The sequence below is a fragment of the Eulemur rufifrons genome, chromosome 29, assembly GCF_041146395.1.
Source record: "Eulemur rufifrons isolate Redbay chromosome 29, OSU_ERuf_1, whole genome shotgun sequence".
NCBI classification, from domain to species: domain Eukaryota; kingdom Metazoa; phylum Chordata; class Mammalia; order Primates; family Lemuridae; genus Eulemur; species Eulemur rufifrons.
In genome coordinates, this window is record NC_091011.1 from 58816418 (window position 1) to 59950045 (window position 1133628).

At 37.3% G+C, this 1133628-nt stretch overlaps 16 protein-coding genes, 1 non-coding gene and 2 pseudogenes across 51 annotated transcripts; 9 read left to right on the forward strand and 10 right to left on the reverse strand.

Moving 5' to 3' along the window:
• Window positions 1–513: 513 nt before the first annotated feature.
• Window positions 514–116829, reverse strand: PHTF2 (putative homeodomain transcription factor 2). Of its 9 annotated transcripts, XM_069462645.1 has the most exons (19): window positions 116653–116829; window positions 83143–83222; window positions 51251–51307; window positions 50916–50927; window positions 44776–44845; window positions 43983–44141; window positions 41304–41469; window positions 40217–40381; window positions 30466–30652; window positions 27806–27961; window positions 22689–22907; window positions 15215–15343; window positions 13446–13718; window positions 13080–13211; window positions 10859–10945; window positions 8409–8564; window positions 6267–6362; window positions 3882–4007; window positions 799–3218 (listed from the first exon to the last, which is right to left on the reverse strand). In XM_069462645.1, the coding sequence occupies exons 2-19, from the start codon at window positions 83185–83187 to the stop codon at window positions 3198–3200; spliced, it is 2256 nt and encodes a 751-aa protein (XP_069318746.1). In that variant the 5' UTR covers window positions 83188–83222; window positions 116653–116829; the 3' UTR covers window positions 799–3197. The 9 variants fall into 9 exon arrangements, with proteins under 9 accessions (XP_069318748.1, XP_069318749.1, XP_069318747.1 ...); XM_069462647.1 differs by lacking the exon at window positions 50916–50927 and having other exon boundaries at window positions 514–3218; XM_069462648.1 differs by lacking the exon at window positions 50916–50927 and having other exon boundaries at window positions 514–3218; window positions 116541–116653.
• Window positions 116830–117166: 337 nt separating this feature from the next.
• On the forward strand, window positions 117167–121084 carry TMEM60 (transmembrane protein 60). Of its 2 annotated transcripts, XM_069462090.1 has the most exons (3): window positions 117167–117353; window positions 118293–118308; window positions 120388–121072. In XM_069462090.1, exon 3 carries the CDS (start codon window positions 120438–120440, stop codon window positions 120837–120839), a length of 402 nt encoding a protein of 133 aa, XP_069318191.1. In that variant the 5' UTR covers window positions 117167–117353; window positions 118293–118308; window positions 120388–120437; the 3' UTR covers window positions 120840–121072. The 2 variants fall into 2 exon arrangements, with proteins under 2 accessions (XP_069318191.1, XP_069318190.1); XM_069462089.1 differs by lacking the exon at window positions 118293–118308 and having other exon boundaries at window positions 120388–121084.
• Window positions 121085–131824: 10740 nt separating this feature from the next.
• RSBN1L (round spermatid basic protein 1 like) lies at window positions 131825–191370 on the reverse strand. The gene is made up of 8 exons (XM_069461830.1): window positions 190800–191370; window positions 165221–165337; window positions 157998–158638; window positions 146277–146414; window positions 144209–144351; window positions 140615–140782; window positions 132549–132657; window positions 131825–132463 (listed from the first exon to the last, which is right to left on the reverse strand). The coding sequence occupies exons 1-8, from the start codon at window positions 191368–191370 to the stop codon at window positions 131825–131827; spliced, it is 2526 nt and encodes an 841-aa protein (XP_069317931.1).
• Window positions 191371–233305: 41935 nt separating this feature from the next.
• PTPN12 (protein tyrosine phosphatase non-receptor type 12) lies at window positions 233306–326816 on the reverse strand. The gene is made up of 18 exons (XM_069461399.1): window positions 326405–326816; window positions 284134–284242; window positions 276506–276582; window positions 274934–275029; window positions 273222–273260; window positions 268086–268157; window positions 263369–263428; window positions 261464–261606; window positions 256086–256152; window positions 253808–253885; window positions 253613–253711; window positions 247811–247896; window positions 243537–244513; window positions 239564–239641; window positions 238210–238277; window positions 237285–237315; window positions 234706–234813; window positions 233306–234170 (listed from the first exon to the last, which is right to left on the reverse strand). The coding sequence occupies exons 1-18, from the start codon at window positions 326501–326503 to the stop codon at window positions 234109–234111; spliced, it is 2349 nt and encodes a 782-aa protein (XP_069317500.1). The 5' UTR covers window positions 326504–326816; the 3' UTR covers window positions 233306–234108.
• Window positions 326817–357954: 31138 nt separating this feature from the next.
• Window positions 357955–358473, reverse strand: LOC138377379 (large ribosomal subunit protein eL21 pseudogene; annotated as a pseudogene).
• A 78433-nt stretch (window positions 358474–436906) lies between these two features.
• GSAP (gamma-secretase activating protein) lies at window positions 436907–522028 on the forward strand. Of its 8 annotated transcripts, XR_011231747.1 has the most exons (32): window positions 436907–437089; window positions 447030–447106; window positions 448413–448469; window positions 454820–454889; window positions 455197–455250; window positions 462757–462845; window positions 467010–467079; window positions 468271–468320; window positions 472123–472227; window positions 472458–472517; window positions 473479–473522; window positions 474351–474436; window positions 479811–479888; window positions 481153–481230; window positions 484356–484448; window positions 484581–484798; window positions 486398–486467; window positions 487027–487109; window positions 490600–490653; window positions 499124–499252; window positions 500078–500136; window positions 500864–500895; window positions 503204–503265; window positions 507170–507265; window positions 511468–511538; window positions 511996–512090; window positions 515526–515717; window positions 518330–518449; window positions 519274–519335; window positions 520541–520642; window positions 520803–520902; window positions 521313–522028. XR_011231747.1 is itself a non-coding variant. In XM_069461336.1 (31 exons), the coding sequence occupies exons 1-31, from the start codon at window positions 436981–436983 to the stop codon at window positions 521402–521404; spliced, it is 2565 nt and encodes an 854-aa protein (XP_069317437.1). In that variant the 5' UTR covers window positions 436907–436980; the 3' UTR covers window positions 521405–522028. The 8 variants fall into 8 exon arrangements, 7 of the variants coding, with proteins under 7 accessions (XP_069317437.1, XP_069317438.1, XP_069317441.1 ...); XM_069461336.1 differs by lacking the exon at window positions 515526–515717; XM_069461337.1 differs by lacking the exons at window positions 490600–490653; window positions 515526–515717 and adding an exon at window positions 485780–485799 and having other exon boundaries at window positions 484581–484793; window positions 486347–486467; window positions 521313–521926.
• A 1764-nt stretch (window positions 522029–523792) lies between these two features.
• CCDC146 (coiled-coil domain containing 146) lies at window positions 523793–672911 on the reverse strand. Its single transcript, XM_069461335.1, has 19 exons — window positions 672794–672911; window positions 650386–650552; window positions 589682–589764; window positions 586227–586436; window positions 565279–565336; window positions 562425–562601; window positions 560300–560373; window positions 559199–559426; window positions 558053–558239; window positions 547141–547236; window positions 546391–546561; window positions 543065–543153; window positions 542806–542970; window positions 540933–541157; window positions 539023–539251; window positions 534770–534898; window positions 534217–534354; window positions 525608–525856; window positions 523793–524309 (listed from the first exon to the last, which is right to left on the reverse strand). The coding sequence occupies exons 2-19, from the start codon at window positions 650539–650541 to the stop codon at window positions 524106–524108; spliced, it is 2868 nt and encodes a 955-aa protein (XP_069317436.1). The 5' UTR covers window positions 650542–650552; window positions 672794–672911; the 3' UTR covers window positions 523793–524105.
• On the forward strand, window positions 623277–626982 carry FGL2 (fibrinogen like 2). The gene is made up of 2 exons (XM_069462093.1): window positions 623277–623911; window positions 626132–626982. Exons 1-2 carry the CDS (start codon window positions 623299–623301, stop codon window positions 626836–626838), a joined length of 1320 nt encoding a protein of 439 aa, XP_069318194.1. The 5' UTR covers window positions 623277–623298; the 3' UTR covers window positions 626839–626982.
• A 334-nt stretch (window positions 672912–673245) lies between the features above and the next one.
• On the forward strand, window positions 673246–718272 carry FAM185A (family with sequence similarity 185 member A). 3 transcript variants are annotated; one of them, XM_069461473.1, is made up of 8 exons: window positions 673246–673860; window positions 676069–676178; window positions 680806–680898; window positions 685428–685566; window positions 693301–693342; window positions 699049–699144; window positions 703404–703538; window positions 717323–718272. In XM_069461473.1, the coding sequence occupies exons 1-8, from the start codon at window positions 673416–673418 to the stop codon at window positions 717433–717435; spliced, it is 1173 nt and encodes a 390-aa protein (XP_069317574.1). In that variant the 5' UTR covers window positions 673246–673415; the 3' UTR covers window positions 717436–718272. The 3 variants fall into 3 exon arrangements, with proteins under 3 accessions (XP_069317574.1, XP_069317575.1, XP_069317577.1); XM_069461474.1 differs by lacking the exon at window positions 693301–693342; XM_069461476.1 differs by lacking the exon at window positions 676069–676178 and having other exon boundaries at window positions 673246–673619.
• A 2789-nt stretch (window positions 718273–721061) lies between these two features.
• Window positions 721062–903469, reverse strand: FBXL13 (F-box and leucine rich repeat protein 13). Its single transcript, XM_069461649.1, has 21 exons — window positions 903395–903469; window positions 885054–885157; window positions 884502–884592; window positions 878960–879027; window positions 877822–877976; window positions 874217–874326; window positions 871162–871329; window positions 840578–840673; window positions 837266–837398; window positions 813444–813496; window positions 808142–808242; window positions 797586–797715; window positions 780054–780152; window positions 779402–779519; window positions 779136–779298; window positions 774327–774446; window positions 773468–773594; window positions 750817–750900; window positions 737678–737812; window positions 728594–728757; window positions 721062–721254 (listed from the first exon to the last, which is right to left on the reverse strand). Exons 1-21 carry the CDS (start codon window positions 903467–903469, stop codon window positions 721062–721064), a joined length of 2487 nt encoding a protein of 828 aa, XP_069317750.1.
• LOC138377656 (U6 spliceosomal RNA) lies at window positions 738484–738590 on the forward strand. The gene has a single exon (XR_011231822.1). It is a non-coding gene; the product is annotated as a U6 spliceosomal RNA (small nuclear RNA).
• Window positions 816359–828174, forward strand: LRRC17 (leucine rich repeat containing 17). The gene is made up of 3 exons (XM_069461813.1): window positions 816359–817195; window positions 821814–821969; window positions 827764–828174. The coding sequence occupies exons 1-3, from the start codon at window positions 816424–816426 to the stop codon at window positions 828159–828161; spliced, it is 1326 nt and encodes a 441-aa protein (XP_069317914.1). The 5' UTR covers window positions 816359–816423; the 3' UTR covers window positions 828162–828174.
• A 166-nt stretch (window positions 903470–903635) lies between the features above and the next one.
• ARMC10 (armadillo repeat containing 10) lies at window positions 903636–920304 on the forward strand. Of its 5 annotated transcripts, none has more exons than XM_069461874.1 (6): window positions 903636–904118; window positions 904506–904610; window positions 909112–909263; window positions 911950–912084; window positions 918523–918594; window positions 919539–920304. In XM_069461874.1, exons 1-6 carry the CDS (start codon window positions 903980–903982, stop codon window positions 919791–919793), a joined length of 858 nt encoding a protein of 285 aa, XP_069317975.1. In that variant the 5' UTR covers window positions 903636–903979; the 3' UTR covers window positions 919794–920304. The 5 variants fall into 5 exon arrangements, with proteins under 5 accessions (XP_069317975.1, XP_069317973.1, XP_069317974.1 ...); XM_069461872.1 differs by lacking the exon at window positions 904506–904610 and adding an exon at window positions 913917–914093 and having other exon boundaries at window positions 909115–909263; XM_069461873.1 differs by lacking the exons at window positions 904506–904610; window positions 918523–918594 and adding an exon at window positions 913917–914093 and having other exon boundaries at window positions 909115–909263.
• A 4130-nt stretch (window positions 920305–924434) lies between these two features.
• NAPEPLD (N-acyl phosphatidylethanolamine phospholipase D) lies at window positions 924435–944708 on the reverse strand. Of its 2 annotated transcripts, XM_069462129.1 has the most exons (4): window positions 944400–944708; window positions 933913–934559; window positions 929667–929781; window positions 924435–924563 (listed from the first exon to the last, which is right to left on the reverse strand). In XM_069462129.1, exons 1-4 carry the CDS (start codon window positions 944691–944693, stop codon window positions 924435–924437), a joined length of 1185 nt encoding a protein of 394 aa, XP_069318230.1. In that variant the 5' UTR covers window positions 944694–944708. The 2 variants fall into 2 exon arrangements, with proteins under 2 accessions (XP_069318230.1, XP_069318231.1); XM_069462130.1 differs by lacking the exons at window positions 924435–924563; window positions 929667–929781 and adding an exon at window positions 931229–931316 and having other exon boundaries at window positions 933901–934559; window positions 944400–944693.
• Window positions 944709–998941: 54233 nt separating this feature from the next.
• Window positions 998942–1010701, forward strand: PMPCB (peptidase, mitochondrial processing subunit beta). The gene is made up of 13 exons (XM_069461472.1): window positions 998942–999040; window positions 1000066–1000206; window positions 1000918–1001004; window positions 1001418–1001547; window positions 1002607–1002805; window positions 1003197–1003276; window positions 1006001–1006113; window positions 1007180–1007323; window positions 1008880–1009040; window positions 1009956–1010041; window positions 1010121–1010209; window positions 1010358–1010433; window positions 1010524–1010701. Exons 1-13 carry the CDS (start codon window positions 998942–998944, stop codon window positions 1010586–1010588), a joined length of 1470 nt encoding a protein of 489 aa, XP_069317573.1. The 3' UTR covers window positions 1010589–1010701.
• A 165-nt stretch (window positions 1010702–1010866) lies between these two features.
• Window positions 1010867–1040892, reverse strand: DNAJC2 (DnaJ heat shock protein family (Hsp40) member C2). 4 transcript variants are annotated; one of them, XM_069461468.1, is made up of 17 exons: window positions 1040644–1040892; window positions 1038690–1038880; window positions 1033803–1033878; window positions 1025606–1025704; window positions 1024497–1024638; window positions 1021680–1021760; window positions 1020840–1020905; window positions 1020250–1020341; window positions 1020054–1020175; window positions 1019481–1019630; window positions 1015908–1015996; window positions 1015766–1015835; window positions 1014104–1014288; window positions 1013210–1013310; window positions 1012984–1013091; window positions 1011285–1011439; window positions 1010867–1010977 (listed from the first exon to the last, which is right to left on the reverse strand). In XM_069461468.1, exons 1-17 carry the CDS (start codon window positions 1040705–1040707, stop codon window positions 1010903–1010905), a joined length of 1866 nt encoding a protein of 621 aa, XP_069317569.1. In that variant the 5' UTR covers window positions 1040708–1040892; the 3' UTR covers window positions 1010867–1010902. The 4 variants fall into 4 exon arrangements, with proteins under 4 accessions (XP_069317569.1, XP_069317571.1, XP_069317572.1 ...); XM_069461470.1 differs by having other exon boundaries at window positions 1038690–1038791; window positions 1040644–1040692; XM_069461471.1 differs by lacking the exon at window positions 1040644–1040892 and adding an exon at window positions 1040100–1040134.
• Window positions 1040893–1044285: 3393 nt separating this feature from the next.
• On the forward strand, window positions 1044286–1060200 carry PSMC2 (proteasome 26S subunit, ATPase 2). The gene is made up of 12 exons (XM_069462216.1): window positions 1044286–1044414; window positions 1049610–1049647; window positions 1050216–1050297; window positions 1051976–1052075; window positions 1053341–1053472; window positions 1054094–1054166; window positions 1054534–1054629; window positions 1055609–1055773; window positions 1057017–1057104; window positions 1058614–1058816; window positions 1058906–1059002; window positions 1059090–1060200. Exons 1-12 carry the CDS (start codon window positions 1044345–1044347, stop codon window positions 1059245–1059247), a joined length of 1302 nt encoding a protein of 433 aa, XP_069318317.1. The 5' UTR covers window positions 1044286–1044344; the 3' UTR covers window positions 1059248–1060200.
• Window positions 1048904–1119826, reverse strand: SLC26A5 (solute carrier family 26 member 5). 9 transcript variants are annotated; one of them, XM_069462212.1, is made up of 20 exons: window positions 1119721–1119826; window positions 1116580–1116703; window positions 1095767–1095971; window positions 1095144–1095283; window positions 1089618–1089728; window positions 1088317–1088483; window positions 1087238–1087402; window positions 1084521–1084673; window positions 1081487–1081569; window positions 1076462–1076609; window positions 1075292–1075405; window positions 1074385–1074462; window positions 1073143–1073238; window positions 1072828–1072934; window positions 1069735–1069804; window positions 1068603–1068695; window positions 1067778–1067885; window positions 1066815–1067015; window positions 1066153–1066207; window positions 1048904–1049097 (listed from the first exon to the last, which is right to left on the reverse strand). In XM_069462212.1, exons 3-20 carry the CDS (start codon window positions 1095916–1095918, stop codon window positions 1049081–1049083), a joined length of 2058 nt encoding a protein of 685 aa, XP_069318313.1. In that variant the 5' UTR covers window positions 1095919–1095971; window positions 1116580–1116703; window positions 1119721–1119826; the 3' UTR covers window positions 1048904–1049080. The 9 variants fall into 9 exon arrangements, 6 of the variants coding, with proteins under 6 accessions (XP_069318313.1, XP_069318314.1, XP_069318315.1 ...); XM_069462210.1 differs by lacking the exon at window positions 1048904–1049097 and adding an exon at window positions 1064799–1065180; XM_069462213.1 differs by lacking the exon at window positions 1073143–1073238.
• Window positions 1111659–1111714, reverse strand: LOC138377702 (U6 spliceosomal RNA; annotated as a pseudogene).
• Window positions 1119827–1133628: the final 13802 nt, after the last annotated feature.

Sequence of the window (1133628 nt, forward strand, 5' to 3'; positions counted from 1 at the left end):
ACACTATCCCAGGTAGACAGTGTCAGAATTTAGTGAAGTTATAAAACACCCAGTTGGTGTCCGCTGGAGAATCTCGTGACAAAAGTGTTACGTTGAATGGTCTATGAGAGTAGGAAAAAAAAAACTCTGGTTTTTCCTATCCCTAATAGCCTCTTAGACTCTTCAGGAAGTACTTTGGGGAGCCAGTGCTATTGTTAAGCACTTGTGGTATCTTTTATTTAGGTTTGACAGGAAAAAGGTTGAGAATAGTGTTCTAAGTGATACAGCAAATGAAAGAGGTGCCAGTCATATTGCTTTATTTTAAAGTCTGAAGGGAGATTCATTAAAAGAGCCAATTCTAAGCTTAAAGTAAGCTTGAAAGTGCACTTCAATTAATAATCCCTGATTAATTTAAGCCCTATGAACACTTGTCCCAATCATATAATAGAAATATTAGAATGCTTAACGATCGTACTGTTGGTCTCTCATGCTGTATTCACGTGGCAAAATTGTTTGTTTAAAAACACCACTATCCTTCTGACAACGAGTTTTAACATCTCAGGCCACAGCCAGTTTAATATATTCAAAAACAAACAAGTAAAAAAACATTAGTGATTAATAGCATTTTAGTGATGAAAAGCTGTGTATGTATGTATTATTCTTTCATGTTCTGAGAAACATAACAAAATCTGACATGTTGGAAGTTATAAAAAATTTATTTTCACTCCTCCCAAATCTAACAGTTATAACTAAAGTTTATGCTATTGTAAACAAAATTACCATAGAAATGTATATGACTTGAAAATTAAAAACAAATTGTCAATCATAGAATGTTTTATTTTAAACTTGCTGTTCAAACTTTCAAATACAACACGTGGCAAAGAAACAACAGTTAACACACATCTGCCACAGTTCTATTTTTTGAACTGCCTTCCCTATATTATGTGATATGTTACAATTTCTTTCAATTTTGTACATTCAAGGTATTCTTACAGGCAGCAAGTCAATTTTTCTGCTTTGAAAATAGTTTGGTTAATGTGCTGAAATTGCTTAAAATGACAACTTTTTCCTTTTAGTCTTCTACTGCTGCCCACATTAATGACATAATTCAACATATTGTTAATATTAATAAGTCGTTGAGAGGTATACTATACTTAATAAGTCAACTCCCAACTCTAAGTTAAATAGAACTTCAATCTAAAACAAGCATTTTCCTAAACTATTATACTCAGCTACTTTTCTCAAAAATATTTCCATATTTCCATTCTGATATAAGGTTTTTTGTGTGAGATACAATAGTTTCATCTTTTATTCCTAACAGAACTCATGCTGTACTTTTTTTTCAAAATATATTTGATATATTCTGTGCAAAATGTTAAGGTCTTTATAGGTATGTACCTTATTTTGAAAAAGTTTATAAAATATAATTCCTAAAAACCTCAACATTAGACAATAGAAGAGGAAGAAACATATCAGACAAAGCCTAATTTTTCACATGAGAAAGTAAGTATGTTCTTAAAGCTCCAGTATTACATTCCTTGAAAAAACTCAGAATGCACTTTGGTCATTATTAAACATATTAGAACATAGGCAAATAAAACAAAATGCTTTCTGTTGTTTTCTATAAGAAGAAACTACACTACACAATGAGGCTGAATTGAGGCTGATGGAAAGGAATGGTAAGAGCAAAGTGATATGACATGGCTCTGTTCTCCACACATTCCTGATTTTAAGATTATGATTTGGGGATTAGAACTGCACCAATCAAATAAATTATTTACAATTAATTATTTTAAATTTCTTAAAACATGGTAAAAATGTGAGGATATTCAACATGATACACTTTGCACCAAGAAAATTCTAGATTGTTTCAAATAAATTCTTTGTTTTAGAAAACCAGATGCTCAGCTAAAAAAAAAAAAAAAAAAAAAATCACAAAAACATTTTATGTTTCATGTAATTCCTAAAACACTCTTGATTGTACAAATATAACAACTTAAATCAAGGCCCAATGTAAGATACTATCATATTCGCCCTATTTACCTAACATGCCAACATGATAAGTTCTCACTGGACACTTGGCAAATTATTGGCAGGGAGGGGAGGTTAACTTTCTAGGTTAAAAGCATCTAAAATAGCCCTTATATAATGGGGGTGGGGTGGGGAGAATGCACCAGATAGGTTTATAGGATAGATTTGCAAGCTGAAGCTGTCTTTTCTGAAAATTTGGATATAGTTTCATAACTAATAATCAGAGGAATATTTTATTGGTTGTTAACCTTATTTTTAAGTTGCTCATTTGAGTGTGGTATGAATAGCATACACTATAGTGTACCATAGGGAGAAAATTATTTTACTTGAGTAAACATAATGTACTTTAGTAATATCAATAGGCACTTCACTTGTGAGATGAGTACATACCTCACTCAAAAGGATACCATATCATGCCCTAGTACACTATAACATATCCCATATAAAGATACGCATTAAAAGTAACAATTTTTAAAAGTGCACATTTTGAGCATGCACAGTTGGAGCTGTGCAAACAGCCCAGTGTTTCAAATAAATACAATTATAATGAGTTAATTTTTATCAAAATATCTTACAGTATGGTAACCATTTACAATTATTGCTCTATTACGAGTTTTATCATCAAAGAGCACTTGTTGACCTGTTATGTAATACCGTATATATTAATACTGAAGGGTGCTTAAACTGCAGCTTAATTAGTTTAGATCCTGGCATTGTTCCAAAATAATTAAAGAGAAACCCTGACTGAATCTTGATTTACCAAAGAAAATGCTGTATTTGTTTAGCTGAGTTGAATGCAATATTCCAAAGTTAAAGAATTTTTCATCAAGTAAGGCAAGTTCACGGCATTGATAGAGAAACAGTGCTTAGTAATGGCTTCTATTTTCAGAATTTGTTATTTTGCCAATTATTTATGAGCAATTACCAGGATCTCAAGTATCTGGATATCAGTTTCATCACCCTTTCAACAACTAAGTACATCAATGCTTAAAAATAAAATATAAAGACTAAATGTAAAAAAACAGTGAAAAAGTAAAATAAATATAAGAATTGCACAAGAAAGTCTGATGTAAACACTTCAATTTCCCAGCTGAGACTCCTGAAGCAAACAATCAGTGACTGCTTTCAGGCAGCTTAGTCAGTACTCTTATTCTGGAAAAGAGGCTACATCTTTTTTTCCTGAATCGTCATGATTTAATCTTCCACAGCTAGAGAGAGAGAAAAAAATAGAAGTAGTGACCATTAGAGCCAGTTTTAATACCAAAACTTAAATTATATCATACAATACTACCTTTTGTTTAAATTCCATTCACAAACAGTGCAGGTTCTAATATTTAACCCCTTTACCCTTTTATTTTTAAGAACTCACCATAAACACAAAGAGTAAAAATCAGATTTGCTTTCTTTTATTGGGAAGTGGCAATATGTATATACTATTTGTTTAATATGATTATCCTACACCTTACTTACAGTTGTGCACATATTGGAAGATGTATATATTGCTATATAGATAAATAATACAACTTTTGGCCAAAAATAGAAATAGGGCTCTTTTTTATCACCTAAATTAGATTCAAATTATTATGAGTAAAAATAAATACCTCTACTTATCCTACACAAGAAGTCCTATTTGTAATATATTAACAGTAAATACTGTTCCAAATTATTAATAGCAGTTCCATCATTACAAGCCATGAATATGTATCATTCTTTGAAATTAACTGTGAAATTATTTTCACTAATTGCATATAATCTTATCAAAATGACCCCATTATTGTGCATGTGAGATCTCAAAAGAGTGAGAGGGTAAAATAAGTGTTACAAAAATGCAACAGGGTACTAAGAAATAAAAAATATGTTTAAGCTCTTACCTTTAAGTTAAATCCAAGCAAGTCACTGATAACACCAGAAACAGCTGACAGGATGACAACCTGGGTGATGTTGTAAAGCAGAGGATTCATTGTAAGCCCATATAATCTAAAGGGACTGTCCAATTCCTAGCAGAAGAGAAAAAAGTTAGCCCCAGATTCCACAAGAATTATTAGTTACACTAATTCAGGGCAATATATGAGAATTTTAAAAAATACTTTTCAAAAAATTGTAAGTTATGGATAGTTTTAGAAAGGATAAACTTGGTCAAATTTGAAATAAGTAAATTTTACTAGTAGTTTTAATGTTTTTAAGGCAAAAGTGACTTCTTTAAAAGAACTCTATAAATAAATTTATAACTCTAATTTCTGTCCCAAATGAATGACAGAGTATGAATGAAGGAGTAAAGTATTGGTCTAGTTAGTAGCTATAAGGTTAGAGAATATTTTGTAGTACAAAAGCTAGAATACAAATTCACAGAGCTCAATATCTTTTTGAAGAAGAATTAGAAATTTAATTAGCCAATTTTCTGACAATATTAGTAATATGTAAAAACTCCTCTTTGAGCCAATTCATTTTCAAATATGTGAATTAATCAATTAATTGACTGATTCAAACATTTAAAGTTCTATTATATGCCATGCCCTGTGCTAGCCTGAGAAGATTCAGTCCCTGAGCTGAAGGATCTTATAGTTTAGTAGACATGCAAACAAAATAATTAAACTATGAGAGTCCTATTACAGAGATAATGTATAAAAAGTATTAGGGCCATAGAGGAAGGTGCTCCTGAAACTTTGTAGGTATTCTGTAAAACACATAAGAACATGGCATACTTGAATTGCTACAGGTTGCTCAGCATTGTTAGAGCCCAAGTACAAGAGAGGAAGTACTCTAAACTTATAAAGTTGGGTACCGAAGTAAGGGTATTCTTCAGGCAAATTGTACAGATAGACTAACACTAAAGGAATTTAAACAAGGAAATAGTGTATCACACATTCATGTGAGAAGATCACTGGGCGAGCAACGTAGAAGATAGATTAGAGAGCAGTGAGACCAGAAGCAGGAATGTCTATAAGGAGTTCAGTGTATCAGAAGCTCACATGAGAGACCAGGGGCTCACAAAGGAAAGTACTGATAGGGAAGAGGGGATGAATTAGAAGATATTTAAGAGATTGAATCAATGGACTTGAGAATTTCTTGGCTGTGAAGAGTGAAAGAGAAGGTACAATCAACATTTAGTTCCAGGTTTCAGACTAGGAGACTATGTATGATCAAAAAGGATAACACTGTTGTGCTTTCTATTAGTTATTTTTATACTTCTTGCTCCTCTGAGATCATAGCTGCTCATTAACTCTCATCTTTGCAGCCCCCTCCTGTCTAGCACAGTGCCTACACTCTAAAGATATCCAATATACATGTATCAAGCAAACATAAAACTATCAATTCAAGGTATTTTTCCCATAGAGCATTTTGTTAAAAAAGGGAGTTTTACTGTATTATCTTGCTTGTTATTTAAATGTCATCATCTTCCTCAGGATACTTAAAGGGATTAAAAAGGCCATTTGTAACTTCTTATTTTATTATATCCCCACCCACCTCCTCTGAACCCTTTCAATGCCTAATATACTGTGAGGTGTACAGTCTATACCCCATTCACATTTTTTAGTTGACTGAAGAATTAACTGTAACACTGAGATACAATAAATTTTATACCATTCTCTGAAACTTTATAAACTCTAAGAATTCAATTGGTTATAGAAATTGAGATTTTAAAAAATATTTTTTTAAGAAAGAAAAGCATTACCAATACTGTACATACTAATACTCTAAAACAGTGGTAAAAATATTTTATTATCTCCAAAGAGTTATTATTATCAGACCAAATACACCAAAGTTTTTTTCTTTTGCTGCTTTTAGAAAAAAAATACATCAAAATTGTGTTCCTTTTGATTGTTACCAAAATTGATATAAAAATTAAGTATTTATTGATACATACTTATCATGATTATGTATTCCAACTTTTTAAGATAACTCAGGCCAAGCAGAAGACTACTCTGAGAAACAAAAAATAAAAAAATTCCCAACTTAACATCATCCTCTTTTTTGATATCTATTTTAAGTTCCAGAAGGTATAAATTTCCAAAGATGCCAACCTCTACAATATCCTAGATATTAAAAGTCTTAATACATAATTTCCAAAGAATTATTTGGATTACTTTTACAATGAGAAGTAAAATATAAATTGTGTGAATGTGCCCAAATATAATTTGGAAAAAATTTGAGTAATCGTGAAAACCAAACACAAGGTAGGATCTATAAACAGAAGAGTAAATACAACAATAGAACAGCATATTGTACATTATACCCATTTTCAATTCTATTCTTACCTTTAGCAGTTTAGTAGCCAGTTTTAAAACATTATTCACTAGTGTCAGTTCCTCTTTTTTGTTAGGTTTTTTCTCCATTTTCAAGTACAGGTTTATCTTTTATAAAAAAGTAAATAAAAATATTTAAAATCATAACACATATACATTTTTTAAAGGACCTGAAAGATATTCACTAAAATATTAATAGTGATTCTCTAGGTACTGAGTTTATAGGTGATTTTAATATTCTTTACTGTATTTTCCAAATTTCCTAAAATAAACCTACATTATTTTATAATAGGAAAATAACTGCTATTTAAATACTTTTCAAATGTAATCAAAAGCCAAACAAAAATGAAAAACTGGATGGCATTATTTAAAATGAGAGACATTTTAATCCCAGAGCCAAATCAACTTAAAGAATAGTAATTAGGCCAGGTGGGGTGGCTCAAGTCTGTCATCCCAACACTCTGAGAAGCTTGCTTGAGGTCAGGAGTCTGAGATTAGCCTGAGCAAGAACAAGACTCCATCTCTCCAAAAAAACAGAAAAATTAGTCAGGCGTGGTGGCGCACACCTATAGTCCCAGCTACTTGGGAGGCTGAGGCAGGAGGCTCACTTGAGCCCAGGAGTTTGAGGTTGCAGTGAGCTATGATGACTCCACTGCACTCTAGCCAGGGTGACAGAGCGAGATTCTGTCTCAAAAACAAAGACAAAAAAGAATAATTAGAATAAATCAATTGGTTTGTGATTTCTTAATTTAAAGGACACTCAAAATGTATTTGTATAGTTTTGTTATCTACTCTGTAATAGACAATTCCAGGATGCCTGCCCTGTCTACACTATGGTTCCCGTTTTTGAAAAATGCTCTAACCTCAAGCCTGTAGAAGAAGCGGGTCTAGGCAACTGTGCTTATCCCACTTGATCCCACCTTTGCACCTCCAATCTGGCAGCCATGGCTCATTAGGCTGGGGTGTACTTCCAAACCAAAGCTAGTCAATGTACTGACTGGTGGGACTAACATAGTATCTGCCAGATATTATAGGAACATGAACGGAAAAGTTAGTGAAGTTCAAGCTAGAGCTCATGTTGAGGCAAGTCCAAACCACATGTAAGCCAAAATTACAGGGTAGTAAGTCTACAGAGAGGCCACTGGAAGAAAGGTACAGAGAAGAGCAGAAATGAGAAACCATTAGCCTCAGAGCAAGTTGGAGGAAGTGGCTGACTTTGTCCAATTCCACAAGGCCCAAGTATTCTTTCTTAGAGATCTTTATCTTTGCTGGCTACTCTCTCCTTTCCTTTTTTTTTTTTTTTTTTTTTTGAGACAGGGTCTCACTCGATTGCCCAGGCTAGAGTGAGTGCCGTGGCGTCAGCCTAGCTCACAGCAACCTCAATCTCCTGAGCTCAAGGGATTCTCCTGTCTCACCCTCCCGAGTAGCTGGGACTACAGGCATGCACCACCATGCCAGACTAATTTTTTCTATATATATTTTTAGCTGTCCATATAATTTCTTTCTATTTTTAGTAGAGATGGGGTCTCGCTCTTGCTCAGGCTGGTCTCGAACTCCTGAACTCAAACGATCCGCCCACCTCGGCCTCCCAGAGTGCTAGGATTACAGGCGTGAGCCACCGCGCCCGGCCTCTCCTTTCCTTTTAATTGAGCATATTGAATAAGGCTATGATTCTTTAAAATCAAATTATCCTAACTAAAATATTCAACAAGTTCATTGGCAGTAAGTTTCTTTATATAATTCCTATGAAATGGTGAGAGGAAAATATTTAACAAATTCATTCAAAATAAAATTAATCAAAATCAGTACACTTTATGCTTTCTATTGAGTACAAATTCATGCTTATTCAAATGTGGCTCTGCTACACTGCAAAGCAAACATATCCCACCAATGGTTTAAAATCCACCATTTCTATAAATGGTACTTTCTTCTTGTCAAATGAAAATGGACATAAAGTAGATTTGAAATCTGAATCAAGGCAGAAATACTGAAGAAAGGCTTGTGTCCCATCAAATTTTAAGTTTTGCTTTGTAGCACAAATGACCTGCATCAAATAAAACATGTTCCTAAAAATCAAAGTAAATGAAAACATTTTAACTTAGTATGTACATTATATAGACATTCATTTATAGCATAATAGGCATGTATACTCACCTGTTCAGTAAGTAATATTGAGGTATTGCTATATTTTTTACTTGTTTCTGATCCAAGAGTAACAAATCTTAGGAGAAAAAGTGTTAAGGAGATGCACCAGATTACCAGTTCCCAGTTGTAGTGACAATCAAGGAAGATCTCATGAACATGAAGCAGCTGAAAGTGAATAAAAAAAGGTAACATGAAGCACCAATGTGAATGAAACAATTTCTTTTTAAAAGAAATATTTTACTTTATACAGATTGTTCATAAATATACATTTTAAAAACATTCCATCTTTATTATGAGCTATTTTAAGCACATCAGAAGTATAGAGTATAACGTAATTAACATCAATGGGAACCTCTACCCAGTTTTGTCAAATCTTAATATTTTGCAATATTTCTTTCAGATTTTTGAAAAATAAAATATTATAGATTTAGTTAAAACCCCTTTAAACTTTTCCTTGCTCATTTCTCTGCCCCACCCAAGAGGTAATGAATTTTGTGTTTTTCTCTTCCATAAACATTTTTATAGTTTAGCTACATATACATCCTTCAACTATGTCAATTTTTGTATTTTTAAAATTTATATAAATGTTACATTATTCACATCATTCCTCAGTTTGCTTTTTATTCCACTGAACCTTGTTTTCAAGATTTATCCATGGTAATACATTTAGCTCTAAATTTGTTCATTCTGATACCTATATTATAGTTAAAAAAACTCCCAAAATTTCTTGGCCTACCCTACCAATTAACATTTTGTTGCCAATTTTCCTTATTACGAACAATGTTGCAATAAACATTCTTATGTGTCTCCTTGTGCAAACATGTAAGACTTTCTCTAGGAGTTAATATCTAGGAGTTAAAATGCTGGGTCCTTGGATATTACATCTTCAACTTTATTAAATATAATAAATTTGCCTCTAAAACAGTTGTACCAATTTATACTCTCAGCAGTGTATCAATTGTGTACCTTTGCCTTCATTTTTGTTGACACTTGTTATTAGCCCAAAGCAGTGTACATTGCCCTCATTTTTATTGACACTTGTTATCATCCAACTTCTTAACATCTGTCAATCTGATGAGTATAAAATTGTTTTAATCTTACTTTTCCTAATACTTAGGGAGAATAAATATATTTTATATGCTTATTGGTCACTGAGTTTCCTCTTCTGTGAATGACCTTTTTATATTCTTTTGTTGTTGTTGTTGTTGTTTTGAGACAGTGTCTTACTCTGTTGCCCAGGTTGGAGTACAGTGGTGTGATCATAGCTCACTGCAGCCTCAAACTCCTGGGCTCAAGCAATCCTCCTGCCTCAGTGTCCTGAATAGCTAGGACTACAGGCATGCGCCATCACACTAAGCCTGCCTATCTATCTATCTATAGAAACAGGGTCTCGCTATGTTGCTCAGGCTGGTCCCAAATTCATGGCCTCCAGTAATACTCCTGCCTCAGCCTTCAAATGTGCTGGGATTACAGGTGTAAGCCACCATGCCTGGGCCCCTTTTTATATTCTATATCTACTTTTTTTCTATTAGGTTGTCTGTTTTATTTATTGTTTTGCAGAAGTTATTTATATATTCTGAAAAACAATCCTATTTAAGTCATGTTTTCCCAATATCTTTTCCTAGACTCTGATTTGTTGTTTATGATGTCTTTTTTAGCACATAAAATTTTAATTTTTATTTGTGATCAAATTAAAAATTTTGTTTTTCACATTTAGGTCGTTAATCTTTATGGATCCTTAATCTTTATGGGAACAAAATTGATTTTTTTATGTTGATGTTATATCTACTTCTGTTCATCTTGATCTTTAAAAAATATATCATACTTTTAATAATGTGTCTGTAAAGCCACTTGGATGTTCTATATAGTCTATGATTTTTTTTTTCTTTCTAAACATTATACCATTTATTTATTTTTTTCCTGTCTTTGCTGACTAGTGCCTTTCATCAAAATGCTGACTAGAAGAGGTAGAGAGGGTAACTTTGTCTTACTGCTTTATGTTTTGTAGCGCAGAGTGTATCCTAAGGCACCTGGGTATTTCCTGACTAATCTTGGCCACTGTGCATTCTTTTTCAGAGCATGGCAGCAGTCAAGTCACAGTGACAATTCAGAGATTAAGAAATTAAAAAAAAAATTAAATGTGAAGAAATCAGCCATTTGTGGAACAATTTCATAACTCATAAGTTGTTCTGAGAAATAATCAGAAGGATTCTAAGCAAAAATTACTATATATTTATTCAACAGATATTTGAGCATATATGTTCATTGCTCATGACAGAAAGATAATATGTACTTATTAATTCTACTGAAAGAAATAAACTGCAAAAAAAAAAAATTTCAAAACTTGTCCAACTAGGCTTACTTATATTGTTACTTTGATTATTTATTATTAGAAACCTTTCTGAAATTTAATATATATATCTGGTTGTTTAATTTCCACAAGGAACAAGTTAACTCACCTGGGCACAACAGATAAATACAACTGAGATAGTCAACAAGAAAGCAGACGAAACTATTACATCAACTGATCGCTGAGGACCTCGACGCTGGGGGTGGGGGAGAGGGGGAAAGAAAACACTTTTAAATATATTTACTAATTAGCACCTAATTTCCATACTTTCAATTAAGGTGTTGATCCATTACTGTGAGTTGATCATAATTTACAATGCTGAAAATGTGCCTAATTTGTCAGACGGATTTTAATTATACAGTGTTATTATTTCTTGAGGATTTGCAACAGAGTGAAAATGGTGTCTAAGCATTGAATTTTTAGCATAACTTTCAAATATTTCATTTTGTAAAACACTATTTATTCAACAAATATTTCTTAAGCAAGCTCAGAACTAGGCACTTTGTTAGGTGCTACAAATACAGTAGAGCAGGGGTCCCCAACCTATGGTGAGTTGTATAATTATTTCATTATATATTACAACGAATATAGAAATAAATAAAGTGCACAATAAATGTAATGCGCTTGAATCATCCTAAAACCATCCCTCCTCCCTGGTCTGTAAAAAATTGCCTTTAATGAAAACAGTCCCTGGTGCCAAAAAGGCTGGGGACCCCTGATTAGAAGAGAACAAAAAAGACATGGCCTCTCTACCTTTATAGGAACTAGTAGGGGAGTGAGACAGCAAGCTCATAATCACAGATTTTTGTGATAAACTGTGATGAATGCTATGAAGGAAAGGTATAGGGTGCTTTGAGAAAATTGTCAGGGAGACTTCATTGATCTGAGGGTTAGGAGTGTGGGTCTGGGAAGACCTCCCTAAGGAAGTAATATTTACACCAAACTAAGGGGAAAAGGCAGGATGGCACATGAGAGTGTTCTAGGCAGAAGGAAAAGCATATGCAAGAGGATAAAGCGGGAAGAAACATAATGCACTGAAAGGAATGAAGCAGTCTAATGTAGCTGGAATGCAGTAGGTTAGGGAGGAAAGTGTTTCAAAATGAGACGAGAGACAGGTGGGTAAGGCAGGACCTAGACCATGAAGAGCATTATAAACTCATGTTAAGATTTTGTGCTTTATCATGAGAGCACTGGAGAAACTCCAAAAAGTTTTAAGAATTATATGGTCAGACCTGCATTTTTAAAAGATCTCTGATGGCAGACTGAACAAAGTATTAAAAGCAAGAAATATGAATACTGGAAGGCCAGTTAAGAGGCAAGTGTAGTAGCCCAATGTAGAAGATTGACTGATAGTTTCAATGAGGGCGGTGGAAATGGAAACAAAAAGAAGAAAATGGATTTAAGATATATTTTGGAAGCAGAAAGAAGATGAATTGGTGATAAATTAGATGCCAGAGATTAATCAAAGATAATTCCTAGGTCTGGGTTTACACACTTCCCTCATTGAAGCTTAAGCTTGTAAGGGTAGGGACCTTCACCTCATCAGTAATGAATGGCATGGATGGATTCTCACTAAGCCAAGTATAAAAGATTATATTCATCCCTCCATGCAACACAAATGTCAGTGAGAAAAAAATAATTCATGCCAATTTGTGCTATTTCCCACTGGAGTTGAATTTAACAAATTAAATTAATAAACAAACATGAATTTTTATTATAAAATATAGGGACAGATAAATAGTACAAACTTTTTTTTTATTTCTTTCATTGTTATTTCAAGATAAACGACATTAAAGATCTAGGTATGTCAGAGGACAGTTTGTCTCTGGGTCAACTTTACTAAAGACACTGACAGTGTTTTGAATAAACATCATTCAAAGTTGCATTATTATTCCAAATATAATGGAATTCACTGCTACTTAATGCAACAAAAAACAATCCTGAGAAAAAGTGTTTTCCTAAAACTAATTCAGATGTTTTCCTTTTTCCTCCATAGTTTTTTTTAGGAAAATTAGTAAAAAGATTAAAGGAAAATAATGACATTAAAATAATGAAGAATTGCAAGCTAAAATTTTAAAATAGTAATACGTTACTTCAATGAGGAAACTCATTGGTTACAGATTATTTTTTTTAAATTCTTTTTTAAGTAGTGGGCTCCCTCTGCTGGCTTGTGATAACCAGTCCAGGTAGAAACAAAAATCCTTAATCCAGCTTTTGAGTAAGCAGAAGCTGGTGACTACAAATCTAGAGACACATATATACTGACAAAGAAGTTGGAACTATCAGAGGCAGCTGGCATATTAAGAGTACTTTCATCACTACCATTCTACCTTAAGATAGGAACGGAGAGATAGCCACATTTTTATATTCTGTACTTTCTTCAACCGGAAATGAGGAACCTCAGATTTTCGAGCCCTCCTTGCAGATGTTAAATGTCCAAAGAGTTTTGCAAAAAGTAATCGCTAAAAAAAGATTAAAATGAGGATTAATTTTCAAGTAGATTACCAAAGAAAAACAAAAATCAACAAAATATGGATTGTTAAGATTTTATTTGGTTAAGTACTGTAAAAGCAAAACAGAAAAATAATTAGCTAAAAATGATTTAATGAAATACTAAAATATTTCAGGAATACTTGAATATTATGAAAATGATAAATTATTTTCTATTCAGAAGTCTGTATTAGTATTATACTCACCTGTTTATAAGTTCTTTCTGCTACACAGAGCAAAAAAAAGAAAATCCACACAAGAGACACACGAACCACAAAACTTATTATAACCATAGAAAGAACTATGACATCTTCATTGGACCCAAATGCAATCATATAAAGTTCTGAAGCAGAATGTGCTGTGAGTTGTTCCAAGTCTGTAGCTTGAGAGAGTCGGAAAACAAATGGAGTTAAACCCAGGATTAGAGAGATTGCATTTCCAAAAATCTGGTATCCTATTCCTGGTATATGGTTGTTTACCTTGAGGGAGCCAGGAGGAGAGAGGAAAAAAGAAAAATTTATACATAAATTTTATCAATAGTAAAATTAATTCCTATTAAGTATTATTTTATTTATACAATAGAAATATGAAATCATTAAATGTTAGTTTTAATACATGAATAATGAAATCTGAATTCAAGTTTGAGAGCCTATTACACATAAAATGTCATTAATTCTTCAGTTTTCAAAAACAATTCATTATCAGATCTCTTAATTCAGTAAAACGATGACAAAAGGACCAACTATCTCAGTCTTATCCAGATCTAGGAAAAAAAAATTACGTATCTCTATTTCAAAAGTTAGAAATTTTCACAAATACTGTAAAATTAAAGAGAATGAGATCTCATATCCACTTAAGTTCAATTTGTTAAAAAAAATCCTAGAATTATACTTATCTGGTAAATTTATAGCTTGTGTTTTTCTTTAAAGAGTCTAATATACAAATAAATGTCTCCCTAAACTCTAAAACCATTTTAGAAGAGAGATGAAAGAAGGGGAAAGAAATTAAATAGAGGGGAAAAAAGGTAAAAGAATTATAAAAATAGAATTAGAAATGAAATAATGGGAAAATATAAGAGTTTCCAACATGCTAGCTTGGTAGAACTAAAAGGGATGTTGAATATCATGTGGCTAACTTTTTATACTATACATTAGCTAAATGGGACTATTCTAAGTTAAGTGACCTGCTAATTCACAAATAGTTAAGGTATAGAGTACCCACTAGATGCAAGTCTCTGGAAACTCCCTGGTTAGCTGCTTTTAATTTCACATGCTGAGATATGTAATGGAAATATTATTAATTCTAGATCAGGTTATTTTAATTCCTGTCTTACAAAAAGTGTGGACAAGAGTTTTAGCATAATAATGTACCAAAGAAATTCAGAATTGCATGTTAGATCATGCCTAATTGTCTAGAGAAATCAGTAAATTTTAAAAAGTAATTATCTGATGAAAGAAATAATTTAATAGAAAATTAAATCCATAGTATTTGTACTATACTTCTTCAAACTACTCAAGATTTTTACCACTATTTGCATTACTTCTATATATTTAAGCAGGCAAGCAAGTATTAATATGAATGCAAATTTACTAGGTTTTTTTTTCCAGGTTTTAAATACTAATATATAAATGAACCAGTAAGGATGATATGGAAAAGTAAATCTTCATCAACACCTGTAATACATCTAACAGCTCTTCAGTTTTATCCACTGAAAACAAAAGAAAGAATAATATAAAAGAGGAAAATTTTAGATTGTATCATCTATTATTGGCCAGAGGAATGAAAACACTAGTAGATGAGAGTGGTTTAGGGACAAATCACTGTTTAAATCAGATGAAACCAAATATAAATAACCTTTTTTCAGGGTGAAAAAATGAGGTGAGTAGGTTATTAATATAACATTGCAGTAATTATTTTATATTGGTAATCATTAAGTCTTACTATTTAACTAAAAGAATAAAATTTAAAAACTCACTCTGTTCATTATCATTCCACTGATTTCAAGTACAGACATGTCTGCTTTCTTACAGTCATTGCCTTCCCATACTATAGCACTTATTTTTTCTAATCCTGGGTGGGAACTATGGAGCCAGGGCAAATGACTCTATAAAAAATAAATAAAGATTGGTAAATATACTTACCATATTTCATAAATAAAACATGTATATATGAAACCATACATATCTCCTTATATACACATACAATTTTACACTAAAAATAAAAATTGCTGAATACATTTATCATATCTTATAAATGGAACATGCAAATCAGTACATAGCTATAACTATATCCACAATTTTAATGATACTAAAATTCTATCTTAAAATTAGTATATACACTGAACAGATGTCACAAGAAATTACACATTGTAAAAATGTTTAAGAATTTTCTGTAACGGGTATTAGGCAACCTATTCACATACGTGACACATTTTAGTACATTTAATATATTAACATATTAAAAAATACAGTAAAATGTGTCAGCAAAAGTACTTAGTTGTCAATTGGTCTACATGGCTACCAGTATACAAATGTTAAAATGAGTATCAGATTGTCCATACTGATCATTGTCCAACTTATGATCATTCAATTAAAAAAGACTGACAGTTGGTATTTGAACCTCTTTGAAAGACTACCTAGTGATGCAATCTCATCCTGAAAAAGATTCTTCCTTATACCTTTAATATCTGATTTACTTTTCTGATATTTTAATCAAGTATTTCCCCAAAGGATCAATTAAACTTTTCTTCCAGACAGAGCAAATATTGCAAAGCAGAAGCACATAGAACTAGAAGTATTCTCCAAGGTAGAATAAAGTATCTCTCAATGTTTCAAGGAATTAAAAAAAAAAAAAATGAAAATTTTAGTATGAAGGATCAGACGCTTAAGTTTGCTGGGGTTTTTTGGTTTGTTTTATGTTTATAATTAAAAGAATAAAACTTCAAAATAGAATAGCTGGGTTAAAGATATCAACGAAATTAATGAAACACTAACTTTTATATAATCAGACTTTGAGAGGAGAAGTAACAGTAAAAGATTAGAACCAGATTGGGGACAATTTGTTTACATTACAGTATTTCTAAATTATAATTTTTGGGGTTTTCTTTCTTTTTTTTTTTTTTTTTTTTTTTTTTGAGACAGAGTCTCACTCTGTTGCCCAGGCTAGAGTGAGTGCCGTGGCATCAGCCTAGCTCACAGCAACCTCAAACTCCTGGGCTCAAGCGATCCTCCTGTCTCAGCCTCCCGAGTAGCTGGGACTACAGGCATGCACCACCATGCCCGGCTAATTTTTTCTATATGTATTTTTAGCTGTCCATATAATTTCTTTCTATTTTTAGTAGAGATGGGGTCTCGCTCTTGCTCAGGCTGGTCTCGAACTCCTGAGCTCAAACGATCCGCCCACCTCGGCCTCCCAGAGTGCTAGGATTACAGGCGTGAGCCACCACGCCCGGCCGGGGTTTTCTTTCTTCTTCTTTTTTTTTTTTTTTTTTTTTGAGACAGAGTCTCCCTCTGTCACCCAGGCTAGAGTGGGGTGAAGTCATCATAGCTCACTGCAATCTCAAACTCCTGGGCTCAGCAATCCTCTTGCCTCAGCCTCCCAAGTAGCTGGGACTACAGGTATGAGCCACCACATCTGGCTAATTTTTTTATTTTTTGTAGAGACAGGGTCTCTTGCTCAGGCTGGCCTTGAATTCTTGGCCTCAGGCAATCCTGCCTTGGCCTCCCAAAGTGTTAGGATTACAGGAGTGAGCCACTGCGACTGGCCTCTCAATCAATAGATCTCTGACATTCTAATACTCAAATTTTATAACATGTTTCATTAAAATAACTTCTAATAATAAACAGAAGAATCTACTCTAGTTACATTTATTCTCCGGATGATAAAAATGTGACTAAAATATGGTAAAGAAATGTTTCTGCAAATTTAAGGAACATAACACTTTAGGGGGAGTAAAGTTGCACTGATTCATTTCATCTGAAGTTTAATAATAATAAGTCAATATGTAAGAAAACAGAGTTGGGAAATTTTTATCTTTTCCAAAGATACAAGATTTTAATGCACATTAACTTTTATAACATGTATTTCACTATTTGAGGTACTTAAGGGCTCTGAGATACTAATTATTAACTACCAACTTAATTCTTCAAATGATGTTTCCTAATTTATTCCCAAACAAAATATTCTAGTTTAAGATAGAAATAATTTGCACCAAAATATATACCAAACTTTCTCTGGAAATTTAATAATTGTGAAATACAATAGAACCAAAAAGCCAGAAACAAAAAGTACAAGAAGATGAATGGAAAGAATGCTAAGCCTTGAGAGGCAACAGATTTCAACCACTGATTTATAGATTTCTTTTTTTTAACTCTCAGTCTGTAACAGTGAAGTAAAGGTCTTCCAATTACATGAAGAAAGAAATGTCAATACCAAGAAGGTCCATCTAGAGACAAAAACAGGAAATTAAGTTGTTCTTCACTGTCCTTCCAAAGTACTCATTTTGCCCCCAGCTACCTTCCCAGTTACTCTAACTGGCATTTGATATCATATTCTTATTTTTAGAAAGCCAACAGGCAAGAGGGAAGATAGCAATTAGAAACTGGTGAATTTAAAAAGGTTAATTAAAAGAACGCTATATCTTTGTGTGTCAAATGTATACTGAAAAACAGTCTTGTGGAAATGTGTACTGCTTGTAGTGTGCAGAGAGCAGCATGACATCAAACACTTTTTTAAAGGCTCAGGAAAAATGGAACAAAGAAAGCCATTTTATGATTTTATCACAGGTTCTTCTAAATACATTTCTAACTAAAATTTAGAATTCTGTTAATGACTGTTCTTTATTCTCATCTAAAATCTCAACTGCTTTGCTCCTTGTTCATTCAAAACTGCCTGAAAACCTTAACACTTAAATAGTGGGATGTTTTATTTCAAATAAATTCACCATGACAACAACTTGACTGGTATTTCCAACTGTAGGAATGTAGCCATTTAAAGCTTTACCTACTAAAAAATGCATTTCACTTGAAAATGGCTTTATATCTTATCACATATTCAGCCATGACTAGAGGAGAAAATTTTTCTCCTGTAGAAATGTTTCAGTTACTATTTACAAAGAGAATAAAACAAAACAGAAGCACGAATTTGGGAATATTCTGATTAGAACACACTAATTCAAATACTCAGTGTTTCTTCATGAGGAGGGATTTTGTCATCTTTATGGTGGGCAGAAAAGGGTCCTCCAAACCTAACAGACTTTGGTCAAACAAGAAAAAACCTGGCAGCTTTTCAGTAAAGGGAGCTAATTCCCATCACTCATCTATTAGTAAAACTAAAAACATCAGCTTATGTTTTAGAAAGTCTGAGAATAAAAAATGTGTATTAAATCATGTCTTTAATTCAAAAGCAAAACCAACAAAAGCCTAGGATACCATAATTAGATATACAGAGTAGAACATATAAAATGTTTATCTTACCAAAAAAGGAGCAGAGTGGTGTGACAGAATTAGGGGCAATTTGTTCTATATAGACATCATAAAACAATTTTTAAAATCATTTAGGAATGGCCTAATTGGCATGTTTGGAAAAAACTTAAATTTTGTTTCAGGCACTCAACTAATATCTATTGATACCTACTATGTACCAGGCTCCGGGTGATACAACAATGAGCAAAAAACACATGGTCCCTGCTTCTATGCTGTTTATTGCTATCTCTGGGAAAATAGCTCATAGGCATTTCAACCTCAACTTCAATTGCAGTTGTTAGTCTCAGTGACTTAGATAAATATGCAGATGACTCATTTAATACCTTATGCTCTCATGGATTGTTCATTGTTTTTTCATTTCTTCAATTCCAGGGGACCTTCAGCTACTCCCATGGCCACACCCCAGACTTTGCTACTATACATAATTGCTCCACTTGGGAAATGAATCTTACACCACAGCTTCCCATCTTATGAGGTTTCTCATTTTAAAACGCTCCCTTGAACACACCACTTATCGTTCAATTTATTGTCTCTTCCTTCTCAATCTAACATGTCTAGACTCCCACCACATCCATCATTTCAATCATTTTCTCTCATGTTTCTTGAATAGCAACTATTAATTGAGAACCTACTCTGTGACTTTGGGCACATTGCTCAACTTTGAGCCTCCATTGTCTCATCTATAAAAAGAAAACAAATTACATTGCCATAGGTTATAGAGATTACATGAGATAATGCATCTAGATGACTTTGCACAGTGCCTGGCATATAGCAAATGCTTATGATATTTTAGCTATTGTCATGATTATTACAACTACATTCCAGAAAATGTCTCTTAACTGTGTGGAATAGCCAAGTACAAATTCATGGTTTCAGATTCTAGCTGGACTCTCAACAATGTGGCAATGTGATTCTTTCAGTGTGTTCACTGGCTTTAATGCATACACACACATACTCTCAGTCCTCTATCTCCACTCCCTAACAAATGATAACTTCAAGTCTTTACTACCATGAACAAGACCCCTATTGTATCATCTCCCTTCTTATTGTCAACAGACCCCCCAGACTCTTATACTTTACAGAATAGAGATCATACAGTAATAACTCTCTTATTGTCTTGCTGCTTCATGTACTCACCCTCCCCTTCCTCCTATCTCAGCAGAGGATGTATTGCTCTTCTTGCTGTATGCTAAGCTCCTTAATTATGCTTCCTCTCCAAAATCATAAGAAACCTTATTCTACCAATCAACAACTTTTTCTCCTGTACCTCTTCAATTCTTCCCTACTGATTTTCTCCTATGTAAATGTGCCCAAATATCTCACATATTGGGGAGTGGGGACCAAAACACTCCTTCAACTCTTTTTCTCTAACTACTACTTCATTTCCTCCAAACTTTCACTGCCATGGTTTTTGAACCTCATTCCCCATTCTCACTCCTCAATTCCCTGTAGCAAAGCTTCTTTTCCCCTGATGCTTTTCCTGTGGCTGAAGCTAAAACCAATGGATATATATTTTTAATTGAAACATATTGGTCAGATACAGAATGATACTAACAGTTGGCTTTATCATATTTTAACTTTTTCCCTTATTTGTGCCAGATATTTAATAAGTGAAATATTACAGGTAAACTTGAAACCTACTTTGTACACTTCTCCGTTCCATTCCCTTCCTTTATTCCCCAGATATATTATCCTAGATTTGGTGTTTATAATTCCTTCGCATGTCTTTACATTCCTACTGAATATGCTTTTAGCCATAAACAATATACAATACAGTTTTGCATGTTTCAAAACTTTATATAAATAGCATGCCGTATGTACTGTTCTGCAACTTGCTTTTTTCACTTAAAATTATATTCACAAGATGTATGTTGATTTATGCAGCTCAGTTCATTCAATTTCACTGCTCTATATTGTTTTATCACATGGCATGATTTATTAATTCCACTATTGTTGGCTATTACCTTTTAAATTTTCACTATCATGTACAATGTAATGAACATTTTTTTATGTCTCCTTCTGACCATCTTCTAAAGTTTCCTTGAAATGGGATAAAGGGTTTTAGAATATGCAGAACTTCAATTTTAATACATAATGATAAACTGCTCTCTCCAAAGTAATTGTGCATATTTATACTAATATCAGCATTTAGTAAGAGTTCTTTCTTTATATTCTTGCCAACATTGAAATTTACCAGGTTTTATATATTTTGACAATCTTATCAGTATGAAATGTTATTTCCTTATTCTAATTTATATTTCCCTGAGTATATAGTAAGGCTGACCATCATTACTTATATTTTTTATTAGCCATTCAGGTGGCTTGCTGTTCACATCCTGTTCATTTTTGTATTGAGTCACTTTACTTATTCATCTGTAGGAGTTCTTTATGTGCTCTGAGCAGTATAATTTTGATAGTTAATGTGTTGGAAATATCTTTTCCCAGCCTGTGGCTTGTCTTTTAACAATGTTTATGGTTTAATTTGTAGCCCAGAGTTTTAAATTTTAAGATATTCAAATTTATTTCAAATTTATCAATCTCTCCATGTTGGTTGCTTGTGCTTTTCATATCTTGCTTTAAAAAAGTCTTTAACAAGAAGTAACAAAAATTTTTCTCTTATATTTTCTTCCAGATATTTTTAAGTTTTACTTTTTCACATTTATTTATCTGGAATAAATTTTCATGTATGAATAATCATGTGATACACAACCAGAGAGCCCATCCTTTTCCCACTGATTTGTAATGCATTATAAATTATAATCATGTGCCTATTTTTGGGTTTTCTATCCTGTTCCATTGGTTTATTTGGTATACACCGATACCACATCTTAAAGTATCAAATTTAAAGTTTTTATGTTCAAAAGGGACAGTCCCCTGCTGTTATTCAAAATTATTTTTGCTATTCTTGATATTTTGCTTTTAAATATGGACTTTCAACCAGTTTAAATCCAACCAAAAACAGTCAGACAAACAAACATGCCGACAGGATTTTGATAGAAAAAGCAGTGATAATGGGCACTGTGTCTTGTACATGCCTTTAATAGAAACCCTTCCAAAATTTTTTCTAAGCATTTACTTGGTTTTAATGACAGGATTTGATGAGGAGTTGGATAAGAGAGAGAAGGTGTGGAAGAATGAGGATTTTAAATGACCACCAAGTTTCTGGACTGGTGAGTAAATGAATGGAGATGCCACTATCCAAGATTTTGAGTGTAATAAGAAAAACCGATTTATAAGGGAAGATTGATTAAATTTTAGGTACTGGGGGGACAGTCAAAGATATTCTATAAAAGTGTGGTGGCCAATCTGAGTAGCACCCTACTCAGATGTGGCTATTCTGCATTTGAAATGTGGCTAGTCCAAAAGGAGATGTGCTATAAGGGTTCACGCTGGATTTTGAAGACTTAGTATAAAAAATGTAAAATATTTCATTAATATTTTTCATATTAGTTATATGTTGAAGTGATAATATTATGGGTTAAATAAAACATTAAAATTAATTTCCCCTTTTTGAAAGTTTTTAATGAGGCTACCAGAAAATTTAAAATTATATATATGTGACTTTCATTATATTTCTATTGGATAGCATTACTATAGGTGCTTGGAGATATAAACTTGATATTTATGAGATGTAGATCTGTGAATATAATATCATAGGTGGAATTTAGACCAAGGTGTATATAAATCTGACCATGAAGTATGTTAAGTAAAAAAAGGACTGATGCACACAGTTTGACTTACAAAACTCCATTTACTAGCAACTTTTCAGGAACATACACAACTACAATATAAATACTGAGATCTATGTTCTGACGAAGCCAGACCACAGCTCACATAAAAAGAAAAAAAAATTTTAGGAATATTATTTAGTCAAGTGTAAGCTTTTTCTTCACCTCTGTAAAATTTGAACATATATTCAAAGGAGCTTGACTGAGAGGTCCACATAACCCAAAACTGTAAACCAACCTGATGAAAAGGGTCGTCTCTATATTCTTTTTTCACACATGGATTAATCTGAGGATTTTCCACATCTGTCTCACTGGTACAAGATGAACGGCATTCTGCACAATGTAACAAGTCTTCCCATAATACATCTTCTGTTTCAGATTCTGGCCTTGTACTCTCAGAATCCTGTCTGGAACTTGAACAGCGAGAGCTGCAACTAGTACCCGATTTAGGGGCATCCTGAAATCAAGATATTCTTTGACATTAATACAATTTATGTACCCTTTCCAACTCAAAGGATTCTATCAGAACCATATATTGCTACTTTTTGCAAAAACAACAAATACACTGTCAAAAGACAGTGAAAGAGATAGCAAAACATTAAAAATATATTCATTTTTAAGCAGTAACAAAAGGCCCTCATATCAAAATGTATTTGATTTCATATTTCAGCTCAGATGATACTTTGCATGCAATGGTTGTGCCTATTTTCTCTTAAATTTTGATTTAAATTAATTTTAAAAGAATTTTTACTGAGTAAAGAACGGTTAATAGCCATCTTTAGAGCCAAGTATTTTCAAATCTTTGGATTTCTTTTTAGCCATCCTCTGTAACTAAGATCTGTCAGTTGCACCTTTAAAATATTTTATATTACCCCTTTGTCTTTCCCATGCTATCGCCAGAGTTCAGACTTTATCATTCATACCTTTATTGCCATAAGCACCTCCTAACTGACCCCTGCCTAAAAGGCCTTCTCCTTCTTTCCAGAGTAACTTTCCTAAAGTGTAGCTGTTCTTTCACTTCTTTAACCAAAGTCTTTTCCTGGTTTCCCTCAGCTCTCCTTCAAAAAGTTCAAATTCCTTCATGGCACATGCTTGTCTTCGTATGTGCTACTTTTTGACTTTGTCTTCTACTTCATACCACAACCTATTCTTCCAGGGATATTCGGCTAATCCCTAGCCCCTAGGCTTGTTCTTGCCACCCTAGCCTTTGATCATGTTCCTATCTCTTATCATTAATCCTGCTCTCCTTTAAAGAGATATTGAAAATTAAATGAGCATGGTAGCTTTTAATCCAAACCTGGCACAAAGCAGGGACTCAACAAATGTTAGTTTAAGGCCACCTACCTAAAAGGATCACTTTGTCCCTGAAGTGAGTTATCATCATTTATCTTCACTTGACAATAAATTTTGCATTGCTTTCCAGAATCTAATATACTGTCTCAATTAAATGTCCATGTATTTCGTATTTGCAAATAGATTGTAACTTTCAAATATAAGTCCATGAAAGACAGATTTTTTTTTGTGCCATCCATACCACAGGTAACAAAATATCCTGAATAAGGTACATTATACATTATTGATAATTAATCTGTTGATATTAGACTGGGGCACCATGAATCCGTAGTGTATTGACAGAGTGATTCTGAGAGAAAGGCTGTTTGTTTAGGGAGAAGTAAAAATTTTTTTAAAAGAGATGAACAGGAAAATGAATAAAGAAATAAAAAGAGAAAATAAAGGAAAAACAGGGCAAAAATCACTCTGCTTTGTCTTAGAAACAGCACTCCAAAAATATTTCAGACTCAGTGATGTCAACCAGAATACTTAAAGTATAAGAAGTTTTCATTATAACAATTGTCATTAGATAGCAAGGCACAGAAAACATTGTTTTCAGTAATTGCAAATTTGATATTTTTAATAAAGCTAGCTTATTATGTATCACAAACTTATGATGCAGACTTGTTAATCAGATTCAGAAATAAGTTAACAGGATTAAAGGCCTGTTACTGTTTAACTAAAACTAATGACTTATTTCAGGGATAAGGAAATGTCTATAATTCTTCATAAGTGTTTTATGCCAAATACTGATTAATAAGTGGGCCATTTTACAAATGTAAAATCTAAAAATTATTGCCCATAATTGCTTATATTTCAAACAGAATTTTACCTGCAATATCTGTGATGAACAGCTACTTTGCATTTTACTACAAACTGTTGAATAAAGCCTAAAAATAGGAAATTTTACAGTTGAAGAAAATTGTTCAAGTTAACCACATTTTGGTTTGCTCGGCTCATTTCAAATTTTTAGACAGACAGCCAAAACTGAACATATGAAATTTAGAGGACACACAGTATTTATTTGAAGGGAATATGCATTTATAAAATAAATGCTTTGTGCTAAACTATTTATGTATAAGCGTATTTAACCCTAACAATCTGAAGAGGATGGTCTTATCTCCCTATTGTATGGATGCACAAAAGACTCTTGAGAAGTTAAATATTTTTCCCAAGGTCATTTAAATGATCTTCCTCCAAGCCCACGGCTTCTTCATTATGCTTTCCACCTACCAAATGTTAGATGAAAAGCTAATCTACAATTAGCTAATCTACAATTAGATGAAAAGCTAATCTACAATTGGGAGTAAAAATTGGAAAACACTTACAGAGTTGAACAACGACAGGACAGAGCAGGAAATAGGATAAACGCTTAAAAGAAGCTATCAGTTCCCTAGGATACCTCCCGCATCCCAGATAACCAAGTAATCCCACCATTGTCCTTCCAACAGGAGACTGGAAGAAGCCAACCAGATACAGTATTAATAGACAGAAAAAAGGGCAAAAACAAGGGGATTAAACAAAAGTCTACACATTAAATGAAAAGATTTCCCACCTCCTACCCAGAAGGTGCCAAACACCATGGCAGCCTGTTTTATTATGCCCCACCCTCATTCCACCAGAAGACTGGATGATTCTTCCTGAAAAACTAGAAGCCCCTAAAAAGTTTATTGATAGATATTGCCTGCCATCTGGGAGGCTTACAACAAATGGCTCTGTTCCTCACCTGTCATATCTTATAATGAAGCCCACCAGTCCCACTCATGCACAAAATTCTTCCCCAAAGGATATTTTTTTCATTTCTTTTTGTTTATCAGTTGGAATACTTTTTTAAAGAGAAATTAAAGTTCAAACTGTTCTATCTTTGGCTCCTGAGTCCTTCTAAAAAGACCTTGGTAGTCTTTAATAGCTTTCTTGCTCTCTATCGTATCAAGAAGTTCCCAGGTCATTTTGTGTATTTCTTGCAACAGTCAGGACTCAGGCTTCAGCTATTTCTTCAAGAAGGCCTGTTTTTTTGTTTTGTGGGTTTTTGTTTTTTTTATGTGATAAATGGCATAAGGTAGGTGCTAAAGATACTTGTTCATTGTGTTTGGGTGGGCCCAAACAATTTTTTTGTGCCTCATTCTTAAAGAAAAAAATATGACCAGTAATTTGAAGGGAGTATAGCAATTTATACTATAAACAAAAATGTAAAAACAGCATTACAAATCTTCTGTCTCAATTTTATTTATTCAAAAGAGACTTTATTTTGCTTTTTAAAAAATGCCCCCTTTTAAAGCTAGTTTGACTTCAGAGAGTCAAAATTTTTTACAACTGAATGCAGCTTTTTAAATATCTTTCAGTCTAAGTTCTTCACTTTACAGAGGAAGAGTTTGATGACCAGATTTTATTTTTATGTGATCTTTTATATATTAAAAAAGATTTAACACAATCAATGCCTACCAATTATCAGTCTTATTTAGCTTGAAATCTACAAGATTTTAAGCAACATATTTATTTAAAAGTTAAGATTAGTAGAATAATGTTCTATCCTTCAAGACCTTCAAAATAATTCAAAATACAGTTGCAAACCAAGAAGAACAAAATCATGGGGGGTGAGAAAAGTACGTCTACAACCAAATAATTCATTCTATAGGAGAGGGCTCAAACAGCCCTCTAGCTCCCTTCCAGCATCAACTGACTTCTAATGGTATGAAGAGTAAGACTTTAATTTCATAAGCTTAGTTATCGGGTTTAGGAGAAGGACACAGTACATCAAATGATGTGGTTTAAGAGGCAATGAGCAGACAGACATACAGGCATCAGTGTCTAATGGCAGCCACTGAGAAAAGAAATGCAACCATAGTCATCAGAAAAATTAACTAGAGAAACAACCACAAAGAAGAGTGTGCAAAGAAGTAACTCTGCTAATTTTAATACTCTGAAGGCATTCATATTCTAGCACAGTGTAATACTGGATTTTTCATAAGTTTAGCCCAAAATCATGAAGGAAAAAAATACTGATATACTTCAAAAAGAGCAGAAGGTAATGCTAAGTGACATAAGGTATAATTGATTTGCCTTGAAGCCAGATAATTGAGTATTCTATCCTTAGACTAGAAACTGAAAATTCAAATGAATAAAATTCTTTTTCTATTTAAATAATTTTAAGCTCAAGAGATATGACAAAGTTTGAAAAGGGTTTAGAGAAAACAAAAATTAATAAGAAAAAATGGAAACAAAGAAGAAAAAAAAGAACTAAATTTTATAGTATGAGGACTTAACCAGAGAGAGTAATATGAAGGAAGTTACTTAGAATAACTTTGCTATAATCAAGAATTATAAAGCCTTCCTTTTTTTTTTTTTTTTGAGACAGAGTCTTGCTTTGTTGCCCGGGCTAGAGTGCCGTGGCGTCAGTCTAGCTCACAGCAACCTCAAACTCCTGGACTTAAGCGATCCTCCTGCCTCAGCCTCCCTAGTAGCTGGGACTACAGGCATGAGCCACCATGCCCGGCTAAGTTTTTGTATATATATATATATATATATATATATATATATATATTTTAGTTGTCCATATAATTTCTTTCTATTTTTAGTAGAGACGGGGTCTCACTCTTGCTCAGGCTGGTCTCGAACTCCTGACCTCGAGCGATCCTCCCGCCTCGGCCTCCCAGAGTGCTAGGATTACAGGCGTGAGCCACCGCGCCCGGCCTATAAAGCCTTTCAAATTGTGAAAAACATGAACACAGAATCTGCAGATTGTCTCACCAGAATGGTCTTCTTTAAAAGCAAACAACAAACAATGTATGAGTCTTCAAAAATAATGCACAAAATGAGTTCAAATATGTGATTCATTGTCACTATGTGCACAATACATAAATCTAAAACTGCTACTCTATAAATCCAGATCATATAATAGTAACAGATACTGATAGTAATGGGAAATATTTATTTCAACAATAATTTTCAATTGCTGAGAAAAGTTATAAATTAGTAACATAGAAAATAGCTATGTATGGATATATTTAAGGCCGAAGTGTATACCTCATTAGGATAATGCTTCTTATAATGGTGTGACTTTCTATTCCGAAGAACGCTTTCAGAAGTCCTGTCCACGTGACGGCGTAGTGGGTATCCTGTTTCAGGACCTTCCTCACTGGAGACTTCATCAGAGATATTTGTTACCGTCCTTTGGGTATCCTAAGTTGGGAGTACACAAAGAGGATTAAAATAGGTAATTTCTAACTGAACTTTTAGCTTTTAAACTGCAAGATTTTAAATTATATACGCATGCATACATGTATCTTCAAAATACCTTCAAATACCTCAAAGTGATTAGTACTACCTGATTTTCTGAAAACAATGTCTTAAATCAGTGATTATACTTTTAAAGTACATTTACTTTTAAAAGTACTTCAACAGCCATTTGTCAAACATTGCTCTGTAACATTTTTGTTCATAGACATTTGAAACAGCTAACAAAAATAAAAAATACATAAAACAGAAGAAAAGCAGAACAGAGACCATTTAAAAGAAACTGAGAGACATGAAAGGAACTAATTATACTATTTCTTTCTAAACTGAAAAAGCCATCAATCATAAGACCCCCCCGCTGATTCAATAATGGCTTACAGGCAAGAGGGAGTGAATGATAGTTGTAGGTGTGCACATACCAGATAGACAACATTATAGACACATCAATTTGTAAGAGACATCTAGATTTTAGAAAGTTTGAAACTAAAGGACTCCAGAGCACATGTTTTATTGATATCTTCATATTCCTCACATAACTTTACTATGTAATACAAACCTAAAAATGTGTTTGAAAGCTGTATGATTGAAAACTTACCTATTGAGTGATTATAGTGATGTGAGGTTCATATTATGAGAGCTAAATGCTTGAAAAATCAGAGTAATGGACCATATTTCACTGCAGGCCCATGCTGTGCTGTAGCTACTAGTACTGAAATTATGTGTCTGTTCAAGTAGTAACACATACTTTACCGAAAGTAGGTAGTAACACAAAGTTTACTCAAAATTAGACAATCCTCTTTTCTTTATTTTCCTTAACACAAAATGTTCATGCTTACATTCCTAAATGTAATAGAGGTAACATCTTTTAATTTGACCATATTTTTTTTTACCGTAACAGATTTTAAAGAATAAATTATTTAACAAAAAAAAAAAAAAATCAGTGAAACAAAGAAATAGAAGACATTACACTAGGTCTTGTTACAATGAACTCAGAGTCGCTCTATTATTTTGGAAAAGTAAACAATTGTTACTTTTAACAAACATTTCCAGCCGGGCGCGGTGGCTCACGCCTGTAATCCTAGCACTCTGGGAGGCCGAGGTGGGCGGATCGTTTGAGCTCAGGAGTTCGAGACCAGCCTGAGCAAGAGCGAGACCCCATCTCTACTAAAAATAGAAAGAAATTATATGGACAGCTAAAACTATATATAGAAAAAATTAGCTGGGCATGGTGGTGCATGCCTGTAGTCCCAGCTACTCGGGAGGCTGAGACAGGAGGATTGCTTGAGCTCAGGAGTTTGAGGTTGCTGTGAGCTAGGCCGATGCCACGGCACTCACTCTAGCCTGGGCAACAGAGTGAGAGTCTGTCTCAAAAAAAAAAAAAAAAACAAAAAACAAACATTTCCTTAATAAGAGTTTTTTCAGATTAAAAACAAAACAGATGTGCTGAGAGCGTAGGTCATGAATGTAGAAAAAACAAGACATTTTCATATGAAGAATATGAATAGAAAATTGGTTTTCTACTTTAGCTTTCTGAATAATTTATATGTTTCACTTAATGCAAATTCTTACACATATGGAAGCAGGGAAAGAAAAAGTAAGGCTTAACAAACAACAACTATAAAGTGCTTTAAACATTTTGGAAGATTAGAGCCATCAATCAATTCATAAGTACCAAATTATACTGGCAATCAAGTTTAATTACACAATACTTTTATCTGATTTTCAGCTTCATTCATGTTATTTATAAAGGCTGGCAGAATAAATTCTGGAGACAATACTTAGTTTAAGGGCAACTATTAGTATTATATCTAAGTCACTTTGTTAGGTAGATAGTGAGGGACCTCTGACTCTCCTGGAGACAAAGGCAGGTGCCCCAAACAACTGCCACATCTGGGAGAAGAAGGAATGCCCTGCCAATCTGCCAATCACAACTTAATGCACCAACTGCAAAAGAATGCAGAGAATTCCCAGCCTGTAGGCCAAGCACACAGGCACAACAGGGTCTGGAACGTAACTCAGAACAACCTAAGGCTAATTATCATGTCATTACCTTAAATCTGCACTGCAGTTCCCCCCACCACGGACTTTCAGAGAGGATCACGGGATAACCACATGCGCAATAAGACTCAGGTTATATAACTCTCAACTGCCTATCAAAGTGGTTCCATGGTGACATTTGAACCACAAGGAGGGCCCAGCCTAGGCAATATAAGACAGGACCCCAGACCATAATCGGAGCCCTCCTGTTACAACAGGGGGCCCATTCACCATCTATGGTGAATGTATCTTACTTCGCTCAGTAAACTTCTGGTGCTTGCCTTGCTTTTGGTGTGTCTGGTCATTCTTCCGCCAAGAGCACACCAAGAACCAAGAACAGACCGCTGACCTGACAACTTCACATTAGCTAATATAAAATCACACAGGCAAATTATTTTAAATGTCATGCTTACTTTGCTAGGAGCATTCCTCAATGTTCCTGTATTCCAGGTTGTCTCTTCTGGTCTAATAGTTTCACATTGAGTTTCATGATTTTGTAGTCCATCTTCACTGTTTTTAACAGTCTTTTTCCCATCAAGGGATACATAGCCATTGTCAGTTTCAGTAGACTTGTCAATTGAATTCTTTGTTTTCTTTGATCTAAAAAGAAAAATATGCAGAAGCATGTTTGGACTTAGCTTATTTTGAATGGGTTATTGATCGAAATTATAGTCTGTTAATAATTACATCTGATAGTTATTTCCCAGAATTTTAATGGCCACACTATTTTCAAAATAAATAATTTAGAAACATAATATCTAACAGATAAAATAAACACGTAAATTAATGTCCTACTTCAATTTATTTTACAGGTTTTAAGGTCTTACAAATAGCAATTCTAGGAGACATGCCCTAACTTATCAAAAAATTCTTAGTTAAAGTCACCTGGTCTTTGAGCAAAATCTAGGATCAAAATTTTGCCCACTTCTTTACGGTTAATAATATACTTTAAAGTTTTAGTTTGAAAACTATCTTAGTAATTTTCAGGTTAAGTTGCAATTAGTAGTTTAACTTAGTTTTAACACTCTACCCAAATACTTTACCATTAGTATGTATACATAAATATCTGATAAATTCATTTTAATATACAATTCATTTTAATATAAAATAGAGAATAACATCTTTTGTAACATAAAAATATATGAAAAAAAACAGAAAACTTTAAATAAGGTTCTAAATAATAGAAAAAGTGAAGACTACAATGAAAATAAAGAAATAACCTCTTTCACCCACTGAAATAATCTCTGGGAAAAAACATTAGTAATCATGCAGCTTATAAATACCTAAAGGGCTGGAATTGAGGATATTCATTTACAGGAATAATTTTTTCCAATATACAAATACTACATGGGAAATAATAAACAAGATATTTTTTATAAATAGGCAAATGCTTGGGGAGTCCTCTTCAGAGACAACAGTGGGTGAAATAATGGCTATTTCACCATAAGAAACGGTTAGTAGAAATATAATGTAAGTCTCACACATAATTAAACTGTGCTCAAGGCAGATTAAGTCTATCATAAAACATTTTAAAGCAATTATATTTAAATAAATTCCCTTGAATTTTCCCCAGAGGTATTAGTTTTGTAAGAAAGGAAAAATAAAATTAGTATATTACCTTCAATTAGGTCAAAAAACAAGTTTTTTTAAATGCACACACACACACACAAAACCCTACATTATCTTTAACACTACACTTAACACAGTTCTATTGGCATCTCTATTTTAGAACTGCGCAGGACTTACAACTCACCTATTCTGAACGCTCATTTTGGAAACAAGGAATCAGAAGCACAAAGAGGTATAAGCGACTTATTTAAGGTCACATGGCCAGCTGGAAGCAAAGCTGGCACTACGGTACAGACCTTCTGACTATGAAGTTGATTGTATCTCCATACTACCTCCAACTGTCCACTCTTTGGGGAATTGCCTATTTAGGATTTCTTAACACACTCTTCAAAGCCCAGAAGGTTTGTGTCCTATGATAATAGGCCCTTCTTCTGCAAGTTTCCGAAGGGAGACAGACAGACCATATTTCCCATACGCTCTACAGAGCACTGATGCTTTTTAGTCATTCAGAACCGATCTCCACAGAGTAGCAAGACTGGGAAGCCCAATCTGCTGACCATTTTCTTTCTATATGATCCTCAGAAGCATGGACAGATCAAGGGAACATGGGGCCATAGAATAGAGATCATTTAAGAGCAGCAGGGAGAAGGGAGAACATGAATTACAGTAGAGAAGAGAATGGGCAAAAATAGAAAACAAAAGGCATACAGGAAACTTGCAAACTTCTCTGCCTGGGGAAGAAAGTGATAGAAGCATCAGTTATTAATTGTTCCCTTTACCACATCTGCATTTTGAACATTATGCAAAATGAAGTTATTTAATATTCTGAAAATGTCAGAAACTCAAAGATAAAGAAGAAGGAGTGTGCTGGAAAGGTATTTATGAAGGCTTATGGAAATTAGACAAGGCTGAGAAGGGAATAAATGAACTGAAAGAAGAGTGGAAAAGTTTATAGAACCATTAATCAGACAGAATGTGCATGAAAAGATAAATTTATTTGGGAAGAAAGATGGAACATGCTGAGAAACATGAGTGGGCAACTGAAAACATGGGCCTGGAGGCCAGTAGTTCAAAGCATAAACAGCAGATGAAAATTTGGGAAAACATGACAAGTAAACGAGAACTCTACAGGGCAAAAAGACAAAGGCCTAGTGAAAGATCTTTGAGTCAGTAAAAGCTGTTGCTTTAAGCATTTTTCTAAGGGACATGTGTTCTTTCCTTAACAGGACAGGGTAAAAACTATGTCAAACTAGGTAGAAGAGTACTACTAGTAGCATTCATTATGATACCTTTCAGCTACCTCTCACTTCCTTCCGTATCTCTGCTTCTTTCCAATCTTCTATGGGTTGTTTCTCTCCCCGCTATCTCCTCAAAGTATATGTAATACTATCAGGAGATATGAACAGTAAGTTATTAAGCTATAGTAGCTACTTCATGCTTTTCATGAACCAAATGCAGATCAAGCTGCAATGGCAAAAGAAAATACTAAATGTAAGCACCACCCTCAGAGTTTACACAGTAGCTCAAAATACAAACAAAGGTAGCCTCAGTGGCTGGTAATGACAACACTTGAAAGAGTATTATTGGAGTGGGACAGCAGGAGCACCCCAGTGAGTTAATAATGGCAGCCCATTTGAGTACAATATTAGGGCAGGGTGCCAGGTGCAGCCCGGTAGGGTCAGGAGATGGGCTACATACAGGAGACTAATTGAATAAATAGACACATTGACAATAATGGAATCAGGTTTTTTACTGATAGAAAAAGTAGATATAAATATAAAAAGGAGAAAAGATAGAATGAACCCCTGGTATTGTATTTGAATTGGAGCTATCATTACAAATTCATGGTTTATAATATATAAAGATAGCTATAGAAATAAATATAAATGTTAAGGGATAAACACACATTTTCTTGCTCTGCCACTGAAAAGGCCTGGGGTTAGCAACACCCCAAAAGCAGTAAGCACATCTTGCTTGCACCCAGATTTTGGTTTCTATGCACCAAAAAAAAAAAAAAAAAAAAAGGCAGCTGATTCCAGGGCTGAAGCAGAAGGAAGTAAAAGTAGACCCTGAAACTTTTTTTTTGCACCAGAAAGTAAGGAAATGCTCCAAGAACGATAGAGGCATGTCAACATTAACAAGGAAACTGCTCAAAGGGGCACCACTGGCTAAAGTTCGGTCAATCTGATCATCAAACTAAATAATGTAGTAACAAACTGAATAAAATAGAAATCTATGAGTAAACAGATTGCTCATAATCTATTTGTGAGTAAAGAGAAAGCTTCTTCTTAAAGTAGAATGCCAAATAATAAATGTAGAAGGAAGGATGAAGTTAGACAAATCACCATTTGGGAACCATCATAATAATAATTTTGGCAAGAATCATCAATGGATGCTAAAACTAGGAGGAGAAAGTGGATGAGAAATGAGTTGCAGTCGGCCCTCCATATCTGCAATTCCACATTCACGGATTCAATCAACCTCTAATTTAAAATGTAATTAGGCTTAATATGATTGTAGTACTTAACATGTACAGACTTTTTTCCTTGTCATTATTCCCTAAATAATACAGTATAACAACTATTTACATAATGCTTACATTGTATTAGGTAGTATAAGTAATTGAGATGATTTAAAGTACATGGGAGAATGTGCATAGGTTATATGCAAATACTATGCCATTTTCTATAAGGGACTTGAGCATACTCAGATTTCAGTATCCTCAGGGATCCTGGAACCAATCACCCAAAGATACCAAGAAATGACTGTATTTTTAGCCTTAACACATCTCAGGATATTTGTTGATTATTAAAGGAAAAATAAATTTACATTGGAAAAATCTGGCAGACATCATCTTAACCAAGTGATTAATGTAAATATCACTAGTAATGGAACAAATCCACACTATTTGCCATCTGATAAGATGCACTGATTTGAACAAAGTGTCACTTTTGTGATATTCCTGTCAAAAATGCATAATTTAGGTTTAATCATAAAGAAACATTAGGCGAATCCAATGGTGTGCTGGTAAATGTTTAACAACAAACTCTCTAGGGGAAAAAAGCCCTTGTTTATGTATTTCCTGACTTCTATGGTGCCAATAATTCCACCATGGCCAGTTTCAAGTACCAACTGATATCACTGAACATAAAATTGAGAAGAAATATGAATATTCTGTTCTCACAAGTTACTTGGAGCCAGATCCAGCATACCACTGGCACAAACCCAAACTTAGGAACATTCTACAAAGTGGCTGCCCTGAAGTCTTCAAAAAATGTGAAGAGCATGAAACTCAAGGAAAGACTGAAGATCCATCCCAGATTGAAGGAGACTAAAGAGACATGATCACTTGGTGTGGCAAATGATCCCAGATGACAAGCTTTCTGCTATAATAAAGGACATCAATAAGGGCAATTAGCAGAATTTTAATCAGGTCTCAGGATGAAAGATACACGAGTGTTCTTTGTGTTGTTCTTGCAACTTTTCTGGAAGTCTAAAATTGTTTCAAAATAAAATTGCATATTGAAAAAAGTACAAACTGATTTGTTACCTGATTAGGGAATTCTTTGAATTTGAGCATAAACAAAATTCTGAAAGAAGGGAGAAATGGTAGAAGAGCTAAATTCTAATTATTGCAAGTAAAGAGGGTCAAAACCTGTGGCTGCTCCAGGCCAGGTTTAGTTTTATCACTAATTGCTATGTGACTCACATTGCTATTAATAAGCGAAAGCAAGAACCTCAAAGAATAATATGAATTTCTCAAAAGGAACACAGGTTTCTAAAACTCAGATGTTTAAATAATTCATCCTATTCTCTTGTTTTAGGGGGTAAAAATACTAAGGAAAGGTAGTGGAAGTGAGAGATTTACTTAAAAAGTAAATATTGTAAAATTTTACTTACAACATATATTTTAATGGGAAGCTACTTCAGGCTGCCTGCTCCAGGCCAAGAGTGGCACTGAGTCGCTGTACCGTGAATGTGTGTGTGCAAGTAAGCCACGCTCCTGAACAAGAAGATCAGTTGCTTTCACTTCAGAGGTAGGCAGTGTGACCCAACGGCCAGGGCATGACAGGCACCCCCGTCATTTTGACATGTAGACTAGGGACACACAAAAAGAACCTAGAAAGCTCAGAGCAGTTGAAAAGAGCACTGGCCTGAGAGTCAAGGCCTCCCGGCTCTGCTGTTATTAAGTGATTCCAGTGTTATGAGGAACAAATCAGGATGAAATCAGTGAAAAGTTTTTTGTAAATTACAAACATTGTATCGGACGTTACCAGTTTTATTGGCTTGACCATGATCTCACTGGTGGATTTTGAAAAGCTGTTTACCAAACTGAGTATAATAATGAGAAAATAGTTTGTGTTTAATTGGAAGACAGCTCGGTCAGAACCTCGTTTTGACATGGATAGGATATGATTTTAGCATAAACCAAGGAAACCTGTTTTTAATACTACCAGAAAATGTGGAACTTCTGATAGGCTTTTTAGAATATTGAAAATTGATTATAGATTTTCATTTGCCACTCTGAGAATCCCTAAGATCCTAGGAGATGTTAGTTAGAAACAACTGAACTTGGTGATTGTCAGTATTCTTTTGAACTCTATATTCTATAATTCTTAGAGGAAAAAAATCTCAGATTCAGTTCTGTCTTGGGTGTTGATGAAGCTTGTAGGAGTAACTAGGGGCTTTTCCTAGGAATATCCATTGATGCTGAGGGAGAAGGGCCTAGATGAAGGACCAGCAACCCAGACCTTGCCAATCACCTAGGCAGTGAACCATCATAAGGCCACAACTCTCCTCAACTCTGCCTTAGCTGGTCACCCTCGTATTTCCAGCTTCTTGAGTTTACCATACATTTCTATTCAGAAAAATGATATAGGAATGATGTTATCAGAATTCCCAGAACCACCCTTCTTGTAAAAACATTGCATTATTCAACCTCTTGTTTAAATTCACTTTCAAGACCCAACTAAAATGTGAAGCCTTCCTAACTTTCCTAGGCAGAGATAGTTGTATTCTCCTTCATGCTCCTAGGGCATTTTATTTCCACTTATAACACTATATTTTAATGGTTTATATGTGATTCTCCTCCAATAGCCTATCGTCTTCAGCATTGTATTCCCGGTATGTAACACAACGCCTGGCCTATGATAGGTGCTTATTAAATATTTCTTGATTAATAAGAAAAAAAAAGTATTTCCTGCATTGGATTTTGAACCAAAAACATGTAAAGAAACCAAGTGCAATTTCATGGTTATGATCAAGGCTTACAGTTTTATGATTAGCCTGTCACTTTGATCTTTGGCTAGCATGACCTGTGTAGAATTTTCTTTAAAGTACTATGCTTCACATTCAAGGAGTACTGCTAAGTCAAAGCTACTCTTGGAAGGGAATGACCTTTAGACATATATGGAGTATAAGCAGGGCACAGTGGCTCACACCTGTAATCCTAGTACTTTGGGAGGCCAAGGCAGGATGATTACTTGAAGCCAGGAGTGTGGGACCAGCCTTAGCAAGAACAAGACCCCCATCTCTACAAAAAATAAAAAAATCAGCCGAGTGTGGTGGTGCGTGCCTGTAGTCCCAGTTACTCAGGAGGCTGAGGTAGAAGAATCATATGAGCCCAGAAATTTGAGGTTGCAGTGAGCTATGATGACACCACTGTACTCTAGCCAGGGTGACAGAGTGAGACTCTGTCTCAAAAAAAAAAAAAAAGAAAGAAAGAAATATGTGCAATATAATCACCTTAGTTTCTTTGTGAGATAAATTATGACTTCAGTCCTTTCTAAAAAATGCAAATAAATATATGATCTATATACATAAATCATAAAACTGGATGTGTTTTTCACATTGAAAACTTTAAACAAAAGTTAACACAACTTTTAAAGGACTTGCTAGTTCATAACATTTCAAATCTATTGTATTAAACATAAAAACCACTGTGCATATTAAACATGAAAACTAGTGTGTATATTAAAATACAGAGGAAGGTCCACTTGCTCACCTGCAGCTCACCTCCTGATGTGCAGCCCAGTTCCTAACAGGATCAGTGTGTGGCCCAGGGGTTGGGGACCACAGGCTTAAACAACCAAACTATTTAAGCCACAGTCAATAAAAACCAAATTTTAATCCTTATACCAAAAATTTCTAAAGGGACAGCATACCACTTTAACTTATATTTTGCAGGGCATGCCATTCTGTCAAGAAAATCAATTTATTAAATCTTAAACTTTCCCGTTAGTGTTAAAAATGGTAAATACTAAATCTAAATGTGACAGGAATTTTAAAGGTAAGTGAATCAGGCACATAAGTTAACATGTGATCTGGTTTTATTCTGATACTACCAAGTCAATTTATATGTTACTTTCCTCTACTTAAAAAAAGAGCATAATTCCTGTTTGCTGTTTTTCAGTGACATTGTGATGGCAAAACAAACTTTAAAGGACACGAAAGAAAATTTAGGATCTATTTGAATTTTGAAGTAAGTATTATACTGAAGAGATACACAATGAAGATATAATTCTTCCTATTCAATATTTTCAACAGAAACTAAAATTATGCTAATTAAGATAAAAATTCACTGAAATTGAAGTACTAAATCTTTGTGAAATATAATTAATTTTTATATCTTTTTAAATTTATATATTCTTAGGCTTTGTTTCCTTAGGTTCATAAAGGTTTTTAAAAGTAATTCCTAATTTTTCAAATGAGAAATACTGTGCCCTGTTTTAAAAAGAATAGTTTTATCTTGAGAATAAAATGTACTTAGAGATGACAAATACCACCTTTCCAATTTATAAATCCAAGATTTTAAAATAGTGGTTCTCATCCTAACATTTAAAAATCATCAAAACACTATACACAAAGCCTAGACATTTTTGTGGTTATTCATTTATTTTTCCATCGGTTATGTTAATTGAGATACCTTAATAGAAGTGTCCAGCTTTTTGATCTATGAAATAATTTTGTTTAGGCTCAGTTGATATTTCAGTTTAAGCCCTTCCTGACTTAACAAAGCCTGAGGGAAGATGACATCATCAAGATTTCTAAAATCAGCTTAGGATTTCTAAACTTAACATTTCTCTTAGGACCTTTCTGTACCTAATATTTAAAAACAGTCTCATCCATATGCTGGCAAACCAGCCCCAAAATGAGACAGCTGAAAATAGTACACTGTTAAAAATATTCAGATGTACAGTTCTCATGATTATAGAGAATAAATCCAGTGGGTTAGCCACTGTAATGGATACCCACATAATGGTAGTCTTGGTCATGGTCATCCTGCAGCCCAACAGGAGGAAAACTGAAGTCTGGATCTCCTTTGACTATGGAAAGATGATAAACTTCCAAAGGCACCAACCTATTAGTTTTAGGGGGATTCTGAACACTACACATACTACAGCATCAGTTTTAGACAACCAAAACAACTAAATGATTCCCAAAAAGCAAATTATATCCACTATGCTATTTATAACTGCTTATCTGAAAGTCTTGAGAAATGTTTCAGAAACTACCTTTGCAGTGATTAAACTGTTTGTATCCTAATATTAGAAAGGAGAGCTATTTTTTTTTAAAAGAAATGACTAATGAGAGAGATATAGATAGAATCCAACACAAGTTAAAAAAGAAAAACATTGTCTCTGAAGAAAGAAGTAATTGGAATAGCCAGGGTTTCAACTTAATGCCATGTTACCGCAAACTATTAAGATTTGGAAAACTTTCCCAAAAATTACAATCAAAGAAAATATGCCCAGGATATAATTGCTTAGTTGCATAATGCATGATAAACTTTATCATAAGAGCACAATCACAAATTGACAAAATATATTAGTAAAGGAGTTAACAAAATGACAGAATAGTTATTTGCAGTATCCCTTTTCTTCATTTATTAATTCAGCACCTGTCATCAGTTACACTCAATATTTTGATCATAGCTTTTTAACGGTTCAGATTTATTATAAGTATATGTAAACTAGTAACATAACTCTTAAATGTTTTGAATTAAATATCCAAAATAATAATATAAGATTGAGTTAGGTTTAATTTATTTTTGAAGTTTGTTGTAATTATATTTTCCTATTTGGTTTGATGGTACAAACTATACAAAAAGCCCAGTGTAAAAAAGTAGAATTTCATACTAAAGTATACATTTTATTCGTTTAAATAACAGTGCCTATATGTTTTATTTCAGATAAATTTGTTTAACTGAGGCAGGGACTTAGAAGAAAAAAATTTCACACAATTCACATGACATATTAGCCAATTTTGATCTATAATGCAGATAAAAATAAATTAACCAATTAACAGAAGTAAAACAGTACTTAAATATAAAAGAAATCAGAATCAAGAAATCCTAACTAACTATATTTTGGTAGTATATATATATTTATTCTTATACAGATGTATATATACATAACCCAAAGTAAAGTTTATGTTCTCTATATTTTCATTATCTATAGTATTACAATTTATCAAAATAAAATACATAATGAGGCTGTCATATTTAAAGTAATTAATATTCATTACCTTAGACTGAAGTGCCAGAAAAGGGATAGTGCATCTCTATGCCATATATAGCCTTAAATAAATACAAACCCTGATAAAAAGAAAGCAGCATGCCAGAGATCTCTGAAGACAGCGCCAACGCTGTAAGAAGTGCTTGTACCATGGCTCTGAACTGCTCCTTCCTGTGTGTTATCTGTGGTACTAGAACCATCTCCTTCCCTATGTACTTCCAAATGGGCTGCTTTTCTTAATTTCCTTTATCAGAAGAGATTAAGAGTGGAAGGCAGCTTTAAAATTTTAACAACCATTTTCTCAGTAGTATGATCAAAATTTTGAAAAACATAAACACAACTTTATTTAATACATAATAAAATTTAGATTTACTTTATAGTATTTAATCCAAATATCATGGTGCATATTCAAGACCAATTTCTATAAATGTTAAGGTATTGTTCCCTGCTCATACTGACAGGTCAGTGGACAGAAGATTGTAAGGATCACATTTCTTCCCTATTTGAATGCCACTTATCTGCAGATGAAGAAAGAAGAAAATTTAGACTGGAAAGAATTATAATCTAACTGATTAGCAACGCTGTTTATCTAATGTAGGTAGTATCTTTTAAAAATGAGATGGGCTTAAATCTCAACACCCAAACACTGCAAATGTCACAATCTCTTAGCAACAATATTCAAAAGAGGAATTGTTCCAAAAGACCCTTAAAACAGAACTCCATTGTACTGAGTGGCCAGTGAGACTTGCTATGTTTACTTAATCAAAGGGTAATATTAAACAGCTTCAAATAGTATTTAATAAATGCTTTAGCTGAAATTTCTTCTTGGCTCTTGCTTTTGCCAAAGCATCTTAAAAACACAAGGTTTGTAAGTAGTGGGAATTATTCACAACTCTAGCTAACATATATTCCCTACATTGATATTAGGTGACTAGAAATAAGCTTCAAGGAAAAAACAAAAAAACAGACATGTGGTCTCAAAATGGCCGTGAGGCAAATATAGAAGCTAAATCACTTGGTTATTGATTCTGAAGCTCAGTGCTTTATTTGAAAGAGCAACTGTATGAGATAACATTTTACTCCATGAAGGTTAAGAGCAGTCAAAAACAATCCTGGATTCAAAATTATGGAAGTCTATAAAAAGATCACTTTTAAAGAGACAGTACCTTCTTCGTTTACCCCCTGTACTTAGAGGAGGTTTGGGGGTTCTTGTTGAAACAATCTGGCAGTGCACAGTTCCCAGGAGCAGCATCAGCCATATTGGCCCAATCACTTCTGTCAGAGGTATGCTATGTGGGCTAGAAGCGGAACAGAATAACACTATTGCAGCAACTACAAAAAGGGAAAAAAAATATGCTTAATTATAGATCTGATAGTCACTTCTTCAAAACTTTTAAAATTGTTTTTATATTACTTCTTGCCAGATTATTTCTCTAAATTTAAATGAGTTTAAAATGTACTCCAGACAAGCTCTTTCAGACTATTTTACTGTTTGCCACAGCCTAACCATGGTATATTTAGTAATAAACTCTTGGAGCAAGATGATAATCAACATAGGCCAGGCATAATGGCTCATGCCTATAATTCCAGCACTTTGGGAGTCGGAGGCAGGAGGATCACTTGAGGCCACGACTTCAAGACCAGCCTGAACAACATAGTGAGAAGAAAAATCAGCTGGGTGTAGTGGCATGTGCCTGTAAACCCAGCTGCTTGGGAGGCTGAGGCAGGAGGACTGCTTGAACCTAGAAGTTTGAGGTTGCAGTGAGCTATGATCATGCCACTGCATGCTAGCTTGGGCAACAGAGCAAGACTGCATCTCCAAAACGATAAAAAAAAAGATGATAACCACCATAATCTCTAAAGTACACACCTCAACAATGCAATGAAAGTTAGATGCATATGAATCTAAGTGTAAGATCACAATTGAAAGAACCACACTAACTTCAAGTACATTTATTTCTTTTTTTTATAAAGAAGGAAGTCTCATGGTAAGTATAATGAGGCTATAAAGAGCTTCTTATTAACAGAGGTCTATCTCCTTAGAATTAATAATGTAAACTTACTTAGGCATATTTTCCAGGGAAACCACCCATCAATGCTTACCATTACTGCATGAAGGGGCAATCTTGTTTTTGGCTGCTCAGCATTCCTTAGACTTTCTGTACATAAACTCTCTTTACCTTTTAGGAGTCTCCCTTCTTTATCTGTCTACCAAATGTTCTTATTTCTTCTATTCAGGGATACACATGTAATCTAGGCTTGCCACAGTCTCAATAACTCTGAGCATAGTAGCTAATAAAAAGATGGGTAAGTGACCTAAGGAGGGACAATCAGAATCTTTTCCAAGGACTAACACAGGTGCTTGAAGAAGGCCTTTCTCCTAGATCACAAACACTAAAGACAATGAAAATATGAAATTGCCAGGGATCATCTCAGCCACTATTCAGAAAGAGCCAACCTAAGAGTGTGACTGGCAAGGAAGGAAAGTCAATAGCATAGAAAGTGAAGATATCACCTGAGCCTCTAGATCCAGCCATGCCTGAATCCAGGGCCTAGGAGTACCTAATTCTGTTTTGAAACAAGTGGAAAACTTTAATATTAGAAGATTTTTGATCATTTTGTTAAGTACAATCATTGTAATGTAGTCATACAATATGCATATTTTGAAGAGATATATTCATATTGATATATTCAGGGGTACAATGTCTTGATATATATAATTTACTTTAACAAAACAGATTTAAGTAAACATCCCAAAATGTTAATAATTATTAAATCAAAAAGATGGGTATATATGGGTGTTAAGGTGACCATGTAATTTATCATTTAAACCAGGACACTTCTGAGAGTGAAATAGGGGATGTTAAAAGCACCAGGACAACGTGAGTAAACTTGGATAGTTGGACAGTCCAAGGCAAATTAGGACATATGGTCACCTACGTTAGACTTGAAACTGGGCTTTACCATACTTGGTGACTGCGTGGCTTTGGTCCCTCAGGTCTTTCAGGTCCTATGTTTATAAGGTAGGCATAATAATAGTACCTAGGCTGAGCATGGTGGCTCACGCCTGTAATCCTAGCACTCTGGGAGGCCAAGGCAGGAGGATCAATTGAGCTCAGGATTTCGAGACTAGCCTGAACGAGACCCTGTCTCTACTAAAAATAGAAAAATTAGCTGGGTGCAGTGGCATATGCCTGTAATCCCAGCTACTGGGGAGGTTGAGGCAGGAGGATTGTTTGAGTCCAAGAGTTTGAGGTTACAGTGAGCTGTGATGATGCCATTGCACTCCAGCTGGGGTCTCACTCTGTCTCAAAAAACAAAAACAAAACAAACAAACAAACAAAAATAGTACCTATATTTCACTGGGTGGTTATGAGAATTAAATGAGATTCAGAAAGCACTTAGCGTATGGTGTATAGAAAGAATTTCAATAGAATGAGGACAGCTCAGATCACAGTGGCAAAAGGTACAGAAAAAAGAAACCATACCTAAGGCATGAAAAATAAACTTGTATAGTTTGTATTTTTTAAAAAAAGACTGGTGTGTATGTTATGGGGGATACATTTTGAAGAGGTTTTCTTTCCAATTTTTAAAAATCCTCTCAATTTCTATTTTTCTTTAGCCATCTGGAGATTCAAATTTTCATAAAATTATATTGGAAAATAACTGCTTTGTTTTCTTAAACATTTTAAATACCAAATCAGTTTTTGTGTCTTATTAACATACTCATACTCACTTTATACTCAGTAGTTGTTAGTATATGTTTAAAAAAAAGTCTTAGTAACCCTAAAAATATAACATGCTGAAAGTTAAAAGCAAAATGCATTTCCATCACTCAATTATACCTTGAAGAAGATAAAGTACAAGAAGCCAGAAAAAGATGACCTTTGATGTTACTTGTAACCACCACCGGAAGAAAAAGGGAAAAAACACAACTCGAACAATTCCCTTTCTAGTCAGAGAAGTCCAAGGACTTTCAGGCTTAGCCTTAGCAAATGCAGACCCTGGAAAAAAGTAAAATAAATGATATATGTATATAGAGATATGTTTTTTAAATCCAGAGTAGCAGAAAAGAATCAACTTCTATTCAATTCAGAGTACACTTAGGTATTATTTTTTAATCTCCTCAGATAAAAAATTTCAATGTTTGGAAAAACAACACATATAACTTTATTCTGTACTATGCTATGAGTGAGAAATATCCAATTTTGAGTAACAGATGCTTTTAAAAATATCCTTCATGCTGTATTAACTAACTCAGGTACTTTGAAAAACATTATTAATTGAAATTAACAGCAGAATTTCCCCCACATATTTTACAAATATAGGACAATATTCAAATGTCAGTTCTAGTTTGGAATTACAAATTACCACTTTAATTTTTATAACCAAGTTCTATAGTTTAATAAGTAAACATGAGCTGTTACTCTTTTACACTTATTTCTTGGAATGATCTTTAGTGTGAGGAAAGACTAATCAGTAATATTTAAATGCTTCCACTCTCTTTTTTATATTACTACTGCCTTCATTTAGACTCATAATGCATTTATTGCTGCAAATATATATATAGCCTATTTTGAATTGTTCCATCAAGGTGAATGTCTACATGTATTAAGCATTTATTTGTCCGACACTCACCTCTTACAAGATCAACATCTATGAGGTCTGGTTTCACATGAGCTGTTTTCTTTGGTTTATTCCTTAACCCCTATGATATATTAAAAGAAGTACTGAAATTATATATACATATATTATTTAAAAATTCAGAATAGCAAAAAATAATCAACTCCTAAACATTTCAATTTAAATAAAGTAATAATATACACAACAATGTAACACATTATACATTTGTTACAAATGGAACGTAATTATAGTATTGTAATAAATTTGATTACTTTCCTAGAGGATATATTTAGGGATATGTGTAACATGCGAGGCCTGTTTATTATTAACAGTACAATTATAATACAAAGACTATCATTATCAAGCAAACTCAGGTGTACAGCCTGAGATGGTCCAGAGGATTGCACTGGCCCCAGATTGGCATTAGGAGAGTATTGAGGCTAGCTCAGGGAACAGTGGTCCCCAAGGGCCCTCAAGGTGTGATGCTGGGGGTGTTATTGCAGAAAGCAGTAGATCACAGAGCTGAGGAATAGATGGAGATGCAGACTTCTCGGCAGGTACCAATCAGCCGAGAGCCATGATGATGCACATCTCAGGGTTGCCACCATGTTCACATGCCAACCAATGATCAGAATGCAATGCCACCTCATCGCCTCAGAACTTAGATACCATAACAAGGAAGAGGGGGAGGAAGAGGAAGTTATTGTGAATTAAATTTAAATTTGAAATTATTGAACATTGACTAAAATTAAGTTTCTACCATCAGTGTACAAGAGTGGAAGTGAGAGGCGGAAATCAAAATTAGTGGCTAAAAAAATTATGGAAAAATAAGTTATTTTATTACTTAAGACTAGGATGTTAAGAATTAGAAGAACTTAAGCTAAACTCCTCTGGAGCCAAGTGCTAAGAGATGACACAAGTGTTGAGATGATTTGCTTATTATTCATTAAATTAAGCAAGTAGGCCAGGTACAGTGGCTCACATCTGTAATCCTAGCACTCTGAGAGGCTAAGATGGTAGGACGGCTTGAGGCCAGGAGTTTGGGACCAACCTGGTCAACATAGCAAGACCTCGTCTCTACAAAAATTAGCAAAATTAGCCGGGCATGGTGGTACATGCCTGTTGTCCCAGCTATTCGGGTGGCTGAGGCAGGAGGATCACCAGGGCCCAGGAGTTTGAGGTTGCAGTGAGCTATGATGATGCCACTGAACTCTAGCCCAGGCAACAGAACAAGACTGTCTTAAAAAAACAAAAACAAAAACAAAAAATATATATATATATATATATATATATATATATGGCAAATAACTGTGCAGTAAATCCTTTCTTTGGTTCTAATCCAGGTAACAACCTCCTAAAGTAAAAATCTGATTAAGTACTGCTTGCATCTAAAACAAAGAAGAGGATAGCATTTGAGGTCAGAATTAACTAAGATGTCTAAACCAAAAGTATACCCTGAAACAGAGATGCAGTTAACCTTTGAACTCCTTCAGATAGTCTGTCTTCTCAAGTACCCAGAGACACACACACACACACACACACACACACACAAAAAAAAAAAATGAAGGAGAAGGAAAGGGTCAGGGTTGAAGATATAGCAATGATAATTTTTACATATAGTCGATCCCCATATTTGCAAATTTGCCTACTTGCTAAAATTTAGCTGTACCCCCAAATCAATACTCAGAGTGCTTTTGCCCTCATTTACAGACATGCGCAAAGTGGCAAAAAAAAGTTTAGCTACCTAACTTGCACCTTCCCACAGCTGAGGTCGAACAAGGCAATGCTTTACCTTATTGTTTCAGCTCTCATTACTGTAAACAGGTATACTTTTCACTGTCCATTTAGTGTCATGTTTTTCACATTAGTTGGCAACTTTGTTGTTTAAGATGGCCCTCCAGTGTAAGTGATGCCTAGTGTTCCTACATACAAGATGACTGTGGTGTGCTTTATGGAGAAAGTATGTATTAGATAATCTCTGTTCAGACATGATCTATAGTGCTGCTGGCCACGAGTTCATTGTTAATGAATCAACAATACATATTGAATAGGTGTTTTTAAACAGAAACACATATAAAACAAAGTTATGTACTGATTGGCTGACAAAAGTACTATAACCAAGGGCTCACAGGTATCTAACTCTGTATTTCCCCTAGCAGCAACGGTTCAGTATTTGCTAATTCAGTGTTCATGGTGACTTCATAGAACATAGCTACCACAAACAATGAGAATCAATTGTATCTGTACTGTATTTCCCATTTTAATGTCACTATAGAGTGGCTGATAGATTATAAATCATTTCTAAGATTTTGCAAATTAGAAAGCCATTTTTTTTTTTTTTTTTTGAGACAAGGTCTCACTCTGTTGCCTGGGCTAGTATGCAGTGGCATCATCATAGCTCACTGCAACCTCAAACTCCTGGGCTCAAGGGATCCTCCTGCCTCAGCCTTCTGAGTACCTGGGACTACAGGCTTGCCCCACCACGCCCAGCTAATTTTTCTATTTTTTGTAGAGACGGGGGTCTCACTTTTGCTCAGGGTAGTCTCAAATTCCTGGCCTCAAGTGATCCCACCTCGGCCTCCCAAAGTGCTAGAATTACAGGTGTGAGCCACCATGCCACACCTGGAAAGGCAATTCTAATAAAAACATACACTTAAACAAAATTTTGTTAATAAAGTACTATTTTGCTTTGGTATAAAATTTATTATAATGGGATTTTACCTTTATTAGAGTCAAAAATTTGAGAATAGTAACATTTTAATTTATTTCTTTTATAATTGTTTCTCTAACAACTTGAAAATAACTTTATTGCCAATGTTTTCTGACTAATCTGAAGCTTAATTTACTGCTGTATACCTAAAATTTTTATTAAGATTCTTTTAAGAACTGAAGTCTTTATAATAAGAGAAACAGCAAATTGTCTTGATTTATGCAACTGTTGTTTTTCAAAATGCTCCTTCTAACTTGACCTTATTTATATGTGGTTCTTTTCTTATTTTATGTGCTATTAAAACTTTTCTTTTCAGCCATATTGTACAGCCACATTATAATTGCCAGTTTTGGTAACATTTTTCCTTCCCTTCAAGGTAGCCTATCGGAATAAAGAGTTTAAAAAAACAAAAGCATAAAAATTTCACTGATAAGTCTAATATTAATGATTTTATTTGCAAAAATAAAAGATATTAGCACCAAGATATGAGCATTCATAAAATCTGATTTTAATTAAGTAGATTTTTAAGTTGGAAAATTTTAAGTTGGTTAGAGGTAAACTACATTCACACAAGTAGCACAGCTTTCAGTACTACCGTAGACCTTCAAAAAATTTAAATGAACAAATACAAAATGAAAACAAATTTTTAAAAAAACAGAATGAGAAACTACTGATTTATGCACAAACTAGAAAGTAGAAACAAGTAGTAAAAATGCAATAAATCCCCAAGAATCAAAATGATATTTTCTTTATTGAATATACATTTAAACTTTTATAGTACACTCCTACAGTGAAATGACTCAAATGCAATAGTATGAAATTTTGCATTTTTAAAAAATCTCTAAGTACACAGATAATGTTGAGCCAAAAAATGAAAAGGGCTGTTTAAGTTTAGAAAGTACTTCTCTTCAGTGACACAGACTTTCTGCGCATGAAACTATTGTATACTTAGACTCTATCAAAGCACATAAATGTTAGTTTCACTTTCCAGAATTCCTGTTTAGTTCCCCAATCCCTTTTTCCTCTATAATCACTTTATAAGCTTTTTGGTGAAGCTTTGAAAGTGTAGTAGGTAATAAAACAGGGAAAACGGCCACATTTATTTTTAAATTTTGGTAAAGGTGATCAGCAAATGAAACAAAGTTTTTAGTTATAATTTCTAAAATGTTTAAGAAAAAATAATTTCGAACTTACAAAGATTTTATACTTTAGCAATATCGACTATGGGTCTTTAATTTGAAAAATAAAAATTTTCAAGAAATATATTTTCATATCTTTCTTTGGTTAATTTGTCACCACTTTGACAACTGAGAGAATCGATTATTACATGGGATGAATTCAATACATTTGGTATAATGTTCTCTAAACAAAAGGTGAGTATTTAGGATTTTTATCAAATATTAACATTAAGACATAACAGTTATACACCTCTCTACCTTCCTTAAAATAAACATAAAATTATTTGATGCTATAAATTTGCCTCCACTAGACTGTTTAGCAAAAATGGAACGTACTTTTAGGCTTGTCAACAAATTGACCCTCTTCATTCATAATAACAAAGAGTACGTTTTAATATGTTTTTAATTCTTCAATTACTATTACAAAGTATTATCTTTAAAGGGAAACATATTTCAGAATGAAGTTATAGGAACCAACTTCACTAAGATCATCCTGTCAGTGGCATCAAGTAGCAACTAACATAATCCTTCCTTATCCTAACTTCTATTTAGGCATTAAAATAGCTCTTTTAAAAAAGGAAGAAATTACCTATGTAATGTAGTAGTTTGTGATGAATGGCTCCCAAAAACTAAAAAATTATTTCGGTATATATTTTTTGAGGTTTTTAAATTTAAAAACTTCCAAATGTGTCAACTGATAACATAACCTCTCAAGGTACTTAATGTCTTCTGTCCAATGAATTACAGGCTTTGTAACTATCAAAGAGTATAAAAAGCTTTGTGGCCTCTTACTAGACCTCTCTGCTGCTCTTTATCTGCTTCACTATCCCCAACTCTCTTAATACACTCTTCATACTATTTTCTCATAAATCTCCTACTTCTTTCCTTCTTTACTTGCATCTCTTTCTTTGCCTATCTATTAAGTGTTGGTATTTCCCAATGTTCTGTTCTCAGCCCTTTTCTTTAATCCTTCAATGGAAATCTATTCATCCCTATGGCTACATCCATGTAGTATGTATAATATATAATATATATAACACACACATATACACACTTTATATAATAAACTGAGGACTCCCAAATCTCCCTCCCAAGTACCAACTGGATATTTCTAAAACAGAATTTCAAATCTGTTCCACTTCCAGTATTATACCTAGTGCTGCTTTAGTGAATTTGTGAAAATATAAATTTAATGTTCTGCTTAAAATCTTCTAATGTCTCTTCCATTGTTTTCTAGATTATGTCTAAACTCTTGGTAAGGCAGCCAAACCCCTTCATAATCTGACTTCCATCTTCCTTTCTAGTTTTACTCCTAACCACCCTCATCTCCTTCCTCCATCTAACCTATTACCAAATCAAACTTCTTGAGGATTCCTGACTCAGTCATGCACCTTCCTTCCTTTATGCATATTTTTATATGCTTTCCTTCTGTCCAGAATGTCTTCCTCATTCTTCTCCCCAATGTCTGTCAAACTCAGTTCATGAACTACTTCCTCTATGAAGTCTTTCCTAACCTTCCCAGGGTTGTCTCTCCCTGCACTTTCCTATAGACTTAGACATGCCTCTCTTACTTGAATTTATCTCATCTGTAATTATGCATCTCACCTATAAAACTATAATCTACTTCATCTTTCTGTCCTCATGACTTAATCCTATATTTAAGGCATACCACAACTTTGTTAAATGTATTAAGGTATAAAAATAGTTCAAGATTAAAATTGATGAATGGCAAAGAATTTGCTCTTTATTATAGATGACTAAGTTATCTAAAAACTAACAGATTTTTTTGAACAGATTTTTAAATAACTATAGACATTGGTTTTCAATCTAATGTAAATCTTTCTATTCAAAATAGGAAATGTCAAGTAACTAAAGTAACATTCTCTAGGCCCAAATTAAATTTAGCTCGTGCAGGAACACACTGATTAGTATCTATGTAAATGAAAAATATAAATCTTATTACCAAAAAAGAGTGCTGAGAAACAACAAATTTAGTTTAAAAGTAGTTTTCATGCTAGCAAGTTAGCCTATGAGAATATCTTTTTGGCATAAGAGAGGTGACTGCATGTTCAGGAAGAAAATATCTACTACAAAAATATTTCAATTAATGCTTTACTTTCCTAAATTCTTTTTAAAAATGACCAACTTTTCAGCGACTCTTTTTGAGTCCAAGACATTCTGTTAGTAGCACCAAAACGCAGATCTCAATTAAGCAGAGCAGCATTTGCACAGGATCACTCAGGCGGGAAAAATCCTGAAACACTTACCAGTTTAATAAACTGTACAGAGCAATGACAGCATCAAAAGGGAGGAAAAGCAAACTAGAAGTATAAGGTGACAAGTGAAAGGGGAAAAAAGCTGACAAAAAATAATAATTAGAAATTAAATTTAAAAAGAACAGAAAGATGCTAAAAAGCCAAAAAAAAAAAAAAGTCAGAAGACATGTGACTATCCCATCCTAAAAGAGCTTATCTCTTTATTTAAAAGTTTAGATGAATATTAATTTATACCTTAAATGTATATGAAAAAATATTACATAAAATGTGATTAATAATCAGTTCAAAGAAGTATATTTCAGGATAAAATGAAATAAACTTGTTACCTTGATTTCTCTTTGTTCAACAGATTTTTCCCATATTTGTTGATCGTATGCTCCAATCTATGAAAAGAAAAAAAAAGACAACACTACATTAAATGATCCTTGCTGGTACCCATTAAATAGGTACAACTCTGTCTGAACTACATGCAACTCAGTGTTCATTCAGCACAGATTAGATTTAGCTATCTCAGACTTCTAGAATCAATATTGTTATTGCAGTGGTTCTCACAGTATGATTTCAGGACTAGCAGTATTATAATAGCATCACCTTGGAATTTCTTAGAAATGTAAACTCTCGGCAGCACAGTGCCTCACACCTGTAGCACTTTGGGAGACTGAGGCAGGAGGATCACTTGAGGCCAGGAGTTCAAAACCAGCCTGGGCAATAGCAAGACTCTGTCTCTACAAAAATAAAAAAATTATCCGGGCATGGTGGTGCGTGTCTATAGTCCCAGTTATTCGGGAGGGTGAGGCAGGAGCATCGCTTGAGCCCAGGAGTTGGAAGGCTGCAGTCAGCTATGATGATGCCACTGCACTCCAGCCTGGGAAATGGAGTGAGACCCTTTCTGGAAAAAAAAAAAAAAAAGGAAGAAAAAGAAATGCAAACTCTCAGGTTCCACCTCAGACTTACTGAATCAGAAATATGGGAGTAGAGGCCCCCCAAAAGCTGTGTTTTAAAAATCTCTCTTGATGATTCTGATGCTTGAAAACTACTGCCCTAGGGAATCTTTTATTTTAAATAAACCCAATTGCTACAGCTCTGCTACATTTGAGGAGAAAACTCCCAAGTGGTAAATCCTTTATGGAGTTTTTTTAAAGAAGAAAAATACTAATATTCTATACAATTAAAAATTCATAAATATGCAGACCACAATTACCACTTAAAGTTTAAATTGGAAAATAAAGTTGTGAAATGATTGAAGACAGGGAAAAAATTAAGCAGAATTTCTTAAAGCTTCTATGTCTACTATTCTTAGATGGTTGAAAGTTCTCTGAACTATACCTTCAATAGGGCAGGATAAACAAATCATTATTTATTCATTGTTCTTTGCTGTTAGTTCCTATTGTCTCCAGTTTCCACTCAATTCCCTATATTCAAAGATACTGAAATGGGTCAACAGCATATAATTATTACTTGGGACTTGCATTATTTGCATTAATTGAAAATTAGAATCCTAAGAAATTAAAACTATTTCAGATAATCACACTTAGAGTAGGACAAACAATGACCAGAGATAGGCAAAGATATTATAAGGAAATTCAGGAAAGAGTACTTTCTGACTCATGACATAATCTACTCAAAAGTCCTTTTACCTTCATATTATTTTTAAACTCATTTTCAAAAAATGGCAAATCAAGAACACCAGGAGGTAGATATGAACAGGCAGAATAAGAGAGTTTATTAAATGACTCCATAAGAGCTATCTTATTCATACTAATTTCTTTGGTCCTGTAAATCCTGTTTTCTTTTTCAACATTTTCTGTGATTCCTTTCTTATTTTTAAAATCATGTTATGATATACTACCCTGAAGATTAAAATCTTGTAACACCTAGACCATGCTACTTAGACTGAACAACTCAATATTATGTAACTAACACTTCCATCAGTCTCCATCTAGGTAAGCAACAACCAACCAGTTACTTCTAATGCTAGAGGTGACCTGCAGTGACTAGTTGCCCCTTACCCTCCTGAATTCTGAATCCAATCAATCATTTTCCTTAAAATCAAAAACGTATGTATGGAAAAATAGATTCCATATGAATAATTCTGCTCTAACTTGATAATTCAGAATGACTGGGCTTAGTGTAATCAAAATTTATTTTTTTAAATGTGTAACTATTTCAAAGCACTTTATACTTTTCATTGAAACTATAATGAAAACTAATAAAGAATAGGTACCAATATGTTTTAATAATTACTAATATTTTGGCAGTATTTTGTTTTGACAAACAAAAGTGTGCCTAAATGCTCTTTAAAAGAGCTGCTAAAAAAAAAAAAAAAGAGTTGTGTTTTTATTTCAAGGTGACACAAGAATATGGACATGGAGATATACAACCCACAGACTAAAATCAGGGGGAATAAAATGATGTCTATGAAATACACAAAATCAGAAATCCACGTCAGTCCCTGGCATAACTGGGTTCAGTACAACCCCAGCAGGGTACTCAATAGCCCCAGGTTTAAAAAGGTACAGAGAGTCTAAGAAATCCTGTAGTGAAGCAGTGGGTAACAGTGGAAAAGCTTTTTGAAGGCTGTGATACTTCTCTTATAAATAGCAGAATACAAATCTTAAAAGGGGGTGGGGGTGATGGTGGATGGATGTTCCTATAAAAGCCATAGAATAAAATGAATTGCTCTACTAGAGAGACAATTTTACTCAAAGATTTGACAGGTGAGAGGAAGGACAACTTCTATGGTAACAGAATGACTCGTGGAGTCCTAATTCTTTTTTAACTAATAAGTGTCATTTTCAGTTATAATACAAGCAACTAAATGTCTTTGAAAGTGGAGGAATCAATTCTCCTTTGCAGCAGACTTCTGTTGTTTTGAAAATACTACCAGTATGGTCATTTTAGTTACATAAGCAAACAGACTACTTTCTTGGAGAAAACTGTGAGGATGCTGTTAACCTAAATGCAGGTACTTCAGATGTTCAGGGTTCTGCTTAGTGATGTATATACCCTTAACTAATTACCCTGACATACGAATTCAGACTGAATTGTCTCTAAAAATTGTTTGTTTCTTGGGATGTGTGTGTAGTACATCAGAGGCCTCATGAAATAAGGTTGGTAGTAGGAGCCTAGAAAGCACAATGAAGGAATTCTAAAGACACTATCTGGCCTTAAGCCTCACTTTATTCCCAGCTGAAATCTGGCAAGACAGTGGATCAGAACACTTGTGGCTAGAGTCAAGCTCTTCCCTGAAAGAAACACAGTTCTACTGTCAATCATCATAGAGCAAGAAAAGAAGTGATACTTAGACTGGGGAAGAGAAGAACCGTCTTCTCAAGACTTAGGGTCATGGATTGAGAATTATTTCCAAAGCTGTGCTACCAAAATTAAAAAACAAATAACAATATCTTTTTCAAAGTTTCTATTTTACGTCTGACACACATATACTTGGCAGACTTGACCAAGTCACATAAACTTGATAGCTATTTCTTTTTTGTATTTCTTCTATACAAAATTAAATCATATGTCCAAGTTCAACTATAGTTCTCTGTGAAAAGTAGGGAATAAAATAACATTATTTTTTAATGCCATACAAAATAGTAAAAGAAACTCAGTAGTAACATTTGTCTAACAGAACAAGGATTTTAATCAGATAATGTCTTCAACTGAGAAAAAAATACTATGTAACATTATATTTTGGCTACTTCTATTAATAAATTTTAGCTACCTCCTAACTGTCCTTTCCCTTCCTCTCTTCTCCCAATGTCTCCAGTGTTTGGATGTTTAGAAAAATGCCTAACATTCTAAAGAAACAAAAGGATACATACTCAAAAAATGCTTTGTTGGTAGATACTTAAAAACAGAAATAGCAGGGTAATTAATGTGCGAGTAGTTATACAGCTATTCAACCATGCTCTTCATAAGTGATGATCTGTTTCAAGGAGGGGAAAAACATGTTTCCATCTTATTATAAGAGGAGATTCTGAAATCCTGATTTACATTTTGTAACCAATAGTTTTGTCCATGTTAAGAATGTGAAGTTCATTCTCTGATGCCTGGCTATGGTAAGCAATTTTATCAACGCTTTTGTCATTATTCCCAGAGATACCCTGAATACTGTAAGACTCTAGTGCACGCTTGCCCAACCAGAACTGACCTATACAGTCAGCTTTTTCTATTCCTAGTCCCAGAAGATCAAGCACTTTGTCCTCTACAAAGCCACCCTGTATCTTCAACAACAGGTCTGGCAATCCTATACCAACCTCTTACAATACTCCTTCCTCACAATGACAGCAAGGACAATTCTAAATAATCTACCTACAAGCTTTAATTCCTAATTACTGTGACCATCCCCATTCCAGCAGAATTTCTAGCCAATTACCTCCTTGAGAAGATTGAAGCCATAAAATACAAATTTCATTTTCTGTCTTCTCCACCTCTAGTATCTATTTTCTTATCTACCTTAGTTTTCCTTTCTTCTTATCTTTATAAACAAACTTTGAGCCATTATAGAGGTCAAAATTGATTTAAAAAAACCACACAACTAGGGAGCAGTATCCTGAATGTGGTAATAAGATTAAAAAGAAAAAAAGCAGAAATAAGGAACTGAGATACTAGAATTTAGTAATATCAAGCAGATTAAAATGGAATTAAATGCATATTCTTTAGATGTTTTCTGAAAATGTTTCTACTGAAGGCTGTTATAAAAGAAAAATGAACATGTTATAAATTTGAAATTAACATAGCTAACGCGCTATATTACATGTGTAAATGTATACAGCAGATATTTAGAAGGATACATGAAAACAATAGTGATTATCGCTTAGAAGTATGAAAGAGAACAGTACTTTTCCTTTCTGCATTATATTCATTGATACTCTATCACTTTTTCCCCCTACAATAAGGAGGGGGAAAGCAGGTACTACTTTTATAAATCAGGATTCTAACCCAGGTCTGTTGGACTCCCAAGTAATTTGAACTAGTTATCTTAGAAACTAAACATGTTTCACAGTCCTATCACCAAATAGTAATTTTACAGAAAATCATATACTTCCTCCTACCATCATTCTAATTTTATATCTTTCTACATGCTGAGACAAAATGGGAAAGGATGAAAAGAGAGGAAGACAGGGTGGGGATATGGAGGCGGTAAAGACACAGAAAGAAAGGTGAGGAAGAGGGAGGATTAGTAGGTAGAGAAAAATATTGCCTTTGTCTAGATATCTGCCAAGGTCAGCTCTGGCTCCTACAAAAAAAATTTGTAAAGAATATGATGATATCAAAAGTACAAATGTTAACACCTAGATAATTAGATGGTGAAATGAGAAACAAGTATCACTTAGGAATTCTAGAAAAGAAATATCTTTGAAAAACAATTTGAAAAGCTACTCTTAGGCTACCTAATTACCCCTACGCCACCACATTCAGAACAGCAGCCCGGTTCAGGTATCAAGAGGCTAAAGAGAAGGTGTCTTGCTTCATGAAGGCACTTATCAATAGTTTAATTCAATTAAGTGCTTGGATAAAACTATAAGAGTTCACAAATAAACATAAGGCAAACATATTTTAAGCACCTAGTTTCCTCAACTAATGAACAGACATACCATAACACAGTATGTCAAATTTGTAATTTTTCCTGCCATCACCATGCTTAGTTTCATTTTTCTGAATCTCATTTAAGAAACTCAGAAAAGCAAACTATTAATTCTCACAAACACTAAATGCCATACAAAAAGAAAACACAGAGCCCCAATCCCTTCCTAGCTGGGTTCTTAATATTTGTTGACAGGAGTGGAAAAGACCATGGACTGTGCAAGAGACCTGGATTTTTATCCTCCCTCCACCATAACTAGCCTTACAGACTCAGGCCATGAGACTCTGTATAATGGGGACAACGAAACATTTCAAAGAACTGAAATGTGAAAAGATAGCGTCTGGTTTATAGCTGGGGCACTATAAAAAAATATTAGTTCTTTCCTTTTTTGGCAAATCTTAATCTCTCTAGGCCTCAATTACCTCATTTTAAACTGATAAAGCTGAACTATATTTAAATTAGTTAAGACAATATTTGTACTAACTAATAATGATTTGGATGGCTACAGAGAATTTTTTTATGTATCAGTATGGGAAAGAAAAAATTCAATGCTACTATGAAAGCAGGCAGAAGCAAGGAAAGTATTATAGCTGGAAATGTCTGGACAAAAGGTACAAAGAAGAAAGCAAAATCAGGGGTGTGTAGATAAATGTCTTTTTCCTAATAAACAACCAATGAAATATTTTTGATAATTGTTTAAGTGAAAACTGAGCTGTCAACACCCAAAATCTCATTTGCCCAGACTCCTAAAATATATGGATTACACCGTCATAATGATCTATCTACAAGTTTAATAAAAGAGAGAAAATTGAGAGGTATGCAATATAATAAAGTTAATGTGACTAAACAAAATAGTAGATGTGAGAATAAAATGCCAATCACCAATGAAAGAAAACCATAACTATAATCCCTAAAATTAGGTTGTCATAAAGAACATTCCAAAAGTATTTCCAGTACTTCTGTTCATATTTGCTAAAACATATGGAAGAGACATTTAGAGTCACTTAAAACCACTAGGATGATTGATAATACGAAAAATATTTACTCAGAATTAGTAGAAACTAATTATTTTATTAACTTCCAATTTCAAAGTAAAGTTCTCGATGCTTTAAATATCAAATAGGTTTTCACTGTTTTTTGTTCATAAAAACTGCCTCTCAAACAAATTTGCCCATTGAACACCTAGGAATATTTCTGAATCCTGTAATTGCTCCTAAAAAGCCTCATTTCTAACCTGCTATCTTGAATAGCAATTCTCATTACTACTTAATTTATATGCTACCCTATTCTATTCTTTTGTTTTTTTTTTTTTTTTACAATGTCCTATTTTGATCAATATATTGTTCAGTGTTTCCAATTGTCCATTACATACATGTACACACACACACACGCACACACACTCCCTTAAGTCAGAGTTTAGAGAGGTCAGATACTCAGGTGACTTTAAGGATGAGAATCAAATGAGGAAGTTGAATCACTTAATTATACAATCTAAACTATGAATCATGATGATGTCAGACAAAAAGTGTGGCCTGAGAAAATATCAAGAGCTAGTAACTCTTTTGAATCCGTAACAATTACCAAATCTCTAACTTTTCTGAGTCAATCTTTTCTTAAAACTCTAAAAAACCTATGAGAGGCCAAACCATAGAAGCCTTTTAACCCAATCATCAAAAATATTCCCCTATAATTCTAGTTTTATTTGGGGGGATACCTTTAATGGTTAGTATTCAAATTTAAGGTACCCTAATTGGGGAAAGAAGTCTAAATCATGGAATATTATTTAACATTAATTATAAGCAAAGAGTTTTCTTTGCAACCTCTTGCAAACCTCTTTGCTTCAACTGTCACTTATTTCTTCTGCTTTCAATCATTATCAGAATCGTATCATAATCAAAAGTGTTACTACGGAAAAGTCAAGCTGCTTGAGTAGAAGGCAAATTTAAAAAAAAACTTTAAAAAAAGATTTGAAAGCTTTTGGTGGAGGGAGACTGTGACTTTTCAAGGAAGAAAACAGATTTCTAGAAGTCAATCAATTTATATATCTAGCTAGCCTCTGATATGCAGATCAAAACATTGAAATTTTAAAACATTCTCATCTGTAGATACTAAAATCTAAATATCAAAGATCTCATTTATTATAATTAAAGCTAAAGTCACTTACAAAATCTTTCCACTATCATCTAAAACCACACTCTTCCCAAATTAACCCTAAATGTGTATTACAGGCCATACACATATAATCCAATCACAAATCATGACCAAGTTCCTATTGCCTATGAAAAGCCAGTTAATGATATCGTAAAACAGGGACTCAAGTTTAGAAAAAAGTCTTGAAGGGTATTCTTTAATTCAATGAAGAGAAATGATTATGATAGAATCTGTTTCTAAGAAATCACAAATCCAAAGAAAAAATATTCAAAAAGTTAGTCATAATTCAGACAGGATCAGGCATGTTCAGGATGGTATGGCAGTAGATAAAGTTAGTCATAATTCAAAGTAGAATGAAGTAAGCATATTGTACATCAGTGAGAGATGGTCTGCAAAGAGCAATATTTGTGAGATAAAAAGTGCAAGAATGGGAAACTTAACTGGATATGGTGGCATGGGCAATAAGGAAAGATGACAATTTCTGGCGTAAGTACCTGGTACTGCACTGGTACCATTAACTATGACATGGAATAAAAGCAGATTTGAAAAAGGCCATTGGAGCCATAAGACAGCCACGAATTATGGCTAGAGTTCAAGAGAGTTGGGAAGGTACAAAATCTGGAACTCAGCAGCATAAACTAGGTGTTTGGATGTTATGTGGCCAATTTGATCACTTAGGGAAACTGAATAGCTTAAGGAAACCAAGAACAAAATATTAAGAAGGATAAATATTCAAATGGAGGAGAAAAGAATCAAACTCAGGTAAGGAGACTTAGAAAAATTAGATACATAGGAAAAGAACTGGGATGATATACTATAATAGATGCCAAACAAGGAAAGAGTTTCAAGAAAGAAGGTAAAACAAGGAGAGGTAAAAACACTAAAACATTGTAAAGTGGTTAAAGCACTGATATATATTTCAAACAATCTTAATCTCATTTAAAAAGCAGGCAAAGTCAACCAGGTGTAGGCGCTCACGCCTGTAATCCCAGCACTTTCAGAAGGTGAGGTGAGAGGATCGCTTGAGCCCAGGAGTTTGAGACCAGCCTGGGCAACATAGTGAGAAACGATTTCTACAAAAAATAGAAAAATTAGCCAGGTGAGGCAGCACACATCTGTAGCCCCAGCTACTTGGGAGGCTGAGGCAGGAGGATTGCTTGAGACCAGGAGTTGAGGCTGCAGTGAGCTATGATGATACCACTGCACTTTAGCCTGGGCAACAAAGTGAGATTCTGTCTCTTATTTAAAAAAATAGTAGGCAAAGTCATTAGATGAGATTTGGAAGGTAGGGAGTTTGGGGAATGGGAGACAATACAGAAGGTAAGAAATAACCACTTGGAGAGACAGAATATACTGTCAACTAAATAGAAGTGATGAGGGATACCAGGAAGAGCAGATGCAGCTGAGTTGGTATTAGAAGCAGTCAGCTAAGTTGTTTATATTTTTCCTTTTACCACCAAGTAACAGCCCAGTATCAGCAGTGGAATTTAAATATCCACATACACCCTATCACCAAATATCTACGCTATGCCAGGCATGACGCTATACACTTGACAAGGTCCCTCATTTTAATCTTCATGGCTTTCCTTCTCTTTCTCCCCTGCTTCCCCTGAACAATTCAGTGCTAATGCCATTAGATGGGGCAGAAAGCTGGGAGCCAGAGCCACAGTGAAGAGAGCCTGAGACATGGGGGTGGCTACGCATGGAGTATTGATTGGACCAAGCGGGACGTGGAAGGGGACTCTGTCGCGTGAAAGGAGTCAGAGCCTAAGCAGGGTGAGAAGGACAATCATGTGTGGGGGTTACCCAACAAACAGGGTGTCAAAGCTCAATCAGGGTAAGGAGGACATCCACTTGTAAGACATTCTGGTGTGAGGTGTTGCAGCATGAGAAAGATGAAGAGGGTATCTGCATACAAGATGGGATTGAAGCTGAGATGGGAGACTGGTTATATATGTGGGGATTAATGTCTCAAAATTCTAAAAATGTTCCTCTCTGTTTACTCAGTATTTATAAATCTGTTAATAAGAGATTAGTTCAATAACTTAAAAGTGCTATTTATAAATACGGGAATGGTTTAATAAATATATTATGGAATATTTATAGAATAGAATATTATAGTCATTAAAATTATATCTTTTAAAGGATAGTGATATGAGAAAGCACTTTTGATAATGTTACATGAAAATAGGAGAGTAAAAAAAAAAAATGACCCTAATTTTCTTGAGGAAAAATCACAATGTTAACAGGCTGTGTGATTTTAATTTTTATTATACTTACCTACATTTTCCACTTGTCCTATGATACACGTGTATTACTTTTACAATTATGATAGAAACAATATTTATTTATTTATTTATTTCCCCACCCCTTTAAAAACAATATTTAAAAAATCAAGAGGAATTGGAAGCTAATATCCTTGAGTAACAAGTGTTAGGCACTAGGCTAGGTGCTTATGAATACATTTTCCCATGGAAAAGTACAGTGAGTAGAGGGTGGCAAGTCATTCAGAAAGCAATTGCCACTGCTCCAAATCAATTTAATAAAGTCTCATTATGAAAATAAACCATGCTTTTCCTAGAAGATATATAATAGAAACTTTCAGCTAAGAAGCTATATTTTTTTTTTTTTTAGCAAAACTGTGAGAATTCTAGTACTATAAAAGGGTGGGTAGATAGGTTAGATCCATCCACCCATCCATCCATCCTGGGACATCAGAAAAAAAGTGAGTTAACCAAAATGCTGAAACATACCAATCACCCAAGAAAACAACCATATTCCATCCTTGTGGCAAAAAGGTAACTTAAATTGCATTAGGTGGTGATGAAAAGAATTCAACTGGTTCACACAGGAAAGGGAGGGAATGGAAAGAGGGAGGGAGCCAGGCAAACAGCTTCATGGTGGAACTGGGAGAACTCCAAGTTCTAGAAGAAGCCAAGGAAAGAAGACTATCGTCAACTCTTCTGGCCTCTGTAGCAATGAGCAGGGGTTGGCCATATGAGAAGCAGCAGCAGCCATGGACTATTTCATCAGATTCCTCCTTGTTGTTTCCCTTCAGTTCTCAAAGGAGATTAAAAAGATTAACCCTCAGAGCTAGTAACACTTACTAGATACAGTGTGATTTCAGGGGTCACTCAACAGTCCTCGAATGCCATGCCACCATCTTTAATATTTAAAGATTTAAGGAACTAAATCTTTAATTTAGAGATTAAAAGCACATATCTAGTTGATTCAATATCTGATTCTCATTTACACTTAAGTAAAATCAGTAAATCAACCACTAAGCATAAAGGACTGAAGTTCTGCTATATTCTGAGAAGGGCTCCCAAGCACCGTGTGTGTTATTTGATCCTGCACATCCTCCTCCCCAACAATGATCCAAAGTAAGACATCTGACTCAAGCTGAGCCAATCAGATTTTCTCTCCATTCCAAATGTCAGATGAACAGGAGAAACACAGAGATGGAGGGCCAGCAGGGAGGAATAAAATTAACATTAATAACAGAGTCCAACAGAGAAGTTTTTAGAAATTCTGCTGCTGAAATTCTGTGCTGAAATTCAGCACAGCCCTGGTTTGCCTTTCCTTCCCAAGTCTTAGCTGTCTGCTGTTGGCACAGTTTACAAGTGTAGTGAAAAGTAGAAGCAGACAGTGGCGTTTTTTCCTGGCCCAACTTTAATGAGAACATTGCTGTTAATGCAAACCAATACCACTCTGCATAATTTACGAAGACTGTTTATTTTCCAACTTGCTGGTACATGGCAGGATGTTCTGAGTGGATTTATTAATCAAACTACTATGTGATTAATAACCTTTCCTAAAAAGTAATATTAGCAAAGATAATTTAACTTTTGCTTTTCTACTTAACCTAACCTGGGATCATGAATTGTGAAGACCCTGAAAGGTCGTTAATTATCTTAATCATAAGAAAATAATCCAAATATACTCTACTTTGTCAATCAGAAAGTCAAAATACTTTATCGAAGGTAATATTAAAATTCTATTTAACAAACCTGTAACATTAATTCCCAAGTGTTAAAAGCTTTTAGAGCCAAATCCATAAAATTTAAAATAATCAATTGATAATTATTTGGATTTTTTGATAAATGCTATTTGAGTTATTATGGAGTGGAAATTATTGAAAATTATTTTAAATAGCTTTTGAAAGTCCAATTATTACTTAAAAATCAACAACTTGGTTTAAAAAATCAGGATTGACTTCTTTAGCTTCTAAATCAGAGAAACACAGTGAAAGATGGAATATAAACTTTACTTTGTCTTCATTTTACCACTAATAGTGTTGTTCTTATTTTATATTCCAAACTTAAGGAGAAAAAGAACTCCAGAAAACATGAACTTCATCTTCTCATATTCATCAACATTGGTCATAATTCTCTTAGTCACACATGCATTTATAACATTACATTTACTCAGTTAAATAACATTGACCAAAATCAACCTAGTCAGTAAATGTGTAAGACTTATCATAGACTAGATACATACACTTAAGTTAAAATACTAGTTCTATGAAAAAACAATAACTGCTGCCACCATTTATTGAGCATTTGCTGCTCCTTGGTAGCAGTCCAGGCAGGGAATGAGACACAGAGGACAAGTTTAATGCCACTCATCTACCTGAGAGCCCATAGCCAGGTGAGGGAGAAGTAGAAGAAACAGGCCAGATTTGGTTGTAAAGTTGGGAGTGAAATCACCAAAAGTAAGAAGTGCAGATACTGAAGCCCAGACCAACCGGGTTTAAATTCTGGCTCAACTATACAGTCACTATGTGACCTTCAGGAAATGACTAGACTTCTCTGAACTTTACTTTCCTCAGTTTTAAAATCGGAATAATGGCAGTAATCCCTATTTTATACGGTTGTTGTGATTATTAAATGTATGATAAATACTTAGGACATTGTGTAGTACATAGTAATTATTCAATAAATGTTACCAGGGGTTTTTGTTTTTGAGACAGTTTCCCTCTGTTGCCCTGGCTAGAGTGCAGTGGTGTGTTCATAGCTCACCTGCAATCTCAAACTCCTAGGCTCAAGCAATCCTCCTGCCTTAGCCTCCCCAGTAGCTGGGACTATAAGGTGTGCGCCACCATGCCTGCCTAATTTTTTCTGTTTTTGGTAGAGACAGGGTCTCACTCTTGCTCAAGCTGGTCTTGAGCTCCTGAGCTCAAGTGATCCTCCCACCTTAGTGTCCCAGAGTGCTCTGTTACCTGTTATTATTTGTCAACAAGTACAACCATGACACAGGAAGCTCTGGGCCAAATACTTAAACAATGTAATTTAATCCTCATGACAACTCTTTAAGTAGATAGAGATATTCCAATTTTAAAGAAAAGGACCATTTACAATTGCTACAAAAAATAATAAAATACCTAGGAATAAATTTAACCAAGAAAGTAAAAGATTTCTACAAGAATACTATAAAACACTGAAGAAAGAACTGAAGAGGTTACAAAAAAATGGAAAGACATCCCATGTTAATGGATTGGAAGAATTAATACTGTGAAAATGATGATACTACCAAAGGTGATCTGCTGATTCAATGCAAACCCTACCAAAATACGAATGACAGTCTTCACAGAAATAGAAAAAACAATCCTAAAATTCCTGTGGAACCACAAAAGATCCTGAATAGCCAGAGGAATCTTGAGCAAAATCAACAAAGCTGAAGGTATCATACTACCTGACTTCAAAATATATTACAAAGCTATAGTGACCAAAAGAGCATGGTACTGGCATACAAATGGACATGTAGGCCAATGGGACAAAATAGAGAACCCAGAAATAAATCCACATATTTACAACCAACTGATTTTCAACAAAGATGCCAAGAACATTCAGTGGGGAAAGGACAGTCTCTCAATAAATAGTGCTGGGAAAACTGGACCTCCATGTGCAGAAGAATGAAAATGGACCCCTATCTCTCACTATATACAAAAATCAAATTAAAATGGATTAATATAAGTCTTATGTAGGTCTTATATAAATATAAGACCTAAAAGTACGAAAGCACTATAAGAAAACATTGGTGAAACACTTCAGGACATTGGTCTGGGCAAAGACTTTTTGGGTAAGATCTCAAAAGCACAGGTAACATAACTAAACATAGACCAATGGGATAATACACACTAAAATGATTCTGTGCAGCAAAGGAAACAACAGAGTGAAGAGACAACCTACAGAATGGGAGAAATTATTTATAAACTGTCCATTTGACAAAGGATTAATAACCAGAATATATAAAATACTAAAAAAACTCAATAGCAAGAAACAAATAATCCAATTAAAATATGGGCAAAAGATATGAGTAGACATTTCTCAAAGAAGACATACAAATGACCAACAGGTATATGAAAAAATGTTTACCATCACTAATCATCAGAAAACTGCAAATTAAAACCTCGATATCATCTCACCCCAATTAAAATGGATATTATCAAAAAGACAAAAAATAATAGATGTTGGTGAGATGTGGAGAAAAGGGAATGCTAATACACTGTTGGTGGGAATGTAAATTGGTACAACCACTATGGAAAACAGTATGGAGGTTTCTCAAAAAACTAAAAATAAAACAACCATATGATCCAGCAATCTCACTGCTCCATATGTATCCAAAAGAAAGGAAATCAAGATGTCAAAGAGGTATCTGCACTCCGATGTTTTTTTGCAGCACTATCACAATAGCAAAGAGATAGAATCAATTTAAGTGTTCATCAATGGATGAATGGATAAAGAAAATGTATATATAAACAATGGAATATTATTCAGGCATAAAAAAGAATGAAGTCCTGTAATTTGCAGCAACATGGATGGAACTGGAGAACATTATGTTGAGTGAAATAAGCAGGCACAGAAAGACAAATATCACATGTTCTTACTTATATGTGGGAGCTAAAAAAGTGGATCTCATGGAGGTAGAGAATAGAATGATGGTTACCAGAGACTGGGAAGAGGGGTAGATAAAGGTTGGTTAATGGCTACAAAAATACAGTTAGATAGAAGGAGTAAGTTCTACTGTTTGGTGGCACAGTAGAGTCACTACTGTTAACAATATTGTATATTTCAAAATAGACAGAAGATTGAAAATATTCCCAATACAAAGAAATGATAAATATTTGAGGTGATGGATATCCTAAAGGATTTGATCATTACACATTGTATGCATGCATCAAACTGTCACATGTACCCCATGATATGTACAATTATTATGTATCAATTAGAAATTTAAAAAAGTTTTAAAAATCGAACAGACATAAAGAACTTTAATCGAAAGTCAAAAGATAGCAAACAACAGAACCAGACTCAAACACAGGATGTTTGACTCCATGGACTTTGCTTTCTGTTTCTTTTTTTTTTTCCTGCTTGATTTTTAAGTTATCAGGATTCATAGAGTACAAATACAACTCATACCTGTGTGTGGTACAAATTCAAATTGCTTATGTCAAAATGAACAGGAACATGTATTTAAAAAGCTCTCAGATACTATGCTAGAACTTTCTAAAAAGTCAGCATTATCACTCACATTTTAAACATGAGGAAACTGAGTCTCAGAAAGGTTGAAATAACTTGCCCAAGGTCAGACAGATTTTAAGATACAGAAGTTGGATTCCACCTACAGGCACAGATGCCCATAGGTGTTCCATTACATAGTGCTACCTTCCTAAAATAAATATGAATTGTCTTTTCTCAAAACAATAACAATTTGTGGATACTGCTAGTCTTAGTAACATAAACCATTTCAAACTACTTGTTTAAATAAGAATTAAGTAAACACACCTATTTCAGATATATCCATTCTTTAACTTGCTGAAATTTGTTTTTAATTTATTCAATTCCTAAGAATAGCTATCACTTTTCTTTATATTCATGACTGTAATTAAAAGTCCAACTTTATTACTTCTTTTGCATATAAGAGGCTAAATGCCATCCTGGGAGAGTGGGAAAGTTTCTACCAAGGCACTTCATGTGGCGGGTGGGGAGGAGGAAGTGTTTAACATGAATGTGTATATTTCTGAAATCTTCCTCATCTGTATTAACTACTTTAATAAGAGGTATTGGACATGATTTATCCCCCAAAATATAACTTGTTTTAAAGTTCAGCCAACCTTGTAAATTCCTTGAATTTATTAAAACCAAAAGATCACATGCATAGGAGAACTGCATAGATGTTCTACTGCATCAAGCTATAGATTAAACATTTACTTTATTATACCTATCACCCAATCTAAGATGACGTTCAGAGCAAAAAGTAAAAGCTCTCATGTATTTCTTGTCAACTGTTATCTACTATTAGATAATTTTTTTCCTGTTATACAACAAAATTTCTTAGCTGCCTCACCTTGGATGGAAGGCAGTTAATGTTAATAATGTAAATGATAATAAGAACAATAATAGCAGTAGCAATAAATAGTTAGCATTTATCAAGTGCCTAACATACTTTCCATGTATTAACTAATTTAATCTTCCTAACACTATGAAGTAGATATTCCTGTGATCCCTATTTTATAGTTACTTAGGTTGTACAAGGTTAAACAGTAAGTAGCAGAACACAGGAATTCAAACCCAGACAGCCTGGCTCTACAGCTGAGCTCTTACCCATCAATCATTTAGTTCACATTCCCACACAAAAACTACCCTATGTTTTCTTCCCTTGGTTCTGATCACTAAGAGGTGTCTGGGAAGGACAGCATTTAATCCCTAATCATTGTCAGATACTTCTGTCTCTATTGACCCTCCATGGACTGTCTTGCCAGCAGGGAAGCTGTCAGAGCCTGTTAAAAAAGCAAATAAAAATATACAAAACTCTTCATGAGGTCCAACTTAGCTCCCAAAATATGTACAATTATTACTATCATTAGTAATCACAGGGTAATTATAAGGATTAAATGTGCTAATACTTACTGAGCTAACAATAGTCACCGACATGCAAAAGCTCAATAAATGTTAGCTATTGCATCATCTGGATGAATTACCTAATGCTTCTTTTTCTGTCATATTGCAGCATGAGACAAGGAAAGAATGCATATGACTATTTGCATTCTTTTAGTATTCATCACAGGATATACTCTGGTTTATCATTCCAAAACATAACCCTGACTAAAGCATATGTACATAATATAAATCAAGACTACAGCACCTTCCTTGTTTGCATATTTCTAACAGTTTACTATAAACAGCATGAAAAGCTGTAACATATTTTAAAGCAATTTAAATGCCAAGAATATTAACATGTACTGGTTATTTAAATATTTTTGTATTTTAGGAAATACCTAACATATTATTGCTACTCATTCATTTGAAATAAACAATGGGGCCAAGAAACAGATCTGAATTATTCAAAACTTGTTTGGCTTCCTTTTAATTACTTATCCAAGGTAAAATTAAAATGGAGAGAAAAGATAAACTGCTTCTGAGTGCTTAGTCCAGGTCGCCCAGAATTCGAATCCAGGGAACCTAGACCACTGTCATCACTGGTCAAGAAAAGGTTTGCTACAATTGCGAGAGTCCGGTGGCCCTAGAATTGCTACTAAGGGTGACTACCAGTAGGCCTATAGAAGCTATACCTTTAACCTTCACTATGCAGGATTAGGGGAAACTGTGCAGAGGAAGAAATCAAACACTCACTTACAGTATTTGTTAAATTTATAATGAAATATGTAGATAAGACTGTGCTAAAGTACCAATCTTTGTCAAGTACATTGTGAAGGATTTGCAATTTCATGCTGTACAGACCAGTATTAACTTCCATTACTGATAAAACAACTGAGGCTTTAAGAGATGTCAGGTTTTACACCTAGTATTTGGGGGCAGAAACCTAAGTTCTGCCTTCCAACTTGATGCTCTGACCACTGCACCACACTCTCTTATGTAAAGTATTATCTACAGGATAGTATTTTCCTAAGTATGTCCCACAGATACTTGGGGGAAAATACTAAGTCAAATAAATTGAGAAAATGTTTTCTCTACCCACCTCTTAGATAGTCACACTGCACATTATTTGCACAGTGAAATTCTGTAATCATAAAACCCGTTTACCTTTGTCTCTCTCACTTATTTCCCAAAGTGATTTAACACAAAATCCCTTTATTCTACTAACACTTATTAACATCATGCAGGACACACTTTGGGAAATGGTACTATAAGCTAAACTATTTGGATTAATACTTAATATAAGTATAGTTAAACAGATTTGATTATTCAATAAATTAAACCAAGTCACTTGAATAAGTGCCTAGCTTGGTGCATGGCACATCAAAGGTGCTCAATTTAAGAATGAAGAACCATATGAACTAAAAGCTTAATTTACATATTATCTCCTGACAGCACTGTTATCAAATTAACAAACATTTCCAAGTATCAAGTATAACGTAAGGCCCTGAAATAATGGAGATAGAAAAATAACAATTCTTACTCTCATGGGTTAACAGGGGAGATTGATTATACTGTAAGTCAGGCTGTGATAAGTGCTAGAATAAAAAAATGCCATTGTAATATAAATGTATAAGAATAACTAATATTATAAAAGAGATTCCTAAATAATTGTTGTTAGATGAAGCAGAATGAATTTAGCTTCTATCTATACCATGAACATCTCAGGATATTTATATCCAGGATGGTAAAAGAGAATCAGGATCTATCTCTTATTTTCCCTGTCTCCGTCCCTATGGAGAAAGGATTGCTTCCAATTCAAATTTGTTTCCTCAAGGAATATAGTCAAATACTACCAGGGTAATGTCAAATAGACTCAAGCCAATCTGAATAAGCTCCTATTGTCAAGATAGAACTATCTGAGCATAATTAAGGACAGTAACTCCAACAGGTAGAAACATATCAAGTATCTTTAAAGCCAAGAGTTCATAATGATAGTTAAACGAACTAGCAACACAGTGTTGAATTTTGGAGGATGCTAGGTAACTACTGCCACATTACTTTGTAAAGTTGGAAAAAGAGAAAGAATCAAGAGAAAAAAAAAAAAGCATGATACTACTGCCATGAAAAGAACACACACAACTTTTCTATAAGAGCACTGGCAAAGAGATACCTAACCCAGTTTCCAGGGTATTATGAAAGATGTGCTTGAGGGAAGATACCAGCTTTGAGTTTTAAGAACCAGCTTGAGTTATTCAAAAAAATTAAGAGTAGAAGTGGGCATACTAAACACTAAAGTGAGAAACAGCATGTAGAGACTTCAAATAGTTATATTTGTTGGAGGGATGGTGTTAGAGGTAAGAAAAGTTGAAAGCTGGAAGGGGAAAGAAGTGAGGTGGTAAAGCTAACTGGAATTAGATCAGAAAAATCCTTAAAGGCCTGGTGAAAAAACTTAGGAGTTTATACCATATACGAAAGAAAACCTTTGAAGAGTGTTAAACAGGTAAGTAAGAAGGTCAAATTTTTGTTTAAGATAAATCAATCTGGTCTGTATAAGAAGAAACTATTCATATTTAACTAGAACAAGAATGAAGGAACAATGAAGGAAGGGGATCACAGCAGACTTCAGAAATATTTTAAGATAAAAGCAGCTCATATTAGTGGGTCCAAGTTCACATCTTTTCTGCCATCACTAATAAGTGAAGCACAGAAAATTGTGAACAGAAATCATCTCTTACTGTTACTACCTAAATACTATAAATGTAACATGCATTTTTACTGATGAGAAAATATCTAGAAAATACAGAAGAGGATTAAAATAGTTTTTAAATCATCTCTAATTCCACTATATATGGCTACACTAACATTGTGGTATGTATTATTTGGGCCTTTATAAACTCTACATATGTGTACATGTGTTTACAAACTTGGCTTATCATTATATATGTGGGTTTACAACCTATTTTCTTTCCACTTTGCTTCAGAAGCATTTTTGAAACATTCTTCTAAAACTGTTTAGTCTAGTATCCTCTTATATGAAATTTCTGTCAATGTCATGGCCAAAGAAGTGGTGGTTTATTATTTTAATTTGCAATTCTTTGATTACTGGTGATGTTAAACATTCTTTATGTGTGCTAGCATTCTCTTTTCTTTTGTAAATTACATGTTTATTCTGACATTTTCTATTGGAATGTTTGTCTTTTTCTTTTTATAAATAAAAAACACATAACTGGCCTAGCACAGTGGCTCACGCCTATAATGCTAGCATCCTGGGAGGCCAAGGCGGAAGGATCACTTGAGCTCAGGAGTTTGAGACCAGTCTAAGCAAGAGCGAGACCTTGTCTCTACAAAAAATAGAAAAATTAGCCAGGCGCAGTGGCACGCCCCTGTAGTCTCAGCTACTCAGGACACTGAGGCAGGAGAATTGTTTGAGCCCAGAAGTTTGAAGTTGCGGTGAGCTATGATGATGCCACTGCATTCCAGCCAGGGAGACAAGAGTGAGAATCTGTCTCAAAAATAAAATAAAATAAAGAATACGTACCTTTTTCTGGTCAAAAGAAAAAAAAAAGCAGTAACAGCATGGTGATTAGAGGAACAAATTTAGAGGGTACTTTATATGAGTTCCTACAGCACTTTAAAGATAATTTTATTGCAGCATTTACCATAAATTATAATTGTTATTTGTTTACATTTTGGTCCCTCCATGATGAAGTTTCCTAAAGAACTCATTGCCTGATACATAGTAGGCCCATCATAAATGTTATTTAAATGTTGATGGGTACACATCCTACCAGGACATTATTTTTTGTAGAGAGAGAGTCTTGGTAATAAAAGTCATTAACCCATGTGTAATAACACTTTAGCTCTAGAATTATGCTGAGACCTTGAAAAAAGAAAAGAAAAAAGTAGAGAAAAAAAGAAGAAAAATAGTCTTTAATCTTAAAAATCAAACTGTGCTGGTAAAACTAAATGTAATGAATTTTCCCTATATAACATCAATGTAATGAGGCTCTACCTAGTAATTTTTTCTCCTAGTTTACAACCAGCAAATAAAAATAAACCACATAACAAACTGTCACAATGGACCAAAAAAGCAGTAACTGCAAATACATCCTGCAGCCTACCACTTTGAGATCAGAAAAATAAAACCTCGTTCCTCTGATTCCTCAAAGCTCTAAAAGAATTAAATTTTAATAAGGCCACCTTACTAACTAGCTCTTTCTATGTTTTTTACTTGTTTAGAGATTATACTAAGCTCCACAAACCAGATAAACCAAAGTTCTATCTGTAATTCTGATCCCATCATAGAGGATAGGGGAAAGACCAAAAACAGAAAGCAAACTAAAGCAAGATTCCACTTAAAATGACCAGGTAAAATATATCCTAACAAAGATATTAATTCTGGGCAAAAGTTCAAATGGCAAACTTTTAGGCTGTACAGCTTTCTCTAGCTGTGAATCCTTGGTACTGAATCAACAACTTTTATTTGAATAAACTCTATGGGCCACTGGGCAAAGAGCAATTTAGCTTCTATGTTACTCTGCTAAACAGCATTTATAAATGTCATTCTTTGTAGAACTATAAACATACAGCAGTTAACAACAGTGTTTTAGTTACAGGCCTTTCAAAATGGGTTCATTTGCCTAATTTTAGGCTGCCCATGGTAATCTACCAATTTATTTCACCACTATGTCTGTTACCATGGTTAAAGATAAACTGACTGCAAGATATCTGGCATAGAACTGGCAAACATTATATCCTTGACTAACATCTTTATTTTAAATCTATTCATCAGAGAATGAAAAAGGTTAGAGACTAGTTTTCCAGTAAGTCATAAAATATTTTTCTTTCCAACACCCCATAGGTATAAGAAGCTTCATTTATTAAAGAACTTCAACTCTATTCAACTAACACAGTTTCTTGGATCTCCTCATACCTGTGTAAACAACTATTTTAATTTTTAGGCACTGTATCTGGCAACTGCTGTAGGCAAGTACTTCCTTTAAATGGAATAAAAAAAGTCATAAGCAAATGACTACAGCATTTCAAAGAAGTGTATATTATATAGAAATTCCAAGTTCTGATGTACCAAGGTATTTGCAAAACAAAAGCAAAACCCTTCTATTACCAAATACTTACCTTCTAAAGAGAACAAATATGAAATAAATACTAAGCATTTGGATGTTTATATAATGCCTGAACATGGTGAATATGTCTCAAAAACCTTAAAAATAAAGAATTTTCTACTGATACTGTATTTATGAATTGAGTACTGTGTATAGATCCCCTTGGATCCCATAAACATTACTGTAAAACAGTCTAGAAGGTTACTGCTAGGGAGTAGTGCAAGGTATTTTTTTCTGTGCTTCCATTTTCTTTACCAATGGAAATTGAATCTACTCTCTCTTTTAAGTATAGGTACTGCTAGTTAAAAAAATGAAATTCTATAAATTCATGGTACAGTTGACAAGATCTCTACACTGGGTTTTAAAAAAAAGCAAAACAAGACCTGGAGTTCATCTTTCAACGTCTCAGTTTTCTCATCTGTAAAATAAAGATACTAGAAAAGTTAACTTCTAAGTACCTTTCCCTTTATACATCTCTGATTCTTTAGTAAGGTTAGGTTCTAGCACAAGGTAATCTCAAAGAGTGATAGCCACAATCAAAACAAAACCAAGCAAACAACAAAACCAAAAGAAATGAGGGTTTCTGAATCACCAAAAAAGCTATAAGCAAAATCAATTCATTGGAGTAGTCATTGAATTTTTACCCAAGGAGAAGATTTCTCTCATGTTTTACTTTAGAACAATGTAATTTGTTTACCTACAGTTCTACTAACTGATAAACAACAAATCAAGATAATGCTACAGAAGTGAAAATTCACACAAAGGACAGATAAATCACAATGTATCATAGACCAAAGCCATAAATAACAGATAACCACCACAAATCAGGAAAATATTAGAAAATGGTCATTATTCCATTTGCAGTGTTAAAGAACTTTTGAAAAGAGTCAAAATTAAAACAAAGTTTCCTCATTTAAAGAAAGATTCCCAGAGAATTTACCAAACAGCATAGTGCATTCCTCAAAATTACCAAGTACGATTGTGGTGGTAAACTTAAACTATGTCTGCCCTTCTATTATCTATTCTATCTACTTTTTAACGCATCATTTGTTTTGCTCCTTCCCAAAACACCTCTCTTTACCATGATAACAAAGTACTTCAAAGGATCTCAAATAAAGAATGATACATGCTTAGGAAAAAACTATTTTGCGTTAGAAGTTAAAGCAAAGGATAAGGGACAGAGACATTAAATGCACGTAAGGAATTCTCAAAAATACAAAACAAACTAGACCACTTCTTCTAATGGTGTTTTTCCACTTAAACAGATATAGAAATGTCCAATTTCAAAAAATAATTAACTAAACCTTTTATTAACCAAATATATTATGAATAACACTCCATATTCGGCAAAAGTGAACAGAAGTCAGAAGAACCGCTATAGCAATATTTGTTGAATGTCTACTGTACACCAAGCACTGTGCTTGGTGTTTACATATGTTATTTCATTTAATCATCACAACAATCTTAAATGGATTCTCATCTCAATATTATAGGTAAAGAAACTAAGGCTCAGAAAAGTTAAGAAACTCACTCAAGGTTAGTAAATAAAAATAAAATCAGCTAACTTGGGATCACTCAGGAAAGCCAAACATATCCTCCAGTACAGAATCAATCTAAACTATTACACAATTAGCCCCGAATACAAAATCCTATAGCATTGAATACAGGGATGGTTTTTCAATAGCCTGTAGCAATTACAGAAAAAATACATTCTTCATACATTTGATTTCAATAAGAGTTTGAATTTTTAAAACTTCACACTTCAACTCAACTGTTACAATTTTATGACTGAAACAATACATTGATATTTTATATACATTTAAATGTAAACTTTTATATATAATATTGTTTGGTCCTAATAGAAACAATCAGCATTTTAAGAGACAGCCAATAATTTATCATCAAGTAGGTTTGACAATCCTCCAAGACTAAGACACTGAGAAATGTAAACTCTGGTTTAACTTTCATGTACTTTTTTTTTTAAAGTTAAAGAATATTTATTATATATAATAAATAAGATAGCAAACCTCATAATAGTTAGATTAGATAAAGAACCCAAATACCTAGGTATGTCATAAGAACTGAAAGCAGGAAATTATCCTTGATTCTACACAAATTCATTTCTTAATACTTCACATAGGAGGAACTAAGTGATTAACAATCTTAAAGATATGAAGAACATACTTAGGATCCTGGTCTTCCCTTACTCAGTTCTTTACTGGTAGTCTAGGATACACCTACACAGAAGGAAATAAAGCTACAAATCTCCACATGGAATCCACTGAAACCAATAATATGCTTCAGTTATACTTCTGCAGTGGGTTGAACAGTGTCCTACAAAAATTCACATTCGCCGGAATCTCAGAATGGTTACCTTATTTGGAAATAGGGTCTTTGCAGATGCAATTAGTTAAGGATCTTGAGATCTTAACTTAGGTGGGCCCTAAATCCAATAGAAAGAGGAGAGGACACAGAAACAGAGTGAAGACAGGCACGTGAAGATGGAGGCAGAGTGGAATAATGCATCCACAAGCCAAGGAACAAGAAGGATTGTTTACCAGAAGCTAGGAGAACACCTGAGACAGTTTTCCCTCAGAGCCTCTCTCCAGAAGGAACCCACCCTGTTGACAGTTTAATTTTGGACTTCTGGAATCCTGAATTTCTGCTGTTTTAAGTTATCCAGTTTGTATTAATAGTCATTTATCATAAAAGATCTAGAAAACCAACATAACTTCTTATAATATCTTGATAATAACCACTGAGTTAATCTATTTCATTATCACAATAAATCAAACCATGAGAATATATATGAAAGCAGTCTGGAAAAAAATGCTATTTAAATGTATGGTCGGTACTCTAACATCATCATTCCTGCTGCTGTTAAATTAACAAATATGTATATGGAATACTAAGTCTACCTTTTTTAAAAAAGGTATATACCTCTCCAAAAACTCTCTCATCAGAAGTCACCTAAAACATTTCTTAAATTAAACAAATGAATTACATAAACATCTTCTCGGTCTGTTTTTCACAGGAACTTTAGTATAAGAGGAACAGTGGCCTGAAAGTCAGCAGGCCTAAGTTTGGTTCTATCACTAATTTGTGACCATGATCAAGTTATTAGCATCTATGGGTATCAGGTTTCTTGTCTCTAAAGGAAAAGATTTAATAGAAACTAGATAATCTATAAAGTCAAACTCTTGACTACCACATAGTATAGTTTCTTTTTTCCTTATAAACAAATAAAACTAAAACCCAAATTATTTAGGATACAGATACTCAAACTGGAGAGAGTTTGTGTGGGTTAAAAATTAAGAACTTTAACAAAAATGGGGAAGAAAAATCTTAAGTAAAAAGGGAAACATTACAGCAATTTAACCAACCAATCTATTTCTACTAGGGTAAGTCTTATTTTTGGTAAATGATATTAAAAAGGAAGAGGTGGAAAACATGATCAGTGACTGAAAGCAAGCAAAACTGAGGTTTATAAATGCCACATAATCATGACTTCGCTGTATAAGTGTTAGACAACAAACATCAACTAAATACCCACTGTTCTAATACTGGATAATAGAAGTCTGACATTTTAGATTTTTCATTTACAAGTAAGAATCTTTTTAGCCTCAGGAGAATCTTCAGAATCCATGAAATAAAGTACCCTGATAAGTTTGGGGAATATGAAGCAACAATAATAGTAACTCTCATTTACTGAATGCTTACCCAGTGTGAAGCATTAACATTTTTCATATATCAATAATTAATCCTCAAATAAATACAAAAGATGGTATTATCATCCCTTTATATACATGAAGAAAGGTGGAATGTGGAAAAGTTAGGCAACTTATAAAAAAATTGATTAATTGATTAATTCCATGGTTCAAGACTTTCAAGAACAAGGATTCAAACCTCTGCTTTTTAAAACCCAAAACCTGTGTTCTTGTTACCTATTATGGTACAGTTCCATATGGCAGTCACCCTCAGAGTGTTGTGACTGAAAGAGAGCATGAAGTTTTTTGATGTGAGTCCTGTTTTACACATGGGCTCAGTCTGTAAAAATTCATCAAGCTGACTTATATTCTGCATGATTTTCTAAATATTTACTATGCTTCTAAAAAAAATACACACAGACACGCACCCCCTCTATGCATTTAGTCAGGACTCTTTCTTTTGCAAGTAAAAATTCAAATCAAACTAGCTTCAACAAAAGAGGGGGAATTTATTGCCCGGCTAAACTATTCAAAAGTCGGGGTAAAGCTAATCTCAGGGTGGAGAGAATCCGGGCACCAAAGTACCATGATGCCATGTAGTTGTCTTTATTCCCATTCCTGACCTTCTCTGGTGCTCTCTCTCGTTCTCTCTTTCTGTCCACAACTTTCTACATGCTGTAGTAACAAATGTGGAGGCTGCTCGAGACTTTCATCCTGCACAGTGCTCTTTCACCCATACCATATTATAATATAAAGCATGGTAATTTAAAATTACATTAAAGATTTAATAGTACATATGAAAATATAGTTCAAGAAAGAAAACATAGAAGAGAAAATGTAATAAGCCCATTTGTCTACGGCTAACTACTTTTTAGTAGATCTTAATTTTCTATCTACAACTATAACCATCCAGAGGCAAAAGAGGACTGAATGGGAAACTATATCCCATCAGAAAACATTTCTGTGTGTCACTTAGAATGCTTTCAGCACCAAGAAACTAAAAACTTCAAATGACTGAAAAATAAGGGGATCTATTATCTCACACAATAAGTACCACCAAAGTAGGACACTTTCAGGGTTGATTAATCCTGTGGTTTGGTGAAGTAAGTCTTGAAAAAATCAGGTTCTTTGCATCTTTTAATTCTGCCATTCTCAGACTATTGGTAAGCTCCTCTCATGGGAGCAAGGTCACTATAAAAGCCCAGGCAGCAGAGCTTCATCCACCAATATCCAGAGATAGGAAACAGACCCTCTATTTCATGTCATACTGTATTAAATTAGTTAATATATGTAAAGCACTGAAAAAAATGCCTGACACATAATAAACATCATAGAAATTTGTTATTGTTATTATTGGTTCTGTTTTTAGGACATGAGAGACTTTTCTCAGAAGGCTTCACGTCTCATTAGCCAGAACTGTAATACATACCTCAGCCAATCACTAGCAAGGGAAATAGAATACCATGATTGGCTTAGACTAATCAGGATTCACTCCCTCCAAGACTTTAGATACATATTCTCTGGCTATAAGGCCTTATGAAGGAGAATGAATTCCTTAACAAAGTAGAGGCTCTTTCAACAGGGAAAAAAGTAACGTCAGGAATGGTTCTGGTAAGGAAACCCACTGAATCCCAGTCCTCCATACAACCTTTCTTCTCAAGGAGCTTTTAATGTATTAACTGCCATATGAATTGTATTTAACTCACACTAGTTTTGAGCCTGGGGCCTCGTGAAGCATATGTAACTTATACATCTCTTCACTTTGGGAGCCATGAGAACTATTTGTCAAGTTGCATATAACTCACGCACAGAAAACAATAAAAAGTAACAATTTTTTCATTAAATTAGAAAGGATCATTTTGTTTTTGAAGTTTTTATTCTATTTTTGTAATAAAACATCATGGCCCCAAGGAAAAAATTTTTTTTTCTAGCATGGCAGTCAATGTGTTAAAAGAAGACAAGTCTGAGGCATCTTGGGGCTTGTTCTGACACCATGGAGAAAGTCCTCTGTGGCAGGAAGGAATCCAACCCAAGAAAAGCGAGCAAAAAAGGCAGACAGATACATCTAATGATGCTCTGGTCTGGAGAGTCAGTCAACCTTGAGATAAGTTTCACCACTCTGTGTGGTTTAGCTTGAAAGCCAGTAAACTTCCCCTAATAAGACAGCTTACGCTGGATTTGTCTTACTTGCAAAACAATACTGACTGATGAAGGAAAGATAACCAAAAAGGTAAATAACTGCACAGGTTTCTGGAGTTGAAAGTTGAGACTTGATACTTCTTAACCGTTTGTGCAACCCTGGGCAGGCTACCGCTCTGAAATACCCCACGTGTACTTCAGGACGTACACACACATGTACACACACACACACACACGCATGTGAATGCACAGACACATGCACGTTAACATAGCTGAACTTTACTAAAAAGGTAGAGAATTTAAAGTTCCCAACTATTTATAACTGACAACAGTTGTCAATTAAGGTCATTACTCAGGCTTGTTTCTCATTTAAATTACTAAATGAATCCCACTGTTGGCTCATATTTAGAAGTCATTGAACATATTTATTAGTTTTCTTGCTGGCCACTGACTCCTTAAAGGCAATGACCAAGATCTAAAATCTATATCATATAGTTCTTCCTCAGTTCTGTAGGCTAAGTTCACTATTTTACTATTTCCATATGATGTTGCTAGTGCTTTTCTTCTCTTTCAAATTGGGGAGTATTTCTAAGCCACCCTTCTCTTACATATTCATCTCCTGAAAATAAGACCTCATTCTCTCGTAATTTGATCTGCAGTCACAATACAATCCTATGGCTCATTATATTGTTTAAAGGAATACATAAGTGTCAATTATCTTTGAATCCTTATAACTTAAGGTTCCTATTAAGATGCCTTCCAAAAGATAAATAATTCCTTTTCCTTGGAAACAAGAAACTAGAAATATGAAAGCAAAGTATTTTGTTCAACTGCTCACTATTAACTAAAGACTATTCTGGTTTCTCCCCTGTTGTCATTCTTGTTGCATTAACTATTCCTCCAAGTTAATAACTGAAAACTACCTTGTACCAATAGGAACTTTGAAGTTATTCATGACTATCATAGCTATAATAATACAAAATGAAGTTTAAAATTAGATATTAAAGGACTTTAAAAATCTCAAGTAAACCATACATAGAATAATTTATTAAAAAGTACCTGATATTTAATTTGAATTTCTATATACTTCTATAATAACTTAAAATAATAGCTGTGCACAGTGGCTTGCAACTATAATCCCAGCTACCCAGGGGGAGGTGGGAGGTGGATCACTTGAGGAGTTTGAGATCAGCTTGGGCAAAACAGCAAGAACCCCTTTTTACAAATAAAGTGAAAAAAAATTAGCTGGGCACGGTGGTGCACACCCATAGTCCCATCTACTTGGGAGGCTGAGGAGAGAGGATCACTTAAGCCCAGGAGTTCAAAGCTACAATGAGCTATAATCATGCCACTGGCACTCCAGTTGGGGGGACAGAGTGAGACTCCATTTAAAAAAAATTTTTTTATTTTCTCCTGTAAATTTCACATCTGTTATTAAAGCTCATGTTAAAACAGTCCACAAACAAAGTAATAGCCTTTGGGGCCAGTGTTCAGTACTCAAAATAAGTATGTAAAAATGTTACCATTTTCCAGTGGGGAAAAGTGATTCTAAATTGAGTTACTACCAAACAAATATTCAATAAAAGGAAGGCGAATGTTTCTTGGTTTTTATTTACAGTGAGACTGCCCATCAAAAGCTGGATACTATTGATTGACAGTCACAAAATCAAAGATTGTTAAAATATCAAAACTTTTAAAAATCATCTAATCCAAAACTTCTTAACTCAGGTTTCAAGACAGATGTGACATTTTGTGTTTATGTACATTATATACATTTTTCTCAAAATAAGATCCTTAGCTTTTATCACAATTTTAAAGGGATCCATAATTGAAAAGAGAACCATTATCTAGTCAATATAGAGAAGTAGAAATTGAGGCTCAAAGAAATAGTTATTTGTCCATGGTCATATAATCAAGTACAGTTACAGTACACAAGAGTTCTTTCCACTGCAGCATAAACACTTATAAAAGGATTTTTTCTAAGCATATATTTAAGAGAAAAACAAATCTGAATGACCTCAGAGTAGTGAGGGAACTCTCAGGCTAATGATAAAAGGAAATATTAACGGCAGCCATGAAGCATGACTTGAGAAAAATCCATTCAATATGGAACAGAAAGACAGAGGTTCTAGGAGAGTCATTTCCAAGAAACTGATAGAATACCTAAATGTGACTATTGCAACAAAAGAAGTTTTACTGTTCTACCAAAGACTTTGAAGAATTCAAAAAAAAAAAAAAAACCTAGCAAAAGGGAAAAAAAAGTCTGCAAATATGGTAGTACGTAACATGGCCCAGCTCTACACAAACATAATAATGTAAGCATAAAATGAACACTGATTTGACCAAAATTTTTAGTCACCGAGAGGATGGAGGGAGGAGGCTTAGGAGGAACTTATAAAAAGCTAAATCCTAATTATACAGTCAAAAGTCAACAAGTAACATCTACAATGAAATGACCAAGAAAAGACAAGGTAGGTACATTTAAAAAAAGTAAATACCGTAAAAAACAGTGTTATTTAACAGGGCACATTTGCATTTTGAGCAGGGCAATTACTTGTTATATGGGGCTGTTTTCGAGCACAGGTTAGCAAACCAAGATCTGTGGGTCAAATCTAGATCATTGCCTGCTTTTGTAAATTCAGCTTTTTTGGAACACAGCCAGGGCCATTCATTTCACATATTGTCTATGGCAGCTTTTGAGCTACAATGGTAGCACTGAATAGTCGCAGCAGAGACCCATGGCTCTCGAAGCCTAAAATATTTACTATCTGGCCCTTTATTGAAAAAGAGTGCCCACCCTAGTTTAGAGCATTTTTATGACATTTAATACCTCTGACTCCTATCCATAAAATGCTACTATCCCCCCAAAAGTAATTATGAAAATTAAAACCTCACATCCCACATTTGCAGTCCCCCTCCCCAACTTCCTAGCAGGGATAAGAAGTGGTAGAACTTCAGGTTCAGAACTACTGAGCTATAGAGTTTAAAATGATTGCCTCTGGGGAGCAGAACTCAGAGACTGGCTGAGGACAAGGAAGGGTAGTACTAGCGGCTGCTTTTTTTTTTCAGTAAGCTTTGAAACACTAATCTTTCAAAATATTCACATGTATTTCTTTAAGAATATTAAATTTAAAAGCAAAAGCAAAAAAAGGTGCAAATTAAATTTAGTTAATGGTTCTGGCAACTGTCTAATAAAATATGTGATTACATTTGCTGGTATATTTTACAACATGTGTTATGGTTGCTCTGGAAAATTTTTTGTTTACATACATCCAAAGCTGCTAGGTAAATGACCCTCAGATAAGAGAGGTGTTACTGTGCTAACTTAATGTAAGTATAATATTTCAAACCCTCCGATCCCAAGAAAGGTCAACCAGATATGTTCTATAAATGATCTTCAGTGAAGTCTGAAATGTTTAACATAAGAAGCCAAAAAGAGAAAATATTTGATGAACATTACTTTCACAAGTAGAAATTAGGAAAGAGAAAAACTTTCAAAGATAAATGTAGGAAATTTAATTTGTTTTTAGTTTTCTTTAATTCAGAATTTTCTCTTATTTAGCTCTTTAGATAAGCAGTCTTTTTAAGTTGATGAGAAATTTAAACATAAAGGCGACACTATACAATCTTTTGTATAGAACTACAAAAGATTGTATTAATAGTATGTCAGCATCAATATTTTCAATTAAGTACCCTATGTGAAAAATTTATTACGTATCCATGGCATGGTCTACCCAGAAAATAAATAACACATACAAAGACAGACCATATTTGTAGGTTTGTCTAATCTCTAAAGTGTTTTAATTATCACTTATTTTCAATTCAACTAAATTAAAAATTGTCTGATTTTCTCCCATATAGGAAAAGCTTTATATATTAATAGACACCTGAAGAATAAAGCATCAAAATGTTTTAAAAGGTGAAAACAAACATAATTCACTACATACTCAAAAAAATCTAAGATATTACGTAAAACACCATACATTTTAAAGAATGTAAACACTCTTCAGGAGTATAGTTTATTGTTTTTTTTTAAAAGGCATATATTCTTTCAAACTTTATAAAGAAAAACATTACATTGGTAAAGTTTATTTTGAAATATATAGGATGACACAGGTAGTTTAGTTGTAAAAATTCTAAAACATCAAAATAAGCATTTACTATTTCAGTTTATAAAATACAGTCCCCAAAGGTTTATTTTACTGAAAAGATTCACCTATTGAATTGTAAGTTACAAAAAACAGGTTAAAAACTGTTGATATAAAATTATAAAGCTATGCTAACCTTTCTTTTAAAAAAATTAAAGAAAATTTTTAATACTATAAAATGCTAATATATCTATAATCTTGGAATCTGGTTTATATTATAACTGATCATAATTAATCTAGATATTTTGATATTATAGAATAAAAAGTAAAAAAATATTTTTAAGCATCACCTTTCTAATTTATTTAGAGGTAAAATACCACAAGGAAAACTAAAATAATCTTCCTCTTCCACTAAAAGTCCTAAAATCTATTTTGTCATTATTTTAGGCAATATTTGACATAAATCCATAGCATAAATAAACATGCATTTTTGGAATTAAAACATTTTAAAAGTTAAAAGTTTTGACTATCAACTTACCTTCTTTTGATACCAGACTATAGCATCTGTGACTTTGGACGCCATTTATTCCACTGAAATCACACATTAGTCATTTTAGGCTGTGCAAGAGAGAAAAACACACAAACAACTTTACTTCCACCTTCCAAACGGAGACTGAACAGCATGCATAGGTAACACTCTGGTTACTTACAGAGCAAAGGGTGTATGACTATACTTATATTACACCCTTCCTCATTACTATTTTAGCAACAGGTCCTCTTAAGTAAACAAAAATCAGTTGCCATAATAAAAGAAGGTTCTTTTAGCATGACTGTAGCACTTGAATTTTCTTACAAAATAGGTTGAATTTTTTTAAAAATAAATCTTTTAAATATATTTGAGAATTTCCCAGGTTATACTAAAAATTTTTCATTTATAAATTCACATATAATAAAAACCAGTTCATTCACTCAGTCACAGATCAGTTTTTTTATAGTTTTAGGAACTAGTGTCAATTACTATTGCTAGAGGATAGCTTAATAGAGATGCCAAAATTTATAACTGTATTTAATTTTCCCTGACACTCAGTAAACACAAAACTGAACTAAAATCAATCCAAGAAGCCTAAAATTTATTTTTAATACTAAGCCAATATTAGTTAATAACAATAATAATTAATATTAAGGACTTCCCAGATATCACAGTTTCTAATATTTAGAAATATACCCCAAGTCATTTTACAAGCATCTTTCTTGTGTTTGTCTAAGAGTATTGGGTTCTAAAAGATTCCTTAGCTCTAGAGAGAATTCCAGACTGATTCCAATTAACTACAAAATACTTTTCTAGTCATAAGATGACACTGGAATGGAGGGCACTGCTGGTCTGGTGTTAAGAATGAACCTAAAACAGCTTTAAAGGCAGATACTGTCCCTAGAACTTGTTACAAACAAGGATCATCTAAGGCCAGACAGGATCTCAGGGAAATTCTGGGGTAAAGCACCCTGCTGAGCCAATCCTAGCACAGGCAGATCTGCAACTGTAGAAAAGCTACCACTACAATTTGCCACAGTAAACAAAATACCAGACATTTTATATACCATTTTTGGGAGCATGTATGCTTCTGGAGCATATTAGTATTCAAACATACTGAAAATCATTGGCAAGTTCAAATGTTCAGATGACCAACTTCTACAATTTAAAGTAGAATCTACTTAATGCCTGTATTTTTGAGAGTGTTATAACCAAATTATTTTATTACCTTTCCTAACATATTAATGATTCTGTCTTTAACTGATTAAATTCTAGCAAATTATATTTGAAATTCCCAAAAAATACCCTGACATAATGGAAAGAGGAGGGGAACCGAGTCAAAAGACCTGGCTTCAAATATTGGCTCTGTTATCTAGTATATAATATTAAAGAAGTTACTTAATCTCTTTGAACTCCAGTTTCTTTCACTTGTAAAATAGGAATAACCGTATCGACCCATCCCTTACAGGATTTTTGTGATCAATAAAAAATATACATATAATGCCTACCACAGTCCAGGACATACAGTATTTAATTCAATTCTAATTATTTGTATTATTTTTATGTTAAAAAATTCCCCAATCCAGGAACTGAGAAGTATTTATATTTCCTTTTTTAAACATGGCAAACAATTTGGAGAGGAATACATGCAATCACGTTCTGTTGACACTGAAAATAAAAATAGCTACCTGATTATCTTAAAATCACAACATCAACTCTCAACTATATACACATGGATTATTTAGATATTTCAAAGTTCATCTCCACTTAAATTTCTCAACAGGTGTGGCCACCTTCATTTCTTTCAACAGGGTTTTTTTGGAATGCTTTCCCTAACTGACTTAAAATCTCTCATTTTGGTTTTTCTGTCCTGGAAAACTCTGGGTATGATTAACCACATTTCATCTTAGAGGTTTTCTTCCCCATTGATTTTGACAGGGGACTATTCATTACAACACTACATCTTTATATTTGTTTGTCAAGACAATTTTGTATGTTTCCCAAATTGATTATAACCTATGTGTCCCATGCAAACTATGAAAAATGGTACAAAAGTATGAGAATATCAACTTTTTACTTTACCTCCTTTTTACTTTACCCAATCTTTGACAAAAACTCCAGATTATCTACCAAGATAAAGATCCTCTCTCCTAATCCCCCAGAGTGTAAATAATATACATTTCATATAAAAAATGTGAAAGGATTTTTTTTATCACCCATTCTATGAAATGTATGAGACATTTAACATGTTTAGGGAATATTTAAATGGTCATATACAAATAATAGTGTTTTCTGTTTAAAGAAAAAGTTTCAATGAAAATGAGAAAAACACTGCCTCAGAATAAAATGATCCAAAAGACTTTAAAAAAATATATTTTGGTTTACCAAGCTACACTTAAAAATAAATTTCAAAAATCTAAAAGTACGCTAGATATATAAAGTGTTCTAAATATTTTTAATTATATTTATCTGGGTGTGCAGAAATAAAAATTCCATCAATTTTCTGTTTTTAACAAAATCTTTCTCCAGTAATGGTACGGTTTGCTCTATAAACTCATTTAATGGTTTTTCCATTATGTCAACAACCTTTCAGTGACACTGAATGGCTCATACCTATTTTTAACACAGGTTTTACAACATGCTGAGATAGATTTCTGAACCAGACATCTGACAAAGCACACTCAAAGATACACAAATTACACATGAGTACAAACAAGAATTAATAAATCAACAAATGATTTCATGGATAATAAAGATTATTTCTAAAGATTTTCTTGAATTTTTTGATTCTATGACAGTCCAGGAATCTAGGTATATACCTCCCTATTGTCATGATAATTCTGGTTAAATAACTTTTAACGTTAAATTATATCACAGTTAATTTACAGAATAAAAAGCTTACTGTGTACCTTGAATAGAGAATCTTAATCTTTTATGATCGACTGATCTGATACAAGGATGGTTATTATGACACAGAAATATTACAATCCTAAAACAACATGGAAATAATCTAATTCTAACTGCAGGTATAGTATTCAAATCTTGCTAGAGTTACTCTAAGCTAATCCAATCCTTGACACAGATTTAATCATCATACTTTATGAAAACATACGAAATTATTCTTCACTATATCAATTTCCACACAAAATACATTTATGATACCAAAGACCAGGGTGGAGGGAAAAGATGACTACAGAAGAGATAGTACTTTAAGTCTGCCTTTATAGAATCTCACTGTCAAATACAGTTGACCCTTGAACAACACGGGTTAGAACTGCATGGGTCCACTAACACGTGGAGTTTTTCAATAAAAGTTACAAGAGTGTACCTGCCTCTCCTGCTAACTCTTCCACCTCCTCCACCTCTTCTGCCTCTGCCACTCCTGAGACAGCAAAACCAACCCCTCCTCTTCCTCAGCCTACTCAGTGTGAAGACAATGAGAATGAAGAAAACCTTTACGATGATCCACTTCCACTTAATGAATAATAAATATATATTTTCTTAATAACATTTCTTTTCTCTAGCTTACTTTATTGTAAGAATACAGTATATAATGCATAACATAAAAAATACGTGTTAATTGACTGTTCATATAATTGGTAAGCCTTCAGGTCAACAGGTTATTAGTAGTTAAGTTTTTGGGGAATCAAAAGTTACACATGGATTTTCAATGCACAAAGGGTTGGCACCCCAACTCCCACATTGTTTAAGGGCCAACTGTATAATAATGCCCAGGTGTATTTTTTGTACAGATCTAGTCAAAGAAATTGTCAGATTTTTAACCATTTCCTATGTTACAGAAAAAAATTGTCCATCAAATATTATAAGGTTACAATGTACTTCTTTCATTATTCTCAAACAAATTTCTCTGTTCCAGCATGACACTCACTAGGCTCAGAAAACAATTTATACCCACCCCTGATACTTTGCTTGTACTGTTATTACCAGAAAAGAACCCCAAACTCTGTAAAATAATTTAAAGAGGTTTATTCTGAGCTGAGTGAATGTGACTTACAGCCCGGAGCACATGTTTTCAAGAGGTTCTGAGAAAACGTGCCCATGGTAGCCAGGTTACAGTTTGGTTTTATACATTTGTGGAAACAGGAATTACAGGTAAGATCATAAGTCAATAAACGGAAGGTGTACATTGGTTTAGCCCAAAAAGGTAGGGCATCTTGAAGTGAGGGAGGCCTATAGGTGGGTTTAAAGATTCTTTGATTTGTAATTGGTTAAAGGAATGAAGCTTTGTCTAAAGGCTTGGAATGTTTTTCATTTCATTTCTTTCTTTCTTTCTTTTTTTTTTGAGGAGAAGGAGAGAGGAGTTTACTAATTTGCTGGTAAATGAGGAAGCTGGCAGACTCCCACCTTAAAGTACCAGCGTCCAGGACGGTTTTAACTTAAAATATGGATGTTTGTTAATCAGAGACATTTATGGAAACTCCAGTCAGACTCTGTTAAGTAAATCGATGGCCTGTAGGTGTGGTTTAAGTTTTGGCTTGCATGGCCTTCAGCCTGTTAATGATTTAAGTTCCTTAATGTAACAAAGAGTAACTCCAATAGAGAGGGGACATTACAAGGTGTGTTTGACCACCCTTTTCCTCATGGCCAGCAACTCAGTTTTAAAGTTCTTTCTGGGATCTCTTTGGCCAGAGGAAGTCCATTCAGTTGGCTGGGATGCTTAAGATTTCATTTTAGTTCACACTCTTATTCCCATTCTATCCTTTGCTCCACTCATCCATCCTTCCAAATCAATTCAAATCCTACTTCTTCCAAGATGAGGCTTCCTTACAGGTGCCCATCTGGACTAAAAAATGTTGAAGCTTGATGTCTCTTTTCCAGCATTGATCTGTACTGTATAAATCTGTCATTTAAATAAAAATGCAAAGCAATACAACCATACAGGTCACTCCAGGAAAAAAAAGGGCATCATTCTTCATGTCTCACTAAGTACTCAGGGCACTGTAATACATGGCAGAGGAAGCAGAGCAGAGAAAAAGCAATGACTAAGCATCAGGAGGATTGGGTTATATACTCAAGTTCTAATACTAAGAGCTGTGTGCCATTGAATAAGTTACTGAGTTCTCTGGACCTCAGCTTGTCACCACTGCCATCTAGCCAAATACTCCACAACTCAATAAAGGTTATTCCAGTGATGTACAGGAGTTCTTTTGCATTCCTTTACTAGCACACCCAAAAACATTAATATTAGTTAAATCGGTATTAATATATTGAATTTAACATAGTAGAAACTATTAAACAAAATGGAAAAGACTTATTTTTAAAAGCTTATATAAATCTCCTTAGGCCCTGATATTATCATCCTATTCCAACAACCTTGTCACCTCCCACTGCTTACAGAATAAAATCCATAACTCCTTAAAAATTGTATTTAGACCCTCTATAATCTGCCCTAACCTAATCACCCAAGATCTTCTCATATATTCTGTATTTCAACCATGCCATACTTCCTGCATTTTTCTACCACTGTGCCAAAATTAACACTTCTCTTTCCAAAACAAGGAAGATTTTGACAAGGGCTCCTAAATTCCATTTTCTCCCCAAATTTTTCCCAAATTCCTCCATTCAAGATTTTTCATCCTGTTTTCTGTTCTCATAAGAGTAGTACCCCCTTATCTGAGGTTTCATTTTCTGTGTTTCAGTTACCCTCAGTAATAAGATAACAATAAGATAATAATAAAATAACAATAAGATATTTTGAGAGAGAAAGATTGCATTCACATAACTTTTTATTATAGTATACTGTTATGATTATTCTATTTTATTATTGTTACTCTCCTACTGTACCTTATTTATAAATTAAACTTTATCATAGGTATGTATGTATAGGAAAAAACACAGCATATGTAGGATTTGGTACTATCCATGGTTTCAGGCATCCACTAGGGGTCTTACAACATATCCCCTGTGGATAAGGGGGACTACTCTACATTCAACATATCGTTTTGCATAGATTTTGGTGTACTTATCTGTATGTGTCCACACCCCCACTCACAAGTTCTTTGAGAGCAGTCCAATGCCTCTATTATCTCTGAATTTTCCTATAGTTTTTCGTCTATATTTAACACAAATGTTTACAAACCAAATTAAAAAGTAGCCAAAGTACCATCATAGATGAATGAATTTAAGGGCTAGAATTGAAAACTCTACCTAACTCCTGCACTACCCCAATATACACATTAACACACAAACATACTCTTTCTTAACATTCAAAGGTACAAAGTTATTGTAAAGTATAATAAATATGGCTGGATTATTTACTGACATGCCACTCAATCAACCAATATATAACTATTTGCAAATCTAAAGGTCCAATGAATATGAGTTAAAGTCAAGCCTGTCAAAACTAGTCTAACTCCATTCCTAAATGCTAAAGTTAAATATAACTCAGTTGCCTCCTCCACAGCTAAAGCAAGGAATTTTTAGACCTCGGAAACTGGGAACAAAGCTGCTCTGCCCTTAAAAGAATAATAAATGCCAAGGTTCAAATCAAATTTTTCATACTGATACTGAAGCTAAACAAAAATAATGCAACCTTCTTCTAGTTTCAGGTAAGCTACTTTGTAATCATGTGACCTATAAATTGTCACAATTTCTTGAGAAGATTTTCATTATTCATCTGTAATGAGGATAATAGTTCATAGAAATGTTGTGAAAAATAAACACATACTATATGCTCAAAGTTGTTTCAATCTTAGGATAGAAAAACAAGAGAATTTTGTATTCAGGTAGTGTCAAGATGGAAATAAACAGGGGGATATGAATAGGATATGATGGGATACTTTTGGAAAGGATAGTCAAAGAATTCTTCCCTGCGATGATATGAGAATTGAGATGTGAAGGATGAGAAGAGCCAGCTACGCTAAGTATTGAGGGAAGAACATTCCAGGCAGCAAGAATGGCAAACACAAAGACCTTGGGACACAGATGACAGTGGTTCAAGATGAAGTCTGAGAAGGAAATAGAAGCCATGCATCATGGATGCCATAGCAAGTAATTTTATTATAAATAAAACAGAAAGTAATTTCACAGATCACTTTAATGAAATGATGGGAATGAATTTTATCACCTAAGAAAAGTATAATTAGAGAACAAAAAGGCCCAGCCCCAAGTCTCCTACTACTTACAGAAAAGGTGGATTAAGAGAGGCCAAGAACTGAAAGAAAGCAAGTGAATATGATGTTACAGAATCTGAGAGACAAGAGGGCATTTCACAAAGAATTAAAAAGGCAGCTAGAAGATCCCTGGGTTTAACAAAACAGAGGTTAGAAATTCAATGGAGTTGAGGAGATGTAAGACAGATTGGAATGAGAAGATGAAATGGCAGTTAATGAAGACGACAAATGTAAAAAAAAAAAAAAAACTGACAACATAAAAATGTATCACTTCTATCAAAAATATTATAAACAATGTTAAAAGACAAGCAACTGACAGGACAAAAATATCTGCAATTGATAGCAAAGGATTACTATCTGAAATATTTAAAGAATTCCTACAAATCAGTAAGAAAATGACAAACTCAATAGAAAACTGGTAAAGGGATAAGAAATAGAGAAATTACAGAATAGGACATTATAAAAAGGCCAAATATGAAAAAAGAAAGTTTCACTAGTAATCAAAGACATTCACATTAAAATAATTAGGTCTTTTTGTACTATAAGATTGGTAAAATTTTAAATAAAATTCAGTTTCAGTGGGTGTGGGAGAAATGTGTACTTTTATTTACTAATATTGGGCAACATAGTGAGACCCTTTCTCTACATAAATAAATAAATAAAATAAAATAAAATAGTACTACATGTATCTCTGTACTACTGCCTTAAAAAAAAAAAAATAGTACTAGACGTGTGGTGGTGCTCACCTGTAGTCCTGGCTACTTGGGAGGCTAAGGCAAGAGGATAGCTTGAGCCCATGCATTGGAGGTTGAAGTGAGCTGTGCTCATGCCATTGCACTACAGCCTGGGCAACAGAGAAAGACCCAATCTCAAAAATAAAAATTAAAAACATTAAAAAAAAAAAAAAAAAAAGAAATCCTGACCAATTGGTAACATTTAGATTTTTTATTCCATGATCACCAAATTTTTTCAGTTTTCTTCTATATTTAAACAGATTCAAGGCTTACTGCTGATTCTTTCACAATGGGCCATACCTGAAGTTATTATATTACTGTTTCATTTTGATTCATTTAAGGCTGACTTGATATTTTTTTTTTTTTTTTTTGAGACAGAGTCTCACTGTTGCCCGGGCTAGAGTGGGTGCCGTGGCATCAGCCTAGCTCACAGCAACCTCAAACTCCTGGACTTAAGCGATCCTCCTGCCTCAGCCTCCCGGGTAGCTGGGACTACAGGCATGCGCCACCATGCCCGGCTGATTTTTTCTATATATATTTTAGTTGGCCAGATAATTTCTTTCTACTTTTAGTAGAGACGGGGTCTCGCTCTTGCTCAGGCTGGTCTCGAACTCCTGACCTTGAGCTATCCACCCGCCTCAGCCTCCCAGAGTGCTAGGATTACAGGCGTGAGCCACCGCGCCTGGCCTAAGGCTGACTTGATTTAATCATCAAGCAGTACTTGTCAAGAAAGTATCTGGAGTGCTATATTCCTTGATCTCTTATATGTTAGAGAACATTTGCTTGCTTCCTGTGTATTTGATTAACAATTTGGTTGGCATGGCAGAGACTGCTAATCAACTTACGTTATTCGATTACCCCACTGTCTTCTTAAAAAATTTTGCTGGCACATTGTTGCCCAAAATAAAGACCTTTCTTAATCTTTCTTGCAGCCAGGTGTAGCCAGGACTATGTTCTAGTCCAGATACAAGCAAAAGTGTTGGGTAGAACTTCTAGTTGGAGAAAGCCCTTTTGTTCTTTTCCCCTTCCCATTACCTGCTCCCTTCAATGCTATTTTAATGGCTGTCGCTCTGGCAGCCACCATGGACAGTGACAATGAGACTAGAAGCCAGGTGTATTCAAAGATAGGTAAGAACCTGAGTTGACTTCAGTGAAGCCACTGTACTGTTCTGGATTGACTACTTCCATACTTCTTGTACTCAAGATAACAAATCCTTATAGTTTAACCCACTGTTATTAGTAGTCAAACCAAATCTAACTGATATTTGGGCATAATACTTTGGGCACAGGCTCTTTCCATCAAAACTTGGTAAATATTGCTCCATTGTCTTCTGGAATTGACTGCAACTAAGAATTTTGCAGCCAGCTTGAATTTTTTTCCCCTTTGTGTAGGTTATATTCTTTTTTTGGCCAGAATGCTAAAATAATTCTCTATTTTTAAAGTTAATAACAACTAGGGTATGGTTAATTTTAATCATGTCATAAAATTTTTTTCCTGGTATTCAGCATGCCTGTCTATCTACACATACACATTTCATTTCAGAAATTCTTATCTGGATTATATTTCTGAATACTTTTTCTCTTCAATTTGTTGTACTCCCTATTTCAGGTATACCAGTTATTCTTATGTAGAATAGTCTTTTCATAGCTGCTTTTTTCTTTTGTTTCCTGTAGCATATTTATAGAGTTGCCATGCTAATTTTTAAAATTATGTTTAATAAGGGGAGTCCTATTCTGAGCTCCTATTTAGTCTAATATCCAACAGGTTCTCCTCAACAACCCTTAACACCTTTCTCACCTTAGTTGGGACCATTTTTATTTCTGTGCACACATATATACACACACACACACACACACACACACTTCACTTTGAGAAATGGGTACTACTTTTAATCTACTTTTCTATAATCCAAAGACACAGGAAAGCAAGAGCCAAAATTGGACTGAGTATAGGCATGGCGGAGGTGCCATTTAATGCCATGTACCAGGGCCATCCCCCAGTCAGGGGGCTAGCCTACCTTCATGGGCTGTGGATCTTGCCCTTAACTTAGAGTGTCATTCACAATGGCAGTGCTCTCTGCCTCAGCTGAGGCTCAGCACTGGTGTACAGAGTCCTCTCAAGGATTTTTTTCCTTGACTTTTTGCTCCCTTCTCACTTCTTAGGTCTGCTTCTCTCAAGAGTATCATTGAGAAACCTTAATATTTTGTAGGCTGCTTCTTTCTTTAGTTTTGCTTCTGAGATATGGGTTAGAATTAGAAGCCTTGTCACACATAGCTAGTATCTTCTCATTCTTTCCTTGTCTTCTACTTTTTGAAGTATTTGGTATAGGCTGCTTCTTTCCTCTCCCTCCCCCACCATCCAGTTTTTCCTTCTTTCATTTGGTTTTAGTGAAGGAAAATTCTGTGATCCTACTTCATTTGTACTCAGAAATCTCTATATTTACTTTTACTAACATCTATTTTTTAAGAACTAGCCTCAACTTTTTAAGTTACTGACTCAACTAAAAAGTAAAATTTAAATATTCTAAGATAGAGTTCTAAACTAACAACAGTTGCACTTTTACTTCTGCTATTTCTAACAGAAGGAAGTAAAGAAAAGACACCCAGTTTCAAGTCTTTTTATAAAATCAGGATACTAAGCAGAAAACACAGGGCCATAAATTAAGCTCTCTGTGAATTGAACTGTCACAACTACCTCCAAGAAAAAACTAGAATGCATTTTCCCTCCTCAAATCTATTCCTCTTTTACTAGGTATTTAATTTTCCAAGCAGGGGACCCTACAATCCTTCTTGTCTCCTCCCCTTTCTCTGTAGCATATTTGTAGAGCTGCTATGCTAATTTTTTTATTATGTTTAATATGGGGAGTGCTATCTTGAGCTCCTATTTGACATCCAATAGGTTCTCCTCCCACCACCACCAATTCTATCCCTGGCACATAGAAACCACTCAATAAATATAATGGAATAAATTAATATAGCCTATTCAACATACCTCCAAACATCTCTCATACAATCCCGCCCTGGCCCCACTACCATAGATCTGTAACAAACTGATATCGTCTACTACCAGGACTATTCTAACAGTCTTTTATGGTTTCTTCATTTTTACCATTTATCTTTTTAAAATACTGACCTCATCACTTAAAAATCTCTACTGATTTCCCATTGCCTAAGAAGAAAGTTTAATCAGCACTATATACAAGACCCATTTTTTTACAACCTGACCATAGATTTACTGCACTTCCAGTTAGTAGCATCCATCATCTCTACCTTCTTCCACCCAGGACCACTTACCTACCCTCCCCAACCTCTTATGTGTATACATATCCTACATTCTAGCCACGGGAGTTCACAAATATATAATTTCAGGCTTGTCTTCTAGTCCTGGTAATATTTCCTCTGTCTAAAATAACTTTCTCCTTGTTCTGACCTATTTGACAAGTTACTTTGACTCTTAAGGAAATTAAATTGTGAGAACATATAAGCGATAGTGTTCAAATAACTTCACTACCTAATTATTAATTTGAGATTTAAATATTTCAAATTTTGAAGGGTTACATCGGCAAGATGGCTGACTAGAGACACCTGGTGCTCATCCCCCCCTACAAGAAAGGTCCAAGTCAATGAATAAACACCTACGCTTAGACTGGAGTGTTGAAGGGAGAGCATCTGGGAGTGGAGATGCACCTGTGGTGACCGGAAATCCAGGAAAGCAGCGTGGAGGCAAACAGCTTCTGCAGCCCCATCTCCTCCACCTAGACTGGATCTGCCCAGAGTGAGGAGGGACTTCCTGTTTCGTGGAAAAAGGTAAGCAAAAGATCCCCACCAGCATCACTGCCACTGCAAACACCTCCAGTCCTTACTACAAAAGAATCCACAGTCCTCACAAGCCCTGAACTTTGTTTGAAAAGATGATGGGAATTCACACAGCTGCACTGCCCTGGATTAGGAGTACAAAGTGTGCACTTCCCAGTTCGACTAACTCCCTATAAGAAAACTGCTGCAGCAGGGTACTACTATCTTCAGACCAGAGCCACCACTGGAGTGCACCCTGCTCTGGTGGACAGTAGCTACTGCACCTCTCCAGCACTGCGGCTCCATCTTCATCCCACCAAGCCCACACAGCCCACCTGGCTGAACACCACAACCCTAGCTGCATGAGGCATGGGCCCAGATCAGCTATAACTCTGGTCCTGCACAGCAGGGAAACCAACCCCCCATCCCACTACTGCATTTCCAGCCAAAGGAACAGTCTAGTAGTTCTGCCCAGGGTGAACTTAAGCTGTTTAAGCCACTGTATGTCCTCCAAGCGGGAGACAACCCTGAACCTCCAAGCGGCTGATACACTCCTCAGGCCAGTAGAACAGTATGCGTCCATGCTCAGGATCTGAAAAACAGCCCCACAGTGCCCACCCCCACCCGCCCCCTGCACACATGCCCTGGCCTGCCCAATGGCCCTGCACCCAAAATCAGGGCCTCATCTGAGCAGCTGTGAGCCCCAGATCCAGATCTGAGAAACAGCCTCACAGGCCACTTCTAGCAAACATGCCCCAAAGCTGGCCAAGTAACCCTGCACCTGCAACCTGTGCCTACGAAACAGCCCTGTGGGCCATCTTCCACAGAAACAACCACAGGCCAGCTGAGCCAAAAAGCCCTGTGGGCCATCCTCCACAGAAATAACCCCCAGACCAGCAACCCTAGCCCTGTGCAGCCATGTCAAAGGCCTAAGAAACAGCTCCATGGGCTGCCCCTGGCAGACACATCCCCAGGCCAGCCAAGCAGCCTTGTGCCTGTGTTCAGGGACAGAGAAACAAAACTGCCAGCTGCCCCTAACAAACATGTCCCTGGGCTGACTGAGCAGCTATGTGCCCAGTACGGGCCCTGAGAAACAGTCCAATAAACTGCTCCTGGCAAGCATGCTCCTCAGGCCAGCTTAGCAACCGTCTGCCTGTGCTCCCTGCCAGAGTAACAGTCCTGTGGTCCCAATCCCAGCAAGCCCCTCCAAGTCGGCCAACTCACCATGTGCATATGCATGCGCCCCTGGCCTGAAAAACAGACCCACAAGCCCATCCCTAGCAAAGCTATACCACCACTGCCCAAAACATTCTCAGCCTAGGACACTGAAACACACACAAAAATCACCAGTGTGGATTACAGCTCCAATGGAGACTACACTACTGAGTCCACCTACAGCCAAAGCCAATGCATCCCACCAAACCAACATCCTAAAACCCATTTACGTGAATAAGTTTCTCCGTTTGAAACCTACTCCATAAAACCAGAAAAGTAGACTTTTCCACCAGATGCACAGAAATCAACATAGAGACACATCAAGCATGAACAAACAAGGAAATGTGACACCTCCAAAGGAAAACCAAAATTCTCCAGTAACATACCCCAATCATAAGTAAACATATGAAATGTCAGAAAAATAATTCAAAATAATAATCTTAAGGACGCTCAGTGAGATACAAGAGAATACAGACAACCGATCAAACTCAGGAAAGCAATTTATGATTTGAATGAGAGATTCAAGAATGAGATTGATATATACAAAAAGAACCAAACAGAAATCCAAGAGCTAAAGAATGCAATGAATGAAATAAACAATACAATCTAGAGCTTCAGCAACAGACTAGATGAGGCAAAAGAAAGAATTTCTGAACTTGAAGATAGGTATTTTGAAAGAAAGAGGCCGGGCACAGTGGCTCGTGCCTATAATCCTAGCACTCTGGGAGGCCGAGGCGGGAGGATCGCTCGAGGTCAGGAGTTCGAGACCAGCCTGAGCAACAGTGAGACTCCGTCTCTACTAAAAAAATAGAAAGAAAGTAGCTGGACAACTTAAAATATATATTTAAAAAAAAATTAGCCGGGCATGGTGGCACATGCCTGTAGTTCCAGCTACTCGGGAGGCTGAGGCAGGAGGATCGCTTAAGCCCAGGAGTTTGAGGTTGCTAGCTGAGCTAGGCTGATGCCATGGCACTCTAGCCTGGACAACAGAGCAAGACTCTGTCTAAAATAAAAAAAAAGAAAGAAAGAAAGAAAGAAAAGAACAAAAAAGAATGAAAGTAAGTCTACAAGACTTATGAGATACCATTAAGTGAACAAATATTCCTATTATGGGTGTTCCAGAAGAAGAAGATAAGGGAAAAGGAAAAGAAAACATATTTAATGAAATAATAGCTGAAAACTTCCCAAGTCTTGGGAAAGAGATGGACATGCAGTTCCCAGGTCCAGGAAGCTCAAAAAGTCCAAATGAGTCCTACCTGAGGGCACACTATAGTCAAACTGTCCAAAGTCAAAGACAAAGAATGAATTTTAAAAGCAGCAAGAAAAAAAAAAATTGTCCAGTCACACATAAGGGAATCCCCATTAGACTAACAGCAGATTTTTCTCCAGAAACCTTACATGCCAGGAGAGAATGGGACACTATATTAAAAGTACTAAAAGAAAAGGAAAAAACAAAACAAAACATAACAAACAAACAAAAACACCTGACAGCCAAGAATATTATGTTCAGCAAAGCTAACCTTCAGAAATGAAGGAGAAATAAAATCTTTCACACACAAGCAAAAACTAAGGGAATCATCACCACTAGACTAGCCTTACAAGAAATGCTCAAGGGAGTCTTACATTTGTAAGTGAAAAGATAACCACCATCATGAAAACATGCAAAAGTATAAAACTCACAGGTAGAGCCAACATACAAAGGAGAAAGAGAAAAAAATCAAACCATATCACTACAGAAAACCACCCAACTGCAAAAATAAATAAGGGATGAAGTAAGAAATAAAGGATATAGAAAACAACCAATAAAATAACAAGAGTCCTCACCTGTCAATAATAACCTTGAATGCAAATAGATTAAATTCCCCATTTAAAAGATACAGATAGTATTGGCCTAGGCAAAGAATCTATGAAGACGACCCCAAAGGCAACCACAGCAACAATAAAAGTTAACAAAGGGGACTTCATTAAACTAGAAAGCTTCTGCACAGCCCAGGAAACAATCAACAGAGGGAATTGGTTCACATTCTGTGACAACCTACAGAATGGGAGAAAATATCTGCAGCCTATACATCTAATAAAGGGCTGATAACCAGAATCAATAACGAACTCAAACAAATCAGCAAGGAAAAAAATCAACCTCCCCCCATAAAAAAGTGGGCAAAAGACATGAAATGAACCTTTTCAAAACAAGATAGACTAATGGCTGATAAATATATGAAAAAATGCTCAAAGCCTCTAATCATCAGGGAAATGCAAATCCAAACCACAATGAAGTATCACCTAATCCCAGTGAGAATGGATTTTATCAAAAAGTCCCAAAACAGCAGATACTGGTGTGGAAATGGAGAAAAGGAACACTTTACACACTGTTGGTAGGACTGCAAACTGCTACAACCTCTATGGAAAATAGTATGTAGATACCTCAAAGAACTAAGAGTAGACCTACCATTTGACCCAGCAATCCCACTACTGGGTATTTACCCAAAGGAAAAAAAGTCATTTTATCAAAAAGACATGTGCACTTAAATGTTTACTGCAGCATAATTCACAATCACAAAGATGTGGAATCAACCCAAGTGCCATCCATACATGAGTGGATTAACAAAATGTGGTGTGTGTATATGGAGTATTACGCAGACATAAAAAAATGGTGAATATCTTTTGTAACAACCTGGATTGACCTAGAGACCATTTTTCTAAGTGAAGTATCACAAAAAGGGAAAAACAAACACTGCATGTACTCACTATTAAATTGAAACTAATCAATCAACACCCATGTGCATATATGGTAGTAAAACTCAACGGAAACTAAGTAGGTGGGAGAGGGGAGAAGGTGACAGGTAAAGTTATACCTAATGGGTACAATGCATACCACCTTGTTGATGTGTACACTTATAACTTTGACTCAAACTGCACAAAAGCAAAAGATGTAATCAAAATGTTTGTACCCCCATAATATTTTGAAATTTAAAAAACAATAAAAAGTACAAATGGGCTGAATGGATTCAAAATAACAAGACTCAACTATATGTTGCCTGTAAGAAACTTACCTCACTTGTAATGACACACAGACAGAAAAGCGTATGTGATGCAAACAGAAACCAAAAGTGAACAGGAGTAGTTGTACTTATATCAAACCAAACAGATTTCAAGTCAAAAGCTGTAAAAAGAAATAAGAACATTATATAATAATAAAGGGATCAATTCAGCAAGGGAATATAACAAGTGTAAACATGTATGCAGCCAACACCTGAATACCCAGATATATAAAGGGAGAGATAGATCCCAATGAAGTAATAGCTGGGGACTTTAACATCGCACTGTTATCATTGGACAGATCATCTAGACAGAAAATAAACAATTGCATTTAAACTGCACCAGAGATCAATTGGAACTAACAGACATTTACAAAATATTTCACCCAACAGCTACAGAATAGACATTCTTTCATCAGCACATGGAACATTAGTCTCCAGGACTAACCACACGTTAGGACATAGAACAAGTCTCAAAAAAATTTTAAAAATTGAAATCATATCAAGTATCTTATCTGACTACAAGTGAATAAAATTAGATATCAGTAACAAGAGGAACATTCAAAACTATACAAATACATAGAAATTAAACAGCATGATCTTGAACAACCAATAGATAAGAAATTTAAAATGAAATTTTAAAATTCCCTGAAACAAATGAAAATAGAAGCACAACATATCAAAACCTTTGGGACACAGCAAAAGCAGTATTGAAAGACAAGTTTATAGCAATAAATGCCTGCATTGGAAAACTAAAAAAATTTCAAACAACCAACCTAGCAATGCATTTCAAGGAAATAGAAAAGCAAGAACAAAGCAAACCCAAAATTAGCAGGAGAAAAGAAAGAATAGGGTCAGAGCAGAAATAAATGAAATTGAGACGGAAAAAATATACAAAAGATTAACAAAACAAAAAGTTGGTTTTTTGAAAAGATAAATAAAGTTGACAAATCATTAGGTAAATTGACCAAGAAAAAAGAGAGAAGATCCAAATAAATAAAATCAGAAATGAAAAAAGACACATCACAATGAATACCACAGAAATAGAAAGGATCATTAGGGACTACTATGAACCATATGCCAATAAATTTGAAAACCTAGAGGAAACAGACAAATTCCTGGACACATACAACCCACCAAGATTGAACCAGAAAGAAACAGAAAAATCTGAGAAGACCAGTAACAAGATTGAATCAGTAATAAAAAGTCTCCCACAAAAAAAAGCACAGGCCTAGATGGCTTCACCACTAAATTCTATCAAATCTTTAAAGAAGATTTAATACCAATTCTTCTCAAACTATTCCAAAAAAGTAAAGCAGATGGAATTCTTCCTAACTCATTCTACAAGGCAAACATACCCCTGATACCAAAACCAGACAAGGACACAACAACAAGAAAGAAAACTACAAGCCAATATCCCTCATGAACATACACATAAAAATTCTTAATGAAATACTAGCAAACCAAATATAACAATACATCAAAAAGATAATATGTCATGATCAAGTGGGATTTATCCCAGCAATGTAAGGATGGTTCAACATACACAAATTAATAAAAGTCATACATCACATCAATAGAATGAAGAACAAAAACTATATGATCATCTCCACAGATGCAAAGCATTTGATAAAATTTAACATCCCTTCATAATAAAAACTCTTAATAAATTGGGTACAGGAGGAAAGTATTTGTTTTAAAATGGCCCCCATGTATAGCACTGAAGTGCTGTCTAGTGTTCCTAGGTGCAAGAAGGTTTTAATGTGTCTTACAGAGAAAATATGTATGTTAGATAAGTTTCATTCAGACATGAGTTATAGTGCAGTTAGCTGTGAGTTTAATATTAACAAATCAACAATAAATAAGGTATCTTTAAAAGGAAACATATAAAACAAGGGTAGGTATTGATCAGCTGACAAAAATGTTGTGACTAGTGGTTCACAGGGACTTAACTGTATTTCCTCTAGGAGTAATGCTTCAGTATTAGCTAATTCAGTGTTTGCAACAACTTTATAGAACACAGCTACTGTGAACAATGAGAATCTGCTATAACTGGACTTACAGACTGAGCTTGTAATTAGTTCTGAGAAGGTATCTGAAAAGTTAATGATGAAGTAGAAATGAGGGCCAAATTGTCTTTCCTACATTTTCTTCCCCTATGGTTAACAGTAGCCAATTTAAAATTAGAATATATGGCTTTAAATATACCAGAATACTTCCTAGGGACAAGAGAATATTCTTGAACCTAGATCATTTTTAAAATGGTGAATGTATGACTTGACACCAAATCTTACAATTTTATGTAACATCATTAATATACCCAGATCACCAATTCAGGGTTAATAAATACTGTTTGGAGGCTTTGTTCCATATTACTACTAACTACCAAGCCAACTGGCCTTAACTACCCAGAAATTGGGAAATGCAACACCATTTAACAGCAACTACCCCCAAAACATTCTTCTAATCTGAAGGAATTTTCAATAAATCAGGAAACCAATACTTCGATTTCTAGTCTATTCAAATCCACATCACAGAGAAAAATATTTCATAAACATACTGTAACTGCTATTTAAGCCAGAATCATGAGCTAAGCCATGTTCTTTTCATTGTTGCCTAATCTTTTCAGCAATATAAGACACACAGAAGGTGCTCAATAAATAAAACTGTTCTAATTCTTTTTTCCCCTTCATAGATCAAAACTTTGCTATTTCCTCCTACTTTCCCACCTCCTCCTTTCAATCCAGTCAGTTATGCTTTTACCCCTAACACTATCCCTGAAAGCTCTCTTTAAGGACATGGATGACTTCCAGTTGCTAAATCCAGTGGTCGGGCCTCAGTTGTTCATCTTATTCAAACTACTGGCAGTATAGGACACAGCTGATTATGTTCTTTCCTCCTGGAATACATCATTCATTTAGCTTCTAGGAAACCGCTCTCTTTCAATTGTTCCTCCCTTGCCACTCCTTGGTTTCCTTGCTTGTTCTCTTCTTCCTGAGTTCAGTCTTTGGACATCTTCACTCAGTCCTTGGGTGATGACATCAAATATCTTGGTGCAGATTACATCTGCAGCCCAACCTATCTCCTATATCCAGTAGATTAGAAAAAATCAAGCAAGTTTCCCTACTTGAGGATTTCTCGGAGCCTTTAACATGTTATCATACATTATAAATATCCAAGAGGAGATTATGTACACATTATTTCTCACACTTGTTTAGAACAGAATCCTTTCCTCATGATGCATCTTGTGAGACATACTACTGACTGAGCCACTAAATATAGCAAACTTATCTTTCAAGTAGTTTCAGCTTCTCAAAGCACAAATTAATTATATAAAAAGCAATTTTTTCCTGAGTGGAGATAATAATTGATTTTGAGGTCTGCAAGTCAGCTCACTTCACTAGAAGAGTGCTTGCCTCAAAATTTTCCTTATGCAGAGATAAATTTACATCTCTCTTAAATTTCATTCACCTATATTAGTTATATACTCTAAATGAACACAGAATAAAAGTGTCCCATGTCTTCTGCCTTCAAACAATTTCATATAATAAGCATATGCTACCGTAAATCTTTTTCCAGACTATATGTTGCCAGCTCCTTCACCTATTCTTCACATAACATGATTTCCAGACTTCTCACCATGCAGGTTCTCTTCCTCACCAGATAAGATCTAAGTAATTCCTGGAATCCAGCTGGTCAACAAAATAATCTGTTTGTCTGAAGAATACAAAACACAGTAGAGCTATAATTCTTTTAATAAAGATATGATCACTTGGTCATATAGCTTAAGACTATATTCACTTTTTTATTTTCAGAAGTCATGACACCAGTTAACTCAATATTCCTTTCTGAAAATAAAGGTGTATTACACATACCCACACACATATATACTCATACAAATATGTATACACTTAGCTTTGTCCATGGAGAGGGCCTAGAAGCAATGACTCCTCAGTAGCAATAAGCATACCTAGCACCCAGATCTCTAAATATCATTTCATAGTAAAAAGAAGCAAAACTTCTTAGAGAAACATCTGATTCCAGGTCCAGTACAGGACGGTATCAGGTGAACCTGGAATATTTTGTTGGGTCAGAAAGTAAGAAAATGCTCAAAGAATCATAGGGACATTGGGAAAAGGATAAAACAAGAATACACGAGTCCATATCTATATGAATAAATGGATGTATGAAGAGGGGAAGCTTTATCACAGGAAGGCCATGGATAAACACAGAAGATATTAGAGAATTGGAAAAATTACCATTTGGCACCCATCTTGGTAATAACTGATTCACACAAGAATCATCAATAGATGTTAAACCAATAAGTTTGAGAGTAGCAGAATACTAACATAATCTCAAAGTACCTCTCCACTGGTAATTATAAAGACTAAAATAGTGATTTCACCATAGAGAAACCTAGCAGATATCTTCTTAACTAAATGATCAAAGTGATCATAACCAGTAATAGGAGAAATTACAGCATTTTCTTCCTCATATACTGCACTGGAAAGTATACAACATTATGTCTGTGGTATTCCTATCAAGAGTACATAACCTGAACCTAATCATGAGCAAAAGTCAATCAAAATCAAAATAAAGTTCGTTCTATTAATACAAAATAACTGGCCTCAACACTTTAAAAAAATGTCAGTATCACAAACTACAAACATAGGCTCAAGAACTGTTCCAGCATAAAAGAAACTAGGGAGACATGACAACAAAATGCAGTACGTGATGCTGGATTTTCTTTAGCAATAAAAGTACCGTGATAATGGGTAAAATGTGAACAATGTCTGTAGATTAGAATGTAGTATTGTACAAATGTTAATTTCCTGATTTTGATCATTGTATTGTGTTTATGTAGGAGAATGATCTTGTTTTGGGGAAATAAAAACTCAGTTATATATGAGTAAAGGACTATTATGAGTCAGAAAAAAAGTAATATATATGAATCCATCTATCTATCTATCTATCTATACATATCCAGCGAGAAAGAACGATAAAGCAAATGTAGTAAAATGTTAATATTTGGGTAATCTGGGTGAAGGATATACAGGAATTCTTTATATTATTCTTGCAAATTTTTTAAAGTCTAAAATTATATCAAAATAAAAAAGAAGAAAATATCATAAGCTTTAACTGAGTTTTAAAATACCTTTCTCGTGTTAATTTGTTATATACCAAAATACCTATAAAACTTAATACACATAAAATACTTTAACTTAATACACATAAAACTTTCCTCTTGTAATTCAGTTTATTTTTTCATTTAATGTGGTGGTAGTGGAAGAGAGATACAGGGTAGAAATAAGAAAACTAGCTTGTGCTTAAATTTAACCAATTCACATAATCCACCTCTATCAGAAGAAAAGCTAAAGGTCATTCCCTTAGAATTTATCTAGACATATTTTAAACACACACACGCGCGCGCACACACACACACACACACACACACAAAGTTTTGTTGTCAAGAACTAGGTTTATAGAATAAGAAAATGCAATTAGTTACTTACTTTTTAACTAATCACACATGCCTACCTTTGTTTCAAGTGAAACAGAAATGTTGAGGAAGATAAACATAAACACATTCAGCCAATCAACATATGCTGTACTCTAGTTCTGGCCATGCAATACTAACACACTATAAAACTGTGGGACTTAACGGCAATATATACTTTTGTATTTTTCCATTTAAAAATGGTACTTTTGTATTTTCCATTTAAATTATTACTTTAAAACTCAATATACAGGAATCCAACTTGTAGCCATGATGAAGTAATGAGGACCAGATCAATCTTTCCCCCATTAAAAGTTAAAAAATTAGATAAAATATGTGAAACATTTTCAGATCTTGGGCAACAGGCAGCACATCCCTAAAAGTGTGGAAACAAAAAAGTAAGCCCTATGATTGCCCAAGTGTGCTGCCTGCTGAGTTTGCAGGAAGCTGTGCTAGGAGGAGAAAACCAGAGCCCCAAAATACAAGCTGAGAAGACAGAGTTGAGTATTCAGAGACATCCCGGCAGCTAGAGTTCCCAGGGCAAACCACCAGAGAGGAGACAGCTGCATAAAGAGACCTCTGGAGCTCTGCAGAGGATTCCCCTTAAGTTTTCAGCGGAGTATCGATCAGCATATATGTGTAAGAAAATTACCCGAAGCCAGGGAAAGAACCCCCAGAAGGGAACAGGAAGAACAATTACCAAAGTTGATACAGGGATGAAAAGAATTCACAGCCAGAGTGGAGAAACCTTGTAATAATGAGTAATGGCTAGAATATTCAGAAGGGTATCGCCTCAATAGTAAGGCCAAATTAGCCATGTACTAAAAGAAGCTCAAGTCTCACCAAAGCTTTAAAAGCAAAGCCTTGGAGAATTAAACTATTTCCAAGTTACTTAACTGTGTTCTAGAATAAAACTCAAAAATACTTAAAAGAATACAAAGAAAATACAGCTTCACACAACATAAAACAAAAATTAGTAGGCATGTAAAGAAAGAGGAAAATACAACCTATAATGGCAAGAAAAAAACAGAAACAGAACCAGGAATGACAAAGATGATAGGATTTGTAAACAAGGACATTAAAACATCTCTTATATACAAAACATTGCTAAAAGAAATCAAAGACTCAAATAAATGGAAAGAAATCCCATGTACATGAATTGGAAGACTTAATATTAAGATGTATCCAAAGCAATCTATAGACTCAATACTATTCCTATCAAAATCTCTATGGCATTTTTTTTGCAGAAATAGAAAAATTCATGTTAAAATTCATATTGTATCTTAAAGGAACCACAAATAGCCAAAACAATTTTGAAAAAGAACAAATTTTGAGAATTCACAGTTCCTGATTTTGAAACATATTACTAAGCAATAATCAAAACAGTGTGATACTCCATAAGGACAAATAGAGAAACAGAATACAGATCCTAGAAATAAACCCTTGTGTATGGGTCAAATAACCTTACAACAAGGGTACCAAGACCACTCAATATGGAAAGAACAGTCTCTTCAACAAATGGTGCTGAAAAACTGGATGTTCGCATGCAAAAAGATTGAAGGTGGACTCTTATCTTACACAGTATACAAAAATTAACTCAAAATGGATTAAAGACCTAAATGTAAAACCTAAAACCATAAAACTCCTAGAAGAAAACACAGGGGAAAGCTTCATGACATTAGACCTGGCTATGATTTCCTGGAGTTGACACTGAAAGTACAGGCAACAAAAGCAAAAACAAACAAATGGGACTACATCAAACTTTAAAACTTACGTGCATCAAAGGACACTACAGAGTACAAATGCAATCAACAGAATGGGAGAAAATATTTTCAAATCGTATCTGGTAAGGGGTTAATATTCAGAATATATAAAGGACTTGTACAACTCAACAACAAATAAACTGATTAAAAAGGAGCCAACAAGCATACAAAAAGATGCTAAACATCACTAATTACCAGAGAAGTACAAATCAAAACCATAATACAAAAAACAAAAAATAGAAAATAACAAATATTGGTGAGGATGTGGAGAAACATTGTGCAGTACTGGTGGAATTGTAAAATGGTCCAACCACTATGGAAAACAGTATGCACATTCCTCAAAAAATTAAAAATAGAACTACCACATGATCCAGCAATCACATTTCTGTGTATATATCCAAAAGAATTGAAAGCAGGGTCTCAAAGAGATATTAAGCACACCCATGTTCATAGCAGCATTATTCATAATAGCCAAGAGGTGGAAGCAACCCAAATGTACACCAACAAATGAATGGACAAACAAAAACGTAGTATACACACATCATACAAGAGAATATTATTCAGCCTTAAAAGCAGAAGGCAATCCTATCACATGCTACAACATAGATGGACCTTGAGGACATTATGCTAAGTGAAATAAGCCAGTCACAAGATGACAAATACTGTATGATTCCACTTATCCGAGGTACCTAGAATAGACAAAGTCATAAAGACAGAAAGTTGAAAGATGGTTGTTTAGGACTAGGAGGAGGGGGAAAAGGAGTTATTGTTTAACGAGTACAGAGTTTCACATTTGCAACATGAAAAAGTTCTGGAGCTCTGTCTCACAACAATGTGAATATACTTACCATTACTGACCTGTACACTTAAAAATGGTTAAGATAATAAATTTTATGTTATGGATTTTTTAACTACAATTTTTTTAAAATAGCTATTATAAATTCCATATATTCAAGAAAGCAGAGGAAAGCATGAGCATGTTTAAGAGAGACATGGAAAAGAAAAAGATCGAAACTGAACTTCTATAGATGAAAAACTCAATGTCTGATAAAAAAATATATACTGGTAAGATTAACAGCAGATTAGAAACTGGCAGAAGAAAAGGTTAGTAAACTAGACAACATTGCAATAGACATTATCCAAAATGAAACATAGGGAGGGAAAAAAGACTACAAAAAACAAGCAATGAACACAGCACTGTTAGCTTGTGACAATATCAAGTGGCCTCACGTATGTATAACTGGAATATCGTAATGAGAGGAGAGAGAGAATGACAGAAAAACTATCTGAAGAAATAATCGCCACAATTTTCCTAAATTTGATGAAGATGATAAATCCGCAGATCCAAGAAGCTCAACAAATATCAAACATAAGAAACATAAAGAAAACTGCACCACAACACATCACAATAAAGGTGCTTAAAACCAGTGGTAGAGAGATAATCTTAAAAATAGCCAGAGAAAAAAGATACTTTGTGTATAGAGGAACAGTAAATTTTGTGTGAGGAGGAAAAAAAAAAGCAAATGAGAAGGTAGGGGAGCAATATCTCTAAAATCCTGAGAGAAAAAAACTGTCAACCTAGAATTCCATCCTGGTGAAAATATATTCCAAATATAAACTTAAAATATTTTTCAGACATAGGAAAGCTAAAAGAATTCATAAACAATATACCTACATGATGGGTGCAACGCGCACTACCTGGGGAACAGACACGCCTGGAGCTCTGACTTGGGGGGAAAGGCGGTACATGGGCAACGTATGTAACCTGCAATTCTGTATCCCCCGTAACAATAAGATGATATAAAATAATAAAAAAATAAAATAAAAAATAAAAAAAACAAAAAAAAAACCAAAACAACAAAAAAAAAGAATTCATAAACAGCAGTCCGGCATTACAGTAAGTGTTCAAGGAAGTCCTTCAGGCAGAGGAAAAATGATACCGGATGGAAATCTGTACCTACCTGAAAAAATGAAGAGCCCTGAAAATAATAAATATGTGGGTAAATTTAAGAGCCTTTTAAAAAATTATCTTTAAATTTCTTTAAAAGAGAATTGACCATTTAAAACTAAAAAGTCAATAATATAGTATGGGATTTATAACCTATACAGAACCAAAATGAATGACAACAGCACAAAGTTTAAGAAAGGAGGCCGGGCGCAGTGGCTCATGCCTGTAATCCTAGCACTCTGGGAGGCCGAGGCGGGTGGATCGCTCAAGGTCAGGAGTTCGAGACCAGCCTGAGCAAGAGCGAGACCCCGTCTCTACTAAAAATAGAAAGAAATTATATGGACAACTAAAAATATATATAGAAAAATTAGCCGGGCATAGTGGCACATGCCTGTAGTCCCAACTACTCGGGAGGCTGAGGCAGTAGGATCGCTTAAGCCGAGGAGTCTGAGGTTGCTGTGAGCTAAGCTGACGCCTCTAGCCTGGGCAACAAAGTGAGACTCTGTCTCAAAAAAAAAAAAAAAAAAAAAAGAAAGAAAGAAAGGGGAAACAGAAGTACAGTGTTATAAGGTTCTTATATACTATACGAAGTAGTTTTTTACTCAAAAGTAGACTGTGGTAAGTTAAGACATATACTGGATGCTACAAAAAAAGAAAAAGAAAAGAAAAAGAGCTATAGATAATAAGCCAAAAAAGGATATAAAACGGGGTTGTAAAAAATACTCAAATAATCCAAAAGAAAGCAAAAAGCACAGATGGGATAAACAAAAAATAGCAAGATGGTAGATTTAAACTTAACAATAATTTCAATAATCACATTAAATTTATTAATAAATGATAAATTAAAAGGCAGATTAGGAAACTGGATTTTAAAAAGCAACACCCAACTATATGGTGTCTATCACAAAGCCACTTTAAGCAAAAACATAAAAATAGGTAAAGAGTAAAAGGACAGAAAAAGATATACCATGCTAACGTTAATCAAAAGAAAGCTGGAATGGGTGTACAAAATAGATTTCAAAGCAAAGCATATTACCAAGGATAAAGAGGACTATTTCACAATGATTAACAGATCCAATTCATGAAGAGATCATAACACTTCTAAATATGCATGCACCTAGTAACAGAACTTCAAAATATATGAAGCAAAAACTCAACAGAATTGCATGAAGAAATCAGCATGTCCACAATTAGAGAGACTCAACACTGTTATCTCAAAAATTGATCAAAGAAGTGGACAGAAAATCACCAAGGATATAGAAGACTTGAACAACCCTAACAACCAACTTGACTGACAATTATAGAACACTCCACCCAATATTTTTCTCAAGTGCATGAGTCATTTACCAAGACAGATCATATTCTAGGCCATAAAACAAGTCTCAATAAATTTAAAATGATTCAAATCATACAATTTATGTTCTTTGACCACAGTGAAATTAAACTGGAAATCAGTAACTAAAAAAAAAATCTTTAAAAATACCCAAATATTTGGAAACTCATCCACATACTTCTAAATAACCAGTGAGGTCAAAGAAATCACAAAGGAAATTAGCAAGGATTTTGAACATGAATAAAAATGAAAACACAATATATCAAAATTTGTGGTATGCAGTCAAAACACTATTCAGAGGAGAATTTTATTAAACACTCATTTTAGAGGAGAATAAAGGTTTCAAATTATGAGCTAAGCATCAACATTTTTTTTTTTTTTTTTTTTAACAGTCTCGCTCTGTTGCCTTGGCTAGAGTGCAGTGGCATCATCATAGCTCACTGCAACCTCAACTCCTGGGCTCAAGCAATCCTCCTACCTCAGCATCCTGAATAGCCAGGACTACAGGTGCATTCCACCACACCTAGCTAATTTTTCTACTTTTTGTAGAGACAGGGTCTAGCTCTTGCTCAGGCTGGTCTCCAACTCCTAGACTCAAGAAATACTTACTCCTGCTTTGGCCTCCCAAAGTGCCAGGAATACAGGTGTGCGTGAGCCACTGCACCTGGCCATCATCAATCTTAAGAGTCTAGCAAATTAAGAGCAAATAAAATGCAAAGCAAGTAGGAGAAAGGGAAATAATAAAGAATGGAAATCAATGAAATTGAAAACAAAAAATCAATAGAGAAAACCAAAAGATGATTCTTTGAAAAGATCAATGAAACAGATATAAAACAGATCAATAAACCTCTAGTCAAAACAAGAGAAAAAAAGAGAAAAGACACCAATAACCAGAGTCAGGAATAAGACATAGGATATCACTATAGATATTATATTATAGACATTAAAAAGATAATAAGAGATTATGAACAATTTCATGCCAATGAATTCAACAACTTAAACAAACAAATTCCTCGAAAAATACAAACTCAATGCTCACTTGAGAAATAAATGGAATAGTCTTTTGTCTATTAAAGAAACTGAATTTGTAATTAAAGTCCTTCTCACAAAGAAAACTACAGGCCTAGATATGCAAGTCACTTAGTATTGCTTGAAGTTTAAGATACATTGAGGGATCAAATATTTATCAACTATCACATGCAGACACTAAGGATATAATTTTGATATGACTATGTCAGTATTTCAGCAAAATCATTCTGAAGGAAGCTGCGTGAAGAATTGATTAGAGGCCGGGTGTGGTGGCTCATGCCTGTAATCCCAGCATTTTGGGAGGCCAATGAAGGAGGATCACTTGAGGCCAAGAGTCTGAGACCAGCCCAGGCAACATAGTAAAATCTCATCTTTACAAAAAGGAAGAAAAATTAGGCTGGTATCGTGGCATGTGCCTGTAGTACTAGCTATTTGGGGAGCCTAGGTGCAAGGATTACTTGAGCCCAGGAGTATGAGGTTGCAGTGAGTTACGACTGTGCCATGGTACCCCAGCCTGGGCGACACGCTGTCTCAAAAAAGAAAAAATTGATTAGTATAAGGATAAATTAAAAGTAACAAAATCAACAACAAAAATTTGGAGAGACTGATGAGGGCTTGAGCTAACTCAGTGGCAATGGTTTGGATTTTTTGTTTTTTTTGTTTAATTGTGGGTGTTGGGACAGGACATGAATGAAAAGAAAGATAATTAGTAGAGAGAATAATCAGATGTGGTGACTTTCTGGACAAGAAAGATAGTCAGGAAGAATGAGGACACTCCATGATTCTTGGCTTGAACACCAGAAGAACTGCTCACTAGAAAAGTGAATATAAGGCCAGGCGCGGTGGCTCACGCCTGTAATCCTAGCACTCTGGGAGGCTGAGGGGGGTGGATCGTTTGAGCTCAGGAGTTTGAGACCAACCTGAGCAAGAGCGAGACCCCGTCTCTACTAAAAATAGAAAGAAATTAGCCAGACAACTAAAAATATATATAGAAAAAATTAGCGGGGCATGGTGGCACATGCCTGTAGTCCCAGATATTCGGGACGCTGAGGCAGAAGGATTGCTTGAGCCCAGGAGTTTGAGGTTGCTGTGAGCTGGGCTGATACCATGGCACTCTAGCCTGGGCAACAGAGTGAGACTCTGTCTGAAAAAAAAAAAAAAAAAAACAGAAAAGGGAATACAAGAGTAAAACAGGTGTGGGAACAGGAGAAGATATGTTTATTTTTCAACAAATGATACATTCAGCACCCAAAAGATACATAGTAGACAATGGGATATATGGAATAACTACTTAGAAAATCTGTGTAGTTAAAGTAGCCTGCTTTATCTTCCAGGATTACTTGCAATTAAAATGTTCTCTATAACTGTACAATAGCTTTTCTCTGTTAAAGAATTTTAGGAATAGGCCGGGCGCGGTGGCTCATGCCTATAATCCTAGCACTCTGGGAGGCCGAGGCGGGTGGATGGTTTGAGCTCAGTAGTTCGAGACCGGCCTGAGTAAGAGCGAGACCCAGTCTCTACTAAAAATAGAAAGATATTAGCTGGACAACCAAAAATATACAGAAAAAATTAGCCAGGCATGGTGGCACATGCTTGTAGTCCCAGCTACTCAAGAGGAGGCTGAGGCAGGAGGATTGCTTGAGCCCAGGAGTTTGAGGTTGCTGTGAGCTAGGCTGATGTCACGGCACTCTAGCCCAGGCAACAGAGTGAGATTCTGTCTCAAAAAAAAAAAAAAAAGAAAAAGAAAAAGAAAAAAGAATTTTAGGAATAAATAAGAAAACAGTTAAGAGATTTGGGAAAGCAAGTCCCTTTCCTTATATACTTAATTCACGGCATTGTGACCCTATTTCAGTGATATTTTTTCATTATCATTTAGAATAGCAAAATCTTATTTACTCACTATACCCGGTTTATGATTCTAACCTACTTTCTTCAGAAAAAAATTTGAGAATGTGAAGCTCTCTCCCTATATTTTTCCTTCTTTTATATGTGGGTGCAGTGATTCTTTATTCAACTCTGCCTGTTGAGTCTTACTAGCTCTTTTTAGAGTTTTATTTGCTTGTTTGCTTTTTCTGACTTTCCTTATTCTATTTGGGAACTGCATTTAAAATTAAAAAATCTGTTCAAATTAGTCAAATAATTGCAACAACCATTTTTTGAGCAAATATTGTGCAAGCCAAGCACTTTATCAAGTGCTTTACATATCTCATTTAATTCTTAAAATCTTGCAAAGTAGGTATCTCATTTTATGAATAAATGAAACTGAACCTCAAAAAGATTACATAATGAGTCCAAAGTCACACAATTGGTAGATAGCAGAATTGGGACTTGAACCTAGGTCTACAGAGTACCAAAACTCATGTCACATAATTTTCACAAATTTTTGGCTCTTACAGACACTATACTGAATGTTTTACTAAGTACTTTCATTCATGCAACAAATAGGAGTGCCAACTACATGTCTTCAAAATTTCTGTACAGGTACTTTTAACAGCCCCTTTACCTTACTGTTTCTCAACTGGAAAGCTGCATACTATGTGCTTTTTTTCCCTTTACTTCCTCTCATTAAATGTCAAATTTAATCATGTTATGATTTTTATCAGGTAGTGGTTCAGCCACAGCTATTTCCTGCCCCAGTTCCTGTTCACTACCTAGAATGAAGTCCAGTATGAAGTTCTTTCCTAGTGCTCTAAAACTATCTGTTCTAGGAAGCAATCAGTTGTTCTCATATGAAAATTCCTCTATATTATGTGTCATTTTAACAATTTCTATGAGGCTAACAAGCTAGACTAAAAATGCAGTTTTCCTAAATGTCATAAATATATTCAACTTAGTCATATGATTCAGGCCACCAAGTGATGTTCCATATTTATAAATTCAATGTAAGTATGTATGGCTCTGTGCCAACCTTAGAGGAAGATATAAACTGGAGACTTTCTCGAATTTGCAGGGGCAGTCCTAATTTAATAAATTCTGTCCCACTATCATGTCTCAAGTAGGGGTTAAGAAAAGACAGTCAACATAAATGCAAAAGGGAGTTTGCAATATTGACTCCATGTGGCTACAGACAAGGTAAAAAGGGGTTCAGGGATGGCAACAGTCACTTTGGGATTCTTCTTTTATAAACAATCCCAAAATGTATTTATATATTTATTTATGAGACAGAGTCTCACTCTGTTGCTGCAGGTAGAGTGCAGTGGTGTCATCATAGCTCACTGCAACCTCAAACTCCTGAGCTCAAGCAATCCTCCCACCTCAGCTTCCCAGAGTGTTAGGATTACAGGCGTGAGCCACCGCACCTGGCCTGTCTATACTTTAATTGACTCCTCTTCCTATGAAAGCAGAGACTGTACAGTACTCTCTTACAGTAATATATAAGAAATAATTATTATATACAGCATATATAATAATTATTCCTTATCCAAAATGTCTCGGACCAGAAGTGCTTTGGATTTGGGACTTTTTCAGATTTTGGAATATTTTCATACACCTAATGAGATATCTTGAGGATGGAACCCAAGTCTAAACATGAAACTCATTTATGTTTCATTTATACCTTATACATATAGCGTGAAGGTAATTTTATACAATATTTTTAATAATTTTGTGCATGAAACAAAGTTTTGACTGAATTTTAATGCAACCTGTCACATGTGGCCAGGTGTCGTGTGGGGTCACGTTGGCAATCAAAAAGTTTTGGATTTTGGAAAATTTCAGATTTCAAATTTTGGATTTTTGGATTAGGGATTGTCAACCTATATATTTTATATTGTATTGTCATCATGTGTTCAAATATCTATCTCTCCCACTAAATGGATGCTTCTCAAAGACGGAAGGTTATTCCATCCCTATATACTCAGCAATATTCAACAGTGTCTATTATACAATGATCTCAAAGTACTACTAAATATGTACAATGCTAGATTCAGTTTATGGTTTTGCAGCATTATTTTCCACTGATTAGTCTCCTTCTACCAAGTCTCTAAGAAGCCAATTTTACTGTGGTAGTAAAGATAATGGCTTGAAACATAGGCTTTGGGATCAGATTGCTTGGATTGAATCCTACCTCCACCAATTCACCAGTGAAGAAATCTTGAACAAATGAGTAACCCTTGGTTAACTCATCTATAAAATAGGCAGGACAATAATCACAGTACCTACCTCATAGGATTATAAAGATTAAATGAGATAATGTATCAGTATTCCAACTATTTTTTGATCCTCATTTTCTCCACATGCCACCCTAAATTTTCTTTGGGTCAGTCTAGTGAAGGCTTTTTCATTATAAATTCCTTGTAATTTGGCATTAAATGGATAAGTCAAAAATGTTTGTGGTTTAAAAATTATGATGCAGGTCACCTTGTTCATTTTTAGGGCCAATTGTCCAGTGCTCAGTTTAGGCTCAAAAAAAGTTTACTCTTGGAGGCTTGACTGTACAAGAATGCCTCCATTGTACACCATACTTGATTTGCTTAGAACATTTTCATGCTCTACCAGAAAGTGCTGAAAATTAGAACATAGACATTCCCCACCTCACTAACGCCTAACTTAATAATGTCTGATGCATGTAGACAACTAACCTGTGTGGGAGGCAGGCTATTTCTGGAGCAAAAACTTTCCTGGAACCACTTTGTTTCTGGTCCCAGACATGGCTCATTCTCCTCAGACCTCCAGATTTCTCTCCTCTAGAATCTGGAGGCTGAGCCACTACAACTGACAAGGCATACCTATTTCCACCTCTTAAAATTAGCAGCCTGTACACAAAATCCAAGTTAGGATTTCAAATGGTTATGCTATTTTACAGCTCTTTAGGCTAAAGTGCATAAGTTTCCAAATTCTCAGAATTGTCCTTCCAACATTAAAAATATTATTTTAAAAAATCCAGTTTGGGAAGAAAACAAATTTTACAAAAACACTGAAAAACAAGATCAAATACTAAGTCTATAGCTAAAGTGTCACAGGAAATAGAAAGGAAAGAAACGTTTAAAAATGTTTGGTGAAAGCTTACCAAAAACTGTAAGATCAAAATATCACGCAAAGTAATCTCAGAGTAAGCAACTGTAAGAAAGCAACTGTAAATTACAAAATATTTAATATATTCACCATGAATTTCAAAACTACTTGGCATGTAAAGTACATACTGAGATTAATAAATTGTTCCAGAGTCCATGCTTCCCTGGCTAGTATATGCTAATATAAAGCAGTTCCTTGTTTTTGCTAGGCTAAAAATAAAACCGGTGACAGGTCAGTGACAGAATGAACCCTAAAGTTATACAAGGATGTGTTAAGTTAGAAAGCCCTGACTCAAAGGAACAATACCAGAATGCCGGCTGTCTACACTAGACAGATAAAAATAAGAAAAAGTGAGGCATGCTGGTGGACCACGGTATTGTTCTAGCTGGAAAAAATAGCCCTTAAGGCCGGTGCATAGTATTTCAGCACCCAACCCGCAGTCAGCGTAGGGGTCAGAAAACTAAACTGCCGCCTGCTGAGCGGGGGCAGGGCAGCGACCCTCCTTCCCAGCCTGCGTCCGGCGCTCGCAGAGCCGCCGCCCCCTCCTCCAAAGCCCGCTCCTCCAGCCGCTGGCTGACCTCTCCCCGCCCGCCCGCCCGCGCTCGGCCACCCGAAACCCCTGCACGCCCTTCCAGGACCCGACGACCCCCAGAGCACAGTGCCAAGGAAGGAAGCAAAGGAGAGGGGTCTGGGGAGGGAGCACAGGGGCGGGCGCGGCGGCACCGGTGAGGGCGGCGAAGCTGGGCTTCGGCCCGTCACCATCAAAGCTTAGGCTCGGGAGGAGGGAAATTGAGCCTCTGCCACAGCCGGATGATGGGAGGGGGCCGCGGCTGACCGGGGCCCACAGGTACCGGAGACTGCTGGGGAAGTCACCGGCGGCGGAGGGCGACGCGTTGGCTCCGCAGCCCCCACCTCCATCCCGCCGGCCGCTCTCCTCCCTCGTCCAGATCCATCCTCGAGATTCCGTCAGAACCCGACGACCTCCACACGGCCCACCCAAGCGCCGAGATGATGCCGCTCTTACCGTAGGAGCGGGCGCCGCGCCGCTAGGAGGCGGCTGGGGTGGACGCCGCTGCTGCCGCCGGAGCCCGAGGAGCCACAACGAGGTTGCCGGCGGGCACCCTGCCTGCGGAGCGTCGCCCCGCCCCCTCTCCCGCAGGATTTTGCGCCGCAGCCTGCAGTCTCCGCGCGCTGGCGGGGAAAACCTGTGAGGGGGCGGAGCGCCCGGAGGGGGCGGGGCCGAGCGCTGGCTGGTCTGATTGGCATCCCTGGGCCCAATAGGACCGCGGAAACTCCAGGCTGAGCTTGGACTGACTTTCCTCTTAACCCGTGGCAGTAGAGAGGCGGGCCTAGTGGGTTTTTTTATTGCCGCCTTTTTGTCGAACCCGAATTAAGGAAAGGTCGGTTGGTTTGCACTGGCGGACAAACGGTCCAATTACTGCGGGGAAAGGGGCCTCTGAACCCAGATTGGCGTCCTCTGTACCTTATAGGGTAGGCTCAGTGGCGGCGAGAACCAGCCCCGGATGTGGGCGCGGCACTGAGGTAGAACTGAGGGATCATCTGCCGCGGCCGTTTTGGGAGGCGGAACTGAATGTTTTTCTTAATTATCATGTGACGGGTTCTGGATTTAATGGGGGGGAAAGTGTGGACAAGAACAAGGATCCAAGCTGGCGAATTTCCCGATCTTCGCGTCCCTCTCCACTCTCCTGCCTGCGGAGCTGCCAGGTGAGTCCGGGGCTCGGCCTTGGCCCCTACCGTGCCCCAGCGCTGGCCTCCCGCTGCCTCCGTGGGTTGTGCGGCCGACCCCCAACCCATCGCACTCCCTGCCCAAAACGCGCACTCACCTGCTTGGCACCAGGGCTTCTGGGAGCATCGTGAAAGAACCGCGTTAAACTCCAAAATGTGTTGGGCCCACAGCCCAGAATGGTGGGAGTCCGGTTAGGGCGCCACGAGCCGACCGTCAGTGTTTGAAGACGAAGGGCAAGGATAGTTTAGGAGGGTCCTGAAGTTCCAGGGACAAGTAGGTCCCCAAGTCAGCCAAGTTGTAAGCAGAAGACTGTCCCTTTGAAGGGCCAAGGTTGTTGCAGCACAGGCCTTTCGAAAGCGACTCATTATGAAGAATTATTTGTGGGCTCGTTAAGCAAAACTGTTTTTGGGATGAGGCGAGTTCACTTGGAAGAGTACTGGCAGTAGCGAGAGAAGGGAAGTAAAGGGCAGATAGTGAGACGCAGGTGATGTGGGCAGGGCTCTCTATTTCCATATGGGGGCAACTCCTAAGGTGTTAACAATGGATAAAGAATCATGTGAACAAATACATAACTGTCTTCCTGGCACCAGAAATAACCACCTTAAATTGGAAAAATTTTAGTTGAGCAAATTTTTGTTTTGGAGTACTCGCCTCCTTCTGCCATGAGGAGAAAGGAGAGTAGTAGTAGGAAACAGATACGACTGCTTAAATTGATGAGGATGTAAATGTAAAATTGGGGTCGTATGTCATCGTTGTAGCATACGAGCATACATCCTTCAGTCGTCATTTACATATCATCAGAGCACTTCCCCATTGAGGGTATTTTCGTGCAGATGCATACAGAACTTTGTTGCGCCCCACATTATAAAGCTTATAGCTGCAATAGGATTATGTTCTTTGCATCCTTTGACTTCCAGCCCTAAAGAACCTGTGGTGAGTGCAGACATCCTTCCTAAGACCAGTTGCTACTTAGTTCTTCATGAGAAAATATGAAGCTTGTCTCATCTGATGACAGATGGAAAGGTTGTGTTTAAGCAACTGTATTATTGTAAACCTGTTTTTCAAAGGTTCACAAGAGCAGCCAGATAGATTGGAGATCAGGATTGGGTAAACAATTTGTAGGATGAACTTCAACCATCCTTACTCATCAGCAGGCATACCTCTTCCCTTCCTTCCAAATTCAGTTCCACATCCCACTATATGGTAGCCTCTAGCAGGGAAAGAAGACCAGCACAGAAAATGCCTTCCTGGGAGCAAAAGTACTGCAGTGTGAAGCATCTGCCAGTTAGGTAAACAAGTGCCAAGTAAATGGGTATAAGGGCAAAGAGGTGAGTTAGGAGACTCATACCTAACTATTAAAATAAAACAAATGTGTACTCATGCACCATGATGGCCAGCCACTCTTTACAGTAGTAGAGATGTTGCAGAGTACATCAAAGTACTAAAATATAACTGAGCACTCTAGTCTAAGGTATTTGATTCAGCTAGCCAGTTTCTTTACCTTTTCCTTGTTTCTTATCTTCCTGCATCTTTACTCCTAACTTTTCCCAGCCATGCTTTTGTTCCTATTCCTACCATCTTCAGATCTTTTTCTATCAAGTAGATCTCATCTTCAGTCTTTCATTCCCCAGTGGCTTATTTCCCTGAGCTTATAATCATAGATTCCTCCTTTCCTGAAATTTTCTCAATTTTCATATGTTCTCTCCCTTTCTCAATTTCACATCTTATCTTTTATTTTCTTTTTTCCAAATATCTGAGGGAATAAAGTGTTCTCAACTGTCTCCATTTCTTTACCTTCTGTTAACTCCTCACCCAACTGCATGCAGTCTGGCACATGACTTCCCATTCTACTTACCCTTTTTCCAAATGGTCACAAAGGTTGTATAAAAAACTTGATTAAGTGGAGAAACATACTATAAACCTATATGTGAAGATTAAATATAGTAAATGTTTATACCTAAGCTAAGTTGTAGTTAATGCATTCCCAATTAAAATTCCAAGTTTTTAAGAATTAGTTTAGCAATTTTAGCATTGAAAAAATGAAAGGGCAAAATAGAAAATACTCTGGAAAAGATAACAGTGAATAAGTATTAAGCGTTCCAGATATTAGGAGACATCCTAGAGCAATGGTAAGTCATATAGTATTAGTGCAAAGCAGACATATATATATCAGTGAGATGGAATAGTGATATAAGAAATAGTCCCAATTATAAAATGTAGCATCTCATAATCACAAAAATTCAAAAGTTATTAGGTGGTCATGAATACTAATTGGATAACAAGTAGAAAAAAAAAAATCTACATACCACAACCAAAAACATACAGTGAGAATTATCAAAAGGAAAAAAAAAGAAAAATCTTAGACAAAGAAAATAGATATTTATAAGAATTTTAATGAGAAAGTAAGAATTTAAGAATATAAGACCCATAGCTTAAACTATGTGAAAACCCAGTGTTACCAATGCCTTCTGGTAATATATCAGTTAACCCAACAACCTCTTTACAATCTTAATTCTACTTGATGTCCTTGCAATTTTTTTTAACCATTCTCTCCTTATAAAACTCTCCTTTCTTGGCTTGATACCTTTTCACTACTTTGATTTTGAATGCTTTTTCTTTGTACCCCTTAAAATTGAATGAAAAATTACAGATTTGCAAATGTATGGGGAAATTAAGAATATCCCTCAGGTACAGGAATAAATAAAGTCATGAGTGCCTAGACTTGAGTGATAGCATTGAAGAGGAACAGACTGCTCTTGAGATATTTTGAATAGAGCTTATACCCAGTAGATACACTAAAAATTTTATTGTACTTTGTCATGGGCTAGAATGAATGATGGATATGTCAGTGATTGCTGTAAGTTATAGAGGTTTTGAAAGGAAGAATGGTAGAATGTTTTTAAAATCAGGAAGTGAATGAGTGGGAAAGAGCCAGCTTTGTTTGCTAGGAATGGAAGTGATATTTTTTTTTCCTGGTATAAAAACAATCTTGACTTTTTTTCCTTCTCTTAGGGTGTATTTCCCTTTTTTCGACCCTGCAACAACTTCTTTAAACTGTTTAAATGAGAATGTCCTTGGCTCAGAGAGTACTACTCACCTGGCTTTTCACATTACTCTTCTTGATCATGTTGGTGTTGAAACTGGATGAGAAAGCACCTTGGAACTGGTTCCTCATATTTATTCCAGTCTGGATATTTGACACTATCCTTCTTGTCATGCTGATTGTGAAAATGGCTGGGCGGTGTAAGTCTGGCTTTGACCCTCGACATGGATCACACCATATTAAAAAAAAAGCCTGGTACCTTATTGCAATGTTACTTAAATTAGCCTTCTGTCTTGCACTCTGTGCTAAGCTGGAACAGTTTACTACCATGAATCTGTCCTATGTCTTCATTCCTTTATGGGCCTTACTGGCTGGGGCTTTAACAGAACTTGGATATAATGTCTTCTTTGTGAGAGACTGACTTCTAAGTACATCATCTCATTTCTATTGCTGTTCAACAAGCTATCATTAAAGTGTTCTGAATCTTTGCAAGCTTCAAGAATACCAGAGAACTGAGGGAAAATACCAAATGTAGTTTTATACTGCTTCCATAAAACAGGATTGGTGAATCATGGACTTCTAGTCAACCCAAAGCTTAATTATTCAGTATTTGAGTTACTGAGATTCTTATTATCTCTATGTAAATAAAGTTTGTTTTTGACCTCATTTGTCTACATGACTCTTGAATAAAATGTTTTAAGTATGTGGTCAATATTTAAAGTAAATACAAAATCTTTCATCTACATATTTGAATAAAGTTTAATATACCATCACTTTATGACTAAAGTAAATGTCATTTGTGCTTCTAAATTATGAAGGAAAAAACCTAATTACTGACATAATTAGGGGTACTACTTTATGTTTACATTCAGAAAGAATCTGAGGGTTTGACAGATTTTTATCTAGGCTAAGTTCACTGTTACCTCTACCTTCGGGTTGGGACAAATAATTTAGAGATAGTATGTTTAAAAAGCAGAAACTTGCCTCTTCCTAAAGTTAGGGGGCCCTTACATCCTGTTTCTATCAGGACAGGCCTAGTTTATGCCTGGTGTCCTGGGGTTCCAGGGTATCAGTGCCCCTTTCACTCTTAGAATGTAGGGGGAAATTAAGAATGTCCCTCAGGTGCAGGAATAAAGTCATGAGTGCCTAGACTTGAGTGATAGCATTGAAGAGGAACAGACTGTTCTTGAGATATTTTGAATAGAGCTTATACCCAGTGGCTATACTAAAAATTTAATTGTACTTTAAGGCTATAAGGAATGATAGATATAATGGTTTGAGAAATGGTCCTAATTTGAGAAATCATATGATCACCCTACCAAGGTACTTAGCCAATTCCAATGAAGCAAAGGTTGCAGTACTTATAAAAATTCCAAAGAGGGGCTGGGCCCAGCAGCTCATGCCTGTAATCCTACACTTCAGGAGGCCAAGGTGGGTGGATTGCTTGAGGCCAGGTGTTTGAGACCAGCCTAAGCAACATAGCCAGACCCTGTCTCTACAAAAAATTTAAAAATACCCGGTGTGGTGGTGCATGTCTGTAGTCCCAGTTACTAGGGAAGCTGGGGCAGGAGGGTCGTCTGAGCCCAGGAGTTTGAGATTGCAGTGAACTATGATCATGCCACTGCACTCTAGCCTGGGTGACAGAAGACCTTGTCTCAAACAAAACAAAATCTAGAGAGGTTGAAGGGTCTTTTATAAGCCAGGATCTTATAAAGTAAGATGGTTGTTCTTGCCATATACAAGCCTCACTTTTAGCTCTGGGAGAAATCTAAAGTGGTATTTTGTTCTGTTTTATAAAGATCTTAACAAAGTGATTTCTGGCTGCAAATACAGAAGGTTGCTTTAATATAGCATTTTGGTCTGGCTCCCCCTTGTAAAGACAAATAACATAAGTTACACAACACAACAAAGTAATAGAGCTTAACTCCTTGTTAAGCATTTGAAACTAAAGAGCTAGCCTGAGTAAATCTATCAATTGCAAATGTTTTCCTGTCTTATAATTGGTGATATATTAGTATTTGCGATATGTAAAAAATAGGATTAAGAAGGATAGTTAACATTGGGAACTGAATGTTCTAGCTTGATCAGATACTCCTAATTCAAATGAGAGATCCAAACTATTTGGTCTCTGGAATCTATCATTAAATTCAAAGCAGAAGAAAGCTTTCATCTCTATAAGAAACTATCCAGGAGGATTTTGTAGTTCGGGAAAAACTATTCATGCATATATTATCAAAGTATAATCTCTCACAGGAAGAAGGAAAAGAAGGGACAGTACCATGTGCAAACAATCAGCTAGGTCAGGAGTCAGCAAAATTTTTCTGTAAAGAGCCATATAGTAAATATTTGAAGCTCTGCAGGCCTTATGGTTTCTGTTGCAACTACTCAACTCAGCCCTTGTGGCAGAGAAAGCAGCTATAGACCGTGGCTATGTTCCAGTAAAACATCACTTATGGAAATAAAATGTAAATTTCATATAATTTTCACACCACAAAATATTCTTTTGATTTTTGTTTCAACCATTTATAAAGCCATAAAAACCATTCTTGCCTCACGGGCCATATAAAAACAAATGGTGGGCTAGATATAGCTTATGAGCAGTAGTTTTCTGACCCCTGAGCTAGCCATAAAACAAGCAAAACCAGAAATTTTGTATGAGATTACTAAGAGGAAAGGTGGAACAGGTCTCTTCCTTCCCCAAACAGTTCTAACAACAAGGAAGGAAGAGAGAAATTGGGTAAGAATTATATGTAAAAGGCAACACAATAACCAACCTGTTTATACATGAAGATCAATCCATTTTAATAGCATTTGAAGGGTCCCCAGAAAGTAGAACTCTTCTCTTACTTAATTTGGTATACTGCTACACTAAATAAACACTTGAAACAGCACAATAAGTTATCACTGATGTGTGTCTCATAGTTAGAATACATTAAAACATTAATAAAAGACATTAAAGATAGAAATTATGCTTATAGGTAGAAAAAACAAAACATGGAATACACAATTAGTATTGCAGAAAAATACCTTCCTAGGTTTGTTTTTAGTTATAGGAGTCTTTCTTCATAATACAGAGGTGTTTACTAATGGTGTTTAAGAATAAACACACTGTGCCTCAAGAAAGAAACTTAAACATCAAAGGCTCTTATTAAAACCATTATGTTCCAGGTCATCATAGACATGTAACTTACTCTGTTTTGGGTAAAAGATTTGTTATCAAAAATTCTGAGTAAAAGCAACCTGTAAACAAAATAACTTTCTATAAGACTTGAAAATATAAAAAGTAGGAAAGAGACATTCAAAGGACCACAACTTATTCAGTAACATTTCATGAACACAGAGGCTGGCTATGGCAGCCTCAGCCAGCCATATGAAACATAAACACAAATCCACCAATGGAGAGTTTTCAAACATCAAGAAAAATAGATATACAAAGCTTCAAGAAGTAGAGTTCTATCCTTGGGTTAGATCTTACTGTAATTTTACCTCACAAATTTGAGCATCTGGTTTCCACTATACTTTTACACAGTGCAGCAAATAAGAGGAACTAATATTGACTAATGAATAGAAGTGATAGCCAAAGAAGGAGAGGATACTATAGAATCATTTTCCCATAGGGGCAGGCATACCACTGTGCACCTGAGTCATCAAGAAAAGCAATTATTTCTCTTTATTTAGAGGAAAATTATCAGAGTACTTTTAGCATTATGTTAAGAAACAAGTCACAAACTGTCAAGAGTTTCCTTTAATGTTGACTGGTCATGTTTTCACAGTAAACATCACTCTGAGCTCAAAGCATTATTGGTGTCCTTACACTTAGTGACATAAATATTGAAGATACATAGGAGTTACACAATGTTAGAATGTGGGGGGTGGTGCACGGGACACCTCTTTATTCTAATGATTAAGAAACTAAAACCCATATAAATGAAATGAAATTAGTCCATGGTCACTGATAAATGGAGTTTCACTTCAAATGCTATTTCCACAAATAGGTATCCTATTGAAGAAATTTAAAAAAGCATCAATGGAAGATACTAGTTTTCAAACATTAAAGATAACTGCTGAGTTAAAAGTTTGTATAAAAGGGACCTAGCTTATACTTTTGATGTTTCACTCATTTTGCTTTGCCCTGTATTCAAATCAGCCAATCATACCATATTACACTACAAGGCAATTGTCATTTTTTCTTTGCCTTTCTATCACTATCATCTATAAACTACAATTATAAATCTGTAATTCACTTATATCAGAAATAAGCAGAATGTGACACGACATGATTTTGAATTGCCAGCCCTGGGCAACATAATGCACTAGGAAGTTTTTGATGTCTACCTACCTCGCCTTGACCCTATCATTGAAATTTTTTCCTCTTTCCAGATGCCTATCCTTTGTCCAAAATAAGATGAACATGTAGAGGAGACAATTAGTGAGGAAGGTATGAAATGATTAGGTGACAAAGCACACAACTCTTCTAACTATTCTTTTGACTATTTTCATTCTAGGAGAAGCTAACACTTATAGAGTGTCTATAATAATCCAAAGAATCTAAGCATTTGGCATGTTGTCATTTAATTTTCACCACCAATTAACAGAATAGATATTATCCTCCCATTTACAGATGAGAAATACAGACTAAGTGATTTTCTCAGGGTTATGCAATAATGAACCACAGCAATATTGCTACAAATGCCCTCAGTCTAATATCCCAGTGAAGTGGCTTTACAGGATTGTCTGTGAAAATGTGCCACCTTTATGTCGTCCCACTCCTGCAACAGAATGGATATAGACTAAATATTGCAGGTTATCATCTTGCTTCAATATTTTCAATTTTTACATGTATCAGTATGGGGAAAAACCACAAAAGTTTAAAACACAATGTCTCTTTGATAACCAGATTTTATCTTAACAATTAAGACTTACAAATAGTGAAATTCTGCCTCAGACTGAGATATTAAGTAGCTGCTCATATATTTGCCATTTTAATCATTTTAGGCATAGTTACCTTTAGTAACTATAATTTTTCAGTATATCTCCAGAAAAAAATTAGTTGAAAGAAAAGATGTTGGGTAGGTTTTACAGGTTTAATTGTTTATACAATACTCTCTCCAAATTGTCCAATGGGCCTGAAAATCTAGTAGCTATCTTCTTAAACTTTATTCATAAGACTGTACTACAAAATAAAAAGTTGGTTTCTTTATAGTGCTAAATCTAATTTTCTACACTTTACTTTCTGTTGCAATCTTAAAATTACATTATAAATTAAAGTCAGAGACTGACTTTCTAAATTATAGAAACGTAATTTGTTTTACCCACCCCTATGGTACTTTTGTTCCTTCAAATATTTATTGAACACCAACTCTACTCTATATTAGGTGTTGAGGACACAAAGTGATAAAGGAAATTCCTAACTTCTAGCTCATGGTTTAGCTAGAGTCCAACATGTACTTAACTAATATGTATATTAAATGGAATGAGCAAAGGGGTACAAGAAGCAGAGAGATTTGGTTCTACACCAGCTACTGGGGGAGGGAGATGAGATCAGTAAAGGCAATACAGAGGAGACGATGTTTAAGAATAGCTTTTTTTTTTTTCTCCTTAAGAGACAGGGTCTCTCTGTGTCACCCAGGCTGAAATGCAGTGGTGAGAGATCATAGCTTACCACAGCTTCAAATTCCTGGACTCAAGCGATCCTCCAACCTCAGCCTCCCCATTAGCTGGGACTACAGGCATGCACCACCATGCCTGGCTAATTTTTCTTATTTTTTGTAGAGACAGGGTCTATGTTGCCTGGGCTGGTCTTTAACTCCCAGCCTCAAGCAATCTTCCTGCCTTGGCCTCCCAAAATGCTGAGATTACAGGAGTGAGCCTAAGAGAAGTTTTGAAAAGAGAAATAAGATTTTGTTGTATTCTAGTTATTTATTTCCCCGGCAAAGTAAAGCATTTTATAAGTACACAGAGGAAACTGTAAGTACTGCCATCTGGTAAAGCAGAAAATTGGACACATCAAATAGAAGAGATTGTGGTACATGACGGCTGGAAATGAAGTGCTATATAATAAAGGCTTTTCGGTGCTACGCTCAACATTTGGCCTTTATTCTGATGAAAGGAGGAGCTATAGAATACTTCTTAGTAGAAAAGTAATAATGATTTCTGTCTTAGAAAGGTTAATCTGTTGGTAACATAAAGCATGGATTGGAATAATGAGGGAAGGGCAAAGGAGAGCAGACAGCCTGGAACATTTTAGGCTATTTTAACAGTTCAGGTGAGATGAACATCTACTATGACTGTGATGTGCCAGTAGTAGTAGATAAATCACAAACATTTCTGGAGTCAGCTCAAAATGTAATGTTGGACACAGAGAAAAATAAAAATCACATTACTATAAGATGACTATGTAGAAAGACAGTGATGCCAATAACCAAATTAGGGAGGAAAGGAACAGCTAATGCTTGAGGGCAAAGCAGAAGAGAAGAATTTAGATTTGACCATATGGATCATTAGAACTTAAGTGAAAAACCAGGCTGACTGAACTCATGCAGTCATGAAGATGGCTCAGGGACAGAGTGTAGAGGCCTAAAGGAAAGACCATGGAGACTGCCTTACATAGTAGTAGACAAGCGAAGAATCCTTCCATAGAAATTAAAAAACAACAATAAAAAGAGCAGGTCATAAAGAGTTTTAAAGAGCAAATGACTGGTAAGTCCTGCAAGGGTTACACAGAAATACTAAGAAGTGCAGCCACTAGATTTGGCAGTGAAAGGTTGATAGTTGAGAAAACCATTTCACAGGTGAGTAAATGTGAGGATTTAAATGGAGTTGTAGTGAGATGAGGAATGAATGGTAGATGAGGAAGCGAAGGCAGACAGGATTTCCAAGAACTCAGGAAAAGAGATGGAACAAGAGCATTAACAGAAGCCAGACTCATTAAAAAAAGTTTTTTAAAGACAACAGAGTTGGTAAGTTTCACATAAAAATCTGGCTCAGTTAAAAAACAAATAAATACAATTTCAAGAAAAGAAGAAACTTTGTATTGGGGGAGGGGGGAATCAAATTATCTGTCCAAATAAATTTTTCAATACGGTATTAAAGTATTTGTGACTATAATATTGACTTGCCTCTCTGTCTGCACACTTAATAGTCTTAAATAGCATAAAAGCTGTGAACTTTATAGGAAAGCACAGATATTCTTAAAACAGATGCATAAATTCTAAATTTCAAAAATGTATACAAGAATCCAGAGTTCTCATATATTAACAGTGTAGTTTTGGTAGGCAGATCATAGTAATGAAACATACAAGTAATAAATTTTACTTTTAATTTCTAGTTCAATTTTACTCATCCGTATTTTGTTCTGAGCTCATTCATATTCCCTGATTGGGTCTGAAGTTCAGAAAGAGCTGTAAGTGAAGATAACCTGAAATGAAAGATAAGGTTTTTTTCCCCTCCTTTCCCTGCTCTTCAAGTAGAGATATGATATACAACATCTATAAACTTACAAGGAAAAGATACCTCTGCTTTTAGATTTTTGTGTGCTTGACATTCTAAAAAGCAATAATTTCCATCTGCAATATGCACTGGGTTACAGAAAGAACTCAACAGAAAAGTCAGAAGGGAAAAGGACTTAACAGCTCTCCTGAGTTGTCCTCTTAATTATCTTATCTGAAGTGTACTGTCAGTGCCAAGCATATCAAACTATTTCATGAAATACAATGCATTCTAAAACCAGTAAAATCTTATTTACATATTAAAGTAGCTACATCAGGTAGGAAAAACAGTAAAAGCTATTCTACCACTCTGAAGACCTACAACCCTTCATGTAACTTTTTAGCAGCCTAAAGGTATTTTAAAAAGAATGGCACTTTTTTTTGTCCTCCCTTCCTGAGACAGAAATAGTAATGCCTAGGGGGAAGAAGGGAAATATTTATCATGCCATTCACAGCACCCATACCTAACTATAGTTTAGATAATCCTCAATATTCTCTGTTGACATAAGTCAACTTTTGAATTCATTTTTAAGAGAAGAAAAAGATTTTCAGATTGGAATCATTTCAAGATTTTATGGTTTCTGTTGAAGACAGAAAAACATAAAGTTTTAAAGATGGCAAAATTAAAGTAAAATGTCAAATTGAAGAAAATAATTACAAAACAAAGGTAAAAAAGATTATGGTTATCATTTTAGTATTTATTGAAAGATGGAAGACAAGGAAAATACCTCTCAAACTGCAAAAACAAATCTTGCACCTTTGCTAAATGTAAAATGAATTTTGAGATATTTGCTATACAATGACAATGAACTTGTCCAAAAAATAAATGAATGCAAATTTACCAAAACAGTGCTAATTTATTATTTACAAAAATGTTCTTGCCTGCCATAAGTATTTGAGAAAAAACTGTTTTACACTCAGGAACACTAATGAAATACCTTAAAGACTTAACCTAAAAAATAAAATCTTCCCCACCCTCCACAATGCAACAACCCCAAAAAGTTACAAAATGGATTAAAAATGAATACACGTGGAAACAAACATAATATTGCCAACAACCTAACACACACAGAAACACGCACATCCGTGCGCGCGTGCACACACACACACACACACACAGTGTTGTGCTAGATCAACCTAATCTTTATTTAAGGTCAACAGCCTTGGTGACAAGGAAGATAATGTATATGGCTTCAGTAAAGTTTGCAACTAAATATCACAAATGCTTAATTCTTTTGCTAGCTAACCAGCTAACCTGAGTGTGGGATATATATTTCTTAGATAGCTAAAAGGGTATAAACAAAATTGAGCGGGGCAGGGAGAAGCACTGTAGCAGACACCACTGAGGTACCTTAGGTTTTGTGTAAAGGTATGTATATCCATTTAATAATTTACATAACAATTATTTATTCTATATAGTATATGACTATACAGAAAATATTTTAAGTGCTTTATTGTTCTGGTCCAAGAGACTGGAAATAAAAGCGAAAAACTTGTATTCAGATAAAGAACTGGAATGTACTAACTAGAAAACCATTAATATAATGCAATATTAAAATAGAAAATTTTTGTGTGTAACAAAGGTAGTCAACAACTCAGAGTGCATCTGAAGAGGATTTTAAAATTATAACCCGTAAGACAAAGAACATACACATTAATGAAGGCGATAACAAGGTTGTATCTTGAAATCTTGAGCCCACTGATTTACACTACACCTCCACAGAGATGTATGCGTTTTATAAAACAATTAAATTTTCAAATTATGGGTAAGTTTGACTAAGGGTTATATAAGAAACTATACCTAAAAACAACCACTATGGTTGTTTTAGATATGCCTTTCTTTAAGATAAAAAGTTTAAGGCTCATATATTTTGGAGGGATACCCTAAAGACATTTTCTTACAGTATACATCTATGTATATGCTACTGGAAATCTGGAAATAAAACACATCTTGTTAAATATAACACCCTTCAATTAAAAAAGAGAAAGCAGAAACACATTTTAACCACATCCCTTCCTCTTTCTCAATACAGTTTGTTAAGGACTTTTGTCTCCCAAAAAGGTAGGTGCAAATCCATAAATTTAGCTTAAAACATAAGATTAAATAGGTGGGGAGCAGGATAAGACAGTTACATATAAAACAAAAACCGCTACTTACACTGCCATGATTTATACCTTCCCTATCCCATAAAACTTCCTATGTTGCAAACATTGATTTCCTACAAACCATCAAGATCTCCTATGATATCTGCCTTCCCTTTTATTAAACTAGGGGTCAGAACTGCCATCATTACTGTAAAGTAATTTTTATTTGTTCTGGTGAAATGGCTTCTCCCTAAGCAGAAACACAAGCAGTTTTGATAGGTACCACAAATGAGGCCAGAACAGAAACTACTAAAATGGAAATAGTAATAGCAGCCCAAAGGCAGAATAAAGAACCCCAGTTGAAAGTCATCAGCCAAAGTATGGGCCCAGAATATGCCAAAAACAAATAAAATAAAATAGATTTGCAATAAGCAGAATTCCTTCTATCAACATATACAAAGACTTTTGACTTTTAATTACAATAATGGAAGCAGCTGAAGTCCACATTAAAGAGATCTGTTTTACTCATCTTTAATTAGGCAGTGGCAATCCTGTCTCCTACCTCAGTTTACTTTCTACAGCTTCTTTTGAAAAGGAAGTACTCCGAGTTATTTGCCTTGCTGGAGTAGGGAGGGGGATCCTGAGAAAGATGAGGTACCACATAGTTTTCTGTTAGTTGTATCTGAATATGGCAGTGGAGTCACTGTCATTGCCCTTATTTTATGATTTTGTATTTGCCATATTTTCTCCCATTCTGTAAGAAAAATGTAAAAGAGGATTTTAATTGCTCACAATAAAACTTTCCATAACTAAAGACTTTTTACTCAGCTACTAATAAGTATAGTACAAATCCTTATTAGTAAGAAAATTTTCTAAATTTCTTATTCCATACACAAGAAAGAAAATTTGTTAGGCCTATGTAATCTGGCCACATAACTTCATTACTTAAAAGGGTTAGATATTATTAACATACTGTGTTTAACCCAACTTTCTAAAACTGTTTCTATTACCTAAACTGCTTTCTTAATGTTGAACATAAATATTTTTAAATGTATTCCAGGGAGCAGGGCTAAGAAGTTTCACATATTCATCTTATTCAGCAATTTAAGAAAATTATGCAAAATATGATATACATATATACATTCCCATACATACACACACACATATATATGCTTTCTTAACTGAATCTTGGTATTTAAAAATGCCTGCACAGTGTGGGAAATTTAAATATTTATGAGATTTGGATACATACATTTGCCCTCCATTACCACTCTAAATGGATATACCAGCAGAGAGAATATATTAAACAAATGATTTAAATGAATTGTCAGTTTGTCTTTGCAGATCCAACAGAAAACATATTTATTATTATGAACCTTTATTAAGTGGTTCACATTTCAGTATAAATCACACTAAAAAGATTTTTTTAAAAGCTATTTACACTACAGTGCTGACACGTTTAAAATGAAAAAAAAAATTGGTATAAATAAGCTCTATGGAAAAGCCTTAAATTGTCAAAAAAGAATTCTGGCTCATATTACAAAAAATATATATATATGTTAATGTCAGCTCTATTCTAAAACCTGTAATTCCAACTCAAATGATTTTTTAAAGACTCCTTTAAGTTCAAACCTGCAATGTTTACAGTGCATCTGGCCCTAAGTGCTTGATACTTCACAGTTATGGACAGGCACTGAGGAATGTTACAAAGCTACATAAACTATATTTTGTAACAGACTTGGAAGCAAGTCCTTGGCTTGCTTTCAGAATTCATGAATTTTTATTACATTATTAAATTTTTTTTTAAAAAGAATTTTAAATGTTATGTACAAATTTAGCACAAAATGTCATCATCTTTTCTATCTTGATTTGGATGTGATGAACTATGTTGCCTTGAATCAACTAGACTTATAAGACTCCCAGGGCACAATTCTTCCCTTAAATCTTTGTTGCTATTTTCAAATTTAGAATCCATGTGGATCTTAAATTCTGTAAATTGAACATGATCCAATTTTGTTTTCACATTCTTGTTATCCGTATTATTCGGTGCTCTAGTCTTTTCAGGAATATTAACATTCACAGGTTCTTCCTTGATTCTTACAGATGCAGTAGGTTCATGTTTAATCTGCTGTAATTCATATTTAGAATGAAGTTTGTCTGAAAAAACAGAATCCAAGGAGGATTTTCTTACAGCACAAATCATGTCAGTGTGAGGTCCAAGAACTGATGATGTGGAATCTGGTGATGTGCCTGTTTCATGAGTAGTTATATTCTGGGAAGAGTCCTCCTCTGAGTGATATAATTTGAGCCGAACATGCCATGCTAAACTGCATACAGCTGAAACTGTCTTGAACTGGTGAACAACATTCCTTGGAATAAAATAAATGTCATTATCGTACAGCTGAATCCTGGCATAGCGAATGCCTTCTCTCCTCAGTTGATTAAGTTTTGCATCATCAACCCACTGGACACACTAAAAAAACAGAAAGAAAAGAAATACAAATAAGCCTTTTCTGTCATGAAAATGAAACCAAAGACAATAATGGTATAAATTATACCTGGGACAGTGGAGGTTCATGTAAATCTAACTGCATTCGTTGAACCACTTCTAAAAAATCCTCAGCATGAAAACAAATTACATCTTTGGTTATTCGGGGTTGATCAGGCCTAAAAAAGAAAACGAGATAATAAAGAATCTGCCATAATGTTTCACTCTGTTAAGTCCTTATTAAATTCAAAGCAAAAATAGTTTATATTTAATACCAAAGTACTGTCTTACAAATGACATTAAAATGTAATTGGAAAAACATTTTACATATTTAAACTAAAGGTTGACACCATGAGTTTCAACTAAAACACAGATTAAAAACAACTCATTTCATTTTATTAAAGCTATCTGTCACAAGATTTTGAAAAATTAAAATGATTTAAATGGGCAAACCAAGAAAACTGTTTCTTTTTAAAGATAAGGTCTAAATTTCATAAATGTAAGTGCTAAAGTTGAAATACATAAAAATTAGAAGTAAATATAGGAAAAGGGAATACTTTCTTTCCACAGAAGATAATATATAACAGCACTGATGTATAAAACCCATAAATAACTGCTAATAAATTAAGAGACATTCATTATATAAGCACTAATAAACTGTTGGTGTTCTCTGGGGTTATGTCTTTAAACATAATTCTAAAATTCTTAATTAGGAATATATGAATACATTTTTACAGAGGTGCTCAAAAATGGATTTTGGAATGAAATTTCAAGCAACATAAATACAAAGAAAATCATACCAAGGCAAATCATAACCAAATTTCTAAAAACCAGTGATAAAAATCTGAAAATCATGTACTACATTATCTACAGGGAAAGAAGGATTAAGAATGACTGCAGACTTCTCATCAAAGACAACGTAAGCCAGAAAATAATAGACTATATTTTTAAAGTACTGAAAGAAACAATCTACTGAAAGAAAGAATCTAGAATTCTATACCCACCAAAAATATCCTTCAAAAATGTGAAATAAAACATTTTCAGAGAAACAAAACCTGAGAGAATCTGTCACCACAAGGCCAGCATAACAAAGAATGTCATATGTTAAAGGAATTCCTTTAGGCTGAAGAAAAATGATACTTAGACGAAAATACAGATCTATGCAAAGGAAGGCAGAGTATACATAATAGTAAATATGAAAGATATTTTATTCTCATTTTTTAAATTTTTTTAGAAATAATTCCTTAAAGCAAAAGTAATAAAATACTGTGGGGTTATAGTATATGTAAAGTAAAATACATGACAACAGCACCGAGGCTAGAAATGGGGAGGGGAGGGAGCAATAACAGGAAATATACTGTTGAAAGGTCCTTACACATTACATAAAAGGTATAATACTATTTGAAAGTAGACTGTGTTAAGTTTAGAGCAAAGAAATGAATGAAACACAGAGCAATAGCTAGTAAGCAAATAGTGCAGATAAAAATGGAATGCTAAAAATGACAAAAGGGAAAAAGGAATAAAGAATAGAAGAGGTAAATGAGAAAAAGACAGTAAATTTAAATCCAAATTTACTGTTATATGAATATTAAATATAAATGGTCTAAATATGCCAATTAAAAGGCAGAGATTGTCCCTGGGTTAAAAAAAAAAAAAAAGGCAAGACTCAACTATATGCTATCTACATAGACCAACAGACAGATAGGTTAAAAAAAAAAAAAAAAAAAAAAAGCATGGGAAAAGATACAGCATGCACATACCAATCATAAGAAAGTTGGAATAGCTATATTAACATCAGGCAAAGTCAACTTCAGGACAAGTAACATTACCTAAGATAAAAAGGGTATTTTATAATGATAAAGGGGTCAATTCATCAAGAAGAAATAATTCTAAATGTGTAGTTGCCTAACAGCAGACCTTCAAAATACATGGAACAACCTTCAAACAGTATGCTAAGTGAAAGGAGCTAATCACAAAAGACTACATATTTTATGATTCCATTTATATGAAATGTTCAGAACAGACAAATATATATAGACAGAAAGTAGATTAGTGGTTGCCTGGGGTTGTGGAGGATGGAGAATTGGGGGAGGGTAATAGCTAAAGGGTGCAGAGTTTCTTTTCGAGGTGATGAAAATGTTCTATAATTGACCACAATTATAGATGGTTGCACAACTCTGAATATACTAAAAACCATTAAATTGTACACTTTAAATAGGTTATTATATCTCAATAAAGATATTACAAAAGACAAAATACATGGAGCGAAACTGGAGAAGCTGAAAGGAAAAATAGACAAAGCCAATGTTAAAGTTGGAGATTAACAAGTAGACAAAAATCAGCAAGGATACAGAAGACTTGAACCACACTATCAACAAAGTTGATTCACTTAGCATTTATAGAGCACTATCCCGCAAACAACAGCAAAATATACATTCTTATTTAAGTGGACATAGAACATTCATCAAGACAGTCCATAAAACAAACCCCAAGAAATTAAGGGCTAAAACCATAAAGAACATGTTCTCTGACCAGAGGGAATTAAATTAGAAATCAAAAACACACACTCACAAAAAAAAAAAAAAAAAAAAAAACCCTGAAATATTGGAAAATAAATAACACTTCTTAAAAACAAAAAACCACAGATTAAAAAAAACAAATCAAACAGGAAATTAGAAATGTTCTGAACTGAATAATGAAAATGTAGTATCAAAATTTGTGAAATGTAGCTAAAGGAGTGCTTAGAAATTTCATTTTAAATACTCATATTAGAGAAGAAAGGTCTCAAAGCAATCATCTAAGTTTCCAACTTAAGCTAGGAAAAAGAGCAAATTCTTTTCTTAAAAATAAGAAAGAAAGCTTGCCACAGTGGCAGCACCTTTCATCCCATCTACTCAGGAGGCTGAGTCAGGAGGATTAATTGAGACTAGCCTGGGCAACAGAGAGAGAAATGAAACACCATCTTAAAAAAAAACAAAAACAAAAACAAAAAACTGCAAGCAAAAACAATGAAAAGGAAAACAAAATACAACAGAAAAAAAAGTCAACGAAATAAACATCTGAAAAGATAAATAAAATTAATCAATAAACTCCGGCAAGACTTATTAATATAAATACAAAAATCATTAACCATATTAGCAAATTGAATCCAGGATTATATATAATGTATTATGTATAATCATTGTATTGTTAAATATTTTATAATGTACATACCATATATATATCACACACACACACACACACAAAACTCTCCCTTGGTTATTCTGTATTATCACACATATCATATATATGAAAAACATATATGCATATCTCTCTTGGTTATTCTGCATTATATATGTCTATAATCATAGACATATATATGATATGTGTAATACAGAATAACTGGGGGATATGTGTGTACATACACGTTCCTTGACTCACAATGGGTTATGTCTCAATAAACCCACTGTTAAGTTGAAAACATTGTAAGTCAAACCACTATAAGTCAGGACCCTCTTATTATGATATGTACATGATTATTGATGGCATGTATATATGTAACATGTACCTCATATATACATCATATATGTACCACATATAATATATAGAGATGCTGCTCAACTTATGAGGTTACATCCTGACAAACCTACTGTTAAGTCCAAAATACACAGTAAATTAAAACTATCCTAAGCCCTTCAACTTACAATGGGGTTATGGTTTCCAGCGAATGTGTATTGCTTTCATACCATTGTAAAATTGAAAAATCCTAAGTGGAAACATCCTAAGTCTGGGAACATCTGTATAATATATAACATAATCATAATAAGTATCTTAAGTATAATAATACAGAATAAGCAAGACATTTTTAATCCCAGGAAAAGTAATGGAATTATAGAATTACAGGTTCTTAGGTTAAATGTATGTTTAATATTTTAAGAAACTGCAAAACTTTCCTATAATTCCCATAACAGTGTATGAAAGTTCTCGTAAATCTATGTCCTTGTTAGCTTTTGCTATTGTCTATTCTAGTGGGTGTGTAGTGTTATCTCACTGTGGTTTTAGTTTGCATTTCCCTTATGGTACAATCATACTGAGTTTCTTTTAATGTACTTATGGACCATGTGTATGTATATCTTCTTTTGTAAAATGAATGTTCAAATCTTTTGCCCAGTTTTAATTGGGCTGTTTATTTTCTTATTTTTAAAGTGTAAGAGTTCTTTATATGTATGGATATAAATCATATATATATATGACTGGTCTATAACTTGCCTTTTCAACCTGTAGCTTACCCTTTTTATTATCTTAACAGTATCATTTGAAGAGCAGTTTTAATTTTGATGATGTCTAAGTTTATCAATGTTTTCTTTTACAGGTCATGAAATCTTTGCCTAATGCAAAATTTTCTTCTGCATTTTCTTCTAGAAGTTTTATAGTTTTAATGGTTACAATTAGTTCTATGACCATTTAAATTTTTTTGTATGGTGTGAGACAAGTCAAGGTTTTCTTTTTTTGTTTTTCATATGATGCTGCTGTCCCAATGCCATTTCTTGAAAAGAATCCTTTCTCCATTAACTCATCTTAGCACCTTCAGCAAAAATGAATGATAGGTTTATTTCTGGTTAAATGACAGTATAATGTTCCAATGATCTATACGTCTATCTTTATTCCAGTATCAACCTCTTAATTACTGTAGCTTCATAGCAAGTTTTAAAATGATAATGTGAATCCTCCAACATTGTTCTTTTCTGCTCCCCCAAATTGTTTTGCCTATACTAGGTTTTTTGTGTTTCTACAAGAAAACCTAGTGGGATTTTGATTAGGATTGAGTTAATTTATAGATCATTTGGGAAAGAAATGACATTTATATACGTCATCTTTAATTTTTCTCAACAGTGCTTTATAGTTTTAAGTATACAGGTCTTGTGTATTTTTTTAACTTATCTCTAAGCATTTCACGGATTTTTTTTTAATGCTATTGTGGCTTTAAATTTTATTTTCCAAATATTTATAGCTTGTATGTAGAAATACAATTCACTTTTCTATATTAACCTTTTATCCTGTAACTTTGATAAATTTGCTTATTAATTCTAATGTTTGTTTTGTAGATTTGGAATTTTCTCTGTATACAATTATTTTGGCTTACCCTAACACTCTATAATTCCATTCCTAGGTATTTACTGAAAAGAAATGAAATTGTATGTCCACACAAAGACTTGTAAGTAGATGTTCATAACAACTTTATTCATAAAAACCCCAAATTAAAAACATCTCAAATGGATAAACCAACTGTAATATATCCATACAATGATATACTACTCAAAAATCAAGAGGAATAACTACTAATACATGTAACAGCATAGATGAATTTCAAAAATTCAAGCCGAGAGAAAAAAGTTATGCACATATATCATTCTATCTACATAAGATACTAGGTTAGGCAAAACGAAACTATTAAAAACAGAAAATTAATAGATGTCCGGAGCTGGGGAAAGAATAGGGGTGGTTAATAGTCAAGGGGTATGAGGAAAATGAAATGTTCTACAGCTTAACTTGTGTTAGTAGTAGGTAACATGGCTGTAAATATTTGTTAAAATGTATCAAACTATACACTTAAAATTAGTGTTTTATTGAATGCAAATTATACTTCAATAAAGTTGATTTTTTTAAAAACTGTATTTCAAAGAAGCAACCTCAGGTATATAAATCTGTGTAAATCTTGTCACAATAATGCATAAAGAGTTATATAATTTGATCAATAATTCACAAGCTTTTTCCTATTTAGCTGGAGATTTCTTTGCAGTCTAAAACAATCCCAATCTTTCAAGTTGGTGTTAAACCTGACACTAAAATAAAGTCAAGAATCTATTAAAAATACCCCAAAACCACTTGTATTCTTGAGAAAAAGAACAGACTCAAACACTAAGATAAAGAAAAAGAGAAAGGAGACAACTTCCTTTTGTAACATCAAAGCATAATAAAAGGATCATAGATCACATTCGCATCAGAGCCACAAAGCCCTCCAATAGGAAAAATTACTTTCTTGTCATCTTTAGTATTAAGAAATTAAAGCAGCACTGATATAGGAATCAAACTGTATTTTGCAATAATGAGAAAAATCATAGCTAGCAGTATCTCATTCTAAAATCTGCCTTAAGCATATTCTTTTTTTTGTTTTAGATACAGAGTCTCACTCTGTCGCCTGGGCTAGAGGTCAGTGGAGTCATCCTAGCTCACTGCAACCTCAAACTCCTAGGCTCAAGCAATCCTCCTGCCTCAGCCTACTGCGTGGCTGGGACTACTACAGGCAGGTGCCACTACACTGGGCTAATTTTTCTATTTTTCCGTAGAGGTGGGGTCTCGCTCTTGCTCACACTGGTCTCAAATTCCTGGGCTCAAGCCATGCTTCCACCTCAGCCTCCCCGAGTACTAGGATTACAGGCATGAGCCACCATGCCCAGCCTGTCTTAAGCATATTCTTAAATCTAGTCATCTGATATATTAGTTTGAAATATATCACTGTGAAATTGGTAGCCACAAAAGTAGTTTGTTATTCAGTGAATATTTATTGAGATCTATGGTAGGTCTGTGCAGGACAGAACATAATCTATAACCTTGAGTTGCATATAAAGTGGAAGAGAGAGCATATACCGATAATAATCTAAAGGAGTGTTAAGATTTAAACACAAAGTGCTGAGGCCTTTTGAAGCAGGAATATTTATCTCTGAAAGGAAGTATAAGTATGTGGGCTGACTTTATTGAACACCATCTATAAATCAGATTTTACCCTAAGTAAATCTTTTTAATGCCACTCTTAAATCCTTTAGATCAAGCATTTGGAAAAAAACCTCACTAATTTGATACAGGAATTTGCAATGATTTCCACAGAGATAAATTTGCCTTTAATCTTTGACAAAATTAATATTTTAAACTAGATTATAGGAAGAGCATAAAAATTGTATGAGAACAACCATGGATATTTGAAAATTATCATTTAACTTAAACACAACTCAATTATAAATTACTATTGAATTATAGATTATTGTTTTCATAAGGAACTCTTAGGGTTGGTTACTTCAGTACTAGCTACACTGCATATCTGACAGTGATAAAACTTCATTTATTTTAAAAAGAGAAAACCAAGTTATACTGGCCTTTTCCCCCACTTAATTAATATTAATTTATAAAATTTTACTGTAAGTTTTCCCTTTTTAACAAAGAGTCAATCCTGTATTAGTAGCCCTTGAAAATAACATTTCCTTATGTAGAAAATACAGGTTTTGTTCATGAAACCTTAGAAAGCTATATAACAATATTATTTTGTATATTCAGAATTAAAAATGGTTTCTTTTTACTTACGAAGAGTCTCTTGCTTATTTTGTATCTAATACAACTGCTAAGCAAAATAGCATATTCCAACTCAGGTTGCATACTCAAATGATAATCGATTTAGAAAAAATCTAATTGAGCAAACTTATCTTAAATAAAGCTTTGCTATATAAGTTTTATCAATTTAATAAATGGAAAGTTACTTAATACATGGAAGTACATCTCATGTATTTTAAAGAGAATAATCCACTTTTTAAATTTACCAAAATATTCAAAGTGAAGCCTGTTAAGCAAAGCTGGAAAAAATGAATATGGAAAGGCAAACAAATACTTAATAAAGAGATACCAAACCTCAGAAAGGGCACAACAGAGTAGAACAGGAGAAAGAGAAAGCATAAGAAAGAGTCTGAAGTCAAATCTGAAATCAGTCTCAGCTCTACCACTTGTTAACTATGTGACTGTAAACAAATTATTTGATTGCTCTGAGCCTTAGTTTCCTTATGGGATAAATATAGACCAAAAAGTAGTTGAGAAAAATTAAATGAGATGACACTGGTAAACAGGCACCAAGTGAGCCTTAGTTTTCCTTTTAATTTTTTTCACCTCTAGTCACTTAGAAAATGAAATTAATTCTTTCAGTCAACCCAAATGACTAAAACTACATTCTAGCAATTTAAAGTCTTATTTAGTATAATTACATAATTAGGATATCCAAATACTGGGGGGAAAACGAAAATTTTTTTGAAAGGATAAATTACTAAAAACTTTCCAAAGAAAAGAATTTTTGAAGCCAAGAAAGCCTTTCATTAAAATAGCAATAGTTATATATACCACTCTCCACAGTGTACAGCCTTCAGCACTCCAACAGCAGCTGTAGTCTGTCGTTCAAAACCTTGTCCTATATGATCTGCATGAGCTCTTGTCCTATCTTCAAAGAGCATCTCACGGGGCTCACTGGTTCGAGGTAGGTACTGAAGGTTTTTTATTTCATTGGTAGTTCTGGGTTTTAAAAAAAATTACATTTATATACTGAGGCTTATTTGCAAACATTCAAATAACACAATTCAAACAAAAGCTTTTAAATCTCCTGCCCTCAATGTCTAGTTTTAAAATGAACAGGAACAAACAAACACACATACAATTCCCTCATTTTTCTAATATGCCCTTCACAAAAGTGGCAGTTGTAAGGAAATACATATTCGGATACGAAACTATATTACCAACAGTATTATTAACTCAGGTTTCCCTAAAACCCAGCATCTCCACCTGTGGTTTGGGTCTATAATCTGTGTGGAACTATGCCCCTACTCATATCACTTAGCTAACAGAAGATACATATATATATTTCTGAAAGAAACAGGTAACTTTTAAAAATGCACTAATTGAATATTCAATTCAAGATATGCCAGGTACTAATCTAGGCACTGGGGCTAATGTATGAGACACTTAGACAGATGATACCCCTACTCTCATGGGAGTTATATTCTAGTGAGAGGACTAAACAAATAAATAAATTATCAAGAAAACAATAGGCAATACGTGCTTCCACAAAACATTCATGGTTTATTGGAGGTAGAAGGAAAACCTTAGCTCTTCCTTAAACCAGAGTCATCTGCCACCAGCTGTGTCCTCCACTGCTCACACACTAGAATCCATGTGCATTCAGAAGCTGCTCCCTACTTAGCGTCACTCATTGCAGAAACCTCTCCAATTTTGTTATAGAAGGGGAAAAGGGTGAGAAGAACTTCTTCGGCTGGGAGTCATAATCTTACCTATTTTCCTCTATGGTTTTTCTGTTGCTTCCAAAGACAACTCTGGATTGCCTCCATACTTGTATCATCTTATTCTAGTCAGTCTTCCTAAGGGTCACTGTACTTTATTAGTTCTATAATTTCCCATCCTTAATCCCTACTACTTATTTACTGTTCTTTGTGTACTCCCTGCATTATAGTCTTAAAACACACACACACACACACAAATAACACTAAAATATGTGTTTTTGTTCTTGGTGATTAATATTTTACATGTGTCAGAAAGCTAGATGTCATTGTTTCCTGTGGAAAGCTATCAGGCTCTCAAGCTCACAAATTTGGTCTCATTAATACCACATTCTGATAATTTAAGACATATATAGCACTAAACACAGCTCCTGACATAGCGTTATTACCAGTTGGTCAGACTAACGTGATATGAAAACATCACACATACCATGGATGGTATATACTGAGGTGCATGGGAAGTCCTCAACGGGCTTAAAATTATATCTAAAAGTTTGCATATACCTGCATTGTTCTGGGAAAAGACTTTCAGATTATGAAACTGATTCATAAATTCCAAAAGAAGAATCACTGAGAAACACATCAATTTTACCATTTACTACCAATTTATAAATTAACTTCAAAAATTTCATTCATCCAATAAATAATTAAGCACTAGGCTCTATATTTAGGTGCTAAAGACACATTAGTAACAAACCCAACATAGTCCCTGCCTTCATACAACCTACAGTTTACTCAATGACTTTTGTCCCTGCTTTTTCTTTTTAAATTAATAATTACTGTAATCATCTTTAAGTATCCAAAGAAAAACCTGTTATCTCCCACAGCATCACATGCTCCATTCCCATCAATGTTGACCTAGTATACATCTTTCCACATCTTTCTCTGTGCTTACACAAATATACATTTACACAGGGATGTTATTTCTTTTCATAAAAATAAAATCATATTAGACACATTACTCTACATTTGGCTCTTTTCAATTGTCATGGATATCCATCCAGATCAAAAGACTTTAAAAAAACTCTATTGTGGCTACTTCACCATGTTCTTTAATAGGAACGTATAAAAACCATTCAACCATTCCCCTCCTGATAAGCATTCAGACCATTCAACGCTACAATTAACATTCTTATTTACCTTTAGGGCTTTTATTTCTTGGGATAGATTACCATAAATAGGGGTGCTAGATCAACGAGTTGTATGTTAAATTTTATGAGCTATTGTCAGATTACTTTCACAAAATGATTATAGTAGCTCATCATTCTGGCAACAATATATAAAAGACTATTTCTTCACATACCTACAATCTATAGTATTACTGCTCTATTAGCAATTTTTGCCAATATAATGGATAAAAATATTAATATCTTAGTTCTTTTAAAATATGCTTAACCGCTTAAGGACTATTTTCCCACTGGGTTGTTTACATTTTTCTTGTCAATTTGGGAATGCTCTTGTACATTAACTTTAGTCTGTCACCTGTTACAAATGTTTTAGTCCAGTCTGTCATAGTTTTGAACTTTGTTGTTGATATCTCTTCTCTCCTAAATAGTATTGCCGCTACTTTCTTGCTTAGGAAGGTCTCTTCTAGGCTTCAAAATTTTATTCTAATATTTTGTTTTATCTGTTAGTTTAATTCTCTAATTTACTTCTTGTATGAGGTAGGGGCTCTACTTATGCTTTGTTTCAGATGGACTGCCAATTATGCCAGAATTATTCATTAAATAAATCTTCCTTTTCCCATCTACCTCATATATTAAGTTTCCGATATATTCAGGTCTATTTCTGGACGCTATTCTATTCTAAATCATGATCTACTATTTGAGCTTCACAGTAATTTTTAATATCTAGTAACATAAGCTCTCTCCCTCACTTATCTTCTCTTTCACTGAAAAGTTTTCCTTCCTAAAAAATATTAAAATCATTGTATCCAGTGCTGGAAGTGTGAGTCCAATTGAAATGCAAAAAAATTTAAAGAAAATCATTTTTATCTAATCCAGAACACAGTAGAGCTTTCCATTTGTTTGCATCTTATTTTATATCCTCTATGTTTTAGTTTTCTTAATATAAGTTCTGAATATTTCTTATTGATAATATTTCTGTGGGAATGACATTTTTCTATTCCTAATTACAATTTATTGTCATTTCTCTTCGTTTCTCATGTCTTATTTACATTTGATAATTTGTAACAAATTCTATCAGCATGTGTAGCTTTTTCTTTTTGGAAACAGAGTCTTACTCTACTACCCAGGCTGGAGTGCAGTAGCCTGATTATAGTTCACTGCAGCCTTCAACTCCTGGGCTCAAGTGATCCTTCTGCCTCAGCCTCCCAAGTAGCTAGAACTACACGTGTGTGCCCCCACACCCAGCTAATTACTTTTAATTTTTGTAGAGACAGGGTCTCACTACATTGCCCAGGCTGGTCTTGAGCTCCTTCAAGCAGTCCTCCCACCTCTGCCTCCTAAAGTGCTGGGAGTACAGGCATGAGCCACTGTACCTAGCCATGGGTAACTATTTTTAAATTTACACTCCAATTATGCTCTAAACTGTCCCTTCCTCCCTTCTCCAATTTTCAACACACGAGCACACACAACCTAACAGACAAACACCCATCCCTGGCAATAAAAATGTGTATCCAACATACCTTTTCCTTTTGAAAGGTGACTTTGGCATATCAGCCACAGGGATCATTTGTTCTCCTGGACGTACCCACATGATGGGGCCATCATCACTATCTTTTCGACTCTCTAATTTTAGACTAGATAGGGTCCCCCATGGCAGTGTACACTAGAGACAAACAATTACATAGGAACCAATTATTTTCAAAATGTTATCTTCAAGTACATAGTCTTTAATAAGTACTTGACAAAACATGCTTTCATACATACCTTTATCCTTAAGCATTTGAAATATACACTTATATTAAATATATCCCAATATATTCATACATTTTGCTTCAAAAAGTTCTACTTAAAACACACCAAGAGAATAATTATGCTTGGATAGCTCTGTCCCCTGACCCTGCCAGCAATATGATTCACTGTATTCATCACTTGTTACTCTATCTTCTTCTATCAAACATATGGGTCACATGATGTTAGTAAATTCACAAATTAAGCAGGTGCTCTCCATAAGAATCTATAAAAACAAACAAAATGAGCTTAAAAAATGGATACCTCTCTAATTACTAATAATCAAAAATACAAAAAACAAGGAAAACCAAACCAAAATCCAAATTTATTTGTTTAGGAATTTCTTGAAGAGGTTGTTGGCCTAAACCAGAGATTTAAATTATTATAAAAGAAAACAACAGAAAAGAAAAGAGAAAGAAAAATGAAGGGGAAGAGGAAGAGAAAAGAAAATAAGATGAGACTGAGGGCCACTGCCCACGGAATGGTGAGAATGGTATTTAAAAAAAAAAATTCAATTCCTCAAAAAGGGGAGGATTGTCAAATCAAATTTCCTTAGAAAGAATGTGTTTAGCTCAATTGCTTTGAAAATAAAACTGAAGCAACTATTTAAACACTATTCAGTAATTTTGTAAAATATCATGCAAATGCAACCAAATTCCATGATGTGACTAGTTGGGAAAATCAGAAAAGGAAAAAAAGTTTAAAAGGAATAAAAAGGAAAAGACAGGGCAATGGAACAGGGTGAAAGAGAAGGGGAAGAAAAAGATATATACACATATGGAGTAGAAAACTGAGTAAGCAGAAGTGAAAAAAGGAGGCTGGGTACACTGGCTCGCACCTATAATCCTAGCACTCTGGGAGGGCAATGCGGGAGGATTGCTTGTGTTTAGGAGCTTGAGACCAGCCTGAGCAAGAGTGGCATTCCATCTCTATAAAAAAATAAAAATTAGCCAGGCATGATGGCATGCGCCTATAGTCCCAGCTACTCGGGAGGCAGAGGCAAGAGGATCACTTAAGCCCAAGAGTTGGAGGCTACAGTGAACTATGATGACACCACTGCACTCTGCTCAGGGCAACAGAGTGAGACTCTGTTAATCAATCAAATTTTAAAAATTAAAAAAAATTTAAAAAAAAGAAGAAGGGATGTTCAACAGATTATGTGGTATTAGAGATTAAACTGATCTTGTCACATTCTGCTGCTCACTTAGACCCTAAATTTCAATGTAGTTTAACACTGATCTTACAATTACTGATTAAATAATTAACTACACAGCTCAGAAAGATTTCCCTCTCAGTGGGATAGCCCCAGCAGCTCACAATAGGAAACATTTTCTGGCACGCAGAGAGTGTTAAAAAAATAAATAAATAGAAGGAATCTGGCTAGAAATTATTTAGATGTTAAATTTCCCAGGCCAGTTTCCCACAATGCCAAATTGCCATTCCTTGGTCTGAAACATTTTAGTTTAGTAAACATTCTTCCTGTACTTCTTAAATCCTCTGGTACTCAGTTTATAAAAAGCTGAAAAACAGATAGAACCTAATTTCCTAAAGTGGCAGTAACAGATGTTATGCTTCTTTTCCGTCCAGCACTTAGCTTTACCACTATATAATGACTAGGACCTGAGAAGTCACATGTACACACCACACAAGAATCACTTCAGTTTCCCATCTCTTCCTTTCCTTACCTCCAATTCAAATAAAACCAAAATTTTTCTAATTTTGAAATGGCCATTTATTTGTATCGCCTGTAGCATGAAAGCAACACCCACAATTTAGATTGCTGATATCGTTTTCTCTTACTTTTAAAAATGGTGAATTTTCCAACATGTCAAGGAACTCAGGAAAGTAATCTCCCACTTCTTCATCAACTGCTCCCACCAAGCTTATTTGCCGCATTGGGCCAGCTCTGTAAGTACCATGAGAATACGTTCTTTTTACCTGAAGAATACAGATTTTATTAAAAGTTACACGTAAGATAATGCTTATCACTATGTAACAATAAATTATTATGTTGTCTCGGAATATTACATCATAATATGAGGCAAGCAAAACAAAACAAAAAAGCCTTTACTAACAACAAGGACTTATTTATTTATTTATAGCTGCTTCTTAAACAGATTTCAAACATTATACTTTCTTTTTAAATTAAATCCTCTTCCTCAGATCCTCATGCGCGCTAATAAAAAATAAATGAATTAATTAAATCCTCACTGTGATAAGGAATTTTTTAAAAAACCTGCATTAAATCTAGTTATTTTACCTTCTCTAACTACTCCCACACACTACTTACAAAAACACAGTTCAGATAAACAGCATAATTCTATCTAGACAACTGACTATAACATGACTATAACCTCTCCTTACAATACAGGAGTTCATTATCTGATTTATAATGCCACTGCAATTATATTCAAAAGTTGGTATACTAGCCTTTTTCTAAAGCAATGGTTCATATCTTTTTATGGGAATTTTTAAAACTAGACCCTCTTAAAAAGTTAAATTTAACCATCACCAGTGGTTTGTATGTCTAAAAGGCCACCAGGGATGATCTTCCTTTCTAGATCTTACCAGATGAACTAGGACCCCGTTTATATCTCCATTATTAACTCCGATGAAAATCTACTAGAAACTGAGAATCAGGAATCATAAGACCCAAATCTACCTTTGCTACCTACCAGCTATGTGACCTTCAGAAATTATTTACATTCCTTGAGCTTTGGTTTCCTTAACTGGAATGTTTAACCTTAGACTGCTGAAGAAAACTTAATTCTATAAAGTTACCTGCCATAGTGCTAGCAAATGGGTAGCACTCAAATAGTCAAAATAAAATAGCCTACACCTCAAAATTCATTGATATCTGAATTTTCACAAATATATTTAAATTCTGACAAAGAAACGTATGCATTTTCATATACTAACACTAGTAAATAAGCTGAATCTTATTTTAAGCAAAACAACTTCTTTTCATAAACAAAATTCTAATTATCTCTTTCTCTGGATTAGCCTTTGTGGTCACTAAATTTAGAAGACCAATTTGTCCCAGTTTGCCCAAGACTATTCCAGTTTTAAAACGGAAGGTCTTGTATCTCAGGCAAATCTGAATGGTCAACCTTTCAAAGACACAGATTCACATCAAAAGATATTCACATCAAAAGTTGAATCCTCACAATCATAGCTGGTATAGTATCACCATGTAACAAAGTATCTAAGCGCCAACCCATATATTTCCATAATGGAACAATTTAAGAATTGGATTAGTTATCATAATAAGCAAAGTGGTATAATAATGACACAATTCCCTAATAAGTTTACGTACCAGAATTCCAAGCTTAAGTTTTCATAAACTGTCACAAATAAATTTCTCAGAACCACAAACCATTCCTTCAAGTCTGTGCCCCTATCTTGTACTCATTGTCTCTTTTTTCTTCTCTCCTAAAAGTTCCTATCACCTCCTATACTGAGAGAGCTAAAAGTTAAAACCTGACTCTACAACAGACTTAGAGCTCTAGATGTCTAGCTGCCTTAATAGCACCACAATAAGAAAATCAATCAACAGTATGCATTTCTGTAATGCAGTCTAACAAACCTAAGGGTATCAATCTGAACTCCAGAAAATTTACCAGAAAATATCACATCAATTCTGTTAAGTGACCCTAACATATGTTTTAAGAGACCTCATGGCCATTAAGAAAGGGAAATCAAACAACTTACACTATAAAACACAAACTTTCCAAGTGCTTTGAAATATATTATTTGGCTTTTAAAAGTCAAATTAGGGAGGCACTATTACTATTTCCAGTTATACAAGTAAGTTTTCTGTGCATAAATTTGCTTATCTAAATCACATACCTAAATCATTAACTAGTTCTAACAAAGCCAGAATCAAATAAGTCCTTGCCACCAAGTTTGTTCATTCTACTGCATACAGTATCAATAATGATCAACTGAATAATGTGGGCAGTTTATCATGGGAGGAGGAGGCAGGTGTTAGGAGAGGAATTTTCAGTAAGTTAATTCTTCTAAAATACTAAGCACAACTCAATTTATGAGCTCTCCCAAAGAAATGGATATTTTAAGTGTACTTTTAAAGCAAAAATCAAATGGACTGATATCCGCTGGACTTTTTTCCAAGGGAGTATGTGCAAGAGTTGAACATATGGATACAAAAGAAACACCAACAAATAAAGAATGCTCTTTAATGTGAATGTTAGGAGAGATTTAGGAGTCAGAGACAATCCTCTCTGAGGAAATATAAGTCTGAAATTATAACAGTCAATTTATTTAGTAGGTAAAATGAACTCATAATATACATAAAATAATTCATATTTCAAATAATTGAAATAATTGTTCTAAATTCCAAAAGCTTACTTCCATTCTACAAAAAAGAAAAAAACAAAAAGTATAACTATAGAGACTAGGGGATAAGTAACAATTAACATTCAGAAAACCAGAACTATTTATTAATAAATTTAATATTCAGTCTTTGTAGAGTAAAATTCTGTATTTAAATGTGAATAAAAACATGTATCACTGAGCAACAGAATAAATGGGCAAAGTTTCTTGGGTGGTAATATTAGATATAAATAATGTGTCATAACTCAAGTACTTTACTAACTTCGGCTTGACCAGATATTGCCATTTTAGGTTAAAATGAAAATTTCTTTGATTGAAAGAGTACTACTGACTAGTTTTCGTATTTCATTCAAGTTACACATTTATATTAATTTCCCCAAGTTTACAAATGTTGCTCTTTATTTAAAAATAAAATAAAGCACATGTCTAAGTTAGTACAGAACTAAACATTGAAAATTTTAACAAGATAGACTGAATAAATCAGAACTTGATTTTTCCTGCCATCTTATATCTAGTTTGGGGACTATCTAAGAAGAGATTTCATCTTTTGAAGATTGTTTTTAAGTATGGTCCTAATAAAATTAAAAAATATTGCAAACAATTTTTGGGAGAACCTGAATTTTTAAAGTAATACAGATTCCACTCAGATTGTACTCTTCAAAATCCTAATTAAATTTTTATAGTTAATTCTTCCCACCTCATAGCAAAATACATACAAATGCATACAGATTATATGTAAAATTCACTTATACACATAATTTACTATGTAACAAAAGTACAGGTCTCTCTCCTTTTTAACCAAAATGTATTAAAACTATAAAGTAGATCCTATTTGCTCACTATTAAAACCAAAGGTAAATTCCATTAGAAAATGTTGTCTTTATAAAAACTCTGCATTCTTAGCTATCACATGTTTAAAACAAAACAGTAATTTTCTTCCAAAACACTTATTCTACAAATATTAAAGATAAAACTATGATAACCAAATTGAATAGATAAAAATATATTTAAAATTAAATCTCTAAAATTAAATTGAAGTCATCAAAATTTTAATTTATAAAAGTACTTTTAATTTTAAAACATTATCACGTAACTTTTTATTATGTATCACTTCATATAACTTTCTAGTTATATAACTCAGAATTTTAAGCCCATACTAACTAAATCAGTTGTAACCATTAACTTAATATTTTAAACGTGACAAATTAAATGTATTCAAATTCAAAAAGTATATAACTCCTGATGAAATATATATATGGCACTTAAGCTGTTAAAACAAAATACAAGAATAAAATTCACACACTCTTTGCAAAAATGTAAATACTTCTTGATTTTTGGTGACACCTATTTTATTGCAATACTATACAGCAAATATCCACAATTCACCTTTTACATAGAATAAAATTAAATCTATAATATCATAAAAAAAAAAAGCCTCAATTCTGTAAAAATCACCTATGGAGACTATGAAGGAGTCAAGCGCAGTGGGGTAGGAGGACGGAACAGGTAAGGATTGGAGGAATTTTTAAATAGTCAAAATAAATGCCACGAAGACTAAATCATAAAAAGTCACCTTCTTACATATGTTCACCTCTAAAATCATAAAGGATAAGAAACCATAAATTTAGAAGGGGAAGGAAAGGCAAGGGGCAAACACAGCTGTAGCCACCTTAGGATATCTGTATTATAACATCATAATGACAAACTGGAACTAAAAAAGAGTTACATTATGTTGCATATGTTCAGTAAAGAGGATTTAAAAAAAAATGTTGGTACTTAAAACTATATGTTTCTATTATATAGAAAAATCACTTATTTGGAAAACCTCACATCCTGATGATGCTGGATGTGAGCTTACTGTATTTGCTTTTATTCACTTCAATAAACATTAACCAAACCAGTTTTCTGATACAGTTAAAAAATTAACCTGAAAATAAATCAAAACATGTCACTGCTTTAAAATATACCCACTTCTTAAAAAAGAAAGGTACTGCATTACAAAAACTATGCATATGGCTGGTTTGTCTTGATTTAGGTATAGATCTCTCAAAAATAACACAAAAAAAGACAGGCATACTTAATTCTATATCTTTGTGAAAGTTTATATTTAAATATTGTCCGTTAGAAAAGATCTAACAGGCCTGCTCATCACATTCTTACTGAGGTAATCCAAACATCTGACATAAATGAGTGTGCCACAAGGGGGAGCCATTCCCCATCACATCTGGCATGTACTTTCAAATGAAAATAGGTAAGGAAATTTAATCATTTTATTTCAAAACCATCCATATAACCTTAACCAAAATTAGAACAAATGTGTTATTACCAATTTTTAAAGTAATATAATAAAGTAAAAAATCTTTTCTCCATTAAAGCATCTGGTGCCTTTCATGATAGTATTTTGTATAAATCGGTTCGTAAGTATTTGAGGAACATGTGGCAGGCACAATTGGTCAAAATGAAAATTTAGTACAAAGACAGGCAATGTTTCAAAGATGAAATATCAGGCCGGGCGCGGTGGCTCACACCTGTAATCCTAGCACTCTGGGAGGCCGAGGCGGGTGGATCGCTGGAGGTCAGGAGTTCGAGACCAGCCTGAGCAAGAGCAAGACCCCGTCTCTACTAAAAATAGAAAGAAATTATATGGACAACTAAAAATATATATAGAAAAAATAAGCCGGGCATGGTGGCGCATGACTGTAGTCCCAGCTACTCAGGAGGCTGAGGCAGTAGGATCGCTTAAGCCCAGGAGTTTGAGGTTGCTGTGAGCTAGGCTGACGCCACGGCACTCACTCTAGCCTGGGCAACAGAGCGAGACTCTGTCTCAAAAAAAAAAAAAAAAAAAAAAGAAAGAAATATCAAATTGTCTTTATTGGCCTAACAATGAATGACCCCAGCATGAATTCAACAAATGTGAGTTTTCTCCCCTCATTCTGCAGAGAAGCAGGTGTAACAGATCAGATTTAATAAGTTTCATTATTAAAATACTAGACCTTTAATCATCAGTTATTAATAATACTATAATATAAGTTACCTGAGAAATAATTTAGAACCAGAATAAAATAAAAGTAAGATTTACAGTTTGGAGGTGGAGGGAAAACGGTTAGAAAACAATTGCTCAGTATTCATATTCTCGGGGTTTTTAGTACAGGGCTCAGAAGGCACACTGATTCAACATAGAGTGACAAGACAGAAATCTCATTTTGACATAGAAAACTCCTGTTTTACTTGCCTTGTTGTATGCCTAACATCAAGGACATAGTAGCACAATAGATGTCTGAATGAATACACTGAAATAGAGATGACAGAAAAACTAGAACAGATGTGGTAGACTGCAAATGGCCACAAATTCTTTCCAAGCCTGTATGCTCACTTCTGTGTAATGTGACTGACTGTGCTACTCCTATCATCAAGAAGTCAAGTCTATTTGCCCACCCATGAATCTGGGTTTGGCCATGTGACTTCCTCTGGTCAATGGGACATTAGCAAACACAACACAAGCAGAGGCTCGTACACTGGGGCTTGCCTTCTTTCTATTCTATGGAACCCTGCAACTACCACCATGTGAATGAGCCCAGGCTAACCTGCTGGATGAGAGAAATGTGGCCCTCACCCCAGCTGACATTTACCAACCACACCCACCGTATAAGCGAGGTCTCCCAAGACCAATTGGTTTGTCAACGATTAGACATAAGAATGAAGCCATGTAGCCGCAGCTGAGGTGGCAGAGACCAAAAGAATTGTCCAGGCAACCCAAAGAATTATGAGAAATAACTTTTTAAGCCACTATGTTTTGAGGGTTTTGGATTGTATGTTAAATGAAGTAACTAAGGCAGGTTACAAACCTTGGAAAAAGTCTATATGTTTAATTCTCAAATAGACTTTTATGATACAGTAAAATTCCACATGGTCCTCAAAACTTCAGGCAATTTGCAAGGATATAGATGAAGACAGAAAACAGAGTTATACAAGTAAAAAGAATTCCAAAACCAAAGACCAAAGAACAGGTCCTTTGTCAGTGTCCTTTGTGTATGTGTGTATAACATAAAAATACCTATGTAAAATATATACAAACATAATATCTCAAATTAAAATGTATTCAAGGATAAAGCTGAACAGATACAAAATGAGTATTTGTGAAAACTACAAGGTAATATTACAGAGATAAACACTATCACTTATAAAGATTACAGAAGTGACTACATAATTTGTCATCTTTTAGTATCTATAGAATTTAAGGCATATTATTTTGGTTGCACTGATGTTAATTTAAAAACCAAAACAAGGCCGGGCACAGTGGCTCATGCCTGTAATCCTAGCACTCTGGGAGGATGAGGCAGGAGGATCGCCTGAGCTCATGGGTTCAAGACCAGCCTGGGTAATATAGTGAAACCCTGTCTCTACCATTTAAAAAAAAAAAAAAAAAAAAAAGCCTGCCGTAGTAGCATGTGCCTGTAGTCCCAGCTACTTGGGAGGCTGAGGCAGGAGGATCGCTTGAGTCCAGGAGTTTGAGGTTGCAATGGGCTATGATGGTGCCACTGCACTCCTGCCTGGGCAACAGAGCAAGACCCTGTCAAAAGAAAGAAAAGGAAAAAAAGAAAAGAAAGCAAAGAAAGAAAGAAAGAAGGAGAAAGAAACAAAGAAAAAAAAAAGAAAAAGGAAAGTAAAAAGACAAATGAGTACCATGATCACAGACTAGAAGATTCAATATTGATTGTAAAGATATCAATTCAACCCAAAGTTATCTATACACTCAATGTATAATACCAATCAATAACCTAGCAGATTTTTCCGTGGAATTTGAAAAGTTGATTTTAAAGTTTATATGAAAATGTAAAAAGATCCAAGGAAATCTTGAAGAACGATAAAACCAGATATCAAGATTTATTATAAAGCTATAGCAATTAGGGCAAATAGAGCAATGGAATCTAAGAGAGCCCAGAAACAGATCCACAGATATATGATCAACTGATTAGCTATGACTAAGGTGACATTGTAATGTAATGAGGAATGGGTGTCCTTTTGATAAATGATGTGAGTACTCTGAATACTTATATAGAAAAATACAAACCTTGATCTTTACCTCCTATCATATGCAAAAATCAATTCCAGATGAACTGTAGATTTAAACATGAAAGGTAAAACAATGAAGTCTCCAGGAAAAAATTTCAGAGAATATATTAATGACTGTGGTAGTCAAAGATTTCTAAAATAGATCATAAGAAGCACTAATCATATATAAGAAAAAAATTATAAGTTAGATTACATTAAACACTAAGAACCTCTAGTCATCAAAAGACAGCCGCCTGAAGTAAAAAAGCAAGACACCAAGTGAGAAGAAGTATTTTAAATACATTTAGCTAACAGAAATATTCTTATCTGGAATATATAAAGAAGTCCAAAAAATCAACTAGGGAAAGAAAGCAATTAAGAAAATGGACAAAAGAATAGACCAGGTATTTTACAAAAGAGGATATTCAACAGGATAATAATCATATATAATGGTGCTTGACACCCTTAGCCATCAGGAAAATATAAATTAAACCTCAGGGAGATACTACTTGCACCGTCATCAGAATGGCTAAAATGAAAAAGACAGACACTACTACATATGGCCAAGGATGTGGAACACTGCTAGTGGGAATGTAAACTGGTATAACAACTTTGGAAAACTGGCAGTATCTAGCAAAGCTGAACATCTGTATAGCTTTTGATCCTGAAATTCCAACCTTAGGTAACAGAAAGACATACATATGTGCTCACCAAGACATATATGCAAAAATATTCATAGCAACCCGGTTGTAACAGTCCCAAACTGGAAACAACTCCAATGTGGTATATTCATACAATGGAATACCATACAGCAACAAGAAAATGAACATTGCTACTTACAAGATCGATGAAACCCACAAACATTATACTGAGGGAAAGAAACCAGACACAGCAATGTACTATTTTATTCCATTAAATAAAAATTTAGAAACAAGCAAAGTTTATCAGTGGTGTTTGAAGTCAGGACAGTGATTACCTGAGTGTTTATGCAGTGATGTTGGGGGATGGACAGAGAATTGATAAAAAAAGGGTTTGGGAAAGGCTTCTGGCTACTAGTAATATTCTACTTTTTAAAATCATGGGTGTGTTCACTTTGTGAAGATTCATCAAGGCATACATTTATAAATAAGTGTACTTTTCTATGTATATATTATACTTCAATAAAAAGTTCACTAAAAAAGTCGGGCACAGCATGGTAGCACATCTATAATCCCAGCACTCTGGGATGTCAATGCAGGAGGATCACTTGAAGCTAGGAGTTTAAGACCAGCCTGGGCAACACAGCAAGACCCGTCTCTACAAAAAAATAAAAACTAAAAAAAATCAGTCAGGAGTGATGGAGCACGCCTGTAGTCCTAGATACGTGGGAGGCTGAGGTGGAGGATCACTTGAGCCCGGGAATTCAAGGTTATAGTGAGCTAAGATCATGCCACTGTACTCCAGCCTGGGTGACAGAGCAATACTCTGTCTTTAGAAAACAAAAATTCAATTCCTGGGGGGGATATCACAAATTAGGTTAAGAGATGGAATTTTTTTTACTGAGAGTACTCAAGGGATTAGAAATAGAACTGAGCTGGAATAAGTATGCTCATTTTTCTTCTCCTGCTCTCTCTTATGGGTCCCATTCAGTTTCATAAAGCCAAAGCCTAAGGACAAACCCGAGATTACCTCCTAGTCTGCAGACAACAATTTGCTCAGTCTCCTAAGCTCTTAAAAAATCAAGTAAAGTAAGAATTCAGCATGGGGAAAACATGAAATGAGCAGTTCCGGGATGCTTTTCATATTCTTCCCCACTCATAGGAATGATAAAAACTGAAGGATCTTGTGATAAAACGAATATGGTCCTTGCACACACAGTTTCCTTCCTTTAAGTCTAAAGCTAAAGAAGCAAAAGCAGCTGACATGTTTAGGTCACCACGCTAGCAGATCACACAGATATGGGGCCAGAGTTAGAGCTGTTAACAAAGAGGATGCATCTGCCTAGACTGTTTCCTGTTTGCAATATATTTTACCCAAGAAGCCTGAAAAGGTGGTGGCAATCAGCAAAGGTGGCTCATCAAGGACTTGAGATCCACAACCTAGCACACACTAGCATGATCAATGAGTCCAGCATCTCATTTTATTTAATAACAAAAGTCATTTTCATGTTGTACATATTACATAGTTAAGATGAATATTCTTATCACTTAATACAAAATTAATAATTCCTACCCTTATTTGAAAAACACATAATGTGATGGCACGTCAACATAAGTACTGTAACATTTAAATGATTACAATAATAAATTTGCATATTATGACTGCAAGAAAGTTTGTGGTATTGTGGAAACAACTGGAATTGGGAGTCAGGAAGCCTAGCATAAAACCTGACATTGAGCACACATATAATAAATGACAAATAAATGATCTAATGCTGAGGGACACTGAGCATGGTGTTTTTTCTGTGTCTGTTTCTTCATTACCAAAATAAGAGAATTAAAGTTATTACATATAAAATGCCTAGAACAGTCCTTTACACAGTCAGTACTCAATAAATAGTAGACCCTATTACTAGATGCCAGTCCTGGTTCTGCCACTAAATTCAGGTATAATTGCAGACAAGTAAGTAACCATTCTGGAATTCTATAAAATGATAGGACTAATAATGGTTGCCCTATAGCTTCCTTTCCACTCTAAAAAATATTTAAATTTCAATTCTCAAGCATGTTACATTAGGGAATAGTTCCCCCCCAAACACTAAATACTGCCTTATTTTCTAGACTATAGCATGCTATAGACTATACACTAATCATACTGTTGGGGGAAGGAGGATTGGTATGTGTGGATATGATTGAATATCCAAACTATCTTTTAAAGTAGAGACTGTAACTTGAATACCTATCAAAAAAAATAAATAAATAAAAAATAAAGAATATACATAGAGTAAGGAAAAGAGCCCTAGATGAGAATTAAGATTTTGTTCTACTAATGGCACTGCTGATAACCTTAAAACAGTAAGTTACTCTTCTCTATGTCTATTTACTTATTTGTAAGTTAAGTTGAGAAAGGTTGGGCTAAATGATCCCTAAGATCCATTTGGGACTTCTTTTACTTTTTTTCTCCTTCTAAACTAGAATGTTGTCAATTATTACTGTTTCTAGAAAACCAAAACCTATACCTCCAATAAATGAGAGAATTGGCCAATCTCCTACCCTAAACAGTTCCTAATCTGAGGGTAGGTGTGATGATGGCAGGGGCTTTTTACATGGGGCCATATTCACTTTCAAGAACCAGTGGACTGGCTGGGCGTGGTGGCTCACGCCTGCAAACCTAGCACTCTGGGAGGACAAGGCAGGAGGACAGTTTGAGCTCAGGAGTTCGAGACCAGTCTGAGCAAGAGCAAGACCCTGTCTCTACTAAAAAAATATAGAAAGAAATTAACTGGACAACTAAAAATATAAATAGAAAAAATTGCCCAGGCATGGTAGCACATGCCTGTAGTCCCAGCTACTCGGGAGGCTGAGGCAGGAGGATTGCTTCAGCCCAGGAGTTTGAGATTGCTGTGAGCTAGGCTAACACCACGGCACTCTAGCCCGGGAAGAACCAGTGGACTTAATTCTGTCTCTGCTTTCTAGAATAAACTATATTCTATTCTACACCATAGAGAAGGGTAGGAAATGGAAATTAGTTCAATATATGCACTTTCCTCACATAATGAGACAATAACTGATGATTCTTTGTCAGTACCTACTATGTGAAAAACCCAGTGCTAAGTTCTCTTAAGGTATTATAAAACTGGAAGGCAATTTTAGGTGACTTTCAGGAAAGAAAACTGTTTTAAGGACTGGAAAATACATGATTAAATTCATTTCATTAGGTCCAAAAGATAAATCCTTGCAAAAAAGGACAACAGAATCTTAATTATTTCATTAATTATCTTTAAGAAAACAACAGGTAAGTAGAAACAGAAATTTAAACTCTGACATTCACATCAAGAAAGTAATTTAATACTTCCAAATGGTTTCTTACCTTTTTTATTTCAAACATATAGCAGAATAAGGAAAAAAGTACAGAAACTTGTCTAAAATATATAATTAAAAGTTATTTAAAAAAAAAAAATAACTAAAAACCTCTTACCTGAGCATGAAAATTGGACATAGTTGTTGTCTCTATATCTTTCTTTCCCAATATCTCCATTTTCACTGGTGAATTGGGAAAATTAAATGAAAAGTAGTCTAAAAAGTCAGGTAAATAAGTAGCTGCCCCATGAACAATACCCATTACATAGAAAGCTGCAGAGTTTTCATTTTCACTGAACACTAGACCCACAAACTCTTCTGCAAACCTCTCCATCTCCATAGGAGACAGGTGGGAGAGTTCGTTACTGTAGGCATGGATAACCGATGCACCTCCATTAGGCTGGTGCTCAATATGAATCAGCTGTTTGAATTCCAAAGTGTCCAACCTTTTGAGGTTATTCTGAACTCGTGGCTCCTTTAACGAGACAAATGGAAACTCACTGTTCTCAGGAATTTTGGAATCATAGTGCTTGGTATCCAAATTCTTTCCAATGTAATCCTTTATGTTATCATTTAGGATGCCTTTGGCTTCTTGATCTTCAACATCAGATAACAATCCTGAGCAGATGGTCTGAATAGATTTGCTATACATTTTTGGACGCTTCCGTTTTTCATTCTCTTTGTGTTTCTTTTTCTTTTTCTTCTTTACCTTTTTAATTTGTAAGTCTTCTACATTTGTTTTTGGTTTCTCCTTCCCACCTGTTGGGAAAAATTTTTTTTGAAACTCTATATTTCAATTACTTAAAAAACCATGCTTTTAGGAACTATTTTGTAATAAATAAGAAGTTTATTTCTAAAACTTCCAAAAATTTACCCAGAATTAATTTTATATTTGTGACTGACTCATTTTGCACAGTACTGATAATGAAAATTTAGTCAGTCTCTCTTATTCACTATACACACGCACACGCACACACACACACACACACACACACACAGATGAAGACTTATGACAAAATTACACCTATGGTGTGTGTGCTACCATTCTGACATGGAGTAGAGGCTCAATCAGTGTTTGCTGAAGTAAAGAGATGAATGTTTTAGAAAGCATAATCTTCAAATTTTAAAAGCAGAAATTCAGAAATGGAAAGTTGAACAAAGGTCAATATGAACAACGCCTTCTAGATATTTCCCATTGATACATATTATCAATTTTACTTTACCTCAGGTTTTAAAAATTGCATCTAAGTGCAAGGAGATTTAAAAATCATAAAGGAAGAAAAATACTTGTATAGTACAACAGCAACAAACACAGTAATTCCTTAGCTTTTTACTGAATTTCCTCCTTAGTAAATTACTCTTACATCTAAAATGGTCTATTTTAGGTCCATCACAATTTACAAAATTCCCAATGAAGACTCAGCAAGGTACTGTAAAGGAGATGACAAAATCAGAATCATCTCTCATGTCCGAGGCTCAAATGATACCCATGTACTGGTAAAGAGATGAATTAAAAGGTAAAAGACGTGGGCCATTATATGCTTGTATATTAAAGAGCTTCTGTGAACAAAGGCAAGTAGACTCTGGGCTCAGAAATTTAGAAATCCAAAAAGTAAAAGATTAATCGACAGAAGCTATACAACCATAAAATCTAAGGGTACATATAAGTATTTAACATAATCACAGTTATATTCATTTCTATATAAGAAAAATTTAAAAAGTAGCCATCCTCACAAGAAAGATAATGGTAAAAAGCCACTGAGCTAAGGGTTGAGACAAGAAGGCATTGATTGTTTCCACCTGTTATTTCAGTTTCACAGATAACCTGCCATGATTGAAATTCTCCAAGCCAGTTTCTTTTCTTTTCTTTTGGAGAAAGAGTCTTGCTATGTTGCTGGGGCGAGAGCATAGTGGTGTTACTACAGTTCACTGCAACCTCGAACTCCTGGGCTCAAGCAATCCTCCTGCCTCAGCCTCCCAAGTAACGGGGAGTACAGATGAACGCCACCATGCCTGGCTAATTTTTTTTATTTTTTGTAGAGATGGGTCTCGCTTATTGCCCAGGCTGGTCTCGAACTCCTGAGCTAAAGCGATCCTCCTGCCTCAGCCTCCCAAAGTGCTAGGATTATACGCATGAGCCACTGCACCCAGCCCCAGCCACCTTCTTTCCCTAAATTTTTCCAACTTCACATATCTTTTATTCCTGTTTCCAGTGAGGGAGATGTTCCATTTTCAAAAATAAGCCCCTCCCACCAACTCTAAAAACCGTTGCTGAATAGTCTTCTCTTGATCACTAAACTTCTTGTAAAGAATCATCTATACCCAATGCTTTTCCTTTATTACCTTACCATTCTTATTGCTTAAATTCTGGTTCTATTTTCAGTATACTCAAATATGCTTTCCCAGAATGCTGAAATATCAAACCCAATCTTTTCTCAAATCTCTACCTGACCTCTCCAAGATTTGACAGAATTATCCAGCTCATCCTTGATTACTTTTGACTTCCTTGGTAAAACTTAGTTTTTGGTCTAACAGCCATATAACTGTCTCTCATCCTGAATGCTGAAGCCATATTAACCTTTCTATAAATTTTTATGTATTGTTCTGATCATAGTCATCCCTTGGCTAAACTGCTTTCAGGGGCTCTCAATGCCTACCTATAAAGTATAATCTCTTCAGTCTGGAATCCAAAGACAGTGCCCTCAAGTATCTCAAGCTCTGGTCAAACTACACTACTTACTTATAATTTCTTACAAAATATATCTAGCCCTACCTTATCTTTCTACTAGTGGCAAACACATTTCCTCTCTCTAGAACACCCTTTCCCCTTGATCAGTACTCATTCTTTAACAATGACTATTATGTCATTTCTTTCAAAAATCACTTCACTCCTAATTCATAAAAATTGTCTGTTTCATTCATAGGATACCTCCATATAACATATGTCCTTCAGAACACTACATGAGTGAAACAAATAATTTTTATATTGATTCAGAATGAAATGATAATTCTTCTATCATTGTATCCCTCACAGTATTAATATATTGCTACATATAACACTTAATGAAACTATGAATGAAAAAATCTGTCTTACCAACATACTACCCTGAAGTTTACAGTTTTTTCCCTTGCCTCCCTTTCGGTCAAGTTTTTCCACATACAAATACCACTAAATAGTATCCCTGAAAAACAACAAAAATTATCTCAAAGTGACAGCAATTCTATAAAAGTGAAATTTAATGTTAATAAATTTGTAATTCTAAAAATTCATAGAAGCGACAATTCCTAAGTGTGCAATGAAGACAAAATTAGTATCATCATGAAAAGCAAAAATAGAAAACTGTCGACATTATTCATTGCATAGGTTTGTAAAGTCATAAAAGGCAAAGTGTTAATTCTCTAAAGAGTCTATCTGTAAGTAGTTAAGAAATATATTTGAATAATGTTAACAAAGTCATACTTGCTGCCTAGGTAGGAACTATCAAAACATCAGATTCAGGTTAGTATCTTAAGACCAAAATTAGTAACAAAAAAGTAAAACTGTGGACTAACCAAATGGAAGATGAAAGAGTAAAGTATGTAAGCAAAATAAAAAAAAAATCAAGAAAAAAGATAATTGTGAAATAAAAAACAGAATTTTAAGAAGTTTAAAGGGCACAGGTGTGAATAATAGCATTCCTAAACCCAATAACTGAATATACATGTAAAACTGCAGAAATTAAATTGTGTGATTGTTTGCCAAAATAAAATTTCTAAATAGATAACATACTTGAGACTGCTATCCTTAGAAAGGCCTGCTTGTGAAGTTGGCCCTTAGCTGGAATCTGGGAACTTGTATTTTGGGAGGTTTCCCACCGTTCGCTGATAAGAATGGTTCACTGTACCTAAACGGTTTGTACAAACAATATGGTTTATGCTGAACAGTTGTTTTCCTTCTGGAAGTCTGGAATTTTGGTTTGTGCTAGGTAGACAGTCCCTGTGTGAACAATGCTCAGTAAAAACTCTGGGCACTGAGTCTTTAATGAGCTTTCCAAATAGACAACATTTCACTTGTGTTGTCACAATTCACAGCTGCAAGAATTTAGTGAATCCCATGTGACACCACTGGAAGAGGACTCTTGGAAACACATGCCTGGTGTCTTCCAGACATTGTCCCAAGTGCTTTTTTTCTTTGCTGATCTTACTTTGTATCCTTTCACTACAATAAATGATAGCCATGAGTACAACTACATGCTGAGTCCTGTGAGTCTTCCTAGAAAATCATGAAACCTGAGGGTAGTCTTGAGAACCCCTAATAGCCACAGGTAAAATGCATTCTTCACATTAAACCAAACTGATTTTAAGAGCTTTATATAATCTCTAACTCATTTCCTGTCTCTACATATGAAATGCAGTAGATGCATTTGTAGAAAATTTTTAGATATTTTAAGGAAATAAGACCATTTTGAGTATCAATTTTCTTCTCTTATGCAAAATAGTATTTAAAGTACATATTAAATATATAATTCTTCAACGGAACCAATAAAGGATCCTGATAAGTACCTGTAACGGAAAGAATAGAACTGCTATGTAAGTAATCTGTACCATCAAGAAATATAAGATTATGTATAAAATAAAGGTATATGGTTGACAGGGGACTCTCCCTCCCCCAAGCCACAGACACATTCACACAGTGGATCACAGACATATGTAGTGGACCACACACACACAGAGCACTATAGATATATACACATGCACAAAGAGTCAGAGCCAGAGAGAGAAAACACAAGACTGGGAGTGAAAGAATCAGAAACAGAGAGATGCAGACACATACATAGCCAGAGAGAAAAAGACACAGAGACAGAACGAATCACACACAGAAATAGATACAAAGACAGCCTGTGTTGTCAATGGCTAATTTTTTACACACACACACACATATATAAAACCTTTTAAAATCACAAATTCACTGGCATTTATTTCTACCACTGTCCTTGGTATGCTTTTTGTGTTAATAAAGTGAAAAATAAAGGTAACTGAGAAAAACTGAATCTTATTTCACATCTGATATGGAATTAATATATATGTATATAAATACATTATTGTACATAGAAAAAAGGTAGCAATAGGCTTACTATTTTTATCCTTTGGTCTTTGAGGAATGACTTTGTTTTTTTCACACTGCGATGCTGTCGCTCTACCTGCTATGATTTACCTATCTGTGACCTTTATTACACTACCAATAACCTTGGAAACTGGATTCTTTTAATCCCCACTCCACCTGCTCACCAGCAAACTTCTTTAATATGTTATAATGTTAACATACTCAAAAATACTATAATCATAACATGTTTGTTCTTGTAACTTATTAGCAAAATAGAAATGGCTGGAACATACACGTATGCTCAAGAAATGCAGTTGGTGAACTTTAGTATAAAAGGATGAGACCCACTAAATAAGCTTATGTTTCAAAGTTACTTATTCCTTTAAACTATTTCTAAAAGGGCAAATAATCCAATTTTATCATTGAAAAAATATTTGCAAGATTACTACACTAATAAAAAACTTTTTAGCATGCATAGAATTGTGTATATTAACTCTAGTCATATAAAAACTTGACACAATTTTTAAGAAAAACCTGGAGAAAATGAAACTGGTGAGGAATAGAGTTAGCATCTATTTTAGATTTTCAAATGTCATCATCAAACGATCAATGCCTGTGTGTTCAACAGTTTGCAACAGTAGAATTATCAGGAAAAAAAATTATAAGGCAAGACTAAAAGCTAGAGGCCATAAAGTAAAAGGGGGCACACAGTAGTAAATAAAAGTGTAACACTCCATCAAATTGAATCTGTTGTTGCTCCAGGACACCAACAACAAAGGAGGCCTTACCCTGACCAGAGGCTCACTTGAGAAATGGCCACACATGCTGAGCAAATTGTTTTAGCTGGATAATAATAGCTAACACTCATTGCTTTCTACGGGACAGGCACTGTTTTCCAAATGAATCATGTTTTTATTCATTTAATTACTTATATAATACATGCTGAGGAGAGGACACAGTTTGGTTTTGTTGCTATTTGATTACAAAAGTTAATCTTTCATACATGTTTAAAGAAAGATTCATACCCACTTGTTGGTTATCTGTGAGCCAGATACTACACTCAGCATTTATCCTATACTTTCTTGCATATAATCTTCACAACACTGTATGGCAGCCATTATTACTTACCTTCATTGTAAATACAACTCCCCCTAAATTTTTCCATGGTCATCCCAGAAGTCACAAATTCATTTCCAAATCTACTTCATTCTTTTTCTTATCATCACTAGTTTCAGTTTAACTCAGTTCAAAATAACTCCTAAATTTCTGTCTACTTCAAAGTCAAGGTTAACATTGTATATTCTTAAAAACCTCCATTTTTAGGCTATTTTAAATTTTATTTGCATGTATAATCTCTACATTCACATAATTCACACTGTTAGGAATCTAGTATTCAACAGACAACATATGAGAGCTTTTTGTAAGTATTTGTAAGACAGGTTCTTTCTCAAGTGACAGAAATTTACATCACTGTACATTCAAATAGATAAGAAAAGAACTATTTGACTAAATCAGTAAAAAAATGACTGTTTGACTCAACTAAGTAAACAAAATCATTAATCATTAGCTGCTGTATAGAACTCGCGTGGTTAGATTCAATTCTTGCCTCAAAGGCTTACAATCTAATTAGACAACAAAGATAAAACACATTGGAAAAAGGAACAGTACAAAAGGATCATGACCATTAACTAAGCAGCCATCAACTTAAGCTCTAAAATGTTTCTTCAAGGTTGAAAGAATATCATAGAAAACAGAGTTCTGAGATGTACAAAATAGAGTTTATATAAAGTGCCACCAAAGAACATCTGGAAATATGACAAAGAATGAAATGAAAACATAGAGTTTAATACTTAGACTATGGCATGGTGACTACACAGTCAAATATTTATAAAAAGATCAATTCTTTCACCATCCCTATCATGCTACAAATTGCTTCAGTAATTGTTCTTAATTTCTTCCTTTTGTTTTAGAATAAATATGGATAAAGACTGGTAATACAAACACAGAATTAGATAACTTATTTTAAAATAATTTAAGAAATCTAGTAGCTTAATGAAGCTTAACCTTCATAACTCTAAATAAAGATGTTACTATACAGATTAGAACTCCCCACTATTACATTTACTTTCTATTTCCCCATCATTAATATATACTCTGCAAAATTCAACAGCAAATAACATTTCTTATTTTATTCATTTAGCCAATAAGTATATTTAACAATATATAAAGGAGAACTAAAATTACTGAATAAAACTTACTTTTTAGCAAAATTTTTACTTCTCCATTCTCTTTCTTGATCTCATTCATTACTTTATGTTTCTTTTTTTCTCTTTCTTTTTCTTTGTCTCTCTCTTTAATTTTGTCTTTGATTTTATCTGAAAGACAAAATAAATATTTAAAACCATTACAATTTTATTTTTCTCCATAAACTAAGTTTAATTTCTAGAATTACAATACACAAAGGAAATGAGAATGAGAAACAAATATACCTTTTTTCCTTCCTCTCAGGTTTTAGGAAATATTTCTAAATCTCCTTTTTTATTAAACATGAAATAAATGCTAAAATTTATCATTATGCATTTCATTCTAATGATTATTCTTCACTTACTTCATGTTAACCTAAATATTAGACTTATTTCAAATCCCTTAAAATAATTGGCTAACTTTAACTGAAGAGAAACGTCCAGTTTGGAAAAGCGCTAAGCTTTGAAATTGGGCATATCTAAATTAGTAACATAACATCAAAAAAATTACTCAATCTCAGTTTCCTAATCTGTAAAATGACAGTCGATATCTACCTCATAAGGTTACTATAAGGCTTAAATGAAAAAGGATATAAAATGACTATGCAGAGCCCGGCATATATAAGAGTAGATGTTAATTCCCTTACTCTTGCACCTTTTAAAAAGAATCAGACTGATCTGATTAGCTGGTGATATTGCAATACTAAAATAAAGGGCGTAAGAACTCTAAAAATCACTTACATTTAAAAATTCAAGCTTTGAGCTTATATATCTCATATCTTATTTCTTGTTTGTTCAATCAACTTCTTATGCACCCAGAAAAAGACAAGATATAGAGGAGAATGGAAGTTCTTGCCCTCAAAAAGCTTATGATTTATTACAAAGCCATGATGGAAGCACACAAAAACTGTAAAATATCTTAGAATATAATAGAGATTATACAGTGTATATGCATACTGCATAATCTCTTAAAAGAGTTCTTCCTACTTTCTTTTCTATAAATACTAATCCAAACCTACTCACCTAAATATTAGATTACTATCTAGATCAGCACTGCCCAATATAATGCTACCACATATGTAAATTTACATTTTCTGGTAGCCACATTAAAACCATAAAAAGAAACAGGTGGAAATAATCTTAATAACATATTTTATTTAACTCAATATATTCAAAACATTATTTCAACATGGAACTGATATTAAAAAATTATTGAGATATTTTACATTTATGATATCTCAATCCAAACTAGCTCCACTTTAAGTGTTCAACAGCCACATAAAACTAGTGACTACCACATTTAAATAGCAGATTTTCAAAAAATTCAATCCATATGACCAATAAACCTATTTTTAAACTTCAATAATAATTTAAAAATACAAATTAAAAGACGCTATTTTCACCTATAAAACTGACAAGTGCTTTTTTTAAAGTGATAACACTTCAACCTGATGAGAGGACAGTTGATGATACAGCAAACAGAAACAGGAATTCACTAAGTCAACAAATATGCAGTCTTGAGTTTAAGAAAAAGGTTAAAGATAGCAGAAGTGATGAATAAGCTAGATCTTTGTTCGCATATAACTTAAATTCTACAGGATGTCCCAAAAGTCACCATACATAGGGAAAATGGGAAATTGTAGCTAAATGTACCTTTATTTACAAAATATTCATTATAAAATTTTACAAAGCTTTTCCTTTGCATGGAGACTACTATGTATGCTGACTTTTGGGACACTCTGTAGAATAGATCCAATTGTCCTCACATTTCTGATTAGTTTGCTAGTCTTGCTTTCTGATGTCTGAAGTCCTTGAAATCCTCTCAAAGGCTGCCATCTAGCTATATACTCCAAATTGCTGGAGATTAGAAACATAGGTAGGTCAGTATTTCCTAAGAAACCAAACATTTTCTTAAAAATGAACTATTTATCATTTAAAATTACAACTGAAGAAAAAAGTTATCTGAAATGTCTCCATATTTCTTTTTCTAATCATCCATGTTAATCTTATATATATAAAAGCCTAGACTTCTAGATCTTTCAGCAAGGACGGGATTATGATGGAAAACAGTACCCTGGCATCATTGCTTACTATAATATATTATTCCTAGGCAACATATATATCCCTTATTCAACTATGACAATCTTGATACTTGTCAAAGTAAAAAGTAGCTCCTCACCAAAATATTGTGAGCATTCTATTCTAAATGATTGCCATATATTTTGATTCCTAATGAAACTATATCTAGATCTCCTGTTAAAATAGTATTGATGGGTTGGGCACAGTGGCTCACGCCTGTAATCCTAGCACTCTGTGAGGCCAAGGTGGGTGGATCGTTTGAGCTCAGGACTTCGAGACCAGCCTGAGCAAGAGCGAGACCCCATCTCTACTAAAAATAGAAAAAATTATATGGACAACTAAAAATATATATAGAAAAGATTAGCCAGGCATGGTGGCGCATGCCTGTAGTCCCAGCTACTCCAGAGGCTGAGACAGGAGGATCGCTTGAGCCCAGGAGTTTGAGGATGCTGTGAGCTAGGCTGACGTCACGGCACTCTAGCCTGGGCAACAGAGTGAGACTGTCTCAAACAAACAAACAAACAAACAAATCATTCATCCCAGGGATGCAAGGATGGCTCAACATACACAAATCAATAAACATGATACATCACATTAACAGAATCAAGGACAAAAACCATATGATCATTTCAATAGATGCTGAGAAAGCATCAGACAAAATCTAATATCCCTTTATAATAAAAACTCTCAACAAACTAGGTATAGAAGGAACATACTGTGTTAGTCTGCTTGTGTTGCTATAAAAGAATACCTGAACGTTGGGGGTAATTTATAAAGAAAAGAGGTTTATTTGGCTCATATTTTTGCAGTATGTACAAAAAGCATGGTTCCAGCATCTGCTTCTGGTGAGGGCTTCAGTAAACTTCTAATCATGGTGGAAGGGGAGGAGGAGAAGTCATGTCACATGATGAGACAGGGAGCAAGAAAGAGAGAAGGGAGGTGCCAGCTCTTGCATGAACTAAGGAGTGAGAACTCACTCATTACCATGGGGAGGGCACCAAGCCAATCATAAGGGATCTGGCCCCATGACTCAAGCACCTCCCAATAGGCCCCACCTCCATCAAGGTGATCAAATTTCAACATGAGATTTAGAGGGGAAAAATACCCAAACTATGTTACATACCTCGAAACAATAAAGGCCATACATGACAAACCCACAGCTAGTATCATACTTAACGGAGGAAAATTGAAAGCCTTTTCTCTAAGAACTAGAATAAGAGAAGAATGTCCACTTTCACCACTTTTATTCAACATAGTACTGGAAGTCCTGGCTACAGAAATTAGGCAAGAGAAAGAAATAAAGGACATCCAAATTGTAAAGGAAGAATTCAAATTATCCTTGCTCATAGACAACATATGATATTTAGAAAAACCTAAAGACTCCACCAAAAACTGTTAGAACAGATAAGCAAATTCATCAAATTTTTAGGACACAAAATCAACATACAAGTATCAGTAATGTTTCTATACACCAACAATAAACTAACCGAAAAATCAAGAAAGCAATCGCATTTACAATAGCTACAAAAAACATAAAATACCTAGGAATAAATTTAATCAAAGAAGTCATAAGATCTCTATAAAGGAAACTATAAGACACTAATGAAAGAAAGTGAATTCGACACAGGAAAATGAAAAAATATTCCATGCTCACAAATTTAAAGAATTAATACTGTTAAAATGTCAATATTACCCAAACAATCTACAGATTCAATGCAATCTCTATCAAAATACCAATGACACTCTTCACGGAAATAGAAAAAAGAATCCTAAAATTCCCGTGGAACCACAAAAGGCAAATAGCCAAAGAAATCCTGAGCAAAAACAACAAAGCTGGAGGCATCACAATATGACTTCAAAATATACTGTTAATACAAGGCCACAGTAACCAATGGTACTGGCATAAAAACAAGACACAAAGACCAATGAAACAATAGAGAACACAGAAATAAATTCACGCATTTACAGCCAACTCATTTTCAACAAAGGCGTCAAGAACATACAATGGGGAAAGGATAGTCTCTTCAATAAATGGTGTTGAGAAAACTGGATATCCATATGCAGAAGAATGAAGCTAGACCCTTATCTTTCACCATACACAAAAGTCAAATCAAAATGGATTAAAAACAAATATAATACCTGAAACTACTAGAAGACAACATTGGCAAAATACTTCAAGAATTATTTTATAGATAACAGAAGACCGACACTATATTTTTTAAGCATTCTAATGACTTTTCTTGACAATCCCTGCAGCAGAATCTAACCACTTTTTAAAAATATACTACAGGCCAACCGCAGTGGCTAACGCCTGTAATCCTAGCACTCTGGGAGGCAGAGGCGGGAGGATTGCTCTAGTTCAGCAGTTCAAGACCAGCCTGAGCAAAAGCGAGACCCCATCTCTACAAAAAACAGAAAAATTAGCCAGGTGTGGTGGCACACGCCTGTAGTCCTAGCTACACAGGAGGCTGTCGTAGGAGTATTACTTGAGTTGTAGAAGTTTGAGGCTGCAGTGAGCTATGATGATGCCACTGCACTCTACCTAGGGGTCACAGAGTGGGACTGTTTAAAAAAAGAAAAAAAGGAAATTGAACCCCTCTCCTCATAATCCCCCCTTTCATATATAAAAAAAGAAAAATATATACTACATACTTTCCTGCTTTCTAAAATATAAAAAATATAATTGTCTTCTCATTATGACAAAAATTTTAATCCATTATCACTCTCATATTAATGACCTCAAAAATAGAAAAAATTATTCAAAACTAAAAGACAGTGGTTAAGCCTCATTTCATTTTATTATCTTCACTTCATCCTCATCTATAATTTATCAATCCAGGAAAGAGAAATTATAGCTCTAACTTTTGGCAGTCACCTACAAGCCCGTTCTTATTTGTTCTATGCTAAGAAACTAAACACGGTCCATTAGTAATACACTGTATAGTAAAGTAAGCAGGTTCTCTATTACAGCAAATTTCACATGGTATTCTAGTTAATTACAAACATATTTGTCTCCTTATCATCTTCATCTCCACCGGCGTAAACTCCTTGAGGGTAGAGAAGGCTCTCTTTCCCATAAATGCTCATTCAATCCATGAAACAGACTTTGTGATAAAGTGAGAAATTGTTGCGTTATTTTCTATAGTACAGCAATGATTTTTCTCTTCTCTAAGGTGTTCTGGGTTCAAATTTGTTAATCATTCCTTCTTTCCTCTGCCATGCCACAGCAGAAAAGGAAATTCTTACTCCTTAAAGTCTTCTAGGAATAGTTCCTCAAATTTATTTCCTTTATTAACTGGTCTGCTCATTTCTAACAAAAAGTTTGACAATTTAATGAAACTACTCCTCTATAACATTAGAGATCCAAGATTTTTCTGGGTAAGCCTAAAGAAAAACAAATAATTTTCCCCAAAAGACAATGGGCTAATTTCCATTTTATGTAGAGTTCTTTTTTGTTTAATTGACAAGTAAAAATTGTATATATTTATGGTGTCTAATACATGTATACATTGTGGAATGGCTAAATCAAGCTATTTAACATAGGCATTATCTCACATATTTATTTTTTATGGGTCAGAATACTTAAAATCTACTCTTAGCAATTTTTAAATAGACAATATATTGTTAAATGTAGTCATCATGATAAAACAGATCTCTTGAATTTCTTCTTGCTGTCTGACTGAAATTGTGTCCTTTGACCAGCATCTCCCCAATCCCCAGACTCTAGTAATCACCTTTTACTCTCTGTTTCTATGAGTTCAACTTTTTTACACTTCACATACAAATAAGATCATATAGCATTTGTCCTTTTGTGTCTGGCTTATGTCACTTAAGACTATGTTCTCCACATTCATCCATGTTTTTGTAAATGACAGGACTTCCTTCTTTTTTAAGGCTGAATAGTATTCCATTGTGTATATATACACCACATTTTCTTTATTCACTTATCCACTGATGGACACTTAGGTTGATTCTATTATCTTGGCTATTATGAATATTGTTGCAATGAACATAGTAGTGCAGATAACTCTTCGACATAATGATTTCATATCCTTTGGATATACAGCCAGTAGTGAGATTGCTGGATTATACGGTTGTTATATTTTTAGTTTTTTGAGAAACCTCCAAACTGTTTCCCATAGTGGTTGTACTAACAGTGTACAAGGGTTCCCTTTTCTCCACATCCTCACTATATGTAGAGAGCTCTTTTTATAAAGAGAACTCTTATAAATACAAAAAAAAGAAAACTAGAAAAATTAAATGTTAAAAATAGAAAACAGTAAAATACCAAAAGTGCAAAGGACATAAAAGAGTAAATTTCAAAGAATGTTAATGCTAAATAAACATGAAAATAAATTATCAGTATTCAAAGAAATACAAATTAAAAGAATATAAAACCATTTTACACCTACCAAATTAACCATTTTTTAAAAAACAAGATTAATAGCGCTGGCAAAGGTGAAGTGAAATAGGCATTTCTACACAATGATAACGAGTGTAAATTGAAAGTCCTACTGTAGGGCAACTTAATATGTAGAACAAGCATTAATATTGATCAATCCCTGGACCCCACAATTCCATTGCTAGAATTAAAAAAAAAAAAAAAAAATCAAGCTTGCACAAATACAGTTTTTTTTTTTTTTTGAGACAGAGTCTCACTCTGTTGCCCAGGCTAGAGTGAGTGCCGTGGCGTTAGCCTAGCTCACAGCAACCTCAAACTCCTGAGCTCAAGCGATCCTCCTGTCTCAGCCTCCCGAGTAGCTGGGACTACAGGCATGCACCACCATGCCCGGCTAATTTTTTTTTTTCTATATATATATTTTTAGCTGTCCATATAATTTCTTTCTATTTTTAGTAGAGATGGGGTCTCGCTCTTGCTCAGGCTGGTCTCGAACTCCTGAGCTCAAACGATCCGCCCACCTCGGCCTCCCAGAGTGCTAGGATTACAGGCGTGAGCCACCGCGCCCGGCCCACAAATACAGTTGTCCCTCAGTATCCATGGGAGACTGGTTCCCCCATGAATACTAAAATGTGTTGCTACCGTGATCTGCAGATGCTCAATTCCTTATATAAAATGGCACAGTATTTGCTATAACCTATACACATTCTCCCATACACTTTAAAACATCTCTAGATTACTTATAATATTAATACCTAATACAATATAAATGCTATGTAAATAGTTGTTACACTGTATTATTTTTATGTGCATTATTTTGTATTGTTTATTGTTTTTGAATATTTTTGATCTGTGGTTGATCAAATAGGCAGATGCAAAACCCAGATACAGCAGGCCAACTGTACACATATATACACAACGATCCTCATCCCATATTATTAATACTAGTGATAACTGTAAATAACTTAAATTTAATAATGGAGGATTAAATAAATTTGGGTATACTCATATAGTGAAAAATTATGAAGCCATTAAAACTCATGTTTAGGCCAGTGGCTTATGCCTATAATCCCAGTATTTTGAGAGGCCAAGGTGGGAGAATGGCTGGAGGCCAAGAGTTTGAGGTTGTACTGAGCTATGATAATGCTATTGCACTCCAGCCTTGGTGACAGATTGAGACTCTGTCTCAGAGAGAGAAAAAAAAAAAAAATCATGTTGAGTGTTAGTAAGAGTCAACATTATGGGGAAAATCTTAATAATATGTTAGGAGAAAATTGCAAGTTAACATACATAAATATAAATCTATACCAAGGATCCCAAGACCACCATATATATGTATGTATGTGAGTACATATGTGTACATATACACATATACATACAGGGATCTTAAAACAAGGAAAATCATTTAAAAGTATATATAAACTCAATCCTCCCACATCAAATAGTCAAGAGATCATTTCACTCTCACACCTTGGGCAAACACTGAATTTCATTTTTTAGAGAAACTAAATAGGCTTCAAGACTCAGGCACCCCACGTAAGGCAAAGAATGGAACTAAAAACAAGCTAACTGTACTTCCCTAAAATGCTTAAGCTGACTTATATTTAAAGAAAGAGCTTTGAGCTTTGGGAAATTAAAAATACCAAAACTGAAAAACTTACAAGGTTAGAATGCCCAAAAAGCAGAGCAACAAGACAAAGAAGTGGAAAATGGCAGAAAATAAGCTGACCTAAAAGGATCTATTCAGGAGGCCCAATATCAAATTAAACGAAATTTCAGAAAAAGAAACCAGAATTTTATAGGGAATAAAAATATCAAATGAATAATAAAATAAATTTTTCCCAAAAGGACCAGTCTGATAGGGAATGAAAGATTCCATTAGGGACAGGTATAAAGAATGGAATCTGTCACCACGGCCCCATCCATCCACACACACAGGATTTCAGTATATAAGGAATAGAAAAGATCCTAAAAACCTCCAGAGAAAAGAAAAAGGTGAAAAACAGATCACATAACAAACAGATCAAGTAACTGAGGAACTGGACTTTTCAATACCAATAGTACTTAGATGCTAGAAAGCAATAGAGCGGCAATGCCTTCAAAAATCCTGAGTGAAAAATAATTTTTAAGCTAGAATTCTATAATCTCCCAAACTATCAATCATGAGGGAAGACATATTCAGACAAGCAAAAATTCAAAAAAATTTACCACACATGCATCCCTTCATTGAAAGTTACTTGAGGGTATGCTCAAGTAAATTAAGTAAACAAAGGAAGAAGACATGAGATCCTGGGGAACCTGGCACAGGAGAGCAGAGAATATACCAGAATGAAAGGTGTGGAGCTGGCTCAGAGGGTAATCAGTTCAAGGTGAAGTATACGAATGGAGCACTGTAAAAACAAGACCTCCAGGGAAAAAAATTAGGGTAGAAAATGAAGCAGTAAGTATATATGTAAATGTAAAAGAGATACAATTTTTAAATACACAAAAACCAAGAAAGCCATACAAAAAAGGATCTCTTTCTGATCTGCATTGAAGAGCATTTGCAAAGTAATTATAGCCACTGATTATTGCTTTAACTAAGGTATGTGAAATTATTAAAAACAACAGGAAAGGAGCTAGGTTATAACAGAGGTAATTGTTATCTATCTTAAGAATATAATATATGTCTAAAACTAAATAATCAAAAAAAGTAATATGAGCATTTTATTCAGAAATTTGGAATTAAAAGTTGATGAGAGGCCACAGGGGCTCATACCTGTAATCCTAGTACTTTGGGAGGCTGAGACAGGAGGATCACTTGAGGCCAGGAGTTTAGAACAGCCTGGGCAACATAGTGAGACCCCATTGCTATAAAAAATTTTTAAAAATTAGTCAGGCGTGGTGGTGTGCACTTGTAGTCCCAGCTACTTGGGAGGCTGAGGCAGGAGGATCGTTTGAGCCCAGGAGTTTGAGGTTGCAGTAAGCTATGAAGACACCACTGCACTCTAGCCAGAGCAACGGAGGAAGACTCTATCTCAAAAAAAAAAAAAAAAAAAAAAAAAAAAAAAAAAAAGTAGATGAGATAACTAAAAGAGTTATAGCTGGGGCACGGGGAGGTTGGATAGGGAAAGCTAGGGCTATTTCTTATTATAAACCTTTCAATGCTGTTTGATTTTTTAAATTAAATTTTATTTTTTAAATTTACAAAGTCACTGTCTTTCAACCCAAAACACATTAACGCCAATCTAATAATGAGAACAGACAAGTCCCAATTAGCCAGCATTTCACAAAATACATAACTAATACTCCTTAAACTGTCAAGGTCATCAAAAAGCAAGGTATGTCTGAGATACTGTCACAGCCAAGAGAAGCCTAAGGAGACATGACGACTGAATGTAATATGGTATCCTGGATGGGATCCTTGAACAGAAAAAGGATATTAGGTAAAAAATTAAGGCAATATGAATAATGTGTGGATATTAGTCAATAATAATATATCATTATTGGTTCATTAATTATGGCAAATGTACTACATAATCCAGATTTTAATAATTGGGGAAACTAAGTATGAGGTATATGGGAACTCTGTACTATCTTTGCAACTTTTCTGTAAATCTAAAACTATTCTAAAATAAAAAGCCTACTAAAAAAGTATAAAGGCAAAACAATGAAAAGAAAGGAATACAGACACAGACACACATGTGTATGTACTTGTGTTATAAATTTAACAATACATAACAGAAGAGCTCCAAAACATAGTTAAGTAAAAAGAGTAGGTTAAAGAAAAAAGCATATAGTACATTGAGGCTTTTAAAAATAAACTACATAATCTTTTCTGCTTCAGTGTATGTGTACATATGCATATACGTAAATGTACAGAAAAATCTGAAAGGAAGAACACAAACAACAGGGCCTTCTAGGGAAGGAAGAAAAGGAACTACTGCTTTTTATTTCATATACTTCTAAATTATCTGAAATTTCTACAATAGAAAGGAATTCATATATTATATATTACTTGTGTAATTAAGTTAGTAGCCTAAATCTCCTTCCTCAAAGAATCAATAATTATGTTCATTTTTCAAAAAAGGTTTAGAATCACTCACAGTATATGAGAAGGAAAGACATACAAGAGAAACACACTTCAAACTAAAACACTGAATTAATATATAACACAATGTACATACTCACATATACACAGGAAAATAATCTTTTTCCAAAGGTTTCCTTTCATTAAAACTCTTCAAATGCTGTTCTGCCTCACTTTATACACATTATTTCAAAGTTATAGTTAATCAAGAGGAGAACAAAAGCAAAGGAGAAAAATAAACAATTACATATGCATTCTGAATATGCATACACATGTACCTTATTTATTAGGTTGAATAGCTTTTAAGAAAAAAACCTCCACACCATACTTTGACTCATCAAACCACAGATTTTGGTCTAAAGGAAGTTCTTTACATAGGTTAAATTTTTTTTAAATAAAAGTATCATAAAAATCTACTTAAGAAATGTTGATAGAATTAAATCCATTTCTTAAGAAATGTTGGTAGAATTTCACACTAAAATTTTTAACCACAATACATTCTTGTAGCACAAACCTCAAATAGGCTTCATGCTATCAGTTTTGCCTGCCCTGGATATAAGCCATAAGTCTCACCATAATAATGCAGGCTATGAAATTAATTGGTCTGAACAACACTGATGTTCCTCTTCTTCCCCCTCCCAAATCCAGCCAGGAATAATGTATGGCTGGAAATGGATCAAAGAACAAGCAGGGGCCGGCTGGGTGGCTCACACCTGTAATCCAAGCACTCTGGGAGGCCAAGGCGGGAGGATCGCTTGAGCTCTGGAGTCGGAGAGGAGCCTGAACAAGAGTGAGACCCCGTCTCTACTAAAAATAGAAAAAATTAGCCAGGCATGGTGGCATATGCCAGTAGTCCCAGCTACTCCGTAGGCTGAGACAGGAGGATTGCTTGAGCCGAGCCCAGGAGTTTGAGGTTGCTGTGAGCCAGGGTGACACCAGGGCACCCTAACCTGCATAACACAGTGGACTCTGTCTCAAAAAAAAACAAAAACAAAAACAAAAACAAAACACCTAGCAGGAAGAGGAAGAAAAAGAAATGTACAGAATTTTAATGAGGAAGCAGAAGGGAAAGTAGTTACAAAATGGTAAGAACATGAACAGAGAAAGATGAAGGAGATGAAGGATATAGTAAAAAGAGAAAGGACTTCACAAACAGTAAATGTGGAAAGAAGTGATTTATCATACCCTCTGCCCAACACAGCTAATCAAGGCTACCAAATCCAATGGCTTCTCAGCCCTTTCTCCCTGGACCTTACTGCAATATAACATTATTCACCTCCTCCTCAAAATTTCTCCCTAAATTTCAGTGAAACTGCACAATCCTATTTCACTACTCACTCATTATCATAATCCTATCATTCTAACCTGCACATTTCCCTGGGACCTGTCCTAGGCATGCCTCTCTTTTCTCTATACTGCTTCTAAAAATGCACTCCTATGACTTACACTAAAATTTCCTGGCAAATCAATCTCCAAACTAATCTCCCAATCTACCCTCTCTGCCAAACTCCATGCCCTCATCTCCATAAGATATATTTAACACCAAAATTACTATCCTTCTAATATAAAAGAGGCTCAAGTTCTCCTTCCAATTTCCTATTTATATTAATGGCACATCTTCCAACACCGATATACAAAAAAATTCTCAATTTTTGTTTTCTTCAGTTTTCCTCTAACTTTAAATCACTTGACCAGTTCAGTCTATTTTTCCATTGAAGTATCTCTGTCCTCTTTTCTCTTTACACAGTCACCACCATAGTGGATTCTCATTAGCTTTTGAAAGAAGGGGTCTCCCTACCTATACCCTCTCTCCTCTCCACCAATTCACTAAACAGATGGACCAAAAAATACTCCTTAAAAATATGGTTTACCAGGTTGTCACTCTCTTTTGCATAAAGCGAATTAGCAAATAGACCCAGCTTACCTGTACCCAAAAAAAGAAAATTCCCAAAATATGCCATTCAAAAATCTTCACTGGGAAGACTCATCTTCTTTTTAGCCTTTTTTTCCAGTACTCACCCACATGTGTAACAAGATTCCAGACTGTTTGATTTATCATTATTTAAATGCCTTACTCTGATATTTTTGCCAAAACCATTTAGTTGGAGTGTCTTTGCCTATTCCAATTCTGCCTATCAAAATTCTACACATCCTGCAAGATCTAGCTGAAATTCAGTTACTTTCATTAAATACTCCTTGATCCGTACAACTACAAATGATCATATCTTCCCCCTCCTCTTTTTATGATTTTAATTCTTACTTTTTCTATAGCTTTCTCTACCTGCCCTACTGGTTTTATAAGCTCCTTTGCAGTTATCATACTTATTCATCTTTGTTACCTCTATAGAACCTAGAAGAGTGCTTTGCATACAACTGAATGAAGTTTCCAGGGAGCAAGGGAAGAAAAGGGTTAAAGTTAAAAAGAAACAAATTACTAGAGAATAAGCATCCAAAGGGTCATCAATCACACTACACAAACAAAAAAGCAATATGCAGAAAAAGAAACAAGATGAGCAACAATAAGGAATGTCTTTACATTGCAGCTAATTATCTCTCCAATCAAATTACAAATTCTGTAAGGGCAAGAAACATAAACAGTTTTCCTCTTTGCACCTCCCCCTTACCTCCAGTGCCAACCACATAATAGTCAATAAAAAAAGTTGTTAAATCTACAAAAGAACAAACGAAACAGAGAGGACAAACTAGAGAAATCTTGATGTAATAATAAGAAAGTAAATGCTTTTATAAGACTCTAGAAATAAACAGAATATAGTGGAGGTAGGACAAGAAAAAAATGGAACATAGTGTTGGAAAGAAGCACTGCCAGAAAAAATTTCCACAAAATTGATTTTTTCATAGAAAACAACTTAGAGATCTCACCTACTCCCCTCATTTTACAGAAGAGAAGACTGAAGCCCAGAGAATTAAAATGATTTTTACAGGACAGAGACTGAATAATTGGCAAAACTAAGTTTCTCACCAGCTCTCCTAGTTTCTAGTGAAAACTTCTTACACCAAGCTTTAGACAGAAAAATCAATAACACAGTAAGAACTCTTTAGGTCACAAATGTTTCATGGTATTTAGCAAATAAGAGAAAACTCCTAATTTATAACCTGTACATATAAACACTACTTTAGGCTCTTGTGCACCAAGTCTTCCCCAGTAGATATAGTTATATAGCAGGGGAAGAAATTATGTAGAAACCAGTTCCAGAAACTTAAAGGGAAAAGAAGAAAACACTTCCTTTCCAATTAAGGAATAGTTGAGATTTGACAGGCTTGAAGTAGACGGTATTTAAAACACCTGACTCTAGCACTGTTTCCCAATCATACTTACGGACATTGCTTAAAGGGTGAATGGTCCTTATGAACCTAACTGTAAAAACTGATACATGTTAAGAACCCTGAGATTTGAAATACCTGTGCAGATCCAGTCAATTAAGAACATAAGGACTTGTGAATCGCTGAACCAAGGGAGAACTGGGGAGCTTTTCTGTTGCCTATACTTCTAAAATCAGGAGCTTGTACTAACTGATCTCTGAAGACCTCTTCTTCTCTAATATTCCTTGATTCAGTTTCTATTATATTTCTTTATAAAGGGGAAAATTTAATACAATGACTCACACAGTAACACCATCCTATGTTTTATACAGTAATGCAAAAAATGTTTTCACTTGAAGATGTTATGAGGAAATTCAAATTGTACAATACTTATCTCTTACTATTCAAGAATAAACAGATTGCTTTGGTTAACATACTCTAGACTCAAAAAAAATAAAACACCAAACAAAAAAATTAATTTGGACTCCTACCTAATTTTGTGTCTAAATAAATTCCAAATAGAGCAAAGATTTCAATATATAATGTTATATAAAAGGCTATTTAAGAAAATATTTTTATGAACTAGAGGTGGAAATAACTTTTCTAAGAAAAAAAGCCAGAAAAGTAAAATATTGATAAATTTGAATTCATAAAAATATAAACTTCTATTTGAAAAAACAAACCGAGCACACCCCCTTAAACATTGTTCCTGAACTAATGACAATTTAGAAAAAAATGCAACAATAAAGGGCTATTACGTCCAATATGCAAAGTTTCACAAATCAATTTTTTTTTTTAAGGAATGGAGTCTCACTATGGTAAGCAAACTGATCACGAACTCAAGTCAATTTAAAAAAAAAAAAATGAGTCCCTCAGACTGGGCAAAGTACATGAACAAATGAATGAAATACAAAAATATGTTCAATAATCATTAATAAATGTAATTAAAAATGTAATTTTCAACAGTCAAAATGTCAAAGATTTTGAAATCTGAAAAAATTCAGATTGGAAAGAATGTAAAACAATGGGCAGTCTCACATATAATACAGCTCATACAACAAATTGTTTACCTTTCAGGAAAGCATTATGTATCGAAATTTAAAGGATACATACCTTTGACCACCACCTCCATAACTCAACTTCTAGGACTCTATCCTAAGAAAGTTATTAGACAAGTGAATAAATCTGTACCTATGACGTTTTATTTTAGTATCATGTATAATAAAAAAATCTAATGTCCCACAATATGGTATCAGTTAAATTTATTATGGTTTATCCATATAATACAAACAGGAATACCAGGTAATCGATTAGAATTGATGATACAGTTTTACATATATTGACATACAATAATATTCTAATGTACCCCAAATGAAAAAAGCAGGTTGCAGAACATACAAAGAATCGAGTGTGTGAGCATTAAAAAAATCATGTATGTGTATATGATTTGTATACATGCAAAAAAGCATATGTATAAAAAATTATATATGTAAATACTCTTGTGAAAATATAATCATTAAAACATAATCGTATAATTTCAGATGCTTTTCTTCACAACTTTCCTATAGTGTATTTTTTAAATGAGCATATAGTTTTAGAAGTAGAAAAATAAATTAGGCAATTTTCATTATAATCACAAAATAGTATCACGCAATTATAAAATGTCAAATGAGCTTACAAAGAACCTTCAATATTTGGTCCAAACCTCTCATTTTACAGATAAAGACCCTTAGACTCACACAGGTTTTACTCCTTTCCTTCACAACACAAGTTGGTGGTAGAGCAAGAATTTGCTCCTAAGGCCTCCTGATTCTCAGTCCTGTGCTTTTTCTACTGTGTATTACACAACATGTATGTTTAAATTCATAATTCTACCTATACGAAAGTATGAAAAACACGTAAGATTTTACTAAAAATGATAATTTACATTGTACTTAAATATGGCTAGCTTTGAACACAAAATAATTATACCCAAGATGCCACTATTCTGGAATTAAAAAAATATATATTCCAACTGGGCACAGTGGCTCACACCAGTAGTCCCAGCTATTTGGGAGGCTGAGGCAGAAAGATAGCTTGAGGCCAGGAGTTCACAGCTGCAGTGAGCTATGATCACATCACTGAACTCCAGCCTGGGAGACAGAACAAGACCCTTCCTCTAAAAAAGAAAAAATATTCCCTCCTTTATTATATCTACTCATTCCCAAACTGTTGTTGGTTAACAGCTTTTGTTAACAAACTCAAATTAAAAACATAAAATTTCCTCTTTGTACAATGTAGTGTTAAGCTTCATTATTTTCAGGTTAGAGTATACAAAATGGCAATTTGGATAACAAGCTTAAACAAACATAATTCAATTAGTATTACCCACACAGCTCATTTGCTTTCTAGTTCTCATGTCATTAATACTTGCCTCTTATGCTCACTTGACAATCTGCTTATTGTCTGTGAGCCGCTTGGTCAACTTCTTATGCCATTATCACCTTTCTGCTGCTCTCAGTTTGAAATATCCACCAAAATTTACCTAACAATCAGCCATCTCTTCTGAACAGGCAAAAAGGGCTGAAACGTACTGCAAAACATTCATTTCCAAAATATTTATCCAGAGGTTGAGGGCCCGACCCAAAACAAGATAATCATGGACCCAGATTTCAGAGTTTACAGTCTAGTGATGATGACAAAAAAAGTGATCTAAATGAAGTAAAGAAAGTTAGGACAGAAGAAGAACAAAGTGTTACAGGAATTGAAGAAAACTAACTGAGTCCAGAGAGTACTTAAAAGCCTCCCTTTCAAGCTGAGAGCTAAAAGATGAGTAGACATTAGCTAGGTGTATTACAAATGTAGAGCTGGGGATGGAAACGAATGGGTAAAGAAGCCTGTTCGCAGCAAGAAGCACTGAGGAGAAGCTGAAGAATTAAACAAGGATATGATCATCCAGAGCTTTATTAGACATTTTAAAGAAGCTTGAATATGATCCTATAAATAGAAGCACGAATCATTTTATCACTAAAATCACTTCATTTAACTGATACAGTAGGCTTTAATATCCATGTCTCCAATTCTTCTCTCAGCCAATCCATCCTACACAATACTACCAAGTTATTATTCCTAGAATACCAATTTGAGTATATTATCGCCCTGTAAAAAAAACTGTGTCTTGCTGTTGTCCACAAAACAAAGTCTGAACTCCCATCCTGGCAAAAAGGTGGCAGATTATGGTAGACTTTCAACTGCCATACCATCTTATCTCCCAACTTCGCACAAAAGCATCAATCCCACCCAAATGGTTCTAGTTACAGACCACCGAACATATCATGCACACTCCTGATGCTACAAATTTAACTCACACTATATCCCCCCCACCCCCAGTGCCAACTCCACCGACAAGCCTGTCTCTTTCATCTCCATTTACCTAAATCCCACTCTTCCTCCACATCCCAGTTCACTCCTTTGGCAAACAATCTCACAGTGCAAGGTATGATTCTGGACAAGGGAGATTTAAAAACAAAATACCAAAGTTTGCATAGTAGTTTAGAACTAGGGCTCTGAAGTCATACTATCTAAAAATCTGAAACCTAGATGTACTACTTATTTTATATTTAAATTTTGAGCTTCCAGATAGCATTTATGAAAGGCTAATACCTAACTAAACTTCAAAGAAGTTCTGAAAACTATGCCAGGCATGGTGGCTCACACCTGCAATCCCAGCACTTGGGAGGCCAAGGCAGGATGCCTGCTTGTAGCCAGGAGTTCAAGATCAGCCTGGGCAATACAGCAAGACCTCACTCCTAAAAAAAAAAAAAAAAAATTAGCTGGGCATGGTGGCACATATCTGTAGTCCCGGCTACTTGGGAGGTTGAGGTGTGTGGAGTGCTTGAGCCTAGCAGTTTGAGGCTTTAGTGAGCAATGATCATGCTACTACACTGCAGCCTGGGCAGCAGAGCATGACCCTGTCTCAAAAAAAAAAAAAAAAAGAAAAAAAGAAAGAAAGAAAGAAACAAACAAACAAACAGAGAGGAAAGAAAAGAAATTGGTATAGGCTTTTTATTTTTGGCCCATATTACCAATATTGTAATAGATTACCTACCAACTGTAACTGAAACTACTATAATCAACATTTATCTACAAGCACTCTTCCAAAACTCAAACTATGGTGAATTAAGAATTCAAGAAAAGTATTTTACTATAAGATTCTGGTCACACAGATAACAATAAACTTACATTATCTACTCCGGTACTCTAAATCAAAACAGACTGTCAAACTTTAATCTAGATATAGGAGTAGCAATTTATTCTGAATTCCCTACCCTGAAAACTAATTCATTTTATGTTTAGAAATAATTCAGCATCATTCTTTAATACCCAATGAAATGGGTGACTGAGGTTGGAATCACTAATTGATAATAAAACCATTAAGTAAAAGATAGTTTGGGAATTGTATATTCACAAAACATCACCCCACAGATTACTAACTAAATGCAAGTAGAAAAATAAACCACTACAATGGAGAGACCTAGTGATCAGCTAAATAATCAAATTTAGCACCGTTAATGGTACAACCTAAATATGTAGGCCTCCTGATGAGATGCACTATGAAGTACAACTATGAACTACTCTTACCAAAACTGTTTAATCTAAACTTAATCAAGTCTATATAGCTAGCTAATATCCAGTTTACAATAAATACAAAGAATCAAGGTAAACATCACCACAGTAAAATAATTATTTAAAAATTATGACTATAGGAAAATCTGTAAGATAGCAGGTATGTTAGACTGGTATCTTCAAGAAGTCAATGTCATACTAAAAAGTCAATGTTATGTGAATTTTATCACAATTTTTAAAAATAGTTTTTTAAAAAGAATTAACCTAAAAAATATACAAGTAAATCTATTTCAGCTTGGCAATATACCAAATTCATGATAGTACAGGGGTTGAGTTTTACTGGAGATACATCAATTAAGGATAATTTGGGGTACACGAAGAATATCATTTTTTTAACATATACACTGTTAAAACCTTATAGGCATTATTAGTTATGTAATGAAAAAAAATTCAGTCCTAGTTTTACTTGGTTCGGTTTTTGTTTGTTTATTTCAGTTTTTGTTTAAGAGACAGAGTCTCACTGTCACCCAGGATGGAGTACAGTAGCCCAATCATACTTACTATTACCTCTAATTCCCGGGCTTAAGTGATTCTCCCACCTCAGCTTCCAAAAGTGCTGGGATTAAAGGCGTGAGCCACTATGCTTTGCCCAGATTTAGTTATTTTTAAGTAAAATTATTTATGTTTGGAATATGCTTTAAAATACAGAACAAAAAAATAAATAAGTAGAGATGGGAAGATAAAATATGAATTGTAAAGTGTAAACTGTTGAAGCACTATGATGGGTACACCCAAAATTCATTGTATGCTGTTCTGATTCTTTTGTGTTAAAAATTTTCATAATAAACTGTTTGATTATTTTCAATCCAAATTCAAGAAAAAGTAAAATATACAACATGAAGTTTAATATAGATCCACAAATGAGACTGGGCACGCTGACTCAAGCCTATAATCCTAAGACTTTGGGAGGCCAAGGTGGGAGGATCACTTGAGGCCAGAAATTTGAGACCAGCCTGAGTAATACAGCCAGACATCATCTCTACAAAAAACAGAAAAATTAGACAGGTGGCACACACCTCTAGTCCCAGCTACTCAAGAGGCTGAGACAGGAGGATTGCGTGAGCCCAGAAGTGTGAAGTTGCAGTGAGCTATGATGAGGCCACCACACTCTAGGCCAAGCAACAGAAGACCTTGTCAAAAACAAAAACAACAAAAAACTATGAAATGTAAATTTCTTTAAAAAAAAAGTTACCGTTCATTCTAGTACACACCACATATTCCCCAAAACCAGGATACCATGGGAAAATTAGATAGGTTATACCTATCCATGAATACAGTGAAACTACATGCCTCCAATGTGTTAGGCAGGAAAGAAAGGTTGGGAACATCCCTTATAAAAGCTACAATATGCCCAGTTCCCATGAGTCTAACCATCACCCTACAGAATTATGAAAAAGGTATCCCTATAGAACAGTTATGTATAAGCTTAAAAAGGGTGAGTGATTTGATTAACGTCACACAAATAAGAACAAATCAAAATAAGGCTAAAATTCAAGATCTCCTTTTGAAAAATACACCCAAATACCCAAACAACAGGGAGAAAAAGAAACAAAAACACCTACTCCATCTCTGATAACTAAAAGATACTGTAACTATAACTAAAATTAAATGTATACAGACAAAAAGCTGATGGCAGAATGGTAAATACCTCATTATAATGCGGGAGAGAGAGAATGACAAACGATCCTCTTTAACCTGCACTACCCCGGAAAAGCAAGGAAATTGGAGGTACTGGAAAAACAAAGGGCAGAACACACAGTCCCCACCCCACATACACTCCTAGGAGCAGGAGAAAGATACAGTCTTCAGCAAAACTGAATCAGAGTGGCTCCAGGCTCAGGGGCATCTGACAAAGAAAAGAGGAGAAGCAAAACGTTGGTATGAAAACAGGGAGACTGAGTGAAAATTTATGAACTGAATGGCAAAACTTGTAGCTTTCTTCCCCCAGGAAGCACTAGAACCCTGCCATGTAAACTCATTACCTCGGCCAACCCCCTTGTTATGGACTGAATTGTGTCTCCCCAAAATTTGTATGTTGAAGCCTTAATATCCAGTGTGACTGTATCTGGAGACAGGGCTGTTATGAGGTAAGATTAAATGAGGTCATAAAGGCACAGTCCTGATCGGAGAGACTTATAAAAGGAAGAGAAAGACCTTTCTTTCCATGAAAGGAAAGGTCACGTGAGCACACAGGAGAAGGCAGCTGCCTGTAGACCGGGAAAAGAGAACCACTTACCAGAACATGGCCATGCTGGCACACTGATCTCAGGCTTCCAGACTCCAGAACTATGAGAAAATAAATTTCTCAAAATACCAGTCTATGGTATTTTGTTATGACAGCCCAAGAGACTAAGACACCCCTCCTCTCTCCATCATTCCACCCACACAGAAGCAGAAAAATGAAGGACCTTTCCTTATCCGAAGAAACTGAAAGCCTTCTTGCCCAACAACCAGAAAACAGAAATAAAAACATGGGAGTGCATTAAACACTAAGCCCTTCTCACGCATGTCCGATGAGCTTTCAATCAGCTTTGGTAACTCCCTCTTAAATATAAAGGAACTGCTAAGGATCACACAGATCTGAAGAAAGCCTCCAACTAAAAAGAGGAGGCCAAAACAAACAGAAAAAAAGTTAGAAGAACCAAAACAATGGAGGGAACAGAAGAATATTTCAAGGAAACTATAATTAATATCCTTGAATAGATAACAGAAGATGCTGCACCCATGAAAAAGGAACAAAATGTTCTAACACAGAAAGACGAAGACCTCTTAAAATTTCTTTTTTTATAGGCCGAAATTTTAAAATTCAGTGAAAGTAGACTGAAATCTCCCAGAAATTAGAACAATAGATAATTTTTTGGAGATCAGATTTCTTAACATCAACATTGGACACCAAGCAATACAGAACACTATCTTCAAATTTTTGAGGGAAAATAATTTTCAATACATCTCTCAACACCCAGTCAAGTGTAAGGGTGAAAATAAAATCCAAAAAGTATATACTTCCTACTCACTCTTTCATGGTATTGGTAGAGAAAACCAAAATGAGGGAATAACCAAAAGGAAGGCATGGTATCCAGAAAAAAAAATTCAACAGAAGTGAAAGAAATTCCCAGAATGTCAGCTAAGGGAAGTCCTAAGACGACAGCCATGCAGCAGGCCTAAAGAGGAAACAATCCAGGCTGAAGCAGAAAGGACAGTACAGAAGGGATGTCTACAGGAACAAATGGAACTGGTAAGTTTATCTGACAGATCTGCCCATGCGGAAAACTGTACTGAGAAGCATTTTATGGAGCTGCTGGAGGGTACAGAAAGACTTTGCCAGAGAAAACTAAGCAAATGAAAAAAATGAGGCATGAAAAATAAAAGGTTATACAAGAAAATGAAATCATAGTAAACTATTCTCTCAGCAGTGACAAATATTTGGTCATATGATAAAAATCCTGAATATAAATTTAACCTAAAATTGTGGAGTAACAATATTAGAAAGACACAGGAGAGTGTACTTTGAAAAATCTTCAAATACTCATCCCTTTAAAATCACTGACAATGGCCGGGTGCAGTAACTCACCCCTATGATCCTAGCACTCTTTGGGAGGCCAAAGCAGGAGGATCACTTGAGGCCTGGAATTCAAGACCAGCATGGGCAACACAGTGAGACCCCTCTACAAAAAATACAAAAATTAGCGGGGCATGGAGGTGCATGCCACGTGTAGTCCCAATCACTCAAGAGGCTGAAGCAGGAGGATCACTTGAGCCCAGGATTTCAAGGTTATAGTGAGCTATGATGACACCACTGCACTCTAGCCCAGGCAACAGAGCAAGAATCTGTCTCAAACAAAAAAATAAACAAAAATGTAAAAATAAAATAAAATAAATTAGCCAGGCATGGTGGCACACACCTGTAGTCTCAGCTACTTAGGAGGCTGAGGTGGGAGGATTGCTTGAGCCTAGGAGTTTGAGGCTGCAGTGAGCTATGATCATGCCACTATACACTAACCTGGGCAAGAGAGCAAGAGCCTGTCTCTAAAAAAATAAAATAAATCAATAAAATCACTGACATTTACATACCTCAAATTATTCGATTCTAAGGAAAGCTTCTATTTTCCATTAGAGTTAAATTCTGTAACTACACTTTCAAGGCAAAAATTCAGTGAAATGTTCCAGTTTTGTCTTGGAATACCTCACAGGGTCATTCTAAGGGAGAAAAAGTTAAATGCAAAGTAAGAATACTAACTAAAATTAGAAGATCTATACAAATTTTATTGGTTACTGGAAATGGTTAAGGCACACTCATATCTAATGGTACGTTTGTTCTGTTGTTTGCCATAATATAATCATAAATGTTAGATACCTGCAGTACATGTTCACTTTTATCAACTTAATAATTTATTCAGTCTTACAGGAAAATGGGTTGTTTATTCCTCAGCAGTTACCTCTATAAGCACCACAACCTGGTTATTTTCTAGTTTTAAAAATCTAAAATGTTTTGCACTTTTTCTTTTTATAAGAAATAAACTTAATTTTTACTTAATGACTCAAGCTATGATGCAAGTGAACTACAGCACTATGACCAGATGACCTTAGAGATTTTAGGTGTATAAGGCATCAAGCCCTATTATTAGTATGCTCAGTTTATAAAAATAATTCTCTTGCTCACCACTCAAAGCTATTGACAATGATCCTTCCTCTATCAGGACTGACCTATCTTTAAATTTGTTATGGGGTTTAAAGAATTAATAACTATGCTTCAGATGCAAATAGATTTACTAAATACCCTCCCAGGTCCTTTCGCGTACATGCTTTCATTTAGTTCAAATACTTTCTGTTAGAATGGTCACCAATGTAAAAATAAAGCAGTTCTAAGAACTACTTTAAAAAAAAAAAAACCTACTACAAATAAATACAAGAGCTTAATTGTGTAATGGAGTTGGGGGGTGCAGACCTTTTGAGTGTGTGAGAGTTTTGTTTTGTTGAGGGAGAATCTATTTTCCTTGTTTAGAAGTCTTTATGGCAAACTTCCGGTTCTGACTCAGATTGTTCAATCAGCTATGTACAACTGAGGGGTGGTTACTGAACTATGTACAGTAGTATTGACTAAGGTTTTCACAAAAAGCACAGCAAAATGAACATTGTATTACAAATCAGGACTTCTATATTTTCAATTATATCTATAATAACGGTATTCTCACAATTTTAATACCACTATTTAAGAATCTTAATTGGTTAAAACAGAACTTCACCTCGGTTAAATCCAAACTTCAGAAGGATTTGAGTACTTCCCAAGAGGGAAAGATTTTCACCATTAAATTTACCATCAAGACACTGCAAAGCAAATCTTTTTCCTTGTTAGTTTTTTCCCAAATAGCAGTTCTGTCCCCCCAAATGAAAATCTTACTTATAACAGTGTTAATATCTTCTCACTACTTGAAGAACCCACACAGGTCACAAGAAAACATCTTCCTCACATCTTAATGTAAAAGCTATCATTGCTTATATTCAGGCTTAGTAATGTAAGTGATAGCCCTCATAAGGAGAATTCTAAATGTAATTTAAAAGACCATAAAAATTTCTCTTTAACAGCCATTTCACTTAAGGGCCATTTGTGTAGTTCATATTTGTAAGTTAGACTTAAAGAATGATTACTTATTTCTTTTCAGCCATTCCAATACTCCAATAATGTAATACTCATATTCACTTCCTCATTCAGAAAACTAAGAGCAAATGTGCACATTTACACACCACAAATAGGACTGATACCAAGCTGCATATGGATGGACTTCCAATATAACCATTAAAACGAATTGCTTTAAAATACTAACCACCTAAACTTCCTGAGTAAAAGTAGTGTAAATTCCATCCTTAACACCACTTTGTAAAAGCAACACCCTCCAAATCTTTACATTGCATCAGAGTACCTGATGGCTGCGCTTAAATGTCATAGCTTTGCTCCACAGGCAAAAAAACATCAAGGAAGAAGTAGTACTGTTGCTACATGTTCCCGCAGCATTTTTTTAAGTTGTGAAAATAAACCATTCCAATTCAAACAGAATTTTTCGTGATCTAAGCTATTACTAGGTCAGCAATGCTAAAACTGACATTTCATTTTTTCCTAAATAACAAAAAAGACTTTGACAACACTGTGTAGCAATGTAGATTTACAATAAAGATAATAGGTTTTAAGCTTGTGATCGCATGAAGATCCACAGCTAAATGATAGGAACACCTATTTTAAAAAAAATACTATCTGAAAAATTCTATGACTAGCCTACATTTAAAGAGAAAACTGACCGTGCCTGAAAAGGACGCTCAAGAATTAGCCTTTTTCTGATGCTAAAACATTTTACAGCCACTTGATTTGGAAAAAAAAAAAAAAAAAAAAGGTCAAAGCTCCTGGTTTTATCATTTGCGGCAGAAAAAAAATATGGTTGAAAATTCTTTCTTAAAGGGTGGTATTTCAAATAGGACCATTCAAAATACTTAAGAATATGTAGCGAAGCAGACGGTGAAGGGACGGTACCTTATGAAACAGCACACTTCGGGCCCTGCACACTACCTCATTTTCCTAATAGGGATGAAATGCTCAGGCCTCTGGTAGCTTCCAGCTGACGCCAAAGCTCTCCACACCCCTTTTTTGACAGGATTTTCTCGTGTTGGAGACTATGTCACAAACATGAATTCCCGAGATCACGTCTAAACGGTCTAATAATCAAACAAGTATCGTTTACAAGACCAAACCCTTCTATCTCCCTCTCTAGCCTAACACACATAGAAGGGTCCTCTACATTGATTTCTACAAATCCTGCAGCGCATTAACTGGAAGGAAGAAACGGCATGGAAAAGAAGAGTTTCGGCCATTCCCCTCTCCGCGACCGCAATTACAGGCTCCATTTCCTGTCCCCTTGGGGACTGCAAAATCGCCTGCTGAGAACCGGACGCCTCCCGCTCCCTCCAGGCTGACGCACGCGGCCGCCGCGCTCCCCCTTCCCGGGCCCCCCGGGCGCGAGACGCGGCGGGGACCCCGGGCGCCCTCCCCTCCCCCTCTCGGCGCCGACACCCACCTCGCGGCGGCTTCACCTCGCCGTTCTCCTCCCGGGCGGCCCCGCTGGCCTCACCGAGGCCGTGCCTCCTCTTCTCCTTCTCCCGCTTCTCCTTAGGTCTGCGCGACTTGGGGTTGGCCGAGGAAGCGGCGGCCGGCAGCAGGAGATGGTGAGGCTGAGCGTGCAGCAGCGTAGGAGGGACCAGCAGTTTGCGCGGCACTGGCTGAGACAAGGAAGCGGAGGCTGACGAGGGAACGGCCGTGCCAACGGAGAAAGAGAAACTGCTCCGAGAAGAGGACGGGGAGGGGGCAGCCGACAGAGCGGAGAAGCTCCAAGAGGCAGGGCTGCCATAGCTCTGAGGCAAAGGTGCCGCCGGCGGCGGCGGCGGCGGCTGCAGCTGCCTGCTGTTCCCGCCGCTGCCTCCTTCTCCGTTCACTCTCCGCGGCGCCTTCTTCTCCTCAGTCCGGACCTTCTTGGCGGACAGAGAACCCGGTGTGTCCCGGGAGGAGGGCTGCAACTTGCCGAACGGGTCTTTCTCCGAGGAGGCGGCGGCACCAGCGGCGCCGCTCACTGGGCTCGAGGGCTCCGCCATTTTGCGCTCCTGTTGTATTTACTCTCCTCCGCTCCCCAGTGCGGAGCAGGGGGCGGGCCCTCGGCGAGGGGTAGGGAAGGGGCGGAGCGGCTGGGCTACCGGCCGGGACCTCCATTGGGTAAGCCACGCTGAGGGATCCATTCTTGGAACCAATGAAAGGCGCGAACATGAGGCGACGGGGCGGGATCGCCTTTTTGGAGGTCAGAGCTCCGCGGGGCGCGGCTAGTATTTCAGCGAACTGCGAGGGGGGGCGTCTTCCAAGTGGTGCCAGCTTGAACTCGGGTGCACTGTGCATGTCCGGGAAGAACCCCCACCGCAGACCTCAAAATCTGCGCTGGCCGAGGTAGCGACCGTCTCTGCCTTGAAGACTTTGTCTTGTTCCACTTTCTCTTCCTTTTTCTCTGGGGTGCCTTTGGTCTCTCCCCGCCTCTGCCCGTTCAGAAAGCCGGATTTCTGGAATGCTCAGCTCAGAGGAGAAAATTTTGCTGGGAATTAAATCCTTCCTTTTGTTAGTCGATAGTCGATTGATGGGAGGTGCTCAAAATCATTTGGTATGGCGACAAGGTATGTTCCTATTGCTAAGACCTGGAACTCTAAGCTTTGAGGGAGATAACTTCCTGCAAACCTAGAACTTTCGGATTTTGAGCTTGAAGGTAAGACTCTCCCTGGGTTTGGAGACTTTTTTGAACTATTATGATTGGACCCTTAAAAGATTTTAATTTTATTATAATTATTATAACTTGGACTCGCCAGGAGAAAAACGTTGGCAATGTTTATAGATGTTTGAAAAGCAAGATTTTTTTTTTTTCCAGTTTCTGTATTTTAGCGTTTAGTTAACACCCTGCATGTTTGATGTTTGGAAGCTTGTTTTTTTATTTTTAGCTTTAAAGACAAGGAATTCGGGGAGCTGGGTTTTAAGCATAGAAGGAATGTGAGGAGATGGGTTGCAATACAGTTGTAACCGTAGCGAATATGAATTTAATTGAATTCGATCTCACATGAAATCAGAAGGTCAAAAGACTGGATGGAAAAAGAAATCAAGTCAGGAAATGCACTCTTCGTCTTTCTTTTTCACACTGTGATCGCCAGATAAAATACAGGATGTCCAGTCAAATTTGAATTTCAGATAAACAGTGAATAAGTTTTTAGTATAAGTATCCCTTATATAATTTGGAAAATAGTTATACTAAAAACAAAATAAGCCTATTCTTTGTTGATCTGAAATTCAAGTTTAACTGGGTGTCCCTTCCCCCCCCCAATAAATCTGACAACCCTACACTAATTCATCCTTTCTATGCTTTTTTCCCTATCCAACCTAGAACCTGTGATATATTATTAATATTTGTACCACAGATTTGCCAGCACCTCAATTTCTCACACTCTAATTCTCTTCATCTCTGTCTATGCTGCTCACCCTTCAGATCATTACAACTACCTGCTTTTCTACATTCAGGCTGCCAAGCATTGTCCCCTTTCTTCTATTTAAATGTTGAAATTCCTCGAGGTGTGCTTTGATCTTTATCTCACTCTTCATCCTTCCATGTGATACTGTTCATCACAATATCTTCAGTTATCTTGTAAATATGGAGAATTCCCAAGTCTTTCTATCCTGCACTGACCTTCCTCCTAATTCCTGGTTCATATCCACATGCCCAGTGGACATCACAGATACCTCAAACTTTATACCACCCATTCTCACCCTCTCAGGTATCATTCTCCTGCATTCCTTATCCACTTTGTACTTCAAACTACAAACATGAGAATCTTCCTTGACTGCTTTTTTCCCCTCACTCTCCACATTCAATCAATCACCATCTCTAGTCAATTTCTCTTCTCCATTCCTACTGCTGCTTCATGCCTTCAGACCTCAGAGCAGCTTGCATTTTGTCAATGATTTCCTTCCTAACTGGTCTTTCTGTCTCCAGTCCTCTATCTTCTAAATTATCCTCCATGTTGCTACCAAATTTATATTTCTAAAATACAAACTTGATTATGCTTCTGTCCTTTTAGTAGTCCCCTATTGCATATATAATAAAAGTCACACTTTTTAATGTGGCATACAGACCATTCTTGGCATAACCCCGGCGCTCCTCTCTCACTCTCCTATGGCTTCCCTGTTTCATCTGTTATGAACTATGGATACATTCTGTTTCCTCTGCCTGATAAACCCTAGCAAAGTTCTACTTATCCTTCAAGATTTGGGTCAAGCATCTCCCTAGTAGTGTGTTTCCTGATCTGCCAAGCTAGAGTTGATCATTCCTTTGCACCATCATCATGCTTCCTAGGATTATTTAACATATTGTTCTCTGCTTCTAGCCTGTGAGCTCCTCAAAGACAGGGATAATTTGTTATTTATGTTCATATGCATAGTATCTGGGGCATGGTCAGAGCTCAATAAATGCATGTTGTAAAAAAGTATATAAAGTTAGGTTTATGATCCTTAAGATGAAAACCAGAGTTTACAAACTTAAATGCCAAATATCTCAGTAGGTGTCTTAGTCCCTTTTGTGCTGCTGTAACAAAATGCCTGAGACTGGGTAGTTTATAAACAACAGAAATTTATTTTCTCACAATTCTGGAGACTGGAAAGTCCAAGACCAAGGCAAGTTTGGTTGTCTGGTAAGGGCTGCATCTTCCTGAGGGGAGGAACACCATGTCCTCACATGGTAGAAGGCAGAAGGACAAGCAGGCTGAAGGATGCACAAAGCCTCGAAAGAGCATTAATTCCATTCACCAGGGAGGAGTCCTCCGTGGCCTAATCACCTCTGAAAGGCCTCACTTAATACCATTACATTGCCCATTAAATTTCAATACCTGAATTTTGGAGGGGATGCATTCAAACCATAACAGTAGGTAAAAAAATTTAATAAGTCAGGGTCAGGTTGAATGTAAGATAAGAGGAAGTATTGAGGACTGTGGAAAACCTGGAATACATGCCTTATCTATAAGACACATTTGTGCTTCTCAGCTCTAGCTGATTATTTCCATATGGAAATGAAATGAAGTGGTCCTACTTGCTAAATATATGGTTGTTTTGTTGGGGGAGGAGGGAAGATTGTTTGTTTTTTGTTTTTGAGACAGGGGTCCCTCTGTTGCCTGGGCTAGAGTGCAGTGGTGTCATCATAGCTCATTGCAACCCCAAACTCATGGGCTTAACCGATCTTCCTGCCTCAGCCTCCTGAGTAGCTGGGAGACATTACAGGTGTGCGCTACCATGCCCAGCTAATTTTTATCTTTTGTGGAAATGGAGTCTCACTATTACCCAGGCTGGTCTTGAACTCCTGGCCTCAAGCAATCCTCACACCTTGGCCCACTGCCAGCCATAGGATGTAAATTTTTTTAAAGTGAAGTTTCCTAAGAAACTGTGTAAGCCAAACAAAACACCTATGAGTCAGGTATGACCCACAGTCAACCAGGCTGACTTCTGGTCTAGAAAAGAGTGATTTAGTTTTGTTAAAGTACCTTTACAGAGTTTATTTATTTTAATTCATAGCCCTACCTTTGTTGATTGCTGGAATAGACGCTAACCAAATATACCCAAACTTTTACCCATAATAAATATGTGTTAGCAGTGCTTAGAGCTGTCCTCTGTGCTACTTAGAATCTGGTTTCTCTGTACGTAAATCCTCCTATATTTCTGAGCTGAACTGCATTTGCATTCTGTAGGTATACTAACCTTGGGGCTTGTCCAGGTTGCTGACCCCCTTGGATCAAGAAGGCAATTCTCTTCTCTGTTTGGCCCTTGTACTTTATACAACCATGTACTAACCTTAAAGACATTTCTTCTACCCTGTGGCATGGACATCTCAAAGCCCTACCTCTACCACATTGACCTCCTCATCTTTATGTGTCTTTCTCACTTGAATCAATCACTGGCCAGTTTTAAAAGCTGGTTCTATGCTTTAAAAAAGCCTAACCTTTTCAATTTCATACTGTCAGTTCTAATTTAGTCCATAGTCTAGTACAGGGGCCAGCAAACTTGTTCTGTAAATAGCCAGATAGTAAATACTTTAGGCTTTGCAGGTCATGTGGCCTCTGTGGTAACTACTGCACAAGAGCAGTCATAGACAAGATGTAAATGAATAGGCACAGCTGTGTTCCAATAAAACTTTATGAAACGAGGAGACAGGATGGATTTGGCTTGCAGGTCATAGTTTGGCAACTCCTACTCTAGGATTTTGATTTCTACCTTTATACCATGTGAAAAGATTGTTGAACATCACTTGCCACAGTCCCAATTGTTCACACTGTTTCTGCAGTGGCTTTCTCTTTGTTCCTTAAACATATCTCTTCATGCCTCAGACCGTTTTCCCATACTCTTTCCCCTGCTTGGAATGTTTCCTTCCTCCTACTGACTGTCAACTCTCCTCTTTCAGATGTCATAAATACATTCCTTGACCATTTAATTTAAGGTGACTCTCTTTTTTATTACTCTCTCACAGCATTCTCTTTTTTCCTTTCAGAGCGCCTATCACAGTTTGCAATTATTTTACAATTATTTGTTTGCTTTCTATTGTCTCTCTCCCTCAGTAAACAGTAAACTCCATGAGGACAGGAACCATATCTTTCTTATTCACCCTCACTCACTAGTGTATCTCTAGAGTCTAGCATAATGCCTTGTACACATTAAACACTCACCAAATATTTTTGGAATGGGTAAATCAGTGACTCAGCCTGAATTCTGAGTAATCAGTTTGTTTTCGCCAGGAACTGAGAGAATAGTTCTATAGTAGTCCAAAGGTATATTCACAAAGAAAGTCAAAATTTTAGCTTTCTACAGGGCACGGTGGCTCACATCTGTAATCCCAGCACTTTGGGAGGCTGAGGAGGGAGAATCACTTGAGGCCAGGAGTTCAAGATCAGCCTGGGCAACATAGTGAGACCCCCATCTCTATAAAAAATTTAAAAATTAGCCAGGTGTGGTGACACATGTTTGTAGTCCTAAATACTTGGGAGACTGAGGAAGGAGGATCACTTGAGGCCAGGAGTTCAAGTTTTCAGTGAGCTATGATCATCTCACTACAATCTAGCAGCTTGCGTGACAGAGCAAGACCCTGTCTCAAAAAAAAAAAAAAAAAATTAGCTTTCTGATTAATCAAGTTATACCAAATATGCATTTCTGTCAGTATTGCTGTTTCTTAATGTATTAGCACACTGATACATTAAAAATTCATATAACTCAGAATGCCTTTCTATGACTCTTTTCCAAAGGTACAGAATAGCTCTAAGTGCAAAAAGCCTATAGATCAACAGTGAGAATACCCCCTCCCTCCACACCTAACCTTTTGAAAGAACTGTTGGAATTAACAATAGAAAAGGAAACTTACACTTTAAACAGCATAACATTATGCTAGTACCCTTTCTATTGACAGATAGAACTCCTCCTATTAAGTTTGATGTCTGTGTATACATACAGTATATGATAAGAGAATACGCTGAACCATAGATTTATCATACATTTATCCAGCATCCACCAACACTGAGCTCTGTAATAATTATGTAAATCCTTTCCCTCGCCTTGATGATAATATAATCATTAAATATAGGAAGTAGAAAAGAGCCTATGTTAGGTCCCAGGGTTGAGACAAACTGCTATGTTGTAACTAGAGGTATTGCATACAGGAATGACTGAAGTAACTCTGGTTAAAAAAATAAAAGGCATTTATTAAGAGACTGGGTTACAGAAAAAAATCAAAGCAGCTAAATAGCCTTTGTTTAGCCATATAGTATCCAAAAATAAATAAAAGGTAGATATGGGGACACTGAGGGAGAATCGTCTGTCAACTTCAACTGCCACTGTCTGTATACTTAGATAGCTCAAAAACATTTCAAACTCCATGTTAGCTCCTTTTCAAAATATTTCATAGGTTCCTCCTCTTTTCAGACAATATTAAATATCGGAGGCCCTCAAGTGGCAATTCAAGGGCCTTTTTTCCCCCTCACATTATTCTTTTCCCTGGGCAATCTCAAAAACTCCCATAATTTCAATAAATTATTTTTATATTAATTACTCCCCAATTTATATCTCTAAACCTGACTGCTCCTCTGTCTGCAACCTAACTACTTATTATCTTCCATGGATGTATCAGCACTTCAAACTCAACGTATCTATGGCAGAGATTGCTAGTTTCCTGCTGAGTAACTGTTTCTTTCCTTCTCCCTACCTGAACCCCTTATTTCACTGAGGTTGCATTGTGTCTACTAAGGTAAAAAAAAAAAAAAAGTAGATTCCTTAACCTCCCTTCTCTTAGGGAAGGCCATGAGATAGCAGAGGAAAGCTTTGGTGACGGTTTCAGGAAAGCTCCTAGGCCAAGGGAAACTTGGAGGGGGGAAGGGGCAGTAATCATCAAGATTATAATCTTTTAGCCCGTGTTTCTCTTATCCAGCATTTCAAGTAATTCAGAGAAACTGAATTCTCACCCATAACCAGTAAAATCATTTTACAACAAATGTGACCTAACCACTTACTCAACCACAGTCATCTTTACAGTTTGAATGTGTACTTAAGCTCAGGGGAAGGACAGCAAACTAGAGAAAAATAAAGTTGAAAATTGTAGGTGAGGCATCAGCCACTGCGTAAAGGCTTCATTGGAGAGTCAGTAGCAACCGCAAAGCAAGAAGTAGAAGGTAAAAAGAGTAAAAGGGACCAAATAGAGTAAATAGGAACTATCCACAAATATCTCTTCTGTGGTTAATTTTGCTGCCAGGATTTTTATATGGAAGGACATCAGCTCATTTTGATGCCTATTTTAAGAAAGGGATAGGAAGCCTATAAAAGGTATGACAGGAGTCTTATTCAGTGATTTAAATCTTGAAAAAGAAAATAAGTTTTGTAGTTCTAGTCAGTTCTCAGGAAGAGGGAACTATTTTAGGTAAGAACTGGTGGGTAGAAGGTAGAGTGTATTTACTTACACGTTGAAACCTAGATATGGCAAAGAGGTGTAAAGAAAAATGATAGACTCATAAAATGTCTAGATTGAAAACCCAACCCTATACCCAACTTGTGGACTTTCTTTACCACCGTATTTATATTCTTCACTTTCTTTTTGAGCAGGAAAACCACACATTCAAAATAACCATTCTCAGCTTCATAGTTTGAGCCATGCTATCAGACCATCACTTGTGGGTAGGAAAATAATGTTTTCTGAGTGCCTTATAAAACTCGTGTTTGTGGATATTTTGCATCATCTCAATTTTTAAAAGTTTTCCAAGGCGTTTTTAAAACCTGAGCTGAAATCCATGTTCATTCTGACTCTAAACCAGTTTTCTTTTTAATGTGTCCTATCTTACTGAAGGAAGCAGAAGTCTAAGGCATCAAAATTTTAAATTCAAACATTGATCAGGCCTTTTTAGAAGTTTCAGTTAATTAAAGTGTTATGTTCAGAAAGTCTATATGCAAAAAAGAAAATGGAGTGTTTCCCAGGGTGCTGATAGACACCAGTGCTTTTAACTCTTAGAAAAGAGCATGTGCTGTGGTTTGTGTCTCCCAAAGTTCATGTGTTGGAAACTTAATCCCCAATGCAACAGTGTTGAGAAGTGGGACCTTTGAGAGGTGATTAGGTCATGAAGACTCTGCCCTCATGAATGGATTAATGCCATTATCACAGGAGTAGGTTAGTTATCTCGGGAGTGAGTTCCTGATAACTGATAACCCATAGTTAGGAGAGTACTATTCTGTGCAAGTGCTGCACATGCCAGTATAGCCAAGAAATTACAAAACTATGACTGTCATAAAGTTATCATTTCATTATTTTAATTTTGCAGCTTCTACTTTGAAAAGCTTGTCTATGTAATTTATATACAATGTCATGAGGTAACAATAGGGTGATATCCTTACTTGTGTATTTTACCTCAGATTCAAGTGCTGGCTTTTCTTGATTCCCCTCAGAATAATAACTGCTTCTGTACCATTAGTTTAAAAATAGATGTATAATTAAAACAGCTAAACTAAAGAACCATCAAAAAAACAAAACCCTTTTTTAGTTAACTTTTTAAGTCTAACCCAAGATATGATTAAGTTTCTTTACATTGTAATTCTTATTCTTAGGATTTTAATGCTAATCTTTTCCCTGTTTAATCCCTATATTTGGTTTTACTGAGTGGAAGATACAAAGTTCTACACTAATGTCACTGGGAGTTTTTAATCTGTTAGTGAAAGGACAGAAAAGGAGGTGCAAATCAGGCACCAGGAATACTACCAAGGCAGGAACCCTGGGGTCAAGGTTTGCCAAATCCAACCTTAACAGCATAGATGGACAAGTCCAGGTGCAAAGCAAAAAGATATGCTGTTTGTCAAATGTGTGATAGTATGGGCACCCAGTCTCTTCAGCTTCTTTATAGTGAACTGCCGGTACATAGGCATAGATATTAGAGGCACACAGTTCCTTTTAAATGTTGCTTGATGATGATGCCAAGTGAAATGCTTCAATGATTATCATAGGAAGAAAAGCCTAAAATAATGCAACACCAATATAAACTACAAGTATACAATCAATCATAACATGGGGTACTTACAAATGAATAAATAACTCAGTTTGGGGATTAAATAACTCAGTTTGGGGATTAAAAACCATTTCTGATTCTCCAGGTAGAGTCATTAAGCAGAAAAACACAAGTACATTAGTGGCAAATGAATTTTTTTTTTTTTTTTGGCAAATATGAAGGACACTGTTATTTTTATTTCTATCTGCAAACTAATGTCTGTGACCACTTATGACAATTGAAAGCATAAATAATATTTATATAAATTTTTATTGCTTCTCCTCCCTCAGATAATGTCATGTTTATATTAATAGTAACATATATGGCATAATTTTTTTTTTGCTAGTCAATGATGTTATTATTTTCTACGGTTTCTTTATTCCTTGGTGTACTGCCACTTATGCTAGAGGTGCTTCTCTTACTATATATTTATGGATTCCCTTCTTTAGTTTATCTTCAACTAATTATTAAATAGTTTTTTTCTCTTATTTGCCACATATATTAAGTTTTTTAGTCAGTAAATATTTATTAAGCACCTACATGTTGCCAAGCACTAGGCTAAGTACAAGAGACAAGGCAGATATGGCCTGTATCCTCATGGAGCTAACTTTAATCACAAGATCTGTTTACAAATGATGTTTTCCTTGGTGCTTTGTTGTTCAAGACTGTGATCTCATTTCTTACTGATTTATTCATACAACAAACAATATTGAATATCTACAGTGTTCCCAGCACTCTGTGACAATGTAATTGACAATATAATTGAGATTAGTGGGCAAAGATGGGGAGGGACTTTCTAGGCTGAGGAAAGAACATTTGGAAAAAGATATGGAATAATGACTTATTCAATGTTGTATTCTCTATGAGAAGTTCATTGTGGTTCAAGTATAGGGGACATGAAGTGCTGTAAAAGGAGAGGGGTCTCTAAAATGGGTGAGAGCCAGATTTTATAAGGTGTTGCTCTTGACTGCCTTGGCATGCTGAGGAGTCAGTGAACACCTTTTGTTAACTTAAGGGCTTTAATGAGGAAGAGTGAAAAATGTTCACATACCCATGTTTTACTTCCTGCTGATTGTTCACAGGCTTCTCCAGGTACTGCTTTCTAACTTTAGCTGACCAGTTCTATATGTCATGCAGAACCAATTTGCCTTATAAACTACCCATATAAAACTTGAACGCTATTTCAATTATCACAGCTTTTCTTCAAACCAAGTAATATTAGGGAAACGTGAAATTCTGAAATTAGATTTACCTTTGCTCTTACTAAACAATTACCAGAATGCAAAATGTCTATTCATTTTACACAACTAATCTATTTAGCTCTCCTATTATATTCCTATTTATGATTACTCACATTTTTTATTTGAAAGCATAGAAATATTTTGAAAGTAAAACAGCAAAATTGTGAAATATTTTTATATTGGTTACAAAATGGTAATTAGGTACCTTCTTCCTGATTTTTCTCTATTTTTAAAAATGAGTATATCTTTTGAAGATTTTTTTACCACATATACAGAAGCAAAAAAACAAGAGAAAATAGTTTAAAATAGTGTTAAGCTAAATAAAGCCAAAGAACGTTTAACTAATGATTATTGTTATAGAGGAGATCAAGTTAATACCCCATTCTTGAAAAGAAAAACCTGAAAGTGAGGCCAGGCACAATGGCTCAGGCCTATAATCCTAGCACTCGAGAGGCCAAGGTGGGAGGATCGCTTGAGCTCATGAGTTCAAGACCAGCCTGAACTAAGAGCAAGACCCTGTCTCTACAAAAAACAGAAAAATCGGCTGGGCATGGTGGCACGTGCCTATAGTCTTAGCTACTTGGGAGGCTGAGGCAGAAGGATCACTTGAGCCCAGGAGTTTGAGGTTGCAGTGAGCTAGCTATGATCCCTGCTACTTTAGCTGGGGCGACAGAGTAAGACTCTGTCTCAAAAAAAAAAAAAAAAAAAACCTGAAAGTGGAATCTGTTTGTAGTGTTAGAGTGAACCTTTCCTTAATTTCAAAAAGCATATATTAAGCACTTACTTTATGCCAGATTCCATTTTAGTCAGTAGAAATACAAAATGAATAAAACACAGTCCCTGTTCTCGGTGGACTTGTTATCTAAGGAAATGTTAAATTAAACTACATGAAATTGCATTATTTTTATAGGTCAAAAATGGTCAAATACCAGTTCAGCCTAACATACATATGTAAACAGAAATTGGCAATAATAGAAATATGAACGAAGTGCTATGTGCACTGACAAAGTGCTTCATGCTGGCCAGAGCAATCAGTGAAGGCTCCCCAAGGGAGATGACATTTGAGCTGAGTTTCAGAAAATGATTGGGAGTTCACCATGTGTTCACAGGAAATGAAGAGAATGAGGGCATTCCAGAAATAGGAAACAGCTTGTGCAGAGTAGTTGAAACGAGAAAGAGCCTAGCACATGTGGGAAACTGCAAACAGTTCAGACTCGTTGGAATGCTGAACATGTTGGGAGTGACGGGAGATGAGGCAGGCGAAAAAAGCAGAGGGCAGATTGTGGAAGGTTGTTAAGCCAAAGAGCTTGACTTTATTCTTAGATCGATAAGATGTGTGTAATCCAGGGAGTGTGCAAAGCAATCTGTCAGGGTTCAGAAAGAGAATATTATTACTTCCTTTGTCTTTTTTAAATTTCAAATTGTATAGGAGTTATAATGTAAATAATTCTTATTACAGTACTGGACATAAATAGTTTATAAATAAATACATATACACATATTATGGTGTGTTAAATTGTGTACCCCCAAAATTCATATGCTTAAGTGCGAACCTCCGGTATCTCAGAATGTGACCTTATTTGGAAATAGGATCATTGAAGATGTAATTAGTTAAGTTAAGGTGAGGTCAAGTTAAGATGCGGTAGAGTGGGCCCCTAATCCAGTATGACTGCTGTCCTTATTAAAACAGGGAGTTTGAACACAGGCACACAAACAGGAGGAATATCACTTGAAGCTGAAGGCAGAGATTGGGCTGATGCCTTTACAAGCCAAGGAACTCCAGAGATTGCCAGCAAACCCTTAGAAGCTAGGCGAGAGGCATGAAACAGATTTTTCCTCACAGCCCTAGAAGGAACCAGCCATGTGGATACCTTGGTTAGGAATTCTGTCCACCAGAACTGTAAGACAAGAAATTTCTGTTGGCTGTGCACAGTGGCTCACACCTGTAATTCTAGTACTCTGGGAGGCCAAGGCGGGAGGATCACTTGACTTCAGGAGTTCAAGACCAGCCTGAGCAAGAGTGAGACCCTGTCTCTACTAAAAACAGAAAGAAATTAGCCAGACAACTAAAAATTGAAAAAATTAGCTGGAGGTGGTGGCACACACCTGTAGTCCCAACTACTCAGAAGGCTGAGGCAGGAGGATTGCTCGAGCCCAGGAGTTTGAGGTTGCTGTGAGCTAGGCCATGGCACCCTCTAGCTTGGGCGACAGAATGAGATGCTGTCTAAATAAATAAATAAATAAATTATTTATTTATTTATTTCTGTTGTTTAAGCTGTCTAGTTTGTGGTACTTTGTTACAGCAGCCCTAGCAAACCGATACATATTCTGAAAGTTCAGAGACCCTGATTAGATGATGGGGAGCCTTTGAAGAGTTGATTTATGTTTAAGAGTCCAAATTATCTATGTCCTATCTCTATTCAGTCTCTATTCGATAATTTAACTTGAAATGATTTCTTGACTTCTCAGTACTTATTCTACAGCCTTAGTTTCATGAAAGACAATTTTTCTCCACAGACCAGAGATGGGGCGGGGCAGGGGTGGAGGCAGAGCTCTGCATCCCCTGGACCCCGCGGGTTGGGGACTACAGCCGTAATAGATATTTAGTAAATATCTGGGAAATTGAATGGATGAATAAATGTGTAAATAAATGGATGAATGGGTTTGTTAGTGTGGTACAATTAATAGATTTTTACTTCATTTCTCCACTTTCCAAATTTCCGATTAATATGCTTGTATAATTGACTACATGTTTGTGTTACTGGTGTTTCTTGTTCAAGTCAGCGGACTCACCATGTATATTTATATCTTCTCCCCCTTGAGATTCCATTAAAAAGATAATAAAGAAAAAGAAAAGATGTAAAATCACAACATGAAGAGAATAGCAGGGAGGCCATCCATGGCTAAGAGGTTACATTTCTGGAAGAAAAAAACTGGTGGAGGAATAGCTACTAAAGAAAGAGGACAGGGAACAGTGCAGTCCAGAATACGTAGAGAGGGAGAGGGTGGCCAAGGAGACAGCCAGTCCTTTCTGCAGAACCAGGGAATATGTCAGAACAGGGAAGCACCAGGTCATACCCAGAATAAGGTATTGAGAGGTGGGTACCAAAGAACTCAGAGAGAGGATCTTGTTACTATTCTGTCAGTTATGCAGATGGCTTAGGAATGGGGAGGGAAAGGACAAATAAAGCAATAATTTGGCTTTGAATTATTTTGGTTATTATTATTTCATCAGAGGCCTGCCTACCTGGAAGCTGGAGTTCCTTTAAGATGTGAGAAAATTATCAGGGCAGTTGTACAGGCACATACTGAGTTGCCTCATTAAAAAGGCAGCAGTGACTGGCAAATCTTAAGACAAACCTTGCCTTCACATGGAGCACTTGTGTACTATTAATGTACCTGCTAAATTTAACTCTTGCCACTGCTTCATTTTCCCTTGCCAGAGATTAAAAGATTAAATGTAGTCCAGGTAGCCATTCCAAACTAAATTAAATCTTAAAAATCCAACAAAAGGGAATTTATTAGTCTTATTTGCTGAGGTTCTAGAGAGTAAAACTACAATGGGTGAGAATAAGAGAGGAAAAAATTTTGGCTCAGTAAAAGAAATAACTTTCTAACAATTGGGGCAATACAGAGTAAAACAGGTTACTCTGTGAAGTAGTAAATCCCCATTTGTTGAGAAACTGTAGGCTAACCAATGTTATAAAACAACTGTCAGCCTCACAGCTCCAGGTAAGGTTATTTTTAGTATACATTAGGAGGAAAAGAGTTTTGTCTTAATGTCCCTCTGAGTTATCTACCAAGCAATTGCTCCTTAGCTTCATAAACACTTCTCTGCCAGCCCCTAGGTTTCTTCTGGCTACTGCCTAGAACTACAGATAGAGTGATCACAAAAAGATATGCATTTTTGCCAGTATCTTCTCCCAGTTTCTAGCTTCTTTTTTTATTCTCTTGACAGCATCTTTTGCAGAGCTAAAATTTTCTATTTTAATGAAATCCACCTTATCAATTCTTTCTTTCATAGATACTGCCTTTGGTGTTGTATTTAAACAGTTGTTGCTAAACCCTAGGTCATCCAGATTTTGTTCTATGTTATCTTGTAGGAGTTGTAATAGTTTTTCATTTTACATTTAGGTATGTGGCACATTTTGAGTTTATTTTTGTGACGGGTATAAGGTCTGTGTCTAGATTCATCTTTTTTTTTTTTTTTTTTGCATGTTCATGTACATGTCCAATTGTTCCAGCACCGTTGTTGAAAAGACTTATCTTTTCTCCATTATATTACTTTTGTTCTTTTGTCAAAGATCAGTTGACTATATTTATGTGGGTCTATTTCTGGGCTGTCTACTCTGTTCCATTAATCTATTTTTCTATTCTTTCACCAATACCACACTGTCATGATTACTGTAGCTTTATAGTAAGTCTTAGTAGTGTCAGTCCTTTAACTTTGTTCTTCTCCTTTAATATTGTGTTGGCTATTTTGGATCTTTTCCATCTCCATATAAACATTAGAACCAGTTTCTTGATATCCACAAAATAACTTGCTGAGATTTCGACTGGGATTGCATGGAATCTATAGATCAAGTTGGGAAGAACTAACATCATGACAGTATTGAGTCTTCCTATCCATGAACAGGGAATATCTCTCCATTTATTTAATTCTTTAATTTCTTTAATCGGATTTTTTAGTTCTCCTCGTATAGATCCTGTACATATTTGTCAGATTTATAAGTTAAGTATTTATATTTTGGGGGTGCTAATATAAATTATATTGTGCTTTTAATTTCAAATTCCACTTATATTTTAAAAACCATTTTCGCTTGCTTTTGCTGCTGTATAGTAAAATCTTTTCAAGAGAGACACAGGTTGAGCATCCCTAATTTGAAAATACAAAATCTGAAATTCTCCAAAATCCAAAACTTTTGAGCACTGACATGATAGTGACCTTTGCTTTCTGATGGTTCAACGTATATAAACTTTGTTTCGTGCACAAAATTATTAAAAATATTGTGCAAAGTTACCTTCAGCCCATGTGTAAGATGTATATGAAACGTAAATAAATTTTGTGTTTAGACTTCAGCCCCATCCCCAACATATCTCATTATGTGTATGCAAATATTCCAAAATCCCAAAAAATCTGAAATCCAAAACACCTCTGGTCTAAAGCCTTTGAGATGAGGGATACTCAACCTGTACTCACTAGCAATAGTTTGCTACACAGCAATAGTAACTAGATTGTTTCTCTGCCTTTTTTCACCCATGCCATTGACTTTTTTTAAAACAATATCAAGTCAGTTATCTTATAGAATAATCCACATTGTCAGCTTTCCTTGTGACCTCATTTACACAGAGCCCCAGGAGAAACTTTGAAATTAATTTCCTCAAGGGCTTGATTAAATTCCTGGCCAAATGCTACTGTTTTTCCAGGCTTGGTCTAGGGTTTTAAGGGGGTTGTAGGAGTCCTATGGGTACAAAAATAGAGTGGATGCTGTCACTTCACTCAGCTGCTAAACTAGTGAAATGGGCAGGAAGTTAAACCAATTGGCTTTGGCTCTAATATTCAGTTATTTAGTGATTCTTTTTGATCCACTTGTCTCCATCTCTAATGTATCATCTATCTGGGTTTCCTTCTTCCATTTTTGCTCCCTACCAAACAATTTTTCAACAGCTAAGAGTAATCTTTACAAAATGTAAATTATATTCTATTACCTGTCCCCTCATTAAACTCTTTGCTGGTGTCCCAAGACACTTAGATTTGACTTTTTTTATTAATTATTTTTAATTTATTAATTATTATTTTTATTTATTTAGCATTATTGTTATTTTGCCCATCTGCTTATATATTATCTATCTCCAGTTTTTAACAGGGCTTGGCATGGTCTGGTCCTTGCCTACTTCTTCTCCAAATCAACTTGTACTCAATAAATTCTGGGTATGCAGACATTCACCCAGTCACACACAAATATTTCTTTACTACCTGTACAAATTTTTCCTCATGAAACTTAACATCTTGTTTTTTAAATAACCCCAGCTCTTTCCTGTCTCGGGCCTTTGTACAAAATAATCTCTCTGCTTAGAATGCTTTTCTTTTCACTTCTCATTACTTTTCTGTTGCATTTAAAGTATCTTTTCCCACTCCCACTGTAGAACCCTGTTCATTTCCTTCATAACTGGTATAGAGATTATACATGTATATAAAAATTGGGGGGTAATATCCCATGAGGCCCAGATCATGTTCATTTGGCTCATCATTGTATACTTACAGCTTAGCATAATGACTGCTAGTACATGGTAGGAGCTCAATGAATATTTGCGAAAGGAATGAAGACTCTGGATATATTTTCATTGAAATGATTGACTGATGACCGCATTGTCTGAATAGCTTTATTATTTATATCTTTTTACATGTACCCTTTAGAAAAAACATTTAAAAAAACTCCCTTAACTGTAGTTTATGGGCTGTTAGATTGGCCACCTGACCTATCTTGATACTAGAAAAAGGGGCCATTTGATAAATATCACAAATACAAAAACCCTTATCTGAAAGACTCCACAGCTATCCCCAACATCTCCTTATGGTGCTAGTTTTTGTAACAATCTAAACAGATGAAAAGTTTCTGTAGTTCCAAATATTTATCAGTTTACAGTAATATGATTGTAAGTCATGGCTGATAGAAAAAACAAATGTACTAAACTGGCAAAACAGGTTTTTGAGTCTATGAGAGTCCAAAGGTGGCAAAAGTATAGTTCAATGAGTAGCACACAAACAAAAACTGTGAGAAAAACAGAGATAAAAGCTGAGAAAGGGTAGTCCCATGAGAAACGTATTTTTGTGAACAGTAAGCATTACATTCTTGACCAGGTGGTTGTAGGACAGACAGCTGTGTTAGCCACAAAGGAGACCAAATTAAAGAGGATGGATGGATTCTTATAAATCCAGTCCCACTACTGAAAAGCACCTCCAAGCCCTATGATGATATGTAAGTAGCATCTTTATTATCCACATCCACGTAAATTCTTTTCATTCTGCTAACAAATTACACAGCGAACATAGGATATACATTCACAAAATATAGAACTTCCAAACTAGATACAAGAAACAAGGATTTAAGGCAGGGCGTGGTGGCTCATGCCTGTAATCCTAGCACTCTGGGAGGCTGAGGCAGGAGGATCCCTTGAGGTTAGGAGTTCGAGACCAGCCTAAGCAAGAGTGAGACTTCATCTCTACTAAAAATAGAAATGAGTACAGGAGTTTGAGGTTGCTGTGAGCTAGGCTGATGCCACGGCACTCTAGCTCAGGTGACACAGTGAGACTCCATCTCAAAAAAAAAAAAAAGAAGAAACATTTTTACAAATGGCTTGTCCTCTAGGATGGGGTAAACTACCTAAAGTAATTCCTGCATATTGGACTTCTATACAAGATTTAATTTGAACAAAGGTTTCTATTACTTTAAAAAGTCTGAAAACTACTTGTCTAAAGGGTAGCAGAACTATTACAATGACATGTGGATTTTTAAAAAGAGGTAGTATTTCAAAGTGCTTTAGATGATTTGCATAAAGCTAAAACTTACCAAATATTTCATAGCCCACAGAGATCTAAAACACAGAAAATATACACAAAAATATTTTTTGTATTATATTATTTAACATATTGCTAACTTCTGGATTTTGGTTACTTACAAAACAGGCTCTAAAGAGGTACATTTGAGTTTAGGGTGTTATCCCTGGCCTTGAAAATCAGTCATATCATACTGTTTTGGAATCTCAGGCACATGACTAATGTATGACTTTTATAAAAAGGACTAGTGGTCCTTAACACTTGAAGATTATGTAGCTAGAATAGCACATGCTTTGCCTACGGTCCTCCCCACACTGGTGATACACTATTATGCTGTTCACAGCCATGTCTTCTGTTGGTAGGACCCTGCCTCAGTTTGGGCTGGCATAACAAAGTACCATAGACTGGATGGCTTATAAACAATTTATTTCTCACAGTTCTGGAGGCTGAAAGTCTGAGATCAAAGTGACAGCATGGTGAGGTTCTGGTAGGACTCTCTTCTGAGTTGCACACTGCAGGCTTCTTGTATCCTCACATGGCAGAAAGAGAGTGAGCTAGCTCTCTCTGGACTCTTCTGTTAAGGGTAGTAATCCTATTCATGAGGGCTCTACCCTGATAACCTACCTCCCAAACATCCCATCTCCAAATACCATCACATTGGGGATTAGATTTTAACATACGAATTTGGTGAGGGGGAACACAAGTGTCCATGACAGACCCTATTTCTTTTTTTTTTTTTCTTTCTTTCTTTCTTTCTTTTTTTTTTTTTTTTTTTTTTTTTTTTTTGAGAAATGAGGTCTTACTATTTTGCCCTGGCTGGTCTCAAGCGCTTGAGCTGAAGGATACTTCCACCTCAGCCTCCTGAGTGGCTGGGACAGCAGGCACACGCCACCGGCTCCAGGCTTCAGATCCCATTTTTTATTTTGGCTCCACTCACCTCAGCCTCTCAAAGTGCTGGGATTATAGGCCTGAGCCACCACTCCTGGATGATCCTCAAAAGCTTTGTTTATCTCCAATAGAATTTTTTAAACTTTGTATCCTCTTTTACAGTTTAAGTTGACATCTAAAATATATTTATCATGATTTTAAATATTTACTAAGGTTGTCATTTCTAGTTTACTATAAATATTGGGGGTTTGGGGGGAGGTTGTTTTGGGGGGGAGTTTGTGTGTGTTTTTGAGACAAGGCTCTATTGCTTGGGCTAGCTTGCAGTGGCATCATCATAGCTCACTGCAACCTCAACTCCTGGGCTCAAGTGATCCTCCTGCCTCAGCCTCCCAAATATGCTGGGACTGCAGGCGTGTGCGTACCACCACACCCAACTAATTTTTCTATGTTTTGTAGAGATAGGGTCTCGCTATGTTGCACAGGTTGGTCTTGAATTCCTATGCTGGGAAGGTGATCCTCCTGCTTCACCTTCCCAAAGTGCTAGGTTTGAAGGCATGAGCTACCTTGCCTGGCCAATATTGATATTTAAAATAATACTGTTAGTCTTTAAAAAAAAAAAAATTTACTCTCTTATGTATATATTTTTGTTCAGATAAATTCCACCTCACTTTGCTGTGGAATTAGACTAGAGAGTTGCCACTAGGCAGGGTTACTGTTTGGCCTGTATTTTTCTCACAAAGCTTTGGATCTTCGCAAGTATTTGAACAAACACATGATTGAGACTCAGTTCTTTGCCATGCTATATGAATGAGATGATTTTTTTCTGTATGTTTTTAAAGACTGATAATACCAACTGTTGGCCTGAACCATCAACAACAAGTGCCAACTTGGCTCCTCGTGCACTGTGTACACCTGCAGCATGTGTGAGCTACACAGTGCAACCCGAGGCAGTTGAATGAACCAATTGTGTATGGTTGTTTAGTATCATTCGCTTAAAAATCAGAAGATGTCAGTATTGTATAGCTTCCTTTGTGAACAGGAATGTCCTGACTCTATATTTTGCTAGTGAAAAATATAACACAGGTGTATTTATATATTAAAGTAGATTTGCTGAAATTTAAAATATTTATGGGTAGGGCGTGGTGGCTCACACCTGTAATCCTAACACTTAAAGAGGCCCAGGCAGGAGGATTGCTTGAGGTCAGGAGTTTGAGACCAGCCTGGGCAACATAGGAAGACCCCATCTCTACAAAAATGTAAAAATTTAGCCAGATTTGGTGGTGCCTGTGTGCCTGTACTCCCAGCTACTAAGGAGACGGAGGCAGGAGGATTGCTTGAGGCCAGGAGTTTGAGGTTATGGTGAGCTATGATGACACCACTGCATTATAGCCTGCGTGACAGAGTGACCCCTATCTCAAAAGTAATAATAATAATAATATGATAACATACCAGCAACAAGGAAGTCACCATCAGAAGACATCAAAACAGTATAGTAAAGCTAGATTAGCAAGAAGGGGCCAAAACTAAGACTGAGACTCTACTTTTTATTTTAAAAATTGAAAGAGTAGTACAATGGACAGTCACATTAATTAAATTTCACCACTTATGTGTTATATATACCGCATTTGCTTTATCAGTATAATCTATATGGGTTTTCCACAGGCCTGACAGGCTCCAGTGCTACCTAGGACTTTGATCTTGTTAACAACTTCACCAGTATGTCCTATTAGGACTTTGCCCTGTGAAACCCTACAGCGTGTTATTCTCCTATTACAATAGCTGCTGGTGTGGTATCCTGTAGGACACTGCAAATCTGAGAGTGCTGCCTGCTTTTACAACTTGGATCTGGGCCCGTTTATGGTGTATGAAAATCATGAGAACTCAACACCAATTGAATTGGTCATTAACTCATGTTAGATGTGTTGTTGGGCAATGCTGTGGGATTGGCCTAAGGAAAGGGAAGAATTAGGGCTCCTTGGAGGAAGAGGAGTGGTCCTAGGGAACATGAGGGAAGAGGCAGCCAGCCAATGGAGTTAAATGGGATGTGTATAACTTCTCATGACCAAGAAGGGAAAGGGGAGGGAAGCCGAAGAGGGCAAAAATTAGCATGAAAAACAAGCAACGAAAGCAGTGTTCAGATGCCAAACATAAAGGGAAGTAGAGGCCGGGCGCGGTGGCTCACGCCTGTAATCCTAGCACTCTGGGAGGCCGAGGTGGGCGGATCGTTTGAGCTCAGGAGTTCGAGACCAGCCTGAGCAAGAGCGAGACCCCATCTCTACTAAAAATAGAAAGAAATTATATGGACAGCTAAAAATATATATAGAAAAAATTAGCCGGGCATGGTGGCACATGCCTGTAGTCCCAGCTACTCGGGAGGCTGAGGCAGTAGGATTGCTTAAGCCCAGGAGTTTGAGGTTGCTGTGAGCTAGGCTGACGCCACGGCACTCACTCTAGCCCGGGCAACAAAGCAAGACTCTGTCTCAAAAAAAAAAAAAAAGGGAAGTAGAACACAAAATGAGATTACTGTTAGAATATCTACATCTAAGTTAAAAACAAATTATCATCAGGCTAACAGCTTTAAAGTAAAACAAGTAATGCAGACTTTGTTCTTTCATCACAAGAAAAAAGAATGTGTAAAAGAAGTAAAGAGTGTGAAGTGGAGAATAAATATTTGTCTCCATGCGTTGCCCACAAGGTCTCCAGAAAAGTAGAAGGTACTTCAGAGAGGGAACTATTTCCACTGGAGAAAGGGAGAGAATTCTTACCAGTTCAAGACCATTCTGGAGAGAATCATGTATCTCATGGGGGGGGATTCCTGGGGAATCTGATGCGGGATAACCCCCAAGAGGCCAGAAAACTGCTCACCACACTTTCTTCCCACATCATCCCCCCGCCACACAAAGGAAATACTCTTAGGTTAGAGGCACTACCAGAGCTCCTCTCTGTTCTTGCTAACTGGGTCCCAAAGAAGAACCCAAAATACGTCATTTTTTCTTAAAAACATTCTTCACACTGATGGTTTTTGTTAAATACAACCCATTAAAAGCTCTTCCTGTTTTCTAAGTTATTTCTATTTAATTAAGAACAAATTGAATTTAGTTGTTTCAAGAATAGTATATATAGAATTCTAAATTATAAACTCCATCAACTTCTAAAAAGCTTTTTATTTTATTTCATTTTAAAGGTGCTCTGGAGTGCAGTGGTATCATCATAGCTCACTAGAGCCTCAAACTGCCAGGCTTGAGTGATTCTCCTGCCTCAGCCTCTCAAATAACTGAGACTACAGGATTGCGCCACCATGCCTAGCTAATTTTTTCTTATTTTTTGCAGAGACAAGGTCTTTCTATGTCTCCCAGGCTGGTCGCAAACTCCTGGGTTCAAGTGATCCTCCCCTGCCTCAGCCTCCCAAAGTGGTGGGATTACAGGCATGAGCCACCGCACCCAGCTCTTAAAAGCTTTTTAGTTTAATATTTACAAACTGGGTGTGGTGGTGCACGCCTGTAGTCCCAGCTACTTGGGAGACTGATGTGGGAGGATCCCATGAGCCCAGGAGTTCCAGGCCTGCCTGGGCAACAGAGACTCTGTCTCTTAAAAAACAAAACAAAAACCTATTTGCACAATATTTAGTCTCTACTTCCATTGCTATGTTTGTTTGCTTGTTTATATACTCCCATGACTTAACTTTCTGTTTAACTTAAATTTCAAACTTGGGAACCAACTCTTCACATAGTTAATCATTCATGTCTAAATGTCTTGCATTTGATTGAACATGCCCAGTTCTTTTAACAATTTCTCATAGGTCTAATTTCATAAACCTTTAATCAGTTGCTGTTCTCCTCTGTACATTCTCCAAGTTTTTTTCTCTTTATACAGCGTGGCACATATATAGTTTGTTCCAATTGAAGCTTGCCTAATGCCAAATAAGGCAAAAATAATTGCTTGCCTCCTTTTTTACACATAGGCCTTAATACAATCCCATAAAGTAGTTGTCTCTTATTTCAACATAGAGAAAGCTCACCCAACTTAACACCAACCATAATTGTTGGATCTCGCTTGGCTTTGTTTCATTTGTGGCTGTCATAGCTGGTATTTCCACGTTTGCTGCAATTCAATAGCATATTAAAAGTTACATGTTAAATTCATGAAAGGGTTTCTTCCACATACTTTATATCTTTAAAGATTGTCCCATGAACAGTTGATGTAAATGTGAATTTAGTGCTTGGGGTCTCAAGAACTAAGGCTTGAAAAACTCCAAGTATTTTTGTGGTGGAAACTGGACAGAAGGATCCAGGTGGAGAGACATCAGGAGAGATTGCTGAAAACTGTGGAAGAAGCAGGCTGTCTTTGTTTTCTCTTGTCAGAGCTATTTGGTTGTAAGCAATGGAAACCAATTTTGGCTAATGTAAGCAAAGGAGAATTTGTTGGAAGGATGCCAGAGGATTTTCAGTTGGCTGGAGAACCATCCTTAGAAACTTAGCAAACACTAAGAATGCTCCAAAAAGCAGGACTCTCAGCTATGGTCTAAAGAAGAGTGTTAGCATCCACTTCTTGGGACTGTTACTTGGTTCTTCAGTCATTGGGAGTTCTAAACCCTGGACACTGGATGTGAGGCACTGTGGGAGACGCTAAAGGTGTTAAGACAAAACCAGTGCCCTTTGGAACATTACAGTCTAGGAAGGAGAGAAATACACAAACAATGAAATATTTATGTTAAACATGCTATAAAAAAAGGAAAATGTGCTAAAAGCTGACTTCTTAGTTGTCTCCTGGTTACAGAGAAAATAGACATTCCCAGTAACTCTCACCATAACTGGTTGCTGGTGAAGTACCTTTAGGCTAGTTTTAACAACCTCTCATTTATTTTCTCGTTCAACTTCTCCATTCAGATTCTATGATAGTTCTAGTCTGGTAAATGACAAAATGAAAAGCACCAGTCCTTGAAGATATAATGCATGACTTTACAAACACCCTAGGCTATGTAATATGCCCTTAGTGCTTGTTTTACTAGAATAAAGGAAATTCTCACTTTCAGAGGATACCTCATCTATAATACATCATTTTCTCAGATGTCCTCTTGCTCAACACTTGCAGCCTCAGTGAAGTAACGCATTGGTATGTCACATTCTGAGATGAGGTGGTTGCAAATAATTAACATGTAATAAGGCACCAAAGTTTTTATTTATCTGTGTTTATGTATGTGTAACTAACAGAGGACTATGAGGAGTTTTAAAAATCACTTTCTCACATGCACTGCAGTATGATTTCCTGAGAGAGGAAGCGGTAAATAACTCCTAGCTAGTATGCACGGAGTTATATTCATACATAAATCACAGCCTATTTTTATGGCCATTTTGAATTATTTTTATATTTTCAGTTCCCATTTTAAAACTTTGCCCATGCCCAAAGAGATAGAAGAGGGAATTATGAATGAGTGTATCAACATCTACTTTACACAAAAACAAAATGAGTCTATGAACGTAATTGTTAGTCTCAGCCAAATGAAAACTCTTACAGTGATGTGAAAATCTTCCTTATGTTAATAACATGGGGGAATGAGCCAATTTTATGTTTTTATTTTAACAATAAGGTTTATTTATGCCTTTTTAAATAGTGTACTTGTTTTATTGGTGTTACAAGTGAAGTAGAAGTAGTAGGAGAAATCGTTATATTTAAAAATTAGATGATCTGTATTTTAGTGATCCTAACATAAGTGATTTCATTATTTTTGTATTCTTAACATTATTAAGTGAACACTTAACAGAACATTTTTGTAATTTTATTTTCTTCTTTTACCTATAAAATTGTTGGGTTTCTTTTCTTTTTCTTTTTTCCCCCAAATCTGGGTGTATCCATGGAAATATTAATACATCACACAGGTAAACATCATCCATTCCTTGTAATAACGTGGAAAAATTTGAGAAACACTGCTCTTTAATACTCCCAGGGTCTTTGGGGATGGTTCAGAAATTACAGAATGTTGATGGAACTTGATTGAGTTCTTTGGGGATAGTCCAGAAATCACTGAATGTTGATGGAACTTTGTAATTTTACATTTCTTAAATTTAAAATCATTTCTTGGAGACTTAAAATTCAGGCTAGTGTTGGACTACCACAAGCATCCATGAACACTTCATTTTGATCATCAGGTGATATCTTCCATTCTCTTCCTCTTCAGGCCATTGTTCTTATGTTTGTATAGATGTGGTAATGCCTCCTCTCAGTACCAAAGTCAAACTCATCCAATCTGTCAAAGTAACTGATACCAGTGACACAGATTCCTTGCACTCTCAATGACTCAATGGGATTTAGTGAAAGAGTCCCTTTAGCTTTTCCTCTTTTATCACAGCCCCCTTGCATTAAACTCTTGCATGAGTCTCTAGGAGCTACAATGGGTGAGAGGTTACCATGACAGATTTGCAATTATCCTTTCCCTCAGATACTGGGCCAGTTGCCTGTTCAGAGATAATTCTTCATGAGTTTTGCATTTCTACACATCTGGTGAGTGAAGCACTGACTGCCCTTTGTTCAAAACTGTCTCTTCAAGGATGCTTGTGTAGCAAATAGTCTTAGAAAATAGAAATAGTGTCTCCCAGAGTGAAGGGAAAGCAAGCTTATTGTCCATTATGAAAAATTCAGGTTCCCTAAGCTGAAGGTTCCTCTCCTGTAATGCAACCCATTGTAAGAGCACGTGTCTTCTGGCCTTCTTTGCATGTCCCTGTGGGAATTGGGACTCTGCAAAGTAATGCCAAAACCAAATAAAAAAAAAAAAAAAAAAAAAAACCCAGATATTCTGACTATTGCTATTGCTGTGAGTAACAAATTCTCTTTCCTTTCTGGCTGAGGAGTCTAACATCTTCTACTAGCATTCATGTGACAGGCTAACTTTTTAGCTTGTAAGTAGGGTAAAATCTCAGCCCTATGAGGTAGATACCGTTATTCTCCCTATTCCATAAATAATGAAATTGAGAGAGGTTATGTGACTTGCATTAATATTGCACAAAGATAAATTACTAGCAGTAATTTTATTAACACAATCCATTTTTTGGGGGGCAAATAGACATGAAATTCATAGTCACTCCTTGTCTGATTTTGTGGCTTGCTTATAAGGGCCTCCTAAAAGTAATAAATAATTCAAGTAATTTAAGCAATTTAACTAAAAGTGAGAATATGTCATGTGACAATAGCCAAAAGGTGGAAACAACTCAAACACCCAGTGACAGATGAATGGATAAACAAAACATTGTATATCCATACAATGAAATATTATTCAGCCTTAAAAAGGAGTGAAGTTCTGATACATTCTACAACATGGATAAAGCTTGAAAATTTTATGCTAGGTGAAACATAAGCCAGACACAAAAGAATAAAAATTGTGTGATTCCACTAATATGAGGTACCTACATTAGTCAAATTCACATAGACAGAAAGTAGAATAACAGTTACCAGGGGCTGTGGGTGGGAGGAATGGGAAATTATGGTTTCATGGATAGAGAGTTTCAGTTTGGGCTAATAAGTTCTGGAGGTGGATGGGGGTAATGGTTGCACAGCAATGTGAATATGCTTGATGCACTAAATTGTATGCTTGGGATGGTAGGTTTTATGTTATGTATACTTTACCACAATAAAAAAAGAATATGTAATATAGCAGAGACTATTATGATCCCTGAGTATCCGTTTTTCTTTTTTTCACTTTTAATAATAGATCTCTTCTTTATTCTAAATGATGGGTGGGCACATGTCTGCCCAGCTGGAGACATTTCCCAGCTTCCCTTGCGCCTCAGTGTAGCCATTTGAAGTAGGTTGTGGTTGATAAAATGTGAGTGGAAGTGATCATCATTACTTTTGCTTTGATATCCTTAAAAATGAAACTGCTTACTCTCTACACATTCTTTTGCCTTATTCATGGGCTGGAATATAGACACGTTACTGGTGAGCTACCTCAACCTCATGTGGTTGAAGACAACTGGAGCAGTTGCCTTTTGCTCAGATATGGAATCTATATGCTAAAGTTAGTAGAGACACATTGCCATCTGGGGCCCTGGATGAACTCGCGGAGCAGAGTCTGTCTATCTTCAGACTGTTACAGAGGGGGAAATAAACTTATATCGGGGGAAATAAACTTATATCTTTTTTAAAACAATGTTACAGCAACCTAGCCTAAACATTAATAACACAGCTAACAGTATATTAGTGCTTATATATCAGGCAGTGTATTCAGCTCTTTATACAGATTATCTGATTTAATCTTCTCAACAATCCTATGATCTAGAGTATTATTAACCTCGTTCTGTAAGTGAGGAAATTGAGGCACACAGTGGATTAAGTAGTTTGGCCAAGATAATGCAGCTAGTAGATGGTAGAACTAGGAATTAAATTTAGGCAGTTGACTTCAAAAACTACCTTTCATTGATTAATTTTATTATGTCCCTTAACAGAATTTGAGATGCTTGGAAGGCTAAAAACAGAGGAATTTCCATTCTACCAATCAGTAGTTTTCCAGTTGTTCAGTTTCATGGCCAGCACCTCCATAGGAAAAATGAATTCATAAAATTGTTGATTATCTCTTTTTATGTATTATTTTGCATTACAGAATCTTAATATGAGAGGGAATTTTTAGATATTGCAGACATGGAAATTTTATGTATATTAAAATTTCCAAAATAATTTTGGAGACAAACATGGAGTTTTTTACTTTTGTTTTTGCCAAGGTAAGTAAAATTTTAAAAACTATTATTCATTCTCACTATTCACAAAAAAGACATTTTAAATTCAAAATCAGGAAGTTCAAAGAGAATAAAGAAATTTAAACAAACTAGATAAATATACCTTCCACCGACATTCACTGCTTGAATCTATCACATTCCACCCAGTAGCCGTGAGCCTGTGGTGTGACATGATTCATTTGAAAGAGTGTATTTTGTCTAGGTTTGCTTTAACAACAGTCATCACTGGGCCATTTGAAAGTCTTGTGGGGGAGTCTACAAATCAGACATTTCTCAAGAGAGGGCAGCACTTGCTGTAGCAGGATATTGCTTTGCACATCTAACTTCTTATGGTTTATTTCATTAAACTGAATTTTATGACATGGAAATAGTGTACACCTTATTTCCTCGAATACTTCCATCTCATAAAATTTCTCCTCATACCTATTTTGGATATAAAATAAAAGGTGATTTTATGGTTTTAAATTCTCTATTCTCCCTACCTCTAGATCCCCACCCAGATAGGCTACCCTTATGATCTGTAATAGGAAAACGGATAGATTTGAAATTACTGTTTATGTTCTCCACACAGGAACAATCAAAAAATAATTTCTCTCATTCTGCTATAGAGGCAAAAAACATTTTTTAAAATTCTCCTAATAGCTGTTTGAGATGTATCTTAGTTTGGTGAACTTGTGCTGAACATGGAAATTCCCTTCCAGGCCAAGGAAGTATCAAAGATAATTATCACCTTAAAAAGGTAATTTAAAAATTGCAACATACTTCAACTTCCTCAGATACCACCAATCTGTGGGTACAAAAGCAGTGTTACATTAACAGTAATGATTCAAAGTCCACTGGCTCTTGCTCTCACTGATTCACAGAAGACATTCAGCTCCATTTCAAAACTGCACATTTGTTTCTGGGAATCCCATTCTGGAAGGTTTTCCCGTGGCTCCCACCAGAAAGCAGTGCTGCTTCTGCCCAGCAACAGGCTTCTGCAGGACCTGCCCCAGCAGAATCAGCTGAGCCCCAGAGGGGGATGCAGTGTAAGCCTAAGCTGCCTTTCTTGCTGCACGGAAGGAAAAAAATGGTCATTTCTGTATAGTTGCAGCCCCAGATCTAGGATAATCAATCTATGCTCTTATTTTTATGTTAAAGCTTATTTTTGTTTTCTTTTTTCTTTTTAAGGTAACTTCCCAGTGGAATCCTCAGGATTATTTTAGGTGTTTGGAAAAAGGAGTTACATTTTATATTTATTTTTCCTTTTCAGAATTTAACAGTATATATTATTATGTAGCTATTTTGAGCCCTATTATATTTAAAAGCAGGCTAATTATCTTAACTTTAATAATGATATCAAAGGTGTGAAGATTATATTTGGAATCAAACACTTGAATTCACTCATTCCTTCAAGTTAAATATTTATGGAGCATGGGTATGTGCCAGGTAGTGTTCTATCTACATGCTAGGGACAAGAGAGTGACAATCCCCAAATTCGCAATAATTTATTTCATGTTATCAGCCCATTTCCACAACTATAATAACATCCTGACTTCAAGTTGTCTGAGTTTCTCATCTAAAGAACTGCTACCTTCAATAGCAGAAATCATTTGAGAGGAAGAGGGGCCAGGGATGTATTTTCTCCTTTACAATTAAAGTAGCTGTAAAAAGAGGAAGGGGAATTATGAGGGTAAAGATAAAAAGTGTTACAGTCTTCTTGCTGGATTTCCCATTGCGTCTCTCAGTCTAATTGATGCCATTTACACTCCACACAACTTCTTCCCTATACCTTCCCCAGTTCTTGACACTTTGGGACTACAGATGAATTTACTTTCTAATGCATTTTATGGCATTTGGAAGCCCTCCAGTGGCCAAATACTATACCTGAAAAAAATTCTTTTGCTGTACTGAAGGTTTAGGTGTGAAGTGTACTCATGTTTACAACTTACTTTGAAATGTATTTTTAAAATGGCTTAATGGATAAATAGAGGGATGCATAGATGGTTAGACAGGGGATAAAGAAGATACAGCAATGTTAATTGCAGAATCCAGGTGATGGGCATATGGGGTCACTGTATAATTCTTTCAACTTTTCTGTATTTGAACATTTATATAATAAAATACCGAATCAAATTGACTGAAGATTGATGGCTTGTAGTTTAAATTATTGAAAATTTTGTTAAGACAACATTTAAACTGCCTTTCAATAAAATTGTCTTCATTAGTAAACATGGATTAATTTTTAAATATTTGAAAAACACATCTGTTTCTTTTTAGAAAGTTTAGACACTGTTAATGTAAAATAGCTGTATGATTTGTTTTTTTTAAAAAGTCTTCTTGTCTTCCTAGAATACCTATTTTACGGACTCAGAAACTTGTTAACTGAATTCACTTTTTAAATGAGAGAAGCAATTGTTTGAGAATTGTTGACAATACTTTTTCTTAGAGGAGATGCATTGTTTCGGGTTCAATGAAGAGAACAAAATCCATCCTTAACTGGTTTAAACCAAAGGGGATTTATTACATGATATATTACGAAAGGTTGACAGGGTTAAAGAAACAGCCTATAGGCTGAGCTTCAGGAGTGACTCACAAATCTTCACTATAGACCTGGGCTGTCAAAGGACTGCTGCTCATGCCATGATGCGGAAGCCACGCCTACAGCCACAGGTTCCAGAGCCACATCACCTTTACTGTAATACACCCCATCAAGAAGGATGCCTCATACCCTGCCTCTCCCTCACTCAGTTCTGAATTCTTCACTATACACAGGCGCCTCTAGTGGTGAATTTAAATCACATCCGTAACCCTAGCTGCAAATGAGGCTGAGAAATACAGTTTTAGCCTTCCAGATGTTAAAGCCCAGGAAGGCATATTAAGAGGATGATGGCAGTAGATGAAAGGCTGCTGGGAACTTTTTAATGAACAGATCAGGCGGACGGTGTCTGAACACACAGATCAATATTACTGCTGAGACCACTAGCCGTAATGAAATGAACCTCTCAGTGGGTGCAATAGGAAGGAAATGGCAACACTTATGAAGCATTCTTGTCAAAAATGTCACACTGGAATCAAAGAAAGCCTCCAGATCTAGCTACTAGGTTTACAAGAAATAAAGAGATGGAGGCACATGTTACCACCACCAGAAAGATGCAATCTGCAAAATCCAGAGTGTGAGAAACTCTACAGGACAAGTGGCAGTTTCTTCAATAAATAAATGGCAAGGGGAAAAAAAAAAAAAAAGGGAGAACTTACATTAAATTTCAGAGACATATTGAGTAAATGTAGTGTGTGAACCTTATATGGATCTTGATTCAAACAAACCAATTGTCAAAAACATTTTATGGGACTCTCTGGGAAATTTGGGTAATTTGTCATATCAAGGAATTGTTGGTTTTTTTAGATGAGTTAATGGTATTGTGGTTATGTCAACAATCACTCCAATCACTTTTACAAAAAGCTGTTTGCTTTTCCACATTGTCATAGTGTACATTATTTCTCTTTAATTTATGACTGTGTTCTTTATACTAGAGAGAAAATGTATTGTGCAAGGCATTTTACATATGTTAAATAATCCTTGTCACTATCCTATAATATCGGTAAATTATAGTGTTAATTGAGGTTTTGGAAACACCTATTACAGCCTTTCTGAAGTAGATAAAAACAAATGTTTATTTTTTTTTTAAATTTCAGTAGATTTAGGAGGTACGAGTGTTTTTTGTTGCATGTATGAATTGTATAATGCTGAAGTCAGGGCTTTTAGTGTACTCGTCACCGGAATACTATACATCCTACCTGATAGGTAGATTTTTATCCCTCACCCTTCCATCCTCCTTTTTAGTTTTCAATGTCCATTATACCACTTTATTACCACATATACCCCTCGTTTAGCTTCCACTTATAAGTGAGAAATTGTGGTAACAAATGTCTATTTTAAAGTACACTTAGTATGTCTACAAAAGAACCAGGAAGCAGGCAGTTTTTGAGGGAAATAACACTCTAAGGCTGCAGTCCCCAGCGCTTGGGCTGTGGACCAATACTGGTCCGTGGCCTGTTAGGAACTGGGCCACACAGCAGGAGGTGAGTGGCAGACGAGTGAGCAAAGCTTCATCTGTATTTACAGCCGCTCCCCATCGCTCACATCACCACATAAGCTGCACCTCCTGTTAGATCAGCAGCAGCATTGGATTCTCATAGTGTGAACCCTACTGTAAACTGTGCATGCGAGGGATCTAGGTTGCTCATTCCTTGTGAGAAGCTAATGCCTGGTGATCTGAGGTGGAGCTGAGGTGGGGAGTGGCTGCAAATACAGATTATCAGTTTTAGAGAGGTTTGCACAATAAATGTAATATGCTTGAATCATACTGAAACTATCACCCACCCTCACCCCCATCCATGGAAAAATTGTTTTCCATGAAACTGGTTCCTGGTGCCAAATAGGTTGGGGACCACTGCCCTAAGGCATCTTTAGCTAATTTGATGGGTAAGGTAAATTGTCAGATAACATCTCCTTTCAAGAAAACCGATGTCAGATTCCATTATATTAGATGTCCAAAGCATTTTCAAAATGTTCCTTTGTCCCTGAAACTGTGAGAGGGCAGTTGTCTCATTATAAAGATGAACAAAAACCCAAAGCTTACCCCTAGCCAGGGTGAAATAAGGGTGAGAAGCACATTGAGAGTCTTGGTGTTATCAAACACACTAAAGGGGATGACACCTGGGCCATCAGTGCCCCTAAAACTAGTTGACTGCAGTCTTGACTTCCTAAATCTGCTAATGGGCTTAGGCCATGTATTCTGATCATTTTTTTCTTGTGGGAGGAAAAAAATCCCCAAAACTTAAATATTACAGTGGTTTGTGGCCCTTTGAAGTGCAAATCAACTCAACAAAATCTTATTCCTTAGTATATGACTTCTCTCACTAGGGATAACTTAAATTACAATTTTCAGAAACACTGGCTGAGGCCAAAAGATGTTTTATTTAGAATGCTTTGACTTTAAGATAGGCATGGTGGCAAGCGCCTATAGTCCCAGCTACTTGAGAGGCTGAGGAGGGAGGATCCTTGAGGCTAGGAGTTCAAGACCAGCCTGGCAACATAACATGACCCCATTTCAAAGGGGAAAAAAAAGAATAGTATGATTTTAAAATCATGTTTTACATTCTTGGAAATGGATACCATTACATTGAAAAACTTTTAATTTTAAAAACTAATATTTTTTCTTAAGTGCAATACAGATCCTTTCTTTTCAGATATTGATTGAACTGCAAAATAAAAATACTGCCTTGCTTTCCTAAAAATGATCCACTGAATTTTTTTCTCCCAAGGAAAACTGTAGAATCTCTGCCTAATGGAGTATTGGTAATTAGGTGATTAAAGGGATGACTAGATAGCTTCCCTTGGGAATTGCACCCCATTTGGCTTGAGCTGTCTGCCTACAGTGAGCTTAGCTTATAACTGGTGATTGCTAATCTCCCCTAAACTTTGTGCTTTGTAAACAATCTAAAACATGTTGGTAAGCTGTTTTGAATTGGTGTCTCATACTTATAGGTTTTTTTCCTCCCTTACTCTTGGTTATATGGAATTGCTGTATAATTTTCTAGTTTGAATTTTAGATGTGAGTTTGCTATTCTTTATCTTGAAATGACATTGCCCTGGGGAAATACCAGAAATGTTATCTATGCATGTCTCTGAAGTTTATATAATAGGAATCAAGCCTGAAAAAAACTGCCCTCTTCACCCTGACTGCCTGCCACCTCCATTCAGACAATTTCATTGCAAGTCCTGTGCATCTGGGTCCACTTGTAAGCAGAAAATTGGGTCAGGCACTCAAGGAGTTTGCAAGCTAATATGGAAGATATATTTTATAAATAGCTAATTTTAAATGATATGGAAAAACTGCATAGAATACAAGAGCTAAGGAAGCTTGATGGAAGAAGCAATTGATTCTGCCGAAGTTCAAGAAAGTGATATATTAAGAAGCAGGAAAGGCTTTATGAAGAAAGCAAAGTTGGTGTACTTTGAAAGGTATGTAACTCCACTTCTGCATCTGGAGAAGGTGGTGAGGGTGTTCAATGCAGGGAGTGGGTGGCATGTTGTGTGCAAGGCACAAAGGTGTAAAATTCCAAGGTATATTTTGGGGCCAAGTTTCTATAGTTGAAGGTTAGGGTGGAGGAGGTAGTGGTGGCAGATAAGCCTAGAAAGCTTGGAGAGCCACGTATCATGGCGTGCTAAGTCTCCCTGATCTCATGGTTATGTCTCTGGAAGAATTACTTAAATTGAGCTGTTACTTAAATACATAATGCCACCCAACTCCAGTTCTGCCTCATCTTCTGCATCCTTCATTGAGTATAGAGGGAACAAAATTTCCCTTCATGGTAATCTTGGACAAGTTACTTAACTTCTATTCATCTATAAATGGGAGATTGAAGATAGTGCCTATCTCGTCAGTTAAATGAGTTACCCACAACAGTATGTGGAGACAGTAAGCACCATGAGTGCTTGCTACGTAAGTTGCAGGCAGGATATAGCACTATCAGAAATTCTCAAATAATTCTTTTAAGGAATTAAAAAAAAGGATTTTAGATCTGTTTAGATTTGTGTTTACTTCTAATCATAGGCTTAAGTCTTTTCACAATAAAAATTATATATATCATTATAGCCTTAAAAAATGTACTTGCTAAAAGGACTATTAGTATGCCATTTTATTTTAGAGTTTAAATAAATGCTTTTCCAGACCCAGGAGCTTCTTACACAGTTTTATTAAACAAGTGGGTATATTTCAAATTATTTAAGGTTTGATTTAGGACTTTGGACATTCCTTGGCTTTTAGTTATAGCCTTTTGACATTTTCACTGTTCATTACCAACTCTATCTGTGGAAAGGAAAAGAGGCCACATAGGGGCATTTTATACGACTATGAACAGTGGAAAAGTGACAGTAGATAGGAAAAAAGTAGAATTTACGTTAAATATTCATTGACTGATGACATATTCTAGTCTCCATTATTGTAATTGTTTCAGTTAAACTTTCTGCATAATAACCTGCAAAAAAACAATGGCTTTAAAATAATACTTTATGGTTTCTCACTGCAGATTAGGAAGACTCAGCTGGATGATTTTCTTCCATGTGGGGTTGGCTGGGACTAGCTGGGCATCTCCATGGCTCACCCTGAGCATCTTTACATGCCTGCAGGATCTCAGGACACTGAACTGGCCAGGTCCCTTGAGGGCTAGACCCAGCCAGAATCAGCCCAGAAATACATCTGCTCATTTTGTTGGTTAAAGCAAGGCACAAGGCCAGCCCAGATACTAGGGGTGGGAAAACAAATTCGACCTTGATAGGAGGAGCTGCAAAATATTGTACTACGATTTCCAATCCACCACAGTAGCTGACCAGGTTGACTATAAAATTAGTGTTGACCACCAAATTGGTAAAATTCTGGATTCTGACTTCTGCTCACCACAATGTTTAATCTCATTTTGCCCTAGAAATCACCTTACTGCAGGATAGGAAGTAGACAGAGAGAGCGAGGGAAAGCACATGAATAGCCATCATCAGTTTTCAAGATGTATTTTTTTGGTTTTTTTAGAGACAGGGTCTAGCTATGATGCCGAGGCTGGAGTATGGTGGCTATTCACAGGTGTGGTCATAGCACACTGTGGCTTCGAACTCCTGGGCTCAAGTGATCCTCCTGCCTCACTCAGCCTCATGAGTAGCTGGGACTAAAGGTGTGTGCCACTGAGCCCAAACTCCAGATGTATGCTTTCATGCCTATGGGTGACATTTGACTTAAGTTACCAGCCCTTTTTCTAGTGAGTTAACTAACACACAAGTTTCTTGTCCATTAAAGCCTATATTCCTAGCTTCTCTGAAATATAAAGGCATATAATAGGGTCAGTTATTAAGAGTAAAGATTTTAGAATAGGAGCTGGGTTTAAATTCAGGCTTTGTCACTTCACGTGACTTTAGATGCATTATCTCAAGTCTGTAATTTTCAGATTCAACCATAAGACAGATAATATTTACCACACAAGATATTTGTGAAGATTGAATAAGATAATGTATACAGAGATCAGCTGAGTGCCTGGTATATGGTAAACATTCAACAAGGTTAACCATTTTTATTTGATAGGTAGGCCTGAGTATACACGAATGTATATTGAAACTTTAACATTTGCTCAAGCCTCTAGCAAAGTGGGTCTATGGAGCATTTGGCACTAGGGTCTTCATAAACACTCCCAACCAGTAAAGCGACTCAAAAAAGCTTTTAGGTTATCAGCTTTCTCAATTTTGAGTACCTTTCCAGACTTTTTTGACCCAGAAATTTCCTCTTGTTTGCTTTCCTGCCCCCTTCTGGTGGATGGAGGAAAAGTTAGATGATGTTCTAACTCCTATTGCCACTCAAAATGCTAAAAGATTTCAATATTTTGAATCCTTAGTCAAAGAATCCAACTTTCAAAAATCTTTGATCATGAGATAAAGTGAATTCAAATTAAAGTCTAAATGGGGCCGGGCGCGGTGGCTCACGCCTGTAATCCTAGCACTCTGGGATGCCGAGGCGGGAGGATTGCTCGAGGTCAGGAGTTCAAGACCAGCCTGAGCAAGAGTGAGACCCCCCCATCTCTACTAAAAATAGAAAGAAATGATCTGGACAATTAAAAATCCATATAGAAAAAATTAGCCGGGCATGGTGGTGCATGTCTGTAGTCCCAGCTACTCAGGAGGCTGAGGCGGAAGGATTGCTTGAGCCCAGGAGTTTGAGGTTGCTGTGAGCTAGGCTGATGCCACTCTAGCCCCGGCAACAGAGGGAGACACTGTCTCAAAAAAAAAAAAAAAAAAAAAGTCTAAATGGAAAACTTCTATCAATACCTATGAATTTCAATTTATTTCTGTTACATGGAAATTGATATTGGTAGATGGAATAATTATTACAATGAATAACTCATTTTAGATTGATAAGATCTAAGAATACTTTGTTATTCTGAATGGCAATAGAAAATTCCCTATAAACTGCATTTCACTTTTCTGAAATAATGAAATGTATATATAAAGACAATCTTAACTATAAAAAACTTTCTCTTAATGTTGATACCAGCTAATCTCTATGGGACTTGTAGCTTAGTATTTAAAAAATTTTGGAGCTGGGCACAGTGGTTTATGGCAATAATCCCAGCACTTGGGGAGGCTGAGGTGCGAGGATAGCCTCAGGCCAGGAGTTTGAGATCAGCCTGGCCAACATAGTGAGACACTGTGTCTACAAAAAATTTTTTACAAAATTAGCCAGGCATGGTGCTAAGTGCCTATAGTCCAAACTACTTGGGAGGCAGAGAGGGAAGGATTGCTTGAGCCCAGGAATTCAAGGCTGCAGTGAGCTATGATTACTCCACTGCACACCAGCCTGGGTGACAGCGAAATCCTGTCTCAAAATAAAATAAATAAAAATAATATGTTTGCATAGAAGCTGCATGCAAAATATTATTGTGTACTTATGTCAAACACAATGAGCAAAGCTAAATACTTAGATTTTGTTTAATACAGTATATTATTTAAATGTTTTTTTCACATTCTTGTTTTAGAAGCTGTTGGAAATATCTAGTAGATTACATTAATATACATGTAGACAAAGCCAAAATTTAGAAGGCACAATACTTTAAAATATCACAGATGTATGGAAAATCTGTACACTTGTGTACTTATTCAACTGTTAATCCTACTGTAGAATTTTTTGATCAGGAAAAACTTTTTTTGGTTCTTGATTTCCAGAAAAAAATATTTTAAGGATCACTTCATGTTTGGCTATTTGGGTACAAATCTGTAGTAGCTAAAGAATATGTTCTTTCTGAAGTATTGGCAAGAGTTCTAAAGTCACAAATACTATTACATTTAATCATGATAACAGTACATATATGCCAAGTTACCTCGAAAAAATGTAAAAATGATTGGAATCTTTGGAATTCTCTTCCCCCACTAATTCAACAAAGCCGAGATTTGTTGTAGTTCAGAACACACAGACCCGTCTCCCTCAGCTACCCCAGCATTGCTGTTTTTCTCTCGTTATTAATTACTGATCATTTGCATGCTTCATAAGATTTATGCACGTTGAAGACACATAGAGGAAATGGGTTGCAACAGATCTGTTAAGAAAATAGTTTATATTCAAAACTAGATCTAGCACATTTAGCATAATATGCAAGGGCTGCTTATTGAGTGGAAATATGCCAAAACGTTCATTAAAGCCTTTCAATTCTCCATCTGCCAGAATGAAAACATGAGCTTCTGGCCATTAAGGCTGTGTAACAAAGACCCCAAATTGGAAAATAAAATATTAAAAAATTGAAATTCTCATCTCATTATTTAGAAAGCTATTTGTAGAGATCTTTCACCTCCTTGATTAAGTATATTCCTAGGTATTTTATTTTCTTTGTAGCGCTTGTGAATGGTATTGAGTTTTTGATTTGACTCTCAGCTTGACTGTTATTGGTGTATAGGAATGCTACTGATTTGTGTACATTGATTTTGTAACCTGCATTTCTCTATCAATTCCAGGAATCTCTTGGTGGAGTCTTTGGGGTTTTCTAGGTATAAGATCATATCGTCAGCAAAAAGCGATAGTTTGACCTCGGCTTTCCCGATATGGATACCATTATCTTTCTCTTGCCTGATTGCACTGGCTAGGGCTTCCAGTACTATTTTATTTATTTATTTTTTAAGGCAAGCATGAAAACGAGGTTTATTGAGGAGAGAAAGATAGGATTCTCAGGAAAGAGCAAGATACAGGTTTACAGAGTGTGATACATACACCACAGATGACGACTGGACCCACTGTCACAGCAAAGGGAGAGCAAAAGGAAGGGTGCAAAAAGAAAAAAAAAAAGGCCAGCAAGCACTATGTTGAATAGAAGCGGTGACAGTGGGTACTCTTGTTCTAGTTCTTAGTGGGAATGCTTTCAGCTTTTCCCCATACAGTATGATTTTGGCTCTGGGTTTGTCATATATGGTATTTCTAACCTTGAGGTATGTTCTTTCTATGCCTATTTAGCGTTTTTATCATGAAAGGGTGCTGGATTTTGTCCAATGCATTTTCTGCATCTATTGATGATTTTATGGTCTTTGTTTTTGCTTCTGTTTATGTACTGAATCACATCTATTGAAAATTCTCATATGTTGGAACCATCCTTGCATCCCTGGGATGAAGCCCACTTGGTCATGGTGGATTATCTTTTTGATATACTGTTGAATTTGGTTTGCTGTATTTTATTGAAGATTTTTGCATCTATATTCATAAGGGATGTTGGTCTGTAGTTTTCTTTTTTTGTTGTGTCCTTTGCTGGCTTTGGTATCAGAGTGATATTGGCTTCATAGAATAAGTTGGGGAAGATTCCCTCCTCGATGTTACGGAATAGTTTCTGCAGTATGGGTACCAGCTCTTCACTGTAGGTCTGGTAAAATACGGCTATGAATCCATCTGGTCTGAGGCTTTTCTTTTGTTGGAAGATTTTTTTATTACTGCTTCAATCTCGTTGCTCATTATTGGTCTATTCAGGAGTTGTATTTCTTCCTGACTGAGTCTTGCAAGGTTGTGTGTTTCCAGGAATTTGTCTATTTCCTCTATGTTTTTTAGTTTATGTGCATAAAGATTTTCATAGTATTCACAGATGATATTTTCTATTTCTCTGGTATCAGTTGTAATATCTCCTTTTTTATTTCTGACTGAGCTGATTTGGGTCCTTTCTCTTCTATTCCTGGTTAATCTAGCAAGAGGTCTATCAATTTTGTTTATCCTTCAAAGAACCAACTTTTTGTTTCATTGATCCTTTGTATTATTTATTTGTTTTCCATTTCATTTAGTTCTGTTCTGACCTTAGTTATTTCTTTTCTTCTGCTGGCTTTGGGTTTGGTTTGCTCTTCAATTTCTAGTTTGTTGAGACATGTCATTAGATTATTAATTTGTGACCTTTCTGTCTTTTTGATGTAGGCATTTAAGGCTACTTATAACTGCGTAGGACTGCTTTTGGTGAACCCCGTAGATTTTGATAGCTTGTATCCCCTTTATCATTCACTTCAAGGAATCTTTTGATTTCCATCTTAATTTCATTTTTGACCCAATAATCATTCACCAGCAGGTTATTTAATTTCCATGATTTTGTGTAGCATTGAGTGTTTCTCTTGGAGTTTATTTCTAGTTTTATTCCACTGTGGTCTAAGAAGATATATGATATGATTTCTATTTTTTTTAATTTGTTGAGACATATTTTGTGGCCTAAGATATGATCTCTACAAAGAGAACTACAAAACACTAAGGAAAGAAATTGCAGACAACACAAACAAATGGAAAAACATATCATGTTCATGAATCAGTAGAATCAGCATTGTTAAATGTCCATACTACCCAAAGTAATTTACAGATTCAATGCAATCCCTATCAAAATACCAACATCATATTTCACAGATCTAGAAAAAAAAGTTCTACACTTCATTTGGAACAAGAAAAGAGCCTGACTAGCCAAAGCAACCTTAAGCAAAACACAAATCTGGAGGCACCACATTACCAGACTTCAAACTATACTACAAGGCTATAGTAACCAAAACAGCATGGTATTGGCACAAAAATAGAGACAGACCAATGGAACAGAACAGAGAACCCAGATATAAAACCATCCACATACAGCCAACTGATCTTTGACAAGCAGACAACAATATACACTGGGGAAAGAAGCCCTATTCAATAAATGGTGCTGGGAAAATGGGATAGCCACATTCAGAAGAATGAAACAGGATCCCTACCTCTCACCACTCACAAAAATTAATTCAAGATGGATAAAAGACTTAAATGTAAGGCACGAAAGCATAAGAATTCTAGAAGAAAATGTTGGAAAAACTCTTATAGATGTCAGCCTAGGCAAAGAATTTATGAAGAAGACCCCAATGGCAATCATGGCAACAATAAAAATAAATAAATGGGACTTGATTAATTTAAGAAGCTTCTGCACAGCTAAGGAAATAATCAACAGAGCAAACAGACAACCTACAGAATGGGATGAAATATGCGCAAGCTATACATCCAATAAAGGATTAACAGCCAGAATCTACAAAGAACTCAAGTAAATCAGCAAGTAAAAAACAAACATTAAAAAAAACCCACCCCATTAAAAAGTGGGCAAAAGACATGAACAGAAGCTTTTCAAAAGAAGATAGACAAATGGCCTATAAACATATGAAAAAATGCTCAATGACAATACTATATAAAAGTGAGGAAAGGATAATTTTCTCAATAAATGGTGGCTGGTCAATGAAAAAAATACCTCATATCATATATAAAAAAATTAATTCTGTAGATTTAGATAAAAACATAAACCAAAAAATAAAGCTTCTAGAAACACTGTAGATCATTATCTTGGGTTGGGCAAAGATTTCTAAAAGAGGACACCAAAAAGCATTAATTAGAAAAGATTGATAACTTGGACCATTAATAGAGTGAAAGAACAAACCATAGGCAAACCCACAAGCATTAAGAGGCAGAATATATAAATAATTCCAACAAATCAATAAGAAAAAGACAACCAAAGGAAAAAACCTGCAGAATTGCTGAATTATAGGGTATGTGTATATTCAGCTTTAGCTGATACTGCCAAATAGTATCTGCTTGAGATTTGAACAGGTAGTTCACAAAAGAGTACATCCACATGGTAAGCATGTGAAAAGGTGCTCAACAGCATTAATCGTCAGGGAAATACATATTCAGATTAGGCAATGCCACTACATTACCTGTTAGAATGGCTAAAATGAAAATTACTGGCCATACTAAGTCTTAGCAAGAATTTGTGATAATTAGAACAACCACTTTGGAAAACTGGCATTATCTACTAAAGCTGAAATATACATGTATACCCTATAATCCAAAAATTCCACTCCTCAATATATATCCAACTGATAGATGTACACCAAAAGATACATGCAAATGTTCACAGCAACATAATTTGTAAGATTCACAAACACCAAATGTCTATTAATAGCAGAATGGACAAATTGTAGTATATTCATACAATGTAAAATCTTATACCAATGAAAAATGAACAAACAACTGCTACACATACAAAGATGAACAAATCTCAGAAGCTCAAGGGGGAAGCTGCTCAGTGGCTGATACTGTTCTTTTGCTTGACCGAGGTGGTGCACATGGATGTGTATACTTTATGATGATTAACATGATTTTTGCATACTTATGAATACATGTGTACTTCAATAAAGGTATTCCAAAAAACTCCTTCCCAACCAAAAAAACAATCTTTACAAATGATTTTAGTACCCTGTACCATATTACACAACTCATTAAGTGTTAAGGGGCTAAACATTTTTTCAATTATACTTGAGTTTAAGTTTTATTAGGAAAAGATACATTATAGGAATGTCTATGTCTGGTGAGTGTCAAGCGTCCACTGTATTACCATTTCTTTATGACTAAAACATAAATTAAAACTTTCGAATTCTAAGGGATCAACATGAAGATCATTTAGCTTTAAAAAAATTTTAACATGAAATTATATTACTTTCTCCTCCACAACAATCCCCCTTCTACTTAAATAGGTTATTCCATGTTATTTTAGTTTCCTAATTTCTTCAGTCTTTTGTATGCAGAGGGAAAAATACATATAGATTATAAATATAATATATATTATAAAATATCATAATATATATATCCATCAATTTCAATCCATGGTGTCAAAATTTAGACTTAGTATTTATGGATGGCACCTGTGCTCCAGTCACAGGATGAGAAGAAACCATTTCTGCTGTTTCTCAGCCTCACCTCTGGTGTTCTATTAGGATTTTGGTAGGCTAATAATGATAAGGATGAGAAGGATGCCTAGGGCTGCCTCAAAGTACTTAGAATTGACAGAACCATATTTTTTGCTGAAGATGCTCCCTATTCTTTGATTAAGAGATTAAACTACATTTGTAGCCATGCCTTAAAGAGCTTTCAGACCAAGTCAGCAAGAAGACTGATAGTAAGTCTAATTAATTTCCTAGGAATGAGGAATGAAAAACCAAGGCAACAAGTAGACACTGTAAAATTGTTTTTGTTTTTTTTTAATGACAGGTCAAATATTCTGAAACTTACATATATTCTGATAGTCTTCTAATCCCAGTTGAGTTCAAATATTAAAGTAACACACACAAGCTAAGAGAATTCAATATTGTTCCAAGGCACTTACTGAATCTCCATGACTAGATGAAAACAAGAACAATTGGGATGAACAATTAGACAGTATATAATATAAAAATAACTTTTTGCTTACAATTTACAAAATGTATTATTATTACAATCTTTGATCTCTGATAACCTGCAATGCTGGCTGCATGAATCCAGCAATTTTAAAATTCAGAAACTATTTTCTAAAACTTCAGGGCAAATAATTTACAAATAAGGTACACAAAAATTTAGACCATGCAGAAATTTCTTACATCTTCTGTTAATAATATTTTATATGATTGCAACTTTATCAAATTATATACCTACTTGCCCGATACATATACAAAATAATGCATACATGATAAAACAGCAAAAGAGTAGTCCATAAACTCAATTTATCATAAAAGTATTACTATATTAACATGTCTACAAGCAGCGTGTAACAGGGTTAAGAGACATTAAGGCAATAATACTTGAAGTTACAAAATAAACCATATATAATACTTTTTCCTAAGTGTAGTATAAGGCAGGTAGATGGTCCCAGCAAGAAAATATTAAGGTAACAATCTACACTGCTGTTAGTCCCACATCTTGAAGATGGAATACTATAAATCTAGCTTTCAGTGGCACTTGAATTTTCCAGTATAATTTAAAGTGTCTTTTAGCTCCCTGAATTATGTCCATTCTGAAGGTGGATCTCTTGGTCCTTTGGGTTTTCCACAGCGATTACCAAAACCTGTAGTCAAAACACAATAGCTAGTCAGTGTTCAGAAATACTTGCATACTACTAAAACTATGTCCACAGACATCTTCATTTTCTGGAACAAATAAATTTCACAAGGAAACTTAGAATTTAAACCAAATCAAACTTTGCAAATACAAGACAATCATACATTTATTTTGGGTAATTGAAAATAATTGCTTTTTAAAAAATTTTTCTGCTAAAAATAAAACAAATTTTATCACAATGTAAGAAAAACATCTAAGATATTTTAGTCTTTCTAACACAAAAGATTTGCTTATATACTGCAGTTTTTTATTTTAGTTTTTAACCTCAGTGTGGAACAAAATAAATTAAGTATTTTACTTATTTCATGATTAACTCCAAGCAACTTTGATCACATTTTATTCTTGTCAAGTGTCATTTCAGAACCTGAATAAATCATAGTACATTGTTTTAAGAAATGCCTGGAATGATGGCAAATGACCTTTTCTCATTCTTGCCTGTGTTAACTACTTCAAGTTTTAAAATTATTTATTAAACAAATTACCAATATCTGTGGCTCCTGTTGGACTTTCTGATATTTGTTCTTTCTTGTCACTGAAAACAGGTGGACATTCTGTACAAGTCTCTGTGTGAATACCTCCTGCTGTAAGATCTAAAATGCAAAACAAAACCCTTGTTAATCACCATCCTTTGCAGCGTCATGCATAGAACACTTTAATTTTTTTAATGTTGGAAATGTGTTAAAAGAGGAAGTTTTCTCTCTTGGTCATCATAACTTCAGAGACCCAGATAAATATAAATACAGGGGTAGTGAGCACAGAAAATCATGTCAGGTATTCTTGCAGGCACCTAGAAATCTGTAGTGCAATGTAAAGATTCTCATTATACTTACTTTATTTCATAAATCTAGATCTTGGCATATCATATTTCCTTAAGGTACTTATATAAAATGCTTATGTTGTAAAGCAATAATTGCAACTGAAATCAATGGCAAACAAGTTCATAGTTAATGAACTATTTGCCCCCCAAAGCAGTAATTCTTCTTTTAAAGTTTTATGATATTGAATTATAGTTTACTCATTTAATTACCAATGTGTAACATTAGTAACAAAAGAAATTAACTATTAGTACATTCATTCTTTCACAACCTCTATCACATCCTCTACACCTATGAGGAACCTTTCTGGAAACTTGGACTATAAGTCAAATTACAGATGATCCCTGTCCTCAAGATGCTTACACTCTAGAGAGGAACCAGCAAACTTCTTATAGAAAATAAAGCTGGAGAACAATAAAACTAGAGTGAATATTCTAGGCCTTGCAAGGCACATCCACCTCTGTCACATATTCTTCTTTGGTTTTGTCACTTTGGTTGTTTGTCTTTCTAACCAGTTCTTTAAATATGTAAAAGCCATTTGTTCAGCTCGAGGGCATAACAAAAAAAATAAGTCAAGGGCAGGATTAGGCATGTAGACTGCAGATTGCCAACATCTGGTCTAGCAGGAGACACAGAAGTACATTATTATAGTATGGTAAGTTTTATAATAAAATTATGCATAGAGTGCAATGGAGTCAGAGAGGAGAGGCATCTAGATGAAACTAGTGGTGGTAAGGTATTCAGGGCCATCATCTAGGAGGAAATGATGATCCAGTCTAAATACCTCAATTGTCATGTTTTATGTTAATTAAATTTTTTATAAGCCTACAGCACCTAGTATTCCCAGGTGGTCTCCCATCTAGCCAGGCCCAACACTGCTTAGCTTGCAAAATCAGAGGAAATTAGGTACGTTCAGGGTGGTATGGCTGTAGACAAAGGCCTCAATTTTCTCAGTGAAGTGAAGGTCATTTAAGAGTTAGTGGGACTGATAATTTTAGAAGAAAAGTAAAGGTTTGGAAAACTCAGGGGAAATGGAAAGGGTACCAAATACAGCATATAAGAGAGGCAAATGGATGAACACTCAAAGTTGTAGATTCAATCTGTAAAACCGAGTGACAGTCCCCAGTAACATTCAGTAATTCTGTGGCATAAAATAAAATAGTTTGAGAGTTAAGAGCAAGAAATTTGAGGATAACTGTGTGACTACGGTGATGGCAATGGTACTAGGTTGGATAGAGAAGGAAGAGAAACCAGAAAGGAGATTAAGAAAATAAAAGATCAAGAGATCCAACAGTAGCAGTAATACAATAAAAATGATAGTAAGAGCAATGCTAACATTTGAGTGACGCAGGGTTTGATACTTTATATATGTTGCCTAATTAAATCTTCACAAAACTCCTCTAAGGCAGGTACTATCGTTATCTCTATTTCACAGGTTAAGAAAATGGAGGCTCAGAAAGATTAGGTAACTTGCCCAAAGCCACCTCATAAGTGATGGCAAAAATGGGATTGCAATCTAGGCCATCTTGGCTCTAAAGCTTCTGTTCTTTTCATTATAAAAAGAGACAGACAGTAATAGAGTTTATGAGATGGAATAGACTCTTAAGGCCAAGATTGAGAATATAATCACGGAAGAGAAGAACTGAAGCAGAATGGAGGGTAGTGGCAGAGGCAATAGGTGAACTGAAGGAATTGTATGGACTAGGATGTTTGATGACTGACTTACATGGTCACTCACTTATAAAAATTAATGTAACTTGACCTATTTTAGCATGATAGCAAAAGCAACATGGCAGAAAAATTTTCTAACTTGGAATATAACACTGGTTTGAGCTACATAACTTTATTGGTCTTCATGAATAATGTAAAAATCCTAAAACAATTGAATTTTATGGAGCCAAATCCATCATCTAGGTAAATTTGCAACATTTATTTAAGTCAGGCTCTAGCTTTTCGGAGTTTTTACAAACAATAGAAAATAAAATATAGGAAAATGTCTAAAAAAATAATTTCTTTCCCATTAGCCTGTAACTCCCATGATTTTCCAGATCAATAGTATCTGGTGGTACTAATTAACTTGGAAGAATTATACTATATATATTAAGCTTCTGCAAGAGCTGTCCTAGATATTTCTACTTACAGAAATAACCAAATAAATAGCATGAACCATGATGTGCTATTATTTTATGGAAAGTAATCTATAAAATCTATAGCAAAAAGGAAAAAAAAAAAATCTCAAAACTTACCACATTTTTCATTTCCAGAGGTCATCAAGCCCTATAAGGAAGAAATTTAATAGTGATTATAGGTCATTCATTTTATTGTATTTATTTAATACAAATAATAGAAAGCTAGGTCTACTATGTGTAGATATATATCCCAAAAAATCAGGGCCCATCAGAGGGAAAGAAAACAATTAGGCCAAAAATTTTTAAACGTTATACTGTTTTTGGAAGTAAACGTTTCTGAATGAAAACTGAAAAAGCAGGAGATACTGCACAAAGGAACATACAGCTGCATTTTGCCAGCCATCTACCATATTTCATCAAATTGTGATATTATTGATTATAAGACAGCATTATGGGCTATTTTATGTGCCAATTAAACTATATCATAACAATGTCTTAAAATTGATTATAAAATATAGCCCAACTTCAGAGCTACTAATACACGGGGGAAAATATGAAAAATATTAATGTTAATAAAAATGGTATTTCCCATGGCCAAAATATTTAACTACCAAAACATTTCCTGAATGTGAAAGAAATCTCAGGTGGCCAGAAAAACTAAAGAGAGGGACCAGCATTACAATAGGAAGAATGCAGCAATCTAGGAAAAGTACTATGACCCTTGAAAATAATAACTCCTGCTCCTTTTATACCTCCAAAATGATTTGGAACATGGCATAATTTATACATTTCAAAAATAGCTTGAGAGAATAATACTCTGAAGTGATTGTTCTATGTAGATCAAGTTACCCTTTTTAAAAATTTCAGATCTCACATTTCATATAGGCTTTTCATACAAAATCTTAACACAAGGAAATGCTGAAAAAAAATTATAATTATATTTAATGGTCTTAAGATGACAGTTATTATAACAAACAACTGTAAGAAAAGTTAACAAAAGAGTAAAAATATTAAGCTATAGCTGTTCCAATCCCAAACTCACTTCAGATTTTTTTTGTTCAGGCTGTTCCTGACTTTGAAGTTCACTCCATTCAGATCTTATAGGTGTATCTGAGGAAAATGAAATCTTATAATTAAAATCAACATCTTTAATTCTTCAAAATTTTTACATTAAAGGAATATACAAAACTAGATTGATTCTAAATATTTTTAGAAACTATCACTTCCATAATTTTTTTTTTTTTTTTTTTTTTTTAAAGACAGTGTCTCACTCTGTTGCCCAGGCTATAGTACAATGGCATGATCATAGCTCACTGCAGCCTCGAACTTCTGGGCTCAAGAGATCTTCCCATCTCAGCTTTCCAAGAAGCTAGGACATAGACAGGCACCACTGCACCTGGCTAATTTTTTTTATTTTTTGTAGAGACAGGGTCTTGCTATGTTGCCCAGGCTGGTCTCGAATTCCAGGCCTCAAGCAATCTTCTTGTCTCAGCCGCCCAAGTAGCTGGAATAACAGGTATGAGCCACCACCTGGCTCACATCCATAAAAATTTTGTAGTTTCTATTGATTCAAAAAAATTCCTTTAAGTTTCCTTTCTTAAAATTTAAATGAATTCAGTCATCAGAGTTTATTGTAATCTATAGATAATGTGAGAGACTTAGATAAGTAAAATATAATGCTTTGCTGTTTTCAACATTTTTTAAAAAAAGATTTAAAATTTTTATCATTTTTTTTGTAGAGATAGAGTCATGCTATGTTGCCCAGGCTGGTCTCAAACTCCTGATTTTATGTGATCCTCCTGCCTCAGCCTCCCAAAGTGCTGAGATTACAGGCATGAGCCACAACACCTAGCCTGTTTTCAACATTCTTAAAATCAGTCAAAATTATTAACATATTGGTAAAGTGTAACTCATTAGAATAGTGAGCACCATCACTGTGCATGAGACACTGTAAATACATTCAAGCTGTTTCTGCAATCCTTATTAAGGGGGTAAGGGGACAGGTATACTATCAATGTCAGTGACACCTACCCACAACCCAGCTTAAATGTTTACTTACCTAAACTGGCACCAAGTGAAACAATTAATGTCTTCATAAATAAGTGCTACTTTTAATGAATGAAAAGATACCAGATTGCAAACTTACAATCACATTTAACTGAATTCTAGTATTCTAATTCTAATGTAAATACAGCCCCTTTAGCAATCTTAGCAAGCAAAAATATCATTTAAAAGTATTTTACAAATAAAGAATTAAAAGCATTTGTCAGTATCGATCCAAATTTGTTTTTGAATTTAATTATGTAGCTCAATAACTACTAGATTAAAATCAGCCATATTTTTCAGAGTTTATTATTACAGTATGAAGTAAATGGAAAAGCAAAAGAGACACTCACTATGTTCACTTGCTAATACAAAAGATTCAGGAGTTCTTTCAGGTAGGGGAGGAGGTGAATCTTCACTAACATCAACATCTAAATTAAATACATAAAATTTAAACAAATTATTAAAAGTTAACATATCTAAAAATCAGAGAGCGTTCTTGACATTCTAAAAACCCTGTCACAAGTATCTAAGAGAATCAGTTTATAAAAATGCAGAAAATAAACAAGAAACCTTTTCTACTCAAAATCATTATCAAGAAGAGTTATAAAGCTTATTGAGCAAAGAAGAATGAACTCTATCTCTACAGCACATAGAAAATGACCCTCCCATGACTTTCCTAACACTCTACAGACAATGCTTCATATTCCGAGTCTGAATGCAATCTTCAGTAGAGAAACCAGCAGGCAAGTGACTTCTCTACTGGGATTACTTGATGATGCTTTGAGTCTAAAAAGGAAAGCTTTGGTCATCTGACTTAAGCCATTGTTTCACAAACTGGATTTTACTGCTTAACTCCTTTCATGATTTTTGCCACACTACGTACCATCTGTCCTATTCACTTTTAAAACTTCATTAAAAAAAACAAAAAACAACAACAAAACTCACTCGTTTTAAATTTAACTACGTATTTCAGTCATATTTTAAACAGCAATAACAAACAGCATTTGAAGTGCTAGTTGTTTTTCTAATACACATAAAAATATAGCTTTTAAAAAATTTTAAATGTTCATTTATTTAATGCCTAAAATCTTGCAAACAGTGGCACATGACTGTACTTTGATTATTCACTGAAGTCATGTACAAGTTTTGCACTAGTAAAAACAAAATTAACTTTTGCAAAAGATAATGCATTTCTTATTGGCTAGCCTTCTTATGGCTTAGGGTAAATGAGTGTATCAGATCTGAGTTTTCACTGGAGGTACAGAAAGAAAACACAAGGATACCATCCTGTGCATGGACTCTCAGGTGAGGGAGGATGGGATAAAGAAAAGGAAATGTGAAGATCCTATATTATTTTGTCTTGGCCTTGCCCACCATTCTTAAAAAATGAACAAAACATTGCGATGATACTCTGCTATTTTACCACATCTGACAGGGTACACATTAAAAAGAGATTGAAAAAACCTTTTCAATTTTCAACAAACACGAGGTGGGTATGATTGCTCTTGCCCCTCCTACATTTATTTAGCTGGAGACACAAGAAAATACAGCCTCTGGTCCTGCTGAGAGATGAGTTCTGGAACTCTCTCTTGCCACTAAAGAACTATCTACCTTATTGAGTAGTGGCAGTCTGAGTGAGTCATCATCGTATTTCTCCTTGCCCTCTTGTTACTAACAGCTCACAGTGGAGAGATGGCTGTTGGAAGGAAGGGACACATAATCTTGGCATTGTAGTACCATTTCATAAATTAAGTGAACAAAGCAAGAAGGGCAGTTTTGCTTGTTTATATTATTTATCAAGTATCTTTCAGAAACTCTGTACTTTTTCCTCTCATGACAGTCCTCACCCTTAAAGACTTTTATTTTCTAACTATGCTCCTTGCTTTTCAACTGCATGTTTCTCTCTGGATTTCTGGACCACCTTTTTTTTGTTACAAACTTGTTTTAGGGGTTATCCAACCTGTGACTGCACATTTTTCATAGCCTTTTGCAAATCACATACTGTAGCCAAATCTGAGAAATCTTTCAGAAGGCTTAAGTCAAGATTAAAATCAGAATTCATAGTCAGGAAGTTCTGTCAGGCAGTAACTTACACAAAAAATTATTTTAGGTATCAATACAAAATTATTCAGTTATAATCATGCACTGTATAATGAATGCCATTTTAGCCAAAGCAGGACCACAGATACAACAGTAGTCCCATGGGATTATAATACTGCATTTTTACCCTACCTTTTCTGTTTATATATACAAATACTTACCACTGTGTTATAATTGCCTACAGTATTCAATACATTAACATGCTACACAGGTGTATATCCTTGGAGCAACAGACTATCCTACACAACCTAGGTATGGAGTAGCCCACCCATCCCATTTAGGTTTGTGTAAGTATACTCTATAATGGTCACACGATGACAAAATTGCCTGATGCATTTCTTAGAAAATATCCCTATCATTAAGCAACGTATCACTGTAATTCACCAACAAATTCTAAGACAAAAAAAACCCTAATTCTGGTGCCAATGGTTCTACAAGATAAATAATCTACAAAGGAAATAAAAATAATCAACAAGGTATATGTTAACACTTAGCAACACATTAATAGGGCTACTTGTAGTTATGTTGCAGCAAAGAACATTTAAACAGGAAAATCTTCAGTTAACATCAAACCGATAGCATAGTTAGGTAGGGTGAAAAGATATCAGAAATAACATTTGCAGCTATTTTTGCTTTGAAATACAAAACTGAAAGAACCGTAAAGAGCTGGTATATAGCAGAGATGTTTCAACTATCCCTGTACAATATGTTTTACTTTAAAGGAAGCTGTTCTATTATCACCACAAGACTGGTCATATGGCAGTAACTCATAATGAGCATATCATATCATGCACCCTTCCTGCCCTCACTAAATTCTATTTCTAGTAATGGTTTTTTTAAAAAAAAACTTCCTAGGTATAAGACAAATGCCTGATATACTTAAAAAGACCAAAATGAAAATTTCTTGTCCATATACTTTCTTGTATAGTTACAGCTGGGCAGTTATATTTCAAACTCTGAAGTTGAAGAAGAAAAGATACTAATAATTTAAAATTACGTTAAACTGGTAAAGTAATATTTACTACATTGTTATCTTCTAAAGATCCTTCAAACAAAACACAGGAACATCAAGAAAATAAAATTGTGTAATTTAAGAAATTAGCTTAGACTCTCATCTTCTCTACTAGATACATTCTCAAGACAAAAAATACAGTATCTGTGAGCTAGGGAAAATAAAAGCACCATAGTAAGGGTGGCAATATATTGGGTCAGAAATTAAAAAGGACAATCATCTTTTAAGTTCACAGCACTTATTTTGTCTGCACATTATAAATACCAGTCTGTATATACCAATCTGTAATACCAAAATTCGCTGACAGGTAAATGACCATTCATTATCAAAATATCAGTACATAGTTTTCATGTTTATACATCTGCTCTCAACTCTATGGTCTGTTTAAGAAGAAAACCATGATTATTTTTAGCAAAACAAAGCGGAGTTTCAAAGACCAATTTTGTTAAGACTGCTTAAAGAAGAGTCATTAATTAAATAATAGCTTTGATGACTAGATATGTATAACACTACTGAATGAATTAAGCTGCCTATATTCTGCTGAATAGCTTGTAATATTGTTCCTGGGTTAAACTCAGGATTGTAAGCAGCCTTATTTGCAAGCATTTGTGAAGAGAGTTTAAAAAAAAGGTTATTTTGTTGCTATAGGAACAGAAAAAAGATGACTAAAATAGCTATTTATGAGAAACATGGGTGAAATTAAATGGCTAACCAAGCCATTCTATAGTATTTTTGCCGCTGTTACTTTGAGTGATTCTATTTTCCCTAAATTATTTTGAGTTATTCAATCAGATAAATTTTTTTTTTTTTTTAAGAGAAGGGTCTCTTTCTCGCTATATTGCCCAGGCTGGTCTCAAACTCCTGAGCTCAAATAATCCTCCTGCCTCAGCTTCCCAAGTAGCTGGGACTATAGGCATGCACCATCGAGCCCAGCTTAACAGCTATAATACAGAAGAAAAAGAAAAGAAATTTTCTAGTTACAACAATTATGATATTTTGGAAACACAAAACCCAGTAATACAATGTGACCAAATTAAGGTAACAATAACTAAAAGCTTATTTTAAAAAATTAGTATCTGAAACAACTAAATTTATCGTAGGTTCTAGAATGTAGTGTGGAATAAAATATAATGAATTAATATAGCTCAAGTGCTTAAAACAGTGACTGGCACATAGTAAAGATATTTAAGTGTTAGACACTATATTATTACCTTTTCCAGCACCTGAATGTATAGTTCCTGCTATATCATGTCTAGCAATGGACATTGGCAATACTTTCCTAGTAGAAATGCTTTCAGTACTAGTGGCAGCAGAAACTGTGGCACTTGCTGTTGAAATATTAGTTTTATTCTTGGTCACAGCACCATCACAGTTCCTTTCATCTGAGTCTGAGTCATCAGAGTGAAGAGGATTAGTAAAACTCAGGGGTGCTCCGAATAGAGGTGAACTATTATGATGATCCACAAGATCGTGGGTTTCAACTTGTGTTGTAGGGCTTGGTGTTGAACTCACAGTTTTCATAGATTGATAGTGGATATCTGAGGATTTTCCTTCAGATGAATCAGGTATGGGGATGGCATTTTCTGGTCCATGAAATGACCATGTTACATGTCCTTTCTCATCAAGAGGCAAGCAGTCGGGCCTTGGAGGTGTGTCTGAATTCTTCTGTGATTCTTCTGGTGGAGTAACTGGAACTCTGTTTGACTGTGTTGTACTGCAGTCCACACAAGAATTCTGAGGAATATCACCAACTTTTAGATCCCCTGAACTTAAGTCCTGTGTCTTAGAGATTTTATCAATTATGCAAGGTGAAGACGATTTAATTTTAATTGCATGTCCCCTATTCAAAAGTGTGTTCCCATCAAAACTTTTTGGTCCCTCTTGGAGAGGGACCTTCTTAATCTCAAAACTTAGATTTCGCTCCAATTTTTTATCTATCTGTTCAATAGTCGATTCATTTTTCCCTGGAAGTTCTGTTGATTTATTATAGTTTCTGTTGAGGTCTGTTGAATGTTGTTCTGATGAAACCATGTGTAACACTGGCTTTGGATGGTATCTGTCATTGTCCTGCCACACACTAGTGACTGTTGGAAAAGCTGAGGGGGGAGAAGGTGTTAATATGGGTGGCACTGGATGAGGTTCTGGTGGCTGCAGTATTTCTTCTTTAGCATCCCCTTCTACAAGGCAACTGAAAAACAAACATTAAAAAAGGGTATTTTAAGAATGTCTTTTCTTCTGAAAATAAGTTGTTAGATGATAATTATGTAGCCAAACCTATTATATTAAAGGCCATTACAATCTGTGGTTATGAAGAAAAAATTATAATTTTTCAAACTAAGAAGACTTAATGTTATCAAGGTTATACATATACTGCTTAAAAGTGAAATACAAGACTTTTTCCTTTTTCTTTTTTTTGAGACAGGGTCTTGTTCTGTCACTTGGGCTACAGTGCAGTAGCGCAATCATAGTAACCTCAAACTCCTGGGCTCAAGCAATTTTCCTGCCTCAGCCTCCTAAGTAGCTGGGACCACAGGCTCATGACACCACACCCAGCTAATTTTTAAAAATTTTGAGGAGAAGACGGGATCTCACTATGTTGCCAGGCTGGTCTTGAACTCCTGGCCCCAGGCAATCCTCCCACCTTGGACTCCCAAAGTGCTGGGATTATAGGCATGAGCCACCACACCCAGCCCCCAAGTACAACATTTTTAATGAAAAACAGTAGTCCCCTCCCATAGCCCTCCAGTTAGCCAAGGGTATCCACTTTTAACTTTTTTTCACAACTGCTTCTGAGATTTAGCTCCATATTTCAAAATGTTTCCATTGTTATTTCTTGATCTTTCTGTTTCACATGTTCTCTACTGAATTCCTGCTATGGAAGGGTCCTTTTCTCCATCTTTCCAATACTCTTATATTGTAATTTTTGATTAGCTCAATCTTATAACTGTAGATATCATTATTCACACCTATGACACTGTGACTTAACATCTTTTCTTCTGTAACTTCTTGTTTTTCCCTTATGATTGCCTTGGGTTTCTGATGGTTTAGTTCTCTGTATCATCAGTAACTCAGCTCTTTTAACTTTCCTGCAGATCTGTATACCTCCTCTCTCAATAAGGACAAACACATCAGGTAACTACCAATACCACAGACATCCCTCTTAGAAACCTTGAGCCTCCTGCTCCAGTGTGGACCACCAGCCTAGACATCAAAATGACTAAAGCACAACCACATTCTGTCTTCCTCCCAATCCTATTCCTACTTAATATTATTTGATTAGAGAGGCATTAGAAGCAAAAATCAAGTGCATTGTCACTGTCTCTGAAATATTAAATAGATTATGAAAAATTTACTAAGACACACACGCACCCCCTTTTGTGTCTCCACAGTAAATTTATTGACAGCTTATAGAAAGAAATAGCTAATAAGGTATACTTCTGATTCACTGATTTAAGTGAATAAATTATAAAGAATTGTATTAGTTTAACAACAGAAAATGAAATGTGCTATTCAAAATCTACAATATGATTCTTTAAGTATTGATAAATCAAAAGCATTTGGGTGATTAAATCTAATACAACAAACATGAGCCTTCCTCTGAATTCTTTCTCCACTAACACGCATTTTAAACAACCAATTAACTTGTTTACTATAGCTATATGAAAAACAAAGTATACTGTTTTTACTTTTTATCATTCTTAGGATTTTTTAATTTTAATTTCAGTTATATGTGGGAACAATTTACAATAGTTCTAAAACTCATCTCAACTTGGAAGTCACAAGGTACTCTGTGGAACACAATGAAATTCTGGCATTTGACTCCATTGCATAAAGAAGAAAAAAGACAACCTATGCATGTAATATAAAACCACACAGGCATAAAACTTTGAGCACGTATGCCCGATAAAAACCTGTCTTAAGCTGAATGGGTATTTTTCTGTTAATACTCATTTACTACTTCTCTATTATCTTTTTGTTTTTTAAAGAATAACAGGAGTCAAACTTTTGAAAAGGTATAGGAGAAAGGCTTAAAATTCAGAATAGGCTATTCATTGTTTTCCTATAAAATTAGGAAAAGGCTATCACTCTATGTTGTCAGAGGCAGAAGAACATATAAATCATACATATCAGTATAGACTTTGAGAATCGCTATATTGGCTCAATTTCAAAAACCAAATTAAAGATTATTAGGGTAGCAAAAATGTTCCTTAATTTCCTTTAAGGCCAGTAGTTTCTTTTAGGACCCCAGAACTCCTAGGTGGACAGAGAAGTTAGAGAACTAATAGTTTATAAGTTTCAGCTAGCTACCTTCCACAGGAGGCTAAAATGCCGATTTTGGTATATACCAAAGTGGAAATCACTCAGGAAAGAACTACTGGAAGTTCTGTTAGTACGCAGTTAACATCTTAAGTATTTAAATGTTGAGACCTAACCTCAACTATATATGCCTCCTTAGAGAGGCATAGAAAGGTTTTCCAGAGACTATAACGACTACCACATCTTTAAAAAGCTACTACCATAGGTCAAACATGTATGTAGTTATATGCTTTATATACATTATCACTAATTGTTACAATGTCGAAAAGTAGTACTGTATCTCAATACAATGAGGTAAAGAATTTTCAGAGAAGCTTGTCCAAGTTCATTCAACTGGTAAATACTGAAGTTAAAATTTGAAATAAGATCTACCAATGTAAAAGCCTCTTTATACAAGAGTATTCTGCCTCTTTCCATACTCAGAAATATTCCTTCATGGGCAGTTAGAATCTTGTATGGTCAAAATGGGAACAAATTGCTCCTATGAAGTTCAGGGATTGTGACCAAACCTTTACTTATTGAGGAAAGTTGTAGACTTTTTCTTTTGTAAAGAGGAATGATCTCATTAGGGTGATCTCTTGGCATTAGTAACTCAAAGCCAAGACCCAACCCTAACCATCTCACCCAACTTTAGACAACTTCCACCAAACTTTTCAGGGGGAAAGAAAAGAAAGAGAAGGGAAGGGGGAAAAGAGGACAGAAATATATATAATTTTAACCATTATACATAAGCGTGGTATGAAAGCAAGAAAAACAGTAATAAACCCATCTTTGCTAGCAATATAATTAAACATCTTCACATAATTTCTTCAACATGCATACAATTTTTGGCAACCATATTACTTATTCAGTCATCATGAGAAAATGAAAATCTTTAGAATAACTAAAATTTTAGTTATACCATGTACCAAAACATGAGCTATAGTCAATTCATGGTCGTGTTCACTGTTCTGGTACAGAGTACTATTAAAATTTCATCCAAAATGAAATAAAAATTTTAGGTCACCAGTAACAAATCAGTTGCCATACATATACTATAACCTAAACAAAAGACCAATAATAAAAGTTATAAAAGTAACTTAGAAATATTCAGAATTTGTCATTTTAGTTAACAATGAGTAAAAATAAAAGTAACCTTTCAAAGATAATTTTCAAAGGTATACAATACCTGCGGGTCCTTGGTGGTTTTGGAGGAGGAGATTCTTGTTTATCAGGATCTATGGAGCTGACTATATTTTCAGTGTTAATTTCATTCTGCCAAGGGGAAAAAAATGCTTCACTAAAGTTAGGAGAAAAATAATTTTCCTTCCTCATATTTCAAGTAATTGTTTCTGGGCTTTTCAATTTTGAAAACAATGCCAATTTTGCCAACTTAAAAAAAAACATGAGTCCTATACTTTGGATCCATATTTTAGCCCAAAGAGCCAAACTTCAATGAGAAAGATTTATATCAAAAACCAGCCCATCACCAGTTACTGAAAGATCAAGTGTGTACAGCAACATTTCAACACATTTCAAGTGCCACTGTAAAGAAACAGATTTCCCAAGAAAATAAATATCAAAGAAGGTAGTTTTCCCCCCACCAATTCCCCCATCCAAGGATCACTGCCACTAGAAACCTGACACGTGCAGAGAGGGAAAAAAGCCAACGAAATAAGGCTTATATCCTTTACCTTTCCAAACCTGTTTTGGACTACCCCACTGTGATTCCCCATTACTACTTAGTACTTTTAAGCTGGTCCTAGGATTCATTTTAATCATTCTTTGCCCCACCCTCCCTGCCACCATGTGGAGAGCCCTCCTCCTTTAAAGAATACAGCCCCTATTATCACTGACTAGCCAAACAGACCCCAGAAAGGCAGGGAGAGCCCATCCAGGGATATCCTTGGTTCTTGCTGGTCACAAGGACCAATGACATCATTAACAACATTGATGTTCCAGATCAATACAAGTGTAAGAATCTTAGGTTTAGGATTGTGAATGGAGGAGCTGTGAAATTAAAATATTGCCTTGAATCAGTTTCATTCTCAAAGCACTTCAATATTTATCCAGCTAGGCTATGTTAATTCTGGGGCAGAAGGCAGGAATGCTTTTCATCCTTGCCTACATCTCAGATATTAATAATTCTAGAAAAAAGCCATCTTTACATATACTATCAATTAAGTAACTCTCAAACTGTAGTTGCATTTTGTTTTGTAGTTGTTGTTTTCTTAATCAAAAGGCATTTCTACCATGCCCATCACAGCAGCTTATCTTTATAACTGTTACTTCAAGTATTTCCAAGTAAAAAATAAATAAAGATCTCAACTTCCCAGTAATTTTAAGTGCACCTGTCTCCTGATAATGGATTAGAAGACTTTTCTACATCTAATTATCTGATCAGGAACAACAGAATTACGCCATAAGACTGAAAACTTTCATCCTTAATTAAAGACACCTACCATAATAGAGGCCATTTGTTGCAGGGATAGCTACCTACTATAGGTAGGGTGACCACGTAATTTATTGTCCAAATCATGACTCTTTTACAAATGAAAAGGGAACACTATTAATTACTACACCCAGACAACAACTATAAACTGGTACTGCCTTACACAAATCAGGACTTTTGGTCAACAAAGTTTTAAATCCTCAGGCTCCACCAGAATTTACAGACTCTGCATCATAAGGATGCCTGACATATTACTGATCATTTGTTTATCATTTCTATTAATCATAACCATACTCTGACGATAACACTCATTAATATTTTGTACCAAAATGTGTAAATATTTGCATTAAGTAGGTTAAATAAAAATTAAAGGTGAACCATATGAAACCACTTCTATTGAACTGTTTCTAATCTACAAAATGGCAATTTTTGTAGTAAAACATAAATAGCCTCGTGTCATGTCAACTTAGGTCTTGCTGCCAAGTGAGTATAATATCAAACTCACAGAAACAAACAAACAAAAAAACTATGTTTTTAGGACATTTTGGATTTTGGAACTTCAGGTAAGGCATTGTGGACCTATATGTGAAATACACTGAACAAAGTCAACGATGGAGAGAATACAAAATGTAAAGGACATGGTATTTAACTTCAAAAAGTATACAGTCTGGTAATATCCCCAAACAAAAAAATAAAAGGGTAATATGAAGCACCAAAGTGGTATAATCAGTGCTACAAAGCTATGAAATCAAAGATGTTACAGTTGAGAATATTAACACTATACCTGAGAAATATTAAGAAGTTGAGAATATTAAGGTAGAATGTACAACGCCATTGAGAATAAGTTTTTGACCAAAAAAGAATGGAGTTGAGATAGGGTGACCAAGTGGTGAGTGGTGGAGTAACAACAGAGAAAGTAAGGGCATTTGTAGGCAAGTGGTTATATGTGACAAAGTAAAGAAGGTGTCATGAAGGATTCCTCATTCTAGGTGAATAAGAGAATGACAGAGTCATTAACAGAAAGAGCCAGAAGTGAACTTCTAGGGGAGATGAGCACGTTGAGTTTCATCTGATGAAAAGAATCAACGTGGCAATGCAGAACTGCAACTCAGTAGAGTCACTGCCCAAATGGCATGAACAAAACCTCCTAGTCGCTGGACTTCACAATAGAACAATGTTCTTGGAATTCCTAGTATTTACTCACAATAATGTTTCCTATACTCTTATATCTTCTGACCCTCTTTTATTACCTATAATTTTTTTTTTTTTTTTTTTTTGAGTCAGGGTCTCATTCTGTTGCCAGGGCTAGAGTGTAGAGGTGCATCATCATAGCCTACTGCAACCTCAAATTCCTGGGCTCAAGAGATCCCCGTGAATCAGCCTCCTGAAGCAGCTGGGACTACAGGAGCATGCCACCAGACCTGTTTTTGTTTTCTTATTTTATTTTTATTTTTTAATTTGTAGAGATGGCGTCTTGCTATGTTGCTCAGGCTTGTCTCAAATTCCTGGGCTCAAGCAATCCTCCTAAAGTGCTAGGGCTATAGGCGTAAGCCACTGAGCTCTGCTTACCTACAATTTTTGAGTCCACATTTGTCCTAATGTATATAGCTCTCTCTTAGCTGCTTCTATTACCAGTTGAAGCTATCACCAACTTTTGAAATTGAAACGAACCTTAGAAATTATATAATCTACTGGAGATTTGGTACCAGTGTATTCTTTTATTTTAAGCAGAGCTTGCTAAAGTTATTTTGTGTACTAATATTTTCCATATAAAAAGCCACAAAAGAAAAAAACCCACAACCTAATTATCAAATATTTAAGGATATATTATCAGCTGTAGGACAAAATAAATATTAAAATAGGGTGCTTTAAAAGTAGAAAAAAATTACATTTGAGGAAAAAATATTCAGAATTTAATATCACATCTAAAATGTATAACATAACAGAAAAACCATACACGAACTATTATTTTTATTACTAAATCATTCAAGAATTGAAAATCTTGGTGTTGACAGCACCAGTACTGGTGTCTTTTATATACAAAAGCCTAGAAGTTCAAGGTTACAGTGAGCTATGACCACATTACTGTACTCCAGTTTGGGTGACAAAGTGTGAAACCCTATCCCTTAAAAAAAAATAGTTCTATGAAATAATTCTGGAACATAAAGCATTTAAAAAAAACTTTTACCTCTGAAATAAGTTTGTTAGAGAAATTATAAATGGAGATTTCTTTACTGTTTCTTAAAGCACAGCTTCTAAATGATAAGTATGTATTTCAAATCATTTCACTCAACCACACAGTTCTAAGATGATTTTCCCCAATTTTTTAAATTCCACATTTTCTCTAACTGGGATTTATGGTCTGCAACCATATACAGCCATACTATAAAAACAGTCATCTATATTTAAAAGTTCCCAGAAAACAAGATTTCTTAAGAGAAAAATATTAAAAAGTTATTTAGAATGATAATCCATCTTTTCTATACCTATCCATTTGTCCTATTTTTTAATCCATCCATCCATGGAGACAGATATATATCTCTCAAACATTTAGTGTGTTTCTACTATGTATCAGGCAATGAGATGAAAAAGTAGGTTTGAAGTAACCACTTATCTGCTATTGGGTATTATTTCATCTCATCTCATCTAAAGGATGACTTTTTTCTTGTATTCTTTAGTCATTTGTAAAGCTCTGACCTATTAGAAGCAGCCTACGACAGAATTATAATCCCAGTGTGGATTTCAGGTTGTAAAAAAGGATTAACTCATGAAATAAAATCTTAAAATGATCAGGTAATGGGAAAACGAAGATAAAAGAGTGATGCGATATTTGTCGCACATTTCCTGGAGATTATCTAAATATAGTTAAAAGCTTTAAAAAATACAACACTGAATACTTCAATAAAAGAATCTTCTATACATTTTTAAAATGTAATGCTCCTATATATTAAAGGAACCAGTGGTCTAAAAACATTTATATTTCTAAGTAGAAGATCCTCAGCTTTGAAATTAATCTTGCATTTATGGAAGCAAATAGAAATATTTTCAATTAAAGTTTAAAGAAAAGTATATAGCCTATTCAGCTTTTTGAAATATTAAGTATCTCAATTTAGATAAAATTATACAAAATAACAGACATTCTATTGTATATTATAAAATATTTGGCTAGATTCAGAAGAAGTTATAACAGGATTTAATCAAATTAAAGGGAAAAAGAGATGGCAATGTAGGAGGCCTACTTGCATAATTCCTGTTAATTAAGGAATAATAATGAGGTCACATACATAAATCTTAAAAACTTGAAATTGTCACTTGGCTAATTTAGAAAACACACAGTTCCTAAAACTCTTGGACTGACATTAGATTATCTTAACATACTGACTTCAGCATTTGGTAACAAATCTCTCATTTGGAACACCAAAAAATTGCAAACAAATATCCTGGGAGACTGATAAAACCATTTAAGGGGGAAAAAGGAAAACAAAGGTTATAAAATTTGTGACTCATTTCCTCATACTTGGTGTATCATGTGGTAGTTATTGTAGGTTAAATGATAAAGATGTAAAAAAAAAAATTCTACTAAAAAAACAGCTCAGCACCTTCAGGGACAAGGAGATTACATATAAAAAAGAAACAAGAGACCTGGTTAGAAAATAGAGGCAGAAATAAGAACACTTTGAAAATACAGTATTTTTATCAAGTCAAGCTTGAACATCCAATAAGATTTAAATGATCTAAGATGACATTCAACTACAACATAATAAAAAGGGACTTAATCGTAATCCTATAATTCTGGTTAATTAAAAAGTATATTACACAAATAACTACAACTACAACCTTATACTATCATGACCAAGAACAAAATAAAATTCAAGTACAATCAACTTACAATTACTTAAGTGGGAGTGGAAGGAAAGAGCAAAGAGAAGAATACAGTTAATTTTTAATTTTTTTTAATTTTTTTTTTTTTTTGAGACAGAGTCTCACTCTGTCACCTGAGCTCGAGTGCTGTGGCGTTAGCCTAGCTCACTGCAACTGCAAACTCCTGAGCTCAAGCAATCCTCCTGCCCCAGCCTCCAGAGTAGCTGGGACATGCCCAGCTAATTTTTTCTATTTTTAGTAGAGACCAGGTCTCACTCTTGCTCAGGATGGTCTCGAACTCCTGACCTCAAGCGATCTTCCTGCCTTGGCTCCCCAGAGTGCTAGAATTACAGGTGTGAGCCACTGTGCCCAGCTTGTAGTTAAGTTTTTAGAAAATAATCTATACTTGAAACAATAATGAATTGTATGATTTTTGACATAGGATCTTTCTACTCTTATTTTATTTAGAATATTATTTAACTTATATTGGAGTCATTAAATATCTATCATAACAGAAATACAGACAAGAAAATGAGTTAACAAAATCCAGGTTAAGTAAAAATAACTGTCTTGTAGAGTCTCCTGTTAGATAAAACACAAGATGACAATTAAAAGCTAAATGTTACCTCTTGGTAAAAAGTAAAAGCTTACTAAAATTAATAGGCCAAGAACACCTACCACTCCATCAGCAATTTTCTGGGCTCCGTGAATTTCATACAGTTGTAGCTGTTTTTCGAACAGCTGGGCAATAGCTCTATGAACAAGCTCATACTGTTCCTATTAGGGAAATGAATGATAAACAAGGGAAAAGACAATTTTAAAAGCAAGAAGGCATTTATAAAAATATAGTTTATAAAGTGAAATAAACTATACCTTTGTTTGTACTGCAGAATGCCTTTGTGTTCTCATTTCTTGTATTAAGTTAAATACATTAAATTCCTCTGGTATTTTCTAAAACAAAGAATATATAAACTTTGGACATTTATTCAGAAAACAGTAAAATAGTCTTCAACTTTTCTTATAAAACTTATATACATGCTGGTTTATTACAAACATTTACTGAGCACTACCTACCACATATCAGACTCTGTGCTTGGCATTGTGGATACATAGCTAATCTTGACCCTCAGCAGTCATGCTGGGGAGCCAGATGTGTGAACAAATAAATATCCAGCCAAAGCATAAGTGCAGTGTAGTGGGAATAAAGAGGCTATAACTGACTGACAATTTAGTTGAATATTAAAAGAAGACTATCCCATAAAAAGTGAAGGAAATATACATAGGCAAAGCAGACTGAATGTTTAATCTATTTGGCATTGAGAAGTCTGATGTGGATAAAGCCAGTAGTACTGGCTATGTAAGGACCAGCTAAAAGAGCTAGGTAAAAATACAGAGCCCTGAGCTCCATCTTGGAGGACTGGTTGTGAAAGATCCTAGATGATTCTTTTGTACATTTGAAATTGGGACTGTTGCAATAGGCAACCTTGACTTAAGATGTGATAGTCAACCAACTTTTGTATCAGGGAAGATGACAGTCTGAAAGAGAGAAACTGGTGGAAGTTTAATGAAGAGGAATTACTAGAATTGTGATCAGCAAGAGTATCTTGGAGTGCTGAAGAAGATGGAAGAGTTGAGAGTTATTCCCAGGTTTATAGCTTAGGAGTCTATATACATCAAAAGATTTTTCACATCAACATTAACCTAAGGCACAAGGTTATATTTATATTAAGCCTAATTCAATTAAATGGGGATTATGTTCAAAATACACAACTTTTAAAATGACCAGATGTTTACTTTGTTTGCTGTCATTAAGTGCCTCTTCCCATTCCAATTTTTTTTTTTTTTTTTTTTTTGAGACAAGAGTCTCACTCTGTTGCCAGGGTTAGAGTGCCATGGCTTCAGCCTAGTTCACAGCAACCTCAGACTCCTGGGCTTAAGGAATCCTACCACCTCAGCCTCCCAAGTAGCTGGGACTACAGGCATGTACCACTATGCCCAGTTAATTTTTTATATAGATATATATTTTTTTAGTTGTGCAGCTAATTTCTTTCTATTTTTTTAGTAGAGACGGGGTCTCACTCTTGCTCACGCCGGTCTCAAACTCCTGAGTTCAAGCGATCCCCCCACCTCGGCCTCCCAGAGTGCTAGGACCACAGGCGTGAGCCACCACGCCCAGCCCCCATTCCAATTTTAATTTTTGATGTTTATGTTAAAATGTGATAGAATCCTAGTTAAATTTCATTCACTTAAACATGTTCATTTGGGTATTAGGAGAGGATGATAGTTTTTGAGGAATACAAAAATAAAATTTAACACCAGAGAGCTTTTTAAGGAATTGTTTAAAAACTTCCCAATGCATACAAAATGAAAATATTACAGAACTAGGAAAAGAACTAAATATATATACAATGAGGAGACTGGTGTTTTTCAAATTTATAATGAGGGCTGAAATTTATCTTTGTATCTTCCATAGACCAAACACAATTTCTTCGAAACAGCAGTGATAGATACAACAATCCAAACAATAGCAACAGTAATAAGAACTATACTAACAATGTACAAAGCACTTGCTACATGCCACACATAGTTCTGAAGAATTTAACAGAGTTTCATTTATTTAATTCTTACCCATTATTACTATTATGATCCCCATTTTCTCATGAAAAAAATTGAGGCATAATGGCATTAGTACTGTGACCAAGATCCACCCACAGCTAGTAAATTGACAGAGCAAGAATTTTAAACTGAACAGTTTGGCTCCAGAGTCAGCATTCTTCAACCACTATACTATAATGTCTCTAGGAGGCATAAACATTTACTGAATGGAATACACTTATACCTAGAATAAATATAAAAGGCAACGAGAATTCTGTATTGCAAAAGTCAATGTACAGTTTGCATCCCTACTGCAGGTATTCATTCACCTAGAACAATACTCTTACCGTCTGCCCAGCGCATTATATCAAGGTAGTATGCAGAATTTATATCTTTTCACTACCTTTTCTTTACACCTTCTTACATAGTAAAACTACTTCAGAAAAAAGTAACATGTGAAACAAAATATATATTTAATATGTACTTAATTTACTGCAATTGATCATAAAGTCATAACAGATCACTGGATAAAATGCTACATAAAAATTATTCTTACCCCAGCTTTTAGTAAATTCCACGTATAATCTATGGCACAAATGGCACCTGTTCTTCCACAGCCTGCACTACGGATATAAAGTTTGAAAAAAAAGTTTAATTTTTGTGATAAAAGAAATACAAATGTGGATGGACATGTTAATATTCAGAAACAAAAAATCATTGAAAAAATTTGACAATATTCTACTTATTTATTAAACAAACTACAACTTAAAGTGTGTGCATGACAACATCCTTCATGTTAGTTTTTTACAGTAGTATCCCCTTATTCACAGGGAATATGCCCAAGATCCTCAGTGGATGCCTGAAACTGTGAATAATATTGAATCTTATATATACTATGTTTTTTCTGAGACATACATACCTAAGACTAAGTTCAATTCATAAATTAGGCACAGTAAGAGATTAACAACAATAACTAATAATAAAATAGAACAATTATAACAATATGCCAGTACTACTATTCTTGTGCTTTGGGGCCCTATATGAGCCGGGAACCTGCAGTCTTCTGATTTCAAGATTGTTCTTTTTTAAGCACCAAAGGAGGCAAGAAAAGCTTCATCTTTCTCTGCCTCACCCCTTTTAATAAAAGGATTTGTTCTGTAAAATTTGGATTCAGTCAAAACGCCGCAGTCAAGGATCCAGAAGGCCACATGCGGCCCCAAGGCTGCAAGTCCTCCACCCCTTTGAAATCACTGGTAACGGAAATTGAGGAAACTAAAACCTCGGATAAGGGGGACTACTGTCTATCTTTGTGAAATTTAATTTAAGGAACTTCCAAGAGTGACTCATAGAATACCTATGAGCCTTCAGTTTGGAAGTCTAATTCTACCTCAGAAAACTTTGACTAGCTAATAACATCTTGCAGAGATAAATTTATTCTATGTTCAAGATGACTCGTGTGTTCTAGACCAGAGGAAGAAGAAGAGACACTACATCATTTCAATCTGCAAAAAGATAAAGAATGCTACAAGCCCTAGAAATTGGATTGAGCACCAGCAGTGACTTCACTAAGAGAACAAAGACAACTGATGCAGTCTCATCTCCTAAACAATGAATGGGAAGCTGGAGAATGTACTGTAAAAAAAATACCACAGGTTTTTCACTTTAAAACATGACAAAAATACTTTTAAAAAACTGATTCTCAACTAGAGGAAGTCATATATGCCTTAAGATTAAGCATTGCCATGACTAATTAAAAGATGTAACTGACATCACCAGAATAATTTTTGGCAGAAAAAAAGTTGTGTATCATTTTAATGCACAATTTTGAAACTTTTCAAAGTACCAGTAATTTGTTAAGTATGTAATCTAAAAATTCCTGATAAAATTACATTATAAGCAACCTAGTATGACTTTTAAAAGCTCTTAATAATAAACACCAATAATATTAATTTTTAGCTGTTCATACATTTCTGAATTCCATGTATTGAAATATTTCTAGAATTTAAGAGTTACTAGGACTAAATGATATATATTTAAAATTTGATAGTTAAAAGTATGATGTTACAAAGACATAAACAACCACATCAGTGAAACACAACAGAAAATTCAGAAACAGATCTCAGTATATGTATGTATTTATTACATAATGGTGAATTCTCCAAAGAGGAAAGATTAGACTGTTCAATAAATGGTACAGGGAATCACTACCAATGAAGAGCAAAAATTAGATTCTTACCTCATACCTTAACAATGACAAATATGCCATGTGTATTAAAGATATAATGTTGAAAACGAAATCTATAGAAGTACTTAGAAATAGGCAAAATTTTTACACTATTCTGTTAGAGAAAGACTTTCTAAGCATATCTCAATGAACAGAAACCATAAATGAAGAGATTCACAAATCTGACTACATGACAACGTAAAACTTATGTATGCCAAAACATAGGCAGAAGACATGAATAACTACGGTATTAACAACATGATTAAAGGTTAGTATACTCAATATATAAATATATAAAAATAACTTGCATAAATATTAAAAGATAAATGCCTGTTATAATAGGCAAAATATACAAACAATTACTTCACAAAAGATGTAAATGACCAAGAAAAAAAAAACTTGCCTGTCATATAGGTATTGCTAAAAAGCAAACAAAAAGATAACACATTATTGGGGAAGATATAGAGAAACAAGCACTCTCCCATACTCCCATTGGTAGGATTAATTGCCATCCATTTTATGGATAACAAATTTTAAAATATGTATTAAAAGGAAGAAAAGTGTATGTCCTTTGACCTAGAAATTCCACTTCTAGATATTTATCCTAATAAAATAACTGCAGATGTGCTCAAAGATTTAACCATAAGACTGGCAACTAAAGTAAACTAAAAACAAAAATATTGACTGGCCACTTAGCATTTAAGTTGTTATTTAATATAGCTCAAAAAGGAAGGAAGGAAGAAGTAATAAATTAAAAGGCAAAGAATGAAGGTTAAATATATAGTACAGTTAAAATGCATTATAAAAGAATACTTATGCAATCTGGAAAGACATATAGTAAATGGGGAAACATTCTTTGAAAAAATACTATACATATACATACACACACTAAAAGGACACATTTTAAAGTTTTAACAATGGTTATCTCTAGCAGAACTGGTGGAAGGAAAAAGAATTTCCTTCCTTTTAAAGATTTCCATCTTTTATGGATGTGTTTTCTAAATCATTAGTTAACATACTGTTTTGGTTGTTTAAAAACATTAAATGGTCAATTTACTTTTTAATGGAAAACCTTAGTGAAATGGATATACAATAGAACAGGAAATAATTTCAACGAACTTGTAAAAAAGTCAAGTCAAATTAATTTATCTTTTAATTCCACAATTAAATAGATTTTTTTTTCTTTTTAACCAGTCAACTACTTAATTAAATGGTTAAATACTGAATTAACTACAGAAAAAATTGCTTTAATTAACCAAGTTGTTAACTGATTCCCACATTCCAACAGCAAGTAACTTTCCTTCTTACTTCACTAATTATAGGCATTGCAAATCAGACCAACTGGATAAGAAAACTATCTTCAGTGCTTCATCTTGACTAAAGAAAAAAAATCCTTTAACTATTTCAGTAATTAACAGTAAATCTTAAGTCTGAAAAAACTTCCTTTTTTTTTTTTTTTTTGAGACAGGGTCTTGTTTTATTCCCCAGGTTGGAGTACAGTGGTATGATCATAACTCACTGCAGCCTCGAACTCCTGGCTGGGCTCAAGTAATCCTTCCACCTCAGACTCCAAGTAGCCGGGACTACAGGTACATGCCACCACGCCTGGCTAATTATTAAAATTTTGTAGCAGTGGGGTCTCACTATGTTCTCCAGGCTGGTCTTGAACTCCTGGCCTCAAGTGATCCTTCTGCCTCGGCCTCCCAAAGTGCTGGGATTTCAGGCCTAAGGCACCATGACAGGCTCATTTATTTTTAATGATAAATGTGGATGCAGATAACATGTCAGTTAGAGAGATAAACTGATAGCAGTCTTATGAAATAAAAAAGTACTAAGATTGTAAGGCCTTTAGAAGAATCTAATGCAAACTAAAATTAAGAATAGAAAAATCACCTTAGGATTCAAGTAGCTTTTACTATTTAGAAACCCATACATTAACCTATCTAACGAAATTTCAAAAATTAGGTTTCAAAATACCCTATATCACCCATATTATAATGACACCTATATACTAAACCTACTGCAAACATTTAATATTTTCTTGACTAATTCAATTTTATGTTATTCATTTTAAAAGGGCATTTTCCATAACATTCCTAATTCCATAATAGAAATTTAGCTTAAAAAAAGCAAAACCATGTGACTACTATATTTTATCTTTGTTTAGTTACACTGCTTAGTATCTTTCCTTAAGTATGTATTTCCTTATTGAGTTTCTTGAATACTCACTCTATTTAAAAAAAAAAAAAAAAAAGAGCCAATACTTTTTTAAAAGCTTTCTAAAAAGAGAGCAACAATGAGTTCTATGAGCAGAGCCATAGGTTATAATCCAGAAGCCACTTGGTATACAGAGGTTGTCAGATGAGGCAGGGAACAAAGAATTGTCAACATATAAGGATCCAAGAGTTATACAGATGCTTATGATCTATCGGCCATAACAGGCATTCTTAATTTCCCTGACCTGACCAAAAAATGTAAGGACTTTTTCCTCCCAACTGGAACATTTTTTGCTCTTTATTATTAAGAGGATTGAGTAGTAGCTTGATAGTTGGAGAAATGGCCAGATAACAGAAACAGCTTTCTGTTAAGAACAGTTGGTTATCTAAAACTGACTTATCTTAGAGAAAATATATTATAGAATTAACCCCCCTCTTGGAATCTAAAATTAAATATCCCTCTCCCCAAGAATTAATATTCTCATATTCATTCCCCCAAAAGTTAAAGGCAGGGTTGCCATGAATTCTTACATGTCCAAATGACTAATTTTGCAAAACCTAATTGAGCTTCGAACATTATTTGAATAAATAAACGATTTCTATAGAGCAAGTTAAAGTAGATGCATCTATACTTAGTACTTTCATTTTCACAGACTGTTTGAACATCAGTAATCATTTAGTCTTATATAATATGTATAATGAGGTAATCTGCTATAAAACATAATTTGATTAAAATGGCTAGTAAATGTGTATTAATGTTACCTTACTACAATGTAAGAGTGCTAGCTTCCTATCAGTAGCTATAAATAATATAATTTCATGATATGACAGGAAGTGGTGCAAATGTGAAAACTGATGCTCCTCAGGAATGGAAACGGGACTGAGTTTTTCATCAATTCTAAAACATACTTTAATCTATATCGTAACAGCTCTGAAACTGGTATATAGCTTACCATCAATGGCTTCTTACAAATGACATTTCCCTTAAAAGTGGCAATGATTGTCCATTCTTAATGTATATAAAATAAGTGTCTTAGAATTGATAGTAACTTAGATCAGTAAGACCTATATATGTATATCCATATACATTTTAAAAATCTCATGTCAATGTTTATAAGGTATGAAAATTGCTTGGTCATTATTTCAGGGAAGTTGGTTAAAAGAAAATATTACTATATTGACTTTAAAAAGTAGAGTATGATGGGCATCTATGAGACTATATGCTCTAGTTGGTGAATAATAAAGAGTATGCATCGCTTTCTGTCATATGAATACCATTTCAAATAGATGATCTTACGACTTAATGTAACATTACTCTAAATAGTCTGTCAACCAGCTGAGACTACATCAATTTAAAAGGTCTCAGTCTCAAATATACTACATATCAAGACCAGGAGAAATTCAGGATTACTTTCATATTAATGCAGAAATAAAACCTTATTTAACATTAAACAAAAAATATAGTATTTCTATGTTTGGGAAATTCTTTTGTACCTGCAATGAATACAAATAGGCACATCTTCATGTTCCTGATATTTCCTCATTAAGCTTATCATGTCCAGAATAGAATCAAATGATGAAGGAACATCATGGTCTGGCCAGTTCACATAATGAAACTGATACAGCCTACGAGATTCCTTCAAGAAAAACAGAAATTCAACAATTATGAAAATACATTTGCAAACTTTAAAGTTGCATATCTCAATTACCATTTCTAAGCTATCTCTGTGTGATATTTAGCATTGCTTACAAAGAAAAAGAAAGAAAACCCTACACTTTGTGACTGCTTACCACATGCCAAGTATGATCTAAAGGCTTCAAAAGTAATAACATATTTAATCCTGATGAGAAAAGTACTGTTAATACTATCTATCCTAATTTTATAGATAAGCAAATTAAGACAGAAAGACAAAATGACCTGCCTAAAGTTTCATAGGAAGTGACAAATGTGGGATCTAAACCTAGCAGTCTTACCTCTAAAATGTACACCTTAATCATTATACTATATATACTATTTAATCGACACGATTGATTAAATGGATGAACAATATCCCATAAGCATTATGTTAGAATTTATTATAATTAGTGTAATAGACTATTAAACTGAAAAAGAACTTAGAAACAAACCTGCCCAATCCACTTGTCTTATTAGATATCAGTGGTTCTCAAAGCATGGTCTGGGTATTCTGACTCTTTGGTGGGGGGAGGGGAGCCAATAGTTTTAAATAATCTTCATAATAATACTAAGTGTTATTTGCCTTTTTCTTTCACAGCTAATGGTATGTATGCTTGTGTATTCATGTTTTTTAAAAATTTTGAATTTAGTATATACTGAAAGATATAACCCACATAAACAAAAGCTTTTTGGGATCCTCCATAATTTTTAAGAATGTAAAGGAATCTTGATGTCAAAATATTTTGAGAACGATTATTCTAGGTGTTTAACAGAAAGAGCAGTGCTTGGAATCTAGGCAAAACTGTATTCAAATTCTACTTTTGCCATTTATTGAATAACTTTAGGTAAGCTATTTAACTTCTCAAAGCCTCTGTATCTTCATCTATGTGAAATGGAATTAACAGTATCTGCTATTATGAAGTTAGGAGGATTGAGATGCCTGATACACTACAGAAATTCAATAAAGAACTTATTATTACCATAAATTAAAAAAACAGTAACCAAAGCATAATAAATGACTCATCTAAAGAGACATGATTAGTAAAGTCAGGGGGCAGTGAGAGTACTGGAACTGTCTGCTCATCAACAAGAAGGCAGCAAGTTGTCGGTATGTTTACAAATGCATGAGTTTGAGAAGAATGATATACTTCTTGACCAAGATGAATTACTTATAATGGCTTAAAAATTAAGATATTAAAATAGAGAGATGAGGAAGAAATTGACAGGCATTCTTTTAATGTCCATCCAATTTTTCTTTGATTCTTTCCTAGAGACATTATCATTTTATATAGTTCTGAGACACTGAAATCAAGGACCTCAAGTATAAACAATATATATCTAAAGGGAGACCTAGCTTTGATGGTAATTTGTCTTTACAAAATTGTAAAGTAGTAAAAGAGGGTAATAATTATGTAAAAAAAAGTAATAATCTGCTTACTGCAATAAGAGAAAAATATTTGTAACAAAGAAGGCATAACTATTCCAAAAATAGTAAATTTAATTTAGGAATAGCTGTTCTAAGAAATAATTTATATTACCTTAATATATATAATTTGATAAGCATAAGTCTCAAGATACTGAATAAAACCTAACAACTCTGATATTCTTCATTATTTTACATAACTAAAAAAATTTCCTTAACTATGTTAAATAAGATAATATACTATATATCTTCTCCTTGAAAACAATTCTTAAGAGACTGTTTCTGAATGGGAAGTACCTACATTTTGAAATTCAAGTAAGAGTGTCCTAATGAAGTAGTCTGTTCTTGCTTGTTCATCCTCCTAAATAAAGAGAAACACTTGTGAGTCAGTGAAAACATTAAAACAAAACCACAGACATATCAAAACAAACAAAATGCTTGCATCGAAGTCCACAATATAAATTTTTTTTTTTTTTGGGGAGGAGACAGAGTCTCACTCTGTTGCCTGGGCTAGAGTGCCGTGGCATCAGCCTAGCTCACAGCAACCTCAAACTCCTGGGCTCAAGCAATCCTCCTGCCTCAGCCTCCCGAGTAGCTAGGACTACAGGCATGCACCACCATGCCCGGCTAATTTTTTCTACATATTTTTAGTTGGCCAGATAATTTCTTTCTATTTTTAGTAGAGATGGGGTCTCGCTCTCGTTCAGGCTGGTCTCGAACTCCTGACCTCGAACTCCTGCCCTCAAGTGATCCACCCGCCTAGGCCTTCCAATGTGCGAGGATTACAGGTGTGAGCCACCATGCCCGGCCCCACAATATAAAATTAACCTTTAAAATTCCAGATGTACTTGATAATTACAAAAACAACCATTTTAAGTCATCAGTTTGCTTAAGGTGATAGATATGCTAATTACCCTGATTTGATCATTCTCCATTGTACACTGGAGAGCAAAATATCACACTGTATCCAATAAATATGTATTATTGTGTCAATTAAAATAATAGTAATAATAAAAGAGCTAGCAAGCCTTGAAAAGACATGGTAGAACCTCAAGTGCATATTACTAAGTGAAAGAAACCAATCTGAAAAGGCTACATACTCTATGACTCCAACTATGTAACGTTCGGGAAAAGGCAAAACTATGGAGACTGTAAAAAGATCAATGGTTGCCAGGGTTTGGAGAGGTGAGGGGAAGGGATGAACAAGTAGAACACAGAATTTTTAGGGCAATGACGCTACTCTGTATGATACTACAAAGTGGATACACTTTGTTATACATTTGTCTAAATCCATAGAATGTAAAATACCAATAAACCCTAATGTAAACTATTGAACTCTGGGTAATAAAGATGTTTTCATGCAGGTTCATCAATTGTAACAAAGGGACGACTCTGGTGGAGAATGCTGATAATAGGGGAGACTACACATGTTTGGGGGCAGGAAGTATAAGGGAAATCTCTGTAGCTTCCTGTCAATTTTATTACCTAAAACTACTCTTAAAAAAATAAAGTCTTAAAAGTCTTCTACCAAATATACCAAAGCAATACAAACAAACAAGAAACAGTGAAGTTGGAAATCAAAGAATGTTTTCTGTTATACTAAGAAACCTGAAAAAAAATGTTTATTAAAAAGCTTGTATAGACAGTAAAAATAAAAAAGGCATCAATTTGTTTATCTAAGTTTCTTTACAGTATTTTTTTTAAAAGACAGAAGTGTCCAGTTAACCAATTACTTAGTCAGGAGTCTATTGTCCAATAAAAGATTTGCAAAGTAGTAATCATCTCCAGAATCATGTAATAGAAATAATACAAACAGAATGTCACTCCTCAGTACTGACTACCATATCTCATCTTCAACCATTTTATCTTTCCATAAGGCTTGATTTTCCCTACCTAACACTCAATTCTCAATTAACTGTACAGCAACTAGGAAAGGAAGGGGGAAGAAAATCCCAAATTATTATTATTATTACTGATGGTAACACAACCACTTTAGAAGTGTTTTATTGTCATTTAGTCGAAGTATTAGAATGAAGCCTTTATATAAGTTTGCCACTAAGCAAAATTTTTTTTGCCTAATAATTCATTAAACAAATTATTTTTTCCCTAATAACTAATAGTTAAAAACTACAGATAGTTGAGGATGATAATTATCAAGAGCAACAGTATATGTTATTTTATTAATAAAAAGGATACTATTATGCCTGCTTTAATTTTTTAAAATCACAGTAATTTATTTTGAACTTTACTTTTATCAGAAAGGAGTATGGATGAGAATACTGGTCTAAGACTTAACTTTTCTGTAAAGGGCCATATAGTAAATATTTTTGGCTTTTTGGGCCATAAAGTCTGTTTATTCAACTTTGCTATTGTTGACAGACAAATACATAAATCAACAGGCTGTGCTCCAATAAAACTTTATTTAGAAAACAGGCAGTGGGCTAGATACGACCCATGAGTAGGATGCAGACATCTAATCCAAGTGGTTACATGTAGCAACAGGAGATTGAGCTCCTCTTAGCCAGTCCTCACCATTTCACGACTTTACCTTCCGCCTCATCCCCACAGCAAGTGAGCTTCAGAAAAGACTGTTATCTCTTAGTCTCTCAAACACTTTCATTGCAAAGTAGTCAAGTCACTCACTATGGTTATTTTCACCAACATAATTTCTATTTATAAATTTCATTTTTGTTTGTAGTTAAATCAGTGGTAACAAATGCTGAGTTGTGTGAAACAACCATAAGACATACAAATTACTTTCCATTTTGAAATCTGTAAGGAAAAATTTTGTTTCTTCAGCATGGATCAATCTAGACACTGACAAATCAAACATCTTACCCAGAGAACTTCTAAATTCTTTTTTAGTCTATCAAAAAACCACCCAAAAAGTCAATTCATCTTTTTTCAAATTATGAACTATTTCATTCTTTCCTCTATTGATTATTTTAAGTTGTTTACTACTCTTGATTCCCAAATGTTTAAAAATCTCAAACTGTTTTGTTGTTGAATGTTAAGCATTTGTTTTCACTTGAATTGTGAATGTTTTCACTTTAATTATGAATGTTTTCACTTGAATTATGATGTTCACTACAGTTACCTTATTGCATTTAAATTTACAAATGTTCAGCATAACCACATTGCACAGAACTAGGTTTCCTGGGCTGTCCAAGGACCTAATATTGTAGAATACTTTCTGCATTGGTGATGGGGAGAGGTGTTCCCTCTCTGAAGTAGACAGTTTGGTGTATATTGCTCATTCCAAATAAAATAAAATACTGAATTAAAAAAATTTTTTACATTTAACCTACCAATAGTTAATTCTCACCAGCACCTTAGAGTATTGACTGAATATTCAATCCAAAAAGTTCAACTGTGAGTTATAGTTAACATTATAAAAATCCCATTGCATTTATAAAGTAGACAGCATAATACAGCTTTAAATCTTTTTCTCCATCAACCTAGAAAGCACTGGATTTTGAGTATGCATAAGAGGAATTCAGAAGTACAACTATGTCATAAGATTATGGAGTTCTTGAATACATTGATGACAAATAAAATTATAGAAATTATATTTCATTTGACCATGGAAAACAAAGTAAAAAACAAGCAATTCTGAGATGGGGAATGTGATAGTCAATTTTTTTTTAAGAGACAGTCTCACTATATTGTCCAGGCTAGTCTTGAACTCTTGGCTCAAGTGACATACCTGCCCCAGCCTCCCAAGTAGCTGGGGCTACAGGCACATGCTTCTGTGTCTGGCTAATTTTCTATGTCAACTTGGCTGGGCCACAGAATGACCAAAATATCTGTTCAAACATTATGAGGTGTTTTGGATGATATTAAAATTTAAACTGGTGGACTTTGAGCAAAGCAGATTGTCCTCCATAATGTTGGTGGGCTTCCTCCAACCAGCTGAAGGCCTGAATAGAATAAAGGACCAGCCTCAGCCTCCCCTAAGCAAGACAAAATTCCCTAGCAGACTGCCTTCATCTGTAGCATCAGGTCTTCTTGGTTCTATAACAGACCGTTTTCGAATTAGAACTGAACCTCAGTTCTCCTGTTCTCCAGCCTACCCTGCACATTTTGGTCTTGATGGCCTCCATAACTGCATAAGCCAATTCCTTATATCTCTTTATATGCACGCGCACGCACACACACTCCCACCTCCTATTGGTTCTGCTTCTCTGGAGAACCCTTATTCAGGCAAATTGTTTAATTTTCATGTATGTTCGTTCAATCATGGTCTTTTTAGTTGAGCAAATAAACATTATTTCTTCTAGGAGATTAAGAAAGATGATATCCTGTGGCACCTAAAGAAAACTGTTGGTCCTATTTTAAAGTTCCCTTACATTGTACTTCTTTTTGTCCAACCCTTTGTTTTTCCTACTTCTCTTTCTTCCTTCATTCCTTTTGTTTTTTAATACATTTTCTCAGATTTTTGCTATGTTAGTTTTTGAGCTTGAATTTAACTCATTTCCAGAGGTCTTAAATAGTAAAGAATACATTTTCAGTTTTTTATCAAATTATCTGCCATAAAGGATCAATCTTTGTCAGGATGGTAGTTCTCAAACTCAACCTTATACATAATTGTAACAATTTGGGGAAGCATAACATACACATGAAAGGTTAACATGATACACTATACTTGAGTCATCAAGAGTCTTTTTCATTTATTCAATTTGAAACAAATACACCAATTTCCAAATAGACCACTCAAAGCATACTGTTATACTCACTTTACTCATATAAGCACTAATTGTCAATTGATATACAAAGGCTAAAACAGAATTAACAAAATAACATACAAGGAAATTATATATTTATGAAAATTTCAGTCATCCCAAAAACTTCTGAATTTAAAGGGACTATAAAAATAAACACTATTAATCTTTGTTTATTATAAGTGTAGTACAAGTACTTGGCTTATATAAACCTTGGTTCATAACACATTATAATTTATTCTTCAGTCTAGCATGCCAATTTTCTGATTAAAAATATTTACAAAAATAGGTACTTACACAAGAAATTTTAAATGGCGCAAACGTTATAGGGTCTTCTCCATACAAAGGCCAATAGCGCTCACATTTTTTCTGTTATCCAAAAAAGAAAAAAAAACACACACACAACAATTAGTGAGTAATCCAATCCATATGGTAGTTTTTCTTACATTGTTATAAATATTTTGCGTCCTGGGGTTCAGCTTGCTACTCTTTCCTCAAAACAGAAACACTGACATCAGTAGGCAAGGAGCTAGGAGAGCTAAGACCTACCCAGTTGTTATTAAAGGTAGGCTACTGTGTCCTCTCCAAAATTAGTCAAAAGAACCTTATTAACATAGTATCAAATGTTCAATATAAGGCTACCTGCCCATCTGGTCTACAGGGTAGACCACAGATCCTCCTGTAGAAGAGAAAAATTGCCTTAAATAATGTCTGGCATGAGAAGATCCATTTAGGGTTGCCAGGCAAGTTTTATTGCTTGTAACATGACAATCTCTACAGTATCTGGATGAATTCTCATGAAGTGTAAAATCTGTGAGAAAGTGGAAAGATCATTCTACATGGCATCAGAAGAATGCTGCAAGTACTAATTTTACTGTTTTATTGACCTTTAATTTCTTTACTTGTAAAAATAGGAATAATAATCTTTATCTTATAGGGTTGCTGTATTTACTAAATAAGAGTGTATTTCAAATGTTCTATGGATGGTAAAATCCCTCTACGACCATAATACATTATTTTAACTACCCATTTTATTTGAGATTACAGAAAGTACAATCAAATATTTTCCTCTTTTGACTTCCTATTTTAAACAGGTAGAGAAAAATAGCAGAAAATTCAATTTTCATTAGTTTCTAATAATAAGACTTATCATTTTAGAAAAGTAGGTGAGTGAAAAGCCTAACTTTATAGAAGATACAGTGTTTCAGATGCTAAGAAATGATGTAATTATTTATCAAGACCCAATAAAAGGGAAGATAAGTGACCATTTAGCTTAAATAAACCTTTTGGCAGTAGGAAATATATCTGTTCATGAATTTCTAATTAAATTCTAATAGTTCCAAATATAAATGCAGTACTACTCACAGGGCAACAAAGTATAATAGAACTGTCTGGTATGTCAGGTTAGAGTAAATACTACTAATATTTTAGAGGCTTAAAACCATAGGTAATCCTTAAACATAATTTCTCAAGAGAAGTTTATAGAAAATGATAAAATTAAATTATTTTGGGGGGGCTTTTAAATTTTGTCTTCTATCTGGTAAAGCTTTAATATCGTGAAACAAACAGAAAACAATTTATAAAAGATTCATTTAGGTAAGAATCAAAAGCTGTGTGAATAACTTGCCCTTCATTCAGATAAGCAGTAAGTAAGTAAGAATACTGGTATTTAGATTCCCAGTATAAAACTAATAACAATTAATATCAAAAACTATGTGTAAAGCCTCATATATGCACAATCTCTAATACTGCAAGTTGGGTATTATTTTCATTTCAGAGATGAGGAAACTGAAGCTCAGATGGAACTGTCCTGCACCATGATCAAAATTCTAGTAAAGGGTAGGTTTATCTGATTTCATTATCTTTCCATTAAGTCATATTCAAAGCCAAGCGCAAAGTCCAAGTTACCCAAAAATTTCATAGGTCCTAATTCATTCACAATCTACTACTAACAAGACACTGCAAATCACAAAACTTTAGCTTCAAATAATTTGTGCCCAATACACCTTAATTTTTCATCAAGTACTACTACTAACAATGTGAGCTTATTCATAGAATGAAAAAATACATCTTAAACCTTAAGAATAACTTCAAGAAAACATTAGGAGAATGAAATTAAAATTTCCTAATACAATGATTAATAGTATTGAAGTACATACTGACAATACTTAAACAGATAATTTGATCACTTAACAATTTCTCAGTTTTTATATTTTCTAGACTTAGATTTTAGGAATAAAAAGAAATTAAAATAAGGTTTCTCAATTATTAATATTTCACATAACTGAGATATATCTTGCTTTTGTAATATATCTCCTACTAAAAAAATTAATAAAAATTTTTATAACTTAAAAATTTTAGTACATTAACAAATCACATTAGTATAAGAAAATTTCAAATAAAAATATTATGTAATTTAAGTTTGATTTGTATGTCACGTGTATCGAAAGCCACACTTTTATTTTATTTAAATACCTATTCTCTGTAAATATTATCACTTACTAATAAGGACTTAAGAATATATGTTTCAGGACAACATAACGTTTTTGAAACAAATTTCACTTGTACACAGCATAAAAATACCAATGTTTAAAAAGACAGTAAAACAAAAAATATTGTAGTATTTGTAAAAAGACTAATCAGAATAGTCAAACTATAAATTAATGATAATCAAAATTACTTTACACATTTTTGTTTGCTCAATTTTATTTTGTAATACCACCCCACTTCAGTCCATAAATGGTATTCTACTTACAAATATTAAATACTTGAAAATTAGCAAATAACAGTATATAATCAGTTATTTTAAGTACAGGCATACCTCATTTTATTGTAATTTGCTTTACTGTGCTTTCCAGATATTATGGGTTTTTTTTCTGTTGTTTTGTTTTGTTTTTACTAATCAAAGGTTTGTGGCAACTCTGCACTAAGCAAGTATATTGGTCCCATTTTTCCAACAGCATGTGCTAACTTCAGGTCTCTATGTCACACTTTGGTAATTCTCACAGTATTTCAAACTTTTTCATTATTATTAAAGCTGTTATGGTGATCTATGATCAGTGATCTTTGATGTTACTACTATAATTGTTTTGGGCTGCCACAAACTATACCCATTTAAGATGACAAACTTAATTGATAAATGTTGTGCACCAACCAGTCATTCCACTGTCTCTCTCCCTCTTCTTGGGTCTCCCAAGATACAATACTAAAATTAGGCCAATAAATGACTCTACAATTGCCTCTAAGTGTCAGGTAAAACTAAGAGTTGCACTTCTCACTTTAAATCAAAAGCTAAAAATGATTAAGCTTATTGAGAAAGGCACGCTGAAAGCCAAGAGAGGCCAAAAGCTTGCCAGTTAGCCAAACTGTGAATACAAAGAAAAATTCTTGAAGGAAATTTAAAGTGTTACTCCAGTGAACATATGAATGATAAGAAAGCAAAAGAAAGCATATCAGCCTTACTCCTGATATGAAGAAAATTTTAGAGGTCTGGACAGAAGATCAAATCGGACATAACATTTCCCTAAGCCAAAGTCTAAACCAGAGCAAGGTCCTAACTCTCTTCAATTCTATGAAGGCTGAGAGAGTTGAGGAAGCTGCAAAAGAAAAGTTTGAAGTTAGCAGAGGTTGGTTTATGTGGTTTAAGGAAAGCTGTCTTTGTAACATGAAAGTGCAAGACAAAGTAACAACTGCTGACGTAGAAGCTGCAAGAAGTTATCCAGAAGATCTAGCTAAGATTATTAAAGAAGGTAGCTACCCTAAACAACAGATTTTCAGTATAGACAAAACAGCCTTATATTGGAAAAAGATGGCATCTAGGACTTAAATAACTAAAGAAAAAAAGTCAATGTCTAGATTCAAAGGACAAGCTGACTTTCTTGTTAGGTATTAATGCAGCTGGCGACTTTAAGTTGAAGCCAATGCTCATTTACCATTCCGAAAATCCTAGGGCCCGTAATAATTGTATGTCAAATCTACTCTGCCTGTGCCTATAAGTGGACCAACAAAGCCTAGATGACAGCACATCTGTTTACAGCATAGTTTACTGAATATTTTAAGCCCAATGTTGAGACACACTGTTCAGAAAAAAAGATTCTTTTCTAATTATTACTCATTGATAAGCACCTGGTCAGTTACCCAAAGCTCTGATGGAGATGTTCAAGGAGACCAGTGCTGTTTTCATGACTACTAACACAACATCTACTCTGCGGCCCATGGGACAAAGAGTAATTCTGACATTCAAGTCTTATTATTTAACAAATATATTTTGTAAGGCAACAGCTGCCATAGATAGTGATTACTCTAGTAGATCTGGGCAAAGTACATTAAAAACCTTCTGGAAAGAATTTACCATTCTAGATACAATTAAGAAGATTCATGGAAGGAGGTCAAAATATGAACATTAGTAAGAGTTTGGAAGAAGTTCATTCTAACCCTCACAGGGTTCAAGACTTCAGTGGAGGAAGTAACTGCAGATGTGGCAGAAATAGCAAGACAACTTAAATTAGAAGTAGAACCTGAAGATGTGACTGAACTGCTGCAATCTCATGACAAAACCCTAACAGATGAGGAATTCCTTCTAATGGATGAGCAAAGAAAGTGGTTTCTTGAGATGGAATTTCCTCCTAGTGAAGATGCTATAAACATTGTTGAAATGACAATAAAGGATTTAGAATATTACATAAACTTAGTTGATAAAGCCGTGGCAGGGTTTGAGGGGATTGACTCCAATTCCAGAAGAAGTTCTCCTGCGGGTAAAATGCTATCAAACAGCATCACATGCTACAGAGAAATCTTTCATGAAAAGAAGAATCAATTCATGTATCAAAGTTCATTGTTGTCTTCTTTTAATAAATAGCCACAGCCACCCCAACTATAAGCAACCATCATCCTGATCATTGAGCAGCCATAAATGTTGAGACAAGATCCTCTACCAGCAAAAAGATTGACTCAAAGGCTCTGATGACTGTTAACTTTTTGTAGCAATAAAGGATTTTTAAATTAAATTATGTACATTTTTTAGGCACAATGAAGGCTATTGAATACTTAATAGACTAGAGTGTAAACATAACTTTTATATGACTGGGAAACCAAAAAATTTGTGACTCGCTCTATTGTGATAATTGCTTTATTTTGATATTTGCTTTATCATGGTGGTCTGGAACTGAACCTGCAATATCTCTGAGGTATGCCTGTATGTCATAAAATGTACTTACAAAATGTTAAAAACAAACAAACAAAAAGCCCTTACATGCTTTAGAGTATTTTTATTATTTTATTCCTCGTATTAAATAAAAGCAACATCAGAACCCAAAAATAAAAGTATCTACTTTACTTAGGCTTAGACTATAATACTACTACTACTAATAATAATAATAAAAGACCAGGAATATTTATCCCTAAAAATGAAATAAGAAGAAGAGATATACATACCCTTCCCATCTCAAATTCTCGACAGGCCATTACAATGATCTAAAAGGAAGCAGTGGTGGGGAGTGGGATGAAGAAAATATCAGTTAAACACAATTTTACTTTTTAATAAAATACAAATTTCAAGAATTACTTTTCCATCTGAACAGAAGTATACTTGGTCTTTCTAAAAAAGTAGTTTTAATATTAAATGTATAAGTTAAAGAAATTATCAGAATCACAGCCCTTCCAAATAAGGGCTGACCATATAGCAACAAATTAAATTGGTTCCAGTCAACATGATTTATTTGGTTTGATTTAAATTATGTGAATCTTACAGATTTACTTCTGACTTTTGAAATTATATTAAAATATCACTTTTAGGATAGTTATCTAATTAAATAGCACTATTAATTAAAAGGCATTTAATAGAATTATCTAAAGAATGAGTGCATTTAATTTAACACCATATTTAAACATAAAGTTTATTATATCTGCTCCCCCTTTCCAACATTTTACAAGGCAAACTTTCAAACATACAGCAACATTGAAAGATTTTTACAGCAAACACTGTATAGCTCCCATCTATATTCTACCATTAACACTTCACTATAATTGTTTTATCACATAGCCATCCCTCTATCAACCCATCTTATACATTTCAAAGTAAAATGAGGACATCAGTACATTTTCCCCTAAATGCTTCAGCATGCATATCATTATCTAGAACTCATTAATTTTTATAGTGTTTACAGTATTTTCCCCTTGAGGTAAATTTTACATATAATAAAATGTACAAATTTTCAGTGAATACTAAGTTTTGACAAATGCATACATCTGTGCAACACTAACTCCTATCAAGATACAGGATGTTTCCATCATCCAGAAAGTTTCTTCATGCCCTTTCCCAGTCAATCCCCAAGCACATCTAGTTTTAAACTGAACTATCAGCAAACACTAACAAGTGGAATTTTTCCCTCATTTTACTAATTTTTCAAAGACTAACAAGGGGTGCCAGTGCTTTAAAATCATAATTCCATAGAAAAATACTGTTACAATGCTCATAAGACAGGAATGAGAGCTCCACATTACTGATTTTTCCACATACACCCAACCAAACCATCACCAGAACAAATGCTTAGGTTCCCAGGGTAATACACATTAGTACAGAGAGCTCTCTGCAGTATCCTAACTCACTTATTTTCTGGTTTTTATTGTTTTGGGGGGTTTTCTGCTTTTTTTTTTTTTTTTTTTTGAGACAAAGTCTCAATGTCACCCCAGCTAGAATACAGTGGCATCATCATAGCTCACAGCAACCTCTAACTCCTGAACTCAAGTGATCCTCCTACCTCAGCCTCCCAAGTATTGGGACTACTGGAGTGTACCACCAGGCCCGGCTAATTTTTCAATCTGTTGTAGAGACGAGGTCTTGCTATGATGCCCACTTTGGTCTTAAACTCCTGGCCCCAAGCCATCCTCCTGCCTTGGCCTCTCAAAGTGCTGGGATTATAGGTGTGAGCCACCATGCCTGGTCCTATCACACACTCTTAAAATCTAGACTAGCTTGTGAGAATTTAATGATATCCTAAAAATCAGTTTCTGTCTTTTTAGTAAACGTCACCTATAATTAAACATATCATATGGCTAAAATGTCCTCTCATTCCTTATTCAGTAAAACATCCTATGTCATTACATGCGTATTTCTCAAAATATATTATGAAAGGTAAATTACTTACTACAACATTGTACTCCCATATCATCCTCCAAAAATCTATTACGGTGTTTGCTAAGGGTCCTTGGGTTGCCACGTATGCTTTTGGCCCATACACACCCTAAAATGGTTAAAAGCAACTTTTACATTTATTATGATTACCAAAAATATTTCATTACCTAAATCTTAAGGTTGCAAATTTTATTAGTAATACTGTTGTTTTCACTTAAAGCATTTATAAATAATGTTTCTTTCATAGTACATAAAAGCATGGCAAAGTGTATTCAATTCACTTCTGCTTTTGGTGACCATTACACTTTCCTATGTTTATTAGACATAGAGCACAGAATTGGTAATGAAGGACCACCTTCTACTAATTGAAATAATTATTTACCTAGCAATTGAAAACAAAAACCCCAATACCTACTTAACAAAGCTAACTGTAGCAGAAATATAATATAGTTTAATTCTAAAAACAATACTAAAACTAGTTAGGTTTTAAATAACAAACAGAAAATATACTCAAACAGGTTTGCTGACTAAAATACTGAACTACCACATAACCGAATCATACAATGAATCAGCATCATTAACTGCAATTAAAAACTATAACTTTTAACAAATGTCCTTATAAAAGATATGTACATTGACAACATCTGAAACAGCAAACCATTTATTTATTGTTTTTTGTTTAACCTATTAATTTTGGTTTTTATCACCATTATAACAGAATTGATTTTGTTGAAAAAGAAGTTTTTATTTAAAACAATGACTGTTCAGTGTTGGCATAGATATTAATTTTATCACATAAATTCTTACCACTTAATATTTGTCAACAAAATATCATATTAAAATATGTATAAATAACATATGAATGCCTGAAAATTATACTGTCATATGACTAGAAAGATTCAAAAGCATAGAATACTGATGGAACAAATCAAAGCCTTGTATTTAAACTCAATCAAGTGGCAGTTTGCATCTGTCTCTATTGATTATTATATAAGAACCTGATTGCTTTTGATCAAAGGTATCCAAATAAAGGTTACCAAAAAAAAAAAAAAAAAAAAGACTATTTAATCTTGGATTTGGGTTGCCACTTAAAACAGTGACAGTTGCCAAAAGCTTTAAATTTATGTTCCATAATTTAAAATTAGTATTATCTAGTAATTCCAGCCCTAGTAATTTATCCCAATAAATTATTCAAAAGAACAAAAGATGTTCACTGTGATATTATTATCAAGAAAAATTGGAAACCACCTATATGGTTTCAGCAACAGAGAATGACCATGTATATCTGTGTACATAAACTCAGAAGGGTAACTGAAAAGATGACTTAGTAATAGGTAAAGTATTTATAAGTCTTCAATGTAAAAGAAACAAAACAACAAATATTATCTCCGTTACCATAAAATAAAGCAAAACTTTATGAATAAGGAGGCCAGAAGGAAAGCACATAAAATGTGCCAGGGCAGTGATTTTATTTTTATTTCTTTTGCTGTTGGTACCATGTTTAGGCAATTTAAAGTTTTAACAAAACTGGTATTAGGAAGACATTAAGTATGGCAGAGAAATACCATTTATAATTAATACATACCTTAATAAAATTTGCATTGATATAGTCTGAATCTTGAGAAGGAGTCTTTAAAGTCAACTTAACTCTGCTGTGATCAACTGTAAGAAAAAAAAGGACATTCTATAAATTATGTCCTATTGGCACACAGGTATTTCCTAATAAAGCATAAGTAAAGTTATATAGATAACTAACAACATTTACTTTTGAAAACAATTCATGAAAATGGACTCTAGGCACTAGCAGGGTAATTTCTAACATTTTACTGATAGGAAATAAATCTTAAGATGACAACAACAAAACAATGATGTAAAGCAGTGTATTAAATTTGCAATCTGAATCATCTCTGGAACTCTTTTAAAATACAAATTCCAGGGCATTATCCCAGGTTTACTAGAGCAGAGTATAGGATATAAGCCTCTGCAGTTTTTAATGAGCATACCAGGTGACTGATAAATACTAACTACTGACACACAAGCTCATCTGCCAAAATTCTTATTAGGAAATCTAACTTTCATAATTCACATGAAATTATAAAAATTAAGTAAATTATGACAAATTAATGAATTGACATTATATATAAAACGTGCTCTATACTTCACTTGGCCAATAATATTTATTAATGGGTAATGTCATTCAGAATAAAAAAATTTACAATAAAAGTCCAAAAATATAAATTTTATTAATTTTGTTAAGTATATATTTTTAAATGTTTTAAAAATAAAAGTAATATGTACATAATTTTTAAAAAGTAGAACTTAAACATATAAGATGAAAAGTAAGCCTTCCCTTGCCATTTAATTCCAGGGCTCTCTCTTTCCCAACAAGACACTAGGTTTAAAAAACATAATTTTACACATACACCTCTATACGTTGAAAAACTACACAAATGCAATCATCCTATATATACATGGTGTTCTGTACCTTGTTACTTTTCAGTTAATAATACATCTCAGAATTCTTCCCACACTGCTCTACACGCATCTGTTACCAGAATTGCTGTAGGGTAAATTCCTAACAAAGGAATTGCTACTTGCCTTCTAAAAGGTAAATAACAATTTATGCGATATAGGTGTTCCTGATAAGAGTGGGTATTATCAAACCTTTTAATCACTGACAACACAAAAAATAAAAATATCTTGTTTTAATTTGCATACCTTGAATTAGCAAATGGTGTTTTAATATATTTACTGATTATGTACATTTCTTTTTCCATAAACCGCTTATTTATATCCTTTGCCCATTTTTCCATGTATATTTTTTCCTATTAATTTCTATGAAATCTATGCAAAAATATAAACCTAACCCTCTGTCATAAGTAATGCAAATAATTTTTCCAGTTTCTATTGAGGCTTGAAACTTTTTATTTAGAAATAATTTTGTATTTAAAGAAAAATTACAAAAATAATATAGAGAATTCCCATATACCTCTCATTGAGCTTCCTCTAATATTAACATTTTACATAACCACAGGACAATTATCAAAGCAGAAAACTGTTATAAAACTATTAATTAACAGACTATACAAATTTTACCAATTTTTTCTATTAATAATATCTTTTTTCTCTTCCCAGGGTCCCACATTACATTTAAATATTATTTCTCTTTAATCTCTCCCAATCTAGAAAAGTTCCTTTGATTGATCTTTTCTTATGACTGGAGTGAGGTTATGCATTTTGATAAGAATACCACAGAACGATGCTCTGTCCTTTTCAGTACAACACACCAGGAGGTTGATGATATCCATGTAACTTGTGATGTTAACCTTAGTCACTTGGTTAATATGGCATTGGTTGGTGTCTCCACTATAAAGTTACTATCTTTCCCTTTGTAATTAATAAATATTTGGGGGAGATACTTAAGACTATGAAATCCTAAAGTAATAGCATTGCCTAAGATTTGTTGTCTCTGGATTAAAAAGGACCATAACATGTAATGTAACATATATCATTACCATTATCATCACATTATGGTCCCTTCTAATCCATAAACAATGAATATTAAAGGTAGTTAAATACAAAAAGAAATACACTGTGGCTCATGCCTATAATCACAGCTACTTGGAGGCTAAGGAGGGAGGATGGCTTAAATCCAGGAGTTCCAGACAAGCCTGGGCCACATAGTAAGAGCCTGTCTTAAACAAACAAAATAAAAACAACCAAGCGAAGAAAGGAAGGAGAGAAGGGTGGGTAATAGACATGAATAAAATTCTTAGCAAAGTCTTAAAGGACAACTAATGAATAACTAACTTATTTTTCATTGCCCAACCCTCCCTTTTTTTGAGACAGGATCTCACTCTATTGCCCAGGGTAGAGTATAGTGGCATCATCACAGCTCACCGCAACCTCAGATTCCTGGGCTCAAGCGATCCTCCTGCCTCAGCCTTCCCAAGAGCTGGGACTAAAGGCATATACCACCACACCTAGCTAATTTTTCTATTTTATTGTAGAGATGGGGTCTTGATATATTGCTCAGGCTGGTCTTGAACTCCTAGACTCAAGCAATCCTGCCTCAGCCTCCCAAAGTGATAGGATTAAAGGTGTGAGCCACTACACCTGGCCTGAGGCCAAATATTATACATAGCACTAAGGCCCGGTTTTGCTGATTTAATTAATAAATTTATTTTTCATGTGATCTTCTTTGTAAATTTGTAGGAAGAGACATACAAGAAAGACACACTGGCTTCTAATAAAAATTATTCATCTCCTCACCATGTTTCCAGGAAAGAGAATGTTTACATGTTTATCAATGCTCTGTCATTTATTTCACTTCACCATACATGCCACCCCCCCCCTTTTTTTATACTATTTGGGATAGGAAATATACATACAAAAGAATGCTAAGTGATAAGGGGCCCTAATTAATTACCCTTATTCATATGTCATAGTGGCCGCCATTCAAAGTATCTCAAAGGTAGAGTACAATAGTTAGTTTACCATTGGGTCCTCAGTAAATGTTTCTGGTAATTGTAAATCCAAATGAAAATAGTAGCTCCCAAATGACAGGACTGGTGCCAGGCTGGCTGCAAGTAGGCTAGGAATTTCTTTCTTTCTTTTTTTTTTTTAAATTTTCTAAGATGGAAGATTTTAACCCCATACCAAAATAGAATAGTATAATGAATACTCATATATCATCCATTATCCAGCTTTAATAATTATCAACATTTTGCCAATTTTATTTCATCTATCCCCAGTCGTTCAAAAGCTGGGAAAAGCACATTAAAATACAAGATTTCTGGAGTCCTATATCTTGTAGCAAGTTTAATTCAGTAAGTTCAAAATAGGGTATAGAAATGCTTTTTTAAAAACTCCCCATGAAAATTCTAAGATAGGCAAATTTTGTAGTCACTGCCTTATACTATATATAAAGTATATTACTGAGAATTTAAAAGTCAATATTATGCTACCTATAACATATCATGTATATTTTAATATTCTTTATTGGTGCTCTTATTTTTTTAAATATATTTGTTTATTTTCAGAGACAGGATCTCGCTCTGTTGTCCTCGCTGGAGTGCAGTAGCAAGATCATAGCTCACCGCAACCTCGAAGTTCTGGGCTCAATTGATCCTCAGGCCTCAGCCACCCAAAGTGCTGGGATTACAAGTGTGAATCACCCTGCCTGACCTATTGGTCTACTGCTAAGCATAAACAAGAGTAGAAAGAATCTAAATATCAAAGAAATGAAAATAATCATTCCTTTCCATGGTTTTGCTGACTGCCTCTACAATCTCCCAAGAACCCAACTCCAGATAAAGCCAAAACTGGCTATATAAGAGGCTCTTTAAAGTAGCACCCTCCCCAACAAACATTAATAAACTATGGCAACAAAAAGAGAAGACATAAACATTGTCACCTCCAAGAAAACAGAGACCTCTTATTACTATATCTTAGCTCTAAGAAATAAAATAATCTCCATAATTAACATAAGAATAGGCAGGGTACCCAGATCCACCACTTCTAAAGGCTAGCTCAGTTTTAGCCCTTTCAAGAGACAAAACACAAGTCCCTTGACCTAGTAGTACTTAGAAATTTCTCAAATCTGGGACTAACTTCAGTATCCAGAATATACTAAGAACCCTTATAATTCAAAAAAATTTTTTAAATGTACAAATGATTTGAATAGACTTTTCACCAAAGAAGATATACAAATGGCTAACAGCACATGAAAAGATGCTCAACATTATTTTTCATTAGGGACATGCAAATGAGAAACATGAGATACCTCTATACACCCACTAGAATAACTATCATCTAAAGGAACAACAGCAACAAGTGTTGATGGAGATGTGATGAAACTGTGACCCTCATACACTACTGTCGGGAATGTGAAATGGCCACTCTGGAAAACAGTTTAGCAGGTTTCTTACAAAAGTGAAACATAAGCGTCCATTGACCCAGCAATTCCATTTCTAGGTATCCATCCAAGAAAAATAAAATCTTATGTCCACACAAAGACTTTAATGGAAATATTCATAGCAACATTATTCAAAATGTTTATGAACTAGTAAATGGATAAACAAAATGTGATATATCTATACAACAGAATATCATTCAACAAAAAGAAATGGACTGAATCTTAAAAGCATGCTAAGTCAAAGAAGTCACAAAAGACTACATATTGTATGATCACATTTATGTTAAATTTACAGAAATGGAACATCTATAGAGACAGAAAGCAGATTAACAGTTGCCTAGGGCTGAAGACTTCAGATCTTTTGGGGGTGGCAGAAATGTCCTAAAACTAGACTGTGTTAATTGTTGCATAACTCCAAATTTACTAAAAAATCATTGAAATGTACACCTAAAATGGGTAAATTTCATGGTATATAAATTATATCTCAAATCTATTTAAAAAATATTATTTCTGCAAGCACTGGACATGTTGAACATGCAAAGGAAATTAATGACTTAAATTATTCTCTAACAGAGTACATCTCTCTCAGTATAATTACTTTCAATATAATTTTCCAAATCAAACTAACTAGGAATTTACTGGAAACCTTAAATAACTTAAAGGAAAAAAGGCACTGCCACCCTGACTAAAGCACAGTGATTAAAAGCTTAGGCTCTAGGACAAGGTCTCTCAATTTCAGCACTACTGACATTTCAGCCTGGGTAATTCTTTGTTGTGGGGGACTGTATCCTATGTATGTAGGTAGTGTAGCAGCATTTCTGACCTCTACCCATTAGATGCCATTAGCAGCCTGTCGACCTCCAAACTCCAGTTGTGACAACCAAAATGTCTCCAGACATTGCCAAATGTGCCTTGAGGTACCAAATCACCATAGTCAAGAACCAACACTTTGGATATAAACAGCTTAGGTTTAAATCCTTGTCCCACACTATAAGCTGTGTGACAAACTATTTAACCTCTCTGTGTCTCAGTTTCCTATCTTCAAAACAGCTTATAATATTAAGTACCTAATAGTTTTGTTGTGATAATTATGATAAATAATCTATCACAAAAATTGGCAAACGCTATAATTAGGGCTTTTATTTTTCAGATAAAAAAAATAAAAGTTTAATATCACTAACATTTCCCCCCTGCCCCTAACCAAAATTAAAAAGCTTCCCCCTTCTATTCCCACCTTTTTCTCTGCCCCTCATTCCAACTATATTATTCTCAATAGCACAAATCACCACGTGACAGATCATGTATGTTAATTTGTATTAATTGTCCTGCACCTTGACCAAAAGATAAGATCCAAACAGGCAGGGATTTTTGCCAGTTTGTGTTTTGCTGCATTGCCTGTACATAGTATATTCTCAAAGCTTTTTGTAAAATGAATGAATGAATGAATGAAATAACATATGAAAAAAGAAACCTGTAACTGTTTAATATTTATTTCCCTAACAGAAAAAGAAACTGGAAAGACTATCTCTTTGAGTGATACATTAATAATTTCAGAGCACTGTAAGATTACCTCAAGATTATTCTGCTTAATACAAAGTGTCCAGAAACCCATGCCATCACCTATTCTGACTGAGGTGGACTGGTGCTATGGTCTGAATGTTTGTGACTCCCCAAAATTCATATATTGAAACCTAATCCCCACTATAATACTATTAAGAGGTGGGGCTGTTAGAAGGTAATAGGTCATGCCCTTGTGGATGGGATTAGTGGTCTTATTTAAGAAGGCTGGGGGAGCTCATATGCCCCCTACACCATGTAAGAATGCAGTAAGGTGGCACCATCGATAAACCAGAGAGCGTGCCCTCACAAGAAACCAAATCTATCTGCTGGTGCCTTGACCTTGGAATTCCCAGCCTCTAGAACTATAAGAAATAAATTTCTGTTGTTTATAAGCCACCCAATTTATGCCATTTTTGTAATAGCAGCCTGAATGGACTAAAACAACAGGTGAAGAAAAGAAAGTATATTTTACAAAAGCTTACTGAGTAGTTATAATACTATGAGCTAGGTACAATTCTAAGCATTTTATATTAATCTATCTAATATTCAAAATAATCTTAAAAAGTATTATTATTATAATCTCCATTTCACAAATGAGAAAACCAAGGCACAGAGAGGATAAGTCCAAGGTCATATAGCTAGAAAGTGGTGGAGTCAGGATTTGAACTTCCAGAGTCAAAACTCTACCATTACGCTATCTTACTACTTGTTAATTCTGCCAACATTGGCTATCCACACATTCCACAGCTGAGAACAATGTTGAATAACAACAACAGAAAGATGAAGAATTACATTTAGGCAAAGAAGTCAAAGAGGAAAAGAGGGAAGAAGACAAGAGAGGGAGAAGGTAATCTGAAAAAGAGATATGGAGGAAGAAAATTTCAAAAATAGAGACTGGTCAATGGCATCAAAATATTATAATTAACAGAAAAGAATAAACACTTTTTGAAAAAAGACCACTGAATCTGGGCAATTAAAAAGTCATTGGGAACTTTATCAAGGAGATTTTAGAGAGAACAAGCTTTAAGAATGAATGAGAGTTGTGGAAATGGTGTCACAGAACTTAGATAAGTCCTGATACCTGATGAAAAAAAAAGACTACTGGCAGCTTTAAGAGACAGCAGGTATGAGGTAAAGTTTTTATTTTATAAAATGGGGACACATTTAGGAACACTTCTGGAGTTGAAGTTATTTTGTCAGAAAACTATATATCTAAGAATATAATAATTATTATTATATAATGTTATTAGTCTAAGACATGCTCAGACATATATATTCAGAATGGTGAGAATAGTAGACACACAGGTTTTTGAGTCATCTTACGGTTCATTTTTTCCATGCATAATTAATCAATTAAGGTTCTTGTGACTAGATAACAGATAAGTCAGTATTTTTAACATTTTATAAAATTTATTTAATTATCCACATTTTATTTTTATGAAATAACTTTTTTGAACAGGGAGTTCACAAAAGATATTCTTACTTTGATTTTCAGTATTTAAAAGTAATTTAGTATTAGAGCAACTGTGATGCTTAAAGGGAAAAAAACTAAACAACAAAAATTACTATCAAAACGAAAAAGAAGCACAATTACAAATTATAATCTTGTAGTATATTTTGAAAGAGAGTCTAATTACTACTTCTTAACAATCAGACTCAGGAAGAATATAGCTAGTTAGGTTACAAAAAGCTAATTAGCATTTCTATTTGTTCTATCAAGGGCATTTCAGACTTACATGGCAGTATGTCCTTATATCTGTTCTTTTTAACATTTTCTTCTTTTTCTCCAGTGGCTGTGGGATATATCTTTTCTGTTCTATATTTAGTAGACAATCTTCTTAATCGCTTAAAATACAAAAAAATAAAAATTGAAGTTTAGAGAAACATTGATATTTTCAAAATTTTAATGATTTACAAAGTCTTCACTGAATTTTGCTGACCCCACGTCCTCACAACTCATTTTCCTATTTCTCTAAGCTCTTAATTTCTCCATCCCTTAATAATTAACCCCCAAGGACAATTTCTTTTTTAGCATAAGTGCAAAAATGATTAATATTTATTTCAAATGAGCAGCAAAGAGGACAACTAGAAGAGAAGAATTTAAAGATATCATTAATAAGCTGAGTCAGAATAACTCAGTCCTTAACATACTCAAGTAATTTCTGTGTTAAACTAAGGGTCCCAATAACCAAGTTAAAATCATGCTTAAAAGAATTATGTACAGCTTTCTTTATTCCTTCTCTCAATAAACCATGAGCACCCATGATGTGCCAGGCTCTCTTCAAGACATAAGCTAATAACTACTTGTAAGACACTGCAAAACAAAGTTCTTTCATACCAAATTGGAAATGTCCAACAAAGACCAATTCTGCTTATTCACTGCATTACAGAAGTGGTTTGTGGGTTAGTGACAAATTCTTACCACATATGGCAGTAGGGATGTTATTTGGGCTGGAATATTTCTGCGTGTCAGTAATACACTTCCTGCTTTCAGAAGCACTGAAAGTCGGCATTGTGAATTGTTTAAATTCTACTCAACTACACTGCTGAAATTTAATTTCAAAGGAGCCTACTTTCTTTCAGGCTTAAAGCCATATTGAAAGCATTCTGGTGTTACTATTCAACAGATTATTAAATACAAATGAAACGAAAAAGAAGTCTGGTAAAATTGAACTTTTTTACCATTTTATTTTTGCTACTGTAATGCTGATATTTAAGGAACTAAGAATGTTATGCCTTTATTTTTAAAAATCAGATAGAGCTTTAATACAAGATTCTTGCCTTATTCTTGTTATGATATACTTCAACAAAATAACTTGAAATACTTTGATACGCACTTACATATAGAATAGTAAACCTTTTGCTTTTCTTTGAAAAACTACTAAATTTTATTATCACAATCTTAGAAACATTAATAAAATAGGATTTTTTTTTTCTTTAAGATACAAAGACTAGAATCTTGTTGTGCACTGGCATAATGCCAAAGTAAAATTCCCAGCATTTATGATACTATTTCCTGTAGTAACAGAGTTTGCAAAATATATGCATGTGTTAGGGGTAAAAAAACTGTATTCAAAAGTAAATGGAGTATTGGTGAGAGTGTGGGGAAAATCTAAACTTCAATACAGTGTTGGTGGAAAGGAATATTAGCATAACCCTCAAGGAAGGTAATTTGGCTATTATAAATACATACAACCCCTTAACCAGGGAATTTTACTTTTACAATTCTGTCCTCCAGATTAAAATGGCACACATGTGAAATGATGTACGTATGAAGCTACTTACAGCAGCATTGTTAATAATAGCAAAAGACTGCGAACAATCAAAAAAAATCTATTAATAGAGGACTGGCTAAAGAGATTTATATCATTCATACAATCAAATATAATACAGCTGAAAAACAAATGGGGAAGCTCTTTATATAGTGAGATGGCAATATCTTGAAACTATGTATTAAGTATAAAAGGCAAGGAACACAGTAGTGTTCTACAGGTGTTAAAAAATAATTAAAAATATATTTGTACTTCCTTGTACATGTGCATATTAATAAAATATCTCTGGAAGAGAAACAATTAACAAAGGTGTCTGTGGGGAAGGGAAAAGGGTAGCTGTGGGAAACAGATGAGAAGACGTAACTATACACTTTTTCACACCTTTTGGATTGTATGAATGTATTGCCTGTTCAAAAACTTGAATGTTAAAAAAGTAAATGGAAAATAGAAAAGATTTCATTATTGCATGATAACAAAGATCCTCAGTTACTTATATATACATCTGGCATATGTGATTAGAATTTTTGTATTTTCTCTGTTCAAAGGTTAAATATTTGAAAGGAATATTAGGTCGATGTCACTGAAAAAAATATATAAAAGAAAAAAAACCTACAAAGGAAAGAGAAGAGTAGCTGAATTTAATTATAAAATGTAAATGTACTTCTGGAATACCTGGTACAATCACTCCAAGTATTCCTCTGTTACATGACAAATTATGTTAAGAAATGTACAAAAGTTTTACGTGAAATGACTTTCCATTTCTCATATAATGAACCCTGAGAACACTTTTGTCAAAAATAAATACCTAAGTCTGGATTTTTATTTATCCAGTTTTCTTAAAGCCTGACACACCATCGGATACTTTCTACATCGAAGCTTAAAATAAAGAATGCTCCATTAAAATAAAATTTACAAAAGTAGTATGCTTAGAAATTTTTATGCCCATCGGAGATACAAAGGTGGTCCACAAAACACATAAAAACTTTGTTGTGTACTTAAAAAAAAACTGACTTCAAAAATATTCTGCCCAACTGTATTAAAAAGACATTTTCAAGTAGGGACTTATTTCCTACCAAAAAATGTTAGCTTTATAGTTAGCTGCTTGAATTAAAATTTTGGATCTGCCACTTTCTAGCTATATGACAATGAACATATTTAACCCCTTTCTGTCTCATTTTCTATAAAATGGAGAAAATACTCCTATACTCAGCAAAAAGTCTGGCACATAAAATGGCTAAATAAGTGTTAACTATTATTATTGAGTCAACTGAAACTCTTTAAATGTTATTTGCTACTTCAGATTTATTTCTTTAAAATCTTTCCTAGATCAAAGATCAAAAGAGTTGCACATTCTGGGCCAATTTGTCTGCCTGAAACTATTGAGTATTATAAAGGAGTTTATCTATCAAACTTGACCATGCTTCAGATCACCTGGAGGACCACAAAGCCTTCACCCCCAGAATTTTTAATTCAGTAGGTCTGTGGTGGAGCATGATAATTAGCATTGTAACAGGTTTCCAGGTGATGTTGCTGCTTCTGTAGCCATGCTTGCTTTAAGAACCACACTGGTATAAGGTCTCTGGGCTCTAAAAGAAAGAGTACTATAATCGATTAGCATGGAGAAATGGAGGTTGATTTTCAACAATTTTAAGTTCCTCTATTTTATATACAAGTTGACAGTATCAAATAATTTTGAGAAAAATTATTATGGATTTTTCCTGGGAAACTGAAAAGGGTTAGGGTTGAAGAAGAAAAAAATGTAGCTATCAAGTAGCAAAAAAAAAAGGTTGGTGGAGGAAGAGACCATGGTTCACCAGCAAGTAAGAACAAAAAGCACTGGCTGTGAGAAACAAAAAGGGGTTAAATAAAAGAACTAAAAAATTCTGAGCAATGGCAAATGGGAAAACCAAATCTCTTTTCTAAATCTCTTTTCTATCTTATAAAACACTAAACAATCCAACACTGTATGGATCATGATAATGCTTTAAATCAGCAGTGTGAAAAGGGGGGGAACTCCACCATTAAAAGTTGCTTTCCAAGATTCCACCTGAAAAAATTCCCATAACGATCTTTCTGCAATCTATATATGCTTTTTCTTTGCTTCTTAGTGGTTATTCCATTTGCACACCTCCAAATCTTATCCATCTTTACATTTTAAGCCCTAGCTCCTATAGAGTTTCTGATGCCCCATATTCAAAAATATTCTCCCTTCTGACTTTTTACCTTTATATGTAGTCTTACAACACTCACCAGTTCTTACTCTAATGATAAACATACCAAGAGAAAACATCTTATTTACCCTATTAAACTATAACCTCAGAGTACAAAATTGTCAGATTAATATTTGTAGTGCCCTGAATCCCTAGGGAATCCTCTTTTTTTTTTTTTTTTTTTTTTGAGACAGAGTCTCACTCTGTTGCCCAGGCTAGAGTGAGTGCCGTGGCGTCAGCCTAGCTCACAGCAACCTCAAACTCCTGAGCTCAAGCGATCCTCCTGTCTCAGCCTCCCGAGTAGCTGGGACTACAGGCATGCGCCACCATGCCCGGCTAATTTTTTCTATATATATTTTTAGCTGTCCATATGATTTCTTTCTATTTTTAGTAGAGATGGGGTCTCGCTCTTGCTCAGGCTGGTCTCGAACTCCTGAGCTCAAACGATCCGCCCACCTCGGCCTCCCAGAGTGCTAGGATTACAGGCGTGAGCCACCGCGCCCGGCCGGGAATCCTCTTATTAAATATGTTGAATAAATTAATCTTAGAGTAAGATTTGATTTGGCCTAAAGCAGAAGGTTTTATTTTTTAACACCACGTCAACATTAATGTACAAATAGTTCTTGAATAGAAGTAGCACCAAAGCTCATTTAATTAGATGAAACAAAGTATCTACACATAGAATTTTGTTTTAACTTCCTGACCACCATTCTATTGTCGCTAGTGAAGCTGTTATTAATACTAGGAAATAAGCAGAAAAAAAACCTCTATATTACTGAGAAACATGCCATAATATACTAAGAAACTTTATTCATAAACACAGTGCTTTGTGATAGACTGAGAACAGCACTGAACTAAACATTAATAAACGTGTTAATAAAGGTAACAATTATTTCACATAATCCTAAAGCAAGAAAAGACTGAATCATTTACTGTCTGAACTGGGCAAAACTACAGCTAAATGTTATATGTACATAAGCATATGGATACCCACCACACCCTTTATCATGTATAGCTTTTTTTTAATACTAAGCAAACAAACAAAGGCCTTTAAGAAAGACATTGTCAATTATGTCTACTCTTAAAGGTCTTTTAAAAAGTCACATAAATAAACTCCTTAAATAACTGCACTCCTCTATTAGTTACTGTTCTAAAAGACAAGTCTGATCATTTTAGTCCCACACTTAAAAACCCTCCAATGGGGTCCTACCACCTCCAAGAAAAACTACCAATTCCGTGGTTTAATTATAAAATATTCCGAATGCTGCCTACTTTCCTAGCTTCTTTTTATAACACTCTCTTACAAGGAGTTTGATGTTTCAGCCATATAGAATTACTTACCACCACCACCAACCACCACCAGTAATCCCTCCAGCTCTTCACCATCACCAGTTTCACAACTGTAACTCAATCTTGCTGTTGAGTTAATAGCAGGATTCTGGCTAAAGTGCTAGGTCCTTTGTGAAGCCTTTCTTGAACTTTCCCTCCTTAACTCCTCAGCCTTCTGCAGTGAATCCATAATACACTGCTCCACTACCATTTAGAATTTCTGATGCAAACAAAATCTGAGTTTAATATTCACTTTGTTATAAAGTTCCAAATAAATTATTTTCTCTTTATTTCTTAAACACAAAATTTATATCCTCTAATCCTAAAATCAATAAATGGGATTTTCAAAGGCCTCCAAAAGTCACAAACAACGTGAGTATCCTCTTTAAGACATCCTTTTGTGTGTCAAGATTTGAGTTCTTAAAAGGGTAGAACAATTTCATTGTTCATCTAAGGACTGAAGCTACTGAGAATATGTTGTGTGAAATTTGTTAAGTATCTCCAGAGTCAAACAACTTTCTACTAGACTGTCCACTGGGTGTCTCATGGGCATCACAAACATCACTAACAGCACCACCATGTAACAGCTGCTCAAGACAAAAACCTAGGCGTCATTCTGGATTTGTTCCTTTACCTCATCCTCCCCTCATCAGCAAGTCTTATTAGTTCTGCCTCTAAAATAGATCTAATTCTCTTTATATTTGCTGAACAGACTTTGAACTGAGAATACGTGAAACAGACAAGTATTCATTTGTTGCTAGATTTTACTTCAGGACAATTAAGAAAACAATAAATGAACACAAACCAAAAAACTGAACTAAGATGGAAATTAAGCTAACTCAAATTGATTTTGGAATAAGATGGGATATAAATAAAGACTGGAGCTTAAGATCTCTGATGCTCTGTTACTAGACCACATACCACTGCCCCAAATTCCTCAATGTCATAACACTTAAAAAACAGAAGTTTCATAAGACATTACTTTTAGTAAATATGCACAGAAGAATATATAAATTTTAAAACTGTACCTTGTATCATAAAACAACAATTATTTTAAGCTTAAAAGTTATATTGTAGCCAAATATTAAGACTACTTAACCCACAAATCATGCTTTTGTCATTGCTCTGAAAAGTTTCTGAGGTAATTACTGGAGAATTCATCTGAATTTTAAAAGGCAGCAGGTTTCAGACAGTTGGCATTCAACAGTAATTGTTAAAAGAATAAATTCATCTGGTTTTATACCTGAAAACTTTAATTATCCTCGGTCACAAAAACCACTCAATATTAATACTATTAATTTAACCCTACCATACAAGTTGCATGATAAGCAAATCAAAATAAATTCTTTTAAATCCCAAATACAAAGTACTAGCAGCCAATAGTAAAATCAGAGTATGACCTCCATCCTAAGTACACTATACCATCTCTAACTGGCTTTAAAGCTTTATAAACATATGAAAAATATGCATACTACTACTGATTGTAACAATCAGCTAAAACAACCAAAGGGTCTTTCAACTATACAACTGCAAAGTCTACCTTTAAGTGCAAAACATGCAACTCTCTGCCTTTCAAAATTCATCTTCCTATCTTTGCTCACACTTTACCCAGTGCCGTACAACTTGTCTGACATTCTTTTTTGGAAAAACATGGCTATGCCTCCTCATTTGAAGCTAAGTCAGGACTGATAATAAAGAAAATAACTTTGAAGTAAACAGGGGTCAATCTCATGGGTCTTTGGGTAACAAAATGATTCTGTGCTTTGCCCTATTTGACTGCCAAGCAAACTCCTTGCTTTCTATGGTACTAGCTCAGTACAGAAATCATCATGATGAAACATTTCCTGAGAAATACTGGCACCCACCCCCATCATCCACTTCCTCCTCTCTCTTCCTCATCTCTACCTACAACCCTTTATGTACACTTCTAATCTAGGACATATCCCAATGTATAATAATTATTTATATATATCCATATACTATCCATGATAGAACATGAATTCCCTGAAGATGCAAACTATATCTTCTTATTCTATTAAGACTGGTCACTATCAACATAACCCCACACAAACAGTAGGGAGTCAATAAACTGTTTAGGTCTTCTTAGGTAGTGATGTTAGGAGAAAATAGATACAACTCAGAATTGACCAGTATACTTAAGAAACTATTTTCTCTCCCCTGCTTGGACTTCACAATGGAACAGCTCTGAGTCAGAGAGGCTGGAGTTCAATTCTCCCAAGGAAATCTCCAACACAGGTTTATAATCCTCCTGAATGGGTATGGCAGTAGTCCTTAATTTTGAGACTTTGTTTTTTAAAAAAATTTTGTACTATAAACTTTATATTTAAAAATACTAAATATAGCCAAATCATAAAAACTTTTAAAAAAGGATAATAAAAAAAATAACCAAGCCTGTAATCTTTTTAGGGAGATGGCCCAGACAATAAGCAAATGATTTTCTTTTCTTAAAGAAAAGCTCCTGTCCCCTGGTGAGAAAATCACAAACTTGTATTGCCAGTTTGCCCTCTTCTTACCCTGAAGGTGCATTTTTATGATAACAAAAAGTAGAATACCACTTGAATTAAGGAGGGCAATAAAATTTTGTCACATATATTAATTTTATTAAAATGAAGATAACCTAATACAGTAAATGGAATAGAAAAGTGTTCCCAGGTCTGATTATTTCATTTTTGTTTCAACTCACAAGGCCCTCGCCTTCTCTTCCATCTGTTTACTCATTTATCCTTAACCATCCTTAATCTAGACTCTATCCATTTAACTCAGGTTCCACTGATTTTCCAAGTCAACCCAACTTGAAATATTTTGTCCTATTGTACCCACAGTAAATGGCTCAGAAATTCCAAACTCTGGGTATTAAAACCATGGCTCCTGAGTACACCTTCCTTCACCTGGTTATGTGTCTTGATTTTGATTTAAGAAAACACAATCACTATAGTCCTGTTTAGTCTTCACAGGGGAACACTCTGCCAAACCCAAATTCCCAAAGTATTCCAAAACAACCCATCAGTAATTATCTCATAAAATATGATATAAATGTACAGTAAAACAGAGAATATCAAGTTCTAGTTTTTACACATTAAGCGACAATAACATCAATTCTTTCTCTGCAACTAGAAAATAAAACAAAGACCCCCAAGTAAATAGCACAAATGCAAAATTCCTATTTATCTTTGCAAAAACAAATATAGCACAGGAAAAGTCATTTTTGTAGTTGAAGTGAGCTCAATACTTATTTACCACTTGATGGAAAAATGAATTATTTTTTGCAACACTAGAGACTACCACAAAGCTGTGGTCAGCCGACCAAACTTTCTAAAAAGAGATTGCACTTCCTGGTGAACCTCTAACTCTTGAACCCCCTGAAAATTTCATTTTTTTCCTTTACTACTCTCCTGAAATTACTTTTGTGAGGTCACCAAGAATATCCAAAAGACATCAAAATCTTAATAACCTCAATTCCTATAAAGTATTTAACACAGATGATCCAACATTCCCACCAAGAGCACACAATTTTACATTGCCATATGATTCCATCACACAAAACCATAACATGTATTGCCAAGGACGAGGAGAAACTGGAGCCCTTGTGCACTGTTGGTGAGAATGTAAAATGGTGCAGCCACTATAGGAAACAGTATGGTGGTTCCTCAAAAAATAAAAATAGAATTACCATATGATTCAGAAATTCCACTTTTGGGTATATACCCCAAAGAATTGAAAGCAGGGCCTTGAACAGATATTTATACATCCATGTTCATAGCGGCATTATTCACAATAGCCAAAAGGTGGAAGCAACCCAAGTGTCCATCAATGGATGAATAGATAAACAAAATGCAGTATATACATATAATGAAATATTATTCAGCCTTAAAAAGGAAGTCCTGACACTTGTTACAACATGGTTGAATCTTGAGGATATTAAGGAAATGGAAGCCAGTCACAAAAATACAAGTATTATATAATTCCACTTATATGAGGTACCTAGAAAAGTCAAATCCATATAGACAAAAAGCATAGTATTCCATGGTGTCTACATATTTAAAAAAAAGAAAGAAAGAAAGTAGAATGGTGCTAGAAGCTGGAGGTTAAGGAAAGAATGGGGAGTACTTTAATGGAAGAGTTCTAGTTAGCTACACAACAATGTGAATGTACTTAACACCACTGAACTATACACGTAAAATTTTACCTAACCTATCCTATGCCAGGTACTGTTTTAGGTGCTACAGATACAGCGGTGAATAGGACAAAACCCTGCTATAATGTGGCACACATGCCAAAAGTATATCCTAGTCATAGAGTATTTATCATTTCTGCCTTTTATATCTATCATTTGTTTACTCATTTTATCCCATCACTACCAATGCTGTAATAGCCCAAGATTATAATTCACTGTCTGACAGATATAATCTCCTACATTTCTTTTTATCCCCCCACAGTGTCTAGTATCTTCCATACACTCAACAAAACATGGCAAGTCTTTTAGACATAATAGGCATTGATAACCACATTCAGAACATCACATAGTCAGTGAATTGGCACCCTATTATCACATTTATAACTCATTCAGTTCAATAAGTTGAGATAATAGTTTGTACAACTGGAGAGTTTAAACTTAAAATGCAATTCGAAATTTAATCTTTGTGGTTTACTATCATATTGACATATGAAACTGTTTAAAAAGTATAACTTAAAAAATAATTTATTGAAAGTAATATCTCCTTGTCCTAAATAACATACCTGCAGACAGTTTTTGATTCACTGCTTTATTGTATTACCTACAATGTCACCAAGGAAAGCTTTCAATCTTTTACCATCAGAGGAAAATGTATAGAATAAAGGGGTCAGATAATACAAACATGTAAAAAACTCATCAACATGTCCAGAGTGATCTATTACATTATTCTGCATATAATCATACTCAGAGGTATGATTTATTACAGCTAAAGGATACAAAGTGAAAACAACAAAGGGAAAGGCATATCAGACAAAGTCCAGAAGAAAACTAGGCACAAGCTTTCAAGAGTCCTCTTCCAATGCAGTCATACAGCATCCACTTAGTTCCTGCAGCAACGAGTTGTGACAACACACGCGAAATGCTGTCCACCAGGGAAGCTCACTAGAGATATAGTGCCCAGGGCTTTTACTGGAGGCCAGTTACATAGGCACTCTCTGCTTAGCACATGCCAAAATCCCAGACTCCCAGAAGCAAAGTAGGTGTTCAACATAAACCATATTGCTTGTACAATTTGGGCACAGTGAGCCACTCTTATCAGGGGATGATGGGAACTCTCCCAAAAGTCCAAGTTCCCAGACACCAGCCAAGGGCCAACCCTGCAAGCAGGACGTTCTAAGGATAGCAGTCTCAGGCTTGCTATGTTAACTCTTTTCTGCATACAAGTATAAAATGAAAAAGTAAAGCCCCTCTCTCTCCTCCACATCCCTAATCCGTTTAGGTAGCAACCATGTTAAGCCTCCTTATTAATACATATTATAGATTATTTCATAAAGATTGTTGCAACTAACACACTTGCACATACTATTTTATACACATATGCAAATATTTTAAAGGAAAGATTCCTAGAAATTGACATGCTGGGTCAATCAGTATGTACATTATCAATTCTATTAGAAGTGACCAAACTGCCTTCCAAAATAGGCTTCAGCAGTTTGCCCTTCCATTAACACATCTAGAAACACCAGTTTTTCCATATCCTTGCCAACATTTGCTATTCTCAATTTCTGAATTTTGCCATTATTATCAATTTTTGAATCTTACCAAATCTGGTGGATCATTCCCAAAAGTTAATGTTGGTTAATTTCAAATTCTCTGATTACTGGAGAGATTGGTGATTTTTTCCTGTGTTCATTAATTATTTGCATTTTTCTTCTGTTAATTATCACACCATATGTCCATGTTTCTACTGGAGTGTTCTTTTTATTGATATATAGAAGCAACTCATGCATTTTGGGTAATAATTCTCCATCTGTTAAATATGCTGAAAATATTTCATCTTAATCTATTGCTTATCTTTGTATTACCTTTTGTATTATACATGTTTTCAATTTTTATGAGGTCAAGCTTTACCCCTAAATAGTATTTCACTAGTCACTTTACATTGGCATACTGACTCCCTCTAGGTAAGTATCCACTAAATAAAAAAATTTACCTAAATAGGGTAACACTTTTTATGTTTTGAATATGTCCCCTCCGAAATTCAGGTGTTGCCAATGTGATAGTTTTAAGAGGTATGGCCTTTAAGGGGTGACTACGCCGTGAGGGCTCCTCCTAGGCTAATGATATTAAGGCCCTCATAAAAGAGGCTTTAGGCAGCACTGCACTAGTTTTAGTTTTGCTAGCTTGCCCTTCCATCTTTTGCCATATGAGGATGTAGCATGATAGCCCTCATCAGATCAAATGTTGGTGCACCCTGATCTTCAACTTCCAAGTCTCCAGAACTGTGAGAAATAAATTTCTGTTCTTCATAAATTACCCAGTCTCAGGTATTGTTATAGCAGCACAAATGGACTAAGACAACACTATCTTTTGAACTTGCTTACTTTAAAATAGTATAAAGAAATCTTGTGATTTAGCTACCATTTAATATTACAAAAGGATGTCTTAGGCAAAGTGGTATTAGCTTGCCATCACTTTGTGAAGTGATAATTGTTAGCTGTTAGCTAATTTCTAACAGGATGAGGCCATGAGTGTGACTCAATACTTCACTGTCACCTTGACTTCTCTGAGCCACATAACATGGTTATATAAGCCTACTTAATATGTAGCACAGGTATACCAGCAATCTCTGGGATTAAATTATTTTAGAGCATATTCCCTATAATCAAATAACATTCATTGTTTAAATTATAAATTCTCTGCTGGATAGCACATTTCATGAATGACAAAGACCAAGTCTAAAGTCTACTTTTACCCATGGAGAGGTGACTTAGCATTTATTCTAAGAACTGATAATATTTTAACCAATGTTTTGCTGTCTTAATCCTTACAAATTTGCCAATAGCTCTACTATATTAGTTACTTCTACAAATGTTCTTGATTCCTTAACTGGTTTTCATCATTCCCGCCACTGTTTCTTTGCTCAAAGGGTTCTCTCCACCAAAATTCACCCATCCTTTCTGGGCTCATCTTAAAAGTCCTTTCTTATAAAGCCTTGCATGATCCTCCTAACAGTATGTGACTTTTCACTTTTAAGAATCCTCATTGCACAACAATGTGAATGTACTTAATGCCACTGAACTATACACTTATAAATGATAAATTTTGTTATCTACACTTTACCACAATAAAAAAAAGGTGCAAACAAAAAAGAATCTGCCACTCAGTCCTAACAACAAACTGAAAAATCAACGACTCTTCTTAGATCCATAAGAGAAGTGAAGTCACAGGGCAAACTGCTGCCCCCAAAACTGGAAAAAATGACAGGCAAATACAGAGAATCACAACTTACAAAAGCAGAAACACTAGAGCAGCAACCTCCATTAGAAAACTGAACTATAACTGATGAAGTGCTGGAGGCTCAGTGTGGACAACTGTGAGAGTTAAAACCTCCAGGTGGACCCAATTGTGGGGGTGCCCCCCAACTTTTGTGAATTTTACCTCTGGGAGTGCTACCACAGAAAGTATCAGAGAAAAATTTCCTCATGCTTCTGGCAGGAGGAGGGAAAAGGGAACCATTTTGCAACACACCAAAGCATTCAGTTCTTCTTAACAAGGTCTTTCTTAAGCAGAAACTAAAGTTAACCTGCTGGGGTTTTTAGCAGAGCTTTACAGACCTGAGGGAAGGGAAATATTGAACTCTAGGCCCTTCAAGCATCCTAGGCTGAGGAAGATGCTGAGAAACAGGTGTGAGGTTTACAGTCCAGAAGTACATGTTCACTAAAAGACTGAAACTTAATCATAAGACTACAGAACACAACCCTTCCCCCCACAGCTTACCACCACATTTCTAAAGGTCTGTTTACAGTAGTTTCTTTTACACAGTTCATCATGTCTGGCTATCAAGAAAAAATTACAAGACATACTAAAAGGGAAAAAACAGTTTGAAGAGACAGAGCAAGCATCAGAACCAGACTTGGATATGGCAGGGATACTGAAATTATCAGACTGGGAATTTTAAACAATTATGATTAATATGCTAAGAACTCTAATGGATAAAGCAGACGGCATGCAAGAATAGATGGGTAATGTAAGCAGAGAGAAAGAAATTCTAAGAAACAACCAAAAAGAAATGCTAGAGAAAAGAAAAGAAAACAAAACAAAACAAACACAAACACAAACACTGCAACAGAAATGAAGAATGCCTTTGAGCTTATTAGGACACCGCACATAGCTGAGGAAAGATTCTCTAAGCTTGAGAATATCTTATTAGAAACAAAAGACTGGGGGGGAAATAACCTAAAACAGAATATTAAAGAACTGGGGGGAACAACTGCAAAAGGTGTAAATATTTATAATGGCAGTAGCAGGAGGAAAAGAGAGAAAGGAACAGAAGAAATATTTTAAACAATAATAACTGAGAATTTCCCCTAAATTAACGTCAGAAACCAAACCATAGATTGAAGGAGCTCAGAGAACACTAAGCACAATAAATGCCAGAAAAACTATACTTAGGCATATCATTTTCAAACTAACCGAAAAAAAAAAAAAAATCAAAGATGAAAAAATTGTTAAAGAAGGGAGGAAATCATCTTATCTATGGAGGAGCAAATCTAAGAATTACATCTGACTTCTTTTCAGAAACTAAGCAAGCAAGAAGAAAGTGGAATGAAATATTTAAAGTGTTAGGGGGGGAAAAAACCCCACCAGTCTAGAATTCTGAACTCTGCAAAATTATCCTTCAAAAATGAAAGAGAAATAAAGATGTTCTCAGACAAACAAAAATTGAGGGAATTTGTTGTCACAGACCTGCCATGTGAGAAATATTAAAGGAAATGTTCAAATCAGTTATTTAGGGAGAAGATAAATTATAAAGGTCTAAAAACTCATATCTACATAAAGGAATAAATCAGAAAAAAAATAAATGAAGGTAAAATTAAAACTTTTATTTTTCTTATTCTTAATTGATCTAACAGATAATAGTTTGTTGCAAACAATAATAGCAAAAGCATATTTGATTATATATGCTGTGTGTATGCTTATGCTTATGTACGCTTATTATGAGATAATGCCAGCAAGGATACAAGGGATGGGAGGGAGGAATTAGGATTATTTTGTCATTATAAGGTAATCTCACTACCCATAAAGTGGTTTAGTGTTAACTGAAAATGGACTTGTATTAGTTGGAAATGATTGCAAATGCTAAGGTGACATTAAAAACAGTACAAAAAGAAATATAACTGATACGCTAAGAAAGGAGAGTACATGGAATCATGTAATATGCTCAATTAAAACCGCAAAAGGCAAAAAAAGAAAAGACAAAAATAGAATCAAAGAACAAGGGCAAGAAATAAAAAACAGTAACAAATATGGTAGCCATTAATCCAAATATATCAGTAATCACTTTGAACATCAATGGTCTACATGTACCAATTAAAAGAGATTGTCAAAGTAGATTTAAAAACAAGACCCAGCTACAAGTTGTCTATAAGAAAACCCACTTTAAATATAAAGACAAATATATATTAAAAGTAAATGGAGAAAGATTTATCATGCTAAAACCAATCAAAAGAAAGTGGGAATAGCTATATTATTAATTTCAGATAGAGCCAACTTCATGGCAAGTGAAGTTATCAGGGATAAAGGGCATTACATAATGATAAAGGGGTCAATTCTCCAAGAAGACATAACAAAACAATTCTTAGTGTGTATATGTCTAATAGGGCGTCAAAATATCTGAGGCAAAACTAACAGAACTGCAAGGAAAAATATTTGAATCCAGTATTATAGATGGAGATTTCAACACCTCTCTATCACAAATGTATCAGTAATCACTTTGAACATCAATGTTCTAAATGTATCAATTAAAAGAGATTGACAGATACAGCAGGCAGAAAATCATTAAGGACATAGTTGAACTCAACACCACCAATCAACCAGATATAATGGATATCTATAGATTACTTTATCCAACGACCACAGAATAAACATTCTTCTCAAGCTCACATGAAACATTCACAATGACAGACCAAATTCTGGGCCATAAAACATACCTCAACAAATTTAAAAGAACAGAAATCATACAATGTCTGCTCTTAGACCATCACAATGGAATGCAACTCAAAACCAGTAACAGAAAGCCAGAAAATCCCAAAATACATGGAAATTAAACAACACACTTCTAAATAACACACAGGTCAAAGAATAAATCTCAAGAAAAATTTAAAAAATACTTTGAACTAAATGAAAATAAAAACACAACTTATCAAAACGTGTGTGACACAGCAAAAGCACTGTAGAGGGAAAAATCTACAGCAATGAATGCACATATTAGAAAAGAAGAAAGATCACTGCAACCATGTGATAAGAAACATACAGTTGACCAGTTAACATCTGTTTTCCACAACACTGGTAGGCTAAAAGCAGCCTGTTCTTCATACTTTTACATACTGAATTAGTGCTAAACTCTTTCAACTGAGAGTTTTATGTTTCAGTGAAGTTGTTACATTGATAAAACAGACTTTAAAACCATAAGAAGGGGTCATATTATTTAGCAAAGTACACATTAACTAGTAGAGTACTAAAGGCAAATGAACAGAAATAAGGTAACTGATAAGTTTGCAGAGATAGAGCCACCACCTCCTAAAATGGTTCACATGCAGTATTTCGAAAAACTTTCCATGTTAATGGACACAGGGCACTAATGTTCTATCCCTACCCAGGTATATCTAAGGAAAAAGATTCTGACCAACAGTTCAGAGCCAAGAGAAATGTTAACAAATTCTCTGGGGTCAAGCAACAATTTATTTCATTCAAAAGTTCTGCTAATCAGTCTCTCTCTCTCTCTCCCCCCCCGCCCCGGCCCCCATTCCTTCTCTCCCTCTCCCTCTGTGTGTGTCTCTCTCTCATCTCTAAGTTACAAGCGGATGATCATGCTGCTGGTGCTCACAAAAACTGCACTGAAAAAGGCAGCAAAACATAATAAAGAACACAGGTTTTACAGTTGGAATAGTTCTGCCACTTATTACTCACTCATGTGACCCTGGGCCAAGTTCAGTTTCCTCTTCTGTAAAAACCAGACTTAGATTAGTATGAGGATCTAATGGAAAGCACCTGGTGATACTTATTACAGTTTATTATATAAGCAAGGTATATAACATATATACACCATTAACTGTGTTGGCTGTTGAACACACTTTGTAAGCATATGACAATGATTAATTTATTTAACAAGATTCACAAAGCACCTATCATGTGACCACCGGCTAAGCACCAAAAGTATAAAGACAAATAAGACCCAGTCCTGGCCAATGAAAACCTCACAATCTAGTAGTAGAAACAGAAAAATACATAATTGCAATCTATTATGGTAAATATTAATAAAGACAGCTACAAAGTGCTACAGAACCAAAAAAGGAGAAGTAGGAAATACCTTTATTCTGTCAAACCCAATCTATTTCCATCAACAGTTTTCTGCCATATCATATGTTACCATTTAATGATTACCACTCCCACCCTCCCTGTCAGATTGATGCAACTCAACAAGGAAAAATTCTGTATGGTATTATATTACCTACTAGTTGGAGTTTTATTGCTCTCAATGCCCCAGTCAAGCTGAAGAACAACTCTGGCATCTGTTTCCTCACCTGTAAAATGGATGTAATATCTTGCTCACTGGATTGTAGTGAGAAGTCTGAGAGTTCATTAAGTACAAACTGGCACCAACCCAACACTTGCAAGGTGTTTTAATCACCTTCTTGATTCCATAATCTCTGGGTTTTAAGCCAATTATGGTTCCAACAGTCAACCATCTTGCTTTAGAGGGAGAGCACAACAGTAAACAATAACATAAGGGTGGCAGCATGGAAAGTAAACAGATGTAAGAAAGGATCCAGGATTAAGAGAAAAGGAGAGAATGACAGTAAACCAAATCAACAGACTAGCTTTTTGCCTGGTCTGCTTGCCCCTTCCCAGCTTCTCTTCTCCCCAAAATGCTATAGCAGGTTACATTTCAGGGCAACTCGTATATACCACAGGATTTCATGGAAAAAGGCAATTCTCCCACTGCTTTAATAATTTTAAGAACCCATTCTCCCTTATTAAGCATTACCTAAAAACTCTCTTAATATCTCCCATTTAAAAAAAATCAATTTAAAAAAAAACTTTTTTAAAAAAAGGCAAATTTACCCTACCCATTTCTCAGTGCTTTTGACAAGGTCACCCATGACTTCTATTTGCCAAATCCTGGTTTAAATCCAAATTCTTTTTCCAACTCCTGAATTCACTTGGCCTCTACAAGGTTCTACTCCTAACTCTCCAGCACTGAGAGAAACCAGACACTTAAAGGTCCCCAATGTTCTGTGTTTCTCTCTCTCTGTTACTCTCAGTATATATTCTTTATCCCAAGAATCTCACCTTCCATGAGTCTAATGATCACCAATACACAAAAAAATTCCAGCTCTATAGGGCCACCCCTAACACTAAATTCATCTGAGATCTAAATTCATTACTATCACCTCAATATCTTCCAGACAACTCCAACTCAAAACCTCTAAAGTTAATTACCTAACTTCTGAAACTCATCTTTCCTCTTGTACTCTCTATCTCATCACTATCATTTAGCGTCCAAGTTAGCTTGGGTAAGTTTGTCCTCACCCTCCATTCTTACCAAGTCTTGTTAATGCTACCTAAGAATTGCTTTCCGAATTCATCCCTTTTCTTCATATTTACTGCCATTGTCTTTAGGCTCTCCTGATTAAACTACTGAAATAGCTTTCTAAATGGTCTCTGCATCTGTCCTTACCCACTATAGCCTCTTCTCTACAGAGCAGCTGGGGTGATCTTGTTAAAATAAAGTGTAAGCAATACAACATCATACCACCGAGTAAAACCCAAAAGGTCATCTCACTTAGAGTAAAAGCCAAAGTACTTTTGATGGCCTTCAAGAACCTAGATGGTATGCTAAACTCGGAACCCTACCACAAATCTACTATTCTCTTTCTCATTCATTCTGCTCAAGCACACTGGCTTCCCTGACATTCCTTCAACACCTCAGGTTCTTGGGCACTTACTCTTTCTGTCTGGAACGCTCTTTCTACAGATAACCACATGGCTCACTCCCTCACTATTTCAAGTCTTGGTACAATGGCCTAACCACTTGATGTAATAACATTTCCTATATTTGACAAAGGATAGATTGATCATATTAATAGCCTATTTTTCAACCCTTCCTATCTTTTTTTTTTTTTTGAGACAGAGTCTCACTCTGTTGCCCAGGCTAGAGTGCCGTGGCGTCAGCCTAGTTCACAGCAACCTCAAACTCCTGGGATCAAGTAATTCTCCTGCCTCAGCCTCCCAAGTAGCTATGACTACAGGCACGCGCCACCATGCCCGGCTAATTTTTTCTGTATATATTTTTAGTTGTCCGTATAATTTCTTGCTATTTTTAGTAGAGATGGGGGTCTCTCTCTTGCTCAGGCTGGTCTCGAACTCCTGACCTCGAGTGATCCTCCCGCCTCAGCCTCCCAGAGTGCTAGGATTACAAGTGTGAGCCACCGTGCCCGGCCAACCCTTCCTATCTTAAAACTACACGTAACTATGCATTTCTTTTGACTTAAAAGGTGGCATCTATTTCCCTACCCCCTTGAAGTTGGGCTGGCAATATAATTTGTGTTAACCAATAGAATGCAACAAAAGTGACAGTGTGCCAGTTCCAAGTCTAGACAAGCTTTATGTACTTCTCCTCACTTGCTTTTGTACTTCTGCCACAGCCACAAGAGTGCCTGGGCTAGCCTGCTGGGGAATGAGAAGGGGCAGGGACTTTCAAATAACCCCAATCATCCTCTCACAGCCAAGATGGATGTGCTGACAGCCAGGTGGCCCCCAGAAATGTGAATGAACTCAGTCAAGACTGGCAAAGCTGCCTAGCTGACTACCCACAACATGTAAAAGCATGTTATTGTATGCGATTGAGGTTTTATGGTTGTTATACAACATTATTGTGGCAATAGATAACTGATACACAACACTTGTTTTTCTTCCTACTCTGCTTTATTGTTCTTAGCATCTGACCTACTAATATTTACTTGTTTATTAGGTTATTAGGAGTCTTGCCAATAGAATGTAAGCTCCACAGGGAGTTGTATTATTCAGGGTCTAGGATAGGGTCTGGTACATAATATTAATAGGTCTTCAATACTGGCTGAATAAAAAAAGGAGCACGATGACTTTAGTAAAACCACTTCGATCTATGTATCTTTATTAGATATCTTCTTCATCTATGGAAACTGTTAAACTTAGAACCAGCCTTTGAATCACTATTTCACAAAGTGTTAAAATCAAGATTTTTATAGCGTAATATGATTTTAACAAGCAAATACACTTTTTTGTACGATTAGTAAATAAATTTTTAAAATTTAGAAACATTACTTGCATAAGCTTTATCTCATCCTTTTCTAATTTTTGGCATGTATTTTATAATAAATTTTAGTATAGTACTAAAGTGTATGATTTACAAATTTATATATAATACACACACATACACACACAGAAGGTACATACTGAGAAAAGTAGGCGATCAAAACTTTGGAGATCACTGGCTTGGAGGATGATTAAGTGAAAACTCCTAAATATAATAAAAATGAGGTCTTTTATGATCTGCTCCCAATCTCCCTTTCCCTTAACAGATTTGCCACCTTCTACATAGACCAAGGCAAACAAAGGCCCACTAGTTGCCTATTTTTGTAAATAAAGTTTTAATTTGAACACAGCCACATCCAATTGTTTATGTGCTATCTATGGCTGCACCATAACAGCAGTGTTCAGTAGTTGTGTAGAGACCATATATGGCCTACAGAGCCTAAAATATTTACTGTCTGAACCTTTAAGAAAAAGTTTGCCAACCCCCACACTCTAGCCCAGCTGTTCTCAAAGTGTGGTCAGCAGACCCCTGGAGGGCCTCACGCTTTTGTGCTCTGTAAGTTCAAAACTATTTTCATAAAAACACTAAAACATTATTTGTCCTTTTCACTCTGTTGACATTTGCACTAATGGTGCAAAAGCACTGGTGGGTAAAATGCTGGCAACTTACCACAAACCAAGATAGGAATACCAAACTAACTAGTAGGCACTGTATTCTTCATCACCACACTCATAAGAAAAATAAAGCCCAGTTTCTCTTAAGAGTATCTTCAGTGAAGCAGTAAAAACTACAAATTTTATTAAATATTGACCCTCATGTACATGTCTTTTTAATATTCTGTGTAACAAAATGGGAAGTACACCTAAAGCACTTTGGCAGTATACCAAAGGACAATGGTTGTCTCTAGGAAAAGCTCTTGTGCAATTGTTTTCAGTTACAAGCTGAACTAGCCACTTTTTCCCATGGAATACCATTTTTATGGACAAACTATAGTTATCCAGATTTCTTATCTGACAGACATTTTCTTGAAAATGAACAAAGTAAGCCTATCACTTCAAGGAAAACAACCGGTAGTACTAAAGCTTTCAAGCAAAAATCAGAAGGTAGGAAAAAACTTGAATTCCCCATTATGAACTTAACAGCTTGTCCATACTTTGAGACCTTCTGATGAGACTGGCGGTAATATTAACTTACATGATTACTTGGTATTGTAAATAAAATGCATCAACATTGGGAAGTTCTAAAAAAACTCTGTGAACCAGTATTTTCCCAATAACAAATGTGTAACATTTCAAACTCACACACAAGTTAAAAAAAATCTATTCAAAATGCAAGAAAGGACAAAGTTTTTAAAGTAACAGAATAAGAAAAGTCAGTTGATATTATTTCAGATTCCACATTGCAACTAATCTTTAAGAAACTACTGTGTGTTTAGTTTTGATATAGTATCAAAGAAGGATACAGGCTAATAATGCCCTCCTGCCTTTCCAACTAAATACCTGTATGAAGCTGGATTTTCTTCATATACATCAAGCAATATAAGATACAGCAACAAATTGAATGAAGCAGATGAGAATCCAGCTGTCTTCTATTTAGTCAGACACTAAAGAGATTTATAAAACAGTGCCAATCTCTTCACTAAATTTTTTAGAAAAGCTATTTATAAAAATATTTATATATAAAATCAGTTATTTTTAAATGAATAAATATTTCTAAAACTTCTCAGTTTCAATTAATTTCCTGTGCTATCTTAATTAGTCCTTTTTTATTCTAAATTTTAAAATGGGCAAATTATGGAAGAGTCATTAGATTTAATTTGTGTAGGTTGGTCCACAGCCCACAAAAGGAAACTACTATAGCAATTTATGAGGAAGTATTCATAAAGAATGTTAGAGTGGTTTTATGAGTTGGTAAAATGATTTCCAAATTTCCTTTTAGTTCTGAGATTCTATTAATTCAAAATACAGGGATTCATATTACTTTCAATGACCTACCTTCTCTGTCAATACTTCTATTAGTGAGCAATAGAAAATATAAGAAAGCTTAGAAAGAAAATAAACTAATTTCAAAGGTGTGAGGTAGAAGAGTAAATCCGACATTTTGAACTTATCACTCTCTTATGCGCAGGTGGTACAAACTGTGGTTTTAGAATGAACTACCTCTGTTACTTTAAGCAAAGCCAATACTTGAAGATAATAATGTAGGACTTTTTTTTTTTTTTTTTACATCCTACACAGATCAAACAGCATACACTACATTCAAGCAACATATAATCATTCCCCAAATAAAACACTATTTTCTATACATTACTTGTATTTTCCACATAAAAGCCAGAGCATGGGCCCCAGTTAGAGGGTGGTGTTCTTCAAGGATTTTACTCCACCACATAATTATTCTATCTTTAATTAAGATAACAAGAATATTTCACTCACAGTCTTTGTGAGGACTATTTGATATAATTAAAGCAAAGTGCTCAGTATAGCATCTAGGATATAAGTGGTCAACAAGTATTACTCTAATATTTCCAGTACCACTTATCATAACTCTATTTAAATACATGTATTTATCTCTGTCCTCCTGAACTCCTACCAAATCATCATCTCCATGTGTGCAACACTTTGTGTACTTAGTTCACTAATATATTCTCAGCACCTAGGAGAACATCTGAGGCAGGCATTTAATAAATATTTGTGACAGAATGATAGCAGGAACAGGGCAACCATTGTAACTGCTAGGGATTTTAAAAAAAATTGACTGCCCCCAAAATGCTTAACATTAATGGAGTGTTACTTAAATCCAAAAGGTACAGGAATGTCCTGCTTCATGTTATAGATGGGGACCTCTAAAAATACTGTTTCTAAGTCTCTTTAAATATACCAGAGGAACTTCAGGGGGTGAGGCAGGAAAAATTAGACCATTTCTTGTGCTTTCTGATAAAAAAAAAAAAAAAAAAAAAATTGGAGAGGCTAAAGAGAAAGCGGGTAAAGAGGCTAAGTATGTAAAACACCTACATACTATGTGCTTAACATTAATAAATGTGAACCTTCTCTCCTTTTCTCTCTTCTCAGCAAGTTCTTCCTTATGGTGACTCATAATCTGCTTTCCTCTTTATTTTTATTTTATTTTATTTTATTTTTAAAGATGGGGTCTCACTCCTGCTTAGGTTGGTCTCAAACTTCTAAGCTCAAGCGATCCTCCCGCCTTGGCCTCCCAGAGTGCTAGGATTACAGGCATGAACCACCATGCCCAGCCTGCTTTCCTCTTTTAACGCTTCATCCCTATTCTGCCCTCTCTGAAGCTAACAATAGGTTTTCTTTCTCAGTAGGAAAGAGCAGAAGAAAGAGCATGCATTTGAGGATCAAGCTCCAACTACATTACCTTAGGGACTTCTCTCAGGATGTTTTCTCATTTATAAAATAAAACCAGGCCGGGCGCAGTGGCTCACGCCTGTAATCCTAGCACTCTGGGAGGCCGAGGCGGGTGGATCGCTCGAGGTCAGGAGTTCGAGATCAGCCTGAGCAAGAGCGAGACCCCGTCTCTACTAAAAATAGAAAGAAATTATCTGGCCAACTAAAATATATATAGAAAAAATTAGCCGGGCATGGTGGTGCATGCCTGTAGTCCCAGCTACTTGGGAGGCTGAGGCAGGAGGATAGCTTAAGCCCAGGAGTTTGAGGTTGCTGTGAGCTAGGCTGACGCCACAGCACTCACTCTAGCCCGGGCAACAAAGCGAGACTCTGTCTCAAAATAAATAAATAAATAAATAAAATAAAACCAACAGCACTTATCCTTCACAGGGTTAGCTGCTGATGAAATTAATGTTGAATGTCAGAATTCAAACTTTAAAATATTCAGGATAAAAATTTGTTTTAGGGTAAAAGAAATTATATAGATACAGTATGGAATAACCTGATATGTAAACTCAGATTATAAAAAAGACCTAGAGATATTAACTGCAACAAACTTACTGTGAGCCAAAAGCAAAAATATTTTTTTAAAAAGTCAGAAGATCTACTGTTTTCTTCAAAAAATAAGATACTCTAAGTTTCTAGATGCCACAGTTTGAAAGACAATGAAAAATTAAAAAGTATTTGGCCTATCATATTAGAAATGGTTGAGAGTACTGAAAATGTTTCGTGTGAGAAAATGCGTTAGAAAATAGATCATCTGGGCCACGCATGGTGGTTCACATCTATAATCCTAGCATTTTGGGAGACTGAGGCAGGAGGATTGCTTGAGGCCACGATTTTGAGACCAGCCTGAGCAAGAGTGAGAACCTGTCCCTACAAAAAAAAAAAAAAGAAAGAAAGAAAGAAAGAAAGATTGATTGATTAATTGGGCATGGAGCACCTGTAGACCCAGCTACTCAGCAGGCTGAGGCAGGAGGATCACTTGAGCCCAGGAGTTTGAGGTTGCAGTGAGCTATGAAGATACCACTGCACTCTAGCCAGGGCAACAGAATGAGACCCTGACTCAAAAAAAATAAAGAAAAGAAAAGTAAAACAGATAATCTATGACTGCTTTCAAGTGTTTGAAACAACCTATTGAACAGGATAGAGAGTAAACTACATTGATATGTACTGACCCTGAACCAGGCACTTTTATATCCTTCTTTTAAAATTAAAGATTCACTGAAAATGTTCTCCCAATTATTAAAACATATTGTGTTCATTATAGAAAACAGGAAAATGCAAAAAAAAAAAAAAAAAAAACGTTTAAAGAAAAATTATCCAGAAGTCCAACATCAAAAGCCGCCTCGTGTGGGCCTTGGACCCCAAGTGGGTCTGAGCCTGTGGCTGCAGCAGTGCACTTGCCCACCTAGGATGGCCAGCTGGGTATCTGTAATGCTGCTTCCAGCAGCCCTGCCAGGACATTGTGCTTCAGCCTGACCAACTGTGGGGCACGTGTACTGTGACCCCTACCTCAGCAAAGATAAAAAGGATGAATGCTTGATTTGTAATATTCCTTGTCATACAGTTTTACTTTCAAAGCATACTGACTCAGATATTTAAGCCTTCTTTGTGGGCATAGATCATCTGTTAATTAAGAAGTACTCCAGAGGAACCTCCCAGATTTCAGAATTTTAAGAAAAATATAGGAAGAGATTATTAGCTTTCTATAGAGAAAAGATTTCTAAGTTGGAAGAATCCCTTAGGAAGTCAGTGCTGCAGACAGAACCCCTACAAAGCAAAGCTACATGGGCATCTGTCGCAGCTACTTCACTCGTCCCTAACAGAGGGAAATGGATGGAAGTTGGCCTTACTCCTGCCCCAATGAGAAAAGGAATCACCCAAAACAGATTATGGAGGAACCTGGATTCCAGGATAAGAAGGTGGAACTTTATTTAATAGGGAATGAAGAACCACTCACAGCTTCAGTGGAGAAACTCTAGTTCCTTGGCAGCTGGTTGGAGCATGAGTCCCCTCTCCCTTCCCAGCTCACCTCCCTAACACCTGTGCACTTCCAGACAGGACATACTCCCTTGTAGGCACAATTACTTCCCTGGAGCCTTCCCTGCAAGTCTCCACCACACACCTCAGAGGCTGGATGCCTGCTTCTGTCTGTCCTTTGGTGCACTTGTGGCCTTGTTTTCAGAGACAAACTCATGGCTTCCAAGTGCCCACAGCTTAATGAGGAAGAATTCTGTCCTATCAGGTCAGTCTTCTGGTTTTCCATAGCATCCAGGTAATTGGATGAGGACAGGGAATACTCAAGACTTACAGGCTAAACTGATTTACACCTCTCTGGGTATTAAGTTGCAAACTGTAGCTGAAGGACCAGAATGCAATAAATTAAAATTCCAAAGTGAGGTGCTAGCGCAGACATGAGCAAATATTTTCTGTAAAGGGCCAGATAGTAAATAATTTGAACTTTGTGGACCAGACAGTCTCCATTGCAGCTGCTCAGCTCTGTCCTTGAATGGCAGAAGCCATCACAGACAGTGTGGAAGTAAAGAGACATGGCTGTGTTCCAATAAAACATTAACAACAAAAAAGATAATCATCACAACAAAAGATATTTAAGTTTACTTCTAATATTTTTATATATTATTTGTTCAAGGGACCAACTGTGTCAGAGGCACTAGAAATAAAATAAGTAAATAAATATAGAGTATACATAATTACAAACTGTGAGAGTACTACAAAGCTCTTGAATCTGGGCTAGCCTTGTGACTTGCTTTGTCCACTAAAATGCTGGAGAAGTGACACTACGTGGGTTACAGAATATAGGCCTCTAAGAGACTTTGCAATTTCTTGGATCCTTGAGACCACCAAACTGTGAAAAGGCCTAGAATGAAGAAACAAGTGGATAGAGGACCAGAGGTCCTAGCCATTCTAGCAGAGGCCCCAGACATATGAGTGAGGTCATTATAGAATATTCAAGTCCAGGCTAAGCCTTCAGCTGAATGCAGCTGCATGATGCATGAGTTCAGGGCAAGACGAGCAAAAGAACCCATCCACTCAACTCACAGAATTGTGAGGAAAAAATAAATCATTGTCATTTTAAGGCACTAAATTTTGGAGTTGTTATACAGTAATAAACACTACAGTGTTGCAACTTGCTAACAATCTGGTTTTATGTCGTATTTCCACTTAACATTGTATCACAAACATTACCTCATTTAATCCTCAAAATCCAATAAGTAATCATCACTTGGAGAACCATTTAAAGTCAAACTAGATCTTAAGTTATCTTTGTATATAATATAGTGAATTGAAGGTGCTAAGGTACTGAATTAAACTGATTCATTGCCACTTCAATCATATATTAGTCAAAAATTTCTCAAGTATTAAAATAACAATCCTGCTACTACCTCCCTTCTAATAGTGCTGTGTGAGTCTTCTTACTTTGCTATTTCAGCAACCATAGCATGCTAAAGGAATGTTTTCAAACAGTGTGATCAATTAGTGGGAAGTGAAATCAATTTAGTATGCTGCAACAAACATTTTTTAAAAATGAAAGAGAATAGAAAATAGGAGCACACTGCAAGTAGTTAAGGTAAGAAATGTTAGATGAACCCTTTGTTCCAGTATGCGTATTCTAAATCACCAGGTATAATGTATTTCTTAAACAGGGTTAAGTTCAAAAACTTTGAAATAACACTAGGCTAACTTGCTTGGGTATACCTAGCATTGATGATACAAGTTGAGTAATTCCTTATCCAAAATGCTTGGAACGGCCGGGCGCGGTGGCTCACGCCTGTAATCCTAGCACTCTGGGAGGCCGAGGCGGGTGGATCGCTCGAGGTCAGGAGTTCGAGACCAGCCTGAGCAAGAGTGAGACCCCGTCTCTACTAAAAATAGAAAGAAATTATCTGGCCAACTAAAATATATATATAGAAAAAATTAGCCGGGCATGGTGGCGCATGCCTGTAGTCCCAGCTACTCGGGAGGCTGAGGCAGTAGGATCGCTTAAGCCCAGGAGTCTGAGGTTGCTGTGAGCTAGACTGACGCCACGGCACTCACTCTAGCCCGGGCAACAGAGCGAGACTCTGTCTCAAAAAAAAAAAAAAACAAAACAAAATGCTTGGAACAAAAGTATTTTGGATTTCAGATTTTTTTCAGATTTTGCAATGCTTGCACATATGTAATAAGAGATATCTTGGGGATAGGACCCAAGCCCAAACACAAAATTCATTTATGTTTCCTATACATCTTATACACACAGCCTAAAGGTCATTTTATACAATATTTTTAATAATTTTGTGCATGAAACAAAGTTTTAACTGCAAACCATCACAAGAGGTCAAGTATGCGATTTTTCTATCTGTGGCGTTATGTTGGTGCTCAAACAGCTTCAGATTTTGAAGCATTTCATATTTGGAGTTTATAGATTAGGGATGTTCAACCTGTACTTTCATATAATTAAATACACTATACACATTGTTTATGTCACTATCACCAAAAAGGTCCAAAAGAGACAAAGAGCAAGTTGTTGCCTTTTCCCCTTGCTTATTTTACTTCTCACATAATGCCCTCAATCACTCTTCCTTTCTATCATTTATTTAAAATAACATCTGAATTACACTGTGTCCTTTATTCATATTATTACTAATTCCTCTATGTTTTAAGGAATTAAGATTGAGAGTAATTTAAATCATTTATTCAATATTACCCAGTAATGGCTAGGTCTAATCCAGATATGACTATTGTGATCCACATCACTGTTGTGTCCACTATAATGCTATATACTTAAATTGCTAAAATTAAACATATCACAAAGATATGTTACTCCTGTCAGGTCTTTTCTTTCCTGCCTATCTACACATTCCTTTCTTAACCCCCCATAATTAAGATTCCTGCCCACTAGTATCAAAGATTGCTTTTCCCTCTTCTATCTAAAAAATAACAGTAACAATTTATATATTTAATTCAATCCACATTCTATTTTAAAATAAAACAAAAATTTCTAAACCTTTAATAACTAGAAAATAAATGGTTTGGTCATTCTGTAACATATTTGAAAATATTATAGATATTGTGTTTAGAGCTTATAAACAATACAAAAACTGGCATATGATCAAGCAGTGACAAAAAAATTAATGTATTGGTTAAATATTCAACCTGTACTTCTAGTTTAGATTAAGTTGTATTTTCCAAAAATTTTTTTTTTTTTTTTTTTGAGACAAAGTCTCACTCTGTTGCCCGGGCTAGAGTGAGTGCCGTGGCGTTAGCCTAGCTCACAGCAACCTCAAACTCCTGGGCTTAAGCGATCCTACTGCCTCAGCCTCCCGAGTAGCTGGGACTACAGGCATGCGCCACCATGCCCGGCTAATTTTTTGTATATATATATTTTAGTTGTCCATATAATTTCTTTCTATTTTTAGTAGAGATGGGGTCTCACTTTTGCTCAGGCTGGTCTTGAACTCCTGAGCTCGAGCGATCCACCCGCCTCGGCCTCCCAGAGTGCTAGGATTACAGGCGTGAGCCACCGCGCCCGGCCTTCCAAAAATATTTTTAAAATAATCTACCAGTCTTCACAAGAATGTAGGATATAAGAAAATACTAATATTTTATTATTCTTCTGAAGAGCTTAAGCAGCATCAGAATAATCCATGTCACTGTAGTCAGTTTTACAATATTAGTAAGATTCTTTAATATTTCTAAATATTCAAGAATTCAATTATATTTCCCTTAGGGTCTAAGAGCATGAAAAAGATGAAAGCATGCTGCATCTGAGCCAATAAAGCCCAAGGAGGTAGGTGAAAAACCAGGTTTGAGTGATGCTTCAACATCTAAGGAAGAAAGGGCTTAAAAAAAAAGAAGATGGCTCAGGAGTTCGAGATCAGGCTGAGCAAGAGTGAGACCCCGTCTCTACTAAAAATAGAAAGAAATTATATGGACAACTAAAAATATATACAGAAAAAATTAGCCAGGCATGGTGGCGCATGCCTGTAGTCCCAGCTACTCAGGAGGCTGAGGCAGGAGGATCGCTTGAGCCCAGGAGTTTGAGGCTGCTGTGAGCTAGGCTGACGCCACAGCACACTAGCCTGGGCAACAGAGTGAGACTCTGTCTCACAAAAAAAAAAAAAAAAAAAGAATATGGTCAACAGTGCTGAATGCTAAAGAGGCACCAAGAAAGATAGATACTATATAAAGTATCCACTGGATATGTCCAGGAGGTCTAAGGAATAATGGCAAATGCAATTTCGGCAAAATGACAGAGCTAGAAGTTAGCTTACAATGGGTCAAAGAAATGAAAAGGAGGTCAAGGAAATGGAGCCAGCAATGCCTACCTAACTACGCTTTCAAGAAAGCTCACTTTTAGCATTCATTTTACTATTAATAACAATTCCTTTGAAAGTTGACTTTCACAAAGAACTATTCTATTTCTAGCTTTCAAACAATTAAAATAGTCATCTCCTTAGCTTTCCAAAGAAAAAAGACCAAGGCATCTGGTATATATTAAAATATTAAAATCACACTTCTCTTATTTTAATGATTCATCTTCTATCTAAATTATAAAGTAATTTTAAAAATTAAACCTTTTACTTTTGTGCAATATCTAATAACGCCAGTAAATGGGTTTAGAGATAAATATTTGAACATGTTCAATTATTTCAGTTGCAAAATCCTATTATTGATAGCTACCTACTCTACATTTCTATTTACATTATTCTAAGTAAAGAATTATAAACTGCTAAGCATAAATTACAGAAGTTTCCTAAATTACACAGTACATCCCAATCTAATACCCGTTTCCAACACATATTAATGAATCTTAGGTACAAACAGCCAATTGACAGAGTATATAGAAAAAGGTGAGTAGAAAAATAGATAGGTGCAAAGGGAGGCACAAAGGCAGGCAGGCAGACACACAGGTACACTGATAGCCAGACAAACACAATATATAAATTTTAGATGATTGATGAACTAAAAGAATTATAATTAGACTAATTTTAATAATGCAAAATCTACTGTGAAGAAAATACATTAGTCTTTCAGATAGTGATATATTTCAGATGTATGTTCAGGGAATGAATCATAATGACGAGATATAATACTCTGATAAAATTGACCTTTAGAGTGTATTCCTTTGTAAGAAGGTTCCGCATTTTAACAATGAAAAATTATAATTTAAATCTTAGGTACCCTAAATATGTAGCTTAAGGATAATCTTAATTTTACAGTTTTCACACAGAAACCTTAATATTTTGCCTGATGTGCAGTGTATACTGTAAATGTGAAATAATGCTCTGCCGGAGCCAACAAAATGTTCTCCCAAGTCACAAGGACTCTTTTTACTTCTTTTTTCTTCTCTGTAAGAAGGTGGGTGGAGTTCATATAGGACTAAAACCTTAAAATAGTAATTTTTATTTCAATTTTGCTTCAAGGATTCTGTACTAGACACTCTTTAGGCCACCTGCCTAGTTAGCAAACCATCCCTTCCTTTCCCTAAGAAAATGTTCTTCCATATGCATTTGAATGAGCTCACCACTTTGGTCAACTCCACATTTTTATAACACACAACACCCATCTCACTGGCAAGTTGATTGATTTTTTTCAGCAAAATGAAAATGAGATGTAGCAATTCTAGTCCTTCTGAGCTCTTTCCCTAGACTGAGCTAAAAGTGAAAGAGATAGGTTAGATTACCATAAGGGATGCCTTTATTCAGCACATGCAGCCCAAAACCAGTAAGAGTCAAAATATAGACAGATAAGTCTAAAGAAGGTTTGCAGAGAAGCAAAGACAAGTATCCAAGCAGCCCCAGAGAGACAGACAAAACTGATAAAACATGAGAACCATCAAAAGACACAGAGGCTGGCATAGAACAAACGAGTCACCTAGGTTACAGATGGCTCTCCATTTCTTGGTTCCTGTCCTTCAAGCAGCTCAAGGACGGTATTTTATTGCAATAAATTATTTTTTCACTTAGGCTAGTTTGGAAGTAGGCCACAGCCAAAAATCTATAGTGACAGAAAAGTTTTTGTGATTTTCAGGATATTTATGCTCCACTTTTTTTTTTTTTTATTTTTTTTTTTTTTTTTGAGACAGAATCTCGCTTTGTTGCCCAGGCTAGAGTGAGTGCCGTGGCGTCAGCCTAGCTCACAGCAACCTCAAACTCCTGGACTTAAGCGATCCTACTGCCTCAGCCTCCCGAGTAGCTGGGACTACAGGCATGCGCCACCATGCCCGGCTAATTTTTTGTATATATATATATATATATATATATATATATATATATTTTAGTTGTCCATATAATTTCTTTCTATTTTTTTAGTAGAGACGGGGTCTCACTCTTGCTCAGGCTGGTCTCGAACTCCTGACCTCGAGCGATCCACCCGCCTCGGCCTCCCAGAGTGCTAGGATTACAGGCGTGAGCCACCGCGCCCGGCCTATGCTCCACTTTTAAACATTTTTTTACTTTATTGACTTTTTCCCTAACTAGTAAGAATGTAAATGTTGGCCTAGGCAGCATCATGTCATAGAAAAACTGCTGCTATCATGACCTGCGTCAAACCCAGCTCTGCTGCCTTTCTAACTGCATCACCTGTAACAAGCTCCTTAATTTTTAAACAGTTTTAATATTCTTCCTAACACTAAAGAGTCTGACTTCAGGAGTAAAACCATCATATACAACGTGGGAAAGAATGTATCTAGAAAAGCAATTTACCACATTTTTGTAGCATTACCTTCCTTTATCATTTTGGTTCTAGTCACAAATGTGTAGTCTCAAAACCTCTTCAGAGTCATCTTATGGAAAACTCACATTTCCTGAGCAACACAACGTAAGAAAGAGACCCATCATTACGAATAAGGTACCTGTGTCCTAAAGACTTACACTTAATTTTTTTACAGAGCACTTTCAACAGATCTGACAGAAGTCAATGAAAAATACTGATCTAGTCTTCTAAGAACCATATAAACAGAAAGGTACTACTTTATATATTTAAGATGAAGTATTAATAAAATTACCAGATTTAAGAACACTGACCATGTAGCTAGAACTTGATTTTAAAAAGGTACTGTTGTAAGGTTAAACAACTATGCCAAAATAATAGAACATTAAAACCCTTCTCATCAAAACACTCAGGAATACAGAGGCTGATTTCATATTCATCTCAAACTTAGCATTTAAATTGATCTCCCTTTGGAAATCCCATTATTTGGGTATATGAGCTTTGCTTACTTTATACACTGCCACCCTGTTCCTCTCATCTAAAACCCACATTTCTTATCTCCATGTCTTTGAAAGTGCTCTTTTTTTCCTACATTTGAAATGTCTTTTATTCACCTAGTCCACCTGACAAATTCTTCCTTCAAAAACTAGCTTAAATGTGGCCTCTTTGTAGAAACTGTCCATGATCTATTCAGGCAGATGTAGGCTCTCCTGCCTCTCTAGTTTAAATCCTGAATACACTTCCATTGGAGCAATATGACATCTTATCATTGAGTATCCTTTACATATTATGTTAGGAGCTTTACACACATGTTATCTTGGTCTTTCTAGGTAGGTATTATATTCCCAATTTCTCTGGATAACTTTCTCATGATCATAGCAAGGCCAGGATAGAAATTAATGTCTGTATGGCTCCCAAGCTCATTATCTTTCTACTAGTCTAGAGCTTCTGAGGTATTTGGGACCCAAACTCCTTGAGAATCTAAGAGCTATGAACCTTCTTTCTGCCAAAATGAGCTTACACACAAAATATTACATATAATTTGAAAGCATCCACAGATACCCTGAAACCCATCCACTGCCCCAGGGAAAAGTCCCTATTGCTTCTCACAAGTCTGTTCAGTTAGTAAACTTCCTAAAGGAAATGACTGCCATCTTTTTGACTGTCATCTTTTTAACTGACAACTCGAAACATAGTGCCCAGGGAATGGTGAGCACTCAAGTATCTCAATAAATATCTTCTGTATGAATGGATAGATGTTAGAGACTAAGGATAGATGACAGGCTCTTTGCATTCCTTCAGAGCCTACCAAGGTAGCCACTCAAATGTTATTAAATAGCTTTTTATATGCAGATTACATCTAAAAAAGAGTTACTACAGGAAATGTATTAACATACATCCCAAAGCCTCTGAGATTAACATGATCCTCAGTCCACATGCTCCAGGAAAAACTTCTAGAGAGCAACTACTGTTTGTTTCTTACATCTGCCATAAACTAGCCACAGACCCTGTAATATTATACAAACAGAAACAAGATTTTTGTGTGATTTCAGACGAAAAGAGACAATTGTCAAGGCTTGACTGCATGAATCTAAAAAACGTAAATACTTCAGGAAATATGAAATGCTAGGAGAGAAGTTCAACTCATATTTGGAAGAAACTAGTGGTTTAGAACAATTTGCCTATCATCTGATTTACCTTAGCAATTTTTCAACTCAAATCTAATTAAAGGTTTTTTATTCTTATGGCACTGAAAATTAAATTTTACAATGGAGAATAAGTGCTTTAAGAAAAACTGAGCTAAAATATTTATCCTAGAAAGTGAGAATGAATTACATTTTTGCTTCTAAGTGCTAGGTGAAAGTGGTGAAGTCATTCTAAATTTTTAGCTTTCTGATCTATAAAAGAAACGTTTTCTAAGAAAGGGAAAAAGTATGTTCAATGGCACATCCACAGATAAGCAAGATTTCACTCATCTAGTGAGTATGCTCAAGTACCAGGAATAGCTTATTCCAGAGAGAAGAGGATACAAACTACAGAACATAGGAGTTTAACACTGGAAAGGTAATGTGAGACTATGTTAAGGCTCTGGAATGCCAAGCTAAGAAGTACAGACTCTATCCCATAGGCCTGTGATTCTCAAGTAGGGGCACTTAAAAAACAGGGGGAAGGCAGAAGGGAAAACCAGGGAATCAAAATTGGGAATAGAAACAGATATATAACTACAGTTTGAAAAAAAAGCAGAGCTTGGATCTGATGCTTTGAATTGGCTTAGGCATATAAAACTTCCAATAATTTTAACGGTCATCAAAGAGAGCCATGAGTTTTTTTAACTTGTACTTTTTGATAATGAAAATGAAATCATGTTTCTGATGTGGTCCTACATATATATGTATTAAAGAAAACATACAACTTAGAAGTAACATGGGGACTCAATCCACATCTCCTGATTTAACAACCAGTATGGTTTCCATTAGCCTACAGATGCCAACCCTTGAAAGTGGTATTTTAGGAAAGTGAGTATGATATGTGGAATGGACTGGATCAGGCAAGGCACTAGAGGCAAGGAGAGAACAACTATCACTTGTAATCACTTCCCAAATACCCACAAGTTCACTATTGTCCAACAGATACCAGTAATATGGGATCTGGATTTTAATGATTAAATCCAAAGCCAAATGTTTAAAATTAGACATTTTATTAAAAAGAATACTATAAGATAATGTCAACAAAATATGATACATGAGGTGTGGGATGCACAAGTAGAGAAGTTACCTTAAGTAGTCCTGAATCCCTATGTACACCAAGCAAGTGTCCAGAGACATATATGTATATGTAGCACTATTTTTCAAATTTATGTAGAAATAACTGACTACTATAGATACAGAGAAGTGGTTATCATATGAACAAAAAAATTAAATCTAAGTGTTAATGTCTTACTTTCAGTTCCATCCTTTCAAAATACTTTTCCCAAACTAAATGTCATATATTAGAGGAAAAAAAGCTAAGAATATTCTAAAAGTAAACATAGTGAAATATTCTTCAGAATTACCACAATGTAAGTTTTTAGTTTACTTACTGTCTCAGTAAGCCATGTCTGCAGTTACTTAAAAGTTCACTTCCAGGTCGGGCACGGTGGCCTGTAATCCTAGCACTCTGGGAGGCCGAGGCGGGTGGATCGCTCAAGGTCAGGAGTTCGAGACCAGCCTGAGCAAGAGCGAGACCCCGTCTCTACTAAAAATAGAAAGAAATTATACGGACAACTAAAAATATATACAGAAAAAATTAGCCGGGCATGGTGGCACATGCCTGTAGTCCCAGCTACTCGGGAGGCTGAGGCAGTAGGATCGCTTAAGTCCAGGAGTTTGAGGTTGCTGTGAGCTAGGCTGACGTCACGGCACTCACTCTAGCCCGGGCAACAAAGCAAGACTCTGTCTCAAAAAAAAAAAAAAAAAAAAGTTCACTTCCACTTTTGAAATTGCAATTAATAAAATCATATTTATTTAAAAGGTCTGAATTCAGCCTAGCTCTTTATCTTGTATTTTCTTTTTCAGTGAATACTCCAAATACAACCACAGTTGTGTGAGCACATCTGTGTGTAGGAGGGGGAAAAGCAGTTTTCATGCTAATCTAAAAGACAAGCCCTTGGACCATTTGAAGAATTCACCTTAAGAGTAAATCTCTGTCTTACAGCATTAAGCTCACCTACAATTTCTGCTCACACAATGGACATTAGTGCCTATTAAATGCCAGGCACTATATTAAGCAATGGGGATACAGAGATAATTAAGTCCCAGGCTCTAGCCTTGGAGGCTTTCAGTCTGGGTTAGACAGAAATGTAAATGTTTATGAAGCTAATGAAATGACTGCTATAGACACAGAGAAGTGTTTATTATATGAACAAAAAAATTAAATCTATCTAAGTGTTAATTTCTTACTTTCAGTTTCATCCTTTCAAAACCTTTTTCCCAAACTAAATGTCAAATATTAGAGGGAAAAAAGCTAACAATATTCTAAAAGCAAATATAGTAAAGCATTCTTGAGAATTATGATGGGGTAAATTTTTAGTTTACTGTCTCAGTAAGCCATGTCTGGAGAGTTTCTTGGAAGTTCACTTCTACTTGTGAAGTTAGTTAAAATATAAATATGTTTGGCTAAACACCCATCAAAGGATGGATAAGAAAAGCATAACTAAACCAGTGGCATTGGGAAAGCACTAAGATTAGCTCAAATGCAAGGACTGGAAAATATTTCCTATCACTCCAGTTTTGAAAGACAAGTTAGTCATACAAAAACCTACAAGCCAACCATAACCACTTCACACCTTCTGGGATACCCATCATCAAAAAGACAGATAACAACAACTATTGGTGAGAATGTACAGAAACTAGAACCCTCATATACTTCCAATGAGAATGCAATATGGGCAGCAGCATTGGATAACAGTTCCTCAAAATGTTAAACAGAGTTATTATATGACCCAGCAACTCTACTCTTAGGTATATATCCAAGAAAAGTGAAAACCTATGTCCACACAAAAACCTATACACAAATGTTTGTAGTATCATTATTCGTATTAGTCTTACTGGAAACAACTCAAATACCCATCAATAGATGACTGGATAAACAAAATGGGATATCCATACAATATTATTCAGCCATAAAAAGGAAAAAGTACTATTAATCCATGGTACAACATGGATGGACCTTGAAAACACTATGTTAATGAGAGTGAGTCACAAAACACCAAATATTGTATGGCTCTATTTATACAAAATGTCCAGAATAGGTAAATTTATAGAGACAGAAGTTGGATCAGTGGTTGCCTAGGGCTAGTGGGAAGGGGGAGGAATGACTGCTAATGGGTATAGGGTTTCTTTTTGGGGTGACGAAAATGTTCTAAAATTGATTGTGGTGAAGGTTGTATAATTTCAAAATATACTAAAAACTACTGAATACTTTGAATGAATTTTATGTTACATAATTATATCTCAATAAAGCTGTTATTAATTTTTTTAAAAAACCTACAAGCCACAATACTGAATAGTTACACAAATAATTATCTAGACTCTACAGCATAAAATCTTTGCAGACTTTCAATCTTCCCTCCCTTTCTGTTTTCAAAAAACAAACTTCTAATCAAAAACTTCAGAGGTCTTACTTAACAAAAAGGCAATGCTCTTGTTATCTGTCTTTTAAAATTATACTTACAAAACAATCATTTCACACATAGATAAGAATAACATGAAAAATATTCTCTATTTCTCATTTCTTTTTTTAAAAAGGCAGTGAGACGGGAACTCCCCTTCAACTTGTATCTCCTTCTAGCTTCCACCATCTACTTTCAAAATGTTAAAATAAATGGAAGGAAATTATATCTACATTCTACCTATTTTTTTCTCAACCCATTGTAGTCTGGCTTCTTCCCATACCCCAATCCAAACTGCTTTATTCTAGTCACCAAAGTACTCCTACTTGCCAAACGGAATGGGTACTTTCTCAACTTCACTTTATGGGTCCTCCCAGCATTATTTGACTCTGGTAATAACTCCTTTCTTTAAACTCTCCCAGGCTTTTCTGATATCTCTGGTTCTCCTTGCTACCCTTGACCACACCTCAGGAACAATCACTAGTACTTCCTTCTTTTGGCTGCTCTTTAAATACTGACCCTCTTCAACCTAAAGCTAGTCACTCTATATACTTGTCAGAATAAGCTTATTTACTCCTATGCTTTCAACTATCTCCTACATGCGTATATGATGATGCCTAAATCTTTAACTCCATCCTGTCAGCAATCTTGAGCTTCTTGAACTCTATCTATATTTCTACTGGATGTCTCACAGGCACCTCAGTTTTAATATGCACAAAACTAAATTCATCCTCTTCTCCCCTGGAACTTGCTCCCACAATCTTGTTTGGTCTCCTCTACTTGTTTCTCCAAATGGTACCTTCTAGCTTGGGTGATAGTTTACCAAGCTAGAAATCTTAGAAGTCACATTACTAGTAGACTTTTTTCTCCTCTACTACCCACATCTAGTGAATCATTGAGATTTCTTTCTTAATCCTCATCAGATCCATTGTACACTCTCTATTCCTTCTGCCTTAGTTCACTTTAGGCCCTCAATATCTCACTTCCTTTATTTTCAATAGCTTCCCAAATTCCATCCTTCATACTGCCATCAGAAGCAACTTTCTCAAACACAAATGACTGTGTGTAAAATGACTGTTTACCTTCTTTTGAAAAATTATTTATTTATTTTTTTGTAGAAACAGGGTCTTGCTGTGTTGCTGGTCTCGAACTGGCCTCAAGCGATCCTCCTGCCTCCACCTCCCAAAATGCTGGAATTACAAGCATGAGCCACTGTACCCAGACTGTTTACCTTTCTTAAAACATTCAGGAGCTCTCCAGAGACCCCGAGTAGTGATTCTGAACTTTTCTACCAGAACCTATATGAGGGATATAACTGAAGGCTCACAATCAATCTCAAAAACCAGGTGGAAGGGAGGTGGGAGCAGACACTGCTTGAGAGTTAGGCCAGCATGTCTACTTTCTTAACTCCTCCTTACTTTCCCTGTGACTCTAAGAGTTTCAGTGCAGAACTATTCAGAATTGTTATTATTGGTCTATAGAATAAAATCTGAACAGAGCATAGATTTAAGAACCTTCACAATCCGACCTCTACCTTTCCCAGCATCACCTTTAGCCTTTACCTTGTATTAGCTCACTGGTTTTCAAAATATGGTTGAGGAACTCCTCATCCCTCACCCCAAGACCATTTCAGGGAATCTGAGGGAGTAAAACCTAGGTCTGTCAGACATGAATATGCATCACCCTACTTTCTACATTGACTTGTCACAATCGTAGTCTCATCATTCTGTAAAGACTAAAAGTTGAGACAGGTGAGATCAAGTTCTAGATCTGCCACAAACTGGCTGTTTGTTAATGTGTTTATTAGCAAAATTAGCATGTTTTCAACATGGAACTGGGGGCAATAGTTTTACACAATCTTTAAGAGAATGGGGGCACAATAGGCCAAGGCCAGGAATAAACAACTCATAGAATAAATAGTAAATGACAGGTGGAAAAATTTCTATCCTCAATAGTAATCGAGAAATTCAAATTAAAACAGGATACCAGCTGGGCACTGTGGCTCACACCTGTAAGCCCAGTACTTTGGAACACTGAGGCAGGAGGATCACTTAAGGCCAGGAATTTGAGACCAGCCTGGGCAATATAGTGAGACCCTGTTCCAAAAAAAAAAAAAAAAAATTATCTGGGTGTTGTGACATGCACCTGTAGTCCCAGCTACTTGGGAGGCTGAGGCAGGAGGATTGCTTGAGCCCAGGAGTTTAAGGCTGCAGTGAGCTATGATCATCCCACTGCACTCTAGCCTGGGCAAAGGAGTGAGACACCATCTCTAAAAAAGTAAATAAATAAATAAAAATAAAACAAGACAACATTTTCAATATCAAATAAAGATCAAGATAATTATGATATGAACACTCATGTATTACTGACAGTTGTATAAACTGACACAACTTTTTCAAAGTTATTTATGAACATGTACTAAACATTTATATCCTCTTACCTAGTTATTACCGGAAAGATATATTATGCAATAATGAAAAATATATAAGTTTTAGCATAAACATCAATCATAGGATTATTATAGATTAATAGCGGCAAATAGAATGGCCTAAACATTCAACCATAAGAAAATGGGGTTAAGATACAAACTAGTCACCTGGTAAAATATTACACAGCTACTTAAAATTATTTTTACAAAAGTTATAATAATGAAAAACACTTATCAAAATGTCAGGTTAAAAAAAACCCATAAATTACAAAATATGTATGACACACGTAGTTATGGCACACAGAAGTATTGAAAACACGAACAGAGGTAGCCTCTGGATTATGGGACTTGAAAACATCTGGATAGAATAATGGAAAGAGCACCATGCTTTGAGTCAGACGACAGTTTGAATGCTCACTCCAACTTTCCCAAATGTAAGGCATTACTAATTATTATTCCATAATTTCCAAATCTGGAATAAACATTATTACTTTATAATGGAACAGGGTTATAATAGCTAGATTATCTCTAATGCTCACTTCTAAAACGTTAAGATTTAAAAATGCATTTTTAATCCACATCAGAATTTAAGAATAGAACAGTTAGAATCTATCTGCTGATCCTTTTTTTCCTTTCCATACCAGAGGGACATAGTTCCTCTCCAGCCTTCCAGTCAAGGGAAAAAGCTGCACCAACTACTGGCAGCCTTAATTATAGCTATTGCTTATCAAGTCAGGAAATAAAAAAAGCAAGCACTATAAAAGAATAGCCTTAGTCATCAAATCTCCAGAGCAGAATCACCTAGCTATACCTAGGTATTACTGAAGAAAAAGGAAACTCCTTTAGTCCTTAAGAAATGAAATCTCCAATAGGAATCCCTGACTCATCCCCAAAGCATGAACCCTAAGGCTACTTCCCCCGTGCAGAAGTTCAGAGACTGGGCACCTGTCCTGATGGCCTACATCACCAGACAATGCTCCTTGCAGACAGGATAGACCCTGAGATAACAAGACGACTAGAATGCAAACAAGAAATGGCCAGGGACCATACTACCCCTTCTTCCATAACCAAAATAAGACCATAAAACACTAATTTTACACATCTTAAATACTCAAATATTTTCTACCTTTGTTAGAAGGTAGTAAAAAAGTGACTCTATCCAATTATTGTAAATGACACCATTCAAAAGATACCAATATAATTAAAATTCTCAATAGTAAGAAGGGGAAATGTCCTCTCCTTTGACTTTTTCAAATAAAAAAATAGTTTAATAACGAGAATGTTTAAAAATAAGGAATAGATTATTTAACCTATATTTTCCAGTCTTCAAAGGATATTAACAAAACTTTACTCCTATTGTCTATTATTGATCTGGGAAGCAGGAATCACACAGCTCAAAAATACTATTACAATTTTGTGTAAAACCAAGGATCTATTTTACAAGCCGTCAAAAATGTTAACGCTAAAGGTTTCTAGACCGAAGTCTCTTTAAAATGTGAAAAAGTACTTCAGTACTAAAAGTCATTTCACCTGCATCTTGAAAACGACTGTACTTTGAAATAAAAACTAGCCAATGTTTGCTGCTCATTCATTTTATGGATATTAACTGTGTATCCTATTCATAATCCAAATCTCAGAGTTAAGTGATTATTCTTGGAGGTGTACTTTGCCTAGGATCAAAATTTTCCCTAGCTGATTTCTCATTTCCGACCCCCACCAAGGCTAAGGAGCAACCACTTCCCAAAGTCCCACTTCCTTTTCCATTCCCCAGACCTCCAGGGTTTCCAACGCCCCAGTCTTGCGCAATATCCGTAGGAGCAGCAGCCGCAACCACCGCCTCCTAAGCCGGGAAACAACCCTAGAGGGAACATTGTCCAGCAGAAAAATAAAAGGGGCGGGGAGGGGGGGGTAAAGTAGGAAGTCGACTTCTGGTCCCACGCCTTCAGATCTGACCCCCTCAAAGCGCTGTAGCTAGCAATTTCACGAACGAGACTTTTAACCCTCACCTCCCCTCAAGCCTGCCTGCACAAGCAGAGGGCAGAAAGGAGAGGGGGGCCGCCGGGAAGGTTATCTCCTAGTTCAGGGCTTCGGCCCGTATCTTCGCCTCCGCCCCACCAGGACTATTGTTCCCAAGTTCCCCACCCCCACCCCGGATAGGAAGTAATAGTCACATCCCCTCCGCCTTCGGCAACATTCCCCAGAGAGAGTCCGAAGTAGATTTCCTTCAGGATAACCCCCCACCCACATTTACCCCCTCAACCTCAAGTCACGTTGACCCCAAGACCCCCCCACAAACCTGAGTCTCAGCAGAATAGAGACGGGACAGGGGTAAACGGAAATTAGGTAAACAGAGATTCCTCATGGACAATCCTTTCCCAAGTGTTGGAAATAATAATTACGAACCCAGAAACGGCAGAAGTCCTACCTTGCCCACTTTGAGACCAGCTTGAGCAAAGAGACCCCACGAGTTAATGCCAACCTCAATATCTCCATTGCTCCGTCAGCCGCGATCTGTTCGCCTCCCGGGTCGCAGCTAGACACACTGCCTCGACCCTCCCGGGAGGAGCAGACTGGGCGGGGAGATGTGGAAAGGCGAGTCCCCGGCCTGCACCTCACTCGCCTCCGGCTCCCGGCCCGAGAAACAATAGGTGGTCGCAGGCGGCAGTGCTGGGTACGGGCTCGGCCCAGCGGCCGCTCCCTTCGCGCCTCGGGCGCCCGCAGAGGGGGTCGCGAACACGGGAGAAGAATAGAGGCCGAGGGACAGAGGCGGTCTCACTTCCCGTCAGCCTCCGAGACCACTCGGCCCTCGGGGTTGGTGCGCGCCCCCTCCGCCCCTCTTCTCACAGCCGCACACAAAGCACTGGCTGCCCGGGCCGGCCGGGAGAGGCGGCGGTGGGCTCCGGCGCCGGCTAGAAGAGGCAACAGCGAGGGGAGAGACTCACCATGAAGTCCCGGGCGAAGTTGTCCTCCCCATTGTGGTCCGGACTCTTCATGGCCTGGACCCTCTGGATGAATTTCCTCAGGATCTCCACTTGCTCCATCCTCCTGCGTCCCCCCGCCTGCGGTCGCTGGCCCCCCCGCCGCCCGCCCGCCCGGCGCAGAGCCCGCTCCGTCTTCCCCAGATCGCTACCCGAGCCCGTCCCTCCCTCCCGACCCCCGCCAACCCCCACTGCTCCCTCCTCCTCCCCACCGCCCTAGGCAGTGGCTGCGGTGGCACCGGCCCGGCTCCCGACACCACAACTTCCAGGAGCAGCTGCCGCTCTCCCACAGTACGAAGCGAGCCGCTGCGGCTAGCGCCAACCCCAACCCCCAGCTTGCTCCATCCTTCCCCGCCCTCCTCCTCCTCTGTCGGAGACGCCGCCGCCGCCGCCGCCTCAGGAACACTGCTCTCCGCTCACCCTGCCCCCCTTCCCGGTTCTTCCTCCCCCCCACCCCCCACTAGCAGCCGCAGCCGCAGCCGCCTCTCCCCACGGGCGCGCCCCCGCCGCCACCCAGATGCGCGGCCCCGCGCCGCGACTCCGCCCCAAGCGCTCCGCCCCCGCCCGCCCGCCTCCAGGCCACGCCCCCAAGCCCGCCCCAAGGCCCGGGCCGGGCTTGGAAGGCACTTCAGCAGTCTGTGGGGCGACTGGACTCCACTTCCGGGGCGTGGCCCCACTCGGGGAGCTCAGCTGTCTGAGGGTCGTTGCGAGGAGAGTTGATTCCTCTGGATGAGGGAATGCGACTCTGAGTGGGTAGGACCTAGTCGTTAAGAGTAAGACTTCAGTTGGAACTTGCGGTCTCACCGCCTACTAGGAAGGAAAAGCAGATTTCAAGAGTGCTTCAGCGCCGCCGCCAGCCGTGGGCTGGGACTACAAGTCCCGGCCTGCGGGAACCCAGGAGCGGGGGCGGGGGAGGGCACTGGTGGGAAGAGAGGCATGCTGGGAACTGTAGTAGTGTCACTCCGCGTTCACAGCAGGTAGGTGCTCATTTTACTATTGGCTTGGCGAGAGTGGACAGTCAGTAGGCTTTGGCACTTTGGGAGCTGGCTGCGGCTAAGAGAAGCGAAACGTCTCTTGAGTGAAAGGACTTTTGTTCTTTGGAAATCCCTTTAAGCCCTGGTGAGTGAGCGCCTGGTCTTGGGAGTGCCTCCTTCCCATGCGAAGCATATAGTAGGGGCTCAGTGTTTGCTGAACTGAAGGGAATTTGTCTCCCTGCTTTTAGATTCCTAGCGCTTCAGAACTGAATGAGGAACTTTCCTCCGAAGTATGGTCTTTATAAATCTTTATTCATCTTTGTCTTCTAATTATCAGAGTATATTCTGGTCCAACTCATCATTGCACAAATAAAGTGATTTGCCCAGAGTCCCCCAGCATATTCTTAACACAGCCAAAACATGAACTCTAGTCCTTTTGCTTTCACCTCATCACGGTATTGACCCTCACTAAGGAATGTAAACTTCTGGTAATGTGACAGAACAAAAGGTTTTGATCAATGGACATACTTTGGTCACTTATACCCACAAACAACATTTTTTACAAGGCAGATTGTTGGGGAAATTTGGTTATAATAAGAAATATCAATGGTAGGACACTTTCCCTGATGAATGTTTAGAAGCACTATGGAATTAATGAAAAAATCCTTTAAGAAAATAGGTATGAGTAGCAAGATAGAATTTATTTACTTTTTTAAAAAAGGAAAATATTTCTCTTTCAAATAATGCAACTAATATATACCAATCCACTCCTCTCCTCAGAGAAGTACGCACTTCCACTTGTGTCTTTCTCAGTCTTTTCCCGTGCATTTATATACGTGTGTGCATGTAAAGAGATACAGTTTTGCTGTGTGTTTTAAAAATTCACTTGTAGGATTAGTTTAATTTCTAAGGTAAACTTTATTTGAAGCAAAAGTATTCAGTATTTTACTTTAACCAGGTACTGAGATTCAGTTTCATTTGACGTGAGAAAAGGTCAGAATCTGGGCTTGATCATGCTCACTGTAGATTCTACTTTCCCCTTAGAAATGGGAAAGAAATTAGACTGTAGGCAAAGAAATGGGTAGATGATCAAGAGTTCCTCCACTTTAATATGTCAAAAGAGCATACAAACCAGATGGTGATTGGTAAAGGCTATATATGCTGGACAAGTTTTGTAACAGTCTAGTGACAGCCTGATATATTGTTGTGAGAACTGTTACTTGTTTGAGGTATTGAGACGTATTTTGGCTAGTGTTTTAGTCTTTTTTTTTTTTTTTTTTCTTGAGACAGAGTCTCGCTCTGTTGCCCCAGGTAGAGTGCAGTAGCATCATCATAGCTCACTGCAACCTCAAACTCCTGGGATCGAGCCATCCTCCTGCCTCAGCCTCTCAAGTAGTTGGGACTACAGGTGTGTGCCACCTGCCCGGCTAATTTTTTTCTGTTTGGGGGTCTCACTTTTGCTCAGGCTGGTCTTGAACTCCTGAGCTCAAGTGATCTTCCTCAGTCTCCCAGAGTGCTAGGATTACAGCCGTGAGCCACTGCACCCAGCCTTAGTCTTTTGTTTTTTTTAATTATCTTTTTATTGGCAGTGTCTCTCTTACAACCCTTGGGGGTTTCTTGAGTTCTCAGCAGCTACCTTTGGAATCACTGTAGGTTATGGAAAATTAATGTAAAGTACCTCCAAGGATTTCAACTCTTTGGAAAGGCTTAGCAGTGTTTTCCTTGGTACCTGTTTTTCTTCTTCTTTTCAATATATTTAGGTCTTGTTTCAAGCTACAGATGTTTTTTGAGAACCTCAAAATATGAAGGGTTATGCTGTGTGTGGAAGATACAAAAATGTTTTGGGGATGGCTCCTTCTCCTAAGGAACATATATGTTAGTACATAGTACAGGAGACAGGAAAAACAAACTCGTAGTTACTTTAAGTTAATAAATGCCAAATAAGTGACACAGACAATGAGGGGTTTAATAATTCTGAGAAAATTGTGTACCAGGCTGTTGGAGCATGAGGTGGTCACAGAGGTAGAACATGAAGGATAAGTGAAATTAGGTTTGAACAGGAAATAGAACACCGAGACAAGAGAAGTGATGAAACAAAAAGCATGAAGACAGCAAAGCAGAATTTTGAAGATTAATTATATAGGTATGAAGGCTCCAAAGTAGAAGACAGGATTCTGGAGAATTTTGAATGTCTCGTTAAGGATTCATACTTGATATTGTAGGCATCGAGAGGCACAAGAAGTTCCTAAGGAGAGAAGTAAAATTGTGAAAATTAAGAAAATGTTAATCTGGTACTTTTTGGATAAATTGTGAATTAATAGGGGAGAGAATGGAATGAGGGATATCAGTAGCCAATACATGAATCGACAAAAGCTAAAACTGAGAAATGCAAATACAGAGATATAGATGGAGGTGAAAGAGACTTTGAAAGAACTCACAGAACTAGATGACTGACTTAGGGGACAGAAGAAGGTTGAATTAAAAATGACTGAAATTAGTAGTCACATTGGAAGAGATCAGAAAGTTTAACACAGGCTGTTGATGGTATGGGCAAATGGGCCCTCTTATACACAGAGAAATTGGCACAGCATCTTTGGAAGGCAGTTTGGCAATATATGTATCAAAATTGAAAAGGCATGCATGCTTTGACCAAAAAATTGCTCCTATAAGAATTTATCCCAGCAAGAGGAAGACCCCGTCTCTACTAAAAATAGAAAGAAATTAGTTGGGCAACCAAAAATAGAAAAAATTAGCCAAGTGTGGTGGCATATGCTTGTAGTCCCAGCTACTTGGGAGGCTGAGGCAGGAGGATCACTTGAGCCCAGGAGTTTGAGGTTGCTGTGAGCTATGATGATGCCACGGCACTCTAGCCCAGGCAACAGAGCAAGACTCTGCCTCAAAAAAAAAAAAAAAAAAAAAAGAATTTATCGTATTACATATAGCTATAATATATAATATGTATATTACATATAGTTATGTTTATAGCTGTATATAAATATATATGCTTATTTCAACATTATTTGTAATGGCAGAACAGGAAACAACATACCTGTCTATCAAAAGGGCAGTGCTTCAAAAACAAAATCACATATATGCAATGAAGTTCTAGGAAGTCTTTAAAAAAAAAGGAAAAACAAAATACATAAGCAGAAGTGGAATAGGCCCCAAGATGTACTTATTATAAATGAGAAAAATAAGGCACACATTGTGTTTATGGTATTATCCCATTTATGTAAAATTTAAATGAGGATAGAATGTTTGAACATATATAGAATTTTTCTGAAGAATACTTTAAAAGCTGTTAGCTCTGGTTGCCCCTAGGAGGACCTTCATAATCTTTAGTAGAAAAGGGACAATTCCCAAGGTTTACACCCTTTTATATTCTTTACCATGTGCATGCATTACTTTTCCAATGAAATTAATGAAATTTTTTTTTTTTAGAATTTCAGTCCAGGCTGTGGGAAGAATGGCAGTGTCTTTAATAGAAATAGACAAATCAAGGGGAAAGGAGGCAGAGCTTCTTTGGAAGATTTTTAAAAATGGCACATGACAGGCCAAACTTTAGAAAGCTTACCCACCTACACCAAGGTTCTCTTCTCGGGGAAATTGACTGCCCTGCGCATCCTTAACCACAGCCACGTGATTGGGCACTTGACCCAAGTTAATCCATTTAGACTGGCCAGTGTAGGAAGGTGGTCTGGGCCAATCATTTCTCACTCTTAGGAATCTGAACTTGGGAACCTAGAGAGAATAAGTCAGTAAGCAGCAAGAGCAGAGCTGAGTGTATGCCATAGGGTAGAATTAGGAATTTGGCACACTGAAGCCATGTGTGAGAGTGGAAAGTATAAAGAATCTGATTAGTCAAGAAAAGAACATTAAGCAGGCAGGGAGCAATATGTGGAGATGTCATGATATAACCCATGTGGCCAAGAGGGAGATAGAATATCTGGAGTAACCTGACTTCCTAATAACTTTCAGGACAGGTTTGGTTGACATTTATTCAACCAAAATAAATCTTGCTTTTCTTGAAACAGAATAAGGCAGTAATTAAGAGCATGGGCTCTGAAGTTAGAGAGATGAAGGTTCAAAAACTTGCTTCATTTCTTACTCAGAGCAAGTCGTTGAACCTCTTTAAGCATCAGTTTCCTTTTTGTAGGAAAGCCACCTGGTGCTGTCTTAATGAGGTATGTTTCAGTATTGGTATACTGCACATTACACTTGCTCATAGAAAACACAAAATAAGAACTGGTTAAACAGACAGAGTGAATGATTTCTGAGCCTTTTACCTTTTTACCCCCTGCCTGATCTCTGTAGGCTCGTTTCCTAATCACCAGCCATATTCATTCTGGGTAAATACTCAAGGAATGAGAAGAAACCTAAATATTGTTTTTTAATAATCTCTCTTCTTAGTACTTAATACTCTGTGGAGGTTTGAATGGGAAGGAGTTTAAAACCAATAATTCAAAAGAGGTTCCAGGATTATCATATTCACAGTACCGCTTTCCCCTTTAACTCAGGTAAAACTAATGCTTTCTATTTGCATAGAAATTTTTACTTTTGGAGTATTTTTACATCTATTCTCTCATAAACGCTACCTTCGTATGGCTTTCACAGTACTTGATGGCTCTTTGTGGGCTTTTTTTTTTTTTTTAAACAACTCTGGGTAGTAATTTGATATCATTGTCCTCATTAATAGATGAAAAACTAAATATAACACAGGGAGTGAATATGATTAGCTCACTTGTAGGAAAAAAAATGTCAGCTGCATGGCCAGAACCTACAGGTCCTGAGTTTCTAGCTTGTTGCATAAACCACTGAGTCACTATACATTTATACCTGGTGTAATTCAAGTGAAACTACAGATGAAGTCTGAAACCATTCCTGAGATTCAGCCATAGTACACTTCTAATATTAACTCGCCATTTCATTCTACATCCCTCAGTCTTCTCTATACTTTCTTTCTTTCTTTTTTTTTTTTTTTTTTTTTCCCTCTTTTGAGCCAGGGTCTTGCTCTGTTGCCAGGCTAGGGTACAGTGGCATCATCATAGGTCACTGTACCTTAAGTTCCTGGGCTCAAGCAATCCTCCTGCCTTAGCCTCCCAAGTAGCTGGGACTACAGGTGTGTGCCACTGCACCTGGCTAATTTTCCTTTGTTTTTTTTTTTTTTTTTTTGGTAGAGACTGAGTCTCACTTTTGCTCAGGCTGGTGTCAAACTTCTGGCCTCAATCAGTCCTCCCGCCTTGGCCTCCTGAAGTGCTAGGATTATAGGCATGACCCACCGCACCCAGGCATGTACTCTTAAACTGTATCTAAAATGGACTCCTAGAGAGGAAGTTATAGGAAAGTGAATAGGAAGGAAAGGAAATTCCTCTCTAGTTTATTCCTGGTCTCCCTTACTCCCTATTCCTAGCCTAGTCACAGCAAAAAAAACGTTGAACATTTTTTAATCTGTGAATTTTTTGTTGAAATTTGTAATCTAATAAATAGGGAACTGGTGATAAGGAAACATAACTTTTTAGTTTCCTAGGATAGCTTAAGATTTTCAGAAAAAAGACACATAAAAATGGAGAGAAGTTTGAAAAGGATGAAATTTCTTTAATGTTTAATATATATTTCTAAGCTAAATATTTCAGAGCTTTTTCACATAGTATCCTCCTAATTGTTTATCCTCATAACTCTTAGGTAGGTCAGGTATTATTATCTCCATCTTTATATGTGCATTAGAATACTAGTAGGGATAATAATGCCTAAGCTTAGAGAAATTACATGATTTGCCCAAGGTCACACGGATAGCAGAACTAGAACCAAACCCACATGACTCTCTACTCAATGAAAATTTAAGGGTGTTACACAACAATGGCTACACACAATAGTAATAAATGCTAACTACAGGAGAATGCAGTCATTAAATCTACCTACCCTCTCTAATTTTTCTGTCTCATACTATTTTATTTAACAAAGAAAAATTAATACTTTATAAATAATTTCAGAGTCAAATACTACCTGAGCATCTAATTAATTAGTGGTCTTTCAACACTGTGGCATTTAGTTTCTGTATTCAGGAACAGTTAATTAACAAGGCCCATGAAATATGATTGCGCCATGTAAAATCCATTCACTATATTGATTGAGGTCAGCAGGCCAAACCATCAGCAAAACAAAACAAGCAAAAATTCATTTCATTCAGTGATCTAATATTTTAGGCTAAAAATAAATTGTGATTCCACTTACATAAAGGTATCTACAGTAGTCAAATTCATAGAAACAGAAAATAGAATAGTGGGTACCATGAAAAAATTCTGGATATCCGTTTCATAGCAATGTGAATACAGGTATACTTAACACTACTGAACTGCACACTTAATAATGGTTAAGATGGTAAATTTTATGTTTTATACCACTAGGAAGAAAGAAAGAGAGACAGAAAGACAGAAAGTGAAAAAGAGAGAAAGAAAGAAAAAGGAAAATGTATCGTTTGGGATGATAATAAAGTACTGGATGGAGATGGTTAGTGGTGATGGTTGCACAACAATAAATGTGCTTAATGTCACTGAACTGTACACTTACAGCTGGTTAAAATGGTAAATTTTATGTTAGGTCTCTTTTACTGCAATAAAATAATAAAGTTCCAATGTGATTTTGTATTTTTGTCACGTTCACTATTCTCTGAAAAACTTTGCACTTCACATTTCTGTGTAGGCAACTAGAAAGCTGAGATTTCTTTTAGCCTTTCAGTTATTTAGTGGATAGTCAAACAAATAATTGGTGTTGTTAGGGAGCTATGCAAGTTTACATTAAAATCTATAGAGGGAAATTTCATTTCTAAGATTCACCCTAACATTATGCAAAAATATTTTAATGCTCATAGACTTCCACACTTATGTGATTAATATTGCATTTCAAGAAGCCCATTTCGTGGTCATGAAATTCAAGTTCATTCAGTAGCTGAAAATTTGTTAAAAGGCATTTACTGTTAATAGTTATTCATTATTCGTAGCTTTCAACTAATGAACACTTTATGATTTTAAGATTATTTTTAATTTCTTTTTAATATGCTCTACCAGTTGCTTCTTAATAATAAAAATATACTTTAAAAATAGTTTATTTCAAACTTTAAGGTATATATTTCATTTTTCAAAGAAATTAGCTATGTAATTTATTAAGGCAATTATTATCTGCTCTCATTGTCAAATTTTAAATAGTTCCATTATTTCAAAATTCTAATGAAATATTTGCTTATATCTTTCTTCAATAGTAACTTGTCTTCTAGAGATCTTTTGCTTATTTTTCTAGTTGATTGTTTGATATTTAATGTTGCTTTAGTGGATTCCAGTTTACTCTCTGTCTTTCTCCAGTTCTCCCTGACTACTCTTTCTGTTATGTGTTACATAAAATACTATATTAAGTATATTCATAATATGTCACAAATGCAATATCCTGTGTCATACAGATGAGACTAGGCAGTGCTTTTATTTTTAGTAATTTGTGAGAATATTAATCACACAATGCTTTTAACAGTTAAATTTTTTAATTTTGGATTTGTATGCACTAGGGAGATACTTACGATTTCTACTAAAGCCCTCAAATCTGCCCAGACAGCCCTTTTATTCATTCTTGGTCAACTCCCATGGTTTTACCACTCTCCTCAAGCCCTACATCCTTCTTCCTCAATCTTGGAATAAAAAGGAATTATCAAATTTTAACTGACTCAGTCTCTCTCGTTTCAAAGTGAAATTTGGTAATCACAAATTTACCCCTATACCTGCCTGTTTCTCTCCAATATTAGAATTCTTAATTCTTTTGAAAGTTAGCCTCTTTACCTTTTGACCTTATCTATACTTTTCTATCTTTTCCTACTCTTGCTATACAAATATTAATATCTCCTCTCCTTTATCTTTAGTCTTTCCCCCTTCACTGATTCTTTCCCCTTATCCTACAAAATACTTAAGATTCCCATAAACTACTGCTCATCTCATGGAACCCACAACAATCTGACTACTAACACACTTCTCCTAAAGGACCTCCTGCTTTCCAGATCTCATGACCTCTTAGTTTATATCTTTCTTGACCCTTCTGCAGCATTTGACCCTTTTCAATAAATGACCTGCCTTCTTAAAATTCTCCCTTTTTTAGATTTTTTTAGAAATAGAAGTGAAATTAATATAACATGTAATTAACCATTTTCAAGTGAACAATTCAGTGGCATTTAATATATTTACAATATTGTACAACTGCCACCTCTAGTTCTAAAACATTTTCATGACCTCAAAAGGAAACCCTATACCCATTAAGCAGTTGCTCCCTACTCCTTCCTCACCTTAAACCCTGGCAACCACCACTCTGTATTCTGTCTCTGTGGATTAACCTATTCTGTATATTTCATATAAATTAAATCATACAATATGTGACCTTGTGTGTCTGGTGTCTTTCACATGTATAATGTTTGTTTCAAACTTTAATATCTTGCCATATTTGCCTCAGATTTTATTTAAATAACAAAACATTCCATGCCTGGCGCGGTGGCTCACACCTGTAATCCTGCCACTCTGGGAGACTGAAGTGGGAGTATCACTTGAGTTCAGGAGTTCGAGACCAGCGTGAGCAAGAGCAAGACTCTTGTCTCTACAAAAAATAGACAAATTAGCCGGTGGTGGTAGCACACGCCTATAGTCCCAGCTACTCGGGAGGTAGGAGCCCCAGGAGTTTGAGGTTGTAGTGAGCTATGATGATGCCACTGTACTCTAGTTGGGGTGACAGAGGGGGACTCTGTCCCCCCCAAAAAGAAAAGTAAACGTTACAGATAGAGTTAAGATGCCTTTGTAGTCCTTCTCTTCTCTCCCCAGAAATAACCATTATCTTGTATTTAGAATTTTTATTGTCCCAATGCATGTATAACTGTATGTTAAGTAATGTCTTGACTTTTTTTATCTGTAATAAAAAACACATAAAATTTACTGTCTTAACTACTTTAAAGTGTTGGTTAGTGTTATTTACTTTATTGTGCAACAGATCTCCAGAACTTTTTCCATCTTATAAAACTGAAAATCTGTTTATTAAATAATGTTTCCCCATTTCCCCCTCCTCCTAACTCCTGGTAACCACCATTCTTTCTGTTTCTATGAATTTGACTACTTTAGGTAGTTCATATAGGTGGAATCAATCATACAGTATTTGTCTTTTTGTGACTGACTTATTTCACTTAGCATTTCTCAAGGTTCATCCGTGTTGTAGCATGTAAAAGGATTTCCTTCCTTTTTAAAGCTGAATAATATTCCATTGTATGTACATGCTACATTTTGTTTATCCATTCATCCATTGGTGGACATTTATGCTGTGTCCGCCTTTAGGGGGTTGTAAATAGTGCTCCTATAAACATTTGTGTACCTGCATTTGTTTTAAGTACCTCTTTTCACTGCTTTGGGGCATATACCTAGGAGGGGTATCACTAAATCATCTGGTAGTTCTATGTTTAACTTTTTTGAGGAGCCACCAGACTGTTTTCTATAGCACCTGCACCATTTTACATCCTTACCAGAAATGTACAAGAGTCCTAATTTCTCCACATCCTTGCCAACACTTGTTATTTTCTTTAAATTTTTTTTCTTAATTTTTAGCCATCCTGCTGGGTGTGAAATGATACTTCATTGTGGTTTTGGTATACATTTACCTAACGACTAATCACCTTGAGCATTTTTTCATGGGCTTGTTGGCTATTTGTATATCTTCTTTGGAGAAATATCTACTCAAATGTTTGCCTGTTTTTCAGCTAGGTTCTTTGTCTTTTGTTGAGTTGTAAGAGCCTTTGTATATTCTGGATATGAGACCCTTTTCAGATGCGTAATTCTGTAGGCTGTCTCTTTCCTTGGGTTTTTAAAACACTACTCTCTGCTATTTTCCTCCTATCTCTCTTTCAAAAAGTAAATTATATTTAGCAGGTAACTTTGAATACCCAGTATCTTGTTAGGGACTGTTTTAGGTACTGGTAACAAAACTACAAATATTATTTATTCTCTGACACCTTTTTATTTCTTTCACTGTCTTCCCTATTTCTCTTAATGCCTTAATATGATTGTATTCTGGAGTTATGTTGCCTTCTGTATGGAGGCCTCCTGTCGCCTCTTTGTCTCCGAAAAAGCCTGTTTAACCTTCAAGGCCCAATCTGGACATCACTTTTTCTGGGAGGGTTCTGTGACTTCACCAGGCAGAATCAATCATTCCTTCTTTGCTCCTATAGCACTTTATACATTTAACACAATATTATAGTCTTTACATTTATAATTGTTTATATGTCTAGGTTGTGAGCTCCTTAATGTAGAGATCTTATCTTTGTAGCAAATAAATCTTTCCCAAGCTCCTAGTAAAAGTCTGGCATACAGTAGTTATTTAAAAAATATTAAATTAATTCTTAGACTCTGCATTTTAAAAAACTTTTTATTATGGAAAATATCAAATTTATAAAAGTGAAGAGAATAGTAAAATGAATCACCTTTGATAATTATCTACACAGTGTGTCAATTTTGTTTTATCTAAATCTCTTCCACACTCTCTCTCCACTGGATTATTTTAAAGGAAATCTCAGAAATCATTTATTCATAAATAGTTTTCTGACATTTTTAAAGGAAAGATTTGAACATTAAATATAGAACCTTAGTTTCCCTGAGGTCAACTAACTGGAACCCTCAATAAATTCTCCTCCAGTTTTAAAAGAACATGACAAATCATGAGAAATTACTTGCAGCTGGGCGCGGTGGCTCACGCCTGTAATCCTAGCACTCTGGGAGGCTAAGGCAGGAGATTGCTTTGAGCTCAGGAGTTCCAGAGTAGCCTGAGCAAGAGGGAGACCCAGTCTCTACCAAAAAGAAATGGGGAAAAAAAACCCAGCCAGGCATTGAGGCACAAGGCGCCTATAGTCCCAGCTACCTGGGAGGCTGAGGCAGCAGGATCACTTGAGCCCAGGAGTTCCAAGCTGCAGTGAGCCATGATGATGCCACTGTACTCTAGCCCGGGCAACAGAGCAAGACCCAGTCTCAAAAAAAAAAAAAAAAAAATCAGTAGATTCTAGTATTAAAACAAATCCAAAGGCCGGACGCGGTGGCTCACGCCTGTAATCCTAGCACTCTGGGAGGCCGAGGTGGGCGGATCGTTTGAGCTCAGGAGTTCGAGACCAGCCTGAGCAAGAGCGAGACCCCATCTCTACTAAAAATAGAAAGAAATTATATGGACAGCTAAAAATATATATAGAAAAAATTAGCCGGGCATAGTGGTGCATGCCTGTAGTCCCAGCTACTTGGGAGGCTGAGACAGGAGGATCGCTCGAGCTCAGGAGTTTGAGGTTGCTGTGAGCTAGGCTGATGCCACTGCACTCACTCTAGCCTGGGCAACAGAGTGAGACTCTGTCTCAAAAAAAATAAAAATAAAAAAAAAAAATAAAACAAATCCAACTTAACTTCCTGAATTTCCACACTTAGGAAAACTCAAATGACAAACTGATATTCATTATTACCCTGAGCTTAAGGTATTACAAGATCTAAATTATCACAGGAAGAGCTAAGATCAACTATTTTACTTAGACAGGAAATATGCTTCTCTGTGGTAAAGTTTTTTTAAAAGAACATTTTTGTTGAATCTTATTTCACCAGAAAATGTTTCATTGTATTTAGATATAACATGACATAGCTAGAACCCCAAAGTGTTTTTTAATTTCATTGAATAATGAAGTAGTGTTATGTGAGGATTGTTGAGAATATTGAAAATTACCACTATATTTACTTTTTGTAATCTAATAAACATTTTTTGAACTCTTTCTACTTCTGACATGTCCTTTGGGACTCTAGTTGAAACTTAGGAAAGTCCTTTCTGATACACCTCATGATTACCACTTTGCGACTGAGCTTGTCCAAGCACTATCATCTCTCACATGGCTTTTATGATCGTCTTCTAACTGGTCTCTCTGTATCAGCCCTTGTCTGCCTCTGCCCCAAAGGGTCAGAGCAATCCTTTTAAAACACGTCAGATCACCTCACTCCTCTGCTCAAAACCCGCCAGTGGCTTCCCATCGCACTAAGAGATGGCATGCAACATTCTCAGTGGAAGTGGTATTGACCACTAGGGTGTGGTTTGGAAAGTTGTGGGAGTATTGTTGGTTGTACCATGATTGAGTGGCATTGAGTGTGTGGTAGCCTGGACTGCTAGACCATCCTACAAATTCCCTCACTATGAAGAATTGTCTGTCATCCCGCATGACTTCCTTTATTAAATCAATTTTAAGATATCATTTATATACAATAAAATGCATCCATTTTAAGTGTACAGTTTGATGAGTTTTGACAAATGAATACACCCATGAAACCACAACAATCCAGGTATAAAACATTCCTAGCACCACAAAAAGTTCCATTATGTGCCTTCTGCATGACTTTTGAATATTTCTTTGGATATTCTTGAAGGTGGAAAACCTGTTTATAATTAACTAAGCCAAGAGCCTAACTCCATTTTTATATAAATAGAAAATACTTCAGCATGGTTTTAATGCACTCTTTCATTTTCCAGAAATGCAACTATCATGTAAATTAAGGGAAGATGGTACTTTGTTAAAAATTTTACCAGAGGTTTGCCATTTTGGAAAATCATGTCAGAGTTAGCATCAGTATCACCATTCATAGCATTTGATACAAGAAGACAACACTCCTCTATCAGTCTGGATATGTGGTGATTCTACATAAAAGTATAAACACCTATTTCATTATGTCTTTTATGGTGTTCGTATCTGCACATTTACATACTGAAATAGATATTATTATAAATTACTTTCATGTATTTCTTATTTATATTACAGGTTTTGCATTGTATTGGTTATTTTGAAGTTAAGTGTGTACATAGGTTATAATGTTTGTACTCTTCATGTCTCTTCCCTGTCTTGTTTCTCTTATAGAACTTATTGGTCCCTGAACAACTTTATATTTTACTTATTCATTTTTTGCTTATTTGTTGACCTGCCCTTCAACCTCCCCCACATACAATAAAATTTAAACTTCATGAACAGGGCTACAACATATGAGTTGGTACTGGTAAAAAAAATTGTCCAATTTCTTAGCAAAGTGGCATTTGTTTTGACATGCTACATAGTCAGCCCTGGACTCCCTTTCTTGTTTCTGGCCTGATATATTGTACTGGCTTCCCCCATCCCTTCATCCTTTTATAAAGGCAGCGGAGCAGCATCCCTAGAGTTTAAAATAGTGCCTAGCACAATAAATATTTATTGAATGAGTAAGTATCTTTAAAACTCCAAGAGAGGCTTTTTGTGTGATTTAATCTGCACTTAATTTCAGCTAAAAGGCTGAGAAGCAATGTGTGTGATTTAATCTGAAAATTTGAAGATTTAATTTTTTTTTACTTTTATATGGTTTTCTAGAGAATAATACAAAGTATATTACTTGGAAAGTGCTGTTTACTCGCCTTTATGCTGTAAAAGTCAGTTGATTCATAGTTCCTTAAAGGTTCTGTTGTATTCTCTTTCTCATTAAGAGGATTGATACTTATAACCTAGTGTTATTTATAAGCCTTACCCATAAGGCACACTGATGTGTGTCCCACATATGGTATAATTAGCCTGAGTCATAAATTACTCATCAATCATATTTCCCCCAGGTGTTAGAGGCAATATATGGTGTCTTTCTTAAGACTAAAACTGGGGAAACACTGTTAATACAAATATATATCATTGATTTGAACTCCTACTGTTTCAGAAATTGAGTTAATTTGCTTGAACTGAGCTAAAACGTTTACCCTTGCATGATCTCTGAATACAAGCAGATAGATCAGTAGTTTAGGATAAATGGAATTACAAAAAGATGACCAACCTATTTAAAAGAACAACCATTTTGCAGGTAATCATTTGAAGTAATCTTTCATTCATCCAGCCAATATTTATTAAGCAGCTATATGCACCAAGCCTGGGTCTGGAAATACAAGCATACATAAGGCATAGCCCCTACCTTTAAGGAATTTACAACTAAATGCATAGGAATACAAGCAAGTAAACAAATAGGTACAATAAAATGTCATAGTTACCAGGATAGCAGTCTTACAGTGGCCACAAGAGGATAGAGCGCAATGGTCATATCTACCTGTGGAATTAGAAATGTAGTAGAAAAGTCTTCAAAGAGAAAAATTCAAACTCAATCTCTGAAGTTAAGAATGGGGTTGTGTGGGCTGAGCAGATGGCAGGTGACGTGAGAATATTTTGGGCATAAAAGGCAACATGATCCAGATTGAAATGATCCACCTGGTTAGCAGAATTGTTTGGCAGGGTTGGAGCACAGACTACTACTGTGGGAGTGAAGTGAGATAAGGCTAGAGTAGTGGGCAGGCACCAGAGCCTGGATGGCCTGGTACCGTGTACTAGAGGAATTTGAACTTTATCTCTTAGGTAGTGGAGAACCAGTGAAGGCCTTTAGGTGGGATAATGACATCTGCTTACTTCTCTGGTGTGTCAGCAACGGATTTGACAGGTAGAGCAAGAGGTAAACTGTTACATAGTACATACTAGCAATGTTGGGATCCTGAACTAAGAATGTAGCAGTCAAGGTGATGAGGAAGACAGATAAGAGAACTGCTAGAATCTATAAGACATGCTGATCAGTTATAGACGGTGGCATGGTGAGACGAAGGAATAAGGACAAGAGTCGCTATCTCAGATGCTGATCCAGGCAAGTGACATAAATGAATGAAAGGAGCCTCAGCATCCCTTGTGGCCATTATGAGGACTACATGAACCAGGAGCTCATCTACTACTCATTTCTAGCCAGTTTCATGCACGTAGGGCTCGCTGTTACCTTATCTTTCGATTTTTAAAGAGAAGCCTAAATATTCATTTTATGTGAAATCTCCCAAATCTTAAATGTTGTTCTAAAGTTTTTAAAAGAACTGTCTAGACCAAATAAAAACAACTTCAGTAAATAAACAGGCAGATCGGAGCCTCTATTCTGGGATAATTCTTGATTTCTGCCTTAAATGATTAGATATATGGTTACCCACTAAGAGAGTAGATATATGGATATGTTTGTTAGTGATCAGATGCTGAAGGTGATAGGGTTGCATTGACTATGTTAGAGAGTACAATGCCATTTGAGATCCCCTTGGTTCTGTTTTGTTTGTTTTTAGCAAGCTTAAGCCTTTGCTCTGCTTTCTAGTATAATAGAATGTTACTGAGGAGTTATTCTGGTATTTCTAAAGAAAACTATCCTAGGCAGTTAGTAGGGAGAATTAGCCAGCTTCTTATATGGTGAGCTCCTGACAGGATCACAAATGTTTTAAATAGCAAGAAGATCAATTTGCATAAAGCATTGAGGTCTCAGTCATGGTTACCTATTAGAATCACCTATGGGGCTTTAAAAAATATTGATGCTCTAGGCCCTGCTCAAAGTAAGTTAAATTGGAAGCTCATGACCCTGCTCCAAATCAATTAAATCAGAAGCCCTTCCCAGTTGATTCTGCTGTATTTCCAAGGTCGAAAATTACTGACCTTGTGAAACTAGAGTCACCTTGAACCACTTGGGAAAAATAAAAGTAGAGTTATTCCCATATTTATAATAATAATGATAATTGTTATTATTCATAAACTTAAGTCTGTAAGAAATAATGCTTTTGTCTACTTTCTATCATAGTTTAAATTCTATTTTGTGCCTCCAATCCCATCAGGCTGACAAAAAAGAGCAATACTTTAAGTCTCCTCTCCTCCCCCAATTATGGTAGATTCTGGTACCTTACACATTGCCAAGTTGTCACATGTTATCATCTTGTTCAGCAGTACAACTGAGACAATTACCACCCCAGCGGTCATGTGTGGTGGCCTTCCAAGATAGCCCCTAGTGGTCCTCACCTGATATTCATGTCCCTATGTAGTCTCTTCCCACGTCATACCTAGGTTTGTCTATGTAACAGAATTCAGGGAAGTGATGGTATGTGACTTCTGAGGCTATATCAAAAAAGACATGGTCACATCTGACTTACTCTCTTGCATGTCTCACTCTGGGTGAAGCCAGCCACCTTGCATGAGGACACTCAGATAGCCTTATAGAAAGATGCACATGGCAAGGAACTGAGACCTCCTGCCAATAGCCAGCACCAACTTGCCAGCCATATTGAGTGAGCCATCTTAGAAGTGGATTCTCTAGCCCCAGCCAAGCCTTCAGATGACTGCAGCCATGGCTGATATTTTGAATACAACCTCATGAGAGACTCTGATCCAGCACAGCCCAACCAAGCTGCTCCTGAATTCCTTACCCACAGAAACTATGTGAGGTAATAAATGTTTGTTGTTGTTTTAACTCATTGAGTTTTCAAGTGGTAATTTGTTATACAGAAATACATAACTAATACAGCATGGCTTCTTTAGGTCTAAACATTGTCTTTTCCATACATGATACCACAGAAGCACAGGAATTCTGCTGTCTCATGAGGCACTTGTAGTATGGAAATTATTGTGAAGCTGCTTATGGCCCTTTTTGCCCGAATATACCATGTAATTACTCCTTCACTGGGCTTGCACCTTCCTAGTCTTTCTGCTTAGCCCCCAAAGCCTAAGTTTTCTTCTTTTCCCAGAAACAGAGACCTATTTTTAGACCTCCTGTCCTTTATCCTCAGCCTGGGGGTATTTTGTTTCTTTCTTGGGGAAGTCCTCCTTGTCAATGGCTATGATACTTTTGTACTTCAATCTTGTTAACTTCTCCTGGACTTTTGGAAATAAAAGTCAGAAAACTTGCAAGCCCTGCTTTCTACCATTTTATAATCCCTCCCATGAGACAGTGAACACGTGCCTAGCTCCTTGAATTGTGGTAGATATAGAAGGAAAAGGGAAAATGAAGGGAGGAGAAATCATTGTGAATATCTCAAAATACTATCCTACTAGAATTATCAACATGCGTTGAGTGCTTACTGTGTGCCCCACACTATACCAAATGCTTTACATATTTTATCTCATTTAATCCTTATAATAATCTATGAAGTAAGTACTATTATCATGCTCATTTTACAAACAAGACAGGTTTAGAGAGATTAAGTAACTTGCCTCCGTGTCACAACTTGTAGGTGGCAAAGCTGAGACTCTACCAGGAATCTGTCTGAACTCCCAACTTCCAGCTCTTGACCATCACTGTGCAGGTTCTTTCCATGTGTTTAGGGAAGAAAGAAGGTAGGTGGGTCTAAGGATGTGTTCCTTTGGCTTCATTTGTTCCCATAAATGAGTATTCCAGTCACACCTAAGACGTATCTTTTCATTAAAACGTTTCTGACAGTGGCTTCCACTTGGCAACACTTTATAGTAGGCAGACCTACTCTGTGCACTTGAAAATTTTAAAACTGCAGCTCTTCTAGAATACTGTTGAAATCATACATTTCATTTAGTGAAACAGGTCATCCATCCATCCAGCAAATGTTTTCTAAGTGCCTGTGCCATAAGTACTATGTACGGTGCTGAAGATACCAAGATAATTCAATACTCACCTATGTGTGTGTTTGGATGAAACAGACATAAAAACTAATTACAGCAGTGAGATAAGCTGTGTACCTAAATAGCCTATGAATATTTGTTCCGGAATGCAAAAGAAAAATACTAATCTCAGCATAGGTATATCAGGGAAAACTTCTAGAGGCAACAAGCCTTCAAGGATGAGGGGGAATTCACCACTAAAACATTCTGGACAGAGGAAGTGGTGTGGGCAAAGATGCTTGACAATTTTGGAGAGCTGCACACAGTTGAGAATAATTGGAGAGCATGATGTATGCTTGTAGGGGATAGATAATGAAGGAGCTTGTTATACCATGCTAACAAAGAAAAAGGATTAAAACTCTCACTCCACAGATACGCTTTGTTTGGTGTAGTGCTTTTTTTTTAATTGAATTTGAATAACTTAAGAAGACATATATTGTCCAGTCTTCTGTCTCAGGCCCATCTCTCCATATTTAGGTTTCTTAGCTATCCTGCAGACATTGGCGTTTACCCTCTCTGCTACAGCAATGGGGAGTTACTGAAGAATATCTTTTTTTTTTTTTTTTTTTTAGAGACAGGTTCTCACTCTGTTGCCCAGGCTAGAGTGCAGTGGCACAATTGTAGCTCACTGTAACCTCAGACTCCTTGGCTCAATCTTCCTGCCTCAGCCTCCCAAGTAGCCAAGGATTACAGGTGTGTGCCATCATGCACACTAATTTTTAAAAATTTTTGGAAAGACAGGTCTATGTTGCATAGGCTGATCTCGAGCTCCTGGCTTCAAGCAATCCTCTTGCCTTGGCCTCCCAAAGTGCTGGGATTACAGTCATAAGCCACCATGCCTGGCCTGAAGAATATCTTAAAACATAGATAACATGAATGTATTTGCTTTTTTAGAGGAGACGATTCTGGCTTACTGTGGAGGATGAATGATGAAGTCATATGGGAAGAGGTGGCAAGCAGTAAAAGATGTAGAGATGTCTTCTTGGGCTGCTATAACAAAATACTGTAGACTGGGGAGCTTAAACAATAGATATTTATTTCTCACTGTTCCAGAGGCTGGGAAGTACAAGATTAAGTTGAGGCAGATTCAGTTCTTGGTGAGGGCTCTCTTCCTAACTTGTAGGTGGCCATGTTCTTACCATATCCTCAAATAAAAGAGAGAGAAGTTACTCTGGTTCCTCTTCATATAAGGATACTAATCCCTTCATGGAGGCTCCACCTTCATGACTTCATCCAAACCTAATTACTTGCCAAAAACCACACTTCCTAATACCATCACATTGGAAGTTAGGGCCTCAACATAAGAGGTTTTGGGGGGATACAAGCATTCAATTCATAATAAGACTTTGTGGGTGAGGAGGCCGAGGAAGAGGGAGGAGTCATGATTCCCAGTTTCCCACTGAATGAATGGTGGTGCTATTAACCCAAAATGGAAAACACAAAAGGTTTCTGTGTGTATGTGTGTGTGCATGTGAATGCATGAAGTTGTAAAAATCCTTGGGAAGGATTATGGAGCAATTACTAAAGTCCACTTAGTGGCTATCAGAAATACCTAGGGGAGGTTCACCAGAAGATATATAAAAAAATTTTTTTAATTTTTTAAATTTTTATTTATTTATTTATTTATTTCAGAATATTACAGGGGTACAAACATTTTAGTTACATGAATTGCTTTTGTACAGATTGAGTCAAAGTTATGAGTATGTCCATCACCCAGATAGTGTGCATGGTACCTGTTAGGTGTGAATTCACCCAGCCCCTCCTGCCTCTCAACTTACTGATTTCTACTGAATTTTACAACCATGCATGCACATGAGTATTGATCTGTTAGTTCCAATTTAATAGTGACTTCATGTGGTTTTTGTTTTTCCATTCTTCTGATACTTCACTTAAAAGGATTGTCTCCAGTTCCATACAGGCTGTTACAAAAGGCATTAGTTCACCATTATTTTTATGGCTGAGTAATACTCCATGGTATACATATATGACATTTTATTTATCCACTCATGTATTATTGGACACTTGGGTTGTTTCCATACCTTTGCGGTTGTGAATTGTGCTGCTGTAAACATTCAAATGCAAGTGTCGTCTTGATAAAATCACTTTTTTTCCTTTGTGTAAATACCCAGTAGTGGGATTGCTGGATCAAATGGTCTACTTTCAGTTCTTTAAGGTATCTCCACACTACTTTCCATAGAGATTGTACTAGAGTTTGCCACCAACAGTGTATAAGTGTTCCTTTCTCTCTGCATCCATGCCAGCATCTGTTGTTTGGGGACTTTGTGATAAAAGCCATTCTCATTGGAGTTAAATGACATCTCATTGTGGTTTTGATTTGCATTCCCTGATGATTAGAGACATTGAGGAGTTTTTCATAAGCTTATTGGCCATTAGACTATCTTCTTTTGAAATGGTTCTGTTCATGTCTTTTGCCCATTTTTTAATTGGGTTGTTTGGTTTTTCCTTGCTGATTTGTTTGAGTTCTTTGCTGATTCCGGTTATTAGTCCTTTATCAGATGTATAGCATGCAAATATTTTCTCCCATTCTGTAGGTTGTCTATTTGCTTTGTGGATTGTTTCCTTGGTTGTGCAGAGGCCTTTTAATTTAATCAAGTCCCATTTATTTAATTTTGTTGTTGCTGTGATTGCCTTTGGGGACTTCTTCATAAATTCTTTCTCTAGGCTGATATTGATAAGAGGTTTTCCAACCTCTTCGTCTAGAATTCCTATAGTTTCGTGCCTTAAGTTTAAGTATGTTATGTATCGTGAATTAATTTTTGTGAGTGATGAGAGGTATGGATCCTGTTTTGGTCTTCCACATGTGGCTATCCAGTTTTCCCAGCACCATTTATTGAATAGGGATTCTTTTCCTCAATGTATGTTTTTGTCTGCTTTGTCAAAGATCAGATGGCAATATGATGATGGTTTTGTGTCTGGGGTTCACTGTTCTGATCCATTGGTCTAGGTCTCTGTTCTTGTGCCAATACCATCCTGTTTTGGTTACTGTAGCCTTGTAGTATAGGTTGAAGTCTGATAGAGTGATGCCTTTTTTTTGCTTAAGGTTGATTTGGCTATTTGGGGTCTTTTCTAGTTCCACATGAAGTATAGAATTATTTTTTCTTGATCTGCAAAAATGACATTGGTACTTTAATGAAGATTGCATTGAATCTATAAATCACTTTGGGTAGTATAGACATTTTATCAATGTTGATTCTGCTGATCTTTCAGCGTGATATGTTTTTCTTTTTGTTTACATCCTCTGTGATTTCCTTTCTCAGTGTTTTGTAGTTCTCCCTGTAGAGATAGTTCACCTCCTTAGTTAAATATATTCCTAGGTATTTTATTTTCTTCATTGCTATTGTGAAAGGTATTGAGTCTTTGATTTGGTTCTCAGCTTGACTTTTGTTGGTGTATAAGAATGCTACGGATTTGTGTACATTGATTTTGTAGCTTCAGACTTTGCTCAATTTATTTATCAATTCCAGGAGTCTCTTGGCAGAATCTAGGATTGTCTAGATATAAGATCATATCGTCAGCAAAGAGCAATAGTTTGACCTCTTCTTTCCCTATTTCGATACCCTTGATTTCCTTCTCTTGCCTGATTGCTCTGGCTAGGACTTACAGCACGATGTTGAACAGAAATGTTGACGGTGGGTAACCTTGTCTGGTTCCAGTTCTAAACGAGAATACTTTCAGTTCTTTCCCATTCAGTATGATGTTGGCTGTGAGTTTGTCTTATATGCCTTTTATAATATTGAGGTATGTTCCATCTATGCCTATATTCTTAAGAATTCTTATCATAAAAGGGGGCTGAATTTTGTCAGATGCTTTTTGTGTGTCTATTGAGAGGATCATATGGTCTTTGTTTTTGCTTCTATTTGAGTGGTGAATCACATTTATAGATGGATGTATGTTGGACCATCCTTGCATCTCTGGGATGAAGCCCACTTGATCATGGTGGATTATTTTTTTGATATGCAGCTGAATTCAGTTTGCGAGGATTTTATTGAGAATTTTTGCATGTATATTCATAAAGGATAGTGGTCTGTAGTTTTCTTTTTTGGTTGTGTCCTTTGCTGGCTTTGGTATCAGGGTGATATTGGTTTCATAGAATGAGTTGGGGAGGATTCCTTCCTTCTCTGTTATGAAATAATTTCTGCAGTATAGGTACCATTTCTTCTTTGTAGTTCTGGTAGAATTCAGCTGTGAAACCATCTGTTGAATTGTTCCCTTCACCATTATATAATGACCATCTTTGTCTTTATTTACTTTTGCTAATATGAGAATGCATATATGAGAATGCATATTTTGGTTTCCATTTGCATGGAAAATTTTTTTCCATCCTTTCACCTTCACTCTGAATGAGTCCTTCTTGGTTAGGTGTGTTTCCTGGAGACAGTAGATACTTGGTTTCTATTTTTTTTATCCATGCAGCCAGACTATGTATCTTGAGTGGGGAGGTCAAGCCATTCACACTTATTGAAAGAATTGATAAGTGGGTGGATTTCTGTTCATCCTGTTGAGTAGAACTTTATTGCTTCGTGTTATCTCTTGAGCCATTGTGGTATCTGGGCTCTGACCTTTAGCTTTGCAGTGGTTTTACACTGGTGGGTGTCTATTATACTGATCCGTGTATGATACAGATCTGAGTACTTCCTGCAGGGCAGGTCTGGTCTTGACAAGTTCCCTCAGTGTTTGCTCATCTGAGAAAGTCTTTATTTCTCCCTCATATAAGAAGCTTAGTTTTGGGATAAAGCCCACCTGGTCATGAAGAATTATTTTTTTGATGTGCTGTTGGATTCAGTTTGCTAAGATTTTGTTGAGGACTTTTGCATCTATATTCATAAGGGATATTGGTCTGTAGTTTTCTTTTTTTGTTGTGTCCTTTCCTGGCTTTGGTATCAAGGTGATATTGGCTTCGTAGAATGAGCTGGGGAAGATACCATCCTTCTCAATGTTGTGGAATAATTTCTGCAATATAGGTATGAGTTCTTTGTAAGTTTGGTAAAATTCAGGTGTGAACCCATCTGGTTTGGGACTTTTTTTTTATTGGAAGATTTTTAATTGCTGCTTCAGTTTCTGTGCTTGATATTGGTCTGTTCAGGGATTCTTTTTATTCCTGACTGAGCTAGGGAGGTTGTGTGTTTCTAAGAATTTGTCCATTTACTCCACATTTTGTAGTTTTTGAGCATGCAGATTTTTATAGTATTGAAAGATAATGTTTTGTATTTCTGTGATGTCTGTAGTAACCTCTTCTTTTTCCTTTCTAATTGAGCTTATTAGAGTCCTTTCCTTTCTAGTTTTTGTCAATCTAGCACAAAGGCTGTCAATTTTGTTTATTTTTTCAAAAAACCAACTTTTGGTTTTATTAATCTTCTGTATAGTTCTTTTGTTCTTGATTTCATTTAGTTCTTCTCTGATCTTAGTTATTTCTTTTCTTCTTCTAGGTTTAGGATTGATTTGCTCTTCCTTTTCCAGTTCCTTGAGATGGTTTATTAGTTTGTTGATTTGTGAACTTTCTGTCTTTTGGATGTGAGCATTTAATGCTACTAGCTTTCCTCTCAGGAATGCTTTTGCTATATCCCACAGATTTTGATAACTTGTGTCCCTGTTATCATTTAGTTCGAAGAATCTTTTGATTTCCATCCGGATCTCCTCCTTGACCCAATAGTCATTCAGCAATAGAGTGTTTAATTTCCATGACATTGTGAAGTGGTGAGTGTTTCTGTTGGAATTGATCTCTAATTTTATACCACTGTGATCTGACAAGATACATGGTATAATTTCTATTTTTTTAAATTTTTTGAGATCTGATTTGTGGCGTAGAATGTAATCAATTTTGGAGAAGGTTCAATGAGCTGATGAGAATGTATATTGAGCTTTATTTGAGTGGAATTTTCTGTAGATGTCTGTTAGACCCATTTTTTCTAGAGCTCTGTTTAAGTCCATTGCTTGTTTGCTTATTTTCTGCTTGGAGGATCTGTCCAGTTAGGTTAGTGGGATGTTGAAATCCCCAACTACTATGGCATTACTGTTTATCATGTTATTTAGGTCAAACAGGGTTTGGTTTATGTATCTGGGCACTCCTGTGTTGGGTGCATAAATATTAAGAATGTCCATACTACCTAACGTGATCTACAGAATTAATGCAATTTCTATCAAAATACCATCATCATTCTTTACAGATCTAGAAAAAATAATTCTACGCTTTGTATGGAACCAGAGAAGACCTCATATACCCAAAGCAATGTTAAGCAAAAAGAAGAAATTGGGAGGCATCAGTCTACCAGACTTCAAGCTACAAGGCTATAGTAACCAAAACAGCATGGTACTGGCACAAGAACAGAGATATAGACATTTGGATCAGGACTAAGAACCTGTATATAAAACCATCCTCATATTGTCATCTAATCTTTGACAGAGCAGACAAAAATATACACTGGGGAAAAGAATCGCTATTGAATAAATGGTGCTGGGAAAACTGGATAACCGCATGCAGAAGATTGAAACTGGATCCCACCTCTCACCTCTTATAAAAATCAACTCACAATGGATAACAGACTAAAAATTCTAAAAGAAAATGTTAGGAAGACTCTTACAGACATCAGTCTAGGCCAAGAATTTTTGAAGAAGACCCCCAAAGCAATCATAGCAGCAACAAAAATAAATAAATGGGACCTGATCAAATTAAAAAGCTTCTGCACATTCAAGAAAACTATCATTAGAGCTAATAAACAACCTACAGATTGGGAGAAAATATTTGCATGCTACACATTCGATAAAGGGCTGGTAACAAGAATCTATATAGAACTTAAGGAAATTAACAAGAAAAAAATCAAACCCCCCATCAAAAAATGGGCAAAGGACATGAACCGAAACTTTTCAAAAGAAGACAGAATAATGGTCAGCAAACATATAAAAAAGTGCTCAACATCTCTAATCATTAGGGAAACGCAAATCAAAACCACAATGAGATATCACCTAACTCCAGTGAGAATGGCCCTTATCAAAAAGTCCCAAAACAACAAATGCTGGCGTGGATGTGGAGAGATTGGAACACTCTTACACTGCTGGTCGGACTATAAATTAGTATGGCTGCTGTGGAAAGTAATTTGGAGATATTTCAAAGAGCTAAAAATAGGAATACCATTTGATCCAGCAATCCCACCACTAGGCTTCTACCCAAAGGAAAAAAAGGCATTCTGTAATAAAGACATCTGCACCCAAATGTTTATGGCAGCACAATTCACAACTGCAAAGATGTGGAAGCAACCCAAGTGCCCATCAATACATGAGTGGATTAATAAAATGTGGTATATGTATACCATGGAATACTACTCAACTATAAAAAACAATGGGGAACTAGCACATCTTATATTATCCTGGATGGAGCTTTAGCCAATCCTTTGAAGTGACGTATAAGAATGAAAAAAAAAAGCACCACATGTACTTGCCATCAAATTGGTACTAACTGATCAACACTAAGGTGCTCACATGGAAGTAGTATTCACTGGGTGCTGGTCAGGTGAGAGGGGGCTAGTGGGGATGGGTAAACTCACAACTAATGGATGTGGAGCACACTGCATGGGGGAAGGGCAAGCTTATAACCCTGGCTTGGGCAAGGCAAAGGCATTATATGTAACCAAAATGTTTGTACTCCCTTGATATTCTGAAATAACAACAAAAAAAAGAAGCTTAGTTTTGCAGGTTACAAAATTCTAGACTGGGCATTATTCTGTTTGAGAAGACTGAGAATGGGTCCCCAGTTCCTTCTGGCTGGTAAGGTGTCAGTTGAGAAGTCTGCAGTTAGTCTAATGGGTTTTCCTTTGTAAGTTACCTGCTGCTTTCATCATGGCTGGTAGGAGTGCCTCTTTCATGTTTACTTTGGCCAGTCTAATGACTAAGTGTTGTGGTGATTGCCTCTTCACAATGAATCTCCCAGTTGTCCTTTGAGCTTCTTCAAACTGGATATCTAGATTTCTAGCAAGGCCAGGAAAATTTTCCTCAATTATTCCCTCAAATAGGTTTTCCAACTCTTGTGTATTTTCTTCTTCACTCTCAGGGATGCCTACGATTCTTCTGTTAGGCCTCTTTACGTAGTCCCATATTTCTTGTAGATTTTGTTCATTTCTCTTGTTTCTCAGTTCTTTCTCTTTGACTGTCTTGTTTAACTCAAAGGTATTGTCTTTAAGCTCTGAGATTCTTTCTTCTACCTGATCCAGCCTACTCTTAAGCCTTTCCACTGTGTTTTGTATTTCCTTGAATGAATTTTTCATTTCTAGAAGTTCTGTTTGATTTTTTTTAATAATTCGATTTCCTTAGTAAATTTTTCCTTCATTCTCTGCATTGTTTTTGTTGTTTCTTTCTGTTGGGTTTCTATTTTCTCTTGTTATTTCATTGAGCCTCCTTATAATCTATACTCGAAATTCTTCATTTGTCATTTCAATATTTTCATCTTGGTTGATATCCATTGGTAAGGAGTTATTGTTTTCTTTGGGGGTGTCCTTTTGTTCTGATTTTTCATGTTTCTGGAGTTCTTTCAGTTGTTCCTTCTTATCTGGCCTCTTGGTTGAGACCTGGGAGTGCTAGCTGTCTCCAGGTCCCCAGGGATTGATCCCTGAGCATGCCAGGGAGAGGAGTGCTGGTCCTCAGTTGTCTATGGAGTGTCCGAGCAGGTTTGACATACCTCTTGGGTTACCTCTGACCTGCTGTCTTCACCTCTTCCCAACAGTGTGTAGTGAGTTAAGTCCCCCAGCTTACTCTCAGTGATGGTGGGTAGTACTTGTGAGTGTGAATCAGCCACCCCCTGTTTGCTTGAATTGGAAGACACTATGATGGGCTATATCCTTGTTGTCCCTGTCATTGGTTGATATTTGTGTGACAGAGCCAGCTGCCGAGGTGTTCTTTTGTGTCAGCAGTAGACTTTGGTCCCCCAAGTGGAGTACTTGAGGGTCCCAAGCTTTAGGAGGCACCTGTAGCTCCCAGGGGGTTTCTTCATGTCTGCCACCTCCAAGGTGGGGGGAGGAGCAAGGCAGTTCGTGACTAGGTTGTGGGAACCGGAAAGGCTTTGCCAAGCCTTGGCATGGCTCAAAAATGTCTTAAATGTTCCTATAAATATTGTGACATATTTATGTCATAAATCAGGGTACATGGTAGGACATGTTGGAATGTACTGATGGTAACAATAAGACATAATATTTAAAATGGAAACTGTTCTGGAAAATCTGGGATATATAGTCACTGGATATAAAAATTACTTGGTTTTTTCATCTGGGGTCCCTTTAATCAAAGGTGTCTCTGAATGAAAATGCTATCATTAGAATGTACATGTTTAAATAAACATCTTGGGTACAGCTAATCAACTACAGATATTTCCTCATTCTCATCTTAAATAATAATTTCAAACTCCTTCCTACTATATTTTTCCACAGAGCTATTAATGGGAAGCCCATCAGCTGACTTGAGTTTCCTCTCATTTTCCCAGCTCACATTCACTGGAGGTGTTAATAGGAAATATAATGTCTGAAAGATAGGAAGCAGGAAAGACACGGGTGGTCTTCAAGGTGGATACTCAGGCACTGAGTACCCTTAACTTCATGAAAATCAGTTCTGCAATCTGTAAAGTATCTAACACACTCAAAATACAGAGTAAATATAAGAGGGAAAACCATATTGTAGCAATATCTCCCTGTTATTTCATACATATTAGTATATTATAATTTTTACAAATCTTGTTAAACCTGATTTTATGCTAGAAATAATTGTCACAAACTTTCAAAAAACTTTAAAAACACAGTTAGCCTACCAAAAATTGAGTGAGATACTATTTAGAATGCAAAGATGTATAAGGCATTATTCCTTCCAAGAATTTAATACTTAATAGAGGAAATAAGACACATCATAAAAAAGATAATAACATAAGCTACTATGTTGTGTCAAACAAATATTTCTAATGATAAGTATATACTTATATAAATAGTATACAATTAGTACAAATAATAAGGAAATAACAGTTTTTTAATCAAAGGAGCCAAAACAGTATTTGTTAATAAAATGGACTTAGGTTATTTATAACATATACATGATAATATACTTAGAAATGTTTTAGTACTAGCCAAAACAATAATACATTTATAATATTCAGAGTAATGACAATGGAAGATAGTCTTTTTTATATATTAAATATTATATTATTACTAAATTCTAACTTATGAAGTAATCAATTCATAAGAAAGCCAAATCTTCATTTTAAAGGCATAAATTATGGAGGATATGTTTTAAAGGTATAAAATAAATAATTGTTTTTAGTATTACATCCTTTTTTTTTTTAAAGAAATGGGGTCTTGCTCTGTCGCCCAAGCTGGAATACAGTGGCACAATCTCAATCATTGCTCACTGCAGCCTCAAACTCCTGGGTTCAAGTAATCCTCCCATCTCAGTCTTCTGAGTAGCTGGAATTTCAGGCAAAAGCCACTGCACTTAGCCATTACAGCTTTTATGATAATCTGGATTTTTTTTTCTTATTCCAAAAGCAATACATGTATACATGTAGAAAATTTAGAAAAAAAAAACAAATAAGCAGTAAACAGTAATGATTTTAATATTATAAAGTAAATATTTTGACTCCTGATGATAGGCTAAGTTATTTGTACTAATCCTCCTACTAAAGTAACCAAAAATGCTGGAAAAATATAAAGAAATAATTTAAAAGCATTGAAGAGATGGGAAAACTGAAACTCAGAAAGGTTAGTGAGCACAGAAGCCATTTACTAAAGGCATGTACCAATCCCTAGCAAATTTCACCTTTCATTTTGATTTACTTGTGGCTATCAAAGTGCCAGGCCAACACAGCAGGGAATCCAATAGACAATTTAGGCTCAAACAGTAATTTGGGACTCCAAAAAAAATACACCTCTGGGCTAAGTGTAGAGATAAGCCAGTGCTCAGTATGCCAGTTTGGATGTGCATTAAATGGATGGTTTCAAGGAACTTCAGGCCTTGAACTTGGATTAAGGTGGTAGCAATTGGTAGTACCCTCAGTCTCTACCAGAGATAAACAAATTCTCTGAGGTGAAAAATCTTTGGTTTCAAATTATTACTTTCAATAACTTTCAAATGCAGTGAGCAGTGCACAAAGATAATGAGGTGCATAAGGAAATCTGGTCCTATAAGCAAGATTCAAAGGAAACAGCACATTAAGAAACAGACCCACAAAGACTTTTGGGTGTCTGACACAGACTATAAAACAACTATGCCTTCTGTGATTAAAGAAATAAAAGACAACTTTGATAATATCTTCAGGGAATAGAAAACTATCAAGTGATACAGCAGATTTGAAATTAATATTTTGAACAAATGGAGTAAGTTTAGTTTTTTTCCCCTATGTTTAGACTTGTTAATTAAATTGGTGCTTTTAGTTTTTTAGCATCATGTTTAGAGCCTAAATGAATTTACTATGGCCAAAAGTGTTAACCTTAATAGCCCTGGAGAATATAGGTGATGTTATTATTGTTATATATTAGAAAAATCATAGTACCTCAATGAATAGTCATTATTCAAGTCTTAGTATTTTAACTTACAACAATACTGACTTACTGTTCTTCCATTTGTATTAAGGTAATTATTTCTGACATTTAAATCAGTTCTCTGACATGTCAGTCTGTCCAACTTAAGAATATGAAACCAAGCTTAAATAAATCGAAAAAAAGAATTTACCACTAGATCCTGTATCAGTTAGGATTAGCTCCAGCTATGAGTAAGAGACCCAAAATAACAATGGCTTAAACAAGGTAGACTTTTCTTCTTTCACTCATATAAAAGTCTGGAGCTAAAGTGGTCCAGGGCTGTTGTAGCTTCCATTCCCAAGATCACCTCATGTGCCAACTGGACTATTCTAGCTTTCACGACCATATTCCGGTCTGTCTGAAAGAAGAAAAGAAGAATCAGGGGAAAAGGACACATGCCATCTGTCTTTTAAAGAAGGTGTCCATGAACTGCCATACTCTGCTTACCTATAAGAAAGAGAAAAACAGCCCCTGGCATCTAAGAGCTGCCCTAGCACTCACAGTAAGGCCTGGGTGTTCTCCTATTAAACATACACAATTTCAAAGAACACCAACATCTGACAGCACCATTCTGTGACCATGATGGATCAATATAAAAACAACACTACCCCATAATTATGCCTGAACACAGACAAACACATGAGCATTATTCAAACTGCAAAGTGACCAAATATCTCCCTAGTCTGCCTGTTATGGTTTGTTACTGACTACAGTTTTAGCTGTGTTTCATTCCTCCTGATAACATTTTAAGATACCCAATTATAGAATTTCCCCTGCTCTCTGACAGCATCCAGTAAAGCCCTGCTTCCTTTAACCCTCCCTAAAATCATCTAACACAAGGCAAATCCTATAGTAAAGCTTTTCTAATATCCTCTTTACTTAGACACCCTTGGTTCCCCATGGTGTGTGTTCTCCCTTGGTACAACAAGTGATAAACCCAACTTGTTCAACCACTACCCTATTCCTGAGGTCTTTCGGTGGAAGGCATTGACACCTATCCTTGGCGATAAATTAGTAATAGGACCACACTCAGTTGCACACGTTGCTGAGAAAAGTAGTGTTTTCCTTGGGTTATTATGTGTTCACCGAAAATTGGAGTTTCTATTGTCATAGAAGGGAGGGAGTATAGGGATCAGCTAACCATCTCTTCCACAATCTTCAAGCTAAAGAAAGCCAAGAGGGTTTTTTAAATGCCACTATTTAAAATAAATGTGTGCCACGAAACAAGAAGATAAATTTAGAAAATAAATAATTAAGTCATGTTATTAACTGACAGAATCAAAGAAGCCAAATGTTTTTTTAGGACACAATTAAAATTTGCTTTAAATATTTCTTTGGGGAAGGGGACACCACACTTATACACAATGAAGAGAAACTAAGTGCAGTGGTCTGTAATTAGCTTCATCTCCTATACCATGAATTCATAGGGAACAGGTCCCAGCACCTCAGGCTCCTTTCCATCGCTTCTCACAAAGTGTGAGTTGCCTACTATGCCATGAATTCATAGGGAATAGGTTCCAGCAGCTCAGGCTCCTTTCCATTAGTTCTCACAAAGTGTGCTTCTCTAGGTGGAGCAGGCTGGCCCTTCGGTTGAACCCAGGTACCTTTCTCTTTGGCTTCCTTCTTTTTCTGATCATTTTCCTACACACGTTTCAGGAAGCTATCTTGGGTCTTTGAGTGCTTAATATTCTCAATACTCACATTAATCCTCATTAATCCTCTTGGTAAGAATCTTGCCCTTAACTTATTTGTTTACAACAATTCCAATAGCATGCTGGGTAACGTGCTACTGGTAGACTCTTCCAGTTTTGCCGTGGTAACATTTGTAGGGCATGCCTATTTGAACAGTACGCATTCCCTTCATGTCTACAGTATCACCTTTCTTGTAGATTCGCATGTATGTGGCCAAAGGAACAACTCCATGTTTTCTAAAAGGCCTAGAGAACATGTATCGGGTGCCTCTCCTCTTTCCCTTTGTGTTCGTCATTTTGGCAAATTACTGGAAGATGGCGGCTCCCAAAGAAGCCAAAGTTTAAGCTCAATCTCTCTTTCAGAAGAGGGAAAGATGTTCCAAGTGAGGAAAGCATAAATTCTATAAACGAGAGCAGGCCAGGCACAAAAGAGAAATCAACTGGACCAACACTAAATAAGAAAAACATGTTGCAGAATGTGACATCCTTTGTAAGCTCCATCCCAACAGGAGAAAACAAACAAACAAAAATGATTGTTGGTGATACATGATGTATAAATAAATACTGCTAATTAACTACAGTACTATGTAAGCAAAAATGGAGGGAAGGATTTTTTTTTTCTGGGAAATGGGAGAAATGTAGGTACCAGCCTCACAGAGGAGGTAATAATATTTTAGTGTGCTTTCAAGAATGGGTAGGAATCTACTAACATAACTACAGGTTTTAAGGAAACAATAATAAATGAATAGATTTTTCTGCATTTGATAAAGTAAATGTTATTTTTGGGAAAAAAAATGCTGCCAATATGATGAGATTTTAAGATTAGAGTGAAGGCTGGGTGCAGTGACTCTCACCTATAATCCTAGCACTCTGGGAGGCTAAGGTGGAGGATCACTTAAGCTCAGGAGTTCCAGACCAGCCTGAGCAAGAGCGAGACCCCCTTTCTCTACAAAAAGTAGAAAAACTAGCCTGTAGTGCATGCCTGTGGTCCCAGCTACTCAGGAGGCTGAGGCAGGAGGATCGCTTGGGCCTGGGAGTTTGAGGTTGCAGTGAGCTGTGATGATGCCACTGTACTCTAGGCAGGGTGACAGTCAGACTCTGTGTCAAAAAAATAATAAATAAATAAATAATAAAATTCTAGTGAGAAAGACAGTTGGTTCTAGTGTTGTCAAGATTTTCCTGTTAAGAAATTACTTTTGGTATCTTTGGGCCAGCTCTTTGTGTTTTTATTTCCTATAGGCAAGCTTATTAGATTAAAAAAAAAAGGACAGCAAAACAAATATTCTTGGATTCATTGCTTAAACAACAAAAAAATCATTGTTATAAACTTAGATTCATAGATGTTTCTTCAAAGATGCTTGTTAAAGTCCCTTCAAAGAAAGGGTCCCATGGCCTAATGAACATACTCCTCTCCTGAGTTTTTTGCAGACCAAAATAAGGCAGGAGTGTTGAAAAAGTAGGAAGAGAAAGAACATTGCCTCTTGTGTTATGTTGGTCTGCCACTAAATGCAATGTTAGATGATTGATTTCTATAGCTTCATGAATAATAATAATGGCTAACATTTTTTGATCCTTTATATTCATTATTTCATTTGAACCTCCAAACAACTCTATGAATTAGTTATCATTCTAATTTTACAGATGCCTAAGATCATGCAGCGTATAAGTGATAGAGTTGACATTTGAATGCAGGCATTTAAATTTTAGAATCTGAACTCTTAACCACAAGTATATGATACCTCCAATTATAACATATAATAAATAATGTAGCAATATATTATTTGTAAGCAAATGAAGAATTGAGTAAATATGATGTTTAAGGGCAATAAAAAGAAAATCATGTTTTGAGCAAGCATTATATGCCAGGCACTGTACTGTGTGCTTTACTTATTTAATCCTTATATCACTTGCTATAAAGTAGGTATTCTTTTTTTAATCCCATTTTACAGATATGGCAAATGAGATTCAGAGAGCTTAGATAATTTATACAAGGTAACCTCAGGTCTCACAGTAAAATTCATGCTCTTGATTACCATGTAGTGTTGCCTAGGGTTATACTTCATGGTTACATTTCAACACTGAACAAGATGTTTGCTATTTTTGGTAAGAAAGTTCTAGGTTAAGTTACCTTGTAGTTTTCCAGATTTTTTATTTTATTTAAAACATATTTTCAGTAGGTGGTCAGATTCACCGTATTGCCCACAAATGTCACTTAGAGAATGGTGAATGATTTTAATATTATAATAAAACATAACATTAATATGTATTATATTTGTTTTTAAATTATTTCATATTTAAGGTATTATAAAGCTAAATATACATCATTTTTAAAATTGTGTTTTTTGGATGATTCACAATACTATTCCTTTCTGTTAATGGAGATGTAAAATTACTAGTATTTTTAAAATTCAGAATTTAAGTAAATTGCATTTCCAAGTCACAATTGGTAAACCATGCCCCTCTAACTGATGTTTTCCTCATTTAAGTTTTGGATGTCACAAAATACCAGGATGATAGCATCTGAAAGCTGGACAAGACTTCTTAAATTATATAGTCCAACCTCCTCATTTTACAGATGAAGAAACTGAGGTCTCAAGAGGTTAAAATAATTTGCCCAATGTGACAAAACTGGTAGTGTCAAGGAGTGGTTAGAGGACTTTCTACTGCCTGCCCTCAACCCCAGCCATGCTAAACACAATACTATCTAAATAATGAACATACCATCTAGGTGGAAATGTGCTTGCTATGTAATAGAACTTGAGGACCCTAAAATCTATTAGAGTTCTCCCACATCACCTCAGATTTACTTAGATAAAAACTGTTTGCTGTGCAGTCATAGAATCAAATTGCTATTCTCATGTCTCTCTCTTCTATATGAATTCTGGAGTCTTCACTATGTCAGAGCCAGTTGACTTCAAGTACAATTTCTATCCTTATGGTGGTGGTACTGAGTCCACTCACAACATACTTATTATAAGGCATATATTGCACTTACTCTGGCCACACGCATGTTAAGTACTTTATGTATATTATTTGGTCTTACCAGGTACCCTGTGAGATAGGTATTACTATTATCATCTCCATCTTAGAGATGACAAGACTGAGGCAAAGAGAAGTCAAGACTGTATAAATTTTAAGTGGGAAAGCTGGAAGAACTTAAAACGCAGGCAATCTGGATCCACTACACAAACGCCTCTTACAGTGTAACATTCATAGGTCTTTCCAGAAAATTTTTTAAGCATCTGTCCTCAGAATTTCTTGCAATACATATATCTTCTTGATTTTTAATTAACTCTTTTGCTTTAAGCAAAATAATTCTCCTTTAGAGGTTTTAACCCCCTCCGATCATGCCAGTGGTCATTTACTTTTGACATAAATTTTCAATTAACAAAATAAGTAAAATACAGTCTTTGGAAAAAAATTTAAACAATGTAAAATATGTGAAGAGTGAAAATTTCTGTTAACCTCCCCCTCCCCTCCAATTCTATTTTAATTTGATTTTTCCAGTTGCTTTCAATCTGTTTTCAAAGCTACATTTATAAATGTTATATCTCTCTCTCTATATATATATATCTATACATGCACACATGTATGTATATATGAACACACATGTTTGTGTAAATATATGACATTCATACTGGTTTTTAAAATATTTTAACACATAAAATTCTTCATTATTTTCAAAATTTTTTTTAACATTTAATCAATGAAATGTCTACATGTGGTTTTAAAAAAATCAAATGGTTGGCCAGGCATGGTGACTCATGCCTGTAATCTGAGCAAGCAATTTGAGAGGCTGAGGCAGGAGGTTTGCTTGAGGCCAGGAGTTCAAGACTAGCCTGTGCAACATAGCAAGACTCGGTCTCTACAAAAACTAAAAAAGTTAACTGGGCATGGTGCTGCACCTATAGATCCAGCCGCTCAAGAGGCTGAGGCAGGAGAATTGCTAGAGGCCAGGAGTTTGAGGCTGCAGTAAGCTATGATGATGCCACTGCACTCCAGCCTGGGTAACAGAGTGAGATCCTGTCTCAAAAAAATCAAATAGTAACAAAAGATTTATAATAAAAACAGCAGTCTCCTGTCCCACCTTTCCCCGTCTGTCCTGCCCTCAACAGTCGGGTTTTTTGAAGGTTACTTCCAAAATCACTTAACATGCTTATAATGCTGTTTCTTAGTTTATCAGTTTAAGACTTTGTATTAGCTATCTATGGCTTGTGACAAATTATCTCAAAACATAATGGCTTAAAATAACAAATATTTATTATCACAGTTTCTGTGGGTTAGGACTCTGAGAACAGTGTGACTGATTCTGGCTCAGAGCTGCAGTCATCTGAAGGGTTGACTGAGGCCTGGAGGACCCACTTGCAAGGATGGCTCACTCACTTGGCTGTTGGCAGGAGGTCTCAATTTCTTCTTTTTTTTTCCCCCCTAGACCTCAATTTCTTGCTAGCTGTAGGCTGGAGGTTTCACTTCCTCACTACCTTGTCCTCTCCACTGGGGCTCATGACATAGCATCTTGCTTCCTTTACATCAGGTGATCCAAGAGAGTACAAGGGAGGAGGAAGCTATGGTGCTTCTTATGACCTAGTCTTCAGAGTTACACACTGTCACTTGCACTTTATTCTATTTGTTAGAATAAGTCAGTAAGTCCAGCTCATACTCAAAGGAAGAGGAATTAATCTCCAACTCATGAAGAAAGAACTGTCAAAGAATTTATATACATACATTAAAACCATCACAGACTTTGTTTACTCTCTGGTATCCTAGACATGGATTTAGCATTCTTATAACCCCACCCCTGTCTACTCTTCCCCATCTACTCAATAGACTTAGGTCTAAATATAAAGTCCTTGTTTGCATTATTATGCTTATATAAGTAGTGTTCATTGTAAGGCCAAGCAGGATCCTGATTACATTTTTTTCCTTATGTAGTGTTTTATTTTTCCTGGAGTTTCTAATACTCTTTTTCTCCCCTTTATCATATCCCAATTATTTTTCCCAAATACTTCCTATCCTGTGCTGGGGTTTTTCTGAAGGGATCAGCTGGCTTCCTTCTTATCCATATCCCCTACTCTCAGCTGTTCCCTCTTTGGCTACCTGTCTTCCATCTTCTTTAGAAATCTATTAAAATGTCTAACCCCTTCTTCTATTCCTCTGTTGTCCTTGTCATTGTGGGTTTATATGGTGTTTTATTCCTTTACTATCATTTTAACTAGGCTTTAGTGTAATCAAATTATCGTCTTTAACTGGAAGACTACCTCATGCCTTTTAAAGGCCACACGATATTTCACAATATGGATGTACCATAACTTACTTAGCCATACTCTTAATGAAAGACATTTAAATCTTTTCTTTTTTGTTGAATGCCGTTATTTATAGATCTTTGAATGAATGTAAAAGTGTTTCTGTAGAATAAATTTCTAAATTTGTTGTTAAAAAATGTGTGGTTTTGTTAATTTTAAAAGATTCAACCAAATTGCCTTCCACACAAGCTGTACCATTAGTTTAACCTGAAATTGACTTTTGACCATAGTTGTTCATACCTAGACAATAAGCATCCCAGGACTAAGCAAAAATCCTTCTATTTGCCATAGCCTCCTCATGAAAGAGTAGAAGGAAAAGATATATGAGCTGTTTCCACAGCAGCATAATGACAATTCCATCTTTAGCCTATAAACAGGAAGTAAAACCAGGATAAAAACATAACTTCCTTCATTTTCTTTCTTTTTTTTTATTTTTTATTTACCACGTCATGTCCTCTTCCTAGACTTCCTTCATTTTCAATGAGAAAAGCATAGCAAACATCCTCCCATCCAAATCCTGCGCACACACACACATACACACACGCACACAAAAAACCCCTAAATATACAGGCTGCCACCTATAGATAGTCACATTCACAATTAAAAGTAAGGTTTTTAACCAAATGGAAACAAGAGGTCCAGTGGAAACTCACAATGTCTTTTAAAGCTTGTGCTCAGACATTTTCATATCATATCTATATATCGTATCTGTTCACATTCCATTGGCCAAAGCATGACATATGGCCACACTCAACATCAGTTGCACTATATAATCCTCTTTTAGGAATTCTGTACTTGGGAATACTCACTGCAGTCTACTTTAGGTGACCATATTTATGTTGTGGGTATGATGAGGAGGTGAGAAGAAAGGAGCTGCCACAATTGAGATCTTACTCTTCTGATAGGAAAAGTGCTTAAAGACAATTAGATATTGGTGTAGAAGACTAGAGGCTTTACTTGTATTGCCATGATGAAAAAAAAGCAGCAGATTACAGTGCAGTGAGTCTGCAATCAGATTGCATGCTGGGCTGCTAATGGGCATGAGCTTTCTTTTTGGGTTGATGAAATATTCTAAAATTAGATTGTAGTTGTGTTCACACAACTTTGTGAAAATACTAAAAATCACTGGAGAGTATAGTTTAAACGGGTGCATTTCATGATACATGAATTATGTTTCAATAAAAATGTTATAAAAAAACAATTGCATGCTGGGGTTGTAAACTAGTACCTTCTATAATTTCAGAAACTATATTTTTCTCGGGTAATATTAAAGAATAAATTCAGAGAAATGATAGCTGATATTTTTAAAACTCAGTTTTACTATATTTTAAATAAATGTAATAGTATGTAGTTTTTAAGCTGTTAATTATAGAAGGTTTCAAACACAATAGCAGGATAGTATAATAAAGCCCATATACCCATCACTCAGCTTTAACAATTATCAGTTGATCAGTTTTGTTTTCTCTATACCTCAGATTATTTGAAGTGCTAAGGTATCATGTTTTATCTGTAGATATTTAGTATATTTATCTAAAAGATAATGACTCTACCATTTAAACATAATCACAGTGTCATGTTGCAGGTCCAAAAAACAATACTGACTTTTTAGTCATCAGATATCCAGTCTTACTCTTATTTTCCTGATTGTCCTATAAATAGTATTTTTGTGAGGTCTTTTTTAACTTGAAAGAAAATCTAGTACTGTGAATTATTATAAAAGAATTATAGTATTCAGAGCAAGAAAATAACATTCTTAAGTGTACCTAAATCATTTCCCATAAAATGCTAAGTATTAATATTAACTTATTCTCTATACTATTTAAATCTTCCAACTATGGCTATGTATTATTTTTCTTTAAAAACTAAACATTAAGAATTCTCTAGGTATTCAATTTTTGATGTCTTCTTATTTTCTTCTATTAAAATATAACAAATGTTACTTTTTAAATACAGTGAGAGAAAAGGCTGAAGCAAAGGAAAGAGTAAGTATATAATGCAGCCAAGAGTGCACATATACCATTAAGCCCTATACAGCTGCTAAGAATGGGCTGCAAATTTTTCTCTAGACTTTCTGACAGTAAGAGGAGAATAAGCTGGTGAGATACACAAGATACCATTTCATGAGAGAAAAGCAAACAAATTGCTTCAGACAAGCATAACTAGTGCTCTTAATAAAGCTAGAAGAAAATATCTCCTAAAGGTCCTCATGGAAGATTCTGCTTTGTAAAGAACCTGGAATCAACACTTGCTATATAGTCAAATACAGGGTTTTTAGGGCTGTTTTATAGCATCCCTAAATATAGGCTGATGACAGCCACCAAAGTGAAATCAGTGAAAGCAATGCTGACACTAGAATGCCAGCAGCATGATGTGATCCTGACATTCAGTTCTCTGCTGGTCTGACTGATTTTAGGATATTCGTAGGCATCAGAAATGCAGATGACTACAGGGGCCAGGCAGGTACTTTAAGGAGTAAAGCCTGCTGCCTGGGAGGTAGGGGTGTGTGAATGTGTGTGTGTGTGTATGTGTGTGAGAGAGAGAGAGAGAGAGAGAGAGGTGGCGGGAGAGAGAATTGTGACCACTGGAAAGCCCCTGCCCTAACTAAACGGAGCCGCAGTCTTTTTTCAGCTCCAGCAGATGTTGCTATGTGGGGATATCGGTACAGTGTTGCCAGATCTGCTATATTTGAAATCTCAATTTTTCAATGTTGGCTAAAATTTTTAAAAATACTATGTGGGTCAAACAAAATAATTTCATGGGCTAAATCAATCCGAGTTTTTAACTGCTTATCTAGGGGAATGGATTGATTTCGTATCTTTCAGGTAATCCCTCATGAGCATGCTTCTCTCAGCACACATACTTGTTTTAATTATTTTCTAAATTGGTGATATGATTGACTTCTCTTGCAAAATAGAGTTGCTTAAATAACATGGGTTCCTGAATAGAAAGCCAAAAAGGAAGAGAAAGGTAATTTTTTTTATTAATCATTTATTTTCCATCACTTGATCATTTTTTCTCAATTTTCATGAAATGATCAAATGATCAGCAGAATATTAATTTTAGAGCTGGGCTTCTTTCATGGTACACTTGGAACTGACCCAGAAGAGGCCAAGTTTATTTCACAGAGGACAAAAATGACGTGATGTCAGTACTTAAGAGGGCATCTGCTTCTTGTTTTTGTTCTTACTTTATACTTCCCACCACTGATAGTAATGCTTGCTATTCTCTTTTTTTTTTTTTTTTTTTGAGACAAAGTCTCGCTCTGTTGCCTGGGCTAGAATGAGTGCTGTGGCATCAGCCTAGCTCACAGCAACCTCAAACTCCTGGGCTTAAGCGATCCTACTGCCTCAGCCTCCAGGGTAGCTGGGACTACAGGCATGCGCCACCATGCCCGGATAATTTTTTCTATATATATTTTAGTTGGCCAGATAATTTCTTTCTGTTTTTAGTAGAGATGCGGTCTCGCTCTTGCTCAGGCTGGTCTTGAACTCCTGACCTTTAGCTATCCACCCGCCTCGGCCTCCCAGAGTGCTAGGATTACAGGCGTGAGCCACCACGCCCGGCCCTTGCTATTCTCTTATTGAGATGTAGCCAATTCAGAGTTCATACATGATGGTGGACTGGAAGATTTGACCCCTAATTTTATTAGAACCAACAAGTACTATGGAAATGTCTACACATGGATGCATGGATGCTCTCCTTCTTACATACTGGCTTCTATAGCTAAGCCCTTCTGACACATGCTTATCACTAAGGCTAATTTGAGGAGAATGCTCCAATAGGGTGATCTTCATTAGGGTTTTCTCAAGGACAACAAGTATATTTGATGAATTTACATAGCTCTTGGACTGACAAGGGTCATATTCCAAGATGACCTCAAATACTCAGTTAATCAAAATCAACTTCACATACTACATTCAGATAAAAACTTCAGAGACACAGAAGTATATGTCAGTTGTCTTTTTCTATTGTAAATCCAGGGAATAATTTGAGATTTTAAAAACTTAGGTATAAAATCAAATGATTTATAGTAATAAGGGAGTTTTCTAGACTATTTGGAGTACATGGAATTACATCAATAGTGTATATATTTCTATCTGGAGCTGTTTGACATGTTTGGAAGTAAAAACTACAGTATGATAGTAGATTACATCTAACTAAACACACATCCCCAGCATCTACCTCTTGTGTTAGAGTATTGTTTGGCAAGAGTTTTCTTTAAATATAAGCTTTAACATTATGTACCCAGACATAATGTTAGCTTTTAATTATAATAATTGCTAAATTAAGAAAAACTTTAATTAATATGTTTTACAATGTATAATTATCTGTATTTTTATAATAAAGTACAGAGGTATTTTTGTTAAAAAAAAAAAACCAACACAAGAGAAAAAGAACAAAATGCAGTTTATGAATATGGTGGTGGGAGCAGAAGGTATAGCAATGGTGAATTGTTAACCTGAAAACTTAAGTGTGAATAGATGATAAAATTGAGTTAACTCTGGACTTCTTGGTTAAAAAGGGAAATATAAGTTGTGTAGTTTTTATTAACTACCTAAATAAAAACTAACTGATAAGAAGAAATATCTGGCATTAAACTCTAAGGAAGAAATTACCACACAGATGTTGTTAGGAAGGACATTGAACAAATAAAAGTATCATCAAATTGCAATCTTACGAAAGATATCAAAATATTCTTTATGTGGTCATTTCAACACAGACTTTTGGCAGAAGTCCAAGAACATTATGTTAAATAAATTTCTACAAAAGCTGAAGAAATGTAGATTGTCTTTGTAATTTTGGGGTGACAATAATGTCTACAGGGACAGTCAGTAATTGCTTTGCCTCTTAAAGCATCCCACTCAGTAAGCAATGAAAGAAATGTTGAATACAAGACATTTTAAGACTCACAAACCTTCTGAGATCTTCTTGTCATTAATTCAGCCCGTATTACTCATGTCATAAGATACGCATGTTATGTGCCCTAGAATTTTCATGAATATCTCACCTTTAGAGGGTCCTTAAGTGTTTATATATAATGTATATATCCACTTGGCCTAAGGAAGTGTTACACCTCCTCTTTTTTTTTTTTTCTTTTGAGACAGAGTCTTACTGTGTTGCCCAGGCTAGAGTACAGTGGCATCATCATAGCCCACTGCAAACACCAACTCCTGGGCTCAAGTGATCTTCCTGCTTCAACCTCCCAAGTAGCTGTGACTATAGGTGCACACCACCATGCCTGGCTAATATTTTAATTTTTTGTAGAAACGGGGTCTCGCTCTTGCTCAAGCTGGTCTTGAACTCCTGGCTTCAAGCAGTCCTCCCTCTTTGGCCTGCCACAGTGCTAGGATTACAGGCATGAGCCACCGTGGCCAGTAGAGTTATACTTACTATTCATTCACTCTCTGAGATGTATATATATTGAATTCTGTATTCAATTACTTTTTTCATGCGATCTATAGATAGTTAATTTTTACCTATAGTAAGGTGAAGGTATACAGTTAAAAAGAAAAAAAACTTAAAGAAAACCACATGAGTCTAGTTTGGGAAGAATATTTATATTGTTAATAATCCAAACAATTAAAATAATAATAGGCAAGGGATTAAAAATATTCAGAAAAAGTTCCAGACTCTCATAAACTTTTATCTGGCTATTTGTTCTAGCCATTACTATTTCTGATAAGAGCAGGTGTTTCTGGTCAGGTTCATATGTATTTATTTTGAACTTTGACTTTGGGAGCCCAGACAGCTAACATAACATGCCAGATAGTTTTGATCATAATGGGTGGTAAAAGATGAAAAGTAAAATGTTGAAATGCAAGGCCTGTATTAAACTCCAAAGTTTAAACCTAAGAATTTTCTCAACTCCTGTCCCTTGTTTTGTGGGAAATTTTGTGTGGCATTAGTTTGAAATAGGTGAGGAACCTCTCCAAAGACAGCAGAAAGGATGAGATTAACTTTATTGAGTCTCTCCCATGATAGAGATTATGAAGCATAATGCTTCTCAAATGCTGGCCATTTTTTATAGGCATTACATGTTGAGGCTCCCTTATCTGAAATGCTTGAGACCAGAAGTGTTTTGCATTTTGAATTTTTTCAGTGTTTAGAATATTTTCATGTACACAATGAGATATCTTATGGATGGGATAGGACCCAAGCCTAAACATGAAATTTATTTATGTTTCATATACAACTTACACACATAGCCTGAAGGTAATTTTATACTCTATTTTTAATAATTTTGTGCATGAAACAAAGTTTATGTATACTGGACCATCAGAAAGCAAAAGTGTCATTATCACAACCATCCATGTGAACAAGCTTTGGTTTTTGGCATCACTGTTATTCCTGACTCTGAATTTATATGCTATCAAAAAGCAATCATTTTCTTACATTTATTCACACATAAATACTTAATAGTTTTTAAAAATGACTTATCATTAATGCAGTGAAGAAATAATGTGTTCCAGATAACAATGTAGCACAGTAGCATCACCCGAATACCTGTATCAGCTGTTAAACAACAGCAACAAAAACGGCAGGCTTTTTCAGTCTCCACCTACCATGCTGTGTTTTGGTTAAAATGTTACTGTACATTGTATTTGGGGGGAGGGGGATGAGAAGAAACATCAAAAGCACTTGAGGGACCAGGAAGTGGGTTCTCCAGGGATAAAGAGGCATTCTGCTGGATGGCTTTTCAAAATGTCTCCTCCCGCCTCATTAATAGCGGTTTTTGTCTTAGAAATCTCTCTCTCCTTGGCCAAGCAGTGTAGTCCCAGCTTCTTGGAAGGCTGAGGCAGTAGGATCGCTGGAGGCCCAGGAGTTGGAGACCAGCCTGGGCAACAAAGCAAAACTCCATCTCTTGAAAAAAAAAAAAAAAAAGAAAAGAAAAAAAAATCTTTGATGGTATAAACTGACATAATTTTTTATTTTGTTATGAATGCTCACTGAATGCTCTGTCCTTCAATAAGCCATCACATATTTTAACCATGTCATCTATAGGTACTTTTTCTACAGTGTTAACGACGTCATCTTTGTGATCGTTGTTATCATGATCACCTTAATTCAGAACCTTTTCAGCTATTTCACCATTGGTTAATGAATGAACAACTGGAAGCCCATTAAAGACGTTAAAAACTTCTTTGATGTCTACTTCTTTCAGCTTACTGATAGTCTCTGAAGGTATATTTTTGGCATAAGTAAGGAGATCAGACATCATTTTCTTCTCACTTGACATACAGAATCCTTCAAAGTCACCACCTTGTTTATCACCATCACTGCACATAATCTCAGGCCACAGGTTGCACCAGGCATGCACAACTATGTGTTTAGTCACAGCGTTCCAAGTGTTGGCAACAGCATTTACGGCATGCTTCGTGCTAAACTCCTGAAAACCTTTCACATCCATGCCTCTGTTCACTGCTGCTAATATGCTGTTTAGGAAAGTATTTTTGTATTTATTCTTCATTGATCTAAGAATACCCTCATCACATGGCTAAATTAATAAAGTCACAATTGTGGGAAAGTACGTGGCATAAACATTATTTTTGATGAGAATTTCAGCTGGAGGATAAGCAGAACAGTTGTCAAGGGGAAAAATCTTGCAGTCATAATCCAGTCCAACTTCCCTGCTGTGAGCATGAGCTGCTGGTACAAAATGTTTGTGAAACCAATCAGAAAAGATGTCCCTGGTGAGCCAAGCGTTTTTGTTAGCATAACAATGGACTAGTAAGAAATACACTCCTTTAAAAGAGCGGAGTACACAAGCTTTTGCCTACCAGAGCAAGTTTACACTTTTGCATGCCTGCTGCATTAGCACATCCCAGCATAGTTATCCTCTCCTTGGCATCCCTAATTCCTTTAGGGGCTGTCTAAACAGCTGAAGTCAGTATCTTTCCAGGGCAATAACACCAGAAATCTGATGTTTCATCAGCATCATAGACTTGTTCTGGTGTCATATTTTCATCAGGGATGACCTTGATAAACTCATCAATAAATTTTTCTGTTGATTCATGATCAGCAGATGCTTTATCACCACATATCTTTAAAATTTTAATGTCATGTCTTTTCTTAAATTACTGCAACCAGCTTGTTGAATATTCATAGTTCCCTTCAATTTTCGGTTCATTGTAATAGATCTTTGCTTGTTTCATGATCAGCATGCCATTAAGTGTTCACTGCAAGGCTGATGAATTCACTCTTTCAATACACAATCAAGATCTTCAGTTTTAGTTTTATGTGGTGTTTTTCTGTTTTTCATTAACTTCTGCTCATCACTTTCAGCAGAGAACTTTAATAGTTTATCCTTCTGTTGCTTCAGGTCTTATATGGTGGTCATTCTGACACCACATTCTTTCATTTTTCACACACCCCTGTCCAGTTCCCCCACCAGCTTTACTTCCTATGCTATAGATAAACATAAATCCTTCCTCTTTTTCCTATCACTGTTACCCATAGTGGTATCTCCAGGCAGTTTTGACATTTTTAATATGTCTACACCACAGAGTAGAGAATAAGCAAAAAAAAAAAAAAAAAAAAAACAATGGGGAATAGACAGATACACATAGGGTATTGTGGGGTATTGTGGAACCTGCTATTGGTGCATCTGTCCTGCAAACGTGCCATTTTATTACCCTTTGTAGTTTGCATGGAGGAATCTGGGCACGCACAGGAAAGATATATCACAGTTGCAGGGGAATGGAAGGGTCTTTTTTTTTTTTTTTTTGTGGCTGCTGAATAAACTCTGTGTTGCATACTTGCATTTTGGCTGTGATACATCACTTGGGGGCACGTGTGGAATTTTCTACTTGTGGCATCATGTTGGTGCTCAAAAAGTTTCAGATTTTGAAGCATTTTGGATTTCAAAATTTTATTTTATTTATTTATTTATTTTTTGAGACAGAGTCTCACTCTGTTGCCCAGGCTAGAGTGAGTGCTGTGGTATCAGCCTAGCTCACAGCAACCTCAAACTCCTGGGCTCAAGCGATCCTTTTGCCTCAGCCTCCCGAGTAGCTGGGACTACAGGCATGTGCCACCATGCCTGGCTAATTTTTTTCTATATATTTTTAGTTGTCCAGATAATTTCTTTCTATTTTTAGTAGAGATGGGGTCTCGCTCTTGCTCAGGCTGGTGGATTTCAAAATTTTAAATTAGGTCAACCTGTATATGTTCTTAAGTCCCATCTACTACTTCTCATAAATGAGGAAACAGACTCAAGTTAAGTAACTTGGCCAATAAAGTACACCAAGTGAGTGTCGTAATGATAGTAGTCATGAGGAAGCTGTTTCCAAAGGGGATTAGGCAACCACCCCGAAGTCTCACACTAAGCAAGTGGCAGAGCCAGGATATAACTCCGTAGTCCAAAAGCAGCATTGTCAACCTAGAGAGACCGCAGAAATACAGAATTTTAGAATTGAAAGAGACTTCACAGATTTTCTAGTTAGTTCAACCTTCTCCAGCACACCAATTTTACATATGTGGAAGCTTAGGAAATAATTTTAATGTACTTTCAAAAGACGATAAGGTGTGAAATTATTCCTTCAGTTTAATTCTTCACCTAGTGTATTGTAGACATTCACATTTTAATAAGTAAACAAGAGGAAACTGCGATAATAATTGTTAACTTTTTTGTGGAGAGAAGGATGTTGCTGGTAGTGGGATACTCATCAGTGAACTAAATGAACAAAATCTAGGTGCTTGTGCTTTCCTGAGCTCCCCATCGTTGTGTCCCCCTCCTTCCCCATTTTCCTGTTGTATGCTTATGAACTTGTTGAGGGCAATATGGGAATTTAGAGAAACCATAAAGGTTTATTTTAGGAGTATGAAGTTCCCCCAAATTAGTCTATTCTTTACCAATTTCCAATTGGAAGTACTTTTGTTTTCTAAAACAATTACAAGAGTTTGCCTATTAAAAGAAAAAAAAAAGTTGATGTGAAAACCCAAACTGTAAGGTTCTCCAGATAATCTGTTTCCTAGATCTCTTGCAGAATAAAAATCTTTTGTAGTGTGATAGTGTATTTTTTTTGCTTTGGTCAGAAATGAATACTCACGGTATTTGATCTTTAAAAAAGACAGCTTTTTGACTCTCATTCAAAGCAAAGGTTATCATCCTCCCCTACTATCTCCAGGCATAGTGTACATGGTCCACAAAGCCGCTTTCTATCAGAGAACTTATTCCCCTGAGAGAACTACTTTGAGGATGGAGATTCCACAAACACCCTTTCTCTACCTGGGTCCAGTGTTTGCTCATCCTTACAAGCAGGAAGTTCATCTTTGCATTTACCATATATGATTCCTACTGCATTTTCCATGGCTCTGCCTGCTGTACCAGCTGGGACAAGCTGAAGAGAAATTTACTCACCAAGGAGCCTTCCCAAACTCTCAGGCAGATAATGCTCACTGGGGTGCTTACTGCCATGTGAGGTGCCAGAACAAATTGTAATGTGCCCACCATGCCCTTTAAGTGACAGTAATTGCACTCTGATGCCCAACTCAGACTGGCCACCCAATGAAATCTCAGTACCTCCAAATTATTCTGTTCCTCTCCCTCACATCTCCCATCAAAACAACTACTAATTAGGTATTAAGAGTGGAGCAAGATGACTTTCTGGTGAGATACTTTTCATTTAGGTATGAATGATTGAAAAAGATTTTTTTCTCCAGCAGGCATTTACTTTTTAAAGCAAGCACCTATTGAGTAAAGAATAATATGCTTATTACTGAAAGATATTAGTAGTTGGGGCTAATATTACTTCTTTTCAGGCCTGCATAGAAGTAAGTTTAGAAATAACAATGAAGTGCTTAGCAGGTTATATTCATAAAGGAAATAATATATATTATTAGTATTAGATCCTGTATTCCAATAGCCTTTGATTCTATACATGATATTTCTATGGCTTTATCTGAAAAGTGTTCTGCTCTCTTACAGTCCATGTTAACAGTTCTGAAATGCAGAGTAGACCAGTAAGCTCAATTTCTTAAATTTGTCCTGATAGGTCTAATTGTATATCCTTTGAAGATTTTGGTTGCTTTTTCCTGGAATCTCTAATTAACTGGTACTATATCTATAAACACTTACTTCTAATATTACTATAAAATGCGTACATTTTAAATGTGAAAAGCCAAAACAGAAATGTTGCTGTAACTAAGCCCTAACCAATACTGAGAACAAAGGAAGGATAACCTCATGGTTAATAAATTTTTTTTCTTTTTGAATCAGGGTCTTGCTCTGTCACCTGGGCTAGAGTGCAGCGGCATCATTATTGTTCACTGCAACCTCAAACTCCTGGGCTTGAGCGATCCTCCTCCCTAAGCCTCCCAAGTAGCTGGGACTCCAGGCACATGCCACAACGCCTAGCTAATGTTTCAATTTTTTGTAGAGATGGAGTCTTGCCTTTGCTCAGGCTGGTCTTGAACTGCTGGCCTCAAGCAAACTTCCCGCCTCAGCCTCCCAAAGTACTACGATTACAGTTGTCCACCATGCCCGGCCAAATTTTATAATATTGTTTATAGATAATACTAGACTAATTTTTAAATGTGCCACTTTCCTACCTCATATTTAGAATGGGAATCACTCTAATCCTCTATTCTTTTGTATTCTTTCCTAATATACTTACATAAACTGCATCCTATACCACCTTTGTGCTTGAACAGATTGTTTTTCTTGTCTAAAGTCATTACACTACTGGTATCCCACCAAGCATCTTCTGTTCTTATTCATCCATTTCCCTATCTTGACAGAAATTTTAAATTGGTTTGGTAACCACCCTACCCAGTTTGAGCTTACCTTAATTACTATGATTCAAAATATCAATGGAGTGCTAAATGGTAGAGAGTTCAGGACTAACCTTTTAAGACCATCTTCAGTGCCCAAGTCCCAGTTAGCTGTGATAAGATGATGGAAAGAAGGAAACAATGAGAATGTGGGAAAATATTAGGAAAAAGAAAGAAGACAGAATGAGAGAGAGAGATCCAGAGATGCAAATATTCAGAAAGAAAGAGGGATATAAATGGATAATAAGGCTAAATGGGAGAACCTGGAAAAGGAAAAGTAATGTCTGCAATATAGAGGAAGATATATGGTCAATAAAAGTTTAATCTATACAACCAAGTCTTATTTAAAGCTGGCATACCAGAGATGTCCATTACTTCCAGTGCCTATTTCCAAAATATACTTTTAAGATAATTTTTAAAATTTACTAATAGAATTAAAAAAATTTTTTTCTCGAAAGTTAATCTCCTTCCCTCCCTTCCTTCCTTCCTTCCTTTCTTTTTTTTCTTTTTCTTTTTTTTTTTTTTTTTTTTTGAGATGAAGTTTCACTCTGCTGCCCGGACTGGAGTGCAGTGGGGTGATCATAGCTCAAGGCAGCCTGAAACTCCTGGGTTCATATGATCCTCCTGCCTCAGCCTCCCAAGTAGTTAGGGCTACAGGAGCGTGCCACTGCAACTGGCTAAGTTTTTTATCTTTTGTAGAGATGGGAGTCTTGCTATGTTGCCCAGACTGGTCTTGAATTCCTGGTTTCAGGCAATCCTCCTACCTCAGCCTCCCAAAGTGCTAGGATTATAGGGATTAGCCACCGTGCCCAGCTTAATCTCCATTTTATAAGGAGAAAAATTAATAGCATTTACATTTAGTTTTGGCTAACACATAGAAAGAGATTATGCATATAAAAGAATTGCAGTGTCATATGTTAGAACAAGCAGGAGTTTAAGATCCAGGTAGATTTGTGTTCAAATCTTATCTCTTCCATTGACTACCTATGTGTCCCTAAGAGAACCACTAAATTCTCTTGCCTCAGTTTCCTCGGGTGCAAAATGGGGCTAAAATTGCAATCGTTCAGGCCTGTAATAAAGTTTAGAATAATGTACCAAAAGTGTTTTGAAGGTGGTATTCATAAAATAAATGAAAGCTGTGTTTATTAGATCATGTAGTCCAATTAGTCATGATATAAGTAATGCTTCTTACCTGGATCCCTGGCATTTTGTTTAATAGCAGAGCCTGTATGTTATCTTATTTTGCATGCTTGGTATTTTGTCACTAAATGTGAAATTGTAATATTCAGAAAACAACCCACACCAAATAACTCTAAAATTTCATCTAATTATTTCTTTTTGCCACCAGCACTTTGTCTTCTTTTGCTAGTGGGCACCTTAACCAAGTGGTCAAGTTAACTTCACTGATGAGAAAAGCTCTCATCATGTGCCCCCTGATGTGATGCACTGAGGACACATCATCACTTGTTAAGCATTCTTGCCAAAAATACCTACTTTGATCTTATAATGAGAAGCTTCAAAGAAATCCAAATTGGGAGATATTCTAAAAACCAAATGGACCGTATTCTTTAAAAATGTTAATGTGAAAGAGAAACTTTTCAAGATTAAAAGATATGGCAACTAAATGCAACGAGGGATCCTGGAGTAGGGGAACATTTGCCATAAAGATTATTATTGGGAAATTAGTGGAGTTTGAATATAGACAGTATAGTAGATAATGTAATATTGTATTAATGTTAAATTTCCTGATTATGTAAGAGAATGTGTGTGTGTGTGTGTGTGTGTATACATACACAAACATATACAGATAGAGACAGATACAGAGACAAAGCAAGCACTAAACCACATTTGTCAAACTGTTACAAATTGGTGGATCTGGGTGAAGAGTACCCAGGAATTCTTTATCATATTCTTATGACTCTTCTGTAAGGTTGAAAGCATTAAAGAATTTATCTTGTTTTATAGAAAGCAATTGATTTCTTGATGCAACTAGCTGACTTTTTAAGTAGAATTTACTTAGAAATGGCCAATAAATACAAATCAGGCAACCTATTAAGATTACTGTACCATAATTGATGCCTTATTCTCATGAATGTCCTTGAAAGAAGTAATGAGGGTGATGAATTTTCTCTTATCCTTTTAATGGGTGGTTCTCCCAGGCAAGTACAAGATCATGCATAGATATGCACTTAAAAGTTTGCATTATAAATGTGAACTGAATTGATGATTAACTGGAAAGCAGTGGTTACAATGAAGGGTATTGAACTTCCATATGCAAAAGTTGTATCTAGCAAATAAAAATTAAACCTTCCTTGAGAAAAATAAATCTCAATTTAGCACATTGATCTTCAGAGCAAACTATGTATACATTTTGAATAGTCATTACAAATATTTTAGATGTGTTTTCTCCGAGAATTTAAGAAAGTATCTCTCATAACTTTCTCTGAAATCTGGAAATAAGATTAAATATTACTTTTTGGTATTTGGTATTTCATTTGGTATTTTATCTTTTCTCAAAAGATAAAAGGGCGTCTTGAATTTTTCATGTTTCCCCTCTTTATTAGGAATGAAATTCCTTATATGTATAATCAAAATATGCTATGTTTTCAAACAAAATACAAATGGTACTATTATTTGTATTTGCATCATTTCTATGTTCTCAATTTTATATACATGCATTTTAAGCTATAATTTTGGATTCTGCTTGTTTTTATTTTAAAAACCAATAAATTTCTTCTATAAAAGTAGCAAAAAGCAAGTGCTGATTTATTTAATATATTATCCAGCTGAGAAATGGTCACAGGATCCAAAAAGCCCTGTGTCATGAACTCAGAGAAATAATTCCTAAGCTGTGGAGGCTGAAGTGCTTTTGTAAATCTCTAGGTGGTCTGGCCGGATTTCCGGGTTGAATTATAACAATCTTTTCTGTCATGGGATGCCTTGCCCAGGTTGTGCAATGAAACTATTAAAACCAAGCAAACCTGTTGCTCAACTACTTCAATCCTGTTTCTTCTGTACCCAAATCAGGTTATTTCCATGTAAACATAGTTTAATAGAATATTTACCACCTGACATTGTAAAAATTTCTGTGGAATTGCTGATTAAAAAAAAAAAAAACTAGTTTGAAATTATGCTGTGAGCCAGCTGAGGCTCAGAAGGCTTTATTGTCTCGATAAAATTTGGGTACAGCCAAGAACAGGTGACATCAGATGCAATTATTTGACAGGTGGTTCTCCCTTTCTCCTTCTGCTTACCTGGGCTACCCACAAACTCTTTATTTCTCATACTATGACTATACCACAGGTGTGGTGGGTGTGGCACATACCACTGGTACAATGCTGGAAAAGGTGCTTCCGCTTCCCACCAAGGCCAAAGACCAGGTTGGTCTTTCAAATAGGAGTGAATGGAGTTTTTCTTGCTTTGGGGCAGAAGGTGGGAGAGAAAGAGGAGTATATGAATCTTTCTGACATGAGAGCTTATTAAGTCCTAGTTTCAATTATTCTAAGTTTTTATAGTTTTTACACAATGACTTTGATAGTTGGTCATTTATTTTTTTTGAAGTAGATTCACTTTTATGCTTTGTGTTCTGCCTTCCAAATCTATTTTGAGAAAAATGTGGATCAACTAAAATTGCACTCAATTTCAATTTGTACTTAATTCATTAACTCTTCAAGCATTAATCATTCAGAGAAAACTAAAACAACTATGATCACAGAAAATGGATTTGGAAAATTTATTTTTAAAAGGACAAGGAAAGAAATTGCCAACCTTTCTTTGGCCAGTACTGTGCTATAACTTTCCATCACCAAGATCTGAAACTTCAGGAATTCTGTTGCAAAAATTGCTCTCGCATAAGATTTTTTTTTCTTCTTTGCTTTATTCTATAATGTTTAGAGCCCACAACTACATTATGAGAACATTTCATGTAAAGATACCCAGATTATTAATTATATCTATGTAATAAGTAAGTGATTACTGAGGGCCCACTATGTGCCAGTCACTGTGTGCCAAGCATACAAAAATAAGCCCCCAGTCAGATTGGGGGGATATATACATATATGAACAATATACCACAGTCACAGAGATGTTAAGAGGACAACTACAAAGTACAACTGTGACCAGAGAATGGAACAACTAATCATGCCAGAGAGAGTCCAAAAATGTGGTAGTATTTGATCAAGGTCTTAAAAGGATGACTAGAGATTCATCCAGTGGGTCCACCCAGTGGGAGTAGGCATTCCAATCCCAGGGAACATTGTTTGTAAAAGCCTGGAGGCCTGAAATACCAGATAAGTCTAGAAAGTGGCCTGGAATCACTGGAATTTAGGGTGCAAAGATTAAGCATAACTTCCTCTCACCAGTTGGCTGGTTCTCTCAGCTGACTCTCACATTCCCCTCTTGGGATCCACTCCTGCTTCAGCTACCAATGCAACAGAGCTTTCTCTCACCCAGCACCTCTGGTACTGAGTAGATAATTTCTGAGCTAGATTACAAGCATCCTTTCATGATATGGACAACTTTTGTGCCCCTGTCTGTGTATTAATCTCTTACAAAGCCAGTCCTGCTCAGTCTGATTACTAACTATGCATTAGGGTTTATTCCTAAAGACTTTTTGGCTATTTTCAAGTCTGTCCTTAAAGAGTAGAGATTTATTAACATGTGAGATACTTAAAAGAATATATTGCAAGTCCTGAAAGTACTCCTGAGTGGTATTCCAAAAATGTTTTCAGAAAAGCTAGCCTCTCTTGTAACCTTTTAAGATGATTCTTTGAAGAGATCTCTCCTTTGGATGTGCAAATTCTAAAATATTTTAAAATAATCACATATTGTTGATTTTTTAGGTATGATAATTATACTGTGGTTATCCTTTCTAAAAAGTCACTTTTTGGAGATATGTACTAAGGATAGTAAGTGTAAGGATAAAATGATGTGACGTTTGCTTTAAAATATTAATAATCTAGTGACAAGAGAAGAGAGCAATGGGGGGTAGTATAGATGAAATAATATTAGTCATATGTTAGTAGACACATGGGATTCATTATGCTAGTCTATTTTTGCATATGTTTGAAATGTTGAATAAAAAGTGAAAAAAATTCACCTAACATTATAGTCACACTTCATCTTGTATTAGTGAGTGGGAAAAGAATAGTTGTTTTCACAAATATAAAAATTAACTTTTGGCTCTGTGTAGTGTCTCATGCCTGTAAACCCAGCATTTTGGGAGGCTGAGGAGGGCGGATAGCTTGAGGCCAGGTGTTTGAGACCAGCCTGAGCAACATAGCAAGACCCCATCTCTACACACACATATACAAAAAATTTTTTTTTTAATTAGCCAGGTATGGTGGCACATGCCTATACTCGGGAGGCTGAGATGGGAGGATTGCTTGAGCCCAGGAGTTTGAGGTTACACTGGGTTATGATCACACCACTGCACTCCAGCCTAAGTGACAAAGCAAGACCCTGTCTCTAAAAAAAAAAAAAAAAAATTCATTTTTAAATGTCATAAGTTCACTACCACCTCCATAGGTTGGAGGAATCTGAGTTCTTTATAAGGACTTGTAATACCTTTTGCTATAAAAGAATTTTAATACATATTCATATGTATCATCTTTTAATAACTCTAAAGGTAAGTAGGCAACTAAACATATACTGCAATCTAACAATATGCATTAAAAATTCTTTTATCCCAGAAAATGCATCACTTCTTATTTCAGCTTGTTATTGTTTTTGATTTTACAGCACAGTTATACTATGAACACTAGTTAGTAAATATTACCAAACCTAAATATAGAAGTGTTTTCCTCTCTGTTCCAATGTGTCACTTTACATTGATTCATTCTCTTTATAGCACACTCCTCCACCTTTTCAAAAAAATTTTTTTAAGAACTCCTGGCATTCTTGGACAGTAAAGATTGTGCTGAAATCAGATTTCTCTTTAATTCAAATTTTTTAGCCTATAAAGTAGCTTACATAATGTAATGTGTTCAGGTCTTCTCTAGCATATGTTTTGTTACAGGAATGGTGAGGTGACTCAGTAGGTCCTCATCGTCCCCGGGAAAGTACATAGGCTTGGTGAGCTCACCTTCAGACCTCTGAGATCCATTGGAGATGAATAATTACAGTAGGTAAGGTTTATTCGCCCTGTTTAACTCACCACTGAACTCATACAAGTGTACTTTGTAGTGGTTCTTCTCCTTGCTCCAAATCCAGCTTAATTAACACACCCTAGTTCTTAACTTTTTCGTTTTATAAATCACCTCTGCAAATTCCAGTTTATACATTTTCCAGGATGCTTTCCCCCTTTAGGTGAATATTCCCAAAGTGTGACCCAAGGACCACCTGCATCCAGATCACTTGGAGTGCTTGTTAAAAATGTACAATCCTGACCCCACTGCAGACATTCTGGATTAGAATCTCTGGAGATGAAACCTGGAAACAGGGATCCTCACATGTTTAAGACTGACAACTAAGCTTTGGAGAAAGTTTTCAATTGACTACAGAATGGCAGGACCAAGAACAATAGACCACCACTCTGCTCCTGCCTGCTCCTTCTTTAAAAGTGTATTTCCTCAAGTTGTGAGATGCACTGTTGACTTAATGACAGCTCCTCGTGCAAAAAGAATTTTTAGAAATATTAAATGTAAAAATATCTGTCAGTTCTAGAATCAGAGAAACTGGCATTATACATATGTTTTGCCAGTTGTCTAGTCATTTATCTTAGTAGTAAATTATTTTAAAATAGAAATATACCTTATAAAATTTAAATGGCTAGTCATTCTCATCTTTTTGACATTTTTTAAAGTTGTGGGTATTTTATGTCAATGGAAAGATACCACTTAGGCAAGTTGTCCTGGGTCCTCTTCAAACTAGCATGGTATAGGGATATGAAGGCCAAGAAAAATTTTATGGAAATCAAGTTCCAGATATTCAGTTTCCCTTTACACTCCTTAAAACTGATCTGCCTGAGGACACACCTTTTCCATCTCTTCTTTCACATGCTACTCCTCCATGATCTCATATTTTAAAGAAGAAAGGCCCCCGTCACCCTAATTGTACTATTGTATGTTACCTTGGAGTAGAAAAACCTCTGGAACCAACCACGATAATTAAAAACACAGTATATTAATTGGTATTAGTGTTGAGAAAGGGAGTCACATTAATATATGAGTAACAAATCCTTTTGAAATTAGGTGGTTTCCTAGTTTGTTTTCAATAAGCAATTTGTAGATCTTTGCAAGAAGATCTACAATCGAGTTGTCACCTGATCATTAAAAAATAATTTTCTTTTTTGAGACAGGGTCTTGCTCGGTCACCCAGGCTGGAGTACAGTGGCCAGATCATAGCTCACTGTAATCTCAAACTCCTGGGCTCAAGCAATCTTCCCACCTTAGCCTCCCTAGTAGCTGGGACTATAGATAGGCACATTACCACAGCCAGCTAATTTTTTTTTTTTTTTTTTTTTGAGACAGGGCCTCGCTCTGTTTCCTAGGCTAGAGTGCAATGGCATCATCATAGCTCACAGCAACCTCAAGCTCCTGGGCTCAAGTGATCCTCTTGCCTCAGCCTCCCAAGTAGCTGGGACTACAGGCTCGTGCCACCATATCCAGCTAATTTTTTTTTTTTTTTTTTTGAGACAGAGTCTCACTCTATTGCCCGGGCTAGAGTGAGTGCCGTGGCGTCAGTCTAGCTCACAGCAACCTCAAACTCCTGGGCTTAAGCGATCCTACTGCCTCAGCCTCCCGAGTAGCTGGGACTACAGGCATGCGCCACCATGCCCGGCTAATTTTTTGTATATATGTATTTTAGTTGTCCATATAATTTCTTTCTATTTTTAGTAGAGACGGGGTCTCACTCTTGCTCAGGCTGGTCTTGAACTGCTGACCTCAAGCGATCCACCCACCTCGGCCTCCCAGAGTGCTAGGATTACAGGCGTGAGCCACCGCGCCCGGCCAAGCTAATTTTTAAATTTTTTTAGAGATAGACTCTCCCTATTGCCCCAGCTGGTCTCGAACTCCTGGTCTCAAGTGATCCTTCTGGCTCAGCCTCCCAAAGTGCTAGGATTACAGGTGTAAGCCACCACACTGGGCTAGATTTTTTTAAAAAGTTTTGTGTACAGATGGGGTCTTGTTATGTTTCCCAGGCTGGTATTGAACTTTTGGCCTCAAGCTGCTATCTTCCCTCTTTGACCTCCCAAAGTGCTGGGATTACAGGCATAAGCCATGGCCCCTGGCCTCAAAAATAAATTTTGATGCTAGATTGCCCCAAGAGTTTTGGCATGATTCTGACAGAGTGCAAAGAATTAAGAGCATTACTTCTATTTCCACCTACTAATTTATGTAAACAAACTTTCTCAGTATTTACTTTAATATTATAATAAAACAGAAAAAGTTGAGGGGATAAACTGAGAATGAACTGTGTTTCAATTTAGCAATAATTCATTCTTCCTCCCAGGAAGCTAGGACTACAGGCGTGAGTCACCGCACCTGGCCACATCTTTTTTTTTATCAGTGTGATGGTGAACTTTTATCCCCCACATTTTAAAATGCTGTCTGCGTGTCCTTTGGTTTTTGGTAAAAACATTTAAGTTTTTACTTATTTATATTTTAACATATTTTTTCTTATAATCCTTTAATATACATCATTGCACTTAATAATAGGTATATCTGGGAGCAATTTGCACTGATGAAATGTGCCCTTAATGTGTATGAATCTTCACATTTAGGCAGGTCTTTAATATTTATCTATGTGAATATGATGAAAATACTCTGCTACTGATATTATTCCAAGTTGAGTAATATAAACATGTGCCCCATGTAGTGCTAGAGACGGTTTCCAGGTCTAAGTAGGGTAAGTAAAAATAAGACAGTCATTCTAATTGACTCTAGACTGTCCTGTGGCCTTTTAAGGGGGGAGGGGCCCAGAAATTCTTCCTCTTCTTCTGAATGTAGAACACACTTACTGCTTCTAGTAAACTGGACATGACCTAATGTTCCATCTTACATGATCCCATTGCATGTGAAAGCCAGCCCAAATGCTTAGCCAGACAGTAGTGAAACTACTGATGATAAACCAGATCCTTCTGGGAGCTCAGCTGTCTTGTCTCTGTGGCTTTTTCAGTCAAAGCTGGGTTACTTTCTGACAGCCTCTTTCATTCAATGATGTTAGATGACTTGAAATTATGCTTCAATGTATGCTTCAAGTACTTTATGACTCTTTCCTGGCCTGCACCCTCCCTTATTAATTTGTCATAACATCTGCTTTGGCCCCCTGTCATCACTTGTTTTGGCACCTGACAACCTCAATGCAATGAAGCTGGAATTAGGTCTGGTTTGATGGCTGTGAAGCACATGTTCTCCAGTCATCATCAAATTGCATGTATTAAACACCCACCCTAGACTGAGTTAGTCATGGCTAGGGAGATTTTCCGGCTCTTTGAAGTAAGCATAGCCAGCAGATTTTGCAGATAAAATGCACAGGGCATGATATGGCATCATAACAAGGTCAACTCTCTTTACATTCAAAGGGCATGGGAGTTTACAATATATTTTCACCGAATAAAGATTTAGAAATCCTCTAGCTCTTCTTAGATTGGGGAAAGAGCAGAGAATGGTGGAATGGACCCGAACTCTAAGTTCAGACAGATCAGTCTTCTAGCTTTGTGACCTGGAGCAATTTTCTTCATTACTCAGAATTTGTTCCTTCATTTGTGAAGTGGGGTAATACATATCTTACAGAGCTATTGTGAGAATGAGGAAACATGTAAAACACACTGCAGGTGCTCAAATATCAGTTCTCTTCCCTTACTGACAAGGAGTAGCCACCACTTTATGAAAGGGATTTTCAGTACATGACTAGGACTCAGAGGGTAAGTTTTTCTTTAATGAGTAGCCTAATTCTTAGCTTATAATAGCTCAGCCACAAGGACTTGAGTAATTGTTTTATGGCTTTGAACTTCCCTTAGCACAGGGCCCCACCCAGCCCATATGAAAATGAATGCCACTGAGCAGCCACATGTTGCTCAATTCTGAGCTCTCTCAACATACATTTGTAAAAAGGAACTTAGTGGCCAAGAATTAAATACGTTTGAATATCATGTACAAAGAGCAAGAATCTCAGTATGTCCAAGGACTCTTGTATGTCATGTTCTTAGTGTGATATCTCCCAGTTCTTTTTACAGTCTGTGATGATGGAAGATGGGGAAGTAGGAAGCCAGAGAATGTTCCTGTTTGGGGATCCGTGTGAAACCTCTGGTGCAGTTTCCTGCCAGGCCTCCACTTTCCGTTTGCTGGAGAGTTTTCACAATCAAAGTAACACCATAATTAGAACTTTCAAAAATCACAAATTAGATAGAAATGGCTGGGCTTTAGGCTGCACTGATGCAGGGTGAGATAGAACAACTCCACTTAGACATCTGATTGATTACCCATCATCCATATCCAGTTATTAAAATGGGATCATTAATGTCTTTCAGCAAGACATGGTCAGATTAGTCTCATTGCTATTCAGATTATTTTTAATTCCACTGTTTTGATCAATTCAGACTGATATGTCCCCACACAACCTTCAAACCCTTTTAGTTCAAATTTGACAGATGTAATTGTTTGAATATATTTTCTTATAAGTATACTGAATAAAGGTATGATTCTTGGAATTTATACAAAATATGATGTAATTTAGAGGCTGGTTATTAACTTTATAAAAGAGATTTCTTCTCTAATTGAAACTTCTCAGGTTCAACTAAGTTGGTGATAAGGTAATGGAAAAGATGGGCAGGGAGGCTTGGGAAGATCTCTGTCCTAGATTCAAGGGCTGTTACCAACTAGTTTTGTCACACTGGTTACATCAGAGAATTCTCTAGTCCTCAGTTCCTTAATAGTAGGAAGTTGAACAAAATAATCGCCATGAGTTCTTCTGTAAATTTAAATTATAAGAACTCATCTATTATATAAATCAAGGCCCAATTTTCCATCTTGGAAATTCTGACTCTCTTATGAAATTGTTAGCGGAGTCAGGAATTTCTCAAACTATTTCTCATCAGTCTTAGTCCTACCATTAAGTGCCACTGGTAACAGACTTCTAAATATTTTATTATAACCACAGTAATTTAATATTAAATTCAAGAGCATTTGGAGAAAAAGAAAGGTTTGAGTTAAAAGCATGCCTAAATATGTCTCATAGGATTATGAATTTTTTCAATAAACTTGCAAAAGTTTCCAGCTAATGCACTGTTATGTTTTTCAACTTATCTATATAAAGTCTATTGAGCAGTGCCTTTCCACTTTGATTCAAATTTATGCAAACTGACACAGTGAATACACTTTACTTCAAATCATACCTATCATAGTACACAACTTGAGTCCTAAATTAAATTCATATTGCACTATGATTCCCTTGCCTTCTTCTGTTGCATTAAAGAAGGATGATGATATTACTTAACCACATTTTTGGACATTTAGGATAACTATTATTATTTTTAAAAAGTGAAAACTGAAACTCCACTAACAATAAGAATTGACTATAAAAGTGACTCACCCAATTTGGTGGTCAGCCTATTTTTTTAAAAATAAGATTTGGGCCGGGCGCGGTGGCTCACGCCTGTAATCCTAGCACTCTGGGAGGCCGAGGCGGGTGGATTGCTCAAGGTCAGGAGTTCGAGACCAGCCTGAGCGAGACCCCGTCTCTACTAAAAATAGAAAGACATTATATGGACACCTAAAAATCTATATAGAAAAAATTAGCCGGGCATAGTGGCGCATGCCTGTAGTCCCAGCTACTCGGGAGGCTGAGGCAGTAGGATCGCTTGAGCCCAGGAGTTTGAGGTTGCTGTGAGCTAAGCTGATGCCACGGCACTCACTCTAGCCTGGGCAACAAAGTGAGACTCTGTCTCAACAAAAAAAAAAAAAAAAAAAAAAAAAAAAAAAAAAAAAAAAAAAATAAGATTTGAATGGAAAATTGAGAAAACAAAGGACTATTAATGACAAGAGGTGGGTGTATGAACAGGTGTAGCAGATTGTGGTGACAGATATTGCAATCCTGAAGAACCACATCCCCATTTTTTTGTTACCTTCTCAGCAAATGGTGGTTTTATGATTCGGAAAAAGATGTACTGAATATTGAGACAAGACCATTAGAATCTTTTTCATTCAAGAGGGTGGAAAGATTTCAACTTAAAATTTTAGGACTCAAAAATAAGAATGAGTATTGTTTTAATCTGAATTTTACACCAGTGAATGAGGTTAAACATGTTCACAAACATTGTAATGACCATGACCAGAAAGTCCTGGCCACTATCATTTCTTACCTGGGTGCCTGCACCAGCTTGCTAACTGGTCTCCCTGTTTCCAATAATGATTCTTAATTCTGCCAACAAATTGACCTGCTAAAACACAAATATGATCATGACCTTCTGCTGTTAAAACACCTTCAATGAATTCCCATTGCCTTCAGAATGAAATTCAAACCTTCAACATGAAATAAAAGATTCTTTGTCATCTGACATCTGCCCTTCTGTTCAGCCTTATCTGCCAGCACTCTTCCTCTCTCCAGTTTAACTCCTTGGTCATGCTGAACCAGTTTTACTTCTTTAAACTCACCTTGCTTTCTCATCACACTTTCATAACTCTGCATATACTGTACCTCTCACTTAGAATGGTTTTCCTTACTTCTTCATGTGGAAAACTCTTACTCATCCTTTAAGACTCAGCCACCATCTCCTTTCTTTTTTCTTTTCTTTTTTTTTTTTTTTTTTTGAGACAGAGTCTCACTCTGTCGCCCAGGCTAGAGTGCTGTGGTGTCAGCCCAGCTCACAGCAGCCTCAAACTCGTGGGCTCAAGCAATCCTACTGCCTCAGCCTCCCGAGTAGTTGGGACTACAGGCATGCGACACCATGCCTGGCTAATTTTTTCTATATATATTTTTAGTTGTCCAGCTAATTTCTTTCTATATTTTTTTTAGTAGAGACAGGGGTCTCACTTTTGCTCAGGCTGGTCTCGAACTCCTGAGCTCCAACGATCCGCCCACCTCGGCTTTCCAGAGTGCTAGGATTACAGGCGTGAGCCACCACACCCAGCTGCCATCTGCTTTGTTGATTTGTGCTCACTTCTCCAGTTTTGTGTTTTGTGAGTATGCTCCTGTTGCATTTTCTGATACCCCACTGTATACTTCATCTTACTCTAAATCCCACTTCATCATTGCTCCGTAATGCAATTGTCTTTCTCAAAACTGAAACCTCTTAGAGGAGAAGGACTGTGTCTTATTCATCCTTTTCCCTCAGCACTTTAGCATAATGCGTGGCACACAGCAGGCATTCTGTAAATGTATGCTAAAATAATCAATGCAGAAATAGCCCAGGAAAGAAAAGTCAAACGTGGACTAACTTTAAAATTGGATTAATTATGACAATTGTTGGTTCAAATTGTTTTTAATGCTATTGAAGCTGCTACAACCTACAAAAAAAAAGGCCAAAAACAGGATAAGAAAAAAGAAACTCACAGTAAACATTATTTTATATTTGTCCAAAAAGAATCACATTAAAATAACAACTTTTTCCGATACTTTTTTATTTTACTTGGAAAGAAAAAGAAAAAAAATTTTAATTCATAATTTCTCCTCTCTCAGGCTGCATTTATCACTGGCATCTTAAATCTCTGAAACCTTACCAATCACAATTAAAACAGAAGAGATAACTACTGTTTATACTTCTTCAACTATTTCCATAAAGTTTTTAGAAATTTTACTTTTATGTTCACAACGTACTTCTGTGAAAAATGAAAGTGCCCACGCAGGATGCTTTTGTGGGAAAAAACAACAGGCAAAGCAAAGATGAAGCTCCATAAACTCAGACATCCAGGAACTATCACCTTATTTTTCTATTTGCCTATAATGCTGTGAACTTAATTTTACAAAAGCCCCAGTAGGAAGTTAATGAGAGATGACAGAAACTTAATCTTGGTCAATTCTTACTTCTCTTTTCTTGAAGTCTAGGGGCTAATTTAGTTCCCAGGTGTCAGAGGCCGGTGGAGAGAAGGCGTGTTTGGTCCTTGTTCTCATCATCTAACCAGCTATTTCTCAAGTGTTTTTCAATACACGCATAGGCAAATGACATGGTACAACTATAGGCCACATCCAATTGATAGTCGTCTGAAATTGGCTATTGCAGACATCTGAAATTCTGAAACCAAAAGTGATAGCATACTGCTCTCTACCAGAACTGAGTAACAGATTTTATTATCTAAGCTCCAAAGCATTTAATATGCCCTCTGAGAAGCTCATACCAATTCCAAAAAAATTAAAAATGTTACACAGGGTTAGTGCGTGTAATGGGTTCTAAATCAATTTAAACATTATTATATATGAGGTTCAATGTATGTAATATTGTATTGAACAATAAAGTTAGAAGTAGATGATTTTTATTTATAGAAAATCATGATTGCCAAATAAATCCCATGGTTTTAAACACAAAGAAAAATAATAATAAAGGCTTTGAAGTATACAAAAATATCAGCCCACCCAGAACAAGGCCGCATGTGTAACCTTGAAAAAAGGCAGAAAAATGCATTCTGAGATTTAACAGTGATTATTTTTGGGCAGAAAGATCACTGGTGATTTAATAATTTTTCCTTTTGTTTTAATCCTTTTCTAAATTTTCTATAGTGCAGACATATTATTTTTAGAATAAAAATAAATTGCTTCTCTAATGTTCTGCTTTTGAAGGCATTGTCATTGAGACAGAGGGGTTTTGTGCATGTATGTGAAGTGTGAAGGTGATGTGAAGGTGGATTATACTCTAGTGTAGGAGAAACGCAAGTGATGATGGGGACGAGGAGGGCATGCAATATTGGAAAGGGCATTCTCCGTCTTGAGAGGGCAGCTGTTACTCATTGCCAGCTGACTATTCTAATATGAGAATACCACTTGGTGTCAATTTTTGACGAGAAGCCAGACATCTAGATTTTTATGTGAAATTTTTAAATGTTGCAAATAAATAATTTTTTAAAATTATCAACACTTTTTCTGCTAAACCAAAGATGTCTCTAAGCCAGATGTAGCTTCCAGGCAGTGCATTTGGATGTCTGTTTAGACTTCTTGGTTCATCCTTGGATAAATTAATTTACAGTGCTTCCCAACATATTTGACAACAGGGCACACATGAAAATATGATAATATTTGTACAGAACACTGCAAGAAGCTTCTTGTTGCCTAGAGGTAACCAAATTGTGGCCTCTTAGTGACTAGGTCTCAGACCTCTCCCTTGAATTATCGAGGGGATGAAGAATTAACTATCTTGGGCATCCTTATAACCCATTTTCAGCACCCGCTATGACACGGCACATTCTGCATTAGAAAGCATGAAATAATGTCTGGAAGACATGAGACAAACATAGCTTTTGGTGGGTGGTAGAAAAGAAAACGGATGTAGGGAGAAATCCCAGGACATGCAGAAGTCCTTGGTAGGAAGCAGGGAGGGTGGCCAGCTAGACTAGAGCACCTCAGTGAAGAAAGAGCTTTGGTCGTGATCAGCTGATGTAAGTTCCTTGAGGACAAGGAGTGTAAAGGTCTTTGTATCCCTGGGGCCTGGCTCAGAGGCTGACATAGAAAGTGCAAAAAATGTTTGTTGAATAAATGAAATGAAATACCAGGGTGCTGATTCAGTAAGGAGAGGCCTGACTTGAGGTCACTCAAGTTTCTACCACTGTTTGGGAATGGCCCATGCACGCCTACCTCTCCTTCCTCTTCTCTCTACTCCCTTCCCTGAGGACTTTGTCTTATCTGAGCAATCAAACTGGTTTTTCTCACAACCCTCAAAAAATACTCTTGGGTTTATTGGTTTTTTTCCTATATTCTTTCTTTCTTTCTTTCTTTTTCACAATAGGGTATGACGCAAGAAAGGAAATGCTAGTAGTATAACTGAGAGTACACAAAGATTTCTAAGGGGCATGAGGAGCCTAAAGGTTTACTGGAATCAGTTTCTGGATCTTTGACTTTCCTTATTTTCCTTAAAACTGATCTGCCTGAGGACACCTTGTGGTGTCTGCTTTCTCCTTTCTCACCTTCCCTTGCACAAGCCCTCCCTCTACCACCCTCCCTCTTAAGATTTTACAGCAGCACATCGTCCTGGGGTGGAACAACCTCTGAAGTGCCAAACAAAAAGACAATTCAAATTATTGGTGTGGGTGGTGAGAGGGGAGCATAATTATAATAGCTGGATAACAAGTCCTTTTGTAACTCAGGAGGTTTTTAGTTCTTTACTTTCAACAAAATTAAAGGAGGAACTAATTGAGTGGTCAGTTAGCAACTCATTAAAAAATAATTTTTGATGATACATTACTATGTGATTTTAGTCGTGTAACTCTGAAGGTGTTCAAGTAATTGCAGGCCATTGCTATAATAAAACTCCTTCCGGTCTCCTCTACTCATTTATGTGAATAAGTCTTTTCAGAACTTACATTAAAAAAGGAAATATAATAGGCCAGGCGGTGGCTTGTGCTTGCAATCCCAGCACTTTGGGATGCCCAGGCAGGAGGATTGCTTGAGGCCAAGAGTTCAAGACCAGACTGATCAACATAGTGAGACCCCATCTCTGCAAAAAAAAAAATTACCTGGGTGTGGTGGCAGATGCCTGTAGTCCCTTGGAGTCTGAGGTGGGAGGATTGCTTGAGCTCAGGAGTTAGAGGTTACAGTAAGCCATGATCACGCCACTGTACTCAAGACTGGGTGACAGAGTGAGACACTTTCTCTAAAAAAGAAGGAATAAAATGGATGACTAATTCTAGCATTCTAGTAATAAGTAATATTAACCCACAGATACGTAAACTAATTGAAAGAAAAGGCTGATTATCTCATTACAAGATGCATTTACAATAAAATTTTAACCTTCCATACTTAACATTTATTTAAATGTGTTATTTGTGCTGGTTGATCAATTTTGTCTATGTGATAACGATAATGATTACATACAAAAGAAAAATAACAGCATTACAGAGCCAGAGGATATTTCAATTTGTATATATATTTTTATTGCAAAGAATTATGAGAGAGTAATCAATAAAACATTTCAAAGCATCAAAATATGGCATATTAGGATAAAATTTTTTTGGAAAAATGGAATGGAAATATGAGTTCAAGGAGAAAAGAAAATTATGTGAAATTTATGATTAAAAATTTTGTTTATATATTTTTAAAAATGGTGAATAGCAAATCTTTATGCTATTTACATTCTCTTGATTATATTTAAGAGTGATATAATAGTTTAATTTTAAACATGTCAATAGCTTTCATACGCCAGAAATAGCATCCTTTGCCACTATTAAGTTTATGATGAAAAAGTTTAGATGCAAATTAAAAAATATATGAAGGAATATAAAGGTTTTTCAAATTTATCTTAGGGAGTAGGCAAGCGAAGTCTGAAGACCACTGATTCAGCAGCCAGGTCTTGAATCTTAGGACCAAATACAATTCTTTTTTTTTTTTTTCCCCACCCCAAATACAATTCTATTTACTTTTTCTACTGGTAAGAGATTCCATCTTCAGAATTGTAATAATCTGCCTTAGTACTTCTTTAGTGGAGCAGATACTAAAGAATGCTACAAGAAAATCTCAGTAATTAGCCATTACTTAGTAATAAGAGGAAAAAATCTAGAGTATTTAGTTTTAAATAACTTCTAAATATAGATGATTCACACAAACCTGGGATCAAAGATGACTTCCAGATTTCTAGATTGAGGTTCAGAAAATGATATTATTTATGACAGATTGGAAATACAGAAAGAAAACCAGGTTTAATGAGAACGTGTCTTAAGTCATATTCTAAGTGGGGCCTGAGACGGGGATTCTTGTTCCATTGATTTGTTGGTGGATTACTCTTAGGAAAAAGGTATTAAGGGAAACAGGATAGGGCAGGAGGAAAAAGCCAAGCAAGAATGTGTCTCAACTGGAGATCAGTTTCAGAAAAATCCCCTTGGAAAGCAGTAATTGTACCACAGAGTTGATCCCACCTTGAGGCAAGGAGGCTAGCTTCCCATACTCCATATCATTGGCTGTGGTCTTCCTTGGTGGAGGGGCAGGAGAAAAGAAGAAGGGTGAACATAGTCTTCCTGGAGAGTCACCCCACCCATTTAGCCAAGGGCAATTTTTCACGGAAAGTGTCACCAACAAGTACAGGGGATCTGGACAGCGTACCAACAATAGCCACTACATCATGGTAAAGGCAAGGTGTTTGAGAAGATGTATAACACAAAGCTAGAAATTCAAGTTAGGAAAATTTGTCATTTAACACATACTTATGAATTATCTGTATAAAGTTGAGTATTAAAGTTAAGGTGGGCCGAGCGTGGTGGCTCACGCCTGTAATCCTAGCACTCTGGGAGGCCGAGGTGGGCGGATCATTTGAGCTCAGGAGTTCGAGACCAGCCTGAGCAAGAGCGAGACCCCATCTCTACTAAAAATAGAAAGAAATTATATAGACAGCTAAAAATATATATAGAAAAAACTAGCTGGGCATGGTGGCACATGCCTGTAGTCCCAGCTACCTCAGGAGGCTGAGACAGGAGGATCCCCTGAGCTCAGGAGTTTGAGGTTGCTGTGAGCTAGGCTGACGCCACGGCACTCACTCTAGCCTGGGCAACAGAGCGAGACTCTGTCTCAAAAAAAAAAAAAAAAAAAGTTAAGGTGATCACTCTACTTACAGAAAGGGATTTATGCAATTGAGAAATACCCATCCATAATCTATTTTAAAAAGTGCTATATTGTTCATTAATAGAAAAGTAAGTAAATATACGATTCTGTGGAGACAGTTCTAGCCCAGAACTCTTCTCTGAGTTCTAGATCTACATTTCCAACCACACCTGGGATGTCTCTTAGACAATTTGTCTATATCATGCCCTCTATTCCAATTCTGACACCATGATTTACCTCCCAGAACCCAGAGCTGGTTTCTCTTCTCAGTCAATATCCAGACCCTCAGAGTTTTGGGCACCTGTGCCCCCTGCTCCTGCTCCTGTGGCTGCTGCAACTACAACTCCTCCTGGATTTCCTGCAGGCTGGGGCCTGAGACAACACAGACAAGAAAAAAGTAAAGAAAAATAGGTGATTTCTCCTGTTTTCTCTGAGCATTAGGGATCCCCTTTCTTGAGCCAGAGCTAGAAGCCTTCTTCTGGAGCTCTCTTTCTCCATGTCCAGTTCCTGCATCAGGGTTCAGGCTGCCTTGAGTCCACGCAGGAGATACTGGAGGGAATAGAAAACAGGAAACTCCGTTCTGGATGACTTCAAATTCTGGTCTTCTGTTCCAATCAATCTACTTGCTACCATTTCATTTTCAAAGTACTCAAATAGCTGCCACATGCGTTCCATCCATTTTGTACCCACGTTCAGTGGGAAAGACAGGGTGGAGTCTTGGAACCTCTGTATTCTGTATTTTAACTTCTTATTAAAGGATAAGCATTTTCCATTTTTGTCAAATAGTTAACAGGTGCATCTCCCTCCGTCTCTCTTTCTCTCTCTCCCATCTTAACCATTTTTAAGTATATAGTACAGTAGTGTTAAACTAGGTGCACCTTGTTGTACAACAGATCTCTAGAACATTTTCATCTTGCAAAACTGAAATTCTATACCCATTAAATAGCAACTCCCCATTTCTCCCTCCCCCAAGCCCCTGACAACCCCTCATACCATACTCATGACTGGACATTTAGGTTGTTTCCAATTTCTCCCTGTTAAAAATTGTGCTGAGTAGATGGTGGGAGAGTTTAGGAAAATCTCTCTTTTTGTGGGGCCTAGGCCTTCTAAGAAAATTCCTGTTATAAAAGAGAGACTCTCTCTTTTGCCAACTTAATTTAGTTGACACTAGTAGGCTTCAAGTTAAAAGAATGATCAAACAACTCTGTTACAATGCAATAGTTTGAATTTAGGGGCAGATGTTAAGTTTGACCTGTTAGACCATGATTGGCTTATAGCAGTGTAATTTGAGGGTGCATGTCTGGCCATTTTGCCTGGCCATTGTTGATAAGACCCCCATGACGACGTCTAGACAGGCCCTCTGGCTCTCTCTTTCCAGGTTAGCCTGGCATAACAGGTTGGTGGTCAGTGCCATGTATTTCATCTGCTGGAACCTGTAGAAGGTGCTGCTTTCCTCTCCTGTGGGTGTGAGGCAGAGACTGTAAGCTCGGGAGACCCACAGGCATCCAGATACTTGCAATTCTCCCCACCATCAGTATACGCTCTACATCTTCCCCAGAGTGGTGAGAATTAGAACCTTTACTCCCTCCTGGGGTAGGGATCCTCATCTCTCAACCCACTGAGTCTGCAAGAGTTGCCATAAAACTTGCTTTTTGTTCTATTGTATATTACGAGTCTGCATTCTCTGGGTAAGGGCTCACTTGATTAGAGGAAAAAGAACCAGATTTTAGTTCTAACTTGTGTAGTAGGAAATTGATATTCTTCTGTCTTAATCTCTCTATAGGGTCAGATTTATCTCCAGAAAGATGGTACCAATTTACAGTTTTACTAAAAATATATGAAAGTGCCTGTCTCACCACACCCTTACCAATAATTCTCATTTTTAATATTCATTAATTTGATAGATAAAAGATGGCAGTTTCTTTTTTAAACATGTATTTCTTTAATTGCTAGTGAAATGGAACACTTTTCCATGTTCACTGCCAGTTGAATTTCCCCTTTTGTGAATTGTCTGTTCTAGTTCATTGCCCATCTGTCTTCCCACATGCCTTTAAGTGTTATCTTTTTTAAGATTTATTGTTTAGAAAAATCAATTATGAAAATATACAGAAGTGTAATGAAATTCTACTTTCCAGTTCTGAAATCATTTTACTGCATTGTTTATTCCCGGTTTACCTAGGAGAATGGTGGCAAAGGTCACATTAAGAGCTGAAATCCAGAAAGACTCCAAAGCCTAAATTAAGACCATGCCCTAAGCTTTCTTCTAACTTTTGAAGTGCTCTTCCTCCTGCCCTGCCTGCCCTCTGGTGGAGGTGCTAATGAGCAGGCCAGGAGATCACCTAAGCTCTAAGGAGGAAGAGTGAAAAAGACCAAGGTAAGCCTAAATGGCAGACCACTTTCAAATAATTAAAGAGCCACTGTTTGGCTTAGAACAAACCTCTGTTCCTTGGTTTTTCCAACATTAAATGAGGACAACAGTATTTACCATAAGATTATTATTACCAAGGTGATATCTTTCCACAGGTACTGCTCTCCACCTTTGGTCTTGCTTACCTGGGATAATTCACACCTAGGAAATACATTTTTCCCCAATTCTATATCTAGAAAAGAATGCAGGTTGGTATAGTATAAAAACCAGTGGACCAGGAACTGAGGGTTCTGTTTCCAGCTCTGGCACTTGCTAGTTAGTTGGATGTCCCTGAGTAAGTCTCTCAACTTCCCTGAGTCTGGGTTTCTTCATCTGTAAATTAAAAATAATGATATTAATGGGTGTATTGTGAGGTTCAAATGAAATAATGGCAGTAAAAGTGCTTTGAAAATAATAAAGCACTCTTTAGATCTAGGGTAATATTAATGCTATATTGACAACTCTTTTCTCTGAATCAACATTTAACTTGACTTGGTTGTCTGCATTTTAGAATAAATAATAATTTATCCTTTTAATCTTCAGCACATAAATAGAGCCTTTGGTCTCAGATCCATAGAAAAAGTAAACACTATGTCCTGATGTGACATAAGTCTGTGTGTGGACCCTCTAGATCAGTGGTCCCCAACCTTTTTGGCACCAGGAACCAATTTCATGGAAGAAAATTTTTCTGTGGCCCAGGGGTGGGGGGGGATGTCGAGTGATGGAAGCAGCTGTAAATACAGATCAGATGAAGCTTTGCTCACTTGCCCCTGGGCACCTCCTGCTGGGCAGCCTGGTTCCTAACTGGCCACAGACCAGTACCAGTCCTCAGCCAGGGGGTTGGGGACTGCAGCTCTAGATCTCACTTTCATTTTTTGTTTTAATTAAAGAGTTGAAAGAGTGGAAGGTTTAAAATTATGCCTTTCAGAACTAGTCATTATTTAGTGAGCATATTTCAAAAATATTGCTCATGTCTTTAAAATAAATTATCAATTTCTTTTATTGTTACCTTAGCCTAAATGTAAATTTATTGACATAGTGATGATAATAGCTTTTAGGGTTTTCAAAAAACATTTCCTTGAAGCTGTGATAATTTAGAAGATTTAAGTATTTAAACATATTTTTTTTTTTTTTTTTTTTGAGACAGAGTCTCACTCTGTTGCCCAGGCTAGAGTGAGTGCCGTGGCGTCAGCCTAGCTCACAGCAACCTCAAACTCCTGAGCTCAAGCGATCCTCCTGTCTCAGCCTCCCGAGTAGCTGGGACTACAGGCATGCGCCACCATGCCCGGCTAATTTTTTCTATATATATTTTTAGCTGTCCATATAATTTCTTTCTATTTTTGGTAGAGGTGGGGTCTCGCTCTTGCTCAGGCTGGTCTCGAACTCCTGAGCTCAAACGATCCGCCCACCTCGGCCTCCCAGAGTGCTAGGATTACAGGCGTGAGCCACCGCGCCCGGCCTATTTAAACATATTAAATGTTTAAATTGTTTGTACGTTTTATTCTGTGTGGTGGAGGATAACTGTGAAAACACATAGATTTATGTAACTAGAAGAGTTCAGAATTCTGCATTCCTTTCTCGGCTACATGCACAATCTCTTATCCTTCTTCCCATCCTACTACAGTAGGATTTACTAGAAGAAACTAAAACAAAAAAGGTAGCTATCTAAAAAGAGATAAAACTGTCAAAGGTATCTGGTCCAAGTCACCATTATTCTTGCCTAGGTATTTACAATAGCCTCCTATCTGGTTTTCCTACTTCAGTCTGTTCTTAAAATAGCAGTCAGAATAATACAATCCAAGTCAGATAATGTTACTTACCTCCTCAAAAACCTCTAAGGGCCTTTGCATCTCAGTCCTCTTTTCCTGCCCAGCCCTCACTCCCTTAGTCTAGCCACACTGGCCTCCTTGACCACACCAGCACCACTTTAGCCTCAGAGCCTTGCTGTGAAATGCTCTTCCGTCAGATATCTGCATGAGTGGCTTCCTCACCTCCTTCAGGTCTATTCATCTTCTTGGTGGGGTCTTCCCTGTCACCTTTTTTAAAATTGCAACTCTTACTCCATCCTTTTATCCCTTCCTTCCCCCATACCACTTACCAACATCTAACATATAGTATGTTTACTTATTTCTTTTGTTTATTGTTTGTCTGTCCCTCTAGAATGTATGTTCATGAGGCAAGGTGTCTTGTCCATTTTGTTAACTGCTGTACCCTTAACACCCACAAGAGTGCTTGGCTCATAGTAAGTGTTCAATAATGTTTGTTGACTGAATGAATGAAACAAAGATAAGCCATGCTCTTATTTGGTTTGTAACACTGTAAAAATCACAAAATTTTCATCAAAACTTAAAAAAAACTGTAAAACTTTTGATATCTTTGGATGATGGAATCTATTATTATAACATCCAAAGTATCAATGTCTTTTTCTTCCATATTTCCACTCCCACCAATACTTTGGCCATTCTCTGTTTCTAGAATCAATATCTTTTTTAATCCATTACTGTGCTTTCTAGCATAAGTATAATTGTGTAAACTACTCACAGTTTGTCATGAAAGGAGGCAAGAATTGAATAATAATGAAATACCTGTCTTTTGCTTTCTTTGACACTTTAATCTCTTAATTGTCTTAGTTTTGGCCATCCATTTGCTGACTTCTCTTTCTCCCCCATCTCCAAAATACAGGTATTACCAACAGATCTTGCTTGGATTTCTTGTCTTGCTTTGCATGTTCTCCATTAGCGATCTTATTCACTTTTATGGTTTCCATGATTTCCTTTTCTTAAATTACTTTCAAATTTGTAAGCCCAGTCTTGACATTTCTTACTGGCCCTAATTCTGTGTTTCCCAACTGGGCCATCTTTCAAGTTCTCAAACTTCATATGTTAAAAACCAAATTCATCTTTTTCCTTTAAAACTGGCTCCTGTTCCAGTTTTAATAGTAACTTATTTCTGTTAATGACCCTCCCTTCTTCTAAATTTGGAAATATTTCTAAGGCTTGTAATCTTTCATGAGTTTCTTCACATTGTAAAGTCTTGTTGCTTATACTTCTAGAACATCTTTTTTTTTTTTTTTTGGAGATATAGTCTCGCTCTGTCGCCCTGGCCAGAGTATAGTGGTGTCAGCATAGTTCACTGCAATCTCAAACTCCTGGGCTCAAGCAATTCTCCTGCCTCAGCCTCTGAGTAGCTAGGACTACAGCCGTGTGCCATCACACTCAGCCAATTTTTCTATTTTTTGTAGAAATGGGGTCTCAGTCTTGCTCAGGCTGGTCTGGAACTTCTGAGCTCAAGCTATCCTCCTGCCTTGGCCTCCCAGATTGCTAGGATTACAGGAGTGAGCCACTGTGCCCAGCTGAATATCTCTTGATTCATCAAAATATCTCTTGATTTCAGTAGATTTGGGATGGGGTCTGAGAGTCTGCATTTTTGTTATGCTTCTGCATCAAGCTGAATTGCTTGTTGCTGGTCCATTGACCACACTTTGAATAGCAAGAGCCTGCTCTAGGATAACAATGGCCACCTGAACCTAGTCTTCCACTTTCTATTCCATGGCTATACCTAAGAAAGACTCAATTCTTTTTCAAAAGTAGAGGTTTGATATTGCCCAGTCTTGCTTTTTCTATGTCACAGAAGATTTGTGAAGTTACAGACAGATGATAAAAATTCAAATCAGCCATAATGATCAATTCAGATTTAATCATTAACAATTTGATGTATATTCTTTTAGTCCCTTCTTATTTTGCATGTAAAAATGTATTCAGGTTTTATCTGTATTTTTTACACTATAAAGGGATCATTTGTCTTTCTTTTGTTGCCCAATGTACAAATTTGCTTTCTATGTTTGAGGCTTTCTCTGTCTTATAAAGTAGAATGTGCCTTCTCTATATGATAAAAACACCTGATGTTTTTTTTCTTAACCTTCCTTACAACTGGGAACCAGGCACTTGGTGCAGCCATGCAGATGAATCCTCTTCAGACTTTGATTCAGGAGCTGGGGCTCAAATCAGCAGGGATGACGCAGAATCTGCTCTGGCCAGGGCACAACAGTGATGGCAGCTGCATCCGGTTTCCAGCCGCAGGAGAGACAGCTGTTGTAAGGCAGTATGCAGTGTCCAGCACCCAAGGAGTTGGCAGTGCAAACCATGGGGTCACTGCTTGGCAGCTGGAGTGGTGACTTCATGGGACCAGCTCTGCAGAATGCTTTGGGTATGGTCCTTGCTAGCATGATTCTTCTTCCCACCTTTGCTTCTTATATTGGCTTAAAAGTTGACTTAATTTACTAGGAACAAACACTAATGATATTAACAATAACTCTTAGTGTTTACTGTTTTTCAGGCAAATTTCTAAGTGCTTTATGTGTAGTAACTGATTTAATTTTTACAAGAACCCAGTGAGGTATGGACTGATATTATTTCCATTTTACAGATGATGAAACTGAGTCACAGAGAGATTGGGTTATTTGTCCAGGGTCACAGACTATATGTAAAAGGTGACTCTGAAACGCAGACCTCATCAGTCTGACCTAGTTCTTCAGAGCCCTGACTGATATACGTGCTGTTTTATAACCTAATTTTTTCATGTAACAAAATTTCATGAGCATTTCTATGTCATTAAATATTCATTTAAATATTTAAAGTAGCTGTATAGTGTTCAATTATAAGGATGAATCATGATTTATTTAGACAACTCCCTATTGTTGAACATTAAGGATATCCTGGTGGCTAAACTTTTTAAAAAATATACCTTTGACTATTTCCTTGAGATAAAGACTTAGAAGTGGAGTGCTTGGTCAAGGTGTATTCAAATTGTCTTCCAGAAAGATTATTCCTATTTACACACCCAGCAGTGTATGGAAGCCTTATTATCATTGAGTATTAATGTTACATTTTTTCTTTGTGGTAATGCAAATGATATATAGTTTTCTCATAAATTTGAAATTCTTTTAACATTTAAAAATACATTTATTGGCCATTTGTTCAAAGTTATTCTCTGAATTGCCTTCTCCATCACCTATGGGATAAAACTGAAACTACTTCATTTCAAGGCTCTTCCTACTCTGACTCCAACTAATTTTCTAACAAGTTGTACAGGTCCTAAATATTCACTCTACACATTCATGGGAATTATTTCATATTAGATTGAACCATATGAATGTGCTATTTTTGTGGCCAAAAAACAAAAATGATCAACCATTGACAGTTTCATACGGTGAAACCTTATAAATCTCCAAAACTTTTGCTCTCATACTGTAATGCTTTCACAAATGCCTTTTGCCACTCTCTGCTTGGTGAAATGCTCCTACTTCTTTCTGAGGCTCAGTTCATGAGTCAGGTCCTCTCTCCCCAATTCCTATGTCCCCACACCCAGGTCCTCCTCTCACCTTCAGCTTGGGTAATTGTAAATCATCCCTCTTCACCATTTCCACTCTCACTCTTTCCTATCATAGCTGTAGAAAGATCCCAGGGCATTTAGATGGATAATAAGTTTGCATCTGCCTGGCTCAGGGTGAGCCCTCTGTTGCTTGGAGCCCTCTGTCACTCTTCATTGGTAGAGACTATGTTGTCCTTATTTTGGAAGCCACAGTAATCAGCAAAGTTTCTGGCTTGCAGTAGATGCACAACAAATATCTGTTGAATCGAAAAACTAGTAACTTCAGGGCCCAGAAAGTTTTTTTTTTTTTTTTTTTTTTTTTGAGACAGAGTCTCGCTCTGTTGCCCGGGCTAGAGTGAGTGCCGTGGTGTCAGTCTAGCTCACAGCAACCTCAAACTCCTGGGCTTAAGCGATCCTACTGCCTCAGCCTCCCGAGTAGCTGGGACTACAGGCATGCGCCACCATGCCCGGCTAATTTTTTGTATATATATGTTTTAGTTGTCCATATAATTTCTTTCTATTTTTGGTAGAGACGGGGTCTCGCTCTTGCTCAGGCTGGTCTCGAACTCCTGACCTCGAGCGATCCACCCGCCTTGGCCTCCCAGAGTGCTAGGATTACAGGCGTGAGCCACCGCGCCCGGCCCAGAAAGTACCTTATTAGTCAAATACTACTTGCAATTTCCTTCCACGTTAAATAAGGAAGATTATATATAACACCTTCTAATTGGATGGTTGGTATTTTGTTTGGAATTGGTCCTCCTTATTTTGAATCCTCCATCTCTCTAATTCATCTTTTCCTATATTTTCAAATGTGGTAATTGCATTGCAATTCAGTGAAATTATTTTATTCCATGGTGCAATTCTCAAGAGTGAATCAGCACAGCTCTCTAGCTAGCTAAATGAGTAATCAGCATAGTTTCCAAGGAATAGATTCTGTATTTGTCCCTTTTAACCATATTCACCTTTTCTGTTATGTGGACTGTCAGAAACTTTTAGTGACTTCCATGAAACACTAATGCTATAGATAGAGTTACAATATTATAACAAGCTTCAAGAAACATTAAACGTAAAAATATTTTTTAAAAATTAGAAATATTTAAACTGAATCTTAATAAGACCAAGTCTTCTGTTTATATGAGGGATATAGTGCACTATTAATCTAAGATTCACTTATAGGAAGAATATCATGGAATTATAAAACTTTAAAGGTGAAAGAAATCCTCAAGGTGTTCAGAATGTGCTCTTTGGTGAAAAAATACAAATGGGAGTGGGGGAAAGAATAGTCTGAGCTTAGATTTGGCTCCATATTCCCTCTTCAGTTAGTTAATGTGAGTGATGTTCCAACTCTTGCTCATCTTTTCTGAACCACATGTCCTGTCCTAGCCATTCCTGGAACAAGTTCAGGAAGAAGCAGCTGTAACACCAGGCCTCCTCTGTGTTTGCATTCAGAGGGGACTGGGTGTTGCTTTATGTACCCCTCCCCCTTGTCTCCCCCAGACATCCAGACAGCTCTGGCCTTTTCTTTCCTGCTTGCCCATTAGGCATGTATCAGTATTTTGTATTTTGTAAGTGGCTTCTCTAACCAAGGGACTGGTTCAATGACCAGATCCAAAGATCCAGAAGATATGCTTGAAATTTTTAAAAAGGGGGTTGGAGTATGATAATAAAAAAGACAGATACTAACAGTGTTGGTGAGAATGTGGAGAAACTGGAACCCTCATACACAGCTGGTGGGAGTGAAAAATGGTGCAGCCACCTTGGAAAACAGTCTGGCTGTTCTTCAAATAAACATAGAGTTACCATATGATTCAGCAATTTTACTCTTAGGTTTACACAAGGGAAATGAAAACATATGTCTGTACTAGAGCTTGTACACAAATGTTCACAGTGGTGATATTCACAATAGCCAAAGCGTAGAAACAACCTAAATTTCCATCAACTGATGAATGGATAAATAAAATGTGATATATCCATAATATAGAATATTATTCATCACTGAAAAGGAATGAAGAGCTCATACATACTATAATACAGATGAACCTTGAAAACATGTTATGTAAAACAAACCAGTAACAAAGGACCACATGTTGTATGATTCCATTTATATGAAGGGCCCAGATAGGTAACTCTATACAGACAGAAAATAGATTAGTGGTTGCCTGCAATGATGGCTAAGGGGAATGGAGTTTCTTTTTGGGGTAATAAAAATGTTCTATTAATAAAATTGACTGTGGTGATGGATGTACAAATCTGTGAATATACTAAAAGCCATTGAATTATACACTGTAAATAGGTGAATTGTACAGTATGAATTACATCTCAATACGGCTATAAAAAATAAAAAAGAGGGGTGGGGTTTTTACATTTAATTTTGTTTTCCGGTACTTCTCTGGCTAGCTGGACATTCCCATGCCTAATTTCAGACTTGCTTTGTCCTTTGATTCTGCTTGAAGTCCAGCCAATAGCTAATGTAGTAGGGTGGAAATCTGACTCACACTACAGCTTAGACATTAAGGGCAAATATAAGTTCTTCATGTAGTCTACAATCAGTCTGGCTTTCCTCCTGAATCCCCAACTGATGGATAGTGAAAAAATGAATGGCATATGTAATTACCAGTGTCTGGAAAGACCAGTATGGTGGAAGGAATGGCTGGGGCTGATTTACCTGCACCTATCACACACTATTCTTGCTATAACTATATTCACTCAAATGACTAATAGGACAGTCAGTGTGGTGCACCATGTGTATGATTCTGAATTCTTGTCTTGATTCTTCATTCTGTGCCTTGTTTTGGCCTCCATTATCTATGTGATTCAAGACTTGCTTTGAACTCCTAGATTTGTGTGCTCTGTTACTCATGAAGGCTCTCTTGACTTCTGACTACTGGCTCTGTCTTGAGCACTGGTTCCCAGGCAATGTCAATGTCACTGGGTTTGCTGTATTCCTGTAGCTGGTCACAAAGGTTCATTGTTTCGGTCTCCGTCATGGCTTCTGATCCCATCTCTATGACCAGTAGCTGGCTGGGGTGATAATATAATTGTTTTGTGGGCTCCTAAAGCGTTAGCGCTTAATAGAATACACAAAATTATTTAAAAGCTCTCTAAAATGTTTTAAATAAAATTCACCCTGTTTTTATAATTTTATATCAATGATGCTATGAGCACTTATTTTACTTTTAAAGCTGTTTTTGTTTGTTTTCTGGAAAGAGGACTGCCTGGCTATTGATGCTTTGAATGGAGGGAGGTACAGAATAGTATTACATTAGTTCTCTGAGGGGGGAGAGAAACTATGATTTATGTTTGCTTTTCAAATAGTTTTATCTTAGCCTAATCAAATCAGTGATGTGACAGTTCAGAAAGGAATTCAGAGTACTTACTAGTGCTTTGAGTGATTTATATTCTAAAGGATTGTGACTTCTATAAACAACCAAAAATATTTCAAAATTGTCATTCATTCAGGACTGAAACTTAGCATTGATATAGGGTCCTGTATTCTGAGTGCTTGGGAAGTAATTTTTACTACAAATAATACTTTATTTTGGGGAAAAATAGGAATTTTAAGAATATTTAATATAATATGAATGTATATTGAGTTTATAAAGAGATCAATTGTTTTCTTAGAAGATGACAAAGTTCTTTAATATCAGAAAGTTCTTTTTAGTCTCTACAGATATATTTTCATGAGGCTACAGATTTTGAGGAATATAGTACCAGGTGCTGCCCTTCTGTAGGAAAAGTTCACTCTTGTTCATATGGCCTAACATAGCTCACCCTAATCTTGTGCACCCTTCACCCTAAAAGAGATCAGTTTGATTAAAATATTTGACTACTAGATGAATAAGGATTTGAGAATGTATAATAGAATACAGGATTTTTTATTCAATAGAAATTATCTATGTGGTATTATATACATATGTATACATATATAAATTAAAATTTTAGGGATATATTTATTTATTTATTTATTCGTAGGTATAAGAATAAGTATTTATGATGCCCCAAGATTCAGCTGGATATAATTTTTACATTATCACTTTAATCAAACCATACCTGTTAATTCATAAATGTTAACCTAAGATGTGAAAGGTTGATAATGACAATTTTCAGAAAACGTACTCTTTTGTTTAACTGTTTTCTTATTCAGATATTCTAAAGTATTAAGAGCTGTAAACAATGACTGAGCAGGCCAGGCATGGTGGTGCATGCCTGTAATCCTAGCACTCTGGGAGGCCAAGGTAGGAGGATTGCTTGAGCTCAAGAGTTCGAGACCAGCAACTCTACAAAAAATAGAAAAATTAGCTGGGTGTAGAGGCACATGCCTGTAGTCCCAGCTACTCAGGAGGCTGAGGCAGGAGGATCGCTTGAGCCCAGGAGTTTGATATTGCAGTGAGCTATGATGACGCCACTGCACCCTAGCCAGGGCGACAGAGTGAGACTCTGTCTAAAAAAAAAAAAAAAATCTCAAGCCATTTGTAGCAACTCTAAAGCAGCTATAGAAGAAATGTTAATAAAACATGAGTTGAAATTACACAGATCACTGGACCTGAAAAAAATGCAATGATGATAGACAAAGAACAGTCGAGAAGGAAGAATGATTGGAAATGAGAAGAAGAATGAAGCATCCAAGGATTGATCCTCCTGCCTCAGCCTCACTGGAACTGGGACCACAGGTGCGTGCCACCTACACTGAATTTCACGAGAACAATGAAAAGGACTGGCTGCTGCTCCTGTTGCTCCACAGGAAGCAATAGTACTGGGCAAAAAAACAGAGAGAAATACTTAAGAATGGAGAATGTCTTATCCTGGCTGTTTCCGTCCCAGCATCTTCAGTGAAGTTTCTTCTGATGATACAATAGAGATAATGTTCTGGATGCAACATTATATAAAAAAGCATTATTTTGACTCCTTCCTCTGCCTTGAAAATAGTAATTTTTCTTTATTCTCAATGTACATTAGAATTTATATCACCTGAATAGAAAAGATTTCAAATTTTCACTCATTTAGTGATAGCATTATTCTTTAGGAGAGAGTTGCCCAGTAAGCAGAAAATGTGAGATGTTAAACTTTTGTAATTATTGAAAAGAACTCCTAAATATGCTGCATTAGTATAGTTGTAAATTGGAAGTTGCCATTTTTGTGAATGAGGAGCTTATAGAAAAAGAGACATGATTCTTGCCTGCACAAAATCCATTCTCCACATGTCTGACCTTTTGAATGATTGTTTTAAGAATGTAAATGGCATCATTCCCTCTTTTGGGGCTTCCCATTGCATTTAAACTTCAATTTCCTTAACAAGTTTTCCAAAGATCTGCAGATTTTCCCCTGCATTTCCCCCCTGAGCATCATCTCAGGCTTCCCCTTGCTCATACTGGCTTGCTTTCTAGTTCTTGAAAGAACCTAATTCTTTCCTACTCCGAAGCTTTGGGATATGCCCTTTACCAGAAATGTCCTTTTTCTAACCCTCTTGAGGTTAATTCTCACTTATTCTTAGTTTCTCAGCTAAATGTCTCTTCCTCGGAAAAGCCTACTTTGATTTCAGGAGTCTCTTTTATTGACCCTTTCCCTTTATATCAATTGTTACAATTTGTAGTTATGTGTTAATTTGGTGCATATTTTGTCTAAATTAGATTAGAAGTCCTGTAACATCGGAGATCATGTCATTTTGTTTACCTCCCTATACCTAGTGCCTAGCACAGTGCTTGACACATAGTAGGCACTAAGCAAATATTTAATGATTAGATTACCAAATATCATACAGCAAAATGGACACTGTGTTCTGAAATATAAATGACAAATTATCCTATGATTTTAACAACATTACAATGTATTGAATTTGTTCACAAATGGGTTGTATTCCAAAATTTGCAAACTGGTTATTTGACATTCAACTTACATTTCTCTATAGAAAACTATCATTGTTGGTCCAGGCCTGGGCCTGCTAAAGGTAACAATTACAGATGTTGTGCAAGCTCACCTCCATCCAAATATTGATGACTTTAGACCTCAATTTCAAAATCAGGATTCCTAGTTTTCAGCCTCCACATAATTTTTAAGGCTTTTGTTTTTATGAATTTAAGATAGAAATAATGTATTTAAAAGATGTTTAGTTTTCTTTTCTTTCAATGTCTTTTTCGTAATTTAAATTTTGTATGAGGAGAGAGAAATGTTGTAAAGTTGTGCTCAGCATAAGGTGTAGCCTTAAGTAGCTGGGAAAATGGACAGCTTCTTTTAGTAGTTTGGAATGAGATCTCTTCGCACACACTGAGATTTCAGCACAGAGCAGTAGCTCCCAGCATATAACAGAAATGTGTTTGTGGCCTGGGGCAGTGGGGGGCGGGGGGCGGGAGGCGGGGGGCGGGGAGAGGGAGAGGGAGAGATTCTGCTTGAAGGAGGGGGAAATTGTTCCCTTGTATGCTAGAGTGTTCCCTGCTGTTTAGTCACAGTGGCAGCTGCACAGCCCTAACTGCTGTTGGAATGCTGGGTCTCAAAGACCTCATCAACCGGCACAAAAGTGGCCACACACAAATGCAGACATATTTCTTAAAGAGCCCAATGTTAGTTGGGCATCATAAGAACAATTATTCATTGCAGCTTTCTCTCCTGGAGGTCAGTTAAAATCAAGTCCATTTTGCTTTTAAGTCTCTCCCAGACCTAGAGAAGCATATTAGGCTTGGAAAGGCCTAAGTGGCTAAACAGTTTCCCTTCCAGAACAGGAATTTCCTCTACAATACCCCAGACAGGTGTTCTCCGGCCTTTGTTATTTGGACAGGTCTCATTGTTACATGTTTCACTTCCTTACACTGCAATGAAATCTGCTGCCCTGGACTTTCACCCCATTTGTCTTTGTTCAGCTCTCTGGAGCTATGCACGATACGTCTAGTCCTTCTTCAACAAGACAGTTTTTCAGACATTTAAAGACAGCTGTCATATCTTCTCTCCTAATTTCTCTTTTTCCAGGTAAAATAGCTTCAGCTCTTTCAACTGTACCTTTTGTAGATAGTGTATTCACGTGGAAAGTGTGTGAACAACATCACTAGGCAGACCTGGGTTCTGTTAATTTGTTTATTCAATTATTTATTCCTCTTGATTTATTCCCATTAATAAATAAAACATTACAGTCATGATAAATGCTACAAAGGACAGGTTCATGATTCAATGAGTGGATCCACTTAGGAGGGATTTGACCCGGGAAGGGGTAGTAAGCTAAGGCTCTCTTTGGAGGTCAAAGTTGAGTTAACAAGGTAAAAGGAGAGGAAGCACTTTCCACGCAGAAGGAACAGTACGTATAAAGGCCTTGTGGTTGGAGGGACATATGACGGAGGTATCACTTATCCTCCTGGATCTTTTAACTTCTGCATAATTCCGCGCCTGGCCTAGCACTGCCTTTTAAAAGATTGCAACCTATATGTCAAGACTGTAGTCTGGGTTAGAGTGACAGGGTATTGAATTTCCATCTCGAAAAAGAAATGGAGGCCGGGTGCGGTGGCTCACGCCTGTAATCCTAGCACTCTGGGAGGCCGAGGTGGGCGGATTGTTGGAGCTCAGGAGTTCGAGACCAGCCTGAGCAAGAGTGAGACCCCGTCTCTACTAAAAAAAATATAGAAAGAAATTAGCTGGACAACTAAAAATATATATAGAAAAAATTAGCCGGCATAGTGGCACATACCTGTAATCCCAGCTACTTGAGAGGCTGAGGCAGAAGGATCGCTTGAGCCCAGGAGTTTGAGGTTGCTGTGAACTAGGCTGACACCACAGCACTCTAGCCTGGGCAACAGAGTGAGACTCTGTCTCAAAAATAAATAAATAAATAAATAAGAAATGTAAATGTGCTGAAGTGATTAAGTCCTTAGTTTAAGATTCTTTATGGGCCGGGCGCGGTGGCTCACGCCTGTAATCTTAGCACTCTGGGAGGCCGAGGCGGGTGGATTGCTCAAGGTCAGGAGTTCGAGACCAGCCTGAGCGAGACCCCGTCTCTACTAAAAATAGAAACACATTATATGGACACCTAAAAATCTATATAGAAAAAATTAGCCGGGCATAGTGGCGCATGCCTGTAGTCCCAGCTACTCGGGAGGCTGAGGCAGTAGGATCGCTTGAGCCCAGGAGTTTGAGGTTGCTGTGAGCTAAGCTGACGCCACGGCACTCACTCTAGCCTGGGCAACAAAGTGAGACTCTGTCTCAACAAAAAAAAAAAAAAAAAAAAAAGATTCTTTATGTTTACAGACCACAAACAATTGTGGTTTAATATTGCAAGTAATTTTCTTCTTTGTAGAATTAAAAGAATTTGCAAAATAGAAACTAAACCAATGTGCGTGTTTGATTTAAAATATAACCACTTAACAACACCACTCTGCATTTATTTCATACTTCAGATGCTTCTCATGCTCTGCTAGGTCAGGTACCATAAAAGACATATTAATGCAAGTCTAGTTCTGCAATCAATAAAGCTAATTTAAATTATCCTCTAACAGGTCAGGTAAAAGATTAGTATTTAGGTCTGGGATTAACTAGTAAAAATAGGCCATTCTGTGATATCCTAAGGGACATAGCACAGTTCAGGTTTTAAGGTTCAAAGAAAATCTATTTTGAGAAATGTATGAGACAAATACTTCTTTATGGACAGGTGTATATTCCACTGGTGACGATATCTTTATCCTTAGTCCCCAAGGCATTATTTCTCTATTGAGATAGAATACTTCTTTTCCTCACCAACTTCAGTCCTATCAACTGAATTTTTGTCCTCCTATTCCTCTTTATTTTTGAAATATATTCTCCAGTCATATTTGCCTTACTTACTGTTTCGACAGGTACTAAAATCAAGGTCAATGTGCCTATTTGTCTGTTCCATCCATTTTGGTTAGAAGTATTCAAATAGTACATAAAATCTCTCTGAAGCACTTAATTGGGAACCTGAAACTGTGTGTTCAAAAACACCACTATCACGGATCTATAAAGTTTAAAATTGACCATTTTGCTTCCTTATAAAATTGGTCAAAATGAAAACATGCATTTCATTCTCTTCTCTTTTTCTCTGTTCTCTTTAATTCAGTTTTATTTCCTTTGTTCTTCTTTGTAGTTTTTCCCAATTCCACCCTGACTTTGTTTTGAAAAGTCCCCTGGCTGATGGATACCTGACATCAGTGTCCCCATTTTGACACCTTTATTAAATTTAACATCTTTCATAAAAATCCAGGCACACCTTAAGGAATCAGGAGCTTAGTAAGTGTTAGCTAACCTCAGTTTATGTCAAATCTCTCTTTTCTTGTTGCTCTAACATTTATTTCATCAATTGTTATTATATTCTGATCAAGCATCATGATAAGAAATACAACTAAAAATGTCCATTTTTTCCTTTTGCTACCCAACATTTTGATAAATTTCAAACATACAAAAACATTGAAATAATTTTACAGTGAATATCTATATACCCACCCGTACATATTCTACAATGAGCATTTTGCTATGTTTGCTTTATCGCCCAACTATGCATTTATCCATTCCTTCAGCCATCCATCAATCTATCTTAATTTTTTGATGCACTAAGTTGCAGATGTTAGTATGTTTCATCTCTAAAGGCTTAAGCATGTGTATTAACTAAATTTTTGTATTGGTTTACAGTTCTTTTTTTTCCTTCAAGTAATATGTACATATAATGATCTGTATAAATATTAAGCTTACCATTCACTGTGTTTGATAAATGTATACCTGTGTAACCTAAACCCCTCTCAAGACATAGAACATTACTATCATCCCAGAAAGTTTCCTCATGCCCCTTTACAGTCAAACCTCCTTCACCCTCCCTCTACCCAAGGCAACCAGTGTTCTAATTTTTTTCTACCATAGATTAGTTGTGTCTATTCTAAAACTTCATATAAATGAAATCATAAACTATGTGCTTTTATGGATAAGACTTCTTTCATTCAGCATGTTTTTGTGATCCATCCGTGTTGTGTGCATCAATAGTTCCTTTTTATTGTTGAGTAGTAGTCTGTTATATGACTGTATCACAGTTGATTTATACATTGTCCTATTGATGAACACCTGAGTGGTGTCCAGATTTTGGCTATGATAAATAAAGCTGCTATGAGCATTTTCATACAAGTATTTTTCTGGACATATGTTTTTATTTCTCTTGGATAAATGTTTAGGAGTTAAATTGCTGTGCCATAGAATATGTATATGCTTGGTATTATAAAAAAACTACCAGGCCTGTTTCCAAAACAATTGTCATTTTACACTTCTACTAGCAATGTGTGAGAGTTCTGTTTGCTCCACATTCTTGCCAACTTTTGGTACTGTCAGTCTTTTGAATTTTTGTTTTGGTGGGTGCATAATGTTATCTCATTGTGGTATTCCTTGGCATTTCCTGATGACTAATGATGTTCAGTACTTTTCATGTGCTTATTGGCCATTCTTTGTGAAATGTCTGTTCAAAATCTTTGTCTACTTTTTATTGGGTGGTTTATGTTTTTATTATTGAGTTGTAGAAGTTCTTTATATACCCTGGATACCAGTCTTTTGTCAGATATATCTTTGTGAACCCATTTCTTATTTGCTTTCATTCATCTTTGCCTTTATTCTGTAGTATAATTATACCTGTGTCAAGCAATGTCTACGTAGCTCGCCCAAAGATCCTTATAAGTTTGTGAAATAAATACCTGACAGGTGGTATCTTTCTTTGATGCCATATCGAGACAATGGTGGAGTACCAGAAAATTGTTGCATGTCAGGGTCTTTGCTTTCTATTTGCCCTTATCAGTTGTGATTTTTAGGATGGAGAGTAGTGCTCACTTTCTGAGTTTACTTTAGAAAATAGTTTCATCTAGAGGTCTTTCTGTTTATAACCAAGCATAAGGGAAAAAAAGAAAACCAAAAAACATTTTAATCCTGTTTTATACATAGTTATCTAGGAAAAAAATTAGCTAGTGCTATCTGTAATTGATGGTAATAATAAAGTTGGTGGTGATTATACTATATATTTGTGTTGTCTTCATTTTTTTTTTTTTTTTTGAGACAGAGTCTCGCTCTGTTGCCCGGGCTAGAGTGAGTGCCGTGGCATCAGCCTAGCTCACAGCAACCTCAAACTCCTGGGCTCAAGCGATCCTTCTGCCTCAGCCTCCCAAGTAGCTGGGACTACAGGCATGTGCCACCATGCCCGGCTCATTTTTTCTATATATATTTTTAGTTGTCCATATAATTTCTTTCTATTTTTAGTAGAGACGGGGTCTTGCTCTTGCTCAGGCTGGTCTCGAACTCCTGACCTCGAGCGATCCACCCGCCTCGGCCTCCCAGAGTGCTAGGATTACAGGCGTGAGCCACCGCGCCCGGCCTTGTCTTCATTTTTTTCCCAAAATACCTTCACATTTTTATCTTTATAATTAGGAAATAAACTTTAGAGTAATCTTCCTCTCTAAGAGGGAATTAATACTGCAACTAATGTGACTGTTGTGGCAAAATTATCACATTCAGTGTTTAGTTCTTAAAATCAAGGTGTAATTGAAAATCTAGGAGAGTTAAAATACTTTTGCTCATTCATTGATACATTGTTTTGTAATGCAAAAGATCTGTTTTGTAATGCAAAAGATCGGTAACAATTCAAGCATCCACCTCTAGGGGACCAGTTCAAATAAACTACGTTTTAGCCATACGTTAAAATAATCTCCCTTCTTTGCCTCTTGCTATAAATATGTCACTTACTTTTTTTAATTTTTTTCCTTCATGACTTTATAACCATAGGCTTTTACAGATGGAAAGAACTTTGGGGTCATTTGGTTCTTTCCTCTCATTTTACAGAGGAAGACACAAACTCAGAGAGATTAAATAATATGCTCAAAATAATAGAACTCACATATTTGAGAGTTCAAACTAGACACATATCTTCTGTTTGACTAAATGTTTGATTTCATTTTTTCCCCTCTGTTGTCAATCCCTGTGGATTTGTGCTTTAAGGTGATGCTTGCATTTCTCCTTCTTTCTTCTTTCTTCTTCTTCTTCTTCTTCTTCTGCTGCTGCTGCTTCTTCTTCTTCTTCTTCTTCTTCTTCGTCTTCTTTTTTTGAGACAGAGTCTCACTCTGTTGCCCAGGCTAGAGTGCAGTGGCGTCAGCCTAGCTCACGGCAACCTCAAACTCCTGGGCTCAAGCAAGCCTCCTGCCTCAGCCTCCCCACTAGCCGGGACTACAGGCATGCGCTACCATGCCCGGCTAATTTTTTTCAATATATTTTTAGTTGTCTGGCTAATTTCTTTCTATTTTTCTTTTTAGTAGAGACGGGGTCTCACTCTTGCTCAGGCTGGTCTCAAACTCCTGAGTTCAAAAGATCCACCTGCCTTGGCTTCCCAGAATGCTAGGATTACAGGCGTGAGCCACCACGCCCGGCCATTTACCCTTCTTTTCTACTAAGTTTGCCAATAAGGTCTCTAATTTTATCAAAACTGGATTATTAAAGGATCCTTTTAGCTAGTCACCTACTTTAATCTTTTTCTCTTAGGTCTATCTTGCACTCTTTTGTCTGACTGATTTTCCTAATATAGACCTTTCATCAAGCATCCTTTTACTCCAAAAGTTTCAGTGGTTGTGTTGAATCAGGTGCTAGATTCTCAAGGATCCCCATACTCTGATCCTATCCTGCCTCTTCATCCTTATTTCCCACTTCCCCCAACCTGCATCTGCTCATCAGGGTGGTCTCACTATCCTCTAGCTACATGTGAATTCCTGTTGCAGTTCCTGTGTTGGTTCCTTGTGCTGGTACCCATCCTCTCCCATCCTCTCCATTTAGCCACTTGCAGCTCATAGTTCAAAATCCAGCCCAACCTCTACCTTGTCCATGAAACATTTTGTATTTCTTATCAACTGCAGTGATTCCTCATCCCAATACACACTGCACCATCCCAATTAGCAATTGATACATGTACTAGCATCTATAAGAGACAAAAACTAAAATCTCAGTGGCTTCATATCATAGAAGTTATACTTGCTGTTCTCTGATGACACTGTATATGTATTGGTGCATTGGTGGTGGGGGTGGGGTTGGGAGAAGGGGCGCTGTACTTTTTGCAGCCATTTGGAGACCCACGGTGATGGAAGCTCTGCCGTCTTTAACACAGAACTCCCAGAGTTGCCCTGGGCATTAGCATTCATCTGGAAGTTGGAAAGAGAGTAGAGAAGGTACATCTGCTTCCTAGCCATCTTGGTCCAGAAGTGACATGTCAGAACACTTTTGCCGGTGAGAACTGGGCACAGGGCTCCACCTTGTGCCGGGAAATGTACCCCCTGGCTGGGTATCCGCATCCCTGGAACTACTCTACTCTATGGAAGAGAAGCACAAATCCCAGGGGAGCAACTAGCTAGCTGTGTTACAACGTTTTCCTGTATTGATTTCTAATTGCTATTTGTGTGTTGTCCTGATATCCGCAGCTGGATTTTACACTGTAAGGAAAATCTAACAAATATGCGCAGCAAGACAAGAGTCTGGCATTTAGTGTGTGCTCAGTGAATGTTCTTGTTAAGTAACAGAATAATGTATGTAGCCTTTTTGTTTGTTTGTTCTTAATTCCTAAATTAAACAAGAAAGAGAAACAAAAACCGACAAATCCCTAGGGGTTTTTAAAGAGCACTTTGCAATGTCTTCTTCACTTCACACATAGAAAGTGAAATTTAGCTGCATTGTCTTCAATTTCAGAATAATAACACTATTTTTTGCTTCTGTAAACTATTTTTAATCAGTACATCTTGTTTCTCTTTCTTTTCCTGTCTTTCTTATTATAGAAAAATTAACACATATACAAAAATAGAGAGGGTATTATAATGAAACCCCATGCACACATCACCTGGCTTCAACAATAATTGACTCGTGACCAGTCTTGTTTCATCTATACACTCCACTTCCCTCCCACACTAAATTTTTTGAAGCTAAACATAAATATCATATTATTTCATGTGTAAATATGTCTGTTTGTATTACTAATAGATAAGGACTAAAAAATAAACCCAGAAGACTATATCTCATTTAAAAAATAACAGTAATTTCCTTAATATCACCAAATAATCCAGTTAGTATTCAAATTTTCCCTAGCTTTTTAAACAATTGGGCTGTTCAAATCAAGATCCAAACAAAGTCTAAGTGTATTTATGACACAAAATAAAGAGGGCAGGAGAAAACATAGAGGTGATGGATTTGTGTATGGCATAGACTGTGATGATGGTTTGTTTCATGGGTGTGTACTTATTTAATATCTCTAAGCTCATTAAGTTGTATACATTAAATATGTACAGTTTTTTTTGTATGCAAATCATACCTCAATAAAATGCTTTAAGAAAACCCAAAAAACTCCACCATTAAGAAACTTAAAAATAAAAAGACCCAAGCCAGGTCTATATAATACATTTTAGACAGTAGACATACCTCTTAAATATTTTAAAAATTACAATTCTTCCCTCCCTTTGCCTTTTTTCCCTTGGAATTTATTTGTTGAAGAAACCAGGATATTTGTCCTATAACAATTCTCACATTCTGCATTTGGCTGATTCCATCCTTATGGTTTGTGTAACAGTTTAATGTACCTCTGCCCCCTGCATTTCCTGCAAACTGGAGTTGGGTCTAGAATCTTGATCAGATTCAGGTTTGATTTTTCATCAAAGGTGGGGGTTGTGTGCAACAGGCATATAATGTTTGGTTACCTCTCTTTTTTTTTTTGAGACAGAGTCTCACTGTGTCACCTGGGATAGAGTGCAGTGGCATGATCATAGCTCACTGCAACCTCACTCCAACTCCTGGGCTGAAGTGATCCTCCTGCCTCAGACTCCCAAGTGGCTGGGACTACAGGTGCACGCCACCATGCCAAGCTGATTTTTCTTTCTTCTTCTTCTTTTTTTTTTTTTCCGTAGAGAAGGGGTCTCACTCTTACTCACACTGGAGTTGAACTCCTGAGCTCAAGCGATCCTCCTACCTCGGTCTCCCAAAGTGCTGGGATTACAGGCGTGAGCCACCACACCCAGCTTGGTTACCTCTCTTTTTGTTGTTAACACTTATCAGTGGGTTGAAGAGTTGTTACCCTGATCCATCCATTATAAAGTTCTTCTGCTTTTCACCTGGTCATCCTGGCTGCTGTTGGTGCTCCTTGCCTAGTCCATTATTTCATTAGGCATATCTTGTCTCTTTTTAAATGAGATCTTCCAAAGTTTTAAAATATTTGATTATTCCTTTTCCTTTTACATTATTAAACATATCTAAGACATTTAAACTCCCCCCCCCATTCTAATAGGGTATTTAACATCTGTTTGGCACTTCACCATTTACAAAGAATTTTCACACACATTATTTCGCAAATATTATCTGATCCTCACAAAACACCCTACAGGTAAACTGGCTCCGTGACCTTAGGCAAGAGTCCTCATCTTAAAGATGAGGAAAATTATAATAACCACTTCTAGGCTTGTTCTGAAAATTAAACAATTTAAATACATGCAAACTGCTTAGAATAGGGCTTACTGTATTATAGCAAGAATGAAATAAACATTTGCTACCATAATTATTAATATTGTTGTGTCGCTATCATCACAATTTCTTTCACTTTTAAACTATTTGTGATGTAGTTTTATTTAGAAAAATGTTTCTCACACTTGTAAACCCAGTGATTTGGGAGGCTGAGGAGGGAGGATCGCTTGAGTTCGAGGCTGCAGTGAGCTATGATCATGCCACTACACCCCAGCCTAGGTGACAGAGTGAGACTGCATCTCTTAAAAAAAGGAAAAAATGTTTGACTTTTTTCCATTGCTTCTGGAGAGTAGTAGGAACAATTTAATTACTATGTTCCCATATAATTTCATGGTCTCTGACCCTTAGTCATAACCCTGATTAGCTTACATGTGATATGAACTTAACTTTTACTGTTACTTACTGCTAAATTTTATTTATTTATTCATTTATTTGTTAATTTACTTTTATTTACTTATTTGTTTATTGACAGGGTCTCACTCTGTTGCCTGGGCTAGAGTGCAGTGGCATCATCATAGCTCACTGCAACCTCAAACTCCTGGGCTCAGGTGATCCTCTTGCCTCAGCCTCCCAAGTAGCTAGGACTACAGGTGTGTGCCACCGCACCCCACACCCAGCTAATTTTTAAAATTTTTTATAGAGACAGGGTCTCACTATGTTGCTCAGGCTGGTCTTGAACTCTTGGCTTCAAGTGATCCTCCCACCTAGGCCTCCCAGAATACTAGGATTACAGGTGTAAACCACCGTGCCTGGCCTAACTATTATTTAAATACTCTATTTTCTTTATTTATAAAAGACCAAGTAAGAATCATTTTCTACCAAAACAAATACAAAAAGAAGATATTTAACTTATACTGTTCAGGCTATCTATTCCATGTTGTCCTATATGAGCAAGAAAAGAAAAAAAGGCAATATATTTTATATGATAAGCTTTTAAAATGTTCTATAATAAACATTAATGAATCCTGGAGTACTAGAGCTTAAGAGACCTTGGAGAGCAACCTCAGCACTTCATTTACAGGTTAAGAAACTGAGGACTAACCAAGTTAAATGACTTGTTCAACTTTCCACCTTCACATGACTAACCAATGGCTGAGCCAGGACTAATAACAGATCTTAAATCAAAACCAGCCCTGGTCCCTGAGCTCTTTCCATTATACTACATAATGCTAAATTATTTTAAATGTTCCTCCATCAATTCTCCCAACACCTCCTTAAAAGCAGAGTATCATTGTTTGGAGTTAATAGTGAGAAACTTGAACTGCATGCTTGAAGATACACAAATGCCAGTGGAAGCAGCAAAGAGGAATCCATGTCTGTTTAATGATGCTTGATTGACAGGCAGTAAATGTATATGAGCCTAAATGTATATGTGTATAGACATTAATGCATAGGCATAAAGAAAAATGACAGCTAGTGTCCACTGGCACAGTGTGCCTGGAAGTACTTGACTAGTCGCACACATTCATATATGAAGGGTAGAATTATAGGGCAGATTTTATTTTATTTTTGGCTTTTCTTTTTTACTTTTAATTGTGAAGAATTTGAAATACACACAAAAGTAGACAGAGTAATGCGATGAATCCCTCTGTACCCATCACTCAACCCCAATATCCATCAACCTAAGGCCAATCGTGTTCCATCCCTGCCTTTATCCAATCCTGTTTGTACTATTTTGAAGCAAATTATGGACATATCGTTTCATCTTTACATATTTGAAGTGTATTTCTCTAGAAGACAAAAAACTCTTTTTAAGAACATACACAAGATCAATTATCATATCTAAAATTGTAACACAAATTCCTTGAAATCATCAAATAGGCACTCAGTATTCAATTTTCCCATTGTTTTGAAAACATCAACTTTTTTAGTTATTTTTTTAAAAATCAGGCTCCAATCCCACATATTGTGATTATGTCTCCTTGAGCTGTATGTTACTTCTCTCTCTTTTCTCCTTGCAATTTACTTGTTGAAACAAATTTTTGAAAGAACAGATTTTTGAGCTATAGCTTTTCCCACAGTCTGGATTTTGCTGCTTATATGCTCATGTTGTAGTTACAAGGCGGCTTTAAACATTAAAGAAAATGTTGATGCATATTATCATTGGTTTTTACCTAATTTTGTTGGTATTATTTGATCACAGCTGGAAGTCAGGGGAAACCAGCATTTCTGGTGGATCCCAGCTGTCTGTGAGCACTCTGACTGGGTTAGGTGTGTGTCAGCATGAGCAGCTGCTGTCAGGCCGAGAAAGTTGGTCTCTACTGCCCCAGTCCTTTCCCGCTCTCTATCTAAATTGGACCTCTTGCTACATCTTTTCAGAACATCCTCTACTTTTCCTTCACAGCAAATGTCAGAATTAACCATAGCAGACTTTGACATTTTATAGTCAGAAAAGTCAGGAGTGCACGAATGTAACTTGGTGTATAACTGAATTCTGTATAACAACATAAGCCATGGTTTCCAGCTAAGAATAGAAAAATATACATTTGACAATTTGTGGTCATCGCTTCCAGATGGGAACTTTTTCTCATGCTCTAAGAACCACAACAGATTCAATTCTTCCTTCCCCTTTTCTTCTCCCCTGGGGAGAACTAAGTTCCTGGGCCAGGGTTATCCCATATGGTTCTTTACTGGGTCCTCATCCTTAACTGAGGTTGGGGCTATTTCTTCATTTCACAGGCTTGCTATGTAAGCACTAAGGTCAGTCCTCCAAACAAGACAGTAAGAGGAGATTCAGAGGCGGCCAGAGTAGAGAATAGATGCTAGTAGATGCTGAGAAGCTGCCCTTGGCACCCTGTTTCTTGCAGGAGCAAAGCCAAGGGAGGTAATTGTAATGCCCAGACTTATTTAGGAGCATCTCAAGTTTGGAATGGCACCGAATCAACAGGACATCCGAGCAGTACGTACTGAGGGAATCTTGGCAGATGGGCTGAGGACAGCATCATCACAGAACCCTGCACATTCCTGGATGGTGTGGGGAAACTGCTGAGAGGGTCTGAGCCCCTGAGGAGTTTGAGGGTAGTACGGAACCCAGAGAGACTGGGTGTGTGTGGACCTTGAGGCTGGAAGCAATGGCAGGAACCATGGACACCAGAAGTGGATGCCAGATACCACTTGTGATAAACTGCCCTCAGCTGATGCACGTATGTGGCCCACCAAAGACTATATGGACAACCTCACTACACAATCCCCTTGTCCCCTGATGCTGGAGGATAGTTGAGGCTTCCTGGAGAAATTGGGTCATCCTCATGAAAAACGGAAACAGAAGAAGAGGAGCAGAACTTTGAATGAATATTCACTAATTTTATACTGAAAGAGTCTGAGTTATTTTCAAGTGGCAAGATTGAGTTAATTTCCCTTCCATCAGCAGAAAAGGGACACAAGAACTAAGTTGAATTCTGTCAGAAAAGATAAAGGCATATTCCAGTACATCTGGGTTATGGCTATAAATTTTAAACTGGCTACACACCTCACATTTATGTGTTTAAGTATCTGTCTTTCCTAGATTGTAAGTTTCATGAGGGCACAGACCAAGCCTTTTTTTTGTACTGTATTCTTGGCACCTAACCCAGTGCTTATTAGCACCTGATAGATCCTTGAGAATTTGTGGAATGAATATTAGGCCCACACATTAGAGTACCTTCCACAGTACTTGACATGCAACAAGTGCATAGTAAATAATAATTTCTTTCTTCTTTCCTAGCGGAATGTATATTTCTCTGGGCATAATCCATCTTGCTGGTGAAAGTCAATTCTGTCTTAGGTGGCTCTAAAGTTAAATCTGCTTTGGTTGTTTTCATGTGAACTTAAGAAACTGAAGACACAGTATTTGTCTTCTCTGACCCTATTCTGTATCCGAAGGGTGTACTGGATAAATAGCAGTAGCCACATCTGCAGAGGGTACGTTCTATGAAAGATGGTGAATGGCAGTGGTGACTGCACCACCACCAGCACAGTCCTGGCCCCTTCCTTAACTGCAACATGTTTTATCCTTTTGCTTCTCCAACACCTGGGATCCAATCTGTTTTCATTCTCCTCTCCTTTTTCCGTGCCACTCTTCTGGCCTGCTCTTCCCCAGTCATGCCTCCTGCCTCTAGCCTCCACCCCCACTTGCTCAGGATTCATTGTCTGACCTCCTAGCACCCAGTTTACCTGGGGAGCTCTGAGCCAGAAAGGGGCCATACATACAGGGTGGTGCCCATTTCAAATAGAGCCATCTTCTTTTGAGAAAAACAAAAAGGAATTTTATAAAATATGTCAAAATGCAATTTTTGTTATCTATCATCTTTAAATCATTAACGTGTGTAGTCCATCTCATTTGTAAAAGTATTTGAAGCCAGCAGCGGTGGTATGAGCCTGTAGTTCCAGCTACCTGGGAGGCTGAGGTGGAAGGACTGCTTGAGGCCAAGAGTTCGAGTCTAGCCTGAGCAAAAGAGTGAGACTCCTGTCTCAAAAAACAAAAAAAGTATTTGAGGTAAGCATATCTTAAGTTGTAAATTAATTCACTAACTTTAAAAAAATTATGAGTTCTTGTAACCTGCAATTCTGTATCCCCCATAACAATAAGATGAAATAAAAAAAAAATTATGAGTTCTGATTTTGACTTGGAAAATATGGACCCTATATTATAAGTGCTTTTCCCAAACTCACCTAATAAGAATTACCTATGCTGCTTGTTAAATATACAGATTTCCTCAGCTCTTCCCCTGGAGATTCTGGTTCAGTTGACATAGTGGTCCTATATTTTGTTTTTTCTTTAGGTTATTCTTTTGACCTGACAAGTTTAAGAAAAATTGCCAATGTGTCAACAAGGGCTGATAAGGTAAAAACACATGAGGTATTTGAACATAAGTTGAGGAGAAGGAACAAAGAAATTTCTGGGTGAAAAGGAATTTGATCTAGCACTGTTTTTCCCCTCAATATGAATATATCTGTGTGAATGCTGATAATAAAAAAAAAATTATGGCAGTATGGGAAACTGATAATATTGATTAATGGACTAATAATATTAATGGTGGCAAAAGATTCTGAACTATCAAAGTAACAACAATGAAAAAAACCTAAGGCTGTGTAAAATGATACTAGTTATAATTATTTCAATGATCTCCTTACTTTTGTATTTTATTACCATTTAACACAAACAATTAAGTATTAACAATTAACATCAAATATGTCTGATCAAGCTGTTTCATTTGATTAGAACAGTTACTCTCCTCCCTCCAAATACCTATTTATATCTTTATATAATCAGTCTTCATAGGCAGTTGTATATGTAGCATGTTACCTTTTCAACCTTAAAATATTAGAGGGAATACCGCATAGATAAGGCCCTTCCTTTATTCTTATTTTTTGAATTTTAAGGCACATACCTTTCAGAATAGCAGTTTGCCCATTTTATAATCTCTGCCTCCTTTGAGAATTTTGTTCATTTCTCTTCCATCCATAAATTGAATTCCACACTTCAAAATGTACTCCACTTGGTGAAGAAGAGCACTTACAGAAAAGGAAAACCCCAAACCTTTGTACTTCGAGGCCTCTACGGGCAGAGAGCTTAGTCACCTTTCATTTCCTGCAGTCTCAGGGTCTCTGGGATGGAGGCATCCGGGAAGGGAGCTTTCAGGGAGCTTGCCGTCCTGGAGGAGGTTGCTGCCTGTGAGGGGCAGGAATAACGAGGTCTCTGGTGAGCCAGGGATGGGCTTTTGCTCCCGGACGACCTCGCATGCTGGAGATGTAGAGGTGCCTTGTGGAAGACAGCAGTCTGGAGACTTCCAGGTTTTCTGGTTCATGATCCTTTCATAGTGCTTAAAAAGTGAGATTATTAAAATTTATGATTCCCAAGGAACTTAGTTTTTGTAGCATGAATCTCTTCTTAACAAGAAGCAGCATAATATGAAAGAGGGTTAGTAAGTAGTGCAGGTTTTCAGGCCGTTGGTCCTCTCCTCTCCCCAGGGTCTGTGGCTGGGCTGTTTTGTGTCAGCGGTCTGGCTTCTGGCCAGAGACGGCATATTTCTAAGCCCCTTGCACTGAAAACTATTGTCATTTGAAAAAATTCCCGGTTGCTTCCCAAAAGCTCAGTACTTCTAGAGGTTTTGTAGCCGTGCAATACTGTCTATTAGTTTAATATTACCCACTGTCTGCCTGCTTTTATGTAAGTAACAGTATGTTGCTGGCAGATCAGATGCTGATGGAATTCAGCATTGAAAGGCCTTGATGATATTATCCAAAAACATTAAATTTGGGTTTTATAGACTTGCACTGCTGCTGCCCATATACAGCAGTCTCATCATTTCCCCTCCTCAGATGTCCCTATGGAGTTTTTTTTCTTACATCACTAAAGAATGAAAAAACAATGCCTTCAGGGTTTCATGCAACACAGATATTCGTGAATCAAAGGAAAACGGCACTGATAGGAGAGGCAGATTGTATTAATATTAGAATTATTTGGGCCCTTAGCTTGACTTCCTTCCTGGTTGATGCAGTCCGTTCGTTCGTTTGTGTCTGCCTATCCATCTGTGAAGAGCAGATAATTACACCTGTTCCTCATTTACCTTGGGGGATGTTACAGAAATTCATTTTGAAAGTCTATAAGGCTTTTTGAGCATAGAGAAGTGTAATTGCAAGAAAATACATTGTCATTGCAGTGATCCTTGCAAATCTTAAGTAATTCTAGTCATCAATATATTGATGAATATGCATTACTCAGTCTCATTAAATAAAAGTTGACTCTTCATGCTCTGTGAGTTTTTCCCAAAGTGTATATGTCTAAGAGGAGGGAGTTTGGAGAATGGAAAATCAGCCACAAATGTAGGTTTTAAATAATCCATTTCCTTTTAACTCACTTGTATCCAGGCTTTAAGCTAAAAGAGATGAGGTGAAGAAATGACATAAAGTAAGCAGCAATCCTAAACCCCACTGTGCAGACTCTAATATTTTTCTGACTCATGATCAGAAATGATCACTTGAGCTAGAAAAGATTTCTTCAGGTCAGAAATGTTTGTTTCTGCCAAAAAAGTTCCTGTATAAATCTTGGCAAATCACTTAGACCTTTTTAATTGGTATCTTCCTAAAGATTTGAAAGAAAATCAAAAGTCAATTTACATAATCCCTAAAATGTCAGTTGTCAATTATGTAAGAGGCAAGGCTATCACAGATATATAAGATACACAAGTTTTTTCCAAAATATCATTTTACCTATTATTAAATTATCTTTTGAAGAAGAAAGCAACAGCTGTTTCCTGAAAATTGAAAAAATTGCTCTAACAGTGCTAAAATTGCATCAGCAGTATGGGAAACAGAGAAAAGTACAACAAATATATGTATTAATAAGCTCAGAAATCCAGAATGAAATGATTCTTATTTTCTTCTGTTCCACAGCACTCATCCCTGACTTCCCATTATGAAAATGAACAAATGTGTGTTAAATGTCCACTATGTGCTGGAATAGTGGTTCTCAAGTGTGATTCCCCAGGTCAGCGATGTCAGCATCACCTGGAAGCTTGTTAGAAATGCGAATCAGAACTCTGAGGGTGGAGCCCAGCAATCAGTGTTTTAACAAGCGCTCTTTCAGGTGCCTCTTAGAACTGGAATTTCACAAGGTGCCAGGAGGGTGAGGGGCTGGGTGGGACTTCCTGTGGCTAGTGTGGGTAGTGGCTGATCACTAAGAGCACAAAGCTCATTCCTCTGACTCATTAGAGGGTGCTCCTCTAGCAGAACCAGCTCAGGATTTGTGTTTTGGGAAAGGAATTGTTTTCCTCTGGGATTCAGATCTCATTCCAGGTAAAATGCTCAATGGGAGACATTCCAACTTGTGGTTAATACTACGTGCCGTGAAAACAAAGCTTCTCTCTATTGCTCTCATAGCGCTCAGTTTCAGAGCTTGAGGAGGGGCCCAAGATGGAGAGAAAAAGCACAAGAGGGCTGAAAAGGATTTTCTCCCTACAGTTGCCATCTCTCATCTCTCCTATCCCTCCCACTGCTCTCTCCCCCTTTCCTTTTGACCTCCCTGTGCCTGGCATGCTCTCCAGTGAACACTGGGAGAGGCAGAAGAATGAAGGTGAGAATGTGCTAGAGTTGGCCCAGAGAGAGGATGCTGCAGGCCATCCCCCCCCCCCCCCCCCCCGCGAGGCCATTAACCTGCGCCATTCCCATTCCAAGGGCTGAGTTGCACCTTAGCTAACCCACCCCACTCCAACTCCCTCTTCTCAGACAAAGAGCAATTTTTGGAAATAGAACTTGTCTTTCACTTCAACAGGATGTGACTATGATGGATGTTCCGATTTCAGCTGGTGGTGAGCTGGCTTCTCCTAGGAGCCCCCATCTATCCAGTCCTTGGGATAGGATACAGCCAACTTCCTGAGGTGTATGACCTGGGACCCACAGAGCATTTCCGTCCTCCTCACACAGTCTAGCAGTCAGACTGGGGGACTAATCCTACTCGGAATTACTGTTTCCTACAAGAAACCTTCCCTTAGGAAGCTTTGTAACATTTCTTTACAACATCAAAGAGAGACTGGGAGAGAGCACGCTTTAATTTTCACCTATGACTTGAAATTAATATGTAAATATATGAAAGAGAAAGGAAATTGGGTGGACTCAGGAACCTGAGACACCTTTATTCCAATATTAATTTGTTTCTGAGATTATTATTCAGCTGCGTACATGAAGGAGACTTCTGAATGATGGAGAGAGGCTTGGTTTATCTAGATTGCATATAATCAATATGCAAGGAATTAGGATTTTTCTGACAGTGAAAGAAACCTTGACTGAGGCATTTAAAGCAAAAATTAACAACACTGCTTGAATCTTAGATCGTTCTATTTGAGTTAAACCACCCCAAAGAACTATCAGGCAGCTATCCAGTGGTCTGTGGGAAAACCTACAATTTGATTTTTGAGAGGAAATTGGGGAGTAGAAGAGAGTTTTTGAAAACTCTCCCAAATATTTCTTAATCCTCAATTCCATTTTCCTGTTTTACTTTGTAGAATTTGTCTTATACTGCTACACAGGGTATCTTGCACTGTTAAAATTTTAGTGTTTCCTTGGTTACTAGAGTTGCATTTTTCTCTTAAGCCTCTCTCCACATGTGAACTTGGTGGCAGGGGTTGGGAAGTGGATATCTTTTCTGGATTATTTTATTGCCACTATAGTTAAGAATCAGCGCTGCTTAGAAGCAAGAGACTTGGGGATCATAGTTCAACCTTTTATTTTAAAACAGGGAAACCAAGTCCACAAAGGTTAAATGACCTGCCCAAGGTCACAGAACCAGCTGATGCCAGGGCTGTGACAAGAATTCAGGCCTCTTAACTTTCAGTCAAGTACCGAGTACACTACTCTATTGCTGGCTATTTTTTTTTAAGTACCTGAAATTCTTTACCCTCTTGAGACTCAGCTGAGCATTTGGCCAACCTGGTGTAGATGTCAGGCTTTTTCTTAAGCACACGGTTTTGATACTATCAAAGGACACCTGGACAGGGAATTGTACTATCTGCTCCCAGGGGTGGACCCAGATTAGATGGACATTTGGAGGCTCTAGGCCCTGAAGAGAAAGGTGACACATTACAGGGTTCAGGTTGCCATTAATACTAAGCATTCTGATGGCTTCTGATTCCAGGCAGGAGAGGGGGATATCTCTTTCCCACTGGCTCTACTTTGTCTCCATATATTCTCTCCCAGCAGACCCAGAGATGGATCTTGACTAAAAGGATAGACATGTGGCTCATCTTTTTAAAGAAAAATTCTATGATGGAGGAGGGAGCCTCAAAATTTGGAAAAGGTGTGGATTTTTGAGAATGAAGAGGGCTCAAATTAAACATATTTAAAAAAATTAATAAGGGGGAACATTAGTGGAAGCTTCAATAAAATTTTTAAAAGATCACCTACAAATCTGAATACTTCCACAAATTAAATTATTTTCAGAAAAGAAAAGGGGTTTGAAGCAGACTGATTTATTGCTATTTTGATGATTAACCACTTGGATCTTCTTTTGAACGTGCTGGGCTAGTTGCAATTTCTCTAAAGTCGTCAGTATTATTAGCATTCATGTAAAGAAAGGTTCAGAGGTTTACTTTTTTTTGGCACAGTAAAATCTTTTTCAAAAAGATTGTCTATGATATGGTACTTTTTTTATACCTCAGGTCAAACCACATTCCCTTTGTATATTGTGATTCATAGTAAGATGAATAAAAAATAAACCACTATTGAAATAAAGAAAAAAGAAGCTACTTAACGAAGAAGATGATCTTTGAGTACCTAATGAATCAGTGTGTATTCACAGAACTTTGATCAATGCTTGCAGGAACTATTTTGTGCCGAGAACAAAGACACCAAAGAGATAGCCACTGGGAGGAGAATGAAGGGAGGGAAGAGGCTACCATGGAGCACTGGAATCAGGAAAAATTTCCCAGCCCTAATTATCAAAGCCAACTGGAGGGGACAGCAGCTGGGAAAAAAAAATTTCAGAGCCACAAACACGTGAAAAATACAGAAAATGTAATGCTCTCAGCAAGGAGACACATCTTTCATTAATGATCACCTACAACATGTTGTCAAAGTAAAATCTTTTCAGCAAAAAAAGGTTCTTGTAATTCAACAGCTGAAGGCCGGCATTTCCCTTCCCCCCACAACTGACACTTTCTAGAGCAGGGGTCCCCAACCTATGGCGAGTTGTATAATTATTTCATTATATATTACAATGTAATAATAATAGAAATAAAGTGCACAATAAATGAAATGCACTTGAATCATCCCCAAACCATCCACCCACCCCTAGTCTGTGGAAAAATTATCTTCCATGAAAACCGTCTCTGGTGCCAAAAAAGTCAGGGACCACTGGTCTAGAGAGACGACACAATCCCCCGAATTTGAGCATTACATCTTACAACAAAATATTTAATTTTAATCAAATTTATTTTCCTAGGGGGCATTCATAAGAGTACACTAACACTCCACTTTCAAGATGGTAATGTATTTCCTTATTTGTGATTATTCAAGCCCTTCAATTAGCTGACTTGGTTCCTCCAGGAATTGTCCCTCCAGAGGTGGTGACAATAGATCTTCTGTGGAGGGAATTACTGGGAGGGCGTTCAGCTTCAGTAAAGGCGCCTTTCAGGGTAAGCGGGAGCTGGGGGCCCGGCTGCCAAGGTTTTAATGAATTGCTTCACATTTCTCTCATGGCTTCTGCTGTGTTTAGAAATTTGAAAAAAAAAATCTATGTACGGAAACACATGGCAGTTGGACATTAAAAATCTGCTACACACAAATATCTGTCGTACATTTCTTATAAAATGGCTAAGTGCTGTTCATGAAATTCACAAAGGATTTCATGAAGTCAATGTGTACATTTTTAACGAAAATGTTTTTGTAATAGATATTTATTCCTTGTCATCAATTTCCCTATGAAATGAAGTCATATGATTGCTTTGAAAAAAGTTTAATTTTAGTAATTTTTTCCCCTGAGACCAGTTAATGGAAGTTTCCTAATAAGAAGAAAGGACAGTCATTTAAAAGGTTAAAATAAGTTTCCATCATGCTTCTCCTATTATTTGACTATGGCTTATTCCAGGCAGTTTTGGAGAATTAAATTCATAGAGCCCAAGGTTAATAAGTACAGTTATTTTCTTTAGGGGTTTGCAGTAAAAGGGGGGAAATGCAATCTGACTGAAAATGCTTGCATCTTCTAACAATTCAATGTTTTAAATCAAACCTTCCCATGTCACTAAAGTTTGCTTTCAGCACAATAGGAGATATTTCCTTATGTCAAAAGAAAAAAAAAAAAAAAAACTTCATGAGGCTTCAGAAACACAAATTTGTCTGATAACATTTATTTTCAAAAACATTTTTCATTTTGAAACACATCACAGACTTACAGGAAAGCTGGGAGTGTAGTATATAAAAAAACCCTTTTTCTGAACTATTTGAGAGTAATTGTTGATCTGATGTCTCATTACCCCCAAATACTTTAGTATGTATTTTCTACAAACGAGAATGTTCTATGTAACCATAGTACAAACATCAAAATCAGGAGATTAACCTTGATACACCACTGCCACGTAATCCTCAGACCTGCTCCATTATAGGGAAAGAGTCCAGGGCAGGATCATGTGGAACATTTAGCTGCCATGTCTCTTTTGCCTCCTTCCGTCTGGAACAGTTCCTCAGTCTTTCACTGACTTTCCTGACCTTGGCACTTTCAAAGATTACAGTTCAGTTATTTTGTAGAATGTCTTTCAATTGGGTTTGTCTGTTTCCTCATGATTAGATTAAGGTTATTAATTTCTGGAAGTGGTTGTATCCTATGATTTCCATTTGTCCCATTGCTGATGATATTCACTTAATTAAGATGGTATATACCAGGCTTAAGAAGTATTTTGTGAGGTAGTACTTGGAGACTATCTGGATATCCTGTTCCTCAAACTTTCAATGTATCTATATGTATTTAATATATGGATGTGGGCCAGGCATGGTGGCTCACGCCTGTAATCCCAGCACTTTCAGAGGCTGAGGTGGGAGGATTCCTTGAGGCAGGAGTTTGAGGCTGCAGTGAGCTAAGATCAGGCAACCTGGGTGACAGAGTGAGACTCTGTCTCTAAAAGAAGACAAAAAACATATGTATTATATATTTAAAACATATATCTGTATATCTGCAGATACCATATATGTGTATAAAGATATTTATGTATTTCTATCCCTATGGACTCACAGTTTTATTAGATTATGCTTCTTTATTATCATTGTTTATTTTGATTCTCAAGTTATCCCAGAGGGGGCCAGTTACCAGCTCCCTTACACTGGCCCTTGCATCCTTCTGACATGTCTTCATCATTCTTTGAGCATTTTCTCGATTTCTGGCACTACAAGGTGTTCCAGGCTCATCTTATTCGTTCCTTGTGCCATGTGCGTTGATTGACATATGGGTATTGCTGCTCCAGGTGTTCAGTGGACAGAACTAGAGAATATACATGTATATGCACATATGCATACACATATTTACATATCTACATCTCTCTCTCTCTCATCATTTATCTATTGAAAACTATAAGTTTATACCAATACCTACAATTCCAATCCAACATTACAGGCTTTTAGTTTTTTTTCCCCTTTCTTTGTGAATCCCTTGCCTGCCAGTGAAGGATATGCCTCACATTATCGTTAACATATTTATTTAACTGATCCAACCGCATGTAAGTAGTCAATCTCCCATCTTACCTGCCATCCTGTGCAGATGCTCTCCCCAACCAACTTGAAATGTGATAACCCTGGCTGGACTACCGCTCCTCACCCATGTGGACGCCCTCCTCACCCTGCTTGGACTCTGACATCTCATGCTGGGTGGCCACTCCTCCAGCTCTCTCCCCACCCCTTTGAGCTCTGACATTCAAATTTTGGTCAACACCCTGCTCTTAACCCCACCTGTGCAGATCCATACATTTTTTTTGCCTCATCTGATGGTTTTTGGGATGGAATTGTTTAAAAAGAGAAGGGGAGGCCGGGCGCGGTGGCTCACGCCTGTAATCCTAGCACTCTGGGAGGCCGAGGCGGGTGGATCGTTTGAGCTCAGGAGTTCAAGACCAGCCTGAGCAAGAGCGAGACCCCGTCTCTACTAAAAATAGAAAGAAATTATATGGACAACTAAAAATATATACAGAAAAAATTAGCCGGGCATGGTGGCGCATGCCTGTAGTCCCAGCTACTCGGGAGGCTGAGGCAGGAGGATCGCTTGAGCCCAGGAGTTTGAGGTTGCTGTGAGCAAGGCTGATGCCACGGCACTCTAGCCTGGGCAACAGAGTGAGACGCTGTCTCAAAAAAAAAAAAAAAAAGAGAAAGGGGAAAGAAAACTAAGGGGAAGGGGAGGGAAGAAAGGGTGGGAGGAGGAAGAAGGAGGAAGAGGGAAGAACATTTATATGTAAACCACAAGTAAGCAGATTAAGTTTCTGTTTGAAAATGATACAGTTTTAATAAGAGAAGAATTTAAGAAGCCACTTAAAATGGAGTTTCTGACTGATGTAGGATATAACATCCTTATATTTTGTTGGTCATTATAAGTAATGCTAAAATTTATGTATTTATCCTATGAAATGAATTATCACAGATGGCAACAATGTTCACATGATTATGTATTTCTCAGATGATCTCTTCATATTTTGTACATTCCACTGTTTGTTTTTTGATTTTTTTTTGTTTGTTTGTTTTTGAGAGAGGGTCTCATTCTCTTGCCCAGGCTAGAGTGTCGTGGCATCATCACAGCTCACTGTAACCTCAAACTCCTGGGCTCAGGTGATCTGCCTGCCTCAGCCTCCCACGTATGTGGGACCACAGGTACACGCTACCACGCTTGGCTCTGTTTTTTTTTTTTTAAGGCTAGTCATCGGCTAATTTTTAAAAAGTTTTTTGTAAATAGGGATTTTTGCTATGTTGCCCAGGCTGGTCTTAAACTCCAGGCCTCCAGCAGTCCTCCTGCCTTGGCCTCCCGAATTGCTAGGATTACAGGTGTGAGCCATTGCACCAGCCTCTCTGTGGTTTGCTAGAACTTATGGCCATGGCCTGGTTCAAACTTTTAGAATCAATACTTGCCTCCATTTTAGCTTCCTTTTTGGACTGAGACCCTTAGCTCTGGGCTATCTCCAAACCTTGCCCACCCAAGCCTATCTTCACCTGGTCCTCTCCATGGTGGAGAGTAAGGTAGCGCTCCAGAGGTGGAAAGATCTTCGCATTAAGTAGTAGAACCTTGCTATTCAAAATGCCATCTGTGGACCAGCAGCATTTAGAATCTACATTTAACAAGATCCTCAGGTGACTTGAATGCTCATTGAAGTTTGAGAATCCCTGATTTGGGATGCTTTTAGCAAAAGCAACAGAAAACCCAACACAAACTGGCTTATGTAATAAAGGAAATTTATTGACTCATGTAATTGAAAAGTCTGCTGATAGAATAAGTTTCAGGTGATATGATCCAGAGGTTCTAAGGTTACCAGGACTTTGGAACTAACTCTTCCTTCTTATCTAGGCTTTTTTTCTCTAAGCCTACTCCCATAACATTACTTCATTTTACGGTAATAAAACAATACAAATATATAGAATAATGTGAATTAATAAGTATTCAAACAAAAACTTATTATTGTTATAGTGCTCTTTGGTCTATGTCTGAAATTTTGAAATGATCATTCTTAAAATTGAGAGGCTTGGTTGCAAGTAAAAGTATGACTCAATTGTTGTTTAAACAATAGAGAAATCTGTCATCTCTAATATCAGAAAGGCAAGAGGTAGTGCTGGCTACAAAAATGACATGTCGGGGCTCTTCTTCTCTGTAGTTCTCTGGACTCTGCCAAACTCTATCTTCAGTATGGCACCAAGATGGCTGAAATTCCAGGAATCATCTCAGACCTTGAAATATCTAAGGGCTAAAAGGGACCATCTTTTCCCAGGTCTCCTGTTTTAGGAATAGAGAACTCTTCCTCAGAATCACTATAGCAGAGGTTTTCTTACAACCCATTGGTCAGAATTGGGTTACATATCATGACAGAGATTTCTGGTTGCTTCTGAATATTCATTGCACCCATCTTTAGTAATATTGTCCTGATTTTTATCTGAGTACATCATTCGCCAGGTATATTTCCTTGACTGCTTTGAAGCTATATTTGGTCATATAACTAAATTCTGGTTAGTAAAACATAAGTAGAAATGCTCTATAAAACTAGGAAGTATCCCTATAAAGGAAGTAGCAACCCCCCTTTTATCCTTCTTTCATTCCGATTTCTGGAATGCAGACATGATGGTTGAAGCTTTTTGCAGTCTTCGGTCATGAGGACAAGGGTACACTCAAGATCTCATGGAGCAAAAAGGTGGAAGGAGCCTGGGTCCCTGCTAAATTCAGGGACCTGCCCTATGAGCATTGAACTGTGTAACTTCAGATTAATGAGAAAATAAAATCTGTGTTTAATTTACTGTTACTTTGGGTTTTCATTAACTTCTGGTAAACCTATTCCTAACTAACCACCTGAATGAGAGGAACTGAATTTTGGGGACTCACGATGAACACCACATTACTTATTTCTTTATTTCTACCAAAAATAAATTACTACAGCAAAGCAGAATCTTCAATATCGATGTAAGAAGCTACCTCATGTAAGTGCTTTAGCATCTTAGTTAGAAAATTTAGATTATTTCCTGAGAAGTGCAGAGGAACCTTACTTATTATGTACCCTTTAGATTCTGTTGGGTTTTTGGGTAACCTCTGTTAATTTTAAGAAAAAATTCTTGGCTGTCCTCCCAAAGGAGTAGCCCCCAAAATGTGAGGCTTGTTTTTTAGTTAATTCACTTCTATATAATTTCAACACACAAATGTATTAATAAAAAATGTTCTTTTAGCACATTTATTGTCCCACTGAATGCAAATTTCAAACTTAATATCTTTAGTCATTTCCTTAAGATACCTTACAATTTGACTTTTGTATTAGATTTTATTAAATAGGCCATTCTCTGAGTCAAAATCAAATTCTACACTTTCCCACTTCACGGATCTCATTCTTGGTCAGGAGAGTGGAATTTTTCATTTTAACATTGCTGTTAAATAAACTATCTTCCACATACAAATGATTCACTCAACCCGCATTTCGTATTCCTTTAGTTTCCTTCAAATCTAAAAACGCAAGATGAAATTACAAAGAACCTAAGGTATCTTGACAAAACCATAGATCGGAGCTTTGTGATATCTCACTGTGGTCTCAGAATTCCACCCCAATCAGAGTGTGTGGTATTTATCCACACACTAGACATATCCAGACTAGAAATCCTTAGACTGGAAGGTAACTTAAGAGTCCTCCAATTCAGCCTGCTGGACCTAATCAACAAAAACACCAGCAGCAGGAAGCTACAGCTTCATTGTTAACTAGCTTTGCTACTTTAGATCAGATACCTTTTTGGGCCTTTGTGTCCTCATCTATAAAATAAGGGCCTTGATTATAAGATCTTTAAGTCTCCAACTCTATGCTATGCTTTGATTTTAATGAAGATGGTTTATTTTTAAAATTCCCCCAAAGCAGAAATATGTCTACTTCACCCAAAAGCCAGTTCTAGTGCTGAATGATTCTATGAGGGAGCATTTAAATAAATAAGCTATGATAGTCTCCAGTTCTATTTTTTCTAGAGTTGAAGGATAACCCATCAGCATTCTTCTTCTATTAAATCTTCACAAATTTTAAGACAATAAGTAGCACTTCCTCAGTCTTTTTTCTACACTCCAAAATTTAGTCATTCATATAGTACCTTTATGATTTTTGCCATCTTGGTTATTTCTCACCTCTGTGCTGACTTTTTTTTTTTTTTCTTTTCCTTAAGAGACACAGTCTTGCTCTGTTGCCTGGGCTAGAGTGCCGTGGCATCAGCCTAGCTCACAGCAACCTCAAACTCCTGCACTCAAGCAATCCTCCTGCCTTAGCCTCCCGAGTAGCTTGGACTACAGGCGCACACCACCGCGCCCAGTTGATTTTTTCTATTTTTAGTTGCCCAGCTAATTTTTTCTATTGTTTTAGTAGAGACGGGGTCTTGCTCTTGCTCAGGCTGGTCTCAAACTCCTGAGCTCAAGCAATCCTCCTGCCTTGGCCTCCCACAGTGCTAGGATTGCAGGCATGAGCCACCTCGCCTGGCCTTTGCTGAGTTTTTTAAACTTAAATTTAATTTAAAGGTAATTTTATTTTTATTTATTTATTTATTTATTGAGACAGGGTCTTGCTCTGTTGCTTGGGATAGAGTGCAGTGGCATCATCATAGCTCACTGCAACTTCAAACTCCTGGGCTCAAGCGATCCTTCTGCCTCAGCCTCCCAAGTAGCTAGGACTACAGGTGTGTGCCACCAGGCCCAGCTAATTTTTTTATTTTTTGTAGAGATGGGGTCTCGCCATGTTGTTCAGGCTGGTTTAGGAGTCTTGACCTGAAGCAATCCTCCTGCCTCAGCCTCCCAAAGTGCTAGGATTATAGGCGTAAGCCACTGCACCTGGCCAGTTTGAAGAGAATTTTTATGTCATCACTGCTTGACTATAAAATCAGTCCTGCTTGGCAAAACTATTAACAGAAGTTAACTGCAAAAATAAAAACAATGGAAACAGTGAATTTTAAAAACTGGCAAACAAGGACATTTCTGTATGACAAAAGAAACAAGCTTCATTTCATATGAAATATTAGTTGCAATAGCTCTTTATTGCTTCAGTGGCCTCCCTTTTATTCACTGACAATATTAGCCTCAATAGGCATTTATTTATATTAAATCTTCGTGCACTTTCCAGGTGGGAGGATTTTCCTAGGTATATGGTGGTAAGTAGTGGAGTTCACCTGAAATCATCCACTACCTCAGTTGGAGAAACATGTCTCTCGGGGAAAAATCAAGACTACTTTACATTTAGTTGTAGTTTTCAAATTTTAGTAAGTCTCAGAATCACCTGAGGCTAGAATGCACGCTTCTGGGCCTTGCCCAGGTCTAGAGACCAGGAGTCTGCATTGTCAAACAGTGCCCTGGATGACTTCAAAGCAAGTAGTTTTCAGACCCTAACTCTGAGAAACGTGGAAAAGCGTTCTTTAGTATGCACTCATTCTTCAATAATTGTTGAGCACCTTCCAGGGTGCTCTGTTAGCTCCTGGTAGGAGGCAGAGGGGTCGTGCCAAGACTCAAGATACAGTTTTCATGTCTCAAGGCAGTACTGTATATGGTTGTCAGATGAGGGGTATAGGCAGTGCTACTGTAGGTGTTTAGGGTTGGGAGGGTTAATGTAGGCTGCAGTTGTGAGAAGGCTCTATAGCTCCAGGCTGTAAAGACCTGAAGATTTTTTTCTAGGAGGAAGGAGGGTGGAATCAGAGTTCTGGGAGCCAAGTCAGCCTGGACTGGAAGTCCTAGGTGAAAAGGCCTGAAGGCTCAGGTAAAGAGTAGGCACTTTACCTTGGGGCAGCGAGCTGTTACTCAAGGTCTTCTGCATAGAGACAGCTCCGTTATACGGAGAGTAATAACCTGGTGTTGATGCTCAGGATAGACTGGCCCTGGCGGTGCTCATGGCGTGCGCTTGAACGAAGAGGAAGCTGAGGAGTGGCGAGGTAATGAAAACACTAGGGAGAGGGAAGGAGGTGAGAAGGTGCTCAAGATGACAGGTGCCCCTGGAAGAATGAGAGCCTTTTAAAGGGCAAATCTCTGCAGAGGGAATCCTAGACAATTTAGCTTTCTGGAACCAGCTTAGGGAGCTAACAGGCAAAGAGCACCTAGTTTGTGTTAAGCTAATTAACTCTTTTTAGTGTCTCTTAAAATAGAATCACCATCTTCACATGTTCCCAGCTGTCCCTTATTACCTAAACACTAATAAAACACCACCAGCCCGCAGCCGGGTAGAATATGCAGCTGTGGGGACCTTGAACCTTCTCTGGCGACCCAGCTCTCTCTAGCCAAGTGGTTTCCAAACTTCGCTGCAGCGTGGAATCACCTGGGGAGAAAGAATTGCCTACCCTCCACATCTAACGTGCAGCAAAGTTTAGAAACTACTGGTCTGGCCACATCGCCAGAGAACTAAAAAAACCCTATTCCTTCCGCCCGTCTGTCCTCTGCCCCGAGGGCTCACGCTGTGGCCTGGTTCCCTCGCGGTCGGGCGCCGGGAGGAGGCGGCGCCCGGGGCTGCTCGGGCCGGGACGCAGCAGAACCGAAAGCAGCGGGCGGCGGGGGAGGCGGGGAGAGGAAGGAGGGGGCGGGCGCAGTGGGTAGCAGGGCGAGGTGGCGACCCAGGGCCGGGCATGCCCACGGCGCGAGGCTCCCGAGCCGTCGGGTGGCCGCGTCCGGGCGATGGCCCTCCGTCTCGTCGCCGACTTCGATCTCCGGAAGGACGTGCTCCCGTGGCTGCGGGCACAGCAGGCGGTGTCAGAGGCCGCCGGGGCCCGAGGCGGCGGCTCAGGTGCCGGAGGCGCGCGTCGGGGTTGGCCGCAGGGTGGGGGCGGGGAGTCGGAGTCATCCACACCTAGGGGGGCTCCGCCAACCTGAGAAGGTTGGTGCCCGAGCTTGCCTCTGTAGAGTCCCTGCTTTTTTGGCTTGGCCACCCTCACCCCCGGCCACTGGGTGAAGGTCGCAGCTGGGCTGCACCGCCTCCCCTAGCGAGGCCTCCAGCTTCTGGCTTGCTGGTTGCCCACGGTAATTCACCCGTAGCAGAAAGGCCGGGGCGCTAGTGGTACCCCCAGCATCACCTCGTGGGGAGGGCGTGGAGGAGCAGCTGCGGGGGCGGGAGAGGTCGTTCTCCACGCTTCGTCCGCATCTCACCTGCCCAGGAAGGTTCGTCGGCCGGTTGAGGGCTCCGCCAGGATAAGGGGCACCTGGAAGTTGCGCGTCTTGCGTTTTGAGGAAGAAAAGATGAATCGTGGGCGCCAAGCCATATAAGTAACAGTTGCCTGGTTTGGCCCCGCGTTTGTGAGACGTCTTTCTGCGTCTGTGTGAACAGTGTCCGTGATTGGGGGGACACGCCGCTCCGGATGTGCAGGGTGAGAAGGCGGGGGTCGCCTTTCAGGCTGCGGGCAGTGACGTTGTGGAGAGCACCAAGCCCCCCGCGGCACCACTGAGCGCACCGCTTGCGCCAGCGGCAGGCCTGGAGCGAGACAACGTGATGCTCCGTTTCCTGCCCAGCTTCCTCAGGGTGAATTGGACCACACTCCCAGCAGTTGAGGCTTTGGTTTTCATCTGCCACAAAGATCCTTGTTTTGATTTTGGTAAGGGAGTGAAAAGTGACTTTTGAGCCTTCCCAGCATTGATCTACTTTAAAGAAGGGGAACCCTGTGATTTCCCAATTTTGTTTGTTTTTGTTTTCTTTTTTTGAAGAGAAGTTTGTTGTAAATAATGGAGCATCTTCAGGGCTTAAATCCAGTTTCAAAGCAGTGTTGCCCCTGGGTCCCACCTGGTGCATGGGAACACTTTAGTGTGCTTTCCTCTCCCTCTCCCCTTTGGTTTTCCGTAAACACTGTATTTAGAGGACATTTTTTTGGCAGGGGTTTCAAATTACATGTATCTATAAGTCTTTTCTCCTGAATTCCAGTGAAAGTTTTCCATTGCTATCTTGTATCTTCACACTATTCTATGGTATAGGAGAATTATTTGTAGGTTTCCTTGGCTTGGCATGTTAGTTACAAATAAGGAGTCACGTCAGTGTAGCCTACGCCTTGAATTTGCTGTTAGTGTCATTATTAGTAAAACTTTGCTCTTTTTGGGGGGCGAGGGAGAATTTAAAGTCTCCCCAATTTCTAAAAAGTTTTTGAAGGTTTAACTTTTTGAAATACAACAGGCAGCTTTAAGTCTGCCTTCAACTACAAAGCAGTCCTTTTTCTGAACTTGCACCTTATTTTGCTAAATGGCAGGTGTCTGCAAATAAGTTAGATGAAGTGTGAAATGCCACACCCTTATGTTTCAGAAATGGGTGTTGTGATTGAAAAGCTGTGTGTGACCAGTTGGATTTGGCTTCTTTGTATCTTTCACTCATCTGGGAAGAAATATAAATTTGTATCTTGATGTTCCACTGAACAACAGATACACCTGGGTCCTCAGAAGGTAAACTTACTGGAAATAGTAGCTTTTCTGATATGGGTAGTATTTTACTCTTTCAAAGCAAATATCTTGACAAGATATTGGTTCTATTATGCTAAGAGGATTGTTACCTCTGATAATCACCAGTGGGTGGTAGCTTAAAAAAACCCACAAGTTAATTCCTTTTTGACTGTAATATATAGCAGTGGCAGGGGAATCTGGGATTCTAATTTCTAGCACAGCCATTACTACACACATTTGTGCAAATTATTTTCCTTTCAAAGTCCCAGCTTTTCAAATGTAAATTATGAATAGTTATACCATTGTAATGTCTCCTCTCCACATATTTGCTTTCTAAATGTGAAGCCTTCATATTTTAACATCAGCAAATACAATTGAAGATTTCTTAGTGGTGCTAAGTAATTATTGTTAAATACATATGGCATATTCCTGGCAAAATATCCAGGGAGCTGAGTGAAGTCAGCCGTGGAAATTCTGTGCATGTAAGATACCATTTTAGTCAACAAGGGGTCAAGGAATAAGGAGACCAGATTTGGTTCCTGAATTTGCTCCTGGTTGTGCGGTGAACTTCAGGAATGGTCTCCCCTGAAATAAAAGTTGGTTAAAAATCACAACATTAAAAGAATAACATATTAGTTATAAATAACATTAAAAAACCAAAATGAAACCATGTTCCCACTACCTAGCTTACAAATAGAACAATATCAAGACTTTTGAAGGCTCTTGTGTGCCCTATCAGATCCTATTTCTCTCTCACTCCACCAGAGGTTAACAACCATTTAACCTTTTGTTTTAACCTTCCTTTGACTTTTATTTGTAGTTTTAACCCATATGAATATTTCCCTAAGCAAAATATTTCATTTTACTTGTCTGTGAACTTTAATAGTAAACAAAACCATACTGTATGTATCCTTTTTGCCCCTTTTTTCTAGATATCGTAAGATTTATCCATATTGACAGGTTAGCTATAGGTCATTATTTTTCACTGTTGTGTAGTATTCCACTGTGTGAATATATTACACAACATGAGGGTGGACATGGAGATACACCACTTAGATTGTCCTTTCAAAGAACGGCTTGTGCCAGGTGCTGTGAGTATGGTGAGCAGATAGTCTTCAGCTGTCAGCCCCTTCAGGGTTTGCTGAGGGCTGCGTCAGCCAACTTTTCACTCCCTTTTGAGGTGGTATTTAAACGCCTGGCCATTTTGACTCAACATGGGACACCTCTGGCAATCCATTTCAGTTCTGGAGCTTCCCCTATGGGGGACTCCAAGTTCATCTGAGATTATGGGGCCTGCCTTGCTGCTTGGCTTCTTCCCCTACCACAACCTGCTTCCTGTCCTTCCTCTTACAGTGTTAATCCCACTGTACTAAGCACTCCCTGATGAATATCCTAGGTACTGAATTCTGTCTCAGAGTGCTTCCCAGGGAACCCAGTTTACTTACCCTTTTTCCAGTGGGTGACATTTGGAAGGTTTCTGGGGTTTTCTATCATAGTCAATGCTTTTAATAACCACCTGGTACACACAGGCACAACTTTCTCTAGGATATATGTCTAAGAGTGAAGTTGCTTAGTCATAGGCTATGCACATCTTCACCTTTCCTGGGTAGTGCCAAAGGTTTTCCAAAGAGGTATACTTATTAACACCCTCGTTTGTGGCGTGGCAATGTTTGTGATCCTCACAAGCCCTTGATAGTTCTAGATTTTAAATTTTTTTGGTCAAACTGGTGGGTCTAATTGTTATTTCATTGTGCTCTGAAGTCAAGCATCTCTGTGTGTTTATTGGCCATTTGAATATCCCTGTCTGTGAAATCTGTTCATTATTTGTTCATTTTTCTATTCTGTTTTTTTAAATATTGACTTTTTAAAGGGGTTCTTTATGTATTCTGGATTCTACCTCTTATTCATCAGATGTGTTGCAAATGTCTTCTCTCAATTTGTTCCTTGTTTTCTCAGTTTGTGATGGTACCTTTGATAAACAGAAGTTCTTAATTTTAATGTCTAACTTGAGTCTTCCTTTAAAGTTTACATGTGCTTTTTTTTTATATTTTAAAGAAATCCATCCTTACTCAGAAGTCATGAAGACATTTTTCATTTTTAAGAGCTTAATAATAGCATTGATTTTCATATTTTTTAATCTACCTGGAATTTTTGTGTGATAAATGATGTAGGAATCCAGTTTTAATTTTCCATTTTAATAGCTGTTTCAATGTTACTAACCAAATTGTCCTCTGCTCCTCACTGATAACAAAGCCACTTTTGTCACACAGCAAGCTTCTTTGTATGTGTAGGTCTCCTTTTCTGAGATCTTTGTTTTGTTTAATTATCTCAACTTGAGATGACAGCATCTTAATAACTATGCTTTATGATAAGTCTTAATACCTGGTTGGGTAAGTCCCCCCACCTTAGCATTTTTCAGGAGTATCTTGGCTGTTCAATGCCCTTTGATCTTTCACATATATTTTTAAATTCACCTGTCAGATTTCACCAAAAAGTCTATGAGAATTTTGATTTGAGTTGCATTGCCCCTACAGATCAGCTTGTGGAGAATTGGCATTTTTACAATATTAAATCTTCCCAACTATGAACAAAGTATAGTTTAGATTCTTTTAATGACTCTTAATAAGTCTTAGAGTTTTCTCCATGAAGGTTCTGCACACTTTTTGCTAGATTTTTCCCTAGGTTATTATCGTTGCTCTCATGGGACATTTGAAAACACATTCTAACTATTGCTGGTATATAGTGATACAATAGATTTTACATATTGATTTTTTGCATCCCCAATCAAAATCTCTTGTTGGGGTGGATTACATCTTCAAGAAACTAAGATCTGTGGCATGTAAATTTTCTAAGGTTTAAATGTCATACATATTTAACCCTGGAAAAATATAGCTTTTCTTGCCTGCTTTGATTATTCTTGGATTTATGATATACCAGATTGATTTAATCTTTCAGATATTGTGATCATTCATCTTTGCCAGGGAAGTGATATATTTAGCAGGTGACTCATTCAGGAGTAATGGTAATGCTTTTTTTTGTTATTGCTTCCTGTATTCCCCTAGGGTGACTTGGGGGCTAGGAGGTTGCTGTGGGTCACATTGTTTTCACTTGTTTCATTATTCTCTTGCTGCTATCCTTCCTTTTTACTTTTCTTTCCCCTACTTTCCTAGTCTCCTTTTCTCATGTCTCTCTTTATTGCTGCTTAACTACTCCATTCTTGCTTTTTCTCATTTTATTCAGAATATGAAATATAAATCACATCATGATATTTATAGGGTTTAGGAATTATAATATCTGGTCATGTTCAGCCTGAGGATTTATGTGAATTATTTACAGAATAGGAATAATCATATTTTATCACCTCTTGATCGATGTATTGGGAGCTAGTTCAACTTTTTGTATATGGCTCTGTGACTTTTTCTTCCCAACTAGGGTTATTGAATAGACACAAAATACTTTTGATTTTTTGTCTCCTAGAAGTTTGGAATAAAATTTACACATTTGACAAACATCTTCCTATACAGTGAAATCACTTATTTGGCAAATAATAGATTGAAATGGAGAAAAATATCTGGCAAACCAGCTTTTATGTGAGTTATAACTTGCCAATACCTTTAGTATCTAGGAGGTACTCTTCTTTCTTTCCGAGGTTTGCTTATAAAATTATCAAAATGCTACATTTTCTTCCTTCATGAGCACTAAATACACTGAACTGTAAAATTAAACCACATTTCCTCATTTGAAATTGCTAAACTTCCTCCTCTGGACTTTCCAGTGATGAACTGGGAGAAGAGTCAGAATGAATAAGCAAAGAGGTTCTTGAATACCTCTTCTAAAAGGGTGTGTTAAAACATGAGCAACCAATCTAGGGAGGAAGGGCTGATGGGTTAATACCGTGTGGTGAGACATTGGTCTCTGAATTTCCAACATTGCCAAATTTGTCTATTTCAAATGTCCTTGAAATGTGAACGATGTACTTGACTGCAGGGTTATTTAAGTCTGCAGTTACTACCTAATGTATCCCTGAAAGCATTAATTTTTACTTCTTTCAACTCTGGCTACCGTGGTTATATTATAAGCTGGTCCTAGTTATGGTATCTAATGAATATTGCTTAGTGTATAATACAAACAATTATATACTAAGTGTTCAGTGGTTCCCAATCCCGGCTACACATTAGAATCCCTGGGGAACTTAAAAACACATACACACCAGAGAGTGGGCCCCACACCAGCCCAATAAAATCAGAATATATTGGGTAGGGCTTAGGGCATCAGTGTTCTCTTCAGAGCTTCCCTGATGATTCTAAGACAGCCAGAGTTGAGAACCACTGGTTTAATGAAATAAGCATGTACCATTTGCTGTAATCTGCATTTATTGGAAAATTTTTGTCTTAATTTTTTAGTGATTTGAAAATTAGATGTGCTTTAGCAAGTAAATTGGATTTTGTTAGCAAGATTTCTTGTAAAGGAGTTGCTTATCTTAGCCGAAACTTTTTAAGTGTATTTTCGTGAAGGTCTCTCCCAACATCCTTCTGATCTTGAAAGAAAAAAATACTTCTCAAAACATTGACACATTGCATTCCAGAAGTTTGAGTCATATGTAGGATTGCAAAAGAACTTGTTAAAATTTTCTTTAGATGTCTACAAAATCTACCTTAAAAGGATTTTTGAGTAATTATCCATTTTCGCATTGTAAGCTTGATACAGGACACTTAGCCCGTTATCTTGTTTACTTTTTTCTAGGTTTGAGATCAGTCTGTGCCACTTTTTCACTGTGATATTGGCCAAGTCTGTTTACCTTACTGAAACTCAATTGTTTTATTAGTACATTAGGCCTGTAATACCTTATGTGGTATGGATGAAATAGAAACAAGAACTCTTTACATTGTGAAGTACTATTTAGCAGTAAGCTAACTGTTTGAATCCTATTCTCCTAAGACACCAAATGATTATCCTTATTTTTAAAAATCAGTATGCAGGCCGGGCGCGGTGGCTCACGCCTGTAATCCTAGCACTCTGGGAGGCCGAGGCGGGTGGATCGCTCAAGGTCAGGAGTTCGAGACCAGCCTGAGCAAGAGCGAGACCCCCGTCTCTACTAAAAATAGAAAGAAATTATATGGACAACTAAAAATATATATATAGAAAAATTAGCCGGGCATAGTGGCGCATGCCTGTAGTCCCAGCTACTCGGGAGGCTGAGGCATGAGGATCGCTTGAGCCCAGGAGTTTGAGGTTGCTGTGAGCTAGGCTGACGCCACGGCACTCACTCTAGCCTGGGCAACAAAGTGAGACTCTGTCTCAAAAAAAAAAAAAAAAAAAATCAGTATGCAGTGTGTCTGACAGCTCAATATACATATACATAGAAAAATGCATATACTCGTATATAAGAAATCCTTCCCCCATCCCTTTGTCCCACCCCCAGAAGATCCACAAAGCTGCTTCCTGTGAGGAGTAGGTAAGAGAGATTTCAGGACAATGCTTAAGATCTCAGTGAAGCCTGCTCTTCTATCTAAATGTTTCCTAGCTCCAGTGCAGATGTCCAGCTCACAAATCATTATTTTTACCCTGTTTTTCCTTTTAATTTTTTATTTAATTATTATTTTTTGGGAGACAGGGTCTTGCTGTGTCCAGGGGAGAGTGCAGTGGTGTCGTCACAGCTCGCTGCAACCTCCAACTCCTAGGCTTGGGTGATCCTCCTGTCTCAGCCTCCAAAGTAGCTGGGACTATAGGTGTGTGCTGCCACACCCAGCTAATTTTTCTATTTTTTGTAGAGACAGAGGTCTCACTATGTTGCTCAGGCTGGTCTTGAACTACTGGTCTCAAGCGATCATCCTGCATTGGCCTCCCAAAGTGCTAGGATTACAGGTGTGAGCCATAGTGCCTGGCCATATTTCTTCCCTTTTAACTAGGAATACAGACTGAAATTTGCTCTGAGTTATAGGATATTTTGTATATGTTTTGTATATTAGAATTTGTCATAATCAATGTAATATTTTAACATCTAAACACTGATCATGTATGGGAAAAATAAATCAAGTTTAAGCAATTTGTGATAAGTGTTGAGGAAGCTGATAAAATATGCATTTTTCCCCAATTAATGATAATTATTGATGCTGTATCTATTAATGCTAAAATCTTTTGAATGTAGAATTAGGAGAAATATCCTACAATTTTAGAAGAAAAATGATAGTTTATAAGTTAAATGTTTTGTGTAAAGAGTCATTATGTCCTTCACAAAAATTGGCTTTCAAACAAAAAAGTACACAGATTGTAAGTGCACAGCTCAGTTAATTTTCACAAAGTGGAACCTACTTGTGTAACAAGCACTCAGAGCAGGAAAGAAAACTTTAATAGAACCTCGGAAGTCTTTTATATTCCTTTTCAGCAGTCACTCATCTAACACTGTAGATTAGTTTTGTCTGTTTTCAAACCTTGTATATAAATTGAAACATACAGTTTGTACTTTTTTTGGTGGTGGGGGAGGTTCCTTTGCTCAGTTACTTAATTGCATGTTATAGCATGTTACAGTCTTGTTATATAGTATTCCGTTGTTTGGATATACCACAATTCATCTCTTGATGGATATTTTGGGTTTCTGGTTTGGGGTGCTATGAACCACAGTAGTATGAACATTCTTATGTGTCTTTTGCTGAACATATGTATATGTTTCTGTTGGAATATATGTACAAGTGTAATTGCTAAGTCATACATGTTCAGCTTCATTAGATACTGCCAAGCAGTTTTCCAATTTATACTCCCATTAACAGGGTATGAGAGTTTCAGTTCATGTTTTTGGCATCACATAATATTAAAACATAAGGATGCATGTTATAATTTTTAGTATAACTAATAAATAGCAAAAGAATATATAACTGACAGGTTAATAGGTAGGAGAATGAAATAATAAACTCTGATTAGTCCAGAAGACGGCAAGAAAGAGTAAAACAAATAGTAATATGATAGAAAACAAATAGTAATGTGATACATATAAACTCAATATATCTGTAATTACATTAAATGTAAATGGACTATATACCCCAATTAAAAGATTAAGAATGTCATACTGGGGGAAAAAATCCCAAGTGGATATTCCTTATAAGATACACATCTTAAATATAAGGACATAGGATGATTAATAACAAAAGAATAGGAAAATTATACCACATAAGCACTAACAAAAAGGAAGCTGATGTAGCTATACTAATATCAAAGTAGACTTTAAAAAAATTATTAGAGATAAAGGACATTTTATAACAAGTAAAGAGATTGACTAGCCCAGCTCCTGGTTTAAAAACTTCCATGTGATTTTTCAGACCCGATGACATGCAATTACAAAGGCTTTACCTGGCAGGCCTCATAAGGGAAAGCTGCTATCTCCAAACCAGACTTGGTATCTGGCTGATGCAGGGCAGTCCCTCAAGGGAGTTGCAGTCACTACTCGGGCTTCCCTAGCTGGCCATACACTTACACATAGCTGCGTTCCTAGCCTAGGTGCCTTCATTTGGAAGCCTCTTTTTATCAGGGGCCTCTGCTAATACCACCTTAGCAGGGGAAAGTGGGGAGCTTTGAAGACACTTTTTCTCAGTACTTCTCCACTCCCATCTCTTCTCCCTCCTCTCGGCTTCTGGATCTATAATACTGCAGGAAACTTTTTGGGGGCTCTCTTGATAGTGAAAGAACCCCATATCTGCACTGACCCACCTGACACTTGACCAATGGCACTGTTCCATGGAAAATAGAACAGGGAAGTCGGCACTTTCCTCTGGTTCAGCCTCTTGCTTATAGCATCACAGTAAGTGATTAAAACCTTGACTGTTACTTTCTTTTTTGATTGCTATAAGTGACTCCTCAGATACCTGGCAGATCAGCTGAGTGCCTAACAAGGATTAATCCACCGGGAATCTATAAGAATTTGTATGTACAATTTCTAGTAAAATGGCCTCAAAATATGTAAAGCAAAAGCTAATACATACTGGAAATTTATTGTAGTATAACATAGAGAAAAGTATACAGTCAAGAGTGTGCAGCTCAGTGAGTTATTGCAAAGTAAGCAAGCATATCAGCATACCCAAAATATACAACATTACCAACACCTAAGTAAACGACTTTGAGATACCTCTCAACAGTACTCCTTTCTTCTTCCTTAAAGGTCACCTCCGTTCTCACTTAAAATAGATAAGCTTTGCCTGTTTTAAGACTTTATATAATGGAATTATCAATATGTATTCTTTGCACTTAGCTTCTTCCATGAATATATTTGATATGTTTTTAAACATCTTCTGAGTATTAACTTGCTATTATCATTTCAGATGTTTTAGAAAATAATTATGAGAGCTTACGTGTACTAAATATTGAAAGAAATGGAAATATTATTTATACCTATAAGGTACGTGTGTATTCTTTTTTATTGCAGTAAAATATATATAACATATTTACCATTTTAACCATTTATATTCTCTTTACAGAGTTCTATATTTACCTTATTAAGGGGTAATAAGATTTATTGGCATTTAACTTTTGTTAAAGGCATTTAACCTTTAACATATGACCTTGTATTTTGTGTGTGAGATTGAATAGGATGACTGAAATTCAGCCTTACGGAATGTTTTCTCTTTTTAAAAGAAAATAAAACTGTATGGACACATTTGACACAGTACTCAAAATTTTTGAATATGTGAACAATCTCATTTTCTAGAGGGAAAAATGCCAAGTAAAATGTGTCTTAACCTAATTAATATGTTACATTTTTATCTTTGAGAAAATGTTAAATAAGATTACTCTATTCAGACTTAGATATGCTAGGACTTTTGAGGCATTATCTGACAATGTGTTTTCAATGTTGTATTCTAAGGAAAATTTAATGTTACTGCTAACTTAAGTAGGGACACATGAAAGAATGATTCCAATGGCCGGTTTGCTTTGTACAGCTGCATCACTGTACTTTTTTTTTCTTTTGATTTCAAAAATATTTTGTGTCAGCCGGGCGCAGTGGCTCATGCCTGTAATCCTAGCGCTATGGGAGGCCGAAGCGGGAGGATTGCTTGAGCTCGGGTGTTCGAGACCAGCCTGAGCAAGAGCGAGATGCCGTCTCTACTAAAAATAGAAAGAAATTAGCCAAACAACTGAAAATAGAAAAAATTAGCTGGGCATGGTGGCGCATGCCTGTAGTCTCAGCTACCTGGGAGGCTGAGGCAGTAGGATTGCTTCAGCCCAGGAGTTTGAGGTTGCTGTGAGCTAGGCTGATGCCACGGCACTCTAGCCCAGGCAAGAGAGTTGAGACTCCATCTCAAAATATTTTGTGTCTAAGGATGGTACCTTTAAGGAATTGTATGATTCTGAAAGTTTTACTTCTGAGAATATCATGGACTTGTTATTGCCATTCCTATTATCCGTCATATATGTTCTCAAAGATGTAAATGGAGAAACAAAAAGATTCACTTCTTTACCATGCTCAGGCCTACTAGACGGGGTCTCCCAAATTCACTGAGCTGTACCTATTGATCCGTTTTATTTTTTTGAGCCCAAATGACTAGCTGAATCAGGTTTAGTTTCTTTTTACATGCACAGCAAGCTTCCTTCAAAGTGCTTATTGCTAAGATTGGTTGAATTATTGCAGGTTTGCTTTAAAACTAGTAACATTCTAACTTCCTAAACAATGACATTTAATACATATCTTGTTAATTTTTTTTTAGGGTGATAAGGGAAATATCTTCTTTGGATTATATGATTGCCAAACCAGACAAAATGAGGTAAAAAAAAAAAATTACCATAAATCATAGATTACTTACTGTTTACTGCATTTAGAGTTTCCTTCTTTCTGTCTCCTCCTTTTACATAAAAGTTGAAAATAATGTAGTATAAAATGAAGTCGGAGGCCTCGCACAGTGGCTCACGCCTGTAATCCTAGCATTTTGGCAGGCCAGGATGGGAGTTTGCTTGCGGCCAGGAGTTCAAGACCAGCCTGAGCAAGAGTGAGACTCTGTCTCTACAAAAAATAGAAAAATTAGCCAGGCATGGTACATACCTGTAGTCCCAGCTACTCAAGAGGCTGAGGCAGGCAGATCGCTTGAGCCTAGGAGTTTGAGGTTGCATTAAGCTATGATGATGCCACTGCAGTCTAGCTGGGGTGACAAAGCGAGACCCTGTCTCAAAAAAAACAAGACAAAACAATAAAAAATAAAATGAAGTTGTATATAAGTTCCAACTTCATTTTCTAAAAATTTAGTTTATATTTCTTTCGTTTTCTTCTCCCTTTACCATCTCTTGGCCCTATTATCTTAGAAAAACAAAAGTACAAGGACTCTTGGACCAAAAAGTCAGTTGAAGTCTTTTAGTCCTTTGAGATTTAAGTAAAATTGTCTCAAACCAATTATCCTATATTCTGTAAGAAAGTAGGAAGTCTGATGCCATCTTCAAGATTTGTGTGCTCCCAGGTCATCTCATAATGACCTCTGGCTCTGAATTCTGCTTCTGCATAACCTGCACTTGTCTGCTTCTCATGACTGCTCAATGATCTGGGTGTGGAACTCAGCCCCCTTTCCTTAATTTTTCCCCAAACTGCTCACATAAAACATTGGTCGATGTGATGGGCTTTGTCTAATTCTTGGGGCAAAAGGGAGGGAGTCATTTTGTGCCTATGTAAAAACAATTTAGAATGAAATATTAGGCATCCTTGAACTTAAATGTCCTTTATCCATTCCAAATTTCTCACAGGTCACCTTGCTCTTCAGGCTTCCAATATGATGCCTGGTTAATTCTTTCTTCTTTCCCATTTTCTCACCCCTTTCACCCTGATTCATTCATCATTTGCTGATCCAACAAATATGCACTGAGTGTTTCCCCTGTTAGGTGCCTGAGACACAGTGGTAACCAAGACAAATCCTGTCACAATACACAGTCTAGGGAAAGAGACAATAAAATCTCAAGTTTTTAGTGCAATCCTTAACTTAATTTCTGTGTGGTATGTATTAATATTCTAAGAAGATGGTTTGAGAGGAGACATCATAGTCTTCTGTCAACCTGGTTTTGGTGGCTATTACTAACTTTTGTGGACACATTCATCTCCCCCAAGACTGTGTGCACTTGAAAGTAAAGAGCATTTTGCAAACTGATGTGTGTCATTCCCATTACATTGGGCTTACTGCCTTGCGAGTGGCAGGACTTCAGTAATGGTTTTCAATGGATTGGTAGTGATAGCTTCTTCCAGAGTGGCTGTGTTTCAAGTTTATTTAAGTGACAAAGCTTCTTTGGATTTCAAAATACAGAGATTTTTTCTGAAACTAGATTGGCTAAAGGATAAATTAATAGGAAATCTAAATTAGCTTTTGTTAATAGGCAAATCTTGCTTCTGAACCATAGTTGCTAAACAAATCCTCCCCTTCTGCCATATCCCCTCCACATACTCTCAAACTCTTACAACCCATATGTTTTTTATTAGCCCTTTGCTAGTTTTGTTGGAGGAATGAATTTGTATGCTAAGTCTAGCTGGACTTTAAAATTCTTTTCAAGTACTATATTTTTTTCTGGGAAAATTGCCACCAAGAGGGAGATGGTACTTTCTCTTGGTAATAGAGCTTCAGGATAATGGTGCTTGAGTCTTAACGCTTACCCATCCTTCACTCAAAGTTTTAATTTTTTAAAAATTTGCACAATGAGTACAGCAATGTCCTATGTACCCTTCACTCAGTTTTCCCCACTTTTCACATCTTGTGTTACTGTAGTATAATATTAACACCAGGAAATTGACATTAATAGAATGTGTGTGTGGTTCTATGCCATTTTATCACATGCATAGATTGCTGTATTTGCCACTGCAATCAAGATACAGAACTGTTCCATCGCCACAAGGATCGACTGGTGTTGACATTTCAGCAGTTTGAGTGAAGTATAGAATCCTTACCTCCTTTTAAGTTCCTTTACCTTTCCTCACTTATTAACACAATTGTCTTCATTATTTCCTCTAAATCTTTAATATCCACATCAGACAGTTTTATACTTTTTGCCTCAATTGTCAAACATAATTTAGAAAATGCAAGAGAAGGAAAGTCTGTGTTTACCCATATTTTTGCTCTTTCCATTGTTCTTTCTTCCTTACTGATATTCTAAGATTCCTTTTATCATTTCCTTTCTCTTTCAAGAACTTTTGTTTTTAGCCATTATTTTAGAGTAGTTATGCTGATGACAAATTTGCATAGTTTCCTTGGAGAATGTGTCTATTTCTTTCATTCCTGAAGGATAATTTTGCCAAATATAGAATTTAGGATTGACAATTCTTTTTGCTCAGCTCTTGAAAAATGTTTTGCCACTTTCTTCTGGTCTCCATGGTTTTTCATGAGAAATCTGCTGTCTTTCGAATTGTTTTTCTCCTGTAGATAAGGTGTTGTCTTTTTTTTTTTTTTTCTTGCAGCTTCCAAAAATTTTTTCCTTTGTCCTTAGTTTTTTGAAGTTTGATTATGATGTGTCTTGGTGTGTATTTATTTGGGTTTTTCCTGCTTGGGTTCACTCAACTTATTGAATCTGTAGTCTCTTGCCAAATTTGGGACATATTCAGTCATCAGTCATTAGGTTTTCAAATACTTTTTTAGTCCTACCCTGTTTGTCCTCTCTTTTTATGGACTCCGATTACATGAATATTCGATCTTTATTTATTTTTTTGAATGTTAGATCTTTTGCTATAGTCTCACAGATCTGAGATTCTGTTCCTTTTTTCCCCCCAGTTTATTTTCTTTTTCAGATTAGGTAATTTCTATTCTTTTATCTTCAAGTTCACTGATTCCTCTGTCCTCTCCACTATGTTGTTGAGTCTATCCACTGAGGTTTTGTTAAAAAAAAAAAATTGGGGTTATTGTATTTTCCAGTTGTGAAATTTGCATTTGTTTTTTTCTTTATATATTGTATTTCCTTGCTGATGCTTTTATTTTTTCATTTGTTTCAAGCATGTTTGTAATTAAGCATTTGTATGATGGCTGTTTCAAAATCTTTGTCAGAGAATTCTGATTTCTGTGTCATCTCATTGATTATGCCTATTGTTTTTTCTTCCGTAAGTAGAGATTTTCCTGGTTCTTGGCATGATGCATGATTTTCTATTGTATCTTGGACATTTTGATTATGAGACACCGGTTCTTATTTAAGTCTTCTGTTTTATCATGCCTTCTCTGATAGTATACCAGTAGTTCACCCCTACCTCACTACTGCTAGGTAGGGGTGAAGGTCCAGGTTCCCCCACTTGGCCTCCTTTGATACCCCAATGAGGAGAGGCACCTTGTTATGGCGGATAAGAGGTGGGATTTCAGGCTCCCCATTAGGCCTCCACTGATACCACAGCAGAAGAGTTGGAGGGAGTAGGGGAAGGCAGGTGTAGACCTTGTTATCGTTGGGTGGTAGTGGAAGTTCTGGCCTCCCATTCAGCCACCTCTGACACTGTCCCACTGAGGAGGGGGAGAGGCACCTCTTTAGTGCTAGGTGTGGGTAGACACCCAGGGTCCCCACATGGCTTCACTAATACTCTTGGTGGGGGAAAGCTCATTACCACTGTGCATGGATGGAAGTCCTAAGTTCCTACTTGGTCTTCTCTAATATCATTCTTGCAGGAGTGGGAAGGGTGCCTTGTTATAGTTGGGCGAAGAGGGGAGTCTAGGCACCCCACTCAGCTTTTGCTGGTAGAGGTAGGAGTGGAGTTGCATTTTTTTCCATGATGTTTGGCTGGAGTAAAATGGTTATAGTCTAAAAGTTTTCTATCTTGCTAGGTTTCTCCTTTCCTGTTCATTTGGCTAGAGAGAATGGGTGTGTGTGTGTTTTTGTATGCTCCTGTCAGCATTTCTGTTTTCACTTCTTTAGTTCCAAGTATGGGATACATAATGCAAAAGTAAAACCCAAGAAACTCACTACTGTGTCACTCCTCGGGGCCTGTGGTCCCTGGAGGGTCTGCCATCTTCTCTGTACTTTTCAGAGTTGTCTTAGATTTGTTTTATATATGATGTTCATTTTTAAGATGTACTTAGAGGAATAGGGAGAAATAGGTTGATTTCACCTCAATCTCTGTCTCTTTCTGAAGGTTTGACTGAATGATCTTTCCTTGCAGTAGCCAAGTGGAAAGCCATGTATTACTTTTAAGTAGGCAAGTTGCAAATACCTTTCCTTTCTCACCCCTCTCACCTCTTCCTCCACTCCTTTTCATTCAGGCCTTCCCTGTTAGTGCACACAAGAGTGGAGATGATCTAAGCTGGTTGAATAAAAGGGAATAATGGACTTTACTGGGAATTTGGTATATGGACTCCTTTTTTCTAATGGTGATGAGCAAACCCACTGGGTTGAAACTGCTGTGGCTTTGGGGAATAGAACTTGGAGTTCCATTGTGTGGAGGCTTAAAAATGTATTGAACCCAGAAAGCTGAGAGAATGGATATTTCCATCTTTGTATCAAGCCAATGCTGAAGTCATATGCCTTAGACTATTCAATTTGATGAGCCACTAATTGCTTTTTTGCATAAATTAGTTTGGAGAAGATTTTTTGATGCTTACAATTGAAGAATTCTGGTACTTGCATACCTTTTGGCCCAGAAATTCCACTTTTAGGTTTTGTTTCTATAGAACTGCCTGCACAAGTTCACAAAGATGTATGTAAAAGGAAGTTCACTGGATTAGTATAATACCTAAAAGTAGGAGGCAAACTAAATGCCCATTAGTAAGTTCTTCGGAAATTGATATAGCCGTTAAAGGATTAAGAACTCTATAAATGTATACTGGCACAAAAGTCTCTTTAAAACATATTGTTACATGAAGAAAAGCAAGTTGTCAGAATCATATATTCCATTTATGTTAAAAAAAAACTTGTAAGAAAAATGATAAAAGTGCATAAATATATATGGAAAATTCACTTTAAGAGAGCTGGAAGGCTGCAGAGCAAATTATAAACATGCTTCCTTTTGGGAGGGAGTTAGAATTGGATGTTTATATCTCTTGAATTCTTATTTGGTAATATTTGCATCTTTTAAACATGGAGACTATGCTTGTTATTTTATAATTAAAATATAAACATTAAAAATTAAGTATATACATCCATGATTTTTTTTATAATTTAGAACTCCTCAATTTAGAGCCAGAGTGAAAGGAAACCAAAATTTCTCACATGAATTCAGTACCTTCTTATTTACTGGAACTTCATTTTTTCTAATCAATTGTTCCCTGACTTTCCCAATATTTTCCACTAACTTTTGGCTTTAGCATGTTCTCAGTGTTTTTTGAGCATGCAGGTATTAATAACCTTAATACTTCTGCTATTTACTGTTTTTTCTTTGCCTATTCTCTCCTGAGGTCTAAGACTTTTTATCTTTCCTTTAACCTCTTAGTGTACTTTAAGAGAGGTTGCTTAATATAATTGATTTTTTTTTCCAGTTCCTCAATCTGCACATCACATCCTCCTCCTTCATGGCCATTTTCATTTTCTTTAATATTCAAGGAAATGGAATCTTGAAAAATTTTGAACATTTCAAATTGCAACAAGAAAAAAAAGATTAATGATAGAAGACTACCATTCTGGTCCCCTATATATTGAAGTTCTCCAGGAGATGTACTTGTGACAGTCTCTGAGACATAACTAATGATATCATAAGTTGTGTAATTTGATTAAAACTTTAGCTACCTCAGTAATTGCTAACATTTCAGTGCATAGTGTGGCAGACATCGTACTAAGTGCTTCATGTAGGTTATCTCATTTGATCTTCCTAAAAATCCCATGAGGTGTAGGTATTATGATTCCTATTTTACTGATGAGGGGATAGAAAGGCTGAATAATTTGTCCAAATACACAGCTAGCAAGGGGTAGAGTCAGGATTTAGTTGGGATCAAGGTCTGTGCTCTTAACCACTGTACTTGGATGTCTCATGGCTGAGTTTCAGTGCCAAACGTGACCTACAATAGCAAACTTTTTTCATAAAGAATGCTCTGGAATGTCTCAGCATGGCTAAACCAGTTTACTGATGGTTCTTTAGAAAAATATTTTGCCCCAATGATACTTAGTACAGAGCTTAATGTGAGTTTATATTCATACAATTGTTGTTTAATATGAAGCTCCAAATTAAAAAATATTTTTATTTTAATAGCATCTGTATACCTTTGAGAAAGACTTGCAGGTTGTCAGTTGCTCTGTCAACAGTGAGAGAACTTTGCTTGGTAAGTTGAACTCTTATTGCTACGTGTCAGTAATTAACTTTATATTTTAGGAGTTCCAAAGTATTGAATTTTTGCAATATTTGATTATTCTATAACAATGACTTTCTGGGAAAGAAATGTTCTTGGGAAATTAGGTTTGAAATAAAGAATCTGTAGAGTATATCTACGAAAAAGAATGCTTTGTAGTCTACCTTAATCTTCTACTGACAGGTCTTTGAGCCCTCATTTATTGTCAGATATAAAATAATAAACTTCAACAGCCACCCCATGGATCAATTGCTAATGAATTTTTTCCTTTTTCCATTAGCTGCAAGTTTAGTTCAATCTACTAAAGAAGGAAGAAGGAATGAGCTTCAACCAGGTAATGAAATTATAAGTGCATATTGGTAGATGAAGATTTATTGCGCCACTTAGTAAAATTTTAAGCATCTTTAGAAATAGCCTTATGGTATCTCAGAATGAGAAGGCAAAGGTCATATCAAGCATGAATGAGGTTTTCTTTAAAATATCTTTTGCAAGTAAATTTGAAAGTACAGAAAATCTAACAGTGAATAGCAGAAGTATTAATATGGTAATTATCACATGCAGAATAAATAAATGCTGAACTAGAAACCTATGGCCAAAAGCTGGTGTAAAAGTTTGGGAAAGTTAAGAATACCATTTTTTTTTCCTTATATCTGGTTAAGTACTGATTGGTACCAAACACATTGTGAATAGTTCCCAAAAGCTCAATTCCATTCATTTGCCGAGGCCCACTTTACAAGTTGTAGCTAGCTGTGTGATGGGCCCTTGTCCCTCCTCCTCCCCTTTTAAAAAAATATTCTGTATCATTTCTCCGTCTATAATCCAACAGTGTTGAGTTCCTGCTATGGGTCAGGCACTATACATGGCACCGAGGATACAATGGTATGTAAGAGAGGTGTGGTAACCACCCTGGTGGAGCTTTCAGGCTAGTCCTGGGTTTCAATTGCAGATGCATACAGTGGTCAGAGAGACCATGGAAGTGAAGCAGACTGAGTGTAAGAAAAAAAAAAAAGTGACCAAGAAAATGTCTTTCCCCCCACCCATTTTTAACACAGAAACCTAGAAATATTTTTTCTCTTTAATGAAAGAGAGTTCAAGAGCTCCAGGGACTAGTGGCGGGGTGGGGTGCTCCCATGGAGGACCTCAAAGGGGAGCCACTACGCAGTTGGCTCTGGCTTTTTGTTGTCAGTAGTCCAGTGGGGCCAGCTTTTCAATTTATCGAGAGAAGTCTGGACTTTGATATAGAAATCTAACTTGTAAATATTGACTCACATATCTTTAGAAATCCTCCTCGGGCAATGATAACCACCTGGGGCTGGAGCCAGCCTGTGGACTACCGTTTTCCAACTTCCGGTCTAGTAGGTCCCATCAGCCGTGTACTGTTCGATCCCAGGTGCTTTCCATCCATTCTGTTTGCTTGGCACTTAAATCCCTTCTATTGTTAGCATAGTTCCTGTTTAGATGTGTTCTCCTACGGTCACATGGGATGGAAAAAACCTTTGTACGTACTTTCCACATGAGGCTTATGAGGCAGTTCCGGGCTTCTCATGACACACATTTCCCCGCAGAGCCAGGTAGCGTGGCGAGGGAGCCACAGCTGGGTCTGGATGGCACCTTCCTGGGCCTCAGCAAGAGAGTTTAGGGGCAACGTTGGTGGGCAGGAGTCTTACCCTGAAACCTCATCGTTCACATTACTCACCCTTACCTCCCCCTGCGTGAAATGCTGAGAACCACAACAGCCCCCCTTGCTTCTGTGCTGTGCCCCCCTCTTATCAGGACCCTCAGCACCGTCTGCTCTTTCTAGAATGAGGAGCAATGCTCACTTCAGAGGAGATGGTGCTGGACTAGGTTAAGTGAAATATGATCTGGGACATTGGTGTCCTGACTCCTAAAACAAGGGTATGGACAAAACCAGGATATGGCCCTGACCTATGGGCTAATGAACCCCTTTATCCAAGAAGGGGAAAAGCCTAGCTGCTTGTGTTCCTTGGGACAGGCCGGGCCTCTGTACAGAACCTCGGGTGGCTCCCTGTGCCACCTGGTTCTTCTCATGCCTTATTCCTTTTAGCCTTGAACATTCTTTACTCTGGTAAACCTGGTAGTAACTGTATTTTTTGGATGATGTTTACCATCTATGGCTGATTGTCACACAGAACAGTAATCATTTGTGATTATATTAAAATAGGTATTTTCATACCAACTTTAAGTTTTATTTGATTATAACCTTATATTCTATTTAGGTGTGCATCCTCAGTCTTGTAATTTTGATGTATCTCTAGTGAGATTATCTGCTTACATCTTTAAAACCATTAGCATGGGCTGGGCACGGTGGCTCATGCCTGTAATCCTAGCATTCTAGGAGGCTGAGGCGGGAGGATTGCTTGAGGCCAGGAGTTTGAGGTTGCAGTAAGCTATGATGACGCCACTGCACTCTAACCAGCAGGGTGACAGAGAAAGACCGTGTGTCCAAAAAAAAAAAAAAAAAAGCATGAACATTGTTAGTTATCGTATCAGATACCTCATAGCTTTACATTGTAGCTCACCTTGTATGCCAGCCACTGTGGTGAGAACCAGCCCTGCTCGGGTGTAAATTGATAGTGCCTGATCTCAGCTGCTCTACCTACTTCTTTTCTGCCCTAGACCCTTGGGAAAATCTGTTTAGAACCTACACACGTACAACCCGAAAGTATGGTTGGGCATGATGCCCGATAGGGCAACCCATGACCCATGGGGGGCAAGGAGCTGAAGTAGAAATGGTCCCCCTTTCCATCCCTGAAGTGGATAATTCTGAGGGACACTCCAAGCAGCTTAAGATCCAAGGTAGTCACTAATTTGATAGTCCCCCATTTTTACTGGTGTACTTTTCTTCCCTGTCTCATTCTCCCCAGTTCCTCATGCCAACCCCTGGCTAGAGTGATCCTAGGGTAAATCTTGTCCCCTGAGATAACTTCTTGTCTTCGTGTTGGTCTCCCTACAAGTAGAGTCTGTGGCAAGGATTTGAGTGCAGTTGGTTTTTTGGGGGATGATCCTAGGCAACACTACAGGGGAGTGTGTAAACAGAGACCTGAAGGAAGGGAGGAAGCAAGCACGTGGCTCTGGGGAAAGCCTGTTTCTGGCAGAGCAGATGGCCAGCACAGGGGCCCTGAGGCAGGGCTGCGCCTGGTCGACTCCCTGTTCAAAGTCAGCAAGGAGGTAAGTGAAGCTGGAGTCCACTGAACAAGGGGCAGAGTGGTGGGAACTGAGGCCCGAGGAAAAGGGGCGTGAGGTGCGGGCAGACCACGGACACCCTAGGAGGCCACTGCAAAGACTTGGCCTTCACCCTGAGCAGGATGGGAAGCTATGTGGATTCCTAGCGGGGGAGTGGTCTGACTGACTTTGTAAAAGGATCTCTGTAGCTGCCTGGAAAATAGGCTGCAGGAGGGCACAGGGAGAGCAGAGAGTGGTTGGGAAGCTATTACAGTGGTCCAGTGGCTTCGACTAGGGGAGCGGAGCAAGGATTAAGTGGTTGTGTTTGGAAATATTTAAAAGATTGAGTTGTCAGGATTCACTGCTGGGTTTGAAAGGAGCATGAGAAAAAGAGGCAAGTCAAGGATGACTCGCTCCAAGGTTTTTTGACCAGAACAGGCAACGGTGTATGTATGTGTGTGTGTGTGTGTGTGTGTGTGTGTTGATGGGAGGGGCAGGAAAGAAGAGTTTGATTTTGGACATGTCCGTTTGAGATGCTAATGGATGTCCCCGTGGAGATGTGAGGTGGCAATTTGGATATGAGTCAGAAGTGCAGGTAAGAGGCTGGGGCTAGAGATACATATTTGGGAGCCATCAGTGTATGGGAGGTATTGCTCATCATGGGAAGGTTGCATTTCATTGTTAAGATTTCAGATATGATGCAATCAGAAAGCACTATGAGATCTATTATAATCTTTTGTCCTTTGAACAAATACATTGGAAATGTTTATTTCATCTGTCCATGAATGATCTTACAAGCCATTTGATTATAAAATGTAGTTTGCCTCAGGTGGTGTTTAGCACTCTGCTTAAAATGAGAGTTTTCTGTTGCAAATGAGACAAACTATAACATCTTTCATTTAAACAAAGTAGGATTCTTTGATCCACATGCTTTACAATGTAGTTTTTATCAGCAGTGTTCCTCTTCTTGTTGTGGCCGTGGCAGAGTTAATACTTCATTAAGAAAATGGCCTTCCATAGGAAGCCCCCTTTGCCCTCCGCCTCTTGGGAGGTGCATTTCATTTGCCACCAGGCACAGCAGATCCCCACTGGGCAGCAATTGGGTGAGCACATTTGTCCAGGGCCCCACTGCCACTGAGTCTCCAGCGCTTCCATGTGCCATTGTGGACGGTTAAGTGCCACAGATGCTCCGTGGAGCTGTGGTTTGGTTCAGGAGCTCCAGTAGCCAGAGCTCCTTCAGAACCAGCCCCACTGGACTCCTGCAACCTGTCACCATTTCACAGCCTGTACCTTTACCTGTGTCAGGCCAGGTTCTTTTGCCCACCCTCCGTCCTCCTCATGTCACACCTATCCCCGTGCCTGCATCCTGCTATCTCTCCTTCCCATGGTATCCAGACCCTCTGGGCCCTGTTTTCCCCTTCAGTGATGCCCTCCCAGAAGCCACTGATACCTTGTTCTCTAAATTCTTAATTCAGTTCATATGGAAGCATGGGATTTTATGGCTGAAAGTGACTGTAGAAATAATCTGGTTCTGTAGCCTGTTTTTTTGTTTGTGCGTTTGTTTTTTTAATCAGAGGGTCTTGAGGCCTAGGAAAGCTTGATGATTTGCTAGAAAGTATACATTAGGTTAGCGGCAGAGCTGAAACTAGAATTGTTGCCTCTAGAATTCTAATCCTGAATGCTTCCTGTTTCACTGTGAAAGCATATGGTATGTTATTGAGAGCAATTCCTATTTGCAAAGGTTTACTCTTTGCAAATAGAAATTATGCTAGTTAGTTAAATGTGTGGGCTATACTACAGAAGGGAAAAATTGGTGTAGGAAGATGGTTTCTGCCTTTGAAGATCCTTCCATTTTAAAGGTAAGGAAATTTAGCTGATAGCCCGTTATCTTATTTGCATAGAAATTCATGCTAAAAAGGACAAATACATGGTGAGTCCTTATTACTCCAATGAGGAAGTTTTCCCTGTCCCCCCATCAAAAGTGTTTTTTTTTTTCCCTCCAAGTTGAAATATATGAACTTTTAGGACAAGAGATAAAAATAATAAAATATCAGCTTGTACTATTTAATATATTAATTTAGTCACACACATTTAAAATAATGTAACAATAAGAAAATTGCTCCCACCCATTCTCACCTTTCACAGAACATTTCTATTTTTCTTTTTTTTTATAATATATTTTTAAAAGACGAAGGGTGAAGAGAAAGGAAATAACGTGTGTGTATAAAATGCCATGTTGGGGCCGGGCGTGGTGGCTCATGCCTGTAATCCTAGCACTCTGGGAGGCCGAGGCGGGTGGATCGCTCAAGGTCAGGAGTTCGAGACCAGCCTGAGCAAGAGTGAGACCCCGTCTCTACTAAAAATAGAAAAAAAAAAATTATATGGACAACTAAAAATATATATATAAAAAATTAGCCGGGCATAGTGGCGTATGCCTGTAGTCCCAGCTACTCGGGAGGCTGAGACAGGAGGATCGCTTGAGCCCAGGAGTTTGAGGTTGCTGTGAGCTAGGCTGACGCCATGGCACTCACTCTAGCCTGGGCAACAAAGTGAGACTCTGTCTCAAAAAAAAAAAAAAAAAAAAGCCATGTCGGTAGCAAGCACTGTTAGAAATGTTGTATGTATCATTTAATCCTTTCAAATTTTGTTTTTATTTCAGCCTATTATGGGGGTACAAATGTTTAGGTTACATATATTGCCTTTGCCCCTCCTGAGTCAGAGCTCCAAGTGTTCCCATCCCACAGACAGCGTGCACCGCACCCATCCACCCTGAACGTGTCTGATCTCAGAAGCTAAGCAGGGTTGGGCCTGGTTAGTACTTGGGTGGGAGCTATTTTTCTTCTCAGGTATCTTTTACACCAATGTCTGACTTATTCCCGGAGGCATTTTTAAGTCATCAGCAGATTTCCAAGGCACCTTGCCTTTACCTTGGTTGTACGATTCTGTCACTAGGATTTTCATCCTAAGCCACAAGTACCCATTTACCAGACATTTGATTTTCATTTGTTCTGGAGTTGTATATTTGTGATTCCACATAATAACTCACTCGCTGTCTTGCTTTTTCAAGACAGTTAATATTGTAATATTTGAAAGGCATGTTTATGGAGATATCCAGTCCTCACAATTGTTAGGCCATATTCCAGAAATTGTCCTATTAATACATCTCTTTACCCTTTTTTTAAAATTAAGCAGTATTGTCAGGTTACTTTCTTAAATATTGAAAACAGGCATTGATTAATTTCTAGACTGCTGTGCCATCCCCAAATTATACAGTATTATTCAAAATAGTCACTGAGAGAGCACCTGATCATATTAGAGTCTCTCTATTTTATTTTTTTGGAGACAAGGTCTCACTCTGTCACCCAGGCTGGAGTGCGCTGGAATCATCATAGCTCGCTGCAGCCTCAAACTCCTGGGCTGAAGCGATCCTCCTGCCTCAGCCTCCCGAGTAGCTGGGACTACAAGCATGAGCCACTGCACCCAGTCTGAGGGTCTTAATGAGAGCTCAAATATAAGGCAACTACTTCTTTTCTATGGTTTAATCTTGGGGGAGGGGAAACTTTGTTCTAAATTTAGGTATCTGTGGTGACTCCATTCTAGCCTGTGTCCATGGACTTCTCCTTAAATGCCATCTTCTGTGACATTTGCTGAGATGTGACACTAAGGAAATAAGTGGTTCATTATCGGTGCTCTACCACCATCCCTGAGGGAAACCCAGTTCCTGTCCTACTGATAGGTACTGCCAACCTTAACATGTGCACCAGGAAGATCTTTGTATTTTCATACACAAGCAATATTTGCTATTGTGCTGCAGAATTGGAATGACACTGAGTTGAATTGTGTTTATTTAGACTGAGAAGCCTAGAGGCCTGTGCAGCTCTACTAAAAATGGCTGAGGGATGGGGGAACTTGTTCCTCACTCCGTGCACATTGACTTCTCCCTTGGGGTGTTTTCTGTATCTATTTTGGATTTTAAGAAGTGTCAAAGTCAAACTTATAAGTCAAAGTGTCACACTTTAAGAAAAGTACCTTTTCTTGTGGAATAGCTAATATAATAGCTAACACATTTACATTTTCCAAGTTCAGACATGCCCAATTTGCAAATTGTAGAATCATGATAATTGAGGGGCAAAATGATCCCCATTAGAATCCAGTTTGGCAGGCAGTCTCATATATTGCTGGTAAGAACAAAGTTGTATACGGTAACCTATTTCAGAAGCCACTGTGTTTTAAATGTGCTGCTTTTGCATACACTTAGGAATTCTTATAACTTGAAATTTGTCTTCCCTGGTATCTGCTCTTGTTTCCAGGGTTGCTCAGAGACTTCCCTTGTTGTGTTTGCGTTTCTTGAGTGCCCTGTGGTTTTCATAACAAAATGCAGCTTCTTCAGGGCTCCTGAGAGTGTGGAAGGCAGGTCCTTTGCTGGGCCAATTGCTTTTTGGGGGTCCTGAAGCCACCACACATCCCTAGAGAGTAGAACTGGGAATAGATTGAGTTTAAGTCACCTAGAGGGAATGTACGATGATGGTAGAATTATTTTGTTAGCTACAAAGTCAGTGTAGTAGGATTTACCAGAAATTCGTCTTCCCACTTGTTTTGGAAAAGATAATGTGTGATATTCTAATCTTCATTACTAAAAGCCTCCTTTTCTCTGCAGGATCAAAGTGCTTAACTTTGTTAGTCGAAATCCACCCTGTTAACAATGTGAAGGTTCTAAAAGCAGTGGATAGCTATATTTGGGTACAGGTAAGTAAGCATGTCATTTATCACTTATCTCATTAATCCCAAGGCATGAAACCTAGAGGAAATGGTGTTGACAAAGTATTTTCACACACATTATCACATTTAATCCTCAAAGCAATCTTGTAGGATGGGTAGCAGCTAGAAGTATCAGCATTTCCTTTGCAAACATGGAAATTAAGAACCCAAACCTAGTTCTTCTGACTATTATACCATCATTTGTCTGATAGTAATTATAATATTTTATGATAAAATGTAGAATATTAAAACACATTTAAAGTAAGCTTTAAAATGGTTGACAGATTAAATATCTGATTAAATGACTGAATTCCCAAACTTATCAACTTCATGAGTTGATACAGAAACATTGCATGTATAATGCAGGTGGAATAGGTATAGTCAGTCCTCATTATTTGCAAATTTCATATTTGCAAATTCTCCTACTCACTAGAATTTATTTGTAAGAAGGCACTCTGCCTTCTTGTTTTAGCTCTTATACTATAAACAGATATCATTTTCATGGCCTAGTGCCATGTTTCAAATTTTGTGCTTTTTCTTGGTGATTTCACTGTTTAAAATGGCCCCCAAGTGCAGTGCTGAAGTGCTGTCTATTGTTCCTAAGTGCATGAAAGCTGTGCTGTGCCCTATGGAGAAAACATGTGTGTTAGATAAGCTGTATTCAGGCATGAGTTACAGTGCTGTTGGCCAGGAGTTCAATGTAAGTTAATCAAAAATATGTGTTAAATAAGGTGTCTTTAAGTCAAAACACACATAAAACAAGGTTTATGTATTGATCTCTTAACAAGAATGTTGCAACCAGAGGCTCGCTGGAACCTATCCTCGTGTGGGTTTCGATCATAATCCTAAAAGACGCAATCTTGAGCTCCATAATCCTAAATGTTGAAATTCAAAAAGATCAAGATCCCAAGTCTTAAATCTCTAATGTTTAAAGTTCTAAAAATCACAATTATAAGATAGATAGTATACCTGAGTGTTTATGCTTGCAAAAAATATGTATGTTTTTGTTGCCTATTTTATTGTGTAAATCGACCTATGAAATATTCTGTTGTATTTCTATGTTTCTCAGATAAATCCTCTTTTAAAAATGTAAAATATCTTTTTTTTTTTTTTTTTTTTTGAAATGGGGGTCTTGTGTTGCCCAGGCTGGTCTTGAACTCCTGGCCTCAGCAATCGTCTTGCATCAGCCTCCCAAGTAGCTGGCACTACAGGTGTTTCCACTGTGCCTGGCTAATAAATACCTTTTAAATAATTTTTAGAATTATTTTTTCAGAATTATATTTTGAGATTTTGATTTTCTTGAGATTGTGATTTTGGGGATTTTGGACTTGAGGGATTTTGATCTTTGGGGATTGCAATACTTGGGATTACAACATTTGGGATTGTGTCTTTCAGGATTATGATTGGCTCCCCTTGCATTTCCCCTGGCAGCAGCGGTTCAGTATGCAGTGTTTGTGGTGGCTTTACAGGACATAGCTAGATGACAAGTGTTGTGCAGTGCTACAGCGTCATTTCCCTTCACCCAATTTCACATTTTGCTACAGGGTCAAAACATTTCTTTTGTTCTACCTGGAGTCAAATTGTGTTACCCAGCGCATCTGCCTCTTCTGCCCTAACCCTACTCCCAGCTGCCAGCTGAGGGGTCTCCCTCTTCCAGCGTGTGAGGAGAAGGGGCCGCTCTCCTCCGCTCCTGGCTCCGCTGGGGGGCACTCCTCGCTTCCAGACAGGGCTGGACCTGCAGCTCCCAGCTGCTTCCTCCACCTCAGGAAGCTACTCCATCTGCACTGTCATCAGTGCAGGGGTGATAGGGGACAGAGCACGCATCCATTTTCTGTCCTGTTCTTTTGGCTTCCTCAGCGTCTTTACCTAGGGCTGTGTAGGTAGTAGAGATATTACTAAAGGCTTGGGGCAGCTAAAGGCAATTGGAGCATAGCAAGGGAAACTTTTTAAAAGTACATGGTTATACAAATTATGAACACATTAAAAACTACTGAAAATTGTATATGTTAACGTGGTTAAAATTGTGAATTTTATTTCAATTAAAAAATATTAAAAGTCCATGACACTTGGCAGCATCTGTAGGCCAAAAGAGAAGCCCCCATCCAAATAAAGTAAAACCTACCCTCATTCTGTGGGCCCATCTCAGTTCCTAGGCCTGCTCCCTGCTCCTCATGTCTATGCCTTTGGAGGGAGAAACTCCTCCAAAGAAATCTCCATCCTTAGCAAATCCCCACCTTCTCCCTTTCCCCATCCCTCCCTCCTCCCTCTAGAGAGATGCCATCCACAGTCCATTGAGTTTGGTCTTGCCCTGGAATCTATCTCCTTTTTCTTACCAAAAATTCCGTGGTGATCTCCAGTGGCACATTTATTTCCCTAAGCGTCGTGCGTGGTACTGACTGCCTTCGCAGAGGAACTTCAGCAGGACAGCGATGAGTGTCCCAGCATGAGGTGCATCTTCTAGGTAGTTCCAGTGGGAAATTACACACCTTTCCACACACCCAGACTGCATTCCCCCCAAACCCCAATATGAATTCTCCATATTTGTGAAGATAAATATTCCCCTAAATAAATATAATCTGTATAGATTCCTATTTACAATGCAAAAAATCACCTTGAATGCTTTTGTTAGAGCTGTGTCTGAAGCCTGTCTGTTTATTTTTTGGCTTGTAGGCCTTGCTCTAGGGCTGCCTCATAATAGAAAAACAGCACCCACATAAATGGGACTTTCAGAACTGTTCTCACCGATTGCCATGCAAAGACTAAGGAGAGGTGTAGAAGTTGGCAGTTGCTGCTTATCAGCACCTCAGTCCACATCTCCTTCCTAAGCAGGCATGCCCTGCCACCTCTGCAAGCCCGGAAGGCCACAGCACCTTCTGGAGGAGCACCTCCTTATTTTGAGGCACGGAGTGCTTGCTCTCTCATTGTATGTACAGTGTCACTCATCTGTTTTTCCTCAACACCAGTACACAAAGTAGCTTGTCTGATGTGTGCAACTTCACGAATCTTGAAATAATTCTATTTTTGTTGCTGAATTCTGCGTTGCTGTCTTTTTTTTATAATTTTGATGTTATTGCTATGAAGAATGGCATATAGTTAATGTTTTGGTTTTCAATTCTAAAAGGGAAACTTGACTAATAAATACTAAAAAAAATTAACCAGTTCTATTTCCAACTTAGGAAAATCTAGGATACCAGGTAATAATATTTTATCATAAATTTTTCTGGTTTTAGTGAAACTGCTGACTGTCAAATTGGGACATAAAAAGTTATGTCCTTTCATAATGGTTTCAAGTTTGGGGAGAAAAAGACAAAATTCACTGGTCTTTCATACCACAAAATGAAACTGCTGATTTATAGTCACCCTTTCAATGATGGCAGAATTAAGTCACTGGCGTCATCCATGACCAGTTTTCCCTCTTTATCTCAGCCGACAGCGTCAGGCCTTGTGTTGCGGGTGGCCTGCTTTGCCCTGTGGGAAGATACATAGTGGCAGGCCCGTGTGGGAGAACACCCAGAAGGAGGAATGGGGTGGATTAAGCTTTTCCTTCCCAGTGGCAGTCATTCTGTGCTTTGAGGCTTGTAAATCCTTGACCATGTGCCACACTGTGACTCACTGTCCTTTCTTGAAAAGTCTCGGGTTATGTTGAGCTTTGTCTTTTGGATTGTGGGACTTTGGAAGTTGTAATGGGGAAAGTGTTATTTGGGTCTCAAATCATATACCAGGTTTAGTTGCACAACAGCTAAACCTAGTATATACGGTGTGTGTATGAAATAGAACATTCTATTTGTGTGAAATAGAACATTCTGTATGAATGTTGTTTGCCTTGTTTCTGATTGGCCACAGAATCCAATATTCCCAATAGGAAGCACCATCCCTAGAACCAGCTTCAACTTGAGCCTTACTGTTTAAGTGAAAGATGACAGTGCCGCACCTGAGATCAATTTTTCCCTGGAAAACTGAGGTCCTGAAAGTGTTCTTCTTTCCTGCTTGCTTTGATCTGTGATGTGTGTGTGCGCATGTGATTCCCCTAAACTATGTTGTGATTCCCAGTTCCTTCTGTGGTAGTAATAGTACAGTGATTATACACACCTTTTGAAATATTTGTGCAAGCAAGGGAGTTGCTTATGATTTTGGTTACTTTCCTTTCCACAGTTCCTCTATCCATATGTTGAAAGCCATCCTCTTCCAGAGAACCATCTGTTACTGATTTCAGAAGAGAAATGTGAGTGTATCTTTGGGTGACATATGGGGATTTCACGAATGGCACATAGCTTCCTAGTGAAGTGTGGGACATGATTGAATCTTCTAATTGTCCACTGGCCATTGCCAAGGGTCCATGGACCTTTGATGTCCATTTGGGACCTGGAATTACTAAGGAAGGGCTTTTCCTTTAGCCCCTAAGTGTTGTTCCTCAGTCTTTTCTCAGTTTCCTCATCTTGAGAATGATGGGCTCTTGCATACATAGATTGGCAATTTTGTCACATGGTAGGATGTTTGTAGAACAGTTGCACAGGTCATTTTTGCCTTTAGTCCATCCTCCCTTGGGATATCTGTCACATCTGACTATGATAATAAGGAAAGAGGCTTGAATCCAGGGGGAAGAGGGGAAAGCTTTAGTAGCTAGGAGAGTTCCATGGCAGAACTTGAGGACACATACTAGGGCAAATTCAGACAGAGGCAAATAAGATTGGGTTATGTTGTTTTTAAGTTTGGGGAGGCAGGTAAAAGACAAAATTCACTGGTGAGCTTATCTAGTAAGCTGTCTTTCATGTCGTAAGATGAAACTTCTGGTTTATAGTTGGAAGGACAGGCCTGAGGGGTTAGGTTTGTGTTCAGTCTTGCTCAATTTTCTTTCTCACATTTTTGTAACTGGAACCAGCAGGAGGTAGGTATGCCTGAATCTAAGTTGTTACTGATAGAAAGGGACCATCTACACATTGACTCAGTTTTTAGGGTTTTGTTAGTATGCAATTGACCCCTATAAAAATACCTCCCCCAGATACCTTCTGTAATGAGTTGTCTGATATGTTCATACAAACAAGTGTTTGTTATCTGGAAGTGGAAGATAAACTCTGCTAAATGAGCTCTGTGTAAGACTGATAGCATCGGGCAGGCAAGTGGCTTATTGAGGGAACCTGGGGAGCAGAAGGGCTAAATGCTTCACGTATTATTGATACTGAGGAGCAGAGTAAATGCAGGAGTTTACCCCACTTTAAAAGACTGTAAAGGGAGAATGGAGAAAGGTAGTTTTTTTCTTTTCTCTATCAGGAGATTACTGTCTGTGATGATATTGTTTTGCAGCCAGTTGTTTAACCTGCATTGCTTTTATAAAAATTTGTTTATAACTGTTAGATGAAAAGAGTACTCGTGTTTTCTGAAGGTTAAATTATCTCTTTGTTTCTTTTTTTAAAAGATATTGAGAAATATCGTATCCAAGTCACCCAAGAAGATGGAAATAGAGTGGTAAAGATTTGAAATTCCTTTTGCTTCAGTGTTTCTTCCACGAAAGAGCTATATTTCTAGACTGTTAAAGATAGTCATGTTGTTGATACATAATGTTTTCTATATTTGATGTTACTCAAATGAATTATGGACTTGCTATTGTAATGTGTGAAACAATACAAATATATATGAAGTTAATTATCCCCTTTGTCTGTATCTCAGCCCCCAGCCTGTGTGGGTCTTTCCTCAGCTTTTACCTTGCTCATGCAAACCTTTGCAAGGTTAGATGCACATATGTGGGGATTTGATTTTTTACCAAAAGAGAACCATAATATATACATTAACCTGCTTTTGTGTTTGCTTTTTACTTACTATATCAGAAGTATCTCTATAGGTTACTAAATAGAGATACAACTAATTGGTTATTTTTTCAAATTTTTATGCATATATACACATAGATAACATGGGATCATAACAGATATGCTGAGGTTTTGTATAATGTCATTTTGTTTTCTTTTTTTTGCTTGTCTTCCACATCTCCCTTTTCTTTTTACCTCTAACTTTTGTTCACAACCTGGAATGTATCCTTTTATTCATTTATTTATTTATTTTTTTAGACAGAGTCTCACTCTGTCACCCTGGCTAGAGTGCTGTGGCATCAGCCTAGCTCACGGCAACCTCATACTCCTGGGCTCAAGTGATTCTTCAGCCTCAGCCTCCTGAGCAGCTGAGACTACAGGCATGTGCCACCATGCCCGGCTAATTTTTTTTCTATATATATTTTTAGTTGTCCAGCTAATTTCTTTCTATTTTTAGTAGAGACGGGTCTCGTTCTTGCTCAGGCTGGTCTTGAACTCCTGAGGTCAAACAGTCCGCCCGCCCGCCTCGGCCTCCCAGAGTGTTAGGATTATAGGCATGAGCCACCGTGCCGGGCTGGAATGTATCCTTTTATACTTCCCTCCATACTTGTATAATCTCCTACTCCCACCTCTGACACACCCAGGGGTTTGTTTATTATTCACTCCATTCAACTTTGTGAATTACCTACAAGTCAACTAGAGTAGCTCCAATTCATTCTCTTTAGAAGTACATAATAGTCCCCAGTGTAAATATCCACATTTTCTTAACCTTTCTTCTGAGAATGGACATTCACTTCACTCTCAGTTTTTTGTTGTGTATTATTAATCATCTCAAACATTTTTAGTCTTACAGCTTTATGTTTTGGTATATATATTTCTTTGAGCTAACTCCTCAGACAAATTGTTGGGTTGATGGGTATGTGCACTTAATAAATTTCAGCAGATTTTGCCAGATTACTTTGTAAAAAACTTGTAACAATTGACAATTTTACAAGCAAAATGTAAGAGTACCCTTTCCCTCTATCTATACCATTGATAAGTGTATTCACCTTTTCAAAAATTTCTAATTTGATTGGGTGTAAGTTGATACCCTATTATTATCTTAGTATTTCCCTTAATATTAACGAGTTTAAGCATCTTCTCCTATTGTATTGCTATTTGATCTGCTTTCTGAAGATTGTTTAGTTATATCATTATCTATTTTCCTGAGTTGTTTTTTCTTGATAATTTAAGATATTAGTATATTATTGATATTAAAGTGATTTTCTTCAATATTTAGTCTGCATCAAAGTAGTCTTTTCCTGAAAATTTTAGTTTTAAAGATATATGAACAAAATTGAAATAGAAAATGGCATTTATTAATTATGTATTGGCTACTGAAAGTCTCAAATCAAGAGGCCTGGCTGGAAAAATTGCCAGAAGAAAGTGTGTGGCTAGAGCTCTGGGCTAACAGTGGTCACCAGTGGCTAAGTAGAGGAGAGCACCAGGGACAGGGTCAGGGGTCAGAAGACCCCAAGAGGAAAGACCAAGGCTGAATCCCAGGGCCAGTGGGGAGAATTTAGAGGAGAGAGTTTAATAAGCAAGGGTGGGGTCAGGAACTGGGAATGAATGTAGACAGGGGACTGGCTTAGTTTTGAGAGGGTTTGGGAGACAAGAGACAGAGACAGACACACGGTGGGAAGAGTGAGGGGACACCTGTCAGCAGCCGAGAAAGGATTCTGCCAGCCAAGCTGGTACAGCCTCAGCATTCCTTCATTCATGCATGCCCTTCCAAGAAAGAAGCACTTCTGCCCTCATTCTTAAAGGCTTGGATGACAGCTTCTTACAGCAGTATGCAATTCCACATATCCTTGACAACATCCCTGCATGATAGAGGTGGCATCATAATTATTCCTAGTTTTACAGAGAAGACAGCAACCAGGACTCACAGAGGTGAAGTGTCTCTAGAGAGGAAAAGTTTGAAACTTGAACCTGGGTGTGCACCAAAATGTGATATTCATGTTCTCATCAGCGTATGCCTTTATCTACCCCAACCCAACAAATTTCAGAAAAATGGAAGGATTTTCCAAGGTTTACAGGAAGCTACTCTTGGCTCTTTTCTCTAGCATCACTTTCCTCTGGCCTCAATGTAATGGACCTGGGCAAGCAAGAAACAGAGAGATACAACCCATTATCCCTTTATGCTGTGCGGCTCCCGCACATTCCGAGTCAGCCTTGGTGGAGAAATCTTTTAGGATTAGAGAGGGTTTAGGCACGAATATGGACCATCCTGGCTTTCCCTTTCCCACTTATTTTTTTCTACCTGTCTTCATTCTTCACTCATTTATCTCAATGTAGATTACTTTTGCTTAATAAGCATTTGGAGGAAAAGTGAATTCTTAATTCCTCTGTGAAGTTATTTTGGTTAGCTGATGCACTGAAAGGGCACTGGCAGGGTGCCAGGACCGTGGGACTCCAGGCCACACTGAACTAAGTGTGCAGCCTAATCTGACTTCTCTGGACCTCAGTTTTCTCACCCCTAGAAAGGTTGCATTAAATGGTTTCTGGAATGTCCTGATTCTAAGTTTCCAAAGTTCTTTGATTTTGTTACTTAGTAAATATTTTACATGTGTAATATCATTAGTAATTTACCCTTGTACACCTTATTTCATTTTTCTTTTTTTGAACAAACATTCTTTGAATACTATTATATACTGGAAACAATCAAGACATTGAAAATAGAAAGGTGCTGTAGAAGAGTGTATACTCGCTGGGGGAGGCTTACAGCATTAATTAAAATGTAATTGTAATAGAAGCATGACAAAGCACCATAGGAATAGAGAGGTGAGGAGCTTTGCCTTCATCTTGGGGAGATGAGGGACAGCTTTGTACAGGAAAGCAATGCCTCAGTCAGGTCTTGAAGGATGAGTAGTTAAGTATTGAGTGATGAGGAATATCATCATACTCATTGTGGAAGACATAAGGGTAAGAAGCATGGCCAAAGCCACATGGTTGTTTTATGGTCAGACTGGGCTCATTGCCTAGTACTTTTTCTCCCAGGCCTGAGTTTTCACTGGCATCACAGCCTCTATCTTAAGTAATGAAGGCTTCTTGGCTGCAGAGGTCTGACTGGGGGGGGTTATGTACAAACTAGGAAGTTCTGAATTTTCTATTAATGCAGCTGTTGATTTATGGGAGGTGTGGTCTTGCCTTCAGCAGTACCAGCCTGTCTGTTAAAGTAGGAACAAGAATAAAATAGTACATTGTAGAGTGTTTGGGAAGAGGAAGTAATGAAATGATATGCCTTAAAGTGTTTCTGGAAAGATTGTCTGTATGTGTGTTGAAGTTGGGGGAGGTGCTAAAAATAAACTGTGGAAATATTTGTATCATACAGATAGATATGGAAAATAATTATGAACTTCAGATATGTTCTCCTTTAAGAATTATTTGTTTATAATTTTTTTTTTTTTTTTTTGCCCCTTTAGGTGATTAAAAATTCTGGCCATCTCTCAAGAGACCGAATAGCTGAGGATTTTGTTTGGGCTCAGTGGGATATGTCAGAGCAGAGACTATACTACATTGACCTGAAGGTGAAAACTAGTCCGTGGACACTCCTTTTTATAGGAATAATTTTATTTGACATTATCATGACTGTAATTTACTAATCACTACATTTTCATTGATATGAACAGTAAATGAAGGTTTATTAAAAATAATGAAAAGGTTTGCATTACTGTTTGCTTTTTGACTGCTTCCTTTTCTTTTTTTCCTAGCATTTTTGTTTTATTTTGGTAATACGTCATTCTATTTTCTCTTTTAGAAATCAAGGAGTATCTTAAAATGCATCCAGTTTTATGCTGATGAGAGCTTTAAGTTAATGGTAAGTCTGGACAATGATCGGGCTGTAGGAAATTTTAAAACACATTACCCTCTTTTAAGAGAATTGCTATCATAAATAGCATCTTAGCATTCTTGACATGTTAGTCACTTCTATGAGCAAGTAAAATAGTTCTTGCCATCTCAATTCTTCAACTCTGTAACAAAGGCAAATCATATAGGTTATTACAACACACACAGGAAATCTCCACTAGCTGAATGCCTCACATTAAAGAAACAAGTGTAAGTGGGGAGTAGCAGAAAGTAATACATGTGTTCTACTTATAATAGATAGCTTTAAGTGGTTGCAAGTTATTTGACCGAAAAGGACTTGTGAGGAGGGTGGATTTGAGAGTAAGGAAGAAAAGCCAATGAGAGAGTATAGTTTAATTAGTAAAAATCTAGCATTATTCCTGAAAAAGCTATTTGGAACATTAGTCTTGTTGTGAGGCGTCCCCAATATCTTTATCTGTGATGGACAGTACGTTGTTGTTCTTCTTAAGTAGGACTAATATTGGAATTTAATACAGATTGCTATCATACCATTACAGGAATTTCATTTGCCCCTCCTGCCCTTTTGTTGGCTTACCTACTCTTCTTCCAAAGACACCCGGTCCTTCCTTCCTTCCTTTCTTATGTGGTCATCTATCTTATAAAAGGCTACTGCTTCCAATTGGCCTATTGTATGACCCATTTATGATATTCAAATCTAAGGCAAAGTTTGCCAAGCGTTAGCCCTTTAAGAAATAAATATACATCAAGCTTGTGATTCTATGTAAACTCCAGAATATTTCCAGTGAACTTTCTGTGCTGTGAATTTGGGGTATGACCTCTAAAGATAATGATGGCTTCAATGGGCTTTTCATAGTCAGGCAAGCACAACACTGACAGGCTTGCTCTGGTTGTCAGAACTGTCATCACTTAATGTCATTTTTGGGTTCATTTTCTACTGATTTTTTTGACAGTTTGAAGCACCCTTGGACATATCATTAAGTGACTCAGGATTTCAGTAAGTTATTTATAGATTGTTACTAATTTTTATAGATCCTTGTGGGCAAAATTATTCCTAATCCATGCTATACAGATAAATGTATATTATGTGTATGATATTTTTTTATATTCTTGTTCTCTATAGGGAATATAAACAATTTTATCAAGAGTGAACACACGATTTTCAGAGTCAATTGTATTGATTTTCGTAGCCATTCATTTCCGTAGGGCATCTCATTTACTGTTATGTATGGATATGCTTTTCTCCCTGTGAGATTCAGTGAGTCAGAGAGCTACGTTTAGAATCAAGCCTTTTTTGTAGCCATCCAAGAAGATGTCACAGGTCACTCCACTTGTAGCTCAGCTGAGTCTATTGCATTACTTTCTTTGGATTTCCTTTTTTTACAGAAAAGGCAAGGTTTTTTCTTTTCTAGACTACTTCACATGTAGTAAAAACATGATACACTTTTGAAAAACAAAAGGCCATCAATGTGTAGAAGAAATGAAAGTCTTCCTGAATTAGAGCAATGATAATCCTAAACTATTAAATATATCACTAGCTTTATTTCATCATACACGAACATTTAGTTGTGTTTCTTTTGAAACATAGTATAAAAAAGTTATAAAGGTGTCAGTTGAAAGTAATATTTTTTTTTCTATATTGCCAGGGCAATGCCATTTATGTACCAAGTATTAAATTACTGAATTTATTAACCAAAAACAGTTATCTACTTAAATTTCTCAGGAACATGTTTCTGCTTCTGTGGGTATATTATAGCAGCTACATCCTTTATGAGGGGATGGATATTTTTAAATGCATTTGATAATTTATCCTTTATGTTCTTAGACTTGTCAACTTTGGATGTGATTGTCATCAAGACCAGGAGAAATTATCTAAGCACCTGACTCTGTGTGTTTTTACCAACCATACAGGTACAACCAGTGTTGTATTTATTAATTTATTCAATGTCTGTGAGTTCTAGACAAAGTCCTCATTTAGCCATATGGATTTTGAAAATGAAATGTAACAGGGGTACATTCTTATATTAGTGATCACATGATATATTTTCATATATCAAATTATCTTCTCCACTGATTTTATACATTTGCTGTCTGTATCAAAGGGGCCAGTCAGCAGAGTTGTTGTTATTATTTGTATCATTCTAGTGGGGGTGGATTTGTATTTAATCTACACTTTCTCACCTCCATCTTTTAACAAATGGCATACAGTGATCGTGATGCTATGTCAGGCTTACTGATGTGTTTGGGTTCTAAACTTACATACCTAGCTCTAAGAGCCATGCTAAAACCTACCCATCTAACAATCGGAGCTTGACATAAAGTTGTTAGCATCCAATATTCTGTTCCTTCATACCTGTTTATTATACATAGACAAAACGGGAAAAAAAGAATACCTGAAAATGAGAGAAGAATGTGATTACATTCAATGAAAACTGCTCATTACTTCAATAATCATCTAAATAATCAACTCTGATAACTAAATATAATAGCCATTTTAATCTCCCAACTACAGTGCCCATTTACTACTTGAGTTGAGTGGTACTTTGGCTAGAACTATATTCTTTTAAAGCCAAGTTATGTAGTATTTCTCCATTAAGCCAACATTTATTGAGCGCTTAATGTTTGCTGGGTATTGGGGATACAAGTAATGAGCAAAACAGGCCTAATCTTTATTAGTATAAAGGTTGCTATTTGGTGTGCATTTTGGACATAAGTGCATGCATAGTGTTTAAATAGAATTATGATAAATATTATGAATGAGCATTATAGGAAGCCATGAGAGCATATGATGGAAGTTTAATTGAAGATACTTGTATCTTCAACTGTTCTAATTCAGCCCATCCATCCTTGTTTCTTCCCTCCAAGACATTCGATCCTATTCTGTCTTAGTCCTGAAAATCAGTCCTTTTCCCACCTCACTCCTGCATAATCCATCCCAGTTTTTGCTGTCCAGCCCACGTCCCCTCGGCCACAGAGTCCCTCCATACACTAGTCCTGGGGAGTTCAGGGAAGGGAGTGAGATTTCAGGGGAGATTTGCAGGATTGTATGAACTCAGGCCAGTGGAACTGAAGTAGAGTAAGCAAGAAGGAGAGTTTGCGAGGGAAAGCTGGAGAGGCAGGCGGGGGCCAGACTGCCCGGGACATTGTGGATCATGGGAGAATTTTACATTTTATCCTAAAAGCTGTGAGAAGTCACTGAAGTTGTTTTTCTCATTATACAACTTATTTTGAGAATGTTTAAGCTCACCAAAAAGTTCAAAAATAGAGCAAACATCCTTGTACCGTTTACTTAATCATATCATTTACAGTGTTTGCTTTATCATCCTCCCCATATACAGGTATCATTTTCCTCTTTTTGACCTAACCATTCACACGTAAGTTGGAGACTTTATAACAGTTTACCACTAGATAATTCACATACCTCCTTTGGTTAAGGACACTCTTCTACATAATATCCGTTCCATTATCACTGAAAAATTAATTATGTTAATAAGCTTTATTTATATTCAAATTTCCATACTTTCAAAAATGTCATGTGTATGTATATGTATGCAAATATACATATATATAACTTTTAAAGTCAGGATCTCATCAAGATTCATGTATTACATTTGCTTATTAAATCTTTGTAGTCTCTTTTAATGTTAATGTACAACAATCCCCACATCCTACCTCTTGCCTTTTTTTTTTTTTCTTTTCACAACATTGACATTTTGAAGAGTCCAGGCCATTTTGCCATTTGGAATGTCCTACATTCTGGATTTGTCTAATTATTTCCTTGCATAGGCATTTAGCTTTTCCTCTATCCTCTACATTTCCTGTAAATTGGAAGTTACACACAACTGTTTAAAGGTATAGTTAAACATAGATTAAACATTTTCAGTGAGAATACTTCATAGGTGATGATAATTTCATTTGTATCAGATCAGGAGACATATAATGTCAGGTTGGCCTACTGTTAGTGACCCTGTTTGGTCATATGATTAAGTAGTAACCACTGTGTGTCCTTTATAAAGATACATTTTAACCTCTGAATTAGTAATTTGTAGTGTGACACTTTGCCACCATGTGACTGTCCTTTTCCCTAACAACTTTGACCTGGCAATTTTAGTATCCACTGATGCTCCTACACTGAAGTTTTCTAAGCAGGCAATGACATGTGTAGATACGTATTTTAAAAATTTCACTGTGGCTGCTGTGTGAAGAATGGATTGAGGCAAGACAAAAAAGTGTGGAGATGAGCAGTTAGGATGAAGTTGTAGGTGAATGTTTGAGATGATAGTTGCTTAAACTAGGATGGACAATAGAGTTGGAGGGAAATAGATGGATTTGAGATGCGCTTTGGAGATGGAACTAAGTGGAATTGCTATAAATCATATAAAAACGGATGGTTCTCAGATTTCTGGCATCTGAACAGTTGTACCATTTACCGAGGTATAGGGGCTTGGGTGGGCCTAGAAAGGAAGATCATGAGTTTTGAGCATGTTATCCATGAGATCGGGAGCTTAGAAGAGGGGCAGAACTAGCAATGAATAAATGTGAAAGTTGTCAGAATGTAGCTGGCATCTGAAGTCCTAGGAAGGGAGTATAGGGTCAGAAGAGAAGATATTTAAGAATAAGATCTGGAAGCATAAATATATAAAGGTTAGGTGGAACATCCAAAGGAAAAGGAAAAAACAATGTTTGGAGAGAGAAAGGAGGAAAACCAAAACACGTGTGATAGTAGAGGGGAGCGTCACAAAGGAGACAGTGGCTAACTGAATAGGTAGTGAGGTGGGTCTGGCAGCACGAGGTTACTGGGAGCTGTTTGTGTTGGGGAATTGGTGTGGAATAATGATGGTGCTGGGTTAAGTGGCATATGGAGTTGAAACAGTCACAACAGCATGTGTAGACATGAGAGGCGCAGCAGCCAGAGGGGACAGTGTGATTTAGGGATACTATTTTTTTTAAGATGGTAGGGACTCTAGGGTATTTCAATATATACAGGATATACTTAGAGGGAAAAGAAAAATACACAGCAGAGAGGACTTGCTGGTAGAGTGAACTTGCTTGGAAGGCAGGATGGAGTGGGATCCAGGGCTGACGTGGAAGGAGCAGGGTAAATGTTTCTCTGGTTCTTTGCTTGAAATCTATCAGATATAGACAATCATTTTAGGCTTTCATTTTATGTGGTTTTTACTCCTTTTGATTTTATTCCCACAAGAATTTCTCATGAACAGTAGCAGCTGTAACTTGTAAATGGACTATTTATGACATCTTATTTAATCCAATGTTACGCTTATCTGGCATAAAACATGAAAGAGTCTGTGTTTTCCTTCCTCAGCGATGTCGGGGAGAATAGAAAATGAGCCTTACTCTTCACAGTCAGCTTCGAAATAGAAAAAAATGAGCTTGTTTCAAGTGAAATGCTTCCAGATTTAAGGTGAAACAAGCCAGAGAAGCAACCTTTTGGTTTTTGACTAAAAAGTCATCAGTTCATGTATTTCCCCAATTACTTTTCAGAAATGATTATTTTACCTTTGTTGTTAAGACAAAGTCTACTCCAGCAAAGTAGGCCTGGAGAAGGAAGCAGATAGCCTAATCCAAACATGGCTCCCTCTAGAATAGCTTAATTCTTCTCCAGCACGGAGGCCAGAAAATATGGTTCATGAGCGGAACGCAAATAGACTCAAGGCCTTCTATGAACTTAATTTTAACTCTTTACATTAGTGATGATGATATAATAAAATTTGACCTTCAGTTGTCACATCTTGGCCCATTGGGAGCTATTTTGTCCTTTCAGCTTTATTTGTTACATTCCTGAAAGCCTGAAAGCATCTTTGTCCTGAATTTCCCTGTCCTGAGAATGCAGTTGGCTACCTTCTGAGGAATCGGAGGTCACAATCTGGATGACTGGTGTGCCCATGAGCTTGATGGTGGGCAAAAGCGTTGCTGCTGTTGACAGGCCACTTGTGTATTATTTAAGATTATGCGTTCCTATACATTTTTCTAATACGTCTCTTACAGTAGGAGGATAAATCAGTCTTTCTAAGGATTGACAGGAAAGGAAATATTCTCATTCCTTCCCTGACAGTCAACTCTGAATCTGCATTCATTATCGTTTTAAAACCTTTGCTAATTTGAAAGGAAAAATATGGTGCCTTGTTTTAATTATTATTTCTTTATTCCTAGAGAGTCTGAAGTTTTATCTTTTTTTAAAGCAATTTCTTGCTCCTTGTGATTATAAAACATAAAAGAATGGGTAAACCCGTGGTTTCTTGCTGATGATATGTTTACTGTATGAATGTAGTCAGAGTGGTACATGAGACTTTTGTAACTCTTATAATTATTATTTTGTTTATGCTTTAGTGATAGATTACTTTCATTCCCAGCAAGTCTACTGTAATTTTAAAGAAAAGTTATCACTATGTGCTTAGTAACCATAACAGTAATTTTACATGTAACAGAATTGTTACCATTTTATCTGATAAAGTTATTCTTTTTTGTTGTTTTGTGTTTTCAAGATATTGTAATAAAATGTGCTTCTAACCATACATTGCAGTTTTAAATGTCATTAAAAATAGTCACAAATGATAATATTATAACAGACTGCTTATAAATGTCCTTGAATAGCCTTCTTAGGGGAAATGGGCTTTTTTTCCCCTACATGATTCTTTGTAGGGGAATAGTGGGGTATAATGGAGGAAAAATTGAAATCCACTGAAGTAGAGTGGTGCTTGAATTCACAGCTAGTCAACTTGATTAATAGCTCTGGGACTAGACCCCAGGTTTCCTGACTCCTTGTCAAGTTGCTTTCTACCTGGCAATCTCCTGTTTCAGTTAATCACATAAGCACTAGCATTAGTGTTAGAAGTGTCAGTTTAAGCATAAGGCCCTCCTTTGTGGGCTATTGATGGACAGCTGCTGGGGACAATGTATGGTTTTACACAGTGAGAGCGGGGAAGGCTGAGGCTGTTCCGGAGTGGTGGGTAAGTGAAGGCAGTCAGTGCTTATCTGGAAAGGCCGCTCTATGCCAAGAGCTCTCCTTTGGCCTTGGGCCAGTATCTTCAGTGACCCGAATATGAGTGGGTATGGACCCACCGCATTTAGTCCTGTTGCCCCATAAGATAGATTACACTTTGCCTTTCAGTCAAGATAAACAAGACTGGAAGCTTTCTGTAAAGAGGAGAACACGTTTTCGATAAACTGGTTAAGTGTTAAGAAGTCAGGTTAAGTGGCTTAGGAAACCTTACTTACCTATGACATAGATTCTTTTTAACTCTACTAAATACCTTTTTACTTCTAGGAAGTTTGTGTGTCTGTTACAGCCTGAAGTGTGCTTCTCTGGAACAAATTACATATTCAGTGTTTTACATTCATAAAGGTACTTTCATTTCTTCTTTTTGACTTTTATTTAGTCACTTTTTCCAAGCAATAGCAAACTAGATAGATTTTAAGTCTTATTATCTTGCAGTCAATTTTTATCATTACATTTTATACCTGTATACCTATATAATGTTTCCTGAAAAAAGTTACTAATGGTGAATATTATTTGTATATATTATAATTCTTACTCTGGCCTATATCTTTTTCTAGGCCTGTGTACCAATCCTAATAGATGTATTTGCCCAAAGTGTGTTTGCTTTATAGTTATTACTAATTGGAAAGTATCTATAGATTTAACTTACAGAGTTACATAGGATAGATCTAAGCTATATTTATTCCATTTTACACATCTATGGCCCAAGATTTTGATACATCACAGGTGGGTGAGCAGGAGTGAAATGCCCAACCTCTTCCAGTTCTGTAGTAGATCAGTGTGCCGTTTAATAGTTTTAGTCTGAACCATGGTAAGGAGTAATTATTTTGATTAATTAGTTCCTTAAAGTTAGTATTTGCGTAGTACACACTGTGGGTGGAGTTATAATTTTTTTAAAGATGACATTTTTCCCAATATTTAAAAAAATTTATGCCAAACCATACCAGAGTCTGTCATTCTGCAGAAGTGCCTAACATTACCGTCCAAGATTAGAGATCAAAGTAAAAAAGTTTAAGAACTTAATAATGGAGAAACTAAAAGTTAAGTTCAAAACTAGACATACATATTATACATGCTTAAATAGTATAAGTTTGAGATTTTGTGGAAAATTTTCACACATTTTTCTAAAATATTAATGATCAAAACAAGTAAATAAAACTTTCTTGAAGAGAGCGTAAAGTCCAATACACTGAGTTTAGTAGATGGTCTACCCCTCCTAACTAAAAGTGGAGTTTGTAAGCGACTCAGGGAAGTGTGAGGGGCTGTGACTGCATGTAAGGCAGTGAGCCTGGAGGGGTGAGGCGCAGTGAGCCGTCTGGTCTCTTTCATCTCTTGGATCCTTCCCTCCCTGAACAGTTCACCTCTTACTGTGGTCCGAGATGACATATAAGCCCAGAACAGCTAGTGGAATGTGACTGCACACAGATGATCCACCTTCAATACTGGCTTTTGGAGAATGCGGGAAACCATGAAATCTAGAAGTCAGAAGATGCCTGCTATATTAGTTTCATACTAAAAGTTGAAAGTGTTACATAGACTCACCTTGGGTGGAGTTGCAGTCCTTTGTTTCTTAACATTCTTTCTCTGGCTCCATGTTCTCTCTCTGCAGGACACAGCAAGACCTTCACTGCCGCTCTGGGGAGTGCTGGCTCACACGTGACAAAAGGCATTACTTTTCTCAACCTTGGTGGGTGATGGAGAGATGTGCCTCGCTCTGCTCTGGCCATTCTTTCTGCACGTCCCACGCTTCAGCCTTCACACTCTCCTCATCTTCTCTGTGTGCCCCATTTCTCATGCCTCTTTGACACTCAGATTGTGATGACTATCAGTGACTCTTTTGAAGCCCAGTAGGAGAAGGTTTTCTCTGGAACACACCCCTTCTTCTTAACTCCATTGGCCTCTGGGTCTGTGGGATGTGTCTCCCTTTTTGGAGAGCCTAGGCTGTGAGCTTCATGTTTTGGTAGCAGTCTTAAAAGCCATTTGTTAGTATAGAAATGATACCTGTGTATGGGATATTCCCTAAAAGCCTATGAGAAATAATCAATCATGTTGTCCCTTGCTTCTAGAGAGGGTGGGGCTTTTGGGAAATTATGCACTTCTTTTTCCATCCCTATTTCCCAGACTGTCTACTGTCATGACAAAGGTTTAGGAAAGCGCAGTGTGAGAGAACTATGCAAAGTGAGAACTAAAACTGATAAGAAAGTCCTTAAAAAGATTTTTATTTTGAATGATACTACGATGTGGTTAGATATCTTAGGCTTAGTGGGGCCAGTATGTGGCAAATCTTAACATGATCTCTGAACCTATGGGAAATGGCCTTGAGAAGCCTGGTTCCACTGCTTCCTGGGATAAGAGAGATAAATGTGAGGTTTCCTGGGTCTGGGGCTTGACCTTATCAGCAATGCTGCATCAGCGTCCCATCTCGAGAGTGATCTGGGAAACTTGCCACTAAGAAAACTTAGCATTTTTTGAGGGCAAAGGTATCTTCCTCCTCTTTTTTTTTTTACCCCTGGGAATGACTTGAAAAGGGCAGGCATGACTTAATCTGTGGTCTTGAGAGGGTGGAGAGGGCAGAAATATGAAGCTTTGTGAAAACAGGCTGTGTTACGTAAGTTATCTTTCCTCCTTAAGCATATTTTATAGGTACAAAATTGTACCCAAGATTAAAACTATTCCAGTAGTAATTTTTATGACAATATTTTTTTGAGTAATGTATTTTTTTGCTATTAATTGCATGCAATTTTCCTGAATTGTCACCCTGTTTAAAGGAGCTTATATTGATTGAAATATTAAAGAATAGTGTTTTGAAGTTCTCCATGAACCCCAAACACTTCTATATAAGAAAGATACGTTTATAAATAAAAAGCTACCATTTATTTAAGGAATACTGCATGCTAAGTATTTAACTTAAGAGATCTTGATCCTTAAAGCAATTCTGCTTGGTGTGATATAATCCCCATTTTATAGGTAATGAAACTGGGGTTCAGAAAAGGTGAGATGTGTAGCCAGGCTTATTTTGGTGTCATTTGTTGTGGGATACTATATTAGTTTTTCTTGTCAATTAAAAATAAAATTGAATAAGTAAGTTGTAATTATATCTATTTATGGGGTACAAATGGTGTTTTGATACATATATGCATTGTGGAATGATCACATCAGTCTAATTAGCACATTCTACATTAGTTGTTACTGTGTACCAAATTACCACAGACTTAGGGCTTCACACAATACAAACATTCTGTTATAATTCTGGAGGTCAGAAGTATGAAATGAGTCTTGAGGGGCTAAAGTCAAGGTGTGCACAGGGCTGGCTCCTTTTTGGAGGCTCCAGGGAAGAATTCGTTCCTTGCCTCCGCCAGCATCTACAGGTTGATCATTCTTGGCTTGTAGCCACAGGACTCCATTGCTTCCTTGTCATATGGTCGTCTTCTCTTCTGAAGTCAAATCTCCCCTTCTTATAAGGACTTTTGTGCTTACATTGGGTCCACCTGGGTAATCCAGGATACTTTCCCCATTTCAAGATCCTAATCAGATCTACGAGGTCTCTCTTAACATACTCAGAGGCTTTGGGGATTAGCACATGAGTATCTTCAGTCAAGGTCATGCAGCCCACCGCAGGTACTGCTGACATTTTTACTACTGCACATGTAGGGACTGAATATCTCTAGAGCCTACTCACCAAATGCCTATAGGAATCCCCTTACCCTTACCCCAAAAATGTGACACCCCAGAATACCCTATTATATTTTCAAATGTCACCTCTCCCAGGGACATAGTACCACCCTAATTAACTGGCTAAGTGGTAGAGCTAGGAGTTAACTAGTTCATTTGATGCCCAAACCCTTTCCCTATGTCCCACTGTATCATTATTTGTGTTTTTCTACCAGAGTATTGTCATAATAAGATTATCACAACCATTTGTGCCAGTCACTTTAACATTTAATCCATGTTGACTGAAAGGATACTTACAAGTCAACTGGTTTGAGTTTTATATCCTCTTTCCTTTCTTTTCCATAGAACGCCTTCTATGCAAATGATTAGCATGTGTTTCTTTGCTTCTTAGAGAAAGGAGGCTAGCTGGCTTATTTATAATCTAAATGTTTCATCTATATAAAATTCACTACTACCATGTGAATTTGTTTTTTCTAAGATCCTAGAAAAATTACTGGCAAGGGCTACTTCTACCCTCCCATTCTCCAGAAACCTATTTTTTACACCTTGTCTCAATCTGGGTACAAATGTTCTTGGTACAAAAATATCTAGTGTAGGGACTGAAGGTATGAATCTAGGTATGAATCAGTGTGTCTGCAGAGATTATTTTGATGAATATCAATTTAAAGTTTCTCTAAACAAGATGATGATCATGATGATGAATGGACAAACTTGGTGAACTAGATTTTAGAGCTTCCCTCAAACTGGCAGAAATTATGAAGAAAATTCCCATTATGAGCCATTCCCAGTCTTTCAGATTCAGGAATAATTCATGTTGCTTGATATTTTTTTATTCTAATTTGTTCTCAGAGGTCATTTAGATTCACATGAAGCCACAATTCACTTAGAAACAAAACTACAGGTATAAGTTAAGATAACCATGGCTAAATCTCTGAAAAAATTAGCCACAGATAGAAATAAATGAGATCTGGCTAGTGAGATGAAATGTATTGGCATCAGACAGGTTGTTATTACATTGGTAAGAACTTTGGTGTTTTAAGAAGTTCAAAGAAAAATAGGGATAGTGTTAAGTTCTGGGCTTTATCTGTACCTGTATAGCTCTTACCACATGTAGATGACTTAAACCTTTCTCTTTTATAGACTATTACGTGGCTGTTTACTTACCTGGTCATTTCTTCCATCTGCTTAACATTCAACATCCAGACTTGATCTGCCACAGTCTGTTTCAGACAGGTATGGCTTTAGTTTTTCTCTCATGGATATGGCCCATTTGGGTTTATTTTGACTTTGATATCTATGTTTGGGTGAGAGGAGTTTCTTTTATATTCTGGTTTTTTTTTTCTTGTCTTTTTTTTTTTTTGCCAGGAAATAATGAAATGATAGATATGCTACCTCATAGTCCTTTACAGTCACTGTCAGGGTACCTGGTCCTGGATTGCTGTTCTGGAAAGCTCTATAGAGCACTCCTCAACCAGTCGTATTTATTACGGTTCCTATGGAACACCTGCCTAGACTGTGAGAAGATGGCCGCCCTGCACTGTGTGCTGTCCTGTGGCCGAGGCCCACGGGTCCTGGAAGGCCAGGTGCGAATATAGCTCACGTTTAAAAATTAGCAAATAGACAACACCGAATGTACTTATTTAGTGGTTGAAAATGATCAGAAGTTATTTTCATTTGGTAACAACTAGTGAGGTTTATGGTCTCTGTCTTAATTCCAATATATTCTTCTTTTGTGGTTCATTTTTATGGATCCTTACAAGACCTCAGGGTGAGGGTATGTCTGTTTTTTGAGTACTCTCTTTTCCATATTGTGAATCCATGTTGAACTATATAAGTAACATTCCAAAGAAATGGTCAGTCAATAATGAGTTTCTCAAATATTTACTTGTTCTCCTGGTCTATATTTGGTGCACAAATGTCAAAGGCTAAAAACTGGTGGCAGATACTTATAACATTTTTAATAAAGATAGCTTATATTTGTATCGCACATTGTCGTTTACAAAGCACTTTCACACATTCTCTGTCATTTAATTTTTACAGCTATCATGTGAAGTAGGAGAAAATCCCCTTATCACACTTGGTTGGGACGAATGGGTGGCTGGTTAATTAAAAAAACATACATTAGAAATTTTATTTTAAACTAAAGCATAAAAATGTACATTTAAGGCCTTTTGATGTGAATTAAGGCCTTTGTGCATCAGCTAATTGGAGTTCAGAGTCATTTTTCTTGCATAAAACCACTAGGAATGTGTCATCTTTAACTTCCTGTTACTTTTTAAAGATTTTTATTTCTAAGAACAATAATTTAAAGACTCTTCCAAAGCAATCTGTACATATCAGGCGTTTTTTTTTTTACCCAGTCTTTTATATTTATCTAACCTACATCTAGTTTTTTTAGTAAATGTTTTAGAGACGTACCTTTGAGTCTTTCCAAAGCATTCAACTTTTATTGACCCAGTGACACTTTTTGCATCTGTATTTCACTTGTTTACAGTGATATTTTATTAAATTACCTAATTGTGAAAATAAACACAACTAGCATAGATAGGTTTGGAATAAAACAGCTTATTGGAGGGAACAGAGTGTGAGCGTGCATCATGGGGAGGCTTGGCTTTATGATATCCATCAGTTCTGAGGTCGCAAACAGGGAGTGTCATTGCTGCAGCAGGTGAGGATGGCTATGGAGATTGAGAGAGCTGTTGACAGAGCAGGGACCATCCCTCCCTTGGGATGGCAGTGGAGTGATGCTCACACAGGTTAACTGGTGTACAGTGTTCACACTGATGGACTGAGCTGGGATTCACACCCCAGCCTGCTGCCTCCAAGCCTGGTGGTTTGTGCTGCTTTCTTTTCTCCTGTATCCCACAGCCCTTCCCACTGGTGCTTTGCTATAACGTGACCCATTCTAGTCAAAACAAATAAACATTGGTTTGAAGAATGTTTATTTGGATACCAACCAAGGACATTTATTAAAAAGGTGTATAAAAAGGATCTCATTTATACTACTTTACCTACCCAGAATTGCATCATATATCTTGAAGATAGTGTAGAAGTGAATATATTCTTAGGCAATTCCAAAATAGATATAGAATTTAAAAGATTTATATATATTTGTACTTCTTCGGTGGCAGGGGTGGTGTATAGATTTAAATACCAACAGAGTTCTGTCTTACTTTCTAAAGATTATTCAATGGGTTTCCGAGAACGTCTCTGCCTGCCATTCATTTGACCTCATTCAGGAATTTATAATTGGTAAGTGTGCTGATGTTGCACCTTAAGTTGAATACTGACCCTTTTGCTTGAGGGAAAGCGGTAAATTGGTAATGAATGCCTCAACCTGTCAAAACGCTGCTCAGGAGCACTTTTCTATAAAAACTACTCCATTGCAGTCAGCAGCTAATTAAATTTCATTCTCTTGTGGTTTCCTGAGAAGCAGTGGCTGTTCAGAGACTGATGAGATAGGAGATAGGATCTTGATTCTGCTTGATTGTGTGACCTTATTAGGGATTTTTTTTTTTTTTTCCACTAAAACGTAACTTTTTTTAGCCCGGTTTTGTGTTGGCTGGTTCTGTATGAAGTGGTATAAAGTCATCTGGGTAGATACAGTGCTAAATAAAAATTCTTTGAAATTATTCTGATTGTAAAAAAGCAGAACCTGAACAATTTAGTCAGTAGATAAAATCATAATGGTTAACCTTTTGAGGATGAGGAGTAGGCAATGAAAACTTTTGTTGGTTTGTTTGAATTAAGTCAGCTGCCTTCTTATTAAACCACATCTTTTTTTTTTTTAATCTTTCAAAAATCTACTCAGCTTCTTCATATTGGAGTGTATATCCAGAGACAAGTAACGTGGACAAACTTTTGCCATATTCCTCAGTGCTCACTTGGAATACAGTAAGTTAAAACTTTGTATTCTGCATGCAATTAAAATCAATTCACGGGCCGGGCGTGGTGGCTCACGCCTGTAATCCTAGCACTCTGGGAGGCCGAGGCGGGTGGATCGCTCGAGGTCAGGAGTTCGAGACTAGCCTGAGCAAGAGTGAGACCCCCGTCTCTACTAAAAATAGAAAGAAATTATATGGGCAACTAAAATATATATATATACAAAAAATTAGCCGGGCATGGTGGCGCATGCCTGTAGTCCCAGCTACTTGGGAGGCTGAGGCAGTAGGATCGCTTAAGTCCAGGAGTTTGAGGTTGCTGTGAGCTAGACTGACGCCACGGCACTCACTCTAGCCCGGGCAACAAAGTGAGACTCTGTCTCAAAAAAAAAAAAAAAAAAAAAATCAATTCACGGTTATGGGTCAGTTATAGGACATCCCTGTTACAGTAACTAAGGTTGTCATTTCAATTTCTGTTGTGACTGATAGGGAACTGAGCTGAAATTTGCTGGCAGAAAAGCAATGGTGAATCCCTGCTTGTTGGCCAAAAATATTTATATGAAAAACAGTGAAGTTGAAGGAGAAGACATACAGGGTATTTATTATTCTTCCTACTGCCAGGAAGAACTAAACTTCTATCATGATGTTTTTATAAAATGTTAGTCATTAACTTTCTTAGTGACTAAAGTGGATTAAAATGTTTATTAGATTTTTATAAATGAGGACTGGCTGGATCATTGCTGTTATACTTGGTAGATTAGGACCTTCCTGGCCCCTTTTCCCAGCCTCATAAAATCTGTAATAACTCTAGAGCTTCAAGATCAGTAAAAGGCAACAATCTTAGGCACAATCACTCCATTCAGCCTTTTCTTCCTGTAGGTCTGGACTCCCTGCTTTTAAATTAGGAAGTGGTGAGCTAAAACACTGTTCATGATCTCCTTAACACAGTGCAGTAAACTGAGCTTTGTTGAACTAGCAAGTGAAAACCATGCATAGACCTGAGAAAGTTCTGCCTCTTCTCCTTTCATATTTAGATGTTGGAACTGTGTGCTTCATTTTGAGGCAGCGGTTTGTATGAAAAAGGCATTTAGAAAAATAAACTGAATTTAGGTGACACAGACATAGGAAAATAAGTACTAGGATAAATTGTGAAACTTCCCATTTTGTATTTAGATCATGTCTGAATATAGTCCTTAAAAAAGGTGTGTCAAATGTGTTTGATTCACTTCTAAGTTTTTGGTATTCACAGTGGTAGTGTTTTCCCAAAGGCGAACTGTGTTTTTTCTTTTATCATTAATAGTTATTAGGTTTTTGCACCTAACTGTAGAATTATAAGGGTAAGACCTGAGCTCGTTCCTGCGTGGGCTGCTGTGTTCTCCTTTAAGAACACTTGCGAATGCACTTGCAGACTCTGCGGTGATGTGGCAGGAAGTCTGCAGGTTACACCGGCCCAGAGTCAGGAAATGCACATCTCGGCTCCCTCCCCTCACCGCCTGCTGTCGTGTCCTGTGTTCAAAGTGTCCGGGAGACAGGGCCTGGGCCACTAGTTCCCAGGGTTGTGTTAAAACACTGAGAATGTGCTAAGTGAATGTGGTATGAGAATATCGTCCTGACGGCAATGACACCGCAGCACTTACGCACTTTTTGAGACTCTGTGGGGCATAGGTGCCATTGTGGACGTACACAGAGTGACATCAGGAAGTACAACATAAAGAAACCCACAGTTCGAACCTCTGGGTACTGAGCTTATCTTGGGGTTTACCATGTCGCTTTATACTTTTTGTGGTTGGAGTAGGTTACTTTAAAGTTCTCTTCTAATCCTGAAATTCTATGAGCTTATGCTTATCTTTAGCACTGATGTAAATCATTTGTTTTCCTTTTTCTAATTCACAAATTGTTCTTTTTAAAATTTTTTTTTTTTTTTTTTTTTTTTTTTTGTTTTTCTTTTTGAAGCAGGGGGAGTGAGGAGCAGGGTTCAGGTTTTTTTTTTTTTTTCCTTTTTGAGACCAAGTCTCACTCTGTTGCCCTGGGGTAGGGTGCAGTGGCATCATCACAGCTCACTGCAACCTCAAGCTCCTGAGCTCAAGTGATCCTCCAGCCTCAGTCTCCCGAATAGCTGGGACTATAGACATGTGCCACCACGCCTGGCTAATTTTTCTATTTTTAGTAGAGATGGGGATCCCACTCTTGCTCAGGCTGGTCTCAAACTCCTGAGCTCAAGGGATCCTCCTGCCTTGGCCTCCTGGAGTGCTAGGTTTACAGGTGTGAGCCACCATGCCTGGCCTACAAATGCTACGACCTTAATAAAAAGTTGCCACAATAGAAAACATTAATTTCATCCTTCCATATGGAGAAAACTGACTTGGATTTTTAAGATACTAGAAAATACGGTGCTCTTACATAATCCTGAATTATGCTTTGCAAACAATTATATCTATTGCAAAATGGTATTATTATACTTATTTTTAAAGTGTTACTGGTAACCGAAAACTGTGGTGAAATTTTAATGCTTTTTAAGTGTATCTTCTGTTGCTGAGTAATCCTGAATGAAGCACATAATAGATTCCTGCACAGGCTTTCTACTGTCACAGTGCAGAACTCAGTTTCTTGAATGTTCTGAAAAAATTATTTCTCTATCGCTGCAATGCCCCTTTTCACAAGAATATTATATATCCGTTAAATCTATGCCATTTAAATTCTAAACAAATGCCAATTTTTATTTCAATGTAACATTTCCTTAATTATTTTCTCATATGCCATCTATTTTCTTAAGGAAATGAAAGCTGAATTGACCAGATAAGAGGCTAATTACATAATTAACATAGGGACACACTTTTCAAAATAACTGAATAAAGGGCAATTTTGAAAGTTTTTCTTTTTGTTAAATTTCTATTTTAATGCTTATTGGTTAACACCGAGTGTTATCATTTGGACTTCCTGATGTGAATTGCTCACCTTTCAGATTCATCGTGATGATAGCGCCACAGAAGCTCTTTATCGGGAGCTCTGATTTATGAAATTAAGGTGGACAGAAAATTTTTCCACTCAAGTCATGGAAGAATCCAATTGTTCTTGGTTACTTCTAGTGAGCCAGTGACCATCTATAAGACATTTAAGTGAAAGGAGGAGGAAGGAGTATAAATGACAGAACAGTTCGCCTTTATCATTACATTTGGTACAAATACAATTTGCCTAATTTTGTCCTAAACAGAAATGTATAAAAAAATAAACTATTTGCTCTCTGTTTCTTCATAGTCTTTTCCTTTCCTTTAGAGACCCTGCCAACTATTCTGATTGTGACTTTTTAAAGAATATTTCCCTTCCCGAGAAGAGATAGGCTATGTTCCCTGTTATTTATATACTCCAAGGTTTATTTAAAGTAGAGATTAGCAAACTGGAAGCTGCCCTCAGCTTCTGTCTGCACAGAAACACTTCCTGAAAGCTTGAGCTGGTGGCAGTTGATACATTGAACAGTTGTGTATATATATTTTTCCCCACTGCAGGAAATTCCTGGAATAACCCTTGTGACAGAAGACATCGAGTTGCCCCTTATGAAGGTAAGTCCCTTACAACAAGCAGCTAAAGCATAGACACGTGACTAAAGCTCTGCTGCCCCGAGTATCATGGTGGTTCCAGAAGGGATTGCAAATGGGCAGGGCAGGGTAGGGGCTGGAGGGGTTGGGCTGGTTCTCTGGGGATTCCTTCCTAAGTGGGTGAGTGCTCAGAATATGATGTTATGGAGATTTTTGGGCATGCTCTTTGAAGAGGACAGTTTCCTGAAGATAGGAGAGAATTGCGGCGCTCAACCTAAACTGCATGGAACTAGCACTTGCCACTGTGCCTCAAACCAGTCCATGCTGGAGGAGTTCTTATAAATTATCTTTGGAGAGCCTGGTAGCTGTTTTTACCTCATTTGCATTGTCACTAACTCAAAACGTGCTGTGTGCATGCGCGTGCTCATCTGTGCATGTGCGCGCGTGCGCGTGTGCACACAAACACACACACACACACACACACACACACGCATACACAGAATTTTCCATCTTAAAACCATTAAGTAACCTGGGCTGGGATTATCTAATTTCCTCTGGTTCTAAGAACAGCTTTTCTGTTTCTCAAGCATGATCTATATTGGCTCACCATGTGGTCTCAGTCAAGCTCTGAACATTAAGCTGTAGCTATTAGTGTCTTTCTGCAATCTGGTGGTTTCAGAAGCGTTCCAGAGGACAATAGGGAGAATGGGGGGTGGGGGGTGAGTAGAAAAGAATATGCATGTAGTTAAAAACTGGGGAGTGTTTTAGCACAGCTTCCGTGAAGCTGCTTTGTTGCTTTTGGCTTTGCCTCCCGGTAATTATAGCTTAGTGTGGACTGGAAAATGTCAGCGTCTGGCAGCAGGCGGCGCAGTGTGCTGCTGCCTTTTATTTATTAGATACATTGCATTCTTTGGGATCCATGAAGGATTGGCCAGCCCTGGGCAGCTGGGGGGAGGCCATGGTGTTTGAGATCACAGTGATGGACCAGGGCAAGAGAGGGCAGATTGGGGCTGGCTTTAGTGGTTCTAGGTTTTGATCCTAAGAAGAATCCCTAAAGACAGACGGATGGGCTGTGTTTCTAGCCAGAAGCATGTGACTGCTATGAAGCCCTACTAATGTAGGAAGATGAAGGGAAAAGAAAGGTTTTATTAATAGTTTAAAAGGCGTATTAAGAGATTTTACCCTTTAATTTCATTGTTTCTGCCTTTACCAGTAGTCCTATCAAACCCATGTTTTTAATGGACAAGCAACAATCTAATGAAAAAAAATTCTGAAAGAACTGTCACCCACAATTCTGCAGTTGGCTGTGTATTTTCCACTATTTCCCCTTGGTCTTTGTCATAGGTATGCATATTTTACCTAGTAAATTGTGATCTAGAGGTATTTGATAAATATTACAAATTATATGTGTTTCTCATGTTGCTACATAAACTCCATAGGATTCCACAGGGTTGCTGTGTCTTAATTCACTTAATCATTCTGTTTTGGGACAGTCTCTAACCGCCATTTAAAAAAATTTGCTGTTAAAAATGATGTTGCAGTGAATATTTTTATACACGCAGTTTTCCTTTTGATTTGTTCCCCTAAGGCTAAGTGCCCAGGAGTATCACTGGGTGAAAGACTATGACAATTTTTATAGCTTTTAATTTTATTGCTAAATTGATATTCAACATAAGCTGTGATAATTTACACTGTTACAAAGGATTTGTGAGTTGATCAGTTTTACTATAACCTTATTGACACTGTGTATTTTCATTTAAAAAAATTAGTATAAAAGAGTGATGGGAAGGTCCTCTTGAGCTTTTTACCCATTGGCTTAATCTAAGAATATGATTTGGCTTTGCTTAGGTACAAACTAGCTTACTTTTGCACTCTGTTTTCTGTGTGTGTGTGTGTGTCTGTGTGTGTAAAATGATGTGTGTTATGTCTTCCATGTTTTCTTCTCCTTTGACATTCACTCCATCTTTCCCCTCACTTTTTTCTCTTCTTCTCACATCTTAGCATTTGGCTTTGCAGTTGTTTCCCGTTAACCATTCCCACGCATGCATAGGAGCTCTTTGGCAGCTCCACATGTGTTCATATGCTAGCAGTTACCTAGGACAAGTTTGAAGCATTGCAGATCTCTTTGACCCTCTCCACACAGACATGATCCATCAGGGAAGGCAGAGTATACTGCTGAGACTGGCCTTGAGCTCGAGAGAAGATGGTACTGGATTTGGTTTGACCTGCTGCCCCCACCCCCACCCCAGTTGCTCAGCATGGGAGACCCTGATCAGCACCCTCTGGTTCACAGCACACCTGGCCCTGAGAGCGCTCATTTGTTTCCCCATCTCTGCTTGCACAGTGCCACTCACTGTAAGCTGCTACCTTTGCCTTTAACCTACTTCTTCTACCCCAGGCCCCAGCTTAATTACACCACGATGGACCTGATTGCAGTGGCATATCCCACCCTCTGCTGCTCCATCCCTAGTCCCAGTTATGGGACTGTTCTTGTCATGCTTCCCTGGTAGGAGTTGGCTCTGGACACTCAAGACTTGAATTGTAAATTCCCTTAAAGAAGTGTGCTTGCTACCATACTCTTTCCTTGAGGCCGAGGGATCCCTCTTTAGTCTGACCACACTTCCATTCTCCTTGGTAGATGAGTGCTGTGGTAAGGAATCAAGGGAGGGAAGGGGAAAAGGAAACTATATATGCTCTTTCCTCCCATGCTCTCTGCAAAATTAGCATGAAGTGGAGCACTTTGTGAGTATTTAATATACACAATGGTCTGAATGTTTGTATCCCTCTGAAATGCCTATGTTGAAGTCCTAACTGCCAAGGTGATGGTTTTAAGTGGTAGAAGCTTTGGTGATTGAGATTAGGGCCGTTATAGAAGAGATCCCAGAGAGCTAGCTCACCCCTTCCACCACATGGGGGAGGTTATAGTGAAAACACGGCTGTCTGGGAAGCTGGCCCTCCTCAGACAGCAGATCTGCCCACACCTTGATTTGGGACATCCCAGTCTGAAGAACTGTGAGAAAAAATTTTCTGTTTATAAGCCACCCGGTTTATGGCTGGAATGGACTATGACATATATGAACACATTAGGGTGCATAAACCAGTTGAATTAGAAAATTGTTCCCTGAAAGACAAAAGACTTCCTCACTTTATAAATGGTTCCTGAAAGAATTTATGAGAAGTGTATTGAAATAAAGTCCTTGCCTTAAAAGGAATATCATCAAGAGTGACCTTCCCAAGAATGATTTTATCCCTTTGTAAACTATGGGTTGCTCTACGGAAGTGGTGACTTTCATTAAAGGTTAAAATTGCCCTTGATTTTTATAAGAAGAAGAGATACCATTAAAACTATCCAACCACAGGAAGCATGTAAGGATTTTTTTTAAAAAAGGAAACAGGCTGGGTATGGTGGCTCATGCCTGTAATCCTAGCACTTTGGGAGGCCGAGGTAGAGGATTGCTTGAGGCCAGGAGTTGACCAGCCTGAGTAACACATCGAGACCCTGTTTCTACAAAAAAATAGAAAAAAAATTAGCCAGGCATTGTGGCACGCACCTCTAGTCCCAGCTACTCGGGAGGCTGAGGCAGAGGATGGCTTGAGCCCAGGAGTTGGAGACTGCAGTGAGCTGTGGTGACGCCACTGCACTCCAGCCAGGGCAACAGAGTGAGACACCCTGTCTTACACACACACAAAATAGAAACATAACTTAAATATAAAGATAAAAGAATGGACAATGGAGAAATGGGGTATTCCTACCAAAGTCTTTTTAAAGTTAGATATCTTTAGTGTATTTAATCACTTGTTTAGAGATTATTAACTACCTTGGAAGGCCAGAAAGAATTAAAGCTCCTTCCTACTTATAGCCACTCACATGTGAGGGTGTTAGTGCAGAAGTCTTTCAGTGGCCTAATGCCGCTGAGCAACTGGGAAAAGTATAGTTGACACCTAGGTTGTTCTCCATTTAGAGACTGTCTGTATGCTTCTTAAAAAGTGTTCTTAAAAAAGTATTGTTTTAATTGGGCAGAGCATAGTTCATTGCTTAGTGAAGCACAAAAGACACTTTTTTTCCTTGGCTCCCACAATCACTTAAATAAAAGGTTTGTTAGAGATCTGAAGTATAAGCACAATTACAATATGACTTATAACTTTTAAAAATTAGAATTGTTGCTTTGACCAAGATATAACATCTCTGGAAGTGTCAGTTGGATGTGTGGGAAATATTGATTTTTCCCAGTTTAGTTTGTACATTTTTTGTGGGACAATCATTAATAGTTATAGTGAGTTCAATTAATATCGGAAACCATAATGTTATGATTCCACAAAACAGCATTACTTATTATAAACAGACTGTGAGGCTGGTGAATTCATGCTTGTCATTTCTGTAGAGATGAGGTATCTTCAGTCTGCTTCCTAGATGATGAAATTTAGGAACAGACTCAGGACCCAAGGATTCCTGTTTTTGTTCCCCTCCCACCAGCCACTAGGCTGTTCTGCTCTTACTCATAGTTGTGGTCAAAGACATAATGTTTAATTCTTAAGGTTGAGAGGAAGGGAATATCTTAGCAGTAGCTTTCTCAGGGCATTTGCTGATTTTTGAGATGGAATAGTTTAGAGCTATATTTGTTGATTTCATTAAAAAAAAAATCCAGTCCATTAAAAATGGCTAATAGAATTACCTAGCTGGGCAAAGAAGGGGAAACTTTTGCCAGATATTGAGGAAGGAGGAGAAGGTCCATTTATATTCAGGAGACTTTGAACTTGCAGCATTCATTTCCCTCAGTGGGCAGCATTAGGACTTCTTGTCACTTGTCCTGTGTGTGGATGTTCCTGTTTGGAGCATCTTAGTTTAGTACGGTGCCTTGCTAGCTTTATGTACGAGTAGACATTTTCTATTGTATTCTGTCTATGATGGAGGAGGTGGGTCGCTGTGTTTCTGGGGGCTGTAAGTAAAAGCTGATACTGAGATGGGATCCACTGAAGAGCCGGACGGGATTGATACAGTACTTTACCTCTTGCTGGTTGAGTCCTGGCCCACAGAATACATTGTTCTCTCTGAATTGGCCTCCTCTCCTGTACGAAGATGCTGGTTAATCAGCAGAAGTAGGACCAAAGCCAGAAGGCCTTTTAGAAATGAAAGGCAGATGTTTTCTTCTGGCAGTAACTTGCAGATGAGCCAGTACCACAGGGATTTTTTTGGTTTGTTTTTGGATCCATTGGCAATCTAAATCATAAATGGGAAACAGTCCCTTGGTGTAACCCGTTGATCCTTTTGTGTTCAATTAATAGTTGTGATGGGCTGTATTTGGCAATTATTTCATATTTTCCTAAGAGACAGAATGAGATTGTTTCTGAAGAATAGACTTGGAATAATTTTCCTTCTTTCAAAATCAAAATTTAAAACTCTCCTTCGTGCAGGAAAATGTTCCTGGGTCATTCCTTGAGGATTTGGTTACTTCTAACACCAGAGTCTCCCAGAAGTAGTTAATTCATGGGTGTTTTTCTTAAAAGCATTTTTATGAATTATTTTCTTAAAGCATTATGAGCTCTTTTCAAGTAGCTGGTGATGTGCTTCTTGGGCCGCTGTGGCCTTCACAGTGGTGCTGGTGTTCCTGGTGCGTACAGCACTCGGCATTCACCTGGCTGGCTAAGTGCTGGTTGACTGCTAGAGCGGTTGTCTGTGCTGCCAGGCTCATACTTGAGCCTGGGTGGTGAGATGCTGTGCCTTGGCTGTTAGGATGTGATTGTTCAAATGCCTACTCTCCCCTCCCCTCCATGCTGGGTTACAACATCTAACATGGTATGTTGGAGCTACTTTTATTCTCTGGGTTAATGAGCATACTGCTGTTAACTTGGCATTTAGGATTCCTCAAAGATTGGCTCTAAGCTCATTTTTAACCATGTCTCCTGTTTTTAAACCATGCCATCACAAGTCTTCAGACAGCTGGTTCATTATCAGCCTCTAAGCTGGAGGTATAGGTAGAGTAACTCGCTTGAGGGTGGGAGGGTGACTGGGATTACTCGGATGTGCTCAAGCAGTGTTCTCAGTCATGGCTGAACATTGGAATCCCCTGGGGAACCTGTGAAACTCATGAGGCTCAGGTCACACCCCAAACCAATTAACTTGCTTGGGGGTGGGACGCAAGTGGTTCTAACGGCAGTCAACGAGGCTGGGAGCCACACACGAGAGGCTGCTATCTTCACCACAGAAAATGAAGTGCTGTTGTCTGTTTGCCTCTGATCTAAACCCACAGCCCGTGTCCTGGTCTCTCAGTCTTTGCTCACATCCCAGGGGGCCCACCTGGACTGTCCTCTCCTTATCCTTCACTTACTCAAATCCACTTCCATCCCCCGTTCCAGGCTTCCAAATAGACCTTCCAATTTACAGTGCTCTCTGTGAATTTTCATAACTTAAAAAAACTGCATCAATTATTTAGTTGATACCATATAGTGACATATACATTTAATTGTTTTCTTCTGGTACTCTCTTAAATATTATAGATGTTATTATAATAAGCCAGTGGCCTCCCTGAAAGACATATAAATTCATGTGAAAATATTTTTGGGACTTTTGCCTAACAATGTTTCTTACTTAAATATAGATTTTTCCTTTTGTTTTAAATTTAGATCCTTTTCCTTCTAACTCTGTGGTTTTAAACTATTTTAGGCTATGGATTTCTTTGAAAATCTGATGCAAGACCATCTCCCCAGAAAAGTGCTTATACAAACACAGGCTCCCTGTTCCATGCAGTCAGAGGGTGCTCCAGCCCCTCTACAGCCTGTCCGTAGACCTGTGGAGGGCTCCGTTTATCTGTTTATTCTTGGCTGACACATGGATATGCTAATTAGTCTGATCATTCCACAATGTATACATGTATCAAAACATCATGTTGTAACCCATCGATACATACATTTATTTGTCAATTAAAAATAAAACTAAAAAGGAACACTCGTCCCCAAAAGGTATTGAGGAAAGGGATTTTTAAATGGAGTGAGAAGGAAGTATGATGTGTGGGGTCTTCTAACGTCAGGACGGGGGCTTGAGGGGATGAGGCCAGAAGACAGGTAGAGGGCACCTAAGTTTCTCCCCTCCAGTGTGCTGTCCTGGGCAAGGTCTGGGTGAACTGCATCATGATGGCACTCCTGTGGCAAAGCAGGCAGCGTTAATAGCTTAATTGGCCACTAGATGTCCCCACAACACCAATTCATTTTCTGGCTTTTGGCAATGGTGTGCCGGAACCAGGATTAAGACAGCAGAAAGTGTAGTGACTTCTGGTCAGGGACCTAATGCTGCCAAATGTCTGCAGGATTTGTCTTATGTTTTTGTTGTTGTTGTTGTTTCCCCAATACAAAGGAGGGTGGATAAAGGTACATTCATCATAAATAAATGGAAAGGGAAAGAAAGGTGAGTGAGGTAGGTCAAGTGAGCAGCGAGACCTGGCTCCAGTGTTTGTTTTTATCTCCCTTGGAAGGGGGACTTTCTTGGAAAGAGTTTTTTCTGTCTCTGGCAGAAGGGATGTTGGCTGGATGGGCATTTCAGGCTTCGAAAACAGCAAGTGTTAATATCATGTAATTCACTTTACTGATACTCCAAAATCCATCTCAAACCAATTGTGACTGTCCTTTGACTAAAAATGTGAATGATGTGCTATTATTCAACATTAGAGCATTTGTCTTTATTGCTGTGTATTTTGTTTTCTTATTTCCTTGCAATCCAGCCAGGTCTGTCACCATAGCAGGCAATAGCTCACTTTGTTTTATAGCCACACATTGCACGCCTGGCCCCAGTCAAATCTTTTATAAATGCACATATTTTGGCAAGAAAGTATGTATCATAAACCTGTCTTCATTGACTTAAAAACTATTTGTGTCAGTGTATCCTTCAACATTAAATGTATTAACATTGTATTTTTTTAAAATTGAATTTTAAATTTAAAAATGAATACAGTGGATACATTCTTGCTTCAGGGTAGTACAATTATATCAATAAATCAAAGACTAGATAGAATGCCAACAAATTCTGTTTTGGAGTATTGACAACTGAATGTAAAATTAGTTCATCTTTTTTTGATAGGTTTTGAAAAATATCTTTGGAATTAAATAAGCTTAGCAGGAAAGTAAACCAAATCCACTTGCTCCAAATGTTATGAACATTCTCTGAGTGAGCATGGCACTGTTGATACAACCTAAGTCATAAAAATGGGTCCCTAGGGAGGAAATGACTTGATGTGTTTAATATAGACTTCCCTGCTAAGCCTTAACTGGGGAAGTTCTATGGGTTTTAGGAAATGAACAGCAGTTCTGTGTTATAAAAAGAGGACAGAAAATGAAGTGGGAAGGCAAGACTCTTCCCGTTGGGATGAGAATGCCATTCTTCATGGGAAATACTCAGAAATGCTGCCACGTGAGAGCTGGGGAAATAAGACTTGCGTGATACTTGCTGGGTAGTTTGGACACAGGGCCTGCTGCTTAAGGTTGCTCGTGTTTTTGTCTCCTACAGGTGCACAGCTTTAAGGGCTACTGGGAAAAACTGAACTCCAACCTAGAATATGTTAAGTACACCAAGCCACACTTACACTATAACAACAGCGTGGTCAGGAGAGAATGGCACAACCTGATCTCTGAAGAGGTACGTGTGGTTCAGTGAGAACAAAGCAAGGAGCCAGAGGGTGCTGGATTAGGCATAGGGGATGCCTTTAAACCGTGAGGCTCGCTGACGTCTGCAGGACCCTTCCCCATGGCTGGGCACTTCGACATTGTCATTTGTAGACAGGTGCTCCTATGATCTCTGTCCTCCTGAGGAGGAAACCGAAACTCAGGGAGGTTAAAGGATGCTCAGCTCATTCAGAGTAGAAGTACAATTAACATTCATGGCTTGGGTGTGTTCTCAGGTTACTTTTATAGTTAAAAATTGATTTACTAAATAAAAAAAGCTAGGTGTTCCCAAATTAGTGGTTGCTAGGGGGGTTGGGGTAGTTGGGGGGAGGAGAGTGGATGTGACTATGTGGGCGTGGCACAAGGAGATCTTTGGGGTGATGGAATAGTTCTGTATCTTGACTGTGGTGGTACATGAATCTGCATATGTCATGAAATGACATAGAACTACACACACATTGTGCCAATATCACTTTCCTGATTTTGATTGTATTATAGTCATCTGAGATATAAGCACTGGGGGAGATGGGGTGAAGGGTACGTGAGATCTCTGTAGAATTGTCACATATAGTTGAGTGTTGCATACAACATAGTTGACTTGTAACTTCCTATGGAGCTGTAATTGTTTCAGATAAAATGTTTCTTAAAAATTTTTTAAAAAATCTAGGTGTTCTGATTAACTGGAAAGTGTATTTCTTCTTTCTGAAGTTCTTACCTATATTGCATTATGTCCTTGATGTGAAAAAAGTCATTCACAAAACCTTCACTTTCCATACTCCTGACATGTTCTCACTCCTAGGAAACAGGAAAAAGAAGGTCCACTGCATATGTGAGGAATATTCTTGATGATGCAATAAAGTAAGTAAAATTAAAGGTTATTGTATTTGTAAGATAGTTAACTTTTACAGTTATCTTGTTGGCAGTCTTTCACGGAAGTAGCTTGCTTTTGTTGGATATCCTCAGCAAAATGATACTGTCAGCTTCATGAATGCAGGCACGTGGGCCCTATTCTGGAGTTTGGTGCTGGAAATTCTAGAGGGAAAAGCTTATATGATAAACCTCAAAGACTTGCAACCTGGGGATGGATGATTTATAATGTATAAGTGATAAAGAAAGTTCTTTATTAAGTGAGCTCCTTAGGGGGAAGGACAGACAGTAGGTTGAATTTTTTTTTTTTTTTTTTTTTTTTTTTTTTTTTTTTTTTTTGTATTAGTGGGCTGGTAAGCTTGCTCTTATTTTGAAAGCATATTTTCTGGATAGATGAGTCATCTCAGAGTGCTGAAAGTATAGGCCCCATTCCAACCTCTGTTCTGTTTTCTGTCCCCATTATTCCCAATAACTGAGAGCTGCAATTGTTCTAAATTATTGCTGTTGTTGGCACTAAAGGGTTTTGAAATTTTATAATTGCCTAATGTGGTTTTTGCTACATTGACTAAAGTTTTTGAGGTTTTCAGCAGCCTGAGAACAGTTTGTGCGGTGGTTTTATGGGTTTTCAAAGGAGAATATCTTTGTATATGGTGTTGTGGCTTTAATTTTTTAAAAATAAATGCTTTCTGTGTGACTAACATGGCTAATTTCTTTGCAGGGTGATTTCTAACCTAGAAGCGAGGAATTTGGGTAAGAAAAGACCTGTGACGGAGCTTTCTGGATTTCAGTCAGTGTGTCCTGTGTAGCACTGTTCATCCTACCAGTGCGGGCGGGCAGGAAAACCACTTCCAGTAGTGCGAAGGAGGCAGCACCCTTTAGCCCCTTCCCGTTAGAGTGGCCACACTGCTCTGTCCGTGTCTGTCCGGGCACTAGGACCTTCAGGGACAGCTGCTGAATGTGCTTTTGCTTAAAGGAGCCCTTGGGTGTTTGTCCTCTGGTTTTCATTATTTCTTATCACATAGTTGATCTAACTAACGTCCCTCTGGCTGTACCCACAGGAATCACTTTGGCAATTCCTTGGCTTGGTGCCGCTTTCTCTCCAGCTGTCTGACCATACAGGGTCTTTGACTTATGCACCCTTCATTTTGGTTAAAACTTGGGCACACACTGGGCTAGGTCCTAGGGGTACAAAGAATGAGGAGCCTTCAGGCAAACAGTGTGACTCTTTGGGAAGTGCTATGGGCTCAGGAGCCAGACAAAACTGGTCTTAAATTCCAACGCTGCCATGTGCTCTTGGGCAAGTCATTTACCCATTTCGTGCATCGTCCTCCTGAGGGCTAGGTAAGGAGAAAATGAGAGTAAGTGGGTCAAAGTGGTAGCACCCAGCACAGTGCTCAGGGCATGTGGGTACTTGAGGTGGCTGCTTTATCACTGGTGTGTGAGGGAGAAATGCTAACACATCGTTTCTAAACCAAGCCACAGGTACTAGGTAACCCCTGGGTGCTAGGTCAGGGGTGGGGTTGGTTGAAGGCCGCAGGGAGGTTGGAAGAGGCTTCCCAGGTTGGAAAAGTCTTCCCATAAGGGTGACATCTGAATTAAGTCTTTACAAAGAAGGGGGACGTAGGTGAAATGGGGGAGGGGAATGCTGAGGACATTCCAGTGCAAGCATTTTCATAGTTGTCACAGGAACATTTTTATACCTCATAAAGCTCAGCCTTCACTCAATGTGCTGGTGTTGTAGATTCCACTCCTATTTCATGGGCTTGGATGTTTTAGGTATATGTTGGGTGACCCTAACGGAAATTATTTCACGCTGTGCTCACAGCCCGGTGAACTGTGATGGTGACCTTGTGTCCGGCTCAGGCTGACAGAGCCTGGGCTCACCGAATAGCTGGGCAGTGTGGGGGGCACCTGCCTCTGCCGGTGTCACCAGGCCGTCCATGCCTGAAGCCTGGGCTCTGCCCTGCCAGACAGGTGTGTGACTGTGTGTGATTCAGGGTCCCCGTCCTTGCATTGCCCGGGGTCTGTCGTGCTCTCGCCTCCTGCCTTGCTTAGAGCTCCTGCTCCGTGTGTGCGTCAGGACTGTTTGCAGCCTGTTACTGGTCGTTCTCTCTTGATGCACTTCAGAAAACTCTTCCTCTTCCTTGCACGTGCTTCGCTTTGTTAATTTCCCATGAAGAACGCAGTCAGTGCCTGAAACGGGACATTCTGTGAAATTCAGGGCTGTTGGGCTCGCATTTTGAATTGTTCTATTCATGAGGGTTGTATAGGATCCAGGTAGGATGCATCCCTGGGGGTCAAGAGGTACCTGTGCCCTCCAGAAGCAGTTGTTGGCCCACTGAGCAGGGCAGTTCTGCCCTCTTGCCTGGTGCTGGGCCTCAGGTTTTAGGAGAGGGAAAACAGCACGAGGGGGTGGGGTCCGAGGAGCGTCAGGGCAGATCTTCCAGGAGCTGTTTGCCTGCCCCTCTGGTCTTGCTAGTGCAGTGCAAATCATGGTGGAGAAAGTGCCATTTGATTTAACCTTACATATCACCTTTCCATCTTGTTCTAGCCACTTCTTCAGTCTGATAACTTGTGCCAATTAGTATTATTTGCCACAGAAATTGATTGGTCCCCTCAGCTCAATTACTCCCAAAGTCACTGAATTACAGGGGTCACATAATCCTTCCACTGAGCCCTATCCCTCGGTTTATGGTCCCCTTAGGGTTAAGAGAGGGCTCACTTCCCTCAGTCACCAGTGGAGCAGAGGTTCTCAGTGGTGAGTTTTAGTGTTGAAGAAAAATCAAAGCTAGAGCCTATTGGTGTTGGGGAATGTGTTCCTTGTTTTCCTCCTTTCTTGGTCTTTCCCTCTGTCTGACAGAGTTTCTGTGTACCACCTGAGTCACAGGGTCAGCTGTCACCCCCAGGGCACCCCAGCTAATGAAAGGTCTTCGTCCTACCTGGGAAGTGTTGTGTCTTCCCAATGAAACAGAGAAGGGAAACCCAGACTGATTCTTCTTCCTTCTAACCCTTTTCCTGAAAACTATCAGAGTTTGACGGTTGCTCTGTTTAATTTCAGAGCCAAGATTAACGCCCCTCTTGCAGGAGGAAGATAACCACCAGAGGCTGCTGATGGGGCTGGTGAGTGGTTTGTGGGCTCCTTAGGTGACAGCAAACAATGGGCCCCACGAAAGGGAAGAGGGCTACATTGCACTTCCTGTTATGATTTTATTCTTCATTCATTCTTTCAACAAATAGCTGTTGCCAGTCACTGTAGACCCTGTGTGTGCAACACATATATGATTTCTGCCCTCTAGGAATACACCATTGAGTATGGGAACCACACATTTATCAGTCACATCAATAAACATATAGTTACAAACCATGATAAGAAATGTATAGTGGTGAGAATTTTAAAAAGGAAAGAGCAATGTCTTTGTGGCATTTGTATTTGGGGTTTAAAATACAACAGAATAAAGAATCACATTTCTCAAGGAGTCCTATTGCTAGGATCACCAAAGAACCATAAAGCAAAATAAATTAACAGAATTGGAAATCCAAAATATTTTATATATTTTTAATACTGTATGGAGTTAAGAATGGAACAATCTATTACCTTAGATATGGCAAGTTTAAAAATATTAGAGAAATATATATAAATCTTTATTTATACCCTTAAAACTTCTAGTTAAATAGTTTTCTTTGCAAATAGAAATTACCAAACTTGATCCAAGAAGAAAAAGAAACGCTAAAAGCACAATAACCATAAAATAATTTGAAAAAATGTTAAAGATTTTATCCAAAGAAGGTCCCAAGTTATTTAATGAATTCTTTGAAACTTAAGGGCCAGATCAGTCCCATGCTGTGTAAGGTATTTTTTGAAATAAGATAGAAAGCTTCTCAATCACTTAAAGCCATCATAACCTTAAAACCAAAATGTGACAATGATCACTTTTTTTCTATGAACATAGATATCACAAGCCTAATTAAAATACTTTAAGTGGTCTCTTGAAAATACAACATGGCCAAATTGGATTCTTTCCAGGAAGGGTTAATATTAATGTTAGGAAATATATTAATGTAATTCATCATATTACAAGGGCAAAGAAAAAAAAAAGATAATCTCTGTAGGTGCTAAAAGATGATAAAACTCAAATTTCACTCTCAGAATATGCTAACTCAGTAAGACAAAGAATAGTCTAATACTGATAGTCAACCTCTTTTCTAATGGACTGCTGGAGACATTCCTGTTAAAATCAGAAGTTAAGGATTTTTTCTATTTTCATCATAATTTTTTGTTCTAAAAATTATAGCCAATACAATAAGAAACCAAAGTAAAAAAAAAAAAAAGGATACTATGATTGTCTTATGCAACAAACAAAATAATCAACTGGGAAAATGGAAAATAATAAAGAGCAAGACAGTAAGCTAGTGATTTCCATACAAGTATTTTCTTTTTTAAATTAGGATTAACCAGTTAGAAAAGATAATGAAAAACAGTATTCCATTTCCAATCCTTAGTGTCTAGGTTTAATAAAATTACAACCAAAAAGCCAATGAAATTTCTCTTACAATTGACTAAGTAATTCACTTGGCAAAGAGGAGTACAACTGGTATCACCAGATATCTGAACGTGTGACTGATCTGCAATAATAGAAACAATCGGTGTATATACAAAAATAGTCAATAGACTCTAGTTTAAATTAGAATCTTTAGTGTATAATAAATGAGGTATTTAAAATCAACGTGGGAAGGACTTTTTTAAATCTATTGGTCAGTGGTTAACCATTTGGAAAAGAAAATTAGGTTAGATTCCTCCTACCCCAAATACTACCATTTATACCATAAACCAACAGAAATATCAGATAGATTAAGGAGTTTAATATAAAAATTAAACTGTGTGAAAGAATTTAAATAAAATAAGCGGGTAGTTAAATAATATTGAAATAGAAAAGGACTTTAAAATACATTATTGAATATAGATAGGAAAAGATAGATTTGATGGAATGAAACTTAAACAGGCAAATAATAAATCTGGTGGAAAATTGCAACATGTGACAAATGATTAGCATTTAGTGTATAAATTTTACAAATCAATAAGAAAACGATACACTAGGAAGGAAATGGACAAAGGCTCTGACCAATCAATTTTCAAAAGGAAATGGTCAGAACCGCCCACCACCAATGTTCAGCATTGCTGTGATCAAATGACAAATAGCACAAGTGGGTTTTACGTTTTGGTTTTTTTGCCTATCAAATTGGCAAAGATTTAAACATCATACTAGCAAGGGTACAGAGAGTTGAGATAACGTCATGAATTTTCAACCACTTGAAAATTAGTATAACCACAGTGGAAGGCATTTTGACAGTGTCTTGCAAACATTAAATATGTGATCCAATAAATTCCATTTCTAGGAATTTAGTCTGACAAAATAATTGAGGATATGGCAAACAACTTTTGTATGAGGATTTTTTTTTTGTGGTATTATTCACAGTAGTAAAAGAAATATCCCATATGTATAACAAGGGAATAAATAATTCAATTATAGTACTTTTCATGAGATTAAATACTGTGCAGCCGTGAAGACTAGTATGGTAAAGAATTTTTGATGGCATAAGGAAAGTGTTATATGAAAAAACAGATTACAAAATAGTAGAATGCGTATGCACTCCAGAAAAAAAGGAAAAATAACCCCCAAAATGTTAATGTACATGGTAGGATTATGAGTGATTTTAATTTTTTATGGTTATTGTAGAAAAAATATGTTGTACTATTTGTTAAAGAGAAGCAAAATTTAAATTTTTAAAAGCCAAATTAATTAGCAAATGCAGGAGACTGAATTGAAATAAGATATCACCGTGTCTTCCAATTGGACATCAGACTGAGGTGGGGGGTGGGGGAGGGGATGGGGGTATGCCTACACAATGAGTGCATTGCGCACCGTTTGGGGAGTGGTAACACTTGAAGGTGCTGACTCGGGAAAGGGGGGGTGGGGAAAAAAAAATGAAACTATTGTTTTTAACTTGCACTGTTCACTTAATAATTTATCATGAATATTTCCCATATTATTTCATATCATTGTACAAGAAATAATGTATACATTATGAGGACATACTGTATCTAACAAGATATACTGTTAGACTCTTTGATTCTGTAAAATTAAATTGAAAAAAAATAAAAAAAATAAAAAGGAAAATATAACTCATATGAATTAGGAAAAAAAAAAAAAAAAAGATATCACCGTGTCTTGGCCCTGAAGGGCATGGGCTAGGTTTTACTCAGGGTGTTACATATATGAATCTCCTAAAATATTAAATAGAAGATCTGTACATTCATGATGTCTGTTGTGCAATTCTCATGTTTACTGGTGCAGTGATCCAGGCCTCTTGCTGAGCAGAGAGTCTAGGCAAAAAGCGAGAAGGAAGGAGAGAGAAAAGCAAAGGGTGGGGCAGGCTGGGAATGCCAGCCACTGACTGGGGAGGCCCAAAGATGATCAGAATGGAGCAGGCATAGAAACAGACGACTCAGAGGGGCCAGAATGATTATTTCATTACCTTTGCCATGTCAAGGGGCTGTGTCGAGTGTCTCTGGCCATTGTGCAGAGGAAGTTACCGGATGCATTTCCTCTTTACTCCTGCCCACAGCAGCACAGGCATTCCATGCGTAGAGTTGTTCCTGACAATTCCCCAGGGCTCCCGGAGTGGTAGATTTCAATCGTTTGATAGATCCCAAAGCCTTTGACTTCTAAGTCGGTGACTTCCACTGCCTTCTTTGGAGGATTCTTATCAGGGCCTAGAGCCTGACTCTAAGTTGCTCACCAGGCTTCGGATAAATCATAAGTAGTTCCCCTTGAGGAAAATGCTGGGGGCCCCTGATTTATGCTCACCCAGAGAAACATTGAGAGTTATACGTTTCTGTTGGTGGGATCTTCAGATCTAATGTTTTCCATATTGATAAGGAATGTTAATAAATGGATCTAATTCAAACCAGTTGCAGGTGTGAGTGGGTAGGTTGTGACTTATCTAATGCATATCCTGTTTTCAGATGGTGTCTGAGCTACGAGAGCATCTTTTGAGACACCTACAGGGTGTAGAAAAGAAGAAAATTGAACAGATGGTTCTGGACTACGTTTCAAAACTGGTTTGTTTTGCCTTTTATTTTCTCTCTCTCTCTCTCTCTCTCTATATATATATATATAAAATTCTCAGAACACATTTCAGTGACTCCATTTGTGTGTTTTTCTTTCTTTATTTTTTATTTTTTGTTTGTTTTTCAGCTCATTATGGGGGTACAAAAGATCAGAAAGATCAGGCTATATACATTGCCCATGCCTCCCCATCCCCTCGAGTCTGAGCTTCAGTTGTGTCCATTCCCTAGACAGTGCACATCACACTCATCATGTAGGTGTGCACCCCTCCCCTCCCCCCACCCCATCCCCCCCAGTCAGAACTTCAAGCGTGTCCATTCCCCAGGCAGTGCGCATCGCACTCAACAAGTAAGTATACACCCATCCCTTCCACCCAGCCCCGACCTCTGTCTGATACCCACTTGGTGTTATTCCCAAATGTGCACTCAGGGAAACCAGTTTGTTGGTGAGTACATGTGGTGCTTATTTTTCCATTCTTGGGATACTTCACTTAATAGAATGGGTTCCAGCTCTCTCCAGGAGAACCAAAGAGATGCCATATCGCTATTATTTCTAATAGCTGAGTAATATTCCATGGTATACATATACCACATTTTGCTAATCCATTCATGAATTGATGGGCATTTGGGTTGTTTCCACATCTTTGCGATTGTGAATTGTGCTGCTATAAACATTCGGGTGCAGGTGTCTTTTTTATAGAATGACTTTTGTTCCTCTGGGTAGATGCCCAATAATAGGATTGCTGGATTGAATGGTAGGTCTATTTGAATCTGTTTAAGGTATCTCCACATTGCTTTCCACAGGGGCTGCACTAGTTTACAGTCCCACCAACAGTGTATGAGTGTACCTATCTCTCCACACCCACGCCAACATGTATAGTTTTGGGACTTTTTGATAAAGGCCATTCTCACTGGAGTTAAGTGATATCTCATTGTGGTTTTGATTTGCATTTCCTTGATGATTAGAGATGTTGAACACTTTTTCATATGTTTGTTAGCCATTTTTATATCTTTTGAAAAATTTCTATTCATGTCTTTTGCCCACTTTTTGATAGGGTTGTTCGATTTTTTTCTTACTGATTTTCCTGAGTTCTAAATAGATTCTTGTTATCAGTCCTTTATCTGATGTGTAGTATGCGAAAATTTTTTCCCATTCTGTAGGTTGTCTGTTTACTCCCGTTACTGTTTCTTTGGCTGTGCAGAAGCTTTTTAATTTGATCAGGTCCCATTTATTTATTTTTGTTGTTGCTGTAATTGCCTTAGGGGTCGTCTTCATAAATTCTTTGCCTAGGCCAATGTCTGTCTTTCCTATGTTTTCTTCTAGAATTCTAATAGTTTCTGACCTAAGGTTTAAGTCTGTTAACCACCGTGATTTGATTTTTGTGAGGGGTGAGAGCTGTGTGTCCTGTTTTAGTCTTCTACATGTGGATATCCAGTTTTCCCAGCACCATTTATTAAATAAGGAATCTTTTCCCCAGAGTATGTTTTTGTCTGCTTTGTCAAAGATTAGATGGCTATATGAGGATGGTTTTATATTTGGATTTTCTGTTCTGTTCCACTGGTCTGTGTCCCTGCACTTGTGCCAGTACCAGGCTGTTTTAAGAACCGTGGCCTTGTAGTATAGTTTGAAGTCTGGCAAATTAATACCTCCCATTTTGTTTTTGTTGTTTAAGATTGCTTTTGCTAAACGGGGTCTTCTCTGGTTCCATACAAAGCATAAAATTATTTTTTCTATGTCTGTGAAAAAAGATGTTGGTAATTTAATAGGGATTACATTGAATCTGTAGATAACTTTGGGCAGTATAGACATTTTAACAATGTTGATTCTACCGATCCATGAGCATGGTATGGTTTTCCACCTATTTACATGTTCTGCGATTTCCTTCCTCAGTGTTTCATAGTTCTCCCTATAGAGGTCCTTTACCTCCTTAGTTAAATATATTCCTAGGTATTTTATTTTCTTTGTTGCTATTTTGAAGGGTATTGAGTCCTTAATTTGGTTCTCCGTTTGACTGTTATTGGCGTATATGAATGCCTCTGATTTGTTTTCAAATTAGGTTTTTGGAGATCTCTCCTGTTCTTAAACCAGTATATTTGGTGCTATTGACTGAGGAAAGAGACATAGAAACCTTAAACAAAGAGAACTTGATTTTGAAAGTAGCTTATTGCCCTCCTTTCAAACAGTAATTATATACTCATGGAAGCATAGGACAATGAATTTAGTGTGGTTGCCAAATGCTGACATCTCATCTTGGCAACTCTCAGATCCTTATTAAAAAGTAATGATTTCTGTACATGGAGGTTTATGCAGACATGAGAGAACTTGCACTTCAATTCTTAATTAGTTCCAATAGCCCAACTAGGCCAGAGTCTGGCTCAATTGTGTAAGTACAACCACATTAGAGTCTACTGATGAGATTAGCTGTTCATTACCTGGTAGCCAATCATTCAAATTGTATGATCCATATTAATAACACCACTCTGTAAATAAATAGAAGTTATGTGACTAGGTTGCGTTTTAAGGCTGTCTTGAAAAGACATATGCTTCAAAAAGCATATGTTTGGAATCTAGAAATAATGTTTGACACACTTAAAAAAAACAATTGCACAAAGAACATTCCATTATTCCTCCAAGTTTGGGCTAGACCAGTGTGCAGATGAGCCAGTGGATGAACATATATTTTTGCATTAAATTCTGGATGATTACATTTGTTAGATATAACCATCATTTAATCTCTTCATGTTCAACTTTAAAATTCTCTGCCTTTATTGCAGTCATTAGTGTCTTTTTAAAATAACATATTTGAATTTCTATAGTAAGGGTTGAATGTCATAGTTTTTAATAGGAAAGGTTGGTATTTTCATATACAAATATTTATAGTGGGGGCATTGGATCTTTCTTAAATGTCCTCCTCAGTCGAACTGTGCCAAGGAGCTCACTTTGTGAATGTGTTACTGATCATCCCACGTTGATATTAACTTGTTTTCTTTGTGTGTGTGTGTATGTTTTAACTCATAACACATTATTTAACACATCCACCTATCATCTCTCTTTCTGTTGACTTTAAATCTCACCTTCCAAAGTGTTAAGAAGGGTTTTTATTCAAGCATTGTCTTTCTCCATGATTTTAGTTAATCATGTAAAAGTTTTAACACTAGTTTAACAACCTCTAGAACCAGTAAGCCCAGAAATGACACATGTGCCATCTCAGAAAACTCAATGTCCCTGACGTTGTGACTCTGGCCAGATATCCCTGTCCCTGCCCAGCAGCAACCAGCTGTGCCACCTACTCCCCTGGAAGAAGGGTGGCTGGGTAGCCTTTCCAAAACATACCCAAGGGAGTTGCTGCAGAACCTGGTAATATTGACGACGTGTTTACGTAACTTGATTTTGACCAAAGAGAAACTGAGACTCTGTGTCATTGAGGATATACAGTGTCTGCCTCTGAGTCTATAAAGATCCTTTCTGCTTTCCCCGTTCTTAGCCCACATGTGCCGTGCATGGATCCATGGCTGGTGACAGCTCCGTGGAGACTGCCCTGCTACCGACAAATGTGTTCAGTGTAGAATGGGTTTCTTGATAAAGTGCTAAGGCAAAGAATGTGATCTACTCTGATTGATTATGATCATGGCTTATTGATCACTATATTCCTGTCAACGTGGCAACTAAACCTTACAACAAACCTATTAAGTACTTCCCCTTCATTTTACAGACGACGACTCTGAGATTTGGAGAGGATTAGGTAACTTGCCTAGGCTTACATAAATAGTAAAATAATAGACTGTGGACTTGATTCCAGTCTTACTCCATGCTCGTGACCTCCGTTCTGTTCTGTCTTCTTTCTTCTGACTGTCAGCTCTTGGCCCTTGCAGTGTAACAGGCCTAGAGCAAACCCGGTGGCACTTGACCTGCACTGGTGGATGAGGGCTGAGAGAGTGAATGGTGGGGCCAGGGAAGCTCAGCGGGGGCACTGCGGCACAGACAGAGGGTGCTCTGTTAGACTCTGGCGTGTTCAGTCTTTCCATTTTGGATCCCAGTGCCTCAGAATTGACCTCATGAGGGCTGGTTGTGTGTCTGGGCACAGCCTGAATGCCAGCTGCCCTGAATGTGCTTGTCAGAGCCGTGGAGGGATGGCTGCAGGGGCCTTGAGGGGAAGGATAGGAGCGGTGGTTAATGCACTATCTTTACCCTCTAGCTGGATCTCATTTGCCGCATACTGGAAACCGTTTGGAGGAAACATAATCTTCATTCCTCGGTTCTCCACTTGTACGCAAGTATTTCTCACTCTCTTTTATCATGGTGCACACAGAGCCAAAAAAACCTGATTGTTGTTTTAGCAAAGCTCTTTTGAAACTTACTAGTTCAAAGCAATTCTCACCAGACCCAGCACCATCTATCTTAGTTGTATACTCAGCATTTAAGGTTATGCCCCATTATTCTCCCATCCTCTTTCCCTGGCATGTGGATGAGGAGGGAGGGACACGTGAGCAGTACTGCCAAGAAGGGGAATTTAAGTTAATACAATTTGTAATTTGCCTGCTGTCTGGGTAGATTCTAGACATCAGGCTGATGGTCACTGTTGTTTTATGAGGCTTTCTACAGAGCATCCATTTCACAATTAGCATGAATCCCCCCATACATGATACTCAAGCCACTGCTTAGGACAAATGGGGTGTTGGGGTGAGCTCCTTGGTTGACGTGCTGCTTTGTCATTTTTACCCAGCAAGGGGCATGGCGGTGCTGCTGAATTTGCAGTCTTTCACATCATGACCAGGATTTTGGACGCTACTGACAGTTTGTGTTTTCCTCTGCCTCCTGGTAAGTCTCGGCTCTTTTATCCTTTGGTGTAATACATTTGTTTGTTCTTCTTCACATGGGCTCCAAACTGTGGCATATTGAGTTTAATGATGAGACCTGTGTGGGAGAAATGGTGTGTCTGGTGTCACTGTGAGAGAGGAGCCCTAAAGCTGGTCTCTGCTGGCCAGAGCTCCCCTGACAACTGGACTGTGCTGTAGCTTGGGACTAACTTTAGACAGCCTAGGCTGGGCCCCGTACAACCTTCTAGGATAATTTGAACCAGTAGAGCTGTGGCAGGGAGCTCTTTCTCTGATGTCTCCAGGCCTAATTTATCTGACCGAGATGTCTGACAGTTAACACGCAGAAGGAAGAAGGTTTGGCTTGGTGCCAAGAATTGAAGTGATTCTTGTGTGCTCGGAAGCTAGAAATTTCCCTTAGGATTTTGACACTGGACCAAGTCAGGCCCCAAAACACCCTTGGGACATGTATATGCAGTCATCCATTTAATTGGTCATTTGTTCATTCAGTCAACAAATATTTGTTTAGCAACTATTACATGCCAGGTAATGTGCTAGAAATTAGAGCAGTTGTAAAGATTAGTAAGTTCTAATTAGGAAGATGTGCATATTAAGTCAGTATCCATTATAAGAAATAAGATCCTGTTTGTTATAAACTACCTGCCTTGTGTTCATTATATGTGTTCTTTTTTTATTGTGTAATTATTGTGTAAGAACACTTAACATGAGATCTACCCTCTTGACAAATTTTTCAGTGCACAATACAGTATTGTTAACTCTAGGCACAATGTTGAATAGCAGATCTCTAGAACTTATTCATCTTATGTAACTGAAACTTTATACCCGTTAAACAGCAATTCCCCTTTCCCCCTCTTCCCGGCCCCTGGCAACCACCAGTATGCTCTCTGTTTCTGTGAGTTTGACTATTTCAGATACATCATGTAAGTGGAATCATGGGATATTTGTCCTTCTGTGACTGGTTTATTTCACGTAGCGTAATGTCCTCCAGGTTCATCCATGTTGTCATGTATGGGCAGGGTTTCATTCCTTTTTTAAGGCTGAATAATATTCCATTGTATGTATATTCTTTTTTAGGGAGAGTGAGAAAGGAGGGTTCAATTTCTTTCTTTTTCTTTTTTTATGAGAGTCTCACTCAGTTGCCCTGGGGTAGAGTGCAGTGGTGTCATCACAGCTCACTGCAGCCTCCAACTCCTGGGCTCAGGTGATCCTCCTGCCTCAGCCTCCTGAGTAGCTGGGACTGCAGGCACATGCCTTGATACCCAGCTAATTTTTCCATTTTTAGTAGAGACGGGGTCTCGCTCTTGTTCAGGCTGGTCTCAAATTCCTGAGCTCAAGTGATCCTCCTGCCTCTGCTTCCCAGAGTGCTAGGATTACAGGCGTGAGCTGCCATGCTGGGCCCCATTGTATATATGGTCTATGTTTTTATCCATTTATCTGTCAATTCACATTTAGGTGGTTTCCATTACTTGGCTGTTGTGAATAATGCTGTAATGAACACAGGGAGTGTATGTATCTCTGTAAGCTCCTGATTTCAATTCTTACGGATATATACCCAGAAATGGGATTACTGGATCATATGTTAATTGTATCTTTAAATTTTTGAGGAACTTCCATACTATTTTCCACAGTGGCTGTACCACTTTACATTCCCACCAATAGTGTATAAGGGTTCTAATTTTTCCACATTCTTGCCAGCACTTATATTTTGTGCTTTTGATAATAGCTATCCTGAGAGGTATGAGGTGATATCTCTTTGTAGTTTTGATTTGCATTGCCCTGATGATTAGTGATGTTGAGCTTCTTTTCATATAATTTTTGGCCATTTGTATGTCATCTTTTGAGAAATGTCAATTCAAGTCCCTTTTTTTTTTTTTAAAAAAAAAAAAAACACAGGAGTCTTGCCTCAAGCGACCCTACCGCCTCAGCCTCCCGAGTTGTTGGGTTTACAGGCATGCACCACTGTGCCTAGCACTTTGCCCATTTTTTAATATGGTTATTTGTTTTCTTGCTATTGAATTGAGTTCTTTAAGTGTTATGGAGTATTAACTCCTCATTAGACATATGCTTTGCAAATATTTTCTCCTGTTCCATAAGTTGTGCCTTCACTCTGTTGATTGTTTTTCTGTGCAGAGCTTTTTAGTTTGATGTAGTCCCACTTACATATTTTTACTTTTGTTTTTTGTGCTTTTGATGTCATATCCAAGAAATCATTGCCAAGGCCAATACCATAGAGCTTTCCTCCTATATTTTCGTCTAGGGGTTTTTACAGTTTCAGGTCTTACATTTAAGTTTTTAATCCATTTTGAGTTGATTTTTGTGTTTGACAAAGATAAGGGTCCCATTTCATTCTTGTGCATGTGGATAGTCAGTCCTCCCAACATCATTTATCAAAGAGACTATCCTTTCCCTATTGTGTGTTCTTGGTGCCTTTGTTGAAGATTGGTTGCCTATATGTACACAGAATTTATTGTTGCATATAAGTTCTAATGAGGGTTAAGCTTTATGATAGCTGTAACTACATAATATATGTCAGCTGGTTTTATTTAGTTAATTCATTCATATACATCTATCCATCCATGTATCATTAATTCATTTCTTTGTTTTAGTTAAGCCAACACCTATATGGTGCCCATTTTGTATACTTCACATAAAAATTAGCACATTTAATTTTCATAACAATCCAAGTGGTGGAAACTTAAATTGAACCACATTAAATTGTCAGTATCCAACCAGTTTTTGACCAACAAAAATGGCACTTTCGTATAATCTCACTTGATATTGCTCCTAGTTTATAGATGGAAAACTAAGGCCAGAAAGGCTAAATAATTTTCCTAAAGATCACACAGCTATTAAGTGACAGAGCTAATATTCAAATTCAGGTAGTCTAGCTCCAAAATCTATGCTTTTAACTACCGTTCTGTGCTGCCTGTTGAATTTTATGTTCCAGTTGGATTAGTCGATGTTGAAACTGGCTATTTATGGGCCCAAAGAATCCCCATATCTCAGCTTCTCTGCATTTATGATGTGTCTGATACGGTTTGGAATCCTTCATGCTTCCTCCTTCTATACATCTTATTTTAGAAGATCTCCTTGTAGTGGAGGTACAAAAGGAGTTTCTTTTCACTATAAAGGGATTCAAAAGTGCCCATTCATGAGGTGAATGGATGGTTTACACTTATCCCAATGGAATATGAATTATCAGGGAGATTTCATGAAAACTATACATGGCTTTCTGGCTTAAATTCGTTCTTTTTTTTGAGGCAGAATTTTGCCATGTTGCCCAGGATGGTCTCAAACTGCCAGCCTTAAGTGATCTTCACACCTCAGCCTCCTGCATAGTCTGGATTAAATTCTCAATTGTTAACACAAAAAACTTTGTAAGGGAATAGATTGAAAATTTCAGATTTATTCACCACAGATGTTCAATTCCTTTTTGAAATAAGTGGAACTGACTTAGGACATGATTACGCCTAACCAAGCATAAAAAATCCATTTTCTACAGAACTCACATTCCTTCATGGGGATAGGGAGGGAAAACATAGAAAAATGTTCTCCATAGCGATTGAGCGTTATTATGAGTAAACTTTAATGGCTTGTGTCCATGGGTCAGGTAAGGAAGAGCAGTTTCTCTCTCCTTTTCCCTTAAATGTTTATTTCCCTCCAGCGACATGAAAATAGAGGGGTGAAGTGACAGTGCAGCGTTTGTGTGTGTGCGTACCACCTGCATGTGTGTATAAATTCAGGGTGCTCACATGTGTACGCGTGTAAGCGTGCTCACTTCCCAGGCCTACTGCACTAGTGAGGACTGTTTGAGTTCCAAGTGTCAGACACTTATGACCTGAATTGGTTAAAGAAAAGAAGGGAATGAAGACCACGAAAAGGAAGTCATGGTTTAGAGTGAAGGTATTTTCTGTTTAAAAAGGACCTGTGTTCTCGCTGGCTAGAGGAGGTCAGGAGCCCTGGAGGATGAGGACTAAAGCTGGAGGGAACAGATGCGTAGGTATAGCCAATTTGCTCTGGTGATAAGAGCTGACATAGGGAAAGGAAGCCAGGAACGCACTGAACTTGGGACTGTGCCCTAGAGATAGAGGATGTTGGGTCGCCAGGAATCTTTAAAACAGGGACACAAGGCTGGAGGAGAAATTTTGAATCCAAGAAATCAATAAGATCAGTAAGCTAATATAAACTTTTCCTCAGAAATAATTTGTAACTTGTTTTTAGCTTTGGGAAGAATTTCCAAATGCATTTGAAAAAAATCCCTTTTTAATTAGCGAGTAAAAATCATGATTTTTCTTTTTGATTCAGGAAAGCCAGTAGACTCATCCTGTTGTCAGCCCATTAACATCTGCTTGTGGGCCGAGTCAATACTTCATTTGACCCTCCATGTTACCAGGACTTAAGACTGTCCCACTGCGTGTGATTTAAGTGCTCAGAGAAAATTCGATGATTTCTCTGAATCCTTGCCCTGCTCCCTGGGCATCATTCCTTTGCGTGATTCTTCTCTGTCATTCCCACATTCAGTCAGTCTCCAAGCCTGTACATGTTACCCTGCCTCTCCGACTCTTTCCCTCTTCGTTCATTGTTGATGTCGTGTTACATGTTCAGGCAATCGCCTCCCTGTGGGTCTTCATACCTCCTGTGGCAAACTGTTAACTCCAGTCCATTGTTTGCTTGTTGCCACATTAATATTTCAAAAGTAAAACTCAAATCCTCTTTCTGTCCTGCTCAAAAACTTTCAGTGCCTCCCCAAAGTCTCCTAAACTAATAAATCTCTTGCTGTCATTCAGCATTCAACTTCTGTCACATGCATTGCAAGCACAGAACTGGTCACATTAAAAAAAAAAGGTGATTATTTGATTGTCTGCCTCCCCCGTGAGACTGCAAAGTGCATGGGAGCAGCATTTGTGCCTGTTTTGCTCATTATCGTACACCTAGCCCCTTGCCCAGTGTACAGAAGGGATTTGAGGAATAAATGAACCTCTCCAAGCTTACCTCTTAATCATTCCTCTCTCATACAAGATTCTAACTCAACTGGATCATTTAATGTGTTCTGAATTTGCCCCACACTCTCTCACCTTCGGGCCTCTGTTCATATTGTCCCATTAACACAGCTACCAGTTACTGAGGCAAGATGATGATATGGTGAAAGCCTAGGCTAAAATCCCACAGCCTGCACTCAAATTTCAACTCACTACTTGCTATTTATATACCTGGGCAAGTTTCTTTGCTCCTGTGAATCTCAGTTTCCCCTCCCGGGAAACGAGAGTCTAGTCATTCCCACCCCATGGTGATGTGTGAGGATGAAATGAGCCAGTGCACAGATTGAGGGTCTCAGTACATGTCCAGTATTGGCCACTGTTGTTATGCCACCTGCTAGGCTCTTTATAGACCTGGCTGTAGTTCTCAAAGCAGCCCTGTGGGGAGAGGGCCTAGTGGTCCCATTTTAGGAATGGAGAAATAGAGGCCCAGAAGGTCTTAGTTACCTACAGCTGGTAAGGAATACAGCAGGATTTTCGCCTAGATCTTCTCAGGCTGAACCTGGCTTTTTCTACTGTCTCCATTCAATATATTCTCTTGCCTCATTTCTACTCCTAGAAATTGCATTTATCCTTCAAAGCTCCCCTCAAATGCCATCTTTCCAAGAAGGCTTTTTCTGATTTTCTCCTGGCCTGATATCTTCCCCCACGCATGTTGCTTTTATCTTTTGTCGTTAATGGTATAGGTAGCGCTCTAGGTTGGTGTGGTTAGCACTCCCCGTGAGACCCAGGCTTGAGAGAGTGCCCACCTCTCTGTCAAATCCCTGCAGATCAGGCATAAAAACTGTTCCCTTCTGGTCCAAATGTTTTTCCCTATAGCAAAATGGTCCTCTTCCCCATAATTAGCCTGCGTGTATGGAGTTTGAAGCTCTTCTCTTATGCTATCTGACTATAGAACTACAAACATTAAACTGAGAAACCACTTTTCATTGAGCAGAACTTGCCTCTTTTTGCCTAGGAAGGGACCCAAGGAGAAAGGAATATATACTTGGAACTTACTGTATGCCCAGCACAATATTTAGTTGTATTAATACAAAGAAGGAAACTTAGACCTTGTCTTCAAGGAATTTAGTTGACTGCAGGTGCCAAGCACTGAGCTAAGTGCTCTATTCACGTGATCTGTTCATCCCCTCCGGGATGCCGGAGTTGCCGGCTGACTGTTGCCCTCCTGGATCTCTCGTCCTAGGTTTTCACACTCTGCACACCATCCTTGGGGTTCACTGTCTCCCTTTGCACAACCTGCTGCATTACATCGATAGTGGAGTGTTGCTTCTCACTGAAACAGCTGTCATAAGGCTCATGAAAGGTAAGAGACCCCGAGTTTGCCAGAGCGCTAGTGCCACCTGAGCACTACCAGGGCTGGCTTCCTGGGTGTGTGCCCTGTGTAGTCACACGGGGCCGGCTGCACTCAGAAGGGTCTTATGCTCAGTTTAATGCTCTGCATTAAATCTTGATATTCTTAGTATTTGAGCAAGAGCCTCCTCATTTTCACTTTGCACTGGGCCCCACACATTACATAGCTGGTTCTGTGAGCATAGTCCATTTCCTGTAACCAACCTATGGGCCAATTTAAAGTGCCTTAGCCCTCAAGTGGCCCCAAAGGACTTCTCAGTGTACACACAGGTATTGGATATCTTTTCTGTACATGAGGGCTAGGAGACTCCATAGGACTGTTTCTCAGGAAAATGCCGTGAAATGGCTTACTTTCAGCTGACTAGCTGTGCCATCTCACAGTTAGACATGAAATGCAAGAAAAATTGAGAGACGCAGTGCTTATGTGAATTTGAACTTTAAGGTCTGTTGTATAATCACTCAAATTATTCAATTATGATATTTTAATACAGGAGTTTTGTTAATATAGATTTTAAAGCAGTTGCCATCCCTCAAGGGTACCTTCTGTTCTAAGTTGGGCAGTAAAATTGCTTTGTGCCTGACAGCCTGTTACAGAAAAAAATCCCTCTTTATTCGGAGAGTCACAAACTGAAGTTTTCAAAGTGTTGTTAGATTAGCTTGAGAATACAAGGTTGGGCTATGTATTACCAAGATGAACCACTCAAATATATTAATACCTTGCTGTGGTATTAAAATGGATATTCCAGTTTTGTTTGCCAACCTCTAACTTTCTTGTAGATCTGGACAATACAGAGAAAAACGAAAAACTAAAATTCAGCATCATTGGACGGCTTCCTCCGGTAATCCCGAATTATATTTTATTTTCTCCCTAAGCCTTGGCATGACCCTCCTTCAATTTCTTCTTGCAAGAGGAAAGTTTACTTGCTTTGGGTTAAAGTCAATTAAATTGTTTCACTTTTTTAGCCCTTTCCAAGAAATCCCATCCATCTCCACCCCTGTCAGCCGTTTCCCACTGGGCCTACAAACTGCTAGCTCTTCTGGCTCTGCGCTCGCCTTGGCACAGCCCAGTAAGAGCATGTAGCCATTTTCTCCTCTTAGGAAACCACACTAATGTTTATATCTGAGTCCGAGAAGGAGGGACAGGGGAAACATGTGCTTTTGGCATTTAAACTGATAAATTTAAATACAGGTGAGGTCAGAAGGTTCTGGAACTGCATTTCTTCCTACTGCATTTCTACTGTGGCAGGAAAACATTCCCAGGTCAAATGAAAAATGAGAAACATGAGAGGAGGAGTTACAAAGGCACTCCTTTTTGTGTGTGTGGGATATTAGCTTACTGAGTCGGAAATATTATGAAAATATGAAATTCCAGTGCAAGGTTGTCCGAGCCTCTGATTGGGCAAACTTCCTGACCCTAGGAGCCCCAGCCAGTTCTGTCCGATGTTTACATACCTTGAGCACTGTCCTCCCACGAAGGGCTGTCCTTGCCTTCTGGACCTAATGTCTTGCTCTGTAGCAGCCCCTCCCCCGCAGGCTTACTGGAGCAAAGGCAAGAATAGAAAACAAAGCATATTTTCCATAGCTAGATCTCTCTGGGGGAACATTGCTGAACATTTAGTTTGATTTTCTTTTCCCCCAGTACTCTAAGGGAATTAAAATCTGCTAGGCAAGACAATGGCAGAGAAGTTGATGTACACATGCCTACACCCTTTAGTTTCCTGTCAAAACATCACTTAGAGTTGGCATGCACATCTCCAGATTTGAAGAGTAGCAGATAAACTCCGTTTATATAAAGAATTTGGCAACATCAATGTATAAACTGCTTTCCTTGAGGTAGCATTTAAAGAAGTATTTATTCAGAATTCAGAAGCATATCTCCTAGGAACATGGCCTTTCTTCAACGGTGCTTAATCATAAAGGGCCTGTCGTTTAAACTTACTACTTTAGAATAATACTTTTAAAATTATGAATAGATATAAGGTATGTTTATTTAATGCAGTGTGAGATATATTCTCCTCCACATATTTTTTAATTTGCATAATAGCTTATTGGTCAGAAGATCTGTAGACTTTGGGATCATCCTATGAGTTCTAACATCATTTCTCGCAACCACGTGACACGGCTGCTACAGAACTATAAGAAACAGGTGAGTCTATGAGACAAAACCAACTAAATAAATGTGTTTTGGATCCTATGTGCCCATTTCAACATATCCATTTCGGCAGCAATTGTAGCTTTTATTGCTTTATTTAAATTTGTGCTTGTTTTGGAGAATCAACTTATACCAGAAGTGGTTTCCCTTTTAGCCTTGGAATTCTGTGATTGACAAGTCGTCATTCAGAGTAGAATTTCTACCTCTGAACTACTTCATTGAAATTCTGACAGATATAGAATCCTCCAATCAAGGTAATTCACTCCCCTGTTCTCAGGGTTTTCCTACTTTTCTGTTGATACATCAGTTCGCCCCTATTCACTTGTGTGAACTGTTTCTTCCCAAGATACTTTTTACTTACAAGTAGGGTCCTTCTTGCAATTGGTTTTCATTAGCAATTTATACAATTTACTACCTAGGGTAAATTACCCAAGGCATAATCACCTTTGAAGTTTTAAAAGGGTTTAAGGGGTTTAAAGCCCATTTTGTTGATAGAAATGCTCTTTCTTGGTGTAAAGTTTAATAAAATTTAACACATTCTCAGAATAATATAAAATATAAAACAATTATGATTTCGAGGAGCCATGGGGCACAAAGTTATAAATGTTCCATGGCTCCACAGTGGCTCTTCCTCCCCCACCCCCACTGTTTTTCTTTTCCCCAGATCTGTACGCTGTTCAAGGACATGACAACGTGGATGCGGAATTTGTAGAGGAAGCAGCTCTGAAACACACCACAGTGCTTCTAGGCTTATAGAAGAGACAATGTAATTGGATCTACTTCTAATATTTTAATCTTGCTCGTTAACTCTTGTTGAGACTTCTTTAGCAATATTTAAAACTGGTAACAAAAATCTGAATATATTGTTGAGCCATCTGAATTTCAGTTGGGTATTTGTTCAGACAGAACTAAACTGCTGTACCTCAGTCCAATTTTGAATCACCATTGAGCAGTCAAGTGTAGAGAAATCAATAGCCCAAGGAGGCAGACGATGGCATAAATGATGCCCTTCCTAGTGGTTTGTCCTCCTAGCTCTAGCTTAATAGGCCAAGAGCTAGTTTCTGTTGCACTCTTGACATATGCTTTAAAAATGTAGGGAACAGTGGTTGGAAAGCAAAAACTGGGATATGTCACTGAAATAACATATAACAAGCAGAAAAATGTTGCACAAGAACACTACTTGGAAAGAGGCTAATTTAAAAAAAAAACTGAATTCGGACTAAATCAAATCTGCCATCTCCAGTACAGAATAATTTGTAACATATAGTAATTTGTGCTTAGTATTTAGAGTGGTGTTTGTGTTTTGATAGTTCAGATTAATCTGTATTTAATTTTTTATATTTATAAAAGTTTGATTTAGTAATATCTTGTCATTAAAAAGAACTCTGAAAGTTTTGGCCTGACTCTTCCTATTTTTTGAACATAGCCTTTTTATTTGAGCCAGGAACCATAATATGTTCCTCCAGTGGCCCTCACGACACCTAACTGGTTTCTACCATTTTCCTTTTTCTCTTTTCTATAGTGACTTCATTCTGACCCAGGGTCAGCCCATAACCCTTTGCTTTTCTCTCTTCACACTGAACTTGTGAAATTTTAATGATTATAAATATCACTAGCTAGTATGATCATTCAATTTACTTTCTAAAATCATTGTGTTGTAAAAATTGTCCTTTCCTATAGAATTTCCATTTTTGGTCAAACACTTCATGGGACACCCAGACTCAAAATCTTGGTGCCAAATCACCAATGCAATGCTGATTCTTTCTCTTGATAAGGTCATTGTCTTTCAATCCCTGCTTTCATTCATTTCTTTTCATACCTGCATTGTTTCAGCTGCTTCCTTAGGTCTAATTTATCCAACATGTATTTGAGATAAACTTTAGTTTGAACCTGTTACTCTGCTCATAATCTTTCAAAAACTTGCCATTCATTATAGATAAAGTTCAAACTCCTTGACATACAAGGTCTCCCAAATTCCAGCCTTATACAATATGAACACTCTAGTCCAGCCAGGCCACTTCACTGGGCCTTGAACACAACTTTTCTCTTACTTCCAAGCCTTGCTCAGGCTATTTTCCTCACCTGGAATCCCTCTCACCTTTTAAAATCTTATTCATGTTCAAGGGCCAGACAAAAATTCCCATTTGACTGTGATCCAGGCCATTCCAGCACATGGTGGTGCCTTCTCTGAACCAGCAAGCACACGTTGTAATATGTAAGCATAAATCCTTACGGTTTCTAAAAATTATTTTTCTATTAAGTTGTTCACACTTCCTATCTGTGTTATTTTTTGAATCCTCAATGAGGTTACTGATTCCTAAACACAGGAATGATGTTTAAGTATGCAGTATCTCTTTGTGTTAACCACATGGCTTATGCAGTGTTACTTATCAAGGGCACTCCCAAGTAGTTGCTTTATAATCACTTCACAAAGCAATCAGGTTACATTTAGGACTCATAGACTGAGAATGAGATTAAATTTCTCTCTAGTCTGGCAGGATGGGGGCTTGAAACAGATTATGTGTGATTTAGCAAAATTAAGGGATGGTGATATTTCTTACTCCAAGTTGTGACAAAATTCCTAACTACTACCACTACTAAAGATTGTTTCAGCATATTAGCGAATGTAAAATGACAGCTTTCAAACCTACATGAGAACCTTGTACATGAGAAAATATGTCAGAATTAGGAAAATACACTTGGGTGAAATGCAATAAAATTAGAGTAATGAAGAAAAGTAGAACTGGCCTCATTTTCAGTTCTTTCCACTCACATGCAAAGTTAAAAATATTTTAATTGAGATTTTGAAAAATCTGATATAAGAACTTTATTTACAATAATGTGAAAAATCTGGGTTTATAAGGAAGCTAAATTTAGGACATAATTATTTTTGCAGCAAAGGGATTCTTGTAAAAAGAATCGCCATAACATTACTTTAGAAATGACAAGCCTCACTGCTGCTTTTTGCATGACTTAGGTTTACCAACATTAGCTTCAAGTGCCACTTCTCACTCAACAAAGTGAGTTACGCCTTTGTGATACTTGGGATATTTTCCTTTTCAAATATTCTACATTTTTAAAATATATATAGTGAGTAGTATTTTTTTCTTTAATGAGCAAAGACCACTCTGCCAGTTTCTGTACTTCATTGAAAATTGTTTTATTTTTAGTGCATTTTCACAGCATCTTGCCAACTACATATTTCTGAAATATAATCAATATAAAGAGTAAAAAAAGAGCAATTCAAATATATTGTTTGACTTAGTTGTAAGACAATTTTATGTCCTCAATATTATGTAAAATTTAGCTGGTGTAAATGGAAACCATGTTCTACTCTGTTAATTGCGGTTACCTTATTTATCTGTAATTTTACAACTATTCTCACATTTTCCAGGGGTGGGTACAAGGAAGACTGTTTGAAGTCCTCTCCTTGAGAGGCCGGGACTGGTTCACATACTCAGATTTCAATTGGCTTTATAACAGGTTTCCTTATGTGCCTCATGTTGCCTCCAGGTTCGCTGGGCTTAAAAGGAGCCAAAGCGCCATATGGTTTTGGCAAAGGAAGAGTGGCGTCTGCTTCTGGGATGTAGGCATTTGGACGCTGCTCTGCAGTCGTGTAAACTCCATTGGGCAGCAGGTGACTGTCTGTTTCCAGGAACTCCTGCAAAGAATGATTTTTCCTTTTCAGTTTTCTGAAAACTCTGGTGAAATCACTTCATCTTTGGGTCCCAAAATACACAGCTGGGTCTGAGCAGTCTTTGGGGATTATCAGCCAGCACAGCCAAAGGACAGAAGGGTAGGAGGGTGGCGTCACCAAACACGAGCACATGTGCGCATGTTGTATCTCATTGGAACAGGCAGTACTGCTCTAGCATCACACTGTTCTGCGGGGTTAGAGTTTCTATCAATAAACTGTTGGTGAGTCCTAAACGTTCTATGTTCCAACCTCAATTATCTGTTATCAAGCACTAATTATTTCCCTATTTTTGACAAAGGCAGGACAACATATTTCCTTTGCTAAGTCATTGATGAGGAAATGTTACAATAAAAGAGAGAAAGAATTGAAGTGGAAGCAGAGAAGAAAAATGGCCAGCAGCTTGCTTTGAGTCTCAAGATCTTTAAGATTCTGCCTGTGCCTCTGAAAAATAATCTCTTATGGCCACAAACATAACTTTACACAATGGATACAGGTAAATGACAGTGGGACACCACAGGTAAAATCTGAATGCCCTAAAATGTATAGTCCCAAACGGTATGGAAATTACGAACCCTGTGCAGGGGCATTCCTAGTGTATGTGTGGAATACAGCTTTTTCTTGGGTCAGGGAGTAAATGGTGGTCCTTTTGGTGACATCACTTGACAATCTAAGAGTGTGCTGTACGTCCCCAGGATGCAGTCTCCTTGGAAAGAGATGCCTAATTCCATTCTAAGAATATTGAAAGGTCATGGGGGGTAGACAGAAGAACTGGGCATCCAGCTTGCAGGTGGAGCCAGTGACAGACCCAGACTTAGGCCAGTGCTGGGAGAAGGTGGCACTGAGGCCTGTGCTGTGCAAGTTAAGCATCTGCAGAAGGCTGTGGCGATCATAGTATGGTTGCAGGCCTCCCAATGTGCTGTGGAGGCCACAGGACGTGGGCATGGAAGAGTCAGGTGTGGTCCTGAGCAGGGGTGTGAAAACAGAGATTGGAGACCTGTGCCGGCCTGGGCATTGCTATGCTGGGGGAAGGCCCGGAGGCGAGGCTGTCGGGTGGGCCTTGATGCTTTCCAAGTGTCCTTCAGGGAGGATTATGGCACTTTGGACTGCTGAACTTATCTATATAATATAAAAAAAGAAACTTGTAATGACTATTTGGACTGTGTGTGGGGTAGTAGTGGGGAATTGTTCCTATGTTGTGGGAGGAATGACCCCCTGAAAGCAGCCTCTCCTGGCACAAATGCAAAACAGGAGCCAAAGCTTACCTGAGACTTCTCAGCAATGGCCAAGGCACACATTTCTTCATCTCGAAGTGCCTTCAACCATTCTTTCTCAATCTCCTTATTGAGTGGCAGACCCCTCTCTATCCTGGAATTGCAAGAGAAGATGAATTCTTCTTTCTCCTTGACTTCCTTCTGCAGTTCAATGGTCAGGGCTTGTTTCATGGACAGCTCAGCAACCAGAGCCATCAGTTTTTCAGTAGCATCTTTGATCCTTTTCTGGTAGCCGTTCATCTAGAATGAAAGAGCCCAGCGCTTAGACTGTGTATACATGCCATCAAGACTTGCAGGAAATGGCAGGCTGCTGGCTGTCTATAATGGTGGGAGGCATTCTTGCCCGAAGGAAGGGCAGTCTAACTGGGGCTTCATAGAAATTAGGGACTGGAAGAGACCTCAGATTGAGCCCAACACCCTGGCGTGTAAATAAGGACAAGGAGAGAAAAGAAAAAGATTTGTTATCTAATTACTGGATTTGGATAGCATTGAGGGGAATAGTTTAAGGTCTATTTTTCTTAAGAGGTGAGGAGAGAGGAAAAAGTGTTCTTGCCTGCGTTCTGACCTAATTTTGCCATGTTATTAGCTTGTGACTTATCCAGGGGAAAAAATCTGGTAAAACAAAAGTTACTCCTTGCTTATACAAGATAATCAGCAGAGTTCTTGATCTGAAATGATTTTTTAATGAAAACTGTCACCTCAGCGTGCTAGCATTGTTGATCATAATTTCTGGGATGCATCCTTATTAGGTCAGAAGCAAGCATGAGCTCAGCAGGGGACAATTTGGTCAATAATTTGAAAGGGGAGATGTTGCTGTTTTGTTTTTTAAACTTTTCATATCAGCTATTTAGCATCAATAGAATTAAACTAAGACTAACTGAAAGAAATATATTTCAAGAAACAGGAAAGAAGTAAAACTAGAACTGGTGGTTCCTGTAAGCTTCTTGCTTGTAGCAGGTGAACCTTTTAGTGTGGCCATAGCCATGGTGGGGAGGTTGAGTGGTGACACCGACCCGACAACACTCACAGAGGTCCGCTTCCTTTGCTTCCTTGCTTTCATCGTACCATGTCGCTATACTGACATGATATATGTGTTTGGCTATTTGGGTATAGTCTGTCATCCTGTAAGAATGTGCTCTTCACGAGGACAAGGACTATGTGTTTTATTCATCATCATATTTCCATTATCCAGGGCAGTGCTTGGAATATAAGAGGCACCACACAAAATTAAAACTAAATATTTTCTGAATGAATGAATTCTTAGTCTATTTTATTCTTCAGTCTTTTGGATCAGGATCAATTCAGACATGAAAATGAAATTCCAAATGCTACACCTAAACTTGAACACCTTTCTCTCCCAATAGAACGTACACTCATACCTGCACATCTGCTCAGAGCAACGTTGCTGCTAGTCCTTTACTTGCACCTGAAAATGTAATAACTAATTTTTATATACAAACTTCGTCTCCCTAAGGATGTAGGGAATATGAATTTTTATGATCCCTCTACACTGAACTTTTCGGAAGCATGTCTGAATAGAAATGACTACCATTTAAAGCTTCAGTGATGAGTCATTATCTTAAGGGGGTATAAATGCTTTTGTTACATGGATACTTTTTATAATGCTTAAGTCGGGGCTTTTAGTGTGACCATCACCCAAATAGTGTTCATTGTACCCAACAGGTGGGTTTTTAACCTTCCCCTCGCGCTTTCCTCTTCTTGGATTCCAATAATCTTTATATCTCTGTGTCCACATGTGCCCATCAATTAGTTCCCAATTATTAAAGAGTACATGGGGTGTTTGTTTTTCCATTGCTGAGATACTTAGGATAATGGTCTCCAGTTCCATCCAAGTTGCTGAGAATGATATTATTTCACTCCTTTTTATGGTGGAGTAGTACTCATGATGTGTATATATACCACATTTTCTGAATCCATTCATGAATTGGTAGGCACTTAGGTTGATTCCACATCTTTGCAATTGTGAAATGTGCTGCAGTAAACATTCGTGTATAGGTGTCTTTTTGATAAAATGACTTCTATTCCTTTAGGTAGACATGCAGTAGTGGGATTGCTGGGTCCAGTGGTAAGTATACATTTCTTTGAGAAATCTCCATACTGTTTTTCACAGAAGTTGTACTAATTTGTAGTCCCACCAACAGTGTATAAGCATTCCTTTCTCTCTGCATCCACGCCAGCATCTATTGCTTTTAACTTTTTAGTAATGGCCATTCTGACAGGGGTAAGGCGCTATCTCATTACTGTTTTAATTTGCTATCTGATGATTAGTGAAGTTGAGCATTTCTTTTCATATGTTTGGCCATGTCTTTGTCTTCTTTTGAAAAACTTCTATTCATGTCTTTGGCCCACTTTTTAGAGGGGTTGTATGTTTTTTTCCTTACTGATTGAGTTCTTTGTAGATTGTGAACATTAGCCTTTTATCAGATGTATAGCTTATGAATATTTTCTCCCATTCTGTAGGTTGTCTATTTACTGTGTTGATTATTTCCTTTGCTGTGCAGAAGATTTCTAATTTAATCAAGTCCCATTTATTTATTTTTGTTGTTGCTGTATTTGCCTTTGGGGTCTTAGTCATAAATTCTTTGCCTAGGCTGATGTCTAGAAGAGTTTTTCCTACATTTTCTTCTAGAAATTTTATGGTTTCATGCCTTACATTTGAGCCTTTTGTCCATCTTGAATTTTTATATATGCCAAGAGACAGGGGCCCTGTTTCATTCTTCTGCATGTGGGTATCAGTTTTCCCAGCACTATTTATTGAGTAGTGCTTCCTTTCCCCAGTGTATATTGTTGTCTGCTTTGTCAAGGATCAGTTGGTTGTAGATAGGTTTTATTTCTGGGTTCTCTATTCTGTTCCATTGGTCTATGTCTCTACTTTTATACCAGTACTGTGCTATTTTGGTTACTATAGCCTTGTAGTATAATTTGAAGTCCTGTAAGGTGATGCCTTGAGATTCTTTTTGCTTAAGATTGCTTTGGCTATTCAGGCTCTTTTTTGGTTCCAAATGAAGTGTAGAATTTTTTTTTCTAGATCTGTGAAATATGATGTTAATATTTTGATGGGGATTGCATTGAATCTGTAAATAACTTTGAGTAGTATAGACATTTTAACAATGTTGATTCTGCTGATCCAGGAGCATGAGATATTTGTGTAATCTGTGATTTCTTTCATCAGTGTTTTGTAGTTCTCTTTGTAGAGCTCTTTCACCTCCTTGGTTAAGTAAATTCCTGAGTATTTTCTTTGTAGCTATTGTGAATGGTATCGAGTCTTTGATTTGACTGTCAGCTTGACAGTTATTAGTATATACAAACACTACTGATTTGTGTACATTGATTTTGTAACTTAAAACTTTGATGAATTTATCAATTCTGGGAGTCTTTTAGTGGAGTCTTTGGGATTTTCTAGATATAAGATCATATATTTAGTGAAAAGTGATAGTTTGAACTCCTCTTTCCCAAGTTGGATACTCTTTATTTCTTTCTCTTTCTTGATTGCTCTGACTAGGACTTCCAGTACTATGTTGAATAGAAGTGGTGACAATGGGCACACTTGTCTTGTTCCAATTCTTAAGGGGAATGCTTTTAGCTTTTTCCCATTCAGAGGATGTTGGCTGTGTGTGTCATATGTGGCTTTTGTAATTTTGAAGTATGTTCCTCTAATTGATGCCTAGTTTGTTGAGGGTTTTTATCATGAAAGGGTGCTGGATTTTATCAAATGCTTTTTCTGCATATATTGAGATGATCATATGGTCTTTATTTTTGCTTCTGTTTATATGGTGAATCACATTTATTAATTTGCATATGTTGAACCATCCTTACATCCCTGGGTTGAAGCTCACTTGATCATGGTGAGTTGTTTTTTTGATGTGCTATTGAATTCACTTTGCTGGTATTTTGTTGAGGATTTTTGCTTGTATATTCATGAGGAATATTGGTCTGTAGTTTTTATTGTTATTGTTGTTGTTGTTGTTGTGTCCTTTTCTGGCTTTGGTATTAAGGTGATACTGGCTTCATAGAATGAGTTAGGCAGGATTCCCTCCTCCTTGATGCTATGGAATAATTTCTGTTAGGATAGGCACCAGTTCTTCTTTGTGGGTCTGGTAGGATTTGGCTGTGAATCCAGCCTGGTCCAGGGCTTTTTTGTTGTCAGGAGATTTTTTTTTTTTTTAATTGTTACTGTTTCCATCTCACTGCTCACTATTGGTCTGTTTAGGATTTCTATTTCTTCCTGATTGAGTCTTGGGAGGTTGTGTGTTTCAAGGAATTTATCCATTTTCTCTACATTATCTAGGTTATGTGCACAGAGATTTTCATGCCATTCATGGATAATAGTTTATATTTCTATGGTATCAGTTGTTAACATCCTCTTTTATATTTCTGATTGAGCTTATTTGGGTCCTTTCTCTTCTATTTGTGATTAATCTAGCTAAAGGACTATCAATTTTGTTTATTTTTTCAAAGAACCAACTTTTTGTTTCATTGATCCTTTATATATATTTTTTCCCATTTCATTTAGTTCTGCTCTGAGCTTGTTTCTTTTCTCCTGCCGACTTTGGGTCTGATTTGCTCTTCCTGTTCTAGTTCCTTAAGATGTGACATTAGGTTGTTAATTTGTGGTATTTCTGTCTTTTTGATACAGGCATTTAAGGCTACAAATTTTCCCCTTAGGACCACTTTTTCTGTATCCTACAGATTTTTATAGCTTGTATCCCCTTTGTCATTCAGTTTGAGGATGCTTTTGATTTCTATCTTAATTTTATCATTGACCCAAGGATTGTTCAGCAACAGATTGTTTAATTTCCATGACATCATGTAGATTTGAGTGTTTCTCTTGGAATTGATTTCTAGTTTTACTCCACTGTGGTCTAAGACAATATACATGGTATGATTTTGATTTTTTGAATTGGCTAAGACATGTTTTGTGGCCCAAGGTATGATCAATCTTGGAGAATGTTCCATGTGCTGATAAGAATGTATGTTCAGTAGTTTTTGTGTAGAATGTTCTGTAAATGTCTGTTAGGTCCATTTGTTCTACAGCCCCATTTAAGTCCAGTGTGTCTTCATTCATTTTCTGTTTCAATGATCTGTCCAGGTCTGTCAGGTGTTGAAGTCCTGGCAATTATGATGCTACTCTTTATCTCTTTGCTTAGATCTAGTAAGGTTTGATTTATCAATTGGGTGCTCCTGTTAGTTGCATAAATATTTAGGATTGTTATGTCATCTTGTTGAATTTCTCCCTTTACCATTTTATGATGACCATCTTTGTCTTTTTTTTTCTTTACCATTGTTGAATTAAAGTCTATTTGATACGAGAATGACTATACCTGCTCTCTTTTGGTTTCCGTTTGCATGTAATATTTTTTCCATTCCTTCACCTTGAGTCTTTGTTAAAGCTTCTGGGTTAGATGTGTTTCCTGAAGACAATAAATACTTGGGTTGTGTCTTTTCATCCATTCAGCCAGTCTGTGTCTTTGAAGTTGGGCATTCAGATCATGCACACTGAGTGTTAGTATTGATATGTGTGATGCTATTCTGTTCATCATGGTGGCTGGTACCTTATTGTTTTGTTTTCCCTCTTGTGCTATTGTCTCAAAAGAGCTGTGAGACTTTTGGGTGTTTTTTACACTATTGAGTATCTATTGTGCTATTCTATGTATAATACAGTTCTGAGTATTTCCTGTAAGGCAGAGCTAGTAACAAATTCCCTTAGTGTTTGGTTGTCTGGAAAAGTGTTTATTTCTACATAATTTATTAAACTTAGCTTTGCAAGATACACAATTCTTGGCTGGCAGATGTTCATTTTAGAAGACTAAAAATGGGGCCCCAATCCCTTCTGGCTTACAAGGTCTCCACTGAGAAGTCTGCTGTTAACCCTAATGAGTTTTTCTTTGTAGATTAGTTGTTGCTTTCATCTTGCTACTTATAGAATTTTCTCCTTCATTTTGACTTTGGCCAAGTTGATGACTGTGTGTCCTGGAGATGTCCTATTTACTATGCGTCTTCCCAGTGTTTGATGAACATCTTGTGTCTGAATCTCTGGCAATACTAGGAAAGTTTCCTCAATAATTCCCTCAAATAGATTTTCCATGCTTTTTGCTTTTTCTTCTCCCTCAGGGATACTTATAATTTGTATATTAATTTTCTTCACTTAGTCTCATATTTCTGAATGATTTTTCTTTCTTCTTTATCATCTTCAATTTGACTAACTGGGTTAGTTTGAGAGCCTTATGTTCAAGCTCTAAGATTCTTTCTTCTGCTTGGTTTAGCCTGTTATTGAAGCTTTCTGCTATATTTTGAAATTCCCTAAATCTCTTTCATTTCTATAAGTTCTATTATATACTTTCTTATGTTGTCTAGCTCTTAAGTGACTTTTGCATTTTTTTCATTGATTTCCTGAATTTTTTTTGGCTTCATTTTGATGATTTTTCCATCTTTTCTTCAATTCCATTAATCTTATTTGCCATCCATATTCTGAATTCCATTTCCAACATTTCGACAATTTCCTTTTGTTAGGGGTCCACTGCTGTAGATCCAATGTGATCCCTTGGAGTGTCAAACTGTTTTGTTTTTTTCATGTTGCCAGAGTTCCTTTGCTGATTTCTTCTCATCTAAATCTTCTTCTCTCAGCAGAGGGCTGATAGGGTTGCAGGGCACCTGGTTTTCCTTTGCTGGGAACTCTCCTACTTAGTGAGAAGAGGAGGAGTCCCTAGTTGGTGCTTTTGTTTCCTACTCTGGAAGATTGACCCGGCAGGCACACTGAGAGCCTGTAAGGCAGCTGTTCTGTTTTGTTCTGTTCCCTTGTGATTGTCACAGTTCAAGCTGGTGCTGGGTGATCTTTGTGTGGTGTTGTAGGTTGTTGCCCACGCTGTTGTTGGGAGCTTGAGTTGAGGACTGGGCAATACCCTTTTCATGGAGGCTGACATTGTGGGGGATTGCTCTGCCTTGGTCTCCCCCCAAGAGATGACAGTGGAAGCTAGGTGAGGCTATCTAGGCAATGGTTGTGGTTGTCTAGGCTGTGGGTGTTTGCTCAAACTAGGTCCAACTGTGATGCTGTCTCGAGGGTACCTGGTGGAGCACTGGACCCACAGGTGGTTCCCACCAGGCAGAGCTGCAGGGCTCAACTGCAGCTGGGAGCCATGGGCCCAAGAGTAGTGGGAGCCTCACAGCTGGAGCTGAGGTCTGGAGGCAGGGCAGGAGCTGGATAGCAGCAAAGGAACTGTGGAGGTGGAACTGTGAAGTTGTGTCATTTTTATTTTACTTTTATGCTTCCATTAAGACACCTTCCATTAATAGACTGATCAGTCCAGTGACGGTTGTGAAATTCACAACTTTAACTCATAAAATAAGAAATGCTAAGATCTTAGTTGAGCTCATGAACCTTGCCTGAATTAGCATATCTGATGTTTCTTTAAATGTTTCCAGACTTCCTTTTGCAAAATGAATTTCCCTTTCTTTGGGGGAAGGGAAACTAAGATCTTAGCATTTCTTATTTTATGAGTTAAAGTTGTGAATTCACAGCCGTCACTGGACTGATCAGTCTATTAGAGGAGTCATAAGAGTGCAAGTATAAAAGTAAAATAAAGATGGCCTAAGATTTACAGGAATTTCCTTTTAGATGTGCTAAAACTGTTTCTAGGACAGGACTGATAGTTACTCAGTCAATAAATGGTTTGCTATAGTCTAGTAAATACCAGGCACTGGGAAAATGTAGAATGAGGAGCAGTTGTTGCCCTCAGGAGCCTACAGTCCTGGGCATGGGTGTTACCAGTGTCTGTCTTCTGTTTGCCTGACTAGACAGTGTGAGCTTCATACGGTGGGGCACTGTGTCCCTTCCTCTTTGTTTCTGCCTCATGCCTGGCATGAGAGTAGCACATGGCAAGGTTTGGTAGTTACTGCTGACTGGCTGAAGTCCCTGTGCTGGTGGGATGCTCCGAGGGCCCCAGGAGACAGCGGGCCCTCAAGTGGCTCTGTGGTACACTGTCCTGCTGGCTGTTCCTTTCAGTGGAGCTTCTGGCAGTCCCAGCTCCCCCAGCCCCACCCTGTGGCTTTGAATCTGCAGTCCTGGTATCTTCAGTTTCTTAAATTAGGAAGCTCTATGTTACTGGCCTTTCCTCACTGGTGGGGCCTGGCAGCGGCTCCACCCCCGTGGTGCAGTCAGTCAGCGTGTTCTCTGTAACAGTCCCCTTCCATTTCTGGGGTCTGGCTAAGTTCTGGATTGGAGCAGTTCCTACTCAGACTGCTGGACAAGTGAGGCCTTTCATTCACAAGGAGGTAGAAAGGATTTAACTTTGTGCATGAGATGCAAAGATAACAATGATCATATTTGAGTAGTTGCCCTGTTAAGTAAAACTTTTATATTGCCATTGAAAAGCTTGGGTTTTCTCACTATAAAGTGGATTCATTCAGGGAACAGGATTGAAACTTATTCTGGCCAATTTTCTGAGTTGCCCTTACATTTCTCTGTTTCCCTAGTCATAAAGCCAAATTATCCAGTGCTTCTCTCAATAAATCAAGCAGTCTGTGGAAAATGAAAGGTAAGAAGGAGTAGGGACAGGAGAGCGAATGTGGGGGCTCAGGCAGACCTTCTTGGCTAAGAACAGCGTGTCCTGCTTGCAGGCCTGCGTTTTGCTGCAGAGCCTGTCTGTGAGCCGGGAGACCTGTTCATAGATGAAATCCTTCTCCAGTAACTTCTCCTCCTTCTTAGCCAGCTGCAGTTCCAGCTAGGGTTGAAAATAATTTCATAAGAAACACAGTCCTAAGACAAAATCTGATTTCCTAAGGAGAGCACTAGCCTCCCACCCCCTACAGCTCTGGAAGTTCTTCCCACCATGGTGGAGTGTGACCCTCACACTCTATCTAGCAGCTAATGTGTTTCCATCAGGAAGACAAATTGCTCCTTCTAGCCATGAGAGAAAGGTGCTTTTAGACTCTTGAAAGCAATGGCTTTTAACGTCTTTTGACAAGTATCTAAATCAAGCTTAGACTTTGTTACTAGATTACAATGAAAGGACTGTATTGGTGGTTAGAATAATGAAGGGATAGGTCTGTTGGCATAACATGAAACCATTCCAGAGGTATCTGTAAACCTGTATCAACAAGGGGCTGACAGATGCAGTCTGAAGCAAGAATATTTACCTCGTCTAATTTTTTGATCATTTCTTTTTCGGTCAGATCTTTCCCTTGAAGGTGGCGAGCTCTGTTCTTACCCTCAGGATTTATAAACTGTTTCTCCAGGTCTTGTATTCTGTCTGTGCACTGTGAAAACTATTAAATAAGAAAGAAACATTAGCTTTAAAACTCCTTAGCTCAGTAAATCTTAGATTCTAAAGACCCTGGGCTATGTGATTTTTTTCAATAGGACCAACTCAGATGAGGGTGGAAGAGAACTGTTTTCTTAATGCTCCCCTAGCTGGGACCGGTGGTGAAGCCGTGTTTCTGCTTATTCATCGTACTGCAATGGTGATACCTATGCTTGACTCTGCAAGGTAGTGCCTTTTGAGTCAGGGAAGAGGCTGATTTCCCAGTAGCCCTTTGATTGCTTCCCATTCTGTGTTGTATTCATGGGATGCTGTGTGGTTGCAGGGCTCAAAGAATACAGCCTCCACCTCCTCATTGCAGGTTGTCACAGAGACCAGGGTAGCCAGCATACAACATGCTGGACCCCATTTTAAAACCCTTTGCTGGCAGTAGGTTTAATGGCTTCTCAGAGAAGAAAGTTCTTAATTACTGGGTCAATCCAATGTATACTCCGTGAGGAATAGCTTGAGCTCTTTGCATCTTTTCTGCTAAGCCAGCAAAATAGTGTCTTATTTATCAACTATATTTTTTGAGTCAGTGAGACTTTGGAGGTGGATGAAGAAATATGGCTATCCCTAAATAGAAATGGTAGCCACAATTAGGGAGAGATGTGGATCACGGTGACAACTAAGAGGCATCAATTAGTTTTCCTACTAAATATCCCTGTAATCTCAGGGCAATAATTTGTATATTCTCAATTGTTAAGTGAGAAGAAGTGGCTCACTCTGAAAGGGGTTGATCCACTGAATGAGATAGTTTATTTAAAGTGTTTTACAACGTGTCCAAGAGTGATATAGGTAGAATTCTAAAATTTTATGTTCCTCCTCTATACAAAAGGATTGTAAATGGTGTTATAATTGTTTTTTTCCTCTCTCCATTCTTTAATTGCCCTTAGTGTAGAATTGTACATTTATATGTAATCAAGCATTTGTTGTATTAATATTTAATGTTACCTTTTCTTAGTTAGGAAATTAAATAAGCAAGCACCATATTTTTGTTTTTTTATCAAAGGGGTACCTAGATTTTATTTCCCCATTAGTATTTGAGCAAAAACTGTTCACTTTGTCATTATAAAATAGTATTCTTGTGTCCTAAAACAGTTCATGTGACTTCCAAGATCCCTAAAATGGAGCCATTACAAGAACCAGGAGAATATGACTCATGATAATCCTTGGATTAGACTGTTGGACAACTAAAAACTGTTTCAAACAACTGAAAAAAATGCAAACCTTAAGAGAATTCTGAAAATTATGCAAAAAATGGGAAGAAGACTTTAAAAAAAAAAACCAAAAAACACCCCAAGCACTGCAGCTGTAACAAATAACAGGACATGACTGGGATCCAGCACCGCAGGCCAGCGCAGAAACGGCTGGCCTCAAGCTAGAAATGTCACAGCATGTCCTTTAAGGGCACACATGATTACTGCTGAGTAGACAATCAAGTACAGTTTGAAGACTAATTAAAAACTTTCTATTCAACTGTTCTTAAGCTTAGAATTAACTCTGGTAGAGTAGGTAACTAGTAAGAGTCCACATGTCTCAATTCACATGTAGTCAAATGATAAAGGTTCACCGTAAGGCAGGGCATGCAGTGTCATGCATAAAATTTCTCTTGGGTAAAACTGAAATTACATTTCACGCTGGATAACTGGTCATCCTAACAATCAGACAAGAGAAGGAAATCAAGAGCATCCAAATGGGGGCAGAAGAGGTCAAACTATTGTTCTTTGCTGATGATATGATCTTATATCCAGGAAAACCCCCAAAGATTCTGCCATGAGACTACCGGAATTGATAAATTCAGCAAAGTCTCAGGTTACAAAATGAATGTACACAAATCAGTAGCAATCCTATACTCCAACAACAGTCAAACTGAGAACCAAATCAAAAACGTAATACCCTTCACAATAGCAACAAAGAAAGTAAAGTACCTAGGAATATATTTAAGGAGGTAAAAGACTTCTACAGGGAGAACTACAAAACACTGAAGAAGGAAATAGCAGAGGATGTAAGCAGGTGGAAAACTATACCATGCTCGTGGGTCGGCAGAATCAACATTGTTAAAATGTCTATACTACCCAAAGTGATCTACGGATTCAATGCAATCCCTATTAAAATACCCACATCATTTTTTTGCAGCTCTAGAAAAAATAATTCTATGCTTCATATGGAACCAGAGAAGATCCCATAAAGCAAAAGCAATCTTATGTAAAAAAAACAAATTGAGAGGCATCAATTTACCAGACTTCAAGCTATACTACAAGGTTACAATACCTAAAACAGCATGGTACTAGCACAAAAACAGAGACATAGATCAATGGTTTTATATAATGAACGACAAGTATTTTTTTCTAAGAACAATTTTATCCATTGAATGGACGTACTGATTTGCAATTGGCAAAAAGAATATGCTTACACAATAGAGAAGACATTGTTCTTATTGAATCTAAAGTCCTTTTGTGCTGCTGGGCATCTCACAGTTTAGGATGGGCAAAGAGGGACCTGAAGCTGCATTTTGAGAAAGAGCTGGAGAGAGCCAGACTATTCTGTAAAGTGGAGTGAGGCAAGTATGGAGTTCCCGGAGGCAATCTTGGGGGGTAAGGCTGTGCAGGGAGAGGGGAGGTGAAAGAAGGAAAGACAAGCTAGGTGAGGGTGCTGTGTGGGGTACAGCACCTTGGGGAGCATCTAGTGACAGAGGGGCTCCAAGGAACTGTAAAGAGCATGGATGTCTGGATCTAAGTGAAGTTCTTTGCATTTCTGTAATGTAACCCCACACACCATTGCCCCAAATCTTCAATGAAGTCTGCTCACAGCCCAAGGCCTTGCCTGAATGGTCTTGTGTAGGTACAGCCCGAGGAGGAGTGAGTCCTGAGTCTGCACTGACATGACACAGAAGTGGAACAGGCACTGTGGGTGCGGGCTGATGAGGTGATGCCCCCAAACGAACCCATCGTTGGAAGGAAGATCCAGAGCCTGGCGAGGTTTGCAAGAGGCCAGGGGGACTTTCTGGCTAATTGATCTAAATTGGGCCACACTTGTTAAAGAAACGAATGGGTGAACTTAGGGCTAAGAAAACACTGGAATCAGAACCTTGGCATATTTACTTGTACAAACTGAAAGATGCCATCATCTATGTCATATACACATACTCAAATGGCATACACTGTGAAAGTAGATCCATCATCCAGTTCCATGAAGGCCTGTGAAGCCCCTTGACATGTTTAAGTCAAAAAGTAAATAAAAGGAGGACCCAAAACTGGGTATAGCATGAGCTAATGAAAAACATTTACTTACAAGCCTAGAAAAAGAATGGAAGGCTTCCTCCCAGATTTTGAATAATTCTAATTATCTTGGGGGTAGAATTTTTTCTTCAAAATTTTTATACTTTTATAAAATTACAAAATTTTTTAACTGAATGTCTTAATCAGAAAAAACCCAAAAGCAAACATGACGTTTTAGAAAAAAATGTTATAGATTTGAATTTGATCCTGCTACCCACTGAATCAATGGGGAAAAGTTTAGGCCACAAATTTTTACTTCTAATTTTCATTAAGAGAAAAAAACTCCAAATATTACATGTGAAGAAAATAGCTTTATATTCATGTTTTATGTTTTGCTATTTCATATTTGAATTTTTTGGCTTTATTCCACTTTTAAAAAGGCCACGTCAGAGGCCAGGTTACTAAGTTAAAGGAGAACTACCAGGGGTAATAGGAGTCTAATTCTATGTGATTGCCAGTTAATACTAAGCAACAAACTCCAGGCAATCTCTTGCTGGGGGCAAGAGTATAAAAAATAAGAGAGCTAGATGGTCCCCAAGATCTTTCCAGCAAGCATCAACAACATAATCATGGTGAGCATAGTGAGAGCCTAGATGAAGTTCTGAGGTATGAGAAAGCTGAGCCCAGGACAACTCCTAAGTTTCAAAAAAGGCAGACAATGCCTTGTGAGAAAAAAAGACAATTTGTATCATGGATGCCTGAAGCACAGATTCCATCTTAGAGTTGTGTTCAAAGGCCTTTTTAAACAAGACATAACTCATACAACTCATACAAAAGGGGAAGAGGAAGTGTCCCCTGACCACTCTCCCACCTGAATCTGGAGCAAGGCTATGTCTGCATCCAGGGACCGCTTGGTTGGCAGTAATTTTCGGGTCACATGAATCTGTCTCTGTTTCTCGGCAATCTTCAGTTTCAGGAATCGGATCTTTTCTTCCAGGACATGTAATTCAACTTCCCCATTTAATTTCATCCTCTCTTGGATATTTATTTTTTCATAAAAAATGCACACTTCTTCTTCTCGCTCTATCAGCTGAACGCCACTGTGGTTAAATTCAGAGGCAGAGGCTAAGTGGGTGTTAAGGCCATTGTTTTACGAGTCCTAGTGGTTCCCTCTAGCTTTGAGCACAAATTATACATCAACATAGCATAATTCTAGAAGACAATAGATATTTACCAATGGCTTTCTAGTTAAACTACATACACGCTTTGGATTTTTCTGGGGATAGGAGAATTGCTTAGCATTTAGACTTTGAGGCCAACCATGTAATTGGCAGGCCTGTGTCTCTGCAAATCCCAAAGATTTTCCTGGGGTGGGAAAGAATGTCATTCCCAATGCATGAACAAAGTGATCCACAGTATGATTTTCTGCAGACCCCTTTCTTGGGCCAGACTCACCAACCAAGGCCTGGCCAGCAGCACACAGGCAGGGGGCCAGGGATTGTGTTTCTGGTCTGAGTCTGCTCTATATTAAGCTGCCAGGCACATTAGGATCTTTAAAAGTTGACTATTTCTTATGCTAATTTCCCTATAAACAGACAAAAAAAAATCTGTCCTTTGTTTCCTCCCCATAGTCTCCTCTCAAGAAGGGGGTCTTTCCCTGGTATGATTACAAAGAATTTTCTAACTCCAGCAGCTCTGGTTTGTGTGACTGATCATGCCCCATGGATCTGAACAGGGCCTGGGAGCGCACTGTCCAAATGCTTTGGTTTGTGCCAGGAGCCAAAAAGGAATTTTTCCCCTCAAAGGAAAACCCACCAGCTCTTTGAAAATGTGCTGTTCTTTGAAGGACCCTAAAGGTCTTCCCACGTGCTATGCATACACATTATCTCAGAGTTTAACCTTTAATTGCTCTTATCTATGACACTCTTCCCTCGAAACATGCGTGCACATGGTTATACTTGGCTAATCTTAGTTCTGCATTTTCTCATTTACCTTTCAAAGGCCCCTCTCATGATCCTGAAGCCAGGAGCAACATTTTACCACGTTTTTGTACACTCAAATGCCTTACGCAGAATAGCACAAAAAGTCTGACGAAAAAAATGTGATAACAAGCTGTGCATGGTGGCGTGTGCTTGTAGTGCCAGCTACTTGGGAGGCTGAGGCAGGAGGTACACTTAAGCCCAGGAGTTTGAGACCAGACTGGGCAACATAGACTTCATCTCAAAAACAAAACAAAACAAATCTGATACCAGGTATCATTACTCCAGGGCTCCACAATCTCACATTCCAATTTCTCAGAGCATAAGCAATTTGGAGGAAACTGCTAAAGTAATAAATTGATTAATGATATAATTGCAGCGTGGAAGAAACAATGTCACTCCTAAAGGTCATATTTACTTGCTGAGAAAATGAACTTGGAGAATGCAGAATAAATATTATAAGACCAAAACTGCTACAACAGTGGGTACAAGTTCCAAAGACTGATTTATATCAATTACACTGAAAGAATTTGATGTTATCAGAGGCATCCTGACTGGTAGCCTGGGAAAGGGCTTTGATCTCCAAGCAAGCAACTTCCCAAACCCTCCTCTTTGTTTCTTTTATGAGAACATTTCTTATTTTTAGGAGAAATACACAGCCCCTCCCCCCTCCAAAGGCCAATGAAGCCTGAATGTCAAATGTCCATCATTACTCACTGTCCAGTCTAAGTAGAAAAATGGGTGACATTTCTAAACTGAATCCCTTAGTGCTCTATTCTCACAGTAGGTTCCTGGTTTTTACCTTTCATTTCGATGCTGAACGGCTCTTTCGTATTTTTTGCGAAGCTGCACCATTTCTTCTTCCATCGTTGTGATGGTATTGGCAAGTCTGTCAATGTTATTTAACTGGATTTCCTTCTTCTCTTTCATTTCCTGAAGTTTTGATACAATTTTGCACACATCGTTTTGCATGCTCTCTCTGATGGAAACATTGTTGGCGTGTTTCAGCATGCAATTTTGTAGCTTTCTTTTAAAATAATGGGACAAGGGGTAAGGTTATGGTTTTCTTTAGTTTCTTAAAAATGATGAAGACTTCTGAAACACAAGCACTATCAAATTAGATCTTGCTTTAGTGTGTCCCTTGAAATGACAGTAGTAGTGATAATGATATTCATCCTGTGATGTTCTCCAGGAATTTTTATAATCCTCCCAGGTCTCAGATCCTCCCTCTCTCCAGATTAGGACATTTTTCTTTTGTGCCCCAAGGTTGTCCTGACACCCTTTATCAAAGCAAGAGACTGCAGTCATTCCTTTATTGCTCCGTCATTCTCAGGAGACTACTCCCTAGAGCAGCGGTCCCCAACCATTTTGGCACCAGAAAATGGTTTAGTGGAAGACAATTTTTCCATAGACCAGGGTGCGGGGAGTGGTTTCAGGATGATTCAAGCGCATTACAGTTATTGTGCAGTCAGACCTCTCTGCTAACGGTAATCTGTGTAGCCACTCCCCAGCGCTAGCATCACCACTTCAGCTCCACCTCAGATAACCAGGCATTAGATTCTCATAAGGATCCACAAACCTAGATCCCTCGCATGCACAGCTTACAGTAGGGTTTCACTCCTGTGAGAATCTAATGCCCCTGCTCATCTGATGGGAGGCGGAGCTTATGCAGTAACGGGAAACGGCTGTAAATACAGATGAAGTATTTACTCCCTGCTGTAGTAATACAGATGAAGTATCACTCCCTGCTGCACAGCTGGTTCCTAACAGGCCACAGACTGTTACTAGTCTGCAGCCCAGCAGTTGGGGACTGCAGCTCTAGAGGACAGAGATGGTTATGTCCAAGAATGTCCGTTAGACTTAAGATGGTGCCTGACTCAGCATAGGGTCACAATTAATGCTAAGTGAATATGTGATCTCTATAAATGATATTTTATTTTCATGTGGGATAAGAATCTTATTAAGAAATTATATTTTCCTTTTCATTACTCCCCCAATGAGGCCATTTTGTCCTATCTTTATTAAAGGAAACTGGGCAATAACGGCCACCAGAAAAAGTTCAGGTTGTATTGACTCAATAAATCCTCATGATCATCGACTGATGCCTAACACAGGGGAAAGAGTCCAACAGATTGTGGCACATGGTAAATAATAAATGGAAAAAAAAGAAACATTTTCCAGATACTCTTCTGTTTTTACATGGATTAGTTCATTTAATAATAAAAAGTCTTATGAAATAAGGACTATTTTAATGGATAAGGAAAGGGAACCCAGAGAGACAAAGTACCTTGTCCAAGGTCACATAGCTAATAGGTGGCAGGGGTGGGATTTGAGTCCGGATAGCCACCTCTTTTCACCACTCTGCTATATTGCTTTATGTTGCTATAAAGCACATGAGATGCTTTAAATTTACAACCAGCAGGTACTGGTTAATAAACAATTTGATTGTCTTCTCTCTTCAGATAAAAATTATTAGATTTGTGCTTTTTTTTATAATCAGGCAAGTAAAAGTCATTCTAGTAAGCAAAGTTATAATAATGTAGTTTTGCACTCATTTAAAAAAAGATGGCTCCCAAACAGAAGTAGAAGGAATCGTGTTCAGATGCTTAGATTATCATAGAGTTCAAATGAACAAGATAAGCCTTTGAAAGGCCAGTAATTATTATAACACTTACCTTTCTTCAGTAACTGCACTATTTCTTAAAATTTCAAGTTCATTTAATGACATTTTATGCCGTTCTTTTATTTCATTTACTTTCTGATGAGCTTTGTGAAGTAAGTTAACAAATTTGTTTCTTTCATTTTGAATAGTATCATACAGTTTAGCAAACTCTCTGAGTCTGTGAAAACAATAAAGCATTTTTTTAAGCTTGTGAAATAAAAATCGGTCTTTTGCCCCCAACTAAATAGGTAAATCATCACATAATTTTTTACCTCCGATAAATTTCTCGTTTTTTCTTCTTGTGTATGCTGATTTCAAGATCCTTTACTTTGATTTCCTTAACAATGTTGTTATATTTTTGCTGAAATTTAAAAATCATGCATGAAATAAACAACAATATATGAATACTCCCAGTTTCACCCCACATTGTTCCCATCCATTAAGGAAAATTCTATCTTGGCCTAGGCTGGGTCGTGCATATGAGGGTGAGAGGTAGCAGGGAGATCAGAAAATAGCCTGGCTGCAGAACTGATGCACACTGCTAGGACAGAGGGTCCCTTAAGGAAGGGAAAGAAAGACAGGGGAGAAAAGGAAAAGAGCCTGCAAAGGTCGGGTTTGAGGAAAAGTTTGGGGAACTTTTGAGAGAGAGGAAGAGTGATTGTGACCTGCACAGCTGGACTGGGTGAGCGTGGAGTTAGTTTATGGAAGATCGATGCGGGAAGAGGATTTGCAGTCATTTTTTTTTTTTTTTTTGTAGTCAGTTTTGATAAGCAGTATAAAAGTTGAACCCTCTCTGGTATTTTGTGAGAGACTGAAGCAGTAATTTCAAAGTGCCTGTCCATTCTTTTGTATGTTGGCTGTGTTTTCCTACACAATAAAGCAGCATGTTGAGGCCAGCTGTAAGGAGGTGTTACACAGATCACACGTGAATATTTTAGAAGAAAGCAGTTATATTTCTAAACTTCTAAAAATATATCAAGGGCTAAATACGTTAGTAATGTTCTTGAAATTTAAAGACACAGAGTTGAGTCCTTCATCTGGGAAAAGAAAGATATTCAAAGACGAAGTATTTGCTGGTAGAAACCAGAGAAAACAGTTTCCGTCAGCCTTCTCTGAAGGCCTGTGAGAGCAAAACCCATTTAGCTTGAGTGATTCAAAAGAAACAAGCCATCAGAAAGCCAAGATGATGTGCTGCAATTTCATGTTGTTCTTATTGAGAATTGGGGTTAGGAAGAAACCAACATTTCAGTAATCGTGTATGTGAAGAATAATACATAAAAATGCAGTGTCATCTACTCTGTCTTGAGGGGTGATAGCAATGTTGGTTTTATCCCCTTCACTTTTTGTCTTCTTTTAGGAATGTAGATGAGGTATGAAAGTAAAACAATAAGATTGACTGCCTTCTTATGGAAATTACAGCTAGTGTTTAACAGACTAATTCCCAGTTCTAAGAATACTCAAAGGAAAAACAATATTTTTCCTTTATCAATTTCCACATCGCAAGAAGCGTCTTGTACCTTATATGAATTAACTAATTATGAGGTTTGCTTTACATAGTCACAGATAGGTAACAAATGTATCAGTTTTTGAGATTAATTGAAATTGTCCAATTCGTAAAACAGATTAGTGTTTCTTTTTTTTTTTTTTTTTTTTTTTTTTTTGAGACAGAGTCTCACTCTGTTGCCCAGGCTAGAGTGAGTGCCGTGGCGTCAGCCTAGCTCACAGCAACCTCAAACTCCTGAGCTCAAGGGATCCTCCTGTCTCAGCCTCCCGAGTAGCTGGGACTACAGGCATGTGCCACCATGCCCGGCTAATTTTTTTTTTTGTATATATATTTTTAGCTGTCCATATAATTTCTTTCTATTTTTAGTAGAGATGGGGTCTCGCTCTTGCTCAGGCTGGTCTCGAACTCCTGAGCTCAAACGATCCGCCCACCTCGGCCTCCCAGAGTGCTAGGATTACAGGCGTGAGCCACCGCGCCCGGCCAGATTAGTGTTTCTTAAATAAGTATCCCTCTAGTGTTTCTAAAATTTCTAAAGAGGAAAGGGAGGAAATTTCTAACTAGGAAAAACTCACAGGAGTGTAATCTTCTCAGCCCACGCCAGGTTGTTCTGAAAATGCTGTTCTGGACCAGCGCCATCCCAGACCCTGACCTTGGTGGAGATGGCCTTCTCGCATCTCTGTTCTCTCCTCTCCTTGATTTGCGCCTGCTCCTCCTGTTCCCTCAGGCTGCCTTCCTTTCCTCCATCCTCCCTCACCACTGTCTTTCGCTTCTTTACTCTAGCAAAACCCAACTAGCCTGTGAACTCCACTGGGCTTGCTGTGGCCTTCATGGAGGAGTCCAAACTGGCTAACATGAGTTAAGTGACCTTTATCTGACCTCTCCTGCTCACCCTGTTTGACATCCCTTCCCCTCATCTTCCCATGTGCCAACCATGCTGAACTTCTTTTCATTTCTCAAATGTTAAGGTAGGAAAACAAACAGTACAGGGGGATGTGAAGAGTTTTCTGTGGGTTGTGCAATATAGATCTCCTCGAGTCTTCTCTGCAAAAATCTACTTAAGCTTATTGCTCAGTAATGCTTGGGTGTGAGTTCTGTCATGCCATCCCATGTAAATAATTACTTAGAATGGAAACAAAGGTTGCACTTAGCAACAGACAACATCTGCATCATGTGATAAATCCAGGTATTTCATTTTAGTAATATATCGTATCTTATTCATTTTTAACAAGGAACTTCTGGGCATAATCTGGATGTAATCCTTATGTGGGGTAAATGGTGCTAGTGTTAGAATTTTTGCTAGCATGATAGGAGTGTTGTTTTTGCCATTTGTTTTATTGTTGTTCTTGTTTTGGGATGTTGCACTGGTTCAGCTCTGGCACTTTGTGGGAGCCCAGGAAAATCATGGTGTGATTAACTAAGGGTATCCCAGCATTAGCTTAAATGGTGGCTGGATGAACTTGGGAGGGAGAGCTGTTGAATGCCACCATTCTTGAATTGTTCCTAAGAGAATCACAGCGGAATCTGGGACAGTAGTGAATCCCAGAGGACATTTGCAGCCTATGCAGCTGCCAGCCCTGTCCACTGGAGGCACCTACCTTATTCTTACTGAAATTGCTCTCTGTTCAAATCCTCTGCTCATTGTCAGTGATCCGTCTCTTTTTCCCCTCTCGATTGTTGACTATTGCTAATTGAATCCTGGGACTACTTTTCCGTGTATAACAGAGTCTCATTTAGGGAAGATTTGTAGTCACTGGAACTTGAAGGAGACTTACAATTACAGTCATCCCTCAGTCTATGCTGGGGATTGGTTCCAGGACCCCTTGACTATAGCAAAATCCACGCATACTGAAGTCCCAAAGTCCTGCAGAACCCACCTATACAAAAAGTGGGTCCTCTGTGCAGGCAGGTTTAGTATCCCGGAACACTGTATTTTCCATCTGTGTTTGCTTGGAAAAAAACCTTATCATAGTGAGCCCAGTAGTTCAAATCTGTGTTGTTCAAGGCTCGACTGTATAGCTTTCCAAAGCACTGCATTAAGATGAGGCTACCCTGAACTCTTGTAGTCATTAATGAATGATTACAAAATGCAGTTACCTGAGCTTTTAGGAAATCCTTGGACTTTTGCTCCTTTTCATCAATTTTTATTTGAGTCATACGGACAAGGGTGAATACCAGCTCTTTCATGTTTTCTTGCTCTTTTAAAAGCTTGTTTTCTTCTGCAAGTTGCTGTTCTATTAACTTAGATTCTGCTTCTGATAGAATTTTCTTTTGAAAAAACACAACATGATTTATTTGTTTGAAAGAATACAATAAAGCTAGCATCTTAGATCACCTTTTTATTTACTGTGTAGAATTTATTTTATTAAAATATGAAACAAACTCACTCCACTGTCTTAGCTTAATTTTTTTTCTTTATTTTATAAAATAATGTGCAAACCAGTATGTTAACATGGTGGAACTTTTTCTTATTCAGACTGCATCTTCAAGTTTAGAAAAAGAGACATAAAAACATGTTTTAAAATACCTCAACTGTAGCTTGAATAAACAAAATTTGAGAGTTTTTTATTAGACATTGGTGAAATGAAACATGTGTTGTTTACTGTTAAAATAATTTTAAAATCTCATTACTTTGTATAACTTTTGCCAGTTTCAACACATCCTTTTTTCTCAAATTTAATGTGGTGTTGGAGGGGGCTTTGAGAGGAAGAACTAGGCCCACATTAGGCCGGATCATACTCTATTTGATGACTCTCTTACTGATGAAGATTCATTGAGCATAGTTAAAAACACAACTTTGTATCAAACTATTCTTAGATAGAAGCTTAAATGAAAATTGATATTAACCTGTTGGGCCAAATTCCTCTTAGCTACTTCAACTTCCTTGTGGAGCTCTTTCCTTCTCTCAGATAATGCAGAATCATCTTTAGGGATAGCTTCAATCTGGAAATCAAAATTTAAAACAGGCATTTTATTTACAAGAAAGAAATCTTCAATGCCATGTAGTCAACCCCATCACATACGTTTTGAAATGGTGGGCAAATTATTATTCTCAATTTTATAGGCACTATTATGCCAAATATTCTTTATAAAGTTATGGCAAACTAAAATATAAAGACCTGCCCAAAATCTATAATTCACCAGCTGCATATATTTTATCATTTGTTTAGCAGTAAAATCAATCTTACTAAAAATAGCTAACATTTTTTGAGCATAGACCAAGTGCTTGGCAAGGTTCTAAGTACCTATATATATATGATCTTATTTAATCCTCACGATAACCCCATAAGGTAGGCAATATTATCTCCAATTGTACAGATGAGAAGAATTAGGCACAAAAATATTTAAGCAACTTGCCTCAGTGGTGCAGGTGCAAACCCAGGCAGTTAGACTCAGAGCCCCTGACCTTAATACTACATTATACTGCCTAACCCATGACCTAGCGCTTTGGAAACATGCATATACTATGACTATTCATATGACAGTTATAAAATGTGAGTTCATTTATGAAATTCTATAGGTTAAAGAAAAAATGAAGCTATTTATTAATAACAGTGGGAATAATTTGCTATTTATACATAACAGTTTGATTAATAACTAGAAAGTTCTTACTCTTTAAATTCTTTGTTGATACCCTAAACTTCCACCATTGCGTTTCTGTTGTACTGGCTTGCACTTCTGTCCTATGTTAAAGTACTTCAGGGAGAAGGCAACATCTTATTCTATAGTCTTTGTTGCCCTATGAGGGGTCAGTTTGTCAGATTCTTTATGATAAACAAGAAAGCAGAGAGGAGGATACTTGGCAGCCGATGGGGGAATGGGTGCCATCTGAGGCTATAGAAAGTGTCATCTTGGTGCTTATAGCCTACGTGACTTAGAGAAGACTCAGAGTTGGATTTTTTTTTTTTTTTTTTTTTTGAGACAAAGTCTCACTCTGTTGCCCAGGCTAGAATGCAGTGGTATCAGCCTAGCTCACAGCAACCTCAAACTCCCAGGCTCAAGTGATCCTCCTGCCTCAGCCTCTGAGTAGCTGGGATGACAGGTATGCACCATGATCCCTGGCTATTTTTTTTCTATTTTTAGTAGAGACTGGGTCTCACCCTTGCTCAGGCTGGTCTCAAACTCATGACCTCAAGCAATCTTCCCACTTCGGCCTCCCACAGTGCTAGGATACAGGTGTGAGCCACTGTGCCCAGCCAGAGTTGGATCTTTATACCAAAATCACATGACCCCAATTTGATGTCATTCATTTCCTACTGTGACAGCGTGCACTTTCAGGCATCAAGATTGAATATTGGCTAAAACTTGTCCTAAAAAGGGAACGCCACACTGTTTAGTGATTTAAATGTTACCTAGCAGGATCTTTCTGAGGGTCGTGCTGCTATTTTAAAATAGTTCAAGTGTCTTTGGATACCCTCTCATCCATGAATGAGTGTATCTTCAATAGCAGTTTCTGTACCCTCAGGTGCCCCGTGATGTCCTGCCTCCCCTCAGCTCTCCTACCATGGAGAGCTAGCTGTTAAGAAGCATACACTCGACTTACGAAGATGAGACATGGTCTTGTGGAACCTACATAACAATATACAGAATGGATATTGTTTTAATGGATAAGTGCTTTAGCAGATCAAAAAAGGGAGAACTCAACATAGACTTGAATAATCAGGGGAGACTTTATGGAAGAGGTGAGAATTCAGCATGGAACAGCTTGATTTCTTCTGGAAAGTCAAGCCCTCCTGGACGGAGGAAGCCCAGCAAGTATCTTGGGTCTCCGTCCGGTTCTCTGCAATAGGTGGACCAGGAATAAGCTGCTCCTCACGCTCTGCTCCCAAGCGTGGGCAAATCTGTACATACATGCTAAGTGGGACCAGGAAAGCTTACAAGGTTTTGACATAAAATGTGACGAGAGCACACTCACCAGCTACTGTGTCAACTAGTAGACAGATTTTCCTGGTTTGAGGCCTCACACATTTGGTTGTTTCCAATGTGTTGAAGTACAAACCATACTGCAGTGAATTGTATTCATTTTTGAACTCTGGCTAGCTGCTGGTCTGACCCCTTTTCCAATTCTCCATAAACCCAGCCCTCTAGTTTGAGGCAAGAATTAGGTATACTTGGTTTTGTGAAGAAGTCACAAGGGGAGCCATTGGTAGCTGAGCCTGTGGTTGCCTAGCCAATAGCCATCCTCTATTTGACCTTAGTAACAGAACTCCATTTGTGTTTAGAGTTGCGGTGTATCCGGGAGTCCTCAGACTTCTTTGCAGTTGGGGGTGACCACAGGAGCCAGGAAAAGCCAATGAAACATAAGGGGAAGCCTGCTGGGGAGGGCGCCTGGAAAAATGATTGTTTTCCTGTTAAAAAGGCAGAGCCAGCCAAGTCAGCTAACACGTGCCTTTTGCTCTTTGCCCTCTGCCTTCTTGCGTGAGCCTATGCTTAGAGGTAGAGTAGCCATGGAGAAGAAATATACACATTAAGGATGACAGAAAAGGGAGCTAAAAGAATCCTGAACTTTTTGTTACGTAAAATTACCTGATGTGCCTATCTCTGTTCTTTATATTATGTGAATAAAACGACTCCCTATTTAGCAAAGCTGCTGTAGTTGAGTTTCTGTAACTTGTTGAAGTCAACTTGCAAACTAATTGACATATCTTTTGAAAGGAAACCTTCCTACGGTAATTTGGAAAATAGTCTGGAGTTAGACTAACGTCTCCATTAATGCAAGAGGACAAAAGAACTATGAAGTATCAAAGTTCTAATTATGTGGTCTGAGGTGACGAGATAGCTACCATTACTTTTGAGTCCTAAATTGCATACATCAGCAGGTTTTATAAGCTTATTTTAGTTCTTTGGTTTGGTTTTTATAATGTAGCATTTCACACTTAAAAAACATGTTTATTTAGAACCAACCAAACAACAGAAATGGGTAAAAATTAAACATCATCTGCTCCCTACTCTGCTTCAAATGCTACTCCCCAGGAGTCACTGTTAATAGTTTTAGTGTCTGTTCCTCCAGATATTTTCAATGCATGAATAATCATCAGTAACTTTCATAAAAGTTATGCAACTAAACAGTTCTGTTGCTGTAAACATCCCAGTTAGTTGATAACAATGAACCTTAGTTTAATGCTTTGATATTTTTCTAAAATATTCTAAACTTTCACGAGGCTTGTGTCTTGAGTTTCGGGAGAGGCTCTCTGTACAGTCAGATGTCACAGGAGAACCAAACAATTGTCTCTGGGGGGAAATAAATTCTGAAGAACTACCAGAGCCCTTCATGCTTACCTTTTATCTCCTTCCTTTCTGGATTGCACGCAAGTCTGAAACGTTCGCTAGAGCTGGGAGTGACTGGCCTGACCCACCCCTATTTTCAAGTACTGCCAGCTGTGGGCAGTGGCTGGGATAATTATAAAGTATAAGGTCAAAGAGGAAGTTAGTCTCTTACTGAAACCGTAACTAGGACAAAAACATAGATTGTTCTTAAAATCAATGAAGGAAGAGGATTTTAATACATTTTAATTTCTGTTCATTTTACATTCTGTGGGTGCTAAGTTTGTGAACTTAATAGCCAGTAGTGTCAAAATATATTATAAGTATTAATAGCTTTTTTACTTATTAAAATCTGAACAACTTGTGAGCATTCCACTGCGAACTCCTCTTCAGTCCAGGGCCATTCCTTACATATTTTGTCCATCCAGACCAAACTACAGCAACAAGCCTCACCATAAGACACAGCTTCCAATTAGTTTTATAGCATCCCATGCTTAAATATAAGTGGATAACCAAGGACCACCATGTATTAGAGGAGAGTTTCTAATAAGAAAAAGACAAAGTCAAACAAACAAACAAAACCAGAAAAAAGTAACTTGAAGAAAATAAAGTCTACTTAGGAGGAAGAAGAAGAAAAAAGATATCCTCAGTGAGGTAAGGGCTGGGCACCGTGGCTCACACCTGTAATCATAACACTTTGGGAGGCTGAGGCAGGAGGATCACTTGAGCCCAGGAGTTTGAGGCTGCAGTGAGCTGTAATGACACCACTGTACTCTAGCCGGGGTGACAGAGTGAGGCCATGTCTCAAAAAAAAAAAAAAATATCCTTAGTAAGGTATGAGAAGATATGGAATAAAAATAAGTGTACTATAAAAAAGAAACATTCAGAGAACAAAAAGCTCATGGAAATATGAAATGTGATAGCAGAATGAAAGAATAGAAGGGTTAGAAGGAAACATTGAGGAAATCTCTGTTTTGGCAAGCCAAGAAGACAAAAAGGAATGGAAAATAAAAAAGATAAGGAAATCAGAGGACTATTTTAGAATATCCAAGATCTGCCTAAAAGGAGTCCAAGAAAGAACAGAGAAAATAGAGTGGACAAAATTCAAGACAAAGTGTCAGAACTGAAGGACGTAGGTTTCCGTATACAGAGAACCCACTGCGTGCCCAGCACAGTGGACACCATGGGAGTTTCACTGTGAAATTTAAAAATTCTGGAGGCAAGTAAAAGATCCCACAAGCTTCCAGCATGGAAGAAAAATGATTTCAAGTAAAGAATCACTAATCAGAAAGATAGCAAGTTTTCTTAATAGTGACTGCAGAAATTAGAAGACAAGTGATTAATGCCTTCATTCTGAGGGAAAATTATGTCCAACTTAAAATTCTATGACCAATTCAATTATTAATTACGTGTATGGCTGGTGTGAGGGTAAAATATTTTCTGTCATGCAAGGTCTTCTGACATGCATTTTCTGGCACACAGGGTCTTAAAAAATTACTTTCCACTCACATTTTCTGGGGAAGCTACCAGAAGGCATGCTCCCCCAACAAAAAGAAAGTAAGCTAAGAGAGCAAAATAGAAGAGATCCTTGAAATAGGGAATCCGACACAGAGAAGAGGTGGAAGGTGTTACCAAGATGGTGAGAGCAGGGCTGCAGCACAGAGAGAAATGGGACTGGTTTGAAACAAGGCAGAAGGTGAGAAAGGGAAAAGCAGCCCCTCATGCCCAGGAGCTGGCCTGGCACAGCCAGGCCCGGGTGTTCTGCTGAACATAAACAATTTCACAAAACATCAACTTCAGACAAAGCCACTCTGTGATCATGGTGGATCAAGACAAATATGAGACCGCTTCATAACTGTGTATGAACACAGACAAAAACATGAATATTGTTCAAGCCACGAAATACCATACATTCCCCACATGCAGCTGCCTTTACCAGTCACAGCCCTTAGCCTCCGTCTAGTCATTACTCTTTCTAGCTAAGATTCATTAAGATATTCAACCATAGAATTACTCTCATTTCCTGACAACATCCAAATTCAAGGCAAAGTCCCATTTCCTGAAACCATCCTCCACATCATATAACCCAAGTACAAATGCTATAAATCCTTTCTAATACCCTCTAGTGACACTCATTACAATCTTCCATGGCATGTGTTCTCCCTTGCTGCAATGTGTAATAAACTCAACTCATTCAACTACAGGTGCGTGCCTGTTGGTCTCTGGCTAGAAGTCACTGGCAAGGCTTGTGAGAGATTTCTTCAAAAGAATTAATCTAGCACCTCTTATATTATCCTGGATAGAGACTGAGCCCATCCTTCGAAGTGAGGTATCACAAGGATGGAAAAACATGCACCGCATGTACTCGCCACCAAACTGGTACTAATTGATCAACACTAAGGTGCTCACACGGTAGTAATACTCACTAGGTGCTGGTCAGGTGGGTGGGGTAAGGGGCATGGGGGGGTAAACCCACAGCTAATGGAAACGGGGCACACTGTATGAGGGAAGGACACCCTAATAGTCCTGGCTTGAGTGAGGCAAATGCATTTTATGTAACCAAAATGTTTGTACCCCAATGATATCCTGAATTTTAAAAAAAGATTAAATGAATGGGCTAGCAAATGTGTTTTAACATACTGAGAGCAAAGTTATACAATTGGAGAAGTGTTTGGGACTGAACGAATCATAAGTATGCAGAAAGTATACAAATGAAAAAAACGGAATGTTTGTAAATGCCTAGAAATACAAGATTTTGTAAGGAAGGGCAATTATATAATATTACATGGCTCAGGTGTGACTAGCCTTTACATATTCATAATCATGTAAACACCAAATTCTGAACTAACCAAAATTATGACATGAGACCAGTAGGTGTGTGGAGGGACAAGAACTGTGTGTGTGGTGAACAGGGGTCTAAAAGAGAGCCAAATCCTCATCTTTTATAGTGAGAAGTACAAAGGTCAAGTCTAAAACTAAAAACTCAAGTAGCAGCATTGTAAGCATGTTACTTAGGGTATGAAAATATACCAAAAGAATCAGCTGAAGGAATAGCACTTGATCAGGAAGAGGACTTGTTTAGGAACAGAAAATACATGGAAAATTTTCCTTTCTATGCCTGGGGTAGACATCACTGATCAACCCCAGAGTTCCTATCTGACAAGTTAGCGCTGGGCCTCAGAATCCTTTGCAACACAGTCACTGTAGGGAGCTACAACCAAATGAATGGAGCTGACACTTGAGATGAAACCTATTTGCCTCATACAATCTTTATGATTCCTCCCAGTTATTTCATTCAATGATAATGTGAAATAAGGATCCATCAAATGTCTTAAGCAGGTGAGTGATACATGAATATATCACTTAAGAATATTAATTTGGTAGCAAAACAGAGGACAGATGGGACAGGGAACGAACTGGACTTATGGAGGACAGCAGCTGGTGGGCAGTTGCAGTCATTCAGGTGGTGCAGAGTGGGTACTGAGACACGTCTCTGAGGTTCATCAATAGCCTGAGGATGCCATCTTCTCCACGGGAATAAAATAGTCATTTCATAGTCTTTCCTAACTACAAAATTATCTTTAGCTTTTAAAAAAGTTTCTATGTATAAAGGAAGGGAAGCAGTATTTACTGAGTACCTTCTTGGTACCACACACTTTCCCATTTGTGATCACTCTTATTCCTTGCAGTAATCCCAGTTCAAAGGTTGGGAAACACCTAACATAGGAAGAAGTTCAATGCATCTAGGATGTAAACCTGACTCTGCCTGACTCAAAGTTAAATCTCTCCTCCATACAGTATGTTGTCACAATTGCCTTGAACACCAGAAGTGAGTCATGAAGACAGAAAAATGCAGAATCACTTTTAAATCAAGGGAAAGAGAGATGAAATCTCTAGAAAACCCAATAAAGATAAATTATAGCATACATAAAGTGGCATAGTTGCTTAGTAAGAGGATTTTGTTGTTGTTGTCACCACCTCGGACATGATGTTTAGAAATAGAAAAACCTTACAGAGTTATGATATTCTAACCCTTAAAACATGATGGTGAATGTCAGAGCAAAATCCCTAGCATCATTGTCTTATTGCTTTTCAGTTCAAATTGGAAATCAATAAGAGCCATGTTTAAATGCAAAGGTGTACTGTAATGTGCAATATCATTACATGAGAGTATGTTGTCTTTGATTAAGGAATCTTCCAGGTTCCAGTTTGTCATGCCAACCAACGTGGTCATTAAAAGCTCTGATGGTTTTGCCGAACTCCAGCAAAGTCTGCCTGCCTCTGGCAGGCCCATCTTCTACTCTCCATGCCTAGACTTGGCAAATGCCCCGGGGAGGGAAAAGGCCGCCCATCTCTGCTCACCAGCAAGTACTGTGCCTTTCTGAAATTTACTTTCCACAATTCTCATATGTTTTTTAAAAATATATAATTTTTAGTTTATTTTTTTCTGGCTATTATGGCAGGAAATATGGTTCATCACAACATTTTATATTTTAACTAAAAGTAGAACTAGCAGAATTACATTTTGTATTATTTTATATCTGCTTTCTATGGTACTTAATCTAGATTTTCTGGTAGAGGCAAACTTAAGTCTTTTTAGTGTATGTCATCTTTTAGAACTAATCTTTTGATTTTTATCAATGTATAACCATTTTTGAGATCACCAGTAAGTATTAATTTATGTGACAAATTATCTTACTGCCTCTATTTAAGTTACCTTACTCTCATGGGAATTCTTTGTTGATTTACCATTAGAAATATATTTAAAAGATTAACTATACTTATTACTGGAATCAACAAGACTGGTTATTAACAGCAGTGATAATTTTTATCCTATTGTTTAAAGAAATCTTACTGAATGGTTATTTGGTCAATAAATAAAAGTTGTTTTATCAATACAAGCAACACTTGCTGGTTTTAAGAGTCTCCTACTCATCACATTTAGGTTTACATCAATACTTTTCTTTTTCCATCACTACTTTGAACAGATATCAGACCTGCTATTTACTATAATCTCACTATGACTGAGGTTGGGTGGCCACAGGGTCTGTGTTTGCCCAAAGTTCCAATTTAACATTTTAATGCCCTCAGCCTTGGGCTACGATGGAGTAGCTTATAGTAAACCAAAGCTTCCAACGAGAATAACTTGGAAAGTTGTGTTAAAAATATGTTTGAAGGCATTGGAGTTGCAATAGTAAATAGAATTAAAATCTTCAAAGGTTCTAGCATTTCTTGGAAAGTAGTAAAATATTAATTTATACTGGACTCCAGTAAGTCAAGGATGACTATTGTAATCTTTAGGGTTAGTAACCACCCAAAGAATAGAAATAGAACACAAAACTAACTAAAGCATATCTAAAACGGGGAAAACAGGCAGGGCACAGTGGCTCACGCCTGTAATCCTAGCACTCTGGGAGGCTAAGGTGGGCAGATTGTTTGAGCTCAGGAGTTCGAAACCAGCCTGAGCAAGAGTGAGACCCCGTCTCTACTAAAAAATAAAAAGAAATTAGCTGGACAACTAAAAATATATAGAAAAAATTAGCCGGGCATGGTGGCGCATGCTTGTAGTCCCAGCTACTCGGGAGGCTGAGGCAGAAGGATCGCTTGAGCCCAGGAGTTTGAGGTTGCTGTGAGTTAGGCTGACACCACGGCACTCTAGCCAAAGTGACAGAGTGGGACTCTGCCTCAAAATAAAATAAAATAAAATGGGGAAAACAGAACACTATAAAACTTTGATTAATCTATAAGAAGAAAATATAGGAGAAGAAAGGAGCATAAAACAGACAGGACAAAGAGAAAGCAATAGTAATATAACAAATATAAGGTCCAGTGTATTTACAATTACATTAAATGTTAATTTTGGACTGAATACAAGAATTAAAAGGCAGAACTTATCCGGCCAGATTTTGAAAGTAGATGCTATGTATGCGAGACACACAGAAAGAGTGAAAATAAATGGATGGGAAATTAAATATCATGAAAAATCTAACCCCGAAAGACCTGGTGTAACTGATCGTATGAGACATAAATAAACTTTTAAGGCAAAAAGCATTACTAGTGTTAAAGAGATTTCAGAGCGATAAAAATAAATCTACCTGCTGGAACTGCAATAAAACTATTAAAAATGTAAAAGAAACACAACTGTTATATTTATTTTGCAAAAGAGTAAAAAACACATTTTGCGTCACTGAGATAGAAAAATTAAAATTAAAAGATTATGAGTGCCATCTGACAGAAAGATCAACTCCTAGCCATTTGCAACACTTAGAACCCCAACTAGTTTTTTCACACCTTGCTTAAGGTTGGTCTTTCAGTCAGGACAGGCTAAATTATGCTACAGAAGTACACAACCCCAAGTGTCATGGCTTCAAACAACAAAAACTATTTCTTACAAAACCTGTGGCCCATCAAATTGACTCTCTAAGGCCACTGTTGGCTCAGAATTCCCAGCTGCTCCAATTTTCAGCACCTCTGTATCATCATGTCCTCCCACAGTCGCCACAGGAGAGGGAAAAAGAACTAGAAGGTCTCACACTGGCAGTTAGATGTTCTAGGCTAGAAGAGACACGGGTCACTTCTGTCCATAATCCATCGGTCATGACCCTGCTCAACTGCAAGGAGTGCGAGGAAGTATAAACTTCTCATGTGCCCAGGAGGAGGGGAGAACTAGGTATAGGTTAGAATCAGAAGTGTCTATTGTTGGAAACTCCTGTTTAAAATTTCTGAGGTCAGGAACCTCCACATAAGGTGCTGGAGCATGACAATCCCAAAGAGAATGGAGAAGGTTTCCCAGCTGCTTCATCTCAGAGACTGATCCCTTTTTCACCAAAGGAAGCATTGACCAAGGTTCTAGCACAAGGATGCAGCCCTCTCAAGGATTCTCTGCCTTTTCTGTAGCGCTTGGTCATTTAGCACAGGAAGTGCCATCTGAGAGAGAAGTCAGAGGCACTGGGACGAAATCCCCTCACTTGGGAACCCGGAGGTACTAAGCAAGTAACAACTGTCCTGAGCATCCTCTGACTGGAGTACACCTCTGACACTGCACAAAATTAGCCAGGTAGCCTGACACTGGGTTCTGGATTGCCCTTGGCTAGTTGGAGGTGCAGGCTACTGACCATCTATCTATATTTACACAGTCTGCCATGACACTGTGCTGGGTCTCTTCTAACTGGTAAAGATAGTGATCCTCTTGGTCCTGCCCTGTAGTGAACTCTCTAGCTGTTCTAGAACTGGATGACCCAATTACTTCCCCAGGCCAGGCTGATGCCTGATCCAAACAAGACATTTCTCTAATTTTGGGCTAGCAAAAAGAGAACGAAAAACATTATAACACTACAGACTCTACAACAGGCTCGATGCATTTGAAAATTACCTTTTGTCTGTTACTTTTCTTTACTTCTCTTTCTCTGCTGATAGCAAAAACAACTTCCTAAAATATTTTTGCTTCAAAAGATACCACTGAGCTTAAAAATCAGATAGTGGTTTACAAACTCACCTCTAATAGAAGTCTTTGATGCATTGCTTGAGTTTGATTGAGAGCATCCCAGGACACTTTTAAGAGTAGTTCCGTCTTTTTTAAATTCCGAAAATCTCGTTCTTTCTCTCTTTGCTTACGAGAAAGCTCATCATGGTAGTTCTGCTTGTCAATGAGACTGTTTCGTAAATTGAGATCCAAGATTCCTCTGTTCCAGGTAAAGGGAGAAAATGAAAGTGATGTGTCATGAGCTGTCCTACATGTTTTTCAAATCTTATCAAGACAGCATGCTCAGTATGTACATATAGAACTATTCTCATGTTAGAATCACAAATAGTAAATAATGCCTAAGGCAATTAGGTTTATGAGTTGGTATCATTTAGAGCTGCAGTCTTATAAAATTCCCAAATGTAACAACAGATTGGCAGAGACAGAAGCCCCTGTTTCCCTGAAATTTTAATTAAAAATAGGACATAAAACTCTCCCAGGGAATCACATCATGAAATTACTCCCATTAGGAAAAAGTCAAGATTAGCTCAGAAATACCATTCATTTGTTGGTAAAATCCCTGAACTTTACAGCACGCTCTGGTGGTATAATTTCCCAGAGGTACATTTCAGAAACTTACAACATACAATAGATTATGTCCATAAAATTTGGTCACAGAGAATTGAAGAAAATGATGAGTAAAGGATGGAAAAAAGACTTCAAAATGATTCATCTGATAATATTTATTTGTTTGTTTTAATTATTTATTTAGGAGATAGAGTCTTACTCTGTCATCATAGCTCACTGCAACCTCAAACTCCTGGGCTCAAGTTATCCTTCTGCCTCAGCCTCCCAAGTAGCTGGGGCTATAGGAGCGTGCCACTACACCTGGCTAATTTTTAAAATTTGTTGTAGATGTGGGGTCTCACTATTGCCCAGGCTGGTTTTGAACTAGCCTCAAGCGATTCTTCCACCTTGGCCTCCCAAAGTGCTAGGATTACAGGCATGAGCCACCATGCCCAGCCTGATATATATTTTTTTTATTATTGGTAAAAATAGATTTAAAATTCTTTAAGAATGTTTATTAAATCAACATAAAACTGTTTGGGATTGTTTTGAATCCTCAAATATAAATTGAAGAGAACTTTAGATGACAGAACATACATAAACACAACTAACCTTTCAGTTAGTGAAGTTGCTTCATTCTCTCTGGTTAATTCCAATAGCTTGACCAGTTGGTTATATTCTCGTTCTTTGACTTCAAGTAAGGCTCGTTTGCCTTCAACTTCCTTTATTACATCTTCCTTCTCCTCCACTATAGCACTGACTTTGTTTTCAACTTTCTTTAGGGAGTCATTTAGCTCTTTGAATTCCTGTTCCAAGACAATTTTCTTCTTTTCCATTTCTCTGTAGGGGATACACACACATACACACACGTGCATTTGCCTTCCTTTGAGCCCATGCTGTCTTTACCTGTTCTTATTTCCTAACCAAGCAACAGAAGAGCGAGGCATAAACCCAGTGATCCCAGAAGTGGGCATCTCCACTGAGCGACATTAAGGGGAGAGATATGCCCAGCCTCCCTACTTTCTCCCCAGATCCCAAATGCTAATATCTCCTGTGATTCTACCCTCATTCTGACCAGCCTCTTGGAACTGACCTGAATCTCTCAACTTTGGTGCTGGTGAGCTTGGTTTTTAGAACTGTTAATAGTGCCTGCTTCATTTTCTCTTCTTCTTTTAAGATCAGTCACCAGAGCAGTCATATTATTTTTCCAAGCTTTTTACATGTTCACTTTACCTTTTTTGATTTCCTTAAACCCCAAGAATTTCCTCAATGACCTGTGCATCCAAATGTGCTCTGAATGTCTAAGGATGTCATACATGTGACCAGGTGGCAAAGTGAGGAGGTCCCATCATTTGGGCTTTAGGATGCTGGCTGGCTGACATACCTCTGGCCCATGCAATTCTAACCAGTTCAAATAATTTATCCCTTCCACAGCTCTGTTAAAATCAATTGAAGTTCTCCATAAAAATATGATTTATAGTTTGGAAACAGAATCTTGACCCATAATTAAGACATAAATGTTATGAATGATAGTAATTTGCTGCACTCTTTTCCTTTAAAGAACTTGATATACACAACCTAGACAGGGCTAAAAGCAGATATTTCTAGAACTGTAACAGTAATTTGATGTGTTCCCTGGTTAGTACTCTTGTTTTAGTGTACACCTATAACTTGAGCTGGGAGGGATTCAAAAATAAAAATATTAAATCATACACTTTTCTGCGTGCTATTTTTTCTATCTCTTTTGCAGTTTGTACAGGAATAGTTTGATGGTGGGCCACATCATCCTGGAAAAGAAATGGAATAGTGTTAAATTATGTAATCCTGAACCAGAAGCAATTAAGACAAGCAAATTAAATAGGAGAGGGAAACTACAGTGCATAGACTCCTATCTGCCTTGTGTGCTTTAATTATTCCATCAAACACTCACAATGACCTTGTAAGATAGATATGTTTGTTACCATTTTAAGGAGGAGGTAACTGAGTGTAACAAATCTTGTTGGTGCTCTGTAAGATTCCCTTCATGGAGGAAGAGATGCCCCTCGATTTACAATGGTGTTATGTCCCAATAAATCCATCATAAATTGAAAATATCTCAAGTCGAAAGTGCATTTATAACACCTAAACTACCGAAATCAGAGCTCAGCCTAGCCTACCTTAAACATTCTTAGAACGCTTAGATTAGCCTACAGTTGGGCAAAATCACTTAACACAAAGCCTATTCATAATAAAGTATTGAATATCTCCTGTAATTTACTGAATACTGTACTGAAAGGGAAAAGCAGAATGGTTGTGTGTGTACTTGAAGTACAGTTTCTATCGCTCTCACACCATCATAAAGCTGAAAAAATCACAAGTTGAACCACGGTTAAGTTGGAGACGGTCTGTACACCCATCCCTCAGATGCTGCAGGGGTGACTGCTAGCAGTTCGTGCCTAATCTCCTCTCCCCTGCAGTGCCACTGGCTGAGCAGAGCTGCCTTGTCAGGGAATAGGAGGGTGGTGGAGGGAAGAGAGGAACAAGCTCTGACTGATGACTAATGATGTGGGGATATAACAGCCCGTGCCCCTTGCCTCTGGGTGGTGCGGTTCATGAATTCATGACTTCTCCATGGGATCAGGGTGAGACTACAGTTCTCCTGAAACTGCATTTTTCCCTGCTTCTTCCCCAGCTCTAGCCTGCTTCCCTCAGTCCTCTATAGGATTCCCCTTGGAGCTCCCCCTCAATCAGTACTTGTGTTGGGCTCTGCTTCTGGAGAAACCTGCCTAAGTTCCTGTTACGAGAAGTTAAATAATTTTCCCAAAGTTACACAGCTAGTAAGTGGCAAGGCCATGATCAGAGCTGTTTGTCTAACATCACTTTCCATTACACTCTGTGGATTCATGGAAGCTTCAGTTTAAGTCTGAAGACGCTTATGTCCGTGGCAGGGTTCACAGAAGAGTCCCTTCCTGCCTAGGAATCACACTGGATTTTGAGGCCTGGGGTGACATGTATGTGTGGAGGTTGAATATATCACTGCAGTGTGGTAGGGTGAGACATTTTTCTGTGGGATGCTCAGTCCTGGGGCAGATCCAAGTTTTGTGAGACTGAAACTTGTACAATTTGGGGGGCCCTCTTTAAGAAAAAGAGTTAAAAAATTACAAATGCTAAATTAGGTGCAGGGCCTTGGAAGAGGTTCATGTACATGAAGGGCCTGAAGTTTAAGCTTCATTGGTTTCCTGGTAAGCGCCTCCCTGCTCAGTTCCTGTGTTCTGCGCAGCACACCCTGGCCAATTGCTCCAAGACTCTTAAGGCAAAAGAGGTCAAAGTGTATCATAATTATCCTCTAAGCCAATGAATCTCAGATATTGTTTTTTAAACTCTAGGTTATTTAAATAGTTTTGAGAGTTATTATACATTTTTCAAAATAAAATGAATTGTAATTCATTGTCTTCTAAAACATAAATACAGGCCTCTCATAACTTTTATGGTGAGTGGAAGTGAAGTGGAGTCAGACAATGATAAGATAATACAAATATACACAACAGGTTAGGACATTTGGTTGCTCTTCAAGGAAGCAATTCCATTTTTGACACTCATTTCCAATACCGAAAAATGTTTGGTGAGGTCTGGAAATATTTTCCTCAGAGTCAGGGCTCCAAATTAGAGTAATGCTCCCAAACATCCTAAAGTCTTTTGTGAATTCCCAGAGCCTAGGTTTAGGATCCGTCACAATGCAGAACATTTCTGTTTGTTTGACAATACCCTTCTTTGTCAAACCTTCTAATCCTGATACCCAGGTATTTTTACATCCATGCAGGTACAATGTTTAAATGTTTATGAACTGTAAGCAGCACACCTTTAGGACGACCTGATATTCCATCAATTCTTCCAGTTCCTTCTTCTCCTTTAGTAATTGCTTTTGTTTATATGACAAATCTTCCCGTAAAGTTTTAATTTCCAATTTCTTCTGTATAACTTCCTTACGTAATTCTTCAGTGCTTTCTTTCAATACTTTCATCCTCTTCTCAATTTCCTTTAAAAGTCATGAAAATGATCAAGTTGTATAATCTGAACAAACATTTATCTACTTGAAAACTGAATTAAAATAATTTCACTCAGCATTTTGATTCTATTTGTTTTGAGGTTCATGAATGATTTCTCACAAAGTTAAATGCAACTTAGGATTTCTGACATCTGCAATAAAGGCATGACAATTATACTGCATGTATAATTAAATATTTTACATTAGATTTGAATTCTTATTTTTTTACTAGTGCTCTGTTCTATCTTCCTATATTTTAAGTATTTTTTCTGAGTTAATTTTTATTTCATACCAAAAAACATGAGTGAAAATAAAGTCTGTTTTCTAGTAGCTTTGTGATTTGACAAAGTCTGATACAAATAATCTTTGCACATCTGGGTTACGGTTAACCTGAGTCATATGGGAACTAAAGATAAGGGAGTTCATATTTGGAATACCCAACTCTTTGTACTCCTTAATCCCCTACTTTCTTATTAATATTACTTCTCTAGATCATACATTTTCTCACAGATTTTCCCCAGATATCCTCTATTCCAGGTTAAATAGATCTTTGTTTCCCAGTATGATTATCTGGGGAATATTTGGCTTATGGGAGAGAAGCCTTCTTATACTCAGAAAGTCTATATTTTACTTTGTAGTCCCATCTACTTGGGAGGCTGAGGCAGGAGGATCACTTGAGCCCAGGAGTTCAAGGCTGTAGTGAGCTATATCCTTCCACTACACTCCAGCCTGGGCAGCAGAGCAAGACCCTGTCTCTTAATAAAAAAACAAAAAGAAAGAAAAAGAAAGAAAGAAAGAAAGAAACAAGAAAGAAAGAAAGAAAGTCTACACATTACTAATAGAAACTAAAAATAAAATTCTAAGCTCCTCTACTCCACTGACTGACTGAATGAACCTCCTCTTGGCCAAAGGTCTCCCCCAAAAACCTTAAAACTGAGTTCCTGGCCATGATAGGAAAGGAGGTCAGACACACTTCCTTATACCCCCTCCCTTTTGGAGTTTAGAAACAACAACTGACCAGCATTAACAGTTAAAATAGAGATCATAAGACTGACAAAACAGATTCTTTATGGCAATAAGGTACCAAATTATTAACAAGACCTAAGGCTATGCAAGACAACGGTTAAGTCATGTCTTATAATCCATAAAATCTAGTTAAACAGGTTTTTGTTTTGTTTTTTTTTTTTTTTTTGCTATCATGGTGTCACATGACAGATAACAGACCAACTATCTTAAGCATTCCTTCCTACTGACTCCAAATTTTCAGGCAAGACTTAACACTCCCAACCAATTGCCAACTAAAGAATCCCTAAACCCACCTATAACTTTTAAGCTCCTGCTTTGAGATGACTCACCTTTTTGGGCTGAACCAGTGTATAGCTTGATTTATGATTTTACCTGCAATTCCTGTTTGCCTGAAATGCGTAAAACCAAACTGTAACCCAATTGCCTCGGGCACACTTTCTCAAGACCTTTTGAGACTGTGTCTCCCCAGGCCACAATAACTCATATTCAGCTCAGAATAAACCTCTTTAAAATATTTTACAGAGTTTGTTTTTTTCTGTTAACTCTAATGACTAAGTGGATGAATCCATTTAGCCTGCTCTGGACTTTTTGTATATCTTCCTCCTTCCTCTGATGCCAGAAGAGAGTAAAATTAGTGAACCTATGATTTGGAACTAAAATTCAAAATGATTTCCCCCCTAAAATCTGTATTGCAAATGATGGTTAGGTGTACTTAAATAGCATTAATAGTAGTTTACCCTGTGCTAAATATGTTTTTGTGGGCTGGCCTTGGAATTAAACCACCATCAATGCACTTTTGAAATATCAGAAAGTGGAAGCAACGCGAAGTGTGATGATCTATTTACTTTCTATAATAAATCACAAAAAATGGCCACAAATTCCTCCTATTCCCCAGTATATCATGCCCCTCTGCAGTGTGTCTTGATCATTCTTCCCATTAAGAAGTAGGGCCTATTTCTCTACTTGGCCATGTTGCTTGCCTTGATCAATGGGATGTTGCCAAAAAACGATTTAAGCAGAGACTCAAAAAGTTCTCACATGTTGGGATTTGTTCTCTCTTAAGGCTGAAAACCCTTCCACCATCATGTGACCAGATAGTGACATGTGACCTTAGACCAACGAGCCTGCCAACTGGCTGACATATGAATGAGCCATCCTAGACCACCCAACCCCAAGGGAGTCAGCTCAGACCAGAATAATTCAGAATTGTGAAAAGTAAGAAATAGTGTTGTTTTAAGCCATTAAGTTTTGGGATGGTTTGTTAATGCAGGAATAGATAAGTGATACATCATCTTTGTAAATTTTTTTTGGTGATAATGAGATATTTAGAAAGCTATGGGGGTAATAGTGATAGCAAAATAATATTTTTAAGTGCCAACCACAGAATCTTTTTTTTTTTTTATTCTGGAAACAAAGCGGATATTATCCAAGTTAATTAGATAGCAAACAGTAAAGCCTACAATAGGCACCACTTATATTTACTGCAGAAGTTATGCAGATATCCTCTCAGCATCATTCACAGTTAAGACTTCTCAATCTTACAGATGTTTCAGGGTATAATTGTTGTGATAAACATTAATATTTATAAAAAGGGATGTTTGAATCCAGCTGTATTTAACACTCTGGATCATCTAAGACTTACTCCTGGCTTAGGTATCCTCTCAAATTCTTTTATCATGAGCCTTTTTTCTTCGTTTAAGCTGTAAAAGAAAAAAAAAAAAGAGAAATCGAGTTTGACAAGGTGTAAAAGAGTAAGCTCTCTCTGTATTAATAACTTCCTATTTTTTCTCTTTAGAATGCCATTCCCACGCTTGTCTGCCCGGCAACCTGGTGCCACCGTTCAACAGCTTTTCTGACTCCCACAGGCCCATTTAGGTGCTTCCTTCTCTCCAGCACTCCCACGACACTGTGTGCACCACCCACGGGAGCAGTTATCTCTGCACACTGTAACCATGTGGGAGCATGGCCCTCCCCTCAGGACTCAGGCTCCTTCCAGGCAGGCTCCTTTATGTTAAATAACTGGCAGTGGGCTAGCGCCTGCCTGGATTACTAACACAAACTCCCAGATGATCTCCTACCTCACCCACCTCCACCTTTGCCCATTAAAATCAATTCTCCACCCAGCACCATGGTGATGTTTTAACAATGGAAGCAAGATCACATCACTTCCCTGCTTAATAAATTCCCATCATACCTGGGCCAAAATTTAAACTCTTTTTCCAAGCTTACAAGGCCCTGCATAGTCTACCTCTCCAACCTCACTGCCTACCACTCTCTGGCTCCAGCCACACTGGCCTCCTTGCCAAGCTTGTTCCTGCCTCAGGGCCTTCGCCCCTTTTGATCCCTCCAACCGACATGCTCTTTCTTGAGCAGATCTTTGCATAGCTCAACTTCTTACCTCATGCAGATCTGTAGCAGGTGTCACCTTCTCCTAGAGGTGCCTGAACATCTTATCTAAAACAGCACCAATACCGTTCACTCTTTCCTTGTCCTGTTCTGCCTTTCTCTATAGTCGTTACTACCTGACGTTATTTCCCCACTAGAAAACGTAGTTCCCTTTTTTACCACTGCACCATCTTCTTAAAAAGTGCTCGCACAGAGTTGGAATCCAAAAAAATGTTTATATGAATAAATGGCATGACTGAAATTAGTTTTATTCCTATTTGCATTATTTTGAAGTAAAATAATTCATATGCTAAATGAGAAAAGGGCATGTATATGGAAATATATCCACCCTCAGAATGACCTATCGCATCCCATTCTTCTACATCCACATTGAAGAAAAATCTCAGGTAAATCATGGAAGGAAAGACTCCGTGGTTGTTCAGAGATGTGGAGAAGGGTTATTCCAAGAGCTCAGTTTCAGTTTTATATGGTAATTGCACTCTTGATGTATAATATTAGAGAGGAACAACATAGAATCAGAGAATGTTAGAGCCAGAGGAAATTTTCAGAGACCCAGATGTGGTAGGGATGAGGACATTCAAGGACAGATTTAGACTAAAAAGTATTAAACTCTGATTTGAAGGCATAAGACCAGGTGGCCAGAACTTGTCTTTACTTCTATGTTATCACTGGCTAAGTTCATAGGATCTGCCTTTGGCCCTTGTGACAAACACATCGCCATGTGTTTCCCCCACCATTTTCCCTTCCTGGACACACAGGGGAACATTTCACAGCCTCCCTTTCATTCGGATTGGGGCCATAGGACTGATTCTTGCCAAGGGAAGGTGAGTGGAAGTAAACATGAAATGTCTTCCACAGTTGTGTTGAACTTGGAAGGCTTGTTGTTCCAGTTGGCAAAGCTACCGGATGGAAGAGGCTACATGACTTGCACCGGACTGTGCTATGAGCCAGAAACAAAATTTTATTATGTTATCCCACTGAGATTTTAAGATTGATTTGTTATTGTTGCATAGCCTAGCTGAAGCCTAACTTCTATGCTTATTCTCTATGTGGTTTCCACAGATTCAATTATAGTGATGACTTACAAATTTATATCTCCAGCTAGGAATTTCCCTGGAGCTCCACATTTTCATTTTCAGTTTCTTATTGGACAATTCCAGTTGTGTGTACCAAAGAGCCCTGAAATTAAAACTCATTATCTTCCCCTCTGAAACCTACTGTTATTCTACTCTCTCTCTCAGCAATGGCATTTCAATTCACTAATTTTCAAAATTATAAGCATGACAGTCATCCTTGAAGCCTGTCTATTCCTTGCTTCTTTCAAGGTTTGTTTGTTTGTTTTGTTTTATTTTTGTCTTTAGCTTTAAGGCTTTATTGTGATGCATTTGGAATATATTTCTTTGGATTTACCCTGTTTGGGGTGCATTGAGCTCTTTCACCAAACTTTGGAAGTTTTCAGCCATTATTTCTCCAATTTTTTTTCATCACTGTACCTCCTCTCTTTCTGCAACTGTGATGACATGAATTAGATCTCACTACTGTCCCGTGGGTGCCTAAGATTCTGTTCATTTTTATTCAATCTTTTTTCCTGTTGTTCAGATTGCATAATTTCAATTTACCTATCTTCAAGTTCACTGACATCTGTCATCTCTAATTCCATCTAGTTAGTTTTTTGAAGTTACCGTATCTTTCAGTTCTAAGTTTCCATGTAGATCTCCTTTACATTTTTACTTATTTTCTGACACTTTCTATTTTTCATTCATATCACAAGTGTTTGAAATTGTTTGTTGGAATAATTGTATAAGAGCTGCTTTAAGGTCTTAGATAATTCAAACACCTGTGTCACCTCAATATTTGTATTTGTTGATTTTCTTTTCTCATGCAAGTTGCTATTTTCCTGTTTCATTATATGCAAAAAATTCTGGATTGTACCATAGACATTTTGAACATTAAATAATGAGATTCTGGGTCTGGTTTGTGAAAAATGTTGATATTTTTGTTTTAGCAGACTTTGTCAGGTTCAGGTCAAAGGGTTCAGCCAACTTTCCAGGGGCTATGCATGATTTCAGTATCAGTTCAGTTTTTCAAGACCTTTACAGTGCTATTCAGATCTTTCCTGCATGTGCACAACCCATTGGCAAGTTTGGGATCCGGGAAGTGGACCATCTTATCTCATCTTATTGGTAAACTGGTTAGGGTCAGATTCACAAATGCACAGCTTTAGGGTGAGCCCAGAAGTTCAGAAGCAAATTAATAGGTTTACTTTTACAAGCTCTTTCTTTTCTGGGATCTCTTCAGTATTTTCTGAGTACTTGGACCTTTAACCAGGAGGGGAGAGATTTAGTTGCCCTGTGCTATCTCGTACTTCTGTGACGATGCTCATGTCTGGGGCCAGGCAGTGAGAGGATGAGGACGGATACATACACACACACACACACACACACACACACACACACACAGAAGCAGCAAAGGAGATTTTCCCATTCTCTTGAGAATCACAGCTCCAAAAGTAGCAAAGGTTCCCTTCCTTTTTGGCTCCTGTGGGCTCTACCTACATGGAGCCTCTTCTACTGCTGCCTCAGTATTGCTTAGGGGCTGAGGTGTGAGAGGATGGAGAGGAGAAAAAGGCAAAACAAAACAGGGGGTTCTGTACTCTCTCTGAGCATTGAGTTCTTTGCCTGCTCCTTGAGCCAGAACTAGAGAGCTTTTCCTGGTGCTCTCTCTGTCCAGGACAATGTCTACTTTTAGACATTGCTGCTTAGCATTCAGGCTAGGGGATACCAGAGGGGGGAAATGATAAATTTACCACTAGTTCAATGGCGGTGAATTCTGAATTCTGATCTTCTTCCGTAATCTCCTTGCTACTGTTTACTTTTCAGAGCCCTCAAATATATACTGTGCACATTCCATTCAGTCATATAGGTGTGCTCAGTAGGAGAGACAAGAGAAAGTGGGTTTGCTCCATCTTACTTGGAACCAGAGCTTATTAGATGATGTTTAAGGCCATAGGACTGGATGGGATAACTTCAGGAAAAATTATAGATAGAAATAGGAAGAGTACTAAGTACTGGCTTCTGAGATTCCAAAATTTAGAAGTCCAGTAAATGAAGAGAAACCATAAAAAACGCAAAATATTTCTGGTTTTCATTGCTACACGTAAGAAGCTTTGAAGGCTCCACTCCATCCTGTTAAGTAAAATGCTGAACAAACTGAAAATTCAACAATTCTCCTTGAGGTTGGTCACAGGGCAAACCACTATCCCCAAAACTGGAGAGACAAGTGAATACAGAGAATCACAACTTATCACAGCAGAAATCTCTAAATCTCTGCAAGAACCAATGCCAGGTACGAAAATCTAAATTGTAATCGATGAATTTCTGGAGGGTCACTGTGGAATTCTGACAATGAAAATCTCCAGTAGGACACAGTTTTGTGAGTTTTACCAGGAACTTAACCAGGTCTTCACAGCAAATATTGAAGAAAAAACTCCTTGTGTTCCAGCAGGGGGAGGGGAAAAGGAATCATTCTAAAATATAACAGAGTATTCTGTTCTTCTTAATGAGGCATGCCCTGAGAAATTATTTAACCAGAGCTTGACCTGCTGGGGTTTTTATCAATGTCTAACTTACCTGGGGGGAGTGAAATACCCAACTCCAGAGCACTCTAGCCATCCTGTCCCTAACTAAGGGGGATGGAAGGGTCACGGGAAGCACTGATGAAGTTCACAGTTCAGAGGCACAGGCTCGCTTGAAGACTGAGACCTAATCAGGGGACTACAGAACGCTGCTTCTCCCTCCACACCTTACAACCATGTTACTAAAATCCTATATAAAGCAGTTCCTTTTACCTGACACATCATGTCTGGCTATCATGAAAGAATTGTAAGGCATACTAAAAGCAAAAAAAGAAAAAAAAAAAAAACTGAAGAGACAGAGCAAGCGTCAGAACCAGATATGGCAGAGACATGTGAATTATCAGACCAGGAATTTAAAAGAATTTTGATTAATATGCTAAGAACTCTAACGGATACAATAGCACACAAGAACAGATGGGCAGTGTAAGCAGAGAGATAGAAATTCTAAAAAAGAATAAAAAGGAAATGCTAGAGATAAAAAACACTGTCATAGAAATGAAGAATGCCTTTGATGGGCTTATCAGTAGAATGGACATGGCTGAGGAAAGAATCTATGAGCTTGAGGATATCTCAATAGAAACTTCAAAAACTGAAAAGCAAAAATAAAAAATACTAGGAAGAAAACCCCCCAGAACAGAATATCCAAGAACTATGGGACAACTACAAAAGGCATAAATATCCATAATGGGAATGCCAGAAAGAGAAGAAAGTGAGAGAGGGACAGAAGAAATATTTGAAGCAATCATAACTGAGAATTTCCCTCAAATTAATGGGGAAATAAGTAGTTTCCCACCAAACTACAGAGCCAGGAAGCTCAAAGAACACCAAGCAAGATACATGTCCCCAAAAGCTACACCTAGGCATATAATATATAAATTGCAGAAAATAAAAGATAAAGAAAGATCCTGGAAGAAGCTAGAGGAGCAAAGGTAAGAATTACATCTGACGTCTTTTGAGAAGCCATGCAAGCAAAAAGAGAGTTGAGTGAAATATGTAAACTGTTAAGAGAAAAAACCATCAACCTGAAGCTCTGTACCCTGTGAGATTATTATACAAAAGCAAAGGAGAAATAAAGACTTTCTCAAACAAACAAAAAAATTGAGGGCATTTGTTGCCAGTAGACCTACTTTGTAAGAAATATTAGAAGCAGCTCTTTAGAGAGAGAGAAAAAATATATAAGCCAGAAACTCAGATTTACATAAAGAAAGAGCATTAGAGAAGAAATAAGTGACAATAAAAGAAAAATTTTTATTTTTCTTCTTCTTAATTGAGCTAATAGATAACAATTTGTTCAAATCTATAATAGCAGCAATGTAATCAATTATGTATGCATATATATATTTATATATGCCTATATGTAAATGAAATGGATGATAGTAATGATACAGGGGATGGGAAAGAGGAATAGGATTATTTTGTTATAAAGTACTTGAAGTTGTATAGTGTTATTTGAAAATGGTTTTGAATTAGTTGTAAATGTATATTACAAACTCCTAGGCAACCACTAAAGAAAGTAAAAAAAAAAAAAAAAAAAAGAATTATAACTGATATACTAAGAAAGGAGAGAACAGAATTTTATAAAGTGCTCAGTTAAAACCACAAAGGGGGGGGGGGAAGAGGGAACAACAAAAACAGAAACAAAGAACAAGAGCAACAAATAGAAAATAGGAACAAATAAGATATATGTTAATCCAACTATATCAATAATCATGATAAATGTCCATTAAAAGAGATGGTCAGAGTGGATCAAAGAAACAAGACACAACTATATGTTATCTACAAGTAACCCACTTTAAATATAAAGGCACATATAGGTTAAAAGTAAATGGATGAAGAAAGATATATCATGCTAACACTAATCAAGAGAAAGTGAGAGTCATTATATTAATTTCAGACAGAACAGACTTCAGAGCAAGGAAAGTTATCAGAGATAAAGAGGGGCATTACATAATGATAAAGGAGTCAATTCTCTAAGCAGACATAATAATCCTTAATGTATACGCACCTAACAACAAAGCATCAAAACACATGAGGCAAAACCTGATAGAACTGCAAGAAATAGTAGATGAATCTACCATTATAGTTAGAGGTTTCAATACCCCTCTATCAAAAATGAACAGATCCAGAGGCAGAAAATCAGTAAGGACATAATCAAACTCAACAATGCCATCAATTGGATATAATTGACATCTCTAGAAAGAAATGCCAGAACTTTTTCTGAAAGCCAGTCATCATTGTAAGTTGAGATTAACAAACAAAAGAAATAGAAAATATTAGAAAGTACAGACAGTGAATGGGAACATGTGGTTTTCTTCACTTCTTGATGAGAAGAATTAAAAAAAACCTATTTGTGTCATATTTTTATTTTAACTGATAGGATGAGATGACATGTTGCTAAAATGAGATTTTGGAATTTGTTTCAAATAGGGTTATCCTGAATGTTCTAAACAAAATAAATGACTTGATACAATTGCTTGTTTATTTTCTTATTCCAATAACCTTTTTATGAACTCTGTTTTATCTACCAGACTTCCAGGAGTCTAAGACAAATATTTTTCATTGTTCTTGCTAGTCTGCATTTAATGGCTATTAAAGTCCCAAAGAAGTCATAAGATTTTCCAAGTGTGATCGATACAAACTTTAAAATATAGAAAGATTTATCTATAAAGTAAAAGTGAGAATACATAGAGTATTATGTCTATTGGTTTTATCAAATAAGCAGATCCCACTAGATCTGGGAACATGAAGCTAAAGGTGCAGGCACATCAGGTATTATTTTTTTATGAAATTGTATTTACAATAACGTAGATTGAGGTTAGTGTGATAAATATGTCACATTGGATTTAATATAGGTTAGCCATCCAGACTACAAATTGAAACTGAATTTTTCAGAGCTTTAAATACTTATTCCTTTGCTTTTAGAGCTTGCACATAAATTGGCGATATTTTACATCTCAGATATTTAACCTACACCTTGGGCATGCTGCCACCAGGGGGAGGTAGTGTGCTGCCATCTTCTGGTTATAAAAGCAACCTGAGTGTTCCTGAGTTTCAAAATGGTGACATGAAGCTCTTCCACAAGATATGACTTATGGTCTTTTCTTTAAATAAATATAAAACGACCTTTTCTTTTAACAAATATAAAGTGGCTAATTCTTTAGGATATTTAGAACATGTTTCAATCATGCATTCTTCTCTTTTTATTAAATATCGATTGACTTATTTCCTGTAAAACTGTGTATTTTTCTATTTATAGAGAAAGATCATAATCCTATCCTATCACACCATGGTTGATAGTGTTTATTTTCTTTGTATCTTTTAATAAAATATTAAATGTGAAAGTATGGTTGAATCCATTTTTACCTAACATTTAATGAAAATATTTTCCCAAGTTTTCAAAAAAACTTCATAATTAATAATTTAATTATTTTCAAGGTTTTCCATTGGGTGGATGTACCATAATAAAAAAACTGTACCATAATAAAAAAAATATTATTTAGCATACACCGAACCTGCCATATGCCAAGTGCTTCATATGCATCATATCTGAACTTCACAACTTTGGTAAGTATTGTTATCCTCATGGTACAAGTGGGGAAACTGAAGACAAAGTCACACAGTCAAGGCTAAACTGACATTCAAACTCAGCTGTCTCTAGAAAGCACTATTATTTAAATATTCCACTATTTTTTAGAATTTGCTTCCAATTTATCACTTTTATAAATAATGTTGCCATAAACAACTTTAAGTATTATATCTTTTTTCTCCTTTTGGATTATCAGTTTTGCATGGTATTACTGGGGCAAAAACTTTGTGTTTGTGTACCTCTTGGTATATATTAACTCCTAACTTTTAAAAAATTTTATTTCAATAGATTTAGGAGGTACAAATGGTTTTTTGTTACATGGATAAATTATATAGTGGTGAAGTCAGGGCTTCTAGTGTACCCATCACCTAAATAGTGTGCACTGTACCCAACAGGTGATTTTTCATCCCGTCCTCCTTCCTCCCCCCTTGTGAGTCACCAATGTCCATTATACTACTCTGCATGACTATGCATACTCATCACTCAGCTGCCACATATAAGTGAAAACATGCAGAATTTGTTTTTCCATTTCTGAGATATTTCACTTAGGATAATGGCCCCCAGTTCCATCCAAGTTGCTGCAAAAGACATTTCATTCTTTCTCATGGCTGAGTAGTGCTCCGTGGTGTGTGTGTGTATGTGTGTGTGTGTGTGTGTGTGTGTCTGTGTATCCACTCATCAGTTGATGGACACTTAGGTTTTCATATCTTTGCCATTGTGAATTGTGCTGTGATAAACATATGAGTGCATATGTCTTTCTGATTTAATGACTTCTTTTCCTTTGGGTAGATATCCAGTAGTGAGATTGCTGGATTGAATGGTACGTCTATGTTTAGTTCTTTGAGGAACTTTCATATTGTTTTCCATAGAGGTTTTCCTAATTTGCATTCCCACCAAGAGTGTATAAGCTTTCCCTTTTTACTACATCCATGCCAACACCTATTGTTTTTGCCTTTTTAATAGTACCCATTCTGACAGGAGTAAGGTGGTATATCACTGTGGTTTTAATTTGCATTTTCCTGATAACTAGTGATATTCAGCATTTTCTTTTTCATATGTTTGCTGGCCATTTGTATATCTTCTTTTGAAAAATGTCTGTTCATGTATTTTGCCCACTTTTTAAAAAATTTCATAATATTACAGGGTATAGATATTTTGGTTACAAGGATTGCTTTTGTACTACTTGAGTCAAAGTTACAAGGGTGCCCATCACCCAGATAGTGTACATTGTACCTGTTAAGTATCATTTCACCCATCCTCTTCTCCTCCCTCCTACCTGCTTAATTTCTGCTGAGTTTTACTTCCATTTGTGCACATGGGTGTTGATCAGTTAGTTCCAATTTAATAGTGAGTACATGTGGTGTTTGTTTTTCCATTCTTGTGATACTTCACTTAGGAGAATGGTTTCCAGTTCCATTCATATTATTGGAAAAGGTATTAATTTTTTTATGGCTGAGTAGTACATGGTATACATATACCTCATTTTATTAATCCACTCATGAATTGATGGGCACTTGGGTTGATTCCACATCTTTGCAATTGTGAACTGTGCTACAATAAACATTCTAGTGCAAGTGTCTTTTTGATAAAATGACTTTTTTTCTTTGGGTAAATAGCCAGAAGTGGGATTTCTGGATCAGTAGTAGGTCTACTTCTAGTTCTCTGAGGAATCTCCACACTATTTTCTATAGAGGCTGCACTCGTTTGCAGTCTTACCAACAGTGTGTAAGTGTTCCTTTCTCTCTGCATCCAGGCCAGCATCTATTGTTTTGGGATTTTTTGATAAAAGCCATTCTCATTGGAGTTAGGTGATATCTCATTGTGGTTTTGAGTTGCATTTCCCTGATGATTAGTGACGTTGAGCATTTTTTTATATGTTTGTTTGCCATTATTCTGTCTTCTTTTGAAAAGCTTCTGTTCGTGTCTTTTGCCCACTTTTTAATAGGGTTGTTTTTTTCTTGATTTGCCAGAGTTCTTTGTAGATTTTAGTTATTAGCCCTTTATCGAATGTATAGCATGAGAATATTTTCTCCCATTCTGTAGGTTGTTCACTCTGTTGATTGTTTTGTTGACTGTGCAGAAGCTTTTAATTTAATCAAGTCTCATTTACTTATTTTTGCTGTTGCTGTATTTGCCTTTGGGATCTTCATAAGTTCTCTGCCTAAGAAAATATCTAAAAGAGTTTTTCCAACATTTTCTTCTAGAATTCTTATAGTTTCATGTCTTAGGTTTAAGCCTGTGATCCATTTGGAATTAATTTTTCTGAGTGGTGAGAAGTGTGGATCCTGTTTTAATCATCTACATGTGGCTATCCAATTTTCCCAGAACGATTTATTGAATCAGTATTCTTTTCCCCATTGTATATTGTTGTCTTCTTTGTCAAAGGTCACATGACAACACGTGGATGGTTTTATATCTGGACTCTGCATTTGGTCTATGTCTCTATTTTTGTGCCAATACCATGCTGTTTTGGTTACTATAGCTTAAAGTCTGCTAAAGTGGTGCCTTCTCATTTGTTCCTTTTGCTTAAGGCTATTCAGGCTCTTTTCTAGTTCCAAACAAAGCACAGAATTATTTTTCCTAGATCTGCAAAAGAATGACATTGGTATTTTGATAGGGATTGCATTAAATCTGTAAATCACTTTGGGTAGTATGTATGTTTTGACAATATTGATTCTGCTGATCCATGAGCATGATATGTTTTTCCATTTGTTTACATCATCTGCAATTTCCTTCCTCGGTGATTCATAGTTCTCTTTGCAGAGGTCTTTCACCTCCTTGGTCAAATAGATTCCTAGGTATTTTATTTTCTTGGTAACTATTGTCAAAAGTATTGAGTTTTTGATTTGATTCTCAGCTTGACTGTTGTTGATGTATAGGAATGCTATTGATTTGTGTGCATTGATTTTTGTAACCTGAGGCTTTGCTGAGTTTACCAATTCCAGAAGTTGATGGAATCTCTTGACTGAATCTTTGGGGTTTTCTAGATATAAGATCATATACATTATCAGCAAAGAGTGATAGTTTTACCTCTTCTTTTCCCATTTGGATACCCTTAAGTGCCTTCTCTTGACTAATTGCTCTGGCTAGGACTTCCAGCACTATGTTGATAAGTGGTGACAGCATCCTCGTCTTGTTCCAGTTCTAAGTGGGAGTGCTTTTAACTTTTCCCCATTCAGTATGATGTTGGCTGTGGGTTTGTCATGTATGGCCATTATAATTGTGAGATATGTTCCATCTATGCCTATTTTGTTAAGAGTTTTTATCGTGAAAGGGGTGCTGAATTTTGTCAAATGCTATTTCTGCATCAATTGAGATGATCATGTATGGTCTTTGTTTTTGCTTCTGTTTATGTGGGGAATCGCATTTATGGATTTATGTATGTTGAACCATCCTTGCATCCCTGGTATGAAGCCCACTTGGTTGTGGTGGATTGTTTTTTTTATGTGCTCCTGAATTTGGTTTGCTACTATTTTATTGAGGATTTTTGCATCTATATTCATAAGGGATATAGGTCTGTAGTTTTCTTTTTTTGTTTTGTCCTTTCCTGGCTTTGGTATCAAGGTGATACTGGCTTCATAGAACGAGTTGGGGAGAATTCCTTCCTTCTTGATGTTATGAAATAATGTCTGCAGGATGGGTACCAATTCTTCTTTTTAGGTCTGATGAAATTTGGTTGTGAAACCATCTGGATTTTTATTGGAAGATCTTTTGTTGTTGCTTCCATTTTGGTCCATTATTGGTCCATTCAGTCATGCTATTTCTTCCTGTTTGAGCATTGGGAGGTTGTGTGTTTCCTGGAATTTGCCCATTTCCTCTATGTTATTGAGTTTTTGTGGGTAGAGATTTTATTGTTCACAGATGATATTTTGTATTTCTGTGGTATCAGTTATAATATCTCCTCCTTTTTATTTCTGATTGAGCTTATATGGGTCCTTTCTTTTCTATTTCTGGTTAATCTTGCAAGAGGTCTATCAATTTTATCTTTTCAAAAAGCCAAATTTTTGTTTGATTAACTCTCTGTATTATTTGTTTGTTTTCGATATCATTTAGTTCTGCTATGATCTTAGTTATTTCTTTTCTTCTGCTGGGATTGGGTTTGTTTGCCCTTCCTTTTCTAGTTCCTTGAGGCAATTCAGTAGATTGTTGATTTGTGATCTGTCTTTTTGATATAGGCAGCTAAGGGTATGAATTTTCCCCAGCCCAAAAGCCTTAGGGCTGCTTTTGCTGAATCCCATAGATTTTGATAACTTGTGTCCCCTTTGTCATTTAGTTTCAGGAATCTTCTTATTTCCATCTTGACCCAATAATTGTTAAGCAGTAGGTTGTTTAATATCCATGACTTTGTGTAAATTGAGTGCTTCTGTTGGAGATGGTTTCTAATTTTATTCTACTGTGGTCTGAGAAGATACATGGTATAATTTCTATTTTTTTTTTTTACTGTGTTGAGACATGTGGCCTAAGATATGATTAATCTTAGAGAATGTTTCATATCTTAGAGAAGAATATGTATTCAGTAGTTTGGGGTACAATAGTCTATAAATGTCTGTTAGGCACATTTGCTCTAGAGTCATGTTTAAGTCCAGTGTTTATTTTTTGCTTAGAGGATCAGTCCAGTTCTGTCAGTGGGGTATTGACATCCTAGCTATTATGATGCTGTTGTTTATCACTTTATTTAGATCTCATAGAGTTTGCTTTATGAATCTGGGTGTACCTGTGTTAGGTGTATAAATATTTAGGATTGTTATATCTTCTTGTTGAATTTATAACGACCATATTTGTCTTTACTATTGTTGATTTGAAGTCTATATTATCTGATATGAGAATGGCTACACTAGCTAGCCATTTGCATGAAATATTTTTTTCCATCCCTTCACTTTGAGTCTGATGAGTCCATGTGGGTTAGATGTGTTTCCTGGAGACAGCAGATACTTGGCTCCTATTTTTTTAATCCATTCTGCCAGCCATGTCTTGAGTGGGGAATTCAAGCTGTTCACATTTATTGAAAGAATTGATAAGTGGGATGCATTTCTATTCCTCCTGTTGAGTAGAGCCATATTTCTTTGTATTACCTCTTAAACCATTATTTTTTATGGGCTCTGAGCTTAGGCTTTTGGGTGATTTTACAATGGTGGGTGTCTGTTGTGCTGATCAATGTATAATGCAGATGTGAGTACTTTCTGCAGGGCAGGTCTAGTCTTGGCAAATTCCGTCAGTGTTTGCTTACCTGATAAAAATCTTTATTTCTCTCTCATATAAGAAACTTAGTTTTTCAGGATACAAAATTCTAGACTGGCCATTATTCTGTTTAAGAAGACTGAGGATGGGGTCCCAGTCCCTTCTGGCTTATAAGGCCTCAGCTGAGAAGTCTGCAGTTAGCCTGTTGGGTTTTGTAAGTTACCTGATGTTTTCACCTTATGACTCACAAGAGCTCCTCCTTCATGTTGCCTTTGGCCAGTCTGATGACTATGTGTCATGGTGATTGCCTCTTTGCCATGAATCTCCCAGGTGTTCATTGAACTTCTTGTACCTGAATATCAAAATTTCTAGCAAAACCCAGGAAGTATTCCTCAGTTATTCCCTCAAATAGGTTTTCCAACCCTTGTGTGTTTTCTTCTTCACCCTCAGGGATGCCTATGATTCTTGTTTGGCATCTTTACATACTCCCATATATCTTATAGACTTTCTTCATTCCTCTTATTTCTCTGTTCTTTATCTTTGACTGACTTGTTTAATTTGAAGGTGTTGTGTTCAAGTTATGAGATTCTTTCTTCTGCCTGGTCTAGTCTATAAATACAAAACTTTCCACTGTGTTTTGTATTTCCTTGAGTGATTTTTCATTTCCAGAAGTTCTATTTGATTTTTTTTTAATAATTTGAGTTCTTTAGTGAATTTTTCATTCATTTCCTGTATTATTTTTATGGTTTCTTTGTGTTGGTTTTTCCATTTTCTTTTGTGTTTCATTGAGCTTCCTTATAATCCATATTTGGAATTCTTTATCTGTCATTTCGATGTTTCATTTTGGTTGGTGTCCCTTGGTAAACAGTTGTTGTTTCCTTTTTGGGGTGTCCTTTCACACTGATTTTTCATACTTCTGGAGTTCTTTCACTCACATACTCTTATCTGGCCTCTCAATCCAGTCCTGTAGGTACTAGGCATGGCTTGTGGGCCCATCCCCCCATCCCCAAAGTTCAATCTCTGATTGTGCCAGGGAGAAGAGTGCTGGACCTGAGTTTCCTATGGGATGTTCAAGCAGGTTTGATGCTCCTCTTGGGTTGCCACTGTCCTGCTGTCTTCACCTCTTCCCAGCAGTGAGGATTGTATTGGGTCCCCCAGCTTAATCTCCAAGATGGCAGGTGATACTAGTGAATATGAATCAGCCATGGCCTGTTTGCTTGAGTTGGAAGACACTATGATGAGACATAGAGTTGTTCTCCCTGTCGTTGGTTGATGATTGTGTGAAAGAGCCAGCTGCTGAAATGTTCTTTTGTGCCTGTGGTAGGCTCTGGTCCCCCAGGTGGAGTACTTGAGTGCCCCAAGTTTTAGGAGGGTCCATGTAGCTCCCAGGGGGTTGCTTGATCTCTGCCACCACTGAGGTGAGCAGAGGAGCAAGGCAGTTTGTGGCTAGGCTGCAGGAACCTGAAAGGCTTTGCAAGGCCCTGGTGGGACTCAGAAGTTGTTTTTCCTGCTATCAGAGGGAGCTCTTGGCAGAGGATCAGGACAAGCTCCCGAATCCGGGAAGGCTGTTCACAGAGGGGGCTAAATGCTTGAGTGTTAAGGTCCCACTCTTATCCAGTAGTGCAGTTTTCCTGCAGGTAGGGTGGGCACTCCCCCAAATCCCTGCTCCCTGGATCCCCACAGCACACTCCTCTCAGTTCAATCCACATGTGCTCCCTCACCTCCCAAGTCCAGCTCTCAAACCTCCCCGTGGGCTGTGTGTCTGACCCACTAGCATGTGTCTCCGTGAAAAGCCAGTGGGCAGGGAGTTCCCAGATTGTGCACCCCTGTTCCACTACAAGTCCTCAAAGGAAGAGATGTGGGTCCCTGTCTGTGGGGACCTCAGCCAGGAGCACATGCCCACCAGAAAGAAGTGTCTGCTCTTGATATTCTTGGCACAAACTGCTCTCCCTGTTGTAATGCGTGGGGGGAGGGGCCGCAGCACCCAGTCAGTTGGTGTGCGTGGCGGTTTTCCAGTGGGGAGGATGGGCACACTCACAGACCCCCATTCCTCAGCACCCCACCACACTCTCCCATCAGATATGTCTGCATGGGCTTCCTTCCCACCTGAGTCCAGCTCCCAGACTTGTCCCCTGAGTCCCCCTGCAACCATTCTCATGTCCAGGGAGCACTGGGACTGGCTTGCTTATCTGAGCTGCCAGCATGTGACCCTGAGAAACACCAGCAGGCAGGAAGTTCCCAAATTGTGCACCCCTGTTGCACCACAAGTCCTCAAGGAAAGTTTGGGGGGGGCGCTCTCTGTGGAAACCTCACCCTGGAGCATGCACCTGCCAGAGAGAAACTGGCCATTTGTGAACTTAGCAGCTCAAACTACTCTTGCAATTGTAATGGGTGGGGGAGAGGCTGCAGCTCTCAGTCAGCCTGAGCTCAAACTGCTTTCTTAGTTACCCTAGTTAGGGGAGGTGCAGGGGAGGAAGTGTCTGGATGGAAGAAAACCAACACTCCTCTCATGGTACTCTCCTTCCTGGGGGAGCCCCTCATGGACTGTCCAAACTCCTAGGGCTCACTAGCTCACCCCACTATTCCTTACTTGCTGCTGTGCCTGGGCTCAAGGAGGGTAGAAAAGCCTTCAGTAAACTTAGTGGCTCACTGTTCACTGAAGGCATGTAGGAGGGGGATTGCCTGCATTTTAATGAGGTTGTTTTTGTCTTGCTGATTTGAGTTCCTTGTAGATTCTGGATATTAGTCCTTTTTTGTATGTATAGTTTGTGAATGTCTTCTATTCTGTAGGGTGTCCATTTACTCCATTGATTAGTTCTTTTGCTATGCAGACACTTTTTAGTTTAATTAAGTCCATTTATTTTTGTTTTTGTTGTATTTACTTTTAAGGTCTTAATCAAGTTCTTTGCCTAGGCCAACGTCCAGAAGAGTTTTTCCTAGGTTTTGTTCTAGGATTTTTATGGTTTCAGGTCTTACATTTAAGTCTTTTGTCCATCTTTATTAGCTTCTAACCTTTTAAACTCACATTAAATTTTAAATCTGACATTTTCCAGCTTTCCTAAGGGAACTTCAATGTCAAAGCTCCTTAGGATTTGCTTCCTTTCTGCAACAAAATACTCCTGACTACAACCATGTCATCAAAGGTTTTTGGTTTTAAGGATGTGTGGGTGAAGAGACAATGCAGGAAGCCTTCACATGCTGATATGTGCAAGAGGCTTCATTCACCATAAGCAGTAGAACCACCATGAATGGGTGGAAGTTGCAAAAAGGTAGGTTTCTTAACCAATCTGGTAACCACTGAAGTGTAGGAGCTTTCCAAAGTTGGAATGAGCTACTGTGGGATGCTGAGAGCTCCCTGTCACCAGAAGTGTTTAAACATAGACTGAATGATAACTGAGAGAAGGCTCAGATGATTCTAACATGTGGTTAGGGCTGAGAACCACCTTTAGAACTAACAGTTCTCAAACTCTAATGTGATGTCAGAATCATATAGGAAGCTTATAAAAAATTCAAATATCACTTTGTGTTGGAGGGGGGTTGGGCAGAGATCATAATCATTATTTTTGGGTTTGAATCTGCCTTTTAAATGGTATCTCAGGTGTTTCTCTTTTAGTTATCTGAGCACTACATTCTGAGAAACCTGTTCTAAGCTTTTTCTAAGATATTGGTTGCCACAAGTGGACAAGAAAGGTTTTTTTTTAATTTTTTTTTTTTTAAGTTAAGAAGACAAAATCTGTTCTAGCTGTGTTTCCTTAGTACTAATCCTGAGTACCTGCATATTTTAATTTTCTGGAATTCTGTATTGCTAAAATCATCCCTCTTTTTCTTTCTTACCAGATCTGTTGTTTCTTGGTTCCCATTTTGCTGTCATTACTGGGCCAAGAATGGAAAACAACTAATAAGGCTGGGTGCAGTGGCTCACACCTGTAATCTTAGTGCTCTGGAAGGCCAAGGTGGGAGGATCACTTAAGGTCAAGAGTTTGAGACCAGCCTGATCAAGAGCAAGACCTATCTCTACTAAAAATAGAAAAAATTAGCTGGACATGTTGGCACACACCTGTAATCCCTGCTACTCGGGAGGCTGAGGCAGGAGGATCACTTGAGCCCAGGAGTTGGAGGTTGCAGTGAGCTATGATGATGCCACTGTACTCTAGCCAGAATGCTAGAGCGAGACTCTGTCTCAAAGCAAACAAACAAACAAAAACAAAAAACAACAACAAAAAACCCACTAATAAATCCTGCATAAGCAGCAAGGACCACAGGAACAGCTAAGGGAGAGTAAATAGTCACTAAGGTCAGGGTCACTTCAGGACAGCCCTGCACACGTGCAGCTGGGTGTCCCTGCCTCCATCTTCACACTGCAACACACAATGTTAGCTGACCATGGCCTTGCTTCTCAACCAACCAAAACTCGTCAGAATGTGTAAGATTTAGTATGAGAGACATAACGTATCCATTCAAAATTTAGGAATTACTAGAAAGCAGGAAAGCTGAAAAAGGTAACAAAGGTAACAAAGTCAAGGCAAGAAAAAGGTTGAAGAGAATATTGGAAAATCTTTTCAGAGAAGAGATAATTTAGAAAGATAATGACTTCCACATTGTTTCCAAAATAAGTTCTCAATAGTATTTAACTACTTCATTTATTTATAATATATTTATTTAACTTATTTAAATAGGTTACATATTCTTTCCTGAACTGCATATTTATTAAGAGGTCATCAATGAATATAATCCTAAACCTGAAACTATTGTAAAGTTAAATAGATTTAATTATTAACCAACCATATAATTATACTTATCATTAGCATTTATTCAAGAATTTATATTACGTAAAACCCCAAGAAAAGTCAATAAAATTACAGAGTAAAATCCTTTCTCTAAAGTATTCGAACAAGATGTTGTTCTTAGTAGTTGCCAATGATTCAGAAGTTCCTAAAGAGACTGGGGTGGAAGGGTGCTAGTTATTTGGGCTTCTATGATCTAGACACTGAATGAGACTTTGTTGTGCTGGTCTGACAAACATCATCTGTATATTGGGATGAATAGTTTTCTCTCTTTGACTTAGTTTCTTTATTTTTATGTGGGGATGGAAATATCTACTTTTTTCCCGGGGGTGGGGTGGGTGTTGAGTGAATTTGTTCCCGTACCATGTACAGTCATGCGTTGCCTAACGACAAGGATATATTCTGAGAAACGTGTCATTAGACAATTTTGTCATTGTGTGAATATCAGAGTGGACTTACACAAACCTAGATGGTACAGCCTATTCCTCCTAAGCTACAAACCTATACAGCATGTTACTATACTGAATACTGTAGGCAACTGTAACGCAATGGTAAGTATTTATATATCTAAACATAGAAAAGGTACAGTAAAAATATGGTATAAAACATAAAAAACGGTACACCTGCATAGGGCACTTACCTTGAATGGAGCTTGCAGGACTGGAAGTTGCCCTGGACGAGTGAGTCAGTGAGTGGTGAGTGAATGTGGAGGCCAGGACATCACTGTACACTATTGTAGACTTTATAAACACTGTACACTCAGGCTATACTAAATTTATTAAAAATTTTTCTTTGATAATAAATTAATCTTAGCTTCCTATAACTTTTCTACTTTATACACTTTTAAATTTTTTTAAACTTTTTGAATCTTTTAAAGTAATATTTAGCTTAAAACACAAACACATTGTATAGCTGTAGAAATATATTTCTTTCTATCCTTATTCTATAAGCTTTTTGAATTTTTCTTTTTTTTTACTTTTTAAACTTTTTTGTTGAAAAAGCTAATACATAAACACGCACAGTAGTCTAGCCCTACTCAGGGTCAGGATCACCAATATACTGTCTTCCACCTCCACATCTTGTCCCCCGGGGAAGGTCTTCAGGGGTAATAACATGTACGGGGCTGTCACCTCTATGATAACAACGCCTTCCTCTAGAATACCGTCTGAAGGACCCGCCTGAGACTGCTTTACAGTTAACCTTTTTATATAAGTAGAAGGAGTACTTTAGGATAATAAAAAGTACAATATAGTAAATACTAGGCAGTAGGAATTTTTCAGTTCCATTATATCTCATGGGACCACCATCATATATGCAGTGTGTCATTGATTGAAATATCGCTAAGCAGCATATGACTATAATACTAAATATTTAATATGTCAAGCCAATGAAATATATAGGCTATAATTCTTTCATGGTATTTCTTTTGGTATCACCATTATTTTTATGAAATTATGCTTATTAATTCTTGACCTGCTAACATTTGAGAATGCAAGGAAATCTGCTCAGGTTAAAGAATCACACATTACAAATCCAAAAAGAATACACACTAAACATTTCTGCAAATGTGCATTTTGAATGTTCTTGTTCATTGTAGGTCACTAGGCACCATCCCCTCCCTGGCTCAATGAACAATTTGCCTGTCTATACCTACAAGGCAACAGTTCTGGGATTTTTTTTTTTTTCTTGGCTGGAATACTTGGAAATTTTAAACAATTTAAATATCAACTGACTTATGTTCCTCTTACCCTTTCATGGAAATGTCAAGCATTCTTATATTCAATACTAATGAACAACCACCAATTGTTTTAATTTCATTATTTTCTCAACTGAAAGAGTGCTTACAGAGCACAGAAATAGCTAGGCTTTCTTTTTATAGCTCTCCAGCTGTAAAACAAGTTTAGATTGAAAGACTAAAAAATCCAGTTTTTCCCCCGAATAGAATTCTTTTGATTAAATTTGCCTTCTTTATCCACCTCCCAATTAAAAAAAAAAAAATTGGCCCCAAAGACAGGATTTAAAACCAAGAGCTTGCAAGGTCTTCAAGAGGTCACTCAAGTCATTTGCTTGTCTCTAAGCAGGACTGAGTTATATATATTTGCACTGTCAGAAATCTACCTACTCTTAAAAACAGACAGAGAAAGTTCTGCCACCTTAAATGGTAACAAATTCTAGGAGAGAGAGTTTGGCTTTCTCTCCCATACCAGGGCACAGCACACAGCACACCACAACACAAAACCTGAATTGCAATCATTTTCAAATTTAATCTAAATAGTGTGACTTGCTGAATAAACTCTTCCTCTGACTTGCTACTCCAGGGGAAGAATGTTAGAGGAGATTTTGGAAATAACGTTTGTCCTTTTAGCAATAAATGTCTGCTTTAGTTCACTAAATATCATAAGCTAGATTTAGATACGTAAATGTGTCTCCCAAAAGAATATAGCTTTCTTTCTCGATTCTAGGGAATAGTTTAGTATTATACTAGGAGACAAAGGTTGAAGATGTGGTCCTGTTGTTGCTATATTAGAACAACAGAGAGAGCCAGAGGTGACCCTCAGCTCACGGAGGCTGGTTTGGAAAGTGTGTGTGGGGAGAAACACTTGCCGTGCGGACTTGTGATCTGGTACGGCCACAGTCGCAGGGCGAGGGGCTACAGTCAGGGCGGGGGGAGGGCAAGAGAGTGCCAAGTCCTTGTTCTGTGGAGTGCGTTCTTTGGCTGCAGCTCCCAATGCTTTACGGCTTTTCTAACACTTGAAAATCATGGCAGAGATCTCTGCCACCTAAGCCTCTTTTCTAGAAGCTGTGTAACCTTGTTCAGGGACTGTCCATTCTAGGGCATCAAGGGAAGAACTAGCCTTGTAACCAACCATTGTCCCATGCTATCTCATACTCCTTGTACCGAAAACGACTTCCTAATTGAGTTTGCTATTTCTAATTGTAGTTATGTGGAAACAGCTTTGCTGGTATCTGTCTCAATCTGCTTGAGAGACCTGTGTACTTACCTATTTAACCTGTACTGATTATGGCTCTCTCTTTCCTTCACTGCATTATATTCATTTTGATACTTGAGAAGTTGTTCTCTCATTTTGGAGACCTCTGTGGAGAATGCTTCTGGGAATTTATCAGCTTGCTGCAGGTGAAACTGCTGCTGTTGTATTTGCTCAGTGAAGCGTTTGGCATTCTGTAGCAGCTGGACCTCTGACTCTTGTGTGCTGGGTAACATGAAAACAGAGATGTGTACAATGAGAAGTGTACACCCTTGATATGCTTAGTGTCTCCCTGGGGTTCTAGTGAGGACAGCTGCTCCCCATTCTTGGGTTCAAGTCAACTCAGCAGCATTTTTGTGCCAAGTCGAGTTGGCCCTCCATATCCATGGATTCAACCAACCACAGATTGAAAATGTTTAAAAAAAACTTTCATCTGTACTGAACACGTACAGACTTTTTCTTGTCATATAGCCTCTAAACCAGCGGTCCCCAATCTTTTTGGCACCAGGGACCAGTTTCATGGAAGACAATTTTTCCACGGAATTGGTGGGGGGAGGCAGAGCTCAGGTGGTGATGCAAGCAATGGGGAGCGGCTGTAAATACAGATGAAACTTTGCTCGCTGGCCTGCCTGCCGGTCACTTCCTACTGCGCAGGCTCCCCCCTCTTCCTAACCTTCATGGAAGACAATTTTTCCACAGGCAGAGGGGGCGGTAGAGCTCCACAGTGGAGCTCCATGGCCCAGGGGTTGGGGACCTCAGCTCTAAACAATACAGAATAACCACTATTTACATAGCATTTACATTATATTAGGTATTAAAGGTAATCTACAGATGATTTAAAAAGTATACAGGAGGATGTACGTAGTTATGTGCAAATACCACACCATTTTATATCAGGGACTTGACCATCTGTGGATTTTGATTTTGATATCTTGCAGGAGGTCCTAGAAACAATCCCCCGTGGATACTGAGGGACGATGTACTATATAGCGTATAGCATGTCCCTGTACTCTGCTAGGTGCTAGAGGTAAATAAGGCTCAGTTCCTGGCCTCAAGAAGTGTGCAATCTAGCAGAGAAGAAGAGACATAAATAGGTGGCTGAAAGACCAGGTGACATGTAGTACCACTGCTGTCTAGATCAAGACACTTGGAGATGACAAAGAAAGGATTACATTCAATGAGAATGTGATATTTGCACTTGACTTTGAAGAATGATCATGACTTTGTAGGAGGGAGTAAATGACAGGGGAACTTCCCCAGCAACCCTGGCTTTCCTAAATTCTTCTGACATGATTGTAGGAAAATCTTTTCTCCCTTAGTGAACTAAGAAAAGACATACATTTTCTCAATTGCACTTTACTAAGAAACTAGGAAGAAAAATTCCCCTATGAAATAATAGACATAAATCAATTTATAGATTTTTGATCCTAACTTGGATGCCTGGCTAGAGCTGGACTTGAATGTCACAGCAGAAGGGGATTCTTACAACCGCAATTGTATGCTATGGCTTTGGCCCTATCTAGGGAAAGAAGCTAAGCATCTGGCAGAGGATGTAGAAATTGGACTTGGCGGAATACCCAGTATCTTCTAGAACTGACCTATGCCCCAGCCCTACCAGTAGACATGATTCTTCTTTCCCAGAAACCCTCATATTAGCTACCTCTCCTATTCAGAAGCAAGCCCTTGCCATTTCCTGTTTTAAAGCCAGCACTCTAATTTTGGTGTAAGCCCCCCACCCAGTTTCCTCACCAAGAGAAATCTTTGGAGATGCCCAATGACTTGGCAATTTCAAATGAAATTGCCAGTTCCACCCATTTTCCCAGGCTTGCAATGCCATTTACTATACAGCATCCAGCAAAACATTTACTGGGACATAACATGTTCCAGGCACTGTGTTAGGTACCAAATAGCAACAACGGCTACAATGACACCACAAATCATTTCCATTAATGAAAGCTGAAGTTATTCTATTACAATTCAACTTCCTTGAATGTTAATATACTTTGTAAATCTGAAGTTATCTGATCTCCTTGATATGTCAGTCTGCAACTATTGGAATTCTAAGGTGTTGGTCCAGGCCACAGTGCCTGTTTTCCCACAGAAAGAGAAGGACGAAGTGGTTAAGGTTACAGCCAGAATACAAATGGCAATTTAACCAAATGTATAATACTTGAAATATAGTGTCAACAAAGGGGAATTTGAAAGCTCTTCTACCATGGTTTCTAAGGAAAACTCATTCAGTTTCAGTTCAATATTTCCAGCCTCTATCTCCCCACGTGCAGCTCTAGAAACTGAGTGGAGGGTCCACTTCATCATGCCTTTCCCATCCACTGGGCAGTGGGAGAGGGAGAGAATAGTGGGTGTTTGTAATGGCAAGAGAGGGAACTAAGGGGTCAAGAGAGGTAAAATGTGGGTAGTAGAAGGAAGTGACTGTTCTGCAACACAACCTGGAAGCAGGAAGAAATAACGCCATAGCCTGGGTCCTGCACTGCTATTCGTCACTGGGGCCCAGGGAGCTGAGGTGTGGGCCGGGGGAGGAGAAAGTCAAGCCCTGTAAAGTTCCACTGGGCTCTAGATAAGAGCTGTCCAGAGGGTGAGAAATGCTGCAGTGTTCCTTGAATCTACAAAGAGGCTTGGAGGGATGTCCTAAGATCTGCATGGAGTTTTCTCCCAGCTAAGCACAGTGTGAAGAGTATTGAAAAAAATTACTCTAGACTTTCCATTTCAAGCCTCAAAATCACTGAGTTCTCCCTAGGAGCAAATCTTAATCAATGAGGGGTGGAAACTGGTGGACAAATACCCCAGTTTCCTTACCCTGCAGTGAGAGACTTCTGATGTGTGTTGTACACAGACATTCAGAGGGTCCTCCGCGAGGCTGAGCCCCAGTTGTCTGCAGTGTCACCCTGAAGATTAACACGTCCCCCTCTGGATTCCTGCCATCCCTATCTCACTTCCGCTCTTTCTCATGATACCTACTTTTTTTTTTTTTTTTTTTTTTTTGAGACAGAATGCCACTCTGTTGCCCTGGCTAGAGTGCTGTGGCGTCCTCCTAGCTCACAGCAAGCTCAAACTTCTGGGCTCAAGCAATCCTCCTGCCTCAGCCTCCCGAGTAGCCAGGATTACAGGCACGTGCCACCATGCCCGGCTAATTTTTTTCTATATATTTTTAGTTGGCCAGATAATTTATTTCTATTTTTAGTAGAGACGGGGTCTCGCTCTTGCTCAGGCTGGTCTCGAACTCCTGAGCTCAAACGATCCACCCACCTCGGCCTCCCAAGTGCTAGGATTACAGGCGTGAGCCACGGTGCCCGGCCTCTCATGATACTTTCTTATGTCACTTCTCAAACCACTTGAACTCAAATCCTTGCCTCAGGGTCTGCTTTTGGGGGAATGCAAATATTGACAGGTCTTATCACAAGCAAGAAATTTAAGAATGACAAAACATATCTCCATATTGATAAATAGCATACCTCACCACGGTGTCATGCAGCAAGGTATACTTGGCTTTTAACTCCGCCATTCTGGTTCCAGGAAGTTTTCCCGTAGCATGTAACTAGCAAAGAGAACATAAGGTCACTATTAATCATCACCCTCTTCAGACTTAAGCAGGACATACAAAGGATATATGAATATCTTACGAAATCTTCCAGTTAAACATTAGAGAGGATACACATGAGGTAGTGTGGGACATTGGAAAGAGGCTGGGTGTTTGGAGGAAAGAGCTCTAGTTCTATTCTGCCCTCAGTAAGTTCTGTATTCTTAGGCAAGTCTTTTCACTTCCCTAGGCTGTGATTTCTTCATCTGGAAATTGAGGAAATTGAGTTAAATTCTTCTAATTCTAAAAGACCTCTATTTCGAGGTTTAGCAAATAGTCTGAATAGTGTAGGTTACTAGGATGGCTATTTGTAAGTTGAGAAAATGAATAATTATTGAACGCCTATTATGGGTAAGTGTTGCTCATCAGTTATTTTCTTTTCTTTTTTTTTTTTTTTTTTGAGACACAGTCTCACTTTGTTGCCCCGGCTAGAGTGAGTGCCATGGCGTCCTCCTAGCTCACAGCAACCTCAAACTCCTGGGCTCAAGCAATCCTACTGCCTCAGCCTCCCGAGCAGCTGGGACTACAGGCACGCGCCACCATGCCCGGCTAATTTTTTTTTTCTATATATATTTTAGTTGTCCATATAATTTCTTTCTATTTTTAGTAGAGACGGGGTCTCGCTCTTGCTCAGGCTGGTCTCGAACTCCTGACCTTGCGCGATCCACCCGCCTCGGCCTCCCAGAGTGCTAGGATTACAGGCATGAGCCACCGCGCCCGGCCTCATCAGTTATTTTCTTTTCAAAAATGTTTTGTGAAGTAGAGATTATCATCTCCATTTGAAGCTAAAGCTTAGAAAAGTTCAGTGATTTGCTCAGTGTTGTACAGCTAGTTAAAGGCAGAGTCAGAATTTAAATGCAAGTGGTCCCGCTCCGAAAACCCGTGTTCACTCGCCAGTACCACGGTGCCTCTGCCGCCACTGTCAAAGAAGCATGAGAAGTCTACGCAGTACATGAAGAAGCATTATTTGTTCCTTTTTCATTTCTGATAAAAGAACTTTTGATTTACTCTCTGAATTAGGTGATAATTAGTTAATAGACATAACACAATGTTAAACACTAAAGTTCTACCTTATTAAAACCATAATGCAATGACCATTTGTATTAGCTTTGACTTTAACTAAACTGCTAATGACACTGTATCGAAAAATAGGACCAAAGAGAAGATTTGTCATTTTCACCACCCTGTTGTTTCTACCTCCAAAATATTTCTTGAATCCATCTACTTTCTCCCCCCTTCCCCGATCCCAGTGTCCAAGTCACATCATCTGTCAGTTGGGCCACTACAAAACCTCCCGACTGCCCTGCCCCTGTTTCCACTCAGGGCCCCGGCCCATCTGCTGTCCAGGGAGATCTTTTTAAAAATTAGGCAAAGTCATGTTCTGCTAGGTGCTCAAAACCCTTCAAGTGAAATAAAATTCCAGACCCTTGGTATTCACACCCCTGAGGTCGTGCATGACCCTGCGACCCTCGCACAACACCCTCTTCAAGCTCGTAGTGCTTCTGCCACACTGGCTACTTCGATTTCCGTAACGACATAAATCTCTTTTCTTCTCCAAGGCCTCTGCATTAGCCCTTCCTCACTTTTCTCCCATTCTACTCCAACTCCTTCTTCACACCTCAGCTTAAATATCAGTTCCTAAGACCCTCTCTGACGCCCCGATCTAAGGGAGATGCCCGATACACTGACCCCCACAAAGAACTCTGTACTTAACACATAACGTTAGAATCCACAATTATAAATTTATTTATGTGATTAAAAAAATTCTTTTTTACTTCCCCAGCTATGTAAGGCCCATGAGGAAGGGCCTGGGTTATCTTGTTCTTTACTGTATCCTCAGACAGTGTAGAATCCCAGGCACTGGTCTTTGTAAACTTATATTCATTGGCAAATGAATACATGTAACTGTCAAAATGCATAAGTCTGAATTTACACAGTGAGGTTTCATGGTCTACCCAAATCTGGACAGAAAAACACTGGACAGTTAAATGCACCGTGAAACTGTTTCTTCTTTTGAAAGTGTTGGGGATCTTTAGTGAGGGCCATATTAGCTAGTGTGAGGCCTGGGTTCCAATCCCAACAACATTCATTTTTTTATCTGTGGGTGAAATATAGTGCGCAGGATCTTTAAGACCTTTGAGGAGGCTCCACCTCCCACTATATCAAATATCTTAAGATGATTCGTACATCATCTTAAACATAATTTATTTATTTATTTATTTTTTTTTTTGAGACAGGGTCTTGCTCTGTCTCCTAGGTTAGAGTACAGTGGCTTCATCATAGCTCACTGTAACCTCAAACTTCTGGGCACGAGAAACCTCCTGCCTCAGCCTCCCAGGTAGCTGGGACCACAGGTATGTGCCACCATGCCTGGCTAATTTTTCTATTTTTTTAATGTTGGGGTCTTGCTCTTGCTCAGGCTGGTCTGAAACTCCGGGTCTCAAGCGATCCTCCCACCTTGGCCTCCCAAAGTGCTAGGATTACAGGCGTGAGCCACCGAGCTCTGCTATACATGTAACTTTTTAACTGTTGAATTGCTGGTAGTAAGTTGAGTTATGTTACATTTTATAGATATTTAAACACATTTATTTTGGTTCTGCTGTTTTCTCTCTGTATTTTTAAGCTTATTTTGGGTCTCAAACATTTTCATTGGTTTCTGAAAGGGTGTAGGCCATAGGCCTGGTGCCTTTAAAATCCAATAATATAAAAAAAAAAAAAACTTTACATATAGATACTCTTAAAGGAAAAAAGTTGCTGGGAAAATGCTATGAAAAGGTCAGTGTATAAGCATGTATTTGTATATGTATGTGTGTACGATGAAGGCCAAGTCGGGGCTGGCCTTGTAACTAGCCACCAGCCGGCTTCTGGAGGTGAACCACTAGGTAAGGAAATTGTGGGCTCATTTATTCAAAAACACATATGGTATTTAGTTTTGTGCTTAAGCTGAAAAGACCATTACCCACCCCCCACCCCGCCACCCCGTCTACTGTTCCCTGTATAACAGAAACAGAAACGAACATAACATGGGCCTTGCCCTAAGGTAGCTCAAAGTTTGAGGAGATAGACAAAAAGAATTTACAGAATACTGAAACTATACTCTGTAGTTCTATTGTTAGTAAATAATTGGATTTGTTTTTTTGTAATTATTTCTTTTATATTGTAAGTTAAAGCAATTAAGTACGATTATAAATTATAGACCCCTCCTGGAGGTGGGACTGCCAGAATGGTGGGGTGAAGAGCTTGAGGAATTCTCTCTCTCAAAGAAACATTGATTAAACTGGTGAAAATAACCTAAGACAACCATTTAAAGTCTCTGGGAATTGACCTAAGGGCATGCAAAAACTTGAGAAGCATTTATTCCACAAAATCTACTGAAACTCAGTAAGAACAATGGAAAGTGTGGCATTTGAACCATGAGCCGCATCCATCACCCCCGGGCTCCATATTCTGGGCAGGCCTGGCAGACAGTGAAGTAAGTGCCTGTCTCCTCTGCTTTCCTGTTGCTGAAGATCCATTCCAGGTGGGTGGGACAGCTGCTGCAGCACTTGTCCCCCTCCCGTCCCAGGGGTGGCTGCAGCTGCTCAGCAGTGCCCGTCCCCCCTCCCCAGTGTCCTGCTCTACAGGGAGTCTCTGGGCAGGGCACACAGGAAAGATCAAAGTTTCCCATAGCCCCAGCTCCTGCTCAGTAACAGGGAGGCTCTGACCAGGGTGGGGACTGAGCAAGCTGTGAGGACCTGCAGCTCTGCTTGACTTTATTTGGAACAGAGCGTAGAATATCCATGTCCAAGAGCCTAGTCAAAAATAATAGCTATCACAAGGGCTAACAGAGAAGGCTGCTAGCTTTGTGACATCAGGAGAGGCAGAGCAGAAGTTTAACAGAGAAACTGGGGTGAGAGAGAGTCAAAGTCACACTTGATACTGGTGGTCTAGGAGGCCGTGGAAAAGCCCAAGGTTGTGACCACCCAAGAACAACCAGACAAGGTCTTTCCAAGCTATCAGTGCCTGACTGGCACTGTAAACTCCCTGAACTTTGAAAGTGGTCCCCAAGCCACACACAGCCAATGGAAAGGATGAAAACCTTCCTGGCTCAGAGGGCTTAGGCACAACCTCAACCAATCAGTGGCTGACCCAGGGGCAACCCCCAGGAAGTCAAGCTTAAAAATAAAAACAAGGAAAAAATATCAAAGCAGGAACATCAGAGGCTGTGCACACATTGTGGGGAAATGCACTTCACAGAATTAGTCCAGCCAAGTCACTAAACAAATAAACATAAGAACAGTAAAAATACCAAAGTTACAGCAACAAGCAGCCTGGGAGGATCAGAATCCAGAGTTGCTACGATATGTTTTCTAAAATGTCCAGTTTTCAACAAAAAATTATGAGACAAGCAAAGAAACAAGAAAGTGTGACCGCTACACAGTGTGATCCTTTGTGGTTTTTTTTCTCTTTTTTAAACACAGAGAAAAAATAGAGGCAGAAACTGCCTTGGGGAGAGTGCAGATGTCAGGCTTAACAAAGACGTCAGAGCAGCTATTATAAATATGTTTGCAGAATGAAAGGAAACCATGTTTAAAGAACTAAAGGAGAATATGGTGAAAATTCATCAAATAGAAAATATCAATAAAGGAGAAATTTTTAAGGAGCCAAATTGAAATTCCTAAGTAGAAAATTGTAATAATTGAAAAATTCACTAGAGGAGTTCAACAGTAGATTTGAGCAAGCAGAAGAATCAGTGAACTTGAAGACAGTAGAGATTACAGTAGTTCTCACTTATCCTTGCGGCAGATGCTCTAAGACCCCCAGTGGTGACTGAAACTGCAGACAGCACCAAACCCTAAATATGCTATGCGCAAAGTACTTTTTCTTTCTTCACAACTTCACAGGTAGAAGATTTGTTCATACCACAGATCTTAGCAACCTCAGCACATGATTCTTTTTCTTTCCTTTTTAAGTCAAGAACTTTCACCTCTTCACTTAAAGAAAGCACGTTACGGTTTCTCTTTGGCACATCCTAATTGCCTTGTGCTTTGAGGCCATTATTAAGTAAAATAAAGGTTACTTGACCACAAGCACTGTGATACCATGACAGCTGATCTGATAACTACGATGGCTGCTAGTGTCCACAGCATGGATGTGCTGGACCAAGGGATGATTCATGTCCCAGGCCGGATAGAGCAGGACAGCGCAAGATTTCACTGTGCTACTCAGAATGGCACAAAATTGAAAAGTTATGAATTGTTTATTTCTGGAATTTTCCATTTAATATTTTCAGACCATGGCTGACTGTGAATAACTGAAACTGCAGAAAGCAAATTGTGGACAAGTGGGCACTACTGTATATAATTTGAAGAACAGAGAAAAAAAGCATGAAGACACATGAACAGATCTTCAAAGAAATAAGAGACACTTTTAAGTCCATCAGCTTACATGGAATGGGAGAACCAGAGAGAAAAGGAACAAAAAATATTTGAATAAAAACTTTCCAAATACGATAACAAAACACTAATCTACACATCCAAGAACTCAATGAATTCCAAGTAAGATAAACAAAAAGATATTCACACCCAGACACATCATGGTCAAACTGCTGAAAGCCAAAGATAAAGATAAGATCTTGAAAACAGCAATGAAAAAAACCCAAAAAGCCAGCTCATTATGTACAAAGGAATCATAATAAGAGTAACAATTGATTTCTCATTTAAAATAATGGAGGACAGAAAGCTACGGAATGAAAGAAAAAAAACCCTAGCTGTCAATCAAGAATCTTGTCTCTATTAAAAGTATCTTTCAAAAATGAAAGGGAAATAAAGACATTCCCAAGATAAGCCAAAATAGAATCATTTCTGGAAGATCTCCCTAATAAGAAATACTAAAACAAATTCTTCAGGCTGAAAGGAAGTGACATCAGACAATAACTCAAATCCACATAAAAAACAAAGCATGTACCCAAGCAAATTGAAAACATATGCTCATCCAAAAACTTGGACACAAATGATTATAGCAGCTTCATTTAAAATAGGCAAAAAAGAATCAACATGTCTGTCAATGGATGAATAGACAAAATGTACATATCATAGAATGTATATATGAAAATATATTCATATCATAGAATATTGTTCAGCCATAAAAAGGACTGGAGTCTTGATACCTGCTACAACATGGATGAACCTTGAAATCTACATGCTAAGTGACAGAGACCAGACACAAAAGGCCACATAATGTGTTATTCCATTTATATGAAATATCCAGAGTAGGCAAATCTACAGAGATAGAAAGTGTATTTAGTGGCTGCCGACAGATATGGCAGTTGGAGGGGAGTGACTATTAATGGGCACAAGGTTTCTTTGGTATAGTGGGATTATTCTAAAATTAGAACGTGATGATTATACAATTCTGTATATATACCAAAGACCATTGAAAACACTTCAAAAGAGTTTTATGGTATGCAAATTAAAACTCAATAAAACTTAAATTCTTAAATGTAAATTATATTAGAAATCAAGATTTTCAGTGTTAAAGAAATAAGTAACACTATAAAGTTAAAACTGAATTGTAAATATGAATATAAAAACTCATGATTTAAAAAATTTCCTAGCTTTGTCCATTAAAATGGTCTAGAAACAATGCCCTCTCAGCAACAATGAGCTCTCCCAACACCCACATTGTGGTCTTTAACAGCATTTCCACTAAAAGACACTAGCAAGTGTCAGAGAAATGGCCGATTTCAGGTCCAGTGTAGAGAAGATACAAAATGAAGCTGAGATATCTTGTTACACCAGAAAGCAAAAACTGTATGTAGAATATGATCTTATTTTATATGTGAGTGTGTGAATATACTGAGATCCAGAAGGATAAGAACTAATATGTAAAAATGATGTGCTCTGGGTGGTAAGAATGTGTTGCTGTTTTTGTTTTTGCTTGCTTGTATTTCCTAATTTTTTGCAATGCACATGTACTGCTTTTAATAATAAAAGACTATTAAAAATATGCTTGCAGACTATTGCTGTAAACAAGGAGTCAGAGCAGAATTTTGGACTAGAGGATTCCATGCTCAGATCCTAGTGGTAACATAGCCAGATTCTAGTTTTGACTTAGTGAATGCTCAGCTGTGTTTTCTCTAAGTTGAGTCCTATCTTTGCCAGCAATGGTGTGAAGCCTAATGGCGGGTGGGCCAAGGATGTATGCTGGCAGGTTGAAACATAGAAGCAGCAGGAAGACTGGAGAGGTTTCCTTTCCTGTTTACTGTCTTCATCACTCCACTGGCCTTTGGTGCCTTAGGAACCCGTGAAGAAAGCTGACAGGGCAAAACACCTGATATATCTTTGCAGTTTCTACATTAGTTGGAGAAGCTAAAGTCACAGATGTTCAGAAGGACAGTTGATAAACTTTGTTATTTTGGTCTCCTCTACTAAAATAAATCTTTTTTAAAAAGAAAAAGACCAAACAAACTATAGAGAATAGATTTTAGCCTCCTTAAAAATAAAAAATAATAAATTGGATGTTAACATTTATCAAAAAGTGATTTTTCTGTGAATTGTAAACGACCTCTTTAAGCAGGTCTATCCCTGTTTAGAAACTTCAGACTCAGTTCTAGTTGATGAAAAAGCATCACTCATAAGCAGTATCAGACATGGAAAAAAATGGTTGCATTTTCACATTGCATAATACAAACAGAAACCAAGTTTGTCATGTTTTAAAAATGCAGAAACCAAGTTTGTCATGTTTTAAAAATGCAGATTCTAAGGAATATAGATCGCATAAAGGTCAATCTTAAATTGTCAAAGAGTATACACAACGAAAGGTTAGATAAAATGTCATAGGTTCACACATAGTACTTCACAATAGGCGCTTGTGTTACTGAATTGCCTTGTTGGTCATTGTGACTGGAAGGAAACATTTACTCTAGAGATAAAGTTTAACAAGAATTCGTGATTCATGGATGACATGTAATAATAAGGAAAAAATTTCAAAAATTGAAATTGTAGAACATTCCAAGGAAAGTAATAGGTCAGTAAGAGCTTTTGCCAAGTGAACTTATCTGGAAGGGGGGTCAGCCTAAAGAAACGATTAGGTGCCTGTGTGGGTGTGTGCAGGGAACCTGGATTTGTCCAAGGTGGTCATGGCTATCAGCCTACCCTGTTCTTGTGGCTTCTTTGACATTACCTACTGGTTTGGCCTCATTCTGGGAAATGGTTGACATGCTCTGGGAGGTAATATAAACTTGAAAGCATAAATCCTTACCATTCTCATCTCCCTCTCACCCTCTCCTTTTCACTGCTGGAAATAACATAGCCATTTCAAATTTTTTTCCAAGGGCAATTGAGCTCTCCACACTGCTTCAGCACGCCTTTGACTTTTCTCCTTAGTTGTGATTATTATACCAAGATTTACCTTCCTCACACATCTGACTCATTCACAGAAAACACTAGGCCACGTATTCCTTTCCTCCTGGTGAAGGCCAACCTGTGCTCTCAAACACACACTCTCCTTCCTCTTCCGGGCATTAAGTCATCAGCTCTAGCTCTCTCCTGTATAATCTCTTCTTCTCTTTACTGCCTCAACGTAGTAGTCGAGTATATCACAGGTGGACTTTGGTTTGAATTACAGTTCAGCTACTTTTTAACTACGTAACTTAAAGTAATATTTAACCAATATGTGCCTCAGTTTCTTCAGTTGTGAAAGAGAAAAAGAGTCCCCATTCCATAAGACTGTAGTGAAGACTAAATGAATCTATGTACATATAGGGTTTAGCACGGTATCATAGTACAAAAATAACAGCTTAATCAGCATCAGCTATTGTATTATCATTATCCTTCTCCTCAACCTCTGAATTTGCTCATCTTTCTCATTTAACAAACACAAAAAACAAAACCCACCATGGATGCTATGCCCCCATCCATCTATTACCCTTCCTTCTCTCCTTCACTTTTCATTTCATGCTTCTCAAAAGAGTAGTCTCTGCTCTTCCTCTCCGCCCCTGACCCTTCCAGGCACTCACCAATCCGCAGTAACCAGACTGCCAGCACAACGCCAACTTAGTAAGCTGACCAAGGTCTTCCTCATTTCTCTGGATGATGAGATTTTTCTCTTTATCACTATTTTTTAGTGATTTGATTATGTGTCTTGGTGTGGTTTTCTTTAGCTTGAGATTCGTTCAAAGTTTTGGTATTATGGGACATTTTCATCCATAGATTCTCATTACACATTATCAGGTATTTTCATAGAATAAACCACCCGTATAACGTGCATGCACAAGTCCTTATCACTTCTTATCAAGACTGCAGCAACAGCCGACTTCCCTGGCTTTAAGTCTTGTCCTCCTTGCATCTGTCCTATATGCTGCCAGCAGAGCGCTCTATCCAGGTACAATTCTCAGCTGGCTTTGCGCTCTTCAAAGGCTCCCATCACCTTCAGAATTAAGCTGAGTTTCCTTAACATGGTGTATAAGGATCTTCACTGTCTGGCAGCTGCTGCCCTCTCCGAATCTGTCTCCTTCCTCTCCCCCATCACCCATGACCATTTCAGTTCTGTGATACCAACTATAGCTCCTGTGATGAGTAAAATAATGCCTCCCCCCAAGAAGATGTACAATTCCCAATCCCTGGAACCTGTGGGTTCCTTTCTTTACATGGCAAAAAGGAATTTGCAGATGTGATTAAGAGCATGGACCCTTGAGATGGGGAGCTCGTTGTGGATTATCAGGTGTGTCCAATCTAATCATCTGAGTCTTTAAAAGCAGAGAATCTTTCCTGGCTGGGTTAGGGGGGGATGAAATGGGAGGGGGAGGAGGAAAGATCTGAACTGTGAGAAGGATTTGACCCACTGCTGCTGGCTTTGAATGTGAAAAAAGTCATGAGCCAAGGAATGTGGGTGGCTTCTAGGAGATGGAGAAGGCAAGGAACTAGATGTTCCTCTAGAACCTCCAGAAAACAATGTGGCCCTGGCTACACCTTGATTTTGCCAATTGAGGCCCGTGTTGCACTTCTGACCCATGGAATTACAAGATGGTAAATTTGTGTGGTTTAAGCCACAAGTTTGTGGTAATTTGTTATGGCAGCAGTAGAAAACTGATACAGTTCCCAAACCACGCCATGTCTTCGCATGTTATTTTCTCCCACCTGCAATTTCTTCTCTTTCTCACCCAGTTGGAGCACTCTTATTCTTCCTTTAACACATCTCAGTGGTCACTTCCTATGGCTCCTTCAAGTGACACTTCCAGGCAGAATTAATGACCTCTTTGTTACTACTACTTCTGTATTTTCAGATGCATCTACTATGCATATGTCATACAGTGTTTATCAGCATATGTTCAAATGTCTCCCCCAATAGGCTGTGTGCTCTTTAGTGATAGGAACCCTGCTGTATTCATTAAACCGTTGTTGATTTCAGTTTACCTTAAAACTAATGAGGTAGTTGGAAGAATTCATGTTCATTCACTCACTTCCATTCCAACTTATCTGTCACAGAAGGCAAGTGTAAAAGGAGGGACAGAGTAAAATAACTTGGCCTGTATGTAGGCCTGGAAGGACAGAGAATGTGCCATGCCAAACTGGCTGCCTTGCCCACAGCTTCTCTTTCCCCCTGGGTGGTTGGCAAGGTTCACAGGATGAGCAGAGAGCTCTGGGACTGCCCTCTCCAGCTGTTTGTTCCTCCTTTGGTGGCCCACGACAGGAATGTGAGGGGGAGGCCAAAAGAGGGGAACGGGGCCTCTCAAGAGTTAAGGTAGCAAATGCAGTGGACATTGTGGACGAGTAATGCAGGTGCTTAGCTATATGTAACGACTTCATAGTTAAGTTGCAGTAAGTTTAAGATACATGTGTGCCCAAATAAATAAAAAGCATGCCTAAGTATATCTGAAACACTCACATTTGTCCCAGTGAAACTGCAATTGCTTGGAACTTGAACAATTATTTAACCCTTGTTTAAAATTATTTCCTCCCTTCCTCCAACAGATCCTGGGGAGAGATGGCACCAGGCTGGAGTGGCTGTGGCCTGAGGAGGAGATAATGGGCCAGACTGAAACTCAGATGCCACTTTAAGAACTTCAAAGGATGAGCCAATGGTTAAGCACAAAGAACCTGACAGGCCAAAGCTATAAAGGGCATCCACATGAGGATCAGAACATAACTGAAGAAATAGAGTCAAGTCAAAACCAGCAGAATGACTAAAGTCATAAAACAGGAACCAGAGGAGTCGGGTGGAGGCCGGGTTGGGCCTTGAGTGGGTTCAGGCAGTGAAACCTGAAATAGAGCCAGGGCCTTTAGATACAGAGCATCTCTCACACAAGGGTTGCCAATGTCTAAAGATGTCCACAGATGGTCATTTGTTCATCTCACTTAGTTGAACATAAACCAAAGCCACGGCCCTGATCCTGCCCTAAGAGGCTGCCATTGTAAATGTAGGTGAACTCAAAGAACAGCAGGCTGGATGCCCAGGCCTGGCTGCTCGCTGCTTCCTACTGCTGAGTAGCTGTGGACACCCACACCTTTTAGGCCCTCTCTCATGTGCTGAGAGCATCTCCCTTCTCAGTCTGTCAGTGTGTCCCAGCTCTAGGCTGTGAGGTAGGGGACATAGGTGCTCCCCACAACGAAGAAAGTTTGGGACCTCTAGTGCCCACCTTCATGTCTTGAAGATGCTACTGCCCACAGTGTTCTTTCCAGTATTCACCAGTTACAATGTATTTAGCATGGGGCATCCCGGGGTGCCCTCCACTTCCCCTTCTGGCAGGCAGATTGTGATGAACAGTGAAGCCTTTCATGACTAATTACAGAAGTAGTCTTTAAAAAAGAACAAAAACTCAAAGTTGCAACTTGAACTTCCCCATTGATACCACAAAATGGAACCTAGGAGCAGAACATGGGGATGTTCGAGTTGTATTCTTTCCAATTCACTCATAAGGGGGCTTTAAATCCTGGCAGTATATTTGAACAAACCATTTACTTTTGTCAAATTTATTCCCAGGTATTTTATTCTTGAGATTTCCCCCTCAATTTCATTTTGGATCATTTATTGCTAGTGTATAGAAGCCATTCAGTTTTGTTCACTAAAATTATTATCATGTAAGTAGAGATCAAACTTCAGAACTCTAATATAAGTCTTTTTATGTGCGCAGCAAATGTTTCATTTTGGGCAGAATATCTTTGGCTCTTTTGTTCACTTGAGGTATCCTGAGCATCTAGAACACTGCCTGACACTAAAGTACTCAAATGTATTTAATAAATGAGGCCACCATATTTCATATATTCCTCAATCACAGCACTTATCCTGTTGTGTTGAAATCATGCCCACGTCTGCCCATCAGATGGGAAGCTCTCTGAAGGCAGGGATCATTCAAGTGCCCCAAGAACCTTGCACACATAAAACATGGTACACAGCAGGTGCTCAGCACATGTGTGAAGAATCTATCAGTCTGTAGCAGGATAGAGGTGCGCCATGAAGGGTTAAAAGCATATGGCTGAAGGAAATCTCAATGTGTGGCTTCCCCTTTCCACGTACACACATGATTTGGGCCAAAATGATCATTGAGGACATTACCAAAGGAATATGAAGAAGCCAGTCACAGAAGCAACACCAGCAGCCTGGAGGGTGCGTATATGTGTGCATGTGTGAAGGCAAAAGAACCTAAACTTGATACTGATGGTGGGAGACTTAGGGATTGGTTGGTAGTATGTGGACTACACACTACCTATAGAATTTGGAATGGAATATTAAGAGTCTTTGAATAGAAAACTTGTCAAACATTTCCTCCTGAGAGCTTACTATCCAGGGAGAGTCCTCAACTCAACATGATCTACATCCAAGGATCTATAACTTCAGTAGATTGGTGGGCCAAACTGAAGTATCAAAGAGATTCAAATCCTTGAGTAAAGCACAGAATTCAATACCTGAATATCTGAATCCCAACACTTTTTAGAGAGCAAAAGAATAGATTTTTTAAATAACTACATGAGTATTATAAAGTGTTACATTTAAATCTAAAGTAAGATCCTCAGACTCTTAGTTTGTATACTAACATGAACCAGTTAGTCATCTTATAAATGTCTTTAAATAGTGTAATTGACTTGTAACAGAAAATAGCTATTACCCGTGGCAATTATACAACAAGATTATACTGGAATTTCCTCAGAAAAGGGTGGGATATTCAGAAATTAGTAGTTTTCCAAGAAATCTGGTTTTTGTGATATTTAAAGACATAGTTTTTAAGCTTGTCTTGGTTTTTGAAAAAGAGAAAACTATATAACTAAGTATAAATTTAAGTTTTTCACTTGATACCAACTGTGATACCCAAGTAGAAATTTTTTAAAAGTTTAAAAAATAGTTTCTAGCAAACATTACACCAAACACAGCTGTTTCTAAGTTCACTAAGTTGACCATTACAAAATAGCTTAATATGTTTTCTGGCAAACAATAAATAGCCTCATTTCATGGAAATGCCACATTTCCAGTTATTACTGATATTTTGTAACAGTTTAAGGATATAGAACCATTTCTACAGATTTCTATCGGAAAAAGAAAGTAAATGTCTTAAAATATGTAAGATAGACCTTAATCTGTGTTGTAATAGTATATTTCATGCCAGAGATTGCAAACTCGCAGTCAACAGTATAAATACACTCTTCAGGTATTTTTAGTGTGCACAATTAAAAACAAAATTTTAGAAAATTCACTGGTAACATTTAAAAGTTGGTATATTTTGCCATAAAAATCTGAGTTTTCAGCTTCTCTTGAAAAATTATTAGATTTGATGACACTAGGTTCACATGCTAACGCTGCCACAATTAACTGGTATTTAGCACAGGCTGAATTTTCAGAAGTACTAAAAGAGGCTACCCCACTCATTCAATGTATGCACACATACTAAGGCTGAGACGGCTTCACTCATTTATGTTTTTTTTTTTTTTTTTTTTGAGACAGAGTCTCACTCTGTTGCCCAGGCTAGAGTGAGTGCCGTGGCATCAGCCTAGCTCACAGCAACCTCAAACTCCTGAGCTCAAGCGATCCTTCTGTCTCAGCCTCCCGAGTAGCTGGGACTACAGGCATGCACCACCATGCCCGGCTAATTTTTTCTATATATATTTTTAGCTGTCCATATAATTTCTTTCTATTTTTAGTAGAGATGGGGTCTCGCTCTTGCTCAGGCTGGTCTCGAACTCCTGAGCTCAAACGATCCGCCCACCTCGGCCTCCCAGAGTGCTAGGATTACAGGCGTGAGCCACCACGCCCGACCTCATTTATGTTTTATTTGTGAATTTTGTAGGCATTTGAGATTGGGATGTTGCTTCATAATTTATATAATAAGTTATATTAAAATTTATGTTTTATAAATTTATATAAAAATTATAACCTTAGATAAATTATAAAGGTTATAAGCTATATGCAGGTATATGCAATACACACATTTGTATATACAGTCTTATGCTACATAATGATGTTTCAGTCAATGATGGACCACATATATGATGATGGTCCCATAACATCATAATGGAACTGAAAAATTCCTATCACCTAAGTGACATCATAGCTGTCCTGACATCACAGCACAACGTGTTGCTCAGGTGTTGTGGTGATGCCGGTGGAAACAAACCTGCTGCGTTGCCAGTTGTATAAAAATATAGCACAGTTTTTATACAACTGTCGTAGGCCTTCACATTCACTCACCACTCACTCACTGACTCACCCAGGGCAACTTCCAGTCCTGCAAGCTCCATTCATAGTAAGGCCCTATACAGGTGTGCCATTTTTATCTTTTATACCGTATTTTAATTGTACCTTTTCTATGTTTAGATATGTTTAGATACATAAATACCACTGTGTTACAATTGCCTACAGTATTCAGTACAATAAGTAACATGCTGTATAAGTTTGTAGCCTAGGAACAGTAGGCTACACCATGCAACCTAGATGTGTAGTAAGCTATGTCATCTAGGTTTGTGTAAGTACCATCTATGATGTTCACACAGTGATACTGCCTAAGGATACATTTCTCAGAACATATCCCTGTAATTAAGCAATGCCTGACTATATATATGTAGAAAATGTCATTCAACTGACCGAAAGAATGGCTGCCCATTTCTTAAAACTGTTGTACAAACTTCTTGAAATGTCTTATTCCTTGGAATTTTGTCTGTCTCCCTTACCTATCTCTGTACCCTCCTGAGCTTAAGGCTGTATGACTGTATCACTTGAGGTTTAGAACTTAGTACTTTAAAATTTCAGAGACTTTGTTGTTGTTTTTCCACTTTAGCTTCTGATAATTTTATGAAAAGATCATATAAACAAGAGTCTTTGTATAAACAAGATGCTTTGCTGACTAATCAAAATATTAAAAAGTTATTCATATTGAAATATTTTGCTACTTGGATACTGACATTTTCAATTCAATAAAACATACATCATGGAAGGAAAAAAGACTATGAGGACACTGTGAGAAAATGTGTTGGTCAGCTAAATTTTGTTAGGGCTGAAAAACAGGAAACGTTCAGTTAACACGAAGAACTTTTCGTTATCCTCGCTAATGATTCCTTTGGTGCTGTAGCTTATGAGCTTTGACAGAAAAGCAAATTGTAACCTGCAAGGGAAGTACAGACAAATTCTGAACAACTTATCCCAGCAGTTATCACTTCAGTAGAGGTTTAAGCCAAGTAGGAAGTAAACACGCAGTAATGTAGTCAAAGGAGACAATTATTTCCAGTCAAGCACCAGCAAACGTGGGATTCTAAGAGGGGAATTACCAGGACAAATATAACTTATTCAGAAGCTGCATGATTTCTGACTTTTGATAAGATGGAAGACTGGAAATTCCACCAAGTTAGGGACCATGTCCATCTTTTTCACTACTATACCCCCAAGGACTCTAGCCTACATGGGACTCACAAATGCTTGTTGAATAAATGAATGATAGAGTATACATGAGTGCCTAGGAAATAGCATTCATTCAATCAGTGTTTACTAAGTGAATAATTCAAACGAATTTATTCAACAAATATTTACCAAATTAATGAATATAGGAAATGTACAAGTTAATTTTTCTCTTATATCTTGTTAAAAATTAATGCTGAAGGCCAGGCGTGGTGGCTCACGCCTGTAATCCTAGCACTCTGGGAGGCTGAGGCGGGAGGATCGCTCAAGGTCAGGAGTTTGAGCCCAGCCTGAGCAAGAGCGAGACCCTGTCTCTACTAAAAATAGAAAGAAATTATCTGGACAACTAAAAATATATATTTAAAAAATTAGCCAGGCATGGTGGCGCATGCCTGTAGTCCCAGCTACTCAGGAGGCTGAGGCAGAAGGATTGCTTGAGCCCAGGAGTTTGAGGTTGCTGTGAGCGAAGCTGACACCACGGCACTCTAGCCTGGGCAACAGAGTGAGACTCTGTCTAAAAAAAAAAAAAAAAAAAAAAAATTAATGCTGAATATTTTTATTTATTTTTTGAGAAATTTTTATGTACCATTTATTATTTAGGTGATTTACATGAAATAGATATTAAATCCAAAATTTATGAAAATAAAAGAAAACAAAACTCAAGATGATTGAGAAACTTGAGCAAGGATGCAAAGCTGGTCAGAGGCTTTGTCAGGATTTGACCACAATCCCATTCTGTTACTCATTTCTAAGTGAATTAGAGAAACTGAAAAATAAGTAGCATGACCTTGTTGATGGCATGGAGACAGTGTTGAACACATTTTAAAAACTTTAGGTAGTCCAGGTTGGCAGACATAAAAGACCATCTGGGTGTGGCCAATATCCATAGAAGGATACTATGTCAACTTAATGCTGTGAGGAATGGTAGGGAGAAGAAGATGTACTAGCTAATTTCACTGTCACTTAGAGTATAAAACCAAGAGATAATATCAAAATCAATTATAAAATAAAGAAGGGACTCAGGTATTATATAATGATATGAATATAAAGATAACCATTATAACAAAAGCACAAACTTTCCTAAATTGCAGAAGCTATACTATTACTAAAGACAGACATTTACAAATATAAAGAAAAGATACATCTTAAAGTAGTGTTACTATAGGAAGAGGGAGAGACCAGGGTAGAGAGGGTTAGGGATGGAAGCTAGAAATCTTTGAATATACTTTGTTTTGTAGATATGATCTAGAATAATATATTACTCTATTATTAAATTGAAAAGCAACTGTTAACATTTGAAAACAAAATAAATCAATCGAACATTATTATGTATCAAGTTGAAGCAAAAGTGCACTGAAAGGAACCATTCCAATTTGACTATAAATCCTACGTAGGTTTTTCCCTAAGGACAAAAAGACCTACAACTGTTTTCTGTAATCACATCGTTGGTGGTAGTGTTACTCTGAAACAGTTATATACTGTGAGGTAAAGTAAATAATAATTATATTAGTATCATTGAAACCAGGATTTTGAAGTAGAAAAAAGAGATACATCTGTAAGATTAAAGAGGTTAAGTAAATTCCCTGTCTTACTCACTTTGAATTGGTAAAGTAGTATGATGATATTTTTATATATGAGATATATATTTCTCAGCTTTGTCCACTAGAAAGGTATAGAAACAAAGATTAATCTAGCAGCAATGAGCACCTCTTGTCCCCAGATTCTAGTCTCTACATACCATTTCCCACTAAAAGAAATAGGGGTCCTTTGGAGAAGTGACTGATTTCAGGTTTGGAGCATGGACACAAATGAGCCTCAAACACCTTGTCATACGAGAAAACAAATAAGCTACTGCAGACTACTAGAGTCACGTCAGAGGGATTCAGAGTCATGTTGAAAGGCTCTTACTGCCCCCAAATGGGTCAGGTTGATGGCTGATAAGCTAATAACTACAAAGGACTAAATGAATTCACAATTATACTTAAAAAGGAAAAAACTCTCACCTTTGGAGGATACTAGGGAATCAATTAAGCACTTTGAAAACTGGAAAATCAAGGGAATGAGTCAAGTATTTATCATGCCTTTTCTGCATGAACTCTACATCAGGGGAACCAAATAGTTGAGCAGAAGTTTCTCTTTTTAGAAGGATTCTAATTAATACAAGAAAAAAATGACAATATTACAATATTGCCATTTTACAATTCCAAATGAGTGGATCCAGGCGAGGATTATCAATGGTGGGTAATAATACCAAAGGGAGATGGCTGGTATTACGTGCCTCCCAGTGAAAGTTCACAGCACCACCTAGAAAGTAGTCTTGGTTAAAAAAAGAGAGAGAGAGAGAGAGAGAGAGAGAGAAATTTAAATGTGTCCTGGATCAAGGCTCTATGAACTAAGCCTCTATGAATGTAAAGGAAATACAGACTGTAGCAAGCAAAATCCAGATGATGGAAAATTTTATGGGACAAATGACCCAGCTTCTAAACAAGAATTCTTTGCTATACTACTCTACCTCCTTCCGTGTGGGCTACAGTCAGCTAATGACACTAAGAGACTTAGCCGCTAACCATGGGGAATTTACCATCTTTTGAATACTAATTTCAAACAAACAGCATCATGCTTAATTATGAAACTCTGAGAGCATTCCCATTAAAATCAGAAATAACGAAAGGATGCCTGTTAAGAGGATGATCAATGAACTTAATTCAAGAAATGTTTACCAAGGTACCTATGCAAAAAAAAATGATGTATGCATATGGGAAAGAAGGACAAATGGCCATTATAGCTGATATAAATGCCTACATGAAAAATACAAAATTATTATAGTATGGAAAGGACCATTTATAAAATAAATATACAAAAATATAGCTTTCTGATTTAATAAGAACAAGTTTTAAAATATATTGAAGAAAAAATCCCATTCACAATAATATAAGACAAAAAAATCTGACAGTACACATACCAAGAAACATGAAAGAGCCATGTAAGAAAATTACAAGAGTATATGGGGAAACATAGAAGAAGATTTGAACATGTGTCCCAGGATAATAAAAAAATAAATATTTCAAAAGAGGCCAATAATCCTCAAGTTAATAACTAGGATTTTTTTGAACATAAAAAATTATAAAGTACAGTTGGAATAATAAATTATTGAAACCTTGAAATAAGAGCAATAAATGTGAACTTTCCCTTTCGGATTTAAGATGTATTATAAAGCCATGATATTAAAACGGTGTGATAGTAGCATCAGAACAAAAAGCCATATCAATGTAACCAAATAGCTCAGAAACACACCTTGTAAGTATAATTATAATACAGCATAAGTATAATTTCATATGTGATAAAATATGCCATTTCAAGTTAGTGCAGGAAAAGATGGAATTCATCAACACATTGTACTGTAAGAACTCATCGACCATTTGTCAAAAAAGTAAAATTAGGTCCCTCCCTCACACTTTACTTTAAAATAAATTCCAGAATATGAAAGTTCAACATAAAAAATAAAATCACAAAATAGAGCAAAATATAGATTGTTTTAAATCTGACTAGTACTGGGAAGGAAACATAAGGAAAAGATTAATAGATATAAAATGCAACATCTAAAGATTTCCATATATCAATAATACTATAATTAGAAAATCAAATATCAAACTTGAAAAAATATGCAATATTTGATATACAATACAGATGTATAAAAAGGTATTACAAATCAAAATGAAAAAGAAAAATACCAAATGGAAGAATAGAGGTCATGAAAATGTAAGTCACTAAAAATAAATCCAAATGACAAATAATTATATGAAAAATTACCTAACCACTAATAATCCAGAAAATTAAAGAAATTAGTTATTTTTGGCATATAATACTGGAAAAGTTTTATAAAGAATGATACCCAGTTTTAATGAAAGTGTGGAAAAATAAACACATGCTTTTGGTGAGGGCTTAAATATTCATAGCTTTTTTTTTTTTTAAATAGGCTATGTGATGACAATCTGTTCTAAATGTCTGAAAAGGTATACATGCTTTGAGTTCAGCAATTTCACTTCAGAGATTTTGTCTTAAGGAAATAATCTACAGCTGCCCAATGATATAAATGTGTATGTATATGAATAGGTATGTATGTGTACATATATTTGTATGTATATAAAAATGACAGCTACTGTAGCATTGATTGTGAGACTGAAAATTTGAAAATAACTATCCCCTAATAAGGGAGTGGTTAAATAAATTTTAATGCCATTTTTCACTATGCATCTGTTAAAGTAATTATATAGATCTACTTTGACATGAAAAAGCACAAGTTAAAAACAATATGCAACTGACAGTATCAAGTTTCAAGGATATGAAGCAATGGGAAGGAATATTGGAAATATATTGGAAAAATCTTTCTCTTAAAGTGGAAGAACCACGAACTCTGTGACAAAGCATTTCCATTCCTTAGTAAATGACTTGCCAAGGTGCATACACAAGTATACCAAGAGACATGTACAAGAATGTTCAAGTAATCTTATTTGTAATAAATGAAAATTGGAAATAATCCCAATGTCTATTGGAGATATAATGGATAAATAATATAAACATACAATAAAAAAATATACGCAATATGGGTAGCTCTCTCAAATACAACATAGAGTTAAAGAACCCAGACACAAGAGAATACATTTTGTATTATTAAATTTATATCAAATTTTAAAAACAGGCAAAACCAAAGTATCGTGTTTAGGAATTCATGTTTAGGTGGTAAAACTATGAAGAACAACAAGAAAAGCATGGTAGCTACTTTAGAGTGCGAGAGGGGGAATAAGAGGAATTTCTGAGAGCTGGCAATGTTTTATTTTTCAACGTGGGTGGTGGTTAGTTGAATATTTGATCTGAATTATGCATATTTATTTTGGACACTTTAATGTATGTTTATTATACTTCACAACTTAAAAAGATTAAAAACTATTAGAAGATGATCTAATTTTTATAAAATTACACATACATTTATACATATATGTACTTATTTATATATATTCAGAAAAATATTCCAAAATGTTAAAAGTAGTAGGATTATATTAAATAACAAAAAACAACCCAATTCAAAATGGGCAAAGGACTTGAATAGACAACTTTCCAAAGAAAATATACATATGGCCAATAAGCACCTGAAAAGATGCTCAACAGTATCATTAGGGAAATGCAAATCAAAAGCACTTCATACTCATTATGACATATTATTAAAAAAGAAAGAAAACAACAAGTATTGCTGAGGAGGTGGAGAAAATGGAACCCTTTTACGCTGCTGGTAAAAATATAAAATAAAAATGGTACGGCCACTGTGGAAAACTGTATGGTGGTTCTTTAAAAAATTAAATATAGAATTACCATATTACCCAGCAATTCCACTTCTGAGTGTATACACAAAAGAATTGAAAGTAGGGACTTGAACAGATATTTGTACACAAAGGTTCATAGCATTATTCACATCCATAGCATTATTCACAAGAGCCCCAAACTGGAACTAACTTGAGTGTCCATCAACAAATGAATGCATAAACAAAATGTGACAGATATATACAAACAATGAAATATTATTCAGCCTTAAAAAGGAATAAAATTCTGATACATGCAACAACATGGATTAATCTTGGGGACAGTATGCTAAGTGAAACAAGCCAGACATAAATGGATAAATATTGTATAATTCCACTTATGAGAGGTTCCTAGAACAGTCAAATCCATTAAGACAAAGCAGAACAGTGGTTATCAGGAGCTAGTGGGGAACAGAAAATGGGAGTTACTGTTTAGTAGGCAGAGTTTCAGTTTGGGGTGATGAAAAAGTTCTGGAGATGAATAGTGGTGATGGTTGCACAATAATGTGAATATACTTAGTGCTACTAAAATGTACATTTTAATTTTTAACTTTTTTATTTCAAAATACTAAGCGGGTACAAATGTTTTTGTTACATGGATACCTTGCATAATGCTTAAATTGGGGCTTTTAGTACACCCATCACCAGAATAGTGTTCATTTTACCCAAAATAAGTTTTTACCCCTCACCCCCTTCTTGGATTCTAATGGCCTTTATGTCTCTTTCTGCCCATGTGTGCCTATGATTTAGCTCCCAATTATTAAAGAATACATGTAGTGTTTGTTTTTTCATTCCTGAAATTCGCTTAGGATAATGGTCTCCAGTTCCATCCAAGTTGCCACAAATGACATTATCTCTTTCCTTTTTATGGCTACATAGTACTCCATTTTCAATCCACTCATGATTTGATGGGCACTTAGGTTGATTCCACATTTTTGTGATCGTGAATTGTGCTGCAAGAAACATTTGAGTGCAGGTGTCTTTTTGATAAAAATGACTTCTTTTCCTTTGGCTAGATATCCAGTAGTGGGATTGCTAGATTGAATGGCAAGCCTACTTTTATTTCTTTGAGGAATCTCCATACTGTCTTCCAAAGAGATTGTATTAATTTGCAGTCCCATCAACAGTGTATAAACATCCCTTTCTCTCTACATCCATGCCAGCATCTATTATTTTCTGATTTTTTAACAATGGCCATTCTGACAGGGGTAAAGTGATATGTCATTGTAGTTTTAATTTGCATTTCCCTGATGATTAGTGATGTTGAACATTTTTTCATAGATTATTGGCCATTTGTCTATATTCTTTTGAAAACTTCTATGTCTTTTACCCACTTTTTAATGGGGTTGTTTGTTCTTTTCTTGCTGATAAGTTTGTTTCTCTCATTCTACAGGTGTCTGTTTGCTCTGTTGATTATTCCCTTTGCTGTGAAGAAGCTTTTTAATTTAATTAGTTCCATTTATTTCTGTTGTTGCTGTTTTTGCCTTTGGGGTCTCAGTCATAAATTCTTTGCCTAGGCCGATGTCTGTAAGAGTTTTTCCTATGTTTTCTTCTAGAATTTTTATGGTTTCATGCCTCATACTTAAGCCTTTTATCCATCTTGAATTAATTTTTATATGGTGAGAGATAGGGGACCTATTTCATTCTTCTGCATGAGGCTATCCAATATTTTCAGCATCATTTATTGAATAGGGCTTCCTTTCCCCAGCGTATGTGGTTGTTTGCTTTGTCAAAGATTAGTTGGTTATAGGTAGATGGCTTTACTTCTGGGTTTTTTATTCTGTTCCATTGGTCTATGTCTCTACTTTTATACCAGTACCACACTGTTTTGATTACTGTAGCCTTGTGGTATAATTTGAAGTCAGGTAATGTGATGCCTCCAGATTTATTCTTTTTGCTTAAAATTGCTTTGGCTGTTTGGGCTCCTTTTTGGTTCCAAATGAAGCTAGGGATTGTTTTTTCTAGATTTGTAAAATATGATATTGATATTTTGATGGTGATTGTGTGGAATCCGTAAGTCACTTTGCGAAGTATGGACATTTTAACAATGTTGATTCTATCAATCCTTGAGCAAGGGATGTTTTTCCATTTGTTTGTGTCATCTGTGATTTCTTTCATCAGTGTTTTGTATTAATAGTTCTCCAAGTAGAGATCTTTCATGTCCTTAGTTAAGTATATTCCCAGGTATTTTGTTTTCTTTGTAGCTATTGTAAATGGTATTGAGTCCTTGATTTGATTCTCAACTTGACTTAGTATATAGGAATGCTATACATTTGTGTACATTGATTTTGTAACCTGAGACTTTGCTGAAAATATTTATCAATTCTAGGAGTATTTTGGTGACTTTAGGGTTTTCTAGATAAAAGATCATATCATCAGTGAACAGGGATAGTTTGATCTCCTCTTTCCCAATTTGGATACCCTTTATTTCTTTCTCTTGCCTTACTGCTCTGGCTAGAACTTCCAGTATATGTTGAATAAAATTGGTAACAGAGAGCACCCTTGTCTTGTTCCAGTTCTTAGGGGGAATGCTTTCAACTTTTCCCCATACAGTATGACGTTGGCTGTGGGTTTGTCATATATGGTTTTTATTATTTTGAGGTATGTTCCTTCTATGCCTAGTTTGTTAAAGAAAACTGTACACTTAAAAATGGTTAAAATGGTAAATTTCATGTTATGTATATTTTACCACAATCAAAAGAAGTAGTCGGATTATAGTTATATGCATTTTTGTAATTTCTAATTTTTTACAGTAAGCAAGTATTTTTAATTTATAGTAAATTTTTTTTTAAATTTGTCATATGCCTTCCAGAGTGTAGCTCTTGGTAGGATGGGGCACAAGAATTTTTTCAATTGTCATTCTAAGAATTTATATTCTAAGCCAGACATCAAACATAAGTATAAACATAGAAAGACAATGGGAAAATATTTATAGAAACAGATTAGTATATATTGGTTAAATTATCTAAATCATTTTCATGTACAAGACATGTGTATAACACATTTGGAAACTCCAAATTGTTTTGAAAGACCTAATAAATTGTATTACTTTCTAAAATCCCAGAAGCATTGTACTAGGAAATTTAAAGTGGGTAAACTATATTTTTGTAGCATTTTTTCTATAATCTACCTACAAATTAAGGGCATTAAAGAAATCAATCTGGAATAGATGGTCTGGAAATTGGGAGACCTAAGAAGCCTCAGTCAGGCTTGGAAAGGTCAGTTAGCTTCTCCCAGACCTGTTTTCTCATCTGTAAAATGAAGGGGCTGATTTTGATAAGGTATAACATCACTTCCTGAGATTATATGGCACTGCAAAAAAATAAGCCTGAAATGGCTGTATAAATATTAAAGGTCCTTTAATAAACTCTAAAAGCTATTTATTCTATTTTATATAAATTAATTCAACTCCCACCTGACAATATTATTTTGTAATTTGCTATAGTAATAGTGTTTTAAGATAAGAAAAACTCAAGAAATTATAATGAATTAAATTGTTATGGTAACAAATAATTCCACAGCAAAATTCCTTTAAACATTTGGAAATTGTGTATGTTTACTAAAAATTTACACTGTTTATTAAGTTAAACTATTTGGAACTTGGATGTCCTAAAAGTTTATTTAACTTTGTTGTTGGGTATTATAATATTATAAGCCAAAGTTTATTAACAAGAACTTTTTAACAAAAATGCTTATTAACAAGATTGGCCACTGTCAAAATAATGGAAAAGGCATTTATCTTTGACGCCCTAATTCTCTGATTCCAATCATGTCCCCCTAACTTTGTTCTTTCTATATGCACTCTGGGGAAAAACATTAGCTTTGCATATAGACTTAATATCTTCATTAAACAAAAGATATGGTCAGCTCCTACCATGATTTATAATTTCTCTTCTTCCCTTTCCCACTCACTCTCCCTTGCTTCTCTCTTCTCTGTCTCTTTAATTTTTACACCACTATCTTCATCTCTCTGGATTCTACTTCATTTCACTCTGCTATATTTCTGTCTTTTATGTTTGGGTGGGAATTGGAGGGGAAAATTAGAGAAGACAGGCCACATAATAAGCATCAGATGTTCGCTATTTGCGGAGCCGTGAAGAAGTACAACTTAACTTGCCCTAGATTCTTCAAGTCAGGCCAGGCTCCTTTTCTGGTGCTTGCCTTATAAAGGAAAAAATTAAAATCTCCCAATATATATGTTTGTCAGTTGCTATAAAGCAGTTTCTTCTCCCTCCCTACCTCCAGTGCTTCCAATTGCAGAAGCAAAGAAATAAAAAGGGGGGGGGGGGGTGGAGGGAAAATGGCAAATGTAAAAAGCAAAAGTTTTAATCTATTTACCTCCTATGCTTTTATATTTCCAATGCTGTAGGGCTATATCTTTATTCTGTGTTACAGTAATTAAAGTCATGAGCTGCAAAACGATGTTTCCATCAACAATGGTGGCCCCATAAGATTTTATCATATTTTTACTGTATCTTTCTATGTTTAGATATGTTTAGATGTGCAAATACTTACCATGGTATTACAATTGCCTACAGTATTCAGTACAGCAACCTGCTGTGCAGGTTTGTAGCCAAGGCACAATAGGCTACACTATAAAGCCTAGGTGTGTGGTAGGCTATGCCATCCAGGTTTGTGTAAGAGCATTCTATGGTGTTTGCACAACAACAAAATTGCCTAATGATGCATTTCACAGAAAATATCCCTGTCATTAATCAACTCATGACTGTATTTATAGACTCTGTGCCATCTTTGTAGTATAATTTAGAAAAAAAATACTCTAAAAGTGGCCATTTCAGAGTTAACAAAAGGTTAATTAACAACGATGTGGCAAAATGGAAGGGAACTGAGGGGTTCAGAAAAGATGTCCGTACTGAACCCCACACTAACACCAAGTATGTTGGCTCTGCGCAAGATGGGCTCTGGCTTGAAATGCATTGATCTGCAACTTAAAGCTCCACAAAGTTAGAGATGTGTCTGTTTTTTTACCCTTGTCATCCTCAGTGTTAGGACAGAGCCCGGTCCAATTCAAAGTAAGTATTTGTTGAATGGATGAATAGCTAAAAAGAAGTAGATCTATTGGAATTAATGATCTAATTAAAGAATATATATTTATGTTTATAACTTGATCTGCTTTGCTATTATATGGCTTCTAGTTAGTAACATTTAGAATCATAAAATGTTACATAAAAGGACTTTACAGATCTCAAATCTGACTGTTGTATATTATAGATGAGAAAACTAAGACCTGGCTTCCTAAGGCCTTGTTAAGTGGCGAGAGAGTTAGTGATTCCTCATTAAGAACACAGACGGGTTCAGTGACTACCACTCTAAGGCTCTTTTCACTCTATCATAGCTTGCTATTTTTTGAGATGTTCACAGTAATAAATGGAGATTTATTTTAAATCTGTATTTATATGTGACTGACACAATTTACATGTCTATTTTGTCATCTTTTTGTGCAACAGCAATTGCTGCAGCTGAACTTCATATCAATTATTAAAACACATGTCATATTTATACATATAAACATGATAAAATAATTGTGTTAAATACACAGGCAGAGGAAGCTGTGACAAATAATGGTGGATAGTTTAAAATTAACAAAATAAGGACCAAGAAATTTTACAGCTGTTGATAATGATCATGAAGTAGTTTTTTCTGCCCTGAAAAGTTTTCACTGCAAACAACAGGAAATGACTCAAATGATAGATAGTATCAAACTAGAAGCAGAACAAGAAATGCACTAAATAAGATAATGCTATACCTCAGAATGCTATACTTTAAATCATGTTTAAAAAGATTTCCTTAGAAGAACTTGGATCAGAACTACAGATGGGTTTCAATGTTAATATTAAAACTGAAATATTTACTCCATTTCATAAATTTTCCTTAGTTACCAGAACAGTGGAAATGGCCTTTAAATTGACATTTATTGAGAATTCACATGCTGACATATATATCTCATAAAATAAACTTAAGAGTCTAAAGAACAAGTTTCAAAGAATGCAAGACAGGCATTTAAAAGATATGCATTCACCATGAAATTATTCAGTTAGCATGGAATTAGTAGTTTAATATTTTTACTTTTCCATAATAGTTTAATTAAGCAGCACACTATTCTTATGAATAAATTGAAATATGAAAATAAATTCCTAAGCTAAATTTTATGATTAATGTATATTTATGTGGATTATATAACATATATGTTACATGAAATTATATAACATTATATAGCATATCCATGTAAGGTTATATGTTATATAAATTCATATTTATATATTATTTCAAAATGTCAAATAAAGACAGATAAACAAAACCCCAAGGAATGCAAGCAATAGAACAGGTAAAACCAAATTAACTATCTCAGCTTAGAATAAATGTTTAGGCATTCCCAGGTATTTAAAGCCATGAATTTTGTAACAATATACAGTCAATCTTCATTATTCAATATATAGTCAAATCTTTATGATTTGCCTACTCTCTAAAATTTATGTGTAACCCCAAAATTAATACTTGTGGCTTTCTCTGGATCATTTATGGACACATGGAGAGCAGCAAAACATTTTGAGTTGCCAAAGCCCATATTCCCAGCTGAAGTCGAAGAAGGCAACTCTCTGCCTTCTTTTTTAGATCTCATACCATAAACAAATATCCTTTTTGTAGTCTATTTAGTGCCATGTTTTTTTACATTGTTGTGCTTTTTGTTGGTGATTTCACTGTTTAATATAGCCACTGAGCATAGTGCTGAAGTGCTGTCTCGAGGTAAGCTCAAGAGGGCTGTGATGTGCCTTATGGAGAAATTACATGTGTTAGATAAGCTTCCTTCAGGCTTGAATTATAGTTCTGTTGGCCATGAGTTCTGTGTTAATGAATCAACAATATATATTCAATAAGATGTCTTTAAACAGAATCACACCTAAAATAAGCTTATATATTGATTGGGTAACAAAAAATGCTTTCTGCTTCCATTAGTTGTGAATTATTTCCCCCATCCCACCCTGACTGGCACCCAGTGAGTATCACTACCATGTGAACAACTTAGTGTTGGGCAGTTACTACCAATTTGATGGCGAGTACATGTGGTGCATGTTTTTCTATCCTTGTGATACCTCACTTCGCAGGATGGGCTCAATCTCTATCCAGGATAATATAAGAGGTGCTAGATCACCATTGTTTTGTGTAGTTGAGTAGTATTCCATGGTATGCATATACCACATTTTATTAATCCACTCATGTATTGATGGGCATTTGGGTTGTTTCCACATCTTTGCAATTGTAAATTGTGCTGCTATAAACATTCGAGTGCAGATGTCTTTATTACAGAGAATGTCTTTTTGTCCTTTGGGTAGATGCCTAGTAGTGGGATTGCTGGATCAAATGGTATTTCTATTTTTAGCTCTTTATCTCCAAATTATTTTCCACAGAGGTTGTACTAATTTGCAGTCCCACCAGCAGTATAAGAGTGTTCCAACCTCTCCACATCCACACAAACATTTGTTGTTTTGGGACTTTTTGATAAGGGCCATTCTCACTGGAGTTAGGTGATATCTCATTGTAGTTTTGATTTGCATTTCCCTAATGATTAGAGATGTTTAGCACTCTTTTATATGTTTGCTGGCCATTAGTCTGTCTTCTTTTGAAAAGTTTCTGTTCATGTCCTTTGCCCATTTATTGATGGGGTTGATTTTTTCTTACTGATTTTCTGAAGTTCTATATAGATTCTTGTTATCAGACCTTTATCGGATGTGTAGAAGGCAAATACAGTCTCCCATTTTGTAGGTTGTCCATTTGTTCTAATGATAGTTTCTTTGGCTGTGCAGAAGCTTTTTAATTTGATCAGATCCCATTTGTTTATTTTTGTTGCTAGTTCTATAAATTCTAACCTGAGAATCCCTAGATGCCCCCACTGAAGATTTGGGCCATCAGGACATCAAATAACTGTGTTCTGTGGTCTCATTAATAGTGTATTTGGCTGTTTCTGCCCTATATACTTAAGTTGGTCTAGAAGCCTTAAGGATTCACATAATAGATCTTTCATGGTGGGTCCATAGTGCAGGGATTTCTAGTCTGAATGTCTTCATCCTGCCAGAATGAAGTACTTGCAAGACATACCAAAGAACCTACCAACTATTATTCTAGTTTTAACAAAATCAGACAATTCTTGATCTCTCTCTGGGTTGCTGAAATCATGATTTTGTTTAAAGTTCTTCCCATGAAATTTATGATGAATAAGGACTAAGACCTCTAGGGAATATTAAAATAATCATTTACTGTTGACATTTCAAATCAAGTAGTTTAAAAAGTGAATGTTTTAATTTTCTTATCAGAAAAGCTCATACTCCCTAAGGAACAATCAAAGGTTCCTGAACTTAACAAATCAGAAACCACAAATATGTTAAATTAATAAGCTTAATATCAATGAAAAGATCTCAATACTACAAATAACAATTGTTGTTAAATTTATTTACTTTCTTTGGTACAAATAGAAATATAAAGGATTTCTTTAAAACAAACCATATTAGGGGAAACAAAAATTTACTTTAGGAATCTGATTGAGGTATAGACAATGCAGATTCTCTCTTATACTTTATATTTAAAAAAAAGTCCAAACTTGTTGTGAATTTAGCCTAATCAAAGTAATTTTCATACATGACTTATAGAAACAAATCTTGCTACTTGAAAATCCCACCATGTTTTGGAATCAAACAATTTATTTAGATTTAAAAAAAAATATCCATGAGTGAATATAATGTGTCAGTGCTGCGCTGAGGGCAGACTTGGGATAGAAAGGAAGATTCTGACATTGCCATAAGGAATCAGTAGCCAATACTAGGAGTCAGGGCAGCTTAGCATAAAAGAATCCAGAAAGGCTTTCAGCAAGAGGGAGGAGACAAATTCAGAAGATGGGAATTCCACAGGACTCGAGGATAAGGAAGTCAGCTCTTCAGGTTTTGATTTTCTGATGGCGTCTTCCTTCCTGAAATCACCTCCCCTGGTGTTCATGGCTCTCCTGTCCTCTCCTGGTTTTCATCCTATTTCTTTTACCATCCTTTTGGTTCCTGTGATTTCAAATTGACATCCACATCTATTCTGTGCTGATTTTCATACCCAGAAGCCCAGCTGTTTCCTAGTTATTTCTATTTGGTAGCTTGTCACTACTTAAAATTCAATGGGCTGAAAATGGACATACACTCTCCCAAACCTACTGTTCCGTCTCCACCATTACCATGACATTACTGAACTGCAATCAGAGTCATACCTCAGAGTTCTCCTTCCATTCTCCCCTCCTTCCATTTTTTAATGGCTCATCTGATCCTATGACTTCTACCACTCCCTGCAATAACATCTGCATCCCCTGTACCACCCCTCCTGCCCCCACGCTGGTTAACGTCTCACCTGGTGCCTCCTGCCACACTACTGCCTCTCACCTAGAACACCATTTCCCACTGGTTTCTAGCAAAGATTCATTCCTAAAAGTCGTCCCAGGGGTGGAAAAAAGGATTCTATTTTCCTTGCTCAAAAACCTGCAGTGTCTCCCCATGGATCTAAGCACTGATGTAAGTACCAGGCTCTCCACATGGTTCTAATATACCTTCCCCATATTATCTTTCCTCCTATGTGGCAGCGTGTTACAAGAGAAAAGACATGAAGTTTGGAGTCAGATCCAGATTCAAATTCCAGCTTTGTCTCTTAAAAACTGTGAAACCAAAACTAAAAACTGTTAAATGACCAGGCAAGTCATTTACTGCTCTGAGTCCTTTCCTTGCTCATCTGCAAGTGCAAGTAGTAATTTTGGAGACAGCACACACTTTGAGCCTCTCTCATGTGGTAATCACTTAGCATCTGCCTTGTGGTCAGTGGCCAATGATTGTTTTAAATTGAAAACCCAGAGGATGACTTATTAAGTGTCAATGAAACTGGTTAATAGAGCAGTTCTCTACCTTTACTTTGGGAGTTTCCTATGGATCCTGAAAGGAGAAGAGCCAGTTTCCCAAGTACATCCAAGTTTTTTAGGTGGAACTATACCATCATTGGCCCTTGGCTAAGGGCAGTGTGCAGAGCTCAGGAATCAGCTGCAGTGCTTGGAAAGCAAATCTCTGATTTAAAGAATGACTCCAAAGTGCAAGAAAGTCAGAAAGCTGCACTTCTATTAGGTTTAGAAACTTTTAAAAGCGCTTAGGATTTCACATGCAAGTCCATTATGAAGAAAATATAAGGTCCTCAATGCCCTTTTCTATGAAGGAAAAAGGGACTTTTGTCTGGTTTGTTTGCTAGCATAGCCCAAGTGCCTAGAATAGAGTCTCACATGCAGAGGGTGCCTAGTCAACATATAATGAAGGAATAAACGAATGAGTGAGTGAAAGCAGCCATAGCGTGCATCTTACATATGCTACAGCATAGTGCTGAGCACACAGGAGACCCTTAATAAATACTTGACTAACTGAACATAAAGATTTATATCCTAACCAGTCTAGAGCATTTAATAAAGTATCAGAAACTAAACATCACTCCTATATATTTCCCTTTTATAAAATATTTTAACCTATATTATCACCATTCTCTTTCTAAAATTATCTAATCATTCATTCATTTCTCACTTTACAACAGGGGAGTATCACAGCCTGAAAGTGGGTGAGGAGAGAGAAATGAAATTAGGAAATTAAGTAGATATTTTTAGCTGGAGAGTTAAAAATTGTCTAAAATTGGTTTGAATACATTGAATGGAATGAAGAAAAACAAATGATTTTTAAAATGCTGTAAAAAGATGGAGGAAAATGAGTCATAAGGTGTGTAGAACTTGTTTGACAAATTTGTTTGGAAAGAATGTCACATTTATATAATGCATTTTTTTCCCCGTAAGCACTCAAAGTTTTTGTAACTGTCATTCCTGTATGAAGGAAGAATAGATAAATTCCTCTGCTACAGGTGCAAGAACAAAGGCTCAGTAAAGTTAATGATCTATATTTACAATCAGAGGTAGAGCCGGGGTTGGAAGCCAGGTCTCCTGAGTATTCTAGATACAGTCATGGGAGCTTGAAGTGAGCCTGCTACACACTTCAAGAACACAAATAGGGTTTGGCTAGAATGAAGGGGGTATATAGAAAAGTCACAGGAAATTGGGTTAAAGAAACAAATATGAGATAGATTACAGAGTGTTTTAAGTAATACAATAAAGAATTTGGATTTTTATTCATGTCAGTCATTTTGAAATTATTTTTAAAGCAATAAAATCCTTCTTTAATAAGGCATCTGACATGAGATGTGATATGCATTAAAAGGAGGTGGTTTCTCTAATTGAAGCTGGTCCCCCTTCCTGCCCTCAGTCTCTGAGGAGAAAAGTTTGGAAACTGTCACTAGTGCTGACATGTTTTGAACAAGGCGATATACCAAGTGGCCTAGAGAGCAGGTGGGGACAGAAGCAAGAGGCCTGCCTGTCCGGCCTGCCATGGGAGAGAGAAGGCGGAGACACGGCCGCCAGGAGAAGCTCAGAACAGAGACTGAGCTCAGAGATGCCAGTACAATTACAGAATGGTGACGGGCAAAGGAGGCAGCTGCTGGTGTTGATGGAAGACAATGACATGCTTTTAAATATGTTTTAGGCAATTAGATATTTATATATACTACGCTATGGTCAAAGGAATAGAAAGCAGCACTTTTTTCCTCTACTAGTTTTCTTCTTTTTCAAATAGATGAAGTCAAAGTCCATAGCAAGACTCAGAAAGCTGCACTTTGTTATATTTAGAAACTTTTAAAAGTGTTTAAGATTTCAACTGAAAGTCCAACGTGCAGAAAATACAGGTTCCTCAATGCCCCCTTCTAAGAAGGAAAAAGGACCGTTTCTGTTTTAGTAACATTTCTGTTCTTCAAACAGTTTGGATAATCAGCACATTAATTATGATCTTTAAGAACTATTTTTCCACGGAGCTAAGTATAATTAAATGATTTACTTCAAACATACGTATACCAAATTATTTTCGAAATGCAAGACTTTTCTTGTTCTTTATAAATCATGAACGTGAATGTTATTGAGTATGTGCATCCGACTTGACTACAATAATTCTGATGCATATTATTTTGATTGAGAATAAATTACAGGTTTTTTTGGCAAAAGTGCATTCGATGAGGACGACCTCTTCTTCCTGTGCGTTTCTGCAACTTGTGATGCAAACGCTCCCGCCCTTTTCTGGGAACACAGAAAGCCTGACTCAGGCAGCTGCGGCTATTAAAGCGGCTCCAGCCCTGCACGCTCCCTGCTGGGGCGAGCAGCACCGCAGAGATGAAGCTAGCTGGCTGGTACTGGCTGAGCTCAGCTGTCCTTGCCACTTACGGGTTTTTGGTGGTGGCAAACAATGGAACAGAGGAAATTAAAGATGAAAGAGCACAGGACACCTGCCCGGTGAGACTAGAAAGCAGGGGGAAATGCGACGAGGGAGGGGAGTGCCCCTATCAGGTGAACCTGCCCCCGCTGACTATTCAGCTCCCGAAGCAGTTCGGCAGGATCGAGGAGGTGTTCAAAGAAGTCCAGAGCCTCAAGGAGATGGTAAATACCCTAAAGAAATCTTGCCAAGACTGCAAACTGCAGGCTGACGACAACCGAGACCCAGGCAGGGCTGGACTGCTGTTACCCGGCACGGGAACCCCGGGAGAGGCTGACGATAACAGAGTTAGAGAACTAGAGAGCGAGGTTAACAAGCTGTCCTCTGAACTAAAGAATGCAAAACAGGAGATCGACGTACTTCACGGTCGCCTGGAGAAGCTGAATCTTGTAAATATGAACAACATAGAAAATTATGTTGATAGCAAAGTGGCAAATCTAACATTTGTTGTCAACAGTTTGGATGGCAAATGTTCAAAGTGTCCCAGCCAAGAACAAATACAGTCACGTCCAGGTATGTATAATAATGTTTTCTTATCATTTGTTCATAGATGTTATATGGCTAGACAGTATCTATAAACATTAACCTGAGAAACTAAGTTAACTAGTTGACAGATTCAGTAAGGCTTTTATTCATCAAGGTGTACAGGAAAAACATATCTTCTCAATGTGACCATAGCAATGACATGTGACCTAATTATAAAAATCATAATTAGTTCTGTAACCATAAAAAAGCACTTTCAACTTTAAGATTTTATTCACTAATGCCAAACTGACACACAAGCAGAAGGAGGGGGTGGGGGTAGTGGGGGGAGGGGAGAGAGAGAGAGACTTTCTTAATGTTTTAGTACATTTAACTTATCTATCTCTTCATTGAGGTGTTTGAAAACAATAAAGATAAGGCAGTGTTTGCAGTTGAGATTTGTTCGTTGGAAATCATTTTTTCTTGTGGTTGGCAGCAAGAAAAGGACAAGTAGTCCTTGAAAGATTTTAGAAAGTAATCTGTAGTTCATAATCCCAAATATCTAGTAAAAATGAGAGATTGTATAGATGGAATAAAATCAGCTTCATGTGGGTGTAAAACTTTTTGCTTTGAGAACTAGTGGCAGAAAAATGTTTTAAGGGGAGAGTTTTGGCATGCCACTTAAGGGGAGGAATACATTTTTATTTCTATCTCTTTTACCTTAAGCTAGATTTCAAGGATATAAAAATAGAACTCATCCTCACCATCTAAGTGACTTGAATTAACTTTAATAAATATATGTGAAGGACCACAGACCTAACTACCTACTCTGCCCATGAACTAACAGTGGCATTGGTTCCCCCAAACCATGGCTTTCCATCTGAGTTCCTAGGACTGCTGAAGATGGTCTTGTTACACTTTGGAAAGTCATCTCTGCATTAGACCTCTACTTACTATAAGTGTGAGGTGGAAGGGACATGTAGAGATCACTTTCACTGGAGCAAGTACCTCAGGCATGCCCCACCCCCAGGGAATCTGCCAGTGAAAGTGGGTCCTGGTTCCAAGGAACACTGTTGCTAACACCCCTGGCAGCCTGTACCTCCACGTACCCTGCACATTACAAATCAGAGATACACATTTTAGTAGACATCACTGGGTGCACATTGGATTTGATGGTGCATAACAACCTACGATGATATGAACAAGACTATTATTCTATTTTTCTCCTTAAAGTTTTGGGGAAATATCTGAATATTCTGAGTTCTAAATATACATGAATAGATTTTTGTGACTTATGGTTTTCTTATATTAAAATTACCTTATCTGTCACAAATTTCTATAAAAATTATCTGGCAGTAAATACCTGCCTTGATTCCTACAGAACTCTGTTAACTGATTATTACATTTATCCTGAACATAGTCACCTGTCATTTCTTTCCTAGAAACCAAACACGTGAAATAATGGCTACTTTCCTGGATAATTAAATTCAGAACAAGAATATTGATATATTATTGGAGAAAGATTTCACTTGAGCTTCTTTATATAGTTGTCAAGTAAATGTGAATTTATGATCAATGCTGCACATTAGAATTTTAATGCATCATTTGGAACATATCCTATCCAACTTTCTGACAGCAGAGACTACCAGCCCCTTTAGGTGAAAGGAAATATAATTCTGTGCTTCCTCTGTATGCATAGAATGCAATTCTAGGAGAGTTGGTATCATCTGAATTTTAGGACCAAGGAATACAATGTTTATGAAAATAAGCTTTGCTGCCAACCAGATCTGAGTGCATGTCCTGGCTCTGCCACTCAATGCTTATGTGAACTTGGGCAAGCCACTGATCCTCTTTAAGCCTAAATATTCTCACCTGCAGATTAGTAAGAATACTTACATCATAAGGCTGATGTGCATATTAAGTGTGAAATGTTATCCAATCTTTGGTAGAGTGTAACCCTCACTAAATATACTAACTTACTAAAACTATTACTTTTACTTATTTTTTTCTTATTGTTGTTTGTTGTTGATGTTGTCACTATTAGTACCAACCAAGAGTATATTAGAGGGCCCTTTCTGCTTTATAATGTCAGATTCTTGTTCTGAGGCCTTCACAAGCATTTGCTGAACAGATTCAAGCAAATTTAGCAGAGGAAACTTTCATTATTGCCATTCATTGAATTACCAAGCTGCTATTGTACATGTAAAGAATTCTTCGGATGTGTAGTTTTTATTAACAAAATCCAATGCCTTCCTTTTCTTCCCCCTTCAGTTCAACATCTAATATATAAAGATTGTTCTGACTACTACGCAATAGGCAAAAGGAGCAGTGAGACCTACAGAGTAACGCCTGATCCCAAAAACAGTAGCTTTGAGGTTTACTGCGACATGGAGACCATGGGGGGAGGCTGGACTGTGCTGCAGGCGCGTCTGGACGGCAGCACCAACTTCACCAGAACATGGCGAGACTACAAAGCAGGCTTCGGAAACCTCAGAAGAGAATTTTGGCTGGGGAACGATAAAATTCATCTTCTGACCAAGAGTAAGGAAATGATTCTGAGAATAGATCTTGAAGACTTTAATGGTGTTAAACTATACGCCTTGTATGATCAGTTTTATGTGGCTAACGAGTTTCTGAAATACCGTTTACACGTTGGTAACTACAACGGCACAGCTGGAGATGCCTTACGTTTCAATAAACATTACAACCATGATCTCAAGTTTTTCACCACCCCAGATAAAGACAATGATCGCTATCCTTCTGGGAACTGTGGGCTCTACTACAGTTCAGGCTGGTGGTTTGATGCATGTCTTTCTGCAAATTTAAATGGCAAATATTATCACCAAAAATATAGAGGTGTCCGCAATGGGATTTTCTGGGGCACCTGGCCTGGTATCAGTGAGGCACACCCTGGTGGCTATAAGTCCTCCTTCAAAGAGGCCAAAATGATGATTAGACCCAAGCACTTTAAGCCATAAATTGCTAGCGCTCATGCCTCCAGGTATTCATTACCTAACAGGGCAATCAATTCTTTAATAACCAGTTTAGAATATGCCTTGTTTTGTATTCTTTTTCCATGGCTAAAAATTTCCCTCTGAGTAGTAGCTTCTTATGCTACAAAACATTTGAAATAAAGCTGAAAAACAATACATTTTAAAGGAGTCCTTTTTTGCCATTATGCTGTTATCCAATGAAAACTTGCAAGCAATTGGGAATGTTGAGAATTATACATTAGATTTATAATTCTTTTCATTTCTAGTAATTGAAAACTTTTCTATTACTTGTATTGCTGGCTACAATTAAAAATAGAGTTTATTCAGCAGGCTAGGTTCTACACAAATAATCTGAACTTTGGCTGTGACTTAAGCACATCTTTTCAAACTACAATTATTTGGATAATCTTCTATCTGAGATAAACTGACTCAATTTATGGCATTTACTCTGGGTCAGGAAGACCCTATAATAGCATTTTCATTCCCAGATTAAGGGAGATAATATACAGAATTAAAGCTGTTTATATATTATTCATGAAATGTAAAGTATTTGTCATTTGAAATATTTTAAAATGTGGTAGCTTAATGTCAACCCCAAAAGCATTTAGGAAATAGTGTAACCTTAAAGACCGTGGTTTAAAGGTAATCCAGTGTTTATAATTCAGATGTTTGATTGTTGAAAACTGCTTTAACATGAAAATTATCTTCCTCTGCTTGTATGAACAACAGTTGTTAATGTAAAATTGTTCACTACTGTGCTAGACTACTGGTAGGCTTTCTTTTGTGGGGGCAGGTGTGGGTGGGGAATTCATTTATTTATAGGCTCTAATACTCTGAAGGCCACTTTTATATCCAAAGCAATAATATCATTACGTGGTTTACTTCATAGAAAGCTAAGTTTTCTAGGACAGATAAATGTATTTATTAAAAACATGAATTTTGAAACATACAGAATAGTTAAAATATTATATGTTGCAACCCTAACTGGTGGATTGACTATTTTACTATCAGAAATGAAAGATAGGTATTTATTTTTCTAACCAAAGTATCTGGAGCTTTTATAATTCATTAATTCTGGTATGCTAAGTATATTAAAAATGATAAAAATGTTTAATTTCATTATTATAAAAATGTATCATTTCTGAGAGAACAGCTGTATTCTGCATGTTTAAAAAAACTCTAGAGTAAAATTTGAAGTAACTCACTATACTGTATGTGAGTCATAGCAATAAATCTGGTCTTTAATTTCTGGTATCTGTTTCTAATACACTAACCAGCTTTAAAATATACTTACAAAGATGCATCTTTACTCATTATTTGAAAATGATTAAGGAGGACAGTTGCTTCAGATAACAAATTAATTTTTCAAATATTAATCCCTAATAGAAAGTTTTAATCAAAAAGAAGCAAGATATTCCTTTAAAAATATATAGCACACAGGTTTTCAGGTAAACATGAAAATTAAGTTATTATGAATACTATTAAAAAATGTTAAAGAGAAATGGAAATAGAATTAAATGACCAAAATGTAAAATATTATAGGTTTCAAAGACTGTATCTACTAAGTGGGATACCAAATGTAAATGATGTAACTGATTTTCTCTTTTTTTTTTTTTTTTTTGCTTTTTAAAAAAGACAAAAAATTTTGGTATTATACAATGTATTTGTTTCTGATAAGGGCATTTTCATTTACTCTATATAATTATTAATATATGTATAAGTAAATTCTGTGATCAAAAATGGACTTATCACAAGATAAAATTCTAAAAAATATATGCTCATATACAGAGTGCACATTGATTTAATGGGAACTAGGTATCATTTCAGGAGAATTTGGCAAATAATTCATTAATCCATGTAAATATTCAAAAGCTCGTTGTTCTGTCTTTCCAGATAGGGATGGACCCTTTCCTTATTCAAAGGATCAAAATTTTATTTTCCATTATACTGTTATGTCACTTTTCTAATGAATTCTGTAACATAGAAATTGCTTTTCAGGATTATTTCATGTCACTCATTATATTCTAGACTTTGATACAATCTTTAACATGTTCATGGAAATAGATTGTATCTGAGAGAGTCTTTTGCCTTTAACATAACTATTCACTAATACATGCTAATATTAATAAATGTGGATTGACTATTTACAAACAATGTTTAGAGTCTTATCTTGGTTCCATTTGATGGCTAATATTTGTTATGTTAATTAGGACTTTATTTCTAAATATCATTCTTTGAAAATATTTACTGAAACTGGATCTTTAGAAATTCCAGGTGGAGCTGATTTACCTATAATTGTGAAAAAAAATCAAATTTTACTTGTAAGTAGTAATATTCCAAATGGATTAATGACACATCTGTCCAATAAATAATAAGCTTAAATATACAAAACATAAGAAGTATCTGAGCAATAAAATTTGCTGGTCCTTATTTTTGAATAGCTACCCAAGAAAAGGTTTTCAAGGTAAAAGTGATAGGTAATATCATCACAATAAGCTCTTGTTTAAAATGGTTTTCTTTTACGTATAATTAGGTTTGTTTCATGTCTTTTTAAAACTTTGTAAAATAAAATATTTAGTCTTCATATCTTTTTATTTTTCAATGTGGAAACATTAAATATTATTGTTTGTAAGATATTTATGTATTTACTCTTATCTGAAAAGTTATCTGTAAGATATTTATGTGTTTACTTAATCTAGACAATATCCTTGACTCTTTGAAGACTTTAACGAATACTGTTTCATTAACCGGAAGATAGAAGCAAATATAGGAATGCTATGGTCTTATTTCCCTCAATACTGTTGAAACATCTAAAATACAAAAGTTTCGGTTTCATTTTGTGGCATTCAACTCCATTTCCTCTTTTTCCATCATCATTGTTGCTGCTCTGGTTAACCCTCATCATCTCCTTAGGATAATGCAAATGCTTCCTAATAGTAGCTTATTCCTGTCCGTCTTTCATATCACTTGCAGAAAGATCATTCAAAAATATAATTTTGATCATTTTATTGTCCTGCTTAAGACTTTCAACTACTCCTATTTCCTGTAAGATAAAATCCATCAAATAACCCACTTGTCCACAAACTGATTTCTTCCATTACTTACACTCTTGCCATTCCAAATGCATGGTTATGCTCAAACCAACCATGTTTTCTCATGGCTTCACTACTTTGCAAATACTGTCCCCTTGGTCCCGATAGATGCCATCCTTGACTCCTACTGGGTCTTATTTTATCACCCATGATTAAGAGCAGGGACTCAGGAGCCAGACTTCCTAGTTGAATTTCAGTTCCACTCTTTGCAAGCTGTATGATCATAGGCAAGTCATTCAATCTTAATGCTCTTTGGTTCCTTCAATAATAAAATAGGGACAATAACAGAATCTGCCTGATGGAGTTATTAAGAGGATTAAATGAGATAACATATGTAAAGCACCTAGAACATACATATGTATTTAATATATTCCTCCCCACTCCCTCCTGCTGTTATCTCTTCTAGGCAGACTTCCCTGATGATATGAGGTGATGTTTGGCACCTCTCTTCTTTGATCCTATACATTCTGTATATTCCTTATTATACATTACATTATTCAATAATTGTCTAGGTTCTCCCCTGAAATCAATCTGTTTGAATAGGAGTAAAGGAGATCTGAGACAGGAGTATTGTTACTCCAAGTAGTTTATAATATGTTGCCTAGAGGAAGAGCTATAGTCTAAAGAAGCCAGAGGTATAACTGGGAAAGGAGTGGATACCAAATCTAGGATTTGAATGATTGTGAACACAGCTGAGATGTGATTGACGCCAGATGAGACTACAGCAAGACAGGATCAAATACAGTAAGTCCTCACTTAACATTGTCAATAGGTTCTTAGAAATTGCAACTTTAAGTGAAACGATGTACTGCACAGCAAAACCAATTTTACTGTAGGCTAATTGATATAAACAAGAGTTAAGTTCCTACAGCATGCAATACACAGGGGCAGATGGCTGTATCAGGCTGAACAGTGATTGTTCCACCTGAGTTCCTAAAGAAAAAAGCAGTATTTTTCATACTACTTGCACTATATTGTAATTTTGAAATTAATTTTAATATAAAATCCATCAATATTTTAATTTTTTAAAAAAATTATAGATTAAACTAAAGATCCCTTTGCAAACCACCTTCAATTTCAATCTCCTCCCTCTCCCCAGGGAGCCGAAGTGGCTGGTTCCAAACTCATTTCATTCTGTGTGTTGCCAAATTGCTACGTCTACTAAATCATAGCCTTGCCAGGTCTCCTTTGTTTACTGATTGGAAAGAGGAAATGAGGAGAAATGGGAGTACTTGGAAAACTCCAAGTACCCTGAATTTCCAAATGGAACCTTCCTTGCTCCTTGAAGTTGTTCCTCTCCAGTGTTTGAAAGGGCTCTTCTCTTGCTGGAAGACACTGCTGCTTTCATTCCTGAGGGACCACTCCTAATTCTCCTTTAGACTCCTTCATCCTACTCCCCAGCATCTACAGATCTGTAATCAGGGCAAGCCCTGGTATCAATTATACAGTCAAACTGGAGGAGAAACTTTTGCTTATTTATATTAGCAGAAGGCTGGGGAAGACACATAGAGACAGATTGAAGTTGCTTGACCAAGGAAGAAGAAACAATTTTAGATACGACTGAATTTATTCATATAAGCATATTTACCAGAAATTATGAATTTAACAGACCAGCTTGAGCAGACATGTTTGGTTCTAATAGTTTGCTTGTTTAGTTAACACAAAGCTAGATTCAATAGCAGCTCATGCTCACTAAAGTTGAGAAGCCAGAGATGGCTTAGAATTCAAAGACTCATGGAGATAGATAGAAATGCTGGGGTAAATTGAGCTTTAAGCCATTCAAAAAGTATTTATTGAGTGTAAACCACATGCCAGTCAGTCTTCTAGGAGGCTGGAGATATAGCAGTGACCAACATAGACAAAAATCCTATACTCGTGGAATTTCCATTTTACCAAAGGAGACAAATAAATAAATATGAAAAATACCATGGATAATTAAGTAGGATAAGGGAGTGCTAGAAAAGGGGGTGCTATTTCATACAGAGCAGTCAGGAGAAGCCTCTTTGTGGAGGTGGCGTTTGAACAGAGACCTAAAGAAATGAGCGCTCGAGCCAGGCAGATATCCAGGATGAGCATGTTCCGAGCAAAGGGAGCATCAGATGCAGAAGCCCAGAGTCGGGAGAGTGGATGGCATGTTTGAGGGTCAGCAAGGAGGCCCATGGGTAAAAAGCAGAGTGTCTGGGGTGGTGAGGGTATAGGAGATCAGAAAGAGCCTGGAGTTGGGGGATGGACAAGGGGTGGGGTGCCAGATCATCTAGGCCTTGTAGGCCATGGTAAGGATTGTGCCTTTTACTCTGAGTAGATAAGATCCCTGAACAGAGGCAGCTCATGATCTCATTCAGTTTTAAAGGCATCACTCTTGTTTCTGAGTGGAGAATAGACTGTAAGAAGACAGGGATTGAAGCAAGGATGCCAGTTGAATAGTATTTGCAATAATCTTGGTGAGAGATGATGAAAGGTTGCAGTGGAGTGCATCTATTTTGAAGGCAGAGGTGACAAAATTTGCTGATCAAAGCCCAACCAGCAATAAATAGAAAAAACAATGAGAGGTGTCACAGAAAACCACAAGATTTTAGCCTGAGTGACTTTGAAAGATGGAGCTACCAATAACAGAAATGGGGAAATCTGCAAGGGGGCCTTTCGGGAAAGTGAGTGGGGTGGGGTGGGGTGGGGTGGGGTTGGAGGCTGGAATCAGAGTTCTGAACAGTCCAAGTTCAGATAGCTTTAAGACATCCAAATGGACATAGGCATAATGTCTGAAGTTCAGGAAAGACATTGAGGGTTCAGAAAGGCATTTTGAGAATTGCTAGAATACAGATGGTAATGAATCCAAGGGACTAGATGAGACAACCCAGTAAACAAGTGTATGTGGAGCAAAGACTTTCACAGACGTGGCCCTGGGACAAGGTGACCTCGTAGAGGTTGGAGATGAGGACCAGCACAGGTGCATCCCACCCAGTAACCATGTCCTTTGGGAGGACCCAGGGATGCTTCTTTATGGAGAGGGCAGAGTTTTATTTCACCTGGAATATGTACTTAATCTAGATTATTTTAGATTTAGATTTCCTTTTCCTTGCTTCTGCCAGCAACAGTGTTTTGTTACGTTACTGGATGTCTTAAAAAGCCACTGTGGTATTACACAATGGCATTCTGCAAAATATTGCTCTTGACTTAGGAAGCCACTTCACAGTGGTAAAAGAAGGCAATGACCTATTGAAGATTTAGATCTTGCGTCTTTTGGGAGATATCACCTTGTGAGGTTGGGGTGTTGGGATGCAGTTACTGTGTGTGTGTGTGTGTGTGTGTGTGTGTGCATGCATGCGTGCACCTGGGTATGTATGTGCATACTCATATGCATATAGCAAAAGAAATGAACTAAGCCACAGACCAAACCTTTCTCATTCATCAACAGTGTACTGCCCAAGTTTGAAAACCTAGGGTACTACTTTGCTATCATTATAAACCTTTAGTTAGAGACTAGTTTCACTCCCTTTCTCTTTATTTTAGAGACATTAATGATCTTAAAACTTGTTTATTTCACAAATGTTTTCAAGAAATTGTCCAAGTTAGAGGCAACCTAAATCTTATACTTCTAATAGCTTCCAAAGTGTTAATACTGGAATAGCTATCAACGAATCCGACTGGCAATTTTCACTAAATATTAGGTCCAGCTTCAGGTAAAAATGACATATGAGTAGATTTCCCTTATAAACACACACAGGACATGTGCATACATGATGTGCATGCATGCTTATACATGTTATTTGTAGCACATATGCTATAACACAAGGAAGTCTGCCCACCAAAATAAAGTAGATATGTAGCTCTTACATGTAGTTAAAAGTCAGTACAACCAAAATTATCATGGGCCAATAGCTAATTTTAAGCAATGTTACATATACTACCTTGCTATAAAATTGAACTTTAGATACTTTAAACCCCCACAACAAATTCTATGCTATTAATGCTGCTATTATTCCTTACACTATTCCTTCTTTACTGCCTCTCTCCTCTTCCACAGTCCCAGAGCATGACTGCCCTTTAACCTGTCCAGACTTTGCTCTTTCCACAGTCCCTCTGTCAAGTCAGCAGCCTGCTGTCCCTGTGCCCATATTCAATTCTGCCTTTGCACTTGTACTCACCTAAGTCCCAGGGGGAAACCAAAATTAAAACCATGATCTAACTAATTGGTGGTCCGCATCTCAGACACAGTACGGTCTTTCAAAAAGATCTATATTATTTTGTTAGTCATTTTGGAAGGAAATCTACACTTTACCTCTGAGAATATATAATCTCTATACCTTCCTTTTGAAAGGAAATAATCATATTTTAAAATAAACATACATGTCTTTTTTCTTAGCCCCTCAAAATAACTGATATTACCATTAAATATTTGAATCCAATAAATATTTTACACTTTTGCCACTATGTGCATAGACAGCATGGTGCTACATGCTTATTACAGTATTTTGAATAAGACTTCTTAGAATAGTAGCTTTTTAAATTCTCAAAATCTGAGTTTCATTTCTAGTATGCAAGATTTTCTCTGGGTAATTAAGGAGAATGATACTGTGTATGATGAATTGCCTCTCTAATTATAAAAGGCCTTCTACAAAGGGCAACATATTTGGAAACACATATGATCTGTTCAGTTTTTATCTCTGGAAATTGGTTTTCTCATTTTCTACAAGAGGCAAGCAATTTATGTTTATGTTTAAAAGTTTATCAAAGAAGGGTCCACAAAATCATTTACTTATATTTATTTCCCATTCAGTAATGGTAATATTTTTTTTCAGTGACTCTAAGTAACCTATTTTTTGTTTGGAGATTCTTGCTTCTACATACCAATAATACTAAGCAGCTGTCACTTGCTGAGTGCCAGCCATGTGCTGAACACTTTCCTAGGAGCATTTCCAATGATATCTGTTTGTAATGATTAATGCTGCAGTAAGGAGGCAATGCTTTACACTGAAAGTCTTCCTTGCAGAAAAAAAAAAGGCCCCTATTATCTACAAATTGCTTATCATTCATAGACCATTATCCATTTTCAGCTTTCCTGACATTCTTGGTAGTATCACCCTCTGACATTCAGTGTGAATCTAGGAAGTGGAAAATGATTCCAATTATATCTCAGTTTAAAGTAAACATCTCTTTTTGTATCTTATCAAAACAATTATATAATATTTTGTTGACAGGAAATATTTCAAAAATTAATATATTTTCAAGTGTGTTAATGTCCCTACTTAACCTAGTGGTTAAAAATTATTTTCTTCCTTCAGCTAAGTCAAATTTATAACAACTCTGACAGAAAAGGCAAACAAGTTTCTATGCTCTCCAAACATTATTTTACTCCCATGGTTACATGGCAGAATTCACTGATGAGCATATTCTGCTTCAGTCACAAAGCACTTTGTAAGTTCTTTGGAAGCTGAAGACTTATCATCATGTAAACTCCTAAGTTCTTATTTTCATCTGTAAGATAAAAATAATTCTTTTAAAAGGTGTCATTTACATGAATGGTGTTGGTGATGGTGACTTTTTAATTTCTATCCTATACTGAGGAAAATTATTTAACATGATCAAGCCAACTGTTAGAAATTTAGAAAGGCCCTGATACCGTGGATAATTATTGAAGCTGGGCAGGAAAGATCAATACTTTCATGATGATGCAGGGTTGGTATTTAACATACTGAGCTGCTAGAGTGGAGGTTTTCAAACTGTGTCCCCAGCAACCCTGAAGTTCTACAGACATATTTTTGGAATGCCAAAGGAAGCAGGGTTGGGGAAGAAACCAAGAGAATGTCTGATCTGTGAAACACTGCTCGCTTGGAATAGTTCTGCTTTTATTCTATATCTTGGGGCTCCATCTTCAATTTCTCTTTAAAAAAACATTTTTTATTTTTCAAAACAACATTTGAAAATCTTTGCCTCTCTATTGCATATCCTTTGGGGGCTAAGCTGACAAAACAAAACTGGAATAGATGCATGATGGTTCTAACTTGAAATATTTAAATCACTGAGAACTTAGGTTGGCTTGATGTGGGAAATACATTCTGAAACTCAGAAAACATTTTTCCTTTTTAAATTTGCTTTTTAAAATAGTGATTCAGGAGTGTGATTATTTTAGTGGAGGGCTTTGCTAATTACTGGATGCATTTGCTCTTTTGAAAGTCTTGGCGTGGCTCTCTGCAAGACAGTGAGCTAAGAGTTTGCAAGGAACATCAAGGTTAATACTATATGCTCCCTGCTCTTGAAGCTCCTAAAGCTACTATAAATTAGCTCAAAAAACAGGAAAGAAAATAGTAAGTGACATGAAGTAAATGCAAGTATGATGTAGACAGATGACAGAAGCAGAAATGATGACATTTTGTCAGGAAGTGAGATGCTTCAAGAAAAAAGATGGGATGTGAGCTGTCCTTGAGAGACAGGTAGAATTGTGGAGCACAGAAACGGGGAGGCGAGCACTCCTGGCCGAGGTGCAGGATGAGTAAAGGCATCACAGGGTGGAAAATCGGGAGCTAGTTAGGAAAACAATACTACATCTAATTCGGCTGGAGCATGGGCTCTGCGGCAGGGGACAGTAAAGTCAGGGAGAAGGGAATGGTGGAGACAGTAGGGAGATTTGACTGTGGTAATCCTTACAATAAAGGAAAAATTCAAACCTAAGTACCTACGATCTCCCCCGCCACCTATTAGTCGCTCGGTTCTGTGCCTGTGCCTCTGCCTGTGAGGTGACCTGGCATACTGGGTGGGAAGGAAGCCTGGAACTCTGAAGACAGCTTTGCAAAATAATGAAAGGGCCAAAGATACCAAGGGGAAGATGGGCTGAGATACAGACAGGAAAACCCAGCCCGAGGGTGGGAAGGCAAGTCTCTGGAGGAGATTTAAAGAGGAGTAAGAAGGATATAGGAGAGGCATCTGCTGCGATGAGGACTTTGGGGAAGTTTTGCCGCTTCATGTGCTGTGGAACTCTCGCCTCCATTTCCTAAAGGGGACTTCAGTATAGCCACGTTACTTCCCAAGGCTTGCGGCAGAAGGATCTGTGTTTCCTTTAGGCTGTGCTGAGATGGATGGATCTTGAGGTGGGAGTGAGAAGGCTCAGGTTTATTCCATTCACTAAGTATCTGTACAGAGCAGGGGTTTCCCCAGTGGTGCCCCGGGGGGCTGGGGGCGGCAGGGCCGGCAGTGATGAAGGGGAGATGATGTAGGGGTGAAGGGGAAAGAACAGGAAGCCTTCAGCTGCATCCTTTACCCCGATATCCACCACATCCAAATCCGTTTTTTATACATAGTGTTTTCGTGTAAGATTTCCACTGGAATAAAAGTGTAAAAAGCAATTGAAAAAGAGGGAGAAACGACCATGGTAGGCAGTGAGGGGCCCTGAAGGACCATGAGCCGAGAAATGGATCATCACTGTAAAGAGAGGCTCAGAGAACGGAAATGACTTGCTGAAGGCTGCACAGCCGGAACACACAAAGCTGGAACTAAGAACAGCTTTTACTGAACCACTCCCCAACCTTACACTAATCAGCGATTTTTCTCTCCAAGCCGTCAAGATTTAAGATATTCTGAGCTTGTCCCTTCTTAGTTGTGGCTTTAAAGACAGCAAAATTCCTACCTTCTTAGCCTGAGGCTTGATGTCAGATAATTCTTGTGTCCCCTTATTTCACACTTCTGATGCCACCCAGATGTATCTGTTTGACTCCCCTTGGGTTTGTAGGGGTTGAAAATAACTAAAGAACTTTTGCCTTCGAAGATAATGGACTTGGCATTAGGTTCTAAGCTTGTTGCTGCTATCTCCTTTCTGTTTCTCCTCACACCAACGTGTATATATACCAGATGGAACAAAGGTTAAAATATGATTACTCAAACCATCAAGGCACTGAGAGAAACACAGGAAACAAATTTACAACCTCAGAAGAACAAAGGTCTTTTTAAGTACAACACAAAATCCTGAAGCTGTAAAAGATCGATAAGTTCAAGCACATAAAAATATAAGTTTCCACATGGGGAAAAACCACCATAAGCAAACTCAAATGAGATCCAACAAACTGAAAAAATTTTTGCATTGCATATTATGCACAAAGGCCTACTTTTTAAATGTATAAAGAGTTCCTATGCATCTCCAAGAACAAAACAAAGTGCCCAATAGAAAAATGGGAAAAAAGAATGTGAACAGAATTCACAAAAAAGTACAAATGGGTCTTTGTACTAATCATGTTTGTAGCTTCTGCAGAGTTGATGCTTTAACATCCGCCCTACATCCATGGCCTGGTTACACCTTGTTCTGGACAACTCAATAATATAATATGCCTGAGTCACCTGCCTCCCTCATCAGTGCCCCCCCTCCACCCCCAACACTTTTCAAAAGCAGACTAATCCAGAGTCTATACCCCCACCTACACTAATCACCATAGAGCCAGATACCAGACAACTAGGGACATCCCCTCTGCCCCAGAGCCCACTGAAATGATTCAAACTAGCCAATCCTAAGCCTGCTTACCCTGCCTCGACTGTTCCTTACTTTGGAAACCACAATAAAGGCTCATGCCCACAGTCCGCCCTCTTCCTCCATCTCCTGACCAACCCTGGTACTTTCCCATGTGATGCCCTCCCCACCCCTGCAGCCTGGTGTGCCCCCTCCCCTTGGAACTGTGAGGAATGAACTGTCATTTCAATGACAATCATCTCCTGATCTGTTGGCCTTCCTGTATCTCAAATTTGCTATTAATATACTATATTTTAAACAAATTTTCTTTAATATGCTATATTTTAAACTATATCTTAAACATATGAAAAGAAGCTCCATTCCACTTATTTTAAGATAAACAAAGTCTGTAAAATGAAATAGCATTTTTCCCCCTATCAGAGAGACAAAGGTCAAAAAGTTCGATGGCACATAATTCTGATATGAGTAATGAGACATTCATTTAATGTTGGTGAGAACATAAATTGTTACAAGCTCTATAAAGAGTACCTTGGCAATAGAAACAGAAATTTTAAATACATAAACCCATCATCCAGCAATTCCACTGTGGGGCATATATCTAAAAAATTTGAAAGCAGGATCTTGAAGATATATTTGTATACCCACATTCATAGCAGCACTATTCACAAGAGGTGAATATAGCCAAGAGGTGGAAGCAACACAAGTGTCCATGAAGGGATGAATAGGTAAACAAAATGTGGTATAAACATACAATGTTATTCAGTCTGAAAAAGGAAAGAAATTCTGACACATGCTATAACATGAATGAACCTTGATGGCATTATGCAAGTGAAATAAGCCAGTCACAAAAAGACAAATACTTTACAATTCCACTTACAGGAGGTATATCTAGAGTGATCACATTCATAGAAAGAGAAGGCAGAATGAAGGGTGGCTGCCAGTGGCAGGGGGAGGCGGAAATGGGGAGCTGTTTAATGGGTATAGAGCTTCAGTTTTACGTATGAAAAAGCTCTAGAGATCAGTTGCCCAACAATATGGATATACTTAACACTACTAAATTGTGTACTTAAAATTTTATAGTATATTTTATCACAATTAAAGATTTTTTTTTAAATGAGCAAACTCATTAACCCAGCAATCCCATGATTAGGAATTTGTCCTTTCAATATGATTAGTTCAGTGTGAAATGATGCATGTATAAGGTTATTCACTCTATCATTGTCCGTAACAGCAGAAGATTGGCAATGACCTAAATATCTTGTAACAGGGAACTAGTTAAAGTAAGTGTGCTCCATTCATGCGTTAAAATACCGTACAAGCAATAAAAAGAATATCAATGTTGTATATGCATATGAAGAAAGTGTGTATACTACTACTTGCTTGTTTGTGCAAAGACTTTCTGTAAGGCTATATAAAAGATTGTTAATAATGGTTGCCTCTGAAAGGGATTTCAGATTGTAGAATGGGATGGGAGGCTGGACTTACTTTTTTTTTTTCCTTTTTTATTTCAGCATATTATGGGCTACTCTGCACCTTTTGAATTTTATAATACATGCATATTTTATCTATTAAAATAGGTATGTAGCTATTTATATACATATATTATATAAATATATAAAACTAGCCCCATGGCTGAATAAACTTTATTATCCGACTCCCTGATACTCTGTTCTTTAACTTCCCAGTCTGGCTTGCATCTGACTGCTTGACCATTAAGAACCTGATCTGGCTTGCCTGACGAAAACTTCAGTGATTGCCTGGCCTTAGATGACTTTTCTGGTGTTGATTCCTTTTAACTCCTTTAACTGATGTTATTAATACCTGTAAATCCAGTTACCGGACAGCCAAATTCTCAACTGTACTCCTCTCTTCTGTTTATTCCCCAGAGAATCTACCCAACAGACAACAGCGCCCTCTCTTCTTCTACCTATATATATTAATTGAAAAAGGTATTCTTTATTTTAATCCTTAAGCTTCCATCTTTAGTCCCCAATATATTCAAATAATTCTTGGATTACTAAAGGTACGTTTTGCAAAATGCACATTCTCTACTGAGAGCCACAAACCTCCCAAAGCCAACTTACTTTCTCCCTCCAGGACTTTCTTTCTCAAAGGAGAAAACAATACCATTAAGTATTTTTCCTAATTTAACTTTATTATTATTATTGTTATTATTTGAGATAGTGTCTCACTCTGTTGCCCCGGCTAGAGTGCAGTGGCATCATTGTACCTCACTACAACCTCCAGCTCCTGGGCTCTGGCAATTCTCCTGCCTCAGCCTCCCAAGTAGCTGAGACTACAGGTGTGCACCACCACACCCAGCTAGTTTTTCTGTTTTTAGTAGAGATGGGGACTCGCTCTTGCTCAAGCTGGTCTCAAACTCCTGAGCTCAAGAGATCCTACTGTCTCAGCCTCCCAGAGGGCTCGGATTACAGGCTTGAGCCACCACACCCAGCCTAATTCTTATTTTAAAAAGCAGTATCTGTTCACATCGATTATTAGAAAAACCAGTATCAAAGTTTAGATGATTGTGTTAATATTTAATCAAGTTGCTGTAACAGTAGCTAAAGAACAAATGAAAAATAAAGAATTCAACTTTATTACATAATTAAAAATAAACACATGTGCATGCACACATACAAACTAGGACCCGATTATGTCAGAGAAGGAACAGAAAAAGATAAAGGGAAGAGAGGAAAACATACCACACAGACGAAGGGGCAGATGGGCCGCTGAGCCAGGGTGTTGCCTCATCCCTAGCCCTGGGCCTGGCACACTGCAGATGCTCAGTCGGATTTTCAGAATGAGCAAAGGAAGATAACCTCACAGATGACCCGTGAGGCAGTGAAGGACCGATTTTCCTTTTTTCTCTTTACCTTTGCCAATTCTTTTCTGTCCCTGATTTTCAACATTCTTCTGACTGTCACCACTAATCATGGCCTTTTCAGATAGTGTTTTTCTGACAACACCCCCGATTCCTGGCCAGACCCAATCTTCATGTTTATCATTTTAAAGGTGCCAAGAGAAAGGACATGCTAACACGGGACCTTCTTTACTTTTACTCTGACCACTTCTGCAGTGTACAGTTTTATGGATTGAATTTAAGGCTGTCAATCTACTTTGCAAAGTGGAATATGGCCTGTAATCTTGTAATCCTAATACAAATTTTTAATCTTTGTAAATAGATATGAGCCATGCCAATATCTCAAATATTTAAGTGCATCCCAGGCATGTTCCAAGGTCTTCTTCCATACTGGAAAGATTCATAAATTTCTACCCCACTGTTAAAGTAAAAACAACAATGGACCCTACCTGTATTGTTTAATAAACTATCAGTCTGTTTAAAGTTTCTTGACAGCCAAATAAAATCTTGAAAAATTATTCTTGCAAGGCTGCCCGGATGTCTGAAGGAAAAGTGAAAACATGCCAATAATAGCAAGATTTGCAGAAAGAGTTTAGAAAGAAATTTAGTTTTTTAAAGCACAGCCTCTAAGTACAGCTGTTATTGAAGTGTGATGACCCCACTAAGAAAAGGATAGGGAAACTAACGGAAATATTTAAATAACAGAGTGTTACATATTTATCTTTATTTTCAATAAGTAGCTTATTTTAAAAGTCAATTTGCAAAATCCTAAAATAGTAGTGTTTAAATGTGTGAATGTCAAGTAAACAATGTCAAGTGGAATGTGTGCTAAATTAGGAGACAGGAGACTGCGTTTCCAGGTTCCGCCCACATGCGTACACCAGGGCAAGTCGCAATCTTTCACAATCTTTAAGATGAAAATAATGGTGTCTCAAAATTCCTATTACTTATAGAATCCTTAGGAAAAATAAATTACATACTTGAAACTACTTTGTTAGCTTACCTAGGGTGGGAATCTTTTCATCTTTATAACCTGATTAATTGGGTATAAAAAATAGAAAATGTTCCGATTCCTTAAAAATATTTTAAATTAAATGAGAGATTATCTCAAGAAACTCATTTGTAGCACTATAGAAGGTCCAACCTACAAAATGAAGCTTTAGGAGTATCAGAAAAGCACCAATATTTTCAGTAATTAATTAAAAGTTTACTTAAAAATCCAATAATTTATCTGCTACCACCCTTAAGAGAACCAAATATATATATAAAAAAAAAAACATCTTTTGAATATGTGAATAGTAAAAGATAATTTGAAAAGTATGAAATTAGGTAAGCAATGGCAATATCTTTTTATAAATATACAGTGGTAGACTGTGCTGTTAAATATATTTAAGCAGCAAGTCACAAACCTTTCAGAAAGCATCAGAATACCATCAAGAACCTCCTATGTCTACATCTTTAGCCAGGGACTTCCCTGGTAAGTTCAAATCCACATACTGGGCATTCCCCTCAGACCTGTTGCTTTTTCTAAATTCTCTATCAACAAAGGTGCCATAATTTAGCCAATTTCTTAAATCATAATTGCAAGCATCAATTTAGACTCTTTTCCTGACCCCCTCCCATCCAAACACTAAGTCTAGAATTTTATATTTCCTTAATATCTCTCCTAAATGTATTCATTCCTTTGTCCTCATTGCCACTTCCTTAGTGGCGTCTTGATCACTGAAATGGCATTCTAATTGGTGAGGTGGTGGGGATGGAGAAGAGACGAATTCAGGAGATGTTTACAAGAGAGAACTGATAGTATAGAGGAGGAGAGTTAGGTTTGGGAGAAGAATAATGAATTTAGTTTGGAGCATGTTTAGTCTGAGGTGCCTTGGGGTCACCAGGGGGGAGATATTCCAAGTATGTGCATGTATGGGTGTGGGCAAGAAAATCAGATTCACAGGGGACCCTGCGGATATGGGTGAAATATCTCCCCTCTTGCCTTACTGCCTCAAAAAGCCTTTCCAGATCATCTCATCCCACAGTGACTGACCCTTCCTCTTAATTCTGATAACACTGCTTGTACCTTCCAGGTTTACAACCATGCACCTTTGTTGACACGTAACATTTCAAGCTTCTTGTTCCCAAAGCTTCTAAAGAATAGGAACATTTTATATGCTTTATGTATATGAATTCTCTTGGTATCTAGCACAATCTAGCACACAGGAGGTGTGCAAAACAAAGGAGTTGTTAAAGGATAAATTTGATTTCAGTAGCTTTAATAACAATATTAACATCTCCTAGCACAGTGCCTGACACATAATGGGTGCTGTATAAATATCTTTTAAATGGATTAAGACTTATGTCCATTGTTATTCTTCACAAACTTCTTAATATCTCACTTCTTACCAAATCTGACATGCAACTAAAACCTAGATCCAAATACTGCTATTTATTACATTTTTAAGAAATACAACAGCTCATAATTTTATATATTAATATAACCTGCTTTAGTGAAAAGGTCACATTACAAACATACTCCATCTTCATCTACTCACTCACGATTACTTGTAAATATCCACACTCTACTTTTACAGTTTGATAGTCTATCCTGACTCACACTGTTACTTCCTTAGTGTTTCCCTACAACGTTCACTCTCCCCTTCATGCCTCCCAAATGCTCCCATGCTTCCTTTTCTCTACCCCTTGGTTAAGTCAGTTCAATGACTTAACAATGATTGGCACAAGAGTTATTTTCAGGAAATGAAGAGAAGGGAGGAGCTGATTTGGCTCTTGGTAAAAAGCAAAGAGCCAAAAAGCTTAGGCAGGATAGTGTTTTGATTTTGGCTCATGGCATTAAGACAAAATTATGGCTTCTAAGTCTTGGAAAAGTTCAACATCCATCTGACACACTGACCCTCGACAAATGAGGTCACATGTACAAATCAGTCCTACTTTATATAAGCACATGTAGATAGAAGGAGAAATCCTAACTTGGGGCAACTAAACCATGGAAACTACAACTTATATTAACCCCGGATATGTGACAGCATCTAACAATGATGCGCACTGGAGTGTATGTTGGTGCAAGATTTTTGGAAAACCGATTGAAGGTCTCTACTAAAGCTTGATATAAACCTAGACTATGACACAGTGACCCCACTCATAGGTATGTACGCAAGATAAATGAGTTCATAAGGCATGCACAAGAATGATCGGAGAACTTTATTCATAATCGTCAAAACAGGTAACAACCCATTTCTCTAAATCGGACAGAATGGACCAAAAAATTATGGTAATATTCACACAGTACGATACTATGCAGCAATAAAAAAGAACTGCCACACACAATGCTATTAATGAATCTCAGATATGACGGTGAGCAAAGGAAACCAGACACAAAGAGAAACATACTGTATGACTCCATTTATATGACGTTCAAGAAGAGGCACACTAATATCCGGTGATAAGCCAGAAGAGTGGTTCTGTGGGGTGGGAGCCACAACTGGGAAGGGTCTCAAAGGAGACCTCTGGCTTGCTGGAAATATATCCTGATCTAACAGAGAACATGGTGGGAAAAAGGATGAATTAAAGAGATAGGTATTTAAAAGAGACATTTAACTCTCAAACTGACAAAGAGAGCACAGGAGGAAAATATGGGGAAGTATGATAAATTCAGTTCTGATCATGTTGGTTGTAGGCACATGTAAAAATTCACTTAATATTTGTGAGCTTTACTGTATATATGTTATACCTTTAATTTCTTTTAAATAAAAAGACAATGGTATAAAATTTTCGATGGCCAAGAAGAGTCTGGGGAGTTCCAGGCCTCATGGGCAGTGAAGGCGAAGCAGGGAGCAGGTGTCTAGCATTAACCCATGGTCCACTGATGGCAGCTGTGTGGCTTGCGTCCCAAGCAGCACTCAACATTCATCCCAAAGTGAATTAACACAGTGTAGTTCCTGCCCATTAGGTCTTCTTGCTTAATGCGATCAGAATGTCAGTGGGAAACTAAATTTTCTATGCAAAATATTTCGTGATGAGAAGATATTCAATTAATATCTGTTAGCAACTAAGCACCAAGTGACAGGTGCAGCTTATGAATGCTGGAAGACTCGAGAGGTTGGAGAAACCCCTGTAAGCTCGTTACTCAGGCAGTTTTCTAAAGGACGTGTGATTTTTACTATTACGGTTTCTTTATAATTTGGCCTTGAGGTCTCTCTGTTGAGAGTGGCCATAAGCCAAAATAGCCACTCTCCAGGAGAACCCTGATGGGCAGGGAGTTAGGTTCTCCTGTGTGGATCAGGTGAGACACAATGAGGAGCTGAAAAGACAATTCATGAAATTAAGCCAGGATTTGAGGTTAGAAACAGATGCCAGGGGTGCAAACTGTGGTGTATGCAAGTATTTTGACTTTTTAGTTTGAATGGCACAGACTTTTAAGAGGCAATGTGTCTAGGCGGGTTTGTGGATAGCCATGACCTTACATCATGTATTTTGAAGGCATGCCATTTCCCCAGAAATCTGAATTTATTTCCTCTAAATACGGGAGAGTCCCTGCCAAGGGGAACAACATAAACTGAAGATCACTGAGTCTAACTGAACAACTAGATTATAAAAGTAGTTTGGGTCCAAATTGCAGAATGCCATGAATGTCACACTGAACACATTCGTCAGGCAATATTAGCTGACAGTATGACACCCATGCATTGCAACTCAGTGGCGCTGGGCCAATTGTGCAACTAGTGTTAATAACAGCAAACACTGTAAGCAGCTTCTGGTTATTTCAATGTGATGCCAAGCATCTGGGCCTTTGGAAGTGGATTCCTGACTGCTTTCTCTCAGCTGCCATCTGAACTGGTGCTATTCTGCAGATACAGCTTCTATTTAGACAACTGAAGGACAACTTTATACAAAGTAGGTTAAAAACTTCTAATACCCATACATTTTAAAGTAATGATAAAAGAATTACAAAATGAAGCTACAGATGCCAATTAGGAACAATATATTAGTGGTGTTTATTATGAGAATAAAGTTGTCTGCAGCCAGTAATTTGTTCTGCAAGATTTTGCTGGTTTGAGGAACAGTTCTCATGTAATAAAATTGCTGATGTTGATACTACTCAAAAGGGTCGATAAGACAGTTCTTTGATACCATTATTGAAAGCTCTTATATATCCACTTTAATCAGAGGCTTATCATACCCAATGATTAATAACTATAATTTATCCATATGTATTGACAGATTTTTGAAATATTTAATAAATTATTAGACTGAAGATCAATATGCACAAGAGGTTTTCCTAAGTTATCTTTTAATTTCTTTTTGTTGTTGTTTTTTAGAGACAGGGTTTTTCTCTATTGCCCAGGCTGGAGTGCACTGGCCTCATCACAGCTCACCGCAACCTCAAACTCCTGGGCTCACGTAATCCTCAGCCTCCAGAGTAGCTGGGACTACAGGCGAACCACCATGCCTATTTTTTGTAGAGACCCGTCTCCCTCTTGTTCAGGCTGGTCTTAAACTCATGGCCTCAAGCAATCCTCTCACCTCGGCCTCCCAGAGTGCTAGGATAACAGGCATGAGCCACCGTGCCCGACCTAAGTTCTCCTTTAATTTTACAAAACAACCCTTTTGTGCTTCTTTATCTTTGGCTTTAAAAAACTTGAATATAATTTTTCCTGTTAGCATAACTTTTGCTAGAAAGCAACTCCAGTTGTGATTTTTACTGTTATGGTTTCTTTATAATTTGGCCTTGAAGTCTCTCTGTTGAGAGTGGCCATAAGCCAAAATAGCCACTCTCTAGGAGAGCCCTGAAGGGCAGGGAGTTAGGTGCTCCTGTGTGGGTCAGGTGAGACACAATGAGGAGGTGAAAAGAAAATGCATGAAACAAAAGAAATGTATTACTTACATATCCAAGAGGTTATGGGTGCAGACGGGGGCGCTGAGAAGTCTGGAGGTGGCAGGGAGCTCAACCCGCAGGAGGACGAGGGTGTTAGAGAGGGAGGGAGGAAGAACCTGTGCGACTATGCCTTTATTGAAGTCTGTGGGCGTTATCCCTTAGGCTTTCCCGCAGGAGTTGTAGATTGGCTAGTTTAAAGAAAACACATGGCAGCGGGGGTGGGGGGGGGATTTATTTATATGACTCTGGTGCTGACCCTTAAGTTTTACCATAGTTAGCAGTTGTGGGGTGTGCCGGGTTTGAGATCAGTGGGATAGAGAAACTAGCCAGCTATACCTAAAACAATCACAAGGGGAGGGGACGTTTTAACTAGGCTAAAGGGGATAGGGTACGACTAGGTTTCAAACAACTTAAATCAGACCTAAAAAATGGATGACTTCACATCATGACTTGGTACAAATTCTTTGGCAGCAACTATATTAAATAGATTTAAGACACAAATTTGGCCTTATTTTTGGTTGGATTGAATTATTAAGGGTAGTGGTGTAAAAGTAGAAATCCATTGCAAAGTTGGACATATGATGGATTTTAGCAGAACAGAGGACTCTGATAAGTTAAAAATATTAAGACTAAAGATATGAAATCATGGTTTTAAATATATAAAGACAGTTGTAGAAACAGATTAAAATTTGTGTGAATACAAATATTCATGCATCTCTTTCCTACCTCTGACCACTGAGAGAGCCTAGAAGCAATGACATACCAGGAGCAGTGACCATACCCAGCATTCAGATCTTAGTTTCCAAACATCATTCTCCACTAACAGGAACCAGGGATCCTCCAAGAGATGGCTGGTTCCCGGGCTGGAGCAAAGGAAATACAAGATGAGCTTGGAATACATTCCTGTGCCAGAAAGTAAAGAAGGGCACAAAGAATGATGGGAACATGTCAAAGGACAAATAGGCCTACTTGAAGGGTGTGCACTGGCTAAATATGAAACAATTAAAGCATCAAAAGGAATTATGATAGTAATGGATTATAATCCACTGAATAAAATAAGAAACCATAAGTCCACACTAATAGACAAACAGACCAATAAATAGAAAAGAAGAGAAAGTTCTTCCTTTCTAATAAATGTAGAAGGAATGATGAAATTAGAAAATCAGCATTTGGCAACCATCATAAGAATAATTGATTTGGGCAAGAATCATCATCAGATGTCACACTGCTAGGTGAAAATTTTAGGAGGAGTAAGACACTTATATAGTCTCAGAGTATCTCCCCTTAAGGTGCTTATTAATTTCAAACAGAAAAAATAATAAATAGAAGAGAATCCTGGGAGTCACCACCTTAACCAAGTGATCAAGGTTAACAACACTAGTAATGGGACAAGTCAACATCATGTGCTCCTGATACGAGTTACTTGAGAAGAACATAACATTTTGTCTGTGGTAGTTCCAAAAAAAATGCTTAACTTGAATCTAATAATGAGAAAACCTGACAAATCCAAGTTGAAAGAAATTCTACAAAATAACTGGCTTATACTCTTCAAAAGTATCAATGTCATAAAAACTAAACAAATACTGAGAAACCATTCTAGATTAAAGGAGACTAAAGAGATGACTACTGAATGCAATGTATAACCTGGAATTTTCTTTTGTTATGAAGAACATCACTGAGACAACTGGCAAGATCTGAATTAGGTTTGTAGATTAGATAATGGTATTGTTATATCAGTGTTAATTTCCTTACATAATGGCAGTACGATTAAGTAAGAGAATGAACTTATTTTTAGAAAACATACTGATGCATTTAGGTATAAAGGGGCATCATGTCTTCAGAGAGAGAGAGGTTGAGAGAACCAGAGGCAGAAAGAAAATAATATAGCAAAAGTGGTAAGATATTAATGTTTGAGGAATCTGGGTAAAATGTACATGAAAATTCTTTGTACTGTTCTTGGAAATTTCCTGTATGTATGAAATTATGTCAAAATAAAAGAAAAAGTTAAAGCTTTTTCGAAATTGTTTACATTCGAAAAATGTAAACAATTTAGCAATTTACATCCTACACACATATATAAAATGCTATCGTTTTAAAGATTACTTTTTTATTGCATCCTATTCCAATTTGGTTTTGCTTCTTGGTTTTGAATAAACTCCGTTTTTGCTTTAAAGACTTTATATGCTTATTTTTACTATGACTATCAAATTTCTTAGAATGTTTTATTCAGTTATATGTACATAAAGTTAATAGTCTGGAATTCAAATGTCCTCTAAACCATTTTCTGAAGTACAGCTCTCAGGCATGGCAAGGTAACAGTTGCACATGTAGTCAGCCATTACTTAAAATAAACAACTCTCCTCACATATGGGTATTTCCTAAATGTTCATCTTGCTTTTTAAAAATCAGACAATGAGAATATATAATTTATTATATTCCCCTTTTTGTTTCTTTGCTTACAGAAAACAGATTTCAGTACTCTACTGCAGTAATTATAGTTAGTTAGGTAAATGTATATTCTTTTTTTTTTTTTTTTTTTTTTTGAGACAGAGTCTCACTCTGTTGCCCAGGCTAGAGTGAGTGCCGTGGCGTCAGCCTAGCTCACAGCAACCTCAAACTCCTGGGCTCAAGCGATCCTCCTGCCTCAGCCTCCCGAGTAGCTGGGACTACAGGCATGTACCACCATGCCCGGCTAATTTTTTCTATATATATTTTTTAGCTGTCCATATAATTTCTTTCTATTTTTAGTAGAGATGGGGTCTCGCTCTTGCTCAGGCTGGTCTCGAACTCCTGAGCTCAAACGATCCGCCCACCTCGGCCTCCCAGAGTGCTAGGATTACAGGCGTGAGCCACCGCGCCCGGCCAATGTATATTCTATCATTATATGATACAAGATCTTTCATCTTCATTTCATGGAAGTAAATGTAATATATACAATGATTAAAAAATCTTTTTTATTTCATATACCAACTCATGAAAGGTACATGATTGACTGCATATATGTGCAAATATTTATTATACTACAAAAGTGTCAGAACCTACACTACTGCAACAGTTGGCAACTACATGAAACAATCCTAGAAGAAAAGGTGGAGATCATTTTGTTTTAAAGTGCTTCAAACTGTACCTACTGCCTACAGGATATATGTAATAAAGAATTTTGATAATGATATTGGCTTCATCTGAATTTTTAAGTAGACGATGATATAGATTTTACTACAGGAATATAGAAAGAGAACTGTACCTCCTGCAGAAAAATGAAAGCTGGGGTTTGAGATAACTCAACAAACCGCTCATCTTGAATGTTAATTGTGGGCGCTACAGCATAAATGGGCTCTTGATCCTTTTCATCTTTCTCCTCTTCCTCTTCTTTTTCTGTGTCTGTGGTACTGTCTTCCATTTTTCACAATTCTAAAATAGAATTAATCCATATTTAGCGGTTTAGAAGTGCCTTCATTTATAAAGTAAAATTAATGAAAAATAATAAAAGTAAGCAAAATTCAACTGGAATAAGCTATTCTTTAATGAAACTATCAATCAGGAAAGTAAGCTATAATCTTGTTATTAAAGGCTGCTTTGTAATAAAGATATTCTCTATTGCTACATTCAAATCAATAATTCTTATTTTTAAAAAGTAGAGAACTGTTGCATTAATTGGAAAATAAAATATATAACTAGAATATAAACTCTATGAGGGCAGGAACTAAGTTTCTGGGTTTACTGACCATCGTAGTAGGCACTCAATTACTATTTATTGAATGGATAAATAAATATAACCTTCACCCTTAAAATATAACACAAAGTTAATTCCAATTTCAACTAATTTGGAAAATACAAACCAGCAGCCAGGCTGAGATATGGGCATGAGCAGAGTTAAGGCTATGCAGAAACAAGCTCTTGAGGGTCCAAGTCTAGGGAAGGAACAAAGACAGCAGTGGTTGCACTGGTGGCAGGACTGGTGGGCGTCTGATCTCAGGTAAGAGACTCTTTGCTCTCCATTTAACAAATGGAACAAAAGAATTGCAGTGAGAAGGCAAGTCAATATCAGCCTAGACATTTATGGAACAAGTAGGCAGAAACCTCTGTAGCTATCCCATCGGGTTAAGCACACTTTGCTTTCGGATGCCTCTATAGTCTATATCTTGTACATACTTTTGTAGCTGCCCTTAAAACACTGTATTGTAATTTACTATTTTTTTCATATCGTCTACCTTATTGGATTCCTTAGCATAGGAACTATATCTTATTTACCCGTATACCTTCAACATCTAGAAAATAAACACCCTTACTAGAATGTGCACGAAAAAATAATTGCCAATGGAACAAACCAGTTCTGCTACTCTTCTAAGATCTGAAGAATATTATAATTGCACATAATTTGCTTGACTTTTCAGAAATAAAATGCTTAATGCTAAATCAATGAAGTAACAATAACGCATTCACTCCTTTTGGAAAGTTAGTTTGTCCAAAACCAAAGTCCCATAGAAGCAAATCTGAGGTTCTTCTGTAATTGTTGTGGGCAACTGTTAATACCAGCTTTGAAATTTTTTCTTCCCCAAAGCATATTGATAGGGCCACCTATATAATTTTCAGGGCCTAGGGCAAAAAGTAAATGTGAAGTTCCTTGTTCAAAAAGCAAGAGAAAGTACTACTAAAGTTACCAAAATATAATGTTTTTCCCTTTAAAAATATTTTGACTCATAAAATGTAATAGGGTTAATAGTGATACATAAGTAAAAACATAAACGTACAAATTCCAAGACTATTTTTGGTGTCATAATTTTATTTACAATAAATAAAAATAATGTAATATCTTGATGATTGATCATAAGATTTTTCTGGCTCACTTTTCTGCAAATTCATTTACTAGGTTATCAAAATTTGTATTTATTGCAACTTCATTTTCAATTGATATAATTGAAAGTGATGTTGATCACTCTTGGGAAATGCAAGATCATAAATAATTTTTGACAATTTTTAATTCTGAGAAGAATCTTCTTGCTGATACATCTGTTACTGGAATTGATAGGAATATTTATAGGTTGTGGCAACATTTAGATAAATTTCTGATAAACCATCTCAAAATACAACCTCCAGAGCTGACAACTCTCAGAGAACAATTTTTCTAAAAAGATTTAACTCGTTATACAAATCATTTCCATGTGCAAACCAAATTTCAAATGTAAATTTATTCAATATTCATTTTATTGTTTCCTCTGACACTTGCTGTACCTTGAAGAGGTTGTGCAAGAACCCAAAAGTGGCTTTATGATTTGTATACGCACCAAAACACTTGCTTATATGCATTCTATTGCTGTATGTTCAATTACAAAGAAAAAATACAATTAAAAATGGCCTTCTTTATTAATACTTCGCTTATTCAATGCTGCATGTGAAAAGTGTTCTATTCTGTAGAATGCAATGATATTTAAATTTAATTTCTATTTCTAACCCCATGGATATTTGATCTGTGATGGAGATTTTAAAACTGGAGTTTTAAACTCTGAAGAATTTTAACAACTCCCTGCTATGCTTTATTGCAATGTCCATGTGTTTGCTTTTATTTTTTAATAATTTAAAAAAGTTTCTACATGAATGTCAGCAATTACAGTCCTTACTATATGTGCAGATGCCACAGGGACAGGTTCTGGGGACAAGCCTCCTACAGTGGGTCCCAGAGATGTCCCCATGCAGAGCCTCTTCTTTCTCCCGAGGGCATGACTGTGCTAGCTGCCCCTATTACTTTTTAAGCAGAAGTCATTGCTGCTTCTGCTGCTGTTGCTGCCATTACTACTGCCAATCTGGACCCATGTGCTGGGCTGGCTGCCTTGGGACTCTGCAGTACCCCAAACTGCTCTGAGGCATGCATTTGAGCACCAGGCCACCAGGCCAATTGCTCAACTGCACTGCCTGCCATAGCCATAGGCTCAGGTCTGTGCACACCGCCACTGGCCTATCTCTGCTGTTCATGTGCATGCTCAATTGTCCCAATAGTTTTCACTTTACAAAACACAAGCTCAAAAATAAAATTACTAAGCATTTAAAGATGGTGACACCAGGACATTAAACCAACTGCACGGCCCTTCTGGGAGTGGGTCGTTTTGTGACTGTACAGGTAACACATCTATGAAGCTGGCCCTGTATATCAGCCATTGATTTGCTCATGTATTCAAGTGGACCTGTCAGGTTTCAGTGTGAAATGTCAGTTCTTGGCACACTCGTGGCCAAAGAATGACCAGACACACTAAAGTTAGGCAAGCATGAAACTGAGGTTTATTGAGGAGAGAAAGATAGGATTATAGAGCAAGAGCAAGATATAGGTTTACAGAGCGTGATACATATGCCACAGACGACAACCAGACCCACTGTTGCAGCAAAGGAGGAGCAAAAGGAAGGACGCAAAAAAAAAAAAAAAAAGGGATGTGGTTACAGTCTGGGTCTTGTTTTATGGTGTCCAGTTGGGGACCTCCCTGTGGTTGAAACATCACCATGGAACCACTTTGATTGGACAACTGGGGAGCTGCATGACTTGAGTCTTACTGCGCATGTGGGTTCTAGGTCACCTCCCGGACTTTATGATACCTGTGCTGCTTGGCCCGTGGGCTAGAGAGTCCTCTGCATTCTTTTGCAGCTGGCACACCAAGTTCTGATTGGCAGATTTGTACAGTATTCCCTCCTCCCCTGGGTATGGAGAATTAGGGTGGGGCAGCACCAAGATGGGGGCAATAGCACCCACTTTCATCCCTAGGAGACCCGGAATCCCTCACTATCTACCTACCAGACCCAGAGCAGTTTCTAAAAAGACCTTAGCCTACAAGGTCTCCAGTGTTACACTTTGGTGACATTGGGATGACTGCCCTTCTGGAGAGAGAGTTGGTAAGGTGACTCCATTGCATAGGGAAATGCCAATCTTCATACTTATCCACAAATGCATCAAGATGTATACATTAAATATGTACAGCTTTTTATATGTCAATTATACCTCAATAAAATGGTTTAAAAAAAAGAAAGGGAGAATAAGTAGGAAAGTAAGAAAACACAATAGAGGCACATAAAAAGTCTCCTGTGAATTAAAACCTAAAATACTAATTAATCTAGATAATAGGGAGGAAGGACTTACATAGATAACAAAGTTTATTGGATAAAACAATAAATATTCAAGAATTAGTTAATATAGGATTGCAAAGTCCATTGTATTAATATTACCATTCTGCAAGCAACATGACCTATGGCTGTAAATAAAACAATGGAATAATGTTCTTAGGCTACAATGACATAAACAACAGAATGTTTGTAAAATGCCTTAAATTCCTGGTGTAGGAAGAACTATATTTCTATTGGGTATAGTAATTCTAGAGAATTTCCAAAACACCTAAATCAATTAAGTGAATATTTATTGAGTTCCCCCCCACCTTTTTTTTTTTTTTTTTTGAGACAGAGTCTCACACTGTTGCCCTGAGTAGAGTGCTATGGTGTCAGCCTAGCTCACGGCAACCTCAAACTCCTGGGCTCAAGCAATTCTCCTGCCTCAGCCTCCTGAGTAGCTGGGACTACAGGTGTGCGCCATCATGCTCGGCTAATTTTTCTGTTTTTAGTAGAGACAGGTGGAGACAAGGCCTTGCTCTTGCTGAAGCTGGTCTCAAATGCCTGACCTCAAGAGATCCTCCTGCCTTGGCTTCCCAGAGCGCTAGGATTACAGGCATGAGCCACCGTGCCCAGCCTATTGAGTCCTTTTATGAAGACCAAGATCTACAAAGATGCGAGCAATTTATAATCTAAAGAAGCAAGACAGGGAAATAACTAGCTCTATAAGGTAAGGTAATATAAGCCCAAACAAAAGGCAATGTTCACAGGAAGGTATTGCTTAAAAAGCAATTTGTTGCTTGGAATTTAGACTCTAATCTCTAGGCATTTTTTGCAGAGAGGAGTTATCTGAGTTGCAAAGAGATTGGTGACAGTGAGAAGAGCGGTTTGGAAAGGGTATGAATTTGGAGGCTGGCAATCAGCCGCTGTGCTATGGGTAGGAGACACATAACAGTGGTTAGCAAACCAAACAAAGTTCTTCACCTCACAGGGCCCACAGACTGGTGGCAAGACAGAAATTAATCAAAAAACCACAGACAAATTTTTTAAAGTTATAACTGAAACAGGTGCTGTGAAAGCTTGGACCGCAGAAACACGGTGGCCACGTACTGCGCACTTCCGGGGGTGCCACTGGCATGGCAAGTTCTGCAGGGCAGCAGCCCCCACTGGAAGGAGCCAAGGCAGTACCATGCTGTGCTGCAGGAGTCTGAAGAGGAGAGGATGTGGTCTTATGAGGCTTTCGAGAAAGCAGAGGACTTGACACGCAAGCTTTAGGCACACAGAGAAGGCGAAGGCCAGTGAAGGAGAAAAGAAGCTAAATATAAAGCTTTAGTCCCATCACAGAAAAACATTCAACTCCTCTATGAGTCACACTTCATCTAAGGGTTAAAATAGAAAGCCAAAATAGGAAGCTTCACAAAGAATAATGAAGCAATAAACATTGCAGGGAATGCCTTGTTTTGTAATACACACCACTACTTCCTCTTCTTTAAAGCGAAACGTAGGTGATCATCATTTTGTTTTGATTTTGAACTCTTAAAGAAATTTGTTTTCTTGATAGTTACAAGGAGCATGTGCAAAAACAAGCACCACATTCTTCAGAGAAGGGGGCAGGATACACAAATGATGTGATTTTTTTTTTTTTTTTTGACAGTAAAATGGCAATGCTTCAAGAAAGATGTAGCAGGAAACCACACTATCTTTCAATATTACTCATCACTGAACAAGAACAAGTTTTGCTCATTTTAGAAATAGCAGGGTGTAATGCCAATTGAAACATGATATATTTCTCTCCTAGTCCTAAACGGAACCTGAGCATCTTCTTTATAACTTAGCTCTTCTAACTGCCCTGGAAACATGATTGCGGTCCTTCCCCCAGCAGCCCATGGTTATAGAAGTTTAACTATTAATACATAACTTTCTACAGTAAGTCAGATCCAAACCTCTTGGAGGAAGGGAGAACTCTGAGACACTTCCATTTGTTTTCTTGTTTTCCTAATTATTAAAAAACATAGAAATGTCAAACTAGGGTTATAAAAATTGTGGTATAAAGTTGTATGACAAGTGCCTCTCAATCCTGTCAGTATGTCTCTGTGGTTATATGCACATTCTCTTTTGGAGATAATGTTAACAGTCTATGTTGAAGGTCATCCTGAGAGCTTCTGGTCCACAATATAACAGGCTCAGAATATCGGGCAGCCAATCCGACATGAGGCGTACCTCAGATCCATGTAATGGACAACAACAGTATCAGATGTTACCAGATTGGCAGTCCTATTAATAAATGCAACAGATAAAATGTGATTATTTGCATCTACATCATATATTCTATGTACATTATTCAATACTCTTTTTTTACTATACAAAGACAAAATTAGACTTGAAACATTTTTTTTTAAGATATAGATACACGTTTTTAAAAAGAGGGTTTAAAAAGCTTGCTCATTCCAAGACCCAACAACGACGACAAAAAAACCACAACTTTTTTCTGTTCCTAAAATCACAAAAAAGAAAAATACCCTCTCAGAAAAAGAATCCTGCCAAATCCCCATTCAGGCACAGGAAAAATGAAAACTCCTGCAGTAAATATGTACAGATAAAATTTGCTCATAATTGAAGTGTCAAAATAACAATGTGGCTTGAATTACCTTTAATTAAAAACACACACAAAAGAAAGCAAAACTCTGAGAGAAGGCGTCAAGTGGATATCTAGCCATTAAAGTCAATGTTCACATGTGTTAGGCAGTTAAATCTTAAATTATGTGCATGTGTAATCAGTGAGGAATCTGTTAATCGCCCGCGCTCCTGGGGAACCCAAGGCTCCCTTAGAGAATAGGCACCGCCCCCTGGGCTGGAAGGATGCTGAGAGCGCTAGGCCCCGTCCCTCCCCGTTCCTAGCTTCTTGCCTTCCTTTGCCCACTCCCACCACGCCCCAAGCACAGACCCAAGAAAAGTTCCTCACCCTCTCTTCAAAGCTTTTAAAATATTTTCCCCCTTTCTTCTCAGAAACCTGCATAGCCAAAATGAGCACTGCACTACTCATTTCTGAGTAGGTATAACGTGTGGGGTCATGATGGGAAGCGCCATACACATGGCAGAACTGTCAGAGAAACAGACGTGATTTTGTCTCTGCATACCCTCCCGGTCGCCCCTGTCAACATGCAGGCACCCTGCCCAGTGCACCTAATAATGAAAACATTCATGTAACACTTCACAATTCAAACAAAGCCTTCCTTCAAATTATTTCACTTAATCCTAACAACCATGTACCATAAGAATTATCTTCATTTTGTAGATGAGGAAACTGAAGGTCAGAAAGTATAAATGATGTGCCCAAGATAACACAACAATAAGTGGCAGCATTTATTCAAACTCATGTCCCCTGGCTGCAAATCCACTACCCTTCCCCACTACACCATGCAAGAATCTCTCCGTGGTCTTAGCAAAGTCCTTTCCTCTTGGCCTTCAGTAGCCAAAAGCAGGATCAAGGGTACAAGCAGACTGACGAAATTCAACTTCTGTCACGGCAACAGTGTAAGGCTAGGACTCCTTTAGCAAAAAGCAAGCCAACACAATGTAAGTCAATTAAAGATAAAATAATTCTCATAGAGCAGTGATTATTAGGCAGTCCATGAGGTGAAACAATGGGCTATAGAATTTGTTGCTATAGTTACAAACCAAAGGGAAGCCTTCATATAAACACAGTGTGGCAAGAAACACTGGTTTCGTATCTGCAATAATTTATAGTCATTCTGCAAGTCCAGGCAGACTTCAGAAATTCAAAGGGTGCCCAAAAGGCCCTATCAGTTCCCTTAATAGTTTCCAAATAATTTAGTGTGAGTCTCAGAGACTAAGAGGAGGTTTGGAATGCCCAAGTAGGTCTAAAGCTGACAGTCTTCCAGAAAGTCTGTAAAGCAGAAATTCTACGTTTGAGAGCAATCTAGAGTCACACTGCAGGCCACTCCTCTTGCTTGTTATGAAAATGTGTGCATTTTAAAAATTCCACTGTCCTCTGTGCTTGAATTTTTAAAAATGGTACCAAAAAGCACGCTTATAACATTACAATAATTACAATTATATAGTAGTCTATATATCTTGTCTAATTAGGCAATTGCTTTGCAAATCTGCTCTGTCGTTTACCCATTTCCTCTTCCCCATACCCTGGTTAGTAGGAATGTGGACCTACACTGGTCTGTTTGCTTAGCAAAGAACTTCATGAGATATGAGCTATCATTGCTTCCAGGGTCCTCCCTCCTTTCACCTCCTCCTCCTAGTATTTCATCTAAGACCTGGATTAGTGATGTTGACTTATGCTACCAGGATGGCAGCATGGGGTAAAGGAAATGACTACTTTGAAGTTCATCAGTTTAGGCTTGAATCTTATTCCTCCCCTTCCTGTGTGACCTTGGGCAAAATATTCAACTACTAAGTGGCTATTTCCTAAACTGCAAGATGATTTAAGAGTTACTGTGAAGATTAAATGGTACAATGCATGTGAGGTCTCAGCCCAGCGCCCAGCATATAGTCCTCAATAAATGTTAACCCCCTCCTTCCACTACCTTGTTCTTTTGCTTCTCATATATAATGTGCCTTAAATCATTTTGACAGGGAACAAATAAACAGAGGTCACCCTGGAGATGGACCAAATATTTCAGTAATCTATAGGCTGGAAAAGATGGTCTGAGTCCTCCAGCATGAATGTGTCCCAGAGCATTCCTTTAGGCTTCGGTGCAGGAGACTTGGAAGACCTAATCTTCCAATCTCACTGTGAAATGTTCAGTCTAGGATAAGAAAGACTGTGCAGGACATTGAGTATTAGAGCAGAAGAAAGGGAACAACTCAATTAAATAAAAGTCCTTAAGGGAATACATATCGACTCCAAGTCAGGGAAAGAGCTACCTTAGACAGTAAGTGAAGTAGGCAAAGTTCCCCCTCCCATGTCTGAAAATTTCATAGTCTCCTCTTTTTGTTGCATAAGTATTTCCTGTTCTCAGGCTTTCACTGGCCTTAGGCAGATCTCCACTTTAGTCTTCCTCTCTCCTGGCAGCATCTCTTACTCAATTTATTTTCTTCCTTTAAGGGTAAAGGTTCTTACATTAATTATAGGGTTAGAAGAATATTTACCAAGCCAATTTTCCTACCTTTACATTGAAAGAGGAAATTCAAAATAAAAATAAACAAGTGTTTCTCTAAGTTGGAGAACAAGGAGAGTTGGTGAGAAAACAAGTTGACATAAGCCCCTGAGGTATCCCATCGACCTAGAACAAGTCTTAAGAAAGGAAATGGTAGAAACTGGATATTCAAGAATATCAAGGGAACAACGTGCCTCCCTTCCCAGGTAAGGACTTGGAGAAAGTGGCAAGGTTCCAGAGCCATCACCACTGTCACCCCTTTATGTGATGAAGCAGAGAGGACTACCTAGGCAGAGAGGGGAATGGGAGAGGTGTGGGGGCTGGTTGGGAGCACAACACCCAAAAGCCCTTGAAGGTGTGAAGAGCGGACACTGCTTCAGAAAGCTCTGTGGACCATGCAAGTGAGAATCAGAGGTGGATACAGAATTCTCAGAAGACACCAGCATGGACACCCATGTCTGAGACCCAGATGGGAGCACATCTCGGGAGGAGCCGGCATGGTCAGACACTAACCACTGACCTGACAACTGTCCCGAAACCATATCTAATGACCCTGGACTTAGGTCTCATGCCCAGGAGGAAGAGAGGAAAGAGAATCATGAATTGACTAAGTTTTTTAAAGTCAGCTTTATTTATTTTTTTATTTTTTGAAACAGAGTCTTGCTCTGTTGCCCAGGCTAGAGTGAGTGCCGTGGCGTCAGCCTAGCTCACAGCAACCTCAAACTCCTGGGCTCAAGCGATCCTACTGCCTCAGCCTCCTGAGTAGCTGGGACTACAGGCATGCGCCACCATGGCCGGCTAATTTTTTCTATATATATGTTTAGTGGTCCATATAATTTCTTTCTATTTTTAGTAGAGACGGGGTCTTGCTCTTCTTGCTCAGGCTGGTCTCGAACTCCTGAGCTCAAACGATCCACCCACCTCGGCCTCCCAGAGTGCTAGGATTACAGGCGTGAGCCACCACGCCCGGCCTAAAGTCAGCTTTATTGATGTATAATTTATATTCAATAAAACTGACAATTTTAAGTGTGCAATCTGATGAGTTTTTACAAATGTTGACAGTTGTGCGGTCATTACCACAAACATTTTCATTGCTTTAAATAGTTCCTTTGTGCCCCTTTGCAATCAGTCCCTCAACATCCCCCTCTCACCCCCATCCTCTCCATGCCTGGCACTTGATAACCACCAGCACTTTTGCCTTTCCTAGAATTTCACATAAATAGAATCTGTTATGAACTGAATGTTTGTATCCCCACAAAATTCATGTGTTGAAATCTAATCCCAATGTGATGGTATTTGGAGGTGGAGCCTTTGGGAGGTAAGAAATCATGTGGGTGGAGCCCTCATGAATGAGATTTGTGCCTCTATAAGAAGAGGCCAGAGAGCTAGCTGGCCCTCTTTCTGCCACAACAAGAAGCTGGCAATCTGCAACCTGGAAGAGGACCCTTATCTGAACTCAATTATGCTGCCACCCTGATCTCAGACTTCTAGACTCCAGAACTGTGAGAAATAAATTTGTGTTGTTTACAAGCCACCGAGTCTATAGTACTTTCATATAGCAGTCCACACTAAAACAGAATTATAGATGTGTCTGGCTTCTATTACCTAGATTCATTCACATTGTTGTGGGTATCAGCATTTCATTGCTGAGTATAATTTCATTGTACAAATGAGCCACAATTTATTTGCCATTTACCAGTTGATAGACATTTGATTTGTTTCCAATTTTTGGCTACTATGAATCAAGTTGCTATGAACATTTGATCATGTGACTATACGTTGTCACTTCTCTTGGGTAATACCTACGAGTGGAATTGCTGGGTTGTATGTTAAATGTATATTTAATTTTATAGGAAACTGCCAAATTGGTTTCCAAAGTGGCCGTACCTATACTCCCACCAAAAATGTACAAGGGATTCCAGTGCTTCACATCCTTGCCAACACTGGTTATGCCAGTATTTTTAGTAATAATTTTAGATATTCTAGCAGATGTGTGGTAGTATCTCAAGGTTTTAATTTGCATTTCCATAAGGACTTATTATATTGAGCATCTTTTCATATGCTTATTTGCTATTTGAATATCTTCTTGAGTGAAGTGTCTGTTCAAATTTTTTTTGTGTCTATTTAAAAAAATCAGGTGTTTGTCTTCCTATTATTAAATTGTAAGAGTTCTTTGTATATGCTGGATGTAAGTCTTTTATCAGATATGTTTTGTGAATATTTTCTCTCAGTTTCTGCTAGCCTTTTCATTTTCCTAGCAGTATCTTTTGAAGAGAAAAAGTTTTGAATTTTGATGAAATCCAATCTATCAGTTTTTTTCCTTTTGTGGTGCATACTTTTTGTATTCTATATAAGAAATCTGGTGGGGATCAGGGAAGATGGCTGACCAGAGACACCAGCTGCCAGAGTGTCTCAGAAAAAAGAAAAAATTTTAGATGAACAAGAAAAAACAAACAATTAATCATAGATTGGGTGTAATTCCAAGGAAAAAGTGCCAGAACCTGCAAGAGATTCCACGGAAAGAACAGAACAAGAAGGAGCAAGATATCAGCAGAAGTCAACCCCCCAGAGGGTTGGAGTCCAGTGAAAAGGGTAGGTGGAGAGGTTTGTTTCTCCCTCCCTCACATCTCTGACAGTCAGCAGGCTCCTGAGCTGCTAGAGAGACTTTCTAGCCTCATGAGTCCAAAAGCTGCTGCCGCCATTAAACTGGAAGCTTCTTGAGGACAAAGCACCAGGCTGCCAGACCCCTTGGGACACTTCCTGTCACCACAGACCCAAACCAAGATGGCAGATGCCATATTGCTTCTCCACTCACCATGCACCTTTGTCCTCCCTATGGGGATTCAGCCCCTCATTTTTCATCTTGCTCATTCCCACATAAACATTTCCCAACTATGGCCCAGACTGCAGGAGCCACAGAGAGCTGCTGGGTCCCGGGTGATCTGTGTGATCCCAGAGACTGGACATTCCAAGAGGGCTGCCTTTGGAGAGAGGGACAGAGACAACCAGAGTGCTAGCTTTCCCCCATTCAGACTCTTTTCCTCTCCTTCCCCTACCTTACCTGCAGCTACCAAGACAGACACTTGAGCCAGGGCTCTCAGGAACCGCTGCTTCCCCTCTGCTGGGGCTTCCAGAGAGAGTGAGGCTCAAATCTTTGCTCTTAAAGACCTACACAGGACAAAGGGGTACTCAGACTGTAAGCTCCCTGCTCACCAGCCCTCCCCAGTGCTGCTTGCCTGGCTGCTCCATCAGAGCAGGGCATACCCTAAAGTTAAGGGACATCAAATCTGCTTGAGCACCCCTACAGGCAACTCAGGACCAGCACGCTTCTCCCTGGCATGGTCAGGGATTGATCTTTGGGGACCCAGGGACAGGCCTGCAGGCCAGATCCCATACCCTGAGGACTCAAACATGTTGCTCAGGGGTATGTAGGGGAGATTTGTGAACTAATCTTGGGAGGCATGGGAGCCCAAGTGGGCAGAACTAAAAAGAGAACATAGTGTGGGTCCCAACCACAACACACTCATGGAGCAACCCTGCCCCTACAGGAAAGCTGTGCTCTCAGCCCAGGGTAGGATCCTGGACAGGCAAGCTCCCAGCCTGCAGTACCATTGCTAGGAAGCTCAGCTAGATTGAGTTCCTGCCTGCTGGCAGATGCCAGAGAGAGACCATGGAGCAGGGGAAGGGGGAGAAGAGCAAAACCCACTCCAGCAGCCAGATTTTGGATTTCAGATGGCCCCTGCCTCCACAGGCAGACTTTCTGGGTGGGGCCACCTCAACCCATCCCTGGTGGCCGTCCCTAGAAGGCTGGGAGTAGATTTTTCACCCCCACTAAAACAGCTACCTTATCAGCTTTTCTGGTGCCTAAGGGCAGGTTCACCCAACCGAGCCCTGCCCAGCCTCACTTCCTCACCCACCTCTGCTGAGATAGAGAATAAGGACTCACCTGGAAGTTCCAGGGCCCCACCCCCACCTGGGACATTCCAGTGCTTCTCTCCCGGGGCTAGAGCTGGTCACAGGTTCCAAAAAAACATTGCATCTTGTTCCTTCTGGCAAGCACCACTTACTGACAAGGAGTTCAATTTGCACAGACCTTTACAGCGTTTACGGACTCAATCATACACGATGCGGTTGATTCTTACCCACAAGCACCATCTACTGTCTCAGAGATTAAACTATGTTCTTACTGATTCTCTGCCTTCTGGATCTGTCCATTTGTGACAGAAGGGTGTTGAAGTCTCCAACTATAATAGAACATTCAAATTTCTCTGACCAGTTCTATCAGGTTTTGCTTTACCTAGTTTGATGCTCTTGTAAAGTGCATATACATTAAGAATTGTTATGCTCCCTTGGAGAGTTGATCCCTTTATCATTATATAATGCCCTTCTTTATCACTGATAACTTTCTTGCTTTTAAGTCTGCTGTGTTTGAAATTAACATAGTTACTCCTGCTTTCTTTTGATTAGTATTAGTATGGTATATTTTTCTCCATACATTTGCTTTTAATTTATATATCTTTCTATTTAAAGTGGATTTCTTATAGACAACCTATAGTTAGGTCTTGTTTTTTTGATCCACTCTGACAATTTCTGTCTTTTAATTGGTACATGTAGACCATTCTTGTTCAAAGTGATTATTGATAATATAGTAAGCCCACACTTAACATCATCGATATGTTCTTGGAAACTGTGACTTTAAGCAAAATAACACATAACAAAATCAATTTTACCATAGGCTAATTGATATAAACAAGAATTAAGTTCCCATAGCATATTTCTGGTCACAAAAACATTGCCAAACTTCTAAATAAAAACTCCAAACACTTCTAATATTAAACATTGAAATAAATGTGAGTTATATATAAATTTAAGAAAGATTAATAAAAACAAGTAAGATGATTATTTACCTAATTTTTGGTGAATCAGTGAGTGATGGCAGTCATAGTGGTGGTGGGTTAAATCAAGGAATAAATGTTTGCAAAGCAAAAATTGAAAGGTGTACCTCCTATCACCATGAAGTTCAAAACCAAACAATAACAAATATGGTAGGCTGGCTGAGCACTTTTGTACTGCATTGTTTATTGTTGTGCATTTATATGATTATCATACATTTTATGAATTTTAATTTTACAATAATTTGTATTCATTCATTTATTTCCCAACACACTTATTTCAGTTCAGGGTTGCAGATTGCCAGAGCCTATCCCAGCAACTCAGGGTGCAGAGCAGGAACCAACTCTGGACAGGATGCCATTCCATTACAGGGCGCGCTCTCACACATACACATACTCAAACCTATCAACCTAATGCACACATCTTTGGGATGTGTGAGAAAACCAGAGTACCCAGAGAAAACTCATGCAGGCATGGGGAGAACATGCAAACTCCACACAGACAGTGGCCCTTGGCAGGAATTGATTTTTTTTCCCCTCATCAACATCATAATGAAACAACATTGATTGAAACCACATTATTTGAGGAACTGCTGTAGTTCAATTAATAGTCACCATATTTTTTACTATTTTCTATTCATTGCCCTTGTTCTTTTTTCTTATTTTTGTCTTCCACTCTTTTTCTGTTTTGTGGTCCTAATTGTGCATTTCATATGATTTCATTTTCTCTGCTAATCAGTTATAAGTCTTTCTTTTTACTATTTTTAAATGGTTGCCCTAAATTTTGATATTTATTTCCAACTAATCCAAGTTCACTTTCAAATAACACTAAGTTGAACAACTCTTGAACAACATGGGTTTGAACTGCATGGGTCCACTTATACATGGATTTTTTTTCAACTAAATGTGGATTGAAAACACAATATTCTTGGGATACAAAACGCGCGTGTACACAGAGGGCTGACTTTTCTCATACTCAGGGTCCACAGGGCCAACTAAGGACTGAGGCACTTCTGCCTGTGCAGGTTTTGGCATCCACAGGGGTCCTGGAACCAATTTCCCCCCAGATACTGTAGGACAACTGTATACTGCTTCACCTTATAACAAAATAGTCATAATTCGTCCCTCAGCCATTATATCATTGCCGTCATTCATTTCACTTATATATAAGCATACATAAGCATATATATACATACCTATGCATAGATAATTGTTGATTTTTCCGTCTGTTCAGGTTTTGACATGTTAGGCTGGAGGGACAACTTCCAAGTTCCTTACATGCAGAACCCAAAACCAGAAGCTCTTTTATCAATATTTCTTTTTGTTGCCTAATTGCATTGTATAGGAGCTACATTACAATGCTGAATAAAAGTGGTGAAAGAAAGATGTTCCAGATCTCAAGGAGAAAGCATTCAGTCTTTCATGGTTAAGTGTGGCATTAAGTATAGATTTTTCATAGATGCCTGTATTAGTTGGAGAAAGTTCCTTTCTTTTCCAAGTTTGTGGAGCGTTTTTATCAGGAATGGGCATTGAATTTTGCCAAATACTTTTTAAAAAAATCTATTGAGATGATCATATTTTTCCTTTTTATAATCTGAGTGGTGAATTACACTGCTTGATTTTTATAGTGAAATCAATCTCGCATTCCAGGGATAAAGCCCACTTGGTCATGATGTAGTGTCCTTTTCACATATTGTTGATTTCAATTTGCTTATATGGTGTTAACTATTCTGCTTCTATGTTCATGAGGGAGATTACTTTGTATTAATAGTTCTCTTTTCTGGCAATATCTTTGTCTAATTTGTTATCAAGTTACTGCTGGCCTCATACAGTGAGTTTGGAAGAGTTCTCTTCTAATTTTTAGAAGAGTTTATGTAGAATTGGTGTTTTATTTTTTACTTAAAATATTTGGTAGAATTCACCTGCAAAGATATATGTTTCACAGATGGAGTTTCCTTTTTATAGATGATTTTTTAAATTCATTTTTAAATTTATCTACAGTAAAAACCACTCTTTTTGTTTATAATTCTGTATGTTCTATCAAATGCTTGTAGTCATGTAACCATGACTACAATCAAGATGCAGAACAGTTCTTTCCCTTTCCCCAAACTGTGAATTATTTTGTGCTACCCTTTTGTAGTCAAACTTTACCTCCATATGTAACTCCTGGCAACACTGATCTGTTCTCCGTCTTTGCATTCCATTATATGGATGTACTACGATTTGTTTTTCCATTCACATTTGAGAGACATTTAGGTTGTTTCAAGGTTTTAGGCTATCGTGAATAAAGTCTTTCATAATTTGAGCTGCTATCTGTTGGTATCTTTTCCCTTGAGATCTGGTCAGATTTTCCTGTTTCTGGTATGTTGAGTAATTTTGGATTGCATGTTGGACAATTTGAACATTATGCTGTGAAGCTCCGAGTCCCGTTAAAATCTTTTAGAGATACTGATTCTTTTGTATTTGTTTTAGTAAGCAATCTATCTGGTTAGGCTCAGATCACCAGTTCTGCCATGCCTTCAGGGGCAGTGATTCCAATATATAATTTTCAAGCCTTTTCTATGCCCTTTGGGTCTGTACATTACATGCAATACTCAGAAGTTGTTCTGGGACTTTGGTGGTATTTTTATTGTAGTTCATTTCTCAAAGCCTTAACTATGCTTCTCTTCTCCATATCTGAGTGGGATGAGTTTTCAATACCCACAGTGGATACCTGAAACTGTGGACAGTGCTCTCTATCTGCAGTTTCAGGATATTTGCACTGTGGCCTATACATACACCATGACCATAACTTTTGCAGTTTGAGGTGCAACAGCAAAACCAGCACAAATTTATTTTTCCTTCTTCACAATTTCACAGATTTGTTCTTGCCATAGATCTCAGCAACCGTAGCATATGATTTTTTTCTTTCCTTATTAAGTCGAAAACTTTTACCTTTTCACTTAAAAGAGGCACTTTGTGGTGTCTCTTTGGCATATCCAAATTGCCAGCATCACTACTCTTGTGCTTTCGGGCCATCACTACGTAAAATAAGGGTTACTCGAACACAAACACTGCGATACCAGGACAGTCGATCTGGTAACTAAGGTGGCTACTCAGTGACAATCAGGCAAGTAGTGTAGGCAGCGTGGATATGCTGAACAAAGGGACAATTCACATCCTGGGCAAGATGGAGCTTGTACAGTGCAAGATTTTATCATGCTACTCAGAACGGTGTGCATCTGAAAATGTTTGTATGTTTATTTCTAGAATTTTCCATTTAATAATTTTGAACTATGGGTAACTGAAACCCCAGAAAGCAAGACCAAAGATAAGGGGGGACTACTGTATTCCATGTTTATGCAGCAGTGGGGCTGACCTTGTTACTTGTGCAAATACAAACACAGAAGTAGGGATCACCTTCTCCAGTTCTCTCCTGTACGAAATTTCCCCCAACACTTTCCAGCTTTCATGGGCCCCCTTTGTTGTGGCCAGAAAGATCGTGTTCTCTTAGTTTTTGCTTTATGCTGCCATTTAGTTCCGAATAGTTGAGGCTGCCCTTAAGGTAACACAGCAAGAAAAAAGAGAAGGGTGTGAAGATTCTCCCCCCAACCCCACTTTTTTACCAGTTCCTCTATCTAGAAGGACAGTGTTCTCTTTTATGCTTCAGTGTCCTCACAGCCTGGCAGTGGCAGTGCAAATCGGTGTTTGGAGCTGGCCTTGGAAGAGCAAAAAGAAAAGAAAAAGACAGGGATTTCGCTGAGCCCTCTGTGTTGTAGGACCCCCTTTCTTTTTTACAGTTCTCAGCTTGGTTTGCTTTTGGGTGAAAGCCAGAAAATAAAGGAAGAGAAAAGGAAATTCAAATTCATTGGTAGTGTCTTATTTCTTAAACTGGGTGTTAGGTACAAAGATGTTCTTTTCACTATTCTTTATACCTTATTAATACTTTATATTCATACTTGTGTATGAATTAACTACTTTGTACTAAAAATATGAAGCAAAAACAAGAGAAAATAAATAAAAATCAAAAACCTGGCCCATGACCATGGAAATTGAGAGGGCTCTGACTGAAGCAAATGCAGAATTGTTCCGGAGGGGCATTATTACAATCCAGAATTTAAGGGATTTTCACAAAAAAGAACTCCTGCTACAGATCAGCTATGACTAAAAATTCACAAGCCATGACAGGAAATAAACCACCATGAGAGAGAGGGAGAGTTCATGCACCAACAGAGAAATAGCAACCCCAAAACAGAACATAACAGAATAATTTCATGTAATATGTTTAAAATAATTAAAGAGATAAGAGAAGGTAAAGAAACAACAATAAATAAATAGGGCAGTTTAAAATAAGGGAAAACAGATTTGTAAAAGAGCAAAATAAATCTTCTAAAAGCAAAAATACAGTCATTGGGATGAAAAACTCAATGTAGACATTGAACATGGGGTTAGCAAAGATTAGGAAAGAATTAGTGAATTATATGATAAATTTGAAGAAATCATCCAGACTGAAATACAAAAAGAGGAAGAAGCACAACTCATGTGAACACAAGTTAAGAGACATGAATGATAAAATGAGAAATTCAAATATATGTCTAGGTTAAGAGCTCCAGAAGTAAAGAATAGAAAGAAGATGGAGAGGCTGAAGATTTGCAAATTGAAGACCTTAGATAAAGAAAGCATATTGACTCCTGAGTGAGGTAAGTAAAACAAAGGCAGAATATCAGTTTTCTACAAATCTTCTGGAAAATATAAGAGGGAACATTTTCCTTCTAATTTTACCCTGGTACCAAAACCAGAAAAAGATGTAAAAGAACACTTCAGACCAATATCCCCCATGAAAACATAATACAAAAATCCTCACAAATGTTAGCAAATTTAATCTAGAAATTTATAAACAAGATAACATAACATGATCAAATGTAGTTTATCCAAGGAACAAAAGGTACTGTAACATTTGAAAATCAATCATTGTAATACACCCCATAAATAAATTAAAGAAGAAAAACCATATGATCATCTCAATAAATACTGAAAAAACATTTGACAAAATACAACATTTGCTCATGATAAAAAGTCTAAGAAAAAAGGCAATATATGTAACCTAAAAATTTGCACCCCTGAAATATGCTGAAATTAAAAAAAAAAAGTCTAAGGAAATTAGGAATTAAATTCCTTTAATCTGCTAAAAGTCATCTATGAAAAACCAGAGCTAACTTCATAGTTGCTGGTGAAATAACAAATGCTTTCCCCCATCAGATTGCAAATAAGATGATTTCTGCTTCCACCACTCCAATTCAATATTGTACAGCCATCTTAGAAAAGAAATACAAGCCATACAGATTATTATAGAAAAAAAGAAGTAAAACTGTCTCTATTTGCAATTTTACATAGAGATTTCAAATAGGACTACCTACATAGTAAATATTTCTCAGTATTGTTAGTTATTAGTTTATGTTATTGAGTTTATTAATATTTCATAAGAATAATAGAAGTCATAAAATGTATTTCTTTTTAAATAGTTTATAATTCAGAAAATTAAATTCCTATGGCTTTCCTCACTTAAACCGAATTACTGAATTGTTTTGTTTACATTTTCTTCTGAGAACTCTCTCGTGCCCTCTGCTGTTCATTTATTGAACATAAATCATTAAATAAAATATTCGTTGACATTTATATTTACATGGTAAGAAATCTTTCACCCATTTGATAACTGGAGTCAGTCTTAGGAAACATATGCTAAAAAATGCTTTTAAAATTTTTTATTATAAATGCAATATACGTTCACTGTTAATAATGCAAAAAACATGAAGTAAGAAGTCAATCTCACTGCGTAAAAATAACTACTGTTATCAAGTGGTGTCTATCCCTCTGGAATTGTTTGTATACAGTATAATTTTATATTAAATTTGTTAGTATTACAGAACTGAGATCCTACTATACATACACTTTTGTATTTGCTCATTTCACTTATTAGGGAATATTTCCCATATCATTGACTCATCTTCAAAATATAATGTTTAAAATGTTGTATAATATCCCATTGTGGCCAGGCACAGTGGCTCACACCTGTAATGCTAGCACGGTGGGAGGCGGAGGCAGAAGGATCGCTTCAGGTCAGGAGTTTGAGACCAGACTGAGCAAGAGTGAAATCCGTCTCTACAAAAACTAGAAAAATTAGCCGGGCATGGTGGCGTGAGCCTATAGTCCCAACTACTCAGGAGGCTGAGGCAGGAAGATCGCTTGAGCCCAGGAGTTTGAGGTTGCAGTGAGCTATGATCACACCACTGCACTCTAGCCCTGGTGACAGAACGAGACCTTGTCTCAAAAAAAAAAATTCTGGATGTATACTAATTTATGTAATACCCTTTTATTGGGAGGAATTTAAATTGATGAGATTGTAAGTAACCCTATAAAACAAAATTCATTGAACATCCCTAATTTTATGCTTACATCCTAAAAAGTATAATTTCTGGGTCACAGATAAACATATTTTTAAGCCTTTTCATGCTTATTGCTGAATTGAACTCTAAAAAGTTTGCACTAATATATATTCCCACCAGAAGTAGATGTTCATGACCACAGAAATGGCTTTTTAAAACTGAACAGGTAAAAATATCTTATAAGTAAACTATAAATAAGGACAAAAAAATTATATATTATTCTCTATCTACTAAGTTAATAATTTCTTTGTTTTTTCAAAGGTGTCAGGAAAATAGAAGGTCCTTTTAGTAGAGTGACAAAAGGGCCAGACCTTCTAATTGCTTGATCTTAATGTTTCTGAATCTGCTTCCTCATCTATAATGTAAGAAGAATAATTGTCCTGCTAAACAGAGAGTTTACATTCTTTGTTTAGTTTACAGTCTCCTAAAACACTCTGCTTACAGTGAGATGATTCATATGAACATGTTTTGAAAACTATAATGTCATATAAATGGAAAGTACAATATTTTTTAGGCACTATTGTCATGTGGACAGACTTGATACTCATTATTTTTAAGTGTCTATAATGTTTTAATATCTTCTATCAATCTTAGTACAACAATTTTCTCCATTTGCAACCTCATATGACCAGAAAAGTAACTTTCCAGTCAATTTCATTTGAATATATTGAATTATATTTGAATATATTGAATTATATTTGAATATATTTCAGTTTTGTTTATTTGAATATAGTAAAATAATTATTATGAAACATAGACAATTATGGTTCAGTTGCCAATTGCATTAACTTAGTTTGTCTCAGAAAAGGAAAAATTACCACAGAAACAGAAGTATCTATTAAGGATTCATATTTAATCTAAAATCTAGTATTTTTACAACAAATTTGAGTACATTCTCAACGTGCTTAAACCAGTGCCTTTTTTCAAATTTCTTTTCAAAGTTACGCCTGTGGGTTTTCATAAAAAAAGATATCTTGAAGATTAGTCTGAATAATCATGACCACATGAAAAACACAAAGCCAAGGACAGAACGAGTATTCATTCAGTGGGCATTTCTGCACTAAAGGAAGAAGAATAAGGAGGGAGGAAGGACCAGGAGGAGAACAGAAAAGAGGAAATGATAACTTAAGAAAACACTGCATTTTACAAAATATAATGGTTAGCAAAGAATGTGCGGCTTTGGCCCTTTAGCCCAGTCTGTCTTTCTATCAGTATAGCTCCCAGGAATTCTGGCCATTGCACTTAGCCAAGAGCTTCAATTTTTGAAGGCAACCAGTTTTAGCACTTGCATTTTATGAAATGTCATTACTTGCAGGTGTCTTAGCTAAAAAAATTAGGGAATAATTTATAGGAAGAGGTAGAGTCACAGAAAGGGAGAGAGAAACCAGGCAGGAAAGGAGAAAATAAATCTTTGTTTTTCTTTTTCATTATTTTATTGCCTATAGAATAATTAAATATAAAAGGTAAAAGAGACCGTAGTCATTTAATGCAATCCTCTTCATCTTAAAACTGAAGAAATGGGTCTAGGTGACACAAATAAACCAGTGGCAGGGCCAGGAAAATAATCTGACGCCCTGTCCCACACTCGCCATTGCATATGTTGATTTTCTCTCTCTCTTTTTTGTTTTTTGTATCTTTTTTTAGTCTCCAAACCGAGGATCATTGTAGTCAAAGAGATCAATGGTGCTCTCAAAACAAGTTCTGATGTCTCGGTAACATAGAATCAATGCTAAGTACATTGAAATAAAAATACAGTACATTGCAATTTTGTAGACTATGTGCACTGCGTTCCCATCCATTTTCTTATTTGATCCTTACAAAAACCCTTTGAGGCAAGGGAGGTATTAATGTCTTTATTTTAAAAGCCAGCAATTAAAACCCAAAGACGTACAAAGATTGGCATAAGGTCACTTAGGGTCAGGAAGGAGCCAGATTCCTATATTTGCTACTGAAGAGGGAGTTCCCTCAAAAAGTACCAATTTGGCTCTTTACTTTCTTGCCAAGAGATTCTCCATCCAAGGAGGACTCTCCAGCACTAGTTTAGTGAAGCTTGGGTCTAACCACCCACAGAGGAGACTTCTAGTTTGCACCTAGTTCTCATCTTTAAAACCGCAATTTCTTACCCTTTGCCTTGGTCCTGATCCTTCTTTAGGCTCCTATGTCTCTCTTGGGGTTTTGGCCTCCTGGGTCTCACTCCAAAGCTCCACCCTCTCCAAACAAGAAGTCGCGTCCTCGGTATCCAAGGTGACCACGCATCGTTAGCTCTTGCCCTTTCCGCGCTTTCCATTGGCCAGTTGGAGTCCCATGTAGTTTTTTTTTTTTTTTTTTCGGCCCTCCAATGGCCAATGGGCTTGAGGCAAAGGACGCGCGCCTTTCCCAGCCCAGCCTAATACCAGCTGTGCTGCAGGTCCACTCTTGCGCACTGCCTCCTGGGATATGTAGTTTATAAAGCGAACAGCTCTTCGACGTCTGACCCCTTTAGAACTACCAATCCCGTCAGCCTTAGCGAAAGGGGCAGGAGAAGGCGAGGAGTCTCAGTCAGAGTTGATTCTTACGAGTTTTGAAAATCCAACTTGCTGCTGTGCTGCTGAGGTTTAAATCGCCTTGCTAAGGGAGCGGGCTTGCTCCAGACCCTCGCAAAGTCTCCTTTTTGACTTGAGGCGGCACAGTGGCCCAGTCGATTGACTGTGGCAAGTCACCCTTCTGTCGCTAAGGTGTTCTGAGTGAGGGCGAGAGGGGCCTGCCATGCTCACCTCCGGCTTAAGCTGGGGGTCTGGCTGCCTCCGGCTCCGCCAGCTCCGAGTGTGGGCAGGTGCAGGGCCCTGGACTTGTCAGGCTTGCCAGGCCAGGCCGTACCAATCAGGTGAGGGCGAGCGATGGCCCGATTCGGAGGCCGAGGTTCCTCCGCCTGGCCCGGCGCGCCGGACTCTGAGAGAGTGGACACTGCTGGTGAGCCCATTCGGTCGGCTGCGGGCGCGGCTCCCGTGCCACCTGGCCGTGAGGCCCCTTGACCCTCTCACCTATCCGGATGGCGACCGCGTGCTGGTCGCGGTGTGTGGCGTGGAGGACGGGGCGCGGGGCCTGGGCGGCCTGCAGGTGAAGTACGACGAGGCTCTGGAAGAGATGGCCATCGTGTCTGACACCATCGACCCCCAGGCGTCCGTGGAGGTGAACGCGCCCCTGAAGTTTGGCAAGTGAAGTGACGTTAAAATGGGTTTGAGTTCCCGGGCAGCATAGCGGACTGCTTATATTTGGCGGACGTGGACTTTTAATTGGGCCTTTTGGACCTGGCTTTCTGACCTAATTTACACTTGTCCCCTTGGGAAGCCGCCTCTTTTCTTCTGTTTTACTCTGAGTTACTGAGCAGTATTTAAGAATTAGGTTCCTAGTTATAAAAATGTTATACATCAAATGGAAACATGATTTGGAATACTCCAAGTCAAATAACATTGGTGGAGCTCCTTGTGTTTTCCTTTGTTACTCTGTCATAAGCAAACTGGCTTATTTTTCAAGATTGAGGTTCTTGATAATCCATTCAATGATATGGCAATCCATCTACATTTCCCCTGTTCACAGCGTGGGAGTCTGTTCCAAAACAGCCATGTCTATAGGATGTTCCGTATCTGACCAAGTATTTGGTTTCAAATAGGCACCCAGCTTCTTACTGATGTTCCCATTCTTTGTGGCCTAAGTTCTCCGTGAGTAGCAAATTTTGAAGAAAACAAATAGTAAGACTGCTTGGGAAAATTTCAGTAATAATGCCTGCAAGAAGATATGTTTCCTAGGTATTTGGGTTTCGTGTTACTTCCCAGATGCAAGCCACTGTGCACTATATGAAAATATTAATATATCGTGAGAGAGACCACATTCATATCACTTTTATTACCGTATTTTGTTATAATTGTTCAATTTATTAATTATTGTTAATCTCTTATTGTGCCTAATTTATGAATTAAACTCCATCATAGATGTGTATATAGGAAGAAAAAGCATATGTAAGGTTCAGTACTCTCTGTGGTTTCAGGCATCCATAGGGGGTCTTGAAACATATCCCGTGCAGATAACAGAGCACTACTGTACTGTTATTGTCACCATTTCAGATGAAGGAATTGAGATACAGAAAGTTGCCTAAAGTAATTATTTATTGTGGATGAACAAATGGAAAAAAATGGCTTCATGAAACTTACATTATGGTGGGGGTAGATCAAGGAATATATGCCTACTCTCAGGTATAAAATGTTGGAGCTAGGATTTAAACTGACTGGAGTCCATTCAACCGCTATGCTTCTCAACTCTTAAGTATCCTTGGCCAATGACACTCTGCTCTCAAAATGTATCAGTTTGGCGTGGGGAGGAAGATTTACCAATAGTACAAAATAGGCTGAGTACTGCATTGAAATAGAGCTATGCAAAGTTTATGTCAGCACAGATGAAAATGGATGCTATCTTTACTGGTGATTCCAAATCTGATTATTTTTTGCTTCCTCTTTTTAGAGCTAGAACTCCATTTCCAATTTACTGTTTCCATGCATCGATTCCACAGGCCCCTCAAATCAGCATAACTCAATTTTCTTCATATTTGTTCCTGTAGTTTGTCTATGTCTATTACCTGTTTCAGTGAATGGGTGAGAATAGCATTAACTACCACTCGGTGTCTAGCCTTAACTTCTCCACCTACCCAATAAGGATAGAGTATCTTTAGAATCTGTTTCCTTCTCTCTTTATCTAACAATGCTGCCCCTTTATGTGAATTAGGTATTAAATGTCAATGTTTTAAATATTTTTTGTACTCAGAGATGCCTAAGGGTACACCTTAAATTGACAACCAAGGATGGCATCTGTGATTCCTTATTTTCCAAACTTTCTTCATATATCACTGTTATTTACTTACAATCTTGTGATTTTAATACTATTTATTATTGGGTTATTCAAAGTTGTTCCCATTTTTAAAAATTACTCCAAATATCTTATGATATAACTGCATGGTCATATTTTCATCATTTAGGTATGAAAGGTTAGAAGTAGGATTTGAAGACTTAAATCATGATCATATATACTAGAGAAGAAGCTTCCATGATCTTCCACAGGGAGTACCCATAAGAATTGCAGTTTCTGCCTCTTTTATTTTCCATTTGTGTTATTTTCTCTCTTTAGGTGATATAGGCCAACAGAAATAACTGCTCTGTTTCTAAAAATTGGCAGACAGGCCGTTGCATTTGGTCCTGTTGTTATGGTGGAGACCCCTTACGTTTAGAGAGAGACTATTGACAACTATGCTCTCTCCAGGATTCAGAAATATTATGGATAAAACTGAGGAGCTGGATTTCTATAGTGTACTAAAATGCTGTGGAGCTCATTTACTGTAGTGTTAACTTGTTTTTTCTTTTTTTACTTCTAGGTTTGAATATCAAGTCATCAGGGTCTGGCTGTGTAAAAGTTCAAAATATTGAGTGTGATGATTGCAAAATTGAAACTGAGCAGGGGAACAGCATCCTGCAATCTGTTAAGGTATAAGCATTTTTCTAATTTTGTTTCAATATTATTTTTTAAACCCTTAAACTATAAACTATAACATCAAACTAAAGAGATTATTCTATTTTTCAGAATATTATAATTTATTCATCTTTTAGTAATTCTTTGTAAAAATTTTGTCTTGAAATCAGTTCTGGTTTCAAATTACAGAGGTTGTAGCAACTTTGAAGGTTTCACCTCATATTTCTTTTAGATTTCATTTCAAAGTATACAGTGAAACTAATAGCATATTCATGGTATTTTGAGATCTTACTAAAGAAATTTTAGTTTTTACAAATGATTTTCTTCCATTTATTAAAGAATAAGGAAAAGTTTTTACACACTATAACTGTGCTTAAAATATTAGGTTACTTTAATTACATTTTTAATGTACCAGGTACTTAAGGACTAAATAGAGCTATTTGTGCAAAACAACAAATGGTTCATCTTATTTTGTAATTAGCATTTCTATATTTAATTTTCTTAAAATTAGATTGATCTCAGCTATAAATGATTTGAAATATGTCTTTGATAGGTTCTAGCTTATTGTTACTTCTAGCACTTCTTGCATTTGCATAGTCAAAACACAATACTTTTATGAACTTTGATAGCATGTGATTTTGTTGAAGTCTACCTATCTTACTCCATGTTTGCAAAGCATTTTCATTTTTAGATTTATAAATACTATTAAAATGACTGATTTGATGCATTTTTAATTTTTACATTATTTTGGGTTTTTTCATCTACTTTGATTTGCATCCATCCACACATAATCATTTCAAATAAATTTAGTTGCACAAACGTCATTAAAGATTAAGAATACTGTTACACACCCTTTTAGCCAGATAGGTTGATTCAGGTTCGGTTATAGAAGATAGCTTAATGAGGTCTTCATGTTGAATGACTAACTGGATGAGAATACTATGGTTCCTTCTTGTCCTTAGAAATATTTTGTTCAATCATTGATGCTTAAGTTTCAGAAAATTAATTTAGAATATTATCCTCTGAAGCCTTAGTTTGAGATTTCCAATTTCACAATCAAAATTAGAATCTAGTGTACTATTTTCTGTGTCTTTGCATTCATGTTTTGATTTGTCTGATAATTCTGAAAGATCTTTCTCTGTCAGTTTTCTTCTTTTTTGCCTTTATGGGCATAGAATAAAAAATGGTTTTTCAACCTTGCCACTATTGACATTTTGGGCCAGATAATTCTTTGTTGTGGGGGAGCTGCCCTGTGCAATGTAGGATGTTAGCACCATCTCCAGTCTCTACCTTCTAGATGATAGTAACATGCTCCTAAGTTAAGACAAGAAAAAATGTCTTCAGACATTTCCAAATGTCCTCTGGGTTACAAAATCACCTCCAGTTGAGAACCACCATTCTAGGCAAGTCCATCATTTTTCTATTTTCTTATTATTAATGTTAGTCTTTTTTTAGCATAGTTGGGAATAATTGATGAATAATGATGAAATAACTCCTATGATGATGAAATAGCAAAATGTTATAAGACATATGAAAAATAAGAATACTATTATTCCATAATGTATTTTAGATTTATAGGAGTCCAGTGGACTAATATGGTAATTTAAAGATAAATGAATTTTATTTGATTTTTCAAAAGTCAGTAAATTTTCTGTTCATTGTTTGAAAAACTTCTAAGGAAAAAAAGTCATGAAAAATCAATCCTTACAAATAAAATAGCTCAAAAAAGAAATTGAAGAACTAAATTGGGCCAGTGGATCCTAATGGTATACCAAGGATTGAGAGAATTATTCTTGAGATTTTAGGATTTAACTGATGTAAATTCACAAATGAGAACACTTTGGTAAAATATCTGGTTTAAGTTTTAAATGTAGAACAATATCATTACTTTGAATTAGTGGGCACCTGTTGATACAAGTTTCTCTTTCACTCATTTTAGGGACTTGAAATATAGTTGATCTATGTAATAAAATTTTTGTAGCAATAACAATAACTACTGTTAATGGGTCCTTATGATGTACCAGGAATCCTAGCTAAGCCTTCATTTAATTTTCTCCATTGAGGTATCTTCCTTGAATTATCTCCATTTTATCAAGTAAGAAGCTAGGAGGCACCAATACATTGAAGAACTCACTTGAGTTCACATAGCTAAAAAAATTGAGTTGAGATTTGACCTTGGGTCTCCTGATTTCCAAGCTCATGCTCTTTTCACCTTTCTTTATTGTTCAAGCAAAATGTAGGGCAATACCACATTTATTCAGTATCCTTAGGAAGTAAGGTAAGTTAAGTTTTTTAGGCAACAGACCTACTAATTGAATGCCACACATTTACATTTTTTTAAATGCAGTATAATAATTTTCTTTTCTAAATAATTTCTGATTTATTTAAACATTTATTTTGACTGGTTTTATGTTTTTAAAAATTTTTTATTAATAATCCATTGCACATTGTTTGTGAATTAGGTGAGCTTTAAATTGTAACAGTAGCTCTTAATTTTTTGAAACTTAGACCTCTTGGAAAATCTGATGGTTGTCTCCTTAAGAAAAAAATGCACATGTATATGAAATTTTGCTTTCAATTTTATAAGTTTCACAGACTTTCTAGAAATTCATGTAACCTTGGTTAAGAATGCTCGATTTAAAACAGCAGGTGCTTTGGGGATACTCTTTTCTAAAGTTCATCAATTATTTGGTTGATAAAGAGTATATTAAATATAATTTGACTTCAGACTCATGTTTCTGTGGGCATGAAATAGTTACGCTGTAATACAGATTTTTTTTTTTTTTTTAGACAGAGTCTCACTCTGTCACAGCAGCTAGAGTGCAATGGTATCATCCTAGCTCACTGCAACTTCCTGGGCAGTGATCCTCCCCTGCTGAGTAGCTGGGACTAAAGGCATGCGCCATGATACCCAACTAATTTTTCTATTTTTTGTAGAGATGGGGTCTTGCTCTTGCTCAGGCTGGTCTTGAATTCCTGACCTCAAGCAATCCTCCTGCTTTGGCCTCCCAGATTGCTAGGATTACAGGCATGAGCCACCACACCTGACCTATAATACAGATTTTTTTAAAAGAATGATTCATGTGCTCTTTTCACTGAATTTTTAAAAATTTATTCCTGGGCTATTTTATGTAAGGTTTTACTGTATTCTCTCTAAGTAAAGCAACCAGAAACTATATGGTTGTTTTGAATTTTTGTCTCCCTACCTTTTAGACATTTTTCTGCAGTTGCTAGTCATGATATTGGTAAATTTGCTTTTGCTATTTTTCTTCCTCTGCAACTTCTGCTATTTACCTGTTCTTTATCTCTTTATAATTATATGGCAGAACTGAAGACATAAGTGATGGTTAAGGGAAAATAAACTACTCACACACACACAAAAAATAGACCAAACATCTAATGGCTCACATACAATTATAGTTCATTTCTCACTTGGTCCAAGTGTGTGGGTGGCCCCTTTTCTTTCAGAGATTCTCATTTCCTTCCATCTTCTGGCTCTGCCATCTCTTAGAGCATTGTTATAATCTGCATCCACCTGGTAGAAAAGAAAGAAAGCACAGAGAAGTACCTATTCTTCAAAAAATGCCAACCTGGAAATGACACGTTACATTTCCACTTACTTTCTATTGGTAAAAACTTAATAATACCTAAGAGGGTAAGGGAAGCTGGAAAATGTGGTCTCACCACAGGCCATGCTTTACTGCTTTTACTTTGGGGGAAAAAAAAGCAGATTTTGGTGGACCAATACTAGTGTTTGATGTAGTTGCCAAGCACCAAATCAAGTCTCTCTCTCTCTCTCTCTCTCTCTCTCACACACACACACACACACACACACACACACACTTTTTTAAAAATCTGGCAGAGGAGGCTAACTGGCTTGTGAATGCTGTTTTATTTGTGCTTTTGAAGGCATTTTCACTTACTTCCAGTCTCTGAGGTGTGTCATACTAGAAAGTTTAACAGTGGGCTGTTACAATAAGTGTATTCTATCCTTCAGACCACTCCAGCCTTCAGAGTATAGATTTTGGAATCACACAGAACTTAATTCTAATTGTTAGTTTAGATTTTGTTGTTTTTTTTTTTTTTTTTTTTTTAACTGTGCTACCCTAATAAAGTTATTTAACCTTTCTGAGTCTTGGTTTTCTTCCTTTGTAAAATGGGAACAATGTAATATCCATCTCTCTGGGTTGTTGTGAGGATTAAATGATAGTTCATGTAAGGTAGGTAACATTGCATCTGGTGCAGAGAAAATGCCAAGTAAGTGATAACTATTACAGTTATTAATAGTAATGATGAGTATTAATAATGATGAATAGTAAGTGACTATTGTTTTCATCCTCATCATCCTTAATATTAAGTTAGCTGGTCATAGTGATCTTTGATTTCCAAGCCCTTCTTCAGTGAAGCTACTGGAAGACTCAAGTATCTCGTCTTTTTCCCTTTGAGTCCAGGTGGCTTATTTAATCCTTTTAACAGCCATTGACTTTTTTTTCTAGTTGATGTCATTATTCCAAACAGTGAGTTTCTATTTCTTTTGCTGTTATTACTATTAACATTAATAAAGAAATGCTGAAATGTTTCATTAGTACAAGTCAAACTTATTCTCTTTTTCTCTATATGTATTTTTGTATTTATCTTTCAGAGTAAAAAATTGCATGTTCAGACAAAAGGAGGCAAAGTGATCTGTCTGGGAACAATTTATGGAAATATAGATATTCATGCATCAGATAAAAGTGTAAGATTGAAACTTTCTTTTTTTTAATAGTTAAAATTTTGCTTCCATTTGGCTCACAGAGTGGGGAGGTTCTATAAAATTTTTGGTGTAAACTTTCCTTTTTAATACATTTAGGTCATTAGTAAATTCAAATTCGAAATTGAGGTGATAAAATATTATACAATTTAAGTTTTAGTTTGTAGTTTAATACTTTTGACAATTATTTAATTCCTAATCTGGAATCAATAAATACTTAAATGCTTACTATTTAATTTTAGTTCCAAAGAGATTTTTATCTTTATGATCATACATTAAAATGGGTCATTAAGTAATATCTCCAGTATTTGGATTGGATTTTTCTTATGTATTAGGTTTATTTGAGTATTTTCTAAGACTTGTTACTTCGCCCTTAAGCAAATCGAGGGATGTTTCAAAACTTTCTTATTTTCTGCTTCAGTATTTTCCACAAGGTGGCACCATTAGATAATTTACTGCTTTCTAAAAGCCTTTTTTTTTTTTTTTAATCGTTTTTTTCCTTTTTTTAGCTGTCAGTATTTTAGTAGTTATGGGAAGATAGTTTGTATTTTTTTAAGCAACTTCTTTTGTTGCTTTCTGTGATTTGGCATATTATTAAAAGTAAGGCTATAATTTTATAAATCTAAATTGTCAGTTTTTCTAATGTGATCAATAATGTTTTAAATCTTTGAGAAAATCTAAGTTTCCTTTTACTTTACAATTATGCAATTTGCAAGGGTCTTTTAAAATAAATTTACTAAATTCTACAGTCAGCTTTATTCTTAGATAATTGGTGGGGAGGAGTTGTGAGCATATTTTGTAGGTAAATTATTATTGGCATAATTAAAGTAGATTATAACACTAATTGTTTCTATTGATATCACTTTATTTTCCACCACCTTTCTCTTAGAACATATGGGAGGCTGTTTAAGCCCAAACATTTCAATACATTCTTTAAATCAAACTAGGAAAATGTTGAAAGATACCATGTGGCCTTATGCAGCAGCTCTTTTGAAATGGCATTTAGTTTCACTTCTCAGATAGCTGTGGTCTTGGAGGTACAAGAGGGAAATTGGACAAGTTTGTAGCACCTTCAAACTCAGTTCCTTGCATGATTGCTAATGTTATTTGAAATGACCTAAGTTACCAGCATATTATATATTTATATTCAAATATATTCAATTATTTGCTATTTTGAATATTTTGGCTACTGTTTCCTCTCATTACTCATTTGTTCCAACTTTTATGGTTTATTGAATATTCATTGATTCCTACTTTCTATTACACTATTTTATTTCTTGCCTGATTGAGTTTTATGATGTACTTTATTATATACAGTATTAATTTTTAATGCATATTTCTGTTTGTGATTATCAAAAAACATTAAATACTTATGGAATCTGTTAACTTTTAATATATAACTTTCATAGGAGTGTGCTTTGAATATTTGAGAGGCAGCATAGTGAATTGCTTGAGAGCACAGAATTCAGAACCAAACTATCTGTGTTTGACTCCTAGCTTGGCAATTTACTAAGCTCTGTAATGTCAAACAAGTTAACTTAGCCTGTGCGTGTCTGTTTTTTGGAAAACGGGATAAAAGTAATGGACCTAACTCAGAGGGCTGTTATGAGGATTAAATGAGTTAACACAGGCAAAATATTTAAAACAGTGTCTGGCACATAGCTAACTTTAATGTAATACTTACTGTGATGATGATGATAAAGGTAAAGGCATCACAGGAAAGATAACGTGACCAGATCTGGATCTACCAGTTAATTTCCCTGAGACTCAGTTTCATTATTCAGAAACAGATGGTAATATTTGTTTTGTCTACTCAGCAAGATTGTGAGAATAAAGAGAGCACTATAAACAATAGCATTGTTATTTACATAGCTGTTTTTAAATTCTATCATTAATTTCAGTATCTTAAATTAGTTTTATAACTTAAAAGGGGATATAGAAACCCATTTCATCTGACTTTTTGGTGAATTAATGACACAGTTTTCAGTTTTCCTCCCTTTCTTAGTCTGGGCTACAAAGCCACAGTACTTCCTTAAGACTTGGTTTTCATTATTTTTAAGAAGTACAATAAGTATTATAAATAACAAAAAATTATTTATAATAACTTTTAAGAAGTTATACATATTTATAACTAAATTTATGAACAATTTTCCTTTTATGTAAAAAAGAATAATCAATTTAGAGCAATGCTTCTGTCAGAATGGTGTTGATTTTGGGGTTAACTTTTTATTCTTTCTTTAAATAGCTACTTCTATTAATAAGCAAGCTATACAGTTTAATCTAGGGAGTTTATTTATGATGCTTTTCTCCCATTAGCATGAATGACTATAAATCAGAGTCTCAATATTTTCCTGTAAACTGTGGTATCCTAGGTTTAATTGTTTTAGTTAGAATCTGATATAGTACATTATATGTGGCTATTAGTGAATTTTGAATGTCTTTGAAATTAATGCAATGATTGGTTAACTATATTGTGTCGTGGGGATGGTATTGTGGTTTCACATGCTTTCATTTGCTTTGGTGGAGCAAGGGAGGATATTTTTCTAGCTTCCTAGAAAGTAAAATATTTAGTGTTTAATGAACAAAGTAAATCTGTGGCATTTTCCAGATACTTATAAGGAGTATCTTGATGGCTTTATTTGGTTATGGGGAGAGTCTAATCAGAAGTGCCCCTTTGCCAATTTAATTAAGTTTCAAATATTCTTTAAATATTTATCTTTTGGTGTTCCCTAAAATAGCCTCACTATTTACGAAAGGCTAGAGTATTCTTACTTTGTTGCCTGCTTTACGGAAATACTTGGAGAATGTGAAACCATGAGCAGAAAGCAACTTTTCCACAAAGAAATTTTGTAGGTAAAGGATAATTTTGTCAGGAATTTTATAACTTTACTATAAAGCTAGGAAGGCAAAACATATGTACTTTCACAAATATGAATGTAGGTAAAATATCTATCTTTCTTTGACAGATTTATTGAAACTAGATTTAAAGTAAAAATTCCCATGAATTTATAATTAGCTTAAAAGAAAACTTCAGTAGATAAGAAGCAAACAGATGTATATTACATACTTAATAATTAGGTCCATTAAAAAAGAGAGTTATATACTTTAAATCCAGAAGGGAAAGTAATTCTCATTTGCTTCCCATAAGAACTTCTGGGTACTTTTCTTTCTCTTTTTATACTTTTGTCTTCTAATATTTTAGTATTCTTGAAACTCAATTCTTATTAGATAACATCTTGAACTCAACAATTTTTGAAGGACACATTTGGAGTGGATGATACTGATGCCAATGGTTGAAAAACAATGATGTTATTTCTTTAAACACCCCACTGTACTATTTGATATTTGAAGTTGTCCTGGGACAAAACCATGGCAAGCCTTCCTGGTGATTGTTTTATGTCAACAATTTTATATTATACTCACTTTATGCTTGTAAAACATTTGTTTAAAATGTAAAGATGATTGGAATCTTTAACTAGATATCTTCATTTTACATTGTGAACAATATATGATACTTATTATCTATTATACATTTTACATTGTGGACAATATTTGATATCTACTATCTATTATATACCTAAATGGATATTGAATTTTGTTTGGGAAGCTTAGAGATAAAATATAAAATTCCTTCCATTTTGTTCAACTGCAAGCTATTGCCTTACTAAATGTAAAGTGGAAAGCGTCTAGAAATAATAATATATTCACTACATTAACATACTCAAGGAGAAAAATCATGACAGCTCAACAAAGTATGTGGTAAAATTCAAACCCATTCGTGATTGAAATAGCAATAACAAGAAAACAAATTTGAAACAGAAGAGAACCTCCTTAATGTGATAAGCGGTATCTAAAAGATACTTGTAGCAACCGTCACACTTGTAAGCTTTCCTTCTGAGAACAGGAATACAGTAAGGATGCCTGCTATCCCATCACTTTCATTAGCTGTTTTTCACACTTGAATTGGAGGCCTGAGGCAGATGGTTGAGGCAAGAAAAAGAAAGGAAAAAAAAAATTTAATATAAGGATGGAAGGGAGGAAACGAAGTTATCACTGTAGACAAGATTTATGCATGTAGAATTTTTAAAAATACAGATAAATTAGAATTAATGAGTTGAGTGAGGTTGTTGGATTAAGATCAAATGCAAAAGTCAATTAAGATAAAATGAAAATTATAAAGATACCTGTATAATAGCACTTAAATATATCAAATAGGAATAAATCTGACAAAAGATGAAGAATTTTACAAAGAAAATATCAAACATTATTAAGAGAAATCAAACAAGACCTAAATAAATGGAAGGATATATTTGGTCTAGTCCACATTCTATTATACAAAGAATGCACTATTGCTCACAGTCTTGTAATTAGAGTTAGGGAATCAGAGTCAGTAAAGTGATTGTGTAATAGGTAGTAACTTTTTATATCATAACCCACTAATTCCATAGGTATTATTTTGGCTTTTTACCCGTCTTTGTTTTATAATAAACTGATTAGAGTCTTTCTTTTACTAGACTGTGACTGTAGATAAACTGCAGGGAAGTTCTGTTACTATATCTACTGAAGATGGTTTGCTGAAAGCCAAGTATCTTTATACAGAATCGTCATTTCTGTCTTCTGCTGCTGGGGATATTACATTAGGAAGTGTTCATGGTAAGTTGACAAAGTCCTAATATATACCAGACTTTCTACATAGCATAAATTTTAAGAGATGACTCTTTCTCTATAGTTGAAAAAGGATCAGGAAACTGGCCTTCTAAATAATTAATTGCCGACTAACCATCTTTTTAAAAAAGCATAAAAATAAAATGACTCATAAACTAATTTAATTTTATTTTGGCAAGAGATGGAAGATTATGCTGTTATATACGAAGCTAATAGTTATTCTGGTTTTTTAGTGTGTTTCTTTATAACAGGAAACAAATAGCAAGGAAATATATGCAGGAAATGAATAAAAGCAATGTTAGATAAAGATAGGTTCTGAGTGGTTGCTTTTTATGTTATGCCAGGAAAGCTAAGAGTTAAATTAATGAAACATTTGGGTGTAATCTAATTACAGCAACTTAGTGATACTGATTTTGGTTAAAATGCTTTGTGTGCATTTGTACTGGCAACAGTTTTTCTCAGCATCATGTCATTTTTAGTTTTCTTTGATTAAATGCCCTCTTGTGAGTTCTAAAACACATCTCTGAAGACTAGTAATATTACATAGTTAATGTCTGAAAGAAAAGAAGAGAGTATAATGGTGAGGTAATATGGCAAAAGGCATGCTGGCGTTCAGTGTTACTCAGCCTGCTTCTTAAATTTCCACAGAGCAGATGATTCAAATCCAGGCATTTTTTCTGAAATATAGATAAATAGAATTAAGAATCACTTATCCTGGCAAGAAGTATAGCATATAAACATCTGCTAAATGCCTTTTGGGCTATATTCCAGGAAGTATAGACTTGGACTTTTTCCATATATAGTCCACTGATTTCACTTATATAGTAAAGCTGAATGTTGGTATCTATACACTTTGGCAAACCCCCCAAATTTTAGTAGTGAGCACAAATTAGGTGGTATTAGAAAGCATGGTTTGTCCTAGCCATGCTGTGTAGCAATTTGGTAAGTTGTCTTCTGGTTTTAAAGAAATTCTTTAAAAAAGTACTTATATTCTTGAAATAATTTCTTGAGCCTCAAATTAATGGTTAAACCTCAACCATTCTTGCAAGGTTAAGGTATTATTTGAGCCCAAAATAGCTTGAGTACAAATAGAGCTGTATCCAGACAAAGCAAATGGTTTTGTAACTTATTCATGTATTTAATTTCTATTCAGTTGTACATGAAGTAGATCTGGTAATTTGCAACTCTTCATATTTTAAAAATGACTTTTATATAAGAATTGCATTTCATTATGATAATCGTAATGAAAAATACTATACTTAATATATTTAGTAGCTTTTACTGGAAATACAATTCCTTATGAAGTCAGATGTTGATTAACATCCATGGGAAAAGCAGCTCCATTTTCTGCAGTGCTTTATACGATGTTTACACTAAATTCATTAATGTTTAATTTCTTTGCTTTAAGTCAGATAAGAATTAAATTTGGTACAGTTTATCATTAATTGTGTACATGATAGTAAAACAGGTGTATTTTTCTGATGCAGTCTCAAAGTAATCTGGATCTGTTTATTTAAAGTAGCTGAAATGGAAACAAACTGCTAGAGATAAAAGACTTAATTCCTTAGCCTTTGTAAAGCCTTTTAATATTTACTGACCTTCACTATGAAGTCAAGTACCTTTCCAAGCTGGTTTAAACCTAGGTCTTCTTTTGGACTATTGTTTCAGGTTGGGTTTCCCTGAAAGCAGACACTCTAAGATGGAAATTAGAATGCAGCAAATTTGCTGACTCGGGAAAGGGGGGGTGGGGAAAAAAATATGAAACTATTGTTTTTAACTTGCACTGTTCACTTAATAATTTATCATGAATATTTCCCATATTATTTCATATCATTGTACAAGAAATAATGTATACATTATGAGGACATACTGTATCTAACAAGATATACTGTTAGACTCTTTGATTCTGTAAAATTAAATAAAAAAATAAAATAAAATAAAAAAAAAAAAAAAAAAAAAAAAGAATGCAGCAAATATACTAGGGAGGTGTCTTGGGACCAATGTCATGTAAAGGAAGGAAGCCCGATTACCATGGGAGAAGTTGGACTGTGATGCAGTTTCAAGAAACCCAACAGGGAGCTCTAAAGCTGAAATGGTCCCTCAGACTGTCTCAAGTTGGGCTGAGGGGAATTGGACCTTTATATCCCCAATCATTAGATGCAGGCTGTCCCAGGAAGGAGTGTGATCTTGGGCCAACGTGGCTCTCTTCAGCTGATGCAATTCCCAAAAAGAGCTGACAGCTGAGGGCTGTCGGCCAGCAGTACTTCCAAGAGCTGGGAAAATAAACCCTTCAGTTATGAAGGCGGTCAGGATGAGCAATTACAGCATCCACTACAGTTATATTTATTTATTCATTCAACACATTTATTAACCACCTACTGTGTGCTGGATTTCCAGGCACCAAGAGTGCAAAGTTAGGCATGAGATGAAACCTATCCTTCAAGAACTTACAGTATAGTGGAAGGACTGAATGTCCTTTCTTCCTTTTCTCAGTCACTGCTATCCTCATTGGGATGCTACCTCCCACCTCATTTCCAATTGTTGTCCATTATCACCTTCCCTCAGCACAATGCATTCTTTTAGCTATTTCTCACAGCTCCTTTTGTACAGCAGTGAGAAGGAATAGGGGAAGGGAAAATTTGATCCAGTTTCAAATTACAGTTATTTTCACAGAAGTAACTGTTAAAAAGCTTACATGTTGTTCAGCCCTGCTTTCTCCATCTAGTCTTTGGCCCTCACTCTGCTTTGGCTTTCTGGTATATTCAAGAGAGAAATAAGAAAGGAAACCCCTCTTCATTCCTAGTCACACCCCAGTTCCTTGACTATTTTTTAAATGACGCTTCAGACAAGCCTAAGTGTCTTGTCTCCCTCTCTCGTATCACCTTTCTTTCCATCCTTGTCCTAAGGGATTATGTGAACATGCTATTGGAGTTTGGAGTTTAGGGGTGGGACGGGTATTAGAAAAGCAGGCAATATTTTAGTACCACATCCTCATAGGTGAGAAGATTAGAGTCATGGCTGGTGAAAGTAAGTTCCTATGTTCTAGCTATTGGGATTTTAACAGGAAGTAATGTCTCCCGAGTATCCTCCCAAGCTGGAACTCTGAATGTACATTTCTGTGAATTCTTTGTTCTAAATGCTGATGGTTATATAACACAAATTAGGTATATATTAATATTTTGGCTATATTTAAACAAGCTGGCTTGGGAATCTTAAAACTTGTTTACATGGAAAATATGCTCCTACTTCTTAGCACCTGACTGATGGAAAACAAACTTTGAGACTATATGCATTCTAAGACCTACTTGTTCAGGATTTATTTAGTTTGGCTTCTTTTTTTAAAGTAACGCTTGAACTGTTTTTTTTTTCCAGGTGGAGTTGAAAAAAATCCAACATATAAATGTTATAAAAAAACATTTTTACATAAATATAATGCAACAACTGTCTTTTTGGTAGATTTTACTAGGTATATGATTTTGGGGCCCTTGTGCCAGTAGGCGGGTGGGTGGTTGTTTGAAAGCAAATATGTACTGAGTGTTTAAATTGGCCAGCCCCTTTCATTTAATGGACAATTGGCTGTTTACAAATAAGGAAGACAGGAAATGTCTCATTGTTTACTCTCAATTGCAAGTTAATCAGTAGAATAGCAAGGATTTGATCCTGGTTTCTTGCCTTTCTAGGAGATGTTTTTAAACAGTGTTCAAACAAATTTCTGTACATAGCCACCATGGACTTCTTGATTGCGACTGCAAATTTCTTCATCGCTCTGAGGGCTTCCTGGATCACTCTAGAGATATTTCCTCTAGGCAGACAGCACTATAACACAGGTGCACTGCTTTAGCTGTGTTCTATGTTGTAACCCTGAGTTCCAGGACTATTTATTATGCCTTATGAGATCTGACACAAAATGCATATGTTCCATACATTGTTCAGGCTCAGCTCCATAGTGGCATTCAGGGACTGGACTACTTCCATAAAAGCGACATTGCTATCTTAAGTGTATGGCTTCTAAGGCATCCATTGAAAGGAAGAGAGAGCATGAAATTTATTCTGGTCTGTATTTTCTATTTGTTTATATACCCTGATGGCAAACTAACATCTAACATATTACTATTAGTGGTTTGTAACTTAGAGGGTACTTATTAATGAGGAAAAGAATAATGAAAGGAGCAATTTATCTTTCCTGGCCTTGCAAATTGATTCCGGTGTGTGGAAAAGATAAACATCTATCCTAAATGTTTTTTCAAATGGAATTTTTAAGTATAGCTAATTGTATTTTCTAGATACAAAAATGAGTGTGGTAATTGAGTAGTCATATTTATTATTTGTAAAGTTGGTTGAATCACCTCTATTAAGTATGTGTGCCTCGTAATACAGAATAAACTAGTTTATTCATTGACTCAAATATTCAATGTTCTGGCACTGGGAATCTAGTGGGGAGAATAGGTACTTGGATAGTTTATGTTTAGATATAAAATTTTGCAACAGTTTACTATCTGATTTGCTTCTAAGTAATCAAAAATTAAATTTGGTTCTATGTGAAGTATATTTTATTACATTATGATATTTGAGTATGCTTTTTAAAGAATTCTATACACATATGTATAAAATATACATGTATTTATATGTATTCTACTAAATATATTTTCAAAATATAAATTTAGTTTCCTGAGTCTTAGAGACAAAGAAAAACTTCCTTAAAATGGTTTGCTGGGATTGGTTTTATTTGTAACATGTAATTTAAACAAATTGATTAGGTTAATATGTCAGAGTATCCATGATAGTTGTTTTAGTGAATTTTTAATTTTATGTTTTTGGAATAAATGATTAATAAATAAAACATATTTTAAGTATTTAGATTCCTTGGGTAACTTAGAGCCTTATTTTAGGTTCTTTGGGAACATACCTTAATCGAAAAATTACTAAGTATTAGTTCTCATATTTTCTCTGTACTTCAAAACTCCTTTGTTCCCAAAAGATTGGACAATATGTACATGCTTAAACTTTTCCTTAAATTACTACTTTTGGATTTTAGAAATTTTCACAGAAGTAAAATTTACATTAACTATACAAACATAAGTGATAACTTTGATAACACTCAGAATTTCACAAAGAAATGCCTCAATTTGCTTTAAGAAGGACTTTTAGTCACTAGTGAATTTATAAATCTGCCTCATGAACTTAAAAGTCAGAAATAATATTAAATTTTTTAAAAAAGAAGCTTTTATCAGATTAAATAGACTTTTTCATGAAGTTCATGAAAATAAATACTGAAATTCTAGTATTTATTCTTAGGTCTGTGATGAAGTTTTGGTTTGATTATCATTTTGATACTTGATGTTGAATCTGGACACATAAAACTTCTTTATATGAAATACTAAAAAGGAATTAGAGCTTTGCTGCTGGTGCAGTGTAGGTTTGCCATCCTCCTCACTGTAGCTATTGTAGTCTATTAGAGATGCATGTCAAACATGTCATTCTCTTACATAAACCCTTTTCTACTGCTTCAGTGACCTGCCTAACCATACCTTTTCCCTCTTCTGACCCTATGCTTTGTCTTCGAAAATTGCATAATCTCTTACTTTTTCCTGTACATATTCTTACCTGTTTTATATTTCTGAGTCTTTGATCAGAGCCCTTGATCCTACTGATCATGCTGTTTATATTCTGCCTGAAATGCTGTTCCAAGCTTTTAAAAAAATCTCACTGACTTTTAGTAATCTTTCAGTACTCAGCTAAAGCATCCTCACCTCATCTCTGGCTTTCCATGGACCCAGAAATTCTTTCCTAAAGTCCTCAAGAGCAAGAATCATGTTTTATTCACTCTGTAGTCTTAGAATTTAGCACTGTGGCTTGCAAATAGTAAGAACCTCCCTTCTCACATCCCTCCCCTCCAAAAAAGAAAAAAAAAAAAAAGGACTTAAACTTTAAGAATATTTGATTGCTCTGTTTGGACTATGAGAGTACATGTGTTATTTTAACCACAATTACATTTCTTTTAGTGAAGAAAAATAAACCAATATTTATCTTTAAATTGATTGCTTGTTTTTTTCCCTCTGACCATGTTAGAATAAAGGGTTGCAAACTAAGAAAAACTATATATTTTCTCAAATGCTGAGATTTGTGGCAAAGTTTCATAACTTGAGAATAGTATAAGTACACATAGTTATTACCAACCATATGACGTCTGCTTTATTGGCCAATATTTGTATGTGATGGTGAATCTATATTTACTGCATTTGAAAATTGGAAGAGAGTGTATACAACACACCAATGAAATATTTACTTAACATTTAACAGGATCTTTGCAGCATTGTAACTAACTTACTGAGACTTGAAAATAATTTTATGAGTTTCTGCACACAAACCAAGTTTTTATTTCTACACATATGTACCCCTTCTTCATATACTCACATGAAGTATGATGGAATGTTAGACGTTTAAAGGAATTTTTGCAATCAGGCGAATGATCAAGTGCCTTTTTGCTTTTTCCCAGATACTCGTACATGTCAGTATTCATAAGATACATGAAATGAGAAAGATTAGTTTATTTATCCTAGATTAATTCTGAGACAAAAGTTATTCCTTTACTTTTTAGTGTAGTCTGGAATTATTTTAGAGGAGGTATTATTGCTTACATTTTGGTGGAGTAAATATGAGTTCCTGACTCCAGGAGTACTATGCATATAAAAACACACATGAAGAAAATCCTACTACTTTTGGTATTAGAGGAAGGGGGTTGGGAAGAATGGTTGCAATATCCCATACTTGTCCTGGAAAATATATTTTCATTGAAAGATAGAAATCTTTGAAGTTTCTTTTTGTTAGTTATACCTCCATATATTCATTATTCCTATCCCAAACCACTTTAACTCTTGGCTCAGAAACTACTTTAATCTAACAGACATAGCAAATGAACTGAAAAATAAAAGTAATTATTTTTTCCATACAATATTTTAAGTGTTACTTGGTTCAAAACTTGGCTTTATGTGGTCTGATAAATACCTTGATGTTTATTTTATTTTTTTTTTTTTTTTTTTTTTGTTGAGACAGAGTCTCACTTTGTTGCCCAGGCTAGAGTGAGTGCCGTGGCGTCAGCTTAGCTCACAGCAACCTCAGACTCCTCGGCTTAAGCGATCCTACTGCCTCAGCCTCCCGAGTAGCTGGGACTACAGGCATGCGCCACTATGCCCGGCTAATTTTTTCTATATAGATTTTTAGTTGTCCATATAATGTCGTTCTATTTTTAGTAGAGACGGGGTCTCGCTCAGGCTGGTCTCGAACTCCTGACCTTGAGCAATCCACCCGCCTCGGCCTCCCAGAGTGCTAGGATTACAGGCGTGAGCCACCGCGCCCGGCCAATACCTTGATGTTTAGATTGAAAACATATAGTGAGTACATTTGAGTAATTTTTTTCATTTACAGGTTTTAGAAGTATTATTTTTCCTCTGTGTTTCAAGTATGGTGGTTTGTTTTGTAGCTGTGCTATAAAAGTTTTAGATTTTGAAATAGAGGAAGAGGTTTGCAGATGCTTAAAGCTAGTTGTTTCAGAATTACAACTAAATCTCTAGATTTGTGATATTGAGAAAAATTGCCAACAACAGTTATTAAATAACATGGTAGATATCTAACCAAGTTTTAGATATCTTGTTCCATATAATAGCTCATTTCTAGATTATCCCTAATATATAAAATTATCTTTTCTTTTTCTCTCTTTTACAGGTAATGTAACATTACAAAGCAAGATGGGTAACATCACAGTAGGTACGTGCTAAGCTTTAGTTGGTAAATTTTGCCCACTTTTAAAAATAGCTATATTTGTGATACTTTATTATAATAAATAAAGTCTACAGTTTAGCTGATGAACTTGACAGGATCCTGATTTGCAAGTCAACTATAGGCAGACCCAATGTACGAATATGTATAGTCAAAGAAAATTACCTGAGCTGGTATTAAGAAATAAAATATAAATTCCTTAAGTTTTTCAAATAATCTATATTGTCTTTGAAAGAAATAAAGATATAAATTATATCCCTGTTTATTGGTCCCAAAATTGTGTTAACGTTTGAAGACAACCCTGAGTATGCCAGTAACATGTATTGAGTGCCTACTATGTGTCCAGAATTCTTTTACGTACTGGTGAATGTATTGGTCAAGAAGACATAGTTTCTGTGCTCAGAGTTTCTGTGCTCAGAGACCTCATCATCTTTGAATGCTAGGCAGAAAACAATAAGCATGTAAATGTCAAAAGGTAATTTCATTTCATGATACGTGCAATGAAGAAAAGAAAGGGTAATAGGATAGAGACTGGGAGAAAAGAAAGCGTCTTCAGTTGGGCAACCAGGGGTGGTCTGGAGAGGGGAAGTTTGAACTAAGGCCAGAATAATGGGAAAAAGGCATGTACAAGTTCTGCTTACAGCTCTTTGATCCTGGTGAATGATCCTTAATGTGTTGTTGTAATTGGTTTGCTAGTATTTTGTTGAGAATGTTGGCATCTGTGTTCATCAGGGATATTGGCTGGTACTTTTCTTTTGTAGTATCCTTCTCTGGCTTTAGTATGAGGGTAATGCCGGCCTCATAAAATGAGTTTGGAAATGTTCCTTCCTCTTCAATTTTTTTGTAAGAGTTTGAGAAGGATTAGTGTTAATTCTTCTTGAATTGTTTAGAATTCACCAATGAGAGTTTTTTGATTATTGATTCAATCTTCTTACTCATTACTGGTCTGTTCAGATTTTCTATTTCTTCATGATTCAGTCTTGGTAAGCTGTATGTTTCTAGGAATTTATTTGTTTCTTCTAAGTTATCCAATTTGTTAGCATATAATTGTGCTTAGTAGTCTGTTATGATCCTCTGTATTTCTGTGGTATCAGTTGTAATAGCTCCTCTTTCATTTATAACAGTATTTTTTTGAGTCCTCTCTTTTTCCTTGCTTAGTCCAACTAAAGGTTTGTCAATTTTGTACACCTTTTCAAAGACCCAATTCTTAGTTTTGTTGATCTTTTCTATTGCTTTTCTGTTCTTTGTTTTATTTATTTCTGCTCTGACCTTTATTATTTCCTTCCTTTTGCTTAGTTCATTCTTTTTCTAGTTCCTTGAACTGTCAAGTTAGGTTATTTATTTGAGATCTTTCCTTTTTCATAATGTAGGCATTTATGGCTATCAACTTTCCTCTTAGAACTGCTTTTGCTACATCCCATACATTTTGGTATGCTGTGTGTTTATTTTCATTTGTCTCAAGATACTTTAAATTTCACTTTTGATTTCTTCTTTGACCCATTGGTTGTTCAGGCAGTATTATTTTCTTTAATTTTCACATATTTGTGAATTTTTCCAGTTGTTCTCCTGTTACTGATTTCTAGTTTAATACCATTGTGGTTGGAAAAGATACTTGATATGATTTCAGTCTCCTTGAATTAGTTAAGACTTGTTTTGTAGCCTAATATGTGATCTGTCATGGAGAATGTTCTGTGTGCATTAGAGGAAAATGTGTATTTTGCTGTTTTTGGATGGAATGTTCTGTACATATTTGTTAGGTTCATTTGATCTACAGTGTTGTTCAAATCCACTGTTTAGTTATTTTCTGTTTGGATGAACTATTCATATTGTTGGCAGTGGGATATTAAAGCCCCCTACTATTATTGTATTACTGTTTATTTCTTCTTTCAGTCTGTCAGTATTTACTTTATATACTTAGGTGTTTTGATGTTCAGTACATAAATATTAATAATTCTTATATCTTCTCAGTGAGTTAAACTCATTATATGGCCTTTTTTGTCATTTGTTAGGCAGGAACCAAATCTGCAGATGGCAGATACAGGCCAAGAGGGTGATTCCTAGCGGCAGAGAAGCCAGGGCACCAATCAGGGAAGGGACTGCAGGAAAATGCAGAACACCTGACAATCATGTATATCGATCATCTGGTAACATCCCACACGTCCTGTAGGCACTCAGCTGGACCAGGCCAATAAAAGGAAACCACCTGGGAGTCCTTAACATCTTTCTCCACTCATGTAGACTGACCCATTCCTCTCTCTGGAACATATTTTCACTTTGTGTGGCTTCCTTCTTTTTGCAGTACAAACTGTTTGCATGGAATTGCTTCTTGTCTGTGGTCACTCCATCACACTGGGCCTACCTGTGATTTTTCTAAGCAAGGAGCCAAAGAACCAGAACAATAGTCCACCAAGAGGCCAGACCTGACATCATTTGTGACTGTTTTTGACTTAAAGTCTATTTTGTCTGATATAAGTATTGCCACCCCTAACTTCTTCTGGTTACCTTTTACATGTACTGTCTTTTTCCAACTCTTCACTTTCAGCCTATGTGTATCCTCAAAGCTAAAATGAGTCTCTTATAGGCAGCAAATTGTTAGATCTTATTTTTTTTATCCTTTAAGTTACTCTATATCTTTTGATTTGAGAATTTAAACAATTTATGTTTAAAATAATTACTGATAGGTAAGAACTTACTTTTGCTATTTTGTGAATTGTCTTTTGGCTGTTTTGTACATCCTGCATTCCTTTCTTTCTATCTTGCTCTTTGGGATTTGATGACTTTTTGTGGTGGTATACTTTGATTACTTTCTCTTAATTTTTTGTTATGTATCTGCTATAGGTTTTTCGTATGTGGCTGACATAAAGTATTGTACAGTTATAATAACCTATTTTAAGCTGATACCAACCTAACTTCAAACATGTACACAGACTCTATACTTTTACTTCTCTCACCCCCACATATTAGGTTATTGATGTTAAAATTTACATGTTTTTAATATTCTGTATCCAAGAAGAAATTATTGTAGTTATTTTTAGTACATTTTTTAATTTTTATACCAGAGTTCAAAGAGATTTACTTAACCACCATTACAATTATTAAAGAATTCTGAATTTGACTATGTGTATACCTTTGCTGGTGAGTTTTATACATTCGTGTTTTTACTTGTTAATTAGTGTCCTTTCATTTCAGCTTGAATAACTCCCTTTAGCATTTCTTGTAAAATAGGTCTAGTAGGAAAATAGACTAAGTGTTCCTCTCCATGATTCCTTTATAAAGAAGAGTAAGTATAGTTATGATCCTTTGTTTCTAGTTTAGATAATATAATTGATAAGTTTCTTATCAGTCATTTGGATTTTGCTATATATGTTTTAACCTATTTCCGAGCTTCTCTCAGAAGCTGAAATACTATTAAAAATTTGGTTATGTATGTATCTTAATTTTCCCTGGATTTGCGTTTTTAAAATAATACCTTTCTTCTGGAATGCTAGGCCATCTTCCAGTTAACAAAAAAAAGAAAAAGAAGAAGAACAACATCATCTCTTTTTAAATTTTTTCTTATTTTAAATATATATATATATATTTGCCTTTTGTTCAGAGACACAAAAGGCAAAAAAAAAAAAAAAAAATTTAAAAGCATACATTAACAATATCTGTTTCTTTGGTTGTATGTAGCGTTAGTTGGTGGTTGACTTCAGTTTTTTCCCTTTTGTGTGTGTAATTTTCCAAGAAAACTCAATGGTCTCTGTCAGACCAACAAGATCTTTGCCCAGAATTGTAATGAATGAAAACTCTCTGTTGGAATCTACTTATTCCTACCACTGTCTGGACTAACAGTTTCTGTTCACTTATTAATCACCCTCTGTTGCATATTTCCCTTAACGATCTCTCCCAGATCTACAGAATTTCTCGTTATGTAACTCCAGAAAAATGAAATTATGTGGATGAAGCCTTAATTTTACTCTTGATAACTAATTTTAGTTCCAAAATTTGTATTATAGAAAACAAAAGAAAAATAGAGTTTGTTTCACTGCATAATATTTAAATATCACCTTTACTTTCTCTTTTGAAAACATATCTTAATTTTTAATTTTTTTTTTTTTTGACAGCTCCCAAGGGATGGGCCATTAGCAGAGCTCAAGACTGATAACATGAGGATATAATTACTTTGTGGCTTAGGATGTAATTACTTAGCTGTTGTTTATTTCCCATTTGGGAGCAAAAAAAGAAGTGAAACTATTGTTTATGAGCCACTTAGAAATCCTATTTGTTTGTTTTTTCCCCTTGGAGAAAGCAAAGAATCAAACTAATGTTTCACATACTTTACTTTGTTCAACCTAGGATAATATATATATTGTATAGCCAACCTTTTTTTTTTATTATTACCATAATGTATTTTTACTTGTCTTCTTTTAGGATTCAGTAAGAAGTTTTAAAAGGAGTTTCTGTTGGTACTTAAGCAGTGAAATAGTCATCTTTGTCCAGCTTGTCTATTAGTGATAGCATTTCCAAACATCAGTGTTTACTTTTGAAACTTGAAAACTAATTATATGGGGTCTGAGAAAGAACATTTTTCAGTATAGATTGGAGATAAATTATTACAAATGAACGTGGAGCTAGATTTTGAATATTTTATTCCAAAGTTCTTTTCTTTGGAGTCATTTAAAATTTCTTTTAAAGAAAAATGTTTGTAGATATACAAATGTTTTCTCTCCACATTTTATAAAATGTATGATATAACTTTTACCATACTCTCTCCTTAGTTTCCACTTTGAAGTAAAAAAAAAGCTCCTGACAAAATATGCTTTTTAAGAGGCCTCTCTAAAAAGAATATGCTTTGGCCTTCTCCAGGAAGTCAGATAGAATATTAAATTAAAGATTCAGTTGTCATGCGAGTAGAAGGAAAAATCACTTAGCATTCACTCTTCAAGATCATTCTCTTACTTCCTTATTTCTAACTCTATTTTCCCTTGAACTTGAAATAGTGGGGTCATGGATGAAACAGGGAAATTTGAGTGTGGACTCAGTACTACCTTAATTATGATTTTGTTACCTTGACTTAAGGATGTCTGTTCAATTCCAGAAACTTGAGAAGAAATATATATAAACAAGCTTCACCCACTCTTCAAATGATTCTTCTTCCCCACCTCTAAGAAATGTGACAAAACCTTATGTAATCTTTTACTATTAGGAGTACTAAAATTTTAGTATTAGCAAATTTGCTAAAAGGAAACATTATGAGAGATTTTGATTTTTGTTAACTTTGCTACTGCTTATATGTGACTGTATATGAGGTAGAATTCTTTGGTAATTATTGAAATTTTATAAAATTTGTTAATATGGTAATAAACTAAATCTATCAATGATGCTTAATGGTCTTGGTTGTCAAGGTTCTATGGCTTGCATACTGTCCTTCCTACTCATTAGGTTTTAGAGTAAATGTTTAGAGATAAATTATTCAGGTTAAGGTAAATGTAGAGATTTTTAATTAGTTGTCTAGTTGTAGATTTCTAGATTTCTGATACCGTTTACATTTTAATGAAAATGATGGCGTTGTTAGGAGGAAAATATAAAACCTTGCAAGATTCTTTGCTCCTTTTCCTAATACTAAAGCAGAGCCTTTTATTTCAAGTTTACAATTCCAATTACTGAAGTAAGAATGATTATATTACACTCAAGGTTTTTCCTTCTTCTCAGGTTCATCCTCTGGATGTCTAAAAGCCTCAACTCATCAGGGTGCCGTAGATGTTTATGTCAGCCAACTGGGGAAAGTGGAATTGAAATCCCATAAAGGTTAGCCAAATGGAATGTTTTATTTTGACATATGGTGTAAGGAAGTTTACATAACACTTCAGAAACAGATGGTCAAATTATCTATATTGACATAGTGATTTCAAGAAAATGTCTTCTGATAGAACTTGATTTAAAGACTAGGCCGGGCGCGGTGGCTCACGCCTGTAATCCTAGCACTCTGGGAGGCCGAGGTGGGCGGATCGTTTGAGCTCAGGAGTTCGAGACCAGCCTGAGCAAGAGCGAGACCCCATCTCTACTAAAAATAGAAAGAAATTATATGGACAGCTAAAAATATATATATAGAAAAAATTAGCCGGGCATGGTGGTGCATGCCTGTAGTCCCAGCTACTTGGGAGGCTGAGACAGGAGGATCGCTTGAGCTCAGGAGTTTGAGGTTGCTGTGAGCTAGGCTGACGCCACGGCACTCACTCTAGCCTGGGCAACAGAGTGAGACTCTGTCTCAAAAAATAAAAAATAAAATAAAAAATAAAAAATAAAAAATAAAAAAAAATAAAGACTGATCTACTTGCTGTCCAGACCAGTGACCTTTACAACTTTTGGGACAGATGGCCATGAAGATTATCTTTCCCTTTGTAGTACAAACAAAAATGCTGTAACATTTTGACTGTTATTGTGAAATTTTTTTAATGTTGCCATATGGGTTTTTCAGTTTAGTCTTATGTTTGAAATAGAATATTCTTTGGAGGGAAAACGTTTCCATACATTCTTTTGGAAGATTTTCTACCAAGTCTGTAAGTGGCACTTCTGAGGCTATCAATGTAGAGTAATAGTTTTCAAAGTGTGATCCTGAAATAAAAGTATCACCAAGGTGGTCCTCTAAAGTTATTGTTGACTCAGTCTTTTGAAGTATCAAGACTTATGTATGATGTGTCTCTCTATATAATTTAATTTCTAATATAAAAACTTATTCTATGAGTCCAAGTCTTTCATTAAAAATGATATACTTTATGTTCAACTGAAAGCTAAATATCCGTCTGTGCCTGTGCACACCAGCATGCACGTGTACATGGTGACAAGTAGCTTGGGTGCGGTAACTTGGCCACAGGGGTTAAAGTGTCCTTGATGTACAAAGTTAAAAACTGTAGCTCTGTGTAAAAAAATTTAAAAATCGTCTAGAAGCTTTTACACATCAGCCAGAACAGGGCTATATGTATAACAAGGAAAGTATTTCCTTACAGGGGTTGATTGTTCCTGCTATTAGTAATTTTTTTTGCCATATTGATTTAATAGTTTTTCATCCATGTAGGCTCTCTTGTCAGAGTGTCAAAATAAAACTGCAGAACACAGAGGTCTAAAACTGAAATTATTTCTGACAACAGTTGTGATTTCTCAAGATCACATTTTTGCTTTAAAATAGGATAATATTGTGTCCTCACTAAATTTCTAAGAGCTTCAATAATACCATTCAGGGTAGATTGTAAAAGCCATATAAGTCATATAATATGTACTCTCTTGTTATAAAGACCCAAGGAGAAAAAAATATATATTATTAACTAGTAACAGAGTAAAAACAAAGTTTTGAATGACCAGCTCTTATATAAAAATTATTTCCTGTTTTGTGTGGTGGCCAAAAAAGTAAAACAAAGCAAACAAAAAATTTTAAAACTTTGGAAGATTGTTAACCTTCATTTAGTTAAAATATTTTTGATTATTATTCAGAATGTTGTTCCAGCAACCTACTGACATAGCATATGATGTCGAAAAATTTGATTAGGATTACACTTTTGTGTTTTCTCTTACTGGGACCATATTACTGGCAGAAAGCTTAAAGATAACTGGAAACAAAGATGTCTGTTTTACTTCAGATCTCTTAATTCTCATTACACTTGAGAACAGTAACTTTTTAGAGTAATGGAAAGTTGTTCAGAACTCTGTTGCTTAATGGTTAGTAAAGACATCTGGAATCTATTCAACTTTGCCACTGTCTTGCTGTAGGGTTCAGAGCCAGCCACTTGAGTCTCTTAGGTCTTCACCATTTTGCCATGTGAAAAAAAATATATGTACTGTTTATTTTCTTTTTCCTTATGGAATGTTAATATAATGACCTTATTTATTCATTCAGAATGGTTATGCTTGAGGCTGGGAGTCATACCTGAATTTGAGTACTGACTTTTCCATTTAACATTTTGTCCCTGGGAAAATCACTAATCTTAATATAGTATGCCTTCCATAAATGATGCTTTTAGTATTAATATACTTTTGAACTTTTAAGAGGGCAGTATTGATGTCACCCATGAACAAGTTTATGCATTAAAAAGAGGTTGAAGGCAAAACAAGAGCTCTCCTTTCTAAAAAAAGATCTTGTTAAAGATGGAACATTAGGAAAGTTTTCAAATCATGAGAAGTCTTCATTCACAAACAGTTCGTGGAGTTTTGGTAGTGATGGTTTTTGTTTTTTAAAGATGTGGTAGGAGATGGTGATAGAACTCTAAATCTCACAAATTTAAAATCATGTTATTCATTTAAGAGCAGAAAAAGTGTTCATAAAATTATCACATTTGATAATTTAGAGATATAAAGTCCTAGAAAAAAGTTTTTTAAATCCCTGATTTTCTACTTTTGAAAGTATATTTGGTAGAAAAACATGTATATTCTATTCATCCTCAAATCTTCCAGGATTGTTTTTATTTTGTTTCATTTTGTCCTAAAGCCTCATAGACTGTTATGGGGAATTTACTGTTAGTAGTTTACATTTGAAGCCTGGAAAGCAGTTTGTTTTTTAATAAAATAAACAAGTTGTAGTGATGTGCTTTCTTCCCCATATTTTTTTAAGGAGTTAATATGAGAGTTCATCAGTCTTACTCCAAACTTCCTCTTCCAGTTAGGAAGACTGAGAAGATATGAAATTACTTAAGGAAACTTAAGCTGATGTTAACCAGACTAGAAGGAAAACCATGACCCATAACTAAATGCATTCTAAAGGAAGCTTTATAATAACATTCACAATGGATGTCATCTGAACTGTCTTCATCCACAGAGATGGGGTTAATGCTTTATGGCAGGGGCCTCTTACCTACTTTATTTGATGAGAAACTGAAAAAAAAAAAAAAACCCTTCTGAAATAGTTTCAGAGGTGTGTTGGTGAATTTGCACTGCAACTCACATAATTGTTTTGAAAAATAATTCCATAGCTAACAGAGTATTTGTTCTGATTTACTCCTTTAAAAGCTTGACTTACAACTAGATTGTAATGGAAATAAAGTTGAGGTGCCCAAAAGCCTGAAATCCTGTCAAAAGAAACATGTCAGTTGGCATTCAAATAATCCCTTTTTGGGTGTGTGGGGGTGTGTGCATGTGTCTCGCTTTGTCACCCAGGCTGGAGTACTGTATAGTGGTGCCATCATAGCACAGTATAGCTTCAAACTTCTAGGTTTAAGTGATCCTCCTGCTTCAGCCTCCTGAGTAGCTGGGACTACAGGCACGTGCCACCACACCCAGCTAATTTTTTTTTTTTTTTATTTTTTAGAGATGGGGGTCTCACTATGTTGCCCAGGCTGCTCTCTAACTCCTGGCCCCAAGTGATCCTCCCATCGCAGCCTCCCAAAGTGCTGGGATTACAGGCTTGAGCTACCACATCCAGTCATAAGTAATCCCTTCCTTACATTGTTATTTTTCCTCACACACAAGGCACAACTGTGAAAGCACAAGAGCTCAGCATTCAAGTTGTGTTGTAATGACCAATAAGGACACAAGTCTTGCAGTATAATGAGGTAGCAGTGTGTGAAATACCATAGTGGTTAAAAGCACGGGCTTTGTATTTATTGAGCTGAATCTAGGTTCCAGCACTAGCTTTAGTGGGAACTTGAGCAAGTTCTTATCTATAAAATAAGGATGATAATACCTCAAACTTGATATAGGAATTAAAATATAACATAACTAGGTATCTGGCTCTTAGTAAATGCTCAGTGGTAAATCCTGTGTATAAGCTACATATGTACTCCCTTTCTGGTATTGGATGAGCTGAATAGGGCTAGTGGCAAAAGAAAAACTAGTAGTTCATAATGTCCTAATGACCCATACCCTTGACACAAGTTACTGTGAATGCCTTGAGAGTAAGGCGAATTTGACTACCTGAGAGTACGGAAAAGGCACTACTATTGATATTTAAATAAATACTCTATGATAAGTACTTAAAACAGTGTATCAGGAGCAATGCTACCCTTATAATCAAATTTATAATAGAGTCTGGTAATTTTGATTTCTTTGTATTAATAAGCCTTCCTCTAAATTTATTACAGGCTCTGTTATTGTCAAGGTCCCATCTTCTCTTCCAGCTTATTTACAGTTATCAGGGAAAGAGGTTGATGTGAACTCAGAAGTCCATGTTCAGGAAATGGCCGAAGCTGGTAAAGATGATGGTGTAACAATTACAGGTAAGGAGGCTGCATTTTGCTGTGTCAAATGAATAGTCATTTTCTATACATAAGTAGAAATGTGGTATCCCTAACTACAATTTTAGTTTTGTTTTTTTTTAATACTTTTCCATTATCACATTCTAGTGTTTGACACTTGTTTCTTCTAGTTGCTTATCAGTAACACGATGCAGACATTTTGTTTTAAAAGACCTCATTAAATCATTTAGGAACATTCATTAGTTCCATCATTGGATAAACTTGATTTTACAATTTTCTGGCAGAGCTGCTTTCTAATTCTTGAACTTAAAAATCAACTGAATACATATATTATAATGCGAGACTTAAAGCTAACTTTGTATGATTAAATATGAATTTAGTTTGATGTGCATATTGTAAACTTGCTCTTTTAATACACAGATTTTTAATCCCACAAATGTGAATAGCTTTTGCACACTTTTCATTACATCTGGCTGCACTGATGACTGATGCTAATTTTTTTAATGTTTATTGTTTTAATGAACAAAAAAAATTAAAGCTGGTGAAGTTTTCCTTTAAATCCTACCAGACTGGTGTCAAGGACACTGAAACTGTGTACGTGGCTTACCCATGAGATCCTGACTAGAAAAAGGAAATGTGTGTGGGGAGGCAGGGGGTGGTCTTCATAAGATCAAATCTCGGTTTAAATATTTAATATATATGTAATGAAAGTTGAGAAAGTAGTCTGTTAAAAATCATAGAATATTAACAAAATGCATAATGGGAATAAAAAATAATACCTGTACACTCCCAGATCTGACTCAACGCCTAATGGGCAGGCTCTTAGTTACATGGTGAAAATTTGATAGAAAGTACAGTTGTGCATAGCTTAACGAAGGGAACACGTTCTGAGAAATGCATCAGGTAGTTTCATCGTTATGCGAGCATCATAGCGTGTACTTACACAAACTTAGATGGTATAGCTTACTATACATCTAGGTTTTACGGTATAATGTACTGCTTCTAGGCTACAAACCTGTTGGCATGTTACTGTAGGCAGCTGTAACATAATGGTAAGTATTATACCTAAACAAATCTAAACATAGTTGCTCATAGAAGTTTCTAATGATCCTTTGGATTTCTGCAGTATCAGCTGTTATGTCTCCTTTTTCATTGTATCTAAACAAATCTAAACATAGAAAAGGTACAGTAAAAATATGGCATAAAAGGTAAAGAATGTTACACCTGTATAGAGAGCACTTGCCATGAATGGAACTTGCAGTACTAGCGGTTGCTCTGGGTGAGTCAGTAAGTGAATGTGAAGACCTGGGACATTACTGTACACTACTGTAGACTTTATAAGCACTGTACACTTAGGCTATACTAAATTTATTTAAAAATCTTTCTTTCTTCAATAATAAATTAACCTTAGCTTAATGTAACATTTTGCCTTATAAACTTCAATTTTTAATTTTTGACTCTTTTGTAATAACCTTTAGCTTAAAACATAAACAACATTGTATAGCTGTACAATTTATTTTCTTTGTTTATATCCTTATTCTATAAGCTTTTTTTCTATTTTTAAAATTTTTTATTTTATTTTTTTTTTACTTTTTCAACTTTTTTGTTAAAAACTAAGACACAAACATATACATTAGCCTAGGTCTACACAAGGTCAGGATCATCAGTATCACTGTCTTCCACCTCCACATCTTGTCCCACTAGAAAGTCTCAGGGGCAGTATCACACACAGAAGTGTCATCTCCTATGATAACAATGCCTACTTCTGAAATACCTTCCAAATGACCTGCCTGAGGCTGTTTTACGGTTAACTTTTTCTTTTTAATAAGTAAAAGGAGTATACTCTAAAATGATGATAAAAAGTACAATATAGTAAATACATAAACTAGTAGCACAGTCATTTCTTATTAAGTATTATGTACTATACATAATGTATGTGCTATAATTTGATATGACTGACAGCACAATAGCTTTGTTTACACCAGCATCACCAAACACGTGAATAATGCATTGTTCTATGAAATTATGATGCCTATGAAGTCACTAGGTGGTAAGAGTTTCTCAGATTCATTTTAATCTTACAGGACCACCATCATATATGTGGTCCATTATTGACTGAAACGTCATTGTGCGGTATATGACTATATGTCAAATATGGTAAGAATCAACTTTTTGTGATCTAATGGCTTGAGTTTGATAAGGAACCAACTGAGTTACCTATTTTTGGTCCCACTTGATCTAAAGCAATAATACAAATTTGTTTAACAGTGTTCTGAATCATAGCATAATCAAATTATTTACATATGTAAGCATTATTTACATATGTAAGTTAAAATTATTTTGTCATATTTTCATTCTGTTACTCACAGAATCATATGCCTTTCTGAAATTTAGATTTAGTTTTAAAACTCCTGTCTCATGACTTTAGCCATTGTTTCTCTGCATATAACTTTCAAATCAATATCTGCAGACCTGATCTCTTTATTGTTCTTGTCCATTTCCATTCCATTAAACCAGTACCACCTCAAACTGATATTTGATATTTAATAACAAAATTATCTTGCCCTAGCCTAGCTCCTCCTCCTCCTGTCCTCTCTATTTTTCTTTGTTCGGTCAGTTACCCAAGAAACATTTATTAAGTCAGGCACTGCCAGAACCTAGAAGTGCAAAGATACTATCAAGTATAGTCCTGGCCTTCTGAGGAGCTTACATTCTCATGGGGAAAAACAGACAAACCAGTGAATACGATACAGTGGGACAAATGTTATCATAAAGGTAGGTGTGTGGTACTGTGAGAGTGTAGAGGCGATACATCTACATTAGACTAGCATTGAGTTTGAGGAAGTGAGAGAAGTCACATATGACCAGCATATAGAGAGTAAAGGGGAAAGAGACCTAAAAGGAGGCTGGAGAGTTTGGAAGAGGTCAGATCCCATAGAGCCAGTTTGGATTTTATATTAAGGGCATTTCAAAGCCCTTGGAAGGTTTTAACCTGGTGTTCAAATAATGAGATTTATATATTACGAAGATCACTCTGAGTGTTAAGTGGGGAAAAAGATTGGAAAGAACTATGGTAGATGAAGGAAAAGTTAATTAGCAGATTACTGCAGCAATTCAGGAGAAAGAGTGCAGTGGCCTGATCTCCATAGTGAGCTACCTTAAACTCAGCAAACAAATAAATAGGTCTTCAACAAATTTTTGTTGCAGAAAAAGATGAATTAATGGTATGAGGAAGATGCATGCTTACTTACCTCATTGGTTGTTATGAAGCTCCTCAGCTTATTTAGTTCTTTTTGTGTGTTATTTGTTATTAATATTATGTCTTATACGCTGGTGCCAACTTCTTGTATCAGCAAAGGCCAAATTGCAGAATGAAGGGTTTATTTCCTGCTCACAGTGCAAGAATTTAGGATTTATCAAGAGAGTCCTCTTGTAGAGTAGCACAGGATATACTATGAGGTTGGGCCCCAGATGGATCTGTACGTGGTCTCTGATATTAGATTAAATCCATTAGAGTAGTAGTGCACCTCACATGAAGACAGCAGCAGTCTCTCTTGGAGAGAGCTATGAGTATGAACAGATGATTGGGTTCAAGAGAAACTTTCATATTTCATTTTGATTCTAAAACTGTTTGGTGTCCAAAAGGCCACAGGCCTTAATGTATCAAGTGGATGAAATAATTTAAGACGCCTAGAAAATCAGGGCAAATTGCTTTTCTTGTGTGGAGATTTCCAATCTGAAACCCAATTTTGGAAATAATGAGCAGCTTTATATGTGAGCTGTTATTATAGGCAGCTGATCTCAGCTCATCTGGGTCTTCCTCATCGAGCCTATGAGGCATAGAAACAGAAATACTCTCATTGCTAAGATGTCTGGATTTTATCTGTAGCATGACTTCTTCTGGATAATTTCTGCAAGAAGTCATGCCAATAAAAGTTAGTTCCCTAGGCTCAGGCTCCCCACAGGGTTTTGATGTGTCACCCCTGTAATTTTATTTGATTTCCTGTTCCATGTTTCCCTTGCTATTGCGAGTTGTATAATTCTTACAGTGATTTACAAGTATTATGTGCTATTTTGAGGTAAAAAAAAAAAAGCCTGAGACTCTGTCAGGCTGAAACATTTACCTACTAAAAAGCTATGCACAAGTGTGTATTGGAGGTGCATTCTTAGACTCTTTATCAGAGCCTTGATTCTAAGTTTTGTGCTCTACCCATGTATGGCAAATTCAACATGTAAATGGCTTAGGTTAGATATTTCTAATAAGGAGTTGACTTCTTTATTAGGTTTTAGACTTGGTTTATCAACTTAGATATGAAACCTGACTATGGTATATCAAGCTATTCTCCAAGCCTAGATATACATATGGTACAAAGTTCTTTTGTCTTAAAAAATGTTTAACGATTTAGAGAGTATTAGTTGTGGTAAAGTGTGTTGCCAGCAAAAGGATTGGTGTTTATCACTGTCTGCATAGTAAGGAAGCTGGCACTACTGGGTTTATTTCATTTTAGTCAAACTGGAAATATAAAGCATTTATTATTTTTATAATAAAGTCATTTGGGATCAAAATAAACCACCAAGTCAGAAGAGAGTTCTCAGCTTGTCCTTAAGGCCAGAGTTATACATACAATGGTATTGTGATTTATAATGGAATACTAGTTCATGGGTTGGAAAAAAGGTTGAAATGGGACTAAGCACACACAGGATGCCACTTTTAAAATCTAGAGACAGTGTTTTCTCTCCAAATGGGAAAAAATACAGTCTTTTGATATGATTAACCCTTAGAGATAACTCTGTTTTTAGAACACACTGAAGTTTTGGTTTTTTCTACGCTGATAGCACATGAATTTGTCATTAATGTAGATATGTTTCAGAACCACATGAAAGAAATTCAGTAACAGAATGAAGAATACTATGAGGCTTATGGCTGTCTGCTTAAAAATATTTTGACAGGGACTGGGCACAGTGGCTCATGCCTATAATCCCAGCATTTTGAGAAGCCAGGGCAGGAAGGTCACTTGAGCCCAGGAGTTCAAGACCTGCCTGAGCAACATAGCAAGACTCCATCTCTATAAAAAATAGAAAAATTAGCTGGGTGTGGTGGCTCATGCCTATAGTTCCAGCTACTCAGGAGGCTGAGGCTGGAGGATAACTTGAGCTCAGAAGTTTCAGGTTGCAATGAGCTATGGTGACGCCACTGCACTCTAGCCAGGGCAACAGAGTGAGAAAACTGTCTTCAGATATTGTGCTTTAATGGTGTTTTTGTTTCCCTATCTTTTTGTTGAAGTGTAAGATCCTGGGAGTATCATGGGTAATCAGATGGTAATTTTGTTAATGTTTATCCAAAAAAGATCAGGTTTTATTTCAATTTATCTGTAAACTTTATCTATAAACGCCATATAATAAATGCATTAGACTTGGCAGGTTACATACGGTCTCTGTTGTATATTCTTCTTTTTCTTTTTCTTTTTTTTTTTTTAAATAATCCCTTTAAAATATTAAAAGCCATTCTTTGCTTTCAGGCCATATAAAAACAGGCCCCTGGCTAGATCTGGCCTATGGGCTATGGTTTGCTGACTAGACTGAGTTCAGAGTGCAGGCCCCAATCTTAGTACATTATGAATTCTGTTGTAATGCCTGTGTTGTTTTTTTGTTTTTTTTTTTTTTGTTTTTTTTTATCATTGTTTGTTTTTATATTTATTTTGGTCATGCAAGAAATATTAAACCACAGCCAAATCCTTACCCTGAATGAACTCTTCCCAGCAGTGAAGAAAACATGATTTATGCACATAAAAGTTTAATGTAACATTTAAGAAATGATGCAACCATAGAATGGCAAGTAAATACACAAAAAGATGTTCACTATCACCAGCCATTAGGGAAATGCAAATTAAAACCAGAATAAGATACCACTACATACTTACTAGAATGGCTAAAATAAAAAAATATTGATAATACAAATGCTGGCAAGGATGCAGAGAAACTGGATCTCTCCTACGCTGCTGATGGATATGTAAAATGATACAGCCATTCTAGAATTCAGTCTGGCAATTTCTTAAAAACAGACATGAAACTACTATTAATGACCTAGCAATTATACTCCTGTGCAATTATCCTGGATAAATGAAACTTGTGTTCACTCAAAAACTTGTACACAAATGTTCAGAGCTTTATTTATAATAGCCAAAAACTGGAAATGACTTAAAATATCCTTCTATAGTGAATGTTTATATAACCCATGGTATGTCCATATAAGGCAATTCAACAATAAAAGGAATAATCTATTGATATTCACAACTGGAATTGAACTTAAGGGCATTATTCTGAGTGAAAAAAGCTAATCTCAAAATGTTACATACTGTATGATTCTATTTATATAATATTATTGAAATGACAAAACTATAGAAGTAGAGAATAGATAAGTGGCTGCTGAAGGTTAGGGAAGGAGGAGGAGGTATGAGGTATTTTACTTTGCCAGCCAATTTCCTGGTTTTGATAATGCACTATAGTTATATAAAATGTCACCATTGGGGAAACTAAGTGGTGGCTGCACAGGACCTCTCTGCACTATTTTCGCAACTTCGTTTGAGTCTGTAATTATCTCAAAATAAGATGTTAGAAAAGTGGGGAGAGAGGAAGGGAGAAAGAAAAAGGGGAACGCGGAAGAAGGAAAGAGAGAAAGAAAAACAATGAACTCTTCCAGGCAAAATGGAGTTAAAGGGACTGAGTTACCCTCCTACCTGAAACAATGACAACAAAAAATTTTATAAACAGACAAAATACATGAAACTGTTTTCAGGGCACTAGGACATCAGACGGTGAAAGAAAGTGATCACTGAGAGATGGGAAAAAAATGAGATGAGCCCTGCTTATTGCCTTGAGAGAGTCTCTAAGCTATAGTACAGGGAGAGGTAACCACCAGGGAGTGTAGCAGACTCCCTGCGTTTAGGAGATCAAGACGAGAGTCCACAGAGACTAAGACAGAGTTAGAGTTTGCAGGATAAAGTACCAGAGGGAGTAGAGCCTGATGTTTGTACAGGTCCAGGAATAATGTCTGTTTTACCCACAAGATTAGAAAAAAATCATAACTCATAGGACATTGGGTAGAGGACTTAGTAGTGGGAAACACTTAGTCCTAGACTGAGAACCACTCTAGAACTGCCTAACAAATCATAAAAGCAAGAGATGAAAGACTTAATCTGTTTCCAAGTAACTTAACTGCATTCTTGAACAAAACTCAACATTTATAGGAATACAAAAGTATCTAGCACTCAACAAAGTAAAATTCACAATGTCTAGCATCCAATCAGAGATTATCAGACATGCAAAGAGGCAAGAAAACATGACTTATAATGAAGTGAATAATTGATTGAAACCAACACAGAACTGACACAGATGTTAGAATTATTGGAGAAGGAAAATAAAATCATTATTATAACTGTATTCTACATGTTCAAAATGTTAAAACGTGGAAGATATAAAAAGACCAAATGTGAATTTCTGTAAATGAAAACTACAATGTCTGAGATGAAAAATGCAGTTGATGGGATTAGATACTGCAAAAGAAAAGATTTGAGGACGAAGAGTCTATAAGATTATTTCTTGGGCAGAACTGGTTAATTGTGTACTTGCCCGATGCCTAGAGTACTGTTGACTTTGTTATTATTCCAGGTATTTGACAGAAAAATTAATGGATGGGCACTACGAAAACTAGCTCAGAAATATTTCCTTACCAGTATAGATTGCTTGTTGAGCTATCTTGGTTTGCATTTTTGTTGAGAGAAGACTATAAATAGTTAAAGAATGTTAACAAAATATTTTGTCATGGAATGGTAAGTAGTGTTAGAGATTTTGTTTGTGAAATATATGTGTTAAAAATAATAAAATTTCAGAGCAATTATTTTCTTTCTTTTTTTTTTGAGACAGTCTCACTTTGTTGCCCAGGCTAGACTGCCATGGCGTCAGCCTAGCTCACAGCAACCTCAAACTCCTGGGCTCAAGCAATCTTTCTGCCTCAGCCTCCCGAGTAGCTGGGACTACAGGCATGTGCCACCTTGCCTGGCTAATTTTTTCTATATATTTTTAGTTGTCCAGCTAATTTCTTTCTATTTTTTAGTAGAGACGGGGTCTCGCTCTTGCTCAGGCTGGTCTCGAACTCCTGAGCTCAAACAATCCACCCGCCTCGGCCTCCCAGAGTGCTAGGATTACAGGCGTGAGCCACCGTGCCCGGCAAGAGAGCAATTATTTTGATGTTGTTTCACAAGTGTGTGATTTCCTAGTCAGCTTTGTGTGGGCATTGGCATGTCTTTACATCTTTTGAACCTCCCTACAATACTTAGTGTGGTTCTTCCCATAGTGGGTGGTCGGTAGTGTTTGTAATTTTACAGAGGGCATCCTGCAACCTCCTGCTGCACTGAAGTTTAATCTGCTGCTAATAAGGCAGCAGCAGAAGTATCCCTCTGAACCAAATGTAAATAAAGGGTGTATTTATAATCCTCCTGTTTTAGGTTAGGAGTGGGAGTAGGGAGGGAGGCGGGAAGAAGCTCACTTTACCGAGAAGCTTTTTAATCCTGCTTTTAAACAAGAGAATTAAATACCACAAATTACTCCCTAGAGCCCTATCTTTGTTGATAGCTAGTGCTGATTAAATCAGGTGCATTTTGGGTTAGATAGAAAGACTGTGGAGATTCATATGTTTGGGTAGATTTGAGCAGGGGACTAGAGAGCAAATTACAGAGTTAAACCCAGGTCCTAGGTCACCTTTCCTCCCATGTAATGGAAGCCACACTGCATGGGGATAGGGTAGTCATTTTCCCATTTCTCAGACAAAGAAACATTGTCTGATTTTTAGTGGCAAAGGAAATAAATAAGGAGCAAGGTTTCTGGAACCCCAGGTTCCAATACATGTTGCAAGACTTTTGTAGGAAGGAATTTGTAAACTTTACAAACTAGAACAGAGTCTCCACAGATTGAGGCCACAGTACAAGGAGATTTCAGTAAATTACTTACTGGCAAGATAGAGAAAGCTATTTTCAAGCCACTTAAATGGAATTTTAAAAACTGTCCTGCCTTTTGAGTATTGTCTCTAAGCTGAAATTGCTTGTGTGTTCATTTTGTTAGGAGCAGTAACACTGTGCTTGGCCTCTATTGCTGCAGAAGGAAATGGGTAGATAAGCTTCTCACTCTATGCACAAGGAATGCATGATTAGGAGGTGATGACTAATATATTAAGGAAGAGATCTCAGATATTTAGAAAGCCTTACTGTTATTGATGCGTTATTATTGGTGCTAAATGGTGTAGAAAAGGAAAAAGCTAGAACAACGGAAAGTTCAGGATCTAGTTTTTTCCTCTGCAGTTTTTCTGTTTTGGGGTTTTCTTGTTTGTTTGTTTGTTTTGTTTTGAGACAGGGTCTTGCTCTGTCACCCAGGCTACAGTGCAGTGGCATGATCATCCATTTGTATTTGAATTACTGTTACCAAACTGAACTAGTGTCTGCTCACCTGGTACAGTAAAGCCAGACACTGAAGCTGAGAGATGCAGTAGGATAAAGAGGCATCTTTATTGCTTGGCACCAAGCAAAGAATACAGGCAGCTGATGCTTAAGACCTGAACTCCCCAATGGCTTACTAACAAGGGTTTTTAAAGGCAGGGGTATACTTTAGGCAGGCAAAATTGTAAATCAATACATGGAGTTTATACATTGGCCTGACTTTAAAAGGCAGGATATCCTGAAGTGGGGGCACCTACGGGTCCTAGGTGGATTAAGAGATTCTGGGATTAACAGAAAGGAATGTTAAGATGGCTATGACAGGCCCCTGGGGAAATTCAGAACAAATAATGGCAGTCAAAGTTCAATTCTTCAGTTCCCCCTTATCTTTATTTTCCATCCCATGGGGGTTTCTGGAAAACAACTCAAGAACTTATGTTAAGATGCTCATCTTTTAGTTTCCATGTGGAACAAAACACCTCATGACTCTGGCTCACTTGGAGGGCCATTGTTCTCACCAGGTTGCCCATTCACTTTTCTAGGCTAGCCAGGTGCCCAGAACTTCCCCTGAAGGGACTCAAGATTTTCCTTTATTTCCACGCTTGGAGGGCCCAGCAGACCCCTAAGAGGGGTCCCTGTTCTGTCTCATTACTAGAAAAAGAAATTCTGTAGTACAGAAAAACTACTGAGTACCTAGAAATCCTGACTTACCAACTGCAGCACATGCACACACACACACACACACACACACACACACACAAACAGCTTAAAATTGACGAAGCTGAACCCCTTACTGATGAAGAGTTAGAAGAAAAAGAGAAGTTTCTAACATAAGGATTTACCAATTGGAGTAAGGGATTTTAACTAGTTTATCAAAGATAATAAATGGAGTTGTGATGATATTGAAAATATATCAAGAGGAAAAGAAGGAACAACTCCAGATGAAGTCATTGAATACTCAGCTATGTTCTGGGTAAGATGCAATGAGCTCCAGAAGGTAGACAAGATTATGGCTCAGGATGAAGAGGAGAAGCAAGAATTTGTTACCAAAAACTCGGCACTGGTCCATGAGGCTGAATCAGAAGAATGAGGACAGGTATTTTGGGGATGAGGAAAGTTTATTACTTTGTCAGCAAAGGAGGAAAAATGGTAGACCTTCTCATCTCAAAATCCAAACTTCCTGAACATAAGCAGAAATGCACTCAGAGGTATACAGTTAAAGTCTTCCTCCAGTGCCTTTCCTTACTTTTATTTCTCTCACGGTTTTTGAAAGATTCTTTCACAACTTTAAAACTGAATAGGTTTGATCTTCATATTATAGAAATAAATTGCATACATGATGCAAAATAAAAAAAAAAAAGAAAGAAATGCAGAACTTTTAAAGAATGGGTTCTCAGCTTCAAGCAATTACTGTGGTTAACTATTCTATCATCCCATCTCTGCCAAAGACAAAGCCTGTGAACTCAGCTGGCCACCCACCTGGGGGGCTGGTGGCAAGCCATCTGGGATAAGAACAAAAAGGGCCTCTCCCTGCTCCTTCCTACCACTGGCCTGAGGCAGAGATGCAGGCTTCTGTTCTCAAAAAGAGTGGGGGAGCTTCAAAGAGACAGAAAACATTCTTGCTCCTTTTTTTTTTTTTTCTGTCCAGGCCATTCCCTGTTACATACTCCCCACTCTCAATTTTATGCTTCCATATCTATGGGAGGAGGGGCAACTACTCTGTTAAAAATTCAGAAAAGAATTTGCATCAGAAAAGCACTTGAAGCAGAGGTCAGATGGTATCACATAAAACACTTTTTTTTCAGCTGAGAATATCAAACGGTACTAACAAAGGAAAAAACTATACTGAAGAAGAGGATCATTCTCTAATTTGTATGCTTGGATTCAACAAGGAAAATGTTTACGATGAATTGCAAGGACTCTCTTCAGTTTAGATTTGACTGATATATTAAATCCAGAACTGCAGTGGAGCTCCAGAAGAGATATAATACCTTAATTACCTTCATTAACAGACAACACATAGGACTAGAAGAATAGGGCTGGGAATGAACGAGGTGAGCTCTGTGATTGCCACAGCCTATTTATTACCTTGAAAGAGTTTCTAGGCAGCAGTGCAAGGAGTGGTATCACAGGCAGAGCCCAGTAGACTCCCAAAGTAGGGGAGATTGAGCTGAGCTGGGGAGACCAGGGCTGCCCAGAGTTCACACAGAGGAGGGAGGGCACAAAGGGGGTCTTCAGAGGGTGCTCCTGAGCATTCAGCAAAGTACCAATCAGCATGCATGTGAGGAAACTACCCGACACATGTGGATGAATCTCAAAATAATTATGCTGCATTAAATGAAGGAAATAAAAATATTTTACCCCAAAATATATTTCTTTGACATATTTTGAGATGACTGTCAGAGAGCCAGCAAACAGAAGTAGCCCTACAAAGCCATCTTTGGTGGTAGAAATTCACATCTGTAGATAATCTGCATTGATACATTAGGCCTTTCCCTGTCCTGAACTAAGAAAGATTAACAGCCTGACACCGTTAAAGGTCTGAAAGAAACATTTACCGCCTGTTCTCTCTGTGGGCTGCTACCTGTGAGGTTTTATCTACCTAACAAGACCACCTCTGCTAGGAAGTCTCCTCTTCTCTCCTTTCCATAACCTCTTGCCAATATAACCTGATTTACCACCATAGCCTGCTTCTGGCCATGCTCTGACCCTGCATTCTTTCTGTAACCTCAAGATGGTATATAAGCTTCACCACCTCACTGGGTAAATCACTCTGTGGTTCTCCCTGAGTGCACATTAATAAAATTTGTATGCCTTTTCTCCAATTAATTTTCCTTTTGTGAGTTGATTTTTCAGGGAACCTTCAGAGGGTGAAGGGGACAGATTTTTAGAAAAAGAGTACATAATGTATGATTCTGTTAGGTAGATAGTGAGGGATTCCAGGTCTCCTAGGGACGAAAGTAGATGTCTTGCCTTGGTGCAACTGCCCCACCTAAGAAGAAGGACAAGGGTGGGCCCCCTGCCCCCATCTTGGTCCTGCTTCACCCTAATCCTATCAATATGTTGAGCAACTGCCATACCTGGGGTAGGAGGGAACACCCTGTGAATCTGCCAATCCTAATTTAGCATGCCAGCTGCAAAAGAATGCAGAGGACTCTCTCGCCAACAGGCCAAGCAGCATAGGTACCGTAGAGTCCGGAGATTGAACTAGAACAACCTGTATGCATAGTTAAGGCTCAGGTCATGCAACTCCCAACTGTCCAATCAAAGTGGTTCCATGGTGACATTTGAACCATAGGAGGTCCCAATCCAGGCACTATAAAATAAGACACAGACCATAACCAGGCCCTTTTTCTGCCCATTCCCCTTGTTCTCTGTTTGCTACAACAGTGGGTCCGTTCATCATCTGTGGCATATGTATCATGCTCTATAAACCTATGTCTTGCTCCTGCTCTATAATCCTCTCTTTCTCTCCTCAATAAACCTCATTTTCATACTTGCCTTACTTTGGTGCATCTGGTCATTCTTCGACCATGAGCACACCAAAAACTAGCATTTCAGACTGAAACCTGACAATTCCATTTATATAAAATTTTAGAAAATGCAACTAATCTATAGTGACACAAAGCAGATCAGTGATTGCTGGGGAATGGGGATTGGAGGGTGACAAGCAGGTAGGGCCATGAGGGAAAGATTACAATGGGGTGCAAAGAAGCTTTTGGGCATGATGGATATGTTCACTATCTTGATTAAGGACATGTTTCACAGATTTTTACATGTGTCAAAACTTACTACATTGCAGATTTTAAATACATGTAGTTTATTTTGTCAACTAAACTTCAATAAAGCTCTTTTTTAAAGCTTCATTAAAAAATCATATAGGTTGAGCATCCCTAATCCGAAAATATGTAATGTTCCAAAATCCAAAACTTTGTGAGCACCAACATGACACTCAAAGGAAATATTTATTGGAGTATTTTGGATTTCCAGATTAGGGATGCTCAACTGGTATGTATTCTGCAAATATTCCATAGTCTAAAACAATCTGAAATTCGAACCAATTCTGGTCCGAAGCATTTCATCTAAGAGATATTCATCCTGTACAAATAAAAAACAGAATAGCTTCCCTCTGAGAGTTATTCTAATAAAATGAAAGGAGAGCAAGCCCAGATAACCTCTTTGCAACTCTTTCCCAACTCAAGCTATTTTTACTAAGATTTTTGGTGTTCTAGGGTGTTTCTCGGTTTTAGAGACGTATTGTTGGAACCAATATAGTCAAATATTGCTCTTAATATAACTTTATGCAATTTTACATTTTAGGACTCATGAATCAAGGAAACAAACATGAAAAATGGATTAAGGCTGATGCCCCAAAAGGCACCGTAAGTCTTAGAAGGCAAAGTTGGTTTCAGTCCCTGAACCTGCAGGACTAAGTCTGGTTTGAGTTGTATTTATGATTTTTAACAATAATGAGCAGATCTTTGACTACAAAAATGCAAGGACCACTGTTGATATAAATGTTGAAAACAACAAAATAAGAATGAATACTGGTTGTTTTAGGGGGCTTTTTCAAAATTTGTACTTAGCTGTGGAATTTATTTTCTATTGTTCCGTAACAATAGTACAATTACTCCATAACAATTACTACAAATTTAGCAGCATAAAATAATACCCACTTACCACATAGTTCTGTAGGTCAAGAGCTCAGCATGACTAGGCAGGTTCTTGGCTCAGGGTGTCACAAGGCTGGAATCAAGGTGTTGGCCAGGCTGAGTTCTGGGGGCTCCAAGGAGAAATCCGCTTCCAAAGTCATTCAGATTATTAGCAAAATCCAATTCTTTGTGAGTGGATATGACTGAGGTCTCTATTTTCTTGCTGACTGACAGCGAGCAATCACTCTAAGCTTCTGGAGGCCACATACACCTTCAAGCCAGCAATGATACATTGAGTTCTTCTCGTGCTTTGAATATCTGACTGCTGCTTCTGCAACCAGTTGGAGAAATCTCTGCCTTTAAGGGGCTAACTTGATTAGGTCAGGCCCACCCAGGATAATCTTAGTTTTGCCATATAATGTAACATAATCATGGGAGTGATATCTCATATCTCTTCATATGCACAATTTCTACTCCCACTCAAGGGGAGGAGATTATAAAAAGGCATTGGTGTGTGTGTTGGGGGTGGTTATCTTAGAATTCTTTGTACTATAGCTCTTGTGTGACAGGTTTTCTACTTTGCACCTCCATGGCATCAATGTAAATTTAAGCTGTGAATAAAAGACTTATAAATGTAAAGCAGTTGCTACTGATTCTTAGTATCTTTTGTGTAATTTAAGACATATCACATTAAGGGGAAAGAAACATTCAGCTATTTTATAGCCTAATGTATGAAAATAGATTTTCACTTTTATAATATAATGGTATAATGTATAAAGTAATTTTATGAATTCCATTTCTTTCAAACCTTGTCTGCTCCCGGAACATTTAAATTATACAATGCTGAATATACTTATCTATTGGATTATAATTTTTATGATTAGGATAAAATCAATTCTTAAACACTGATTTTTAATAAAACTTTCCAAATAATATGATTTATAATAGTCTCCCTTTGTTATTAATAATATTCCATTTCTTTAGAGTTCTGTTTTTTAACTTATTTGTGAAACAAAAGGCTTTATGGAATATCTCAAAGTCTCCTTTTAGTTCACCGTTCATGAAATCAGAATGTGTGCAAGTTTGAAAGATACTTACATGTTGGTATATTTGGCATGGTTGTGACGTATGTGTTATACTATTAAGTAGAGGAAAGTGTGAGGCAATGAGATAATTTTTATAATCTTTTTTCACCCTCGTGCAATTATATATTTTCAGGACAAAAAATAAAGTTGATGAAATTAGCCAACTACAGCCAGAAAGATCATGAGCATAACAGCAATTATATTTACAGTTATTAATGGAATTGTCCATATTTGGATTACATTAAGTCCCAAACAGAAAGCTGCCAAAGGAAAAGCAGCCATATTTTACTCTTTTGGACACAGACCCATGTATATCAAATACTTAAGGGCCAAAGACCTAAGTAATATCTTTTATATTTTGAGTACTTTGCACTGAGAATTTGAAGATTTCTCTACCTGTCTCATCTACTCCTTGGTTTCCTGTCACAGTTCACTTTTTCTAACACCTACCCCTTTTATTTATGTAGTTATAAAATTTGTCTCCCCAGAATGAATGAATGTGTTTCCTGCTCTTGTTTAAGAGAGCATGTTACTCAAAGAGTTTTGGCGCAAAGCTCTGGCAGTAAAGCAACCTGCTGGGTTTCTAGAGAAGATAATGTGTGTTTCTTCTTACCCTGGTCTTCCCTGTACAGAAGTTATTCCATTAGAAAGCAGTTTCCTCTTTTATAGGTCTCTCTAGTCATGTGCATGAGACAGTTACAGATCATACTTCTGAAGCCAACTTCAATGCAGCTACCAGAAATCTCCAAATTTAGTTAAAAATTGTACTGTTTTAACAGTCATCTTAAGTCTCTTCGCTAAGGTCTTAAAATTTCCTACTGATTTCCCTGCCTACATGTCCACTCCCAGGAACCTTTCCACAGCTAAGTGATACTACCTTGTTTAAAAAACTTTCAAAATCAACCTAAAAGGGGAGACAATTATTAACCGCATTTAGTTAATACAAAGTACCCTATAATAATACTCCGTCCAGCCCTTTAAAACTTTTCAAAATAACTTTCATATCCTTTAAGTTTTTATCCTTATTTCAAACTTGTAGGATACAAAAAGGAGTTAACCCCATGTAAGAGGTAAGTAATTGAGGAAATTGAAAGGTTAAAAGACTGATCTAATATTACTGACACAACTTGTTTGTAGCAATCAGAACAGGGTTATGTTTTGTCCTGGATGCTTGTCAACCTCAGTGTTATATAACAAATAATGATAAAAATATGTGGATGAAAACTTAGTAAAAATTAATATGCACATATGCAATACATAACCATACCTCCTAGCAGAAAATTGAGGGAACATCCTTTTTGACTTAGCATAGTTTAAAAATTCCTCCATAGTGCAAATTTGATTAAAAAGAGATATTTCTGGCCAGGCGCAGTGGCTCATGCCTGTAATCCTAGCACTCTGGGAGGTCGAGGCGGGTGGATTGTTTGAGCTCAGGAGTTCGAGATCAGCCTGAGCAAGAACGAGACCCCGTCTCTACTAAAAATAGAAAGAAATTATATGGGCAACTAAAAAATACATATATAGAAAAAATTAGCCGGGCATGGTGGCGCACGCCTGTAGTCCCAGCTACTTGGGAGGCTGAGGCAGGAGGATTGCTTGAGCCCAGGAGTTTGAGGTTGCTATGAGCTAGGCCGATGCCATGGCACTCTAGCCTGGGCAACAGAGTGAGACTCTGTCTCCAAAAAAAAAAAAGATATTTCTGAGACATTGCAGAGACTTCCTTTCTATTCACAGATAGTTCTTATTTTTTATTTAATTTTCCCCTGACTGTTAAGATTTTGAGATTAATCCAGTGTTAACTGGAATTTAGTTCTATTTTGTTGTTAAATGTCTGGAAATCACAAGAAAGCCCTGTTCCCTTTGCAAATATATGTCTATGTTCTCTATAATGAAGCTTCACAGATCCTTAAGTCATCATCCTGGCTCAAACTCTTTCTTTGACTTATATGGCCATCTCTGCTTTCTTTTTCCTTTCTAAAGACAAGCTTTTAAATTCCTTGTCAAAAGAAGTCACATCTCTCAGGGTTGTTTCATACACCTATAACTTTAGATTTGATAAGCTCATCAAAACTTTTGGTTTGAGTCGGTTAAATTTAGGTAGAAAATTTGCATAGTAGCATAGTACTTGATTTGGCTTCTTTTTTTAATGATTATTTAGACGGAAGGACTAATGATGTATTTAGAAACATCTGCAGTTGGAATAAGAATCAGAAGATGATTTGTTGCTTGTTTATATTGTTATTGAGTTAAAATACTTGCATCAAAAGAAGAAAAAGTTGCCAAGTTCTAGATTTTTTTGTTCTTCCTGCTTGAGGCCGAAGGTCATACTGCTTCCTCTTCACTACTGAGTAGGGACTCTTTCAGTGTCAATTCTAAGGCCTCCTTAGATGGTGTTGTATCCTGGTTCTCCTCTGTAAGAGGTTTGCCTTCGCAATCATATCCAAACCAATGTGGAGGGTCATTAGAGCTATATTCCTGCTGCTGAACTGCAGATGACATTCTGTCAGCTGCCTCCCTGTAATAACATTGATTAGCATTAGCTAGTTGCAGGAGTAATCCCTATTCAGAATTTTCAAACTAAACCAAATTTGGGGATAGAGAACTCACTGTCACAAGTCAATTTCACTTCAGAGCTCTCTTGTCTTGCTGAGAGGGAGGGTGTGGGAAATTGTGTAAATAAATAGGGTCCCAAAGCCTAAGTAGCTCTCTGGTTCAGCTAGTTCAGAGATTGACACAGTGAATGGCTAAGGAAACTGCATGTGGCCATGGGTGGGAACACTGGGGTCACTCTATTTACACTGCTTTGCAGAAAGTCCCCTGCCTGGTATTTCCAGTTTCTTTGATGAGGGAGTAACCTAGGATCAGCCAAACCAAGGAAGACTGACCATGATCCAGGGCAGGAGCTCTTAACCCAGAGTTCACAGATCCCTTTTGCATACATGAATGAACTTCAGAAAGGTTCATGAACTCCCTGAAAGTCCACACAGTTTTGTCTATAATACACATTTTTCTGAGGAGAAGGTTTGTGACTCAAAAGTATCCATAACCAAAATGATGAAAGATACTGTTATAGCCTTTCTTAAGAGGCAATAAGGAAGGAAGCAAAGAAGGTATGAGAAAAAAAAGTAGGTCTAACTTGAAAACAAAACCATTTTGAAGACAGAAACAACTTCCTTTCCTAGGATGTTGGTTCAAATCACCAGACTAGTACTAAAAAGACATGAGTAATTGGCCACATCTATAGGATTAGAAATGAGTAACTATGATGTTTACCCATGAAGGGACTACTTTCTCCACAATTGTTCTTTGTTACATTGAGTTACTAATTGCAAAACTCTGGAAACTGAGTCATTGATGTGAAGCTGGCATCACCATGCACTTGGAGCTAACTGGCCATGTGAGTTCAGGTAAGACAATGAAATTGGAAAAAGCAGAGATACATCAGGTTTAAAATGCTGTTTCACTTCAAACAAACCTTAGATGTATTGAAATGATTGTAATCAAGCTCAACAGGGAGACAACCAAAGCATTGCTAATTCTCTTACCACATTGCTTTCTGGCTTACATATTTGCTCTCACACAAAACTTCTACAAGTTTAAAGAACAATTTGAGTAAAAGCAATTGTCATATACTAATTTTTAGTTTGGAGCCACCAATCCCTATGGACTAAAACTTTGCAAACAAGTTTCTTCTCTTTAGAGAAATATTTATTCTCAAATTTTAAATGATAAGTTTGTGGTCAAAGATAATGTTTTGCATTCTATTAATTTTTTTTATCTTTTTTAGTGCTGTCCAACATTTTAAACCTCTTATACAATCTTTATGCTTCCTCTAAGTAGAACATTATTAAACAAAAATATTAATAACAGGCTTATATCTTTTGTTTTCCCCATATACTTCTCCTGATATTTCTCCCTGTTCAGTTCTTTGGAGTTGAGATTACCATATCTTTCAAGGTGTTTTCTGAAGATATTCCCCCCAAGGACTTACCACAACATAATACCAAATGTTAAGGGAGTATGAGGCATAAAGCATTGGCACCTTTGGTTTCATGTGGGTAAAACACTATCCTAGGCAACAAAGCACCATTGTTACCTACCCCTTACCCCATCTCTGCCTGTCTGAACATTATCCACTTTTCAAAATTCCAAACAATCCAGGCTCTTTTGTAAAGACTCAAACCCAATCCCTTCCTCCTCTGGACATCTATAGGAAGCTAATTATAGAGTTAATTTCTTTTTAATACATAGCTTTGTGGTATTATGTATAATTTTAAATTTTGTTATTTTCCTTTTGTTTAAGAAAGTAGTAAGTTATTTAAGGGCATATTATTATACAATTCTTTACATCTCCCTGAAACCTATCATTAATAGCCAAAACAAGAGATTTCATCAGCTTACACCAAGAAGGGAAGTCCTTTAACCCTCTCGGCTTCTGCTGCTTTGCTGTTCTAGAAGAGGCATTCTAATGTTCCCATTTCTAACACCCTCCTGTCCCCTGCCTCCAAAACAGCAGAGCTCTGACACACATACTGCAGTTCACAGTGGTTCATAATGATTCGATGCCACTGACATTGACTAGTACAAGAGTACTACAGTTAACAGCAACAATGGTCTTGACCTATTGGAAAAGGAAATAATTGTTTTAGGGAATAAAAGATTTGCAAGTAGTAGTTGACCAAAGTCTATCTTACCTTTAGCTTCAGAACAGCAACAGTTTCCGAGAGTTCTAGATAATTGGTAAGAGGATAAGTACTCTTAATCTTAAGTTTGGGGATGTGTAAATAACTGGGTCATACAGTTTGTTCCTCAGTCAGCGACAAGCCAGGGTAAATCAGATGGTAATTATGATATAAAAACAATTCACAAATAGTGAGGATTTAAGAAGACAAGAAAAAGAAAGGTGGGGATGTTCACTCCTCACTACACATAAGGAAAATAGGGAGACTACTCATTTAATATAATGCGATGGGATAGAATCACCATGCCCAACGGTGTGTGTATTTCTTAAATTTGCTTATTCCTTGGTTCCTTGCCCCACCCTTGCTCTAGCTCATTGCTCTCCATCCCAGCCACAGTAATCATCAGTGAAACTATACATCCGTGGGTTCCTGACCACTGGAAGAGATGCTGACTGACTGGAGAGGAGCAAAGGATCAGGTCTCAAGACTCTCCCTTCCCCCCAGGCTCGAGTGGCAAAAGGGTAATGCTTCCTCCAATCTGGTGTGTCTCTAGGGCCTGTTTTAGTCCTAGGTGCTTTCACAGCAAGGGTGGTCTTGGGGGAGAAACTGAAAATCTGGATCTGTCCCAGAGAAAATCTGGGATTAATTTTAGAGGCATTTGAATGCTAGTGTAGACTGTCTCCTACTCCACTTCTTCCCTGCTCTTCAGAAAATCCTTAGCCCCTGAACTCGCTGTCCTCACCACCTCACTGGGACCTTTGGCATCCTCACATGGACTGACTCACCAAAGACTCAGGACCTTGCCAAGAGAACAGATCAGCATGGTGACTGCCAGGAAGTTTTTCTGAGTTCTTTATCACAGCATCCTATGTAGCTATGTGTTTGCACACAAAAAGAATGCACTTTTGAAAAGTATCAGGTAACTTGAAAATGTAGAAACTAAATGCTCCTTCCAGAAATATCTCTCTCTCTCTCTTTCCACACACACACACTCCTCTCTCCTTCCCTCCCTCCCTCCCCCACCCCTCTCTAATAGCTTGTTGCTCTAGTATGGTCAGCATATGGGAGCTAGGAGGTACTGTAAAAAAAAATGTATACTTAGGAACCACTGTGTGTTATAAGGTCCTAAGAGAACATATGGAATCCTTTTAATACATTCCATTCTGCCTTGGACTAAGTGAATGCAAGACCTGTATGAAATGATCTGGGAATTGAACCAGTCTACTGAGTAATGGTTAGTCATCATTACTCATTTAACCTGGTGAGAGAGGTTTCTTAGGATCATGTGGAACAGTGATTTTCAAACATGATATGTCACAAACATTTGTTAAGTATCACACTGATGGTTAATAATAATGCTGTCTGAAGTTTGTGATTTTTGTTTTTGATAAATTGAAAGGGATTCAAGGTTAACTCTGTAGTAACATTACTTGCCCTCACATTTCCTTCTAATTTCTTGAGTAGGTTAAAAAGGGGAGTGTTGGAGCCACCACCAAAGATTGCACATAATCAGCAACTTCTCTTACTATGCATCAGACAGTAAATTGGGCACAACAGAGCCCTTATTGACCCATCTCTTGGATGTCAGAGCTTTAAAAAAGCTGGAGAATCTAAAGACAAAAGAGCATTACAAAAGAGTAATGATTAAGATCTAGGTACAGAGCATAGCTCTGCCTCTTATTTGTGTAACCTGGAGCATGTTACTTAATCTGTTTAAACCAGTTTCCTTATCCCATTTTTATGATGGTAGGGTATTTGTGAGGATTACATAATATACGTAAAACAGGATTTAGCACAGTTTGCAGCAAATAATAATTGTTAAATAGCATTATTTATTTATACTAATAATAAAAATCAACACCTCCAGATCAGAAAGTCTCGACCTTCCCATGAGCTGCAGAGAAGAACTCTGAGAAGAGTTTTATTTGCTAGCAACACAGATATCTCAGGATGCCTGGGCAGTAGGGACTGTGGAGTTTATGCCACTAGTAACTGCTAAACAAGGCCTTCAAGGAATTTTTATACTGTTATTTGGGGCTGTGAAGGCCCCCAAGACTTTCTCTACTGATCTCTCTAGAGTTGAAAGTTTTGGGCTTCGGACACAAAAATATCAGAAAGGTTCCTTTACTTTTTGCTAACTATAGATTTAATTGTTCTTCGGCTTCTCTGTTGTTCAAACCCTCCTAGGTTGTAGGGGTCACTGTGAGAGTCTTTCTCCGTCTCCCACTCTCTGTCCCACTGCATTGCCTTTCTTGTCATCCCCACAGAGTGCATAATTTGAGTGGCTGGCTGTTATACAACTCCTTCACATACAGACAGCTAGATTTTCTTGTCATGTTTTATGATCATAGTTGTTATTTATTCCTCCTTAAAATCAAGGAGGCTTTATCTTGCATACACATGGGGTTTGGGGGGTCACTTCCTGGAAGCCCTTCAGACTCTGGGGTTGGTATTTATAGAATGACAGCTATATCTTAATCTGCAAACTCTCTTGCAAAAGAGCTACAGCCAATTTGCTCATTGACCAAAAGTTTGCTGCTCCTCTGGTTCAGGTAGGGTATGCTGAGCAGACCTCTGTGATTTGCAAAGTTGGTGTAGTATTTTCAGATTCCATTAAGTATGAGGAAATTTATACATAAAACAGTTTCTTATGAAAGCTGTAATTGGATTTTAAGGGTTTAATCATACAATGTTTTCATGTTCAAAATGGAATCAGGTGTGTAGTCCATTGCTTTGTAATTCAAAGTTATTGAACCTCTTCCTAAGCAAGAAAAATCTCCCTATCCCAGTTGTCAAAGGTTCCATTTTACCCAGACAAGACAAAACCACTGCAGTTGAGGGAACCACATTGGCCCTAGTTAGAGAGTGAACGTAGTAAAGGTATTAGAGATCACTGAGGACTCAAATTTTGAAGGTTCTACATACAGTGTTCATTTCCAACTCCACCTAAGGATCTAAGTGGAGAAGGAAGCTGCTCTACAACCCCTACGGTTGACCCAAACAACAGCATGTGGCCAGGACTTACCACTTCTCTAATCAAAGTTTTGAGACCCAGGTATCTCAGGAGCCCCCTGGCTGATAAGCTGCACCCTCTCCTAGATGTTGGACATAAAGATAGATGTTTCTGGAGTCCAAACACTGGGACTCTCCAAGCTACTCTGTGGTGAGTACTGTTCTTCTTCATTGCTAAACAAAGATTGAATCAAAGGATTCTAGGCCTCTTTCCTGCTGGAGCAGAGCAGGGGTAGAACCTTCAGGGGGACTAAAAGGTAGTGGTGCAGCCTCTTTAGACAAAGAGATGTACAGACCAAACCCAACCACCACCACCCCCCCCGCCCAGGCATGAGGGCCAAGTCTCTGCCTGCCTTTGCTGATTAGGGACAGCCATGCTTGGTGGTAGATAAAACAGGCCTTTTGGCTGTCCTGGCTTAGACAGAGGAATTTTTCATAGATCCTGCTAGTTAATTAGAGTTTTGTATTGGGGTTTGGGGACAAAGCCCAGCTGGTAGTAAAGTCTTACTCTGCCTTGTTTTGTTTTCATTGCATGAGGACTGAGTAGTTAAAGGCAGGATTTGGATATTACTGGATATCTTAGATCTTGAACAGATACCATATTAATCACACTTCAACATCCTATATGTCTTAGTCTATTTTGTGTTGCTTTAACAGAATACCACAGACTGGGTAATTTAAAAAGAAATATATTTCTGAAAGTTCTGGAGGCTGAGAAGTCCAATATCAAGGTGCCAGCAACTGGCAAGGGCCTTCTTGCTGCACAATCCCATGGCAGAAGGCAAAAGGGTGAGAGAGAGAGAGAGAGAGAGAGAGAGAGAGAAGGGGGTCAAGTTCATCCTTTTATCAGGAACCTACTAGCACAATAACTAACCTACTTCCACAATAATGGCATTAATCAATTCATGAGAGCAGAGCCTTCACCACATAATCACCTCTTAAAGGTCCCACTTCTCACACTGTTGCATTGAGAATTAAGTTTCCAACACATGAACTTGGGACACATTCAAACCATAGCATCATACCATGATGAGGTTTAGAGAGGCCCTTGTCAGAAAGTCTCCATTCATGCTGTCTAAAATTCCACTTATTAGAAGTTCAATATTGGCACAATGCAATCAAAAGCCTAGAAGCTAACTCTTCTGAGTAACACATTATTCATTCATTGTCACCTTGCCCAAAGTTGGCTGTTTAATGATATAACAAGTTTAGCAGAGACTCCTAGGACTTTATTTCATGGTTATGTTCTTTAAATGAGGTTAATATTAATAATATTCATATCAGAGTTATCTCCAGACCAATCAGAAAGGGTTGAGTCTCCACCACTCTTCAGAAATTTTGAAGGACCTGCCCCCTTCTCTCTGACCCACCTTCAGCTGGCTGCCTTTCTCCCTGCAGGCCTGGACCCAGAGGAGTGGCTGTTTTATAAGTAATCTTTCTTTCTTTCTTTCTTTTTTCCATTTCATTTCAACACACACAGCTTTGGATCAGAAAGCATTTTCTTCTTCAGGCCTCAAGTGACCAGAGCTCCATGGTTCAGCTCATGGCATGGCTATTTAATTAAGAAAGTTACTCTGTGAAATCTATATGCTTGGACCACATTATGCACTTTATACTTTAATAATGTTGATTCTTAGTATTAGTTTTTCCAGCCTGCAGAACAAAATCTGACCTTCAAGGAATGGTCAAGGATTCTCATTTTAAGCATTTCACAGGTTACTTTCTCAGGTCAGTTAAAATACTTGTATATTTTTGCCCTCACTGAATAGGGAAAAACTTAATTGTGAACTTAATCTGAATTTAATCAGATTATTTTCTTAACCCATAGGGAGATTTACTGAATGGACTATATTTTGAGACATGAGTAGAAGAGCTAGAGATAATGTTACAAGGGGCAGAGTCAAGGCTGTGGACAACTGCTTGGTCAAGGAAGGGTAGGTGCTTAAAGTAGAAGGGCTACTGGAAAAGGGATATGAAACCACAAAGACCATTTTAGAAAAGAGTATCCATTGGTTCAACTCAAAATGTTGGCTTCAATTGGGCGAAAACTAAAATGAAACATCCTAACACAGAAAGCCACTATGTATTACTAATGCCATAGCCACATATTACGTTTTCTCAGAAAGTAGTTCTCAAAGCTTTTCATATTCAAGTACCTACTTGGAAATATGTCCGCAGTATAGCATCTTAAGGATCCGGAGTTGTTTGCAGCCTATCTGAAGATCCTCAAGGCTTTGGTCAGTAAGCAGGACACAACCAGAAATGTCTAAAATGTGCAGGTAACGGCATTTTGCTGATAACATCTCTATCGCTGAGTCAGTAATCTGAACACATAGCCAAAATAAGTATTGGTTATTCAAACAAATAATATCTCAGGCAAGAACAATGCCTTAGTCAGTCTGGGCCACTATAATAAAATAACATAGACCGTGTGGCTTAAACATCAAACATTTATTTCTCACAGTTCTGGAGACTGGGAAGTCCAAGATAAAGGTCAAGATCAAGATCAAGATGCCTGCAGGTCTGGTGTCTGCTGAGATTCCTCCTCCTTGTTTGCAGATGTCTGCCTCTGCCTTCTTGCTATATTCTCACATGGCAGAGAGAGAAAGAGAGAGAGAGCGTGCTCTTGTCTCTTCCTCTTCTTATAAGAACATCACCTCATCATGAGAGCTCCACCCTCATGACCTCTTCTAAACCTGTTTACCTCCCAAAGGCCCCACTTCCTAATACAGTCACATTGGGAGTTAAGGTTTCAACACAGGAATTATTGGAGGACACAATCATTCAGCTCATAACAAACAGAAATCAGGACACTTGCAGATTCTTTCACCCAGCTTTCACATGATGGGTTTGTAATTCAAGTTGGTTGTTTAACTCTGTTTCCAAATAATGTCATAACAGTAAAATGTCTGCCTCAAGTGGCACCAATAGAAATTGCGATCTTGCTGTTATTTTCATTTAAGAGTCCTCTGGTTTGGATGGGAAACTTCCTCAAAATTTCTTTAGTAATGCCTGTCACTCCAATATGAGCAATTTATGAAATGTTGTAGAGATGGGATTTGGCTTTAAAGTTAAAATCCCCTCTAAAGCATCATCAATTTGGAAACATATGTTTATGTTACAAAACTACAAAATATATATTCCCTGAAGTTAACCTGCAGACAAGATCAGATTACTATGAGGAGTCTGGACATCTCTGATTGTCTGAATGTAAGAAAGAAGGAGTAACCTAGAAAGGGACAAGTAGGTAAGACAGATGTTTGGAAGCAAGGGAGATGGAAGAGCAGAAGCCACAAAGACTACACAAATCCCATTCTGAGAAATTCTGCCAGGGCTTCCAACATCTCACAAGTTTTCCCAGATGTCCTGCAGAGGTAATTCAGCTATACTTAAATTATTTCACTTACTCAGGGTCTAGCTTTTGAATTTATAGCTGAGCTGACACTTGCCGCAGAATCAACTAGATTACTCTCCCCAAAGGAATTTTTTTCCAACTGGATTTAATTTCTTATTTTAAATGTTTGAACATTCTAAAAAACATAAGCCATGAAGCTTGGCTCTTGTTTTTAACATAAAGTTAAGAGAATTATGGAGAAAAGCCTTTCAGTTTGAAATGTATACTTTTTAAGTTTGGAAAAATAGATGTTGTCATTGTCTAAGCATGCCCTGTTTCCAGAACATGCTCAGGACCAAGGTTCAACATTGTAACTTATTCTCACAAAAACGCCTTCAAACATTTCTGCCACACTATGTGGGTCTCTGAGGATCTGATGTCTTGGGGGATTGGGGGAAAACAGCCCTCAGACAATAGGCAGGAACCGCGGTGCCCAGTTTGCTTTCTGCCTTTTTTTTTTTTTTTTGACTAATGCATTCCCATACTACTTCACAGTCTTCATCTTTATAATCTTTAATAGTTATAAAATGTTTCATTTAATAGATATAATTTACTTTACCATTCCCATGTTTCTGGTCATTTCAGTTGTTTCCAAGTTTTTACTATTTAAACATTTTGATGACTATGTTCATGAATGTAGTCTTCTCCAATTTTGGGTTATTTCCTTTAGGATAGATTTCAGAAGGTGTACTTAATGGGGCATGCTATGGCTTGAATGTTTGTCCCCTTCAAAATTCATGTTGGACCTTAATACCCGATGTGGCAGTATCGAGAGGTGGGGCTTTTAAGAACTGATTGGGTCTTGAAGGCAGCCCTGATGAAGGGATTAATCCATTCGTGGATTAAGGGATTGAAGGGTTAATGGATCTCTGGGTTATCTGGGAGTGGGTCTGGTGGCTGCATAAGAGGAAAAGGGACCTGAGCTACCTTATAACCATACTCAGCCCTCTTGCCATGTGATGTCTTGTGCCACCTCAGGACTCTGCAGAGTCCCCAGCAGCAAGAAGGCCCTCACCAGATGCTCCCCCTCAACCTTGGACTTCCCAGCCTCCAGAACTGTAAGAAATACATTTGTTTCTTATAAATCAGGTATTCTGTTATAAGCAACAGAAAACAGACTAAGACAGGGTATGACTAGTTTTGTGGCTCTTGTTTATATTGTTTCACAAAAGGATCATACTCACCTATAATGCCATCTGCAACATAAGAACTAGTTTCACTGAACTCTTGCCACCCACTGGGCATTACCATTAAAAATTACATAATTTGGTAGGTAATAATGATACTTCAAATAATATTTTAATTTGGATTTATTATGTTGAATCTTTTACACATTGCTTACTAGTAGTGTTTTCTCTGGCTTGAATCCCAGCTCTGCCACTATCTAGTTGTGTGATGATAGGCAAGTTGCTTAAATTTTCTGAACCTCAGTTTACCTCTGAACCTCAGTTTGTAAAATAGTTACCCAAGATTGCCATAGGGTTAAATGAGATAATGTCTGTGACCAGTGACTAGCATATAGTAAGCACTCAATAAATAATAGCTATAATTATGATTATTCATCTCCTTTACCATTAATCTATGGGATCTGCTTTTCTTTTTGAAGCAGGAGCTCTTTATACAAAAGAGAGCTTGACTATTGTCTCTTTCACGTTTGCTGAATCGTACTGTTGTCTTTTCCCCCCAGTTCATGTTTTGATTGTTTGGGAAGTCAAGTAGTTTCACTAGCACCTCTAGTGGTGATCCCAAGAAAAAGAAAACTTCCTCAAAGATGGGCCCCAGGAAAAGGATCTGAATAGGCCACAAAATAAACTATTCGATTAATAACAATTAGTTTCATGATATATTAATTAATGAAAACTAATGAAGTAAGAAATGACTTATTTTGAAGGTGAGGCCAAAAAAGAGTGCCCAAATTTTTGTTCTAGCTTTTTGATAAGCCTCTGAATCTTGGGAGGGCTTTCAAATATAGTAAAAATATTCAGGATATATTTGCAAGAGAAGGAGAGGTTCTTGGGAAATTATCTTCTTGAATATTATGCTATATTTAGCTATTTCCTACAAACTCTTCTTTTTGTTTGTGAGAATATAGTTATGGAAGATTAAAAATGGCCACAAATACTTTGTGGGTACTCCCAGCAAGAAGTAGAGTCTGTTTCCTCACCCTTTCAATCTAGGCTAGCTTTATGACTTGTCTTATGACCAAAAGAATGGGGCAGAAGTCATATTCTTCTTCTGACTTAGGCCTCAAGAGGTCTTGCAGCTTCCACCTTTGCCCTCTTAGAATGTATTGCTGCCCTATGAAAAAGCTCAGCTAACCTGTTGGAGGATGAGATGACATAAAGCAGGAGGAAGCTATCCCAGCTGAGGCCCCCTGGGCCAACCAGCTCTACATGGAGCCAAGAGATGACTGTAGCTACATGGGCAACCCTGGGTACAACCACCATCAGAACCACCCAACCAACACCAGCCCAAATTGCTGGTTCACAGAATTGTGAGCAAATAAAATGGTAGTTGTTTCAAGCCACTGAGTTCTGGAGTGACTGGTTACACAGCAATAGATAAATGACACATTAGCCAACACCATGTGCCAAAAATCTCACCTTTTGCAATACATGGTAAAATGTGATCCATTGATCATTTCTTTTCTTTATGACCATTTTGAAACCTCTAATTGATTTTCCTTATGGCCACTTTGAAACCTCTAAGCTGAAATAATTTCCAAACATGTTAGCCAGCTGCACTAGGAAAATAAAGGTTTAAAAGGATAGGGTCATCATGGGGAATCCCAGAATCAACAAATAGCCTACTCCTCTCCCTTTACACTGCAAGTCTGTGGAACTGGAATTTAAGTTACTTCACGAAACATTGAGTCATTTGCCCCATGTCCTATATTATTCCACTTCTAATTTCCCCATCTGTAAGATGACAGTAATCAAAACCAGACAAAAGTATTGTTAACTCTCATCTCCCAGTGTTATCAAAGCTCTAGCGACATTTCTGACTATAAACTTTTTGGGTAAAATGTTTTACCATATTAGTATGAAAAAAATTCTGTGCATGCCCTGGGGTTTTCTCCCATCCCCTTCTCAACCCACAAGGTTGTGTAGTTTTACCTGAGCCCAGGACCTCAGGACACTTCTTTGGGTGGCCTTGGACCACCTAGTTCTCTCCCTTTTATATTGTATATATTATATATAATAGCTTGTCATTCTCAAGAATAACTGTAGAATGTTCTGGGAATGCAACATCCTGAGATGGGGGCTGGGGCTGGGCACTGGCTGAAACAGCTAGCTGGGCTGTTCCAGTCCTCCCTAGAAACAGGATGTTCTTCAGTGCTTTAGCCCAGAGAGTATTATGGACCCTAGGCTATAAAACCCAAGGTGGGCTAATTTCCAGAGTCTCAGCTGCGGTGCAAGTGGAGCATGCACAGTTGAGACTTCATCCACCTTGGGCAGTTTTCCTGAGCCTTGGGGAACTGGCTCTGGATGAATCCTAGGCTTCGCTGTGCCTTGCTACCTATCCATAAGTAATATATCTGCTTCATGTAACTTGCTGCATATGAGCGTGTTCTGTTCTCACCAGACTCAGACAAGCTGGTAACCAGTGTGCAGCGAGCCTGCTTCACATCACCTACACCTTCATAACAGATAGAAATGCAGTTCTAAATCCCTGTCCTGTTTTAGCTTACTTAACTCCCTCAAGGGTGCATTGCAGAAATAATTTTGTCATTATTGTTTACAGATTCATTTCAAAATTTCTCATTTCCCATCCTCTTTTCTTTCTTTTTAATCATTACTAACTCCTCTCTCACATCAATATCATGAGGTCGAAGATGACAATGTTAACAGGGCCTTGTGCACCGCTGAGGGCTTTGAGCTAGGCCCACAGCAACCAGCTTTTTCCTGATTTGGAGCTACATTTGCCTTCCTTGTCATTTTAGTGCTGGCTACGATGAGGTCACAGTACTACTGACTGACCTTGGAGGTGAGGTGGTTGCAGGGAAGATCTGGCCTTCTAGGGATGGATAAGGTAACCATTCAAAATTCATTTGTGGGCTTTTGGGAAACCTGACATGGAATGATGAGCCAGACACTCATGTGTTTTAAGGCTTGTCGACAGCGATGTAATTGCAGCAACCTGGATGGAACTGGAGACCATCATCCTAAGTGAGGTAGATCAGCAATGGAAAAACAAACACCACATGTACTCACTAATAATTGGGAGCTAGACAATAGGTACACACGGGCACAAAGAGATGTAAAGGACATTGGAAATCAAGAAGAGGGGAGAGTGGGAGGAGGTGAGGGGTAAAAACTTACCTATTGGGTACAGTAATGGGCACACTAAAAGCCTTGACTTAAGCCTTATACAAGGTATCCATGTAACAAAAACATTTTGAAATAAAATAATAATAATATAAAAAATAAAGGAAACATCTGTCTTTTTAATATTTTAAAAAAAGCAATGTAAGTGGAATACATTAGGCTGGACCACAGCCTTATGACTTCTGGGTGAGATGAAGTGAGGTGAGGTGAGGAGTATTCAGATTGACCCAAATAATGGTCACCATATGTTCCACATCAGGATACTCATTTGACCCACAATCTGACTAGAACAATTCAGATGGTAAAGCTAAACCCTTCTATTCCTTTACATTGGGCTTCTGAAATAATCCACTCCCCTTCCTTTTTCTCTCCCTACACCTTTGATGCAGAGTTATGTATCATGACATATTCTTTAACATCTCCCTCAGGCTGCAAGACAGCATCCACTGCACAGTTTATAGAAGGAATTCCCTCAGCTTCTTCTTACCAAAAAACAAAACCAAAGCAAAACAAAACAAAACAAAACAAAAGCCTCTGCCCTATTTTATGTTCTCACTGGAGCCTCTCCTCTTCTCATTTTCCTACTTTCTTCCTTAGTTAGAGCCACTACAAAGCCTAGTCTCCATCTGTGCCTGCTTTACAGCTGGGGCAGGTCCCAGTGAGCTATGTGCTGCCCATGTGTCCATGTGCTGTGCAGTCAGGAACCCCTGTGAGCTCTCACTGCTCAGGCTTCAGAGTCAGCTGGTCAGTGCCAATAGTGTGCTGGGTTCCTGGACCCAGCCCACTTCTAGAACCAGGTGATGCAGACCAGAAAGACATCTGGTTTCCCTAGTTTTAAACTAGTACATTATTAAACAAAACTAATTTTGCTATGAACTTGGCTGGCTTAATTTTGTCATGGTTTACCACAACTTTTCCCCTACTGCCTCCTCTTCTTTATTGCAGCACATTTAGCTGTGGAAGATTTAATCCACTCACCGCACAAACTAAACAACATAGAAGCTGAATTTCTAGACTAACTAGAATGTAGGGCATCTTGAGAATTGGGGGGATGCTGCAGCAAATAAAAGCTCATTGGTATGCACAATAGAAGAAAACAAGGTTGTTAATAACCTTGCAATTTCTGAGGATTTTTAAAAAGACTTTTTAGCTTTCTTCCTTCATATTTTGCTAACTCCAAGTTTTTCCTGTTAATTTGTTTTGCTCATTATTTTTCACTTTAGAGACTTTCCTCTTATGTCTGGTAATCCTCGTCTGCCTGTTTACAATTAATAGCGGAGGACTAAAAAATGATTGGAAGGTCTGAGTACATGGTGTGGGGCTTCTCTACTACAAGCTTCAACGAAGGATGGTCTAGGTGGCTTATTCATTGGGAAACCCCTCCTTGTCAGTAATTTTAGGTCTTTTATCTTGGGTTAGTCAGGGTGCCCAGAGAAGAGGCTACCAATCGCTTGCCTGGAGTAAAAGATCTGTCTTCCAAGTTCTGAATGCTGAGTTGGAAAAAGTGCTTGAGTGTCTCTGCTCTCAGCATTCAGTCACTTAATTTGCCCAGCAACCCTCTGTTTTACATCTCTGGAGCAGTGGGTCTCTATCAGGAGTGATTTTGCCGCCCAGGGAACATTTGGCAATGTCTGGAGACATTTTTGATTGGAGGTGCAGAGGGATAGGTACTCCTCATATCTAGTGAGAAGAAGGCAGGGATGCTGTTAACCATCCTACAGTGCACAGGACAACCCCCCACTACAAAGCACTATCTTGTCCAAAATATCAATACTGTCAGGGTTGCGAAACCTGGATTTAGGAAATAAATCTCCAGGCTTCTGTTTGGGATGGGGAGGGACAGTTGCTCAGAGGTGTGGAGTAGGGGAAGGGATTTAGTGATCTATCTACTTCTCAAAAATCTTTAATTCAGTCTTATTTTAGCCCCTCTCTCAACCCTGTTCCAGAGCTACATGGTACTACCAAGTTTGAAGATTATATTGTAAATCAGATTTTTTTCCCCAGCTTTCTCTACTATTGGCTTAGGATTCAAAGCTGTCTCTGATCTGCTAAATTAGTCCGTCTATTTTCAAGCTTCCAAAATTTTGTTGCTCTTGTTTCCTTTCCTGTTTTCCTTATCCACATGGGCTCTCACTCTTTATCTGCAGTTTTGGTAGGGTTTCAAGAGGAACAAAATTATATGTATATATTCAACCTGCTGTATTAATCCAGAACCCAAGATCTCTATTTTTTTTTTTTTTTTTTTGAGACAGAGTCTCACTCTGTTGCCCAGGCTAGAGTGAGTGCCATGGCGTCAGCCTAGCTCACAGCAACCTCAAACTCCTGAGCTCAAGCGATCCTCCTGTCTCAGCCTCCCGAGTAGCTGGGACTACAGGCATGCACCACCATGCCCGGCTAATTTTTTTTCTATATATATTTTTAGCTGTCCATATAATTTCTTTCTATTTTTAGTAGAGATGGGGTCTCGCTCTTGCTCAGGCTGGTCTCGAACTCCTGAGCTCAAACGATCCGCCCACCTCGGCCTCCCAGAGTGCTAGGATTACAGGCGTGAGCCACCGCGCCCGGCCAGGATCTCTATTTCTTGACATGGTGATATGCCCATGGTATATTAAGAGAAAAGAAGCTAGGTTACAATATATTTCAGAGAGTATGATCCTGTTCTTTAAAAAACAAGGCAAAACATAAGCTTCCTATAACTATTTACAACCTCTTTGGGCATAGAAAAAATTCTAGAAGAATAAGTATAAAATGCCAACAATGGTTATATCTAGGCGGTGGTAGGGCAGCAGATCTTTACTTTCTCCTTTAAGCTTTTATATATAGTCCAGGTTTTTCACCATGAGTACATATTTCGTTTGTACAAAGATGTCTAGAAAAATTATCAAACACTTGAAAATAAGACAGAAGATGATTATATGTGGTTGTAATGTCAAACTGGAACATTGTTTAACAGGCCCACCTAAGGAATTCTATAGGAAATCAAACCATTGTTTGACATACTATTTATTGTTGATTAAGGCCCCAACTCAATGAAGTTACATGTTATAATAACTTGTTATATTTTTGTCCAGGAGAGACATTATTAATATTTCTGGTAGTTAGTTTTGGGTAGAAACTAACCCCAAGGTTACGGTTTTATTGCCTTATAGGACATTAACCAATTTTAGATCTAACTTAACAATCGTAATCCAACATTCTGTCATCAGTTCCTATAAATACTAAGTTCATCAGATGCTTTAAACACTGGCTTTATCATTTTGCTGGTTTTCTCATTAATGAATTAAATAAATATTTAACACATGAGAATTATGTTCTTAGTTTTTGGAAAAATTCTACTTTGACACAAATGAATTCATAAAACTATTTCCAATTTGGAGATAGAAAAAAAAAATCTAATGAATACTTCAAACATGGCAAAGAAAACAAGTTCTATGATGAGTCCAGCCCCTGGAGTGCTGTCCTGCCTGGGTTTCTTGGCAGTGCTTAAATTTGACATGTCTGAGCTCTGACTCCTACACATACCTTTGGACAGCCAGCAATATTGAGAGACGTGAGCTTAAGGCAGTAAATGGCCAATGTTTTAATAATTTCATCTGACAGCTGGGAGCAATAAGAGACATCCAAGAGTTCCAAGATCAGTGAGCTTTTGCAGAATGCCTGCAAGAAATTCCAAGGTCAAAGGTTTTTTTCTTTTCTTTTCCTTCATCTTTACTCAAATGTGTACATCTACAGCCATTTTACCTATAACAGTTTACTTGATATGTTAATATATTTTAGTCCCTGAAATACAGATTTTACATATTGATACCAAAAAAAGGGAAAACATTATATCCAAAATCTCTTTACAGCAAAAGATAATCACACACCAGCTTAATAGCTGAGTAATATTCAAATTCCTGCTAACAAAATTTAGTTTTCTAGAAGTTAGCACTAAGGAAATTTTACTTATATAGTCAGTAATGATTAGAGTTATATTCAGCCAAATGAGTGCACAAAAAGAAATCTAGAGGTAAGACTAGATGGCAAACACTCCAGGGTTTGACAGTGGAATGTAATGGAAAGAGCATATTGTTTGGATTCAGACAGACCTGAGTTTCAATTTCATTTCTACCACTTAATAACACCCATATCAAATGGTGGTTGTGTGGATTACATGAAATTATATACACATATATAAACACACACATACATACACACACAGACCTGATATGGCTCCTAGGAAAAATAGATTCTCTAGTTATCTATAAAGTTTTAAGTACAGTGTTGAGAGGAAGTACGCACATTGGTTAGTGCTTGGCACATAGTAAGCACTCAATAAAAATTAATTAGTGTTTACTTTGGCAGCACATATACTAAAATTGGAATAATACAGAGAAGATTAGCTTGGCCCCTGCTCAAGGATGACACACAAATTTGTGAAGCATTCTTTTTTTTTTTCAGTTAGGAGGAAAAAGTTCAAAAGATCTATTGTACAACATGGTTACTTTAGTTAACCAATGTATTGTATACTTGAAAATTGTTAAAAGAGTAGATTTTAAATGTTTTCAGTGCAAAAAAATAAGTATGTGAGGTAATAGATATGTTATTTAGCCTGATTTAACCATTCCACATTGTATACATATATCAAACATCATGTTGTACTCCATAAATATATATAATTTTTACTTGTCAACTTTAAAAAATTCTAAAGCCATTAAAAAGAATAAAATAAATGTTAACTATTATTGGGATTTGCATATGACATCAATAATATAAAGATGCACATTTGTATTGTACTTTGAGAAAAACTAAAACATAGTTATTTAACCCCAAATCATCTTTTACTGACCACAATAGCCAACAGTGATTCCTCCTTTGATCTCACGCAGAACTTGTCTTTTTCAACTGATTCAGCACTTACAGTATTTGACTCATTCTTGTATTGTGCCTAACTTTGCATGGAAATCTGTCTTGTCTAGCAACCAAATGATGGCAAAAATTGGAAGGAGCAGCTTGTCAGGAGACAGCTTGGAGACTGGAGGTGATCAAGCAGAGGGGGCATGCCCAGGGCGGTGCAGAAGCGAATTTCCCTTGGAATGATTGGCATTGGAGGTCTCAGCTTGCAGATTCAATACACTTTTCAGTAAGAATGCAATAAGTCTCTCTTGAATTGTCTTGAACTGTGCTAGCTTTTATATCCCTTTCCCAAGCATCATATTTAGAACATAGTAAGCACTCAATAAATACTAGTCTTCAAGAAAATTAAGTCAGTTTTAATAATGAATTCTTATGTTGGAAGGAGTAGGACAACATTGTTTTCTACTTAGAGAATGGATAGAGTTCGAGGAACCAGAAAAAATTTAAAACAAGAAAGAATTTTAAACTGTAAGAATAACTTATTGGTAGATGAAACAAGCTTTAAAGGGAGATTGAAGTCTCTTAATGTCTGAAAACCCTCTTTGGTAGCATCTGCCAATGTCTTGGAGGACTTGAATCATTCTGCTTTATGTCTTTTTATTTTCTGTGAAGCCAAACTTTCTCAGAGGGTTTAAATTTAAAAATAACTTTAAAAATGATTACAAGGTCTAAGATACATTCATGGTAGCAATCTCATCCAAGGAAAATCTGAGACACAAAGATTGGTCCAAGGCTTTATGCTAAATCAGTGGCAGATCTAAGAACTAAAGTCAGAACTTTTCCTCTCTTACAATTCATATTTTCCTTAAGGGACATACAAGTCATATTAAGTCTATAGACATGTTTCAACATAATCACTCATGAATTCCATTTCTTCCCCTAGAAATAAGATTATTACATGCACTTCTGGGTCCAGTGCTGTAGAATCACACATATATCAATGCTGTTGATTTTCTTTTCCTGGAAAGTGCTACACTAAGCTCCTTCCAAGTCAAAATCTTTTACAGTACAGATGAAGAGGAAATGCAAAAATTATAGTTTGGCTTCTCTCCCATGTATTGGCCAATTTTGCTGTGGGTTAACAGTCTGGAAGAAAACTTTCGTATCTCTTAGTGAGTCAAATCATTTTTTCTCTATGTCTTCTGAGCTGAGTCACAGTGCAGGGGCTTAATGACTACATTCCTAAATCGGGTATGTATAGGAAACTGAGTTTCACTCACATTTATTGACTGTCATAATAGTATGCTTTTGCCAAAATCCTGATTTAAACCACCTTGACAGGTGGCAGCTCCTAGCCTGAAAAAAGCTCACTTCGTGGTGCATACTCATAGCACCATCTCTTGACTGTTTGCCTCATCAGGTCCCAATTAACTCTTGCAAAGTTGGAGTTTTTTCCCCTTGTTTGCTGATAATTCTGGAAAAATCTTGTGCCATCAAGAACCATTTTCTATGATGAAGACCATTTTTGGCTGCTTCAAAGGCTAAAACTCAACTTCCACAATTTTAAGTTATAAACTAAATATAAAACCCCAGTTTCTTGGGCTTCATATATCCCATGAGATGTAGAGCTACACTCCACCAGAGATGGCCTTTTTCCCACTAGGCAGCACAGCAGGTGGGAGTGGGCATGGCCTGGGCACCAAAACTGAACTCTGCAGAGCTTGGGGCTGGACCCTCCTGCTGAGATGCTGCTCCTGCATTCCCACCTCCTGCATTACCACCCCCCTGCATTCATTCCCACCCCCCCTGCCTGGGAGACAAGGTGAGAAAGGCTTAGCTAAAGCCCAACCTCAGAGGAGCACACTGCTTTTAAATATGTAGAAGACTCTGTGAAAGGGAAAAGGAGTAAGACCAAGGCCCAACAGGAGTATTTCCAAAGATACTTTCATGGTGAAATTTGTTACAAAATTATACAGTGATTTAGCTTCAAAGCAGACTCCACAGTCTTCCCCAATTCCTCCCTGTGGAAGAAATGCCCCTTCCAAATTCCTAGAGCTTTTTATTTTTTTATTTTTCTCACTTTCTACTCATATTATAGCTATTTACATAGCTGTCTTCTGCATCGATGGTAGATTCCTGAGGGCAGAATACATGTCTAATGTATCTTTGTGGCCCCAACACCTGGCATACAGAACTAGTTCAAGATAAAAGAGTATCCACAGGGAATAAAGAATGCTTCTTAGCACAGGAGTGAAGAGAATGGGCTCCCATACATGGCCCTCAGAACACTAAATCCAGGCCTCCTCTCATTCTTTTCAATAACTGCCAGATGCAGTGCACAGGGTTGGCTGAGACCACAGAGTCTGGGGGCCCACCAGCTTGGCTGCCAACTTTGCCACTAGAAGTTCTGTGTCTCTGGATAAACTACCCAACCTCTCTATCACCCAGTATTCCCATCTGCAGCATGGGAATAACACGGTACCTTAATATGGCACCTACCTCACAGAGTTCTTGGGGAAATTAAGTGAGTTAATATGACTAAAACAACTGAACAGTACTTTGCACATGGTCAGTAAATATAATAGTAGCTAGTATTATTATTTGCATTCACTGCTTCTCTATACCTCTGACTGTCAAATTTTTAAAATCATGAACACAGTAGTAAAAATATTTTGAGTATACACTTTCAATAAATGTATATTAGTGTACGTGTAAATTATATATAGACATATAACTGTTTAAACATTATAAGTTATAAAAATATAAAACAAAATGTATGAAATAAAAATAAATCTAAAAATAGTTCTAGAAGTTCTAATATTTTCTTGTCACAGTAAAATAGATTGTCTTGTTCATTTGCTAGAGTAAATGGCAAAGAGATGCCTACTCAACAGCATCCTGTGGTCATCAGTAAATCTCAGTGGCTTACTAGGTACACAGATCCTTGGCATTTGGTAAAAATAAGGGAATTATTTTTTAAATATAAAATATGACAGGTGCATAAAAAGAAGGCAAATGGAGAGAAATTAAAGAACAGAAAGGGCAAGCAAGGAAATGGAATGTATACTGGAAAAACTAAAAGAAAGAAGACCAGGAAAAGACCAAAATGAAATATCTTTGAATTATATTTGCTAATTAAAATTTGTTGAAACAAATTCCAGAACAGTTTCAGGTTTTAGATTTTTATCTCCAAAATAAAAATGATCCAGGTTTGGACTACCCAGTGGTCAATCAGGTATTTTTCTCATGGCCTGTGGCATAACCCACATGTTTTCCATTTCTCTAAGACAAGTTAAAAAAAAAAAAGGAAAAAAAGGTTGCTTAGTGGCCAAATTACTGACATTCCTCCAGGGGCCTCTATGGGGCAAGAAGGGCAGGAAAATAATTACTTTAGCTATAATAATCAGCCTGCAAGAGTTGATGGGTTTCTAGTTGCATAGTCAGCAAAGAACTTTTTGGTTTTTTTCTTATTCTTTCTCAAGAAAATGGCAACTCAGAACTTCTACTCTAAGGATACCATCCTATGACTCTTCTATTATATTTAAGGATCTCTAAAAAATAATGAGTTCATGAATTATCAGTACCTAATCAAGGGAGGCTACCAGTCTAGTAGAAAAATACAGGGCTTGGAATCTGAAGTTGTCTATGTAAGCTTGAACAAGTCATTTATCCTCAAGTTTCTTCATCTGTAAGAGGTGAATGAAAATAACTGTCTACCTATCTCATAAGCTTATTGAAAGATGTAAGGAAAATGTATACTCTAAAAGCACTTGGCAGATATAACACCCTATACAAATGCTGACTTTTGTCTGTCAGCAGTGAGCCAGAGAGATTCTGGAACAATCCTGTCTGCTACGTTAAGATCTGGGAATACCACCTTCAATGTGATAAAGGCTTAGGTTGAAGAAATGTAGTTAACAAAGTTTAACTGGAATTGATAGAGAGGGTTATTAGAAATCATAACATGGAAATATAAAGCTCCTGTGAGATATGCCACAGGCATTCAGTTATGTCAGGTGAGGCACAATGAGCAAAGCCCAGGCATGTCACATAGAAGACGGATCAAAAACAAATTGGCCACTTAGCAAAAGAAGCATAAACTCATACTATTAGCAGGAAAGTAGAATTCTGATGTTTATTTTCCCTGCCTTTTTATTTTTGTCTTCAGACAATCTGACAGGTTTTGTTTAACTTTTGGCAAGTTTCATCCTACATAGGATAAACTAATGTTCTAGGGGCAGCTGAAGGGGTGGGAGAGGCCTCCTAAGGATTATCTTCCTTTTAACACGTCCTCTCACAGTTCTGCTCTGTGGATGCTCAACATGAAAATAACAGATGTGCACATTCATTTAGCAAGTTCAGCAGTGGTTCAGTTGTCTGAAAGTGGTTCTCCCTAGGGGGAGTGGGCAAGAAGCCAGCGATGGGGTGTGGGGTATTCTCAGCTTTAGTTGTTTCTCAGATAAGAAAACAGGGTACCCATGACTCCAGTGTACCTTGGAACCTTAAAGACTATGGGAAACTGACAAGCTGTCAAATCCCACATCCTTTGAAGTCTAACAATTTTCTAATTCTTTTGAACTGCCTCTAAAATTGGAAACACACTAGTGTCAGAAGCGACAGAGAACACTGAGCTTATTTCTTTTGCTCACAGCCTTTGAAGAAAGAATAATGCCTGGATATCTTGGCAGGAGTTTGTCTGTACTCCCAGTTGATTCCAGGTGCCTTGGTTCTCCTAGGGGTATGTTGTTCTATTACAAAGTTTAGGAAACCATCCTTGGTGTGGATAGCCATGCAGTGTAGATTTCTGTAGCAAAGCTCTTAATTATTCCAGGTTTTGTGGAGGTTGCTTTTTCCACAAGCTACCAAGTATGTACCCGTGCCCTTAATTCTACCAGAGGAAATTCTTAGTTTCCTTTCCCAAGACCCTGTAAAACAATTCTGAACCCAACACCCTCTGGGATCTTCACCATAGATAGGTTAGTCAATTATTTCCTAACAGTAACCTGGAGTATTAGATGAGAAGAAAGACTTTCCTGAGCAGTATGGCCAAGAGATAAAGGGTCCAAATGTCTGGATATTGCGCCTCCCCACACAGGAGATTTCAGAGCTTCTGTTGCAACAAAGGCCAATGATTAAGGCCATTTTGGAAAGGAATGCTCTCTTTGTGGCTTCCATTTCAACCCATAAATGTAACTTTATCCCTGGAGAAAAGGTGGAGTTATTGAAATCTCATACTTTGATAATTCCTGAATGACTTAATCTTGGAAACCAAATAGAAATCAATGTTGGTTTTTAAAAAAAAAAAATTTGTTGCTATGTGGAGTCAACACATTCTAATCCATCTTTGGCATTACAAGTCAGTATGTGCCAAAGGCTACTGGAATCAATTTTAGTTGAGCACTACGTGGTGGATTCTATCAACTGCTGAGAATGATTGATGAGAATCTTGCATAAACAACATTTTATAACTAGCTGGAAAATTTAGTGATTCGAAGTGTTTTAAGACCAGAAAAGAGTCACTGACGAGTAATCCAGTTCTTACTGTCAGGGCACATGAACTCAACCCTTCCTACACGCTGGAGAGAAATGTCCAGAATGGGCTGGCCATAGGCCATTCTCGGGGAGGAAGACTCTGACATGACTGTTGCTGAATGAGGTAAGCAGCCCTGGCCTTTCTGACCTGTGTATGTATGTAGATGTTCTGCACTAGTTCTAAGCGTTTCAATTCTCCAGCACGGATAGTCCAGGGTACATACAGGACTGAGAACTTTGAGCCCTCAGTTCCCACTTAAGACTCTGCCTGAGCAAACCCACATCTACAGAACACTAGACCTACTGAACATTCCTGGGTCAGGCAAAGCAAATGAACAGCAACAGATCTTGTTCTGCTATTCTCCCAGCTATAAAGGAGGTATGATTTGTGCCACATGGCTGCCCCTTTCAGTCCCTTAGTCTTAATCCCTCCGCTCTACCTCCCTTCCTATTTGTAAATCAAAATAAATCTGTTGCTACAGATCAAGTAAAAAAGAAAATCAAAAGCTTACAGTCTATGGGAATGGATAAGAAGAGGTTAAAACACACCGATTAAAGGAGAGAAGGGGCTAGCAAGGTGGCTCACACCTGTAATTCTAGCACTCTGGGAGACCGAGGTGGGAGGAGGATCATTTGAGCTCAGGAATTTGAGACCTGAGAGTGAGACCCTGTCTCTACTAAAAATAGAAAAATTAGCCGAGTGTTGTGGCCTGTGTCTTATAGTCCCAGCTACTTGGGAGGCTGAGGCAAAAGGATCGCTTGAGCCCAGGAGTTTGAGATTGCAGTGGCTGTGATGATGCCACTGCACTCTACCAGGGCAAAGCAGTGTTAATTAAGTGCCTAAGTGGGTACATCCATGTACTAGGTATCCTACTTAATTAATTGGGATATGGGAAAATGTGTTTAAAATTACAATCCCAGTGAAAAACAATGACTCATTTTCTTTTTGCCTGGTTTTATTATAACTCTGATACTATTCTCTAGAATAACAGCAATTAACATCTGTTCAGTGTTATAAATTTTTTAATTGTTCTTACATAAATTTGTTTAGTCAATTATAATTTAGATGCCCCTGAAAAATGTATTCATTCAAAGGAGTAAAAATGAGTACATTATTTCTTCGAAGAACATATTCTAAACTATCTCCTTACTATTAGGAGCAATCTGGCTGTTGCGATTGCCTGTTTTTAGTGTTTAAACCCAAATAAATTATCAAATTATTATACTAAAAATATTAATTTTTAAAAAATTAACTAATATATGTTAATTTCTTCTTTACTAAATAGAATAATATCAATCATAAAAAGTAATATTTATTACACACTCAATGTCAGGAAGCATGCTAAGTATTAATATTTAGATATATTATATCATTTAATACAACATAAAGAATATTTTATTATTATACTCCTTTTCACAAGTAGGAAATCTAAAGCCAAGAGAAAGAAAGTATTATAACTTACCAAAAGTCACATAGCTTGACAGAGCAAAAATTGGAAGTTCTTTCTGACGCTAGAGTAGATATTGGCAAATTACAACTCGTGTATAAAATCTGGTGTGCCACTTGTTTTTGTATGGCCCCCACACTAAGAATGGTTTTAATATTTTTAAATGGTTAAAAAAACTCAAAAGAAGGATAATATTTCATGACATGCCTATATGAAATTCAAGTTTCAATGTCCATAAGTAAAGTTTTATTGGAATACAGACACTCTCATTTGTTTACATGTTGTCAATGGCAAAGTTGGGTAGTTGCAACAGAGAGACTGTATATGGTCTGCACAATTTAAAATATAAATTATCTGGCCCTCCACAGCAAAATTTTACAAAAATGTTAACAAAAAAGCCACCTAGAGTCCTAGCTCCTGTCTGTTTCATCATTACAGTCACTACAGGAGCAATGAATTGTGAGGCTAAGTGAATTGCTTAAGATCATGTAGCCAAGTAAGAGGCAAAATCAGGATAAAAATTAGGACTTCTGACAGGTAGATCCACATTTCCTGTACTATATCATTACCTTTGCTATCAGAGGGCTAATCCACACACTTCCATGTGAAAAAGAGCCTTGTCATTTAAATGGATGATTAATTTTTTAAATTAAAGGATAAACAAAAAGATAATTCTTTAACAAATTAATTTTTATTATATTCTTTGAATACTAACCATCATTTATGGGTTTTAGCCTAGAAACGTATGATCTTATAGCATCTTTATACACAATTTGGGTGTAATAAATACATACACACATTGACGTATGTATATAATCTAATATATACTAAAGTGTGTTTATATATTTAATTTACATACATAATCAGACATATGGATATACATTTACCTATATTTATATGTAAGCACATGTAATCTAACATATGCTAAACTTTTTATATATTTAAGTAATATATACTGTACATAGGTATACATTCATATACATGTTTGTATGTAAACACACACATGCACACTTTTCATTGTGTACACATGTCAGTCCTTGTAGTACAACATAATGAAAACTGATTTTCCCCTACTTGATTAAGACCTTTCTTAATCAACTACCTCAACCTACTAACACCGAAATAAGCAGAAATTTTTGTCTAGCTTGCAAGATTTTCACTCACAGATAATCTGCATAAAAAAATATTCATATGTATGGATATGACTTTAATGTATTTATAGCATATTTCATTTTTGAAAAAGGGAACAACTGGACCCATAAAACTGAAATGAAAAAAAAAGTTAAAAAAATATGAATTAAAGAAAAGGGAATGAAAAACGCAAACTAGATTAAGGGGGTACAAAAAGCAACAAGATCAAATAACTGGATTTATTCCATTGGTTCTATCAAATTAATAAGATAGAACTTTCAGCACATCTGTACTGTAGTATGGCATTTAAACCAATTCCTCTGCCAAACTTGACAGTCTGTTATTTAACTAAATTCATAAAATGCTCAAGGAAAAGATTTCTTAAGAAATGCTCAATTATAGCTATATCAAACATCTCTTCCAAAATGCCTTTCAAGATCAAATAATTTTAGTATAACATAATCACTGAACGCCTATTGCTCTGAGAAAACAAGAACTAAAGTTGGAGAAAGTAATTAAAGCCAGATCCCAAAAGTCAGTACATCTAAGGCTCTAGACACTCAATCTGCATGTGCTGTGGTTTCCAGTAAAACACTAAAGTGAGGTAATTTTTCATTCTTATTATGTTCATGACTCTTGCAAAACTAAACTAGGGTAAAAATCTCTTCGTTTTTCTCATTAAATGCATTATAAGTTTTCAATATCTTGTATTAAAAAGAGAATCTCCCCTATAGTTACCTTTTATAAGTCATGAGAGAGAATTCCTTATAAATTGTGGATAATATAAACAACTCAACTTAATCACCTTATTTTACTCCTTTCTCTCTCTTTTGTAAATCCAGATAAAGGAATTGTGTAATTGGCTTATATGTCACTTTTTCCTCTCCCTTCTTTGTCTGTTGTTCTCTTTTGAGATTTAATAATTGGGCCAGAGGAGGCAAGGAGACAGATTACCACATGCCTGGAAGTACGCACCCTGAAAGAGGTAAAACTGGTTAAAAGCCACAACACACACAGACACATACACAGACACTTCAAAAGCAGGGAGGAGGCTGGGCATGGTGGCTCACACCCATAATCCCAGTACTTTGGGAGCCTGAGGTGGGAGGATTGCTTGAGGCCTAGAGCTCAGAGACCAGCCTGAACAAGATCAAGGCCCCTGTTTCTACAAAAAAATTAGCCAGGCATGGTAGCCCATGCCTGTAGTCCCAGCTGCTTGAGAGGCTAAAATAGGAGGATCCCTTGAGCCCAGGAGTTGGAGGCTTCGGTGAGCTGTGATGATGCCACTGCACTCTAGCCCCAGGCAAAAGAACAAGACAAGAAAGAAAGGAAGGAAGGAAGAAAGGAAAGAAAGGAAAGAAAGAAAGAAAGAGAGAGAAAGAAAGAGAAAGGGAGGAGAAAAAGAAGGATAATGAAAAATTTCTTTTCATAAACTTGAATAGAACAGCTAAGATCTTGTGAAAAATAATTAAATAATTCTATATTTACATGCTCCTGTATTCCATGCTCCTTTTTTATTTTCTCTTTTAGGTCACTGAAAATAAATACACAGAGATTTTTAAAAGATTAAAATTTTTTAAAGATATGCTAATATAGTATGGCCACATAGTTAGCATGGGTAAATGTTTTCATATAAAATCTCAGAGCATCTAAAAGTAGTATAGTCTTTAGGCTCCAAAGAGTGAAAAGAAAAATGTCTGGAGCCCACAGAATCAAAAAGAAATGGCAGAAAGTACTGGTCTCCTAATACTTAGCCTTGGACTTTGGTCAACACTCTCTCACCCCAAGGAGCATTTAAAAAATTAATAAGTGATGGATATTAAGAGGCTATATCATCACTATGGTAAGTTTCAATAATTCTGAATGATTTATAGTTATTGGACAAACGTACTAATAATTGATCATTATATAAGAAACATAACCCAATATTAGAAATGTTAATATTTTAACTTTTACTTTAATAACCTATGGTCTATCACCTTGTCAAAGATCTTTTGAAAGCCTGACACTATCATATTCATGGATAAAGCATTGTATAAATGCATGTTTAACACTAAATTAATTGTGGTAAATAAATCATGCTTTAACTTTAGAGGATTCTTTTGTGTTTTTTTTTCTCCTAGTAGGTTACATGCATCTAAATGTTTTGTAACCCTTTTTGTTACAATCTTGTCCAATATGGAAGTTTCTAGTCCTCTCTTGGATCTTTGTTTTGAAGGAGAGTGTTTGTTCTTTTTAATTCTGTATAGTGTAGTGTATACTACTAGACAGATTTCTTAGGAACTTGTTAGAACATCTGTACCTGTGGTCTGAAATTAGGGGAAATTGACATTGCTTGACACTAATGCTTCTTAAAGTAGATTTCTTAATGGTGTTATACTTATCCCTTAGGTATTATTACATGGTCCAGACACAATGAGATATAACAAAAATAATTTGAAAACATTGTTCTCACTAAGCCATGTTGTCAATCAACAATTTAGAAGAATAATTCTCCATTTCTTACTTTTCATTTCCATAAAACTGTACTTGAATTAGTTTGCTGAGAAGGTATAAGACTTGGAACCAGTTATTTAAGCCCTATGGATCTTTAGTTTTCTTGCTTGTAACATAGGGGAGTTGGTTTGAATGCTTCTAAGATTGCTTCAGCTCCAAAAGTCTATAATTCGATGCTGGAGCATTGTTTGACCTGAAATCCTCTACAGCCCCTAGTTTGTATGGTATTTTAAAACTCTCCTATTAGTCATGTTAAAACTTCTTACAAGTCCATGTCAAATTCATAGAGACAACTTCAAGTTTGCCACACTCTGTGAACTTGGCAGCTATCATTTGCATTATCTTCTACTTGTGGGATAAATCATTTTATGTCAGTAAGAAAGTTCCTTCCTTCTTCCCCTCCCTTCCCTTCCCTCCTTTCTTTTCCACGTTTAGTCCCAGGTTTTCATAAGTGGTTAGGGTTTTAAATTCTCAAGACATATTTATCTGGAGCTTCCAAGGTGTTTCAATTTCTACATTTCTAGATTATTGGGTCCCCTCTTCATTCAATATATGCATGGCGCATGATTTTGGTTTTATTTTTCTTAACAAGTATATTGAAATGCCTAATGTGATAAAAAAAAAAATATGCTATACCTTGCTCATAATATCTATTCTATGATTTCCTGCACATCACTCAAGACCAGGTCTAGGAAATTTACTTTTCTAATGATTTCTTGAAGTATCCATGGAGCACATAATCATTTATCCCATCCAAGTACTGATCTCATGTTTTCCATTCCGATAAAGTATGCTACCAAGTATGTTTGAGTAACTTAAGTTTCTAATTGTTAAGTACCTAGCATAATTTTTCAAGTTCCGCCAATTTTCATGACTAGATTAAGTAACATTTCTACCTACAGAACACTTTCTTTATATGAGAAGACTTTTACCTCATTGCTGTTCATTACTCTCCATGTAAAATGTCCCTATTTATCCTACGAGTCTGACACAGGAAGGGAGAGAGTAGACAGGGAAAAATGGGAAAACAAATCTCAGTCTCCTTAGGCTGTGGAGACCTCACTAAGAGCCCAGAGGTGATCTTGGTTCAACTAAGATCACATACATGTCGTTACATTTCTAATCCATTTCTTTTTTCTACTGTAACCTTCAAAGTTTATTCAATTTGTGCTTAATTTTCAATCTTAATTCTTTAACAGAAGATCTTAATTATCTTACCTGAATTCCAACATCAGTGATTCTGTAACACTCGGATAGAGAAAGTTCTTTCAATTTTTTATGTCTGGAAAGTGTCACCAAACCCTAAAAGTATTTAATATAAAGAGAATTTTGTGACTATAATTTAGTATGGAAGGTACATTTCTAATAGCCATTTATGCAAACAACATAAAAAAAAACCATTTATGCAAACAAAAAAGAATTTTGCTTCTGTCTTATATTTCTTTACACTTAACAAAGCATAAGATAATTTGGTTAGGCAATGTCATTAAATAAAATTTTGGGGTTGTCTCTAATGTTTTGCAAAATGTTTTACAAAATCCCAGAACCAGAAAACTCCTTAGGAGGTTATTATCTTGCCACCTGTTTTCAGATAAATGTTATCTGAATCAATATAAACAAATCTAACTTACAACTTTATTTTGAAGACACTTTATGTGGCTAATGAACACATTTCTCATTAAATTCTTATGTATGCCTAACCTAAACATCTAAAAATCTTCAGTTCATTTTGTAATGCTTAATCTCTTGAAGAGAAAGAGAATAGATCTTTATATAAAGACCTAGAGACAGATAAATGTTCACTTATAGAGCCCATTTCTTTTTCAGGTTAAAAGCTTTGGATTTTTTACTTAATGAAAATTAAATTGCACTTTCAGCCCTTAATTTTTTTAAGTGTATTTTTGCTGTCTCATTTCCCAGTACTTCTCCCTCAAAGTTGCTGGCACAACGCTCAGATAAGTACTGATGAATGTTGTTTATTGATGCCATCCTCCTGTTTTGCATTCAGGATCATATTACTTTTATAATTCCAGAAGATATGCTTCTTAAAGTAGGTGGACAAGAGCAGTTTTTTCCCATTCTATGATTCCAGAGCTGGCTGGAAGGGAAAATGCCAGAAATGACATATGGATTTGTCGTTTTCATATTTTATTTGCAGGACTGGTTTATATTTTATTGATCTTAAATATACCATTTGGACCATAATTCAAAATGTGTTATGCAAATATTATATCCTGTTTTTCCCCCTGGTGCACAGATTAGGCCCTTCCATTTAAAAAAAAAATTCAGATCAAAGAAAAAAGTCTTGATTGCTTAAGCCACTGTTTAAACTAAGATTTCTAATTTCATTTAACAGTTCTGTACATTACCCCAAAATGAAATCACGCTGTTCATTCTTTTCATTTTTTCACTTTTATTTGCATTTATTTTATGCTGAATTTGTTCCCATATCTTAAGTTTTTATTTGTTTTTTTAGTTTCTTGTGGGGTATCTTTTTCTTCTGTGCAAACTCATTCTTTTAATTGTATTGTGATTGTGGATTCTCTGCTAGGAACACATTATGTTTTCTAACTCCTTGTTTCCAAACAAAGAATAACCAAACCCTGTGGAGCCATTGCATGTGGTCTGGGTTCCAGATGTGGATGCTATTTTATTCATGTTAGAAGAATTGGAAGAGTTTAGATATTCCCCCAATAGAGAACAAATTGTTTGAAAAAAAATCAAGTAAGAGATGGAAAGTTTGTCTCTTTGTCCTATACTTTATCCTATACAAAGTATGTTTTTGTATGCTATAGAAAATTTGTCCTATGAAACTACCTCTGAAGTTTTCACTTAGATTTTACTTTCATGTAGCCAAGTTAGAATTTTTTAAGATGATTTATAAATTAAGTGCACTTGCTAAGTGTGACATTTAACAGCATATATGTTCTTTACCACTTTATTCAAAATCATTAAAAATTAAAATATTTGAATGGAATGCCATGTCTCATTGTTCATTAAAACAATGGCCTCAAAATTGAATTGATCAACATCATTAGCCATTAGATAAATGTATAATGAGATACCATAACACATCTACGAGGCTGGTTATAATTTAAAAGACAGATAATAAAAAGTGTTGGTGAGTATGTAGACAATTTATAATCCTCATACACTGATACTGGAAATCTAAAATGGACCAGCCACTTTGGAAAACAATCTGGCAGTTCCTCAAAAAGTTAAACATAGAGTTACCATGTGACCCAGCAATTCCACTCCTACTTTTATACCCAAGAGAAATGAAAACACATGTCCACACAAAAAAATTGTACAGGTATGTTCATAGCAGCATGATTCATAATACAATACATTTAAGGCCAAATGATTTTGACAAAGGTGCCAAGAACATATAAATCATAGCAACAACAAAAACTAAAAAGATTCTGCACAGCAAAGGAAACAATCAACAAAGTAAAGAGACAACCTATAGAATGGTAGAAAACATATGCAAACTATTCCTCTGACAAGGGAGTAATGTCCAGAATATACAAGGAACTCAAACAACTCAACAGCAAAAAACTCCCCAAATAATTGATTTAAAAGTGGGCAAAGGAACTGAATAGACATTTCTCAAAAGAAGACATACAAATGGCCAATAAATGTATGAAAGAAATAATATCATCAATCATCAAGGAAATGCAAATCAAAACCACAATGAGATGTCATCTCACTCCAGTTAGAATGGCTATTAACAAAAAGACAAAAAATAACAAATGATGACAAGGATGCAGAGAAAAAGGAACTGTTATACGCTGTTGGTGGGAAGGTAAATTAATACAGCCATTATGAAAAACAGTATGGAGGTTTAACAAAAAACTAAAAAGAGAACTACCAAATGATCCAGCAATCCCACTACTGGGTCTTTACACAAAGAGAAGGAAATCAGTATGTTAAAGGCATACCTGCACTCACATGTTTACTGGAGCACTATTCACAATAGCTAAGATATGGAATCAACCTAAATGTCCATCAACCAACAAATGGATAAAGAAAATGTAGCATATATACACAATAGAATGCTATTCAGCCACAAAAAAAGAATGAATTCTTGTCATTTGCAGCAACAAGGATGACCCTGGAAGACTATGTTAAGCAAAATAAATCAGAAACAGAAAGATAAATACAGCATGTTCTCACTCATATGTGGGAGCTAATAAAAAAAAAAATTTGAGCTCATGGAAGTAGAGAATAGAACTGTGGTTATTAGATGCTGGAAAGGGTATAGGAGAAAGGAGGATGAGGAGAGATTGGTTAACGACTATAAAATTACAACTCAATAGGAGGAATGAATTCAGGTGCTCTGCAGCACTATAGGGTGAATATGGTTAACTATAATTTATTGTGTATTTTCAAAAAGCTAGAAGAGAGGATTTTGAATGTTCATAACACAAAGAAATGACAAATGTTTGAGGTGATGAATATGCTAATTGCCCTGATTTGATCATTACACATGGTATATATATATGGAAATATCACTCTGCATCCCATAAATATGTACCATTATTATGTATCAACTAAAAATACAAGGAAAAAAGAAAAGAAAAAGTGGAAACAACCCAAATGTCTATCAACTGATGAAAGGACAAATAAAATGTGTTATATCCATACAGTGGAATTTTATTTGGTAATAAAAAGAAGTACTGATGCAGGCTACTATACGGATGAACCTTGAAAATATTATACTAAGTAAAAGAAGACAGACCCAAAAGCCACCTATTTTATGATTCCATCTGTATGAAAAGTCCAGAATAGGCAAATATGTAAAAACAGAAAGTAGATTAGTGGTTGCCTAGGACGGGCTGGAGGGTGGGACAGGCATAGGCAGTGACTGCTAATGGGAAGGGAGTTTCTTTTGGGAGTGGAGAAGATGTTCTGGAATTAGATTGTAGTGATGGTTACACTACTCCACGAATATACTACAAACCAATGAATCGTACATTTTAAATTGGTGAGTTTTATGGTATGTGAATTATATCTCAATAAAGATGTTTTAAAAAGTGAATTTATTTACATAATAGTTGTATAACTAAGTAAAAAATCAGAAATATTTCTGCAGCATCCTTCAGTTCAAGATGAATATAGAAATTGCCCACTGTTCAAATATTTTTGTTAGCGACCTTTAGACCCTGAAGACCAATCCATTAGCAAGACAGGGAGCAAGAGATGTCATCATGCTCATGTGTTAGACAAGTTATCATAAGGCCTTTCTTCTGTAAGTAAACACAACTTTGTCACTGATCAGCAACAAATCTAAGAAAGCAGGAGGGGATGAGGCCTCCACTAAAAACTTCCTCATGCTGGTTATGGGAGGCCAGCTTCTCCAAATAAGTGAAATACACTATGCCAGTCAACAGGATTCATTTTTAATGATTTTTTGACTCACAAGCTTCTCAGATTAGTGACCTAAAGAACATCAGAGCCAGGTAGGTAAATATTCTATTTGGCACAACAAGGTTCATAAATGTTCCAAATTAGGAGGCATTCTCTGAGACAAGTGTTAAAGCATTTTACAGATTTTCTTTATACCTTTAGAAAGTCTTAAATCTCAGGTCTGGAATAAATTCACTCATTCTTAATTCATAACTTGATAAATATTTATTTAGATGTACTATATTGATCAGGGAGTATAAAGGGCAATGATACGCTGTGTTTGCTGTCAAGGAGCCCATAGTCTGACATGGAGACAGACACGTACAACAGATCATGATAACCTGGTGAAAGGTAAATACTCTGCACAGTGGTGGTATCGAAGAAGGATGGTGGAGCCAGCTACTGTGGGCTGGAGAAGACCTCATGGAGGAGACTCATGATTGGAGAAGCACAAGTTACCAAGAAGACCATGGAGGGAAAGACATTCTAGGCAGAAGGAACAGAATGTACAAAGGCATTAAAGTATGAAACAGAACGTAGGGAACTATACAGTATGGAATGAATGGATTTATAAAGGATATTTTAAAAATTATCTGAACAGTCCATCATTGAATTCTTTTTAAGGAGGAAGCTATGCGGTTTTGTTGTTATTGTTTGTTTTATTTTGTTTAATATCTCGTTAGGTGCTTAGGATAAAAGTACTGGAGGCTGGCTGGTCCCAAGGTTTTACTTCTGGGAGGGATGGAAAAGAGTAGAATGGGAAGATAAGACAAAAATAAGGAGGAAAGAGGAGCCAGCAAGATGGAGTGACTGGGCCTCCGTGGGGCCAAGGGCAGATTGGTGCTTACTTTTTAGGAAAATTGTGGCATTATTGCAAAGCAAATCCTCCTTGGTCTCCTTCATAAGTCAGCCAAACTCATGAATGCGCTGCAGAGAGCTTTTGGTTTTATTTTCCCACAGTATAAAAAGGAACTAAATTTTGTGGTTAGATGAAGCAAAGAGGAAAGCAGCTAGTGTGGGAGCCTGGCAAAGTCTCCAGCATTGCAGGTTTATGACAATGGGAGCCTCCAGGAATGCACAGGAATCGGGGGAGCACTTTGCTCCTCCATAGCCCATGGAATTGAGAGACCTGAATCTGAGGGGCCCTAGAGTCCCTAAAGGAAAATCAGCTTACATTATAGCTCCATTATAGCTCCATTATTGGGTTCACTGAGGCGAGTTTCAAGACCTAAGCCTCAAAAGGAAGCAGGCACCAAGTCCCAAGAGCCTCATACATCATTGTAAGCAATCTGGACGTCACCCTATGCAACAGAGTTAAACAGAACTTTCCCTCTCTGTGGAATACAATTTGGTACGTAAGTGACCATAATGCAAGAAAGAATGAGGTATATGTTTCAAGAGAGGTATGGGGACGTCACAGCAAGGAACAACTGATTCCAGCTGGAAGGAAAAGGTGGTGATCTAGAAAAGGCTTTCCAGGAGGCAGGAGAATTTGAATTAAGCCTTAAAGCCTGAGTACAATTTTGATAAGCGAAACAGTGTCTCAGGCTGAGGAAATGGAAATGGCATGAACAGAGACTTCATTTGGAAAGGGTGAGTTGTTTGGGAATTTGTTCAGTTTGGGGTCACTGGGAATAGTGGGAGAGAGGATGGAACACTGTCAGGAACAGATAGATGCACACAAGACATCTGGGAGCAGACAAATCCTTGAACACTACATCCCCCCCACCCCAATTTTACATCTGGAATTGTTTAGCTGATGTAGCTAGACAATAGCAATGAAATAGTTACCAAATGTTGGAATGGGAGGTGTGTGTGCACGCGTGCGCGTGAGCCTACTATATGACTGAGTCACTATTACTCCTGGATTAGAATATTGCCAACAGAAACATAAAACATCCTTCCCCTAACTCTTTATTTTGAAAAGATTCAAATCCACAGAAAGTTTCAAAGAATAGTACAATGAACACCTATATATTCTTTACCCAAATTCATTAATTATAAACATTATGCCACATTTGGGTAATTGCTGAGTGCATATATGAACATATATATTTTATTCATATATATGTATGAATATAGTATTATATTTACACGTATACATAGTTTTATATATTATCTGATTTTAAATACACACACACACACATACATATATATAAATTTCCCTGAACCATTTGAAAATAGATTTCAGATATCATGATGCTTTACCCCTAAATATTCTGTATGCATTTCCTTAGGAATAAGGGCATTTTCCTATGTAACTATATGGTATTGTGTATATATAGTATAGACATATATAGCATTATGATACCTAAGAAAGTTAACAGTAATTCCACATTATCTAATACAAACTCAATATTCAAATTTTTTTGTATCCAGGACCCAGTCAGAATTCATGCATTGCATTTGGTTATCGTGTCTCTTCAGGCTTTTTTTCTTTAAATTTTGTCTTTTAAAGCTGGGTGTGGTGCCTATAATCCTAGCACTTTGAGAAGCCAAGGAGGGAGGATCCCCTGAGATCAGGGAGTTCATGACCAGCCTGAGCAAGAGTGAGACCTGGTCTTTACAAAAAAATCGAAAAATTAGCTGGGTGTGGTGGCATGTGCCTATACTACCAGGTACTAGGGAGGCTGAGGCAGGAAGATGGCCTGAACCCAGGAGTTTGAGTTGCAGTGAGCTATGATGATGCCACTGCACTCTAGACCCTGTCTCAAAAAAAAAAAAAAATTGTCTTTTAAGACATTAACTTTTTCTGAAGAGCCCAGGCCAGTTATGTAGAATGACCCACATTCTGGATTTGTCTGGTTGTTCCTTATGATTAGATTCAAGGTAAACATTTCTTGCAAAAATACTACCTAATGCTGTTGCATCCCATTAGGAGGCATCTATGTCAGGCTGTCTCCCTATCAGTGATGCTGCTGGGTTGCTTGTTCAGTTGGTGACTACCAAAACTCTTCATTAGAAGAGATACTTATTTTCCCCTTTTTTATTTAATAAGTTATCTGTGGTGTGATTCATTGAGACTCTATGAATACTCTGTTTCCCAACAACCTTTCAGTCAATAGCTTTAGCATTCATTGGTGATCCTTGCCTAAATCAATTATTACATTGGGAGTTGCAAAATGCTGATTTTAAATTTTATCCTTCATTCTACATTTATTAGCTAGTATTCACTTAAACTGTTTCTTCCATCACTCTTTCCCTTTAATTCTGCTGAATATTTTGGGAAGTACTTTGAATAAAATAAGATTATTTTAAACATAACACTAACTGTCCCAATTAATTTTTTGTGTTACCTAAAAATAATCTTTTAATTTCCCCAAATTCCTGTTAAGGCATTTACAAAATGGAGTTATTGTTTTGACTGATGTGATCATGTTGCTTGTTGCCAAAAGATGACTCACTGAGGAAAACAAAAATACCAATACCCTGCCCCCATTATAACACTGAACATTGGACCATAATTCAAAACAAACAATGTTTTATATATGAAAATGAAGTGGATGAAAACTTGTTAAACAGAGCTCAACACACTGAAAGTAAGATTTATTCATTAAAACTTGCATATGGCTTTATTTCTAAGATACTATGCTTTTAGAAACAGTCTGGAAATATGGCCTAGGCATTATGGAATTTGAACATTAGAATACAATATACTGTAATTTAGGTGACAGCCCCATTGCTACAAATCATCCTCGTTTATGGCATGTTTCAGTTTGGAAACTGTGAACACTTCCATACAGGCACACCAGAACAGTACATAAACATAAATAAACTTTATAATCTGCTCTGAATATGATTAAAGAATCACTGTCTTGCAAAAAATCTATATAAAATTGCATAGTTTGTCTAACTTTTAACTCACTGTTCTTCATTTTTCAATCATCTTTATGAGCAGTAGCTTGTGGACTTTGAGGTAAACATGCTAAAATAAATCTCTTATTCACAGTTGTGAGATAAGCCATTGTAAAAGTATGGAGAATTGGAAATATTGCATAATCTCTTAAAAACCACAAATATGATAAATGAGTAATAACATTATTACAGTATAAAGAGTTCATAAAAAATTGGCAAAGTATTGAGATCCCAATATATAAATGAGTAAAGACCCTGAAGAAATTCACAAAGGAGAATTCGCAATACAATCACAATGATAAGTAAATTATAGGGGGAAATTATTAATCTTACTAGAATTTTTTAAAATGTAAATTCAAGTAACAATTTTTTAATTTCTGTCTATGTTTGAATAGTCATATTGGTAAATAAGTATAAAACTGCCACAGTTATTTTATTGCTGATAAATTAAATTGAATTAATTTATTTATTAAATAAAAATTGCTGCAACTCATTGGAAAAGTAATTGGCCAAAACAACAACAATAAAATGTCTTGTTCAACAGGAGGGAAAAACTGAGGGGGAAGAAAACCCCAAGGATTATGAAAACTTTTTTCTCTTATTCCTGTTTTTATACTCAAGCCTAGAATACTACTTAAATATAGTAGGAACTAGAGATAATTTTTTAGCAAATGAAGGAAGAAAAAAGGAAGAAAAGGATGAACTAATGATAAATGAAATTTCTCAAGAGTGGAAAAGTTGAGAAGTTATAGTACACTCAGAATATTCTGCAAATATATGGCCAGGAGCATTGGCTCATGCCTGTAATCCTAGCACTCTGAGAGGTCGAGGCAGGAGGATCGCTTGAGGTCAAGAGTTCAAGACTAACCTGAGCAAGAGCGAGACCTTGTCTCTACTAAAAATAGAAAAAGTAGCCAGGCGCAGTGGTGTGCGCCTGTAGTATTAGCTACTCAGGAGGCTGAAGCAGGAGGATTACTCGAGCCCAGGAGTTTGAGGTTGTAGTGAGCTACGATGCCGTTACTGTACACTACCTGGGATGATGGAGTGAGACTCTGTCTCAAGAAACAAAAAATATTCTGCAAATATAAAAAGTGATTGTTTTCTTACCATTGGAAAAAATAAATAAAAAGTGATTGTTCTTTTTCTTTTTGCCCCCTAGTTCAACCTGTAACATAAAAAGTGATTGTTATAAAGAACATACAGTAACAAACTTAGGTTTAAAAACCAGAATACAGAAAAAATAAATAAATAAAAAGCAGAATACAAAATTATATCCGTGTATATGTCTGTAGTGTATATGTGTGTGTATGCATGTGTGTGTGTATATAAGATGAAAGAACACTCAGAAAAATGAAAATAGTTTGATTTTTTGGAGGGTGGGCAATGGTATGAATATATTTTTCCATAATCCATATTTCTTTTAATGCTATTAGAATGTTTGTGAAAAATAATGTAGAATAATTTGGAAGAAAAACCTCAATACATAAGTCCATTATTGAATCTTTTTGTACATCAACAAAAATTATATAAAATATTAACACCAGGCTTTATTTCTTTACACAGATTTCTAGTTAGTTTACCTTCTCTTCTAAACAAACTGTTAACAGCACAAATGCACCAATATTCAAGCAAAGTACTAAGCTCTGAATGTTAACATGTACAAGTCTTATATATACAAATGAACATTTTGTTTTACAAAATTGATGGATACATCTCTATCTTCATATTACTTGGTCCACCTGTGAAGTCTGACCCTCTGCTTTTTGAAACACTACCTCCTTTGGTTCCCATGACATCACTCTGACCTCTTTCTCCAACTACTTCTCTGGATGTTCATTTTCAGTTTAATTTGTGGGTTCATCTTCCAAATCCATCCATTTCCTGGATATGTATTGGTGACCTTTTCTTCTCCTCTGTCTCTATCCACAGCTTCAGCCACTTCAGCCATTTCTAAATCTAGCCCAGATCTCGCCCTGAGCTCTGGAATGTGCCATAAGTACCTCAAACTCAGCATAGTTACTTTCAGAGGACTAATACTCAAACTGAACACCACAAGATTTTAATGGGTTCTTCCTACTCTTTCTATCAGCTTCAGTAGGGAGTCTGGTGAAAGCTGAACTGGTCATGATGGACGTTCCTTTGATTTAAGTACATTGCTCCTTCCTCTGCATTTATGATTTCCTTTCCAGGGCTCAGATTTCCCTATATGGGAAATCTATGAAATGCATATAACTTAGGATATTTGGTATTTTAATATAGGATATTGGAATATGCACTGAATGAAATAAGATGGAATGGGGTGCCCAGGACTCTAGCACGACTGGGAACCCTGATGTAATTACTGCAGATATAGATCATAGGAAATCTAAAAAGGCCCCTGATGGTCAGTGAACACAGGAAGCTTCCTTTCCTGCTGCCTTTTTTTTTTTTTTTTTTTAATGAGGATATATGGGATGTAAGTTGTTGCTGTGGCAGAGGGGTAGAGGGAATAGAATTGGGGCAGGGGTAATTGTTGAAAATCTTTGGGTAAGTTTTCTGCTATCAGTAATGCTTGCATAGGAATACACCTAATTCCTATGATTCCAGACATCCTGAGGGAAGCAAAACAAAGGAAAACAAAACAAAGATTCTGAAAGTCAGATGGATGTTTGTCTTATCTTTGTTACCCAGAACCAAAGGGACCCATAGTCTAGAGAGATGGGCCCCGGTACTAATATTAAACATGTCTAAAATGGAATTTACCACCTTGTCTCCAAGTTCTAATCTGTCTCCTAGGTTCTTTTCCTGGTTAATGGTACCACCATGTCCACAACTGACCAGATAAAAAACCTGGGCATTAACTATGTCTCTTCCCTGTCCTCCTGTGCCCCATATCCAGCCAACCATCAAGCCCTACTAATACCACCTCCTAAATACTTCCCATATCTGTCCCTTCTGCCACCATTATCAAAACCTCATTATTTGTAGCTGTCATTGCAATAGCTCACCCTCTCTTCAATAGATCTTCCATGCTGCCACCAGAGTTGTTGTACACAATAACTCAGAGTTTCTTGTACACAAATCTGTACATGTCCAACTACTCAGAGTTCTTCAGTGGCTCCCATTGCATATTGGATGTAGTCTGAATCGCTTTTCAGGGCACCCAAGGCCCCTCACATTCTGCCCTCCGCCTCCTTCTTCAGCCTCATCTCCTGCCACATCCCTTCTCTCCTTAGGGCATGCTTGACAGCACTGAATCACCTGTGGATCTCCCAACACATATCACTCCCTCACACCTCCATCCTTCTCACTTGCCTTTTCCTACGTTGGGAATGTCCTTCTCTTTTTTACCTCAAAAACACCTACAGAAGCTTTCATCTGAACCTCAAAAACTGAAAAGCCTCCCCTGACTCCTCCACAGAGACAACAGAGATAAATGTTCACTTTCTAACTCATCCGTGCTGTAATGATGCAGTGCCCATCTCTCCATCACAGCAAAAAACCTCATTATGTCATAATTTAAATTATTTAATCCACACAACAACACTTGAGGTAGGTAATATTCTAATCACCGTCCTAAAGAGAAGGAAATGGAGGCACAGAAAGATTAAGTAACTTGCCCAAGGTCCCACCGTGTAGTGGCACCAGCCAGGATGTGAATGCACACTCCGAACGCAGGCTTTTAGTAGCTTTTAACCATATAGTGCTGTTACTTTTCTTGTTGTTTTGCCACTAGACTGTACCTTGCGACCAGGACTGTGTCTTTCAGTTTGCTACTCCTCCAGAATTTAGTAAAGTGTCTGATACACAGCTGACAACGACTAAATATTTGTTGAATATAAATATACATAATAACTTATATAAATATAAGTTATTTATAAACTTATATGCTTTATGGACTCAATTGTCTCTTGTCTTGCTGGCATACTCTCAGAATTCTTGGATGGAATATATTTCCCTTTGGAATTCTTTGAATCAGTGTTTACATTTCATGTTTCTTTCTGAAAAGATTTGCTCTGTTTGTGCTGCATACCACATTCTTTTAGGAATAAAGAACAAAACTTATATTGAGAAATATGTATTATTTCAATTAACACATCTTCTTTCTAAAATCACTCGTAATGCTATCTTGTACAATGTTTGAAAATTTCTTAATCTCTCAAGTGATCTTCCCTTTTATACTCTAGTTAGCAATTGTAATTTTATATAAAAAACTTACCTTTTCTTCCCAATTATCTTTGTTTATTTCTGCTTGTTACTATGAATTTTGTAATCATATTTCTTTTTAAAATATACCAACCTCTCTGACCTAATTTTCTGACCTACAAGTCTAAAGGAAAGTAGGCTTTGGTCACCACACAGAAATAGGTCCTCTATATGTGATGTTTATGGAGGGAAGGAAAATTGGCATCTGTTACCTGGAAGCAGAGCAATTCGCCTTAAGGCTGCTTGCTTCCTACCTGATGTAGGTTGAGAGGAGGGTTTGCTGCCAAAGATTCTTTTTGAGGGAAGTGACAGACTTACCTTGGTCACTTCTCTTTGGACTGTTTTTAGTAGGCACTTTGCTGGGAACAGGAGACAATGGCCTATAACCTCTGTGAGGAGAAACCACTGTCACTAGTGATGGGACCAGCAGATTATATAAGGCCATGGCTGGACAGAAGAGCCTTGAGATGACTAAGGATAGGCCCAGCTGCATATGAAAAACCAGACTTCTTATTTTGTGCTTTTTGAAAAGCCAAGGCAAATCCATTCGTCTCTGAGCTATCCTGCTTCCTTTTAACTCTCATTCTTCCTATTTGTTGAATCCCAAGTGATTGCACGTATTTCCTGCTTAAGAGGTTTTGCTTCACTGGACTTAGGCTTTGTGTGTGTGTTCCATGCAGATGGGTGGTCTCTTGCAAGTGTATCATCAGATTAAGATGTGCAGCTGTAAGTGCTCCCACTCCAGCTCAGAGCATAGCTGAGAAAATGTAGAATTCAAGGAAGCCTTAAGTGTTTGGCTGAGAGGAAGGAAATCGTGCCAGATCCATTCATTTCACTCACTCACTTACTCAGCAAACATTTTGTGTGCCTCGTATAAACTAGGCATTATGCTAGGCATCCCAAAGACAGAATGATCCAGCCTCTGCCCTCAGGGAGCTTACAGTGTTGAAGGCAGACAGGCATAGAACAAATAGTACAACATAAGGAGCTGACTGATGGCTTTAATGGAGGCATATAGAAAGTGCAGTGGAAACATAGAGGAGGAGATCCTAAACCTGCCCAGAAATTCCAGGAAAGCTTCCCACACTGAAATTTAAGAGATAAGCAAGAATTTATTAGGCAGGCAGAATGACTTGCAGAGATGGAAAATCAAGAAGAACAAGACATGTTTGGGGAACTAAAGAAGAGTCAGTGCTGTGTCTCTGGAGCGTAGGTGAAAGAAGGGTGGAAGTCCGCCAGAAGTGAGGCTGCAGAGGTGAGCAAGGGTCACCTCAGGGAGAGCCTGGTCACAGTCTATGTCATCCTGTGAGCAATGTGGAGCTCTGAGGAACTCTGGGCAAGGAAGTGACAGGCTCAGATTTTTTTTTAAGTTTTGTTTTTAATTTCTACAAAATAATTGTACATATTTCTGAGATATAGTGTGAGCTTTCAATACATGTATACGTTGTATAGTGATCAAATCAGGGTAGTTATATTGCTCACCTCAAACATTTATCATTTCTTTGCAGTGAGAGCACTCAACATCCTCACTTCTAACTATTTTGAAATGTGCAATACATTATTGTTAACTGTCGTTACCTTACTATGCAACAGAACACTAGAACTTGTTCCTTATATCTAACTGTAATTTTGCACCTAATGGCCAACGTTTCCCCCTCTCCTCCTCCCTGGTACCCTCTCCAGACTCTTGTAATCACTATTCTACTCTACTTCTATGAGATTCACTTTTTTAGATTTCACATATGAGTGCGATCATGCAGTATTTGTCTTTCTGTGCTTGGCTTATTTCACCTAATACAATGTCCTCTAGGTTCATCTATGTTGTTACAAATGACAGGAGTTCACTCTTTTTTAGAGCTAAATGGTATTCCATTGTGTACATATACCACATTGTTTTTATCCATTCATCCATTGATGAACACTTAGGTTGATTCTATATCTTGGCTATTGTGACTAGTGCTACAATAAACATGAGAATGCAAATATCTCTTTGACATATTGATTTCATTTCCTTTGTATATATTAACATATCCAGTAGTGGGATTATTGGATCATATGGTACTTCTATTATTAATTTTTTCTGGAATCTCCATATCATTTTCCATAATGGCTGTATTAATTTTTATTCCTACTAACAGTGTATAAGAGTTCTCCTTTTTCCACATTCTTGCCAGCATGTATTTTTTTGTCTTTTTGATAATAACCATTCTAACTGGGGTGAGGTGATATCTCATTGTAGTTTTGTTGTTGTTGCTGTTTTTCTCATTACGGTTTTGATTTACATTTCTCTGATGATTAATTGAACATTTTTTCATATACCTGTTGGCCATTTATTTGTATGTGTTCTTTTGAGAAATGTCTATTCAGGTCTTTTGCCCATTTTTTTTTAAATCAGATTATTTGTTTTTCTGCCATTGAGTTGTTTGAGTTCCTTACATATTCTGGATATTATTAATCCCTTGTCAGATGCATAGTTTATAAATATTTTCTCCCATTCTGTAGGTGGTCTCTTTGCTCCATTGATTGTTTTCTTTGCTGTACAGAAGCTTTTTAGGTTGATGTAATACCATTTGTCTATTTTTGTTTTTGTTGCCTGTGCTTTTGAGGTCCTACCCAAAAAAATCCTTACCCAGACCAATGTCCTAAAGTATTCCCCCTATGTTTTCTTCTAGTAGTTTCATATTGTTGGATCTTACATTTAAGTGTTTAATTCATTTTGAATTGATTTTTGTATATAGTGAGAGATAGGGGTCTAGTTTCATTCTTCTGCATGTGGATATCCAGGTTTTACTGCACCATTTATTGAATAGGGTGTCCTTTTCTCAGTGTGTGTTCTTGGCACCTTTGTAAAAAATCAGCTGGCTATAAATGTGTGGATTTATTTGTGGGTTCTCTATTCTATTCCATTGGTCTGTGTGTCTGTTTTTATGAATAGACTTGGACTTGCATGCTAGAAGATAATACTGCAGTATAGGTTAGTAAGGAAACAGTGTTTGAACTAAGACAGTGGCAGTGGGGATGGAGGGGAGGCAGGGACAGTTATAAGAGATAGTTAGACTATACCAATGATTGTTAAAGTTCTCATATGGGCTTCTTTCTTTCTAGTATATCATTTAGAAATATTTTTTGGGGGACTACAAATATCTGAAACTAGATAGCTTTATAACACATACAATTAAAATTAACATGGAAAGCAAATGCCAATATTCAATTTGAATTGATTTTTTTTTTTGTAATTCAACTTGAAAACAATTTATATGCTACCAATAATTTAAAAGCCATTATTACTACTGTGAGGTGATCTAAATAGATAATACTCATCCAGGGAATTATGCTATAATGTGGCAGAAATAAGATTAGGAACTAAATGACACTTATTTTTTAAAACATATCTAGAGACATTAATGTCACCATGTGATTTAGATTTTCTTAAAGAAAGAATGAATCAATAATATAAACCCATTGATATTGTCTTGAAATGATCTCAACTGAGATGTATTATTTTCTGATAATTATGGACAGCATGACCAATGTTTATGCTAGAAAAAATTATGGCCAAAAACATTAAAAGGCCCTATTAGCTAATGTCAAGATGCTTTAATTATTGTCATTATCATGCTCAGCATCTGCTTATCCAGGCACATGAAGAATGGAAGAAGGAACAATCCCAGGCAGGAGATAATAATGTACGCAAAGGTCCTGAGATAGGAAAGGATTTGGCTTAAGGAACTAAAAAGGCAGTGGTACTGGAGGAAAGGGAATGAGCAGAGCAGGGGCATGAGATGATATTGGAGGAGTGGACAGGGTCTGTTCAATTAATAGTAAATGTTCTTTCACATTTTGGTCTCTCCCTGATTTGATTTCTCTGCTTTATTGGACACCATTGGTTATTCCCACTATATTCCACACCTTTGCCTATATTCACCTGGTTCTCTTACAAACTTTTTTACCTTCTTTCTTTTGTCTACTTCATGGGTTCATCTCCTTCTTCCAATTCTTGAGATACTGGTGTTCTATTGTGTTCTTCCTGGGGGTACATCTCTCCTCACTCCCTGCCTGTCACTGAGGATCTTGGCCACATTCACACGTCCATGCTAGTGACTACTCCAACTGCAGACCCAGTCACCATTTCTCTCCCAATCCTTTGGCTTGAATATCCCACAGATTCTAACTCCATCCAATAAAACTAAAATCATCTTTCCCTCAAAACCTGTTACTTTCCTTACATTATCTATCTTTTTTGAAGTAGAACCTCAATCCACCCAAAGCCAGATTTTCAGAATTATTCTTATCCTCCAACCCCACCTTCAGGTCCTCATTTTTCACAACTAATCAATTGCCAAATTCTTTCAGTTTTACCTACAAAATGTTCTTAAGTATGTCATTTCCTCACTAGTTCTAGCCCCTGACCTAGTCCAAGAACTCCTCATTACTCCCTTTAACTATTAAAATACCTCCTACTTGTCTCCCACCTCCAGTCCTTCTCCTCTCCAATCTATGTCCCAGAGAACAACCCAAATAACCTATCTAAAATGGGAGGCCAATTATGACTATGACTCCCCTGCTAAGTGCTGTTTCATTGTCCATTGGCTCAAGACCAATCTCTTTGGTGTAGCATAAAATTCCCTCAATGACATCTCCTTTTTACAGTATATCCTAGCAAGACTAAGCTACATAGAGTTCCTTGAACAAGCATACATTTGGATGTTTCTGTTTTGGGCAGGCTGAATGAAGATAGCCTTTCCTCTGCTTACCTCTATCACTCACTACACCTGCCGCATCACATTTAAATTACCCACATCGACCCTTCCAAACTGGGCTGTAGAAAATAGGTCTTATTGGTAATCCTAGAACTCAGCCTTTGTTTCTTTCATTCAGTGAGTATGTATCAAGTGCGTGCTACTTCTCAGGGTTCTGGGAAAACAGCAGTGAACAAATCAAAGTCTCAGTCGTCTTGGATCTCAGATTCTAGTGCGGGTACTCCAGGAGATTGACTACACAACCAGGGCACTCAAGATCTAGTACTCATAATGAAAAATTTTGAAAATCTGTCAAATGAAAGAGTCTTCTTAAACCACTGTCTAAGCACACTGTCTGGAACATTCTTCTGACTCATTTTTCCTTTGAACAACAAATATGGCAGTGACTAAGGCAACGTAAGCAACAGACTGAACTGCCCTTGCTGTGGATCCTGTGGTCTTCAGTAAATGATAACTCTATTACCTAGCAGAAAACATTCTCCCATATACATGGAGATACAACCTCATCTTCAAATAATCCTCTGAGGTAGGAAAGGAATGAATAACATCCCATTTAATTAGACATTTTAAAAAGTTGTAGAAGATTAAAGATTTCTAAAGATACCTTAAGTCATCACACGAGTAAGCTATTTCCCTCACTTACAAACTCTATCTTTATATTAGAAGAGGCAGACTGTCATATTTCCTCTTTCCCTAATATATACTTATTATATAACCTCCTAAACAACTTTTATCCATGGATGATACAATAAATTATTCACTATTTTCCACAAAAAGAATGACTAAGGACAATAAAATTATTATAAGAAACATAAATTTTGAAATGACTGTGTTTTTCTGTTTGCTTCCTCCATTGAAGTTATCTCTCTCAATTAAATATCTTTCTAGATTTCTAAATATCTAGATTTTTGCCTTTGCTGATTAACTTCTTCATGAGTTTCCCAGATTTTCAGAATGCAACACATCTTCACCCTCTGCAACCCCAAAGAGCTCTTCTACCTCTGAGGAGTGAATTTCAATTATTTTCCTGCTTATTTCCTGAGCTTCTCTACATCTGTATAAAGCTGTCTTGCAGATGACTCAAACTAAACATGCCCATTTTCCCAACCTGTAGCAAATGTGCTCCCCCAACTATGTAAGGGACACACAACTCAGGAAGGGTCACCACCCTTTATCCAGATGCTTAAGCCAAAAATCTGGTGTCATCCTTAATCCCCCCTCTCTCTTCCTTACCTCCACATTCAGTCTATCTCTATCTCCTGTTGATTCTTCCTCCTCAGTCTATCTCAAATGTGCTGACTCTGCCTGGTGCCTATTGCCATCTCCCTGGCTTTAGCACTAATACAGACCTTCCTAACTTTTCACCTGAATGACGGCTTTATAATTAGTCACTATGCATCTATTATTCCCATGTCTGTAGAGCAGATAGAGTGATCTTGTTAGAATGTAAATCTGACCATGGTACTGTTCTAACTGACAATACTGAATGTCTTTCCATGGCCAAAAAGGCATAGACCAGATTCCTTAATGTAGCTTCCAGGCCCCCAGTGACCTGGCCACTGTCTACCTCTCAAACATCCCGCCACTCTCCTCACCATCAAGCTATATCCAAATGTGTGCATTTCTTAATGTCACCACAATTTTAAACCTCTATGCCTTTTTCTGAAAGATGTTTCTTTGGCTTATAGAACACCCCTTCTTCTTTGGGAAAAGGAGGTCTTCCTTGACCCTCTGAGTCAGGTTAGACATCCCTTCTCTTGTCTCCCACACTTATCATACTTTGTAACCACCTGCCCCATGCTTGTCTTCCCACTAGCATGTAAGTTATAGGAGGAGGGACCATGCTGTTTTGTTTGTTCCGGCATTCCCAACACTGAGTACAATGTAGTCAAATAAATATTTGTTAACTAAATGAATTGTGTGATTCTAACTGAAAACTCACCATTGAGAAGAACTGAGAATGAACATAATTATGAGAAAATATGAGAAAATTTTTTTCCCCCAAAAGGCACAAGTAATCATATTTGATCTTTGGTGAATATATGTAACATTCCAGAGTTTAAATCCCAAATATTAAGTCTGCAGTCAAATCTTCATCAGACCTACAATCCAGGGTGGTGTTTAGCTGCCCAAGTTGACATCTGGGCTGACTCATTTTAATTTGACTGTTTGGGGTTAGCTTCCACAGCTGTTGTAGCACTGAAATTGTCAATCATTTGCCTTTTAGATCAGAGTTTAACTGAACTGGAGGAAAAAAAAACAATAACCTTCAGAAGACTTATTTTTCAATATTTTAGCAGGAAAAAAACTAGCATTCTTACCCATAGATGTTCATTTACAATTCTCTCAAATTATATGTTCTTCAGAAGAATATAAAAACGGAGAATGAAACCTGAGGCTATAAACCTAAGTTTTTAGCTTGTCCTCAGTAGATAAAATTTTAATATATGGTCTTTGAAAATAAAATCTGAGTTTTTCCCAAATGCTAATCACTAAGATAGGGCATTTAACCTTCACTCCAGGCACTTCAGGCTTGAGTTAAGTGCTGTGGTAGAATTATATTTTGATGTGTTTTATAATATGCTTTGATCCTCTACTTCTTGTTACTCCATGACCCTTCAGACAACAGCTGGCCATTCTACTCGTATGTGTCAGGGAAAGATTCTTACAAAGAACACAGGAGAAAAAAATCCTGAGCCTTTAAGCTTCAAAAGCCCAAGCCCTCAAAGACTTGGGGCATAACATTTTCCAAAACCATGTAATCAGCTGGAACATTTTTTCCACACTGAGATTAGATAAATAATCTTTGTCAAGAGAAAAGTAGAGGAATAAATATGAGAAGAGAGGAGAGGAGAGAGGGGCAAAGAAGACACGGAGGGAGAGAGGAGAGGATGATGGAGGAAAGGAGAGAAGAGGAGAAAGAGGAGGGGAGAGGAAGCCAGAGGGGAGTAAAGAATGAGACACTGAGAAATTCCCCACATAAGGGTGTGTTGTAGACCTTCCCAGGCTCAATACAGCTGGACAGAGAGTTGGGACCTCTGGATAGGTTTGGAGATCTAAAAGTAACTGGGCGCCCATTCTACCTTTCCCTGGTAGGGTTGAAAAAAAGCAACAAGACATCAAAGTTTCCCCATGCTCATCATTGGATCAGTTAAGATCCAATGAGAAAAACAGAAACAACTGAGGAAATTTAATTCAAAACTGAGGAAATTTAATTTTAACAGGGAATTGGCTACATAGGTGGTAGAGAAACTGAAAAACCAAATGGGATAATGACAAAATCTAGAAATTAGCAGTAGTAGGAAGCCACTACTGGCCCTATGCTGGAAGGACAATAAAAAGAGACCACATTATTGAAGCCCAGGGGCGCAGGTCTCCCAGGGAAGCTGGGATCACAGCAGGTCTGTTCAGAGGAAGTAGACCACAAAGGAAATGCAGCTGAGGAGATGACACAAAGAAAGGTAAAGAAAAATGCTGGCCTCTCCTTCTACTGACCCTTTAATCACTCACAAAGACCTCTCAAGCATCAAACCCAACTTGGAATCTAGCTGACATGGGTGAGCCACTCTGTAGCAAAGCAAGGGGAGGGTAAGGCATGGGTCTGTGGGCAAACACATCTGTGATGTGGGAGCAGGAAATGTCTGCAGGGTGTGTCTCAAACTATGGACCTAAGACAGTGTCACAGGATGGCCATGCTCCAGCGTGCCCAGAGGGGCCTCGAACCAGGCAGACACGACAAGGGAGCCTGAAGACATGAAGGGGCCTTGGAGTTGGAACAAGGAAGATACATCAAGGATCCACCTGGACAGGAAAATAAAGACCAGTGGGCCCTCACACGTCTCAGTGAATTACAGCTTGGACACAAGATAACAGTGAGAAGACAGACACTGACCCCATCAAAATGAGCTGACTATATGTAATTGCTTCCCACCTCACTCTCGTATCACAAGTGGATGACATGGAACGGAGGAGGAGACAATCTGGTAGAGTGGAGGCTGAATCCAAGATCATACATAGAAAAGAATAAAGAAAGGAAAGTGGGCCAATGAACAGACACAGTACTTCACCTAAAAGAGCCCACTGAATGTTGGGGAAGAATGGACACGTAACACAGATGTCTTCAATGCAGTGAGAAACAGAGAAACAGCTCATGTTAAAGAAGGCACTGGCACTTGAGATACACACAGAGAAGTTCCAGTGCTGTAGGGCTTCTCAGAGAAGACCCTCACAGACAGGTGCTATTGGAATAGGGATTTAGTAGCAGATGGGGAAGGGATCCTCGTCTCTGTTGTCCTTCAATATCCCTCCCAATGCACTGACTTTCAAGAGAAACCTGTATGTTCCTTTCCTAACTATAGCCCATTAAAGTCTTTCAGAAACATGGCCGATCTCTTGGGGTCTGTTCTCCTTTTGATTAGTAAATGGGACAGGTCCAGAGTGGTAGGATAGGTGTAACCTGAGTGTCAACTCTAATGAGTAACATCATCAGCCTGTGGGACATGAGTTCCTTACAATATGTCCTTTTGTAGATTTGATGGGCCATTTCTAGACTTCAGTCTTGAACCAAAGACTTAGATCTCAAGGCACCCAGGTAGTCTTTTTTTTTTTTTTTTTTTTTGAGACAGAGTCTCACTCTGTTACCCGGGCTAGACTAGAGTGAGTGCCGTGGCGTCAGCCTAGCTCACAGCAACCTCAAACTTCTGGGCTCAAGCGATCCTTCTGCCTCAGCCTCCCGAGTAGCTGGGACTACGGGCATGTGCCACCATGCCCGGCTAATTTTTTCTATATATATTTTTAGTTGTCCATATAATTTCTTTCTATTTTTAGTAGAGACGGGGGGGCGGGGGGGGGTCCTCGCTCTTGCTCAGGCTGGTCTCGAACTCCTGACCTTGAGCAATTCACCTGCCTTGGCCACCCAGAGTGCTAGGATTACAGGCACGAGCCACCGCGCCCAGCCTCTCAGGTAGTCTTATAGAATGTGAAATCTATAAGAAAAATATAGTTAAGTCATCTAAAATACATTATCTCCACATTGACCAAACTTTCATAATGAAACAAATTCCAGGTTATCATGAAATATTCTGATTTGTCAGGACTTTCCTCAAAATTCTGTATTTTGGAGGTTTTTTTGTTGTTGTTGTTGTTTGTTTGTTTGTTTTTGAGACAGTGTCTCACTCTGTCACCTGGGCTAGAGTGCAGTGGCATCATCATAGCTCACAGCAAGCTCAGACTCAAACCTCAAGTGATCCTCCTGCCTCAGCCTCCTGAGTAGCTAGGACTACAGGCACACGCCACCATACCTGGCTAATTTTTCTATTTTTGGTAGAGACAGGGTCTCGTTCTTGCTCAGGCTGGTCTCCAACTCCTGGCCTCAAGCATTCCTCCTGCCTTGGCCTCCCAGAGTGCTAGGATTACAGGTGTGAGCCACTGCACTTAGCCTATATTTTGCTATTTTTTAAATGCTGAAATAAGACTATTGGTTTACAAATAAACTTATTTATCACTATTCTAGAAACAATATCCCCAAACTTAACTTTTATAATCTAATAATGTAAGAAATAAAACTAATTGTTTTTCTTTCCATTGTTTACAAAATGGAAAGTTATTATATTACAGAAAATAATAAAAGTCATTGAACTTTTGGAGTATTTTTTTCTTACCTCATTAGAGATGTCTGTTCCAGAGAGATCTACTGATACCAAGGAAAGGATGTATGCAATATGTTCAACTCCTAGGTGAGTCAAATGTTCAACATTTCGTAAACTCAAGTAGTTTAAATTAGGGCAGCTGAAAGAAAGTAGCATGAATTAATTTTAGCTTTCAATCACATTGTCAATTTATATTTCTTCATATAAAAACTATCTTGGGAAAACAAATGGTATTGAAGCAAGATTTTCCCTTTCACAATATAAAAGCAAGCCTAAAAGTAGAAAATAATTTGACATTACTAAATTCGGTGAAAGGGAGGTAGATTTTTGTGATTTACTTTCATATTGTAATTTATATTATAGTAAGAAAAAATATATCAGATGCATACAAAAAATTAGCATGTAAGTACCAAAATAAATGACCACTAAAAATGAGTGTAAGTTAAGTTCCTTGCTTATCCTTTACAAGTTTGCTACAGGAATTATACAAGACCTCTGAGAAGAGGGGAGTTAATAAATTAACCAGCCAGAAAACCCCTTAGGAAATGCTGGAGTAAGGTTTTGCATGGAGATAATATGAAAAGTACAGAGAAGTCACTCATGTCTAGATATTCATTACTTCATGAATGACTCCATCTCAAACTTTCTCTTAGGTGAAATTAATAAGAAACATCTTAGATATAATCAAAAGATTAGTTCAGTCTATGATTTCAATGTCTTTTATTTGTTTTCACTGAATATTGGACCAGCTTCTGTGCATCTCCAATGTTCTCCAAATGTCTTGAAGTCTCTGCTTTTAGGTCTATCTCTCATCTCTATTATCAAATATACAATTACTAATGATATGATGTAAAACATTGTTTTATCATACCGCTCTGATAGTTTCACAACAGAGGTATCACTCAGGTGCACACAGTTACTTAAATTTAGTTCTCTTATATTTATGCTCGCAGGACCATCAAGAAAATTCCTTAGTCCTACATCACCAATTCTGTAGGAAAGAGTGAGAAAAGCTTCACATGTGATTTTATATATGAATATATAGAATAGTATTAAAGTAATAGTCGCTATATATTTCCAAAATAGCAAGGTAATCTATATACTGGTATTTTGTCAACATTTGGACAACCAAATTTGATTATGTAGCCTTTAATGTAATAGAAAAAGCATAAATGAGAATAATGGAAGAAGTATTAACAAAAATGTTATTTCTGTTCATTTTTTTTCATTTAATTAGGTGGCATGATTTTTAATAAGACAGATAACTCTTAAGGTCTCTTTCTGTTTGGTAAAAATTTGATCAAGTTAAGCAGTCCCTGATATCATCTCTTGCGAAAGAAAAATACCAAACTTAGGAGAAGGAGAACTAAGACTAACAGTCAAACTACTGCCAGAATGAAGTTTTCACTAAATACAAGGTCAATTTAGCTGGACTTGAAACCCAATAAGAGAACTTATGGCTCCTTTCCTTCTGAATCAGATGAAACCTGATGCTGGAAGAACCTGACCTCAGCCTTCCCACACTGTCTGTCCTAATTAGAAACACCTTCTATGTGTCAGTGCCATACCCCTACTATGTCAGTCCTGCTTTATAAATAGTTAGAAGTCTGCCCAGCCCATCAGTTTTTCTGTCTTCCACTGGAACCTTTACTTAAATAATTCTTGGATAAAGAGTAAATTAAATAAGTATTGTAAAACTGTATCTTTCCAAAATTAGTTTATATATTTAACATAATTCTAATTAATATCTCAATAGGATTTTTTCTGAAGTATGACAAAATTATTCTAAAATTTATCTAGAAGAATAAACTGGCAAAAATATCTAACTTAAAAGACAATAAGGAATACAGTACGGCGACTAAAGCAGGTAACAATGTATTGTTTAAGATAGCTAGAAGAAAAGATTTTGAATGCTGTCACTACAAAGAAATGATAAATGTTTAAAGTGATGGGTATGGTAATTATCCCAATTTGATCATTATACTACATTCATTGAAACATCACATTGTACCCCATAAATATGTATAATTATATGTTGATTATAAACTTAAATTTTTTTAAAAGACTAATAAGGAGAGTCTCATTCTATTAGATACGAAAACACATTCTAAAGGAATAATAGTAATAGATAACATTTATTAAGTGCTTATTATGTGCCAGATACTATTCTAAACACATTACATCAATTAACTTATTTGATCCTAACAACAACCCTATGAGGTATGTACTCTTATTTTCCCATTTTGCAGATAAAACACTGTGCAAGATCAGATAGAAGACAGATAAATGAATGGAACAGAAAAGATAAGCTGAAAACAGACAGACATACACACATATTATAATCAAGGAGGTAACAAAAGACAATGGAAAAGATTACTGAGATAATGATTGAAGTTAAGTGGTTAAGGCAGTTAGTCCCAAACCTGGCTGTGCATCAAAAGCATCCATGTTACTTTTTTTTTTTAATATACAAGCAGAGGTTCCATCCCTAAAGATTCAGATTCAACAGCTCTGGGGTAGGGCTTGGGCCTCTGTAGTTTTATTCAGTTCCTCAGGTGATTCTAATGCCCTGGGATTTTTACTTTTAAATCACATATGTGTGCGTGCGTGCGTGCGTGCGTGTGTGTGTGTGTGTGTGTGTGGAGTTTGTTGTTGTTGCTGTTGTTGTTTTGTTTTGGTTTTGGTTTTGGTTTTTTTTTGAGATGGAGTCTTGCTCTGTTGCCCAGGCTAGAGTGCCATGGTGTCAGTCTAGCTCACAGCAACCTGCAACTCCTGGGCTCAAGTGATCCCATGGCCTCAGCCTCCCAAGTAGCTGGGACTACAGGCGTGCACCACCACGCCTGGCTAAGTTTTTCTATTTTTAGTAGAGACAGGATCTCGCTCTTGCTCAGTCGTGAACTCCTGACCTCAAGTGATCCTCCTGCCTCGGCTTCCCAGAGTGCTAGGATTACAGACGTGAGCCACCGTGCCCGGCCTCATATATGTATTTTTAATTTATCGTTTTGTTGCTGATTCCTAAGTTAATTGATTTGTAGTGAAAGAATACAGTTTGTTAATAAAACTAGTTTGAAAGATGCTGGAACATGCTTTAAAACTTTGCACATGGTCCATTTTTTAAAGGACTGATGGGTGTTTGAGAAAAATGTATATTCTTTGACTCTCCAACTTACTATTTGAGGTATATCTCTTATAAATAAATTTTAAAATCTGAAACTCTGATATTAAACTTTCTCTGTCTTTTTACCCTACATGTTATACTCTTTCATATTTTTCATCTTTGCTGTCATTTCTTCAGTGTGATCTTCCAGCTCTATACTTTTCTCCTCCATAAGTTCTAATCTACTGATCAAAAATCCATTGAGCTTCTTTATTTCAATAACTATATTGTCTTTTATTTATAAAATTTTGATTAGTTCACATAAATCTAGTTATTTTTTATGATATTTTATTGTCTGATCATATTCCTAATTCCATTGTTTATTTTGTCAAAATTTCATATATAGTTACTTAAGATTCTGTGTCTGATAATTGTACCTGAATTATCTGAAGGTCAAATTTATTTTGCTGTTTCTGGTTTCTTTTCCTCATGGTGACTCCTATTTTTGTGCATTTTTGGCACTCTTTAATTGTGAGCACCTATTCTAAGCTCTTTAATATCAGGTTTCTTAAAAAGTTGTGAGCACCTATTTATTTGATCTTAATCTCTAGCCAGAAAAGCTTTGCGCTAACTTCCTCCAGGAGCTTGGTTACTACCCCCTGGAGACCACTTTGTCCCCTTGAAGTGGTCCAGACCCTGTAGAAGTCTTAGATTCTGCTTCCCTACTTTTCAACTGATTCCTCAATGATAATGTTGACATTAACATTTATGCTCAGAGCAGCCCGACCTTTTATGTTTGCATGCTATTCACTATTGACTTCAGCAAGCCTGTTCGTTGAGAGGGTGGTGCAGAATCAGGGGATTTCAGGCTATTGGATATTTCTCTCACTCTTTTTTTTTTTTTTTTTCTTTTTTGAGACAGAGTCTCACTCTGTTGCCCAGGCTAGAGTGAGTGCCCTGGCGTCAGCCTAGCTCACAGCAACCTCAAACTCCTGAGCTCAAGGGATCCTCCTGTCTCAGCCTCCCGAGTAGCTGGGACTACAGGCATGCACCACCATGCCCGGCTAATTTTTTCTATATATATTTTTAGCTGTCCATATAATTTCTTTCTATTTTTAGTAGAGATGGGGTCTCCCTCTTGCTCAGGCTGGTCTCAAACTCCTGAGCTCAAACGATCCACCCACCTCAGCCTCCCAGAATGCTAGGATTACAGGCGTGAGCCACCCCGCGCCTGGCCTTCTCCTACTCTTTATGGGCTCAGCAATGTATTAAAAGTATATTTCATCAAGGATCTGAATTGTTTTTGACAGAGTCCTTTGAAGTATCTTGTCAACTATATATCTCAAGCAGAAAACTTCCATTTAATTTAAAATTAATTAATCTGCAGAAGCCTGAGTGAAATATAAGAATTAAATTCAATTTCACATATTCATACAGATAGAATTATCTGTATAGACACACACACACACACACCCCCATGTGTATGTCTGGTGTGTGTGTGTGTGTATTACTGTTATCTATCACTATGTCACAAATTGACCCAGACTTTATAGTTTAAATGGCAAACATTTATTATCTCCCAGTTTCTAGATCTCAAGGATTTGGAAGTGGACTAGGCTGGTTCTAGCTCAGGGTCTCTCATGAGCTTGCAGTCAAGATGCGAGCTGGGGCTTCAGTCATCTGAAGGCTTGACTGAGGCCAAAGGATCTGCTTCCAAGCTCACTTAAATGGCTGTTGGCATGAGGCCTTAATTCTGTGCTGGCTATTAGCTGGAGGCCTCATTTCCTAGTCCATATTTTTCCCATTCTAACCCTTATGTTTCCCCTGACCCGTACTGGCCCATGCTGCACCACCCCCCATTTTAATAATAGAGAATATAGGTTAAGATTCTGTGTAGCTTAGCTTACTACTCTCACTTGTCTTGTGTTTTCCCAAATGTTAGCCAGCTTCACTGTGGATCAAGTGCTATTCTGTTATCATCTGGCCCTACAAGATTGTAAGAAATATACACAGGTATGAGGCTGAGATTTCCACTGGGGGAGAGATTTCAGCAAGAATTTGATCTTTGCCATCCTGAAAATACCAGGATAGCAGCCCAATAGTGGCTCAGCTAAAGAAAGGGTTTGAGTAAGATTTCACCATTGTCCATTTGTCAGAAAATCCACACAGAGGAGAAATATAACCAATACCCAAGAGGAAAACCTTCAGTAAGATTGGTTCCTCATAAGCAAGTCAGAAAGTCCATATGGGAAAATAACCTGTTAACTGAACTAGTTGTGGGAACCTCACTAGGAAAGGTAGCCCACAAGTGTTCCTGTGAGTCCACTTAATCTTATATAGGTCCATGATTCCCTGTACCCTGAGATTTCCTTGACAATTTCCATGACCCTCATAAAATCAGTCCGTCTGGGTTGGGTGGCCCTCCTTGTAACCACAGAATTCTGCACTTACCTTTTACATTAACACCTGAACTCCTGACTTTTGCGCTTACCCCACTAACCATGAGCTTCTTGAGGAAAGGGCCTGCCTGGCACATACAATATAATCAATGTTTCTTGCATATATGACTGAATGACTCATTACCTTACACAATTTGCCAAATTCAACATGGTCAGTTGCCTCAAAGGTGAAAGTGCCCTGAGGCTACTGTCTGTTATTCCTTTGCAGTCCACCATGTAAATGTGATTCATATTTGGAAAATTCTTACCCATAAATTGGAAGCATGTGTCAGTAATCCTTTTATTTCCTGTTTGAAATAAAACAGAAGAAAAGACAAGTATTGTATATATGTAATGCCTCAAGAGTAAAAGTAAAAATTAATGCTGAACCACATTTTTAACATCACAGACCTTCAAATCGGATCTTTCTGAGGTTGCAAGTAGAAAGAGCTTTGAAAGCACCATCGGAGATATGTGGTGCTCCAGTGAAAACTATTGATGTAATACAAAGGCATTTTTCAACCAAAGCCTTTAGGAGAAAAAAGATGATTAAATTATCCACAGGGTATGGAGCAGGCTTGGCAACGTAATGAGATTTTTTTTTCCTCTCATTATTTTCAGAAATGGACACAAGATTAAATTGTCTTATTTTCAAAGAAAATGGATTTTTTCAATATATTTTATACCTACATTTGAGTAATACTGAAGAATTAGAATTAAATCATGTAATAAGAGTATGGGAAAAGATGAGAACGTGTAATGCTGAAAAAAATCACTACATTTGGCAGCTTGACATGAAGAACTAAACTTAAAGTTTGTGCTTAGGCTATAACATCACTGAACAAAAAATATCCTAGCTGTGAAACAAGGTTTCTTGGGGTACTTAAGGATTCAGATATTTTGGGGGTATACATATATGTGTTTGCAAATTTTTAAATGATTTTCTTACTATTAAAAAATAACTAAAATGAAAAACCCATTCATATTTTTCAATAATTCAAGCCAGTAGAATATGTGCCCATCTAATGCGACTAAAAAGAAAATGTACTTTTCAAATACCTACTTTTACACAGTTGTCTGTCAGAGTTGGCATGTCATTGATGGTCAGATGCTTAATTCCAGAGCAGCTATTCGCAATGTTCCTGAAGCCTTGAACTGAAATCTGGATAGTACAGAGTAGGTGAAAATGATGGGAGAACTCATTAGCATGATATCTAATAAAACCCCAGGGTAGTAACAACTAAAGGTATGTCATAATTTTGTTACTATATTTTAAAATTAACCATAAAATATGGCAGGCACAAGAGAGAAAGAATCAATCTAGTCTTGATTTCTTTCTATATTATTTAATTTTTATTAAGGTGAAATTCATATAACTAAAAATTAACCACTTAAGCTGGGTGCTGGGCACGCACCTGTAATCCCAGTTACTCAGGAGGCTGAGATGGGAGGATCTCTTGAGCCTAGGAGTTTGAGGTCAGCCTGGGCAAAATAGCAAGACCCCATCTCTTAAAAATTTTTATTTAAAAAAAATTAGCCACTTCAATAAGTCATTTAACCATTTCTAATGTAGTGCTACCACCACCTGTATCTAGTTCCAAAACATTTTCATCAGCCCAAAAGGAAACCTTGTACCCATTAAGCAGTTGCTCCCCATATTCCTCTCCTTCCAGGCCCTGGCATCACTAATCTGTGTTCTGTCCCTATGGATTTGCCTATTCTGAATATTTCGTATAAATGGAATTATATAATATGTAGCATTTTGCACCTGGGTTCTTTCACTTAGTGTAATGTTTTTGAGGTTCATGTGCATTGTGACATGTATCAGCACTTCATCCTCTTTTTTTATGGCTGAATAATATCCTATTCAATGGATAGTAGACCACATTTTGTTTATCCATTCATCTGTTGATGGATATTTGGATTCTTTCCATCTTTTGGATATTTTGAATAATGCTGCTATGAACATGGCATACATATATTTGTCTGAATATCAGTTTTCAATTCTTTTGGGTATATGCCTAGGAATAGAATTGGTAGGTCACATAGTAATTCTATACTTAACTTTTTAATGAACCACCAACATGTTTTCTACGGTGCTGACACCATTTTACATACCCACCCGCAATCTATGAGGGTTCCAATTTCTCCACATCTTTGCCAATACTTATTTTCCATTAAAAAAAATAATTCCTAGTGGGCTTGAAGTGGTACCTCATTGTGGTTTTGATTTGCATCTCCTTAATGACTAATGATATGAGCATCTTTTCATGTACTTGTTAGCCATTTGTGTATCTTCTTTGGGGAAATGTGTATTCATATTTTTTAATTGGATTGTTTGTCTTTTTTATTGTTGAGTTGTAAGAATTCTTTATTCTGGATACTAGACACTTTTTAGTTGTATGATTTGGAACTATTGTCTTCCATTCTATAGGCTGTCTTCTCATTTTTAAAATAATATCCTTTGATACATAAGAGTTTTTAATTTTAATGAAGTTCAATATATCTATTTTTTGTTGTTGTTTATGCTTTTGGTGTCACATCTAAGAATTCACTGCCATATCCAATGTCATGAAGATTTACTCTCAATGTTTTCTTCAAAAAAGTTTTATCATTTTAGCTCTGAAATTTAGGCTATTGGTCCATTTTGAGTTAATTTTTGTATATGGTATAGGGTTTTTTCACATGTGGATATATAGTTGCCCCAGCACCAACTATTGAAGAAAGTATTCATTCCCCATTGAATGGTCTTGACACCCCTTTTGAAAATCAATTGGCCATAAATGTATAGACTTACTTCTGTACTCTCAATTCTATTCCATTGGTCTATATGGCTATCCTTATGCCAGTGCCATACTGTTTTGATTAATGTAGCTTTGTCATGCCAATTGCTTTTTTTTCAATTATCATTATCCACATTAATGGAAACAGTAGTGGCAGAAAGTGTTCAAAATAATGACTGATTCAGAGATTAAAATATTTGCCTATGATGAATTACCTTAAAATAACTTGTTATTTAAGCTCCATTTCTTGTAACAAATGGACATGGATGGGAAATCAGATAGTGTTCAGATTCAGTAGTGGGAAACAGAGACTCTACCCACACAGAAGAGGGAACTCCACTTCAGAGTCATCTCTACAACAGCATGACAGGGAGGACGGGGAGCAGTAGCTACAGTGGACCTCTAGGGAAAGCTCTGGAGACTTCACGTGAACCACCTCTCAGTAAAGCTGACTGCCAAGGGTCTGTCATCAGAACCATCACCTACTCAAAAAGGACTAGCCAGAAGTTAAGGAACTTATAGCCACATCCTCAGGACAACCAGTGCTCATCTCAAATATCATTTCCTCAGGAATTATCCCTGACCCTTAGACCAGGCCACGGTATTGTTATATACTTAGAACACCAAGTAATTATCATAACTACAATTCAATTAATTTTATGATCAGCTATTTAACTAACCCCAGATCCCAGAAGGGTACCTATAGCATCAACTGACCAGATAATTAAGTAATATTATTACATGAATAAATGGGAGAATGTATGAATGAATTCTGAGAAACACGTCTATTCAGTAGGTTCTCCAACCCAGCAGACACTAATAACGCAAGTGCTCAGTCAAAAGCCAAGGGAATTTTGTAGCCATTGAAATAAAAAAGAAACAAAAAAAAACCCAAGGGAAGCCCTTGAAACCAGGGGCTGAGCATGCAGGCTTGATTTACCACAGATGCCAGGCCTTTGGGTGAGATGATACTTGAATAGTTTTTCTAAAGAGACTTTGGGAAACATGTTCATTCTAAAGCCTGAACAATGTATTTAAACTATGGCAGTCCGTATGATGGGGTGTAATGCAGTTACTATGCATAATGTTTTAGGAGAATAACTGAGCTCATGATATAGCTTAAAAGAAAAATTGGTTGGATAAAGTAAATTTTTCATGAGTACTCCCATAGCAAAGTCCAGTGGAGATGAATGAGCATATGAAACATCAACAGAGGCGAGAGGAATGATGGGTTTGGGGTTAGCAGGCCTGGGGTTGGGGTTAGCAGGCCTGGGTTTGAGTCTAGTTCTGCCTCTTTCTCACTTATAACAAAAGGCAGCTCAACCTCTCTGATTCTTAGTTTTATCATCTACAAAATTAACATTAAAATATCTATTTTAGGAGATTCTTGAGAAAACAAAATGAGGCAATGTATATAAAAGTGGTTAGTTAGCACAATGTCTGCCATGTAATCTTGGGTACCACTTTTCCTGTTATTGTACTTCTGGGAACATTTTGCTCCCATAGAGAAGTAAAGAATCAAGAACTAGGGGTAGAAAGCCTTGAGACCTCACTCTGGTGCAGTCCTCACATTGCAAACATATAGGAATGGTATTCAGGGAAGCCCTGGGTTTGGAGAACAGGTTCTTTATTCCTCACAATGTATCCACAGTGCTGAACATAGTGTTTGACACAGAATGGGTGCTCCTTAAGTGCTGAATGGATGAATGGTCTTGAGTCACACAGCAGTGGCAGAGCCAGGGCTAGAGGCCACCAATTCCCATTATGACACACAACTCCAGGGATGAGAACTGCTGTTGGACACCACTTCTAAGTTCCTCCCCTTTATCCCAGACCCTGGACCATTACCCTAGCACTAGTATCTCTAATAATGGCTTCCATAAAACAAACAAACAAATTTTTCTTTCTTGCATTCATGACAAAAATTCCTGAACAAGGGGGAAAAAATGATAGCAAAAAGCAGCCACAGCTGGGTGATTCCTTGCAACACAGACAAAAACTTGGTGCTATCAACCAGCAAGATTAGTATCCAGAAAGGTGGGGGCCCTCTCTGAGAAGGGGCTTTTAAGCTTTGTCCTGGCATGAAGTGCTCAGTTCCCCACATAGTTTATATTAGAATATCCAAAAAGATGTTTAGCTAATATTTTATGACTCAAATATTCCTGCCAGAACCTTTTAGGCCAAGCAACTATTAGCTGTCCTTTTTCCTCACTAAAATAATGGAGATATGAGTCTGAAATTAAAAATTCCTCTCTAAAGAAAAAAAGCAAAATATTTTACCATGTTAAAATTCCACACCTTATCACAGCTGATATCTGTGCATTTTCTGTATAGGATTTTGACAATACCTGGCATCTGATCTCTATTTAGTTGTGAAGTTATTTTGGCTTCTATTTTGACACCAACTGGAGCCCTGCCACCCTGCTCTTTGATGGTTAAGCCCCCATTTTTCAGGAAGTTGGGGAAATTGGCCTCGCCGATGATGTTCCAACTTCAAGTCCCAGCAGACAGCTACTGCTGCTGATAGGGGCAAAGGAACTTTGGTGATCACAGGAAAGTTCTCTCCAGCTGCCTCTGGGTGGGTCTCACCCATCAGCATGGCCAGACAGACTTGTCTGTAAAGGAAATGAGTTGTCAGTGAGCCGCACACTCACTGAAGCCCAAAGTGGTAATACGTACCAAGGACTAGCTCAGATCCCTCTTGGCTGCTCCAAGGTCATAAAAAGAAGGAAGGGACTTACCCACAGGGATGATAACATCTTACCAAGCTTCCATTTTCTACTCCTTCTCTACAATGTCTCTGAATTAGTTAGCTCAGCAACACAGAAAAGACATATCTGCAGAGCCAGACCCTTCATAGCAGCTAGAAATATTGATCTGAGATAGACATGGCCCATGCTGTGTTCCTGTACCACTTCCAGCTGTTTCTCTCATTCTCACAGCAGTGTATCCAATGACTAATGGGTAATGTGATGACTTTAGTCATGTCCATATATTCTTCATGACCTCTTAGTGACCTCAAAGGAACCTAGCTTAGCAAGTAGAGTGAATTGTTGGAGAGAAAAACAATGCTTTTCCCTAAAATGTTATGGAAAATTCTGTTTAATTACATTCAAATGCACCACAAACATCTTCAGTAGCAACACTTCCCAGGGGCTGTGCTAAGAGAGTTTGATAGGCTCTCAAATATTGTGTCCTCTGTAGGAACAGAAACAGAGCCCTGGTTATTGTCTCTCTTAAGGTCTAACCTCTCTCTTTGGATGACCCTGTAGGTCCCAGGTCTATATATTCCTCTTGGCCACCCCCACCTCTATGGTCCCCAAGCCTATCTATTCACTAATGCACTTCTTCCTGGTAGCCCTCCCTGGTCACCTCAGATAGATCTATTTCTTCCTCTTATATCTCAGAGAACCAAAGCTCTTAGCTCTCTCTCTGCATTTTGTATCCTCTGCCTTATATGATAGTTACCTGCACACATGTCTAGTATCCCTGATAAGCAATACTTAGCATCTTAGCGATCATTTTATCCTTTACCGTTTAACACAATGCCGAGCACAGAGTATTTTTTAATAGACCAAGTAGTTGTTGAACAAATTGTAGAACGTAAATTAGGCTTAGAAGTTCCAAGGGGAAGGCAGACAATGTGGTCGATTGTTAAAGATTGCCATATTTATCTAAAAACGTTGGTCAACCAAACACACAAAAAAAGGTTTAATTTTCCAATGTGAGCAACTAGGACACAAGATGAGTGAAGCCCACAGATGCCAGGCAGGCGTGCACACTTGCCAGCTCTGTGTGCACCCGCTGCACCATGACTCAGAGCTGCGATCTGCCAGAGCAGGCTGACCCATCCTTAACTTTGTCATTCTTGTCTAGAGTACACTATCTGGTTCTTTTCCTTCACCCGTGGCCAAATTGCTTATAGTTTCCCTGTATTATAATGGAGCTTATCTCATTAATAACTGAGAGAAGATCACAACCATAATACTTCTTAAAACACAATGATCCACAGAGCTACTTGGTTTGTCTCAATTTATTGAACTAAAGGGTGGCTTTACAGCTACAATTCTAACCACATGCTTCACCTAGACCCAAGACCAAAATAGAGTTTTATGAACAGTTCATGAATTTCTGTGTGTAAGTCACTTCCCAAGCAGGGAACAGAGAAGAAACTAAAATAAGTATGGTTTTCAGAAAGCATAAAAATTTTTTTCAACCCTTTTTTTCAGGAGTGGGAAATATGATCTTAGTCCCCTGAGACTCATCATTTTGTCATCTGATTCTTCAAGAGCTAAAAATTGTTGCCAGATGTTTCATTTTTACTGCTTAATACAATAAACATCCTTATACATTTTGCCTACAAAGATATTAATTAAGCTGTGGATGTCAAACAATAGGTGTTTGCTATTATTTATTTTTTATTTTCAATATGGCCAGCATAGAGTTATATTCAAACTAACAATTATAACAACCATTTAAATTTATGTAAGTCCTATTTACAAGATACATGAAAAGGTTTTCATAAATTCTACAATTTTTTAAACATAGGTTGAAGCCTGGTTCAGAAAGGACACAAAGCATTCCTTTAACAGGGAAACTGAGGCACAAGAACTGACCCAGAAAATCAGGAATTTCACTGTGATTGTTTTGACACTTTACTGCTTTTCAACTCCTTATTAAATGACCTTTAAGACCACATAATATTTTTTCAAATACAAAATGCAACATTTTTTAAAACTATATGCAGTATAGAACTTTACAGTTTTATAAATGATGGTCTAGTAGTTACCAGCCTGGTCTTCAAAATTAGGTGGATCAAGGTTCTAATCTTCGCCTAGACATTTTTTGTGTGACCTGAGGCAAGTTATTTACCCTGTCTTAGCATCACTTTCAGAGCTGTGTGGAGGCAGCTAATACCACTTTTGAGAGCAGATTGTTAAATGTTCAACAACTCTGCAAGCCCATTGTTAAACATAGTCATTTAAAAAATTAAATCATATAAACTTAAAATTAAATAAATTATATTAAAAAACAAAGGCAGTACACACTCAAAACATCACTTTCTCATTATTAAAAGTAAGTATTATTTAGATAGAGTTACTATTATCTACGTTCTTAAGGATATTTATGTCTATTGTAATCTCTACGGTGAAATTATTACATAATGGTGAGCCACTACACATCACTTCCCAACTTCTTATTCAGTGACCTGAATAGGAAGCTTAAAATAGGCCACGCTGACACTATTCACACCACAGAATTCAGCCAACACTAAAAAGCAGGGCTGTTCCCACCTTTTGTTATTCCATGGAATAAAGGAAAATGGAATCAACCAGATGTAAATGCATTATAATTTTGAATTTTACTGTAACCAATTGGTTTTGATACATAATCTGCTCATTCACAACTGGTTTAGCTGGCCACAAAACTCTTATTATCCAAATTAACCCTTTTTTTTTTTTCATTTTTTTAATTTCAGCATATTATGGGGGTGGGTACAAATGTTTAGGTTACATATATTGCCTTTGCCCCACCCAAGTCAGAGTTTCAAGTGTGTACATCTCCCAAACGGTGCCCACTGCACCCATTAAATGTGAATATCCCATTCCCTCCTCCCACTCCCATCTGCCCCACACCTGATGAATGTTACTACTATATGTGCACATATGTATTGATCAGTTAATACCAATTTGATGGTGAGTACATGTGGTGCTTGTTTTTCCATTCTTGTGATACTTCACTTAGTAGAATGGGCTCCAGCTCTATCCAGGATAATACAAGAGGCGCTAGATCACCATTGTTTTTTGTGGCTGAGTAGAACTCCATGGTATACATATACCACATTTTATTAATCTATTCATGTATTGATGGGCACTTGGGTTGTTTCCACATCTTTGGAATTGTGAATTGTGCTGCTATAAACATTCTACTGCAGATGTCTTTTTTATAGAATGTCTTTTTTTCCTTTGGGTAGATGCCCAGTAATGGGATTGCTGGATCAAATGGTTGTTCTACTTTTAGCTCTTTGAGGTATTTCCATATTACTTCAAGCTATACTACAAGGCTATAGTAATTAAAACAGCATGGTACTGGCATAAGAACAGAGACATAGACCAATGGAACAGAACTGAGAATCCAAATATAAAACCATCCTCATATAGCAATATAATCTTTGAAAAAGCAGACAAAAACATACGCTGGGGAAAAGAATCCTTACTCAAGAAATGGTGCTGGGAAAATTGGATAGTCTCATGTAGAAAACTGAAACAGTATCCGTACCTCTCACCTCTCATAAAAATCAACTCACAGTGGGTAACAGACTTAAATCTAAGGTATGAAACTATAAGAATTCTAGAAGAAAATGTTGCAAAAACTCTTACAGACATTGGCCTAGGCAAACAATTTATGAATAAGACCCCAAAAGCAATCACAGCAACAACAAAAATAAATAAATGGGACCTGATCAAATTAAAAAGCTTCTGCACAGCCAAGGAAACTATCACGAAAGCAAACAGACATCCTACATAATGGGAGAAAATATTCACATGCTACACATCTGATAAAGGGCTGATAACTAGAATCTATATAGAACTCAGGAAAATCAGCAAGAAAGAAATCAAACAACCCCATTAAAAAGTGGGCAAAGGACATGAACAGAAACTTTTCAAAAGAAGATAGACTAATGGCCAACAAATATAGGAAAAAATGCTCAACATCTCTAATCTTCAGGGAAATGCAAATCAAAACCACAATGAGATATCACTTAACTCCAGTGAGAACGGCTTTTATCAAAAAGTCCCAAAACAATAAATGTTGGCATGGATGCGGAGAGATAGGAACACTCATACACTGCTGGTGGGACAGCAAACTAGTACAACCTCTGTGGAAAATAACATGGAGATAACCCTTACTGATAGACTCCCATATCTATACCACTACTCCCAGCTCTGTTCCAAGGACCAGACTTCTACTTCTGCTTCTGTTTTTACTTATCATTTACATCCAGATGTATCACAGGAACCTCAAATCTGGCATTTCCAAACTAAAATTCATTTATTCTTTTTCTCCAATCTTGCTCCTGCTTTGGTTATCTTGGTTAGTCACCACACAGAAGCACAAAATCCTAAAGCTGATAATCCTAAGAAATTATCTAGCCCAGACTAGCCATTCTACAGATGAGGAAACTGAGGCAGAAAAACCAAGTAACTGTCCAGGGTTGCACAACTGGTTAGCGGCATAGCAAGGATGAGATCCAAGGTCTTGGGCTCCTTTCAGCATCTCACTGCCTTCTATTTTCATGGAAAGAAAGAAAGAAGGGTGGGGGAGAGGAGAAAAGGGATAGGGAGGGGGAGGGAAAAAGGGAAAGAGGAAAGGGGAAAGGGGAAAGGAAAAGGTAAGGGGAAGGGAAGGGAAAGGAAAAGAAAAGAACAGGGGAGGAAAGAGAAGAGATAATGAAATTTCTTCCCACTCATGCTTTGCTTATGCAATCTCCATCCAGTTTGGCTAGTGCATTCATTCCTGGACATGCCTGTGTGGCTTTCTCCAGCATCCACCACAAATCCCAGGGGAGAACAAGGCCTTCCATGATCTCTCCCTCTCTGAAAGGGGAAGTTGTAATTTATGTAGCCTAGAGAGAACTGAAATGACTTTGGAGTCTTCCAGTTTGCAGTTTGTACAGCCTACCTTTAAGTTTTGTGGGTCCCTAGAGAGATTTGATAGCACAAGAACTGATAAACCATTATTATTGCACTGAATATTAGGATCATTTGAACATTGCTGGGTTGCTGTCCTTTTCATTTTTATTGATTTGTACATAGTGATTAAAATACAATTGTTGGAAAAACACTTTCACTTTAATATTTCATAGTTTCCTAGGCTCTTTCCTTCCTGTAAATTTAAAGAATTTTCAGATTCAACCCTTACCAAGGAGAGATCACCAAGGCTTGCTTTAGAAAGTTGACAACTTCTCAGCTACGGAAAAGGAATCCTGAACTTCCACCTGAATCACCTGGCTGGACGTGCCCTGAAATTGGCTGCAGTCTCATTCCTTCCTTCCTCAAACACTGATCAAAGTTCTATATGCCAGGTTATTATATTGTGTGCTAAGGATACAGATACACAGATATAAAAGGCACCATCCCTGTCATCAAAAGCTCACAATGGGGAGGGAAGCAGACAAGTAAACAGATAACTGAATACACAGAGAATGCTTAGTGAAAAGGGTAGTGACAGCAGCACATACAGGAGAGGGGTCATAACCAAGTTTGGGGTGGGTGAGGGAGGGGTGAGTGAGGCCTTTCTAGAGAAGGTTGTGATTGAGCAGAGCCTTGAAGGGTAAGTGCAAGTTAACCTGGAGAATGGAAGAAAGGCATAGTATGGGGGTGTCTAGGCAGAGAGCAAAAGGTGAACCTAGTGGAACAACTGAAGCTGGAAATGAACAGGGAGGTACAAAGACAGAAACCCCTACAGCAAGCTGTCCTACTGTCTGGTTGAACTATCCTAAACTGTGAACATATAAATCTGAAACTTAGTCTAAACTCCCCACTCTTTATGTGGCTTCTGCCATTCCACATGCAGAGTTGTTAGTTTCTAGGCATTTGTGTTTCAGCCTTAGCTTGGCTGGGTCCCAGCCTTCCTTCCCAGCACATCTGTGGTTCTTCCATGCCTGGCTTCCATGCCATAACCTATTGTTGCACACAGCATACATGAATCTGTAGGGAAAGTGGCCACCCCATGATGATGTCAATGGGAGCATCCTTGACACAAAAAAAGCAGAGGATAAAGGGAAAGGAGAACCAAAAATCATTGCCCTCCCAATTGGCACTTTCTCACATACAAGTAGGATAGCTTTGTGCTGCCCTTTAGAACCCTTAATCCTATCCATGTTTTTGAGATTCTGAAAGAATTAAAAACATATTTTATAGAGCTCTGAAATTAACAGGGAACTAATGGGGGTCATTTTGGAGCATTTTCTCTGATACCTTTTTATCCATTCTTTCATGGGGATATTTGAGGAAAGATTTAAAGGAGGCTAACCATACAGATATCTGCAGAAAGAATATTCCAGGGAGGGGGAACAGCCAGTGTGCAAACCCTAAGGCATGAGCTTGCTTGTGACTTTGAAGAACAGCAAGGAAGCCAGTGTGGCTGAAGCAGGTTGGCAAGAGGGAGAATTACAGGAAATGATGTCAGAGGGGCAATTGGAAGATGGGGTAGGTTTCTCAGGGCCTTGTATGTCCTTCCAAGGCTTTTCTTTAATTAAGTGAATAGGAAGCCTTGCCAGGTGTCTGAGCAGAGGAAGGAGGCTGACTTGGGTTTTAAAAAGATGATTCTAAATATTCTGTTGAAAGTAGACTTGTAGGAGGCAGGGGAGGTAGGGAGACCAATTAGGAGGCTATCACAATAGCCAGGAAAGAGATAATGGTAATGTGGGCTAGGGAGAAGTTAAGGAGTGGTCAGATCCTGCTTAGATTCTACAGGAATAGTCAACTGCACTTCCTATCAGAGTGGATGTGGGAGGAGAGAGAGAGAGAAAAGAGTCAAGGCAAGGATGATGTCTTAGTTTGCTAGGTCTGCTATAATACAGTACTACAAACTGGGTGGCTTAAACAACAGAAATTTATTCTCTCACAGTTCTGGAGGCTTGAAGTCTGAGATAAAGGTGTTGGCAGAATTGGTTCCTGGTGAGGACTATGCAGGAAGGATCTGTTCCAGGCCTCTCTCCTTGGCTTACACATGGCTGTCTTCATGTTCACATAGTATTCTCTCTGTACGCTTGTGTGTGCCCAAACTTCCCTCTTGTATAAGCACATTAGTCATACTGGATTAGGGCCTACACTTAGTGCCTTCTTCTTAACTAATTACACCTGCAACAACCTTATTTCCAAATAAGATCACGTTCTGAGGCATTACTGGGGCTAAGACTTCAACATGTGATTTTGGGGGACCCAATTCAACGTATAACAGATGATACCAAAATTTTAGCTTAAGCCAACTATAAAGATGGAGATGCCATTAACTGAGATGGGGAAGGCCGTGGGTGGAGTAAGTAGTTATTTTTTAGAGCAGGGATTTTTTTAAAAAAAGATATAAGAGCCTAAAATGTGTGATAAAAGTCTGGGTTGGAGATATATATCGTGTATATGATCTATATATAAACTTCTATATACATACATGCATATCTATGTATGAGCATGTATATACATATATATGATTATGTATGTGTGTGTGTGTTCATTATTGTAGGTGATATAAAGCCATGAGACAAGATGAGACTACCAAGGAAACAGGTGTAGCCTGAGAAAGAAAGCGGATCAAGGACTGAACCTGGGGCCCTCTATGATTAAGGGGTTGGAGAGAAGAGGAGGCAACTTAGGCACTTTCAAAAATAATGTTAAGAGTTAAGAAGATGAGCAAGACCTATAGCAGAACATCATTTATGAGAATTAAAAAGCACAATAGGAGAATATAAGAATACATAGAAATTTAAGGAGCCATATAATACAAATAGAAGTTGCTTATATAGGGGGAGGGGAGCAGGAGTGGGAGATGTGGATAAAAGAAAATAAATTAAACAAGAGAGGGGCCTTGCTCAGACCAATGATGAAAGTGTGCCATGAACTAAGGAGTATCATTAAATACTAGAATATATATATGTGTGTGTAGAGATATAGATATAGATATAGATATATTCTTTTGGAAATAAACCACATTTCCCACTCCTATTCTCCTCCCCCTATACAAGCAACCCCTCTAATTTGTTTTATATGGCTCTTTAAATCTCTATGTATCCTTGTATTCCTATATTGTGGTTCTTATATTATGCATTTTATTTCTTATAAATGATATTGTGCTATAGGGTCCATCTTATCTCTACCCCCCAAGGAGTGATGTGTGGCCTGACTCATGGTGGAAACTTTTTGGATGTTTATTGAATACTTGACTTAATACTTGACTTCACTTTAGCTCAATAAGTGAAACTAATGAACTATCACATGAGATGCTGGCAGTTTTCCTTTGCACATCATACTTTGCTTTAGGTTTCCACCCCTCTCCCATCCCATGTGGTTCCGGGGGACTGTCACAGCACCCTGAGAGCAAAACACCATAGTAATTCAAAGCACAGGTTCTAGGGTACCTGCATACTGATCTTGAATTTGCCATTTACTAGTTTGCCATCCTAAGTAGGGAAGTATACCCCACTGCATACCTCAGTTTCCTTATCTATGATATGGGTAATATACTAGTACCTATCTCATAGGTATGTCATGTGAAGGAAATTATTCGATATGTATAAGATGCTTACAACAGTGGCTGGCACATAGCAAATGCTCACTAACCCTTAGCTACTATTATTAGATTACTGGTATTAGTATTTTCCCATGGCTACTGGTCATTTGATTCTGGCCTAACCAATCGGAAGTTACATTAGTGGTTAGGATTTGCCTAGGAAGGGCATGTGACCCTAGCAGAACCATTCAGAATCTTCCAGGTACTCAACACTGTAACCAAATGTCTCCCAGGCCATAGATTAAACAGGAACAAGGGAAAGAATATTTTCTCAACATGATGAAACCATTTCACGTTTCCAAAAGTTCTTCCCAAAAGCTTAGATTTTATAACTTTAAGGGAATAGTAAATATAAAAGCAAATGAATTAAATTTGTTCAACTGATTTTGAACAAAATCAGAATTTTTGTTAAATAGATGTCAATCCTTTTTCTTCTGAAAATATAAAGAATGTTTTACACTCAGCCTCTGAAAGAAAATGTTTAATTTGAAAAATATGTTAACAATGGCAGCCTACTGGAATGTGTCAGGCACTGTATATCCTTTAACCTCACAATTAATCAAAGAAATGTAAATTGAAAATACAAAATGTCATTTCCAATGTCAAATTGACAAAAGTTTTTTATATACTGTAATATATTTATGAGGATACTAAATATTATTTTATATTGATGGTAAGTGTAAGTTGACAACCTTTGTGGAGTATGGATAACCTTAAAAATAACTATATTCCCTGTTTCATTTCTAAAAATTTATACTAAAAAACTACATAGATGTATGCAAAGACATGGCTACAAAAATTTTCCTCACAAGTTATTTATGATGGCAAAAAACAGTAGGCCAATAATGAATGGTTTATTGATATTTTGATATAATGAAATACTATTAATACATAGGTACTAAAAGTTACAGAAAAATATTTAATAAAATAGAGAGATGGTCACTTTATAGAATATTAAATAAAAGGTATGTGTACCATATAATCCATTTTAGCTTAAAAGAAGTATAGACACACATAGAAAAAAGACTAGAAAGCTATATCCCAAAATACTAATAGCATTTATTATTTCTGAATGGTGAAATTGCTGGTAATTTTTCAATTTTTCTTCTTTTTTCTTGTATATATTTTCAAATTTTTATGAGTTTAACAAGTAACAAGAAAAAAAATCAAAGATTTTTTAAAGTAAAACAAGATAATTCAAAGTGACAAATGTAAGGCTAGAGGCTTGCAATGGACACTGAAAGAACTCACTGGAGAGGCCTCACCCTGATTTGGGGCTGATTATGAGCATAGGCTTTTTTGAAAAGAAACAACAAAGGCACCACCTCAACTACATCAAGGATGACGACACGCAGGTACATTTGCAAGTTTTGATACTCATTAGAAAATCATTCGCGTTACTTAATGCACCTGGGGTATTTATCCAATCCCAAAAGAATGTAGAGTACTTCTAGAACATATGAAATTGATTTTCACTTTCCATTGCAGCTCTCCATCACTTTTTTTTTTCTAACAAGTATGGTTAAAATTCTTTCACAATATTGAAGAAATAAACTTTTCCTTTTTTAGGCAGCAGTGACTGCATAACAGTTTAGTCCTTCATATATTTTGTTTATGTTAATCCAGAGCTTTTAAAAGACAAGGGATGCTGACTTATTCATGACAGTGCCAAGTTTGCAGCAGGCACGCAACAAACACCAGTGAAAAGCATTTAGGTATAAGCGCCTATCCTCAAGTCTTTTTGTTTTATTAGGACCTTTTTTCTTGGTCAGTATATTAACATATAACTTCCTAGTGCAAAATTCCAAATTTATAAAAAGAAAATAGATTCTGGTTTCCAAGATAGAATCTCTTAGAGAGGGGAAAACCTTTAAAAAAAAAAATATGTGAATCATCAATTTTCCTTCTTTGAAGCCATTTTTGTACCACACCCAGAGTTGGGGGGGGGGGGGGTAAACAGAACCTCACCAAAGAACTTTAAGTCTCTCAGAAGCGTAACATCCAAGCTTCAAGGGTTCATTATGCAGCTACAGCAGCAGCCATTCCTAAGATATCCGTGCTTCATAATGAGCCCAGTTTTTGCTCCCAGTGGGCCTAACGCAGCTCAGTCTCAAATGGCACAATTTCTAGGGCCTGAAAAAGTGCCTGACACTTAGAGTTAAACTTCTATTGAATTATTAAACCGACAAATGGAAATGGAAGAGGGACACATGAAAGAAACTAACATTGTTTTGTATAATGATGTGAAATATTAACTTCATTGTGTTTTGAGACTTACAAATTAAGGGGTAATTAGAAAAAGAATTCTGTTCTTTACGTGTTAGAAACTCAAATACTGAGGCCAGGCAGGCAATGCAATGAAATGGTAGCAGGCAGGTGTGAATGCACGTGGAGGAGACATTGGCAAACTAACTAGTGTGCTCCACCTTGAGTGGGAGTGTGGCTGACTCAGCTCCCGCCCACTGCTGCCATATGGGAATGCAGGTCCCATTAGGCTGGTTCTTACAATTTTTTAAGAGAAGCTTGAAATCTAGATTGTTTTGTAAAAACTCCCAGGTTTTACATATTGGCTCAAAATATAAAGAGCAGATTATATGTGTTTTGCATGCCTATCTGGGCAGTGGGTCATAGATTTGAAACCTCTGATTTAGACGCAGTATCTGAGAATATTTATCCTTATGACATGTGTTTATGTGTCTGTGCATGTGTTGTGTGTTGTTGCTACAATAATTACCTCGTGGACACTGAGAAGAACAAGGAGGAGTATTATACTGTGAGGAGGGTTTTAAACACTGATAAGAGCTAATAGGAAAATCGTGGAGGACTTATAGCGAAGGGGGAGGCATGTGTCAAACACATAAGTTATCCCTGAATTTGCAAATATTTTTCTCTGTGATTAGGCCATCTGCCTTGACTAATTGGTGCCCATCAAAGTTAGGCTCCTACCCTCCCACAGAGACTGGGAGATGGGATGCTATCTTCTTTGATGATTATATATCAAAGGGATAGCCCCCAAGTCCTTGGGGAAGACACTCCTGGGTTGTAAACCACCCAAGAATCTTTTTTAAAACATTTACATCTCAAAGGAGGCAGGGAAAGAATTTACAATTCTAAATTTTCTAAAGCAAATGCTCTAAGAAAAGGGAAGTCAGCGGCCTAGATTTTTGTACCCCCATAATAAGCTGAAATAAAAAAAAAAAAAAGAAGAAGAAGAAACCTGTCTAAAGGTCAGTGAAGCTGAGGGGAATGTTAAGGCCACTTCAGCCACAAGTTGTAGTAGATGTGGATGTTTAGCAAGCTACACTTCAGTAGGTCAGTTTTAAACAAATGTAAATGCTAGGCTTAGAGTCCTAGCTTAGAGTCTTCCTTCCCAACATCCTCCCAGCCGCCTAGTGCATCAGGAAACCATGGTATGCCAGTGCTAGTGGCTACGTAAGAATTTTATCCATTCAAGAACCTGGAAGAGAAACCTGTGCTGCCCCCTGGACTCCCTGCTCCCCCAGGGAACTCTGCCTGCCGAGGTATCTATCAACAGGTGCTTGTAACTATACCAGTACCATGTGCCCATGAGCTTTCACCAGCTGTGTAACCTTGGGCAATTTATTCAACCACCCTGAGCTTTGGTCTCTTCAGTTGTAAATAGGCATAATAAATACATACTATATGGCATTGAATGAGAAGTAAATCTGATCTGTGCATAGCACTCAACACAATGCCTGACATATAGTAATGACTCAATAAATAGTAATTATCAATATTTCAGCAGTTCTCACCTGTGCTATATTATTCTTATAAAAGAATGAACATACTATAACATCAATTCAATAATATACAGAGAGGCAGGAGAAAATAAGTAAAAAGAATTACAGCTTAAATCTATTGAAATTAGAGCAGAAGAAACTATCAATAAGGCAGTAACCACTTCCAAAGTGCCACGCTCTATCCTCCACAACTTTACCCTTTTCTGCCCAACCTTTCTAATCCTGTTCTAACTTAAATATTTTCCCAGTAGATCCCAAATCTTCAGGTTATTTAGCCCAAAGATGTAGTGAAATTTTTAAAATTACAATCTTTATTGTATTTCTTTTCTCATATTTATCACTTGTAGCATTTTACCCACCCCCAAAAAACCCATGTGGGAGCTAACTAACTTTTCAGGAATCCTGTACAAATTCTCCCCCAAAAGTTTTTTCTTTGTTTGTATCTTGGTAGCAACTCCAAACTTTTCAAGATTTGGACTCTGAGATTAAAACTGTGCTCAGAGTATCTCCACAGAAGTGGTCTGTTCCCTCATCCAATGAGCTCTGCCTGTTTGTCCAAGTGACACTCCAGTGGAAGGAAGCCAAGAGCCTATAGTAGCGATCCTGAGGAAAATTTCAGCAGCTGTGGCCATGTAATTTAAAACCTCTGAAAAGTGTGCTGCGGTCCGTGCACAGCATTAGTATAACATGGGGGCTGGATGCAGCCCGTTCTCCAGAGGACTTCCTCGCCTGCTACAGGAAAGGGAAGACTGAGAAACAAACCTGGGTGCAGCCGGAGAGGTCCAGATAGATGAGCTTGTGGCATCCATTCCCCAAGTTCAGGTACTGTAAGCCTTTGTCTGTGAACTTTCTGCAATAAGCCAAACTAAGATTCTGTAAATTGTAGAAATGCCTGAAAAGACAGGGCGAGAAAAGAGAGGAAAGAAAGTGATTATACTTTAGTTGTTCTCTCCAGTCTTTTTTAAGCCACTATGACAAAGAGAAGTAAAATTGTGAATTACTCTCTTCTCCTTGCAGATGTTGAACAGTTTAACTTTATTGTTAACAGTCTCCCTGTTGATTAAAGGAGACTGCAGTGGTATACCAGATAATGCATAATGACATTTTAAGTGAAAATAATTCATGAATACAAGAATATTTGCTTAAATTTTTAAGAAAGTTGACTGGGATAATGCTTTGGGGGGGGTATGTGGGTGGGGGTGCATTCATATTGTTTAGAAGTTAGTTTTTGAAACCAAAGTTGCACAGTTTACTTTATAGTTGCTTTTAGTTTTTATCTTTGGAGCACTAAAATAATGTACAAAATGTCTACAAACACAAACCCTTTATAAACATTTAAATGCAGATTAACTGTTACAGGAGAGTGAGGATTTGAGACAGAAGAAAAAATTGAACAAAAAAGGCTCTTAAAATGAATCTGATAAGCAAATGTCCTGAAAAATAGATTCAGATATGCATGATTTTGTAAGTAACAGTTTCATTATTATGGCTAAATAAAAACTAATTGATATACAGAACTTAAACATGGGTTAAGAAGAACAGTCTGCAAATGAGTGGGCAACACATGAGAAGAATTAAAAACATCGGAGGCTATCGATCTCACTGGAGTTGGAACAGATTAAATATGGCATTACCACAATGACCAAAATGAGAGCTCCCAGAAAAAAGGAAGGTAATTGGTATGAGCCTGTGCTACCCTGCAAGGGCTTGCAATTTGAGGACACTCTGTGGACAATTTTCCAAGCCCTCCTAAGCCTGGCATTTTTTAAAAGTGCAAGGACTCCCACTACTGCCTGCTCTTGTAATGGAATTAACAAAATGCTCTTGGTTTGTGATCTACAATAGTTTAACAGCAAATTAGAATGAGCAACAAAAAGAAAGAAAAGTGAGGAGAACATGCTTCTCTGCTCCGCAAAAGACTACAAATAAATAATAAAGTTTACATTCACATAAATGGGAAATAAGATTTATAAGCATTGACCATTAATCAAATTAATTCCTAAAATTTGCAAAACACATCTATATGATATAATGAGTCTCATCCCATAGAGAATTACTTGATTCAGAGCATACATGCCCATCTGGGAATGGCTGTGTACACGAGATTCGACAGAAAGAGAGGGAAGGCTTGGACTCCCTAGAGACTGGGTAGGCAGGGCCCTGCAGGAGAAAGCCGCACTAACATCCCAAACACACGTCCCCTCTGTGGGGCCTCCAGGGGACTAAGAGTTGTGCCAAAGTTTTGGAAATGCTTTATCTTTCTCTCCCTTGAGTATACCCCGTGATTCAACTAAGTACAATTTTCTTTGGGAAGAGGCCAGGGGTATCATTTCTAACTTCAGTTCTCTAATTTGGAGAAAGGAATAGTGAGGCTCAACATGATGGAAAATACACAAAGTTTTGGAATCTGACCAAACTGGATTCGAATCCTAGCCCTGACACTTGCTGCAACTTCCCTAACTTTTCAGAGATTGTTTCCCATCCGTTAAGTGGAGATAACATTATCTTTTTTTAATGTTGACCAACTGAGGGGCCTCCAGTTTTCCTAAACCTCAGTTTTCTCATCTGTAACATGGATGTAATCTGATCTGCTTTTTCCCGTTAGAGGTAGTGACAGTTAAATGAGAACACAGATATGATAGTATTATCTTGAAGGTGATTTTTTACAATTAAAATCAGCAGGGACATGGTAGAAGGTTGAAAAATATATGAAAATCCAGGAGTGATGGTGTGTGCCTGAAGTCCCAGCTACTCAGGAGGCTGAGGAAGGACGATCACTTGAGCCCAAGAGTCCAAATCCAGCCTGAGCAACATAGTGAAATTTTGTCTCTAATTTATAAATAATAAGGATACATGTATTGTTGTTACTACTACTTCAGGTAACATATTAATGGTTTTTATAGAGTTTGTACTATCTTCTTCCATTTAATGGAATGGATACTCATCTGACAAGAGTGCTGCAAAGAAGTGATTCCGAGAGGTTGGAAGACATCACATTATGTCTATACCCTTATCCAAACCTATTGTTTGATTTCTTTCAATTCATGTGATCAGTTAACAAATACCAAAAATGAGAATTGAACTAGAGTCTCTTAACTTTTGTTGTGTCACAGACACCTTTGGCAGTCTGTTGAGGTCTATGGACCCTTTCTCAGCATGTTTTAAAATGCATAAAATAAAATATATAAGATTACAAAGACAGCCAATCATATTGAAATATATAATTATCAAAATATTTTTTAAAAACCAAATGAGAATAATAATAATATGTCTTCTTTAACATATTAAATAACAAGATCTAGTGGCAGTTCTAATAACTACTATGACTGTGAAGTAGTTATGAGTATCAATATTTTGAAATATTTATAACAACTATAATATGATAAGGATATATTTGTGATTTATATGGGTTAAAAAGTCCCACAGACTTCTAACACTATTCTGGTTTTTACCTACATTTCAGTTGGAGCTTAGTGAAATTAGAGATGATTTTTTTTATTCCCCATTAAAATTCATGGAACCCCTGAATTCCACCCCTGGCCCTTTGGGGATATCCACTGACCCCTAGTTAAGAACCTTTTATTTAGACAAAAGAGGTTGTTCATTAGACTAAATGACTCCTGGAAAGTCCCTGGATGGCTCTCTTCTAAGTGGAACCTCGTGGGAACCCTCAATTTGAAAGAAAAGCACAGGAATCTTGAGTGGCCCTGTAGGCAGCCCTTTCTAGGGCTTTACAGTCCTGCAGACTTAAAGCTGCTGCGGATAGGAAAAGTATCAGTTGACAGTAAAATCCCAAATTTTATGCAGTACTTTTTATTCTGTATTTTGGCAAAAAAAAAAAAAAAAACATTTGTCCTCTCATGAGTGAGATCTGATTCATCATTTTCCCAGCCCAGAGACCACTGATAATTCTAATTCCACTTTGAGGTTAAGTGTCTACAGCCTGCTTTTATCTTTTTCTAATTATTTGATAATGATTTCTTATGGGGGGTGGGTTCTCTCTTTGTGATTTACTTATTTTTCTGCTACTACTATACTCTTTAAGAAATTACAGTTCTTACAGAAACTGCAGAGATTATTTTTTTCTCCTTTGTCTTTTTTCCATTAAAGAACTGAGGTAGTATGTATTAGATCTCCAACACCTGAAGGACTTACTACTAGAAGGAATGTAAAATTATGTATTTAAATAAAAATTTTTCTGAAAAACTACCAACATGAGGCCTAGTCTATAAAAGAAGGAATTTGTATGTGGATTCTTTTGAGTTGAGTGTTGGGCTCTTTAATTTCACAGAGGCAGTTTCACATAATAGAATTCTGTAGAAAATCTAAATGGGGTGATTTTGCCTCATATTTACTGGGTAGACCTTGAGATTGTCCAGTCTAGACAATAGCTTACTCCGTCTGCCCTACTTTGATAAGACTAGATAACATGATGGTCTCTGACAATAAGAAATTTCCAAGCCAACTGAAGGGTCAATTTATCTATATGAAAAATCATTAAACACCACTATAGCATATATGGCTCCATTTAAGAACAACAACCATTAACAGTTTTACCCAGCACTGTATGCCCAGAATGGCTCACACAGAGTAGTTGATCAATACATGGTGAATAAGTGAATGAATGTTGTTATTAGAATTCAGGAAAAGAGGAAATCACTATGGACTTCCGGTAGATGCCATGATTTAAGGTGTAAACGCAGTGGGATTAGCCAAGAGAAGAAGGGCATTCCAACCATAGGGAAAGTGAACCATGCAGCAATCAAAAGCCCACAGTTAAGGACTTCTCTTGGGAAACCTGGCCAGATAAGTTTGATTGGATAATGTCAAGGGACAGTAAGGGAAGGGTCTAGACCTCAAGCATGTCAAGGACATGATAAGAAGACTGTTCCAGAATGATACTCCTGTAGCAAATTGAAGGGAAGTGAGACCAGAGGCAGGAATGGCAGGATGCTGTGCCAGATGAGGTGCTGAACGTGCCACCTAAGTTGTGGCAACAGAAATAAATAGAAAGGGTTTAGTTCAGGCAACATGCAAAAGCAAAAAGTTTCCTGGAATGGGCATGAGCTGTGGGCAGCCCTCATTTTCAACTTTAGAAAACCAAGTCCCTAAAGAAGTGAAGAAAAATGTTCAAATAAAAAACTGGCAAATCACTGTTGTCAAGAAAGGGCAAATTACATTTTTCTTCTGGCAAATGATTTCTTTGGAAAGAAACACTACAGCCAATTAAAAGAGAATGACAGCAGCAATGACCAACATTTCTCTGGTTATTTATAGTTTAAAGAACACTTTTGCATATGCAAGCATGTTTGAAACAATGGAAAATAGCAAAAATAATCATTATGAAAAGTATTTTTATCACAAATTACTGTACGTTTTTTATATGACAAAAATCCTCAGTATCAAGTAGTATTTATTCTGAATATTATCTCAATGGCAAGAACTAGAAGGTAAAACCAAACAAAATTCTTATTTTGGGTCCTACTTTCTTATCTGTTGCCCACTAAAGGTATAGCTTCACTTGTAAAATAAATGTCCCTAAAAAGTTATACATAGCTGTAGTATCACAGTAAATTTCCCAGGAGAAAAAAGTTATTTCAATGTATAATTGGAAAAAATATATTTTAAGTTTAAACAAAATTTTGTAATGTGAAATAAACTACTCTCAAACCATCTATTTTGTAAGTTCAGATTTTCACAAATGGATTTATGAATTTTATAATTTCTCTCTCTCTGTGTATATATATGCACATATATACATGTACATATATTCCTATACATAAATACACATATACATACTTATATATCATAGTATGGAATGCCTAAAGAAAAGTACTGAGTGATATTCTATATCACAGGACTGTAAGACCTTAAGGAATTTTTGATCCTCGATCCTCAGGGGCCTCACAATAGTGTCACTGGAGCCAGCGTGCACCAACTCATGAGAGTCAATTGTTAGCATCTCTCCCCAACTCCACATTCAATGACATATTGGTAGCCTCAAATCAGCCATAGTGGAACTATTTACACACAGAAATCATTAAACTCTACCAATCAGAGCTTCTCCTTCCCTTCCCATCCCAAGCAGTTGTTAAACCTTTACTAGAACACTGCTGTTCTTGGAACATACTTCAAGAACTCCTGATATACAGAAGACAGTATGCTAATAGAAATGCATATAGAGACAAAAACGATGAAAGAGAAAATGACAGCTTTGAAGGACAGGAATAACATCCTAAGACAAACTCTGAACAAATGGATAGAAGCATTAAAATGAAAAATGCCTTCTTTGGCTGAGAAAAAATTTAAGTTTTAATGTTCAAAAGGTTTACCATGTTCCAGGAAAAATTAATTGAAGGAACACAATTAAGCTTGGAAATGTCTTTAATTTCTCAGAGAAAAGGAAAATCTTGTAAGCATCTTGGCAGGAAAAAAGTAGGTTACCAACAAAGGAATGAAAAAGTCATGCTAGTTGTAGACTTTCCTTTAATCCGAAATATCAAAGTTTATAGACCAACATTTGTAGGGTTTTAAAGATAAAACAAAGGACATGATTCAAGAACTATACACCAAAACAAGTTGTTTGTCCTCCAAGATGATAGTCATCTTCAGAGATCAATGGCTGAAAATCTAATGCACATGCATCTTTTCTGAAAAAGAGTTTTTAAAATTATATTTCCAGTCATCATCAGATAAATCAAAATCAAGATTATAGAATAAGGAAATTGTGGGGAAAAAAGACCATCAATGAATGGACCAAACTAGAGTTAGCACTACATAATCATTATAAATATGATTACAATATTGAGTGCAAACACTAAAAATCACTATTAAAAGGAAAGTTAAATGATTAGCAAAAACCACAATTAATATGTATGTTCATACATGGGAATAGAAGTGGAGGGATGTCAATTTCAAGAGAAAAGTAGAGAGAGAATTGAAATGTATTAGATCACTTGTCTAACACAGGAGTAGTCAAAAGTTATTGTTTCATCTTGACTTTAATTAGAGAAATGCATGTTAAAGCATATTTTTAAAAAAAACATACACATAAAACAATGATGATATAGCACTTCTTGTATTTTCCTGGATAGAGCTGGAACCCATTCTACTAAGTGAAGTATCCCAAGAATGGAAAAATAAGCACCATCAAATTGGTTTCACTGATCAACACCTAAGTGCACATATAGGAATAACATTAATCTGGTGTTGGGCAGATGGGAGGAGGGGATGGGTATATAGATACATAATGAGTGCAATGCGCATTATATGGGTGATGAACACGCTTGAAGTTCTGACTGGGGATGGGGTGGGGCAGGGGCAATATATGTAACCTAAACATTTGTACCCCCATTATATGCTGAAATAAAAAAAAAAAAAATACACATAGCCACTAGTTAGAATACACAACAGAATATATAGGTACCTTTAAAATATCTTCAGATTATAGAAGTAAACAATATAGTTTGTATGGCAAAAAACAGAAACACTGAGTACAGTGCAGCAACATAAAAATCAAAACATAAAACAAAATGATAAAAATAAGACTATATACTCAATTTTTTAAAAACAGAAGTTAGCTACATGCTACATACAAAAGACAAGCCTCAAATCTAGTGACACAAAAGTTAAAAATAAAGAAATATATAAGGTTATTCCACAAAAAACACAAGCCAAAGAAAACAAAAGTGACTATATTAATAGCAGATAAAAAAGGATTCAAGGCAAAGAAACATCAACCAGTATAAAGAATATCATTTTACATAAATAAATGCTATGATCTATAATTTATTAATCTTTGTATATAAAATAACATCAAAATAAATCAAGAGAAGTAATAGGTAACAAATATATCACCATTATACTATAACATCAAGAATTTATATGTATATACACACATCTAAATACAGAAATTTTATTCTCTAAAAGAAACTCTTTGTTTTAAACATTCATGGATGATTTCCTGAAATTAATTATGAACTAGTCCATCAAGACATCTCAGTAAATTCCAAAAAGTAGAAATAATTCAGTCCACATTTCTTGACCAGAGTGCCTAATTAAAAACAGAGGTTTTAATCAAAGAAACTTCAACCACTTGGAACCAAAAATTCTCCTCTAAATAATTACTGGGTCAAAGAGGAAAGCAAATATAGAATAGTTCATTCATAAAGTGAAAAACATACTTACCAAATCATATAAGCTTTGCCCAAATTCTTATTTAGAAGTAATTTCATAGCCCCCTTTTTTCACTTTTAAAAGGGAAAAAATCAATTAAATCTTCAAATGAAAAATTTAAAAGGATACCTGAATCTCATATCCAACTCCAAAAATGACCATTTAGAAAATATAATGAGAAAATAGAATCAGAAAAGATACCATTCACAATGACAATTAGAGAGATACCTAGGAATAACTTTCAAAAAAATTATCCATATGAATAAAACAAAATTTTATTGAGAGATTTAGGAACTTTAAAAAAAATTTTAGAAGTGTACTTATATTCCTGAAAGACTAAATATTATAAAAATATAAATTAGTTCTAGTTTATTTTATCTTTAATTAGTGGTATGCTGGTATAGCTAATAACTTCCTCTCCAAAACAATGTATGCATATAAGTTTACTATAAAATTTTATTTTACTATTTTACATTTACTATTTTACAGAAACAAGTGATAAAATATACAATACTCTTTATTATAAATTCCATGTAGCCAATCAATTCTCACACAGTATTTTCATTGGCTTTTGCCAATGAAACTCTTAGAAATGTATCCGGCCAACTGATGGTTGCAACTGAAGAATGAGTATAGTTCCAATATGAATATATTTATTTACATTAATATGTAAGACAAAAATGAAATAAAAAAGATGTCCAAACTTGTCCATCAATGATGTGAGTGCCTTCTTTGCTGAATTAGATAATAGTTTTCAAGTGCTGAAAGAATATTACCTCAATTTTTTGTGCTATTCAGAATGTTGTCGCTACAGATATGACACACCTTTAAATTTAATCTGCTTTATTAACTGTTTTCTCCATCACTTTCTTCTTTTTTTTTTTTTTTTTTTTATTTGAGACAGAGTCTCACTCTGCTGCCCAGGCTAGAGTGCCGTGGCGTCAGCCTTGCTCACAGCAACCTCAAACTCCTGGGCTCAAGCAATCCTTCTGCCTCAGCCTCCCAAGTAGCTGGGACTACAGGCATGCACCACCATGCCCGGCTAATTTTTTCTATATATTTTTAGTTGTCCAGCTAATTTCTTTCTATTTTTAGTAGCGATGGGGTCTCACTCTTGCTCAGGCTGGTCTCGAACTCCTGAGCTCAAACGATCCACCCGCCTCGGCCTCCCAGAGTGCTAGGATTACAGGCGTGAGCCACTGCATCCAGCCTCCATCACTTTCTTAAATCTAAACAATCAACAAAAACAATACATCAAGCTTTGATCTGTAATGTTTGCCATTTTCCATGGTATACAATACTTCCATATTGGCAAGTTCCAAGCTACCAATGAGAGGTCACTGAAAATGGGGTTGGGAGAGATAAGCAGTAGCACACCATTCTGTAGCATTTTCACACATAGATACACTAGATATAAATAACCTCAAGAACATAGATAAAGTAACATATAGAAAAATATTATAGAAAGTGATGAATGTGAAAGTATATTTCTTGCCTATACAAGAATTTTACATATATATATATATATATATATATATGGAGGAATCACACATCACATGATAAAAGCTTTATTCGATAAATGATGTTTAAATAATTGGTTAGCTATTTAATAAGACTTTAAATGTAAAACTATTCTTAGTTTGTGTAATGCACAAAAACAGGCCTTGGGTCACATGGGTGGTAGTTTGCTGACCCCTGGTTTAGATAATTGCTTCATTCATCTACCAAAATAAATTCTAGATGGATTATATATTTAAGTTTAAAAAAATAAGAAAAAAAATCATGTAAATGTATATTAAATGCCTGGAAGGACGAACACCCTCTATGTTTAAAAGTAGCAGAAGAGGCCGGGCGTGGTGGCTCACGCCTGTAATCCTAGCACTCTGGGAGGCCGAGGCGGGTGGATCGCTCGAGGTCAGGAGTTCGAGACTAGCCTGAGCAAGAGCGAGACCCCGTCTCTACTAAAAATAGAAAGAAATTATATGGACAACTAAAAATATATATAGAAAAAATGAGCCGGGCATGGTGGCGCATGCCTGTAGTCCCAGCTACTCGGGAGGCTGAGGCAGAAGGATTGCTTGAGCCCAGAAGTTTGAGGTTGCTGTGAGCTAGGCTGACGCCATGGCACTCACTCTAGCCCGGGCAACAGAGCAAGACTCTGTCTCAAAAAATAAATAAATAAATAAATAAAAGTAGCAGAAGAAATTTCAAAGGGAAGATTTGACTAATAAGATGTTGCAGCTCAATTAACAGGATAAACAGAAAATATGGTGTCACTTTTTTTTAGGCTTGCACATTTACAGGAAATGGTTAAAGTCAGAATATAAAGAAAATTACCACCCAGAATTTTCTGTTTAAGCTTTTCCAAATGTCTCACTGTTATTTTTCAAAGGATCTCAAAAGCTATATTCTTAAAAATAGTTCATTATTTCACAATAGTTTGAGAAATGTTCTCCCAAAGTCAAATTTGAATCTCTCCCAATGTGACCATGTATTCTTTCTGATTAGTTTTTCCATAGTGAAAATAAAGAATAATCGACATAAATTTGTGATAGATTTGAATATTCTGTCAACTCTTTTGTTCTCCTGTCCCTTCGCCTCCAAAGAAGTGCTGGTGAAGAAGAAGCAATATTTGTATCCAGTGTTGTCAACAGTCCATACACAGTCAAAAAACGATCAGTGTCAGGTTCCCTGGAGCTGGTGGGGCGTCAACAGGTAGCAAGAGTGGCAACAGGGAATCTGGGGCAGAAATGTTCAAAGTCTAGAGAAGCAGGATGTTGGTACTGTATTGCAGAGAGGTCCCAGACACCAGACTGGAATTTAGGGGCCAGGCTCCAATACCCAGGAAGGGGACCAGAAAGAGACAGGCAAAGTCTAACTCAAACCACTGTGTACATTGCTACATGAGTGACAACAATGCTGGTCAAGGCAAAAGACCAATTATTCAAACTGGGCCCACCAAGTAGGGAGGGTGCAGGCACCAGCTTGGGGACTTGAAAGCAGCAGTCCCCATTATCAGTATATCAGTGCCACAGTAGTAGGGTGTTAATAAAGGGAATACTGCCTTTGGGGAATGCCAGAGAAAGCCAGAGCTTCTTGGAGCATAATTATTTTCTGTGTCATTCAAACAACACAAGCATTACCTTGGCAGGAGTCTCATCGTCCTGTTGGTGATATTTGTGTTAGACAGATTGAGAAACAGGACCCCCGAGCAGCCCTCAGAAATGTGTCTCATTGATTCGTCCTGCACAAAAAAACAGACGGAAGAATCTTATCAAATTCTAACAGGCTTTGCAACTTCTATCATCTCTCTTCCTGCCCCCAGAAAATATATATGCAAGAGTCAGTCTCTTCATATTCTTTATCTGATACTAAATGAAAGGAAATTAAACAGAAGCTAATGGTTTTGCTTGAAGCTTCATTACTCTCTCCTTTTGCTTTTCTTTAGAAATAACGTCTTATTCCATCATATTGACACTTCATTAAAATGTGAACCCTTGCAAGTTTTACTCCACAATAGGAAATTTGAGCTCAAGTGTCAAACACTTCTGACTCTTTAGATGCAGGAAAGTGATTAAAAACGGATCCACTTTAAAACTTACTAAAATCATTCTGCAAGACAGGAATAGTAAACACTCTCAACAACTGGACTTCAGTAAAATAAGTCCATATTTACAACACATATTTATATATGAGGGTGTGTGTGCATGTGTAATTAAGTTTCTGTGGTTTTAACTAAATATATTAAAATGTATTAGAATATATTAACTAAATATATTAAAATATATTAAAATATTTAACTAAATATATTAAAATGCCTAAACAGACTTTTACCAAATTTATGGTAAGTCTGAGATGGCTGAAATAAAATACAGGCCATATACAAGTTGGGCATGAAATTCAATGTTAGGGTTAGGTTGGCGGAAGATCTCAAAGACTCAAGCATCCTTGCCCCCAGAGAGCTGAAACTAAGGTAAGACAATAGTGTGTCTGAGACATGAGAGAGACAGAAAAATAGTGCTTTCAAGTATGGTCCCCAAATTGATATTTGTAAGACTAAGTAATTGCAAGCTTTGATTGCAATGAGTTGCTTCTCCTATGGTTAACTCTATAGAAAATAGACTGAGGAGCAGAAGGTTTGTATTTATTTAATGATGATTGATGAATTTCCGCAAGTATACTAACAAATCAACCAGTTTTAAGTATTTCGGGTTCATGCAATGTTTGACGTTATATTGCTCCTGAAAAGAATAGGCCATTGCAGGTTATCTATCTGTCTGGAAGAGAATCACCACTAGGCTAGGAGATGTGGTTTGGAGAAGAATTCTGCGTGGTCAATATGGCCAACCCAACACCACTAAGGATAGAAAAGATTTATTTTTAGCAGGATCATTGATGTTTAACATTCCATTCCTTGCTATATCCAGAGGCATGGATATTTAAAATAATAAAATCCTGCAGGTCAGAGCATCTGCTGCACTCAAATAGGAACTGGTTGATTTATAGGGGCAGCAAAATATACCTTAAAGAGAACAAAAGTTTCTACTTTAAGCTGTAAATTTCTGTTATTCTGCTATAGGAAAAGTTCTGTGTGCCAATGCTGCATGAGTACAAGTGCAAAGCTTTTGATAAACACTGTCCTCTTACCACTGCCTTCAAGCTGCCAGCAATTTTTCTAGATACTCCATCACCAAAATGTAGAATTTAGACATGCATGGACAGATAAAAAGTACACAGTACTATTTTCCCAAAAAGAATGGAGAGAACAACCATAATTTGTGACACTGTACTTTAATACACACATAATCTATCTTCAAAAATGGTCAGCATGCTAATCAAGTATCAAAGTGATTGTGCACTTGTTGAAAGACTTTGGCAAAAATGCAAATAAAATGGGACAGGGAAAGGAGAGAGAGCTGGCTTAAATTCCCTTACAGAGGCAGCCACAGAGAAGATGAAACTGTGGGGACCAGGAAGAGGAAAGTAGAGCATGCTTTAGGCACCATAAAGGAACCTAACTTTCCCTTTGAGATGAGGAGGCAATCCATTCTCTGCATTTTCCTGTCTGGAGGAGTGTCGACATCCAAACAAGTTCACATCACTATCATTCTCAGTATTTAAAAGAACTCAAGATTCAATCCCCAAACGTTTGAACACATAAATGCAAAAACTGAGTGTCTACATTGCAAAATGGCTCATGAATTTGTCCACAATGTACTCAAATCCTTCTGAATGTAATATATTTCATAAGACAAACTCAGAAATGAAAGCCTGTCCCCCAGCCTATGTCTCAAAGGCAAAAACAATAGTAAAATGTAGCTGGATAAAATTATCATCCCTGTATATTATTAGACTCCAAAATTGCATAAGACTTTGATGTTCACAAATTCAACGCAGATGGCATTGTTTTGACTTTCCTACTAGAAGGCCAATTTCAAAGAATATGATCTTTTACCCAAGTACAAAACTAAAAGCTCCCTGAGGGCAAGAACTGAAAACCAATTCATTTAAAATTCCCTTTATCACCTAGCAGAATATCTTTAACATAGTAGGAAATAAAAATATCCACAGAAAGAATGACTTGGTTGGCAAACAACCTCATTCTAACCACAGGCAGACATCTGGAGGATGTGGTAGTAAAGATTTTAAATCTCTCTTCATGAAGGAGCCCATGTTCACTTTGCTGGTGGAGAAAGAGTACGAGAAGAAAAAGTAGAACATTTTTTCTCTGATGTGGTCTTTGACATGTGTATCTATGCCTCCATTTCTTGTGGATCACCCTTGAGGGCACTTTTGAACATAAAACAGCAGCATATTTATGTAAAAGTATAATCCACTGAGAAGATGCTTAGTTTATAGTCTAGAGCAGTTCTCTATGTTCTGTTGGACAGGGATCAAACAACTAATTTAAATGTTTAATTTGTGTATGGAGGTAAGGAATGGAAGATTTCTAAGGGTTTTACTACTTTTATGTACACATTTATTTATATAATGTCTACTATCTTTTGAAAAAATGTTTCACTGTGAAAATCGGAGGATGAATTTCATGGAAAAAAATTACTAAGGGAGGAGTTTTCAAAGAGCTCCCAGTTCTTAAACTGGAGATATACATGTAAATATAAGTATAATGGAGCAGAAAGTATAAAAGATGTAGCTGCAGATATAGCTGCAGATGTAGCTCAGGAGAGGGCAAAATTAATTCTGTCAAAAAGTGAATGGAATTACATAGGACTGAGGGGTTGAGAGAAAACAAGGGGTGACTATTATTGAGCGTGGGTTCTTTTGGGGGTGAGGAAAAATGTCCTAAAACTGGGTGTGGTGATGGTTGCACAACTCTGTGAATATACCAAAACCATTAAATTGTACACTTTAAATGAGTAAATTTAATCTCAATATAAATATAGATTTATTTATATCTCAACAAAGCTGTTTTTTAAAGGTCAATGGAAAAAAAGTGAATGGAAAGGCTCAATGAAGTTGAAGAGTGTTTTAAAGAGTAAACAAGTGTTAGCCAGGTTGGGATAGGGGTGGTGGATGAGGAAGGAAGGGTGGTCGTTAAGGTAAGTAGGAAAACAGGTTCAAGGACACAATGAAATGATATGATATGACACGCTCAGGGAACTTCAAGTGGTTCAGTATTGAACTTGAGTAGAAATTTGAAAGAAACAACTATAAAGATGAGGCTGGGAGGTAGCAGGAGGGTCCAATTCATGACCATTTTCACCTGTGCCAAGGGTCTTGGCCCTCATCCTGGCGTTGGTGCTTAACGAGGGACATCACACAATCAGGCTCTGCATCCTAGTTCCTCCTGTCTCCTCGGAGACTTGCTCCATTGGTTGCTTCACCTGAGTCTCCACCAGCCTCTATAAAGCTGTTTCCATTTCCCTAGCCCTGTTTTCCTTCTACCACTCCCTCAGCCACTTTACTGGAAAAATCAGTTAATGCCTAATGCCTCACTTTCTCACCTCTTGTCCACTTCACGACTCACTACAATATCTACCTGAAACTGGTCTAGCAAAAATCAGCTGTCACCTTCTAATTCTCAAATCCAGGCAGCACTGTTCAGTCCTTTTCTGTTCAGACCTGCTCACTTTGCTCACATCTTTCTGAAACTCTTTACTCTTTTGCATTTTGTGGTATCTCTCCATTTCCAACCTACTTCTCTTATTATTTCTTCTTAATACCCTCTGCTTGCTCCTAAACTGTCAGCATTCCCCAAGGCTGGGGGGAAAAAAGTGAATGGAAAGACCTAATGGAGTTGAAGAGTGTTTTAAAGAGTGAGCAAGTGTGAGCCAGGTTGTGATAGGGGTGGTGAGGAAGGAAATGTTAATTATAATTTATACATCGATGTCAACCCAAGATGGAAACTCAAGTTCTATCCAATATTGTCCATTGCCTACCAGGCATTTCCATATAGTTGCATTCACTAAACATTACTGAATATTTACTATATACCAAAGTTTGTGCTGTGTGCTATGACTGCCACAAAGAATAAAACACATCTCCTGCCCTTTGGGTCTCTTAGGCTAGTAGAGGAGGCAAAAATACTACAGTTAGAACTACTTTGGCTTACAGGAACCCAGAGGAGCAGCAGTGAACCCAGCCTTGGGAACCAGTGATGTCTTGATAGAGAGGTAATGTACACAATAAGCTTTAAAGCCTGACAAAGAGGAAAGCACCACTTGAGGACAAAGAGAAAGGGCATTCCAAGCAAACAACAAGAGCAAATGCAAAACTGCAAGAAGCAACTTAGAGCATGCAGCAAAGAAAGCTCAGCAGCTGTGATCACTGCAACTGAGTGTGTACACAGGAATTGGAGTAAGACGAGGCTATGGAAAGGGAGGCAGAGGCAAAACCACAGAGGGTCTCCAAGGAACAGTGATATTAAAGAGCTTTGACTTTATCCAATAGTGTAGGTAACAGAATGTGTGGAGTTGATGGAAGATGAGAGTAAAGTGGTCAGATCTGCCTTTTAGACAGAGTGTTATGTGCTCGCAGAGTGGAAGACAGATTGCAGGCAGAGGGAAAGATTGGAGACAGGGACCAGGAAGAAAGTGACCAGAGATACACGCTCATTTCCACCTTCTTTGGCACAGCTGTTGATAGCCATGAAGACCACTAAAATGAGCCTATCATCTGTGCTAGGGCCCATTTTTCTGTCTCATACACACATAGCATTAAATATAAGTACAGTTCATTTTTATGTAATCGTTGAAGAATTTCTACTTGCCAGAGGCTCCAACACTGGGCATACATTTATAAGATTAATAATAGCATTATACAAACGAAGTAAAATTTCTTGCCAATGTTTATAATATTTTGCCTTTTTCCACATTTAATCCTAAATGAGTGCACAGGCATGTATTCTGCATATTGGCACTCTAATGCTACAAATCTGAATCTATTAATGTATAAACAACAGTAAAATAAGCCGCTTATACTCACTGTGAGTGTTGAGCAGTCAGAAACATTTAACTCTTGCAAGTTTTTACAGTGGCCTAAATCAAACAAGTTACATGTCATTAAACAACATATTACAAATGTTTAAACTTAGTTTTTCTATCCTACATTCAATGCAATGTATTCATTAGAAAACAAACAAAAACCTTGGAAAGTAACTTACATATTCTAAGTATATGGCTTCTTTTCCCAGAAAAACAATTTCTTTTGGCTTCAAAATTAAAATATACACATGTTTATTATTGTTTGAGAATTATAGGAAGAAGGAGAAAAGAGAAAAACACTACTTTGGGTAAAACACTATATAACTAGAACGTTTACCTTGCAAGCACTTGAAGAAAGGCAACTTGCTTTTATTGTGCATGCTTTTTTGTTCATTTTTTTTTTTTTTTTTTTTTTTTTGAGACAGAGTCTCACTCTGTTGCCCAGGATAGAGTGAGTGCCGTGGCGTCAGCCTAGCTCACAACAACCTCAAACTCCTGAGCTCAAGAGATCCTCCTGTCTCAGCCTCCCGAGTAGCTGGGACTACAGGCATGCACCACCATGCCCAGCTAATTTTTTCTATATGTATTTTTAGCTGTCTATATAATTTCTTTCTATTTTTTTTAGTAGAGATGGGGTCTCGCTCTTGCTCAGGCCGGTCTCAAACTCCTGAGCTCAAACGATCCGCCCACCTCGGCCTCCCAGAGTGCTAGGATTACAGGTGGGAGCCACCGCGCCCGGCCCTTTTTTGTTCATGTTTTAACATTTCATTATGAAAATCTTCAAACATACACAAAAGTGGAAAGAATTGTACAATGAATACCTATATACCACCACCTAGATTCTAATTTATATTTTACTGTATTTGCTTTATCATATATTGACCCATCCACCCATCTCTCTATCCATCCCTCAATCTATCTTTTTTATGCATTTCAAATTGCGGACACCAGCGCATTTGCCCCCAAACACTTCAACATGCATGTCTTAAATGAGTCAGCATGCATAATAATAAACAAATATTTGTTATGATTTTTAAGGTTAGATTTACAATGAATTGCAAATGGAGAAGTGGCGGACTGGAGAGACTAAGTGCCTGATTAGTTCCGGGACCAGAGGCCACTGCACAGCTTATGCTCTCTCAGGGAAGAAGAGACATGTATACAAACAGCTGGATGGCAAAGTGTTACACAATCAGTGCCCTGTATCTGGACGGAGAGTAAAAACTCCAAATGTGAGACAGAAGAGAAACAGCTGGGGAGGACACACAAACCAATGAATGGGAGGAATGCCTGAGGCAAAGAAGGGGAAGGCATTCTAGGTGCAGGAGCCCCACCAACTCAGAAAACTCCAGGCAAGGGAGTGATCCTGGCACTCAAACTGCCACATGATGAGAAAACACATCTGCTGCTCATAACCACATAGCCCCACAATAGTAGCAACAGAAATGTTAGTAGTTATAAATCCATTTTAAACATTTCTTCCTTTGCCAAGAGTGGACTGTGTTTAAGTGATAAATGCAAACCGGAAATACTTTCAGAATTTTTAAAAAATGAAAAAAATTCTTAAAAAGGTGCAGGTCTTAGAAGTCATCAGTAATATTATGGAAAAAATAGAATCCCCAAACAATATAAGTTTATGAGATAAATGTTATTATGGAATAGAATAGTTATTTAAGAGCAATTCATCCTTTCAACAAATATTTATCAAGGAAATAACAGTAGTGAACAAAATAGACAAAAATCCCTGCCTTTTTGGAGTTCACTTTCTGGTTGGGGGGAGGCACTGACAGTAAACAAAAGAATTAAAATACCGTATCTACTTTGACAGACGGTGATAAGTGATATGAAGAAAAATAAAACAACAAAGGGGACTGGGAGTGGCCAGTGAGTGAAGGGGGCTGCAATTTAAAATCAGACCAACAGAGAAGGCTTCACTGAGATAACATTTGAGCTAGCACACACAGGAGATAACAAAGACGGTGCCATTTACTCTGAGCATCTCTGAAGCCCACACTCTGCATGGTTGGTGATAGAGAGACAGTAAAGGAAAGAAAAAAAATAAGCTTCAGAAGACAGCCATTCAAGTCCTACTCTTGTTTGTGCCTCTCAAGGCTGTGTGGAGGATTCCTTTAATTTCTTAAATCCAGTGTGATGAAGAACTACAACAGGTTTCAGTTTTTATCATGCTGAGTCCTAACATTTATGAAGTGCTTCCGCTGGATTGGGCACTGTGAAGTGTTTCACATCCAGGAGCCTATTTCATCCTCCCAATAACACTGGGAGGTATCCTTGGTCCCACTTTACAGATGCTGGAGATAAGGTTAATTAGCCTGGGTTCATACAGTTAAGCAAGGAGGAGAGCTTGATTCAAACTCAGGGCACAAACATTTGGCTTTTAAACCAGGCCAGTAAAAGGGTGAAAATCCTTCTATGCCACTGTTCTGTGAGCACCTTTAATAACTGGAAGGCCTTTGCCTTAAAAAAGATTCCTATATTGGCCGGGCACAGTGGCTCATGCCTGTAATCCTAGCACTCTGGGAGGCCGAGGCAGGAGGATTGCTTGAGCTCAGGAGTTCGAGACCAGCCTGAACAAGAGTGAGACCCCCCCCCATCTCTACTAAAAATAGAAAAAAATTAGCCGGACATGGTGGCATTTGCCTGTAGTCCCTGCTACTTGGGAAGCTGAGGCAGGAAGACTGCTTGAGCCCAGGAGTTTGAGGTTGCCATGAGCTAGGCTGCCGGGTGACAGAGCAAGACTCTGTCTCAAAAAAGAAAAAAAGAAAAGGCTCCTATGTCAATAACACAGCCCTTTAACTTTTCATAGTTTTTTTTCTCTTCCAACCTAGGGACTCCACGTACCCCAGCTGGGTTTCATTGCTCCTGAACTGAATTAGTTAAGATTTCCCAAACTTGGATTTCAAAGGAATACGTTCATTGTTCCATCTGTCACACCAAGTAACTGGGGCCAGCTGGATGTCAGGATGCGTGTGGTTACCATTGTAATCTTGCTCTGCTTTTGCAAAGCTGCTGAGCTGCGCAAAGCAAGCCCAGGCGGTACAAGAAGCCGGGTGAATCATGGCCGGGCGGGTGGGGGCCGGAGAGCCTCCAACCCAGTCAAACGCTACGCACCGGGCCTCCCCTGTGACGTGTACATGTACCTCCACGAGAAATACTTAGATTGTCAAGAAAGAAAATTAGTTTATGTCCTGCCTGACTGGCCTCAGGATTTGCTGCACATGCTATTAGCAAGAAACAAGATCCGCATATTGAAGAACAACATGTTTTCCAAGTTTAAAAAGCTGAAAAGCCTGGATCTGCAACAGAATGAGATCTCCAAAATTGAGAGTGAGGCGTTCTTTGGTTTAAACAGACTTACCACCCTCTTACTGCAGCACAACCAGATCAAAGTCTTGACGGAGGAGGTGTTCATTTATACACCTCTCCTGAGCTACCTGCGTCTTTATGACAACCCCTGGCACTGTACTTGTGAGATAGAAACGCTTATTTCAATGTTGCAGATTCCAAGGAACCGAAATTTGGGAAACTACGCCAAGTGCGAAAGCCCTCAAGAACTTAAAAATAAAAAACTGCGGCAGATAAAATCTGAACAGTTATGTAATGAAGAAGAAAAAGAACAATTGGACCCGAAACCCCAAGTGTCAGGGCAACCCCTAGTCATCAAACCTGAGGTGGACTCGACTCTTTGCCACAATTACGTGTTTCCTATACAAACGCTGGACTGCAAAAGGAAAGGTTTGTACTTTTTTTTTTCATTTTCATGGATAATTAAAAATGCTCTTTGAACCTTACAATTCTTCCTACACCCACCATGCCTTGAGATTCCTAGTGTCACTCCCACCAGAAATCTTTCCCCAGTGACATGGAATTCACTCCAAGCTTTTCTGGAGTCCAGATTCAAGGTGGCTGGTGATTAGGGGACAGCACAGGAGGGAAGCGGGTGTCCTCAGCCGTGGCAGCCACTTAGGTTCTACTTATTTGCTCATCGCAAGCTGTGACTGTAGGAATTCCTTTCATCTGAAATCCAATTTAATTTATGTAGGTACACCAGTGGGTAAGAAAACAAGTGCAAATGCCATCTATCTAAGCTGACTTACACCAATTAAAGTCAAAACACTTTAATGTTTTGCATCTGCAAGTGTGCATCTGTAGGGAGATGATAACCTCAAGGAAAAAACATCTGCAGAACAGGACAGGCAAGAGCACTCTGAGACGTGGTGCAGTGATAGTGCTTCTGCATTTATCATTTAATCCCAAGGTTTTTAATAAACACTTGGTAACATCCCGTATCTTAATTATTTCTAAATCACCCAGAATGAAACAAAAAAATTAAAAAGCTAAATTTACAATATTTAATCCAAGAACTATGAAACTAAGAAAATCTTTCTAGAATATTATCTGCTTCCTGCAAATCATTACCGGGTTTTACATCCCACACAATCTTGTGCTTGTACGGTGCAGGATTTGCACGTACAAGATAAAGAGGTGAACTAAGAAAACAGATGGGAGATTTTAGTAATGCTCTTGACATGTTAGTGAAGACTGATGTTTTCAAAGTATGGTCTGGAACTGCTAATCTACCCCACAATAGTAAACCATATGACAATGTCTATATGTTTCATTTCTGGCGTGGTTTAACAATTTATTTGTAATATTAAAGCCAGATGTCATTGAATTAGGGTCATACAGAGTGTGGTATCATTTTTCCACCAATTTTGGGAGGTTTTGCTTTGTTTTGTTTCTGTGAGGGCAAGAGAAAGGAAAAGTTCAGAGAGGAGGCCCTGGCTCCTCTCAAGAGAATGGTAGACAATTTGTTAACCTTGAAGAATCAGTCAACCTGAGCCAGGAATAAATTTGTTCACTTATCAGCAAAGTTGTGCTCAAGTCTTGCCTCCCTCCCTCCCTCTCTCTCTCTCTCTCTGACTCTAAAGGGGGCACCTGGTTTCCTACCACAGACATGTGGCACAGAGAGGTTTGCTTACTAAGACACCCTGTGAGCTGTATATAATTGGATGCCATAGTGGAGCAGTTATTAATACATACAGCATCATAACCTGGAACGTGCCGTTCTGGGCTCCTTTGAATTTGAAAGGAAGTGCTCATTAATTGAGAACCTACTATGTTCCAGGTACCCCACATACATGCTGTCCATGACTTCCAGGATTGTAGTAATATCCCCATTTACAGATAAGGAAAATGAGGCTCAGGGAGGTTCAGTCACTTGGCTAAGGTCTCACAGGTAAACAGCAAGATAAGATTTGAAACTTGGTCTACTTGAGCCAGAGCCTATCAGCTCTCTACTTCACCCCGCTGTCTTCCAGAATTAATCTGGTCATGCTCAAACAAGCGGCTGCCTCAACAATGCACGCATTAGAGAATTCCAGAAGAGTCAGTAAATGTAGTTTCTCTCTAGCCAGATTGGAGGGAATTTCCCTGATATTGTTATGGTGAATACTTAGTGCTTCATGTTGAAGAGCATGTTTTACTAAAATTTCCTTTGTGATACTAGATTAAAAACTGGAATTATACATTTTTAAAACTAAAACAAAGCTCCTATCCTAAATGTGGGTTAGAATACTTGATGTTTCTGAGGTTCTACCCTCAAGTTAAAGTGAATTTGCACTTGCTGTATGAGGTGTCAAAGATAAAAGTAGGTAGGATTAGGTTCATTATCTGAGAAAAATACCATCTACACAAAATTTAAAACTTCTACAGTTAGACTATACTGTGCTATAAGAAGAGATAACATGTTTAGAAATATCTTTTTTTTTTTTACTGCTTTTATACTCATGGGCAATTCCCTCCTCTAATGAGCCTATTTCTGCTTTTGTCTTTTTTCCTTTGTTTTCCATAATATTTTTCTTTTTCTCTTGGCAAACATCAGCTTATGAAACTATGAATGTATTTTTATTGCTTGCTTTCCTCAACTTACTGTTTTCTACACACAACCTTTCAGAAATGCCCCATGAATTTAACATACCCTGCTTTAAAAATACATTATTTACTGGAACACAATATAAGTAAAGTTTCATGATACACACAGTATATACAGCACTGGGTCATATATTAAAGGACAACTTAAATTGCTCCAAGTGTTAATGACTATGTGTTAATAATTCAGAGGCTATACTTTTAGGTTATAAGAAGGGCAGCTTTGTCTTTTAATCTCATCAATATAAATCCCTTTCACTATGGTTTATATAAATCTATTGATTCATTTGATCATTTAGTTTTCATTTTTTGTTATATTTTTGATTCCCATAAGTTTAAAGGCAAAGGTCTTGTGTTCCTTTGGTACTGCCTGGCATAGGGCCATGCACTTTAGATTGATGATGATAATTGAGCTGCCTTTGTTTTTTCAAAGAAGTAATTTAAGCAACCTTTAAAAATACATAGAAGTTAAAAATCATGGCTAGAATTCAAGTATGACAATCTGAATTTAATCCACCCTAATTTTCCTTATTCCATTCTATAAATGGGTAACAAATGTCAAATACTAAGAATAAATTTTCAGCAATGTTCATCTCTAACTCCCTGCCAGAATATAGTAATACAGTACTTTTGAATATCGTGCTCTACATAGAATCTAAATAAGCCTAAATCATGCCATGAAGAGTGGAACTAACATTGATACTAATGAATAAGCTAACATCTAAATGCTCTATGGCCCTGAAACTTAACAGTTTACATGCATTATGTCATTTACTCCTCATAAACCTAAAAGGGTATGCTCATTTTAGAAATGATGAATTTGAGGTATAGAGAAGTAAAATCGCCCTTCAGAGGTCACACATCTAGTAATTCAGTAATTGCCACGGACCATCAGGCAATGCCATCTCTTACTTCAAGATTCTGGACACAACTATTAACAAAGAATTTATAAATGCCTCTGTGTGCTTCCTCCTAGTATTGAATCCTCTTCTTAGGCTCTGTACAAGTATACCCCGTATGTGATCACACAAAGAGAACTTGTATACTGATTTCCCTAATTTGGGAGTTCAGGGTTCCCAGCTGACTTGGAATGAGTCAGACAGCATGCATAGGGTACTTAATGTGTGCCAGTTCCATGACACAGATGTCAAAGATCACTACGTATTTTTGCCTTAAACATCTGACAGCAAGAAAAAGGAATAATAGCTTTATTCACTGAGAAACAGGCATTTTGCCAACAAAACTTAGTCTTTCAAAGGGAATAAGTGTGGAACTAGTTGAAAGGCATGTTTATGCCATATTGAGGTAAATGGATTTGCCAAGAATACATGAAAGTAGGAGTTTTTAAACTGCTTTTAGATTCACGTTTACCAGAATAATTTGCCATTTTAAAAGAGTCATTTTACTTCTAACAGCAGGCTGGGGAGAATTATGCAGGTAAATTGTCCTCAGCTGCCTCTGAAGTTAAGGGCACAATTTTGCCCCTGGCTTGAACAATAGTTAAGGATTTTTTATTTGCAATAAACAAAGCCATTTATGTCTCTTTTCTTTCTACTACCAAGCCTTCAAAGTAGTTCTGATGTTGCTGAAAACCAAGATAGCCTACTAAATGGGGAAATTACATGGAGAAAATTTCCTAATTTCCTCCTCAAAATCAGCAAGGTTTGGTTGAGGGAGAATCAAGTAAATATAGTATTTGTTGAGGCATTTACCAAGAATGTCAGGTAATGGTAAATATGAAGTCCGTATACCATGTACTGCCTGGTCTAGAAATAGAACTATTTTTACTAATGTGGCTTTTCTAAGCCACACTAGTAAAAGGTTTGATTTCCATTTCCTGGTAGTACTTGTGGATCCTATTTTTACCCAGGGCTGCTGCTGACAACCCCAAAGTTGATTCTGCAACTCGTATCCCTTTTCCAGCATCTGCAGGTCTGCCACATTGCTTAAGCCAGGTTTCAGGGTGTTCTCATAAACATTTTCTTCTACCCATTTATTTGTGGTTAAACCCACATTAGCTTGTCCTACAGTGGTTGCTCTGTCATCTACCCTCATGTCCAGCCCAGCAGATGTGGGTTCACTAAGCAAGTCCTGATAAACGGGCTTCATTCTACAACCTAGTAGGCGCTGACTCCAGTGACAAGGATGACCTACGGGCCTCCATGGCTTTAGAGGGCCTTACTGAGGATGCCGGCTCTTATTCAGGGTGAGAGGGAAGCCTTTGGGGGGTGCACCGTGCTCTGACGGGATTTAGCATATGCTCAGTCCTGTTCATGCCAATTTTCTTTGGCTTTAGATATCCCTTTCCCCTTTGTCTTTAAAAGTTGATTCTTCAACTTCACAGGTCTAACAGTGATAGAGAAAATGGGGGGAAAAAAGATCATGAGGAGCATGATAACCTTAATATTATTAATTTTTCCAGAGTTGAAAAAAGTTCCAAACAATATCCCTCCAGATATTGTTAAACTTGATCTGTCATACAATAAAATCAACCAACTTCGACCCAAGGAATTTGAAGATGTTCATGAGCTAAAGAAATTAAACCTCAGCAGCAATGGCATTGAATTCATAGATCCTGGTAAGTTCCACTGAATAGCCCCTTAAATGAGTGACGGGTGTTCTGTGATATTTTCCTATGGCAACATTTATAGTACATATAATTTAGTTTAAAAAAACTAAATATTAAAAAGTACAAACTTTAATTAAGCATGACAATTAAATTTAAATTAGAACTTGTTTGGCACTCAGAGAAATAGTTGTCAAAATGTTGCTGTGTGAAGCACATAATACTATATGTTATTTGGTAAAATTTATTCAGTTAGCCCAGAGGTAGTGTTCTATAGAACAGATTTAAAAAATAAGACTCTGTGGCAAGTTGTCAATAATATTCTAAACATGTAGTGATTTTTTTTAAAGGGAAATTCAGATTTGCAATTTTCTTTGGTAATCATTAAGCCCAGACTTGTTTAGAGTAAACTTGAAACAAAATGCTAAGCACCAAGCTCAAAATTAACATAAAATGTGGGAACAAGAAGGTAGAATGGAAACCTCCAATGATCATCCCTCTGTGCAGGAACACGAAATTCAAAACTATTCAAGCAAGGAAAAACGTTCAGAAGAACCAAAAATCAGGTGAGCAATCACACTACCTGGTTTTAATATTACATCAAGGAGAGAGGCACAGCAGAGGGCACAAAAGACAGCCTTGCATTGCCTACGCCACCCCTCCCCCATCCCTCCTGGCAGTGCCGCGCCAGCGCCACTGAGTGGAGAGTCTGTGAGCACAGGAGAGGGAAAGTGAAGTGATTATGAGGCTATGTGTTGGAACTCAGGGCCACCTGTCGGAGGGGAACACAGCACAGGGTAGAACTCTGCTGTCCCCACGGAGGGAGCATTTACACCAGCCAGGCCAGAGGCGAATCATCCATCCTGAAACCTGAGTGCTAGCGAGCCCCACCACTGGCTGACAAAAAGCAGCCTGGGGCCTGAACTAAATTTGTAAGGCAGTTGGGCCACAAGGGCTGCAGTCCCTGGGCAATTCCTGTGGCTGCGCTTGCTCAGAGCCAGTGGACTTGGGGTGCACATGACCCAGTGAGACCCCAGTGGTGGCAGCTAAGCCAATGCCTATGTTACCCCTCCCACAACTCCACATAGTACAGCTCAGGGAGAGTCTCCTCCAACTTGGGAAAAGGAAAGGCAAGAGTTCAGAGAACTTGTAACTTGGGTACCAGCTCAGCCACAGGAAAATAAAGTACCAAGCAGACTCCTGAAGCCCCTGAGTCCAGGCCTTAGTTCCTAGAAGGCATTTCTAGACCTACCCTGGACCAGAAGGAAAACTGCTGTCCTGAAGGGAAGGACCCAGTCCAGGCAGGATTCACCACCTGCTGACTAAAAAGCCCTTGGGCTTTGAATAAACATCAGAGGTAGCCAGGCCGCAGTCACCTGGGCTTCAGCTGACACTGGGCTGGCTTCAGGTGTGACCTGGCACAGGTGGCCACAAGGCAATGTCCATGTCACTCCTCCCCCAACTCCAGCAACCCATCACAGACAGTGAGGGAAGAGAGTGAGGGACTTAGGCTGGTAATCCAGAAATTCTCTTGTATCTTACCCAAGTCCACCAAGGCAGTACCACCAGGAGTCTGCAAGAGTTGCAGCATTACTGGGCTTAGGGCACCCCCAGTGCTGATATGGCTTCAGTGACCAAAGACTTAGATCACAGCACTCAATTCCCTTTGAATATGTAGAAAGCCTTCTGAAGAAGGATGGGTTCAAACAAACACAAACTGCAAAGATTAGAATAAATACCTAACTCTTCCATGCCCAGACACTGATACATTCACAAGCATCGAGAACATCTAGGAAAACATGACCTCATCAAACAAACTAAATAAGGCACCAGTGACCAATCCCACAGTGATGGAGATAGGTGACCTTTCAGACAGAGAACTCAAAATAGCTGTTTTGTAAAAGCTCATTGAACTTCAAGACAACACAGAGGGAATTCAAAAGCCTATCAGAGAAATTTAACAAAGAGATTGAAATAATTTTTAAAAATCAAGCAGAAATTCTGAAGCTGAAAAATTCAATTGATAAACTGAGAAATGCATCAGAGTCAACAGTAGAACTGATCAAGCAGAAGAAAGAATCAGTGAGCTTGAAGATGGGCAGTATTAAAATACACAGTCAGAAGAGAAAAAAGAATGAAGCACGCCTACAAGAGCTAGATAAAAGCCTCAAAAGGGCAAATCTATAAGAATTATTGGCTTTATTGGGGGTAGAAAGATTTTTCAAAGATATAATAGCACAGAACTTTCCAAACCTAGAGAAAGTTATCAATATTCAGGTATGAAAAGTTCATAGAACACCAAGTAGATTAAACCCAAACAAGTCTACCTCAATGCATTTAATAATCAAGCTCCCAAAGGTCACAGATAAAGAAAAGGTCCTAAGGGAAGCAAGAAAAACAGTAACATATAAAGAGGCTCCAATACATCTGGTAGCAGACTTCTCAGTGGAAATCTTGCAAGCCAGGAGAGAGTGACACGACATAGTCAAAGTGCTGAAGGAAGATCAAATGTGCTCAAACCAGAGCCAGACATATTATATCTAATCCTAGATTAAGATCAATTCTCTTTTCCATACTTCAAATCTCTTCTAAATTTGCTAAGCAAAGTCTCTGGCAAAAAAATGAGCTTATAAGTTAAGTAAATACATGGGATTTGGAAAGAACTGAGAATTACTGGAATATTGATCGGATTTGTAACATACACAATATATATGCCTTCAGAATGATACTTCTTCAATTTTAAAAGTCTGAATTATAAAAATAATTTTTAATACTATGAATAATGCAATGAAATATTATGAACATTAGAATTTTAACATAATAAAGTGAGAATTGAGAATGAACATTCTGGAGCCACAAAGGCATATTTTAGTATTAACATCTTTTAAAAATATTACAAAATCATAACTTTTATAATTTCTCAAGGGGACAACAGTAAGCTACATTGCATCTTAGCCTGTTACAGATAGTGCAAGCTCTGATATCGATTACTCAATTGTGAGGTCAAAGGCAATTTTCATTTCACAGCAAACAAGAATACTTACAGACATCCTTCTCCCAAATGAAGTGATCATTATATTAGTAGTGTGCAGGTCAGTCACTGGTAGCCAGTCTCCACAAAGCCAGGCCACAGGGTGAAGAATCGGGGGGTGGAGACCTTCTTTTGTCTCATAAGACCCAAAGAATCACAGAAAGGCATACCATGCCAAAGGTTCCTGGGCAAGTGTCTAATTCTTTCCGATGTTGTCATCCAAAACCAAAACTGTAGCTTACCAACTGTCAAAAGTCTCAATGCAAACAAATTTTAGAACTGTCTCTAGAAGAGACTAAAATATTACTTATTATATGGCCTAAGTTAAATGTATTAAAATAGTAAATAATAGTGCAACAATGTTTTAATTAAAATAGAACTACAGTATGTAAAGAAAACTAGAGAAAAATGAGAAGACAATGCAGAGAGATAACAGTGCAAAATAGATTTGCCTTCTAGTGATATTTTTCACATATTTCTCATAAGTGATATTTTTCATCAGTTATGGAATTCCCATAATTGCAGAATTCCTTTTCCATCCTTAGGATTCCCTGAAGGCCTTTCAATATTGTTCACCCACTGTATTTTCCTTGTTGACACACAGCATGATTTGTACTATCAGTGGTGGTACTCTTTTGTTTTTTACTTTTGTTCAATTCAGTCCCAGGAAAGTATTTTCTACATTAACAAGTATGTATTGAGCACCTACCAAATGCCAAGCACTTTTTCTTGGTATGTCTTCTGGAACAAAAAAGTATCTCAGCACTTAAATAAGGCAAAATGACCTAAAGAAGTTTTAAAATGAAAGACCTTCTATGTTCTTTGAAATGAAACACTGCCAAAGTAGACTCACTTTAATGATTTTTACTGGTAAATATATAAATGCAGTGAGAGTTGCCAGACTTTAAAAGGCATGAATAACCGTCTCATAAAATGTCAGACATTATTGTAGAAAAGAGAAAGAAGACAACCTTCTAGGGGTTTTACTTTAAGAAACAGATGAAAACTAGCTTGCCCAAGTGCCTGAATACATACGGTTTAAGTAACAACTATGGCACTTGCAGAATAAAATCTAGGAATGTTTACATATGCTTTCAATCTGAGGGCTGACTTGTTTGAAGAAAAGTAAATTTGTGAGATCACTGACTCACAGAATTTTAGCAAACAGAAAATAAATCCAATGTCTTCAAAACTATCATCATAAGCGCTGACCTTTCTTCCCCCACTCCCTCGCCCAAGCCACTGCTTTGCACCAAAATAGAAAATATTCTTTTAGGGGGGAATTATGGGTTTTTTCTGAGAACAGATAATATGAAAATAATAAATGGTATTTGTATGACAGCATATTTTCCAAATTCAAAATAAGGACACCATGTTCTAACAAGGGTATTTTAAAACAGTAATGAGATAATGTTTGAAAGAGAAACAAAATATTTGAAATTATATATTTCTAGGGTATTTGGTTGGTCCACATTGCTGAAATAGGGATAATCTAGGTATAGATTTCTTTGCTCTTGGAGGGGGGGGAAAAAGCATTTTGTTGTTTTATTTTGTGTTATGTGTTGGTATTGGTTTTAATTATCTACGCTCCAGCAAAATTAAATGCTTATGGATTCAAAGCTGATAGCTACCATAGCTTGCCAAAATACAACCAGATGTTTTCAAAATGTTGGAAAAACATCGTTTTTGGACTTTACAGAAATAGAAACCCTTCCCCCAAAATTGGGAGAAATTTGTTTTCTAGGCATTTTCAAGGTTTACTGATATCCTAGGGAGCTGTCAAATCACTACCAGGCACATTTTTCATTTTTTTCTGCACTTATATCTTATATTTGAAATACTTTCCTAATTAATGCCTCTTTTCTGTGGCATTTTTACAGTAAATATAAAAAAAAAATACACATGCATCCAAAGTACATTTTTTAAAAACTTAAAACTAATTTTTCAAATAAAATATTGTATTCTAGTCAACCTAATCAAGGAAAAAGGTTTCAGCTAAAAATGTATTTCAGAATTTTGCATTTGGACACATATACAGTAGGAAAATATAACTAAAAATAAAATCTTCTTTCAACCCAGAAATCCTCTCTACAAAGGTAGTAGAGAAAAAAAACATTCATTGTTGAATAAGCATTAAACCAGAATGTGACGGGTTTCACAGGCAATTCACTAAGAGACTGAAAAGACAGAAAGGAATCTCACCCCTTTATATAGCTAAGCAGATACTACCCACCATATACATGTTTTCAGGATAAATAATAACTAGTCCTCAAGTAACAGGACTTGATAGCAGCTCTGTTGTACATAGTTCATCCTAACTTTACCTGGTAAATTGGGCTGGCCATCTGTTAGCTTATTGGCTTTATCCAGAGAAATACAAACTTTTATCTTTATGACAGAAGGTAGTTTTGCAACTGGAAGCAAGGCCTCACCAAACTTAGGCTCCTACCCTCCCACAGAAGCTGGGAAATGGAGCGCTGTCTTCCTTGATGTTTACATTTTGAAAAGATGGCTCCCAGGTCCTTGAGAAAAACACTCCTGGTCATAAAGGTGACAAAAGGCCTAACTAGTAAAGATGTTTCAAAGAGAGGAGAATGTACTTGTAGTTACAATTTTCTAAAGTAAGTGTTCTGAGAAGAACTAGGAAAGAGAAATCCTTTATTTCTAACAAGGATAATTAAGGCTGATTTTTAATTTGTATTTGTCCCAATGATATACCATACAGTTGCATTAACTCAATTATTCACTGGTTTAATAAACATTCTCTGTTTCCAGCTGCTTTTTCAGGGCTCACACATTTAGAAGAGTTAGATCTATCAAACAACAGTTTGCAAAACTTTGACTACGGAGTATTAGAAGACTTGTATTTTTTGAAACTCTTGTGGCTCAGAGATAATCCTTGGAGATGTGACTACAACATCCACTACCTCTACTACTGGTTAAAGCATCACTACAATGTCCATTATAATGGCCTAGAATGCAAAATGCCTGAAGAATACAAAGGGTGGTTTGTGGGAAAGTATGTTCGAAGTTACTATGAAGAATGCCCCAAAGACAAGTTACCAGCATACCCTGAGACATTTGACCAGGATACAGAAGATGACGAATGGGAAAAAGTACATAAGGATCATACAGCAAAGAAGCAAAGTGTAAGAATTACTATAGTGGGATAACATAGAAATTGTCCTGGTTGTAACTAGTTTATATTTGCTATACTGGTATCAGAAAACCATATGTTTACATTTTGATTAACTGTGTTGCCTATTTATGCAGGGTTATCCAGCTAAAGGAAGCTTTCTTTAATTATTAGTGTAATTATTATTGTGACAATTATATAATCAAGGTAATACTTTCATCCTGCTTTTACAGAGCAGTCTCTACTAATACACAATTCCACACTGGTAACCTGCAGGAGGTGGGTCCTAATGATGGCATTAGAATTTCATGATGTCCTGTATAAATGTTTTTTACTGCTTTTTGGCAATAAAAAAAAAACTTGATTCATTTTTACATGTCTTTCGACAGCTGTTTGTACATATCTAAAAAATATCGAAAGTCTTAGTCATAACAAAATGTCATTCCTTCCCTTCAACATCCCCCCTTGCTTTTTTTCAGTAAGTCAGCTTATGCATTAAATAAATTTCCATTTCTGATTCCTATAAATTCCAAAATAAGGTCCTACTAAATCCAAATTCTCAACCACTCTTCACTGATCCCTGCAAAAAACTGTCAAGCTACACCTGAAGGAGAATTGTCACAAGCAATAGAGAATATGAGAATTATACTGGAAGCTGGTTAGAAGATAGCACCCTGAGAAATAGTTATAGATGGTGTGAATCATGAGCTCTGAAGATGTATAAACACTGGTGAGTGTGAAAACAGCATTGTGGGTTTTTTTATTTTTTAAGCAGGGTTCAGACTGGGAAGCCCTTCCTGCTACGGTAATATGTCAAGGAGCATAAAACAAAGGATTAAGTTAGAATTCAGGGACAGAATTTGGGATGAAGCCAAAACAAAAAACAGGAAATAGTATCAGAGGTTCTATACACACACACATACACACACACACGCACACACATGCATGCACACATATATATACATACATGTATTATATTTTATATATGACATGTCATATATAAGATATATATCCAAAAGAGGAGCAGGTACTAGGAAGGTTAAGCCTTTCTCTCCAGGAGCACCCATGAGGGCAGGTGGCAGGAGAAAGTCTTTGGTCCAAGATGTTTAAATCTGTATTGATATGTACAGGAAACCAAGAGAATGGGAAGCTCAAAGTATTGCCAGAGCTGTTGCTTCAGGAAATGACTCTGGATTGTGTTACCAATGGTTTGGGTCAGAGGCGGAGACTTAGTGATACTGGTTCTCAGTGCAAATCCCCACATTGTTCACTATGAGGCATTAAAGACAGCTGTTAAATTTGAAGCATTACCAGAAAGATATAACAAATTCACTTATTATTGTTCATGAGCCGCGGAGTAGAATTTTAAGCACAGAGGTCCTGAAACAGCCAAGATTTGATGATGGAGAAAACCTGGTGTGACCTCAGTAGGAGACAGGACGATCACACTGGGGACAAGAAGATTCTGGAATAAAATGAGATAAAATCTGATTCAGAGAAAGGGCCCAAGTTCTCCATTTTAATTTTTAGTGAGGGATTTTATTGGTTGGTTTTTATATTCAATTTCATCCCCAGGGATCTATTTGGAAATAAAACTCTGGAACACACTGAAAACAGAAATTAACCCAAACCATCCAAAAGTCAGTCAGTAGGAGCTGCTAACATCTCTCACAGTCAAAATTGAAGTACGTTTTTTACAACTTAAGATTTGCTCCTTCTCTGAATCAGAGTTTATAGTTTTTCAAGGAAGTATAGTTGATCCATGGAATGAACAATTAAACACTTCATCTTCTACCAAGTTTTTTTTTTTTTAAACTTTCCTGCTAGTCCTAAGATTCTCTGATTTTTCTGAAATAAACAAGATTCACTATAAACTGAGGCCTCTTGAGTCCTAAGGCTGAGTTAACTCTGACGTAATGCCTGGTTATTTGAAAAAGATATTTAATGTAGCAGCTCAGTTTTTTTCATGTACTTACCATTCCCTCCTCTGGAGCCTACACCCTGGATCAATTCATGTCTTTTTCTGAGAAATCTAAACAAGTCTCCTGCTCTGGCAAATAGAAGCAATTCAGAAATGAGAATCTACTTGCCTAAATTCTGTGAACTGGTAGTCTCAATTTGCCTTTTAAACATTTTAAGATAACATTCTAAAGTTAATTTTCTTCTAAAGCTTTTATTGACATAAGGATCACAATTGTTGTGTCCAATCAGCCAAAAGGCCAAAATATCAATCAATATTTATCTTCAAGCTAACAATCAGAGAACCAAAATTCTTGCCAGAATGTGTATAATTCTAGACATACCAATAGATGAACTGACCTTAGCTGGAAGGTGGGAAATGGAAAAGTTAAAACATCTCTGAGAATGGTTTTTATCTTTGATACACTCAAAATTGCTGGAATTAAAACTGGTTTTATTAAATAATCTTTGGCAAATTAAACATATCACAAAGAAGATACAGACATAACATTTACTTCGTTAAGGAAATCAAGGTCTATCCAGGCTTTCATGCTTGTTTCTATGATAAAGATACTTGTACTAAGCCCTGGTACGGTGGCTCACACCTATAATTCCAGCACTTTGGAAGGCCAAGGCAGGAGGATCCCTTGAGGCCAAGAGTTTGAAAACAGCCTGGACAACATAGCAAGACCCCATCTCTACAAAAAGTAGGAAAAATTATCTGGGTGTTGTGGCACGTGCCTGTAGGCCCAACTACATGGGAGGATGAGGCAGGAGGATCACTTGAGCCCAGGATTTTGAGGTAACAGTGAGCTATGATCATGCCACTGTATTCCAGCCTGGGTGACAGAGTGAGACTCTGTCTCAAAAAAGAAAAAAAAGATTAAGAATTACACTTCCAGATAAATACTAAGTAAAATATTTTAAAATAGATAATAAAATATCGAAAAATTTAAAGCAAGAAAATATTTTCAGGCTATCTTGACCTCAGATACAAATATAAACATATATATATATATCTTACATATATAGTATATATAAGATTAATCATTATCTGACATAATGAAAATATGGTCAATATGCCCATTGCATAATAGAGAATTTGACTGAGGCATTTTCATCATCTGATCCTTTCTGTACTCCCTACACAAGTTACAACCTCATGTTGCCCATTTCCTCTCCATCCCAAACTTCCCAGTGTACCTTGTGACTAAGTATGAGGAATTCTCTATGTGGAAGCAGGTAAAAAATCTAGGGAAGTTTATAGTTGTAAATGCCTACCTCAAAAAGGAAGATGATTCAAGAGAATGAAAAGGCAAGCCACTGAGTAGGAGAAAATATTTGCCAAAAACACATCTGACAAAGGACCGTTATCCAAAACATACAAAGAACTCTTAAAACCCAACAATAAGAGAACAACCCAATTAAAAAATGGGCCGAAGACTTTAACAAACACCTCATCCAAAAGATAGACGCGTATGAGAAGATACTCCATATCATATGTCATTGGGGAAATGTAAATTAAAACAGGAATGAGAAAACATTGCACACCTATTAGAATGGCCAAAATGCAAACACTGACAACAACAAATGATGGAGAGGATATGGAGCAATAGGAACTCTCATTCATTGCTGATGAGAATGCAAAACAGTACAGCCACTTTGGAAGACAGTTTGGCACTTTCTTACAAAACTGAACATACTCTAACATACAATCCATCAATTGCATTCCTTGGCATCTACCAAAAGGAGCTGAAAACTTATGTCTGCACAAAAACCTGCATATGGATATTTATAACAACTTTATCCATAATTGCCAAAACTTGGAAGCAACCAACATGTCCTTTAATAGGTGAATGGATAAACTGTGGTACATCCAGACAATGGAATATCATTCAGCACTAAAAATAAATTAGCTAACAAGCCATTAAGAGACATGTAAGAAATTTAAATGCAAATTACTAAGTAAAAGAAGCCCATCTCAAAAGGTCACATACTGTTTGATTGCAACTATGTGACATTCTGGAAAAGGCAAGACTATAGAGACCATAAAAAGATCAGTGGTTGCCAGGGGTTAGCAGAGGGAAGAGGGATGACTAGACAGAGCACAGAAGATTCTTAAAGGAATGAAACTACTCAGTATGATACTACAATGGTGAATAAATGTCATTATAAATTTGTCAAAACACATAGAATGTACAACACTAAGAGTGAACCCGAATGTAAACTATGGACTCTGGGTGATAATGATGCGTAAATATAGCTTTATCAATTGTAACAGATGTACCACTCTGGTGTGGGATGTTGATAGTGGGGAAGCTACGCATATGTGGGAGAAAGGGAGGTATGGGAAATCTCTCTGTCTTCCATTCAATTTTGCTGAGAACCTAAAATTTCTCTTAAAAATAAAGTTTATTGAAAAGAAGAAGATAGGCTTCAAATCAATAACCTCACTTGCTACCTTAAGAAACTAGGAAAAAAAAGAACAAACAAAATCCAAACCAACCAGAATAATAAAGATTGGAAAGAAGATAAACAAAATAGAGAATAGAAAAACAATAATCAATGAAAATAAAGTTGTTTGAATATCCATATTCATAGCAGCAGTATTCACAATAGCTAAAAGGTAGAAACAACCTTAGTATCTATTGATAGAAAAATGGATAAACCAAATATGGTATATACATACAATAGAATATTAGTCACCTTTAAAAAGGAAGGAAATTCTGACATGTTATAATATGAGTGAACCTTGAAGAATATTATGTTAAGTGAAATAAGCCAGTCACAAAAGTGCAACTATTATACGATTCCACTTACATATGAGGTACCCAGTCTTTAAATTCATAGAGATGGAAATTAGAATGGTGGTTGCCAGGGGCTAGGAGGAGGGGGAAATTGGGAGTTAGCGCTTAATGGGTACAGAGTTTCAGTTGGGGAAGATGAAAAAGCTCTGGAAATGGATGGTGATGATGGTGGCACAACAATGTGAATGTACTTAATGCCACAGAACCTTACACTTAAAGGTGGTTAAAATGGTAGTTTTTATGTTATGTATATTTTACCACAATAAAAAAAAAAAGAACCAAAAAGTTGGTTGTTTGAAATAATCAACAAAATTGGCAACTCTTAGCTAAACTCACCAGGAAAAAAAGAGGGAAGACTAGTATTAGGTCCTTTAATATGAAATGTCCAATTTCTAATCAAAAGCTTAGTTTAGGCCAGGTGCAGTGGCTCACGCCTATAATCCTAGCACTCTAGGAGGCTGAGGCAGGAGGATTGCTTGAGCTCAGGAGTTTGAGACCAGCCTGAGCAAGAGTGTGACCCCCATCTATACTAAAAATAGAAAAAATTCGCTGGGCATGGAGGCGTGTGCCTGTAGTCCCAGCTACTCAGGAGGCTGAGGCAGGAGGACTGTTTGAACCCAGGAGTATGAGGTTGCTGTGAGCTAGGCTAACGCCACAGCATTCTAGCCTGGGCAACATAGTGAGACTCTTTCTCAAAAAAAAAAAAAAAAAGTTTAGTTTATCATATTTCAGACGAGAAGCAGTACAATTAATCAAAGTATACGCCTAAAGATGTGACACAGTTTTACCATCTCAATGATAGCTTGTTTATGCCAGGAGCGAAGAAGCCTGGAGGATGAGTAGTGATGAAATCGTGAAAGGCGTTTTCCACAGCTTGTTGAGAATTGAATATTTTTCCTTGCAAGAAGTGTTCCAAAGCCTGGAAGAAGTGGTAGTCAGTTGGTGCAAGGTCTGGTGAATACAGTGGATGACAGAGAGTTTCCAAATCCAGCTGCTATAGTTTAAGCAGCATTGTTTGTGTAACATGTGGTCAAGCATCATCTTGCAAGAGGATTGGCTTGTCTCTATTGACCAATCTCAGCTGCTTAATCGCAAGCACCCTCATCATTTCATCGAACTGGTTGCAGCAGACATCCACTGTAATCGACTGACCAAGTTTCATGAAGCTGTAGTGGATAATACCTGTGCTGGACCACCAAACAGACACCATTTCCTTTTTTTAATGAATATTCAGTTTTGGACTGTGTTTTGGCACTTCATCTTTATCCAAGCATTGTAATGAATGCTTATAATTGTCAAAAATAATCCATTTTTATCATACATAACAATATGGTATAGAAATGGTTGGCCTTTATGTTGTGACAGCAAAGAAAGGCAAACTTTGAGACGATTTCTCTTCTGATGCTCGTTTAATTCATGCAGAACCCATCTATCCAGTTTCTTTACCTTGCCAATTTGTTTCAAATGATCCCATATTGCTGGAATGGCAATGTCAAACCTTGCTGCTAATTGAGTGAGCATGTGTACTATGTGGTCATCGCATTCAAAATGACTGAGCAAGTAGAGCAACAAATCTGCATCAAATTTTGCGTTAAGCTTGAACGTTCCTCCGTGAAAACTCTTTGGATGATTCAGAAGGCTTTCAGGGACAATGCAATGAGTGTAGCACAAATAAAAATGGTACAAATGCTTCAAAGATGGTCGAGAATCTGTTGAAAGTGATCCACGTTCTGGAAGGCCTGCTACAAGCAGAACACCTGAGAATGTTGAACGCCTACAGGTTAGGTTAAGAGAGGCTAAGAGAACTGTGTGAAGTCCCAAGGTGCCTACTTTGAAGAGGACTAAGTCCTCATCGTCCTAAATACAATGTTTCTTGTATTTTGCATCTTCTTCAATAAGTGTCTCTACTATTCATATTATATAGCTGGATACTTTCTGGACAAACCTCTTATATGGGAACTTCCTCAACCCAATTAAGGGCATTTTTTTAGACCTACAGCTAACATCTTCATAATGAAAGACTGAAAACTTTCTCCTTGAGATCAGGAACGAGACAAAGATGTCTGCTCTCACCACTTATATTCATCAGCCTGAGCAATTTAAGAAAAGGAAATAAAAGGCAGAATGGGTATAGGGTTTCTTTTTGGACTAATGAAAATGTTCTAGAATTAAATAATGGCGATAGTTGTTCAACATTGTTAATATAAGAAAAATGGTTAAAAAAGCTAAATTTTATGTTATATAAATTTTATCTCAATTAATAAACTAATTAAATAAATGCTTCTAGAGACACATGCCCTGCCATTCCTCAGAAACTCATTCCACTCCTCAACTACCATTGCTATCACGAAAATCTTAGGTCAAACTGAAACCTTGAATGTTGCATCTTGAGTCCATTTTCTTTTTTCAGAAAAATGTTCATTTATTTAATGGTACATTTTATATGTGTGTGTGTGTGTGTATATATATATATATATATATAATGTGTGTATATGTGTATATATACATATACCTAGAGAGAGGGAGAGACAGATAAAAAGAGAGAGAGATATTGGGTGGCTAACATATTAAGGTTTACAATTATTTTAACTTTATTACTACAAAAGTAATAAATTGGTTCAAAATAGCAGACTAAGCACATGTTCAATTTCTCTCTCCTGCCCAGATTCCAAGAAATGAATTCTTTTTTCAAAACTCTATAACATGCCTGGAAGACAAAGCAGGAATTGTCTTGGTGGATCAGAAATTAATAGTTCTTAAAAATCCAAAGGCAGATGTGACCACATTGAACAAGGACCATGCAGGAGACAGATGCTGTAAAAGTGAGACCCGTATTATATCCCCATAAAGGATGTATCCCAGAAATGGATATAAAAATATTAATATTCTCATTAAAAATATAAAAAAAGGAGTCAAGAACAAGACAATATTGTTGTATATCCCTGCTACTTTTCAACACTGCAAAGGAGATCCTAAAGGAATGAATGTTAAAAAATGAGAGAAAGAAAGAAAAAATATAATAGGAATAAATGGAAATAAAATTGTCAATATTCCCAGATGGTAGTCTATGTAGAAAACCCAAGAGAATTAAGTGACAAACTATTAAAACCAAGAAGAGACCTTAATACATAATCAGATACAATAAGATCATACAAAAAAATGTATCTTTATACAGTACTAGCAATAACCAATCAGAATTATTTCATTTTGTTTAATTTCTTTTTCAATACAGAAATTTACAGAGACAATCAAAACTCCTTGTGTACCTCTTCCCCATTTCATTAAACTCTCTCTCCCCACTTGCAAAACCACTATTTACATCTGTAGTTTTTCGTTCCCATGCATGCTTTTTATGTTATTATGTGAATGTGTCCTTAAAAAGGCATTATTGAAATTATTTCAAAATAAAAAGTATATATTATTATTTTACACATTCAAAAGCTGTATATAAATGGTATTAGATTATATATATCATTCTGCAACTTGATTTTACCCACTAATATTTTTAGACTTATTCAAGTTGATATATATACATGTATATGGCATTCTTTTCTTATTATCTGGAGTCAGTATGAATGTATACTTTTAAAAAAATATTGTTTCTCTCATTTCCAGAAATATATATGTGATAAGTAAAAAATGAATCTCAAAGGATATATATGTTAAAGACAAATATCACAATGGAAGTACAAACCAGCCAACTTGGAAAAAATTGAAAATAATCTCAATGTCCACCAATAGGAAGAAGGTTAAATAAATTATAGTACATCTATAATATGGAAAGTGATATTATAGTTTTTAAAAAGAATTTAGTAGATCTGTACTGACATGGAAAGATTTCCAGGACATAAAAGAAAATATAAAACAACATGACCCCTTTCATGTAAAAATTAAAATTATGTATTTTTAATCACATATATATTAATGTATTTTAGAAAAACAGAATACTGATACACTGGGTGCCTTGGAATAAGTGAGTGGGTTTGAGGGAGTAGAAAAAAAGATGCTTTTACTGTCTATTGTTAGATTTTTTTTTTAAAAAGAGAACATGTTCTTGTATTGTATTTTTTAGTAGGTAAACTGATGATCCACTGATAGACAAATACTAGACCAAAAAAAGTGGAAACTGATGATCCACTGATAGACAAATACTAGACAAAAAAAAAGTGGTCAAGAGGAATAGACAAATGACCGATTCTCAGGGCATATAACCCAATAAGAGCTGACCATATTATAAGCTTTTCAAATAGTTACAATTGGCATACTTATAAACTAAGACTCCCTGAAATTTCCACTTTATTTATGCTTTTCTTTTTATTTGCTTGATTAGGATACAGGAAAGCAAGACAGATAGTTGTAATAAACATACACTTACTAATAGATCTGAAAGTTTTTGGTCGGAAAAGACAGCCACGGAAATTCAAACGCAGCACATTGAGACGCCACCTTTGCAAAGTAGACACAACGTATTTATCTGTAATCACATTTTTCACTGTGGAAAAGTCAATCTAAAAAGGATAAACAAAAGGCATTAAGAAATGAGAAAGATATGTTTCATGTAAAAATTTTAAATATTTTAAAGTATCAAGTACTAAGAGCTCTTCATCACATCATTTCCAAATAGGAGACTGAAATGTTAGTTTGAGTGCTCTATTTGGTATAATATCAGTCCTTTATTTAGTATTAGTATTTAGTATTAGTATTGAGTGCTCTATTTATAATTTTATAAATAAAATAAGGAATACACACACATATATTCCTGTTTGTTTCCAAAAATGATTTTAAGTTGGCTAATAAAATAAAAAATATAGCATATTAGGATAAAAAAAAAAAGTAAATGCAAAATGGCTTCCTAACATACAAGGTAACGTCCAGTCTGTCTTGTGAGTTAAGATATATAAATTAAAACAACCATGAGATACCAGATATCAAAGAGTATAGAGAGCTAAAAAAATTTTAGAGCAAAAGGTATTCCATAACTCCATACACTTTTGTGATTATAAATTAATCTACTCTTTACCCTAACAATTTTACTTCTAGGAATTTATCCTGCAGATATAATCATATATGTGTACAAAAAAATAAGAAACAGGATGCTCACTATAGGACTTTAATAGCAAAAGAAAGGAACCATCTCAATATCTTTCAATAGGAGACTGCTTAAATAAACTAAGGGAATTCCATGCAATAAAACACAAGACAGAAGCTGAATTCAGGACAAAAAGCACAACTTAGAAAGAGAAAACCTAAAGCTACAGGGTCCAGGTGTGCTGCTCTCTGATCGGCTGATTCAATTCAGGGACAAAATTCACAATATCTAGAGAACTTAATGAACTCAAATCTTTCATGAATATTACTCCTTGATGCCAAGCTTTTTATGAGAATTGGGTCTCAGAGCTCAAGATTATATTATTTTAAAAGAACATGGAGAGCAGAAATTCTATGCTTCCAGTTAGGGGAAAAGCAAATGGCAGACCTGATGTTCCTTTATAAATATTTAATAATAAAAAGCACACACTTTGTAGTCAGACAGATCAGTCTGAATCCCATCCCAGCCACTTAATGTTAAAACTTAGACAATTAACTTAACTAAGCCTTAGTTTTTTCATCTGTAAAATGGGAAAAATAATGATGTATAACTCAGGAAGCTATAGAGACAAATTGAGAAAATGCAAGTGAAGTGCCTAGTATAGCACCTGGCATACAGGCAGCACTCAACAAATATTAGATACTTTTATTAGTTCAAAAAACATGACAAAGCAGCACAAAATATGGAGTAAAAAAATTTAAAAATAAAGCATAGAATAGAACTAAAATACACTACACAGAAGCAAAGCCTGTTTGATATTCTTAGTGTGTTTGCATGCACACAGACACATATACACTCTGGCATTTTCTAATATGGACTCCTAGGATGGCACTTTTGTACTATCCTTGCTCTAGGTTATTTTTGTACTATTTTTGTAAGCTGAAACATGTCTATGTTTCTCATTCCAGAGACACTGGAGAGAGGACTCAGCCAACAATAAAAAAATAAGGGAATAAGCATATGTCACCCAATAATTTCTCTTATCTGTTTCTTGGATGATACTTTAATCTCAACAAATATGATCATTTATGCCATAAATCAATGTTCAGTGGCAACATATTCCCTATTGTCTGAAGTCCAGTCAATAGCTGACTTCACAATCCCTCCTTATTGCTAATGATTAGAGGACTGATGATAACACATGCTCAGACTGACCTATAAACAGGTGGCCTGGTGCCATTTTGTAGAAACTCTAAAACTTATTCAAAGAAACTAAGAGCAGCTGAGAAGGTGCCAGGGGCTCTAGTTCCATAAGTCAACTCAACATCTTTGCATCCCATCACAGCACTGTCCCATTCTTGGTTGTACTGTTCTACTCTCGCTCTGGAAAGAAGAGAATTGACTGCATCTTACCAAATCCATCTTAGCTAACAAATTAGATATTCCGGTCTTAAGTTTATTTTTAGTTTAAGGTAGTGAGTCTCAAACTTTAGCCAGCATCAGAATCATCTGGATGAATTGCTAAAACAGATTACTGATTACTACCCCCCCCGAGTTTCTGACACAGTAGGTCTGGGGTGGAGTCTGAGAATTTGCATTTCCAACAAGTTCCTGGGTGATGCTAATGCTATGGGTTCCAGGACCACACTTTGAGAACCACTGGTTTAACGTGATAAATCTCTTACTTATGTTACAGACGTTTGGGAATGTTACTTTTTCCTTTTGAACACCATAAAGAAGAAAAAATGAATCCAACTGGTCTAAAGGAGGAAAAATATGTACAATATTAAGATTAGGAAATATCTGCAGAAGCCGGACAGGAGTTAGAAAAAGCCAACACTTTTGCCTAGAAGTCTCACTGGATAAAGACGAGGAGAATATGAGTACATGGCAGTGAGGAATAATGCCAGGGTAGGAAGTTAAGTTTCTTTATGTTCAGAAATTTCTCTTTTCCACAATTGTATGTTGCCCTCCATCTTACATTCTGCCTTTATTTGTGAGTGTTCAAATGTGGCACAATTATAATAAGCATTTCAGCACATACAATAGCTTTGTTCAGAAGGCAATGAGAAATTGAGATGTTCACAAACTTAAACTTTTAACTGAAAATATCAATACTATGGTATCAATGTTATTGTTTATCAATCAGCCCTGGCCCCTCCATGCTCACATGAACCTATGCGCTCATCAATTTTACAAACCATCAACCAGGTACACTAGGTCATCCTTCTTTTTTGTAGAACTACACCCTCCAAATTATGAGTAATGAAAAGGCTGTTACACACCACAAACTAAACTGTCTTTCCCACAGGCAAGGACTCAACAAATAGTCTGTGCTTGTGAAAAGAAGGTAGACAAACATTAATAATAAAACTAGGATGAGGTACAAATTATCCAATAAAATGGAGCTTCGTTTTGATCCAAAAATAATATTTAATTTGTATGTACCATTTAAATTTTAAAATACTAGTAATGTATCTCTTAAAATAACATTATTATCTTTTTAATCTCTTCCTCCAGGCTTGCGCCTGAACAAAAGAAAAACAAATGCACTTGCTGCTAGCAGCCACAGAGTGGGGAGCAGAGAAGGTTGGCTTTACAGCAGTCCATTCTCCTTTAAGAACTAGAATAAAGACAGTTCAATTAGTCTCTACTTACAGCATTCCACAATGAACTCATCTGTGTCATTGACAGCCAGGCATGATTAACTTGACCACATATTATCACATCTCTCAAACTGAGGTAGAAGAAAATCTAAACACAAAAATACACAATTTTGAAAAATATGTGAACTTTGATGTAACTCTTCCACTTAGCTTTTGTGTGTGTGTGTTAATAATGGTAATGTAATCTATACATTGCAATAGCAGGAGTTATTAAGTGCTAGAATTTTATCTGAGGAATTTTTTTTTTTTTGAGACAGAATCTTGCTCTGTTTCCTGGCCTAGAGTGCCATGGCGTCAGCCCAGCTCACAGCAACCTCAAACTCCTGGGCTCAAGCTATTCTCTTGCCTCAGCCTCCAGAGTAGCTGGGACTACGGGTGCTCACCTCCACACCTGGCTGTTTTTCTATTTTTAGTAGAGATGGGGTCTCACTCTTGCTCAGCCTGGTCTCCAGCTCCTGAGCTCAAGAGATCCTCCCACTTCAGCCTCCCAGAGTGCTAGGATTACAGGTGTGAGCCACTCCACGCCCAGCCTGAAGATAGGAATTTTATCCAAAGTACTAGAACTTACACGCTGATGCCTTTTATATAATCCTTTTACTTGATAGTTGCAGAAGGATGATGAGAAAGATAAGCATATTTGTTTTATTTTCTGAATGAAGGTGGAATTCTGCTAAAAAATGAGTGATTTTCTCTAAATAGTAGCTGGTATATAGAAGGCATTCAATAATTGTTTGCTGAATTGAACTGGATTATTTCTAAAGTTATAGGATTCCTGGGAAAGATCAACAAAGCCACTTTGGCTACTATTTCTTGGGAAAGGGTAGACTAGAAAATCAGGAAATCATTTTGATACAAAACATTAGTAAATGATAAAACAAATATTTCTTTAAAAAAATTTCAGTTTTCAAGAAAGTAGAAGAAATATCCAGGGCTTCAGTCCTTGTAAATCCAGACTGGTAATAAGGTGCTCATGCTATAGTTGCTTGGGAGACAGGAACAGTGGAGATGGTTGCTGTTTTTCCAAATCTGAACAAATGGGCTATGAAGAGACTGAAGAAAGTCACTAGGCTTCTACAAAGCTGCTACAGTCATGCTCCAACAATGTTTCAGTCAATGGCAAACTGCATACATGATGGTGGTCCAATATAATGGAGCTGAAAAATTCCTGTTGTCTAGTGATGTCATAGCCATTGTAAGGTTGTAGTGTATTACTTAATTTTTTAATAAATTTAATGTACAGTGTTCATAAAATCTACAGTTGTGTAAAGAAATGTCCTATGCCTTCACATTCACTCACCACTTACTCACTGACTCACCCAGAAGAACTTCAAATTCTGCAAGTTCCATTCATGGTAAGTGCCCTACACAGGTATACCACTTGCTTATCTTTTAGACCATACTTTTACTGTACCTTTTCTATGTTTAGATATTTAGATATTTATCATTGTTCTATAATTACCTACAGTATTCTGTACAGTAATATGCTATATAGGTTTACAGCCTAGGAACAATAGGCTATACCATATAGCCTACATGTGTAGTAGGCTGTACCACCTAAGTTTGTGTAAGTACACTCTATGATGTTCGCATGATGACAAAATCACCTAACAACACATTTCTCAGAATGTATTCCCATCGTTAAGCAATGCACGACTGTAATTGTAACAGAGAGGAAGGAAGAAATCCAGAATTATGAAAGAGTTAGAAAAAATATGTACCATTGGCAAAAGAAAAACTAGGGTACCCAGCCTGAGAGAAGTGAAGTATCTCAGGAATGGAAAAACAAATACTGTATGTTCTCACTTATAAGTGGGAGCAAAGCAGTGAGTATGCATGGTCATACAGAGTGGCATAATGGACACTGGAGACTCAGAAGCAGGGAGGCTGGGAGGGACAAAGAGAAATTACCTACTGGGTACAATGTATACTATTTGGGTGACAGTAAAAGCTAAAAGCTGTGACTTCACCACTATACAATTCATCCATGCAACAAAAAACCATTTGTACACTCTAAATCTATTGAAGTAAATTTTTTAAAAAAAGGAAATTAAAAAAAACCTTCCAAAGAATTTGTAATCAAAGACCAGCTATCATGTGTGTTGGGATTTGAATTTTAATTACTTGTGGTATCTAATTTGAATTTATTATCTTTATAACAGATTTGATGTATAAACATACAAAGAAGTTCCAAGCTGGTAAAAACTCTGAGACAGTGGCATAAATAAATATCATTTTCTTTAAAGAGACACTTACTCAAGCCAGGCTTTATAGGATTCCCACAGATTAAGCCCCCCAAAATTTAGATCCCAATCAAAAATTGCAAAACACATGAAGAAAGAAACCCCCTCAAGAGTCAACAGAAATAAAAACAATAACTTCATAAATAAAATTTTCAAATAGTGATTATAAAACCTTTAAAGTGATAAAAACATAGAGAGAAAAATAAAACTTGAGGATATTGTCAAAAAAGGATTGGGCAGATATGTATAATAAAATAACCAAATAAAATTCATGGGAATTAAAAATATAATTATTAAAATTAAAAACTCAATGGATGAGTTAGATAGCAGATGCAACTCAGCTAAAAAGAGAGTGAACAAACTGGAATCTGTATCTGAACAAATGACAGAGAATAAGGTATAGAAAGACAAAGAGATGGAAAAATACAAAGGATGTTAAGAGACACATTACATAACATGAAAAGGTCCAACATACATCTTTATAGAATTTTCAGGAGGGAATAAGACAATGTAATCAAAGCAAAATTTTAAAATACCACAGATTAAAATGTTCTAGAACTGATGAAAGGCAACAATTCTCAGATTCAAAAAGCACAAGAAGTTCCAAGCAGGAAAATGAAAAGATATTCATGGCATTCTAGTGAAATTGCAAAAGGCCAAAAACAAAACAAAACAAAACAAAACAAATCTTAAAGGCAACTGAAGACAGATTATCTCCAAAAGAATGTCACTTAGACATCAACAACATAAGGCAGAAGTCAGCAGAAAATAATTATCAATCTCAAATACCATATGCAAGTAAATTACAGCCCAAGAATGAGCCATAAGAAAAGATACTTTTGCCAGACATGGTGACACATGCCTGTAGTCCCATGGAGTCTGAGGCGGAAGGACTGCTTGAGCACAGGAGTTTGAGGCCAGATTGGGTAACACAAGGAAACCCTCTCCTGCTACCAAGAAAAAAATTATTTAAAAAAGACACTTTAAGACAAAGACTAAGAGAGTTTTCCTCCAACAGACCCTTTAACAAAAGAACTTCTAAAAAACATTGAAAGCAGAAGAAAGGTGTGAGATGCAAATAGCAGTAATGGGCAAAGAATCTAGTAAAAATGTAGGTAGAACCACTAACATTATAAAACAGGATAATGATGACTAGTATGGGAGTATAAAAAGGTGGGAAAAAAATACTAGATAATAATAAGACTCTAACAATGAAGAGAGTAACCAGAGTTAAAGTGCTCTAAATTCAGGTTATTACTTAGGAAGAAAGTATAAATGTTAATTTACTTTCAGCCTTATTAGTAAGCATACATGTTAAAAATACTTAAAAGTAACCAGTAAAATAGTAGAAATAAAATGTATATCTTCTAAAACATGAAAGTAGGAAAAAGGGGGCAGATTTTAAAACTCAATAAAGGCAAGACAGGAGAAAAAAGCATATAAAAAGATAATAAATCGTATAAAATAAAATGAGTAGAATGAATCCAAGTATATCAATAGTTGCAATAAATTTAACAAAATTCACTGGTTAGAAGACAAAAATTATCCCTAATAATGCTTTTTGCCTTACTGTTTTGCTGATGTTAATATGGCTATCAGCTTTCTTAATTTTATTTTTAATTGACAAATAATTATATTTATGGGGTACAATGTGTTGTTTTGCTATATATTTACAATGTGGACTGATTATATTGGGTTAATTAATAATCCATTGCCTCACATACTATTACTTTTTTTGTGAAGGAAACATTTAAAATGTACTCTGCCAGGCACAGAAAGACAAATACTGCATGATCTCACTTATATGTGGAATCTTAGAAAGTTGAACTCATAGAAGCAGAGAGTAGAATGATGGTTATCAGCTTTCTTTCATTTGTGTTCATTTTGTTTCATATTGTGTTTTAGGTAGATTTTTAAAGCTCATCTGATACACTGTGACTACATAATAATTAAAGGAAAAAGTTTACTAGAGATATATAACAATCCTAAACATACAGGCATCTAATATAGCCACAAAGTTACAAGGAGAAATGGACAAATCCAGTCATGATGAAAGATAGTATCAAAACTATCTCACTAGCTGATAGATCAATGTGAGGGACTAAGTCTTACTGGGATTTCTCAGTGTTCCTGTGAAAAGCTCCAGCCTCCAGAGGCATAGATATCAATATGAAATAAAGAATGTTTAGCCTTCACTTCCTCTACAAACATTTTACTTTCCACATACCATCAAGATTAGATCTGTAGCCAACTGTCTAGTTAATTGCTCTGATCCAAAAGGATAATAAATCTTCTCTTATCTCCCCAAGAAGGTCAAATGGTTACAGCCTAGATTAGTCAAATTCCGAAAGTGCCAGGAAAGATCCTTAGTAATTTACATTTCAAGGAGAAATGTGGTCCCAGGGCCTTGGAGACACCTGGAGGTCATAAAAGCTGGAGATACCAGGGCTTATCTGGCCCTTGGAGAGGTGTAGTACAAGAAGGCCTGCCTGTCTCTTTTACTTATAAGCATCCTTGTGATTTCATTGGGTCCACCCGGATAATCCAGGATAATCGCCCCATCTCAAAATCCTTAATGTACTCACATCTGAAAAGATTCTTGCCATGTAAAGTAACATATTCTCAGGTTCCAATAGGGTAAGGATGTGGACTTCTTTGAAAGGACCAATGTTTTGCCTACTAAATACTATGTGAGGAACTAATAAACACTAAATTTAAAAGAGCAATTACCTCTCAGAGAAGAGAATGCAATCAGGGAGGCTTTAGTTATGTTTTATTTCTTAAGCTGGGTGGTGAGTATACAGTTGTTCATTATATGATATTTCTTTGCATACCTGAAATATTTTATTTTAATGCCCCACTCGTGAATAAAATACCTAGGAATAAACGTAATTTAAGGAAGTGAAAGACTAGTATACTGAAAACTACAAAACATTGCTGAAAAAAATTTTAAAGACCTAAATAAATAAAAAGACATCCCATGTTCACAGATTGGAAGACATAATAATAACAATAAAAGGAACCGAATCAGAATGTTAAATCTGCCTATGAATAAACACCAAAAAAAAATAGGCCTAGAGAGTTTTACAAGAGTATTTTATCAAATATCCAAAGAATAGATACTACTAACAATGAAAATACTAAGATATCAATACTACCCGAAGTGATCTATAGATTCAATGCAATCCCTATCAAAATTCCAAAGGCTTTTTGCAGAAATGGAAAAGCTGACCCTCAAATTCATATGGAATTACAAGAGGTCCCAAATAGCCAAGACGATTTTGAAAAAGAACAAATTTGGAAGGCTCACACTTCCTGATTTCAAAACTTACCACAAAGCTACAGTAATCAAAACATCAAGGTACAGGATAAACATATAGACCAATGTAATAGAATTGAGAGTCCAGAAATAAACCCATATATCTATGGCCAACTGATTTTCAACATGTGTGCCAAAACCATTCAATGACGAAAGAACAATCTTTTCAACAAATTGTGCTGGGACAACTGGATATCCAAATGTAAAAGAATGAATTTGGGTCCTCTACCTCACACCATATAAAAAGTTAACTTGAAATGGGATCAATGACCTAAATATAAGAACTAAAATCTTAAAACTCTTGGGAAAAAAACAGGGATAAATCTTCATGACCTTGGGTTTAGCAAAGAATTCTTAGATATGACACGAAAAGCATGAGCAGCAAAGGAAAAAATAGACTTCATCAAAATGCAAAACTTTCGTGCATCAAAGGACATTATAAAGAAAGTAAAAACTTTACTTTTTGTCTGTATGTGCTACAGAGGGAAAAAGATGCTAGCAATTAAATCAGTCATTGAAATGACCAAGAAGCCTCGGAAAAGTATTATAATAGAATAGGTGGCCTGAAAACTGTCCTTATAGTTTTGTACTTGTAGAGTATTTTCAAAGAAAAGAGGAGGTATTATGATTGGTCGTATGTCCAGAGATGTAAAAGCAACCCAGAAAAGAGAAGTGGCAGCACAGAAAAGCAGTAGAAGTATAGGGCCAATTCTCTGAGAGTGCAGGAGATAGAACAAATGAGTTGTGTAAGAACAACTTAGAGAAAGAGTGAGGCAGGAAGCAAAGCCCTAAGGATAGCACACTGTAATAGAACTAATTAAGATACAAAGTCCTTGATGAGAGCACCTCTAAGTCCCCTAAAACACACATGAAGCAAACAGGAGAACTAAGAGCACAGCTACTCATGGTAGACTGAGCCTTGATTCACTTGGCCTTTATTCCAATTCATCACTATTCCTTCAAAGGTTACTGTATTTGTTTCCTAGGGCTACCATAACAAATTACCACAAATTGGGTGGCTTAAAACAACAACAGAAATTCATTCTCGGTGCTGGAGGCTAGAGGTCTGAAATCAAGATGCTAGGAGGGCAGTGCTCCCTCTGAAGTTCCTGTGGGAGAATTCTTCCTTGACTCTTCCTAGCACCTTGTGGTTGTTGGCATTCCTTGGCTTATAGCTACATCACTCCAATCTTTGCCTCTGTCATCAATCACATGGTCTTCTTTTCTCTGGTGTGTACCTGTCTCTCCTTTCTCTTATACAGACACCAGTGATTAGATTTAGGGCCCATCCTAACTCCCTATGAACTCAACTAAGTATCAATACAGCTGCAAAAATCCTATTTCCAAATAATAAGGTCACATTCTGAGGTTCTGGGTGGACATGAATTTTGGGAGGACACAATTCAATGCAGAATTTCCAAACTTCTCTGATTCCGTTTCCTTATCCTAATGAGGATCTTTGATGAGATAATCTCTAAAAGCCTCTTCCATACCTAAAATTTTATGATTCATGGATAGTTAAAACTAGACTCCCACTTATATTGCTATTGTGTAATTTTTAATGTTAAGTCTAAAGATTTATTTTTCCATATTGTGATTATTTTCATGTATGAATTCTAATAGGGGCCGGGCGCGGTGGCTCACGCCTGTAATCCTAGCACTCTGGGAGGCCGAGGTGGGCGGATCGTTTGAGCTCAGGAGTTCGAGACCAGCCTGAGCAAGAGCGAGACCCCATCTCTACTAAAAATAGAAAGAAATTATATGGACAGCTAAAAAAATATAGAGAGAGAGAAAAAATTAGCCGGGCATGGTGGTGCATGCCTGTAGTCCCAGCTACTCGGGAGGCTGAGACAGTAGGATCGCTTGAGCTCAGGAGTTTGAGGTTGCTGTGAGCTAGGCTGACGCCACGGCACTCACTCTAGCCTGGGCAACAGAGTGAGACTCTGTCTCAAAAAAAAAAAAAAAAAAAAAAAAAAAAATTCTAATAGGATATTAATTACAGCAAAAAAAAGCCCATATCAAAATTGATCCTACCCATCACCTAGATGTTAAATTCTTGCATAAATAGAGACAGACTTTTATCTGAAAGGTATTCTTGCATTCTTATCTATGTAGTCAAAAAAGGGGCTATTAGAACAAGACCATATGATGCCTTTTCCATTTCTTTTTTTTTTTCTTTATTTTTTCATTTTCATTACCTTCAATGATCAAGAGCAGGTAGCCTTTTCCAGTATATGAGGATTTTGATGACCTTTCTAGTATGTGGGGAATTATTAATTTATTCACTAGTTCACTTAACACTTATTTGTTAAGCAGCTATTTTATAACAGTAATACCTCATTAATTCCATAGAACATTCTATTCCATAGAAATATTTAAAAAGGCAGGTGTTCCACATTTCAATGTGGAATAAACTGTTACAAAGAATGTAAGTGCAATTACTATGAACCTACACTTTTTTCTAGAGGGTGGTGCCATTTGTTCTATAATATATATTGAAAATTTTAAAATGTTCATATGCAATTACAGCTGGAAAAACTAGAAAATAATTCCACATATAACACATACTGTTGCCAACATGGCAACCTAGGAAGAATGTCGGGGCAGGGGAGTGTGAATTCCTGATCCAATTCCAGAGATAATCACTATGTGGTTATTCTGTGCAAGATGTGACTCAGAGAAAAAGGGAAGTTTTAAGAAAACTGTATCACTGAGAATCTATATAAGAGTGAGACCCTGCCTCTACTAAAAATAGAAAAATTAGCCAGGTGTGGTGGTACGTGCCTGTAATCCCAGCTACTCAGGAAGCTTAGGCAGGAAAATTGTTTGAGCCCAGGAGTTTGAGGTTGCTGTGAGCTAGACACCATGGCATTCTAGCCCAGGTGACAGAGTGAGACTCTGTCTCAAAAAAATAAATAAAAATAAATTAAAAATAAAAAAAAATATTGGTTTCTTGGTATGATTATTTTTATTTACCACATATAAAATTATAAGACTCAATATGCTTTTTATGACTACACAGCCTCCCTCCCCGACCTCATCTTCTTTCCCCACTAGCCTGAGTATAAGCCTTCGAGCCCAAGGTTTCAAAGTCAGGGTCTTGGGGAGCTTGACTTATAATGAAGGAACAGGAAACCGAAGCCATTAGTGCTATGGGGACTGAAGAGGACCAGGAAGTGCTTGCCTAGGGGACTGAGGACTGGCTGGGTAGGAGAGGCTGATTGCTCCAGTGGCCAGGGCCATAGTTTGTCTCTAGTTTATTCCACCATTAGATCAAAAAAGGTGGTTAGGAAATGATTGTTACTAGAGGGCAAAGGAAAAATTTCCAGCCCCACTGAGGAAGAGGTAGGTGGTGCTGGTGGGGCCCTGTATGAGCTCATAGCTGCCCTTCCTCTCCCCAGTTATTTTTGGCTTCTGTGACCTGCAGGTTTCCTGTTAGTAGGAACAGAAGTGACAGAAACAAGTTCCTGTTGCAGAAATGAATGCCAGGAGTCCAACAACCCATTCTCCTTCTTTCTTCCTTTGGCCTATGAATCTCTCAAGGATCCAAGCATCTAGATTCTGGAAGCTGCGTTAGCAGGCTAGGCACCCCACCAGGTTATTTTGTTTAAGTATCATCTCATAACCCCCCCCTTTGCTCCCCTATGGCCTTGCAATTCCTGGACCCCTCATTAAGCAAGTAATTGCTTTCCTCTCCAGAACCAGTTTACCCACCACCAACCATTCTGTGCAGGTCTGGGTGCTAAAATGTGGACAAGTTGGCCCACAAGGTGAACAGGGGACCAAAGCACCCTGGTAACTTCCTGGTAGGTCCCTACATCACATGTACATGTTTTTAAATGTCAGAGCAAACCTTTTGGGTCCATTCCACCACTGACTGTCTACCCACTTGTGTTCAGTGTTGGTTTAGTCATTTTTAATATGGTGGACTCATTCACAAACATCATGGCTCACATACACTTTATCCCAATTATACAAATCAGAAAACTAAACATCAGAGAAATTAAATTACATACTGTAGGCCACACTGTGTCTTTGTCACCTCAGGCTGCTATAACAAAATACTATACCTGGGAGACTTAAACAACAGACATTTACTTCTCACAGTTCTGAACGCTGGGAAGTTAAAAATCAAGGTGCCAGCAGATTCAGTTCTTGGTGAGGGCCCTCTTTCTGGTTTGCAGATAGATCCCTTCTCACTGTGTGTTCACATGATGGAGAGAGGAAGCTCTGGTGTCTCTTCCTCTTCTTATAAGGGCACTAATCTCATCATGGGGGTTCTGCTCTTATAGCTCATCTTGATCTAATCACCTCCCAAAGGCCCCACCTCCTAATACCACATCACATTGAAGGTTAGGGCTTCAACATATGAATTTACAGAGAAACAACACAATTCAATCCATAACACACAGTTATCTATAACTGAGATTCTTACTCTAGCTTTCTACATTTAGGATTTGTTCCCCTACACAATTCCCAAAGAAACTACTCTATTCTAGAATGGTAGATTGTTCCTGTCTTGACTGCAGTCCTGCCTAGAACAGAATGAGTCTATTTATTTATAACACTCCTCTCAGCATAAAATTTAATCCTCACTATACAAACTATTTTGAACATTCTCACAAATGCTCATAAAGATAATTATTGAATATTTTCCAATCACAACCTACTTGACAGTATGTAATTATGATTTCATTCATTCCTGCTGACATATTCTAGGAGATATTTGTGTCAAAATTTTGCAAACATCCATTCTCTTGAAGGAAAAATTTGTTCAAAAGTAAATGTCAATTGTTTAATGAAGTCATTCTTTTCAAGTATTCTGTTCCTTGTTTAAACTAACCATTCCTTTTTGCATAACATCTAGTGTCAAAAAATATAACAACACTTTCATTTAGAACACATAGAGGAAAATTTAACCACATCCTATTAGAAATAAAACTCCCAAAAGTAAAACACTTAATAATAAATCAATCTGCTCTGTTGGCTGAACTGTACATTCCATTTTAGCTTAATCTTTTAAAATTTTAAATATTGATATAACACCTGGACTATTCTTGGCAACTATCTTGTTCTATATACCCAAACTAGGGTGTTCTTTACAAGTTATTCTTGTTTTTAATATAGTATTTCTAATACATAAATGATAGATATTCTAAAAAATGTAACTAATATGAGCTTCTTCTCATGTATATGGCTTCTTAAAGAAAAACTAATAAATTAATTCATACCTAAGTTTTCCACTCTGCATTTGTCTTTTATTTCTCCCAAATTTAGGCTTATTCTCAAAGAAGACATACTCTCTCTAGAAAATAGTAGCCTAAAAAGCATTCTACTCTTATCTTAGTCCCCCTGGGCTGATATGGATTGGGTGGCTTGTAAACAACAGAAATTTATTTCTCATAGATCTGGTGTTGGAGATCTAAGATCAAAGCACAAGCAGATTCGGTGTGTTGTGAGGGCCCACTTTCTGCTTCAGATGTAGTTATCATCTCGCTGTGTCCACACATGGCAGAAGGGGCAAGGGAGACCTCTGCGGCCTCTTTTACAAGGGCACTAATTCCACCCTCATGACTTAATCACCTCCCAAAAGCATCACCTCCAAATTCTATCCCATTGGGGATTAGGTTTCAACATATACGTTTTGGGAGAACATAAACATTCAGTCTATAGCAACTATGTTTCCCAAATTCCATTAAAAATCAAAATATTATTTTGAATATATGGATCCATATAGGTCTGACTTATCGTGTTTATATATAGCCCAGCATTCAAAGATTGGATACCAGGGACATACAAATCAATATTTCTAAAAGTTTTCCTTAAATTATTAAAAATGTTTTATAGTAAAAGAAAATGATAATATAGCCAAATAAATTTGGAAAATTCTGATTAACACGAAGTAAAAATATTTTTATGAAGCATCCAGAAAAGGCCAGAAAAGGCACATACCCATTAACCAGATTTAATAAATATTACCCTTCAGAAACCACATTCAAGAACTTTTTCTTTAGGACCTTCTTTTGTCCCCAGAAAGACAGTGACATTAACCATTTACAGTGTACCTCCTTTTTTTTCCTGGAAATTATTCTCCCAGCTTTCAAGATGCCACATTACTCATTCTGGTTCTTCTTCCCTGATTTTCTTTCTTTTCTTTTCTTTTTTTTTTTTTTTTTTTTTTGAGACAGAGTCTCGCTTTGTTGCCTGGGCTAGAGTGAGTGCCGTGGCGACAGCCTAGCTCACAGCAACCTCAAACTCCTGGGCTTAAGCAATCCTATCGCCTCAGCCTCCCGAGTAGCTGGAACTACAGGCATGCGCCACCATGCCCGGCTACTTTTTTCTATATATATTTTAGTTGGCCAGATAATTTCTTTCTATTTTTAGTAGATATGGGGTCTCACTGTTGCTCAGGCTGGTCTTGAACTCCTGACCTTGAGCGATCCACCCGCCTCGGCCTCCTAAAGTGCTAGGATTACAGGCGTGAGCCACCGCGCCTGGCCTTCTTCCCTGATTTTCCACTCCTGGTTTTCTGTTCCCTACATTGTGTCCTTGTATTAGTTTGGCTTCTTTACAGAAACAGAACCAACACTATGTGTGTGTATATGTGTATATTTACTACAATTATGAAAGCCAAGAAGTACAAGATCTGCAGTCAGCATATTAGAGACCCAAGAGTCAATGGTACAGTTCCAGTCTAAGCCTAAAGGCCTGGGAACAAGGAGAGCACACAGTGTAAGTTCCAGTCCAAGTCTGAGTCCCTTGCCAAGAGAACACTCATGCCCCAGAATAAAGATAAAGAGAGAGAGAGAGAGAGAGAGAGAGAGAATGAATTCTCTTTCTTACTCAGTGTTTTATTCTATTCAAGCCTTCGGTGGATTGGATGAGGCCCACCCACATTGGGGAGAGCAATCTGCTTTACTCAGAGTCTACTTATTCAAACATTAATCTCATCCAGAAACATCCTCAAAGACACACCCAGAAATAATGTTTAAATATCTAGGCACTCTGTGACCTAGTCAAGTGGACACATAAAATTAACCATCACAAGTCCACCCCTCGTCAACTTGGCACTCATACATATCTCCTTAAATCATACTCAATCTCCCAACAAAGACAATAACAAGGTCATAATTCTGCCTAACATGATACAACCACCCTGCATATAACTGATAACATACTAACTCCTTTCCAGAATAGGAGATAAAATACTTGAGTAGTTTACTCCTTGAATGTCATAGCTTGAATACCATGATGTAAAATTTAAAATTCTTAAATACTATGATATAAAGTCCTCTAGTGGGTCACTAGGGGTAATAGTAAGTGGTGCCACTTCCATTTCCAACCCTTGATTCCTGGACCCATGTATCCTGGCTATGGGAGACACAGTATCATATACTGGATACTGGTTCAGAGCATATACAGCCTTCTGGAGAATCTTGTCCCAGCCCTGCAAAGTATTGCCCCCTAGTTGGTGCTGTAACTGAGTCTTCAAAAGGCCATTCCACCATTCTATGAAACCAGCTGCTTCAGAGTAGTAGGAACATGGTAAATTCCAGGAGCATGGGCCAACTGAGGCCTTTCTTTTGCTATGCAGTGAGTTTCTGGATCAGAAGCAATGATATATATGTTTTAAAAAAAGACTTCTGTCCATTAAAATTTATAGGAGGCTATTGGTTTGGACTGAGCTCCTGAACTAGGCTCAACAGACCAAGTCAAAATGGAGTCACTCACACTAAGGTTCCTAGTCACCAAGTTGAAACTAAGTTATTTATCCGAACTTCTGAGATATCAGTGGGGAGAGGGAAAGAGATAATAGCCATATCCCCAAATAAGCCATTTTCAGCTCGCATGATAAGGCAGTCCCTCTGCTTTAACCTTCACAAGGAAAGTTACTTTGAAACACCCAATCCAGTTTTGTTCTGTTTCTGCTTTATTCAGCCTTTTTCTGCCAATAAAACCAAACTCCTTTGCTCAGTTCATTGGAATACTCATTCTATTTTATAAGTTTGAGATGCTCCCCAATTCTAAAATCACAAATGAAAGCCAGTTAGGCTGGGTATGGTGGCTCACACCTGTAATCCCAGCACTTTAGGAGGCTGAGGTGGGAGGATTGCTTGAGGTCAGGAGTTTGAGGCTGCAGTGAGCTATGATCACACCACTGCACTCCACCAGAACCCGTACCACCCTGGTAGCCATGCTCCTGACTCAGCCTCCCACTAGCAAACAAACCACCCCACGTTCCACACGATATAAGAGCTTGTGGAACGATACAAACTGTGGATGGATAACTAACAAAAAACAAACTCAGAGAGGCATGTCACAGCTTAGGGGTATCAGAAAGAGCCCAGAAAGGGGGAGTAGATGGGATTTGTGTTCAACATTTTTTCAACATGGATAAGACTTTAAGCATCATGTTTACCAAATCAGTGAATTCCACAAGGCTGGAAGACATAGCTAACTCACTAAATATTGGAATTAGAACCAAAATCAACAAGATGAAATTAAACAGGAATAACAGAAACTGTTGTGCTTAGGTTGAGAATAGCAATGATGTAAGGAGAACAGCTGGCCAGCAGTTCAGATAAAGACCTCAGCATTTTTGTTCAACCCAAGCTCAAGGACAGGCATTATCATGTACTAGGAGAAAAAAAAAAAAAAAAAGACTTAGATTCAACAAACTCTATCTCAAATGCTGATTTCATCACTCAATTGCAATGACCCTGCCCTCTGTCTCCTCAATATAAAATGGTATAGTACCAAATGCACTGAATGGTGAGATTAACAAGGTAACACATGTTGAGCATGTCTGAATAGTGCTTAGAATATGGGAGATATTCAATGAAAATTGTTCCACAGCTAAGTCTCTAGCACCCGGCACAATGCCCCCCAGCAGTACATTTAGTAGGAGAGACATCATGGCAGTTGGCAAATAAACTATTGAAACATTAATTTTTGTCTTGCTCTCTTTACTGTAAGAGGCCACAAGAAATGGGAAGACATTTAAGTTTTGTTGCTAATATTTGAGTCCTTTCATGGCATTTATGCATCAGGGCCAAAAGCAGAATTTTCCAACCACCAGAAGCCAAACCAGCCCCACAAAAATACCCAGCCTTCAAGAAAGAAATTGGATCTATCAGTGGAAAAGTGTTGTCGGTGTGTGGGGGCTGGGGGTTAGGGAGATTGGAGGGGTTCCTGAGATTTTGGATAAATAAAAATATAAATCTCAATAAAAATATAAGTCTCACTATATGGCAAAATTTGAACTAATGTACATCCCACCTTATATTTATTCCTATGTGAAAATACATCTTGAATGGGTATCGATTACTAATCATTAATTGAATGTGGAGAATAAAAACAAAAGCAGAAATCTAGGATGACCACCACAGTTCTAATTTGGGTGACAAGTGATGATGTCATTTATCAAAAAAGCCCTAGAATATGAAGGGTGGGGAGTAGTCCAATAAGACAGAGAGGTGGGAAGTGATGTGTTCACATTGGACATGCTTTAAAACATTCAAGTGGAGGTTCCCATTGAGTACCCATTCAAGTGGAGTTACCCTTTCTCAGAAGAGAAAGCTGGCTGGAGATAAATAGATTTATCAGTCATGAGTAAACAGCATATAATATACCGCATGTATTTGAAATCACCTAGGGACTGAGGATGGAGTTAGAAGAACAGAGAAGCAATGATGGAGCCCTTACAACCACCATCACACAAGAAGTTAATGGGGATGTGTTATCCCTAAAGGAATCTTAAAAGGAATGGCCAGCAAGAAGAACAGAAAACCAAGAGGGGGTATTGTCACTGAGTCTGAGTTTTGAGAGAGATTTAATGCTAGAAAAGATGTCTTCTGTGTCAGGTCACAGAAAGGTCAATAGAGTCATAAAGTTTTCACCAGCTATTGCAGGTCAACGTTGGGTGTAGCTAGCACAGCTTCAATGGGGGGTAGGGGGTCAAGAGAGGCTACATGAATGTCAGCTTTAAGGGAAGTGATACTTGCACTGGATGCTGTACTAATCAGATCATACTTGGAATATTTTTTTCTAGCTCTAGGCATTATTGAGTGTGAAGCACTGATTAGAGGAGGAAGCCATTGTATAAGAGAATCAAATAGGCACCAAGATTAGTAATGGAAACAGAAGGTAAATTAGAAAATTTTGGAAAACCCAAACAGAACAGCCATATTGTAGGGAGAAGAGAAAAATGAAACAAAGAGGGAGAGGGCAGAAATGTGGGATGGTGTACATTCTTTTAAACACAAGAGTGACAGGAGCCAGGAACACAATGGGAATCAGATCCTGTGGGATTCAGAGTCTCAGCACAGAGCAACCTTCACTCCCTGTTGCTCTAGCAAAGGACTCCTCTGTGATGCAAACAGCACTACAAGGAAATCCTCAAGCTATGAAGTGAACCATAACTGGTGCAGAGACTTCAATGACCTGAGAGAGTGCTTTCCACATAAAAGGATTAACTTGAACCTGGGTACTCCAGAGACACCCTGGGTACTGCTTCTCCCACTAATTCTGATCCAACACACTGTTGAGTAATAAATCATGTGGTTACATATTCACATTGTCTTGTATAGTTTTCTCTCACATTACTTCCTGAAGGGAAACCTCAGGACCAGGATAAGGAGGAAGCTCAGTATAAGGGTACGAAGGGTTCCAGGCAACTTACTGGGTGGAGAGCTCCCTTGCCCTCTCAGAGTGTGGGAGAAAACATGGTCCAACCCACTCTGTGAGGAACCTACAAACAGGGAATTCTTAGAAGATGGCAGCCAAGAGGGTAGCAGGGGTGGAGACAGGGAAGGTTGAGACTAGACACTGTCACAAAAGAACAAACAGTTGAGTGAACTGGGAATAGGTAACCATGAAAGGGCGAGAAAATAAAATGACAGCTGTGCTTAAATAATTGACAAATTTGGTCTTATTCTTTGTGGATGCAGCAGAAGGACAAAATATTGGGAGGCCACTTTCTCTGCTCTGATATAAGGAACAACTTTCTAATTTATCTAATCTTTCCTAAAATGGAACAGAATGCATCCTAAAGTCAATAGACTCTCAAGCACAGACAGCACTAGATCAGAGGCTGTATAAATACTACTGTTAATGGAAATGCTTCATTCCCTTGGCCTCATATCTCCCCCTGGAAACACTTCAGTAACACTCTGGGCCTCTCTCACCCCTGCTCCCACTTCTCCCTAGGAGAAGAGTAGGAACATACCTGATAGGGGAAATGGGAGAAAGAACCAGGCCTGTAACTCAGCTCCTACTCCACCCTGCCCTAACCTGAATACAAGATGCATGCATCCTGATCTGCCCTCAGCAGCACAGGGGAGGCCTGCAGTTGTCCAGCTGTGCAGTAACTGAGGGGTGAGTCTATCTGATTCAGGAATAAAAGAATGAAGTATTAGCCTTGGTCACTGATTTTAAGACATAGTTTCCTATCAGCTGTATCAGATAATATTGCCATCTGTCTACTCAATTGGTTCCAAACTCAGATAAGGAAGAGGGTGTTATTACAATGCTCTGTAAAACCTCAAGAATATCTGTGAGGAATATTGTCTAAAGTGCTCTCTATACAGAACTCTGTGACTCTAAGACTTTTCAGACACTTCTAGGACCTTCTAATGTAATGAATGCCTCTCTGACATTTCACATTCAATGAATCTAAAATTAAATTTCTCTTCCTCCAAAACCAGCTCACTCTCCCAACATTGCTGCACATCAAAGGTACCACTGGCTTCACATGCATTGAGATTTAAAAGGTTAAAGTTTCCAAATGGTAGGGAAGCTGGAAACGTACCTATAATGATTCCAAATCAATACCAACATCATAGAGTGGTGGTTGAAAGCCTGACTATAACTGCCAAGACCTAGAGAGAGTGCAGAATAAAGAGAGCGAGCCAAGGTCAATACTGGAGGTGCAGTCAGAGAGCTGAGGATTGGGGCAGGGGGAGACAGCAGGGCAAGAAACCTATCATGAGGATAGAGAAATAATTCCCAGAGAAAAGAACCAGGAAATGGCATGTCACAGAAGCCAAAAAACAGCATTGACGGAAGAAGCAGCATCAAATGCAACTGAAAGAACCAGGAAGATAAGTAAGCATAGGCAACTGGATTTGATGATCAAGAAATTCCTGGGACCTCAATGAGACCAAGTTTGTAATGATGGGGCTGAAAGGGAAAAATCATTTTTTATTCAATCAGTCAACCAGCATTTATTGAGCATCTAGAGGTTGTGAATTCAAAGCAGGAAAGACACTGTCCCTGTCCTCAAGACACATGTAGTCTGAGAGGAAAACAGAAAATAGGCCATTATATTACTAACAGAGTAAGAAGTGCCTCAGGGACTCTGGGAACAAGGAGGAAGGGTAACTAATCAAGGCTGAGGGAGAAGGCAGAAGACCAAAGGTAGCCTTTGTGGCAGAGATGACAACTGAGCTGGGTTTAAGCAGGGGTGAGTCAGGCAAGAAAGAAGAGGGCCCTACACAGAGAGTGCATGATGGGTGAAGGCATACGGCCAGAGTGAGTGCCTTGCACTTGCGTAACAGAGACTGACTCTGCATGGCTAGAGCCAAGGGCTACTGTGGGGCAACGAAGGAGCATGAAGCTGAGAGACAGTAAGGGGCTGAACATGAAAGGCTTTGTGCAGCATGTTAAAACCAATGGGGAGTTCAGGAGAGATTTTTAACCAGGACTGTGACATGAATAAATGTGATGTGAGAAAGATAATTCTGGTGGGCAAATGAAAAATGATTTGGGAGGTCAAAGTCCAGAGTAGATGCTGGAAGACCAATTAAGTAGCTTTGATAATCATGTCACTGATAGATCATGAGTGCCAGAAAGAATAGAGAGGAGAAAGCAAGATCACAAGGAAAAAATGAAGAATGTGCAGTGGGGGCTGAAAGAGAAAAGTCAAAGATAATTTCCCAATTCTAGCTCAGTCAATTGAGTAGATGATGGTACCATTCACAAAGAAACAGGATACAAGAGACAGAGAGGATTGGACAGGATATAGGAGAAAAAAAAAGGTTGGAGAAAGGAAATGATGAATTGGCTTGTGCCTTCGGAACACCAAAGTAGAGAGACTCTTTAAAGCAGTTCTTGAGTGTCTCAGCAGGCAGGTGGGAGGTAGCATCAAGAAGTTTGACCACACATAAAAGGGGAAAAATAAAATACTAACTCAAGAAAGAAGCAGGATTAAAAAATGTTTTCTAGGAAAGGAGTGAACTGAACACATTTGTAGACATGAAGGAATAAATCAATAGAAAGAAATTGAAGATGATGGGGCAATGGAAGGCAGGATTGGCAATTCTCTCCTATTTAATGTTACCCTATAGTGCAATAAAAGGAAGGTTGTTTTCAGAATATAAAACATAGACTCCTGAGTTAATTGATAAATTGCTTCAGTGCAAATCACAAGCCACCCAAAACAGATGGTAAACTGCTAAAATGAATTAGGCTCCACCAACCATTTCAATGGAACATTGTATGGTATGGAAAGAAAAACACTTAGCAAGACAGGAAGCATGAGTCAGGAATAAGTGGTCAGTGATGTGAGTCATGCATTTAAGATCAGTAAAGAAGCTGGCTCTGCTCCTGACTTCATTATTTCTGAGCCTCCCACCCCTCCAGTTCCTCGGCCTCAATGCTGCACCTGCTCGCTCAGCCCTCCACTCTACATATGGCTGGTCCCAGAATTCTGGTAATGCTTTAGTTCTCATGAGGGTCCTTTTCTTTTCATTCCCACAATGTTATCTTAGTGCTCACTCTTAGAGGAATCCTCTTCCACCTCTAGACTTCCCCGAACCCCCTTGACCAACCCATGGCAGGAGGAGGGGGAAGGAAGTAGGGAGAAGGGGATAAAGAATGGCTTCTAAGTCTGTTATCATGACTTGTGATGATCCCTCACTGCCCGCTGGTTAAAGCCCAACTCCTGAGGGGTACTCAAGGCTTCAACAACATGGTCCCAACCCAACTTTCCAAATTTATATCTTGTTAGTCCCAACATAAATTCTCCATCATCCCCTTTTCACAAATGAGACAACTTACAAACAAAAAGATTAAGCAACATGCCTAGGGACATGCAGGTAGTGACAGAACTGGCCACCCAGACTCCACAGAACACCCTCTCAATTTCCATGTGGCTGCCTCTTTCTGGGGTATAGTTTTTCATTTTACATACACTAAATCATTTTGCAAGGGTGGTTCCTGCTAAAATTAATGAAACTTCTACAATTTAAAAGTCATGAAAACTTTCAATCAAAATCATTCATAAACTCTTTAACTTACATAGCATTACTGATTAAGGCTAAAGTGATGAAAGTAAGGTCTGTGGGTAGAGCAACCTTCTACCAAAAATAAACTGTTCCTAAAGCAATTTTTAAATGTTCTGTTTCAACTCCTTTTTCACCCACACCACAACTTGAGCCAACACACACATAGTTCCTTGATAGAGCAATGTGGTTTTGGAAACTTCCCTTATCTAAAGTCCACACAGGACATAGCTATGAAACCTGGAACCACACTCTGCTTTGGTGAAATAAGGTCAGACTGACCCCTGAGGTTATCAAAACATGGATTTGAAAAGTCATCAAGAATACTCTTTTGTTTTATAATTGCAAGTCATTTAATCAAACAGGCCTGAACCATCTGGTTCTTCTACAACATGGTACTAGTTTTAATAGCTATCCAGGTTTTTTGTTCCTCTAAGTGAGAAGATGAGTCATCAGCACTACAAAATCTAAAGGTGATTTTATAACTGTTTGCAAGTCCACACACTATATATCTTTTAAAAACAAAAAGTCATTAGTTGTTTAAAATGAAAGACAACCCTAAAACAACAATTATATTATTAAACTAATCAAGCAATTTTACATATTAAGACAACTCCATTACTTAACTACATTATTTAGACTTTCCAAATTCATCAACATAAGGCTTTTCTCTGTGTTGCTTGCCAAACTACACAGAAGGGGGGAAAAATCCCTTCATTTTCACAGAAAATGGTCTTTGCCAACCCTCCCACTAGCTCTGAGTTTGGCCAACAGTTTGACCGATAGTGTATGAGCCCTACCATCTGCTAAGCAGCATTTCCTAATGAGTAAATGATCCTAAGGAAAAAGGCTCCAAAACAGAACCTGACTTGTTTTCGTGAGTTGATGTAATTAAACCTAAGAAGCAAGACTACAGTTTATATGTGTTTTCCAAGTAAGTTCAAATTGTCTCCCATTCCAAATTGCTGTTTTTAATTATTCCTTCAAAACATTAGGCAGCCTGTATGTACAAATCTCAATTTATTTTAAAAACACTTCCAAAAATTCTAAATAAATTTCAGACCAAATTCACATTACACTTTTGCTTAATCCATGAGAATTAATTAACCAGAGAAGTCACCAGATTAAATGCATTTTAAAAATGATTTTAAAAATTAATTTTGTAAATCTATTATATTAATAAGCTTAACAAACACAACCATTCAAGATATCAGTATTAGAAAAATTAACTTCCAGGTTTATATATAATACTATCATATAAATCCACTTTCTTATTACCTGTGTATTTTTAGTGGGCATTCTGCATGTTATTTGGGAAAACTTTGAGGATACTTCTAAAAATTATACTGTGTTTTCATGTCATATTAAGATCTAGTTACTTTAAAAAAAGTTATCCTGGTGTTTTTAAGGGTAGAACAACTAAATAGATATATAATGGTTCTTAATTATTGCTTTTTGTCTCACCAGTAAAATATTCATGTATATTCCATTTCTTTAGAATTCTCCAAGAGGAAGACTATATAGAAGCTATAAGTTTAGCAAACAATACAGGAAAACCAGGTTCTGGTCTCAGTTTTCTAGTTGTCTGACTTTGGGGATGTCATATAATTTCTCAGATCCTCAGCTGTCCCTCTTGTAAAACGTAAAAGCTTAGCACAAAAATCTCCAAGTTCTCTTCTAGCTTAATCATACTATGGTTTGAACACTTTGGCAGACTACAAATCTGAGCCCCAAAGGGCTCTATTTTATTTCCCATGGGGCTGGGGATGGGAGAAACTGAGGTGGAAGAAGGCACTGGAAGCAGGGTCACAACCCATGACAGGATATCAGAAAGTAACGCTTAAAATGCAAAAACTAGCAATGATTTTCATTGTCCTGAGCAACATTCCCCAATAATTCTATGAGTTTCCCATATTCTGAAATGGGATTTTTCAAAGTAAATCTAAAGCTTTGATTAACCCAACATAAATCTTTTGTATTAGATTAGGATTTCGTGGGGAGATGAGGGTGAGGAAGTTTTAAAGATCAAAGGCCAAGACGGCTGAAATCACCCAAGATCATATTACTGGTAAGTGGCTGAGGCAACATTTAAACCCCGTTCTCCCTGAATCCTAACCATGGACTTTTAACTACTATACTGTCAAACAAAATGATTGCTGATGAGAAAATATGCAATTTCGTAGCTTGTCAAACTGTTGAATTTTCCATGCACAAGTCTTTTTTAGGCCCTGGATCACATTATGAGACGGTTTGCTGACTCTGGGTGCTGGAGTTCTTTATTAGTTGGCCTTTTTAGACCGCAGAGGTTTGTGAGAGGGAAGGGCATTAGACCAGAGTTCAGCTGCAGCACTAATGCACTGATTTATTAAACACTATCTTGCTTCTCACCTGCGTTGTTTGTTCCTTTGCTGTTGTTTTGCTTTTTTACTGCAACCCACACAACAGCTTTTCTGGCAAGGAGGAATGTCCTTTTAAATAATGACTGATGACTGGCAGTTCAAATCCACATCCAGTCAGGCAGACTCTGCTGCTTAATTCACCCAAACTCCACCCAAAGTCCTTTCTTCCCTAGCAATTAGACATGGCCTTCTGATAAAGTTATAGGCTAAAACATAGTGAAAATCTTGACTGTGAGGTTTTGGGGAAACTTTGGCTTTCCTAATAAACAAGAATCAACAATTATGTTGCCTTCTACCACAGTGTTTTTCCTTCCTTCTTCTGGCCTGGTAAGCAAACATGAGACTGGAGGTGGAATAGCCATATTGCAACGAGACAACAAGCAACAAGACCCTAAGGACTGTGGAGTGAAAAGATATAAAGACTCCATTTTTACTGGCATTGTGGGTAACCAGCCTTGGACTGCACCTTCCTCTGCACTTTGTGTAATACGAAGCAAATAGCCCTCATTTCTTTATGTCTTACCATCAGTCATATTCTTATATTGGTAAGCAAAGGCAGTACTTTCTGATACATTTGAGAATTACTGCATGAAAAATCCATAAAGAAAAAGATGATTTGTTCTTAAAATCATCTTAAAAAATATGAAGCCTAAATTTTTCCAAAACCTTATCCCTTTTACTCTTCTGTTTCAATCAGCACTAGAATATTTTTGTAGTTATTGAAAGCTTATCTTTTATGCCTATTCATCAATAAATGTTTAGACATTTGACTTTTACAAACAAAAGGCTTGAGGAAAACATTGATGCTTTTATTACAGATCTGTGCCATCTTTCTTAACGTTGAATTGGGACAGCATAGGGTAATTTCTTTTTTTACTGATACAAATTGTACATATTTGGGGAATACATGTAATATTTTAATACATGCATTCAATGTGTAATGATCAAATCAGAGTAATTGGTATATCCATCACTTCAAACATTTCTTTATATTGGGAGCATTCCAATTCTTCTCTTGTAGCTATTTTGAACTATACAATAAATCATTGTTAACTAGTCACCTTGCTGTACTATCGAGCACTAGATCTTATTCCTTCTATCTAACTATATATTTTTTATTCATTAACCAATCTCTTTCCACCTGCCTCTCCCTCCTACCCTTCCCAGCCTCTGGTACCCAATCTACTCTCTATCTCCACAAAATTCAGTTTTATAGCTCCCACATGAGTGAAAACATGTGACATTTGTCTTTCTGCTCCTGGCTTATTTCACTTAATATAATGACCTCCAGTTCCGTCCATGTTGCTGAAAATGACAGGTTTTCCTTCTTTTTATGGCTGAATAATATTCCATTGTGTATATGTACCACATTTTATTTATTCATCTGTTGATGGACACTTAGGTTAATAAACATAAGAGTGCAGACACCTCTTCAATATACCAATTTCCTTCCTTTTAGATATATATCCAGCAGAGGGATTGCTGGATCATACGGTAGTTCTATTTTTAGTTTTTTGAGGAACCTCCACACTGTTGTCCACAGTGGTTCTACTAATCTGTATTCCCACCAACAGCATACAAGCATTCCCCTTTCTCCACATCCTTATCAGCATCTGTTATTTTTTTGTCTTTTTGATAAAAACCATTTTAATTGGCGTAAAATGATAACTCATTGTGGTTCTGATTTGCATTTCCCTGATAATTAGTGATGTTGAACATTTTTTTATATACTCATTGGCTATTTGTATGTCTTCTTTTGAGAAATACCTACTCAGAACTTTTGTCTATTTTTAATCAAATTATTTGGGTTTTTTGCCATTGAGTTGAGTTCCTTATATATTCTGGTTGTTAATCCCTTGTCAGATGGATAGTATGCAAATATTTCCTCCCATTATGTAGGTGGTCTCTTCACTTTGTTGATTGTTTACTTTGCTGTGCAGAAGCTTTTCAGTTTAATGTAATCTCATTTGTCTACTTTTGCTTTGGTTGCCTATGTTTCAGAGGTTTTACACAAAAAAATCTTTGCCCAGACTGATATCCTGAAGCATTTTCCCAATGTTTTCTTCTAATAGTTTCAGGTCTTAGATTTAAGTCCTTAATCCATTTTGATTTTTTTATATACAGTGAGAGACAGAAATATAATCTCATTCTTCGAGTATAGTTACCCAGTTTTCCCAGCACCATTTATTGAAGAGACTCTCCTTTCCTTAGTGTGTCTTCATGGTGCCATTGTCAAAAATGAGTTTGCTGTAAATACCTGGATTTATTTCTAGGTTCTCCATTCTGTTCTATTGGTTTATGTGTCTGTTTTTATGCTAGTACCATACATTTCTTTGGTTACTATGGCTCTGTAGGCTATTCTGAAGGTAGGTAGTATGATGCCTCAAATTTTGTTTTTTTTGCTCAGGATTGCTTTGGCTATTCAGAGTCTTTTGTGGTTCCATATAAATTTTAGGACTGTTTTTTCTATTTCTGTGAAGAATGTCACTGGTATTTTGACAGAGATTGCATCAAATCTGTAGATAGCCTTGAACAGTTTTGACATTTTAACAATATTGATTTTCTAATCCACGGGCATGGGATATCTTTCCTTCTTTGTGTATGTCCTCTTCAATGTCTTTCATCAGTGTTTCATAGTTTTTCTTGTAGAGATAGTTCGCTTCCTTGGTTAAATTTATACCTAGGTATTTTATATTTTTTGTAGCTATCGTAAATGAGATTGCTTTCTTGATTTCTTTTTCAAACTGTTTGCCGTTGGCAAACGCTACTGATTTTAGTATGCTGATTTTGTATCCTGCAACTTTACTAAATTTATCAATTCTCAGAGGTTTTTGGTGGAGTTTAGGTTTTTCAAAATAGAATATCATGTCCTTTGTTAACAAGGATAATTTTACTTCTTTCTTTCCAATGTGGATACCCTTTCTTTCTTTCTCTTGCAGTTGCTCTGGCTAGGACTGTTAAATAAAAATGATGAAAGTGGACATTCTTGTCTTGTTCCAGATCATTGGGAAAGGTGTCCAATTTTTCCTTGTTCAGTAAGATGTTAACTGTGTGTTTGTCATATATAACCTTTATGTTTTAATGTATGTTCTGCTCCTTCTATACCCAGTTTGTGGAGAATTTTTATCATAAAGGGATGTTGGATGCTAAGTCTTATTGAATGAATTTTCAGCATCTACTGAAATGATCATATGGTTTTTGCCCTTGATTTTGTTAACAAGATGTATCACATTTATTGCTTTGTGTATGTTGAACCATCTTCGCATCCCTAGGATGAGTCCTACTTGATCATGGTAAAGGATCTTTTTACTGTGTTGTTGTATTTGGTTTGCTAGTATTTTTGCTGTGGATTTTTACATGTGTTCATTGGGGACACTGGGATTTGGGATAGTTTCAGTAGAACTGGTATTAGTTCTTTAAGTGTTTGGTACAATTCAGCAGTGATGCCATCAGGCCTTGGGCTTCTCTTTGATAGAAGACTTTTTATTACTGCTTTAATCTCATTACTTGTTATTGGTTTGTTCAGATTTTCTGTTTTTTCATGGTTCAATTTTGGTAGGTTGTATGCATCCAGGAATTTATCCAGGCTTTTAAATTTGTTGGCATATAATTGTTCATAGTAGCCTCTAATGACCCTTTGTATTTCTGTGGTATCAGCTGTAATACCTCCTTTTTCATTTCTGGTTTTATTTATTTGGGTCCTCTCTTTTTTTTTTTCTTAGTTTTGCTAAAGGTTTGTTGATTTTGTTTATCTTTTCAAAAAAATAGTTTTTCATTTTGTTGATCTTTTGTGTTGTTTTCTTTTCATTCTCAGTTTCATTTATTTTACTCTGATCTTTATTATTTCTTTCCTTCTACTAATTTTGGGTTTGGTTTATTCTTGCTTTTCTTGTTCCTTAAGGTGTATTGCTAGGTTGTTTATTTAAAATCTTTCTACTTTTTTTTTTTTTTCTGAGAGTCTCCCTCTGTCACCCCAGCTAGAGTACAGTGGCATCATCATAGCTCACTGCAACCTCAAACTCCTGGGCTCAAATGATCTTCCTGCCTCAGCCTCCTGAGTAGCTGGGACTATAGGTACATGCCACCACGTCCTGCTAATTTTTTCTATTTGTAGTAGAGATGGAGTCTCGCTCTTGCTCAGCCTGGTTTTGGACTGCAGACCTCAAGCAATCCTCCTGCCTCGGCCTCCCCAAGAGCTAGGATTACAGGTATGAGCCACCACGTCCAGCCATCTTTCTACTTTTTTGATATAGGCATTTATTGCTTATAAACTTCCCTCTCAATACTGCTTTTACTGTATCCCATAGATTTTGATATGTTGTATTTCTATTTTCATTTGTTTCAATAAATTTTTAAAATTTCCTTCTTAATTTCTTCATTGCCTCATTAATCATTCAGGAGTCTGTTAAATTTCCATGTGTTTGTACAGTGGCCAAAGTTGTTCTTGTTATTGATTTCTAATTTTATTTCATTGTGGTCAGAAAAGATATTTGATATTATTTCAACTTTTTCAATTTGTTGAGACTTATTTTGTGGCCTAACATATGGTCCATCCTGGAAAATGTTCCATGCGCTGATAAAAGAAGGTATATTCTACAGCAGTTGGATGAAATCTTCTGTAAAATGTCAGGTCTACTTGGTTTAGAGTGTAGTTTAACTACAATGTTTCTTTTTTGATTTTCTGTCTGGATGATCTTTCCGTTACTGAGAGTGACGTGCTGATGTCCCCTACTATTAATATTTTGCAGTCTCTCTCTCTCTCCCTTTAGATCTATTAACATTTGCTTTATATATTTGGTTGTTCCAGTGTTGAGTGCATATTTATTTACAATTGTTATATCCTCTTGCTGAAATGACCCCTTTATCATTTTATAGTGACCTTCTTTGTCTCTTTTTACAATCTTTGACATTAAGTCTATTTTATCTGGTATAAGTATGGGTACTCCTGGTCTTTTTTGGTTTCAATTTGCATGGAATATCTTTTTTCATCCCTTCACTTTCAGTCTATGTGTGTCTTTATAGGAGAAGTAAGTTTCTTGTAAGTGGCATATATTTGGGTATTTTTTTAAATCCATTTAGCCACTCTATGCCTTTTAATTTAATTCATTTACATTCAGTGTTACTGATAGATAAGGACTTACTACTGCCATTTTGTTACTTGTTTTCTGGTTGTTTTGAAACTCTTCCTTTCTTTCTGTCTTCCTTTCTGCTTAAGTGATTTTCTATGGTAGTATGTTTTAATTCATTGCTTTTTATTTTTAGTATATCTATTATAAGTTGTTGCTTTGTAGTTACCATGAGGCTTACAAAAAAACATCTTATAGATATAAGAAGTTATTTTAAACAGATGACAAATTAACTTTGATCACAAAGAAAAGAAACAAAGGAAGACCCAAAAAACTCTACACTACAACTCTATCCACCAGACATTTTGACTTTTTATTGTCTTAATTATACCTTTTTATATTTCCTGTACCTTAACAAGTTGCTGTAGTTATTATTTTTGACAGATTTATCTTTTAGTCTTCATACTAGAGATATGAGTGGATTACACACCAAAATGACAGTATTAGAGTATTCCAATTTTGTCTATTTATTATTACCAGTTAATTCTATTAATATAGAATTTAAACATTTTCTTTTTGTATATTAGCATCCTTTTCTTTCAGAATACAATATCTACAATAAAAAAATTTACTAGAAGAGGTTAATAGAAAATTATCCATTTGCATAAAAAAGATTATCGAACTTGAAGAAATAAAGACTATTTAAAATGAAGCACAGAAAGAAAAATAAGGCTAACAAAAAAATGAGCAGAAACTCAATAATCTATGGGACAATATTAAGTTAACTAATGTATGTGTAATTGGAGTCCCAAAAGGAGGAAAGAGACAGAAAAATATTTGAGGAAATAATGGCTGAAAACTTTCCAAATTTGCTGAAAAGTATAAATGCACAGATCGAAGAAGCTCAATGAACTCCAAGAAAGAGCAAAACAAAGAAAACTATACCAACGCACATCATAATTAAACTGCTGAAAAGTCAATGATAAAGAGAAAAATCTTAAAAGCAATAAAAAGAAAACAAAGACACATTACATACAAAAGTAGAAAATTTTAAACCACTGACTTATTTAAAGCAATGCAAGCTAGGATACAATGGAATTACATCTTGAATATAGAATGAATGAAATTTAAAAAAATAGCCTAGAATTCTAAATCTAGTGACAATATCTTTCAAAAATAAAGGTAAAATAAAAGACTTTTCAGAAAAATAAAAGCTGAGAAAACTTAGCAACAACAGACCTGTGCTTCAAGAAATGTTTAAGGAGGTTCTTCATGCTGAAGGAAAATAGCTCCAGATGAAAATCAGACCTAAACAAAAGGAAAGAGCACTAAAAATGGCCAACTTGTGGGAAAAAAGAAAATACATTTTGCTGATTTTTTTTTTTATTTCTTTAAAAGCTCACTGAACCTCTGGCCCTAACTTTTTCCTGCCCTCTTCCCATATAGTTCTCTCCTGAAGTTATTAGGTTGGGCCAAGCAGAGTAGGCATCCGTGCCAGTGTGGGGGGAGTGGGAGGAACTGAGGCAGCCCAGAGCAGGGTATCAGAATTAGTGCGCATGGAAAGGAGGGTATCCACTGGTGGAGCAGCCTGGCACAGGGTTTTGAGCCCAAGAAGGGTGATAGGAGTGTCCCTGAGGAGGAATGGTCCAGGAATGTTGGAGCCCAAGTGGGAAAAGAAAGGCAAACCAAAGAAGCATGGCTAATTGTGAAGTATTGGAGCCCAAGGCAGGTGAAGCCCAAGAAGAGGACATCTGCCCAAATCCCAGTCCTGTACAACTGATAGGACACAATGAGAAAAACACAATAGAATCATGGCTTTGGTCTTTCTAACCAAAAATGCATAACATAACTTTACTCATGAGGAAACAAAGAACAAGCCCAAACTGAGAGCCATTCTACAATAAAACTTTCCTAATCTTCATGTGAAAGTCATGAAAACTAATGAAAGACTGAGGAATTGTTCTAGACTGAAGGAGACCAAGGAGACATGATAACCAATTGCAACATGTAATCTAGACTGGGTCCTTTGGCTAGAACATTATTGGGACAACTGAAGAAACCTGAATTTGGGGGATTTTGATGGTTGACTGTAAGAGAATCCCCTTGTTGAATGATACCAATCGGATATCAGACTGAGGTGGGGGGTGGGGGAAGGGGATGGGTGTATGCCTTCATGATCAGTGCATTGCGCACCGTTTGGGGAATGGTCACGCTTGAAGGTGCTGACTCGGGGAGGGGGGGGTGCGAGGAGGGGATGGGTATATACCTACATGATGAGTGCAAAGCGCACTGTCTGGGGAACAGACACGCCTGGAGCTTTGACTTGGGGGGACAGGCGGTACATGGGCAACAAATGTAATCTGAAATTCTGTATCCCCCATAATAAGATGAAATAAAAAAAAAAAGAGAATCCCCTTGTTTATAGGAAATACATCAATAATAATCACGGGTGATAAGGCATCATGTTGGCTACTTACTCTCAAACTGTTCAAGAAAAAAGTTCTTTGTTCTGTACTTACAACTTTTGTATAAGTTTGAGATTGTCAAAAATAAATTATATATGTTAGATAAAAGATTATTGACTGTTTAAAGCAAAAGTAATAAATATTAGTTTATAAATATAAAGAAATAAAATATATGCCAATAACAGCACAAAGCACAGAAGAGAGAAAATAAAACCATATTCTTTTTAGGTTCTTATATGTAAAGTGGAATAAAATTATTTAAAGATAATATGTGATATCTTAAAAATTTATACTGTTAACCCCAGACCAGCCAGTGATAAAGTAAACAAAGGAATATTTGCAGTTAAAAGAATAGTTCACAGAATAAAAAAAAAAAAAAAACCACTGCATAAGTGTAGGAAGGAGTGTGATGTGGCTTAGAAAAACAACTAAGAATGACATATTAATATTGTCCCATTAATATGACATAAAAAAGAAATAATTAGGGCAAGAATAATAGACTTTATCGCATAAAACTTTAAAATTTCTATCACCAAAGGACTCCACAGGCAAAACTGAAAGCAAAGATTAGTGTGGGGAAAAAAATCTCCATGTATATTCCGGACAAAAGGCTAATATTGCCAATAAGTAAAGAGCTACTATAAACCAGTAAGAAAATTATAGGAATTACAATTTAAAAACAGACAAGATATGAGCAGGTAATTTGTAAAAGAGAAATAATGGGCAAAAATACCCTTATCCTAACTCCATATAATACATAAAGAGCAAGATTATATTATATAATGTATACCGGATTCATACAAACCTGTAATATTGCTCTGTCAGGTAACAATGAAATGTCAAATTCTTCACCCTCACCTACAAAATAGTCTTCCGAAAAACTTAGTTCAGGAGAAATGGATGTGTCTTGAGCAGCCATTTTTAATTTTAACTTATCTTTCCATTCTTGCAATTGAAGTTCATGTTGTAACAACTGCAATGAAAATAATTTACAAATTTCACAGAATTTTTGTAAGGTTCAAATGAGATGATAGATATAAAGCACAGTACTTGACATAATGACAGCACCAATTAAACATTATTTATCATCATTATTACACAAATTATAATTTCCCATGTGTATGTTTGATATTCTCTGAACCACCAAAGCATCATAGATCATTTCCATTAATTGTCATAAAACAGTGGCAAAGGCAGCCACCTTGAAGATCTGATCTAGTCTCCTCTTTTATAAATGAGAAAGCTGAGGCCCACAAAGTCAAGGCTCTGGTCCTGATAGAAATGGTATTTGGTGCATGGAAGGGAGGTGGTTAACAATGAGATAACAAAAAACGGAAGTCAGATGGAAAGTATTGGGGACTTGCCTGATTTACTGTTACAGGAAGTCCCCATTTTAACTTTTGGTACATTCCTAAAAACTGTGTAATAAATAAAAAGCTCTACGGGTAATAAGTATTCCATTCATAAACACACACATACACAATACTGGTGTAATATATATACATATTAGAGCCAAAGGAGGAGCACACGTGGAGCACTAGGACACACAGGTGTTCTGTGTCTCTGCTCCCAGCACACACCCATCATCCTCACTCTATCTAAGTGAAGAATGATTGTTAGGCCAAGAAATTGTGTATGTAGAAGAAAAGGTTTTTTCTAAACAACCATCTAAACATCCAATTAGCCATATAAAACACATATATATTTACGATAATATAGTATATTTCAACTACAGCAGCAGTCCCCAACCTTTCTGGCACCAGGGACCAGTTTTGTGGAAGATAATTTTTCCACAGACAGGGTGGGGGATTGGGGGGAGGCGGAGCTCAGGAGGTGATGTGAGTGATGGGGAGTGGCTGTAAATATAGAGGAAGCTTCACTCACTAGCTCAACACTCACCCCCTGCTGTGCAGGCCGGTTCCTAACAGGCCACGGACCGGTACCAGACCACGGCCTGGGGTTGGGGACTACAGAACTACAGCATGCAAAACATAAGCTCAGTGTATGGGAAAGACTAAGAGAACAATACTGTCTGCTCTCTGGGATGTTCAGCTTAAGGCAGGTGTAAAGGGGGATGACTGGTCATGCACAGTTACAAAACACTAGCGTGATGGGACTGAAAATTAGTATAAGCTGTATGGAAAACAGTATGGAGATTCCTCAAAGATATAAATGTAGATTTACCATTCAACCCAGCAATCCCATTGCTGGGTATCTAGCCAAAGGAAGTCATTTTATCAAAAGGACACCTGCATTCCAATGTTTATCACAGCACAATCCACAACTGCAAAGATGTGGAATCACCCTAAGTGCCCATCAATTCACAAGTGGATTAAGAAAATGTGATATGTGTATATATACACACACACACCCCATGGAGTACTACTACTCAGCCATAAAAATAAATGAATGAAATAATGTCATTTTGTAGCAACCTGAATGGAACTGAAGACCATTATCCTAAGCGAAGTATCTCAGGAATGAAAAAACAAATACCACATATACTCTAATAATTAGGAGCTAATTGATGGGCACACATAATCACAAAGAGATGTAAGGTCACTGGAAATCAAGAAAGGGGGAAAGGGGTAAGTATAAAAACTTACCTATCACGTACAAATGAACACTACTTGGGTGATGGGCACACTAAAAGCCCGAACTTAAGCATTATAAAAGCTATCCATGTAACAAAACCATTTGTACCCCCTTAATTCTTTTAAAAAAAAAATTTAAGTGGAAAAAAAACCCCACTAGCTTAGTACACAAAGTAGTGGAAAGCACTGAATGAGCAGACTAACATAATGGTACCCAAAGTAGAACTGTTTAACTGGCAATGTTGAAAAGGCAACAGCTAGAGGACAGCCACCAAGAACGCCAGCTCAAAAGCCAGAGATCATAAACTCCTAGAGAGCAAGAACTATGCTTTATGCATCTCAGTATTCTCTGCAGGCTCTAGCACTGTTTTAAGCACCATGTGAATAATAAATCTTCTCAAACTCTCTCACTGCATGTGTGGCATTGTCAGTCTCAATATCTGAATCAAGTTTAGGTGAGTAGGGGCATGGATCTATGGGACAACCACAAAAAGGAGGATTTAATTTCATCTTATTTTTCTCTTTTTTATTTATCCTGACTTTTTATGTCAAAGAATATTCATAAAATATTGGCAGTAAACAATGGAACTACAAAAAAAATTCCAGCATGTTTCTATGTCTGATCCTAGTAGTTACTCTGAGTATTCTAAAACAACATTAAGTAATGATATACTAATAGCTGAAGCAAATTAGAGTATTTTTTAAGTTTGGAGGAGTTTATTTGTGTCCTCTGTTTCAATTGCTTTAATTCCTAGTAAGTGTCCCAATTAAGAATGATCCTGTAAGTTTAGCAATTTAGTAATTTAAGGAATCATTTAGTAGTGAAACTGTAATTTATTAAATGTTGAAAAAGAATAAATAGCAATTTAACCTTATCTAGAAAAGGAATAAATTTATTCAGTCTTCACCATTTATTCCTCTATTGTAATCATATCAAAGTTTCTCTTCCATTTTAGACATTTATTTATCCATCTAAATATTTGTTTTATTAATAACAATATTCTTAGTTTCTTTATCAATAAATTTTAAAATGTTAAAAGATTTCTCCTTGATAGTCATAGTTCAAATGAAACAACAGAAATTATTAGGAAACATCTGGGGGTAGCTGAAGTAAAATTTAAATTATTAAGTTAAAAAAATAAGGACCCGCCAAAAGTACAATATTCAGGATTTTAGTATTTTCCATACATATCATCATTATCTGAGGTAACATGAATATAACTGAAAATTTCAGATTTGTAAAAAATTGTTTTCAATATAGCATACCATTTCATCTTCTTTCTTTTGATTCTTACGTATTGCTTTCTCCCGCCATTTTTTTAGGATAATTATCAGCTTGTGATAATAGAGTATCTGCTGTACCCTCATTACTATATCTGAAGAAAATGTATTAGATTAGTATATATAAAGTTGTTCCCAAAATAACAAAGTGATTTAATATTCTATCATGTTTATAATCTGAACCAGTGTTGCATCTGATAGCTTTTGTTTGGCTTAATTACACTTGAAATTAATTACTTTTGACAGCATTAGATAGTACTCTTGAGATTTTATTAACCTATAAACATCACCTTTGCCTTTAAAAAATAAGATGTAATAACTGCAATAGAAATGTCAAGACATGTATCGTTTCTTTTTTTTTTTTAACAAGTCTGTTCTTCATAAAACTAGAACTTCAAAACTTACTCATATAAGAAATACAATCATAAGGTAGCATTCAGATCCAATGCCTTTGAATTTAATTATATGCCCTATGATTAAATGGATTACCTTATGCACATTAACCAGGGGCCAATAGCTCAAGTACTCGGGGGGCCAGGAAGGAAGATGACTGAAGCAGGCTTGCGAATACTGCCCATAGAGGGCAGTAGGTTTTAGCTGTAGCCACTGTTTCCTCTCAGAAACACAAGCCCAGTATTTTTCTTATCTTTTTTTTTTTTTCTTTTCTCAAAATAAGCAAGATATCTGGATTTTATATGACTGATATTTAAACTTTGGAAACAAATTTTTTTTAATTTTAAAATATTGTACAAACAGATCAAAACATGAGGGCTACACGTTTTCAACACCATGGTTGGAATTTTAAAGCCTCTCTCTTCTCCCTTTCATCTGCCTTTGTGGGTCACTGCCCCACTAACTTTGCAATTTTGTCCTAAAAGCTAAGCTCTTCAGGAAGCCTAGAGCTCAACTAGTTAGTTTAGTTAATTAATAGTTCTCAAATTGGAATATTCTTACACAGCTAGAAAATGAACAAGCATTTAACATTGCCTATCTGCTCAGTTCTCATAACTCATCTACTGAACAACCTGTTTCTTCATTATGCTGAAGGTTTTTTGGTTCAGTCAGGAGAAATGAATAGATCAATTGTAAGTTCAGCTTCCAAACACAGGAACAAACAAAACCAGATCCATCTACTGTATTATTTCAGTGACCTTTTAAAGGACAATTATCTTCAAAATTTCAACATTTTTGAATCAACAAGCAAAACAGTGGTTTGGAAATTAACAATTTCTTTAAAATATTAAGGGTTTTTTATAATTTATTTTCAGTTGAATGCCTTTTGGTTGAATTTGCTTCCCATTAAAATAGCTTTCCATACATTCCAATGCTTAGGCTGATTTTGGTTTTTACCCTTTAAGTTAACAAGTATAAAGTAAAAAATTCTGGAAGGAATTACTATGCTGTATTAGCAGAGACTCATATTTGCATATCACTTAATATAACAGAAGATTATTTATATATACTCTAAATTATATCAGTTTGTAATATTTCTTAGACATTGAAGGCTTTATTATAGCATTACACAGATATATAATATAATAAAATGTTTAAATGTTGGGTATGTTTTATTAATTTTTTTATTCATTTTAATAGTATCATTTAGAGAATCATAAGTTAGGCTCATTACTAATATTTGGAATTTCTGACAACTAATTCTGAAGCAAAATTTTCACTTTTTTCACAATCAATATTGTGCAGAACATATTCTGACCTGAGGGGAGATGAAAGGAATAACATCCATGAAGTGCCACAATATGACTGTAACTTGGATATTTTTGAGAGACTATATAACTCTGAAATTACCTGATTTTATTATAAACAGGAATATAAATTCTTGTTGCATAAGCATAATAAATGCTTTTTAAAAATATGCTCCTGTGTTATATAATAGTGAGTTTGAGAGTAATAAGACAAAAGGGCAAGAGATAGAAGGGGTAGAAATATGGAGAAGCAGCAAGTGGATGGTATTTGGGAAAAAGGAGAGAGAGAGAAGAGAGGGTAGGAGGAAAGAATTATCGGCAGGTTCACATGGTGCAACCTAAGAGCGAAGGAGATTGGGAGGAAAAGGAAAAGAGACAAGAGATGGAATTAGAGAGAAATAAAGAAGGAAGGTGCAGAAGCAGGAGAAGCCCTGAAAGAAGGGAAGAAAAGTGAAAATAGAAACACAAAGAAGGAGCAAGAACCCACCACAAAAAGAGGGAAAGGCATACAAAAGCCAAAAGAATAATCTAGAAATGCAGAGAGGAAAAGAAATTGGTAGAGAAGCCTTTCTAATGGACAAACAAAACTGCTTTCACTACAGAGCTTACAGTTCACTCAGGATATGGATTTTGAAGATTGTTATCACCTCCCATTACAACCCTGTGAAATTCTAGTTGACTAGTCCCCAAATCATTACATTTATGTTAAAACTTTTGGAGGGTCCACTCTGCCTGAAGTACCAACAATAGCCAGTCAAAAGGAAATAATTCTCTGGTTTTCAGCAGCCACAAACAAGGCATTATCTGGAGAGCTATTAAAAAATCTAAACAAAAGGCTAGAATTTTTTATTCCTACTTCTAAATGTAAGACTGGTGGTGGGCACCCCTCCCCTCCCTAATGGAAAAAGAAGAAGCCCACGAGACCTGCCAAGGACAATGCCTGCAAGGCCCAGCTAAGTTAAACGATGAACACACCTGCATGGTTACCCTGATAAGAGTCTCGGTTCCTAGAGTCCATACATACCACTGGCCCCTCCTATTTCTCAATACCCGCCCTAAAACTGCAAGGGACAATTACTTGTTCTCCCCACCATAAATCTTCCTGCCAAAGAAATCCCTACCCCCATCCCTAAAAACATATACAAACCCACTCAGACTTCTGGGCGATGTGACTTTTCGGGTCTCTCTGTCTCTCTCTCTCCCGGGACCCGAAAATCTGGCCGGGATCACTCTCTTGGGACTTGTTACCCTCACCCAGGAGTGCCCCAATAAAGCCTCTTTACTTATCCCTTTCAACTCTGCTCGTCTTTCTTTCTCTGGCGCTGGCCAATCCAAAAAACCTTACATTGGGTGCTGAGACCTGGGAGGGTGGCTTTAACTTTCAGCTGTGCCACCCCTCCCGTGAACTCCGATCTTAAAACCTTACACTAAGATCACATACATGCACTGCCCACTCACTACAACCACCAAAGTCTTATGTAAGAGAAAATGTTTTTTCTTTAAGTTTCCTCATGTATTCATTAAATGAAATATTTGTAAATAATGTAGAGCTTTCTGCAAAAACAGTCAATTTTGGTACCCACCCATAATATACCAGCTCTCTATTCTATAAAAAAGCTGATAGTAGATCCTATTTATATTTATATATACATATACACAAAGACATATAGGATTTGATTTTAAATATTTAAAATTTCTATTACAATAAAATCCTTTGAGACAAATCTCATTAAGTATTTTAAATTAGTGGCTCTACCTTCATTTCATGACAATTTTCTAACCATAAAAATGATAAATTCTCTAAGTGTACAAACTATGCTTAACTGTTAGCTTTTTGATTCTTTGAATGAATGGATACAAAAACTAATTGGCTACTATGGAAGGATTTACCATTAAATATTTCTTTTTGATTTTCCATATAAACATGCCAGCGATGAAATACAGATTTTTGAAGTCTGAAATTATAATATGCCACTGCTCTTTTCATTTTTTCAGCCAGGGCCTCATCTTCATGTACGCTAGGTATTGCTATGTCTCTCCAAGTACTATAAGCAGAAAATATAGAAAAATAATATTTTGATGTTAGGGCAATACATCAGTAAATAAAAAGGAACAAAAAATGATACCCCAGGCCGGGCGCGGTGGCTCACGCCTGTAATCCTAGCACTCTGGGAGCCCGAGGTGGGCAGATCGTTTGAGCTCAGGAGTTCGAGGCCAGCCTGAGCAAGAGCGAGACCCCATCTCTACTAAAAATAGAAAGAAATTATACAGACAGCTAAATATATATATAGAAAAAATTAGCCGGGCATGGTGGCACATGCCTGTAGTCCCAGCTACTCGGGAGGCTGAGACAGGAGGATCCCTTGAGCTCAGGAGTTTGAGGTTGCTGTGAGCTAGGCTGATGCCACGGCACTCACTCTAGCCTGGGCAAAAGAGTGAGACTCTGTTTCAAAAAAAAAAAAAAAAAAAAAAAAATGATACCCCCTTTATCCCCTCAAAGACCACAGCACAGAAAGAAACTTCTACAAATTGAATATGACCTGGAAAATTCCTGATAGTTTTAGAGGAAAATGGAGATTATATGACAGTTATATTTCTATTTGGGTAAGATAAATAAATAATTGGAGAAAGTCATGTTGTCATAACTTCAATTTATCAAAAGAATCACCCTAATCATGACTATTTTTTAAGAAAAGGAATCTAAACTCTAAAACATATCTGGCCCCAAGGGTTTCAGATAAGTGGATTATAGACCTATACTTTCAATTTTGAGGTTTCATTTTTTAAAAAAAGACAAAGTTATATTTTGAAGAAGTAAAGAACATATTTTAACTAAGTCAAAGCTGGTTAAATATAAAAGAAACATATAATGCAAAATGGTGGAAACATGACTATATAGATAAAATCAGCACAACTGGCCAAAAGTGAATATTTCTTTATATGGAGAATATCAAGAATAAAAACACAAAGAGGAAAAAATACTATATAACAATCATATTCTAACAACAACAAAAAATTACATTCTTACCAAAAATGGGTCTTTACTAAATGTCCAGTATAAAATGTACATGCTTTTATCATCAATTCTGGAGTCATCTAAAACAGATAAATAATTCAAATAACATTAGATAAATGAAGGCACAAGCTACCTCTCTGCAAGATACCTAAGAAAATGAGAGCAATGGATACCTCTGGGGAGGAGAATTCGGCAGTTGGGGAACGGGAATAGACTGAAAGAACTATATTCCATTTATATATTTTGGAATTTTATTGTGTATGCCTATTACCTACCTTTTAAAAGTTCAAAATCACAGCCAAAAATTTTCCCATTATATCTTACTTACTTTAAAGCATTTTAAGTATTATGGCATTGTTATTATTAGCTATATTTAAAATAGTGTAGAGTTGCTGGTCTGCTGGTCACTATTAAAACTGAATGATTTTATTTCCTCAAGCGTATAAAATGAGATTCTCTTTTCAACATACAGGAATTCCTCACTTACCAGGCAGTGATAGGAAAACCACATCATTAAAAGTCTAAACTAGGCTGGTATAGTGGCTCATGCCTGTAATCCTAGTACTCTGGGAGGCCCAGGCAGGATTGCTTGAGGTAGAGTTCGAGACCAGCCTGAGTAAGAGTGAGATCCTGTCTCTACTTGTTGCTCCATAGATTTATATTGCTATATTAGAGACAAACATGATTTCAGGAGTTTTGCAGGGCTTTGCCCTGAAGGAATATGTGAATGTGTTAGTTTGCATACCAAAAGCTGCCTCGCCTCAGGAGGGTATCTCAAAGGTCAGTGACAGCTGCTTTCCAAGGTGACACTGCAGACTCAAAGAGTGCCCACCGGAGAGACGGACACCTGTGGCTAAAAGCAATTAGTCCAAAGGACAGTTTCTGCTTGTCTCCTGACTAACTGTCTCAATCCATAATAACTAGATAAAGAAATATGGAGCCACTATATCTCTATTTAACTTTTCTGCTAAAGTGATAGTTTTATCTTAGAACTTAGAAGTTTGTCTTAGAAAGATTTTGTAACAGTTTGCTCATGTAGATAGGCTTAATTAAGGGATCGCTAGAAGTCTTTTGGGAGACTTTTAACCTAAAATGAACTACCTGTTATTATGTAAATCTGTTACCCCTGGCAACCGATCACTGTACCCATAAAGAGTGATGTGAAACTTCACTCGTGGCCTCACAGTTCATGGGAATACTGTGGGGTCTCCTGAATCCTCTGCTTATAAAGTCTATTCCTTATAAACTGTACTTTCGTCTCTGTGTATTCTTTTATTTCTATATTCTATTATTTTCTATTTTCTATTATTTCTTTATCTTTTGCAATGACCCCTGCCTGAGGGACCCAATTTTTTGCTGGGAGCATAGCTAACTCCCCGTACTACTGAAAATAGAAAAAATTAGCTGGGCATGGGTGGGCCTGTAGTCCCAGCTACTTAGGGAGGCTGAGGCAGAAGATTGCTTGAGCCCAGGAGTTTGAGGTTGCTGTGAGCTAGGCTGACGCCACGGCACTCTAGCTAGGGTGACAGAGCGGAACTCTGCCTCAAAGAAAAAAATAAATAAAAATAAAAAAAAATAAAAAGTCAAACACCAATAGATGCTAGCGTGGATGCAGAAAGAAAGGAACACTTACACACACTTGGTGGGACTGCACATTAGTACTACCTCTATAGAAAACAGTATGAAAATTCCTCAAAGAAATAAATGTAGACTTACCGTTTGATCCAGGAATCCCACTACTGGTTATCTACCCAAAGGAAAAGAAGTCATTTTATCAAAAAGACACCCGCACCTGAATGTTTATTGCAGCACAATTCACAATCACAAAGATGTGGAATCAACCTAAGTGTCCATTAATTCATGAGAGGATTAACAAAATGTGGTATATATATACATGGAGTACTACTGAGCCATAAAAAGGAAGGAGTTAATGTCTTTTGCAGCAATTTGGATAGAACTGGAGACGATTATCCTAAGTGAAGTAGCTCAGAAATGGAAAAACAAACACCACATGTACTCTCTAATAATTTGCAACTAATCTACGGGCACACCTGTGCAGTAAGAGAAGTAAAAGCCACTGAAAATCAACAAGGGGGAAGAGGGGAGAGGGGAGAAGGAGAGGAGTAAAAACCTACCTAACACCTGTAGGTGTACAATGAACACTATTCAGGTGATAGACACACTGATAGCCCTGACATAAGCATTATAAAAGCTACCCATGTAACAAAAACATTTGTACCCATTAATATTTTGAAATAAAAGAGAGAACAAGACTCGGAAAAAAAAAAGTGACTTGACCAGACCATGTGTGCCCCCTGATGTGATGCACTAAGAAGAACACAACACCCCTATGCAATATTCTTTTTTTTTTTTTTTTTGAGACAGAGTCTCATTCTGTCTCTCAGGCTGAAGTGCAGTGACCTCATCATAGTTCATTGCAATCTTGAACTCCTGGGCTCAAGCAATCCTCCTGCCTCAGCTGCCTGAGTAGCTAGGATTACAGACGTGAACCACAACACCCAGCCTGCAATATTCTTGTCACCATAAAAAAGGGTGGTAGGACTTCAATGTAATCAAGCTTGTAGATTTAAGTACCAGCTTACAGGCAATACAGGAAACAGAGCAAGTGAAATGACACCAGAGGAAACAATGAGGACATGGGACATTTTACAAAACGAATGATCTATTTCTTTCAATCAATAAGTAGCATGGGAAAAAATACGAAAGGCGAACTGTTGTCAATTGTAAGAGACATTAGAACCAAGAACAATATGAAGACTCTCTATGGATTCTGATTTAAATAGAGCCATATATTAAAAGACATTTCTGAAACAATTTGGGAAACTCAAATATGGAATATATATCTAAATATAATCAGCACTAGATGATATTCAAGAATCATTGCTATTTATTACATAAGACAATGGCACTGTGTTTATAGTCTCTAAAAATATTATTTCCTATTAGTAACGCACACTGAAGTATTTACTAGTAAAATAACATAATTTCTGGGATTTGCTTTCTAATACTCCAGCAAAAAGGGAGGAGGGGAAAATAAATTAACAAAATTGGCAAAATGTTGACTATTGTTCAAGCTGGATGATGGATGATTATTATGGCATTCTTTCTACTTTCATGTTACAATTAAATTGTTGCACAATAAAAAGATTTTTTAAATGTTATTATATATGCCTTCTCTTCTTGTAATTAGTAGGTCCATCTGGAGACTTCATTTCCTAAGAAATAAGAGTCAAGTCTGTGAAGTTAGTTTCCTCCTTACAATGGTTGACCCTTTCATCTTGGAACACTTGAAACAATTAAACTGTCTTTCTCTCTACTGTTATGAGAGCAGTTCCTACTTTTTCTATAACTATTTGGCTTATTTACAGTTTCCTATATTCATTCTTCTCTAAATAGGGAGACATATTTGTACTTTATAAATACACATATACAAGTTGTCCTCACTATGCAGAACTGTATAGTGATAGACTGTAAAACCCTACAAAGCAATCTTAATAATTAATGGAAAAAATTACAATTGTTTGTGACCTTTAAAATTTTTTGTTAAAACATTCAAAATCCTCTTACTGCCAGTTATAACTGTACAGGAAACTGTATAAGAAAGGAATATGAAAAAAACTAAAACTAATATTTATTTAGTATACTATACTTTATATTTTTTAGGAAATGGGGTCTCCCTATATATTGTCCAGGCTAGTCTTAAACTCCTGAGCTCAAGCAATACTCCTCCCTTAGCCTCCCAATTACCTGGGACTATAGGCACTTGCCAACACACCCTGTTTCAGTATCCCATACTTCAAAATATCAGAAACATTGAGGATTAAAGTGGTTTACTTCTTTATAAAGACAAGAAAAAGAAAGGAAAATTTTTCATCTTTCTCTAGGGGTAAAAGAGAAATGAATTAATCTAGATCCAACCTAGGTTGAGCCCTCTAACTAAGCAACCCTGTGACACTTGGAAATTCACATTTTCATGTCTAACCTTCACAAATATTTCCTTCATTGCTTTGCAAAGTCCTAACTCATTTCTATTTTTTCCAACTTATGATATTAAGTGGACATCTTTTCTATGCCTTGGCAAATTGTCATACTCCTTTCTAAGTTTGGATCAGCTTCCAACATTTTATCCTTCGCATTTTCAACATCATGAAATATCTCTAAGAATCTCTTCTCTAATAAAACTCTAGGTTTGAAATAGCTATGATGTCTCTTCGAATTCTGTGCAGTTTTTAAAAGATTCCCTATAGGCTTCTAGCTGGACACTGGACACAGCCTGATTTTATATTTTATAAGATCCTTGTCAAAATATTGACAATGAGGTTTACCCCTCTAGATCAGTGATTTTTTAAAATTTTATCATCTTTTGGCAATGGTTTTCAAGCTTTTTTCAAGCAAAATTATACTGAAAGCAAAATTAGAGTATGGGGGTCAGGTGGAAGACCCAGAATCCCATCCACTGGGCCTCCCCTTCAGCTCTCAAGATTGCCTCCAAACATCTCAAAGAACATAGCTTGCTGATGTCTGCACTCCGTGGTAGATCAAAAGTATGTGGTAATAAAGTACAGTTAAGACACCCACATAACATGATGCAAATCAACAGGATCAGACATGTGGATTCTGCCCAGTATGTTGGCACCATTCCAGGCTTGGCAGAATCATCCTATCCCTCTATTGTTTCTCTATTGCAGACCACTAATTAGGATCCATTGTTACTCTCTACCCATCCTTCTAAATAGATGCTTCATATTGTTCCTGGCTCTAAGCACTAACCTTGAACATGCTTTGATTCCACTTTTCAATACTCAACTTCACTAGCAACTCCCAAACCCTGCCTGGGCTTACCCAGATGACAGCCCTGGGGATCAAGAGGTATCGCACACGGTCACACTCACATCTAATTTGTGTTAGTATTTCTCTTCCCACGTGCCTTTTGCTCTTTTAGCCTCTCTTAAACACATGGTCTTTGTTCTAAAGTCTTCATATCCTGATTACTTCCTTGCCCTCTTCACAGGATCAAAACCAGCTGCTGGAGCTGGTTGTTCCTTTCATTAACAATGAGGTCTGGCTTTTAAGTTAGATCTCATTGATGTTTTGGCCATATCTTTATAAGCATGATTCCCTGTACCCTAATCTGAGAGGGCAGACAGCAGAGAGAATGGGCGGGGAGATGGGATGCAGAAAGAAGCAGATTAGAAAGGAAAGAAAACATCCTCCTTTAAAGCTTTCCATAATGCTGTTTTTATCTTTATAAAGATGCATTCAAGGAAGAGGAGGAGAAAGGGAAAGAGGGGAAATTTAATGGAAAGATTTTATCAGAAAGAGAAGGAACAAATGCCTGTCTAAATCCTTGGAAATTTGGGGAGGTTACTATGAGTACAGTTGTATGTGTATATGTGATATTCCTTCACTTTTCTGGTCCCCCAATGTCAAAAACAATCTGACCTCATACCTCCCATAAAATATAAAACCAATGTGGAAACTTCCATCAAAACTTAAGATATATATTTTAGAATTCCTGGTTACTAATAATTACCAGCTGATCATCCAGTCCAAAAAGTTGTTCCAGGTATGTTTCAGACAATCTTCGAATTTTTGGTTTCATTGATGGTTCAATGAACATATCCCTTTAATAAAATCATAAAATATGGTCAAAAACTAATTTCATTTTATAGTAGTTAATTCCATAATTACATCAGTGATTCTTGTGGGTGGAATAAAAAGAAGGGGAAGGGTCATTCCCAATGGGAGAAGCAGATTAGAATTACCTGGAGGACTTTTTCAAACTACCCCCCAAGATTTTGCTGCACCCTGCAAGGAGAATGTGCTCCCCTTTCCCCATTCCCAACTTGAAATACAGCCCTATGAATACATATTACTGATGAGAGTATACTATATTTCTCAAGTTGAAAACCAGTGGGCAAAATATTCATGTTTAAGTCTTTGGAACTTGAAAACCTATGGAGGGATACTTTAAAAATTTGAGATTGGAAGCATTCATTGGCAAAACCTTATTTTGATACTATACAATAAGTATTTTACCTTCAAAATAAAATATTTCCCTATCATAAATCAAAACAATCCTTACCAAAGAAGACTTTCAAGACCATTTTCAATTATAACCAAGATCATTTTCTCTAAATATATCAGTGGATCCTCAGGACATGTAACAAGTATACCACATAATAGTGCCTGTGGAAAAAAAGGAAATGGAATCAATGTTTCTGAATTTGCATGTCATTACTAAATTGCAGATAGATTCTTACACAATTAAAAAGTCAAATAATATTAAGAAAAAAAAAGTCAAATAATGTGACAGTTTTTAAGTAAACATGCTTTTTACATACCCCCCTGTATTTATTCAGTGTTGATATTTTGCTAAAGTCAAATCAAAATACAGCTTACCTTGCCTCTTTCCAAAAATCTACCAAAAATGACACAATCAAGTCACTGTACCATGTTTTGTATGATGTGAGAAGTATGTTCTTTATAGTCAATCTGAAGACATAATTGTGATGCTTTAGCTCAGTGGTTTCTACCCTCTTGAAGAATGAGAATCTAATTTTTTTTTTTTTAGTCAAAAATTCCTCAGACGCAACCATAAAAGAGATTGAGAAAATCCACCATCAAAATCTACTATGAATGCAAAAATTCTTAAAAAATGTATTTGTGGGCCAGGTGCGGTGGCTCACGTCAATAACCCTAGCACTCTGGGAGGCTGAGGTGGAAGGACTACTTGAGGCCAAGAGTTCAAGAGTGAGCAAGAGTGAGACCCTATCTCTACAAAAAAATAGATAAATTAGTTGGGTGTGGTGGTCCACGCCTGTAGTCCCAGCTGCCCAGGAGGCTGAGGCAGGAGAATCATCTGGGCCCAGGAGTTTGAGGTTGCAGTGAGCTACAATGATGATGCCAAGGCACTCTAGCCCTGGCACCAGAACAAGACTCTGTCTCAAAAAAAAAAAGAAATGCATTTGTATTTTATCATTCACATCTATAGAGTATACATATTAATATTTGGAAAATTGCAGCACAATACACATAGGTGGGAAACAAACGACTTACTGGATCTAAGATAATGTTTAAAGCTCATATATGGAGCTCAGAAAGCCGCTGCGGTCTCATTTTCCTTCTCAAGGTACACCCTCCAAAAAAACTTCTCATTAAAAATAAGGCGAGATATACAATCATTAAAGATTTCTCCACTTGAAACAGAGAAAACAGTTTATAGCACACATCCCACAGAAACCACCTGGAATTCTCCTTAGTCATTTCTTTTTTCCTTCTTGGTTCACTGTCTCCTGGTCTAGTGTACATGTGTTGCAGGTCGGAGTATGCTTTCTTTAGCCCTTCTCCCACATAGGGTCTACTCTTGCTGGCTTTTTCCTGCTCCTCTATTTCAGGAACAAAATAATTCCATTGCTTGGGTTATACAGAGCGCTTCTTCCCACCTCCATGGGACAAGTGTCAGCAGATCTAGACCTAGGATCTTGTCTTAGCTTCTCCGCAGTTCTTATAGTGTTTCTCCAAAAATAAAAATGGTAATTTCTCCCAGTTGGACCATGCATAATACAATTTCCCCTTTTGCAATAGCTCCATGGCCCCTCTTAGTGTGTAGGCCTCAGGCTGGGACAATGGCAAAATGGTAAGATATAGATCTCTCTCTCTCCCTCTCTAGCTCTGCCTCCTCACCTAACCCCATCCCAGTTGATCACAGTGAGCACTCAGCCATCTGCAGACTGACTTCCTTCTCCCACAAGCCAAGAGAATACAGTTGCACAGGAGATTAGTGGTTCTCACCACAGTGGCAAGCTGGATTTAAACAGTTATGTATTACCTAAAAGCCAGCAAGAGTGAGTACTATGTGGGACCTATTAGAAGGGCGAAGTCTTCTCTTACCTGGCCAGACTTGCAACAGCTTCCCACAGAGCCCTGAGGCAAAGCCCATCTGTTCTCTGGCACTTCTTTCTGTGCCTAGGTCTTCAGAGTATTGAGTGTCTGTACTCCCCACTCTGGGTCCCCTCCTCTTATTTTGGCACCCTGAGGACATCTACATCAGAATCACCTGGAGAATAAATTGGTCTCTGAGGATCAAGCCTAGGAACCTTTTACTAAGCTTCCCTGGTGATTCCTATGCACACTGAAGTCTGAGAACGAGTGTGCCTTATGGAGTCCAGCTTAATAGAGAATTTTCAAGAAAGTTGAGGTCTGGTTAATAAATATCAGAAATTGCTTATTTTTATGTATTTCCAAGCTCCACAAATCAGAAAGCTACTTTTCCTGAGAAGTTATCCTGCAGAAGTCAAGACAGGGAGGATAAGTCTCTGAAATGTTAATAAAGGCATATGGAACTAGCAGAGTTAAAATGTACACTTTTTGCATAAAAAATATCACTGTTCATCTTTTCCCATCAGACAAAATAACACAGCATGAGGTTTTATATATTAATGAGTGAACAGTACATAGCTATATGCCAGTAAAATAGCACAGTTAATAAATCAATACCTTTTTTCTGCTCATTGTAAATAAAAATCTCAGATCCATTAACTTAGTCTTTATTATAAGCAGAAGAAAAATAAGCAAACGTGCCCATAAGACTAATAATGTTTGACTCTCAAAAACATTAACCAGGGCTTTATTATTGTTAATCTTCTTAGTAAAAACTTACACAATCAAGTACAAAAAAGGTTATGACCTAATTATCTGGATTGGCTTTCTCAAGCTTGTAATTCACAAAACAATTTATGCAATCCTTACTTTCTTTTGGCTCTGCTTCTCTAATCTCAGTTCCCAATATTTCTCAAATATTCTGAAAGACGTTCTGGGTACTGAGGTTTATCCAGGACTGTTGCTTCCACTCCTTCCCACTAGTACCTGTCCTTCAAGAAGCAAGATAATACAGTGGGTGGAGTCCACTGGGTTAAGTGCGGGATCTGCAATCTTACGCTGTGTAACCCCTGACAAGTTACTTCTCTGTTCCTATGTTTCCTTGACTGAAATGGAATAATAAAAGTTCATATGTCACAGGGCTATCATGAAAATTAAAAACTGCCTTCAATGGTGTCTAGCACAAAATAGGCACTCAACAGATAATGATACCAAGCTAGCATCATATTTTTAATCATTCCACTGATAATTATCACCTCTAAAACTTGGACAAAGAAAAAAATAAATTTAAATTATTCCTTTTTACCACTCAAAGTCCAGTGTGATGACAGAGAGAAAGACACATACTAACTTAAACCAACCCCTAATGGAAGAAGTTAGGACAAATGCATAGGTATGAGCCACCATTCCTGGCCTAGGGGAAAATGGCTAGAAGAAAGAAATTGATAGAACAATAGTTCAAATATAAATAGCAAGATAGTAACTATCTATTATAACTCTTGGTGGACACACAAAAACAGATGTTAGACACTTAAGAGAGAAAGTCTTATTTATCTTTTTAGATACTCAGATAAATACAGTTCAAAATATGCTAAGGGCCTAAATAGTAATAAAAAAAAATTGCTCCAAGAATGCATAGATAAAAGTGATTGCCAAATGCTTGTGGGGCCTCAGCATTTGGAGAAATTTCCAAGTGGCAAGGAGAGGGCAGGGAGCTTGCAGGTGGGGAAATAGAAAAAGCAAAGCCCAAACACTGTTGGAAGTCCCTTCTATCTCTCCAGCCCCTACCCCTAACTCCTGAAACAAGTTCAAAGTGACACCTCACAAATGATCACCATCCCCATCTAGGGTGGAGATGGAGTTGGCATGCTATTGTTCTGTTGGACGTCTTAATTCGTATTTACAGAAGTTAGTAAGTTAGAAATTTGAAAATAAAGGGGCTTTTATGTCTTGTCAGCACTTTAAAATAGAGAGTGTCAAATTTTTATTTTAGAAACTCTATAAATGAAAAGATCTTGAAGATTACCGAAAGGGGCCAACTGGTTTCAACATTCAGAAGAGAACTCCGGAAGAAAAAGCTGTCCCTTTGAGCCAGACTTAACGGACTTTAAGGCAGACTGGACAGGTAAGGAGCTGTGGGGTGAAAACAAGACAAAGGATTCTGATACTTGCAGATTGTGCCTGTCCCAACAGGGAAGTAATCTCAGCTGGGTAATCCCTAGATAAGTAAATTGTCACTGGAGAAACAATAAATTCATATGCTTTTTGTTTCTTTAGCATCCCATGGATTCACAATTCACAGGCATGTGTGAATTGCCTGGCTGGGCTCAGGGAACTCAGCAAAGATAACTTTTTGGCGGGGGGGGGGGGGGGGGGACGGGGAGCCACAACTTTCTTGCCTTGAGGTCTAGCAAAATGAATTAATGTAACCAGTTCCTCCCTTCCTAAACTGGCAGGGTGGTTCCTTGCTCACATAATCGGTAATTTCTGATTCTTGCATCTCTAACAAATATGTGCAGCTATTAGACCCTAAACAAAATATCTGATAATAGAGGCTATGTGCTTTAAAAACAGATGTATTATTTTTAAAACTTTGCTTTAAAAATCATAATATGTAGCTTAAGTACGCCATCTGCTGAACAGATCTAGTTTTGCAAACTCTTTTCATCTTTCCTAAACATTAAACTGAAATCAGAGCTTGCAATTGGAAGAGCACTTCCTTGCTCTCAGATACAATCACTCAGTACTAATATATATCTGCTTAATACTTCTGTAGACAATAGTGTCTAGCTCACAATATCTAGCTCATCTTTTGTCCCTGTACGGCAGACCCTGTTTGTCTGTAGACAATGTGCTGACTTCTGCCTGGTAGAAAATTGAGGGAGAAACACAGATTTCTAAATTTTTTTGATGACCTACTGTCTGAAATTCTACCAATAAATAGGGCTTCATTGTGCGGGTTCCTATTTCAATGATCTCCTTGAAAACACAAATGTCTTTGGGAAAGACGATCTCAAAAAAAAAAAAAAAAAAAAAAAAAAAAAAAAGCACAAAGCTAATTTCCACTGTGGTGGAAAAAGCATCTCAGAGTTCTCAAAGAGAAAAATCACGAATATAGTGAGAAAGAGGAATCAGAAGGCAATACTCCGTTTTCCTTGGATTCTATCCTGGTTCAGGCCCTGTGTATCTACATGTGGGTGGAGTCCACTGGGTCAAGTGTGGGATCTGCAATCTCATCCCATACAACCTCTGACAAGTTACTTCTCTGTTCCTATGTTTCCTTAACTGAAATGGAATAAAGGTTCATATGTCACAGGGCTATCGTGACATGGTTTTAAAACTTTGAATTTCTAAAATATATTTTTTCCTGAATCTTAAAATAATTCACATAATTTTGTTGTCCAAATTGCCAAGTATTTGATCATTTAGTTTATTTTAAATCTAAAATAAAAGTTCAAAACATACTTGACTCCACGGTATAAAAAAACAGCCCTTCTATATCTTGATATGTTTATATGTTTTCTACAAACAACAGATTCAGATTGCACGAAAGTCATATGAGATGCTGATGGTCTATTCTGGAAAAGATCAACTTGCTTCAAAGCTGAAGACAAAAACCATGAAGGAAGAGATTATTCCCTGACAGAATCATGATGATTGACCACAGTGGCTTCAAATTCATTTTTTATATTAGAAAAACATCTTTCAAAAAAGGATGGAAGGAATCATAGGAATCCCAAAATATAACCCAGATAAAAGCAGAGTTGTTCTAGGTGTGCAAGGTGGGAATAAAGAGAGGAAGCAGAGCTCACACTTTGTCCCCAGTGCCCTTTCTCCTCTTGTAGAGCATTCCCATAGGGGTCCTTAGACCTCCCAGGATTCTGCAAAAAGGAAAATATCTGGGAAATCTACCAGTATGCAATTAGCTGCACACAGGCCTGCCTGAAAGCTGAAGAAGAATGAGAGGGTTTTACGCAGATGCCAGCTGGAACAGATGATAACCCATCTAGGAAATAAGATGTCCAGGAGACCTCAGCTGTGTGACCAGAGAAAAAGGACATTCACCCAGGCCTGCAACCAGGCCAGCCAGCTGGGTAGCCTAGGATGAGAAACCAGTGCTTCCCAGCAATCAGTGCTTTTACGTTCCCTGCGCTTTCTTTATTTCTTTTTAATTCTCCATCAAGAAAGTTCATTCAAAAATGATATTGGAAAGCAAAAAGGGAAGCATTTTTTTCTGCACTTAGGCTATGATTTCATTATTTTGTTTTAATGTATGAACATTTCTTCTGATTATAAAAATAGTATATACTCTATGTGATTTGGAAAATTCAGAAAAAATGCAAAGAAAAATCAACCATCATCCTGCCAACTAGAAGTAAACTCTCATAAAAATTTTAATTTCAGTCTTTCCTCAATGTATATATTTTTTACAAAATTATCATACTATATATAGTTTTATTTTTTTGGCTAATTATTGTTTCATAAACATTTTTTCATGTCACCAAAAATTCTTTTAAAACATCACATAATGAATTTGGTTGATAATCTCTTACAAAAAGTGTACCATAAATGCTTAATAATTTCTATTAATAAATCATTAGCCACTTAGGTTGTTTCTTTTTCCTATTATTAAAAATGATATGGTATACATATTAATTATCACTACTAATGGTAAAATGTACATATCTTCATCTCTATTTCTTCAAGGCAGATTTCTATAAAAATACAGAATGAAAAGGTTTATATTGAAGATCTTCATACATATTTCAAAATTGCTTTCCCAAAAGGTATGATCAATTTATATTCTCATCAGCAGCCAATCAGAGTGTCCACTTCACCTCACCCTTGCCAACACTGAAATCTATTTTAAAAAGAGAGAGAGAGAGGACAGGGTCTCATTCTGTTGCCCAGGCTGGAATGCAGTGGTGTGATCATAGCAGCCTTGAACATATGGACTCAAGAGGTCTTCCCACTTCAGCGTCCAGAGTAGCTGGGACTACAGGTGTGCACCACCACACCCAACCATTTTTTTTTTTTTTTAATGTTTTGTAGAGACGGTGGTCTCACCCAAGCTGGTCTTGAACTCTTGCCCTCAAGCCATCTTCCTGCCTTAACCTCCCAAAGTGCTCGGATTACAGGAGTCAGTCACCATACCCAGTCTGAAATCTATAACATTTTTATTTTTATTGATTTGATGGATGAAAAATGGTAATTTATTTTCATCTACATTTCATTTTAGGCTTCATTTAGACAAGGAGGCAGATACAGCAGTGACCAAAGGGAGAGAATCCCAAAAGGATGGTAAAATTCAGAAAGACAGAAGGGAAGCTACTTGCTGGACCTCCACTGGTATCCCCAGAAGTCTCCTCTAGGGTCCTTCTCAGGTAACGCTTTAAAAAGTTTTGTGGTTTATTTAACAAACCACTCCAACAGTTAGTCCATGACTTGGGCTCTTATCATTTCTTTCATTTGCATAATACAAATCTAATCACTATTATTCCTGAAGTAAATTTTGAAGTAGATATCAAATTTGTGAGAACAAGTGCCCCATGTGTGACCCCTCTGATTGCTGGGATAGGGGTGGCCAACCTGACTGGCCAGTAGACAGCCCCTCTACCCTTTGCTGTGGCACTCAGACTCCTCCTGAAGTTCCACAAACTGTGCTGCAGTTGAAAAGAACCACCTTCTCAGAAAGAATGATCGTTTCTGGGTCAAGGGTAATTTTCCTTGGCTTATTAAATTTGTTAATGTATTCTAGATCTGCAGTGCCCAATATGGCAGCCACTGGTTACATGTGGCTATTGAGCATTTCAAATGTGGCTAGTCCAAATCAATGTACATTGCAAAGGACACACCCAGTTTTGAAGACATACATGATTTTATATTAAATCCATATTGAAACGATTATATTTTGGATAGATTGGTTTATATAAAATGTATTGTTAAAGTTAATTTCACCTATTTCTTTTTAATTCTTTCATGTGTTGTTGGACACCCAAATTTATAAATGCTCGGAGAGCTTAGGAGACAAGTGTGAGCTAGAAACAGCTTCAACATCACAGTCGCAAGTGGTTGAAGCCATTGAGATGTTTTCTACTAGCACATGGTAAAGGACTAACAAATATTTGCTGGTAGAATATGCTAATGTACACCCCCCTTAGTTGACCACACTTGCCATTCCTCAAGAAAAAAGGCTAGCTGAAGTTGAGTTGAACCTGTTAAAAAATTAATAAATAAAAGTTACCTAACTTTAATTGAACATGCAATCCAGCAGTCTTTAAGTGGGTGTGTGAACTTCTAGAAGCCCACAAAGGCTTTGCAAGGATTATGTGGGCATCAACAGTATAAAGGAATTCAGATCCTCACCTTTCCTATGTATAGTTGGCCCTCTGTATCCATGGGTCTTGCATCCATGGATTCAACCAATCCCAGGTCAAAATACTCAAAAACACTGAATCTGTACATACCTTTTTCCTTGTCATTATACCCTAAACAATGAAGTATAACGACCATTTACATAGTACTTACATTATAACATGTATTATAAGTAATCTAGAAATGATTTAGAGTATACAGGAGGATATGCATAGGTTATATGAAAATACCATACCATTTTATATAAGGGACTTGAGCATCCATGGATTTTGGTATCCTCAGGACCTGGAACAAATCCCCCATGGATACCAGTGGAAAACTGTATTCTTCCCTAAAATCGATCTGCCTTAGGACACATAGTGTAATTTTCTTTTCCTACTTTTCCCTTTCATAATCATACTCTCCCACTCTAGAATGTAAAGACCTGCATCTCATCCATCTGAAATCTTCCTATAAAGAAAACTGAGGTAGAGAGACTTAGAAACTTGCTCAAAATCACCCAATTAATATGAAGCCAAGAATCAAACCTAGGCAATCTTATAATAAAATGTAACCCTTGCATCAGATGCCTTAGGTTTCAAGTAACAAACTCAACATGGAATGTATTGGTTCCCATGATAAAACTTATTGATGTTCCTAGAGGCCTGATTTCTTCCCATTTCCCACTATGCCTTCCCCAGAATTCACTTCACCGTAAAATTTTTTCTTCTTGTGTACACAAGATAACTGTCAATGGCTCCCAGGGACACATGCTTCCCCATCAGCATCCAGAGGTGGTGTATCTCTGTACTAGCATTCCAATCAGCAACCTGATTTAAATCAGTCTGGATAACATTTTGTTCTCTCCCGTGATTCCACACCACCCCCCAACACACACTTTGGTCACAGACATTGTGGCCAGGGAAATTGAAGGCACTGGTTGCTGATAGCCAGTCAGGCTTCAACTCCAGAGAAGGAGATAGTCAGTTTTCCTGAAGCACTTTGGCTATGTGAAGGAAGAGGTAGGTTATGGAATAAGAATGTAGGAAAAATTAGGAAGGCTGGGTGCGGTGGCTCACGCCTATAATCCTAGCACTCTGGGAGGCTGAGGCGGGAGGATTGCTTGAGATCAGGAGTTTAAGACTAGCCTGAGCAAGAGCGAGACCCCGTCTCTACTAAAAATAGAAAGAAATTAGCCAGACAACTAAAAAAAAAAAAAATATATATATATATATAAAATTAGCTGTGTGTGGTGGTGCACACCTGTAGTCCCAGCTACTCTAGAGACTGAGGAAGAAGGATCGCTTGAGCCCAGCAGTCTGAGGTTGCTGTGAGCTAGGCTGACACCATGGCACTTTACCCTGGGCAACAGAGTGAGACTCTGTCTCAAAAAAAAAAAAAAAAAGAAAAGAAAAGAAAAAGAAAAAGAAAAGAAAAATTAGGAAGAGGGAAGTAGATGTTGTATAGGAAACTTATGAATGCCCAGTACATTCTGCTCCTGGAGAACAGAGACAGAAAAGGAAGGAGAGAAAGGAGAGGGAGGAAGAGAAGAAAGAAGAGGAGGAGAGATGAGGAGGAAAGAGGAGGAGGAGAAGAAGAAAAAAGGGGGTAATTATAGGTTTGAGACCCATTCACTAAGTGATGCTGTTGTGATCCACATCTTAGTTTTTCAGTTAATGCTTTGAGATCCAACTGGATTTGAATCCCGTTGCATGAACAAGCCAAGAATAGCAGATTGTATTTTCCAAAATGGCCATAACAACACCTCCCATCCCCAAATGCTCTTTACAATGTGACTTTGATATGCCTCCTCTCAAGAAATGGGTTCTGGCCAGGCACAGTGGCTCACGCCTGTAATCTTAGCACTTTGGGAAGCCGAGGTAGGAAAATCACTTGATGCCAGGAGTTCAAGACCAGCCTAAGAGACACAGCAAGACCTCATCTCTACAAAAAATAAAAATAAAATAAAAACAAAATTAGCTGGGAAAGGTGGCACAGGCCGTAGTCCTAGCCACTCGGGAGGCTGAGGTGGAGAGGATCACTTCAGCCCAGGAGTTTGAGGTTACAGTGAACTATTATGGTGCCACTGCATTCTAGCCTGGGTGACAGAACAAGATCCTGTCTAAAAAAGAAAAGAAAAGAAAAGGAAGAAAGAAAAAGAAGGAAGGAAAGAAGGAAGGAAGGAAGGAAAGAAAGGAAGGAAGGAAAGAAGAAAGGGAAAGAAAGAAAGAAAAAAAAGAAAAAAGGAAAGAAAAGAAAGGAGGAAAGAAAGGAGGAAAGAAAGAAAAAGAGAAATGGGTTCTATGTTACCTCCCCTTGAATCTAAGTAAAAATAATGTTATGCTGACTACCAAGCCTAGGTCATAAACAGTGGTATTACTTTTACCTGGTTCCCTATTAGGGAGGCTTGATCTTAGAACCCAGCTACTGTACCGTGAGGAAGTCCAAACAGCCCATGGAAAGGCCCAAATGGAAAGCAGACAGGCCCAAACAGAGAGGAACCAAGCCTCCTGATTCACAGACCTGGTTGAAATCCCAGCCAACAGCCAGTGTCAACTTGCTAGGCATGCAAGAGGAGAGAGCCATCTTAAAAGCGGATCTTCTATCCCCTGTTAATATACCCCAGGTGGTACACATGGAGCAGAGATAAACTGTCCCTGCAAAATCTTGTAAGAATTTCAGATTTTTGGGCAAACCAAATGATTCCTGTTATTTTAAGCCATTAAGTGGCTTGTGTGGTTATATGTTCCATAGCAATGGATCATTGATACACCAAGCAAACAAAATGATTATATAGCCAAAATCAAAGCTGTCATTCCATCCATCCCTAGGTATATACGTTCTGAGAAGAAAAAAAAAAAAAACACACCCAGCCATGACTATATTTTATTTTATGTTTTTAAATTTCAAACATATATAAATAGTAACAACAGTATAATGAACCTTTAGGTACCCATCCCCCAGTTTTAACAATTATCATTAGTCTGTGATTCTTGTCTAATCTATATATTCATTCATTTCCCCCACCTATTCTCATAAATTGTTGAAGGTAAAATTTACATGAACTCAAATGCACAAATCTTAGTGGTATAATTTTGACAATGGAAACGTCATTTCCGAATTTGTAGAAGCCAGTCTTTTCAGATCACCTACAGGATACACCTAATACCTCTGCACTCAGAGGTCCCATGTTTCTTTCTTAACCTGCCCTGTGTTAGACATTATGTGCAAGGCGACAGTCCTACTGGTGTCTTTTCAAGCAGGATAAAATCTCTCTTATCAGGTATCCTCCATCTCACCTTGTCAATCCTCATGGTTGTAGTTGTTGCTTATGCACTTTTTTGCCTGGTAGTTTTATTGTAAATATACTTCCAAAATTTTGTGATGACATAAATAAGTATAAACTTTCCATCTAAAAACATTGCCCCAATTCAGCAGAAAGTAGCTTGATGACTACGTCCTCCCTCCTCCCATAGATATGGAAGGGTAAAAATTGACAGTGAGGAATGTGTGACAGAGAAAATGGCCGGGAAAAGGGTAAAAATGTTTTCTGTCTCTTCAAAACCCCCTCACCCTTTTTGAGAACTAAAACCTACATGTCTGCCCTCATGCCATGGTTGGGAGGGGCAGGAGAGTGTCCTTTATTCTCTATGCCACAGGAGATGTCTTGGGGAAATTGCCCAAAGATCACGAGATCCATCTTAGCCGAAAATGGGATGAATCCCAGCAAAGGTCATGAAGTTATCTTAGCCAAAAATGGGATTATGGGATTAATCAGAACATTTAAAACTCTGTACTTCTGCTCAGAGGCAGGACGTTGGTACTTTGAGACAGGAGTCTGCCAAACTCTTCATTTGTCAGCAAATTAATAAACTCCTCTTTCCTTCTCCTCAAAAAAAAAAGTAATTTTAAAAGCTACTGTTTAAAATTTTTCTGTTTGGTTCTAAAGGCCTGAAATGTAATTGACTTTTTCATTATTTAGTGGAAGAATTTTCTTAGTTTTTTTAATCTACCTTTTCACTCTGAGTGTAATAGATATAGTCAGAAACTGAATACACTAGGAAATATAGTATTATTGTCACTGAGAGCCCATCTGACAACTGAAGATTGAATTTAAAGGGATACAAGTCAGTTTAATCGTGTGTTCTTCCTTTAATGTTCAGTTTCTCAGAGGTAGGCATGGATTGGTGAATATTTGAGCATTACCAGGGTAAGGTATTTGCCACATCAATAGGATAGAGGGAGAGACAGGTAAAGGAGATAATGGTACTTGAAAGTGATTATCATGATTTTATTTTTTTTTTTTTTTTTTTTTTTTTTTTTGAGACAGAGTCTCACTCTGTTGCCCAGGCTAGAGTGAGTGCCGTGGCGTTAGCCTAGCTCACAGCAACCTCAAACTCCTGAGCTCAAGCGATCCTCCTGTCTCAGCCTCCCGAGTAGCTGGGACTACAGGCATGCACCACCATGCCCGGCTAATTTTTTCTATATATATATTTTTAGCTGTCCATATAATTTCTTTCTATTTTTAGTAGAGATGGGGTCTCGCTCTTGCTCAGGCTGGTCTCGAACTCCTGAGCTCAAACGATCCGCCCACCTCGGCCTCCCAGAGTGCTAGGATTACAGGTGTGAGCCACCGCGCCCGGCCGATTATCATGATTTTAGCACTTTAAAAACATGTCTACAAATGTTTGACACTGCTCCCATCAAGAGGTGGAGTTTAATTCCTTCCCTTGAATATGGATTGGACTTAGTGATTCACTTCTAATGAACAAACTAGAATGAAAGTAATGTTGAATAACTTCTGAGCCTAGGTTATAAAAGGTAATGCTACCAGGCTCTACTACTTGGACGACTGTTTTAGAACCCAGCCTTCAAGCTATGAGGAAGCTCAGCCACATGGAGAGGTTATACATCACATAGTAGGTTATACATCACATAGATGTTCTAGCTGTGAGTCCCAGCTGAGGTCCTAGTCAACATCCAGCATCAACTGCCAGGCATGTAAGTAAGGACGCCTTTGAGATGACTTTAACTCCAGCCCCTTTGACATGTAAGTGCATGAGAGATCTTGAGCAAAAAGGTTCTATCAATTCCTGTAACTGTGAAAAGCAATAATAAAATGTCTATTGTTATTTTAAACCATTAAATTTTGTGGAGACTCATTTTTCAATGATAGATACCTGCAACAATTATGAATCAAGGAATCTAAGGTGGGTAGAGAGAGAAATGAGGACATAGGAGTCATATTTGACAGTGCAAAAATGATTAAATGAACAAACTGGTGGTGTCAATCAGTTGAAGGCATGATAGAGTAGAAATCCCAGGGTGAGTGGGGTAGGAAGTTAGATGAAAAGTGAGATGAAGAAATGGAGTTTTCAGAGACGGTACAGTAATTTGGGATAAATGATCAAGAGTCATGAAGCAGAATGACTAAGGAATAGTAAAAATAAAGATAATTGGAAGACAGGTCAGGGATGTGAAACAAACATCCCTGTGGAAGCTGATGCCACCAAGAACAATGATAGGAGTAGAGGTAGAAAGGAAGGTGGTGAGCCAGATTCTAAAGTTATCAAAGAAGCACAAAGAGTAACCAAGAGGTTGGTACATAATAAAGAGAGTGAGTACTAAATTTGACATTATGAACTATAAAGAAGCTTTTATAAAAAGGAGGGAAGAGATGTCATTTGGAAGTGGAAAGGGGGAGCCAAGGAGGACAGCTATCCCATCTCTGGATCCGAGGTTAACTGAGGAATGAAACAAAAGCAGTCTCCATAGGACTCAGATATGGAAAGTCATCATGGTCCAATGATTCTGCTACAACTAGAAAAAATCAGATATGTTACAAAAATCACATTTTAAAATGTATTGGAGAATGATGAAACTCCAGAGAAGGGAGAACTTTCTAAAATGAGCTGACAATGCACAGCTGTTTTTTCACTCAAACGTGCCAATTCTGCATATGGAAAGAAGACTGGGCTAGGGCCAGGCAGAGGAACTCCACCACTGAGAAGAGAAGCCAACAGGATTTTGGTGGTTGCATGGAGCTGACATGACAGATTAGAAACTTGAGGTGCCCCAAATGTGGCCACTTTCTCCCATGAGACATTTGCTGACAATGTTCCATGCAGGAGGCTGGGGAACTAAAACATCAACTCCCAAAAGGCAGAATGAGTCTCTCATAATCTCAGGGAAGGGACAAGAAGCCTGCCTCAAACATGCAGCTGGCCTAATTCTCAATACATTTGCCAGATTTTAAAATTGAGGGCCTGGAGAGAAAGCCAAAGAGCTAAGTTCAAATACCTCTGAAGGGCAAAACAAAATCTCTTGCAATCTTTCAGGGTAAGAAAACACAGACCTGCTAGCTTCTGACCCTATCTCAGGGAAAAAAAAAAAAAAAAAGACCAGCACTTTGGGAGGCCAAGGCAGGGAAATTATTTGATGTCAGGAGTTCAAGACCAGCCTGACAACATAGCAAGGTCCTGTCTCTCCAAAAAATAAAAAAATTATTCAGGCATGGTGGCATGCATCTGTAGTCTCAGCTACTCAGGAAGTCCTCTTGAGTAGGGAGTTTGAGGTTGCAGTTAGCTACAATCATACCACTGTACTCTAGCCCAGGAGACAAAGTGAGACCATGTCTCCAAAAACAAACAAAAAAGCCCAGAAAAGTTATATCCAAAAAACAGGGACAAATCAGATATGGATGGAATCTGAAGAAAACTGAAAACTGCAGTCCAGCCTCAACCTAGCTCAATCCCCACCTGGACTGAAGCCATCCAAAGCCATCAGCTCTTCACCTTGTAGAGAGGAAAGGAAGAAACTTCTCCATGAAAGAGTATATCATCTGGAGTTTATACTATTTTTTTTATAAATGATGTTTAATAAAAATAAGAAATTACAAGATATGTATAGAGGCAGGAAAATGTGATTAATAATCAACAAACAATAGAAGCAGACCCAAACAAATGATGCAGATATTCAAGTTAATAGACAATGATTTCAAAATAACAACCAGGCTGGGCACGGTAGCTCATGCCTGTCATCCTAGTACTTTGGGAGGCTGAAGCAGGAGGATCACTTGAGCAGGAGTTCAAGACCAGCCTGAGCAACATAGCAAGACCCTGCCTCTACAAAAAATAGAAAAATTAGCCAGGCATTGTGGTGCATGCTTGTAGTCCCAGATACTCAGGAGGCTGAGGGAGGCAGGAGAATCACTTGAGCTATGATAAGGCCACTGTGCTCTAGCCTAGGCAACAAAGCAAGACCCTATCTCAGAAAAAAAAAAAAAAAATTAACACCTTAAAGAAAACGGGAAGAGAGAGATGAATAAAAAGATGCATGATTTTAAAAATCAGAATGTATAAAAAAGAATCAAATGGACATTCTAGAACTGAAGTTAAGGTTTCATGTGATGTATTTAACAATAGATTGAGGCCGGGCGCGGTGGCTCACACCTGTAATCCTAGCACTCTGGGAGGCCGAGGCGGGTGGATTGCTCGAGGTCAGGAGTTCGAGACCAGCCTGAGCAAGAGTGAGACCCCGTCTCTACTAAAAATAGAAAGAAATTATATGGACAACTAAAATATATATATATACAAAAAAATGAGCCGGGCATGGTGGCACATGCCTGTAGTCCCAGCTACTCGGGAGGCTGAGGCAAGTAGGATCGCTTAAGCCCAGGAGTTTGAGGTTGCTGTGAGCTAGACTGACGCCACGGCACTCACTCTAGCCCGGGCAACAGAGTGAGACTCTGTCTCAAAAAAAAAAAAAAAACAATAGATTGAATATAGCATAAAACAGAATTAGTAAACTTGAAGACAGTCAATGAAAAAGATCCAAATTTGAACATAAAGGAAAAAATGGGGGAGAAGGAATAGAACAAAAGAGACATGTAGAACAAAGTAAAAAAAAAAAAAACCCAAACATACTTAATATTGGAGTACCATAAAGAGAAGAGAGAGAACTGAATAATATTTTATTAATAAAATGACCAAAAATTTTCTAACACTGACCCAAAAAACCAATAAATCAACAGATTCAGTAAGCCCAGAAAACCAAGTGGGATTTTTTTTTAATCAGCCTCTAATCAAGAGGTTTGCAGGGAAATGATATTTTAAGTAGACAATCGGGTTTTATTTAGGACAGGCAGGTGAAATTCAGAAGGAGGGGACTGCAGGCACACATCATTATGCGTGGCTATTTTTTTTCTTCTTCTTCTTTTTTTTTTTTTTTTTTTTTTAATAGAGATGGGGTTTTACTGTGTTGCTCAGGCTGGTCTTGAACTCCTGGCCTTAAATGATCCTCCGGTCTGAGCCTCCCAAAGTGCTAGGATTACAGGTGTGAGCCACCACACCCAACCAAACCTGAATCTTAAATACAAACATTCCACTTTCTGACCCCACCGTCTACATTTCCAGTTCTCTCACCTAATAATTCCCTTTACTCCTCTTCACTTACCTCTCAGGAGCTTCTGCTTTCTGCCCACATATCAGCATCACATCCTATTCTCATTTCCCACCCAGTCTTTAGAGTCCTTGGCCCATTCCTACAGGTACTCAATAGCTTAGCTCCCTTACCTACTGCCATTCCATTCTATATGCCTGGCAAACGCCTATCCTTGATGAAGTCAACTGGGTTATTTCTGTATCTACATCTGATTTACTGAGTGCTACTTGAGAAAATCACACAACTGGGAACCATCCTATCTACATATTTTTAAGTGTAACTGTATAGCAGTACAACATGAATGAAACTCATTACAATTAATTAAAATACAGATATGTACAGAATAAAAAGTTAGAATTCTCCCTCATCTTCTCCCATAAAACCATCCCCCAAACATCTGTTGTTAATAGTTTGGCATATGTTCTCTGCATGCATTATTGTCTTAAATATAGACAGGTATACACACAAACACATATACAAATATACATATAGATGTGTGTATGAAATCAGATAGATAGCTAGAGCATAGTGGACTCTTTGCTGGGCAACTTGTACTTTTTCTTTTTTACTTAATAATATGTCGTGGAGGGCATTTCTTCTCAGTAGGTACAGAAATACTTTACATATCTCATTCTCTTAATCACACTTCCATTATTTACTGTTTTCACTATAAAAATGTTATAATGAATATCCTTGTACATCCTTCTGAATACATGTGCAAGTATTTCTCTAAAGTAGATCCTTAGAAGTGGCAACCCTTGATCAAAGGGTGTATTACTTAACATTTTAATAAATACTTCTAAATTACCGTCCAAAAAGAGGAGGGCTGCACCGAATAGCCCTCCCAACTACACGGAAGATTGACCACACCCAGCTGGGCTCTCTTCTTTCCTTCCCTAGACAGCTCTCTCCCTCCTTCTCCACATAACTTGTCTTTGCTTAAACCTCCTACTGCACCGCCATCCCCATCCCCACCCAAATACACATGCTTGGCAAACAACTCACCGATTATTTAGAGAAAACATAAGTCAACCAAGGGCAACTTTCTCAGCTTCCTACCCCCAAACCCACTATCAGCCCCCATCCTAACCTTCTTCCCTCCTACTATATTTAAAAATAGGGGAGGTGCGCAGTCCTTCCTCCTGTCTAAAGGCAACTGCTTGTGAGGGTCCGTCCCTTCACAAAAGGCTGACTACATTCTAAGGGTCTCATCTCAGCTTCCGCTCTCTCCTCAGCTCACCTCCATCTATTTTCTGTCCTCAACGCTCCTTTCAAACCCCACGCTCCCCTTGGGCAGTATCCACAGAACTCCTTCAGGTCCTTATCTCAGATAACCAATGCCCACTCCCTCCTTAAAACACTTTTCGCAATGCCACACTCTCCTGATTTTCCTCTTCTCTGGAACCTTTTTCTCACTCCTCCTGTGGCCCTCAGGTTCTTCTTGTCCGAAGCTTAAGTTGTTGCCGTTTGGGGTTTCCGTCCCGGGCCCAGTGCGCTTTCTCCCTCCCTGAGACATGTCACCCACTCCCTGCTTTCTGCCGTCACCCGTCTGCCTTCTCTCACACCTGCACCTTCAGCCCAGACCGCCGACTAGTCCAAATTCGACTTCACCCTCCCCATTCCACTCTTCTTACCCTCCACTCCTCTCCCACCCCCAAGCCTAGCCCCTCCTCCGGGAACTCTTCCTCACTCCTCCCCCTTGTAGCTCCCCTCAGTCGGTCCGTAGCCGCCGCCCTGTGCCTCCAGTACCTCGCAGACCTGAGGAATGTAGTTCTCCTTGAAGTAGTTCCTCAGCCTGGGGTTGGCATTGCGTAGCGAGGCCATGGTCCGAGGCAGAAGTGCGCTCCGCAGGCTCACGCGACCCGCGCAGCAGACGCCGCGCCAGGGCTGGGCGGGGCGCGTCCGGGAGTTGTCCTGGCAACCACAGGGGGCGGGGCGGAGCCTCGCGCTCCCCGGGCCCCTGGCCTGGGTAGAGAGGCGGGCCTCGAGCGCCGCGGGGTGGGCCTCAGGAGATGGGGAGGGCAACCAGCCGCTGGCGGCGCACCCCGGCGTCTCCGCGCGGGGCGCACAGTTAGTGCAACTCCTCCTGGAGGCCAACTCCCCGGCCCGCCTGTTGGAAGCCGCAGGGGCGCGTCTGCCGGGGTGGAAGGTTTTTACGATTTTAGCAGGGCCGTTTCCGGGAGGCGGAGCTCGGACCCCCATTTCCTTTCTCCCCGGCCCAGTTGCTCTGGGCGGCGGCAAGAGTTCCGTGCGTTGAAGACCCCCCAGCGCCCGCGCCCGCGCCCACTATCCTACTGCTCGGGCCCTACACTGCGCCTCGGCCCCGGTGGCAATATGGGCGGCGCCCGGGACGTGGGCTGGGTGGCGGCGGGCCTGATCCTCGGTGCTGGCGCCTGCTACTGCATTTACAGGCTGACGCGGGGCCGGCGGAGAGGCGGCCGCGAGCTCAGAATGCGTTCCTCACGGTCTGCAGGTGAGGCCGCCAGGTGCCCGGCAGGTGGGCGGGGACGCGACGCTGGGGCCATCCCTGGACCAGGTGGGGACCGCGTACTCAGGGTAAAATAAAGAGCCAAACCAGAGGGAGAGGAGGCCCAGAGGGGGAGGGCAGATGGTCCTTTTACTTGTGTGGGTGTGGGGCCCTGAGCCGCCTCCCTGCCTCCACTTTGTTCAAAATCCTGGGATGAAAAATTGCCTAAACTTTCCTGGTGGTCAGGCGTCACCGCGGAGGATAGGTTTCCTAAAAGCATGTTGATTGCCTCTCACTTTAAAGCTTGCCTGGAGCCTTTGTGTAGGTACTAAAGGGATTGCTCCGACTGTGGAAGGGCTCTTCCGGGCCTGAGCATAAAAGTTCTGCGTGCAGTTGCCCTGGAAGAAGGGACGCCAGAGGGGGCAATTCTGCTTGCACTCGGCCGGGCCTCTGAGAAGAGAAGTACCTTGGAGTCACCATGGTCCAGAATCTTGCAACTTGTGTGTGTATGGGAAATTGGAACAGTTGTCTGCATGAGGCACACCCCGCTGGCGGACAAGTGCACGATTAGGTTTCTGTCCAAAAGTTGATTGGTACATTAAAACTCTAAAAACTTTTAAAGTCTTAACAGTTTGCTGAATGTTCTAGAGGGATATTTCAGGTCGCGGAAGCTGTTAGAGAAATATTTAAAACACGAAGCACCTCTCCACAACTATAGAAGAGAACTAAACAGTTTTATTGTTGATTAATCCACTAAACCAGATTGCCTCGCACATTACAGGCAATCTGCTAATGGGATTGCAGAAAAAATTCTAACCCCTTTATGTAGCTGAGCAGATACAACCAATTTGTTATTAGGTGGGTGTTCTTAAGATAATTTGTACTTAAGTGAGAGGACTTGACAGCACCATTTGTTACACATAGTTCATTCTACATTCACTGGTAATTGGTGTGGTTGTGTTAGCTAATTGCCTTTATCCAGAGGAAAAATAAGACTTCTATTTTTATGATAAGCAGGTAGTTACAATGTGGAATCAGGTGCCTAGGCTAAACTCTCACAGTGATGGAGAGATTCGGCTCTATCTTTCTCTAAGTTTACATTTCAAAAAGTTGGTTTCAACGCCTTTAAGAAAGACATTCTTGGGTTGTAAAACTGACCAAAGCTTACTTAGCTTTTAAAAAGATTTACATTTATATCAAAGAGACAAAGGATTTTTAATTACAAGTTTGCTCAAGGAAATGCTTTAAGAAAAGGAAGTGGAGAAAGGAAGGTATCTTTCACTTTTGGCACTGGGGAGAATACAATTTTTTTTAAAAAAAAATCTGTATTTGCCCTTACTGTCTTAGTCTGTTTTCTGTTGTGTATATTAATAACAGAATACCTGTAAGTGGATAATTTATAAGAAAAGGAATTTATTTCTTACAGTTATGGAGGCTGAAAAGTCCGAGGTTGAGGGACTGCATCTGGTGAGGGCTTTCTTGGTAGTAGGAAGTCTGCAGAGTCCCAAGGTGACACAGGGCATCACATGGCAAGGGGGCTGAACATGTTAACATGCTAGCTCAGGCCTCTCCTTCTTCTAATAAAGCTACCAGTCTTACTCCCGTGATACCTCATTAATCCATTAACCCTTTAATCCATGATCCACTCACTTCTTAAAGGCCCTACCTCAATACTGCCACATTGGGGATTAAGTTTCAACATGAGTTTTGAAGGGAACATTCAAACCATAGCACTTAGAAAGCCTAATTTAATATATTTGGCCACGTCAGAGATATTTCCATATAAGTACGTTGGGAAGGTGTCCTGGACTCAGATATCTTTTCACTTATACTGACTCAACCTGATGAATACTGACAAAGTCTTTTAAATTTACCAGTTCCCAAAATCCTCATTATCTTAGGTCAGGCAACTTACAAAATAAGTTGTTCACAATCCTTTCTTCCTGCAGCTACACCTTTATCTTTGAAGAAGACTTGAAAAATGCTCATTTTGTCAATCACCCTTAAATTTCAGAAGGTGATATCTTTTCTTTGTCTTAAGTTTTAAGAAATTTCTAGGCCGGGGCGCGGTGGCTCACGCCTGTAATCCTAGCACTCACTCTGGGAGGCCGAGGCGGGTGGATCGCTCGAGGTCAGGAGTTCAAGACCAGCCTGAGCAAGAGTGAGACCCCGTCTCTACTACAAATAGAAAGAAATTAGATGGACAACTAAAATATATATATACAAAAAAAAATTAGCCGGGCATGGTGGCACATGCCTGTAGTCCCAGCTACTCGGGAGGCTGAGGCAGTAGGATCGCTTAAGCCCAGGAGTTTGAGGTTGCTGTGAGCTAGACTGATGCCACGGCACTCACTCTAGCCCAGGCAACAGAGTGAGACTCTGTCTCAAAAAAAAAAATAAATAAATAAAAATAAAGGAATAATAGTAATAGATAACATTTATTAAGTGCTTATTATGTGCCAGATACTATTCTAAACACATTACGTCAATTAACTTATTTGATCCTAACAACAACCCTATGAGGTATGTACTCTTATTTTCCCATTTTGCAGATAAAACACTGTGCAAGATCAGATAGAAGACAGATAAATGAATGGAACAGAAAAGATAAGCTGAAAACAGACAGACATACACACATATTATAATCAAGGAGGTAACAAAAGACAATGGAAAAGATTACTGAGATAATGATTGAAGTTAAGTGGATGGAAAGATTCTGAACCATGACAGTTATCTTGAAATTTATCTTGCTATGATGTTATAATTTGTTAGTCACTTTTTATTCCCTTTGAGAATTGTAATTTCCCCTTGATTTACTGGGAGTAAAAAGATCTGGATTCTGAGCCATTTCTATTAATCAGCTGTGTGTCCCATTAACAAAAATAATAGCTAAAATATACCAGGCACTCCCAATATTCTAGGTACAGAAATGCTTTGAGGTAGGCGCTATTAACTCACTTTTAACAGATGAAGAAACTGAGGCTTACAGAGCTAAGACTCTCACCTGATAAAAGGCATATTTGGAATTTGAACCAGACAAACTGGCTCTATAGCCTTGGCTTACTTTTAACTACTGCATTTCAAGTGAAAATTCTATGATTTAATATTGTTTCCTAGTAAAATTTTATTTGGCTATTTATAAAGAATTTATATATCTATGAAACTTTTTAAGAATGGTTTCATGTAATAATGTATAACAAATACAATTTTGAAATATCTCAGAAGTATAGATAAATTTATCACATTTCTGCTGTGTGTGTGCGCGTGTGTAAAATCACACAACTTCAGGGCTGTATAAGAACTTCTGGAGCCAGTTATAGTATTCAACCAACCATTTTATTTACTGATGAGAAAACTGAGACCCAAAATAGACGTTAAGTGACTTGTCTACAACTTTGTATTTTCATTTCTCTGGTTTCTGCCACTAGCTACCTCTGTGACTTTAGGCAAAGCCTTAAATGATCCTTGCTAAAGTTTTTTCGTGTGTAAAATAAGAGGTTTGGGTGGGCCCCAAATTCTCTCCATTCTAAAAAGCTGTGTTTTTATTACTTTCCCTTATCAAGTGTTCTTTGGGTGAAACTGTTTTATAAGGTGTAATTAAGAGCAGTAATGGATTCAGGAGTAAAAGCAGAGCCCTAACCATAAGACGTGATAGTGAGAATCTGCTGGCTTTTTAGCTTTGAGGTTTTTTTAACAGATTTCTTATTTGACTTCTTCAGGACATCATATCACTTACTGTTTCCCATAATCTATACTTGTCCCTTTCCCTCACATTTTGTTGTGATTCCTCTTTAAGCAATATAGTTATTTTAGTTACATGTTTATTGTAAAAAAAAAAAATTAGAAAGTACTAATGAGCATGGGGTAGAAAATAAAAGTCATTCATGCCAGGTGCAATGGCTGACACATATAATCCCAGCATGTTGGGAGATTGAGACTGGAGGATTGCTTTAGTGCTGGAGCTCAAGACCAGCTTGAGCAACAAAGCAAGACCCTGTCTCTACAAAAAATTTTTAAAAATTAGCTGCCTGTAGTCCTAGCTACTCAGGAGGCTGAGGCAGGAGGATTGCTTGAGCCCAGGAGTTTGAGGTTGCAATGAACTCTGATGAAGCCACTGTATTCTACCAGGCAAGAGAGTGAGACTCTTGTCTTAAAAAAAAAAAAAAAAAGTCATTCATAATCCCAATACCCAAAGATAACCACCTTTAGCAATTTTACATATATTTTTAAAAAGAAAAAGCACAAATGTGAGACCACATAGCACCCATTGTCTCTCTTCCCTGCCCCGCAGTGTGTTATAAAAATGGTTTCTGTACTTTTCTACAGAAAATGGCAAAAAAAAAAAAAAAAAAAAAAGTTTTTGTTCTTCCAGTGGTGATTTCTAGACAGAGGATATTTTTTTTAAAGGTAGAACTATAAATTCTAAAAATCATTGAGCAGATCCAGCATTTGGCTATTCGAGCTCTTACTCAAAATGATGCCTTTTCTTTTGTCATCACCACCAGCAAAACTGTTATTCTAGCATCCCAGTCATCTTGCCTTTTTCCTATAAACCAAACAAAAATGCCACACTATAACAGGATTGGCTTACTCCCATAGCTTTTCTCCTACCTGATGTGCTCAGAACAGGTCTGCTTAATATAAATTCTATTCCTTAATTAATCTATGCCCTATAGGTAAGTGTTCCATTGAATAGGTCTACCTGGTTTTTAAAAAAGAAACAAAATGCTTTCAGCATTAGAAGTATATAGTATTGGCATGTGGTATCTTACTAACAGACAAATACCAAGTAACCACTGGCTAATTTCTTGATGTCTATAAGCCAAAATTTCCCATCTGTAAATTGAGAATAATAATAGTATCTTCTTCCTAGGGTCGGTGGGTATTAAATGAGATAAAACATATAAAGTGCTTAATACTGTGCTATCAGAGTATATGTTTGATATTGTTTTTTAAATTTAAAAATCTCATATTGATTTTAGATAACTTTCTTCTTATGCAGAAGACTTAACCAGTGGTTCATATGATGATGTCCTAAATGCTGAACAACTTCAGAAACTCCTTTACCTACTTGAGTCAACTGAAGATCCTGTAATTATTGAAAGAGCTTTGGTCACTGTGGGAAACAATGCAGCCTTTTCAGTTAACCAAGTAAGTACCCTTGTCTCAGCAAACAAGCTCCTTCCATTCTTACACACTAACAGTAATTGTGACCCTAGATAAGTTACTTAGCCTCTCAGAGCCTCAATTCCACATCTATACTGTCTGGCTACTTATACCTACAATGTAATGTTTGTTTATTTCTGAAAAGCATGGCCTGATAGTAATGTGATTATTAATATGATTCTAGATCCCTATGAAGTTGGTCAGTGGCATCACATTCATAATAAGTGTATGTAATCATCATTTAACATTGCATGGCCTTTTATTTAAAATTCAGCAGTGCTTCAGTAAAACAAAAAAAGCCTCTCACATTTAAATACATGCCTTAAATTGTATAGTGGTCTTATGAGTGTGGTTCTGATGCAGGTGGTCCCTGGACCACACTCTGACAACCACTAATCAGTGTGAATGGCTTCTTCAAGTAGAGACTTAATGCCAATACTAAAGAGCTTAATTTGAATGCTTCCTGCTCCCTACTCGCCCCTTCACTCCCCAGCATGGAAAATAGTTTAAATATTTTTGTAACATTTTTAGCTAATGCCCTTTTTTAACATTGTCATAAATGCAAAATAACTTTGAATATATACTTTATTTCAGTCTAGTTTTCTCCAGAATGGCAATGTTTGCTGTGAAGCTCTAAAAATTTATAGGGAGATGGGGAATCTTGGTGCATTATCTCCTCTGTCAGTTATATGTGACAGAATCCAACTTAAATTATTTTAAGCCACAAAGGGAAAATCTTGAGCTCAGCTAACTTGGACATCTAAAAATAGCACTGGTTTCAGGCACAACTGAATCCAGTTCAAGGTTGCAGAAAGATTTATCAGAGCTCTCTCTTTCTCTACCTTTTGGCTTTGCTTGTGCCTGCTTTACTTAACATATTGGTCTTTGTCTCTCTGGCTACAAAGAGGTTTTCTTCACAGGGATGGAAAGAAAGCCCTGGCCTCTCAAGTCTTCATCCCTGCAATTTATGATCCAAAAGGTGGATTGTTCTGCTAGGATCAAGTGCCTATCCTTTAGGTCAATCTCTGGGGCAAGGGACCATGGCCCATGAGAGTGAGGCCTGGCTCACATGAGCATGCTACAGCCAAGCAGTGGGAATGGATGCGAGCACACGTAACCAACAGTCCCACTGGAAACTATGTGGGATGGAGGAGGTGCCTATTTCCACTGGAGCACTAGACAAACAAAAACAATAGATGGTGACTAATTTGTTAGCCTGTCTCTATTGGAGTATTTCTGATGCCATAGTTTTATACCACTCTGAAACAAGGTGTAGTCAGAGTGGGCCAATAGTCACTAGAGAACAAGTACTTTCTTGAGCAGTGGGGGTTGGGGTCCTTCACCATCAATTATAGTACCTTGATCTGCTTTAACAGTACAGTTTTTTTGTTTGTTTGTTTTTTAAAAAGACCATTTTCTAGTAATTTCAAGTCCTTCGAAAGAACCTGGAATTGCAGAGAGAAAGTTTCTTTATCCCCTAACATGAAGCCCACTCTACAGTAGAGTAGAGTTTGGGGCTGCTTGTAAAAAGTAGATGAGAGCAATCTTTTTCTCTTTTTCTGATAGAGTGGCATGTCTTGGCCTGACAAGAGTAATTTTCAGCATATTTTTCTTATAAGAATTAAAGCAATTAATACTTCAATGTTGGGGACAAAGACACATGGTAACATAGTGTTGTAATTAATTGTGAGAAATCCCAGATTGTTGTTCTTCTGAAAATTTGGGTACCATTTTTCAAACCGTGTGGAACTCTAATTCTGTAAGATGTCAGTGTGTTCCCCCCATTAACACTGGGAAATGACCCTTTCTCGTGTATAGTTCACAAGAATACTATAGTAAATACTCCCCTCTTGGGGATTCCCAACGCACATGAATGTGTTAATGCGTCACAATAAAGAAACATGCTTACTTTTGTCATACCCAGAGTTTCCCAAACTTAGATGACCATGCTCCCCCTCCTTTTTTTATGGGATATCTATTAACATCTTAAGAGATTAGTGTTCCAAAGAAAACATGTCAGCAAAACATTACATTAGTATTCTAAATCATAACACTTCTAGGCTGGGTACAGTGTCTCACGCCTGTAATCCCAGCACTTTGGGAAGCCGAGAAGGCAGGATCGCTTGAGGCCAGGATTTCAAGATTAGCCTGGGAAACATAGCAAGACGCCATTCTCTTAAAAAATTTAAAAATTAGCCAGGTGTGGTGGTGTGTGCCTATAGTCCTATCTACTCGGGAGGCTGAGACAGGAAGATTGCTTGAGCCTGGTAGTTCAAGGTTATAGTGAGCTATGATCAGGCTACTGCACTCCAGCCTGGGTCTAAAAACCATTAAATAAATAAATTATAACTCTTCCAAATTTGCCTGTAATACAGAAATCATATAACTCGTTTCAAAGTATTAATAAAATAATTTTGTTTGTAAATTTCCTCAAGATTATAGTAGCTCTGCAAGTCTTTATTGTATATCTCCATATTATAGTTTAAATGATTATATATCTTAATAATTTTATTTTATGGTAAGATTTTTTAAATAGGAATTAACAGATTTGTGTATAGGAAAGGTATTTTCAAAAAGTCATTAATTTTTTAGTTTAATATTTGTGGATGCAAAGAATTCAATGAAGGGGGCTGCATATAGAAGTCATGTTCCTATTTTTTTTCCCTCCTAGGCTATTATCCATGAATTGGGTGGTATTCCAATTGTTGGAAACAAAATCAACAGTCCTAACCCCAGCATTAAAGAGAAAGCTTTAAATGCATTAAATAATCTCAGTGTGAATGTTGAAAATCAAATCAAAATAAAAGTAAGTTGTCTGAAATCACAAATGTATAAGGTTTTCTATAAATGAAAGAGAAAATAACAAAAAGGTAACTAACAAAAGTTTAGTAGATTATCCTTTATAACTTTATGGTCAAGAATTAACTTTAGAGGAATGGAGAATAAGGTAGAGGAAGGACGAGCCTAAACCAGCCAATAGAGGTGCAATTAAACTTTTGAAGTTGGGGTTCAGTTTAATCCAAGGCTAAAGGAACCAGGCCAGAGTCAGATAACATCACCAGAAAGACACAATAAATTAGGAGATTATGTTAATTCAAATTAACACTTACTGAACTCCTCTGTGGTACAGAGTATAAAAATGCACATGATACAACTCTTTTTCTAAGAAAGATAGAAGGAGAGATAAGGCAAGCCCATAAGCAGTTGTAATTCAAGACAGAATGTGAGGAAATGCTGTAAGGAAAAATGTAAGTAATTTTGGGGTACATAAAAAAGAGAGATCCTATCCAAAAGTTTCTGTAAGAGGTGGAGTCTGACCCGGCTCTTTAGAATGTCTAAGGTTTCTATAGGTAGAGTTGGGGAAGGAGAAAATTACAAGAGAAAGGAGCAAGATGAGGTGGGCACAGTTATAGGAATAATTGAGCTGGCCCATTTGGTCATCTTGTTACTAGAATTGTGAAATGGTGAAAACATTCAGATATAATAAGGATGTAAATATTCCACACATTTTAGGAAAGACATGAGTATCTTACAAAAATATATGATTTATATAGAGCTAAAGAAATGCCATGTTTTTAAAGGATGGATGTGTAATGAAATTGTGACCAAGGAAAGCCAGTTGACTTGTAAATGTAATTAAGTTCTTGAAACCAGATTAAGAGTTTAATCTTTTTTTTTTTGCTTTACTGCCATTACTTTATATGGTAACATGGATACATTTGGGGACTTTTTAAAAATTAATAATGGCTTATGGGACAATTGGTAACTTCTTAGTATTTCAAATTAGGAAAATTTTTTTTTGCCAATTAGAACTTCTAGTGGAATTCAGATTTATAATAGTTAGGTAAATACCAATTATCTGTGAAACATGATTTTTCCAAGCTGGAAAGATCATGGCCAGACACAGAAAATAGAATTTCAGATTGCCATTCCATCACACCGGGTTTAGTTCTCTGGAATAAAATACTGGCATTGCATTACTTTTTGCCAGTGGTGGTTAACAATATTATGAAGTGATAGATTATATACATATACCTAGGTAAATAAGAATAACCTTGAGCCAAGTATAATTTTGCTCTGCTTACTTTTGATAGAATTAACTAAAGAAAAATTCTATTTCACATTATCCCCCCCATTCTTCTGACATAATGTAGCTCTCTAGATTCTACTGCCAAGATACTTAACCATGATACAAAATGGCCTCATACATCTTCCTCCCTGATCCTGATGTGCCCAGACAAGTTGAAACAAAAGTGGACTAAGTTGGGAGGTCCCCAAGAAGAGGCCACTGGTGTTGAGATGATCTCTGGACTTGAACATTGCTTCCCCACCTGCTGGCTGACATTGGGCAGGGAACTCCAGCTCTTGAAGACTTTAAAGTCTTTGTAAAATGGCCATAATAGCACTCACCTCATTAGGGTAGTCTTCAGGATTAAGATGCTAAGCACAATGCCTGGCATTATCAAAGTCAGCTTAAAAAATTTTCCAAAATTTGAGCACCAGATAAAAATATATTTTCTGAGGAGCCAGTTCCATCCTGAGCAATAGCTATGCCTACTCCACTATGTAGAAAAGTGACTGTTCAATAGAAGAATTTTGGAGATTCTAAGATGCTCATTTTCCTCCCCCTGCCTTCAGATATACATCAATCAAGTCTGTGAGGATGTCTTCTCTGGTCCCCTGAACTCTGCTGTGCAGCTGGCGGGACTGAGATTGTTAACAAACATGACTGTTACCAATGACCACCAGCACATGCTTCAGAGTTACATTACAGACCTGTTCCAGGTGTTACTTACTGGAAACGGAAACACCAAGGTATGAAGCTGTTATTACTTGAAGTACAAAGAGCTATTACATCAAGCTTATTAAGATTGAAATTGAATTTCCAGGCCACCTGCGTTAAATTGATGTTCCTCAGAAAAGAGGAAGTTTAGTCAAGGCTTACATGGGCCTACGAAAGTGTAATTATTTTTATCCTCTAATATTGTTTGAAAATTAACTTGTGAAAATCATCTGTTATCTCACTTATCAGTAGATTGATGTTTATTTGGTTGTTGAGAATCAGTAAAATTACCTTTTACTGAAGTAAATTAGTGAGTTTCCCCCTACCAGATATAGGAACAAGGAGTCTTTGAATAATACTGATGGTTAGTTGAATTTTTTGCTTACCTCAGTACTCACAAAATAATTTTTTGATTCAGCCATTATTTGTAGTAAATAAAGTGAATTGAATATATGAAAGATGTCTCAGTGCATCACTCTGTCCAATTATGCAGATATAGGGGGCAACAGGTAGTGAGCTGAAGTAGGAACTCAGGAGACAACTATGAAAATTTCTTGAGTAAATTCCTCATGTTAGTATGCATTATTATCAATTGCCATTTTTCAAGGGAAAAAAATAGCATAAATATAGAAGGTAGGCTAATGAGAAGTTCTGATGAGTTGATTGTTCATCAGGATTTTACCGTATTGGTCTGTATTCTCTGGGACAGTTGAAAGAAAAATGTACAAGCATTTTAGAAGGACCAAATGCAAAGTCATACTCCAGATATCCAACATCAATGCAGTTATTGCTGAGGTTACCAGGATGGGATTACAGAAGAGCCTTGCTGTAGCCCTGCTTTTATATTTCTGAAATGTTTGTATATGGGCTTTTCACATTTCCATTAGCCAGACTTATTTGGATCTGGTCCAAGATGTACCCAAAGGCATTCAGAATTAAATGTAAGAGCAAGTACACTTCTAGCAATATTGCTCCATCTCCAGGCAATTTCCCACATGCATGCACCCATCAACATCTTTCTCTCCAGTGGAGCAAGATGACTTCCAGCCCCTGAGGCCCAATGGAAGCTCCTTCCCTCTTTACCCCATGGTGTTTCCACTGTAGAAAGAGTCCTCTGCCTGACTCTTCAGCTGCTTTACTCAAACCTCAGGAGGAACACTGAGTTCAGAGCCAGGCAAGTCTGGCCTTGGGGCTGTATATATCTGTCTCAGACATGGTCTGTATTTTAGTATATTTTATGACTTTTTAAAAGGTGACTCACACCACAATAGTATGTTCTATTTTGGTTTCATTTTGTTGTGTTGTGTTTTTCCATTACATTGCCTAGTACAATATTTCTGGGATAGAAAATTTGCTTTTTTGGTCTGCCTCAATACATAGCCACCAATCACAACATTTATTTTCCATAAAAATTGAGTTTAAAGTCCCAACTTGCAAATAAACTTTTGGATAGTCATCCATTTGTTAGTGAGAAAATATATCCATTTTAGGTATTTCTTGGTAAATAACCACCAAAATGACTCTTAAAATATGTTATTTTGCTTAAGTCAGTGATCTCAGTGTACTGTGATAACCTTTTGCATACACCACTGATTCATAATGAAATACAAAAGTTTAACAAAAGATTAACATAAATAAACTGTGCTCACTGCATCTGCAATGAGAGCAAAGAAAACAAATGGCTTAAAATAAATGTCCTAGTGTCACCACAAGATGGTGCATGTGACAAGAGGAAAAAAAATAGAGGCCTTAATATGGTAGCATGTATACATATAAAACATAATGTATATGTTTTATGTATATACATGTTTTATATGTATACATATAAAACATATACATTATGTTTTGATGTTTATTTGGTTTTTGAGAATCCAAATGTTTTACATAATGTATATGTTAAACATACACATTATGTTTTATATAATGTATATGTAAAACATATACATTATGTTTTATATGTATATATTGAACACATATATATATTTGTTGAGTACAAATATTTGTTGTTACCTATAGTTGTACTCTATATATTTCTTTCTCATGTTTAACTCCCTTCTACAGAGGATAGCAACATCAAATTTTATTAATAGTACAGGATACTAAATAGCTATTGCTGTTGCCATTCCCTGGTTGTATACCTGCCCTCATTGACTACTAGTGGGCATTTTTAGATTTTATTGACTTCACTCAGGTTTATTTCGTAGGTTTAGAACTGTTACCAAAAGTTCTGCTCTTGTCCCTGAGACCACATCAGAAGAATGAGGACAAGTGGTTTGAGGAAAAGGAAAGAAGTTTATTAATTAGCTGGCAAATGAGGAGTATGGCAGACTTGCTGTCTTAAAGTACCACAGTGCCATCTATAAGGAGAAATACAGAGCTTTTAAAGGGGGGGGGGGTGCGGTTTCAGCTTCAGGCTATTGCTGTTTAACTGTAACTGATGGTCCTGATGGACCCCATCTCCAGGGAAGACAGTCTTGTGACCTCTGCCTAGAGAATTCTGTTGAGGCATCTCCTGTGGTACAAAGAACAGAGGAAACTCCCCTGCCACTCTGATTACTAGCTTCAGGCAGGGATGCAGGTTTTAATTCCCTAAAAGAGTGGGGGGGAGGGCGTTTTAAAGAGGCAACTCATAAAACATTTTACCCTTTCTCAGGCCATTCCCTGTTATAGGGCCATCCTGTTTTGTAACTCTTATATTATACCTGTTTTCCTAATCGAAACTTCATTGACATTGGAGCCAAGTGTTTTTCCCTAACACTCACTAATTCTTGGTGTTGCTGTCAGCCAGTCAGACCACATGAGATCTGGCAGGGACCTCCAGGGAGTGCATTAAAGGGTCTCCTTTAATCTTTAACCTTAAGAGGCCGTCTGTGTGAAAAACACAGTCTCTGCTAATACAAGGAAAGTTTACCAGTGGTTACAGCTGGAGAGTGGGATGGGCTGATAGGATGGTGGCTTTTGTTTTACCTTGTTCCCTTCTGCACTGCTTGACATTTTTATCATGACCATATATTTATTTTATCAAAATAAAATAGTTGATAAAAACAATAAAATTAAGCAAAGCCTTATGTCCTCCTCCTTAATAAATAGTATGTGGAACATGATCAAAGGAATTGTAAGTATATAAGATATGTACACAATTAAAGACAAGAAGAAAAACACAAAAACTTGATCATTTCTGGTCATGGAAATATGGGTGAATTTCCTTTCTCCTTGTGCTTTTCTATATTAAAAAAAATGGTCTATAATAAGCATCTACTGCTTTTGTAATGAAAAATGTTTTATAAAATAAACATCAGGTTCATTCCCACATCTAATGAAGAGCACATTTGTCGCTTTTTCCTGACTTTAGTACCCCCTTTCTGCTCACTTTAATTTCAGGTATCTTATGGAAAGTGTGGTTTTGCACAGCCTTTCTTCTTAAAAGAGAAATTCTATTTGAATGTTTTTATTACTGACTTTTCAGTTATAAGTAATAAGAATGTTGATATTTTAGCTAGTCAGCTATTAAATAACATTTGTTTGCTTATTGTTCATATCTCTGTGCCTATTTAAATGATTATAAAACATTTTTTTCACATAGAAAAGATAACCTCAGATATTCATAATAACCTACTAAAAAGAAAAGGGCCATATTGTTATTTCTTTAGTCTTGGTAATCAAACTGTCCCAAAATTGTCATACTTTAAGTAGAAATGAACTGAGCTTTGAGAGACTTTTTTTTGTTGTTCCAAAGATCTTATTTCACTTACCAGTAATCCTAATAAATATCACTTATTGGCCAGACACAGTGGCTCACACCTGTATTCCCAGCACTTTGGGAGGCCAAGGTCGCAGGATTGCTTGTGGTCAGGAGTTTGAGACCAACCTGGGAAATTTAGCAAGACCCGTCTCTACAAAAAAACTTTTAAAAACTAGCCAGGTATGGTGGCACGCACCTGTAGTCCCAGCTACTTGGGAGACTGAGGCAGGATTGCTTGAGCCCAGGAATTCAAGCTTGCAGTGAGCTATAATCATGCAACTGCACTCCAGCCTGGGCAACAAAGTGAGATCCTGTCTGTAAGGAGGGAAAAAAAAAAAAAAAAAAAAGATCATTTATTTACCACGTTAAGCTTACCATGTGTAGGTGTGTATGTGTGAGTCAGGAGTGAATTGTGAAGATATTTGTAATAACTCTCCCTATCTCCCTAACAGTGTAATTGAAAAAAATAAGGTTTAAAATGACACTGCTCTGTGATAAGTGCTCTGGGAGTGGCCAAGTGTTATAAGAGTTCAGAGAGAGAGAGAGAAATCTTTTGAGCAGGATGAATTGAGAAGGCTTCATGGAGTAGAGAGAATGTGAGCCGGGCCTGGAAGCATAGGCAAGACTTTAAAAGGAGGACATGGTGAGAGGACAGCATGCCTGGGAGAGAAAATTCATGCTTGCTGGTCTGAAATAAACCAATATTCTTCTTATTTCAGGTTCAAGTTTTGAAACTGCTTTTGAATTTGTCTGAAAATCCAGCCATGGCAGAAGGACTACTCGGTGCCCAAGTAAATAGCTTACATATTTATTTTGTAAATACACACATAGATTTAGACAGATGTGTAAAGATTTATCCTAAAATGTTGTTATAACAGGGATTATCTCTGAGGAACAATATTACAGGTGGTTTTTTTTTTTGTTCTTTTTGCATATATAAATTTCCTAAATTTTCTCTAATGAGCATATTTTGTTTTTGAAAAGTATTTTTTTTTAATTCTCCTTACAACAATTAATTATAATCTTTCTCTCTACCAAATTTTGGGTGCACCTATGCCATCCTGTCTTTTATACTTGACCTGTTTTTGTTCACATGTATCAGAGTATCCACAGAAATAGCAGTACTGAGTCTCCAGTAGGTGCTAGAAGCTGGGCTCTGTGCCAAGACACACATACCAGTGAGCACAGCATGACATAGTACGTGTCCTAATGCAGTTTGTGGTGTAGGGGAGAGACGAAAATATGCAACAAACCAACAAGATGACTGAAAGCTGTGGTAAGTGTTCTGAAGGAAGCAGTGGTGGTGCTGAGATGGAATGGAGCTCAGCTCCCGTAGAAAGAGGGGCTGCCATATTCACCTGCTTATCCCTGTTCCCAGCTCTGTGCCCTGTACTATGTGTGGGTAGTAAATGTTTGACTGGTGAATTAATGATTTACCATGAAATCTGTTTGATGGATCTTAAACAGGAAATGATTGTTTCCAAATGACTGTTCTGGGAGCCCAAGGAAATTGTAGTTTTCAACTAAAACACAAAACTTTTTTTCATTAGTATACAACATAGGGGTGTATAAGGTTTTATACATTTAAATTATGCAATTTTAGGGTTAATTTTCTATGAAAAGATTATGAAAATGTAAAATATTTAGTGCAATGAAACAAAATGTGAAAATGTATGTGAAAAAATGTTTTCATATATTATTAATATAAAATACTACTCCTTGTTTCCTGTTTCAGGTGGATTCATCATTCCTGTCCCTTTATGATGGCCACGTAGCAAAGGAGATTCTTCTCCGAGTGCTTACATTATTTCAGAACATAAATAACTGCCTCAAAATGGAAGGCAGTTTAGCTGTACAGCCGACTTTCACTAACGGTTCATTGTTTTTCCTGTTATATGGAAAAGAGTGTGCCCAGAAAATAAGAGCTTTAGTTCATCACCATGATGCAGAGGTGAAGGAAAAGGCCGTAACAATAATACCAACAATCTGATGGGTTGGTCATATTCTTCCAAAGAGAAATGCAGTCTGGAAATAGCACACATTAAGCTGCTTATTTCCCATCTTCCCTTGTATAAGGGGATTCTTCCAGCTGCTGAATTTAAATAATAAATAATCACATTTCGCCATTAACACAGCTATAACTTGCCATGGTCTTCAGGTTTATTTTGGACCATTTTATTGATACCAAATGAATATAAAAGCTTGTACTGAAACCATTTATTCTTAATTTTGCTGTTTACTGACATACTTTAGATATTTTCTCTACATGAAGTGGCAGTGACCTTTTTTACACATAAGCTACCCTTCTAGTCTTTGAAGTGGTTTGCAGTTACTCATCTGAGACAGCATTAGTGTCTCAATCACTCAATCACTGTTTTTGAACTGCCATAGGAATGGCCTTGTTCTTTTAGTAGCGATGAGATTGTGAGCTTTGAGTCCCCCTGCCAGCCTGGCCATACTGCTTTCAAAAGTCTATTCTAATCATTAGAATCTATTCTAATCATGTCTAATCAATGAAAAATGTAACCTTTTAGGAGAGGATGTTTCCTAGGACTCACCCACTCCTGTTCAGTGTTCAAGTATGTAAAGATGTTGTTAAATACAAAATACTGGGATCAATCAAAATGTCCATCTTTGGGCAGTTGATTAAATCAATTACTCAGTATTTAAAAAGAGTGAAGCAGGTCTGAATGTGCTCATGTCAAAAGATATCCATGAAATGTGGTTGTTTTTTTTAAAATATGTATAGTAGAATATACTGTGATCCCATGTGTTCTTTTAAATGAAAAATATTTATGCCAATGTATCAACAGAACACTTCTAGAATAATACCCAAACTCCTGGGAGTGGGACTGGGGAATGAGGAAATGACTTCTATGTATACCCTCTTCTACTGTTTGAATTTTTTACTATAAGCCTAAATTGTATAATTTTTTAAATAAAGAGAAAAAAATCACTCATAAGGTTATACATATTTTCTCCCTTTAATAGTACTTTATTCATTAATTTTCATCCATATTTTACTTGACTAAAATTACAATACATGAAAATTTCTGTTTTCAATAGTTTTTATTCTATAAGCTACTATAACAATTTATCAGTAGATCTGGATTCAGTCAGGTTTTGTAGTATTTACGTTCATAACCCCTGCCATGCTTAGCATTAAGTAAATCAGTATGCAAGCAGAAACTTTATTACTTGTGTGTTTAAGGCAAAGCTTTAAGAGTACTTTAAATTTCATTCATAAATAACATGGCTACAAGACTGTTTCCATAGGAAGGAAGTCAAAAATCCTCAAACAGAAATATGTGTGTTCTTAAGCTTGTCCTGATACAGAAATCAAACTTTAGAGAAATCTTTTTATAGTAGAAAAAGTGTTCAGTATAAGGTGAGAAATGGATATTCCCAATGGGCTAGAGTAGTAATTGGTGGCATGAATATAAGAATCCCCCGAAAGGCACATTTTTTATAACAATTTTTAAAATCTGTCTATTTAATGAAAGTAATGTATTCAAAATGTAACACATTAAAAACCAGGATTTGTTTTCAATGTGCTTAAGCACTCCTTCTCTTCTTTTCCTCTATTATAAGTTTGAATAAATAATCACATTCCCTGGAGATCAGAACATTGAGTCTGAAATGACAAAATGCCAGAGAAAAGGGGGAGTAATTTTTAACTATCCGGAAAGAAAAAGCACAAATATATCTTTACCTGTGTAGGTCATATCTTGGCTTTTATTAGGAGGGATGTCTCCTAATTGATGACCCACCCTGTTAGGCAGTGAGACATAACAAAGTGTTCCTCAGTTACCACAGGAAGCTTCAATAAAATCTTACATATTGGTATGGACACTCACTAGGAAATTGATTTAGAGGATAAGATGAATTAAAAGATACTGCATTGTGGCCGGGCATGGTGGCTCATGCCTGTAATCCCAGCTCTTTAGGAGGCCAAGGTAGGAGATCACTTGAGCCCAGGAGTTCGAGACCAGTCTGGATAACATGGCAAGACCCTGTCTCCACAAAAAATAAAAAATTCAAAAAAAATATTGCAATGCATATTAGACTGAATTGAGAGAAGACAATGGATTTGTCTTATTTTTCAAAATTTGTTTTCACTTCATTACCTACACCCTTCAAAATGTAGGTAAGTAAAAAAGTGGAAACCACTCAATAGGGTGAGATTCTATAGGGAGAGATGAAGCTTGGTGTACTTCTTAATGAATAAAGTGTAAGTGTAGAAAGAATGTGAATGGTAATAAAAAATTACAGCTTGTGAGGAAGCCTAGAAAAATGAGGCAGGCCAGATGAGCATAGAACTAGAACACAACAATTTAAAGTGCTTAGAGGCCCTCAGTTAGTACATGTGAATATAAAAATAATATGAGGGCCATTCATGGAGAAGAAATACTTAAGCAAGACACACTTGGCTTACTTCATGAAACAGAGGTAAAAGATGAATTTTCAATTCAGCATGCAGCAGCAAGGAAGATGCATGTTGGCTAGTATTCAGGCAACATGCCTCAAGGCTAACCCACCAAAAACCTAGCATCTTTATTCACATCTGTTTGGAGTAGAAAAGTTTATGCTTGTTCAGTTTTTTCATGAAGGTTTATTTTATGGGGGATTTTTTTGTGCATTAGTGCCCCCAAATCATATACATTGACATATATACACACACATTGCGTATACATTTATTTCCCCTTGACTGATTCACATCTTGGTAGATGAAAATACTAAATTTTGATAAAGATCATTTATATTTATTTTGGCTATTCCTCTCCGAATTTACAAAATGAGTGAGATAAAGTTGTTAGTCTTCAATGTTTAGTGTCCTAATAGATAATGTTTAAATCTGCAATAGGAACAATACATTATCAAAAGCATTAGCCTATTTTCAGCTTTCAAACGTACCTATTTATATTAGGCAGTGATATCTTAAGAAATCATTTTCTCCCTTATAATTCCAAAGTGCTTTTAAAAACTCACTTCATTATTTAGTCTACACATTTTTGGGAGGTAGGTCAAAATTATCCTCTAGTTGCATGTGAGGAAACTGAGGCACAATGAGCATCAGTGACTTATTTCCGGTTACATAGAAAATCCATGATGAAAGCAGGATTAAAATTCAGATTTAGTGACTAATGTGGCATGCATATGTATGTGCAAGTAAATTATAGAGCACGGCCTGAGTAGCATTTGGTATAGAAAACCCATTTTGACTATTTTGTATGAATAAAGTACCGAGACTTGGATCAGAACATAGAAAGGGCCTCCAATAGGATCTAATCCAGCTTCCTCCCTTAGGAAGGTTCACAGTAATGAAGGGAATACAGAGCCCTTACTATAACTAAATCTCAGGTCAGCTGACTCCCAGAATCACCATCTTTTAAAAAAAAAAAAAAAATTGGTATTCCACCCTGGCTTAATAAAAGGTAGAATCACGATTAGTGGTCATTTACTATAAAAATATAAGACATCTGAATCATGTAAAACATAAAATACTTATAAATCTTGATATATTTAAAGTTAGAGCTAAGAGACCAGAAAAAAAAAAAAATGAGTGTAGAGAAAATAGAGAAAATTTAATTCAAAGCATATGGTCTATTAACATGTAATATCTACATTTATCACTGTAAAATGTTTCATTGTGCTTAGCAGAAGGTCTTTTAGATTTATAAACAGAAAATTGCATAAATCATATTCCTATAACCATACTCTTTCTCATCCTCTACCCAACTCAGAGGGCTTTTGATTTAGGGATTGTAGATGTGGGATAGAATATACTGTTCCCCTTTTAAAAATTTATCTCTATGATGGTCATGGCTGCATTAATGCCAAAGAACTGTACACTTAAAAATGGTTAAAATGGTAAATTTTATGTTATGTACATTTTGCCACAATAAAAAATTTAAGTCTTTAAAAATGATAACTTAGAATGAACCCCTATGTTTTTATGCTTACCAAAATAAATCACATTTTTAACATTTGGCATATGAGCTAATCTTGCTAGAGCAAGCACTGCTATGTTTATAAGCATGTGGAAGTCACTTTCATAATGTGAATGTAAGAAAGATATTTGTATGTGTAGGCCTCTGTACTTTTAATACTTTACTGATTGGGGAAAATAATGTCAAAAATAAATAAAATACCCTACTTGGGAAAAGAAAAGTGAGATTATCTGACATAGGCAATAAATGTTTTTAAATAAAAAGGCCTGAAAAAACATCTAAGTGGGTAGACAGCCTGGACTCCCCTTGTAGAAGGTCCTGAAGGATAGAAAAAACAAATTAATATCAGTTTTTTATAACCCCGGAAAATTCTACTACCACAAAAGTAGAATGCTTTAGTAAAAAATTTCCATTGCAATGCTTATACCATGATACAAGATTTAAAATCCACATTAGCCAATTCATTATTTAAATAACCCACACTAAACCCTTCTTTCACAGTTTATGAGATGGTAATCATATTGGTAAGCAAATTATTACACAAAACATAAAACACAAACTTGCAGAAGTTGCTTCCAAATGTAAAAAATCATAATATTCATAAATTTCTTAGTCTTTTCATTTGTTTTCAAATTTATATCAGATGATGCCTTTTTCATTAAAAGCATCTGTGCTCATATTTATTCAAAGTTTTCATCATCTGTATTTAGGTATCTTGATTCTCCATGCTTCAAGATAAAAAAATCTTCAGTCTTAAGTCCATATCTTTCTAGAGCTTCACTCAGTTTCACTGGAGGCTCTAAGTAATGCTAGCAAAGGGCACAGAGAAGAAAAATAGAAAAAGATTAACAATATGTGTATTTGGGGAATATTTCAGTAAGAGTTCAAACTAAAATAACCAACAAATGCTTAGTTAAAATAATGCCTATTTTTTTAATTGAAGCATTAGCAAATGAGTCTACTACATTTTCTAATACAGTCTGAGTCATTAAGTCAATAGAAATATTTATTGTTGGGTAAAAATCAATCTACGCCAACACCTATGTGTCTCAAATTTGGTACCATCTTGAACATCATTGGATTGCATGAAATCTGATCACTATTTCACTATATGAAATTCTGATCTAAATGGGAATCCATGCCAAAGATGGAGAGAATTAAATGTTACCAACATTTTGAAAAACATAGAAATCTGAGACTGTGTAACTGTGATTGTGTTATGTGTGTATAAACAAATGCTAAAGCAAATATTTTTGGCTGAAGAAGGGTTGTTATCCTCGAAACCTCTAGCCAAATACAGAAACCATAGTCTACAGAATGAAAGAGGATCCTAGAGAATACAGCTTTGACGGGTGGGGTTTCCATATTCCCCATTATTTCCTCACCTTTTCATAGCTCAATAAAAAGGCAAGACAGTACACAGTGTGATTCACAATGTTTTCACCCACTCAAATGTTTTCCAAATATACTGAGACCACGTGAACATGGAATAAAGGTATTTATACCTTTTAATATCTTAATAATTTATTAATGAATGATAAATCATTTCATCGGTTATTTCTCTTTTGGTCTAAATCTTTACATTGTATAATAGTTATTTTTTCTTTATTCAAAGGATTTTTTCCTAGTTTCAATTTGAAAAGTTGTAAAATGTGCAAGTACAAACCAGGAATTAAAAAAAATATATCAGTCTTTGATCTAATCGCTAGTGGAAAATCTGCCTCTCCCCAGGCAACAAGTATCTTTTGAGTGCCTACAAAACATGCCAGACTAGAGAAGCAAACAAAAATCCTTGCCTTCATGGAGCTTCTAACACAGAGACAGGTAAGAAATGAATAAGAAAATAGATACTACCTTAGTGGTCGATACGTTCTGGGGAGAACAAAGGAGGAGGATGCTAAGTGCAGGGGATGGAGATTTAACTTCAAATACAACAGAGTCTAAGAAGTCTCCAGGAAGGTGGCATTTGAGCAAAGACCTGATGGAGCAGATTGCATAGGGCATTGTAGAAAACTATGAGAGCTGAGGCTTTCACTCCAAGTGTAATGGGAAGTTACCAGCTCCCGGTGGCAGAGGAGTGTCATGATCTGCTTCAAGTTGTAAAGTCACTGCCCTCTATAGTGTTTACAACACCAGAATGGTAGCAGTGAAGGTGGTGAGAAGTGGTCAAATTCTGAATATAATCTGAAGGTTGAGTTGATTGTGTGTTGGCGGGGGGAACTGGATGGATTACATGAGAGAAAGAGGAATCAAAATTTTGGCCTCGCCGGGCGTGGTGGCTCATGCCTGTAATCCTAGCACTCCGGAAGACCGAGGCGGGAGGATCGTTTGAGCTCTGGAGTTCCAGACCAGCCTGAGCAAGAGCGAGACCCGTCTCTACTAAAGATAGAAAAAAATTAGCCGGGCACGGTGGTGCATGCCTGTTGTCCCAGCTACTTGGGAGGCTGAGGCAAGAGAATAGCTTGAGCCCAGGAGTTTGAGGTTGCTGTGGGCTGGGCTGACGCCATGGCACTCTAGCCCAGGCAACGGAGCAAGACTCTGTCTCAAAAAAAAAAAAAAGGGATTTTGGCCTAGTAACTGGAAAGTGGGAGTTGCCCTTTACTGAGATGTACAATAAGTTTGAGGGAAGATGAGGAAGTTGGATTTCAGATTTAGTTCTAGGTACCTAATAGACATCCAAGTGAAGATGTCAAGTAGGCAGTTGGATATATAAATGTGTGGAGCATAGCGGGTAAAATTCTAAACTAGAGAGGTACAGAAGACAGATGGTATTTAAAGCCATATGACTAGATTTCACCCCCAAGGAAGTAACCAACTAGAGAAAAGAAGAGGTTGATGGACTGATTCCTAAGGCACTCAGTGTTTGGAGGGAGGGGTGATGAGGAACTAGCAACAGAGACTAAGGGACAGCCAAGGCATATCCATCGGACTGTAGATGTGCTGACCCCTGCGATTTCCCCAAATGTGGGAAGCCCGACTGCATAATTTGTAGTAGTTGGGGACTGTGTTCACAATCTCCCCTAATTAAAAAAAAAAGACAGCCAATGATGGACTAGGAAAACCAGGGAAGTTTCTTGAGGCTTAATTTTAAATGCACGGGTTTGGTAATAGTTACTGGTCACACACAGGTCTTCTTTTTTCCTCCTTGCTCACTTCCAGGTTCATGGCTGTGTTTAAAGGATCAAGGATGTCTTTCAACTGACTACTGAATAAGTTAAGTTTTAACTATACCTTTATTACTTATTAACGGATAGATAACAGGAATCTACTTTTAGTCTATTTTTTATATAAAGAGATCACTATAACCAATAAAATTTAACTTTACATAATAGTCTAAGTCAAGATTTTTTCCCCAAATAATTCCCTAAATTATTTTAGTTTAAGAGATTTCAAAATGATGAAATTCTTGTTAAATGATTTTTCTCCAGTGCTCTACGAGTCTTAGCCAACAATACACATACACAATCACCCTACACTAATAAATTTCCTTGCTAAACTATAACTTCAGTGTAGAACATGATGTTGTATGGATTTTGATAAAGTTTTAGTTGGCAGTAGACCCTTTGTCTTTAATCTGCCCAGATTTAGCAGTATCTTTCTGAGTTTCTTCATAGGTCAATTCTTGACTGTTTCAACCATCTAGCAGATAACCCTGGAAGTAGGCAAGAAAGGCTTTTGAATGACTGAGAGCTCTATCTCGTAGTCTGAGCACTTTAGTCCACAAGGGAGATAAAAATACCCCACAGCCATGGGACCAAACAACTATATACCAATAAAACAAGACAATAGGTCAGAGATCAATATGAGCAAGTAAGGAATGCAGACAAGCTCCCAGCACTCTGTACCCATAAATGGTCAGGCAACTAGCCCCAGACAACTCCTAAAGGGGTCACTGTTTTACAATCTACTACAATAGAATACATGCAAAATAAAGACTCGGGTCACTTAAAAGTTTACACATACATTATGTAATACCTGAAATTTTTTTCCATCAAAAATAGTGATTTAGGTTTCAGTGCTTACATACATCATCTAGAAAATCCACTCATCATCCCCCCCCCCCCGATAAATTAGGTATTGCTATATATGCAATTTTAGAGCACTGCCAAGTTAAGGACATCCTTAATCAGCTTATTTTACAGTAAGTGGCTGTTATAACAGCTTATATGCAAAAAGTTGTAAAGTGTTTAGAAATCATAGGCTAATTGTCCTCTCTAAAACTTCCATCTACTTTATAATGTAACAAATTACTAGCTGTTGCTTTTGTTACTTAACTAACATCAAAATGTGAACAAATTCCAAATTGCTGAAGGCTAAATGAGTTTTTATTACATCTCTCATTAAGAAATAAAGATGAGGTTAGATTTATAACAGGAATAGTTCTTAAAGGATGAATAACACAATAATTCTTGAATATAGGTTTCTCATCCTTTTCTCATTTTCCCCATCTGTGTAAAGAGCACAACTGTCTACCCAATTACTCAAGCTAAAAATCTAAGTGTTAATCTTGATTCCTTTCTTTGCATAGGTTTAATAAAATACTATTACTTCATCTAAGACACTGATATAGATATAGATATATAGATAGATATATGGAACACATACACATACACACACACATATATGGAATAAGAAACTGCCACCAAATATAGTAGTATGCCACTGGAAACCAGTCTCAAACATCCCCCTTCCCTAAACACATACACACACAGACACACACATACACACACACATATTTACATTCTCATTCACCTTTCCCACCCTTGGTGGTTAATCATTTATCCATTCTATTCCCTCTCCCAACAGTGTGGCTAAGAATTGCTGCATCACAGCTCAGGGTTGCTGCGTCACTGGATAGGAATTTTGACTGGGAGTGGGCGAGTAGGCAGGCAATGTATTAGGTAATTCTGGAACAGGCTGCATCTCTGGGAGAGGGCAGGCCAGAAATGAGACAGGGGAATGCTTAAAACAGCAAGAAAACACTGGGTTCCTGCAGAGAGGCCCTGGGATATGGAAGATGCCACAGAAAGCAAAGAAACCAAGTTCTAACTATCCATTTCTAAATTTTGCTCAGGGCAGGCCCTTGACCCAGGAAAGGAGAGAAAGCTTTATGCTATCCTCTGATTGATCCCAGAACCTTGGCCTGTAGTAAAGCTCTAGGATCTAGCTCCTTTACGGAAAAATCAGCTCTTCTGTTTTAGTCTAAGAATAAAACCACATTTATCTCAATGCCTGGCACATAGCAGACACTGAATCAATGTTTACTGGGTGAATAATATTTTTCTAGAAAATTCCACACTGTCTGTCTAGCCTTACTTCTCCCATTGCTCTCTGAGCCCTCCATTCTCCTGCTGAACTGACTCCTCACTGTTCCCCATGCTTACCACCTCTGAGCCTATGCTCTGCCCTTTCCTCTGGAAATGCCTCCCTCCTTGCCTTTTTCAGAGCCAAGTTCAAATGTAACTTGTTCCATGAAGCTCTCCTTGATCCCTCCCATCAGTGACCACTTCTCTGTCCCACATGACAGCACTTCCCCCTTCCGACATCTGTATCACGTACACGTCTTCCATCTTCCGCTAGAACAAGAGCCTCCTTGAGGGGTCAGACATCATAGCTCATTTTTCTATTCCCCAGACTACACACACAGATTTTTGGTTACCTAAAACACATGCTTCGTTAACAATAGAAATAAGCCAAAAGAAAAACACACAATGAGGCTTTTTCACTGCATATAAATGTTGTTTGCTAATTGGTATGACTTACCATCCTCATTCATATGGTGACTGTGATGCCTATGCATGGTCTGATTCCTCAGTCTGGTCTCTGAAAACACCACCAGGGGACGGTGATGCCTCAATCCTATCATTGGTCTGACACATAATCAAAGTTCTTTTTATCACAATCAAACTCACCTCATTTGCTAAGGCAAAAGTTCCCCAGTGAATTGCCACAGATTTCTTTGTTTGGACATCAATGTGAATCCTTACAGCTTCTTCTGGGTCTACGTGCTGATATTTCATAAACCACCTGATGAAACACAGCAATTTATTAATTCTGGCCTTTGAAATATACACTAAATTCTAATTACTGCTTCATTTAATCAACTTTTAAGATTTTACACAGGAATATGAATGTTTAAGAAATAATCAGTGTGGTTATTTTCATTTTCACTCGCCCTCCCTATTCCTTTGTTTGATTTTGAATCAGCACACCTAAGAATTAAGCTATTTTGCCAACAGAAACAGCAACATGCAGTAGTGGTCCTGTCAACCACTTTTCAGTCACTGAACTCACACTGGATTCATCTAGGCGCACTGGACTCATCTACAGAAGTTTTAATAAATACTGCTGACTAGTGTGCACTCTCAGTGATTCTGATTTTAATTTTCTGGGGTGTGACCTGGGCACTGGCATTTTATAAAGCCCCCCAGGTTGAGTCCAATGTGCAGCCAGAGTACAAAACCACTGGATGGAACACAAATAATGCAGGGGAGGATGAGCTAGAAACCAAGTCTGGAGGGCAGGTCAACACTAGATTGGAAAACAAAGCACAACAAAACAGATTCTACAGAGGATTAAGTCACAATAGGCAAAAGTGTCTCCCTTTAGTCCACTTTTCTACTGAAAAATAAAACAAGCAAAATTCTTTCCTGTACAAATTGTCATACGATAAACAAATCTCAAGTAAAACTCCCCTCTGAACAAAATTTTGTTTCATGTATAATTTGATTTTACTGATGATTCATTTGAAGACTTATTGTTCATTTAAAAAGTAGATAATTTACAGTCCTGGATATAAATCAAAGAAACTGAATATAAATGGGTAAAGAACTGAAAACCAAAACTTCAACTGCAAAAGAACCTGAATGTCCTGCTGATAGAAACTTTTTTTTAACTTACTAAGGCAAAAAGCAAACAAAACTTAGTTTATAAAATTTAAAGATCAGGAGCAAAAAAATCCAATTACTATTCAAGGAATTTTATTTACACATCACAAAACTGAACAATGAGATGTTTGGTTTGGCAAGAAGAGAAACTACTGGATGACTGAGATGGAGATATTGTGGAAACAATGAAAGGCTGCCTAATGCCTTGGGAAAAACAAGGGCTCAGGAGGTAGAAGGCTTGAGTGTGAATCCCAGCTCCAACAGTACCTAGAATGCCTTTAGAAAGTCTCTCCAAATTCTCTGAGCTTCCATTTCCTTGTCTGTGAAATATAACTTTAGCCCCATCTTGTAAGGGTGATGTGAGGATTAAACAAGACAAAGTTTACGGAAGCATCAAGTACAGCACCCACTTCATAGAATTCTCCCAAAAGAGTATAGAGTGGCAAAATCAATCCTCTCAGAAGAAAGAATTACTACTTCTGATGCAAAGGAAAAAGTGTACTGTCTACAAGCAAATCCTTTGCCTTCCAAACCATCAGTTTAGAGGAGGAAATGCAACACTGTCTTCACGTTATACATATCCTGGTCTACCACTGCCAACTAACACTATAGTGAGGACCAATAGATATGGATCCAGCACAGGGACTTCCGCACTGTATAGAACAGCACAGAGAGGTTCATCCATCTGCAACAGCTAGAGGGTTGTTATTTACTGTTAGGAGTTGCTGGGTCCTGTGGGAGCCTAAAAACAAAGCCACTGTGTTCTCAACAGCGGATTAGAGAAGCACTGTTCCGCCATATCTCCCGACACTCAGAATTCAGGGCAAGATGAAAAGAGTTTTTGGAGTTTCTATTGTTTTTTTTTAATCCTACTGCAAATCAAAGGGATGAATGTATTCCTTTCTACCCTCATGTCTATCTGAAATAAATTTAAAACCTCTACTCTGATGTAACCATTAAAATAAAACCTTAAAATCCTAATTGACTGGATAAAACCTGGTTACAGATCTCCAAAGAATGAAACATTCCAAAGCATATCACTGAAAGTTGTTTTTGGTGTAATCATCTTGCATCTGTAGAGCACTCTCAACCTTTGTTGAATGGATAATCTTATTTCTAGAACTGTCAGTACTGACCAGAGAAATAGATTACACAGTAGAGGCTACCCCAACTGAACTCACTAGGGGCAAATACCAGCCTCCTGTCCTTTCCTCATCTCAGAAGCAACACGGCTGCAATGCAAGCAGGAAGGAGGAATTATGTGAATAAATATGTGCTTATTGGTTGTACACATTTTATCGTCATGAATATGTGGCAAATTTATATACTGCTACATATGAAAATGTATTTTCATAATTACAAAGAGATACTCTAACATATTAAGAACACATTGAATAAAGCCCAATACCATATGAAATTGATTTGTTATCTTTCTATTCTCCTCGGAAAAAAGAAAAAAAGGAAAAAAAAAAAAAGAAGATGAAATTGATTTGTAACTGTTCTAAAAAATATACAGGTTGACTGATGTTTTGAGATGTTTCATTAGAATTATAATTATTTAACTGGAAAGTGAAATTCAAGTACTGCTATTGATTTATAATAATTTTAATAATTATCAGGAACCAAAAAAGGTAAAACATATCTAATCCCCAAAATAAGAAAACTAGCAAAAAACATACAAGGGAGAAATAAGCATTAATAAAGACAGGGGAAAAATAGTTGTAGTGAATCTAAAAAGATAACAAGTATGACAAAATCATGAAAAAAAGATCAGATCCATATAATTCATCTATGTAATAGAGAAATACTTGTTCTTCTGCTTGTAGGATTACCTAAATAAAATGCATTTGTATGTATCTATACATACACTGTAGAATAAAATAAAACTCTTTTTTTTTTTTCCAGACATGGTCTCACTCTGTCACCCAGGCTGGAATGCAGTGGCATGATCACAGCTCACAGCAGCAGCCTCCAACTCCTTGGTTCAAATAATCCTTCTGCTCAGCCTCTCAAGGAGCTGGGACTATAGGTGCACACCACCACACCTGGCTAATTTCTAAAATTTTTTTTGTAGAGATGGGGTCTCACTGTGTTGCCCAGGCTGGTCTCAAACTCCTGGGCTCAAGCAATCCTCCCACCTCGGACTCTGAGAGTGCTTGGATTACATGTGTGAGCCGCCATACCCAGTCAAATAAAACATTTTTAAAATTACCCCTTATTTTGTTAGTATCAGTGTTTATTTTCTCTTTACTTGTACACATAAACCAAAGTTAACTGAAATCTAACTGAATTCTTTGAAATCACTTCTCTTTTCCCTAAACAGACAGTATTAAGGAAAACAAAGATAATGAATGAATCTCCCAGCTCTCCAATGACAGTGTGACCTTTAGCTTCTCTAAAGATAGGTGATGTGTAGGTCAAGGTTGGAGAATGAGCTGTGAGTAATGCAAAAATGTCACAACCAGATTAGCTTCAGTGCTGACTGAGATAAGACCATCACAAGGGACTAATGCCATAGACCACTGCCTTGTTTTTTCTCTCTGCTAAACATAGGAGAGCTATAGGACAGGGGATTGGTGCGTTCCAGTCATGGAGCAAAAAGTGCTTATATAAAGAAAGGCCAGGGACAGTGGCTCACACCGGCAATCCCAGCACTTTGGGAGGCTGAGGTGGGAGGACTGCTTGAGGCCCCAGGAGTTTGAGACCAGCCTGCACAACACAGTGAGACCCTGTCCTCACTAAAAATAGAAAAATTAGCTGGGTGTGGTGGTGGCTCCTTCAGTCTTAGCTACTTGGGAGGCTGAGACAGAAGGATCACTAGAACTCAGGAGTTTGAGTCTGCAGTGAGCTGTGATTGTGCTACTGCACTCCATCCTGGGTGGCAGACTAAGACCCTACCTCGGGGGGAAAAAAAATGTATTCTCCATGTCAAAGAAAGAACAAGAGTTAATTCTCATCACAAAAAAAGATAAGTATGTGAGATAATGCACATGTTTAAATAGCTTGATTTAGCTATTACACAACATATACATATATCAAAGCATCATGTTGCACACCATATATACAATTTTTGTCAATTTAAAAATTTTTTTAACTTAAAATATTTTAAAATTTAAAAAGAGTAACTAAATCTGACCCACCAACCCCCCATCAATGTATAATAAGGTTTACCATTAAAATCACAAATTACACAGTATCACAAAGTCATAACTACTTTTAAGTTCAGTTAACTTATCACACAGCCAGAATGTTTCTTTGGAAGTCTACGTACCTTGGTTCGTAAGCTCCAATGGGAATAGCTGCAAGGTCAAAAGGTCCAAATCTTTTTCCTATCTCTTCAAAAGCAGGGCAATAACCAGTATCTCCTGCAAAAAAAAATCGATTCCAAGGCCCCAAGACAGACCAGCTGCCCCACAGAACCTTGTTGTCATCCATTAGCGTCCTTTTACACCAGTGTTGGGAAGGTGTAAAGACAAAGGTGACCTTATCATGTCCGGGGACACAATTCTCCTCCCACCAGTCCAGCTCAATCACATTCTCACAACCACATTTTTGCATCCAGTCGAGGAGACCCAAAGGCACAAACCATCTCAACTCATTACCAAATCGCTCATTCAAAGCAATGACAGAATTGTAATCCAGATGGTCATAGTGGTTGTGGCTGATAAGGACCGCGTCTATCCGGGGGAGTTCACTTATTGTGCACGGGGGACACCGAAATCGCTTTGGACCCATGTACTGGAACGGTGAGGCACGAGAGCTAAAGATGGGATCCGTAAGAAATATGAGCTCATCCATCTCCACCATCACCGTTGCATGCCCCAGCCACGTGACTCTTAAGCCAGCTTCCCGCACTCCAGCTTCTTCAGGGTCAGCGACAAAATACGGCGTTAGCACTGGGAGTTCTTTGTCAAGTTCCTATGTGTATACAGAAAGACAAAACAGCAGTTAGGAAAAAAGGTATTGTATCATCACAGACTGTATTTTGACCTAAATTATAGCAAGAAGGGCTATTTTGGTAGAGCTGAAATCATTCAATAAACTTGCTATTTTTGCTTTTTCCTTGAAAATGCAAACTTCTTTCTGAATCTGACTTAACAATCCTGATAATATAGTAATCTTTCTTTTTCATTCCAAATGCAATAAGCAAAGGCAAAATTAAATTGGAAACTTTGAGTACTGCCAAATTTATCAATTTTTTTAAAGGCTTTTTTTGGTAGTGGCAGAAGCAGACTGGCCCAGATGCAGTCACTTTTATGTCACCATTTCCCTCAGCTGGTATGCGTGCTGCTGAAAACTGCCCCCAAAGCAGGGCAGTCCTTGGCAGCAGTAAAGAAAGCTTATGACCATTTATTTGTAGCTCTCGGATCTCAGATATGAATCTGACCTTGAGTACATATAATTTAAAGTACAGCACTGTGATGATCCTTGGGCAAACCACAGTCATAAACAGTCCTCCTCATTCCTTAACCTTCCAGTTTTCTACCATTGATCAAACCGAAGTGCAATAGGATCGGTGCCCGTGAGAAGCTAAACATTTGGGAAGGGGTGGTAAATAGATGTAAAACGATAACCACAACTCATCCATTTGTTTTTTACTGCTACATGTATTTTCATAAGTTGCTAGAAATCAATTTTAAAAGGCTGTGGTATTGGATAAGCAATTAAATAAAATATAAGATATGCTACAGCCTGATACGAAGGAATGAAAAGCCCAGTTGCCAAAGGCATCATAGACAGTGACTTGTCTTGAGTTCCTGAAGAACAATGAGAAATTTATGAGAAAAAGCAAGAAGGGTATTTCAGGCATAGAAACTACTCAAGAAAAGGCACACAGCCAAACAGGAATATGGTATTGGGGGCAGGGGCCAAACTAAATCTATAAAGGACTGGAACACAGTAAGAGCCTTGAGTGCCATACTCCACCCACAGACAATGAGGAAGCGTCTTTCTGTGCATGCACACACAGACATGATCCAATTTATGTTTAGATAAAACAATTCTAGAGTCCCAGTGATGGCTGAAGGATATCACAACAGTTGCCAGGCTGTAAAGAGATAAGGACCTGAACCAGGGAGGCAGCAGTGGGCAGAGACCAGAGAGGGCAAATGGCGGAGATGCTGGTGAAGGAAAACTGAGAGGTCACTGGAAGAGTCTGAATGGGAAGAAGCCCTGCACGGGAAGAGAAGGAGCAGCACAAGTGGAAGACGACAAAGATTTCTCTTAGCCACTTTAAGCCTTAGTTTCCTCATCTGGAAAATGACTATAATAATTATACCTACACTTCATTGCTGCAAGGTCTGAATTAGGAGTGGCGGGCACACAATAAGCATTCTACAAGTATTCCAAAAGAAACAGAAAGCAAGCTCCGACCCTGACAACCAATCAGGCACCAACCCTATGGATCTCCTGCATTTCCACATAGCCACTACCCTAGTTCAGATCCTAAGTAACATCCAGACACTTTGATCTTTCAACTCTCTGCCTGTCAACTCAATCCATACGCAAAAGCCACCTCAAAAAACGTCTATTAAAGGATAACTCTCTGCCCCGCTGAAAAATCCTCACTGTTCTCCCCTCCCTGACAAAGCCTGTCTCACCTCCATAGCCCAGCAGTAAGCTCTCCATGGACTGCCCAATTCTCTCCAGCTGTGTTTCATGACACCCCTCTACATGTGCTCTCTGTCCCACCTACAAGCAGACTAGAATGCTGCATGGAACTGATTCCACTTCTCAGGTTAAACTGTCTTCCTCCTCTCATCCCTTTGAGACCAAAATCAAATCGTGCAGCCTTCGTGAGGCCGCCTCTGAGTCTCCACAGCCGGAAGCACTCACTCCTGGCTCTCAACTTCCAGGCCTCTCTGTTAACACGTCTCCTCTGGATACTCTGGTTATATGTATATACAATTCACCCCATGTCTTATGTAATTTGGAATCATTCGTTCACGGTGTCTGGTTCGGTGACTGAAACACAGCACATACTCAATAAAATTTGTTGAATGAATGAGTAAATAAATGAACGTCAATTTTCCAATTGGCTGTCAAATTTGGTAGTTTAGTGAATAATAACAAATGTCATATGGCATACTTACCAAGAATTAGGAGAAAAGGGAGATGGAATGAATATAAATTGAGTACCTACCATGTCTGGCATCATACTAGGTACATAATCATGATGATGATAGTAAGCACTCCATAAATGGTAGTTATTGTTAATATTATTTTGTGTTATACCAAAGTACTCGATATAATATATCAAGTACTCCCATTAAATCTCATTTAATACACAATAAAAAAAAAAGTAACAGTCTAGGGACCAGGTGGGGAGAATAAGGGGAAATGGATTACAAAAGGACACAAAGGAACTTCAGGGATGATGGATATATTCATTATCTTGATTATAGTGATATTTTCATGGGTATATACATAGGTCAAAATGCATTAGGCCGGGCGTGGTGGCTCACGCCTGTAATCCTAGCACTCTGGGAGGCCGAGGTGGGCGGATCGTTTGAGCTCAGGAGTTCGAGACCAGCCTGAGCAAGAGCGAGACCCCATCTCTACTAAAAATAGAAAGAAATTATATGGACAGCTAAAATAATATATATAGAAAAAATTAGCCGGGCATGGTGGTGCATGCCTGTAGTCCCAGCTACTCGGGAGGCTGAGACAGGAGGATCGCTTGAGCTCAGGAGTTTGAGGTTGCTGTGAGCTAGGCTGATGCCACGGCACTCACTCTATCTAGCCCGGGCAACAGAGTGAGACTCTGTCTCAAAAAAAAAAAAAAAAAAAAAAAATGCATCAAGTTGTACATTTTAAGTATGTGGAGCTTGTATTATGTTAATAAAACAATTTTTAAAATTTTAAGTAGCATCATGTTTAAACAGTGCATCAAAATATCTGTAACAAAATTGCCTGAAAACTGCTGCATTTTCTTATTTGCACTAAGTTTAAAAGTCATCTGAAGGTTAACATTTGCCATTATCTGCTGACTACTGGGGGGGAAAAAAACCTTCACAGGAATAACTCTAGCAGCCTCAACTTGTTCTCCAAAGTACTAACAGGTAAAATGCTAAAAGAAGCCAGTCACAAAGGACCACATATTGTATGATTCCGTTTATATGCAATACCCAGAATAAGCAAATCCAGACAGAAAACAGATTAGTGGTTTGGGTGGGGAGGGGGAGGAATTGGGGGGATGATAACTAAGGGGCATAAGTTTCTTTTGGGGATAATAAAAATGTTATTAGATTGTGGTGATACTTGTGCAACTCTGTGAATATACTAAAAACCATTAACTTGTATACTTTAAATGGGCCAATTGTATAGTATTTGAATTATGTCTCAATAAAGCTGTATAAAAAAAGGTAAAGTAGTACAAGAGATCTGAATTAAGTAGTCACACTTTTCTTTATGTTCTTTCCTTCATGTTATATTGTTCCTATGTCCATCACAAAAGAGTAGCTTATTTTAAAGAATTTTATCTCTAGCACTAGTATCCCATAAAATTCAAAGAAACGGAATCTCCAATTGAGATTCCAAAAAGAAAAAAATCATTTTTGACTTTCTAACTTAATCACCAGAGTTTGAAAAAGCGTGGAGAAAAGGGGGTGGGGAGGAGAGGGATTCTTATTTATTTGAGGAAACCAAGCACTCATTTGCCATTTTCTTGGCTAGATCAAAACTTTCGTGGCTGGTCTTTCTTTTTGAAAGCTGCAAAAGGGAAAATCCCCAGACCCATAACTAACCAGTACACTAGTTAATGTTTTACTTTTCTTGGGAAAGGGGAAACATCCTAACATTCATTCAACCACTACTCTTTCCCAGGTGCTTTAAGTATATTATGTCACCTAAATTTGTGAAGCAGACACTACTGCTATTTTACAGATGACCAGACCCAGGCAGATTGGGGTCACTAAGAAACAGGTAAGTGTCCAATCAGAAGTGGAATCTAGGTTTTCCTGACTCAAAAGACCTCCTTTTTCACTAACTGTAACTCTTTCCATGGCATAAATGATATTAACTTACATTAAAATTAAACAGTAAAACCTTCATTCTTGTTACTATACTTATTATTTTAAGACTATGTGTTTGTGTATATGAGTGAGACAGAAGAAGAGAAGGATTTTACTCAAATCTGTTTAAATCATGCTTTTAAAAGATCACTTTTAAAGATGTGTTAATCCTTTTCTTCTAATTGAAGGTATACATTTTTATCATCTTAAAAAACCTTACTACCTATATTATACTTTGCAACTCAGGTTTTTTAATTTAAAAAATAGCATTTTTCTTTTTCAAATTTATTTTTAAGATGCATGTGAACATTGAATAGAAATTTATCTATTACCAAAATAACTCCAATTCTATTAATTATTAATGTTAATATTTGACATTTTTGTCATGCAATGCGTATTAGGAATACAAGATCCATCAAAATGACTTAGTATTTTTGAACTCCTTGATTATATGAGAAAATGTTCTCTATAAAATATTTGGAAAATACATAAAAATATAAAGAGTAGCCATCCATTATATCAACATGCATAGATTATAACCACTGTTAACACTATGTTATCTTTACTTATAGTTCTATTTTTTGCACGGTTAAGATCATATTCATATTTTCTAGTCTTTTTTAAAATGTATATTGTGACATTTTCACCCAGCACTACAACTCTATGAGACATTTAGTACTTAAAAATGAACTGAATAAATTCTTGAAGAAATTGCTCAGCATGTAAAATTTTAAAAAAGAAAAAAGATGAAATATAGGAGAATTTTTTTTAAATTATAGAGAATTGACTGGGAGGTCCAAAATAGAACTAAAATAACTAATAATCATTTTAGAATGAAAATATGGAGTGAAGGAAATTTTCAGAGAAATAGACAAGAAAATTTGCTAGAAATGAAGGAAATGGATTTTCAAACTAAAAGGATCCACCAGGTACTGAGCACAACAAATAAATTAAAAAACTACACCTCATGGCAAAACTTCAGAACAGTGGTGCCAAAGAGATGATCCTCAAAGTTTCTAAATCGAAAATAAAGGTTGTGTACAAAGGATCAAGAATAAGAATGGAGGCCGGGCGCGGTGGCTCACGCCTGTAATCCTAGCACTCTGGGAGGCCGAGGCGGGTGGATCGCTCAAGGTCAGGAGTTCGAGACCAGCCTGAGCGAGACCCCGTCTCTACTAAAAATAGAAAGACATTATATGGACAACTAAAAATCTATATAGAAAAAATTAGCCGGGCATAGTGGTGCATGCCTGTAGTCCCAGCTACTCGGGAGGCTGAGGCAGAAGGATCGCTTAAGCCGAGGAGTCTGAGGTTGCTGTGAGCTAAGCTGACGCCACGGCACTCACTCTAGCCTGGGCAACAAAGTGAGACTCTGTCTCAACAAAAAAAAAAAAAAAAAAAGAATAAGAATGGCACTGAACTTCTCCACAGCAATACTAAAAAGAAAGTTACGGGAGTGGTGCTGTCAAGTCTGAGAGAAAACAGTTTGCAGACTAAATTTCTATACCCAAGCCATCAATCAAGAGAAGAAAGACATGTCAGACAAGCAAGGTTTCAAAAAATTTACTTTCCAGGTACCCTTTCTCAGGAAGCTCATTAAAAATGTGCTCCACCAAAATGAGAAAATGATGGAGAAGGGAGAATAAGTGGGATGGAAGACAAGGGCCAAGAAGGAAGAGGCAAAGGAGCCCAGAATGATGGTGAAGGGTGCCCCAGCACAGGAGCTGGCAGAGACCCTGGAGGGTGTCAGCCCAGATACAGCCCAGACTGAGGATCTTTCTCCCAGGAAAACTGTGTTGAGAAGCCACAGGAGGCAGGGAAATAACAGTGTATAGAAAGCCAGGCAGATGAAAAAAGAGGTTTTGTGAACATCATCGATTGCAGAGGAGGTACGTAAGGAAAGGAGACAGCCATGGTGCCTTACTTGGTTCACCAATGAAAACTAGATAACCGAACAATAATGCAAACACTGAAATCAATTTAACCAACGATTGTGATGCACCTATTCTAGCAGAATAGGGAAAGGTCAAGCAGAATCATGAAAGAGGACTGGGCATGGGGGTTGCAGAGTTGAGTTAAATATGATACTCCAGGGTGAAAGTCAGTAGGTAATGCCAGGGAATAGCATACGGTTCTTTTCCTTGGAAATATTAAGGTAAACTCTAGAGGAAACATCTTAAAGGTTGAAAGTTATTGCCTGTGGGGAGGGGGACTGGGTGGCAAGAGCTGGCTAGAGTACTGGTATTTTCTCTATAAGCCTTTTTCAGTACCATGTTTTTTAAACTATGCACATGTATTATTTTCTTTATAAAAATAAAAAAGCAACCTATAGCATACTGTAGCACAAATATAATTGACATTTCATTTTTTCAAAAGACAGCCTTTTCTTCAATATCACACATCTAAAGAGTGCATTATATATTCAGAGTACTTTTGTGTGTCATGTGAACCTCAAAACAATCATAGTAACTCAAATTATTTTATCCTCACGTTATAGATCAAAACAAAACAACCCAGGAATTTCCTGAGGGACTGTGATAGAAATAAGGTCACACAGTCAGTGAAAAATCCTAAACCTGAATCTGTGGTTTCCAAACCCACAGATTTCTACCAGGCCTGTCGTGGCAGCTGTTCCGTGTTCTGTGTTTCACACTCCAATTTGACTGCCCAGATGCACTTCTGTAGTAGTGATTAGGACAGCCTTCCTCAACTAATGAAACTCAGGAAGTACCTGCCCCCTTCCCCCTTTGAAATTCTTCAATTGTCTCTTTTCCTGAGGCTTTTGGTGACTGCGATCAACAATAACAGACAAGGTCACTGAGCCACATGCAACAGCACAAAGCAAAGACAGCATCTGAACAGGGTCCAGCCCGTGAACTGGCTCACTGCTCTAATGACCTGCATGAGGCCATGATCAGGAATGGTCCAAGTAAAGAAACACTGTTTTCCAAGCAGGCAGCTAAATTGGGTAGCTATGCTTACGACCCATTTTCATTTTATTTTGACTTATTCTGTCAGTTTATACTTTCATCATGTTTATTCTAAACTACTTTCGTATTTATATACTTAAATACAATATACTATAATGTGGTATGATATAAATAGGCAAGGTGTGGTGCCTCACACTTGTTATCCCAGCACTTAGGGAGGCTGGGGTGGGAGGACTACTTGAGACCAGGAGTTCAAGACCAGGGTTGGCAACACGGTGGTACCCCATCTCTACAAAAAATTTTAAAAAATGAGCCAGGTGTGGTGGTGAGCACCTGTAGTCCCAACCACTCAGGAGGCTGAGGCAGGATTCCAAGGTTATAGTGAGCTATGATCAAGCCACTGCACTCTAGCCTGGGCAATAGAGTGGGACCCTGTCTGAAGAAAAAAAGAGGCTGGTATCCAAAAGAGCTTAAGAACCATTAGCCTGGTGAGTCCTCAGAGATTCAATCCCACTTCTAGGGTATTTCTCAAATCATTAGAATGGAGAGATGTCTTTTCACCTTCACGTGGTCACTTACTTGTTGAAATGAAACAAAACTAAAGACATCATTACTAACCTCTGTATTTTTAGAAGGTGTGGCTCAAAAACTAGAAAGAAACTGACCTCAACATGTAACCTACTCATCTTGGCCACCTGCCCTAACTCTCCTCCTCATAGCTTCACAATGTATTTCTCTTCTTGTGGGGTTCTTTAAGAGAAAGGGGAAAGAAAAGGGAAAAAATCCTTTCTTGTTCCTTTGTCCCATCCTCAGAGCTAAAAACATATAAGGTTTCATCTATTAATGTCCTGCCTCAATGCTAAAAAAAATTCACATTAATCAATCCTGATAACTAGGAATAATACTATGAACATTCCTAGCATCAAAGTGATATCAAAGAAAAATGGACATATTCACCAAGAAGATCTAACACCAATACCACCACCCAACACTTTCACCTACCCTCACCCCCACACCTTCCTGCTTCTTCCCACTACAGACCAACGCTTCTGGGATGCCCCCACTCTTTTCATACCATACCCTACTCATGATGTCACATTCCTTATTTCTCAACTTACTACAAAGACTGGCAGGACAGGGGCTGGCAGATAAGAGAAGCCTAAGATTTGGGGGAAGGAGGTGGTTAAAAACTAAGAAAGGAAAAAAAGGTGCTTCTGCAATTGGGAACCAATCTCACTCATCTAATACTTCATGACAAATGTTAATAAGTTTCATTCTAAGTAAAACTAGCACATTTAAAGGCTAGGAGCCTATTGTCAATTTTCAAAGGGTCCAGAGAGGTTATCTGAAGATTCCTTTCATAGCTTTGGCTGCCTTACCCAAAGACTGAAAGCCCGGCACTGCAGGCCATGCCATCACCCTTATAATCCATATTCCAAACACACATCAGGTTACTACTTTCTAGAACACATCATATACTTTCTCACCTTTGTGACCTTGTTCATGCCATCATCTACCTGGACAACCACTGCCAAAATACTTCTTAGCTTTCAAGGCCCAGCTCAAATATCACCTCCTCCATGAAGCCATCTCCCACTCTACCTGTCAGCATCCATCACTTTCTTTCCTATACCTACAAAGCACTCTATCCCTACCTCTAGTTGCCACCAGATCACAGTTGGTTATTCATATATATAATTTGCTGCTGAACTATTAACTTTAGGGCACAGGTTATACCTATTCACTTTATCTCCCCAGAACCTAATCCTATGTGTTATCATATAAAAGGGCTCAACTGGGCAAGCATAGTGGTGCATGCTTGTAATTCTAGCACTTTGGGAGGCTGAAGTGGTGGGATCATTTGAGGCCAGGAGTTCGAGACCAGCCCGGGCAACACAGCAAGACTCGATCTCTAACACAAAAAAAATATTTTTAGAGGGGTCTCACTCTGTCACCCCAGCTACAGTGCAATGGCATCATCATAGCTCACTGCAACCTCAAACTACTGGGCTCAAGTGATCCTCCCGCTTCAGCCTCCAGAGCAGCTAGGACTATAGGCATATGCCACCATTGCCTGGCTAATGTTTCTATTTTTTATAGAAATAGGGTCTCACTCTTGCTCAGGCTGGTCTCCAGTGATCCTAACCTCAAGTGATCCTCCTGCCTTGATCTCCCAAACTGCTAGGATTATAGGCATGAGGAATCACATCCAGCCTCTACACAACATTTTTTAAAATAATCAGGTGTAGTGGCATGCGCCTATAGTCCCAGCTACTCAGGAGACTGAGGCAGAAGGATCACTTGAGCCCAGGAGTTTGAGGTTGCAGTGAGTTATGATGATGCCACTGCACTCTAGTCTAGGCAACAAAGTGAGACCCTGTCTCAAAAAACAAATTAAAAAAAGGGGATCAATTAACTAACTTGAGCATCAAAATACAATTCACAGCTAAGCCAAGTAAATATGTCCAAAGAGTAAATAAAGGCTGGGCCCAGTGGCTCACGCCTGTAATCCTAGCACTCTGGGAGGCTAAGGCAGGAGGATTGCTTGAGCTCAGGAGTTTGAGACCAGCCTAAGCAAGAGCAAGACCCAGTCTCTACCAAAAAATAGAAAAATTACCCACGTGTTGTGGCATACACCTGTGATCCCAGCTATTCGGGAGGCTGAGGCAGGAGGATCACTTCAGCCAAAGAATTTGAGGTTGTGGTGAGCTAGGATAAAGCCACTGCACTCTACCCAGGGTAACAGAGTGAGACTCTGTCTCAAAAAAAAAAAAAAAAAAAGTAAATACAAAACACTCTAAAAAGCCAAGCGCTACCTCTTTAGAATGTGGAATGCTGCTGTGATTTCTCTCCATGATCACCCATTTGAGAACATTTGGAATTGAGGGATTCTTCCATGTTGGCCAAGGGTTAACAAATCTCCCATCTTTTCCTTTCTTTGATTTGGTCACATCTTCCTCTAGTCTGTAATCTAGTTTGAAGCTTTTCCTGGAAAACCTAGAAGAATCGCTTCCTCCAGAATTCTGTGCTGAATTTTGGCGTTTTCTTACTGCTTCTTTAGGATATTGGTTGCTAGTCACCAGGGACTGGTTGTTTTCATTTTCATCCATGTCCTTTGGTGAAGAACTAAAAAAAAAAAAGGCAGGGGGGAATGAGTATAAAAGCATTAAAATGTATTATACAGAATTGTTTCTTAGCCACTAAAAATTTCCCAAAATTTATAAAAATATTATGTCTGTTAGCTGAAACATTCTTCCTGCAAAACACAATTTTAGAATATAGTATCACTGCTTGCTAAATAGGAAAGATGTTTGTTTTACCGATTAGCACAGCTGCCAAGCCCTTCAAAAATCCCCTCTCTGCTGTAATCCGAAACAACATATTTCCCCAGACAGGATTTAAACATATGAAATTTTCAATTTCAATGACATTCTGTAGAATAAAGCACTTTCAGGAACCTATATTTTCATGCCTGCATTTTAAAAATATTATTGTTAACATCACATATTAAGGGCTGCTTTATGCTTTAGTTCCTTGAGGATACTTCAGTAACTCAAGTGACTTACATATAACCCCACTAGGCCTAGTCATTTTTACATTGATGATAATCTGTTACCAATGCTCCTAGAAAGTGCAATGAGCCCAAATGCCAGGAAAGGAGGTAACACGTTCAATGAGAAACATTTCACTTATGTATTTAACTGATTAACAATATAAATTCAAATTAATTCAGAGTGAGAACTGCCAAGTCAGTGCACTACGTATCTTAGCTATGTGACCTTGGGCAAGTTTTCTACCCTCTCTGTGCCTCAATTTCTTCATCTATAAAATGGAGATGACAATGCTTGCCTCCTAGGATTATTGAGAAAATTTAAAAAGCTAATACAAAGACTTGGAAACAGAGTAACACACACACATATGCACATGATCACAGTCCAATGTTCGCTGCTGCTGCTGACCTTGTTATTACTGCTACTACTTCCGCCACCACAACTGCTTAACTCAGGGCACCGAAATCCTTGATCCTGACCTACACAGGACTCCAGATACATAAAAGTAATAAATAATGTATTACGAGTATGAATATATCTGCCATGATCTTCATTTCTTTCCTATTCTGTTAAACAAACATTTGCTTTCTGTTTAATTAAATACATTGCACACACATAACACACTTTATAACCCTAAGAAAATAAGCATAGTAACAGAAAGCCAAATGTTATTTTTTTTTACTACAATGGTGTTTAAATAGAAATACAGTCCAGGAGAGAAAGGGAAAGAATACAAACCCCAGGTTAAACACATACGCTGAACCAAAACTTTTTTTTCCAAACTGTCTAGAGCAAATAGTCTATAGTCTAGAGAATAATTGCCATGAACAAAAGAAACCACAGCTGACAAAAGCTAAAGTGCACGCTGTTGCTGTTACGCAGCCATTGCTATGTGTGACAGAGCAAGAGCTAAGAGACTCTAACAAAACAAGCTTTGTATCTTCTGCCAATAACTTACCTTGCTAATTGTCAGTTTTGTAACCTGTAAAATACCTAATTACCTGTGGAAGTTTCGAAGGATTAACTGACATAAAGTACATAAAGTAAGTGCTTGGCACTTACAAATGCACATTCTTTTTTCCTTAATCCTGTTTAACTGGCCATCCATCTAAATTCTTTAAGTTTTATAAGAACTTAAAAGTGATCTGTGGATCACACCTGTTAATCCTAACACTCTGGGAGGCAAAGGTGGGAGGATCGCTTGAGGTCAGAAGTTTGAGACCAGCCTGAGCAAGAGCGAGACCCTGTCTCTACAAAAAAATTGAAAAAATTAGCTGGACGTGGCGGCTTATGTCTGTCGTCCGAGCTACTCGGGAGGCTGAGACAGGAGGATCGCTTGAGCCCAGGAGTTTGAGGTTCCTGTGAGCTAGGCTGACGCCACGGCACTCCCACCAGGGTGACAGAGCGATCTTGTCTCAAAAAAAAAGTGATCTGGGTGAGTTATCTCATTTCTCATAGAATCATACTTTTTGGGTTATAATTAATCTTTGGCTGAGGACTTTACAAAGGACAGAAACGATGACCATCCATTTAAATCCCACTTCATTTAACAGATGAAAACACACAAGTTTGGACAGTTTAAGTTGCTTCCTGACAATATGTCTAATAAATGGTATAGCTGACCTCATGCTACCGCCGTCATGATAAACAGCTTGTGAGATCTATGTATGTGTCATATACATAATAATTCTGCCAAATATATTAATAAATTTTTGGTTCATTGTTTTAAACAATCAGGGAATAAGGGAGAATGGAAAAAAGGGCATGCTAATTGAAAGACCACAAAACAGTCAAAAGTTTTCGGACAATATCTAGTAATCTAATGTAACTGGAACATAAAAAGCAAGTGAAGCTTGTCAGAGTCCAGACTGTACAGGGATAAAAGACTGGACCATAAGGATGGGACTACATTGTGAACCTGGACTGCCACGTTCGGGAGGCTTGGCTACACTGTAGGCAATGGGGAAAAATTGATCTAAAAATCGGTATAGTTAAGGAAGACAACTCTGGCAGCTGGATAAAAGTGAAAGACAGTGGCTAAAAACTGGAGCCTAGGAGATAGATTAATGAGTAGGAAACAGAAGAAGCCTAGAACATCCATCCATAATGCTACATGTTTCACACATTTCTTATAGCGTAATGCTCCCAGCAAGCCCTCAAGGTAGGTATTATAAATCCCATTTTAAAATAGTGCAGAGCAAACAACCTGTGTTTCAAACGGTGCTTCAAAACTTGGTAAAGATATTTCCATTATACTTATTTTCATCCAATTTAAGACACCATGAATTATAAGGCACCCTGTTGTTTTATGTGCCATTAAGAAAGTAAAAATGTTATTAATTATAATTAGGTCACACATTATATGACATATCCTGGTATCAGTGGCATTAAAATATGAATAAAATGTCTGTCTTGAAACGGATGAAATATAGCATTTTACATATGAAAATATACATTATGGAACAGGAGTGAAAGCATCAACCTTGGTAATTAAATACAATCAGAAGCATAATTAATTTGCTGATCTTCCTTCCATGAACAGCTAGTTATAGCATATACAAAATAACTAAATTTGGACTAGAAACCTAGAATCCAGAAGCAAATTTAAAGGTTAACAAACCCCTATGACAACTGAAAAAGTACAAATGTTCTTTTTTAAAGAACACTTTATTATAGAAAGGACAACATAAATTCCATCTAGTAATTACCAAACACATTCTCTACATTTCTTTGAAAATTAATTGCCTATTTAACAGCAGAATGACCTACCCCTGTGTCTCCAACCAAAGAGAGGTCGGGGCTGTGACATTTGGTGAAGACAAGCCAGCCAAGTACAAATATTTTACTTTAACAACTGCACACATGGTTAAAATGCTTTGAAAAAACAAGAATTCTCTATTTCAAAAGTAAATGTTTCGGCCGGGCGCAGTGGCTCACGCCTGTAATCCTAGCACTCTGAGAGGCAGAGGTGGGCGGATCGTTTGAGCTCAGGAGTTCGAGACCAGCATGAGCAAGAGCGAGACCCCATCTCTACTAAAAATAGAAAGAAATTATATGGACAGCTAAAAATATATATAGAAAAAATTAGCCGGGCATAGTGGTGCATGCCTGTAGTCCCAGCTACTCGGGAGGCTGAGGCAGGAGGATCGCTTAAGCCCAGGAGTTTGAGGTTGCTGTGAGCTAGGCTGACGCCACGGCACTCTAGCCTGGGCAACAGAGTGAGACTCTGTCTCAAAAAAAAAAAAAAAAAGTAAATGTTTCATGCTTTCTTTCTGTGACAAAAAAATCACAATAGTACAACATATGTTTGGGATTTTAACATACTCGTAAGTTTTAAAGTGGCAAACCATCATTCCTGGAGTGAGATGTTTAATAGATACTGAGTGTTCATTACATAACAACAAAGATGCTGACATTAAATCTGAAAAGTATTCAGAACTGTATTTTCAGATATCTCTGACTAAATAACATTAAATTTACAATTTTATATTTGCTCTCTTTATTTTTATAGAAGAAAGAAGGGGCCTTTTAATACAATGCTAGATAACATAGCTAATGAAACTACGTCAATTCACTGAAATGTTTGCAAAGGGCTTTGGGAAAATTAATCTGTTTCCATCCTTCACATTCAGTAGGATTTCAGGCGGGATTAGTGCTACTCCCACAGGCATTTAGGAGACTGGTGGGGGGCAGATATATCCACTCATGGGCAGTACACTGGATAATGAAAGCAAGAATTTTCTGTGGCAGGTATGTACACAACACACATCAACCAGAAAAGTACTGTATTGTTTGTTATCAGTGAATTCCATTTTTTAACTCACTCTTTATTGACTTAACAACCAGTTTTGCTAAGAAGCTAAAGGAAAACAAAGCAAACAGCTTAATACACATTACCGTCTTTACTCTTCTACTAAACATAAGTTATGACAACTTTTAAGAATATTTACTAAGTGAAAAGTATACTAGAATTAATGCACATGTATAATATACATTTATATACGTACATATAACTCTACCTCACCAAGCAATTTATCTTCACTAGAGCAGAAGGAACATTAGTTGGGAGTTAGGAAAACAGGACTCCAGTTCTACCATTAACTTGAGGTGTTAGCTTGGGGGGAGTAACTCAACCTCTCTAAACTTTGGCTTACTCATCTATCAAATAAAGATAGTAACTCCTAAATATCTCCTTGAATGGCTGTAATGAGCAAATGACACCATGAGTTGGTACTTCAAAGTGCTATACAAATGCATATTGTTCTTATTACTGTTATTAATGTTCAGTAGAAGAGTAAAGAATATACAATAAATAGAACCTTTTGATCCAATTGAACTGTTTTTCAGATGAAAGATATAACATTCTTGAATTTTAGATATATTTAAAAACCTAGATTGCAGATATTTTTCCATTTTTCTTTCCTTAATAATTTTATGTAACAAAAGACTATAAATGTACATAAGTTCCTTTATCCTTTATAAAAATAATAGTATTTTCTTGTGTTAAAAAAAATTTAAATTTGTCTCAAAGTGCTCATCTGATTATAGACAAAAAATTACCTTGACAAATCATAAAGAACTGCTAACTAAGCAAAAGTTTTTAAAACTCAGAATAAAGAGTTTTGAAAGGAAAGAATACAAAACACAATTAAACTCTGTAAGATACAAATGACAGAACATGTTCTCTTTCAAAAAGTAGTCAAGGACAACAAAGATCCTTGACCATTGATTGCCAAAGACTTTGCAAATTTTTATCGGATAAAATTCAATATATTGAACTAAAAGTCATTTCACAGGCTATTAAAAGATTTTAAGTCACCAAAATACATAAACATTCAGGGTGCCTCCTGTACAATAAGAGATTTTTCCTACATGTAAATAAGAAAGCAAAGTTTTGGTTAGAATTAGAAATAATAAAACAAGATAAACAGTGAACTTAAGAACAAAGCCCATTTTAAAATACCATTTACAGTATACAACTGGAATCCTTAGGATAACCAAATTAAAATGTCATATTATGTCAAATTTAGAAAACATGCATTAAATAATGTTTGTTGAAATGATATAATTATTATCACCTCTTTAATACCTGAAAACTAACACTGAACACAAAGTACAGATTCATTTCTGGTATAATCAATAATATCTCAATGCTATCCAGAATTATTTAATTATAAAAGTTGGAGGAGAATGAGGAAGAAAGAAGACTACATTGATGCCTATGGAACTTGAAAATGTATCTTAAATATGTTAGATAATCTTAAATATTAATTTACTATTCCTTAAGCTAAGATTTTAACAAAAGTATGCTTCTATGTGGCTATTTTAAAGAATATGGCTATGCTTTCTCTCTGCTGTCTCTGTCTCATAATCAACTACACAAAAAGAAAAGCCTGCAGTTTAAAGCATAACCCACAAAGAAATGCAATGGAGAAACATGTCTTCGTAGCTCCTGGATAGAAAGGACAGGGAAAGAGGAAAAAGCATACTGTTTACTTCTTTCCGACTTCAGTTCTGCTTCCAACTTTTACTCTACTAAATTCACTGTAGCCTTTAAAAAGTCACTTAACATTGCTGAAACTCACTTTCATTCCTCTGCAAAATGAGAGGACAGGGCTGTACCTCTAAGGCCCCTTCCACCTCTAAAATTCTAACAATCTTTGGTTGCACCAAAGAGTCAACTCAGGCCACAGAACAGCTGTCCCCTCTAACTCAGCCTTGGCCCTCCCCTCCCAGTTTCCACTCCTTCTAAGGAAGGGCCAAGTTGCAGGAGCTCAGGTGCAGCCACTTTCCCTAGGCTGGACTGGCAAGGGGTAAGCAAAGTGTTTTCACCTGAGAACAATAAAGTTATCGACTGGAAGAAAGTGCAATTTCACCGGTTTATCAGGTAGACCAGGTTATTCAGAGCGTGAAATATTTCAGAAAACATTTCCTGACAAATCTGATATAAACAGCCATTAGATTTTTAAACTTAAAAGATTTCAGATATAACTTGCAAGGGCCTCTAGTTCAAACATTTGTAAAGTCATATTTAACAAACATTCTTTGAACATTTGCTTTATCTAAGTTCTAGCTCTCCAGGTGCTGTGGGAATATGAGCCCCAACCTCCAGGGATTCAACATCTGTCAGGGGAAAAAAATTATAAGCAACCATATAAATTTTGGCTTAATACCATCTTTACATAAGTGTCAGCTCTGAATAATAAAAATGGTGTAGTCTTTAGAATAACGCATTTCCAAAACACACTGGCCCAAATTCTCAAGATGGTTGAGAGTGATTCTCAAGATTGTCCCTGAGTGGTTCGTATTAAATACTGACAGTGACGGTCCAGGATCCACTGGGTCAGTGACACTGAAAAGGCTCATAACCTTCTGAATTCGGCCAACAAGTTAAAGAGCCCTGATGTCAACAGAGAGAGTGATGGAAAGCAAGAAAGTCACCAAGGAGGCTACTTGAGCCCCTGATTCACTTACAGAAGAATTTGGCAGAAGGGCAGACACATTATTCTGCCCTGGATGTCACGTGTGGTCCATCCTTCGTGAGAAAAGGTAAATGACAAAAACCAAACCAACTGTGGGGGCTTTTCCAAGGAAACAAGGCCTGGGCACTAACTGGGGTCGGACCCTGTTCAGCCATCTCTGACTCTTCAGCCCAGTGTGATGGTCTCAGAGTGAGGCCTGGAGACATTCCCAAAAGGTCAACTAATATTTAATAGAATCTTGAGGTTCAAAGGACTTTGAGATGCCTCAGTTCAATTCAGTATCCTCTGTTTAAGAATAATAGGAAGTATATAGTAAATTATAAAAGCATATTAAAAATGAATATAATGAAAATATACTTGAATTGGTTATCATGAAAAAATCACATTACCAGGAAATGGGGCCTAAGGGATTAAAAACATTTTAAAATAAATATTTCCCAACGTTGCTCCTTATCATCCTTTCCAAGCCTTAGTTTCATAATTCTTAGCCCTATAAGCCATCAATGACTGTAAGCTACTGTTTTATTGCGCTCGAAACACTGTTTAATAAGAATTAGTGGGATATACTCTCAGCCCAGGAGTTCCAGGCTGCAGCGAGCTATGATCGTGCCACTGCACCCCAGTCTGGACAAAAGAGTGAGTCTCTGTCTCTAAAAAAAAAAAAAAAGAAAGAAAGTCAGTAGGATATATATACCATTTTAAAATTTCTACACTAATGAGATATGGGGGCTGATGGCAATGGCATGAATAAACTGGAACAGAATAAACTCTAGAATATGTTTTTGTTCTAACATTTGAATAAGAGAAGGCCTGGTCTTCCTGGAACTCATACCACTCTTAAATATAAAATGACAATTCTCCACAGGACTTGTACCCAACCCAATAGTTCCTTGTGGCCTCACCAACACTCCTGGATTTCCCAGGAGGCTCTCATAAACCTTGATAGTCTCCTGGTTCTGAAAATGATAATCCCCTTCATCTCCCCTCACTGCCTCCCAGGAGTAAAAACTGCAAACTCAGGATGCTAATGTTGGCCACATCTAGACCCAGAACTTTGCCTGAGGCTTGAAGTCCCAGTTAACCAGGTTCTTTGCTTAAAGGAAAAATTTCCCACAATAGGAGCCGGAAAAACAGGCAAGCAAGGCCAGCTCTAGATAAATCATGAGTAACTAAGTTTGCCCCTGAAGCATTTCAGTGTCTTGCCTCTCCTACCCAAGTGACTCTACTAATCTCAGAGTTCCTCCCACCATCTTTTTCCACAGTCAAAACAGGTTGTCAAGAAAGGATCCGATCTGATAAGGAACAACACGCAAATTCTCCTTAGACTATTTCCTTCCAACCTAAGTAGATACAAAGCCTTAAACCTGTGATTCTCAATGCTGGCTGCACATCAGAATTACCTGTGGAGCTTTTTAAACGACACCCAAGGCTACTGAATCAAAACGGCCAGTAGGAAAGTGTTCTCCAGGCAGTTTTTAAAAGCTCTGCAGGTGATTCTGATATATAGGCAGGATTCAGAACCACTACTTTAAATCATTAGTCATCGGCACAAAGGTAAAACAGACATTCAGGAAGGACTAAAGGGATCTTCTGGTATCCTAGAACTTTTGCTAGCCTGGCAGCTGCCTATCATAAAGCCTATTCTTCCTGTTTGTCCTGCACTCCAAGTTAGAGTACATAATCCTGAGACTGCTACACAGTGCTAAGGAATGGGAAGACTACATTGCTAGGTACAAAGTTTGATAGGTCACAGAATTGTATTCAATCCGAGTCACAAATTTGACTGTGCTCCCAGGAAGCCAAGCCAAGCCAAGCCAAGCCAAGCCAAAAAAAAAAAAAAAGGAAATATAATCAGTAATGATTCACATTGTCTATAGCAACACACAGCAGCCTGTACATAATGATCGCTCAATAAATATTTATGGAATGAATAAAAAGAGCTTAAACTCCTAATTGCTCTTCACTGGGATATAGTTAATTGTTTTTGAAAATATTTCCTGCTGGGAGTCAAATAATAAGAGAAGCAAAAGTAACCAAAGTACAGAGAGACAAAAGTCAACAAAAAGCATCCCCACCAACTTTACTAACAAAAATAAAAACTGGAAAGTCTTGGGGAATAATTGAGTAGTTGCATTCTATGATGGTAAAGTGGTAGCACAGTGGTAAAGACTAGAAGATGCCCACCATAAAATCGAGTCTTCCTTTTCTTCTCAGTTACAGAACCCATTTTACTTAGGGTAACTATGCGCCAGCCAAACGACTACATTTCCCAGCCTTCCAGCTAGGGACGGCCATACTGGTGACACTTTGACCAACTGATACAAGCAGAAGTTTCATATGGTACTTTAAGGAGTCTCCTTAAGGGAAAGGGAGACTCAACTCTTCCTGCATCCAGCAGCCTGGAGCCATCTTGAGCCAGGAGGATGAGGGCCACATCCTAGGAATGGTGCAGAGAAGAGCTAGAAGGACTTCGGGACCCACCACACCAAGCCTGAAGTGTTCAACTCTGGACTTCTTTCATGTGTGGGAGAAACACATTTGAGAAATCTTTGAAACCATCCCAAACTAATCCTAACTGATAAAAATTACTGTTAACTAGGAGGTTTAAGGGAAATATAAAAACACTAAAGGTAATAATCTCCCCAGATATAGCTTTCCTAATCCAAATGTGGGTGTACTGATCAGCACACATAATTGCTATCATTTATCAAGCATTACTATGTACCAAGCACTTTATATATTTATGATCTCATTTAATCCTCACAACATTCCTACAAGGTAGATATTAATATTATCTTCCTCAGGTTATAGATGATGTAAATAGAGGTTCAGAGTTCAATAGCTTGCATAAAGTCAAAAAGCTGGTAACAGTTGGACCTGTGGATCCAAGTCAAGTTATCAGATGCCAAAGCCCATGTTCTTTCTACCAATCATGTTGAATCTACAAAGAAAATCAAATAAATTTATCCTGAGCAGATACCTAGGTTCTAAAATTAGGTAGCCTTTAGCCAACAGTTAAAGCATCACTGACAAGGCTAGCCTTTTTTGCTTTCAACAAAGTTTTCATTTTCTTTTTTTCTCCTTTTCAAAGTAAAAGGCACTTAACAGACAATAAATACTAGTTCCCTAGTATTAGTTCCCTAATAAATATAATGGCCCTTTTAATTTTACATGAAAAAGTTTTCAAATGATGTAACTATTTTAATTTCTCATTTGTTCTAATTTAAAGTTACATAGAAAGAATCAACAATAAATTAGTTCTATATTCTAGTCATATAAACAGAAGATATACATGGTACCTTGAAGATAGTTCCCTTGCTTTGAGAAGATGTCTGAGTTTATACAGCATATACCTAGCATTTTATCTTTCCAGTTGGGAAGAATGGTTAATCAAGTTCCATAGACACCTTCCAGTAGGGGGACCAACATTGCTGGTTTGCCTGGGACTTCCCAGTGTTAGCACTGAAAGTCTTGCATTGTGGGAACCCCCCTCAGACCTGAGAAAACCTGGACTGAGGGTTGATCGTTCTATGCCTCAGGTTACCATATAAATGCATAGTTTTCTCTTCATCAAAATTTTTTAAAGTGTGGGCAGTTTATGCTAAGTTGAAGATGAAACATTATAAAGTATGACTTTCAGGTATTTGGGCAGCTAAATAAAAAGAAATTATAAAGCTCTACATTATCATGCTTAACCAAGACAATGTTGCTGAGAATATCAAAGTTTCTTAGATCAAATTCTTCATTCTGATGATATTGAGTATGTGCACTAGTATTAACATTCACCCAGTTAAAAAATAGGCTCCAAACAGCACATGTACATTTATATACAATGGAAATCTAGTCTACATAAAAAATTGAGACACTATATGAGGAATAGCCTAATTTTGATGTTTCAGTTTTCAGGCTAAACTCTTGTGAGGGTACAAATAATAAATCTGTAAGTTAAAGAGGTTGGACTGGGTACCTATCCTACAAGGTTCCTTCCAACTAAAGAAGTCATCACTTGCTTGATCCTTTTACTTTACAGGTAAAACAAGTCAGGCCGGAGAGTTACATCATGTTCCAAGATTCTAGCTCTGGCTGGTGAGGGAGACTGGACTATCCATTAGCCATGCTTTCAGCTTAATTATGCTTTACAAACCCTTAGAACCAAAGACGGTAGGGTCAGCATGGGATAAATGACACATTTCACCTCATGTGGCCTCAGGTTTAAAAAAAGGAATTTGAGTCTAGAAGCTCTTTAAGCTTTCATTAGTTACCTTAACCATGAAATAGCACAACATTCTGGGGGACGAAAAAACATATATATATTATGTGTGTGTGTGTACATATATGTTTAGAATATATAAAGAGCTTGGTTTAGAGAGCTTTCATGAGCTCTCTAAACAAACCTAAGAGAATAAGAATGAACATGGTAACTTGAAAAAGGAACAAACATCTTTATAGTTTGAAGGACTTTCAAAACAAATTATTGCTGTCCTCCAATTGTCCTAGCATCAGTGTCTTACAAGCAAAACACATACATGACCATTGTAAGGAATACTAATAACAGTGAGAAAGTTTAGTGTTTCTTTATTCTGATAACTTTATTCTTATAACTGAGAGATTACAAAGTCATGCAGAAGGCCACAGGCATTCATTGTTCGATCAATATGTCCCTTAATCTGGCAAGGCCCCCAAATTAGATAAACACAAAAATCTGCTGCCTTCAAAGGGAAAGAGGGATTGATTATTCTAGGTAGCAGGCATAAACTGAGTTGTGTTTCAATGACGATTTTGAATTATGCCCATCCATCTGTATGCCAGCCCTGTGCCTCCACAGTCAACTGTACTGACTGTTCACAACCTGTTATTCAGATGTAGGGGTGCAATCTACGAATGTGTTGCTGACCAAAGCTTGCTGATCCACATCCCTCTACTTTGGCTTCATTGGTACCCTTGTCTAACTAGAGTCAGCTCTGTGTGTGTGTGTGTGTGTGTGTGTGTGTGTATTTATTTTCTACTGAAGGCCAGGGCTGCTGAGCTAAGGGACCTTGGCCAAATTGCTAAAGTCTCTGAGGCTCTCAGTTCCGTGTGTTCCTCATCCATGGAATGGGGTTAATAATGTCACATATTTTATGTCTATAAAATCAAACTAGAAATAAATAGACTTTAAAAAACCTGAAAGACCTTTGTAAATGATAAAGCTATAATACATTATTTAACCAGCTGAGTTGCCAGAAGACTGTATCTCTGACATAAAACTGCCCCTGGAGATATATCAGTTCATAGGTAATCTAATATTTAAATACACTATAAATGGTTATTAAATTCAAAAAACAAGTCGAGCAAGGCACTATAAATTGCAGACAGGTAGAATTCGTAAGTATTAAAGGTGTTAAAATGAAATATTACTTGAACCTTATGCTGGAAATCACATGGGTGATTTTTTTACTGCCAGTTTCATTCATGTCCTCACAGCCCTTCAGGATAAAAGTGCTTTTTAATGATTAATTATGTGCACAGTTCATTTCCCTAATAATACTTCAATGAAAACACTGTTTGCTTGTATGCATTTCAATCTAAAATGCCTAGATCAACACAGCCCTCCCATATAGCCATATTCTTATTTACATAGAGTAGTAGAAAGGAATGGAAAAACCCACTATATCCACAGCTATCCACCACTACAAAGAAAAAGCAGACTGAAACAACAAAATTAAAGGCAAATATTACTTTTCCAAACACAGACTAAATATTTATAAAAATCCCCTCAGTTTTCCAAGCTCACAAATACCCAAAGTAACACAATACTCCTTTCAAACACACACAAAAGGAACTAGCAATTAAAGCATAACCAAAACCCTATGATGGAATGCTTATGTTAAAATGTCCTTTTAATAGTTTAAACTGGACTAATTTAAAAATTAGAATTTTGCTATGCAGAATCTATACAATATAATTTGGAATTGTGAGTGAAAATAAGGATTTGAGAAACACACTAAATATTTTCATTTCTTGGAGACTTACCATAATCCTTGCACCAGGAAAGCCTGCAAACGTTAACAAAATAAAATCTTTGAAAATCCTGACCATATTTTCAGTTGACTTAAAACAGTTTTTACCTCTCAATCTCTCTCTTAAATTCTTATTTTAAATAAGTACACGTGCCCTAAATTTCTTCTTTAACAGACCTAATATTTTCTTGCAGCAAAAGCAGACTATTGTGGGATATAGGCAATCTTTCTTTTTTTAAAGATTACATAACTTCTTTCTAAATGGATGTCGATGTCTGCAGCTAACTCATAACCAATGTAACTCAAAATAGAAATGAAACTGTTAGACTTCCATTTGTTAATAAAGATAGAAATTATTTCTTAATTTGCAGAGAACTGTATCTCAGGAATGACTTTCTAAATAAATTAATCAGAATTATCAAACAGCAAACACTTCATGCCAAGCCAAAGCCAACCAGGTGAGTCATGTTATAAGATATATAGAATAACCTAGAGTAAAGGCAAAGATAAGAACTAAATGACTTTGTAAAAGGCTGTTAATTTCTCGTTCCCTTAATATTTTTCAGGTTCCACTGAGGTATAATGCATCAGAACTCGGAGCCCGTGGAAGTATATTTACCTCAACTACCAGGACCATATCGAGTTCGAGTTCTACCCAGGGGGAAAAAAAAAAAAAAAACTATCAGAATACGTGTTCTGAAAAGCCTGCAATAATACCCAATCTAAGAAGCAAACAACCACAGAACATAAAACTCAAAAAAGCACCACCTTCCACCACCCTTTCCCACTTTGCCCCATTTTTTTTTTTTGCTCTTCATTTCCATTCTGCGGTTAAATAAGTACACTTATTTCAAGATAAAAGGGGAGAAACCTGTTGGAATGAATTTTTAGAAGATCAATACTATAGATGAAGCAGAACTAAGTTGCTCTGAGGAAGTTGTCAACCCATTCATTTACATACAACCAAAAGAAGATAACACCCACATGTATTCCTATCAGTGAAGATGCAACCCGGTAATTTGCAAGGAAGATGGGATCTCAAATCCCAGAGGCAGCTGCTCTCCCAAAAAGGAAGGAAAAAAAAAAAAATACTGTGGCTCTTCACCCAGGCAGCTTCAGAGATGCAGGCTCCGCAACTCGCGAGGTGCGGAAATTCAGATGAAGCCCTGTCACTCACAAGTGCAGCATCTCCAGGGTAAGCAGGGCTTGGGGACCCACTCGCAGCCCGCTCTACTTCGCCGAAGAGACCGAACAGCCCCCGGCCGGGGCGTGCGGACTGCTCAGCCCGCAGACTGAGGAGGAGGTAGCAGACCCGAAAGAGGGCAGCGAGCGGAGGAAACCGCCTCCCGCACGGTCCCGGAGCGAGCACGGAGCTCCGGGGCAATCGGGCTCCGGAGCGCGGGCGCGCGGCGGAGAGGCGGAGCGAGGGCGCGGGGACGCGGGGGGGAGTTCACCTCGCGCGGGGGATGGCCGGGCGCGCGCGCCGCCGCCGCTGTTCCTCGGCTTCCAGCCACAGAGCCCCGGGGCACAGCGTCCCCGCGCAGCGGGAGGGGCCGTGGCGGCTGACGTCGGGGTTTCTCCGTCCCCGGCCCCGCCGCGCCGGCACCGCCGAGGGCGCTAGCAGCTGCAAGCAGCGCCTGAGCGCTCGCCGCCTAGGCATCCTTGGGGCGAGCCGTCGCCGGGTCACTGGCTGATTGTGACCTTCGAATCTGGGATCCCGGCCAGCGGCAGCACAGCGCAGGCCGCCTCCCCGCCCCTTACCAAGATGGCCGCCCCCGCGGGCCGGGGCGCCGAAGCCATCTTGGTGAAGGAGGCGCGACAGGGGCACGCGGCAACCTCCGGGCCCTCCCCGAGGCTCACACGCACACTACTGCGGGGGCACTTCTGAGACCTTTTTGGCTTTCCTGTCCTAAAGCAGAGCTGACTTTTAGCTCGCATAAACATATTCCTGGACACCAGCCACAACTGCTAAAACTAAGTGGGATGCTGTTGGCCCCATGTTGGACTCTCATAGCCAGATCAATTATAGTCCAGAAGCACTCACGGCCTGTGTCGCTAAAAGCTTGGTAGCAGGAAATTAAACTGTAATTTGAAGTGTGTACAGAAGGTATTGAATATGAATAGAAACACTGCCTCGTCACTGTGTGCTCCCTTACTTTTAAAATGGTATCACAGCTTCCTGGTACAGTTCTTACCTAATTTGCATCTGTTAGGTCCAGAGTGGAGAGAGAGACACGAAGCACCTCATGTGTAGCAAAATGTTGTTTATTTTGGACATCTGGGTGCAGATGGTTGGAGGCCAAAGAGCATCCACCCTGAGGGAGGGGAAAGCCTTGAGTTTTATAGGGGGTTTCTTAGCGGGGAGTGAGTACCTGGGCCAGAACAACTGCTGCAATAAAAATTTTTTTTTAAACAACCAATTTCTAGGACACCTGGGTCAATCTCATCCTGTAGGGATAAGGGAGGAGGGTAGTTCCATCCTTATCAAGGAGGATAGGAATGCCAGCTGCAGCTGTCTGTTAGGTTTACAACCTCCGGGGACTCTCCAGACTCCTGCGGCTACTGTTTCACAAACCTCCTCGGTTTTCCATTAACCGCATTCCATGTCCCATACATACTTTTCGAGTTCCCACCTGGAACAAACCTAACGGCATCCTTTTTTTAATCCAAGGATAATGACAAAAGAGCATAAAATTGTGATTCTGAGTTTCTTGCTGGATTTGCTTTTTAAACTGCAGCATGAAATTAGTTATTTCAAGAAGTGACTTAAATACAGGCAGCTCGAAATCGAATTCAGCAATGAGTGGTTGGGCAAAAAGATTTCTCAAGAAAAGTCTTCCTGGGGTGTGTCTATGGGTGTGAAAGAAATAGCCTCCATCTGGAGTTATCTTGGCAAAAAAGAAAGGGAAGAAAGAAAGAAACACAGGCCCTAAAGGGAGATAAGGCTGCTATAAAACTGCAAACCAAACAGTGAATGTACCCGTGTAATATTTTAGGAATGTGAAGAACTTCATGTTCAAGTGTGGACTTTATCGCCTCAGGCTAGCTTGCAGTTTTGACTTAAGTGTGATTAAGTCACACCTGGGCTTAGGTGCACCTGGGTGAGGCTGAGCTTGCACAAGCTGAATACTTGGTGTGCAGTGGCAAAAAAAAAAAAAAAAGACGACAGCACACATGCAAACCCAAAGGGTTAATTGAAGTTACTGCTCAGTTCTTCGTAGAGCTCTTGGCTAAGGTACTTTAAAAAGATGCCCTTTGCTCCTCTCACTGCCATTCTTTATTATGAAAAGATTTCAAGTATACAGGAAATAGATATGCCTTTTTGTAATACCATTTTAGTAAGTTGCAGACATCAAAATACTTCACCCCTAAATAAGTCAGCCTGTCTTCCCTAAGAATAAGGACATTTGCTTCATAATCACGATATCACTGGCCAGGCGCGGTGGCTCACAGCTGTAATCCTAGGACTCTGCAAGGCTGAGGCAGGAGGATCGCTTGAGCTCAGGAGTTCCAGACCAGCCTGAGCAAGAGTGAGATCCACCCCCAACTCCACCCCCGCTTCTACTAAAAATAGAAAAAAATTAGCCGGGCATGGTGGCACATGCCTATAGTCCCAGCTACTTGGGAGGCTGAGGCAGGAGGATCGCTTGAGCCCAGGAGTTTGAGGTTGCTGTGAGCTAGGCTGACGCCACGGCACTCTAGCCCAGGCAATAGAGCGAGACTCTGTCTCAAAAATAAAAAAAAAACAATATCACTATCACACCTAAGAAAACAACAATGATCCCCCAATATTATATAATATTCAGTAAGTATTCCAGTTTCCATGATTGTACCCAGAATGTCTTTTATAGCTGTTTTTTTCTGAAGTAGGATACTATCTAGGCTTATGTATTGCATTTGTGTATTATACTTAAGTAAGAAGCAATTTAAAATATTCACTTGCTGTTTTCTATGCATATCATACGGATATTACGAAGAGACAAATGTTCACAGGGTGTTTTTCATTAGAAGCAGGTGCTTTAGATAAGCACATCTCTGTGTACACCAGGAAAGCCTAGAAGGAATGTCTTTTAACACAACATTGACATTATAATTGAAGCTGTATTGTTAATAATTAAATAGTAATGTTTATGCTTTCTCAGCTTCCGGAATACTACATAAACTTTATGGATTGTGTTGGAATCTCTGCTCAACAGGACTTTGAAAGCATAATTGGTTGGGGTTTTTTTCTATACAACAAAAAGAAACTATTTAGTATAATAATTTATACCATGCTAGACAAAACCTCTAGCTTGTCTTGCTTCATGTTACAGAACGAAATAAACATTGCACCCTAAGCATCTTACTCATGGTTTAAATCTGGATCCTGACCTGCTGAACTGGGCTTTATTTCTGTTAGGGTGTGAGCCAGTGCACTCAAGTTTTGAGAAAAGATTTCTCCAGACAAAAATTAGAATAGAAGGAAGAAGTTTGTTTATTTTTCCCAAGGTGGAAAAAGGACTGACACAGAAGTGAAGGAGGTAGAGAATATTGGGACAGAGAACCAAGTATTCAGACTTTTTATTTAGGGGGTGAAGAAGCTTTATGGCTGTAGCCAAATTAACAGGGTACAGCTGTATCAGTTCCATTCTTTCTTCTTGGGGGTAGCTGATAACAGAAACTGAAGCTGGGGCAGGATGTCAAAGTCCAAGAGTTGGCTTCCCCACCTTTCCTTGGAGACAGGATTATAAGGATTCTCGCCAGAGATGTTACTCCACCCTTGAAATATGGTTGAGGCTTGAAGTTTGCACCCTGCTGTTCACTCAGGAACTCTTTAGACTATAAAAAAGCAGATTCTCAAAGGCAATTTGGAAAGAGAGAGATTTATATCTCCTTTCCGTCTGTTCAGCTCTTTTCAGAAGTTGTGCAAAACAGAACTCCTGCAGGGTGCCTGTTAGTGAGAGAACTCATAGGATTGATCTTTAACTGTTACTAGGAAATTGTGGGATTAGATATCTTCCTGTTAATTTTGCAAGGCCACCCCTTTCAATTTGACCTTCCCTTTTATGCCACTCCTAGGAAACCAGGCATTCAGCACATAATCATAACTATTTGTCTTCCAAGTGTTAATTTTTAAATATTAATTAATCTTGTAAAGAGGGACAAATTTACACGATTCCCTAAAAGTTGCTAGTGGTCAATGTAACTTTTTTAATGGAGACTACTACTATATTAAATAAGATTATTTTATTATTTTAACACTTCACAAAATATTAGGTGCTATTTAAATTACTTCTAGGGAACTACATTTAAAACAATTTCAGCATAGAGCTCTCACCTTTAAAGTGAGTTTTGTAATCAGTACTGTTCTTTCTTTTCCTAGCTCTAGTCTTTTTTTTTTTTTTTTTTTTTGAGGGGGAAGGTCTTTAAAAAAGTAATGCAAGGCTCTAGTCTTAAAAATCACAGAGGGCTAGAGAACTCATTACTAGAAGATTTTAATTCAATCTGTATTTATAGTAGCACCTAGGGAATCAGTTATGAAAACAAGTAATTCAAAATCTAAGCTGTTGGAACTCTCAATTATTTTGAGCCTTAAAGGAATGTGATTATGGTGCCTGAGTCAGATGACAGGCAGCTGTAACCTAGGCAACTCTAAACTTTGCTTCCCTGATTATAGTGTGGCCTTCTTCCTTACCTGCACTGTTTCGTAAAATGTTATAAATGACTGAAGGGGATCTTCATTGCAGATTAACCCCCCTCCTACCTTTTTCACACAAAGACTTCATAGCTATTATATTGTCTTAAGATGGAATTTTAAATACACTCTTTTAAATTGTAAAGGAAATGAAAATCAGCTATAAAGAAAAGAAAACAAACTGTAACTAATTAATTTATTGTAATTCTTACCCAGCCTTGTATAGAAAATGTAATCTTGTTAAATTTCTTGTCTTCTTCCTATATAAGCAAGAGCTTAATTTGCAGCTTCATAGCATTGACCCCATTTCTCTGGAGTCTGTGTGTCTTGGAATGCCCATTCCCAGCTTTTCGCTTGAATAAACTCTTTAAAACTGGATTATGATCCTTTGGATTATTTTAGGTTGACACAATTAAATAATCTGTTTGCTCCCAGTCAAATAAAAGATTGTTTTCCTGATCATTAAGAATCTATATATAACTCCAAATAGCAATAGGAAGGATCTTGGGCAGCTAAATTCTAATCACTGCTCTGCCATTAATTACTTCTTTGACCTTAGAAAATACCCCTCCTAACTCCCCAGTCCCCTTACTCTTACTCATAAAATGACTCTGTTTTTTTTTTTTGAGACAGATTTTCACTCCGTTGCACTGAGTAGAGTGCCGTGGCATCAGCCTAGCTCACAGCAACCTCAAACTCCTGGGCCCAGGCAATCTTTCTGCCTCAGCCTCCCGAGTAGCTGGGACTACAGGCATGTGCCACCAAGCCCGGCTAATTTTATATATATATGTGTATATATATATATATATATATATATTTTTTTTTTTAGCTGTCCAGATCATTTCTTTCTATTTTTAGTAGAGACGGGGTCTCGCTCTTGCTCTGGCTGGTCTCGAACTCCTGAGCTCAAACAATGAGCCTGCCTCAGCCTCCCAGAGTGCTAGGATTACAGGCGTGAGCCACCGCGCCCAGCCATAAAATGACTCTAAGTCTCGATGCCTACTTGCAGTATGTAATGTTCTCTTACTCTATATAAAGGTCTTTTTTTTTTTTTTTTTTTTTTTTTTGAGACAGAGTCTCACTCTGTTGCCCAGGCTAGAGTGAGTGCCGTGGCGTCAGCCTAGCTCACAGCAACCTCAAACTCCTGAGCTCAAGCGATCCTCCTGCCTCAGCCTCCCGAGTAGCTGGGACTACAGGCATGTGCCACCATGCCCGGCTAATTTTTTCTATATATATTTTTAGCTGTCCATATAATTTCTTTCTATTTTTAGTAGAGATGGGGTCTCGCTCTTGCTCAGGCTGGTCTCGAACTCCTGAGCTCAAACGATCCGCCCACCTCAGCCTCCCAGAGTGCTAGGATTACAGGCGTGAGCCACCGCGCCCGGCCTCATACAAAGGTCTTGGGGGAAAATACATGAAGGCAGGCTTCTGGTTACAGGGAGAGTCAACAAATCAGGAGGCCAAATCTGATCTGCTGCCTGTGTTTGTTTGAGTCAAACTATGTATTTTTCACAACACAAAGTCCTTAACATTCATATTATAGCAATGGTTTCTTTTGTTTTATTTTGGCAAAAAGCACATAACATAAAATTTACCAGCTAAACCATTTTGAAGAGTACAGTTCAGTAGTGGTAAGTGCATTCATATTGTTGTGAAACAGATGTCCAGACCTTTTTCATCTTGTAAAACTCAAACTCTGTACCCATTAAGCAGCTCCCCCTTTTCCCCCAACCCCCCACCCCTGGTAACCATCATTCATCTGTTTCTATGAATTTGACTACTTCAGATACCTCACATAAGTGCAATCACACAGTATTTGCCTTTTTGTGACTGGCTTATTTAACTTCACATTATGTCCTTGAGGTTGATAACCCAAATAATAAGTAACTGAGATGAGAGTCACAATCAGTTGAGGTTTATTAAGCCAAAGTTTGAGGACATGCCCCAGAAAAGCACAAACTACAGAAGCATCTGTGACCTGTGCTCTCCAAAGTGGGGTTTGGGAACTGAGAATTTAAGGGGAAAAGGCATGCAGAAAATAAAGGTGGGGGTGGGCAGTGAGATAAATGTTTATATTCAAATGAGGCTCTAATTAATGCTCAGTAAATCTACATTTTACATAAGATAAGGTAAACATTTGCAAAAAAAAAAAAAAAGAGTAGAGAAAAAAGCCACTTATGTAGCCATCTCAACGTGGGCAAAGGAGTGATTGATCTCATCTATTCCTTGTTCTGCATCTGTGAAGATGGGCTTATAGTCAACATTGTCAGTATGACGCAGGTTTAGGAATTTATTATACTCAGGTTGCAGTCCTAAGGTTATGACTGGCATGCACCTGTTTTATAGGGAGCTATATATCTTGAAAGTTTTAGGAACTAACAAGGAGTTTCCTTGTAGGCAATCTGTGAGGACAAGCTATCTGGAGGGGCAAAAGGCCTTTGTGATTGTGGAAACCTCGCTTATGCATAAAGTTATGACACAAGGTTGTGAAATCACATAATGTTATCCATTTGGGGAAAAGATGGTGGTGCTGCATGACTCATTTCTCAGCCTTAGCTCTCCATTTGGCATAATGAGCTTGAGGATCCTGAGATTGTATTTGTAGGTTCATGTATGTAGTAGCATGTGACAAAATTTCATTTCCTTTTAAGGTTGGCTAATACTCCATTGTATGTATATACCACATTTTGTTCATTCATTCATCAATGGACATTTGGGTTGGCTCTACCTCTTGTCTATTATAAATAGCACTGCTTTGAACATAGGTGTGCAAATATCTCTTTGACACCCTGTTTTCAATTCTTTGTGATATATTCCCAGAAGTGAGTTTGCTGGATCATACGGTACTTGTCTTTTAAATTTTTTGAGAAACCTCCATATTGTTTTCCAGAGAAGTTGCACCATTTTACAGTCCTACCAATAGTGCAAAAGGGTTCCAGTTTCTCCAGATCCTTGCCAACATTTGTTTTTCTCTTGTTTTTTTTTTTTCTTCAGTAGCCATCATAATTGCTATGAGGTGATATCTCATTGTGATTTTGATGTGCATTTCTGTGATGAGTCATGATGTTGAGCATCTTTTCATTTGCTTGTTGGCCATTTGTGTATCATCTTTGGAGAAATGTCTATTCAAGTCCTTTGCCCATTTTTTAATTGGTTATTTGATTTTTTGTTGAGTTGTAGAAGTTCCTTATATATTCTGAATATTAACCCTTTATCAGATATATGATTTGAAAATATTTTCTCCTCTTCCATAGGTTGCTTTTTCATTCTGTTGATTGTGCGCTTTGTGTAGGGATCGTCCCTGAGCAAGAATTGGCTTGAGCTCAGAGTCAGCGAAGCTGGACATGCTTCTTGGGTCCAAAGGTCAATAGGTCCAGAACGCTCCTTGAGGCCAGAAGTCAATGGTTCCAGACACGGCCCATTGACTGCTGAATGCTTCCTGGAGCTAGAGGTCAATGGCCTATTGAAATAGACAAACTGTTTCCTATGGCAAATAGCCAAAGTGTGTCTCATTGTCCTGCACTAGGGTAATGAGGTCCAAAGGTTAAGATGCAAACGTTTGCCTTCCCTTGAGCAATTTCTGTAAGAAATGGAACATGTCACCTGAGGGCTCTAAAGATAGTCATGTACCAGGAAGTAGCTGCTGGACAAAAGGAGTATAAAAATAAAGCGACTGGTGCTTTCAGTACTGCAGTCTTATACCGTCTGTGTGCGTCTGTGCGTTTCTTTGTGTGTCTGTGTGTATGTTTATGTGTTTATCTCCCATTCTGTAATCGGGCCGCAACACTTTGATGCACAAAATTTATTTATTTATTTATTTATTTATCAGAGATAGGGTCTTGCTCTGTTGCCCAGGCTTAAGCACAGTGGTGTGATCGTAGCTCACTGCAACCTCCTACTCTTAGGCTCAAGTGATCCTCCTGCCTCAGCCTCTCAAGTAGCTGGGACTACAGATTCATGCCACCATGCCTGGCTAATTTTTCTATCTTTTGTAGAGATAGGGTCTTGCTATGTTTCTCTGGCTGGTTTCTTTTCTTTTCTTTTCTTTTCTTTTTGTTTCTTTTCCTTTCTTTTTAATCTAAAAGACTGAATGATCTCAATATGATCTTCAAAATGTAAAATCTAAGCCCCAGATAGTTAAACTTAGTTACTAATGCTGATTAGTTTCATGACTTTAAAAATAAGAATTCCAGCTTTTTAGAAATAATGTTTTTCATGTGGATTAATAAATGCAAATATATAGGGGAGAACTTCAAAAGTGAAGAAATTAGTCTACCATCTTTGTTATCTATTCCATCTTGAAAATTCTATGCTTTTCTGCTTAGAGTGGATGCTCAAGGAATAAAAAACAAAAAAAGAAAAAGGAAAAAAAAGAAAATTCTGTGCTTCCAAGAACATGTAAGTATCCAGCACTGAGATAGCACAAGTGGGTGTGCTACTTTTCATCACAGCTATGAAACTTTATATGTGTTTTGAAAACAGAAAACAACAAAAATTAGTAAAAGAGGAAACTAAAGTAGCCAATGTGGATTTTGTGATTAAGAATTATTAGCCTTCAGTTTTAATCCTTGTTAATTAGATTATCAGGAGAAATCCATCACTAAATTAACCAAGAGAATTTTGAGAAAACCCACCTTGGTCTTCTCCAGTGAGAGAGGACCCCTCTTTGACCCCTAAGTGGTTCAAAGAATATGATTTGGGTGAATATTCATGGAAAGATACTGCTTATGAAAAATCATTCTTTGTTTTGTTCTCTTAGATTTTTACTAGCATTATTTTTAATTCCCATGCAACTGAGTTACATGGCTATAACAGGATTGGAATTTAGAAAGGAGAATCAGACATTTTCCAAAATCTAAACATTAAAGACTGAGTGTTAATGTTGAAGGCATTAAATCTCATTTATCCCCCTTCACCCCAGGTAAATAAATACCCTATATTATGAAGGTCAACGTCCTAAGTTAGATATCACTTTCCTAATGACTTGTGGAATTAGTTGAACTTCTTCGGTTCAGCCTATTACCCAAAGAAACTCGACTCGATTCCTTCCCATTATGGTGATTTGCTCTCGCTGTCTTGTGCAATGTGGACTATCTCTGATGAGTGTTGCTATTTGTGGCAATGAGTGTAGCCCTGGTCAGGATTGTCACTCGCATATACAGGGCCCAAGGCAAGAGTACTAAAGAGCCTACAGCCCACGTGTATAAGTATTTAAAAGTTATAAATCAGGCTGAATAACTGTTAAGTAAAAGATATTTGATCCTCCTACCTTGACAAATATACCTTCACAAGGGTGGACCGAGTTCTTTTTTTTTTTTCTTTAAATTTTAAAAATTCTTTCTTCATTTATTAAATTTTTTTTCTTTATTTCCCTCCTCCAATCTGAAGAAAGGACTGAGTTCTTAGACTCCTCAGAGTTCTTGTTCAAGGCTTTGTTCTGTCCTGTGATGGCCTAGATCTTACCCACATGGACCCTGCCCATTGTCCAAGTTCCATCTGTCTTAGTCCATTTGGGCTGCTATAACAAAATATCATAAACTGGGTGGTTTACAAACAACAGGAATTTATTTCTCACAGTTCTTGAGGCTGAGAACTCCAAGATCAAGGCACTGGCAGATTCAGTGTCTGGTGAGAGCTCACTTTATGGTTCATAGATGATGACTTCTCAGTGTAACTTCACATGGTGGAAGGGGCAGGGGAGCTTCTTCAAGCTGTTTTTATAAGGACATTAATCCCTAATCACCGTCCAAAGGCCCCACCTCCTAATGCCATCACCTGGTGGGTTAGGATTTCAACATATGAATTTGGAGGCAAACATTCAGGCCATAGCACCATTTATCCCCAAGAAAAGCTGCCCCTTGGCCGCCCCTGGGCCTAGGGGTGCATGCAGCAGTGGTGCTGCCTGACCTCAAGAGGATGGACCTGGGAAAGAGGTTGGTGCCAGCCCTGGAGGCAAACTTGAGACCATTTGGGCAGGACCCCAAATTCCTGGGCACCTGAGGAGTGGTTGGGGGAGGAGCTTGGACCCCAAGCAGACCTGTCTCCTTGGCATACCTGGGGAGAGACACAGCTAAAGGAGGCCAGAGTAGGTTCTCAAGTGCAAGGCTTGGAGCAGGGACCCTCTTACCTGGGTCTAAAGGAGTTCTGCTCTGAGACTTCAGCATGTCCTGAATTGTACACAGAGTCACTTCAGGCTCAGAAACTATGAACCTCTTGTATGTAGACATGAAAATGTTTACTTCTAGTGCTCAGCCAGTCATGCGACTCTGCCATCAGTTAACACAGATTTCAGAAGGACTCCCCCAACCCTTTTAAAATTGCCAAACACATTTCTAGCCCAATGTTAATTCAACTGAGATGGCATTTATTATGAACAGAGGGAGAACAGACTATTGCCTTCTTCCCTGCAAGGATCACACCAAACCCCTCAGGCGTTTCTGATTCTCCACAGACTGAATAATTAATGAGGGACACTTGTCCCAGCCTTTCCCATCTTTCCTTGAATTCCGAAATCCTCAGGCACAAACAGTTATACATGTGCTACATGCTTCAAATTTGAGGACTGTGATATTATTTTATATATATGTGTGTGTGTGTATATATATATATTCATTCATGGTTCCTGGCACCTAACTTCCATAGCTGTTGTTATAATGTTGGGATGATTTAGGCCTTAGAAGCAGGCCTCAGAAAACAGAATCTCTCTCTCTCTCTGACCTTCTCCTTCCCTTCTTTCACCTGACCAAGGCGAGACTCTAATCTGATTATGGGTGAAAAGACCCTCATTCCAGAGAGGGTCCTGCCCCATATTCTGGAGGAAGAAATGTTGCACTGAGAGCCTAGAAGAATTTGAACAGACAGGCCTTCCTGGGTTTCCCCATTCAGTCTATTGGTATTACTTCATACCCTTTTTGTCTAATCACATTTGTGCATGGTCTTCAATCATGCCTGTCCAACGAAGTCTCCACAAAAGGTCCAAGAGGACAGGGTTTGAAGAGCTTCTGGATAGCTGAACACATGGAGGCTCCTGGAAGGCGGCTCACCCAGGGAGAGCACGGAAGCTCCACACCTCTTTCCCCACATCTCACCCTAAGTATCTCCTCATCCATATCCTTTGTAATATCTGTTATAATAAACCAGTAATCATGTTTCCCTGAGTTTTGTAAGCTGCTCTAGCAAATGAATTAAACCCAAAGAATAGATTGTGGTGAAAGGGACAGCCTTACAAAAATAGGTGGGAACCCCAACCTGAAGCTGGCTGGTCAGAAGTTCCAAAGGCCTGGACTTGTGACTGGTGTCTGAGGGGGTGGGGGTGCAGTCTTGGGGACTGAGCCCTCAACCTGTGAGATGATCTGACGCTATATTCAAGGTAGTGTCAGAATTGAATTGGAGGACACCCAGCTGGTGTCTGCTGCAGAACTGATTGATTAATTGCAAGTGGGGAAATTTCCACATATTTGGGGGTCATAGAAGATTTCTGTGTTGATTGTTGTTATTGAGTGAGAGAAGAGGGAAAAAAGCACTGTAAGCGGATGTGTTTTTTTGCTAACAGGAACTAAGAATATTGTTCTCTGTGGTAAATTTAATAATCCCCTTCACCACCAACCAAATATCCACTTCCTAATCCCCAGAATCTGTGAATGTTACCTTATATTGCAAAAGAGTCTTTGCAGAATGATTAAATTAAAGACCTTGAGGTGGAGAGATTAGCCTGGATTACCCAGACTGGCTGGGTCCCAAATGTAATCACAAGGGTCTTTGTAAGGGGGAGGCAAGAAGGTCGAAGGAGGAAAGAGGCAACGTGACAACAGCACAGAGACTGGAGGGATGCCGCCACGGCCAACGCACGCGGGCAGCCCCTAGAGGCTGGAACAAGCAAGGAACAGATTGTCCCCTGTCTCTAGAGGGAACCAGTCCTGCTGACACCTTGGCTTTAGCTCAGCAGCGCTGATTTCAGATTTTCGTCTCCAGACTGTTGTGTTGTTTTGAATCATCAAACGAATGCAGTCTTCTTTGAGTGGTCTTGAAATATAATATAAAATATACACAAATTATTTGTCAAATTAGCATGAATAGACATAGGATTATAGATCTAAACTTCATACTGTGACTCTTAGGTTGAGCTAGACCTGTGGCAAGACGTTTTACCTTTGATTTCACATTCACGTGTTATTGCTGTTAGTCTCTCTCTAGCCTCCCTGTTGACCATGAAACCTGTTCATCGACCACGTGCATATTCAAGCTCTTGCATACTTTGTTTCTCCTGCCTGGAATTTTCTTCCCAGCCTTCACCCCCAAGCACTCTGATTCATCCCTCAACACTCAAATCAAGAATCATCTCCTTCGAGAGACTGTCCCACCTGCCCAAAGCACAATAGTCATCTCTGCCTTGGTGCTTTCATAGAACTTTTCAAGCAGTTAACAAATTATAGTGTGATTATTTGTTTCCATTTCTGTTTCCCAAACCACAGTGTGGGCTACTCACATGCCAATACTCTGTCTGATCCTTATTTATACCCCCAGCACCTACTTCTGTGCTTGACACAAACACTCATGTCTATGTAATGTAGGGATAAGGCAAAAAGAAGGTGGTCAAGAGAGCCTTAGTGCAGCCATTTTGACTGACACCAGACCCTAACCGCCCTGAACAAGGAAGTCTCCAGCAAGTCACCACCCTGGGCCACCCAAGGATAGATACATTACTAAACTGAATGCCTTACAAACTGTTCGTGCTTACCTTTCTGTGACAGCAGTTTTTGATTAATGTTTACTGCCTGACCACAAGACAATGCTGGTCATGTACAGAGTTTTTAAATGTCTAAAAACTTTGCCATTACCCCATAAGGGGTCCCCCTCCTACTTGGAAAAGGACCCCTACTCTGTCTGTAGGATAGGATCTGTTTTCTGTCCCTCCCAATAAACTTTCTGTTGCTAATTGGCTTGCACCAAAATTCTTTCCCACACAAAGCAGAGAACCCACTGGCAAGTTCAGGGGGCTTTCTTCCCTTCCTTGAGACACCCCCTGCATCACATGGACTGAATAAATAGATGAATTATATTCCCTGAATTCTGAAGAGCCTACTTGAGGGTGAGCAGGGGTGGTAAGTAAGGAGGGACAGAGGTGAGGGACAACGGCACAGGAAATGAATGGTTCAGCAAGACATCCAGAGTCCTGGAGAAAAAGACCAGGCTGATTTGTGTGATGATTTAATTCAAGGCTATCCTTGTACTCATTGTACATGCAATTTAGCATCTCTCTTGACCTTGCTTCAAAGTCAGTGTCTAACTGGAAGTAACCGTATGAGCTACCTCATGCAGCAATCTGCTGATTAGGAGCTCTTTACTGGGGTAGATGGCAGGCAGCCACACGCGATTTGTCAGCTCTGCATCCTTGCATGGCTCTAGGCAGAGGCTGACAGCTTTAGAATTTTATAGTAGCTAGTTAACAACTCTGTCCTTCTAGACCATTCTGAGTAACAACTCATAAAACTATCTATATTCAGTTTTCCTTCTTAGGCATAAAAAATACCCTCTCCCTGCCCTTTGAGTACTCCAGATATATCTTCTTGTATCTTTTTCTTGAAACAAAGAACAAAGTACAAACCTACTCTGACAACTTCCTTTCAGCAGAAAAGAGGTTATCAATTCCTCACACCTAGAAAACCTATGAAATCACACTTTTCACAACATATAGACTGATGTTAATTTACAACGTGTCTTTGATCATGCGTCACCCCTTATGATGTAGTTAGCTCTGTGTGTTCCTTTTGCTATTTTATGCTATATACTTGTGTTGATTTAGAATTTTACATTTAAGATTCAGCTTTTTTTTTAATGTGCCACTTATAGAACATTTTCCACATACCAGACAATAGCTAAGTGTTTTACAATTCTTATTTAATCCTTGTAACAAATTCAAGCGTTAAGCCTTGTCATACCCTTTTTACAGATGAGGAAGCTGAGATTTAGAGAGGCTAATTAACTTTTCTGAAGGCAGAAGCTAGTAAGATGTGGAGGCAAGACTTGGGCCCATGCCTGTTGGATGGAGAGATCGTATTAGAGCATTCTCTTTCTTGTTTTCCACAATTCTAATGTGACATTATATTGCTTTAAAAATACCATTCAGTTATTAACAATAGCCTGGGGGGATTTAAAAATGTAATCCTTATTTTCAAAGTCAAAATTTCCACTGAAAAGCAAAGTGTTATGAACTGAATTGTGGTCCTCCCCTTCACAAATTCGTATGTTAAAGCTCTATCCCCCAATGTGGCTGTATATAAAGAGAGAGTCTTCAGGAAGTAATTAAGGTTAAACGAGTTCATAAGTGTGGGGTCTTAATCCCATAGGACTGTCATCTTATAAAAAGAGGAAGAGAGAGCCAGATCTTCTCCTACCCCTACCTTTCCTGCCTGACATGTGAAGACACAGTAAGAAGGTGGCGGCTGTCTGCAAGCAAGGAAGAATGTCATCACCAGAAACCAGCCATGCTGGCATCCTGATCTCCAGAACTGTGAGAAAATAAATTTCCATGGTTTAAGCCATGCAGTCCGTGGGATTTCGTTGTGGCAGCCGGAGCAGACTAATACACAAAGGCAGCACCATCAGGTAGTATGTGTTTACCATCTTGGTGGGTAGAACTGTGCACAGATGTTCCTCCGGCCTTAAGGGCTGGCAATTAACCCTCTTGTAAAACAAACTAGTCTCTATTTTAATTCTGACATTAGGGACAGCAAAGCTAGACCCCTAAGGACTCCCTAACTGGGCCAAAAGTGAAATATAGGCTTATGATGTACATGTATATGTGCATTGAGGGGAAAATTAGCATAAATTATAATGCCTGGTGGAAATTCAAATTAACCTCTGACCCATAGTCATGTTCTGTGCCATTGTTAATTAAGATGAACCTGTGGATTAAGTTTTATTTATTCCTTATTTTGTTTTACAAGAGGTGTGTTGTATCCTACAATCTGGGTCTTCTATGAAAGGATAAGGACGTGTGAAAGGTTTTCCAAGACAACCACAGTGAATTTAGGGGTTTACAGAAGGTCCCAGATTCTCAAGGACTGTTCTGAGATTCACTCTTAGATTGGTCTTGATTCCTACAAGAAGTTACTTAACTTTTCAAAGAGCAAGAATCATAGACTGTGGTGACTTCCACAGATGTCTGTGAATAAGCCCAGCTGGTGGCATAAAAATTACTGGAGAAGTTTATTCAAAATACATACAGATGAGCTGAACTCCAGAAGTCTCAGTTATGATAACAATAATAATAACAGCTAATACTTACATAGTGTTTACTATGTGCCACACACTGTTCTAAGCACTTAAGTCTGCACTTAACCTCTATGATATGTTCCTCATATCTGTATTTTAACAGGTTTTCCAGGTGATTCTGATGTGCCACAAGGCTTGGAAACCCTGACAACCCTCATCTGATGTAGGAATCTCCTTCTCCTGCAACTCCTTACCTGGCAGTCTCTGAACTAGGGTTGGAAGCCAGCCACTCAGGACAGCCTATCCTACTTTTTGAGTAATCCCAGGCATTAGCTCTTGCATCCTTGGCCCGGTGGAGACTAAGTCTGACCCTGGGAAGAAACGTGATAGGAAGGAAAGAATGTAGACCTGGGAATAAATAAGGTAATATGCTGGAATTGGCTCATACTAGCTTGGAAGAGCTGTTTGTGTGCCTCTCTTCCCAATCCTGTGTCTAATGACATTATGTGGGGAGCTTAAAATCAGAGACCAGGTCTCGTGGCTCATACCTGTAATCCTAGCACTTTGGGAGGCCAAGGCAGGAGGATCACTTGAGGCTAGGGGTTTGAGACCAGCCTGGTCAACTGAGACCCCTGTATCTACAAAAATTAGCCAAGTGTTGTGGCACATGCCTTTAGCTCTAGCTACTTGGGAGGCTGAGGCTGGAGGATCACTAGAGCCCAGGAGTTTGAGGTTGCAGTGAGCTGTGATCACTGCACTGCCTTCCAGCCTGGTCGACAGAGCAAGACTCTGTCTCAGAAAAAGGAAGGAAGGAAGGAAGAAAGAATCGGCCTTGATTGGATTGAAGTATTTACATCACAGAAATCAGCAAACACAACAAAGCAGGGCTTCTTTTCCCCCAGACAGCCAGTAATTAAACATTTACTACCATGCCACTGGATTTATGGCATTAATTCCCACCTCAACCACCTGTTGGTTACATTGCGTCAAGCACATTCTTTAAACTCCCTAAGCCTCAGTTTTCTCATTTGCAACAATGGAAGGAATAATAGCTGTGGGAATAAAATGAGCTAAGAAAGGTGGAAGCCTTTGGCTTACTATTGAACAAATGAATGAAGAGTAAGTACTTTACAAATGTTCCTTTTTCTTTCCACTTCCCAGTTACTCCCAACTAAACATATCAATCATATTTTCCCTTCTTTTTTCCAAGGTCAAATTTCTTTCAATTGTTATTCATTTGTTGGTGTTTCCAGGCCCTTTTTCATATTGTGGGATTGTCTCAGTTCATCACAACTCCAGCTCCCTGGGGAAGTATTTGGTGGTTTCTGAGCCCCCACGGGATTCTCATTGTGCTCTTGGTCTGGGCAGCTGCCCTCCTGTTCCGGCTCTGCCTGCTGCTACCCCTACCTCTCCCTGGAGCCTTGCGGCCTGCATGAGGCATTTCTGCTGCTTCCATTGCTAGTGGCACCAGTGCCCAAGAAGGGCAGAGTTCTGTGGCAAAGCCAGAAGACCACTCCTATTCCCTTATGGTTGATTATTTTCCACAAGTATGAAGGGCATGTTGCTTAGACACCCCCCAAGGCCCCAAAATCTTAAAGAGTTTTGATGAAATTGCTGTTTTAGTTATTTTACTCCTATCTTCTCTCTACAGGAATCAGGTATGAATTTGTGAGTATATGGGGTGGCGGGGGGAGGTGGGGTTGGGGCCTGAATCAGGAGATAAATTCAAGTGACAAGCAAAACTTATGCCCAGATCACTCCTTCCCTCAACAATTAAGGCTTTGTAACTGGGCCAAGTTTAGCAGCCTGACTCTTGTTTTTGGTTGTGTTCTCTCCCAAGGGGCTCATTTATCCATCAACCAGCCAGACACACCTATACCTGTCTGAATTCTATCGGTGAAACAGATAGACTTAGCCCGGGGCCTCCTCCCATAACATTTCTCTGGAAGAGTGGAACACCCTATTTCAGGTGCAGCTGGCTGTGCAGAATGGAGAGGGAGGAACTCCTCTGCAGCATAGAACACTGTAGTTTTATAATGTCCATATAGTGTTCATTCATCCAGGATGAAATTACCTTTTTTTTAAGTCATCACACTATTGATTTATTTATATAAACAACTTGCAGCTGTGAAAAAAACCACTTTTAGATTCCTGTTTAGTCTTCCACTAATCTCATGTTTGTACAGTTGATTCTTTAAACATAAACGGAGAGCTTTTATGTTTGCACCATAGAAATCTTAATGTAGTGTATCAGGCCCATAACCCTAACCTTTTGAGGGCATTTTAGGTCCCCATTTTTTTCTCTGTCAAATATTCTTTCATGTGGCAAAAAACCATTCAGTTTTTACTGAAAGATATAGAGAAAAGGCCTCGTAGGAAACTAGACAAATGTTTAGCATTTAGGATATAGCTGTAGCTCTAACCATCTTTGGCAACCCAAAGCGAATCCAAATGCTAGTGACACCCACATTTTTGAGGCCCCACATATATCTCTGTTCCCCTCTCTACCTGCTTTTCCATTAACTCTGCTTCTATCACGCCCTTTGCAGCTACTTATTTCTACTGCCTTCCCTCTATATTTTGGATTCAGAATTCTCTAACGTGAATTTAATGGGAGCTGATAGCTACACACAACCTGTAGCCCACTGTTGGGCAGGTCTTTCATGCAGACCGCTCGTAGGCCTCTGCTCTGCCATGCCTAGCCTAACAGACAGTTTGGACTAGGATAGCAATTCCTGGTCTCCTCAAATGTGGGTGGGGTCACTTGACAAAAAATATGTTCATTCATTCAACAGATATTAATTGAGCACCTATTGTGCCAGATATTGTTATAGGTGCTGGTGGTACAGACTAAGCCTCTGCCCTCAGGAAGTTCTTTCTAATGAGAAAGACGATAAACAGGCAAATAAAAAATTAATTTTGTTTAGTGATAAGTTCCATTAGAAAAAAAATAAGGCAATAAGATGGAGAGACTGGACTGGAGAGAAAGGAATTAAGAGGGCTTGAGAGGGGAGACCTCTGAAAAGATAAACATTTAAGCTGAGATCTGAATGATGAGGAAAGAAGTTACTCTTTTCAAAATCTCTTTGTACATTCTAGCAAAGGCCTGGATGCAGGAACAAGGTGGGTGTTAGGGAACAGAAAGAAGGCCAGAGTAGTGAACATCAGGGGAGAGTGGAAGAAAATGAAATTGGAGAGGTGGGCCGGGCCAGGTCATTGGGAAATCTGGCTTTTATTTTAAGTGCACTAGAAAGCCACTCTCAAGTTTTAAACATGGAAGGTGATTGGGGGTGGGGATACGATCTGGTTTTAACAAAGATCTGAATAGATTGATGTCAGAAGGCACTGGCTAGAGCTGCTTTATCCAAGGCAATTGGACCTTGTCCAGTCCAGTCATCCAGAAAGTTCTGTCCCTCCACCTTTCTGTCATTTATGACTTTATAAGCATGCTGTCAGTGTTCTCAACTGGGTTATGATACAAACATTGCTTCAGAGGGTAGGGCTGAAGGTCACAGCCACCAATGATGATAGGAAGATCTATTAATAAAACCAAGGTCCAGATGTCACATGGCACGCAGGAGAGTCAGCTGGACCACAAAGGGAATCTCCCAGCCTTCCTCCCCAGACGACCCCACCCCGTCAGGTTCAGGCACTGCAGTATGAAAAATCAGCCCTGAAGAAGGAAAAAAGCAGCCCTGCTGTTAATCAGGCAGGGAGTGGGAGGACGAACAGAGGTAAAGCCAGCTGCAAAGTTAACAGGGGAAGGAGGTCTTGCAGCAGCTGTAAAATGCCCAAACACCCCCCTCTTTGAGTGACTACTGCTTTCTCTCCAATGATGCTGACCCATTTTGTTATTCCCATCTCTCACTGAGATTCCTAGTTGCTAAACCACCCTCGTCCCACGGCAGCACCCAGCCCCTAGATTACCTCACTTCTCATAAAGCCATGGTGGAAACAGCAGCCAATACACAGCTGATGCCTACTTCCTTTACGCCATCCTCGGGATCCTTCCGAGGGGACCCAAACCTCACCAACCACGCTGCCCTCCTCCCTTTTGTCGGAATGTGTGGAGTCAGTGAATCTGACTTTGTCAGACCACAGATTCATGCCAGGTGGTCTCAACACCTCATCTCAGTCTGTGCTCTCCCGGCTTCATTCCCCCTCAGGACCCTGATGTATGGTCCTGGTGAGGTGCTGGAATTTGGGGTTGTAAGTGGTAAAGATGCATCACCGCTCATCTCTGCGCTTTGTGATTTTTGGCTAGAGAAGCAGGCAATGAAGCTGCTAGTATTGCTAGGGAAGAGTGGGGCTGGGTCTCAGTGTGACTCTCAGAAGCCCATGACTTGAAACTCTCCTGCCAGGATTCCTGTTTCTATTGACAATTTGCTGACTCAGTATACAATGTTTAATCCTTTTATTAAAAAAAGGAATCTAGGCTGGCGAGGTGGCTCACGCCTGTAATCCTAGCATTCTGGGAGAATGAGGCAGGAGGATCACTTGAGCCCAGGAGTTTGAGGTTGCAGTGAGCTATTGTCATGCCACTGCACTGTACCAGGGGTGACAGAGAGAGACTCTGTGGCAAAAAAAAAAAAAGACAAGACAAGACTCCAATTTTGCATAAGGCTCAATGGCTACCAGCTGACATTAATTTGTAGGACCTCCACAGAGTTAGCAAAACAGCCAGCAAGAATGTTGAGGCTACTACCAGTTCCTGTCACTTCAGGAATGTTTGTGCTTTCTTAAAGTATTGACAAACTTCACTGTTACTTGCAATAAGGAATCACAAATACAGATTGATACTAGCAGTTTGAGGCTTGAGCTTACTTTTCGATGAATAAAAATGTTACCATTTTAACATTAATTATAGGTTGCTTGCATGATGTTGCTCCTAAGAGCAAAAAAAATTGGAATCTGTCATGCTCATATATTTTATAGTAAGGAGTAAATGTGTTTGTTCGTGGAGTAATAGGAAGATCATAGGCTTAGAGTCAGGTAGACCTCAGCTTACCTCTTCTTAATTCTATGATCCTGGGCTATTACTTATCCTCTCTGAACCCCAGTTTCCTCACTTACGAAATGGAAATAATAATACCTACTTTGCAGGGGTGTGGTGAGGTTAGTGATCATATATGCAAAGTCCTAGCACAGCGCCCAACACATGACAGGTGCTCAGGAAGCAGTTGCTGTTTTTACTAATGTCAGGTTCTATTTGGTCTCCAACTCCTTAATTCTTTCTCCCCCCACAAGTCTGATGCCACCTCACACACACTCCAGCCCTTGCTCCACACTGGGCAGCTCAGCTCTGAGTCAATGTTTGGGCCAATCCTGACCTCGATGTCCACTCACCCTGGCTGCTGGTTTTCCTGCCCACCTGCTTTTGTTTTGGGAACTGGACCTCTGCCCTGTTCCCATGAGCCTGAGTCTTGGTGCTCTGTGCAGTTCCAAGTGTCTCTCTTTGCGACCCGACCCTCTTGTTAAAGCTCCCAACCTCCACCAGGAAGGGATCCACTAGGAAGATCAAGGACAACAGTCCTGCCCACCAGGTCAGTCCAGCGATGCGGTCCTACCACCAGCTAACAAGCCTCCCTGATTCCACTGCCTGGATTTCCAAGGATCTCTTATTCTGAACTTCCAGGCCTTGTCCCTCACCAGTTGGGTTATCCTAGTTACTTTGAGTTAGCTCTTCCCTCACCTGGCTTGGATAGTGTGCCCTGCCTCCCTGACTGTACCTTTCTGCCGTACCTCTCCCAACCAGTTGTCAGGTCCAATTCCTGAAATGCTGTTTCTTCCTCTTGCCTATTCATATTGGTAGAAGTATCAGGACAGTAAAACTATTATACCAAAGCCTTTAATTGAGGACCACATTGAGATGTATAAAATCTGGTTAAACTTTGATCTGTTGACCTTGTAAAAGGCAATGGAGCCTACAAATGACAGGATTAAAGTACTCTGGAGTTGCAGGGGAGTCACTGCTTTAAATTAATCTGGAATGTTCATTTATTAAAGAGCTGGAGAGTCAGCTTCTCTTAGCATTAAACAGTTCACTGAAGACAGTTTCAGTTTAGATTGTAGATTAGTGTTATGATAGTGCCAATTCTCAAAAAAACACAGCTGTCAGCTTGTTGTTGACTATGTTTGGGAGCTAAAAAGTAATAAGAAGCAGGCATAGCTGGTACTGTTTTGCCAACATTATCCTGGAGGTAAGCCCAACTCGGACTTAGTGAGCCATTGGGCCAGTCATCGTTTCTTCCTGATGAGGCATCTGGGGGAATTTTAAGTACTATGTGTTGTTGTTTTTCTAACTCTTCTACCTGCCTGGTGGCAGTAATCTAAGTTAGGAAGAACACAATTAAAAAGAATATTTTCTATGATAAAATAATGCATGTTTACTCTATAGACTTGGAAAAATACATTGAAGTATAATGTTACATAAAGAAGCAGATAAAATCACCATCCATCCCAGTATCTAGAGGTAAGCACTGCTAAACATTTTTATGCTAATCATACTCGTAGTTTAAAAATAACTTTTCATATAATAACAATGTGTTTATTAGAAAATAATATTTGGGGGGAAAAGTAATAATAAAAGTAATGACTGTCACTTATTGAGCACTTATTATATTCCAGCTACTGTACTAAGTGCTATAATATGTATTAACCTGTTTAATTCTCCCGACAGCCCTGTCAGGTAAGCTGGTGAGGTAAGGAAAAGCGTATTCAAACCAGGCAGCCTGTTTACAGCATGTGCTCTTACCCAGCACAGTCTTCTTTTTATACAAAGAAGGAAATTGAGGCCACTTGGACTCGCATCACTTAGAGGACCACTTTTAACATATTAAATTTCAAGAAACTGACTTCAAAAACATCAGAAAGTGTATTATCTGTGGTTCAAGGAGAAGGCCAGCTGTTAAACACAATGCATTTTATCAAAAACATTTCTTAGTCATGTATTTACATTAAACATTTATTAAAATATTTATCAATTCTTTGCATATGGTGCTGCTCCAAAATTTAACATTTTCTCTCACAAGCAGAGTGATGGCCTAATAACTAAGCTTTTGTCCATTCCTTTATTCCATAATGCATTTCACCTGTTATGACAGCAGGCCCTGTGGTGTGTGACACTGAGCAACAGTGACTAAGGGAGAAAGTCTGAATGAAGAGGAAACTAAAGAAAAGAAACACTGGTGCCTACTAAATAAGCTGGAGTTGAAGATACCTCTGTGACAAACTTCCCAGCTCCACAATTTAAAACTAGTATCTTCTGGACTGGATTAGTCTTCCGTGGACAACTGCAGTCGCCATCTCACTAGTGTAGCAGCACCCACTCTGCTATCCATTGACCCATTTTCTGTGTACAGCAGCCAGAGTTTGCTGGTACAAGTTTGGGCCTGTCACCTCTTAGGATGAAGACCAAGCTCCTCACCTGGCCAACAAGACCCTGCTCACCTTACTCCCACTTGCACTCACTGGCTTCCACGAGTTCGTCCTCTTCCTCCCTCTGACAGCCTCTGCTGTACCCTCCTGCATCGCTGCCCCTGGTGATTCTTTTCTCTTCTTGTCTTGGAGGACATTTCTTCCCAGGAGCCTTTCCAGACCTCCCTGAATAGGCCAAATTCCCTTTCAGTGAGTACTTAAGGTGCTGATGACACACACTGAAGCACAGCTCTCCCTCTTAGCACCTGTCACAATCTCAGCTTTACACTGTGCATTTGACTGTTTATTGGATATCAGTCTTCCTGACTAGAGCATGAGTCCCATCATGACAGGCCCCATCTCACCATGCTGGACCCCCAGGTCTGGCATGGTGTCTGGCAATGTGAATAAATAAAATGTGAATAAATAACTAAATAAATCCTTGCTAGAAAGTTTACTAGCTTCCAGTTTTAAAACAAGTTGCCCATTCGAATCACTGTGTGATTGATGTGATAACAACAATAAGAATAACATTAAGGAAAAATACAGTCTCTGAGACAGAGTAATAAACACTCAGCTGATTTTACTGTCCAACAGGGAAACGATCCAACATGGAGGGGTTTAACTCTGGGATGGAGCCTTGGTGAATGGAGGTGATATAGGGTTTTAAAGCACATGGTCCATAGCCTAATCTAATTGTTTTCCTGCTTGATAGAATCCAGACAGTATAGTTGAGTCACAGACTGCAGACAGTGACTCTTTTGCCATCAGGGTGCTTTTCTGCTGGTTCTAACCAATATTCTAAGGAAAAACTGTCCCTGCTCTTTCTTCAAGTGTCCTTACTGCTTGCTATCTTGAAATTTCTTTTACCCTCCAAAGCTAAGAGTTCTGCAGATCCTCACGTTGACGATTCATCCATACAGACGATGCTTTCTTATTTTTACCTGGCTGGGACATTGGTTTGTATTCACCTATAAAATGGGGCCAATAATATCTTCCTCAAAAGATTCTTAAGAGAATTATTAAGATAATTCAATGAAGGAAAATAGTAAGTGTATAGTGAACTTAATAAAGACAACTTAGATGGATGTTACTGAAAATGGTGTTGGTGATTCAAATGATAACATTCTTTGTTTGAGGACCAGTATTTCAGACCTCACTAAGTTGTGCTATGCTAGTAAAGAGTAATTCCATTTCTATATTGATTCTCTAAAGCAGAATAGGAATGATATGGAGATTCTCTCTGAACAAGTTTTTCTTCTTGATGTTAAATGAACTAACTCATGCACTTAGTACCATAAAATTCAAGTCCAAAGTTGTTCTGAGAAATGAAATTCCTTACACAGTTACCTTGTGAGATAAACCCTTAGGATAGCAGCATCAATAAGACACAGAATTTGGTCAGAGCTCTGGGTTCTTTTTTTAGCATCTCACCTTGATTTCTTGCAAGCTATGTGATTTTAGGAAAGTTTAATTTCTCAGAGCCTCAATTTCCTCATCTGTAAAAGAGCAGTGATGATATTAGCCTTATCACCAGATTATTATAAGGACTAGGAGAGAAAGGTGTCATGGAAAACTGTAAACTCCTATATAAACTGAGTAACTATGCTGTGGACTAATATTTGTGCCCTCCCCGCAAATTCACATGTTGAAATCTTAATTCTTAAAGTGATAGTATTTAAAGATGTGGCCTTTGAGAGGTAATCAGGTTTAGATGAGGTCACAAGGGTGTCTGCTCTCCTCCTTGTGTGGATACAACAAGAAGACAGCTGTCTGTGAATCAGGAAGCGGGCCCTCACCAGACGCTGGATCTGCCAGCACCTGGATCTTGGATTTCCCAGCCTCCAGAACTGTGAGAAATAAATGTCTGCTGTTTAAGGCATCCAGTCTATGGTAATTTTATATGGCAGCCTGAACTAAGATGAATTACTAGTTGTATATGCAATAATAATATCAGTTTTACATACAATAATTAAATAAAAAATTGGGCCTAGCTCTCCATAGAAACACAGTCATCTTAACCTACCCATTGGCATTAGGTTGGTCACATGCACTTGATAAAGCTCAACATACTAAAGTGTTATGGGAACCAAAACACAAATGTAGGCCGGGCGCGGTGGCTCACGCCTGTAATCCTAGCACTCTGGGAGGCCGAGGTGGGCGGATCGTTTGAGCTCAGGAGTTCGAGACCAGCCTGAGCAAGAGCGAGACCCCATCTCTACTAAAAATAGAAAGAAATTATATGGACAGCTAAAAAATATATATATATAGAAAAAATTAGCCGGGCATGGTGGCGCATGCCTGTAGTCCCAGCTACTCGGGAGGCTGAGGCAGTAGGATCGCTTGAACCCAGGAGTTTGAGGTTGCTGTGAGCTAGGCTGACGCCATGGCACTCACTCTAGCCCGGGCAACAAAGTGAGACTCTGTCTCAAAAAAAAAAAAAAAAAAAAAACAAAACACAAATGTAAAAGATGACCAAGGACTGTTATGAGGCTTAAAACCATAGCATTGGCACACTTTTCAAGATAATGTCATCTCTCTAATCAACCAGAAAGGAGTGCATTAATCTAATACATGAATGGAATGTTCCTATCGATTAAAATTAAAGATATTATCTTATATTATTGCTATGTCAATGCCATTCTAGATGAAATATTTTAAAAGAAAAATACATATACAAAGTCTTATGTGAGATAAGTGCAAGTAATTTGTCTAAAAACAAGTAAACACGTTACTATAATAAATTTAATCCACATTTAATTTAATGTGAATACTGGTTTTAAAGGAAAGTCTCTAGGTAGAGTTATAGATGAGAAAGCATTTGCATTCCCTGTGTACATATATATTTACACAGAGATGGCATCTATTTTCCCAAAGGAAGTTCTATTTATTTGCTGCAAATAAAGGAAACATTTTGCTTTGTCATTCCCCTTATCCATTTATTTTTAATGTGGAAAAAGGATTTCATGAAAATCATTCAAATTCTCTTTCTATGCCTGAGAAAGGTTCTGCTTATCTTAGACGCTGAATGATTTGAGACAAAGTGACAGGCCTTCTTTTGTATGTCTTTTAATATTCTTGGTAGCTAATGTCTAGAAGCAAAAAGTGTGTGTGTGTAGACATTGCAGCCTGATCCTCCCTGAAGGAAAATCCTAATCACCAATTTCAAAAGCGCGAGCTTTACTAATGAGCTGAGCAACGTTTCAAGCCGCAGCCATTATGTTTTACTTTAAACCAGATTTTCTTACAACTCGAAAGTACAAAGAATCAATCTCAGTGCCCTGAAGACTCTTCAGGCTATTGCTTAGTGATTAATCATGGGAGAGGAAAAAAACCCAATTTTCAACTTAATTGGTTAGAGGGCAACCTATAGACATAAAAAATGCAATTCACAGCCCGCTGATGAACAGTTATGCAAGAAAGGCACACGTTGAAAACACTATCTACACTATAAGGAATGCATAATGCAGAATACTGCTTAATTCACATAAAACCTTTCTGGTCTTATTTGTTTGCTCTGTCTTTTCAGTTTCTATCTGCTGCTTCAATACGTGGAAAGAACCTGTAGGCGGAAGCCATTGAAATATCCTTTAAACCCTGTGCCACATTTTTATTAAACATGCCAGACCAGATCACAAATGCCGATGCTAGTAAAATAGTCACAGTAGAACAAGGGGGATTTTTAGGTTGTCTTTCCAACACTTTTTTATTACCATTAATACAAAGCTTTGGGGGATCAGTTATGGTTTGCCTGTGTAGCTTTTGTTATATTTCAAAATGCAGCTGAGAAACTCTCTCTCTCTACCAAGACTGAGAATGGTAGGATCTCTGATTCTGAAGGAACCCTATATCTGTGAGGGTTCTGGCAGAAAACAAAATTGCATGTGAAGCATTTAACAGGAGATAATTTCATGGCAAGATGATTTACAGGCATGTGGGCAGGGTTAAGGGATCCAAGAAGGGATGAGGAAGCACCCAGAACTAACAGTGTGGTTGTTGCTATCCTGGCCCTGAAGGGCAAGGGCAGGAAACAATGTGAGTGCCGGGAGAGCTGGGGCTGTGGAGCAGCGGCCACCTTGAGGGAGCTTAGTCCTACCCAGAAGAAGCCACAGCCACTGAGGCAGGGACAAAGCAGAAAGTATCTCCATTTCTCTCTTCTCCTACCCTGCATCCCCTGGCAGTGCCTCCCATTGGATGAACCTCAAGAGAGCTGGAGGTGGGGAGCTTAAATGATGCTGTTGGTAAGCTCATCTTCCACCTGGGTGCTTGGATCAGGTTAGAGAGGGACAGAGAATGGATCGGTGGAGCAGGAGGGTGAACAGAATAATCAGAACAGACCCTTAAAGGTTCACAGGTTTAGTGTTTCTCAGACCTGTCCAAGTGGCAAAGCACATGGAGATTAGCTGCTTCCTTGAACAACACCTTTAGTTTATATATTGTTTTTTTTCCTTTCTTTCCCTTCCTTCCTTTCCTTAACTGCACACCTACAACATGCTAGGCCTGCTAGAAGCAGGTAAATTTGGAGATGCATAAAGTATCATTCCCTGCCTTGGGGGAACTTATAGTCTAAGGCTGGACTGGTAAGGGGATAATTTCAATATAATGTGATATGTACCAATTGATGCATGTGTGCAGTCATATATTGTAGCATTGTTTATAATAGCAAGAAATTAGAAGTAAACTAATTGTCCATCAGTTGGAGATTGGTTAAATAAACAATGGAGCATCAATTCATTGAAATCCTATATAATTGTATATTTAAAACGAAGAAGATCTTTATGTTTTGCTATGGAAGGATCTCTGAAAGATATTGTTTTTAGCTGAATGTTAAATGTAATATGCTACCATTTGTGTAAAAGGAAGGAAGGAAGGTGGGGAGGGCAGGAGAAAAAGGGAGAAAAACAATATAGAGAATACACACATATGTTTGCTTGTGTGTCCTGGCCAATCTCCGGAAGGACTCATAAGAAAGTGGTAATTCGGTTGCCTCTGTGGAAGGGAAATGGCGGGCCAGGCAGCAGGGGGAAAAGGAGGCATATTATCATTTACTCTCTTGAAACTTCTGAATTTTGAACCATGTGAATATATTACCAATTGAAAAATCAACAAAATATGGTAACTGCACTGGGTTTACGGAAGCCCGCAGGAGGCATCATAGAAGCTGTGCGTGACTGGTGGAGACTGACAGGAGATGGGGCACAGGCTGGCAAGGCTGGGTCGTGGGAGCCTTGTGGACGAGTTTGAGTTTCATCCTGAAGATGATGAAGAGTCACTGTAAACTCTTGGGATAGGATGGGTCTAAGGGATGTGAGAGAGGCTACTGTGCTAGTCCTTGAAGCACCAATACATTTAATTCCGTCAGATGAACCTGGAACAATTGAGCCAGCAGGAAACCCAATTGTTTGATAAAATTGACAACAAACAAAAGACAGTTTCTTAATAACATTTGTTAATATTTTAAAATACTAAGCTACTAAGATTTGCTTGCTATGGGTTCATTCACTTTGACATGTTTCAGAAAAGAGTTCCTGGAGAAACATTTTATCCATTAGCTTAATGTGGGACTGGGAAAGAAACCTGTGCTGATTTCAAGGGCAGGGTGCCTCGTTCACACAGCACTGCTTTTCTGAGGGTCACAGGGTGACACCCACAGATCTCATCCAACCCACACCTCCTGTGCCCCAGACCTGACTCTTGACTCAGGAGTTGCTGGAGAATGGACCTCTGATCTTAGAACAAGCCTCCCATCCTCCAGGCCATGGAGCTTTTCCTCCTCTGAAAGAGAGTAGATACTGAAGCATCATTGGATTTAGAGTTACAACGTTAGTTGCTTGTCTTGGATTTCTCCCTTACTTATTATACGAACCTGGGCAAGCACTTAGTCACAGCCCCTATTGCCATACCTATAAAATGGAAATACTTATACTTGTTTTTCTACTTCACTAGTATACAGATGTATTGCCAGAAGAAACTGAGATAATGTATGTGAATGTGCTTTAAGAACAATAAAGCATAAAATACATTTGTCATTATTATCAAAAAGTAAATAAATAGCCACTGATGACTCTGTTCCAGACATAAAACAGACTGTCCAGTTCATGAGCCCTGACTTCTTAGGTCATCAGTTAACAATCAAAAGCAAAATTAAAAACTCACAAAAACAAAACAAAACAAAATTCATCTTCTATGAATTTCCTTTATTTATGGTGAGATCACTTTTCAACACATTATAAATGTTCAATAAAATACCACAGTCTGACAGTAGTTCATGAGGCTGATAGAACTTTCAGGTTTATATCCAGTTATGACATTTATTCAAGCACAGTTTATTTACTACAACTTTTACTTACAAATATTTAGTCTACATTTAGTCCAGATATATACTCTGAATTAAATAAGAGTAACAACTGGAGAGAGAAAGAGAGAGTATAAAATATAAGGGGAGAAAAGAAACAGGGATTTTAGAGTCAGAAAGCCCTCAATTATGTCCATAGTACAGACTTTTACTTATTTTGTGCCTTGGGTAGCGGCCTAATGCCCTGAGCCTCAGTTTTATCATCACTGCAAGGTGGATAAAGAAATGCCAGTGCTTTGCCGTAACTGTTGTCTTTTCCTTTTCTTCCTCCTTCTGGTTCTTCTCAAGAAGCAAGAATGTAAGTTAATGAAGCATAGTTTTCTAAGTGCTTCCACTTAGAAACACATAAAGAAATACAGTGTATTTACTATTACCATATTATTATCATTATATTACTATATACTGGGTTACAATTATGTGGCCATTGAACTCAAACAATACCTAGAGAGGCTTTCCCTGCCCACTGCATCTGAGTATGTCTGCAGCTCTGCACCCCTTGCCATTCCTCACCTTGCCTCGCAGCACTATCACTACCTGCTATGTGTCTTTGTCAGTGGCTGTCTCTCTCCGGTAGACACGGAGTTTCATGAGAGTAGGAGAACTTGTCTGCCTACTATGTTACTATAGCCACAGAAGCTAAAATAGTACCTGTACCTAGCAGGAGCTAAGTATATCTGGATATGAATAACACAGCTAAAAAGGCTCGTACTATTATAAAATCTCTATTGAGGCCGGGCGCGGTGGCTCACGCCTGTAATCCTAGCACTCTGGGAGGCCGAGGTGGGCGGATCGTTTGAGCTCAGGAGTTCGAGACCAGCCTGAGCAAGAGCGAGACCCCATCTCTACTAAAAATAGAAAGAAATTATATGGACAGCTAAAAATATATATATAGAAAAAATTAGCCGGGCATGGTGGTGCATGCCTGTAGTCCCAGCTACTCGGGAGGCTGAGACAGGAGGATCGCTCAAGCTCAGGAGTTTGAGGTTGCTGTGAGCTAGGCTGATGCCACGGCACTCACTCTAGCCTGGGCAACAGAGTGAGACTCTGTCTCAAAAAAAAAAAAAAAAAAAAAAAAAAACCTAAGTGAAAATCTCTATTGAATACAGACATTGATTTACTGGAATCATGGAAAGAATTCTTGTTAGTGCAGAGGGTATTTCTCACTTTCTGGGGAAGAGACCCTTTGCTTGGTGCTAATGGACAGGAGCTGGCGGCAGTCAGGGGGTACCATCAGAATAAACCTTAGCTGGGGCTTTGAGACTTATCTGAGCTCCATGCAAGTGATGGTCCAAGAGAAAATGTAAGCATTATCTCCACTGCCAGCTACACTCATCTTGAAGAAAGACACCAAATTCACACATTCATTCATCAGTTCAACAACTGCTGAGCTCCGTCATGGTACTGGGCCTGGTGCTGGTGTTGGGGACACAGAGGAAGATGAAACAGGTGTGGTCTCCACTTTCACGGAGCTCACAGCTCATCGATCTCACAACTGATAGGGAAACATATAGAAAATGAATAAATCCATAAACATAAAAAATTGTTATTTTTGAAAAGTACAATGAAGGAAAAGAGGGTGTACACAGGACAATAATGGGGAATGTCATTTGTACTGGGTTCATCTCAGGGCAGGTCCTGTAGAAGCAGAGCCTGAAGTGGGGGGTTCATCAAGGAAGTGCTCTCCGGAGAAACCTGTAAGGGAGAGAGGGCAGCAGGATGGGGCAGGGGAAGAATCTGGGCAAAGATGTGGTTTCAGGAGAACTCTGACGCAGCCTGACCCCACGGGGATCCCTGGAGCATGAATGCACGTCCCAGTTTACCCCACTCAGACGTGAAGGGGCTGAACCTTTTTAACCCCACACCAGTTGATAATTGACTTAGGTCACCTTCTGGGAACAGAACAACCTTTCAGGCATGTTTCAGCAAGACAGTTCCCATCAGCCAAAGGCAGCACTCTGGAGAAAGGTGCGAGTGTGCATGGTTAGCAGCAGCCACACCTGCAGTGGCTAAGGGTGGATGGACTAGCTCGGAACAGATGGTGTAGACATCAGGAGTATCTGCCACAGGGTGTGTGTGGAGGCTTCTCTGAACAGGTGGTTTTGAGTTCAGTTTGAAGGATGAGTAAGAGTGAGGCAAAAAATCGTATTCCAGGTTCAGGGAACAATATGTGCAAAGGCCCTAAAGGTGAAGAAAAGCAAAAAGAAGATGAGTAGGGCTGGAAAATTGTGAGGTACAGGAAGATGGGTCAAGATTATCTTGAGGAGGGCCCAGATCATTTTGGATTTTATCCTAAGGACAATGGGAAACCATTGAAGTGCTTTGAGCAGAGAAGTGATGTGATATATATATATATATTTTTTTTTTTTTTTTCTTTCTTTCTTTTTTTTTTTTTTTTGAGATTTTTGCTCTGTTGCCTGGGCTACAGTGCAGTGGCATGATCATAGCTCACTGCAACCTCCAACTGGTGGGCTGAGGCAATTCTCTTGCCTTGGCCTGGGACTATAGGCAGGTGCCAACACACCCTACTAATTTTTTAAAAATATTCTGTAGAGACGGGGTCTCGCTATTGCTTAGGCTGGTCTCAAACTGCTAGCCTCAAGTGGCTTCCCAAAGTGGCATGATTACAGGCGTGAGCCACCGTGCCCAGCCTCCCCTAAATATTTTGATATCACTTTGGACTAGTCAGGAATGCGTTAGAAGAGGAAGAGAGAAGATGCTGGGAAACCAGCTGGGAGGTTGGTTTGTAGTTATCTAGGCTGTAAGCAATGGCAGTTTAGATGAGGGCGGAAAGGGGATGGAAAGAAAACAATGGACTTGGGATATATTTTGGAGGGCAGAAGTAACAGAATTTGGTAGTAAATTGTCTATAATGGGGAAAATTTATATTTTGGTCAGGGAATGGTAGATCAAGATGAGAATTTATATTTTTACCATCTTCCCCTTTGATATGCAAAACACAGGTTTAGAGCCTAGTGTTAAGGGTGTTTTCTTTTCTGTCTGTCCCTGTTAGTTGGTAGAGCATATTGAAAGGGACTGACAATAAAGCAAGGTAACAAAACAGCCACTCTGGAATGCCACACAAACTTCTTGAGATTAAATTGTGTATTTGTTTTCTATTGCTGCATTGTGAATTAATACAAACCTTGTGGCTTACAACAATATTTTTTATTATCTCACAGTTTCCATGGTACTCTGCTCAGGGTCTCACAAAGCCGCAATCAATGTGTCAACCAGGGCTGGGGGCTTTTCTATGGCTTGGGGTCCTCTTCACAGTTCATATACTTGTTGGAAGAATTCATTTCCTTGCAGCTGTAGAAGTCCTAGTGGCTTCTTGAAGGCCAGTAAGAGAATCCCTTAACCTCTAGAACCGCTGTCAAAGGGATCACCTGATTAGGTAAAGTCTACCCAGGATATCCTCCTATTTGATGAACTTAAAGTCAACTTATTAAGAACTTTAATTATATCTGAAAAATTCCTTCACCTGTGCCATATAATGTAACTTAATCATAGGAATGAGATTCCATGGGGAAGGGATTATACAAGGTCTTGGGTCATTGGGGGTCATTTTAGAATTCTGCTTATCAAAAACTGAAACCAAAAAGTGATCAATAATAGCAGAGTTTCATGCTAGCTTATGGATTTAGTAGGATTTTTAAAAAATACCTTTACCATTAAATTTCTACTTCAGGATTAGATCTCTCTACTCAAATTTGGTGAAACCAGCCAGAGGTAAAAAGGGAAAGATGCATACACGAGAGACCCAGGCAGATAGATAATCAAACTGACTTGACTAGCTCTTCTCCCTGGAAATCAACACTAAAATAATATTTTAGGTGACTTAATTATAAAATCACCATCCCTACATTTTTTTAATCTTCTATTGTTTTTTCAGATACTAGATAACTGAGCAGATATTGGAAATAGGTTCAATCTACTTCTGTAAGAATCTATGGCCATGTCTCAAGAATAGCATCTTGAGGCTGGGCGTGGTGGCTCACGTCTACAGTCCCAGCTACTGGGGAGGCTGAGCCAGGAGGATCTCTTGAGCTCAGCAGTTGAAGGTTGCAGTGAGCTATGATTGGGTCAGAGCATGTTTCAAAAAGAAAAAGAAAGAAAAAGAAAATTTGTGCTGAGATCTGTATTGAAGCTTTCCCACATTAAATTAGGATCTGCACTCTGTCCCCTTCCTCCTGCTTCCCCTTTACTAAGCCCTTCACTGAAATTACCCCTGTCAGATGCCACCACAGACAGGCAGAAACTCCAGGAAAGGGTGTGGGGTGAGTGGAAGCCAGGGGCAGAAACTCTCAGCACACATCAGTCCAGTGTTGGTCAAGAAGCACTAAATGGAAGAACGATGGGGGAAAAAATGAGGAGGCCAGTCATGACTCAAGCACCCCAGAAAGACCACTGGGCACAGAAAGATCTTCACAGTGTGGGGGCATCTAGACTAGGAGGAAACGAAGGTGATGAAGACAGAAAATCAGATTTAATTAGTATCATAAATATTGGGCTTAACTTCCCGTGGAAGACATACAGTGGCTTCCATGGGGGTAAAGGGGAGTTTTTCAGAAATTACTTTTCTTCTACTATGCTTAATTGTAGTTGATTCCTGATTAATCAGCACAAACCAGAAGCTTGAAGGATGTGAAGTTGTTTGTATAAAGTACACCACATTTTCCTCTGCTTCTGTCCTCAAGGACAAATCAGCTAACCAATAAGCACATACTCACTCAGGGACACGTACACACTCGCTCAAACTCAGAAGCATTCAGAACATAGAAAAGTGCACAAGAAGGACTTTGACAACAAACATGTGGGGGCCGTGGGCCACATTCCCAGGGATTCATTGCAGCCTCGGTTACCATGGCAATTATACATTCAACTCAGGGCCTGCCTCCTACTCAGTGTAACCTCCATCAGGAGGCAAGAGACAAAAAGGGATAAAGCCGCAGCCCTTCAATGAGTCCAGACTGTGCACAAAGGCTGCCGGCATCACAGCCAGATTCAGGGAGCTACCCAAACTGTCACGTTACACATCTCGTAGCACACTAATCTCCCCCTCATCACCAGGGACCATTGTAGAAAAGGCTGGATCAGGAAAGCTTTATGAAACATACAAAGATTTTTTGCTCCAATTCATTTGCAATTCCCTTTATTAACTTATTAGTCATGGCCAGATGAACAATTCTGAAATTCTCTTCCTATTTCAATTTGTGTGAGAACCCCTGTGACTGGCTGCATGTGTGTGTGTATCTGAATGCGTGACTGTGGTACATAACGGTCAATAGATAGAATGCAGTATTCTTCCCCCGCTTGTTCCTCCCTCCTGTAACAGAAAACATTTGTTAGAAATGTAACCTCATTTTTGCTTTTAATTAAACTTTTTATTTTGAGACAACTGTACGTTCACCTGCTGTGATAAGAAATAATACAGAGAGATCTCCCCTACCTTCTATCCAGTTTGCCCCAACGGTAACATCTTGCATAAACTATAATATCGTATCACAGCCAGGAAGTTAATATTGATACAATCCACTGACCTTATTCATATTTCACTAGTTTTACATGCATTCTTTTGTGTGTATTTAATGCTATGCAATTTTAGCAACATGTGTAGATTCACGCAACCACCGCTGCAATTGAGACAGAGAATGATTCCATCAAGAACCTCTCATGCTACCCTTTTATGGCCATGCTCACCTCCCTCTCTTCGCCACCTCCTAGAGAGCACTAATCTAGTCTCCATCTCTATAATTTTGTCTTTTCAAGAATGTCACATAAATGTAATCATATAGTATATAGCCTTTGAGATTGTAATTCCGTTGAGGTCCATTCAAGTTGTTGCATTTATCAATAGTTCATTCCTTTTAAGTGCTGAGTAGTATTCAATGGTATGGTTATACCACAGTCTGTTAACCATTTACCTGTTGAATGACATTTGGTTGTTGTCAGTTTTTTGCTATCATGAATAAAACTGCTATGAATATTTATGTAGATATTTTTGTGTGAACATAAGTTTTCATCTTTCTGGGATAAATGCTCAAGAGTTCAATCACTGGGTTATATAGTAAGCGGCTATACCACTCTGGAATTTTACATTCCCACTGGCAATGTATGAGTGATCTTGTTTTTCTGCATCTTGCACAGCATGTGGTGTTATTGCTGTTTTTCACTTGAGCCATTCTGCTACATGTGTAGTGATATCTCATGATTTTAATTTGCATTTTTGTAATGGTTAAGGATATTGGACATCTTTTTGTGTGCTTATTTACCATCTGTATTTCTTCTTCAGGGAAATATCCGGTCATGTCTTTTGCCTATTTCCTAACGGGATTTTTTTTCACTGTTTTGAGAGTTCGTTACATATTTAGACACAAGTCCTTTCTTGAATATGTGGTTTGCAAATATTTTCTCCCAGTCTGTAGCTTGTCTTTTCATCTTCCTTACAGCATCTTTTGTAAAACAAAAGCTTTTAATTTTGTTTTATGGATTATGACACTTTTGGTGTCATGTCTAAAAACTCCCTATATTCTAAAGATTTTATCCTGTGTTTTTCTAAAAGTTGTATAGTTTTACGATTCAGATTTAATTCCATGATCCATTTTAAGTTAATTTTTGTATGAAGTGTAAAGTTTAGGTTGAGGTTCACTAGGATGGGGGTGTTGAAAAGGCTATTCATCATGAATTGAATTGCTTTTGCGTCTTTGTCAGAAATTAGTAGGGCAAGCCAGGCACGATGACTCATGCCTGTCGTCCCAGCTACTCAGGAGGCTGAGGCAGGAGGATCGCTTGAGCCCAGGAGTTGAGGGTTCAGTGAGCTATGATGATGCCACTGTACTCCATCCTGGGCAACATAGTGAGATCCTCTCTCTAAAAAAAAAAAATAAAATTAGTAGGGCATATTTGTGTAGGTCTATTTCTGGCTTGAGCTAATCACAAAATATTTAGATGAAAATGACAAAGCCTTAAGAAAGTAGAGAGATACTAATAAATATGGAAGACAGATAAAGTAATTCAGCATAAGGGTAGTTGCTATCCTTGAAAAGAAAACTCATTGAGTAGAATGTCAGAGATGTGTTCAAAGATAATTTCCCTAAAATGAAGGAAAAAGTGAAACTGCAGAATTAAAAAACATTGTGTTTTTGGAAATTTTGATAAAAATCACTTGACACAAGAATTACTCAACACTAAGCAATATCCTAGTTACCAAACTTCAAGAATAAAATAATCTTCAGGTATTCAGACAGATAAAGCAAGCCACATTTAAGGGCGGCAAAAAAATGTGGCTAGCCTGAGACCTCTCTGAAACAACATTTAATTCAAGAACATAACAGAGCAATGTTTACAAAATTCTGAGAAAATGAAAATGTGACCCAATAATATTAGGCCCAGACAAAATACCATTCAAGTATAAAGATAAAAGCAGACATTCTCAAACATGAAAGAATTAAAGGAATATTGACATACATGATGAAAATTTTAAAACAACAAAAATAGTAATGAAGTTCAGTCAGTTAAGAAATTAATAAAAATTAAAAACTCAGGAATAAAGTCACAAGAAAGGATTAATGATCCCCAAGCTCTAAATTTGTGAGGTTAGAAAAAATAAAAAAAAAAGGATTGATGATAAACATTGATCCATTTAAACACTATTACCAGTACCAAATAATTACGGAAATGGTGGTTACAGAACAGAGTATGAATGAGATTTATTTGAGTAAGCCAACAACAAAAAAAAAAAACCACAAAAAACCAAAAAACCAAAAAACCAAAAAACTAAACTAAAAAAAAAATCAAGAGGTAGAGAACTGAGTTTGGAGGAAATGTAAGATTTCAAATGCCTTTATCTTTCAAAGCCAATAATCAAGAGCTATAGTTTAAATTGAAACACATTTAAAATCTCTAACTTAAGAGAGAGCTTTAAAAAAAAAATACGTATTTCAACTAAAAACAATAGGTCTTGACTTCTAAAGAGGTAGCTTTCAGGAAATAATACCTTGTAGTAAAGAACTATTTGAAGTTCAAAAATTCCTTTTGTTTCACTTTAGTTTTTCTTCTATTAAAGTAAAATTAAACACTGACTAATAATACCATGGAATCAGTTTTAATCCTAATATAAGTTAATAAATATTAAATGTAATGCTGATTTAAATTATTAATACTGAATAACACAAATTAAATTAAAAACTTTGTTATCAGTCTAGTTCCTGGCATATTCAAGTTGATTAATTTGAGGAGGGCTTAATAAAGGGACTATTTACAAATGTAGGGGCAGGTGTTAGAGAAACCACAAGGGGGAGAATTCCAGAACTAGCAAGAGACCTGTACCAAGTTAGGACCAAAGGTAGAAAGGAAAGAGTTGGGCCCCAGAATTCAGAAAAGACAGCTGGATAAAGAAGGCTGGGTCTTTGGTAAAGATAGGCCTAGAACTCTCCAGAAGGACACTGGGGGTTTACATATGTCTGCCTCACATCACCAGGATTCCTGTGTCCTGATGGTGCCTCTCATTGGCTAAACCCAACTAAAAGCCTGATGAATCCACACAGTCTACGCAGGTCAGTGGCCCAGAGCACAGAGTAGAGTGAAAAAGGATGAGGAGTGAATTTGGAGACACAAAAGGAAGAGACACTTTAACAGATTAAGTTATTTTTATTATCAGTGCTGTCTTCTAAGCATAATTACAAGGACCCAGAGGACAAGTACCAAGTCTTATTCAATGATGTGGAGGGAGAATGCTAATGGGTACTGTTGGGGTTATAGGGCCATTTTGTAGTTGTCAAGTATTTTGATTTCTTGGCCCTACTCTGGTTATGTTTTAAGATAGTGACTGTAAATAACGAACAAATTAATAAAATTGATTATATTAAAAGTTGAATATCAATTCTTGCTAAAATTTCCCACGTGCTTCCTGTGATTATACCTAAATATTTCTGTATATATGTATGCATGTTTGTATTTCTTTATTGTTAACATACATTTGTTTTAGAAACATGAGGGAATAACCTTGGTCACCCTTTATTACATAATGGGGGCTTGTGGGCTGAACCTGTGAATCATAGCAGAGGGGACAGGTGGAGAGAGATGAGTCCGGAAAGATACATGGGAGTCAGGTCATGAAGGACCCTGTCTGCCATGCTAAGGAGCCTTTACTTTATCCTGATCAAGAGGAGTTACTGGAGGATTTTTCATAATGGGACTGCCATGGTAAGAGTTGCATTCTAACAAGATCCCATAGGTAGCAATGTGAAAACCTGTAACAATGAGGCTGGAGCAGATTGAAAAGGCAGGAAAGGGCTGTATCAATTAAACGTGGAAAGTGGGAAAAGGAAGGAGCTGAGGATGACATCAGGGTTCTGATTTGGATGTCTGGGTGAATGGAGATATGACTGGCTGTTTAGCATTGTAAACATAGGAAGAGATTCAGGGACAACTAATTCCCTTTTGAACAGGTGATATTGAAGTGCCAAGGGGATGTTCTAGTGTAGTTGTCTGGTAGTTGATGGTTAAGTGGGCCTGGAGCTCAAAAGAGGCCTGGGTTGGGCAGACATGTCCTTAAGTTGAGGGAGAATGGGCAGAAGAAGGGGCCCAGAACCCTGGGGAACATCAACAAGTAGGGCAAAATAGTGCAGTGTTTCAGAGCACAAGCCTGTTCTTAGCAGGGCAACCTTAGGCAAGTTATTTCATTTGTTTCTACAATGTAAAATAAGCATAATAATTGTAGCAACCTCATAGTTAGAAAAGTGCTTGCTATTTTTAGTTTCCTGAAAGCAACGGTCCCTGAACTTTTTGGCAACAGGGACCAGTTTCATGGAAGACAATCTTTCCACAGAAAGGGTGGGAGGTGGGAGGTGGAGCTCTGGCGGTGATGCCAGTGATTGGGAGCAGCTGTAAATACAGATGAAGCTTCACTCCCCCGGCCTCCTCCCCAGCTTCCTAAGTTTCATGAAAGACAATTTTTCCACAGATGAGGGTGGGGAGCAGTGGAGCTCTGCTGCCCGGTTCCTAATAGGCCGCAGACCCTGGGGTTTGGGGACCACAGCCTTAAAGGATCTGTGAATAAAGAGGAGTCCAAGAAGGTGAAGGAGAAGTAACTAGGAGGAGGTGGAGCTCTCGAATATAATGAGAAAAGAGAAATTTCAAAATGGCCAACAATGTCAAATCCTGCCAACAGAACTGTCTTTTAGCAATTAAGTGACCTTACCAAGGACAATTTATGTGGAATGGGATGAGTCAGACTGAAAGGTTTGAAGAGTGAATAGGGGCCAACTCTGACACGCCTTTCCCTCCCTTACCACGTTTGTCTCGACCAATTAATTAGAAGCTTCCTTTAAGGACCGTGAATTATGGATCTTGCTCCACTGTTTCCAATCAATTCCATCGACCCAGTGGGATAGTATGTAGCATCAGGTTATCTTTTACTCCGCTATATTTGTGCCTTGCACGTCGTAGGCGATCGATAAAAGTAACTGACGATACACGGCTTCTACAGACTCCCTAATTCTTTATTTGGTACAGACCGCTCAGAATCATGATCCGGTCCCCATTCCTTCCAAGACTGCTTCAGAGAGTGTCATTCCCACCGTGGCCACAAGGTGGGCCCCGCCTCCTCCTCTGGGGCCTCAGGTCACGACCCCGGAAACACATCCTCCACTTTGTTTCGAGCAGAGATGGCGGCGTCGGCAGCGCGAGCCGTGCTGTTGCCGGCGTCGCGGCGGCGGCTCTGGGGTTTCAGCGAGAGGCTCCTGACTAGAGGTGCCGCCGGGCGGGTGAGCTTCCCTTCCCTGGTCGGGGCGCCGCCCGGGGCCGGCTGGGCCTCTCCCGCCGGATCCGACCTGAGCGTCGGCGCCGCAGATCCCAACAGCGGGCCGGACCGGGCCTCCTCGGCCGGGACCCGCGCGGGGCGCAGGCGGCCTGGAGCTGCTTAACTGGCCGGGGCCGGACTGGCGTGGGCCATCCGCCGCGTGATCTGCCAGTGACCGTGGGATGACTCTGGCTGTCGGTCCTCCCCCCAGCTTTTGAGGAGTCATTATAAAGAGTGCTTGTTGACCACTAGAAATGTGGTCGCAAATTGCGTGAAATTAAAAAGTGATACAGTTATCGCCCCGGGGTTTTGTTTTTGCTTAAGATTGAGCTTCATCCTCAGATGGGTTTCCCGCTAATCTGGTGACAGCTAAAATAAAATTTTGTATTTGCATTTTTCTCAGGAGTGAGCCTCTAGCTTTCTCCAAGGTATATGGGACCTTAACATATGTGTAAAGGGAAAGAAAAACTGCTGAAAGGCGAGTGGTCCGTCGTCTACAAGCCAGTCAGCTAAAGAGTGTATTTTGAGCATCGACCCATCTTCTTTTTCTACCCTTTTCAAAACTTGTTGCTTTTCTTGAACAGTGAAAACCGAAGTCTCATTTCCCTGTGTTGTGTGTAGGTAATTTTGCATTGTTCTCTATTTTTTTTTTTTTTTTTTTTTTTGGCTTTTTCCCCTCTGCTTGTTTTCTCCATAATGAATATAAAACATTTCTAGGAGACGTATTGAAGTGAAGTCAGTTTCTCTCCAGGTAATCATAACTGCCCATCTTCCCTAAGCGAAGGGCATATTTATAATTATGTTGCTGGCTTTAGGACAGTGGTTGGTGAAGGAAGTTTCTAGGCCAGGCAAAGGGGTGGATCCCAGTGGAAAGGAGGAAAGATGATTTTGTAGAGAGTCTGTGTGAGATAGATTGGTTTTCTAATGGACATTTAACAGAACATTAGTAATGTGTTTTGCTTCCTCTCTCCCACTCCTACCCGCAACCAGCCATTATATTTTGGAGGGGACAGATTGAGAAGTACACAGGCTGCTACACAAGTTGTTCTGAATGTTCCTGAAACACGAGTAACACGTTTGGAAAATGGACTCAGAGTGGCTTCTGAAGACTCTGGGCTGTCGACATGCACAGTAAGTGATTCAGGCAGCCTTCTCTGAGTGGCCCCTCGTTTAGGAGAGAGCAAATGGTTGATTTTCTTTCGTAGGTGGTGGTTGTAAAATGGTGGCAGTTATTTTGGCTTGACAGGTTTCTATGAGTTGTGAACCTTTTGCCCAGTGATACTTAGGTGCTAGGCACATGTGTACCATGTTTTACTGTCTGCCTCTGGTTCTTGTAGTTAGTATTGATAACAATGAAAGAGGTGCGTTTGCTGGGCTACTTTGTGCCAGGTGTTTTTACATGTTGTCTTAATTGATCTTTAAAACACTTGTTTGTAGTAGGCATTATCACACCTGTTTATAGTGTAGGAAGCAGGTTCAGAGAGTTAGTGGTTTTGTCCAAGGTCACACAGCTAATACATGACAGAGCCAGGATTATGAACCGAAGTTTTCTGAAAATTTCTGGTGTTCTTTATACCAGTTACTAACTGGGTATAGTAATGAGTTGGGCTAAGAATTGGGATGCTCAATGAAACTGGCAGGTAGATATTTATAGCACCCAGCAGTAGCCTAATGATCAGAATTTTTAAATCTTATAGTACATGGGAATGAACTGTCAATCACTCAGGTAAAGAAAACCTTAGTACTAAGACCAGAAAGTGTTTGTCAGAAAAAGGAAAGACTTCCTCCCCACCCCACAAAGAAATAAAATGGTCTATTTAATTTTTCTTTGATTGCATTAAGGTTGGGCTCTGGATTGATGCTGGAAGTCGATATGAAAATGAGAAGAATAATGGAACAGCTCACTTTCTAGAGCATATGGCTTTCAAGGCAAGTTGTAAGACTTTACAAAAATGTATTCTCTTATGAGTAGTAAGCACAAAATCTCATTCTTTAAATGTAAGGAGATATAATATATACACTAAGAAAATACAAAAAAAAAAAAGAGGCAAGGAGAGCTATTTCTATAATATAGCATGTTTTATTTTTATTTTTTGGGGACAATACCTGAAATAATTACTGATAATTGCTTTGTAAAATTGAAACAAGGATTTTCTATTGGGTTGCGAGGGTCATCTGAATTTATACCATTTCTAAAGCCTGATGTACTTTAGAAACCAAATTTGGCCCTGCATGAAACTGATATATTTGCTTTTGTCCTCCAAATTCATTATCTGAAGTGTTCAAAATAGATGAAGGATAAAGGAAGGTATCATAACTTGCTTTTCCTCTTTCATTTCAAGGGCACCAAAAAGAGATCCCAGTTGGATCTGGAACTTGAGATTGAAAATATGGGTGCTCATCTCAACGCCTATACCTCCAGAGAGCAGACTGTATATTATGCCAAAGCGTTCTCTAAAGACTTGCCAAGAGGTATTATTATTTGTACTGCAGATAATGTAATTTTCACGAGGGTTCAGAAATAATTATTATTTCTATGATTTTAGTTGTAAAAGAATAAGCCTTAGAAATGTGAAAAAATGAACCAAACTCTGGGCAGGGGTACAGCTGATCTTATTTTTTTTTCCAGATATGACAAATGATTATTTTAGGCTTGAAGACTTGTGCAGACAGGGCCCTAACGACTTGATTTAAATCTGCTTCCTCCAGAGCCATACCCATGTAGTAAAACATTTCTAATTGTTTTTATTCCTTGCTTTTATTAAACTATTGGTCCTGAGCAAAATAAGCAAATATCCACTTCTAAGTTTATTGATGATTGTTTTTATAGCAATAAGATAGAGATTATTTTTGTTTTGTAAAAATTAAAATAGTTATTTTGACAGCATAGCATAGCAGTTTGTTTTAGTTACCATGTTTGTAGAATGTTTTGAATATCTGAAGTCAGGCTGGGTGTGGTGGCTTACGCCAGTAATTCTAGCACTCTGGGAGGCTGAGGCGAGAGGATCACTGAGGTCAGGAGTTCAAGACTAGCTTGAGCAAGAGCGAGCCCCATCTCTACTAAAAATAGAAATTAGCTGGACAACTAAAATATATATAGAAAAAATTAGCCGGGCATGGTGGCGCATGCCTGTAGTCCCAGCTACTCGAGAGGCTGAGGCAGAAGGATCGCTTGAGCCCAGGAGTTTGAGGTTGCTGTGAGCTAGGCTGATGCGAAGGCACTCTAGCCCGGGCAACAGAGTGAAACTCTGTCTCAAAAAAAAAAAAAAAAAAAAAACAGAACAAAGGGCTAGACCAGGCTTCTTTAAAGAGTTCATTCTAGCCCATACTTTCCTTCTGTACCACAGGGGTTTATATTTTACATTATAAATTTTAATATTGTCTGTTTAGGTATGTCAAATGTAATTTTCTTCTCAGGTTAATTTAGTCAGTATTGAGTGATGATTGTGTCATGGTTTCTGATGTTGGCTTAATAGATTTTAACAGTGGAAGTAAGACTCTTAGTGTTTCTTATGTTTTGTTTTCAATTAGCTGTGGAAATTCTTGCTGATATAATACAAAACAGCACATTGGGAGAAGCAGAGATTGAACGTGAGCGTGGAGTAATCCTTAGAGAGATGCAGGAAGTTGAAACCAACTTACAAGAAGTTGTTTTTGATTATCTTCATGCCACAGCTTATCAAAATACTGCACTTGGACGGACCATTTTGGGACCAACTGAAAATATCAAGTAGGTATAAATCTCAAAATTTTTAGGGGGAAGAATTTATGAGTTGTGAAAATTAACATTTACAAACTTTCAAAAAGTATTTTTCAAAAATTGTTTTTTTCTCCCTGATAATCTGAATGAAATTGTAGTTAGCTACACTTTAGTCCCACCCAACTCCCAGGTGTCTGGGCTCATAGCTACTTCTTGAATTAACAACTAATGGTATCAAATTTGTCTTTTTCCTTGATCTAAAAAAGTTGAAGTTGTTTGATACATGTCACCTATATCCTATTTCTGACTGCATTTAACTTTCAGAATACCTTTAAAGTCCAATTTTATTTTGGATATGTTATATAAAGTTCTGTGCTTTTTTTGTTTTCTTTTAAAATTGCTTTACTTATTCCACTTACAGGTCTATAAATCGTAAGGATTTAGTGGATTATATAACCACACATTATAAGGGGCCAAGAATAGTGCTTGCTGCTGCTGGAGGTTAGTCAATTTACATTTCTATAAATGTTTTAAACACAGTTGTTGGAGTGATGTGCTTATTGGTTTGGTCCTGTTGGGAGATATCCTAAGAGTTTTTATTTACAGAGCAAATTATCGAATTTAAGTATGTTGTGTAAGCTATCGTGGTCCCCAGCCCCCAGGCCATGGCCTGCTACTGGTCTGTGGCCCATTAGGAAATGGGTGGCACGTCACTGCCTGAGCTCTTCACCGCCCTCCACCCGCACAACACCCCACTTCACCACCCCTCTGGTCTGTGGAAAAATTGTTCCATGACACCAGTCCCTGGTGCCAAAAATGTTGGGGACTGCTGGTAAGGGGAATGTGGAGCACTGGAAAACTAGACTTTCCCTCTATTTTCTTTTTAGTAGGTTTCATTTCTAGAAAAACTTAATGCACTGTTCAGTACATAGGTGTACATACATAGTGGAATTTACTTGCAAGAGAAGGGCAAATGAGTGAACTGGGAGACAATTGTACTTGGAAGATAGTGTTCTACAGTTTGAGAATCTCTTGAGATTTTAAATTATTTCTTGAGAACCAACTTCATCCTTGGTCAAGCATGGATGGAATGGGTATGTTGTTCAAATGTTCATTCCTTCTTTGATTTGTCCATTCATTTAATAGATCTAATTGAGAAGGAGAAGCACATAGGGAGCCATGAGAATGTTTAATGGGAATCCAAACATGCAGGTGGCGTCAGGTTTCCTTGGGGTCATGTTTGAAGCCAGTGAATGAAAGGCAGTTCTGCCAGATGTCCTGGCAGTCTGAATTTAGGCAAACAGTACATTTTAATTGGTTTCCAGTTTTCTTTGCTGTTTACTTAGAGCAAAGTGAAGATAGATGGAATGTTCTTTTGTGTTCTTGTAAATTTAATTTTTTTCTATTTAGAAATTATATTAAAATTCTAGTTGCTGTGGGTAGATTTTGGAGCTAATTACCTGGGGGTAATGGAAAAGATGAAAGTGAAGGTTGAGTATCTTGAAAATGTCATTCATTGTAGCTTCTACCTAAATCTTACCTTTGTATGGTAGCCAGTGCACTCTGAAATTCTCTTGAGTAACACTGGTGCTGATAGGGGCTTAAACCTTTGAAACTGCCTTGGAAATGGGAAGAGATTCATGGTTAGATGAGGCCCCAGCAACCAAGCTGTTTGAGACCTCTGTCCTTGTTGGTGGCATATGTACACAATGATTTCTATTTTGGTTCATGGGTTCATTTTGACATTGCTGAAGTTAGGATATCTTACAGTTAATGGCCTGTCATAGATTAATTAGTATTTTATCTTGTTGGCACATAAATGATGATGTGCCTTATAAATGATGGCGTCTTAAATTCAATGAAATAGGCTAGTTTAAGTCTCTGTTGACCTGAGTTTTGGTCTTGGATCCTTGCTTCATTTTTAAAAAATTGTAGGTTGCCCTGCCTTTTAGATTGGGGTAAGTAGAGGTGGTGTTGGAAAAAGAGCTGAATATCTGGCACATCCAGCCAGGAGGGTCAGTAGATGAAGGTAATAAAACAATGGCAGCGATTGTCTCAGGTACTGAGAACTGTGCATGTTTACTTTTTCACTCTGTGCTTCTGGCATCCGTCTACCACCATGGTCTTCATAAACTGTTTTGTCACCCTCTGGATTGATATCCAAGGTGGCTGTGCTACATAGTGATTCTGAAAACAATGTCATACACTGTCTTGTTTTACACCACAGATTTGTTTGGAAAATGTGGATATAAGTTGTGCTTTTATGTTCTAATAGAATGTTTCATTTAAAGAAATTGTATGGCAATCTTTTTTAACACATTAATTGCCATATGAGTTGTATTTAACTCACACTAATGTTGAGCCCAGGGCTTCATGAAACATAATGTAACTCACGTCTCTACCTTGAGAGCCAAGTGAACTATTTTTCAAGTTGCATATAATTCATGCACAGAAAACAATAAAAAATTTTTTCATTAAATCAGAAAGAATTGTTTTGAAGTTTTTATTCTATTTTGATAAATAAAACACTGTGGCCCCGAAGAAAAAAATTTTTTTTAGTGTGCCAGTCAGTGTTTAAAGTACTTGTATTAAATACATGCCTAAATTTGCTTTATCAATTTGTGTTTAAGAATCCTTCACTGACTTAATCTATTTGGGTGCCAAGTTTGGATAGTAAGGGATAAAGATTCCAAGTAATTCATAAGTTTTTGATGGCAGATAGTGAGCATTTAGATAGCTATGGATGTATTCTGAAATGGAGATGATACTATTTTGTTCCTGAGTTCTGATAGCAGAGCTTAAAGAATGAAGCATATCTGTATATCCAGCTTTCTTTAGATGAGATAGAGTCCATGTTTCTGTTTTCTACTTTAAAAAATAACTTACTGAAGGTTGACTTTTTTTTGCTAGTTTGCATTCTAGAAAGTTTTACAATTCAATATAAATGATTTTGTATGAAGAGTGGTATTTTCACCCTATCTTACTATCTTCAGCTGTGAATACTTGGTCTGTTTATGACAACTGTGAGTCACTTTACAAAATGAGAAAGCGGTACAAGCCCAAACCTTGGAACATCAAGGAAATAAGTGTGCTGTGTGAGCTTACTCTTAATAAATGGCTTTTAGTGAGTACAAATAGTTCATGTGTTACGTACATTACGTATTACCTATAGTTTATTGTAAACTGTATTGCTGGTAGATGTGAAAATATTTTCCTTCAATTTAGGTGTTTCCCATGATGAACTGCTTGAGTTAGCAAAGTTTCATTTTGGTGACTCTTTATGCACACACAAAGGAGAAATACCAGCTCTGCCTCCCTGCAAATTCACGGGAAGTGAGGTAGGGAAAGCTTCCTAGCTAGTATTTAGCTTTATGGGTTTCTTGTCTTGTGTTTATACATGTAAGTATACAAAATGTGCATGTTTCCAATAGGAGTAAAATGGAAGAATTCAAAGCCTTAAATATAGAAAAAAAGAAAAGGATAGACTAATTTGCTTACAGTCTTTCCTATTCCATACTGTTTAACCACCTATTTTTTCCTTGCTAAAGAAGCAAGTTTTTTTTTTTTTTTTTTTTTTTTGAGACAGTCTTGCTCTGTTGCCCGGGCTAGAGTGCCGTGGTGTTAGCATAGCTCACAGCAACCTCAAACTCCTGGGCTTAAGGAATCTTCCTGCCTCAGCCTCCTGAGTAGCTGGGACTACAGGCATGTGCCACCATGCCTGGCTAATTTTTTTTTTCTACATATATTTTTAGTTGTCCAGCTAATTTCTTTCTATTTTTAGTAGAGATGGGGTCTCACTCTTGCTCAGGCTGGTCTCGAACTCCTGACCTCGAGCGATCCTCCTGCCACGGCCTCCCAGAGTGCTAGGATTACAGGCAGGCTTGAGCCACCACGCCCAGCCGGAAGCAAGGTTTTAAGATCAGTGTTATAATTTGCTTTTTTGTTGGCACTGTGCCCCTTTTTATGTATTGTAAGGTATAAAAGTAATATTTTAGTTTAAAAAAACCCCAAATTTTGACTTTCACATCAGGTTTACTCTTGGCTAAGTTCTTGCCCACAATACATTTCTAGGCGTAGCTGTTAGAGCCAGAACTTGCAAGGAGTCTGCTATTTGTCACCACTAGCTTTAAGCCTTCTTAGGGGCTTAGGTTCCCATATTCAGTATGATGCTCAAAGTAGTATCAGGAAAGAGGTGTGATGTTGGCAGCTGCATAGAATTATAGGATTGGCAGTACAAAAATAAACCTGTAATGTCAATATTAGTTTAAATTTAGATAGATTCAGATGGACAAACACAAAAGATTGATTTCTTCCAGTAAGATAATGGAAATTTTTGACGAGGTGAACCATCTGGTGGCTGTCTTATTATAGAGTGGTAGCTAGATTTTGTTTTTCTTTAACTAGATTCGTGTGAGAGATGACAAGATGCCTTTGGCACACCTTGCAGTAGCCGTTGAAGCTGTTGGTTGGGCACATCCGGATACAATCTGTCTCATGGTTGCAAACACACTGATTGGCAACTGGGATCGCTCTTTTGGAGGAGGAATGGTAAGTGATTTTAAAATAATTTTCTATAATAAATGGCAGATTTTTCATGTTTTTCTAAATGTAAGTTCTTTGTAAGAATCCTCCCCCGACCCAAGTGGCAGAATGAAGCTTTGTACTATGAATTTTGACTTTTTTTTTTTTTTTGAGACAGAGTCTCACTTTGTTGCCCAGGCTAGAGTGAGTGCCGTGGCGTCAGCCTAGCTCACAGCAACCTCAAACTCCTGAGCTCAAGGGATCCTCCTGTCTCAGCCTCCCGAGTAGCTGGGACTACAGGCATGCACCACCATGCCCGGCTAATTTTTTCTATATATATTTTTAGCTGTCCATATAATTTCTTTCTATTTTTAGTAGAGATGGGGTCTCGCTCTTGCTCAGGCTGGTCTCGAACTCCTGAGCTCAAACGATCCACCCGCCTCGGCCTCCCAGAGTGCTAGGATTACAGGCGTGAGCCACCACGCCCGGCCTGAATTTTGACTTAAAATATAAACTGATCCTGGATTGCATCTGGGCAGGAAAAAACTATTTTTTTTTTTCTTTGCCACAAAGTTCATTAGTGAGATAATTGGGAAAATTTGAATAAGAAGTAGTACTGTGTCATTGTTAATATCCTAATTTTAATACTACAGTAGGCTCTCTGTATCTGTGGATTCAACCAACCACAAATGGAAAATATTCAGGAAAAAAATGGATGGTTGCATCTGTATTGAACATGTGCAGACTTTGTCATTATTCCCCAAACAATATAGTATAACAATTATTATATAGTATTTACATGGGTTAGTATTAGTAATCTAGAGATGATTTAAAGCATATGGGAGGATGTGCATAGGTTATATGCAAATGCTACACCATATTACTTGAGGGAATTGAACATCTGTGGATTTTGGGATCCAGTGAGGGTCTGGGAACCAATCCCCCACAGATACCGAGAGATGACTGTATGGAGGTGATGTAAGAAAATTAATTTCCTTGTTTTTCAGAAGTACTAATGTATTTAGGGCAAAGAACTTTGTATCATATCTGTAACTCTCAGCTGAACAAATATGTAAAGACAATGATAAAGCAAACATGGTAAAATGATTATAGTTGTTAAGAGAATTTGGATAAAGGGGATTCTTGGTACTATTTTTGCAACACTTCTGTAAGTGAAATTATTTCAAAATATAGTGCATAGATTTCTGTACTCAAAGATTTCTTCAAAATACATTGTATCTAAACATCTTAGGCTTCACATGCAATGTATTAAATAATTTCAAATCTTTATACATACACAGACAAGAGCTATGCTGTTTTAGAAGTAGGTACCGGCTACTGCAGTAATTACAAGGAATCACTGCTTTTCCACATCATGAATTTCTCCAGCGGATGCATTGGGACAGTGAGATAAACATAATTCTTAAGTTTCATTGAATTTTAACTTTATTGAGATGTTGCTGGATAAAACTGGGCAACGTAACCTTTTAGGGCATTCACTGTTTCTCACATATCTCATTGTTCTTTCTGGTAATTTGGACATGTATACTTAAAATTCTCTTGAACGGTTTTTTTCCTTACAGAATTTATCTAGCAAGTTGGCCCAGCTCACTTGTCACGGCAGCCTCTGCCATAGCTTCCAGTCTTTCAACACTTCCTACACAGATACAGGATTATGGGGACTCTATATGGTTTGTGAACCAGCCACAGTCGCAGACATGCTACATGTTGTTCAAAAAGAATGGTGAGTAAATAGCTTTAAGTAATTTAAATTTTTCTTAGAATTCAAATTTTAGGCTAACTTCTCCTATATACTTTATGGTGATTTTTAATGGTAATTTTAGCTTTTAATTAAGAGAACCAGGCTAAGCAGTAGCAATGGTTTTAAAGATTACAGATACTGTAAGTCTCATGCGAAGCTGATTTATGCTATGGAAAGTTTTAATGTTTCAGAAGCAGGTTACTTCAGAAAGATCCTAAAAGTTTACAAGCCAAACTAGAAAGTGTTCAGAAAAGTATCTCTGAAAGTAATCTGGCTTGGAAAGGCAGTGTTATGAAGGTAAATCTGAAGTTGCCATTACTAAAAGAAAAATGTTTTAATAAAAAACTAGTATATTAAGTCAGTAGACAGAGGCAGAAAAGTTCACAGCTTCTTAGAAAACTTACTTAGCTCTGGTTCCATTCGTCCACTATTCTTAAGTGGCTTACATCACTAAATCTAACTGGGATGTAATTATTGATTTAATTATTAGGCTTAAGTTAGACTCAACTGATACTTTTGAGAAAATGAAGGACCCACAGACCTAACCCCTAGCATACATAACAGCCCTAACAGGTGGGGATTCATGAAGTTTCCAGATGCTTATAGCATTTCTCAAAATGTGGTCAGCCTATTTGTATTGAACCTTTGTCTGCTAATGAACAATTAGATAAATTTATATATCATTTTTGAAAAAAATACTAAGGAAAGTAAAGAACCAGTATTTTAGCTTTCACTAAGCATTGGGATTATTAGTAATTTCAACTTTTTATTAAGTTGAAATCATAATTTTATGTTGTGAATATAGAATACAGCATTATTTTTCTTGAGGTCATTGAACTGATAAAAAATAACATTTTCCAATGACTCAATAAAACCATTTTTCCAAATGTTTCTTAGGATGCGACTCTGTACAAGTGTCACTGAAAGTGAGGTTGCACGAGCCAAAAATCTTTTGAAAACAAACATGTTGTTGCAGCTTGATGGTAAGAATAAAAGACACAGTTCTGTTTTCATATGGTTGATCTATATTCCAATCCTTAGTTTTTCCTTCTGTTTAAACAGGTTCAACTCCAATATGTGAAGATATTGGTAGGCAAATGTTATGCTATAACAGAAGGATTCCCATCCCTGAGCTTGAAGCAAGAATTGATGTAAGTAGTCCTTAGATATGACTGGGTCTTGTGTAAAAAGCTCTTTGTTACAAAAGCTGGAAATAATGTATCCTACATCTTGCTTTAGTTTTTAAAAGATCCAAGTTTAGAATAAAAGCTCTGAATGATAGTATCTTCCCTATTTCAGGCTGTGAATGCTGAGACAATTCGAGAAGTATGTACCAAATATATTTATGATAAGAGTCCAGCTATTGCTGCTGTTGGTAAGTCTGTCTCCTTTTCTCCTATGTAGAAAGTTGGCCAAGTACTTTTCTTTTAATTCAGTTTTAACTGTCTTCTTTTTAATCTTTTAGGTCCCATTGAGCAGCTACCAGATTTTAACCACATTCGGAGTAACATGTGTTGGCTTCGTGATTAAAACGCTCATGATCAAAATATTTTGAACATACATATTTATAAAACTAAGAAACCTGCAAGTTTTAAGCTATCAATACCTAAAGAAAAAAAAATAAAAATGAACATATATATTTGGAAATCTGAATGAAATGCTGTGTCATACTTTCAAAGGATAAGACGACTACCACCTTGAACAGGTCTTTGTGCTCTGACAAACTATATTGGAGGAAGCATACTTTCAAATTATTACCATAAGTATAATTTTAAGAATGAAAACTTGTACAGTATTTTCAGTTTTATTATAAAAATGCACACACAACAAAGATTGTCATTAAGTCATTTCTTGGCTCTACTTGCATTCAGCACTTGCTCTTGAGCAGCTTTCTTTGCCTTTACCATCTCGACGAGTTCCTAGGAAGGGAGCAAGGTATGATTTAAATTAAACTGTCAGAATTTAAAAATATACATAGCTAGCATTTGGTATAAATATGTAAAAAATTCAAATTGGATGAATCTATAAATTAAGATACTATTCAAATTGTTGACTTTGCCAACTGCCAGGGCTAGAAACTAATATTGGCCCCATAAACTACTGGTATTGAAATAAGCAATGGTAATGTATATTATTAACCAGTTACTATACGTAACCAAAACATTAACAATAAACATAAGTTACAACTTAAATGATAATGTAATCTATAAACTCTAAATCTACAACCTTATATCGTTTCATGCAGTCCTTCTTTGTCCTGCCAGGCACAGCTTCTGCTATTTTTTCCCATCTTTCAGGTGTATTTACTGGGTATGTTTTCAAAGCTTGTTCTAAAAGCTTCTGTTCTTCTGTTGTCCAAGGGGTGAAATCTGTGTATGGACCTGTTTAAGAAAAATTTTTATTTAAAAACTCAGCCTGATTGGTAGAAAATTATCTTAGAACATGTTGCCAGGTGAGTCTTGGTGCACAAGTATCTGCTAAGTGTTCAAAAATAACACATCCCAGATTGGAATGGCCAGACTTCTGCAGATGAGAAATACCAATGAACCTCTTAAGTGTTAATGAGAGAGAGAAAAAACTTTAGATAGCTCGTATCCAAGAAAATTAAACATTTCAAAGGCTTTTTTTTGGACAGTCTCGCTCTGTTGCCCCGGCTAGAATGCCGTGGCATCAGCCCAGCTCACAGCAACCTCAAACTCCCAGGCTCAAGCAATCCTGCCTCAACCTCCCCAGTAGCTGGGACTACAGGCATGCGCCACCATGCTGGCTAATTTTTTCTATATATATTTTTAGTTGTCCAGCTAATTTCTATTTTTAGTAGAGACAGGAGTCTTGCTCTTGCTCAGGCTGGTCTCGAACTCCTGACCTTGAACAATCCTCCAGCCTTGGCCCCCCAGGGTGCCAGGATTACAGGCGTGAGCCACCACGCCTGGCCTATTTTTTCCCTTCTATAGAGCATTGTTAAGTCTCTCATATTATTAAACTGAAATTTGGGGATGATAAACCACACTAAGAATACAGGTGAAACTGGGGGACTATCAGAAGACAAGAACAGCTTACATAGAGTCAAGTCTATTAATCCAAAAGTATATTTCTGAGATAAGTTTAAGGAAAGTATTGGTCGCTCATAAATGCATGACGTGAAAGAACTTTTTTCACAAAGCAAACTTTTTTCAAACTAATTTTGTCACATCCCAAAACATACATAACAACAAAAGTCACATCCCAAAACACACATAACAAGTTTCACAAGTTAATAATTCCCCATATTAATAGGTGTACACTGATATTTTCTATTCAAGAACCACTAAATTGATCTCATGACCCAGATATGGGTCCTGATTTGAAGTATGAAAAACACTGGTCCAGAATAATCAAATTAGCTAGAATACCTGACAATATTAGCACACTAATAGTTTTTAACTTTTTAATTTTGAAATTTCAGAAGAGTCAAAAATCCCTGTATACCGAGAATCTCCAAATGTAAACATTTTACTGTATTTGCTTTTCTTTCTCCCCCTGTAAACATACTTTGTTCTAATATAGCGAAAATCAATTGTAGACATGATGTCTCTACTCCTAAATATTTGAGTATGTTTTTCCTTAAACATAAAGACATTTTCTTAAATAATTACAGCACATTTTTCTAAATCAGGAAATTACCCTTGATAAAATACTATTATTTCCTCATTGGGTCATTAAAATCCTCTTGGCATCTGAAATGAAAGAACTGCAATTCTCAGTTATTAATGATTAGTTGAAGTAAATCTGTGGCTGTCCTGAAAATGCTTGCTTTACATGTTCCAGTCTGCCAAGCATTTCGTTTTCCAATCACTCTGAACATAGACTCTAGACCTTGTGTATCTTCAAGTAGCCTGGGTACAGGTTAGCATTCTCTACTTCTAGAAAAACAAAATTTAATTACCTTCAAATCGTTCTGAAGGTGTTGCATTGTCTGCTTGAGGTACCACTCCATGTTCTTTTTTAAATTTATCAAATGCCTTTTTATTTATGTCATCTTTTTGATGAGGGTCTGAGAAATGAAAAATTTAAAATACATAACAGATCATCTTTCATTAAATTACATACATTATTTTAAAAATATATTCAAAGTATTAATAACAAATTGATTTCTCAAAACTGCAACTCACCAAGTTTTTGGAGACTCTTTGCTTTACTGATAACATCTTTGGCGGTTCTTTTGACTTCAGAGGAAGAATGTATGTTCATGTAATTAGCAATAACTTCCCATCTACAGCAACCGATAGTTTAATAATATTAAGGAAAAACAAAACACAAAACAAAAACCATTACATTTTTTACTACAGAAGGGTTAGTTATAGTATCTACAGAATGAGCTCCAAATAAATTGGTTTAATTATGCTACTGCTCTAAATTACTATTGCCTAGACTATAGTTTCTGCTTTTTATAAGTTGATAAATCAACTGTATACAATCTTTAAGTTTGTACAAAAATTTACAGATTCTGTGTACAAATCAACAAAACCGCACATTTGTGTATACTGCCAATGGAACACTTCTTAAGAAGATACATTATTCTGAAAATAGAGCCTTAGTTTCGTCACCTATAGAATGAGAGAAACTGGATCTCTAAGGCTTCTTTCAGTTCTAAACTCAGACTTTGAAGTAAGCTCCAGCTTGAGGTGGGAAGCAACAAAGAAAGCAAGACTGCAAAAGAGAAACTACAGAATGCAAAATCTTGTCCCTAGCACAAGCCAAGACAGAATAAGCCAACATAGTCAAGGTTTATGTCTCATGATCTTCAATTTCCTCAGAAATTGAAGAAGCATCTTGCTGTGTGTATATGTGTTGGTGTAATGGGTAAGATTAACAGGTTCAAAACGCACCTTGCTTTTCACACTTTCCAGTGTAGCACAGAATTTAGTGGAAGTCAGTCTTGAGAATTTAGACTCAAGCTTATCTCTGGAAGTTTCTGCTTTAACCAATGCTGCTATTTGAATGTTTGCCTATATTATCTCCAGGCTCCAGTATGTGGTGAAGAGAATTTTCATTAAAACCAATACCTTGAATTTGTTCCAGCAGGGAAAAGATTCACAGCTTTAATAAGTAACTGCAGATCATCTTCTGACCAATTTTTACTGCCATTTCCACCTCTGCCAGTGGATTTTTCTGCATTCTTCGATGCTTGTCGCATACGAGCTTCAGCTTCCTCTTTCTCTTTTCTAATTTGCTCATTTATTTCTTCTATCTACACAAATATGATAGGTAAGTCAAGGGCTTACAGTGTCTTGCTATTCTACATACTCTTTCTGGCTGGGGCTTTGTGGTCCAACTCTCGATGTCACTCTCACTCTGACTCTGTACTCCTTCCAGCAATCCCAAAACCAGCATCAGCTTTTCATTCTGGCTTTTCCTCCTCCAGCTTCCAGGCTGCACAGATCTGCCTGAGGGACCAAGAACCTCCCACCACCTGACCTGCCCAGTACTCATGTCATGTGACTTCCAGACACCCTGGACGCTACTTGGCAAGTCTATGGTCACTGGATTATTCACCCACAAGGCCATTTCAGACCTCTTTTTAAATTCATTTTCACCCTTTCAGCAGATAATCTCACTTATTCTCCACAAAAAGGTAAAGGTATAGCAAAGTGGCCTGTTTTATCTCTATGTTCTACCCTTTACACTGTTCCTTCTAATCTACCTTCAAACATGCAAAGTAAAAAACAAAAAGTTTTACTTGCCCTTGTTGCTTCTGTCAGTCCCAATAATTCTAATTTTGAAAAGTTTTTTCTTATTCCTATCATCACTTTCACAGTTTGAGCCCTTACAGTGAGATTCTTATAACTAGCTACTTGACATCTTTTGGATGCATTCTGCCTACAAATGCCAGATTAATAGTACAATGTTGAACCTCAGTTACTCGAAGATCTGCAGTAATGGAAACTGGTCATTATGGTATTAAAAACCTGCTTAATTGGGCTCTACTTTTTGTAGCCAACTTCATTTCCCATCCCTCCTCCCCATAACTTTCTACTTCTATCTCTATTTTAATAGCACATGCTGTTCCCCTGACCTTCATTTTAACATGATCCTTCCTTCAATCAGGGCCAGTTCAATCCCTTCAGTAAGCCTTCCTTGGCCACTCAGATCTGGAGTCTGGAACTTCCTGTCTAACCTACAGGATTTATTGTGGGCTCTCCATCTTTTAGTCCTTAAGCTTTTTGTTTCCAGTATAAATGTGCAGCATAACTCCTTTGTGGCAGCAATAGCATCAGGCATTTCTCCAGAAAAACCTAGGCATAGTGCTATATATAGTAGATACTAACATTTGTTGAACTGAATTGAATTTCTGGGCCTGTTTCTTGTCTGTAAAATAAAAGGTGTAGACTACTAGACAGAACAAAGATCTCTTTTGGTTCTAAATGTCATTATCCTATGAAAATACTCAAGGAATAATGAAAATAATTACTTTCCCTAATAATGACTTTGCAAAAACTAAGACTAATATGCTAAGTAACACAAACACTATGCATGGTAAAAACTATATACATTAAATCCAATTTAAATAAAAAACAGCACTTACTATAAACAAAACATAATGGGAGATACAAAGAGAAATCAGATACTCTTTGCTCTTAGTAACTTATACGTTAGGCAAAGAAATAGTGAGGTAAAAGCAGAATTAAATGCTAAATACAGGTAGAAGTGATGGGTTCTTCTATTACCTGTTTTTCCAGAGCAGCCTTTCCTACTTCTTTTGTACATGATGTGAGTGTTTCATTCAAGCACTGTAAGCTAAAGAAAAAAACTCATGAAACTTTATCCTAAGGTCAAGAGAAGACTTCAATAGAAGTTCCATTGGTATACCTTGCTAGTTCAAGCCGATCACAAAGTTTTTCCACTTCTTCCATCATTTTAACCCGCTCTGCCTCATTGTCAGAAAAGTGATTCCAGGTCTAGAAGTACAAACACAAACATTTCCATCTTATATCTACTGACACTCAGAAATATATCCATCAACACAATTATTAATATTAATAATTGTGCGTGAGCATGAGCTCTCAGAGGTTCTTGACGTGAACATACACAGTGGCCTTCTGCCCGTCCCCAGCTGTACTTGTAGGATACATCCCAGAGCCTCTCCCCAATCAGCTAGCAATAAAAAACATTATACCAAGCAGAATGAGATGTAAAACAAAAAAGAAGATGCTGCAGAGTGCCTAGGGATATTATAAAAGCCAGAATGATTCCTCAGAGAACACTTAAGGATTAAGAAATTATGTATGATAACTCAAATCCCTTTGTTTGGCTGACTGTTCTGTCTAGCGTCTGCTCAACTATAAAATCTACTGAAAATTTAAAATGTGAAATTAAAGAGAAATATAGGCTGGGCGCGGTGGCTCACGCCTGTAATCCTAGCACTCTGGGAGGCCGAGGTGGGCGGATCGTTTGAGCTCAGGAGTTCAAGACCAGCCTGAGCAAGAGCGAGACCCCGTCTCTACTAAAAATAGAAAGAAATTATATGGACAGCTAAAAATATATACAGAAAAAATTAGCCGGGCATGGTGGTGCATGCCTGTAGTCCCAGCTACTCGGGAGGCTGAGACAGAAGGATCCTTTGAGCTCAGGAGTTTGAGGTTGCTGTGAGCTAGGCTGATGCCACGGCACTCACTCTAGCCTGGGCAACAGAGAAAGACTCTGTCCCAAAACAAAAACAAAAACAAAAACAAAAACAAACAACAAAAAAAAATAAATAAATAAAGAGAAATATAATATAATATGCTAAGTAACAGGAGGCATTAGTAAAAATTTTGATTAACTGAAGATTATGCTCAGAATGGAACAGCATGATGTATGTGGACATATAAGAAGTAATTGGAAAGGGCTTCCCATGCTTTAAGCTGCTGCTGACACTGTATCTTCTGTTCCTCACTTCTTGCTTCTTGCTTCCTTAACCAATGCAATCTGGCTCTCACTAAGGTTCCAGTGCTTCCTTTACTGTTGACACTTCTCTATGTTTCCAAAAGCACTACTGATATTCTTCCTATCTGTCTGGTCACTCCTCCTCAGGCTTCTCTTCCTCTATCAGTAAGTAGCTTAAGTATTGGTGTTTGTCATGGTTGCATCCTCTACTCTCCTCACTCTATACTTTCTCCCAGGGTGATCTCATCCACCTGCAGAGTTTCTAGTGCCATTGAGATGTGGATGAGTCCGTGACAATCCTGCTCTTGAACTCTAGACTCATACACCCAATCACCTACTGAGCATCTTCATATGAGTGTCCCAACAGGCTCAACATGCCCCAACTTTACTCATCATTTCCCCCCAGCCTTTTCCTCCTCCTTTGTCTTCTATTTCAATGAATGCTACCACCATCCACCCAGTATTCCATGCAGTGAACCAAGGCATATATAAACCTCATCCTTCCTCTATTACTTGCAACATACAATCAATCCCAACAGGCAGCAAATCATTCTACTTCTTAAATATCTTTTCATTTTCTTGTCCATTCTCACCTCTCTACTTTGAAGGCCACAATACTGTCACCTGCATTGTGGCAAAAGACGCCTAAATTGGTCTCTCTGGTTCTAGTCGTCTCTCAGAACCCTGACCAAGACCAACTCCGGATCAGCTTTAAACTATTTAACAAGATCTATAAAGTCTTTCAAGACCTGGCTCCTCCTTACATGTTTAGGTGCCCCTGGCTCATTAAACCTCATTTCTCTGCATCTCTACATTCTCAATACTCCACCTCTCTCATCTCTCATCACGTGTTAGAGATGCTGCCTCACCTGCCTGAATATTACTAGATCCAGAAAGCCTTCCTTGAGTATCTTTTTGGAAACTTCTCATCCTAGTATTCATCTTGAAGTGTTTGAATTTCCTGCTTACTTGTCATCTCTCATCACTAATCAGTGGATTCCTTGAAGGCAGGGACTGTGTCATCATTATATCCACAGTTATAACTGCTTGGTACATCGTAATTTATCTGGTAAGTATTTACTATAAATGAAGAAATTAACTCATGAGAGAAAGGAGCAACAAAACAAAGTTAACAAATGCCGGAACTTTTATCCTCATTCATGCATAATCTCTAAGAACTATTCAAGCTATTTCTGAATAACCTTTTTAAGGTTTTTATTGAGTTCTCATTATATGCTGAATGTGCCAAGTACTACATGTGAATTATTTCATTTAATCTTCACAACTCTATGACCAGGTATTATTTCAGCCATCGTTAGGTGAGGAAAGCGAGGCACTACTGAGGTAACCTCCCACAATTAGGAAGAGGAGGGTGGAGAATGACTTCAAACTCAGATACCCTGCCCTGAGCCCATGTTTTCAGCACTTCTAAAAACAATCTTCTAAGGTAAAATTTGAGAAAAATGTCTCATTTTTTCTATTTAGATTTTTCTCTTCCTTACCAAAATGCCTAAAGAGACAACCAGCGCTTATATTTTTATTAAACCTCTTTCAAAGCCTGCTGATGAGGCGGGTTAAACTGTAATGTCTGAAGATTTAGGATGGCATACATTAGACTACACATGTCTAGAGCCTTCTGGACAGTCACATGAGAAAATTTTTCTATACATATTAAACATTTACATGCTTACTAAATTTAACTACAATGATACAAAATACTCTGTGTGACAATTTCTACCTATAGCTTGGAATCTCACTGATTTATTCATTTAATGCTATAAGGGACAGTACTGCTCTCTGACTTCATCAGTTTAAAATGTAAGAATATCTCTTAGACAAGATTATACTTCAAACTTTAGGGGGTTTTTGGTCAATATTTTTTAGTGGAAATTGTATTTGCACGAAAACCACCAGTACTCCCCAAATGATATCCCTTTGTTTAAATAAAAATGAAAGCTTTCAGAACCTTAACTTCTAAAAAAATGTTTTCTAAGATTAAAATTAGTTTTATATCACTGGGAAGCAACCAGCTAAAACCAAACTGTGGCACATTCTCATAAAAATGATCTGGTTTCTCCAACAAATCAATGACAATTGGGGGGTCAGGGAGAGAAGTAGTGATGACAGGGAGCTTGTTACAGAATGAGAGTGTCGTAAAAGACACAGCTGAAGCTTTTGTATTAACTTTATTTGAATCCTAATTTGAATAAACCAACTTTAAAAAGATATTGCTGAGATAATCAGGGAGATCTGAATATGGACTGGGTATCAGAATATTAAGCAACTTTTTTTTGTTTGATAATGGCAAGATGGTTATATTTTAAAAAAAAACTATCAGGGCTGAATACTGAAATATGTATATGTGAAATTCAGCAAAAGTTAATTTAAAAACAAATTTATTTTTTAAGATAAAATGTGTACATCTGTTTAATTATATTTGCAGAGTATAAGAAAAAAAAATATCTTTTACACTCAATCAGCAACTTGGTTTAGTGCCTAGTGTTCAGTCTGACATACCTTGCATGAGTTTCGAAGTTTTTGCCTTTCTTTTTTAATGGCTTTTTTCTGGATATCTTTTTCCTTCTTTGCCAATAATGCTTGCTGTCTAACTTCCTCTTCTTCTTTCTCCTTAGCTAACCGAGCAGCTTCTAATTCAGCTTGCCTTTGCTTTAAAAAATGGGGAGTAAAATCATTTGAATAAGAAAATTAAAATTTCTAAATGCTCTATCTTATTAAAAAAATTCAATGTTTTAATAAATTATATTAGAAAGGTGACATGTCAACTTATCGAAGACTGAAGGTTGAACTGGGAAAGGCAGCTGGTAAAGATCTACAAACATTTATCAGAAAATGTAAAACAGACATACTAGAAATTAAGCATAGTATTAAAGGAATTTATATGACATTATATTTTTGCTCAATAAAAACTTGCTGGTAAGGAAGATCTAACTATCAATTGTACCAACTTGTCATGATTCATTCACAGTAGCACCCAATTCTCTGCTTCCAGATTATAGTTCTTTAAAATAGATTTGAATACTAAAGATCTTATAAACATTTAAAGTTCATCTTCTTCAAATGTAATCTTACTTTTTCTTTAGCTTCTTGCTCCTTCCGTTTGGCTTCTGCTTTTGCTTTTTTTTCTGCTTCTTTCTTGGCTTTTTCTTCTTCCTTGAATTTTTTTATCCTTGGATCACAGCTATATGCATTGTCTACCAAAACAAAAAGTTAATCTTTTGAATTTCTAACATTTAACGAACTTTAAACAAAAATCAATTATACTTACCAACTAATGTTCTTATTCTGTTCATTTCTTCTTTTTTTCTTTGTGCCCTTGTTGCTCTGTTCTGCTTTTCAATCCACCTCCTCTCATCACGACTATAAAGTACAAAATAAAATTATAAACAAACTATTGCTTTTAGATGGTATAACAGGAATATGTAATATTTTATAAATTTGTATGTAAATAATGTTTTAGAAGGTTAAAATGTTATGTCATTACTAACATTAAAGGGTGATTCTATTTAGTATTAATTTTGGTTATTTTTTTTGACATTCATGTCAAAAGAATTTCCCTACACACATAGTAAAAACTAAAATAAAACTTAAGTAACCAGAAGAAAAAGAATTTGCTAAATTGAGCTATTTGACAATCACATTCCTTGGCAATTTCTTTCTTAAGTATATCCTAATCAATTGGTCTGGCCCCATCTAGTTTAACTTGTGAGAAGGAACTTCAAAATATCAAAAAACTCATTTAAAAAGGATATACAAAGAGAAAATATGAAAGAAAATATATGTGGTGTATTTTTACATCATCACAGATACCAAAGAACCAAATAAATATCTTCCTTTATTAATGATGTGCATACATACCATTCTGCTTTTTCTTTTTCTTCTTCATCTAAATAAGAAAACTCTCTCCAAGAATCAAAATTATACCTAATATAAAAAGAAATAAAATGAAATCAAGGCAGAACAAATGAAAATTTCTTTTAAAATTAAGTTAGAGGCACATAATTTTAAAAAACAGTAATAACAAATGGATGAGTTTGTTTTAATGGATCCCTTCCCTCCATTCTGGTATTGAACTAATACTAAGTTCAAGTCCTCGTCTTCTTGTACTTAATGACATTTTGTCATCGTCTGTAAGTCAAAAATCATACCTCTCTGCTATCTCTTCTTTGTTAGGGTTTCTCTCTTGACTAGGACTTGCTAAAGTTTTCCCTGCCTTCACTTACACTAGTCTGTCAAGTCTTAAGGTAACCCTAGTAGTGGTTTTCATATCTTTGATATGTATCTTCAAAAGGTAAAAACAACGGATAGAACTAAATCTTGTTATTTTTGCTCTATAGTGATTTTATGTTTTTGTATGTGTTTACTAAAAATTAGTGAATCAGTTACAGAGACAAATAGTACTGTCTCCTTCCTCACGTACTCAAGTACTTTCAATATGAAGACAGCTAAATAAAAATGTGTTTATTTTTAGTGAATTCAAATGACTCCCCAATTTTGATTTTTACTGCTATAGTGTGCTTGATATCTAGAAAGCTCAATAGAAAAGACTGAAAATAATCATAAGAGCCTAAATATCACACAGGAGATACACAAGAGTATTTTTGTTCAGTGAAGGTTCTGCAGTTCACTCATCCCTCAAAGTACTTACTGAACACTTATCCTCTTAAAAAAATGATATCATAAAGACAGTACACTTACCAGAAAGAATAAAATGCATCTACATCTTCAAATGATGAATTCATATCACCAAGTTTAGGGACATTTTTTTTGTTTGACCATCTGAAATATCAAAAGAAAAATTCTACTCAACAATTTTGTACAAAAGACAACCTAATTTATTAAAAACAATAATAGTTTTTACTAATCCCCTCCAGTCTCCCTTCCTTACAATCTCTCCAACTCAAAAATAGAGCTGGAAGGTCAACAGCGGGATGTGAAACAACCCAAGTGTGAGAAGTGAGGCCAAGGATGGACCCGGGCTGGGGAGAGAAACAATGGGACAGTCCTAACCACAGGTTAGCTTCAGTTTGCCATAGCAGCTGCCAGGCAGGCTAGGAAAAATAGCAGCTAGCCCCTTTCCCCAAGCTCACTTACTCCTGCACCTAAATAGGCAGCACAGAAGCAACCAATCGGCCGAGCCCTTTAAAAATGGTTAATATTCACAGAAGGAACTGATTTCCACCCCCTCATCACCACTACCTTCCCCCTTAGAGCCAGACTTCTAGGTTCAGCACTTCACTCATCACCACTGAAAAGGATCCTGACGCTGTTACTGGCCAGTGTTTTCTACTCTAAAAAATCATTACAGGCCGGGCGCGGTGGCTCACGCCTGTAATCCTAGCACCCTGGGAGGCCGAGGCGGGTGGATCGCTCGAGGTCAGGAGTTCGAGACCAGCCTGAGCAAGAGTGAGACCCCGTCTCTACTAAAAATAGAAAGAAATTATATGGACAACTAAAATATATATACAAAAAATTAGCCGGGCATGGTGGTGCATGCCTGTAGTCCCAGCTACTCGGGAGGCTGAGGCAGTAGGATCGCTTAAGCCCAGGAGTTTGAGGTTGCTGTGAGCTAGACTGACGCCACGGCACTCACTCTAGCCCGGGCAACAGAGTGAGACTCTGTCTCAAAAAAAATAAATAAATAAAAAAAAAATAAAAAATCATTACACAAAAAATATACTACACCTTTTCCACCACCTGAGCACTGTTATTGTTAGGTAGCACCAAACTTTTAATCAAAGTTCTCAAACCTGGCCGCACAGTAGAATCACCTGGAAGCAATAAAAATCCCTACAGTGGCCAGGCTCGGTGGCTCACGCCTGTAATCCTAGCACTCTGGGAGGCCGAGGTGGAGGGATCGTTTGAGCTCAGGAGTTCGAGACCAGCCTGAGCAAGAGCGAGACCCCATCTCTACTAAAAATAGAAAGAAATTATATGGACAGCTAAAAATAGAGAAAAAATTAGCCGGGCATGGTGGTGCATGCCTGTTGTCCCAGCTACTTGGGAGGCTGAGGCAGGAGGATCCCTTGAGCTCAGGAGTTTGAGGTTGCTGTGAGCTAGGCTGACGCCACGGCACTCACTCGACGCCACGGCACTCACTCTAGCCTGGGCAACAGAGTGAGACTCTGTCTCAAAAAAAAAAAAATCCCTACAGGTATTCAAACCAATAAACCAGAATCTCTTCAGGTGGAACTCAGGCATCAGGAGTTTTTCAGGCTCTCCCGGTGATTCCAGTGTGCAGCCAAGACGTGCTTTAAGGAAATCTGCCAATGCAGATGGAACCAAAAATGTAAATATTGGTATACTCTATTTTAAAACAAGCTTTAGGCCGGGTGCAGTGGCTCACGCCTGTAATTCTAACACTCCGGGAGACAAAGGTGGGAGGATCACTTGAGGTCAGGAGTTCGAGACCAGGCTGAGCAAGAGTGAGACCCTGTCTCTACTAAAAATAGAAAAATTAGCCAGGCATGGTGGCGCATGCCTGTAGTCCCAGCTACTCGGGGGCTGAGGCAGGAGGATCGCTTAAGCCCAAGAGTTTGAGGTTGCTGTGAGCTAGGCTGACGCCATGGCACTCTAGCCTGGGTGACAGAGCAAGACTCTGTCTCAAAAAAAAAAAAAAAAATAAGAAGAAGAGAAAGAAATAAAAAAAAAAAGCTTTAATGAAATAAATTATATATGCTTGAATCGTCTCAGTACCGCATGCTAACTGGGTGCACCACTGGAGCTGCTGTATGCTTTAGTTTTAAATATAAATATTTCGTCAAAGAAGCTTTACCATAATCAGATGCTCAAAAAAAGAAAAGCTGGACGGGCGCGGTGGCTCATGCCTGTAATCCTAGCACTCTGGGAGGCCGAGGTGGGCGGATCGTTTGAGCTCAGGAGTTCGAGACCAGCCTGAGCAAGAGTGAGACCCCACCTCTACTAAAAATAGAAAGAAATTATATGGACAGCTAAAAATATATATAGAAAAAATTAGCCGGGCATGGTGGCACATGCCTGTAGTCCCAGCTACTCGGGAGGCTGAGACAGGAGGATCGCTTGAGCTCAGGAGTTTGAGGTTGCTGTGAGCTAGGCTGACGCCACGGCACTCACTCTAGCCTGTCAAAAAAAAAAAAAAAAAAAAAAAAAAAGAAAAGCTTTCCTCAATTGAAAATGAGTCAAATAGAGTAGTGTACCCATTGATAAGGAGGAAACAAAAGAATGGGAAATTACTGTCACCTAAGTATCATACTACATAAAGTCAGAGACTGTTCTTTCCTCTAAAGGAAATTAAAAAAAAAAATCCCATAAGTTGTAAAAGAATTTCACTATGGAAAAGGTAGAACTTATATTTAGAGAGCAGAATAAATGAGAACAGTAAGCTCACCAGCAGGGCTCAATATTGTAGAGGGGGAAGAGACTGTGGAAATAGCCTATAAATAAAACTATTATCAGAGGAAAAAAGCAGAAACCTGGAAGACTGCAAGAAGCAAGCTAATAGAGCATTATGATCAAAAGGTGTGTGCCTTAACTTACCTGGAATTCCTTTCAAACACTGGGGAAAAAACTTCAAAGAAATTATCCTTTGCTTCACTTTTAGAAGGAACTGAGTTATCAAAAGTAGGATCTACACTGTTAAATGCTCGTCTTTTCACTGGATCAGATAACATTTCATAAGCTGAAAAAAAATTTTAAGATCACATCACCATGACTTTATTTTTTTGGTGAGAAAACAAATATTCCCCTCCTTTTAAAAAAGGTTATTAATTTTCATATTTAAAAATTTTGTGTTTTGGGGTGGGAAGGATTTAACTTAGGTAACAACAGCTCTAGCACTACTGGATATAATCGGACTTAACTCTCCTTCTTTAAGTACTTCTTCTCATAAATAAGTGACAAAACAATAGTTAAATAATCACCCCTCAAGGGAGCAGATGACTCAGGGGGAAAAGAAATAGCTAGAAAGTTAACTGTTAGATCCCAAGGTTGTGAAAGATTGAAGCCGTCTTGAGCACCATGTAAGAGAATGGGCCAAGAAGAGTAAGTCTGAAAAGTGTGAATACAGTTTTTTAAAAATTAGCATCAACTAAAAATCACATTTAAGAAAACATTTAGAAATGGTGGTCACCTATATTAATTTGCTTAATGAGGATATGGTTATGTAAATAGCAACAAATAGTTGTGGGGTCTGTACTATGATATGATATATTCAACTTCTTGATTTAAACTAGCAAAGCAACTGGAGAACAGTTTAGTTCCACAAAGCATCTGATATGGAAAAAGATCTCAGCATTCTCATCATTAAATGTAACACATATGAATTAACTGCAGGATGGAGTTTTGACAAGAATCACCTGGGGATCCTGTTAAATTGCAGATTCTAATTAGCAAGTTGGGGCAGGGCCCAAGATTTTGCATTTCTAACAAGCTGTTAGGTGCTGCTGATGCTACTGTTTGGGAAAACCTCACTTTTTGTAGTGAGTCTCTGGGGATATTACTAGAAATAACCTGAAGTAGCTGGAATGTTTTAAAATGTCATTGGACAACTGAAGGAACTACATTATACATAGGAAACCTAGTCCCAGCAATTAATAAATCAACAATTACTATGAGCAGCAATTCCTGACTCTAAAGTATTTTCTTACCTTTAGTTATGCAAGTGAAGTAATCATTATCTCCTTCTTTTATTGGTTCACCAGCTGCTTTCCGTTTGTCTGGGTGATGTTTTAAAACCATTGCTTTATCTACAAAATGAGTCCGATTTAGATAATCTGTCACTTTAGGCATCAAAACTAAAGATGAGCTAAATATAGATCATTTCTAAGATTATAATGCTAATTTCAGAATCTTTTCTCCTACAATAAAATACTTATTCAATGTGGAAATTATAGAGAAAGTGAAAGAATTGTTTTAAGAATTAGCCAAAGGGGCAGCACCCAAAGACAATGACTATTAACATTTTGGTTGCACTTCCAAAGACTGTTTTTTCCCCTTCAGCATATACTTTAAAAAATTTAGGTGTAATTATATCATATATACAAATTTATAGTTTTTTTTTCAACTTAATGTTTTAGCTTTTTCATTTTCCAGGTTTTCTGCAAACTCTTCAAAATTTTCTTTTAAATGATTGCTACAGTATTTCAAGTAGATTTATCATAATTTCAGTATTTCTCTATTGTTGGATATCTGGATCACTTCCAAGTTTTCACTATTGTAGATAATGCCAATTTAAATAATTTTAAATACAACTATTTTTCCATATTTAGAATTCTTTCTTCTTAGGATATATTCACAGAAGCGAAATTAGTGAATGGAAACGTAGGAACAAGCTCCTTTCCAGACGTTATACCACCTCATACTCCTGTGCGAACACCCTTCCTTTTCACCACAGCCCCACTAGCACTGGGTCTAATTGTTTAACATTTGTGATTATCACTGGTGCTCAACAATTTCTTTTTTTCTATTTTTCACCCTTTAACTGGAAGGAGGGGTTGTCATAGTTTTCTTTCTTAGTTTGTGTGAGTTACTTTCAATAAATACTGGCTAGCTGTTACCATCTATTGAGCAGTTAATGTGCCAGGTGTGTTTATGAGTTAATCTTTTCAATAACCCTATCAGGAAAGTACTATAATATTATTTGCTCCATTTTACGGATGAGGAAAATGAGGCATAGTGAGGTTAAGTAAACAAGACCTTGCAACCTGCGCAAAGTTCTAGCCAAACTGGGCTCCAATCCAGGCAGTCTGACTCTTCAGCCTGTGTTTGTATGCTGCCTCTCCTAATTCCCTCAGATCTGTTTATTGCTAGTGTTTTTCCCTCAACTGTTTGCTTACACTTATGTTTTAGGAAAAATTCAGTCATTTTTACATACATTTACTGATCATTTCCTTTATAATTTCTTCCAGTACTTATAATACTTCTAGTTTCATGAATATTTTCTATGGTTAGATTGAAAACAAATTTTTTAAAATTTCTCATGACCCAGAGCCACGCCCAAGAAGCCTTGAGCAAGTGGACTCCTAGATTGAAAATTTTAAAAAATCTTTTTAATTTTCTTGGAATTTTAAGATAGGCCAGGAAGTATCTAAACTTGTCATTTTTCAAAATCTTAATATCATCTAATAATCTTTCCCTTCTCCACTGATTTGTAATGTCTCCTTTATCATAGCAAATTTTTATGAGAGGTTGTTTTGGTTACTTATTCTTGCCCTGGGATTATCTTTAAACTGACCATAAGTTTCTAATTATTTGATGCTAATTTAAAAAAACTAATAATTTTTGCATATTTTTCTTGCATCTAGACACTTAACTCTCTTTTGGTTTTCTAGGTAGATCCTATATCATCTACAAATAATATATTTCTTTCCTTCTTTCCAATAGTTATCCCTCATTTAGTAACTTAATTCATTGACCCAAACTCCCAAAATCACATGAAAAATAATCAGCACAATCGTTCCCCCCTGGATTTTAATGGTAACAGCATTAATAATACACAGTTAAAAGTTTGCTGGCTGTGAGCCTGAAATACTTACCAAAGCAGGGACTTAACTACATTCTTCTCAAAGTTCTTATCAAAAAGGAATGGGTGTTAAATTGTATTCTATGTACTTTCACTATCTACTTAGGAAATCATTTCTTATCTAAGCTATGAATATATTATCTAAATTAATCATATCCTATCTAAGTTATATTAATACATTTCCTAAATTGGATTCCATCTAATAATCCTTCCTTCTCCACTGATGTGTAATGCCTCCTTTATCACAGTAAATTTTATGAGGGCTTGTTCTATAGTATTTCAGGCTCATAGCCTCAATTTAAAAGGTCAATTTTATAAAAATTTCCAAATTCACTGCATATAATAGTGGTCTCAATTTAAAATATTTCCTGTAATTGTTTTCATCTTTTGTGTATTTCACTACAGGCTGAATATCCCTCATCTAAAATGCTTGGGACCAGAAGTGTTTTGAATTTCAGATTGTTTTTGGATTTTGGAATATTGCATTATACTTACCGAGTGAGTGCCCAAATGCAAAAATGCTCCAGTGAGCATTTCCTTTGAGCATCATGTCGATACTCAGGAAATTTCAGTGTGGGGCATTTTGGACTTTGGATATTTGAATTAGGGATCCTCAACTTGTATTTGTTTCTTCTTTTTTATAAAACTTATTTTGGGATATTATCTCTTCTATTATTTCTTTCTCCATCTTTCTTAGTGCTATTCTTTTAAACCTCTGAATTGAATGTTAATTTTATTTCTTCCCTCTTTATAAAAAATTAGGTTAAGGTAATGAACTTACTTATGGTACAACAGTTGCCATCCCTTAAGTTTTGATACGTAATGATCTTACTTTTGGAAAAAAAAAAAAAGTCTATGTCTATTAATATAATTTTTATTTCTGCCTAGGCCGAAGAGTATGTTCAATTTCCCAAGTGATTTGGTTTCTTTCTTTTTTTGGTTTAATGTATCTATTTTATTCAATTGACATAAAATTCACATAAAATGCCCAGTCTTTAAGTATTCAGTCTTTTTTTTTTTTTTTTTTTTTTTTTGAGACAGAGTCTCACTTTGTTGCCCAGGCTAGAGTGAGTGCCGTGGCGTCAGCCTAGCTCACAGCAACCTCAAACTCCTGGGCTCAAGCAATCCTCCTGCCTCAGCCTCCCGAGTAGCTGGGACTACAGGCATGCGCCACCATGCCCGGCTAATTTTTCTATATATATATATTTTTTTTTAGTTGTCCATATAATTTCTTTCTATTTTTGGTAGAGACGGGGTCTTGCTCTTGCTCAGGCTGGAATATTCAGTCTTTAAGTATCAAAACTCATTCAATGAGTAACCCACTCATGTAACCACAACCAAAAGAATATACAGGCCATTTCTATCACCCATAGAGTTCCCTTGTACCCTTTTCCAATGGACTCCCCTCCACTATCCACTGATGCAACTGAGTTCTGATTCCTGTCATCACAGATTATTTTTGCATGTTCTTAAACTTCAAGTAGACGAAACCTACAGTATGTCTTTGTGTCTGGCTTCTTTTCCTCAACATCTTATTTTGAGATTCATCCACATTCTTGTGTGTATTGGCAATTTGTCCTTCTTTAAAATTGCTGAGTAGTATTCCATTGTACCAAAATACAGCAGTTTGCGTATCCATTGTCCTGTGGTTTAACAGGGTTTGGGTGTTTTCAAGTTTCTGAACACCCAGTTTAGATGTTTTCCATTTTCTGGATATCTGAATAAGGCTGCAATAAACATTTTTGTAGAAATCTTTTAATGGCACTATTAAGCTTAGTTATTTCTATATAGACCACAAGGGTTCAGAAACACTGACAAATACATTTTTTTTTTTTTGAGGTCCAAGGTTTTTCTTCTAGTTAAGTGTATCAGTTTCTCCACTAACACCAGTTAAGAGGTATTTTTGCATTCTAGTTGGTTCAAACAGAAAAGGAATTTATTGAAGATTATTGGGTAGCTCAAAGAGTCTCTGTGAGAACCAAACCATCAGGTTTGAAGACTCAAGAATCAAATCATACTGGGTAGTTGGGAAGCATGATGACCCTGCCACTGCTGGGCACAACCATGGTACCTCACACTGCAGATCACAGAGCGCAAGCTACGACCACTGCCAGGACAACCAGTGAAGGCTCTAAGCTTCTCTTTGCAGTGCTCTTCCACTCTTGCAGCAAAATGGATTTTGTGCAGCATGGCCTAACTCACAATGTTCTCCTTTGAATTGCAATTGTGTGCTGATTAGTGAAATCTAAATCACATGCCTACACAAGCACTCTAAATCTCAAGATATCTTATTTAAAATCAGGGAAGTTTTTTTCTTTATTTGAAATTATCATTTCTGTTACATTTATTCTGATTTCTTCTTTAGGGAAATCTAGCACCTCTTTATTCTTTCCCTCTGAATCTTGGGAACGTTCCTCAGGGTTGTCTCTGTTTTACTGCTTTCTAATTGTTCGTCGACCTTGGTGATTTTAAATTCTGCTCTCATGTTTTTAGTTTCCAGGTAACTGAAAGGGGTGGCCTTGCAAAAAATAACAGGAAAATACCTAATCCCACCATTTCCCCAGTAATGGTTAAAGAGCAATCCTACAAGTTCTCTTGACAAGCACTCTGTAGTTCTGTTTTGCACGACTTCTGAAAATAGCTGAATGAAAGGAAAAGAGATGTAAATCTCTCTTCAAAATTGCTTTTTTGAGAATCTGCCCTTACAGAGTTCCTGAGTGAACAGCAGAAGAACGAGCTACAGCCTCAACCATATTTCGAGGACAGAGTCAGATCTCCTGTGATAATCCCTTCTCGGAGGAAGGGCAGGAAATAAACTCTTGGACTTTGATATCCTTGCAGTTTTTGTTATCTACCTGCTGCCAAGAAGAAATAAAGGAGGAGATGCAGCAGTTTCTCGACTATACCCTGCCATTTTTACAACCCCCTTTAAAAATCTCTGATAGCTGGTTTTCCACAGATAGGAAAAACAGGGGCTAGCACATTCTTCCTCTTTCCACCTCTGTGCTAGTCCTTTTCCCTTTCCCAGGGAAAAGTAAATCAGCGTCTTCTCTCTACCCTAATCTCTGTCTGGAGAAATCTTTCTCAAAACCCACATACACCAGCATCACCACCCTAACAGTAATCTCTGCTTATTTTTCCCTGTTCTCTTTCTGCAATGCCTACCCCATCCCTTAATGCAGTGTCTTCATGTCTCACTGACAACATGTAATATATACTTAACATTATTTTTAACCTTATGAAGAAGTCTTCTTACAGGTGGATGTCTAAATTTTTTGTTGGATAGTTTCTTAATGCTGCACAATTTTTTCTATATTGATTTTTCTGCCTAATCATCTTTGATCACCCCTGTATATTAGAGGGTCGTAACTATCCCATGCTCTCTGTCCCTGGGTGGTGGGGAGAGGAAGGTAAAGACACAAGATGTTACCCAATTTTGAAAAATAAGGTAAAGGGAGCCAAAGAACACTGTCAGTTTGAAAGGAAACAAAGGTAATTTGGGAACAGCTGTTGTAAGTTTATTGAAATTTCAGACTCTACCACCCCCATGAAAGACAGTTTCTCAGGTGTTTTGACGGTACATAAGCAAAGGAGCTCTTATTGTATATTCATATTGCTACTGTATAAAAAGTCTCTAAATATGATTTTTAATTTTTAAAAAGCTTGATATAAAACTCTTCAATTTCAAATATAACAAATATTTTAAGCTAAAATTATCAAATCTAGAAAATTCAAATTACCAAAGACTATTTTCATGCAAAGAATATCAAACCTAGGCCGGGCGCGGTGGCTCACACCTGTAATCCTAGCACTCTGGGAGGCCGAGGCGGGTGGATCGCTCAAGGTCAGGAGTTCGAGACCAGCCTGAGCAAGAGCGAGACCCCGTCTCTACTAAAAATAGAAAGAAATTATATGGACAACTAAAAATATATATAGAGAAAAATTAGCCGGGCATAGTGGCGCATGCCTGTAGTCCCAGCTACTCGGGAGGCTGAGGCAGGAGGATCACTTGAGTGCAGGAGTTTGAGGTTGCTGTGAGCTAGGCTGACGCCACGGCACTCACTCTAGCCTGGGCGACAAAGTGACACTCTGTCTCAAAAAAAAAAAAAAAAAAGAATATCAAACCTATATGCATCATTTGCAAGTGCGACAACTTTTAAGAACAAAATTACATAAATAATTTAAATGTCACCTTTAGTACCCAAGTAGTTTCTTCTGCCCATCATTCAATTTTTCTAGTCATTTATTCTTTTCAGATAACACAGAGAAAGAAAAAAAGAACACTTACTTTACCCTTAACTTCCTAATTTTCATCATGGCCATTTAAAATATATTAAACAAAAATAAAACTTTTTTTGTTTGTAATAAGATGCAAGAACTCAAAGGATCTACAATGCTATCAGATTTACATTTTTATTAGATTTGTGCTAATTGTAGATTTGCAAACACAAACTTTGCATTTAAAATTTTGGACTACACTTTCAGAAAGCAGTAAATAGCAACTGTCTTATAGTGATGGAGGGAAGAGAATGACAGTTTCCTTCTGAATAAATATCGACAGACTATTTAACAAAGATGGCAGCAAGTAAATTATAACTTCCCTTACTGTAAACAATCTCTGCACTGGTGTTGCAAAACTTCTGGCTATTTGAATACGAATACGTATTCAAAAATTAATTTCTGGCCGGGCGCGGTGGCTCACGCCTGTAATCCTAGCACTCTGGGAGGCCGAGGTGGGCGGATTGTTTGAGCTCAGGAGTTCGAGACCAGCCTGAGCAAGAGCGAGACCCCACCTCTACTAAAAATAGAAAGAAATTATATGGACAGCTAAAAATATATATAGAAAAAATTAGCTGGGCATGGTGGTGCATGCCTGTAGTCCCAGCTACTCGGGAGGCTGAGACAGGAGGATCGCTTGAGCTCAGGAGTTTGAGGTTGCTGTGAGCTAGGCTGACGCCACGGCACTCACTCTAGCCTGGGCAACAGAGTGAGACTCTGTCTCAAAAAAAAAAAAAAAAAAAAATTAATTTCTATTATGCCAATAAAAAGAGTAGACTTAATAGAAGCAAATGGATGTTTCTTTTACAATTTATTGCATATTTTTAATCTTCAGAGAAAGAAACAAAGAATTCCTTCACCTTAAAACACCAACTATTTTGATAGTTCTAAAGCACTTCTAATTCTTTCACAAATTTATATATATCAAGACATATTTGGTATTTGCATGCTATCCTTTTATATTGTAAAACTGTATAAACATTTTTATATTGCAAGTGGACTTTTCTGGCATTTGTGTATATTGGAATAAATATTCACATACATTAATATATGCTTTGTCTAATCATGCCAGTCTTTTAAGAAATCTAATAGGACTAAAATGATATGACAAATTCCTTCACTTTGTTAAAAAAGTATTTCCTGTGATTTTCCTAAATGTAAGCATTAATGGGGAAAATTCTGAGTTTATCTAGTATCCTACGTCTTGACTAGTACTTTTCAACATAAGAGTTCTTGTCTAATCATCTTCCTCCAGGTATAATACTTTCTCAACTGGCCTTGACTCCCTACTTCTTTCTCATATGGCCACAATCTTACCTCCTCTGACCTCAATATCCATTCTCTAGAGTGGAGAGCAGAGAACATTCTCCTAAGATAAAACACAGAAAACTAATCACCTTCACCTCTTCCACTAAACTTCACCAATCAGGTGAACTGAATGTGTGTGTAACAAATTATGTCCACAGCAATGCAAAGGATAGTACATTTAGGAGCATTAGGGATGTTATTTTATAAGGTATATGAAGACTAGGTTACCAACATCTCCCCTGCTCCCCTCAGCACTCCTCAAAATTTTAACCTTGTCAACAAAAATAACAACGAATCATCAGATAAGTCTTTCTTGGACAGAAATAGGGTGGTATCAACAAGGGTGTGATGTAAGACTACAAAGTAACATCAAAAAATCTAAGTAACAAGGCAACTTCCACTAAGTACAGCCACCCATACTTCCAAAGAGAGGTGAAATATCATTTTTTAAAAGCTTGCAATTGGGAGAATGTTCTTTAACCTGACACACACACACACACACACACACACACACACACCCGACTTCTTATGCCTAATGGGAAAGTCCATACATGAAACTGATTGCTTTTTCCTGGTTCTGAAGGTAAAGGACACTGTGGTTTTACATTGTTATGACAATTTAACACATGCTGTTAAATGTAAAGTTATGGCTATGGATTATGATACTGTGTATTTTTCAAAAGGATAACATTTCCTATACCAGATATTTGATCATTTCAAAATAACTAAGTACTTACGAGCTGCTTTGATCTGCCTCTGTGTAGCTTTGTATCTTACATGGCCAAGTCCAAGAACTGCATAATGATCTTGGTTCTGATAAACACATAAAAGGGAGTTAAGTTTGAAATGGAGCAATACATCATTTCCCAAAGTGATGTTTTTGTATCAGGAAACCAGTGAGAAGTTCTCTATAAAATGGGTTCTGTGGTCATGCAAGTTTGGGAAATACAGACTAATGTATAAATTTCTTGATGATTTGTATGCACATAAGGTTAATAAAGAAAGGCACAGAGAAGTCCCGCAACTAAAAAAAACCAAATGAGCAAACAGAAAGCTATAAAACCCAGCATTTTCTAAACTAACTTAACCAAAGAATGCTTTCTTCTCTTAACACCTATTGATATCCTATAGCCATTCTTAAAGAATAATATAGGCACATTTTAGAACCAAAGGAAGCATTACAGTAGCCCCAGTAGATTGTGCAAGTGTACAATAGTATAGAACTAGGAGCCATGAGGCGTAAAGGAGGTAGGTTGGGTGGAAATTTTGAGAAACTGAGGGATGAGGATTTTCTGGATAGGAAGCACTGTTTTCATTTCTGCTTTGGTTAACATGCTAGCAAATTTAGAAGCTGAGGCAGTAACTGGAAGGCTTCCTAAAGAATTCAAATGGTGTCTTTTGTCTTGGAGAGTAAGGTTAGCTATCAAGTGGAGAGGAAGGGGAGTTGAGGGCATAAAATATGGGAGAAAAAAAGTTAAATAAGGCTGAGTGGCTTTCCTTTAAACTCAGGATTACAAACTTCACACGGGTGGGCTCCTTATTATACCATGCAATCATACTTTGTCCCAGTCAGTTCATTGTCCCACTCCCTGAGATGGCTTTCTAAGAAGACCTTCTGTCTTCCAGTCTCACCTCAAACTGCACAAATCGTTCTCCACTTTCTGGCTGATAGCTTTGCCTCCTGCTTCAAATAAAAAATTGAAACTACCCCAAACTCATCAAATTGTATACATTAAACATGCATAGAGGTTTGGGTTTTTTTTTTTTTTTTTGGTATATAAATGATACCTCAATAAAACTTAAAAATATTAAAATTATCCTACTGAAATTCCAGCATCTTTCTACCACTCTACCTGCATCTGTACATCTTTTCCTCTTCCTTCCATTCACAATTGAGACAGCTTCTCCTGTTAAGATAAATCACTCCATCCTTCTTCTTGGTTCTGAACCCCATCCTAAGTCTTCTCAAAGATTAGCATCTTGCAACTATCTCCTTTCAACTGGATTACTGTCATCAGTGTAAAAAGTTGCTGCTCTCTCTCATCTTTGAAAACCCTTCCAGTTACTGCCCCATACCTCTGCCCATCAGAGTTAAACTGCCTGAAACAGCTGTCCACTCAACATTCTTACCTCCCTCACAGTAATTTTTCAACCCACTCCAGTCTGGTTCTGCTCTATCCACTCTCACCCGAGGTGCTGTGAAACTGTTTTCTTCAGTATCAATTTCCATCCTCACTTGACGGCAACTTCCAATGGCAACACAGCTGACTCCTTCCTTGAAACATTACCTTCCTTCAGAGTTTCTGTGAATCCACTGCTCCTTGTTTTCCTCCCACTTTCCAGTAGCTTTGATCAGCCACCTTTACTGCCTACTTGACCTTCAAAGCTCAGTCCTGGGGTTTTTTTCCTCTCACTCAATACTTGTGGTCCTAAGTAAGTGCATCCAATCCCAGGCTATAATATAGCATTCTGTACATACCGATGACATCCCCCACCAGGTAGTGCAGACTTCTGCTCTGAGCCGCAGATGCACATGGCACCTCCACCTCTCTAACCTCCTGTCTTGGTCACCCATGTCCAAATACAAGACTGACTGGTGTTTTGCTTCCTTGAAGATCCGGGCTCTTTTCCACCTCAGGGCCTCACCTGCTGTTCTCCCCAGAGGGCAAATTCTTTCCCCACTCTTCATGTGGCTGCCATCTTCTTATCCTCCAGGTCTCAGCTGAATGTCATCACCTTATTTAAAATAAAGAACCTTTTCCTCCATCTCCATTTATTTTGTTGTTGTTTCCTTCAAAGTACTTAAAATTGGGCAGTGCTTAAAACTATCCAATGGCTTTCCACTAACTACTCCTTGCCACCCCTCTCTCATTCACTGTGTTCCAGCCACTTGCCTTTTTTCAGTTTCTGGCACATTCCAAACTTCTTTCTGCCTCTGTACAACCTCTCTGCCTAGAATGCTATTCTCCCTGATCTTTGCATATCATGCAGATTTTAGCTTAAATGTCAACTGCATGGGCCTTTCCCAACTACTTAATCTAAAGTAGTCACCTGGACATTCTATCACATTATTCTATTCTAATTTTTTGCCCAGCACTTGCTGGTCACATTTTCTTGATTGTTTACTTATTCTTTGCCTGCTCACTGGAATATAAGCTATGCAGGAACAGTGATATTGTCATGTTCAGCACAGTATCCTCAGCACCTAGAACAGTGTCTGACATGTAGCAGGTGCTTCATCTATATTTGATGAACGAAACAATTAAGTGAACGAATGAATGAATCCTGCTACCTTGATGTCATCTACTACTTTCTATACCAAAGACCTTCTATATCCTTCCTTCTCTCTCTCCCATAAATCTCAGCATTCCCCAATTCTATCTTCTCCTCACTCTGTCTTCTCAAGTTACTATCTTTTCCCATTTTCTTTACAAAATACTCTTTGAAAGAGTATTTTACACTTACATCTCTACTTAATCACCTCCTAATCCTCCTCAACCCACCGCAATCTCTTGCCTTCCCAATCATTTTAATGGAACTGCCTTCAGTGAGGACACCTGAACTTCTTGTTTGCCAAATGCAATGGCTTTTTATAATTTCTCATGTTATGTGATTAACCTCTGAAGCAGCGACACTGGTGACCCTTTTTTCCTTCCTGAGACTTCCTCTTCCCTATGGTTCTGGAAGAATATAGTGCCTGATGTTCAATACACCTTTGTGAACAAATGTCTTTTTTTCTTTCTACTTCTTTTACGCTTCTTAGTATCCTTTGCTGCTTCTCCTCCCCTGCCTACTCATTAAATGTCCACGCTCTTCAATGTTGAGTCCTTTTCTTTTGAAATTGATAATGGTGATGGTAGGGGAATCAGCTAACACTTTCTGAGTACCCCTTTCCCCCCTTTACCTTTCCCTCTTTCTTTTCTCTCTCTCTCTTTCTTTCTGGAGACAGGATCTTGCTCTGTCCTCCAGACTGGAGTGCAGTGGTATGATCATAGCTCACTGAAGCCTCAAACTCCTGGGCTCAAGTGACCCTCCTGCCTCAGTCTTCTGAGTAGCCTCTGACTATAGGCATGTGCCGTAGTTAGAGACCACAGGCATTAGCACCTGGCTAATTTCTTTATTTTTTGTAGAGGGGTCTCGCTATGTGGACAAGGCTGGTCTTGAACTCCTGGCCTCAAGTGATAATCCTGCCTTAGCCTCCCAAATTGTTGAGATTATAGGTGTGAGCCACTGTACCAGGTCTACTTTTCTAAGTGCTTTATACATATGCCTTATCTCATCTGGTGCTCCAAATAACCTATGAGACAAGAATTCTTATTATCCATTATTTGTTTTAGCATTTATCATGCACCAAGTACTAAGTTAAGTGCTTTATATGTATCATTTCACTAATCCTCACTATAATCCTTCGAGCTGTTAATATACTCACTGTACCAACAAGGGAAATTAGGTACAGATATGTCCAGTAACTTTCCAAAGGTCCCAGTGCACTAAATGGCACAACCAGATTTCAATTCAGGCATTCTAACTCCACAGCATACACATATTAAGTATTATACTTGTGCCTACTTAAGCACTTATTTGTCTATATTCTTTTCCCTGGCTGATGTCATTCAATTCCTCATAGCCTCAACTACCACTATGTACCAGTGACTTCAAAATGTCTTTGGTTCTAACTTCTTTTCAGAGTCACAGACCAATTTCTAACCATGTACTTGACAACTTCACTGGTATAGTACTAAAATCTCACTCTTAACATAGCCAAACTTGTAGACACAAACAACACTCCCCACGAATCTCCTCAACCTGGATCTCAGTGTTGGTGACTGACATCACACTCCAGGAGGTCACTCAAGCCAGAATGCTGGGAGTCCTTCTGAATACCTCTCTTTTTCTTGTGCCACACAGCCAAAGTTATCAAAGCCCGTCAATTTGACCTCCAAAAACACAAATCTGCCCCCTTTTCCTCAAAACACAGCCACAGGTGTAGTTCAAATCTTCATTCACAGGCTTGGATTAGAGCACTAGCCCTGTTAACAGTGAACTATTCACTTCCCCTCCAGTGCCTCCCCCCTTTCCAAGCAATTTTCTGTACTGCCATGAGAATTACTTTTCTAAAAATTATCTCAGAAACTTTGATGACCCCCTACCACCCCTAAAATAAAATTTTAACTCCTTCCTTAGCATGGCATAAAAAGGACACAATAGCATTTGGTGTCGAGCCCTTTGCAGGCCTAATTTCTCACCACCATCCCTCACGTACCCTACTTTAGCCTTTAATCCCCGAAGAGGCCACCAACATATTCTTTTACCTCTTTGTGCCTCTACATATTTATTCCTTCTGCCCAGAATGCCTTTTCTCCCTTCTCTACTTCACTGTCACTCATCTTTTTAAGACCAGCTCAAATATTATCTTTTCTGTGAAACCTTCACAGGTTTTTCCAGCAGAGATAGAATTCTATAGCCAGTGCTGTCCCATTCAGGGTTTAGCAAGAAACAGGTGCTCAATTATGGTTCTCTTGCTGAACCATCTTAAGACATGGTTTATTAATGGAAAACTCACGGGAAGACTGCCTTTGTCTAACAAAGTATCTGAATAAGCAAAAGATCAAGATATTAAATACCTTCCAGTCTTTGGGATCAAGTGTTTTCAGCATGGGAAACTCTTCTAACTGCAATTCTTCATCTTCTGATTCCTCTGATAACTCTTTCTTATCCTCCAGTTCCTGAAAAGAGGCAGAAGCATTTCTGTTTCTCCTCTTAACAAAAGCTTCAAACCATCTTCCCACAGGTTCAACTTGACAGAGTGTAGAAGCTGTGATTGAAAGTGTTAAGAGAGGCTTCAATGTATTGCATAGAATAAATCTGTTTCAAGGCAATAAATTTTTTTAGGAAGTAAGATCAAAATACTATCAGAATACAATTTTAAAACCATCGACTAAGAAAATAATTGCACTCATCTATCCAGTTTACATGTGGGTTAGCAAGAAATTACCATTTTCTAATATTCAGTCAACCTCTTCCAGTTATCTGACAAAACACTCAACAATGTCAACAATAAAGGAAAACATTTCTGAGGATATGAGGAAGGTGAGGAACATAAATAGATGTTGCGAACTGCTTTACGTTTAGACCAATAATCGTAATAAAGCAATAGTGATACGTTGTTACAAACAGCTAGCCTGATCAAAAACAAAAAAACTAAAAACAGTTTAAACTATTTATTTATTAAAATCCAGAATAACTCTTAAAAATTTTAAAGATTCACTAGCCAGGATTTGTTCTGAAAGACAATTTGCCAAGCAGCTAATGAGATTCACAGCTGTGCTGTTCTGGAACAAGCTCTTGATCTGAAACCACAAGCTCTGAGTTTTAGTCTAGGTCTGGCAACTAGGCTATGTGACCAGAAATGATTCTGGGATGTCTTAACCTGCAAATTGGGAACAATACCTATCTCATTAAGTTCCTAGGAAGACTGAATGTAAAATCATAAAAGCACTCTGAAAATCACAAACTTGTAGAAAAGTCATTATCTATTTCTGAGAAGTAGGGGTAAATCACTGTTCATCTGTATATCAGCACTTCAAAAAAGGTAATTTGGATCAGGAAAAAAATCCCTGAACATGTACAGAAGTTTTTTTCTGTTTAGTAATAAATTAACTCAGATGAGTTTTCCTTTGTACTTAATGGCCAGTTTTCTAAAAAACAGATTTTTCATGTTGTAATTAGTTTGAGAAATTAAGATTTCCTCCACCTTACACAGGGGAAGCTTTAAACACTACTGTGTCCAAGAAGTACTACCTGTGTAGTGTGGGTGTGGCTTTTAAGAACACTGCCTTTCAAGCCTTTTCCTCTAGTTGTAAGATACACAGTGACAAACAGAGGCAACACATGCCATAGGATATGTTCAAAATCACATTCAACAAGCGCCTATGGGAATTAATGTAGATCAACGAAACTGGAGACTCTAAGTTTATAATACCCACGACTATCCTGGGCTATAAATCTAAGAACCTACGTAGGGCAAGTTTTACCTGTAATGACTGCCTTTAAGTCTGTATGTGCAGAACTTTCCAGTTGCACAGGCAAAGGTCTTTTAAAACTTAGTATGACATGCACTGTCTGAGTTTTGACATTGGAAAACCTAAGCAGGAGCAAACGTAGAGAGGAGAAAGGTGTTTAACAGAGCGTTAGCACCAAAGCTTTGCACGACCCCAGGCACGTGTAGTGCTCGCTGCGGGTTGTCTCTTCGCTGTAGGCAAGGAGGTGCTTGTTGGGCACCTTTCTGGGTTACTGGGGGGATTCAGTCCCAAACAGCTCAGCCCAATCCATGAGTCAGCAGCCGCGAGAGAAGGAAGCAACCGTGGAAGCAAAAGGAAGACGCCCCTCACCCTCCTTCCTTCCAATCTAGGGTAGAATTACTTTAAAGCACGGAGCAAAAGAGCGCTCGTCATGGCCCCACATGTCCCGGAGCTAGTCGCCAGGGTCAAGGGTAGACAGATCCCAGGGTTGCAGAGCCAGAGGGCTGAGGCAGAGGCAGCTGAGGAGGGACGGAACCAGGGTTGGGTGGGCACTTACCGGAGATCAGCGAGTGGGTGACGGCTGTGCCTTGGCCGTCTGCGGCGCTTGGCAGGAGCAGCATGATGGCGCCGGGTCTAGCCCTCCGGATGCAGCGGTTCCAGTTCCAGGCGGAGGGCGCTTAGCGTCCCCTCCAGCCCTACCTCTCAGTCCGAGCCTCGCGCCTTGGCTCTACGATGCCCAGGAACCGGCGCATGGAGACGAGCAATAATCACTTCCGGGATGGATCTTTCGTGGTGCGGTCGCCAATTCCACCCCCAGCCTCCCCCGCCAACGTGTGCGGCAGCTTGGTTCCGCTACTGACTCAGATCCGGCTGGACACCAAGGCTCACAAAAGAACGGTTCCTAGACTGTTCAGTTTTCTTGTAAAAGAATTAGTTTTCCTCGTCCTGGTGCAATACATACAACATAAGTTTTAAAAGCAGCTCCTGTTATATTCTTTTTATTTTTAAGTTCCTACTAATTTGTATATTAGTCTGAACCTAACCAGTGATTTTCCCAGTAGCTCTACTTGTCTACTAAAAAAAAAAAAAAATGAAAATAACCTGTATGAGCTAGTATTGACAGTATAATATATACGTCCATAGGGAATTGTGTACGTAAACCCGTGATGCATTTGTGTTTACCATAATAATAATAGCAGCTACCATTTTTTGTGCTATTACTAAGTAATATACTTGCATTATCCCTTCGCAATACTCGTTTGGAGAAGAAACCTCTCTCTAGTATTAGGTTCTATTCCAAGGCCAGCAATTTTTTACCCTGCTTTAGTGGAATGAAGTTTTCTCTCAAGATATCCCCAATTATAGGAATTTAGGACTTAATTGTTTAATGTATAGTAAAATCAATTGTATTTCTACTCTATGCTTCCTTCTAGGGCTGTGGTCAAAAGTGAAAACTAGCGGAAGGAAACCAGCGGATGAAGGCTTGCCTGCAAAAGCAGTATCTGGAACAGGTTGGGCAAAATAGACCTGATGTGCCACTCTTTAGCAAGGAGCACCAGAAATCAGTAAATTATTCTGTAGGAATGACATTTTCACATTAAATACATTGAGTTAGTCCATATAGCCGCTGCATGACAAAACTGTCCCTTCAAAATGACATTTTGGGAGCGAAGTGGCCTTGGCGCTTGTGCCATAGGCGCGTCTTCGTTCCATCGGGGGAAAAAAAAATTGACATTTCAAGCAGGCGTGGTGGCTCAAGCCTGTAATCCTAGCACTATGGGAGGCTGAGGGGGGATTGCTTGAGCTCAGGAGTTCAAGACCAGCCTTAGCAAGAGTGAGACCATATCTCTACCAAAAATAGAAAAAGTTAGCCAGGCGTGGTGGTGCATGCCTGTAGTCCCACCTACTCGGGAGGCTGAGGCAGGATAGCTTGAGCCCAGGAGTTTGAGGTTGCAGTGAGCTATGAAGACATCACTGCACTCTAGCTAGCCAGGGCAACAGAGCAAGGCTCTGTCAAAAAAAAAAAAAAAAAAAAATTGACATTTCAAAAACTTAATCATCTTCCCCCAAACCTCTTCCCGACCCCTTTCTCTATTAATGCAGCCACTGTTAAAACAGGCTCCAAGATACAAAGTAACCTGACTCCACTTTCTTAATATTTTTTTCCCCCTCACACCTTCCATCCATTCTCACTATCACCTCTAAGGTCACAGGTTTTTGTTTTTTTTTTTAATTGTGCTAAAATACATATAACATGGAATTTACCATCTTTACCATTTTTAAGTGTGCAGGTCAGTGATGCTCAGTATAGTCACCAATCTCCAGAACTCTTTTTATCTTGCAAAACTGAAACTCTGTACTCATTGATCAACTCCCTGCTCCCCATTCTTCCAGCCACAGGCAACTCTCCTTATACTTTCTCTGTCTAGGAACTTGCCTTCCCTACCTATGTACCTTATATAAGTGAAATCATATAGTATTTGCCATTTTGTGACTGGCTTATTCACTTAGCATAATGTAGTCAGGGTTCATCTGTGTTGTATCATGCATCAGAATTTCATTCCTTTTTAAGGCTGAATAATATTCCATTCACACACACATACCACATTTTGTTTATCCATTCATCTGTGGATGGACTCAGGTTGTTTCTACCTTTTGGCTATCGTGATTCATGCTGCTTATGAACATGGATGTACAAATCTCTCTCTCTTTTTTTTTTAAACAACATCATCTTTATTTGGGGTTGGGGAGGATACAGCTATTTTTAAAAATATGCAATGTGTTAATTTTTAAGTGAAAAAAATACTTTTAAACATTTTAATTTATAATATGGTAACATCTGTAGCTACAACTCACATTAGCAAAAGCGTGAGGCCCTCAATCATTTTTAAGAAAATAAAGTGACCAAGTGATCCTTAGGCTAAGAATTTCGGAACCACAGACTCAATTTAATCCTCACGGCAGCTCTTACGAGGTGGTGCCGTTCTCTCCCCGCATACGTGAATGAACTGAGGCTTTGAAAAGGCAGGCCGTGGGCCCTCCGCCTCACCGCCAAGCAGGAGTCTCGCGTCCCAGCTGCGTCCCTCTTGAGGCTCTAGGGCAAAAGCCGCACTGGGGAGTCCACTCGCCTCGCCGAACCACATTTCCTCGCGTGGGAAGTGTGGACAATGTTTTCTACCTCTCTACATCTCTACATCAGGGACTCTACATCAGGAAACCCTATGAGTATACGATGAGTCACATCCCATTCTATAGAAGCGAAAGCGGAGGCTCAGAGACGCCAAGCGCTTTGCTCGGGTCCTACGACTTAGCGTCCGGCGCGTATAGGGCACCCTGGAAGCCCAGACGCACCGAGTCACAGCTGCCCGCCAGCTTCACTACCAATATCTCTGAGACCAGGATTTCAGTTCTTTGGGGTATGTACTGAAAGGTGGAACTGCTGGATCATATGGGAATTTAATTTTCTGAGGAACCACCACACTGCTTTCCACAGCAGTTGCACCATTTTACATTTCCATCAACAGCGCACAAGAATTACATTTTCTCCGTATCTTCTCCAACACTTATTTCCTGGGTTTTTAAAATATAATATCTATCCTAACGAGTATGACATCTAACTGGTTTTGATTTGCATTTCTCTAAAAGTGATTGGATCATCTTTTCATGTGTTTGTTGGCCGTGTGTGTATCTTCTTTGGAGAAATGTCTATTCAAGTTCTTTGCCCATTTTAAAAATCAGATATTCTTGTGTTGAGTTGTAGGAGTTCTTTATATATTCTGGATATTAATTTAGCAGAAATATCTTCACTATATTTGTAGATCTAGGCACTACTTATTGTGTGTCTAATATGCCAGGTATTTTACAAACACTGTTATTTAATGCCTCCAAAATCCTTTGAGGTAAAGAGGAAATTAAAGTTCAGAGATTAAAGAAGTTACTCAGGGCTGCCAGTAAATGAATGCCTAAATCTGGATTTAAACTCATCGACTGAGTCAGGGTTGGTCTTGGAACTTGGGGGAGTACAGATGGTGAGGGGACGGGGTACACTGACGTGTCCTCCTCACAGGTAATTGGTCCTTCAACTGCCGGGCACCGCTGGGGTTCCTCCACGGCTCTGCTCCGCCTCTCGTGCGCCAGTGCAAAGGGGCCCGCGAGCCCGGATCTATTTCCGGTGGGGACGGGACAGGGCAGGCACCACCGGAAGCAACGAAGGTGCTGTGTAATCACTAAGGAGGTGAAGCACTTGGATCTCCCAAAATGCCGGATTACCTCGGTGCCGATCAGCGGAAAACCAAAGAGGATGAGAAGGACGACAAGCCCATCCGAGGTCAGTTGACAGGGGCAGGAGCTCGGAGCCGGGCGGACACCCTAGTGGAGAGGAGTTGGATTTCTCTTCCCGGCTCTGTGCTCTGGCCCTTTTGTGCCCCTGGTGATTTAGTCCGGAGGCCAGCTGGGTTAACCTGCCTGTCTTCTCAGTCTCCTTCAACCTACTACAAGTTCTGTATTCATCTCCTTCTGATCGAAATGTTTATTCATTATCAGCTCTCAGGTCTTGAAGAAGTCACGAACCCTGCTTGGCCTTACAGGCCGTGAAAAGTTCTCTGCCTGGACGTGTGTGATCACCTGATCCTCTTTCCTGTCTCCCTCCAACCCCAGCCCCTGCAAGTGTGACAGCTTGGTGCTATCACTTGCAGCCAGAATCCTGAGAAAAAAATTTCTTCTTTTTAAAGAAAACATTTATTTAAATAATACATCCACACCGTTCAAAACTCAAGAGGCAGAAAAGATACATTTGAAAAATCTTCCTCCTTGCCCCCAGCTACCAACTCCTCTGCGGAAGCAACTCATGTTGCCATTTTGCTGCATATCTTCCTAGACATTTTCTAAGCATATGCAAGAAAGTCTTTTTATATATTCCCTTTTTTGCATAAATGTAGCATGCTGTACATACTTCAGCATCTTTTTACAATCTTAATATATCTTAGATAATTTCATATCATTGGTGTTGTTTGTCTCTGCATTTACATTGTATCCCATTTTATGGGTGTAAAATAATGTATTTATTATTGATGGACATTTAGATTTTTCTAATCTGTTATAAAGCAATGAATAACCTTGTTCATGTACCTTTTACCATATGCACAAGTACAACTTGTAGGGTAAATTCTAGAAGTACAGTTGTAATTTTGACAGTGCCAGATAACTTTCCCTGGAGACTGTACCAGTTGATACTTTCACAGTGCATGAGGTATGCACATTATTTGGGGATATGATTTCTTCCTAGTAGCCCGGTTTGTATTCTCATCTTTATGCTGTCTTCCCTTTTTGTTCCTTATAAGCTATTTTAAAATATTCTTATGGTATTTTTTTTATGTCTCTTCTCTTACTCTTCCTTTTCTTAACTTCAGCCTCTCGTAGCACAGTTTCTTCTCCATTTACACCCTCCCTCCAAAGAGTATTTCCTCTCTACCTTCATCCCACTCTATTTCCCTTAAAAGTATTTTAGGACAGTGAAACATCAGAGGTACTCATTGGAAAACTTAGTCATGGAGTTTTATCATTTGATCTGTGCACTGTGATCTATGTGTTTCTCTGGGTTCATTGTCATTCTGTAAAACTATTAATAAGTTTGTTTGTTGGGTACAGTTATAACTAACATGTATATAGAATTTTATGTGTTTATTCATCCATATCTTATTTGATCTTTACAGAAACACTGTGTGGGTAAAACTATTATTATCTTTGTTTTTCAGGTGATGAAACTGATACGCAGAGAGATTACATGGTTTTTCCAAGGTTACCTAGCAAATACATGATCTTTTTAGGCCAAACACCTAGGTCATTTGAGTTTCAAACCCATTGTTCTTTGGCTCCTTGTTGTGTCACATCATTTTGAGCATCTTCAGCAGTTATATTGATGATCTCTGATCACCTCAATTCTGGTGATTTCCATCATCACTGCACCTCAACCAACTAAGGAGGTGATCACTATTAGACTTCATTGTTAAAGAAAACTGCTTCACTTCTAAAATACGAAACTTTCCATCTGTCCTCCCAACACAACTTTTTGCTCTTCAGTCTACATTACTACTAAACCTTAACCTGACCTCTTTCTTGATCCATCTAATTAGTAATACCTCCAATCTGGGATCCTGCTTCCCTGCTCAGACTGTTTTCTCTTTCTATAGTGCACTTAGAACCTACTATTTTTGCCTATTGCACTTTCTGCTTGCTCTCCCCTCTTGAATTCTAGACATTTGATTATTTCTTGTCTTTTTCTGCTCATAGGCTGTCGACATTGTTCAAACAAATCATAAAACCTTATTGATTAAGTTACTTCCAATTTAAGCTTTCAGATCTTAACTAGGTTCTCATTCTTAATTAGTGTTTTGTGAATGTCATATTGACTCTACTTTATTTGACATAGTTGTTATTTTAAGCCTTTTACACTTTTCTCAAGTCCTCAGTTCAGTCCCTTTCTTCCTGGCTGATAGACTTTTTGCCTCTTTGCTGAGGAGATTGAGAATCCACTCAAGTTCTTTGAGCTTCTCTGTCATCTTCTGTTTTTTAATAATTCCTGCTTTAGAGGACGTGATAGCAATTTTTGTCAAGTCTTCCCATCTGTGTTCCCGACCTTATCCCTTCTTCCTCTGGGACTTTGTTTCATCAATCACTACCTCTCCCGTTTGCTTTCCTGTAGAATTTCTCTCTTTTGTTTTTTATAAATATGCTAGTATCCATTTTATCTTAAATACACATAGTTGAGAAAAATCTTAATACTTTCCTGGCCTCTTAAGCTACAACTTATTTTTCTTTTCTTTCTTTTACTGCCTAAAAGTGGCAGAAAGACAAGCTTGGAAGTCAGAAAGACCTATGTTTGAATCTTGGCTTTGCGTCTTACTTACTGGCTGTATGATAATAGACAAGTCATTTAAAATCTGTGAAATTCAGTTTTTCCTATCTCTAATGTGAAAATAATTATATTCATTTTACAGTCTTTTATGGTATTAAATAATATAATGTATCTGTATCTCTATTCACAGTCTCTTATATAATGATCATCTCAATAAATAGTAGCTGTTATTACTATTCTGCCCACTGTGTCCATTTCTTTACTACTTATTTTATTTTTAAACCCCTTGCAGTTTGATTTTTGCCCCTATAAATTTGTTGCAACTGGTCAGTGATGTCTGAATTCCCATATCTTTAGTATTTTGTCAATCGTAATCTTTGTGTTTTTGACATTTTCAAGCCTTTGAGCCTTCCTTGGTTTTTCTTACTGAACCTTCCTATTAATCCTCCTCTTTTGATTGCTTCTTCTCTTTCCTTCATTGTGTCCTCATAGGGTTTCCCTGAGGTTTTCTTTCTGTTAATTTTATCTCTTCTCATCTTGAACTGCCTCCTCTCTATATATGCTTCCCTAATGATCTTTTTAACCTCAAGCTGGTACTTGAACTCTAGAGCCAGATATTTCTCTGTCTTCTAGAATGCTACATCAGGATATGCTGGTATTTTGGGAAGTCCCCAGGATTACACTCAGGTTTAGTACTTCACTAAGAGCATTCATAGGACTTAGCATGTAGTCATACTCATGGCTGTGATATATCATAGTGAAAGGATATAAAACTAAATCAGCAAAGAGAAAAGGCACATCGGGTGAAGTCTAGAGGAAACCAGACACAGGCTTCCAGGGTCCTCTCTGGTAGAGTCACACAGGATACACTTAATTCCCCCAGCAACAAGTTGTGACATGTCTAAAATGCTGCTAAGCAGGGTAGCTTGTTAGAGCCTCAGTGCCCAGGGTTTTTTATTAGGGGCTGGTCATATAGGCACCTTTGCCTAGCACATACAGAAATTCCAGACTTCCAGAAGGAAAGCAGGTGTTCATCATAAATCATGTAGTGTGTACAAATGGTTTAGGCACAGTGAACCGCTTTTACCAGTTCTAGGAATGGTGGGACGCCTCCAAAATCTTTTATAGACATCAGCCAAGGGCCAGCCTTCAACCTTGTAAGCAGACCTTTCAAAGGATAGCACTCATTGTGGCCATACCACAAAGTTAAGAAAATTAAAATTGAACTTACTATCTCCTTTTGCCGACCAATTTCTATTGTGACTTCTCTGTTTCCGCTAGAAGGTACCACTTTCCTCTGAGGTACCTAGGTGCAAAGCCTGGGCATCATGTTTGATTCTTCTCCCTCAGCTCCTTATATTTAATCATTTGCCATGTGCTGTTGATTCTTCATCTAAGGACTTTTTATCCAACTCTTTGTTTCTCTTTTCATTGCCACTATCCTATGTGAGGTGGTCTTGTGACTTTTAACTGGCTTCACATACTCTAATGTGTGCTTCTAACATATGAGCTAATTGTTCCTAAAGCACAGTTCCTATAATATTGTCAAAAGCTGCAGTAGCCTTTATTATCCCAGTCTTGCATTTGTGATTACCTTACTAGGGCCCCAGACCTCCATCTACATAATTTCTTATTACTGCCTAACATGTAAACTGTGTTTCAGCTAAACTGATCTAGCTGCTATTACCTAAGCATGCTTTTTCCTACCCCTACTCATACTTAGTAAAAACAAAAACAAAAAACAAAACAAAACCAAAGCCTGCTCTGCCCTGTGAAAATAGCTTGTCTTTTCAGATTGAAAAAAAAATGTTTTTCTTAAAATATTATTGTTGACTGTTGTTATTCATGGTACACATGTTTTATAAATTGCTACAAATACCGAACAGTTGCGCCTAGGGGAAATATATGTACACACATCTCACATAGATTATAATCTTAAATCCTATAAACAACTCATCCTGGAAGATTCTTTTTTATTTATTTTACTAAAGAGAAAACAAAGTTCAGAAGTGTTAAGTGATTTGGCTGAGGCTACCCCACTAACAGATTACAGAGCTAGGATTCAGATCCTGTCCAGCTGGCCCTGGAGCCTGAGCTGCTTGGACTATACTCCATTTCCCCTACTGCCTCCATCCCCTGGTCATCTCTGTATGAGAGCTGAAACAAGAGGGCAGAGTGACTTGTTCTCAGCTGTGAACTCAAATTTTGTTCCACTCTGTACGTGTTTGCAAATGACCATGACAGTGCATGAATATTTATTTGGGGATTACAAATGAATTTGAGCAACTAGGAAAATTCATAAATGTAGAATTTATGAATAAAAAGGATTGATTATAAATCACTTGAAATCCTAGATAACCACTGTTAACTTTTAGGTGAAATTATATTATAATTTAACCAAGATCCTTAATGGATGTGTTTTTTATATATACTATATAAAGTATATAAAATATGTAATCGTGTACATTGTGTACTTTTTAAATCCTCAGTCCCCTCAATTAGGTAAAAGTTCCTTGAATCCAAGAACTATTTGATGATTGTATTTATATCTTCATAATTTTGCTCAATTTTTGGCACTCAGAACAGTTTGAAATGAATAGAAAAGTTGGTCAGTTCAAGTTTTTTTTTAATCTCATGTATCATCTCTCTTTGTATCTTCTCTCTTTTAGCTCTGGATGAAGGGGATATCGCCTTGCTGAAAACTTATGTAAGTCTTTTCACTGTTTACAAAGTGTAGATATTTTATGTTTAAATAAAAAGTGTTTTGGTATTGTCCTTGCAGAATAATTAGAAAAGAATATCTAGCAGTTCATAGTAATCCTCACTGAAAAAAGTTACCTACCTAAAGTTTCTGTCTATAGTAGATTGGAATATTTAGCATGTCTAAGCTTATATGTTATTTTTATACCATTTGCGATTAAAGTGTGGTACTATATTGAAAGATAGTTGAAATAATTTACATAATTGTTTACTATTTTAAAAAGTATAACTGAATTAGTTCTGAAATGGAAAGTTTTAATGCGTAGAAATGGGTCTATAGTTCTGCATAATTTCAGGCGTGATTTTTATTTGTTACCTTACATGATATGGGTTGTCTGTTTAAGGGGAAATATTGGTTCAGTAATACTTCTGAAAATGATATACTGCCTCTCTACTTTCATTTCACAAGCTTTGGGGCAATAATAGCTATTAAGGTTGTAATTTAAATATTTTTATCTAGCTTAATAAATTGTTGGTATCTTGATGTTCTAATTAAACTGATCTTTATCACCTAGGGTCAGAGCACTTACTCTAGGCAGATCAAGCAGGTTGAGGATGACATTCAACAACTTCTCAAGAAAATTAATGAGCTCACTGGTATGTATTTTTTAATTCCCATTTCCTCTTGATACTGACCAGGTTCATTCTCCCACGTACAATAAACCAATCACTGTGACGACCAGTTTTGCAAAAGAGGAAATATTTATTCACAGGGCAGCCCAGTGAGGAGGCAGGAGAATAGCTCTCAAATCCGCCTCCCTGAAGAAAAGGCTTAGGGATATTTATGGGTTAGGGAAGTGGGGTGGTCTAAAGCATGGGGAAAAGTGAAGTAATCAGTGATCTATGCAAGCATGGTTGGGGGTCATGGCTCTTTGTAGGACACATTTTCAGAAAATGGCAGAATTAATAGGATCTGAGGGTAGAGTTTTAGGCCCTCTGACATCAAAAGGCTACCTTTCGGGCATTTTTATAGGCCCAGTTGAAAGGTCAGTGAATTCAACCTATTTGAACTGGACAGGAGCTACCCCCAAGTTCCTGAAAAACAACTTAAGCAACCATTACTATGGTGACATGTACATCAGAAATATTATGTTTAAGGAAGCCAATGAAGGTTAAGTTATAGCGTTTAGTGTCATGGCTTTTAGCTACATGGGAAAAATAAAAGTCAAGTTACCAAATGCAAGCAGGGCAGGTTAAATTTGTTAGACCTAATAAAATCAGCTTCTCGGTATCACTCTATTTATGTATGTATGTATGAATGTATGTATGAAGGAATGAATAAATGAGACAAGGTCTCACTCTGTTGCCCAGGCTAGAGTACAGTGGCATCATGATAGCTCACTGCAATCCTAGACTTCTGGGCTCAAGCAATCCTCCTGCCTCAGCCTCCTGAGTAGCTGGCACTACAGGGGTGCACCACCATGCCCTGCTAATTTTTTATTTATTGTAGAGATGGAGGCTCACTATGTTGCTCAGATTGGTCTTGAGAACTCCTGGCTTCATGTGATCCTCCCACCCTGACCTCCCAAAGTGCTAAGATTACAGGTGTGAGCCACTGCACCTGGCCAGCTTCACTCTTTAAATGTGATGGGTAAATTACATCAAAAGAGTTTAAATAAAAATTTTACTCCTTCATGAATCACAGATTTTGAAAAAACTTGTTATCCTCCCTATCTCTTAAGAAATTGGATCTTGTTTAACAATCTCTTTTCAGTGCTGTTTACAACTATATTTAATGCTTATGCAATTAAGAAACATTATCCTCTAAGCAAGTAATGTTTCTATTGGTCAAAGTCTGGTTCAATAAACTCCAATAAACAAGTCAAAAAATTTTTTGAATAAAAATATGAGCTCACCTAGTATTGCTTGCAGTAAGTGGGCTATGTCCTGGTAGGTAGAAACTTTTCTTCTTGGGAACTTTGAGTGGCAAAGTTCTACAGTGTCTGACCTGCACAGAAATGTCAAATATGGCGTTACATTTTTGGCTTCACAATTACTTCATGGCAGTGGTTTTCAGCTGGGGTGATCTCCCTCTACCTCCCAGGGACATTTGGAAATGTCTGGAAACATTTTTGATTCCCATGACTTGAGGAGAGAGGGTGATACTAGTGGCATCTCGTGGCTTGAGGCAGTCCTAAACAGCCTGCAATGCACAGGACAGTCCCCACAACAAAGACTTATTCAGTACAAAATGTCAGTGGTGCTGAAGTTGAGAAAGCATGTTTTAGGGCAATGCATTACATTTTAGTGAATTTTGTCCTCTTTCTCTGTGTAGGTATTAAAGAGTCTGACACGGGCCTGGCCCCACCAGCACTCTGGGATTTGGCTGCAGATAAGCAAACGCTCCAGAGTGAACAGCCTTTACAGGTTGCAAGGTATGGACAGTGTTCTGTGGAAAGTTATTTTTATCTGTATTTTCAGGTACTTTTTAGAGGGATAATGCACAATGCAAAATTACATACTGTATAGATAGTAGGCTGCTTACAATTTCTGTTATACACGGTGCTGTAGTGAACATTCATGTTAAATATTTCTCTGTGTATGTGCATACATTTCTATAGGCTAACTTATAGAACTGGAAGTTGGGTTGAAGGCATTTACAATTTAAAAAATTTGTGAAAATAACTGGTTTGGCCAGTTTATATTCTTACCAAGAGGTTTTAAGGCAAATGTCCATTTGTCTGATCAATGTAATATGTGATTATCAGTTTTTACACTTTTGCTATTTGGGGGAAAAATACTTCATTTTAATTTGCATTGTGCTGATTACTAGTGTGATAGCTACTTCTTATACTAATTAAACATCTGTATTTCTTTGACTAATGTTTTGTTCTTGGATTGTTTCATGTTAATTTTTAGAAGCATTTTATATATTGTACACATTAATCTTTTCTTAAATATGCTACAAATATTTTTTCCTAGTTTGTCACTTGACTTTTAACCTCCTGGTACATTTTGTTTTATGAATATTTTAAATTTTTAGGAGATAAAATATAATAATGTTTTCATTATACTTTTTGAGTGTTAATGTTGCATAGAAAAGCCAAGCCCAGGCTGGGCATGGTAGCTCACACCTGTAATCCCAACACTTTGGGAGGCCAAGGCAAGAGGATAGCTTGAGGTTAGGAGTTCGAGACCAGCCTGAGCAACATAGCGAGACCCCGTCTCTACTAAAAATATAAGAAATTAGCCAGGCATGGTGGCACACGCCTGTAGTCTCAGCTACTTGGGAGGCCAAGGCAGGAGGATTGCTTGAGCCCAGGAGTTTGAGGTTGCAGTGAGCTATGATGATGCCACTGTACTCTAGCTGGGGTGATGGAGTGAGACTCTATCTCAAAAAAAAAAAAAAAAAAAAAGAGGGGGTTGTGCTGGGCGCAAGAAATCAAGAATTTAGAGAACTTAATGATGAAATATTTGGGTTTAATTTTACAGAGAAATGTATCTTTTGAAAATTTTATGGCCTGGCTACAGTTGAGTGGACCCTTAGAGTTGAGCATAGAAAAGGATCTTTAACAGTGGCTTGGTTTCTGCAGTTCTAGTTTCCACCTGTATACTGCATGCCTAGGAGAGAGTCCAATTACTTGAATTCATTACTAGCGGTTTAGGTTCCTTACTCTAATTGAGCCTTTTGCTGTGTTAGGTGTACAAAGATAATCAATGCTGATTCGGAGGACCCAAAATACATTATCAATGTGAAGCAGTTTGCCAAGTTTGTGGTGGACCTCAGTGATCAGGTAGCACCTACTGACATTGAAGAAGGGATGAGAGTTGGGTAAGATTTCTATTTATAATAAATACTTTTCTGTCATTAAAGATACCATGGCACATTCATATTTTTGGCTTTGTTATGAATGAGCGAACTGAGTGCCTTGAATTACCAAGGGATAATCTAGTAATGTATTCCAGTTGAAAAATCCTTTCTTCTGCATCTGCTTCCTAACTTCCTGCCAGCCTTCCCGACCCCGTACTGCCACTTGCTTTTTAGGATTGGCTTCAAATGTCATCATCAAAGTAAGTGCAGAATTTTGGAGTTGAGTTTACCAGTCCATTTAAGTAAGATGGTATAGGTTGGGGAAGAAATTGCTTTAGGATAGTTACGATGATGAAGTGAGTTAATGTCTATGGAATATATAATAATTCACGCAATAAATTTTTAAAATCTCCCCTTCTTGAGTCGAGGGTTTAGTTGCTGTTGTGCAGGTTGTTTGCCTTTTCAGGCTGCTGCTTTAGTATCCTAAATTTTAATGGTCTCTTTGTGTCTCTTTGTATAACTTTAGGGTCTCTGTGTCTCTCTTGCTTGTTTAAAGTATGGTTTTGAGAATAAAATACAAAACATAAAAGCACTTTGAAATCTTAAAGAATGCGTTAGTGAGAATCTTTTTTACTTCCTTAGTGTGGACAGAAATAAATATCAAATTCACATTCCACTGCCGCCTAAGATTGACCCAACAGTTACCATGATGCAGGTAAGAAACTATGGGAAGGAAGAAGAATGGCATGACTTTTAGTACAATTGTATCCATTTCAGAAAGTTTGAAATCTTTAACTAATAAGCTGTTAATATCTGGGTATAAATCAAAGAGTTGCTAAAACTTTTAAAATAATGTTTCAGATGAGAAGTCTTTATTTTACTAGTTTGTCACTCTATTAGTATCAAAACAAGTAATATAGCAGGTAGTTCTAGGACACTGGCAGTGTATTCCATTTTTATAAAATTCTCACTTGTTATAAGTCTGATTTTTTTTTTTTACAGTTTTGGGTCTATTCTGCTGAATTTGGACTAATATTCAAAAACCTGTGACTATATGTTGTGTATTTCTATCCCTCTCTTAGGTGGAGGAAAAACCTGATGTCACATACAGTGATGTTGGTGGCTGTAAGGAACAAATAGAGAAATTGCGAGAAGTAGTTGAAACCCCACTTCTTCATGTAAGTAGCTGAGAGTTGCACCTTTTGTATAAAGATGTAAGAATCTTTTGTGTGAGCACTAAAATGGCTATATATTAGATAGCATTTACATTTGATATTTTCCTTATTAATGCTTTGAGAAGGTGGAGAGTGGAAGTGGGAGAGTTGGTAAGTTTCAGAAGAGAGCAAGCAAAAAGAATTTAGTGGTCAAATGTAAAGAAGGATCTGCTATTTATAGTGACAAAGGAGATGGAGGTGTAACTTTTAGCAGTATGTTAAGTATGTTACAGGTTATTATAGAAGAAACTGAGTGTTCATATGACATCAAGCGGAAATGGGCTAAAGTTGAATCAAGTTAAACTTGGGAGGATAAAGGAAAACTAGGATATTGAATACCAGATAATATTTATATTCTTTAAATAATAATTTTTTTTTAAATTAGGAAAATATTTTAAGACTGGATAGTAGAAGCACTTTTCTTTTATTTGGGTTTTTTGTTTTTGTTTTGGGACAAGGTCTCGCTGCATTGCCCAAGCGCTGGAGTACAGTAGCATGCTCATAGCTCACTGCAGTCTTGAACTCCTAGGCTCAAGTGATCCTCTTATCTTAGCCTCCCAAGTAGCTGGGAGTACAGACATGCGCCACTCCGCCCAGCTAATTTTTCTTATCTTTTATAGAGACAGGATCTTGCTCTGTTGCCCAGGCTAGTATCGAACTCCTGACCTCAAGTGATCCTCCTGCCTCAACCTCCCAGAGTGCTGGGATTATAGGTGTGAGCTGTTGTGCTCGGCCTACAGAAGCACTTTTAAAAGCTGTGAAGTCTTATGTATCAATATGAGTCTAGCTTAGAACTTATGTCATAGAATAAGTAAAATTTCTTATTTAGATCAAATATATAGATTGTGGACCTAGTAATTTTGGTTTAAATGTACTGATGTTGAAGTAATCTTATTTTTGTTATATATAAGTGATATGCCTAAAAACTATGTCTCTATCACAGCCAGAGAGATTTGTTAACCTTGGTATCGAGCCCCCCAAGGGTGTGCTGCTCTTTGGTCCACCGGGTACAGGCAAGACACTTTGTGCTCGAGCAGTTGCTAATAGGACTGATGCTTGCTTCATTCGAGTTATTGGATCCGAACTTGTACAGAAATACGTCGGTGAGGTAAAGTAAATTTATCAAAATCAAAGAGTATGTAGCTCTGTGAAAGATTTGTAAAGTATAAATGAAATTAAAAATGGCAATTCTACATTGAGGCATTGAGACCTCTGAAATATCTTTTTTTTTTTTTTTTTTTTTGTTGAGACAGAGTCTCACTTTGTTGCCCAGGCTAGAGTGAGTGCCGTGGTGTCAGCCTAGCTCACAGCAACCTCAAACTCCTGGGCTCAAGCGATCCTACTGCCTCAGCCTCCCGAGTAGCTGGGACTACAGGCATGAGCCACCATGCCCGGCTAATTTTTTCTATATAGATTTTTAGTTGTCCATATAATGTCTTTCTATTTTTAGTAGAGACGGGGTCTCGCTCAGGCTGGTCTTGAACTCCTGACCTTGAGCGATCCACCCGCCTCGGCCTCCCGGAGTGCTAGGATTACAGGCGTGAGCCACCGCGCCGGGCCCTGAAATATCTTGAGTGATTGATTTTAATTAGTAGTTTAGAAGCCTAGAAGCCACCAGCCTTCCCTTGTGGTCATTTGGAAATAGGCAGCCACTTAAAACTTTAATCAATGTGCTCTGTACTCAGGAGGATGACATTTTCTACAGATGGGGCTTTTTTACAGATGTGATTTCTACAGAAATGCCTAGTGAATGAATTCAAAAGTGTACTTTCATTTCAGGGGCAGTGTTTTATGTTCTAATGAGAAAGTGAGAACATAGATTGTTTATATATACATGGGTGTATATGTACACACACGTATACATACAAATACACATATATTTAGGAAATAAGTCTAGGCTTGTATATATTGTATCTGAAGTCTATTAATGATTATTATACTTACAATAAGAATTAGAAAAGGAGCTCTATGTGTTAAGATGTACTTTCACACCCTAATCAGAACTTACAAATCAAATTCAGTGATCAGTGAAAGATCGGATGCTTTTATTTCCTCAAGTTTTACTGATTAGAATGGTACTTTTACTTTATTTAGTTGTTATTTTGACCTCTTCAGGTCATAAAGTTATTACTTAATAGATACAGAATTATGAAAGTTAATATTGTTTTAGTAAGTAAGGAAGTAAGATTAATTTGATGGAATGGGGAGCAAATGAGAATTTTTTTAAAAAGGTTATGTGATAATGGGTGAGAATACCGTTAGGAATAAATATTGAAAAGTTTGAAGCATAGCATTGTATTTTAAAAGATTTTAAAACCAACTCTGGATTAACAGATCGTTTTTCTTATTAGGGGGCTCGGATGGTTCGTGAGCTCTTTGAAATGGCCAGAACAAAAAAAGCCTGCCTTATCTTCTTTGATGAAATTGACGCTATTGGAGGTATGAATCATATTTTAGAGAACTACTTTCAGATTGGGTTTCATAAGAACTCTAAAGTGGTATGTGTTAGAGTTCCTTTATGTTAATCTTATACAAAATTTTCATTCCAACTCTTAAGAGTTCTGGCACGTTGGAACTATAGATCTAATAAACAGTAGGGCTAAACCATAAAGGAAAAAAGAAATCTTACATACTATTGCCATTTTTCAAATTTTCATCTTTGTGCTACAGGTTGAGTATCCCTTATCTGAAATGGTTGGGTTCTAGTTTGGGATTTTTTTTTTTTTTGGATTTTGAAATATTTGCATTACCTGGTGGAGCATCCCTAATCTGAAAATCCGAAATCTGAAATACTCCAATGAACATTTCCTTTGAGCTTCATGTTGGCACGCAAAAAGTTTCAAATTTTGGAGCATTTTGGATTTCAGATTTTTAGATTTGGGATGCTCAAGCTATATCTAATTTCATTCATACAACATATATTTTCACAGCTTAACAACTCCTAAATTGAGATACATCATCTCTTAATATCGTAAGAAAGTACTGGGGCATAATTTAATTGGTGGTGGGTTTTCTTAGTGCACATAAAATAATATTCTTATTTTTTTTTTTTGAGACAGAGTCTCACTCTGTTGCCCAGGCTAGAGTGAGTGCCGTGGCATCAGCCTAGCTCACAGCAACCTCAGACTCCTGAGCTCAAGCGATCCTGTCTCAGCCTCCCGAGTAGCTGGGACTACAGGCATGCGCCACCATGCCCAGCTAATTTTTTCTATATAGATTTTTAGTTGTCCATATAATGTCTTTCTATTTTTAGTAGAGACGGGGTCTCACTCTTGCTCAGGCTGGTCTTGAACTCCTGACCTCGAGCGATCCACCCGCCTCGGCCTCCCAGAGTGCTAGGATTACAGGCGTGAGCCACCGCGCCCGGCCAATATTCTTATTGGTGTCCTGGATTTGATGAAATACAGTATTAGCCATGCAGTCTAGACTAGTTATTTTAACTAACCTCAGTTTGCTTATTTTACAAAGGGAACAATAATTCCTGCCTTATTTTGTGAGTTTTGGAGAGATGCAAATTAAGTAATAAATGTAGTACACTTTGAAAACACTAACCTGTCTGATAGCCATTGGCTATTGTTGTAGTCTGTAACAGTAATAATCTTTAGTAGCTGGAGAGTGTCGTATGTCCAGGCATCAATTGTTATTTAATGACTTTAATGCCATGGAAGGTTTTGAAAATACAGTGGAGCCTATAACACTGTTTGAATACTGTGGTCAGGCTACCTAGAATCTTGCTTTTAGACTGGATGGACATTGTTGGGTTTGGACATTGGGCAGTTAATGTTTTCAAGGGCCATAATTTGGCCACAGTATAACAATTTGCTTCAAAGTGGGATGTGCATTTGTGCTGGAGGGCATGGTTTGAGCCCTATACTATAGTATTCTCAAGTTATGTGCAGTGTTACTTTGAGTGGACGTGAAAGCTTATCTTTCCTTTTGTCTTCTCAGGGGCTAGGTTTGATGATGGTGCTGGGGGTGACAATGAAGTACAGAGAACAATGTTGGAACTGATCAATCAGCTGGATGGTTTTGATCCTCGAGGCAATATTAAAGTGCTGATGGCAACTAACAGACCTGATACTTTGGATCCAGCACTGATGAGGCCAGGGAGACTGGATAGAAAGATTGAATTTAGCTTACCTGATCTAGAGGTAAGAAAACCATTTCATTTTAGAAAAGATTCTTGAAATTTTCTCATGATGTTTTTCCATCTTAATATTTGTCAATTCCTTCATTTTAGGGTCGGACTCATATCTTTAAGATTCACGCTCGTTCAATGAGTGTTGAAAGAGATATCAGATTTGAATTGTTAGCACGACTGTGTCCAAATAGCACTGGTACGTGGAAAGGTCTTGCTTATATTTGCTGGTCTGTCTGTTCAGGCTGCTTTAATTAAGCCTATTTATTTTCTTTTTGTTTGAAAGGTGCTGAGATTAGAAGCGTCTGCACAGAAGCTGGTATGTTTGCAATCAGAGCACGGAGAAAAATTGCTACTGAGAAGGATTTCTTGGAAGCTGTAAATAAGGTCATTAAGTCTTACGCCAAATTCAGTGCTACTCCTCGCTACATGACATACAACTGAGCCCTGAAGGCTTTCAAGTGAGAACACTTCTTATAATTGGAGTCCTAACCTTATATAGACTTGTCAATAACCACTTCACAAAAAAATAAATGGCTTCAAAATTGTATGCTTTTTTCCAGATCTCTTTTCTCTGTAGTATAATAAAATACGGTATCTAATGTTATTAGGCAGAAAAGCTTGTTACAATGTATATTGACTGTTTTTTGACCCACTACCGTTTAAGGGTTTCATATCATAAAGTACATGCTTAGACTGTGTATGTTCTGGACATATGCTGGCTGGGTGCTGTACATATATTCTTATTATATTCTCCCATCTATCCAGTGAGGATGATCAAATGGATCTTGATCTAATGGGTATAAAAACTTACCTAATTTACTTGTAGTGGCAGAGCTGGGATTCAAGTCCAAGTTTGTCAGCTCTGTTACCTATAACTCCTATTATGCTGTTCTGTCCCTCATCAGAATAGCTCTAGACATAGGACCACATGCATTATGATAGTTTTACCCCCACCATGTTGAATAATAAAGCTTTGGCCAAAGCTCTTTTACAGTGGAAGAAGCATTTGATGTAATATGTTTTGCATTGCCATTTGACTGGTTTCAAATTAAGAAGAATTGGTGATTTTAATAAACACTGAAGTAGTGCAGGTAAAGCAGGAAAAAAATGTACATATAATTAATTTAGAAAATCTGGGATTGGCTTCATTATAGAGAAGTGATTATTTTCATTTTATAAATTAATGGTTAAAATTTTGGTAAAGTTTCTGTTAGACTTCTGTTCTATAGTGAGGTATTTTCAAAATAAAGGTGGTATTAAAATCCTCAACAGATCTCTTTAAAATTACTTCTTGTGTAACCACCACCAAATCCCATCTTCCACCACAATTACCTCTTCCCCCAATACTGAGACCAAAGCACAATAAGGAATATTTTTATTGAAGTTCAATAGTAATAAATAAGTTACACAATAATGAGAGCTGGATAAGTTTATAATTCACAAAAGAAAAAGTTGACAACATAGAAAATGATATGTTGCATTGAAATATTTAAATTTATGAAAGTCTTCAAGTAAAAAAAAAAATTAAAGCCCTTCATTCATAAAATCCAACCAGCATTCATTCTTTCTTGCTTTTTCAGTTTTGTAAACTTGATCAGAAAAATTCACCTTTTTTTCTAACCCTGCCCTAATCTTTCTTGAGGAATGAAATAGAGCAAAGTATTTTCAGGTTATGCTTACAATAAAATATACTCAAGTAAATGACTGAAGATGTATGTTTTTGAATGTTTCATTAAATAAATGTAAGCATTTAGAATACACTCTGAAGTCTTTCCACTTTTTCATATAGCCACATGCCCATATACACCAATTCTAGACAAATTGGATATGTTGAGCTAACATATATAGACATAACCTAACATATATAGACAGAATAATCTTGACATTTCAGTTAGGTACATGATAAAAATCTAACTGGCCACACATCAAAAACACGATGAATTATTTGAAAAATTTGGATGTTTCTGCCTAGGCACGTATATGCAGATAGCATTAACATTGTCTACATTAGCATGTTTGTACCTCGTTTAAAAAGATAAAATATACACTAACTGGTAACTCCCTCCACCTAAGATATATGTGTGCATGGATATACATGTGTGTAGATGCACATATATATACACACATATATCAGGGTGTTGATAAATCTGGATACAAAGGGTTTATGACTTTAGAAGAATATGCTGTAGAGTTTCTTAAAGAACTGTTTAACACTTAAAAAGTGATTAGATTTACAAACAATTTTCATGATGCTTCTCAGTTTCACTTATTACATAAGGTGAAACACTATGTACTCCAGTACGATGAAAAGCCTGGTAAGCCTTTCGGGAAGGCAAGGTAGATTTTTAAAGTGCTCAACCTTGATTGAATCTAAGTCAGTAAGCAGGCATGCTACCTGGTGCAGTGCTAGTTTTTCTCATTTTGTTGTTGGGATTGGAGGGGTTTCAAAACCATTGCATGCATTTTGCTTGGCTATATGTTTGGAGAATTAGATGAAACTTTTTATCAGTTCTCAAACTTTTATCAGCATTCAAAACATACTATCTAGAATCTAAACATACCGAACCTCCACCTCATAAAAGCAATCCCGAAAGGTACACTAAAAAAGACCAACACCAACAGCATTTTGCACTCACTAAAGCCTACAGGCTCACACCAAGGAAATTTTGTTTGATTTTAGAATTTAAATTGATTTCCCATCTTTAAAGGGGCTGATATGATAGATAAGGCCTTTCCCACCACATACTTTTTCCTCTCACTCCCTCCCTCATCCCCGCACAAGGGCACACCCCCCACCCCCCACCACACAGAAAAACACACCTACCCGCCCCAGGGCAGATTCTCTGGGTTTGCCACCCTCTCTTTTCTTCATACAAGAGGGCAGACTCATTTTCTCAAAATGTATACTTGGAGGCTGGTAGTTTCTCTGCTCAACAGGTAAGGACACAGGAATAAACCATGCAGTGTGGATGTTTTAGATGTTACCTGAAAACCACAAAATGAGCTAACTCCCAGGGCTTGAAGAGGATCCATACCCTTCATTGTTTCTCTGGGTCCCACTGCAGATGAGGTTGGCAATTGGGATCCCATTATCAACCACCATAAGCTTATACAGAGTCAATGTCTATAAAATGAATTGGAGTTTCCTGGGCCCTGGGTCACAGTTGTTTTCAAACATTCCATCCATCCATGAGGCAGAGATTCAAAGGACTTCTCTTTATGAGACCTTCCTGAAAACAGGGCTGTCCCGTATTGCCATAAAATAAGGCTGGTCCAGTCCCTATAAATATCAATGTAGATTATGCTCATTTTGATAGGACAATATGAATCTGAATTTGGATAACACAGAAAGGCATACACTAGCAGCTATTAGGCCCAGAAAGAATAGGTGGGCTTACATAGCAATTACTTGAGAGGTAAGAGAGAAGACTAAGACAAAAAAGGTCAGGAAATATTCCACTGTATGAAATAATTCTAACATTCTGACATATTTACATATAGGGGAAATGTTATTTTTTTTGAAATGCACTCATGTTCTCAGATGCTAAACAAACTGCTAAAACAAAAATATATTTTCCCACCTTCAATAAGACTTAGGTGCTTTTTATGTACATGATAGAATTCTATTCAAAACTGTAAAAATTAAAGAACAGGAAAAGTTAAATACAAACATGCAAGCCATAGACATAGCTTTTTTGTACACTACTTTCAATCTACCAATCACTGGGACTTGCGTATCTACTGTATGGAAGGCATTTGTTGAAGACTAGTGCTAAAGAATATGCAGTGATGTATTTTATAACATTGTTTAAAATCCTTAAATTCTATTAAATGGCTGAAATGACATGGGCCCTTTTACAAAAGTTTCTAGTATAAGCTGAGTTTCTACAACTACATGCTCTTTCAGAAGGCAGTCTGTATCAGAATGCAGATGTATCTGGTCTTGCCTGTGATGATTGCAAAGGAAATAACAGTATGGAAATCTAACTTCACTCTAGAACTAAATAAATTATTGATTAGAAAGGAGGGGTCTACTTTGAATTAAATTAATAAAGACACTGAAAAACCTAATAGGAGTTAAAGCAAACAAACCAAAGGGTTTGGTTGCAAGTAGGCCATCCTAGCATAATTCTACTGGGATCTGACCACTTTTCTCCTGGCAGTATCTCCTTCATGAAATCTAAAACAAAGAGTTAATAAGAAAACATAAAAAAAAGACAAACTCATTATTAACAGGAACTCTTAGAAGAAGAGGCTTTAGACAGGTTGGCTAATGCCTATGTTTTGATTTGCAGTAAGCTGGTAGTTAGATATTAGAAACCACCACAAGAGCAAGAACTTTCAGTGACAAATTGACATTGCCATTCCATGTTTCTATAATATATCAACTATAAGGAATGATTAAGATAAGTATTTTACTCATAGGCCAAAAACTGAGTTTGATGAATTAACTGATAACTCTTACGGACTTTGAAGGAAGATATTAAATTAGACCTGGGGGTTAGCTTTCTTAAAAGCATGGTCTTCAAGCCTACTTTACTATGAGCAAGAACAACAAAGCTGCTAGGGACTTCCACTGGTCACAGTTGTGACTTAATTCAAGCATCAAAAAGAATATATTGGACCGAAAGACATTCAAACTATGAAAATTCATGAGACTACAATTATGCCAAAAAAGAGAAATCTATAAAACCCTAATTTGTCACCATCTATTAAACCAACTCTTCAATTTGATGTTGATAATTAAGTGGAAATAAAAAAACATTCAACCTGCCTTTTTAGTAAGAACTGTATTTAAGGATGACCAAATAACTCAAGTTGAGGGGAAATTATAGTTTACAGACAACAACCAAATCCTAAAAGAATAAGAAAAGAGAGAATTAGAAAAAAATCCACAAACCTAATAAAATTACTGATTTAGGCAAGAATTATCACTTGATGTTAAAACTCCTGGGTGAATGGCTAATGGGGAACTGGACACTCATTCACTGTCAAAGGAACATTCATACAGATAAGCATGTAGTCACAAATGAGAAAACCAAACTGGAGGATCAGACTGTCATGCCAATCCAGTGATCTATTACACCTTAGCACTGTTAACGGGAGGTCAACTAGATATTACATGTTTTCTGATATGATGCAACATGAAGCATGTTTCTTACCTATAGTATCTTCTAGCACAAAATGTTTTAACTGGAATTCATGAAGCCTTTAACTTCTAGGTTGTAGGTAGCTCAGGGAATAAAGAAACAAGCTAAACAACACCATGAAAAAGCAACTAGATAAATTCACAAACGGGATTCTACAGGACAACCACCTCAGTTTTAACAAGTCAATGTTATGAGAAAAGGAACTGTGCTGGATTACAATAGACTTAAGGGACTTCAAGAGACATGACCAGTTGCAATGTAAAGTCATAGAATACCAATTTGGACAAACCAATTGCAAATTTGGGGACAACTGGGAAAATCTGAATAAGGTCTGAGGTACAAATATTCTGTAATTCTACACTTTGGGAAGGTGAGGCAGGAGGATTACTTGAGGCCAGGAGTTCAAGACCAGGCTGGGCAACACAGTGAGATCCCATCTCTACAAACAAACAAAATATTCTGAAATGAGAAAGTGGAGATTGTTGATTAAAAAAATAGGTTTTAAAACACTATGTAGATATGATCTTATTTTGGTTTTCATTTAAAAATTTAACCTCAAAGCTATACATAATTGTCTTTTTAAATTATTACTGTAAATCTGTGATTTTGAAGTTTGATTAAACAGTTGAAGTAATGAAAAAAATGTAAATAAATATGCATAGAAAAAGATCTGGGAGGATATGCATTAAGGTGTTAACCGTGGTAATCTCTGAGTGGTGACAGCATATCCTATTCATAGGTAAAGTACTTAAAGGAAATAAATTTTAAGAGCTTGGCTTAAAAGGGTAGTACTAGAAAGTAACAGAAAGGTCACTGCACAATAAATGCAGGCAAGAGGCCAATTTATCTTTGAAATATTCAATTAAAAAAACACAAGTAAGATACATCTTGCTATGCGTCATTCACCCTCCAAATCAAGCCTTGACTACTAGGGTTTACCCTTAGGAAAAAAAAATCTATTGTCTAGTATTTAAAATGTGTAAATTAGGAATTTCAGGAGAAGCTCATAACCCCAGGTTGAGGTCCTCAACTACGCCTCTGGAGCGGCAGGAGTGGCGTTAGGCTCCAAGTCGTCCTGGGGAGGGAGCGCTGAGGCTTCTTGTTCAGCCAGCGCCTCTCGAACTTGGCTGCCTAGAACTGCATCATGAATGCTGTGGAACAGCAGCTCCCATAAGGCAGGATTTTCAAAAAATCTGTTTCGAGTGAGGTCATTCACAACTTGGGCTACGAAAAGAAGAAAAGGAAATTAGTCCATACTCTGGATATCGATCTTGAACATTAACAAAAAAAGGTAACATTTTCATATTGTTTACATATTAAAACGCTACAGTAAAAGTCTCACTCCAATCCTTCTCTCCACCTCGTCACACCTCCAGTCCCAGGAAGCTACTTTAATTACTTTCTTGTATATTCTTCTAAGATTTCTCTATGCAAATATAAGTAAATATAAATATATATTATTATCTTTCCCCTTTTCTTACTGCCAAAATAGCATAGTATACATATTATTCTGAACTCTTTTACTATATTTTTTTACATGGTATTCTATTGTACAGATGTACCCTAGTTTAACTTAGTCCCTTTTGTTTGGTGCTTGAGTTTTTTCCAGTCTTTTGTTTTTATAGACAATGCTGTGATGATCAGTCACATACGTTTGCCATTTTGAATGTGTGCAGCATATTGCTGGATTTGCTTTGGTAAAAGGTAAATGCATTTGTAATTTTGAAATATAGTGTTAGTCTGTTCTCCATAGGGGCTGTTCTATTTTGCACTCCCACCAGCAAAGTCTGAGAGAGCCTGTTTTCTCACTGTGCCTACACAGTATATTGTCAACCATTTTTGATTTTTGCCAATCTGACAGGTAAAAAGTGATGTCTTTATGTAGATTTCATTTTCAAGTACTGTTTTAACCAAAGATAACATAAAACAAAAATAGCAGGCCAGGTATTCCAAAACCACTGCCTGGAGAAACAAGCAATCTGAATGATTTTATGTAACTGTAATATGTCTGTGGCAGCCACTAAATAATAAATAATTATTACTGGCTATTTTCCTCCAACTCCAGTTCAGGAGGCCTGCCGTAAGTATAAGTGATATGAGACTATAAGTGGCTAATTTCAAAGCTGGCTGTAAAGTGATTTTTCAGAAGAATTATTTTTATTAAAAAATTAAGGGAAAAATTTCCACTGTACTCACCACTGCATCCTGCTAAATATACATAAATACCGACATCTCCATATTCCTTTACAATCTGTAATAATGTTGAAATAAAGTTTAGTTTATCTTGAATCTGTGACAGATAAAAGTTTCTTTTTAATCTGTATATTCTTCAGTGACAGACATACTAACTCATTCACTTGAGCTACTCTGCTTCAATAATTATGCATTTTTGAGATAATTAGTTAAAAATAGTTTTACATTTTTTTGTTTTTTATACAGTGATTATTAGGGGTATCAAAAATTGTGAAATTTTACTTAGGTATAATAAAAGTATTATAGAAATGATTTTTTAAGAAGAATCTTCTTGTAGAGATAGATACTGAAATATTTACAGATGATAATGATGACTGGGATGTACTTCAAAATAGGAGAAAGGAAAATGATGTTGGGTATAAATGAAACCAGCTTGACCATACATTGATAATTATTGAAGCTGAGTGATTGTTATATGGGGATTTATTATACTCTGCTCTTCACTTTTGAATGTTTTTGGAATTTTCCACAATCAAAAGTTGAAAAAAACAATGAAAAAGAATTTTAGGAGTTGGAAAGGGACCCTAGTTCAACTCCCTGATTTTACTCATGGCAACCCTGGGTAAAGAGATATTAAATAATGACTTGTTCAGGGTGATGCTTACCCCTGCCAGAGTTTTTACTCCGACAGAATCAATAAAATTGACTTGTGTAAAATCCAGAATGATGGTGTGGACATTATCCCCTGGGGGCATAAATCTTTGCAGTTCTTCAGGAAATGTGCTTTTGATGACTATTGGGGGATATTTTACTTCACCATCCTCTTCGTCAGGCTTGGTACCATCTCCTCCATCTACTTCTGCATCCTATGTCAAAAATTAAACCAAACCAGAATTCAATGAACTATTCAGTTTTTGGTTGTGACAAAGATTTATAATGGAAAATCAGCCCTTAAATTCTCAAACTACTGACTATACCAGATCCCTTCTAAAATATTGGTCATATTCCAGTCTTGTAATATGACCAGAAAAGAATGTATACACAGCATTCAATTTTAGCTCAATTTTTCTTCTCTTCCTCCTCCTCTCTTTTTTGTCCAATAAAACACACTCTCCTTAGTCATGCTATCTGTTTCTCCCTAACTTCTAAAACAGTCCCATTAACTTGAGCATGACAGGTCACACAAGCCTGAACAGCAAAAGCCAGCCTTTGAGCTTTTTTACTATCAGCTGAATAAATCTATGACAAAATGCTAATGGTGAAATTTATTAAGGTACTGTGTGATTTTGATTTTTTAAAGAAATGTTTTCACTACTTATTTCAGAAGCATCCTCATAGATGACATTTAACATGTAAAGGATACTTAGATTGTTTCTAAACTTTCCTATTTTATTTATTTATTTTTGAGACAGGGTTTCACTCTGTTGCCTGGGCTAGAGTGCAGTGGTGTCTTCACAGCTCACTGCAACCTCAAACTCCTGGGCTCAAGGATTATAGCTATCAGCCACCTCACCCCAGCTTTAACCACTCCTATTTTAGTAACTTCATGCTGTGTTTAAATTTCAATAAAGACGGTGGGCACTGCAGATCAAGAGAGAAGGGAAAATTACAATGAAAAGACCACTCACAGCTTTGCCAACAGTCGCGTTGGCCACATTTGCATTTCCGACTTCCTTAGCGTACTTCCTCATGGCTTTTCTTCTCGCCCCCATGATGACTGCTGGGTTCACTCCAGTCTTCACAGAAGAGAAATATATGCAAAACCACTTCATGGCTCCAGGGACACACCCAAATGCCAGACCTCCTCAAATCTCCCCATTTAACTGCTTTCCTAGCCATGTTCTCACCCCAACCCTGGCTATACCTTGTCCTCAGAAGTCCTGAACTGGTCACTCCCTCATTAGAAGAATATCAGTAGCTTTTCTCATTCTCAGTCTTTATTAAAGACAAACAGAAGCTAAAGTATTAAACAGAATTTTTAGGGTGGTCTTCACCAAACTTAGATCCCTCAGATTCTTACATTTAAGAGTCTCTGTGGGTTGATGGGGAGGTTTTCCTATATATGTGGCGGTTTAGGGTTGAGTTCTAATCATGACAAAGCAGCCCACATGATCCAAAGAGAACGAAACCTAAAGTTATCTTTTCACTTTCTTAAAATTTTTTTGAAAAGGTAATATGTACATATGATAGGAGAGAATGAACAGTGGTGATGGTTGCAAAACAATCTGAATGTACTTAATGCCACTCACTGTATTGTACACGTGAAAATGCTTAAAGTGGTATACTTTAAATATTCCCACAATTTAAAAGAGAGAGAGAGAGAGAGGAGAGACAGAGAAAAAATGAAATAGTATAAAAATAATAAAAATACTAAGACAGCTAAGCGACTTTCACAATCTTGTCAGCCCACAAGTCCCCCCTCAGAAATAATCACTCAATTTCTCATAACTCACCTTTCTTTTTAATGCATTGCTATACAAGTCACTATTTGCATAGTAAATTGGGGCATTTATTTGGAAAATTTTTATTCCAGGAATTTCTTTCACCTGAGGAGTAAAATATTAGTGACTTTAGCACATGGAAATATTTCAGAATCAAAAATGCCAATTGCCTCCCTCCTTCAACTTAAAAATTAACACAGAAGTTGCTAAGGGCCCTCTTTCAGGGTTTAGTTTAGGTAAAATGATACTACTCTGGAAAGAAGAGTTCTACGAGGAAAGCTTTTAAAAATGCACATCTTCCCATTTCTTTTAAAAGTCCATCTTTATTTTTACCATTAAACACAAAGAAGAAGGAACTGAAAAATATTCAAAAAGACAAAAGAAAATAGATAGGAGAGGAAAGGCTGCTGTCCAGACTGTGAGAAGCAGGCAAAGCAAATGAACAGAGGTTTACATTGGTTTGATTCACAGAATGCAGGAAGGAGCCAAATGGACACAGTGAATTCTTCACTGAGAAGCCCTGTGGAACTCTAGGATGCAGTTTGGAAATGAGTAATCCAGCACACAATTCTCTGGAATAGTGAGTCTACTTTCTTCATTTCCTAATACCCTATTGTGAGTCTGAGAATTTCTTCCCAAGCATAAAGCAAAACAAACAGACAAAACTAGTTTTAAAGATTTTGTAGAAGTCTTTGAGATTCCACAAAAGAAAAGAACATTCAAAATCAAGAAAATTTGAAGACATAATTTTAACCATTAAAACAAAGTGGGAGAATTCCACAGTCCCACCACCTGTATTTTACGTGGTTAAAGTTAGTATTTTATCACAAACACATCAGAAGAAAACCATGCACATACAAACCATCCTCTTGGTTTCAGTGTTTTGCAAATAAATACTTTAATTCCAACAATACATATTTATCCCCATTTAAAATGAGGAAAAATAAATATTAGGAAACTGAGTAGTTAATGCATAGTAAAAACTATAAAGTTGAATCCAGACAGTCAATTGGAGCTCAGACTTCTCACTTTGAGCACTATACTTCCCTCCCTTCACCCCTACTTTTTGTCCTGGGTAAAAATAGTACTTAGCCAATCAAATCACATGCTCACAACCTTTTAAAATGATTAAAACAGGTCCTACCTCCTCATATGCATCTATATCAATATATACATCCGTGTCGGGAAGCTGTCCAAGGACTTTGTAGCTCGGACTGGAGATAGAGAGTATATTAAATACCATTGTGTTGAGGTGTGGTATGATTTAAACATAAGGTTTTGTATGTTTACATGTCATGTAAGGATTTTCTAGTGAATTCAGGAATATTTGATCCTTATATGGTCCCTTTGCAGAAGGGCTTCACGTATATCACATTCCCAGTGTTATTCCAAGGCCAACATACCCCACACCTCATGCCACATACATGTACCACACATACTCATATACCACATGCATACACCCTCCACACCCCACATACCACACACACAATATATACCCCACACCCCCAATATACACACCACACACACATGCATAATACTACACATATACCACACCATATACATACACTACATACCACATACACAATATACACACACACACTATATACCACACACATATGCATATATACTACACACATATCACATACCACATATTCATACACCACATACAATAGACACACACACCCCCACACCACATACCACACATAAACACATGCATACACTCCACACAGTACACACACATCACATACATCTCATACCATGCAGAATATACATCACACACACACCCCCCACACTGACCCCCATCACACACACCATACCACACAAACAATCTGGTCAGGACAAAAGACTCTGGCATTTTTTTTTTTTTTTTTTTTTTTTGAGGCAGAGTCCCGCTCTGTCACCCTGGCTAGAGTGCCATGGCATCAGCCTAGCTCACAGCAAACTCAAACTCCTGGGCTCAAGCAATACTCCTGCCTCAGCCTCCCAAGTAGCTGGGACTACAGGCATGTGTCACCATGCCTGGCTAATTTTTTCTATATATTTTTAGTTGTCCAGCTAATCTCTATTTTTTTTAGTAGAGACAGGGTCTCGCTTTTGCTCAGCCTGGTCTCGAACTCTGAGCTCAAACGATCCGCCCGCCTCGGCCTCCCAGAGTGCTAGGATTACAGGTGTGAGCCACCTTGCCCAGCCTCACTACCATTATTAATATCATCATTATTACATGTCTGTCATTCCCAGGAGAATACGATCTCTATGAAGGGAAGGGCCATGTCATATTTACTACAATATCCCTAGAGTCTAGCATCTCTCTGGGAACATAATAGGCTCTCAACAAATATCTATTCAATGAAGATTATAATTATTTCAGTATGTCAGTATGTTTATAACACTGACCAAACTGTTACCTCTTCGGGAGCAGAAGCCAAACCTCCATCTCATTTATGGCACCCTTGGTGTCTGCATGGAAGAGGCATTCAGGAAGTGTTTGCTGAATGAAATGGCTGTCTCTTAACTATGCATGCTCTGGGGAAAACTGAGTGTTTGGAACAACAGGTCAAAGCTAATGCACTACTACTCATATCCTGAAAGTGTGTCCTAATTACAGAAAAAGCCAGCTGAAAATAAACAAGTATCCTGAGTGCTGGTTGTCCAAACTCTAAGCTACAAAGACCCATTAAAATTACCAACATAGGACAGAACATAAAAATTAACTTTAGTTAACTATCATTACATACAAGAGTTCTTTATCTTAGAGGTTTGCTGAACATTATGGTTTAAAAATATCTATATCCTTTAACAAGCCACAGTCTAGAATTTTTGAGATTATTGTTGTTTTTTGTCTTCTTTACCAAATAGGATTTTTTGGTTTCTTATCATAATTTTTAAAATTGGGCAAGTTTTTAAAAAAATGCTATACTTCTCTTTCTCCCTCAAATAATGTTCTTCATAACAAAGGGAAAAACTTTTAGATAGTAATGGGCAACAGTGTTAGAATTTTTTCATTCTTAACCTGAGTTTAGAATCCTACATGTTGTTAATCTCACATTTTCCTCTAATGTCATTTTTAATGATGAAAATGCTCATTTCCTACTCCAGAGCATGGGGAGCATCCCGCCGTTCTGCAGATAAAGGGTCAACATCCCCATCCAGCGGCCTTTCAACACATCACAGTGAAAACTTTAAGAACCATTATGTGATTTGCAACTATAGGCAAAACCAAACTAATCTCATTTTCATTCCTCTTTGTGTGAAAGAGGAGAGGGCACTGTTATTGGTTGAATGGGTAGAACACGTCAGACGCTGTGCTAGCTCTTTGCATGCCTTGTTCTTATTTAAATCTTATTGTAACTATTTGAGGTGGCAAGTATTAGTTTCATTTTACAGATGTAGAAATCAAGGCTCTGAGAGGTTGCATGAAATCACAGAACTTACAGAAGGTGCAGCCAGGACTTGAACCCAGGATTGCCTGAGTCTAAAGTCTAGGCTATTGCTATGACACAAAATGTTTCCTTTTTATCTTTATGGTGATTTCTTTATTGTAAATAGTAACTTTTTTTTTTTTTTTTTTTTTCCAGACAGTCTCACTCTGTCACCCTGGGTAGAGTGCAGTGGTGTCATCATAGCTCACTACAACCTCAAACTCCTGGGCTCAAGTGATCCTCCCGCCTCGGCCTCCCAACGTGCTAGGATAACAGGCATGAGCCACTGCACCTGGCCAACAGTAGCCTTTTAAAGGTTATTTTATACCTTCCCTAGCAGGTTCAGTTCAGAAGAGATGCCATGGGATAATGGTTCAGGGTGGAAGAAGGGACAACTGGAGAACTGCATATGATAACGGTGTCAGAGTTCACTTCATGTCATCAAAACTCATGTCAGCACCTGGTGCCAAAACAAATTGCAAGAATGTGGTTCACTCAGAAGAGGGTAAATAAACCAGTGTAGCACTGGGCTGGGAATGGCACAGATGATGATGGAAATTAGGCTCTTTTAAAAAAAAATCACTGATGAAAGTATAAATTGTGACACAGTAGAGCATTTGGCAAAATTATATGGAATTTTTTATTTGGCATTTTGTTTATTTAGTCAATAGGCTGCATGAATGTTATAGCGCCTACTCATGCTAACTTGAAATAACCAAACGGCGTCACTTTCACCAATGCAAGCTTCAGTCTACACTTTAAGTCAACATTGTAGTCTCAGCCAGGACACTCACACCCATTCCAATCTGGGCACTCACCTCTGTGTTCTGTAAATCACTGTCAACAGAGCAATGATCACAGCAGTAATCAGACCGTAGTCCAATCCCAGGAACAAGGAGGACACAAAAGTTGTAAGCCAGATGGTCTAAACAAAAGACAGAAAGCTTTATGGGGAATCATATTAAAACTTCCATTAAGAATTAAACACACACGCACAAGCTACTTTCACCTCACCTAACTGGATACTGCACATAACCACTGACTGCATTAACTTATCTTTCTCACATTTTTATTAGCACTAATCATATTTGCTGCTATGACACATTAACCTAATCATCACCTTTGTTACTTACCAGCTCTATTTTGCTGGTTCTCCAGAAAAAGGGGAGATCTGAGAACTGCATAAACATTCCCTTCAGGTTGACGATCACAATGGCCGACAGCACAGCCTGAAACAGAGCACATGCCGCATGCCTCTCCTCATGTCCCAGAGCCCTTTGTTGGCTCATTGTCCTCCTGCTGCCCTCCCTACGTCTTCTCCTTGACCACTTCCTACGTGGCACTGACAATGTCTTTGGAGCCATGAATACCTGGATTTTCAGGACTTGGTTAGCTAAAATGGGCCTTGGAAAGCCAGGCTTATATCCTAGCAGCAGACGGGCATGATGGTCAAGAGGTTCAGAATTAAACTTGGTATTCAATGAATTATTTCATCCATGGTCTTCCTATATTATGATTTTCTTTTTTTTTGTTATATATATTTGTTTTTGTAGAGATGGGGTCTTGCTATATTGTCCAGACTAGTCTCAAACTCCTGGTTCTCGAGTGATCCTCCTACCTTGGATTCACAAAGCTCTGGCATTACAGGCATAAACTACAACCTATTCTACTCTCTATTGTTCCTGATCTCCACTGGATTAAATATATCAGCAAATAAATGTCTTATGAGTATAGGTTGTTTCAGATTTTTAATGAAAGTATCGGGTCATAGATGGTCAAAGAGGCCATGCACAGTGGCTAATGCCTGTAATCCTAGCACTCTGGGAGGCCGAGGCAGGAGGATTGCTTGAGCTCAGGAGTTCGAGACAAATCTGAGCAAGAATGAGACCCCATCTCTATTAAAAATAGAAAAATTAGCTGGGCATTGTGGAGCACACCTGTAGTCCCAGCTACTCAGGAGGCTGAGGCAGGAGGATCACCTGAGCCCAGGAGTTGGAGGTTGTAGTGAGCTACAATGATGCCACTGCACTCTACCCAGGGTGACAGAGTGAGACTCCTGTCTCAAAAATATAAATAAATTAATTAATTAAAAAAATAGATGGTCAAAGAGAATAGGGACCTGGGAGGTTAGCCAGTCCAAACTGCTTTGCAGATAAGGAAACTGAGACCAAGAGGAGTTGAAATGGCTTTCCTAAGGTCCTGTGGGCATCTATCAGATTATGGAGTAGGATCTTGGTCCTAGTTTTGGCCCTTTTTCATATCCACCCTGCTAGGGTTACAGTAAAAATCTCTAGTAGAGCCACAAAAATATAAAGAAACAAAACAACAACATCTCTACACGTGGAAGAGCCTCACACCAAGTCCACACTACACACCTGGGGTAATGATTCAAAGAGGAATCCAGTGGCTAATATGACCAGCAGAATCATTAACGAGGCCAAACAACCTGCAAGCTGAATGAGAGAAGACACATGGAAGGGGCTTTTAGGAGACTTGAGTAAGAGGTGGGGTATAGGGTGGTCTTATTCTTTGGATAATCACTGTGGGAAGATCAAGAAAATATGGATCCAATGCAATAAACTATTACACAACTCTATACATAAACCATTACATAAACTTGTAACTCCATCCCATTCCCTCTTTGAAGTTTTGGTTCTTCTTATGGCTTTTAAACAGAAGCTGAAATGCTTAAATATCTTGACTGAAATGCCCTTGTCAGATAGGCGGGGAAAGAAGTCTGGTGTCAACCTGAGACCCATAAGGGTCAAAAGAGTTCAGATAAGGGTTTGTTGTCCAATATAGTAGCTACTAGTCACATGTGGCCATTTAGGTTTTACAAAATCAAAATTAAATAAAATTTAAAATTCAGGTCTTGGTTGCACTAGCCACATTTCAAGTACTCAAGAGTCATGTTGCTATATTGTACAGTGCCTATATTAAATATTTCCATCATTGCAGACAGTTCTATTGGATGGTGCTGGCATCCTGCCACACTCAGTCTCAGGCTTTCATAACAACATCCCATGTCTGAACTTTGAGGTTTACTGGTAGCTGAGTGTTGCATAACTTTCCAATTTAACTGGAGAATATACTTCTTTTCTATAGATTCAGTTCCTTGTGATTCGCTTCAACCAATCTTGCCTTTCTCTCATTCACTACACAGCTCACTGGAGCATGGATCTGCAGGCAGAGTAGCTTTGTTTGGGTTCAGAATAGAATCAAGAGATTAAAGTTTAATCACCACCCAAATCACCAGTTCTTAGAGGCCTGTTATATACACACCTGTGTCTTCCCTCCAGTTCCCTCCTGAACAAGGCTTCGAGACAAGGAGCATGAGATTGAAAAGGTCTGGAAGAGTGAGCCAATGGAATTGCACAGTCCCAGGGCAATGAGCTCCTTTTCCATGTGGAAAGAAAACACAAAAGAGATAGGTTGCTCTTCAGGAAGAAAAGCGTGATAGCCCATTTTAATACACATTTTCAGCCGTTCAGGCTGTCTCTTCAATCTCTTTTCAGTTTTAAGAATTTGTTTAGCATCAGTTCAAAACAGGAATTATGGCATATTTTATGGTGGTGGAAAAACGCTTAAAATTTTTACTGTGTTAGAGATAAATGCTGTGCTCCCTGCCCAGCCCCTCTTTCCTAAACACACTCTCTATACAATTAATGCTTTTTTTTTTTTTAAAGAAAACTGCAGTAAGAGGGGACAGATTTTTTTTGTTTTGTTTTGTTTTGTTTTGTTTAAGAGAAAGTTCTTGATGTATAGGACTATTGGCATCTCTTAAATGTCTGGACTATTACTCAAGAAGTATATGCCAGTGTCTTCTTGGGGCAAGTGACTCCTGTTCTTAGGGCTATTTTTGGGTATTTCTAGTTTGATCATTGTATCTCATATGAATGTGGAACATCTAGTTTCTCCTTAGAAACATACAGGGTGTTAAAATAGACACTGTCATGCCAAGATTATAGCTCACGATGTTTAGATTAAATACCTTATTTGTGGCTATGTTACAAAAACAAGGCAGCAAAGAGAACACTGTGGAGTTTGAGTGATGAATCATATACCCAGAGTTTAATGAATAAAGGTAAGCTTTCCTGTGGAACAAAAATGGCTCTGAAAAAATATTTTACTTCTATTCTGTGAGCTTTAAAAATAGGGATAACATCTAAAGGAGTTTGACAAAGCATAAGCTTCAGATTGGAGATTTCACCTTTCCAGGTGAACCCCTGCCCATTAGGTGAGGTAAGACTCTGTACATCAGGGATCTGATTATCTAATGCTCATAAGTAATGAAAAAAAATGTAAAGTTGAATAAATACATGCTTCAAATACATCCATCATCCAAGTAAGTTTTTCTACCAAGATCGATACATCTAGTTCATATGCCTTCCATAACAGAGCACAATGACTGTACTGCTATGATTCCATCTACAGGAAACTGATGATTTTTACCTGATTGCCGTCAACCTGATAACCATGTTTATTTGCCAAGGTCTTGGCCATTGAGATGGTCACTGAAAATCCAACGATGGCTATGGCAATGGCATCCACGTATACAAGGTGGAAGAGGCTGGTGTCCGGATTGGCTGGAGGTAGTAGCCTGAAAAGTCAAGCTGGCTTTAACTCGGGTGTTGTGACCACTGAGAAAAAACACGGGACTAGAGGAGAGCAATTAGAAGGACATTTTCTGCAAATGCGGTGATCAATGCTTGGATCCTTGTTTGCTCTGATTTGGCAATAAAGAAGGCCCTCCTTGACAGAGAGAGGTTCTTTCCAGGCCCAAACTGCAGAGTGTGGCTTTCTACCTGGACAGGTTATCAGCAGAGATCAGATGCTATTTTATTTATAAAAGGAGTAACTTCATACTTCACGGCACAATGATGGCAGGTGTAAGACACAGAACCAGGAAGAAGAGAGGGTCAGAGAAGTGCTCAGATGCCACAAGACACTCAAACCCAAGTCTTGGGGTGGGAGGGTGTTGGACAAGGGCTGCCTTAGGGGAGAATTACTGTCCTTGAAACATTAGGTACACACTTCTCTCCCTTGTTATTTGATGTAACATCTTCCCATGATCTTATCCTTTGAGTTTCTAATACAGAAAAGGAACAGCAGATTATACACCTGGACATCCTGTGAATCTGAAGGAGCCAAAAGTGCGACTCCTGGAACCCCACAGTGGGGAACCCAGCTTCTGTGGTCCATTCTTATAGATTGGGACTCGTGTCCTAAAGAAATAGAATAGGGATTCCTTAGAATGCTATGGGGGAAGGGGATAGGGATTTTCAAAGGCATTCTGCTCCAATTAAAGGCACTAGGCTAAATAATAATCATTTAATTGATATGCAATAATAATTATTACCATAACAACCATTTATTGGGTATTTCCTCTGTGCCAGGTTCTGTGCTCATTTAATTCTTTCCAATAGTCCTGTGAACTAGACACCATAATAATCCCTATTTTACAGGTGAGGAAAATGAGGTATAGTGAGGTTAAGTGATTTGCTCAAGGTCAGTTTATTAATATAACAAAACCACCAAGAACCTGTCTCTCTATACCTATTTGGTTAATATGTCATAGCACAGGGACAGAAGGGATGTTTCAAGTTATTGGACAAGGAGAGGGCAGGGGGAAAGGGAAAGGAACCTAACATCTATTAAGGCTAGACTATGTGCTACATGCTTTGCATAGGTCATCTCATTTTTCCTCACAACGCTCCTATTGGATAGGTGCCATTATTATCCTAATTTTTAGGTGAGAAAATGGATGCTTACAGATGTTAAGTAATTTGCCCAAGATGCAGCTGAGAGTCAAACTTAGGGGGTCTGACCATAAAGTTTGTCATCTTTCCCTTGCACTTTGCTGTACACGCATTAGCTGAGAGGGAAGGCCTCACAGCAGGTTTTGGCCTGAGTAATTAGGATATAAAAAAAGGATGTATTTTGGAATAAGTTAAGTATCCAAAATCAAAAGACAGGATATATTGCATGACTGGGATCTTTAACAGTAAACTGTCACTTTCTGGACACTGCAATGTGTATGTTTTTATGTATGTGTATAGATAAGTGTGTGTATAGTATAGCGTATAGTATAGTGTATAGTATAAGTATGTGTACAAATAAGTGTGGTAGTCTGCTTTCAAATACAGCCACCAACCCATCCTCCCTCATATTTGTACATGCATGCTGCTCCTCCCATCTAGATGTGGAATCTGTTTTCCTTCTGGCTAAACCTAGACTGGTCTTGTAATGTGCTTTGACTGACAGAATGTAATAGAAGTGAGGCTATATGAGTACCTTAAGAGGCCTGGCAAATTCTCTGTGTTTCTTTCTTGTTGTCCTGAGCCACCATGGAAAGAGGTCTGGCTACCCTGCTAGAGACATCACGCTTAGAGAAGATGCCAGCCAGCCCTCAGCTGTTCCAGCCACTCCAGCTGAGGTATCAGACATGTGAGTGGAGCCCTCTTGGATACTCTAACAACAGTCACATCTTCAAACATCTGCAGATGCATGAGAGACCCCCAAGCAAGGCCAGCAGAAGAACCACACAGCTCAGCCCAACTTAGACTAAAGAATTATATGCAAATTAATGGTGGTTGTGGGTTTTTGTTTATTTGTTTGTTTGTTTTTGAGACAGGGTCTCACTCTGTTGCCTGGGCTAGAGTGCAGTGGCATCATTGTAGCTAATTGCGACCTCCAACTCCTAGGCTTAGGCAATCCTTTTGATTCAGCCCCCTGAGTAGTTGGGACTACAGGCATGCACTGACACGCCAGCTAACTTTTCTATTTTTTGTAGAGACAGGGGCCTTGGTATGTTGCTCAGGCTAGTCTTGAATTCCTTGCTTCAAGTGATCCTCCCACCTCAGCCTCCAAAGTGTTAGGATTACAGGTGTAAGCCACTGTGCCTGGCCTAATGGTTTCTGTTTTAAGCCACTGTTTTGGGGGTGGTTTATTATGTAGCAATAAGACAGATAACTGAAACAGTATGATTGTACACAGATAAGTAGGTAGGTATTTGTTACCTACTTGGTTTTGGGCAAAGTTCCAGAAAGATAAGGTTTCTGGGTAGCCAAGTTCTAGAAAGGTAAAATTTTCTTTTCTTTCTTTCTTTTTTTTTTTTTTTTTAAGTTAAGCTCTCACATATAAAAGAAAGCAGCATCTGAGTACAATGCAATAGGGAAAGGAAGGTATTAAGTAGAAATTATGGTGACATGTCAATTTTAACCTATCAGTGTGTGTGTGTGTGTGTGTGTGTGTGTACGCGTGTGTATTTGAATAGCTTATTACTGTTACGCAGCCTATCAGTATATTTTTAAAAGGAGTACTGTTAAGTGTAATCATTTCACATTTAATAAAATTTTTTGTAAATAGTAATTGAAATGGATTATCTGTTGGATCCAATCAAAGACTAATGTCTATCACATTACTAACTTTGTAACGACCCAGGTGTGAGGTAATGGAAAGAGCACACACCTGGGTATCAGAAGACTGAGTTCTGGGTCCAGGCTGGAACTCACCAGTGAGTCACTAAACCTCATTCACATTTCTCAAATATCACCTTCCCTGATACCCTACCGAAAACAGAAACTCCAGTCTGTCCTATCTTTTACCTGGCTTCACTTTTTTCTCATAGCACTTCTCACTATTTATTTGCTTATTGTTCAATTGTCTATCTCCACTAGTGGAATATAAGCTCCACGAGGACAAGCACTGTTTAGCTTGTGTATTTGTTTTTGTTAACTGCTGTGTCCCTGGTATATAATAGGCACTCAATAGACATGACGAATAAATGAGAATAAATAAACTTTTTTGTAAAACGAGGATAATAATGTATATTGTCAATAGGGTTATTATAAGCATCAACTGAGATAATAGATATAAAAGTATTTTATAAATTGTAAGTCCAAATCTAAAAGCAAGGTGTTATTACCGTGTTATAGCTTTACATTAAATCATTATAAGTAACATGTTCATCACAACCATTTGTTGTTTTGACATTTCAAAGTAGAGTGCACACTTCCTCCTTCAACACTTGCTCTGGAGTGTGAGCTTTGGCTTAAAGAGCAACCTCTGCTCCCTCCGTGTCCCGGAAGACTCTTGGATGGGACTGGAGGGCAAGGCCTGAAGGAACATGCCAGGTTCCATCCATGTCCAACATCTGAGAAGATGTCTGACTCTGTCCTTTGGAAAAGAGAAGCGGATGGTGAGAGATAGAGACAGAGAGACAGTACACAAGATGGGAAGACAGACACACACCAAGGGATACAGAGAGATAGCCAGAGAGTGATGGAGAGGGACAGGGTGAAGTAGTCACTCTTGCTCCTTCAAATATAAAGAGAATAACACATTTTAAAAATGCAGAGTTAGATAACATAAAGGAAGAAGTAACGATTTGAAACTAGAAAACTCATTGAAATAACACGCCTCAGAACTTTCAGTTAACATGTCTTGAGTGCTTACTGTGTGTGCCGGGTGCTACCCTAACTGCTCCATGCGCACTACCCTCACAGCTGCCTTTGAGATAAATTACTATGTCCACGAGGCAGGAGAGGAAACAGGCTTTGAGAGGATAAGTGACCTGCTCAACGTGACACAGCTAGTAAGTGGCAGGCTAGGATTTAGGCTTTTTTGCTTTTGCCTATATCACTCAAAGAGAGATTTTAAAAACTGTTTAAGAAAACAAAATAAAACGAAAAACCACTTGCCACTGTTGGTGGGATTGTAAAATGGTACAACTGCTATGGAAAACAGTATGGAGGTTCCTAAAAAAAAATTAAAAATAGATCCAGTAATCCTACTTCTGGATATATATCCAAAATAACTGAAAGTAGGGTCTCAAAGACATATTTGCACACTCATATCCACAGCAGCACTATTCGTGATAGCCAAGAGGTGTAGGCAACCCAAATGCTCATTGATAGATGAATGGAGAAATAAAATACATCATATACATACAATGGAATATTATTCATCCTTAAAAAAGGAGGAGAGTACTACCACATGCTACAATACAGATAAACCTTGAGGACATTATGCTAAGTGAAATAAGCCAGTCACAAAAAGGCAAATACTATGAGTCCACTTATGAGGTACCTATAGGAGTCACATTCAAAACAACAGAAAGATGAATGGTAGTTACCAGGGGCTCGGAGGAGGAAGAAAGAGGAACTTGTTGTTTCATGGATATAGAGTTTCAGATTTGCAAGATAAAAAAAGTCCTTATAATGTGAATATACTTAACATTACTGACTGTATACTTAAAAATGGTTAAGATGGTAAACTGCTTTTTTTTTTTTTTACAATAAACACACACACACACACACACACACACACACAGAACCCCTAAAACCCTCTGCTCTTTGATATGTAGAAGAAAAAAGATTATTTTTCATTTTAAGAATACTAAAGCAGGAGTTAGAAACAACAAGTCCATTGATTATTCAAGTCACACCGTTTCTTAAAATAATACTATTTTCCTACCCCAGAGGAAGTGTTCCAACGACATCCACATTGTAAGATTCTTTCAAGTTGAATCCAGCTGAAATGCCAGTTCCCATGACCACCTAAAACAGACACAAATCCAAGTGCACCTTTAGAAATGAATATTCAAACGCCACAATAATAAGCTTCAAAGAATTTGTTAGCCAAGCCAAATTTGAAAATTTCATTTTTAACATTCCAATTTAAAAAGAATTATTATTGTTAGCTTCCAGTAATTCTAACTTCTCTTAATGACTCTATCCCACATAATTAAAAGGGACTCTACAGTGTCTTTGTGGGCTGGAATTTTCTTCTTTATTCTGTTCCATGCTGAGGTGTTTGGCTGGTCGAATGCAACTAGAAAGAGGCCATAAAACCTCTCAGAAGTTGACCTTGCCTTTGGGGGAGGTGAAATGAATCTCTGGCCAAGATATTATGAATAAAGGATAGGTAAATGTGTATGTAAACGGTGGTACAATGACAGCGTCTCATTATAAAATGTATGTTTGGATTTAGAATCCCCTGCTGACCCTGATTCCAGAACGGCAGCACAAGTGTGGTTAGAGGCCTCCACCAGCACCCCATAGTCGTCTTCTCCATTTCAGCTACAGAGTCAGGATCAGAGTGGAACCATATGTCACACAGAGTGTCACTGTACGTAAGGCCATCCTGGATTGTCAGGCTGTAGATTTACTTGGAGTGGAAAGTGCAACCCTTAGTGTGCTACAAGAAGAAAACCATAATAGATAATAGAAGGTGACATAGCAATTTGTTTCATCCCCAGGAACTATCGCTGTTAGAGTTTTCTGAGTGGGTTATCCAGGACAGAAGGAATAGTGGCCAGCCAGGGAAGGGTGCCAGTCTTTCACAGTGGCGGTTGCTGCAGGAAACCAATAAGGCAAGTTTATTATCAGAAACAGCAGCCTAAGAGACTGAGGACATGGGTATTTTGGGCCCCTTTAATGGAAAGGCCCTTTTCTGTTTGTGGCAATTATGGTTTTCCACCTTAATTGCATTTTTTTACGCATTTCAAACTGGTACAGTACCTAGAATATTAAAACCCACAGGATAAATATGGCTCAAGTTCCTGGAGCCAATTATTTACCACTGAATCAATTTTATGCAGTGGTAAATATTTAAATCATTGTTTTCATATCAACACAAACAGAGGTATTATAAAAGAGAACTCAAAACTCAAAAAACGTTTTTATGATAGAAAAATAAATTTCATGCTTAAGAATAGTCCCCAGGCCGGGCGAGGTGGCTCACGCCTGTAATCCTAGCACTCTGGGAGGCCGAGGCAGGTGGATTGCTCGAGGTCAGGAGTTCGAGACCAGCCTGAGCAAGAGTGAGACCCCGTCTCTACTAAAAATAGAAAGAAATTATCTGGTCGACTAAAAATATATATAGAAAAAATTAGCAGGCATGGTGGCGCATGCCTGTAGTCCCAGCTACTGGGGAGGCTGAGGCAGGAGGATCGCTTGAGCCCAGGAGTTTGAGGTTGCTGTGAGCTAGGCTGATGCCACATGGCACTCACTCCAGCCCGGGCAACAGAGTGAGACTCTGTCTCGAAAAAAAAAAAAAAAAAAAAGAATAGTCCCCAGACTTTCCCATATGACTTCTTTTTCTATTGTGCTAAGGAGCACTTAGGTAAGAAGTTTAAAATCACTGGTTTAAGGTATTATTGGAAGACTATAATTACAATGATAGAATTATGAAAAAACCATTCCCCTGGGACACAGGAAGGACTTTTTAAAAGGAACCCAGGAAACAGAATTAGTAACCCAAGGTGGGAGAGGCAATCTTCATCATTTTCTTCATAATTATAGCTTGCCTGCCTTCTTTCCATGCAAAGGTGCTCAGAACCTCGTGCTGTACTCCAAGTGAAACAGGAACTCTGTGCTCAGCCCCAGTGAGAGAAGAGGTTTTAAACGTGACAGCTTTTTTTTTTTTTTTGCTTGTTAAAAGGTAATATTAATAATACGAAGTAGATAAGACCAAGGCATGGAAAAGGATGGAAAGGATTGGCTTCCTTATGAACTATACCAGCCCCTAGTTTTCATAGCTGGAACTTTTTGCTAAATTTGGATCAGACACCTATACTTTATATTTTTTATCCTTGTGGCTCCCACACATGCACAAAGGAGATCGAGGGGGCCAACCACAGGGACACTTTGGATATTATAAGGTCTCTAGGGAAACAGTGACATCTGTTGGACACTGTGCAAACTTCTAGCTGGAGGTAGTTCACAGTTTGAACATCAGTTTACATTGTGTTCCCTTCAGCAATGCCATATCTTTGTAAAGCTGGGTGTTCAGTGGTTGCTGTGATTAAGAAGCAGGGACCATGCAAAAATCCATGCGAATAGGAAATGAGGGTAGCAGTGTCCAGTCTGATTCTGAGGTTTGAGGATTTGTGCAGTGCCCACCAGACACACACATTCCAGGAATAAATGACAGCAGTTACTTAAGAACATAATAAAATACTTTTTATTCCAATTCATGTCCATATATTTACAAATAGCTACTAAGTTGTTAGTCATAAATACATATGAAGGTGTTTGGACTTAACTACTTAATAAATGGAACTGTGAGGTATTTCTTTTGGTTTAGGATTACTAAGGAATGAGAAAGTTTGGGAATATTTGTCTTTTCAAAATGGAAACAGCTTTATTTTTTTCCAGGTTATTAAAGTAATATGTGCTCATTACAAAACAATTAGACAATAAAAAATTGGGAAAAACAAATGCTCCATAATCCCATCACTCAGGGATAATGTTAAAATTTTCATATACGGTCTTCACCTATATTTTAAAAATCATCTGTGTCTATGTTTCGGTGCTTTTTCTTTTTACTTTTTTTCAGTGAATTTTTAAGAGTTCCCTTTGACAAATTCTAACCTCCTTTCAGCAGAACTGAGAGAAAAAAGATCCTTTAACTCCCTGTTCCTCTTTCATCCACTTCAAAATCCCTCACAGAGACAGGTGTATGGGGCTGTTAAAGTTGAACACGTCATCGCCTCGAGTTGACTTACCGCAAAGAACTCTAAAGGAATGGGTGCTGGCAATTTCTCTTTAAATCTTTCATTAAACTCCTTGCCACCCAACAGCAAACCAAAAACCATCAGACCGACGCCTAGAGAACACACGTTGAGGTTTTTAACATTCTGCAACACAGCAACTGTACTCTGTAACACAGTGAACACTGGGTGTTTACATTAAGCAATCGCCCCTGAGGAGACACTCTAGTGCACTCATTCAGACCAGCCACCCCCTTTATTGGACATTTCTAGTTAAAAGTTCTCAGGCTGAAATCTCTCTCTTTGTTGTTTTCACCAATCAGGAGGCATTTGACCCCGTCATACATACAACTTAGTGGTTGTCACAGTTGTCAATCTTGTAGCATCAGTGACATGCTGATATTTCAACGTAATATTACAAAATTTAGAAAAAGAACCCTGAAGCTGAGTCCTGAGCATTAGGAAAGAAATAAGGGTTGATATCAGCAAACTACCCCATAGGCAAATACATAGAAAAGTTTCTAGGAGCTCAAAGAAGGAGAAATTATTTTTAGCAGATGAAAGAGAAATCAGATGGACTTTGAAGCCAAGAGAGTGCCAAAGTTTGGAGAGTTAGAGAAGAAAACCACTTAATTATATCATAGGGTTATGGTTTGGGTACCTTAAATATAGTCAGTTCCCATTCAAAACAAAATAAAGTAGACTTCCTACCCATCCTTTCCTATCCATACTTAGAGCATACTTGGGTGTACTCATATATTGTATTTTCTTTGTGACAAGGCATTTCAAGAAGTCTCACAGCAAGAACTATGTTATCAGCTATTGTGGGAAACTAAGAATTTAGTTATTTAGGGAATATCCTACAGTTTGATTCCATTCTCGTCAATCAAGGACAAAAATATTACTTCCTCAAAGTGACTTTCCTAGACCCTTAATCTAAAAGTTTCCCAATTCAACTTTCAGAACAGTCGGTACCTTTTCTTTATAGTACTTAACACAAATTGTAATTAATTACATGTTTATGCAATTAATGGTTCACTAACTGTCCTCCCACTGGACTGTAAGCTCCAAAGAGCAAGGGCTGTACCTGTTCTGCTCACTGCTGTCTGTCTGTGTCTAGCACAGTGCCTGGCACATTAACACCTACAAAGGCGACAGGCCTTACTTTCCAAGGATGGCTTTAGCAGCATCTCAGAAGTTTTGATATGTATTAATAGTACTTCCACTGTCAATTAATTCTAATCATTTCCTAATTCCTCCTTATCCATGGGTCATTTAGAAATGTGCTTTTTGAAATAATACATTCTCAAAGTTTGCTTACAAAGGTGATTCTATGTCAAACACTTCCATTCATTAAAACAAAACAGGTTATGATGCATCTTAAAAAAAGGAATGTGGCCGGGCGCGGTGGCTCACGCCTGTAATCCTAGCACTCTGGGAGGCCGAGGCGGGTGGATCGCTTGAGGTCAGGAGTTCAAGACCAGCCTGAGCAAGAGCGAGACCCCGTCTCTACTAAAAATAGAAAGAAATTATATGGCCAACTAAAAATATATATAGAAAAAATTAGGCCGGGCGCGGTGGCTCACGCCTGTAATCCTAGCACTCTGGGAGGCCGAGGTAGGCGGATCGTTTGAGCTCAGGAGTTCGAGACCAGCCTGAGCAAGAGCGAGACCCCATCTCTACTAAAATAGAAAGAAATTATATGGACAACTAAAATATATATATACAAAAAATTAGCCGGGCATGGTGGTGCATGCCTGTAGTCCCAGCTACTCGGGAGGCTGAGGCAGTAGAATCGCTTGAGCCCAGGAGTTTGAGGTTGCTGTGAGCTAGGCTGACGCCATGGCACTCACTCTAGCCTGGGCAACAGAGTGACACTCTGTCTCAAAAAAAAAAGAAAAAATTAGCCGGGCATGGTGGCGCATGCCTGTAGTCCCAGCTACTCGGGAGGCTGAGGCAGTAGGATTGCTTAAGCCCAGGAGTTTGAGGTTGCTGTGAGCTAGGCTGACGCCACGGCACTCATTCTAGCCAGGACAACAAAGCGACACTCTGTCTCAAAAAAAAAAAAAAAAAAAAAAAAGAAATGTGTTTTTTTGTTTCTAACTGTATGGGAGTTTTAAAGATATATTGAGTTTATTAATTTCTAATTATATTGCACTGTGTGAAAAATACTGACTTTTTAGAATCTGTGATCAAATTCACATAAGTTTTAACATGATCAGTTATTATCATTCTTCCCCAAGTGCTTGCAAATAATTTATATTTTCTCTGAGCTGGGTACAGAGTCTATATATTTTGTTAGATTAAATTGGTTATGTTTCTTCAATCTTTTATAGCCTGATTTTTTTTGTCTGCTTGAGTTAGCAGTTTTTGAGAGAGATATGTTCTACTAGGCCATTAAAGTATTTGTTAGTTTCCAAAATGAACATGATTCGGTCATAAGAAAAAGCTTCTCTTCACCTAGAGTGATGGTGCAGTTACCAAAAAAAGACCTAGCAAAAAGTTTGTGAAGTAGGTGATATATATTAATAAAGTGAGATTTTAAGGTTTAATCTTCTTTGTAGTACTTTTCTCAGAAAGCCTTAGAGTAACTGAATCTTTCCCTTTTATGGAAATTCTTGGATTAAAAAAGAAATACGAGTCTTGAAGGTAAAAGAAATACAGAAGAGAAGGTGGAGGGGAGTGGGGGGAATAAAAACAAGTACCAGGAAGCCAGGAAGTTGCTTACTTACATACACCACTGAAAAGATCCCACTGTACCGCTTTGTTTTAACTCCAAACAGATATTTTAACATGGAGGTGAAGACATGCACAGCTGCTGCAGTGGTAAACCCACGGACCAGAGGCTCTGTGAGATAGATGGCCACAAATCCGAACCTACAGACACCTAGGCAAAACTAATGACAAAGAAACAAATAAATCACATGATACGTCAGGAAGTTATGACCAATAAAAACCATGTTTAAAAATTCTTTCTGGTTCACTTTCTAACACTACAAACTTTTACCTGCAGTAGGTAGTAACTGAGAAATCAATCAAGCAGCTTGGAGCCCCACTGAGCATCGGCCACACTCAGGCCTGTCCTGTCCGTGGAGTTGGGTGCGTAACTACCGTGCATGAATCCTGGCTGTTCCTTCCAAGCAGGTAGGGATGTCCTCTTCCCGGACTAACCAATCCTGGTGTTTCTAGTTTGTCTTGCTTTTGGGTTCTCTAAAGTAGTCAATCAGGCTAGGCATGGTGGTTGTAATCCTAGCACTATGGGAGGCCAAGGCGAGAGAATTGCTTGAGCTCAGGAATTAGAGACCAACCTGACCAAGAGCAAGAGACTCCGTCTCTCTTAAAAATAGAAAAATTAGCTGAGTGTCATGGTGCATGCCTGTAGCCCCAGCTGCTTGGGAGCCTGGGGCAGGAGGATCACTGGAGCCCAGGAGTTTGAGGCTGCAGTGAGCTATAATGATGCCACTGTACTCTACCCAGGGCAACAAAGTGAGACTCTGTCTCAAAATAAATAAATAAATAAATAAAAAGGTAAATTGAAGGCCCCTTCTCACTCACCACTCCTTCATAAAAAAAAAATATATATATATATATTTATATTTATATATAGTAGCTAACTGAAGCTTGCTTACTGTCACTCCTGGTTGTAAATGAGGCCTGCAGTGGGACTGGTGTTGCTGCATGCTATGAACCCTGAGCTCTGGAGTTCTGCTGGCTGTCCCTGCCTGCCATGTAGCAAGACCAACTGAGATCACTCAACAGGTATTTATTACATTAACAATTGAGAGCCCATTTCCCCATCTTTGAGTCTTACCTGAATGATTCCTGAAAGTAAGGTCACAGACATGGCGACTTTTACTCTCAAGGCATCTCTAGCTTCTGTGCCATTGGTTGCATTTACTCCTCCCGGAATGACAATATCATCTGGTACTAATCGAACAGCCACACCGCCAATCATCAGGCTTATAACTGCAAAAGGACCTGGAATAATGAAGCATGAATGATGCCTGTTTAGGGATCCAAGGAAACGACCTTCAGAGTATCTGGTGTGGTTGTTGCCAGTAAACCAAGGACACAGGTGAGGTCAATAGTTATCCTTGAAAGAAGACTGCACTTCCCTCCTGTAGTATCCTGCCTCTGGGGTGCGGGCAACTGTGTGTGCAGACTGTATTTTCCAAAGTGACCACAACAGTATCTTCCATGCACAAATGCCCCTTGATATTTCCCCATCAAGAGGTGGAATCTAATTCCTCTTTCTTTGAATCTGGATGGGCTTGTGACTTGTTAATAACCACAAAAAAAAAAAAAAATGTAGTGGAAGTGACACTGTGTGAATTCTGAGGCCAGGTAATAAAAGGTGATGCAGCTTCCACCTGAGAGCTGTAATACTTGGGCTGGAGCCCTGAGCGTGGGGTATAAGAAAGCTCCAACTAGGCCACATGGAGAATTCCTGGGACTAATGGAGAGAGGGAGAAGGAAGAGAGGATCGAGGGAGGAAGAAGGGAGGGGGAAGTCCAGACTAGCACTTCCCAAATCATGACCTGCAGGAATTATGAGAGATAATAAAATGATTGTTGTTTTAAGCTGCCAAATTTTAGAGGTATTTGTTACCCAGCAATAGATATCTGAAACGTCGTGTGTGTGTGTGTGTGTGTGTGTGTGTGTTTGATGGTGGTAGCTGCATGTAGCAACAACACTATCATAATATCCATATGCATTTGATAAACTAAAGAGAAAACACATACAATTCAGAGACTAAAACGTGAGGAAATGAAATACATGCATAGTAATTAGGAACTTGTACTACTATTAAAAGAAAAATCAGACGCAAGTCATATTAAGAAATAAAGCATGTATCTCATTTTACAGATTTCAACAATTGCTCTTTTCCACAAGAAAACTGTCTTTTTAAAAAAATCATTCCCAAGATAATAAGAAAGTCATAAGTTCTAGAAATCTTAAAAAGGATGTATTTTTTTTAAAGCACCTATTGTGTTCACAGTACCAAAAGTTATTAAGCAGATTTTTAATAACCACCAGGCTATTTCTTTGGCACATTACAAATCTTGGAAATCCAACAGAAAAGGTACTAGAATATCAAGTACAAGCTTTTACCTATAGATATGTGTCTGGAGGTTCCAAAAAAACAATACATGATGACAGGATAAAATGAGGAGTACAGGCCAAATACCGGAGGTACAGCTGCCAGCATTGCGAAGGCTAAGCCTGTGGGATGAGACCAAACAGAAATGGGGAGATCATTAGAAAACAGAGTGGCTATGTATATTTTTCTTTTGGTGCTTTACCTCTGATGAACAAGTGAAACCTGCCTTTCTTCCACCCCAATCCCACGTGTAATCCCACACTGGTGCTTGCAGAGTCCAAGCTAAGACAGTCTTCCTTGTCTTCTCCTTTTTGCTGGTGGGTGGATTTTTTTTCTGTTTTATTCTTTGGCAAAATAGATAAGGGCAAAAAAAAAAAAAAAAAAGTCTTACTTAACAGGTGCAGTTGCAATCTGGTGTTGATGCACAAATGCTGGCTTCTTCTCTACTAGGGCATTTTTGTCAGTTCTCCGGAGACCCCTTTGCAATAAGGAACTCCCGCTGTACTATTCCCTGGCTTATGTAATGCCCTCTCCCCTGAATCTTAGATCCCTCCCTCAGCTCCTTATCAGAAGGTACAGTCTTTTAGGATCTTTCTGCTGGCATATGACCATCCTGTAGGCAGTCTCCTTGGGCAGGTACCTTTCAAATGACCTTCCAGGGTACCCAGTTATTCAATGGGAAAGCTTGGCATTTTACCCCAAGAAACTTGGGAAGTGCAGGTCACACCCTCTGAAGAACTCTATCTTCATTCTGTTGTCCTGAACAGTTCACACCATCCTTTACCTGTAGACTTTTTTTTAATACAATTTTTTTAGAGCCACTAGACTTTTCTTTCATACAAGAATTGGGCAGCAGTCTTTGCAAACACCAGGAGACACTGTCCAACCCTCAGAGTTGCCCTCTTGCAGTCCTTCCTTCCTTGACTTTAGGTGAAGTGGAAATGCATAGGGCTTTAGCTTTTCTCTAGAAAATTCTCATTCCAAATCTTACGTCAATCTTCTCCTTCCCTTGTATATTTTGTTGAAGTGATGCACTAAAGAGAGAGTTTGGGCATCATTAATTCATAGTTTTGCATAGATTATCTTGCATCCCCCTTTTAGAATGTGTAGGCAACAAGCACACTTTGTCCTCAGCTTTCAGGGCTCAGCCAAGTTTCTGGGACAACTGGAAAACTCACTTAATGCACTGTTATGCTGTGAACAAAAAAACCTTTAGCAAAAGAAGAGTTAGGAGAGCATTCCTATTTCATATATAATAATATGGTCATCCAAATGTCTTTTTCAAAAAAATAAATTTTATTTCTAGCAAAGAAATACAAGCATACAGTTTAAAAAGCTATGTGCCACTCAAAGGTTCTCAGGAAAAGCCAGCTCTTTTCTGCGCCCCTCCTCTCCCCTCCAGGTTCTGCTGCTCAAAGGCAATCACCTCCAGCTCTACTAGCTGGTTTTCTATTTACCTCCATTTCCCTAAGTCAGCAGTTCTCAATGGACAGTGCTTTTGCCCCCAGGGAACATTTGGCAATTTTTTAATTGTTATACTGGGGAGGTGGGGGTGGGAGGTTCCTACTGCAGGGATGGAGGCCAGGGATGTTGCTAAACATCCTACAGTCCTACACCAACAACCTAAGAGACGCACCATTGAGAAATTTTGTTCTAGGTAACATCTGTGTTGCTATTTCTTAATTTATCAACTTTGGATACAAACCATTAACTTTCTATTATGTCTACCTTGTCAGCTTTTCATTAGTTATGTCATATTATAGTTATGTGACTTTTTCCTTTCTAGAAAGTTTTGGGATCCCTAGTATTCTGATATTTTACTATGATATGTTGTGTTTTATTTTTCATTTATTCTTCTGGGTACTTAATGATTCCTCTCAGTCTGAATACCAAGGAATCTCTCAGTTTTCAATTCTGGAGATTATTCTTTGATAATTTCTTCCCTTCTGTTCACTCTCTTCTTTCTTTCTGGAAGTTCTACTTAGATGTATGATGAGACACCAGGATTGATCCTCTGGTGTTCTTATCTTTTCTCCCTTATTATTTGTTTAACTTCTTCCACTTCCAGATTTCCTTTACTTTATCTTCCAACTCTCCAACTGAATATTTTATTCTAGCTATCATATTTTTTAATTTCTATGAGCTCTTTCTTGTTCTCTGACTGCTCTTTCTCAAAATAGCATCCTGTTCTTGTTTCATGTATTCAATATGTTTTTATATCTCTTTAAGGATATTATGGTTTTAAATTTTTAAATTTTGTCCTCTTCATTACTTCTGTTCCCAATGAGTTCCTTTTTGTGTGTGTGGTTTGGTCTCTGTTTTTCTTTTCGTTTTTTGAGACAGGGACTCGCTCTATTGCCTGGCTAGAGTGCAGTGGCATCATCATAGCTCACTGCAGCCTCAAACTCCTGGGCTCGAGTGACCCTCCTGCCTCGCCTCCTGAGCAGCTGGGACTACAGGCCCACACCACCACACGGGGCTAAGTTTTCTATTTGTTTGTAGAGACGGGGTCTTGCTCTCTTGCTCTTGCTCACTGGTCTCAAACTCCTGGCCTCAAGCAGTCCTCCTGCCTCAGCCTCTCAAAGTGCTAGGATTACAGGTGTCAGCCACTGTGCCTGGCCCTGGTCTCTGTTTTCTTGAAGGCTCATGTGCATGGTGGCTCATTTTGTATACTGATGGGCCTTACTGTAAGGCAACTGGGTGGCCAGCCAGCATTTTCGTTGGGGGACCTCAGTTGTCACTACAGGTCTTTTATAGGATACCATCTGCCTTGGCCTGTAAATCTTCTTGCAGCTGAGCAGGGCAAGGGAGCAGCCTTTGCTGGCTCATAGTTCAGTGTGCAGACTTGACTTAATCCTCCAGACATCTCTCAGTATTTTCACCCTACCGCCCACTGCACAGTGTAGGCGTGGGGACCTGAGTGCCTACATGCTACTTATTGCAGACTTTCAACCAGTTCTCTTGCTTTTAGTCCTCTAACTCCCAACTTTGACAATACTTGGAGCCTCCAATTTCCCCGTGTTCTGTAGAGTAGGTGCCTACATTCCACTCTGATAATTCAGCTGTCACTTGTCCATCTGCTTGCTGTTTTTCTTTTTCTTTTTTCTGTTTCACTGTGTCTCCTCTCTCATATTCTTTGTCCTTGCTAGTTTACAATATATTCCCCTCCTTGACTGTTGGGATTTTAAGTCAATTAGAGATAAAAGCATGCATTTAATCTTGCATGCTTAATAAAAAATCTTTTCAGTAATTTATTTATTAATCATAAGAAATTTGTTTATTTTCTATAAGATCTCTACCTTTGCTATATTTTGTTTTTCATATATATCTATCTTCATGGATCAACAATGGGCAGAAAAATACCTTTTTGATACAAATTTGACTGTGGGATGATCTATGCCTCTTAGCAGTGTTCGAGCTACTGGATCATTCCCTGTTTTAAAATAATTTCTTCCTTTCTGTAATTCCACACACTCCTGGTTTTCGTTCCCCCTTTCCAGATAATTCTTTTCTGTCTCTTCTCCTGGTTCCTCCTTCTCTATTTGGCCTTTAATATTGGAGAGATTAATCTCGGCTTCCTTTTTTGTTCACTCCACTCCACACTCTCCCTAGGTGCCCTGGCCTATTGCCATGGCTTAAATGCTATCTATAGGTTAAAGATTCCCGAATTGCTATCTCTACCCCATGCCTCCCTTTTGAGCCCACTATATATTAACTATAAACATGAAATATCTTACTTGTCTATCTCACAAGAATCTCAGATTTAACATGCTCAAACTTACCCTTTAATTCCATTTCTGTGATCTTTATTATGTGTGCAATTGGCACCTCCATTCCCCAGGTATTGGAAACAGAAACCTGGGAGTCATACTTGACCACTCCTCTTCCTCCCCATCCCCACATCCAACTCATCAGCCACCTTAGCGTTATTCTTGACACGCCCTCCTCCCTTGTTTTCCCTAAATGAATCGAACAGCCAGTCTTGCTGATCTTACCCACACAACATATCGCATATCTTCCCAATTCTTTCCATTTTTACAGTCATCACCCTAGTTCTAGATAGAAGTTGTTCCACTGGCTGAAAATAAGTTTATGGAATGACTGAAATCCCAACTAGGCAAAACCCAGAGGATTTCTTTGAGTATGAGTTTACAAGGTCAAGGCAGTCATTTCCTGCAGCTTTGTCAGTCCAACTTGACTGCATGTCAGTTTGGCTTCTGTTTCCCATTTCAGACACTGGGCCCTTACCTGCGCCTTCCCCTGCCTTTCTGCCTGCCTTCTACTCTTTCTCTATTCTTGGGGTGACAGCACCAAAATGGTTGTGGGAAACTGTCATGAACCTGGTTTAAGATTTTTGTTTAATAGATTTAATAACTTGGTAAATCAATCACTTGGAAAATTAAAAACTCAGCTAATTGACATTAGGGGAAGAGATTGTTTTGACAAATTAAGTTTTGGGAAGCTGGCTAGAAGGGAATAGATTTTTGGCCAGCTGGCCTGGCGCTGCTCAAGCCATTATCACCTTTGCTACACTGGGAGACTGTCACCTCTAACTGGTCTCCCCACACCTGTTCTGGTCCCTCCCCTCCCCCAACCAAACCCATTCCCCACACAGCAGTCTCAGTGACCTCTGACACAGAGAACCCAAGCGACAAGCATGCTGACAGCTCCTCACTGTGCTCAGAATGAAATCTAAAAGTGGCCACAGAAGGCCCTGCAGGTCTCTGCCTGCCTCGCCAGCTACTTCCCCGGCTCCCTGCATGCCCAGCACACTGCCTCCTGTTAATGCTGCGAGCCACATCCAGCTCTTTCCCTACTCTGTGCCTTCACACATGCTATTCCTTCTGCCTGAAATGCCTTTCCTCTCATTCTCAATCTGCCTCAGGTGTGAGCTCAAATCTCACTTTCTCAAAGAGGTTTTTGTGACTTCCTTACTTAAATCAGGTTGTCTATTATTATCTTATGGTAACTTGTCTTTTCCTTCCCAGTGTTTATCATCACCTGTAGTTAAAAATTTATATGGGCTTTTATTTGCTTCATGCCTCACTCTCTGATTGGTTAGTAGCTCCATGAGGACAGGGAGAGCTTGGCAGGTACTTAATAATTGTTTAGATGAATAAATTAATGAATATTTTCTTAAGTTCTTATATCACATATAAAATTACAGAGCAGCAAAGGAATTCAGTGCATCATAGACCCTTGTAATTAGGACATGGACTTGGAAGCCAAGAACCTTACAACAACCACAACAAAATGTTCACTGAGTGAGTGACTGACTTAGCAAGAGGTAAGATAATGCCCAATCTATGTTCTGATCTGCAAACGGTATCACCATTTCCTACTATCAATATCTCTGGGACTTTTTAAGGGTTAAATGTTTCTGAAGAATCCCTTTAGACAGGTAAATATTACTAGAATGATACGATTAAAACTATGAATTTATAGTCATGATGAAATAAGCAGAAACAAAGTCAAGCAGTTGTTTGAGGAGATGGTAACAAGGAAAATAAAAAAAGAAAGAAATATATTCTACTAACCTTGAGGAAGCTGAAGTACTCCTGTACTTATGCCTGAGACCAAGTCACCCAACACATACTCCTTGAATTTGTATGCTGGTAACCATTTCGTTATGGGTAGGAACATATAAATGATATTTCTTATTTTCTTAGGAGTACATCTGGGAGGACAAAGAAAAACAGAGGTAAAGTTATATGAGGAACATCTCTGTAGGATTCACACCAAAGCGTTTTCCCTTCCTCATATCCAACAATAAGAAAAAATTCACAATTGGTTATTTGAGATGTTGCCAAATGGGGTATAGGAGTCAGAGTTGGGAAAAAGACAGAGTGGCTGGAACATTCCTGGGAGACAAAGGGAAGAGATGGGTATTTTGAAGATGGGTAGAGAATTAAAAAGTGGGTTGTTTACACAGATGTAAGGCATGGTAGGAATTCAATAAACATGGTGAAATACATGATGAAGCTTGTGTTCAATCAAGTATCTAACATCGACTGAACCATTGTGAACAGCTTTGCAAATCACAAGTGCTCACCATTCATTTTTTCTTCACTTCACTAAACAGATTTTCTTTACACATTTGACCTTGCTTCTTTCACAACTGAATGATACAATAAAAGAAATAGATTAAAATACAACATACGTGAATGCCTGTTTCAGCTTATCCCCAATGGAATCCGAAACCTTGTCCTTTGTGTGTAGTCTTTCCTGGAGGACCGGATGACTAAAGATAGGCCTTTCCACATAGTACCTCTGGGTTGCTGCAAGGATTTCATTTTCTTCAGCATGATCCATAGTCCTCTGAAATTATTCATCAACAGCAGTAGACAATCATTTCTTGAGTGTAACTAAGGGAGAAAAAAACCCTCCATTATTTTATTTTATTATTATATTTTGAGATAGCATCTCACTTTGTTGCCTGGGCTGGAGTGCAGTGGCTTGGTCATAACTCATTGTTGCCTGAAACTCCTGGGCTCAAGCGATCCTCCTGCTTCAGCCTCCTGAGTAGCTGGGACTAGAGGTGTTAGCCACCATGCCTGGCTATTTTTATTTTTTGAAGATACAGGGTTTCTCTGTGTTGCCCAGGCTGGTCTCGAACTCCCAGCCTCAAGCAATCCTCCTATCTCAGCCTCCCAAAGTGCTAGGATTACAAGTGTGAGCCACCACACCTTGCCAAAATCCCATTTCAGATGCCAAAATCCTACTGATGACTATTTTTAAATATCTCTTCTTTATGGTACTCTAAGTTCTTCTGAGGCCTTTTCTGAACACCTCAGAGCACCTAACATGTTGTTCTGTGTATAGTTCACACTAATAAATAAAATAAAAATCAATAAAAAACAAACATGACTTGTTTTCTCCAAGGGCAATAAGTGGGTAACGTCTATACCTTTAACAAAAACTCATATTAAGTTCAATGGGCTAAATACCACAGTCAGTTGCCTCTATGTCCATGTAAGAGGAGTTATAAATCAGCCCAACTCTTACCAGCTATATGTCAAGGAAACAGAAAAAAAGGCAAGATCAGTCTTTAAACTGACCCCAACTTTCTTGAAGCTATATCAGCCTTCCTTCTGATTTTGTATTTACGTTTGATTATTCCTTAAATTATTCTGTGGTTCAGAGCTGAGGCATATATGTCTCCATGAAGGAAGTCCCTGGTGACTTTTGTGAAAGGCTACAAGTTAAAAACATCAGTGCAATATTGTTGTTTTAAAGTTGATTATGTTGTCATGTGTTACACTATTAAAATGGTTGATAATTTTTTCCTTGCTACATAGTGAATACTTATGTGAATAAAAAAATGATTAGGGAATAAAAATACAATAGGTTTGTGCACGTGGAGATATATACAAGAATGTTCACTGCAGCTTTATAACAGTGAAAAATTTAAAAAACCCAAATGTCTACTTATATGCAATAAAAAATACATTTTGGTGTATTTGTAAATTGAACACTATGTAGTAATTAAAAGAAATGAACTAAATCTGTATGTATCATCAACAAATCTCAAAAACTTAATAGCCAATAAAAATGTAAGACACAGATGGATACTTAGAGGATGCAATTAAAAAAAGTTTGAAAACTTAATACAAAGCAATAGTATATGTTATTATGGAGATACACATATATGTAGAACAGCAGAAAAGCATTCACGACAATGCTAAACACTAAGATCAGGATGGTGCCACCTCTGGGGAGAAGGGAAATGAGAAATGGAAAGGGATGGTCAGAGGGCTTTAACCACATCTGTAATGTTCTAGTTTGTAAAAAAGAACTGGCACGACCAAAGCTAAATGTTAGGATTTGATTAAGCTGGGTAAGTAAACAGGTGTTTGTTACATGATTCTTTGCACTTGTCTGGACATTTGAATTACATACACCCTATAAAAATTCAGTGCATAACAACAACTAAACCCAGTGTTCCCAACTGAAGGAAGCTAACAGCAGAGGAGTCGGGGGATAATGTGAATGCACAGTTAAGCATGTGATGACCATGGGATTGTGGGGGGTTACTAAGGCTGGTCAAGACAATTGCCTTATGGTGAAGTCAGGTTTTCACCAACTGGAATCACATTTAAGTTGAAATCAAGTGTGTGCGATCGACCACAAAACATGCAAAATAAATACCTGTGTCCAGGGAGGTTGAAAATCCAAGAGCCTAGAATAAAAAATGCTAGCAGCAAATGCAACCAAATGTCATCAAGGATAATATGAAAAGGCTATGGTTTGGATATTTTTGTTCCCTCCAAAACTCATGTCGAAACTTAATTTCCAAGGCAACAGTATTAAGAAGTGTAGCCTTTAGAAGGTGACTGATTATGAGGGATCTGCCCTCATGAATGGGATTAGGTGCCCTAATAAAAGGGCTCAATGGAGGGAGTTCACCCCTTTTCATCCCTTCTGTCACGTGAGGGCACAGCGTTCCTCCCCTCCACAGGATGCAGCAACAAGTCACATATCAGAAGCAGAGAGATGGGGCCTCATCAACAGGTACCTTTATCTGGAACTTCCTAGTCCCCAGAACTGTGAGAAATAAACTTCTATTGTTTATAAATTGCCCGGCATGTGGTATTTTGTTATAGCAGCACACATGGACTAAGACAGAAATAAGTCTGGAGAAAGAACTTTGCAGCTGAAATCTGACAAATACAGATTGTATAGCATTTTTGTTTTAGACTAGCAAAGCTGGTTGGCCACCTCTCATCTTTTAATGGTCATTCTAGGTGTTCACCATAACACAAGAATGGCTGGGCTGATGTATGTCAGTGGAGTTTGACACATCACAAACCCTACCACTGGCTTCCACCTGCCCCCAACTCCTCCAGAACATTATATGACAGCATTGCAGAACCATCTATAATTCAGGCAACACATCATGCAGCTTTAAGCCTCTGTGCCTCTGCACAGAGTTCCAATTCATTCTGATAGGAAATGTCATTTCTTCCCCCTCACTCTCCTTCTGTTTTTCCTCATACCTTAATCACTCTATCTTTTAAAACCTTGTTTGCCTTCTGCTTCCCTGTGAAGTCTCCCTTCACCTATCATCATTGACAGAGTGGGCCTAATAAACTGTTACTTCAAGTACTCTTCCATTCTTCTCCCATTGTAAGTATTGGTCTCCTCTTCCAGATTATAAATTCCTTGAGACAATACCATATCCTGAATTCTCAGGGTGTAGCTCAGTCCTTATCTTTTGACAGGTGCTCTGTAACTGGTGGATAAATGAAATCTTTGGATTGGTATACCATGACTGTTGATAATGTATGCCCAGAATCTCCTCAAGTACTATTAAAAAAACACCAATGCCTGGGCATTACACTTGGCCAATTAGAACACAGCCTCTAGGAGGTGGGGCCCAGGCATTTTTTAAGAGCATCCTAAGATGATTCCAAAGAGCAATTCAAGTTGAGAACCACGGGTTTTTAACCTAAAGAGACAAAGAAATACATATGAAAAAGATATAAGAAAATCACAAAGAAACACTTGAAAGCAAAAGCCAATTATAGATGGTTAGGAAATTATTGAAATTTAATAAATTTAAGAAAATTAATGAATCAGTGATATGATTAAAGCCAAATGAAATTTTTTTTTTTTTTTGAGACAGGTCTTGCTCTTTTTGCCTGAGCTATAGTGCAGTGGCATGATCATAGCTCACTGCAACCTCAAACTCCTGGGTTCAGGGGATCTCCTTCCTCAGCCTCCTGAGTAGCTGGGGCTACAGGCATGCACCAGCATACCTGGCTAATTTTTCTATTTTTTGTAGAGACAGGGTCTTGCTCTTGCTCAGACTGATCTTGAGCTTCTGGCCTCAAGCAATCCTTCCATCTCATCCTCCCAAAGTGCTAGATTTACAGGTGTGTGCGCCACCATGCCTGGCTTGAGATTTTTTTTAAAAGTAAACTTTACAATATATGATATGATATAATAATACAATACAATATAATAAACATAATATGGTATAATATAATATGCTTACTGAAAAGTCCACGAAATCAGTTTTGAAGAGGAATTTCAAACATAAGGACATAATTTAGCAGTAAAAATGCTTTTTCAAATTTATAATTTTCATTTAGGGCATTGATTCTTAGCCCTGGCTACACATTGGGGTCACCTGGGAAGCTTTAATACTGCAGATGCCTGTTTCTACTGCCAGGGATTCTGATTTAATTGGTCTGGGAAGCAGGCAGAGATTGAGTTTAAAAAGCTCTCAGGTGATTCTGTTTTGCAGCCAACGTTCAAAACCTCTGACTGAGGAGATGGCAAAACAAATACACTCACCCACCCACCTAAGTATCCACACAAACAAACAGAATAACATATAAATAAATTGTGTGCAATGCATTATATTACCATCTTTAACTTGTGTGTCTTTGAAATGTTTAATAAAAATTACAAAAGAGAAATATTTAGCCTAGATTTCTCAAGCAAAGTCTTGTTTCTATGTTTATATTCTCACAACAAAAGGGAGTTGTTGGGCAGTGCAACATCCACTATACTTCAGGCAAATGCAGTTTTAACTGTCAGAGCCATTTCATTGAGGATTTAAATTAGGAGCAAACCTCAAAGAAATTTGGATCTCAAAACATTAGGTGGACTTACAAAGCATTAGGTCATGTACTCTCTGTAAGATTGCCAGAGAAAATACAGGGAGTCCAGTTAAATTTGAATGTCAGATAAGCAACAAATAATTTTTAGTATAAGTACGTCCCAAATATTACATGGGTTACATCTGTATTAAAAATTTATTCTTTGTTTATCTCAATTTTAACTGGGTATGTTGTATTTTTCTTCGCTAAATCTGGCAACCATAACTCTCTGAAGGTTAAGGGGAGACAGAAAAGGGATTCTCAAATATTTGAGGTGCTAGAACCCTGGCTATAATCTATGACCTTCCTCCTTGAGATACCTGTTCAGCAATTCAGAGATGTCTCAACTGGGAAGAAAAAAAGATGATGTTATAATGAAAGGCTGTCCTTTTGAGGGGACTTTTTATTCTCATCAACAACGATTAAATAATTAACGCCTTGAAGGCTATCAATAACCACCTTATCAGAGGTGAAGTAACCAAGGAACCAACACTAGGAGATTGAATGAACAGACTCTTATACGACAGATAATGAGCTTCCAGCGTGCTGATTGAAATGATAAATAACCAAGTTGTAAAACTACTCAAATCCTTATATGAGAAAAGTCACTTCTAAGATGGCCTAAAAGGACAAAATCTTCTGACAGGTCCTCAAACAAAAATACTAATGACAGAAAAGCAAATGGACCTAGATGTTCAAGTCCCACTTTCCACAGCTATTAAAGAAGGGATTTTAAGATAGTTTAGAACATCTTTTGTCATAGATTTTTAGATCTGAAAGTAATGTTGGAGATCATCCAATTTAATCTGTCACTTTGTAGGTGAGAAAATGGATTCATCTATACTCACTCAGGGGTAAGTGACTTTTTCAAAAATATTCTCAAAACAAACCTGTTTCCTATTCAACGTCTCTAATTTAAACAGTGTATGTATTTATAAATAAAAATTATAACAAAATGGTAGTTTTAATTCAAACTAAGAGCCAAAATAAACTGCTTGCCAGTAATGGAGATTCACTATGGTTTTGTGGCAGATGCAGTCACAATCCGAGGCACGGCACCAAAGATGTTAGAATCCCCGTTGTAGCAGTAAAGATGTCAGGGTGGGAGTCTGCCCTCGGTTCTTGGTGTGCTCTTGGCCAAAGAATGGCCAGAAACACCAAAGTGTCAAGTCCAGACTATTATCCTAGTCCTCTGGGTTTTTTCTTGGAAAAATTACCAGCAAGGCCAATACGACAGAGTAACTGCAGGCAGGGAGCAACTTCACAAGAGCAACTCTTTATCATAGAATAAAACGGGTCTGTCTCTGAGAGTGGAGAGAAACAGACCAACTCACTTTCTACTGATTTCTCAGGAGTGTTTCCTTCTATTAGCTCAGTCTAGAGGCAGGTTCTCGAGAGGTGTAGTATGTTATCAAATGATTAACAGGTGTCCTCAAAATTTCATCTGCCTAAACGAGCTCCCTCCAAGAAAGCCCACCTGAGCGCCGGGTGAACCACAATGCAGATTCAAGCTAATGGCATATTAATTACCCTTAGGTTACTCTAGTCACTGTCTAAACCTTATTATGCCTGGGCTGGGAAATTCTTAAACATGCCCTCCTTCCCCAGGTGTAGCAGTTGCTCAGGATAGGATTAAGGGTGGAGCAGCACCAAAATGGAGTGCTCACTCTTATCCTTCCCAGCTGGAGCAATTCTAGAAACAGTACCAAAATAGCGCACTCTTGTCCTGAGAAGAACTGGAGATCCTAACTATCTATCTAATATTGGTGCTCCATATTGGAGGTCAGAATTGGGGTCTAGCCCTGGTTCTGTACCTCAAGCGTCTGAGCTGCTCTAAATGGTTATGGCAGGGTTGACTAGACCAGGGTTTTCCATGCCTAGAAGCAGGTCAGAATCACCTGGGGAGCTTAAAACCAGTTTCCAGATTCTCTAGAGATTGATTTAGTAATTCTGAAATCTGTATTTTTTTTTTTTTTTTTGAGACAGAGTCTCACTCTGTTGCCTGGGCTAGAGTGAGTGCCGTGGCATCAGCCTAGCTCACAGCAACCTCAGACTCCTGGGCTTAAGTGATCCTACTATCTCAGCCTCGCAAGTAGCTGGGACTACAGGCATGTGCCACCATGCCCGGCTAATTTTTTCTATATATATTTTAGTTGACCAGATAATTGCTTTCTATTTTTAGTAGAGACGGGGTCTCACTCTTGCTCAGGCTGCTCTCGAACTCCTAACCTTGAGCGATCCACCCGCCTTGGCCATCCCAGATTGCTAGGATTACAGGCGTGAGCCACCTCGCCCGGCCTAAGAAATCTGTATTTTTTAAAACTCATGGAGTGAGACTGATGCACAACCAATTAGGAAAATAGACTGTGAGCTCCATGAGAGGAGAAACCCAATGCTGTTCATTTCTGTAGCATACCTAGGGCTCAAAAATGCTTGTTGAATGAATATGGAAAAATAACTTGTTTCTCTGGGTCTTAGTTTCCTCATCTTTATTTATTTACTTTTAAACCACAAAAAGCTGTATATACTTAGTGTATACAACTTGATGAGTTTGAAAATAAGTCTACACTCGTGAAACCATCACTGCAGTCTATGCCATAAACATATCCATCACCTCCAAAAGCTTGCTCCTGGCCTCTTTATTATTTATTATTTTGTGATAAGAACACAACAGAAGATCTATCCTCTTAGCACATTTTTGAGTGTACAATAGAGTGCTGTTAACTATAGGTACTATGCTATACAGATCTCTAGGATTTATTAATCTTGTACACTTTTACTTTGTTCCCTCTGACTAATAACTTCCCAATTCCCCCTCCTTCCAGTCCCTGGAAACAACCATTCTACTCTCTGCTTCTATGTTCTCTCATCTTTAAAGATAATGTTTCCAATGACAACATTCCAAGAACTGTATTTGGCAAGTTTTTTCAAAATGTCAAATCTCTTTGTGCTTAAACTAGTTAGAATGGATTCAGTTGTCTGAAACTAAGACCCTCATCAGTAATGTTTTTCTTTAAGTTTTGAAATTGTGTATTTTTCTCTATGAACTGGAGGTATCAGAAGTGAGTGAGTCCCAGGGCATCCATCCATCTATTCAAAATAAACAGTTTACACATTTATAACTCTAATAATGCATATACCTTTTAATCCCAAGTATGCAAGCACACGCCCAAGTTTACTATTAATACATCTTTCATATACCTTCTTTAAGGGCATCGACATGAACTAACAAAAAGATAAATGTTATTTATTATACAATTTTTTCAACATTGCCCAGAGCAATAGAACATAAACTTTTCTGTAATATATATAGCATATAGCAACAGCTTCATGATTTAAAATCCAGAAAAAAAATATTTTCTTTTCTTTTTTTTTTTTTTTTTTTGAGACAGAGTCTCACTCTGTTGCCCAGGCTAGAGTGAGTGCCGTGGCGTCAGCCTAGCTCACAGCAACCTCAAACTCCTGGGCTCAAGCGATCCTCCTGCCTCAGCCTCCCGAGTAGCTGGGACTACAGGCATGTACCACCATGCCCGGCTAATTTTTTCTATATATATTTTTAGCTGTCCATATAATTTCTTTCTATTTTTAGTAGAGGTGGGGTCTCGCTCTTGCTCAGGCTGGTCTCGAACTCCTGAGCTCAAACGATCCGCCCACCTCGGCCTCCCAGAGTGCTAGGATTACAGGCGTGAGCCACCGCGCCCGGCCTACCTTGCCTTTTTGACTTAACAATATATCCTGGTGATCCTGCCGTATCAGACCAAAAGAGCTTCCTTATTCTTTTAAATAGCCGCATAGCATGCCATTATATGCATGCTCCATAATTTGTTTAGCTAGCACTAATAGTGCTGCATTGAGGCTAAATGTAAGAATTATAAAGTACTTAGAATAAAGTCCTTATAATTCAATACATGTTTATCTCAATATATATTATTACATATTAAATCAATCTCACACTTATTTCTTTTTACCTGTTCCATATGGGAGTCTCTACATGTTAGACTGTAACATGTAAGTTGGTTACACTTAGAGATCAATAACCTGTGGTTCATGTCCTCAGGAAAATTGTCACCTGATGTCTGCAGCAAGCTACATCCTTATAAGGACTTCCTACGGGTGGGTAGAATCATATAAAACAATGGAGAAGACAGGAAATTTTGAGGATGGGACCAAGAGATTGTTGGCAAGGAAATACCAATGTTTAGGAAATGAGATCAAGAGCCTTTGATATATAAAATGCGTTACTTTTTTTCATTATTATAAAATTAATATATGACCACTGTGGAAATTTGGAAAATTATTTTCCCATGCCTAAATGCTAATATATATTAAATGTATATTATAAATGCGTATATATGCACATATATACTATACATATGATATATTTACATGGCTCAGATTTTTTTGTTTTTTTGAGACAGAGTCTCTCTCTGTTACCCAGGCTAGAGTACAGTGGAATCATCATAGTTCACTGCAACCTCAAACTCCTGGGCTCAAGCAATCCTCCTGCCTCAGCTTCCTAAGAGCTGAGAGTACAGGCTCAAGCCACCACGCCTGGAAAATTTTCTTTTCCTTTTTTTTTTTTTTTGAGACAGAGTCTTGCTTTGTTGCCTGGGCTAGAGTGCCATGATGTCAGCCTAGCTCACAGCAACCCCAAACTCCTAGGCTCAAACAATCCTCCTGATTCAGCCTCCCAAGTACCTGGGACTACAGGCGTGCACCACTATGCTCGGCTAATTTTTTCTGTTTTTAGTAGAGATGGGGTCTTGCTCTTGCTCAGGCTGGTCTCAAACTCCTGAGTTCAAGTGATCCTCCTGCCTCAGTCTCCCAGAGTGCTAGGATTACAGGTGTGAGCCACCGTGCCTGGCCTAATTTTTCTATTTTTTGTAGAGACAGAGGTCTTACTATGTTGCTCAGGCTGGTCTCAAACTCCTGGCCTCAAGCAATCTTCCTGCATTGGCCTCCCCAAGCACTAGGATTACTGGCATGAGTCATCACACCTGGCCTGAGATGCTGTCTTAACAGTTTTGTTTTAATTTTTTTTTTTTGGCTGGGCGCGGTGGCTCACGCCTGTAATCCTAGCACTCTGGGAGGCCGAGGTGGGCGGATCCTTTGAGCTCAGGAGTTCGAGACCAGCCTGAGCAAGAGCGAGACCCCACCTCTACTAAAAAATAGAAAGAAATTATATGGACAGCTAAAAACATATATAGAAAAAATTAGCCGGGCATGGTGGCGCATGCCTGTAGTCCCAGCTACTCGGGAGGCTGAGACAGGAAGCTCGCTTGAGCTCAGGAGTTTGAGGTTGCTGTGAGCTAGGCTGACGCCACGGCACTCACTCTAGCCTGGGCAACAGAGTGAGACTCTGTCTCAAAAAAAAAAACATTGTATCATAAACATTTTGTAATGTTATTAAACAGCTTCAAAAGCATAATTTTTAATGGCTGCATACTATTTGCTACAGACATATATCATGATTTAGTTAACCACTAATTATTATTTAGGCTACTACCAATTTTTTGCTGTTATAAATGGGGTTTTGTTTTTTGATCTGTGAGTTTATGTGTGTCATGATAATAAAAAGTAGTTCATATTTAAACAATGCCGATGCTGATTATAAATATTGGATAACTTATAAAGTGAGCACATAAAAACAACAAATTGACTTAAAATAATATGAATGGTAGACATTGATGTTTATTGTGAATCACAATAATAATTAAAAATAATCATAGTAGTTAACATTTATTGAGACTGCAGTTAAAGAATCACAACATCCATGGAAGGTAAAAATTATGCACATTTTTCAGATGAAGTATCTGAGGCTCTGATGGAGTGAAAACAGCTGAGATTGGAATTTAGATCTGGATCATTTCAGAGACCATGTTTATATCCTATGTTGCCTCATTAAATGTGTATCAGATTAATTATGTCAAAATGTTTACCTAATATTATCTAAATTACATTAATTATAGGCATGTATTCCCACTTGTTATGCAGTGTTATTTATGAAGCACAGTGGTCTTAAGATTAGAAGCGAGGCTGGAGGTCGAGGAAAGCTTCAGAGAGGGTACTGGATTTGAAGCTGTATGTTCTTGTTATTTGACCATATCCCAGTCCTCCTTTGTCCTATACAGAAGTACTGATCAAAATCACTCTGAAATGGAGAAATTATTCAATTCCATTAAAGAAATTGAATCCCTTCCAGCACTAATTTGCTGTGACTCCATAAGTTGATAAATCGCAAAATTTATTTTCCAACCAGAAACACTTGAAAGATCATTAATATTCACAAGATATGCCTCCAGAATCTTCTTTGGGGTAAAGAGCTCGGTAATTCAAACTGGTGCTTAAGTTTGAAAGACAGATATTTTAATAAGAAAAGGTTTTCTTCTTTAAGTGAAAGTGGAAGGAGAATCTACTGGCTGACCAGTCATTTCTTTCTCTAAAATAATAACTTTTGGTTAAATTAATACAGACCTGATAAAATTGCAAGTATTATGGAAGGGCTAATAATAAAAAGCAATAGTTTTTCACCCTACTTCTCCCCAACTCTAGTACTATTCCCTGAAGCAATCATTTTCTTCAAATCATTTTTGTTAGTAGCTCTTCTGGTAGGTTTATTATTAACTCTAAATCAGCATTTCTCAAAAAGAGAAATTGGCATTGCAGATAGGATTTGAGTGGGATTGCGCTGTGCATTCAGGATCTCTGTTCCTGACATTAAATGCTAGTAGCACCCTCCAACCACTATGATACATTTACAAATCTTTTCTAGAATTGAGCACTACTGCTCTAAGGAAAAAAAATTATGATTGTTTTGATTTATAAAATTTAGACATTATTTATGAATGCTTACTGTAAAATAAGAACATTTAAGTCTCCTTATTCATTCTTATTTTTACTAAGTTACATTAATATTTTTAATTTGTTTACTTATATAACCAATACAGGCTAATTCATTCTCCCTAGTCTCTCTTCTGGAATTCTATTAGATGTTTGTTGCAGTTTTTCATATCACTGTCTTTTAATTTCTTACATTTTCCAGCTTTTTATCTTATTGGATTGATTACAGGTAGTTTTCTCAGATTCAGCTTCCAGTTCACTAATCTGCCTTTGGCTCTAATATGTTGTTTAACTAGCACATTAATTTTTTTTTTCTTTTTTTGAGACAGGGTCTCACTCTCTTGCCGGAGTGCTAGAGTATAGTGGCATCGTCATAGCTCACTGCAACCTCCAGCTAACTCCTAGGCTCAAGCGATCCTCCTGACTCAGCCTCCCACATAGCTGGACTACAGCCACACTCTACCAGGCCTGGCTAATTTTTCTTTTTTTGTAGAGATGGGGGTCTCACTATATTGCTCAGGCTGGTCTTGAACTCCTGGGCTCAAGCAATCCTCCTGCTGCAGCCTCCCAATGTGCTAGGATTATAGGTGTGAGCCACTGCTCTAGCCTTGAGCCACCATGCTGGCCCTCACATTAATTTTTTAAAAAACATTCAACCTATATTTTTCATTTCTACATCTACTTTTTGAAATATGCTTGTTCTATGTTCCTAGTATACTATACTTTCTATTTTTCAATTCTCTTCATTCTTTTGATAATTTTTAACACACATGATCTTGTTCACATATTTCCATTGTTTTAAATTCTTGGGGATCCGATTATTCTGATTGTTTGCTGATACTCCCTTATGGTTGTTCATATGTTTTCTTTAAAATTTCGAGCTCATATGAAATGGGTGAAGAGGAGAAGTGATTCTATGGGTGTTCCATGTGTATTTAAGTTGTGAAAGTGTCTCTAGACACGTTTATGTCTACTCTGCCAGGGGTCTGGTTATTTTAGTGGGTCCTGGACCTTTTCACTGTTTGGTGTTTGTTTAATATAATGGCTTGAGGTTTCTGAACCACAGAGGGAGTATGATTTTGAAATGAATCTAGAGTGAGGCACAGGCCTGGGGTTTTGATTGTTCAAGGGTGACTTTTTTTTTTTTAACTTTCACTCAAGGCCTAGAAGATTTGTTTGTTTCCCTAAGTAGTGGTTAGAGCTTTCCTAATACTCTGTTAATGACTAGAGAGGTTGTCAGGGTTCCAGGCTTATCCAGTGTTACAATTCTAGGTTCCTGGTTTGCTGTGGGCCTGAGGCCATGTTTCCTTTTCAGGTGTGAATGGTACAACACCATCACTGTACCCCAGCGTCTGCATCTCACAGAGAAACTCCTATGGGTCATGCTACTTGTGAGATTTCACTTAGTGTTTTTTTAAAAACATTTTTTTTTCTGCATTCTTCTGGCAGTTTTTATTTCAAGGTTAACTATTTATTTAAACATTTTCTTGTGTTTTATCCTTCCTTTTTGTTTGTTTGTAATGGAGGGAGGTATGAATGAGTCAGCTTAGTCCTCTATGTTGCTACAAGTCCCATTATTACTATGACTATGTGAATATTGTTCATTATTGGTTCTACCTATGGAATGAAATTTACTTAATTCTTCTTAATGTCATTCTTCTAGGAGCTCACCTGCCCTAATTTGTATTAATTTTTCCTAGGTCTGGTAAACATCTGTCAACTAAGGATTTATTTCCATTGCAATTGTGGATTAGTTCCACTCTAATTCCACATCTTCCTCCTTCTTGCTTTATATCCTCATTTTGCTAGAGTACATCCTCAGGGAATTGCTTCAGAAAAAGGTACTTAGAAGTAAATGGCCTGAGTCTTTGGATGTCTGAAAATGTCTTCATTTCACTCTTATAATTAATTGATAATTTTACTGGCAATAGAATTCTATGTTCAAAATCATTTTCCCTTATAAATTTGAAGGCACTTATTCCATTAGCACCTAGTTCACTCATGAGAGGGCTTTTGTCAATCTTAAGTAAATGACTTTAGTTTTCCTTTCAGAAAGTTTTAGGAATATCTGTATCCAATTTTGTAATGATTGTATCTCTAGATTTTTTGTTCATCGATGGACTCTTTTAATCTCACACTTTTCCTCAACTATAGGAAACCTTTTTCTAGTATTTCTTTTTTTCTTTTTTTTTTGCATTTCCCCCTCACAGAATTTTTCTAGTATTTCTTTGTCATTTTCTCCCCTTTTATTTTCTTTATTTTCTCTTTCTAGAGTTCCAATAGACTTACTGGATTGCTTCTTTATGTTTCTCCTCTTTTCCTGTATCTTCTCTCTCTGACATTTGGTTGTGCATTCTGAGAGATTTTTTTAAACTTAATCTTTTAGCCTTTCTAGTAAATAATTTTTATTTAGCATTTTTTTTAATTTCAAAGATCTTTTTTATTTTCTTATTGCTCCTTCTTAATAGCCCTCTGTTTTTGTTGTATGGAAACAACATCTTTTTTAATCACTCAAAGGATACTCGGATATTTTTAAAGCTATTTCATTTTTCCTGAACGATCTCTCCTCTGGCAATAGTAATTGTTTATCTTGATGTTTATTGGTTATATATTTTCTTCTTCTTTTTTTTTCTTTTTTTGGGACAGGTTCTTATTCTGTCACCCAGGCTAGAATGTAGTGGCCCAATCATAGCTCACTGTAACCTCAAACTTCTCAAGTGATCCTCCTGCGTAGCTAGGACTACAGGTATGTGCCACCATGCCCAGCTAAATTTTTTGTAGAAACAGGGTCTTGCTATGTTGTCCAGGCTGGTATTGAATTCCTGGCCTGAAATGACCCTCCCACCTTGGCCTCCCAAAGCCCTGGGATTATAGGCGTGAGCCACCATGTCTGGTTACATATTTTCTTTACAGATTAAGGACTTCATTCATTTTTCTGGATAATTTGTGCCAATTTCTTCCACTATCACATGTATAAGTGTGAATAGGACTCTTCCCTGAACGAAATGGGGATTAGGCGCTTTCTGCACCAGCTTTGTTGGTGGCTAGCTTCACTTTAGGGTGAGGAGGCTAGAGCTGGCCTCCAGACTAGGGCCCACCCTCTTTCTGAATGCCAGTAAGAGAAAAGCTTTACTCTCTGGTGTCCCACTTCACTGTAACTCATCTCTCTGCTTTTGGACCCCCTGCTCCTGCATGCTCTCTGTGCCTGCTGACTCCACGCTCACAGCTTCTCTGGGGTTCTTTCTAGAAGATCACTTGTATCCCCATTGTGGTCCTTTTTGCCCTAATTCTTGATTCTGTTTCATCAGTAACTTGCTTCCAAACATTTTTTCTATCCCATTATCTTCAGAGTTCTTCCCTCTTTGTATAATTTCACAGCCATTTAAATGGAGTTCTGGGATAGAGAGGAAGCAAATGCTTGTGCTTGGTCTGTCATCATTAGCCTTTGACTTATTATTGTCCATTTTGTAAATCGGGCAGGCATGTGCTAAAATTTATCAAACACATTTTTTTATTTCATCTTATTGTTATGGGGGATACAGAATTGCAGGTTACATACGTTGCCCATGTACCGACTTTCCCCCCAAGTCAGAGCTCCAGGCGTGTCTGTTCCCCAGGTAGTGCGCGTTGCACCCATCATGTAGGTATATGTCCCTCCCCCCCCACCCCCCTTCCCGAGTCAGCACCTTCAAGTGTTACCACTCCCCAAACGGTGCGCAATGCACTCATTGTGTAGGCATACCCCCATCCCCTCCCCCACCCCCCACCTCAGTCTGATATCCGATTGGTGTTAAACACATTTTTAATATAAATATATAGATGTATGGAGAAACTTTTGAGAGCATTTATCATAAAACAGTAAACAGAGGTTATGTTTGATGGTGGAATTATGGGTAATTTTATTTTCTTTTTGTTTCTCTGCCTTTTCTAGGATTTCCACAGTAGACACTATTACTTTAGCAAAAAAACATAATAAAAGTGTTAAGTGCTGATAATAGAAGCAATAAATACTTTTTGCTACCATCTCAGGATAGCAGTCTGCAAGTATAGGGGACTCTTGGAATTTGAGACAAGAAATGAAAGTTATGTCCAGACACTATTGATAATCCTGAGATTTGAGAGGGATACAGGTGAGTTGTTTAACTGATCCAAGCTGTCAGGCTTATGTTTTTGTTATATGCTTCACATACGACCCTAGGAGGCAGGTACTATTTTCTTCACTGACAATTAAACATATCAAGACCTTTAAGATTTGCTCCCCCTTGATAGTTCAAACCAAAACCACCAACCATCTACTAAAAGAATCACAAACCAATACGACTACAAGGAGCCAGGTAGTTAATGAAAATGACTAATGGAGACCAAGTAAGTTTGTACCAATCAAGCCCAAAGTGGTCAGCTGCTGCTTAACTCTCACTGAATATTCAGTAAGGCTTCCATTTAAAAATTTTCTTTAGACAGTCTCTTCAATAAATGGGGCTGGGAAAACTGACTATCCATATGCAGAAGAATAAAACTGAATCCTCACCTCATACCATATACAAAACCCAACTATAAATGGATTAAAGACCTTTTTCTTTTCCTTTTTTTTTTTTTTTTTTTTTTTGCTAATCTTCTCTGTATCGTTCCAATTTTAGTATATGTGCTGCCGAAGCGAGCACGACCTTTTTCTTTTCTTTTCTTTCTTTTTTTTTGAGACAGAGTCTCACTCTGTTGCTTAGGCTAGAGTACAGTGGTGTCATTATAGCTCATTGCAGCCTCAAACTCCTGGGCTCCAGCATCCTCCTGCCTCAGCCTCCCCAGTAGCTGGGACTACAGGCATGTGCCAGCATGCCCAGATAATTTTTCTATTTTGTCAGAGGTAGGGGTCTTACTATGTTGCTCAGGCTGGTCTCAAACTCCTGATCTCAAACAACTCTTCCACCTCGGCCTCCCAAAGTGTTAGGATTACAGGCATGAGCCACCACGTCCAGCCTAAAGACTTCAATGTAAGACCTAAAACTGTAAAACTACTAAAAGAAAACACAGGGGGAAAACTCCATGACATTGGTTTGAACAAGGATTTTTTTGGATATTACCCCAAAAGCACAGGCAGCAAAAGCAAAAATAAACAAATGGGACTGTGACAAACTACAAAGCTTCTGCACAGCAAAGGAAACAATTAACAAAGCAAAGAGACAATCCACAGAATAGAAGAAAATATTTGCAAACCATACATCTGATAAAGGGTTAATATCCAAAAAATATAAGGAACACAAATAAATCAACAGCAAGAAAATAAATGATTAAAAAATGGGTAAAAGACCTGAACAGATATTTCTCAAAAGAAGATATACAAATAGCCAAGAGGAACACGAAAAATGTTCAGCATCACTAATCATTAGAGAAATGCCCATTAAAACCGCAATGAGATATTACCTCACACCTGTTAGAGTGGCTTTTATCAAAGGATGAAAGATAACAAGTATTGGTGAGGATGTGGAGAAAAGGGAACTTTCATACATTGTTGGTGGGGATGTACATAGCACAACAATTATGGAAAATGGTATTAAGTTCCATAAAAAACTACAAATAGAACTACCATACAATCCAGTAATCCAATTTCTAGGTATATATCCAATAGAACTGAAATCAAATGTCAAAGGGATATCTGCACTCCTATGTTCATTGTAGCATAATAATACACAATAGTCAAGATACGGAATCAACCTAATGTCCATCAGTGGACGAACAGATAAAGAAAATGTGGCATATATACACATTGAAATACTATTCAGTCTCAAAAAAGAAGGAAATCCTGTCATTTGTGATAACATGGACAAACCTGGAGGGCATTATGCTAAGTAAAATAAGCCAGGCACAGAAAGACAAATACTGCATAGCCTCACTTATATGTGGAATCTAATAAAGTTGACCATATAGAAATAGGGAGTAGAACAGTGGTTACCAGAGGTTAGGGGAGTGTAGTAGAGAGGGAAGGAATGGGGAGTTGTTGGTCAAATGGCACAAAGTTTCAGGTAGACAGGAGGAAAAGGTTTTGAGATCCATTACATAGCAAGGTGACTATAACCAACAATAATTTATTGTACAGTTGGCCTTCTCTATCTGCAGGGGATTGGTTCCAGGAGGCCCTGCAGACGTCAAAATCTGCAGATGCTGAAGTCCCTTAGTTGGCCCTCTGTTATCTGCAGAACCCGTGGATACGAAGGGCAGACTGTATATTTCAAAATAACTAACAGTAAATTTTAAATGTTTCACCACAAAAAATGATAAGAGAGGTGATGGATATGTTAACTAGCTTGATTTAATCATTGCACATTGTGTATATGTATATATCAAAACATCACATTGTATCCATAAATATATACAATTATGATTTGTCAGTGAAAAATAATAAAATTTTTTAAAAATAAAAATTTTCTTTGTATTGAGGTTTCATGTACACATAGTGAACTGTACAGATCAGCATATGGTTTAATGAGTTTTACCATGCATTTCAGACTACTATAGACAGAACCTTTAATCATCCAGAGATTTCCCTTGTGCCCCTACCCAGTCAATCCCTGCCATGCCATACAACCACAATTCTCATTTCTATCACCATAGGTTAGTTTTGCTTATTCTAGAACTTCACAAAGAACATCAAAGTTTGAAAGAGAATATGAAACAACATTTTTAGAAGAACTTTCTCAATTTTTAAATGTTGAAAACCAATACAAATTTTTATGAAATAATGTGCGGATCCAACAAAACACTCAGGCTAAACTCAGCCCAACAGCAACACAACCTCTTTGTGTCTGGTCTGCAGTATAAACTAAGACACATTTTGTATAAATTTATTAAGATTTCTCTCATGATTGTTGGTTTTGGTACTACTTGACAGTTGTTATTCTTTAGCAACAAGTAGAACATTCCTTAAAACAGGACGGGCAAGGCTTATCTTCAGGGCAACAAGGAAGCAAGGAGATTACCCACCCCCCCCAGACAGAATCTTACTCCGTTGTTCTGAGTAGGGTGTCATGGCGTCAGCCTAGCTCACAGCAACCTCAAACCCCTGGGCTCAAGCAATCCTCCTGCCTCAGCCTCCCAAGCTGCTGGGACTACAGGCATGCGCCACCATGCCTGGCTAATTTTTTCTATATATATTTTTAGTTGTCCAGCTAATTTCTTTCTATTTTTTTAGTAGAGACGAGATCTCGGTCTTGCTTAGGCTGGTTTCGAACTCCTGAGCTCAAACGATCCGCCTGCCTCGGCCTCCCAGAGTGCTAGGATTACAGGCATGAGCCACCGCGTCCGGCCGAAATTTAATCATTTCTAACTGCTTTGCAAAATTTTATCGTTTTCAGCAAGTAAAGGTTTAAAAAAACAAGCTGAAGATAATCCTAAGGATCAGCACAACCCTGACTAGTCTGTCTTAAAAAATCAGATGTGTGGGAGGACAAATTTTTACATATAAATACATAAATGGCCTTTGAGTTCAATAACAACTAAGTTTCTCATTAAAGTTATGATGACAAATCCATCTTTTCCTGATATATTTATTCCTACCTTAATTCATTTTAATAAGTAGGTAAAGAGTAAATTATAAAATAATTAAACAGCATGCCCCGATACTACTAAATCTTTGGGAACACTGATCAGCAATAAATATAAAATATGAATCCAATCATAGATTTTGTTTTTTAATGGCTGTGAGTACAACCAGCTTTAGGTGGCTGGGGAGATGGAGGCCGAGCTGGGTTTGTGGGTCTCCATCGGATATTTGACATCAGGTAAGGGCAGCTCCTCTGAGACACAAAGGGAAAGAACTGTCTGGCAGTAGATTTTCACTCCAGAAAAAAATACTCTCCAGCCTAAGATATTATTTAGAATTAAGTCAGGCCCTGGGATTGGTCAATGCTGGCCAGTTCACCCACGGAGACACCACTCCGTGTACTGTGCAGGACCCATGGGCCACAAGCCCACACTAACCAACACAGAGCAAGTGGGATATGGTGATTTGCATTTTGGAAAGTTTGACAATAAGCTTGTAGCAGAGATAAGATCAATAGAGAGAGAGAAAAGAAAGAAATTAAGTGTAGCTCCTTGTAACCCATGTGCCTCTTACCATTGTTCTATTTTTCCTCCTAGTGTCTTTCCAGTTTTGGTCAACTCATGTCTGTCTCTCTTTTACTGATCAGACAGTCACAAAAAAAAACAGTGTTTTTTGTCTTCTAGGTATTTTGGGATATGAAGGGTAGCAGGAGAAAAAAAAAAGGGGGGATAAATAAATTTCATAGATTACAACTGAGTGAAGTTTTATATTTAAGTCTAAGAATAATTTTCCAAGTGTGAACATCTACAGAACTTACAATATAATGGCAAAAACAAGATTAGGTCCCAAGAAATGATTAAGGTAAGCAATGTGCTTTTTTTCCCTCTCCCAGTTCTGGTAACTCAATAGTCTTTAACTACCTGAGAAAGTGTGAAGATCATTTTTTATCTCAGTTTGGACACAGATGCTCACATTTCAGCTATGATCAAGGTGATCATCCTTATCCCTTGCTGACACCTTTCTTCCTCATCTCAACAAGTCATAGATCACTTCTAGGAGAAAATTTCAAGAGGCTATTAAACACTGGCATGGATACCCAGAGAAGAGATATAATCGTCTCTGGGGACCTTTAGGAACAGCTGATCATCTCGTATAGGCAGAGTTACACCTAATTCAGTCCATCAAAATGTACTGGGTGCTGAGAACTCAGCAAAGCATTGTGTGAATACCAAAAAAGGTGAGAAGGCACAGCACCTTCCCTGAATAAACTGAAATGACTTCATCTGGACTGCTTCTGAGAAAGGCACGTTTAGGTTTGGCTACCACAGAGGATATGTACTACTGGGCCAGGCTAGGTATAATGGGGACTTTGTGGGCCTGCATTCTATCCTAAGACAACACAGTCTTAGAATCAGTTCTTAGTGATCATTTAACCCAGTGATTCTCAATCTTGGCTGGAAAAAAAATAGAGATGTCTGAGCCTACTCTAGTCTAATTAAATCAGGATCTCTGCTTTTTTTTTTTTTATAATAAACTCCCAAGCAATGCAAATACAATGGAACTACACATTAGTAGTTGAGAATTACTGGTTCATGACACTTTCATTTTATACATAGAAAATTAAGGTCCAGAGAATTTAATTGACTTGTGACTTGCCCAAGATCATATGCCTAGTTAGTGGCAGAGCTTGGATTAAAACCACGATCTCCCTTAATTTACTCATCCAACCAACATCCATCAATGACATTCTAGGGTTGTTGGCCAGCCACCTCGTTGCCACTTAAGAACAAGGTAAGTCAAAGCTGGTTGATATCTAAGGATCAGTTAGGTTGATCCTGATCCAAGTTAAAAGGTAGGAGTAAGATGTGATAGTTCTGTCATTCTCTCTTACACTCTACTTCCAAATTTTAAGGAATCTTTTGATCCAGGTGAAATCCATCACTACCTCTAACCCACTCTCCCATTTTATTAGTTCCAGGGGCCTCTACTTACCTCGATCCAAGGTGCAGCACAAGAGTTGGGGGACAGGATCTCCAGCTGGGAGCTCCAGTGCAGGTCAGTGCAAGTGTGATCAGCAGGGCTGAGAGCTGGAGAAGGGAGAGCTCGCTCCTCGGCCCTACGTACAGAAGAAGAAAGGGGAGTTAATCAGCAGTGCTGATTTGTTCTTTGAAAGAAGCTACATCCAAAATATTTCTTAATGCTGTGCACTCATTCCTAATACCAATTCACTTCCTTCTAAGACACAGGTACTGCTATCACAGTGGTTTATGCTAATTATATAAGTAAATATATAAATACAAATATATATATATACACACACATATCTTCTTTCTAAAGGTGAACTGCTAGGACGAGAGAGAGAAACTAAGTTTAATTTTGAATTCAACCATTTCCATACTTAGTAATTCATGCATACAAAAGTTTGCATGTGAGAAATTGTGCACACTGGGGCATCAGTACTGGGAGCGGATGCTCACAGAAGCACTTCCCTTGAAAAGAGCAAGAAAAATGAAAAAAAAAAAAAAAAGACAGGGACTCATAACGTTCAAGATAAAAGTTGACCCTGCTCCACTGAAAACTTAACAGACCAATCTGTTTTTAGTGCTTCACAGATAATACAATTATTACTTTCTACGTACAGAACACTTAAGAGGCCAGAGAGTATATATTGCATTTGAAGGTAAATTAAATCATATCCACTCAGTTTGTGGATTTACCCATGTCCTTGCTTCATTTCCATTTCCCTCCACCTGCTTATCCTCTGACTAATTCCCTGACCCACTCCAAAGCAAGGTCTCATAACCTGGGCACCAGGAATCCACAGAAAGGTATGCAACACTTTGATTGGCTGTGCATTATTTTTGGGATAAAGTCCCCAGCATTTCCCAGATTTTGAAAAAGACTGTCCCCTCCCTTATAGTCTCCTAGAACACAATTACTTTTCAAGTGTGAAGTTTGGGAGAAGATAATGACATTCATTATTGTTGGTACCTAAAATGAAAAATTGTATAAAATTGGTTCTGGAACTATCTTCCAAAAGAGGGGTTCAAAGACTTCAGGAAACTGGAACTATACTTCAAAAGAATGGACTTAGATAAAACATAATTGGGGAGGCACCAGAGGATTACATTTATCCACGCTGTTTTCTTTCACTAGTCGGAAACCCAAGGAAAGGAAAATCATCATCTCCTCATTTTTCCTGTAGATTTTAACTGTATAAACTTAATGGTAATGCAAACACCAGGGAAAATGGACATTTCTTATTTAGTTATGCTATTTCCCAGAACACTGTTTACTTTGGATTACTAAAATGCAGACTAACTGCAATGGTAGAAAAACTAGAAAATGATTAAGATGCCAGGGGGCACACATGGCATTTGAATGGGGTGGAAACTCAGCTGATTTTGATTTTCAATTAAATAGTGCACACCTGCCTCTATACCTTACAAGTCAGTCCACTGTTGTTTTAATTAGAAAATTCCTCAATCTTCCGTTGTTCTTTAGTTCTTAGCAAGGTGCCTATACATGGAAGGCACTCAAATACTTGTTGGATTGAGTCAATTCTTTCGGTATCGCTCATAAATTAATGAGGAACGTGTAACTCTGTATAGTTTCAGAGTAGTTAAAGAGAGAAAAAGAGCAGTGCTATGCAACAGAATTGGGGCTTCAGGTGTTACTTAATAGACTAGAAAGCTTTCCAACAGTGCACTTAAGATATCAGCCATAGCAACCTTACCTAGGAATTCACTCTAAGTTTCTTTCTAATGCAAATTAGTTTGAATTTCTCTCTCCTCCCTCCTGTTCCTTGCCTGAAAGTCTTCTGATACAAAGCAGTACTACAATAATTAGGATTGCCCGGCAAAAATGTCTTTTAAATTAAAAGTAGGCGTTTAACTCCTTTTGTATAACTTCAAATTCCCCTCCATTTCTATTCGGGTTAGTCCCTAAACTTTAGACAGTACATTTACATCCAGCACACATTGTTCCCAGATTCCAGATAAGAAAAAGCTAAATCTAACCCCTCCCCCGAAAAATTGCCATTTTTGTTGTTATAAGAATCTCCACTAATGTTTTTTAAAATTTAGGCCCCAGAGTGATACCACAGTACTCATCAAGTCAAGGCAAAGAATCTTCCCCACCTCACAGCGTACCTGACTGTGGCCTTCTTCAGTGCTAGCAGATCCTTGTAGTTTTCTCTACTTTAGTGGGCTGCACGTTCGCTAATGACCAGCATGTCCCCCCGCCCCCCGCCAGGAGCCTGGCCCAGAGTGCCACGAGGCATAGTCAATACAAGTAAATGGGTTCTCTGACCAATTATCTTTGCTAAATACAAGCACTGCTGACAGCTTTCAAAGTCCAGTGTCAGAACCACTAGTACGGTAAAACATCTGCCACGATAAGTGATTAGGAGGGAAATAGATTTTTAGTCGGGAGGCCGACACCAACTTATAGGGCAGGAAGGCTCTCAGCAGCCCCTTCAATAACGGAGAAGACGGAGGCTGTGGGTTCAAGCCTGGCTCTGGGCCCCCCGCTCAGCGCCCAGTCTCCGAACCAAAGCCCCCTCGCTGGGAACTCCGGGCCGTCACGAGCCCGCAGACCCACCCTGGCAGAACTGCAGGCAGCGCCTGGTTCTCTAGGGAGAAGGCCGAAGGCGTTACACAGGGGTTTTTGTTTTGTTTAATTCGATTTGGAGACAAACAGGCCTTTAGAATTAAGGGGTCTTGCTACTGGCCACAGCTGAACAAGGCTGAGAGTGTTCCGGAAGCAACGTCAGGGCGTGTGAGAAATGATGCAAACAAAACTGTGAACAGCAAAGGGTTGGGTTAGAACCAAAGGGACTTTCGGAGGCAAACGTCTAGTAAAAACTCTGTGCTGTGGCTGCAGGGTGAAGGAACGGTTCGGGGGAGGTTTCAAAGGAAAGCACTTCTGGAGGCTTTATCCTGCCAGGTTTTAGAGACGAGGCAAGGTGAGGGCAAGTCAAATTTGTTGGCTGTTAGTTTGAGGAAAGAGAGAAAGAGAGAGAGAGAGACCGAGAGACGAAGCCCGAGACATAGGCAGAGAGAGAGCCACTAGGAGGGGTGGGCCCGCGGCCTCCCGAGCGCCCCGACCCCGCGGCCGCCCGCGCGCACTCACCGGCCGGGCTGCCGGGCTGCCCTGGGCGGAGCCGCAGCCCGCCGCGCTCCGAGCCGCTGCCGCCTCCGCGCTGCCTCCCCGCGCGGCTCTCGGAGCAGGCGGCCGCCCGGCGGAGGAGGCGCCGCGCCCGCGCCCTTCGCGGTAACCCGAGCCGCCCCGCCCCGCCCCGCGGCGCGGCCCCTGCGGCCCCTGCGGCCCCTGCGGCCCCTGCGGCTTTGCGCAGCCCGCTCCCCGGAGGCCTCTCCTCAGACGCCTGGAGCCTTCTACGGTGTGCTCGGAAATGAACACCTCGCTCGTCCACCCGCAAAGGTACTGAACTGAGACCCGCTCTCACCCGCCACCGCCCACGAGTGTCTCCAGTCGGGATTCGTGTGGCCTTGAGGTGGAAAGTGAGCGACAAGTTTAGAGAGTCGAGGCTGAAGAAAGCACTACAAGCGATAGTATTCAGGTGCGAAACATTGCTTATTATTATTGTAAAATGAAAACACCCTAACATATTTTCAAGTACGAGCATTACAGAGACTTAGTGGCACAGGAACATTCGAAAACTTAGGAAATGCCGACGATGCGCGATTTTTTTTTAAATTTTAAAAAAGCTTTGGTGAGCTGCCTTTGGTTAACACTTTACTTGCACATAACGCCTATTTATTGTACAAGGCCATACGAGATAGGTTCTTTTCCTCGCATTCAAGTTATTATAGACTTTACAAAGCCGCCTTTTTTGAAGTAACATGTTACTTAGGAGAAGGGAATATAAATGGCGGGAAGACGGAGAAGGAAGAGAGGGAAGGACTGAGGAAGAAAAGGAGGAAGGGAGGGAAGGAACGAAGGAAAATCCTGTTTTGCTGCTAACAACTTAGGATGCAAGAGAGCACCGCGGCCGGAGTGCTGGGATCCGAGGAGGTGAGGGGTAGGAATGATTTCAATATAAACACTTTTCTCTGGCCCGTGTCTTAGCAAGGATTGTAGTTGGATCAAAAGGAATCTCTTTTTTTCTGCTGTGGACATTTCTGCGCGTGCACACTGTTGTGACACATGTGACGAGCTAGTTATTTGACAGCTGTTCTAAAGCTGAAAAGCGCGCCCGGAGACACCCAGTGGCCCCACGTCGTCCTCGGAGCACGGGCGCGGTCCTGCCTGGGGAGGAAGGGCTGGGATCCCGTTCTGCTCCACACGAGGGCGCGCTCTTCAAAGGCACCAGACCCCTCCGCGTGTCCTCTGCTGAGAAACTAGTGATACGTGGGCACGTTGTGTAAAACCAAATCTGCTTTTCTTCTGGTTTTTGAATATCTCTGGGCAAATCCTAACAGAATGAGTTACTAAGAAGGAGGTGGGTTCCTGGGACATGTATTTCTGGTGTCCTTCATTTGCCACTGGCCTGTGCTATCTTATGAGACCATCTTGTCCCATACGTGTCCTGTAGCCCAGTACTTGTTAAACTCTAATGTGCATTCGAATTCCCTGCGGATCTGGCGAAAAATGCAGATTCTGATTCAGCAGGTCTGGGGTGGGGCCTGAGATGTGCATTTCTAACAAGTCCCTGGGTGATGCTGGTGGGCTGGTGGCAGACCAACCGTTGAGTAGCAACACTGTAGGCAGGTGGGTTATAAACTACTTTTGTGGGTAGTACCCAGGTACCTGATGCAATAGTAATAGTAATACTCTTAACACTTGTTCAGTGTTACATGTGCTAGGCTTCGTTCTGAGCACTTTCCATGGATTAACTCATATCACCACCACAACTTTGTGACTTAGGTACCTAGCTTGGAGATGAGTTTACTTTCAGTTTTAGTCCCACCTACCCCCACACCTTTCCCATCCTTGGTGGCTTAATTTTATTTTTTGTGTGAGAACATTAACATCACAGAAGGCATACTCAGAGAAGTGTCTTCCTGCCTTGTGCCACCCATTCTACCCAACCCTGTGTGCGTAAACAACTCTTTGACTTTCTGGTGTATTTTTCCTATGTTTCTTTTTGTGAAGCTCCACAGGTATTTGTATGTGCTCCTGTTTCCCCTTCTTCCTTACACAAGAGGTGGCATCCTTTAGAAGCACTTTTGCACTTAGCTTTTTTCACTTGCCAGTGTCTATGGAAATCACCCCATATTCCCTCGCAGAGATCTTCCTCATTTTATTTTACAGGTACATAGTGCTCCATTGCATGTGTGTACCATGGTGTGGTAAAATAATCACCCATGTTATATAGTTGCATAGTTTCCAATATTTTGTGGTTACAAATGATGCTGTAATTAATAACCTTGTGCATGTATTATATTTTAATATTTTTGGAGGTGTATTCTTAGAGTAGATTCCTAGAAGTGGGCTGGCTGTTTGCTGGGTCAAAAGGTAAATGCATATGTAGTTTTCTTAGCTATTTACCACGACCCTGTCCTTAGGGCTTATGTCATTTTGCATTTCCACCAGCAATGCACTAGAAGGTCTACATTCCATAGCCTTTCCAAGGTTGTATTGTCAAACTTTTGAATTTTCTCAACTTTATGGGTGAGAAATGATATCTCAGTGAGGTTTATTTGCATTTCTATTATAGTAATAATTTCTATTATAGTAAGTGTAGTTGAATACCTTTTTATATGTTTAAGGGTTCTTTTCTATATCTGTTTTCCGGAATTATCAACTGTCTTTTGCTCATTTTTCTACAGAATTTTTGGTCTATTTTTGCCTTCAATTTAAAAGATCTTTGTAGATTAGGGATACTGGCTCTTTATCTGTGATATATGTTACAAATCTATTCTCTCAATTTCTCATTTGTATTTTGGCTTGAAAGCATTATTTTTGTTGGTAGGAATAACTGTGTTAATTTTTTAAGATACACACACCCCTTTGTAATTAAAATTCTTATAGTAGTTCCATGAGTAGATATTATTTCTCCAATATTACAAACAGACTAGAATTAACTGGCTTGCCCAAGGACATAAGGCCAATAAATAGTATAATATAAATTTTTTGTTAAGTACTTATGTAGTCATTTATTATTTTAATAACTGTCAGTTTTTCAAGTACCATGCAGCAGGCCTTGAGACTGCAATGATACATTGCTCTCATGCAATCCACAGTCTAGCAGAGGAGAGGACAGAGTTTAGCCAGATAATCACAGTGATAAAAGTATAATTACAATCTTAGATAAATACTCTAAAGGCAAAAAAAAAAAAAAAATCCAGATGTATGAGCACACTTAAATAAAAAACCCAATCGAGATGAGGAAGGGGTGGCTGTGCCAAACATTAGGAGTCAACTAGATAAAGGGTGGATGCAGGGTGGGGAGGAGTCTGTTCGTGCAAACACCCTGTAAGTGGCAGCAGCATGGCACATTTGAAAGACAAAAACAAGCATGAAGAAGGCCCCTGTGGACGGAGCACAGAGTAGAGGGGTGTAAGGTAAAGCTGGAAAGGAAGGCAGGGCCAGATCAGGTAAGCCCAGGTAGGTCTTGTTAAGAATTCTGGTTTTTGTTCTAAGAGCAGTGTGAACTCTTTGAAAAGTTTGAGCAGGAGGTGACGTGATCATATTTGTGTTTTGAAAAGCTCAATCTAGTTGCTGCTTGAAAACTGGATTGGAAATGTCTAGAATGGATACAAAGGAGGACCAAATGCTGGCTACTGTAGTAATTCGTATCAACAAGTAGAAGAGGCTGAGAAAATACAAACAGAACAGTAAGAGGAAAACTGGAAGAAGTAAAGGACAAGGCCATCACTAGATTTTATGGGCATCAGAAAGACCTGGCTTTCCAGGGAAACCAAATTTTAAAAAGTCACCTCCTCTGGCAGAGGCATTCTTATAGACACAGGGCTTGGCCAGTGGACAGTGGCTTTGTGAAAAGAATTAGGTATCCCCTTTCTCTGGGAAGATTCACCTCCACACCAGGGTGTTGGTCAGCCCAGTTGTGGCTGCATTTCAGCTCCTATCACACCCTAAACCAGGTGTCTTGGTGCAGCACAAACTGTGCAACTGGGTTCAATGTCCCTGGCCCAGAGAAGACAACGTAACCAGATATGGTCAACAGTGTCAAAGCAAAGTAATAAGAGAACTGACCAATGTTTATTGGATTCAAGAACACAAAGATCATAGGAGACCTGGAGCAGAATCTATCTGATGGAGTGATGGTGACAGTAGTCAAATTTGGAATGAACTTAGAGTTGAATAGGAGAAGAAGAACCTGCTAACTTGTGTAACTAAAACCTAGAAGGAGTTTGGTTGTGATGAGGAAGGGGATGTGTGGTGTTGATAGAGGGGTATTTTTTGTTTATCTACTTGTTTGTAGTGAGGAGAAGCTTGAGGATGTTTAAATATTGATGGATAGGATCCAGTTTATGGAGAGTTGTTGAACATACAGGAGAAAAAGGGATTATTTATAGTAAGTATTGGGAGATAATTCTCCATGGGCCTTTTACATTGCGTACATCTTGTGACAGCTTTTGTTCCAGATTATCTTTTTAGGGATATTTATATAGCAAACATTCTCGAAATATAGAGATAGTGTCTCCCATCAGAAGAGAGGGCAAGTTTGTTTGCTGTTGAGGATAGTAAGATAATGTCTACCTCCAGAGAAAGGTTGGGTAGGTTTGTTAGCAGCCCCTTTAAAAGATTGGGATTCCCAAAGCTCAGGGTTCCTCAGCTGTGACGCGAATCCACTGTGTATACAGTATGCACCTAGGTCTGTTTCCACGTCACCACTACCCCTGCCTTGGGATTCAGGAGAGGAGGACATGGGTAACCAACTTGAACATGAGCTTATGCTGCTTTCTCTGCTGTGAGTAATAAAGTCCTTTGTTTCTGTCCCAGGAGTCTTGTGTCTTCGACTGGCATCTTTGAAACAGTGGCAGACTAACTCATTAGTTTGCAAGACTCAGACTTGCAAAATCTCAGACTCTTCATGGTTCTTGGCAGTGAATTTTCTGAAAAGGTAAGAGAGGCTTGAATCCAGAGCACTATGGAGGAAACGGCATTAGATTGGGAATGGAAGGATGGTTATTTTAAGATTTTCTGTTTATCACTAATTTTCATCCATTTAATTATGATGTGCCTGGAAGTGGCTTTTTTTGTATTTACCCTGCTTGAAGTTTGCTGAGCTTTTTGGATCTGTGGATTTACAGATTTCATCAAATTAAGAAAATTTTTAGTTAGTAGTTCTTTGAATAGATAAATAAATAGGGAGTTCATCTGTGTGAAGTTGCCTGTTTTATGTATCTCAATATATTGGATGACATCTTTGTGTTTCCAATCCATTTTTTCTTGATTTTCTTTTTCTGGCTGTTCTGTTATAAAGTTTATGATATTTATCAATTTTTAAAATTTATAGATTTGTAACATATTTTGATTTCTTTTCTCACTTTAAATATTCACTTTTGTACCTAATTTTGTATTCATAATTTTGAAGTGATTCTACCAAATTGTATATGCTTCAGGCACCACAAAACCTGGATCTGCCCTAGTAAAAAGTATCATGGAGGTAATAATGAGATGAAAATGTCACCCAAGGAATAGGTATAATGTAACACATTGTTTGTCTTTGGCTTGGACAGTTTCTAAGTATCTCTTTCAATTGAGCATCAGGTCCATTTAGTTATAAAGGCTCACCTACCAGGGCAGCATGAGGCAGGGCAGGGAAGATGTGCCATCCTAGTTACTTAAACTATCAAATGCTGAGGATTTGTGTGCACTATGGGTTTGAAACAGGTGTGATGGACTAATTTGTAGGTCAAAAGTTTTACATGAAGCTGGGCCCTGGAACCTGTGTTACCAGAGTACCAACTCACTGTCTGATCCATCCAAATAGAAGACTTCAATTGCCATTGCAATAAGTGAAGGTATTTTGCCAAAATACCTACTTCAGTCACTTAAACAAAAAACCTGAAATTTTACCATTAATACCTCATTTTTTTACATCTTGAAACATTTTTGGAAGTTTAGCACTACCAATTAAAATATAAATCTCTTGGGGAAAAGTTATAGTTTGTTCAATATTAACAATTTTTGCAATAGTGTTTTTTCTTTCAGATCAAAGAACTCCCTTTAGCATTTTTTGCAATATGGGTCTGGTGGTGATGTATTTTCCAGATTTTGTCTTTGAAAGACTTTATCCCTCCTTCAAATCTGAATGACAGTTTTGCAGGATCCAATATTCTTGGGCTGTAGTTTTTATTCTTTGAGTACTTTGAAAATGTCATTTCACTACCTCCTGGCCTTTAGGGTTTCCGTTGAGAAGTCTGTCTGTGGCCAGATGAATTGGAGCTCCTTGATATGTTATTTGCTTCTTATCTCTTGCTGCTTTTAAAATCTTTGCTTTGTCCTTAGACTCTGAGAGTTTGATTACTGAGTGCCTTGGGTAGTCTTATTTGGGTTGAATCTGTTTGGTGTTCTAAGACCTTTCTGTACCTGAATATTTATCTCTTTCTCAAGTTTTGGAAAGTTTTCTGTTGTTATTTCTTTTTTTTTTTTTTTTTTTTTTGAGACAGAGTCTCACTCTGTTGCCCAGGCTAGAGTGAGTGCCGTGGCATCAGCCTAGCTCACAGCAACCTCAAACTCCTGAGCTCAAGCCATCCTCCTGTCTCAGCCTCCCAAGTAGCTGGGACTACAGGCATGCGCCACCATGCCCGGCTAATTTTTTCTATATATATTTTTAGCTGTCCATATAATTTCTTTCTATTTTTAGTAGAGGTGGGGTCTCGCTCTTGCTCAGGCTGGTCTCGAACTCCTGAGCTCAAACGATCCGCCCACCTCGGCCTCCCAGAGTGCTAGGATTACAGGCGTGAGCCACCGCGCCCGGCCTGTTGTTATTTCTTTGAATAAATTTCTACTCTACCCCTCGCTGTTGCTTAGCTCCCTCTTGAACATCAGTAGTTCTGAGATTTGGTCTTCCGAGGTAATTTTCTACATCTTGTAGGTAGTCTTTGTTCCTTTTTCTTTTTTCTCCTGTGTATATTTTCAAATAGCTGTTCTTCAGGCTCAACAATTCTTTCCTCTGCTTGGTTCATTCTGCTGTTGAGAGCCTCTAAAGGGTTTCTAAGTTCAGCAAACATACTTTTCAATTCCAAGATTTGTTTGATTTTTTAAAATTTAAATCTCTTTGTTAAACTTCTCTGAAAATATCTGAATTCCTTTTCTGTGTTATCTTAGAGATCACTGAGTTTCCTTAAAACGGCTATTTTGAATTCTTGGTCAGAGAGCTCACAAATTGCCATCTTGTTAGGATCTGTCACTGGATTTTTGCTTTGTTCTTTTGGGGAGGACATGGTTCTCTATTTGCTGATGCTTCTTGTGGGTACACATCTATGTCTTTCCATTGAAGGATTATTCTAGTTTTCTTTATACAGCTTGTTTTGTTTTTTTGTTGAATATATTTGCTTAGCAAATCTTCATGCTAGGTCGCTGCCTCCTTTTTGGCTCTAGGTGGCGCCTTAAGCCCAGAGTCACCTTGGCTCTAGTAAATAGTGGGACTATTGCCTGGGGGGAGGTCCCAAAGGGATTATCCCAGCAGTGTGTTAAAACTCTGCAGTGGCTAGGGGTTTGAGCCTGGGGAACAGGAGAATACCTCGTACAGCCACTCTTATTTGGCGTCTCCTTTGGCTGCGATGTGGAGAAGAGTTTCCAGGTTGGAGATGGCAGTCCTGCCTCTCCCATTTGTCTTTGCCTGTCTTCTGGGATATTCCTCCCTTCAGTCAGTCACCATGTTACCCGTGGGTGAAGGCAAAGGTAGGTCTCCTGTCAGGGAGCCCAAGCAGGTGGGGAAGCTGGTTGGCCACCTCGATTTCACTTTTTCCAGTGCAGGAACCGTGAGTTGAGGGGAGATTTTCCATGTGGTTGGTGCCAGGCAGGATGGGGCTAGGGGCTGGTGGATTTGGTTTTCCTACTGTCTGCTTGAAGTTTTTCCACTTTTTTGTGGCCCCAGAAACTGCCTCAGCCTCATACTTGAGCTCTGTGTTGTTTCTGGAGAAGATGTCAGAGCTGTATGTTTGTTTTTGTGTTTTTTGTGAGGTGGGGAGAAGCCAACTTGCCTCTAGCCACCATTTTGGAACTGGAAGTGCAGACTTTTCAGTTTTTGTGAAATGAGTATGTAGATGCCTACCACAGTGGCTGGCGTTCAGTAAATCTGTTACCCTTTTCCTCTCCAATATGGGAGCTGGTTAATCTGTAGGCATGGGACTCAAGCTGGTCATCTGTGGTGTGGGAATTTGAGCAGGGTTCTGGTTGCATGCGGGTATGTCTGAGGGAGAGAGTCCCAAAGACAGCTTTTCTCCTTTGCTGTTTTACCAAGCTCCAAACATAGAAGGTACTAGGCTGTAGGTATTCTGTTACAGTTAGGAAATTTAAAGGCATAGCAAAGAATCAACTTTACATCAACTAAAGTATCAATGCGAAAGAAATTACATTAGAATTAGGAGTGAGTTCTTCTTTAGCCTTTAAGGAAGCTGTTTAGTTTCTGTTTAGGTAATTGTAGAGGTGTTAAGAAATGTCTAACTTGTCACAACATGTCTACTTTCTATGGATAGTGACGATAAGGGGCTATTGTAATTACTTTGGTGTAAGTTAGTTTACTGTCTCTAGGTTTACTGAGGCAACATTTCTTACATTTTTGTGCCTTTTTATTATTCGCTTATATATCTCCATATATTATTTACCAATACTCTCTCCATAAAAAGTTATGTTTTCCAGACTTAACTTCTCTTTCTCTGCTGTATTGGCATGAGCTCTGGGACAGTGGGTTTGGACACTGAATAAGGTAACAAGACCCATGGAGAGTGGCAGACTTTCCCATTGTCATTGTGTGGTCTCCCGTGTCTACAAAGACAGCATCAATTTCCATCCATGTTGGATGAGAAAAAGAAACAACTATAAAAATTCATTTATAATAGGTACCCAAAGGACAAAATGGAAGATGCAGTAATAATGACAAACTCACCTCAGAACTGGAATTTTTTCAATAGCAGTTGATTTTCTTTCTTGAACAATCAATAAATTCATAACTACTTTTTGTCTTTACTACTGTATTTTATATGTGAGCAGTTTGTAGTTTACTTTGGAGACACGTGAATCCATAGTAAGATTCTTGTTAGGCAATTTAAAATTATTCCTCAGCTGTTGTCTCTGACCTACCGATTAATTCTAGTCTCCTACCTTCTTTTTTTAACTTACTGGATTGGTCAGAGTGGACTAACTGAAAGTCATCTGCTTAAAACCCTCTAACAGCTTCCCAGTGAGAGCCTCGTGGTTAAAGCTGAATTTTGTTAGTATTAGAAATTACTCTGCATCTCTCACTCCTGACTTCCCCAGCAACACTGGCCCCCATCTTTTCAGGCTGCTTTTTGTAAGCCTCTCAAATCCAAAGGATCTGTGGCTCCTCTGAGAAGCCAAGCTAGTTCCTGACTTTGTGTTTTTGCATATATTCCTTTAATTTTAGAATATTTCTCCCCACTGAGTCTGCTTGACAAATCCTACTTATTCTTTTCTTTGGGCCATGATATTTGGATCTTCACATGAAAATTGAGACTAACATAACAAACATTTTTATGTGCACACAAATCAGCTAAACCTTAACATTATTGACTATTAATATTTTATTCTGACTTTTTAGAAAGAAATAAAACATTTTAGATAGACCTGTTGTCTTCCATGTACCCCTCTCTGATCTTATTCCCTTGCCTGAGGTAACCACTATCGTGAATTTGTGTTTACTATTCCCACACATGCTTTTATATTTTTGCTATAAGCAGTACCTAGTATTTGTCTGCGAGTTTTATAATCTGATAAATGGCATCATACTGTATTTATAGTTTTCCAACTTGTTTTGTTGTTGTGGACAGGAGTACTCTGAGTTTATTCATTTTAACTGCCATATAGTACAGTCATGTGCTGCATAACACTACTTTTGGTCAATGACATGTGACACTTTTGGTCAATGACACATGTGACAGTGGTCCCGTAAGATTGTAATACCATATTTTTACTGTACTTTTTCTATGTTTAGATACACAAATACCATTGTGTTACAGTTGCCTACAACATTCAGTACAGTAACATGCTGCACAGGTTTGTAGCCTAGGAGCAATAGGCCATACCACAGAGCCTAGGTGTGTAGTAGGCTATGCCAGCTAGGTTTATGTAAGCATACTCTATGATTGCACAATGACAAAATTGCATAATGATGCATTTTTCAGAACATATCCCTGCTATTAAATGATCCATGTTTGTACTTTATTATATAGATAAACAACAATTTATCCATTCTCTTGCTGATGCACACTTAGGTTGTTTCTATTTGCAAATATAAACAATTCTGCTGTGAACATTCTTATACACATCTGTTTGTGTGAGAGTTTCTTTACAATAATTACCTAGAAGTAGCTGGATCATGCTGTATACATTTATTAATATTTAACATTACTGATATTACACTGTCCTCTATAGAGGTTTATATTAAATATTAACTGTATATTCTTATTTTCTGTATTTGTGATGCTCTGGCATTCGGGGCCTTGCTGACTGGGGAGAGTCTGCTATCCAAGGGCTGGCCAATTCTTAGAGATAGCAAAGGACTCACCCAGGAGTGTGCCTCTCATATGCAGACTAAGTCCAGAGTCCATATTCCCAACCATCTCCCCTCTCTGGCTCTTACACTCCGGCAATACTCCTTTGCCCTGATCATCCCAGGACCAAGTACCAGACAACTAGAGACCGCCCCTAGACCCCAGAGCCTACTGAAATTATTCCCACTAGCCAATCCTCAGCTTGCTTACCCTCCTTGCCTTTCCTCAGGAAATCACAATAAAGGGTCGTGCCCATGCTTTCTCCTTGCTCCTTCTGCCACCTGACCAACTTTGCTGCTCCTGTGTGGCCCTGAGTGGCGTGGCATAGCCTTCCTCTTGGGGGCTGTGAGTCACAGACTATCTTTTTTTTTTAAAAAATGTGGGCTGTGTGTGTGTATGTGTGTATGCATACACACACCATGGAGTATTACTCAGCCATAAAGAGAAATGATTTAATGTCTTTTATCTTTTCAGTGGCTATTGTCTCCTAACCTATTGGCCTCACCATAGCTGCATAATAATAAAACTTGCATTTTAAAACAAGGTTGCACCAATATAAATCTGCAGTGTATGAGAGTTTCTGTAAACAAATTAGAGTTCCTGTTTCCAACACCAATATGATCAGATTCTGATTTTTGCCACTCTGATTACATATGAAATCACTGTTGTTTAAAAAGATGTTTCCTTGATTGTGAATGAAGTTGAGCACCTTTAAATCTCTTGTTCTTCCAGTTTTCTCTTCTGTGAATTTCCATTCTTATTCTTTACCCATTTTGAAAAAATTATATTATTTGCCTTCTATTTATTTGAATGAGTTCTTTATATATTCTAGAGTCTAGTCCTTTATTGATTATATGTTGTGGTTTCATCTTCTCCCAGTCCGTGCCTTTTTTTTTTTTTTTTTTAACTTTATGGTCTCTTATGTTATGTAGAAGTTTTAGAAGTGAATCCATTCAAACTATAGCTGATATTCCCTCAGTTTTCCTTATGGTATGTGTGTTTTGTGTTATGTTTAATTAATCCTTCTTTCCCATGACCCCATTAAGATAATTTCTTCTAAAAGTTGTGAAGTTTTACTTCTGCCATTTATGTCTTTAATCCACCTGGAATTTATATTTGTATAAAGGTACGTCCAGGGGTCTAGTTTTATTTTTTCATCTGAATTATAAGCTTTCTTAGTATCATATATTAGCCAGTCCATCCTTTTCTCACTTATTACAGATGAAGCTACCATGAGTACATGCTGTCATTTCTCTTGAGTAAATATTAATATCTAAGAGTGGACTAGCTGAATCATGTAGTAGGTGTATATTTAGTTTTTAAGGAACTACCAAACTGTTTTCCAAAATAGTTTGTATGATTTTACATTCTCATCAGAAGTGTAAGAAAGTTCTAATTCCTCTACATCCATGCTAATACTTGGTATTTTTAGTCTCTTTAATTTTATCAGTTCTATTAGGTATTTAGTAGTATCTCCATGTGGTTTTAGTTTACATTTTCCTCATGACTAACAATGTTAAGGATAATTTCATGTGCTTAGTTTCCTTCCTTTTATCTTCTTTGGTGAAGCATCTGTTCAAATCTTTTGCCCATATTTTGTTTATTGGATAATTTGCTTTGCTTTCTTATTTTTAAGTTTTGAGAGTTCATTATACATCATGGATACATGTTTTACAAATGTTTTCTCCCAGTCTGTGGCTTATCTTTTAATTCTCTTGTGAAAGTTTTTTTTTTGAGACAGAGTCTCACTCTGTTGCCCAGGCTAGAGTGAGTGCCGTGGCGTCAGCCTAGCTCACAGCAACCTCAAACTCCTGGGCTCAAGCAGTCCTACTGCCTCAGCCTCCCGAGTAGCTGGGACTACAGGCACATGCCACCATGCCCAGCTAATTTTTTCTATGTATATTTTTAGATGTCCAGCTAATTGCTTTCTATTTTTTTTTTTTTTTTTTGTAGAGATGGGTCTTGCTCTTGCTCAGGCTGGTCTCGAACTCTTGAGCTCAAACAGTTCCCCCACCTCGGCCTCCCAGAGTGCTAGGATTACAGGAGTGAGCCACCGCGCCCGGCCTCTTGTGAAAGTTTTAATTTTGATGACATTTTAATTTGTTCCATAAAAGAAACAAATTATGTGTTTTGGTATCATAGCTAAGATATCTTTGACCAACCCAAAGTCACCAGGCTTTCTGTTAGGCTTTCTTCTAGATGTTTTACAGTTTTAGGTTATACATTTAAGTCTGTGATTCATTTTGAGTTAAGTTTTGTATATGATGTAAGGTATAGGTGGAATTTCTTTCTTTCTTTTTTTTGGAATATGAGTATCCAATTGTTCCAGCTCCACTTGTTTAAAAAAAAAAAAAAAAAACAAACCACAAATGATTCAATTCAGTTTCATCAACTGAATGAACTCAATTCAGTTTCTCCAATGAATTGCCTTTATACCTTTGAAAAATGAGTTGCCCACATATGTCTGCATCTATTCCTGGACTCTTCATTCTGTTTCGTTGATCTATTCCTCTGTTTTGATAACAGTACTGCATTGTCTTGATTACTTTAGCTTTAAAATAATAAGTTTTGAAAGAAAGCAGTGTTAGTCTTCTGATTTCCTTCTTTTTCAAAGTTATTTTGGCTATTCTTGGTCTTTTGCATTTTCCTGTGAATTTTAGTATCAGTTTGTCAACTTTTATAAATATGTCTTTGGAGATTTTGACTGAGATTGAATCTTTAGATCCATTTGGGGAGAGTTGATATCTTAACCATATTGAGACTTTTAACGCATGAACGTGGTATATTTCTCCATTTAGGTCTTTAATTTCTCTTAGTAACAATTTGTAGTTTTCAGTGTATAGGTCTTACACAATTTTCCAGATTTATCTCTATTTCATATTTGTGATGCTATTACGAATTGTATTTAAAAAAATACCATCTCACTTATATGTGAAATCTAAAATAGTCAAACTCATAGAAGCAGAGAGTGGAGTGCTGGTTGCCAGAGGCTCGGGGGAGGGGGAAACAGATGCTGGTCACAGGGAACAAAATTTCAGTTATGCAAGATGAATAAGTTGTAGAGATCTGACGCACAGCAATGTGACTGTAGGTAACTATACTGTATTGTACATGTGAAATTTGCTTAAGAGATCTTAAGTTTTCTCATTACAAAAAAATAAAAGATTCTAGATGTGTTAATTAGCTTGATTGTAATTATTTCACAATATACACCTATATCAAAAACATGAGGTTGTATACCTTAAATGTGTACAATTTTTATTTGTCAATTATACCTCAATAAAGCTGAAAAAATTAAAAATTAACCAGTTTTCCAGCTGTAAAATATATAAAAATTATTGGTTTTTATTTAGTAATTTTGTGATCATCC

Excerpts from the sequence above, each read along its gene's own strand:
- PHTF2 (XM_069462646.1), bottom strand. The coding sequence starts at position 83,187 with ATGGCGTCCAAAGTCACAGATGCTATAGTCTGGTATCAAAAGAAG. Across the intron at positions 51,308-83,142 it reads TAGTCTGGTATCAAAAGAAG|ATTGGAGCATACGATCAACA; the intron begins GTAAGTTGATAG and ends TTCTTTTCATAG. Across the intron at positions 15,344-22,688 it reads GAGACGACCCTTTTCATCAG|AGTCATTTGCCCTGGCTCCA; the intron begins GTTGGTTTACAG and ends TATTTTTTATAG.
- TMEM60 (XM_069462089.1), top strand. The coding sequence starts at position 120,438 with ATGAGAATGTCCTTGGCTCAGAGAGTACTACTCACCTGGCTTTTCACA.
- RSBN1L (XM_069461830.1), bottom strand. The coding sequence starts at position 191,370 with ATGGCGGAGCCCTCGAGCCCAGTGAGCGGCGCCGCTGGTGCCGCCGCC. Across the intron at positions 165,338-190,799 it reads CGAGGTGAAGCCGCCGCGAG|ATAAAATCAAAGACAAAATT; the intron begins GTGGGTGTCGGC and ends TTTGTCTTTCAG. Across the intron at positions 146,415-157,997 it reads TGTCCAATTTTCATGCTCAG|GTAAAAAGAACGTATTCTCA; the intron begins GTAAGAGGTTTT and ends TGTATTCTTCAG.
- PTPN12 (XM_069461399.1), bottom strand. The coding sequence starts at position 326,503 with ATGGAGCAAGTGGAGATCCTGAGGAAATTCATCCAGAGGGTCCAGGCC. Across the intron at positions 247,897-253,612 it reads AGAAAATTGCTGATGGAGTG|AATGAAATTAACACTGAAAA; the intron begins GTAGGTGTTCTT and ends TCCCCTTGGCAG. Across the intron at positions 238,278-239,563 it reads TGTATTAGCAAGTGAACATA|ATACACCTATAAGATCTGAA; the intron begins GTGAGTGTCTCT and ends CATTTTCCTCAG.
- GSAP (XM_069461337.1), top strand. The coding sequence starts at position 436,981 with ATGGCCCTCCGTCTCGTCGCCGACTTCGATCTCCGGAAGGACGTGCTC. Across the intron at positions 447,107-448,412 it reads ATATTATTTATACCTATAAG|GGTGATAAGGGAAATATCTT; the intron begins GTACGTGTGTAT and ends ATTTTTTTTTAG. Across the intron at positions 472,518-473,478 it reads ATGAGAGCTTTAAGTTAATG|TTTGAAGCACCCTTGGACAT; the intron begins GTAAGTCTGGAC and ends TTTTTTTGACAG.
- FGL2 (XM_069462093.1), top strand. The coding sequence starts at position 623,299 with ATGAAGCTAGCTGGCTGGTACTGGCTGAGCTCAGCTGTCCTTGCCACT. Across the intron at positions 623,912-626,131 it reads ACAAATACAGTCACGTCCAG|TTCAACATCTAATATATAAA; the intron begins GTATGTATAATA and ends TTCCCCCTTCAG.
- CCDC146 (XM_069461335.1), bottom strand. The coding sequence starts at position 650,541 with ATGGAAGACAGTACCACAGACACAGAAAAAGAAGAGGAAGAGGAGAAA. Across the intron at positions 543,154-546,390 it reads AGGATTTCCTAAAAGCTCAG|CAAAAATATAACAACATTGT; the intron begins GTAACTGCATTT and ends TTTAAATTTCAG. Across the intron at positions 541,158-542,805 it reads AGTGCAGTTACTGAAGAAAG|AAAGCTACAAAATTGCATGC; the intron begins GTAAGTGTTATA and ends TTATTTTAAAAG.
- FAM185A (XM_069461473.1), top strand. The coding sequence starts at position 673,416 with ATGCTCACCTCCGGCTTAAGCTGGGGGTCTGGCTGCCTCCGGCTCCGC. Across the intron at positions 676,179-680,805 it reads GCATCCTGCAATCTGTTAAG|AGTAAAAAATTGCATGTTCA; the intron begins GTATAAGCATTT and ends TTTATCTTTCAG. Across the intron at positions 699,145-703,403 it reads GGAATTGAAATCCCATAAAG|GCTCTGTTATTGTCAAGGTC; the intron begins GTTAGCCAAATG and ends AATTTATTACAG.
- LRRC17 (XM_069461813.1), top strand. The coding sequence starts at position 816,424 with ATGCGTGTGGTTACCATTGTAATCTTGCTCTGCTTTTGCAAAGCTGCT. Across the intron at positions 817,196-821,813 it reads GCTGGACTGCAAAAGGAAAG|AGTTGAAAAAAGTTCCAAAC; the intron begins GTTTGTACTTTT and ends TAATTTTTCCAG. Across the intron at positions 821,970-827,763 it reads CATTGAATTCATAGATCCTG|CTGCTTTTTCAGGGCTCACA; the intron begins GTAAGTTCCACT and ends CTCTGTTTCCAG.
- FBXL13 (XM_069461649.1), bottom strand. The coding sequence starts at position 903,469 with ATGGCCTCGCTACGCAATGCCAACCCCAGGCTGAGGAACTACTTCAAG. Across the intron at positions 837,399-840,577 it reads TGAGTTCATTGTGGAATGCT|ATTGACTTTTCCACAGTGAA; the intron begins GTAAGTAGAGAC and ends TATCCTTTTTAG. Across the intron at positions 780,153-797,585 it reads ACCTCTCCGGCTGCACCCAG|ATTTCAGTTCAAGGCTTCAG; the intron begins GTTTGTTTCTCA and ends TGTACTATCCAG.
- ARMC10 (XM_069461872.1), top strand. The coding sequence starts at position 903,980 with ATGGGCGGCGCCCGGGACGTGGGCTGGGTGGCGGCGGGCCTGATCCTC. Across the intron at positions 904,119-909,114 it reads GCGTTCCTCACGGTCTGCAG|AAGACTTAACCAGTGGTTCA; the intron begins GTGAGGCCGCCA and ends CTTCTTATGCAG. Across the intron at positions 912,085-913,916 it reads AAAATCAAATCAAAATAAAA|ATATACATCAATCAAGTCTG; the intron begins GTAAGTTGTCTG and ends CCCTGCCTTCAG.
- NAPEPLD (XM_069462129.1), bottom strand. The coding sequence starts at position 944,693 with ATGGATGAAAATGAAAACAACCAGTCCCTGGTGACTAGCAACCAATAT. Across the intron at positions 934,560-944,399 it reads GCATTCCACATTCTAAAGAG|GAACTTGACAAAGAACTCCC; the intron begins GTAGCGCTTGGC and ends GTATACACATAG. Across the intron at positions 924,564-929,666 it reads CTTTTGCCTTAGCAAATGAG|CATTACTTAGAGCCTCCAGT; the intron begins GTGAGTTTGATT and ends GCCCTTTGCTAG.
- PMPCB (XM_069461472.1), top strand. The coding sequence starts at position 998,942 with ATGGCGGCGTCGGCAGCGCGAGCCGTGCTGTTGCCGGCGTCGCGGCGG. Across the intron at positions 1,002,806-1,003,196 it reads GGACCAACTGAAAATATCAA|GTCTATAAATCGTAAGGATT; the intron begins GTAGGTATAAAT and ends TTCCACTTACAG. Across the intron at positions 1,010,042-1,010,120 it reads CATGTTGTTGCAGCTTGATG|GTTCAACTCCAATATGTGAA; the intron begins GTAAGAATAAAA and ends CTGTTTAAACAG.
- DNAJC2 (XM_069461468.1), bottom strand. The coding sequence starts at position 1,040,707 with ATGCTGCTCCTGCCAAGCGCCGCAGACGGCCAAGGCACAGCCGTCACC. Across the intron at positions 1,020,176-1,020,249 it reads CAGAATAAGAACATTAGTTG|ACAATGCATATAGCTGTGAT; the intron begins GTAAGTATAATT and ends TTGTTTTGGTAG. Across the intron at positions 1,013,092-1,013,209 it reads AAAGAGTCTCCAAAAACTTG|ACCCTCATCAAAAAGATGAC; the intron begins GTGAGTTGCAGT and ends TTCATTTCTCAG.
- PSMC2 (XM_069462216.1), top strand. The coding sequence starts at position 1,044,345 with ATGCCGGATTACCTCGGTGCCGATCAGCGGAAAACCAAAGAGGATGAG. Across the intron at positions 1,050,298-1,051,975 it reads GAAAATTAATGAGCTCACTG|GTATTAAAGAGTCTGACACG; the intron begins GTATGTATTTTT and ends TTCTCTGTGTAG. Across the intron at positions 1,052,076-1,053,340 it reads CAGCCTTTACAGGTTGCAAG|GTGTACAAAGATAATCAATG; the intron begins GTATGGACAGTG and ends TTGCTGTGTTAG.
- SLC26A5 (XM_069462210.1), bottom strand. The coding sequence starts at position 1,095,918 with ATGGATCATGCTGAAGAAAATGAAATCCTTGCAGCAACCCAGAGGTAC. Across the intron at positions 1,084,674-1,087,237 it reads GGATCTTTTCAGTGGTGTAT|AGTACAGTTGCTGTGTTGCA; the intron begins GTAAGTAAGCAA and ends ACTGTGTTACAG. Across the intron at positions 1,072,935-1,073,142 it reads GAACCAGCAAAATAGAGCTG|ACCATCTGGCTTACAACTTT; the intron begins GTAAGTAACAAA and ends TCTTTTGTTTAG.